The following is a 1,153,433-nucleotide window of genomic DNA, read 5'->3' on the forward strand; positions in this document are numbered from 1 at the left end:
ACTCACTCCGCCCACTCCACTCACTCCGCCCACTCACTCCGCCCACTCCACACACTCCACCCACTCCACTCACTCCACACACTCCGCCCACTCCACTCACTCCGCCCACTCCACACATTTCACCCACTCCACTCACTCCGCCCACTCACTCCGCCCACTCCACACACTCCGCCCACTCCACACACTCCACCCACTCCACACACTCCGCCCACTCCGCCCACTCCACACACTCCGCCCACTCCACTCACTCCGCCCACTCCACTCACTCCACCCACTCCACTCACTCCGCCCACTCACTCCGCCCACTCCACTCACTCCGCCCACTCCACACACTCCGCCCACTCCACACACTCCGCCCACTCCACACACTCCACCCACTCCACACACTCCACCCACTCCACACACTCCGCCCACTCCACACACTCCGCCCACTCCACACACTCCACCCACTCCACTCACTCCGCCCACGCCACTCACTCCGCCCACTCCACTCACTCCGCCCACTCCACTCACTCCGCCCACTCCACTCACTCCGCCCACTCCACTCACTCCGCCCACTCCACTCACTCCGCCCACTCCACTCACTCCGCCCACTCCACTCACTCCGCCCACTCCACACACTCCGCCCACTCCACACACTCCACCAACTCCACACACTCCGCCCACGCCACTCACTCCGCCCACTCCACTCACTCCGCCCACTCCACTCACTCCGCCCACTCCACTCACTCCGCCCACTCCACACACTCCGCCCACTCCACTCACTCCGCCCACTCCACTCACTCCGCCCACTCCACTCACTCCGCCCACTCCACACACTCCGCCCACGCCACTCACTCCGCCCACTCCACTCACTCTGCCCACTCCACTCACTCCGCCCACTCCACTCACTCCGCCCACTCCACTCACTCCGCCCACTCCACACATTCCACCCACTCCACTCACTCCGCCCACTCACTCCGCCCACTCCACACACTCCGCCCACTCCACACACTCCGCCCACTCCACACACTCCGCCCACTCCACTCACTCCGCCCACTCCGCCCACTCCACTCACTCCGCCCACTCCACTCACTCCGCCCACTCCACACACTCCGCACACTCCAGTCACTCCGCACACTCCACTCACTCCGCACACTCCACTCACTCCGCACACTCCACTCACTCCGCACACTCCATACACTCCGCACACTCCATACACTCCGCCCACGCCACACACTCCGCACACTCCACTCACTCCGCACACTCCACACAGTCCGCCCACTCCACACACTCCGCCCACTCCACACACTCCGCCCACTCCACTCACTCCGCACACTCCACTCACTCCGCACACTCCACACAGTCCGCCCACTCCACACACTCCGCCCACTCCACACACTCCGCCCACGCCACTCACTCCGCACACTCCACTCACTCCGCACACTCCACTCACTCCGCACACTCCATACACTCCGCCCACGCCACACACTCCGCCCACGCCACCCACTCCGCACACTCCACTCACTCCGCACACTCCACTCACTCCGCACACTCCATACACTCCGCCCACTCCACTCACTCCGCACACTCCATACACTCCGCCCACGCCACACACTCCGCCCACGCCACTCACTCCGCACACTCCACTCACTCCGCCCACTCCACTCACTCCACCCACTCCACTCACTCCGCACACTCCACACACTCCGCCCACTCCACTCACTCCGCCCACTCCACTCACTCCGCCCACTCCACTCACTCCGCACACTCCACTCACTCCGCACACTCCACACACTCCGCACACTCCACACACTCCGCACACTCCACACACTCCGCACACTCCACACACTCCGCCCACTCCACTCACTCTGCACACTCCACTCACTCTGCACACTCCACTCAATCCGCCCACTCCACTCACTCCACACACTCCACTCACTCCGCCCACTCCACACATTCCACCCACTCCACACACTCCGCCCACTCCACTCACTCCGTCCACTCCACACACTCCACTCACTCCACTCACTCCACTCACTCCGCCCACTCCACACACTCCGCCCACTCCACTCACTCCGCCCACTCCACTCACTCCGTACACTCCACTCACTCCGCCCACACCACACATTCCACCCACTCCACTCACTGCGCCCACTCCACTCACTCCGCCCACTCCACACATTCCACCCACTCCACTCACTCCGCCCACTCACTCCGCCCACTCCACTCACTCCGCCCACTCCACTCACTCCGCCCACTCACTCCGCCCACTCCACACACTCCACCCACTCCACTCACTCCACACACTCCGCCCACTCCACTCACTCCGCCCACTCCACACATTTCACCCACTCCACTCACTCCGCCCACTCACTCCGCCCACTCCACACACTCCGCCCACTCCACACACTCCACCCACTCCACACACTCCGCCCACTCCGCCCACTCCACACACTCCGCCCACTCCACTCACTCCGCCCACTCCACTCACTCCACCCACTCCACTCACTCCGCCCACTCACTCCGCCCACTCCACTCACTCCGCCCACTCCACACACTCCGCCCACTCCACACACTCCGCCCACTCCACACACTCCACCCACTCCACACACTCCACCCACTCCACACACTCCGCCCACTCCACACACTCCGCCCACTCCACACACTCCACCCACTCCACTCACTCCGCCCACGCCACTCACTCCGCCCACTCCACTCACTCCGCCCACTCCACTCACTCCGCCCACGCCACTCACTCCGCACACTCCACTCACTCCGCACACTCCACTCACTCCGCACACTCCATACACTCCGCCCACGCCACACACTCCGCCCACGCCACCCACTCCGCACACTCCACTCACTCCGCACACTCCACTCACTCCGCACACTCCATACACTCCGCCCACTCCACTCACTCCGCACACTCCATACACTCCGCCCACGCCACACACTCCGCCCACGCCACTCACTCCGCACACTCCACTCACTCCGCCCACTCCACTCACTCCACCCACTCCACTCACTCCGCACACTCCACACACTCCGCCCACTCCACTCACTCCGCCCACTCCACTCACTCCGCCCACTCCACTCACTCCGCACACTCCACTCACTCCGCACACTCCACACACTCCGCACACTCCACACACTCCGCACACTCCACACACTCCGCACACTCCACACACTCCGCCCACTCCACTCACTCTGCACACTCCACTCACTCTGCACACTCCACTCAATCCGCCCACTCCACTCACTCCACACACTCCACTCACTCCGCCCACTCCACACATTCCACCCACTCCACACACTCCGCCCACTCCACTCACTCCGTCCACTCCACACACTCCACTCACTCCACTCACTCCACTCACTCCGCCCACTCCACACACTCCGCCCACTCCACTCACTCCGCCCACTCCACTCACTCCGTACACTCCACTCACTCCGCCCACACCACACATTCCACCCACTCCACTCACTGCGCCCACTCCACTCACTCCGCCCACTCCACACATTCCACCCACTCCACTCACTCCGCCCACTCACTCCGCCCACTCCACTCACTCCGCCCACTCCACTCACTCCGCCCACTCACTCCGCCCACTCCACACACTCCACCCACTCCACTCACTCCACACACTCCGCCCACTCCACTCACTCCGCCCACTCCACACATTTCACCCACTCCACTCACTCCGCCCACTCACTCCGCCCACTCCACACACTCCGCCCACTCCACACACTCCACCCACTCCACACACTCCGCCCACTCCGCCCACTCCACACACTCCGCCCACTCCACTCACTCCGCCCACTCCACTCACTCCACCCACTCCACTCACTCCGCCCACTCACTCCGCCCACTCCACTCACTCCGCCCACTCCACACACTCCGCCCACTCCACACACTCCGCCCACTCCACACACTCCACCCACTCCACACACTCCACCCACTCCACACACTCCGCCCACTCCACACACTCCGCCCACTCCACACACTCCACCCACTCCACTCACTCCGCCCACGCCACTCACTCCGCCCACTCCACTCACTCCGCCCACTCCACTCACTCCGCCCACTCCACTCACTCCGCCCACTCCACTCACTCCGCCCACTCCACTCACTCCGCCCACTCCACTCACTCCGCCCACTCCACTCACTCCGCCCACTCCACACACTCCGCCCACTCCACACACTCCACCAACTCCACACACTCCGCCCACGCCACTCACTCCGCCCACTCCACTCACTCCGCCCACTCCACTCACTCCGCCCACTCCACTCACTCCGCCCACTCCACACACTCCGCCCACTCCACTCACTCCGCCCACTCCACTCACTCCGCCCACTCCACTCACTCCGCCCACTCCACACACTCCGCCCACGCCACTCACTCCGCCCACTCCACTCACTCTGCCCACTCCACTCACTCCGCCCACTCCACTCACTCCGCCCACTCCACTCACTCCGCCCACTCCACACATTCCACCCACTCCACTCACTCCGCCCACTCACTCCGCCCACTCCACACACTCCGCCCACTCCACACACTCCGCCCACTCCACACACTCCGCCCACTCCACTCACTCCGCCCACTCCACACACGCCGCCCACTCCACTCACTCCACACACTCCGCCCACTCCACTCACTCCGCACACTCCACACACTCCGCCCACTCCACTCACTCCACCCACTCCACTCACTCCGCACACACCACACACTCCGCCCACTCCACTCACTCCGCCCACTCCACTCACTCCGCCCACTCCACTCACTCCGCCCACTCCACTCACTCCGCCCACTCCACTCACTCCGCCCACTCCACTCACGCCGCACACTCCGCCCACTCCACTCACTCCGCACACTCCACTCACTCCGCACACTCCACACACTCCACACACTCCGCCCACTCCACTCACTCCGCCCACTCCGCACACTCCACACACTCCGCCCACTCCACTCACTCCGCCCACTCCGCTCACTCCGCACACTCCACACACTCCGCCCACTCCACACACTCCGCACACTCCACTCACTCCGCACACTCCACACACTCCGCCCACTCCACTCACTCCGCCCACTCCACTCACTCATCCCACTCCACTCACTCCGCCCACTCCGCCCACTCCACACACTCCGCCCACTCCACTCACTCCGCCCACTCCACACACTCCGCACACTCCACTCACTCCGCACACTCCACTCACTCCGCACACTCCACTCACTCCGCACACTCCACTCACTCCGCACACTCCACTCACTCCGCACACTCCATACACTCCGCACACTCCATACACTCCGCCCACGCCACACACTCCGCACACTCCACTCACTCCGCACACTCCACACAGTCCGCCCACTCCACACACTCCGCCCACTCCACACACTCCGCCCACTCCACTCACTCCGCACACTCCACTCACTCCGCACACGCCACACAGTCCGCCCACTCCACACACTCCGCCCACTCCACACACTCCGCCCACGCCACTCACTCCGCACACTCCACTCACTCCGCACACTCCACTCACTCCGCACACTCCATACACTCCGCCCACGCCACACACTCCGCCCACGCCACCCACTCCGCACACTCCACTCACTCCGCACACTCCACTCACTCCGCACACTCCATACACTCCGCCCACTCCACTCACTCCGCACACTCCATACACTCCGCCCACGCCACACACTCCGCCCACGCCACTCACTCCGCACACTCCACTCACTCCGCCCACTCCACTCACTCCACCCACTCCACTCACTCCGCACACTCCACACACTCCGCCCACTCCACTCACTCCGCCCACTCCACTCACTCCGCCCACTCCACTCACTCCGCACACTCCACTCACTCCGCACACTCCACACACTCCGCACACTCCACACACTCCGCACACTCCACACACTCCGCACACTCCACACACTCCGCCCACTCCACTCACTCTGCACACTCCACTCACTCTGCACACTCCACTCAATCCGCCCACTCCACTCACTCCACACACTCCACTCACTCCGCCCACTCCACACATTCCACCCACTCCACACACTCCGCCCACTCCACTCACTCCGTCCACTCCACACACTCCACTCACTCCACTCACTCCACTCACTCCGCCCACTCCACACACTCCGCCCACTCCACTCACTCCGCCCACTCCACTCACTCCGTACACTCCACTCACTCCGCCCACACCACACATTCCACCCACTCCACTCACTGCGCCCACTCCACTCACTCCGCCCACTCCACACATTCCACCCACTCCACTCACTCCGCCCACTCACTCCGCCCACTCCACTCACTCCGCCCACTCCACTCACTCCGCCCACTCACTCCGCCCACTCCACACACTCCACCCACTCCACTCACTCCACACACTCCGCCCACTCCACTCACTCCGCCCACTCCACACATTTCACCCACTCCACTCACTCCGCCCACTCACTCCGCCCACTCCACACACTCCGCCCACTCCACACACTCCACCCACTCCACACACTCCGCCCACTCCGCCCACTCCACACACTCCGCCCACTCCACTCACTCCGCCCACTCCACTCACTCCACCCACTCCACTCACTCCGCCCACTCACTCCGCCCACTCCACTCACTCCGCCCACTCCACACACTCCGCCCACTCCACACACTCCGCCCACTCCACACACTCCACCCACTCCACACACTCCACCCACTCCACACACTCCGCCCACTCCACACACTCCGCCCACTCCACACACTCCACCCACTCCACTCACTCCGCCCACGCCACTCACTCCGCCCACTCCACACACTCCGCCCACTCCACTCACTCCGAACACTCCACACACTCCACTCACTCCACACACTCCGCCCACTCCACTCACTCCGCACACTCCGCCCACTCCACTCACTCCACCCACTCCACTCACTCCGCACACTCCACACACTCCGCCCACTCCACTCACTCCACACACTCCGCCCACTCCACTCACTCCGCACACTCCACACACTCCGCCCACTCCACTCACTCCACCCACTCCACTCACTCCGCACACTCCACACACTCCGCCCACTCCACTCACTCCGCCCACTCCACTCACTCCGCCCACTCCACTCACTCCGCCCACTCCACTCACTCCGCCCACTCCACTCACTCCGCCCACTCCACTCACGCCGCACACTCCGCCCACTCCACTCACTCCGCCCACTCCACTCACTCCGCCCACTCCGCACACTCCACACACTCCGCCCACTCCACTCACTCCGCCCACTCCGCTCACTCCGCACACTCCACACACTCCGCCCACTCCACACACTCCGCACACTCCACTCACTCCGCACACTCCACACACTCCGCCCACTCCACTCACTCCGCCCACTCCACTCACTCCGCCCACTCCACTCACTCCGCCCACTCCGCCCACTCCACTCACTCCGCCCACTCCACTCACTCCGCCCACTCCACACACTCCGCACACTCCACTCACTCCGCACACTCCACTCACTCCGCACACTCCACTCACTCCGCACACTCCACTCACTCCGCACACTCCATACACTCCGCACACTCCATACACTCCGCCCACGCCACACACTCCGCACACTCCACTCACTCCGCACACTCCACACAGTCCGCCCACTCCACACACTCCGCCCACTCCACACACTCCGCCCACTCCACTCACTCCGCACACTCCACTCACTCCGCACACTCCACACAGTCCGCCCACTCCACACACTCCGCCCACTCCACACACTCCGCCCACGCCACTCACTCCGCACACTCCACTCACTCCGCACACTCCACTCACTCCGCACACTCCATACACTCCGCCCACGCCACACACTCCGCCCACGCCACCCACTCCGCACACTCCACTCACTCCGCACACTCCACTCACTCCGCACACTCCATACACTCCGCCCACTCCACTCACTCCGCACACTCCATACACTCCGCCCACGCCACACACTCCGCCCACGCCACTCACTCCGCACACTCCACTCACTCCGCCCACTCCACTCACTCCACCCACTCCACTCACTCCGCACACTCCACACACTCCGCCCACTCCACTCACTCCGCCCACTCCACTCACTCCGCCCACTCCACTCACTCCGCACACTCCACTCACTCCGCACACTCCACACACTCCGCACACTCCACACACTCCGCACACTCCACACACTCCGCACACTCCACACACTCCGCCCACTCCACTCACTCTGCACACTCCACTCACTCTGCACACTCCACTCAATCCGCCCACTCCACTCACTCCACACACTCCACTCACTCCGCCCACTCCACACATTCCACCCACTCCACACACTCCGCCCACTCCACTCACTCCGTCCACTCCACACACTCCACTCACTCCACTCACTCCACTCACTCCGCCCACTCCACACACTCCGCCCACTCCACTCACTCCGCCCACTCCACTCACTCCGTACACTCCACTCACTCCGCCCACACCACACATTCCACCCACTCCACTCACTGCGCCCACTCCACTCACTCCGCCCACTCCACACATTCCACCCACTCCACTCACTCCGCCCACTCACTCCGCCCACTCCACTCACTCCGCCCACTCCACTCACTCCGCCCACTCACTCCGCCCACTCCACACACTCCACCCACTCCACTCACTCCACACACTCCGCCCACTCCACTCACTCCGCCCACTCCACACATTTCACCCACTCCACTCACTCCGCCCACTCACTCCGCCCACTCCACACACTCCGCCCACTCCACACACTCCACCCACTCCACACACTCCGCCCACTCCGCCCACTCCACACACTCCGCCCACTCCACTCACTCCGCCCACTCCACTCACTCCACCCACTCCACTCACTCCGCCCACTCACTCCGCCCACTCCACTCACTCCGCCCACTCCACACACTCCGCCCACTCCACACACTCCGCCCACTCCACACACTCCACCCACTCCACACACTCCACCCACTCCACACACTCCGCCCACTCCACACACTCCGCCCACTCCACACACTCCACCCACTCCACTCACTCCGCCCACGCCACTCACTCCGCCCACTCCACTCACTCCGCCCACTCCACTCACTCCGCCCACGCCACTCACTCCGCACACTCCACTCACTCCGCACACTCCACTCACTCCGCACACTCCATACACTCCGCCCACGCCACACACTCCGCCCACGCCACCCACTCCGCACACTCCACTCACTCCGCACACTCCACTCACTCCGCACACTCCATACACTCCGCCCACTCCACTCACTCCGCACACTCCATACACTCCGCCCACGCCACACACTCCGCCCACGCCACTCACTCCGCACACTCCACTCACTCCGCCCACTCCACTCACTCCACCCACTCCACTCACTCCGCACACTCCACACACTCCGCCCACTCCACTCACTCCGCCCACTCCACTCACTCCGCCCACTCCACTCACTCCGCACACTCCACTCACTCCGCACACTCCACACACTCCGCACACTCCACACACTCCGCACACTCCACACACTCCGCACACTCCACACACTCCGCCCACTCCACTCACTCTGCACACTCCACTCACTCTGCACACTCCACTCAATCCGCCCACTCCACTCACTCCACACACTCCACTCACTCCGCCCACTCCACACATTCCACCCACTCCACACACTCCGCCCACTCCACTCACTCCGTCCACTCCACACACTCCACTCACTCCACTCACTCCACTCACTCCGCCCACTCCACACACTCCGCCCACTCCACTCACTCCGCCCACTCCACTCACTCCGTACACTCCACTCACTCCGCCCACACCACACATTCCACCCACTCCACTCACTGCGCCCACTCCACTCACTCCGCCCACTCCACACATTCCACCCACTCCACTCACTCCGCCCACTCACTCCGCCCACTCCACTCACTCCGCCCACTCCACTCACTCCGCCCACTCACTCCGCCCACTCCACACACTCCACCCACTCCACTCACTCCACACACTCCGCCCACTCCACTCACTCCGCCCACTCCACACATTTCACCCACTCCACTCACTCCGCCCACTCACTCCGCCCACTCCACACACTCCGCCCACTCCACACACTCCACCCACTCCACACACTCCGCCCACTCCGCCCACTCCACACACTCCGCCCACTCCACTCACTCCGCCCACTCCACTCACTCCACCCACTCCACTCACTCCGCCCACTCACTCCGCCCACTCCACTCACTCCGCCCACTCCACACACTCCGCCCACTCCACACACTCCGCCCACTCCACACACTCCACCCACTCCACACACTCCACCCACTCCACACACTCCGCCCACTCCACACACTCCGCCCACTCCACACACTCCACCCACTCCACTCACTCCGCCCACGCCACTCACTCCGCCCACTCCACTCACTCCGCCCACTCCACTCACTCCGCCCACTCCACTCACTCCGCCCACTCCACTCACTCCGCCCACTCCACTCACTCCGCCCACTCCACTCACTCCGCCCACTCCACTCACTCCGCCCACTCCACACACTCCGCCCACTCCACACACTCCACCCACTCCACACACTCCGCCCACGCCACTCACTCCGCCCACTCCACTCACTCCGCCCACTCCACTCACTCCGCCCACTCCACTTACTCCGCCCACTCCACACACTCCGCCCACTCCACTCACTCCGCCCACTCCACTCACTCCGCCCACTCCACTCACTCCGCCCACTCCACACACTCCGCCCACGCCACTCACTCCGCCCACTCCACTCACTCCGCCCACTCCACTCACTCCGCCCACTCCACTCACTCCGCCCACTCCACTCACTCCGCCCACTCCACACATTCCACCCACTCCACTCACTCCGCCCACTCACTCCGCCCACTCGACACACTCCGCCCACTCCACACACTCCGCCCACTCCACACACTCCGCCCACTCCACTCACTCCGCCCACTCCACACACGCCGCCCACTCCACTCACTCCACACACTCCGCCCACTCCACTCACTCCGCACACTCCACACACTCCGCCCACTCCACTCACTCCACCCACTCCACTCACTCCGCACACACCACACACTCCGCCCACTCCACTCACTCCGCCCACTCCACTCACTCCGCCCACTCCACTCACTCCGCCCACTCCACTCACTCCGCCCACTCCACTCACTCCGCCCACTCCACTCACGCCGCACACTCCGCCCACTCCACTCACTCCGCACACTCCACTCACTCCGCACACTCCACACACTCCACACACTCCGCCCACTCCACTCACTCCGCCCACTCCGCACACTCCACACACTCCGCCCACTCCACTCACTCCGCCCACTCCGCTCACTCCGCACACTCCACACACTCCGCCCACTCCACACACTCCGCACACTCCACTCACTCCGCACACTCCACACACTCCGCCCACTCCACTCACTCCGCCCACTCCACTCACTCATCCCACTCCACTCACTCCGCCCACTCCGCCCACTCCACACACTCCGCCCACTCCACTCACTCCGCCCACTCCACACACTCCGCACACTCCACTCACTCCGCACACTCCACTCACTCCGCACACTCCACTCACTCCGCACACTCCACTCACTCCGCACACTCCACTCACTCCGCACACTCCACACACTCCGCCCACTCCACTCACTCCGCCCACTCCACTCACTCCGCCCACTCCACTCACTCCGCACACTCCACTCACTCCGCACACTCCACACACTCCGCACACTCCACACACTCCGCACACTCCACACACTCCGCACACTCCACACACTCCGCCCACTCCACTCACTCTGCACACTCCACTCACTCTGCACACTCCACTCAATCCGCCCACTCCACTCACTCCACACACTCCACTCACTCCGCCCACTCCACACATTCCACCCACTCCACACACTCCGCCCACTCCACTCACTCCGTCCACTCCACACACTCCACTCACTCCACTCACTCCACTCACTCCGCCCACTCCACACACTCCGCCCACTCCACTCACTCCGCCCACTCCACTCACTCCGTACACTCCACTCACTCCGCCCACACCACACATTCCACCCACTCCACTCACTGCGCCCACTCCACTCACTCCGCCCACTCCACACATTCCACCCACTCCACTCACTCCGCCCACTCACTCCGCCCACTCCACTCACTCCGCCCACTCCACTCACTCCGCCCACTCACTCCGCCCACTCCACACACTCCACCCACTCCACTCACTCCACACACTCCGCCCACTCCACTCACTCCGCCCACTCCACACATTTCACCCACTCCACTCACTCCGCCCACTCACTCCGCCCACTCCACACACTCCGCCCACTCCACACACTCCACCCACTCCACACACTCCGCCCACTCCGCCCACTCCACACACTCCGCCCACTCCACTCACTCCGCCCACTCCACTCACTCCACCCACTCCACTCACTCCGCCCACTCACTCCGCCCACTCCACTCACTCCGCCCACTCCACACACTCCGCCCACTCCACACACTCCGCCCACTCCACACACTCCACCCACTCCACACACTCCACCCACTCCACACACTCCGCCCACTCCACACACTCCGCCCACTCCACACACTCCACCCACTCCACTCACTCCGCCCACGCCACTCACTCCGCCCACTCCACTCACTCCGCCCACTCCACTCACTCCGCCCACTCCACTCACTCCGCCCACTCCACTCACTCCGCCCACTCCACTCACTCCGCCCACTCCACTCACTCCGCCCACTCCACACACTCCGCCCACTCCACACACTCCACCCACTCCACACACTCCGCCCACGCCACTCACTCCGCCCACTCCACTCACTCCGCCCACTCCACTCACTCCGCCCACTCCACTCACTCCGCCCACTCCACACACTCCGCCCACTCCACTCACTCCGCCCACTCCACTCACTCCGCCCACTCCACTCACTCCGCCCACTCCACACACTCCGCCCACGCCACTCACTCCGCCCACTCCACTCACTCCGCCCACTCCACTCACTCCGCCCACTCCACTCACTCCGCCCACTCCACTCACTCCGCCCACTCCACACATTCCACCCACTCCACTCACTCCGCCCACTCACTCCGCCCACTCCACACACTCCGCCCACTCCACACACTCCGCCCACTCCACTCACTCCGCCCACTCCACACACGCCGCCCATTCCACTCACTCCGCCCATTACACTCACTCCGCCAACTCCACTCATTCCGCCCACTCCACTCCCTCAATCCACTCCACTCCCTCCTCCCATTCCACTCCCTCCACCCACTCCACTCCCTCAATCCACTCCACTCCCTCCGCCCACTCCACTCCCTACGCATGCTCCACTCCCTCCGCCCACTCCACTCCCTCCGCCCACTCCACTCCCTCCGCCCACTCCACTCCCTCCGCCCATTCCACTCCCTCCGCCCATTCCACTCCCTCCGCCCATTCCACTCCCTCCGCCCATTCCACTCCCTCCGCCCACTCCACTCCCTCCGCCCACTCCACTCCCTCCGCCCACTCCACTCCCTCCGCATGCTCCACTCCCTCCGCCCATTCCACTCCCTCCGCCCACTCCACTCCCTCCGCCCACTCCACTCCCTCCGCCCACTCCACTCCCTCCGCATGCTCCACTCCTTCCGCCGACTCCACTCCCTCTGCCCACTCCACTCCCTCCGCCCATTCCACTCCCTCCGCCCACTCCACTCCCTCCGCATGCTCCACTCCTTCCGCCGACTCCACTCCCTCTGCCCACTCCACTCCCTCCGCCCATTCCACTCCCTCCGCCCACTCCACTCCCTCCGCCCACTCCACTCCCTCCGCCCACTCCACTCCCTCCGCCCACTCCACTCCCTCCGCCCACTCCACTCCCTCCGCCCACTCCACTCCCTACGCCCGCTCCATTCCCTCCACCCACTCCACTCCCTCTGCCCACTCCACTCATCCCGCCTATTCCACTCCCTCCACCCACTCCACTCCCTCAATCCACTCCACTCCCTCCTCCCATTCCACTCCCACCGCCCACTCCACTCCCTCTGCCCACTCCACTCCCTCCGCCCTCTCCACTCCCTCCGCCCACTCCACTCCCTCCGCCCATTCCACTCCCTCCGCCCATTCCACTCCCTCCGCCCATTCCACTCAAAGAACAAAGAACAAAGAAATGTACAGCACAGGAACAGGCCCTTCGGCCCTCCAAGCCCGTGCCGACCATACTGCCCGACTAAACTACAATCTTCTACACTTCCTGGGTCCGTATCCCTCTATTCCCATCCTATTCATATATTTGTCAAGATGCCCCTTAAATGTCCCTATCGTCCCTGCCTCCACTACCTCCTCCGGTAGTGAGTTCCAGGCACCCACTACCCTCTGCGTAAAAAACTTGCCTCGTACATCTACTCTAAACTTTGCCCCTCTCACCTTAAACCTATGCCCCCTAGTAATTGACCCCTCTACCCTGGGGAAAAGCCTCTGACTATCCACTCTGTCTATGCCCCTCATAATTTTGTATACCTCTATCAGGTCGCCCCTCAACCTCCTTCGTTCCAGTGAGAACAAACCGAGTTTATTCAATCGCTCCTCATAGCTTATGCCCTCCATACCAGGCAACATTCTGGTAAATCTCTTCTGCACCCTCTCTAAAGCCTCCACATCCTTCTGGTAGTGTGGCGACCAGAATTGAACACTATACTCCAAGTGTGGCCTAACTAAGGTTCTATACAGCTGCAACATGACTTGCCAATTCTTATACTCAATGCCCCGGCCAATGAAGGCAAGCATGCCGTATGCCTTCTTGACTACCTTCTCCACCTGTGTAGCCCCTTTCAGTGATCTGTGGACCTGTACTCCTAGATCTCTTTGACTTTCAATACTCTTGAGGGTTCTACCATTCACTGTATATTCCCTACCTGCATTAGCCCTTCCAAAATGCATTACCTCACATTTGTCCAGGTTAAACTCCATCTGCCATCTCTCCGCCCAAGTCTCCAGACAATCTAAATCCTGCTGTATCCTCAGACAGTCCTCATCGCTATCCGCAATTCCACCAACCTTTGTGTCGTCTGCAAACTTACTAATCAGACCAGTTACATTTTCCTCCAAATCATTTATATATACTACAAAGAGCAAAGGTCCCAGCACTGATCCCTGTGGAACACCACTGGTCACAGCCCTCCAATTAGAAAAGCATCCCTCCATTGCTACCCTCTGCCTTCTATGGCCTAGCCAGTTCTGTATCCACCTTGCCAGTTCACCCCTGATCCCGTGTGACTTCACCTTTTGTACTAGTCTACCATGAGGGACCTTGTCAAAGGCCTTACTGAAGTCCATATAGACAACATCTACTGCCCTACCTGCATCAATCATCTTAGTGACCTCCTCGAAAAACTCTATCAAGTTAGTGAGACACGACCTCCCCTTCACAAAACCGTGCTGCCTCTCACTAATACGTCCATTTGCTTCCAAATGGGAGTAGATCCTGTCTCGAAGAATTCTCTCCAGTAATTTCCCTACCACTGAAGTAAGGCTCACCGGCCTGTAGTTCCCGGGATTATCCCTGCCACCCTTCTTAAACAGAGGAACAACATTGGCTATTCTCCAGTCCTCCGGGACATCCCCTGAAGACAGCGAGGATCCAAAGATTTCTGTCAAGGCCTCAGCAATTTCCTCTCCAGCCTCCTTCAGTATTCTGGGGTAGATCCCATCCGGCCCTGGGGACTTATCTACCTTAATATTTTTTAAGACACCCAACACCTCGTCTTTTTGGATCACAATGTGACCCAGGCTATCTACACCCCCTTCTCCAGACTCAACATCTACCAATTCCTTCTCTTTGGTGAATACTGATGCAAAGTATTCATTTAGTACCTCGCCCATTTCCTCTGGCTCCACACATAGATTCCCTTGCCTATCCTTCAGTGGGCCAACCCTTTCCCTGGCTACCCTCTTGCTTTTTATGTAAGTGTAAAAAGCCTTGGGATTTTCCTTAACCCTATTTGCCAATGACTTTTCATGACCCCTTCTAGCCCTCCTGACTCCCTGCTTAAGTTCCTTCCTACTTTCCTTATATGCCACACAGGCTTCGTCTGTTCCCAGCCTTTTAGCCCTGACAAATGCCTCCTTTTTCTTTTTGACGAGGCCTACAATATCATTCGTCATCCAAGGTTCCCGAAAATTGCCGTATTTGTCTTTCTTCCTCACAGGAACATGCCTGTCCTGTATTCCTATCAACTGACACTTGAAAGCCTCCCACATGTCAGATGTTGATTTGCCCTCAAACATCCGCCCCCAATCTATGCTCTTCAGTTCCCGCCTAATATTGTTATAATTAGCCTTCCCCCAATTTAGCACATTCATCCTCGGACCACTCTTATCCTTGTCCACCAGTACTTTAAAACTTACTGAATTGTGGTCACTGTTACCGAAATGCTCCCCTACTGAAACATCTACCACCTGGCCGGGCTCATTCCCCAATACCAGGTCCAGTACCTCCTCTTCCCTAGTTGGACTGTTTACATATTGTTTTAAGAAGCCCTCCTGGATGCTCCTTACAAACTCTGCCCCGTCTAAGCCCCTGGCACTAAGTGAGTCCCAGTCAATATTGGGGAAGTTGAAGTCTCCCATCACCACAACCCTGTTGTTTTTACTCTTTTCCAAAATCTGTCTACCTATCTGCTCCTCTATCTCCCGCTGGCTGTTGGGAGGCCTGTAGTATACCCCCAACATTGTGACTGCACCCTTCTTATTCCTGATCTCTACCCATATAGCCTCACTGCCCTCTGAGGTGTCCTCTCGCTGTATAGCTGTGATACTCTCCTGAACAAGTAGCGCAACTCCGCCTCCCCTTTTACATCCCCCTCTATCCCGCCTGAAACATCTAAATCCTGGAACGTTTAGCTGCCAATCCTGCCCTTCCCTCAACCAGGTCTCTGTAATGGCAACAACATCATAGTTCCAAGTAGTAATCCAAGCTCTAAGTTCATCTGCCTTACCCGTAATGCTCCTTGCATTAAAACATATGCACTTCAGGCCACCAGACCCGCTGTGTTCAGCAACTTCTCCCCGTCTGCTCTGCCTCAGAGCCACACTGTCCATATTCCCTAGTTCTCCCTCAACGCTCTCACCTTCTGACCTATTGCTCCCGTGCCCACCCCCCTGCCATACTAGTTTAAACCCTCCCGTGTGACACTAGCAAATCTCGCGGCCAGGATATTTATGCCTCTCCGGTTTAGATGCAACCCGTCCATCTTATACAGGTCACACCTGCCCCGGAAGAGCTCCCAGTGGTCCAGATAACGGAAACCCTCCCTCCTACACCAGCTGTTTAGCCACGTGTTTGTCTGCTCTATCTTCCTATTTCTAGCCTCACTGGCACGTGGCACAGGGAGTAATCCCGAGATTACAACCCTCGAGGTCCTGTCTTTTAACTTTCTGCCTAGCTCCCTGAACTCCTGCTGCAGGACCTCATGCCTCTTCCTGCCTATGTCGTTAGTACCAATATGTACAACGACCTCTACCTGTTTGCCCTCCCCCTTCAGGATTCCCTCTACCCGTTCGGAGACATCCTGGACCCTGGCACCAGGGAGGCAACATACCATCCTGGAGTCTCTTTCACGTCCACAGAAGCGCCTATCTGTTCCCCTGACTATAGAGTCCCCTATAACTATTACTCTTCTGCGCTTTGACCCTCCCTTCTGAACATCAGAGCCAGCCGTGGTGCCACTGCTCTGGCTGCTGCTGTTTTCCCCTGATAGGCTATCCCCCCCGACAGTATCCAAAGGGGTATATCTGTTCGAGAGGGGGACAACCACAGGGGATTCCTGCACTGACTGCCTGCCCTTTCTGGTGGTCACCCATTTCTCTGCCTGCACCTTGGGTGTGACCACACTTACATAACTGCGATCTATGACGCTTTCCGCCACCTGCATGCTCCTAAGTGCATTCAATTGCTGCTCCAACCGAACCATGCGGTCTGTGAGGAGCTGCAGTTGGGTGCACTTTCTGCAGATGAAGCCATCCAGGACGCTGGAAGCCTCCCGGACCTGCCACATCTCACAGTCAGAGCACAGCACCCCTCTAACTGACATTGCGTCAATTAATTAAAATTAAAATTTGTCTTTTTTTTTATAAATACTTTTTTTTTTTTAAATTACAAAGTTACTGTCAACTATCTGTTTCCTAGCACTAGATTTCTAATAGAAATGCGATAGCTAACTATAATATCCTCCGATCTCTGGCTTAGATATCCTCTAAATTATAATTAAGTTATTATGTTTAATTAGTTCCCAAATAGTCAAAAAAATTTAGGTTAGAATCCCAACCAGCCACTCAGGTCACAGCTTTTCTGTCCCCCCCGACACACACAATTTGAAAAAAGGTATAAAAGTAAAAATCACTTGCTTACCTTCTGAGATGTTCTCAGGTTCTCTCGCTGACAGAGACTGCTCCTCCACCTCCTATCCTTGGCCTGCACAATGCTAATAATATATAATATAATATGGCACTTACCTTACACCAATGGGTCTTATTATTAGGTTAGAGGAGGAGGGTGGGTGGGAGACACTACACGTGTAGTGTCTCGGGTTTCCTCTCCACCAGAATTTATTGGGGGGGGGGGGGGACTTGCCAGAGGTCGAACTTCCGGTTCCCGCCGAAATCCAAAGGGCTGCTCCTGTAAAGGTAAGAGCTTTTAAACTAACCACTCCCTCAATCCACTCCACTCCCTCCACCCACTCCACTCCCTCCGCATGCTCCACTCCCTCCACCCACTCCACTCCCTCCGCCCACTCCACTCCCTCCGCCCACTCCACTCCCTCCGCATGCTCCACTCCCTCCACCCACTCCACTCCCTCCGCATGCTCCACTCCCTCCACCCACTCCACTCCCTCCGCCCACTCCACTCCCTCCGCCCATTCCACTCCCTCCGCCCACTCCACTCCCTCCACCCACTCCACTCCCTCCGCATGCTCCACCCCCCACGCCCACTCCACTCCCTCCGCCCACTCCACTCCCTCCACCCACTCCACACACTCCGCCCACTCCACTCACTCCGCCCACTCCACTCCCTCCGCCCACTCCACTCACTCCGCCCACTCCACTCCCTCCGCCCATTCCACTCCCTCCGCCCACTCCACTCCCTCCACCCACTCCACTCCCTCCGCATGCTCCACCCCCCACGCCCACTCCACTCCCTCCGCCCACTCCACTCCCTCCACCCACTCCACACACTCCGCCCACTCCACTCACTCCGCCCACTCCACTCCCTCCGCCCACTCCACTCCCTCCGCCCACTCCACTCCCTCCGCCCACTCCACTCACTCCGCCCACTCCACTCACTCCGCCCACTCCACTCCCTCCGCCCACTCCACTCCCTCCGCCCACTCCACTCCCTACGCCCGCTCCAATCCCTCCACCCACTCCACTCCCTCCCCCCAGTCCACTCCCTCTGCCCACTCCACTCATCCCGCCCACTCCACTCCTTCCGCCGTCTCCACTCCCTCCGCCCACTCCACTCCCTCCGCCCACTCCCCTCCCTCCTCCCACTCCACTCCCGCCGCCCACTCCACTCCCTCCGCCCACTCCACTCCCTCTGCTCACTCCACTCCCTCCGCCCACTCCCCTCCCTCCTCCCACTCCACTCCCGCCGCCCACTCCACTCCCTCCGCCCACTCCACTCCCGTCGCCCACTCCATTCCCTCCGCCCAGTCCACTCCCTCCACCCACTCCACTCCCTCCGCCCATTCCACCCCCCACGCCCACTCCACTCACTCCGCCCACTCCCCTCCCTCCGCCCACTCCACTCCCTCCGCCCACTCCACTCCCTCCGCCCACTCCACTCACTCCGCCCATTCCCCTCCCTCCGCACACTCCACTCCCTCCGCCCATTCCACTCCCCCAGCCCACTCCACTCCCTCCGCCCACTCCACTCCCTCCGCCCACTCCACTCCCTCCGCCCACTCCACTCCCTCCGCCCATTCCACTCCCTCCGCCCACTCCACTCCCTCCGCCCATTCCACTCCCTCAGCCCACTCCACTCCCTCCGCCCACTCCACTCCCTCCGCCCACTCCACTCCCTCCGCCCACTCCAATCCCTCCGCACACTCCACTCCCTCCGCCCATTCCACTCCCTCAGCCCACTCCACTCCCTCCGCCCACTTCACTCCCTCCGCCCACTCCACTCCTTCCGCCGTCTCCACTCCCTCAGCCCACTCCACTCCCTCCGCCCACTCCACTCCCTCAGCCCACTCCACTCCCTCCGCCCACTCCACTCCCTCCGCCCACTCCACTCCCTCAGCCCACTCCCCTCCCTCCGCACACTCCACTCCCTCCGCCCACTCCACTCCCGCCGCCCACTCCACTCCCGTCGCCCACTCCCCTCCCTCCGCACACTCCATTCCCTCCGCCCACTCCACTCCCTCCGCCCACTCCACTCACTCCGCACACTCCATTCCCTCCGCCCACTCCACTCCCTCCGCCCACTCCACTCCCTCCGCCCACACCACTCCCTCCGCCCACTCCACTCCATCCGCCCACTCCACTCCCTCCGCCCACTCCACTCCCTCCGCCCACTCCACTCACTCCGCACACTCCATTCCCTCCGCCCATTCCACTCCCTCCGCCCATTCCACTCCCTCCGCCCATTCCACTCCCTCCGCCCACTCCACTCCATCCGCCCACTCCACTCCCTCCGCCCACTCCACTCCCTCCGCCCACTCCACTCCCTCCGCCCATTCCACTCCCTCCGCCCACTCCACTCCCTCCGCCCATTCCACTCCCTCCGCCCACTCCAATCCCTCCGCCCATTCCACTCCCTCCACCCACTCCACTCCCTCCGCCCACTCCACTCCCTCCGCCCATTCCACTCCCTCCACCCACTCCACTCCCTCCGCCCATTCCACTCCCTCCACCCACTCCACTCCCTCCGCCCACTCCACTCCCTCCGCCCATTCCACTCCCTCCACCCACTCCACTCCCTCCGCCCATTCCACTCCCTCCACCCACTCCACTCCCTCCACCCACTCCACTCCCTCCGCCCATTCCACTCCCTCCACCCACTCCACTCCCTCCGCATGCTCCACTCCCTCCGCCCATTCCACCCCCCACGCCCACTCCACTCACTCCGCCCACTCCACTCCCTCCGCCCACTCCACTCCCTACGCCCACTCCACTCCCTCCGCCCACTCCACTCCCTCCGCCCACTCCACTCCACTTGAAAAAAGGTATAAAAGTAAAAATCACTTGCTTACCTTCTGAGATGTTCTCAGGTTCTCTCGCTGACAGAGACTGCTCCTCCACCTCCTATCCTTGGCCTGCACAATGCTAATAATATATAATATAATATGGCACTTACCTTACACCAATGGGTCTTATTATTAGGTTAGAGGAGGAGGGTGGGTGGGAGACACTACACGTGTAGTGTCTCGGGTTTCCTCTCCACCAGAATTTATTGGGGGGGGGGGGACTTGCCAGAGGTCGAACTTCCGGTTCCCGCCGAAATCCAAAGGGCTGCTCCTGTAAAGGTAAGAGCTTTTAAACTAACCACTCCCTCCGCCCACTCCACTCCCTCCGCCCACTCCACTCCCTCCGCATGCTCCACTCCCTCCACCCACTCCACTCCCTCCGCATGCTCCACTCCCTCCACCCACTCCACTCCCTCCGCCCACTCCACTCCCTCCGCCCATTCCACTCCCTCCGCCCACTCCACTCCCTCCACCCACTCCACTCCCTCCGCATGCTCCACCCCCCACGCCCACTCCACTCCCTCCGCCCACTCCACTCCCTCCACCCACTCCACACACTCCGCCCACTCCACTCACTCCGCCCACTCCACTCCCTCCGCCCACTCCACTCACTCCGCCCACTCCACTCCCTCCGCCCATTCCACTCCCTCCGCCCACTCCACTCCCTCCACCCACTCCACTCCCTCCGCATGCTCCACCCCCCACGCCCACTCCACTCCCTCCGCCCACTCCACTCCCTCCACCCACTCCACACACTCCGCCCACTCCACTCACTCCGCCCACTCCACTCCCTCCGCCCACTCCACTCCCTCCGCCCACTCCACTCCCTCCGCCCACTCCACTCACTCCGCCCACTCCACTCACTCCGCCCACTCCACTCCCTCCGCCCACTCCACTCCCTCCGCCCACTCCACTCCCTACGCCCGCTCCAATCCCTCCACCCACTCCACTCCCTCCCCCCAGTCCACTCCCTCTGCCCACTCCACTCATCCCGCCCACTCCACTCCTTCCGCCGTCTCCACTCCCTCCGCCCACTCCACTCCCTCCGCCCACTCCCCTCCCTCCTCCCACTCCACTCCCGCCGCCCACTCCACTCCCTCCGCCCACTCCACTCCCTCTGCTCACTCCACTCCCTCCGCCCACTCCCCTCCCTCCTCCCACTCCACTCCCGCCGCCCACTCCACTCCCTCCGCCCACTCCACTCCCGTCGCCCACTCCATTCCCTCCGCCCAGTCCACTCCCTCCACCCACTCCACTCCCTCCGCCCATTCCACCCCCCACGCCCACTCCACTCACTCCGCCCACTCCCCTCCCTCCGCCCACTCCACTCCCTCCGCCCACTCCACTCCCTCCGCCCACTCCACTCACTCCGCCCATTCCCCTCCCTCCGCACACTCCACTCCCTCCGCCCATTCCACTCCCTCAGCCCACTCCACTCCCTCCGCCCACTCCACTCCCTCCGCCCACTCCACTCCCTCCGCCCACTCCACTCCCTCCGCCCATTCCACTCCCTCCGCCCACTCCACTCCCTCCGCCCATTCCACTCCCTCAGCCCACTCCACTCCCTCCGCCCACTCCACTCCCTCCGCCCACTCCACTCCCTCCGCCCACTCCAATCCCTCCGCACACTCCACTCCCTCCGCCCATTCCACTCCCTCAGCCCACTCCACTCCCTCCGCCCACTTCACTCCCTCCGCCCACTCCACTCCTTCCGCCGTCTCCACTCCCTCAGCCCACTCCACTCCCTCCGCCCACTCCACTCCCTCAGCCCACTCCACTCCCTCCGCCCACTCCACTCCCTCCGCCCACTCCACTCCCTCAGCCCACTCCCCTCCCTCCGCACACTCCACTCCCTCCGCCCACTCCACTCCCGCCGCCCACTCCACTCCCGTCGCCCACTCCCCTCCCTCCGCACACTCCATTCCCTCCGCCCACTCCACTCCCTCCGCCCACTCCACTCACTCCGCACACTCCATTCCCTCCGCCCACTCCACTCCCTCCGCCCACTCCACTCCCTCCGCCCACACCACTCCCTCCGCCCACTCCACTCCATCCGCCCACTCCACTCCCTCCGCCCACTCCACTCCCTCCGCCCACTCCACTCACTCCGCACACTCCATTCCCTCCGCCCATTCCACTCCCTCCGCCCATTCCACTCCCTCCGCCCATTCCACTCCCTCCGCCCACTCCACTCCATCCGCCCACTCCACTCCCTCCGCCCACTCCACTCCCTCCGCCCACTCCACTCCCTCCGCCCATTCCACTCCCTCCGCCCACTCCACTCCCTCCGCCCATTCCACTCCCTCCGCCCACTCCAATCCCTCCGCCCATTCCACTCCCTCCACCCACTCCACTCCCTCCGCCCACTCCACTCCCTCCGCCCATTCCACTCCCTCCACCCACTCCACTCCCTCCGCCCATTCCACTCCCTCCACCCACTCCACTCCCTCCGCCCACTCTACTCCCTCCGCCCATTCCACTCCCTCCACCCACTCCACTCCCTCCGCCCATTCCACTCCCTCCACCCACTCCACTCCCTCCACCCACTCCACTCCCTCCGCCCATTCCACTCCCTCCACCCACTCCACTCCCTCCGCATGCTCCACTCCCTCCGCCCATTCCACCCCCCACGCCCACTCCACTCACTCCGCCCACTCCACTCCCTCCGCCCACTCCACTCCCTACGCCCACTCCACTCCCTCCGCCCACTCCACTCCCTCCGCCCACTCCACTCCCTCTGCCCACTCCTCTCCCTCCGCCCATTCCACCCCCCACGCCCACTCCACTCACTCCGCCCACTCCACTCCCTCCGCCCACTCCACTCACTCCGCCCACTCCACTCCCTCCGCCCACTCCACTCCCTACGCCCACTCCACTCCCTCCGCCCACTCCACTCCCTCCGCCCATTCCACTCCCTCCCCCCAGTCCACTCCCTCTGCCCACTCCTCTCCCTCCGCCCATTCCACCCCCCACGCCCACTCCACTCACTCCGCCCACTCCACTCCCTCCGCCCACTCCACTCACTCCGCCCACTCCACTCCCTCCGCCCACTCCACTCCCTACGCCCACTCCACTCACTCCGCCCACTCCACTCCTTCCGCCGTCTCCACTCCCTCCGCCCACTCCACTCCCTCCGCCCACTCCCCTCCCTCCTCCCACTCCCCTCCCTCCGCCGTCTCCACTCCCTCCGCCCACTCCACTCCCGTCGCCCACTCCCCTCCCTCCGCCGTCTCCACTCCCTCCGCCCACTCCACTCCCTCCTCCCACTCCACTCCCGCCGCCCACTCCCCTCCCTCCGCCGTCTCCACTCCCTCCGCCCACTCCACTCCCTCCGCCCACTCCACTCACTCCGCCCACTCCACTCCCTCCGCCCACTCCATTCCCTCCGCCCACTCCACTCCCTCCACCCACTCCACTCCCTCCTCCCACTCCACTCCCTCCGCCCACTCCACTCCTTCCGCCCACTCCACTCCCTCCACCCACTCCACTCCTTCCGCCCACTCCACTCCCTCCGCCCACTCCACTCCCTCCGCCCACTCCACTCCCTCCGCCCACTCCACTCCTTCCGCCCACTCCACTCCCTCCGCCCACTCCACTCCCTCCGCCCACTCCACTCCTTCCGCCCACTCCACTCCCTCCGCCCACTCCACTCCCTCCGCCCACTCCACTCCCTCCGCCCACTCCACTCCTTCCGCCCACTCCACTCACTCCGCCCACTCCACTCCCTCCTCCCACTCCACTCCCTCCGCCCACTCCACTCCCTCCGCCCACTCCACTCCCCCCGCCCACTCCACTCACTCCGCCCACTCCACTCCCTCCTCCCACTCCACTCCTTCCGCCCACTCCACTCCCTCCGCCCACTCCACTCCCTCCGCCCACTCCACTCCCCCCGCCCACTCCACTCACTCCGCCCACTCCACTCCCTCCTCCCACTCCACTCCCTCCGCCCACTCCACTCCCTCCGCCCACTCCACTCCCTCCGCCCACTCCACTCCCTCCGCCCACTCCACTCCCTCCGCCCACTCCACTCCCTCCGCCCACTCCACTCACTCCGCCCACTCCACTCCCTCCGCCCACTCCATTCCCTCCGCCCACTCCACTCCCTCCACCCACTCCACTCCCTCCTCCCACTCCACTCCCTCCGCCCACTCCACTCCTTCCGCCCACTCCACTCCTTCCGCCCACTCCACTCCCTCCGCCCACTCCACTCCTTCCGCCCACTCCACTCCCTCCGCCCACTCCACTCCCTCCGCCCACTCCACTCCTTCCGCCCACTCCACTCCCTCCGCCCACTCCACTCCCTCCGCCCACTCCACTCCCTCCGCCCACTCCACTCCTTCCGCCCACTCCACTCCCTCCGCCCACTCCACTCCCTCCGCCCACTCCACTCCCTCCGCCCACTCCACTCCTTCCGCCCACTCCACTCCCCCCGCCCACTCCACTCACTCCGCCCACTCCACTCCCTCCTCCCACTCCACTCCCTCCGCCCACTCCACTCCCTCCGCCCACTCCACTCCCCCCGCCCACTCCACTCACTCCGCCCACTCCACTCCCTCCTCCCACTCCACTCCTTCCGCCCACTCCACTCCCTCCGCCCACTCCACTCCCTCCGCCCACTCCACTCCCCCCGCCCACTCCACTCACTCCGCCCACTCCACTCCCTCCTCCCACTCCACTCCCTCCGCCCACTCCACTCCTTCCGCCCACTCCACTCCTTCCGCCCACTCCACTCCCTCCGCCCACTCCACTCCTTCCGCCCACTCCACTCCCTCCGCCCACTCCACTCCCTCCGCCCACTCCACTCCCTCCGCCCACTCCCCTCCCTCCGCCCACTCCACTCCCTCCGCCCACTCCACTCCCTCCGCCCACTCCACTCCCTCCGCCCACTCCACTCCCTCCGCCCACTCCACTCCCTCCGCCCACTCCACTCCCTCTGCCCACTCCACTCCCTCCGCCCACTCCACTCCTTCCGCCCACTCCACTCCCTCCGCCCACTCCACTCCCTCCGCCCACTCCACTCCCTCCGCCCACTCCACTCCCTCCGCCCACTCCACTCCCTCCGCCCACTCCACTCCTTCCGCCCACTCCACTCCCTCCGCCCACTCCACTCCTTCCGCCCACTCCACTCCCTCTGCCCACTCCACTCCTTCCGCCCACTCCACTCCCTCCGCCCACTCCACTCCCTCCGCCCACTCCACTCCCTCCGCCCACTCCACTCCCTCCGCCCACTCCACTCCCTCTGCCCACTCCTCTCCCTCCGCCCACTCCACTCCCACCGCCCACTCCACTCACTCCGCCCACTCCTCTCCCTCCGCCCACTCCACTCCCACCGCCCACTCCGCCCACTCCGCCCACTCCACTCCCACCGCCCACTCCACTCACTCCGCCCACTCCACTCCCTCTGCCCACTCCACTCCCCCCGCCCACTCCACTCCCCCCGCCCACTCCACTCCCACCGCCCACTCCACTCACTCCGCCCACTCCTCTCCCTCCGCCCACTCCTCTCCCTCCGCCCACTCCACTCCCACCGCCCACTCCACTCACTCCGCCCACTCCTCTCCCTCCGCCCACTCCACTCCCACCGCCCACTCCGCCCACTCCGCCCACTCCTCTCCCTCCGCCCACTCCACTCCCACCGCCCACTCCACTCACTCCGCCCACTCCACTCCCTCTGCCCACTCCACTCCCCCCGCCCACTCCACTCCCTCCGCCCACTCCACTCCCACCGCCCACTCCACTCACTCCGCCCACTCCACTCATTCCGCCCACTCCTCTCCCTCCGCCCACTCCACTCCCTCCGCCCACTCCACTCCCTCCGCCCACTCCACTCCCTCCGCCCACTCCACTCCCTCCGCCCACTCCACTCCCTCCGCCCACTCCACTCCCTCCGCCCACTCCACTCCCTCCGCCCACTCCACTCCCTCCGCCCACACCACTCCCTCCGCCCACTCCACTCCCTCCGCCCACTCCACTCCCTCCGCCCACTCCACTCACTCCGCCCACTCCTCTCCCTCCGCCCACTCCTCTCCCTCCGCCCACACCACTCCCTCCGCCCACTCCACTCCCTCCGCCCACTCCACTCACTCCGCCCACTCCTCTCCCTCCGCCCACACCACTCCCTCCGCCCACTCCACTCCCTCCGCCCACTCACTCACTCCACTTACACCACCGACTCCACTCCCTCGGCCCACTCTGAGTGATGAATTTAAGCTCCCCTGTTCCATCCCCTGTGCAATGTGGTGGTTCCACACACATGCAGCAGTGTTGCTCTTGGATAATAATGGGTTCAGGTGGTTTTTAAAGATTCCACAGCAACAGGTACAAGTCCTGACTTTTCTCACTCCCTGAGAAACAGGTTAACTACTCACCCGTGTGATTGTTGTTTGTAGGATCTTAGCCATGTAGAATAGCTGCTGTGTTTACTGAGCAATTTTAGAGGTTGCGAGAATCTATTTGAGAAATTTTAAATTCAATCATGGAAATTTAAATTTCTTTCCTTCCAGTCCCGGGCTTGGGCAATGCCCTGATGTGGGTCTGCCCGCTGGGTGTCGTGGTATAATACAACACCCCCACCTGCTGGATGGTGAATGTGCTGCATTGCACTGACCTGCATTTTAATGTGGAACATTTACCAGGCTCAATTGGAGCAGCTGTGGCCTGAACAATGATTAACTTTACTGCACTGTTTGTACTGCTGCTCCAGCCTCTGATATCTTGATCCAGGGTCTGAATGAAATTTGGGTTCCTGTCTGTTTCAAGTGGTAACTTACAGTCGACAACATTCCAGGATTGGCCTGGAGTCACCAGGAATTGTGAGGATCAATTTCCAGGACACTGCTGTGTGCGACGCAGGAGAAAGAAAATAATCGGCATGTTAAAAGGGATTGTTTTATTTGTAATCCCTCTTCACCAGATTAAAACATATGGAAAATGGCAGACAATCAAGCATCATCCATTTGGGTAATGAGTTTTTTTTGCTTCCTGACTGGTGTAGGGAGGCAGGGGCTTCACAAGGATGGACGTGTTGGCCGACCGATGGCTGGAGATTGGGGGGCGGGGGAGGGGGCAAATCATGTGATCAAACTGTGGTAGTCACCATTGTTGTATTATATTGTATATACTGCACTGCATACGAGGGTATTACAGTAAGGCACCTGTACTACAGGTACGGGGGTAGATCCCTACCTGCTGGCTCCGCCCAGTAGGCGGAGTATAAATGTGTGTGCTCTCCGAACGGCAGCCATTTCGGCAGCAGCTGTAGGAGGCCACACATCTCTGTGTAATAAAGCCTCGATTACTCTCTACTCTCGTCTCGTCGTAATTGATAGTGCATCAATTTATTACACAGAGATTTTACAAAGATGGATCTCCACATCAAGCCGGATCACCTGCAGCTGCATCTTCAAGCAGACAACGCACATTGGCTAGCTTGCTTTGAAGCATACATCGGATCTGCGACAGACCCAATCCCAGAAGCACAGAAGCTCCAGATTCTGTACACGCGTTTGAGCTCCGATGTCTTTCCCCTCATCCAGGACGCGCCTACCTACACAGAGGCCATGGCGCTACTGAAGGAGAACCACGCTCAGGAGACCAACAAGATCTACGCCAGGCACTCCCTGTCCACGCGGCACCAACTTCCCGGTGAGTCTGTGGAAGATTTCTGCCATGCCCTGCTCGCCCTGGTGAGAGACTGTGATTGCCAGGCCGTTTCGGCCGCTGAACATTCTAACCTGCTAATGCGAGACGCGTTCATTACGGGCATAGGGTTGGCCTACATCTGCCAGCGCCTCTTAGAAGGGGCTACACTTGACCTCGCGGCGACCAAGAAACTAGCGCTCTTGCTCACAGTCGCCTCTCGCAACATACAAGCTTATGCCCCCGACCGCACGGCCCACCCCTCCTGGGTATCGTGGACCCCGCCAGCGGCCACCCCATCGTGGACCCCATCAGCGACCGCCCCCAGACAGCCCCACGCCTGCACCGCGCGGCAGCCAATCTACCCTGGGGGACCCCAGCGCTGCCCGGCGCGGAGCGCCCTCTGCAAGGCCTGCAGCAAGAAAGGACATTTCGCTGCAGTGTGCCAGGCCCGCTCAATCGCCGCTATTGTCCCTGCACACCCCGCGTGCGGCCAGTGGGCGCTGCCATCTTCCTCGCCTCAGATCACGTGCGTCCCGCGGGAGCCGCCATTTTGCTCCCCTCACAATACGTGCGGCCCGTGGGCACCGCCATCTTGCTTGCCTCACAGCCAATGGGCGGAGCCATCTTGCCTGCCTCAGGACACGTGCGGCCCGAGGGCGCCGCCATCTTCCCCGCCTCAGGACACGTGCGGCCCGAGGGCGCCGCCATCTTCCCCGCCTCAGGACACGTGCGGCCCGATGGCGCCGCCATCTTCCCCGCCTCAGGACACGTGCGGCCCGAGGGCGCCGCCATCTTCCCCGCCTCAGGACCCCTGCCCGTCGGGCACCTCATCAGGCCGCTCATCGCCTGCAACCGCCGACGACCAGCCGCGTCTCGCCTCCATGACGATCGACCAGTCCCAACCACATAACCTCACGACAGCGTCGACAAAGGTGAAGGTCAACAGGCACAAGATATCCTGCCTTCTGGACTCCGGGAGCACTGAGACCTTCATCCACCCCAATACGGTAAGGCGCTGTTCCCTCGCGGCTTTAACCCCATTAACCAAAGAATCTCCCTGGCCTCCGGATTCCACTCCGTGGCAATCCAGGGGTACTGCATCGCCACCCTCACCATCCAGGGCGTAGAGTTCGGCGGCTTCCGGCTCTACGTCCTCCCCAACCTCTGCGCTGCCTTGTTACTCGGCCTGGACTTCCAGTGCAACCTCCAGAGCCTAACCCTGAAATTTGGCGGGCCCCTACCACCCCTTACTGTATGCGGCCTCACGACCCTTAAGGTCGACCCGCCTTCCCTGTTTACAAACCTTACCCCAGATTGCAAACCCGTCGCCACCAGGAGCAGACGGTACAGCGCCCAGGACAGGACCTTCATCAGGTCTGAGGTCCAGCGGCTGCTGCGGGAATGTATCATCGAGGCCAGCAACAGCCCCTGGAGAGCCCAAGTGGTAGTGGTGAAAACGGGGGCGAAAAACAGGATGGGGTGGGAGCGGGGGATTGGGGGGGGGTGCTGCTTTGCTGACTGAAGGGGAGCCAGCTGTTGGGGATAAATGGACAGTCGGGCTCTGGGGCCTCCAGCAGGAGGGCTGGAGCGAGCGGGGGGCGCGGGCACGTGGCTGGCCAAAAAAGGGAGATGGCTAGTCGGCAGGGAGGGCGGGGGGGGGGCGGGGTCAACCCCCCGTCCAGGCTGATCACGTGGAATGTGAGGGGCCTGAACGGGCCGGTCAAGAGGTCCCACGTGTTCTCGCATCGAAAGGGGTTGAAGGCGGACGTGGCCATGTTGCAGGAGATGCACTTAAAGCTCGCTGACCAGACGAGGTTGAGGAGAGGATGGGTGGGCCAGGTGTTCCACTTGGGGCTAGACTCAAAGAACAGAGGGGTGGCAATTTTGGTGAGTAAACGGGTAGTGTTTGAAGCAGGGAGCATCGTAGCGGACAAGGGGAGCAGGTACATGAATCTATGGAATTCCTTTCCCAGTGAAGCAGTAGAGGCTCCTTCATTGAATGTTTTTAAGATAAAGATAGATAGTTTTTTGAAGAATAAAGGGATTAATGGTTATGGTGTTCGGGCCGGAAAGTGGAGCTGAGTCCACAAAAGATCAGCCATGATCTCATTGAATGGCTGAGCAGGCTCGAGGGGCCAGATGGCCTACTCCTGCTCCTAGTTCTTATGTTCTTATGTTCTTAAGTAATACACCTTTTGGAAGATACTGTTTCAATAGGATGCCTTGAACGAGTCTTGTTGAATAGCTACGTGTTTCTCGGCCCTGCGAATGCTGGGAAACACGCAGCAAATGTGCTCGCTAGGGGACTTTGTTCCCTTTTGGGATTCTGAGAATTGTTTTAGCACTGGGGAGCTGAACTCAAAGATCGGGCCGCCATTTTGATAGAGTGCCCTGAACTCTAAGGGAGCTGGTGGGTCTCCCATACCCCTCACCCATTGGCAATGTCACCCCCCACACACATGGACACTATCCCACACCTCCCAAGTGAGGACACCCCGTTATGGGGCCCTTGCGGGTCCCCCCCCCTCTTCTGGCCTCTCCCCAAGTCCGTTTGCAGCACCCCTTCCCTTCTAGGACCCCCACCTATCCCCACCAAACCTCTCAGAGGCCTTACTTAGCTGCCCTGCACACCCCCACCCTGCAAACCCCCCTTCCACCCTCATTTCATGGGCATGGCCCCCCTCGCCCCCTGGTCCTTGGCAGTGTCATCCTGGCACTCGGGCACCCTTGCAATGCCAGCCTTGCACCCAGGTAGTTCTCCTGACAGCTTGGCAGTGCCCGGGAGTCCTCCTGGGTGCCATTCCGCGTGGTCCACGTTTGTGTGACCAGCACTGATCGCCGCCCGGGTGCAGCCTCCCTGGGGAGGCTGAAGAATCGGGGGAGGCCAGTGATCCCGCGCAAATCGGTCGTAAGTAGGTTTACGACTTACTTCCGCGAGCGTCATTCAGTCCCGCCCATTTGAGGCGGGGTTCCCGCTCCGGCATCTCGCGGGACTTTGAAGAATGCCGGGAGGCGCGGAGGCTGCCGGGATACTCGCTGCAAGACTCTCCCGGCATTCTCCAGCTGTGTTGCGCTCAAGCGAGAGCACAACGCGGTCGGAGAATCGCGCCCTCTGTCTACATCTCCATCTGCCTTGGGAAAGCGAACAGCATAATCAAAGACCCCTCCCACCCAGGCTATTCTCTCTTCCAACCTTTTCCATCGAGCAGGAGATACAAAAGTCTGAGAACACGCAGTAACAGATTCAAAAGCAGCTTCCTCCCCGCTGTTACCAGACTCCTGAATGACCCTCTTATGGACTGAACTGATCTTTCTACGCATCTTCTGTACTGAGTAGCACTGTACTCTGTATGCTTTGCCTGATGCCTAGGTCTATGTGTTTACATTGTGTATCGTATGTCCTATGTTTCTCATGTATGGAACAATCTGTCTGGACTGTACGCCGAACAATACTTTTTACTCTACCTTGGTACACGTGTCAATTCCAAATCCAAATCCAAAAGACAGTGGAAGCAGAATCTTTGAATATTCTCTAAGGCAGAACTTGATACATTCTTCATTGAGGAATTTCACTCCCATTATGTAAAGACATTAAACTATTTGCAAAATGCATCAAACTAGTTCAACCAGGACTTCCGGGTGCGGCGATGACCAGCTGAGTCGCACGTTTCGGCAGCTCCCGGTGAAACGGACTTTTGGGCTCTTGATAGGAGCCCCAACGGCAATTTTGACGGCTAAAAACACTGTGCGGTAAACCAGAAGGGAGTCCCCCCTGGATACGGATGGAAAAAGGAGGAGAAAGTGGCCGGATTGCAGTGGATCCTTTAGAACAGCGGCAAGGAAGGCAAGCAAAAACCAAGATGGCATCAGAAGGTGGCAGTTTAACATGGGGCCCTGAACAACAAGAGTTCTTGAAATGCTGTGTGGAAGAGCTCAAAAAGGAAATGAAGAAAGAGCTGTTGGCCCCGATACTACAGGCGATCGAAGGGCTAAAGGAGGAACAAAAGACCCAGGAGCGGGAGCTTCGAGTCGTGAAGGCAAAGGCAGCCGAGAATGAGGACGACATACAGGGCCTGGTGGTGAAGACGGAGACGCATGAGGCACATCAGAAACGATGTGTGGAAAGGTTGGAGGCACTGGAGAACAACGCAAGGAGGAACAACCTGAGGATTCTTGGTCTTCCTGAAGGTGTGGAGGGAGCGGACGTCGGGGCATATGTGAGCACGATGCTGCACTCATTAATGGGAGCGGAGGCCCCGGCGGGTCCGTTGGAGGTGGAGGGAGCATACCGAGTGATGGCGCGAGGGCCGAGAGCAGGAGAAATTCCCAGAGCCATAGTGGTGAGATTCCTCCGTTTTAAGGATAGAGAAATGGTCCTTAGATGGGCAAAGAAAACTCGGAGCAGTAAATGGGAGAACGCGGTGATCCGCGTTTATCAAGATTGGAGTGCGGAGGTGGCGAGAAGGAGGGCGAGCTTTAATCGGGCCAAGGCGGTGCTTCATAAAAAGAAGATAAAATTTGGAATGCTGCAACCGGCAAGACTGTGGGTCACATATCGAGGGAGGCACCACTACTTTGAGACGGCGGATGAAGCGTGGACTTTTATTGTGGAAGAAAAACTGGAATGAGCGGGTTATTAAAAAGAACGTTTGAACAGAGTGGTGGGGCGAATGTGGGGGGCAAAGAGGGGGGTTAAAAAGGGGGGAAAGAGGAGTTTTATGTACTAATCCTGCGATGTGGTAACTTTTCTCTCTCCCACAGGTGGTGATGGGGGGAGGAGGGGAGGTGGAGGAGATGGGGCTTTGGCCATTGGGGGCGGGGCCAAGGGATCCTGCCCAACCCGGCTGATCACGTGGAACGTGAGAGGGCTGAACGGGCCGATAAAGAGGGCACGGGTACTCGCACACCTTAAGAAACTTAAGGCAGATGTGGTTATGTTACAGGAAACGCACCTGAAACTGATAGACCAGGTTAGGCTACGCAAAGGATGGGTGGGGCAGGTGTTCCATTCGGGGCTAGATGCGAAAAACAGGGGGATGGCTATATTAGTGGGGAAGCGGGTAATGTTCGAGGCAAAGACTATAGTGGCGGATAACGGGGGCAGATACGTGATGGTGAGTGGCAAACTACAGGGGGAGACGGTGGTTTTGGTAAACGTATATGCCCCGAACTGGGATGATGCCAATTTTATGAGGTGGATGCTAGGACGCATTCCGGACCTAGAGATGGGAAAGCTGATAATGGGGGGAGATTTTAATACGGTGTTGGAACCAGGGCTGGATAGGTCGAAGTCCAGGACTGGAAGGAGGCCGGCAGCAGCCAAGGTACTTAAAGATTTTATGGAGCAGATGGGAGGTGTAGACCCGTGGAGATTTAGCAGACCTAGGAGTAAGGAGTTCTCGTTTTTCTCCTATGTCCATAAAGTCTACTCGCGAATAGACTTTTTTGTGCTGGGAAGGGCGTTGATCCCGAAGGTGAGGGGAACGGCGTATACGGCTATAGCCATTTCGGATCACGCTCCACACTGGGTAGACTTGGAGATAGGGGAGGAAACAGGAGGGCGCCCACCCTGGAGAATGGACATGGGACTAATGGCAGATGAGGGGGTGTGTCTAAGGGTGAGGGGGTGCATTGAAAAGTACTTGGAACTCAATGATAATGGGGAGGTCCAGGTGGGAGTGGTCTGGGAGGCGTTGAAGGCGGTGGTTAGAGGGGAGCTGATATCAATAAGGGCACATAAAGGGAAGCAGGAGAGTAAGGAACGGGAGCGGTTGCTGCAAGAACTTTTGAGGGTGGACAGACAATATGCGGAAGCACCGGAGGAGGGACTGTACAGGGAAAGGCAAAGGCTACATGTAGAATTTGACTTGCTGACTACGGGCACTGCAGAGGCACAATGGAGGAAGGCACAGGGTGTACAGTACGAATATGGGGAGAAGGCGAGCAGGTTGCTGGCACACCAATTGAGGAAAAGGGGAGCAGCGAGGGAAATAGGGGGAGTGAGGGATGAGGAAGGAGAGATGGAGCGGGGAGCGGAGAGAGTGAATGGAGTGTTCAAGACATTTTATAAAAAATTATATGAAGCTCAACCCTCGGATGGGAGGGAGAGAATGATGGGCTTCTTGGATCGGCTGGAATTTCCCAAGGTGGAAGAGCAGGAAAGGGTGGGACTGGGAGCACAGATCGAGGTAGAAGAAGTGGTGAAAGGAATTAGGAGCATGCAGGCGGGAAAGGCCCCGGGACCGGATGGATTCCCAGTCGAATTCTATAGAAAATATGTGGACTTGCTCGCCCCGGTATTGACGAGGACCTTTAATGAGGCAAAGGAAAGGGGACAACTGCCCCCGACTATGTCTGAAGCAACGATATCGCTTCTCTTAAAGAAGGAAAAGGACCCGCTACAATGCGGGTCCTATAGACCTATTTCCCTCCTAAATGTAGATGCCAAGATCCTGGCCAAGGTAATGGCAATGAGAATAGAGGAATGTGTCCCGGGGGTGGTCCACGAGGACCAAACTGGGTTTGTGAAGGGGAGACAGCTGAACACGAATATACGGAGGCTGTTAGGGGTAATGATGATGGCCCCACCAGAGGGGGAAACGGAGATAGTAGTGGCGATGGATGCCGAGAAAGCATTTGATAGAGTGGAGTGGGATTATTTGTGGGAGGTGTTGAGGAGATTTGGTTTTGGAGAGGGGTATGTTAGATGGGTGCAGCTGTTGTATAGGGCCCCAATGGCGAGCGTGGTCACGAATGGACGGGGATCTGCATATTTTCGGCTCCATAGAGGGATAAGGCAGGGATGCCCTCTGTCCCCATTATTGTTTGCACTGGCGATTGAGCCCCTGGCGATAGCGTTGAGGGGTTCCAAGAAGTGGAGGGGAGTACTTAGAGGAGGAGAAGAACACCGGGTATCTTTGTATGCGGACGATTTGCTACTATACGTGGCAGACCCGGCGGAGGGGATGCCAGAAATAATGCGGATACTTGGGGAGTTTGGGGATTTTCAGGGTATAAATTGAACATGGGGAAAAGTGAGTTGTTTGTGGTGCATCCAGGGGAGCAGAGTAGAGAAATAGAGGACCTACCGTTGAGGAAGGTAACAAGGGACTTTCGTTACCTGGGGATCCAGATAGCCAAGAATTGGGGCACATTGCATAGATTAAATTTAACGCGGTTCGTGGAACAAATGGAGGAGGATTTCAAGAGATGGGATATGGTATCCCTGTCACTGGCAGGGAGGGTGCAGGCGGTTAAGATGGTGGTCCTCCCGAGATTCCTCTTTGTGTTTCAGTGCCTCCCGGTGGTGATCACGAAGGCTTTTTTAAAAAGGATTGAAAAGAGCATCATGTGTTTTGTGTGGGCCGGGAAGACCCCAAGAGTGAGGAAGGGATTCTTACAGCGTAGCAGGGATAGGGGGGGGCTGGCACTACCGAGCCTAAGTGAGTATTATTGGGCCGCTAATATTTCAATGGTGAGTAAGTGGATGGGAGAGGAGGAGGGAGCGGCGTGGAAGAGATTAGAGAGGGCGTCCTGTAGGGGGACTAGCCTACAGGCTATGGTGACAGCCCCATTGCCGTTCTCACCGAGGAACTACACCACAAGCCCGGTGGTGGTGACTACACTGAAGATTTGGGGACAGTGGAGACGGCATAGGGGAAAGACTGGAGCCTTGGGGGGGGTCCCCGATAAGAAACAACCATAGGTTGGCCCCGGGGGGAATGGATGGGGGATATGGAATGTGGCAAAGAGCAGGAATAACGCAACTGAAAGATCTGTTTGTGGATGGGAAGTTCGCGAGTCTGGGAGCGCTGACCGAGAAATATGGGTTGCCCCAAGGGAATGCATTCAGGTATATGCAACTGAGGGCTTTTGCGAGGCAACAGGTGAGGGAATTCCCGCAGCTCCCGACACAAGAGGTGCAGGACAGAGTGATCTCAAAGACATGGGTGGGGGATGGTAAGGTGTCAGATATATATAGGGAAATGAGGGACGAAGGGGAGACTATGGTAGATGAACTAAAAGGGAAATGGGAAGAAGAGCTGGGGGAGGAGATCGAGGAGGGGCTGTGGGCAGATGGCCTGAGCAGGGTAAACTCGTCGTCCTCGTGTGCCAGGCTAAGCCTGATTCAGTTTAAGGTATTACACAGGGCGCATATGACTGGAGCACGGCTCAGTAAATTTTTTGGGGTGGAGGATAGGTGTGCGAGGTGCTCGAGAAGCCCAGTGAATCATACCCATATGTTTTGGTCATGCCCGACACTACAGGGGTTTTGGATGGGGGTGACAAAGGTGCTTTCAAAAGTAGTAGCGGTCCAGGTCGAACCAAGCTGGGGGTTGGCTATATTTGGGGTTGCACAAGAGCCGGGAGTGCAGGAGGCGAGAGAGGCCGATGTTTTGGCCTTTGCGTCCCTAGTAGCCCGGCGCAGGATATTGCTAATGTGGAAAGAAGCCAAGCCCCCGGGGGTGGAGACCTGGATAAATGACATGGCGGGGTTTATAAAGCTAGAGCGGATTAAGTTTGTCCTAAGGGGGTCGGCTCAAGGGTTCACCGGGCGGTGGCAACCGTTCGTCGAATACCTCGCAGAAAGATAGATGGAATGGAAAAAAGAAGGCAGCAGCAGCAGCCCAGGATAGGGGGGGAGGGAGGGGTGGGGGGGGGGGGGGGGGGGAGGGGAGGAGGAACCAGAAGGACTCTCAGGGTTGTTAATATATACTGTGTAATATGTATAGGCCGTTGCTACAGATAATTATATATTGGACTGTTAAATTATATTTTTGGAGAGTGTTACTTGTGATAAGGCAGTTGCCAATTAGGGTTAGTTTTCATTTTTGTTATTTATTATTGATTCATTCATTTTTTGTTTATAAAATAGGTCATTGTTATTTGTGTTGTTATAATATTGTGTAAAGGATGCACAATGTACTGTGTTGGTTGACCAAAAACTTTCAATAAAATATTTACCAAAAAAAAACTAGTTCAACCAGATTCTTGATTACCTTCTGAGAGCAGAAATTCCTCCTTATTCCTGTCGATTTTGATTGTTAAATTATACCACTGCCCGAAAGGAATTTAACTCCCATTACGTAGAGACATTAAACCATTTGACAAAAGGGGCGGCTCAGTGATGCAGTGGTTAGCACTGCTGCCTCATGGCACCGAAGACCCGGGTTCGATCCCGGCCCTGGGTCACTGTCCATGTGGAGTTTGCACATTCTCCCAGTGGATGCGTGGGTCTCATCCCCACAACCCAAATATGTGCAGGGTAGGTGGATTGGCCACGCTATGTTGCCCCTTAAGTGGAAAACATTTTTAGAAACTAAATTATTTGCCAAATGGGTCAAATCAGTTCTACTCAAGCGCTACAAATATGTAAAATATTAAAACATGCTGCTGTGCAGAGAGACCTGGGTGTACTAGAGCATGAGTCGCAAAAAGTTGCTTTACAGGTGCAACAGGTGATTAAGAAGGCAAATGGAATTTTGTCCTCCATTGCTAGCGGGATGGAGTTTAATACTAGGGAGATTCTGCTGCAATTGTATAAGGTGTTAGTGAGGCCACACCTGGAGTATTGTGTTCAGTTTTGGTCTCCTTACTTGAGAAAGGACGTACTGGCACTGGAGGGTGTGCAGAGAAGATTCACTAGGTTAATCCCAGAGCTGAAGGGGTTGGATTACGAGGAGAGGTTGAGTAGACTGGGACTGTACTCATTGGAATTTAGAAGGATGAGGGGGGATCTTATAGAAACATATAAGATTATGAAGGGAATAGATAGGATAGATGCGGGCAGGTTGTTTCCACTGGCGGGTGAAAGCAGAACTAGGGGGCATAGCCTCAAAATAAGGGGAAGTAGATTTAGGACTGAGTTTAGGAGGAACTTCTTCACCCAAAGGGTTGTGAATCTATGGAATTCCTTGCCCAGTGAAGCAATAGAGTCTCCTTCATTAAATGTTTTTAAGATAAAGATAGATAGTTTTTTGAAGAATAAAGGGATTAAGGGTTATGGTGTTCAGGCCGGAAAGTGGAGCTGAGTCCACAAAAGATCAGCCATGATCTCATTGAATGGCGGAGCAGGCTCGAGGGGCCAGATGGCCTACTCCTGCTCCTAGTTCTTATGTTCTTATGTACCTTTACTTTGCTAGTTTGGAGTGGTTTGCTGGTTCTTGTGATTTCCATATCATATGATTGTGAAGTGCTCATGGTGTGAGGGAGCTACAGTAAGCTGCTCATTTATATTTCATTGCACAGCCTGACCTTTTAGCCCAGTGTAGACATTCTATGCACACACATCCCCCCCACGGTGAAAGGTACAGAATCTTGTTAACAGCCCAGTCTAAACACAGCAATAGGAATGATTTGTCCCCCCAGCCCACCTTTATTCATCTGTAATATGTTAATTAGCCACTAGAATTCTTAGGAAATGTCTTTAATATTCTAAAAAGAAGCAACATTTTGACAACACATTTTTCCCCTCCTTGACCTGCGCCCAGGTCGGGGTTTTTAGGGGAAACCCCGCCCCTTTTATACTCAGAGGTAATTACAGGGAACCGGATGGTGCATAGTCCGTGGCCCCCGAGGTGGCTTCCTGAGACGGAGAATTCCAACCATTCACAACCTCTTCAGTGAAGAAATTTCTCCTCTTCTCAGTCTAGATGGTTGACCCTTAATTCTGAGATTGTGTCCCCTCGTTCTAGATTTCTCAACGGGTATTTGATCTGGAGTATTTGATTCTTTAAATTACTCATTTAAAACATATGGGAGTCACTGGCCAGACCAGTATTCATTGCCCATCCCTAATTGCCCTTGAGAAGGTGGTGGTGAGCTGCCTTCTTGAACTGCTTCAATCAGTGCTATTAGGGAGGGAGTTCCAGATTTTCACCAGTCAGGATGGTGAGTGACTTGGAAGGGAACCTCCATGTGGTGGTGTTCCCAGGTATCTGCTGCTCTTGTCCTTCTAGATAATAATAATCTTTATTGTCACAAGTAGGCTTACATTAACACTGCAATGAAGTTACAGAAGTTAAGAAAAGCCCCTCGAGGCCATGTTCCGGCACATGTTTGGGTACACAGAGAGCGAATTCAGAATGTCCACATTACCTAACAGCACGTCTTTCGGGACTTGTAGGAGGAAACCGGAGCACCCGGCGGAAACCCACGCAGGCACAGGGAGAACATGCAGACTCCACACAGAGAGTGACCCAAGCCGGAAATCGAACCTGGGACCCTGGAGCTGTGAAGCAACAGTGCTACCAACTGTGCTACCATGCCGCCCATGGGTTTGAAAGGTGTTGCCTAAGGAAGCCTTGAGAAGCCTTCCTGCAGCACATCTTTTAGATGGCACACACGACTGCCACTATTTTTCACACAGAGTTACATTAAGAATCAGGTGGTATGAATTAAAAACATCACATCAGGAAATCTCAAAGAAATATGCTCTTGGACAAGCTGTGGGCTATGGATCCAAATTTAACTTTCCTTATAAAGAATAAATATAACACTGCTTTCACAGTTTTATTTTCCTTCTGTATAATCATAATTGATAATAAATTTGCTATGCAGATTTAGCCTGAGCATTGCTGTTTGAGAGTGTGTTCTTGTTGTACCCTTCAGTGAGAACAGAAGGCAACCTCCAGTGGCAGTTGTTTGGGGCAAAAGGAAGCTGCTAATCTGGGTGCAATGCCAGTTTCTATGTGACAAAAATGTTATTGAAGTTCTGTACAAATTGCCAAAAAGATTTCTGAGTCTGTTGCCAGATTGAGGGGTTGAAACTCAATCCCTGATTTTCATTGCTGCCCATTCAGCTGCCTCAGCCCAAAACTTTGGAATTTCCTCACTAACCTCTTGGCCTCGTTACTTCTCTCTCCTCCTTAATGATACCCTTTAACACCAATCTCTTCGACCAAACCTCTGGAAATCTAATCTCGTTTTGTGGTTCAGTGGGCGAATTTCCCACACCAGCCGCACCCCCCCCCCCCCCCCCCCCCCCCCAATCAAAGTTAAAGGATATCAAATTAATCCTTTCCCTTTGCATAGAACAGAAAGCCTTGCATTTAGTCAGGGCATTTCATTACCTCAAGATGTCTCAAAGCACTTCATTGCCACTGAAGTACTTTTTGAAGTGTAGTAACAGTTGCAATGTAAGAAACATAGCAACTAATTTGCGCACAGCAAGGTTCCATAAACAGCATTGCATTGAAAGGTAGTTCATCTGCCTTTGTGGTGTTGGTTAAAAGATGAATGTTGGACAGAACACCTAGAAAACTCCTCTTTGATCTTTGAAATAGTGTCACGGAGTCTTTTCTATCCATGTGTTCCAAGCTGATTCGAGTTCCACCTTCCCATCTGGTTACAGGTCGTGAGAACGGGCCTCTCTGCAAAGGTAATGGTAAGTTACATACCCTTTAGTGCGTATGTCTCTTTTTAGTTCTGCTTAAACCGCACCGTGCCTGAGCAAATCCCACACAGAGGAGGTTGTTTGTAATCTTCCGGGCATCAACATGCCACCAAATAACGAAACACAAGAGGGTCGTGCTGTGTCCTAATTAAATTTATGCACCAACAAAACAATCTCTTACACGTTTAATGACGAATTACTTTAATAATCTACAAATACATTCTTACTCAGCAGTCTTACAACACCCAGTGAACATTTGATCAGTTTGCACAATTGTTAATCAATTTAATCGTAGTAAATTTTCCCAATGTAATGTGGGAAAAAAACTTGTATTTATATAATCGTTTTCACAGCCAATGGCGTCCCAAACCAGACTACAGCCAGTGAGCTTTGAAGTGCAATTATTGTTGGAATGGAGAACAGTAAGGCTCCACAAACTGCAGGAACAATAAACATTACGAGATAATCTTCTTTTAGTGACTGGCTGAAATAGAACCATGATATCGTTAACGTAATATGATATTTTACTATAAGCTCTAATGAGGTATCCCAGCCTTATATAACAGCTGGGAAAAAGAGACCTATTGCACAATGTGAACTTTCTATAATGTCACTTAATGTCAAACTGCCTGAATACATTCCAAACTTCTTTCATTGGTTAATGCTACAACTCTCGGTGATAAACGTGCCTTCACACCTTGTAGGACTGGGGTTTCATGGAGTGTGTCTGGAGCTGTGCAATGAATGTGGGTCAGTGCGCACAATTCCTGAAATACGCAGCCTATGGTCCAAGTGCCCAATTACATATACAACCTCAAAAAAAGTAATTCTTTCATTCTAATGTCTCAGTTAACTAACCCTATAGTTGAATGCAACGTTGATAAATGCCTTTTCATTTTATTTTACTGCGTAAACAGTTTTTGACGTAATTGCTTTTCGGTTACTGTACACTGGACCATATCAGCTTGTTGGTATGATACATACATGCTAGAGCATGCAGAGCATGTTGAAAAATTAGGACCGGGATTCTCTGATCCCGTGGCCATGTTCTGACGCCGGTGTCAAAAGCGGCGCGTCAAAGGGACTCCAGGCCCAGGAATTCAACCCTTCCTAGGAGGCTACTACGGCGCCGGAGTGCTGTCCGCTGCTCCGGCGCTCGAAAGCCGGCACGCCACGGGTCCGCGCATGCACGCCACAGCCGTCGCGTTCCGCGCATGCGTGTGGGTTGCCGTCTCTGCGCCGGCCGCCGGCCAATGAGGCGGAGCCCTACAGGGGCCCGGCGCGGAGGAACAATAGGCCCTCCACGGAATTGGCTCACCCGCCAATAGGTAGGCTCCGATCGCGGGCCTGGTCCCCATGGAGGACCCCCCGGAGTCGGATCCACCTGCCCCTCCACCAGAACAGAACTCCAAGGTCCCGCTGGGTAGGACCATGCGTAAACCACGCCGGCGGGACTCGGCTGAACTCGGCTGGCACTTGGCCCGTCGAGGTGCGGAGATTTGCCGGGGGGGGCGCTTTCATCGCCTCCGACCGGCACGGCGGCAACCCCGCGGGTGCGATTGGCCCGGCGTCGGAGCGGCATGGCGCGATTCACGCTCCCCCCCCCGGTGATTCACCGACCCGGCACGGGATCAATTATCTTAGTCGTTTATCCAGTAACCGCACTGGGATATTTTGCAGCGGACACAACCAGAGTGAGAAACATCGAAAAGTACGTTTGGGAGCTGATAATTTGAAGCAAGGTGGGAATTTGCAGCTCGGGGGGAGGAGGTGCTTTTTATCCCCTGATTTGTGACACAAATTTACAGTCAGTGGCCTTGCCCTGCTGCAGGTGACTACTCGGGATAGATTGGTGAGCAGCAGGTAAGGCAGGTAAGTCCTTTATATCGGGGAGCGGAACTGAGTGGGAGAAATCAGGACTGCAGTCTGAGAAGGTAAGTGGTATTTGTGTCTGTGTCTCTGAGTGGGAGAAATCGGGACTGCAGTCTGTGAAAGTAAGTGGTATTTGTGTCTGTGTCACTGAGCGTGCGAACTCGGGACTGCAGTCTGAGAAGGTAAGTGGTATTTGTGTCTGTGTCTCTGAGTGGGAGAAATCGGGGCTGCAGTCTGTGAAAGTAAGTGGTATTTGTGTCTGTCTGTGAGCGGGAGAACTCGGGACTGCAGTCTGAGAAGGTAAGTGGTATTTGTGCCTGTGTCTCTGAGCGAAGAAATCGGGACTGCAGTCTGAGAAGGTCAGTGGTATTTGTGTCTGTGTCTCTGAGCGGGAGAAATCCGGACTGCAGTCTGAGAAGGTAAATGGTATTTGTGCCTGTGTCTCTGAGCGAAGAAATCGGGACTGCAGTCTGAGAAGGTAAGTGTATTTGTGTCTGTGTCTCTGAGCGTGAGAACTCGGGACTGCAGTCTGAGAAGGTAAGTGTATTTGTGTCTGTGTCTCTGAGCGTGAGAACTCGGGACTGCAGTCTGAGAAGGTCAGTGGTATTTGTGTCTGTGTCACTGAGCGTGAGAACTCGGGACTGCAGTCTGAGAAGGTCAGTGGTATTTGTGTCTGTGTCTCTGAGCGTGAGAACTCGGGACTGCAGTCTGAGAAGGTCAGTGGTATTTGTGTCTGTGTCTCTGAGCGAAGAAATCGGGACTGCAGTCTGAGAAGGTCAGTGGTATTTGTGTTTATGTCTCTGAGCGGGAGAAATCGGGACTGCAGTCTGAGGAGGTCAGTGGTATTTGTGTCTGTGTCTGTGAGCGGGAGAAATCGGGACTGCAGTCTGAGAAGGTCAGTGGTATTTAGAACATAGAACATAGAACAATACAGCGCAGTACAGGCCCTTCGGCCCACGATGTTGCACCGAAACAAAAGCCATCTAACCTACACTATGCCATTATCATCCATATGTTTATCCAATAAACTTTTAAATGCCCTCAATGTTGGAGAGTTCACTACTGTAGCAGGTAGGGCATTCCACGGCCTCACTACTCTTTGTGTAAAGAACCTACCTCTGACCTCTGTCCTATATCTATTACCCCTCAGTTTGAAGTTATGTCCCCTCGTGCCAGCCATTTCCATCCGCGGGAGAAGGCTCTCACTGTCCACCCTATCCAACCCCCTGATCATTTTGTATGCCTCTATTAAGTCTCCTCTTAACCTTCTTCTCTCCAACGAAAACAACCTCAAGTCCATCAGCCTTTCCTCATAAGATTTTCCCTCCATACCAGGCAACATCCTGGTAAATCTCCTCTGCACCCGCTCCAAAGCCTCCACGTCCTTCCTATAATGCGGTGACCAGAACTGTACGCAATACTCCAAATGCGGCCGTACCAGAGTTCTGTACAGCTGCAACATGACCTCCCGACTCCGGAACTCAATCCCTCTACCAATAAAGGCCAACACTCCATAGGCCTTCTTCACAACCCTATCAACCTGGGTGGCAACTTTCAGGGATCTATGTACATGGACACCTAGATCCCTCTGCTCAGCCACACTTTCAAGAACTTTACCATTAGCCAAATATTCCGCATTCCTGTTATTCCTTCCAAAGTGAATCACCTCACACTTCTCTACATTAACCTCCATTTGCCACCTCTCAGCCCAGCTCTGCAGCTTATCTATATCCCTCTGTAACCTGCTACATCCTTCCACACTATCGACAACACCACCGACTTTAGTATCGTCTGCAAATTTACTCACCCACCCTTCTGCGCCTTCCTCTAGGTCATTGATAAAAATGACAAACAGCAACGGCCCCAGAACAGATCCTTGTGGTACTCCACTTGTGACTGTACTCCATTCTGAACATTTCCCATCAACCACCACCCACTGTCTTCTTTCAGCTAGCCAATTTCTGATCCACATCTCTAAATCACCCTCAATCCCCAGCCTCCGTATTTTCTGCAATAGCCTACCGTGGGGAACCTTATCAAACGCTTTGCTGAAATCCATATACACCACATCAACTGCTCTACCCTCATCTACCTGTTCAGTCACCTTCTCAAAGAACTCAATAAGGTTTGTGAGGCATGACCTACCCTTCACAAAGCCATGCTGACTATCCCTGATCATATTATTCCTATCTAGATGATTATAAATCTTGTCTCTTATAATCCCCTCCAAGACTTTACCCACTACAGACGTGAGGCTCACCAGTCTATAGTTGCCGGGGTTGTCTCTGCTCCCCTTTTTGAACAAAGGGACCACATTTGCTGTCCTCCAGTCCTCTGGCACTATTCCTGTAGCCAATGATGACATAAAAATCAAAGCCAAAGGTCCAGCAATCTCTTCCCTGGCCTCCCAGAGAATCCTAGGATAAATCCCATCAGGTCCCGGGGACTTATCTATTTTCAGCCTGTCCAGAATTGCCAACACCTCTTCCCTACGTACCTCAATGCCATCTATTCTATTAGCCTGGGGCTCAGCATTCTCCTCCACAACATTATCTTTTTCCTGAGTGAATACTGACGAAAAATATTCATTTAGTATCTCGCCTATCTCTTCAGACTCCACACACAATTTCCCATCCCTGTCCTTGACTGGTCCTACTCTTTCCCTAGTCATTCGCTTATTCCGGACATACCTATAGAAAGCTTTTGGGTTTTCCTTGATCCTTCCTGCCAAATACTTCTCATGTCCCCTCCTTGCTCGTCTTAGCTCTCTCTTTAGATCCTTCCTCGCTACCTTGTAACTATCCATCGCCCCAACTGAAACTTCACACCTCATCTTCACATAGGCCTCCTTCTTCCTCTTAACAAGAGATTCCACTTCCTTGGTAAACCACGGTTCCCTCGCTCGACGCCTTCCTCCCTGCCTGACCGGTACATACTTATCAAGAACACGCAGTAGCTGTTCCTTGAACAAGCCCCACTTATCCAGTGTGCCCAACACTTGCAGCCTACTTCTCCACCTTATCCCCCCCAAGTCACGTCTAATGGCATCATAATTGCCCTTCCCCCAGCTATAACTCTTGCCCTGCGGTGTATACTTATCCCTTTCCATCATTAACGTAAACGTCACCGAATTGTGGTCACTGTCCCCAAAGTGCTCTCCTACCTCCAAATCCAACACCTGGCCTGGTTCATTACCCAAAACCAAATCCAACGTGGCCTCGCCTCTTGTTGGCCTGTCAACATATTGTTTCAGGAAACCCTCCTGCACACACTGTACAAAAAAACGACCCATCTATTGTACTCGAACTATATCTTTTCCAGTCAATATTTGGAAAGTTAAAGTCTCCCATAATAACTACCCTGTTACTTTCGCTCTTATCCAGAATCATCTTCGCCATCCTTTCCTCTACATCCCTAGAACTATTAGGAGGCCTATAAAAAACTCCCAACAGGGTGACCTCTCCTTTCCTGTTTCTAACTTCAGCCAATACTACCTCGGAAGAAGAGTCCCCATCTAGCATCCTCTCCGCCACCGTAATACTGCTCTTGACTAGCAGCGCCACACCTCCCCCTCTTTTGCCTCCTTCTCTGAGCTTACTAAAACACCTAAACCCCGGAACCTACAACATCCATTCCTGTCCCTGCTCTATCCATGTCTCCGAAATGGCCACAACATCGAAGTCCCAGGTACCAACCCATGCTGCCAGTTCCCCTACCTTGTTTCGTATGCTCCTGGCATTGAAGTAGACACACTTCAAACCACCTACCTGAACACTGGCCCCCTCCTGCGACGTCAAATCTGTGCTCCTGACCTCTATACTCTCATTCTCCCTTATTCTATTTGTGTCTGTGTCTCTGAGCAGGAGAAATCGGGACTGCAGTCTGAGAAGGTCAGTGGTATTTGTGTCTAAGTCTCTCTCTCTGACCAGGAGCATTCGAGGCTGCAGTCTGAGAAGTTAAATGGTATTTGTGTCTGTGAGCGGGAGAAATCCGGACTGCAGTCTGAGAAGGTAAGTGGTATTTGTGTCTGTCTGTGAGCAGGAGAAATCGGGACTGCAGTCTGAGAAGGTCAGTGGTATTTGTGTCTGTGTCTCTCTGTGTATTCTGGGGGGTGAGGGGGGGTGGGGGGGGGGGAACAAAGTGACATCACAGTAAAGCTGTGACCTGATTGGCTGGTAGGAAATCTGTGGTAAATTTGAAAAAAAAAATTGAACAAACTAATTAAAACTAATTACTTAACTAGGTAGAGGAGTAACTATTCCTGAGGGCAGAGATTAGTATTTAGCATTTAGGTTTACAGTAAAAGTCTAGTGCCAGGGACCATACGGTTAAACCTAATCTAATAACATTATGAATATTTATTTTAAATTCATTAACTAGTGCTTAAATGTCACTCAGCGGGGTGCAGTGCTTTAACTGTCAGATGTGGGAGATCCGTGACATTTCTAGTGTTCTGGTCAGCAGGAAGTGTAACCAATGGCAGCTCCTCACAGAGCGTGTGATTTGTTTGGAGCAGCAGTTGGATACACTTTGGAGTATGCAGGTAGCGGAAAGCGTCATAGATAAAAGTTATAGAGATGTGGTCATACCCAATGTGCAGGCAGACAGATGGGTGACCACTAGAAAGGGTAGCCAGTCAGTGCAGGAATCCCCTGTGGCTGTCCCCCTCTCTAACAAGTGTACTGTTTTGGATACTGTTGGGGGGATAGCCTATCAGGGGGAAACAACAGCAGCCATAAACAGTGGCAAAACAATTGGCTCTGTTGCTCAGCAAGGGAGAGCAAAGTGCAGGAGAGCGATAGTTATAGGGGACTCTATAGTAAGGGGCACAGATAGGCTCTTCTGTGGACGTGAAAGAGACTCCAGGATGGTATGTTGCCTCCCTGGTGCCAGGGTTAAGGATGTCTCTGAACGAACACAGGACATCCTGAAGGGCCAGAGGTTGTAGTTTGTACTAACGACGTAGGCAAGAAGAGCGATGTGGTCCTGCAGAAGGAAGTCAGGGAATTAGGCAGTAAGTTAAAAGCAGGACCTATAAGGTTGCAATCTCAGTATTACTCCTTGTGCCACGTGCCAGTAAGGCTAGAAATAGGAGGATAGTGCAGCTAAATACTTGGCTAAACATGTGGTGGAGGAGGGAGGGTTTCAGATTTCTGGACCATTGGGATCTCTTCCGGGGCAGGTGTGACCTGTACAAGAAGGACGGGTTGCATCTAAACTGGAGAGGCACCAATATCCTTGCTGTTTGCTGGAGTCACTTGGGAGGATTTAAACTAGTATGGCAGGGGGGGTGGGAACCAAAGCGTTAGCTTTGAAGGTTGTGGTGTTATGTATTAGGGGTAATACGGTACACCACGTGTCGACAGGCTATTGGTGGAGGGATGCCAGGTCCTGATAGGATCTGCCACGTACTGGACTCCCCCCAGAAATGCCGGTATAAGAACCCAGCTTTTCCCTCCATTTCCCTCAGCAGCTGAATTCTGTAACCACGCTGCTGGGGATGAAGTTCTGCTTAATAAAGCCTTCAATTGACATTACCTCAACCTGCCTCGCGTCATATTGACGGTGCTACAATTTATTAAGCAGAATTTAAATTGAAGAAAACGACGTGGGAACATGGAGCGCCGAATCACCCCGGAGTGCCTGCGCATCGCACCCCAAGCAGCTAACTCGACATCTATTTTCAAGCACTGGCTGGCATGCTTTGAGGGCTACCTCCGAACGGCCCCCGGCACACCGACAGACAAACAAAAGATGCAGGCCCTCTATTCCAGGGTGAGTCCTGACGTCTACTCCCTTATCGAGGACGAGGACGGTTTCACCGGTGCCATTGCCACGCTGAAGGATATCTACATCCGGCCCGCCAACCAGGTTTTTGCTCGCTACCAGCTCGCCACACGACGGCAATTTCCGGGGGAATTGCTGGACGAGTTTTATAACGCCCTGCAGATCCTGGGTCGAAACTGCAACTGCCCGGCGGTAACAACAAGTGAACACACAGAGCTCCTGGTCCGCGATGCGTATGTGGCAGGTTTGGCCTCTTCCCAGATCCGCCAGAGGCTTCTGGAGAAAGAATCTCTGGGACTTACAGAAGCTCGGGCCCTGGCGGCATCCCTCGATGTGGCCTCGCGTAACGCCCGCGCCTACGCCCCCGCCTACGCCCCCGACCGCACTACAGCCCCTTAGGCTCCGTGGACCCCCGCTGTGGTCGACTCTCCAACACCCCCCCCCCCACCCCCGCAAACCTGTGCGGCCAAAACACCAGACCAACCGGGCGGGCCCCGCTGCTATTTTTGCGGCCAGCCGAAACACCCTCGGCAGCGCTGCCCGGCCCGCGTGGCTACCTGCAAAAGCTGCGGGAAGAAGGGCCACTACGCGACGGTGTGCAAGTCCCGCGGGGTCGCCGCTATCTCCGGGGAAGAAACGGGACCACAGACCCAGCCCCCCCAGCGATCCACGTGCGACCAACGGACGCCGCCATTTTGGACCCCGGACGCCACGAGGGAGAGATGGGCGGCGCCATTTTGTCCACCCCCGACCGCGCTCGATCCGTTGCCGCCGCCATCTTGGCTGAAGGACCCCGACACAGACGGCCACATACTGCCTGATTACGATGCACAACTTCAACAACCACGTCTGCTTCGACGACCCTCGACCAGTCGCGACCCCGGACGCTCCAGACTGCAACCACTACAGTCCTAGTGAATGGCTACGAGACGCCGTGTCTTATCGACTCTGGGAGCACGGAGAGCTTCATTCATCCGGACATGGTAAGCCGCTGTTCCCTCATAATTCGGCCAAGCACCCAGAAAATGTTCCTGGCGGCGGGAACCCACTCCGTTCAGATCACGGGGTTCTGCATCGCTAACCTAACGGTGCAGGGGAGGGAGTTCAGAAATTACCGCCTGTATGTCCTCCCCCATCTCTGTGCGCCCACACTCCTAGGGTTGGACTTCCAATGCAACCTCCAGAGTTTAACATTTAAATTTGGCGGCCCTACATCCCCACTGACTGTCTGCGGCCTCGCGACCCTCAAGGTTGAACCGCCTTCCTTGTTTGCGAACCTCACCCCGGATTGCAAACCCGTCGCCACAAGGAGCAGACGGTATAGCGCCCAGGACCGAGCATTTATCCGGTCCGCAGTCCAGAGGCTGCTGAAGGAATGCATCATCCAGGATAGCAACAGTCCTTGGAGAGCCCAGGTGGTAGTCGTTAAGACTGGGGAGAAACAGAGGATGGTCATCGACTATAGTCAGACCATCAACAGGTACACTCAGCTAGATGCGTACCCTCTCCCCCGCATATCCGACATGGTCAATCGGATTGCACAGTACAGGGTCTTTTCCACCGTGGACCTCAAGTCCGCCTACCACCAGCTCCCCATCCGTCCCGGTGACCGCAACTATACTGCCTTCGAAGCAGACGGGCAGTTATACCACTTTTTAAGGGTTCCATTCGGCGTCACGAACGGAGTCTCGGTCTTCCAACGAGAGATGGACCGAATGGTTGACCAGCACGGTTTACGGGCCACGTTCCCGTATCTCGACAACGTCACCATCTGCGGCCACGACCAGCAGGACCACGACGCCAATCTCCAAAACTTCCTCCAGACCGCTCACGCCCTGAACCTCACTTGCAACAAAGAAAAATGCGTGTTCCGCACTGATCGTCTAGCCATCCTGGGCTACGTAATGCGTAATGGAGTGATAGGCCCCGACCCTGAACGCATGCGCCCCTTCATGGAGTCCCCTCTCCCCCACTGTGCCAAAGCCCTGAAACGTTGCCTGGGCTTCTTTTCTTATTCCGCCCAGTGGGTTCCACAATACGCCGACAAGGCCCGTGCACTAATCCAGGTCACTCTCCTCACTGACCAACGGTCTGTTGCCTTCATGTTCGATAATGCACAGCGGGGCTAGATCAAGAACGACAAGATCTTGCGGTGGAGGATCGAACTCTCCACCTTCAATTATGAGATCTTGTACCGTCCCGGAAAGCTGAACGAGCCATCCGATGCCCTATCTCGCGGCACATGTGCCAATGTACAAGTGGACCGTCTACAAGCCCTCCACGAGGACCTCTGCCACCCGGGGGTCACTCGTTTCTACCACTTCCTTAAGGCCCGCAACCTCCCTTACTCCGTCGAGGACGTCCGAACAGTCACCAGAAACTGCCAGATCTGTGCTGAGTGCAAACCTCACTTTTTCAGGCCAGATAGAGTGCACCTGGTTAAGGCCTCTCAACCCTTTGAACGCCTCAGTTTGGATTACAAAGGCCCCCTCCCCTCCACCGATCGCAACGTGTACTTCCTGAACGTCGTTGACGAATACTCCCGTTTCCCTTTCGCCATCCCCTGCCCCGACATGACATCGTCCACGGTCATGAAAGCCCTCGGTACCATTTTTACACTGTTTGGTTTCCCCGACTATATCCATAGCGACAGGGGGTCCTCCTTTATGAGTGACGAACTGCGTCAATTCCTGCTCAGGAGGGGCATAGCCTCGAGCAGGACGACCAGTTACAACCCCCGGGGAAACGGGCAGATAGAAAGGGAGAATGGAACGGTCTGGAAGGCCGTCCTGCTGGCCGTCCGGTCTAGGAGTCTCCCAATTTCCCGCTGGCAGGAAGTCCTACCGGATGCCCTTCACTCTATCCGGTCCCTGCTGTGCACCACCACGAATCAAACACCTGGCTAGCAGCTCCGGGACCCATTCTGCTCTGGAAACATGTGCGGGCGCACAAGTCAGATCCGTTGGTGGAACGGGTGCATCTCCTTCACGCCAACCCGCAATACGCCTATGTGGAGTACCCCGATGGCCGACAGGACATGGTCTCCCTGCGAGATCTGGCGCCCGCCGGAGCTACCCACACCCCCCCCCCAACGCCAATCACCACCTCCTCACTCCCGCCGGTTCTTCCCGCAGCCACCCCCTTCCCAGGGGTTTCGGTTCTCCTCCCAGATCCGCCCAGGAGTAAGGACACAGGGGACAGCGCTACGCTCCCAGAGTCGACGGGACTCGAGCCAGCACCATCACCACCACGCCCGAGACGATCGGAAAGGACGACCAGGGCGCCCATCCGGCTCATCGAATCACTTTAACTCTCAACATTTTCAGTTATTGTGTCTTGTTATAGTTATGGCATCATGCCGACCCTGTTTGGTCTGTTGGCCCAGTTAAAGCAATAATTTTGTGTTTTGTTCAAAGTTACGGCACAGTACCGACTCTGTAAACCCCTACCACCATGCGAACCACCATCCCACCGGGTTTTTCTTTCAACAAGGGGTGAATGTGGTGGTATGTATTAGGGGTAATATGGTACACCATGTGTCGACAGGCTGTTGGTGGAGGGATGCCAGGTCCTGATAGGATCTGCCACCTACTGGACTCCACCCAGAAATGCCGGTATAAGAACCCAGCTTTTCCCTCCATTTCCCTCAGCAGCTGCATTCTGTAACCACGCTGCTGGGGATAAAGTTCTGCTTAATAAAGCCTTCAATTGACATTACCTCAACCTGCCTCGCGTCATATTGACGGTGCTACAAAGGTGTAATAACTGAAGGGGAAATTGAAAACAAAAATAAGAGAACACATCACCCTGTCTGCTCAAATGCAGTGGTTTGAAGTGTATTTGTTTCAACGCCAGGAGTATAGCGGGTACGGCAGATGAACTTAGAGCACTTATTAGTACTTAGAACTATGATCTTGTGGCTATCACAGAAAAATGGTTAAAGGAAGGGCAGGATTGACAGCGGAACGTTGGAGGATATAGATGCTTCAGGAGAGATAGAGGGGGATTTAAAAGGGGTGGGGGAGCAGCATTACTGGTTAAGGAGAATATTATAGTCGTACTGCGGGAGGACACCTCGGAGGGCTCATATGATGAGGCAATCTGGGTAGAACTCAGGAACAGGAAGGGGGCAATCGCAATGTTGGGCATTTATTACAAGCCCCCAACTGTCAGTGAGAGATCGAGGAGCAGACAGGTAGAGAGATTTTGGATAAGTGCAAAAGTAACAGGGTTGCTGTGTAAGGGGATTTTAATTTCCCCCGTATTGACTAGGACTCACTTAGTGCTTGGAGCTTGGATGGGGCAGCGTCTGTAAGGAGTATCCAGGAAGGCTTCTGAATGCAATATGTAGATAGTCCAAATAGGGAAGGGGCAGTATTGGACCTGGTATTGAGGAATGAGCCTGGACAGGTGGTTGAGGTTTCAGTAGGGGAACATTTTGGGAGTAGCGACCACAATTCCAGAAGTTTTAGGGTACTTTTGGATAGGGATGAGGGTAACCCTCAGGTTAAGGTGCTAAACTGGGGAAAGGCAAATTATGATAACATTAGACAGGAATGGAAGAATTTGGATTAGGTGCGGCTGCTGGAGGTTAAATCAACATCGGACATGTGGGAGTCTTTTAAGCGACAGTTGATTAGGATCCAGGAAAGTCATGTTCCTGAGAGAACGAAGGATAAGTATGGGAAGTTTAGGGAGCCTTGGATAACGAGGGATATTTTGAACCCCATCAAAAAGAAAAAGGAGGCTTTTGTATGGTCTAGAAGGGTGGGGGCAGTCGAATCCCTTGAGGAGTATAAAGAAAGTAGGAAGGTACTTAAGCGGGAAATTAGAAGGGATAGGATTGGTCATGAAAAATCCTTGGCAAGTAGGATTCAGGTAAATCCCAAAGCTTTTTATTCATAAATTAAAAAGCAAGCGGGTGGCCAAGGAAAGGATTAGACCACTTAAGGACAGTGGGGAGAATCTATGTGTTGAGCCGGAGGAAATGTGCTAAATGAGTACTTTGCATCAGTGTTCACCAAAGAAAAGGACTTTGTGGAAGATGATTCTTGAGTAGGGTGTGTGGACCGTCTGGGTCAAGTTGACGTTGAAAAGGAGGAGGTATTGGGTCTTTAAAAAGACATTAACATAGATAGGTCTCCTGAGCTGGATGGGATTTACCCCAGAATACTGAAGGAAGCAAGGGAGGAAATTGCTGGAGCCTTAACTGGCATCTTTGTATCCTCATTGGCTGCAGGTGTTACCATAAGCTTATCCATCCCCATGTGAACTCATTCCTTGCTTCAGAATGCCAAATCAATGATTCAATACTTGCATTTGATTTACTTTGCTGCCGGATTCTACCTGGCTTTACTCTTAGTGCATGTCTCAATATTTCATTTGTTGCAGTCACCTTAAAGATAGCTTTTGATCCTCAGATTTATTTCTCTCCTGTATTGGAACTGCCTCTCTATTTTTGATTTTATCCTGGCAAAAAAGCCAGGGCTGTTTGGTGAATGACAATACCTCAGGGCAGTTTTGTCAGGCATTTCTTTTTTTAAATATAAATCTAGTGTACCCAATTCATTTTTTTTTCCAATTAAGGGGCAATTTAGCGTGGCCAATCAACCTAGCCTGCACATCTTTGGGTTGTGGGGGCAAAACCCACGCCTCTATGTCTATGCCAAATGCAGGGAGAATGTGCAAACTCCACACGGACAGTGACCCAGAGCCGGGATCGCACCTGGGACCTCGGCGCCATGAGGCTGCAGGGCTAACCCACTGCGCCACTGTGCTGCCCTTTGTCCGGCATTTCTCTCACTATCGGGAACCTGCCTAAAAGGTTTGGGTTGAGATTGGTAACGCAGCATATCGGCACAAACGGTTTTATGGAAAAACAAGTGGCTTCTCTTTATGGTCAAGGCCTGGTGGGATAAATTATAGCCATAGTTTCTGCAAAATCTCCTCAGCAACTGCAATTATCCTCTGACTGACCAAGGGATTTTTGACATAAAACACAATTTTCTCTTTGCAAGTGGCAGCTATGGCTCATTCAGTAATGCACTTGCCTCTGAGCCATAAGTTTCATAGAATTTACAGTGCAGAAGGAGGCCATTCGGCCCATCGAGTCTGCACCGGCTCTTGGAAAGAGCACCCTACCCAAGGTCCACACCTCCACCCTATCCCCATAACCCAGTAACCCCACCCTACACTAAGGGCAATTTTGGACACTATGGGCAATTTAGCATGGCCAATCCACCTAACCCGCACATCTTTGGACTGTGGGAGGAAACTGGAGCACCCGGAGGAAACCCACGCACACACGGGGAGGATGTGCAGACTCCGCACAGACAGTGACCCAAGCCGGAATCGAACCTGGGACCCTGGAGCTGTGAAGCATTTGTGCTATCCACAAAGTTGTGGGTTTAACTCTCAGTTTAGAGACTTAAGCACAAAATCCTGGCAGTATTTCAGTGACAACTTTTCCCAGCATCCTGGAAAATTTATCCCTTCATCAACATCATTGAAATAAATGAGCTGTTCATTGCTATCGTGGAAAGTTTGCAAACTTGCCGCCCATGTTGCCTACATAATAGGTGCAGCATAAATGCAGGTCTCTCTGTATATGGATTAATGCTTTAGGCCTCAGAAAACAGCATATCGACTAAATGAAAAATCATAAGTAATGTAATGAGAGATTAGTTATTGGGGTCGTTTTTGGGCCTGCTATGGGGGTCCAAGCTGGAGAGAATCGGGAAATGCGATTCTCTCCGGGGCAATTGGGTTTCCCGATTTTCTGTACCGTTCACCGGTGACTTTACAAGGTTCATCCTCACAAAGGGTGAGAACCTCATTTTAATGTTTCTGAACACATTTCAATGTAATTACCCAGCAACCTCCGGCCCGCCACATGATCCCCCCCTCATTCAATATTCAAACCTCGCTGCCGTGACATCACATTGATGAGGTTTGCAACAATTATTTGAAGACATAAATCGAGGGAACCCCCCTCCCGGGGGCGCAATGTTAAATATAAGCCCCGGGGCTAAGAGAGACTTGCCCAGACAGTGCCCTAGCACGGTCAGTGGAACACATTGGCATGCCAGGTTGACACCCAACCTGGCATGGCCAACCTGGCAGTGCCAACCTTGCCAGGATCCGGCCCTCTGGGGATATACATGGCGGGGGAGGGAGTTTCCTGTTATGTGTGGTGGTGGTGGTGGGGGGCGGGGGGGGGGGGGGGGAGGAGCACCAAGACCATTGGGGGGTGGGGGGACACCTGCGGCATGGGGGTGGGGGGGGATGTGGGTAGTTTACCATGTTTGTGTGGTGGGATGGGGGGGAAGAGCACCAAGACCAGTGAGGGGGGATGGGGTGGGGTGCAGTGAGGAGCGGCAGAACGCTTGCAATACTTCCAGGGCGGAGGGATGGGGAGTGTCATAATATCTACTCATGTACATAATGAGATGCAGACAGGCAGTGATTGCCACACAGGATAACCAATGAACACACACAACACATAACAACCAATCACCAGACAGGACACCATCACTATGAAGCACACAGGGCATTAAGACTCCCCCTCTCTCTACAGGACCCAGCTACTGAGATAGTAAGAGTGCACAAGCCAGTGAGCAGTATCACCATGAGGTAGAGAGTTAGTCTGGTCAAGCCAGTAGGAGGTTATCAGTTAGATTGATAGAGTGTCAACTCACAGCAGACGATGTACAGCAATCAGGAAGTTCAATAAAACAGTGTTGGACCATCTCCTGTGTCAGAAGCCTGTTTCTAGTTTCGCTGCATCCAGTTGCAGTCAACTTTGAACCAACTTACTTAACACATCAGGGAGAGCCCGACTGACTACGCGAGGGTGAGTTGAATAATGGTGATACCTCCGTGGTTTGTGTGGTGAGGGGAGGTTGAATTCTCTCCTGCCGCCTCTGCTGGAGGGGTTCTTCGGTTACCATAGTACAATCGAGGTGACTGAGTTGACCTCCAGAATCTTCTTCTGCCGCCTCTGCTAGAATTATGGTCATATGGGCCCTATGCACCACCTTAAACCGCATCAGATTCATCCTAGCACTGGATTATAGCAAATTCATCCGGTGCATAATTTTACTCCAGGCCCTCCACCAAAGTTCTATTTCCAGCTCCTCCTATCATTCCATCTTATCTCCTCCACTGGCGCCTTCTCCATTTCCAACAACCACCGATAAATATCTGCAACCTTCCCTTCCCCCAGCTCGCCCTGAGTTTTAAAATAATTTAGAGTACCCAATTCATTTTTTCCAATTAAGGGGCAATTTAGCGTGGCCAATCCACCTACCCTGCACACCTTTGTGTTGTGGGGGCGAAACCCACGCAAACACTGGGAGATTGTGCAAACTCCACAGGGACAGTGACCCAGAACCGGGATCAAACCTGGGACCTTGACTCCATGAGGCAGCAGTGCTAACCACTGTGCCACTGTGCTGCCCCAAGCTCGTTCTGAGTTAACAATCTATCCAGTAGGGTGTGCCTTGGCAGCAGTGGGAACAAAGGAGCTCTTTGCGCGTAAAGTACCGCGCCTGTATATACCTGAATTCACTCCCCCTCGGCAGCTGGAACTTCTCCTGCAGCTCTTCCAGCTTTGCGAATGTTTCCAAAACATTTGTGTTAGGGCGGCACGGTAGCACAGTGGTAAGCACTGTTTCTTCACAACTCCAGGGTCCCAAGTTCGATTCCCAGCTTGGGTCACTGTCTGTGCTGAGTTTGCACGTTCTCCCCATGTCTATGTGGGTTTCCTCCGGGTGCTCCGGTTTCCTCCCACAGTCCAAAGATGTGCAGGTTAGGTGGATTGGCCACGCTAAATTGCCCTCAGTGTCCAAAAAAGGTTGGGTGGAGTTACTGGGTTATGGGGATAAGCTTGAGGTGTGGGCTTGTGTAGCGTGCTGTTTCCAAGGGCTGGTGCAGAATCGATGGGCCAAATGGCCTCCTTCTGCACTGTAAATTCTGTGAACTGTTCCTCCACAACAGATCCCTGACCCGCTCTACCCCTTCCCAAGCCAAATCCTGTACGTTGCGTCTATCCCTGCTGGGGATTCCCGCATATTGGGGTCAGTACAACATACCCCAACTTCAAAGTGCCGCCTCAGCTGGTTCCATACCTTGAAGGATGACACCACGACTGGGCTAACAGTGAATCTAACTGGGGATAACAGGAAGGGGGGCCATTGCCAGGGCCCTTAAGCATGCCTCCACATGGGAAGCCTCCTCCACCTGTTCTCATTCCGACCCACCACTCCCCTGACACCGTTACACGTTTCCCACATTTGCTGCCCGATAGTAATATCATAGGTTTGGGAGAACCAGCCTCCCCCTACCTCACCCGTCATCCCCTCTGCAAGAAAGTCCTCTGAATCCTGGGCGACTTGCCTGCCCATACAAAGTCCAAGATTATTAATAATAATAATAATAACTTATCTACTCTCCGAAAAAATGTCTTTGGAAGGAATATCGGGAGGGACTGAAAAACAAATGAAAACCTCGGGAAAATGTTCATCTTTATAGTCTGCAACCTCCCCGCTAAGGACAGTGGTAAGGCATCCCAGCTGTTCAGATCCCATTTAACCCACTCTACCAAATTGGCCAAGTTTCACTTATGCATAGAACATAGAACATTACAGCGCAGTACAGGCCCTTTGGCCCTCGATGTTGCGCCGACCTGTGAAACCACTCTAAAGCCCATCTACACTATTCCCTTATCATCCATATATCTATCCAATGACCATTTGAATGCCTTTAGTGGCCCAGCCGCGGGCTTCCTGAATTCCCAATACTGAAACCTAGTTTTGGCCAGCTTGAATAGCAGGGCTCCCAAATGAGCACTTCTCCCCTGGGCGTTAACTAGAATACCTCACTCTTTGCCACATTCAATTTATTCCCAGAAAAGGTTCCAAACTTCCCTAATATGTCCACTATTTTCTCCATGCTCTCCAGCAGGTTTGAAACATATAACAGCAGATCGTCACATACAATGACAACCTATTCTCCCTAACTCCCCTTTAACTGCCCGAAATGCAATAGTCAAAGGCGCTATAGCCAACGCAACAACAGCGGGGACAGTGAACACTTCTGTCTCTTGCACCTCTGCATCCGAAAATATCCCAAGCTCATCATGTTTGTCCTCACTTTTGCCGTGGGGGCAGCATACAGCTCGAAGGTTGGCCAAACCCAAACTGCCCCAAGATCTCAAACAAATACCTCCATTCTACGCAAACAAAAGCCATAGTCAGCAACTTCATATCAGTGTTTAGCAGGGAGATGAGCCTGTAAGACGCACACTCCACTGTGTCCTTATCCTTCTTTGGGATCAAAGATCAGTGCGTTTGAACCTTCTGTTTTCTGAAATTTCCAACTGGTGAGTCTGATTGTGCACCAGTCACATCCAATGATGAGACAGAGTACAGGAATGAGGTAGAGAATCTGGTGAACTGGTGCGATAACAATAGTCTCTCCCTCAATGTCAACCAAACAAAGGAGATTGTCATCGACTTCAGGAAGCGTAGTGGAGAACATGCCCCTGTCTACATCAATGGGAACGAAGTAGAAAGGGTCGAGAGCATCAGGTGTCCAGATCACAAAGAACCTGTCCAGGTCCCCCCATGCCGACACTATTGTTAAGAAAACCCACCAACGACTTCCGGTTGCGGCGGTGCACTGCTAAGTCGCACGTTTCGGCAGCTCCCGCTTTAACGGGCTTTTGGGCTCTTTTTGGGAGCCCCAGCGGAAATTTTTTCGAACCAAACCCAGTGTGGGGTGACGAAGTAAGGAGTCCCCCCTAGTGTGTATGGAAAAGATCGGTGGTAGTGGCCCGATTGCGAAGGATCCTCTGGAGCAGTGGCAGAGAAGAGAAGGAAGAAGCAAGATGGCGAAGGGCGGAGACCAGACGACATGGGGGCCGGATCAGCAGGAATTCCTTAGACGTTGTGTGGAGGAATTAAAGAAGGAGGTGCTGGCGTCGATGTTGTTTGCAATCGAAGGGCTAAAAGAAACGCAAAAGGCTCAGGCGATAGAGCTCCGTGGGATGAAGGCGAAGGCAGCTGAGAACGAGGATGAGATTCTGGGCCTAGCGGTAAAAATGGAGACACACGAGGCGCTACACAAGAGGTGTATCGAAAGACTCAAAGTCCTGGAGAACAGATCGAGGAGAAAGAACCTCCGGATTCTGGGTCTCCCCGAGGGAGTGAAGGGTGCTGACGTTGGGGCTTATGTGAGCACGATGCTCCATTCGCTAATGGGAGCTGAGGCCCCCTCGGGTCCCCTGGAGGTGGAAGTGGCTCACCGGGTCCTTGTGAGGAGACCCAAGGCTGGAGAACCACCAAGGGCGATAGTGGTGAGATTTCACCGCTTCACGGACAGAGAGGCTGTTTTGAGCTGGGCCAAGAAGGTACGGAGTAGCAGGTGGGAGAATGCGGTGATACGAGTGTATCAGGACTGGAGTGCGGAGGTGGCGAGAAGGAGAGTGAGTTTTAATCGGGCCAAGGCGGCGCTTCACAAGAAGAAAGTAAAGTTTGGGATGCTGCAGCCGGCGCGATTGTGGGTCACGTACCAAGATAGACACTATTATTTTGAAATGTTGGAAGAGGCACGGACCTTCATCCAAAAAGAAAAGTTGGACTAGAACTGAGGGACTGATGTTGTGGGGGAGACGACGATGTTGATGTACAGAAATGTAAATTGGGGAATGGGAGGTTCACCGTATCGGGACGATAGATGGGGAGGGGAAAGGGAAAAGAAGAATTCCTTTTTTCTTTGACGGGGGGACACTGAGAAATGTGGGCGCCGGTGGAAAAAGGGACCTAGGTGGGGGATGGGGAATGGGAACGGGGCTGTAGTGGGAGCTGCGCCATAGGGGGCGGAGCTGATCTAGGAAAGCGCGGGATTTTTCCCGCGCTAGGGAGATGATGGCGGGAAGATAGGCGCAAGGAGGAGGAGAGTTCCACACACGGGGGGGGGGGGGGGGGTCAAGGAGAGAGCGGGGGAAGCCGGAGTCAGCTGACTTTCAGAAGCATTATGGGGGGAGTAACCATGCTAGATGGGGATCTAGCGGGGGAGGGGGTGGAGGGGGGGATAACTGGGTTGCTGCTGCTGGGATCGAGAGGGAGCTGGCAAGGGAAGAGGTGGTCGGGACGGGAGTGCGCCGCCTGGGGGACTGGTGGGTGCGCGGGACCTGGACGTGGGACTGGCCTAGAGTAGGTGATGGCTAGTCGGCGGGAGGGGGGGGGGGGGGGGGCGGGGGGGGCAGCCCTCCAATCCGGCTGATCACGTGGAATGTGAGAAACCTAAATGGGCCGGTTAAGAGGGCCTGAGTGTTCGCGGACTTAAAAGGACTGAAGGCAGACGTGGTCATGCTTCAGGAGCCGCATCTGAAGGTGGCGGATCAGGTTAGGTTAAGGAAAGGATGGGTGGGACAGGTGTTCCACTCAGGGTTGGACGCGAAAAATAGAGGGGTGGCTATATTGGTGGGGAAACGGGTGTCGTTCGAGGCGAGGAATATAGTAGTGGACAACGGTGGCCGATATGTGATGGTGAGTGGTAGATTGCAGGGAATGGAGGTCGTGCTGGTAAATGTATATGCCCCGAACTGGGACGATGCGGGATTTATGAAGCGGATGCTGGGACATATCCTGGACCTGGAGGTAGGAAGCCTGGTAATGGGGGGGGGATTTCAATACTGTGCTGGATCCAGGGTTAGATCGGTCTAGATCTAGGACCGGAAGAAGGCCGGCAGCGGCCAAGGTGCTCAGGGGGTTTATGGAGCAAATGGGGGGAGTGGATCCGTGGAGATTTGCTAGGCCGTTGGCCAAAGAGTTCTCCTTCTTCTCCCATGTTCATAAGGTTTACTCCCGGATAGATTTCTTTGTTTTGAGTAGGGCACTGATTCCGAGGGGGAAGGAACGGAGTACTCGGCCATAGCCGTTTCAGATCATGCCCTGCACTGGGTGGATCTGGAACTAGGAGAGGAGAGGGAACAGCGCCCACTCTGGCGACTGGATGTGGAACTATTGGCGGATGAGGGAGTCTGTGGAAGGGTGCGGGGATGTATTGAAAGGTACCTGGAGGTCAATGATGATGGTGAGGTCGAGGTGGGGGTAGTATGGGAAGCGCTGAAGGCGATGGTTAGGGGAGAGTTGATCTCCATTAGGGCTTACAAGGAGAAAAAAGAGGGCAAAGAAAGGGAGAGATTAGTGGGGGAGATTTTGAGAGTGGATAAAAGATATGCGGAGGCCCCGGACGAAGGACTGTACAGGGAGAGGCGAAGACTTCAGACGGAGTTTGACCTGCTGACCACAGGGAAGGCAGAGGCACAGTGGAGGAAGGCACAGGGGATGAGATACGAATATGTGGAAAAGGCAACACGGCTGTTGGCCCACCAGCTTCCTAAGAGGATAGCGGCGAGGGAAATAGGGGGAGTTGGGGATGGAATGGGAACTACGGTCCGGAGTGCAGGGAGGGTAAATGAGGTGTTTAAGACCTTTTATGAGAGGCTATATAGGTCCCAACCCCCGGAGGGAAAAGAGGGGATGCAACAGTTTTTGGATCAACTAAGGTTCCCGAAGGTGGAGGAGCAGGAGGTGGCAGGTCTGGGGGCGCCAATCGGGGTGGACGAGGTGACTTAAGGGCTGGGGAACATGCAGGCAGGGAAGGCCCCGGGACCAGACAGGTTCCCAGTGGAATTTTATAGGAAGTACGTGGACTTGTTGGCCCCGCTGTTGGCAAGAACCTTTAACGAGGCCAGAGAAGGGGGGACTCTACTCCCGACAATGTCGGAGGCGATGATATCGTTAATCCTGAAGCGGGATAAAGATCCGCTGCAATGAGGGTCATATAGGCCTATCTCGCTCCTGAATGTAGACACCAAGTTGCTGGCAAATGTGCTGGCGATGAGGATCGAGGATTGTGTCCCGGGGGTGGTGCATGAAGACCAGACAGGGTTTGTAAAGGGGAGACAACTGAATGCTAATGTGCGACGGCTGTTGGGGGTGATAATGATGCCCCCAGCGGAGGGGGAGGCAGAGATAGTGGCAGCGATGGATGCAGAGAAGGCATTTGATAGGGTAGAGTGGGAGTATTTATGGGAGGTGCTGAGGAGGTTTGGGTTTGGGGAGGGGTTTGTCAGTTGGGTTAAACTCCTCTATGGGGCCCCAGTGGCAAGTGTAGCACAAATCGGCAGAGATCGGAGTATTTTCGGTTACACAGGGGAATGAGGCAGGGGTCCCCTCTGTCCCCATTACTGTTCGCGCTGGCAATTGAACCACTGGCCATAGCATTGAGAGACTCTAGGAAATGGAGGGGGGTGGTTAGAGGGGGAGAGGAACTCCGAGTGTCACTCTACGCAGATGACCTACTGCTGTATGTGGCGGATCCTGTGGAGGGGATGACAGAGGTTATGCAGATATTGAGGGAGTTTGGAGATTTTTCGGGATATAGGCTTAACATGGGGAAGAGTGAGCTTTTCGTAGTACACCCCGGGGATCAGGGAAGAGGGATAGATGACCTGCCGTTGAGGAGGCGGAAAGGAGCTTCCGATATTTGGGGATTCAGGTAGCCAGGAGCTGGGGAACTTTACACAAACTCAATCTGACGTGGCTGGTGGAGCAGATGGAGGAGGATTTCAAGAGGTGGGATATGCTGCCGCTCTCATTGGCGGGCAGAGTGCAGGCGGTCAAGATGATGGTCCTCCCAAGGTTTCTTTTTGTGTTTCAATGTCACCGCATTTTGATCACTCAGGCTTTTTTCAAGAAAATAGATAGGAGTGTTATGAGTTTCGTGTGGGCAGGGAAGACCCCGAGTGTAAGGAGGGCGTTCCTGCAGTGCAGCAGGGACAGAGGGGGACTGGCGTTGGTGAATCTGGACGATTATTACTGGGCCGCCAATGTGGTGATGGTTCGCAAGTGGATGAGGGAGGGCGAGGGGGCAGCGTCGAAGAGGCTGGAGATGGCGTCCTGTAAAGGAACGAGCCTAAAGGCGCTGGTGACGGCGCCGCTACCGCTTTCCCCGAAAAGGTATACCACGAACCCAGTGGTGGCGGCAACCTTAAGGATCTGGGGGCAATGGAGGCGACATAGGGGTGTGACGGGTGCCTCGGTGTTGTCCCCGATCAGGAACAACCATTGGTTTGTCCCAGGAAGGATGGACGGAGGGTTCCAGAGCTGGCATCGGGCAGGAATTAGGAGATTGGGCGATTTGTTTATTGACGGGACGTTTGCGAGCTTGGGAGCGCTGGAGGAAAAGTATGAGTTGCCCCCGGGGAATATCTTTAGATACATGCAAGTGAGGGCGTTTACGAGGCAACAGGTGAGGGAATTTCCGCTGCTCCCGACACAGGGGATCCAGGATAGAGTGATTTCGGGGGTATGGGTTGGGGAGGGCAAAGTGTCTGAAATATATCAGGAGATGAGAGAGGAGGGGGAGGCGCTGGTAGAGGAGCTGAAGGGAAAATGGGAAGAAGAGCTGGGGGAGGAGATTGAGGAGGGTCTGTGGGCTGATGCCCTAAGTAGGGTAAATTCCTCTTCCTTGTGTGCCAGGCTTAGCCTGATACAATTCAAGGTTTTACACAGAGCACACATGACGGGAGCGAGGCTGAGCAGGTTCTTCGGGGTGGAGGACAGGTGCGGGAGGTGCTTGGGAAGCTCGGCGAACCACACACATATGTTTTGGTCGTGTCCGGCACTGGATGAGTACTGGAGGGGAGTGTCAAGAGTGATTTCAAAGGTGGTGAAGGTCCGGGTCAAGCCAGGTTGGGGGTTAGCTATATTTGGGGTAGCGGAGGAGCCGGGAGTGCAGGAGGCGAAAGAGGCCGATATTCTGGTCTTTGCGTCCCTGGTAGCCCGGCGAAGGATCTTACTCATGTGGAAGGAAGCGAAACCCCCGGCGTGGAGGCCTGGACAAACGATATGGCAGGGTTCATAAAACTGGAACGGGTGAAGTTTGTGTTGAGAGGATCGGTTCAGGGGTTCTCCAGGCGGTGGCAACCGTTCCTTGACTATCTCGCGGAACGTTAAGGGAAAATAGATTGTCAGCAGCAGCAGCCCAGAGTGGGGGGGGGGACGGGGGGGGGGACGACCTGTTTTGTTCTGGTTGTGGTGGAGGGGGAGCACTATTTTTTGTTACTTTGTTATATCACTATTTTATTTAAATTATGTTATTTATTAGTTATTGTGTTATCTTTTTTGTTAATTTGTAAGGTGGAAAAATTGTGTTTGAAAAATTTTAATAAAATATATTTTTTTAAAAAGCCCACCAACGACTCTACTTTCTCAGAAGACTAAGGAAATTTGGCATATCAGCTACGACTCTCACCAAGTTCTACAGATGCACCATAGAAAGCATTCTTTCTGGTTGTATCACAGCTTGGCATGGAGCCTGCTCTGCCCAAGACCGCAGGAAACTACAAAAGGTTGTGAATGTAGCTCAATCCATCACGCAAACCAGCCTCCCATCCATTGACTCTAACTTCAACTCCCGCTGCCTCGGAAAGGTAGCCAGCATAATTAAGGACCCCACGCACCCTGGACATACTCTCTTCCACCTCCTTCCGTCAGGAAAAAGATATCAAAGTTTGAGGTCACGTACCAACCGACTCAAGAATAGATTCATCCCTACTGCCATCAGACTTTTGAATGGACCTACCTCATATTAAGTTGATCTTTTCTCTACACCTTGCTATAACTGTAACATTATATTCTGCAGTCTCTCCTTCCCGTACCAGCCTCCCCGAACAGGCGCCGGAATGTGGCGATTAGGGGCTTTTCACAGTAACTTCATTTGAAGCCTACTTGTGACAATAAGCAATTTTCATTTCATTTCCTTCCCTATGTACGGTGTGCATTGTTTGTACAGCATGGAAGAAACAATACTTTTCACTATATACTAACACATGTGACAATAATAAATCAAATCAAATCAATGTTGGGAAGATGAGTGGTGGAATTATTTTCAAATTTTAAGGCACATTTATTTACCTGAATAACCCTGTATAAATGCTATTGTGTTATATAACAGCACAATGATCAGGAAACTGAACACCAAGAGGGTAAAATACACAATTCCATGTCTATAGGATTGCTCTTCACTGACAAAACACAATTTCTAGTTGCTTAGTGTCAACAGGGGACAGACAGGTGCAAGCTGTGTGTGGGGTAGTCCATTGGACATCATTCCAGGAGCTCATGAGGTTGGCTCTGGCACTACGCAGGCGTATTGCGGGTCCGGGGTCAATCCTGCGCATGCGCAGTTCGCCGAGCCGGTACGGGAGCTCTGCGCATGCCCCGGCCAGTGGCCAGTGCGCATGTGCGGAGTCCGCTCACGGCTGTCGCTGCTTCGCCGATGCGGCCTCGGCTACCGGGACCGTCCGGCACAGCCGTCCCCGCACCAAAACCATGAAGATGCAGGATCCCAAGAACCAGGTACAGGCCCAGCTAGAGCTGTTGGCACCGCTCTTTGTTTTCATAGCGACAGATTCTGGGGACAAGGAAACTGGCGAGAGGGTGAGGGAGAGGAGGGTGGTTGAGGAGGAGGAGGGGGAGGGTGGTTGAGGAGGAGGAGGGGGAGGGTGGTTGAGGAGGGGGAGGGTGGTTGAGGAGGAGGAGGGGGAGGGTGGTTGAGGAGGAGGAGGGGGAGGGTGGTTGAGGAGGAGGAGGGGGAGGGTGGTTGAGGAGGAGGAGGGGGAGGGTGGTTGAGGAGGAGGAGGGTGGTTGAGGAGGAGGAGGGTGGTTGAGGAGGAGGAGGGTGGTTGAGGAGGAGGAGGGGGAGGGTGGTTGAGGAGGAGGAGGAGGGGGAGGGTGGTTGAGGAGGAGGAGGAGGGGGAGGTTGGTTGAGGAGGAGGAGGGGGAGGTTGGTTGAGGAGGAGGAGGAGGGGGAGGGTGGTTGAGGAGGAGGAGGAGGAGGGGGAGGGTGGTTGAGGAGGAGGAGGGGGAGGGTGGTTGAGGAGGAGGAGGGGGAGGGTGGTTGAGGAGGAGGAGGGGGAGGGTGGTTGAGGAGGAGGAGGGGGAGGGTGGTTGAGGAGGAGGAGGGGGAGGGTGGTTGAGGAGGAGGAGGAGGAGGGGGAGGGTGGTTGAGGAGGAGGAGGAGGAGGGGGAGGGTGGTTGAGGAGGAGGAGGAGGAGGGGGAGGGTGGTTGAGGAGGAGGAGGAGGAGGGGGAGGGTGGTTGAGGAGGAGGAGGAGGAGGAGGAGGAGGGGGAGGGTGGTTGAGGAGGAGGAGGAGGAGGGGGAGGGTGGTTGAGGAGGAGGAGGAGGAGGGGGAGGGTGGTTGAGGAGGAGGAGGAGGAGGGGGAGGGTGGTTGAGGAGGAGGAGGAGGAGGGGGAGGGTGGTTGAGGAGGAGGAGGAGGAGGGGGAGGGTGGTTGAGGAGGAGGAGGAGGAGGGGGAGGGTGGTTGAGGAGGAGGAGGAGGGGGAGGGTGGTTGAGGAGGAGGAGGAGGAGGAAGGGGAGGGTGGTTGAGGAGGAGGAGGAGGAGGGGGAGGGTGGTTGAGGAGGAGGAGGAGGAGGGGGAGGGTGGTTGAGGAGGAGGAGGAGGAGGGGGAGGGTGGTTGAGGAGGAGGAGGAGGAGGGGGAGGGTGGTTGAGGAGGAGGGGGGAGGGTGGTTGAGGAGGAGGAGGAGGAGGGGGAGGGTGGTTGAGGAGGAGGAGGAGGGGGAGGGTGGTTGAGGAGGAGGAGGGGGGAGGGTGGTTGAGGAGGAGGAGGGGGAGGGTGGTTGAGGAGGAGGAGGAGGAGGAGGGGGAGGGTGGTTGAGGAGGAGGAGGAGGAGGAGGGGGAGGGTGGTTGAGGAGGAGGAGGAGGAGGAGGGGGAGGGTGGTTGAGGAGGAGGAGGAGGAGGAGGGGGAGGGTGGTTGAGGAGGAGGAGGAGGAGGGGGAGGGTGGTTGAGGAGGAGGAGGAGGAGGGGGAGGGTGGTTGAGGAGGAGGAGGAGGAGGGGGAGGGTGGTTGAGGAGGAGGAGGAGGAGGGGGAGGGTGGTTGAGGAGGAGGAGGGGGAGGGTGGTTGAGGAGGAGGAGGAGGAGGGGGAGGGTGGTTGAGGAGGAGGAGGAGGAGGGGGAGGGTGGTTGAGGAGGAGGAGGAGGAGGGGGAGGGTGGTTGAGGAGGAGGAGGAGGAGGGGGAGGGTGGTTGAGGAGGAGGAGGAGGAGGGGGAGGGTGGTTGAGGAGGAGGAGGAGGAGGGGGAGGGTGGTTGAGGAGGAGGAGGAGGAGGGGGAGGGTGGTTGAGGAGGAGGAGGAGGAGGGGGAGGGTGGTTGAGGAGGAGGAGGAGGAGGAGGGGGAGGGTGGTTGAGGAGGAGGAGGAGGAGGAGGGGGAGGGTGGTTGAGGAGGAGGAGGAGGAGGAGGGGGAGGGTGGTTGAGGAGGAGGAGGAGGAGGAGGGGGAGGGTGGTTGAGGAGGAGGAGGAGGAGGAGGGGGAGGGTGGTTGAGGAGGAGGAGGAGGAGGGGGAGGGTGGTTGAGGAGGAGGAGGAGGAGGGGGAGGGTGGTTGAGGAGGAGGAGGAGGAGGGGGAGGGTGGTTGAGGAGGAGGAGGGGGAGGGTGGTTGAGGAGGAGGAGGAGGAGGGGGAGGGTGGTTGAGGAGGAGGAGGAGGAGGGGGAGGGTGGTTGAGGAGGAGGAGGGGGAGGGTGGAGGAGGGGGAGGGTGGAGGAGGGGGAGGGTGGAGGAGGGGGAGGGTGGAGGAGGAGGGGGAGGGGGAGGGTGGAGGAGGAGGGGGAGGGTGGTTGAGGAGGAGGAGGGGGAGGGGGAGGGTGGTTGAGGAGGAGGAGGAGGAGGAGGGGGAGGGTGGTTGAGGAGGAGGAGGGGGAGGGGGAGGGTGGTTGAGGAGGAGGAGGGGGAGGGGGAGGGTGGTTGAGGAGGGGGAGGGGGAGGGTGGTTGAGGAGGAGGAGGGGGAGGGTGGTTGAGGAGGAGGAGGGGGAGGTGGTTGAGGAGGAGGAGGGGGAGGGTGGTTGAGGAGGAGGAGGGGGAGGGTGGTTGAGGAGGAGGAGGGGGAGGGGGGTTGAGGAGGGGGAGGGGGGTTGAGGAGGGGGAGGGGGGTTGAGGAGGGGGAGGGGGGTTGAGGAGGGGGAGGGGGGTTGAGGAGGGGGAGGGGGGTTGAGGAGGGGGAGGGGGGTTGAGGAGGGGGAGGGGGGTTGAGGAGGGGGAGGGGGGTTGAGGAGGGGGAGGGGGGTTGAGGAGGGGGAGGGGGGTTGAGGAGGGGGAGGGGGGTTGAGGAGGGGGAGGGTGGTTGAGGAGGGGGAGGGTGGTTGAGGAGGGGGAGGGTGGTTGAGGAGGGGGAGGGTGGTTGAGGAGGGGGAGGGTGGTTGAGGAGGGGGAGGGTGGTTGAGGAGGGGGAGGGTGGTTGAGGAGGGGGGGGTGGTTGAGGAGGGGGAGGGTGGTTGAGGAGGGGAGGGTGGTTGAGGAGGGGAGGGTGGTTGAGGAGGAGGAGGGTGGTTGAGGAGGCGGAGGGTGGTGGAGGAGGGGGAGGGTGGTGGAGGAGGAGGAGGGGGGGAGGAGGAGGAGGAGGAGGGTGGAGGAGGAGGAGGAGGGTGGAGGAGGAGGTGGAGGAGGAGGAGGAGGGTGGAGGAGGAGGAGGAGGGTGGAGGAGGAGGAGGAGGAGGAGGGTGGAGGAGGAGGAGGAGGGTGGAGGAGGGTGGTGGAGGGTGGTGGAGGGTGGTGGAGGAGGAGGAGGGTGGTGGAGGAGGAGGAGGAGGAGGGTGGTGGAGGAGGAGGAGGAGGAGGAGGAGGGTGGTGGAGGAGGAGGAGGAGGAGGAGGAGGAGGAGGAGGAGGAGGAGGAGGAGGAGGAGGAGGAGGAGGGTGGTGGTGGTGGAGGAGGAGGAGGAGGGTGGTGGTGGAGGAGGAGGAGGAGGAGGGTGGTGGAGGAGGAGGAGGAGGAGGAGGAGGGTGGTGGAGGAGGAGGAGGAGGGCGGTGGAGGAGGAGGGGCGGAGGCGGGCGGAGGAGGAGGAGGGGCGGAAGCGGAGGGGGGAGGGGGGTGAGGGTGGAGAGGGTGGTTGGGAGGTTGAGGGAGGGTGGTTGGGAGGTTGAGGAAGGGTGGTTGGGAGGTTGAGGGAGTTGAGGCGGATGGTGAGGGAGATGGGATGGTGGTGAAGAGGAGAGTGGTCGTGGGGGGACGGCCAGCGCGGACGTGGGGGGGCGGCAGCGCGGACGTGGGGGGGCGGCAGCGCGGACGTGGGGGGGCGGCAGCGCGGACGTGGGGGGGCGGCAGCGCGGACGTGGGGGGGCGGCAGCGCGGACGTGGGGGGGCGGCAGCGCGGACGTGGGGGGGCGGCAGCGCGGACGTGGGGGGGCGGCAGCGCGGACGTGGGGGGGCGGCAGCGCGGACGTGGGGGGGCGGCAGCGCGGACGTGGGGGGGCGGCAGCGCGGACCGGGGGGGCGGGAGCGCGGACCGGGGGTGCGGACCAGGGGTGCGGGGGCGGGAGCGCGGAGCAGGGGTGCGGGGGCTGGAGCGCGGTGCAGGGGTGGGAGCATTGACGTGAAGCGTGTGGACGAGGGGTGCAGGGGCGGGAGCGCGGACCAGGGGTGTGGCGGCGGGAGCGTGGACCAGGGGTGTGGCGGCAGGAGCGCAGACCAGGGGTGTGGGGGCGGGATCGCGGTCCAGGGGTGTGGGGGCGGGAGCGCGGACCAGGGGTGTGGGGGCGGGAGCGCGGACCAGGGGTGTGGGGGCGGTAGCGCGGACCAGGGGTATGGGGGCGGTAGCGAGGACCAGGGGTGTGGGGGCGGGAGCACGGAGCAGGGGTGTGGGGGCGGTAGCGCGGACCAGGGGTGTGGGGGCGGGAGCACGGACCAGGGGTGTGGGAGCGAGACTGGACAATGGGGGTGGGTGCGGGGCCGAAGTGGTGGGATGTGGACTTGTGGGTTGGGCGTCGGGACAGGTTTGGTGTGGGGAGTCAGGCGGTGGGCGCGGGGAAGGGGTTGGGGGGGTCGAAGGGTGGGATCGGGGTTTGGGGGGTTGGAGGGTAGGCGCGCTTTGGGGTAGATGGGCAGTGGGGGTCGAGGGGGGTTAGGGGAGGGGACGAGGGGGCATGTAGGGTGATGACTTTGCGAGGTGGAGTGGTGAGGGATCGAGATGGGGGCGGAGAGAGATGGGTGGGTGAGGGGACGGGTCAGCCGAGGGGACAGGGTGGGAGAGTTGGAGTGGTGAGGGGTCAAGGTGGGGCGGAGAGGGATGTGTGGGGGTGTGGGTGAGGGGACAGGGTGGGGGTGAGAGGGTATAACTCAATAGGTGGAGCAAAGGCTTCAGGGTGTATTTGTGCATTAATCATTGAAGGAGGCAGGACAAATCGAGAGAGTGACAGAAGGTAGGTGAGAGGGAAAAGGTTGGTGCGAGAGTGGGTGGAAGTGGGTGTGGGGGCGAGGGGGAGAAGGGAGAGTGGGGGCGGTGCAAGGGAGGCGGTGAAGCTGGGGTGGGGGAGAGAGGATGAGGGCGATGGAGTGGGCATCAGGGTGATGGAGGAGTAGGGGTAGAGAGAGGGTGGGGTGAGAGTGAGGAGGGGTACAGTGCGAGTGGCAGGTGCATGAGTGGTGGGAGGGGCTGGGGTTGAGTGTGGGGTAAACGGTAAGTACGGGTGAGCGAGTGGGCAAATGGGATGTTATGAAGACGTCTTGAGCAGTGGTATAGGGAATATTGGAGTGGGGTGGTGTCAGTTCCAAGGGGAATGGGACCTTTGGAGGGGGGAGGGTGTTGTGGCAGCAATATGATTAGAGAGGGAACTAGTAGGGTGGGGATAGCGATGAATGGGAAATGGCAGCTGAGAGATTGGGGTACGGTGGGAGTGGGAGGGCAGGATGGAGAGGAGGTGGCAGGACCAGTGGGTATTGACGACATGGATTCTTACGTGGTGTTTTCAGGTTAGCTTCACGTGGAGATGAGGGGATTGTTGGTTGGTGGGTAACCTGTGTTTGGGATCATGGGAAGTGCTGTCCATAATGACTGAGATGGGGCAGAATGAGGACCAGATGTGTTGCTGAAATGGAGGGATGGGAGATTGGATCCCCCTGTGCCTGAGCTAATGCAGAAGGCTGCTTCATTGCACTTGTTTCCAAAAAGACCCTGACATTGGTATTTCTTATCATTCCTATTTGGTGTATAATGATGTACTGTGTGTGGCATGCAGCAGACTAATGAGTAATTAAAGTGATGTCCTTTTGTTTTTCTGAGAACATGTTTTGTACACCATTGATTTCATGATTCAGAATTATTACAGCTCAGAAGGAGGCCATTCGGCCCATTGTGTCAGCACCGGCTCTCCGAATGAGCAATTCACTTATTGCGGTCCTGCTGCTGCCATGCCACAACCCTGCATATCCATCCTTTTCAGATAGCTGTCCAATTCCCTTTTGATTGCTTCAATCGAATCTGCCTTCAACACACTCTCAGGTGGTGCATTCCAAATCCTTGACACTCGCCTGTAAATCTTTTTTTCTCATATCACTTCTGTTTCTTTTGTCAATTACTGTGAATCTGTATCCTCTCGTTCATAGAATTTTCCGAGAAGGAACTTTGATGTAAAACATGTGACCTCATGATGGTGTCTAATCCAGTATTGCACAGATTGGATTAGAAGGAATATTGGCTGCACTAGTCCAACCCTTTTCAGATGAGACATTATTCTGTGGTCCCATCTGTCTTATTGGGTGGATGTAAACGATCTCCGGCACCATTCGGCCCATAGAGTCTGCACTGGCCCTTACAAAGAGCACCCGACTGAAGCCCACATATCTACCCTATCCGTGTAACCCAGTAACCCCCACTTAACATTTTTTGGATACTAAGGGCAATTTAGCATGGCCAATCCACCTAACCCACACATCTTTGGACTGTGGGAGGAAACCGGAGCACCCGGAGGAAACCCACGGGGAGAACGTGCAGGCTCCACACATACAGTGACCCAGCCTGGAATCGAACCTGGGACCCTGGAGCTGTGAAGCAACTGTGATAACCACTATGCCACCGTGCTGCCCCTAATTTCATTCTAGCAGTTTCTCCGTAAATACTCTGTTCCGACCCCTCATGATTTTCAACACCTCTGAGGAATTCTCCTCCCAGCCTTCTCTCCAAGGAAAACAGTCCTAACGTCTCCAGTCTGTCTTCGTAACTGAAGTTCCTCATCCCTGGAACCATTCTTGTGAATCTACTGCACTCTCTCCAATGCATTCACATCCTTCCGATAGAGCGGTGGAATGCGGTACCCAGAACTGGACACAAATCTCCAAGTGAGCCAAACTAATGTTATAACACAAGCTCAACATAACCTCCTTGCTTTTGTACTCTGTGCTCCATTACTCTCTCCCTTTATATATGTCTCTCCATCTCCTTCCAACCAAAATTAATCCCTTCGCATTTCTTCACATTGAACTTCACCTGCTACCTGTCCACCCATTCCCACCAATGTGTTTGGCCCTCAGATCACTGCTTCCCGATCTCATATCATCTGCAAATATTGCAATGGTGACCTGTACACCAGGGTCTAGGTCGTTAATATATATCCGCAGTAGCAAGGGTCCCAACACTAACCCCTGGAAAATGTGTGTTCAGGTGTTCTCACATTTTTATTTCAGTGATTTAATGCTCTGAATTTGCAGTGATTACACAGGCAAGCTGTTCTCATGTAATTATGTCACACAATACATTGTCCATTCCTCCCATCAACTACCAGAGGGCAACAAAATGGGGGGAATGGTCAATGTATTGTGTGACATAATTGCATGAGAACAGCTTGCCTGTGTAATCACTGCAAAATGGGTGAATGGAACAAGTATTTGCCAAACTTTTAGTCATACGTAATAAAAGACTGTGGAGTCATAACAAGGTTGACTTATTGGATTTGGACAGCAATTATGAGAAAGTTGAACTTTGTGCTTGGTGTCAGAGATTCTCTAAACACTCTCATGAGAAACTATGTTTGTACTCATTCCCAGATATTCGCTGTTAAATAAACACCAGTCAAGAAGCAATGAGATGAGAACCTAGCGAAGTACACGAGGCAAAAATAAATAAAAGCATGTACTGGTGAAATAGAAGAGACTTTCGTGGAGCATTTGCGCTGGCCTTGAGCTGTTGGACCGAATGGTCTGATTGTGTGCTCTCCTTTGGTATGAGAAATAGTGGTGTATCTGCATCACCCATTCTGCTTTGGGTGATAGATAAATTGTGTTCTTCTGGGAGTTGATGTAAAACACGTGACCCCATGATGGTGTCTAATTCAGTATTGCACAAATGAAATGAAAATTGCTTATTGTCACAAGTAGGCTTCAAATGAAGTTACTGTGAAAAGCCCCTAGTCGCCACATTCCGGCACCTGTTCGGGGAGGCTGATTCGGGAATTGAACCGTGCTGCTGGCTTGCCTTGGTCTGCTTTCAAAGCCAGCGATTTAGCCCTGTGCTAAACAGCCCCACAGATTGGATTAGAAGGAATATTGGCTGCACTGCTCCAACCCTTTTCAGATGAGACATTATTTTGTGGTCCCATCTGTCTTATTGGGTGGATGTAAAAGATCCCCTGGCACCATTTGAGACCATTGAAGCTCCCCCTACCTCTCACCTCACCCCCACTCCTTGCTAGAGGCCCCTGTTTCATTGAACAAGTGCTCTCCAAGTTAAAAGGCAGATTCTGCAATTGAGCAATATTGAAGAAATATGGACTAGTAATTATAGGAGACAGATTTAATGAGGAGTCCAGGCTGTTGATAGATGGGCGATACAGTGGTTAGCACTGCGTCCTCATGGCGCCGAGGACCCGTGTTCGATCCCGGCCCCGGGTCACTGTCCGTGTGTAATTTGCACATTGTCCACATGTCTGCGTGGGTCTAACCCCCATAACCCAAAGATTTGCAGGGTAGGTGGATTGACCACGCTAAATTGCCCCTTATTTGGAAAAAAAGAATTGAGTACTCTAAAAATTTTTTTTTTTTAAATGGCTGCTAATAGAGCTGAATGATAGTTGATGCTTGTAAATAATGCCTCTAACAATTAAGTTTATTAAAGGGTGCAGGGTCAGGTGCTTACTTCTGTTTATGCATTGGAGTTTAATTTTGCTCCAAGTGCATTTGGTGTCTTGTTAATTACAGCACAGATTGAATAAAAAGTAAAATTGTTTACTTGATAGTTACAAGGTAGCGAGGAAGGATCTAAAGAGAGAGCTAAGACGAGCAAGGAGGGGACATGAGAAGTATTTGGCAGGAAGGATCAAGGAAAACCCAAAAGCTTTCTATAGGTATGTCAGGAATAAGCGAATGACTAGGGAAAGAGTAGGACCAGTCAAGGACAGGGATGGGAAATTGTGTGTGGAGTCTGAAGAGATAGGCGAGATACTAAATGAATATTTTTCGTCAGTGTTCACTCAGGAAAAAGATAATGTTGTGGAGGAGAATGCTGAGCCCCAGGCTAATAGAATAGATGGCATTGAGGTACGTAGGGAAGAGGTGTTGGCAATTCTGGACAGGCTGAAAATAGATAAGTCCCCGGGACCTGATGGGATTTATCCTAGGATTCTCTGGGAGGCCAGGGAAGAGATTGCTGGACCTTTGGCTTTGATTTTTATGTCATCATTGGCTACAGGAATAGTGCCAGAGGACTGGAGGACAGCAAATGTGGTCCCTTTGTTCAAAAAGGGGAGCAGAGACAACCCCGGCAACTATAGACCGGTGAGCCTCACGTCTGTAGTGGGTAAAGTCTTGGAGGGGATTATAAGGGACAAGATTTATAATCATCTAGATAGGAATAATATGATCAGGGATAGTCAGCATGGCTTTGTGAAGGGTAGGTCATGCCTCACAAACCTTATTGAGTTCTTTGAGAAGGTGACTGAACAGGTAGACGAGGGTAGAGCAGTTGATGTGGTGTATATGGATTTCAGCAAAGCGTTTGATAAGGTTCCCCACGGTAGGCTATTGCAAAAAATACGGAGGCTGGGGATTGAGGGTGATTTAGAGATGTGGATCAGAAATTGGCTAGCTTAAAGAAGACAGGGTGGTGGTTGATGGGAAATGTTCAGAATGGAGTACAGTCACAAGTGGAGTACCACAAGGATCTGTTCTGGGGGCGTTGCTGTTTGTCATTTTTATCAATGACCTAGAGGAAGGCGCAGAAGGGTGGGTGAGTAAATTTGCAGACGATACTAAAGTCGGTGGTGTTGTCGATAGTGTGGAAGGATGTAGCAGGTTACAGAGGGATATAGATAAGCTGCAGAGCTGGGCTGAGAGGTGGCAAATGGAGTTTAATGTAGAGAAGTGTGAGGTGATTCACTTTGGAAGGAATAACAGGAATGCGGAATATTTGGCTAATGGTAAAGTTCTTGAAAGTGTGGATGAGCAGAGGGATCTAGGTGTCCATGTACATAGATCCCTGAAAGTTGCCACCCAGGTTGATAGGGTTGTGAAGAAGGCCTATGGAGTGTTGGCCTTTATTGGTAGAGGGATTGAGTTCCGGAGTCGGGAGGTCATGTTGCAGCTGTACAGAACTCTGGTCCGGCCGCATTTGGAGTATTGCGTACAGTTCTGGTCACCGCATTATAGGAAGGACGTGGAGGCTTTGGAGCGGGTGCAGAGGAGATTTACCAGGATGTTGCCTGGTATGGAGGGAAAATCTTATGAGGAAAGGCTGACGGACTTGAGGTTGTTTTCGTTGGAGAGAAGAAGGTTAAGAGGAGACTTAATAGAGGCATACAAAATGATCAGGGGGTTGGATAGGGTGGACAGTGAGAGCCTTCTCCCGCGGATGGATATGGCTGGCACGAGGGGACATAACTTTAAACTGAGGGGTAATAGATATAGGACAGAGGTCAGAGGTAGGTTCTTTACGCAAAGAGTAGTGAGGCCGTGGAATGCCCTACCTGCTACAGTCGTGAACTCGCCAACATTGAGGGCATTTAAAAGTTTATTGGATAAACATATGGATGATAATGGCATAGTGTAGGTTAGATGGCTTTTGTTTCGGTGCAACATCGTGGGCCGAAGGGCCTGTACTGCGCTGTATTGTTCTATGTTCTATGTTCTATGTTTGCATCGCCCCTATCCATTTTGGGTGTAAGAGATCCCATAGCAATATTCTGAAAAAAGCAGGGGGATTCTCCCAATTTCTTGGTAAATATCGATCTCTCAACCAAAAGCAAAAACAGATGATCTAGTCAAATATTCCATTTTGATTCCGTACAGTGCAGAAAGAGGCCATTCAGCCCATCGAGTCTGCAGCCTACCTCAGCCCACTCCACCGCTATATCCTTGTAACCTATCCTAACCTGAACATCTTTCGACACCAAGGGGCAATTTGGGGGCATGGGCGGTATGGTAGCACAGTGGTTAGCCTAGTTGTTTCACAGCGCCAGGGTCCCAGGTTCGATTCCCCCTGGGTCACTGTCTGTGCGGAGTCTGCACGTTCTCCCCGTGTCTGCGTGGGTTTCCTCCGAGTGCTCCGGTTTCCTCCCACAGTTGAAAGATGTGCAGGTTAGGTAGATTGGCCATGCTAAACTGCCTTTAGTGTCCAAAAAAAGGTTAGGTGGAGCTACCGGGATAGGGTGGAGGTGTGGGCTTAAGTAGGGTCCTCTTTACAAGGGCCGATGCAGGCTCGATGGGCTGAATGGCCTCCTTCATTGTAAATTCTATGATTTAGCATGGCCGATCTACCTAGCCTGCACATCTTTGGACTGGGAGGAAACAGGAGCACCCGGAGGAAACCCGCACAGACGGGGAGAAGGTGCAAGTTCCACACAGTCACCCAAGCCAGAATTGAACCCGGGTCCCTGACGCTGTGAGGCAACAATGCCAATCACTGTGCCGTTGTTTGTTCTGTATGCTAATTGGCTCCCATTTATCCTCCATTGCAACAGTAATTACACTTCAGTCGTACTTCATTAACTGTAAAACCACTTAGGGACTTCCTGAGCATCTGAAAGGCACTCTAAAAATACAAGTGTTTCAAATGCAGTAACTTCATTTAATTTTACTCTTCACATTCAAAACAAAAATGCGCAGGTCCTTACCAGAGAGTTGCTGAATGCTGACAACATTGCACTAACATTCTGTACTGAGGAACACCTGCAGCAGCAAATGGACAGACTCCCTGACATTTGTAAAGAAATTGGTTTGACCATCAGCATCAGGAAGATAAATGACATGGTCCAGAATGTTGCTAGTCAACCATTTAACAGCTTTGGCAATGTGACGCTGGAGATTATTGATAGTTTCACATATCTATGCTCCACAATCACCAGCAATCTGCTACTAAAATTAGCACATGGATCGCAAACGCTACGACTGTTATGTTCCAGCTGAGTAAGAGGTTGTGGAACAACAGCAACCTGACAAAGAACACTAAGCTGCAACATCTGCATCCTCAGCGTCCCCCTGGACAACATATGCCAGGCAAGAGAAAAGGTTTGAACCGTTGCTGCCTCAGAGATACTCCTGACAGGGCAAAGTCACCAACTTAGAGGTGCTGGAGTGTGCTAATTGCAGCAGCGATCTGTCAGCGTCTTTGGAGAGAGAAACAGTTAACGGTTCAAGTTGAATGTGACGCCACAGAGTCACCCCGCCGCCTTCCTCTGAAGAGTCATACGGACTCGAAACATTAATTCTGTTTCTCTCTCCACAGATGCTGACAGTCATGCTCAATTTTTCCAGCGCTTTCTGTGTCTATTTTATCAGATGGACGATGGCCTTATACCCAAAGACCTTCTGTCCGGTGAATCATCTATTGGGTCACAACTTCTAAGGCACCCATACCTCTGCCACAAGAACATCTGCAGGGGAGATATGAAGATGGTGGACATTGACACTGACAGCTGGGAGACAGACGCCGACTGCAGTGAGAACTGGAGGCTGACTATTTGGAAAAGCATTGGAAAAGGCGAACAGGAACAAAAAGCTCAGCTGGCTGAGAGGGCCCAGGGAAAACAGGTCCGCGAATTGTGCGCTATTTCAGCTGTCTTCTGCAACAAGTGTAGAAGATGGTGCCTTGCCAGAGTGAGGTAGACCCCTGAACCACACCTTGCACTGCTTAACACAGACCTGACCACCAGGGTGCAAATGCTGCCACAGAATCTTTCTCATAATCTGTCCTTGTTGCCTCATTAGAATGGGTGATTGGGGATGGGGCAGTGGTGAGAGGGAATTGGTTTGCTTTTTAAGAAAACCATGTATTCAGGCATTGCAACCCAGTTTCTAAAGGAATGCAGTGTGGACGTTCCTGCTTTTTGGTATAAATTGGCAAAGGTAGGACAGAGGCAGAATTGGAGCTATTGGACTCATGCAGTGTGAGATGGTATTGAGGTTTCTTTCTGTATTGTTCTGTATGACAAGACCTATAATTGTTGACGCTGGGAAGAATAGAATGTTCTAGCAGTGACATTCCATGTGGTATTAATGAGCAACGAGGTGTGTCAGGTATGGACTTAATTAGTCAGAGTTCAACTGCTAATTAGTGAGAGGTTGAGTTTTAATCTGGAAATTCTAGAACAAGGTAAACAAAGACTTACGTTTATGCAGTGCTTTTCATGATAAGCAGATGTCTCAATGCGTGGAATGCCCTGCCTGCAACAGTAGTGGACTCGCCAACACTAAGGGCATTCAAATGGTCATTGGATTGACACATGGACGATAAGAGAATAGTGTAGATGGGTTTTAGAGTGGTTTCACAGGTCGGCGCAACATCGAGGGCCGAAGGGCCTGTACTGCGCTGTATTCTATGTCTATGTCAAATGTGTTAGTTAGTGATGTACTTTTGATGTATACTCACTGTTGTAATATAGGAAACAGCAGCAAATTTGTGCACAGCAAGCATTGTGATAATGACTTGATCTATTTTTATGGCATTGATTGATGGATAAATGTTGGCCTGGACACCGGGTGTAACTCCTCTGCCCTCTTCAGAATAGTGCCATGGGACCTTTTATATCCACCTGAGCGGGCAGGTGGAGCCTCACCTGAAAGATTACACCTTTTACAGTACCGTGCTCCTTTGGTATTGCACTAGCACGCCAGCCCTTGAGTTTTGTACTCGAGTCCTGGAGTACAAAGAAGAGTTCAAAGAACAAAGAAAAGTACAGCACAGGAACAGGCCCTTCGGCCCTCCAAGCCTGTGCCGACCATGCTGCCCGTCTAAACTAAAATCTTCTACACTTCCTGGGTCCATATCCCTCTATTTCCATCCTATTCATGTATTTGTCAAGATGCCCCTTAAATGTCACTATCGTCCCTGCTTCCACCACCTCCTTCGGCAGCGAGTTCCAGGCACCCACTACCCTCTATAAAAAAAAAAAAACTTGCCTCGTCCATCTCCTCTAAATCTTGCCCCTCACACCTTAAACCTATGCCCCCTAGTAATTGACCCCTCTACCCTGGGAAAAAGCCTCTGACTATCCACTCTGTCTATGCCCTTCATAATTTTGTAGACCTCTATCAGGTCACCTCTCAATCTCCGTCGTTCCAGTGAGAACAAACCGAGTTTATTCAACCACTCCTCATTGCTAATGCCCTCCATACCAGGCAACATCCTGGTAAATCTCTTCTGCACCTTTTCTAAAGCCTCCACATCCTTCTGGTAGTGTGGCGACCCAAGTGTGGCCTAACTAAGGTTCTATACAGCTGCAACATGACTTGCCAATTCTTATACTCAATGCCCCGGCCAATGAAGGCAAGCATGCTATATATGCCTTGACTACCTTCTCCACCTCTTTTGCCCCTATCAGTGACCTGTGGACCTGTACACCTAGATCTCTCTGACTTTCAATACTCGTGAGGGTTCTACCATTCACTGTATATTCCCTACCTGCATTAGACCTTCCAAAATGCATTGCCTCGCATTAGACCTTCCAAAATGCATTACCTCACATTTGACCGGATTAAACTCCATCTGCCATCTCTCCGTCCAAGTCGCCAAACGATCTAAATCCTGCTGTATCCTCTGACAGTCCTCATCGCTATCTGCAATTCCACCAACCTTTGTGTTGTTTGCAAACTTATTAATCAGACCAGTTACATTTTCCTCCAAATCATTTATATATACTACGAACCGCAAAGGTCCCAGCACTGATCCCTGCGGAACACCACTAGTCACAGCCCTCCAATTAGAAAAGCACCTTTACATTGCTACTCTCTGCCTTCTATGACCTAGCCAGTTCTGTATCCATCTTGCTAGCTCACCCCTGATCCCGTGTGACTTCACCTTTTGTCTACCATGAGGGACCTTATCAAAGATCTTACTGAAGTCCATATAGACAACATCCACTGCCTACCTGCATCAATCATCTTTGTGACCTCTTCGAAAAACTCTATCGAGTTAGTGAGACACAACCTCCCCTTCACAAAACCATGCTGCCTCTCACTAAGTCCATTTGCTTCCAAATGGGAGTAGATTGTGTCTCGAAGAATTCTCTCTAGTAATTTCCCTACCACTGACGTAAGGCTCACCGGCCTGTAGTTCCCTTGATTATCCTTGCTACCCTTCTTAAACAAAGAAACAACATTGGCTATTCTCCAGTCCTCCAAAGGTTTCTCAAGGCCTCAGCAATTTCCCCTCTAGCCTCCTTCAGTATTCTGTGGTAGATCCCATCATGCCCTGGGGACTTATCTACCGTAATATTTTTCAAGACGCCCAACACCTCGTCTTTTTGGATCTCAATGTGACCCAGGCTATCTACACACCCTTCTCCAGACTCAACATCCACCAATTCCTTCTCTTTGGTGAATACTGATGGAAAGTATGCATTTAGTACCTTGCCCATTTCCTCTGGCTCCACACAAGATTCCCTTGCCTATCCTTCAGTGGACCAACCCTTTCCCTGGCTACCCTCTTGCTTTTTATGTACGTGTAGAAAGCCTTGGGATTTTCCTTAACCCTATTTGCCAATGACTTTTCGTGACCCCTTCTAGCCCTCCTGACTCCTTAAGTTCCTTCCTACTTTCCTTATATTTCACATAGGCTTCGTCTGACCCCAGCCTTCTAGCCCTGACAAATGCCTCCTTTTTCTTATTGACGAGGCCTACAATGTCTCTCATTATCCAAGGTTCCCGAAATTTGCCGTATTTATCCTTTTTCCATACAGGAACATGCCGGTCCTGAATTCCTTTCAACTGACATTTGAAAGCCTCCCACATGTCAGATGATGATTTCCCCTCAAACATCCACCCCCAATCTAGGTTCTTCAGCTCCCGCCTAATATTGTTATAATTAGCCTTCCCCCAATTTAGCACATTCACCCGAGGACCACTCTTATCCTTGTCCACCAGCACTTTAAAACTTACTGAATTGTGGTCACTGTTCCCGAAATGCTCCCCTACTGAAACTTCTACCACCTGGCCGGGCTCATTCCCCAATACCAGGTCCAGTACAGCCCCTTCCCTAGTTGGACTATCTACATATTGTTTTAAGAAGCCCTCCTGGATGCTCCTCACAAACTCTGCCCCATCTAAGCCCCTAGCACTAAGTGAGTCCCAGCCAATATTGGGGAAGTTGAAGTCTCCCATCACCACAACCCTGTTGTTTTTACTCGTTTCCAAATCTGTCTACCTACCTGCTCCTCTATCTCCCGCTGGCTGTTGGGAGGCCTGTAGTAAACCCCCAACATTGTGACTGCACCCTTCTTATTCCTGATCTCTACCCATATAGCCTCGCTGCCCTCTGAAGTGTCCTCCCGTAGTACAGCTGTGTCCCTAACCAGTAGCGGAACTCCGCCACCCCTTTTACATCCCCCTCTATCCCGCCTGAAATATCTAAATCCTGGAACGTTTAGCTGCCAATCCTGCCCTTCCCTCAACCAGGTCTCTGTAATGGCAACAACATCATAGTTCCAAGTACTAATCCAAAGTTCATCTGCCTTACCTGTAATACTTATGCATTAAAACATATGCGCTTCAGGCCACCAGACCCGCTGTTTTCAGCAACATCTCCTTGTCTGCTCTTCCTCAGAGCCATACTGGCCCTATTCCCTCGTTCTCCCTCAATGCTTTCACCTTCTGACCTATTGCTCCGGTACCCACCCCCCTGCCATACTAGTTTAAACCCTCCCGTGTGACACTAGCAAACCTCGCGGCCAGGATGTTTATGCGCCTCCAGTTTAGATGCAACCCGTCCTTCTTAGGTCACACCTGCCCCCGAAGAGTTCCCAGTGGTCCAGATAACGGAAAGTCTCCCTCCTACACCAGCTGTTTAGCCACGTTTTTAGCTGCTCAATCTTCCTATTCTAGCCTCACTGGCACGTGGCACAGGGAGTAATCCTGAGATTACAACCCTAGAGGTCCTGTCTTTTAACTTTCTTCCTAGCTCCCTGAACTCCTGCTGCAGGACCTCATGCCCCTTCCTGCCTCTGTTGTAAGTACCAATATGTACAACGACCTTTGCCTGTTTGCCCTCTCCCTTCAGGATGCCTGCTACCCGTTCATAGGCAGCCTGGAGCCTGGCACCAGGGAGGCAACATACCATCCTGGAGTCTCTTTCACGTCCATAAAAGCGCCTATCTGTGCCCCTGACTATAGAGTCTCCTATGACTATTGGTCTTCTGCGCTTTGACCCTCCCTTTTGAACATCAGAGCCAGCCGTGGTGCCACTGCTCTGGCTGCTGCTGTTTTCCCCTGATAGGCTATCCCCCCCGACAGTATCCAAAGGGGTATACCTGTTCGAGAGGGGGATAACACGAGAGTAGGACTTGAACCTGGAATCTTGCGGTTAAGGCAAGAGTATGAACAGCTGACAAGCTACGACTATTATAGCTGTGACAGAGTGGAGGTGTTTATCCCTTTAGACTTGAAGGTAATAAATACACAGAAAAGCTGCAAGAAGAATTTGAAAATGCTTACAAATTGGGCAGGGAAGTGACAATAAATTTCAATGTAGTGAAATGCAAAGTGTTTCTTCCCCTGAATCCACAAGCCAGAAAGAGACTTTAGTTAAATGAAATGTCATAATGTGTACAGAAAATCAAAGAGCTCCGGAGTCCTGATTGACAAATTGAAGTTATCACAACAAAGCCTGGTGACAATGAATAAAAGGAAATCAGGTGTCCAGATATTCTGAAAGGTCACTATTGAATTCAAATAGTGATGTACCTGACAGTCTAAGTTATTGGTGAAGCCGTATGAGAATGCTGTGCACTGTTTTGGGTGTCACAGCACAAAAGAAGATATTACAGCTAGCAAGGCAAGTGTCATGTGAGAGCACTTTTAAGACATGGATGTTTAAGCAATGTACCTTTTAAGAAAACAGTGATGTCAGGTCAGCCATTTCGCAGTTTAGTTTGCAGTTTTTAAAAGCAGTTTGTGTGTCTGTGTTTCCAGAGAGCTGCAGTTTTTAAAAAGCAGCTTGTGTGTGTCTGTGTGTTTCCAGGGAGCAGCAGTTTGGAGAAAAAGAGCTTGGGGAGTGTCTGTGTTTGCAGTGAGCTGGATCTCTGCCATGAAAGACTATCTCTGGATCAGTAGGATGATTTAAACTCATAATAATAAAGCCTGTAACCTGATGTGATTCTGTTTAAAGGTGTTAAGTCTCTTGGAAGTTTGAAGGAACATTTTGAGGAATTAATTACTGTTGCAATATTTTCTGAGTTATCTTTGAAGTAAGGGGTGTTAAGAGATCCAATGTTTATTTAAGATGTTAAGTTGAGTTCATGGAATAAACAGTGTTTTGTGTTTAAAAACCCACGTGTCCATAATTATAATCCCACAACTAAGGAAAAAGCTGTGTGCTAGGAAAAGGAACAAACCCATTAAAGGGCGAGGTAGATTGAACACGATGATACATTTTGGGGTTCTGAAAAGGCCTCGCCCATAACAACTGGGGGCTCGTCCGGGATAAAAGTCTATCTATTGGATTGGCTTTTGTGAACTTAAAGACAGTGAAGGATTGTTGCTTTTCCGGTGTGGTATTTTAGTTTAAGTGGGGAGAGTGTTGTGAACAATGGCTCTTTCAGAGGCTCAGAAGTTTTTGGGGGTGGAGAATGTCACACGTAGTACTGAGTACGGACAGAAACGAAAAGCAGACTGTTAGATTTGGAAAGAACATTGCAGTTAACATTACCTGACAAAATGCGAAAAGGTGAGGTAATTATGGCGGTGGTTAAGCATTTAAAGTTGCCTGAGATAGAGTTTGACTCATGGGGAAATGGCAAAAATTCAGTTGCAAATTAAACAAATGGAACATGAGAGAATTAAAGCGGCTTGAATACGAGTGAGAGAGAGAGGAAAAAGAAAAGGAGAAAAGAAAGAATAGCCCTAGCAGAACACAAAGAAAAAGAAAGGGAGATACAGATCAGGGAAAAAGGTAAAGAGAGGGAGTTTGAACTTCAGAAAATGGCTATGAAACAGGACATGACAATCAGTTAAAATTGGCAGACGTAAAGGGAAACGTACAGTTGGATGATAGTGATGAGGATAGTGACAAAGAGCGTCGTAGTCGAAGGCTTGGTGGGAATCTATTTTAAATATGTCCAAGCATTGCCAAGGTTTGACGAGAAGGAAGTGGAAGCCTTTTTCATTTCATTTGAGAAGGTAGCTAAACAAATGAAATGGCCACAGGACATGTGGGTGTTACTTATTCAAACAAAGCTGGTAGGTAGAGCTAGTGAAGTGTTTGCATCACACCGGAGGAGGTATCTGGAACGTATGAGGAGGTGAAGAAATCCATCTTCAGTGCACATGAGCTCGTGCCTGAAGCTTACAGACAAAGGTTTAGAAATTTAAGGAAAGAATTTGGTCAAACATACATGGAGTTTGAAAGGCTCAAACAGAGTAATTTTGATAGGTGGATAAGGACTTTGAAAATAGACCAAACGCATGAAGCTCTCAGAGAAATTATACTTTTGGAGGAGTTTAAAAATTCAATTCCTGATGTAGTGAGAACTCGTGTGGAAGAACAGAGGGTTAAAACTGCGAGATTAGCAGCGGAAATGGCAGATGATTATGAATTAGTTCATAAATCAAAGATTAGTTTCCGACATCAGTTTCAGCCGGCGAGGGATAGAAACTGGGACATGACAAATGCTCAAGTGGTAAAGGTAAAGGTGATCTGATGGGAGACAATAAAGCGAGTGCACCTCAGATTAAAAAAGAAATCCAGGAGGGTGGAAAAGAAATGAAAAGTTTCAGATGTTTTCACTGTAATAAACTAGGCCATGTAAAGTCACAGTGTTGGTGGTTGAAGAAAAGCACTGGGCAGGCTGATGTGGTAAAACAGGATAAGACAGTGGGGTTTGTTAGAGTGGTGAAGGAAAGCCCAAGGGAAGCGAAGGAGGTGCAAACGATTGTACAGCCTGTTCAAGAAGTAATTGTTAAGAAGGTGCCAGATGTCTTTAAAGAATTTACTTGTGTGGGTAAAGTTTACTCGTGTGTATCAGGAGGAGCAGGTAAAGAAGTCACAATTTTAAGAGATACAGGGGCTAGTCAATCTTTAATGGTAAGAGATGAGGAATTATGTAGTTTGGGGAGAATGTTGCCATAAAAGGTGGCGATATGTGGAATTCAGGGTGAGAGGAGTAGTGTTCCATTATATAAGGTAAGGTTGGAAAGTCCAGTGAAGAGTGGTGAAGTGGTCGTAGGAGTAATAGATAAACTATCTTGTCCAGGAATACAGTTTATCTTGGGTAATGATATAGCTGGATCCCAGGTGGGAGTGATGCCTACTGTGGTTGATAAGCCAGTGGAACATCAGTCAACTGAAGTGTTGAAGGACGAATATCCTGGGATTTTTCCGGATTGTGTAGTAACAAGGTCGCAAAGTCACAGGCTAAGACGAGGAGAAATCAAAGCGTGAATTTGAAGTGCAATTATCAGAAACGATTTTTGATCAGATGGTTGAAAAAGAACAAGAACAGGTGGAGGATGAGGCGGATATTTTTAATTCAGGAAAATTGGCGGAGTTACAACAGAAAGATGTAGAAATAAAACGGATATATCAGAAAGCATATACGGAAGAGGAATCTGAGAGTATACCAGAGTGTTATTACCGTAAAAATGATGTCTTGATGAGAAAATGGAGACCTGTACATATGCAGGCGGATGAAAAGTGGACAGAAGTTCATCAAGTAGTCTTGCCGGTAGGGTATAGAAAGGAGGTGTTGCGAGTTGCACCTGAGGTACCAGTGGGAGGTCATTTGGGAATAAGGAAAACTCAAGCTAAAATCCAGAAACATTTTTATTGGCCTGGACTACATAAAGATGTAGTTAAATTTTGTCAATCATGTCACACATCTCAAGTGATAGGGAAACCTCAAGCAGTGATAAAACCAGCACCCTTAATACCCATTTCAGCGTTTGAGGAACCTTTTACAAGGGTCCTAATCGATTGTGTAGGACCACTTCCTAAAACAAAAAGTGGGAATCAATATCTTTTGTTAATGGATGTGTCTACTAGGTTTCCAGAGGCCATTCCAGTACATAATATTACAACTAAAAGGATTGTGAAGGAGTTACTTCAATACTTTACTAGATATGGACTACCCACAGAAATACAATCTGATCAAGGAATGAATTTTACTTCAAAGCAAAGTTATTCAAAGGAGTTATGGATAGCTTAGGAATAAAACAATTTAAATCAACTGCGTACCATCCAGAATCGCAGGGAGCGTTAGAAAGGTGGCATCAGACATTAAAGACAATGTTGAGGGCGTATTGTCAAGATTATCCAGAGGATTGGGTTAAAGGATTCCCATTCGTATTGTTTGCAATTAGGGATGTACCTAATGAGTCGACCAAATTTAGTCCTTTTGAACTAATTTTTGGTCATGAGGTAAGAGGACCACTTAAATTGATTTAAGGAAAAATTGGTGGGTGAGAAATCGGAAATTACACTAATGGATTACGTGTCAAATTTTAGGGAACGATTCAATAGAGCAGGTGAATTGGCTAGACAACATTTGAAAGTTGCACAAAATGTGATGAAACAGGGTCGCGGACAAGAAATCCAAAGTTCGTAGTTTTGCCAGTGGGGATAAAGTTTTAGTGTTGTTACCAGTGATGGGGGAGCCTTAAAAAGCTAGGTTTTGTGGACCGTATCAGATTGAAAGGAAATTAACACTTATTTGAGATGTTAAGTTGAGTTCATGGAATAAACAGTGTTTTGTGTTTAAAAACCCACGTGTCCATAATTGTAATCCCACACCTAGGGAGCAAGCCGTGTGCTAGGAAAAGCAACAAATCCATTAAAGGGAGAGGTAGGTTGAACTCCATGATACATTTTGGGGTTCTGAACAGGCCTCGCCCATAACACAAGGGAATACACAATGAATGCTAGGAAGTACAGAAGACTACAGGGACCCATGGGTGCAAGTCCAAAGATCTCTGAAGGCAGCAGGGCAGGTAGATAAGGTGGTTAGGAAGGCATATGGGATACTTCCTTTATTAGTCAAGGCATAGAATATAAGAGCAGGGAGGTTATGAAAGAGCTGTATAAAACACTTGTTAGGCTACAGCTAGAGCACTATGTACGATTCTGGTCAGGAAATTATAGGTAGTCGGTAAATTATTGGAGAGAATTCTCAAGGACAGGATTTGTACCCATTTGCAAACAAATGGACTCATTAGTGATAGACAGCGTGGTTTTGTGAAGGGGAGGTCGTGCCTCACTAGCTTGATCGAGTTTATTGAGGAGGTGACAAAGATGACTGATGAGGGGAGGGCAGAGGATGTTGTTTACATGAACTTCAGTAAACATAAGAATTAGGAACAGGAGTAGGCCATCTGGCCCCTCGAGCCTGCTCCGCCATTTAATGAGATCATGGCTGATCTTTGTGGACTCAGATCCACTCTCCGGCCCGTACACCATATCCCCGAATCCCTTTATTCTTTAGAAAGGCATCTATCTTTTTCTCTGCCTCTGACAAGGTGCCTCATGGCAGACTGGTACAAAAGGTGAAGTCACATGGGATCAGAGGTGAGATGGCTAGGTGGATACAGAACTTTCTCGATCACTGAAGGCAAAGGGTAGCAGTAGAAGGGTATTTTTCTGAATGGAAAGTTGAGACTAGTGGAGTTCCACAGGGATCTGTGCTTGGGCCTCTGTTGTTTGTTGTATACATAAACGATTTGGAGGAAAATGTAGCTGGTCTGATTAGTAAGCTCACAGATGACACCAAGGTTGGCGGAGTGGCAGATGGTGTTGAGGATTGTCAATGGATACAGCAGGACATAGATAGGTTGGAGACGTGGGCAGAGAGATGAAAATGGAGTTTGATCCGGCCAAATGTGAGGTAATGCATTTTGGCAGGTCTAACATAGAGGGGAAATATACTGTGAATGGCAAAACGCTTAGGAATATAAAAATTGGGGCAGCACGGTGGTGCAGTGGTTAGGACTTCTGCCTCTCGGTGCTGTAGTCCCAGGTTCGATCCCGGCCCTATGGCACTGTCTGTGTTTGCACATTCTCTCCGTGTTTGCGTAGGTTTCGCCCCCACAACCCAAAAGATGTGCAGGATTGGTGGATTGGCCATGCTAAATTGCCCCTTAATTGGAAAAAATGAATTGGGTAATCTAAATTTATTTTAAAAAAGGAATATAGAAAGTCAGAGATTTGGGCGAGCAGGTTCACAGATCTTTGAAAGCAGCACAAGTGGACAAGGTAGTCAAGAAAGAATATGGAATGCTTGCCTTAATTGGATGGGGCATCGATTATGAAAACTGCCAAGTCATGCTACAGTTGTATAGAACCTTCGCGTGGCACTTGCAATATTGCACACAATTCTGGTTGCCACACTACCAGAAGGATGTGGATGCTTTGGAGAGGCTGCAGAGGAGGTTTACCAGGATGTTGCCTAGTCTGGGGGATGTTAGATATCCGGAGAGACTGAATACACTCGGACTGTTTTCATTAGAATGATGGAGGTTGAGGGGTGACCTGATAGAGTTCTACATGATTATGAGGGGCATGGAGGGAGTGGATGGGCAGGCACTCTTTCCCATGGTGGAGGAGTCAGTCACCAGGAGACATAGGTTTAAGGTTTGTGGGACAAAGTTTAGAAGAGATGTGCGAGGCAGGAATTTTACACAGGATGGTGAGTGCCTGGAATGCGTTGGCAGAGGAGGTTGTGGAAGCAGATACACTAACGGCGTTCAAAAGGCATCTTGAAAAATACATGGATAGGATGGGTATAGAACGACATGGCACAAGGAAGTGCTGAGGTTATGGCTAAGGTCGGTATCATGATCAGTACAGACTTGGAGGGCTGAAGGGCCTGTTTCTGTGCTGTATTAATCTTTGTTCTTTGATGGACCGAAGGGCCTCTTGCTGTGTTGTAAAACTCTGACTCTCTTTGTTGTTTGAGAATTTTACTTTGGTACAAATTGCCAGTGGCATAATATGTGCAAACTGTTTAACCTTTCAACAAACAAAGCCAGCGTTCTGATCTCAATCTCCGCAACGGGGAGGCTTTGAGTCCCTGATAACTTAGATTTGTGTGTTTAACTGCGCAGCTCTTTGAGGAATAATGCTAGATATTCCTGCTGCACAATCTGAGTCATTGCAATTTGGATACATGGGATGTCTTTTTATTTTGGAAAAGCCAAATTCATATGAGCTATTGAATCACACAGGAGGCCATTTGGTCCGTGGCTCTTTGAAATGACTATTCACTTGGTTCCATTTCACTGCTCTCACCAAAGTCATGAAAGTTCTTTCATTATGAATAATTATCCAATTCCCTTTTGAGTTACTGTTGTTCCAAATCTTCATTTCATTCATGCTGTTTTTTTTAAAAGTCATGGACAGAATTCTCCAGTCATTGGGGATTCTCTTTTACCTCTGGCAGCGCACCCCCGCCCGTGGGTTTCCCATTGACAAGCACGGGGAAGAGAGAATCCCGCTACCAGCAAACCACACACCACCGAGAAACACGCGGCTAGACGGATCGCATATCTCCCCTTTTGGCAATTATAATAAATCTCTCCCCTCTAGTTCTTGACCCTCCTGCATTTGTACCGAGCTGGGAGTGCTGTGCACTCTGGTCTCCAGTAGGGTTGGGTAGTGTGAAGAATAAATATCAGCATTGACAAGTTAGGCAGAATGGCTTGTCTCAGTGCTATACATTCTACATAATTCTATGCAGTTTCTCTCTATTAAGCGCCTCATTATTCCAAACGCATCTGTCAAATCTCATGTCACTACATTGTTACAAATCGTGAAAACTATGTTTTTAAAATACTCCGTTTTAAAATAGAATGATTATCAAGATGGCGTCAAGAGCAACTAGCCCGATTTGAGAATCAACCTGTGTTAATCTTTCAAGGAGGCACAGGCACTCTTTTTCTGAGTTTGACTCGATGTTTGTCAGGCCAGAAGATAACCAAAACTCCACTGACACTTTCATTTAAAAAAAAAAAAATTACAAATTTGCCTTTTCAAGAAACATTTTTTTAATACAGGTATTGTCTTACCTTCGTCTGCACCTAGTTTTGGTGTGTGCAAGTAAGAGAGTGAGTGATATGTAGTTTCTACAACAAAATGTTCTGGAACAAATGAGTGAGTAGGCTATTTTAAGTCTGGGGCTGGTTTAGCACAGGGCTAAATCACTGGCTTTGAAAGCAGACCAAGGCAGGCCAGCAGCACGGTTCAATTCACGTATCAGCCTCCCTAAACAGGTGCCGGAATGTGGCGACTAGGGGTTTTTCACAGTAACTTCATTTGAAGCCTACTTGTGACAAGCGATTTTCATTTCATAATAATGTGTTATGTGGTCAGTGGAGTATGGCTTTGAGATTGAGGATCAGCCTTAACCATATTGAATGACAGAGTAGGCTGAAAGGACCGAATGGTCCATGTTTATTTTCTATGTTTAGTAATTCCAGGCCAAAAACAAACTAACCGTTACCCGTTTTAAATATAAAAGGTTTGCTGCTGGGTTAATTAAAATTGACTCGCTCCAAGGGTAAGAAAGCACATGCTCACATACAAATATAAAATGATCATGGGCTATAAAATGTAACCGTAAAATTGTCTGTGACACTTCTGTTAACCGTCGCTACTCTAAGAACAATCTCCTGAGTTCTCCAGTCTCTACACATAAAGCAACTCCCTCATCTTCGATCTTATTTGAAAGATGGCCCTGTTAAATGCGGCAGTCCATCAGTACTCGAGTGCCGGCCTTGATTATGCATTTGAGTCTTTGGGTGGGGCTAGAAGTAAACTTGTCTCATAAGCGAGAGTAATACCACAGAGCAAAGGCTGTATGATTCTAAATTGTATTCTGGAGAGAAAAATAAACAGCTGGAAGTACGTTGTCAGGCAATAAGTAGACATTTAAAATACATAAAATCTGTATGTGAACTTTAAGCAGCTGGCAGATCTGTCATCAGATTACTGCCTTCTGCTCACTGACTTTTGTTTTAAGTTCCTAATGGATCTCTCAACGAAGTTCATGCTTATTTGGATATCAGCTGTTCTTTTCGGTCTGTAATCTTACTATGCCCACTCTGCGGAATATTCTGCTATGGTGCAGCCGTGCCTTTTAAGAAAACCCAGCTCTAAATGTTAAGTCAGCACATATTCTGGTCAATCAGCGTTTATTTGTTACTTGGTCAGAAAACTTTGCAGATTGGGTTGGGCTGCAGTTAACAAGCACCCAGTATCGTAAGACTGATTTGTACCTGTAACTAGGTGTGGCATGTGGAGATGCTAGTTGTGTTGTTTTTAATACACATTGAAAGGTAAAAGTAAGATATAAACCTGGTCGCGATAAAGATCCTGAGGCATATTATCACATGACTAGCGTTGCCATATATCCAGTTTTTTGCAGGCTATTACCTGGAGCAAATCATATCTTCGCATTATACTCTTATTTGGTCATATTTGATAAACAGCATTATGAAAGACATAGTGCACAAATTGACATTTCATTTTTAGTATCTCAATCATGATCTGCGACTGATGCACCAGGAATCCATAAGGGGAGGGAAGCACTTTGGCAAATATTGTCATAGAATCTGTACAGTGCAGAAAGAGTCCATTCAGCTACACTGACCCCCAGAATGAGCACCCGATCTGGGCCCACTCCCCTGACCTATCTATCCCTGTAACCCCACCTAACCTTTGGGCAATTTAGGCAACTATTGGACACTTACAGGGCAATTTATCATGGCCAATCCACCTAACCAGCACATCTTTGGACAATGGGAAGAAAATGGAGCACCCGGCGGAAACCCACGCAGACACGGGGAGAAAGTGCAAACTCCACACAGTCACCCGAGGCTGGAATTGAACCGGGTTTCCCGAGGCTGTGAGGCAGCAGTGCTAACCACTGTGCTATCAGATAAATGTTCGCTGAAGGAGTGCAGCTTAGTTATTTTTCGTTCAGAGCTCAGCTTGGGCATTCCTCCTGAGCTTAAATAAAGACAATGTCAACAGTGCTGGGGATCCCATTGTCGGAGGGGACTGGACATGCTGCACTGACATGGGGCACAAATGGGAAAGCTCTATCTCATGGCTGGTGGAGTAGATGTGCAGGAAGGAAGTAAAGAACACCCCCTTGCACGATCGCATGCTGGAATAACAGGGTCCACAATTATCTCTCAGCAAGTGAAATGTAGACCGTGGAAAGATGTAGTTCAGAGTAACTGGGGAGGTTAAAACCTGTAGGAACCAATTGTGTCTGGGTGTAACTTGTTTTTGTTTTGAAACTTGAACTAAGCAGCAATAAATAACCAGTGAAACGGCCATCAGACCTCACAGAATTGCCTAACAGGTTATTAGAGAGGCTGAATGTAAAAACTTGTGATTGTAAGAGCACAAAATGTAAATGGAAGTTTCCTGAAGGCAAAAACCGAGGAGTGTTTTTGTGGGAACTGTTGATCTTTGTTGCATTTTTTAATATCAGAATATTACAGAGTAGCAACAGCTTGATCAACTGCTTGGCCAATTCACCCCCTCCCCCCTCTTCATTTTTAAAGCCATGGGGAAAAGCAAACAACACCAAGCTGCATTTCAAAAGCAGCCCCCCATGCAGTGGCCAGCCTCCTGAATGTCAGTGTTGAAATGTGGCTTGTGGGGCAGCTGCCTCTGGGCAGACCACTATCAGCTGGGAGTCTTGAATGCGGGTGCAGAGTCTACCGCAGTTTTTATTTCCGTGTCCCTCACAGATAGCTTTCATGTAAAGAATGCACCTTTCTAACTATCTCAGATTTTTGTGTTTGGAAAGACTGCTGCAGTGTCTGGGTCTTGCTTGCAGTCTTTAGTTTATGCCATTCCAATCATAAAATAGTTGTGTTGTGAAAGCAGGCTGGTATCTGCAGACTGTAATTGTGGCAAAGCGAGCAGCAGTGTTGATGCATGGCTGATTTTATTTTTTTATCTCCTGCCCCAAGATTGAACTCCGTTTCAGCTATGTGATTGGGGGAAGAGTCAGCAAGCTTAGGGGAAAACAGAGAGATGTCAATCTGTAGCGTTTCAGTTTGCTGCCCAGCCAAAAGGCAGCTATCAGCCTGCATGGTTTTAAAATGATCTATCTTCTTTGAAAGAGGGACAGGCAATAATTTTGAAAGTGAAGGCGATTCTCCTTTTGGGAATGAACAGCTTTCTGGAATACTGACAACAAAGAGATGTATGTTATTCAAACCGTTTTTTCCCCCCAGAAATCCAAATTCAACACACTATTGCTTTAAAAAAAATTTAATCTGTTACATTGGATGTTCCAAAACCTTTGCCTTAAAGCTGCTTAAAATCTTCACCAAACATCTGGTCACCTGTCCTAATACCTCTTTCTGTTTCTAGGTCTCAACATTTTTTCTGGTAATTGTTCTTGTGAAGTGCTCTGGGTTATTTTATTACGTGAAGAGCACTATATAATTGCAAGTTGTGATTGTATCGTAAGGAATTTTGCCCTCAATTAATAGTGTGGGCAGGAGCATACTTCCAAAATCTGGTACCAAATCATCCAGACCAAAATGTTTTTATTTGGTCTTCCATCTGGGATGAACTAGCAGCTTTAAAGTAAATGCGCAATTGGGTTGCTATATTTGACCAGAGTGCCTCTCCAAAAGGGGAAACAAAGCAGCAAACATATCTGCTCCTTGCTATTATCTATTGGCAGCAGATGCTGCTGGGAGTAAGGCATCCCAGTCAGAGGGTCTATTTGCTAACATTGGCAATGAATTAAAAGAACAAAGGACAATGCAGGAACAGACCTTTCGGCCCTCCAAGCCTGCACCGATCACATGTTCTATCTCAACCAAACGCCTGTAACCTTCTATACCCGCCTGTTCATGTGTCTATCGAGATAAGTCTTAAAGGTCGCTAATGTATCTACCTCAACCACCTCACTTGGCAGTGCAGTCCAGGCCACCACCATCCTCTATGTAAAAAAACATCCCCCGCACAACACTGAACCTATCCACTCTCACCTTGAACTTGTGCCCCTTTGTACTTGTAATTTCCACCCTGGGAAAAAGCTTCAAACTGTGCACCCTATCTATGACCCTCATAATTTTATGAACTTCTATCAGGTCGTCCCTCAGCCTCTGTCTTTCTAGGGCGAACAATCCCAGTTTATTCAATCTCTTCTCATGGCTAATACCCTCCATACCAGGCAACATCCTCGTTATCTTTGTCTGTACTCTCTCCAAAGCCTCCACGTCCTTCTGCCTTCTGATAATGTGGTGACCAGAATTAGACACAGTATTCCAAATGTGGCCTAACCAACGTTCTATATAACTGAAACACAATGTGCGAGCTTTTATACTCTATACCCCGTCCTATGAAGGCAAGCATGCCATATGCTTTCTTTACCATCATTTCCACCTGTGCTTCCACTTTTAAAGGATTTGTGGACCTGCATGCCCAGATCTCTGTCTCTGCTCCTGATGGTACTGCCATTTATTTTAAAGCTCCCAACTTAATTGGATCTACCAAAATGCATCACCTCGCATTTATCCGGGTTAAATTCCATCTGTCATTTCTCCGTCCAATTTTGCAGCCTATCCTGCTGTTTTCTCTGACAATCTTCGTCACTATCCGCAACATCTGCAATCTAAGTATCACCCGCAAACCTGCTAATCAGACCAGCTACGTTTTCTTCAAAGTCATTTATATATATATATTACAAACAGCAGAGGTCGCAGTACTGATCCCTGCAGAACATCACTACAGACCTCCATTTGGAAAAACACCCTTCCACTGCTACCCTCTGTCTTCTATGGCCAAGCCAGTTCTGAATCCATCTAGCTAGTTCACCCCTGACTCCATGTGATTTAATCTTTTGCACCATCATGGCAGCCTGCCATGATGGACCTTGTAAAATGCTTAACTAAAGTCCATGTAGACAACATCCACAGCCCTTCCCTCGTCAATCATTTTTGTCGCCGCCTCAAAAAACTCAATTAAATTAGTGAGACATGACCCTCATACAAAACCATGTTGTCTGTCGCTAATAAGAACATTCACTTCCAAATGTGCATAGATCCTATCTCTGAGAATATTTTTCAACAATTTCACGATCATGATGTCAAGCTCACTGGCCTATAATTACCTGGGTTATCCTTGTGTTAGAGGTGAAAATATTCACACGAAGGCCTGAGTATAAGTTTAAAAAAAAAGCTGTTTATTATATCAGAATTCTGGGAGAAAAGGCCTGAGGCTCCGCAGCCTATTGACAGCACCCTTTCTCACTTGAGCTAAGGCTCACACGGGTTAATATACAAATTCAAGGGGTGGAATTAGATGTATTCTTATTTACATACAATCAATCAACTATATTCGCGTCACACTTCATTACATGCAGTCAATCAATTTTCTTTGCATCCCAGTTATCACATATGTGGTTAAAGTGGGTGTTGTCTGTCTTGCCCCTAACTTCATACAGAAGTCATTCAAAATTAACACAAGGACATGTCCTGTCTGGAGCTGTGGACATTGAGCTTACTAATGATACATTGCATTCCTTGTTCTGTGAAGCTGTTATCAGCGGCTGTTAAAATACCCCCTATACATAACTACGCCTGGTTCTCATGAGGTAGTTTACACAGTTTATAACTTATTGTTCAGGAATGTATCTAGATCGGCCATTTTCTGTCTTGAGCATTGCTTTAATAGCTAACAGCCATTTTGTGTCCTTTCTGATATTTAAAAAAAAATTTTTTTATTAAAGGTTTTCATAAAATATCAATAACAAAATGAGAAAGAAAAAAGGACCCAACAGGGTTGAGTACAAAACACAATCTAAAAAAGCAACCCCCCAAACCCCTCTTCTCCCCCTGTACATAAATAATAAATTAACATTAACACCCCGACTTAACACAACAGGTGTATACACTCCCTCAGACCCTCCAGTGTAAATAACATAAACAAAAATAAAGTTAACCCCCCGCCTCCCGAGCTGCTGATGCCATTGACCAATGTCTATCGTTCTGCCAGAAAGTCTAAGAACGGTTGCCACCGCCTAAAGAACCCTTGTACCGACCCTCTCAAGGCGAATTTCACCCTCCAATTTAATGAACCCTGCCATATCGCTGATCCAGGATTCCACGCTTGGGGGCCTTGCATCTTTCCACTGAAGGAGAATCCTTTGCCGGGCTACCAGGGACGCAAAGGCCAGAATTCCGGCCTCTTTCGCCTCCTGCACTCCCGGCCCCTCTGCCACCCCAAATATTGCGAGCCCCCAGCCCGGTCTGACCCTGGATCCTACCACCCTCGACACGTCCTCGCTACGCCCTTCCAAAATTCCTCCAGCGCTGGGCATGCCCAGAACATATGGGTGTGATTAACTGGGCTCCCTGAGCACCTAACACACCTGTCCTCACACCCAAAGAACCGGCTCATCCTTGTCCCGGTCATGTGTGCCCTGTGCAGCACCTTAAACTGTATGAGGCTGAGCCTCGCGCATGAAGAGGAAGAGTTCACCCTCCCTAGGGCATCTGCCCACGTCCCCTCTTCGATCTCCTCTCCCAACTCCTCCTCCCACTTACCTTTCAACTCCACCACTGAGGCCGCCTCCTCCTGCATCACCTGGTAAGTTTCCGAGATCCCCCCCTCCCCCCCCCCCCCCCCCCCCGAGAGCACCCTGTCCTGTACTGTGTGTCAGTAGCCACGGGAATTCCACCACCTGCCGTCTGGCAAACGGCCTTACCTATAAGTACCTGAAGGTGTTCCCCGGGGGGGAGCCCGTACTTCTCCTCCAGCTCACCCAAGCTCGCGAACATCCCGTCCACAAACGGGTCCCCCAACCTTCATATCCCTGCCCTGTGCCACCCCGAAAACCCTCCACCTGTTCTTCCTGGGGTGAGCCGGTGGTTCCCCCGTAATGAGGTCCACGCCGAGGCCCCAACTTCCCCCCCCCCTATGCCGCCTCCACTGCCCCCAAATTTTGAGGGCCGCCACCACCACTGGGCTCGTGGTATACCTCCTTGGAGGGAGCGGCAGCGACGCCGTTGCCAGCGCCCCCAGATTCGTACCACACAGGACGCCGCCTCCAGCCTCTTCCATGCAGCCCCCTCTCCCCCCATCACCCATTTGCGCACCATCGTCGCATTGGCGGCCCAGTAGTACGCACAGAGGTTGGGCACGCCAGCCCCCCCCCCCCCCATATCTCTACTCCGCTCCAGGAACACCCTTCTCACCCTCTGAGTCCCTCGCGCCTACACAAACCCCATTATGCTCCTGTTAACCCGCCTGAAAAAAGCCTTCGGGAGAAACACGGGGAGGCACTGGAACAGGAACAAAAACCTTGGGAGCACCATTTTAATTGACTGCACCCTACCCGCCAAGGACAGTGGCAACCCGTCCCACCTCTTGAACTCCTCCTCCATTTGCTCCACCAGCCTTGTAAAGTTAAGCCTATGTAGGGCCCCCCAGCTCCTGGCCACCTGGACCCCCAAATATCTGAAGCTCCTCTCCGCCCTTTTTAGTGGGAGCTCGCCAATCCCCCTCTCCTGGTCCCCTAGCTGAACTACGAACAGTTCAGTCTTCCCCACATTGAGCTTGTACCCCGAAAAGTCCCCGAATTCCCTAAGGATCCTCATTATCTCTGGGATTCCTCCCACCGGGTCCACCACATACAGCAGCAGGTAGTCCGCATAAAGCGACACCCTATGCTCCTCCCCACCCCGCACCAACCCCCTCCAGTTCCTCGACTCTCTCAATGCCATAGCCACGGGTTCAATCGCCAGTGCGAAGAGCAGGGGGGGACAGGGGACACCCCTGTCTCGTCCCTCGGTGCAACCGAAAGTACTCGGACCTCCTCCTATTTGTGGCCACACTCGCCATCGGGACCTCATACAACAGCCTAACCCACCTGACAAACCCCTCCCCAAACCCGAACCTCTTCAGCACCTCCCACAGGTACCCCCACTCTACCCTATCAAAGGCTTTCTCAGCGTCCATCGCCACCACTATCTCCGCCTCCCCCTCCCTCGCCGGCATCATGATAACGTTCAAAAGACTCCGCACATTCGCGTTCAACTGACTCCCCTTCACAAACCCCGTCTGGTCTTCATGGATGATCTGCGGCACACAATCCTCAATCCTCGTGGCTAAGACCTTCGCCAGCACCTTGGCATCTACATTTAGCAAGGAAATGAGTCTGTACGACCCACATTGCAGGGGATCCTTGTCCCGCTTCAGGATCAAGGCGATCAGTGCCCGGGCCATCGTCGGGGGTAAAGCCCCCCCCTCCCTTGCCTCATTAAAGGTCCTAACTAACAGCGGGCCCAACAGGTCCATATATTTTTTATAGAACTCGACCAGGAAACCGTCCGGCCCCGGTGCCTTCTCCGCCTGCATGCTTCCTATCCCTTTGATCAGCTCCTCCAGCCCAATCGGGGCCCTCAGTCCCGTCACCAGTCCCTCTTCCACCTTTGGAAACCTCAATTGGTCCAGGAAACGGCCCATCCCTCCCCCCTCCCGTGATGGCTCGGATCGGTACAATTCCCCGTAGAAGTCCCTGAAGACCCCATTGATGCCAACCCTACTCCGCACCACGCTCCCTCCCCTGTCCTTAACTCCCCCGATCTCCCTAGCTGCGTCCCGCTTCCGAAGCTGATGCGCCAGCATCCGGCTTGCCTTTTCCCCATACTCGTAGACCGCCCCCTGGGCCTTCCTCCACTGCACCTCCGCCTTCCTGGTGGTCACCAGGTCGAATTCGGCCGGGAGGCTGCGCCTCTTCCTCAACAATCCTTCCTCAGGCTCTTCCGCATATGTCCTGTCTACCCTCACCATCTCCCCCACCAGCCTCTCTCTCTCCCCCCGCTCCTTGTGGGCCCTAATGGAGATCAACTCTCCCCTCACCACCGCCTTCAGTGCCTCCCATACCATCCCCATTCAGACCTCCCCGTTGTCGTTGGTCTCCAAGTACCTCTCTATACTTCCTCGGACCCACTCGCTCACCTCCTCGTCCGCCAACAGCCCCACCTCCAAGCGCCACAGCGGGCGCTGGTCCCTCTCCTCCCCCATCTCCAAGTCCACCCAATGCGGGGCGTGGTCCGAAATGGTTATTGCCGAATACTCTGTATCCTCTACTCTAGCTATCAGCGCCCTACTCAAAATGAAAAAGTCGATTCGAGAATAAGCCTTATGGACATGTGAGAAGAATGAAAATTCCCTCGCCCCCGGCCTTGCAAATCTCCAAGGGTCCACCCCTCCCATTTGGTCCATAAATCCCCTCAACACTCTAGCTGCCGCCGGCTTCCTACTCGTCCTAGACCTGGAGCGATCCAGTGCCGGATCCAACACTGTGTTAAAGTCTCCCCCCATTATCAGGCCCCCCACTTCCAAGTCTGGGATCCGACCCAACATACGCCGCATAAAACGCGCATCGTCCCAGTTCGGAGCATACACATTGACCAGTACCACCCTCTCTCCCTGCAACTTACCACTTACCATTATGTACCTACCGCCATTATCTGCCACAATGCTCGACGCCTCGAATGACACCTTTCCCACCAAGATCGCCACCCCTCGATTTTTGGGATCTAGCCCCAAGTGAAACAACTGACCTACCCACCCTTTCCTCAGTCTTACCTGGTCTGCCACCTTCAGGTGTGTCTCCTGGAGCATAACCACATCCGCCTTGAGCCCCTTCAGGTGGGCGAAGTCGCGGACCCGCTTAACCGGCCCATTCAGTCCCCTTACATTCCAGGTTATCAGCCGGATCAGGGGGCCCCCGTCCCCCGCCGACTAGCCATGACCCCTCCTCGGCCAGCCACGCGCCCGCACCCCACACCCGGCCCGTTCCCCACAGCGGCATACCCCCGTCTCGACCCCCCCCCCCCTTCGCTCCAGCTCCTCGTTGACCTTAGCAGCAGCAACTCGATTCCCCCCCCACCCCTCCCCGCTAGGACCCATCCTAGCTGGTTTATTCCCCCCATTGCACTTCCGCAAGTCAGCTGACTCCTGCTGACCCCGGCCACTCCCGCCTCCCCTTCGACTCCTCCCATTGTGTGGCACACCCTCCTATCCCGCTCCCCATCCAAAGGCTCTCTTCCCCCCTCCGTTCTAAGGGCGGGAAACAATCCTTGCTTCCCGGCTCCGCCCCCCCAGTCTTCAGCGCGGGACAAAATCCCGCGCTCTCCACCTACCAGGCCCCGGCACCAACCAAAAAGTGCCCAACCCGCCCCATCCACCCTCCGCAACCCGAAAGAGAAAAACACAGAAAAAGAAACCCAACACAATCAACTATATTCGCGTCACACTTCATTACATGCAGTCAGTCAATTTTCTTTGCATCACAGTTATCACATATATGGTTAAAGTGGGTGTTGTCTTACTTGCCCCTAACTTCATACAGAAGTCATTCAAAATGAACACAAGGATATGTCCTGTCTGCAGCTGTGGACCTTGAGCTTACTAATGATACATTGCATTCCTTGTTCTGTGAAGCTGTTATCAGCGGCTGTTAAAATACTCCCTATACATACCCACACCTGGTTTGCATGAGTTGGTTTACACAGTTTGTAACTTATTATTCAGGAATGTGGCTAGATCGGCCATTTTATGTCTTTAGTATTGCTTTAATAGCTAACCGCCATTTTGTGTCCTTTCTGATATTAACAAGCTTTGTGTATACACTATTTCTACAAATTGCTTCTTCTAAACAGGCATCTAAGCCAATGAGTACCGTTTGTCTCATCAGAACTATTCAAAAGTAATATAGGAGCACAAATGTAGTTACAGGGCCACCTATAATTTATATCATAGTCCTGTACAGAAAATGCCATCCAACACTTGCTATCCTTCTTAAATAACGGGACTCAGTTTTGCACTGAGTGCTGAATTTGGGTGCATTTGAGTGCTATAGTGAGAGTTTGGTGACTGAGGGATAATAAGGGTTAATTTTTATCTGAAGTCTAGTCTTTTATTTATTTAATTAATTAGCTTAAAAGTTGTTGTTTGGTTTAGAAGAAGGTGAATTTTCAATCAGCTTTAAACAAAGGTTCCACTTGTAGGTACTTGCAGCTGAAGCTTGTTAATTAGTTAATTGGATTTGGCCAGTTTTCAGAGGCTAGATTCACAGTATAAAAGTGAGGCAGCTACAGTGCTGATTTTGTTTGCACCGAGTGCTGAATTTAGGTGCATATGGGTGCTATAGTGAGAGTTTGGTGACAGGGATAATAAAGGTTCATTTTTATCTAAAGTCTAGTCTTTTATTTCGTTAATTAACTTAAGTTGCTGTTTGGTTGAGAAGGTGAATTTTCAATCAGCTTTAAACAAAGGTTCTACTTGTAGCTATTTGCAGCTGGAGCTTGTTAATTAGTTAATTGGATTAGGCCAGTTTTCAGAGGCTAGAGTCTGACAGTATATAGGTGGGCCTGCTTACAGTGCTGGCCTTGTTTGCACTGAGTGCTGAATTTGGGTACATTTGAGTGCTATAGTGAGAGTTTGGTGACTGAGGGAGTTAGGTGAGGAGGGAGTAAGGTGCTCCTTTCATTTCATTTCCTACATTTCCTCAAAAAGTGTGAAGGGTGCCAGGAGTTTACAGAGTGCAGCTGACTGGGAGCAGAGTCGGAGGGCAGAGTTCCAGTTGGTCCACAGTGCAGCTATATTCTGTAAGGTAAGAGGGGATGGAGGCTAGGGCAGTTGCATGCTCCTCCTGTAGGATGTGGGTGGTGAGGGATACCACTGGTGTCCCCGCTGACTATACCTGTGGGAAGTGCACCCAACTCCAGCTCCTCAGAGACCGTGTTAGGGAACTGGAGCTGGATGAACTTCGGATCATCTGGGAGGCAGAGGGGGGTAATAGACAAGAGTTGCAGGGAGGTAACCACACCCAAGGTACAGGACAAGAGTAGCTGGGTTACAGTCAGGGGAAAGAAAACAAACGGGCAGACAGTGCAGGGATCCCTCGGGGCTGTTCCCCTTCAAAACAAGTATACCGTTTTGGATGCTGTTTGCGGGGGGGGGGGGGGGGGGGGGGGGGGGATGACCTACCTCGGAATGGCCCTAGCGGCCAGGTCTCTGGCACTGGGTCTGGCTCTGGGGCTCAGAAGGGAAGGGGGGAGAATAGAGAAGCAATAGTGATAGGAGACTCAATGGTTAGGGGAATAGATAGGAGATTCTGTGGTCGCGAGCGTGACTCCCGGAAGGTATATTGCCTCCCGGGTGCCTGGGCCAGGGATGTCTCGGATTGTGTCTTCAGGATCCTTAAGGGGGAGGGGGAGCAGCCAGAAGTCGTGGTGCACATTGGTACCACCGACTTAGGTAGGAAAAGGGGTGTGGATGTAATAAACGAGTTTAGGGAGTTAGGCTGGAAGTTAAAAGCCAGGACAGGACAGATTTGTCATCTCTGGTTTGTTGCCTGTGTCACATGATAGCAAAGCTAGGAATAGGGAGAGAGTGCAGTTGAACAAGTGGCTGCAGGAATGGTGTCGGAGGGAGGGCTTCCGGTATGTGGATAATTGGAGCGCATTCTGGGGATGGTGGGACCTTTACAAGCAGGACGGGTTGCATCCGAGCCAGAGGGGCACCAATATCCTAGGAGGGAGGTTTTCTAGTACTCTTTGGGAGGGTTTAAACTAATTTGGCAGGGGAATGGGAACCAGATTTGTAGTCCAGCAACTAAGGTAGCCGATGTTCAGGACGTCAAAGCGTGTAGTGAGACAGTGGGGAAGGTAACACTGACAAAGGAGAGTACTTGCAGGCATGGAGATGGGGTGAAGTGTGTATACTTCAACGCAAGAAGCATCAGGAATAAGGTGGGTGAATTTAAGGCATGGATCGGTACTTGGGACTACGATGTGGTGGCCATCATGGAAACTTGGATAGAAGAGGGGCAGAAATGGTTGTTGGAGGTTCCTGGTTATAGATGTTTCAATAAGATTAGGGAGGGTGGTAAAAGAGGTGGGGGGAGGGTTGTATTGTTAATTAGAGATAGTATAACAGCTGCAGAAAGGCAGTTCAAGGAGGATCTGCCTACTGAGGTAGTATGGGTTGATGTCAGAAATAGGAAAGGAGCAGTCACCTTGTTGGGAGTTTTCTATTGGCCCCCCAATAGCAGCAGAGATGTGGAGGAATAGATTGGGAAACCGATTTTTGGACAGGTGCAGAAGTCACAGGGTAGTATTCATGGGTGACTTCAACTTCCCAAATATTGAGTGGAAACTCTTTAGATCAAATAGCTTGGATCGGGTGGTGTTTGTGCAGTGTCCAGGAAGCTTTTCTAACACAGTCTGTAGATTGTCTGACCAGAAGGGAGTTGGTACTTGGGAATGAACCAGGGCAAGTGATAGATTTGTTCGTGGGGGAGCATTTTGGAGATAGTGACCACAATTCTATGACTTTCACTTTAGTAATGGAGAGGGATAGGTGCTGCAACAGGGCAAGGTTTACAATTGGGGGGAAGGGTAAATACGATGCTGTCAGACAAGAACTGAAGTGCATAAGTTGCGAACATAGGCTGTCAGGGAAGGACACAATTGAAATGTGGGACTTGTTCAAGGAACAGATACTACGTGTCCTTGATATGTATGTCCCTGTCAGGCAGGGAAGAGATGGTCGAGTGAGGGAACCATGGTTGACAAGAGAGGTTGAATGTCTTGTTAAGAGGAAGAAGGATACTTATGTAAGGCTGAGGAAACAAGGTTCAGACAGGGTGCTGGGGGGGGGCGGGGGGGATACAAGATAGCCAGGAGGGAACTGAAGAAAGGGATTAGGAGAGCTAAGAGAGAGCATGAAAAATCTTTGGTGGGTAGGATGAAGGAAAACCCCAAGGTCTATTCCACATAGGTGAGAAATATGAGAATGACTAGAGTGAGGGTAGGTCTGATCAAAGAGATTGTGTATTGAGTCTGAAGAGATAGGAGAGGTCTTGAACGCGTACTTTTCTTCAGTATTTACGAATGAGAGGGGCCATATTGTTGGAGAGGACAGTGTGAAACAGACTGATAAGCTCGAGGAGATACTTGTTAGGAAGGAAGATGTGTTGGGCATTTTGAAAAACTTGAGGATAGACAAGTCCCCCGGGCCTGATGGGATATATTCAAGGATTCTATGGGAAGCAAGAGATGAAATTGCAGAGCCATTGGCATTGATCTTTTCGTCCTCACTGTCAACAGGGGTGGTACCAGGGGATTGGAGAGTGGTGAATGTTGTGCCCCTGTTCAAAAAAGGGAATAGGGATGACCCTGGGAATTACAGGCCAGTTAGTCTTTCTTCGGTGGTAGGCAAAGTAATGGAAAGGGTACTGAGGGATAGGATTTCTGAGCATCTGGAACGACACTGCTTGATTAGGGATAGTCAGCACGGATTTGTGAGGGGTAGGTCTTGCCTCACAAGTCTTATTGAATTCTTTGAGGAGGTGACCAAGCATGTGGATGAAGGTAAAGCAGTGGATGTAGTGTACATGGATTTTAGTAAGGCATTTGATAAGGTTCCCCATGGTAGGTCTCTGCAGAAAGTAAGGAGGCATGGGATAGTGGGAAATTTGGCCAGTTGGATAACGAACTGGCTAGCCAATAGAAGTCAGAGAGTGGTGATGGATGGCAAATATTCAGCCTGGATCCCAGTTACCAGTGGCGTACCACAGGGATCAGTCCTGGGTCCTCTGCTGTTTGTGATTTTCATTAATGACTTGGATGAGGGAGTTGAAGGGTGGGTCAGTAAATTTGCAGACGATATGAAGATTGGTGGTGTTGTGGATAGTGAGGAGGGATGTTGTCGGCTGCAAAGAGACATAGCTAGGATGCTGGGCTGAGAAGTGGCAGATGGAGTTTAACCCTGAAAAGTGTGAGGTTGTCCATTTTGGAAGGACAAATATGAATGCGGAATACAGGGTTCTTGGCAATGTGGCGGGCAGAGAGATCTTGGGGTCTATGTTCATAGATCTTTGAAAGTTGCCACTCAAGTGGATAGAACTGTGAAGAATGCCTATGGTGTGCCAGCATTCATTAGAGGGATTGAATTTAAGAGCCGTGAGGTAATGATGCAGGCTGCACAAAACTTTGGTAAGGCCACATTTGGAGTACTGTGTGCAGTTCTGGTCACCTCCTTCCTAAAATGATGTGGAAGCTTTGGAAAAGGTGCAAAGGAGATTTACCAGGATGTTGCCTGGAATGGAGAGTAGGTCTTACGAGAAAAGGTTGAGGGTGCTTGGCCTTATCTCATTAGAACGGAGAAGGATGAGGGGCGACTTGATAGAGGTTTGTAAGATGATCAGGGGAATAGATAGAGTAGACAGTCAGAGGCTTATTCCCTGGGTGGAACAAACCATTACAAGGGGACATAAGATGAATGGTGGAAGATATAAGGGTGATGTCAGAGGTAGGTTCTTTACCCAGAGAGTAGTGGGGGCATGGAATGCACTGCCTGTGGAAGTGGATAGGTACATGGATTACGGTAGAATGATGGGGTATAGATTAATTTGTTCTTAATCTAGGACATAAGTTCGGCACAACTTCGTTGGCCGAAGGGCCTATTCTGTGCTGTATTTTTCTATGTTCTATGGCAACATTGGCTATCCTCCAAACCTCTGGGACCTCACCTGTGGCCAACAAGGAAATAAAAATTTCTGCTCGAGGCACACCGAATTCATCCCTTGTCTCCCTCAGTAATCTGGGATAGATGCCATCTTGCTCTGAGGATTGGTCTACTTGAATGCTTTTTAGCATACCTAACACCTCCTTCGTAGTAACAACCTGTTCGAAAGTTTGTACACATCCCTCTGAGACACCACCAATCAACATGCCCCACTCCTTTGTGAAAATTGATGCAAAATACTCATTTAGGATCTCAGTTCCTTTGGTTCCACACATAATTTCCCTCCTTTGTCCTTGAGTGGACAAACTCTTTCTCTCGCTACCCTCTTGTTCCCGATATACGTCCTTGGGATTCTCCTTAATCCTGTCTGCCAAGGGCATTTCGTGAACCCTTTATGCCCTCTTAACTCCCTGCTTGAGCTCCTTTCTACTTGCCTTATATTCTTCCTGCTTGAGCTGATTTCTACTTTCCTTATATTCTTCAAGTGCTTCATCTGTTTTTTGTTGCCGAGACCTTGTGTATGCATCCTTTTTCTTTTTGACTGGTCTCCCAATTTCCCTGGTCACCCACGGTTCCTGTCTTTCCTTTTCATCGGCACATGCCTGTCCTGCACGCCCATCAACTGCTCCTTATAAGACTCCCGCATGCCAAATGTGGATTTACCCTCAAACTGCCTCTCCCAAACAACAGCCTCCAAAACTTTCCTTAACTGGTTGTAATTAGCCTCCCCCAATTTAGCATCTTAACCCTAGGACAACACTCGTCCTTTTCCATGAGTATCTGAAAGCTTGGATTGGATCAAATTCAACTGTGGTAACCAACGCCTCATGAAGAATAGCACTTGAGCCCAATACAGGTGCTGATGACTCCTCTTACTCTAGGAAAAATCAGAGGGAAGGTGGAAAAAGTGTTCAGAAATTGAGAGTTATTGTGTATTGGCATCAGACAGGGTAGCCAGCAATTTAAATCCATCAGTAAATGAGGTTGCGGATTTTCCTTTAATTCATTACTGCTCCCTGGCAACACATATCCCGATGCAGAGCGCTGGAGGTTTCAATTTTGAAAGAAAGTCCGAGGAATTTATGGAAAAAATGTTTTGATTGATTCACTAATCTCCAATGGACTCCTGCATATTTAACTAATATTTGAACAGACGCCGGAATGTGGCGATTAGGGACTTTTCACAGTAACTTCATTGAAGCCTACTTGTGACAATAAGCAATTATTATTATTAATATTCAGGGTCATACAGGGTTTGGACTATTAGAAATGCATCTTGCCCTGTAAACAGGAGCTCGCTGGTGCTCAGATGGTTGTGTGAGCGCACCATTGTAATGCATTCCTTTCTATGTGTCGGGTTACCACTGGAAACAGCAAAGTGGGGAAATGTTATTTTTTTGAATAACTGATCCAATTCCTCTGTGTACATAAAGCTATAGGTCCTTGAAGATGAGAGAGAATCACATGAAAATAACTGAATAGACATTTGATCTTAGAAATGCAACTTGTTTATAGTTCACGTGCTGAGTTAGGGCACAAAACTGTCTCAAATATTGCCCGGATCCCCAAATGTTTCCTCGTACTCCGAATGTCCTGCAGCTCAGCTTGTTGTCGGTAAAAATAGCTAATGAGTAAACTTTACTGCTTACTCTGAGCAAACTCATTCAACGTGCATGGGTTAAAAAATATTTCAATGTTTTTTACGATTTGAAAAGCAGAGGAATTAATTAGACGAGTCAGGCTTTTGTCTGTTCCCTCCTGATCCAAGTGTTCCATCTCCAGTTATGCATTCTAAGCAAAACAAATCAGTTGCCCTCAGTTGCAAAAATTATAAGACTGTGTAATCTGTGTTCTCCCATTCTTTCACTTATCTTGGCTCGCTCTTTTGAGGATCCTACATTATTCAACATTGGTATTGCATCTGGCAAGTTAGGCTTCCACAGTCCTGGGGTCTCTGAAATTATTAATCATCGAATCCCTACAATGCAGAAGGAGGCCTTTTGGCCCATCGAATCTGCACTGACTCTGCGAAAGAACACCCTACCTCGGCCCAATCTCCCGTCCTATCTCGGTAATTCCACCTAATCTTTGGACACTGCTGGTTTAGCACACTGGGCTAAATCGCTGGCTTTTAAAGCAGACCAAGGCAGGCCAGTAGCACGGTTCAATTCCCATACCAGCCTACCCGAACAGGCGCCGGAATGTGGCGACTAGGCGCTTTTCACAGTAACTTCATTGAAGCCTACTTGTGACAATAAGCGATTTTCATTTCATTTCATAAAGGGGCAATTTATCATGGCCAATCCACCGAACTACATCTTTGGACTGTGGAGGAAACCTGAGCACCGGACGAAACTCACGTAGATACTGGGAGAATGTGCCAACTCCACACGCAGTCACCCGAGGTAGGAATCGAACCCGGGTCCCTGGCACTGAGGTAGTAGTGCTAACCACTATGTAAAGTCTTGTTCGGTGAGCTATAAATCTGTGTTTGAATAGTTTTTGGGGGATTTTTTTCTATTCAACATTGAGTGAATGGGGCAAAACATGACATTTGTTAATTTTATATTTGTACTGAAGGTGTACTTACATTTGCTAATGGCAGTATTTTTAAAAACCTAGATCATGTTTATATGTTCAGATTGTCTAAGTTGTGTGTGTGTTAAGACGTCTTTTCGTGACCCATTCATACAGCTGTCTCCTGGACTCTGTCACTTTCCCTCTTCTGAAGTGAGGGTAACCAAAACTGCAGTTTTCTAAGCTGGCCACTTAGATCGTCTTATCATGAGTTGTACTCCTATGTTCTAGATTTCCCAGCTAGGGAAAACAATTGTCTACTCTGTCAAATTCTTTCACCATCTTGCTTGTTTCAATGAAATCACCTCTAATTCTTCTAAGCCCCAGAACATATAGGCCGAGTTTACTCAGCCACTCATCAGTGGGCAACCTCCTGTTCCAGAGACCCAATCTATGAACCTCCACTGTGCCAGCTCAAAGTCTATCTTTAAGAAGCATTTAGATGACGGGTTGTTCGGCGCACGGGAAGGTCCCGGTTGGCGCTTGGCCCCTCTACTCTGTGGGGGAGGGGGGTGTTGGGTGGCCCGAAGGAGGCAACATGTTTAGGGCCGGCATATAGGGGCGGGAGCGGCCGGGGTCAGCATGGGTGAGCTGACTCACGGAAGTATAGTGGGGGGGAAATCAGAGCTAAGCGGATGCTTGGCGGGGGTGGGGGGTGCTGCTGTGCTGACTGAAGGGGAGCCAGGTGAGGGGAATGGATGGAGAATCGGGCTGGGGGGCCGCCGAGGGGAGGGCTGGAATCGGGAGGCGGGGGCACGTGGCCGGCTGAAAAAGGGAGATGGTTAGTCGGCAGGATGGGGGGGTGGCCAACCCCCCGACCAGGCTGATTAAGTGGAACGTGAGGGGCCTGATTGGGCCGGTCAAGAGGTCCCGCGTATTTTCACATTTAAAGGGGTTGAAGGCAGACGTCGCCATGTTGCAAGAGATGCAGTTAAAGCTCGCGGACCAGACGAGGCTAATGAAAGGGTGGGTGGGACAGGTGTTTCACTCCGGGTTAGACTCAAAGACCAGAGGGGTGGCAATTTTGGTTAGTAAACGAGTGGCATTTGAGGCGGGGAGTATCGTGGCGGACAAGGGGGGCACGTACATAATGGTGAGTGGCAAGCTGCCGGGGGCCCGGGTGGTGCTAGTGAATGTGTATGCCCCAAACTGGGACGATGCAGACTTCATGAGGCGGGTGTTGGGTAGGATCCAGGACTTGGAGTCAAGTCACCTGATTATGGGAGGGGACTTTTAATACTTGGACCCGATTTTGGACCGTCCAAGTCCAGGTTGGGAAAGAGGCCGGCGGCGGCCAGGGCCCTGTGGGAGTTCATGGGCCAGATGGGGGGGGGGGGGGGGTGGACCCGTGGAGGTTTGCGTGACCAAGGGCGAAGGAGTTCTCCTTTTTCTCCCATGTCCATCAAGTCTATTCGCGGATGGACTTCTTTGTGTTGAGTAGGGCGCTGATCCCGAGACTGGAGGGGGTTGAATACTCGGCCATTGCGATCTTGGGCCATGCCCCTCACTGGGTGGACCTGCGGCTGGGGGCGGAGCGTAGTCAGCGCCCTCTCTGGAGACTGGATGTGGGGCTGCTGGCGGATGAGGAGGTGTGTGGGCGGACAGTGAGGAGCATTGAGAACTATGTGGGAGCGAATGACACAGGGAAGGTAACAGTGGCAGTGGTGTGGGAGGCTTTGAAGGTGGTCGCTAGGGGAGAGTTAATCTCCATCAGGTCCCACAGAGAGAAGAAGGAGAGGCTGGTGGGAGAGATACTCCAGGTAGACAAGAGATACGCGGAGGCCCCAGAGGAGGGGCTGCTGAGCGAACGCCGGAAACTTCAGGCAGAGTTCGATTTGCTGACCACGGGGAAGGCAGAGGCGCAGTTAAGGAAAGTGAAAGGGGCAGTCTACAATTACGGGCAGAAAGCGAGTAGGATGCTGGCGCACCAACTGTGCAAGAGGGAGGTGGCTAGAGAGATTGGGGGAGTGCGGGATAAGGAGGGCAACATGGTGCTGAGCCCAGAGAGGGTCAATGAAGGATGGGTGGGTAAATTTTGCAGATGACACTAAAGTCGGTGGAGTTGTGGACAGTGCGGACGGATGTTACAAGTTACAGAGGGACATAGATAAGCTGCAGCGCTGGGCTGAGAGGTGGCAAATGGAGTTTAATGCAGAAAAGTGTGAGGTGATTCATTTTGGAAGGAATAACAGGAAGACAGAGTACTGGGCTAATGGTAAGATTCTTGGCAGTGTGGATGAGCAGAGAGATCTTGGTGTCCATGTACATAGATCCCTGAAAGTTGCCACCCAGGTTGAGAGGGTTGTTAAGAAGGCGTACGGTGTGTTAGCGTTTATTGGCAGAGGGATTGAGTTTCGGAGCCATGAGGTCATGTTGCAGCTGTACGAAACTCTGGTGCGGCCGCATTTGGAGTATTGCGTGCAATTCTGGTCGCCGCATTATAGGAAGGATGTGGAAGCATTGGAAAGGGTGCAGAGGAGATTTACCAGAATGTTGCCTGGTATGGAGGGAAGATCTTATGAGGAAAGGCTGAGGGACTTGAGGCTGTTTTTGTTAGAGAGAAGAAGGTTAAGAGGTGACTTAATTGAGGCATACAAAATGATCAGAGGATTGGATAGGGTGGACAGTGAGAGCCTTCTTCCTCGGATGGTGATGTCTAGCACGAGGGGACATAGCTTTAAATTGAGGGGAGATAGATATAAGACAGATGTCAGAGGTAGGTTCTTTACTCAGAGAGTAGTACGGGCGTGGAATGCCCTGCCTGCAACAGTCGTGGACTCGTCAAACTCAGGGCATTCAAATGGTCATTGGATAGACATATGGACGATAAGGGAATAGTGTAGATGGGCTTTAGAGTGGTTTCACAGGTCGGCGCAACATCGCGGGTCGAAGGGCCTGTACTGCGCTGTAATGTTCTATGTTCTTCAGGGAGTTCTGCGGGAAGTTATACGAGTCGGAACCCCCTGGGGAGGGGGAAGGGATGAGGCAGTTTATGGACCGGTTGAGGTTCCCGAGGGTGGAAGTGGAGCGGGTGGAGGGATTGGGGGCCCCAATTGAGTTGGAGGGGGGAGTCGGGGGGCTGGCAAGCATGCGGTCGGGCAAGGCCCCGGGTCCGGACGGCGTAGAATCCAGGACAGGGTGGTGTCTGGCATCTGGGTAGGGGAGGGGAAGGTGTTGGACCTATATCAGGAGGTGGAGGAAGCTTCAGTGGAGGAGTTGAAGGGCAAGTGGGAGGAGGAGCTGGGTGAGGAGCTAGATGAGGGCCTGTGGGCCGATGCCCTTGGCAGGGTGAACTCCTCCTCATGTGCCAGGCTCAGCTTAATTCATTTTAAGGTGGTGCATTGGGCGCATATAACGGCGGCAAGAATGAGTAAGTTTTTTGGGGTGGAGGACAGGTGCCCGAGATGTGCAGGGAGTCCGGCGAACCATGCCCATATGTTTTGGGCATGCCCAGCGCTTAAAGAATTCTGGCAGCGGTTTGCGAGGGTGATGTCTAGGATTTTTGTTGATATAATGTAAGTTTTATAGGAAGACAACACCCATCTTGTTTTGTTTAATAATCCTTGTTTATTTTTATTATAATTTGTACTTCTATTTTTGTTATGTAAAAACATTGGTTGGAAAAGCTTTAATAAAACATTTATTTAAACAAAAAAGAAGTATTTAGATGCATACTTACAATGCCAAGGCACTGAAGGCTGTGGGCCAAGTGCTGGAAAATGGGATCAGAATAGTCAGGTTGTTTTTGACTGCACAGGCACTATGGGCCAAAGGGCCTTTTCTGTGCCGGAAACCTCTATGACTCTATCCTTCCTTAAACATGGAGACCAAAACTGAACACCGTATTCCTGGTGTGGTCTCATCAAAGTCTTGTACAATTGTTGCAAGACTCCCTTACTCTTGTACTCTAATCCACTTGCAAGGCCAGCATTCTGTTTGCCTTCTTAATTGCTTGTTGTACTTGCATGTCAACTTCCTATCCTCAACATCAAAAGATATTCTGCTTTTCTATTCTTGAAAGTGAGTAACTCACACTTGGCCACATTGTACTCCATCTGTCACCTTGTTACCCACTCACTTATCCTGTGTGCTCTTCACATCTTACATTCCTTCCTAGCTTTGGATTGTCAGCAATCTCAAATACTTTATCCTGGGTCTTTCTATCTAAGATATGAATATGGATTGCCCCAGCACTGATCCTTGTGGCATTCTTGTAGTCATTCTTGTAGTCACATCCCACCAGCTTCAAGATGCCCCGTTTATCCCATAAGATCATAAGTACATAAGACATAGGAGCGGAAATAAGGCCATTTGGCCCATCGAGTCCACTCCACCATTCAATCATGGCTGATTTCAACTCCATTTACCCGCTCTCTCTCCATAGCCCTTAATCCCTATTCTTGTCTGTTGACCAACCCTCCACCCATTACAAAATACCCACATGCACTTGTAATTTATGGTTTAGCTGCTAGTGGCATGGACCTGAGCATTGTTAAATGTGACATAAGGTTATAAAGAAACACGAGCTGTATCTTTGTTCTGGCACAGTTACTCAGTTTGTGCCTACATGTACAAACCTTCGGCTGCAGCACTGAAATGCTGTCTTTCAATAACCAATTGCAACAGAAGGGTGAGCTCCATTTGAAGGCAACTATCAATGAAACTTAGCATGTATATGGTAAACATCCAGTTTGTTCTAAGGTGCACCATTGCTATTACTAAAATTTAGTTTGGATGCTGTCAGTCAGTTCTCAGACCAAACCGGTCTTGGCCTATTCCCTGCCCCTTTGTATTGAGACAGCTAATTAAGCATTCAGACTCCTGGCTGCAATATTTTGCTGACATTGGGCAGTTCCCCATACCGCCTCAAAGCCTGGTCCCATCCACCAAAGGGTGAAAATCTGTCAGCCTGGCTGCCCCACCACTGTGGCAGGAAAGTGACATTGCAAAAGCTCAAATTTGCATAGGCCCAAGTTCCAATATAAGTATGTATTCAGGAGTTTGACAATGAAATTACAAAACAAACAGAAAGTATGACTTTAAAATGGGGGCTCAAGTATGTCCCTGAACCATCGTCCATTTGTTGCCCCTTTGCCTGAAGATTGCACTTGGTGTTGATTTTCTGTATGCATTGTTGCGAGCGATCAGGTCGTTGTTTCAAATTATTTTTGGCTAATATTTACTTTTTATTTAACATATGTGTCTTACCAAATGTGTAAACTGTTAAAATTTGCCCATGTTTATCTGAAGGCAATGTAGGATCAATGAAGACATATCGTTAGTTATATGCTGCTCGCAGAAATAGTGCAATGATTAATTTGGAAGTGTAGTGACTTGTTATAGAGGGAATCCTAGTCATTGTGCACACAGCAAGATCTCACAAACAACTGAGCATTTATTTTTTTTGGTGTTGGGTGTAGAAGGGGAAGTTAACCTGGATATCTGAGAAACGCCATCCTCTTATTTCAATGGTGTCATGATCTTTACCATCCATTGGATTGTAAAGTCTTGTGCAGGGCCATGCCCAATGATGCCGCAGCACTCTCCCCATAGTGGCATAATTAAGTGCCCATGTTCTGGAGTGGAGCTTGAACCTCATAATTATTTGAGCCAGACGGGTGACTCAACAAACCCAACGAACCTGATATTTAACATGTAATTTACTCAAACCTATTATAACATCCTTTTCTCATCTATCCCTCACCCGTACAGCAGTCTTGAATTGTACATGAATTAAAACTGAATGTATTCCTGTTTTTGAATAGCGAGCAGGAAAGTGTCCTTTCGGTTGCAGAAAATCTCCTCACCGGAGTGCTGCGTATGCTAAATTTATCGATGGTTCCATTGTGCTAGGTAGCTGGTAAGGAGCCCATCACGGACGTGACCACGAGCAGCATGAGATGTTGACGCCTGCTGCTGCGTTTGTGATCCCAGAGCGCTCTCTGCCTGGCAGTTCTGGCTGAGCACATGAGAAAGCCACCTTATCTGTGTCTTTATATTTGCAATCTACGGTGGACCCGATGCTTTTCAAAGATCTAAAATCAGCTGCACCAAAGCCCCAGAGGTGGACAAAGATGCAAGTGAGTGTTGATTTAGGTTGTATTTAGCAGGATCAGCCTAGCAAATCCTTCGTGCCTTGACGTTTTTTGAAAATTACGATAGACATGGTTCAGAGATGTTAGTGGAAATGTTTCCCCATTGTTTTGAGCTGTTCTGGAATATTGTTTTGTGATATATATATATATATATATACACACAGGGTGAGAAGAATGATGCAGTTACTGTCCGGAATATGCTGTATGCCCTTGTACAATTAAAGGTGTTCAGAAATGGTTGTGCATGTTACCTTATGTTAAGATATTACAAGATGCATATTTTAAAGGGGCATTGTCCTCTCTAAAAAGCAATTAGGCAATGTTATTGCTAAAGGTTCTGCAGAAACGGCTTGCGTGAGAAGGTATTGCATTATTGGCACTTGAAATTAAATGTCTTACTGGGCATTATTCCCATTCCTGATATGTTTCCCAGTAAAAGGCAGTCAAATGTGAACAGCCCAATGCAGCTTTTTTAAAACAATATTGAGTACCGAATGTTTTGTGGCAGCAGAGCTTAATTCTAGTGCTAATGATCGCTGTACTATGTATGTTGGCTATTTAGGTAGGGGAGGATTGTTCACAAGTAAAAAAAATCTATCCTTGAGTTCTGATTCCCACTTTAGCAATTTGATAGGTTAGTTTTGTGATTAACAGGGCTGCTTTTGTTTTTATAAAAGCAAAATGCTACAGATACTGGAAATTTGTAATAAAAATAGAAAGTGCTCGGCGGGTCTGGCTGCATCTGTGGAGAGAGAAGCAGCATTAACTTTTCGAGTCTGAAATGACTCTTCATATTTGACTTGAAATGTTAACTGTTTCTCTCTCGAACAGGATGCTGCCAGACCTGCTGAGTATTCCTAGAACTTCTTATTTTAATTTCTACCGTTGCTTTTAAAGTTTCAAAAAATTGAACTTAAAGCATCAATTTGATGCAATTACCCAAGTGATGGAATATTTGTGTGCATTACACAAATCATTTTTCATCCTTTGTGCATCTTTTGTTGGTAATACAGTGTGATTCTGTTGTTACAGTTACTGTGTGGCACCATGAACATTCTAAATAGGATAAATTCAGAACTTCCAGGAGCTCACAACTGGGCATCCATGAGGTGCTGTGGCCCATCAGCGTCAAAAAATATTCGATCACAATCTCTAACCTCGTTGCCTGGCATAATCCCTCTCTCTACCATTACCATCAAGCCAGCGGATCAACCCAGGTTCAACGAGGAGTGTTGCGGAGAAAAGTACAGCTATTTGACTTTAGTGTAGTTCATTCTTGCACGAGAAACCAGGCAAAGACACTTGGAGTGAAAAAAACAAGTTCTTTATTGTAAGCTATAGCAGGACATTTTGGCATTCCAAATTGAGACGTCAGAGAGCACCGATTCAAGAATGGTACAGATACTTTGAGATTCGGTTACAAGAAGTTGGCATATACCAAACATTTATTACTAGTTATCTATGTCCAACCATGACTATTAATTAAGTTTACATGCGCGTTCCGGTGGCGGCTATGAAGGAGTAAGTCGCACATTTGGTGGCTCCCGCTTGGGTCGGACTTTTGGACCTTTTCCCCTGATTTTCTACCGGACTTGAATTGAAAAATTGATGACAGAGGCAATTGTGTACTGAATTCCCACATCGGTGCATGGAGAGGAGGACTATAAGTGCGTGTAAAGGCAGGAACAGAAAGAAAGCGAAGGCTTGGGCTGAAGCTGCAGTAGGAGACAGCATGGCGGAGGACTGGACCTCTGGTTTGTCGACCCAGCGGTCAACAGAGCAGCTGATGCAAGTTATTCAGGAAGGCGTTGCTCAGAAACGGGACTTCTTGGACCCGATAAAACAGTTGATTGAGCGGCTGGAGCTTAGATTGGACGCCCAAGATCGGCCGATCCAGAAGGTGGAGAGGTGCTGGCTGAGCAGGCAGAGGGGATGCTGAGAGACCAGCAGAAGAAGCTCCTGGAGAGGGTGGAGGACCTAGAGAATACGTCCCGCCGCAGAACATGAGAATCGTTGGGCTCCCAGAGGGGTCCGAAGGAGTGGAGGCTGGGGCATACATCGCAGATATGTTTGGGAAACTGCTGGGGGATGGGGCATTCTCTCGACCCTTGGAGGTGGACAGGGCTCACAGAGCACTCGTGAGGAAGCCGTGAACGGGAAACCCCCCTAGGACAATGGTGGTGGGATTCCACAGGTACTTAGATAAGGAGTGCATTCTACAGTGGGCCAAGCAGATACAGAACTGTAAGTGGGACAATAGTATCCTGCGGGCCTACCAAGACCTGAGTGTAGAGGTGGCCAGGAGAAGAGCAGGCTTCAACCAGATTAGGTCGATCCTTTTTAAGAGAAAGGTGAAGTTCTGACTGTTGTATCTGGCCCGTCTCTGGGTCACGTACGAGGAACAGCACTTTTATTTTGAGTCGCCTGAGGACACGCTGGACTTCGTGAAAAGGAAAGGACTGGTGGTGGACTGAGAATTTTGAACTTTTCTGCAACGTTCATGTTTTTTTTCTTTTTGTTTCTCTGTTCTTTAAAAAAAGGTTCTCGTTTTTTGTTTTGTGGAAGCTGTTTGTAATGCCTTCTGTATTGATTTTGGGACCAGTGCAGAGCTGAGTGAGTTAAGGTTTTCATTTGCACTGTTGGGGGATGGAGGTTTAGATTTTGGTGTTTTTCTGTCGGGCAATTGTGTGGGGATTGTTTGATGTTGGAGTATGTTTGTATGAGCGGGAGGTAGGGTGTGGAGGGAACAATAGGTGGGAGACTATCCGGCGCCAGGGATGGGGGCCACCAAGCTAGCTGGACGGGCTAGCTCACGGAAGCGCAGTGGGGGGGGGGGGGGGGGTGCATATGTTCGGTTTATGAAAGAGGTTGGGTTACAGTGTTCTTACTGGGGGGGGGGTGGGATGTTCTGCTGACGAGGGAGGGACTTGGGCCAAGGGACAGAGAGGAGGTTGGGGGCGGAGGTTGCCTGGGGGCGGGCCAGTGGAGGCGCGGAACATGGGCTGGAGGTGGGCCCAAAAAAGGGGATGGCTGATCGGCATGGGGGGGGGGCACACAGAGTCCCCTAACTAGCTGATCACCTGGAATGTTTGAGGGTTAAATGGGCCAGTCAAGAGGGGACGTGTGTTCACACATCTTGGGGAACTGAAGGCGGACGTGGTAATGTTGCAGGATACGGACCTTAGAGTAACTGACCAGATTAGATTGAGGAAAGGCTGGGTCAGTCAGGTCTTTCACTCGGGTCTGGATTCAAAGACTAGAGGGGTCGCGATCCTGATCAATAAGCGGGTGGTGTTTTTCCAATTTAAGGTTGTTCACCGGGCTCACATGATGAGCAGTTTCTTTGGGGTGGAGGGCAGGTGTGTGAAGTGTGCGGGGGGGCCAGCGAATCATGTCCACATGTTCTGGGCATGTTCAAAACTGAGGGGACTTTGGCAGGGGTTTGCCGACGCCATGTCCACGGTATTAAATACGAGGATGGCAATGACTCCAGAGGTGGCGATTTTTGGGGTATCGCAGGATCCAGGAAACCGTTCGCAATTGTTCTGGGAGCCTCAAGGGGCTGGTTGGGGGGGGGGGGTGGGGGGTGGGGGGGTGGAGCACAGAGTCTCGCTCTATGCAGACGACCTGCTTCTGTATGTATCGGACCCATTAGTGGGGATGGAAGAAACCATGAGGATTCTAGGGGAATTTGGCCGGTTTTCGGGGTATAAGCTAAATATGGGGAAAGTGAGATGTTTGCGATCCAGGCGAGGGGACAGGAGAGGCGATTGGGGGAGCTGCTGTTTAGATTACTAGGGGGAAGCTTTCCGTACCTAGGCATTCAAGTGGCATGGGAATGGGACCGGCTGCATAAATTAAATCTGGCCCGGCTAATAGACCAAATGAAGGACTATTTTAGGAGATGGGACGCGCTCCCATTGTCATTAGCTGGGAGGGTGCAGGCGGTGAAGATGGCGGTCCTCCCGAGATTCCTGTGTGTTTCAATGTCTCCCCATCTTTATTCCGCGGTCCTTTTTTAAACGGGTCAACAAAGTGATCTCTGGCTTTGTTTGGGCGGGCAGGACCCCGCGGGTAAGGATGGTAATGTTTGAGCGGAGTCGGGGGGAGGGCGGGCTGGTGCTGTCAACTTTTAGTAACTATTACTGGGCGGCGAATATAGCCATGATCAAGAAGTGGGTGGTGGGGAGAGGTGGCATGGGTGCGTATGGAGGCGGCTTCATGCAAGGGCACCAGTTTGGGGGCATTGGTAACTGCGCCTCTGCCGTTCCCGCCGGCACGGTACTCCACCAGCCCCGTGGTGGCGGCCCTGAGAGTCTGGGGGCAATGGAGGAGACATGTGGGAGCAGAGGGAGCATCGGTCTGGTCCTCAATCTGTAATAATCATTGGTTTGCCCCGGGAAGTATGGATGGGAGGACCGGATATGGCGGAGAGCATGGATTGAAAGGATGGGGGATATGTTTATAGACGGGAGCTTTCCGAGTATGAGGGCACTGGAGGAGAAGTTTGGGTTGGAGAGAGGAAACGGATTCAGGTATCTGCAGGTGCGGGACTTCCTATGTAAACAGGTGTCAACCTTCCCGCTCCTACCGCTAAGGGGGATTTAGGACAGGGTAGTTTCCAGAGGGTGGATAGGAGACGGGAGCGTCTCGGACATTTACAAGGAACTTATGGGGTCAGAGGAGAAGCAGACCAAGGAGCTGAAGCGCTAGTGGGAGGAGGAGTTGGGAGGAGAGATGGAGGATGGTCTGTGGGCAGACTCGTTGAGTAGAGTCAACATGTGCCAGGCTCTGCCTGATACAATTTAAGGTTGTTCACCGGGCTCACATGACAGTGGCCCGGACGAGCAGGTTCTTTGGGGTGGAAGACAGGTGTGCAAAATGTGCGGGAGGACCAGTGAACCATGTCCACATGTTCTGGGCATGTCTGAAGCTTGGGGGATTTTGGCTGGGGTTTTCAGATGTCATGTCCACGGTGTTAAAATCAAGGGTGGCGCTGAGTCCAGAGGTGGCGATTTTCGGAGTGTTGGAAGACCCGGGAATCCAGGAGGAGAAAGAGGCAGGCGTTCTGGCCTTTGCTTCCCTGGTAGCCCGGAGCCGGATACTATTAGCTTGGAGGGACTCAAAGCCCCCGAAGTCGGAGACCTGGCTATTGGACCTGGCTAGCTTTCTCTGTTTGAAGAAAATCAAGTTCGCCTTGAGAGGGTCACTGTTAGGGTTCACCCGGAGGTGGCAACCGTTCGTCGTCGACTTTGCGGAAAATTAATCGTCAGCAGAAGGGGGGGTGGGGGCTAGTTTGGCTTACAGTAGGGGGTTAATAAAGGTGGGACCTGTAAGGGAGGGAGACGGCTTTTGCACTATGTTTATAGTTTCATGTATATTGTTTATTGTGTTGTTATAATACCAAAAACTCCCTCAATAAAATGTTTATTAAAAAAAAAGTTTACGTCATGCATAGTATATGAATATAATTACTAATCATACTTGAAACACATATTTGTTTCTACTTATCTGTTAACTGCTAGACATGAGTACGATAAAGGTATCGTACTTTGGGCAGCACGGTCGAACACGTGGCTTCACAGCGCCAGGGTCCCAGGTTCGATTCCCCGGTGGGTCACTGTCTGTGCGGAATCTGTACGTTCTTCCCGTGTCTGCGTGGGTTTCCTCCAGGTGCTCCGGTTTCCTCCCACAGTCCAAAGACGTGCAGGTTAGGTGAATTGGCCAGGCTAAATTGCCCTTACTGTCCAAAAAGGTTAGGAGGGGTTATTGGGTTACGGGGATAGGGTGGGAGTGAGGGCTTAAATGGGTCGGTGCAGACTCGATGGCCCGAATGGCCTCCTTCTGCACTGTATGTTCTATATACCTGAGCTGTTACACTCATACTCCCATCCCATTTCCCAGTGTTTTGTAAGACACACGTGGGTGGCATCTGCATAATGATCAATTGACTTTTTGAGTGAAAGCTGTGTGACTACAACCTTGCTATAATTAATAGAACAAGGGTCCTTGAATTCTATCTGTTAATGTTCTGCACTGTCTCAACTGGTTTCTCATCATCAGTTTCTGTCTTTATGAATTTACCAGCTAGCAAGTAACAGCCTCTGTGAGCCTGTTGGTTTTTGACCCTTTCAAGGGATGCAGAAAAGTTTGCCAGGAGCAAGAACAGCTATACCTAAAAATGAGTTTCCACCTGGTGAAGCTGCAGTACAGGATTATTTGAATGCTAAAGAGGAGCAGCAATATGCTATAGAGAGAGCTAGGTGATCACATAATCAACAGATATATTTGTTCCTACCATATCCAATTGTGAATGGTGGTGGACAACTGAACAACAAATGAGAGGAAGGGGCGTCCTGAATGATGGCAGTGTCCAGCGCACAATTGCAAAAAGAAAGGTGGCAATGTTTGCAACCTTCAACCAGAAATGGCATATAAAAGATCCATCTCACTCTCCTCAGACCGCTGTCACCACAGAAGCCAGTCTTCAACCAATTTGATTCACACTCCGAATGTCCAGAAACGGCTGAATGCACAGAATTCAACATTGCGATAGGCCGTACATGGAACATAGAACAGTACAGCACAGTATAGGCCCTTCGGCCCACGCAGTTGTGCCGACCGCTTATCCTAATCTAAGATCAACCTAACCTATACCCCTTCAATTTACTCTGTCCATGTGCCTGTCCAAGAATCGCTTAAATGTCCCTAATGACTCTGACTCCACCACCTCCGCTCAGTGTATTCCACGCACCCACCACTCTGTGTAAAGAAACGACCTCTGACATCTCACCTATACCTTCCTTCAATCACCTTAAAATTATGTCCCCTCGTGGCAGCCATTTCCGCCCTGGGGACGAGTCTCTGGCTATCCACTCTATCCATGCCTCTCATTACCATGTACACCGTCAGCTCTCTTCCTTCGCTCCAGTGAGAAAAGCCCTAGCTCCCTCAACCTTTCTTCATAAGACATGCTCTCCAGTTGAGGCAGCATCCTGGTAAATCATCTCTGCACCCTCTCCAAAGCATCCACATCCTTCCTATAATGAGGCGACCAGAACTGGGCACAATATTCCAAGTGTGGTCTGACCAGGGTTTTACAAAGCTGCAGCAAATCCTCACAGCTCTTAAACTCAATCTCCCTGTTAATGAAAGCCAACACACCATACGCCTTCTTAACAACCCGATCGACCTGGGTGGCAAGTGGCGCAGTGGTTTGCACTGGGACTGCGGTGCTGAGGACCCGGGTTCGAATCCCAGCCCTGGATCATTGTCCGTGTGGAGTTTGCACATTCTCCTTGTGTCTGCGTGGGTTTCACCCCACAACCCAAAGATGTGCATGTTACATACATAGAAACATAGAAGATAGGAGCAGAAGGAGGCCTTTTGGCCCTTTGAGCCTGCTCCGCCATTCGTCACGATCATGGCTGATCATCCAACTCAATAGCCTAATCCTGCTTTCTCCCCATAGCCTTTGATCCCATTCTCCCCAAGTGCTATATCCATCCGTCTCTTGAATATATTCAAAGTTTAAGCATCAACTACTTCCTGTGGTAATGAATTTCACAAGCTGAAGAAATGTCTCCTTATCGCTGTCCGAAATGGTTTACCTTGAATCCTCAGGCTGTGACCCCTGGTTCTGGACACACCCATCATTGGTAACACCTTCCCTGCATCTACCCTGTCTAGTCCTGTTAGAATTTTATAAGTCTCCATGCGATCCCCCGTCATTCTTCTGAACTCCAGCGAGAACAATCCCAACCTAGTCAATCTCTCCTCATATGACAGTCCCGCCATCCCTGGCATCAGTCTGGTAGGTGGATTGACCATGCTAAATTGCTCCTTAATTGAAAAAAAAAAATTGGCTACTCTAAATTTATAAAAAAAGACAAAACAAAACCTGGGTGGCAATTTTGAAGGATCTCAGTACATGGACCCCGAGATCCTTCTCTTCCTCCACACTTCCAAGAATCCTGCCTTTTACCCTGTATTGAGCATTTAAATTCGACCTTCCAAAATGAATGACTTCACATTTATCTAGGTTGAACCCCATCTGCCACTTCTCAGCCCAGCTCTGCATCCTGTCAATGTCCTGATGTAACCTGCAACAGCTCTCGACATTATCTACAACTCCACCAATCTTCATGCCATCGGCACACTTACTAACCCACCCTTCCACGTCCTTATCCAAGTCATTTATAAAAACCACAAAGAGCAGAGGTCCCAGAACAGATCCCTGCAGATCACCACTGGTCACCAACCTCCAGGCGGAATACTTTCCATCCACTATCACTCGCTGTCTTCTTTCGGCCAGCCAATTCTGTATCCAGACAGCCACATTTCCCTGTATCCCATGCCCCCTGACTGAATGAACCTACCATGGGGAATCTTATCATATGCCTTACTGAAATCCACATACACCACATCCACTGCCTGACCTTCATCGATGTTGTTGCTCTTTTTAGCCTTAGTTTTATTACCTCTGATTATGTCACCTTTGCTCACGAGTCGCCAGGTATCTTTCTGATACCGCCACGTGGTTCAAGCTCGAGTTATGATTAATAAGTCAGCACACCGCTTAGTAAGATTGAAATCAACGGTCATTTATTATATACAACAATTAATGCTTACACAATAATCCTACTATTTATATCAAAACCTACCACTACTGGCCAATACTTAACTTTAGGAAGGGCCCACTAGGTCAGGGAAACGAATGGCTTATCGAATCGGATCTGGCCCGCGGGATTCAAAAGGCTGATACGGGTCGATGGCTAGGGGTCTTTATCGGGTAGCGATCGCTGGAGTCAAACTTACTTGTTTCTTTGTCGAAGGTTCTTGCGAAGGTCGCGAGCAGGAGAAGAAGGGAGAGAGAGAGATCTGAACTTGGCCCCTCACTTTATAGGGCCCAGGGGCTTCCCGCCTCTCGGGGCAGCCCTTGACCCTGAGTCCCAAGTGATTGGACTTGTTCCCAATCTGGGTTCGATATGCTCCAATAAGGGGGCGATTCCTCGATCGGGGGAGTGGTCGTTCACCTGCCTTTGTTTCGACCACTGCAGGCGCCGACAGGTCTGGCCTGGCATTCAATTGCTAATATGTTGCAATTGTTCCCGGGGATAGCCGATTAAACTGCAGATGTCTGGGTTGATGTGCTGCTAATAGTCTTGAGTATCGATCTGGGCCGACTTCCCCAGAGCCGAATATGCTATTCTGTCTGCAGCTGTCAGTTTGTGTCCTGTTGGCTGCTTTTCCCATCAGCTTTTTCGGTTAGCCATTTTAAATCTGGTTTTGGCCAAATTAATAGGGAATCAGCCATTTTAGGTGGCTACAATGTGTACAGTGTCCCTGCCGCTCCTGAATGAGCCATGTTCCTGTACAGCTACAATACTGGCATCTGCCAACAATGTGGGAAATTGACCCGATATTGAGCAAAGAAAAGGACAAATCCAATATGACCCATCAGTCTGCTCTGAAACATCGCCAAATAATGGAAATTGTTGTTGCCAGTGTGACTTCCTTCCCTGATTAATGATGCTCTATGGGTTTGGCCAGGATCACTCTGCTCCAAGCCTCATTTTGGCCTTGGTCGAAACATGGAGCAAGGAGCTAAATGCCAGAAGTAAGACGAGAGTGACTGACTGCCCTCGAAGATTGTTGAACGCAATGCACTGCACTGACGAGCTGCTGCAGTGAGGTCTTGGGACTGAGATGATAGACTTTCAACAACCGCAAGCATCTTCCTTTGTGCTCGGTATGGCTCCAGCCAGGGGAGTTTTTTTCAGTGACTGCATTAACATCAAGGCTCGAATTGTATTAAACACTAGTTAGTCCACAGCTAGAAAACTGCACAATTCTGGCCACTGCATTACGGAAAGAATGTGATACAGATCAGAATTATGGGGCTGTTGCCAGAAATAGACAGCGGAATTCACAGTCAACAGGATCCTCCAGTCCGCCGGCAGCACGCCCATGCCCGGCGGTGTGAGGTGACCACAATGGGAAACCCCCACTGGCCAGCTGCAGGACCGGAGAATCCCCCTGCTGGCAGGGGTGTGCTGTGCTGGAAAATGTAGCTGATTGATCGGAGAATTCCACTCCGAGACCTTTAGCTATGAGGAAAGATTGTAAACAATGTTTTCTTTGGAGCATGGAAGCTGAAGGGAGATTAAATTGAGGTGGATGACATTTTGAGGGACCCAGATAGATCCTTCGGATCCACCATTTCCATGTGCAAAGAAATCTATAACCAGAGTCATACAAGTATGGGGGCCGGTTTTGTTCAGTTGGCCGGACAGATTGTTCATGATGCAGAGCAAGGCCAACAGCACTAGTTCAATTCCCGTATCGGCTAAGATTATTCATGAAGGCCCTGTCTTCTCGAACTTGCCCCTCACCTGAGGTGTGGTGAATCTCAGGTTAAATCACCACCAGTCAGCTCTCCCCTTCAAAGGGGAAAGCAGCCTATTGTCATCTAGGACTATGGTGACTTTATTTTACTTTTACTTTTATATTGAAATAATTTTAGAAAAATTAAGGGGGAGCTGAGGAGAATCATTTTCACCCAGAGAGTAGTGGTGGTCTGGAACTCACAGCCTGAAAGGGTAGGAGAGACACAAACCCTGAAGCACCTGGATATGCAGCTATAATCTTTGGGCTGCAGTCGAAGAGCTAGAAGGTGGGATTAGGCTCTTTGGCTTGTACCGTTACCAAGCTGTTGGCAAAGGTGTTGGCCTCGCAAATCTAGGACTGCATCCCCGGGGTGATAGGCGAGGATCAAAAGGGGTTTGTGAAGGGGAGGTGGTTGACTGCGAACGTGAGAAGGCTGCTTAATGTAATTCTAATGCCTCTGGAGGGGCAGGAGGTAGAGGTAATAATGGCGATGGAGGCGGAGACGGTGTTTGACCGGCTGGAGTTGGGGGTATCTGCTGGAGGTGTTGGGCAAGTTTGGGATCAGACTGGGTCGGGTAGCTTTACAAGGCATCGGTCACCAGCGTGCAGACGAACTGAGTAAGTTTGTGGTATTTTGGGCTGTATTGGGGTCGAGACAGGGATGCCCGCTCTCCCCATTGCTTTTCACCTTGGCAATAGAGCCACTGGCAATGACACTTAGGGCATTGACGGCCTGGAGAGGGATTGAGTGAGGGGGCATTGAGCACAGTCTCATTGTATGCGGGCGACCTGCTGTTGTATCAGTTGGGCAGTATCTGGGACGTCATGGGGATTTTAGAGGAATTTGGCTGGTTTTCAGGTTTCAGGTTGAATATTGGAAAGAGCGAGTTCCCGATTGAGACTAGAGGGCAGGAGAGGAGGTTAGGGGAACCCCGTTTAGGGTGGTGGGGCAAGCTTTTAGATACTTGGGCATCTCGGTGACTCTGGGTTGGGCGCGGCTGCACAAGTTGAACCTGGATCGGCTGGTGAAGCAGATGAAAGTGGATTTCAAGAAATGGGATGTGCTGCCGCTGTCGTTGGCAGGGTGGGTGCAGCCAGTAAAAATGACAGTGCTGCCAAGGTTTCTGGTTCTATAGGATAGAATAGAATTTACAGTGCAGAAGGAGGCCATTCGGCCCATCGAGTCTGCACCGGCTCTTGGAAAGAGCACCCTACCCAAGGTCAACACCTCCACCCTATCCCCATAACCCAGTAACCCCACCCAACCCTAAGGGCAATTTTGGACACTAAGGGCAATTTATCATGGCCAATCCACCTTACCTGCACATCTTTGGACTGTGGGAGGAAACCGGAGCACCCGGAGGAAACCCACGCACACACGGGGAGGATGTGCAGACTCTGCACAGACAGTGACCCAAGCCGGAATCGAACCTGGGACCCTGGAGCGGTGAAGCAATTGTGCTATCCACAATGCTACCGTGTTTCAGAACCTTCCAATCATCCTCCCGAAGTCGTTTTTCAAGATGGCTAATGTGCTGAGTGGGTGGGGAAGGAGGGATTTTCTTGGGGGGTTGTGAACACTGATCTTTGACAACCAGAGGTTTGCGCCAGGTGGATGGATGCGGGGCTTCGGGAGTGGCGGCAGGCAGGGATAGAGCGATTTGGTGATCTGTTCATAAGGTCCAAATCTGCGAGGTTGGAGGACCTGGAGGAAGAGTACAAACTGCCCAGGGGGGACGGTTTTAGGTACCTGCAGGTCTGGGATTTTGTAAGGACTTGCCTGGGCTGCTGCCCCAAGGGTTGCAAGACAAGGTGGCTATCGAGAAGATGTCCGATGTCTACAAAGTGTTGGATTGGGAGGCAGCCCCTGTGGGGGACATAGTGTAAGTGGGAGGGGAAGCTGGAGGGGAGGTGGGGCCGAGATGTGGGCAGAGGCCCTCCGGAGGGTGAATGCGTTCTTGTTGTGTGCGAGGTTAAGCCTTATGCTGTTTAAAGTAATATATGGGGCGCATTTGACGGTAGCAAGGATGAGTAGGTTCTTTGAGTAGATCAAGGATAGGTGTCGGTGGTGCAAAGCACGTCCACATGTTCTGGGCATATCCAAGGTCCAAGGGGTTTTGGCAGGGGTTCACAGACTTAATGTCCGAGGTGCTGGGGGTGGAGGTGGTCCTGAATCCAGAGCTGGCAATATTTGGGGTGTCGGAAGACCAGGTAGTCCAGGGGATGAGAGAGGTCGATGTCGTGGCCTTTGCCTCCCTGATAGCCCGGAGACTGATTTTGCTAGGGTGGCGGGAGTCGGAGCTGCTGAAAGTGGGACTGTGGGTGAGCGCCCTGGAAGAATGCCTGAGGCTGGAAGAGTTCAAGTTCGTCTTGAGGGGGTCGGTGAATGGGTATACCCGGAGGTAGAAGCCGAGTATTGATCTCTTTAAGGAGGTTTGAGGGATCAGCAAGAGGGGAGAATGGGTGGTATAAGGGGTTTAAAATGGGGAAGGCGGGATGTGAGAAGGGGGCGGTATTCGGGGAGCAGTGGGAGTGGGTGTCGGCTGTTTATAGTGTTTGGTTCTTCTGGTTTTATTTGTAAATATGAAAATGCTTTGAAAAAATATTTATCAAAAACACATATTACACTCCAGGGATATTCAAATGAATGGAACAGAGAATGTTCCAACATGTGAATGACAGCTGAAAATGCAGCAGAGCTGGGGATAACGGGGCCCTGCAGCAGTCTAAGGGTAATGCTGTTCTCATTTTATTGAGGATGGCACATGGTGATCTGCAGTAAAATTAATGGATGGTGATATTTCTCCCAGCTTCAGGTGGCCGGCCATAAATCATCAGAGCTTTGCTCTTGTGTTTTGCAGCAACATCTGACTTCACTAAATTATAGTTTTATTAATTCCCAGTCAGCATTTTAGCATATGCAGAAAAGGCTGTCAGTTTTACAAGTCTGTAATCAACATTTATCCTATGTTATCCCAGCGAAACTGTAACTTGGATTGAATCTTTGTGTACGATTTCAGTAAACATTCCCAGTCGTGAAGTGTCTCATCTTGAGATAAGAGTGCATTAACACAAACTGTCCTCTATAACTTCCACCAAATTGACCATTCTTTGTGTGTGATTTCCTAACCAGACCTGTGGGATATTGGAGGGTATTCCTCCACCCAAATGTCTACATGCCATGCATGTTTTCCAGAAGGAAGTTTGATCTTGGATAATGATCCCAGTTGGAAACCCTAGCTAATTTCTTCCTCGCGTCTGCGTTCCGGGTGCTCAAACCAGTTAAAATAGTCATGCAACATAAACACTACTGGTTAACTACACCTATCGACTAAGACAACCTGTACTTAACTTCGGGCACCCGGCTTAGGTCAGAAAACAGTGGCCGCTGTTCGATTCTGGATTTATCGGGTTCGAAGGAGTAACTGCTGCTCAGCTAGGCTCATCCAGCGTTGAACTTGTACTTGCTTCTGGTGTTGCTACACTTGGAGATGGCTGTGACTGGGGTACCAGGAACAAGCGAGGACGAACATGTGGCGAACTCTTCTTCTTATACTTAGGGGTTTTCACGCTCTTTTGGGCGGTCCTTCGATTTGCGCCTTACTAATTGGGTGATCCCTGATCACTCCATTCGATTCCTAACCAATAAGTGGGCGGGGATCTGGATGGCTGGGCGTGTCGCAAGCGGTCACTGACCCCGTTGTTTGCGTTTCCCTTGAACAGGGAGTGGCGCAGAAATGTCTGGGACTGGCCCGGTTGCTCGAGTACCAGTCCTTTGTTTTGTTGAAAATGGGCCATCAAATGATAATCGGTCCCATTAAAATGCTAATTGGATGGAGTTTCGATACCGTCTGGACTTCTTGCTTACAAATATGCATTTCAAGCTCTGAGCCTGCCTGAGTCTTGGCTTGTCCATTTTACCCACTCGGCTTTGCGAGTTTCTCTACCTAGTTGGAAGTGGCCATCCTAGATGGCTACACTCCGTCCACTTGATCCTCAACGCGAAGCGTGAAGGATCACAATACTGGGTCGTCTTTGTTCTCTGAAATGCCGGGTACCCTTAACCAAGGACAGGTTCTACTCTACTCTGTTCTATGGGTCAAAAATATTTACCTAATTTTCCCTAAACAACAGATATCTAAGAATTCCTAAGGGGCCATTTAACATTCCATTTAAAAAAAGGGGCCCCTCTAACTGTCTCCAACTAGATTACACTCATGCTGCTATTTAACAATCAAAGAACTTATCTTACAATACAAAAAATCCGATAGCATCACATTTCTCCCTATCACTAACATTCACATACAGAGAAGTAACTTTATAAACAAAAACAACCGCGGAATTTATTAAAGAGAAAGGTTTAGAAAGAGTGTGGGGTTTGTTGGAGTCGGAGGAAAGGGGCTCTGAATGTGTATACTGGAGGGCGGGAGGCTCTCCTCCTTCATTTTCACAATCTGATTGTCTGGACGATGCTATACAATATGGCTATCACTAGTAAGGCTTCCATTGTGTATGACGGGGAATACCACTTAACGAGATTCTCACACCATGTGGGGGTATCGGTGGCTGGGTCTATATGTGGTGTAGTGTCCGGGCTGGGGGTGTTGTGTTGGGTAGTCGTGTTCGGGGCCTGTGTGGTGAGGGAGGTGGGGGCCGGTAACGCGCGCAACTGTACTGTTCCAGCGACGATCATGATGCCGATCATCAGGGTCGTCTTCATCTTGTTCAGGTTTTCCTTAGCCGTTGAGTATCTTCGTATCTTCCTAAGGGAACAAGCATAGTGTCTGTTATAATTTTGTTGTTTAATATCTCGTATGTCTGTCTGTTTCTCCTTAACGTCAATGTCCCATTAGAATCATCACCATATGTGACTCCCTCATTTTTTTTTAACAACCATTTGCAGAGACTAGACATCCGAAAAAAGAAATTCTGTGTCACAGTGCGTGCACTCTCGCAGCCTGTGGTCGATGGGCTGAGTGGGCGGACAATTTCTCCGTCCTCTGCAAACTTGTTTTACCAACCAAGTGTTTCTGATATGTAAATAGTATGTGGGGGATAGCAACCGAAGGGTTGCCAGAAAGGGCAAAAGTTGTGGCAAAAAGCATTCTTTAAACCACAGGACTGAAAAAGAACAGCAAAAGAGTTTTGAAAACAATTATCCGAATGGGGTGGTGCAGGGCAAGAATGGGTGGAATCCCCGGTAGGGCGGTGATCAGTGCCGTTGCTTCACTACCCGAGCTTGGCTGACCAAATGTATAGGGGGTCCTCAGGCAGGGCGGGGATTAATTGGTCCGACTCAATACTAAGGGGGAGTCCCGATCTCGTAAAAATTTGCTCTAAGATCTTTGCTGTGGCCTTGGCTGTATTTGTTCTCGAGGGGAACGCTTTGACTCATTTCGTAAATATGCCTATCACCACTAACACATACTTGTATCAATTTCTGCGGGGGGGAGGGGACCAATATAATCTAATTGAAGGTTTGTCCATGGGCCATTTAGAGGGCGGGTGTGTCGTAGCTGGGCTTTTTTCGCATACCTATCGGGTTTGTTTTGAGCACAAATTAAGCAATTTTCGATGTAATGGGACACGTCGGTTTTCAAATCAGGCCACCAGCAGAGGAGTCTGAGGTGGGCAAGGGTGGATTCAATCCCTTGGTGTCCATGTCCGTCATGGAAGTTACAAATGATCTCATTCCTGTCTTGGGTTGGGACTACATAAATTCCACCTTTTAAAATGGTTCCCTCATGGACCGTCAAAGAATTCCTAAACTTTTCATAGGGAGCTGGGAAGTTTCCTTTTAAAATTTCCTTTAATGCCTCGTCTTCCTTTTGTGCCTGGGCAAAGTCTTGGATGTTGGTATGTGAGACCTGAACTGTGTGTACTGGGGCACTCTCGGGGAGGGGGGTGGGGGGGCCAAAAGTGGCCATGTCGTGAGCCTGCCTTCGCTAGGGCGTCAGCTTTCATGTTACCGGGTGGAGAGGAACGATGGTGACTTCTTACTTTAACAATGCCATATTTCCTGCCTTTAGTTGTCTGAAGGATATGTTTGAACAATGGGGCTGACGGTAGAGGTTTTCCGTCAGCGTAAATAAATCCTCTCGATTCCCACGGGTAGGAATTCTGTTAGGCTGTTGCAGACGTACAAACTGTCCGAATATATGTCTGCAGGGGTCGGGAATGAATCGGGGTGCTGGACAATGTAAGCAATGTCTGCTAACTCGGCTGCCTGCGAACCTAAGTGTCCAGGCAACTTTAAAGCTATCTCTTCTAAAGCTCGTCCCTGCGTGTCCTCCACATAAATACTACAGCCTGTTATCCTTCCCTCAAGGACTGTGGAGGAGCCATCTACTTAAATTCTTAGTGTTTTGTCTGTGGGCTGGGGTCCGATACCTGTCTTTCTTGGTACCGACTTGGGAACAAAGGGGCCTGGGCTGTGATCTCGCACTCATGTGGAGTTCCTGCATAGTGCGAATTAGCGGCCAGAAACGTGCGCGTTTTTGTCTGTTTTACAGTGATGTGTCCCTGTAGGAGTAGAGTCCATCGCGCTGCTCGAATTTGGCTTACTGTGCCGTCTTTTAGTCTGTCATCCAATAAAAGCTGTGTCGGGGTGTGCTCGGTCAAAATGGTTACTGGGTTGAGTCCGGTTATGTACGGGACGTACTTTACCGCCCAGAAAACTGCTAACCGGTGCGCCTCGCAGGCTGAAAATCCTTGTTCCACCGGATTTAAGACTCGTGAGGCATAGGCTATGGGTCCTAGACAATCGTGCCTTTCGTGCAGGAGTACGGCCGAAAGGGTTCGGTCTGTGGCCGCTACCTCTATCGCCTATGGGGAGTAGTTTCAATGCATCCACGCGTTTCAATGCATCCATGGCATCCGTGTGCTGTGGAAGCCATTTCTGTGGGGCCTGTTTCTTTAGGAGCTCGGAAAGTGGGGCTGTTTTTGTGGCGAATCCGTCCATGTAGTTCCTACAATATCCAACCAGTCCTAAAAATGACCGGAGTGCTGTAACGTTTGGGGCAAGGGCAAGTTTACAATGGAATCAATACGTTTGAGTTCTATTTCACACTTCCCATGCGTGATGACCGTACCTAAATATGTGACTTTTTCCTGAAGGATTTGGGCTTTCTTGGAGTTAATATTACATCCAATCGTTGTGAGCAGTTCGAATAATTCGGAAAGAAGCGAGATGTGCTCTTCCTTGGTGTCCGTCTGTAGGAGCAAGTCGTCCACATGCTGGGCAAGGCATTCGGTGTGGGAAAATTTAGATAATCCGTTTGCCAATTGTCTGTAAAGAATGGAGGGGGAGTTATGGAAGCCTTGTGGAAGGCACGTCCACGTGTACTGCTGTCCCTGGAAAGTGAACCCAAATTTATACTGGCATGCTTTGTCCAGTGGTATGGACCAATAGCCATTGCTGATATTCAATACTGTGAAAGGTTTTGACTGGAGTCCCTGTCTCAACATGGTCTCGCGACTCGTGGCAACGGTGGGGGGCTGCTAGGGGAGTCATGTACCAGCCTCCCCGAACAGGCGCCGGAATGTGGCGACTGGGGGCTTTTCACAGTAACTTCATTTGAAGCCTACTTGTGACAATAAGCGATTTTCATTTAATTTCATTCACTTTGTTCTATTCTCTGTAATCGATGGTCAGTCGCCATGATATATCGGGTTTTCTTACTGGCCAAATCGGGGCATTATTCGTCGATGTGACGGGTCGAATCACGCCTTGATTCAATAAACTTTAAATCACCTTGGCTATCTCCCCCTCTGCTTGCTGGGGGAAGCCGTACTGTTTCTGGGGCTTGGGATCGGGACCTGTAATGTTTACTACACCTGGGATTTTGCCGCAGTTGTGCTGGGCAAATGCTGCTTTATGTCTTTTCAAGACCCCTCTAACCGCTTTGTCTGTGGTAATGGTTTGTGGATCAAACCAGTACTCCTACTGAGCTGATTCTATGGGCATAATCTCCTACTGTGAGCTGCTCAAGCCATTTTCCATATGCATCGGTTGACTGGGTCGAATGAAAGGTTGTGTGCACTCATGAAATCGATGCTTAGGATGTGTTCTGCTGCCTGGGGCAAATCTACCACAACAACTGAGTGTTTTGTTCTAATATTACCGAGCTGTACTTCCACAGGGGCTGTGATGTGTCCCTTCTGAACGTGACCTGTAAAGCCACGAAGGGTAATGGTGTCCGTAGTGGGCCATATCTCTTTCTGGTACATGATGGAGGAGTTTAACGTGGTTCGGGACCCTCCTGTGTCCCAAAGAAACTCCGCGGGGTGTCCCCAAGGAACTCCACGGGTTGTCCCTGGACTGTGCCTGCAACTACCGGTCTTCCGGACTTATCCCAAAGGGTATTGCAGACCCAAGCTGGGGAGCCCGAACACCGTCAATCGGTGCCATTCATGACCGAATTATCTGGCCGGGCGCTAACACTGATGTGTCTGGTATTGTTTCTGGGGGGGGGGGGGGGGGGGGGTGGCATTTGGGTGCTGATTCCGTTGCTGTTTCGGGGGGGGGGGCATTGCATTCTCGGGCATAATGTCTTGTGTCCACAATTGTAAATTCTTTGTGTCTTGGGGTGCTGCGCGCCAACTCTGCCTTCATTTACCCATGATGTGGAGATGCCGGCGTTGGACTGGGGTGAGCACAGCAAGAAGTCTTACAACACCAGGTTAAAGTTTAACAGGGTTTGTTTAGATGTCACTAGCTTTCGGAGCGCTGCTCCTTCCTCAGGTGAATCCATGACGGGGGTCTTGGTGTGCCTTACTGGATTCATTGTGGCGTCTACTCTCTCATGTTCTGTCTTTTTCTGTACAGACTGTTCCCAAGCTCTGGACATTCGCTTTAGAACCCACACTTCATTATGTGCTGGGCTAACTCACCAAATACAGCAGTAAAATGGATCCAGAGGCATCCAGCAAACGCTGTTGGATGCTCTCCCTTTTTCTGCCTGCACCGGTTAAGTCCATCTACCGGGTCTCCTCTATTATATCTTATTGCGTCTAAAATGGCTGTTTTCATGTCTTGGAGGCTACCTCCTCCTACATTTTGTGGTCGGGAAGGGCTGAACTAACTGACGGGTCTAGGGTCATGACTATGAACTTTACCTCTTCCTGCTCGTCTAAACCATACATGAGGGTCTGTTGTTTCACTAACTCGAAAAAGTGACGTGGGTCCGATGTGGGGTGGAAAGTCTTTATCTTCTCGCGGGCATCTCTTAACTGGGTAATAGTTAATGGGGTGGTGTGCACAAAATCGGGTTGGCCTTCCGTGGTAACCCTGCGCTGCGTGGTAATTGGGTGCATTGGGTTGGGTGCTGCCCGTGCAGTGGGTGGTGCGGGTGCTTTTCGGGGCCTGGGGGGCTCTATTTTGATTCTCGGTCTCACTTGCGTATCGGTGGGCCGTTTCACTGAGTTCCTGCCAAGCGGGGCCGTCTTCCTGGTCTAGCTGTGGGGCAAAGGTGTGTCTAAACCCATTTTGAACCGATAGCAAGGATTGCAACTTTGCAATTTGCTGTCTGCATTTGGCATGATCCACCAAACTCTGCCTCTGTTCCGTGGTGGAACTGTGGAGTGCTCAGAGGGCTGCCTTTAGATCATTGCACTGTTTCCTTAACTGTTGTACCTGATTCTCTGTCTCTTACCAGTACAGCACGCTGTGTGTCCTGGTAGGCCTCATTGTATTGGATTTGGAAGCTGCTGTGGTGGGCGAGACAGGATTGATGTGCCCTCTTGACATCATCCATTTCCTTGTCCTTCACCGCTAACTGCTCCCGGAGCTGTACATTTAACCTTTCGCTTTCACTTAAATCTCCTTCTCTACTTCTCTCCTTTTCCTCAAGCTGCTTATGGACCGTCCTCACGATCTCCTCTGTGCCTCACAATTGTAACCAGACAGGACCCGATTGCCATCGGCTTACGAACCTTAGTCAAACTCTTCTTGTGGATCTCGGTCAGGCAGTCCCACCAAGTCTGTCCTATGTTGCCAGGATCTGTCTCTTCTTTGGCGCAAAATTCTGACCATTGGGGCCATCCTTTCCCCTTTAGGTATCTCCTAATCTCCTCTTCCCATATGGGGCACTGTTCTGATCTATTGGTCGACCTCTGGCATTTGTGGATGCATAAGGCGTTCCATTGCCTTCATGGCCATCCCTACAATTACTTCTGTCTACCGGAAATTTGGAACAAGGGGAAATAAAGCGGTGGTGCAAACACGGGTACGGCTTTAGGTATTTCCGGTTTACGCAACTCCCGAAAGTTTCACGCAACAAAATCTATCGAGTTTACCTTATAAACCTTTGTTTAGTACGCATGCAAATTACACACTTCCGAATTCTGGGGGTTTGATCGATACTGGTTTGGCTTGTGGTTTCTTTTACTTTGCCAATTTGGATTCTAATTCAAATGCTTTTGTGAGTACTCTCGGAGTGACATAGTCACTTCTGGGTTGAGTCCTACCAGAGTCGCCAATAACTTGAGTCATTCTTATGCTCTTTTCTCTGTCCATTCTATGGCTCTGTTCCAATTATGGCAATCAGTGAATTTGCCCTTCTTTCAATGTTATGTGTCCTAATGCTTAGAGTTGCCAGGTATCAAATGATGCCGCCACAAGTTTCAACCGGCTATCGATCAAAGAGCGAAACACTAGTTAGTTCAAGGTCAAGGGTACTTTATTTACACACAATTAGTCATGCAACATAAACAGTACTAGTTAACTACACCTATCGACTAAGACAATCTGTACTTAACTTCGGGCACCCGGCTTAGGTCAGAAAACAGTGGCCGCTGTTCGATTCTGGATTTATCGGGTTCGAAGGAGTAACTGCTGCTCAGCTGGGCTCATCCGTCTAGTAGCGAGCGTTGAACTTGTACTTGCTTCTGGTGTTGCTATACTTGGAGATGGTTGTACCAGGACCAAGAGAGGACGAACATGTGGTGCTCTTTTGGGCGGTCCTTCGATTTGGGCCCTACTAATTGGGTGATCCATGATCACTCCGTTCGATTCCTTAATAATTTGGCGGGGATCTGGATGGTTGGGCGTTTCCCAAGCGGTCGCTGACCCCGTTGTTTGCGTTTTCCTTGAACAGGGAGTGACGCCGAAATGTATTTGACTGTACTGGTTGCTCGAGTACCAGTCCTTTGTTTTGATGAAGATGGGCCGTCGAATGCTAATCGGCCTCATTAAAATGCTAATTCGTTGGAGTTTCGATACCGTCTGGACTTCTTGCTTATAAGTATGCATTTCAGGCTCTGAGCCTGCCTGAGTCTTGGTTTGTCCATTTTATCCGCTCGGCTTTGCGAGTTTCTCTGTACCTAGTTGGAAGTGGCCATCCCAGATGGCTACAGTAGCGACAGGCAAACTGTGCTTCAGACTGTTAAATTTAGCGTGTTCAATTCCATCTAACTTTTTGCATGAAGCAGCATCGAGCCCAAAGTGTGTGAATCTGCCTTCATGAGCAGTTCTGTTAGTACTCATAGTCATAGAAGGGCAGCATGTTAGCATAGTGGATAGCACTTGTGGCTTCACAGCGCCAGGGTCCAAGGTTCGATTCCCTGTTGGGTCACTGTCTGCGGAGTCTGCACGCTCTCCCCGTGTCTGCGTGGGTTTCCTCCGGGTGCTCCGGTTTCCTCCCACAGTCCAAAACGGTGCAGGTTAGGTGGATTGGCCATGCTAAATTGCCCTTAGTGTCCAAAAGGGTTTGGAGGGGTTATTGGGTTAGGGGGATAGGGTGGAAGTGGGTGCTTAAATGGGACGGTGCAGATTCAATGGGCCGAATGGCCTCCTGCACTGTCTGTTCTATGTCCTATGTACTCAGGATCTAACTCCACTGTTGTATTGCAATGCAACATTAGTATTGTTATTGAACACATGATGCAGCGATGATCAAATTGGGTAAAGTATTTGAGATGTGTATGGTAAGGGACCATCCTTCAGCCAACAATCAGTTACGCCATTTGTGTTAAATGCTTCTGCTTCACATTCAAGTTCAAAGGCAATACTCCTGAGCTACGTGAACATCTTATTTCAGGTGTGGGCTATGAGTGAGAAGCTATATTAGATAAACCAGCACTGGTAGAGATTGGGGTAACAGTCTGTTAAAAATGTGTATTGTTATTGAGCTCTTTATTCTGCAGAAGTTCTACTCCAGATACTTACTGGTAGGGTGCTCTTTCAGAGAGTTGGTGCAAACTCGCTGGGCCAAATGGCCACCACCTACACTGTAGGGATTCTATGGTTCTATTCTATTGTTCTACAATCTGGAGCAGTATGAATGGTGCACTGTCACTTAACCACCTAGTGTAAAGTCTATTTTTACCTTAATGTTGTGCGATGGTTATTGTGTCAGCTTGGCTCAGTTGGTGGTGTACTCATTTGTGGATCAGGAAGGCCAAGGTTCATGTTGAGCTCAGACTCGAGTGCAGTGTTAGAACTGTTAATTTTCAGTCAGGATTTAAAATCAGTGTATTATCTCCCCATTCCAGTTGGTCAGATATTAAAGGTCTTGTGATGCTATCTGAAGAATAGGCAGTTCTTGTGATGTCCTGTCGCCTGTTTTCCCTTCAATCAGTGCTATCAAAGAGACAGATTAACTGGTCAGTCATCTCACAGCTGTAGGATCTTGTTAAGACAACATTGCTGCCCTATTTCTGCATAATAACCCCTGCACTGAAACTGGTTTGAATGATTCAAAGAGATGGGTGCTATATGAATGCAAATTTTTATTTCTCTTTGTTAAGCCCTCACTTAACATTGTCGCATTTAAATGTTCTATTGCTTTAGCATAGTTTGTCATATTAATGTTTAACGTTGTCAGTTTCATTTTAACATTGTTTGCCACAGACTTCCTTTTCTGTGGCCTGCAATATGCAGCAAATCTTTCCCCCCCCCAACCCTACTGCCATCCTTAGGGTTGCTCCCCGGTCTCATCTCTACTGTCGATTCTTCTGGCTCCATTCCTGACTGCATTGCAGACTTTGCTCATGCTGAACTCGCACTGAAGTCCTGGGTACCAACTACTGGCAGATTTTGGTCAGTGGAGATAGTTCTGGAATTCAGCTGATACCAATATTGCAGTTCCAGCTGATCTTCGAGAAACCTGGCTTGATATATCCTAATTTTCTTTTGGAAACCTTGGAGGGGAATTACAGAACACATTCACAAGAGTCTGCTGATGAATTTTTAACACAAAAAAAAATCTAATAAACAAGAAAATGTATTACATTACATCAGATACAAAAATGCTGGAAAGATCTCAATACCAACACAAGAAAATGATTTCATAAGACATAGGAACAGAATTTAGGCCACTCGGCCCATCAAGTCTGCTCCGCCATTCAATCATGGCTGATACTTTTCTCATCCCGCATTCTCCTGCCTTCTCCCCATAACCCCTGATCCCCTTATGAATCAATAACTTATCTCTGTCTTAAAGACACTCAGTGATTTGGCCTCCACAGCCTTCTGCGGCAGAGTTCCACAGATTCACCACCCTCTGGCTGAAGAAATTCTTCCTCACCTCTGTTTTAAAGGATCGTCCCTTTAGTCCGGGATTGCATCCTCTGCTTCTAGTTTTTCCTACAAGTGGAAACATCCTCCACGTCCACTCTATCCAGGCCTCGCCGTATCCTGTAAGTTTCAATAAGATCCCCCCATATCCTTCTAAACTCTCAACGAGTACAGACTCAAATCACACTATTCCACCTACCAACCTCTTTACAGCCACACAAAAATTCAGACAAACAGTTTACAATATTCTTACACTCTAATATTCAATATACATATTAGGTACATGTCTACCAAATGGTGAACTGTAGTCCGACACCACACTCCAGTAAATGGCGAATGCAATCAAAGCAGATTCCGTGTGCTTCTCACCAACCCACCCAGGCATCTATTATCCTGTGAGTGAACCAGTCTCACAGAAACAGTCTTCCCATGAGGGCCTCCAATCTCCACTTCCATGGAATTTGCCTTGGAATTCTCTCCAAAGGTCATTCCCACTCAGACAGCTTCAGCAAGGATTCACCTGTAGGGTTTCAATCTCCTCTTCTAAGGCTCCTTTCCCTTACATCTCTGTGAACACTTAAGCTTCATCGTTCCAAGCACAATTTCAGATCTTCAATGGTGCTGAACAGAGCGCCACTTCTCCAAAGGGGTATCTTTACCCCTATGGCCTGAAGCATGGGGTCACCCACCTTCGACTGCCCTCTCGGATCTACTGGGCTTCTCTTGAGCCCACTTCGCTTCCAAGTCTGCTCCCCCAGCTCTTTCTCTTTAATTTGGAGTCCATTACTCTGACCCTTTGGAACCTCGCTGATCCATGTCTTTGCCCCTGCTGGGACTTTCTTCTGGGACCACTCTCTTAGGACGCCTTCTCTGCAATGGCACTCTGCCACCAGGTATAGAACATACTGTGCAGAAGGAGGCCATTCGGTCCATCGAGTCTGCACCAACCCACTTAAGCCCTCACGTTCACCCTATCCCCGTAACCCAATAATCCCTCCTAACCTTTTTGGTCACTAAGGGCAATTTTATCATGGCCAATCTACCTAAACTGCACGTCTTTGGACTGTGGGAGGAAAACGGAGCACCCGGAGGAAACCCACGCAGACATGGGGAGAACGTGCAGACTCTGCACAGACAGTGACCCAGCAGGGAATCGAACCTGGGACCCTGGCGTTGTGAAGTCACAGTGCTATCCACTTGTGCCACCATGCTGCCCGTACCTACTTTTCACACTATTTGCCGGACCTACTTTTCACACTATTTGCTCTGCGCTGGTGTGTAAAGCTGGCTCCCAGATGAAAAAGGTAAAAAGACTAATGTTGCATGTGCGGCCCTTTCCCAGCCGGCGTGTGCACCGAAGACCCTAAGCTCTGATCTCCGACTGCTCGTTTAAATGTAAGAATTTGCGTTTATTCGCACCTGCGACCAGCATCTGCCATCAGGTAGAACCTGGTTGATCTAAAAGTACTGAACCTCTGTGGTGACTGGTTTTGAATTGTATACTGCATTGTATTTTCATAATTCCCAAGTTATTTCAGCGTGGAATGCACAGTATTTTACAGTACAGTAATTCATCTTGTATGTGTTTTTTTGGGGGGTGAGATGTCTGGAGGAACCTAACCATGGCTTTCACATCCCTATGTGAAACCACGATTCACTTAAAATCGCTTCACTTAAAGTTGTGATTTTCAAGATTGCAACACAACCTCGCGATCTTGCTCTAAGAAAATAACATGGCGAAAATTGGAAGATACTGGAGAGAGTGAACCACGCAAGCACAAAAGCAATAACTTTCATGTGTCCAGTGCCTTTTAACATATCCAAATATTTTGCAAAGATTAATTAGAATAATTCTTTTAAAAGCAGTATCTTGTTTAAATTCAATTTGAAATGAGGATTGGTTGTGTATTGTGGATGTAAGCTGGGTAACTAGTTTTTAATTTGGTTCATTGATCTTCAATCCAAATTACTGGATTTGGAAGCTGGTCTTGCTCAGATCAACTTTTTTTCACTTAATTATGGAATTATTTTAGGTCACACCATTAACTGACAGGGACAAGTGCAGGTTTAACAAAATACAGAATAATGCTGTCTCATTAGTAAGTAGCAAGCTCCCAACTAGACAAATGCTGTTAAGAACTGCCTAACACATGTATGTAATAACCATAAAATGAAATCTGTTGAATTGATTCGTCTAGGTAGAATGATGTGGTGCAGTGCTAAACCAAATGTTAAGTGCTCTGAAGCCAGGTCGTATGCAGTTGGGATATTTGCTCTTGGACCATTTTACACGACTATGGTATTAACGTAAAGACTATGCGAAGCACAGAAAGAAGAGGTGCTTCAGAAGGAATTATGCCACTTCCTTGCGGAGTGAACATAACCACCTATTTGTGATGCTCCATTAGTCTCTGGCGAGGTTGGTCTTCTTTAGTCTGACTGTCCTGCTGAGCTCCTTAAAACTGGGGCTTTTGTTTGGCCGTGCCATGAGATCATGGAAAATTCTGCTCAAATGATCACTGGCCTTGTTTAATTACATCCATTTATCCAAAGCTGCCTGGGATTTGGGCCCAGGATGCAGTGGTGGCCCCAGTCCAAAAAAAGTCGTTTTTTTCAAATGTACTGTAAATCAATGTAGTGTATGAGTTTCTTGTAATGGACGCTGTCACCACTTTCTCATCATTTCTTCAGTACCTGGCTGGGCTAGCTGCACAAGCAGTTTACCCTGTTCCTGAATGCTGATGAAGTGCCAGCCTACCTTCTGTGTGAACGGCTGGATTTCCTCTTGGGCGCCTATTGCCAGCACCCAGGTCCCTGCTCCCGATCCTTGCTGTAGTTGCTTGATGATGCACAGCAACACGTTGGCTCCCTGCCAATGTCAATGCCGATGAACACAGGAAGACCCCACTCGAAGGGTCTTCAGTTGTTGGAAAATTGTGGAATAAACCTTGACAAAATATAAACTTCTGTGATATGGTGGGGTGGTTGCAGGGCTACTTGGAGTATCTCACTTTTGGTGCGATGGTCTTAATTATCTTCTCAAATTGCACTTCCCAGTGACAAATAGAAACTAGTTGATAGACCGAGCTTTACAATAATGGTCTTTTCAGCCATTCCTCAACTTTTGGACTTCCAGTGGCGGCCATGGAGTGAGTGGGCGCACATAAGGTGGCTCGTGCCTGAGGACAGGTTCTTTCGCCCTTTTTGCCCATTTTTACAGGTGCAGGTGGAAAACTGAAAATATTGAAGAACTAGGTTTTCTCCTCCAGTGGGTGATATTGAAGAGTTACCAGACGAGGAGTATGTTGAGTAAGGGACATTCTTCGGACCTGGAGGACATGCATGGCGCATCAGGGGAGAAGATGGCGGAGGGACCTCTGGCGAGAATTTAAAATAATTCACATTTCATCTTCTCTTATCAAAATCTTAGTGATAAGTGTTTCCTGCAGAGATGTCCATTTAGGTGTCCTTCTGGTAGTACAATAAACGACCCATTCGCTGCGTGATTAGGGGCATCAACTAAATCTTATTATTATTTCACAGGATGAGATGGTCACTAACTTGGGCCTTTCCACCAGGCAAGCTCTGATAGTGCTACGTAAGCAACTCACTGTAATCCTGGAAGAACACCTGAAGCAGCAGAGAAAGAAGGGTTCCTGGAAGGTATGGGCGTGACGAAAATTAAACACTTGACTTACTCTGCTGCTGTTCTGGGTGGTCTTCTTTCACTTTCCTTAAATTTAAACTCATTCAGAGCTCTCTGACCACCTTAATTTGCACAAAGTCCTGATCACCCATCATGCCTGTGATTACTGATCTAATTGGCTGCAGGTCCACCTAGGCTTCACGTTTAAACTTCTCATTGTGTTCATATGTCACCATGGTCTCTCCCTCTCCACCTCTGTGCAATGTCAGCATCAACGGGGCCGAGGTGGAGATGGTTAGTAGTTTCAAATTCCTAGGGGTACACATCTCCAAAAACCTGTCCCGGTCCACCCACGTCGACGCTACCACCAAGAAAGCACAACGGTGCCTATACTTCCTCAGGAAACTAAGGAAATTTGGCATTTCCACATGACCTCTACCAACTTTTACAGGTGCACCATAGAAAGCATCCTATCTGGCTGCATCACAACCTAGTATGGCAACTGCTCAGCCCAAGACCGCAAGAAACTTCAAAGAGTCGTGAAAATAGCCCAGTCCATCACCTGAACCTGCCTCCCATCCATTGACTCCATTTACACCTCCCGCTGCCTGGAGAAAACAGGCAGCATAATCAAAGACCCTTCCCACCCGGCTTACTCACTCTTCCAACTTCTTCCATCGGGCAGGAGATACAAAAGACTGAGAACACGCACGAACAGACTCAAAAACAGCTTCTTCCCCACTGTTATCAGACTCCTAAACGATCCTCTTGTGGACTGACCTCATTAACACTACACCCCATATGCTTCACCCGATGCCGGTGTTGTGTAGCTACATTGTGTACCTTGAGTTGCCCTATTATGCATTTTCTTTTATTTCCTTTTCTTTTCATGTACTTAATGATCTGTTGAGCTGCTCGCAGAAAAATACTACTTATGACACTAAACAAAATCCAAATCCAAACCTCAGCTCCAACCCTGCAACTCTTTGAGAACTCATGATTTCTCCACTTCTGGCCACCTTGTGCATTCACAACTTGTTTCATTCCATCGTTTTTGGCTGTGCGCCCTAAGCTCTTGGAATTCTCTTCCTGAACCACTCCACCTCAGTCTTTTAAGACACTCCTTAAAATCTACTTGTTTGAACAAGAGTAATGTCCTTTACTCTGTTACAATTGCAGTGCTTTCATATTCATATGAACCTCAACAAACTTAAGAAAAATTGTGCTCAATGGTGAAAAGAGTTTGAAGGCTGGGCAATGAACTGACACAATGTTGTCTTGGGTTACTTTGCTGCTGTAATGGATGTGGGGGACAGGGAAGGGGATGAAAGTTTCACTGCTCAGCTGTGAGTCAGTGCCCTATTTCATTATATATCTTGAAATGAATTGAAGCCCCCAGTCATTCGAGTCTTGGTTCAAAGGACTATCACAAACCACTCCTACGAACAACGTCCTCTGAGCTCCTCCATCAGATCTTTATCTGATGAGTCGGAGAAAGTAAGAGAAAACTTGTTATAAATTGCTCCCTACTGTAACTAATTCCGTTTATAATTTCCCTGCCCTTTGCTCTGGTGTGGCTTTTATAATTCTGAAATTTCCCAGTCCCTGCAGGTGATCTTAACTGCCTGAATCTATTTTCACTTAAGTCTCAAGTGTGGAAATTAAACTAGTATCGCAAAGTTAATGTGCAGCATCGTGGGCAATCTGTTTTGTTCAGTGCTTAAGATGTGATGTGTGTCTGTGTCTATGGTCATCTGACTGCTATACTGATCATTTTGCAGGAAATGTGGTTTAAGGGCTTCCTCCACCCCAATAACCGATCCTCCAGCTTCCATTGGCCAGGGGCTGCTCTTATGTTACTGGCTGCTATTTTACTGCTGTGTTGCTATGGCAGCCAACCAAATGGAAGGTAAGCAACATGTGTGAATCTGCTAGGTTGGTGAGACCAGAAAGCAGCTTTGATGTAGGAGCAAAATGCAGCGCAGCAAATTATTCTCAGACTCATGTGAACAGTTTATCGTGCAGGTCGCCACCATGTATTAGCTGAGATGATGACGAGGAGTGTACGACTGTGGGCTCATGAATACCCCCAGTGTGAACTGCAAAATACGGAGTTGAGGAGTTCATCTGACCTCAAGTTTCAAGAATGGAGCTCGTGATACCTGAACATTATTCAAGCCCAGCAATAAATTTGTTCTGATCACATCTGTTCTCACCTTTAAGACGATGGATTTTCTTTTTAAAATTTGGTTCCTTTTATCACAACCATGTGGGAAATTTCTAAATATAAGGATTTTAGAGATGTGCTGTCTGTGGGACATGAGTTATTTCTGTATTTTGTAATAATAAGGGCAGGTGATGTCATCTAGATGTTCTATCCTGGTCAAGGTGATGAATGTCAACCCGAAGAGTGAAGCCCTTCACCCAACCCTAGTGTCAGCAGCATCTGAATTTTTAAAACAATTATTTTGCTTGTTTCTTGATGAGTAGGACCATTTTTGAAATGTTTTGCAAGTAACTACACTGCAAAAATTGAAGAAAATGTTGAAAGCAAATAACAATTTTGCTGCAGGTGGAATGACAGCCAGTTTAGTGATTGTCTATTTATCGCTTTCCGTTGCCATTCTGATTTTCATTCCAGCTAACTAAGTTTGCCTTTAAAGGCAGATGAACTGTATTGAACCAAATTGATTGGCAATCTTAAGTACCATAAGCAAGTATCATAAGCAAGGTGTCTGTAGAATTGGAGAATTGAAGGTTCTCTTTCCCTGCACCCTAGGTATGCTGACATCACAGACCCAGCCTGATCATAGAATCCCAACAGTGCAGAAGGAGGCCATTCGACCCAGCAAGTCTGCACTGACCCTTCGAATGAGCACTCTACCCACTTCCCTGTTCACCCCGCCCTATCCCCATAATCGCACCTAACCTGCACCTTTGGATTGCGGGAGGAAACTCACGCAGACACGGGGAGAGTGTGCAACTGTCACATACAGTCACCCAACGCTGGAATTGAGGTCCCTGGCGCTATGAGGCACTGTGCCGCCATGCTGCCCTGATTATAGTAGCTAATTATTCCATGGATCATCCCCCTCTTCTCCAGTGACGTGACAGCAATATGCCCCCTTTGTGTGTTACTCAGGAGGTTATAACATCAGAAAGATCTTCCCCGTTACCATTAACTGGCATGCACTTAACTGAAACTGAGAACAACTAATTAACATTTGTCTTTCGAAGAGTTAAGAATGTGGCTTTTCAGCCAGACACATTTCCTCTTGGTGTAGAGATGAAAGATCAACCAAAAATGAGGCTCACTATGCTATACTTCTCATACAGTTACAAGTTCACTTATGGTTAGTTATGACACGTTTTCTCCCTCGCATGCAATCCTCAGCAGACCACCTCACTGGCCATAATGCAGAGCTTCCTGTGGATGCCGGAAATCATTTAAAAATTATTATACATGTTGATGTGGGGTAAGGCACAGAAATTAGCACTGTTGTTTCACAGCGCCAGGGTCCCAGGTTCGATTCCCGGATTGGGTCACTGTGCGGAGTCTGCACGTTCTCCCTGTGACTGCATGGGTTTCCTCCGGTTTCCTCCCACAAGTCCCAAAAGACGTGCTGTTAGGTAATTTGGACTTTCTGAATTCTCCCTCTGTGTACCCGAACAGACGCCGGAATGTGGTGACTAGGGGCTTTTCGCAGTAACTTCATTGCAGTGTTAATGTAAGCCTACTTGTGCCAATAAAGATTATTATTATTTATAGGTCTGGAGAAGTGACCATTGAACATGTCACAGCTTCGGGCTGCAGCTTTCCACTAACATTTTACTGAATACCTCTATTGTAATTGTGCTATTTGTCCATTCAGCACATCTTGCCACATGTCGATCTTAAATAACAGGAATTTAGCACTACGAGTGACCACATTGAATTACACAATGTGTTAATGAACAATTTGTTGTCAAGTTTCTGTACGAGGACAGCAAAAGTCTTAACTTGCTTATTGGCTGCAGGCAACTAATTACCGTGTTTCCTTCTCTCCTCTAATAGCCAGGGCACTGCAGTACTGAATGCTGCAGTGTTGTTCCTGCTTCTTTTCCTCAACCTCTTTGTGATTGAGAGACAGGGGAGAGTGAGAAAAGGAGAGGTCATGGCCAGACTACAAGCAATCATCAATAAGCTGAATGGTGAATAAACTTAAAATACATGTTAGATTTGAGAACCTTTATGATAGATTTAGGCTGAGATTTGTCAGTTCAGCTGGACTGAATGTCTAAGCTGATGAAGAAATAGCTGACACTAATATTGTCACGGATAATAGAACTTAAACAGGAAACTCCAGAAAAACTCAGCAGACTTGGCAGAATATCTGGAGAGAGAAACACAATTAAGGTTTCAGGTGGATGTCATTTGATCAGAACTCAAATATTGGATATGAACAACATTTACATATATACAGAGCCAGGAAAAGTGCCCCTCCTTCCCCTTGTATGCGCACACATGCATACACCCTAAATCTATGGCTGTACGCTTGCTGAATCGCTGTTCTTCTCTAACTTCTTCCAGTTTAGATAAAAGATCATGGGCCTGAAACATTAATTCAGTTTCTCTATCCACAGATTCTGCCTATCTTGCTATGGATTTCCACTGTTTTCAAGTATTTTACCAGCATCTGAATTGTTCTGCTTTTGTCACAGATAATATAACTAAATAAGCTTAAAATCTTGAATGAAACAGAAGTGTTATCCATTTCCAATAACCAGTTTTCTGATCAGATTGCTGGACACTAGGTTGCCCGTATTATAGGCCATTGGTCACATGTGCTTTGCAAACTCTGGTTTGTAAAAGCCCATACCAAACATTCCATTGGCTCCCATCTTTGTTTGTTTATACATTTGTTTATTTGACTGTTTGAATATGATGGGTCTGTAACTTGGAAAGGTTTGTTCTCAAATTCCCCCTCACCAGTGAGCTGCTAATCGCAGCACCATCTGTAACTGAGCTGGGAGTGAATGCTTTTGTGCACGTTTAATTCATAACATTAGACATCAGTTCAGCAACGCCAGCCAGTGGGTTGGTGACCCGAGGGGAACAGCTAAGTAATAACTCAGACAAACCTGCTGCTAGAAGCCCGAATTTTATCCTCTGTTTGTTCAACTGGGAGCATCCAGCTGCAGAGTGGCTCAACTGGGAGCATCCAGCTGCAGAGTGGCTCATCAGTGTAAACGTGTGGCGCATTTTCCTGTCGGTCAACCAACATGTGGTATATTTGTTGTTTCAAGTTTCTTGAAACGACACGGGCTTTGAGCCGTGAAGGTCCTCCATCACCACAAAAGGTGTTGGGGCAATATTGTATTGCTGAGGTCAAATAAGCTTGCATGTACTCAGTCAAACTCTTGACCTCCTGGTCTAAATAGTTCAGTTGCACATCTTTTTTCTAGCTAAAGAAGCAAATCTGAATGCATCGTATATCAGTGTGGAGGTCAGGGTCTGTATTGGCAATACCTTTCACATTGTTCATATCTTAGAAACCAAGGATATTTAGCCAAATAAACATACAATATCGTATAATGGCTAACTGTGGATCACTTTTGAAGAGACGGTACTCATTTGTTCCTGAGTGTGTGTTTGTTTGCATGGCAGTGTTAGTTACTGACAGTTCAGCGACACACACTAACATGTTGGAGTACAGCAGTTGAAGGCACTGGTGTTAATTTTGTGAGTCCCCTATTTCTCTTTGTGAACCCTTCATTTTCAACTTGCATCACACTCAATTGGAGTCATGATCAAAAGCCTGAAGACCGAGCAGCTGTCAATCACAGAATGCGAACTCTGTTGTAAAGATGTAATTTTAATAACTGTGCAGAAATGCTGACGATGGAATGTTTGCTTCATTTTACTTGCAGCGAGTGTCGACCACTCTCTGGTCAAGTTAAGCATGAACAGGCCTCAATTACAAACCCTAGAAAAGCACCCATTGCTCCAGTAGTGTAAATTCCTCCATTGTTTCACAACAATCTTAAGGCAAGATGCAAGTCCGTGTAGTTTGCACCCATGTTCACTAAGAACTGAGTTTAGGCTGTATGCAGCCCGTAGAGAAAGGACAATTTCACTCATTGGGATTGTGTGGCTTCAAACCCAGGTCCTATGACATCGAAACAGAAAATTCAGTAAAATTATATAAATGTTGATTTTCGTTTTTTTTTTTCAATGTTTACAGAAGCACTTGAGGGCAATGAAGATCTGAGATGGGAAGATGCATTGTATCCAGACCTCTTTATACCCTCTGCTCCATCCTGGTCACTTCACTGGGCCTATAGAGATGGGCATCTAGTCAATCTTCCAGTCGGTTTATTAGTGGAAGGTGATGTCATTGCACTTAGACCTGGCCAAGAGTCCTTTGCCTCTTTAAGAGGAATTAAGGTAAGCATTATGTTTTTCTTCGAACTAGATATGGAAACCAAGATCTTTGGGAAAGAAAATGGTGGCAATTGTGGTACTTTTCAATAAAGGAGATAAACCAGAAAGTTATAGGCTTATTAATCTCATTTCAACTGTGAAAACATTGCTGGAGTGTATAACATAGATTGGAATTACTAAGAATCTGTGAACCATGGTGGTTTAGTGGTAATGTCACTGGACTAGTAATCCCCAGAGGCGCATGCTAATGTCCTCTGGACAAGGGTTCAAATCCCATCAAGGCAGCTGGTGGAATTTGAAAATGGAACTGAAATTGGAAAATGGTGACCATGAAACTATTGTCCCCTTTAGATAAGGAAATCTGCCATGCTTAATCGATCTGGCCTACGTTGTGACTCCAGACTCTCAGAAACATGGTTGACTCTTAACTGCAGGATGGAATGACCTTTCAAGCCACTCAGTTCAAGGGCAGTTAGGGATGGCTAGCGACACCCACCTTCCAAGAGGGAATATGTTAAAAAAAAAACATGAATTAATCAGACAGTCAGCAAGGGCTTCGATGAGATAGGTCATGCTCGACTATAGAGTTCTTTGAATAAGTAAGTAGATGAAGGAAATCCAAAGGTTGCATTTCATATGGATTCTCAAAAAGCTTTGGATAAGTTATCCAGAGATTTGTGACAATAGTGCATTGAATTCAGGAGAACGTGGACCACAAATGCAGAGATAAGTGGGAAAGAATTAAAAGGCAAAGGGAAATTTATATTCAATTGAGATCTGTTAGGGCCACTTAAATGTGCATGTAAATAATTTGGATTTAGGATAATATGGAAATTTCTACCTGTACAGATATAGTTAATTATAATATTCCTAAACTTCTAACAGGACTGGAATAGGTTTGTAGGATCTGCAGATAGCTGATACTTTACAGTTAATTGCAGAAATGTTAAATATTACTTTTGAAGATAAGGCTAGGGAAGGGAAGTAATAGGTTGCAAAGGTTGGACCTGCATCTGTTGGAGTTCAGAAGAATGAGAGGTGATTTTATTGAAACATATAAGATCTTCCAGAGACTTGACAAGGTGGATGCTGAGGGGTTTTTCTGTGAGTGAGTGAGACGAGAACTTGGGGACACAGTTTAATATTAAGGGGTCTCCCATTTAAGGTGGAGATGCGAAACAATTTTTCTGTGGGTTGTTAGTCTGTGGAATTCTCTTCACCAGAGAGCAGTGGATTCAGCCAGAGAAATATTAAATTACCCTGAGTTAGATTCTTGATTGACAAGAGAGTCAAATGGTAGACAAGAGAGGAGAGTTGAGGCTACAACCAGATCAAACATTGCCTTGTCAAATGGCAGAACAGGCTCAAAAATGACCGGCTACTAATTTGTATGTACATTTGTGCAATGTTAAATTTTTTAATGATGTGGAAGGAATTTGGTGTGCAGATATGATTGGTCAAGAAAAGTTTAAATTCCGGTGTGCAAAGACATTAAAAAGATAGAGTGGGATATTTGTTTTCATAATTAAAATTGATCAATCCATGGACCCTTGGTAACCGTCAGTCTGCATCATGTTTTAAGAAATTTGTTTTACAGGATGCGAGTGTCGCTGGCTAATTGCCCTTGCGAAGATGGGGGCGAGCTGCCTTCTTGAAGCGCTGCAGTCCATGTGGTGTAGGTACACCCAATGTGCTGTTAGCGAGGGAGTTCCAGGATTTTGACCCAGCAACAATGAAGGAATGGCGATTATATTTCCAAGTCAGGGTGGAGAGTGGCTTAGTGGGAACTTCCAGGTGGTGGTGTTACCAGGTATCTGCTGCTCTTGTCCTCCTAGATCCCACTTGCGCCCTATCTGGGTTCTGAGTGCGGCCCACAGGACATTTTGTTGACCGTTACCCATGTGCAGTTTTGCCAAATTCCACTGATATCCATCCGTATAGTTTTTTTTCCTGCCGGTATGACTGAAGTGATACGCATATAAAGCAAGGGCGAGTGAAGTGAGTTGTATGCTGTTTGCTCACAACATTGACTGTAAGAGCCGTGCGCTCCTTCGGTGACCAAAGTGTAAATATTTATTTTGTTTATACCATTTAAAGTTGATAGTTTTATTAACATATGAATGATTAAACATTTTGTATAACTTATTTTGAAATATTTGGCGTGTATTAAATGTATTTAGTCTAATTCATGGGGTCATGGTTAATGAACAAGCCTAATTTCAATCTTAGCGGCCCACTGAGATGGAAGGCCGCTCATGTGGCCCACTCACTAGCCTAGGTTGCCCATCACTGTTCTAGATGGTCGTGGGTTTGGAAGGTGCTGCCTCAGGAGCCTTGGTGAGGTCCTACAGTGCATCTTGTAGATGGTACTCATGGCTGCCTCGGTACGTCAATGGTGGAGGGATCGAATGTTTGTGGATGGGATGTCGATCAAGCAGGGTTGCTTTGTCCTGAAAGGCGTTGAGCTTCTTGTGTTGTTGGAGCTGCACTCATCCAAGCAAGTGAAAAGTATTCCATCACACTCCTGACTTGTGCCTTGTGGATGGTTGACAGACTTTGGGGAGTCGGGAGGTGAATTACTCACCATAGGATGCCTAATCTTTGACCTGCTCTGGTAGCCTCAGTACTTGTATGGCTAATCCAGTTCAGTTTCTAATCTATGGTAATCCCCAGGATGTTGATAGTGGGGGTTTCATTAAATTTTGTTTCGTAGAATTCCAACAGTGCAAAAGGAGGCCATTTGCCCCATCGAGTCTGCACTGATCCACTCCACCCTATAACCCATAAACCCGTAACCTAACCTGCACATCGCTGGACATTAAGGGTCTATTTAACATGGTCAGTCCCCCTAATCTGCACATCTTTGGACTGTGGGAGGAAACCGGAGTACCTGGAGGGAACCCACGCCGACACTGGGAGAATGTACAAACTCCACACACACACAATCACCCAAGGCCGGAATTGAACCAGGGTCCTTGGCGCTGAGAGGCAGCAGTGCTAACTACTGCATCATCGTGCCACCCAAATGATAGTAAGGCCATTGAATGACAAGGGTCGATGTTAGATCTTCTCCCTTTGGAGATGGTCATTGCCTGGCACTTTGTTACATGCCACTTGTCAGCCCAAGCCTTGATAGTGTCCAGGCCTTGTTACATTTGGACATGAATGGATTGTGGTTGAATACAGTTCTGCTTCTGATGGCCCACGATACCTCATGGATACCCAGTCTTGAGTTGCTAGATCTGTTCTCCACACAACGCGATGGATGATATCCTGAATGTGAAGATGGGACTTTATTTCCCCAAGAACTATAGTGGTCACTCCTATTGATACCGTCATAGACAAATGCACCTGTGGAAGGTAGGTTGGTGAGGATGAGGTCAAGAAGGTTTTTCCCTCCTGGTTTGCTCACCTATTGCAGTCCCAGTCTAGCAGCTATATCCTTTAGGACCCAGCCAACACGGTCTGTGGTGGTACTACTGAGCCACTCTTGATGATGGACATTGAAGTTCCCCACGCAGAGTGCATTATGCACCCTCCCCACCCTCAGTGCTTCCTCCAAGTGGTCAACATGGAGGAGTACTAAGTCATCCGTTGAAAGGGGTCAGAACATGGTAATCAGCAAAAGGTTTCCTTACCCTTATTTGACCTGCTGCCATGAGACTTCTTGGGGTCCTGAGTCGATGTTGAGGACTCCCGACTGTATATCACTGTGCTGGCACCTCTGCTGGAATAGTGATGGCAGTGTCTGGGATATTATTTCTAAGGCATGATTCCTTGTGTGCGACTATGTCAGGCTTTTGCTAGACCAGTCTGAGAGAGCTCTCCCAAAGGAGGACTTTGCAGGGTCAACAGGGCTGCATTTGCCGCTGGGTTTGGCGTTGTTGTCTCCGCTGTCTCGGTTGATGAAGATGGATTGTCCGGTTTTATGCCTTTGTCACATGTAGGCCAGACCAGGTAAGGGTGGCAGGTTTCCTTCCCAAAGGGACATTAGTAAACCAGTTGGGCCTTTACAATAATCAACAATGGTTTCATGGTCGGCATTAGACTTTTAAATCCAGATGTTTGAGTTTAAATTCCACCTTATAATAATAATCTTTATTATTGTCACAAGTAGGCTTACATTAATACTGCAATGAAGTTACTGTGAAAAGCCACTAGTTGCCACTCCGGCGCCTATTCGGCTACACTGAGGAAGAATTCAGAATGTCCAAACTACCTAAAGCACGTCTTTTGGGACTTGTGGGAGAAAACCGGAGGAAACCCACGCAGACGTGGGGAGAACATGCAGACTTCTCACAGACAGTGACCCAAGGTGGGATTCGAACCCGAGACCCTGGCGCTGTGAAGCAACAGTGCTAACCACTGTGCTACCCTGACTCCTTCTGCCATGGAGGCAATCGAACTCTGGTCCCCAGAGGATTACCCAGGATCTTTGGATTACTAGTCCAACGACAAAACCACTGTGCCACTGCCTTCCCTGGATGTGGGGTGTTTTATTTTATCATGATCTTTATTAATTAAATAATGAACCTCCGCCTCTCTCTCTCTGTCTGGAACAGGATGACGAGCACATAGTCCTGGAGCCTGGTGATTTGTTTCCCCCATTCTCCCCGCCGCCTACACCCAGGGGAAAAGGAAAGAAGGGACCCGAGAGTCCTCAGCAGCACAGACTCTTCAGAGTAGTGAGGACCCCGGTTCTTGAAAATGTCAGGTATGAGGAGGATGGAGATTTCCTGTGGTGATTGGTTAAAGTAGTTTAATCCCCAACCACTGACTAAATTTACAAACCTGGATGTTTGATGCTCCACTGTCTTTAGAGATCACATTCGTCTCCTGTGGCAAACATTTTTTTGCCACGCAGTAGTTGGAGAAATCAGAATAAGATTTCTGGTCCTGTGTTGAGCTGCAGTAGATAATGTTCAAGGTCTTGTAACTTGGGAAAGCAGTGGGGGTGCAGTGAGTTTATGTAAGTGACTGCTTAGACCCTGATGCTCATGCTGGGCAGCTATATTTGACCATTGTAGCCATCTGGGATGGCCACTTACAAAGGAAACATGGATACCTGCAAAGACTCGAGGGAAATATGGCCAATACAGGATTCAGGCAAATTCAGAGCATAAATGTATATTTGCTAACCGAGAACCAGACAGTATCGAAATCCCCAGCCGATTTGCATTCTAATGGCCCATTTCCCCAGGACAAAGGACTGGTACTCGGGTATCAGATACAATTCCAGACACATTGGCGCCACTCCCTTCACCCAGGAAGCCCAAACAGCCAAGGTCAATGACCGCTCAGGACACGCCTAACCATCAAGACACCCGCCTCTTTATTGGCTCAAATCGAAGGCCGTAATCGAAGGCTGCCGAATTATTGGGTCCTAAGCAAAGGACCCCCCAAAAGAGCACGAAACCCCAAAGGATAAAAAGCGACACTGCCATGTGTTCGATCTCTTTTGGCCCTGGCACACCGGCACTCTTCGGCCCGGCCTATACCTGAAGCCAACTGCAGCACCACGACCAGAGGCAAGTTCAAGATCAACGATCGCTACCAGACGGATGAGCCCAGCAGAACCGAAGTTACTTCTCCAGGCCCAGCCACTCCAGATCCGAACAACGGTCTTGTTCCTCTGCCAAAGCCGGGTGCCTGAAGTTAAGTACAGGTTGTTGTAGTGTGAGGTATAATTTAGCTTGTAGTGTTTTTATGTTGCAGGTGTGAGTTAATCTTGTGTGTAAATAAACCATTATTGAACTTGAACTAACTGACTGGTTGTTGGGTCTTTGATCAATATCCGGTTGAACCTTGCAATGGTATCATTTGATACCTGACGACTCTGAAAAGCAATATCATCATTATTAATTGGCAACATTCTTGGTGACGCTGGTGGGATAGTATCTCACTCAGTATTAAAAAGGGCAACACCATTTAATGTTTCCATCTGTAAAATGGTCAAATGTAGCTTAAATCCATCAGTGGTGTTGGAGAATTTTAAATTAAATTGGCATTATTAGCGTTTGTGGCAGTATTGCATGGTGCAGTATATGTGCGTTTCATGCGTAATTTGCAAAAATATTTGTTTATAAATTTCTTGGTGATTGGGGTGAGGGGATACCGGGCCTGTAGTTTCCCCTCTTTCTGGGTAGATTTCTGCGATACTCTGAGCAAATATGAGGTGCCAAACTTCTGCTTTCATACAAACTCGAAACAAATCATTTGGATTGGATTTGTTTATTGTCACGTGTACCGAGGTACAGTGAAAAGTATTTTTCTGCGAGCAGCTCAACAGACCATTAAGTACATGAAAAGGAAATAAAAGAAAATACATAATAGAGCAACACAACATATCCAATGTAACTACTTAAGCACTGGCATCGGATGAAGCATACAGGGTGTAGTGTTAATGAGGTCAGTCCATAAGAGGGTCATTTAGGAGTTTGGTGACAGTGGGGAAGAAGCTGTTTTTGAGTCTGTTCGTGCGTGTTCTCAGACTTCTGTATCTCCTGCCCGATGGAAGAAGTTGGAAGAGTGAGTAAGCTGGGTGGGAGGGATCTTTGATTATGCTGCCCGCTTTCCCCAGGCAGCGGGAGGTGTAGATGGAGTCAATGGATGGGAGGCAGGTTCGTGTGATGGACTGGGCGGTGTTCACGACTCTCTGAAGTTTCTTGCGGTCCTGGGCCGAGCAGTTGCCATATCAGGCTGTGATGCAGCCTGATAGGATGCTTTCTATGAATATTAGTATTACAATGGCCGGGATGTTTGTACATGCAACCAATATGCAGGACGGGAGAAACCTCTGCCTCAATTAAGAGGAGATAAAGAGTTCACAGACTGATCTGGATAGGCTAGGAGAATGGGACAAAGTTGGCAGATAGAATTTGTGGATAAGTGAGAGGTTATCCATTTTGGCTGAAAAAAGAGAAAGGCAAATTATCATCTAAGCGGAAATGTGACTGGGCAGAGGGATCTGGGTGTCTTTGTTCGTGAATTGCAGAGAGTCGGTATGCAAGTACAGCATGTAATAAAATAGGCAAATGGAATTTTAGTGTTTATTGCAAAAGGACTGGAGTATGAAAGTAGAGAAGTGTTGTTGCAATTGTATAGGGTGTTGGTAAGACTGCACCTGGAGTATTGTGACAAGTTTCGGTCTCCTTATTTGAGGAAGGATGTGGTGGCATTGGAGGCAGTTCAGAGCAGGTTCACCAGATTGATTCTGGAGATGAAAGCGTTGACGTACGAGGAGAGATTGAACAGTTTGGGCTTATACTCGCTGGAGTTCAGAAGAATAAGAGGGGATCTGAACGAGGTATACAAAATACTAAGAGAGATTGATAAAGTAAACGTAAACCAAATCTTTCCCTTGTGGGGAAATCTACCACAGAGATATTTTGAGAGGCGGTAGATTTAAAACTTTGATGGGGAGAACTATTTCTCGCAGTGAGTGGTGAATTTGTGGAACTCACTGCCCCATAGTGCAATGAAGTCCGAATCATTAACTCGTTTCAAGAAGGAGATAGATTTTAAAAATGGGTTAAAGGGATATGGGGAACAGGCTGGGAGGTGGATTCGAGACCAGGAAGAGATCAGCCATGATTTGATTGAATGGCAGAGTAGGCTTGAGGGGCAGAATTGCTTACTGCTCTGAATTCCTATATTAAATCCCTGGAAGCCCAGCCCACGACTAATTGGAAACGAGTGTTAAACAAGTAAATTGCTGGAGGGAAGAGGGATCTCTGTTGTCGGAATAAATGGTAACAGTGGAAACTTGTAAAAAGCTCGTGCTTTCCTTAATTCACGAGTCAGAAGAAAGGAACTGGAGTCACTTGGGTACTGTACAGGACTGGGGAGCTCTCGGCATGTTAGTGTCATTGAGTTTAGCGGAACTCTGGTTTAATTGGTGCAGTACAGTGGAGAGTAGCCACAGAAAGTGTAGACTAGCTCTAAACAGTGCTATGCCATATAAGGTTTAAGTGATATGTGCTCAACCTTAACTCCAAATTGGCAGGCTATCAAACATCAGCTATCAATCCATTTATATTTGATTAGCTTTATTTCCACTGAAGTACAATTTAACACCAGAAATAGGTATGATATTGAGCACTAAGTGGTTAAAACTGAGAGAGGACTCCTATTGTTTATTTGCAGTATGGAATGGTACAGCTGTAGGGCTGATGGCCAGGGGGCTCATAGTTAAGTTTGTTTGGCAAAGGAGCCAGAAGTGGCATGAGGGAAGAACATTTTTTAAAAATTGTTATGATTTGAAATGCACTGCTCGATAGGATGGTGGAAACAGATTCAGTAATATATTTCAAAACAGGATTGGATAAATACTTGAAAGAGAAAACAAAATGCAAGAACATGGGGGAAAAAGCAAGAAATGGGACCAACTGGATTATTCTGCAAAAGAGCCAGTACAGATTGGATAGCCCAAATGGCCACCTTCTATTCTTTGCTATTCTACGATGTGCAGTTATTCTGCATTTATAAACTCTAATTTACTCTCTTTATTTACTCCTCAAGCTGTCAGTTGGGAAGCCGCTTTTCTCAATTGGGCAGTAGAAATGGCTGCATGTGATTAAGCATGCAGCTGCACACTTTCTTCCAATAGCTTTAAGAATCTGATCATGGACCTTTCCCTGTATAAAGGGAAGGGCCACACGAGCAAGAAATGTGGCCATTGGCTGAAAATGGCAGTCACTAGCCTGTTACAGGTTTCCCTCAGCATAGAGAAATCTTAGAAGATCATAGGGACAGGAGTAGACCTGAGCTTGTTCCGCCATTCTCATGGGTATCCAACTGTCCACCCATTTTTGCTACATATCCCTTGCCACATCTGGTTTGTGAAAATATATCTCAGAATTAAAATGAATAGAATCTACTGCTTTTTGTGGCAGAGTTGCACTCTTCCACCACATCTTCCGAGTTTCCTAAATGGTTTGGCTCCGATTTTAAGGTTATGCCCTCCTCGTCCAAGCTCCCCATGAGCAGAAAAAGTTGTTTTTATTTATTATCTGCCTCCTCTGATCCTTTCATAAACCTAAAAGATTAAATCAAATCACCCATTAAACTTCTGTCTTCCAGGAGCACAAGTCTAGTCTATATAATTTGCCTTCACAGTATAACCCTTCGGGCTCTGGTTAATGTTCTGGTGAATTTGTTGCTGTATTCCTTCCGCTATATACTTCCTAAGGTTTGGTGACGGAACCTCCGATGTGTCTAATTAGAGCTTTGTATAGAATGTTAGAAATTTACAGAATGGAGGAGGCTATTTGGCCCATAATATCATGCCAACGAACAAGTAGCCAAATTCCACTTTCCAGCTCTTGGTCAGGGTAGCCATAGTTTTGTTTGGGTGACCTAAGTCACATACTGGGCTGTCCTTAAAATCTGATGATGGAGGACATGTGATGTCCTTGCATGGAGTGCAAGGATCTTATTGAATGTAGACCACTTTGCAAGGAGGGTCAAACTCTGAAGATTCCACTGCCTGATCACTCACCAGATTTTTTCTTCTTCTTTTGTTTTGAATTTTTTTAAATTAAGGGGCAATTTTAGCATGGCCAATCCACCTACCCTGCACATCTTCGGGTTGCGGGGGCGAAACCCACGCAAAGAATGTGCAAACTCCACACAGGCCCAGAGCCGGGATCCAACCTGGGACCTCGGCGCCGTGAGGCAGCAGTGCCACCGTGTTGCCCTCGGATTTTTTTCTAATGTTGGGATCAGCTTAGAGTTTGTATAATTTGACCTTTTTGTCCAAACCCGCATCGCTTAAAGCAGTGTTTTTCAAACTTTTTTTCCTGGATCCATTTTTACCAACCGGCCTTCTTTTGGGACCCACATCGCCTGACCTTTGCAACCTGTGCCGGCCGACCTTTGCAACCCATGCCGGCAAACCTTCGTGACCCTCACTGGCTGACCTTCGCAACCTACGTGGCCCGAACTTCACAAACCCACCATTTTCACTTGCCTTTAATGTGACCGGTGAGCCTGCTTGGTGTTCGTGATCTCACTTGCTTTGTCATTCAATGTTACATTTCTGCTAAGGACTTCAGCTGATGAGTTAAGATCTCACTAACCGTTGAAAAAATCAAGATGTTTGTCCTTGAACTCGCCATGCGTAATCTTATAATGCCTTTGAAGTTTTTAGAGTTTTAATCTTTCATTTGCCAAAGCTTTCCTGCATATAACACACATGAACTTTGAATCCTGATTTGCAGTGGCACAATTAATAAACCCGCGCCTCAAGTAATCATCTTCATGCTGTTTTGTACTTGTTTTCAGCTTCTTCATGGGTTGTTCACCAGAGACCCTGGAGTTCGCACCAGCATTGCTGGCAGCTGCAAAATCATAGAATCATAGAATTTACAGTGCAGAAGGAGGCCATTCGGCCCATCAAGTCTGCACCAGCTCTTGGAAGGAGCACCCCATTTAAACCCACACCTTCACCCTATCCCTGTAAACCAGTAACCCCCACCTTGGCTAAGGGCAATTTAGCATGGCCAATCCGTATCAGCCTCCCCGAACAGGCGCCGGAATGTGGCGACTAGGGGCTTTTCACAGTAACTTCATTTGAAGCCTACTTGTGACAAGTGATTTCCATTCCATCCACCCAGCCTGCACATTTTTGGAGTGTGGGAGGAAACCGGAGCACCCGGAGGAAACCCACGCAGACACGAGGAGAACGAGCAGAGTCCACACGGACAGTGACCCAAGCTGGGAATTGAACCTGGGACCCTGGAGCTGTGAAGCAACAGTGCTAACCACTGTGCTACCGTGCTGCCCACATGCAGTAATATTTCTTGCATCCAGAACACGTTACATCAGCGTGACCTGCTCTCTGACGTCACTCTGGGCAGAAAGACTCCAGCGATTTTATTTTTTTTTTAATTAAAAAAAAAAATTTTTTTTTAATTTGCTCCTGGGTCAACATGCTGACACTAGGAGGAGGCGTTTTGCCCCACTGCACTGTGGGCCTGCGCATGCGCAGAACAGCTGGCATTCTGGAATCCAGTTGCGGCCAGCATTTTTAAAAGCCGGTCATGCCATTGGGCACTACTTTCCACAATCAGGGAGGCTGCACGCATTGCCCCGTGATCGGAAAAGCCCCGGCCCATGGCTCCGCGACGCTGCCAACACTCACCCGCGGGTCACGACCCTGGGTTTGAAAATTACTGGCATAATGCACTCACAGAGCTTCAGCAACGTTTGCGTGATTTGAATCGCATATTCAGTAGTTTCGGAAGGTCTTCATGGATTAGCAGCGCTGGGTTGTCTTCGGTGCAGCCCAACTCTTTCAGAATGTTTGTCTTCCAGTGCACGTCAGCAAGTGAATTATTAGACAGGACTGTGAGCCATTGTACAAGTGATGATTTCAGTGTACCACTGAAATCAACATTGTTGTGTTAAGGACAGTTTCAAAGTGCTCTGTGTGATTACTCTTTGCCCTCATAGAGGAGAGCAGTATCTGCTGAAGGATACGCAACAGCATGGCTAGCCAGTACAAAGTGTATGCACTAGATTCCCAGTTGATGTCTGCTCGTTTCCAGATGATGTCTACTCTAGTCTTGGTCTTTTCTGTGGCCTTTTTCAGGTGTTCATGATGCGAGGCTGCGGTTTAGGGTGATTCTAACGTACTTGGAGTTTGTTTTTGACCTGTTAGCCACAAAGGGAGACCTGGAGTTTGCTGTTAGGCCAGTCAGTTACTGAAGTGGAAAGCAGTGACTGTGATCTTAAAGCCGTAACCTCTTTGATCTTTGTTTGTATCTGAGTGCTGCATTTTAATCATCTATGCAGATTGACTCCTTTCAAACCTTCATTTTCCTTTTTATTTATTTAAGCAATACTGTATTCAATCCTTTTTTGGGTCCAAAATGGATGACCTCTCAACCTGCATCAAAATCCATCTGCCACAATTTTGCCCCTGTATGCTCCGGTCTACACTTATTGATAAAACTTGGATATATGGCTCTCCATTATGATTGAAGTCATCAATATAACTGAATAGTTTAAAAAAAATTTAGAGTACCCAATAATTTTTTTCCAATTAAGGAGCAATTTAGCGTGGCCAATCCACCTACACTGCGCATTTTTGGGTTGTAGGGGCGAAACCACGCAAACACTGGGAGAATGTGCAAACTCCACACGGACGGTGACCCAGAGCCAGGATCGAACCTGGGACCTCGGCGCCGTGAGGCAGCAGTGCTAACCATTGCGCCACCGTGCTGCCCTAACAGAATAGTTGAGTCCCCAACACAGATCCATGGGCGTACCATGAGCCACTTTCTAATTTGAGAATATATCCATTCTCCCTCCTGTCTTCTGCCACCTGATCCATCTATTAACCAAGTCAATAATTTGCTTTCAGTTCCAAAAGCTTTTCCTTTTACCCAGCAGTTTCCTAAGTGGCGTCTTGTCGAATGTCTTGAGGGAGTCCATATAAAGTACACTACCAGACATTCTCCTGTCTTTATTTTAGTTACTTCCTCAAAAAATTCTATTTGGTTTGTTCGACGTGATCTACACTTTACAAATCCTTGTTCCTCTCTCTAATCGATCAAATTTCTCTGTGCTCAGTCACTGTGAACTTAATTATGGATTTTTCCTGTGACCTCAGTGACAAATTACTTACATTTTCTCAGTAAGATAATACTGTGTGCCTTTAGAAGTGGACAAACATCTTCATGCGTGGCCTGCAAAGATCCCTAATGGCATCCTAACTGTTGGATGCATTTTTCAAAAATGGGGCAAAAGGTTTTTGTGTCTTTAGACCTACTTCTGTTGTCTATAGCTATCTTCCTGGATTGTAATGTTGCTCCCAATAAACTTTCAGTCTCCTAAATTCTCCTCGTGTCTGCGTGGGTTTCCTCCGGGTGCTCCGGTTTCCTCCCACAAGTCCCAAAAGATGCACTTGTTAGGTAAATTGGACATTTTGAATTCTCCCGAACAGGCGTTGTAGATTGGCAACTGGGGGATTTTCACAGTACCTTCATTGCACTGTTAATGTAAGCCTACTTGTGACACTAATAAAGATTATTATTATTAATATTAAGCAAATTACTGCAGATGCTGGAATCTGAAACAAAAACAAAATACTGGACAATCTCAGCAGGTCTGACCGCAAATGTTAGCTTCTGTCTCTATCCACAGATGCTGTCAGACCTGCTGAGGTTGTCCAGTATTTTCTGTTTTTGTAACCTTCTGTCTCGATTTTTCTAAACTTCACCTTCCAGTGGAGAAAGAAACACACAGAGCCAATATAAAGTCAAGTTTTGCTTGCTGCTCTCCTCACCCTTCGCTCTGCCACCCAAGGTTTGAACTTTATACATAAACATAATTTCAATATGTACCATAGTAACTGTAAATTTTCAGTAATTTCCCACACAGGCCTTTTTGTCCTTTCTCATGTCTTCCTGTTGCTGGTGTACAGTTTTACAAATGTCAACATGCTCCTTTGTACCTCGGGCTGCCAATCTCCAGGATTGTCCTGGAGTCACCAGGAATTGAAGATGAATCTTACAACTGCTGTGAGCAGGGAACAACATTTTAGAGATAATGAGAATTGTGTATTTACTTCAACACTTATTTATTATAAAAATATTGCAGATGAGTCAAAACATGTGCTGTTTCACTTAGCGGTCAATATTAATTCAATTGCATAATAAAACAAACCTGTATTAAAACAGCCCATTCCCACTTTCCCATCCTCAATGGTGATTAAAAAGTGTATAATCTAGAACACCACTAACCCACCTGAAATGGAGATGGGAGTTACTGTCTCGCTAGTTTGTGCTCTTAGTAGTACCCCTTGTGAACCAGAGTTTTCCCCATGGCTCCTCAAGGAAGCTTTTGGCTCCCTTCTATCGATCGTGGCCTCTTCACTGCCTGCTGCATGTCCTACCCCAACCCTCAGCCCTGATTTCTCTAGTGCCATTGTCGGGCTCTCGTTCCTGTCCACTCCCACCCAAGGCATAATTTCTTCCTTCTGATTGTTCATCATTGGCTGCAGCCTCCTAACACTGGTATTCCCACTCAGCAACTGGTCAGCCTATCAATCTGCCCAACCGGACAATAAACGGGAGTAGGAAATTAGAATTTAATCCAGGTCGCCTGGATTCTCTGGGTTTCCCTTGCTCCTTCCCCTCCCAAGAAATATTGGAGTCAAAGAATCCATTCCCTTTTCAGTTGGCATGGCTGCATAGTGGTTATAACACTGGACTAGTAATCCAGAGGGCCAGGCTAATGCTCTGAGGACATGGGTTCATATCCCACCAAGGCAGCTGGTGGAATATAAATTCTGGAATATAAAGCAATTCTCAGAAATGGTAACCATGAAACTATCATCAATTGTAAAAACCTATCTGGTTCACTCTCATGTCCTTTGTGGAAGGAAATCTGCCAAACTCACTTGGTCTGGCCTACATGTGACTCCAGAACCACAACAATGTGGTTGATTCTTAACTGGCCTGCAAAGCCACTCAGTTCAAGGCCAATTTGGGATGGCCAATAAATGCTTGCCTTGCCAGCAATGTCCACATCCCATGACAGAATAAATAATTGGGACTCCAATGGCAGGAGTGTGATAGTGAAATGTTTCATGGTGGAAAGTGTTGTGACGAAATCTCCAGAAGTACATCCAACTTGAATTGACAATCCTACTTGTACCTGCTCAGGTAACCATTCTTCCCATGTAGCCAGGAGTGGTAAGCACTGACAGACTACTGGAAATTTTGCAGCTGAGTTCGATTCTGCTTGGTCTCAGCATCGGCACCCTTCCACTTAGTTGCAGGATTCATCTGTTAGTGAGATGCAGGAATCCTGACTGTTTTTTCATTCCTACTCCCCATTCCCCCTGGAAATGCTAACACCACTTACAGCAAATCCATTGCATCCTGATTTGAGGCAACTCCTTTCTTTCAGCTCTGTCACTAAAAGTCTTTGGTCGAAAAGATGTAAAAGCTACAGGAAGTTTTCACCTATCGGTGATGTTTAGGGCTGTGTGTGAATATCCTTTGATTAAGAATGCTTATTTGCAGATTTCTGAAATTATAGTTTCCTATAATTAATCCAATACACAGATCAAAGGGAGATGGTACTTAAGTTCATTCAATGGTACCTTTGTGAAAGTGTTTCACGTTTTGACTCCTGCCAGGCAGAGGGGATTGTGATCCTATCAGTCAGACTGGATTGCAAGACTGTTTAATGTTCTACACCATTATTCATCTTGATGGGGTTTCCATTCTTTGACTGTATCTGCTTCTTGTTGCTGTGACTTACTGGCCCTGGAAATAGAAAAACTCTTGTGGTATCATTGCTGTTTTGTTTTCCCCCTTTTAAAATCAGTCTTGCTGTGTAAAAGTCATAGCTGTCCTGTTCTGTTTCTCAGGCGGAGCCTGGACCTAGCACTATGTCGGCCTATCACTGCACTTGATAATGAGCGTTACACAGTACAGTCAGCAATGGAGAAATACGCAGTTCCTTTTGTTCTGGTAAGCCATTTTCATATCCATTGTTATATTCCACAGCTGCTGAATTGATTTTGAACTGTAAAAGATAACATAGACTCTGGACAAACTATTTAATCAGCTCCTTGCAAACAAAGTCCAAAGATGTGCAGGTTAGGTGGATTGGCCATTCTAAATTGCCCTTAGTGTCCAAAAAGGCTTTAAGGGGATAAAGGGGGATAGGGTGGCGACGTGGGGCTTAAGTAGGGTGCTCTTTTTCGAAGGGCCGGTGCAGACTCGATGGGCTGAATGGCCTCCTTTTGCACTGTAAATTCTATGATCCTATGAAAACTCCCAGCACACAATAGTGTATTTAAATAATATTGCAACCGCGCAACTTCAGCAGCATATTACTTTGCATTGCGTTCCCCTTCCCTGAAGATATTTTCTGTTTCATCCTATCCTTCTCCAGATTTTCTTTCCTTTTGTCCTCCGTTTCATCCTATCCTTCTCCAGAGGGAGGAGAAACTACAATTCCCTGCCACTTAAACCAGGGTCTCAGTAAGCTTGAGAAAAAGTGCCCTCCCAGTCTAGTTCCTCCTTTTCCTGTAGTTATTGAATTGTACTAGAGACAGTACGAAGAGCATCAGATCATACATCACAATTTTTTATGTATTCATCCATGTAGAGCAGCAGATCTGGGCCTGCTCCTGTGTTGTGATGAATGTAGAAATTGTTATGTATTAGGTTTTAAAAGCCTGGATTAAATTATATGTTTGTTGCAGTAATATTATTAAAGAACCTAGGTTAAGGGATCCAGACTGTGTCTGCTAAAGCTGTGATTAAGTTGTTAAAGGTGAGGTCATTATTGATTCTAACTATTTACATGTTTATATATTGAGGGCTAATGGGATATTGCTATGATTGCTGGAGATTCCCTGGAGGGTAGATATTTTCTGAGGGGTTGTATTTAGTCCTAGCTAAACAGGTCATGTGACATCTTAGTAGGATGCAGATGATGTAATTAATGGGAGGAGCCAGGTCTGTCTGTAGCTTTGCAGTTTGCCTTATGATTTGAGTCTGGCAAGACAAAGATTTAAAGTTTAACGGCAGTTATTCCAAATGGCGCCAGGTTGAGCAGAAGAAGTATACTAGTTCTGCTCCAGAAAGGATCTCTCCAAGGTCTCTACCCAACTAAGCAAGTAATCTGTTTGTCAACTTTATTTATAAGTGGCATTTGAACTGCATTGGGTTGCTTGATTGAGTTAATAACAGGTATAGATAATATGTTTAAGTTTTTCCTTGTTTTTAAGAACTATTTAACTGTTAATTGTAAAGCTATTTCTTTGATGTTAATGTGGTTCATTCTGTGTTTTAAATTTGTTTTAATGGAAGAGATACCTATAGCTCAGAGTCATCACTCTTGGGGTGAAGTATCCTCTCAGTTTTACAAATTCAAAAAAATGTTGTTTGGGTTTTTTGGTCCTGTATCCGAACAAATGTTGGTGTCTGGTCCAGTGTCCAAACAATGTTTTGTGGCTGAGGCCTTTGGCGGATGAACAAGAGCAGGAATCTCAATCGATTGTTTTCTTAAACCCACCCACCAAAGTGTATAATTCCTGCCTCTGTGAGACTGACTAGCTCAGATTGAAGCCGGAGCTTCAATTTTATGATTTTATAATTCCATTTCACACGAACATTATGTTTCTGAATGGTGCACTCCCTTGCTTCATGTCATGGCCAGTCTGACCACGGAGCTCCAGTGGTGGAACTGTCCCACTCAGCCGAAGAAGGCAATCCAAGCAGCAATGAAGAATCAGTACTAATTTGTTTTTTTAGTTTCATAAAGGCAGAGTTGACGGGATATAATTCATAAGAACTTTATTTTGTGCAATAGTTGCACGTGGTTTTAAATAAAGATATTGAAAAACGAATGTACCTCAAAATACAAGTAGAGTACTTCAAACCTGGCAACCTTGGGGCAGAGGCCAGCTTTCTGATTTTCCCAGATTTCCGGTCTCCCATTTAAACCCCTCGATTTCACGATGGCGAAACTATAGTAAGAAACTGTGTTCAAAGCCACAACCATTTTGATCAGTCCCATCACGGTGTAGATGGCACGGTAGCACAGTGGTTAGCATTTTTGCTTCACAGCTCCAGGGTGCCAGGTTTGATTCCTGGCTTGGGTCACTGTCTGCAGAATCTGCACGTTCTCCCCGCGTCTACGTGGGTTTCTTCCGGGTTCCTCCCACAGTCCAAAGATGTGCAGGTTAGGTGGATTGGTGATGCTAAAATTATCCTTAGTGTCCAAAAAGGTTCGGTGGGGTTACAGGGACCCACATACAGGATGGAGGTGTGGGCTTGGGTAGGGTGCTCTTTCCAAGGGCCGGTGCAGACTCGATGAGCCGAATGGCCTCCTGCACTGTAAATTCTATGATTCTATGACATCTTGGTGTCCATATTTAACATTGATAACATACAAATAGACAGGGTAAATTATATAAATGTTGTGAATGTTGAGCCACAGAGAGGAACATGTCCAGTGTTTGGACAACTCTGGTTTTCGGGTTTGGGGTACTTTGCCTCTAACTTCTTATCGGCTAAAATGATTCTGGTGGAAGAACTCCTGTGTGATAATGTTGACTGGTTTTCTGTTAACCATGAAGGAAACGATCAATAATTCTGCCTGTTCCTTTTTTTAGGTTTTGTTCCTGATTACGAACGCTGTGCGGTTTGCACTCAAAGCACCGGGAATTGGCAGTTGGCAGTTCACCTTCTTCCAACTTCAGGCAAGTTTGTAGCCCTTATTATAAGACAGAGCAATAAAGCAAGTCATTGTAGAACAATATTATTTAATGTTTTCCACCAGGACCTTAGCACGTTGCCTGATAAGCTGGAATTCCAACGCATTATTGAGATGGACCCACTGCATTATCAGAGCTGATCTTCAGAAGAGATGTTAAACTGAGTCCTTCAATTCCTGTTTCACTAGCTCAGGGGAACATTGAGGATCTCCATCTCACTACACAATTGTGTTGGCCAGCATTCCTGTCTCAACTGAAACAGAGCAACATGTCATTCCCTTGCTGTTTGCGGATCTATTTGTGCTCTGAATGACACAAATATTTGGTTGTCTGCAGAATTAGACGTTACTTTTCAAAGTAAATAATTGTAAGTGAAGCTTTTATGAGATGTTTTTGGGGGCCTGTTTGGGAGGGAAGAGGCCCTTAAGTGGCCATTAATTGGTTGGATTGACTTCCTTCAACAGCACCGTACAAACCTACATGCCCTTGCAACTCGAAGGACAATGGCAGCGGACATGTAGAAAACCACCACCTGCAAGTTCCTCTCCAGCCCACACACCATCCTGACTTGGAACAATATCGCTGTTCCTTCATTATCGTTGGGTCAAAATCCTGGAACTGCTTGGCATTGTGGGTGTGCCTACATCACATGGACTGTAGTTGTTCAAGAAAGCAGCCCATCGTCACCTTCTCACAGGCAACTAGCAATGGGCAATAAATACTGGCCCAGCCAGTGACGTCCACATCCCTGAAAGAGTTCAAGGAAAAAGCTTAAGCGCCTCAATTGGTCCAAGGGTTGGTGGGCCTCGTGACATCTCCATTGCTCTGTGCACAATTGAGCAAGTTGGGTGGGTAAGGGCCAGGAATGTCACCCATGACATACACCATCCTGCCAACGTGCCCTCGGAACCAGTGGCTAGTGAGTGCAGTCCTTAAAGATATAATATCCAGTCACTTGAATTGTTCAGTAAAACTGTCACATTCTTGGTTACCGTCAGCCTTGACATGTTAACAAATTAGTCTGTGCCCAGCTTTGAGAGATTTTAATCTGCAGGCTTCTGTTTTTCATTTCCCCTTTTGAAAAATGTAAAACTCAGCAGTTTTGTGATTTATTTTTAAAAGTACACTTTTGAGCTATACAAATGATGTGCCTTGGTATTGGGATGTTCATTGAACCATGTTTTAGGGCAGATTTTTCCCCAAAGGTATTCCCTGAGTTCACAGGTGAGGAAAGAAGGATCGGGGACTTGTGGTGCTAGGGCAAAGCGGTTCCCAGCCTCCCAGCTCAAAAAATTGTTCACGCTGCAGCTAAGGGCTGTCTCAGCAAGCTGATGCTGGGCTTTGCGCCAGGGCCTGAAAGAAAGTCGAAGAGAACCCAAACGTTAGGCAGTAATGAGTTTTGTTGGCATTGTGGATCCTTCTATCTGCCATTTTCTTGACGATATTTAATTGGACTCTTCCCTCACTCAAGTCTGAGCCAGTCTGCTTTGGCACAACAGAACCATCCATATCTCAACCCATATTCCCTTTAAGCAAAGTGTCCCAGCTGGAAATATGGAATGCGCATTAGTCTTTATCTAAACTATGAAAGTTAGTAATTCCAGCCACGTCTCTGAGCACTAATATGATAGCCTTATGTGTGCTGTTCAGAGTAACACAGAGTGCTGAACTCCCAAAGGGCTCCAATGATGTATGTTGCAGTCAGTCCCACTGCAGGTCTTGCTAGAAAATTGAGATGAACTGTGAGTACGGTCACTTTGTTGTTAACTTGCATTTGCACTTGCCTTTCCCTGCACATACCACTCCTAACCAGAGCAAAAGCAACATTGGGGATCCTTTATACACAGTCAGGGTCAAAATTGCACTTGATTCTTGGGCAGCACGGTGGCGCAGTGGGTAGCACTGCAACCTCATGGTGCCGAGGTGCCAGGTTCGATCCTGGCTCTGGGTCACTGTCCATGTGGCGTTTGCACATTCTCCCCGTGTTTGCATGGATTTCGCCCCCACAACCCAAAGATGTGCAGGGTAGGTGGATTGGCCACGCTAAATTGCCCCTTCATTGGAAAAATGAATGGGGTACTCTAAATTTTTTATTTTTTTTTAAATTGCACTTGATTCTCACTCGGAAGTAATACCAACTTGTTGATTTTAATCTTGATGGTTTGTCTTGTGATTGTGAGATCTGAAATTTTTTTTATAGTACGGCTCACTTTTTGTGTTCAGGTGAATGGAGTTCTGCCGATCCTTCCCTTGCTCTTTCCTGTGGTGTGGATGCTTGTCACAGCCTACGGAGAGGCTCGAGTCCTAGCTCAGTTCAGCAAGGCTCCTCCAGTTGGCCTGGTAAGGTTTTTATCCTGCCTAGAATTCAGAAATGTGGAGCTGCAGAAAAGGAGTATGATATTCGGCTGATATTTGTTTTAAATAAATTATTTTACTGGCTTCTCAAGGCATTAACAACAAAACCTCTGTGGCACCTGTAACATAATGAAACGTTCCAAGGTGCTTCACAGCTATTATAAAACAAAGGGCCGCACAAGGAGCTAATAGGTCAGATGACCAAAAGCTCAGTCAGAGGTAGGTTTTAAGTGCATCAGTATCTTAAAAGGAGAAAACTAGGTACAGAGGTGTCGGAGGGGTATTTTGAAGCTAAGGACCTGGCCGACTGAAGGCACAGCCACTGGTAGTGTAGCAATTAATGCGACAATTAATGGTGTAAACTTAATGGGGTTGCAGGAGATTACAGAGATGGGAGGGGCAAGGCTGTGGAGGGATTTGAAAAGAAAGATGGAAATTTTAAGATCAAGGTGTTGGTTGACAGGGAAGTTAGTGTAGATCAGGCACAGATGATAGGAAAATTAGATGTTATTCCATGTGTGCATTCATATATTTGTAAAACTATTGCACGATTAGGCTGCAGTGACACAGCAACTTTGAAGCAGTAGCATATTTAGATGCCCATTTATTACTTCCCAGTGTATATATTCATATGTAGTTGATCAAGCCATTGTGTTTCTTGGCTTTGGCACCCAGGTGGGGCTGTGGGAGGAAGGGTCTGTGACTGCAATTGGCTGTTCACAAAGACCGCAATGACCATCAAGGAGCTGAGGCAGATTGCTTGACCCAGGTTCACATTCCCAGCCTTCAGGTTGTTTGGTCCAATCTTTAGTAATGGAGGTCAGAATGATGCACTGCATCTAGAAGAAGCTATTGGAAAAGAAAGAAAAGTTCCAAAGAGGAGGTTGGTTATGCAGTACTGTGGGGTTGAGGAAGTAATGCTGCATCTAGAGGTAGCAATATTGGTTATGCTGAGCAAGGTGAAAATCATCAGCTGCCTGGGAAAGGGTATCCAGTACTCCCAATGGTAAACTGGCCTATTTCATACCAGTCTCTGCGTCCAATAAGGTTCTTATTGTGCTGTATTTGGGGTAAGGCCTGATGGATTCAGTAGAATATTAAGGGAGATACAGGTCTCACTCCATACACTAGACTAAAAGCACGAGGAATCAAAGGCTTATTAAGGATGCCGATTCAATAGCTCTAATTGGAATTGACTAGCTGTTCTCTTCTTCCAGTTGGCAAAATTCTCCGAGGACACTCTCAGCAGCTACACTGAAGTGGTTTCTTCGAAGGTATACACTTTGGAGTTCCAGCATGCCTCATCATCTATACTTTCATGTGCTTTCTGTAACCTGTACTCATCTGATGCAATTAGATTTTTATTCACTCATTCTTTTATCCTAATGAATGACGAGCTAACAAGAAAAACATGTTTTCTGAAGGGATTTGGAGTGCAAGAAGTGTGAGTCCAGATAAATGTCATCTGCTGTTAACTGTCATTGGTGTGAGTTTTTTTTCTGTATTAACTATCAAAAGTAATAGATTGAGAGTCTTCTGTGCAATGAATTTCCTTGACTGTATCCCAATTACCCTTAATGTAATTAACTAAACTCACTGTCCGTCTGGAGTTTGCAAAGTCTCCCTGTGTTTGCATGGGTTTCGTCCAAACAACACAAAGATGTGCAGGCTAAGGTGGATTAGACACATTAAATTGCCCCTTAATTGGAAAAGATGAATTGGGTACTCTAAATTTATTTTTAAAAATGTAATTAACTAAATAAATGATCTGCATGGGAGACAGTGTAACATAGCAAAATTTGCAGACGATACTAAAATAGGTGGGAAAGCAGGCAATGAAGAGGAGATAAGAGTTTACAGATGAATATCAATAGGCTAGGAGAATAGACCAAAATTTGGCAGATGGAGTATAATGTGGATAAGTGTGAGGTTATTCATTTTAGCCGTAAAAATAGAAAGGCAAAGTATTGCCTAAATGGAAAGCAGATTCAAAATGCATCCGGGCAAAGGTTTCTTTGTTCATGAATCGCAGAAAGTCGGTATGCAGGTACAGCATGTAATAAAAAAGGCAAATGGAATTTTAGCGTTTATTGCAAAAGGACTGGAGGATGAAAGGAGAGAAGTGTTGTTGCAATTATATAGCATGTTGATGAAGCCACACCTGGAGTATTGTGTCCAGTTTTGGTTTCCTTATTTGAGGAATGTTGCGGTGGCATTGGAGGCAGTTCAGAGGAGGCTCACCAGATTGATTCAGGGAATGAAAGGGTTGACGTATGAGGAGACATTGAACAGTCTCGAGATATCTAAAATACTAGGGATTGATAAAGTAAACATGGACCAAATGTTTCCCATTTTAGGGCAACCTAGAATGAATGGTCACAGATATAGTTTGAGAGGCAGTAGATTTAAAACTGAGATGGGGAGGAACTAATTCTCGCAGATGGTGGTGAATTTGTGAAACTTGCTGTCCCATAGTGCGGTGGAGTCTGAATCATTCAATGGTTTCAAGAAGGCGATGGATATATTTCTGATGTTAAAAAATGGGTTAAAGGGATGTGGGAAACGGGCAGGGAGGTGGATTTGAGACGAGGAAGAGATCAGCCATGATCTGATTGAATGGCTTGAAGGGCTGAATTGCCTACTTCTGCTCCTAATTCCTATATACCTATACAACTTAAATATCAATGTTAGCTACGTTGGAGCTGTTATTTATGCACCGGTTGCTGGCAAGTAGCTGCCTAGGATGGAGAGCACGGTCTTTAAGTCCTTTTTGCAAAGCCCCTGGCAACGTGGCATGTTGGCACCCAGTTAGAAGCGTGGGAATTAGTTTCCCATTTAACACAGACTGGCCAGCAGAAATTTGCAAAACAGTCTGCCACCAGTGCATTGGCTGGAGGATTAGAAAATTGTGAGGAATTAAGTAGATAAATGAGATTGAAACTTTGTTTTTAAGTAAAATGTGTAATGGAAGTAATTTGAACTATGTATCAGTTGCATGCTCAGTTGTGTTGATTTTCCACTTTCCATTTTCCTTGCTGGAGTCCCTCAAGCCGGGTAGTGGCGTCTTCACGCTGCATCGGTGCCAGTTGAGTTCATCAAAGCTTCTCTTGTTCCTTTTCCAAATGAAAACGGACTGAATATTGCAGCAAAATGTACAGCTCCCACCAGTGACATTGGTTCCCACTTACCCTGGACAGCCACCTATATTGGGCACTTACCGTCACAATAGACATTAATTTGTTTGTATTAATTGGGTATTGAGAAACGGTTTACAATAAACTCCGTAACCCCCGTGCAAGAATTCTTGTGAAATGGGAGGTTATTGGGAATATAACAACTTGTGCTCCTGTTTGCGCTGAATCTGGGGTCACTGCCTTCTTCCCCACCCCCTTACAGTTTAACCACCTCTTAAACACAGCAGGGCTTTATTCTTGGTAAAGTTGACAAATTCATGGTGCAGTGTCCGCTGGCACAAACTCCCCAATCCAGCTCTCTGAAACTATCAGATTCAGTAGCTAACACCAAGCAACAACACGCAAGGTCAACAACATTCATATTTTCTGAAATTAAGTCATTAACCCAGGTATTTTGGGGTTAACGTTCCTTTGACTGTTGGGCTCAGTAACCATCCTAATTAGATTCCAGCTCCAACTGATGTCATCAGTATTTGATTCTTTAAATATTTTGACTGTAATGTTATGACCAAAGCAATTTGTGAAAAATAACTACCCAGTTTCTTTGGATTGTGCAGTTTTTCTGTGTTTAGTGCAAGATAGGTAGTCTTGGAGACATTTTACAGATGCTGAGTTTAAAACCTGCGTTATTTTTCAGGACCTTGAATTAAATATTGTTATTTCTAGTGATAAATTTGTGCACTGTTTCCCATCATTAAATTCCCACCTGTTCATTCAGTCAAAGAATCAAGGCAGTCTGATATTTCTTTTCTTTGCCTTGGGCTGTGACCAAGACACACTTTGGTTTCCTGGAGCAGCAAGGAAGAGTGCTTCTCCATTCTACCACCTGGTTGCCTTGCTGCCCCAGGCGATGCTGTGGGTGGAAATTCGCAAAGCTCTAAGAGACCAGGGATTGCTTAATGAAAGGTGTGGACTTTGCATTCGAGTGTGACTGAGGGCATGTGGAAGGTCGGTGTCAGCATGAATTGAAGGAAGGGAAGAGCATGCTAGAATGAACTGAAGGAAAAGATGGTCAGTATGATAAGAAGAGGAGGAAGGTACCAATATGAGCTGGGAAAGGGAGAGGGGAATCCACAGGAGCAGAGAGAAGAGTGATAAAATGCATGAGTGCCAGCATGAACTATTCCATATCACTCAACAGCCAAGTATTTTCCTATTTTTCAATTGTTTTTCCACAATTTTGAGTAAAATGTTTAAAATGAACCAGAATGTGCCATTTTATTGTTTCAAAAAAACCACTAATACATTTGTTTATGGCCCTGTCTCCTACCTCTCCGTTCTGTAATTGGATAAGCCTGGTTTTGTTTGACAGGAAATGATGTTCTGCATCTGGAGTCACTTTCTGTCACTGCTGCGAGGAAGGTCTCTTTCCCTGTGCTACACTTCCAGTCTGCTTCAGAACCTGGGCTCTGTTACAGTGAGTGTTCGACCTTCCATTGTTTTAGTTCATGTCCTTGGTAACAGCTGATTACTACAGGCCTTCTCTAACCAGGCGTGTGCAGTCTGCAGACTACTTCTAGTCTATGAATGTCAGTTTTGCACATTGGCTCAATAGTGATGTTTGTCATCGCACTAATGAAGAATTAACAGCGAACGTTAACCCTTGATTCTCCAACATTTTGTAGGAGAGCAGACTGGTAAGACTGGGGTTGCATGATCTGGAATTGAATATATTATTCCTCATGCAAATGCAAATACTGGATGCTGGCAATCTGAGATAGAAATGGAAAATGCTGGAAATTCTCAGGTTAGACAACATTTGTGGAGAAAGTTGACCTTCTAGGTCTTTCGTCCGATCTGGTAGATGCTACAGATGTTTTAAAAATATTAAGCACCCATTGCATTGACGTTTTCCCATTCTGACAAAAAAAATCACCAAACTGAAATGTTAATTTTCTTTGTCAAGTTGCTGTCTGAACTATTTCCAGCATGTTCTGTTTATGACTCCATTCCTGGATCCATCGAATCCCTGCAATGCAGAAAGAGGCCATTTGGCCCATCGAGTCTGCACCAAGCCTGGAAAAGAGCACCCTACTAGGCCCACTCCCCAACTTTGATCTGGAGACACAGCACTGGCCGAGTTTTACCTGGAAACCATTCTGTCCCAAATGCAAAGAAGTCCAATTTGTAGTATTTGTTTTTCCATCACCAGTTAACACCAGTTGCAGCAGATATCTCTGCAGCCTGATGATAATCCATTGAGCTGTTGATCCTTCTTGTGCCTCTCTTAGGTTCTGTCCTTTCATGTGCCCCTGGGGCAAGCCATTCTTGGAAATCATTCAATACCCATGGGGCAGGAATCCGAACAAGAAACAACGATTTAAACACTCACCAGACTTGCAACACTTTTCAGTTGGGGTTTCATTTATTTTGCTCTTGAAATGATATTGCTAATTACCATTTAGTCAACACTAAATGGGGATTCCTGCAACCTATTTAACCTCAAATGTTGCTATGATGTCTGCTCGGGATAGTTCTCATCAAATTAAAACCTTCTTTTGCATTTTAGTGCTACTTAAGTTGTCAATTACTTTCCATTTTGTTGAACTGATCTCATCTTCACAAAAATTTGATCAGTTCCTTTCAGTCATTAATCTGCATGATAGGCTGCACGGTGGTGCAGTGGTTAGCATTGCTGCCACACGGTGCCGAGGTCCCAGGTTCGATCTCCACTCTGGGTCGCTGTGTGGTGTTTGTACATTCTCCCCGTGTTTGCGTGGTTTCACCGCACAACCCAAAGATGTGCAGGATAGGTGAATTGGCCACGTCAAATTGCCTCTTAATTGGAAAAAAAAAGAATTGGGTACTCTAAATTTATTTTAAAAAAATTAATCTGCATGATTGATCGGGGGTAATTATTTATTGCCGTGTTTTGCGTTTTTAAGAACAAAAATGTGTCTGTCAGAGAAATGGCTGATGACTCCATATCTTTTACTAACTCTAGCCCTCATGAGTCAAACAGGGATTGAAACGTTATTTTTAGTTGCTGCTCTTTGTGTGATATTTAAGTTCCCTAGGATCCTTTCATGTGCTCCTGGAGGGAGTGGGCAGGTAACACGTGCATTTTCTACATAATGGATTTTCATGTGTGTGGGAGTAAGTGACGTATAGTCTACTTGTAGCTGAAATCAAAAACTCAATGTTGTAAACCACAAGAGCATAGGAACACGATTGGCCATTTACCCCATGACCTAGTTCAATGGGATCATGGCTAACCTCTATCCCAGACCCAGATCCTCCCCATGCCTAGCAAAAATCCTTCCAACCTCAAATTTGAAACTACAAATTGAGCTAGCATCAACTGCTGTTTGTGGAAAAGAGTTCCACAGTTTGACCACCCTTTGTGGGAAGTTGTAAAGTGGTGTTTCCCAATTTTTCTTGCGACTGGCTTGGGCTCTGATTTTAAGGTTATACCCCACCAGTAGGAAAGCGTTTCTATCTAACTCTTTCAATTCCTTTCAAAAATTCTAAAAATTTCAAATAAGTCATCGTCGCCCACCCTGGCCTTCTCTCTTCAAAGGATGAAGCTCATGATGGAGACATCGATGTACCACTGCCTCAGGCTGCTTGGCATTGACTGTTAGCCAGTTTGTATCATTGCGCACATATTAACATGAATTAACTATCTTGTCATTCTGAATGTGTAGGTGCTTTGCTGTGTTGACAAGCAAGGAATACTGTCCTGGCCCAATCCCAGTCCAGAAACTGTTCTGTTCTTCAGTGGGCGTGTGGAGCCACCGAATGACAGCCTCGAGGACCTGAAAGATGACTTGTCCATGAGGTCCTTTTGTCTCCCAGAGATGGAAGAAGAAAAGGATGAGGTGAGGGTCCAGCTCCTGTTATTCGCTTGTTCTGATCTGCTGTAGACAGTGTGTCAGGGCTACCATTCAAACCATATTTTGTGTAGAATTATCTTTGTGCTATAAAGAATAGAACTTTGTAATCTACGGTCATGTGTAAGATATTCACTAATAAATCCAATAAGGAATTGAGCAGAAACTGCTTTAGTCAGAGAGGGGTTAAATGTGGAACTTATTGCCTCATGGGGCAGTTGAGCTGGACAACATCAATCCATGTAAAGGGAAGCTAGATAAATGAGAAGGAATATGCTGATAAAAGTTAGATGAAGTAGATGTGAGAAGGCTCGTGTGGGTCATAAACACTAGCCTGTACTGGTTTGAGCTCAATGGCCTATGGTGTAAATTGTAATAATTTTGGAACAAATAAGCATTCAGGGCAGGCATACAGGCTCGATATAGTGCAACAGCCAGAACATGACCCATCACTTGAACTGTTCAAATTGACCTTTTCCAATGAGGAACCATTGGTTGGGGGATGGGGACAACGGTTACTAGAATGATTTTATGCTCTAAAGTGCTTGAGATTCACTTAACCCATCATACGCTGTACTTCTGCTTAAAAAAAAAATCAAATGTGAGAAAAGCATGAATAAAAGCAGAGTAGGCCTCATGGCCGCTCATGCCTGCTCTTTTCGATCATGGCTGATCTGACTTTGGCCTCAGCTCTACATAGTAATAATCTTTATTCGTGTCACAAGTAGGCTTGCATTAACACTGCAATGAAGTTACTGCGAAAATCCTCAAGTCACCACACTCCGGCGTCTGTTTGGGTACACAATGTTCAATTCACCTAAAAAGCACGCCTTTTGGGTCTTGTGGGAGGAAACCGGAATACCCGGAGGAAACCCACAAACATGGGGAGAGTGTGCAGACTCCGCACAGACAGTGTCCCAAGCGGGAATTGAACCTGGGACCCTGGCGCTGTGAAGCAACAGTGCTAATCACTAAGCTACCGTTACTTTCCTGCCTGTACCCCATAAACCCTCGACTCCCCTATAGTTCCACAATCTGTTTATCTCAGTCACAAAGTCACAAATACATTCAATGACCCAACCTCCACAGCTGTCTTGAGGTAGAGAATCCCAAAGGTTCATGACTCCAGTGGATGACCTTTTTTCTGAAACTAATACTATTAGCTACATCTATTGGTTACCCTACATCACCCTGCTCATTTCTTCCCTTGAAAACCCCATATATTTGCCAAACACAATTTCCCTTTCATATACCAAGTTCACTTGCTTGGTTGCATTATGATTTTTCTGAATGCCTTCCTACTGCTGCTGGAATAGATTCCAACATTTTCCCAATCTAAGATTTCATGCTTCCTTTCTTCAATAGGGAAATTACATTTTTGGTTTTCCAATCTGGTGGGAGCTTTCCACAATCCAGGAAATTTTGGAAAATTACATCCACCATCTCTACAGCCATTTTTTTAAGACCCTAGGATGCAGTCCATCAGTCTGGTCAGCTTTTAGCCCCATTAATTTTCCTATTGCTTTTTGTTTTGGTTATTGCTTTAAACTCCCCTCTCGCTCTTGCCCCCCTGATTCTCTGCTATTATTGGCATGATTTTCTCTTCTACTGTGACGAATGATAAAATATTTATTCAAAATCTCTGCCATTTCCTTGTTCCTACTATTATTTCCCCCGTCTCGTCCTCTATGGGGCCAAGGTTTACTTTAGCTACACTCTTATACAGTATGAGCTCTTACTGCCTGTATTTGTATTTTTTGTGTTTATTCTCCATCTATTTTCTCCCTTTTTCTTGCAGTCATTGTCCACTGGTTTCTAAATGTTTCCCAATCTTCTGACCTACCACTAATCTTCAATTTCTTTTGCCTTTTCATTCAATTTGATACCATCTTTTTCTTTCTTAGTTGGCCATGGATGGTCCGTACACTGGTCTCGTATCTTATCCAGTTGGCCATTTGTCATATGTGATTGTTGGCAGGTCATTTCATCACATGGGACAATGAAACCCAAGCCAGATCCTGCTTTCATCTGATATCCACCCACACACTTTCCAAGCGGGCTTGTGACTATGCCTGATCATTTTTCTTGTCCCCATTTCAGTCTCTCTCCCCCCCCCCCACCACCACCACCACCACCACCACCACCACCACCACCACCACCACCACCACCAAAGTACACAACCACTCTGGCTGAGATCAATTAACTCCACATTGCAGATAAAAGTCTCTATGATTCAGTGGGATGGGCTCCAAATGTATTAAATGTGTTGTAGGGATGTGCAAATCTGTGCTCATTACTGCAGGGGAATATCTGTAGGTGTAATTTTCATGAAAAGTGTGCAGAATTTAAAAAATGCTGTGCCTTGCGCAATGAAGATTTGCATTCCATCACTCCCAGCATAAGCACCATGGTAAGAATGACTGAGCGGTTTTGATGGAGTAAGTAAGGAGAAACTGTTTCCACTGGCAAAATAGTCATTATCAGAGGGCATGGATTTAAGTTAGTAGGCAAAAGAAACAAGAGGAGATGAGAATTATTTTTGCACAGCAAGTTATGGTTTGGAATGTACTGCCTGAACAGGTGGTGGAAGCAGATTCAATTGTAACTTTTCAAGGGAATTGAATAAATTCTTGAAAAGGAAAAAAAAATTGTGGGGTTACCGGGAGAGAGCAGAGAGTGTGAGGCTAATTGGATTGCTCTAATAAAGAACTGACACACGTGCAATTGAATGCATAGCCTCCTGTGTTGTACCTTCTACGAGTATTATTTAAATGGAGAAACACTGCAGAAAGCTGCAACACAAAGGGACTTGGGGGCACTTGTGCAAGAAACACAGAAAGCTAGCACACAGGTGCAGCAGGTAATCAGGAACACTAATGGCATGTTGGCCCTTATTTCAAAGGGGTTGGAATATGAGTTGCTACAATTGTACAAGGTACTGGTGAGACCACATCTGGAGTACTGTGAACAGTTATGGTCCCCTTATTTAAGGAAAGATAAGATAAGGAGGCAGTTCAGAGAAGGTTCACTAGGATGATCCCCGGTATGGGGGAATTGTCTTGTGAGTAAAGGTTAAACAGGTTGGGCCTCTACTCATTGGAATTTTTTAAAAAAATAGGAGGTGATCTCATTAAAACATATAGGATTCTTAAGTGGCTTGATAGGGTCAATGCTGAGAGGATGTCTCCTCTCATGGGAGAGTCTAGGACCAGAGGGCATAGTCTCAAAATAAAGGAGTGTCAATTTAACATTGAGATGAGGAGGAATTTCTTCTCTCTGAGGGTTGAGAGTCTTTGGAACTCCTTCCCACAGAGAGCTGTGGGGGCACAGTCCTTTGTGTATATTTAAGGCTGAGATAGATAGATTTTGATCACCTTCCCAGGGGATCGAGAATTACGGGGAAGGGAATTGAGGATTACGGGGAAAGGACAAAAAAGTGAACGTGAGGAATATCTGATCAGCCATGATCCCATTGAATGGCGGAGCAGGCTCGAGGGGCCGATCGGCCTACTCCTGTTCCTATTTCGTATGGTCTTCTGATTTTATGATTTTTGTATTTGATTAATGCCTAGCCCAGGGAGGCTGATGCTCTGTTGCCCACCACTGGTCTGGAGTTTGTACACATCGCCAATGAAGTGGGACAGGACAAAGATGAGAAGACTGAAAGCACTCCACGGTCGCGGAAACGCAGCGAGAATCGACGGTGCAAGCACCTGTCAGGTTCTAATGTCAGCTTCAGCAAGGACACAGAAGGAGGGGAGGATGATATGACGCAGGTAACAACAGGATCAGCAACTGTTGTGTGTAAGTAATGGACCTCAGGCATATTGGCTTGGGGAAAGGGAGTTTGATAGTAAACAAGTGCTGGGTGTATTTTGAAGATTGGTGGGTGGGTGTGAGTGGAACCCAATGTTTATTGTGAGGGAGTGGCAAATCCATGTGTATGCCAGCGAATGGAAAGATTGGATATAGTGTGAGAGACAAGTCCTGTTAGATTGCCATGGGGGAACTGGAAGGCCTCAGACATATAATGTGAGGAAGGATCGATGAGCCAGGAAGAAGCAGAGCTCAGTGTACTGTGACGAGTTTAAAAAAATAAAAAAAATCTTTTTACAATAACTAATATTCATGGTGATCAGATTACAGTTCATTTAAAGTCTTACCCAATCACCATTTTTATCATTGTGAATTATAATGTACGAGTGAGAAAATGAATTATGATCAAACTGCCTTTCTTTCTTCCTTGGGTAAAGGAAGCTCAATCACGTTACTGGCTTATGGTGCATTGTTAGTATTTCTGGGTAATTGAGTATTTTAAGTTTTTTTGGTTAATTTTGAATATTGGGCAACATTTTTAAGTCCCTCCGGAAACTGCCCAGAGGCTTGTTTGTATTCTGTGGATTGCTTGTCCTTCAATTTGGCTTTATTTGTTCCCATTGAGCCCCCTCACAGTCAGTGTGAGGCATTACAATATTGTGTGGCCGAATTGTACAGCAAACCTTACCCCTAAAGCTCATGTCAAAGGGACCAACTTAATTTGACTCTGCCCTACTTTCAGGTGAGTGGTATTGGTGAAGACCTGGGCCTGGAAGCAGAAGATTTCATCTGCGATTACCACCTGGAAATGCTGAGCCTGTCGCAGGACCAGCAGAACCCAGCCAGTATTCAGTTTGATGACTCGAACTGGCCGTTTCACATCTCTTCACTGAAACCACTCGGTCTCAATATACTCCTCAACCTGTGCTACTCCACCGTCACTGAGCAGATGTGCCGCTTCTCCGACCACCTGTCGAATATCGCCCTGCAAGAAACATCAGGCTCTGCTGTGCCTATTCACGTTCCTTGGGGACTCTGTGAATTAGCCAGGCTGATAGGTATGTGGCTATTCTAGTATTTCTAAGATGGCTTGTAGTGCTAATTTGAAATGTTAATTTTAAGATGTCAGTCCGAGTCAGACTAAGGACGCAGTATGGATTTTCGGGTCTTAATTGCCTCAATCAATATCGGATTGTGTTTGGTAAGCTGCGCTGTTGGATGCTTTGAAGGGGCTATCTCTTGCATTCAATCAGAAGTGAAAGTTTTTTTTCATCCATGCAACTGGCTGAGATGATGATGCAACTGGAAGCTCCAGTTGAGTCCAACAGATTGGACTCGAATAGCCTCGGCTGCCAAATATTTGACAGATACTGCAGTAAGCAATTTATACACAAATTCCATTGGGAAGGTGAGCTAAAGTGTAGTTGACCCAGAAATGACCCTCTGTTAAACGGAAAGGACTGAATAGAACCTATTAGCATTACATGTCTACCTATTTGCACAGAAGGATAATCGGCAAAACCTTTGAAATCAAGTTGCATGTTTTAGAGCTGGGCAGTCAGTGTTCATTGATGTACTGAGCAATATAGTCACCTCCTCAAAAAATAACTTTGTTTAACATATAAACTAGAAAAAAAAAGTAAATTTTGCTGCTCTAGCTCCATCTTTATTTTTAAATTTAGAGTACCCAATAATTATTTTCCAATTAAGGGGCAATTTAGTGCAGCCAATCCACCTAACCTGCACATCTTTCGGTTGTGGGGGTGACAGTCACCCAGGCCCGGGATCGAATCCGGGTCCTCAGCGCTGTAGACAGCAGTGCTAACCACTGCATCACCATGCCGCCCAACTGTAGCTCCATCTTGCGGTCAACATGTCAATGCTATCGATGGCTTACAAGAGAAAGATCTTTTGCAGCCTTGGAACTTCCTACAATCATTACAACCATTGGAGGGATTCAGATTATGTCATAAGCTGTCATTTTCATGGTTAATTAAGGTATTGGAGAACCCCCACATCCAGTTAAAGTTTTTTTTTTTAATAAACAATTTTAATGAGGTATTTTTGGCATTACAAACAGCAACAGTATAAATACAATGTACAAAGAACAATAGACATAGTGCAATCACCGACTCCATCCCGCCAAGACCCGCCTAATTGACCCCCTATTCTACGCTACCCCCGCACCCACCCCCGCTGATGATTACTTTTCCGCGAAGAAGTCGATGAATGGTTGCCACCTCCGGGCGAACCCTAACAGTGACCCTCTCAAGGGTCACTTAATCTTCTCTAGGCCGAGAAAGCTCGCCATATCAGTTAGCCAGGTCTCCGACTTCGGGGGCTTTGAGTCCATCCAAGCTAGCAGTATCCGTCTCTAGGCTACCAGGCAAGCAAAGGCCAGAACATCTGCCACTTTCTCCTCCTGGATTCCCGGGTCTTCCGACACCCCGAAAATCACCACCTCTGGACTCATTGCCACCCTTGTTTTCAATACTCTGGACATGACGTCCGCAAACCCCTGCAAACATCCCCTAAGTTTTGGACACGCCCAGGACATGTGAACATAGTTCGCTGGTCCTCCCACACATTTTACACACCTGTCCTCCACCCCAAAGAATCTACTCATCCGGGCCACTGTCATGTGGGCCCGGTGGGCCACCTTGAATTGGGTCAAACTGAGCCTGGCGCAAGTTGCGGTCGCGTTGACTCTGCACAACGCGTCCGCCCATAAGCCATCCTCCACCTCACCATCAAGCTCCTCCTCCCACTTATGCTTCAGATCCTCGGTCTGCGTCTCCTCCGCCCCTATGAGTCTTTGTCGATGTCCGAGACGCTCACCTCTCCCACTCATCCCCTAGACACTACCTTATCCTGGATCCCCTTAGTGACAGGAGTGGGAAGGATGATACCTGCCTACGCAGAAAGTTCCGCAACTGGTAAATATCTAAACTCGTTCCCCCTTGCCAACCCAAACTTCTCCTCCAGCACCCTCAACCTAGGGAAGCTACCCTCTAAAAACAAGCCCCGCCCTTCACCATACTCTGAACCCCCCCATCCAAGCTCCCCGGGGCAAACCGGTGATTGTCACATATTGGGGACCAGACCGATGTTCCCACTGCTCCAGCGTACCTCCTCCACTGACCCCAGATCCTCAGGGCCGCCAGCACTACGGGGTTGGTGGAGTACCTCGCCGGCGGGAATGGCAGAGGTGCCGTTATCAACGCCCCGAGACTGGTGCCCCTACACGAAGCTGCCTCCATCCGCTCCCAAACAGACCCCGCCCCCACCACCCACTTCCTTATCATGGCTATGTTAGCCGCCCAGTAATAATTACTAAACTTCGGCAGCGCAAGCCCTCCCACCCCCCGATTCCGATCAAACATCACCACCTTCACTCGCGGGGACTTACCCGCCCACACAAAGCCCAGGATGATTTTATTAACCCTCTTAAAAAAGGACCGCGGGATGAAAATTGGGAGACACTGAAATACGAACAAAAATCTCAGTAGGACCATCATTTTGACCGTCTCACTCTCCCAGCTAACGACAGCAGGAGCGCATCCCATTTCCAAAACTCCCCCCTCATCTGTTCAACCAACCGGGGCAAGTTCAACTTGTGTAACCGGCCCCAGTTGCGCACCACTTGTATCCCTAAGTAACTGAAACTGTCCCCTACTAACCTAAACGGCAGCTCCCTCAGCCGACCCTCCTGTCCCCTCGCCTGGACTACAAACATCTGACTCTTTGTCATATTCAGTTTATACCCCGAAAACCGGCCAAATTCCCCCCAAATCGCTATAATTTTGCCCAACCCTGCCCCTGGATCCGATACGTATAAGAGCAGGTCGTCCGCATACAACGAGACTCTTATGTTCCACACACACACACACACCACCCCCCCCCCCCCCCCCCCCCCCCCCCCCCCGAAACCAGCCCCTTGAAGCTCTCAGAGCAATTGCCAGTGGCTCTGTAGCTAACGCAAACAACAGTGGGGAGAGGGGGCACCCCGTCTTATCCCCCGGTACAGTCTAAAATAGTCTGAGGTCGCCCTATTCGTCCTTACACTAGCATCCGTGGCCTGGTACAACAGCCTGACCCAGTCGATAAAGCCCTGACCCAGTCGATAAAGCCCTTACCCAACCCAAATCGTCCCAGCACCTCCCATAAATAGTCCCACTCCACCAGGTCAAATGCCTTTTCTGCATCCATTGCCACAACTACCTCAACCTCCCTACTCTCTGGGGACATCATGATCACATTGAGCAGCCTTCTTATATTGGCCACCAACTGCCGGCCCTTGACAAACCCGGTTTGGTCCTCCATAATCACACCCGGCACACAATCTTCAATCCTGGAGGCCAAAATTTTGGCTAGCAACTTGGCATCCACATTAAGCAGGGAGGTCGGCGTATATGACCCGCATAGCTCCGGGTTCTTGTCCCGCTTCAATATCAACGGAATGGTGGCCTGTGACATCGTCGGGGGCAGCACCCCTCTATCCCTTGCCTCATTGAAAACCTTGACCAGCAACGGCCCTAAAATCCCTGAGAACATTTTATAGAACTCCACCGGGTACCCGTCCGGCCCCGGGGCTTTACCAGACTGCATTGCCTTCAAGCTCTCGACTATTTCTTCGGCCCTAATTGGGGCCCCCAGCCCATCTACCAGCTCCCTACCCACCCTTGGGAAGGTCAGTCCATCCAAAAAGCGTCTCATCCCCTCCGGCCCCGAGGGGGGTTCCAAGCAATAGAGCCTACTGTAAAAGTCCCTGAACGCCCAGTTTAGCCCTGCCGACTCCCCTACCAAGTTCCCATCCCCATCAACCACCCTCTCTATTTTCCTGGCCTCCTCCCTCTTCCTAAGCTGCTGTGCAAGCATTCTGCTGGCCTTCTCCCCATGTTCGTAAAACACACCCCTCGCCTTTCTAAGCTGCTCCACTGCCTTACCTGTGGACAACACCCCGAACTCAGCCTGCAGCCTCCGACGTTCCCTTAAGAGCTCCACCCCCGGGGTCACCGCATACCTCTTGTCTGTCTGTAAGATCTCCTTAACCAGTCGGTCCGTTTCTGCCCTATCCGTCCTGTCCCTATGAGCCCGGATCAAAATCAGCTCCCCTCTCACCACTGCCTTCAGCGCCTCCAGACCACCGCTGCTGAGACTTCCCCCATGTCATTAACCTGCAGGTAATTCTGCATGCACTTCCTCAGCCTCTCGCACACTGACTCATCCGCCAACAACCCCACCTCTAACCTCCATTGCGACGCTGGAAGCTCTCCTCACTAGCCTGCAGTTCCACCCAATGTGGGGCATGATCCGAAATAGTGATGGCCGAATAACCCGTGTCCACCATCCACACCAGCAAATCCCTGCTCAAAATGAAAAAGTCTATCCGGGAATAAACTGTGAACATGCGAATAAAAAGAAAACTCCTTTCCCGTCGGCTGCCTAAACCACCATAGGTCGACCCCCCCCCACCATCTGCTCCACCATCTGCTCCATGAACCCTATCAGTTCCTTTGCCATTGCTGGCACCCTCCCCGTTTTTGTATACGACCGGTCCAGGCCGGGGTCTATGACTGTATTAAAATCCACTCTCATAACCAGCTTGTGCGAGTCCAGGTCAGGTATCTTCCCGAGCAACCTCTTTATAAATTCCACATCATCCCAATTTGGCACGTACACATTAACCAAGACTACCTTCCTCCCCTCCAACTTACCGCAAACCATGATATAATGGCCCCCCCCGTCCAAGACTATACTGCCCACCTCAAATTGCACCCGCTTGTTGATCAAAATCGCAACCCCTCTAGTCTGGTGTCCAGCTCCGAATGAGACCTGATTGACCCAACCCTTCCTTAGCCTGATTTGTTCCGCCACTTTCAGGTGTGTCTCCTGCAACATTACCACGTCTGCCTTCCGAGCCCTCAGATGCGCGAACACACGTGCCCCCTTGACCGGCCTGTTCAACCCTCTAACATTCCAGGTGATCAGCCTAGTTGGGGGGGCACCGTGCCCCCCCCCCCACCTCTGCTGATGAACCATCCCCTTTCCTGGGCCTGCCACCCTCATGCGCCGCGCCTCCATCAGCCTGCCTCCTGGCAGCCCCCACCACCGATCTCCACTCTGTCCCGAAACCTAAGTCCCCCCCCCTCGTCAGCAGAGTAACTCTCTCACCCCCCCCCCCCCCCCCCCCCCCCCCCCCCCCCCCCGCAACAGCACTTTGTAACCTAACCCCTGCCATAGATTAATCATATGCACACACCCCCACTTTGCGTCCATAAACTAGCTCACCCAGCTAGCCTGGTGGCTGTCGCCTCAGGGGCCAAGAAGTCTCCCCACCTATTGTCCCCTCACCCCCGCCCATCGAAACCACTTCCCTCATCAAACCGACCCCAAACAATCGCCCAATTAACACACAAAGCCCCCCCCCCATTGTGTAAATCAAAGTAATACAAAGTAAAAAGCCCCACCAGCCATCCCCACCAAAACACCGAAAACCTGCAGAAACCCGAATAACTTACTTCCCCCTTCTTCAACCAAACTCAAATACAGAAGAGAAACGATAATAGAAACATATAAACATCACTCAAAAAGTTGCAACTTAAAACAAAAAGTTCTCAGTTCAGCACCAGCCCTTTCCTCTTGGCAAAGTCCATCGCGTCTTCGGGCGACTCAAAATAATGGTGCTGGTCCTCGTGCGTAACCCAAAGACGCGCCGGGCATAACAGTCCAAATTTCACCCGCTTCTTGGAACAGGATTGCCTTAACTTTGTTAAAGCCTGTCCTCCTCCTGGCCACCAGTCCGGTCATGGCCGCCACCGGAAGTCAAACTTCTTTATTGTTCAGGTTTTTATTCATTCACCGGTTGCAGTGCTATACTTATTATTCATACCTAATTGCCCTGGAGAAAATGCCTTGAAAATAAATGAGTGGTTTCCTTGGGCCATTTAAATGGCAGTTCAGAGTCAACCACATTGCTGTGGGTCTGGATTCACATACAAGCCAAACTGAGTAAGGATGAAGATTTCCTTTCCTAAAGGGCATCAGTGAACTGGATGGCTTTTTACAATAAATTGATGGTTTCATTGTCACCATTACTGACACTAGTATTTTATTCCAGATCGATTTAATTAACTTAAATTTTCCAGCTGCCTTGGAGGAATTTAAACTTGTATCCCTGAATCCTTTGTCAAAGCCTCTCGGTTACTAGTTTCAGTAACAACGTTTGCCTAATTCCTAATTTTCCTGTGTCGAAGTTATCTAGCATGGACGTGTTTGCTGTAATCATTGTTGTATTTTGGTTTAAACCAAAAGACACTGAAGGAGTCGCATGATTTTTTAAAAATACATAAGAAATGAGTAACTAAAGGGAAGGGCCACAGTCCTGATGGTGCAAGGTCTTGGCTGAAATGAAAATACTAAAACATGAGGTAAGGGAAAGAATTTTATTGTTCTGAAGAAAAGCACGTGGCAAAAAAATGTTGCTATTTAGAACTGGTACTTTCTATTTTATAGGCTTCACTCCTGGCGCCAAAGAACTCTTCAAGCAAGAAAATCATCTGACCATGTACCAACTTCCGACAGCAGAGATGGTCAAAGAACCAGTGCCACAGCGACTGTTGTATGTGACGAAGAGGCGACCGCCACTCAGTCACATGATCAGCCTTTTTGTGAGAGATACATTGACCGGTGGGTATTATTGTGGGTGTATTGCAATCTTGAAAGCAAGAAAGAACTTAGATTCATATGTTTTACAACATCCCAAAGTGCATTACATGCAATGAAGTATTTGTGAAGTGCAGTCCCTGTTGCAATATAGGATCCACAGCAGCCAATTTGCGCACACCCTTCAATAGCAGTGTAATAATGGCCATATAATCTGTTTTGGTGATGTGGGCTGAAGGCTAAATATTGACCAAAGAACACTGGGGAGAACTCCTTGCTCTTTCTCCACATAATGCAATGGAATTTTTATGTCTTCATTGTTTTAACGTCTTATCTGAAACATGGTATATCTGACCGTGCAGCACTCCTCTGTATTACACTGCAGTGCTGGCTTGAATCCATGACCTGCCGGCTGAGCGGCGAGTGCTGCCGGCTGAGCGGCGAGTGCTGCCGGCTGAGCGGCGAGTGCTGCCGGCTGAGCGGCGAGTGCTGCCGGCTGAGCGGCGAGTGCTGCCGGCTGAGCGGCGAGTGCTGCCGGCTGAGCGGCGAGTGCTGCCGGCTGAGCGGCGAGTGCTGCCGGCTGAGCGGCGAGTGCTGCCGGCTGAGCGGCGAGTGCTGCCGGCTGAGCGGCGAGTGCTGCCGGCTGAGCGGCGAGTGCTGCCGGCTGAGCGGCGAGTGCTGCCGGCTGAGCGGCGAGTGCTGCCGGCTGAGCGGCGAGTGCTGCCGGCTGAGCGGCGAGTGCTGCCGGCTGAGCGGCGGTTAACTTTTCAGTGAAAGGTCATGTTAAGTATCATTTAGCATCAGATTCTTCAAGGGTTGCCTGAAATTGTCCAACTTGGACCTGGTGGTCCATATGTATTTGCTTGCTTCAGTTTGTTCGGTAACATCTTTTATTATTAAGTCTTGGATCTTGCGGACTTCCGGGTGCGGCTATGCAGAGCTAGGTCGCATATTCGGTCGCTCCCGCTTGGAATGGACTTTTGGGCTCTTTTACACGGCCCCCGCGGCATTTGTTTGACATTTCCCGATGTGGAAAGAAGACTGCAGCATTCCCCTGACAGTGTCCCCCAGGAATGTTATGTCTTTTGGCTACCAGACCCGGCAGAAACAGTAAAAGATTTGGCTTTGGCTGCAGGTTTAGACAAAAGCCTCTTCCAGCATGCAGGCGGGGGAAGGGCAAGCTTAAAGCTGCAATCTGACTTGACTCTATCAAAGGTGAATTCTAGCAGCAGAGGGCACAACTGTGAAAAGATCTACCAAGGCCATTGAATAAGCAGGGACGAGGCTTCCAGTGGCGGCCATGGAGGAGTAGGTCGCGCATTCGGCAGCTCCCGTCTGGAACTGACTCTCAGACCTTTTTCAGGAGTTTCCATAGACTTTTTAAACCGACCAGAAGTGTAACGGCCAAAGGAGCGGCACTGGACAACGGGAGAAGCGAGGGAAAGAAAACAAAATGGCGGCGGCCAGGGACAAAGGGGAGCTGCAGGAGTTCATCAAGCGTTGCTTCGAGGAGCAGCGCGAGGAGATGTTGGCGCCTCTGCTTTCGGCAATTGAAGGACTTGGGATCACCCAGAAGGTCCACGAAGCTAAGATCCAGGAGCTACAGAAAAGAGTAAGTCAGAACGAGGACGAGCTCGTGGGCCCGGCGGTGAGAGTGGAGCAGAACGAGGCGCTACACAAGAGGTGGATGGGAAGACTCAAAGTCCTGGAGAACAGGTCGAGGAGAAAGAATCTGCGAATCCTGGATCTCCCTGAGGGAGTGGAGGGGGCTGATGCCGGGGCATACGCGAGCACGATGCTCGAGGCGATGATGGGCACGGAGGCCGCTGGAGTTGGACGGGGCACATCGGGTGCTGGCGAAGAAGCCCCAGGCAAATGAGCCGCCAAGGGCGATGGTGGTGAGGTTCCACCGGTTCACGGACAGAGAGTGGGTCCTGAGATGGGTCAAGAAGGAGCGGAGCAGTAAGTGGGACAATCCAGAGTTCCGAATATACCCGGACTGGAGCATGGAGGTTGCAAAGCGAAGAGCGGGTTTCAACCGGGCCAAAGCGCCGTTGTACCGGAAAGAAGTGAAATTCGGAATGCTGCAGCCAGCGCGACTGTGGGTCACATACAAGGGCCAACACTATTACTTCGAAACGCCTGAAGAGGCGTGGACCTTTGTTCAAGCCGACAAGTTGGACTCTGAGGGTTTGTGAGGGTAGGGGGGGGGATGTGTGATGGTTGTTGTATATAGGGGGTCAATCACGTGCAGGAAATGATACATGGGCTGGGGGGGAGAGACAAGGCCGCGACAGGAGCTGCGTCAGAGGGGGCGGAGCGGGCTTTGGAAAGCACGGGGTGTTTTCCCGCGCACGGGAAGGGGAACAAAGTAATGCATATGGATTGGGAGACTCCCACGCGGGGAGGTCAATGGGACAGCGGGGGAAGCCGGGGTCAGCAGGCGTCAGCTGACTTACGGGAGTGACATGGGGGGAGCAAAAAAGCTAGAGGGGTCTAGCGGGGGGGAAGTGTGTGGGGGGGGGGGGGAGGGGGGGAAAAAGGGTTGCTGCTGCACTGGCCAAAAGGGAATGGGACACAGAAGAGGTGGTCGGGACGGGGATCCCCCCTCTGGGGGACTGGAGGGTGAGGGAGGCGTGGACATGGGACTGGCCCAGAAAAGGAGATGGCTAGTCGGCGGGGGGGGGGGGGGGGGGGGGAGGAGCCCCTCCAATCCAATCCGGCTGATTACGTGGAATGTGAGGGGCCTGAATGGGCCGGTGAAGAGGGCTCGAGTGTTCGCGCACTTAAAGGGACTGAAGGCGGACGTGGCCATGCTCCAAGAGACACACCTGAAGGTGGCGGACCAGGTCAGGCTAAGAAAGGGATGGGTAGGACAGGTATTCCACTCGGGACTGGACGCGAAGAATAGAGGGGTGGCAATATTGGTGGGAAAGCGGGTGTCATTTGAGGCCAAGACTATTGTAGCGGACAATGGAGGGCGATATGTAATGGTGAGCGGTAGGCTGCAAGGGATGTAGGTGGTGTTGGTAAACGTATACGCCCCGAACTGGGATGATGCAGGATTCATGAAGCGCATGTTGGGGCACATTCTGGCCCTGGAGATAGGAGGCCTGATAATGATCCAGCACTAGACCTCTCCAAATCAAGAACTGGAAAGAGGCCGGCGGCGGCCAAGGTACTTAGGGGGTTTATGGATCAGATGGGGGGAGTGGACCCATGGCGGTTTGCAAGGCCGCAGGCCAGGGAATTTTCTTTCTTCTCCCATGTACACAAAGCCTACTCCCGGATAGATTTCTTTGTTCTGGGTAGAGCGCTCATCTGGAGGGTGGAGGGGACGGAGTATTCGGTTATAGCCGTTTTGGACCATGCCCCACACTGGGTGGAACTGGAGCTGGGAGAGGAGAGGGACCAACGCCCGTTGTGGCGGCTGGATGTGGGACTGCTGGCGGACGAGGTGGTGTGTGGGAAGGTGAGGAGGTGTATCGAAAGGTACTTGGAGGCCAACGACAACGGGGAGGTGCGGGTGGGGGTGGTATGGGAGGCGATGAAGGCGGTGATCAGGGGAGAGCTAATTTCCATTAGGGCTCATAGGGAGAAGACAGAGGGTATGGAAAGGGAGAGGTTAGTGGGGGAGATTTTGAGAGTGGACAGGAGATACGCAGAGGCCCCGGAGGAAAGATTACTTGGTGAAAGACGACGGCTTCAGACAGAGTTTGACCTGTTGACCAAAGGGAAGACGGAGGCACAGTGGAGGAAAGCGCAGGGGGCGAACTACGTATATGGGGAAAAGGCTAGTCGGATGCTGGCACACCAGCTCCGTAAGAGGATGGCAGCGAGGGAAATAGGGGGAGTCAAAGATGGAAGGGGAGCCACGGTTCGGAGTGCGACGAAAATAAACGAGGTATTCAAGGCCTTTTATGAAGAGCTGTACAGATCCCAGCCCCCAGCGGGGGAAGAGGGGATGCGACGATTCCTAGATCAGCTGAGATTCCCGAGGGTGGAGGAGCAAGAGGTGGCTGGTTTGGGGGCACCAATTGTGTTGGAGGAGCTGAGCAAGGGTTTGGGGAGCATGCAGGCGGGAAGGCCCCGGGACCGGACAGATTCCCGGTGGAGTTCTACAGGAAGCACACAGACCTGTTGGCCCCGCTACTGGTGAGGACCTTTAATGAGGCAAGAGAGGAGGGGACCCTGCCCCCGACAATGTCGGAAGCGACAATTTCTTTGATCCTAAAGCGGGACAAGGACCCACTGCAATGTGGATCGTACAGGCCGATCTCGCTCCTCAATGTGGATGCACAGTTGCTGGCAAAAGTGCTGGCCACGAGGATCGAGGACTGTGTCCCGGGGGTAATCCACGAGGACCAGACGGGATTTGTAAAGGGCAGGCAACTAAACACCAATGTGCGGCGGCTATTAACGTGATAATGATGCCATCGGAGGAGGGAGAGGCGGAGATAGTGGCAGCTATGGACGCGGAGAAGGCCTTTGACCGAGTAGAGTGGGAGTACCTCTGGGAGGTGCTGCGCAGGTTTGGGTTCGGGGTAGGGTTTATCAATTGGGTTAAGCTCCTTTACAGAGCCCCGATGGCGAGTGTAGTGATGAACCGGCGGAGGTCGGAGTACTTTCGACTGTACCGAGGGACGAGGCAGGGGTGCCCCATCCCCCCTGTTGTTCGCATTGGCAATCGAACCATTGGCCATGTCATTGAGGGAGTCTAATAAATGGAAGGGGGTGGTCCGAGGGGGAGAAGAGCATCGGGTGTCGCTATATGCGGATGACCTGTTGCTGTACGTGGCGGATCCAATGGAGGGGATGGTGGAGGTCATGCAGACTCTAAGGGAGTTTTGGGAGTTTTCGGGCTATAAGCTCAATGTAGGGAAGAGTGAGCTCTTTGTATTACAGGCGGGGGACCAAGAAAGAGGGATAGGGGACCTATCGCTGAGGAGGGCGGAGGGGAGCTTTCAGTATCTGGGGATCCAGATAGCCAGGAGTTGGGGGACCCTACATAAACTGAATCTGACGAGGTTGGTGGAGCAAATGGAGGAGGATTTCAAAAATTGGGACATGTTACCGCTCTCGCTGGCGGGTAGAGCGCAGTCGGTCAAAATGGTGGTCCTTCCGAGGTTTCTGTTTGTGTTTCAGTGCCTTCCCATCGTGATCAGTAAGGCCTTTTTTAAGTGAGTAGGCAGGAGTATTATGGGGTTTGTGTGGGCGAATAAGACCCCGAGAGTAAGGAGAGGCTTCCTGGAACGCAGAAGGGACCGAGGAGGGTTGGCGCTGCCAAACCTGGGGAGCTGCTACTGGGCAGCAAATGTGGCGATGATCCGCAAGTGGGTTATGGAGGGAGAGGGGGTGGCATGGAAGAGGATGGAGATGGCGTCCTGCAAAGGAACGAGCCTGGGGGCGTTGGTGACGGCACCGCTGCCGCTCTCGCCGACAAAGTATACCACGAGCCCAGTGGTGGCCGCAACGCTAAGGATCTGGGGCCAGTGGAGACGGCATCGGGGTGCAATGGGAGCATCGGTGTGGTCCCCAATCAGGGGTAACCACCGGTTTGTCCCGGGGAAGATGGACGGGGGGTTCCAGAGCTGGCATCGGGCGGGGATTGGAAGAATGGGGGACCTGTTCATCGACGGGACGTTTGCGAGCCTAGGGGCTCTGGAGGAGAAGTTCGAGTTACCCCCGGGAAATGCCTTTAGATATATGCAGGTGAGGGCTTTTGTGAGGCGACAGGTGAGGGAATTCCCGTTGCTCCCGGCACAAGAAGTTCAAGATGGGGTGATCTCGGGTGTATGGGTCGGGGAGGGCAAGGTGTCGGAAATACACCAGGAGCTGAAAGAAGAGGGGGAAGCGCTGGTAGAAGAGTTGAAGGGTTAATGGGAGGAGGAACTGGGGGAGGAGATCGAGGAAGGTCTGTGGGCTGATGCCCTAGGTAGAGTTAATTCCTCCTCCTCGTGTGCCAGGCTCAGCCTGATACAATTTAAGGTGGTCCACAGAGTGCACTTGACGGGGGCGAGGTTGAGTAGGTTCTTTGGGGTAGAGGACAGATGTGGAAGGTGTTTTGGTCATGCCCGGCACTGGAGGGGTTCTGGAGAGGAGTGGCGGGAGCAATATCTCAGGTGGTGAAAGTCCGGGTCAAGCCAGGCTGGGGGCTAGCAATATTTGGAGTAGTGGGCGAATCGGGAGTGCAGGAGGCGAAAGAGGCCAGCATTCTGGCCTTTGCATCCCTAGTAGCCCGGCGAAGGATCTTGCTAATGTGGAAGCAGGCGAAGCCCCCCAGCCTGGAGGCCTGGATAAATGATATGGCTGGGTTCATAAAGTTGGAGAGGATTAAGTTCGCCTTGAGAGGATCTGCGCAGGATTTTTACAGGCGGTGGCAACCGTTCCTAGACTATCTCGCGGAGCGTTAGAGGAAGGTCGGTCAGCAGCAGCAGCAACCTTTGGGGGGGGTGGGGGTTGGGGGGAGGAGCAAGAGATAACATGAAGGGTTGGGGAAACTGGCACGTACGGGTGAGGGCCAGTGTACAAAGCTGTGTTAATATATCATTTTGCCATGTATATATCTTGCTCTGCGTGATTTCTCGTTTTTACTTTGTTACGGGGGGGCGGGGGGGTTATTGTTTGTAAGGGAGAAAAATTGTGTTAAAAAACTTTAATAAATATATATATATTTTTTTTAAAGTCTTGGATCTTGCTAAGTTGGAAAAGGAATGTACAACTGCAATATCCATTTCACAAATCAAATGAAGTGAACTTTGTGTGTGACTAAACTCAAACCATCCTCAGCTCTCAAAATTAAAATGCAGAATGACTAAGTGTGTGATAAGAAAATTGATGCCTCAACCTGATGCCAAAAACTTTTGAAGAACTAAGACAGTAACTGCTGCATGGCCTTTCTCTCATGAGATTGATTCCCTTTTCTATATTGTGGTCTTTCCCCAACTTCCCTTGATCATCGTACAAGGATTGGCTGAAAAGATATGGATGAGTTATGTCTTAAAAATACTGCGATTGTTTTCATGAACTTGAAACAATCTCACACTTAAGGCACACAAACATCCATTACACAGAGAACCAGTGAGTCACTGGACCAAATCTTCCCACTTCCATTGTATGTTTCTTGAGACTAATTCAACACAATGGTTAGAAGCAAAACCAGTGTGCTTGTAGATTCAAGTGGTTGGGACCTATTTTGTTTTCTCTGCCCTCTGGCTTTTAAGACATTCTGTAATCCAGTTGATGGTGAGGTGCAGGGATGGTGACAAATGAAGTACAAACCTAAGAGCAAGTGTCAACTGGTTTGTTGGACTTTTCATTTGGCTGATTACACAGTGATTTTTTTTAATATAAAAATTTAGAGTACCCAATTCATTTTTCAAATTAAGGGGCAATTTAGTGTGGCCAATCTTTGGGCTGTGAGGGTGAATTTAGTGTGGCCACAACTTTGGGTTGTGAGGGCGAAACCCACTCAAACACTGGGGAGAATGTGCAAACTCCACACGGACAATGACCCAGGGCCAGGATTTAACCTGGGACCTCGGCACGGGGAGGCAGCAGTGCTAATCACTGCGCCACCGTGCTGTCCCAAAGCATGGTGATTTAAGGAGACTGGCTATGTCCTGTTGACTTTCATGGGAAATATGTAGTATCTGTTGTAATTCAGCATTGTAAATCATTAATTATGATCTGGTACCTGAATGTTGAAAGCAAAATTACTTCTTAAAACGTTTTAAGAAATCGTCTGGATACCAGTGTCAGAATGTGACAAATTTTCAGGCTATCAACTTAACTTAGATATATCAGACTTGGGTTTTGATTGAATTGGGGTGACCACATTATCAGAAGGCGTTGTGGATACTGGAACTTAGAATAACCTTCTCAATCTAATGTGATACCCAATGCCTCTGACATGCTTGCCCCGCCAAAACCACGTTTCTCTTTTATATCAAAGAGCAAAAAATTGAAGATTTGCATGTGTTCTGCCAATTCTTTCCATGTTCTGTTCATTCACAGATAGTGTCCAGATGCTGTCTCATGGCACAGCTGATCTCATCCTGGAGGCCTGCACAGACTTCTGGGATGGTACAGATATTTATCCACTCTCTGGCTCTGACAGGTTTGTTCTTTCCAGTTATTCAGTGTGAAAAAGCAATCTGTGTCTGTTCGATACCGATAAACCTTTGTGTCTTATCCGTGTAAACTATTGACCGCATAAGAATGATGGGAACAGGAAAATGTCCAATAAGCCCATCCCTTTGAGTTTGACTTCGAGCAACCTTATTGCCATCTATGGAGACATCCCTCGATCCATAAACTTTTGTTTCTTGTATCCGCTGTCGGGTTTGCACCTGATCATTTAGACCATATGTTGCTGTCTGAGCTCCCTATAGTATCTCAAATTTCTAACATGCATGAAATAGCTTGTGCTATGAAGAGTAAACTTGCCAGTCAAACTCCGCCCATTATACATGTCTACTATGTGGCAAGATTTCAGGCTTTGAACATCGAGCAGGTTCTGACTGTCAGTGTTTAGTTAGCCTTTGCAGTGAACCAATGCCTTCCTGCAAGGAACCATTAATGATGTGAAATGCTGACAAATTTGCGCACAATGGCATCCCATCCTTCTTGATTAATAAGGGGATCAGGGGTTATGGGGAGATTGGGGATGAGAAAAATATCAACCATGATTGAATGGCGGAGCAGACTCGATCGGACGAGTGGCCTAATTCTGCTCCTATGTCTTATGGTCCTATTCCCTCTTCAAGAACTCGTATCTCGGGATAGGATCTCTGCAATACTTTGAGGAAGCAGAAAGCTGACACCATCTATGATTAACCTTTCCAAACTTTTAACAACTATTTGCTGATTCTGTGCCATTTCCTGCATCCTCTCTTTATCTCTGCTCATCTGCACTCAAAAGGTCCCAATAATGGTTTTCCTCCCACAGCTACATTTCTTTGCTGCTGGTTATTGTCTAGCTTTCCATTTAGAAGGTGAGATGCCAATGTGAAAGGCGTCTTGAGTGATTTGGAAATTTTCTCCCTTGAGTGCATACATTCCGTGATGGTACGAGCTGGTGGTCCGTTGATCCTTTAAATGTCTCTAAGCATAGCAGCATCCCTCGTGGCAGGCATTGCATGTGGTCTGGTTTTGAGTCCTGGTGTATTGAGGTTTCACAGAATTTGTCCATGAGTTTCCCTGATATTGATGTATGTTAATGAGGTTACAGGTAAGGTGAGTGTAGATTCTGTCAGGGAATGCAGCAGCAGAGTCTTGACTTTCCTTGTGAGATCATTAAATCTTGTTCCACATTTTCTCTTCACTTTGGGTCTATAATAAACACCTAGCAATGTGGCTGATACTTTTTATTGCAGTTCGAACCACAAAGCTTCATTAATGCCCCCTCCAAGATATCACCTATCCTTACTTATTGACTCCTTAACTATAAATGCAATGCCTCCTCCTTTTATGCCCTCCTCTGAAGCGCCTGAAGATTCTCTAATGTTGAGCTGCCAGAACTGCCCCTCCCTCAATCACGTCTCCGTGATGGCTTCTATTTCACAATTCTGTGTGTCAATCCTCATTCTTAACTCATCCGTTTTACCTGTAATACTCCTGGCATTAATGTATAGGCCATCCAGCCTTGCCTTACTCCCTGGAAACTTACTGTATTCCCTCTGACTTGATTGCTTTTCTGTACTGTGCTGTATCCCTATTCTGCTAACAGTCTGTGTCCCCACCCCCTGCTGAATTACTTGACACTCCCGGGTTACCTGTGCCCAACAGCTGAACCTCGCTAGCCCTGGTGCCAGCCAACAACATTCCAGATACTTCTGGAACCCCATTCTGTTGTTTCCTCCCTCACCCTTGAGGTTGCTGTTCCTTGTGATGGTCTTGTGTTTCTACCTTCTTAAAATCTGGCTAAGGGCCGTGCCAGCACTTCCTTTTCCACTCTGCTGGCATCAGTAAAGTATCAGCAGTGTTACTCCCCAACCAGCCCTTCATAAGTAAATAGGAACCAGAAGGAAAAGCAGGAAGGTTAGTCGGAGGCCGGGTTAGCTCAGTTGGCTAGACAGCTGTTTTGTGATGCAGAGCACGGCCAGCAGGCAGGTTCAATCCCGTACCTCAAAGGGGAAAGCAGCCTATGGTCATCTGGGATATGGCAAATTTACTTTTAGTGGCAGAGTCATGTTGGGAGTCGTGTTCACCTGCCAAACAGAGGAAACCGCATGTCCCGTGTTATATAAAAAGACAAAACTAAATAAATCATATATCCAAGTAATTCATTGTGTGAAACTCGTTGGCAAGTTTCTGGAAAGAAAGAAATTGCCGTTATGGAATGAATTTCACATCCTCTGGGCACTCAATGGCGTTTTAACAAACAATGAAGCACTGTTACATATCAAGCACTGTTTAAGTAGGCAGAGAGATATAAGGTGCTGTTTAACTGTAAGTTCTTTTTTATCAGTGCTCCTTTTGCTACATCAATTATTAGTTTGCAAGGGCTTTGAGATATTTCAGTGTGTTAAAAAAAAGTTCTGTAAATGCAAATTTACTACCTTAGAAATTTAGAAAAGCAGAGATTCTTGACGCTCCGGAACAAATGTGAGATAGCTTACTAAAAATGTTTTTTTCATCAGGAGTGAAAACCCTGTCTGTATTAGATTTATAACCATTGTCGGCTTAACTGCTTTCAAGTTCCGGAGAAACACCTGTAGTACAGTGAATTTATTGAGATCACATACGTATACCAATTGTTTAAGTTTGTCGTGTTTCTTTGATGTTACAGGAAAAAAGTGCTGGATTTCTACCAACGTGCCTGTCTCTCTGGCTACTGCTCAGCTTTTGCCTATAAACCAATGCACTGCAACTTGTCCTCTGAGCTGAATGGCAGGTGTATCGAGTTGGTTCAGGTGCCAGGTCAGAATGCCATCTTCACCTCCTATGATTTACCAGGGACCACGCCCATCAAACATGGCAGCAGACGGAACAGCTGGAGCTCTGATGGTAATTGCAAAATGTTTCAATTTTACTATTTGCATTTGTTTCCTCCTGGAGGAGGTTTTACCCCCTCTTTTCCTGACATTTTCCCTGGGTACAGTTCCACTGGCTGCTCAACCCTTCTGGATAATTTGTGCAAGAGACCGTTCGTCACTTGCCAGCCTGTTTAGTGCACTTTGGTATAAAATGTCTCCTGTACTTCCATCTTTAACCCACCAAACAAACCAGGTCCTCACTAATTACAGCTGAATTGAAGGACAGTCTGCACTGATGACACAGATTGTCTGGCGACTCAGTACCCCCCAAAACAACATGGATAGATCCGTAATTCAGTGACGAGGGTAGAGATCAGATGTAAATCCCATCACTTTGGAGCATGCATTTTTCAATTTATATTATTTCATCATGGGCATTAAAATAAATGGGTTAAAGCTGACTTTAAAAGATGGTGATCAGGACTTCCGGTTGCGGCTATGTGGAGCTACATCGCACGTTCGGCAGCTCCCGACAGAAACAGACTTTTGGGCTCTTCTTAGGGCCCCCAGAGGCATTTGTTCGACGGTTCCCAGTGTGAGACGGTGATAGTGACATTTCCCCGGCACTGTATGGATTGGACCAGGAGTGGAGCGGTGCAAAAAGTAGTTTTGGAGCAGCGAAAAGTGCGAGGGAGGAAAACCAAAATGGCGGCGGGTGGAGACCAGGCAGCGTCGGCGCAGTGGTCGCAGGAGCATCAGGAGTTTCTCCAGCACTGCTTCACGGAATTGAAGGCAGAGCTGTTGGAGCCGATGAAGGCTTCGATAGACGAGCTGCTCGAGACCCAGAAGGCCCAAGGAGCGGCGATTCGGGAGGTGTGGCAAAAGGCCTCGGAGAACGAGGACGAGATCTTGGGCCTTGTGGTGAAGGTAGAGGCGGACGAGGCGATGCATAAGAAATGGCAGGAGAAGTTCAAGGACATGGAGAACCGGTCGAAGAGGAAGAACCTGCGGATTCTGGGTCTCCCGGAGGGAGTGGAGGGGTCGGATGGAGCATACGTGGTAACGATGTTGAACATGCTGCTGGGTGCGGGGGCCTTCCCGGGCCCTTGGAGCTGGAGGGGGCCCACCTAGTCCTGGCGAGGAGGCCCAAGCCCAACGAGCCACCGCGGGCAGTGCTGGTGCAGTTCCACCGCTTTGTGGACAAGGGAGTGTGTCCTAAGGTGGGCAAAGAAGGAGTGGAGCAGCAGGTGGGAGAATGCAGAGGTCCGGATATACCAGGACTGGAGCGCGGAGGTGGCCAAGAAGAGGGCCGGGTCCAATCGGGCTAAGGCGGCTCTGCATCGGAAGGGGGTGAAATTTGTAATGTTGCAGCCGGCGCGACTGTGGGTCACTTTCAAGGACCGCCACCACTACTTCGAGAAGCCGGAGGATGCGTGGACCTTTATCCAGGCCGAAAAGTTGGACTCGGATTGAGGGTCGGTTGCGAGGGGATGTCGAGAGAGGATTGATGTGATTGTTGTGTTTTGCGGGGGGGGGGTGTTCTGTTCTGTTTGGTACTGTTTTCTTTTTGGGTGTTGGGTGAGGTAGGGTGAAATGGTTCGTAGTGGGGGTTTGGTGAGAGTGTGGGCATCGGTGGGGGGGGGGGGGGGGGAGGGGAGAGGGGAGGCCCGAGGTGGGGGAGCTGGGATCAGGCCGCGAAAGGGAGCTGCGCCAGAGGGGGCGGGGCCGGATTGGTGGAAAGCGCGGGTTTTTCTCCCGCACTAGGGAAAGAAGGGGGTGGGGTCAGGGGGGAGGGGTGTTGAGGGGGTTTATGGACCAGATGGGAGGAGTGGACCCATGGAGGTTTGTTAGGCCGGGGGCCATGGAATTCTCTTTCTTTTCCCACATCCATGAAGCCTACTCCCAGATTGACTTCTTTTTGAGCAGGGTGCTGATCCCGAGGGTGGAGGACACGGAGTATTTGGCCATAGCCATCTCAGACCATGGCCCGCACTGAGTGGAGCTCGAGCTAGGGGAGGAGAGGGACCAGTGCCCGTTGTGGCGCCTGGAGGTGGGTTTGCTGGCGGATGAGGAGGTGAGCGGGCGGATACGGGGGTGCATTGAAAGATACCTAGAGGTGAATGATAATGGGGAGGTGCAGGTAGGGGTGGTCTGGGAGCCGATGATTAGGGGAGAGCTAATCTCCACTAGGGCCCACAAGGAGTCGAAGGTGAGGAAAGAGAGGGAGAGGTTGCTGGGGGAGATTTTAAGGATAGATAGGAGGTATGCAGAGGTCCCCGAGGAGGGACTACTCAAGGAGCGACAAAGCCTCCAGGCCGAGTTCTACCTGTTGACTACCAAGAAGGCGTTGGTGCAGTGGAGGAAGGTGCAAGGGGCGGTGTATGAATACGGGGAGAAGGCTAGCCGGATGCTGGCACACCAGCTTCGGAGGCGGGAGGCGGCGAGGGAGATTGGGGGAGTTAGGGTTGAAGGGGGGGAAACACGGTGCGGAGTGCGGTGAGGATAAATGGGGTATTTAGAGACTTCCATGAGGGGCTGTATAGGTCTGAGCCTCCGACGGAGGAGGGGGGAATGCGTCGTTTTCTGGACCGGCTGAGGATCCCGAGGGTAGAGGAGGGGCAGGTGGCAGGGCTTGGGGCACTGGTCGGGCTGGAGGAGCTGACTAAGGGGCTGGGGAGTATGCAGGCGGGGAAGACACCGGGGCCAGATGGGTTCCCGGTGGAATTTTACAGAAAGTATATGGACCTGTTGGGCCCACTACTAGTGAGGACTTTCAATGAGGCGAGGGGGGGGGGGGGGGGGGCCTACCCCCGACGATGTCCAGGGTGCTGATCTCACTGATCTTGAAGCGGGACGAGGACCTTTAACAGTGTGGGTCGTATAGGGCAATCTCGCTCCTCAACGTGGATGCGAAGCTGTTAGCGAAGGTGTTGGCTACCAGAATTGAGGACTGTGTTCCGGGGGTGATCCACGAGGACCAGACGGGTTTTGTGAAGGGAAGGCAGCTAAACACCAATGTGCGGAGGCTCCTAAATGTAATCATGATGCCTGCAGTGGAGAGGGAAGCGGAGATAGTGGCGGCTATGGATGTGGAGAAGGCCTTCGATAGGGTGGAGTGGGGGTACCTGTGGGAAGTGCTGAGGAGGTTCGGGTTCGGGTAGGGATTTGTTAGTTGGGTTAGGTTAATGTACGAAGCCCCGGTGGCGAGTGTGGCCACAAATCGGAGGAGGTCGGAATACTTTTGGCTGTACCGGAGGACGAGGCAGGGGTGCCCCCATCCCCCCCCTGCTATTGGTGTTGGCAATTGAACCTTTGGCGATGGCTTTGAGGGAGTCCAGGAACTGGAGGGGGCTGGTGCGGGGAGGGGAGGAACACCGGGTATTGCTGTATGCAGACGACCTGTTACTGTATGTGGCGGACCCGGTGGAGGGGATGCCGGAGGTGATGCGGATCCTCAGGGAGTTTGGAGACCTTTCCGGGTATAAGCTCAACATGGGGAAGAGTGAGCTATTCGTGATACACCCAGGGGACCAGGGAAGGGGGATAGACTAGCTTCCACTGAAGAGGGCGGAAGGGAGTTTTCGGTACCTAGGGATCCAGGTGGCCTGGAGCTGGGGGGCCCTACACAAGCTCAACTTGACGAGGCTGGTGGAGCAGATGGGGAGGAGTTTAAAAGGTGGGATATGCTGCCACTCTCCCTGGCGGGTAGGGTACAGTCGGTGAAGATGACGGTGCTCCCGAGGTTCCTTTTTATATTCCAGTGCCTCCCCATCCTGATCCTTAAGGCCTTTTTTAAGCGGGTCAGCAGGAGCATCATAGGGTTTGTATGGGCGAAAAAGACCCCGAGGGTGAGAAGGGTGTTTCTGGAGTGGAGTAGGGACAGCAGGGAAAGCGTTGCCTAATCTGTGTGGGTACTACTGGGCTGCCAATGTAGCGATGATGCGCAAGTGGGTAATGGAGGGGGAGGGGGCAGCGTGGAAGAGGCTGGAGATGACGTCCTGTGTGGGCATGAGCCTGAGAGCGCTGGTGACGGCATCACTGCCGCTCCTGCCGACAAGGTACACCACGAGTCCAGTGGCGGCGGCGACCTTCAAAATTTGGGGGCAGTGGAGACGCCACAGGGGGGAGGCAGAGGCTTTGGTGTGGTCCCCGATCCGAGAGAACCATCGGCTTGTCCGGTGAGAATGGATGGGGGGTTCCTGAGCTGCCACAGGGCAGGTATTAGAAGGATGGGGGACCTGTTTATAGATTGGACGTTTGCGAGCCTTGGGGCGTTGGAGGAAACATTTGGACTCACCCCTGGAAATGCCGTCAGGTACATGCAGGTAAGGGCGTTTGTAAGACGGCAGGTGAGGGAATTTCCGCTGCTGCCAGCATGTAGGATCCTGGATAGGATGATCTCGGGGGTGTGGGTTGGAGAAGGCACGGTCTCGGCGATCTACCAGGAGATGCAGGAGGAGGCTTCGGTGGAGGAGCTGAAAGGTAAATGGGAGGAGGAGCTGGGGGAGGAGATAGACGAAGGTACGTGGGCGGACCTGGGTAGGGTAAATTCTTCCTCTTGCGCCAGCCTTAGCCTGATACAATTTAAGGTTTTGCACAGGGCGCACATGACTGAGGCAATGGCTGAGTTGGGTTTTTGGAGTGGAGGACAGGTGTGTGAACATGCCCACATGTTCTGGGCGTGCCCAGCACTGGATGGGTTCTGGAGGGGCATTGCGAGGACGGTGTTTAAGGTGGTAAACCCCCGGGTTAAGCTGAGTTGGGGGCTCGCACTATTTGGGGTATCGGGAGTGCAGGAGGCGAAAGAGGCCGGTATTCTGGCCTTTGCGTCCCTGGTAGCCCGGCGGAGGATTCTGCTACAGTGGAAGGGACGAGGCCCCCAAGCGTGGAAGCCTGGATCAGCGACATGGCAGGGTTCATTAAATTGGAGAGGGTAAAATTTGCCTTAAGAGGACCTGTGCAAGGGTTCTTCAGGCGGTGGCAACCGTTCCTCGACTTTCTAGCGGAGCGTTAACATAGAACATTACAGCGCAGTAGAGGCCCTTCGGCCCTCGATCTTGCGCCGACCTTTGAAACCACTCTAAAGCCCATCTACACTATTCCCTTATCATCCATATGTTTATCCAATGACCATTTAAATGCCCTTAATGTTGGCGAGTCCACTACTGTTACAGGTAGGGCATTCCACGCCCTTACTACTCTCTGAGTAAAGAACCTACCTCTGACATCTGTCCTATATCTATCTCCCCTCAATTTAAAGCTATGTCCCCTCGTGCTCGACATCACCATCCGAGGAAAAAAGCTCTCACTGTCCACCCTATCTAATCCTCTGATCATCTTGTATGCCTCAATTAAGTCACCTCTTAACCTTCTTTCTAAAGAAAATAACCTCACATCCCTCAGCCTTCCCTCATAAGCTCTTCCCTCCAGATCAGGCAACATCCCGGTAAATCTTCTCTGCGCCCTTTCCAATGCTTATGCACCCTTCCTATAATGCGGCAACCAAAATTGCACGCTGCACTCCGGCTGTCCCTCTCTCTCCCGCTCCCAGAAATGAAGGCCGCTGGAACCTGGGAATAAGTTTAAACACTTAGCTGCTTCCCAAGCTGCACACCAGCTCCCTCACTCTCTCCCGCTCCCGGAAATGAAGGCCGCTGGAACCTGGGTATAAGTTTAAACAGTTAGCTGCTTCCCAAGCTGCACACCAGCTCCCTCACTCTCTCCCGCTCCCGGAAATGAAGGCCGCTGGAACCTGGGGGTAAGTTTAAACACTTACCTGCTTCACAAGCTGCACTCCGGCTACCCCTCTCTCTCCCGCTCCCAGAAATGAAGGCCGCTGGAACCTGGGGGTAAGTTTAAACACTTAGCTGCTTCACAAGCTGCACTCCGGCTCCCTCTCTCTCTCCCGCTCCTGGAAATGAAGGCTGCTGGCACCTGGGGGTAAGTTTAAACACTTAGCTGCTTCACAAGCTGCACTCCGGCTCACTCTCTCTTTCTCCCGCTGCCGGAAATGAAGGCTGCTGGAACCTGGGGGTAAGTTTAAACACTTACCTGCTTCACAAGCTGGACTCCGGCTCCCTCTCTCTCTCCCGCTCCCGGAAATTAAGGCCGCTGGAACCTGGGAATAAGATTATACACTTAGCTGCTTCCCAAGCTGCACACCAGCCCCCTCACTCTCTCCCGCTCCCGGAAATGAAGGCCGCTGGAACCTGGGGGTAAGTTTAAACACTTACCTGCTTCACAAGCTGCACTCCGGCTCCCTCTCTCTCTCCCGCTCCCGGAAATGAAGGCTGCTGGAACCTGGGGGTAAGTTCAAACACTTACCTGCTTCACAAGCTGCACTCCGGCTCCCTCTCTCTCTCCCGCTCCCGGAAATGAAGGCTGCTGGAACCTGGGGGTAAGTTCAAACACTTACCTGCTTCACAAGCTGCTCTCCGAGGTGCTGCTGACCACCGTTAGGAGGTGGTCAGCAGCAGCAGCAACCGGGGGGGGGGGGGGTACTTTGTGTGTACTACTGTGTTTATTATCGTTTAATGGGGGGCTTGTATATTGGGGGAATACGTGACATAACTATAAGATGTTTATTTATGTGTTTGTTTTTTCTTATTTCTGAAAATATGTTTAAAAAATTTGAATAAAAATATTTTTTTTTAAAAAAGATGGTGATCAGAAATCTCAATTTCTCATCCCTAGCTACTTTTGAGAATGTGCTGGTGAGTTGTTTCTTAAGCAGCTGCAGTCTGTTGTGTAAATGTGCCCACAGTGCTGAGAGTTCCAGGATTTTGACCCAGTAATGAAGGAACGGGGATATCTTTCCAAGTCAGGATGGCGTATGACTTAAAAACAGAAAATGCTAGATAAACTCAGCAGGTCTGGCAGCATCTGTGTGGAGATAAACCAAGTTAATGTTTCGAGTCTGTATGTCTCTTCAGAACTTATGACTTGGCATGCAACTTGCAAAGTGGTGATCCCATGTGCCTGCTGCTCTTGTTCTTCTAGCTGGTAGAGGTCACTGGTTTGAGAGGTGACGTGAAATAAGCCTTGACCTACACACTGTAGTCACATTGCATCAGTGGTGGAGGGAATGAATATTTGTACAAGGGATGCCAATCAAGCGGGGCTGCTTTGTCCTGGATGGTGTTGAGCCTCTTCAGTGTTGTTGCAGCTGCATTCTACCAGGCAAGGGTGGAGTATTCCATCACACTCCTGACTAGTGCCTTGTAGATGGTGGACAGGATTTGGAGAGTCAAGAGTGAGTTATTCACTGTGGATTCCTAGCCTCTGACCTTGTAGCCTTAGCATTTGTATAGCTAGTTCAGTTTCTGATCAATGGTAACCCCCAGGAGTTGATAGTTGGGGATTCAGCAATGGTAATGCCATTGTAACCATCGATTATGTGGCTGGTCCAGTTCACGGGGTGGTTGTTCAAAACTCTTGTTGGAGATGGTCATCAGCTGACACCTGTATGACACGCATGTTATTGGCACATCCTGAGAACAAACTTTTAAGAACTTTGTGCAGTGGGTGCACAGTGCCTTGTCCCAGATCTTGTAGTTGGGGGCGCAGTTGTTCTTTCCTGGTCGCTGAGCTCTCAGTAAACGGACTGAGCTCAGTCTGCCAGTCACTGTCCAGTATTGGGAAGGGTTTCATGGAATCTGTCAGCAGAGGGGCCCATTTGGCATCTTCGAAACAGCTATTCAATTAGGCCCATAACCCTTTGAGCATTTATTCAAATACCTTTTAAAAATTGCTTTTGAATATGGTTCCTTCACCGTTCCAGGCAATGCATAGTTCCACATCTATCTCCTTCCACCCCTCCCCCACCGAACCCTGAAGGATATCTGGATTTTTCACTACATTCAAGGTGATGTGAACACAAGTTATTGATATGTATTTTTGTAAACTGTAATGTTCACTTGCCAAAACTGTTGGACTGTTTCAGAAGGAATAGTGGAAGTGATGGAGAAGGAGGACTGCATCCAAGCCTTGAGTGGACAGATCTTCATAGGAATGGTCTCCTCCCAGTATCAGGCTCGGCTGGACATAGTACGGCTAATCGATGGGCTTGTCAATGCATGCATCAGGTTCGTCTACTTCTCCCTGGAAGATGAATTGAAAAGCAAGGTACTGTCTGCAGTCTTGGTGCCCTTTTAACAAAAAGTCACATGGTATTTCATTGTGCTGTAATTGGAAGTGGCATTGCAGCTCGAAGGAGCCATTCCCACGGTCACTTGGCATTTCACTATTTACACTTTTGCTGACAGACGGTGGATTGTGAAGGCTGTTTTGCAGAACTAGACTCGGCTGTTTTGAATTGTGTGTGGACTCTGACCTTTAACTCCCACTCAGTGAGTTACAGCAGAACCATAATATGAACCACGAATAAAAAATTTGGGACTTGAGTGGAGCGTGATTGAGCATTCCTGCAGCTTGTAATGAAATAGAATAGATGGCAGTTTTATAAATACCATTTTATTTTGCATGCATTATAGTAAGATGTTTGCAGAGTCACAACTTGCAACCTTCAAAGAGCGGGAAGCAGACCTGTATCACTCATATACCTGGAAGCTGCCGTCTCTCCCCAGCTCAGGAGACACTCCACTATCACATGATAGAGGAGAATGTAAACATCCCAGTATTTAAACCAAGACCTCCTGGATCGGAGTCCAGCACTCAGCTGACTAAATTGCTTAGAATAATAGATGCCTGGAGCACATTAGAGGCTGGAAATTCCAATAGTTTATGCCGCTACGTGCAGTTAATGGGCAATGCATGGACAGCTAAAATATTTTTCATAGAACTAAATATTAGAATAGCACTGGTATCACATGTCTCCTAAATGCAGCTCCTGTGAAACAGGACAGTACATTTAAAACAGCCTAAACAGCAGCAGAGAGCAGCTTGTTCCATATTCCATGCAGCATTGACTTTTTTTAGAAGTAGAGGTGCAATGCTGGAAACAAAGGTTGATTTCTCATTTTCAATGAGGCCATCTTCTTAAAACCTCTCTCCAATGTCTGCTTTGAGGATTTGCTAGTGCTTAAAATAGAAGCAGCTCTGCAGGATGGAGTCAGCGTAATTAAAGTGAGTTGTACAGACCTGATTAATCCCAAATCTGAAAGCTTACTTAAATTCTTCATTCTTCCCAAAGGTACACCAAGCTGAACGGTGCACTCATGTGTCCAATAAATGCACGCCGACAGTTTTGGCTTTGAGACCGTTTTTGTTAAGTCTTCAGTTGTAGCTTTCACTAGTGAATCAGCAGCCCATGTTACACTCATCTGGTTTCTTTCCTGTTGAAATTAATGGGGAAGATGATCAGGTGGATGTAAAATGGACTGCTGATTCATTCTGGACTGTTAGTGCCCATGACCGGTCTCGAGGCCAAAACTGTCGGCGTGCATTTATTGGACACGTGAGTGCGCCGTTCAGCTTGGTGTACCTTTGGGAAGAATGAAGAATTTAAGTAAGCTTTCCGATTTGGGATTAATCATGTCTGTACAAGACTCACTTTAATTACGCTGACTCCATCCTGCAGAGCTGCTTCTATTTTAAGCTCTAGCAAATCCTCAAAGCAGACATTGGAGAGAGGTTTTAAGAAGATGGCCTCATTGAAAATGAGAAAGCAACCTTTGTTTCCAGCATTTCTGCTTGTGTTTCAGATTTCCGATGTTTGCATTACTTGAATCTGATTTGGAGGAGACTTTGTTCTAAATGTAACTTTTAACTGTATAGTTACATGGGTTAAGAACATGGAAACAGGCCTAGGCCAATCAGCCTCTATTGCCTGTTCCACTTAGTTAGATCTTGGCTGAACTTTATCTTAACCCCTCTTAACACCTTGGTTCTGCATCCCTTAACACTTTTGTCCAGAAAGTATCATGTATAAGTTTTGAACTTTTCAGGTGACCCCCCCCCCCACATTTGCCCCTGGGATAGCCCAGCTCTAATTTTAATGTTATGACCCGTTGATCCCCCATGGAAGGAAATAGCTTCTCTGCCTATCCAATAAAATCCTTTGATCATCGTGCGCACGGGCGACACGGTGGTGCCGTGATTAGCACTGCTGCCTCAGCGCTGAGGACCCAGGCTCGATCCCAGCTCTGGGTCACTGTCCGCATGGAGTTGTTGCTAACTTTTGGTTGGCTCTTAATTCGTAATTTGCTCTGTTTAACCTTTGCTCTAGAGTCGCCAGGTATCTTATATGATACCGTCACGAGGTTCAATTTCAAGTAATGATCAATAACTCAACACACCAATTAGTAAGATTCAAATCAAAACACATTTATTATACACAGTAAATCACTACTTCTGCACAACTCTACTTTCTAGACTATTTTCTATCACTAAAAGGCCTATACTTAACTTCGGAATTGGCCCACCAGGTCAGGGGAACAAATGGCCTTTGGGGAATAGATAGGAGATTCTGTGGTCGCGAACGAGACTCCCGGAAGGTATGTTGCCTCCCGGGTGCCAGGGCCAGGGATGTCTCGGATCGTGTCTTCAGGATCCTTAAGGGGGAGGGGGAGCAGCCAGAAGTCGTGGTGCACATTGGTACCAACGACGTAGGTAGGAAAAGGGGTGCGGAGGTAATAAATGAGTTTAGGGAGTTAGGCTGGAAGTTAAAAGCCAGGACAGACAGAGTTGTCATCTCTGGTTTGTTGCCGGTGCCACGTGATAGCGAGGCTAGGAATAGGGAGAGAGTGCAGCTGAACACGTGGCTGCAGGAATGGTGTAGGAGGGAGGGCTTCAGGTATTTGGATAATTGGAGCGCATTCTGGGGAAGGTGGGACCTGTACAAGCAGGACGGGTTGCATCTGAACCAGAGGGGCACCAATATCCTGGGAGGGAGATTTTCTAGTACTCTTTGGGAGGGTTTAAACTAATTTGGCAGGGGAACGGGAACCGGATTTGTAGTCCAGCAACTAAGATAGCCGATATTCAGGGCGCCAAAGCGTGTAATGAGGCAGTGGGGAAGGGAACACTGACAAAGGAGAGTACTTGCAGGCAGGGAGATGGGTTGAACTGTGTATACTTCAACGCAAGAAGCATCAGGAATAAGGTGGGTGAACTTAAGGCATGGATCGGTACTTGGGACTACGATGTGGTGGCCATCACGGAAACTTGGATAGAAGAGGGGCAGAAATGGTTGTTGGAGGTCCCTGGTTATAGATGTTTCAATAAGATTAGGGAGGGTGGTAAAAGAGGTGGGGGGTGGCATTGTTAATTAGAGATAGTATAACAGCTGCAGAAAGGCAGTTCGAGGAGTATCAGCCTACTGAGGTAGTATGGGTTGAAGTCAGAAATAGGAAAGGAGCAGTCACCTAGTTAGGAGTTTTCTATAGGCCCCCCAGTAGTAGCAGAGATGTGGAGGAACAGATTGGGAAACAGATTTTGGAAAGGTGCAGAAGTCACAGGGTAGTAGTCATGGGTGACTTCAACTTCCCAAACATTGAGTGGAAACTCTTTAGATCAAATAGTTTGGATGGGGTGGTGTTTGTGCAGTGTGTCCAGGAAGCTTTTCTAACACAGTATGTAGATTGTCCGACCAGAAGAGGGGCAATATTGGATTTAGTACTTGGTAATGAACCAGGGCAAGTGATAGATTTGTCAGTGGGGGAGCATTTTGGAGATAGTGACCACAATTCTGTGACTTTCACTTTAGTAATGGGGAGGGATAGGTGCGTGCAACAGGGCAAGGTTTACAATTGGGGGAAGGGTAAATACGATGTTGTCAGACAAGAATTGAAGTGCATAAGTTGGGAACATAGGCTGTCAGGGAAGGACACAAGTGAAATGTGGAACTTGTTCAAGGAACAGGTACTACGTGTCCTTGATATGTATGTCCCTGTCAGGCAGGGAAGAGATGGTCGAGTGAGGGAACCATGGTTGACGAGAGAGGTTGAATGTCTTGTTAAGAGGAAAAAGCAGACTTATGTAAGGCTGAGGAAACAAGGTTCAGACAGGGCGTTGGAGGGATACAAGATAGCCAGGAGGGAACTGAAGAAAGGGATTAGGGAGCTAAGGGAGGGCATGAACAATCTTTGGCGGGTAGGATCAAGGAAAACCCCAAGACCTTTTACACATGTGTGAGAAATATGAGAATGACTAGAGTGAGGGTAGGTCCGATCAAGGACAGAAGCGGGAGATTGTGTATTGAGTCTGAAGAGATAGGAAAGGTCTTGAACGAGTACTTTTCTTCAGTATTTACAAATGAGAGGGGCCATATTGTTGGAGAGGACAGTGTGAAACAGATTGGTAAGCTCGAGGAAATACTTGTTCGGAAGGAAGATGTGTTGGGCATTTTGAAAAACTTGCGGATAGACAAGTCCCCCGGGCCTGACGGGATATATCCAAGGATTCTATGGGAAGCAAGAGATGAAATTGCAGAGCCATTGGCAATGATCTTTTCATCCTCACTGTCAACAGGGGTGGTACCAGGGGATTGGAGAGTGGCGAATGTCGTGCCCCTGTTCAAAAAAGGGAATAGGGATAACCTTGGGAATTACAGGCCAGTTAGTCTTTCTTCGGTGGTAGGCAAAGTCATGGAAAGGGTACTGAAGGATAGGATTTCTGAGCATCTGGAAAGACACTGCTTGATTAGGGATAGTCAGCACGGATTTGTGAGGGGTAGGTCTTGCCTTACAAGTCTTATTGAATTCTTTTGAGGAGGTGTCCAAGTATGTGGATGAAGGTAAAGCAGTGGATGTAGTGTACATGGATTTTAGTAAGGCATTTGATAAGGTTCCCCATGGTAGGCTTCTGCAGAAAGTAAGGCATGGGATAGTGGGAAATTTGGCCAGTTGGATAACGAACTGGCTAACCGATAGAAGTCAGAGAGTGGTGGTGGATGGCAAATATTCAGCCTGGATCCCAGTTACCAGTGGCGTACCGCAGGGATCAGTTCTGCGTCCTCTGCTGTTTGTGATTTTCATTAATGACTTGGATGAGGGAGTTGAAGGGTGGGTCAGTAAATTTGCAGATGATACTAAGATTGGTGGAGTTGTGGATAGTGAGGAGGGCTGTTGTCGACTGCAAAGAGACATAGGATGCAGAACTGGGCTGAGAAGTGGCAGATGGAGTTTAACCCTGAAAAGTGTGAGGTTGTCCATTTTGGAAGGACAAATATGAATGCGCAATTCAGAGTTAACGGTAGAGTTCTTGGCAATGTGGAGGAGCAGAGAGATCTTGGGGTCTATGTTCATGCATCTTTGAAAGTTGCCACTCAAGTGGATAGAGCTGTGAAGAAGGCCTATGGTGTGCTAGCGTTCTTTAACAGAGGGATTGAATTTAAGAGCCGTGCGGTGATGATGCAGCTGTACAAAACTTTGGTAAGGCCACATTTGGAGTACTGTATACAGTTCTGGTCGCCTCATTTTAGGAAGGATGTGGAAGCTTTGGAAAAGGTGCAAAGGAGATTTACCAGGATGTTGCCTGGAATGGAGAGTAGGTCTTACGAGGAAAGGTTGAGGGTGCTAGGCCTTTTCTCATTAGAACGGAGAAGGATGAGAGGCGACTTGATAGAGGTTTAGAAGATGATCAGGGGAATAGATAGAGTAGACAGTCAGAGACTTTTTTTCCCCCGGTGGAACAAACCATTACAAGGGGACATAAATTTAAGGTGAATGGTGGAAGATATAGGGGGGATGTCAGAGGTAGGTTCTTTACCCAGAGAGTAGTGGGGGCATGGAATTCACTGCCTGTGGAAGTAGTTGAGTCGAAAACATTAGGGACATTCAAGCAGCTATTGGATAGGTACATGGATTACGGTAAAATGATATAGTGTAGATTTATTTGTTCTTAAGGGCAGCACGGTAGCGTTGTGGATGGCACGGTTGCTTCGCAGCTCCGGGGTCCCAGGTTCGATTCCGGCTTGGGTCGCTGTCTGTGCGGAGTCTGCACGTCCTCCCTGTGTCTGCGTGGTTTCCTCCCGGGTGCTCCGGTTTCCTCCCACGGTCCGGGGATGTGCGGGTTGGGTGGATTGGCCATGATGAATTGCTCTTAGTGTCCAAAATTGCCCTTAGTGTTGGGTGGAGGTGTTGACTTTGGGTAGGGTGCTCTTCCCAGGAGCCGGTGCGGACTCGATGGGTCGAGTGGCCTCCTTCTGCACTGTAAATTCAATGATAATCTATGATTAATCTAGGACAAAGGTTCGGCACAACATCGTGGGCCGAAGGGCCTGTTCTGTGCTGTATTTTTCTATGTTCTATGTTCTATTCGGGTCCTGAGTGCAGGATTCAAAAGCTGGTATGGACTTGTAGCTAGGAGCGCCTATCTCGTAGCGAGCCTTGACTGAAGACTTGTTTGGTGCGGCAGCTTGGACAGGTCACTCACGGGTTGATTCAAGTTGCTGAGTAACCCTGCCAAAGAAGGACGATTTGAACTTGGGGGCTTTACATTATAATCCCATGGGGCTTCCCGCCCTTCGGGGTGGACCTCGTACCTGGTTCCAAGTGATTGGGCTGCGTTCCGATCACTTGGATCGATTTCTCCAATACTGGAGTTGTTCTCTGGTCGTTGGGCGGTCCCTAAATGTCCGTTGGCCTTCCTTTGTCTTGGCTCCTGCTGGCGCCGAGGAGTCTGGCTTGGCTTTATTCACCTTAACTGTTGCGATTGTGCCTTGGAATCGTCCATTACTATGCAGATGGCTGCTGCATTACTATGCAGATGGCTGCTGGTTTCAGTGCTGTCTGGTTCCTTACAGGTTTCAATACACATGATTTCTGTATTTGCTAGTCTTTGCCTGTGTTGGCTGAATTTCCCTTCAGCCTTTGCAGTCCTCCATTTTAAGTCGGAAGTGGCAAACTCAGGTGGCTAAAGAGTTTGCACATTTGCATGGGTCTTACCCCCACAGCCCAAAGATGTGTAGCATAGGTGGATTGGCCACGCTAAATTGCCCCTTCATTGGGAAAAAAAAGAATTGGGTACGTTAAATTTCTATTGAAAAAGATAATCTTGGGCACCTCAACGATCGCCCTTTTATATTCAAGGGAATTGTCATGAGAATGTCGCTTTAAGAAATGTTTGGCTGCTCATGTTACTGCAGAGATATCAGAATGTGGGTGGAGCTGAGCTCTGGTTCTGCTTTTTAGTTTCACTTTGAGAAAAGCTTAGGTGTGTCTCTTTTTTTGGTTTAGTTTTGCAGTGTGCTGCAGCTGAAGTCGGACAAAGCAGCTGTACTGCTGTTCTCCCTGCCATGAAGGACTATCTCTTAAGCATTTGGTGAATTCCGAATTATAAATGTTTTCAATATTGAATGTAAACCCTGATGTGCTTCTGTTTAAAGGTTTGTTAAGTCTTCTGGGTGTAAAAGGACAGCATACAGATTACTTAGTGTTGTAGTCTTTGGAGGGTGTATTTGATTTACTGGTTGCTAAGAGGTTCACTGTTTGTTTTAAAAAGGTTAACTTGAGTTCATAGAATAAACATTGTTTTGCTTTAAAAAATACTTTTCCATTTCTGCTGTACCACACCTGTAGAGTGGGCCGTGTGCTCCCCATACCACAATCTATTAAAAGTTGTGGGTCAGGTGAACTCCATGATACACTTTGCGGTACTCTAAACTCTGGCCGATAACAGAATGCAGGACTAAAATATGGAATTTACCTTCACAATGTTATCCATTTTGCCCAGAATTATTCTAGTAAATCTGTGCTGCATCCGGTTTTTGTGCTCCACATGCATCTGGTAAAGGAAGAAGCTGGAAACAGTCTGCTCTCAAAATAATTTTATTCACAAAACCCATGTAACACAAGTGCAGGCTATTTTTCTTGTACCTGTCCCGTGGCATTTTCCCAATTATTATCTACTGCTCTTAATCACAACTGGAGCATTTACTCAATAGTCACAGCATTTGCAATATTAATGAACTCCTCCAAAGCCAGTACTACCTTCCTGAGATAGTGGCCTAGGCTCAACCATCTTCATCCGCTTCATCAATGACCTTCCATCATAAGGTCAGAAGCGGGGATGTTAGCTGATGACTGCACAATGTTCACCATTCATAACTCCTTCGATAATGAAGCAGTCCATGTCCAAATGCAGCAAGACCCGGACAATATCCAGGCTTACGCTGACAAGTTGCAAATAACATTCACACCACACAAGTACCAGGCTTGACCTTCGCAAGCAAGAGAGGATCTAACCATCACCCCTTGACATTCAGCGACAATGCCATCGTTGAATCCCCCACTATCAACATTCTGGGGAAAGATACCATTGACCAGAAATTGAACTGGACTAGCCATATAAATACTGTGGATACAAGAGCAGGTCAGAGGCTAGAAATCCTGTGGCAAGTAACTCGCCTCCTGTCCACCATCTAAAAGGCACAAGTCAGGAATGTGATGGAATACTCTCCACTTGCCTGGATGAGTGCAATTCCAAAAACACTCGAGAAGCTTGACACCATTCAGGACAAAGCAGCCCGCTTGATTTTTTTTCCCCCCAGAAAGCTGCTACTGCCGACATTTTAAATTAAATTTACCCACCCAAGAAAGTCGACAAACGACTGCCACCTCCGGGAGAACCCTAACATTGATCCTCTTAAGGCAAACTTTATTTTCTCGAGGCTGAGAAACCCAGCCATGTCGCTGACCCAGATCACTACACTCAGGGGCTTAGAGTCCCTCCACAATAACAGGATCTGTCTCCGGGCTACGAGGGAGGCAAAGGCCTGAACATCGGCCTCTTTCACTCCCTGAACTCCCGGGTCTTTCGACACTCCAAAGATCGCCACCTCTGGACTCGGCACCACCCATGTTCCTAGCACCTTGGACATTGCCCTGGCAAACCCCCGCCAGAACTCCTCAAGCTTCGGGCATGCCCAAAACATATGGACATAGTTTGCTGGACTCCCCGCCCACCTCGCACATCTGTCTTCGACCCCGAAAAACGCGCTCATCCTCGCCGCCGTCATGTGTGCCCGGTGAACCACTTTAAACTGTATGAGACTGAGCCTAGCACATGATGAGGAGGAATTGACCCTACTTAGGGCTTCCGCCCATAGACCCGGCTCTAACTCCCCTCCTAACTCCTCCTCCCACTTGCCTTTAAGCTCCTCCACCGGGATTCCCTCCGCCTCCAACAGCTCCTGGTAGATATCCGACACCTTCCCCTCCCCCGCCCAGATACCGGACACTACTCTATCTTGTATCCCCTGTGGCGGCAGCGGCGGGAAGGCCATCACCTGCTTCCTCAGGAAGGTTTGCACTTGTAAATACCTAAAGCTGTTTCCTGGCGGCAATTTAAACTTGTCCTCCAGTGCCTGCAGGCTGGGAAAGCTCCCATCTATAAACAGGTCACCCATCGTTCTAATACCCGCCCTCTGCCATCTCTGGAACCCGCCATCCATCCTGCCCGGTAGAAACCTGTGGTTATTACATACCGGGGTCCAGACCGACGCTTCCTCCACACTCTTGTGTCTCCTCCACTGCCCCCAGATCTTCAGTGTCGCCACCACCACCGGACATGTGGAGTAACGGGCCGGCGAGAACGGCAGATGTGCCGTTACCAGTGCTCCCAAACTGGTGCCTTTGCATGACGCCGCCTCCAACCGCTCCCCCAATACCCACTTCCTGATCATGGCAATGTTGGCCGCCCAGTAGTAGTTGCAAAAGTTCGGCAACGTCAGCCCACCCTCCCCCGACTGCGTTCCAGCAGCACACTCTTCACTCGCGCGGTCTTATTCGCCCACACAAATCCTGAGATGATGTTATTAACCCGCTTGAAAAAAGCCTTCGGGATGAAGATGGGAAGGCACTGGAATACAAATAAGAACCTGGGGAGGACCGTCATTTTCACGCTCTGTACCTTCCCCGCCAGTGACAGTGGGAATATGTCCCATCTTTTAAAGTCCCCTTCTATTTGTTCCACCTGCCGGGTCAGATTAAGCTTATACAACAAATCCCACTTCCGAGCAGCCCACTTGATTGGTAACCCTTCCCAAATATTCACTCTCCTCCACCTAGTAGTAGTAGTGTGTATTATCTACAAGATGTACTGCATGAACTCACCAAGGTTCCTTGGTCAGCACCTTCCAAACTCCCGGCCTCTATGGTCTAGAAGGACAAGGGCAATAGATACCTGGGAACACCACCACCTAGAGGTTCCCCTCCAAGTCACCCACCATCCTGACTTGGAAATATATTGGCCATTTCTTCACTGTCTCTGCGTCAAAGCCCGTGAACACACTCCCTGACAGCATTATGGGTGTACCCACGCCACATGGATTACAGCGGTTCAAGAAGGCAGCTCACCACCACCTTCTCGAGGACAATTAGGGATGGGCAATAAGTGCTGGTCTCCCCAGTGATGCCCATATCCTGTAAATTAATTTTTAAAAAGGTACTATATTCAGAACAACGCCACATCCCAGATGGGGTGGACCCAAAAATCTCTACGGCATAACTTCCTGAGACCAAGGCCAACTTTCCGTTAGCCTTTAAAAAATATTTTCTGTGTCAATCTATTAACTTTTAGTAATTCACTGACTGCAGGACTTGAGCAGACAGATAATCTTGGGTGACCTTTCAGTGCAATAGTGAGGAAGTGCTGCAGTAATGATGGTGGAGTTTTTCAGATAGGCTGTGAAACTGAAGCCCTATTTCCCTGCCCAAGGAACAGAACCCGTGGCAATATTTAATTAAAGCAAGAAGTTATCCTTGAAACTTGTCCAAACATTCACTCTCAATCAACATCCCCAAAAGCAGCTCATCTGCCCCAGGATTTCATACCTTGTGTGAAATGTGACTGCTGCATTAAAACTACAGTAACCCTAAATGATTAGCTGTGATGTGATTTTGGATATCCTTCGGATTTGTAAAGCACTATGCCTCATCTTTGTCCCTTACAGAAGACAATGTTAATGCTTTGGATTTACTCGACTTGCCAGTGGGCAAGACAATCTTTTCAACTGCCTTGTCACCAGATTTTAAACTGAGCTGCCTTTCAGAAAGTAAACTGAACACTCACTCACTCTTCTAATAATCAAATCCTCCGGCCCAGGTGTTTGCTGAGAAGATGGGTTTAGAGACGGGATGGAACTGCCACATCTCTCTGCTGCCGTACAGCGGAGGTCCTGGCTCCGAGATTCCTCAGTCCAGCCCAAGCCACACGGGCTCTCTGCATGACGACCTTCATCAGGGTAGGGAACACTGCTACTTTTCTGTGTGTGTAACATTCGTATATACATATGGAACAAATGTGATTCTTGCTCAACATTCATGCTTGTTTCAGAGATTAAAAGCTTGAGAGGAATCAAATCTAAGATATTATCTGAGATTAACACTCAAACTTCAGTTCAATATATTCCCATGGATATGACAGTTGCAGCAAATTCAAAGGCAGAGGCTTTGTGTCTTCATAAAATTGTATATCACCATTCAAGTTTAACAACCTTGATTGGCTATCAACTGTTATTAACTATCATTAGACCAAGTTTTGATCGCATCTAATGTATCCTGTTGATCAAGTGATTGGGTTTCATGGCTACCACTTTGAAACGGCATTTTATTTTTGTAGTGGGCAAGGAAGGTAGTGGTGCAAGCTCTATGGAACATCTGGAATTGAAAGTTAATCTCCGTAATGATGGCCATGAAACTATCGTCAATTGTTGTAAAACCCATCTGGTTCAGTAATGCCCTCTATAGAAGAAAGTCTGCCATGCTTGGTCTGGCCTACACGTGACTCCAGACCGTCAGCAATGTGGGCTGATTCTTAACTGCCCTGAGTTCAAGGGCAATTAGGGATGGGCAATAAATGCTGGCCCTGCCAATTACATCCATATCGTGAAATAAATGTTTAAAAATGAGAACTGAGGAGATGTTAGCTGCATGTCCGCCATATCTCTTTACGCCAGTTCAGGTGAGTCAACTGTGCTGAATCCTTGCACCTTAGGCAGTGTTCTTTTTGAATATGTAGATTCGAAGGATGATGCAGAGGGAGCATTGCTAATGGAAGAAGAGAGACACTCAGACCTCATTAGCTTCCAACCGACAGACAGTGATGTGCCCAGCTTTCTGGAAGATCATAATAGGGTAAGATGCAGGTTCAGTGGTTGAGCTGTACACAGCCACAAAATCTATGGACATTGCTTTATGTAAATTATTACCGTAGATTTATACTGAAACTTTAGTTCAATGTATCTGCATAGTTGTAATGTTCGGAGCAAGGGCAGAGGCTATACAAGTTGAGAAAACCATAGGCAATTGTTGTAGTCTAAACTATTTTGTTATCAACAAATGTTAAATTAAGCTCATGCAGCTTTTCGTATACCCTGTTGATTGAGACCGAGTCAAGGTAAACCACTTTGAAGCAATTTACACAACAAATTAGGGGCGGCACAGTGGTTAGCACTGCTGGCTCACAGCTCCAGGGAACTGGGTTCAATTTCAGCCTCAGGTGACTGTCTGCACTTTATCCCTGGGTCTGTGTGGGTTTCCTCCAGGTGCTCCAGTTTCCTCCCACAGTCCAAAGAAGTGCAGGTTAGGTGGATTGGCCACGCTAAATCGCCCCTTAGTTACGAGGTATTATGGGGATAGGGTGGAGGTGTGGGCTTAAATAGGATGCTTTTTCCAAGGGCCGGTGCAGAGTATAAGGGCCGAATGGCCTCCTGCACTGTAGATTCTATGATAGTTTGTGATGCAGAACAAGGCCAGCAGCATAGGTTCAATTCCCATACCACAGCTTACCTGGACAGGTGCCGGAATGTGTCGACTAGGGGCTTTTCACATAACTTCATACATGTGACAATAAAAGGTTGTTATTGTTATTTGTATGGCACCTGTAATGCAGTGAAAATATTCCAAGGCACAGTGGCATTATCTAGCAGTTTGACAGTGAACCACATAGAAGTATTTAAGGCAAGCTTAATCAAAGAGGTAAACCATAATGAAACCGGAATTGATCTGAAGAGGTCTAATTTTCTTGCTGTTTTGTTTGTTACCCTTGCTCTCAGCCCTTTGCGGATGCTGCTGGCGATCTCACCAATGCGTTGGTGCCTGGGGGAGCTTGCTCTGTGGAGGAGGACAGGCACTGTAGTTTATCACTCCCTCTGTGACACTACTGAAATAGTCAGCAGTAGAATTGCAGAGCTAGCCATCCAGCATTCTGAACAGTGCTATAGATAACTCCAGTACAGGCACCTTACAACCATTTATTAGAGTACTCAATTATTTTTTTTTCAATTAAAGGGCAATTTAGCATGGCCAATCCACCTAACCTGCACATCTTTGGGTTGTGGGGGTGAAACTCACGCAAACACGGGGAGAATGTGCAAACTCCACACGGACAGTGACCCAGGGCCGGGATTCGAACCCGGGTCCTCGGCGCCGGAGGCAGCAATGCTAACCATTGTGCCAAGTGACGCCCCCTTACAGCCATTTCTAACATGCGTTTTTAAAAAATTAAATAATGAAACACTGCCTTTCTTTTACTTAGGCTAAACTGCCACGAGGAATCCATCAGGTGCGACCGCACCTCCAGAACATCGATAATGTGCCTTTACTGGTCCCTTTGTTCACAGACTGCACTCAAGATAGTAAGTGAACATCATATACCTTCACAGTTTTAGCCACAGTGATGTTTGACCTATGACAGAAATGAGCTGGAAGACCCAGATTTAAGATAACTGGCAAAATAATCGCCGGGTGGGGGAGGATGCATAACGGAATTTTAAATTGGCTTTCCGCTGCTGACTTGGCAACAGCTTCCCCAGCCCACGTCCAAATTGTGTTCTTACTCTCCTCAGTTCCAGAAATTTCAGCAACCCCATTACTTACAAATTCAGAAAAGTGAGTTGTTTAAGACGGGAAGAAAAGCAAAGTTTGTAACTTTTTGGAGGAGCGATTGGGGTCAGCTGAGGAGTTCCATGGTTTGGAGATTCTGGGAAAGAATGTGGTGGAGTGGGAGGGAGTGGGAAGCGTCTCAATTACAGTGAGGTTGGAGGGTGTTCAGCTTTACTGATTTCCAGGTAGTGCTTTCTTTTTAACCAGCTGGCTGCCTGTTCTTTTCTAGCCATGTGTGAAATGATGAAGATCATGCAAGAATATGGGGAGGTGATCTGCTGCCTGGGCAGCTCTGCCAACTTCAGGAACAACTGCCTCTTCCTGCAGAGCGACATCGGGTGAGGATCCTGTTCTCCGCATGCCCGACACAGTTTATTTGTAAAACAATTGTTGGCTGTACAGATTTGAGTTCAGAAGCTGGATGGATCGTCCAGCCAAAATCACCGAGCATTAGTAGTCCAGAACCTAATAGGCAGCCCTGCAACCACTGTGTTCAAGGGAAAAAGGTGTTGATGCTGTACACATGAGCAGAATTATTTTTCTCTTTTTCCAACTGCCTTAGCTGGGAGCAAGGATTGAAGAACTCAATTGGGGAGTGGGTGGAGACAGCCACAAGGGAGCTTTTTTCCATTTAGTATCTTCAGAATCACTTTTTGAGGGGTAAAGTTTGGTTTATTGAAGGACAGAAATTACCTGACCAGCTGCCCCCTCACCCAAAATGAAAGGAAAATCTAGTTTCATCTTTATGGCTGGCAGGTTTTGCAAATTTCTCCCCTGATGGGTTTGTGATGGAGACTGCAGCCTGAATTATTCGGCCAAGGAACGGTCCTAAATTCCAATCTCCCGTCTATTAGCCCATCTCAATCTGGAGGGGGGTGACTGTACCTCATGGCAGAGCTCCTGGTTTGGGCATCAAAGGTTAGCTAGGGAGCTGTTGAAAATTGGAAGGCTCATACTCAGACGGTTTTGGATATGGTGGCTATAGACAAACACAAAAAGCAATTTCTATTTGGCACGGCCAACATTGGAGTTATACTGTTCTGGTGAAAGATTGGCCCAGACACACGGAACTTCCAGGGGATTGTTTGCACCCATTCGCGTTGCAAACATCTCTGTTAAGCGGCTCATCCAAAAGTGAGCATTCGCAATGGTGCAACACTCCTTCACTAAAACACAGTTTAATTTAAAATACGTGTCCCGGTTTCTGCTCTCTCAATGGCTGCTCGTGTTCTCGAGTCAGCAGCTGCCTGGAAAGTAAGCCAGAGACTCGCCAACTTCAATTAACGTTTCTGAACTGTAGCCAGCTCCACGCAGAGCTTGGAGCAGACATTCTGCACAACGCACGAGGCTGAAGGCCACCATCACATTACCTCCAAAAGCCAGCAAGATACAAAATCCAGCAGACTCGGTCCAGTTTTGAGACACATTTCCTGTATTTCACTTAGGTTGGATGAATTGTTTGAGAAAGTTAGACAGTGATTAAATGGTGAGCGGGATGGAATCAACAGTTACAGATCAGGCCAACCGCACAGGTTCTGATCCAGGTCACTGAGTAGTTCATGATGGCTGAATAACAATCCTGGAGTTGCGTGAAAAAGCACTTGGCAATGCAGTGGGAGCTCGCAAAACAGATAATGAAGTCTATACACAATGAAAAACAAGAAACGGAAGATTCATTAGTCCTTTCCTTGAAATTTGGTTCATTGGTGCAATGATAATTCAGTTTGATATTTTTAGCAACCTAGTTAGATGCAATCAGTCTCGTGACAAAAATGTATCAACTTAAAAAACCGGGGTACCAAAACTCAAGGAAATGCTGGAAAGACAGAGCAGTCAATAAGCATCTGTTAAGGACATAAGATAATCGGGAATCTGAAATAAAATTAAAGTGCTGGAAAAACTCTATGTCTGGCAGCATCTGTGGAGAGTGACAGAGTTAACATTTCAAGTCCAATATGACTTCTTCAGAGTTGAAGAGAGGTAATATGTTGCTAACTTTTGGTTGGTTCAATTGGCTCTGTTTTATAACCTTTGCTCTAGAGTCGCCAGGTATCTTTATGATACCGCCACGAGGTTCAAGTTCAAGGAATGATCAATAACTCAACACACCAATTCGTAAGATTCAAATCAAAGCACATTTATTCATAGATATTTCATAGAATTTACAGTACAGAAGGAGGCCATTCGGCCCATCGAGTCTGCACCGGCTCGTGGAAAGAGCACCTATTCAACCGCACACCTCCACCCTATCCCCACAACCCAGCAGCCCCATCCAAGACTAAGGGCAATTTTTGGACACTAAGGGCAATTTAGCATGGCCAATTCACCTAACCTGCACATCTTTGGACTGTGGGAGGAAACCGGAGCACCCGGAGGAAACCCACGCACACACGGGGAGAACGTGCAGACTCCACACAGACAGTGACCCAAGCCGGGAATCGAACCTGGGACCCTGGAGCTGTGAAGCAATTGTGCTAATCACTATGCTACCGTGCTGCCCCTATTATACACAGTAAATCGCTACTCATGCATAAACTCTACTTTCTAAGCTATTTCTATCACTAACAGGCCTATACTTAGCTTCTGACTGGCCCACCAGGTCAGGGGAACAAATAGCCTTTCGTTCGGGTTCTGAGTCTGCGGGATTCGAAGTTGGTACGGATTGGTAGCTAGGAGCGCCTATCTCGTAGCGAGCGTTGACTTGATACTTACTTTCTTGGAGGCCGCCGGCCAGTTCACTCTCGGGTTGCTTCGCGTTGCTGAGTGACCCTGTCAAGAAGGACGATTTGAACTTGGGGGCTTTACTTTATAGTCCCCAGGGGCTTCCCGTCCTTGGTTTCAAGTGATTGGACTTCGTTCCAATCACTTGGTTCGATTTCTCCAATGCTGGAGTGGTTCCCTGATCGTTGGGCGGTCTTTAAGTGTCCGTTAACCTCTTTTGTGTTGGCTCCTGCTGGCGCCGAGGAGTCTGGCTTGGCTTTGTTTATCTTAAAATGTTTTGATTTTTCCTGGGGATCGCTCATTACTATGTAGATGGCTGTTACATTACTATGCAGATGGCTGCTTGTATCGATGCTGTCTGGGTTTCTGCAGAGTCTAACATACACAGTAAACTTGCACTTGCTAGTTTTTGCCTGTGTTGGCTGAATTTCCCTTCAGCCTTTGCGGTTCTCCATTTTAAGTCGAGAAGTGGCCAACTCAGGTGGCTACAGTAGACAAGGGGTAATCCCACCGGAGGGAAAGCAGAGAGCAGAAATTCTTCTCAGTAGTCAGTCTTGTAAGAGACATTGAATTAAACACTAAAATAAATGCAAAATACTGCAGATGCAGGAAATCTGAAATCTGCTTGTTGCAGGCATGTAAGCGAGGTTTTGTAATTGAATTGAAGGGATGTAAGTGTTGTACGTTGCTTATTGGATTAGGCGTTGGAGCTCTGTTTTCTGGTGTGAAAAGGACGAGGGCTCAGACTGTTTAGTGTGGATAAATTCAGAAGCGAGAGGTGAGGAGGAAAGGAACATAACTATTGTGTAACATCAAGAGACTCCCTTTGCAGGACAGGGCGACTGACGTACTTTCTGCTTGCGGTCTGTAAACTTGATTATGCGCTATAATGTATTAAGCTTTGCAAGAGAAGTATTACCGCATGGAATTAAAGTTGGGTTGAATTCCCTACAATTTGTATTCATTGACTACGGAGAAACAAACATTTTAATTAGGCTGAGAGGGGGAGAAAGCAAACAAATCACAGATTTGGGAAACATAGAAAATAGGAGCACGAGGAAGCCATTCGGCCTTTGAACCTACTCCGCCATTCATAGTGATCAATTGCAGATGCAGTATAATTTGGATAAGTGTGAGGTTATTCACTTTGGAAGCAAACACAGGAAGGCAGATTACTACCTGAATGGTTGTAAATTGGGAGAGGGGCGTGTGCAGCGGGACCTGGGTGTCCTTGTGCACCAGTCGCTGACGGTAAGCATGCAGGTGCAGCAGGCAGTAAAGAAGGCTAATGGTATGTTGGCCTTCATTGCGAGAGGTTTCGAGTATAGAAGCAGGGATGAGTTGCTGCAATTGTACAGGGCCTTGGTGAGGCTACACCGGGAGTATTGTGTGCAGTTTTGGCCTCCTTCTCTGATGAAGGATGTTCTTGCTCTCGAGGGAGTGCAGTGAATGTTTACCAGACTGATTCCAGGGATGGCGGGACTGTCATACGAGGAGAGATTGACTAGGTTGGGATTGTTCTCGCTGGAGTTCAGAAGAATGAGGGGGGATCGCATGGAGACTTCAAATTTTAACAGGACTAGACAGGGTAGATGCAGCGAAGATGTTACCAATGATGGGTGTGTCCAGAACCAGGGGTCACAGTCTGAGGATTCAGGGTAAACCAGTTCGGACAGATATAAGGAGACATTTCTTCACCTGAAGAGTGATGAGCCTGTGGAATTCATTACCACAGGAAGTGATGCTAAAACATTGAATATATTCAAGAGGCGGCGAGATATAGCACTTGGGGAGAATTGGATCAAAGGCTATGGAGAGAAAGCAGGATTAGGCTATTGAGTTGAATGATCAGCCATGATCGTGATGAATGGCGGAGCAGGCTCGAAGGCCAAAAGGCCTCCTCCTGCTCCTATCTTCTATATAGCTCTGTATCATGGCTGATCATCCAACTCAATAATCTGATCCTGCCTCTCTTTCTCTTCCCCCCACCCCCGCATATCCTTTGACCCCCCCTCCTACCCCATGTGCTGTAGGAACCGTGAGTGAACAGGCTGAATGATCTACAAACTATTAATGGGAAACTCCCAACATAGTTGTAAATTCTGTCTTTTACAGTGTTACACCCTTCAGGATTAGGACAGTCTGTTTGCAACCATGGGATTAGGGGGGAAAAGTAAGGAAAGGCTTAATCATCCCTTGATGAATGGTTTGGTCATTCTTGTTTTTATCTTTTAATTTTTCCAATTAAGGGGCAATTTAGCATGGCCAATCCACCTGCCCTGCACTTCCTTTCAGGTTTTGGGGGTGAGACCCCTGCAGACACGGGGATAATATGCAAACTCCACACAGACACTGACCTGGTTTGGTCATTCTGATACCTGCAATAGGCAGTGCTGAGCTCCCATGTTGTAGACCCCACTATAAATTTGGCAATCATTTTTTAAAAATATATTAATTAGTGTTTGTTGGTTAGTGATTCCTTAACCACAGTTCTTTGCTTATTAGTGTTGCACTGGATCCACTCTACCCGTCTCGATGTTCCTGGGAGACCTTTGGCTACGCCACCAGTGCCAATGTTTCATTTGATTCGGATGAACTTACACCTCTGCGATTATCTGGCCTCTTGAATAGCCTGCCCTGTTCCATCTCCTTTCATCAAGAGGAGAGCATCAGCATCATCAAACTTATTGAACAGGTATGTTTGCGAGTGTATGTATGCGCACAGTAAAATAATTGTCTGTGTCTAGTCTTCCATCTGCCCCAAATTGTGCTGCCATCACATGCTTAATTATCTGTGGAGCAACCCCTTCGCCTGAGTTGAGATGCTAGATTAGATACAGACTGGATTGTCTGAAGGGCTGAAGATAAGTCAATTCTATTTCATTCTGTACGGTTCCTTGTACCAATGCTGACACAACGCTACCCCATGTCCTGCATATCAGTTAATTTCTCCCAGCTCCAATTTATTTGGTGCTCAGTGTCACTGATTTTGGATTGACTCTATTAAAGAGGGAGCCATGTTTGCCATAAATTCAGTTTTAAACGTAGCCTGCGTTCTTCCAAGTATATGAATTGAGGGTAAACTGAATGAGGTGTTTAATACGTTTAAAGTAAGTCGATAACATCAGTAGAGAGAAGCTGACCCCTCTGGTGAGGGAAGCGAGAATGGAGGGGATGTAATCTTAAAATGAGAGCGAGGCTACTTGGGGCTGAAGTCAGGGGGCACTTTACACACAAAGAAAACTGTCAACGCTGGGGAACAATTTGAGCTTTCAGGACTGAGACTGATAAATTTTTATTAGGTAAGGGTATCACAGGATAGGGAATAAAGTCAGGAAATGCAGCTGGGATGCATATCAGTAATGATTTAATTAAACAGTGGAGCAGGCCCTCAGGGCTGAATGGCCTGCTGTTCCTATTTGTAATTAAATTGACTGCTGTGGAGTTCAAACGGTGAAAATGACGGTCCCCCCGAGATTAATTTGTTTTTCAATGTCTCCCCATCTTCATCCCGCGGTCCTTTTTTAAGCGGGTCAATGAAGTTATAGCGGGCTTTGTATGGGGGGGCAAGTCCCCGCGAGTGAGGAGCGTAATGCTTGAGCGGAGTCGGGGGGAGGGCGGGCTGGCGCTGCTGAACTTTCGCAATTATTACTGGGCGGCTAATATAGCCATGGTTAGGAAGTGGCTTGGGGGGGGGGGGGGGGTTGGCATGGGTGCATATGGAGGTGGCTTCTTGCAGGGGCACAAGTCTGGGGGCACTGGTAACTGCGCCTCTGTCATTCCCGCCGGCGCTGTACTCCACCAGCCCCGTGGTGGTGGCGGCCTTGAGAGTCTGGGGGCAGTAGAGGAGACATGTGGGAGCAGTGGGAGCATCGGTCTGGTCCCCAATCTACGATAATCACCGGTTTGCCCCGGGGAGGATGGACGGGAGGGGTGGGGGGGCGGTTCTGAATTTGTCAGAGAGCGGGGATTGAGAGGATGGGGGACTTGTTTATAGAGGGGAGCTTTCCGAGCATGAGGGCTCCGGAGGAGAAGGTTGCATTGGCGGGGGGAAACTAATTTCGATATCTGCAGGTGCGGGACTTTCTGCGTAGACAGGTACCAACCTTCCCACTCCTGCCGCTATGGGGGATTCAGGATAGGATGGTTTCTAGCGGATGGATAGGAGAGGGGAGCGTTTCTGACATTTATAAGGAGCTTATGGGATCCGGGGAGATGCAGACCGAGGAGCTGAAGCGAAAGTGGGAGGAGGAGCTGGGGGGAGAGATAGAGGAGGGCCGACGCGTTGAGTAGAGACAACGCGACCGCGACGTGTGCCAAGCTCAGCCTGATTCAATTCAAGGTCGTGCACCGGGCTCACATGACAGTGGTCCGGATGAGCAGATTCCTTGGGGTGGAGGACCGGTGCGCAAAATGTGCGGGAGGACTGGCGAACCATGTCCACATGTTTTGGACATATCCAAATCTTAGGGGATTTTGGCAGGGGTTTGCGGACGTCAAGTCCAAGGTATTAAATACAAGGATGGTATTGAGTCCAGAGGTGGCAATTTTCGGGGTGTCGCAGGATCCGGGAATCCAGGAGGAGAAAGAGGCAGACGTTTGCTTCCCTGGTAGCCCAGAGGCAGATATTACTAGCATAAAGCCCCCAAAGTCTGAGACCTGGCTATCGGACGTGGCTGGCTTTCTCTGCCTGGAGAAAATTAAGTTCGCCATGAGAGGGTCATTGTTAGGGTTCGCCCGGAGGTGGCATCCATTCATCAACTTCTTTGCAGAGAATTAATCGTCAGCAGAAGTTTGGGGGGGGGGGGGTAGGTTAGCGCAGAGTAGGGGGTTAAGTAATGGTGGGACCTGTGGGGGAGGGAGGTGGTATTTGCACTATGTTTATATTTTTATGTACATTGTTTATATTGCTGCTGTTACAATGCCCAAAAAATACCTCCATAAAATGTTTATTAAAAAAACAAATTGACTCCTGTGTATGTTTGTATAACAGCGTCTGTACTCTTCAAATGTAATTTATTAGTTGTGAAGGTTTTTTTGATGTCCTTTTTGACTGCCTTTTTTTTTTGAGGATACATCTCGGTTTAAAAATAATGCAACTGATTAAGCGGAAATAAACTGAGCAATTCTTGTTAAATTGTTAACCCACTTGTGAAAGGGATGTGGCTGCTTCAATGCAAAGCATTTTGAGCATTAGTAAGATTGTAACGCTATATTCTCGAACAGATGGACATGGAAAATATAAGATGTCTGTCGCCAGATTAATAATTGCTGCTTTGTATTCTCAAGATAAACCTAAACCGACAGTACTCTATGTAAACTGCAGGCACCAGAAAAATGGAGATAAAATCAGCACTCCAAAGACATTTATAACTAAATTTTACTAATATTGTCACTGGCCTGGTAATCCACAGACCCAGCATAATTCCCTGGGGAGCCGGATTGGAATCCCATTATGGCAAATGGTGAAATTCGAATTCAGTATTACAAAAATCTGAAATTTAAAAAGTCTAAATGATGACCATGAAGCCATTGTCGATTGTGAGAAAAACCCATCTGGTTCACTAATGTACTTTAGAGAAGGAAGCCTGCTGCTGTCCTTAACTGGCCTGACCTATGTGTGACTCCAGACCCACAGCAATGTGGTTGACTCTTAAATGCCCTCTGAAATGGTCAAGCAAGCCACTCGGTTCAAGGGCAAATAGAGATGGGCCATAAATGCTGGACCAGCAGTGATTCCCACGTCCAATGAATGAATAAAAATAAATTACAGCAAAGAAACTGGCCTTTTAACACAACAGATCAGTGAGGGTGTTTATGCTCCTTTGACCATACTTCATCTAACCCTATCGGTATGACCTCTTATTTTGTTCTCCTTCTTGTACTTAACCAGCTTCCTCTGAAAGGCCACCATACTATTTACCTCAAATTGAGGTATCATGTTTTATGTGGTTAGAACCACAAGACCTTAGCGAGTAGCCAAATTAGAACTGAGTGGCTGGTTACATTTTAAATTGCTTATGTCTTCAGCTGTTCCAAGCCTGGCTTCCCAGGCATGTCTAAAATTCTGTTACGTGGGGCAGTCCTAATTCGCTCACTGACCATTCCTTAGAGGGATAGCCCCTTTGACAGAGTTGTGCTGTTAAAGCTCCATTTCAGGAGCCTCCTTCCTTTTAAATTATGTAAAGTAGGTGTATCACAGACATGGAATTAAGAGAAAATTTGAATTAACCACATTGGTAAATAATTCATCAAATAAACTCTACAGATGCCAGTGCCCCTTGCTCTCCCACAGGGTAGCTTGATGTTTTGATCATGGGAGTTGAGGGATTATCTGATTTATTACTGTACACCATGTCTAAACCAACCAATGCAAAAGTGTGGTGTCTCCCTCTATCAGAAAAACAGCACATTGCATGTCAGTGCCAGTGCAGGTGCTTGCTGCATCCAGAATACGTTTTTTGTTCTTTCATGGGATGTGGGTTGATAGAGGTGTACAAAATTATGAGGGGCATAGACAGAGTGGATACTCGGGCTTTTTCCCAGGGTAGAGGGGTCAATTACTAGGAGACATAGCTTTAAGGTGCGAGGGACAAGGTTTAGAGTAGATATACGAGGCAAGTTTCTTTACACAGAGGGTAGTGGGTGACTGGAACTCGCGACCGGAGGGGGTGGTGGAAGCAGGGACGATAGTGACGTTTAAAGGGCTTCTTGACAAAAACATGAATAGGATGGGAATAGAGGGATATGGACCCCGGAAGTGTAAAAGATTTTAGTTTAGACGGGCGCAGGCCTGGAGGGCCGAATTGGCTGGTCCTGTGCTGTACTTTTCATGTTCTTTGTGGGCATCGCCGGCTTGGCCTGCATTTATTGCTCATCCCTATTTGCTCCTGTGAAGGTGGTGGTGAGCTGCCTTTTTGAGCTGCTGCAGTCAGTCCATGTGGTGTCGGCACATCCACACTTCTGTTAGTTCAGCAGTCCAATTATAAGGTTAATAAGGACCTAACCCTTCCAAATAACTGAGTAGCAGTTAACAGTCAATCATCTGACGCCTGATTGGGACTCAATAGGTATTGATTACATACTTTTGAAGTTTAACTGGTGTGTGAGTCATCCTAGTCATCTCAGCTCTATTTAAGAAAGGGGCTTCAAAGCGCACTCACTGAGCTTTGCGCATGTGCAGTGGGGGAGAGCACAGTCAGAGTGAGTGTGGGTATCGGGAATTTGAAACGGAGTTGGAATTTAATGCAGAGCGGAAAGAGGTGCGCTTTGCTTTTTCTCCTTGCTTTGTAACTTTTACATATTCAGTGAGTAGTCTTGCCCTGCTGCAGCAAATGAGACTACAAGAGAGAGATAGGAGGCGGGATTCTCCGACCACCCGCTGGGTGGGAGAACGGCGCCATGCCACCCCAATGCTGGGACGCTATTCTCCCACCCCTATGAAACCGGCCACGCGCGAATGGTGCCGGGCCGCACGGCGAATTGCCCCAAACGGCCGTAGCGGCGATCCTCCGGCGGCACCGCGATTCTCCGGCCCGGATGGGCCGAGCGGACGTCCGAAAAAATCCAAGTCCTGCCGGCGCCGTTCTAACATGTTCTGGGCCGGCTGGACCTCGAGGTTGAAGGGGGAGGTGGTTCCAACCCCGAGGAGGCCCTCTGTAGTGGCCTGGCCCGCAATCGGGGCCCACCGGTCGGCAGGCCGGCCTCTCTGGCTGCGGACCTATTTTCGTCCGCGCCGGCTCCTGGCTCCCTGCGCCATTTGGCGTCGGGGCAGGCGCAGGGATGACGGGCAGTGCGCATGCGCTAGTTGGCGCCGGCCCAATTGCGCGTGCGCGGGGTCGACGCCGGGACCTGCAGCCGGAGCGGCGTGGGCCGCTCCAGCGCCGTGCTGGTCCCCCCAGGACCCGAGAATCAGGTCTCTGAACCGGCGCCACAGTAAAGTACTCCTGTTTTGGCGCCGGCACTCTGGAGCCGGACCAGAGAATCGCGGCCCTGATTTCTTAGTAGTAAGTCAGGTCGGTAAATCTTTCACTATTTTTATCACCTATAGTTGAAAATACATTTTGTGGTGAGGGTGATAATTGGTAGTAACGAGGACCAGGAAACAAAAGCCCTAGAGAATTGCATGTAATCTAATATCAAGCACCTTCCAAAGATTTAATTTAAAGGGGTAAGCAATGGCAGGAGAGCTCAAAGCCATGGTTTGCTCCTGTTGCTCATGTGAGAAGCCAGGAACATTTCCAGTCCCTGGGGCCAGCATGTGTCTCCAGCTACAACACCTGGAAGCAAGGTTTCTGAGCTGGAGCGGCAGCTGGGGACACTGGAGCATCTGCAAGGTGGAGCGTGTTGTGGATAATATGTACAGAGAGGTGGCCACACTGGAGGCGCAGACACCATGGGCAGGTAAGGAATGGGTGAACACCAAGCAGAGCAAGAGAGCTGAGCAGGGAGTGCAGGAATCTCCTGTGGCCATTCCCCTGCAAAATGGATCTTCTGCTTTGGACACTGTTGAAGGGAATGACCTTTCGGGAAAGAAGCAACAACCAAATTGGTTGCACCACGGTCGGTTCTGCAGAGGGGAAGAGTGAAAAGTGTAGGAATGCAATAGTTATAGGGCATTCTATTGTAAGAGGAATAGATTGGCATTTCTGTGGCTGCAAACGAGACTCCGGGGTGGTATGTTGCCTCCCTTGTGCTAGGATCAGGGATGTCTCAGCACAGTTACACATTCTGGAGGGGGAGTTTGAACGGCCGGTGGTCATGGTACACATTGGTACAAACGACGTAGGTTTTAAAACAAAGGGATGAGGTCCTTAAAGCAGAATAGAGGGCGGTAGAAGTTGAGATGTCTGACTTCAAAAGTAGTGAACTCAGGATTACTACCAGTGCCACAGGATTGCCACCAGTGCCACATGCTAGTCAAGAGTAGAAATAGCAGGATATATCAGATGAATACGTGGCTGAAGAGATGGTGCGAGGGGAAGGATTTCAGATTCCTTAAGCATTGGGACTGGTTCTGGGGAGGTGACCAGTACCTGGAAGGGGGGGGGTAAACTAAAATGGCAGGGGGGTGGGGATCTATGCAACGAATCAGAGGAGAGGGCATCGAGGACAAAAAAAAAACAAAGGGAGATAAGAAAAATGATAGGCTGAGAAACCAAGGGCCGGATTCAAACAGCGCCAAGTGAAAAATATTGGGAGCAGGACAAGAAATGTTAAAAAGACAAGCCTTTGTACCTTAACGCGCGGAGCATTCGTAGTAAAGCAGATGAACTAATTGTGCAAATATGCAAATAGATGTAAACGGGCATGATATAATCGGGATTATGGAAATATGGCTGCAGGGTTATCAGGGATGGGAACTGAACATCCAGGGATATTTAGGAAGGACTGACTAAAAGGAAACGGTGGTGGAGTTGTATTGCTAGTTAAGGAGGAAATTAACGCAGTAGTGAGGAAGGAAATTGGCTTTGACAATGTGGAATCTGTATGGATGGAGCTAATAAACACCAAGGGGCAAAAAACCTCAGTGGGTGTTGTATATAGACTTCCAAACTGTAGTTGGGAATGGCATTAAACAGGAAATTAGAGATGCATAGGATAAAGGAACATCTGTAGTTATGGGTGATTTTACTCTGCATATAGATTGGGCAAATAAAATTAATCACAATACCGTAGAGGAGAAATTCCTGGAGTATATATGGGATGGTTTTCTGGATGAATATGTTGAGGAACCAACTAGAAAACAGGCCATACTAGACTGGGTACTGTGTAATGAGAACGGAATAATTTGCCATCTAGTTGTGCGAGATCGCTTGGGAATGAGCGTCCATAATTTTCATCAAGCTAGAGAGTGAGGTAGTTGACTCTGAGACTAGTGTCCTGAATCTTAATAACGGAAATTATGGTGATATGAGGCGCGAGTTGGCTTTGCTCGATTGGGGAACATTACTTAAAGGGATGACAGTGGATAGGCAAACATTCAAGGAGCGCATGGGGGAAACTGCAACAATTGTTTTTTCCTGTCTGGCACAAAAGTAAAATGGGAAAGCCAAGCCATGGCTTACAAAGGAAATTAGAGAGAGTTTTCAATCCAAGGAAGAAGCATACAAATTTGCCGAGTAAAATAGGTCTGAGGATTGGGAGCAGTTTGGGAGCCAGTGTATTTGGACTTTCAGATTGCTTTCAACGAAGTCCCACATAAGAAATTAGCGTGTAAAATTAAGGCGCATGGGATTAGGGGTAGTGTATTGAGATGGATAGAAAACTGATTGGCAGACAGGAAGCAGAGTAGGAATTAACGGTTCTTTTTCCAAATGGCAGGGAGTGACTAGTGGGGTACCGCAGCGATCGGTGCTGGCAGTCCAGCTATTCACAATATATATTAATGATTTAGATGAGGGATCGAATTTTAATATTTCCAAATTTACAGAAGACTAAGTTGGGTGGGAGGCTGAGCTGTGAGGAGGCTGCAGAGATCCTTTATTGTGACTTGGACAAGTGAGGTGTGGGCAAATGCATGGCAGATGCAGTATAATTTGGATAAATGTGAAATGAATACCAAATACTTGGTAGCAAACACGGGAAGGTAGACTGTTAAGATTATTATCTGGATGGCCATAAATTAGGAGAGGGGAATGTGCAACGAGACCTGGGTGTCCTCGTACACCAGTCGCTGAAGGTAAGCATGAAGGTGCAGCAGAGGGCAGCACGGTGGCGCAGTGGTAGCACTGCAGTCTCACGGCGCTGAGGTCCCAGATTCGATCCTGGCTCTGGGTCACTGTCCGTGTGGAGTTTGCACATTCTGCCCGTGTTTGCGTGGGTTTAGCCCCCATAACCCAAAGATGTGCAAAATAGGTGGATTGAACACGCTAAATTGCCCCTTAATTGGAAAAAATGAGTTAGGTACTCTTAAAAAAAAAAAAAGTTTTTTTAAATGAAGGTGCAGCAGGCGGTAAAGAAGGCTAATGGTATGCTTGCCTTGTTGCAAGAGGTTTCTCGTACAGGAGCAGGCATGCCTTGCTGCAATTATACAGGGCCTTGGTGAGGCCACACTGGAATATTGTGTGCAGTTTTGCCTTATCCAAGGAAGGATGCTCTAGCTATAGAGGGACTGCAACAAAGGTTTACCAGACTGATTTCTGGGACGGCAGAACGGACGGAACAGGTGAGATTGAGTCGGTTAGGATTGTATTTTCTGGCGTTTAGAAGGATGAGGGAGAATCTCACAGAAACCTATAAAATTCTAACAGGACACTAACAGGGTAGATGCAAGAAGGATGTTCCCGATAGTTGGGGTGTCCAGAACCAAGGGCCACAGTCTGAGGATATGTGGTAGACCATTTAGGACAGAGGTGAGGAGACATTCCTTCACCCAGAGAGTGGAATTCGTTATCACAAAGTAGTTGAGGCCAAAACATTATATGTTTTCAAGAAGCAGTTAGATATCGCACTTGGGGCGATGGGGATCAAAGGATATGGGGGTGAAAGGCAGGATTAGGCTATTGAGTTGGATGATCAGCCATGATCATGAATGGCAGGGTATGCTCGAAGGGCAGAATGAACTGCTCCTATTTTCTATGTTAGGAAGGGAGTTCCAGGATTTTGACCCAGCAACGTTGAAGAAATGATATGTTTCTGAGTCAGGATGATAAATGGCTTGAAGGGGAACTCCCAGTTGGTGGTGTTCCCATTCATCTGCTGCCCTTGTCCTTCAAGGTGGTAGCGATCGTGGGGAGTGTTTTCGAAGGAGCCTTGATGAGTTGCTGCAGTGCATCTTGTAGATGAATACACACTGCTGTTACTGTATCAGTGGTGGAGGGAGTGAACATAGAACATAGAAAAATACAGCACAGAACAGGCCCTTCGGCCCACGATGTTGTGCCAAACTTTTGTCCGAGATTAAGAACAAATTAATCTACACCCCCATCATTCTACCGTAATCCATGTACCTATCCAGTAGCCGCTTGAAGGTCCCTAATGTTCCGACTCAACTACTTCCACAGGCAGTGCATTCCACGCCCCCACTACTCTCTGGGTAAAGAACCTACCTCTGACATGCTCCCTATATCTTCCACCATTCACCTTAAATTTATGTCCCCTTGTAATGGTTTGTTCCACCCGGGGGAAAAGCCTCTGACTGTCTACTCTATCTATTCCCCTGATCATCTTATGAACCTCTAACAAGTTGCCCCTCATCCTTCTCCGTTCTAATGAGAAAAGGCCTAGCACCCTCAACCTTTCCTCGTAAGACCTACTCTCCATTCCAGGCAACATCCTTTGCACCTTTTCCAAAGCTTCCACATCCTTCCGAAAATGAGGCGACCAGAACTGCACACACTACTCCAAATGTGGCCTTACCAAGGTTTTGCACAGCTGCATCATCACCTCACGGCTCTTAAATTCAATCCCTCTGCTAATGAACGCTAGCACACCATAGGCCTTCTTCACAGCTCTATCCACTTGAGTGGCAACTTTCAAAGATCTATGAACATAGACCCCAAGATCTCTCTGCTCCCCCACATTGCCAAGAACCCTACTGTTAACCCTGTATTTCGCATTCATATTTGTCCTTCCAAAATGGACAACCTCACACTTTTCAGGGTTAAACTCCATCTGGCACTTCTCAGCCCAGCTCTGCATCCTATCTATGTCTCTTTGCAGCCGACAACAGCCCTCCTCACTATCCACAACCCAATTTTCATATCGTCTGCAAATTTACTGATCCACCCTTCAACTCCCTCATCGAAGTCATTAATGAAAATCACAAACAGCAGAGGACCCAGAACTGATCCCTGCAGTAAGTCACCGGTAACTGGGCTCCAGGCTGAATATTTGCCATCCACCACCACTCTCTGACTTCTAACGGTTAGCCAGTTCGTTATCCAACTGGCCAAATTTCCCACTATCCCATGCCTCCTTACTTTCTGCATAAGCCTACCATGGGGAACCTTATCAAATGCCTTACTAAAATCCATGTACACTACATCCATTGCTTTACCTTCATCCACTGCTTTACCTTCATCCACGTGCTTGGTCACCTCAAAGAATGCAATAAGACTTGTGAGGCAAGACCTACCCCTCACACATCCGTGCTGACTATCCCTAATCAAGCAGTGTCTTTCCCCTGGTACCACCGCTGTTGACAGTGAGGACGAAAAGATCATTGCCAACGGCTCTGCAATTTCATCTCTTGCTTCCCATAGAATCCTTGGATATATCCCGCCAGGCCCGGGGGACTTGTCTATCCTCAAGTTTTTCAAAATGCCCAACACATCTTCCTTCCTAACAAGTATCTCCTCGAGCTTATCAGTCTGTTTCACACTGTCCTCTCCAACAATATGGCCCCTCTCATTCGTAAATACTGAAGAAAAGTACTCGTTCAAGACCTCTCCTATCTCTTCAGACTCAATACACAATCTCCCGCTACTGTCCTTGATCGGACCTACCCTTGCTCTAGTCATTCTCATATTTCTCACATATGTGTAAAAGGCCTTGGGGGTTTTCCTTGACCCTACCCGCCAAAGATTTTTCATGCCCTCTCTTAGCTCTCCTGATCCCTTCAGTTCCCTCCTGGCTATCATGTATCCCTCCAGCACCCTGTCTGAACCTTGTTTCCTCAGCCTTACATAAGTATCCTTCTTCCTCTTAACAAGACATTCAACCTCTCTTGTCAACCATGGTTCCCTCACTCGACCATCTCTTCCCTGCCTGACAGGGACATACATATCAAGGACACGTAGTATCTGTTCCTTGAACAAGTTCCACATTTCAATTGTGTCCTTCCCTGACAGCCTATGTTCCCAACTTATGCACTTCAGTTCTTGTCTGACAGCATCGTATTTACCCTTCCCCCAATTGTAAACCTTGCCCTGTTGCACGCACCTATCCCTCTCCATTACTGAAGTGAAAGTCACAGAATTGTGGTCACTATCTCCAAAATGCTCCCCCGCTAACAAATCTTATCACTTGCCCTGGTTCATTACCAAGTACCAAATCCAATATGACCTCCCCTCTGGTCAGGCAATCTACATACTGTGTTAGAAAAGCTTCCTGGACCCACTGCACAAACACCACCCCATACAATCTATTTGATCTAAAGAGTTTCCACTCCATATTTGGGAAGTTGAAGTTACCTGTGACTTCTGCACCTTTCCAAAATCTGTTTCCCAATCTGTTCCTCCACATCTGTGCTGCTATTGGGGGGCCTATTGAAAACTCCCAACAAGGTGACTGCTCCTTTCCTATTTCTGACTTCAACCCATATTACCTCAGTAGGCAGATCCTCCTTGAACTGCCTTTCTGCAGCTGTTATACTATCTCTAATTAACAATGCCACCCCCTGTTGCTAACTTTTGGTTGGTTCAATTGGCTCTGTTTTATAACCTTTGCTCTAGAGTCGCCAGGTATCTTTATACCGCCACGAGGTTCAAGTACTGATCAATAACTCAACACGCCAATTAGTAAGATTCAAATCAAAACACATTTATTATACTCAGTCAATCACTACTCATGCATAAATTCCACTTAATAAACTGTCTATACTAACAGGCCTATACTTAGCTTTGGACTTGCCCACCAGGTCAGGGGAACAAATGGCCTTTCGTTCGGGTTCTGAAACTGCAGGATTCAAAAGCTGGTATGGACTGGTAGCTAGGAGCGCCTATCTCGTAGCGAGCGTTGACTTGAGACTGACTTGCTTGATGCGGCAGCTTGGGCAGTTCACTATCAAGGGTTGATTCACTGCTGAGTGACCCTGTCAAGAAGGACGATTTGAACTTGAGGGCTCTACTTTATAGTCCCGGGGGGCTTCCCGCCCTTTGGGGCGGACCCCGTACCTGGTTCCAAGTTAATGGACTACTTTCGATCACTTGGATCGATTTCTCCAATCCTGGAGTTGTTCCCTGATCGTTGGGCGGTCCCTAAATGTCCATTGGCCTTCCTTTGTCTTGGCTCCTGCTGGCGCCGAGGAGTCTGGCTTGGCTTTATTCACCTCAACTGTTACCATTGTGCCCTGGAATCGCTCATTACTATGCAGATGGTTGCTGTATTACTATGCAGATGGCTGATGGTTTCAGTGCTGTCTGGTTCCTTACAGGTTCCAATACACATGATTTCTGTATTTGCTAGTCTTTGCCTGTGTTGGTTGAATTTCCCTTCAGCCTTTGCGGTTCTCCATTTTAAGTCGGGAAGTGGCCAACTCAGGTGGCTGCACCCCCCACCTCTTTAACCACCCTCCCTAATCTTATTGAAACATCCATAACCAGGAACCTCCAACAGCCATTTCTGCCCGTCTTCTATCCAAGTTTCCGTGATGGCCACCACATCGTAGTCCCAAGTACCGATCCATGCCTGAAGTTCACCCACCTTATTCCTGATGCTTCTTGCGTTGAAGTATACACACTTCACCCCATCTCCGTGCCTGCAAGTACTCTCCTTTGTCAGTGTTACCTTCCCCACTGCCTCACTGCATGCTTTGACGTCCTGAACATCGGCTACCTTAGTTGCTGGACTACAAATCCGGTTCCCATTCCCCTGCCAAATTAATTTAAACCTTCCCGAAGAGTACTAGAAAACCTCCCTCCCAGGATATTGGTGCCCCTCTGGTTCGGATGCAACCCTCCCTGCTTGTACAGGTCCCACCTTCCCCAGAATGCGCTCCAATTATCCAAATACCTGAAGCCCTCCCTCCTACACCATTCCTGCAGCCAGGTGTTCAACTGCACTCTCCCTATTCCTAGCCTTACTATCACGTGGCACCGGCAACAAACCAGAGGTGACAACTCTGTCTGCCGTGGCTTTTAACTTCCAGCCTAACTCTAAACTCGTTTATTACATCCACACCCCTTTTCCTACCTACGTCGTTGGTATCAATGTGCACTACGACTTCTGGCTGCTCCCCATCCCCCTTAAGGATCCTGAAGACACGATCCGAGACATCCCTGGCACCCGGGAGGCAACACACCTTCCGGGAGTCTCGCTCGCGATTACAGAATTTCCTATCTATTCCCCTAACCATTGAGTCTCCTATCACTATTGCTTTTCTATTCTCCCCCCTTCCCTCCTGAGCCCAAGAGCCAGACTCCGTGCGAGAGACCTGGCAGCTAGGGCCTTCCCCCGGTAGGTCATCCCTCCCCCAACAGCATCCAAAACGGTATACTTGTTTTGAAGGGGAACGGCCACGAGGGATCCCTGCACCCGCTGTCCGTTCATTTTCTTTCCCCTGACTGTAACCCAGCTACTCTTGTCCTGTACCTTGGGTGTGGTTACCTCCCTGTAACTCTTGTCTATTACCTACTCTGTCTCCCGGATGATCCGAGTGAATGTTGAAGGTGGTGGATGGGGTACAAATTCAAGTGGGCTGCTTGTTCCCCACCAGCCGGTTTGAAAATAGCTGCACTTATTTGAAGCATGAAGACGACCTTACAAAGATGGCTAATTGTTCTGGTCAATGGGCCCGACACAGTGCGGCGGCAGTGATTACAGTGGCCATCCACCTCTGATGTACTTGGAAAAATACTGCTGAAAGACCAAACTTTGTGCATGCATGTGGGCAAGGAGCAGCTCACATAGAATCTCATATCGACGTAGCTATATGGATTGTGCTAGTCGAGGATATTTACAAAAGTTTGGTTCAAATAATAGTTGAGAGTTTCCGGAGTTGAGTTGGGCAGTTTGTGTTTTGCAGAATGTCAGAGTTGAAGAGAAGGTGGATAGAAATGTATTGTTCAGTCATGGTAGGCATCACAACCAAACCCAGTCCTGTCCCCCTCTGGCACAGTGAACCTTTCAGCAAGGGCCCCAGTGACAATCAGGAGTAAGAATCAGTCTCCACCCTAGTCGAAGAGTACTGAGGATAATTGTTTTGACTCCTATTGGTGCATCACAGAATTCAGCACACATCAACCATCAGACCTGTGGCCTCTTGCCTATGTGGCTCAGTACCACAGCAACAGCCAAATTCACATAAAAAAACAATATGGGCAGCCACAGTAGTCATTTGTCTGATGTGTGCTGACTGCAGGCTGGTGGAGTGTACACAATGAGGCCTTGGGATCACATGCTATAATCATCATGAGGCGGGATTGCTATACTGAGTTCTGAAGCTGCTATTTTCTATCTAATGCTTGACCTGTTGTTGAAGTGGTGCCATTTCTGGTAGTGATCTCACCGATGTTTGGTAACAGGATCCCTGAACGGCACCGTGCTGTCTAAATGTACACCGAGGAATTTTAGCTGATTAATGTTCTCGGTTAAAGCTGTTCATTATTTTGTCAAGAGGTTTTCTCCAAGAAGATGTTCCAAAGAACAAAATCAAATTGGATATTGTTAACACTTGAGGATTAGCTGGGCAGTGTTTAACCAGTTTGAGGTTACCTGCCATAAGTACACAGGGTCCTAGTAATTAGCATGGTACTTTAAGATGGGTCATTAATGTAATAGAATTGTAAATCTAGAACTGTAAGAAATAAATAGAAGTAATTGCATTTATATTATGTCAGGATATTCCAAAATGTTTCACAGCCAATAAAATACTTTTTTCAAGTATACTATTCAACCGTGTAAGTCATTACAACAGCCCAGTCCTGCCCTTGAGCCTTCCAGCAATTGTCCATGGATGATAATCGGGAGTAGAATCAGAGATAAAGGTCACTGTTGCAACGACACAGAGAGACTGACCAACCAGTGACCTGATCTTCCAGTCAGCAGCAGAGTGGTGTGCTTGCCAGTGACAGCAATTTAACCGTGATGTGGAGATGTCGGCGTTGGTCTGGGGTGAGCACAGTAAGAAGTCTTACAACACCAGGTTAAAGTCCAACAGGTTTGTTGAAGCCTTCAGGACGCGCGACAATGCAAAATCATCGAGCAGAAACTTATCGTCAAGTTCCGCACACATGAGTATGACCTCAACCGGGACCTTGGATTCATGTTGCATTACATTTATCCCCCACCATCTGGCCTGGGCTTGCAAAATCCTACCAACTGTCCTGGCTTGAGACAATTCACACCTCTTTAACCTGGGGTTATCCCTATCTCTGGATCTATAAAGACTTAATTACCTGCAAATGCTCGCATTCAAAGTATCGTCTTGCATCTTTGAGTTTGTCTATGTAAATGTTTCTGGAACCTACCTCTTCATTCACCTGAGGAAGGAGCAGTGCTCCGTAAGCTAGTGATTTGAAACAAACCTGTTGGACTTTAACCTGGTTTGGAAGACTTCTTACTGAGCAATTTAACTGCCCACTTACCATTTTACACTGGCGCCTTTGTTCTTTCCAGTGCTGGCTCTTGGGATCCAGCAAACAACAGAGTTGGGAAGTCAAGTTGCTGTAGAACTGCACAGAAGCTGCGTCCCTATTTTCATCCTGAGCTGTAGACACACCCCTGAAGGTCCGTCTTCTGTTCATTGACTTGCAGAATTTCTTTTATGGAGCTGTCAACCTCAACACTGCACCATCCCCCCCATGACTGTGCTCACCCTTCCGTTTTGCTTGTGTTATATGTAACTTGCAAGCTTGCAGATGAAACAGTTCAAGCAACAAACTGAACCCAACCTCATTCTAGTTTAATTTAACCAGTGACATCCCCTTTTTTTCACAGGCTCGGCACACAACATATGGAATCAGGACATGCTTCCTCTTCCTGCTACAATGTCAGCTTACTCTAGTCTTTATTCAGGTGAGGAAAATCGGTCCCGTGTTTCTCCCATATTCACCTAGCATGGTTCCAGTCTCTATGCTGCTTCCAAATTGTGAAGCATCCTATGACTTTAAGAACTTGAATGCAAGGCTGGAAATTTAGCTACCCGGTGATCCAGATATTGTTCCTCTATTTTTTATTGTTGTAGTGGATTGTGCTCTATTTCACCCGAGCGCACTCACTTGCTCCCAACCAGCTTCCCATAGCCCCTCTCTCTGATTTGCCTCGGTTCAAGACTGTTCAAGAACCCCTATCTTGTACCTCACTCAGTAACCACCTTTGACATGAGCCTTACCTGTTAAGTGTTGCTGAGATGTTCAACTGCAAGAAATTACTAACCAGCCCCCTGTGGGTATGCATGTATGTGTGTGGTCCAGCAAGAGTCGCTCAGGAGTGGGAGCCATGGTTCTTTTTTATTGTCCTTCGTATAGGGTCATTCACAGAGTTACTCGAGCTCAAATTGGCTCACCTAACACACAGCACAGGTTGTGTATTCAACCTTTTTGGTCTCCACTGTTCAATGCCACCATGTTTATCATTGAACTTTTGAGACGATTCCTGCTCTCGTCATCCAGGGATACGCTGTGGACTGAGACTGAAATCGTGGAGTCTATTTGGGAACGTAATGCTTTGACTGTGTGCCTAACATTGTCTGCTGGGTTATATCACTGACATGGGGCAGCACGGTAGCACAAGTGGATGGCACTGTTGCTTCACAGCTCCAGGGTCCCAGGTTCGATTCCCGGCTTGAGTCACCGTCTGTGCGGAGTCTGTACTTAATTCCCGTGTCTGCGTGGATTTCCTCTGGGTGCTCCGGTTTCTTCCCACAGTCCAAAGAAGTGCAGGTTAGGTGGATTGGCCATGATAAATTGGCCTTAGTGACCAAAAAAGGTTAGGATTGGTTATTGGGTTACGGGGACAGGGTGGAAGTGAGGGCTTAAGTGGTTCGGTGCAGACTCGATGGGCCGAATTGCCTCCTTCAGCTGTATGTTCTATGTTCTAAATAATTGTGCAAAGCATTGTAGTCACATTTACTTACCAGTGCTGTGCTGGAGGACATGGTGACCCCCTCATTAATACTGGGCTCTCTGTGTTTGAGCAGTTTCTGGCCTGTCTGGTTCAGCTGCCTCCGCCACTCAGCACCACTGATGTTCTCTGGCTGTCCTGCTTCTGTTACCCTTTACTCAGGTAAGTCTGCCAGTTTTCACTTGTAATCACTGATTAAGTGACCGCTCCTGATGTGGATAGACTGAGCAGATTGTGATGGAAGTATAGAAATTCTGGTGAGTGAAAGAATATTTAACAATGTTCCTCTCATAAGAGTCAGTATGATAGAGCATAGGTGAGGGGCATTCGGTCTAATCTGCCTCTTTAAAAGAACTATCCAATTTGTCCCACCTGGTCCTGTTGCTCTTCTTCCCCCATGGCCCAGCAAATCATTCCCCTTACCCAATTTTATTTTGAAAAGCGATTGATCCTGCCACCAGAACCATTTAGACAGTGCATACTGGATTATCATAACTCACTGCCTTAAACACTTCTCATTATGTCTCTCATGGACATGGTTTAGCACAGTGGGCTAAACAGCTGACTTGTAATGCAGAACAAGGCCAGCAACGCAGGTTCAATTCCTGTACCGGCCTCCCTGAACAGGCACCGGAATGTGTCGACTTGGGGCTTTTCACTGTAACTTCATTGAAGCCTACTTGTGACAATAAGCAATTATTATGTTATTATTATTCTGCTTTTGCCAATCATCTTAAATCTGTGTCCTCTGATTACTGACTGACGCTTCTGCCATTGGAAACTGTGTCTCCTTATTTACTGGAGCAAAACTCTTCAGGATTTTGAAAACCGCTGTTAAATTTCAACTGGAGAGCAAGAATACAGCGTAACCATTATATTCATGTAACTGAAGTCCCGGTCCTCTAATATTAGCACAGAAAAGTTCAGTTTCTAAACCGTCAGTTAAAATTTGAGTTACAAGGCACAATGCACGTATTATGCTCAAACATTATTTAGGGGTGGCAGTGGCCTAATGGTGTTGCCACTGGACCAGTAATCCTGAGACCCAGGGTAATGCTCTGGGGACCCAGGTTCAAACCTCAAGGCAGATGGTGAAATTTGAATTCAATAAAAGTCTAATGACGTGCATGATGCAATTGTCAATCGACATTGAAAATGCCTCTGTTCACGAATGTCCTTCAGGGAAGGAAATCTGCCATCCTTACCTGGTCTGGCCTGCATATGACTCCAGACCCACAACAATGTGGTTGACGCTGAACTGACTTTGCCACTCCGTTCAAGGACAATTCTTTCATGGGGTAACAAATCCACCCACATCCCATGGACTAATTTTTTTAAAACATATTAATTATGACATTGTAGAAATGGAGGCTGAATCCTATTTCCCTTTTACGGCTTATATTTTACTTTTGAATACTTAACATGATTTCCTGTTGGGCGATATTGTGGCATCTGGCAGATCTCTTTTTTGCATTTGCTTTTTTTTTTAATTTTGTGGAACTAGAGGTTTGGAAAGGGTGAATGCTACATCAGAATGCCAAACACTTTGATAATGTAAGAGCACGAGAAATAGAAGGAGGCTATTCAACCCTCTTGAAGGCTCAAAGCTTCTTTCGCCACTCTGTAAAACCATAGCTGATAACAACCAACTATAGTTCTGCCCACAGCATGTTTTTTTTAGCACTCTTTGCAGGATAGTAGCTGGTATATTGCATTTTCTCACATGTTGCAGCTTTGATACTTCATATTTTTGAACCTTTGAACCTAAAGGAAGACAGGTCAGAGGATTTTCTAAATGGAGAGAAGCTAGCAACTCTGGAAGACCTGAGAGATTTAGCGGGTTCAAGTACCAAAATCACTAAAAGTCAATGAACAGAAGCAAAAAATAGTTCATGGGTTAATGGAATATTGACCTGAAGGGCTTAAAAAACAAGAGTAGGAGTAGACCGTTTATATCAACTCCACTTCCCCGCTCTATCCCCTTATGCCCAAAAACTGTCCATCATTCTCAATCTTAAGTGGACTCAGCAACTGACTAGCCACAACCTCCAGGGTGGAAAATTCTAAACTCTCTGGCCAGGGATAACAACCTTTCAGCATCTACCTTGTAAGAATTTTATTCATCCCCATTACAACTGATCAATGTCATTGACCTGAAACCAGAGCACAATTTTTCTCTGTGTGGGTGTTGCCAGGCCTGCGTATTTGGAGCATTTTCTGTCTGTCTTCTGCTCTGGCGATGTTGGGGAGTACTTCCTTGCACAAAGGTTTATGGAAATCAGGAACTCAGCTCCAAAAGGCACATGAGGTTCAGGGCAAATTGAAAATTTCAAAACTGATCTGTTAAGTAGGGATGTTAAGGGTGATAAAACCAAGGTGGGTAAATAAAGTTTTTAATGCAGATAAACCAGAGGATTTGAGTAAAGGAGTAAAGAGGGCCATGGATTTGAGTACAGGAGTAAAGAGGTCCATGGATTTGAGTACATGAGTAAAGAGGGTCGTGGATTTGAGTACAGGAGTAAAGAGGTCCATGGATTTGAGTACAGGAATAAAGAGGTCCATGGATTTGAGTACAGGAATAAAGAGGTCCATGGATTTGAGTACAGGAATAAAGAGGTCCATGGATTTGAGTACAGGAGTAAAGAGGTCCGTGGATTTGAGTACATGAGTAAAAAGGTCCGTGAGTTTGAGTACATGAGTAGGAGTAGAGATGTCCATGGATTTGAGTACATGAGTAGAAAGGTCCATGGATTTGAGTACAGGAGTAGAAAGTCCATGGATTTGAGTACAGGAGTAGAAAGGTCCGTGGATTTGAGTACATGAGTAGGAATAGAAATGTCCATAGATTTGAGTACATGAGTAGAGAGGTCCATGGATTTGAGTACAGGAGTAAAGAGATCCTTGGATTTGAGTACATGAGTAATGAGGTCTTGCAGCATACAGCCTTGGTAAGACAGCACCACGGAGAATTGTGTACAGTTTTGGCCCCCTTACCTAAGGAATGATGGAGGATGGGAATGTATGGACCGTTGGCAAACTGATTGCTGCGACGGTGGGATTGTCCTGCAAGGAGAGACGGAGGAGACTGGGCCTGAATTCTCTGGAGTTGAGGGTCAGATGATCTTACTGAAACATAAAATTCGTACAGGGCTCGAAGGGGTAGATGTAGGAATGATGTTTCCCATGGCTGGGGCAGTCTGGAACCAGTCTCAGAAATTTCTTAACTCAGTGTTGTGTATCTTTGAGCTGCCCCAGAGAGCTGATGGCTCAGTCATTGAGCATGTTTGAGACTGTAATTAATTTTTTTTTTTTTTATTTAATATATTTTATTCAAAATTTTGTGGCCAAACATAACAGTACATAGTTTTTCTTTTGAACAACAACAAAGCAATATAAATAACCGTGGCCAATTTTAAACAAATAAATAAATAATATATAAACAAAAACAAAACTGAGTGGCAACTGCCTTGTCAAAAACAGTTACTCTCCAAAGATACAATCCAACAATCCAATATACATTACCTATAACAAGTGTCTATACATATACAATGACATCCCTGAGAGTCTGTCCGGTTCCTCTCTTTCCCTCCCCCCCCCCCCCCCCCCCCCCCTCCCCCCTGGGTTGCTGTTGTTGTCTTCTTCTTTTCCGTTCCCTCTATCTTTCTGTGAGGTAGTCGATGAACGGTTGCCACCGCCTGGTGAACCCTTGAGCCGAACCCCTTAATACGAACTTGATCCGTTCTAACTTTATAAACCCTGCCATGTCGTTTATCCAGGTCTCCACACCCGGGGGGTTGGCTTCCTTCCACATTAACAATATCCTGCGCCGGGCTACTAGGGACGCAGAGGCCAAAACATCAGCCTCTCTCGCTTCCTGCACTCCCGGCTCTTCTGCAACCCCGAATATAGCAAACCCCCAGCTTGGTTCGACCCGGACCCCCACCACCTTCGAAAGCACCTTTGCCACCCCCACCCACAACCCCTGTAGTGCCGGGCATGACCAGAACATGTGGGTGTGATTCGCTGGGCTTCTCGAGCATCTCCCACACCCATCCTCTACCCCCAAAGATTTACTGAGCCGTGCTTCAGTCATATGCGCCCTGTGTAGAACCTTGAATTATATCAGGTTTAGCCTGGCACACGAGGACGATGAGTTTACCCTACGTAGGGCGTCAGCCCACAGCCCCTCCTCAATCTCCTCCCCCAGCTCCTCTTCCCATTTCCCTTTCAGCTCATCTACCATGATCTCCCCCTCGTCCCTCATTTCCCTATATATGTCCGACACCTTACCATCCCCCACCCATGTCTCTGAGATCACTCTATCCTGCACCTCCTGCGTCGGGAGCTGTGGGAATTCCCTCACCTGTTGCCTCGCGAAAGCCCTCAGTTGCATATACCGAAATGCATTCCCTTGGGGCAACCCATATTTTTCCGTCAGCGCACCCAGACTCGCAAATGTCCCATCTACGAACAGATCTCTCAATTGTACTACCCCAGCTCTTTGCCATGCTCCAAATCCCCCATCCATTCTCCCCGGAACAAATCTATGGTTATTTCTTATCGGGGACCGCACCGAGGCTCCCGTCTTTCCCCTATGCCGTCTCCACAGCCCCCAAATTTTCAATGTAGCCACCACCACCGGGCTTGTGGTGTATTTCTTCGGTGAGAACGGCAACAGTGCAGTCACCATTGCTTGTAGGCTAGTCCCCCTGCAGGACGCCCTCTCCAATCTCTTCCACGCCGCTCCCTCCCCTTCTCCCATCCACTTACACACCATTGAAACATTGGCGGCCCAGTAATAGTCGTTTAGGCTCGGTAGTGCCAACCCCCCCTGTCCCTACTACGCTGCAAAAATCCCCCCCTCACTCTCGGGGTCTTCCCGGCCCCCACAAAACTCATAATACCCTTCTCGATTCTCTTGAAAAAAGCCTTCGTGACCACCACCGGGAGGCACTGAAACACAAAAAGGAATCTCGGGAGGACCACCATTTTAACCGCCTGCACCCTACCTGCCAGTGACAGGGACACCATGTCCCATCTCTTAAAGTCCTCCTCCATCTGTTCCACCAACCGCGTTAAATTAAGCCTGTGTAATGTACCCCAATTCTTGGCTATCTGGATCCCCAAGTACCGGAAGTCCCTTGTTACCTTCCTCAACGGTAAATCCTCTATTTCCCTGCTCTGCTCCCCTGGATGCACCACGAACAACTCACTTTTCCCCATGTTCAATTTATACCCTGAAAAATCCCCAAACTCCCCAAGTATCCACATTATCTCTGGCATCCCCTCTGCCGGGTCCGCCACATACAACAACAAATCATCCGCATACAGAGATACCCGGTGTTCTTCTCCTCCCCTGAGTACTCCCCTCCACTTCCTGGAACCCCTCAATGCTATGGCCAGGGGCTCAATCGCCAATGCAAACAATAACGGGGACAGAGGACATCCCTGCCTCGTCCCTCTATGGAGCCGAAAATAATCAGACCCCCGTCCATTCGTGACCACGCTCGCCATCGGGGCCCTATACAGCAACTGTACCCATCTAATATACCCATCTCCAAAGCCAAATCTCCTCAGCACCTCCCACAAATAATCCCACTCCACTCTATCAAATGCTTTCTCGGCATCCATCGCCACCACTATCTCCGCTTCCCCCTCTGGTGGGGCCATCATCATTACCCCTAGCAGCCTCCGTATATCTGTGTTCAGCTGTCTCCCCTTCACAAACCCAGTTTGGTCCTCATGAACCACCCCCGGGACACAATCCTCTATCCTTGTTGCCATTACCTTGGCCAGAATCTTAGCAACCACATTCAGGAGGGAAATGGACCTATAGGACCCGCATTGCAGCGGGTCTTTTTCCTTCTTTAGGAGGAGCGATATTGTTGCCTCTGACATAGTCGGGGGCAGCTGCCCCCTTTCCCTAGCCTCATTAAAGGTTCTCATCAGTAGCGGGGCCAGCAAGTCCATATATTTCCTATAGAATTCCACTGGGAATCCGTCTGGTCCCGGGGCCTTCCCCGCCTGCATGCTTCCAATCCCTTTCACTACTTCCTCCGTCTCAATCTGTGCTCCAGTCCTGCCCTCTCCTGCTCCTCCACCTTAGGAAATTCCAGCTGATCCAGAAAGCACATCATTCTCTCCTTCCCTTCCGGGGGCTGAGCTTCATATAATCTTTCATAAAATGCCTTGAACACTCCATTCACTCTCTCCGCTCCCCGCTCCATCTCTCCCTCCTCATCTCTCACCCCCCCATCTCCCTCGCTGCTCCCCTTTTCCTCAGTTGGTGGGCCAGCAACCTGCTCGCCTTCTCCCCTTATTCGTACTGTACACCCTGTGCCTTCCTCCATTGTGCCTCTGCATTACCCGTAGTCAACAAGTCAAATTCTACATGTAGCCTTTGATTTCCCTGTACAGTCCCTCCTCCGGTGCCTCCGCATATTGTCTGTCCACCCTCAAAAGTTCTTTCAACAACCGCTCCCTTTCCCTACCCTCCTGCTTTCCTTTATGTGCCCTGATAGATCTCAGCTCCCCTCTAACCACAGCCTTCAACGCCTCCCAGACCACTCCCACCTGAACCTCCCCATTGTCATTGAGTTCCAAGTACCTTTCAATACACCCCCTCACCCTTAAACACACCCCCTCATCTGCCAATAATCCCATGTCCATTCTCCAGGGTGGGTGCTGTTCATTTTCCTCCCCTATCTCCAGGTCCACCCAATGTGGAGCGTGGTCCGAAATAGCTATAGCCGTGTACTCCGTCCCCGTCACCTTCGGGATCAGTGCCCTTCCCAAAACAAAAAAGTCTATCCGTGATTAGACTTTGTGGACATAGGAGAAAAACGAAAACTCCTTACTCCTAGGTCTACTAAATCTCCAGGGGTCTACTCCTCCCATATGCTCCATAAAGTCCTTGAGCACCCTAGCTGCAGCCGGCCTCCTTCCGGTCCTGGACCTCGATCTGTCCAGCCCTGGGTCCAGCACCGTATTAAAATCTCCACCCATTACCAACTTTCCCGCCTCTAGGTCCGGGATGCGTCCCAACATACGCCTCATAAAATTGGCATCATCCCAGTTCGGGGCATATACGTTCACTAAAACCACCGCCTCCCCTTGCAATCTGCCACTCACCATCACGTATCTGCCCCCACTATCCGCCACTATGGTCTTTGCCTCAAACATTACCCGCTTCCCCACTAATATAGCCACCCCCCTGTTTTTTGCGTCTAGCCCCGAATGAAACACCTGCCCCACCCATCCTTTGCGAAGTCTGACCTGGTCTATCAGTTTCAGATGCGTCTCCTGCAGCATAACCACATCTGCCTTAAGTTTTTTTAGGTGTGCGAGTACCTGTGCCCTCTTAATCGGCCCGTTCAGCCCTCTCACATTCCACGTGATCAGCCGGGTTGGGGGGCTCTTTACCCCCCCCCTTGTCGACTAGCCATCTCCTTTTTCAATCCAGCTCCTCTCCCGGTTCCCACGTAGCCGTATCTCCCCCCAACGGCGCCCTCCCGCCCCGACCACCCCACCCCATACCAGCTCCCCCTTCTCCCCAGCAGCAGCAACCCAGTTAACCCCCCCCCCCCCCCCGAGATCCCTTTCTAGCGTAATTGCACCCCCCATGTTGCTCCCAGAAGTCAGCAAACTCTGGCTGACCTCGGCCCCCACTGTGCAAGGCCCCCTCCTTCCTGCTTCCCTGTTCCCTCCATGATTACCATAGCGCGGGAACAAAACCCGCGCCTCCCATTTGGCCCCGCCCCCAATGGCCGGCGCCCCCAGCTCCCCATCCTTCCTCCCCCCACGACATGGGGAAGAGAGAAAAGTTACAGGGTCGCAGGATTAACAACTTGGGAAATCGTCTCTTCCCCCATTTCCCCCCCCTTCACCCCACATAATCACCCCACCACTTTGTCCCAAACGTTCTTTTTCTAGCCCGCTTATTCCAGTTTCTCCTCGACAATAAATGTCCACGCCTCATCTGCCGTTTCGAAGTAGTGGTGTTTCCCTAGATGTGTGACCCACAGTCTCGCCGGCTGCAGCATTCCAAATTTAACCTTCCTTTTGTGCAGCACCGCCTTGGCCCGATTAAAGCTTGCCCTCCTTCTCGCCACCTCCGCACTCCAATCTTGATATACGCGGATCACCGCGTTCTCTCACCTACTGCTCTGGGTTTTCTTTGCCCACCTGAGGACCATCTCTCTGTCCTTATATCGGAGAAATCTCACCACTATGGCTCGAGGAATTTCTCCAGCCCTCTGTCTTCGCGCCATAACTCTATAAGCTCCCTCCACCTCCAACGGGCCCGTCAGGGCCTCCGATCCCATTAACGAGTGAAGCATCGTTCTCACATATGCCCCGACGTCCGCCCCTTCTGCACCTTCGGGAAGACCAAGAATCCTTAAATTCTTCCTCCTCGCATTATTCTCCAGCACCTCCAGCCTTTCCACACACCTTTTGTGTTGTGCCTCGTGCATCTGTCTTCACCACCAGGCCCTGTATTTCGTCCTCATTCTCAGCAGCCTTTGCCTTCAAGACCCGAAGCTCCTGCTCCTGGGTCTTTTGCTCCTCCTTTAGCCCTTCAATCGCCTGTAATATCGGGGCCAACAGCTCCTTCTTCTTCTCCTTTTTAAGTTCTTCCACGCAGTGCCGCAGGAACTCTTGTTGGTCAGGGCCCCATATTAAACTGCCACCTTCCGACGCCATCTTGCTTTGTGCTTGCCTTCCTGGCCGCTGTTCTAGAGGATCCACCGCAATCCGGCCACTTTCCTCTCCTTTTTCCATCCGTGTCCAGGGGGGATTCCCTTCTGGTTTACCGCACAGTGTTTTTAGCCGTTAAAATTGCCGTTGGGGCTCCTATCAAGAGCCCAAAAGTCCGTTCCACCGGGAGCCGCCGAAACGTGCGACCTAGCTGGTCATCGCCGCACCCGGAAGTTCCGAGACTGTAATTAATCATCTTTATTGACACAAGTAGGCTTACATTAACACTGCAATGAAGTTACTGTGAAAAGCCCCTAGTCACCACATTCCGGCGTCTGTTCGGGTACATGGAGCGAGAATTCAGAATGTCCAAATTATCTAACAGCACATCTTTCGGGACTTGTGGGAGGAAACCGGACCGCCTGGAGGAAACCCACACACACACAGGGAGAACATGCAGACTCCACACAGACAGTGACCCAAGCCGGGAATCGAATCTCGGACTCTGGAGCTGTGAAACAACAGTGCTAACCACTGTGATACCGTGCCGCCCGGTGATGAGCAGTAATAAGCAGAGTTTTCGATACTAAAAACATCGGGACAGTGCGGGACAATGGCATGAGGTAGAAGATCAGCCGTGATCTATTTGAATGATGGAGCAGGCTCAAGGAGAGTCTACCTCTCCTATTTTCTATGTTACTGTGGCCGACTTGAATGGTGGGACCAGCTTTAAGGATTGGCTGAGTTACTCCTGTTCCTATGTCCTATGTTCAGGAACAAAATTCAACAGAACCAGTAAATTCATGAATAGATGATGGATATTAGAGTTAGCAATCCGTGCCAATTGGTACTATTACATCATTCTGGATCTGAAGTGGTTTGTTTTCCTCACTCTGCCCTGCAGAGGAAATTTGCCAAGTTAAGGAAGGGAATCGAGAGCAAAAGAAGCATTGAGCGGTGCCCACAGTTTGCACTGCTGACCATTTTGGTGTGGATTGAGAACATCGATCTTTCGATGACCTCGATTGGTGACTGGTGCATGTGGCGCATAACAAAATAGCAAATGAGATAAAAATTGTTTCAAATTCTGAATGTGCTTGCTACATGCTCTGAAAATTATAGCAAACTTTCGTGTGAGCAGCATGTTCAAAAATCAAAATTTGAACGTCTTTTTTTAAAAAAAAATTCAAGCCAGAGGGAACTCTTTGTCGCAGAAGGCTGTGGAGGCAAAATCACGGAGTGTCTTTAAGACAGCGATAGAAGGGTTCAACTAATAAGAGGATCAGGGGTTATGGGGTGAAGGCAGGCGAATGGGGATGCAAAAAATATCAGCCATGATTGATCATCCATGATTGAATGGCGGAGCAGACTCGATGGGCCGAGTGGCCTACTTCTGCTCCGATGTCTATGGTCTTAAAAAAGTAATCATTCCAAACTGTGCTTTTATTGTCAGTTTTGTTTTGTCGTCAGTGCTGCTCTGTTGGGGAAGCCGCCAGACAGTGCTGTGATGACGGTGGCAACGGGCAAAAACTTTGTATTCATTCCAAGAAAGGTGAGATTTCTTTGACAGTACAAGACTTCTGGTCACTATTTTCAGAAACCAATCTATTAATCTTCCCCCATTTAAAAATAAGGGACTGCTTTATGTGATTGGTTGTAAGTGGGATGGAACATAACTATTTCTAACTTAACCTTTTTAAAAATAAATTTAAAGCACCCAATTCTTTTTTTTCCAATTAAGGGACAATCTAGCGTGGCCAATCCACCTACCCGGCACAGCTTCTGGGTTGTGGGGATGAGACCCACGCAGACATGGAGAATGTGCAAACTCACACAGTGACCCGGGGCTGGAATTGAAACCGTGTCCTTGGTGCCGTGAGGCAGCAGTGCTAACCACTGCGCCACCATGCTGCCCATTAACTTTTATGTGTAAATATGATAATTTGCCTTTTCTTGCACTAAGTTCACATCGCTCTTTATAATGGTTATGCAATGTTGCAATTTTATGATTTGGTTCTTGGGAGATTGAACAACTTGGCAAAATGTCTTTCTGCTACCCACCGATATCTCAGGGAATGGGGCGGCAAGAATGTCGGGAGGGACTGGTTTAGCACAGTGGGCTAAATAGCTGGCTTGCAATGCCAGCGGTGCGTGTTCAATTCCCGTACCGGCCTCCCCGAACAGGCGCCAGAATGTAGCGACCAGGGGCTTTTCACAGTAACTTCATTGAAGCCTACTTGTGACAATAAGCGATTATTATTATTATTTCAAATATACACTTTCCTAACTGTGCATGAAGAAGCATGGTGCTTTTTATTTTCTTCAGTTTCTTTGTCTACCCTAGCACATGCAATGCCACTGCCCCCTGTCCTGCCTCAAATTAACTCTGAAGGCAGCACCGCACCAAAACCAGCTAGATCATCTCCCTTAATGGCTGATTTCATAAATTCAAACTCTTTCCCCCACAGTGCCGAGCTAAGATGGGGGAGGATTTGGATTCTATCTCCGGTTAGTGCAGGGTTCCCTGGTCTCCGTTAGGGCAGTGGTTGAAGTATTACATGAGGATCCAGCCTTCGTAACTTGTGGCAAACAGCAGTCAGGCTGCCCAGTTTTTCTTTTATAAATTTAGAGTACCCAATTCATTTTTTCCAATTAAGGGGTAATTTAGCATGGCCAATCCACCTAGCCTGCACATCTTTGGGTTGTGGGGGCGAAACCCACGCAGACATGGGGAGAATGTGCAAATTCCACATGGGCAGTGACCGCGGCGCCGTGAGGCAGCAGTGCTAATCACTGAACCACCGTGCTGCCCCAGGCTGCCCACTTCTAATTGCTATTCATTCAACCTCTACTTAACTGTTCACATTTGGATATTGGGTGAGGACAGGTGATTGGGCCTGGTTTCCTCCCAGCACATGGTGATTATTGATACTGTGGGGGGTGCTTAACCTTGGATTTCTGAACCACTATTTAATCTGGGAAAACACAGGCTCAATGTGCTGTACAATTGATCTTTTTAAATGATTGGATTTAAAGTCATGTAATTGACATGTCTCATGACATGGGATGAATATAAACCGTTGTAATCTGTCAAACAGCGGCAAATCACTTACTCTAATCACTCTTTTATTTCAGAAAAACTAAAGGTAAGTGATCTTAAATAACAGACTGCTCTGGATATGTAAATTTCACCTTATCTGTGATGATTGTAACATTGTCTGTCTGTTTTGTCTGCAGACTCAGCAGCACTTTCTCGTTTGCTTCCTGATCAAGTTCAGCGTAACAATTTTTGCCTACCCCTTTTGCTTTGGGTTCATGCTGCAAGAATTTTGTAAAAAATCCAGTTCTATGAACATTACCAACTGCTCATCCATAATGAACAGGTGAGTGAGGGCGAGGAGCAATCTGTTAAAACATTGTTTGCCACTGACTCCTAGTGCACAGCTCCTCCTGGAAAGAGTGTCTTGTATTCCTCAAGCCCCTTATCTGCTCTCATGATATGCCGAATTGCTTTACAGTTAATTAAGTACCTTCAAAGTGTTGTACTGCAGAAAAAACAGCAGTGTATGCATACGCATTAAGGCCCCAAGCACAGTATTGAGATTGTGAACATAGAACTTATTTTAGTGTTGTTGGCTGGGGAATAAATATTGGCCAGAACATCCGGGAGAGAGCTCCATACTTCTCGTCAGATAGTGCCATGAGATCTTTTACATTCAGCTGAGGGGGCAGGTAGGGCCTCCGATTAATGTCTCATTCAAAAGAGGGCACCTGCAAATGTGTAGCACTCCTCCGTACTGAACAGAGTTTCACCTTCGATTTTGTGCTGGAGTGGAACCTGGATCTGCAATCTTCTGACTTGCGAGGGAGAGTGCCACCCATCGAGTTTGTGCTGGCTGAGGCTTCCATGCAGGTCCCTACTGAAAAATTTCATCTCTGGGAAAACTGCGTGTTCTTTGTTCATTATGGAGATGGGCGCAGGATGATAATTCAGCTCGGTGTTTCCGATACTGTAAACCGACAGGATGAAAATCAGTTTATTAAGAACATAACCTGGAATGAAAGCCATGATGCACTGCATTTTACCCCCTTTTGAAGACCAAGATATAAATGAGGATGACAAGTAGTGTTTTTCAGCAATAGCCTTGATCATATCTTCCAGGTTTGCACCCACTGGGCAATTCCATAAAATCCCTCCATTGAGGGCACGGTGGTCAGCACTGCTGCCTCAGGGCACCGAGGATCCGGGTTCAATCCTGGTCCTGGGTCACTGTCCGTGTCTGGGTCACATTCTCCCCGTATCTACGTGGGTCTCGCCCCCACAACCCAAAGATGTGTAGGGTAGGTGGCCATGCTAAACTGCCCCTTAATTGGAAAAAAAAATAATTGGGTACTTTAAATTTATTTTTAAAAAAGATTCCCAAAGTGCAGAAGGAGACCATTCGACTTATCGAGTCTACACCGACCCTTCGAAAGAGCACTCCCTCGACCAATCCCTGTAATGATGCACATTGATCATAGCCAATCCACCTAACCTTTTTAAAATTTGTTCATGGGACGTGGCCGTCGCAGGCTATGCTAGCATTTGTTGCCCATCCCTAATTGCCCTTGACGGGGTAATTAAGAGTCACTCGCATTGCTGTGGGTCTGGAGTCACATGTAGACCAGACCAGGTAAGGATGGCAGATTTCCTTCCCTAAAGGACGTTAGTAAATCAGAGAAGTTTTTATGACAATCAACAATGGTCACCATTCGACTTTTAATTCCAGATTTTTATTGAATTCATATTTCACCATCTGCAATGGTGAGATTTGAACCCAGGTCCCCAGAGCATTAACCTGGGTTTCTGGTTTACTAGTCCAGTGACAATGCCACTATGCTTTCCCTTAACCTAGCCTGCACATCTTTGGACTGTTGGAGGAAACCGGAACACCCAGAGGAAATCCACGCAGACAAAGACCTTGCAGAGAGCATGAGTTGAGGCTACAGCTGATTGTCCACCCAACACAGGCAGCCTGGAATCCCATAAGTGGCTCTGGATTCCACTTCATTCAACCAGAACTAAAGATGGGCCCATGAGCTCACTGAGTGAAGCTATGTTGTTTCATCTGAAATTAAAGCCTTATTTTTTTTCAGGGATGTTGTTGAAATGTACCCAGATCAGTAATCAAATGGCAAGTTTATTAAATAGATGATAAATTAATTGATGGGCCGCACGCCATGGACTGTTAATTTCTCAATAACCCACATTAAGTCTATGTGGGTGGAAATGTTCCATCATAAAAATAGTGACTATAAATAACTGCATTAAGTATAGTAGTTATGCTTCATCTATAACGTGTACAGTGTCTGCGTCTGGTCCTGTGCCATTTAGTGTGCACTTGTTCAATAGGTGTCACTGTTTAATCAGCGATGCAGAGTTTTTACTGTTTTTAGACATTGGAGATAAGTTTCCCCAACAGTTTTGAATGCAAACAGTGACTTTACTGTGTATCAACTCTTTAATATTTGGAGGCTGAGTTGCAAAAGATATTTGCCAGTATCAAATTGATTTTGGCAGAACTGGGTGAGATGTATGAAGTGTGAGAATCCTGCTTCTCTGCCACCAAAGTACAATTCTAGCTCCTGTCCTTCCAAAATGTGGGCTCCAACCGGAAAGATTATTTTGAACTGTGCAGCAATAAGATTAAATACCAGTGACTCCAGGTCTTTCACTCGCAGTTAAAGGTGCTGGTTTAAGAATTGAACACAAAAGACATGTTTGTACAGTAAAGATCTGCACCATTTTCTTGGTACCAACACGTACATACATGCAGTTCTAATGCAAATAGTTTCCTCACTGATAGGCTGGGGACTGACCACATTAAGCTGTAAGGGTTGATCCCATGAGCAAGCAACAGACATCCTGGATGTTAACCCCAGTGTCTCCATCAATGTAAAAATCCTGCTCAAGTTTGAAAATACACCCAGCCCCCAAATTCACTTGCTGTAGCATTAAGCACGAAGATCCTGAGCCTGTGCTGATCATAATTAGGGTCATTGCTACAGGCCTCAACATTCCTCGTCGAGGAAAGGGTTAATAGTCAGTGCCTTCGCTTCTGATGGCCCCAACCTGGTAGCACCTGGTGTGATATATATCCTGATGTCTCACACAATAACCATGAAGGAAAGGCACGAAAGGTGTGCCTGTAAGCATGGTTCACCACCTGCAGGTGAAGTGAAGGAATAGAGCAGTGTCAGTGTGATCACCTGTTATGGGTGACTTTACATGGCCTAGTTTATTACAGTGAAAACATTTGAAACTTTTCATTTCTTTTCCACCCTCCTGGATTTCTTTTTTAATCTGAGGTACACTCTCTTTATTATCTCCCGTCAGATCACCTTTACCTTTACCACTTGAGTATTTCTCATGTTCCCAGTTTCTATCCCTCACCGGCTGAAACTGATGTCGGAAACCAATCTTTGATTTCTGAACTAATTCATAATCATCTGCCATTTCCGCTGTTAATCTCGCAGTTTTAACCCTCTGTTCTTCCACATGAGTTCTCACTACGTCAGGAATTGAATTTTTAAACTCCTCCAAAAGTATAATTTCTCCGAGAGCTTCATACATTTGGTCTATTTTCAAAGCCCTTATCCACCTATCAAAATTACTCTATTTGAGCCTTTCAAACTCCATGTATGTTTGACCAAATTCTTCCCTTAAATTTCTAAACCTTTGTCTGTAAGCTTCAGGCACTAGCTCATCTGCACCTAAGATGGATTTCTTCACCTCCTCATACGTTCCAGATACCACCTCCGGTAGTGATGCAAATACTTCATAGCTCTGTTTGAATCAGTAACACCCGCATGTCCTGTGGCCATTTCATTTGTTTAGCTACCTTGTCAAATGAAATGAAAAAGGCTTCCACTTCCTTCTCGTCAAACCTTGGCAATGCTTGGACATATTTAAATAGATTCCCACCAAGCCTTCGACTGTGACGCTCTTTGTCACTATCCTCATCACTATCATCCAACTGTACGTTTCCCTTTACGTTTGCCAATTTTAACTGTCATGTTTCATGGCCATTTTCTGAAGTTCAAACTCCCTCTCTTTATCTTTTTGTTCTGCTAGGGCTATTCTTTCTTTCTTCTTTCTTCGCGCTCCTTTTCTTTTTCCTCTCTCTCTCTCTTTTTCTTTTTCCTCTCTCTCACTCTCGTATTCCAGCCGCTTTAATTCTTTCTGATGTTCCATTTGTTTAATTTACAACTGAATTTTTGCCATTTCCAATGAGTCAGACTCTATCTCAGGCAACTTTAAATGCTTAACCACCGCCATAATTACCTAATCTTTTCGCCTTTTTGTCAGGTAAGGTTAACTGCAATGTTTTTGCCAAATCTAACAGTCTGCGTTTCGTTTCTGTCCGTGAGGTACTACGTGACATTCTCCACCCCAAAAAACTTCTGAGCCTCTGAAAGAGCCATTGTTCACAACACTCTCCCCACTTAAACTAAAATACCACACCGGAAAAGCAACAATCCTTCACTGTCTTTAAGTTCACAAAAGCTAATCCAATAGATAGACTTTTATCCCCCCCCCGAGCCCCCAATTGTTATGGGCGAGCCTTTTCAGAACCCCAAAATGTATCATGGAGTAAAACCAACCTCTCCCTTTAATGGATTTGTTGCTTTTCCGAGCACTGTTTTTCCCTAGGTGTGGGATTACAATTATGGACACGTGGGTTTTTAAACACAAAACACTGTTTATTCCATGAACTCAACTTAACATCTTAAATAAACATTGAATCTCTTAACACCCCTTACTTCAAAGATAACTCAGAAAATATTGCAACAGTAAATACTTCCTTAAAATGTGCCTTCAAACTTCCAAGCGACTTAACACCTTTAAACAGTCTCACATCAGGTTCAAGGATATATATAGTTTCTGTAGAATGGCAGAGACTGTCGCAAACTGGCTTCCTACTTTTAAACTGCCCTCAGCAAAACCAGCCAGGCACGTTTTAGCTGCTCTCAGCAAAACCAAACTGCAAAACTCGCAGTTCTCTGGAAACACCACAAATACTGCTTTTAAAACTGAAACTAAAAACCTGCAAAATGGCTGACCTAAAGCCCAGCCCCACCCACTCTCTGACATCACTGTTTTCTTAAAGGTACATTGCTTACACATCCATTTCTTAAAGGCACTCTTGCATGACATCACCTATGATTGGTGTATATGATGACTGAAACATGCCATGTAATTGTAAACAGTAGAGCTGGGATATATGAAGTGCTTTAACCCATCCAGTGATGAGATGGATGTTCGCTCATGGTTTAGGTTCTGACATCCAAGGTTGCCAGTCTCCAGTCTGCTAATGTGGCCAGTTACCAATATTGGTCAGGCATAACAAGGAGGGACAGCTCCCGTGTTGCATGCTCTGTCTGTGCAGTGCAGGGGTCTTGAAAAGGGTAAAAGTCCATGTCGCCATATATTGATGGTGTGATTTTATATTAGTTCTGCAGAGGGAGTGGCGATGTGGTTTGGCAGGGATTCCAATGGCTTATTGCTGGCTCAGAACGTGATGGCCTGTTTCATTCTTCTTCACACAGGTAAGAGAAGTCAAATGCTGTCAGGGTGAGCAACAATCTGGTTTCACAAATGAGTCCATAACACTAATGTCTCAGGAAGAATCTAGTTTCTCTTTAGAATTGCTAACTGTCTGTGGTTAGTTATTGTACGAATGTGTTGCTTTGCTACTCACCAGATGTGCATAGTTTCTGTACTCGAACAGCTAAATATCTGCAAAATAGAACAGCTTGGGTTTATTGGGTAACTAAAAATATCAGGTATTGATCTGTAAATTGGCTATCATTTGTATGTTAGAGGTGTCTGCAAACCCAGAATTTAAATTGCAAGGCTTCTAGTCTCATTCATTGAAAGACCGTCAGTCCATTGAAAAAATTTGCATTTGAAGCTCCTGACTTATGTCGATAATGCAGTGGTTAAGGTGTCGCAAAACCTATTTCTGTTGACTAGATCAAAATGCATCTGGTTTTAGATAGAAACACAGAAAATAGGAGGAGGAGGAGGCCATTCGGCTATTCGAGCCTGCTTCATTGATCATGACTAATCATCCAACTCAATAGCCTGATCCCACCTTCTCCTCCTCTCTCTTCCCCCCCCCCCCCCCCCCCCCCCCCCCCCACCACCATATCCTTTGATCCCCTTTTAACTGCTTCTTGAAAACATACAATGTTTTGGCCTCAACTACTTTCTATGATAGCAAATTCAACAGGCTGACCATTCTGAGTGAAGCAATTTCTCCTCTGTCTTAAATGGTCTACCCCGAATCCTCAGATTGTGACCCCTGGATCTGGACACCCCCAGAAACCTCCTCCTTGCACCTACCCTGTCTAGTCCTGTTGGAATTTTGTAGATTTCTGTTGAGATCCCCCCCTTCATTCTTCTGAACTCGAGCGAATATAATCCTAACAAACTCAATCTCTTCTACTACATCAGTGCTACCATTCCAGAAATCAGTCTGGTGTGTGACGTACATGTTTAACAGCCAATATTTTAGTTTGTTGGTTATGTGGTGTACGAGAGTAACATTATGCATTTCCGTCCCTGCCATAATACCGTGCAGACTCATTATCAGTTGCTATCTTTGTCAAATGTTAATATGAGTAGTTGCATATTTAAGAAACCAAACTACATAGACCAGCTGGAAACCCAATAGTACATCCGAACATACATGATTGGCCATGTTGTCTGTAAATTATCAGACACTTCGACCAGTTTAATAATAAAACATTTTACCCAAGTGTCCTTATTTGCGAGACGGACAAACACAGGTTCACTGTTTAACCCAATTTTATTCACAATTCTCTCACTCACACAAAATGTGACTCAGACTGTCAGCTGAGCACTAGGTATTACACACACTTGGTGAAGGAGGCTGGCCAAGCTATGATCACTCAATGTTGATATCTTCTCTAGGCCTGGAACCCAGGGTACCTTCTTGCGATGGTTGTGCCTGGGGGACTCGCAGGTTATCGCCCAAGATCTGTTCCAATGTTCCTTCTTTTGTGCTGGTTCTGCCAGCACTGAGTCATAAGTATATGCCCACAACTGGCCTGAGTTCTATTGTCCCGTCCAGACTTAAACTCATTAATAGGAATAAACAGGATATTCCTGTTCAGCCTGGGTGATTCAGCCAGAGTGATTCAGCCAGGTGATTCAATCAGCATCCATTGTCCTCTGAAACACTCTTGTCTGACCAGCTATTAGCCTATTACGGACTTTGATGGCCTCTTTCTTTGCCCTGCTACAAAGTTGATCACCTGTATCTGGATGTTTGTTACAAATCCATAGAATAGAACATAGAACGATACAGCGCAGTACAGGCCCTTCGGCCCACGATGTTGCACCGACATGGGAAGTCAAAAAACAAAAGCCATCTAACCTACACTATGCCATTAGCATCCATATGCTTATCCAATAAACTTTTAAATGCCCTCAATGTTGGCGAGTTCTTTTGAATAGACTTGTTCTTTTGTGTAAACGTGAGTGGGTAATCACAAAGTCCATATAACGATAATGAGTTTGTGTGTTGATTTGAGTGCTCTTGCAGGCGGCCAGTATTGATTCCAGCCAGAGTCTCAGTTGGCAGTTTCTGTCCCGGGCCAATGGGTCTTGTCAGCCTGTTGCCAGTACCACAGACATGGGGAAAAGATTGACTGGTCCATTAAGATTGCCTCAGACCTAATAATGGCTGGAGCATCACCACTATACAGTTCTCCTCCTCTTCTCTCAGGCCATGTTAACTCCTGGGATAAGAAATAGCCAAAAACCCAAGAAGGGGAAAAGTGCCCTGGTAAATTCCTCTCCGACGCTCTGCATTATTCCCTGGAGACTGGCTGCAAGAGGATGTCTTGAGGTGTAGCTGTAGGTGGGGGTGAAAGAGAAATGTGATTTTCTAAATGATTTGAGTTACGATGGGAAAGGCTGTTACGGTGTGAATGTTCTCTGTCAAAATGTTCCCAATCAGTCTTTCAAGTAGTATTCAGAACACTGATTGCAGACATTATTCCTGTTCACCGGGAGGGTGGCTTAATGATAAACTCACATCTAGATTTACACGGGTTAACTCAAATCCAAGTAAATTTAATTGGTTTGCCCCGAGGTATTGGACTTGGATCAAAGTTTATAAGAATAGAATGGTGGATAAAAAAAGCAAGTTAGAGTTTGTGCCATAGCATGTTTAATCACTGGAATTAACAGGATTTTCCTCTTTTAGTGCTTCTGTTCAACAAAAGTACTGCTGTTTGCAGGTGGCATTTGCCACCAGATTAAATCTATATAATCATCCTGAGCAGATAAGACACCAACACATAAATGAGGCATATTCATGGCCCAACAAAGACAATGCACAAAGAGAGATAGGGTGTGTACTTCATGTACACATACCTTGGATCAAAGATGCATTCATTTGGCTGTCTTGAAAGTAGCTTCCAAATGTTGAGCTCATGCTCAGTACATTTGGTGTCATTTCTGCAGTTGGAGGGCAGAATGACGCAAAGCATTGCAGTGAAATCCCTCCTGTGGTTTCTAAACCAAGTTCTGGCTTCTGAGGCTCACAAATTATAGTCTCGATGAGGGTGGTTCCATGAGGGTGGGGACAATTGAAAACAACCCTACCGCCCCAAATGGAATGCAGTATCTGACCACAAGCAGTTTGCAAAAGAAAGTGGGTGTGATTGTGGGGAGAGCAGTCAGACAATCACTGTTTATCTTCCTTATTAAAAAAAGATGTTTTGTGTAAGTTGGAATGAGTTGTGCAATTTTCCATTTTTGAAGAGGCGAGTTTAATGATTAGGCTTGATCCCTTCTTGTATATAAATGCAGCAGTTAACAATCCACATTTGCTGTGCTATTGCCTTCCAGCCTGTCTCCCAACCTTAGTGATAACAACTTGACATAGAGGAAGCTGCACCAAAAATGTGAAAACTACTGCTTAATTTGGGCATTAGAATAATAATGAACACTTAACCCATGCGCTTATCATCTTGTAAAACTATAGACCGAATACTGAAAGAGCACCCTACCTAGGCCCACTCCCCGCCCTATCCCCGTAACCTCACGCATTGATCATGGCTAATCCACCTAACCTGCAAATCTTTAGACTGGGAGGAAACCAGAACACCGGAGGAAACTCACGCAGACATGGGGAGAATATGCAAATTCCACACAAACATAAGAACTAGGAGTAGGTCATCTGGCCCCTTGAGTATGCTCTGCCATTCAATAAAATCATAGAATAGAGTCATAGAATTTATAGTGCAGAAGCAGGCCATTCGGCCCATCGAGTCTGCACCGGCCCTTGGAAAGAGCACCCTATCCCTGTAACCCAGCAACCCCACCAAACCTTTTTGGACACTAAGGGCAATTTTGCATGGCCAATGAACCTAACCTGCACATCTTTGGACTGAGGGGGGAAACCGGGGTGCCCGGAGGAAACCCACGCAGGCACGGGGAGAACGTGCAGACTCCGCACAGACAGTGACCTAAGCCGGGAATCGAACCTGGGACCCTGGAGCTGTGAAGCAACTGTGCTAACCACTGTGCTACAGCACTGCCCACCATGGCTGATCTTTTTGTGGACTCAGTTCCACTTACCCGCCCGCTCACCATTTTATTCCTTTTGCTGTTCAAAAATCTTATCTACCTTTGTCTTAAAACCATTTAACGAGATAGCCTTAACTGCTTCACTGGCCAGATCGCTTCTCGGCCTTTTGGCTAAGATGAGCGTGAGCTCAGGTATAATGCCTGGATCTGGTATGTCTCTCTTTTGGCGACCATGAATTGGATTCAATTTGAATGGGTTTTTGGAGCAGGCAAGAAGCTGCATTAGGGATTTGCCCCCGTCCACACTCTGACCTCTGGCTTTGTAACTCTGATAAAGTAATAAAAAAACAAATTTTAAAAACTCCACAGATTCACGACCCTTTGGGTGAAGAAGCTGCTCCTCAACTCAGTCCTAAATCTGCTCCCCCTGAGTTTAAGGCTATGCTTTCTATCTAGTTTCACCTGCCAGTGGAAACAACCTCCCTGCTTCTATCCTATCTATTCCCTTCATAATTTTATATGTTTCTATAAGATCCCTCCTCATCTAAATTCCAATGAGTATAGTCCCAGTCTATTTAGTCTCTCCTCGTAAGCTAATCCTCAACTCCAGAATCAACCCAATGAATTTCCTCTGCACACCCTCCAGTGCCAGTATGTTCTTCCTGAAGTAAGGAGGCCAAAACTGTACACAGTACTTACAGGTGTGGCCTCACTAGCACCCTATACAGCTGCAACAAAACCTCCCTGCTTTTAAACTTCATCCCTCTTGCAATGAAGGACAAAATTCCATTTGCCTTCTTAATTACTTGCTGCACCTGCAAACCCGTTTTGCGATTCATGCACAAGTTCACCCAGGTCCCTCTGCACAGCAGCATACTGCAATTTCTGACCATTTAAATAATCCATTTGGTGTCATTCCTACCAAAATGGATGACCTCACATTTATCAACACTGAACTCCATCTGCTAGACCCTTGCCCACTCACTTAAACTACCTGTATCCCTCTGCAGACTTTCCGTGTCCTCTGCACACTTTGCTCTACCACTCATCTTAGTGTCATCTGCGAACCTTGGCACAAGTCTCCAGATCATTTATGTAAATTGTAAACAATTGCGGACCCAACACTGATCCCTGAGGTACGCCACTAGCCACTGATCGCCAACCAGAAAAATAAACATTTACCCACACTCTGCTTTCTGTCAGTTAACCAATCCCCTATCTATGCTAATACATTACCCGTAGCGCCATATGTCTTTATCTTATGCAGCAGCCTTTTGTGAGGCACCTTGTCGAATGCCTTCTGGAAATCAAGGTACAACACATCCACAGAATTCCGCTAAATTAGTCAAACATGACCTGCCTTTCATGAACTCATCCTGCATCTGCCCAATGGGACAATTTATATCCAGATGTCTTGCTATTTCTTCCTTAATGATAGATTAATTTTCCCCACTACAGAAGTTAAGCTAACTGGTCTATGGTTACCTGCCTTTTGTCTACCTCCTTTTTTAAACAGGCACATTTGCTGTTTTCCATTCTTCCCGGACCGCCGTAGAGTCCAGCGAATTTTTTTTTTTAAGAAATGATTTTTATTGGATTTTTGAACAGAGTATATTTTGCCGTTATGTACACAGGATATGATATATCTATATATATATATATATGTAAGTAGGCATCCGTTTGTGCTGGCGAGGCACTTCCGGAGGGCAATCCTCGAGTGGGTCTGGTGCGGGTGTTGCCCCTCGCTTCTCCCGGTCGGAATTTCCGCCGTTGTCTTCTCATGCACGCTACCGCTTCAGCCGAACCTCCCTTCCTCCGCCTGTATTCTCCTTTGAGTCCAGTGAATTTTGGTAAATTACCATGAGTGCATTTGCTATTTCCTCTCACCACCTCTTTTGGTACCCTGGGATGCATTCCATCAGGGCCAGGAGACTTGTCTACCTTTAGCCCCATTAACTTGCCCAACACTACCTGTTGATAATGATCGTCCCTAGGTCCTCAGCTGCCATAGCCTCCTTGCCAACAATTATTGGCATGTTATTTGTGTTTCCACTGTGAAGACCGACACAAAATAGCTGTTCAATGCCTCAGCCTTTTCCTAATTTTCCATTATTAAATCCCCCTTCTCATCCTCTAAAAGACCAATGCTTACCTCTTTTTCAGTTTATGTATTTGTAGAAACTTTTGCAACCTGTTTTTATATTCTGAGCTAGTTTACTCTCAATCTATCTTTCTTTTCTTTATAGCTTTTTTCGTGGCTTTCTGTTGACCTTTAAAGATTTCCCAATCCCCTTGTTTCTCACTAATTTTGTGTGCATTTTCTTTCAATTTGATACACTCCTTTATTTCCTTGCATATACATTGCTCGTTATCCTTTTCCCTACAGTCCTTCCTTTTCACTGGTGTATACTTTTTCTGAGCACTGTGAAAAATCTCTTTCAAAGTCCACCACAAATCCTTTGCTACCAAGCGACCTGAGCCAACTACTCCCTCATCCCATTGTAGTCACCTTTGTTTAAGCACAAGACACTGGTGTTGGATTTTACCTTGTCACACTCGATCTGTATTTTAAATTCAACCATACTATAATTGCTGCTTTCGGGAGGATCCCTAACTATGGGATCATTAATTATTCCTATCCCGTTACACAGGACCAGATCTAGGACTGCTTGCTCCCTTGTAGGTTCCATTACATACTGTTCGAGGAAACCATCGCTGATACATTCTATGAACTCCGCAAGACTGCCCTGACCAACTTGGTTTGACCAATTGACGTGTAGATTAAAATCCCCCATGATAATTTCAATACCCTTTTTACATGCATCAGTTATTTCTTTGTTTATTGCCCGTCCCACCGTGATGTATTATTTGGTGGACTATGCCCATCAGTGACCTTTTCTCGTTACTATTTCTAATTTCCACCCAAATGGATTCAACCTTTTTCTCCGTAAAACCTATATCATCTCTGCCCTGATGTCATCTTTAAATATCAGTGCTACACCATCTCCCTTACCTTCCCATCTGTCCTTCCTAATAGTCCAAAACCACTGGATATTTAACTCCTAGTTGTGACCATCCTGCAACCATGTCTCTGCAATGGCCACTAAAACAAACTCATTTGCAATGATTTGTACCGTCAACTCATTTATCTTGTTTCAAATGCTACGAGCATTCCGGTAAAGTGCCTTTCTGTTAGTGTAAATACCTACTATATGAATCGTAACACCTCCATTAATAACATCTCCTGTTATTGTTGTTCTTCCCTTTATCTTTTTTTTATAACTTTCACAACAAAATAGGAATTGAACCCGGGTGCCTGGCACTGAGACAGCAGTGCTTCTCGGACTGCTTGTAGGTGCTGCCCTGCCAATTTCCAGCCTTGAGAGTCGGGCATCTGAGCAGTTGAACACATCAACGTAGAGTTGCCGACAGTTATGTCTGTGCCAGAAAGTTCAGCTGGTCCCACTCCCCTGCCCTTTCCCTGTAACCCTATATTTTGTTTCTCTTCAGGTGCTGATTCAATTCCCTTTTGAAAGCTTGATTGTACCCCTCCACCACACAGACCGGATATTCTACATCCTAACCATTTGTTGCATACAGCACTACATGGAGCTCACCTATAAAATATATGTGCCACCAACTATAACAATTGTGCCTCTTATAGGCCAAGCAAGTATCCCATGTACCATGCAGTGGAGGCTGTTATTGCATAACTCAGTAGCATCTGTCATTCATGAGTTATCTCTAGAATCCTGGAACATCTTTTTATTGGTCTTCCCCCACTACAAGTTCTGATCGTGTTCTGTATGCCATCCTCTAACCTTCTCATGAGCACCAAGCAATTGAACTATGTGGTCACAGCATGGATATTAAATTGGCTGCCTTCCATCTCGTCAGATGATGGTTTGCACTCTGTTGGCTAACTCTGTGCTAAACATTGCCTGGTATGTCTCCGGAGTCCCACTCTGGCATGGTGTTCTCAACTGCACCTGTTGCTGAGGGAGATTGGCTGAGAAGGATAACGCTGTCCTCTGTTTACTCTGCTCTTTTCTCCACCAGCTGAACTTTTCATTTCTGATCACCTCCAAACAATCAGCTTTCAGAGGTCATCTCCTTCAGTGACTGTCTCCCAGTTATCAGTCACAATATCCATCATCATCTTATCTCACCTGCAGGTGTCCTTGTAGCAGAGATTTGGACACCCAGGAGGGCATGACCCAGTGACCAGTTCACCATGCAGAAGGTCTTTGGGTATAAGGCTGTCATCCATCCGATGTAGCCGAGCTAGTGAGGACATTGTTTACTTGACCATGAAATGAAAATCGCTTATTGGCACAAGTAGGCTTCAAATGAAGTTACTGTGAAAAGCCCCTAGTCGCCAAATTCCGGCGCCTGTTCGGGGAGGCTGGTACGGGAATTGAACCGTGCTGCTGGCCTGCCTTGGTCTGCTTTCAAAGCCAGCGATTTAGCCATGTGCTTTGGAATTAGCAAACTCGAGGACCTTCGAGTTGGTGACCTTGTCCTGTCAAGTAACACCAAGGATATGTTTTGAGATAGTGGAGGTGGAAACTGTTCACTTTTCTCCTGCTTAGCGCATGTCGCAGTCTCACCACTGCAGAGGAGTGCTCTGAGAACACAGGCTAAGTAGACTGGCAGCTTGGCTTTCTCAATCTGTCCAATGTTTCACACAGTCTTTGACATAACAGCTGCAGAGTTGTGATACATGTGTAGATTGCTGAGATTGTAGAGCCGGTATGTGAAACTATCAACAATTTCCAGCATCACATTACCATTTGACAATCCATCAGTTTTAACAATGTCCTGATCAAAGCAAGTTCTTTTATAGGTGTGAAAGAGGCTGTTCATTTGCCACTGAAGGTGTTCCTCTATATGGACTGCAAGTGTGGCATTGTCAGCTTAGGGCACTCTCTGATGTTGGAGCACTTTTGTCTTAGATCCAAGTCCTCACCAGAAAGTTGCATAACGGCAAAGCAAACATGACCCCCCTCCTTCATTTCTGCCTGGCCCATCTGCTTCTGTTGCTGGCCGCTCCATCTACTGATTAGTAAGAAACATCAAGCAATCTTTAGGTTTCAGCCTTATAATATGCACAGCCATGAGTCAAAGTACTTGACCTATATAGTGTCTCGGAGTGTTCTGCATCAGCACTAATGTGCAGAAAATACAATGATTCTGTTTTGCAGTTGAGATCTTTTCCAATCTACATCTTTCGTCTGATCTACAAGTATAGAAACAATCTGCTGATAGTGCACAATGTAGTCGTATTAATTGCTAATGTACTGTTTCTTAGTGCACAAAGTAGATGCATTAGTTGGTAATTTGCTGTTTCTTGGTTGCAGTATGCGTCTCCATCAGCCATGTTCATCGGTCCAAAACACTCTGGAGGAAAAGCCCCTTTAGCAACTTATGGTGGTGCTTCACTCTACCTGTAGTGTAAGTATCATCAGTTAAGTGTACTTACAGCCTTAACACGTTAGATAAGGTGTAGTGAATGCCGGATGGAGATTACCCCTTCTGTGTGCTACCCACCACTTCCAGATGACATAAAGGGCAAGGTAGAGTTTGCCCATTACTGTACCATCACTGCTGTACAACTCTGCACTTAATCCTGAAAATATATCTAAACGTATTCTTAATAAGTTTCATTCACAAGAAAACAAATCTAATTTGTATTCACTGTTGTTGCTCTCTTTGGTTGGTTCTTAATTTGGCTCTGTTTAATTACGTTTGCTCAAGAGTCGCCAGGTATCTTTCGACACCGCCACAAGGTTCAGAACCGAATACTGATCAATGACTCGATACACCAGTTAGTAAGTTCAAAAGCAATGCTCATTTATTTACACAAAGTCAAATCTACTCCTGCATAAACTCTACAAACTACACTACCACTTTTACTAAAGCCTATACTTAGCTTCGGGTGCCCACTCAGTCAGAGGAACGATGGCCGTTGCTCGGTTCTGAGGCTGCTGGGTTCTGAGGCTGCTGGGTTCTGAGGCTGCTGGGTTCTGAGGCTGCTGGGTTCTGAGGCTGCTGGGTTCTGAGGCTGCTGGGTTGAGCTGTTTACAGGGTAGCGTGCGTTGACTTGGGACTTACTTGGTCTGGTGCAGCTGCTAGGCTGGTCTCTCTCTTCGGTGAGAGCCAAAGCCAAAGGAGGAGGATTCTCCCTTGGGGAATTTCTTTTATACTAAAAAGGGCTTTGCGTGCTTTTGGGCGGGCCTTGAACTTGGCCTCAACTAATTGGGTCTTTCCCAATCAGTCGTATCGATTTTCAGGTGGTTCCCTGATCGCTGGGTGTGTCCTGGTGACTGTTCGTCTGCTTTGTCTTAGCCTCTTCTGGCGTCGGGGAGTCTGCCTTAACGTTGTGTATCTAAATGTTTCCCTTTTGTCCCCAGAGATGGCTCATTAGTATGTTGATTGCTTGGTAGTTTCTGTCCTGTCTGAGAGTTTAAGGTTCTAATCAACAGACAGAGCTTGCACCTGCTTGTTTCTTAGCATTGTCCAATTTTCCCTGCATTCTTTGCAAGTGTCCATTTTGTAATCGGGACGTGGCCATCCCAGATGGCTACACTGTTTACTGTAGTGAGATAAGAACTTATTTGAAAGTAAACTCCTAGGTTTATCTCACTTCTGCTTCTGACTTCTGTAAAATACCGTATGATACAAGTTGCAAACCTTGAACATTAAGGAGATTTTAAAACATATATGGGTAATAAGTAATGAGATACAGTTTAAAACTGTTTGACGGTCCTAGGCCCAAACACCTTCAGTTACTTCTTGAATGATCTTGGGGTGTCCACTGAGGATTGCACAACATTCAGCACTATTTATAACTCCTCAGACACTGAAGCAGTCCATGTCAAATGCGGCAAGATCGGGACAATATCCAGACTTAGGCTGACGTGAGGCAAATAACATTTGTGCCACACAAGTGCCAGGCAATGGCCATCTCCAATTAGTGACAATCTAGCCATCGTCCCATGACAATCAATGGCATTGCCATCTACAAAAAATGCTGGCCTAGCCAATGGCGCCCAAATCCCATGAATTCATTTTTTTTAGAACTCTTCCCTTCTCTTTGGTCAGTCTAATCTTTGCTGTGTTCTAAGTTGCAATGCATTTCTAGATGACCGCTGGGAACTCAGGCCCACAGCCATATATCATGAGACTGTCTGGGATTCATAACCAGAACACTGTGGTGATGGGAAAAGTTAGTTTTTTCATTGTTTCTTAAACTAAACTTGCAAAATATATTCAGAGGCTTGTCCAATCGCAATCCTGTGTGGCTTTGAGTGGTATGTAACTGGAAGGGTCCAGATTTAATTACTGCCTTGGGTGCATTCGCTGATCTTACCCAAGGAGCTACAATTGACCCCCCATCTAAGGTTAGGGGCTGAAATCGCTTTGGGCTTCTCCTACTGTTATTCCTGTGATGTCCATAAAACATAGTATGTTGGAAAGGTCAGTCTTCGACTCTGATTTGTTTCTGCCTTCGTTATTGATGGCTTGCTCACACTCTCATGTTATCCCCATGCATAGCAAATGGTCACCGTGCCTGTGGAATGAAGCTGGCAAGAGTTAATGTCTTGAGAGGAGAATTTTTCAGGGGGGAAAGATAGTCTGGGACCATTGATGGAGTTATTTAAAGTTAGGAAGGGATTTGACAAGGTTAGATATTTCCACATGTGGGGAGTCCAAAATTCAAGGTTGTCACTCGTAAATTCTATTCGGGATTCAGGAGAAACTTCTTTACCAGAACGATTAGAGCGTACGCGCGGCTGCGTGGAATAGTTGCGAAGACTAGCTTAGCTGTGTTTAAAGGAACCTAGACATGGACATGAGTGAGAAAGGAATAGAAGGGCAACACGGTAGCACAAGTGGCAAGCACTGTGGCTTCACAGCGCCAGGGTCCCAGGTTCGATTCCTGGCTTGGTCACTGTCTGTGCGGAGTCTGCACGTTCTCCCCCTGTCTGCGTGGGTTTCCTCCGGGTACTCCGGTTTCCTCCCACAGTCCAAAGACGTGCGGTTAGGTGGATTGGTCATGCTAAATTGCCCTTGGTGTCCAAAAAGGTTGGATGGGGTTATTGGGTTACGGGGTTAGGGTGGAAGTGAGGGCTTAAGTGGGTCGGTGTAGACTTGATGGGCCGAATGGCCTCCTTCTGCACTGTCTGTTCTTGGTGAGGTTGGATGAAGTATGCAAATGGCTTGTTTCTGCGCTGTGAAATTCTGTATAAGTACAAATGATGGAGAAATTGTCTTGCCAAAGGACAAATGGACTTGCGAGCCTGACTCTTGGTCTCTCATTGAATTAGTTTCCTCTGTTGCTTCTAATCTCCAGGATAGTGGGCCAAATCATATTGGTGGTGGTGGATTTAAAACTCTGGAAGAATATGGATACCCCATTGACCTTTGATGTGAAGGATATCCCACTGATCTCTTGGCTCATTGGTTTCCTGTCTGTCATTCTAGTGATGTTTATTAATGAAGTGGTCAAGCTACATGAAATTCGGTAAGTGCACAAGCTTAAAGTAAGGTAAGAGGCTGCTACCTCCGATGTTCATTGTCGGTTTATAGCCAGTGTCATTCCCACAGGCAACTGGGGACTTCCTCAGCACCCGTGGCAAAAGGATGTTCGTCTTGGAAGATGCCATGTTTCTATGTGAGAATTTCATTCGTTTTTTTTAAAAGGACAATCTCACCTGTTGAAATTTTATTGTAAATTTATAAAATCGTTCATACTTTTGCAGAATTAATTAATTGAGTTACAGATGATCTTGGATCCCCTGGGTCAGCCATTAGATGTTGCAGAGTGCTGAGTTGCTCCACTCCCACCTGTCTTGTATCTCGCAGGAAGCTGCAATGTCCTGGGTTAATGCCTCACCCACCTCTGCGGTATCCAACAAGGATGCTGTGTGTATTATACCCACTCCCACAAAGTGGTGCAGAACATCTTGGGGTGGCTCATTGGCCTTTTTATTTTAAAACTCTCTCTTCCCCCCCCCCGCCCCCAAATTTGTTTTCCACCCTTTCTTTTGGGTCCTTTGTCCTACCTCGTTCCTTACCTCCCTCAGTTCTCCATTCCTTTTGAAACATGGGGAAGAAAATGCTGCATTGAATGTACACTCAATGTTTATATGGCTGATGACCCTTCATCGTTCAGGTTTGGCACCATTTGGTTTCCATCGGGTTTACTTTGGCTTCTCATTTATTCCTTTGAACCTTGATGGCACCCTACAATTTGGCCCCTTTAAACTCCGCGCAGGCAATTTTCGTAGCCTCTCCTTGCAATTTGGTAGCATGTAATTATATGGAGCTAAAATAACATTGACTTGTTTCTTCAGGATTGGAAACATTTTCTTTGTGCTATCTGATTTTGAGTATACTTTTTCTGGTAACAAAATAGGTACTGTTGAGAGAGGGCTACAGGTGAAGGGAGAAATTAAAGGACTGAATTTCAATCCTACAGCCAAACCATTGGTTAGTTTCTCTCTCAAACTGACTTACCCAGTAACCCCTCAGTCTGGTGTTAGTCTGGTCAGCATGTATGGTTTAACCAAAAAAACAGAAGGTGAGCAATTCAAAATGTGATGGTAGGCATTGTAGTTTAGTTGGTTAAGTTATTGGACTAATAATCCAGAGAATATGAGTTCAGATTTAAACATAGCAGTTTAAGAATTTGAATTAATTTTTTTCCTTCAAAAAAACTGTCCATTGTTCTAAGCTCTTACTCTCTCTTATTAAGCCCAACCACACATTAGGTCAGGTCATCTTTCAGTTGGTAACTCTACTGCACTTTGTGAGGAACTGCTTACGCATCGTCCACTCCGAGATGATGGTGTCAGTGGGAAAAGGAAAGACTTGTGTGTAGCACCTGTCACGATTAGCTGACTTCTCAAAGTCAGGAGCTTTACAACCACTCAAGTACTTTTGAAGCATCGTCAAGCTTTTAATGTAGGAAATCTGGCAGGAGTTTGCTGTGAATTTACCCAAAAGGTGAAGGAAAAGATGGTTACCCTCTGAGATAAGCAGCGATGTTTGCCTGAAAGTAAATTATGTTTCAATAGCTGCTGACAGTGAGTAATTCTTTTGCAAACGTGCAAGGCTGATGAACACTGTAAATAAATTCTTATGTTCATCCAAACAACAAACTGCACTTGTGCATATTTTGCACCGTAAAAATGCACTGGAGCATAATCAGACACCAAATCAAAGACAGAAACATTAAGATTGTGGCCAATGGTCTTGTCAAAGGGATAGGCTTTAAGCTGCGTCTTAGAGGAGAGAGAGAGAGGCAACAAAAAGTTTGGAATGGGATTAAAATGTAGGACCTAGACCACTAAGGAGAATGTTCACTAAAAATGTTGAAGAAATCTTTTTATTGGCATTTCCCATATTTATAAACAGTTGTATATATACACATCTACACATCACATTTTTCTCGCCCGCGCTAATTTCCAGTATTATACAGAGAGGTTTCGTTTGTCCTTCATTTAACTGACCCTACGTGCATTTCATTGCCCTCTGGATCGATCTATGGTTCCTCACACTTCCCCGTTGTGCGTCGTCTCCCCCCCCCCCCCCCCCCCCCCCCCCCCCCCCCCCCTCCGGGCTTCGGCTGTGCTTTTTGTTTCTTTTCGGGACAGAATGGAATCATCTCGTGGCTTCCCTGCCTCCCTTCCGCCCCCGCACCCCCCCCGGGTTGCGCAGTCTTTTGGTACCTCATCGATCTTGGTGTTTTAAAAAAAAAAAAAACTCTTATTAGGTTACTCCTTGTTGTTGGCCTCGAACAGGTTTTGGAACAGACCGACAAACTGCCCCCAAGTATCCAGGAAGCCTTCCTCCGACCCTCGGGTGGCGTACTTGATCTTCTCCAGGTGGATAAATTCCGAAAGGTCAGCGAGTCGGTCTGCAGCTTTGGGTGCTGCCGCCGATCGCCAGCCGAGCAGGATTCTCCGGCGTGCGATTAGGGAAGCGAAAGCGAGGGCGTTGGCCCCTTCCCCATGTGTAGCTCTGGCTGCTCCGATACCCTGAAGATTGCCACTATTGGGCATGGCTTCACCCTCACCCCCACAACCTTGGACGTTGCCTCGGAGAAGACTGTCCAGAACCCAGGAAGCTTGAGGCAAGCCCAAAACATGTGGGTGTGGTTGGCCGGGCCCCTCTGGCACCGCTCACATTTGTCCTCCACCTCCGGGAAGAACCTGCTCATTCGGGTTGTGGTCAGGTGCCCTCCGTGCACCACTTTGAGCTGCATTAGGCTTTGCCTTGCGCAGGAGGTGGTGGAGTTTCACCCTGCTCAGTACTTCACGCCAGAGTCCCCATCCTACCTCTGTCCCCAGTTTGTCCTCCCATTTTTGACCGGTCTCGTCCAGTTGAGTCCGGGCTCTGTCCAGTAGCTGTCCGTATATTTTCCCACATAGCCACATCAGGTCCTCTAGTAGTGTGGTTTCTGGGGTCCCGGGGTACCCCAATCTCTTTGCAGAGGAAGTGTTTTATTTGGAGCTATCTCATTTCCTGTCCTTTTGCTAGCCTCCACTTCCTCGTCAGTACGTCTAGTGTCGCCAGTCTGTGCCCTACGTAGAAGTCCCCGACCGTCAATGTGCCCCCATCTCGCCTCCATCTTTTGAAGGTGGTATCCAGCATGGCTAGGGGAATCTGTGATTGCCTAAGATGGGGGCCATGGGGGACATTTTGGTTATCCCGAAGTGCTGTCTCAACTGGGTCCACGTTCTCAGCGTGGCCGCTACCAATGGGCTCATTGTGTATCTTGTTGAGGAGGATGGGAGTGCTGCTGTGGCCAGGGCCCGGAGGGTTGTTCCTTTACAGGATGCCTCCTCCATTTGTACCCAATCTGTGTCGAGTTCTTGTACCCATACCCTCACTCTTTCTGCCGTTGCTGCCCAGTGGCAGTATTATAGGTTTGGTAAGGCCAAGCCCTCTTTGATTTTCCTTCTTTGCAGTGTAGGTTTGGGAATTCTCGGGTTCTTACCCCCCCCCCCAGACTGTCTACGTTGTGGAAAAAGGCCTTGGGGATGAAGATCGGGATGGATCTAAACAGGAAGAGGAACCTTGGCAGTACGTTCATCTTGATCATCTGCACTCCCCCCGCCAGAGAGAGTGGGAGTGAGCCCCACCTTTGAAGGTCTCTTCTTGCTTCCTCCACCAGGCTGGTCAGGTTCCACTTGTGGATCTGTGTCCAGTCTCTGGCTATCTGGATCCCCAGGTAGCGGAATCTGTTCTGGGCTGTTTTGAACGGGAACCCCTCCAGCTCTCTCCCTCCCCTTTTGGGTTCACTGGGAATGCCTCGCTTTTGCCCAGGTTAAGTTTGTAGCCCGAGAATGTTCCAAACTCTTTCAGTATTTGCAGTATTGCCTTCAGTCCCTCCTGTGGCTTCGAGACATAGAGGAGCAGGTCATCTGCACAGAGTGAGACTCTGTGCTCTCTGTCTCCTCTCCGGATTCCCTTCCAGCTTTTCGCGTCCTGCAGGGCTATCGCCAGGGGTTCGATCGCTAGCACGAACAACAGTGGGGACAGGAGGCAGCCCTGTCTTGTTCCTCTCTGCAGCTGGATGTATGTAGAGCTGGTGGTGTTAGTTCGGAAACTCGCTTTGGGAGCATTTTACAGGAGCCTCACCCAGGCGGTGAACCCCGCTCCTAGCCCAAACCGTTTCAGTACCTCGAGGAGGTATTTCCATTTGACTCTGTCGAAGGTCTTTTCTGCGTCCAGGGAGACTATCATCTCTGGTGTTCTCTCCCCAGAGGGGGTCATTATTATGTTCCGCAGCCGCCTTATGTTCGCTGTGAGCTGCCTACCCTTGACAAAGCCCGTTTGGTCCTCTGTGACCACCTCTGGTACACAGCCCCAGCCTTTTGGCCAGGACCTTTTCGAGTATTTTCGCATCCACGTTCAGCAGTGAAATGGGTCTGTATGATCCGCATTCCGTCAGGTCTTTATCCTATTTTGGGTATCAGTGAAATTGTGACCTGCGCTAGCGTGGGGGGCAGGCTGCCCCTTGCCAGAGAGTCCGCAAACATTTCCCTTAAGTGTGGGGCCAGGACTGGTGCAAATGTTTTGTAGACGTCCGCTGGGAACCCGTCGGGTCCTGGTGCCTTCCCCACCTGCATGGAGCTAATGCTCTCCCTGATTTCTCCCAGGTCTCTTGGTGCTTCCAGCTCCCCCCGTCTGTCTTACCCCACAACTGATAGTCCCAGTCCGTCTAGGAACTGTTTCATCCCCGCGCCCCCGTTGGGGGGCTCGGAGGCGTACAGTCCCCGGTAGAAGGTCTCAAATGCCCGATGGACCTCCTTTGGTTCTGTTACCAGTCTGCCTCTGCTATCCTTTACCTGCGCTATTTCCCTTGAGGCTGCCTGCTTTCTCAGCTGGTGAGCCAAGAGGCGGCCAGCCTTGTCTCTGTGTTCGTAGAAGGTCCCCCGTGTCTGGCGGAGTTGGTACGCTGCTTTCCTAGTGGATAGCAGGTTAAAGTCCATTTGCAGCTTTTTTCTCTCCGCCAGCAGCTCTACGGACGGGGCCTCGGAGTATTTTCTGTCGACTTCCAGGATGGAGTCCACCAGTTGTTGCCTGGCCACCCTCTCTTCCCTATCTCTGCTTGCCTTGTAGGCCATGATCTCTCCTCTCATCATGGCCTTCAGTGCCTCCCAGAATGTGGAGGGTGAGACCTCCCCATTTTGGTTGTTACTAATGTAGTCGCCTATGGCCCGCGATGTTTTCTGACAGAAGACCTTGTCGGCCAGGAGGCCCGTGTCCAGCCTCCATGTGGGGCGCTGGTCCCGGCCTGTCTCCAACCTCACATCCATATAGTGTGGAGCATGGTCAGAGATAACGATCGCGGAGTACTCCGTTCGCGTGATCCCTGGAAGCACCGATTTCCCCACTGCAAAGAAGTCGATACGGGTATATACCTTGTGTACTTGTGAGAAGTATGAAAATTCCTTCTCTCCTGGGTGCAGGAACCTCCATGGGTCCACCGCCCCCATCTGCTCCATAAATGCTCCTAGCTCCCTAGCCATGCCAGTCTTTTTCCCTGCTCTGGGGTTTGATCGGTCGGTCAGTGGGTCCTGTACACAGTTTAAGTTGTCCCCCCATGATCAGTTGGTGTGTGTCAAGGTCGGGGATTTCTGCCATGGTCTTCTTTATGAATTCTGTGTATTCCCAGTTGGGAGCGTATGCATTTACCAGTACGACCGGTGCCCCTTCCAGGACACCGCTGACCATGACCGTCCCCCTGAGTCCGTAACTGTCTTGGTTTCCGTAAACCTCGTCCTCTTGCTAATTAATATTGCTACCTCCCTAGCCCTCGTCTCGTAGCATGAGTGGTGCGTCTGTCCCACCCAGCCCTTTCTTACCAGCAGTCGGTCCTTCACCCTCAGGTGTGTCTCTTGTAGGTAGATTATGTCTGCTTTTAGGCTTCTTAGGTAGGTGAAGACTCTGGATCTTTTCACCGGGCCGTTGAGTCCCCTTACGTTCCAGGTAACAATCCTGGTGGGGGGTTTTCGACCCACCCGGTCTTACTTACCTGGTGGACCCATACTTACCTGGTGGACGCTCCCCTGCACTCCGGGGTTTCCCTTCGTTAGGGGGCCGTCCAAAATGACTGCGGTCGCCATGAGGTCGGATCCCAGGGCTCCGGGGTTTCCTTTTGTCCAGGGGGCACCCATCATGGCCACCAGCTATGTGTACGCCACGTGGCTGAGCCCCTGCACTCCAGGGTCTTCCTTTATCCTGAAGCCCTCCCGAGTGGCTGTTTGTGGCGCCATCTTGGTTCCTCGCCCTGCTCCATGCCTGCCGAGGTCTGTGCTCGTGCTGCTTATCTACCTCACCCTTCTCTTTGCTTCCCTTTTGTTCTGCACTCTCCCCCCGACTCCTCTCCACCCCCCTTAGCCCCTGTTCCTCTGCCCACACCCTGTGTTCTTCACACACACACACACACCCCACCCCACCCCCCGCCCTGTCCCCCCCTTCTCTTTGTGCCAGGTGCTCCCTCACCCCTCAGTGCCTCCACATTCTGGGAGGCACTGAAGGCCGTGATGAGAGGAGAGATCATGGCCTACAAGGCAAGCAGAGATAGGGAAGAGAGGGTGGCCAGGCTTCCCTTTCTTCCTGCCCTCTCGTATTAGCCCTCCTCGCGAACACGGTGGCCCCCGTCCCAGTACTTGCCCTGCTCTGGTCCTGTTTTACCTTCCCTTGTCTCGCCCTCATGTCAGTCTTTTTCACCCTCACTCACCTTGCTTCTCTCCCCCCCCCCCCCCCCCCCCCATTGCATTGAGAGGTGGAACATGCCCGGAAACGAGTCAGCACAGTCCCGCACAGTGCACCAAACATGTGTGTACAGTTTGTGATCGTATTGTCTCTGTTTGTGGTCTGCCCGCTGCTCTTGGTTCCGATTCTTCCTTTCTTTTCCATCCCCGTCGCTTTCATGATGGCCTTTGCGGCTGTCCCTCCCCCAGTTTGTTCGCTCTAACGAACTCCTCCGCTGCTGCTGGCGTGTTAAAAAACAGCTCCTTCCCCTCAAATGTTACCCAGAGTTTGGCCGGGAATAGCATCCCAAATTTCACATTACTTTTGTAGAGTGCTGATTTGGCCCTGTTGAAATCTGCCCTTCTTTTGGCCAGGTCCGCCCCAATGTCCTGGTACACCCTTATGGTCTTCCCTCCCCACATACTCGCTTTCGTCTGCCGGGTCCACTTTAGGATTTTTTTCCCTGTCTTGGAACCTGTGCAGCTTCATGATAATCGCTCTAGGCTGCTCCCCGGCTTTGAACGGCTTTGGGCCTGGACCTGTGCACCCTGTCGATTTCTGGGGGGTTTGGAAATTTCCATCTTCCCACCAGCTTGCCCAGCATTTGGGTGACGAAGCCTGCTGGGTCTCTGCCCTCCATCCCCTCTGGCAGACCCACTATTTTCACATTCTGCCATCTGGACCTATTTTCCTGGTCCTCCACTTTCCCTCTTAGGCTCTCCTGGGTCGTTACCAGCCTTTTCACCTCTGTTTCCTGAGTTACCATCCTGTCGCTCTGGTCCGAGGCGGCCCTCTCCAACTCCTGAATCGTTTTCTCCAGCGCCTCCACCTTCCTTTCCAAGGCCGTTAATGGTTCGCTGCATTTTGTCCGTTGTCTCTGCCAGCAACTTCTTCATCATTGTGTGGAGCTCCATCCTGAGTGTGTCCCTCATGGCGTTTATCTCCGTTTTTAGCTCCTCCTCTAAGCCGTTTATTTCCGTTTTCAGCACGCTTCTCCATTCCTCCCCCTGTGCGGTGTGGTTGGGGGGGGGGGGGGGGATGGTCACCGCGTCCTGTTCCTGCTCCACTGCTCGGCTCACCAGCTTTTCTGCTTCCTGGTTCGCCTAAACCTCCATCTCGCCTCGTGGGGCCGTCTGCCTGCGCGGCTGCAGCTCCTGCTTTTTTCCTTCACATTCGCTGCTACTCCTTCTTACATCTCACCGTCCCCCCGATTTATTATTTGCAGGCATATTTCTGTTATGTGCCTTTCTATTTTTTTTCCTGCGTTTTGGTGCAAAAAAGAAATTCTTTTTTTTGTTCCCCCCCAAAGAAAAAAAAAACCCTTAGGATTTTTGCTCCTTTTAAAAACGATTTTTTTAAATATAAAAATGAATTATTTTTTTCTTTTGAAAGTTTAAAAAAAAAAAAAAAAAGTTTTTAAAAAAACTTTTCAGGAGAGGAACAAGCAAGGTTGAATAAAAAAAATATATTATTTTGTTTTTGTGTTATCCTCTCCGTGCTCGGACTTTCAGGCAGTTCCTGAGCGATCCCCACTTCTCCTCCACGTGCCGCTCACCGGGACCGGGGTCTCTTTTTTTTTCCCCCTCTTCAGCTCCGTGGAACGGAGCTTTGGCGCCTGGGCAGAGCCGATTTAGTGGGACTTTAAATTTTTTTTTTGAAAACCCCCGAAAAAAGCCGCGATTTCGTGGATGTGCGGGAGCGTCTTTGCTGCGGACGCTCCGTTCGCGACCGCCACCGGAAGTCGCGAGAATTTTAAAATTGAGCCATTTTCAGACCACTGGACAGTGCCAGACAACTTTTGTCAAGTTCTCAACACTGATCATTTAAATGTTTTAATAGGATATAATTTAATCTTCTCATGCTGTGAGCATTTAACAGACAAATAAGCCTGCGTGAAGCTCTTGTTAGTTTAAATTACCTTGCAACACTGCAAACTGAGAAACGGTTTTGTGTCCTTCTACGTACAACAAGAACCAAGAAATGTACAGCACAGGAACAGGAACTTCGGCCCTCCAAGCCCGTGCCGACCATGCTGCCCGACTAAACTACAATCTTCTACGCTTCCTGGGTCCGTATCCCTCTATTCCCATCCTATTCATGTATTTGTCAAGATGCCCCTTAAATGTCACTATCGTCCCTGCTTCCACCACCTCCTCCGGTAGCGAGTTCCAGGCACCCACTACCCTCTGCGTAAAAAACTTGCCTCGTACATCTACTCTAAACCTTGTCCCTCTCACCTTAAACCTATGCCCCCTAGTAATTGACCCCTCTACCCTGGGGAAAAGCCTCTGACTATCCACTCTGTCTATGCCCCTCATAATTTTGTAGACCTCTATCAGGTCGCCCCTCAACCTCCTTCGTTCCAGTGAGAACAAACCGAGTTTATTCAACCGCTCCTCATAGCTAATGCCCTCCATACCAGGCAACATTCTGGTAAATCTCTTCTGCACCCTCTCTAAAGCCTCCACATCCTTCTGGTAGTGTGGCGACCAGAATTGAACACTACACTCCAAGTGTGGCCTAACTAAGGTTCTATACAGCTGCAACATGACTTGCCAATTCCTATACTCAATGCCCCGGCCAATGAAGGCAAGCATGCCGTATGCCTTCTTGACTACCTTCTCCACCTGTGTTGCCCCTTTAAATGACCTGTGGACCTGTGCTCCTATATCTCTTTGACTTTCAATACTCTTGAGGGTTCTACCATTCACTGTATATTCCCTACCTGCATTAGACCTTCCAAAATGCATTACCTCACATTTGTCCGGATTAAACTCCATCTGCCAACTCTCCGCCCAAGTCTCCAAACAATCTAAATCCTGCTGTATCTTCTGACAGTCCTCATCGCTATCCACAATTCCACCAACCTTTGTGTCGTCTGCAAACTTACTAATCAGACCAGTTACAGTTTCCTCCAAATCATTTATATATACTACAAAGAGCAAAGGTCCCAGCACTGATCCCTGTGGAACACCACTGGTCACAGCCCTCCAATTAGAAAAGCATCCTTCCATTGCTACTCTCTGCCTTCTATGACCTAGCCAGTTCTGTATCCACCTTGCCAGCTCACCCCTGATCCCGTGTGACTTCACCTTTTGTACTAGTCTACCATGAGGGACCTTGTCAAAGGCCTTACTGAAGTCCATATAGACAACATCCACTGCCCTACCTGCATCAATCATCTTAGTGACCTCCTCGAAAAACTCTATCAAGTTAGTGAGACACGACCTCCCCTTCACAAAACCATGCTGCCTCTCACTAATACGTCCATTTGCTTCCAAATGGGAGTAGATCCTGTCTCGAAGAATTCTCTCCAGTAATTTCCCTACCACTGAAGTAAGGCTCACCGGCCTGTAGTTCCCTGGATTATCCTTGCTACCCTTCTTAAACAGAGGAACAACATTGGCTATTCTCCAGTCCTCCGGGACATCCCCTGAAGACAGTGAGGATCCAAAGATTTCTGTCAAGGCCTCAGCAATTTCCTCTCCAACCTCCTTCAGTATTCTGGGGTAGATCCCATCAGGCCCTGGGGACTTATCTACCTTAATATTTTTTAAGACACCCAACACCTCGTCTTTCTGGATCTCAATGTGACCCAGGCTATCTACACACCCTTCTCCAGACTCAACATCTACCAATTTCTTCTCTTTGGTGAATACTGATGCAAAGTATTCATTTAGTACCTCGCCCATTTCCTCTGGCTCCACACATAGATTCCCTTGCCTATCCTTCAGTGGGCCAACCCTTTCCCTGGCTACCCTCTTGCTTTTTATGTCCGTGTAAAAAGCCTTGGGATTTTCCTTAACCCTACATCATAGGCAGATTATTGGATGCCTCGATAAACAATCTGGCAGGGAATGTGGGGTGTGATAGTTCTTTGTGAACAATGGACTGCTCAGACCAAGAGACATCTCATGCAGTCTTTTTTTTCATTTCCATATTTAAGATAATTTTTCATGAATTTAATACTTTGCTGGATTAATTAATGTTTTGTGAGGAGAAAAAAATATACCCATTCCTTTGCCTCCTGTTTCTTCAGAGTGCGAGACCGTTACCAGAAGAGACAAAAGCTACAGTTCGAAACCAAGCTGGGGATGAATTCTCCGTTCTGATGCTGGGACTGCTGCGAGAAAGCGACATCAACTACAGGGAAGCTCCTCAACTGACTTAGTTATGTCAGGATATTCGGTCCGAGCTGTACCCGGGCACCAGATTATTACTGCATGAAGACTTCAGAACCACACTGGAAGTTGCCGGCCTCGTGTCTAGTGAGGGGTTTTACCAGATATCCTAGGACAGAGATACACGGGGCATAAAGATACAGAATGTGGTGCTTTAGGAAGTGGCACTTCAAATGTACGTTAGCACAAGCAAAAGGGAAAAGATTCATTAAATTGATGTACCCTGCTGTAAAGTCTGAATACGTTCCTCCAGTCATTGGAATGCGCACAACTTTAACATACAGCCTCTTTCCACCAAGCATGTCCATTTGGCTGTGTGGCTCAGGAGTTGCACCACAGCGACAGGATGAGGAACAGGATCAATGAAAGGCTATGATCTGGGTTATAACTTCCCAGGCAAATTGTGAAAACTGCCGAAGGGGGATAATTGTAGGGTCGTCTTTACTGATCTGGGGGTTTGGAATCCCAAATCCATGCACCTTGGCAGCATTCAATGATGTAATAATCTCTTGTGGTGAAGAGACCGCCGCCCTTAAAGTGTGTTACAGAGCAGGAGTTTCCTCTGCCTTTTTTCATCTTTCTCCCCCTCGAGGATTTCTTCCACCAGCCAAGCCAGTGGGCAGTAGGGAGGTTGCCTCTCTCCCCCCGTCTCTCCCTCTCCTGGTCTATTTACAAGCTCCTTGGAGATGCTTTTTATAAATTTTTAAAGAAAGATCTCTGGGTGACTAGCTCCAAGATTCTGGTCAGAATTTGCCTGGTCATGTCTAGCTGTGAACATCCACCTACTTGGGGTTGTGTTTGAGTATCAGACTGTATTTATTTGAGAGGGTGTAATAATATTGTAAATTGTAACTGAAGTAATTCTACTGTGTATTGTTTGGGGTGAAGGGAGGGTCTGGTGCTTCAGGTCAGTGTTTGCCTGCTTCAACTCGTGTGATTGTTCATTTAAAGGAACACTGTGAAAAGAATTGACTGTACAAGTCAACTGGATCGCTCGTTGCCGTCATGCCTCTGGCATCTAAATGATCATAGTACTGGCCAAACCCGTGTGTTCACATGCTATCTATACACCAGTTCTCTCTCTCTCTCTCTCTCTCTCTTTCTCTCTTCACCCCCCCCCCCCCCCCACCACCACCACTCCCCACTGCAGCGGATGGCAGCTCTATGTCACACCACATTGAATTAATGCTGAAGCCAATGAGGTTTTTGTTTTGCATTCCCGCAGCGTCTGAAATAAAATGCCCACTGGGTAAAATCAGCTTCTCAATGTCTGTGACAAACTTGAGAAGCATCATCACAGCTTCTATATTGGGGCAATTGTGGTGGCTGAGCAGGGTGGGGGGTACAATGGACCCACATTAAAGTTTGTTGTGCCCCCTAGTTTAAAGTGAAGGTAATGTAAGACATCCTATCCATATTGGTAAGGATTGAAAGCCTTCACTTTCTGATATGCAATAAAAAAGATCATGTTCAATGTGAAATAGTGATTTGTGCCATCCAACATTAAATTGATAATACTGTGAAATATTGGACATCTTTTGTCATAGAGACTTACGAGGTTGCTGCCGCTAGCATAGTTCCTAACTGTTCAGGGCCCCCTCCATTTTCTGATGAGGCTGTTGTAATTATGATCAAATTTTCCTGTTATCGTTGCCCTTCTCTCCAGCTTCCAATTGCCTCTACTTGTTGCTGTTTAATGTTTGAAACTATTTTATATTTCCAGAGAGAAACATGTCAACAGTTGCATTAATATAGTGAGCACAGTGCAAGTGATACCACAGCAATATTTGTGCCAATAGGAGATGTAGACTTCCACATGCGAGGTCCGCAAATATCACCGAGTCGAGTTTGTGCTCTCTCTCTCTATTACTCACATACTTTATTACACTATGATACGGACTCCTCCATTTCCAATGTGGTAGGATTTAGCAGCACATAGTGTGAAAAGCAGTACAAATGAAGGAGTTGGCACTAATGACACATTGTGATCATACAAGCACATAGTGGGTGTGAAATGTTATTTTTACCCAATGTGCACTCTAGTCAGTGCATTTCGGTGTGCTTGTGTTTTGAGTCAAGCAGAGGAGGGACTGTGGATGAAAGCAGTCGAGGTTAAGAGATGGGATCATTGCCTGCCTGCTCCACAAATGTTTAACCTTGTTCATTGAATACGTGACTGCGTCAAATCCGATCTCTTGCAACACTCTTCAATTCCGCGATTAGAAAAAATTGTTTGCCTTTGAAAGACCACATCAACTCATCCCAAGAATATCATCATGCTCTTGCATTTGTGGTTCACACTGCTGCCTTACGGCACCGAGGTCCCTGATTCGATCCCGACCCTGGGTCACTGTCCGTGTGGAGTTTGCACATTCTCCCTGTGTTTGCATGGGTTTCACCCCACACAACCCAAAGATGTGCAGGGTAGGTGGATTGACCATGCTAAATTGCCCCTTAATTGGAAAAAGTGAATTTGGTACTCTAAAATATATATTTTTTTAAAAAGTAAAATAAAAATCATGCCCTTGCACTTGTACTTCAGTGTGACTGATGGTTTTTTGCCTTTTAGGCAAGAGGCCAGACATTCTTTGATTGTGAAGCTAATTTATGTGACAGTCCTGTAAGAATTCATCAAGTTTTATATTAAGATCCATTATGTGCTTACTATGGCCTTTTCATTATCATCACAATGTTGCAAGTGTTCCAATTAATTTGAAGCCCAACTTCTCTTCTCTCTCCCCCCCCCCCCCCCTTCCCCACTGGATGCCGCTAGGGTGGTGCGCGGCAGATCCGACCCCACCCCCTTTCCAGTTTGTTTTACTGTACATGAAACGGGTGACTGAGGGAACCTGCTCCCTGGATGTTGTCTCCTGTTAGTGATGTCCAACCAGGAATCTATTGTATGGAATGCATCAAGAATGGCATAGCGACATCAAAATTTAGTGTTTACACTTAATTTTAACTCATTCATGTTTCGTGGAATGGTGTAGTTATAGGTCTGACCCTAAAATCATACCTTTTCTGAAGTACTGAAAGATCATTGCTGACGGCAATCTGAGAGTTTATTAAAAGTTCCAATGTCAACCAACCAAGTGGCAAGAATGAGTGACACCCACTTGCAAATTGTACCCAGGATCTGACTACCCCAATAGGAGAGAGATTGTGCTATAATGTCCCTGACACATTGTCCTTGTAAAATCTGCTGGCGTCGGGCAAAGATTCTTAACCAAGGTTTAATGTGACCAAAACTAACCTTTTAAATCCATAATAAAGAGCCACTGAGACACGATGATAAACTCAACTGTCCAAATTGGCAATGTTTGTTTTGCTTTGGTTGAAGGTGGCCTCTGAACAAACAAAGGTTGTTTTAAATGTGCAAACAGGCTTTGTGTGGGTTCAAATTCGTGCTGGTATCACTTCAGACAAAAGCCCCAGTTCTTCGGACCCCTGTGTCTTGTAACTTGATGCAAGCAGCATAAAGTCCTTGCAGGTCATTAATGCAGCACGTAGACCACGCTGCAGGACAGGAAGTGCCCTCCTGGAGAGCTTCCAGTTACCCCGTGATCTGGGAGTGGTGATATGGAGAGGAGATGAGCTTGACATACATTGTCTGCCTATTTGAAAGAGAGGCAAGTCTGACAGCCATCATCAGTAACCCACTCGAGACTAATCACTCCATTCTGGCCAAAGTGTGCAGTTTTTGTGGTGGGCCCCAGTCAGCCTCTCCGTTTCCTGAAGTGAGACACTGCAATGTCTCTGCACTGCCTCAGCCGTGTAAACTGGAGGGAGCCTTTTGTTCAGAGGGGCGTTAGCCAGCTGAGATTCCGGTTCCAGTGCCAGTCACAGCAGAAAGAACTCTTCGCTGGTACACCAGGCAGATTACGTCCCATCAGTGTAATCCAACTGAAGTGCCTCCTTATAATATCGCCTGCAAATTAGTGTCTTATAACAATTTGTTTTGAAACTATGCAATACAATTTTAATTTGTCGAAGTTTTTATGTATAAGAAATGTTCCCCTCGTATCACTGCAAAAACATCTGTACAGCCTGTTTACATTTGAAGCTAGTCATTGAGTTATATAACCAGTTTGGGATGAACTTAATCCTGCAGCGCTGTCACTACTACCTTCTGAATATTGCCCCATCAGAAACACAACATCTGACCTCTGCATGCTCTCCCACCATGCCAGGGCTGGTGTAGGCAGCCCCTGAGGACAATAATAAGTGCCGGCCTTCACCCTTCCTTCCTATGATGGGTCACATTAGCTTTGCACTGTACCATGCTCCCAGCTCAGCAGCTGATCTTCCTGTTTCGCAGAAAGCATGAAGAAAAGGAATTTTGAAATATTTGTATTTTGGCAGGGTCAGATCAAAGAGTGTGGTCAAGAAATGAAGCCTCTACTTCTGCCCGATCTTTTAAAGTTAAATCTCCGCTTGCGCATTAAAAATACCATAACTTTGCAATGAAAACAAATTTTGCAAAAGTTGTTTAGAATTGTTTTTACACCAGGATGATGTGCTTTTCTATCACAGCACAAAGATGCGAAGTAGTGTTTGAACATTTTCTGTGCCATTTTAAACTGTTGCAGGCCATTAAGTAAATTTTCTGTGCCATTTTAAACTGTTGCAGGTCATAAAGTAATGTTAAAACAATCTTGCAGGCAATTCCATCTACTTGAAAGTTCAAAGGTTATCTGCTACTGGCCGTTTCATGTCAAACTTTGTAGAGCCCTTAACTTAAAACTATTAGTAGCTCACTATGGCCTAAGGACCATGGGATGGCCCATTCTGGTTATTCTTTTGAGGTGAAATTGTCTGGTAAATGATACATGCATTGAAACAGTTCTCGTCTCTCAAATGTTCATTTGTTTCTGTATTGTCCTACTTTGGGTTGTTGACTGCTGCCCCCTCCTAAATCAAAGTCTTTACTCTTCACGTGTGAAAGTGGAATTCGCCATTCCCAGAGACCATAGGCTGCTCTCCCCTAATTATTTGAATGATGTTTTGGTACCAATATGTTTCAAATGATTTCCACTCCATTGAATAAAGTTGTGGTGCGCTCCTGAGTGGTAGTGCTGCGTTCCGGGGAGATTTTGGATGCTGAAACTCTGCACTGGTTCACGTTTTCATCTCCCAATTTTTAATGTCCACTGTCAGATTCAAAAGAGTTAAAATGGATTGAAGATTGCAAAAACTCATGGTCATTGATGGGCAGAGTTGTATGAAGTGTTCGCAACATTACATCACTAACACATTTCTAACTTTTTGAATGGGTTGTCTGTCAAGTTTGAACAACTGAGCTTTTTACAGCATATAACCAGAATGTTCATTCCATTGGATAGCAGCATCTGTCCAATGTTGCCTTGTGAATATTAAGCCAACACATTTTTCACTAGTTGGAAGGTATATACCGATCAGGGATGGGATGTTATCTTAAAAAAAGCCCTACTTCTCCACTTCCCCACTCCAACCAATTGTTATCAGTCCTAATGTGTTCATGTGTGGTCTTTAGTTTGCTTTCACTATTCAAAGTTGAATTTTTACGTTGCCCTCCGATTATAATTATATGTGGAATTTCCTTTTCAAGGCCAATCTGAATACAAAATTTTTCAGAGCCGAAGTGTATCTTAACTGCTTTTCCTCCATAGTTTTCCAAAGAGAGCCTTTCTCATTGGGATTGACGATCAGCATGTTACCACCACATCAATCCCAGTTGCAATAAGGCTTGTGACCCGCACTAACTTGCAATTGCACATCAATTTTCATTATAAACGGTGCCAGCCATTTCCTGGAGGTAGTAGCGAGGCTTTGATTTAGTAATGGTGGATGTGATTCCCATTCCGCTATGCAGTAACGCCACATACACAAACTTGATTCAGTGGCATTTTATAAATGTACATTGTGTAAAATGTTTAGAGATATTTAATGTCAACTGTTTTGTTGAATTTTAGTATGATCAAAGCTTGTAACTTGTAAATACAGATTGCAATGGCAATAAATAGCATCTTTGTACCGTTCCGTCTCCAGTTGATCAGTGTGGCAGTCTGCCTTGGTTTAGTCCTTCAGTCACAGCTTGTTAATCCTGGAATTCTGATTCAGAAGTCTCATTTATTTGATTTGCTTGGGTCTGTGTAGATCTTTCAATCATAAACAATGCTGTACAGCTCTGCATAGGGAGAGGAGGTTGGAATGCAAAACTGTTGCCACTTATAAGGGCTGACTTGGCAGGCTGAGATGCTGTCAATCATTATTCCCTTTGCTGCTGATCTACGTTGGTTTCCAGCCTGTGTCGATGTTAAAATTCTGATCCTTATTTTCAAATCCATGGTCTTGCTGCGCACCATCTCTTTCACCGTCTCCGCTCCTATGACCCTCGAGATCCCTTGCCCCTTCTCCAATTTAGACCCTAAGCTTTGAAATTCCCTCCGTAAACCTCCACCCTTTTCCAACTCTCTGACGCCGCTTAAAAGTGACATCTTCGGCTAAACTTTTGGGCAGCTGCCTATCAAAATTTCTTTTATTTTTTTTGAAAATATTTTATTGAAGCATTCGTAATTTTCACAGTTTAACACATTAACATCTCTTAAACAACCACACGGGCCGACACACACAAAGAAAAAACAACCTACGGACCAACACACCCTACTCCCCCCGCTCTATTCCCTAGCTGCCTGTAACTATATTCTCCGTACCATTGTAACATTGCCATGCTTCCTGTTTTCCTACCCCCCCCCCCCCCACCCCACACACACACACACACCCCCCCCTACTGCTGACGCTCAATTTTCCTTGAAGTAGCCTGAATGGCTGCCATCTCTCGGCGAACCCTTGAATTGATCCTCTCAAAGCGAATGTAATTTTCTCCAGACTGAGAAACCCTGCCATATCGCTGACTCACACTTCTGACTTCAGGGGCTCTGAGTCCCTCCATCCCAGCAAAATCTGTCTCCGGGCCACCAGGGAGGAGAAGGCCAGAACATTGGGCTCCCTTCTCCCCCCCCCCCCTCCCCCTTGGCCCCGGATCTTCCAATACCCCAAATATTGCCAGTTCTGGACTCTGAGTTACCCTTCCTTCCAGGACCTCTGACACAATGTCGGCAAATCCCTGCCAGAATCCCCTCAATTACAGACATGCCCAAAACATATGTACATGGTTCACCGGGCTACCCCCTCACCGCCCACATCTGTCCTCCACCTCCTCAAAGAACCTGCTCATCCAGGCTACTGGCAGGTGGGCCCTGTAGACCACCTTGAACTGGATCAAGCTAAGTCTGGCACACGACAAGGATGAATTAACTCTTTTCAGGGCTTTTTCCCACAGCTTGAATTCTATCTCTCCACGCAGCTCCTCTTCCCACTTCCTCTTCACCTCCCTGATAGGGGCCCCTTCCCACTCCATCAACTCCTTATATATCTCCGAGACCCTCCCCCCTCCAACCTGCCTATCATCATTTCATAAGACTGAGGAGCTGAAGTTGGCCATTTAACCCCTCAATCCTGCTCCACCACTCAGTAAGATCATTGAGCTCTGATTCTGACCTTAACAACGCTTTCCTGCCTGCACCCCCATAACCCTTGAGTGTTGATCAAATATCTGTCTGAACTCAGCCTTGAATATATTTAATCACAGAATTTACAGTGCGGAAGGAGGCTATTCGGCCCATCGAGTCTGCACCAGCTCTTGGAAAGAGCACCCTCCTTAAGACCACACCTCCACCCTACCCCAGTAACCCAGCAACTCCGTCTAACCCAAGAACAATTTAGCATAGCCAATCCACCTAACCTGCACATCTTTGGGCTGTGGGAGGAAACCCATGCAGACACGAGGAGAATGTGCAGACTCCGTACAGACAGTGACCCAAGCGGGAATCGAACCTGGGGCTGTGAAGCCATAGTGCTAACTACTGCTACCGTGCTGCCCACTAATGACCTAGCCTTTCTTTTCCGAGGAAGAGAATTCCAAAGACGAATGGCCCTCCTCCTCATCGTCTTATTAAATAGGCGACCACTTATTTATAAACTGTGTCCCCTAGTTCTAGATTCCTTAAGTGGAAATATCCAGCATCCACCCTGTCAGTCCCCTCAGAATCTTACATGTTTGAATAAGCTCGCCTCCCATTAACTCCAATAAGTATAGGCTTGAACATTCTTCCTAAGTGAACTCCGCCATCCTGAGAATCAACCAAGAACTAATGTAGATTAGCCTTCTGTGAAATTTGATTTAGTCATGGAGGTCTACAGCACAAAAAAGGCCCTTTGGCCCACCGTGTCTGCGCCAGTAAATAAACACCCACTGAGCTATTCTAATCCCATTTACCAGGACTTGGCCCTTAGCCTTGTATGCCTTGGCATTGCAAGTGTACATCTAAATACTTGCTCAACCCTCCAACACCCTTTCAGTCAGTGAGCTATGTCAAATGCTGTTTGATGCTCCGATGAAGCAGGTTGAAACTTTTTTTTACTGCCTTAGAGCCATTATATAAGTGCAAGTTTTTGTTCTGAGTTATTTTGGAGCCCTTCTGGTGAAGCTAAATGGTCTCCAGCATGATCTCCACATGGTTTCATAGAAATCTGTGCAATTAATGGCCTATTGCACATTCAGTAGCACTGACTGAAACCTCACTGACAAAGCAGTCAAACACAACAGCAATTCCCAATGTCCTGTGCTGAAACAAAGTGAATTGACAGTGCTTACTGCAAACAGTAGAACAAACTCCGGAATGTGCGAACTTTGCCCACAGTGGTTGCCACTACTGCCTCACAGCGCCAGGAACCTGAGTTCGATTCTGACCTCGGGTGACAGTCTGTGTGGAGTTTGCAGATTCTCCCCTTGTTTGCGTGGGATTCCTCCAGGTGCTCCGGTTTCCTCCCACAGTCCAAAGATTTGCAAGTTATGTGGATTGGCCATGCTAAATTGCCCCGAAGTGTCCAAAGGTTGGGTAGGGTTACAGGGCAGGGGAGTGGGCCGCGGTAGGGAGCTCTTTTGAAGGGTCTGTGCAGACTATGGGCTGAATGGCCTCCTGCACTTGTAGGGATTATATTCTATCATTGATATGAATGCGGATAATAAAAACATAGAAATTGGAGCCGGAGGAGGCCATTTGGCTCTTCGAGCCTGCTCCGCCATTCATTCTGATCATGGCTGATCATCCAGCTCCATAACCAGTTCCTGTTTCTCCTCCCTCCCTCCCGTCCTCCCTTTCTCCCCCCCCCCCCCCCCCCCCCCCCGTCCCCATATCCTTTTAGCCCCAAGTGCCTCTTGAAAATATACAAATGTTTTGGCCTCAACTGCTTCCTGTGCTAGCAGATTCCACAGGCTCACCACTCTGGGTGAAGAAATTTCTCCTCATCTCAGTCCCAAATGATTTACACTGTGGTCTCCGGTTCTGGACTCCCCCGACATCAGGAACATCCTTCCTACACCTACCCTGTCTAATTCTGTTAGAATTATATAGGCTTCTATGAGATCCCGCCCCTCGTTCATATATATAATCCTAACTGACTAAATCTGTCCTCCTACATCAGTCCTTTCAACCCAGGAATCAGTCTGGTAAATCTTCGCTGCACGCCCTCTGTTGCAAGAACATCCTTCCTCAGAGAAGGGGATGTAAACTGCACACAATACTCCAGGTGTGGTCTCACCAAGGCCCTGTATAATTGCAGATAGACGTCCCTGCTCCTGTACTTGAATCCTCCTGACTATGAAGACTTTTCAGGCTTGCCCAGCAGGTACCTGTGTGAGACAGCCAAGGAAACCATAGCCCAGTATGGGTTTGCAACTTCAGGGCAAAGGGCACCTTAGTGGACGTTACTGCAAGCATTAAACCATTGAGCCAGATTGCACAGAAAAAGTAATGGTGTGTTAATGATGTGTGCCGCTATTAATGTGAAAATTGATCAGCAAATTCAGGTGATTATAAGAACAGTACCTCATCCTTTTCTCCCAGTTAATTTGAAGAGCTAAAGGCAGCATTTGTGACAAGAGAAACATGGTTAACATTTCAGAGCGATGATCCCTCATCAGAACTGAACATTGTTAGAGCTGTAACAGATTTTAAGCAAGTACGTGAGCCAGGGTGAGGGAGCAAAGAACAAATGGCAAGTTATCTGATTGGGTGGAAGGCAGGAAGGTAGATAGCAAAAGGAGATGGTAATAGAACAATCAAAAGATGGTCAAGAAGGGGTGTCAATGGGAATAGCATTAAAATCAACAACAGCTGCTGTCAGAGAAAAGATGTGCAGGTTAGGTGGATTGGCCATGCTAAATTGCCCTTAGTGTTGGTTGAGTGGGGTTATTGTGTTATGGGGATAGGGGTGTGTGGGCTTGGGTAGGGTGCTCTTTCCAAGAGCCGGTGCAGACTCGATGGGCCAAATGGCCTCCTTCTGCACTGTAAATTCTATGAAAAGGAGGCAGAGGTTATTGTCATGTAGGAAACGCAACAGCTAATATTCCAATGCATTTCTACAGTGCAGGAGGCCATTCAGCCCCTTAGTACCCTACCTAACCCATTCCTCCCACCCCATTCCTGCCACCACACCTAACCGGAACGTCTTTGGCCACTAAGGGACAATTTAGCATAGCCAATCCACCTAGCCTGCACATTTTGGACTGTGGGAGGAAACCGGAGCACCAGGAGGAAACCCACGGGGAGAACATGCAAACTCCACATAGTCATCCAAGGCTGGAATTGAACCCAGGTCCCTGGTGTTGCGAGGCAGCAATGCTAACTACTGTGCTGCCTTTTATGATCTGAAATTCTTGGATTCAGTGATTTATTTTTTTGGGAGAGGTTCAGTGTTGGGTCCGAAGGCTGGGAAGTGGCAATTTGAAAGATGGGGATGTGAGAACTAAAATGATAGACTGGAATTTAGGGGTCACGCTTGCAGACGAATGGAGGTGTGCCACAAAGTTTATTTCGGGTCACATTCTCCCCGTGTCTGCGTGGGTTTCGCCCCCACAAGCCAAAAATGTGCAGAGTAGGTGGATTGGCCACGCTAAATTGCCCCTTAATTGGAAAAAATAATTGGGTAATCTAAATTAAATTTTAAAAAGTTTATTCAGGGCTGGTCTCCCCCACGCCGGGGAATGCATTGTGACAGCAAATACAGTGTATTAAGTTGAAAGAAGTCAAAGTAAATCATAGAAACTTGGAAAGAGCGAACGGGGGCCTGGGAGGGAGTGGGGAAAGGGGCAGGTGTTGCATTGCTTGCACTTCCACAGAAAGGCGCTGGGATAGAATTTAAACTGAAACCTCTATCCTTCAAGTGGTAATTCCTTATTGGAGATTTTAGCACTAATTTATTTTCCGTTCCATCCCCTCTCTTTCGGTCCAATCCATTTTTCCCTCTTTATTTCTCAGCTGATTTAACTAATTCACCCTCCGTCTCAGTCATTCTTTTGTCTTTTTCAATTCTTAAACCTCACCGGTTTAGCAGGTACACAATTGGTTTTGCTGTTCAGTAAGTCACAGTTGTCTTCCTCCACCGATATCAACTTGCACTTACAGGAAGTTAAGGTGCAAAAGAATTTTGAGCTGAGCGATGCAGATAAAATATCCAACCAGTCTCCCGAGATGCCCCACTTAGCAAGATTCAGCCCGTGGTGCTGGAAATTCATCGTCTGATGCATTTCTTTGGTAAGTTTCTTCCTGGTTCTTTGCCCATATTTTCATGCTACTCACATTGACCCTGTGAGCAGTTTGCTAATTCTACTTCAACAAGATGGTCACTAGGATGGTGCAGGATCTATATATACACACACACACATATACACACATGAATTGTGAGTTTGTGGGAGGTAGTGACCACAATTCGGTGTCTTTCACTATTGCAATGGAGAGGGATAGGGCCATACGGCAGGGCAAGGTTTATAATTGGGGGAGGGGTAATTATGATGCGATGAGGCAAGAATTAGGGAGCATAAGATGGGAACAGAAACTGTCAGGGAAGGGCACAAATGAAAAGTGGAGCTTGTTCAAGGAACAAATGCTGCGTGTCCTTGATAGGTATGTCCCTGTCAGGCAAGGAGGAAATGGCCGTGTGAGGGCACCGTGGTTCACAAAAGAGGTTGAATGTCTTGTCAAGGGGAAAAAGAAAGCTTTTGTAAGGATGGGAAAGCAAGGTTCAGTTGGGTCGCTTGAGGGTTACAAGGTAGCAAGGAATGAGCTAAAAAGTGGGCTTAGGAGAGCTAGGAGGGGACATGAGAAGTCCTTGGCAGGTCGGATCAAGGAAAACCCCAAGGCTTTTTACCCTTATGTGAGAAATAAAAGAATGACCAGGGTAAGGTTAGGGCCAGTCAAGGACAGTAGTGGGAACTTGTGCATGGAGTCAGACGAGATAGGAGGGGCGTTGAATGAATACTTTTCTTCAGTGTTCACCGAGAAGAGGGGCTATGTTTTTGAGGATGAGAGTGTGATACAGGCGGGTAGGCTGTAGGCGGGTAGATGTTCTGAGGGAAGATGTATTAGCAATTTTGAAAAACCTGAGGGTCGACAAGTCCCTTGGGCCAGATGGGATATATACTAGGATTCTTTGGGAGGCAAGGGATGAGATTGCAGAGCCTTTGGCTTTGATCTTTGAGTCCTCACTGTCCACGGGGATAGTGCCAGAGGACTGGAGAGTGGTGAATGTTGTTCCTCTGTTCAAGAAAGGGAATAGGAATGACCCTAGTAATTTTAGGCTGGTTAGTCTTTCTTCGGTGGTCGGTAAGTTAATGGAAAGGGTCCTGAGGGATAGGATTAATGACCATTTGGAAAGATGCAGCTTAATCCAGGATAGTCAACACGGATTCGTGAAGGGTAAGCCCCATTGATGCTGACAGGGGTGTGCACAGTACTTTGCTTCCTGAGGTCAATGACCAGCTCTTTAGTTTTGCTGGCATTGAGGGAGAGATTGTTGTCGCTGCACCACTCCACTAGGTTCTCTATCTCCCTCCTGTATCCGGACTCATCGTTATTCGAGATCCGGCCCACTATGGTCGTATCGTCAGCAAACTTGTAGATGGAGTTGGAACCAAGTTTTGCCACGCAGTCGTAACTGGCTATCACATAGAAGACAGAGGGTGGTGGTGGATGGAAAATTTTCAGACTGGAGACCAGTTACCAGCGGTGTACCACAGGGATCAGTGCTGGGTCCTCTGCTATTTGTGATTTTTATCAATGACTTGGAGGAGGGGGCTGGAGGGTGGGTCAGTAAATTTGCTGATGACTCCAAGATTGGTGGAGTAGTGGATGAGGTGGCGGGCTGTTGTAGGCTGAAAAGTGACATTGATAGGATGCAGAGCTAGGCCGAAAAATGGCAGATGGAGTTTAACCCTGATAAGTGCGAGGTGATTCATTTTGGTAGGACAAATTTGAATGCGGATTACAGAGTCAATGGCAGGGTTCTGAGGAATGTGGAGGAACAGAGCGATCTTGGGGTTCATGTCCACAGATCTCTAGCCACTCAAGTGGTTAGAGCCGTGAAGAAGGCTTATAGTGTGTTAGTGTTTATTAACAATGGCTTGAGTTTAAGAGCCGCGGGGTTATGCTGCAACTGTACAGGACCCTGGTGAGACCACATTTGGAGTATTGTGTGCAGTTCTGGTCGCCTCATTATAGGAAGGATGTGGAAGCATTGGAAAGGGTGCAAAGGAGATTTACCAGGATGCTGCCTGGATTGGAGGGTAGGTCTTATGAAGAAAGGTTGAGGAAGCTAGGGCTTAAGAAAGGTTGAGGAAGCTAGGGCTTTTCTCATTGGAGCGAAGGAGGATGAGAGGCGACTTTATAGAGGTTAATAAGATGATGAGGGGGATAGATAGAGTGGACGTTCAGAGACTATTTCCTCAGGTGTATGTAGCTGTTACAAGGGGGCATAACTATAAGGTTCGAGGTGGGAGATATAGGAGGGATGTCCGAGGTAGGTTCTTTACTCAGAGAGTGGTTAGAGTGTGAAATGCACTGCCTGCTGTGATAGTGGAGTCGGACACTTTAGGAACTTTCAAGCGGTTATTGGATAGGGACATGGAGCACACCAGAATGACAGGGAGTGGGATAGCTTGATCTTGGTTTCAGACAAAGCTCGGCATCGAGGGCCGAGGAGCCTGTTCTGTGCTGTACTGTTCTATGTTCTAAAGCATACCTGGGAATGTATTACATGCTGGAATCTAATCACGAATCTGGGGTGGTTTATATTGAGGCATACCATTGAATGATGTACAGATTGGAAGTTAATTGAGAGGAGGGAAGGTGGTTTATATATAGAGTAGCGGATACCGGGGAATGATTTACAAGCTGGAATCTAATGAAAGGATTTGGGTGGTATATATAGATTAATGGATAGCATTGCATGACTGGAAGTTAATTGAGATGTTGTAGTTTATACACAGTGATGGATTCCCTGAGTGAGTTACAAACTGGAATCCAATTGCAATGTTCATGTGATTTACAGATACCCGTGAGTGTATCTCTGTAGCAGGTGGTCTCCGTACCTCGTGAGATTTGACAGCATTGCTTTCAGCTAGAGGTCCAACATTAGCTAGGCAGTATTACCATTAGTCCATCACAACGCAGTGTCGCCAAAGGGCAGGCAGATGCAGATCCTCACTGGCACCTTTCTTATATGTAAAAAACATTTTTAACATCTTTTTCCAATTAAGGGGCAATTTAACGTGGCCAATCAACCTACCCTGCACATCTTTTAGTTGGGGGAGGTGAGACCCATGCAAACACGGGCATGGACAGTGACTCTGGACCGGGATCGAACCTGTTCCTCGGTGTCGTGAGGCAGCAGTGCTAACCACTGCCCAATATGCCACCTTTGATGGTACACTACATAACATTTCTAATGTGGTACAGGCATCTGAACTTGAACTTGCCTTACAATAGCTACACCAAACATCTTGGGGTTTATTTTGACCCCCCTTGACTTGGCATTAGTTAGGTGTGATTGGGCTCAAAATGGTATAAACAGACTTGCCCTCTACCCCTCTTATCCATGAGGCTTACCACCGAGTGTCCAAAGTGCCTGTCTAATATGGAAATTGGGTTTGTCTGTCGTAAGTCTTCAAATGTCAGTTTTGGTCAACCCCGGGGTAGGTGGGGAAGAGGAGTGGCTGGACCCTTCACAATTCATCCAGTTCCCCATCCAACCAGGGGCTGGCTTAGCACACTGGGCTAAATTGCTGACTTTTAAAGCAGACCAAGGCAGGCCAGCAGCACGGTTCAATTCCCGTACCAGCCTCCCCGAACAGGCGCCGGAATGTGGCGACTAGGGGCTTTTCACAGTAACTTCATTGAAGCCTACTTGTGACAATAAGCGATTTTCATTTTTCATTTCATTCAACTAATGGGGGTTGCTGTCAGCAGGCCCTGCATTATCTCAAACCTGGGGGCTGCCCTGGCGAGGCCTTCATTTACCAGATTTAAAATTAGACCAAAAGAACACCCCCCACACACACAAAAGAGCTGAGTTCAGATCACCAGGCAGTCAGCCAGTAGCTTTCAGTGACTATCTAGTTTCAAAATCTCACATGGTGCTCGAAAGTGTCTGAATTCAATTCGTATAGAATAGAATTCCTACAGTGCAGACGGAGGCTATTCAGCCCATCGAGTCTGCCCACCGACCCTCTGAAAGAGCGCCCTACCCAGGTCCACTCTGCCGCTCTCTCCCCGTAACCCCACCTAACCTGCACATCTTTGGACTGTGGGAGGAAACCGGAGCACCCAGAGGAAACCCCCGCAGACACGGAAAGTGCAAATTACACACAGTCACCCAAGGCCGGAATCAAACCTGGGTCCTTGGCGCTCTGTGAGGCAGAAATGCTAACCACCGCACCACCCCGACACCATTTTGTGCCAATCACACCTAATTAATTTCCCTCCACCTTGGTTCTCCCCTGCGTGGACTGAATTACTTTGGCCGACCCTTTGATCATGCTCCCAGGTTAGTGATTCATCCTGTGTGAGTTTAGGCATTGAGCATGGCCGGGTGAACCATGCAGGTACAGGGGCAGTGGGTGAAGAATTGGGCACAGTGCCAAGCCTGCGTGCCCTCACCCACCTTGTACCAAGGTCACGATAAGAGTACCAAGCAGCTTCTTTGCCCATTTTATTCCGGAACTTGATGTGGCAGTTGTGGTGGACGTTGATGATGCACATGGCAGAACACACACACACACAGATAAAACAAGTAAAAAGCGATTCAAACCAAAGTGAAATCAGCCACCGTTCTGAGTCCAGTCCATTGCTTTCATTTCTCAATCCTGAACAATAACTTACATTATATATCGTTTCAGCCAAGCAGATAAAAATTAAAACAGTGCTTGATCACACAAAATGTTAGAAAATTCAGAATAAACTATTGAACACATTTGTATTAATAATACACAAGACGGTAAGTTGTCATTTACAAAGATCAAGCTTTTACATTGCTCAGAACATTCTCAATTCAACTGCTCCATTGTGCCTTTTCTCACTTTGCAGGCAGCATTCTGTATTTTCCATGATTTTTATACGCAATCTCGAATGAATCTCACAGCAGATCAGAAATGTATCTGCTCCTAAATCCAGTGTAGCCCCCATCTCCTCGGTCTCTATTGTTACTATTCCTCTGACTAGAGTATTTGGTATATATATATATATATACATATATGTGTATAGAGAGAAAAGAAAATCTGTTTCAAAATATATCTATTTTTAAAGGTGGGAGCAGGTTTTTATTTACATAATGAAGACTGCAGTTGGAAATTGTGCTTATATCAGGCTATATACACCCTCTATTACTATGGCGATTTAATACATAGCATGCGGCACGCAGTTATTCACCATATCGATGGGACAGAATCTAGTGTTTGTCTACAAGCGGGACAGAACCTCCTAGTTTTCAAGTGCCACAGTGAATGTTGGCCAATCAGTGTGCAATGCCAGTCACTGGTTGGTGCTGGGTGCCAGGGGAGTAACTGTGTATTTGACAAGCAGAGGAACACAAGAGATCAACAGACTGATCGAACCACAAATGCTTATATATATGGTAGTTATGGGCAGCACGGTGGCGCAGTGGGTAGCATTGCTGCCTCACGGCGCCGAGGTCCCAGGTTCGATCCCGGCTCTGGGTCACTGTCCGTGTGGGGTTTGCACATTCTCCCCGTGTTTGCGTGGGTTCTGCCCCCACGACCCAAAAGATGTGCAGGGTAGGTGAATTGGCCACACTAAATTGCCCTTAATTGGAAAAAATGAATTGGGTACTTTAAATTTATTTTTAAAATATATATGGTAGTTATCTCATTGCTGTTTGTGTCAGCTTCTGAGGAAGTCATCCACCACAGTCCCTGAGAACTGTCTGTACACTCCAGAAACCCCTATGCTAATTCTTACTTGGCAGTATTTGAAAGGGTAAGTGGCTATTATTCTGATGCAGTCTAACTATATTAAGCCTGTTTGAAGTCACTAACATCGAATTAGATTGAATCTGGGTCATGCATCTCACCAATTTATGCTGGTTTTTTGTGGCAGCACGGCAGGATGTGGCTGGAAGGGCCAAAAAAGGACAACAAACTCTCAAATTAAATGGTTGTTAAATGAAGGGAACTGGGTGATCGATGGGCCCATCCCACATTTCCTATTGTGTAATGCACACTGGTGACTGGCAGTTACTCTCTCTTCTGGCTATGGAGAACTTACAGGAAATGTAACAGAGGCAGTTTTGACAACCGTTATGGGCCCAGCTGTAAAGTAATATTTGGGTCCGGTTGAAAGGGGCGAGAATGATGGGGAGAAAGGTCTGTTGATCTGGTCATTTCTCCCACTGTTGTTTATGGGGAGACAGCAGCAACTCTACTTCACAACGTATGCCTTAAGTTACTCTGTGACATTCTGAAGACTTCCAAGACATCGTATAAACGTACATTTATAGCTGTGATGAGTCCACTGGTTGACAGTATGAACAAACTGGGTATGGGGAGCCATTTGATGCATGGACATCCATTCAGTGTGCTCTGTCTGGAACTTGCTCCTTCCCAGTTTCTAACATTAACGCCCAGATTCTGCCAGTTCAGGCATGTTAAATATAAACGTGGTGGGTACACATGCCACGGCGTGTAGTCATTTGTGAAGTGGATGGCCTGTTGTAGAACTTACATGTTCCGGGTGACCCTCTAGAAAGGGATTGCTCTCAACAGCCATAACATTGCAAAAAAAGAATGTCACTGATCATGGTGCGCTTTGAAATGTGGAGCCTATAAAAACAGAACCCTCTGGCAGAGGCATCAGTGATGAGTCAGCAATTGGCCAGGTTGCTAATAAATGCAATTGTTTCTCCACCAGCTGAGGTAGTTATTCATGTTTGGATTTTGTTTGACTCTCTTCAGAGCCAGTTGCCACTGATTGTTGTAGGAAGCTAAAGTGAGGGTGAAGGTTGGGGTACTCCAACACCACAGCTTACCTGGCCTTACAGGGACAGTTCATTGCAACTGCTCTTCTCCTGTAAGCACCTGGTTCCAGGTAAAGCACAAACATTACACACAAATATTTCACTAAGAAACACAAGAACAAATGTAGAGTATTGAGGGATTAATGTACCTGCTTCCATTAAAGGGAAGGCTCATCCATGGAGAGGGGTTAACTAGGCTGAGCCATGGTCAATGGCAATGCCACGATAAAAAGGGGCATCTCTGTAAAGAAGCTGCCTCACAAATGAGCCGTTTAAAGTTTGTTGGTACCTTTGGTACAACCCATTTGGTCACTGCCTGTAAATCAATGTCTCCACAGAATAGTTATGGCGCAGAAGAATGCCTTTCGGCCCATCATGCCTGCACCGGCTCTCCAAATGAGCATCACGATTTAGAGCCATACCCCTGTCTTTTCCTCATACTCCTGCACACAGTCTCTGCTTAGATATTCCTCTGATGCCCCCTTGAATGCTTTGATTGAACCTGCCTCCACCACACTTCCAGGGTTAACGGTCCAGACCTCAACCTGTGTGAAAAATACTTTTTTCACATTGATCAGTGACATTTCTCATTTTGCAAATCACTTTGCCTCGGAGCTGGATAGCTCACAGATTGTGTGCTTGTTCACCAAGGATTGCTGGGCCAATTCCCAGCTGTACCCCAACACCTCAACTAGTTAAGTCCTTAAGACAAGGATTTGGGGCGGGATTCTCCAGCCATTCGCTGGCGGTGAAATTGTCTGGTCCTGCCAGCAGCGCATTCCCGCCGGCGAGTTTCCTGGCGGTTTGGGGTGGATTCAATGGGAAATCCCATTGACAGTGGCAGGAGTAGAGAATCCCACCGCTAGGGAATGGCACACTAAAATTCTCTGTCCTCGTTACGGCGGTAGTGTGGCTGACACGCAACGGAGAATCCAGGGCCAGATCTGGAGTTTTTTGGTCCATGTGGTTTAATAGCGTGTCGGAAGATGTGATTATCAACTGAACCCACAGACATTTATTGTCCTGAGTTTCACTGAAGGGTATGGGATCACAAGCAGGGATGGGGTGGGTGGAACACTTGTTCTTTCTGCAATTGGGATTGTGTCAAGTCTGACACAAACCTTCCAAACCCCACTGCCACCAATGCGCTCAGCACTTGGGAAATGCCTGACTGCAGCCCTGTAGGTAAATCATCCTCTCCTCCCACACCCCTCCTCAGCTGAACAGAGGGAATTCATAAGAGAGCAGCAGAATGTGGGCATTGGATCGAGGTGGTACGATTAAGGAAGCTGACTGTACAACCGCACGAGGGCCACATCCACAGCCTCGACATCCCACAGGGGCTCGACTGGACCTCCACCCTCCCGTTGGCACACACAACTGTCAAGAAAACGGGGAACACCAGGTTCCATTAGATCCCAGTTTCAGCATTATCAGAAACTTATACAGGTGAAGAAGACAATTCGGCCCATTGTACCTGTTCCATGTCTTTCAAAGAGCTATGCAATTAGTCTCACTCATTCCCAACAGCTCTGTATTTTTTTTATTTCTTCTTGAAATTTACAATTGAATCTGCTTCCGCCTCTCAGGCAACGCCTTCCAGATCATAACAACTGACAGTGTGAAAAAACACATTCTCATCTGTCCCGGTTCTTTTGCCAATTATATTAAATCGGTGTCGTCTGGTGACCGATCCTCCTGCGAGTGGAAGAAGTTTCTCCCTAATCAATCTATTAAACCCCCAGCTAATTTTGTAACGTCTTAGAAAGGGCCGGGACAGCCATGATCGGATTGAATGGTGGAGTAGGCTCGATGGGCTGAATGGCCTGCTTGTAAGATACAGGGTGGACTGAGGCCAGGGACTCCTAAAGTTGAACATTCCCAGTTCTGTGAGTCCAGGTGGTGTTGGAGGACCCCAATTTGCACATCAGGTTCAGAGGGGGAAATTATTGGCAGCCAAATTAATCAGACCCATGGTTGGTGACTGAGAGCAGGTTTGGGTTCAATTGGTGTGCTCGCCCCGATCGCATTCGCCACGGTTTTAATAGGTTGCCAACACTCACTGTGTAACAAGCATGAAGAATGGGCATTTAAGCATGGGATGGGAGCCAGTGGAATTGGGACCTCAGCAACTATCAGGAGAGGAGAGGAGAAAATGGGAATTTAAAAACAGCTCGGATAATTGAAAGCCGACTGGTTGTCGATTGACGCTCCTGACGCCTTTCCTCCAAGCCGCCCCAGGAACTGGAATTAGAAGCATGTTTGGCATCACTGGAGTTGTTCACACTAGGTTTGTCCCAACCCAGTTTAATAGCTGGAAATCGTTGTACAGTAACAGACACACATACAACATACATGCTACACAAGTGAACATACAGAGGCGTGCATGCTACACACACACACCCCTTTACCAGCCACACAGACACCAGAAAAGGTACATGACCTGCTTCTACAGATAGAGATGGAGTAGAGATCTGGAGGATATATTGAAATCCTGTGACCAAGATAGGATTGAGGCTGATAAACAGAACAAACGGCACTGCACATGGTTTAAATATCTTGCTCTCCATCATTTTTAGAAAAATATGTTTCTCTGTATGTTGCAAGATTCAGGGTTTCCAAACGCTAATAATTTCATGATTACCTTGTGAATACTGAACTGTGAATTAAACATTCATATAAGATGCACCCCATCTCTGAGGTTGGGGTAGGGGGGAGTTAATGTCAGCTGCCGACAGTAAATGGAATGTCCGGGAACGGTGATTCACTGAGAATGATTCAGCGCACCAAACCCAAGAATATGACATTCTTCAAAATGGTATCCCTCATCGAAGTCGCAGAAGATTTTGTGTCCTCCTTTTCTGTTTTAAATGTTCAACTTCAGGACCTTGTGCTGATTGGTCAGTGCGTGGTACCAGGCCCCTCGGAGTGCTGATGGTACGGTGACTACCGCAGTTGGTCTGGTACCAGAAAAATACACATCTCCCTCTCGATCCACAGTGTAGAGCGTCACAACACGGGGCAAGGGGTGGAAGATGCATACGCCCCATCCTCAGCTGGCGGACACGCAACGTCGCAAACCCACGAGGAACGAGCTCCCGCCTCAGTGCGGAGGGGCAGGGGGTCTTTGACTGCCCCGACTGTGTGTAATCAGCAAATGGCAGGGGCAACATGGACATGAAGACTTGACCACCCCCTGAATTTCTGAGACTGGACTCTGTGCCAGGGCTCGGTACAAACAAGGCACAACTTTACATCCTCTGGAATATATCCGCCTTGGCTCACAATAACAACTTGCATTTGTATAGCACCTACAGTGGAGTAAAAATGGACCGAAGATGTTTCACAAGAGCCTGGCCAGAAATCATGCTGTGTCTTTCCAGGTGGCACCAGCTGAGTTGCTCAGACTTCCTGCAGTGCTAGTCTTCAATTTGAAAGTAAGTGTGAAGCTGCTCCAAGATATCCCAACCCTGTAATCGTGTCCTCTGTTCCTCCAAGATACAAAAGTTCCTGGGTTTTTAAGAACAGTTTCGCGTTAAGCTTGAGGAAGTAGAATTTTACTTTGTGGAACAGTTTGAGAATCACGGGTCCGGTCAGTCAGGTCCACTTTGAGGAAAGTGCTGGGTTGTAAGTTGAATTGCTTGGAATGCCAACCTGTCCAATTCGCCCACCGGTATCGGAGGATGAACTGGCTCTCCGCCCTGTGAGAGCCGAATCAACTGTGGTCGGCTGTGTCTCGAGTGCATGGGTGGGTCTTTAGTGACAGTGGTTTGAAGGTCATTGCCTCGCATGGCTAAGGTTGAATCCTCTCTTCACTGGGGGCCCCGATTCTACGTTTTGTGCTTTAACTCATTTAAGTGCTTATTGCAGCATCAGCAGAAGCTGACAGGAAGGGAAATATATACATGTGTTTAAAAAATAAGCATAGAAATTCAGTCTCAGTCTCTTAGGTTCTGCAGTTAGTTCTCGCCAGGTTCAAAAGCTGCCAGCTATCTCATAATGGCAGAGGTTTCTGTCCAAACTTGATCATGGGGTGTGGCATTTGCCCACCCCAAGAAAATCAGATGCAGCGATGGCCAATTGATTCAATACTCTACTTCGGCCACAGTCTTTAACGACATGGGATGCCCGGGGGTTTTCTCCAAACACCTTGGGTGACCTGTGGCATGGAGCTTTACACTGGCATCGTTCCCATCGAGGTTCAAAGGAATAACGTCGGCATTTTTGCCGCAGGACTTTAATAGCGGGTCCATGGGCTCAGTCCAACATGGCATCCAGCTGATCGGCCAGGTCGTCGAACATGCTCCCGATATCATCCAAAATGTTGCCGGCTGACTTCACGGAAATGGATCTGTGGGGTGGGGTGAATAAAAGAAAATTTTAAAAGCAACAAGAGAGGAATGAGATACTGACAGAAATAGCGCTGGCGCCTCAACGTTATCAAACGCCTTCGACAAAGAGATTAATGTATCCATGGTACAAAGCTAGATGGGACTGTTAGCAGTAAGATGGACACAAAGAGGCTACAAACAGATAGAACATAGAACAAAGAACAGAGAAAGGTACAGCACAGGAAAAGGCCCTTCGGCCCTCCAAGTCTGTGCCGACCATGCTGCCCGTCTAAACTAAAATCTTCTGCACTTCCGGGGTCCGTATCCCTCTATTCCCATCCTATTCATGTATTTGTCAAGATGCCCCTTAAATGTCACTATCGTCCCTGCTTCCACCACCTCCATCGGCAGTGAGTACCAGGCACCCACTACCCTCTGTGTAAAAAACTTGCCTCGTACATCGCCTCTAAACCTTGCCCCTCGCACTTAAACCTGTGCCGCCTAGTAATTGACCCCTCTACCCTGGGCAAAAGCCTCTGACTATCCACTCTGTCTATGCCCCTCATAATTTTATAGACCTCTATTAGGTCGCCCCTCAACCTCCGTCGTTCCAGTGAGAACAAACCGAGTATATTCAAACTCACCTCATAGCTAATGCCTTCCATACCAGGCAACATCTTGGTAAATCTCTTCTGCACCCTCTCTAAAGCCTCCACGTCCTTTTGGTAGTGTGGCGACCAGAATTGAACACTATACTCCAATGTGGCCTAACTAAGATTCTACACAGCTGCAACATGACCTGCCAATTTTTATACTCAAAGCCCCGGCCAATGAAGGCAAGCATGCCGTATGCCTTCTTGACTACCTTCTCCACCCGTGTTGCCCCTTTCAGTGACCTGTGGACCTGTACACCTAGATCTCTCTGACTGTCAATACTCTTGTGGGTTCTACCATTCACTGTATATTCCCTACCTGCATTAGACCTTCCAAAATGCATTACCTCACATTTGCCCGGATTAAACTCCACCTGCCATCTGTCCGCCCAAGTCTCCAAACGATCTAAATCCTGCTGTATCTTCTGACAGTCCTCATTGGTATCCGCAATTCTACCAACTTTTGTGTCATCTGCAAACTTACTAATCAGACAAACTTACTAATGAGACCATTTTCCTCCAAATCATTTATATATACTACGAACAGCAAAGGTCTCAGCACTGATTCCTGCGGAACACCACTCGTCACAGCCCTCCAAACAGAAAAGCACCCTTGCATTGCTACTCTCTGCCTTCTATGACCTAGCCAGTTCTGTATCCATCTTGCCAGCTCACCCCTGATCCCGTGTGACTTCACCTTTTGTACCAGTCTGCCATGAGGGACCTTGTCAAAGGTCTTACTGAAGTCCATATAGACAACATCCACTGCCCTACCTGCATCAATCATCTTTGTGACCTCCTTGAAAAACTCTATCAAGTTAGTGTGACACAACCTCCCCTTCACAAAACCGTGTTGCAGATAGACAGGTTCAGTGAATGTGCAATCAGGTGGCAGATGGAGTATAACGTGGAGAAGTGTGAGGTGATTCATTTTGGCCATTAGAATAGAAAAGTTGATTTTTTTTTAATATAAGGCACAAAACTTGTAAATGTTGATGTTCAGAAAGACTTGTGTGTACTTGTAAAAGGAACACAGAGACTTAACATGTCTTTAGGAAGATAATTGGCATGTTTATTGCAAGGGAGTTAGAATACAAGGGCAAGGAACTCTTGTTACAATTGTACAGGGCCTTGGTGAGACCACAACTGGAATACTGTGTGCAGTTTTGGTCTCAATACCTCAGGAAGGATAGACTTGCCTTGGAGGCGGTACAGTGAAGGTCCACTAAATTGGTTCTCAGGGTTGTCTTACATATGATAAGATGCTGTGTAAATTGGGCCTATCCTCTCTGGAGTTTAGAAAAACAAGAGGTGATCTTATTAAAACATCCTGGATTCTGAAGGAGCTTGACAGGGTTTACTCTGAGAGGTTGATTCTCCTCACCGGGTAATCTAGAACCTGGGGGCACAGTCTCGGGTTAAGGGATTAATCATTTAAGCCTAATTTAAGGAAACATTTCTTCACTCAGAGAGTTGTGAATCCTTAAAATAAACTAGCCACGAGGGTTCTGGATGCTCCATCATGTAATATATTCAAGACAGAGAATGATAGACTTCTAATTTATCAGGGATGTGGGAAGTGGGTGAGAATGTGAAGTTGAGACGGAAGATAAGGCATGATGGGATTGCATAGGAGCAGGCTCGAGGGGCCGAATGGTCCACTCCCGCTCCTATCCCTTAGGCTCTTATGAAACATGTTGGAAATACACAGAGGGCCAATCAGCATCGGGAAAGGTTACAGTCTTCCAGGTGTGTGACATTTAGCGTGATCAGAGTCTGAAAGGCAAACGGGAACCTTTGTAGGCTGGAAGAGAGAACGCAAGGTAGACGTAGGCAAGATGTTTCCACTTGATAAATACGAGATAGTTCATGGAAAATATGAGAGGGAATTCAGGAGAAACCCTCTTGATCCAGAGAGCGGTGAGACGGTGGAACTTGCTACCATGAGAAGTGGTTGAGGTGAATAACATCGGTGACCTTAAGGTGAAGTTAGAAAAATGCAAGCAGGAGCAATGGCTAGAAGGATTCACTGTTAGGGTGAGGTGAAGAGGGATAAGAGAATGGCTCGTGTGGAATACCAGCACAGAGCAGTTGGGCCTAATGGCCTGATTCCATGCTTCCCATTTTATGTAATTCTATGTAACCTATCCCCATCTGTCACCTTCTCCTTTGTGCTGACTTCTCGTCTCTTTCATTTCACCCTCTGTACAAATTTTTGTCCTTCTTTCTGTGTAAAGGAGTTCGCACTCATTCAGCACATTAACTACCTTCCTTGTGATTGGCTTATTTATCAATTTGCTCCCTCTCTACACTTTCTAACATCGGTATAGATTACTTATCCAGTAACCTATCCACAGGTTAATCGTTTAAGGGGTTAATCCTTAACCTTGGCAGGTGGCGAGGCAGGGCTTGCTGCTAATGATCACTTACACATCATTGCCATTGTCCTCTTGGGTCAGTTTCTGCTCCACCGCATGAAGAGCCGCCTCCAGCGAGGTGCTGGTTTGTTCCAGTCGTTGATGAGCCAGGGCTGCCTGCGGGGCCTCCACCCCAGGCTTTGCGAGCGATCCTCCCGTCAGCCCTGCTTTCCCAGCAACCCGGCCTGTGGGCACAGAGGTGTGCGCAGACCCTAGTTCCTGCAGAGGGCATGGGGATCCAGCCATTGTGACAGCCAGGCTGCCGCCCAGTGGAGGTCTGCTTGCTTTGGGACTGGCAAACGGCAGTCCTCGTGCCAGTGTAGACTTCAGGGAGATGGACGGTGTGGAGAAGGCAGGCTGATTTTGGCAGAATTCTACAAAGAAAGGGTAAAATAAAGTGACAACTTACTTTACAAAATCAAAGTTTTAGGAACAGTTTAAGAATGCATCTTTTGCTGAACTCCCACACAGATGGAAGTACCGTTAAACTTATGGTCACTTTGCTCATGCAGATAAAAGTAGTCACCGATTTGCACACAGTAAGATCACTGTTATATGGGTGATGGTTCAGGGCCCCCCAGCCCTCTCTTCCTCTAAATAGTGCTGAGGGATCTTTTGCATACACCTGAGAGGGCCTGGGTTTAACGTTTCAGCTGAAAGATGCCTCCTCTGACAGTGCGACACTCCCTCAGTACTGCACTGCAGTGTCTGCTGAAGTTCCCAAGTCTCTAGAGCAGGAATTGAAGTGGTTTTCATGTCAGAGTTCCGCTGGCGATTTAACTGTGGAATGGGTTACAGCTCTGCCTAACTGCCTCTACCCAACATGCACAGACACGAGGTTTAGCCAACCAGCGTGGCACTGAGGCTAATGGTTTTGCTCCAATTGAGATTCAGCTGAGTGTGGTCTCAGCCATGGAGCCTTTGGGTCTGCAATGACTTTCAGCGGGCGCCTTGTCCACTGTGTCACTGGGGATGGGTGTCCATTCCATCAATCTAGGCTGGAGTTGTATCCAGGCGCAAAGATTATCCCACTCCCCACATTTGACATTCTGTGATCATGTTACCTGTGGCTGGTCCCCTGGTAAGAGATGGCCTGGTGGAGATGGGCACTGATCCGGTCTGTTTGGGTGTCTGTTGGAGATAGGCAAGGGCTGGTTTGGGAGAGAGCGGAGGTTTCAGAGTCTTTTTAGTCCCTTGCTCTAAAGACTGGAGACTCCTCTCAATCTCAGCAATCCTAAATTCGACGCAGGCATCGTCATCCATGTCACTTTTCACGCGAGGGCCCACCTGAGGCCTGGAGTCCACAACATGCACAGCCTGAGCCTCTGCGTATCGAGTTCCCTGCATCAGAACATGTTGCTGTGGGGTGTCGACTGAAGTTTGCAATAGCTCTTTCTCTCTGGTCTTTGGCCTTCGTTTGACGGTGTCAGATTCTGTCAGGTTAAATTCAGGGGGTTCTGGTAGGTTGGGAGTTAGGCCTGTCACTGCAATCCTTCCATCACTCAGTTGCACGTCGTGGCCCTTTCTTTCCTCACCACCCTCTCCGGATTGCCTGGTTACGTCATTGATATCTGCAGAGCCAGTTGCCATTTCTGTGGAGCTCACATTGACATCCGATCTGAGCACAGTGTTTGGTTTTGGCCTTTGCTTTATGGTTAAAATCCCCTCCTCAGCAAAGGGGATGCACTCACTGGAGCTATTCTGAGAGGTCGAAGAGGCCTCGAGATCTCCTGTGCCAACTTTGGCCTCATCCTCAGCATCCGACTTTGCCTCTTCCCCATCAGGTCTGAAAGCTTCGGTAACTGCGGCCGTCCCCAGGCTGACTCCCGGCTCGCTGAAGGTACGTCGTCGGTTAGCAGAGTCTCTCGCTTTTTCTGGCTGTCTAGCCATTGCCTTGGTTGGCACAGAGCTAGCTCCACAATGATCGGGATTCTTGGGAACAGTTTCCTGGTTCTCCCTCTTCATGTCAGGAGTCTCCCTCTTCTCGATCCTGGAAGGTTTCAATAAGGCCAAAGGTTTGGCCTGGCCTCCAGGGTTGCTGGACATCTCCAACCTGGCAGCAATGCTCCTCACGCTTCCAGTCTCATTGCTTGCCATCCTTTCACTGGGTTCCTGTTGTATGGGCAGCCCATCTACCAGGTCAGGCGCATTCTGGGGGATAGTGGCTGAGTCGGAGGCTGGCTCTTGCTCAGTCTCCTGCCCCTGGCAGTTGGACACGGAGCTCAGGCGCTTGGGTGGAGGGGGTGGGGGTCCTTTCCTCTTCCCCCGGATGGCAACTGACTGGCTGCGGTTGATATTTTTGTCCACTGGCCACTGACCCTTGGAAGCCTGGTTGCGCCCCGGGCGCCGGGTAAGGGTGGCGTATGAGCAGATGGCTCCAGTGCCCATGTCTTCCTCCTCCGGCTCACCGTCTGACATGGCGTAACGGTTGAGGCTGTGCGACCTCTTCTTTGGCCTGAAAATGTCTCCGTTCAGCTCCTTGCCCAGCACCGGACAGCGGATAATTGGCACAGCATTTGCCAGTGCCACAGGGTTGAGGCGAGGTCCATCCTCTGGCACCCCACCATTGGCGATGCTGCAATGTGAGTGGATGTAGATAAAGCCCTGGTTCCCTGGCATGGGGGACATGGACTTTGAGCTTTGCTGCTTGGAGGGTTCCAATGTTGAGCGGAAGGGTTTGCCTTTGACAGGCAGCTGTGGGTACACAAAGGCTTGGACTGTCTTCCCTTTGCTTGGAGTATGAGGCGGAGTGAAGTTTGGTGATTGAGGAAGTGGATATTGAGAAGGCAGTGTCTTCATTGGGTTAGGCACAGGCCTTTGGTAATGATCTCGCCCATCAGGCACATTTCGCTCCTTACTCGGATTGCCTCCAATGCTGTGCCCCAAACCATTTGCATTTTCCTGGATCGGCTCAACAATATGAACCAGCGCCGCATCTCTCGAGTGAGGAAACAAGGTGGTCCTGCCACTGCTCCCACTGCTGCTGCTCCCATCTCCGCTGCCAAGGCTTTCCTGGGACTTGCTGTCTGTCTTGGTCTTCCCGAGCACATTCTCCTGGGAGTTGCCAGATCCTCTGGATCGAATGCCAATGCTCTCCTGACTCCGGGAGATGGCCCCAATCTGCTTCATCACAAGATGTTCCTGGCAATTGTAGAAAGGGTTGGACATGGCAGATTGCAGCTCGTGGCTCAACTCGCTGTCCTGGAAGGTCAGCATCTTTGGCGTTTGAGGAGACTGGCATTCTCCATTCTCACATTGCGAGGGCTCGATGGTGACAATCTCCAGCGCGTTGGGAGCCTTGCGCCTGAGCGTCGCAGTTTTGGCCTCCACCTCCGCCTGATTTAACGCCTTCTGTACATCCACAAGCTTCTTCACGGCAATCATCATCTTCTTCTGATGTCCTACAAGAAAACAAACCGGTCACTCAGAGAAAAAGACTGAAAGCCCAATTTTTTCCCCTGCCCTTTCTGAAGCTACTGATAAAATACAAAACAGGGGTACAGCCCCCACAGACCCCAGTCATCCTGAGGGACCTCACCCAGGTGATCATTACATATAGAATTCTTATAGAATTTACAGTGCAGAAGGAGGCCATTCGGCCCATCGAGTCTGCACAGGCCCTTGGAAAGAGCACCCTACTCAAGCCCACGTATCTACCCTTCCCCGTAACCCCCACTTAACCTTCTTTGGACATTAAGGGCAATTTAGCATGGCCAATCCACCTAACCCGCACATCTTTGAACTGTGGGAGGAAACCGGAGCATGCGGAGGAAACCCACGCAGACACAGGGAGAAGGTAGAGACTCCGCACAGACAATGACCCAGCCGGGAATTGAACCTGGGACCCTGGAGCTGTGAAGCAACTGTGCTAACCACTATGCTACTGTGCTGCCCTATGTCAGTGTCGACTTTGAGAGCATGGGCAGCATCAGGTGTGATCCTCATCCTGTGCGCTCTACAGGAGGAAACGTAACAGGTTTTACCCTGTCCTAGCCCAAGGAGTGGGCACCAAGAGCATTAGTGCGATCCAACTGCTCTCTCAAATGGAGGTTAACAGGCTGCACAGGCCAAGGATCAAATAACTGAGTGTAGATATCACCGAGGCGGTCACTCTTACCCAATTGTGTGATCCCAATTTCTTGCAGGTCCTCCCAGGTGATCTCGCTTACAAAGTTAATGCTGTCGTACCCATTATCCACCAGTTTCTTGTGGTACTGAGGCAAACCGATGGCACTGAGCCACTCGAACAGATCTACCTGCGAAACACAGTCAGCAAAATTCAACACAAAATACTTCAAAGAGCTTCCTGCCTCTTTGTATGTTGGGCTGCGTGTAAAGCTCCCACCCACTCCTGCCCACTGTTTCCTCCTCCTTCAGGGAACAGCGAATCGGTACCCTTTGCCATTCTTTACGACTGAGCCCATTCGGCAACAGGCTGTTCGGCTACCAGATTCATCACAGCTGGGTCGAAGCTTAACCCTGACCCCCTTCGTGGACTTTCCAGCAGGGGTCACTGGGTACTGATCCGGACGCATGTACCCATTCCTCATTTGCCCCCACACAGCCCACTTGCAGCATATCCCAGCACCTTCCATTGGCAGATAACACTTGTCACATGGAATGGGTTTGCGCAACCTCAAAGGCACTCTCCAGTGGTCGTGAGCTTTTAAATACAAAACTAAGAACAGAAGAAATAGGAGCCATGAGTAGGCCACTCGGCCCCTCGAGCCTGTTTCACTACCCAATAAGATCACGGCTGATCCGATTGTGGTTTAAGTCCACTTTACTGCCAGCTTCCCCATAACCCTGGGCTTCATCAATCAAAGATCAGCCCAACTCAGTCTTGACCATATTTAAGGAGCCAGCCTGCACTACTCTCTGGAGTAGGGAATTCCAAAGATTAACAAACCCCCCCCCCCTCCTCATCTCCATCTTAAATGGTAGATTCTTTATTCTGAAAGTGTCTTTTTGTTTAAGTTCCCTCACCAGAGAAAGCAGCTTTTCTGCATCTATCCCATCAAACCCCCTCAGAAACTTACACCTTTCAATAAGGTCACCTCCTGTTCTTCTCAACTCCAATGACTACAGGCCCGATCCTTGGTGCTTCTTTCTCAGATGACCCCTACATCCCAGAAATCAGCCCAGTGAACCTTTTCTGAATTGTTATCCAGCTGCCGCTCTCTTGGCTGTCCTCTGTAAACAGGCACAACCAGGAGGTTAAGTCTGGATCTTGCTACTTCGCTGCACACTGCAACATGAGGGAAAGGCTCTGTCTTGGATTGAGAGGACTGTAAGACCTGATCAAATGCTTCTTGACAGAATGCACTGGGAATCTTGGTAATGCTGTCAGTTAGACACCACCCTGTCACACTCTTGGACACTGACTCAAATTAATTCAAAAAAGCAAGGTAAAGGGCCTGGTTTAGCACAGTGGGCTAAATAGCTGGCTTGTAAAGCAGACCAAGGCCAGCAGCGCGGGTTCAATTCCCGTACCAGCCTCCCCGAACAGGGTCCGGAATGTGGCGACTAGGGGCTTTTCACAGTAACTTCATTTGAAGCCTACTTGTGATAATGAGCGATTTTCATTTTCATTTCATTTCAGAGGACTGTAAGTCCTGCATGAGAATGATTGGTGAAGGTGCAGCCTAGTTCTTGGGAGGTATTAATCCACCGGTGTAAATAAAATTGTTTTTAGTTTGGCTGCAATTGGTGATTTCACTCAGAGAGCACAGATGGAAAATTCTCAATTGAATGCAATGGGCAGTGACCCTGTGAGGTGAGGGCACTCTGCAATAAACTCATAAATCAACAGCAAATACACTTCAAAAGGTGCCTGTTAGAACCTGAAGAGCTTCAAGATATTCTGAGGAATGTGATACCATGCTCAAAAAAAAATTATTATTTTCTGCTGCACTTGATCAGGTGAAACAGTGTAGAGGGAGCTTTACTATGTATCTAACCCCGTGTTGTACCTGTCCTGGGGGTGTTTGCTGGGGACAGTGTGGAGGGAGCTCTACTCTGTGTCTAACCACGTGCTGTACCTGTCCTGGGAGTGTTTGATGAGGACAGTGTAGAGGGAGCTTTACTCTGTATCTAACCCCATGCTGTACCTGTCCTGGGAATGTTTGATGGGGACAGTGTGGAGGGAGCTCTACTCTGTATCTAACCCCGTGTTGTACCTGTCCTGGGAGTGTTTGATGGGGACAGTGTGGAGGGAGCTCTACTCTGTATCTAACCCCGTGTTGTACCTGTCCTGGGAGTGTTTGATGGGGACAGTGGAGAGGGAGCTTTACTCTGTATCTAACCCCGTGCTGTACCTGTCCTGGAAGTGTTTGATGAGGACAGTGTAGAGGGAGCTTTACTCTGTATCTAATCCCGTGCTGTACCTGTCCTGGGAATGTTTGATGGGGACAGTGTGGAGGGAGTTCTACTCTGTATCTAACCCCGTGTTGTACCTGTCCTGGGAGTGTTTGATGGGGACAGTGTGGAGAGAGCTCTACTCTGTATCTAACCCCGTGCTGTACCTGTCCTGGGAGTGTTTGATGAGGACAGTGTAGAGGGAGCTTTACTCTGCATCTAACCCCGTGCTGTACCTGTCCTGGGAGTATTTGATGAGGACAGTGTAGAGGGAGCTTTACTTTGCATCTAACCCCATGCTGTACCTGTCCTGGGAGTATTTGATGGGGACCGTGTAGAGGGAGCTTTATTCTGTATCTAACCCCATGCTGACCCTGTCCTGGGAGTATTTGATGGGGACAGCGTGGAGGGAGCTTTATTCTGTATCTAACCCCGTGCTGTACCTGTCCTGGGCGTGTTTGATGGGGACAGTGTAGAGGGAGCTTTATTCTGTATTGAACCCCATGCTGACCCTGTCCTGGGAGTGTTTGATGGGGACAGTGTAGAGGGAGCTTTATACTGTATCTAAAGCCGTGCTGTATCCGTCCTGGGAGTGTATGATGGGGACAGTGTGGAGAGAGCTTTACTCTGCATCTAACCCCGTGCTGTACCTGTCCTGGGAGTATTTGATGGGGACTGTGTAGAGGGAGCTTTATTCTGTATCTAACCCCATGCTGTACCTGTCTTGGGAGTATTTGATGAGGACAGTGTGGAGGGAGCTTTACTCTGCATCTAACCCCATGCTGTACCTGTCCTGGGAGTGTTTGATGGGGACAGTGTAGAGGGAGCTTTATTCTGTATCTAACCCCATGCTGACCCTGTCCTGGGAGTATTTGATGGGGACAGTGTAGAGGGAGCTTTATTCTGTATCTAACCCCATGCTGACCCTATCCTGGGGGTGTTTGATGGGGACAGTGTAGAGGGAGCTTTATTCTGTATCTAACCCCATGCTGACCCTGTCCTGGGAGTATTTGATGGGGACAGTGTAGAGGGAGCTTTACTCTGTATCTTATCCTGTGCTGCACCTATCCTGGGGGTGTTTGATGGGGACAGTGTAGAGGGAGCTTTACTCTGTATCTAACCCCATGCTGTATCCGTCCTGGGAGTGTTTGATGGGGACAGTGTAGAGGGAGCTTTACTCTGTATCTAACCCCATGCTGTATCCGTCCTGGGAGTGTTTGATGAGGGCAGTGTGGAGGGAGCTTTATTCTGTATCTAACCCCATGCTGACCCTGTCCTGGGAGTATTTGATGGGGACAGTGTAGAGGGAGCTTTACTCTGTATCTAAAGCCGTGCTGTATCCGTCCTGGGAGTGTTTGATGAGGGCAGTGTGGAGGGAGCTTTATTCTGTATCTAAAGCCGTGCTGTACCTGTTTTTGGAGCTGACACTGGGAGTCACAGGGCAACATTGCCAGCACTAACCTCCATTACTTACAAAAACAAAATTGTGAAATGAATTTCAGCCAGTCACATTGGACATTTCTCACTTGTGATGTAGATAATACAGCTAGTCTCTTTGAAGTTACTGACTATAAAAATGTAAAAACAGGGGGCTGGATTCTCCGCCGACGGGATGCTCTGTTTTGCCGGCAGCTCGGTGAGGTGTTGGGTGCTCTGAGGTACAGGCGAACCAACACGGTTGCGATTGGTACAACGCAGTTTTATTCCATCCAACTATTTATACATCTGACTTGGTACTCAGCACGTTGTGACTGTGTGAGTGTCTTGCTAATGAGGTCCTGGCCCTGTGTCTCCAGATGGACTGCCCAGGAAGTGTCGTGTTTCTTGTCTTATACTGTGTCCGCTCTTGTCTGTGATTGGCTGTCGTGTTATGTGTGCTAATTGGTCCGTTGGTCTGTCTATCATTATGTATGTGTTATGATGTATGTTTGAATAGCATGACACTCGGGGGTTTCCCGATGGCGTGGGGCTGCCTCACAATGGGAAACCTCATTGACCAGCCGGTGTAACGGAGCATCCTGCCGGCGGAGTGAAACAGAAATGTGGCACGGCGGGACGGGGAATCCAGCCCAGGATATTGAAGATCCTATTAGCTGCAAGAGGCCGTTAGATATCATCCTTTCTGGGGATAGGAATGGGAGTTACACCCTGGTATTGAATACCGAAGCAGTGTGGGTGAGGGAGGTGTTCCTGCTTGCAGGAGGTACTCACATTTTAGACAGTGGAACTACCAGATCCCTTTATCAATTAATTAAAGCAGCAAACCAACATAATGCAAACTGCCCTGGGAAAGAGCAGGTTTGGATCCTGGAACATGCGGATTACCTACCGGTTTGTAGTCGGGAAGCCATTCTGGAATGCTCAGTTTGCCAATCTCAGTCGAAATCTTCTTTCTGTGTCCGGGCTTTGTCACTCCGATTGCTGTCAGGTCCTGTACACAGAATCACGTCAGCTGTTAGTATTGGGTCGAGCAGAGCCTAGAATCCACCCCGCTCACCAGCAGGGATAGTTGTTTAGTTCCCTGTTGTTTTGTGCATACGGGGCTACATTCCCACAGTTCCGAATACCTAGTGGGATTGCTCCCTGTCAGACTGTGATGATGCCTAGCATTTGGAGACACCACACTAACCCTGTCGCAATGTAAGCCCAAGGGGTCTAGCCATTCCTTCTCCCAATTCCAGCCTTCAACCTCTGCCTCTCTTCCTGTCTATAACCCCATTTCCTCACCTTTGTCACTCTTAAAAATGGTCAGCGATCCTTAAACCTATCCTATTTGTAGGATCATAGAATTTACAGTGCAGAAGGAGGCCATTCGACCCATCAAGTCTACACCGGCCCTACTTAAGCCCATGCCTCCACCCTATCCCAGTAACCCCACCGAACCTTTTTTGGATACCAAGGGCAATTTAGCATGGCCAATCCACCTAACCTGCACATCTTTAGACTGTGGGAGGAAACCGGAGCACCTGGAGGAAACCCACGTAGACAGGAGGAGAATGCGTAGACTCCACACAAGAGTCACCCGAGGCCGAAATTGAACCAGGGACCCCGGAGCTGTGAGGCAGCGGTGCTAACCACTGTGCCACCGTGCCACCCTATCATTATCATTCTTCCACCTAAATTACACATCAGCTGTGTGATCGCACCTGGAAGTATTGTGAGCCCCCCTGCTTTCCATAAGAAGGAAATAGAGGCTCTGGAGAAGATACAAAGCATATCAACAAGTGTAACAGCAGAACTGAGAGATGATAGATCTTAGGAAAAATCTAACAGGCGACATGGTAGATAATGAAAGGGTTCTATGAGGCAGACGTAGAGAAGATGGTCGGGTGGGTAGAAATTAAGAACCCTAAATATAAGATAGCGACCAACAAATCCAGGAGGGAAGTCGGGAGAAACTTTGTCTCCCAGCAAGTGATTTTTTTTTTGGTTCATGGGACGTGGGCATCGCAGGCTGTGCCAGCATTTATTGCCCATCCCTAACTACCCTTGAGAGGGCAGTTAAGAGTCAACCAAATTGCTGTGGTTCTGGAGTTAGCTGTAGGCCAGACCGGGTAAGGACGGCAGATTTCCTTAATGATCCAGATGGGTTTTTATGACAGTCGACAATGATTATATGGTTATCATTAGACTCTGAATTCCAGATTGCTATTGACTTCAAATTTCACCATCTGCAGTGGTGGGATTTGAACCAGGGACCCCAGAGCCTTACTCTGGGTCTCTGGTTTACTAGTCCAGTGACAATACCACAACTCCACCGCCTCCCCGTGGTGAGAACATGGAAATCATTGCTGCAGGGAGTAGTTGAGGTAAATAACAAAGATGCTTGCAAGTGAAAATGAAACAAACAGCAGAAGTGAAAGGGATAGAAGGATATGTTGATGGAGTTTGATGAATTAGGATAGGGAGGAAGCTTGAGTGGAACATAAACACCAGCAAGGACCTACGAGGCTGAAAGGTAAGTTCCCTGCGATTCTATGTAAATCGCGAGCCGACGTACTATTCAGCTTACGTCTTTATGATGTCGTAATCAATGCTCATCGCAGTGTCTCCTACTCCACCTCATTCTCTCTCAGGGACTCCTCAACTCTCCCTGTCCATCCTCCTCCCTCCTTCAGCTTTATTAAAAATCTAAATCCGATACCATTCAGCCTCGACTTTCCATCATCATCTTTGTAGCATTCAGAAGGCGAAGTGGATAAGGATTCCAAAAGGAAATCAGGGAAGAGCAAGGGAGTGGGAATGAGTGAGCCAGCCACAGGCCTGACGGGCTGAATGGTCTCCTCCTGCTGCCACATTGTACTATTCTCTCTTCGGTTGATCCTTGCCACGGCCAGGGCACTGGGGCTTTGATGCTCCTCAGTGCAAAGGGAACAAAATACGTGAGCCAGCACGGCTGGGTGAACCTCTATGAGCACCGGCAAGCAGTGAGCAGCAGCAAGGCGCTGTTTAGTACTTACCTCAGGGGTCATTCGGCTAATGGTGGGCACATCGTAACCAGCGTTGATGAAGTTGGCTGTATAATGTTGAAGCTGGAATTCACTCAGCCAGTTAAAAATAGCTTCAGCATCCTGCAGGGACAGTGAGTAAGAACAAGGTTACCACAAGTGAGAGTTACAGCGACATCTGTAGAAATATACACTGGTATCACACGGTAGAATTCAATTGACAAGACTGCAAGGAAACAGCTGAAGTTTAATTTTAAAACAAATCTTCCTTCCCTGACTCATGTGACTCAACAGTAGAACATATTTCCAGATGAAACTGCTTTCCACGCAGGATTCACTGTTTGAGGAAAACTTTCCAAGTGGGGATTGGGAATGAGGTGCCCTTGTTGGCGAGTAATGAGAAATGGCAGGAGAGTGGGGGAGGGAAGTGTGTGGCCTTTAGCTTTCTGATATGGGCTGCTGATCGGTTGGGAGCACACCATGGTGAGTTAGTTGGTGCTAGCCACAGCATCTACTGCGGCATGAAGGCTGGTCTCCAAGTCCCTGGGCCAGCCAGAGAAAGAGCGCTCATGTGATATTTGAGAGTTGCCACTCTGTGAGAGGTGACACAAGAGTGTGGATTTGTGAGGATAAGATGGAGCCTGACTCTGATACCTTCACATGAGAATAGCTTTCTGACAGCCATTGTTCCGGTGTGCGCACAGGGAACAGTTCCTTGAGAGAGTTATGGGAAGTGCTGTCGACTTAAACCCCAGCAAGAGTGAGGGTAATTGGGAACAGAGAGGTGATTGTGTTCATGTCTTGTCAATTACATTGTCATGGTCAAGAGAAACAGGTGATGGGTATTAATTGTCTATGCGCACAGATAAAAAGGGATATTCCGATGAAGAGGGGGGTGGGAAGGGAGGAGGACCTCCTCGTAAGCCTGCCTCCTGGGCTTGGCAATGTTGGCCATCAATATGTTCAGGGAGGTGGCAGTCAAGGGGGTCATCTGGCCAGACGGTCTGCCCCTCTGCCATGGCTACATTCACGGCCAGGTGGCCTTGGCGAGGGAGTGTCCACCGGCATGCTTCAGGTCTTCCATGACCAATGGGCTCCGCAGGGGTTGGGACGCATCATCACCTCCGGGAATGACATTTTGGTTTAATTAGTTAAGTTTCTTTTGACGTTTAGCTCTAGTTACAGTGTCCCACCAGGGTTGCCACCCCTTCTCATTATTTGTTTAATTGATTGATCTTTTTGTTTTGGTTTCATTATTGCTTCAGTTGTACAGGGCATTGGTGAGACCACATCTGGAGTATTGTGTACTGTATTGGTCTCCTTATTTAAGGAAGGATGTAAATGCGTTGGAAGCAGTTCAGAGAAGGCTATCTTATGAGGAAAGGTTGGAGCGGTTAGGTCTGTATCTACTACCGGCAGGGATGCAATGGGCTGAAGGGTCTTTTCCGTGCTGTATATCTCTGACTCTAGCGTTTATAAGTATGCTAAATTGCCCCTTAATTTGCCTCAGTGTGAGTGCGAGTGTGACTATGTTTGATGTAGTGTAATGCCCCGCAAGCTATAAGCTCCTGGCGACAGACTAGAGACGTGTTCCAGTAATAAATCACTACAGGAACAGATAGAAGTCTGACCTATGCACCGTCGGGCTGTGGAAAGGTTGAGGGAGAGAGAGAGTTTAGAAGAGTAAGAGGCGACTTGATTGAAACATATAAGATCCTGAGAGGTATTGACAGGGTGGATATGAAAGGATGTTTCCTCTTGGGGGAGATTCTAGAACTAGGGGGGGGGGGTCACGGTTTAAAAATAAGGGGTCACCCATTAAAGGCAGATTCTTTTTTCTGGCAGTGGGTCGTGAGTCTCTGGAACTCTCTTCCCAAAAGGCAGTGGAAGCAGAATCTTTACATATTTAAGGCAGAGTTGGATAGATTCTTGATTAACAAGGGGGTGGACTTCCGGGTGCGGCGATGACCAGCTAAGTCGCACGTTTCGGCAGCTCCCGGTGGAACGGACTTTTGGGCTCTTAATAAGAGCCCCAACGGCAATTTTAACGGCTAGAAGTACTGTGCGGTAAACCAGAAGGGAATCCCCCCTGGAAACGGATGGAAAAAGGAGAGGGAAGTGGCCAGATTGCAGTGGATCCTTTGGAGCAGCGGCAAGGAAGGCAAGCAAGAACCAAGATGGCGACGGAAGGTGGCAGTTTAACATGGGGCCCTGAACAACAAGAGTTTTTGAAATGTTGCGTGGAAGAACTTAAAAAGGAAATGAAGAAGGAGCTGTTGGCCCCGATATTACAGGCGATCGAAGGGCTAAAGGATGAGCAAAAGACCCAGGAGCGGGAGCTTCGGGTCGTGAAGGCAAAGGCTGCCGAGAACGAGGACGATATACAGGGCCTGGTGGTGAAGACGGAGATGCACGAGGCACACCATAAACGATCTGTGGAAAGACTGGAGGTGCTGGAGAATAACGCGAGGAGGAATAATTTAAGGATTCTTGGTCTTCCTGAAGGTGCAGAAGGAGCAGACGTCGGGGCATATGTGAGCACGATGCTGCACTCGTTAATGGGAGCGGAGGCCCCGGCGGGTCCGCTGGAGGTGGAGGGAGCATACCGAGTGATGGCGCGAGGACCGAGAGCAGGAGAAATTCCTAGAGCCATAGTGGTGAGGTTCCTCCGTTTTAAGGACAAAGAGATGGTCCTTAGATGGGCAAAGAAAACTTGGAGCAGTAGGTGGGAGAACGCGGTGATCCGCGTATATCAAGACTGGAGTGCGGAGGTGGCGAGAAGGAGGGCGAGCTTTAATCGGGCCAAGGCGGTGCTTCACAAAAAGAAGATAAAATTTGGAATGCTGCAACCGGCAAGACTGTGGGTCACATATCAAGGGAGGCACCACTACTTTGAGACGGCGGACGAGGCGTGGACTTTTATTGTGGAAGAAAAACTGGAATAAGCTGGTTATTAAATAAGAACGTTTGAAACAAAGTGGTGGGGCGAGTATGGGGGGGGCGAAGAGGGGGAAAAAAGGGGGGGAAAGATGAGTTTTATGTTATTAATCTTGCGATGTGGTAACTTTTCTCTCTTCCACAGGTGGTGGTGGAAGGAGGAAGGGAGGTGGAGGAGATGGGGCGTTGGCCATTGGGGGCGGGGCCAAGGGGGAAGCGCGGGCTTTGTTCCCGCGCTATGATAATCATGGCGGGAATAGGGAAGCAGGAAGGAGGGGGCGTCGCACGGTGCGAGCCGAGGTCACGGGGGGAAGCCGAGGTCGGCCAGAGTTTGCTGACTTCTGGGAGCAACATGGGGGGGTGTAACTACGCTAGTAGGGGATCTAGCGAAGGGGGTGGGAGGGGGGAGTTACTGGGTTGCTGCTGCTGGGGAGAGGGGGGAGCCGGAATGGGGTGGGGTGGGCGGGGGGGCACCGCCTGGGGGGGACACAGCTGCATGGGAACCGGGTGAGGAGCTGGAAAAAGGGGATGGCTAATCGACAAGGGGGGGGGGGGGGTAAAAAGCCCCCCAACCCGGTTGATCACGTGGAATGTGAGAGGGCTGAACGGGCCGATAAAGAGGGCACGAGTACTCGCACACCTTAAGAAACTTAAGGCAGATGTGGTTATGTTACAAGAGACGCACTTGAAACTTATAGACCAGGCTAGACGACGCAAAGGATGGGTGGGGCAGGTGTTTCATTCGGGGCTAGATGCGAAAAACAGGGGGGTGGCTATACTAGTGGGGAAGTGGGTTATGTTTGAGGCAAAGACCATAGTGGCGGATAGCGGGGGCAGACATGTGATGGTGAGTGGCAAATTACAGGGGGAGGCGGTGGTCTTGGTAAACGTATATGCCCCGAACTGGGATGATGCCAATTTTATGAGGCGCATGCTAGGACGCATCCCGGACCAAGAGGTGGGAAAGTTGGTAATGGGGGGAGATTTTAATACGGTGCTGGAGCCAGGGCTGGACAGGTCGAGATCCAGGACTGGAAGGAGGCCAGCTGCAGCCAAGGTGCTTAAAGATTTTATGGAGCAGATGGGAGGAGTAGACCCGTGGAGATTTAGCAGACCTAGGAGTAAGGAGTTTTCGTTTTTCTCCTATGTCCACAAAGTTTATTCGCGAATAGACTTTTTTGTTTTGGGAAGGGCGTTGATCCCGAAGGTGAGGGGGACGGAGTATACGGCTATAGCCATTTCGGATCACGCTCCACATTGGGTAGACTTGGAGATAGGGGAGGAAACAGAAGGGCGTCCACCCTGGAGAATGGACATGGGAATAATGGCAGATGAAGGGGTGTGTCTAAGGGTGAGGGGGTGCATTGAAAAATACTTGGAACTCAATGATAACGGGGAGGTCCAGGTGGGAGTGGTCTGGGAGGCGCTGAAGGCAGTGGTTAGAGGGGAGCTGATATCAATAAGGGCACATAAAGGAAAGCAGGAGAGTAGGGAACGGGAGCGGTTGCTGCAAGAACTTCTGAGGGTGGACAGGCAATATGCGGAGGCACCGGAGGAGGGACTGTACAGGGAAAGGCAAAGGTTACACGTAGAATTTGACTTGCTGACAACGGGTACTGCAGAAGCACAGTGGAGGAAGGCACAGGGTGTACTGTATGAGTATGGGGAGAAGGCGAGCAGGTTGCTGGCCCATCAATTGAGGAAAAGGGGAGCAGCGAGGGAAATAGGGGGAGTGAGGGATGAGGAAGGAGAGATAGAGCGGGGAGCGGAGAGAGTGAATGGAGTGTTCAAGGCATTCTATAAAAGATTATACGAAGCTCGGCCCCCGGATGGGAAGGAGAGAATGATGTGCTTCCTGGACCGGCTGGAATTTCCTAAGGTGGAGGAGCAGGAGAGGGTGGGACTGGGAGCACAGATCGAGATAGAGGAAGTAGTGAAAGGAATTAGGAGTATGCAGGCGGGGAAGGCTCCGGGACCGGATGGATTTCCAGTCGAATTTTATAGGAAATATGTGGACTTGCTTGCCCCGATACTGATGAGAACCTTTAATGAGGCGAAGGAAAGGGGACAGCTGCCCCCGACTATGTCGGAGGCAACGATATCGCTTCTCCTAAAGAAGGAAAAAGACCCGCTGCAATGCGGGTCCTATAGACCTATTTCCCTCCTAAATGTAGACGCTAAGATTCTGGCCAAGGTAATGGCAATGAGGATAGAGGATTGTGTCCCGGGGGTAGTCCATGAGGACCAAACTGGGTTTGTGAAGGGGAGACAGCTGAATACGAATATACGGAGGCTGCTAGGGGTAATGATGATGCCCCCACCAGAGGGGGAAGCGGAGATAGTGGTGGCGATGGATGCCGAGAAAGCATTTGATAGAGTGGAGTGGGATTATTTGTGGGAGGTGTTGAGGAGATTTGGCTTTGGAGATGAGTATATTAGATGGGTACAGCTGCTGTATAGGGCCCCGATGGCGAGCGTGGTCACGAATGGACGGGGGTCTGCGTATTTTCAGCTCCATAGAGGGACGAGGCAGGGATGTCCTCTGTCCCCATTATTGTTTGCACTGGCGATTGAGCCCCTGGCAATAGCATTGAGGGGTTCCAGGAAGTGGAGGGGAGTACTCAGGGGAGGAGAGGAACACCGGGTATCTCTTTACGCGGACGATTTATTGGTGTATGTGGCGGACCCGGCGGAGGGGATGCCAGAGATAATGCGGATACTTGGGGAGTTTGGAGAATTTTCAGGATATAAGCTGAACATGGGGAAAAGTGAGCTGTTTGTGGTGCATCCAGGGGAGCAGAGCAGAGAAATAGAGGACTTGCCGCTGAGGAAGGTAACAAGGGACTTTCGCTACTTGGGGATCCAGATCGCCAAGAATTGGGGTATATTGCATAGGTTAAACTTAACGCGGTTGGTGGAACAGATGGAGGAGGACTTCAAGAGATGGGACATGGTATCCCTGTCACTGGCAGGGAGGGTACAAGCGGTTAAAATGGTGGTCCTCCCGAGATTCCTCTTTGTGTTTCAGTGCCTCCCGGTGGTGATCACGAAGGCTTTTTTCAAAAGGATTGAGAAGAGTATCATGAGTTTTGTGTGGGCCGGGAAGAAGGAGTGAAGAAGGGATTTTTGCAGCGTAGTAGGGATAGGGGGGGGCTGGCGCTACCGAACCTGAGTGAGTACTACTGGGCCGCCAACATCTCAATGGTATGTAAGTGGATGGGAGAAGAGGAGGGAGCGGCGTGGAAGAGATTGGAGAAGGCGTCCTGTAGGGGGACTTGCCTACAAGCCATGGTGACGGCGCAGTTGCCGTTCTCACCGAAGAAATACACCACAAGCCCGGTGGTGGTGGCTACTCTGAAAATTTGGGGGCAATGGAGGCGGCATAGGGGAAAGACGGGAGCCTCGGTGTGGTCCCCGATAAGAAATAATCATAGGTTTGCTCCGGGGAGAATGGATGGGGGATTTGGAACATGGCAAAGAGCAGGAGTAACACAATTGAGAGATCTGTTTGTAGATGGGACGTTTGCAAGTCTGGGAGCGCTGACCGAAAAATATGGGTTGCCCCAAGGGAATGCATTCCGGTATATGCAACTGAGGGCTTTTACGAGGCAACAGGTGAGGGAATTCCCGCAGCTCCCGACGCAGGAGGTGCAGGACAGAGTGATCTCAAAGACATGGGTGGGGGACGGTAAGGTGTCAGACATATATAGGGAGATGAGAGACGAGGGGGAGATTATGGTAGACGAGCTGAAAGGGAAATGGGAAGAAGAGCTGGGGGAGGAGATTGAGGAGGGGCTGTGGGCTGATGCCCTAAGTAGGGTAAACTCATCATCCTCGTGTGCCAGGCTAAGCCTGATACAATTTAAGGTGTTACACAGGGCGCATATGACTGGAACACGGCTTAGCAAATTTTTTGGAGTAGAGGATAGGTGTGCGAGATGCTCGAAAAGCCCAGCGAATCACACCCACATGTTCTGGTCATGTCCGGCACTACAGGGGTTTTGGGTGGGGGTGACAAAGGTGCTTTCGAAGGTAGTGGGGGTCCAGGTCGAACCAAGCTGGGGGTTGGCTATATTTGGGGTTGCAGAAGAGCCGGGAGTGCAGGAGGCGAAAGAGGCTGATGTTTTGGCCTTTGCGTCCCTAGTAGCCCGGTGCAGGATACTGTTGATGTGGAAGGAAGCCAAGCCCCCGGGTTTGGAGACCTGGATAAATGACATGGCAGGGTTTATAAAGCTGGAACGGATTAAGTTCGTCCTAAGGGGATCGGCTCAAGGGTTCACCAGGCGGTGGCAACCGTTCGTCGAATACCTCACAGAAAGATAGAGGGAATGGAAAAGAAGAAGACAGCAGCAGCAGCCCAGGGGGAGGGGGGGAGAGAGGAGAGGAACCAGAGGGATTCTCAGGGATGTTAATATATAAGTATAATATGTATAGGTTGTTGTTATAGATAATTGTATATTGGACTGTTAAAACATATTTTTGGAGAACATTTATCTGGGACAAGGCAGTTGCCATTTAGTTTTGTTTTTGTTTCTATATTATTTATTTCTTGTTTATAAAACTGGCCATTGTTATTTATATTGTTATATTACTGTGTAAAGGATACACAATGTACTGTGATGGTTGGCCAAAAATTTTCAATAAAATATTTTTTAAAAAAACAAACAAGGGGGTGAAAGGTTATCTGGAGTTGGCAGGAATGTGGGGTTGAGATTACAATCAGATCATTGAATGGTGGAGCAGGGTCGAAGGTCGAGTGGCCTACGCCTGCTCCTAGTTTGCGTGCAAAAGAGTATAAATAGGGGATAGTTGGGTCACTGGTTTATGTGGAAGAAAAGCTGTGAGACAGAATGAGCCAAGAACATTTCTCAATAAAGTAAAGCTCTGTGTCTTGGTTTTCGCTTCAGCAACCGGTTTGGAACCCTTTAACAAGTTGGTGAGGGATAAGTGAATTTTCCTGAATTTACATATGGGATTCAGGATGGCAGTTGCTTGTGGAGAGGCCTCAATAATCTGGATATTTTTGTTTGGACTTTCCCTGCAGTTTCTTTTGAAGTCTACTCACATGATGTACTATCTACCAATAGATGGCCCACAGAATAAAGGTCACTGTTTGGATATCACCTGTTTCTTTAAGCCCTGTTGAGTTTTCAAAGACTCAAACATTTATTCAAAAAATCCGATGCCGGGGCAGCACGGTGGCACAGTGGTTAGCCCTGCTGCCTCACGGCGCCAAGGTCACAGGTTTGATCCCGGCTCTGGGTCACTGTCCATGTGGCGTTTGCACATTCTCCCCGTGTTTGCGTTGGTTTCGTTCCCACAACACAAAGATGTGCAGGGTAGGTGGATTGGCCACGCTAAATTGTCCCTTAATTCGAAAAAATGAATTGGGTACTCTAAATTTTAAAAAAAAAATTTTTTTAATCCGATGCCGCCACACACATGGTTAAGGATGTACACAGGTAATTTTGAGCACATACCTGTAAACGTGTGTACGTTTAAATATACATCTGTATGCATGTTTGTCTGTGTAAATCTATATATAACCCCTCCAGTGCAGGTGGGCATTTGGCCCATCGAGTCTGCACTGACCATCTGAAAGAGCACACCAGGCCCATCCCCTGCCCTATCCCCATAACCCCACCTAACCTTTGGGGGGGGGAAATCAATTTGGGGCAATTGATCATGGCCAAGCCACCAAACCTGCATATCTTTGGACTGCCATTGGAAACCCTTGCAGACACCGGGAGAAAGTGCAAACTCCTCAGTCACCGAAGGTCGGAATTGAACCTGGGTCCTTGGTGCTGTGAGGCATCAGTGCTAACCACTGTGCCACCGTGGGCCGGTTCGTGCGTGATTGACTAGATGGACATTGTGATTCACACAAAACTAGCGTGTTTTAATGTTCCAGGTTTCGGCACACAGGTCTGCTTTTTCTCACTGCACTTGCTCGGTCTCAGACCAGCACGGAACAGAAAGGCAAGGTCCGCAACCTCACAGCTGTTTCAGAATCTGAGTCTTGGCCATTCCAGGCATTCCCGGAAGACCAGACCAGAGACAGATACCAGGGAAGCTCCAGTGTTCCCAGTGAAAGAAATTCTTGGCTTTTCTTGTTTTACACAGGTCACATGTGCTTACCCCAGTATTCCACAGGGTGGTGCAAGGGTCAAACCAATCGAGACAAGCTTAGTCTTTAATCAGTTTGGTCCTCATACCTCCAGCAGATTGTTAAAATTGAATTGACTATGTTTAAATACCCTCTTAGCAAAACAAGATTTGTTTTTATCTTTACATAAAATTTATAACATGGAAACAGACGATTCAGATGAACAAGTTAAATGCCAGTGTTTACACTGCACACAAGCCCATTTCTTCAAGGTGGACTGGCCATTCTTAATTGCCCCTTAGTGTACAAAGGTTAGGCGGAGTTACGGTAATAGAGTGCGAGAGTAGGCCTGGGTGGGGTGCTCTTTCGGAGGGTCGGTGCAGATTTGATGGGCTGAATGGCCTCCTTCTGCACTGTACAGATTCTATGATCTTCAGATGACTCTTCCTTCATCTCACCTGAACTCCTTAACTTCTATTCCACTCTCCCTCAGGTATTTTTATCTACGCTTCCCCTCAAATGTATCTACGCTCTTTGTGTTAACATTCCGTGGGCTAGTAAGAGATTTCTCCTGATTCCGTTATGGATTTATTAGTGGCTATCTTGTATTTAAGGTCTCTAAGTTTTATAGAACAAAGAACAAAGAAAAATACAGCACAGGAACAAGCCTTTTGGCCCTCTAAGCCTGTGCTGAGGACCACACCAGCGGAAATATCCTCTATTAGGTCACCCCTCTGTCTTCCCGTTTCTGCAGAGAACAGCCCCAGCCTGAATCAATCCTGACAGTTATAATCTCTCAGTTTTGGTATTATCTGTTTAAATCTTTATTGCACCTTCTCCAGTAGAAGCTGTCCTCGGGCCTACAACACAATTAGTTCCTGAAAGCCATATCATAAATCGAAACTTCAGAAGTCAGATCTGATTTTCCAATGGGAATGTTTTTTTTTTAAAAATATGTTTATTAAGAATGTTGTAACAAAATTTTCAACCATACAAACCCCCCCCCCCCCCCGTAACAAAAAGAAAAGAAAACTCGCATAGCAAGATATAAAGATGGCAAATCAATATGATACAGAACTTTGTACATTGGATTCCTCCCGTACATATCAGTTTTCTGGATCATTTATGTATTTTCTTACTCAGATGTCCCCCCGAGAAAAAAAAAACCTTCCCCTCCCGCCCCCCCCCCCCCCACCCCCCCCCCCAAAGAGTTGTCCCCCCCCCTGGGTTGCTGCTGCTGTTGACCAAACTCCATCTAACGCTCCGCGAGATAGTCTAGGAACGGTTGTCACCGCCTGGAGAACCCCTACACAGACCCTCTCAAGGCAAACTTTATCCTCTCCAACTTGAGAAACCCTGCCATATCATTTATCCAGGCTTCCACACTGGGGGGCTTCGCATCTTTCCACACTAACAAGATCCTTCGCCGGGCTACCAGGGACGCAAAGGCCAGAATGCCGGCCTCTTTCGCCTCCTGCACTCCCGGCTCGTCCGCTACTCCAAATAGTGCTAGCCCCCAACTTGGCTTGACCTGGACTTTCACCACCTTAGATACTGTTCTCGCAACTCCCCTCCAGAACCCATCCAGTGCCAGGCATGACCAAAACATATGGACATGGTTCGCCAGGCTTCCTGAGCACCTCCCGCATCTGTCCTCCACCCCAAAGAACCTACTCAGCCTCGCCCCCGTCATATGCGCTCTGTGAACAACCTTAAATTGTATCAGGCTAAGCCTGGCACACGAGGAAGAGGAATTAACCCTACTTAGGGCATCAGCCCACAGGCCCTCCTCAATCTCCTCCCCCAGCTCCTCTTCCCATTTACCCTTCAGCTCCTCTACCAAAGCCTCCCCCTCTTCTTTCATCTCCTGGTATATCGCCGACACCTTGCCCTCTCCAACCCATACGCCCGAAATCACCCTGTCTTAAATCCCGTGTGCCGGGAGCAGCGGGAATTCCCTCACCTGCCGCCTCACAAACGCCCTTACTTGCATGTACCTGAAGGCATTTCCCGGGGGTAGTCCAAGCTTCTCCTCCAGCGCCCCTAAGCTCGCAAACGTCCCATCGATGAACAGGTCCCCCATTCTTCTAATTCCTGCCAGATGCCAGCTCTGAAACCCCCCGTCCATCCTTCCTGGGACAAACCGATGGTTACCTCTGATCGGGGACCACAACGAGGCTCCCATCGCACCCCTGCGTCGTCTCCACTGGCCCCAGATCTTTAGCGTTGCCGCCACCACCGGACTCGTGGTGTACCTTGTCGGCGAGAGCAGCAGCGGTGCCGTCACCAGCACCTCCAGGCTCGTTCCTTTGCAGGACGCCATCTCCAACCTCTTCCATGCCGCCCCCTCTCCCTCCATCACCCACTTACGGCTGCCCAGCAGTAGCCACCCAGATTCGGCAACGCCAGCCCTCCTCTATCTCTACTACGCTCTAGGAACCCCCTCCTTACCCTCGGGGTCTTACTCACCCACACAAAACCCATAATGCTCCTGCCTGCCCTCTTAAAAAGGCCTTGGTGATCACAATTGGAAAGCATTGGAATACAAAAAGAAACCTCGGGAGGACCATTTTAATCGACTGTATCCAATGGGAATGTTAAACATTGGGACTGGTTCCACCAGCAGGGCTAGGCAGCATTTTTATTGGCAAGCTGCAGCCTCCTTTCCCAGTTTCCAAGAAGAGTTTTCCGGTTTCTGCGCTCGAGCTCAGTTAGGCAGCGCGCTGCCAGCGGGCCACAGCGACCGTTCCACGTGGCAACATTCCGGCCTGGAGCTACAACCTGGTCAGTGAAGGGAGCAAGGGGCCGGTGTTTCAGTGGGAGGTTTCACAACTTCACCGAGCTCGTTCAAAATGTATCAAAGTACTAAATCATATTTACAAAAATGTAAAATATGGGCTGGCACGGCATCGTAAAGTCAGACCAATGTTATGAACGCAATTATTAAACGTTACAAATGCCGTTCATCGTACTTCAAAAGTCGTTAAGTCGAGGACTGCCTGCATGTCTACATTATTTTTGTAATATGAGACCAGAACTGTGAACAACACACTCACAATACACGTTGATGTGTTGGGTGCTCTGGATCCGTGGAACACACAGGCCACCAACACTTAAAATAGTGCAACACTATTTTATTAAGTTAGAAACTGTTGAACATACTTTCACTGTGGGTTAACACGATGTTAGATTAAACTAAAGACCTATGCCTGTCTGAACCAGTCTATGCACTCAGCACATGGTGAGGATCTGTGCTGTAAGCTGTAAGCTCTGTCCTTGTAGGAGGCTGCATCTTGAATGAGCGGGAAAACTGATGCCCCCTGTCTTTATAGTGAGTGTGCTCTAACTGGTGATTGGCTGCGGTGTTGTGCGTGTTGATTGGTCTTGCTGTGTGTTCATCAGTGTGTGTCTGCACCATGATATAGTGGTGTATATTATGACACACGTTTAACACAACATTCCTGTTTCTGAATTCTATTTTTCTAGAGATCATGGGCGCGATTCTCCACTCCCACGCCGAAGTGGCCGCGCCGTCGTGAACGCCGTCGAGGTTCACGACGGCGCGGAAAGGCCCCGGTCCCGACCGATTCAGGCCCTGACAATGGGCCAGGATCGGGGCCACGTCATCTACACGCGCCAGGCCTTGTCGCCCGCGAAAAGCGGCGCGGCATAGATGACGCGGCCGGTGCCACATAACGGGCGTCATCCGCACATGCGCAGGTTGGCCGGTGCCAACCCGCGCATGCGCGGTTGCCGTCCTCTCTAAATCCGCTCCGAAAAGAAGATGGGGGACGGATCTTGCGGGACCGCGGAAGGAAGGAGGTCCTCCTTCAGAGAGGACGGCCCGACGATCGTTGGGCACCGATCGCGGGCCACCCCACATTTCACGTAAAGCCCGGTGCAGGATCCCCCCTCGCCCCCCCACAGGCCAGGCTGCCCCCCAGCGTTCACGCACCACTCACGACTGCAGCGACCAGGGGCGAAATTCTCCCCAAACGGCGCAATGTCCGCCGACTGGCGCTCAAAACGGCGCCAATCAGACGGGCATCGCGCCGCCCCAAAGGTGCGGAATGCTCCGCATCTTTGGGGGCCGAGCCCCACATTGAGGGGCTAGGCCGACGCCGGAGGGATTTCTGCCCCGCCAGCTGGCGGAAACGGCCTTTGTTGCCACGCCAGCTGGCGCGGAAATGACATATCGGGGCGGCGCATGCGCGGGAGCGTCAGCGGCCGCTGACAGTTTCCCGTGCATGCGCAGTGGAGGGAGTCTCTTCCGCCTCCGCCATGGTGGAGACCGTGGCGGAGGCGGAAGGGAAAGAGTGTCCCCACGGCACAGGCCCGCCCGCGGATCGGTGGGCCCCGATCGCGGGCCAGGCAACCGTGGGGGCACCCCACGGGGCCAGATCGCCCCGCGCCCTCCCCCAAGACCCCGGAGCCCGCCCACGCCGCCTTGTCCCGCCGTTCAAAAGGTGGTTGAATCCACGCCGGCGGGACAGGCAATTTATCGGCGGGACTTCGGCCCATCCAGGCCAGATAATCCAGCAGGGGGGGGGGGGGGGCCCGCCAACCGGCGCGGCCCGATTCCCGCCCCCGCCGAATATCCGGTACCGGAGACTTCGGCAACTGGCGGGGGCGGGATTCACGGCAGCCCCCGGCGATTCTCCAACCCGGCGGGGGGTCGGAGAATGACGCCACAGGTGTGGACGGCGCTGGGAGGAACCCGCCGTTTTGGCCTGGCCGCTCGGCCTATCCGGGCCTCAGAATAGCGGGGGTGCCGGAGAATCGCCATTTCCGGTGTCTCCGGCGATTCTCCGGCCTGCAAAACTCGACCGGGCCGTTCCCGCCGCTTGGGAGAATCGCGGGAGGGCGTCGGACCGGCGTCCCCGGAAATTTTGGCGGCGCAGGCAATTCTCCCAACCGGCGTGGGAGTGGAGAATCGCGCCCCATCTCCTTGCAAACCAGGCTGACGACTTTTAATAATTTGTGTGTCTCCACCCACTAGATCCCCAAATTCTCTACTCTATTTTAGACTCATTTTCCTGGGTGTACTTGGCTCACTTGTTTCTCCCACCAAATGTAACTCCTCACGCTTCATTATAATGTAATTAATTTGCAAATTACACATTAATGTTTGTTAATATTTCTGTGTACTTCATCCTGGCAGTTCCACTATCTCAACTGTCTTGACTCATAGGTGAATGGGGGGCTGAGGGTCGGTTTTCCAGCAGGACTGGGTTCGATCGCTGTATCAGGGATTGCGGGAAATGGGGACTGACCTCTCTCAATGCCACATGGTTAGCCCTTTATAATTGTGTGCCCATGTGTGCAGCAAGCACTGGCTCCTGCTCTCTGGCAGGAATTTGAGCCTACATATTGCCCAGTAAATGCAAACGCAGCTGAAAGCCTGCGAGGCTCCAAGCCTTTGAGACTGAGTCTTTTGACTAATGATGGAAATTGGCAGCTGCCAAGCTCAATGTGGCACAAACCTTTGGGAGGGGAGTGAGGCAGTTTAAAAAAATTACAATTTTTTGTGTTGGTTTTTTCCACCTGCCTCAGAGCTTCTGCCAGCTTTGATTAGCCAGGACCCTGGGCACAGGAAATGGAAATAGTTTCAGCCCCTGGAGAGTCCTGGGAATGGAGGAGGAGCAGAGATTTGACATTACAATTTTACGTCTCTTTTATGTCAGCCTCGAATTTGGGGATTATATACCCATTGAAACCTATCATTAATACCGACTAAAACTCATCACCACTAACCACTGAAACTCACCTCTAAGACCTAGCAAACCTCATCACTAGCAATCATTAAAACGTATCACTGTTATATACAGGCCATCCCTCAGTGTAGGGTTACCCTTAACCTTACCTTGCCCTCCAGGAGCTGATCAGGGTGAATAAACTGTTGTGAATATCCTTGTTCTCCAGACTTATAGCTCAGGAAGTTCTGATGTCTTGGCATCCCTGTCAACAGAGTGAAATTAAATCAGTATCTGGTTGGAGCAATAATTTTGATTCTGGTTTCTGACTCCAGCCCAGGATAGCATAATAGTATGAAAGATTCTCCATTTCCCGCTAGAGCTCCAAATGGAATGAATGTTAGTCTCAGCACAGTTCCAAAGCTAAAACTGTTAATTATATGACACAAACTGCAACAATATAGGGAGTTTCACTCTGAGAGACCATAAAGTTGGTACATAAAATGAAACACAATAGACACATTCTTCAGAGGTTCAGATTAAGGTACTTTATAAATCATATTTAATCCTGTGCTGTACTAGTCCTGGGAGTGTTTGTTGGGGACAGTATAGAGGGAGCTTTACTCTGTATCTAACCCCATGCTGTACCTGTCCTGGGAGTGTTTGATGGGGACAGTATAGAGGGGGCTTTACTCTGTATCTAACCCCATGCTGCACCTGTCCTGGGAGTGTTTGTTGGGGACAGTATAGAGGGAGCTTTACTCTGTATCTTATCCTGTGCTGCACCTATCCTGGGGGTGTTTGATGGGGACAGTGTAGAGGGAGCTTTACTCTGTATCTAACCCCATGCTGTATCCGTCCTGGGAGTGTTTGATGGGCTATGTGTACAGGGAGCTTTACTCTGTATTTAACCCTGTGCTGTACCTGTCCAAGGAGTGTTTGATGGGAATAGTGTATAGGGAGCTTTACTCTGTCTCTAACCATGCTGCAGTTATGTTCCCTAATTCCTGGCATGCATCTCAGAGCTCTTCTAACATACAAACAGAGCTGTAACAAAGGTTTCAGGCAAATATTGTGTAGTACCTCAGACCAGCAGGGTCTGGCTTGTGGTCAGGGTTCTGCACCCAATGAGCTCCTGATATGGAGACACATCCCTGCCCCCATTTGCCTTCAACCTTTGGCAGGGAGGGCTTTTATGGTCAGACGGCCCAGGCCACCCTCCACCAGCTCCTCTAATCAGCCGTGACCATTCCTTCTGTTATCATCAAGAGCCAGAGAAGTGGAAGGGATAATACTTCTTGACAGGAATACCCCCGCATACTCACCCCTCCGTGTTAACAATGCTGTCCACCATCTCCTATCCATCATCTTTTCATTGTCTCATTAAGATCATCTTCCTCCATCACCCAGAACTTTTAACATTGTTCCAACTTGTTTATCAGCCACTTATTTAACTCCGTAACTGTTCTCTGTGACAAGGACAGAATTCCTGACGGATGGCCCAGCCGATTTGGCCTGCTGTATGATGGTGCCCACTTATCTTCCTGTTTTCACAATTCCGAGGAAGGAGGCAAACTTGGAATTCTAATCCAAGTTTTCAGAGGCTGTCACACTGCGGACTACGAGTATTTTCTGTCCGTTATTCAGATTTTCATCATTCGCCTCTCTTCTTATTCACAAAAGTAAGATAATTCTCGATGGAACACACAACCTCAACAGTGTTACAATCCTCTGCTCGTCACTTTCCCCAAAATGAAGAAAATGATTATTAATGGCTCAATGTTTTCGGACAGTCCTCACTGAATCCTGCCTCATTCGAAGTTCACAAACAAAATGTGAAGTTGTGTTTGAGGGAGAGAGAGGGAGGGGGAGGGACGCAGTCCTGGACAGGTGATACCATCAGTTGTCAAAGGAATGGCTGTTCCACACTTGTTGACTCAAATGATCTCTTATCTATGAAACACAATCCGCAGGATTTAGAAGTGATCCCGGCATCAGGAAGTCTCAACAGCACTGTGCAGCTTGCTGCAGTTTAACAAGCCCCCCCCACCCCCCACCCCCACCACCGGCCTCTACCCTCCCCACTCCCTTGGTTTAACACTAACAGCAGTGAAGCTTATCTAAACGGTGTTGCTCTGACGCTGTTTGTGGATCAGACACCCTCTCCTGCTCACATTGAAACTGGAGAATGTCGATCTGCACCCGGTTGTAGCACATCCACTTTTTGTCATGTCCAAAATTCAATAGGGAACGAGGCCGAGGGGATGGGGCGAGGAGGGAGAGGGTTGGATTGTGGGGAGCATCCTAGTTTACTTTACTGACGAGGAAAATTAGCCAAACACTTCAAAGGCCTCAACAATTAACAACCCCACAACACGAGGCTCCGGGAGCATGAGAAATAGATTTTCGCTCGTTTTGGAATTCAGACTTTCTTGGGTTGCAATCTCAAAATGACCAGACAGCCCCATTCAAAAGCACATCTGGGCCACCCACACCAAAACGTGGACCGGATTATCCAGCTTCACAGAATGGAGTCCATCCCATCTCTTTTCTCCCAATCCTTTGAGAGGCGCTTCTATCCAATTGACTGAAAATTTTGATCACCAGAAGAGTGCTGCCAAGCATGGATAAACATGTTTCTGGAGATTGCACCTCACAAATCGCCCTGCCCACTCAAACAAGCCCTGAACTCATCTCTTAGTATCCTCTAGAGTTAAGCTCATGGCAGTATTTGGGGGTTAATCTTTACCTCCTGAAGATTCCCGGCCAAGGAATGCCTTGATTTTAAAATTCTTTTCCTATTTTCAAATCCCTCCGTGGCCTCTGTAATTTCCTCCTGCCCACAACCCTCCGAGATATCTGTGCACCTCCCACTCTGGCCTCTTGAGCATCCTTGGTTTAATTGCTCCACTATTGGGTGGCCACGTCTTCAGTTGCTGAGCTCTGGAATGCCCTCCCTCTGCCCCTCCATCTTGTTTTCCTGTTTAAAGGCGCTCCTTAAAACCTAGCTTTGTGACCACGCTTTGGTTGTCTGGCCTAATGGCTTCTTACGTGGCCTGGTGTCCTTTCTTTGTTTTATACTGAGCATGTGCAGCACCTTGGGGAAATGGTAACAGCGCTATATAAATATACATTCTTATTGTTGAAGAGTCTGTGCCTATCCTGGAGCGTTGGCAATCTCTTCACCTACAATGTACGCTGCAGTGGGAACGACACAGACACACAGCCAGGCACACACACCACCCCCTGTCTCCCCATCCCACACCCAACCCACACCAATCCCACCATTCACATCCAGCTAACACTCCGCCTCGGTAATGATGTCCACATCTTGTAAATAGACTTAAGAGACAAGATAAACATCCCAGTGAATGCAGTTCGCAAAGATTGGGGGGGGGGGATAGAACAAAATGAAAAATCTATGACTGGGCAATTCCAAGCTTGGGTTTCGACAGGCAGTGGCAGAGAGGAAAGGCAGAAAGAGCGATGGAGTTCTGCGGCGAAGGTGTAGAGAGAAGGAACAAAACATTTGATGCTATAATTCTCAAGAACACAAAGAGGAAACAAGGCACTCTCTCTGCACTTGCTGCACCTCCCTCTCAGACAAGCCCCAGCTAGCAACAGTTAATCAGTGTTTTCAATCTATCAGATAGAAAGATCTGTCAAAGGAAAGGAGAAAAGGCTGGTTTTGGTGTGGTCCCTGGCAGACGATGAAACCAGGTCCGTCAGCGGGGGACTCACTCACCCATTAACCATTCATACACTCCCCGTCCTAGCCCAGCCTGTTGTGACAGCACGGGGGTTAATTTACCGATGAAAGTGATAGTAATGCTTTGATGTTTACATGAATAGATTTGCGTTTAAAATAACATTGCTGTCTCAGGATAAGTCAATGAATGGACTGAATCCACAGGCACTGCTTGGCTGCTTTTGTCTGGGATCGGAGAGTGAGCAGGAAGGGATGTTATGCAGAGTGAATGCAGGACTTAATCCAGGACTTCAACACAAAATGCCAGCTGTGATCCAGTTGGTAACACTCCAGTCCCTGGGTTAGAAGGGCTTTGGATTTCACATAATCCAGACTGAGACCCCAGCATAGTGCTGAAGTAATAGAACGCAGAAAGAGGCCATCAAATCTGCACCAACCCTCTGAAAGAGCACCCTAGCTAGGCCCACGCCCCCACCCCCCTAGCCCCACCTAACCTGCCCATTGTTGGACTGTGGGAGGAATCCGGAGCACCTGGAAGAAACATAGGCAGACACAGTGAGTGCGTGTGTGGGTGTATGTGTGAGTGTGAGTATGTGTGTCTGTGTGAGTGTGTGTCTGTGTGTTTCTGTGTGTGTATGCGTGTTTGTGTGTGTATGTGTGTGTGTCTGTGTGTGTGTGTGTGTGTGCATGTGTGTGTGTGTATGTGTGTCTGTGTGTTTCTGTGTGTGTGTATGTGTGTGTGTCTGTGTGTGTGTCTGTGTGTTTCTGTGTGTGTGTGTGTTTGTGTGTGTGTATGAATTTGTGTATGTGTTTGTGTGAGTGTTTATGTAAGCGTGTTTGAGTGTGTGTCTGTATGAGTGTTTATGCAAGTGTGTTTGAGTGTGTGACTGTACAGTTGTGTGTCTATACGTGTGTGTGTGGTGTCTGTATGAGTGTGTGAATGTGTATGAGTGAGTGAGTGTGTGTCTGTGTGAAGTTCTGTCTGTGTGAGTGTGTGTATCTGCGTGTGTGCATGAGTGTGCATCTGCGAGTGTCTGTGTGAGTGTGTCTGTGTTGTGTCTGTGTGAGTGTCTGCGTGAGTGTGCGTCTGTGTGAGTGTCTGCGTGAGTGTGCGTCTGTGAGAGTGTGTCTGTGTGAGTGTGCGTCTGTGAGAGTGTGTCTGTGTGAGTGTGTCTGTGTGAGTGTGTCTGTATCTGCGTGTGCGTCTGTGTGAGCGCCTGCGTGAGTGTGCATCTGTGAGAGTGTGTCTGTGTGAGTGTGTGTCGGTGTGAGTGTGTCTGTGTGAGTGTGTCTGTATCTGCGTGTGCGTCTGTGTGAGCGCCTGCGTGAGTGTGCATCTGTGAGAGTGTGTCTGTGTGAGTGTGTGTCGGTGTGAGTGTGTCTGTGTGAGTGTATCTGCATGAGTGTAAGTGTCTGTGTGAGTGCGTGAGTGTGTATGAGTGTAAGTGTGAGTGTGTGGCATGTGGACTCACTGGCCATTCTTTATAAAGTGTAAGTTTCTAACACGATGCAAAGTGACACTGAAGCCTATTCGTAGAGAGATTGCGAGACAAATGTGGAAAATGAGGAATGTGGAAACTGGCTCTTACCTGCAGGCTGGTCAAGCTGTTTGCCAAGGGTTTCAGTGCCCCTGCAGACCTGCTGATGTGTGTGATTTCCACCAGGGGGCACAGCCTGCCAGGAATCAAAATACATATTAGAGTTGATAGAGCTGCTAAACCCCTGGGAGTTTCAGGCACATCCTTACACCCTGAACCAAAAGCTGTTATCCGCTCCACCAGACTGTTGTATTATTTTGAGTAAGGGTGAGGTTTTCAATGGCCTTTGTGTCAGGCATCTTCTATTCTCTCATCCTAGGCTAGAGCAAAGAGGGCTGACAAATCACCCTTAACCAGGCCTGAACTCCCAACTTTCCTGAGGCCAGTGTCTGGCTCACCTCATGCACCTGGTCGTTCGATGTGGAGGTAATAATATGTGGCCTTTGGGAATATTCCAGATCACTGTTGTGTGCTCTCATGCACTTTCGGTTGTCCGTAGGTGGGGAGGGAGGAGGGGGAGGCAAAGGAGGGAGAGGGAAGGGGGAGTGTAAGGTAATGGGAGGGGGAGGGGTGGCCTTCCTTCGGGAATGTTCTGGAATTCAGACATTTTCTCCCTTTTTGCCATTGTCATACTTGCATTAATGTGGCCAATCAGCAAACTGAGTGTATTTGGTGCGCTGTATTTCAGGGCAGATTCCTTCGCTCTGTCGCGTATCAGGAAAGGGGTGGCGGGGGGTGGGGGGGTTGAAATACCAGGAGGCAGCAGTATTAAGTTCAACTGAGAATGATCAATGACAGAGTTGGGCTGGGTTGGGGGGATGGGCTAGGGGAAACAAGTTGTCAGAGAGGGAACTGAGCTGGGAATTGGGGACGTACCGTGTTCACAAGCTGCGTCAGGTACAGCACAGACTCTAAGGTCTGGTAGTCACAGACAGGTGACAGGTTCCCGAGAGAGAGATCAAAGCTGGGTGGGAATGCGGGTCTACAATGAGGTTTACTGAGCTAACTGGGCCTTTTCCCACTTCCCTATCTTATTCTGATGTAAGTACTTTACTGTCGGGCACAATCAGTGACTGGCACTGGGGACCAGCCTGTGCACTCATACCTTGCCGTTCTCCAGGCCAGTGGTGGCAGTATGTCCGTTGCCACTCTCTGTACTCTGCCCGCTTCCAGCACTGCGAATGCTTCCCACACTACCCGTGCTGCCCACACTGTTCCTGTCACCTGCTGAATAAGAGGACAAATAGCACAGAGTATTGAGGGTTACTGCCAATGGGCTCGAGGGCATGAGAGCAAACATACAGGAATCATTCCCCCACAACATCCCTCCGTCTCACAATGGATCCAAGCTCTGACGACAGAGTGCCGCAGTGTCAGAGATAGCAGCTTTTAGGTGAGCCCCCTATCTGCCTCTTAAAGCACCATGGCACAATTGGAGGAAGAGCAGATGACATCACCCTTGTCAGAGTCAATATTCCTCAGTCAATCAAAAACTCGCTCGCTCTTTCTGTTTGGTTTATGTGGAATCTTTCTTGATGCAAATTGGGCACGTCAATTATCCACAAAATAACCACGACTGCATGTCCAGAATGGATCGATAAATACGAGGAAGGTTGGAACATTCTGAAGATATAAAAGCTTTCTGTATCAAGCTATTTTTCGAATCACTGCCTATTTTTGTCTGGTTACACTATAATAAAGCATTATATTGAAGGCGTTATATAAATGTTGTTCGCTTCACTCCAACAATGGCGGCTTAAAACTGTGAAATTTCCTCCCTAAATCTGTCAGCCTCTTCACTTTTCATCTGCTACAATAAGACTCCCCTTAAAACTGCTACTCTGACCATTTTGGTCCACCATCCTTCATTGGCTTATTGTCCATCTCTGGCTAACTAACTCGGAGATGCATATCTCACACATTCTCGCATGCTAAGTGTGATATATAAATGCAAATTGTTGCCCGTATGCATTGATCCTAAATTATATCAAGTATTTATACACGTGAACACTGTTTAAGTTTGACGTTACGCCAAAGAAGGACTTTGGTGTTAGGAAACCTCCTACTTGAGCATTTTCTTAATCGAAGATTTCTTTTCTTTAAAATTTAAGAGTTGCCAATTATTTTTCTTCTTCCAATTAAGGGGCAATTTAGCATGGCCAATCCACCTAACCAGCACATCTTTGGGTTGTGGGGGTGAAACCCACGCAGGCATGGGGAGAATGTGCAAACTCCACATGGACAGTGTGCAGATTGGATTCGAACCCGGGTCCTCAGCGTCGCAGTCCCAGTGCTAACCACTGCGCCACATCGAAGATTTCTCGAATGGATGAATGGAGATTAATCAGTGCGGCACGGTAGTGCAGTGGTTAGCACTATTGCTTTACAGAGCCACGGTCCCAGGTTCGATTCCCGCTGGGTCACGTGCGGAGTATCCACATTCCCCTCGTGTCTGCGTGGGTTTCCTCCGGGTGCTCCGATTTCCTCCTATAAGTTACAAATGACATGCTGTTTGGTGAATTGGATACTCTGAATTCTCCCTCTGTGTACCCGAACAAGTGCCGGAGTGTGGTGACTAGGGGCTTTTCCCAGTAACTTCTTTGCAGTGTTCATGTAAGCCTCTTTGTTACAGTAATAAAGATTATTATTATCTCGTAGAGGATCCCAGGATCGTATTCATTGGAAGATGGACTGAGCAGGTGATGCAGAAGGGGCCCAGTGGAGGAAAGCAGTTAAGTATGGCAGTGACAAGCTGTCCCAATAAGATCACCTCTTGTCGAATACACTCAGGGGTACACCAGTACCTCAGCTCCAAGACAGGCTGAAGTGAATAGTCACAGAAGGGTCAGTGGTGCTCTGAAATTGCTGCACTCATTCCTCCAAATGCCTGTTTCTCCTCCAACTCTTCCGCCTCCCCGCTCCACCCTGTGTTGAAATCAAGACGCAGCCCCAACAGCTAATTCATTCTCTTTCAGGACTTCAAATCAATGGAACCCCCCACCTCCCCTTCCTCCTGACATCTATTCGCATTTTTCCAACCCAATGTTGGGGTCTCCGAACCAACACGTTTTACTTCTATCACCTCTCCACAGCGGTGTCCTGAGATACAAGTTTAACTATAGTCTGACAAAATATCAATGAGCATGAAGGGGAATGGACGGGAAGCAGATGGGGGTTCCAATGCAAGGTTGGTTTATCTGAACACAAGAGAGGATGGGGGATGCAGCTGGAATCTGATGAAATAAATCCCACTCTGAGGCACTGCATCAGCCTTAGGGTTTTTGGGTAGCGGGTGAGTAGAAGGAAGGAGTAAATGTTCTTAATATTTCACAAGGAGCACGGACTATGGAACAGGGTTGCTCAAGAACATCACAGGTTGTATGGGTCCAGGTATTAGCAGCAGGGCAAGGGTGGTGCTTACCAGGATCTGGTTGCCTGAGGACCCAGATATCCTCAGTGGAAGCAGAGAGCACGGCTGTTGGATAGATGCTGTCCATGTCTTTTCCTAACATAGACAAGAAGAACCGATGGGTCTGCACCCGTGATCATAGCAACCGAACAGACCAAGAAAATGCAAACCAGAGGCCTTGTGCGTTACCAGCAATCAGCCTCTCCATGTTAGAGGATCACGCAGGAGACTGCATTCAACATTCCATGGGTTGCCTGGCGACCTAAGTCTAATAAATGAAAGTAAATGTGCAGAAGGCCGCTCAGGGTGGAGCCTGAGGCCTGCTACCGTTTCCACGGCAACAAATCTTGGGAAAAATAGGCCCAGCTGAGAAACAACTGAGGTGAGCCCAGGAAGGTGAATTTCCTTAGAGCCCTTACTGCCTCGATTACAATCTGTTCCACAAAACCTGAGTGTCCGCTAATTAGAAACAGAGGTTGAATCTATGTTTAATAAAATACCAAAGATCATACGACATGCAAAATACAAATGCGGAGAATTTTTGTATTTTGATTTTCTCTCCTTTCCTGCAGCTGTACCAGCCACCCTCCGGAAGGCTTCCTCCCATGGCCATTTCTAGCTCAGAAACTGAGAACAAAGAACAAAGAAAAGTACAGCACAGGAACAGGCCCTTCGGCCCTCCAAGCCCGTGCCGACCATGCTGCCCGTCTGAACTAAAATCGTCTACATTTCCTGGGTCCATATCCCTCTATTCCCATCCTATTCATGTATTTGTCAAGATGCCCCTTAAATGTCACTATCGTCCCTGCTTCCACCATCTCCTCTGGCAGCGTGTTCCAGGCACCCACTACCCTCTGTGCAAAAAAACTTGCCCTCGTACATCTCCTCTAAACCTTGCCCTCGCACCGTAAACCTATGCCCCCTAGTAATTGACCCCTCTACCCTGGGGAAAAGCCTGTTCACTCTGTCTGTGCCCCTCATAATTTTGTAGACCTCTATCAGGTCGCCCCTCAACCTTCGTCGTTCCAGTTAGAACAAACCGAGTATATTCAACCGCTCCTCATAGCTAATGCCCTCCATACCAGGCAACATTCTGGTAAATCTCTTCTGCACCCTCTGTAAAGCCTCCACATCATTCTGGTAGTGTGGCGACCAGAATTGAACATTATACTCCAAGTGTGGCCTAACTAAGGTTCTATACAGCTGCAACATGACTTGCCTATTCTTATACTCAATGCCCCGGCCAATGAAGGCAAGCATGCCGTATGCCTTCTTGACTACCTTCTCCACCTGTGTTGCCCCTTTCAGTGACCTGTGGACCTGTACACCTAGATCTCTCTGACTTTCAATACTCTTGAGGGTTCTACCATTCACTGTGTAGTCCCTCCCTGCATTAGACCTTCCAAAATGCATTACCTCACATTTGTCCGGATTAAACTCCATCTGCCATCTCTCCGCCCAAGTCTCCAAACAATCTAAATCCTGCTGTATCCTCTGACAGTCCTCATCGCTATCCGCAATTCCACCAATCTTTGTGTCGTCTGCAAACTTACTAATCAGACCAGTTACATTTTCCTCCAAATCATTTATATATACTACGCACAGCAAAGGTCCCAGCACAGATCCCTGCGGAACACCACTAGTCACAGCCCTCCAATTAGAAAAGCACTCTTCCATTGCTACTCTCTGCCTTCTATGACCTAGCCAGTTCTGTATCCACCTTGCCAGCTCACCCCTGATCCCGTGTGACTTCACCTTTTGTACCAGTGTGCCAAGAGGGACCTTGTCAAAGGCCTTACTGAAGTCCATATAGACAACATCCACTGCCCTACCTGCATCAATCATCTCTGTGACCTCTTCGAAAAACTCTATCAAGTTAGTGAGAGACGACCTCCCCTTCACAAAACCATGCTGCCTCTCACTAATATGTCCATTTGCTTCCAAATGGGAGTAGATCCTGTATCGAAGAATTCTGTCCAGTAATTTCCCTACCACTGACGTAAGGCTCACCGGCTTGTAGTTCCCTGGATTATCCTAGCTACCCTTCTTAACAAAGGAACAAAATTGGCTATTCTCCAGTCCTCCGGGACATCACCTGAAGACAGTGAGGGTCCAAAGATTTCTGTCAAGGCCTCAACAATTTCCTCTCTAGCCTCCTTCAGTACTGGGAAGAAATGTGGAAGATATCACTAGCAATGCCCATTCTGCCATCAGCCAACATTTACACACACATTCACTCCAGTGTATCCCTTTAATAGTCCTGGGGGGATTATTGTCTCCTAGGATCATCTGCTTGATCAGCTTGTCTATCGGAACAAGACCATAAGACATAGGAGCAGAATTAGGCCATTCAGCCCATCAGGTCTGCTCCGCCTTTCAATCATGGCTGATATTTTTCTCATCCCCATTCTCCTGCCTTCTCCCCATAACCGCTAATCCTCTTATTAATCAAGAACCTATCTATCTCTGTCTTAAAAACACTCAGTGATTTGGCCTCCACAGCCTTCTGCGGCAAAGTCTTCCACAGATTCACCAACCTCTGGTTGAAGAAATTCCTCCTATCTCTGTTTTAAAGGATCGTCCCTTTTGTCTGAGATGGTGTCCTCTGGTTCTAGTTGTTCCTACAACTGGAAACATCTTCTCCATGTCCACTCTATCCAGGCCTCACAATATCCTGTAAGTTTCAATAAGATCCCCCCTCATCCTTCTAAACTCTAACGAATACAGACCCAGAGTCCTCAACCGTTCCTCATACGATAAGCTGTTTATTCCAGGGATCATTCTTGTGAACCTCCTCTGGACCCTTTCCAAGACCAGCACATTCTCCTTAGATACGGGACCCAAAACTGCTCACAATACTCCAAATGGGGTCTGACCAGAGCCTTATACATCCTCAGAAGTACATCCCTGGTCTTGTATTCTAGCCCTCTTGACATGAATGCTAGCATTGCATTTGCCTTCTTAACTGCCAACTGAACCTGCACGTTAACCTTAAGAGAATCTTGAACAAGAACTACAAAGTCCCTTTGTGCTTCTGATTTTCTCATTTAGAAAATAGTCTATGCCTAAATTCCTCTTTCCAAAGTGCATAACCTCACACTTTTCCACATTGTATTTCATTTGCCACTTCATTGCCACTCTCCTAGCCTATCCAAATCCTTCTGCAGTCCGCCTGCTTCCTCAATACTACCTGTCCCTCGACAGATCTTTATATCATGCAAACTTCCAGATCATTAATGTATATTCTGAAAAGTTGTGGTCCCAGCACAGACGCCTGAGGCACACCACTAGTCACCGGCTGCCATCCTGAAAAAGACCCCTTTATACCCACTCTCTGCCTTCTGCCAGTCAGCCAATCCTCTATCCATGCCAGGATCTTACCCTTAACACCATGAGCTCTTAACCTATTTAACAATCTCCTATGCGGCACCTTGTCGAAGGCCTTCTGGAAATCTAAATAAATCACGTCGACTGGTTCTCCTTTGTCTAACTTCCTTGTTACCTCCTCAAAGAACTCTGACAGATTTGTCAGACATGACCTCCCTTTGACAAAGCCATGCTGACTCAGTCCTATTTTATCATGCACTTCTAAGTACTCCGTGATTTCATCTTTAATAACGGACTCTAAAATCTTACCAATGACAGAAGTCAGGCTAACCGGCCTATAATTTCCCATCTTCTGCCTCCCTCCCTTCTTAAACAGTGGTGTTACATTAGTCACTTTTCAGTCCTCTGGGACCCTTCCTGCCTCCAGTGATTCCTGAAAGATCATCCCAATGCCTCCACATTCTCCTCAGCTTTCTCTGTTAGGACCTTGGGGTGTAGTCCATCCGGTCCAGGTGATTTATCAACCTTCAGACCTTTCAGTTTCCCCAGAACCTTCTCCTTAGTGATGGCCACTGCACTCACCTCTGCCCCCTGATTCTCCGGCATCCCACTGGCATCTTCCACTGTGAAGACTGATGCAAAGTAACTATTCTGTCCGTCTGCCATTTCTTTGTTTTCTATTATTAGTTCTCCAGCTATGTTTTCCAGTGATCCAATGTCTATTTTTTGCCTCTCTCTTACCTTTTATATATTGAAAGAAACTCTTTCTATCTTCTTTTATATTACTTGCTAGCTTGCACTCATATTTCATCTTCTCTCCCCTTATTGCTTTTTTAGTTGTCCTCTGATCGCTTTTAAAAGCTTCCCAAACCTCTGGCTTCCCACTAATCCTTGCCACTTTGTATGCTTTTGCTTTTATGCTGTCCTTGACTTCCCTCGTCAACCATGCCTTGTCCTGCCCTTAGAATGTTTTCTCCTCCTTGGGATGAATTTCTGATGTGCGTCCCGAATAACCTCCAAAAACCCCTGCGATTGCTGTTCCACTGTCTTCCCTGCTAGGCTCCTTTTCCAATCAGCTATGGCCAGTTCCTCCCTCATGTCTTTGTAGTTACCCTTATTTAATTGTAATACATCTGACTTCAGCTTCTCCCTCTCAAACTGCAAGGTAAATTCTATCATATTGGAGTCTTAAAACCATTTTAGCCACCCCTCTTTCATTGGCTCATCATCCAGCTCTGGTAACCAACTCTGCAATGCATCTTGGGCCTTTTCTCTATTTTAAATGTGCAACATAAATGCAAGTTGTTGTCGTATTCATTGGGCCTAGATTGTACAAAACATATGTCTGCATACATGTAAATGTTGTTTGAGTAAAGGACCTTTCCACGTGTTAGAGAACTCCGGCTTGAGCATTTTCTCAGGCACCTTCTGGTCTGTACAGATTTGTACCATCCTCTTGGCAACTTCATCTACAGGGCCAATGAGGTGGTTTCCTGCTCTAATTGAACAGACAGACAGATGGACGGTAGAATATAATCAAGGTAGCCTGAAGAACCAACAGAGGCAGACAGAACATCAGAGAACAAGATGAGGGAGGACACAAAAAACATGCAATAAATCTGAAGCCACTGAAGCAAGCGAGGTCGAGTCTGCACGTTCTCCCTACGTCTGTATCGGTTTCTTCCGGGTGCTCCAGTTTCCTCCCACAGTCCAAAGACGTGCAGATTAGGTGGATTGTCCACGTTAAATTGCTCTTAGTGTCCAAAGATGTGCCAGTTAGATGGGCTTGCGGGGAGTGGGCCTGGGTGTGGTGCTCTTTCTGAGGTTTGGCGCTGACTTGATGGGCTGGATGGCCTCCTTCTGCACTGTAGGGATTCTATGATTTCTATGAATCTTTGCCATGAGGTTCTGAAACTCTCTCTGTGTGAACAGGTCATAGCCGAATAACAGATTTCTACACAATTTAGAATGCAGTTCATACAACATATGTACGATTTGTAGTTTATATAATCAGTGGACTGGACTATGATCACTGGTTTCACACGCACGCACTGATCTGCAATTAACAGGTCAAAATGGTTTCATGTGATACAGAGAGAGAGAAACTATTTTGTCTGGTGGAGCAGTCCAGAATAAGAGGACAGTAAGAAGTCTCACAACACCAGATTAAAGCCCAACAGCTTTGTTTCGAATTACTACCTTTCGGAGGACTGCTCCTTCCACAGCAGTGCTCCGAAAGCTAGTGATTCAAAATAAACCTGTTGGACTTTAATCTAGTGCTGTAAGACATCTTACTGTGCTCAACCCAGTCCAACGCCAGCACCTCCACATCATGGCAGAACAAGAGGGGCAAAGCTAGGCTAGTTCGGGGTGATAAGAGGAAGCACTTCTTCACACAAAGAATAGAAGAAGTTTGGAACTTTCTCCCATAAAAGGCAATAGGGGCTGGGGGCATTAGAAAATTTCAAAAGTGGGTTTATTAGACTTTAACTGAATCCAGGTGGATAAACAATGTTTACAGTTAGAGAGCAACAGGTTGAAGGGACTGAAAGGCTTCTTCTTGTTCTTTGGGTCCTTCTATGTTTATTGAATTAAAAAGTTCTTCTGAAGACAATTTGGGAACATCAGGTTACGCGGTCCCTGCTTTGGCTGATTTACCTGTGGAATGTTCCCGATTCTCCATGTTGTGATTGTTTCTGTTGAAGCCAGTACTGTTGAAGGTGCGATGGGCAGGCAGTGTCTGTGAGTACATCTGCTGGTAGAGCTGATAAGCATCGTCTGTGTGCGAGGCGGTGAAGGTACTCTGGTGAGTCTTGTGGAACGCCTGACGTTGGTGGGGAGGCACTGAGGCATGGCGAGTGAGTGTGCCTACGGACAAAGTGGACACAACAAGAAACCCCATTAGATGTTCATATTTTACTCAACTCTCCACGGTGTTGTCAGTCTGGCGACACTTTAGTCATCACCTCGCCAATTTGCTCCTATATCTCCAGAGGGCCACCCCTTGGGTGCTGGGCATGTTCCTCACCTAAATGACCAGAGCATTGGCAGACGCTCAACTGTGAAGGACATCACAGGTGAACCTGGCCATAAGCTTCTCCCACACAGCTGTAGCAGCAGTGATCATAAGCAGGAAACCAGAGGTACTGAGGCCAGAACCCCATTGTTTCTACTCAAATCATAAAATATTTCCATCATTTTCTCTTTGCGTCAGATTTCCAGCTTTTGCCTTGTGAAAATATATGTGACTTAGACACAGAGAAAAAGTAGAATCGTCACAGCGTTTCTCTTAGTGGAGATAGTTGGGGGGTGGGGGAGAACACCAGGTGGGGGTGGGTCGGATGGAAAATCAAAGGTGTTGCCATCCTGTCCTTCTCAGTTCATTATCTCAAAGTGACATGCAATCACTAAGTTTACTTTTCACACGTTTAATGTCATGTGAGTAATTTCATAGCCCACATGCCCAGAGCCTTTGTTTCCAGGGCAATATTCACCTCCGTGTTCATGCCTGACTGGAAATGTAAACATCTTCAAATCTGCAAAAGACACTCAATTCCCTGGCTCCACAATGCTCCTTCCCCCATGTAATCTCATTACTTTTGTCAGTGACTCTATTTTGAATAAAAGGCTCCATTACTTTGCATGGGCCACAGGCAGTCCAGTGTCCTTTTCACAGAGGAGCACGCTCCATTGACTACACTGAGTGCAGTTCCCTTGGAAGCATTGTCGGTGCTGAGCATTTTCTAATCAGTGCCTGTCAGTGTGGGAACTTCATCTACTTCATGACCAGACCTTTGAAGTAAACTAAATTGTTCCATTCATCAATGGCTTTAACTAACATCCAGTGCCTTGGTCACGGTCCAACTAGATCTTTGGCCTGCCTGCCAAGTGAAGAAATGTTTTCATTTATTTAATGGTCTCCCGTGCCCATTTTGTAAACGGATTTTTTTTCAGCTTCTCCCTATTATTTCCATTATAGTTCCTCAACAACTGTGACTCACTGAGTAGGTGACTGTTATAACCTGCCAACTGACGATTGGCTGGGGACTAATGACTATCCCACAATCCTATGGGAGTATGAACTTCCCCAATGAGGGGGGCGGAGAAACACCTACTATAAATAAGCTGGCCAGTCCAGGAACCAGGAGGAAGGAGAAGGTAGCAAGGGAAGTTACTGCTACTGTTATGTATATATTGTTATAGTAAATAAATGTTATTATTTTGTATCCTTAAAACTCGTGCTGGATTCTTCGGGGCCCTTACAAAACTGGCGACGAAGGTAAAAGTGAATAGCTGTCTACACTGCTGAAGCCACCTCCTTGGATTTTGTTGGATACAGGTTGGAAGTTGTTTTCTATTATACCATGCCTCTGTACGGACGTTTGGATGTTTTTGATGCTGCGCTGGAACCAGTACACACAACGGATGCGTTACCATTTCCGAGCAAACAATATCACTGAAAACGAGCGCCAGGTGGTCATATTGCTCACCGCCTGCGGGCCGCATACGTTTGGGGTGATTAGGAGCCTTACGTACCCAGCTGCGCGGGACACCAAAACGTTTGACGAACTTGTGAATATAGTGGGGCAACACTTTAACCCAACCCCGTCAACGATAGTCCAGCGTTACCGGTTTAATACCGCTGAGAGGACCCCTGGAGAATCCCTTGACGATTTTTTATCCAGGCTACGTGGGAATGCGGAATACTGTGACTATGGTGAGACCTTGTCAGAAATGTTACGCGACCGTTTGGTTTGCGGTATTAACAATGCGGCCACCCAGAGAAAGTTGTTAGCGGAGCCAACATTGACTTTTCAACAGGCAATACAAATAGTCTAGTCCCGAGAGAGCGCAGAGCGAGGAGTACAGGAGCTACAGGGAATGGAAGTGCATGCCTTGGGGTGCAACCCTTTCCGCCCAAAAACGTCCCCCCCCCGCACTCCAGTGGTACTTGGGCGAGGCAACGTCCGGACCGACGCCAGTGGCCATCGGACATTCCTCCCCGAAGGGAGCCTTCTCCAGAGCCAATGGATGAGGAGCCATGTCCGTGTCAGACTTGTAGGCGCCGACCCCGTCGCGGACGGCGGTCCTGGGGACGCCAGAGGCGCCGTCGTTCCGACCGAAACTGGGACCAGCCCAGGGGCTGTAACTGGGACCAGCCCAGAAGCCGTACCTTCCATGTGGATGAACCTGCGGCGACCACTCCTGAGGACGTGGAGACGGAGGACGACTGCCTGCAGCTGCATTGTGTGGCAGCTCCCCGTGTGGCCCCCATTAAGGTGGCAGTACGGGTCAATGGCCACCCGCTGGAGATGGAGTTGGATACTGGCGCAGCGGTCTCCGTGATCGCCCAGAGGACATTCGACCGCATCAAGCAGGGTATACAGACCCTTACATTAACTGACTCACAGGCCAGGTTGGCCACCTACACGGGGGAACCACTGGACATTGCAGGAACTACAATGACCCCTGTTGTCTATGGACGCCAGGAGGGGCGTTTCCCACTTATCGTAGTGCGTGGCCATGGGCCCAGCCTGTTGGGTCGGGACTGGTTGCGCCATTTGCGGTTGCATTGGCAGCACATCCTCCAAACAGTTTCTGGAGGGTTGACTGAGGTGCTAGGACGATACCCAGAGGTATTCCAGCCTGGTTTGGGGAAAATAAAAGGGGCCGTAGCCCGTATCCAAGTTGAACCAGGAGACACGCCGCGCTATTTCCGGGCGCGCCCAGTGCCTTACGCTTTGCTCGAGAAGGTAGAAGGGGAGCTCACTCGTTTGGAGAGTTTGGGTATTATCAGGCCCGTCCATTTTGCTGACTGGGCAGCACCAATTGTACCAGTAATGAAGCCAGATGCCACAGTTCGCTTGTGTGGCGACTATAAACTTACAGTGAATACAGTTTCCCGACTCGACCGATACCCAATGCCTCGCATAGAGGATCTCTACGCGAAACTTGCAGGCGGACTCTCATTCACAAAATTAGATATGAGTCACGCCTACCTCCAGTTGGAGCTGGACCCTGCCTCCCGACCATATGTAACAATTAACACACACCGGGGCCTGTATGAATATACACGGTTGCCCTTTGGAGTATCCTCTGCCTGCGCAATTTTTCAACGTGTTATGGAGGGCATTTTGAGAGGTTTACCACGTGTGGCTGTCTACCTAGATGACGTGTTGATTACAGGGACGTCGGAGCAAGAGCATTTGGAAAATCTGGAGGCTGTCCTTAGACGCCTTTCGGAGGCTGGAGTCTGTTTACGTCACACAAAGTGCATTTCAGGCAAAAGAAGCAGTCTTCCGGATCAATGGACACGAGACTGGCTCAGTTTTTGTTTACGTACAGGACCACCCCCCACACAGTGACTGGGGTAGCTCCCGCAGAACTCCTAATGGGCCGGAGACTTCGCACCCGCCTTAGTATGGTCTTACCGGACATTGGTGCAAAAGTACGCCGCACACAAGAACGGCAGGGACCGGGATTGTCTCGGCATCGTCCGATTCGGCAGTTTGCGCCCGGTGACCCAGTATTCGTGCGGAATTTTGCTGGTGGTGCCCAATGGGTTCCTGGTGTAATCTTTCGCCAAACGGGCCCTATATCGTACCAAGTGCAAGCCCAGGGTCGTCTCCAGCGAAAACATGTAGACCACGTCCGGTCCAGAAGATCATCCCCGCAAAAGATTCCCCGCCCCCGGAGCTCAGTTCAACAACGGCAAAGACCAGAAACAAGGGAAGGTAGTCTTCCAAATCTTCCACTGGTGCCTCACTCGAAGCCTGCGCAGGTCGTGACGGGACCGAATGGGGATAGAGATGCTGACATGACGGAGGCAGCAGACTCTGACTCCGAGATGGAGACACAGGATGAATCAGAGGGGGAATCCTCGGGTCCACAGGCCGTGGATGTACAACCGCGCCATTCATCACGGAAGCGCCGGTCTCCATCTCGTTATACGCCGCCAGATCCAGCGCCGCGTGCAAATGGCGTCCGGCCTGCGGCCAAACGAGTTCGACGCCTTCCTTCGCCAGGGCCTACGGTGGATTCCTTGGGCTTTGGGGGGGAGGGATGTTATAACCTGCCAACTGACGATTGGCTGGGGACTAATGACTATCCCACAATCCTATGGGAGTATGAACTTCCCCAATGAGGGGGGCGGAGAAACTCCTACTATAAATAAGCTGGCCAGTCCAGGAACCAGGAGGAAGGAGAAGATAGCAAGGGAAGTTACTGCTACTGTTATGTATATATTGTTATAGTAAATAAACGTTATTATTTTGTATCCTTAAAACTCGTGCTGGATTCTTCGGGGCCCTTACAAAAGTGACAAACACTCCTGTTCCCAAAGTTCTGCCATTAATGCAGTGTAAATCTGGATGATCCAACTTTCAAATGTACAATCGCTGGCTTCCCCAGTTCTGTTCACATCCCTTGTGTGACATCCCAATGGACAAGCCACCTTCCCATTGACTGGTACATAAAATTCCAAACGATAAATCCCTTTTCCGTTCACTCTCGTTGGTAGAATTTCAACTGATAAACACTTTTGCATTCATTCCCAATATGAGGAATCCCAAAAGAATGGACCTTCCCATTTGCAACTGAGCCCTGATTTTTGCACTCAATGCTCATCCATAAACAGAAAGGTTTTTGATTTCACCCTTTTTAAGTAGTGGTGTATTTTCCCCAATCCTTAAATTTGGATCGATCCAATCCTCCATTAATAATCCCACAGCAAACTTGAGATAGAGTAAAATAAGGTTTATTTTACTCACACAAACACACACAACAGAAAGAGGTTTCACAACTTCCATCTTGGTCATGTGACATGATGGTTTCCGATCGAGCTATTCTGCTAATGGGGAATCACGGTAGCATAGTGGTTAGCACAATTGCTTCACAGCTCCAGGGTCCCAGGTTCAATTCCCGGCTTGGGTCACTGCCTGTGCGGAGTCTGCATGTTCTCCCCAGCTGTGCGTGGGTTTCCTCCGGGTGCTCCGGTTTCCTCCCACAGTCCAAAGATGTGCAGGTTAGATAGATTGGCCATGCTAAATTGCCCTTTGTGTCCAAAATTGCCCTTAGTGTTGGGTGGGCTTACTGGGTTATGGGGATAGGGTGGGAGTGTGGGCTTGGGTAGGGTGCTCTTTCCAAGAGCCGGTGCAGACTCGATGGGCCAAATGGCCTCTTTCTGCACTGTAAATCCTATGAGGCATCTTGTTAAAACCCATTGTGTTTTTGAGCGGGTAACTGTAGAACCATGTAGCCATATGGCCTACAGCAAAACCTCTGCAAAGCATGATGGGAGAAGGAGTCAACCTTACACAACACAATTGTTTCTACAAACAGGTGTGATGTACTCAACAGGAAATCACTGCAGTTGCTAAGAATGCTAAAACAAAGAGAGCAAGGCAACAGATGTGTGCTGTTTTTACCAGCTAACATTGAGGAACACAGGTAATAGGTCATCTGTGTCCATGGCTAAAGAACTTTCTCAATGCTGGAAGAAACTGGAGAAAATGGGAGAAGTTAGCAGCCTTAGCAGAAAGATCTGTGGGACTAACCGTCGCATATGAAGCCTGCCCTGAGTCCAGGACCCAGACCAGTCCAACATAGGAAGGGAGATTGGCCCCTCACCTTGCAACGGGTAAGCTGCATGTCTTGTGGTTCATTGTAACAGGTAATCAGTACTTCAACCAGTAGAATAAAGAGCAGTCAGTGTTTATCTGGTGTTTTAAATAGTGGGGTGAATTCTCCACCGGCGTGATTCTCCGTTCCGCCAGGGTGGCCACAATGGGAAATCCCATTGGTCGGCGGAGGGAGCGGAGAATCCCGCTGCCGGCGACGGACCGCACGCCGAAGAACTACCATCATGTGGCCAGCGGCAGCCATTTTATCCGTCCAGCCATTTGTCCATTTAAAAAAAAATGTTTTTAATAGAGTATCCAGACTGTCTATGCTGACGTAAGCAAATGTATTTTTCTCCCTGTCTCCTGGATGGGGCATGGTTGATGCATAACAATCCTATGGACCCACCCCCTACTCTTTCAGTCTAACATTAGAATGTTTCCATTCACTCCTATTGTTCAAAATTCACAAGACTCAACTCTTACAGTTCACTTTTGGTGCATTGAATTCCAATAACTACCACCTCCTGCAGTAGTTGACCCCTTTTAAGGGGCATACATTGGGATGGTCATGAAACCCTAACGCCCAATGGGAATTGAGCGTGGGGATTTTGGTGCAGAGCCTGGGCTTTTGCAGCCAGAGTAGATCCGAGAGCTACTCGTGATAAAATCGTGAAAGACTCTGTGTAAATACTATTTGTAATTAAACCATTATAATTGGTTATACAAACTGACTGGTGGTCGCCAATCCTTCCTTTACTACATTGGCGATGAGGTAAATTGGAGCGACTTCGTTAATCGCGAGGAATTCAACAAAAGCGGCATAAAAAAACTGCAAAGTGAATCAGATCATTCTGAGGACTAAGGAAGAGTGAACAAGTATGCTTCTCTTCGAGGAGCTAGAAGCCTTTGACCTGACTGCGGTGAATTGGGTGCAGTATATCAAATAGTTGGAGTAATTTTTCAGGGCTAATGGAATAGAGGGAGAGAATAGAAGGGAAGTAATTTTACTTACTGTGTGCGGGACCCAGATTTAAAATCTGATTTGTAGTTTAACCTCTCCAAAGGCTCCTAATACAAAGTCATTTGCTGAGTTAGTGGAACTAGTGAAGGGGAATTATTACCCAAAAGCCTCGGTGACACTGCAAAAATACAAGTTTAACTCGACAGGGAGGGCCCCGGGAGAGACCATCACAGCATTCATATCCAGGCTAAAGTAGGTTGCAGAGTATTGCGACTTTGGATCAGCTTTAAATGATATGCAAAGAGATTGGCTAGTATGCGGTCTGAATAGCGTAGCCATACAAAAGAAACTGTTGGCTGAGTCCGAGTTGACTTTCAAGAAGCCGTTGAAACGGTGATGGCAATCAAGAGCGCTGAAAAGGGCATCCAAGAGATACAATTCTAAAAAAACTTTGAAATCCACCAGTTAGGGTGGGAAACAGTGAGTAGTAATGGCAGCGGGGGCGGGGGGCGGGGCGGGGGGGGGCGCGGGGGGGGGGGGGCGGGGGCGCGGGGGGGGGCGGGCGGGGGCGGGGGCGGGGCGGGGGGGGGGGCGGGGCGGGGGGGGGAGAATCCCGCCCCAGGTAAATGAATGGCCGGAACAGTCGTCTGCAGGTCACGATTCATAAGGAGTTGTGCTGGAGACATACCGGTGGACTGAGGGGTTGCCCTGTACGCCAGAAGCGCAAGGTTAAAGTCAGAAGCTGAGTCCGCAGCCTTGCAGAGCAGTTGCTTCACGATATGGACCCCTTTTTCGACCTTCCCGTTAGATTGCAGGTAATGCGGGCTCGAGGTAATGTGATTGAATTGGTACAGCCTGGCAAAGTTGGACCACTCTTAGCTGTGGAAGCAGGGACCACTGTCACTCATGATAGTGAGTGGAACTTCCGGGTGCGGCTATGCAGAGCTAGGTTGCATGTTCGGTAGCTCCCGCTTGGAATGGACTTTTGGGCATTTGTTTGACATTTCCCGGTGTGGGAAGAAGACTGCAGCATTCCCCTGACAGTGTCCCCCAGGAATGTTATGTCTTTTGGCTACCAGACCCGGCAGAAACAGTAAAAGATTTGGCTTGAGCTGCATGAATAGACAAAAGCCTCTTCCAACATGCAGGCGGGGGAAGGGCAAGCTTAAAGCTGCAATCTGACTTGAGGGCCTCTATCAAAGGTGAATTTAGCAGCAGAGGGAACAACTGTGAAAAGATCTACCAAGGCCATTGAAGAAGCAGAGACGAGGCTTCCGGTGGCGACCATGGAGGAGTAGGTCGCGCATTCGCCAGCTCCCGTCTGGAACCGACTCTCAGACCTTTTTCAGGAGTTTCCATAGACTTTTTGGGGCAGACTGGTGAAGCGAACACTGCCAAAATGATTCCCTCTCGACTTCCGGTTGCGGCTATGCGGAGCTAAGCACGATTCGGCAGCTCCCGCTACCACGGACTTTCGGGCTCGTTAGAGGAGCCCCAACGGAACTTTTTTTTTTTTTGACGCAACCCGTGGGGAAGGGAAGAGAGAGGTTCCCCTCCAACTTCTATGAAACGGACCAGAAGCGTAACGGCCAAAGGAGCGGCACTGGAGCAACGGGAGAAGCGAGGGAAAGAAAACAAAATGGCGGCGGCCGGAGACAAGGGAAAAAGGGTTGCTGCTGCACTGGCCAAAAGGGAATGGGACACAGAAGAGTTGGTCGGGACGGGGGTCCCCCCTCTGGGGGACTGGAGGGTGAGGGAGGCGTGGACACGGGACTGGCCCAGAAAAGGAGATGGATGGCTCAAGTGTTCGTGCACTTAAAGGGACTGAAGGCGGACGTGGTCATGCTCCAAGAGACACACCTGAAGGTGGCGGACCAGGTCAGGCTAAGAAAGGAATGGGTAGGACAGGTATTCCACTCGGGACTGGACGCAAAGAATAGAGGGGTGGCAATATTGGTGGGAAAGCGGGTGTCATTTGAGGCCAAGACTATTGTAGCGGACAATGGAGGGCGATATGTAACGGTGAGCGGTAGCCAGCAAGGGACGTGGGTGGTGTTGGTAAACGTATACGCCCCGAAATGGGATGATGCAGGATTCATGAAGCGCATGTTGGGGCGCATTCCGGACCTGGAGATAGGAGGCCTGATAATGGGAGGGGACTTCAATACAGTGTTGGATCCAGCACTGGACCTCTCCAAATCAAGGACTGGAAAGAGGCCGGCGGCGGCCAAGGTACTTCGGGGGTTTATGGATCAGATGGGGGGAGTGGACCCATGGCGGTTTGCAAGGCCGCAGGCCAGGGAATTTTCTTTCTTCTCCCATGTACACAAAGCCTACTCCCGGATAGGTTTCTTTGTTCTGGGTAGGGCGCTCATCCCGTGGGTGGAGGGGACGGAGTATTCGGCTATAGCTGTTTCGGACCATGCCCCGCACTGGGTGGAACTGGAGCTGGGAGAGGAGAGGGACCAACGCCCGTTGTGGCGGCTGGATGTGGGACTGCTGGCGGACGAGGTGGTGTGTGGGAAGGTGAGGGGGTGTATCGAAAGGTACTTGGAGGCCAATGACAACGGGGAGGTGCGGGTGGGGGTGTTATGGGAGGCGTTGAAGGCGGTGATCAGGGGAGAGCTAATTTCCATTTGGGCTCATAGGGAGAAGACAGAGGGTATGGAAAGGGAGAGGTTAGTGGGGGAGATTTTGAGAGTGGACAGGAGATACGCAGAGGCCCCGGAGGAAAGATTACTTGGGGAAAGACGACGGCTCCAGACGGAGTTTGACCTGTTGACCACAGGGAAGGCGGAGGCACAGTGGAGGATAGCGCAGGGGGTGACCTACGAGTATGGGAAAAGGCTAGTCGGATGCTGGCACACCAGCTCCGTAAGAGAATGGCAGCGAGGGAAATAGGGGGAGTCAAAGATGGAAGGGGAGCCACGATTCGGAGTGTGACGAAAATAAACGAGGTATTTAAGGCCTTTTATGAAAAGCTGTACAGATCCCAGGCCCCAGCGGAGAAAGAGGCGATGAGACGATTCCTAGATCAGCTGAGATTCCCGAGGGTGGAGGAGCAAGAGGTGGCTGGTTTGGGGGCACCAATTGGGTTGGAGGAGCTGAGCAAGGGTTTGGGGAGCATGCAGGTGGGGAAGGCCCCGGGACCGGACGGATTCCCGGTGGAGTTCTACAGGAAGTACGCAGACCTGTTGGCCCCGCTACTGGTGAGGACCTTTAATGAGGCAAGAGAGGAGGGGACCCTGCCCCCGACAATGTCGGAAGCGACAATTTCTTTGATTCTAAAGCGGGACAAGGACCCACTGCAATGTGGATCGTACAGGCCGATCTCGCTCCTCAATGTGGATGCAAAGTTGCTGGCAAAAGTGCTGGCCACGAGGATCGAGGACTGTGTCCCGGGGGTAATCCACAAGGACCAGACGGGATTTGTAAAGGGCAGGCAACCAAACACCAATGTGCGGCAGCTCTTAAACGTGATAATGATGCCATCGGAGGAGGGAGAGGCGGAGATAGTGGCAGCTATGGACGCGGAGAAGGCCTTTGACCGAGTAGAGTGGGAGTACCTCTGGGAGGTGCTGCGTAGGTTTGGGTTCGGTGTAGGGTTTATTAATTGGGTTAAGCTCCTTTACAGAGCCCCGATGGCGAGTGTAGTGACGAACCGGCGGAGGTCGGAGTACTTTCGACTGTACCGAGGGACGAGGCAGGGGTGCCCCCTGTCCCCACTGTTGTTCGCATTGGCGATCGAACCATTGGCCATGCCATTGAGGGAGTTTAATAAATGGAGGGGGGTGGTCCGAGGGGGAGAAGAGAGCATCGGGTGTCGCTATATGCGGATGACCTGTTGCTGTAAGTGGCGGATCCAATGGAGGGGATGGAGGTCATGCAGACTCTAAGGGAGTTTGGGGAGTTTTCGGGCTATAAGCTCAATGTAGGGAAGAGTGAGCTCTTTGTATTACAGGCGGGGGACCAAGAAAGAGGGTAGGGGACCTACCGCTGAGGAGGGCGGAGGGGAGCTTTCGGTATCTGGGGATCCAGATAGCCAGGAGTTGGGGGACCCTACATAAACTGAATCTGACGAGGTTGGTGGAGCAAATGGAGGAGGATTTCAAAAGATGGGACATGTTACCGCTCTCGCTGGCGGGTAGAGTGCAGTCGGTCAAAATGGTGGTCCTTCCGAGGTTTCTGTTTGTGTTTCAGTGCCTTCCCATCGTGATCACTAAGGCCTTTTTTAAGAGAGTAGGCAGGAGTATTATGGGGTTTGTGTGGGCGAATAAGACCCCGGGAGTAAGGAGAGGGTTCCTGGAACGCAGTAGGGACCGAGGAGGGTTGGCGCTGCCAAACCTGGGGAGCTACTACTGGGCAGCAAATGTGGTGATGATCCGCAAGTGGGTTATGGAGGGAGAGGGGGCGGCATGGAAGAGGATGGAGATGGCGTCCTGTAAAGGAACGAGCCTGGGGGCGTTGGTGACGGCACCGCTGCCGCTCTCGCCGACAAAGTATACCACGAGCCCGGTGGTGGCGACAATGCTAAGGATCTGGGGCCAGTGGAGACGGCACCAGGGTGCAATGGGAGCATCGGTGTGGTCCCCGATCAGGGGTAACCACCGGTTTGTCCCGGGGAAGATGGACGGGGGGTTCCAGAGCTGGCATCGGGCGGGGATTGGAAGAATGGGGGACCTGTTCATCGACGGAACGTTTGCGAGCCTAGGGGCACTGGAGGAGAAGTTCGAGTTACCCCCGGGAAATGCCTTTAGATTTATGCAGGTGAGGGCTTTTGTGAGGCGACAGGTGAGGGAATTCCCGTTGCTCCCGGCACAAGAAGTTCAAGATAAGGTGATCTCGGGTGTATGGGTCGGGGAGGGCAAGGTGTCGGAAATACACCAGGAGTTGAAAGAAGAGGGGGAAGCGCTGGTAGAAGAGTTGAAGGGTAAATGGGAGGAGGAGCTGGGGGAGGAGATCTAGGGAGGTCTGTGGGCTGCTGCCCTAGGTAGGGTTAATTCCTCCTCCTCGTGTGCCAGGCTCAGCCTGATACAATTTAAGGTGGTCCACAGAGCGCACTTGATGGGGGCGAGGTTGAGTAGGTTCTTTGGGGTAGAGGACAGATGTGGAAGGTGCTCAGGGAGCCCGGCGAACCATGTCCATATGTTTTGGTCATGCCCGGCACTGAGGGGTTCTGGAGCGGAGTGGCGGGAGCAATATCTCAGGTGGTGAAAGTCCGGGTCAAGCCAAGCTGGGGGCTAGCAATATTTGGAGTAGTGGACGAACCGGGAGTGCAGGAGGCGAAAGAGGCCGGCATTCTGGCCTTTGCGTCCCTAGTAGGCCGGCGAAGGATCTTGCTAATGTGGAAGGAGGCGAAGCCCCCCAGCCTGGAGGCCTGGATAAATGATATGGCTGGGTTCATAAAGTTGGAGAGGATTAAGTTCGCCTTGAGAGGGTCTGCGCAGGGGTTCTACAGGCGGTGGCAACCGTTCCTAGACTATCTCACGGAGCGTTAGAGGAAGGTCGGTCAGTAGCAGCAGCAACCTTTGGGGGGGCGGGGACGTCCTGGGAGGGTGGGGGGGAAAGGGGGGACTGCCTGGGAGGGTGGATAAGCAAGAGATAACATGAAGGGTTGGGGAAACTGGCACGTACGGGTGAGGGCCAGTGTACAAAGCTGTGTAAATATATCATTTTGCCATGTATATATTTTGCTCTGCGTGATTTCTTGTTTTTTTTTGTTACAAGGGGGGGGTTATTGTTTGTAAGGGAGAAAAATTGTGTTAAAAAACTTTAGTAAATATATTTTTTTTAAAAAAAATGATAGTGAGTGGAATACCATGCCTGGCAAATGTCTCCTTGCAGGCCTTAATGATTGTCCTTGATGTGAGGTCGGACAGTTTCACCAATTCTGGGTAACTCGAAAAGTAATCGATGATGAGCACAGTCACGCCCATCGGCGTGAAAAAGGTCGATTCCCACTTTAGGTCATGATCCCGTGTTGCTGGAGTGTTTCTTTGGGCTGAGCAGGCTGAAAACGCTGGCAGGTCGCATAATTGAGCACAATGTTGGATATGTCCTGATTGATTCCAGGCCAATAGACAGTCTGCCGGGCCCTGCGCCTGCATTTCTCAACACCGAGGTGTCCCTCGTGGATCTGTTTGAGCACTAAGCTCTGGAGGCTGCGAGGAATAACGATACGATCGAGCTTGAGGAGGATCTCCTCGACGACTGTCAGGTCGTCCTTAACATTAAAGAACTGAGGGCATTGCCCTTTCTGCCAACCATTTGCAAGGTGCTGTATGACCCGCTGCAGAAGCGGGTCCTTGGCAGTCTCTTCTCGAATGTTGACCACTCTTTCATCTGAGGCCGGGAGGTTGCTGGCACACAGCTGCACCTGTGCCTCAATTTGGCAGATGAAGTCGACCTGGTCACAGGGCGAGGTGATGGCGACAGGGCATCCGCAATGACTAGCTCCTTGCCCGGTGTGTATACTAACTCAAAATCATACCTGCGGAGTCAAAGGAGAATGCGCTGAAGCCTGGTCGTCATGTCATTCAAGTCCTTATAAATGATATGGACCAAGGGTCTGTGGTCAGTCTCCACTGTGAAGGTTGGTAGACTGTAGACGTAATCATGGAACTTTACAATACCGGTGAGGAGGCCCAGGCACTCTTTTTCTATCTGAGCATACCTCTGTTCAGTGGGAGTCATGGCCCTTGATGCATAGGCCACTGGTGCCCAGGACGAGGAGTCGTCCTTCTGGAGGAGCACCGCACCTATGCCGTCCTGGCTGGCGCCGTGGAGATTTTTGTCTCCCTCTCCGGATCAAAAAACGCTAGTACCGGAGCAGTGGTGCGCTTTGCCTTTAACTCGAGCCACTCTGCTTGATGTGTGGATAGCCACTGGAATGCAGATGCATTCTTCACCAGATGCCTGAGAGCCATGGTGTGTGATGTGAGGTTGGGAATGAACCTTCCCTAGAAGTTAACCATACTCAGGAAGCGGAGTACCGCCTATTTGTCTTCCGGAGTCTTCATGGTGTTGATGGCCTTGACTTTGTCCGAGTCTGGTTGCAAACCCTGCTGGGATATCTGGTCGCCCAGAAACTTGATTGATGACATGCCAAAGGAGCACTTGGCCTTGTTCAAATTGAGGCCGTTTGCATGGATGCGTCGAAAGACTTGTTTGAGACGAGATATGTGTTCCTCTGGGGTCGTGGACCATATGATTACATCATCTACGTAGACACGCACACCCTCAATGCCCGCCATCATCAGCTCCATGATACTGTGGAAGATTTCAGAGGCTGAAACAATGCCGAATGGCATCCGGTTATAACAGTACCTTCCGAAAGGTGTATTAAACGTGCAGAGCTTCCTGCTGGACGCGTCCAGTTGTATCTGCCAGAAACCACGCGATGCATCTAGCTTCGTGAAGAATTTGGCGTGTGCCATCTCACTGGTTAGCTGCTCCCGCTTAGGGATCGGGTAATGTTCCCGCATTATGTTCCGGTTAAGATCTTTGGGATCTATACATATGCACAGTTCTCCAGAGGGCTTCTTCACACAGACCATCGAGCTGACCCAGTCAGTCGGTTCCGTCATTTTAAAGATTATACCCTGGTCTTGGAGCTCCTGCAGCTGCGCCTTTAAAAGTTCCTTCAGAGGAGCCGGCACCCGGCGTGGTGCATGGATCACAGGCTTGGCATCAGGTCTGAGTAAGATTTTGTAGCAGTATGGCAGCATACCCATTCCACTAAACACATCCGGGTATTGTGACAGGATTTCATCAATGTCAGCCTGAAGGTTCATATTGGCAGAGGACATGGCATGTACGCGCTGCACGAGATTGAGTAGCTTGCATGCATGGGCACCAAGCAGGGAAGCCTTGTCAGGCTTGATGATTTTGAATCGCAGTGTGGCATTGATGGTCTTGTTGAAGACATGCAGGTGACAAGACCCTAACGCAGTGATGGCATTGCCATTATAATCAAGCAGCTGGCAGGCCGGCGGAAGAATTTTTGATGCCTTTTGATGCGATCAAGATCTGCTTGAGATATGAGATTCGCTGAAGCACCAGTGTCCAGCTTGAACCGGATGCTGCATTGATTAACGTGTATGACAGCACGCCATTCGTCCGCAGAATCCACGTTGAGGATAGATAGGCGTGTTGCTGAATTTGTCACATGTAGTAATGATGCTCACATGATATGGGGTCTCCAGGCAGTGGTCCTCTGGATCCGTGGTGCTACCAGGATCAGAATCCAGTGGCCCTTGCTGCACACATCAAACGCATTTGCGTTGGAAATGGGATCGCTGACCCTTGACCGGTGGTGCAGACCTGCACAAGGCTGCATAACGTCCAGGCTTCCCACAATTTAAACATCGCCTACCTCTTGCAGGGCATTGCCGCTTTAAGTGGGCGGTGCCGCAGTTCTGGCACGTCATGACGTTGATACACTCCGTGCGTCGTCGCACATGCGCAGTGCGGTCAGCCGCCGTTCGCACCTGCGCAGTGTGGTCTTCGGCCACTTCGTTCTCCCGTCCATGGTGCGCATGCGTGGGACCCCGGGAAAAGCGGGCGAAATGGCCACCTTCATCGATACTAAGGCGCCGCATCCGGGCGATGGCCTGTACACTCTCTGCCTCGTGGGAGGCAAGTTGGTCCTGTTCTGCCGATTTAAGATGGAAGTAGCGACTTTGCGCCTGTTCATGCACTTTACGCGTCTCGATTGCGACTGGCAGGGTCATGTTTTTTATACTTAGGAGCTGCTCCCACAGGGCGTCGGAGTGGACCCCAAACACGATCTGATCCCTGATGAGGGAATCAGAGGTTCACCATAGCTGCAGGACTGCGCTAATATACGGAGATGAGTTAGAAAGGATTGTAAAGGTTCACCCTTACCCTGAAGGTGTTGCTGGAAGACACAGCGCTCAAAACACTTGTTCGTTTCGACTTCACAGTGACTGTCGAATTTGGCTAAAACAGTGTTGAATTTGGTCTTGCCCTCGCCGTCGGCAAAAGTGAGTGAATTGAAGATTTGGATGCCTTGGTCCCCCGCAGTCGATCGGAGCAGCGTGATTTTTCTGGCCTCGGACGCATCCTCGAGGCCCAAGGCCTCAATGTAGAGACTGAACTTCTCCTTGAAGACCCGCCAGTTGGCACCGAGATTGCCGGAGATCCGTAGCTGTGGAGGGGCCTGGATCTTCTTCATGCCGCTGGAAGGCACTTGCTGGTCGTCACTGAATTAGTCAAGATAAATTACTAAGATGAAGTAGACTCCTGGAATCATGTCATGTTATTCACCCTAGGGTAACACGGACTGCAACTGGATGCAGTTGTACTGGAAAGCAGACACCAAACTTAGATGTTGGTTCAATACGATTTATTGAACTTCTGTAACAATGCACACAGCTTGTTGTGGGTTGACACTCTACTAATCTAAGTGTGCTAACTATAACTAACTAGACCAGACTAGCTCTGAGCCACGTGTAGAAGGTGCTAAATGATATATACACCCTGACTGTCACTACAGTTGTCACCAGTGGAAAGAGGCGGAGTGTTGATGCCTCGTGTGTTTTATAGTAGGAAGCCCCCCTCTAGTGTTCTGTCTGGTGATTGTTGTGCTCTGTCCTGTGTTTTGATTGGCTAAGCTGGGTGTCTGTCATTGCCTGTCTTTACCACATTATGTGCATGAGTGCATATTATGACAGTCAGCTTGTGCCAACCTCCAGCGGACTATGGACAGCTTTCTGCAAGGACGCCCAAAGTTATCGTTTAGATAGATGATGTGCTGATTAACTGAGGAGGAACATGCGCCAAATCTGGGTGACGTTTTAAAGAGGTTCCAGGAAACAGGAATGTACCTGAAGAGAGAAAAGTGCACCCTTCAGGTGAATAAAGTGGCTTACGTTGGATACAGGGTGGATGCTAAAAGGAGACACCCAATGGAAGGTAAAGTGACAGCCATTACAGAAACACCAGCCCCTAAGAATGCCTCACAGCTTAGGTCCTTCCTGGGAATGGTTAACTATTACTGATGGTTCCCCCATCACCTATCAACGTTGCTAGCTCCGTGTGATGTTGAAGAAGCACCAAAATGGTACTAGAAGAATCCATTAAAAAAAGCTTTCAATCAAGTGAAGCAAGCACTTCGATCTTCAAGTTTATTAGTACATCAGCCATGGGTGTTGTTCCGAGTACTTTCGAGCATTGACCAGGGGCTCACATAGCCAATACAATAACCTTAAGTCACCTTCCATTACCTGAAAGCACAACACCCTTAATACCACAAGAGATTGTGATGGTTCAACTTTATGAATTCCTTGCCCGTCACAGCACATGGATATTGCATGGTTGGCAAAACATGAAAGCTTCTGAAGAGATGAAGCTGTACCAGCTCAGAAAGGATGAGCTTAGTTGCAAGGATGGTATCATCCTTTGGGGATCTGGAGTGGTCGACCCCAAACCAGGAAGTCAGTTGTTGCCAGAGGAGTTACATAGACATAGATTTTACAGTGCAGAAGGAGGCCATTCGGCCCATTGAACCTGCACCGACCCTTGGAAAGAACACCCCAAAACCCCACCCTATTCCCGTAACCCAGTAACACCACCTAACCTTTTTGGACACCAAGGGCAATTTAGCGTGGCCAATCCACCTAACCTGCACATCTTTGGACTGTGGGAGGAAACCGGAGCACCCGGAGAAAACCCACGCAGCCACAGGGAGACCGTGCAGACTCCGCACAGGCAGTGACCCAAGCCGGGAATCGAACCTGGGACCCCGGAGCTGTGAAGCAACTGTGCTAACCACTGTGCTATCATGCTGCCTGGTACATATGCCCATCCAGGCATATCAAAGTTGAAAATGTTAGCGAGGAGCTACGTTTGGTGGCGTGGGATTGATGCAGATATAGAATAAATGGTAAAACAGTGTGACAAGCGCCAACTACAACTGAAATGATCTTCCACTCCCCCTTAAACCCTTAGGAATGGCCAAGTAGGGCAGCACGGTGGCGCAGTGGGTTAGCCCTTCTGTCTCACGGCGCCGAGGTCTCAGGTTCGATCCCGGCTCTGGGGCACTGTCCGTGTGGCGTTTGCACATTCTCCCCATGTTTATGTGGGTTTCGCCCCCACACCCCAAAGATGTGCAGGGTAGGTGGATTGGCCACGCTAAAGTGGCCCTTAATTTTAAAAAATGAATTGGGTACTCTAAATTTTTTTTTAAAGGAATGGCTAAGTTGGTCATGGATGAGAGTCCACGTTGATTATGTTGGCCCATTACTGGGCACAATGTCCCTGTTGCTGGTGGATATCCATTCAAAATGGATTGAGGTTTTCAACATGAGGTATGCAACGTCCCATGCTACACGTGCAAAGTTGCGTCAATGCTTTGTAAGACATGGATTGCCAGAGGTGCTAGTTTCAAAAAAGGCACAGCATTCACTTGTGCCGATTTCCAAACATTTATAGTCTTCAATGGCTTTAAACACATTCGCACGGCACCAAATCACCCCTCAGGTTCGCTGAAGGTGCTGGCCAAACGGTCAGTGTTGGCATGAAAAAACAATCACCTGCTCCATTGGAGACTAAAGTGGCATGTTTTCCCCTGGCTTATGGAACCACTCTGCATACTACAACAGGAATAGCTCCAGCTGAGTTGTTACTGGACCATCGCTTAAGGACCAGATTAAACCTCGCAGTTCAGAAATTGGCGAGGAGGGTGGAGGCAAGGCAGAGTTGTCAAAAGAGGAACCATGATTCTTTGCAAATAGAGAGGGAATTTGAGATGGAAGTGGACCAAATTGGATTCCTGGAGTTGTGCTGGCCTTGGGCATGTTCCACCACTGAATTAGATCAAGGCTGATCTGCACCTCAATCCCGTTTACCCATCTTTGCTCAATGTCCCAAGATACCCTAAGTCAAACAAAACCTATTAATCTTGCTCTGGAATACTCCAGTTGACTTGCCAGCATCCACAGCTTTTAGGGGAAAGAGAATATTTTCTCTATCGTTTGAGTGAAGTTCACCCACCAGGATGACCCACTGACCTGATCGTCTGCTGATCACCTCGACAATTGATGGGGGGAAATAGCCAACACGGTCCGTGCCCTTCTGGCTGTCATGAATGTGGCCCTTCCAGCGTCCGTCAGCATGCTGCTCCAGTACCTGTCACAGGGAGACAGGAATGTGCAGAGTTACTAAACATACAAGGCATTAATAGAACTTAAAAACGCTGTACAGAAGGAGCTGGGCAAACAGCAGAGTGAGTGTTTGATATTGCAATAATCAAATAACAGGATAACACATGCAGGAACTGCTACTATATACAAAGAATCTAACATGCTCTGACATATGCATATGGCCTGGTGTTCCTTACGGCAGGGTTTTTCAAATTGTGGGTTGCGATCTGCATGTGGGTCGTGGGAGAGTGTCAGGAGGGTCGCGGAGTGATTGGTCATGGTGTTCCCGATTGCGGGAGAAGCACCCAATGGCTGCAACCGGCTTTAATATTGAGAATGCCGGCTGAGACTGGCTTTTAAATGGAACAGTGCAGTCTTCCGGCCAGAAGTGGCAGCAGAGAGAAGGTCACACGCCCGGCATATACACTGATGTCAGGCGCCCTGTACGTCCGTGTTTTTGACGTAAAATCACAGAGGAGAGATTCCTTGATTTTCTAGCTGCCAGTAGCAAGACAAGAGGAATGTGAAGAACTGAAGATGGATTGTTTTGTTAGAAGAATGAGGGCCAGAGACACAAACTGTATCTGCTGGAGAGAGTTTATCAGGAGAGTCCATGGCAGGATAAAGCAGTGAGAGACACTCTGCACAGAACTCCAGGGCCGCTGGTGAACAGCCAACAAAGAAAAAACTGAAATCAGGAACGAAGCAACAGAAAATGATTCTGGAGGTATGGCTTTGTTAATTTTTTCAATTTGTTAATCCTTTCAATTCTAAATGAACTGACATCAAATTGCAAGGGAAGGATGATGATTGCTTTCGGCACTGTGAAGAAATAGATGCTTTCCAAAAGTAATTGAAAGCTTGGCAAGTGCGAGTACAAAGCCAAAACTACTATCTATTCCCCACACTGCTATGACAATATTGAAGAAAACCGTGTTAGTAAGGGAACTGTCAATAGACTGGTAAACCTTATTCAGTCGCGTCTGGCTGCGCTCATCAATACTTTTTGTCGTTACTTTCCAGAGGAGAAGTTTCAGATTTTGAAAAAGAGGTGAGTGAAAAGTCGGTTTGAGTTTGAAACTCCAGGGTCAATTATTAACTTACAGCTGATGCCATAGAAGAGACTGAACCGCTGTGCCTCGCCTGTGACAGCACATTAAAAACACACCACTGTCCATGAGGCTGTCAGCTTCTGGAGTAGTATCTCCGAGGAGTTTCCATTGCTAAGTAAAACAAGAATTTGTTGTTGTTGCCCTTCACAAAGACCTACATGTGCGAGGTTGGATTTTCTGTCCTCACAAAGATGAAGACAGCACAAAGGAAATGACTCAACTCTGCTCCCTCCTCCAGTGAACCTGATTGGAGTGAGATTATGAGGATCAAGAAGGCTCACCCGTCGCATTAAAGGTAAACGAAAAGGGTGTGTTGCAAAGGACGGCCGGCATGGCTCACAAAGGTCGGCTAGTTGGTAAAAGTGGTTCCCAGAAAAGAAAGTTTGAAAAACACTGCCTTACATGATACACAGGGTCTGATACCTCTATAATATATACAGGTGCTGCTATTCTTAATAATATACACAGGGTCTGATATTTCCTGTAATATACCCAGGGGCTGCTATTCTCAATAATATATACAGGGACTGCTATTCTCAATAATATAGTGAGACGTCTTACAACACCAGGTTTAAGTCTAACAGGTTTGTTTCGAATGACTAGCTTTCAGAGCACAGCTCCTTCATCAGATGAGTGGTATATCAATAATATACACAGGGACTGTTATACTCAATAATATACACAGGGTTTGATATTTCCTGTAATATACACAGGGGCTGCTATTCTCAATAATATACACAGTGGTCGTTGGTCTCAATTATATACACAGGGACTGCTATTTCCTATAATATACACAGAGGCTGCTATTTCCTATCATATACACAGAGACTGCTATTTCCTATAATATATGCAGGGGCTGCTATTTCCTATAATATATACAGAGGCTGCTATTTCCTATAATATACACAGGGACTGCTATTTCCTATAATATACACAGGGACTGCTATTTCCAAAATATACACAGGGACTGCTATTTCATATAATATATACAGAGGCTGCTGTTCCCTATAATATACACAGGGACTGCTATTTCCTATAATATACACCGGGACTGCTATTTCCTATAATATACACAGAGACTGCTATTTCCTATGATATACACAGAGACTGCTATTTCCTATAATATACACAGGGACTGCTATTTCCTATGATATACATAGGGACTGCTATTTCCTTTGATATACACAGAGACTGCTATTTCCTATAATATACACAGGGACTGCTATTTCCTATGATATACACCGGGACTGCTATTTCCTATAATATACACAGGTACTGCTATTTCCTATGATATACACAGGGACTGCTATTTCCTATAATATACACAGGGACTGCTGTTTCCTATAATATACACAGGGACTGCTATTTCCTATAATAGACACAAAGGCTGCTATTTCCTATGATATACACAGGGACTGCTATTTCCTATAATATACACAGGGATTGCTGTTTCCTATAATATACACAGGGACTGCTATTTCCTATGATATACACAGGGACTGCTATTTCCTATAATATACACAGAGGCTGTTATTTCCTATGATATACACAGGGACTGCTATTTCCTATAATATACACAGGGACTGCTATTTCCTATGATATACACAGGGACTGCTATTTCCTATAATATACACAGGGACTGCTATTTCCTATGATATACACAAGGACTGCTATTTCCTATGATATACACAGAGGCTGCTATTTCCTATGATATACACAGAGACTGCTATTTCCTATGATATACACAGGGACTGGTATTTCCTATGATATACACAGGCTGCTATTTCCAAAATATACACAGGGACTGCTATTTCCTATAATATATACAGAGGCTGCTATTTCCTATGATATACAATGGGACTGCTATTTCCTATGATATACACAGGGATTGCTATTTCCTATAATATACACAGGGACTGCTATTTCCTATAATATACACAGGGACTGCTATTTCCTATAATATATACAGAGGCTGCTATTTCCTATAATATATACAGAGGCTGCTATTTCCTATAATATACACAGGGACTGCTATTTCCTATAATATACACAGGGACTGCTATTTCCTATAATATACACAGGGACTGCTATTTCCTATAATATACACAGAGGCCGCTATTTCCTATGATATACACAGGGTCTGCTATTTCCTATAATATACACAGGGACTGCTATTTCCTATAATATACACAGGGTCTGCTATTTCCTATAATATACACGGACTGCTATTTCCTATAATATACACAGGGACTGCTATTTCCTATGATATACACAGGGACTGCTATTTCCTATAATATACACAGAGGCTGCTATTTCCTATAATATACACAGAGGCTGCTATTTCCTATAATATACACAGAGGCTGCTATTTCCTATGATATACACAGGGACCGATATTTCGTATAATATACACAGAGGCTGCTATTTCCTATAATATACACAGAGGCTGCTATTTCCTATAATATACACAGGGACTGCCATTTCCCATAATATACACAGGGACTGCTATTTCCTATAATATCCACCGGGGCTGCCATTTCCTATGATATACACAGAGGCTGCTATTTCCAAAATATACACAGGGACTGCTATTTCCTATAATATATACAGAGGCTGCTATTTCCTATGATATACACAGGGACTGCTATTTCCTATAATATAGACAGGGACTGCTATTTCCTATAATATACACAGGGACTGCTATTTCCTATAATATACACTGAGGCTGCTATTTCCTATAATATACACAGGGACTGCCATTTCCCATAATATACACAGGGACTGCTATTTCCTATAATATCCACCGGGGCTGCCATTTCTTATAATACATTCAGAGAACAAAGAACAATACAGCACAGGAACAGCCCCTTCCGTCCTGCACGCCTGACCCAATCATGAAAGCACCCTTGGCCATAGATCTCAGCACTTCCTAATGACGTATCCCTCTATTCTGCTAATCCGTAGAATATACAAAAAGGCTGCTATTTTCAATAATATACACAGGGCGTTCTATTTCCTATGGTGAGCACCTTGTTGGACCTCTCAGGTTTTCTCTTCCCACCACATATCATTTATCCTCTGAAGTTGTCATTGGACGCTGAGCTGTTGAATGCTGCCTTCTTTGATTCATGACTGATGAGTTGTTAAAAATTTTCTTTCCATTATTGGTGCATGATGTTGTCACCCTCAAGAGAAACACTATTCTGTGAGTGAAGGGGATTTTGTTCATCTGACTGTAGTCTATAGATGGACCTGCTCGCATCAAAACACTTACATGTCATGATATGACCATGGGTTGTTCTGTCAGCTAATGAAACTACTTGTTCTAGAAGGTCAGATATATCAGCATCGTTTTTACCAATCCTGGTGTTGGCGATACGGGAACCCAATAGTCTGTGAAACTGGGGTCAAGTACAGCTGACGCTATTTGATTCCACAGTTTGGGAATTGGATTGGATGTGTGAAGAGTTTCCAGATTGGCCATGCGCTGTGTTTGGAATTCCTCTCTTCGATCGAGCTGCGTTAGGGCTGGGACATTGATCTTCTTCTTGGACCTTTACCTTGTGATGTCTTGGTGCTTGGTGGATGTTCATCGCCATTTGGACAGATCATTGATCTTTCCAGCAGGGATCAATCCCATGCATGGCTTGAGGAATACAGATATCACTCAGATCTTTGACCTGAACACAGACTTAATCCAGGAGGCATCAGTGTTTTGATCCAGGATGTCTCCATGTGGGTTTGTATTTGGCCTTCTGGTGGAAGAAGGTGTTTGTTATAATGAGGCTGTTCTGAGTATCTTGTTTAGAACATAGAACATAGAACAATACAGCGCAGTACAGGCCCTTCGGCCCACGATGTTGCACCGAAACAAAAGCCATCCAATCTACACTATGCCACTATCATCCATATGTTTATCCAATAAACTTTTAAATGCCCTCAATGTTGGCGAGTTCACTACTGTAGCAGGTAGGGCATTCCACGGCCTCACTACTCTTTGCGTAAAGAACCTACCTCTGACCTCTGTCCTATATCTATTACCCCTCAGTTTAAAGTTATGTCCCCTCGTGCCAGCCATATCCATCCGCGGGAGAAGGCTCTCACTGTCCACCCTATCCAACCCCCTGATCATTTTGTATGCCTCTATTAAGTCTCCTCTTAACCTTCTTCTCTCCAACGAAAACAACCTCAAGTCCGTCAGCCTTTCCTCATAAGATTTTCCCTCCATACCAGGCAACATCCTGGTAAATCTCCTCTGCACCCGCTCCAAAGCCTCCACGTCCTTCCTATAATGCGGTGACCAGAACTGTACTCCAAATGCGGCCGGACCAGAGTTCTGTACAGCTGCAACATGACCTCCCGACTCCGGAACTCAATCCCTCTACCAATAAAGGCCAACACTCCATAGGCCTTCTTCACAACCCTATCAACCTGGGTGGCAACTTTCAGGGATCTATGTACATGGACACCTAGATCCCTCTGCTCATCCACACTTTCAAGAACTTTACCATTAGCCAAATATTCCGCATTCCTGTTATTCCTTCCAACGTGAATCACCTCACACTTCTCTACATTAAACTCCATTTGCCACCTCTCAGCCCAGCTCTGCAGCTTATCTATATCCCTCTGTAACCTGCTACATCCTTCCACACTATCGACAACACCACCGACTTTAGTATCGTCTGCAAATTTACTCACCCACCCTTCTGCGCCTTCCTCTAGGTCATTGATAAAAATGACAAACAGCAACGGCCCCAGAACAGATCCTTGTGGTACTCCACTTGTGACTGTACTCCATTCTGAACATTTCCCATCAACCACCACCCTCTGTCTTCTTTCAGCTAGCCAATTTCTGATCCACATCTCTAAATCACCCTCAATCCCCAGCCTCCGTATTTTTTGCAATAGCCTACCGTGGGGAACCTTATCAAACGCTTTGCTGAAATCCATATACACCACATCAACTGCTCTACCCTCGTCTACCTGTTCAGTCACCTTCTCAAAGAACTCAATAAGGTTTGTGAGGCATGACCTACCCTTCACAAAGCCATGCTGACTATCCCTGATCATATTATTCCTATCTAGATGATTATAAATCTTGTCCCTTAAAATCCCCTCCAAGACTTTACCCACTACAGACGTGAGGCTCACCGGTCTATAGTTGCCGGGGTTGTCTCTGCTCCCCTTTTTGAACAAAGGGACCACATTTGCTGTCCTCCAGTCCTCTGGCACTATTCCTGTAGCCAATGATGACATACAAATCAAAGCCAAAGGTCCAGCAATCTCTTTCCTGGCCTCCCATAGAATCCTAGGATAAATCCCATCAGGTCCCGGGGACTTATCTATTTTCAGCCTGTCCAGAATTGCCAACACCTCTTCCCTACGTACCTCAATGCCATCTATTCTATTAGCCTGGGGCTCAGCATTCTCCTCCACAACATTATCTTTTTCCTGAGTGAATACTGACGAAAAATATTCATTTAGTATCTCGCCTATCTCTTCAGACTCCACACACAATTTCCCATCCCTGTCCTTGACTGGTCCTACTCTTTCCCTAGTCATTCGCTTATTCCTGACATACCTATAGAAAGCTTTTGGGTTTTCCTTGATCCTTCCTGCCAAATACTTCTCATGTCCCCTCCTTGCTCGTCTTAGCTCTCTCTTTAGATCCTTCCTCGCTACCTTGTAACTATCCATCGCCCCAACCGAAACTTCACACTTCATCTTCACATAGGCCTCCTTCTTCCTCTTAACAAGAGATTCCACTTCCTTGGTAAACCACGGTTCCCTCGCTCGACGCCTTCCTCCCTGTCTGACCGGTACATACTTATCAAGAACACGCAGTAGCTGATCCTTGAACAAGCCCCACTTATCCAGTGTGCCCAACACTTGCAGCCTACTTCTCCACCTTATCCCCCCCAAGTCACGTCTAATGGCATCATAATTGCCCTTCCCCCAGCTATAACTCTTGCCCTGCGGTGTATACTTATCCCTTTCCATCATTAACGTAAACGTCACCGAATTGTGGTCACTGTCCCCAAAGTGCTCTCCTACCTCCAAATCCAACACCTGGCCTGGTTCATTACCCAAAACCAAATCCAACGTGGCCTCGCCTCTTGTTGGCCTGTCAACATATTGTTTCAGGAAACCCTCCTGCACACACTGTACAAAAAACGACCCATCTATTGTACTCGAACTATATATTTTCCAGTCAATTGTTTGCAGGAAGACCACTTGCATTGGCTTTTCCCACCCCGTTTCCCCCAGTGTTTCTGCTCCAGGCATCAGAAACATGGCCAACCTATCATGACATGCAAAGCTGTTTTGAAGCCACAAGGACCATCTATGGTCAGAGGTCAAATGGACAAATTACTTTTTGTCTGCAAGCTGCGTTTATCTTCATCTGTCAATGCTGGTACAAACATTTTGAACAACTCCTCAACCATGAATCCACAGAGGCAGCTGATATTCACCGACTATCCCCCAGAATCCATGGGTGAACCATCAATGATGGTAGAGTTGCAACAAATTGATGAGGGAAAATGAACCCAATTACATCCCAGCAGAGTCTTCAAAGCTGGTATTTTGCTCACCACAAGTCTGCATGCTCTCATCCTATGTAAGGAAAGAGAACTACCCCATCTTCAGGAATGCAGCAAGAGTAACTATCTTTAGGGCGGCATGCGGCACAGTGGTTAGCACTGGGACTGAGGCGCTGAGGACCTGGGTTCGAATCCTGGCCCTGGGTCACTGTCTGTGTGGAGTTTGCACATTCTCCCTGTGTCTGCGTGGGTTTCACCCCCACAACCCAAAGAGATGCTGGTTTGGTGGCTTGGCCATGCTAAATTGCCCCTTAATTGGGAAAAGAAAAAAATAATTGCCTACTCTATAAATTAAAAAAAAAAAGAGTAATTATCTTCAAGAAGGAAGTAAAAATCATGCTGTGGAAATTATCGGGGTATTTTTCTCTGGTCCATAAGCGGGAAAGTGCTGACACAGATTCTCTTGAATCAGCCATCCCTGTGGTTGAGGAAGTCCTCCCAGAGGCCCAGAGAGGCCTTAAACTTTCCCGAGAAACCTCTGACATGGTCTTTGTTACCAGACAAATTCAAGAAAATGTCAAGTACAACAGCCAGAACTCCTCATTGCAATAATCTGTCATGTCTGCAGACTGGCCGAAGTGAAAGATGTACTACAGAACATGTAGTTTAAAATAGTTTATTGCAGAACAAACTGAGTGATAAGATAACTAGGATAAAACAAACTAACAACCAACTAACACTAAACAACTCTTGTGGAACTACTGCAAATACATCTATCTCTCAGCACGATCAACTCCCAACTCCCAGATCACATGGTGACGTGATGAGTTTACAATGCCACCTAGAGACCGGAGGTCGTGCATAATATTATGTACAAACATATTCTCTTCAATGTACACAGGAGCGGTATTCTCTTCAATATACAGAGTGGCAGCTATTCTCTTTATGTACACAGGGGGCGATTATCTTCAATATACACAGGGGTGATATTCTCCTCAATGTACACAGGGGGCTAAAATTCTCTTCAATGTAGATGGGGGGCAGGATTCTCCGCCCTGCTGCACCTGTTTTCTGGGGTGGCGCCACCCCGCCGGCAGTGGGATTCTCTATCCCGGCAGCGACCGATGGGGTTTCCCATTATAGGCACCTCCAAGCCGTCGGGAAATGCACAGATCTGAATGCGCTGCCGGCGGAGAATCCAGCCCAGGGCTGCTACTCAATTCAATGTACACAGAGGCTGCTATTCTGTCCAATGTACACAGAGGATGCTATTCTGTCCAATGTACACAGAGGATGCTATTATCTTCAATGTACACAGAGGCTGCTATTATCTTCAATGTACACAGAGGCTGCTATTAACTTCAATATACACAGAGGCGGCCAATCTGTTCAATGTACACAGAGGCGGCCAATATCTTCAATGTACACAGACGCTGCTATTTCACTTCAATATACACAGAGTCTGCTATTCTCTTCAATGTACACGGGCTGCTATTCTTTTCACTGTACACAGCGGCTGCTATTCACTTCAATGTACACATAGCCTGCTATTCTCTTCAATGCACACAGGAGCTGCAATTCTCTTCAATGTACACAGAGGCTGCTATTTTCTTCAATGTACACAGGGGCTGCTATTCACTTCAATGTGCACGGAGGCTGCTATTCTCTTCAGTGTACACAGATGCTGCTATTCTCTTCAATGTACACAGGCACTGCTATTCTCTTCAATGTACACAGTGGCTGCTATTCACTTCAATGTACACAGACACTGCTATTCTCTTCAGTGTACACTGGGTTGTTATCCTCCTCAATACACACAGGGGCTGCTATTCTCTTCAATGTACATAGGGGCTGATATTCTCTTCAATGTACACAGGGTCTGCTATTCACTTCAATATACACAGAGGCTGCTATTCACTTCAATGTACACAGGGGCTGCTATTCACTTCAATATACACAGAGGCGGCTATTCTCTTCAATGTACACAGAGGCTGCCATTCACTTCAATGGACACTGGGGCTGCTATTCTCTTCAATATACACAGGGGCTGATATTCTCTTCATTGTACACAGGGTCTGCTATTCACTTCGGTGTACACAGAGGATGCCATTCTCTTCGTTGTACACAGTGGCTGATATGCTTTTCAATGTACACAGGGGCTGATATTCTCTTCATTGTACACAGGGGCTGCTATTCTCTTCAATGTACACAGGGTCTGATATTCTCTTCATTGTGCACAGTGGTTGCTATTCACTTCAATGTACACAGAGGTTGCTATTCACTTCAATGTACACAGGGGCTGCTATTCTCTTCAATGTACACAGGGTCTGATATTCTCTTCATTGTGCACAGTGGTTGCTATTCACTTCAATGTACACAGGGCCTGCTATTCACTTCAATGTACACAGGGCCGGTATTCTCTTCATTGTACACTGTGGTTGCTATTGACTTAAATGTACACAGGGCCTGCTATTTTCTTGAATGTACACATGGGCTGCTATTCTCTTCAAATGTACACAGAGGCTGCTATTTACTTCGATGTACACATGGGCTGCTATTCTCTTCAATGTACACTGGGTTGTTATCCTCCTCAATATACACAGAGGCTGCTATTCACTTTAATGTACACAGAGGCTGCTATTCACTTCAATATACACAGAGGCTGCTATTCACTTCAATATACACAGAGGCTGCTATTCACTTCAATATACACAGAGGTGGCTATTCTCTTCAATGTACACAGGGACTGCTATTCATTTCAGTATACACATAGGCTGCTATTCACTTCAATATACACAGGGGCTGCTATTCACTTCAATGTACACTGGGGTTGTTATTCTACACAATATACAGAGGCTGCTATTCACTTTAATGTACACATCGGCTATTCACTTCCATGTACACAGGGGCTGCTATTCACTTCAATGTACACAGAGGCTGCTATTCACTTCAATGTACACTGGGGTTGTTATTCTCCTCAATATACACAGAGGCTGCTATTCACTTCAATGCACACAGAGGCTGCTATTCACTTCAATGTACACAGAGGCTGCTATTCACTTCAATGTACACATTGATTGTTATACTCCTCAATATACACAGAGGCTGCTATTCACTTCAGTATACACAGAGGCTGCTATTCTCTTCAATGTACATAGGGGCTGCTATTCACTTCAATGTACACAGAGGCTGCTATTCTCTTCAATGTACACAGAGGCTGCTATTCTCTTCAGTGTACACAGATGCTGCTATTCTCTTCAATGAACACAGAGGCTGCTATTTACTTCACTGTACACAGGGCCTGCTATTCACTTCAATACACACAGAGGCTGTCATTCTCTTCATTGTACACAGTAGCTGATATGCTTTTCAATGTACACGGGCTGCTATTCTCTTCAATGTACACAGTGGCTGATACTCTCTTCATTGTATACAGAGGCTGCTATTCTCTTCAATGTACACAGGGGCTGATATTCTCTTCATTGTACACAGATGCTGCTATTCTCTTCAATGTACACAGGGGCTGATATTCTCTTCATTGTACACAGGGGCTGCTATTCTCTTCAATGTACTCCATGGTTGCTATTCACTTCAATGTACACAGGGCCTGCTATTTTCTTCAATGTACACATGGGCTGCTAGTCTCTTCAATGTACACAGAGGCTGCTATTTACTTCACTGTACACAGGGCCTGCTATTCACTTCAATATACACAGAGGCTGTCATTCTCTTCATTGTACACAGGAGCTGATATGCTTTTCAATGTACCACAGGTCGGCGCAACATCGAGGGCCGAAGGGCCTGTACTGCGCTGTAATGTTCTCTGTTCTATGTTCATGGGCTGCTATTCTCTTCAATGTACACAGAGGCTGCTATTCACTTCACTGTACACAGAGGCTGCAATTCTCTTCAGTGTACACAGATGCTGCTATTCTCTTCAATGTACACAGAGGCTGCTAGTCTCTTCAATGTACACAGAGGCTGCTATTTTCTTCAATGTACACAGGGACTGCTATTCACTTCAATGTACACAGAGGCTGCTATTCGCTTCAGTGTACACAGATGCTGCTATTCTCTTCAGTGAACACAGAGGCTGCTATTTACTTCACTGTACACAGGGCCTGCTATTCACTTCAATATACACAGAGGCTGACATTCTCTTCATTGTACACAGGAGCTGATATGCTTTTCAATGTACACAGGGGCTGCTGATATGCTTTTCAATGTACCACAGGTCGGCGCAACATCGAGGGCCGAAGGGCCTGTACTGCGCTGTAATGTTCTATGTTCATGGGCTGCTATTCTCTTCAATGTACACAGAGGCTGCTATTCACTTCACTGTACACAGAGGCTGCTGTTCTCTTCAATGTACACAGGGGCTGCTATTCTCTTCAATGTACACAGAGGCTGCTGTTCTCTTCAATGTACACAGGGGCTGCTATTCTCTTCAATGGACACAGAGGCTGCTATTCTCTTCAAATGTACACAGAGGTTGCTATTCACTTCAATGTACACAGAGGCTGCCATTCACTTCAATATACACAGAGGCGGCTGTGCTCTTCAATGTACACAGGGTCTGCTATTCTCTTCAATGTACACAGAGGCTGCTATTCTCCTATCGTTACTTACCATGATAACATCCCCGGCCCTGATATTGAGTGAAGTGGGGTCATGCATGTTCCAGTAATCCTTGAGGGCTCGGACCTGCAGGATTCCAGAGGCCTCTGTTGGGAAGAGAATCTCAGACGATGATAAACAGTATGACTGTACATGAGGTTCAACATTCCCAAAACTGTATTCTATAGCAGCCACCTTGGTACTAAGTCAAATTACTCGCTGCGTGTGTTGGCTGGTTATATGAATCCAGGTTATTTATTTGTAATTCTGTACTGTACCTGATGGAATATATTCTCCCTTCTGTATCCCAGCCCCATTTGTCTAATTTTGTGGAGACGTAAAGAGTTAATGTTTTGAGTCCACATGACCCTTCTACAGTTAGGTAAGGTCACGTGGACTCGAAAAGCTAAGAATTCCTACCGTGCAGAAGGAGGCCATTCAGTCCATCAGGACTGCACCGACCCTCTGAAAGATCACCATAACTAGGCCCAGTTCTCCGCCCCTTAACCGCATAACCCCATCCGACCTGCACATCTTTGGACTGTGGGAGGAAACCGGAGCACCCGGAGGAAACCCATGCAGACACGAGGAGAACGTGCAAACAGTCACCAAAGGCCCGAATCGAACCAGAGTCCCTGGCGCTGTGAGGCAGCAGTGCTAACCACTGTGTCGCCCTCTTATTCTCGCTCCACGGATGCTGTCAAACCCACTGTGTTTATCAAGCATTTTCTGTTTTTATTTTGGATCTCCAGCATCCGCAGTATTTTGCTTTTATTTGTCTAATTCTTCATCATTCAGCTTCTCCCATTGTACATGAGGTCACCACAACTTTGGTTGATCACTCTTCCCCAACTCCTCCTGCCAGTCACCCATTCCTTCTCCAATCCTGCTGCATCCCTCGCCACCGCATCTTTCCAACTGTTCTTGAGCCTTCGTTTTCTCCTCCTTCCTGGCAGTCCCACCTCCATTACTCACTTCACTGCCTTTCCTCTCTCTCTCTCTCTGATGACTATGCCATTTCAACCTCTTCTTTCTGACACCAATGTGCTAATCTTATCCTTTCCTGTTACTCCTCATATACATCTCAGCATTTGCATCTCATTAGTATCCAGTTGTTGTTCTCTTGCCTTGATGTTGCCCACGTTTCTGTACTAATTGACATAACACTCCACTGCACATCTTCCAATTACTCCAACCAGGGCTAATTTGTTGCTTAATTTTCATTTTTCCATCTTCTGCCACCCCTGACCTCAGATACTTAGAACTATTCACTTTCTCCGAGTTCTTCCCGTGTAATCATTACACCTTCACTCTGATCCTCTTCCCCAAACCCAAACTAGCAGCCTGTAAATTGGGTCACTGGTTCACTGATCTTCATATTTATCCCAGTGCTTTTCTCCAGCTCTCCAGATAACCGGTCATGCTCTCAACATCCCCACCTAATAGCTCAAACATTGTCGACCATGGAACTTTCCATCTCACTAGCTCAGTTCGAACAAACATGACAATAGGCATGGCATGTGGTGCAGTGGTTAGCACTGGGGCTGCAGCGCTGAGGACCTGGGTTCGAATCCCGGCCCTGGGTCACTGTCCGTGTGGAGTTTGCACATTCTCCCCATGTTTGCGTGGGTTTCATCCCCACAACCCAAATATGTGCTGGTTAGGTGGATTGGCCATGTTAAATTGCCCCTTAATTAGAAAAGGAAAATAATTGGCTACTCTAAATTTAAAAATAAGGAAGAGAAAGGGCAGGTGCAGACCCGATGGGCCAAATGGCCTCGTTCTGCACTGTAGGAGTTCTATGGATCCTCGGTGTAATCTAACTTTGGCTTTGTAACTCTCACTCTCTCCCATACAGCTTCTTATTGCCTGGCACTCCTTGCACCTGTCCTGTAATAGTCATACATACTTCTCAATGACTGCACAAATTCTAGCACATCTCCAGACTGCCTCTCTGGGCTCCCAGATATTAGCCTTCTCTAGATCGATGACTATGATCTTCATGTTGCGTAGGCTATCCCAACATTTCTCCATCACCTGTCTTTAAACAAGAATGGCCGCTGTTGGGAAGCTTTTCCCAAACCAACAGACCTCCCAAAACGTCCAGCAGGTTCTCAAAACCCAGTAGACTACCCACAACCCAACAGTATGCTTCTGTACAGCCCAGCAGTACATTGAGGGCAGCACGGTAGCATAATGGTTAGCACATTGCTCCACAGCTCCAGTGTCCCAAGTTCGACTCCCGGCTTGGGTCACTATCTGTGCGGAATATGCACATTCTCCCCGCGTCTGCGTGGATTTCCTCTGGGTGCTCCGGTTTCCTCCCACACTCCAAAGATATGCAGGTTAGCTGGATTGGCCATGCTAAATTTCCCTTAGTATTCAAAAGGTTGGGTGGGGTTACTGAGTTACAGGGAGGGTGGGGGGTGGGCTTGGGTAGGGCTGGTGCAGACCTGATGGGCTGAATGGCCTCCTTCTGCACTGTAAATTCAATGAAATTCCCCAAAAACTCAGCAGCAAACTCCAAACAGCGACATCCTGCCAAATTGACAGTACCCTTCCGTTCATATCGACCCATTCCCCACCCCTGGTACCGGTGTCTGACACTGCCCCATCCCCATTTACCTCTCAGTAGTTGCTTGATCTCTTTGCTGGCCTGAGAGGTGGTGAACTGGTTGACGATGTCCAGGGCTGTCTGGTTGTAAGTATTCCTGATGTTGACGTCAATGCCAGCCTGCAAAGAGGAATCGGGGTTGAGTTGGGGTAAATGCTGAGGTCAAACCTCGGCCCTCCTCATGTCCCGTGCCCCCCCCCCCCCCCCCCCGCCCCCCCACTGCCCCCATTGAAATAGCTGAACACTTCGCTTTGCGGACCTCTACTCCATCAACAGCGGAAGTGCTCGGAATGATCATCGCCCGGTTCTGACCTAAAACAGCAATCAAGGTGCTATTTACATCGTTAAACATTCAGTGCTATTCGCGACTCCTCGGCTACTGAAGCTGGCCGTGTCCAAATGCAGTAAGACCTGGACAATGCTCAGACTTGGGCTGATAATTGACAAGTAACATTCGTACAACACAACGCCAGGCAATGATTATCTCCAACGAGAGAGAATCCAACCAGGCCCCCTTGACATTCGATGGTATTACCATCGCTGAATCCCCCTCTATCAACATCCTGAGGGTCACCATTGGCCAGAAACTGAACTGGACTAGATACATAAATACTGTGGATACAAGAGCAGATCAGTGGTTGGGGATTCTGCATTGTGTATCTCACCTCCTGATCAAAATACCTTTTCACAATCTACAGGGCACAAGTCAGGAGCGTGATGGAATATTCCCCACGATAGTCCTCAATATCAGGCCCCGCAAGGCTGCGTACTCAGCACTCTACTTTACACCCTGTACACACACAGTGCTGTTAGAGAGAGAGTTCCAGGATTTTGTCCCAGCAACAGTGAAGGAACGATTATATATTTCCAAGTCAGGGTGGTGAGTGACTTGGAGGGGGACCTCCAGGCTGTGGGGTTCCCAGGTATCTGCTGCTCTTGTCCTTCTAGATGGTAGTGGTCGTGGGTTTGGAAGGTGCTGTCGAAGGAACCTTGGTGAGTTGCTTGTAGATGTTGCTCATGAAGGCCTTCTCAACCTTGCCCCTCGCCTGAGGTGTAGTGATCCTCAGGTTAAATCACCAGCAGTCAGCTCTCTCCCTCAAAGGGCAATGCAGCCAATGGTCGTCTGGGACTGTGGTGAGTTCACCTTACACTGCTGCTACTGTGCGTGGTGTTGAAGGGAATGAATGTTTACAGTGGAGGGCGTGGTGCCAATCAAGTGGGCTGCGTTGTCCCAGATGGTGTCGAGATTGTTGAGTGTTGTTGGAGCTGCACCAGTCAGGTGTTTTCATTCAATAATGATCCAGGAAAGGGATTGCAGAGACTGGAGCTGGAGGGAATGAAAGACAGTGGGTGGTGCACGGAAAGCTCGAGCCAGAAGAGTAAACAAGAGGGCAGGAGGGCACGAGAGACTGGGGTGTTTGCGGAATGACAATGAGGTGAAGCAATGGAACGATCGATTGGGAGAAAGGCAGCCAGAGTGTGTCAGTGTGATCGGGGGTGTTGGGAGACTGACAGCTCCTTTCCTCTCTCATCAGTTATTAGAGAGTTAGTGGACTCAGAGTATACACGATATTCCAGAGTTAACCGCACGGTGACCAGACTTACGTCCAGGAGCAGCCGAACCACCTCAGTCTTGCCGCACAGTGCTGCCTCGTGCAGAGCTGTCCCCGTTTTAGCCACTTTGTTTGCATCAATCCCGGCCTTGATCAACAATCTGAAATGAAAAGAGTGTCAGGATTAACTGGGCTCTAATGAGCTGCATGCAGTTAGTATAATGGGAATTCCAGATGGAGGAGTTCAGGGACACCACAGACAGAGCGCACAAGGAGGGTGCAAGAGGGTCTCAGAGAAAGCGTGCAAGGAATCTCCATGGAGAGGGAGTGAGGGGATCCCACAGTGAGGGAGTGAGGGGATCCCGCAGCGAGGGGATTCTGCAGTGAGGGGATCCTGCAGTGAGGAAGTGAGGGGATCCTGCAGTGAGGGAGTGAGGAGATCCCGCTGCGAGGGGATTCAGCAGTGAGGGGATCCCGCAGTGAGGGAGTGAGGAGATCCCGCTGCGAGGGGATTCAGCAGTGAGGGGATCCCGCAGTGAGGGAGTGAGGAGATCCCGCTGCGAGGGGATTCAGCAGTGAGGGGATCCCGCGGTGAGGGAGTGAGGAGATCCCGCAGAGAGGGGATCCCGCAGTGAGGGAGTGAGGGGATCCCGCAGTGAGGGGAGCTGCGGTGAGGGAGTGAGGAGATCCCGCTGCAAGGGGATTCTGCAGTGAGGGGATCCCGCAGTGAGGGAGTGAGGAGATCCCGCTGCGAGGGGATTCTGCAGTGAGGGGATCCCGCAGTGAGGAAGTGAGGGGATCCCGCAGTGAGGGGATCCCGCAGTGAGGGAGTGAGGGGATCCCGCAGTGAGGGGATCCCGCGGTGAGGGAGTGATGGGATCCCACAGTGATGGGATCCTGCAGTGAGGCAGTGAGGGGATCCTGCGGTAAGGGGTACCCACAGTGAGGGGATTCCGCAGAGAGGGGAGCCTGCAGTGAGTGGATCCCGTAGTGAGCGGATCCCGTAGTGAGCGGGTCCCGCGGTGAGTGGATTCCACGGTGAGTGGATCCCACAGTGAGGGGATCCCTCGGTGAGTGGACCCCACAGTGAGTGGATCCCACAGTGAGTGGATCCCACAGTGAGGGGATCCTGCAGTGAGGGATCCCACAGTAAGGAGATCCCACAGTAAGGAGATCCCACAGTAAGGGGATCCCGTGGCAAGGGGATCCTTCAGTGAGGGGGTCCTGCAGTGAGGGGGATCCTCCAGTGAGGGGATCCCAAAGTGAGGGATCCTGTAGTGTGGGGATCCCGCAGTGTGCGGATCCAGCAGTGAGGGGATCCCACAGTGAGGGGATCCCGCAGAGAGGGGATCCCGTAGTGAGGGGATCCCACAGTGAGGGAATGCCGCAGTGATGGGATCCCGCAGTGAAGGGATCCCAGAGAGAGGGATCCTGCAGTGAGGGGATCCCACAGAGAGGGGATCACACAGAGAGAGCATCTCACAGTGAGGGAATCCCACAGTGAGGGGATCCCGCAGTGAGGGATTCCCACATTGAGGGATCCCATAGTGAGGGGATCCTTCAAAGAGGGATCCTGCAGTGAGGGATGCTGCAGTGAGGGAATCCTTCAGTGAGGGGATCCCACGGTTATGGGATCACGCAGTGCGGGGATCCCACATTGAAGGGATCCCACATTGAGGAGATCCCACAGTGAGTGGATCCCACAGTGAGGTGATCCAGCACTAATGGGATCCTGCAGTGAGGGGATCTCATAGTGAGGGGATCTCATAGTGAGGGGATCCTGCAGTGAGGGGATCCTGCAGTGAGGGGACCCAGCAGTGAGGGGATCCCGCAGTGAGTGGATCCTGCAGTGGGTGGATCGAGCAGTGTGAATCCCAAGGTGAGGGGATCCCGTAGTGAGGGGATCCCACAGAGAGGGAATCCCGCAGTGAGGGAGTGAGGGGATCCCACAGAGAGGGGACCAGCAATGAGGGGATTCTTCAGAGAGGGGATCCTGGAGTGAGGGAATCCCACAGAGAGGGAATCCCACAGAGAGGGAATCCCACAGAGAGGGAATCCCACAGAGAGGGAATCCCACAGAGAGGGAATCCCACAGAGAGGGAATCCCACAGAGAGGGAATCCCACAGAGAGGGAATCCCACAGAGAGGGAATCCCACAGTGAGTGTATCCCACAGTGAGGGGATCCCACAGTGAGGTAATCCCGCAGTGATGCGATCCCACAGTGAGGGAATCCCACCGTGAGGGGATCCTGCAATGAGGGGAAGGGGATCCTGCAATGAGGGGAAGGGAATCCCGCAGTGAGGGGATCCCGCAGTGAGGGGATCCTGCAGTGAGGGATCCTGCAGTGAGGGGATCCTGCAATGAGGGGATCCTGCAATGAGGGGATCCTGCAATGAGGGGATCCTGCAATGAGGGGATCCTGCAATGAGGGGATCCTGCAATGAGGGGACCCTGCAATGAGGGGATCCTGCAGTGAGGGGATCCAGCAGTGAGGGGATCCAGCAGTGAGGGGATCCAGCAGTGAGGGGTTCCCACAGTGAGGGGATCCAACAGTGAGGGGATCCCACAGTGAGGGGATCCCACAGTGAGGGGATCCCACAGTGAGGGGATCCCACAGTGAGGGGATCCCGCATTGATGGGATCCCGCATTGAGGGGATCCCACATTGATGGGATCCCACATGGAGGGGAACCCACAGTGTGGAGATCCCACAGTGAGGGGATCCCACAGTGAGTGGATCCCACAGTGAGGTGATCCCGCACTAATGGGATCCTGCAGTGGGGGGATCTCATAGTGAGGGGATCCCGCAGTGAGGGGATCCTGCAGTGAGGGGACCCAGCAGTGAGGGGGGCCAGCAGTGAGGGGATCCCGCAGTGAGGGGATCCCGCAGTGAGTGGATCGAGCAGTGTGAATCCCAAGGTGAGGGGATCCCGTAGTGAGGGGATCCCACAGAGAGGGAATCCCGCAGTGAGGGAGTGAGGGGATCCTACAGAGAGGGGACCAGCAATGAGGGGATCCTGCAATGAGGGGATCCTGCAATGAGGGGATCCTGCAATGAGGGGATCCTGCAATGAGGGGATCCTGCAGTGAGGGGATCCAGCAGTGATGGGATCCAGCAGTGAGGGGATCCAGCAGTGAGGGGTTCCCACAGTGAGGGGTTCCCACAGTGAGGGGTTCCCACAGTGAGGGGATCCCACAGTGAGGGGATCCCACATTGATGGGATCCCGCATTGAGGGGATCCCACATTGATGGGATCCCACATGGAGGGGAACCCACAGTGTGGAGATCCCACAGTGAGGGGATCCCACAGTGAGTGGATCCCACAGTGAGGTGATCCCGCACTAATGGGTTCCTGCAGTGGGGGGATCTCATAGTGAGGGGATCCCGCAGTGAGGGGATCCTGCAGTGAGGGGACCCAGCAGTGAGGGGACCCAGCAGTGAGGGGGGCCAGCAGTGAGGGGATCCCGCAGTGAGGGGATCCCGCAGTGAGGGGATCCCGCAGTGGGTGGATCGAGCAGTGTGAATCCCAAGGTGAGGGGATCCCGTAGTGAGGGGATCCCACAGAGAGGGAATCCCGCAGTGAGGGAGTGAGGGGATCCTACAGAGAGGGGACCAGCAATGAGGGGATTCTTCAGAGAGGGGATCCTGGAGTGAGGGAATCCCACAGAGAGGGAATCCCACAGTGAGTGTATCCCACAGAGAGGGAATCCCACAGAGAGGGAATCCCACAGAGAGGGAATCCCACAGAGAGGGAATCCCACAGTGAGGGGGTCCCACAGTGAGGGGGTCCCACAGTGATGCGATCCCACAGTGATGCGATCCCACAGTGAGGGGATCCTGCAATGAGGTGATCCCACGGAGAGGGGATCCCGCAGTGAGGGGATCCCGCAGTGAGGGGATCCCGCAGTGAGGGGATCCCGCAATGAGGGGATCCTGCAATGAGGGGATCCTGCAATGAGGGGATCCTGCAATGAGGGGATCCTGCAGTGAGGGGATCCTGCAGTGAGGGGATCCTGCAGTGAGGGGATCCCACAGTGAGGGGATCCCACAGTGAGGGGATCCCGCATTGAGGGGATCCCGCATTGAGGGGATCCCGCATTGAGGGGATCCCGCATTGAGGGGATCCCGCATTGAGGGGATCCCACATTGATGGGATCCCACATGGAGGGGAACCCACAGTGTGGAGATCACACAGTGGGGGATCCCACAGTGAGTGGATCCCACAGTGAGATGGTCCCGCACTAACGGTATCTGCAGTGAGGGGATCGCATAGTGAGGGGATCCCACAGTGAGTGGATCCCACAGTGAGATGGTCCCGCACTAACGGTATCTGCAGTGAGGGGATTGCATAGTGAGGGGATCCCGCAGTGAGGGGATCCCGCAGTGAGTGGATCCCGCAGTGAGTGGATCCCGCACTGGGTGGATCCAGCAATGAGATGGTCCCGCACTAAGGGGATCTGCAGTGAGGGGATCTCATAGTGAGGGGATCCCGCAGTGAGGGGATCCTGCAGTGAGGTGATCCTGCAGTGGGGGATCCTGCAGTGAGTGGATCCCACAGTGAGTGGATCCCACTGTGAGGTGGTCCCGCACTAACGGGAACTGCAGTGAGGGGATCTCATAGTGAGGGGATCCCACAGTGAGGGGATCCCGCAGTGAGGGGAACCCACAGAGAGGGGATTCCGCAGTGACGGCGTGAGGGGATCCCACAGAGAGGGGACCAGCAATGAGGGGATTCTTCAGAGAGGGGATCCTGGAGTGAGGGAATCCCACAGAGAGGTAATCCTGCAGTGAGTAGATCCCACAGTGATGCGATCCCACAGTGAGGGAATCCCACAGTGAGGGGCACCCGCAGGGAAGGGATCCCACAGAGAGGGAATCCCGCGTGAGGGAATCCCGCAGTGAGGGGATCCCTCAGTGAGGGGATCCCTCAGTGAGGGGATCCCGCAGTGAGGGGATCCTGCAGTGAGGGGATCCCACAGAGAGGGGTTCCTGCAGTGAGGGGATCCCTCAATGAGGGTATCCCGCAATGAGGGGATCCTGCAGTGAAGGGATCCCACAGTGAGGGGATCCTTCAAAGAGGTATCCTGTAGTGAGGGGATCCTGCAGTGAGGGCATCCCGCATTGAGGGGATCCCACATTGAGGGGATCCCACAGTGAGGAGATCCCATAGTGAGGAGATCGCACAGTGAAGGGATCCTTCAAAGAAGGGGTCCCACAGTGAGAGATCCTGCTGTGAGGGGATCCTGCAGTGAGGGGATCCCACAGAGAGAGGATCTCGTAGTGAGGGGATCCTGCATTGAGGAGATCCCACATTGAGGGGATCACACAATGAAGGGATCCCGCATTTAGGGGATCCCGAGTGAGGGGTCCTTTATATTGGAGATCCTTCAAAGAGGGGATCCCACAGTGAGGGGATCCCGCATTGAGGGGATCCCACAGTGAGGTGATCCTTCAAAGAGGGGATCCTGTAGTGAGGAGTTCCCACAGTGAGCGGATTCTGCAGAGAGGGATCACACTATAACCATCGCCTGTAAACCATAAAACAAATTTTCATCCGAATCACCGAGGAATCAACACACTGCAGTGTGAGACCATTAATCTCTCTCTTCAGTGATGTGGAGATGCCGGCGTTGGAGTGGGGTGAGCACAGTAAGAAGTCTTACAACATCAGGTTAAAGTCCAACAGGTTTGTTTCGAATCACTAGCTTTCAGAGCTCTGCTCCTTCCTCAAGTAAATGAAGAGGTAGGTTCCAGAAACATATATATATATATATATATATATATATATATATAGACAAAGTCAAAGAGGCAAAACGATAATTTGAATGCGAGTCTTTGCAAGTAATTAAGTCTTTACAGGTCCAAACGGATCAACTGGAGAGAGGGATAATCACAGGTTAAAGGGGTGTGAATTGTTTCAAGACAGGACAGTTGGTAGACGATTAGCGTTCTCTCTTCAGTGATATTCCACAGTTACTCACAACACATTTAATATTGAGAAAGAATCACCACAGTGTCAGTGCGTTTAACAGACAATCTGCATACATAAACCTGAAATATGCAGGATAAATGTTACCAGCAGAGGGTGATCCGATCCAGGGCTCGGGCATCATCACATGCAATATGGTTTTTATTCACACGGGGGTGATCTTCTCCAGTTAGAGCCACAACCTACACCCTATTTCTGGGCCATCTGGTAATTATGAATGGAGCAATCTAATTAATGTTCTCGGTTAAAGGGACACCTCCGTAAATTTGTGATCCCTTATCTCATTACTAGTTAATGACTGATATTACAAGTCCCATTAAAGCTGGCCTGAAGCTAATAAACATGAATGCACTTAGCACAAAGTGAAGGCCCGTGGAGACAGACGCTTAAATATTCCTCAGGTGGTTTATGCCGTCCTGTGATTAAACATTGGAGTTCAGGCAAAGTAATGATGTGCCAGTCTCTGCCAGCTTGTGTCTCTGCTCTCTGAAGAATGTAGATTGGGGATATCGAGATTTCAGAGATGCCGATGTTTATTTATGGGATGTGGGTGTCACCAGCTGTGCCAGCATTTATTGTTCATCCCTAATTGCCCTTGAGGGCATTTAAGAGTCACCCACATTGCTGTGGGTCTGGAGTCACATGTAGGCCAGATCAGGTACGGATGACAGATTTCCTTCCCTAAAAGGACATTAGTGACCAGGTGGGTTTTTACAACAATCGACCAATGGTTTCATGGTCACCATCAGACTTTTAATTCCAGATTTTTATTGAATTTGAATTCCACCATCTGCAATGGCGGGATTCGAACCTGGGTCCTCAGAGCCTTACTCTAGGTATTTGGTTTACTAGTCCAGTGACAATACCACTACGCCACCGCTTCCCCTTAACAGGGTGGTTTTGGGGACCTGACTCAGTCAAACTGCAGTGCTCCCCCCTCCTCAGGTGGGTGTAAAAGATTCCATTGAACTAGTTTGAAGACGAGCAGGGTAGGTTCTCCCCAATGTCCTTGCCAATTATTATTCATCCCTCAGCCAGATTACTGAGTTGTAATCACATTTGCTCTTTGTGGGATGTAGCTATGGAAACACTGGCTGCTTTGTTTCCTACCTTACAACAGTGACTCCACTTCAAAGATACCTCATTGGTTTTAAAGCATGTTAGGATATCCAGATGTTGCTGAGGACCCGGGTTTGATCCCGGCCCCGGGCCACTGCCCGTGTGGAGTTTGCACATTCCCCCGTGTCTGTGTGGGGTTCACCCCCACAACCCAAAGATGTGCAGGTTAGGTGGATTGGCAATGCTAAATTGCTTCTTGATTGGGAAAAAAAAATAATTGGGTACTCTAAATTTGAATAAAAAAGGAGATCCAGATGTTCTTAAAGATGCTACTTAAATGCAAGGATAATATTGGTTCGAATATAGAAGTATAGAAATTAGAAGCAGGAGGAGGCCGTTCAGCTCTTTGAGCCTACTTCGGCATTCACTATGATCATGGCAATCATTCAGCACAATATTGTGATCCCATCTTCCCCCCATATTCTTTGATCCCCTTCGCCCCAAGTGCTGTATCTAACAGATAACTATATATTAATATGCTCAATTTAAAAAAAAAATCTATCAGTCTCTGTTATATTACGCTTTGTGGTAATATGTCGTTATTCTTTGCCTTGTGATCCAGAATGGTCGGATGATTTGATTATAAAGAAACCACCAATCTTTAGATTGAAGCAAAACTGATTTATTGAATAACAATTAAATTAAATAGAGTTTGCAAACCCCACAGAGCTATAACTACTAATAAAGTAAGAATGAGTCTGTTAAACAGTAATCTATGATCTAGAATTAACTAATTCGTAGAATTTACAGTGCAGAAGTAGGCCATTTGGCCCATTGAGTCTGCACTGGCCCTTGGAAAGAGCACCCTACCCAAGCCCCCACCCCCACCGTAACCCAGTAAATCTTTTAACATTAAGGGCAATTTAGCATGGCCAATCCGCCTAACCTGCACATCTGTGGGAAGAAACCAGAGCACCCGGAGGAAACCCATGCAGATACGGGGAGAACGTGCAGACTCCATACAGTCAGTGACCCAAGCTGGGAATCGAACCTGGGACCCTGGAGCTGTGAAGCAATTGGGCTAACCACTATACTAACGTGCTGCCCTCGTGCTACTTCTCTCTAATCTAAACTATTCCTTGAGCTGTAATCAATGCTTCTCTTCTGCTAACACTACCCAAAATTTCCTGAGATCTGGGAGCGGGATTCTCCGACCCCCTGCCAGGTTGGAGAATCGCCAGGGTTTGGCGTGAATCCCACCCCCGCCGTCCTCCAAATTCTCCGGCCCCCCAAAAATGAGCCCCGCGTGAGTCGCGCCGCCCGCCTCGGAGAACGGCGGGGCCCGGCGCGACTCAATGGGCCCCGGGGCTGCACGATTTCTCCGGCCCGCGATGGGCCGAAGTCCCGCCCGTCTTTTGCCAGTCCCGCCAGCGTAAATTGGATTAGGTCCTTACCGGCGGGACCTGGCGGCGTGGGCGGCCTCCGGGGTTCTTGGAGGGGGGGGGGGTTCTCGCCCCGGGAGGTGCCCCCACGGTGGCCTGGCCCGTGATCGGGGCCCACCGATCCGTGGGTGGGCCTGTGCCGTGGGGGCACTCTATTCTTCCGCCATTCCTGGTGCGGAAATGAAGCCCTCTGCGCATGCGCGGGGATGACGCCAGCACACGCTGGCGCTCCCGCGCATGCGCCAACCCGCGTAGGCCAGCGGAGGTCCTTTGCCGCCAGTTGGCGTGGCGCCAAGCCCCTTTCCCGTTGGGTGGCGGGGCACAAACCACTCTGGGACGGGCCTAGCCCCTGAAGGCGCGGAGGATTCTGCACCTTTGGGGTGGCCCGACGCCGGAGTGGTTCACGCCAACCCTTCCCGCCGGAGTTGCCCGTCCCGCCGGAGTTGACCGCCCCGCCGATTACGGAAGAATCCCGCCCCTGATATTTATACTGGGAACTGGTGGTGCCCTCTAGTGTTTGAATTACACTGAGATGTAATAATTAACCCTTCACTGGTGTACCTATGTACATATCATTACAGTCTTGTTTTCTGCAAGAAGACAATCCCAGATTTCCACCACACGGTGTGTGAAGAAATGCTTCTCAGCAACTCCCCTGAATGGCCTAGCTCTTATTTTAAGGATTTTCCTTACGGATGTAATTTTTCTCTGTTTATCCTATCAAGGTCTTTCAGCAACTTTCTCATAAACTTCAATCCATCTGATTCTGACATCTGAACTGGCCTCAGCAGCATGGAGTCAATGGAAGAGTAAAATCGAGTGTGGGTTCAGTGGGCTGCCGATTGAAGCCAATTTCATACACCTGGAGAAGAGCGGTTTCACCTCTCATAACCGGAGGACATCCTGATGTGTCTCAAAACTTTTTTTAAAAATTACCTGGGACATGTGGACCCTCTCATTATGGAAGCCAACTCGGCGTTGAATTTGGTCACAGCAAGATCCCACAAACAGCCAGCGAGATGAAAGACCAGTTGAGTTGCTTTCGCGTAAAGTTGGTTGAGGGGTAAATATTGGCTAAGGCAGGGCTTGGGCAGGTGTTGGGAGAGTCGCGGAGCGATTGCTTCTGATGTTCCTGTAGTGGTCCTGATCGCGGGAGAAGCATCCAACGGCCGCTACCGGCTTTTATATGGAGAATTGCGGACTCTGACGCCTTTTAAATGGAGATACATTAGGCTGTGTGGAGTCTTTGGGCTAGAAGCGGCAGCAGAGAGCAGGTCAACAAATAGCAGAGCAGGCTCAAGGGGTTGAATGATCATCTCCTAATACATGTGTTTGTGTGTCATTCTGGGATGGATAAGATGAGCTGGGCTAGATAGCCCTTGTCATCCATAATTATCTTGTGAACAGAGGATGCAATCATGGCTCGAGTTCTGTTCATTTTGTTGCTAATGGAGACTGTGTGAGTAGTACAGGAGTGCGTAATGGGCTCATAGTAAATCAGCGACCAGTTTCATATGTATATGATTCTTGAGGGTCTTTTCCATTAAATTCAATCTTGTCCTTCTGTCTAATTTCCCATTATTCCATTATCCCACTCTATCTTGGTGCTTTTTTGAGTATTTTGAGGTTGTATTGCATACAACAAACTGAAAATATATTGTAGTGAGAAGCAGCAATCAGCAGAATCTACAGACTTTCTGATCAAGAAAACACAGGTACAATTGTGAACCATTCAGTCACTCCCCTCTGGCCTCTGGAAAGTTATGTCGCACAGAGACACCGGAGGGCTCCAACACTTCTCAATGATAGTGAATGATACATTATCCAACTGTTCCACTTTGTTGTTCAGGAATAATTTGATCTTTCTACCTTGTGATATTACTGATAAAATATTGAATTCAATTGCACCCCTTGCATTAAATAATTATATTGAACAATATCATGCCCCCAGGCAAAAGATGTCTTCTTCTAGTTCTACAGAATGGAAAAGATCTTGAGCAGTTTATCTGGGTTGGAAATATTGAATCAATCCCCAAATACGAATTTACTGTCACCGTGCCCAGATGGTGCAATGTGCATAACATGCTAATGAGGGCTGAGGCAGTCATCAAAATCAGTGCTATCATCTGCACAGAGTTATAAAAAACAAATGGGATACTTTCCTGTCAAATTTGTAAAAAAATATTTAGATTACCCAATTCATTTTTTCCAATTAAGGAGCAATTTAGCATCACCAATCCATCTACCCTGCACATCTTTGGATTGTGGGTGCAAAACCCACGCAAACATGGGGAGAATGTGCAAACTCCACACGGACAGTGACCCAGAGCCGGGATCGAACCTTTGATCTTGGCGCTGCGAGGCAGCATTGCTAACCACTGTGCCACCGTGCTGCCCTATCTTCCTGTCAAATTAACGATATTGCACAATGTTGTACTCTCTGGTTTGTTTAATAATTGTGGTGGGATCACCAATAGAGCGCACACAAACTAGAACCGTATTATATCATTGCTGCTCTCAATATTAATGACCCATGACGGTTCCGGGTGCGGCGATGACCAGCTGAGTCGCACGTTTCGGCAGCTCCCGGTGGAACGGACTTTTGGGCTCTTAATAAGAGCCCCAACGGCAATTTTAACGGCTAAAAGTACTGTGCGGTGAACCAGAAGGGAATCCCCCCTGGATACGGATGAAAAAAGGAGAGGAAGGTGGCCGGATTGCGGTGGATCCTTGAGAGCAGCGGCAAGGAAGGCAAGCAAAAACCAAGATGGCGTCGGAAGGTGGCAGTTTAATATGGGGCCCTGAACAACATGAGTTTTTGAAACGCTGCGTGGAAGAACTCAAAAAGGAAATGAAGAAGGAGCTGTTGGCCCCGATATTACAGGCGATCGAAGGGCTAAAGGAGGAGCAAAAGACCCAGGAGCGGGAGCTTCAGGTCGTGAAGGCAAAGGCTGCCGAGAATGAGGACGACATACAGGGCCTGGTGGTGAAAACGGAGATGCACGAGGCACACCATAAACGATGTGTGGAAAGGCTGGAGGCGCTGGAGGACAACGCGAGGAGGAACAACCTAAGGATTCTTGGTCTTCCTGAAGGTGCGGAGGGAGCGGACGTCGGGGCATATGTGAGCACGATGCTGCACTCGTTAATGGGAGCGGAGGCCCCGGCGGGTCCGCTGGAGGTGGAGGGAGCATATCGAGTGATGGCGCGAGGACCGAGAGCAGGAGAAATTCCTAGAGCCATAGTGGTGAGATTCCTCCGATATAAGGACAGAGAGATGGTCCTCAGGTGGTCAAAGAAAACCCAGAGCAGTAAGTGGGAGAATGCGGTGATCCGCGTATACCAAGACTGGAGTGCGGAGGTGGCGAGAAGGAGGGCGAGCTTTAATCGGGCCAAGGCGGTGCTTCACAAAAAGAAGATAAAATTCGGAATGCTGCAACCGGCAAGACTGTGGGTCACATATCAAGGGAGGCACCACTACTTTGAGATGGCGGATGAGGCGTGGACGTTTATCGTGGAAGAAAAATTGGAATGAGTGGGTTATTAAAAAAAAGAACGTTTGAAACAAAGTGGTGGGGCGAGTATGGGGGGCGAAGAGGGGGGTAAAAAAGGGGGGAAAGAGGAGTTTTATGTTATTAATCCTGCGATGTGGTAACATTTCTCTCTTCCACAGGAGGTGGTGGGGGGAGTAAAGGAGGTGGAGGAGATGGGGCGTTGGCCATTGGGGGCGGGGCCTAGGGGGAAGGGTGGGCTCGGTTCCCGCGCTATGATAACCATGGCGGGAATAGGGAAGCAGGAAGGAGGGGGCGTCGCACGGTGCGAGCCGAGGTCACGGGGGGAAGCCGAGGTCGGCCAGAGTTTGCTGACTTCTGGGAGCAACATGGGGGGTGTAACTACGCTAGTGGGGGATCTAGCGGGGGTGGGTGGGAGGGGGGAATTATTGGGCTGCTGCTGCTGGGGAGAGGGGGGAGCTGGCATGGGGTGGGATGGGCGGGGGGGCACCGCCTGGGGGGGGGGGACACAGCTGCGTGGGAACCGGGTGAGGAGCTGGAAAAAGGGGGTGGCTAATCGACAAGGGGGGGGGGGGAAGCCCCCCAACCCGGCTGATCACGTGGAACGTGAGAGGGCTGAACGGGCCGATAAAGAGGGCACGGGTACTCGCACACCTTAAGAAATTTAAGGCAGACGTGGTTATGTTACAGGAAATGCATTTGAAACTGATAGACCAGGTGAGACTACGCAAAGGTTGGGTGGGGCAGGTGTTCCATTCGGGGCTAGATGCGAAAAACAGGGGGGTGGCTATATTAGTGGGGAAGCGGGTAATGTTTGAGGCAAAGACTATAGTGGCGGAGAGCGGGGGCAGATACGTGATGGTGAGTGGCAAACTACAGGGGGAGACGGTGGTTTTGGTAAACGTATATGCCCCGAACTGGGATGATGCCAATTTTATGAGGCGTATGCTAGGACGCATCCCGGACCTAGAGGTGGGAAAGTTGGTAATGGGGGGAGATTTCAATACGGTGTTGGAACCAGGGCTGGACAGGTCGAGGTCCAGGACTGGAAGGAGGCCGGCAGCAGCCAAGGTGCTTAAAGATTTTATGGAGCAGATGGGAGGAGTAGACCCGTGGAGATTTAGTAGACCTAGGAGTAAGGAGTTTTCGTTTTTCTCCTATGTCCACAAAGTCTATTCGTGAATAGACTTTTTTGTTTTGGGAAGGGCGTTGATCCCGAAGGTGAGGGGAACGGAGTATACGGCTATAGCCATTTCGGATCACGTTTCACATTGGGTGGACTTGGAGATAGGGGAGGAAACAGAAGGGCGCCCACCCTGGAGAATGGACATGGGACTAATGGCAGATGAGGGGGTGTGTCTAAGGGTGAGGGGGTGCATTGAAAAGTACTTGGAACTCAATGATAATGGGGAGGTCCAGGTGGGAGTGGTCTGGGAGGCGCTGAAGGCAGTGGTTAGGAGGGAGCTGATATCAATAAGGGCACATAAAGGAAAGCAGGAGAGTAGGGAACGGGAGCGGTTGCTGCAAGAACTTCTGAGGGTGGATAGGCAATATGCGGAGGCACCGGAGGAGGGTCTGTACAGGGAAAGGCAAAGGCTACACGTAGAATTTGACTTGCTGACAACGGGTACTGCAGAGGCACAGTGGAGGAAGGCACAGGGTGTACAGTACGAATATGGGGAGAAGGCGATCAGGTTGCTGGCCCACCAATTGAGGAAAAAGGGAGCAGCGAGGGAAATAGGGGGAGTGAGGGATGAGGAAGGAGAGATGGAGCGGGGAGCGGAGAGAGTGAATGGAGTGTTCAAGGCATTTTATAAAAAATTATACGAAGCTCAACTCCCGGATGGGAGGGAGAGAATGATGGGCTTTCTGGACCGGCTGGAATGTCCCAAGGTGGAGGAGCAGGAAAGGGTGGGACTGGGAGCACAGATTGAAATAGAGGAAGTAGTGAAAGGAATTAGGAGCATGCAGGCGGGGAAGGCTCTGGGACCGGGTGGATTCCCAGTTGAATTTTACAGGAAATATGTGGACTTGCTCGCCCCACAACTGAGGAGGACCTTTAATGAGGCAAAGGAAAGGGGACAGCTGCCCCTGACTATGTCTGAGGCAACGATATCACTTCTCCTAAAGAAGGAAAAGGACCCGCTGCAATGCGGGTCCTATAGACCTATTTCCCTCCTAAATGTAGACGCTAAGATTCTGGCCAAGGTAATGGCAATGAGGATAGAGGATTGTGTCCCGAGGGTGGTCCATGAGGACCAAACTGGGTTTGTGAAGGGGAGACAGCTGAATACGAATATACGGAGGCTGCTAGGGGTAATGATGATGCCCCCACCAGAGGGGGAAGCGGAGATAGTGGTGGCGATGGATGCCGAGAAAGCATTTGATAGAGTGGAGTGGGATTATTTGTGGGAGGTGTTGAGGAGATTTGGTTTTGTAGATGAGTATGTTGGATGGGTGCAGCTGTTGTATAGGGCCCCAGTGGCGAGTGTGGTCACGAATGGACGGGGATCTGCATACTTTCGGCTCCATAGAGGGACAAGGCAGGGATGCCCTCTGTCCCCATTATTGTTTGCACTGGCGATTGAGCCCCTGGCAATAGCATTGAGGGGTTCCAAGAAGTGGAGGGGAGTACTTAGAGGAGGAGAAGAACACCGGGTATCTCTGTATGTGGATGATTTGTTGTTATATGTAGCGGACCCGGCGGAGGGGATGCCAGAGATAATGCGGACACTTCGGGAGTTTGGAGAATTCTCAGGATATAAACTGAACATGGGGAAAAGTGAGTTGTTTGTGGTGCATCCAGGGGAGCAGAGCAGAGAAATAGAGGACTTTCCGCTGAGGAAGGTAACAAGGGACTTTCGTTACTTGGGGATCCAGATAGCCAAGAATGGGGGTACATTGCATAGGTTAAATTTAACGCGATTGGTGGAACAAATGGAGGAGGACTTCAAGTGATGGGACATGGTATCCCTGTCACTGGCAGGGAGGGTGCAGGCGGTTAAAATGGTAGTCCTCCCGAGATTCCTCTTTGTGTTTCAGTGCCTCCCGGTGGTGATTACGAAGGCTTTTTTCAAAAGGATCGAAAAGAGTATCATGAGTTTTGTGTGGGCCGGGAAGACCCCGAGAGTGAGGAAGGGATTCTTACAGCGTAGTAGGGACAGTGGGGGGCTGGCACTACTGAGCCTAAGTGAGTACTACTATCTCAATGGTGAGTAAGTGGATGGGAGAAGAGGAGGGAGCGGCGTGGAAGAGATTGGAGAGGGCGTCCTGTAGGGGGACTAGCCTACAAGCTATGGTGACGGCCCCATTGCCGTTCTCACCGAAGAAATACACCACAAGCCCGGTGGTGGTGGCGACTTTGAAAATTTGGGGACAGTGGAGACGGCATAGGGGAAAGACGGGAGCCTTGGTGAGGTCCCCGATAAGAAATAACCATAGGTTTGCCCCGGGGAGAATGGATGGGGGATTTGGAGTATGGCAAAGAGCAGGAGTAACGCAACTGAAAGATCTGTTTGTGGATGGGAAGTTCGCAAGTCTGGGAGCGCTGACCGAGAAATATGGGTTGCCCCAAGGGAATGCATTCCGGTATATGCAACTGAGGGCTTTTGCGAGGCAACAGGTGAGGGAATTCCCGCAGCTCCCGACGCATGAGGTGCAGGACAGAGTGATCTCAAAGACATGGGTGGGGGACGGTAAGGTGTCAGATATATATAGGGAAATGAGGGACGAGGGGGAGATTATGGTAGATGAGCTGAAAGGGAAATGGGAAGAAGAGCTGGGGGAGGAGATTGAGGAGGGGCTGTGGGCGGATGCCCTAAGTAGGGTAAACTCATCGTCCTCGTGTGCCATGCTAAGCCTGATTCAATTTAAGGTGTTACACAGGGCGCATATGACTGGAGCACGGCTGAGTAAATTTTTTTGGGTAGAAGATAGGTGTGCGAGATGCTCGAGAAGCCCAGCGAATCACACCCACATGTTCTGGTCATGTCCGGCACTACAGGGGTTCTGGGTGGGGGTGACAAAGGTGCTTTCGAAAGTAGTGGGGGTCCAGGTCGAACCAAGCTGGGGGTTGGCTATATTTGGGGTTGCACAAGAGCCGGGAGTGCAGGAGGCGAGAGAGGCCGATGTTTTGGCCTTTGCGTCCCTAGTAGCCCGGCGCAGAAGCCAAGCCCCCGGGGGTGGAGACCTGGATAAATGACATGGCAGGGTTTATAAAGCTGGAACGGATTAAGTTCGTCCTAAGGGGATCGGCTCAAGGGTTCACCAGGCAGTGGTAACCGTTCGTCGAATACCTCACAGAAAGATAGAGGGAATGGAAAAGAAGAAGGCAGCAGCAGCAGCCCGGGGGGGGGGGGGGGGGGGGGGGGGCGGGGAGAGGAACCAGAAGAAGTCTCAGGGTTATTAATATATATGTATAATATGTATAGGTCGTTGCTATAAATAATTGTATATTGGACTGCTAAATCATATTTTTGGAGAGTGTTTATCTGAGACAAGGCAGTTGCCATTTAGTTTTAGTTTTCGTTTTTGTTATATATTAATTTTTTGTTTATAAAACAGGTCATTGTTATTTATACTGTTATATTATTGTGTAAAGGATACACAATGTACTGTGATGGTTGACCAAAAATTTTCAATAAAATATTTTTTTAAAAAAAAAATATTAATGACCCATGCTGTGTATAGATCAGATGATATCTGTCACCAGATGCCAACTTTTTACGGACCTTTCTGTGATTGGTGAAATGATTGGTGAATCTTGAAAGGAGAAAAGGATCAGCGCATAACTGGTGAGGGAGGAGGTTGAGGGAGGGCATCACGATGGCAGCTGGGGAGGGTGGGTGGCAGAGCGGGGGAGGTGTGCAGAATAAAGGTTCCCGGGACCCATGTTTTCTCGCCCTGGCCCTGGAAGGAGCACGCAGAATGAGATTGGGTTATGGTGACCTTTGCAGTCAAACAGGCATTGGTTCACCTGTGGCTGAAACACTGCAGTGTGGTCGTGCCTATGGAACTGTAACCCAGCAACGAGAGTGGGAGGATTAAGTGGAATGAAAACAGTGATGTGGGTAGGAAGTGTTTGGTGCTGATAGTGGGACTCACTGCATAAAGAATGGCTGCAGTGGATCACAGAGCCTTGCTCTGTAAGCCAGGTGAAAGGACACTCAGAGGTATGATTCCCACTGTTCCGCTTGTACTCAAATCATTAACTCAAAATACACACTCCAGGTGTAGTAGTCGGGGAAATCATTCCCACTTATGGGTGCAATACTAAGTTTATCTGAAAGCTAGAGAGTTTGCTGAAAGAGGACAGACTGACAATAAGTCTGTTTATAATTTAATGGCTCATCAGCCAGGAAACTGGGCGTGAAGCGTGGTAACTGACCTGGCTAAATCACCGGGAGAGATCAGTGCCGCTCCACTATCAGATGCAGACATCCGTTAAACAACAGAGCAGTGAGGACAGTACCAGCCGCCTGCTCTCTGTCAGCTTCTCCAACTCATCGAGGGGATTGAGTGTCACTCTGAGCACTACTCAAGCGATTTACAACCTCACTTTAAAACTCTGACCCATTAATCAATATCATAGGGCTATAACAAACAGACTCCTTTATGGGGGTAGTGTACAGGGAGCTTTTCTCTGTATCTAACCCCATGCTGTACCTGTCCTGGGAGTGTTTGATGGGACTGCCATAGAATCCACATCGCCCTAACAGTGCAAAAGGCCATTCGGCCATCGAGTCTGCACCAACCCTCCAAAAGAGGCTCACTCCCCCACCCTATCCCTGTAACCCTGCGCATTGATCATGGTCAATCCACCTAACCTGCACATCTTTGGACTGTGGGAGGAAACCAGAGCACACGGAGGAAACCCACGCAGACATGGGGAGTATGTGCAGACTCCACACAGCCAAGTCACCCAAGGCCAGAATTGAACCTGGGTCCCTGGCGCTGAGGGACAGCTGTGCTAACCGCTGTGCCCTGAGTAAATGATGCTGACTTAGAATGATGGTGTGTAAACATTAATGTATCTATGTGGAACAAATCTGGAGCTCATTTAAAACAAAGTGGTCACTAACTTCACGTGAAACAGCTTTTGGTTCAGTGGTAGCATTTCAGTCATTGAATCAGGAGTACAAAGGTTTTGACCCCCTGTCATAGAATCATAGAATTTACAGTGCAGAAGGAGGCCATTCGGCCCATCGAGTCTACACCGGCTCTTGGAAAGAGCACCCTACCCAAGCCCACACTTCCACCCTATCCCCATAACCCAGTAACCCCACCCAGCACCAAGGGCAATTTTGAACACTAAGGGCAATTTATCATTGCCAATCCACCTAACCTGCACATCTTTGGACTGTGGGAGGAAACTGGAGCACCCGGAGGAAACCCACGCACACACGGGGAGGATGTGCAGACTCCGCTCAGTGACCCAAGCCGGAATCGAACCTGGGACCCTGGAGCTGTGAAGCAATTGTGCTATCCACAATGCTACCGTGCTGCCCTGTCATACACAATCCCTGTGAATGGAGACTCTGTTTTGGAATTCTGGATCAATACCCAACTGGATACTTATCTCTGGTGACTGGGAGGCCCCTCTTCATCATGTAAGAGTTCATAGAAACCATATGAGACTAACTACCCATGTTGTACAGTATAAAGGTGGCAATGGGAATGGAAGGAGCGTTCAGGTTGTCAGACTGTCAGTTAGCCTGCAATCTCTTCCACTACATTCACACTCTTCCCCAAAACATGACAACTCCATTACGGCACAGAATGCATCGAGACATGGTACGGTCAGATTTCATTGAGAGGTTTGAATTTCAAAACGAACCACGCCATCCCATTCATGGAGACCTCCTAAGCCGGGGATAGCCCTGAACTGTGTACCTCTCCATAAATTAATCACCTTTTATATCGAGGCACAACCATGTGGCACGACACACAGCCACACATTGAAATAAGACGGCCATACCTGATTATGTCCTTGTGTCCATTCTTTGCGGCCAGATGTAGTGGGGTGGTGAAGTTGGTATCAGTGCTGTCTTTCGTCTGACCCTCCAGCAAGGCGACGCACATGTTACTGTTCAAGAGAAGCTGTGCGACCTGGGCATTAAGGAAAGGGAGCGATGAACCTTTCAAGAGTCATTGAAAATCCTCCTAAGATAAGCCACTTGCATTCCAGAGATTCTGTCCACTCAGTGATGTCAGGTTCCATCCAATATGGAGCCTGACTAAATTTTGACATCCAACAGGGCTTAGCTAATTAAAACTCTAATTAAGGAACCTGGTGGATCAATGTTTAGGATGGCATTCACAGGTGGTGTTGCTTACCGAGTTTTAATTCATGCCTCTGCTCTCCTGTCATGGTGATTTCTCTTCCATCTGGGAATGGCCATTCAGCCCCCAGAAAGGGCTGACAGCCATGTCTCGAAAGAGCTAGGGACTGACCTTCCCCTCCCACCACACAAACCCTCCGCCTGCTGCCTTTCTGGTTCAATGGCAGACACACCCAGCACCACAGCTGAATACTGCCAGAGACCAGCTTAAAAAGCCAGGCCTTGCCAATTCCTGCCTCAAAGTCTCTTCCTTAAGTATCTGCCTCTGCACATCTTGGCTTTTCCACCCTAGTACTTCCCTAGATAAGGTCACACAGCTCATAGTGGCAGCACCCTCTCTCCTCTGGGTCAGAAGGCTGTGGGTTCAAGTCGCAATCTTGAGTAAAAGACTTAGGCTGACACACTGGTGCAGCACTCAGTGGGGGGAGGAGCTGTTTTATTGTCAGAGATGCTGTCTGTCAGGTGAGGCATTGAACAGAGGCCCAGGCTGCCCTCTCACATGATTCCAATTCAGAACTGGAAAAAGGGCAAGGGAGGTCTCCCTGACATCCTGGCCAATACCTAAAGTCACTAAAAACAGATTAAATTATTGTTCAGAGAGCTTGCTGTGTGCAAATTTCATATTGTGATTACAGTCCAAAAGCACGTTTATTGGATACAAAGCACTTTGGGAATGACCTGAGGTTGTGAAAGTCACTATAGAAATGCAAGACTTTCACAGGTAGGACAGTTAATTTGCCTCAGTGTGATCCAGGCCAGGCTCTGTTGAATTGGCCTAAATGGTAGGCCACCATCAGGATAAAGAGTAATGTTGTTCGCTCTTTCGCCCTCCTCTCCTGCTGGGATCGTCTCTCTACTTGTATGATATTCCACAAGTGCCCTCTATTGCCTAGAGCCCTGTAACCAATTATTCATGTGTGAGCCTCATCAGCTAATGGTTATTTAACTACAGGAGGCATCACGGCCGAATCCAACTCAACTAAAGCTCGGACAAGGATGCCTCTAAGTAAAGGCCAATGGGTAGTGATGAGAAGCCTGAATGGTACCCTCACACTGCTGGTGCCACTCGGTGACTCTGTCAGTGTCACCTGGGCACTCTGGCAGTGCCAGGCTGGCATCCGGCAGTGTGGTCGGACTGGGTGTTTGGGGGGGGGGGGGGCATGGGTGGGTCCAGGACCCCCTCATAGGGAATTGGGGCTTGGGGGTCGGGAGTCACATTGGGGGCTACAGAGATCGGGACACCAGTGCAGAAAATGGGGCTATGTGTGACCTCGGCCGCATGTTCCCCACTGAGGCCCCTATCTAACCCGAGTGATGTTTGATAGCGTTGTGAGTGCTGGGAAACACGTGGCGAAACGCGGTCGCTACAGGACTTTGTTCCCATTTAGTCAAGTCGTGCCCATTAATTAGTACGGGACATAGATTTAAAGTAACTAATAGAAGGATTAAAGTGGGGTTCACCCAATGGATAGCAAGGGTCTGGAACTCAGCTTGAAAGGGTGGCAGAGACAGAAGCCCTTAAAATATATATTTTTTAATACCTGAGAGTGTTGTAAGCTACAAGACTAGTGAGCTAGAGATATAGGGTGGATGGCCCTTTTACAACTAGCCCTGAAACAATGGGGTGAGAGGCCTCCTTCTATACTGCTACTTTTTTCTGTTGCTAAATAGAAAAAGCAGAGATGTTGTTCACCAACTAGGGCGAATGGACTTTGTCAGCAATGACCCAATACTGACTGATGTGGAGTAGTACGGCAATCCTAATAAATCATCAACAGCAGGTGGCCCCTTGATTATTTCAGGAACATTGGGAGCAGGAGGAGGCCATTCAGCCCCTCGAGCCTGCTCCGCCATTCAATAAGATCATGGCTGATCTTTCATCGCCTCAACTCCTTTTCCCCGCCTTACCTCCGGATCGCGAGATCGCCTTACCTAACAGCAATAGGGATCTCAGTCGCGTCAGGTTTAATTGTGTCCCACAACCGCAACCTTTGGGGGGATGGGGGAAGCGTCCCAGATTTCCACTCCCCTGTGTGGAAAAGTGATTCCCGACTTTCTTCCCCAACGGGCCTGGTTCCAGTTGTAAGATTATGCCCCCTCATGGTCGAGGGATTTCTCTCTACATGTAGTGGCCTTCTCGCGTACGGCAAGGGGGCACACAGGCAACAAAAACTCCCTCAGCCAGTCCGGGGATTGAACTCTGCATCGTTGGTGTTTAATGGTCCACATCCTAGCTGTTTAACCAACTTAGCTGTCCAACATACTGAATTACTTGATCATTTTAAACACATTGATCAGATCACCTTGAATCCCCTGATATCAGGGGCGGGATTCTCCGACCCCCTGCCGGGTCGGAGAATCGCTGGGGGCTGGCGTGAATCCCGCCCTCGCCGGTTGCCGAATTCCCCGGCACCGGATATTCAGCGGGGGCGGGAATCGCGCCGCGCCGGTCGGCGAGCCCCCGCCCCCGGCGATTCTCCGGTCCGCGATGGGCCGAAGTCCCGCTGCTGGAATGCCTGTCCCGCCAGCGAGGATCAAACCACCTCTCCTCCCGGCGGGACTAGGCGGAGCGGGCGGGCTCCGGGGTCCTGGGGGGCGTGGGGCGATCTGGCCCCGGGGGGTGCCCCCACGGTGGCCTGGCCCGCGATCGGGGCCCACCGATCCGCGGGCGGGCCTGTGCCATGGGGCACTCTTTTCCCTCCGCCTCGGCCACAGTCTTCACCATGACTGACGCGGAAGAGACACCCCCCCACACCCGCGCATGCGTGGGGATGACGTCAGCAGCCGATAACGCTCCCGCGCATGCGCGGACTTCCGCCGCCCAGCGAAGTCCTTTCGGCCCCGGCTGGCATGGTGCCAAAGGCCTTTCCCGCCGGCTGGCGGCGCGCCAACCACTCCGGCGCGGGGCTAGCCCCTCAAGGTGAGGGCTTGGCCCCTAAAAATGCGGAGAAATCCGCACCTTTGAGACGTCCCGACTCCGGAGTGGTTCACACCACTCCATCCCGTCAGGACACCCCGCCCCGCCGGGTAGGGGAGAATCCCGCCCCAGGGGTACAAAAGTGAAGTTAATGCATCAACTCTTCAATGACCGGCTCTATTCCCAGTTCATCTTCGACCACACAATTAAATGAATCGGATGCACACTACTTTGAGATAGAGACCTGTCTGTTCCTCGTGGAAGCCTGTCTCTTCCTATTGTAAGAGCCACCAGCGGTCTATTAGATTCTTCAGACTGCTAGGTTGGAATTAAGAGTGACCCAGTACACGGGAGACTCTAGCCTGGAGATCTGCTGACTACTTTTTCACAGAAGCACCGGTGTCCTTTGGCTGCAGGTTTCACTGTAGATTTATGAACGGAACAGTGGGGAAATTTCCGAGGTGACCATTCAGTTGGTTACAGGACAGCTGCTGAACAAAGGGTGGCACGGTGGCATAGTGGTTAGCACTGCTACCTCACAGTCTCAGGGATCCAGGTTCGATTCTGGCCTTGGGCGACTGTCGGTGTGGAGTCTGCACGTTCTCCCCCTGTGTGCGTGGGTTTCCGCCGGGTGCTTTGGTTTCCTCCCACAGCCCAAAGATGTACAGGTTAAATGGATTGGCCATGCTAAATTGTCCCTTTGTTTTCAAAAGGTTAGGTCGGGCTACGGAGGATAGGGCGGGCAAATTGGGCCTATGAAGGGTGTTCTTCCGAAGGATCAGTGCAGGCCCGATGGTCCAAATGGCCTCCTTCTGCACTGGAGGGATTGTGTGGTTTTGTGTTGGCCTAAACAACAAGCTGGTGCCAGGTTATCAATGATCAGCTCATCCCCAGGTCAACTTTGACAATATGCCGTTAGGGACTGGTATCAACAGTAAGAAATTGCCAGCATTTGGTGACAAGGAAGAGGGATTGAATGAAGAAAAAATGGAATAGAAAATTCTTAACTATCCAGATGTGAGGGATGTCTGCAATCTGACAGCACAACCTGTCTGCCAGGATTTTAATGAGCTTCATCCGCACTCAATGTTTGAGTGCATAAATCCTACTGTACAAATTTTATTTGGGTCAAGAGGAATGGATTTATTTTATTCATGAGCATCCATTAAGCATTGGACACACCATTGACTCGGCTGTGGTGTTGTGCATTTTTGTTCACAATGCATTTGAATTCCAACATTCATTCTGCTCTCACAGCTGTGCATTTTTGGATGGTGTTAAATAAAGACTTGCATTTATCTGATGCCTTTCACAATTTTATGATGTCCCGAAGTTCTTTCTAGCCGGCGAAGTACATTTTAAATGTAATCACTGTTATAATGTGGGCAAATGGGTTAGCTAATATACACTGCAATATCTCTAAAACAGCAGTGACAGACCAGTTAATGTTTTTGGCTGTGCAGGGGTAAATGCGTGTCAGGAAATTCTTCAATTCTTTGCCTAATTGTGCCATGGGTTCCTTTACATCCATTTTAATAGCTCATTCACAAGATGGTACCCGCAAAAATGGAGCCTTCCCATGATACTACACTGAAGAATCAGCTGAGATTTCACATTCAGGTCCTGGAGTGGGGTTTACATTTATGAGCTTCTGATTGAGAGGTGAAAATACAACCGAGTCCACATTAACACCCACAGGAGTCAATGGTAACACAGGCCGGAGACAACGGTAACACCCACCGAATCAGCATTAACACCCACAGGAGTCAGCGTTAACACCCACAGGAGACAACGGTAACATCCACAGGAGTCAGCGTTAACACCCACAGGAGACAACGGTAACACCCACAGGAGTCAGCGTTAACACCCACAGGAGTCAGTGTTAACACCCACAGGGGTCAGAGTTAACACCCACAGCGGTCAGAGTTAACATCCACAGGGGCCAGAGTTAACACCCACAGGAGTCAGCGTTAACACCCACAGCGGTCAGAGTTAACACCCACAGGAGTCAGAGTTAACACCCACAGGTGTCAGAGTTAACACCCACAGGAGTCAGCGTTAACACCCACAGGGGTCAGAGTTAACACCCACAGGAGTCAGCGTTAACACCCACAGGAGTCAGCGTTAACACCCACAGGGGTCAGAGTTAACACCCACAGAGGTCAGAGTTAACACCCAAAGGAGTCAGCGTTAACACCCACAGGAGTCAGCGTTAACACCCACAGGAGTCAGCGTTAACACCCACAGAAGTCAGCGATATGCTAGTATAGTGGTTAGCACAGTTGCTTCACAGCTCCAGGGTCTCAGCTTCTATTTCTGTCTTGGGTCACGGTCCTTGTGGAGCCTGCACATTCTTTCCGTATCTGATTGGGTTTCCTCCGGGTGCTCCGGTTTCCTCCCACAGACCAAAGATGTGCAGGTTAGGAGGATTGGTCATGCTAAATTGCCCTTAGTGTCCAAAAAAAAAAGAAAGGTTAGGCCGGTTACTGGGTTACCGGGATAGGGTGGAGGTGTGGGCTTAGCTAGGGTGCTCTTTCCAAGAGCCAGTGCAGACTCGATATGGACAGGAGTCAGAGTTAACACCCACAGGAGTCAGAGTTAACACCCACAGGGGTCAGCGTAACACCCACAGGGGTCAGAGTTAACATCCAAAGGAGTAAGCGTTAACATCCACAGGGGTCAGAGTTAACACCCACAGGACTCAGAGCTATCACCCACAGGGGTCAGAGTTAACACTCACAGCGGTCAGAGTTAACATCCACAGGGGTCAGAGTTAACACCCACAGGAGTCAGCGTTAACACCCACAGCGGTCAGAGTTAACACCCACAGGAGTCAGCGTTAACACCCACAGGGGTCAGAGTTAACACCCACAGGAGTCAGCGTTAACACCCACAGGAGTCAGCGTTAACACCCACAGGGGTCAGAGTTAACACCCACAGCGGTCAGAGTTAACACCCACAGGAGTCAGCGTTAACACCCACAGGAGTCAGCGTTAACACCCACAGGGGTCAGAGTTAACACCCACAGAGGTCAGAGTTAACACCCAAAGGAGTCAGCGTTAACACCCACAGGAGTCAGCGTTAACACCCACAGGAGTCAGCGTTAACACCCACAGAAGTCAGCGATATGCTAGTATAGTGGTTAGCACAGTTGCTTCACAGCTCCAGGGTCTCAGCTTCTATTTCTGTCTTGGGTCACGGTCCTTGTGGAGCCTGCACATTCTTTCCGTATCTGATTGGGTTTCCTCCGGGTGCTCCGGTTTCCTCCCACAGACCAAAGATGTGCAGGTTAGGAGGATTGGTCATGCTAAATTGCCCTTTGTGTCCAAAAAAAAAAGAAAGGTTAGGCCGGTTACTGGGTTACCGGGATAGGGTGGAGGTGTGGGCTTAGCTAGGGTGCTCTTTCCAAGAGCCAGTGCAGACTCGATATGGACAGGAGTCAGAGTTAACACCCACAGGAGTCAGAGTTAACACCCACAGGGGTCAGCGTAACACCCACAGGGGTCAGAGTTAACATCCAAAGGAGTAAGCGTTAACATCCACAGGGGTCAGAGTTAACACCCACAGGGGTCAGAGTTAACACCCACAGGACTCAGAGCTATCACCCACAGGGGTCAGAGTTAACACCCACAGAGGTCAGAGTGAACACCCACAGGGGTCAGAGTTAACACCCACAGGAGTCAGCGTTATCATCCACAGGGGTCAGAGTTAACACCCACAGGGGTCAGAGATAACACACACAGGGGTCAGAATTATCACCCACAGGACTCAGAGCTATCACCCACAGGGGTCAGAGTTAACACCCACAGGGGTCAAAGTTAACACCCACAGGAGTCAGCGTTAACATCCACAGGGGTCAGAGTTAACACCCACAGGAGTCAGCGTTAACACCCACAGCGGTCAGAGTTAACACCCACAGGAGTCAGCGTTAACACCCACAGGGGTCAGAGTTAACACCCACAGGAGTCAGCGTTAACACCCACAGGAGTCAGCGTTAACACCCACAGGGGTCAGAGTTAACACCCACAGCGGTCAGAGTTAACACCCACAGGAGTCAGCGTTAACACCCACAGGAGTCAGCGTTAACACCCACAGGGGTCAGAGTTAACACCCACAGAGGTCAGAGTTAACACCCAAAGGAGTCAGCGTTAACACCCACAGGAGTCAGCGTTAACACCCACAGGAGTCAGCGTTAACACCCACAGAAGTCAGCGATATGCTAGTATGGTGGTTAGCACAGTTGCTTCACAGCTCCAGGGTCTCAGCTTCTATTTCTGTCTTGGGTCACGGTCCTTGTGGAGCCTGCACATTCTTTCCGTATCTGATTGGGTTTCCTCCGGGTGCTCCGGTTTCCTCCCACAGACCAAAGATGTGCAGGTTAGGAGGATTGGTCATGCTAAATTGCCCTTAGTGTCCAAAAAAAAAAGAAAGGTTAGGCCGGTTACTGGGTTACCGGGATAGGGTGGAGGTGTGGGCTTAGCTAGGGTGCTCTTTCCAAGAGCCAGTGCAGACTCGATATGGACAGGAGTCAGAGTTAACACCCACAGGAGTCAGAGTTAACACCCACAGGGGTCAGCGTAACACCCACAGGGGTCAGAGTTAACATCCAAAGGAGTAAGCGTTAACATCCACAGGGGTCAGAGTTAACACCCACAGGGGTCAGAGTTAACACCCACAGGACTCAGAGCTATCACCCACAGGGGTCAGAGTTAACACCCACAGAGGTCAGAGTTAACACCCACAGGGGTCAGAGTTAACACCCACAGGAGTCAGCGTTATCATCCACAGGGGTCAGAGTTAACACCCACAGGGGTCAGAGATAACACACACAGGGGTCAGAATTATCACCCACAGGACTCAGAGCTATCACCCACAGGGGTCAGAGTTAACACCCACAGGGGTCAGAGTTAACACCCACAGGGGTCAAAGTTAACACCCACAGGAGTTAGCGTTAACATTCAGAGGGGTCAGAGTTAACATCCACAGGAGTCAGCGTTAACATCCACAGGGATCAGAGTTAACACCCACAGGGGTCAGAGTTAACACCCACAGGGGTCAGAGTTTACACCCACAGGGGTCAGAGTTAACACCAACAGGTGTCAGCGTTAACATCCACAGGAGTCAGCGTTAACACCCACAGGAGTCATGCTAGTATAGTGGTTAGCACAGTTGCTTCACAGCTCTAGGGTCTCAGCTTCTATTTCTGTCTTGGGTCACAGTCCTTGTGGAGTCTGCACATTCTTTCCGTATCTGCTTGGGTTTCCTCCGGGTGCTCCAGTTTCCTCCCACAGACCAAAGATGTGCAGGTTAGGTGGATTGGCCATGCTAAATTGCCCTTAGTGTCCAAAAAAAAAGAAAGGTTAGGCCGGTTACTGGGTTACCGGGATAGGGTGGAGGTGTGGGCTTAGCTAGGGTGCTCTTTCCAAGAGCCAGTGCAGACTCGATATGGACAGGAGTCAGAGTTAACACCCACAGGGGTCAGAGTTAACACCCACAGGGGTCAGAGTTAACACCCACAGGGGTCAGAGTCAACACCCACAGGGGTCAGAGTCAACACCCACAGGAGTCAGAGTTAACACCCACAGGGGTCAGAGTTAACACCCACAGGGGTCAGAGTTAACACCCACAGGAGTCAGAGTTAACACCCACAGGGGTCAGAGTTAACACCCACAGGGGTCAGAGTTAACACCCACAGGGGTCAGAGTTAACACCCACAGCGATCTGAGTTAACACCCACAGGGGTCAGAGTTAACACCCACAGGTGTCAGAGTTAATACCCACAGGGGTCAGAGTTAACACCCACAGGGGTCAGAGTTAACACCCACAGGTGTCAGAGTTAATACCCACAGGGGTCAGAGTTAACATCCACAGGAGTCCGCGTTAACACCCACAGAAGTCAGCGATAAGACCCACAGGAGTCATGCTAGTATAGTGGTTAGCACAGTTGGTTCACAGCTCCAGGGTTCCAGGTTCTATTTCTGTCTTGGGTCACGGTCCTTGTGGAGTCTGCACATTCTTTCCGTATCTGCGTGGGTTTTCCGGGTGCCCCGGTTTCCTCCCACAGACCAAAGATGTGCAGGTTAGGTGGATTGGCCATGCTCAATTGCCCTTAGTGTCCCCAAAAAAAAGAAAGGTTAGGGCCGGTTACTGGGTTACCGGGATAGGGTGGAGGTGTGGGCTTAGCTAGGGTGCTCTTTCCAAGGGCCAGTGCAGACTCGATATGGACAGGAGTCAGTGTTAACACCCACAGGAGTCAGAGTTAACACCCACAGGGGTCAGCGTTAACACCCACAGGAGTCAGAATTAACACCCACAGGGGTCAGAGTTAATACCCACAGGGGTCAGAGTTAACACCCACAGGAGTCAGAGTTAACACCCACAGGGGTCAGAGTTAACACCCACAGGAGTCAGAGTTAACATCCACCGCGATCAGAGTTAACACCCACAGGGGTCAGAGTTAACACCCACAGCGATCAGAGTTAACACCCACAGGGGTCAGAGTTAACACCCACAGCGATCAGAGTTAACACCCAAAGGAGTCAGAGTTAACACCCACAGGGGTCAGAGTTAACACCCACAGGGGTCAGAGTTAACACCCACAGGGGTCAGCGTTAACACCCACAGCGATCAGAGTTAACACCCACAGCGATCAGAGGTAACACCCACAGGAGTCAGAGTTAACACCCACAGCGATCAGAGTTAACACCCACAGGAGTCAGAGTTAACACCCACAGCGATCAGAGTTAACACCCACAGGAGTCAGCGTTAACACCCACAGGGGTCAGCGTTAACACATACAGGAGTCAGCGTTAACACCCACAGGGGTGAGAATTAACACCCAGAGGGGTCAGAGTTAACACCCACAGGAGTCAGAGTTAACAACCACAGGGGTCAGAGTTAACACAAACAGGAAACTGAATTGCCAAATAATTCTCTTGTCTACAGTCATATACATAATTTCCTGGGGTTAATCTATGTCCCACGGGTGCTTTTGAAATGTATTGTCTGTCAAACAACAATACAGCCATCTTTCAGAAGAGCCATTTGACCCCCCAAGTACTTCCCACTGTATCCATACCCGACAGTTTTAACCCTAAATCCTCTACTTCTCCTTTTCCAGTTTGTCTTGATATGATAACGTGGGCTGCATTAAAAATGTACCACTGAATGTTTAACTAGCAGATATTCGATGGCATTGCTCATGGTGTGTTTGATGATGTGCTGTTTCCTAAAATTAGGGACGTCATTAACAACTAAACATATTTTTTATTCATTCATATGTGTCTCTGGTTAGAACAACATTCATTGCCCATCCCTAAAATTCCTTGAACTGAGTGGCTTGCCAGGTCATTTCAGTGGGCGTTTAAGAGTCAACCACATTGCTGTGGGTCTGGAATTGCATGTAGGCCAGAACAGATGAGGATGGCAGATTTCCTTCCCGAAAAGGGTGTGAACCAGATGAGCTTTTACGACAATTGACAATGGTTCATAATCATTGTGAGGAATGTAGAAATTGTTATATATTATATTTCATATTTGCGCCAGTAATGTTATTAAAAACCCTGGTTTAAAAATACATACCAGATGTGCGTCTGCTAAAGCTGTAATTAAAGAGTTGTAAAAGGCGAGGTAATCTTTCATTCCAACTGCTTACTTGGTTATGGATAAGGGGCTAATGGAAAAATGTTGTGATTGCTGGAGATTCCCTGGAGTGTAGATAACTTATGAAGGACTGTATTTAGTCCTAGCTAAGATTGCCATGGAACGTAGTGGGATACACGTTATGTAATTAATAGGAGGAGCTAGGTCTGTCTGTAGTTTAGCAGCCTGTTATCGGATTTTAAGTTGAACAGCAGTTTTGCCAAATGCTGTTAGGTTGAGCAAAAGTGCACTTGAAAGAAACTCTGTCCAAAGATCTGCAAAGGTAAGCAAGTAAACCTGTTTTGTTAAGTGGCATTTAATTTGCATTGGGTTGCTAAATTGGAATTAGTGGCAGGTGTAGATACTGTTCAACTGTATAATTGTAAAGCTATTTCTTTGACGTCAATATGGTTAATTCTGGGTTTAAATTAAAATTTTTTAGAGTCATCACTCCTGGGGTGAAATATACTTTCCTCACAGTTTTACAGAAATAGAAAAATTGCTGGGTTTCACATCCGGTATCGTAACAAAAGTTGAGCCCTGGTCTGATATCCTAACAGTCATCATTAGACTTTTAATTCCAGATTTTTATTGAATCCTCTGAGGACTGTCAGAGGATACAGCAGGATTTAGATTGTTTGGAGACTTGGGCGGAGAGATGGCAGATGGAGTTTAATCCGGACAAATGTGAGGTAATGCATTTTGGAAGGTCTAATGCAGGTAGGGAATATACAGTGAATGGTAGAACCCACAAGAGTATTGACAGTCAGAGAGATCTAGGAGTACAGGTCCACAGGTCACTGAAAGGGGCAACACAGGTGGAGAAGGTAGTCAAGAAGGCATACGGCATGCTTGCCTTCATTGGCCGGGGCATTGAGTATAAGAATTGGCAAGTCATGTTGCAACTGTATAGAACCTTAGTTAGGCCACACTTGGAGTATAGTGTTCAATTCTGGTCGCCACACTACCAGAAGGATGTGGAGGCTTTAGAGAGGGTGCAGAAGAGATTTACCAGAATGTTGCCTGGTATGGAGGGCATTAGCTATGAGGAGCGGTTGAATAAACTCGGTTTGTTCTCACTGGAACGAAGGAGGTTGAGGGGCGACCTGATAGAGGTCTACAAAACTATGAGGGGCATAGACAGAGTGGATAGTCAGAGGCTTTTCCCCGGGGTAGAGGGGTCAATTACTAGGGGACATAGGTTTAAAGTGAGAGGGGCAAGGTTTAGAGTAGATGTACAAGGCAAGTTTTTTACGCAGAGGGTAGTGGGTGCCTGGAACTCGCTACCGGAAGAGGTGGTGGAAGCAGGGACGATCGTGACATTTAAGGGGCATCTTGACAAATACATGAATCGGATGGGAATAGAGGGATATGGACACAGGAAGTGTAGAAGATTGTAGTTTAGTCGGGCAGCATGGTCGGCACGGGCTTGGAGGGCCGAAGGGCCTGTTCCTGTGCTGTACATTTCTTTGTTCTTTGTTCTTTGAATTCAAATTTCACCCTCTGCCCTGGTAGGACTTAAACCCTGGTCCCCAGAATATTACTCTGGGTCGCTGGTTACTAGTGCAGTAACAATACCACCACCCCATCGCCTGCCAAAGTGTCACAGGAAACAGGTACGACACATTTTTTAAAAGTTTATTCTTTGGTGGAATGTGAGTGTCAGCAACTGGGCCAGCATTTACTGTCTATCCCCAATTTTCCTTGAGAAGATGGATATGAGCCACCTTGTTGTTATGTACACCCACAGTGCTGTTAGGAAGGGAAATATTCTTACAATGAATGCCTGCATACATGAAACATTTACTTTCATAGTGTTAGACATTAATGAGATTTCACCTTTGACTCTCTACTCTCCTTGACATTTATTGGCACTACCATCACTGAATCCCCACTATCAATATACTGGGGGTTATCGTTGACCAGGAACAGAACTGGACTCGCCATATGAATACTGTGGCTACAAGAGCAGGTCAAAGGCTAGGAATCCTGCGGCGAGTGACTCACTACCTGACTCCCCAAAATCTCTCTACCATCTACAACGCACAAGTCAGGAGTGTGATGGATACTCTCCAATGGCCTGGATGAGTGCAGCTCCAACAACACTCAAGAAGCTCTGCACCATACAGGACAAAGCGGCCCGCTTGATTGCTCCCCCTTCCACAAACATTCATTCCCTTTACCACCGACGAACAGTGGCAATCGTGTGTGCCATCTACAAGATACACCAGGGACTCATCAAGGTTTCTTAGGCAGCACTTTCCAAATCCATAACCGCTACCATATAGAAGGACAAGAGCAGCAGATAGCTGGGAACCCCACCACCTGGAGGTTCCCCTCCAAGTCACTCACAACCCTGACTTGGACGCCGTTCCTTCACTGTCACTGGGTCAAAATCCTGTAACTCCCTCCCTATCAGCACTGTGGGTGTACCTGCACCTCAGGGATTGCAGCAGTTCCAGAAGGCAGCTGACCACCGCATTCTCTTTTTTAAAATAAATTTAGAGTACCCAATTACTATTTTTTTCCCAATTAACGGGCAAGTTAGCATGGCCAATCCACCTAACCAACACATCTTTGGGTTGTGGGGCTGAAAACCACGCAGACACAGGGAGAATGTGCAAGCTCCACACAGACAGTGACACAGGGCCGGGATTCGAACCCAGGTCCTCAGCGCCATAGCCCCAGTGCTAACCGCCGCACCACCATGCTACCTTAACCACCGCATTCTCAAGGGTAATTAGGGATGGGCAATAAATGCAGGCCTAGCCAGTGAAGCTCACATCATGAAAATTATTTCTCGCAGCTCATTCTGGTAATGTTGAGGTTCAGTTCTGGTCCTACATTCTGCACCCCCTCCAATACAGCCAGAATTGAGCATCATACTCCACATTTCACCTGATTTGATTACAGGGCAGAACAGGTTAGAGGAGCTGAACAGCCTATTCATGTTCCTGTAGTCTGAATAGTGTACCTTGTTCAAATAATGTCAATTTGAACATTCTTTCGGCTGGTTAGACTCACTCTCCCAGATTCCGACACTGAATGAAGTTTCACTATTATACTCAGATATTGCCCTAAACCAATTCATCTCACACTCACGACTCGCATCTTTCAATCTTGTGAAATATGTTATTGTTTTCTGTGTTAAGTTGCTCAATTCTACATCCTCCTTCAATACTGATCTCCCCATTTTAACGGCATCACCAAATTTGAACAACCTAACATCCAAATTTTGTTCTTTATCACATTTTGAGGAGATTAGAGAGTCAAGGACTCCACTCAACATTTTGACAGCCATTACACCTCTCAGAGGCAGACTGTATTTTCTACTTTTGCCACCATTTTTAAAACAATATTTTTATTGAAATTTTAACATTTTATATCAAAATGTTTACAAAATACAACAGTACCCATACATTTATCAGAAAATACAAGCAACAAGAGTAACAGGAACCCCAATAACAGAAATGCCACTCAGAACAATCCCCCCCTCACTAACCACCTCTCCCCCAGTTTCACGGCGGCACGGTAGATCAGTGGTTAGCACAGTAGCTTCATAGCTCCAGGGTCCCAGGTTCGACCCCTGGCTTGGGTCACGTGTCTGCGTGGGTTTCCTCCGGGTGCTCCGGTTTCCTCCCACAGTCCAAAGATGTGCAGGTTAGGTGGATTGGCCATGCTAAATTGCCCTTAGTGTTCAAAAAGATTGGGTGGGGGTACTGGGTTATGGGAGAGGGTGGAGGTGTGGGCTTAGGTAGGGTGCTCTTTCCAAAGGCCGGTGCAGACTCGATGGGCCGAATGGCCTCCTTCTGCACTGTAAATTCTATGATTCCCCATACCAACAGCTAACAATCACCAGATCTTTAAAGTGCCATATGATCGGCCGCCATCTACGCTGGAACCCATCGATTGACTCCCTCACCGTGGCTTTGTCCTTCTCGAGGTACAAGAATTCCATCAAATAACACAGCCAGGCTTCGGCACTGGATGGCACTGCCTCCCTCCAGCTCAGCAGTAACGGGTCACCAGAAATGCGAAAACTAACGCATCTGCCCCCGTCCTCAACTGTGATTGGTCCGCTCCCGAATACTAATGGCAGGGCTCTAAGTCAATATTTGGATTGCCGATATGGTGCGGAAAAAGGACCCCCAAAAACCCACCCAGCAATCTTACAACATATTTGGCAGCGCCAACTCCCCCACCTGCCTTTCCCTCAGTGTTTTACCACCAACTTGAACCAGTCTCAGTCCTGATTCTTGATTTTGCTGGTTTTGGTTTCATTAGAAGTCTTTCATGTGGAACTTTTATCAATAACTTTCTGAAAATAAAGATTACCTATATCATCAGATGGTTTCACTGCTCTCCTGAGCTACAATGCTGTTAAAGCGTCAAAGCCTTGTCTGTCAAACTTTGCTGCTTGTTATTTCATACAAAGACTACAGTGCCTCTCATTTAGGGAGTATTTTCCGTGGTATTAGAAACAAAATGTCTGAAGCACATTTATTCTGAAAAGATTGCGCCTTTTTATGTGAGAGCAAATTTGTCAAAATAAAGTTAAATTCGCTCACTATCAAACACTGGTCTGGCTGTCAGACACTGACAGTGTGTGCCTGCATGTATTACTTCACTGAATCTGTCTACTAGCTCAGCGCTTTTTGTTCATTCCTCATTAAAATTCATCCCCTCGCCCCTCAGGGGAATCCTGTGGATGCACAATTCCCCCAGTATTTAGGCAGTTTATTCAAAGTCCTCATGACTGCTGTCAGGAACGTTGATTCTATTACATTGAAAAGTCTCAAAATGAGCTCGCCAGTAACTGTGCTGCAGAAATTAAAATTCCTCATCCTCAGCTACATTCCTCCATTTACAGCCTTTAAATAAAGAAAAGGGGACAACAGAGACTGCAGCCTTCTCATTTCAAATGCAGCAAACAGCAGTGAAAATGAAGTGTTTTGTCACTTTTAAACAATTCAATCTCAAAACATACAACTGCTTCTGAACTGAACTGCCCGCCAAAATAGGAAAGCCTCTTTTATTCTTGCACAAAAGAGAAATACATCTGGGACTCCACCTCCAGCTTACCCTACTGGCAGCTTTTCATATAGCACTTCATTTTAACTAAAATGTCCTTTTACAAAAGCATAGACTTTAGACAAAAGCATCACAGCATAGGAGTGTACAGAGCAAGCTGAGTATGCTGAGTCATGATGATTCAGGGAGGAGTTTAAAAAAGAAAATCTTTCAGGCAGCACAATGCCTGCTGCCTCATGGCGCCAAGGTCCTAGGTTCGATCCCGGCTCTGGGTCACTGTCAGTGTGGAGTTTGCACATTCTCGTGTCTGCGTGGGTTTCGCCCACACAACCCAAAAGATGTGCAGTCTAGTTGGATTGGCCACGCTAAATTGCCCCTTAATTGGAAAAAATTAATTGGGTATTCTAAATTTATTTTTAAAAAAGAAAATCATTCTTGTTATATTGCCCTCACTGAAATCATCCCTAGTTGCTCCCGGAAGGCGTAGGTGGGGATCCTTCTTAAATTGCTGCAACCGTAACATTTTGGCACAGCTTGAGTGTCTTGCTAGGCCATTTCAGAGGGAAGTTAAGCGTCAATCATGTTGACGTGAGGCAGGTGTAGGCCAGACCAGGCAAAGGTGGCAAGTTTCCTTCCCGAAAGAACATGAAGCAAAGCAAGTGAGTTTTTAACGACAATCCAACATGTCCATGTTTCTTTTAAAGGAACTGAATTCAAACTCTCAAAAGGCCATGGTGGGATTTGGTCTTGTGTTCTCTGGATTGCTTGTCTGATAACATATCCCCCTGCGCTACCGTGTCTCTAAAAGGCCCTTGGTTTGACTTTCATTGCTGTTCTGGGCAAGAGCAGTCTACATTTGTAGTGCATGACAGATTGACCTCCCTATCTGCAAAAAGTGGTGTGGAGCAACTTGAATATGCAAATAGATGTGGAATGTAGCTCCGTTACTGGGCGTGTGGGAATTACCCCGTTCCTACACTTCTGGATTGCAGAGCTCTGTACAGAGAGCACTGGCAATGAGTACTTACACTGAAGAGTTTACCTTAGGTTAAAAATCCCAGGATTGTAAGGCACTACATGAGGAAATGAAATCCAGGGAGGAACATATAAATTCTAGTGTTTCTCCACCTCCGCCCATTATGGAATAGAGCGGAAATGCTGCATTTAATTTCTTTGACTTATTTCAAAAAGACCAATTTTCTCAGCAGCTCTGAGTAGCCTCTGCCACTTTAACGAAAAAAAGAAAATGGAAAGAAAAACAAAATTCAGCCATCCTGAACCAGACCCTGGAGCATAGGCATCAAGGTCTATGGTTAAATGTGGCTGTTACACCGAATCCCGCACTTCTCAATACCCATTCTTGCCACAATTCCCAATCCCATTTGCTCACTCGCTCCAGACATCTAAATCCCAATGCCCATTCTTGCCACAATTCCCAATCCCCATGCCTATTCTTGCCACACATCTCAATCCTGATGTCCATTCTCACACTTCCCAATCCCGATGTCCACCCTCTCCATACGTCTCAATCCTAATGACAATTCTCCCAAATTCCAATTCTAATGACCATTGTCACAATTCCCAATGCCCACTCTCTCCACACGTCTCAATCCAGATTGCCCATTCTTGCTCCTTGATGACAGCGATTGTGCATCATTCTCCTCGGTCTGAATTCCCACACTTGTACAGCAATTCCTCCAAGGCCAAACTTGGAGTATAGTGTTCAATTCTGGTCGCCACACTACCAGAAGGATGTGGAGGCTTCAGAGAGGGTGCAGAAGAGATTTACTAGGATGTTGCCTGGTATGGAGGGCATTAGTTATGAGGAGAGGTTGAATAAACTCGGTTTGTTCTCACTGGAACGAAGGAGGTTGAGGGGCGACCTGGAGGTCAACAAAATTATGAGGGGCATAGACAGGGTGGAGAGTCAGAGACTTTTTCCCAGAGTAGAGGGGCCAATTACTAAGGGGCATAGGTTTAAGGTGCGAGGGGCAAGGTTTAGAGGAGATGTACGAGGCAAGTTTTTTTACACAGAGGGTAGTGGGTGCCTGGAACTCGCTGCCGGAGGGGGTGGTGGAAGCAGGGACGATAGTGATGTTTAAGGGGCATCTTGACAAATACATGAATAGGATGGGAATAGAGAGATACAGACCCCGCAGTGTAGAAGAATTTAGTTTAGACGGGAAGCATGGTCGGCACAGGCTTGGAGGACCGAAGGGCCTGTTCCTGTGCTGTACTTTTCTTTGTTCTTTGTTCCTCGGGATCTCAACACTTGGTCCCTGCTAAGCAATCATCTTATAGTTACTTAATCTGCTTCCTTTGTGAAACTGTGTCCACCTTTTCTGTGGACATGGGGGTGATAGACTCCATCAATGACAGCACTGGAATGGCCCTGATTTAGAGTTAGATGTTAGCAGACACACAATCTTACCTTCAGTCTTCCAAACTCACACGCAAGGTCCAGCGGAGTCTTCTTGGCCTTATTTATGATGCATGGGTTGGACTGATGCTGTAGAAGCATCTCCGACTGTGAATGAAAATAAGCACAATGGTGATAATAGCAGGTGGACAATCCCCACTGAATCCCGTTTCTATTTACAGATTATAAGTCCTTTCTTTCAGTCTTTATGCCCACCCTCATTGCGCAGACTCACATCTCCATTACTGAACAAGTCAATACTTAAAACCATTGAATATACTTATACGGACTCTTCTGCATCCCAATTCAGCATGGACAATACACCTAACCTGCACATCTTTGGACTGTGGGAGGAAACCCACATTGACACGGGGAGAAAGTGCAAGCTCCACACAGACAGTCACCCGAGGTCAGAATCGAACCGGGGTCCCTGGCACTGTGAGTCAGCAGTGCTAACCACTGTGCCACCATGCCACCATCAATATTTTGAGAGACTTCTAAAGAGCATATTTTGGGATTGTTATCATTACAAGAGTAACAAAAATACAGTCGACCACCAGATAAATAACTCCTGGTTGACCAAACTCAGTTTGTAGCAATCCGATCTTTCCTTGTGTGGCACAAAGGGTTAACAGAATGGATATGCTGAGCCATGGGCGATGTACAATAGGGAGCAGACAAAGAGCCCTGAGGGGAGATGGACCTTCCCTGTAACCCACTGTGTACATCTTGTAAATAGTGTGACTAAACTAGTCTTTAGCTAAATGTCTTGATACGCCTACAACGCTTCCCGATTAGAATCCTGGCTGAGCACATTCTACAACAACTTGAAACGGTCAAAGTGCAGCCCCACTTGAGGACTAAAGCACGCAATAGTTCACAACTGAAGAACCAGCCAATCACAGACACTCGTGCAGCATTGAAGGACTGCGGCACAACCACACCACAGACTCTAGAGCAACCATAATATTGTATTTCTAAAGTTTCTTTAACTTTATAAAACGTCCCATGGCACTATAACGTCCCATGGCACTTCACAGATGCATTTTGAAGTAAAATTTGACAATGCGCTTGTTATATTTCTTTGTTGCTGAAAAGAGAAAGGTGCCCACAACCTGCATACTTGTAAAACACGTTGAGAGGTTTATTAAGAGGGGTTGCTCAATACAATCAAGTTGGTAATCTTCCCCAAAGCCCCGCACCAACACTCTGCCGACATCGCTACACATCACGTGAGGCCTAACCAGCAGGAATGTATCCCCTGATACATAACAGTGCCAAGCAAGGCAATATTAAAAAAAAAAAATTTATGGACCCAATTCTTTTTTCCAATTAAGGGGCAATTTAGCATGGCCAATCCACCAACCCACACATCTTTTTGACACCCACGCAGACAAGGGAGAATGTGCAAACTCCACACGGACAGTGATCAGAGGCTGGGATCGAACTCGGGTCCTCGGCGTCACGAGGCAGAAGTGCTAACCACTGCACCACCATGCCCTTACTCAAGGCAATATTAGGGCAGATGACTAAAAGCTTGGTCAAAGAGGTAGGTTTTAAGGACTGTCTTAAAATAGATAAGAGAGATTGCTATAAGTTCTTGTTTTTTGGTTCCCAGATGTCAATAATCACATTCACAGTTTGTAAAGATCAGAAACTCTTCGCATTTAATTTTCCATGCCGACTGGATCAAACGTGATAGCGAATTGAACGGCCTCTGTACACAAAACTTCCGTCTCTAGTGGAACTGTGAAGTGTGGCCCCCACACCCCTCCCAGAACACTTACACATAACACATTAGTTCCGAGCTAAGTAGTTCCTAACTATTTCCTAACTATTAGTTCCTAACTATTCCCGTACCAGCCTCCCCGAACAGGCGCCGGAATGTGGCGACTAGGGGCTTTTCACAGTAACTTCATTTGAAGCCTACTTGTGACAATAAGCGATTTTCATTTAATTTTTCATTTTTTTTTTCATTTATAGAAACCTACAGATAACACAATATATAACAGAGATAAAGGTTTACGGAGGGAATTCCAGAGTTTAGGGCCCAGGCAGTTAAGGTTTGGCTGCCAGAGGTGGAGCTATTAAAATTGGAATATTCAAATGTCAGGATATGACGGGGTGCAGGGATCTGGAGCCAGAGGAGAGAACAGAGATAGAGAGGAGCAAGGCCACGGAAAAATTTGAAAACAATTTTTAAATTGTGATGATACTTAACAGGGAACCAACATAGGTTAGCGAGCACTGGGTGAATGGGTTTTACGAACATATGAAACAGGAGCACGGCACGGTAGCACAGTGGTTAGCACTGTTGTTTCGCAGTTCCAGGCTCCCAGGTTTGATTCCCGGCTTGGTTCATTGTCTGTGTGGAGTCTGCACGTTCTCCCTGTGTCTGCGTGGGCTTCCTCCGGGTACTACGGTTTCCTCCCACAAGTTCCGAAAGACGTGCTGTTAGGTAATTTGGACATTCTGAATTCTCTCTCTGTGTACATGAACAGGCGCCGGAATGTGGCGACTAGGGGCTTTTCACAGTAACTTCATTGCAGTGTTAATGTAAGCCTACTTGTGACAATAAAGATTATTTTTTAAAAAGTAGGTCATTTGGTCCTTTGGGCCTGCTCTACCTTTCAACAAGATAATGGTTGATCTGTTTGTCTTTCGAGTTTTACATTCCCACCTACTACCAATAACCTTTGATTCCCTTGCCTAACAAGAATTTAATTTTAATTTCACAAAACTCCCTCGATTCAGGGAAGGTACCATTCGATAAGAAGATAGCAAATGTAACTCCTTTATTCAAAAAGAGGGAGGGACAGAAAGTATGAAACTACAGACCAGTTAGTTTAACATCTGTCATAAGGAAAGCATTAGAAGCTATTATTAAAGAAAGTTAGCAGGGCACTTGAATAAGTTCAAGGTAATCAGGCAGAGCCAACATGGTTTTGTGCAAGGGAAATCATGCTTAATGAACTTATTGTGCTATGGATAAAGAGTAACCGATGAACGTACAATACTTAGATTTCCAGAAGACATTTAATAAAGTGCCACATCAAAGGTTATTGTGGAAAATAAACGCTCATGGTATAGGGATAACATATTGCCATGGATAGCAGATTGGCTGGATAACATGAAACAGAGAGTAGGCATAAATGGGTCTTTTTCAGGTTAGAAAGAATTAATGAGTGGTGTGCCACCAGGATCAGTGCTGGCATCTCAACTGTTTACAATTTATATAAATGACTTGGATGAAGGGATTGAAGCGTTGGATGCCAAATTTGCAAAAGACACAAAGATAGATAGGAAAGTAAGTCGTGAAGAGGAAATAAGGAAGCTACAAACATAGATAGGTCAAGTGAGTGGGCAAAGATTTGGTGAATGGAGAATAATGTGGGAAAAAGTGGAATTGATATTATGGAAGGAAGAATAAAACATAAGCTTATTATCTAAATGGTGAGAGATTGCAGAGCTCTGAGGTGCAGAGGGATCTGGGTATCCTAGTGCCGGAATCACAAAAGGTTAGTATGAAGGTGCGGCATGGTGGCCAAGTGGTTAGCACTGCTGCCTCATGGCGCCGAGGACCCGGGTTCAATCCCAGCCCCAAGTCACATGTGGAGTTTGCACATTCTCCCCATGTCTGCGTGGGTCTCACCCCCACAACCCAAAGATCTTCAGGTTAGGTGGATTGGCCACACTAAATTGTCCCTTAATTGGGAAAAAAAAAGAATTGGGTACTCTAAATTTATTTTTAAAAGTGCAGGTGCAGCAAGTATATGGAAAGATAATAGAATGTTATCATTTTTGCAAGGGGAATTGAAAACAAAAGGATGTTATGATTCATTATACAAGACAATACTGAGACCACAAAACTGCATACAGTATTCGAGGTGTGGTCCCACCAATGCCCTGTATAATTGAAGCATAACGTACTTACTTTATGTTCAATTCCTCTCATAATAAAGGATAACATTTCATTAGCCTCCTTGATTACATGCTGTATCTGCATACTCACCTTTTGTGTTTCATGCAAAAGAACACCCAGATCCCTCTGCAGCCTGGAATTCCATAGTCGTTCTCTGTTTAAAAAATACTCTGCTTTTTTATTCTTCCTGCCAAAATGAGCAACTTCTCATTTTCCCACATTATGCTCCATCTGCCAGATTTTTTTCCCACTCACTCAATCTATCTATATCCGTCCACAACCTCCTATGTCTTCTTCACAACATACTTTCCTACCTATCTTTGTATTTTATGCAAATTTAGTTATCATGCTGTCACTCCCCTCATCTAAGTCACTGATATAAATTGTAAAATGTTGACATACCAGCACAGACCCCTGCAGGATTTGATTTGATTTGATTTATTGATTTGATTTGATTTATTGTCACATGTACCGGAATACAGTGAAAAGTATATTTCTGCGGCTGAGGGAACGTACACAGTACGTACATAGAAGATAAAAAGAATAATCAATAGAGTACATTGACAAATGGTACTTCGACAAACAGTGATTTGTTACAGTGCAGAACAAGGGTCAAACAAAGCAAATACATGAGCAAGAGCAGCATAGGGCGTCGTGAATAGTGTTCCTACAGGGAACAGATCAGTCTGAGGGAGAGTCGTTGAGGGAGCCTTCCTGAGGCAGCAGAAGGTGAATACAGAATCAATGTGCGGGTGGCAAGCTTGTGTGATGCGTTGGGCTGAGTTCACCACACTCTGCAGTTTCTTGCGATCTTGACTCCACTCGTTAACATCCTGCCAATCAGGCAAAGACTCATTTATGTAAACTCTAATTTTTCTGCCATCCAATGTTCTACCCAAACTAGTCTGTTAATCTCTACAACATGAGCTTTTAGTTTCCAGGCTTGATGCGAATAAGGATATGGGCAACAAGAGCTTTGGTTGACCACAAGTTTACAGATGATAGAATAATGGAGGATGGTCATTGACTGCGTTGGAATAGTTAAAGTGAGCTGAGGCAGAGGCACTCATACAGGAGCACTGCAGTATTGTCCAGTGTAGCACTGAAGGAGTGTGGTACATGTCAGTGGTGCTATTCTTTAGATGAAAGAAAGAAAAACCTAGGGGTGGTGGTGGCATAGGGCTATTGTCACTGTCCTAGTGATCCAGAGCCTGAGGGTAATGCTCTGGAGTAACGGGTTCGAATCCCATCATGGCAGATGGCAAAATTTGAATTCAATAAAAATTTGGAATTAAAAGTCCAATGATGACCATGAAACCATTGCTGATTGTCATAAAAACCCATCTGGTCCACTAATGTCCTTCAGGGAAGGAAATCTGTTGGTCTGCAACTCCAGACCCACACAGAGATGCGGTTGACTCTTAACTGTCTCACACTAAAATGGCCGAGCAAGTCATTCAGTTTGACTGCAATTAGGGATGGGCAGCAAATGCCAAGATGGAACGTTTAAAATAAATTGCTTATCTTGTCTCTCAGAATGGTCTCGGAATGCTGAGATATCGTGAAGTGCAACTGTGGCTATAAAGATGGACGCGACAGCTGATCTGACCACAGCAAGATTTCACAAATAACAATAAGATGAAGGGCCAGTTAATCTTTATTGGTGATGTACATTGAGGGAAAAATATTGGTCCAATCACGAGGGCGAATTTGAAGCTCTTCTTCCAAGGGTGTCAATAAGGTTTCCAAAATCCATACAGACCACCATGGACAGGGCTTCAGTTTAATGCATTTTGTGAAAGATCAACACGCCCTCCCTCAGTACCACCCTGGAGTGTCAGCCCTGGACAATGTGGTCAAGTCTGTGGCTCATTCATCTCCTATCTGCATGTGGGATGTTGTTGACAGCTGATGTTGGGGGCAGCAAGGTAGCACAGTGGTTAGCACAGTTGCTTCAGAGCTCCAGGGTCCCAGGTTCGATCCCCGGCTTGGGTCACTGTCTGTGTGGAGTCTGCATGTTCTCCCGTGCTTGCGAGGGTTTCCTCCGGGTGCTCCGGTTTCCTCCCACAGTCCAAAGATGTGCAGGTTAGGTGGACTGGCCATGATAAATTGCCCTTAGAGACCAAAAACGTTGTGTGAGGTTGCTGGTTTACAGGGATAGGGTAGAGGTGTGGGCCTAGGTAGGGCGCTCTTTCCAAGGGCCGGTGCAGACTCGATAGGCCAAATGGCCTCCTTCTGCACTGCAAATTCTATGATTGTACGACAAGGAAGCTTACTGAAGTATTTATGTAAACGACAGTCACTGCACGGCAGAGGAAACCTTATTGTTGTCAGTATCAGAGATGCTTTGACTACGTGGCGAGGCACTGCCGAACTGTGTGTTCTTTTTGGTTGTTTGATAATATCCAGGCCCTCCTATCCTCTCCCATTTTTCTTGTGTTGAATGACCCTTTGGAATATGAGGAGAGAGGGAGATTATGTGGTGAAAAAAACCCCCATTGAAACAATCAGGACTAAGTATGTTTCTGGCAATGCAGTCCTCAAGGCAACCAGTAGGAGGTATAGGAGAGCAACTCAGGGAAGCTCCATGAGTGGAGATCGCTCTCTCACTCAGTGGCCCAGTTTTATTCCCCTGAGAAGGAGGGAATCATGACTTTTTATTATTTGGTTTGATGTGGCCCTCAGGGTGCAACAGATCAAGGGGAGAGTTAGAAATATCCCAACGAGAGAGCTGAAGAATTCTGTTTTCGAAGCGCCGAGGGGTCTGGAAGTAAGCAGTAGACATGTTGATGAAGATTAATGAATGAGCTGGGGCTGAGCTGATTCCTCACCCACATGTCAGCGATGTAGTGACTCAATGTGATCCGTATTCATAACACTAGCAGGAGTATCCATCTTTAACCCTTGCCCCCCAGCCCAAGCGAGACAGAAGCGCACACAGGAATAAAAAGGTGCTTAAAAGTTCTGCAACTGGGTTTAAGGAGGTAAAGTATCCCAACGTTTTCCCCAAAATCACCTGCCTGTTACTGCCGACTAATGTAGTGCCCGGCATTCCCACCAACTGCCTGTAGTCAATATCAATTATCTACATTTATGCCTTGCCTTTAATATGCAAAAGACCCCAGGGTTCTTCAGAGTAACATTTCAAACAGAATTTGACACTGAGCCACAGGAGATATTAGGGCTCAGTCAAACAGGTAGGGAAAGAGAGATAGAGAGGTTTAGCCAGAGAATGCCAGAGCTCAGGGCCCAGGTAGCTGCAGCATGTCCGCCGCTGGTGGAGCGATTAAACTCAGAGGGTTCTCAAGAGGTTGGAATTGCAGAAAATAGGTGACTTGGAGGATGGGGGACTGGAGGAGATTACAGAGATAGCGAGATTCACATTATTCATTAATGACTTGGATGATAGTATAGAATGTCACATATCCAAATTTGGGGATGATACAAAGTTAGGTGGTATTGTTCTCAGCCTAGATGATAGCATAAAATTGCAAGGCGATATTGACAGACTAGGTGAATGGGCAAAATTATTGCAGATGGAGTTTAATGTAAGCAAGTGTGAGGTTATCCATTTTGGGCCAAAAAGGATAGAGCAAAGTACTTTCTAAATGGAAGTACTCTTTGTTCAAAGTGAATGTCCAAAGAGACTTGGGGGGTCAGGTGCATAGGTCCTTAAAATGCCAGCAATAAGTAGCACGGTAGCACAAGTGGCTAGCACTGAGGCTTCACAGCGCCAGGGTCCCAGGTTCGATTCCTCACTGGGTCACTGTCTGTGCGGAGTCTGCACGTTCTCCCCGTGTCTGCGTGGGTTTCTTCCGGGTGCTCCGGTTTCCTCCCACAGTCCAAAGACGTGCAGGTTAGGTAGATTGGCCATGATAAATTGCCCTTAGTGACCAAAAAGGTTAGGAGGGGTTATTGGGCTACGGGGATAGGGTGAAAGTGAGAGCTTAAATGGGCCAGTGCAGACTCGATGGGCCGAATGGCCTCCTTCTGCACTGTATGTTCTAAGTGCAGAAAATAATCAAAAAGTCTAATGGAATGCTAGCCTTTATATGAAGGAAGATTGGAATATAAAGACACAAGGGTTATGCTGCAGCTATACAAAACACTAGTCAGACCCCACTTGCTGTGAGTTGTTCTGGACACCACACCTTAGGAAGGATATTTTGGCCTTGGAGGGAATGCAACGTAGGTTTACAAACAGGATACCTGGATTACAAAGAGAGATTACTCAAATTAGACCCGTTTTCGCTAGAATTTAGAAGGTTAAAGGGTGATTGAAGTATTTACGATATTCACAGGGAAAGGCAGGTTCGGTAAAGATAAACTATTTCCATTGGTTGGAGATTCTAAAACGAGGGGGCATAGTCTAAAAATCAGGTCAAGACCATTCAGGCGAGATGTTCGGAAGAATTTTTTCACTCAAAGGGTGGTAGTTTGCAACTCTCTCCCACTAGCTGAAGCTAGATCAGTTATTTTAAATCTGAGATTTTTGTTCAGCAAAGATATTAAGGGATATGGGACAAAGGCCACAGATCAGCCAGGGTCTCATTAAATGGTGGGACAGGCTTGAGCGGCTGAATGGCCTGCTGTTCCTACGATTCGCAAAGACATGGGGGGGATTTTAAAATCAAGATGTTGCTTGATTGGCATCTGATTTAGGCCAGTGAGCACAGGGGAGGGATGTATGCCAGCGAGCAGAGGGGAGGGTTGTAGGCCAGCAAGTTTGGGGAGGGGGGTCAGCGAGCTCAGGGGGGTGCAGCGTGCACAGGAGTGGGATGTAGGGCAGCGAGCACAGGCGGGGGGGGCGGGGGGGGCGGGGAAGTAGACCGCCGGGCACGGAGGGGGGGACAGCGAGGACGGGGGGGGCAGCGAGCACAGGGGGTGGGGGGAGATAGGCCAGCGAGCACAGGGTTAGGGGGGATGGAGGCCAGCGAGCACGAGGGGGGGGGGGGGGATGTAGGCCAGCGATCATGGGAGGGGGTGGGGGGGGGGAGATGTAGGCCAGCGGGCACAGGGGGGTCAGCGAGCACATGGGGGCGGCGGGCACAGGGGGCGGTGATGTAGGCCAGCGAGCACAGGGGAGGGGGGGTGTAGGCCAGCGAGCACAGGGGGAGGATGTAGGCCAGCGAGCACAGGGGGTGGGATGTAGGCCAGCGAGCACAGGGGGGGGGGAATGGAGGCCAGTGAGCACAGAGGGGGGATGGAGGCCAGCGGTCACGGGGGGGGGGGGGGGGGGGAATGTAGGCCAGCGAGCACAGGGGGGGGGGCAGGCCAGCGAGCACTGGGGAGGGGGATGTAGGCCAGCGAGCACAGGGTGGGGGGGGGATGCAGGCCAGCGAGCACAGGGGGGGGGGGATGTAGGCCAGCGAGCACAGGGGGAGGGGATGTAGGCCAGCGAGCACAGGGGGAGGGGATGTAGGCCAGCGAGCACAGGGGGGGGGGATGTAGGCCAGCGAGCACAGGGGGGGGATGTAGGCCAGCGAGCACAGGGTGGGGGGATGTAGGCCAGCGAGCACAGGGGGAGGGGATGTAGGCCAGCGAGCACAGGGGGAGGGGATGTAGGCCAGCGAGCACAGGGGGAGGGGATGTAGGCCAGCGATCATGGGAGGAGGGGTGGGAGGGGGTGGGGGGGGGGGAGATGTAGGCCAGCGGGCACAGGGGGGTCAGCGAGCACAGGGGGGGGTGGGGGGGAATGTAGGCCAGCGAGCACAGGGGGAGGGGATGAAGGCCAGTGAGCACAGGGGGAGGGGATGTAGGCCAGCGAGCACGGGGAGGGGGATGTAGGCCAGCGAGCACAGGGAGGGCGGGCGGGGGGGGAATGTAGGCCAGCGCGCATGGGGGAGGGAGATGAAGGCCAGCGAGCACAGGGGGGGTGGGGGGGGGTGAAATGTAGGCCAGCGAGCACAGGGGGGGGGGGGGGGGGATGTAGGCCAGTGAGCACAGGGGGGGGGGGGGGGATGTAGGCCAGTGAGCACAGGGGGGGGGGGGGGGATGTAGGCCAGTGAGCACAGGGGGGAGGATGTAGGCCAGTGAGCACAGGGGGGGGGGGAAATGTAGGCAAGCGAGTACAGGGGGGGGGGGGGGGAGATGTACGCCAGCGAGCACAGGGCGGGGATCATGGGAGGAGGGGTGGGTGGGGGGGGGGGGGGAGATGTAGGCCAGCGGGCACAGGGGGGTCAGCGAGCACAGGGGGGGTGGGGGGGAATGTAGGCCAGCGAGCACAGGGGGAGGGGATGAAGGCCAGTGAGCACAGGGGGAGGGGATGAAGGCCAGTGAGCACAGGGGGAGGGGATGTAGGCCAGCGAGCACAGGGAGGGCGGGCGGGGGGGGGGAATGTAGGCCAGCGCGCATGGGGGGGTGAAATGTAGGCCAGCGAGCACAGGGGGGGGATGTAGGCCAGTGAGCACAGGGGGGGGGATGTAGGCCAGTGAGCACAGGGGGGGGGGGATGTAGGCCAGTGAGCACAGGGGGGGGGGATGTAGGCCAGTGAGCACAGGGGGGGGGGGAAATGTAGGCCAGCGAGCACAGGGGGTGGGGAGATGTACGCCAGCGAGCACAGGGCGGGGATGTAGGCCAGCGAGCACAGGGCGGGGGATGTAGGCCTGCGAGCACAGGGGGGTGATGTAGGCCAGTGAGCACAGCGGGGGGTGATGTAGGCCAGTGAGCACAGGGGGGGGGTGATGAAGGCCAGCGAGCACAGGGCGGGGGATGTAGGCCAGCGAGCACAGGGCGGGGGATGTAGGCCTGCGAGCACAGGGAGGGTGATGTAGGCCAGTGAGCACAGGGGGGGGGGAATGGAGGCCAGCGAGCACAGGGCGGGGGGGGGCTGGAGGCCAGCGCGCATGGCAGGGGGCTGGGAACGGTGATGGGTGGATGGGTCTTCGTGCAAGTTAGGATATGGGCAGCATCGTTTTGGATGGCCTCCTGTTTATCGAAGGGGGGGGGAGCTGATTCAGGAGTGTGGTGGAATAGTTGAGTTTGGCAATAACGAAGACACGGATGAGGGATTGAGCACAGGATCATGTGAGACCGGGGTGAGGTCAGGCAGCATTCCTGAAATTAAAATGAGTTGTTTTAGCTATGGTGAAACTCACCTTGGTCCTGCCCAACACAAGGGTTCCCTGATTCACAATCATATATATACCAGCACAATTCCAGCCCCACACTGGTAGTGTCCACAGTCCCCCAAACCCTACACTGGCAGTGTCCCCAATCCCACACTCCCTACACTGGCAGTGTCGCCAATCCCACACTCCCTACACTGGCAGAGTCCCCAATCCCACACTCCCTACACTGGCAGTGTCCCCAATCCCACACTCCCTACACTGGCAGTGTCCCCAATCCCACACTCCCTACACTGGCAGCGTCCCCAATCCCACACTCCCTACACTGGCAGTGTCCCCAATCCCACACTCCCTACACTGGCAGCGTCCCCAATCCCACACTCGCTACACTGGCAGTGTTCCCAATCCCACACTCCCTACACAGCCAGTGTCCCCAATCCCACACTCGCTACACTGGCAGTGCCTCCAATCCCACAATCCCTACACTGGCAGTGCCTCCAGTCCCACACTCCCCACACTGGCAGTGTCCCCAATCCCACACTCGCTACACTGGCAGTGTCCCCGATCCCACACTCCCTACACTGGCAGTGCCTCCAGTCCCACACTCCCTACACTGGCAGCGTCCCCAATCCCACACTCGCTACACTGGCAGTGTCCCTAATCGCACACTCGCTACACTGGCAGTGTCCCCAATCCCACACTCCCTACACTGTCAGTGTCCCCAATCCCACACTCCCTACACTGGCAGCGTCCCCAATCCCACACTCCCTACACTGGCAGTGTCCCCAATCCCACACTCGCTACACTGGCAGGGTCCCCAATCCCACACTCCCTACACTGGCAGCGTCCCCAATCCCACACTTGCTACACTGGCAGTATCCCAAATCCCACACTCGCTACACTGGCAGCGTCCCCAATCCCACACTCCCTACATTGGCAGTGTCCTCAATCCCACACTCGCTACACTTGCAGTGTCCCCGGACCCACACTCCCTACACTGGCAGTCCCTCAGTCCCACACTCCCTACACTGGCAGCGTCCCCAATCCCACACTCGCTACACTGGCAGTTCCTCCAATCCCACACTCGCTACACTGGCAGCGTCCCCAATCCAACACTCGCTACACTGGCAGTGTCCCCAATCCCACACTCCCTACACAGCCAGTGTCCCCAATCCCACACTCGCTACACTGGCAGTGCCTCCAATCCCACACTCCCTACACTGGCAGTGCCTCCAGTCCCACACTCCCCACACTGGCAGTGTCCCCAATCCCACACTCGCCACACTGGCAGTGTCCCCGATCCCACACTCCCTACACTGGCAGCGTCCCCAATCCCACACTCCCTACACTGTCAGTGTCCCCAATCCCACACTCCCTACGTCCCCAATCCCACACTCCCTACACTGGCAGCGTCCCCAATCCCACACTCGCTACACTGGCAGTGTCCCCAATCCCACACTCCCTACACAGCCAGTGTCCCCAATCCCACACTCGCTACACTGGCAGTGCCTCCAATCCCACACTCCCTACACTGGCAGTGCCTCCAGTCCCACACTCCCCACACTGGCAGTGTCCCCAATCCCACACTCGCCACACTGGCAGTGTCCCCGATCCCACACTCCCTACACTGGCAGTGCCTCCAGTCCCACACTCCCTACACTGGCAGCGTCCCCAATCCCACACTCGCTACACTGGCAGTGTCCCTAATCCCATACTCTCTACACTGGCAGTGTCCCCAATCCCACACTCCCTACACTGTCAGTGTCCCCAATCCCACACTCCCTACACTGGCAGTGTCCCCAATCCCACACTCCCTACACTGGCAGTGTCCCCAATCCCACACTCCCTACACTGGCAGGGTCCCCAATCCCACACTCCCTACACTGGCAGCGTCCCCAATCCCACACTTGCTACACTGGCAGTATCCCAAATCCCACACTCGCTACACTGGCAGCGTCCCCAATCCCACACTCCCTACATTGGCAGTGTCCCCAATCCCACACACGCTACACTTGCAGTGTCCCCGATCCCACACTCCCTACACTGGCAGTGCCTCCAGTCCCACACTCCCCACACTGGCAGCGTCCCCAATCCCACACTCGCTACACTGGCAGTTCCTCCAATCCCACATTCGTTACACTGGCAGCGTCCCCAATCCCACACTCCCTACACTGGCAGTGTCCCCAATCCCACACTCGCTACACTGGCAGTGTCCCCAATGCCACACCCGCTACACTGGCAGCGTCCCCAATCCCACACTCCCTACACTGGAAGTGTCCCCAATCCCACACTCCCTACACTGGCAGCGTCCCTAATCCCACACTCGCTACACTGGCAGCGTCCCCAATCCCACACTCCCTACACTGGCAGTGTCCCCAATCCCACACTCCCTACACTGGCAGTGTCCCCAATCCCACACTCCCTACACTGGCAGCATCCCCAATCCCACACTCCCTACACTGGCAGCATCCCCTATCCCACACTCCCTACACTGGCAGTGTCCCCAATCCCACACTTGCTACACTGGCAGTATCCCAAATCCCACACTCGCTACACTGGCAGCGTCCCCAATCCCACACTCCCTACACTGGCAGCGTCCCCTATCCCACACTCGCTACACTGGCAGTATCCCAAATCCCACACTCGCTACACTGGCAGCGTCCCCAATCCCACACTCCCTACACTGGCAGTGTCCCCAATCCCACACTCCCTACACTGGCAGCGTCCCTAATCCCACACTCGCTACACTGGCAGTGTCCCCAATCCCACACTCCCTACACTGGCAGTGTCCCTAATCCCACACTCCCTACACTGCCAGTGCCCCTAATCCCACACTCGCTACACTGGTAGCGTCCCCAATCCCACACTCGCTACACTGGCAGTGTCCCCAATCCCACACTCCCTACACTGGCACTGTCCCCAATCCCACACTCCCTACACTGGCAGTGTCCCGAATCCCACACTCCCTCCACTGGCACTGTCCCCAATCCCACGCTCCCTACAATGGCTGTGTCCCCAATCCCACACTCCCTACACTGGCAATTCCCTCAGTCTCACACTCCCATTGCCCCTAATCCCACACTCCCTACACTGCCAGTTCCCCTAATCCTACACTCCCTTAACTGGCAATTCCCTCAATCTCACTCCCTTCACTGGCATTGCCCCTAATCCCACACTCCCTACACTGGCATTGGCCCTAATCCCACACTCCCTACACTGCCAGTGCCCCTAATCCCACACTCCCTACACTGGCAATTCCCTCAATCTCACACTCCCTACACTGGCATTGTCCCTAATCCCACATTCCCTACACTGGCAATTCCCTCAATCTCACACTCCCTACACTGGCATTGCCCCTAATCCCACACTCCCTATACTGGCAATTCCCTCAATCTCACACTCCCTACACTGGCATTGCCCCTAATCCCACACTCCCTACACTGGCAATGGCCCTAATCCCACACTCCCTACACTGGCAGTGTCCCCAATCCCACACTCCCTACACTGGCATTGTCCCTAATCCCACACTCCCTACACTGGCATTGTCCCTAATCCCACACTCCCTACACTGGCATTGCCCCTAATCCCACACTCCCTACACTGGCAGTGTCCCCAATCCCACACTCCCTACACTGGCAGTGTCCCCAATCCCACACTCGCTACACTGGCAGTGTCCCCAATCCCACACTCCCTACACTGGCAGTGTCCCTAATCCCACACTCGCTACACTGGCAGTGTCCCCAATCCCACACTCCCTACACTGGCAGTCTCCACAATCCCACACTCCCTACACTGGCAGTGTCCCCAATCACACACTCCCTACACTGGCAGCGTCCCCAATCCCAGACTCCCTACACTGGCAGTGTCCCCAATCCCACACTCGCTACACTGGCAGCGTCCCCAATCCCACACTCCCTACATTGGCAGTGTCCCAAAACCCACACTCGCTACACTGGCAGGGTCCCCGATCCCACACTCGCAACACTGGCAGTGCCTCCAGTCCCACGCTCCCTACACTGGCAGCATCCCCAATCCCACACTCGCTACACTGGCAGTGCCTCCAATCGCACACTCCCTACACTGGCAGTGTCCCCAATCCCACACTCCCTACACTGGCAGCGTCCCCAATCCCACACTCCCTACACTGGCAGTGTCCCCAATCCCACACTCCCTACACTGGCAGTGTCGCCAACCCCACACTCCCTACACTGGCAGAGTCCCCAATCCCACACTCCCTACACTGGCAGTGTCCCCAATCCCACACTCCCTACACTGGCAGTGTCCCCAATCCCACACTCCCTACACTGGCAGCGTCCCCAATCCCACACTCCCTACACTGGCAGTGTCCCCAATCCCACACTCCCTACACTGGCAGCGTCCCCAATCCCACACTCGCTACACTGGCAGTGTTCCCAATCCCACACTCCCTACACAGCCAGTGTCCCCAATCCCACACTCGCTACACAGGCAGTGCCTCCAATCCCACAATCCCTACACTGGCAGTGCCTCCAGTCCCACACTCCCCACACTGGCAGTGTCCCCAATCCCACACTCGCTACACTGGCAGTGTCCCCGATCCCACACTCCCTACACTGGCAGTGCCTCCAGTCCCACACTCCCTACACTGGCAGCGTCCCCAATCCCACACTCGCTACACTGGCAGTGTCCCTAATCGCACACTCGCTACACTGGCAGTGTCCCCAATCCCACACTCCCTACACTGTCAGTGTCCCCAATCCCACACTCCCTACACTGGCAGCGTCCCCAATCCCACACTCCCTACACTGGCAGTGTCCCCAATCCCACACTCGCTACACTGGCAGGGTCCCCAATCCCACACTCCCTACACTGGCAGCGTCCCCAATCCCACACTTGCTACACTGGCAGTATCCCAAATCCCACACTCGCTACACTGGCAGCGTCCCCAATCCCACACTCCCTACATTGGCAGTGTCCTCAATCCCACACTCGCTACACTTGCAGTGTCCCCGGACCCACACTCCCTACACTGGCAGTCCCTCCAGTCCCACACTCCCTACACTGGCAGCGTCCCCAATCCCACACTCGCTACACTGGCAGTTCCTCCAATCCCACACTCGCTACACTGGCAGCGTCCCCAATCCAACACTCGCTACACTGGCAGTGTCCCCAATCCCACACTCCCTACACAGCCAGTGTCCCCAATCCCACACTCGCTACACTGGCAGTGCCTCCAATCCCACACTCCCTACACTGGCAGTGCCTCCAGTCCCACACTCCCCACACTGGCAGTGTCCCCAATCCCACACTCGCCACACTGGCAGTGTCCCCGATCCCACACTCCCTACACTGGCAGCGTCCCCAATCCCACACTCCCTACACTGTCAGTGTCCCCAATCCCACACTCCCTACGTCCCCAATCCCACACTCCCTACACTGGCAGCGTCCCCAATCCCACACTCGCTACACTGGCAGTGTCCCCAATCCCACACTCCCTACACAGCCAGTGTCCCCAATCCCACACTCGCTACACTGGCAGTGCCTCCAATCCCACACTCCCTACACTGGCAGTGCCTCCAGTCCCACACTCCCCACACTGGCAGTGTCCCCAATCCCACACTCGCCACACTGGCAGTGTCCCCGATCCCACACTCCCTACACTGGCAGTGCCTCCAGTCCCACACTCCCTACACTGGCAGCGTCCCCAATCCCACACTCGCTACACTGGCAGTGTCCCTAATCCCATACTCTCTACACTGGCAGTGTCCCCAATCCCACACTCCCTACACTGTCAGTGTCCCCAATCCCACACTCCCTACACTGGCAGTGTCCCCAATCCCACACTCCCTACACTGGCAGTGTCCCCAATCCCACACTCCCTACACTGGCAGGGTCCCCAATCCCACACTCCCTACACTGGCAGCGTCCCCAATCCCACACTTGCTACACTGGCAGTATCCCAAATCCCACACTCGCTACACTGGCAGCGTCCCCAATCCCACACTCCCTACATTGGCAGTGTCCCCAATCCCACACACGCTACACTTGCAGTGTCCCCGATCCCACACTCCCTACACTGGCAGTGCCTCCAGTCCCACACTCCCCACACTGGCAGCGTCCCCAATCCCACACTCGCTACACTGGCAGTTCCTCCAATCCCACATTCGTTACACTGGCAGCGTCCCCAATCCCACACTCCCTACACTGGCAGTGTCCCCAATCCCACACTCGCTACACTGGCAGTGTCCCCAATGCCACACCCGCTACACTGGCAGCGTCCCCAATCCCACACTCCCTACACTGGAAGTGTCCCCAATCCCACACTCCCTACACTGGCAGCGTCCCTAATCCCACACTCGCTACACTGGCAGCGTCCCCAATCCCACACTCCCTACACTGGCAGTGTCCCCAATCCCACACTCCCTACACTGGCAGTGTCCCCAATCCCACACTCCCTACACTGGCAGCATCCCCAATCCCACACTCCCTACACTGGCAGCATCCCCTATCCCACACTCCCTACACTGGCAGTGTCCCCAATCCCACACTTGCTACACTGGCAGTATCCCAAATCCCACACTCGCTACACTGGCAGCGTCCCCAATCCCACACTCCCTACACTGGCAGCGTCCCCTATCCCACACTCGCTACACTGGCAGTATCCCAAATCCCACACTCGCTACACTGGCAGCGTCCCCAATCCCACACTCCCTACACTGGCAGTGTCCCCAATCCCACACTCCCTACACTGGCAGCGTCCCTAATCCCACACTCGCTACACTGGCAGTGTCCCCAATCCCACACTCCCTACACTGGCAGTGTCCCTAATCCCACACTCCCTACACTGCCAGTGCCCCTAATCCCACACTCGCTACACTGGTAGCGTCCCCAATCCCACACTCGCTACACTGGCAGTGTCCCCAATCCCACACTCCCTACACTGGCACTGTCCCCAATCCCACACTCCCTACACTGGCAGTGTCCCGAATCCCACACTCCCTCCACTGGCACTGTCCCCAATCCCACGCTCCCTACAATGGCTGTGTCCCCAATCCCACACTCCCTACACTGGCAATTCCCTCAGTCTCACACTCCCATTGCCCCTAATCCCACACTCCCTACACTGCCAGTTCCCCTAATCCTACACTCCCTTAACTGGCAATTCCCTCAATCTCACTCCCTTCACTGGCATTGCCCCTAATCCCACACTCCCTACACTGGCATTGGCCCTAATCCCACACTCCCTACACTGCCAGTGCCCCTAATCCCACACTCCCTACACTGGCAATTCCCTCAATCTCACACTCCCTACACTGGCATTGTCCCTAATCCCACATTCCCTACACTGGCAATTCCCTCAATCTCACACTCCCTACACTGGCATTGCCCCTAATCCCACACTCCCTATACTGGCAATTCCCTCAATCTCACACTCCCTACACTGGCATTGCCCCTAATCCCACACTCCCTACACTGGCAATGGCCCTAATCCCACACTCCCTACACTGGCAGTGTCCCCAATCCCACACTCCCTACACTGGCATTGTCCCTAATCCCACACTCCCTACACTGGCATTGTCCCTAATCCCACACTCCCTACACTGGCATTGCCCCTAATCCCACACTCCCTACACTGGCAGTGTCCCCAATCCCACATTACCTACACTGGCAGTGTCCCCAATCCCACACTCGCTACACTGGCAGTGTCCCCAATCCCACACTCCCTACACTGGCAGTGTCCCTAATCCCACACTCGCTACACTGGCAGTGTCCCCAATCCCACACTCCCTACACTGGCAGTCTCCACAATCCCACACTCCCTACACTGGCAGTGTCCCCAATCACACACTCCCTACACTGGCAGCGTCCCCAATCCCAGACTCCCTACACTGGCAGTGTCCCCAATCCCACACTCGCTACACTGGCAGCGTCCCCAATCCCACACTCCCTACATTGGCAGTGTCCCAAAACCCACACTCGCTACACTGGCAGGGTCCCCGATCCCACACTCGCAACACTGGCAGTGCCTCCAGTCCCACGCTCCCTACACTGGCAGCATCCCCAATCCCACACTCGCTACACTGGCAGTGCCTCCAATCGCACACTCCCTACACTGGCAGTGTCCCCAATCCCACACTCCCTACACTGGCAGCGTCCCCAATCCCACACTCCCTACACTGGCAGTGTCCCCAATCCCACACTCCCTACACTGGCAGCGTCCCTAATCCCACACTCGCTACACTGGCAGCGTCCCCAATCCCACACTCCCTACACTGGCAGTGTCCCCAATCCCACTCTCCCTGCACTGGCAGTATCCCAAATCCCATACTCGCTACACTGGCAGCGTCCCCAATCCCACACTCCCTACACTGGCAGTGTCCCCAATCCCAGACTTGCTACACTGGCAGTATCCCAAATCCCACACTCGCTACACTGGCAGCGTCCCCAATCCCACACTCGCTACACTGGCAGCGTCCCCAATCCCACACTCCCTAGACTGGCAGCGACCCCAATCCCACACTCGCTACACTGGCAGTGTCCCCAATCCCATACTCCCTACACTGGCAGTGTCCCGAATCCCACACTCCCTACACTGGCAGTGTCCCCAATCCCACACTCCCTACACTGGCAGTGCCTCCAGTCCCACACTCCCTACACTGGCAGCGTCCCCAATCCCACACTCGCTACACTGGCAGTGCCTCCAATCGCACACTCGCTACACTGGCAGCGTCCCCAATCCCACACTCCCTACACTGGCAGTGTCCCCAATCCCACACTCCCTACACTGGCAGTGTCCCCAATCCCACACTCCCTACACTGGCAGCATCCCCAATCCCACACTCCCTACACTGGCAGTGTCCACAATCGCACACTCCCTACACTGGCAGCGTCCCTAATCCCACACTCGCTACACTGGCAGCATCCCCAATCCCACACTCCCTACACTGACAGTGTCCCCAATCCCACACTCCCTACACTGGCAGTATCCCAAATCCCATACTCGCTACACTGGCAGCGTCCCCAATCCCACAGTCCCTACACTGGCAGTGTCCCCAATCCCAGACTTGCTACACTGGCAGTATCCCAAATCCCACACTCGCTACACTGGCAGTGTCCCCAATCCCACACTCCCTACACTGGCAGTGTCCCCAATCACACACTCCCTACACTGCCAGTGCCCCTAATCCCACACTCGCTACACTGGCAGCGTCCCCAATCCCACACTCGCTACACTGGCAGTGTCCCCAATCCCACACTCCCTACACTGGCAGTGTCCCCAATCCCACACTCCATACACTGTCAGTGTCCCCAATCCCACACTCCCTACACTGGCAGCGTCCCCAATCCCACACTCGCTACACTGGCAGTGTCCCCAATCCCACACTCCCTACACAGCCAGTGTCCCCAATCCCACACTCGCTACACTGGCAGTGCCTCCAATCCCACACTCCCTACACTGGCAGTGCCTCCAGTCCCACACTCCCCACACTGGCAGTGTCCCCAATCCCACACTCGCCACACTGGCAGTGTCCCCGATCCCACACTCCCTACACTGGCAGTGCCTCCAGTCCCACACTCCCTACACTGGCAGCGTCCCCAATCCCACACTCGCTACACTGGTATGTCCCTAATCCCATACTCTCTACACTGGCAGTGTCCCCAATCCCACACTCCCTACACTGTCAGTGTCCCCAATCCCACACTCCCTACACTGGCAGTGTCCCCAATCCCACACTCCCTACACTGGCAGTGTCCCCAATCCCACACTCGCTACACTGGCAGGGTCCCCAATCCCACACTCCCTACACTGGCAGCGTCCCCAATCCCACACTTGCTACACTGGCAGTATCCCAAATCCCACACTCGCTACACTGGCAGTGTCCCCAATCCCACACTCCCTACATTGGCAGTGTCCCCAATCCCACACTCGCTACACTTGCAGTGTCCCCGATCCCACACTCCCTACACTGGCAGTGCCTCCAGTCCCACACCCCCAACACTGGCAGCGTCCCCAATCCCACACTCGCTACACTGGCAGTTCCTCCAATCCCACACTCGTTACACTGGCAGCGTCCCCAATCCCACACTCCCTACACTGGCAGTGTCCCCAATCCCACACTCGCTACACTGGCAGTGTCCCCAATGCCACACTCGCTACACTGGCAGCGTCCCCAATCCCACACTCCCTACACTGGAAGTGTCCCCAATCCCACACTCCCTACACTGGCAGCATCCCTAATCCCACACTCGCTACACTGGCAGCGTCCCCAATCCCACACTCCCTACACTGGCAGTGTCCCCAATCCCACACTCCCTACACTGGCAGTATCCCAAATCCCACACTCGCTACACTGGCAGCGTCCCCAATCCCACACTCCCTACACTGGCAGTATTCCCAATCCCACACTTGCTACACTGGCAGTATCCCAAATCCCACACTCGCTGCACTGGCAGTATCCAAAATCCAACACTCGCTACACTGGCTGCGTCCCCAATCCCACACTCCCTACACTGGCAGTGTCCCCAATCCCACACTCCCTACACTGGCAGTGTCCCCAATCCCACACTCGCTACACTGGCAGGGTCCCCAATCCCACACTCCCTACACTGGCAGCGTCCCCAATCCCACACTTGCTACACTGGCAGTATCCCAAATCCCACACTCGCTACACTGGCAGCGTCCCCAATCCCACACTCCCTACATTGGCAGTGTCCCCAATCCCACACTCGCTACACTTGCAGTGTCCCCGATCCCACACTCCCTACACTGGCAGTGCCTCCAGTCCCACACCCCCAACACTGGCAGCGTCCCCAATCCCACACTCGCTACACTGGCAGTTCCTCCAATCCCACACTCGTTACACTGGCAGCGTCCCCAATCCCACACTCCCTACACTGGCAGTGTCCCCAATCCCACACTCGCTACACTGGCAGTGTCCCCAATGCCACACTCGCTACACTGGCAGCGTCCCCAATCCCACACTCCCTACACTGGAAGTGTCCCCAATCCCACACTCCCTACACTGGCAGCATCCCTAATCCCACACTCGCTACACTGGCAGCGTCCCCAATCCCACACTCCCTACACTGGCAGTGTCCCCAATCCCACACTCCCTACACTGGCAGTATCCCAAATCCCACACTCGCTACACTGGCAGCGTCCCCAATCCCACACTCCCTACACTGGCAGTATTCCCAATCCCACACTTGCTACACTGGCAGTATCCCAAATCCCACACTCGCTGCACTGGCAGTATCCAAAATCCAACACTCGCTACACTGGCTGCGTCCCCAATCCCACACTCGCTACACTGGCAGCGTCCCCAATCCCACACTCCCTACACTGGCAGCGACCCCAATCCCACACTCGCTACACTGGCAGTATCCCAAATCCCACACTCGCTACACTGGCAGCGTCCCCAATCCCACACTCCCTACACTGGCGGTGTCCGCAATCCCACACTCCCTACACTGGCAGCGTCCCTAATCCCACACTCGCTACACTGGCAGTGTCCCGAATCCCACACTCCCTACACTGGCAGTGTCCCCAATCCCACACTCCCTACACTGGCAGCATCCCCAAATCCACACTCCCTACACTGGCAGCATCCCCAATCCCACACTCCCTACACTGGCAGTGTCCCCAATCCCACACTTGCTACACTGGCAGTATCCCAAATCCCACACTCGCTACACTGGCAGCGTCCCCAATCGCACACTCCCTACACTGGCAGCGTCCCCTATCCCACACTCCCTACACTGGCAGTATCCCAAATCCCACACTCGCTACACTGGCAGCGTCCCCAATCCCACACTCCCTACACTGGCAGTGTCCCCAATCCCACACTCCCTACACTGGCAGCGTCCCTAATCCCACACTCGCTACACTGGCAGTGTCCCCAATCCCACGCTCCCGACACTGGCAGTGTCCCCAATCCCACACTCCCTACACTGCCAGTGCCCATAATCCCACACTCGCTACACTGGTAGCGTCCCCAATCCCACACTCGCTACACTGGCAGTGTCCCCAATCCCACACTCCCTACACTGGCACTGTCCCCAATCCCACACTCCCTACACTGGCAGTGTCCCGAATCCCACACTCCCTCCACTGGCACTGTCCCCAATCCCATGCTCCCTACAATGGCAGTGTCCCCAATCCCACACTCCCTACACTGGCAATTCCCTCAGTCTCACACTCCCATTGCCCCTAATCCCACACTCCCTACACTGCCAGTGCCCCTAATCCCACACTCCCTAAACTGGCAATTCCCTCAATCTCACTCCCTACACTGGCATTGCCCCTAATCCCACACTCCCTACACTGGCATTGGCCCTAATCCCACACTCCCTACACTGCCAGTGCCCCTAATCCCACACTCCCTACACTGGCAATTCCCTCAATCTCACACTCCCTACACTGGCATTGCCCCTAATCCCACATTCCCTACACTGGCAATTCCCTCAATCTCACACTCCCTACACTGGCATTGCCCCTAATCCCACACTCTCTACACTGGCAATTCCCTCAATCTCACACTCCCTACACTGGCATTGCCCCCAATCCCACGCTCCCTACACTGGCAGCGACCCCAATCCCACACTCGCTACACTGGCAGTATCCCAAATCCCACACTCGCTACACTGGCAGCGTCCCCAATCCCACACTCCCTACACTGGCGGTGTCCGCAATCCCACACTCCCTACACTGGCAGCGTCCCTAATCCCACACTCGCTACACTGGCAGTGTCCCGAATCCCACACTCCCTACACTGGCAGTGTCCCCAATCCCACACTCCCTACACTGGCAGCATCCCCAAATCCACACTCCCTACACTGGCAGCATCCCCAATCCCACACTCCCTACACTGGCAGTGTCCCCAATCCCACACTTGCTACACTGGCAGTATCCCAAATCCCACACTCGCTACACTGGCAGCGTCCCCAATCCCACACTCCCTACACTGGCAGCGTCCCCTATCCCACACTCCCTACACTGGCAGTATCCCAAATCCCACACTCGCTACACTGGCAGCGTCCCCAATCCCACACTCCCTACACTGGCAGTGTCCCCAATCCCACACTCCCTACACTGGCAGCGTCCCTAATCCCACACTCGCTACACTGGCAGTGTCCCCAATCCCACGCTCCCGACACTGGCAGTGTCCCCAATCCCACACTCCCTACACTGCCAGTGCCCATAATCCCACACTCGCTACACTGGTAGCGTCCCCAATCCCACACTCGCTACACTGGCAGTGTCCCCAATCCCACACTCCCTACACTGGCACTGTCCCCAATCCCACACTCCCTACACTGGCAGTGTCCCGAATCCCACACTCCCTCCACTGGCACTGTCCCCAATCCCATGCTCCCTACAATGGCAGTGTCCCCAATCCCACACTCCCTACACTGGCAATTCCCTCAGTCTCACACTCCCATTGCCCCTAATCCCACACTCCCTACACTGCCAGTGCCCCTAATCCCACACTCCCTAAACTGGCAATTCCCTCAATCTCACTCCCTACACTGGCATTGCCCCTAATCCCACACTCCCTACACTGGCATTGGCCCTAATCCCACACTCCCTACACTGCCAGTGCCCCTAATCCCACACTCCCTACACTGGCAATTCCCTCAATCTCACACTCCCTACACTGGCATTGCCCCTAATCCCACATTCCCTACACTGGCAATTCCCTCAATCTCACACTCCCTACACTGGCATTGCCCCTAATCCCACACTCTCTACACTGGCAATTCCCTCAATCTCACACTCCCTACACTGGCATTGCCCCTAATCCCACACTCCCTACACTGGCAATGGCCCTAATCCCACACTCCCTACACTGGCAGTGTCCCCAATCCCACACTCCCTACACTGGCATTGTCCCTAATCCCACACTCCCTACACTGGCATTGTCCCTAATCCCACACTCCCTACACTGGCATTGCCCCTAATCCCACACTCCCTACACTGGCAGTGTCCCCAATCCCACACTCCCTACACTGGCAGTGCCCCCAATCCCACACTCGCTACACTGGCAGTGTCCCCAATCCCACACTCCCTACACTGGCAGTGTCCCTAATCCCACACTCGCTACACTGGCAGTGTCCCCAATCCCACACTCCCTACACTGGCAGTCTCCCCAATCCCACACTCCCTACACTGGCAGTGTCCCCAATCACACACTCCCTACACTGGCAGCGTCCCCAATCCCAGACTCCCTACACTGGCAGTGTCCCCAATCCCACACTCCCTACACTGGCAGTGTCCCCAATCCCACACTCCCTACACTGGCAGCGTCCCCAATCCCACACTTGCTACACTGGCAGTATCCCAAATCCCACACTCGCTACACTGGCAGCGTCCCCAATCCCACACTCCCTACATTGGCAGTGTCCCAAAACCCACACTCGCTACACTGGCAGGGTCCCCGATCCCACACTCCCAACACTGGCAGTGCCTCCAGTCCCACACTCCCTACACTGGCAGCGTCCCCAATCCCACACTCGCTACACTGGCAGTGCCTCCAATCGCACACTCGCTACACTGGCAGCGTCCCCAATCCCACACTCCCTACACTGGCAGTGTCCCCAATCCCACACTCCCTACACTGGCAGTGTCCCCAATCCCACACTCCCTACACTGGCAGCGTCCCCAATCCCACACTCCCTACACTGGCAGTGTCCCCAATCGCACACTCCCTACACTGGCAGTGTCCCCAATCCCACACTCCCTACACTGGCAGGGTCCCCAATCCCACACTCCCTACACTGGCAGCGTCCCCAATCCCACACTTGCTACACTGGCAGTATCCCAAATCCCACACTCGCTACACTGGCAGCGTCCCCAATCCCACACTCCCTACATTGGCAGTGTCCCCAATCCCACACACGCTACACTTGCAGTGTCCCCGATCCCACACTCCCTACACTGGCAGTGCCTCCAGTCCCACACTCCCCACACTGGCAGCGTCCCCAATCCCACACTCGCTACACTGGCAGTTCCTCCAATCCCACATTCGTTACACTGGCAGCGTCCCCAATCCCACACTCCCTACACTGGCAGTGTCCCCAATCCCACACTCGCTACACTGGCAGTGTCCCCAATGCCACACCCGCTACACTGGCAGCGTCCCCAATCCCACACTCCCTACACTGGAAGTGTCCCCAATCCCACACTCCCTACACTGGCAGCGTCCCTAATCCCACACTCGCTACACTGGCAGCGTCCCCAATCCCACACTCCCTACACTGGCAGTGTCCCCAATCCCACACTCCCTACACTGGCAGTGTCCCCAATCCCACACTCCCTACACTGGCAGCATCCCCAATCCCACACTCCCTACACTGGCAGCATCCCCTATCCCACACTCCCTACACTGGCAGTGTCCCCAATCCCACACTTGCTACACTGGCAGTATCCCAAATCCCACACTCGCTACACTGGCAGCGTCCCCAATCCCACACTCCCTACACTGGCAGCGTCCCCTATCCCACACTCGCTACACTGGCAGTATCCCAAATCCCACACTCGCTACACTGGCAGCGTCCCCAATCCCACACTCCCTACACTGGCAGTGTCCCCAATCCCACACTCCCTACACTGGCAGCGTCCCTAATCCCACACTCGCTACACTGGCAGTGTCCCCAATCCCACACTCCCTACACTGGCAGTGTCCCTAATCCCACACTCCCTACACTGCCAGTGCCCCTAATCCCACACTCGCTACACTGGTAGCGTCCCCAATCCCACACTCGCTACACTGGCAGTGTCCCCAATCCCACACTCCCTACACTGGCACTGTCCCCAATCCCACACTCCCTACACTGGCAGTGTCCCGAATCCCACACTCCCTCCACTGGCACTGTCCCCAATCCCACGCTCCCTACAATGGCTGTGTCCCCAATCCCACACTCCCTACACTGGCAATTCCCTCAGTCTCACACTCCCATTGCCCCTAATCCCACACTCCCTACACTGCCAGTTCCCCTAATCCTACACTCCCTTAACTGGCAATTCCCTCAATCTCACTCCCTTCACTGGCATTGCCCCTAATCCCACACTCCCTACACTGGCATTGGCCCTAATCCCACACTCCCTACACTGCCAGTGCCCCTAATCCCACACTCCCTACACTGGCAATTCCCTCAATCTCACACTCCCTACACTGGCATTGTCCCTAATCCCACATTCCCTACACTGGCAATTCCCTCAATCTCACACTCCCTACACTGGCATTGCCCCTAATCCCACACTCCCTATACTGGCAATTCCCTCAATCTCACACTCCCTACACTGGCATTGCCCCTAATCCCACACTCCCTACACTGGCAATGGCCCTAATCCCACACTCCCTACACTGGCAGTGTCCCCAATCCCACACTCCCTACACTGGCATTGTCCCTAATCCCACACTCCCTACACTGGCATTGTCCCTAATCCCACACTCCCTACACTGGCATTGCCCCTAATCCCACACTCCCTACACTGGCAGTGTCCCCAATCCCACATTACCTACACTGGCAGTGTCCCCAATCCCACACTCGCTACACTGGCAGTGTCCCCAATCCCACACTCCCTACACTGGCAGTGTCCCTAATCCCACACTCGCTACACTGGCAGTGTCCCCAATCCCACACTCCCTACACTGGCAGTCTCCACAATCCCACACTCCCTACACTGGCAGTGTCCCCAATCACACACTCCCTACACTGGCAGCGTCCCCAATCCCAGACTCCCTACACTGGCAGTGTCCCCAATCCCACACTCGCTACACTGGCAGCGTCCCCAATCCCACACTCCCTACATTGGCAGTGTCCCAAAACCCACACTCGCTACACTGGCAGGGTCCCCGATCCCACACTCGCAACACTGGCAGTGCCTCCAGTCCCACGCTCCCTACACTGGCAGCATCCCCAATCCCACACTCGCTACACTGGCAGTGCCTCCAATCGCACACTCCCTACACTGGCAGTGTCCCCAATCCCACACTCCCTACACTGGCAGCGTCCCCAATCCCACACTCCCTACACTGGCAGTGTCCCCAATCCCACACTCCCTACACTGGCAGCGTCCCTAATCCCACACTCGCTACACTGGCAGCGTCCCCAATCCCACACTCCCTACACTGGCAGTGTCCCCAATCCCACTCTCCCTGCACTGGCAGTATCCCAAATCCCATACTCGCTACACTGGCAGCGTCCCCAATCCCACACTCCCTACACTGGCAGTGTCCCCAATCCCAGACTTGCTACACTGGCAGTATCCCAAATCCCACACTCGCTACACTGGCAGCGTCCCCAATCCCACACTCGCTACACTGGCAGCGTCCCCAATCCCACACTCCCTAGACTGGCAGCGACCCCAATCCCACACTCGCTACACTGGCAGTGTCCCCAATCCCATACTCCCTACACTGGCAGTGTCCCGAATCCCACACTCCCTACACTGGCAGTGTCCCCAATCCCACACTCCCTACACTGGCAGTGCCTCCAGTCCCACACTCCCTACACTGGCAGCGTCCCCAATCCCACACTCGCTACACTGGCAGTGCCTCCAATCGCACACTCGCTACACTGGCAGCGTCCCCAATCCCACACTCCCTACACTGGCAGTGTCCCCAATCCCACACTCCCTACACTGGCAGTGTCCCCAATCCCACACTCCCTACACTGGCAGCATCCCCAATCCCACACTCCCTACACTGGCAGTGTCCACAATCGCACACTCCCTACACTGGCAGCGTCCCTAATCCCACACTCGCTACACTGGCAGCATCCCCAATCCCACACTCCCTACACTGACAGTGTCCCCAATCCCACACTCCCTACACTGGCAGTATCCCAAATCCCATACTCGCTACACTGGCAGCGTCCCCAATCCCACAGTCCCTACACTGGCAGTGTCCCCAATCCCAGACTTGCTACACTGGCAGTATCCCAAATCCCACACTCGCTACACTGGCAGTGTCCCCAATCCCACACTCCCTACACTGGCAGTGTCCCCAATCACACACTCCCTACACTGCCAGTGCCCCTAATCCCACACTCGCTACACTGGCAGCGTCCCCAATCCCACACTCGCTACACTGGCAGTGTCCCCAATCCCACACTCCCTACACTGGCAGTGTCCCCAATCCCACACTCCATACACTGTCAGTGTCCCCAATCCCACACTCCCTACACTGGCAGCGTCCCCAATCCCACACTCGCTACACTGGCAGTGTCCCCAATCCCACACTCCCTACACAGCCAGTGTCCCCAATCCCACACTCGCTACACTGGCAGTGCCTCCAATCCCACACTCCCTACACTGGCAGTGCCTCCAGTCCCACACTCCCCACACTGGCAGTGTCCCCAATCCCACACTCGCCACACTGGCAGTGTCCCCGATCCCACACTCCCTACACTGGCAGTGCCTCCAGTCCCACACTCCCTACACTGGCAGCGTCCCCAATCCCACACTAGCTACACTGGTATGTCCCTAATCCCATACTCTCTACACTGGCAGTGTCCCCAATCCCACACTCCCTACACTGTCAGTGTCCCCAATCCCACACTCCCTACACTGGCAGTGTCCCCAATCCCACACTCCCTACACTGGCAGTGTCCCCAATCCCACACTCGCTACACTGGCAGGGTCCCCAATCCCACACTCCCTACACTGGCAGCGTCCCCAATCCCACACTTGCTACACTGGCAGTATCCCAAATCCCACACTCGCTACACTGGCAGTGTCCCCAATCCCACACTCCCTACATTGGCAGTGTCCCCAATCCCACACTCGCTACACTTGCAGTGTCCCCGATCCCACACTCCCTACACTGGCAGTGCCTCCAGTCCCACACCCCCAACACTGGCAGCGTCCCCAATCCCACACTCGCTACACTGGCAGTTCCTCCAATCCCACACTCGTTACACTGGCAGCGTCCCCAATCCCACACTCCCTACACTGGCAGTGTCCCCAATCCCACACTCGCTACACTGGCAGTGTCCCCAATGCCACACTCGCTACACTGGCAGCGTCCCCAATCCCACACTCCCTACACTGGAAGTGTCCCCAATCCCACACTCCCTACACTGGCAGCATCCCTAATCCCACACTCGCTACACTGGCAGCGTCCCCAATCCCACACTCCCTACACTGGCAGTGTCCCCAATCCCACACTCCCTACACTGGCAGTATCCCAAATCCCACACTCGCTACACTGGCAGCGTCCCCAATCCCACACTCCCTACACTGGCAGTATTCCCAATCCCACACTTGCTACACTGGCAGTATCCCAAATCCCACACTCGCTGCACTGGCAGTATCCAAAATCCAACACTCGCTACACTGGCTGCGTCCCCAATCCCACACTCCCTACACTGGCAGTGTCCCCAATCCCACACTCCCTACACTGGCAGTGTCCCCAATCCCACACTCGCTACACTGGCAGGGTCCCCAATCCCACACTCCCTACACTGGCAGCGTCCCCAATCCCACACTTGCTACACTGGCAGTATCCCAAATCCCACACTCGCTACACTGGCAGCGTCCCCAATCCCACACTCCCTACATTGGCAGTGTCCCCAATCCCACACTCGCTACACTTGCAGTGTCCCCGATCCCACACTCCCTACACTGGCAGTGCCTCCAGTCCCACACCCCCAACACTGGCAGCGTCCCCAATCCCACACTCGCTACACTGGCAGTTCCTCCAATCCCACACTCGTTACACTGGCAGCGTCCCCAATCCCACACTCCCTACACTGGCAGTGTCCCCAATCCCACACTCGCTACACTGGCAGTGTCCCCAATGCCACACTCGCTACACTGGCAGCGTCCCCAATCCCACACTCCCTACACTGGAAGTGTCCCCAATCCCACACTCCCTACACTGGCAGCATCCCTAATCCCACACTCGCTACACTGGCAGCGTCCCCAATCCCACACTCCCTACACTGGCAGTGTCCCCAATCCCACACTCCCTACACTGGCAGTATCCCAAATCCCACACTCGCTACACTGGCAGCGTCCCCAATCCCACACTCCCTACACTGGCAGTATTCCCAATCCCACACTTGCTACACTGGCAGTATCCCAAATCCCACACTCGCTGCACTGGCAGTATCCAAAATCCAACACTCGCTACACTGGCTGCGTCCCCAATCCCACACTCGCTACACTGGCAGCGTCCCCAATCCCACACTCCCTACACTGGCAGCGACCCCAATCCCACACTCGCTACACTGGCAGTATCCCAAATCCCACACTCGCTACACTGGCAGCGTCCCCAATCCCACACTCCCTACACTGGCGGTGTCCGCAATCCCACACTCCCTACACTGGCAGCGTCCCTAATCCCACACTCGCTACACTGGCAGTGTCCCGAATCCCACACTCCCTACACTGGCAGTGTCCCCAATCCCACACTCCCTACACTGGCAGCATCCCCAAATCCACACTCCCTACACTGGCAGCATCCCCAATCCCACACTCCCTACACTGGCAGTGTCCCCAATCCCACACTTGCTACACTGGCAGTATCCCAAATCCCACACTCGCTACACTGGCAGCGTCCCCAATCCCACACTCCCTACACTGGCAGCGTCCCCTATCCCACACTCCCTACACTGGCAGTATCCCAAATCCCACACTCGCTACACTGGCAGCGTCCCCAATCCCACACTCCCTACACTGGCAGTGTCCCCAATCCCACACTCCCTACACTGGCAGCGTCCCTAATCCCACACTCGCTACACTGGCAGTGTCCCCAATCCCACGCTCCCGACACTGGCAGTGTCCCCAATCCCACACTCCCTACACTGCCAGTGCCCATAATCCCACACTCGCTACACTGGTAGCGTCCCCAATCCCACACTCGCTACACTGGCAGTGTCCCCAATCCCACACTCCCTACACTGGCACTGTCCCCAATCCCACACTCCCTACACTGGCAGTGTCCCGAATCCCACACTCCCTCCACTGGCACTGTCCCCAATCCCATGCTCCCTACAATGGCAGTGTCCCCAATCCCACACTCCCTACACTGGCAATTCCCTCAGTCTCACACTCCCATTGCCCCTAATCCCACACTCCCTACACTGCCAGTGCCCCTAATCCCACACTCCCTAAACTGGCAATTCCCTCAATCTCACTCCCTACACTGGCATTGCCCCTAATCCCACACTCCCTACACTGGCATTGGCCCTAATCCCACACTCCCTACACTGCCAGTGCCCCTAATCCCACACTCCCTACACTGGCAATTCCCTCAATCTCACACTCCCTACACTGGCATTGCCCCTAATCCCACATTCCCTACACTGGCAATTCCCTCAATCTCACACTCCCTACACTGGCATTGCCCCTAATCCCACACTCTCTACACTGGCAATTCCCTCAATCTCACACTCCCTACACTGGCATTGCCCCCAATCCCACGCTCCCTACACTGGCAGCGACCCCAATCCCACACTCGCTACACTGGCAGTATCCCAAATCCCACACTCGCTACACTGGCAGCGTCCCCAATCCCACACTCCCTACACTGGCGGTGTCCGCAATCCCACACTCCCTACACTGGCAGCGTCCCTAATCCCACACTCGCTACACTGGCAGTGTCCCGAATCCCACACTCCCTACACTGGCAGTGTCCCCAATCCCACACTCCCTACACTGGCAGCATCCCCAAATCCACACTCCCTACACTGGCAGCATCCCCAATCCCACACTCCCTACACTGGCAGTGTCCCCAATCCCACACTTGCTACACTGGCAGTATCCCAAATCCCACACTCGCTACACTGGCAGCGTCCCCAATCCCACACTCCCTACACTGGCAGCGTCCCCTATCCCACACTCCCTACACTGGCAGTATCCCAAATCCCACACTCGCTACACTGGCAGCGTCCCCAATCCCACACTCCCTACACTGGCAGTGTCCCCAATCCCACACTCCCTACACTGGCAGCGTCCCTAATCCCACACTCGCTACACTGGCAGTGTCCCCAATCCCACGCTCCCGACACTGGCAGTGTCCCCAATCCCACACTCCCTACACTGCCAGTGCCCATAATCCCACACTCGCTACACTGGTAGCGTCCCCAATCCCACACTCGCTACACTGGCAGTGTCCCCAATCCCACACTCCCTACACTGGCACTGTCCCCAATCCCACACTCCCTACACTGGCAGTGTCCCGAATCCCACACTCCCTCCACTGGCACTGTCCCCAATCCCATGCTCCCTACAATGGCAGTGTCCCCAATCCCACACTCCCTACACTGGCAATTCCCTCAGTCTCACACTCCCATTGCCCCTAATCCCACACTCCCTACACTGCCAGTGCCCCTAATCCCACACTCCCTAAACTGGCAATTCCCTCAATCTCACTCCCTACACTGGCATTGCCCCTAATCCCACACTCCCTACACTGGCATTGGCCCTAATCCCACACTCCCTACACTGCCAGTGCCCCTAATCCCACACTCCCTACACTGGCAATTCCCTCAATCTCACACTCCCTACACTGGCATTGCCCCTAATCCCACATTCCCTACACTGGCAATTCCCTCAATCTCACACTCCCTACACTGGCATTGCCCCTAATCCCACACTCTCTACACTGGCAATTCCCTCAATCTCACACTCCCTACACTGGCATTGCCCCTAATCCCACACTCCCTACACTGGCAATGGCCCTAATCCCACACTCCCTACACTGGCAGTGTCCCCAATCCCACACTCCCTACACTGGCATTGTCCCTAATCCCACACTCCCTACACTGGCATTGTCCCTAATCCCACACTCCCTACACTGGCATTGCCCCTAATCCCACACTCCCTACACTGGCAGTGTCCCCAATCCCACACTCCCTACACTGGCAGTGCCCCCAATCCCACACTCGCTACACTGGCAGTGTCCCCAATCCCACACTCCCTACACTGGCAGTGTCCCTAATCCCACACTCGCTACACTGGCAGTGTCCCCAATCCCACACTCCCTACACTGGCAGTCTCCCCAATCCCACACTCCCTACACTGGCAGTGTCCCCAATCACACACTCCCTACACTGGCAGCGTCCCCAATCCCAGACTCCCTACACTGGCAGTGTCCCCAATCCCACACTCCCTACACTGGCAGTGTCCCCAATCCCACACTCCCTACACTGGCAGCGTCCCCAATCCCACACTTGCTACACTGGCAGTATCCCAAATCCCACACTCGCTACACTGGCAGCGTCCCCAATCCCACACTCCCTACATTGGCAGTGTCCCAAAACCCACACTCGCTACACTGGCAGGGTCCCCGATCCCACACTCCCAACACTGGCAGTGCCTCCAGTCCCACACTCCCTACACTGGCAGCGTCCCCAATCCCACACTCGCTACACTGGCAGTGCCTCCAATCGCACACTCGCTACACTGGCAGCGTCCCCAATCCCACACTCCCTACACTGGCAGTGTCCCCAATCCCACACTCCCTACACTGGCAGTGTCCCCAATCCCACACTCCCTACACTGGCAGCGTCCCCAATCCCACACTCCCTACACTGGCAGTGTCCCCAATCGCACACTCCCTACACTGGCAGCGTCCCTAATCCCACACTCGCTACACTGGCAGCGTCCCCAATCCCACACTCCCAACACTGGCAGTGTCCCCAATCCCACACTCCCTACACTGGCAGTATCCCAAATCCCATACTCGCTACACTGGCAGCGTCCCTAATCCCACACTCCCTACACTGGCAGTGTCCCCAATCCCAGACTTGCTACACTGGCAGTATCCCAAATCCCACACTCGCTACACTGGCAGCGTCCCCAATCCCACACTCGCTACACTGGCAGCGTCCCCAATCCCACACTCCCTAGACTGGCAGCGACCCCAATCCCACACTCGCTACACTGGCAGTGACCCCAATCCCATACTCCCTACACTGGCAGTGTCCCGAATCCCACACTCCCTACACTGGCAGTGTCCCCAATCCCACACTCCCTACACTGGCAGTGCCTCCAGTCCCACACTCCCTACACTGGCAGCGTCCCCAATCCCACACTCGCTACACTGGCAGTGCCTCCAATCGCACACTCGCTACACTGGCAGCGTCCCCAATCCCACACTCCCTACACTGGCAGTGTCCCCAATCCCACACTCCCTACACTGGCAGTGTCCCCAATCCCACACTCCCTACACTGGCAGCGTCCCCAATCCCACACTCCCTACACTGGCAGTGTCCCCAATCGCACACTCCCTACACTGGCAGCGTCCCTAATCCAACACTCGCTACACTGGCAGCGTCCCCAATCCCACACTCCCTACACTGGCAGTGTCCCCAATCCCACACTCCCTACACTGGCAGTATCCCAAATCCCATACTCGCTACACTGGCAGCGTCCCCAATCCCACAGTCCCTACACTGGCAGTGTCCCCAATCCCAGACTTGCTACACTGGCAGTATCCCAAATCCCACACTCGCTACACTGGCAGCGTCCCCAATCCCACACTCGCTACACTGGCAGCGTCCCCAATCCCACACTCTCTAGACTGGCAGCGACCCCAATCCCACACTCGCTACACTGGCAGTGTCCCCAATCCCATACTCCCTACACTGGCAGTATCCCAAATCCCACACTCGCTACACTGGCAGCGTCCCCAATCCCACACTCCCTACATTGGCAGTGTCTCCAATCCCACACTCGCTACACTTGCAGTGTCCCCGATCCCACACTCCCTACACTGGCAGTGCCTCCAGTCCCACACCCCCAACACTGGCAGCGTCCCCAATCCCACACTCGCTACACTGGCAGTTCCTCCAATCCCACACTCGTTACACTGGCAGCGTCCCCAATCCCACACTCCCTACACTGGCAGTGTCCCCAATCCCACACTCGCTACACTGGCAGTGTCCCCAATGCCACACTCGCTACACTGGCAGCGTCCCCAATCCCACACTCCCTACACTGGAAGTGTCCCCAATCCCACACTCCCTACACTGGCAGCATCCCTAATCCCACACTCGCTACACTGGCAGCGTCCCCAATCCCACACTCCCTACACTGGCAGTGTCCCCAATCCCACACTCCCTACACTGGCAGTATCCCAAATCCCACACTCGCTACACTGGCAGCGTCCCCAATCCCACACTCCCTACACTGGCAGTATTCCCAATCCCACACTTGCTACACTGGCAGTATCCCAAATCCCACACTCGCTGCACTGGCAGTATCCAAAATCCAACACTCGCTACACTGGCTGCGTCCCCAATCCCACACTCGCTACACTGGCAGCGTCCCCAATCCCACACTCCCTACACTGGCAGCGACCCCAATCCCACACTCGCTACACTGGCAGTATCCCAAATCCCACACTCGCTACACTGGCAGCGTCCCCAATCCCACACTCCCTACACTGGCAGTGTCCGCAATCCCACACTCCCTACACTGGCAGCGTCCCTAATCCCACACTCGCTACACTGGCAGTGTCCCGAATCCCACACTCCCTACACTGGCAGTGTCCCCAATCCCACACTCCCTACACTGGCAGCATCCCCAATCCCACACTCCCTACACTGGCAGCATCCCCAATCCCACACTCCCTACACTGGCAGTGTCCCCAATCCCACACTTGCTACACTGGCAGTATCCCAAATCCCACACTCGCTACACTGGCAGCGTCCCCAATCCCACACTCCCTACACTGGCAGCGTCCCCTATCCCACACTCGCTACACTGGCAGTATCCCAAATCCCACACTCGCTACACTGGCAGCGTCCCCAATCCCACACTCCCTACACTGGCAGTGTCCCCAATCCCACACTCCCTACACTGGCAGCGTCCCTAATCCCACACTCGCTACACTGGCAGTGTCCCCAATCCCACACTCCCTACACTGGCAGTGTCCCCAATCCCACACTCCCTACACTGCCAGTGCCCATAATCCCACACTCGCTACACTGGTAGCGTCCCCAATCCCACACTCGCTACACTGGCAGTGTCCCCAATCCCACACTCCCTACACTGGCACTGTCCCCAATCCCACACTCCCTACACTGGCAGTGTCCCGAATCCCACACTCCCTCCACTGGCACTGTCCCCAATCCCACGCTCCCTACAATGGCAGTGTCCCCAATCCCACACTCCCTACACTGGCAATTCCCTCAGTCTCACACTCCCATTGCCCCTAATCCCACACTCCCTACACTGCCAGTGCCCCTAATCCCACACTCCCTAAACTGGCAATTCCCTCAATCTCACTCCCTACACTGGCATTGCCCCTAATCCCACACACCCTACACTGGCATTGGCCCTAATCCCACACTCCCTACACTGCCAGTGCCCCTAATCCCACACTCCCTACACTGGCAATTCCCTCAATCTCACACTCCCTACACTGGCATTGCCCCTAATCCCACATTCCCTACACTGGCAATTCCCTCAATCTCACACTCCCTACACTGGCATTGCCCCTAATCCCACACTCTCTACACTGGCAATTCCCTCAATCTCACACTCCCTACACTGGCATTGCCCCTAATCCCACACTCCCTACACTGGCAATGCCCCTAATCCCACACTCCCTACACTGGCAATGGCCCTAATCCCACACTCCCTACACTGGCAGTGTCCCCAATCCCACACTCCCTACACTGGCATTGTCCCTAATCCCACACTCCCTACACTGGCATTGTCCCTAATCCCACACTCCCTACAGTGGCATTGCCCCTAATCCCACACTCCCTACACTGGCAGTGTCCCCAATCCCACACTCCCTACACTGGCAGTGTCCCCAATCCCACACTCGCTACACTGGCAGTGTCCCCAATCCCACACTCCCTACACTGGCAGTGTCCCTAATCCCACACTCGCTACACTGGCAGTGTCCCCAATCCCACACTCCCTACACTGGCAGTCTCCCCAATCCCACACTCCCTACACTGGCAGTGTCCCCAATCACACACTCCCTACACTGGCAGCGTCCCCAATCCCAGACTCCCTACACTGGCAGTGTCCCCAATCCCACACTCCCTACACTGGCAGTGTCCCCAATCCCACACTCCCTACACTGGCAGCGTCCCCAATCCCACACTTGCTACACTGGCAGTATCCCAAATCCCACACTCGCTACACTGGCAGCGTCCCCAATCCCACACTCCCTACATTGGCAGTGTCCCAAAACCCACACTCGCTACACTGGCAGGGTCCCCGATCCCACACTCCCAACACTGGCAGTGCCTCCAGTCCCACACTCCCTACACTGGCAGCGTCCCCAATCCCACACTCGCTACACTGGCAGTGCCTCCAATCGCACACTCGCTACACTGGCAGCGTCCCCAATCCCACACTCCCTACACTGGCAGTGTCCCCAATCCCACACTCCCTACACTGGCAGTGTCCCCAATCCCACACTCCCTACACTGGCAGCGTCCCCAATCCCACACTCCCTACACTGGCAGTGTCCCCAATCGCACACTCCCTACACTGGCAGCATCCCTAATCCCACACTCGCTACACTGGCAGCGTCCCCAATCCCACACTCCCTACACTGGCAGTGTCCCCAATCCCACACTCCCTACACTGGCAGTATCCCAAATCCCATACTCGCTACACTGGCAGCGTCCCTAATCCCACACTCCCTACACTGGCAGTGTCCCCAATCCCAGACTTGCTACACTGGCAGTATCCCAAATCCCACACTCGCTACACTGGCAGCGTCCCCAATCGCACACTCGCTACACTGGCAGCGTCCCCAATCCCACACTCCCTAGACTGGCAGCGACCCCAATCCCACACTCGCTACACTGGCAGTGAGCCCAATCCCATACTCCCTACACTGGCAGTGTCCCGAATCCCACACTCCCTACACTGGCAGTGTCCCCAATCCCACACTCCCTACACTGGCAGTGCCTCCAGTCCCACACTCCCTACACTGGCAGCGTCCCCAATCCCACACTCCCTACACTGGCAGTGTCCCCAATCCCACACTCCCTACACTGGTAGCGTCCCCAATCCCACACTCCCTACACTGGCAGCGTCCCCAATCCCACACTCCCTACACTGGCAGTGTCCCCAATCGCACACTCCCTACACTGGCAGCGTCCCTAATCCAACACTCGCTACACTGGCAGCGTCCCCAATCCCACACTCCCTACACTGGCAGTGTCCCCAATCCCACACTCCCTACACTGGCAGTATCCCAAATCCCATACTCGCTACACTGGCAGCGTCCCCAATCCCACAGTCCCTACACTGGCAGTGTCCCCAATCCCAGACTTGCTACACTGGCAGTATCCCAAATCCCACACTCGCTACACTGGCAGCGTCCCCAATCCCACACTCGCTACACTGGCAGCGTCCCCAATCCCACACTCTCTAGACTGGCAGCGACCCCAATCCCACACTCGCTACACTGGCAGTGTCCCCAATCCCATACTCCCTACACTGGCAGTGTCCCGAATCCCACACTCCCTACACTGGCAGTGTCCCCAATCCCACACTCCCTACACTGGCAGCATCCCCAATCCCACACTCCCTACACTGGCAGTGTCCCCAATCCCACACTTGCTACACTGGCAGTATCCTAAATCCCACACTCGCTACACTGGCAGCGTCCCCAATCCCACACTCCCTACACTGGCAGCGTCCCCTATCCCACACTCGCTACACTGGCAGTATCCCAAACCCCACACTCGCTACACTGGCAGCGTCCCCAATCCCACACTCCCTACACTGGCAGTGTCCCCAATCCCACACTCCCTACACTGGCAGCGTCCCTAATCCCACACTCGCTACACTGGCAGTGTCCCCAATCCCACACTCCCTACACTGGCAGGGTCCCCAATCCAACACTCCCTACACTGCCAGTGCCCCTAATCCCACACTCGCTACACTGGCAGCGTCCCCAATCCCACACTCGCTACACTGGCAGTCTCCCCAATCCCACACTCCCTACACTGGCACTGTCCCCAATCCCACACTCCCTACACTGGCAGTGTCCCCAATCCCACACTCCCTCCACTGGCACTGCCCCCAATCCCACGCTCCCTACACTGGCAGTGTCCCCAATCCCACACTCCCTACACTGGCAATTCCCTCAATCTCACACTCCCATTGCCCCTAATCCCACACTCCCTACACTGCCAGTGCCCCTAATCCCACACTCCCTACACTGGCAATTCCCTCAATCTCACTCCCTACACTGGCATTGCCCCTAATCCCACACCCCCTACACTGGCATTGGCCCTAATCCCACACTCCCTACACTGCCAGTGCCCCTAATCCCACACTCCCTACACTGGCAATTCCCTCAATCTCACACTCCCTACACTGGCATTGCCCCTAATCCCACATTCCCTACACTGGCAATTCCCTCAATCTCACACTCCCTACACTGGCATTGCCCCTAATCCCACACTCCCTACACTGGCAATTCCCTCAATCTCACACTCCCTACACTGGCATTGCCCCTAATCCCACACTCCCTACACTAGCAATGGCCCTAATCCCACACTCCCTACACTGGCAGTGTCCCCAATCCCACACTCCCTACACTGGCATTGCCCCTAATCCCACACTCACTACACTGGCATTGCGCCTAATCCCACACTCCCTACACTGGCAGTGTCCCCAATCCCACACTCCCTACACTGGCAGTGTCCCCAATCCCACACTCCCTACACTGCCACTGCCCCTAATCCCACACTCGCTACACTGGCAGCGTCCCCAATCCCACACTCGCTACACTGGCAGTGTCCCCAATCCCACACTCCCTACACTTGCAGTGTCCCCAATCCCTCACTCCCTCCACTGGCACTGCCCCCAATCCCACGCTCCCTACACTGGCAGTGTCCCCAATCCCACACTCCCTACACTGGCAGTGTCCCCAATCCCACACTCCCTACACTTGCAGTGTCCCCAATCCCTCACTCCCTCCACTGGCACTGCCCCCAATCCCACGCTCCCTACACTGGCAGTGTCCCCAATCCCACACTCCCTACACTGGCAATTCCCTCAATCTCACACTCCCATTGCCCCTAATCCCACACTCCCTACACTGGCAATTCCTTCAATCTCACTCCCTACACTGGCATTGCCCCTAATCCCACACTCCCTACACTGGCATTGGCCCTAATCCCACACTCCCTACACTGCCAGTGCCCCTAATCCCACACTCCCTACACTGGCAATTCCCTCAATCTCACACTCCCTACACTGGCATTGCCCCTAATCCCACATTCCCTACACTGGCAATTCCCTCAATCTCACACTCCCTACACTGGCTTTGCCCCTAATCCCACACTCCCTACACTGGCAATTCCCTCAATCTCATACTCCCTACACTGGCATTGCCCCTAATCCCACACTCCCTACACTAGCAATGGCCCTAATCCCACACTCCCTACACTGGCAGTGTCCCCAATCCCACACTCCCTACACTGGCATTGCCCCTAATCCCACACTCCCTACACTAGCAATGGCCCTAATCCCACACTCCCTACACTGGCAGTGTCCCCAATCCCACGCTCCCTACAATGGCAGTGTCCCCAATCCCACACTCCCTACACTGGCAATTCCCTCAGTCTCACACTCCCATTGCCCCTAATCCCACACTCCCTACACTGCCAGTGCCCCTAATCCCACACTCCTTAAACTGGCAATTCCCTTAATCTCACTCCCTACACTGGCATTGCCCCTAATCCCACACTCCCTACACTGGCATTGGCCCTAATCCCACACTCCCTACACTGCCAGTGCCCCTAATCCCACACTCCCTACACTGGCAATTCCCTCAATCTCACACTCCCTACACTGGCATTGCCCCTAATCCCACATTCCCTACACTGGCAATTCCCTCAATCTCACACTCCCTACACTGGCATTGCCCCTAATCCCACACTCTCTACACTGGCAATTCCCTCAATCTCACACTCCCTACACTGGCATTGCCCCTAATCCCACACTCCCTACACTGGAAATGGCCCTAATCCCACACTCCCTACACTGGCAATGTCCCCAATCCCACACTCCCTACACTGGCATTGTCCCTAATCCCACACTCCCTACACTGGCATTGTCCCTAATCCCACACTCCCTACACTGGCATTGCCCCTAATCCCACACTCCCTACACTGGCAGTGTCCCCAATCCCACACTCCCTACACTGGCAGTGTCCCCAATCCCACACTCGCTACACTGGCAGTGTCCCCAATCCCACACTCCCTACACTGGCAGTGTCCCTAATCCCACACTCGCTACACTGGCAGTGTCCCCAATCCCACACTCCCTACACTGGCAGTCTCCCCAATCCCACACTCCCTACACTGGCAGTGTCCCCAATCACACACTCCCTACACTGGCAGCGTCCCCAATCCCAGACTCCCTACACTGGCAGTGCCCCCAATCCCACACTCCCTACACTGGCAGTGTCCCCAATCCCACACTCCCTACACTGGCAGCGTCCCCAATCCCACACTTGCTACACTGGCAGTATCCCAAATCCCACACTCGCTACACTGGCAGCGTCCCCAATCCCACACTCCCTACATTGGCAGTGTCCCAAAACCCACACTCGCTACACTGGCAGGGTCCCCGATCCCACACTCCCAACATTGGCAGTGCCTCCAGTCCCACACTCCCTACACTGGCAGCGTCCCCAATCCCACACTCGCTACACTGGCAGTGCCTCCAATCGCACACTCGCTACACTGGCAGCGTCCCCAATCCCACACTCCCTACACTGGCAGTGTCCCCAATCCCACACTCCCTACACTGGCAGTGTCCCCAATCCCACACTCCCTACACTGGCAGCGTCCCCAATCCCACACTCCCTACACTGGCAGTGTCCCCAATCGCACACTCCCTACACTGGCAGCGTCCCTAATCCCACACTTGCTACACTGGCAGCGTCCCCAATCCCACACTCCCTACACTGGCAGTGTCCCCAATCCCACACTCCCTACACTGGCAGTATCCCAAATCCCATACTCGCTACACTGGCAGCGTCCCTAATCCCACACTCCCTACACTGGCAGTGTCCCCAATCCCAGACTTGCTACACTGGCAGTATCCCAAATCCCACACTCGCTACACTGGCAGCGTCCCCAATCCCACACTCGCTACACTGGCAGCGTCCCCAATCCCACACTCCCTACACTGGCAGTGTCCCCAATCCCATACTCCCTACACTGGCAGTGTCCCGAATCCCACACTCCCTACACTGGCAGTGTCCCCAATCCCACACTCCCTACACTGGCAGTGCCTCCAGTCCCACACTCCCTACACTGGCAGCGTCCCCAATCCCACACTCGCTACACTGGCAGTGCCTCCAATCGCACACTCGCTACACTGGCAGCGTCCCCAATCCCACACTCCCTACACTGGCAGTGTCCCCAATCCCACACTCCCTACACTGGCAGTGTCCCCAATCCCACACTCCCTACACTGGCATTGCCCCTAATCCCACACTCCCTACACTAGCAATGGCCCTAATCCCACACTCCCTACACTGGCAGTGTCCCCAATCCCACGCTCCCTACAATGCCAGTGTCCCCAATCCCACACTCCCTACACTGGCAATTCCCTCAGTCTCACACTCCCATTGCCCCTAATCCCACACTCCCTACACTGCCAGTGCCCCTAATCCCACACTCCTTAAACTGGCAATTCCCTTAATCTCACTCCCTACACTGGCATTGCCCCTAATCCCACACTCCCTACACTGGCATTGGCCCTAATCCCACACTCCCTACACTGCCAGTGCCCCTAATCCCACACTCCCTACACTGGCAATTCCTTCAATCTCACACTCCCTACACTGGCATTGCCCCTAATCCCACATTCCCTACACTGGCAATTCCCTCAATCTCACACTCCCTACACTGGCATTGCCCCTAATCCCACACTCTCTACACTGGCAATTCCCTCAATCTCACACTCCCTACACTGGCATTGCCCCTAATCCCACACTCCCTACACTGGAAATGGCCCTAATCCCACACTCCCTACACTGGCAATGTCCCCAATCCCACACTCCCTACACTGGCATTGTCCCTAATCCCACACTCCCTACACTGGCATTGTCCCTAATCCCACACTCCCTACTCTGGCATTGCCCCTAATCCCACACTCCCTACACTGGCAGTGTCCCCAATCCCACACTCCCTACACTGGCAGTGTCCCCAATCCCACACTCGCTACACTGGCAGTGTCCCCAATCCCACACTCCCTACACTGGCAGTGTCCCTAATCCCACACTCGCTACACTGGCAGTGTCCCCAATCCCACACTCCCTACACTGGCAGTCTCCCCAATCCCACACTCCCTACACTGGCAGTGTCCCCAATCACACACTCCCTACACTGGCAGCGTCCCCAATCCCAGACTCCCTACACTGGCAGCGACCCCAATCCCACACTCGCTACACTGGCAGTGTCCCCAATCCCATACTCCCTACACTGGCAGTGTCCCGAATCCCACACTCCCTACACTGGCAGTGTCCCCAATCCCACACTCCCTACACTGGCAGTGCCTCCAGTCCCACACTCCCTACACTGGCAGCGTCCCCAATCCCACACTCGCTACACTGGCAGTGCCTCCAATCGCACACTCGCTACACTGGCAGCGTCCCCAATCCCACACTCCCTACACTGGCAGTGTCCCCAATCCCACACTCCCTACACTGGCAGTGTCCCCAATCCCACACTCCCTACACTGGCAGCGTCCCCAATCCCACACTCCCTACACTGGCAGTGTCCCCAATCGCACACTCCCTACACTGGCAGCGTCCCTAATCCAACACTCGCTACACTGGTAGCGTCCCCAATCCCACACTCCCTACACTGGCAGTGTCCCCAATCCCACACTCCCTACACTGGCAGTATCCCAAATCCCATACTCGCTACACTGGCAGTGTCCCCAATCCCACACTCCCTACACTGGCAGCGTCCCCAATCCCACACTCCCTACACTGGCAGTGTCCCCAATAGCACACTCCCTACACTGGCAGCGTCCCTAATCCAACACTCGCTACACTGGCAGCGTCCCCAATCCCACACTCCCTACACTGGCAGTGTCCCCAATCCCACACTCCCTACACTGGCAGTATCCCAAATCCCACACTCGCTACACTGGCAGCGTCCCCAATCCCACACTCGCTACACTGGCAGTGTCCCCAATCTCACACTTGCTACACTGGCAGTATCCTAAATCCCACACTCGCTACACTGGCAGCGTCCCCAATCCCACACTCCCTACACTGGCAGCGTCCCCAATCCCACACTCCCTACACTGGCAGCGTCCCCAATCCCACACTCGCTACACTGGCAGCGTCCCCAATCCCACACTCTCTAGACTGGCAGCGACCCCAATCCCACACTCGCTACACTGGCAGTGTCCCCAATCCCATACTCCCTACACTGGCAGTGTCCCGAATCCCACACTCCCTACACTGGCAGTGTCCCCAATCCCACACTCCCTACACTGGCAGCATCCCCAATCCCACACTCCCTACACTGGCAGTGTCCCCAATCTCACACTTGCTACACTGGCAGTATCCTAAATCCCACACTCGCTACACTGGCAGCGTCCCCAATCCCACACTCCCTACACTGGCAGCGTCCCCTATCCCACACTCGCTACACTGGCAGTATCCCAAACCCCACACTCGCTACACTGGCAGCGTCCCCAATCCCACACTCCCTACACTGGCAGTGTCCCCAATCCCACACTCCCTACACTGGCAGCGTCCCTAATCCCACACTCGCTACACTGGCAGTGTCCCCAATCCCACACTCCCTACACTGGCAGGGTCCCCAATCCCACACTCCCTACACTGCCAGTGCCCCTAATCCCACACTCGCTACACTGGCAGCGTCCCCAATCCCACACTCGCTACACTGGCAGTCTCCCCAATCCCACACTCCCTACACTGGCACTGTCCCCAATCCCACACTCCCTACACTGGCAGTGTCCCCAATCCCACACTCCCTCCACTGGCACTGCCCCCAATCCCACGCTCCCTACACTGGCAGTGTCCCCAATCCCACACTCCCTACACTGGCAATTCCCTCAATCTCACACTCCCATTGCCCCTAATCGCACACTCCCTACACTGCCAGTGCCCCTAATCCCACACTCCCTACACTGGCAATTCCCTCAATCTCACTCCCTACACTGGCATTGCCCCTAATCCCACACTCCCTACACTGGCATTGGCCCTAATCCCACACTCCCTACACTGCCAGTGCCCCTAATCCCACACTCCCTACACTGGCAATTCCCTCAATCTCACACTCCCTACACTGGCATTGCCCCTAATCCCACATTCCCTACACTGGCAATTCCCTCAATCTCACACTCCCTACACTGGCATTGCCCCTAATCCCACACTCCCTACACTGGCAATTCCCTCAATCTCACACTCCCTACACTGGCATTGCCCCTAATCCCACACTCCCTACACTAGCAATGGCCCTAATCCCACACTCCCTACACTGGCAGTGTCCCCAATCCCACACTCCCTACACTGGCATTGCCCCTAATCCCACACTCACTACACTGGCATTGCGCCTAATCCCACACTCCCTACACTGGCAGTGTCCCCAATCCCACACTCCCTACACTGGCAGTGTCCCCAATCCCACACTCCCTACACTGCCAGTGCCCCTAATCCCACACTCGCTACACTGGCAGCGTCCCCAATCCCACACTCGCTACACTGGCAGTATCCCCAATCCCACACTCCCTACACTTGCAGTGTCCCCAATCCCTCACTCCCTCCACTGGCACTGCCCCCAATCCCACGCTCCCTACACTGGCAGTGTCCCCAATCCCACACTCCCTACACTTGCAGTGTCCCCAATCCCTCACTCCCTCCACTGGCACTGCCCCCAATCCCACGCTCCCTACACTGGCAGTGTCCCCAATCCCACACTCCATACACTGGCAATTCCCTCAATCTCACACTCCCATTGCCCCTAATCCCACACTCCCTACACTGGCAATTCCCTCAATCTCACTCCCTACACTGGCATTGCCCCTAATCCCACACTCCCTACACTGGCATTGACCCTAATCCCACACTCCCTACACTGCCAGTGCCCCTAATCCCACACTCCCTACACTGGCAATTCCCTCAATCTCACACTCCCTACACTGGCATTGCCCCTAATGCCACATTCCCTACACTGGCAATTCCCTCAATCTCACTCCCTACACTGGCTTTGCCCCTAATCCCACACTCCCTACACTGGCAATTCCCTCAATCTCACACTCCCTACACTGGCATTGCCCCTAATCCCACACTCCCTACACTAGCAATGGCCCTAATCCCACACTCCCTACACTGGCAGTGTCCCCAATCCCACACTCCCTACACTGGCATTGCCCCTAATCCCACACTCCCTACACTGGCATTGCCCCTAATCCCACACTCCCTACACTGGCAGTGTCCCCAATCCCACACTCCCTACACTGGCAGTGTCCCCAATCCCACACTCCCTACACTGGCAGTGTCCCCAATCCCACAGTCCCTACACTGGCCGTGTCCCCAATCCCACACTCCCTACACTGGCCGTGTCCCCAATCCCACACTCCCTACACTGGCAGTGTCCCCAATCCCACACTCCCTACACTGGCAGTGTCCCCAATCACACACTCCCTACACTGGCAGTGTCCCCAATCCCACACTCCCTACACTGGCATTGCCCCTAATCCCACACTCACTACACTGGCATTGCGCCTAATCCCACACTCCATACACTGGCAGTGTCCCCAATCCCACACTCCCTACACTGGCAGTGTCCCCAATCCCACACTCCCTACACTGCCAGTGCCCCTAATCCCACACTCGCTACACTGGCAGCGTCCCCAATCCCACACTCGCTACACTGGCAGTATCCCCAATCCCACACTCCCTACACTTGCAGTGTCCCCAATCCCTCACTCCCTCCACTGGCACTGCCCCCAATCCCACGCTCCCTACACTGGCAGTGTCCCCAATCCCACACTCCCTACACTTGCAGTGTCCCCAATCCCCCACTCCCTCCACTGGCACTGCCCCCAATCCCACGCTCCCTACACTGGCAGTGTCCCCAATCCCACACTCCCTACACTGGCAATTCCCTCAATCTCACACTCCCATTGCCCCTAATCCCACACTCCCTACACTGCCAGTGCCCCTAATCCCACACTCCCTACACTGGCAATTCCCTCAATCTCACTCCCTACACTGGCATTGCCCCTAATCCCACACTCCCTACACTGGCATTGACCCTAATCCCACACTCCCTACACTGCCAGTGCCCCTAATCCCACACTCCCTACACTGGCAATTCCCTCAATCTCACACTCCCTACACTGGCATTGCCCCTAATCCCACATTCCCTACACTGGCAATTCCCTCAATCTCACACTCCCTACACTGGCTTTGCCCCTAATCCCACACTCCCTACACTGGCAATTCCCTCAATCTCACACTCCCTACACTGGCATTGCCCCTAATCCCACACTCCCTACACTAGCAATGGCCCTAATCCCACACTCCCTACACTGGCAGTGTCCCCAATCCCACACTCCCTACACTGGCATTGCCCCTAATCCCACACTCCCTACACTGGCATTGCCCCTAATCCCACACTCCCTACACTGGCAGTGTCCCCAATCCCACACTCCCTACACTGGCAGTGTCCCCAATCCCACACTCCCTACACTGGCAGTGTCCCCAATCCCACAGTCCCTACACTGGCCATGTCCCCAATCCCACACTCCCTACACTGGCCGTGTCCCCAATCCCACACTCCCTACACTGGCAGTGTCCCCAATCCCACACTCCCTACACTGGCAGTGTCCCCAATCACACACTCCCTACACTGGCAGTGTCCCCAATCCCATACTCCCTACACTGGCAGAGTCCCCAATCCCACACTCCCTACACTGGCAGTGTCACCAATCCCACACTCCCTACACTGGCAATGCCTCCAATCCCACACTCCCTACACTGGCATTGCCCCTAATCCCACACTCCCTACACTGGCAGTGTCCCCAATCCCACACTCCCTACACTGGCAATTCCCTCATCTAACACTCCCTACACTGGCATTGCCCCTAATCCCACACTCCCCATACTGGCAGTGTCCCCAATCCCTCACTCCCGACACTGGCATTGCCGCTAATCCCACAATCCCTACACTGGCAGTGTCCCCAATCCCACACTCCCTACACTGGCAGTGTCCCCAATCCCACACTCCCTACACTGGCAGTGTCCCCAATCCCACACTCCCTACACTGGCAGTGTCCCCAATCCCACACTCCCTACACTGGCAGTGTCCCCAATCCCACACTCCCGACACTGGCAGTGTCCCCAATTCCACACTCCCTACACTGGCATTGCCCCTAATCCCACACTCCCTACACTGGCAGTGTCCCCAATCCCACACTCCCTACACTGCCAGTGCCCCTAATCCCACACTCCTACACTGCCAGTGCCCCCAATTCTACACTCCCTACACTGGCAGTGTCCCCAATCCCACACTCCCTACACTGCCAGTGCCCCTAATCCCACACTCCCTACACTGCCAGTGCCCCTAATCCCACACTCGCTACACTGGCAGCGTCCCCAATCCCACACTCGCTACACTGGCAGTATCCCCAATCCCACACTCCCTACACTTGCAGTGTCCCCAATCCCTCACTCCCTCCACTGGCACTGCCCCCAATCCCACGCTCCCTACACTGGCAGTGTCCCCAATCCCACACTCCCTACACTTGCAGTGTCCCCAATCCCCCACTCCCTCCACTGGCACTGCCCCCAATCCCACGCTCCCTACACTGGCAGTGTCCCCAATCCCACACTCCCTACACTGGCAATTCCCTCAATCTCACACTCCCATTGCCCCTAATCCCACACTCCCTACACTGCCAGTGCCCCTAATCCCACACTCCCTACACTGGCAATTCCCTCAATCTCACTCCCTACACTGGCATTGCCCCTAATCCCACACTCCCTACACTGGCATTGACCCTAATCCCACACTCCCTACACTGCCAGTGCCCCTAATCCCACACTCCCTACACTGGCAATTCCCTCAATCTCACACTCCCTACACTGGCATTGCCCCTAATCCCACATTCCCTACACTGGCAATTCCCTCAATCTCACACTCCCTACACTGGCTTTGCCCCTAATCCCACACTCCCTACACTGGCAATTCCCTCAATCTCACACTCCCTACACTGGCATTGCCCCTAATCCCACACTCCCTACACTAGCAATGGCCCTAATCCCACACTCCCTACACTGGCAGTGTCCCCAATCCCACACTCCCTACACTGGCATTGCCCCTAATCCCACACTCCCTACACTGGCATTGCCCCTAATCCCACACTCCCTACACTGGCAGTGTCCCCAATCCCACACTCCCTACACTGGCAGTGTCCCCAATCCCACACTCCCTACACTGGCAGTGTCCCCAATCCCACAGTCCCTACACTGGCCGTGTCCCCAATCCCACACTCCCTACACTGGCCGTGTCCCCAATCCCACACTCCCTACACTGGCAGTGTCCCCAATCCCACACTCCCTACACTGGCAGTGTCCCCAATCACACACTCCCTACACTGGCAGTGTCCCCAATCCCATACTCCCTACACTGGCAGAGTCCCCAATCCCACACTCCCTACACTGGCAGTGTCACCAATCCCACACTCCCTACACTGGCAATGCCTCCAATCCCACACTCCCTACACTGGCATTGCCCCTAATCCCACACTCCCTACACTGGCAGTGTCCCCAATCCCACACTCCCTACACTGGCAATTCCCTCATCTAACACTCCCTACACTGGCATTGCCCCTAATCCCACACTCCCCATACTGGCAGTGTCCCCAATCCCTCACTCCCGACACTGGCATTGCCGCTAATCCCACAATCCCTACACTGGCAGTGTCCCCAATCCCACACTCCCTACACTGGCAGTGTCCCCAATCCCACACTCCCTACACTGGCAGTGTCCCCAATCCCACACTCCCTACACTGGCAGTGTCCCCAATCCCAGACTCCCTACACTGGCAGTGTCCCCAATCCCACACTCCCAACACTGGCAGTGTCCCCAATCCCACACTCCCTACACTGGCAGAGTCCCCAATCCCACACTCCCTACACTGGCAGTGTCCCCAATCCCACCCTCCCTACACTGGCAGTGTCCCCAATCCCACACTCCCGACACTGGCAGTGTCCCCAATTCCACACTCCCTACACTGGCATTGCCCCTAATCCCACACTCCCTACACTGGCAGTGTCCCCAATCCCACACTCCCTACACTGCCAGTGCCCCTAATCCCACACTCCTACACTGCCAGTGCCCCCAATTCTACACTCCCTACACTGGCAGTGTCCCCAATCCCACACTCCCTACACTGCCAGTGCCCCTAATCCCACACTCCCTACACTGGCAGTGTCCCCAATCCCACACTCCTACACTGCCAGTGCCCCCAATTCTACACTCCCCACACTGGTCAAAATTTGCTCCTCCATGTGATATTTCCTGTTCTTTCCCTGACATGGTGCATCCTTGTTCCATTCCTCTCGGTATATCTTGCCCAACAATATCTCACCTGACGCTACACCTTCTCCTCTTGTGTAACCTGTATCTGCCTTTACAATCCTGAGTCTGGGGCATGGAAAGCTTTGTTTTCATTTTTCGGGTGGACGTCGACAACTGCCTTTAATCACACAGCCTCATTTCAAAAGAAGCAAGTCCCATCAGGCTGTGATATCTGAGAGATTCTGATAATAAGGTGCAATTTAAAAACAAACTCTCACATTACTCACCAACTCCCATCAAACACTCTAATCTCAGCCACGATGAAAGTTAGGCCTTGGGTGTAATCATATTCAGAACAAAAGAGGGGTAGGAAATTTAAAGGTGCAATGGCTGAATTTAATGGCCTTTGGAATTGGGTCCAGCCATTTCCAGGATCCCTGACAGGATTAAAGGTCAATCAAGCAGTTAACTGCCTGCCATCGGGGTCCCCATGTCAAAGGCAAAGATTAGGCCTTGAAGGCAGCTGGCAGCTCTTCAGTACCAGCAACACCACCGGGGTTGCGACCATCGCTGGGACGAGTGAGTGAGCGAATGAGTGAGTGAGAGACAGAGTGAGTGAGAGACAGAGAGAGAGAGAGACAGACACAGAGAGAGACAGGCAGAGAGAGAGAGTCAGTGAGTGAGTGTGTGTGTGAGAGAGAGTCAGCGAGTGAGAGAGAGAGAAAGAGAGAGAGAGAATCAGTGAGTGAGTGTGTGTGTGAGAGGGAGAGAGAGTGAGTGAGTGAGTGAGTGAGTGAGAGAGCGAGACAGACAGAGTCAGTGTGTGTGTGTGTGAGAGTCAGTGAGTGTGTGTGTGAGAGAGAGAGAGAGTCAGTGAGTGTGTGTGTGAGAGAGAGACAGAGTCAGTGAGTGTGTGTGTGAGAGAGAGTCAGTGAGTGAGTGTGTGTGTGAGAGAGAGTCAGTGAGTGTGTGTGTGTGAGAGAGAGAAAGAGAGTGTGTGTGTGTGAGAGAGAGTCAGCGAGTGAGAGAGAGAGAATCAGTGAGTGAGTTTGTGTGTGAGAGGGAGAGAGAGTGAGTGAGTGAGTGAGTGAGTGAGAGAGCGAGACAGACAGAGTCAGTGTGTGTGTGTGTGAGAGAGAGTCAGTGAGTGTGTGTGTGAGAGAGAGAGAGAGACAGAGTCAGTGAGTGTGTGTGTGAGAGAGAGTCAGTGAGTGAGTGTGTGTGTGAGAGAGAGTCAGTGAGTGTGTGTGTGTGAGAGAGAGTCAGTGAGTGTGTGTGTGTGAGAGAGAGAAAGAGAGAGAATCAGTGAGTGTGTGAGAGAGAGACAGACAGAGGGCGGAATTCTCCCCCAACAGCGCGATGTCCGGCGACTGGCGCCAAAAACGGCGCCAATCAGACGGGCATCACTCCGGCCCAAAGGTGCGGAATGCTCTGCATCTTTGGGGGCCGAGCCCCAACATTGAGGGGCTAGGCCGACGCCGGAGGGACTTCCGCCCCGCCAGCTGGCGGAAATGGCGTTTGTTGCCCCGCCAGCTGGCGCGGAAATGCGGCGCATGCGCGGGAGCGTCAGCGGTCGCCGACAGTTTCCCGCGCTTGCGCAGCGGGGAGAGTCACTTCCTCCTCCGCCATGGTGGAGGCTGTGGCGGAGGCGGAAGGGAAAGAGTGCCCCCACGGCACAGGCCCGCCCGCGGATCGGTGGGCCCCGATCGCGGGCCAGACCACCGTGGGGGCACCCCCCGGGGTCAGATCGCCCGCGCCCCCCCCCCCAGGACCCCGGAGCCTGCCCACGCCGCCTGGTCCCGCCAGTAAATACCAGGTTTAATTTACGCCGGCGGGACAGGCAATTTCTGGGCGGGACTTCGGCCCATCCGGGCCGGAGAATTGAGCGGGGGGTCCCGCCAACCGGCGCGGCCCGATTCCTGCCCCAGCCCAATCTTCGGTACCGGAGACTTCGGCAGGGACGGGATTCACGGCAGCCAACGGCCATTCTCCGACCCGGCGGGGGGTCGGGGAATGACGCCCAGAGAGTCAGTGTGTGTGTGTGTGAGTGAGAGAGTCAGTGAGTGAGTGTGTGTGAGAGAGAGAAAGAGAGAGAGAGAAACAGTGAGTGTGTGAGAGAGAGACAGACAGAGTCAGTGTGTGTGTGAGAGGGAGAGAGAGTCAGTGAGTGAGAGAGCGAGACAGACAGTCAGTGTGTGTGAGAGGGAGAGAGAGTCAGTGAGTGAGTGTGTGTGAGAGAGAGAGTCAGTGAGTGTGTGTGTGTGAGAGAGAGAGTCAGTGAGTGAGAGAGAGAGAGTCAGTGAGTGTGTGTGAGAGAGAGAGTCAGTGAGTGAGAGAGAGAGAGTCAGTGAGTGTGTGTGAGAGGGAGAGAGAGTCAGTGAGTGAAAGAGCGAGACAGACAGAGTCAGTGTGTGTGTGAGAGGGAGAGAGTCAGTGAGTGAGTGTGTGTGAGAGAGAGAAAGAGAGAGAGAGAAACAGTGAGTGTGTGAGAGAGAGACAGACAGAGTCAGTGTGTGTGTGAGAGGGAGAGTCAGTGAGTGAGAGAGCGAGACAGACAGTCAGTGTGTGTGAGAGGGAGAGAGAGTCAGTGAGTGAGTGAGAGAGAGACAGACAGAGTCAGTGTATGTGTGTGTGAGAGAGAGTCAGTGAGTGAGTGTGTGTGTGAGAGAGAATGAGTGAGTGAGTGTGAGAGAGAGACAGACAGAGAGTCAGTGTGTGTGAGAGAGAGTGAGTGAGTGAGTGTGAGAGAGAGACAGACAGACAGAGAGTCAGTGTGTGTGTGTGAGTGAGAGAGAGAAAGGGAGAAAGAGAATCAGTGAATGTGTGAGAGAGAGACAGACAGAGTCAGTGAGTGTGTGAGTGAGAGAGAGAGAGAATCAGTGAGTGTGTGAGAGACAGAGTCAGTGAGTGAGTGTGTGTGAGTGAGAGAGTCAGTGAGTGAGTGAGTGTGAGAGAGAGAGAGAGACAGACAGAGTCAGTGTGTGAGAGAGAGAGAGACAGTCAGTGAGTGTGTGTGAGTGAGAGAGTCAGTGAGTGAGTGAGTGTGAGAGAGAGAGAGAGACAGACAGAGTCAGTGTGTGTGTGTGAGTGAGAGAGTCAGTGAGTGAGTGTGTGTGAGAGAGAGAAAGAGAGAGAGGGAATCAGTGAGTGTGTGAGAGAGAGACAGACAGTCAGTGCGTATGTGTGTGAGAGAGAGTCAGTGTGTGAGAGAGAGAGAGAATCAGTCAGTGCGTATGTGTGTGAGAGAGAGTCAGTGTGTGTGTGTGTGTGCGAGAGTCAGTGAGTGTGTGTGTGAGAGAGAGAGAGACAGTGAGTGTGTGTGTGTGAGAGAGAGAATCAGTGAGTGAGTGTGTGTGTGAGAGAGAGTCTGTGAGTGTGTGTGTGTGAGAGAGAGAAAGAGAGAGAGAGAATCAGTGAGTGTGTGTGAGAGAGTCAGTGAGTGAGTGTGTGTGAGAGAGAGAAAGACAGACAGAGAGTCAGTGAGTGTGTGTGTGTGTGTGAGAGAGTCAGTGAGTGTGAGAGAGAGAGAGACAGACAGAGAGTCAGTGAGTGTGTGCGTGAGAGAGAGTCAGTGAGTGAGTCTGTGTGTGTGTGAGAGAGTGAGAGTCAGTGAGTGAGTGTGAGAGAGAGAGACAGAGAGTCAGTGAGTGTGAGAGAGAGAGAGAGAGACAGACAGAGTCAGTGAGTGTGTGTGTGTGTGAGAGAGTCAGTGAGTGTGAGAGAGAGAGAGACAGACAGAGAGTCAGTGAGTGTGTGCGTGAGAGAGAGTCAGTGAGTGAGTCTGTGTGTGTGTGAGAGAGTGAGAGTCAGTGAGTGAGTGTGAGAGAGAGAGACAGAGAGTCAGTGAGTGTGAGAGAGAGAGAGAGAGACTGACAGAGTCAGTGAGTGTGTGTGTGAGAGAGAGTCAGTGAGTGTGTGTGTGAGAGAGAGTCAGTGAGTGTGTGTGTGAGAGAGAGAGTCAGTGAGTGAGTGAGTGTGAGAGAGAGTGAGTCAGTGAGTGAGAGAGAGAGAGAGAGACAGACAGTCAGAGAGTCAGTGAGTGTGAGAGAGAGAGAGAGAGACAGACAGAGAGTCAGTGAGTGTGAGAGAGAGAGAGACAGACAGACAGAGTCAGTGAGTGTGTGTGTGAGAGAGAGTCAGTGAGTGTGTGTGTGAGAGTCAGTGAGTGTGTGTGTGAGAGAGAGTCAGTGAGTGAGTGTGTGTGTGAGAGAGCGAGTCAGTGAGTGAGTGAGTGTGAGAGAGAGAGACAGACAATCAGTGATGAGTGTGTGTGTGTGAGAGAGTCAGTGAGTGTGTGTGTGAGAGAGACAGACAGACAGAGAGCCAGTGAGTGTGTGTGTGAGAGAGAGTCAGTGAGTGAGTGTGAGAGAGAGAGTCAGTGAGTGAGTGTGAGAGAGAGAGAGAGAGTCAGTGAGTGAGTGAGAGAGAGAGAGAGTCAGTGAGTGTGTGTGAGAGAGTCAGTGAGTGAGTGTGTGTGTGAGAGCAAGTCAGTGTGTGTGAGAGAGAGAGTCAGTGAGTGAGTGTGTGTGTGTGAGAGAGAGTCAGTAAGTGAGTGTGTGAAAGAGAGAGTCAGTGAGTGTGTGTGTGAGAGAGTCAGTGAGTGTGTGTGTGAGAGAGTCAGTGAGTGTGTGTGTGAGAGAGTCAGTGAGTGTGTGTGTGTGAGAGAGAGAGAGAGACAGACAGAGAGCCAGTGAGTGTGTGTGTGAGAGAGAGAGTCAGTGAGTGAGTGAGTGTGAGAGAGAGAGAGACAGACAGAGAGTCAGTGAGTGTGTGTGTGTGAGAGAGAGAGAGAGACAGACAGAGAGCCAGTGAGTGTGTGTGTGAGAGAGAGAGTCAGTGAGTGAGTGAGCGTGTGAGAGAGAGAGTCAGTGAGTGAGTGTGAGAGTCAGTGAGTGTGTGTGAGAGAGAGAGTCAGTGAGTGTGTGTGTGAGAGAGAGAGTCAGTGAGTGTGTGTGTGAGAGAGAGAGACAGAGAGCCAGTGAGTGTGTGTGAGAGAGAGAGTCAGTGAGTGAGTGAGTGTGAGAGAGAGAGAGACAGACAGAGAGCCAGTGAGTGTGTGTGTGTGAGAGAGAGTCAGTGAGTGAGTGAGCGTGTGAGAGAGAGAGAGTCAGTGAGTGTGAGAGTCAGTGAGTGTGTGTGAGAGAGAGAGCCAGTGAGTGTGTGTGTGAGAGAGAGTCAGTGAGTGTGTGTGAGAGAGAGAGTCAGTGAGTGAGTGTGTGAGAGAGCCAGTGTGTGTGTGTGTGAGAGAGAGTGAGAGACAGACAGAGAGCCAGTGAGTGTGTGTGTGAGAGAGAGAGAGAGTCAGTGAGTGAGTGAGTGTGAGAGAGAGAGAGAGACAGACAGAGAGCCAGTGAGTGTGTGTGTGTGTGAGAGAGAGTCAGTGAGTGTGTGAGAGAGAGAGAGTCAGTGAGTGTGTGTGTGAGAGAGAGTCAGTGAGTGTGTGTGTGAGGGAGAGAGAGAGACAGACAGAGAGCCAGTGACTGTGTGTGTGTGAGAGAGAGAGAGAGTCAGTGAGTGAGTGAGTGTGAGAGAGAGACAGACAGAGAGCCAGTTAGTGTGTTTGTGTGAGAGAGAGAGAGAGTCAGTGAGTGAGTGTGAGAGAGTCAGTGAGTGAGTGTGAGAGAGAGTCAGTGAGTGAGTGTGAGAGAGAGAGAGTCAGTGAATGAGTGTGAGAGAGAGTCAGTGAGTGTGTGTGTGAGAGAGTCAGTGAGTGAGTGTGTGCAAGAGAGAGTCAGTGAGTGTGTGTGAGAGAGCGAGTTAGTGAGTGAGTGAGTGAGAGATCGAGTCAGTGAGTAAGTGTGAGAGAGAGAGAGAGTCAGTGAGTGTGTGTGTGAGAGAGAGAGTCAGTGAGTGTGTGAGAGAGAGAGAGAGAGAGAGAGTGTCAGTGAGTGTGTGTGAGAGAGAGAGAGAGTCAGTGAGGTGTGTGAGAGAGAGCCAGTGAGTGTGTGTGTGAGAGAGAGAGTCAGTGAGTGTGTTTGTGTGCGAGAGAGAGTCAGTGAGTGTGTGTGAAAGAGAGAGTTAGTGAGTGTGTGTGTGAGAGAGTCAGTGAGTGTGTGTGTGAGTCAGTGAGTGTGTGTGAGAGAGAGAGAGTGTTAGTGAGTGTGTGTGAGAGAGAGAGAGAGTCAGTGAGTGAGTGAGTGTGAGAGAGAGACAGACAGAGAGCCAGTGAGTGTGTGTGTGTGAGCGAGAGAGAGAGAGTCAGTGAGTGAGTGTGAGAGAGTCAGTGAGTGAGTGTGAGAGAGAGAGAGTCAGTGAGTGAGTGAGTGTGAGAGAGAGAGTCAGTGAGTGAGTGTGAGAGAGAGAGTCAGTGAGTGAGTGTGAGAGAGAGAGAGTCAGTGAGTGAGTGAGTGTGAGAGAGAGTCAGTGAGTGAGTGTGAGAGAGAGAGTCAGTGAGTGTGTGTGTGAGAGAGTCAGTGAGTGAGTGTGTGCAAGAGAGAGAGTCAGTGAGTGTGTGTGAGAGAGCGAGTTAGTGAGTGAGTGAGTGTGAGAGATCGAGTCAGTGAGTGAGTGTGAGAGAGAGTCAGTGAGTGTGTGTGTGAGAGAGAGAGTCAGTGAGTGTGTGAGAGAGCGAGAGAGAGTGTCAGTGAGTGTGTGTGAGAGAGAGAGAGAGTCAGTGAGGTGTGTGAGAGAGAGCCAGTGAGTGTGTGTGTGAGAGAGAGAGTCAGTAAGTGTGTTTGTGTGAGAGAGAGAGTCAGTGAGTGTGTGTGAGAGAGAGAGTCAGTGAGTGTGTGTGTGAGTGAGTCAGTGAGTGTGTGTGTGAGAGAGAGAGTCAGTGAGTGAGTGTGAGAGAGAGAGAGAGTCAGTGAGGTGTGTGAGAGAGAGCCAGTGAGTGTGTGTGTGAGAGAGAGAGTCAGTAAGTGTGTTTGTGTGAGAGAGAGAGTCAGTGAGTGTGTGTGAGAGAGAGAGTCAGTGAGTGTGTGTGTGAGTGAGTCAGTGAGTGTGTGTGTGAGAGAGAGAGTCAGTGAGTGAGTGTGAGAGAGAGAGAGTCAGTGAGTGAGTGTGAGAGAGAGTCAGTGAGTGAGTGTGAGAGAGAGAGAGTCAGTGAGTGAGTGAGTGTGAGAGAGAGTCAGTGAGTGAGTGTGAGAGAGAGAGTCAGTGAGTGTGTGTGTGTGAGAGTCAGTGAGTGAGTGTGTGCAAGAGAGAGAGTCAGTGAGTGTGTGTGAGAGAGCGAGTTAGTGAGTGAGTGAGTGTGAGAGATCGAGTCAGTGAGTGAGTGTGAGAGAGAGAGTCAGTGAGTGTGTGTGTGAGAGAGAGAGTCAGTGAGTGTGTGAGAGAGAGAGAGAGTGTCAGTGAGTGTGTGTGAGAGAGAGAGAGAGTCAGTGAGGTGTGTGAGAGAGAGCCAGTGAGTGTGTGTGTGAGAGAGAGAGTCAGTAAGTGTGTTTGTGTGAGAGAGAGAGTCAGTGAGTGTGTGTGAGAGAGAGAGTCAGTGAGTGTGTGTGTGAGTGAGTCAGTGAGTGTGTGTGTGAGAGAGAGTCAGTGAGTGTGTGTGTGAGAGAGTCAGTGAGTGTGTGTGTGAGAGAGAGAGTATTAGTGAGTGTGTGTGAGAGAGAGAGAGTCAGTGAGTGAGTGTGTGAGAGAGAGAGTCAGTGAGTGTGTGTGAGAGAGAGAGTCAGTGAGTGTGTGTGTGTGAGAGAGAGAGAGACGGACAGAGAGTCAGTGAGTGTGTGTGTGAGAGAGAGAGTCAGTGAGTGTGTGTGAGAGGGAGGGAGACAGACAGAGAGTCAGTGAGTGTGTGTGTGAGAGAGTCAGTGAGTGTGTGTGTGAGAGAGACACAGACAGACAGAGAGTCAGTGAGTGTGTGTGTGAGAGAGAGAGTCAGTGAGTGTGTGAGAGAGAGAGAGAGTCAGTGAGTGTGTGTGTGAGAGAGAGAGAGAGTCAGTGAGTGAGTGTGAGAGAGAGTTAGTGAGTGTGTGTGTGAGAGAGTCAGTGACTGAGTGTGTGAGAGAGAGAGAGTCAGTGAGTGTGTGTGAGAGAGAGAGTCAGTGAGTGTGTGTGAGAGAGAGAGTGCCAGTGAGTGTGTGTTGAGAGAGAGAGTCAGTGAGTGTGTGTGAGAGTCAGTGAGTGTGTGTGTGAGAGAGAGAGTCAGTGAGTGTGTGTGTGAGAGAGAGTCAGTGAGTGTGTGTGAGAGAGTCAGTGAGTGTGTGTGAGAGAGAGAGTGCCAGTGAGTGTGTGTGTGAGAGAGAGAGTCAGTGAGTGTGTGTGAGAGAGAGTCAGTGAGTGTGTGTGTGAGAGAGAGAGTCAGTGAGTGTGTGTGTGTGAGAGAGAGTCAGTGAGTGTGTGTGTGAGAGTCAGTGAGTGTGTGTGAGAGAGAGAGTGTTAGTGAGTGTGTGTGTGAGAGAGTCAGTGAGTGAGTGTGTGAGAGAGTCAGTGTGTGTGTGTGTGAGAGAGAGAGTCAGTGAGTGTGTGTGTGAGAGAGAGAAAGAGACAGACAGAGAGTCAGTGAGTGTGTGTGAGAGAGAGAGTGCCAGTGAGTGTGTGTGTGAGAGAGAGAGTCAGTGAGTGTGTGTGAGAGAGAGTCAGTGAGTGTGTGTGTGAGAGAGAGAGTCAGTGAGTGTGTGTGTGTGAGAGAGAGTCAGTGAGTGTGTGTGTGAGAGTCAGTGAGTGTGTGTGAGAGAGAGAGTGTTAGTGAGTGTGTGTGTGAGAGAGTCAGTGAGTGAGTGTGTGAGAGAGTCAGTGTGTGTGTGTGTGAGAGAGAGAGTCAGTGAGTGTGTGTGTGAGAGAGAGAAAGAGACAGACAGAGAGTCAGTGAGTGTGTGTGTGTGAGAGAGAGAGTCAGTGAGTGTGTGTGTGAGAGAGAGAGACAGACAGAGAGCCAGTGAGTGTGTGTGTGTGTGAGAGAGAGAGAGACAGACAGACAGAGAGTCAGTGAGTGTGTGTGAGAGAGAGAGAGTCAGTGAGTGTGTGAGAGATTACCAGTGTCAGTGGGCTGAGGGTGTTGAGTGGTCCTTAATTGGACACTTCTAGGCCTTAATTAGCTGCGGTGGGAAGGTCACCCTTAACATTGCGGGAAATCAATGGGCTCACCAATGAGCACCTTCCCAACTGATCATATGCCAACCCTGCTTGCCCGCTTCCGGTAAGAAAGCCCAGACGGTATCAGTAATGAGGAGGGTACAATCGATGGTACCCTGGCATCATTGTCCTAGCATCCAGTCCTAGCATCCAGTCCACCACAAACAACTATTCCCAGGTCATTCCTGGAACTACCCGGAATAATGTCCTAAAACTTCAACAGCTCCTTCAAAGGGCTGACACGGTATGTGAATTGCATGGCTAATATTTTCAAAATCTATTGACATTCAAATATCCTGTCTGGAAATTAAGTGGAGACTAGTTGTTAGGTGTCCTGTGTGTTGTGGGATCCTGCTGTGCCAAGCAGTGAATTTGATTTGCCACATGTGCTGGGGTAACCACTCTCAGTCCGCATTCACAGAGCAATGCTACGGAGTGGCCCCTGGGTCAGGAGAGGTCAATCAGCGATGCCTCTGCTATCGGACCCACTGACCGGAAGCCCAGGTTGGTCTGTGATTGTGTGCATCAATTGGGCGAAGGCAGGACTGGGGTCAATCATGCCAACCCATCTTTCAATCACCTGTTCCAATTCAGTGCCCAATCATGCTGTGATGGGGTACCATACAAAGAACAAAGAACAAAGTAAAGTACAGCACAGGAACAGGCCCTTCGGCCCTCCAAGCCTGCGCCGACTATGCTGCCCGTCTAAACTAATATTTTCTACACTTCCGGAGTCCGTATCCCTCTATTCCCATCCTATTCATGTATTTGTCAAGGTGCCACTTTAAACTTCACTATCGTCCCTGCTTCTACCACCTCCTCCGGCAGCGAGTTCCAGGCACCCACGACCCTATGTGTAAAAAACTTGCCTCGTAAATCTCCTCTAAACCTTGCCCCTCGCACCTTAAACCTATGTCCCCAAGTAATTGACCCCTCTACTCTGGGAAAAAGTCTCTGACTATCCACCCTGTCTATACCCCTCATAATTTTGTAGACCTCCATCAGGTCGCCTCTCAACCTCCTTCGTTCCAGTGAGAACAAACTGAGCTTATTCAACCTCTCCTCATAGCTTATGCCCTACACACCAGGCAACATCCTGGTAAATCTCTTCTGCACCCAGTCTAAAGCCTCCACATCCTTCTGGTAGTGTGGTGACCAGAATTGAACACTATACTCCAAGTGTGGCCTAACTAAGGTTGTATACAACTGCAACATGACTTGCCAATTCTTATACTCAACGCCCCGGCCAATGAAGGCAAGCATGCCGTATGCCTTTTTGACTACCTTCTCCACCTGTGTTGCCCCTTTCAGTGACCTGTGGACCTGTACACCTAGATCTCTCTGACTGTCAATACTCTTGAGGGTTCCACCATTCACTGTATATTCCCTACCTGCATTAGACCTTCCAAAATGTATTACCTCACATTTGTCCGGATTAAACTCCATCTGCCATCTCTCCGCCCAAGTCTCCAAATGATCTAAATCCTGCTGTATCCTCTGACAGTCCTCATCACTATCCGCAATTCCACCAACCTTTGTGTCGTCTGCAAACTTACTAATCAGTGTGTGCCCAGTGGAAAGATAACCCGGCATGAATCAGGGCAGAGAGGCAGAACGGCGGAAACTGGGGAGATGGCAGGAAAGCTGAGACAAATTCATGAAACACCCGCTGACCAGAAATCCCTGATCCTAACATGCTGCATCCACCAGAAAAGATATGCATAGTCCACACAACTTTCCCTCACCACTCTCGCCGTATGGTATCTCCAATAAGACAGGCTTGGATGACCAAGGAAAGCTACTGTGGAAGCCATTCCATCTTCTCTGCCTCCTAGATCATCATGAACCACTCTTTCTCTTTTTCTAATGTCTTGGACCAGGAAGATGAGGAGGGTGAATTGCTACCTTGGTCATTCAGTTACTGCACATGGACCCATTGTCGTCCTCCCTTGTTGGCAGGGCTTCATATATTGGTCTAAAGAGAACAGAAGGCTGATGGTACTTCAGTGGTAGTTGATACCATAACCTTGTCCCTGAGAAACTTTAGTCCCACACCATGTATAATGCTATCCTTTGGATTTCAGTAAACCGTGTCCAAATAGCGGGCTGGATTCTCCGGTCCCCCAGCTGCGTGTTTCTCGGTGGCGCGCCGTTAGCTAGTGGCGGGATTCTCTTTTCCCGCCACTTGTCAATGGGATATCCCATTGAAGCCACCCCAGGCCGCCGGGAAACCCATGGGCAGGGGTGCACTGTCAGCAGGAACAGAGAATTACAATGGCTGGAGGATTCCGGCCAGCATTTAAATCCACTTAAGGTGTGAGGATCACCTAGCAGTAAAATTATAGAGAGACATGGTCATTCCAAACATGGTGAGGTGCATTGTGTCCAGAGGTTTAAGGTAAATGTACAGCTCAGAATCAGGCCACGCAGTTCAACTTACACTCCGCACACACACTTTATTTCACCTCACCCTATCAGCATGCATGTCTATATTATTTTCTCCTTCCTTCTATGATATCAATCGTCCCCTTAAATGCATCACAGAAGCATAGAATTCCTACAATGCAGAAGGAGACCCTTTGAGTCTGCACCAAACATCCGAAAGAGCACCCTACCCAGGCCAACTCCCCCATCTTATCCCCGTACACCACCTAACCTTTGGATACCGAAGGGCAATCTAGCATGGCCAATACACTTAACACTGCACATCTTTGGACTGTGAGAGGAAACCCACACAGTCACGGGGAGAATGTGCAAACTCCACACAAACACCCAAGGTTGAAATTGAACCCGGGTCCTTGGCTCTGTGAGGCAGCAATGCTAACCACTGTGCCACTCCATCACTTTCAGCTAGAAGGAGTAACACTGGTCATATGTCCAACATTGACGGTGGTGACCAGCATGGACTGGAAGGGCTGAGCGGCCTCCTTCTGTACTGTTATGATCCTATGGTGGGAGCAACATTGCTGATGGGTTGTCAGTAATCAACGCAAGGGTCGTGTTGGCCCCAGAATGATCCTCCCATATTATGCTGGAACCAATGGCGAAAGGAGCCAAATAACAACGTTACAGGGTGTGACAAAAGGGGAAGCTCTTACTTACCACATCATAATGTCCATACTGCGCTGCGAGGTGCAATGGGATCTGCCCATCCTGCGAGGCCACGTTCACGACTGCTCCAGCACGAAGGAGCAGACGTACCGGCTCCAACCTCCCCTGCCATGCTGCGTAGTGTAAGGGTCGCATTCCTTCATAGAACATGAAACAGGACCAAAGGCAGACTATCAGCAAGCAGTAATGCCAAGGGGTTCAAACCTAACATTAGAGCAAGGCCAGTCATGAAGGACGACTGCTTTACACAAATGTAAAAATCTGGAGCACTCTCCTCCAAAAGGCTATGAATGTTGATCATTTGGTGCTTTTGAGATTGAGGTCAATAGACCTTTGTTGGACAAGGAAGGGTATCAAGGGACATCGATCAAAGGGGGAGTTGAGATGTAGTCAGCCAAAATCTGACCTAATGGTGAAGCAGGCCTAAGGGGCTAAACTGTCTACTCCCATCCCTATATTCCTACATCCGTAAGGAAATGTCACTGCATTAACCTGCCCCATCCCGATTGGAGGAGGAAGGGATGTAACAGTCAGCATCAATGGTGAAGACCTAATGGATCAAAAAGCTGCAGCAACTTGCATTTAGAGAGAACCTCTGACATAGTAAAATATCCCAAAGCAATACACAGGAACATTATCAAACAAAACTCTGGATATATCCTGACTCGGAACAAATCCCATTTGCCTCTGTGTTCGCTGTCCGGCAGTGCCTCAATTTGAAAATTCTCATCCTTGTTTTCAAATCCTTCATCCCACCCTATCTCTATAACATCCCCATGTCCTGAACCCACTGAAACACATAAGACTCCTCCAATTCTGCCCTCTGATACAACCACAATTTTCTTCACTTTGCCATTGTTGGCCCTATCTTCAGCTGCCGAGGCTTCAAGCTGTGGAATATTCTCCTTAAACTCCCACCATCTCTCGACTTCACTCTCTAAAATGCTTCTTAAAACCTTTGAACAAGCTTTTGGTCACCTTTTTAAAAAATAAATTTAGAGTACCCAATTATTTTTTTCCAATTAAGGGGCAATTAAGGTGCCACCATGCCACCCATTGGTCCCCTTCTTTAATGTTTCCTTACGTAAACTGATTTCAAATTTTGTTTGAAGTGCTAAGGGATGTTTGACTCTGTTAAAGCCACTATATAAATGCACATTGTTGTTGTTTAAAAAAAATGGATTGTTTTTTAGAGTGAGGTGGAGAGCCAGAACTGGATGTTGCAATCTGCCTCCTAGCTGATGAAATAAATAGTTTTGAAGTGCAGTTACTGTTGTAAATAAACAAGGTAGAAACGTTCTAACTTATGGAATAAAAGGGACTGCAGCAATGTGGATACAAAATTGGCAAATAATAAGAAGCACAGAGTTATGGTCAATGGATATTTTTCAGGCTGGAGGAAGGTTTGTAGTCGAGTTCCCCAGGGGTTAGTATTGAGACCCTGCTTTTCCTGATATGTATAAATGATTTTATCTTGATGTGCAGGGGACAGTATCAAAGTTTGCAGATGATACAAAACTTGGAAGTATTGCAAACTATGAGGGGACAGTGTAGAACTTCAAAAGACCATAGACAAGTTGGTGCAGTGGGCAGATCGGTGGTAGATGAAGTTCAATGCAGAGAAGTGAAGGTGATGCATTTTTGTAGGAAAAACATGGAGTGACAATATAAAATCCAGGTTAACGTTCTTAAAGGAGTGCAGGAGCAAAGGGACCTGGGTGTATATGTGCATAAATCACCGAAGGTGGCAAGACAGGTGGAGAGAGCAGTGAATAAAGCATGCAATATTCTGGGCTTTATTAATAGGGACATAGAGTACAAGTAAGGAGGTTATTCTGAACTTATATAAAACACTTGTTAGACCTCAGCTGGAATACTTTGTATAGTTTTGGGCATCACACTATAAGAAGGATGTGAACACATTGGAGAGAATGCAGAAGATATTTACAAGATGGTTCCAGGGTTGAGAAACTTCAGTTATGAGGATAGATTGGAACGGTTGGGTCTGTTCTCCTTGGAGAGAAGAAGGAAAAGAGGAGATTTGCGAGAGATGTTCAAAATCACAAGGGGGTTGGACAGAGCAGTTGGATCAAGAACGAAAGGGCACAGATTTAAAGTGATTTGTAAAAGAAGTAAACGTTGTGATGAATGTTTGATTTTCAGATATATTGTATTATATGTGTTTGGTGCAGTAAGGGTTAAAAACTTAGGTTAGTGTGTGCATGGCTGCTGCAGTACAGTTTTTAAAAACCTTGGTTTAAAAGTTTTTTGGGAGCCAGAGGAGTAATTAAAGCATCATAAAAGCTTGGGTTAGTGGATTTTTGTTTGGATTAAGGCAGTTCCCTGTGGAATATTTAATTAGATACATTCTGTTTCAGCTTGGTAACATGGTGTAATGGGAGGTTCTAGAGTACCTGGAATTTTGCAGACAAGCAATTTAGTTGAGTTTTATATTGGGATGTGAGCAGAAGTCAAGCATCCGCTCTCACTGCAGTTCAGTTGAAAATTTTACTGGGGACAGACCAGAGACAGATTTGCCTGAGAACCAGATAGGCGGTTTCAACAGTGAGTTGAGACAGGCAGGAGTTTGGAGTTGGAAATCAAACTGTGAAGACAGCATCTAGACACGTTAGCTAGAGGCCCTGCAATGTTCTGACAGGATTCAGGTCTATCTTCAAAACCATTCTCCAAGAAAAATCTCATAAGCAAGTATATCTGGGTCTGCTAACTGTACTTAAAAGTGGATTGAGAGCTGATCTGGCTTTGTTGTTTGAGGGGAAGTAAAGATAGCAGTTATGGGTACAATTACACTGTAATTGTAAGCTATTTTCTTGTGTGACGTTAAAAGGTATTTTAATACTGTGTTAGTAATAAAGCTTGCTTTAATATACCATATCCCTATTTTGTGTGAAATCACTCCTGGAGCGAAGAATCATTTCCTCACATTCTTAAAATATTAAAATAAAATATTGGCGTTTCTGTCTAGTATCCCAGCTACTGTTGGGTTCTGGTCTGGGATCGTAATAATGTGACGCGAGATAAACCTTCTTATACAAAGCGAGTGATTGGGGTCTGGAATACACGACTTGCAAGTGTGTGGAGGCAGGTTCAATCGAGGCATTAAATAGGGTATTTGATGATTACTCGTTTGGAGAACAGGTGCAGACACGATGGGCCAAATGGCCTTGTTCTGCAACCCAACATTTCTGTCTGAACATCGGATGCAACCTTTCTCTGTCAATTTACACAGACTAAATGAGAAAAGGGGGGGGTCTCAAGGAGTGTCGTAAACTAAGAGGTTGAGGGGTTTAGGGATTTAGAGATTCAGTCCTGGCAGCCAAAGGCATGTCTGCCAATGGTGGAGTTACACAAATCAGGGATGAGAAAGAGCACAATGAATTGGTGGAGTGCAGAGATCTCGGGGGGGGGGGGGGGGGGGGCTATTTGGCTGGGATAGGGAAAGCCAAAATGAGGATGATAAGAAAATAAAACAAGTCAACAATACTAACCATTGCTGTCCTTGATGTCCACCATGGCCTGAGCTTCCAGCAGCAATGAAATGAGATCGATACTCCCACTAAGTGCGGCATGGTGCAAAGCTGAGAATCTGCAGACAGAACACACATAGGCTTCAACAATAGGGTCACCAAGTAACAGGCCCGTGAATCTGGGGTCATTAGGAATCATCCATCTTCATCCATCAAAGCAGATCTTTCTATTTTCCATGGCTCTGGCATCTTTAGGTGGGATGTTACGCTACCACCGCAACTGGCATTGAAAAAACCAGGAACCAGGCCAAATAGGAGACCAAGGACTTTTAGTAGCTTTGATGGTGAATCTGTTCAATTAATACAGAGAGGCAATTGGACAAGGTAATGCTGAATCAGAGGAGACCAGGCCCTAACTGTACAGTACTGCGCTCAGAGTACTCTTACTAGTTCTGATCACTGAGGTTTTCCACTCTTGGTTATTTTAACCCAATCAAAATTAAACCGGTTAATATAGTCCTGCTAAAAATAATGGACAAAACAATTTCACAAGATTTCATCCATTTTAAGTCACCCAGCCACGGGATCCCAAAGTCCCTTGGTTTCAGCCTCCAGTTGTTTGATTGTAAAAGATTTCAGTGTTTTCACCTTCACCTCTTTACTCCCTGGACATTGATCACTCTTCGTATTACACAAAATGTCTCGATGTCGGTCTGGAATTTACTAGTCACAAGTTTAAATCCACCCTGCTCCCGCAGTTTACTTTCAAGTTAATTCTTGGGTGCTCCTTTTCCATTTTGTTCACTACCTCGGGCAACTTTGTACACTCACCTCACAGACATCGTCATCCCGTGATCAAAGCAGCAAGTTCCTCCAATCAATTTTCTCATTGTTCAGCTCGACAACACCAGGGATCAGTGGCTCTCCTGCGTACTGTTCATAACATCTTAAATCTCTGCCTCCCGCCTTCAGGACTGGCGATAGTCGCCACAGTCCCAGAGGACCATAGGCTTTGAGAGGGAGAGCTGACTGGTGGTGATTTAACCTGGGGGTCATCACACCTCAGGCAAGGGGCAAGGTTGAGAAGGTGGGGCCTTCATGGATAACCTCAGCTGGTACTGAAGTTGAATCCGCGTTGTTGGGTTCGCTCCGCATCACGCACCGGCAGTGCAACCAACTGAGCTAAACTGTCCCCCAAATGACAGTAAGCTGAGAGCAGCGCTTTTGTCCCCGACTCCTCTCGCTTATCATTGGCTTTACAATTTGCAGCTCTGCATTAATTGAATGTATTCATCATCAGTACCACTGAAGAGCGCTTGGTCAATTTTTTGGCCTGGTTCTTGATTATTTCAACATCATCTGTAGCACAGTGGTAAATTTACTTGATTAGTAATCGAGAGGATACGAGCTGGAATCCCACCAAGGCAATGGAGGTAGATTAAATTCAACTCAACAAACATCAGATAAAATGCTAGTCCCATTAATAATACTCTTGAAATTACCGGATTGTTGTAAAAACTCATCTGGTTCACGAACGCCCTTTAGGGAAGGAAATCTGCCGTCCTTACCTGGTCTGGCCTGCATGTGACTCTGGATCCACAGTAATGTGGTTGACTCTTACCTGCCCCTCTGAAATTGACAAGCAAGCCACTCAGTTGTACCAAACTGCTACAGAGCACCGTGGCTGTACCAACACCAGAGGGACTGCAGCGGTTCAAGAAGGAGGCTCAACACCACCTCCTCAAGGACAATTCAGGATGGGCAATAAATGCTGGGCTAGTCATCGATGATCATTTCCCAAATGAATGATTCATGGAGTATGTGTATAATTTCTCCTTCCTTCCTACACTATGGGCGGAATTCTCCACTCCCGGGATTAAGTGCCCGCGCCGTCGTGAACGCCGTTGTGTTTCACGATGGCGCGAACAGGGTCCGGACACAACCTATTCTGGCCCCCACAGGGTGCCAGCACGGCGCTGGAGCGGTTCACCCCGCTCCAGCCTCCTTACACGGCGCCAAATGGGCGCTGCGCCAACCCGCGCATGCGCAGTTGGGGCTGCTCGTTCCTGCACATGCGCAGTTGGGCCATGCCATCCTGCGCATGCGGGGGGAACTTCTTACGCGTGCCGGCCCCTCACCAACATGGCGCCGGGGTTCTGGCGCCTTCCGCGGAAGGAGGTAGGTCCGGGGGGGGGAAGAGGCCGGCCCGCCGATCGGTGGGCCCCGATCGCGGTCCAGACCCTATCGGAGGCCCCCCCCAGTGAAGGAGCCCCCTCCCCCTCAGGCCGCCCCCCCAGCGTTCCAGCACAGTTCCCGCCAGCACGACCAGGGGTGAACGGCACCGGTGGGACCGTCATTTTTTTCGCCGGCCGCTCGGCCCATTCGGGCCGGAGAATTGCCGCTCGCCGTTTGCAGTGATTTTCGCGCCGCTGGTTTCGGGGGGGTGGGAGAATCGCGTGCGGGTGTCGGGGCGGCGTTGTGCGACTTGCACGGCGCCCGGCAATTCTCACACCCGCCGTGGGGGGGGGGGAGAATACCGCCCAATACCCTTGTATCAATTTCAGTTCTTCCCCATCTGCCCACGTACATATCTTAACCAGCTGTCTCTTTATTTTCTGAGTTCAAACCCCAGCCCTCCAGGTTTGGAATCTGAAAATTTGAATAATTTGCCTCAACAAGTGCCAATATTTTATTTGTCATTTCAAAGCTTTCTGCTATTCTAGCACTGTCGCTTCACAGCGCCCCAGGTTCAATTCCTGGCTTGGGTCACTGTCTGTGCGGAGTCTGCACGTTCTCCCCATTTCTGCGTAGGTTTCCTCCAGGTGCTCCGGTTTCCTCCCACAAGTCCCGTTAGGTGAATTGGACATTCTGAATTCTCCCTCTGTGTACCCGAACAGGCGCCAGAGTGTAGCGACTAGGTGCTTTTCACAGTAACTTCATTGCAGTGTTAATGTAAGCCTACTTGTGACATTAATAAAGATTATTTTTATTATTCCTCTTCATTGAACTGAAGAATTTCTCCACATTTGGTATGAATTTGCTGCTTCCCTCCGGATGATCAACTGTATGTGATTTCCAGACAAGCGTCCAGTTCAGACAGAGCTCAATGCTTCCCCATTCATACAAAGCTTATTTGGGAAGGTGGTCTCTCTCAGCTCAGTGGTAGAGTGCTCGCTGGTGGATTCACATCCATTTCAGGATTTGAACCCATGATCCAGACTGCATTGTTGGAGATGCGATCTTTTGAGTGAGTCAATAAATAAAGCCCCAGTTGCCCTTGCAGATGTAAAAGATCCCCCCCACAACTTTACTTAAAAACCAAAGGTACTTCTTAGCATGCCTTGGCCAACATTCCTCCCTCGACCATTATTGTCAACCAAGACAGACACTCACGCTGTGTAAAACCTGGCTCTCTGCGTGCCTATGTGCTAACAGTAACCACATTTCAAAATGTATTTAACTTATTGATCCTGAAGCGCTGTTTTCATCCTCAACACCATGCTTTCATTTATAACCCTCCTTAAACCCTCTGTCCTTTAATAAGTTTTTGGTTTTCCTTCCCATTGCCTCCTTCTTTGTTCTATATCAGTTTCTGTCTGATTACACTCCTGTGAAGCACCTTGGGATCATTTACTAAGTTACCAACAGGAGCATTATCAAACCACAACTGACAGTGAGACAAGGGAGAAGACATCAAGATACGGAACAATAGCTTGGTCAAATCAAAGTCTTCAAAGGAGGAGCAAGGGACAGAGCAGGCTAGGGAGGACATCCAGGGTTTATGGGTTTGCAGGTATGGCCACTAATTGTTGGTGAAGGAAGTTGGACGGCACAAGAGAGCAGATTTGGAGGAATGCAGAGCCCTGAGGGCTGGAGGAGTTTACAAAAATTGGGCATGAGGAGGGTGGTGCTTTGGGAAGTGAGGTAGTGAAGGCATTACAATACCACAATGATGCGTTTAAATAGCAGATGAAGCAACCGATATGATCAGGTATTGTATAAATACTGTGAGGCACATTCAGAGGTGCAAACATATTACACCCATCCAGCATTTAAACTATGTGCAAGACTGTGAATTGAATCAAAGCTCAGGTTGCCGTGGTGCAGTCAATGCTCTTCCGACATTCCAGTGTCCGATGAAAGGATATTTCTCGGGGCTGCTATGGAGCTGCTACTACCTGTCTGGGGTAATGCAAACACATCACAGGGGACTGGACTGCCTCCATTCAACCGTGCAGCCTTCTGAGGTAGGTACCCATCATCAAGGTGTCCGTGTCATGCAGGCCTCTCATTCTTGTCAGAAGCTGCCAAACTTGTACTCAGGCAGTACGCCAAGCTCAAAGCGTCATGTGGGGAGGACGAGGGGCAAACAGGGACATTGTGGTCTTGAGCACATTACACAGAATGGCATAGAACTTACAGCACAGAAACAGACCGAAGATTTTGATGAAAGACTATCTACCTCAGGATTCTCCCTCCACAGATTTTGGTTTCTTTGTTCTTCCATGGGTTTTGCTGGCTGGGCCGGCCATTTATTGCCCATCCCTAATTGCCCTTGAACCTGAGCAGCATGCTTGGCCATTTCATAGGTCATTAAAGAGTCAACTCTTAGTTGCTGAGGGTCTGGAGTCATATGCAGGCCAGACCAGGTAAGGACGGCAGATTTCCTTCCTTAAAGGGCATTAGTGAACCAGGTGGGTTTTTACAACAATCAACGATAGTTTCATGGGGCGAAATTCTCCGGAAACGGCGCGATGTCCGCTGACTGGCGCCCAAAACGGCGCAAATCAGACGGGCATCGCGCCGCCCCAAAGGTGCGGAATGCTCCGCATCTTTAGGGGCCGAGCCCCAACCTTAAGGGGCTAGGTCGGCGCCGGACGAATTTCTGCCCCGCCAGCTGGCGGAAAAGGCCTTTGGTGCCCCGCCAGCTGGAGCGGAAATTACATCTCCGGGCGGCGCATGCGCGGGAGCGCCAGCGGCCGCTGACAGCTTCCCACGCATGCGCAGTGGAGGGAGTCTCTTCTGCCTCCGCCATGGTGGAGACCGTGGCGAAGGCGGAAGGGAAAGAGTGCCCCCACGGCACAGGCCCGCCCGCGGATCGGTGGGCCCCGATCGCGGGCCAGGCCACCGTGGGGGCACCCCCCGGGGCCAGATCGCCCCGCACCCCCCCCCCCCCAGGACCCCGGAGCTCGCCCGCGCCGCCTTGTCCCGCTGGTAAGGTAGGTGGTTTAATTTACGCCGGCGGGACAGGTATTTTAGCGGCGGGACTTCGGACCATCCGGGCCGGAGAATCGAGCGGGGGGGCCCGCCAACCGGCGCGGCGCGATTCCCGCCCCCGCCGAATATCCGGTGCCGGAGAATTCGGCAACCAGCGGGGGCGGGATTCACGCCAGCCCCCGGCGATTCTCCGACCCGGCGGGGGGGGGGGTCGGAGAATCTCGCCCATGGTCACCATTATGGAGACTGGCTTTATAATTCCAGATCTATTAACTGAATTTAAATTCCACCAGCTGGTGGGATTTGAACTGGTGTTCTCAGAGCATTAGCCTGGAATTAGCTCTGGAGTATTAGTTCTGTGACATGACCATTACATCTCATTTTCTCCTCAGATGCTGAGCATTTCCAGTACTATCTGTTTTTATTTCAGAATTCCAACATCTGCAGTATTTTATTCTGTAGTCCACGCTGCGAGAGATATATTGAAATGAAAATGAAAATCGCTTATTGTCACAAGTCGGCTTCAAATGTAGTTACTGTGAAAAGCCCCTAGTCGCCACATCCCGGCACCTGTTCGGGGAATTGAACCGTGCTGCTGGCCTGCCTTGGTCTGCTTTCAAAGCCAGAAACTGCCTCTCCTTATCAATGTATTAATGTACTCATCTATTCCTAGCTTCCCCCATGCACTTAACTAACATTCCCTCAAAGGCACCAATATAGTTTGCCTCAACTATTCAATGTGGTGAGAAATTAACATTCTCACCATTCTCTGGATGAGGTTTCTCCTGAATGCCCTACCGGATTTTTGGTGACTATTGTATCTTTATGGCTCCTAGTTTTACTGCAGAATCCAACCTTAAACAGCTATCCTCCCCAGTGATATCCTGGAATCTGCAGCTTCAGTAACATTGAGGAAATAACTGCACACGTATGCATCAAAATTAAATTCTTGTCATATTTTGAGACGCCCAGTGAAAGACCGAGGCCAACAGCTCAGGAAAACACCAGTCCTCTTTAAGACCTTAACATCTTTAAGACCTTGGGCAGCACGGTAGCATAGTGGTTAGCACTATGGATTCACAGCACCAGGGTCCCAGGTTCGATTCCCGCCTGTGCGGAGTCTGCACGTTCTCCCTGTGTCTGTGTGGGTTTCCTCCGGGTGCTCCGTTTCCTTTCACATGTCCCGAAACTGTTAGGTGAATTGGACATTCTGAATTCTTCCTCAGTGTACCCGAACTGGTGCCAGAGTGTGGTGACTTGGGACTTTTCACAGTACCTTCATTGCAGTGTTAATGTAAGCCGACTTGTGACAATAAACATTATATAAAAAAATTTAAGACCTTTGTCACCTAAGTAAATTGGGCGCTGTTCACTAAACACCAACTCTGCCCCCCACAATACTGCAGAAAGTAGAAATATCAGGCATGAGACAAAATAGCTCAGGCAGTGAGGTAAACATGGTCATCCCTAATCTGGTCTTAAAAGGCCTAAAATTGTCAGAGGAAGGGATGACTGAAAGAGATCATGGCTTCTATAGGCGCTAAAAATAAGACAAATGGATGCGGGTCGATTTCAATAACTTAATACCGCAGAGAGAGAAAGGATCAGCTTGGTGGGATATCTGAAACTCCGAAATACCAATATGCTTAGGCAGCCGCATTCACTGTGGTCCAAACCTGCATTTACATAGTGCCTTTCACACCCTCAGGACATCTCAAAGTGCTTAACAGCCAGTGAAGTACTTTTGAAGTGTAATCACTGTTATTATGTAGGAAATGTGGTAGTCAATGTGCACAGCAAGTTCTCGCAAACAACAATGAAATAAACAATCATATTATCTGTTTAACTAATGTTAGTTGAGGCATAAATATTGAGCAGGACTCTGGGCCAACTCCCCTGCTCTTATTTGAAGAGTAGTGTGACATCTTTAACATCCACCTAGAGGTGCAGATGTCTTATTCACAAAATGGCACCTTTGACAGTGCGGCACTCCCTCGCTACATGTGTCCCCTGTTTATAAAGTGTGTTCCAATAGAGTGTTTTGTTAATTGGGGATATTCCCCCAAATAGCACTGCCTCCGTTTTTTGTTTTAGCACGGTTCTGGAGCATTTTCAGTCTTTTTTTTAAAACAAACCATCACTTCACCACATCCGTCCTCGACCCTCCCACTTGCCATTTCCCTCCTCGACCCTCCCCATTGGCGCTTCCCTCCCCGACCCTCTTCCTCGCCTCGGTCCCTCGCCGTGCTGCGTCACCCTCTCCGCTCACTCCATCTCCCTCGCAGCTCCTCTTGCTCCCTCGTTCAATTACTCCCTCGCTCACAGGACAGCGAGAGTTCCGGGGAGGGAAACAGCGAGCTGGAAGGAGCGAGCGAGAGAGGGAAGCGACAAGCAGAAGAGTTCAGGAAGCAGTGAGCGGAAGGCTAGTAGAGTTCATAATTTATTAAGAGTTAGTGAGAGGATTTTGGGCCCAGTTAGGTTCAAGCAAGCCAATAGGTTTTTAATGTAAATGTAAATAATACAGGACAGGTTTACATGTTTTCTTATAGGAACGTAACTTTTGTTGAGCATGGTTTCCTTAAGTACACTTCTTTTCAGGAACACATTAGGTGTTCTGAACTGCACTACACTGGAGTGTCAGCCTGGATTATGCATAGAATTAAAATTAGATGTCCAGTATGTGCTGAATTGAATTACCCCGATTGGCACGAGTGGTTGAGGAGGCTTTGGTGCCTCCGAGCTGTGGGAAGAGAGATCAAACTGTTCACCATCCAGTGACTCCTGCCAGAGACGGCAAAATCAGGCTCAGCTGCGATGCCCCCCACAGCTGATCATCTTCACTGTATTGCCACATGCCCGGGCATTGCCCACTTGGGTGACGTGTCAACAAATGAACAATAATTCTCAAGCTCTTCCTTGGTCTTTTGAAAGAGGGGGAAAAAATCTTTAGAAGTTGGTCAAAACGAGGGCACAATCAGAAACCTGCCCAATTAAATGCTTCCTGAGGGGATGATTCCATTTCATCTTGTGGTTGGGGCTATCACTCTGCACAACAGTGCCCCTAACCCTACCCCCCCCCCCCCCCACACACACACACACACACATCTTGCTTCACTCCTGCAGCAGTCTCCTGTCCTCACTACTCTGATCCAGGCTTCTACTCACCGCACAGGACCTTCAACCGATGTTTTACACCAGATACATCGATGACATTTTTTTCCTTTGGACCCACGGCGAAGAATCACTGAAACGACTACACGATGACATTAATAAGTTCCATCCAACCATCAGACTCACCATGGACTACTCTCCAAAATCAGTTGCATTCTTGGACACACTCGTCTCCATCAAGGACGGTCACCTCAGCACTTCGCTTTACCGCAAACCCACGGATAACCTCATGATGCTCCACTTCTCCAGCTTCCACCCTAAACACATTAAAGAAGCCATCCCCTATGGACAAGCGCTCCATATACACAGGATCTGCTCAGACGAGGAGGAGCGTAACAGACATCTACAGATGTTGAAAGATGCCCTCGTACGAACGGGATATGGCACTCGACTCATCGATCGACAGTTCCAACGCGCCACAGCGAAACACCGGACTGACCTCCTCAGAAGACAAACATGGGACACAACCGACAGAATACCCTTCGTCGTCCAGTCCTTCCCCGGAGCGGAGAAACTACGTCATCTTCTTCACAGCCTTCAACACGTCATTGATGACGATGAACACCTTGCCAAGGTCATCCCCACACCCCCACTAATTGCCTTCAAACAACCGCGCAACCTCAAACGAACCATTGTGTGCAGCAAATTACCCAGTCTTCAGAACAGTGACCACGACACCACACAACCCTGTCATGGCAATCTCTGCAAGACGTGCCAGATCATCGACATGGATACCACTATTACACGTGAGAACACCACCCACCAGGTACGCGGTACATACTCGTGCGACTCGGCCAACGTTGTCTACCTCATACGCTGCAGGAAAGGATGTCCCGAAGCGTGGTACATTGGCGAGACCATGCAGACGCTGCGACAACGAATGAACGGACATCGCGCAACAATCACCAGGCAGGAATGTTCCCTTCCAGTCGGGGAACACTTCAGCAGTCAAGGGCATTCAGCCTCTGATCTCCGGGTAAGCGTTCTCCAAGGCGGCCTTCAGGACCCGCGACAAAGCAGAATCGCCGAGCAGAAACTTATAGCCAAGTTCCGCACACATGAGTGCGGCCTCAACCGGGACCTGGGATTCATGTCACATTACATTCATCCCCCACCATCTGGCCTGCGAAATCCTACCAACTGTCCTGGCTTGAGACAATTCACACCTCTTGAACCTGGGGTTACCCCATCTCTGGATCTGTAAAGATTTAATCACCTGCTAATGCTCGCATTCCTAGCATTGTTTGGCATCTTTGAATTTGTCTATATATGTGTTTCTGGAACAGACCTCTTCATTCACCTGAGGAAGGAGCAGTGCTCCGAAAGCTAGTGACATCGAAACAAACCTGTTGGACTTTAACCTGGTGTTGTAAGACTTCGTACTGTGCTCACCCCAGTCCAACGCCGGCATCTCCACATCCAGGCTTCTTGTTCACAGACTGACCATGTGATAACAAAGTATTGACAAGTTTCCGGCACACAGCTATTCGCCGTTGAATTCTTCCAGGTTCCAGCAGCCACTCACTCAACACCACAGAGAGATCACAGGCTTAATTAGCCTGCATTGTTATTGACATCCCTTCTATTACCGAGCACTGGTACTGAGATGTTTAAAACATGTCAGTTAAACCGGTGATGTTTGCTATGGAAAACTACCAACGAAGTTGAACTTATTTTAAATGTATTTTTTGTCTGGGTGATGTTGAGACGTGAGAGATCTCCTAGTCCCATCCATTTTCTTTCTTCACATTAATGACTGCTTATGTCCAACTCGTGCCAAATCACGTTTCCCCTTCTCTCCTGTGCTCACTGACCCACATTAGCTGCCCTTCCACCAACACCTCAAACTTAAAATTCTCATCCGTGTGTTTAAATTCCTCCCTCATCCCTCCTGAGCTCCTCCAGTTCCACAACACTCCAAGAACGCAGCATTCCCCCCAATTCTGGCCCCATTAATAGCCCTGATTTCCTTTGTCCTCCTTTTGTAGATTGTGTCCTCGGTTCTCTGGGCCCAAATCTCTGGAATTCCCTCTCGGAACCTCACCGCCTCACTATCTCTCTGTCAACGAGTCAAGCACTCCTGGACACTTACCGCGTCACCTGTCCTAGTGTTTCCATTAAAGGACTCAAAATATGGAAAATAGGAGCAGGAGGAGGCCATTCGGCCCTTCGACCCTGCTCCGCCATTCATTATGTTCATGGCTGATCATCCAAATCAATAGCCTGATCCCATCTTCTCCCAATCTTTTGATCCGCTTCACCCCAAGTACTATATCTAATTGCTTCTTGAAAACACACTGGGCTGAATTCTCGGGCGTTTTACGATGCCAAAATTTACGAACCCTCACTGATTCGGGGACCAGTGAGGGGTTAACAGCGGCACCGGGTGAAACTCCTGGGTCCCTCGCTGAAAACGGCCGCAGAATGCAGAATGCGATGACCTGCCGTGATCGCGCCGTACAACATGGCGGCGGCTGTGCGCGGACCCGACCCGCCATCTGTGCCACCCCGCATCAGTCCCCCAGCCCTCGCCACCCCACAGGCCGACCCCAGGCTACCTCCGGCCAACAGCATGGATCCCGGCCGAGTGTGGTGGCGCTGGACACAGTCTGCAGCCGCCACGCCGGGTTCCCGACCGCTCAGACCACACGTCAACCACGCGGTCGGGAACTCGGCCCATCGGAGGAGGGCCGTGCGGCATGCAATGCGATTATGCCGCTAATCATAATTTGCAGCAGCAGGGGCCTGGGTTCAGTTCCAGGTCACTGTCTGTGCCGAGTCTGCACATTCTCCGTGTGTGGGTTTCCTCCAGGTGCTCTGGTTTCTTTCCACAGTCCAAACATGTGCAGGTTAGTGGATTGGCCATGATCAATTGCCCCTTAGTGTCCAGTGGTATGCAGGTTAGGTTATGAGGTTATGGGGATGGGGCAGGGTGGAAGGGGGAGTGGGCATAGGCAGGGTGCTCTTTCACATGGCTGGTGCAGTGTTGATGGGCCGAGTGGCCTTCTTCTGCACTCTCGGGATTCCATGGTTCTATGAATTACTGAATTGGAATCACATTTTTCTCAATGGGGAATTGGTTATGGAACCAAGGCAGGTAGGCAAGTGAAAGTAGAGATCAGCCATGATCTGACACAACTGCAGAACAGGTTCAAGGGGCTGAATGGCCTCTCCCTGCTCTCACGACATTATGAACATTGGCTACGGGGCGGCCTCCATGCTGTGAGCAGGACAGCAACAGGACTATCAGGGATTTTGAGAAGAGATGCAGGACACGGTGAGGGGATGATTCCCAAGAGAGAAAAGACAGGCTCGTGAAGGGCTGTTGGTGATTTGGAACAGAAAGTAACAGCACCGGAGGAAGAAGAAGGATCACTACTAACTGCAGCTGGTGTGATGGGGTGGCATTGCCAGTAAAGGGGTGAGGAGCTGAGTGGAGTGGGAATGACGGTGGTCAGGAAAAAGGAGGGCCCCTGCAACCTATAGGGTGCTCTTTCCAAGGGCAGGTGCAGAATCAATGGGCCGAATGGCCTCCTCCTGCACTGGAGGAATTCTGTAATTCAGAACAAGAGTGAGTGGGAGACAACAGGGGGTTGGGGTGGGAATGTCAAGAAATAATGATGAAGGGCTAGTATAGGCAGAGAGGCAGCCCCAGAGGTTTATTCCCACAGGTTCGAAGAAGTATGCGATTTGGAGGAGAGCTTTGAAGAACCTTTTGTTAAAGAAGAATTTACAATTGCCCTTCAAAATTATCCTGGAGCAAGCAGCATTTAACGCAAGGAGATTGAAGTTAGGTAATGTCTGATATGGTCAAGAATGGTTAAACTGGTTGTACTTCAGGGACGCTCAGGTTTCCATCCTCTAATTTCAGGTTTCAAATATACAGAATATACCAAGGGCTTACCATACCTTGTATTTCATCTACAAGATACAATGCAACAACTCACCAAGACTCATTCCACAGCACCTTCCAAACTCGCAACATCTATCACTTAGAAGCACAAGGGCAGCAGACATATGGTAACCCCATCACCTGCACGTTCCTCTCCAAGTCACTCACCAGCCTGACTTGGAAATACATCGGCCGTTCCTTCACTGTCGATGGATCAAAATCACGGGGACAATGTAGAGCAGGATTATTTTCCAACTTAAGGTCGCAACCCATGGGTGGGTTGCGGCGGGTTTGGGGAGGGTCATGCCCCCTCAGGCGGATACGGCAGTGCGCCGGCCCAGACCCCAGCGGGGCAGACTGTCCCCTCCTGACTTCAGCACGCTATCCCAGTAACGTCTCCTCCTGAGGTAGCACGCTGTCTCAGTACCATCTGCTCCTTACGTCAGTGCGCTGTCCCAGGACCAAATTTATTTTTTAAATTGGCAGCGTCTTCCTGCCAGAGGCAGCAGCAGAGAGCAGGTCACTCGCTCGGCATGTACACGTGGTCCGTGTTTTGGGCGTAAAATCATGGAGGAGAGATTCCTCCATTTTGTAGCCGCCAACGAGCAAGCAGCAGAACTGTGTGAAGAACTGAAGATGGGTTATTTTGTAGCAAGGAAGAGGGGGGCAGAGACACAAACAGGCCAGGATCTCACAATTGGGTCTGCTGGAGAGAGCTACTCAGGTGAGTCCTCAGCAATACACAGCAGAGCATGGTGTGAACTCCAGGGACTCTGATGAATAATCCATTGACAAGAAACTAAGCAAAGCGAGTTCGAGGACAATCCTCTTGATTTTTTTCCAAAGGATGCAGCGAGAATTTAACTCATCAGCAGAAGTCCTTAGCAGAAATGTACATTGAATGACAAAGCAAGTGAAATCACGCGGACAAAGCTCTGTCGTATTAAAGGTAAGCAAAAATGGTGTGTTGTGAAGTTCAGGTGGCGTGAGTTGAGAAGGCCGGTTGACTTAGGTCACAAAGGTCGGCCAGCTTGGTGTACCTCGTGCTGTATCTGTCTTGGGAGCGTTTGATGGAGACAGTGTAGAGGGAGTTGTACTCTGCATCTAAACCTGTGCTGTACCTGTCCTGGGAGTGTTTGATGGGGACACTATAGAGGGAGCTTTACTATGATCTAACCCTGTGCAGTACCCGGACGTGTTTGTAGGGGGCTTTTACTTCTATCTAGCTGGATCTACCTGGAGTGTGTTTGATGGGAAATTGAGGGGATGCTTACTTTGTAGCTAGGTCTTATTTAGGGCTGTCAACAGTGATTACGTGTATTCCCAGAGGTTTCATCACATGAATTGCCTCCTTGTTCCAGCCATTAGTCATCTAACACATCCATCCTTGTGATGTACTGCCTTCCTAGACCAATTGATGAGCAAAATACCTCATTACCCAACTGGACGATCGCTGAATGCCGGAAATGGGTGTTCTGAACCCCCCCCCCCCACTTAACGGTGCCAGAAACCCCCATCTAAAGTCGACTATGGATGTCCAACAAATAGCTGATTAATATCTAAATGCACCCTGGCGTGTGCCAAAGTAGTTAACTGACAAGCATCACATCCTTTCCAAACACACTTCATGTAAAGTGATTATCTTGCCACCAGGTGTGACAATCTCAAACACTGATCGAGTCTGTGTTGGAACCTGCAGTTGGAAGGTGGGGGGGAAATGAACGCGCCAGAGAAAGAGAAAGGAGGAGGAGGAGGCCGGGATGAACTGACACCACTTCAAATAAAACAAGTTCAAACTTAACCAGAACCACCACTCACACATTGCACAACAGCCAGCTCAGAATGAACGCAATCCGACACGACAAGAATGAGCTCACCAACAACTCAAAGAGGCCGAAACAAGTGACTACAATTCGCAGCTGGTGACAGCTCAGTACCTCCAAAAACATTGCACTCTTGTAATAGAGGAAGGCACGGACATCTTTCCCCGCTGACTCAATGGGTAGATGCTTTGAGTCAGGAGGTCAAGGGTTCAATCAACCCCCATTCCAGAGTTTTGAGCCACAACATCCAGACTGACGGCGCAAATCGTGGGAACATGGATTTAGGCATTATACCTGATCCCCCTACTCCCACCCCCCACCCCAGAGGGGCGGTGATAGATAGCACATTAGGGAAAACCTGGATACCCATGGATTAAACTCACCAACAGGCTGCTCTGCTTCAGCTGCTTGTAGGCCGCAGTGCCATAACTTGTGAGTGAGGTAACTCCTGGCTCAGTGCCAGGAATGTACCGCTTCCACTGGTTCTGTTTGCAGCCTTTCTCAGTTATTTCTTAAGTAAAGGCTCCAATTTATGGGCAAATAGAACATCATCTGCATTGGGTACAGCCCCAGATTCATAGAATCCCTACAGTGCAGGAGGCCATTCGGCCCATTGAATCTGCACCGACCCTTCGAAAGACCACCCTACCTAGGCCCAATCCCCCTACCTATTCCTGCAACTCCACCCTAAGGGGAAATTTAGCACAGCCAATCCACCTAACCTGCACATGTTTGGACTGTGGGTGGAAACCGGAGCACCCGGAGGAAACCCACACAGACAGGGGGAAAAAGTGCAAACTCCACACAGACAGTTACCCGAGGTCGGAATCGAACTCAGGTCCCTGGCGCTGTGAGGCAGGAGTGATAACCACTGTGCCACCATGCTGTCCTGATTATTGCTGGCCCTACATTAGATGGGAGGCCTTCGCTGCCATTCGAGCAAGGTATGGGGTTTGGAGGGTGTTATAACCTGCCTGCTTACCACTGGCTGGGGACTAATGGCAATCCCACAATCCTTGGGGAGTATGAGCTTTCCCAATGAGGGGGCGGAGAAATCATTAGCAGATCCCCTGCATAAATAGAGTTGGCCATTTGGAACCAGCTAGAGAGGAGTGAGCAGCAAGCTGCTGCTGCTGTACATATATGTTATTGTAAATAAATGTTATTTCTTTCTATCCTTCAACTCGTGCTGGATTCTTCGTGGCCCTCACAAAACTGGCGACGAGGGTTAAACTGGATAGCTGTCTACGCTGCTGAAGCCACCTCCCTGGACTTTTGTTGGATACAGGTTGGAAGTTTATTTTCTGTTACACCATGCCTCTGTATGGACGTTTGGATGTTTTTGATGCTGCGCTGGAAAGTTGGGACCAGTACGCACAACAGATGCGTTACTATTTCCGGGCAAACAACATCACCGAAAACAAGTGCCAGGTGGTCATTTTGCTCACCGCCTGCAGACCGCATACGTTTGGGGTGAGTAGGGGCCTTACGTACCCAGCTGCACCGGACACCAGACGTTTGATGAACTTGTGAACTTGGTGGGGCAACATTTTAATCCAACCCCGTTCACGATAGTCCAGCGTTACCGGTTTAATACCGCTGAGAGGACCCCAGGAGAATCCCTTGCAGAGATTCTATTCAGGCTACGCAGGATTGCGGAGTACTGTGACTCTGGTGAGACCTTGTCAGAAATGTTATGCGACCATTTGGTTTGCGGTATTAACAATGCGGCCACCCAGAGAAAGTTGTTAGCTGAGCCAACGTTGACTTTTCAACAGGCCATTCAAATAGTATTGTCCCGTGAGGGTGCAGAACGGGGAGTGCAGGAGCTACAGGGAATGGAGATGCACGCCTTGGGGCGCAACCCCTTCCGTCCAAAAGCGTCGACCCACACCACTGCGGTACCTTGGGTGAGGCAGCGTCCGGATCGACGCCAGTGGCCGCCGGACATTCCTCCCCGAAGGGAGCCTTCTCCAAAACCAATGGATGAGGAGCCATGTCAGAGTCGGACTTGTGGATGCGGACCCCGTCGCAGGCGCCGGTCCTGGGGGCGCCAGAGGCGACGTTGTTCTGACAGAAACTGGGGCCAGCCCAGGGGCCGTACCTTCCATTTGGATGAACCTGCGGTGACTACTCTTGAGGACGTGGAGACGGAGGATGACTGCCTGCAGCTGCATTGTGTGGCAGCTCCCCGTGTGGCCCCCATTATGTGACAGTACGGGTCAATGGTCACCAGCTTGAGATGGAGTTGGACACTGGCGCAGCGGTCTCCGAGATCGCCCAGAGGCCTTTTGACCACATCAAGCAGGGTATACAGACCCTTACATTAACCGACCCACAGGCCGGGTTGGCCACCTACACGGGGGAACCATTGCACATTGCAGGAACCATGATGACCCCTGTTGTTTATGGACACCAGGAAGGGCGTTTCCCACTTATCATAGTGCGCGGCCACGTGTCCAGCCTATTGGGTCGGGACTCGTTGCGCCATTTGTGGCTGCAGTGGCAGCACATCCTCCAAACAGGTTCTGGAGGGTTGACTGAGGTAATAGGACGGTACCCAGATGTATTCAAGTCCGGTTTGGGGAAAATAAAAGGGGCCGTAGCCCATATCCAAATTGAATCAGGAGTCACGCCATGCTTTTTCCGGGCGTGCCTTATGCCTTGCTCGAGAAGGTAGAAGGAGAGCTCACTTATTTGGAGTCCTTGGTTATTATCAGGCCCATCTGTTTCGGTGACTGGGCAGCGCCGATTGTACCTGTAATGAAGCCAGATGCCACAGTTCGCTTGTGCGGCGACTATAAACTTACAGTGAATATGGCTTCCCAGCTCGATTGATACCTAATGCCTCGCCTAGAGGATCTGTACGCGAAGCTTGCAGGCGGACTCTCATTCACAAAATTAGATGAGTTACGCCTACCTACAGTTGGAGCTGGACCCTGCCTCCCGGCCATATGTAATTATTAATACACACCAAGGCATGTATGAATATACACGGTTGCCCTTTGGAGTATCCTCTGCCTGCGCTATTTTTCAACGCGTCATGGAGGGCATCTTGAGAGGTTTACCGCGTGCCGCTGTCTACTTAGACGACGTTTTGATTACAGGGACGTTGGAGCGGAACATCTGGAGAATTTGGAGGCTGTCCTTAGAGGCTTTTCAGAGGCTGTAGTCCCTTTACGTCGCACAAAGTGCATCACACGAACCTGCCTCCCATCCACCTGCCTGGGGAAAGCGGGCAGTATAATCAAAGATCCTTCCCACCCGGCTTACTCACTCTTCCAACTTCTTCCATCGGGCAGGAGATGCAGAAGTCTGAGAACACGCACGAACAGACTCAAAAACAGCTTCTTCCCCACTGCCACCAGACTCCTAAATGACCCTCTTATGGACTGACTTCATTAAACACTACACCCTGTATGCTTCATCCGATGCCAGTGCTTATGTAATTACATTGTATATGTTGTATTGCCCTATTATGTATTTTCTTTTATTCCCTTTTCTTCTCATGTACTTAATGAGATCTGTTGAGCTCCTCGCAGAAAAATACTTTTCACTGTACCTCAGTACACGTGACAATAAACAAATCCAATCCAATCTTTCAGGCGACGGAAGTAGTCTACCTGGGTTATCGGGTGTACCGCAAAGGTTTGCACCCCGTCGGAGAGAAGGTGCGCGCAATTCAACGGGCCCCCATCCCGACTGACACTTTGCATCTTCGTTCTTTTCTCGGCCTCGTAAACTATTACGGGACGCTCCTCCCCAATCTGGCAACACGCTGGCCGCGTTGCTCCTTCTGCTAAAGAAGAGTCGCACCTGGGTTTGGGGTCAGCCGCAAGAAACCGCACTCCGGCGGGTAAAACAACAATTGTCGTCGTCTGGGTTACTAACCCACTATGATACTGGAAAGCCTTTGCTCATTACTGTACTGCACTGTAAATTCTATGATAAATCACGTGTGATGCATCCCCATATGGTGTTGGGGCCGTCCTGTCCCACAAGATGGAGAACGGGGCCGAGCGGCCGATAGCTTTCGCCTCCCGCACATTGACTGAAGCGGAAAAGAAGTATGCGCAGATCGAGAAGGAAGGCCTGGCGGTGGTCTATTCGGTTAAACGCTTCCACCATGTGTATGGCCGCCACTTCACTATCGTGACTGATCATGGGACTTTTCCGAGTGGATAAGCCAATACCGCCCATTGCTTCCGCACGGATCCAGCGCTGAGCTTTGTTGCTCGCTGCCTATGAGTATTCTCTAGAGCACAACCAGGAACCCAGATAGCGAATGCCGATGCACTGAACTGATTGCCTTTATCAAACGGCCCCATGTTGACCCCCACGACCGGTGAGGTGGTTGCAACCCTAAATTTTATGGACACCTTGCCTGTCACGGCATCACAGATCCGTGAGTGGACCCAGACAGAGCCAGTCCTGTCAAAGGTTCGGCACATAGTCCTGTATGGTGGGCAGCATAGACAGCTCCCAGGGGAGTTGCGGGCATTTTCCTCCAAGCTGTCAGAATTCAGCGTGGAAGACGGCATCCTCTTGTGGGGGACGCGTGCGATTATCCCTGAAAAAGGCCAGGAGCTGATACTAAGGGACTTGCACAATGGGCATCCGGGTGTGACCAAAATGAAATGTTGGCCCGGAGTTATGTCTGATGGCCAGGCCTCGACACCGACATTGAGAAGGTGGCCCAAACTGCTCCGCTTGTCAGGGGCATCAGAAGCTTCCGCCGGCCGCGCCTCTACATCACTGGGAATGGCCAGGGCGGCCTTGGGCGCGCTTGCATGCGAATTTTGCCGGCCATTTTCAAGGATCCATGTTCCATCTATTAATCGATGCCTAGTCTAAATGGTTAGAGGTGCATGAGATGGTAGGCACAACATCCTGAGCAACAATCGAGAAGGTGCGTTCGTCTTTCAGTAAGCATGGCCCCCCCGAGGTGCTAGTCATGGACAACGGCACTCCGTTCACAAGTGAGGAGTTTGCGAGGTTCATGAAGATGAGCGGCATACACCATATCCGCACCGCTCCATACCACCCGGCTTCCAATGGGTTGGCGGAGCGCGCAGTGCAGACATTCAAACGGGGCCTAAAGAAGCAGTCTTCTGGATCTATGGACACGAGACTGGCTCGTTTTTTGTTTTCATACAGGACCACTCCACATGCGGTGACTGGGATAGCTCCCGCGGAACTCAATGAGCCGGAGACTTCACACCCGCCTTAGCATGGTTTTCACAGACACTGGCGCAAAGGTACACCGCGCTCAAGAACGGCAGGGACATGGCTTTTCTTGGCATCGACCGATTCGGCAGTTTGCGCCCAGCGGCCCAGTGTTCATTCAAAATTTTGCTGGTGTTGCCCATTGGGTCCCTGGCGTTATCTTTCGCCGAACGGGTCTATCACTTACCAGGTGCAAGCCCAGGGTCGTCTCCAGCACAAGCATGTAGACCACGTTCGGTCCAGAAGACCATTTCTTCCAAAGATTCCCCGCCGCCAGAGCTCATTTCTATAGCCACAGAGACCAGACACAGTGGAGAGTATTCCTCACAATCTTCCTCTGGTGCCGCACTCAAAGCCTGCGCAGGTCGATGCAGAACCGCGTGGAGATAGCGATGACGGAGGCAGCCGACTCCGACTCCGAGATGGAGACACAGGACACAGGACGCCTCAGAGGGGGAGTCTTCGGGCCCACGGGCCGTGGATGTACAACCGTTACGCTGTTCATCACGGAAGCGCCATTCTCCGTCTCGCTACATGCCGCCCGATCCAGCGCCTCATGCAAATGGTGTCCGGCCTGCGGCAAGACGAGTCCGACGCCCTCCTTTGCCAGAGTCTTCGGTGGATTCCTTGGACTTTGGTGGGGAGGGATGTTATAACCTGCCTGCTTACAGCTGGCTGGGGACTAATGGCAATCCCACAATCCTTGGGGAGTATGAGCTTCCCCAATGAGGGGGGGGGCGGAGAAATCATTAGCAGATTCCCTGCATAAATGGAGCTGGCCAGTATGGAACCAGCTAGAGAGGTGTGAGCAGCAAGGGAGTTACTGCTGCTGTTGTGTGTGTGTATATATATGTTATTGCAAATAAATGTCATTTCTTTCTATCCTTCAACTCATGCTGGATTCTTCGTGGCCCTCACAAAAGAGGGATCCGAGGGAGAACAGAATCGAGGGCTCAATTGAAACAGTACCAGAGGAACAAACCGAAAAAGTTAAACATTTGAAAATAAAGGGTCTCCCACTTAAGATTGAAATGAGGAGAAGTTTTTTTTCTCAGAGTCGTGAGTCTTTGCAACTCTTTTCCACATCTTTTTTGTAGTGAAGAGAGAACAGTGAGCAGGTCCTGGCAATGTGTGGGAGATAGGGCGCAATAAACAGCTGAAAGCACAGCTGACTGACAGTAAAGACGACTGACTACTCTCTTCCATTAATCCAAGGGCAGGATAGTATGGGGTTTAATCCCACCCTCCACCCACACAGCCATCAGCGGTCAAAATATATGTAATGTAAATTAGCATTAAAGAGCATAAGATTTTATTTGCAATGACACATTCCGCCATTTCTTTGTCCCCTCTCCCATTTTTTGTTCTCTTACTGTGACTCTCCTGGATACATTAACATCAAGCTTCAATACCCCGAAGGTCAATGGCTTTCTAAAGCTTTGCAAAAATTCTGCATTCACCACTGGGGTTGTACTAAGGACTTGTAAGCTTCATCGACCTGCAAGGCTTACTTCGCACTTGTGTCCATCTTTGAGTTTTAGACTTGTCCAGCGGAACTTTCTGGAATGCTTCCATGGGAGTGGCTGCGATCACCAACTCAACAATTCTGTCTGTATCTCAGCCTTTGAAAAATGAGTGTGTTCCCTTTTCTCTGTGGTCTATGAATTCTGTAGGATGAACTCTAATTGACGTTGAACTCTATAGTCTATAGTGTTTAACCTGATGTTGAACTGGGTTTCCTATGTAGCCCATATCTTCTGGAGATCCTTAACTCTGCCGTTAAGCCTGATATGTTCAGTCTGTGTAGACCCTCAACCGCGACGGCAAGACAAATTTTTATGTCTTCCTTTTCTGCTTCAGACACACCCGAATCAAGAAACCATAACTCAGAGCAGCACGGTGGCGCAGTGGGTTAGCCCTGATGCCTCACGGCGCCGAGGTCCCAGGTTCGATCCCGGCTCTGGGTCACTGTCTGTGTGGAGTTTGCACATTCTCCCCGTGTTTGCGTGGGTTTCGCCCCCACAACCCAAAGATGTGCAGGCTAGGTGGATTGGCCACGCTAAATTGCCCCTTTATTGGAAAAAAAAAAGAATTGGGTACTCTAAATTTATTTTTTATAAACGAAACCTTGGGCGAAATTCTCCCCAAACGGCGCGATGTCCGCCGACTGGCGTCCAAAACGGCGCCAATTAATCGGGCACCGTGCCGCCCCAAAGGTGCGGAATGCTCCACATCTTTGGGGGCCGAGCCCCAACATTGAGGGGCTAGGCCGACGCCGGAGGGATTTCCGCCCCACCAGCTGGCGGAAACGGCCTTTGTTGCCCCGCCAGCTGGCGCGGAAATGACATGTCGGGGCGGCGCATGCGCGGGAGCGTCAACAGCCGCTGACAGTTTCCCACGCATGCGCAGTGGAGGGAGTCTCTTCCGCCTCCGCCATGGTGGAGACTGTGGCGGAGGCGGAAGGGCAAGAGTGCCCCCATGGCACCGGATCGGTGGGCCCCGATCGCGGGCCAGGCCACCGTGGGGGCACCCCCCGGGGCCAAATCGCCCCCCCCCCCCCCCCCCCAGGACCCCGGAGCCCGCCTTGTCCCGCCGTTCAAAAGGTGGTTTAATCCACGCCGGCGGGACAGGGAATTTATCGGCGGGACTTCGGCCCATCCGGGCCGGAGAATGGAGCGGGGGGGGGCCCGCCAACCGGCGCGGCCCGATTCCTGCCCCTGCCGAATATCGGGTACCGGAGACTTCGGTAACCGACGGGGGCGGGATTCATGGCAGCCCCCGGCGATTCTCCAACCCGGCGGGGGGTCGGAGAATGACTCCCCATAACTCAATTCGCTGCTTAAACATTTTGGCCGGAACTTTCTGGCCGTTCCCGCCGGCAGGATCTTGCTGTCAATGACGGGCCACCTCCACTAAACACACAGTGGAAGTCACGGAAAATCCTGCCCCAAGAATTCAGATGATCGGTCAGGTGTGTCCCAATTCAAACTGGGGAATTTTGTGGACTTTCTGATGATATCCCTTTGACCTCCCTTCTCCCATAGTACCTATGGTGAGTGTCATGGTAGCCGCTTTCGCCTGCTTTTCCAAAGTTCCGCCCATTGTAATCGCAACCATTTCTGGCCAGATTTTTAGGAGTCTTGTTTTGTGTTTGTTTGACTCTTCCCCCCCCCTCACTCGCTAACAATCCAGTCCACGCCCTGGTCACTCGTCTTTCATGGCTAGCTAACCCGGTAACCATCCTCTCTCCACACGCTGTCCCACTCATTTGCTGACAGGCTTTTGTGCTGCACTCTCACCACCAAGGGATCCATCTACTTACCGGCTCTTTACGTCAGCACAAACCTGGCCTGTGTCTTCAAAGTTTTTCTATACAGTCACCACACTGCGGTTTCAACACTCTCCGATGCTGTGGCTTTATTACAGTCTGACCAGAATGTCAAGGGTTGTTTCATGCCATGTAGCACAATTGTACTGAATCCTACTGCCAGGCTGAGTACCATGTTGTGTTTTCCTCATGATTTCAGAGCATCAATCACTCACAAGAGATTGGGCAAACATGTTGTGGGTTCATTTATTATTCCTAGCACATGTGAACAGATATACATGGAAACAAAGCTTGAAGACTTCAGCGGCGGAGCTGACTGCTCGTGCTCTGCTGAAAAGCAAGAGTGCAACTAAAACTGGATTGCATGACACACTTCCTTCTAATGATGTCATGCTGCAGTGCCTTAAAGGCATATTACAACAGCATACAAAGCAGGTTGGGGACATGTTTCCCACTTGTTAAATTTTTAAACCCCCCTCCCCACTAACATCATTAGAGGAGGGCGGCAGATTAATATTATTGAACAAGGACCAAAGGTAGAGACACTGGGCTGAATTATCCCATTTGTAGACTAAGTGCGGACTCCGGCGTCAAAGCTGCACTGATCCTCTGTCTGGTGGGGGGCCAGCAGGCACGCGGCGTAAAGCCTCCCTGCGGATACGGCCGGAGAATTGCCGGGTCCGCGGCCGTGCATGCGCACGATGGTGGCTTGCAGCGGCCGTGCCGTGCAACATGGCGCCGGCCACGCGATCCAGCCTGCCAGAAACTGCCCTCATGTAATCAGCCTCGCCACCCCCGGACCAAACCCACCAGTGCCCTCAGCCCCCGCCAAAACCCCCACTGCTCGCGGGACGGCTCCCACCCAACTGTGGTTGCGCTGGACTCAGTCCACAGCCGCCACGGCAGGTTCACGAAAATAAAAAGGACAAGTGTTCCATGCCGTCGGGAACTCAGCCCATCGGGGGCGGAGCATCAAGGGAGGGCCTCGGGTGATGTCCTGAGGCCGTCCCAATGGTGTGCGGCGTACTCGTTTCGAGGGGGCAGAGAATTGCAAAAAGCGCGCCACCCCCAATTTCTGCGCAAACAGTGATTCTCCAGCCAATCACTGAACGCGATTTCGTCATCGGCGGCCGGAGAATCCCACCCACTCTCTTTAAAACTATAGACTCTCCCCCTATCTTAACCTGATTAACATTGAAGAGGGGAAGGTGATTCAGGGATTGGCATCAAATTATAGAGCATGTTAATTGGTGTACGCAAAAGAACATTACTTCAAAGGGCATCAATGGAAATTAGTGAAAAGTAAATGTAAACAGATATTAAGAGAATTATTTTTATTCTTGAAGGAGCAAGAACTGTTTGAACTAGTCGAGCAGGTGGAGCTATGGAAATAATGCACAGGGTTATTCAAAGTACAATTGGATACCTTACTTGGAAAGTTAACTTTACAGAAAGAGCAACTTTAACGTGCCAAACTGCCTTTACACACTGCTGATGTTTCTAGTGTGGTTTGGGGCAGACATTGTAGTGAGACTTCTCTTTACCAGAAAGTTTAACTATTGACTCAAGGTATTAAAATAATGCAATTTTGGAAATCAAGTTACTTGACAGATTTTTTCCCCACGAAAACAGGAAGCTACAAAATCCAGAGGAATGCACATCCCACCTTGCAGCATGTCCCACTCACCCACTACCTCAATACTCACCAAACTACATTGGCTCTAAGTCAGCAGACATTTTCATTAAAAAAATTCTCCTCATGTTCAAATCCCTCCAATCGTTGTCTATCCCCATTTCCCCCTGCCTTAATGTCTTCTTTGAGGTGTCAATTTCGATCTGACTGTAGTCCTACCAAGTGCCTTGACTTTAAAAGGTGCTTATATTAACCTGACTTTGTGCATCCGTTTTCTATCGTGCAATAATCACATGTCTCCCACTATATTATTCTGTTTCATTGACAGCCCTACCCAGCACTCCCATACCGATGTAAAACGTACAGCACAAGCACAGGTTTATCCGAAAACAAGCTCATCATTCACACTCAGCAAACCGCAAAAGCCACAAGCCAAAGGTCTCACGAAAGGCGCCCTTTGTGATGCTTTGGCAACCAGCCAACAATCTCCAACATGCATGTTTCATTCAAACCGTAATCACCACACTAGCGTCTAGCCTATCTTCGTGATTTCTGCCTGAATGTAAAACAACTCCTTGAAGGGTTCTTTTGCTTTATCTTAACTCAATTGCAACCCCAGGTTGTAACAGGCAATTATCCCACTAGCTCTTCCATCTCCCAACTCATGTCTGTTCTTATTCCCTCCTTGTAAAATGCTTCTAAACATTTAATAAGTGTGATGATTTTTGTTCCGTGTCACGAAGCTGCCTCAAGCACCAAGCCCAGCTCTTGCCAAGCCCTTGGGGCATGTTTTCTTTGGCATTCAATGGAAAATAATTTGTTTGTGTTGATATGGCAAGTTCACACTGATGCCAGACCAAATAAACAACATTTTTATCTGTTGACTGAAAAATATGACTGGAAATTCTGGTCCATGTGGAACCTCAGCATAATCCCTGCCAGAAAGTAGGCTAAGAGTGGGTGGCCTGGTGTGACACAGTGGTTACCACTACTGCCTCACAGCACCGGGGGCCTGGATTTGATTCCAGCCTTGGGTGTCTGTCTGTGTGGAGTTTGTACGTTCTCCCCGTGTCTGTGTGGGTTTCCTCCGGGTGCTCTGGTTTCTTCCCACAGTCCAAAGATGTGCAAGTTAGGTGGATTAGCCCTTAGTGTCAAAGATGTGCAGGTTAGGTGGATTGGCCCTTAGTGAAAAGATGTGCAGGTCAGTTGGGGTCACGGCAGGGAGTGGGCTTAGTTGAGGTGCTCTTTCAGAGAATAGGTGCAGACACAATGGTCTCCTTCTGCACTGTAGGAATTCAATGGATTCTATGAAGGTCAGTCAGGTTTCTGCCAATAAGCTTCCTCAATAAATTGTGGACTTCCCCATACACTGATGTTCTGGCAGGTGGGAATGCCAGACAACCCCAAGGTTTCTGCTCAGCAGCACCGAGACACAGTTCAGTCTGGGTCTTACATGAGATCCTGTATTGGTGACCCTTTGTAGCCTGGTTAGCATTGAAAACCATGCTGTTACTGTTTGGCACAAACCAATCCTGAGCAGTTAAAATGAAAGCAAAATAGTGTGGATGCTGGAAATCTGAAATAAAAACAGAAAATGCTGGAAAATCTCAGCAGGTCGGGCAGAATCTGTGGAGGGAGAAACAGAGAATGTTTTGAGTCCATTGAGCCTTCTACAGGACTCAAAACGTTAAATCTGTTTCTCTCCCCAGATGCTGCCGGACCTGCTGAGTTTATCCAGCATTTTCTGTTACCCTGATTTAAAATTTCTCATTAAACTTGGACATCTCTACTACAGGCACAGTTTATAAATGCCCCTGTTCCTGGAAATCTTGCCTTACATGTTCCTCCTGTTGACTGGAGACTCAGACTGGTTCGGTCTGAACACAAAAAGTGACCTGCACGTTTCTCAACACCAACCAATGTGGTGGAATCACGAGACCCTAGTTCCCATCCTGAGCATACATCGGAAAAGAAAAGGCATCATGGCAAAATCCCAACAGTTGCATCGAGTGAGACGTTACCCTCCGCATCCCAGTGTTGGCTGTGGCTCAGTGGCAGCACTCTCAGCTCGGAGTCAGTAAACGTTGAGTTCACGTCCCATTTCAGAGACGATAAAGCTGACACTTCAGTAATGTACACAGCAAAGCTGTGCTGGTGGAGGCCCTCATCTTTCGGATGAGATGTCAATCCAAGCTGCTGCCTATCCTCTCAGACTGAGGTTAAAAAAAAAAAGTTCTGTTGCGCAATTGGAATAGCAGGGAAGCTCTCTCTGGTATCCCAGCCAATGCTTAAACCTAAATCAACTCCTAAAAAACAAGAACACAGGACGCTGGAAAATCTCAGCAGGTCTGGCAGCATCTATCAGGAGAGAAACAGAGTTAACAGGCACAATTAATGGCCGTGTTGCGCTTAAGCGAGAACGCGACAAGGCTGTTAAATCGTTAGCGGCACTGGCCGCTGATCTGTTCGCGATCTAACCGGCCCACTCCCGTTGGCAAAATCAGGATCTCACCTTAGCATGGCAAGAAACCAATAACCACCACTTACACCCATTCTCCATACAATTAACAGGAGGGATCTAATGGCCTCTCGGGATCTAATGATCTCCCCAGCAAGGGGTCACACGGGTGCCGATTAGTATACCTTTTTAAAAACATGATGCTGGTGAAGGGCTGCTGCAGGGACCCATGGAGGTGAGTAGCCAAATGTTTTTTTTTAAAGGGGGCCATTTAAGCATGATCAGTTCACCTACCCTGCACATCATGGGGGTGAGACCCACGCAAACACAGGGAGACTGTGCAAACTCTACACGGACAGTGACCCGGGGCCAGGATCGAACCCGGGTGCTCAGCGCTGCAAGGCAGCAGTGTTAATCACTGTGCCGCCCAAGATTAGCCATCTTCCCTCCAAGGCAATAGGCACTGGGTTGTTGCCCCAGTGCGTGAGAGGGGGTGGTGGCAGCCCTGGTTTGGCCACCATCTGTGGCGGCGGGGGTGTGGGGGTAGTTTGTGCAGCACGGGGGGGGGGGGGTGGCAGCCCACGGCTTAGCTGGGGGCGAAGGGGGGGGAAATCACCCTTGAGTCCATCATGCCAACCCCTGGATCATGTGGTCCTGTTCTGGGGGCATCCAATGAGGCCCATGCGGCCACACTGGCTGTCATTGAGCGGTGCATCGGACACCTCGAGATGCGGTTCCAATTCCTCGATCGCTCTGGTAGTGCTCTAAAGTACATCCCCCACTTTGTGGTGGTCTGCTGTGTCCTCCACAACCTGGAACAGCAGCAGGGAGACGTGGTGGAGGGGGAGGAACATGTGGCCACCTCCAAGGTGGGAGGACGAGGACGAGGAGGCACCGGACCCAGAGCGGCTGGAGAATGTGACCGGAGAGGATCCAGAGGATGGAGGACGGCAGCAGCGGCGAGGGTCCAGCCAGCCTGGATGGCCAGGGAGGCCCGCATCCTCGCCCACTTCACATAGGACATCATGTGACCTCGTCCATCATTCCCCCTCTCCCCAACCCCACCCCCCCCCCGCCCCCATCCCCCAGCCTGCCCCCTCCTCACTCATCACCCCCTCCGGCATTGAGGAAGAAAGTGCCAGAGGCGTCATATTGGTTGAGGTATAGCACAGGGATGAATCGCTGGCTTTGAAAGCAGACCAAGGTAGGCCAGCAGCACGGTTCAATTCCCGTACCAGCCTCCCCGAACAGGTGCTGGAATGTGGCGACTAGGGGCTTTTCACCGTAACTTCATTTGAAGCCTAATTGTGACAATAAGCGATTTTCATTTCATTTTCATTTTTATTATTTAACAAATGTGTCCCCAACTGCTCCAATCCCCCGATGGTGCCGCCCTCCTTCCCTTTTTCCTCTCAGACCGTCCTCCAACCCACACAAAGCACCCAACCCTCCCTTACCCCCTCCTGACCACCCCCAGTGCCCATTCCGTGATCCTCAACCTGCGTCTAGGTGTGTCCCCAGGATGCACATCAGAGTTGGAGGCAGCCTGCTGCCTACCGTGTCCAATGTCCTTCGATGCCCCTAGGGGGCTCTAGGGCAGGAGGGTTCAGTGCAGTTGCCGGTGGCACATGCCCTGCCACCCTGTTCTGGGTGCTAACGCCAAGACCCGCTGCTGTCAGTGGGTTGGGTATCGCGGGAGCAGGTGGCCGCTGTTACAACTCCGAAGGGTGGTTCTGGGTTGGCACCCAGTGCCCTCTCCTCCCAGTAAGTGCCTTTAAGGCCCCCGGAGGGACAGCTAGATCGAGGCCTAGCTGCCCCTGCGTCATCAGGCTCTGTCAGCCCTGGTGGCTCCCCAATGTCTGCAACACAGTATCGACACCCTCGGTGATGCTCCTCAGTGACTGGGACATTTTCTGGAGCGCCCCGGCAATACCCACTTGCAACTGGAACAAGTACCCCAGCGACCAGGAAATGTTGTGCAGCGCCTTGGCTATGCCCACCTAAGACTGGGACGTATCCCACAGCACCTCAGCTATGCCCATATGGGATTTGGAGACCTCCCCTAGTGACCGGGACATGTTCTTGGGGGCCTCGGCAATGGCCATCTGAGTCTGGGACATGGCCCGCAGTGCCTCATAAAGTTTCATCTGAGGTTGTGGGTCCCTTCCCCCAGCGACTGGGACGTGCTGTCGAGGCATTCAGCCATGGCCGTCACTGACTGAGGCACGTCTTGGACACCATCACTCATACCGCCAACATTGTGCACGAGGCAATTCAGAGGCCCAGGCTAATCCAGAGGTGCTGTTTCACTGTTTAATTATTCATTTACATTGTTGCAGGAGGGGGCAGACTCAGGTGGGCAATGCCGATGCCCTGCAGAACCCGTCCCGGTTGCCAGGGGAGGTCTCCAAGTCCCATTTGGGCATAGCCGAGGTGCTGTGGGACACGTCCCAGTCTTAGTTGCAGTTTCTGCATTCTCCCTCCCTCCAGTGCTGATGAACAGTCAAAGGACTTGGAATCATAGAATTTACAGTACAGGAGGCCCTTCAGCCCATCGAGTCTGCACCGGCTCTTGGAAAGAGCACCCTACTTATGTCCATGCCTCCATCCTATCCCCGTAACCCAGCTAACCTTTTTTGGGCACCAAGGGCAATTTAGAATGGCCAATCCGCCTAACCTGCACATCTTTGGACTGTAGGAGTAGACCGGAGCACCCGGAGGAAACCCACGCAGACATGGGGAGAACGTGCAGACTCCATACAGACAGTGACCCAAGCCAGGAATCGAATCTGGGACCCTGGAGCTGTGAAGCAATTGTGCTAACCACTACTGCCCTGAAATGTCGGGCGTGACTTAACCAAAAGGTTTCTAAGTGTGGTAGCGAGCGGGAATTGCCACGAGCTTCCCGACACTTGGCCCAGCGAGGCCATCACTGCTAGAAAACGTTAGTTGGTTCACTTAATAAGGCCCCATGGGCTTCACGCTGCAAATGAGGATCCCGCTGGCTGTTTCGCCGGGACCATGATTGCCAACTCCCCCGCTAACTAGGGAGAGCAGCAACCGATCCTGCACAGTCAATCTCACTCAGCCCGCAGCCATGTCGTCGAGAAAGCCAGCCCCACCGATTCGGGGATGCCGACCTGGGCAGATTACTGCATGTGGTCAAGGCCAGACGGGATGCCCTGTTCCCCCGAGGATCTCGGAGGGTCAGCCACAGGGATGCCTGGGAGGAAGTGGCAGTGGCCGTCAGCTCGCGAGTATGACCAGGAGGACCGGCACCAGGCTCTCCACTGCGGTAGCCAGCCTAGCAATGTTGGCCTCAGTACCATGCATTGCCGGCACCGGTCTCCTGCACTCGTAGCCTCTGGGATTCCTCCAATCGGGTATGGACCTGCTGGAGGATCGCTGACATCCCCCTCTGAAAGTCAACGCCGCACCCTATCGATTGCATCAGAATGACTGGTCCCGCGACATTACCACATTGCCACCTTCTCGTCCAAAGACATTGGTGAACCAGATGGGTTTTTACAAGAATCGAGTCACCATTGTGACCAGCTTTCAATCCTAGAATTATTAACTGCCGTGGTGGGAACTGACTGCATGACCCTGGATTACCAGCGCAGTGACATTTCTATTATACCACCGTCTCCACACCTTCCATGAATTAAATCACCCCAGACTATTTTATTTTCAACACTCCTGAAGAGGTCTCATGTAAACATTAAATGATTATACTTGTCCATTGCCTTAGTGAGTAAATGAACTACGTGGCATCATACACACACACACACATACACCAGAAAGATCCCGGGTCTTTGTTGAGCTAAATGACATAATGCAAGTCGAATAGTGAAGATCCTATAGTTGGCCCACAAAGGGGTCCTTCTCATTAGTGCAGCTTCCCCATTATAATGTCAAGACAGTGAGGCCAATTTGCAAGTAGCGTTTGAATGGAATCCCTTTCACTGAACTTGCCTTAAGAAAATAACCCATTCGAATCATTTTCTGGGACTCTACAGGTGGAAACCTGTTCAATAAAATATTTCATCCTTTCCGATTCTCAAACGTGGTTAGCCCTGCAAAGGATGATCAGCATTTCAGAGATTGTGGTCAATTTTTCGCTGCTAATTCTGTTTCCTTTCTTTCAACACTTCATTAAATTCTTTGTGTGGGTGTTGGCAGCAGGAAGAAGAGTTCCATGCTGTCACTCACAGGGCTTGGCTCCTCCCTCCCCGTCTCTTCGCCTTTGATACTTTCATCCCTGGACTGGAGCTTAGAAACCGAGTCTGGAGCTGCGATGAGATGGATAAATGCCGCCCATTGTTCTGGCAGGGGGCTTCTCACAGTCCCTAGCTCCGTCCTCAAAGGTTCAACTGTCAGCCAGAGGGCTGGGAACTAAACTGATACCGGAGCCCCTGAATACACACTCCTTCCATCAAAGGAAAACACAGAGAAAAGGGAAACAGACAGAGGGAGAGAGAGTCGGAACATTTCCCATTACCTCATCACCATGAGAGCCTTCAGTGCTGCAGAAAAAGTGAGAGAGAGAGGGAAGGGGAAAGGAAAGAAGGGAGAAATAAAGGATGAAAGAACGCAGGCAAAAGAACGAAAGAAAGTTAAAGTAACAAAGTGCTAAAGTAATAGGAAGTGAGAAAAAGAAAGAGAGGGACAGAAATTAAGACAGACACAACAGAAAACAGAAGAGCCTGCTTGCTATCTCATCTTTCGTGACCTTGGTTTGTTACAAAGCATTTTACAACCAATGAACTACTTTTTGACATGTCATCATTGTTGTAATATGCAAAACGTGCCACCGTGGCACAATGGTTAGCACCACTGCCTCACAGCGCCAGGGACCCGGGTCAATTCCTACCTTGGATGAGCTTGTGTGGAGTTTGCACGTTCTCCCCGTGTGTGCGTGGGTTTCCTCCGGGTGCTCCGGTTTCCTCCCACAGTCCAAAGATGTGCAGATTAGGTGGACTGGCCTTGCTAAGTTGCCCCTTAGTGTTGAGGGATGAGCAGGTTAGGTGGTGTTAAGGGAATAAGGTGAGGGCATGGGCTCTTTCGGAGGGTGGGTGCAACCCTGATGGGCCGAATGGCCTTCTGCACTGGAGAGGTTCTATAGATTCTAATTTGTGCACAACCAGGTCCCACAAATATCAATGTCATAATGTGAGGGATAAACATCAGCCAGGGACATAAGGGAGAACTTTCCCAAATTTATAGGGCCATGGGAAATGCTCTATTCACCAGATAGAGCCGATGTCACATTCGAAAGACCGTGGGTGCAGCACCCCCTCAGTACAGCACTGAAGTGTCAGCCTTAAATTCTGAACGTGGTCTCTGGAGTGAGACTTTGACACACACAAAAGTGCTAATCACTGGGCCACAGTGGACACTTCCAACATCAACTGCTTGCCATAAGGTGCAACACTGAGCTTCCTCTGTATGCGCAATGTCTATCTGCAGCTCCATTATGTTATAGCTCTCGACTTCTTAGCCCAAGTACTGGGATCATCACCGCGAGACGGTGTGGCCAGGGCGACTGAGAACCAACCAAAAGCCCACCCTCTTCTGAAGGCGACACTGCCAACAGCAAGAAAGAAATCACGCATGGTTGCCATTTTCTTTCACTTTCCTCCACCTCGCACCCCCTTCCCTCCAGCCCACTCTGCTCTGACAGAAACAGATGGAGAGCCAACCTCAGACACTAAGAGGGTGGAGGAGATCACAAGAGCCAAATCTACAGCTTTCAAACCCATTATTAACTGTTGCTTTTGGCGCTGGAGGAACAACCCACTCAAACTGAATGGAGCATCTGGGTCTGTGGAATTCATTGCCACAGAGGGCGGTGGAGGCCGGGACGTTGAGTGTCTTTAAGACAGAAGTTGATAAATTCTTGATTTCTCGAGGAATTAAGGGCTATGGAGAGAGAGCGGGTAAATGGAGTTCAAATCAGCCATGATTGAATGGTGGAGTGGGCCGAATGGCCTTACTTCCGCTCCTATGTCTTATGCTCTTATGGTCTTATGGAGCAGATTCCACCTGTTTGGTTGCCTGATTCCTTCTGTCATTGATGTACGCAGCAATCTGGGGCGAGATTCTCCGAACCCCCGCCGGTTGGCGGGGCCCCCCCCGCGATTCTTCGGCCCATCCCGCTGCTAGGATGCCTGTCCCGCCGGCGTGGATTAAACCACCTCTCTTACCGGCGGGATAAGGAGGCGCGGGCAGGCTCTGGGGTCCTGGGGGGGACGCGGGGCGATCTGGCCCCGGGGGGTGCCCGCACAGTGGCCTGGCCCACGATCGGGGCCCAACGATCCGCGGGCGGGCCTGTGCCGTGGGGGCACTCTTTTCCTTCCGCCTTCGCCACGGTCTCCACCATGGCGGAGGCTGAAGAGACCCCCTCCACAGCGCATGCGCGGGGATGCCGTGAGCGGCCGTTAACGCTCCCGCGCATGCGCCGCCCGGCAATGTCATTTCCGCGCCAGTTGGCGGGGCACCAAAGGCCTTTTCCGCCAGCTGGCGGGGCGGAAATCAGTCCGGCGAGGGCCTAGCCCCTCAAGGTTAGGGCTGGGCCCCCCAAGATGCGGAGGATTCCGCACCTTTGCGGCGGCGCGATGCCCGACTGATTTACGCCGTTTTTGGCGCCGGTTGGCGGACATCTTGCCGATACCGAAGAATTTCGCCCCTGATCTGCAGTCACGGTAGCCCAATGGTTAATGGTACTGGACATCCAGAGCTCCCAAGTTTAACTCATTTATTGGAGTTCTTTGAAAGACTCGCTGGTGCTGTGGATAAAGGGGAACCGGTGAATGTGCTGTACTTAGATTTCCAGAAGGCTTTTGATAAAATGTTGCATCAAAGGTTAATGCTGAAAATACAAGCTCATGGTTTGGGAGGGTAACATGTTGGCATGGATTGAAGATTGGCTAACTAACAGGAAATAGAGAATTGGCATCAATGGGTCTTTTCCTAGTTGGCAGGATGTGATGAGTGGTGTGTCACTGGGTTCAGTGCTGGGATCACAGCTTTTTACAGTTTACATAAATGACTTGGATGAAGGGACTGAAGGTACGGTTACTAAATTTGCTGACGACACAAAGATAGATAGGAAAGTAAATTGTTAAGAAGATGAATGGAGGCTACAAAGGGATGTAGGTTCAGTGGGCAAAAATCTGGCAAATGGAGTTTAATGTGGGCAAATGTGAAATTGTTCCATTTGGCAGTATGAATAAAAAAGCATTTTAGCTAAATGGTGAGAGATGGCAGAGTTCCGAGGTGCAGAGCGATTTGGGTGTCCCAGTGCATGAAGCACAAAAGGTGAGTGTGCAGGTCCAGCAAGTAATTAGGAAAGCTAATCGAATGTTATTGTTTATTGTGAGGGAAATTGAATACAAAAGTAGGGAGGTTATGCTTCAGTTGTACAGGGCATTGGCGAGACCACATCTGGAGAATTGTGTACTTTATTGGGTTCCTTATTTAAGGAAGGGTGTAAATGTGTGAGAAGCAGTTCAGAGAAGGTTCAGAGAAGGAATTGGGCTTCAAAAATGTGTTCCTTCTTCCTCAACCGTGATTTCCCACCCACAGTTATTGACAGGGCCCTCAACAGTGAGCGGTCCATCTCCCGCACCACTACCCTCGCCCCCTCCCTCCCAGAACAAGGATAGAGTCCCCCTCATTCTCACATTTCACCCCACCAGCCTCCGTACCCTCCGCCATTTTTGCCAACTCCGGCGTGATGCCACCACCAAACACATCTCCCCTTCACTCCCTCTGTCAGCATTCCGCAGAGACCGTTCCTTTCGAGTTAATCTAGTCCACTCCTCCACCATACCCAACACTTCTCCCATCACCCATGGCACCGTCCCATGCAATCGCAGAAGGTGTAACACTTGCCCCTTTACCTCTTCCATGCTTAACATCCCAGGCCCAAAACACACATTCCAGGTTAAGCAGCGTTTCACTTGCACCTCTTTCAATTTGGTCTATTGCATTTGCTGCTCCAAATGTGGTCTCCTCTATATCGGAGAGACCAAACGCAGACTGGGTAATCGCTTTGTTGAGCATCTTCGGTCTGTGCGCAGTCAGGACCCTGACCTTCCTGTTGCTTGCCATTTTAACACAAGACCCTGCTCCCATGCCCACATGTCTGTCCTTGGCCTGCTGCAATGTTCCAGTGAAGCTCAACACAAACTGGAGGAACAACATTTCATCTTCCGGTTAGGCACGCTACAACCTTCCGGTCTCAACATCGAATTCAACAACTTCACATGATTAGCTCTACCCCACCTCAACCCCCTTGTTTTCATCCCATTTCATTTTAACTGTCTTTTACCATTTCTTTCTTTCTTGTCTTTCTTTATATATATTTACCCCCACCCCATCTTATCCCCCTTTCCTACCTTTTCTCCCCTTTGCTCCCCCCTTCCCCTCCCCCACGTCTACATCTGTCGCAGTTTACTCTCTGATGTTAGTTTTTCTGCTGTTTGGCCTTTCACACCTTTTGTTCTCTCTGTGGATTGCCATTAGCACTCTTTCCCTTGGTTTCTGTGGCTATTAAGCACCCTGTTCCCTTGGTTTCTGTGGCTATGACTCATCTTTCATTCTCTCACTCCACAGTATAAATATGTCTCACTTTCTCAGTCTTTTAGCTTTGACAAAGGGTCATCTGGACTCAAAACGTTAGCTCTTTTCTCTCCCTATAGATGGTGCCAGACTGCTGAGATTTTCCAGCATTTTCTCTTTGGTTTTATCACTTAAGGAATGGGCAGGTTATCTTATGAGGAAAGGTTGGAGAGGTTAGGTTTGTATCCAGAGTTTAGAAGTGTAAGAGGCGACTTGATCAAAACCTTGAAGATCCTGAGGGGTATTGAGAGGTTGAATGTGGTGGAGAGGATGGTTCCTCTTGTGGGAGAATCTAGAACCAGTGGGTCACTGTTTAAAAATAAGGGGTCACCCATTTAAGGCAGAGATGAAGTAAATCTCTGAGAGAGTCCCGAGTCTCTGGAATTCTGTTCTTCAACAGGCAGTGGAAGCAGAGTCTTTGAATATTTTTAAGGCAGAACTAGACAGATTCCTGATAAGCAAGGGGATGAAAGGTCATTAGGAGTAGGCAGGATAGTGGTACCTCTACAGGATAGTCGAGGTTACAATCGGATTAGCCCTGATCTTTTTGAATTGCGGAGGAGGCTTGAGGGACTGAATGGCCTAATATGTATGATTGAATGCAAGATGAATAATAAGCTGTCATTTGTGGGCTGCCACCAATAAAATTTGCTGGTTTCCTGGTATCCTACAGCACAGAAGAAGGCCATTTGGCACATCACCCCATGCTGGCCCTTTCAAAAAAAACATCCAACGAGTCCTACTCTTTTCTCCAGTACTTGCTGAATCTGCATACTTTTTGAAAATTACTATTAAATCTGTTTCTGCCTCACTGTCAGGCAGCACAATCCAGTTCATAATAGCTCACTGCACAAATAAACATTTCCCAGGGCGGAATGTTCCCTTTTTCATCCGGCGTATTGCAGCAGGTGGGAAAAGCGGTGTTAAAGTCCCGGGCTCCAACGGCGGCTTTCTCCATCGTATTGTTAGGATCTCTGAAGGAACAAATGCAAGGGGGCGGGTCCCACCACTTCAGCAACCTAGTTATTTAAAGATTGGGACCCAATACAAAATGTAAGAGTGGAACAATCATCTCCCCTATCAGCCACCCCGTGCCGTGCCCTGGTGTGACATCACGTCAGCGACGTCTGAATGTTCAGTGAGGGGGTATGATGCGGCAGGATGGGGGGGGGGGGATTTTTCGCCAGTTTCGCCGTGCTCGCTGACGGCGAACACAGGCTGAAAATCGTCTCCCCTCCCCCTTTCTTTATTTGCAATTTATCTTGAACCTCTGGTCTCAGGCTGTTAATCCTGGTTAAAGGTCAAGTGGTTCATCCTGTCCTTTATGAAAGTGACATGCCAGCCTACCTGCTCTGGTCCTACATAGGACTTCAGTTTCACACAATGGGGTTGAGTCTTCATGCCCTCCAAGCCACCAGAGATGGACAATAATATTCTTTTATTCATTCATGGGATGTGGATGTCATTGGCTAGGCTATTTATTGCCCATCCCTAATTGCTTTGAGAAGGTGATGATGAACTGGCCCCTTGAACCGCTGCAGTCCATGAGGTGTAGGTACACCCACAGTGCTGCTAGGGAGGGAGCTCCAGAAATTTGACCCAGTGACAGCGAAGGATATATTTCCAAGTCAGGATGGTGAGTGGCTTGAAGGGGAACTTCCAGGTGGTGGCGTTCCCAAGTATCTGCTGTTCTTGTCCTTGTAGATGGTAGTGGTCATGGTTTTGGAAGGTGCTCTCTAAGAAGCCTTGGTGAGGTCCTGTAATGTATCTTGTAGATGATGCACATGGCTGCCACTCTGCATTGTGGTGGAGGGACTGAATGTTTGTGGATGGGGTGCCAATCAAGTGGGCTGTTTTGTTCTCGATGGTGTCAAGCCTCTCGACTGTTGTAAGGGCTGCACTCACCCAGGCAAGGGGAGAGTTTTCGATCACACTCCTGACTTGTGTCTTATAGATGGTGGACAGGCTTAGGGGAGTCAGGAGGTGAGTTACTCTCTGCCGGATTCCTAGTCTCTGATCTGTTCTTGTAGCTAGAATATATACATGCTGGTCCAGTTCAGTTTCTGGTCAATGGTAACCCCCAGGATGTTGATTGTGGGGGTTTCATTGATGGTAATGTCATTGAATGTCAAGAGGTGAAGGTTAGATTCTCTCTTGTTGGAGATGGTCATTGCCTAGCACCTGTGCAGGGCAAATGTTACATGCCCAAGCCCGAGGTTGAATATTATCCTGATCTTGCTGCATTTGGACATGAACTGTTTCAACATCTGAGGAGTCACAAATAGGGCTAGACATTGTGCAATGATCAGCAAACATACCCACATCTGACCTTATGATGGAGGGAAGGTCATTCATGAAGCAGCTGAAGATGGTTGAACCTAGAAGTCTACCCTGAGGAACTCCTTTAGTGATGTCCTGGAACTGAGATGAATGATCCCCCAACAACCACAACCATCTTTCTTTGTACTAGGTATGACTCCAACCAATGGAGGATTTACCCCCTGATTCCCATTGAGTTCAGTTTAGTTAGGGCTCCTTCATGCCACACTCGGTCAAATGTTGCCTTGTGGCAACCTCACCTCTGGAGTTCAACTCTTTGTAGGTAAAATGCCCAGTCACGCAGCTTCAATCATTTCTTAATCTGTATTGATATGCCATCCTGAAAATAGTAAATGATTCCAAGGGATATCATGAGCGTACAACCAGACATAAATTGTCTTCTTCACAGCGTCAGGGTCCCAGTTTTGATTTTTAAGAAGCTCTTAACAGGGGGGATGTGGTGGGGAGAGTTCTTGGGGGAGGCTGATAGGTCAAGGACAGAAATTCCAGTGCTCAGGGCAGTGGTTCCCAAACTGTGGGCCACGACCCCAAGTGGGGTTGCAGAACCTGAATGGAGGCATGAGCACCCCCCTCTTCCAAACTGCTCCCTGTATTGTCATCGAGTCCCAGCAGCATCCGGCCCTGCCCCACCTTAACACCCACCCTCCAAATCTTGCTGGTCTCTCAGTCTCACTCTCTAACTGGGCTATGGCAGCTTCACTGACTCACGAAGCCCAGCCCATCATGATGCCTCCACTGCTGAACTGCGGCCTGTCTGAGCGAAACTGTCAACCCCAGCACTGTGAAATGGCTTGGGCTCCAAACTCACCCATTTCAAGACCCTCAATCTGCTCCACAACTACTTTCTCACCAAGGTCCATGTACTGTTGTAGCTCTGATGATGTAAATAACTGGTGAGTACATAAAATAATATCATTTTTACAAAGTATGTTAAAAGCAGATGCTCATATTTAGATCCTGTATTATATGTTGATCTATGATACATGAACTTTAATGACTAAATACTGAATGTCTCTGTGCTGCTTTCTTGCTATTATACCGGCTGTTCCCCTGTCCCCCCTTGCTTCAGTCTAGGGTCTGAGGAACCACATCCACTGAAGTAAACAGTTTTGCGTGCTTCATATCAAGGGAATTTGCACCCCACCCAATGAGAGCTGTGTCAGTAAAGTGGTGTTTGTTTAGCTCTCTCGTGCTCACTTGAAATATCGCACTTGCCCAGCATCACACTGACAGCTGTCTGAAGGATAACTTCACCACACTGTAAAAACACACAGCCCTTAGGCCCCATTCAACCGCACGTTGGGATATTGACTTGAATAAAGGAGCTCCATTATGTTGCTGTCCTGGCTTGTGCTGCTCAACGTAAACGGCTTCAAATACCACTCTGCGAGTCACAACCTGACTACATCCTCATCATTTGTCTTAGCTGATACCTAAAATCTGATAAGACCTTTTTTGAAAGTCTTAAAACTGCGTGACTAAATATCCGTAAACAATCCACTGCTCAATTGGACCTAGAATCATGAAAGTTTGCAACACAGGAGGTCATTTAGTCCACCGTGCCTGTCCCATTCCCAACTCTCCATCCCCTCATTCCCATATTGTTCAAATTTTTCTTTTTAAAGTCTATTACAAATTCTCCCTCCTCCACTGTTTGGGCCGTCCCTGTTCCACTGTATATATATTTTAAATTACCACCTCATACTTCATTCATCGCTCTTTTGGTGACAACCTTGCATGTCTTGCTTCGAGTTACTGACTCACCGGCCAACAAAAAATACTTTCATCTCCACTTATTAAAATCCCTCAAAATTTTGTACAACTGCATTAGCTTCTCCTTAACCTCCTCTGATCTCATTCTGAGTTATCACCCTCAAGCTGCCAGTAGAATTGCCTGTGGTAGAGAGACAATATTCAATAAGTCCAAACAATCTGTTTTTCAATTTCAATTCCATTTCAGTTAAAAAATAAACTTTCCTTTTTGGTAAGTTGAATATTCAGTTGATCACTTCAAGCCAATGTGAAGATTAAAGACTTGCATTTCTGTAACATCTTTCAGGATCTCCGCTGTGTCTCAATTGATTGCACTGCGGCCTCCTGAGTCGCAAGGTTCCAGGCCATGAGTAAAAAATTAAATCTGACACTCGGGGGAGCTGGCTGCATGGTATTGTCACTGGACTAGTAATATAGAGATCCAAGGCAATATCTGGGGACCCCTGTTCAAACTCTACCACGGTGGATGGCGAAATTTGAATTAAACAAACAAAAAAAAATCTGGAATTGGAAATCTAACATTTGTCCTAAGAACCCAACTGTTTTCACTAATGTCCTTCCTCTGGCCTATTGCGGACTGCAGATCCACAGCAATGTGGTTCACTCTCAAATGCTGTCTGAAATGGAGGGCAGTTAGGGATGGGCATAAACGCTGGCCTAGCCAGCGATGCCCACATTCCATAATTAATTTTTTAAAAACTCCAGTGAGCACTAAGGGAGTGCAGCTCGTTCACAGATGCCATCCATCTGGTGAGACATTACACCAAGGCCCCATCTGCCTGCTCAGGTATATGTAAAAGATCTGAAGAAATGCAAGTGAGTTGTCCCCAGTGTCAAGGTCAATAATTGATCCTCAATCAACATCTCCAGATTATCTGGTCATTATCACACTGTTGTTTGTGACTCTGAAGTGCTTCGGAATATCCAGTGGTCATGAAAAGCGTTCAATTAATGCAAGATTTCTTTGCTTCACAGGCAATGAAATATTTTTTTGAAATGGGGTCACGATTCCAATCAGCAGAAACATGGTGGCCAAATTGTGCAGAGTAAGATCCCACAAACAAGGATATAAATTACTAAATAATCTGCTTGACTGATGTTGATTAAGGGATAAGCATTGGCAAGCATCCGGAGAAGAAATCACCTCCAACTCCTTGGAAATGGGTCACAAATCTTCCACATCCACCTAAGATGTTGAATGTCCAGTTTAATGTCATATCCAAAAAACAACACTTCTGACAGTGCAGCACCCCTTCACTGGCGTGCCCACCTGGATTGTGCACTGATGTCTCTATACCTAAGAATAGGACTTGAACTCACAACTTGGTGTCGTGAATCAGAGGCAAGAATGTGACCACAGAGTTATAGCTGTAAGTCAGATGTATACTTGGATTGAAATGGTCAAGCAATTGCCATACTGGACGCTGCAGTCATTCATGAGCTGTAGTGATCGGTAACTTCTTTCAATGGTTACAGGAGCTGAACTGTTAAGGTCAAGGTCAAGTGTGGGCTCTGGCAGGTGAAAGAGGGCAATTCAGGACCCCAAATGAGGGAGGCATCACTGTTCATTGTTGTCTCTCTCCCTGCCCGAACATAGCGACATGGCATCAGTGCCTACTGACACACAAGCAGTTCAACCGCAAGTATTAAATTGGCAAGATTCCCAACTCGTGACAGCAGGTTTGTTTACAGCTTTATTATTCATTCACCTCTGCAGAGCGAGCAGGAACAGATTCGAGACTTGGCTCAAACGCCGTCAATTGAACTGTGTGTTCTGATTAAATATTTTCCACTCATCCTCTCCAGGACAACGATCTTGTGCAACAGTTCACAAACAGGCAACACTGCCTCATCTCCTCAACAACATCTGTAAACAACTGTCTCACGCTAGACATATTTAAAAACCTATATAACTTCCCAATATAAATGACATCCAAAAGTAGCCAATTAATTACTGTTTGTCGTTGACATTACTGGTTGGAAACAGGGACAGAGCGAGAAATCATAGGCTCTGGTATTTCTCCCATTTTGGGCCCATTATAGCCAGAGTTCCCCCTTTAACCCTCCCCCTCAATCATGCATGATACGTTTCCCCTTTCAAGATTCACCAAGTGATCACAGAAAGATCCTAGTAAAATAATAATACACATTGTTGGCATCTGGTTACAAATATCTTCATCCGATATGTCTGCAGCATGGCCATTAACAATAAGAGTAGCGACTTCTGGTTGCGGCTATGCGGAGCTAAGTCGAACATTCGGCGGCTCCCGCAAAAACGGACTTTTGGGCTCTTTTCAGGGCCCCCAACGGCACTTTTTCGACTTTCCCCGGTGTGGGAAGGAGATTACAACAATTCCCCGATAGTATATGGCTTTTACCAGGAGCGGGGCGACTAAAAAGGTGGTGGTGGACCCGAAGAAGGTGCGAGGGAAGAAGAACAAAATGGCGGCGGGCGGAGACCAGGCAGCGTGGATGCAGTGGGAGCAGGAGGGTATCCAGCGCTGCTTCAGAGAGATTAAAGCGGACCTGCTTGAGCCGATGAAGGCTTCTATTGATAAGCTGCTGGAGACACAGACGGCCCAGGGGGTGGCGATCCGCGAGGCACGACCAAAGATCTCCGACAACGAGGATGAGATCTTAGGCCTGGCGGTAAAGCACGAGGCGCTCCACAAGAAATGGCAGGAGCGGTTCGAGGAGATGGAGAATCGGTTGAGGCGGAAGAATCTGTGGATTCTGGGCCTCCCGGAGGGGCTGGAGAGGCCGGACGTGGCCTATGTGGTCACCATGTTGAACTCGCTGATGGGAGCGGGGTCCTTCCAGGGGCCCCTGGAGCTGGAAGGGGCCCATAGAATGCTGGCGAGGAGGCCCAAGGCTAACGAGCCTCCGCGGGCGGTGCTGGTGCGGTTTCATCGGTTCGCTGACCGGGAGTGTGTGCTCAGGTGGGCCAAGAAGGAGAGGAGCAGCAGGTGGGAGAACGCGGAGGTTCGAATATACCAGGACTGGAGTGCGGAGGTGGCGAAGAGGAGGGCCGGGTACAATCGAGCGAAGGAGGTGCTGCACAGGAAGAGGGTGAAGTTTGGCATGTTGCAGCCGGCGCGACTGTGGGTTACCTACAAGGACCGGCACCATTATTTTGAGTCTCCGGAAGAGACGTGGGCCTTTGATCAGGCCGAGAGGTTGGACACAGATTGAGGGTCGGAATGGGCGTTTGGGAATTGCGGTTGATATGTTACTTTTTGAGTTTGCTCTTAGTTTCTTTTTTTTTGTGTTTTTCCCTTTCTGGTCGGTGAGGGTGGTTAGGGCGGGTTGGGCACTGTTTTGGTTGGGTTGGTCGCGGGGCTTCTTGGAGGGGGGTAAGCAAATGGAACAGGGGTGGATGGTCGGCGATGAGATGGGACCCCGCGGGGTGGGGGGGGGGGGGACTGGGTCTGTAAAAGGAGCTGCGCCAGAGGTGGCGGGGCGCGGGCTTTTTCCCGCGTTGAAGACTGGAGGGGGCGGGGCCGGGGCGGGGAAGCGAGGGTTGTTTCCCGCGCTTAGGATGGAAGGGGGAGGGGGAGAGCCTGCGGATGGGGAACAGAAGAGGAGGGTGTGTCACACAATGGGAGGAGTCGAAGGAGAGGCGGGAGTGGCCGGGGTCAGCAGGAGTCAGCTGACTTGCGGAAGTGCAATAGGGGAGAGTAAAACAGCTAGGATGGGTACTAGCGGGGGGGTGGGGGGGGGGTGGTTGGGGGGAATCGAGTTGCTGCTGCTATGGTCAAGGGGGAGCTGGAGGGAGTGGGGGGGTTCGAGACGGGGGTCTGCCGCCGTGGGGAACGGGCCGGTCGTGGGGTGCGGGCGTGTGGCTGGCCGAGGAGGGGTTAATGCTAGTCGGCGGGGGAGGGTAGCCCCCTGATCCGGCTGATAACCTGGAATGTAAGGGGACTGAATGGGCCGGTCAAGCGGGCCCGCGTGTTCGCGCACCTGAAGGGGCTCAAGGCGGATGTGGTTATGCTCCAACAGACACACCTGAAGGTGGCAGGCCAGGTAAGATTGAAGAAAGGGTGGGTAGGTCAGGCGTTTCCTTCGGGGCTGGATGCCAAAAATCGAGGGGTGGCGATCTTGGTGGGAAAGAAGGTGTCATTCGAGGCGTCGAGCATTGTGGCAGACAATGGCGGTTGGTACGTAATGGTAAGTGGTAAACTGCAGGGAGAGAGGGTGGTACTGGTTAATGTGTATGCCCCGAATTGGGACGATGCGGGTTTTATGCGGCGCATGTCGGGTCGGATCCCAGACTTGGAAGTGGGGGGCCTGATAATGGAGGGAGACTTTAACACGGGGCTGGATCCGGCACTGGATCGCTCCAGGTCTAGGACGGGTAGGAAGCCGGCGGCGGCTAGAGAGCTGAGGGGGTTTATGGACCAGATGGGAGGGGTGGACCCTTGGAGATTTGCAAGGCCGGGGGTTAGGGAATTTTTATTCTTCTCACATGTCCATAAGGCTTATTCCCGAATCAACTTTTTCATTTTGAGCAGGGAGTAGAGGATACCGAGTACTCGGCGATAGCCATTTCGCAACAAGCCCCGCATTGGGTGGACTTCGAGCTGGGGGAGGAGAGGGACCAGCGCCCGTTGTGGCGCTTGGAGGTGGGGCTGTTGGCGGACAAGGAGGTAAGCGAGCGGGTCCGAGGAAGTATAGAAAGGTACCTGGAGGCCAACGATAATGGGGAGGTCCGAGTGGGGATGGTATGGGAGACGCTGAAGGCGGTGGTTAGGGGAGAGCTGATCTCCATTAGGGCCCACAAGGAGAGGAGGGAGCGGGGGGAGAGGGAGAGGTTGGTGAGGGAGATGGTGAGGGTAGACAGGAGGTATGCGGAGGTGCCCGAGGAAGGTTTGTTGAGGAAGAGGCGCAGCCTCCAGGCCGAATTCGACCTGGTGACCACCAGGAAGGCGGAGGTGCAGTGGAGGAAGGCCCAGGGGGCGAGTATGGGGAAAAGGCAAGCCGGATGCTGGCGCATCGGCTTCGGAAATGGGACGCAGCTAGGGAGATCGGGGGAGTTAAGGATACCGGTCCGAGCCCCCACTGGAGAAGGGAGGGATGGGCCGCTTCCGGGACCAATTGAGGTTTCCGAAGGTGGAGGAGGGACTGGTGGCGGGACTGGGGGCCCCGATCGGGCTGGAGGAGCTGACCAAAGGGATAGGAAGCATGCAGGCGGGGAAGGCACCGGGGCCGGATGGTTTCCCGGTCGAATTCTATAAAAAATATATGGACCTGTTGGGCCAGTTGCTAGTTAGGACCTTCAATGAGGCAAGGGAGGGGGGCGGGGGGGGGGGGCTTTGCCCCCGACGATGTCCCGGGCACTGGTCTCCTTGATCATGAAGCGGGACAAGGATCCCCTGCAGTGTGGGTCTTACAGGCCGATTTTGTTGCTAAACGTAGATGCCAAGGTGCTGGCGAAGGTCTTAGCCACGAGGATTGAGGATTGTATGCCGCAGGTCATCCACAAAGACCAGATCGGGTTCGTGAAGGGGAGGCAGTTTAACGCGAATGTGCGGAGGCTTTTGAATGTTATCATGATTCCGGTGAGGGAGGGGGAGGCGGAGATAGTGGTGGCGATGGACGCTGAGAAAGCCTTCGATAGGGTAGAGTGGGGTACCTGTGGGAGGTGATGAAGAGGTTTGGGTTTGGGGAGGGGTTTGTCAGGTGGGTTAGGCTGTTGTATGAGGTCCCGATGGCAAGTGTGGCCACAAACAGGAGGAGGTCCGAGTACATTCGGTTGCACCGAGGGACGAGGCTGGGGTGTCCCCTGTCTCCCCTGCTCTTCGCACTGGCGATTGAACCCTTGGCTATGGCACTGAGGGAGTCAAGGAACTGGAGGGGATTGGTACGGGGTGGGGAGGAGCATAGGGTGTCGCTCTATGCGGACGACTTACTGCTATATGTGGCGGACCCGGTGGGGGGAATGCCGGAGGTAATGAGGATCCTTAGGGAATTTGGGAATTTCTCGGGGTACAAGCTCAACATGGGGAAGAGCGAGCTGTTCATGGTTCAGCCAGGGGACCAGGAGAGGGGGATTGGCGAGCTCCCACTAAAAAGGGCGGAGAGGAGCTTCAGGTATTTGGGGGTCCAGGTGGCCAGGAGCTGGGGGGCCCTGCATAGACTTAATTTCACAAGGTTGGTGGAGCAAATGGAGGAGGGGTTCAAGAGGTGGGACGCATTGCCGCTGTCCTTGGCTGGTAGGGTGCAGTCAGTCAAAATGACGGTGCTCCCAAGGTTTTTGTTCCTGTTCCAGTGCCTCCCCGTGTTTATCCCGAAGGCCTTTTTTAGGCGGGTCAACAGGAGTATAATGGGGTTTGTGTGGGCGCGAGGGACTCCGAGGGTGAGAAGGGTGTTCCTGGAGCGGAGTAGAGATGGGGGGGCTGGCGCTGCCCAAACTCTGTGGGTACTACTGGGCTGCCAATGCGGCGATGGTGCGCAAGTGGGTGATGGAGGGGGAGGGGGCTGCATGGAAGAGGCTGGAGACGGAGTCTTGTGTGGGTACGAGTCTGGGGGCGCTGGCAACGGCTCCGCTGCCATTCCCTCCAAGGAGGTATACCACGAGCCCGGTGGTGGCGGATGCCCTCAAAATCTGGGGGCAGTGGAGGCGGCACAGGGGGGAAGCTGGGGCCTCGGTGTGGACCCCAATACGGGGGAACCACCGGTTCGTCCCAGGGAGAACAGATGGAGGGTTTTCTGGGTGGCACAGGGCAGGGATACGAAGGTTGGGGGACCTGTTTGTGGACGGGAAGTTCGCGAGCCTGGGTGAGCTGGAGGAGAAGTACGGGCTCCCCCCGGGAAACACCTTCAGGTACTTACAGGTAAGGGCGTTTGTCAGGCGGCAGGTGGTGGAATTCCCGCGGCTGCTGCCACACACAGTACAGGACAGGGTGCTCTCGGAGGGGTGGGTGGGTGTGGGAAAGATCTCGGAAACTTACCAGGTGATGCAGGAGGAGGAGGAGGCCTCTGTGGTGGAGGTGAAAGGTAAGTGGGAGGAGGAGTTGGGAGAGGAGATTGAGGAAGGGACGTGGGCAGATGCCCTAGGGAGGGTGAACTCTTCCCCATCGTGCGTGAGGCTCAGCCTCATATAGTTTAAGGTGCTGCACAGGGCACACATGACCGGGACAAGGATGAGCCGGTTTTTTGGGGGTGAGGACAGGTGTGTTAGGTGCTCAGGGAGCCCAGCAAATCACACCCATATGTTCTGGGCGTGCCCAGCACTGGAGGAACTTTGGAAGGGCGTCATGAGGACGGTGTCGAGGGTGGTGGGATCCAGGGTCAAACCGAGCTGGGGGCTCGCAATATTTGGGGTGGCAGAGGAGCCGGGAGTGCAGTAGGCAAAAGAGGCCGGTATTCTGGCCTTTGCGTCCCTGGTAGCCCGGCGGAGGATTCTTCTTCAGTGGAAGGACGCGAGGCCCCCAAGTGTGGAATCCTGGATCAACGATATGGCGGTGTTTATTAAGTTGGCGAGGATGAAATTCACCTTGAGAGGGTCAGTACAAGGGTTCTTTAGGCGGTGGCAACCGTTCTTAGACTTCCTGGCAGAACAGTAGACATTGGTCAATGGCAGCAGCAACTCGGGGGGGTGTTCTATTTTATTTTTGGTTTTGTTATTTACACTGGAGGGTCTGAGGGGGTGTATATACCTGTTGTGTTAAGTCAGGGTGTTAATGTAATTTATTATTTATGTACAGGGGGGAGGGGGGTATGGAGGGTTGCTTTTCTAGACTGTGTTTTGTACTTAACCCTGTTGGGTTCCTTTTTCATTTTGTTATTGATATTGTATGAAAATCTTAATAAAAATTATTTTAAAAAAAAACAATAAGAGTTGCAATGATATAAAGCAGTGTTCGTTTGTGTGCGTCCTATAGGTGATCCCACCACAACTGTTAAACAAACCAGTGAGTAAAATTTTACTTCAACAACATATTGTTAATTTGACAGTAAAATATCCCATTAGTCATTTATAACTGTGCAGGTGATAATACTGATTTTGGTGACTGCCTCAGCCCTCATTAGCACATTCTGCACATTGCACCATCTGGGCATGGTGTCAGTAAATTCATGTTTGGGGAAAGATTCAATATTTGTAACCCAGGTAAAATGCACAAGCTCTTTTCCATTCTGTAGATGTAGAAGAAGACTTCAATGTAATTATTTGATACAAGGGATGTAGTTGGATTCTACTTTTCAGTAAAATCACAGGTTAGAAAGAACAAATGACTCTTGAGCGACAAAATGGAATGATTGAACATAGGTCATCACTGTCAGTGAGAAGCATGGGAGCCCTCAGGTGGCTCTGTGCGATGTAACCTTTAAGAAGCCAGAGGAGAGGACAAAGACTGAATGGTTCACAACTGTATCTGTATTTTGTTGATCAGCAAATCTGAAGACTCTGCTGATTGCTGCTTCTCACGACAATATATTTTCAACAAAACATCATCATGATATTGCAATACTTTAAAATCTCAAAAAAAGCAGCAAGATAGAGTGGAATAATAGGTAAGTCAAAAGGACAAGATTGAAATCAATGGAAAAGACTCTTGTGAATCTTACACACTCCTGTCCTGGCAATTGCACCCTACAACGCCTGATCACAATGAATTTTCATTGGCAACAAAATGAACAGAACCCTAGCCAAGACATAGGCCATCTAACCCAGCTCCTCTTATCCATCCAAATGACATATGAACATATCTATCCGGAGCAGGAGTAGGCCATTCAGCCCCTCGAGCTTGCTCTGCCATTTGATAATGTTGCCTACGTAATACCAGCAACTTCAACTCAAAGTACTTAATTGAATGTAAAGTGATTTGGGACATTGTGAAAGGTGGTGCATAAATATAGGTTCTGCATTTCTTTCATTTCACCTACGTGCAATAAGGGGAGTGGCTTCAGCAATGGTAAAATTGGAGGCACAATGCTGATTCTCTAAGGATAATTAATCACAGAGAAATCAACTGACATTAGAAAAGTGGCCCATGTACAAAGCCTATAGCTAGTACAACCTTATCATTCGGACTTCTCTGGCAACAACCCACAATAGGCCATAAATGGTACCAGCTTCTTTTAAGCCAATGACGGTATCCTCATGATTTCTCAATCAGACACGTACCAGGAGATCAGGAAAAATGTAGACTGAATTGTTGTTCTGATTTTTCAGAGAGGAATAATACATGGCACAAAAACACAATCTGGCCTTAACTCAAGAACAAGGTTATTTCCCTTCCCCCAGAAAACTGTGATACAAATTGTATTGTAGATTGTGAATTTAGAAACTACTTGGGGTGAATACAAGGTGGAATAGAGATTTGTAAAACCTTTATTTAAGCAATCTCAGAGTGCCAAATAGGACACCCTACCTGGGCCCAATCCCCCGCCCTACCCCCGTCACCTCACCTAACCTTTTGGACACTAAGGGACAATTTAGCATGGCCAATCCATCTAACCTGCACATCTTTGGACTGTGAGAGGAAACCGGAGCACCCGGGGGAAACCCACACAGACACGGGGAGAACATGCAAACTCCACACAGACAGTCACCCAAGGCATTAATCAAACCTGGATCCCTGGCACTGTGAGGCAGCAGTGCTAATCACTGTGCCACTGTGCCGCCCTTTGTTCAGCAGCTGTCCCATAACCAACTGAATGGTCACCTCGGAAATTTCCCCACTGTTCATTCATAAATCTGCAGTGAAACCTGGAAACTGGACAGGCAGTAAAAAGGACACCGGTGCTTCTGTGAAATAGTCGTCAGCGGACCTCCAGGCTCAACCTGCACACTCACTGGATCACTCTCATTTCCAACCTAACAGTCTGAAGAATCTAATAGACTGCTGGTGGCTCTCACAATAGGAAGAGACAGGCCTCCACCAGGAACAGACAAGTCTTTACCTCAAAGTAATGTGCATCCGTTTCATTTAATTATGCAGGTTATTTAATATTTTCTGCACGGCCATGCATGCACAGTGCCTTCGAGGGACCAATGTATATGTGGCTTACATGGGAACTTTCAGGTTGCTTTGCAGCCAAGCAGCTTAGAAGCAACACTGCATACAAGGTCCAATTCGACTGGAGCAGAAACCCAGAAACACCGGCCATGGGCTTCTGGAACAAATGCACTGTCATCGTGTTTGCAGATACATTGTCTGTGACAGGGGGGAGTTAGATTAAGTAGCGGCAGCATTGCCGATTCGGGGGAACCACAGATTTGTGCCGATTCGGGGGAACCACAGATTTGAGCCAGGGAGATGGGATGGAAATTTTCAGAAATGGGAGGAGAAGGGGATTAAGACACTGAAAGATTTGTTTCTTAGGGGTCGATTTGCAGGATTGAAGGAGCTGGCAGCGAAGTATGGACTGGAGCAGCGGGAAATATTTAGATACATGCCGGTTCAAGATTTTGCAGAAAGGAGATACAGAACTTCCTGGAGGAGCCGGCCTCCACATTGCTGGAGGAGGTGCTGACGACAGGGGGACTGGAGAAGGGGGTAGTGTCAGCGGTTTACGGAGCTAATTTGGAGGAGGAGACGGCACCACTGGAAGGGATCAAAGCAAAGTGGGAGGAAGAGTTGGGAGAGGACATGGAGGAGGGGTTCTGGTGTGAGGTGCTCCGGAGAGTGAATGCCTCCACCTCATGCACAAGGTTGGGGCTGATACAGCTGAAGGGGTATACAGAGCACACCTCACAGAGGGCGAAGATGAGCCGATTCTTTGAAGGAGTAGAAGATGTGTGTGAACATTGCGGGGGGGGGGGGGGAGAGCCCGCTAATCACGTTCATATGTTTTGGTCCTGTCCAAAGCTAGAGAATTACTGGAAGGAGGTTTTAAGGGTAATTTCTAAAGTGGTGCACGTGAAACTGGACCCGGGCCCCCGGGAGGCCATATTCGGGGTGTCGGACCAGCCAGGGTTGGAAACGGGTGCGGAGGCAGATGTTGCAGCCTTCGCCTCGTTGATTGCCCGAAGGCGGATCCTGATGGGATGGAGAGCAACCTCTCCACCCTGTGCCCTGGCGTGGCGGGGGGATCTGTTGGAATTCGTGACTCTTGAGAAGGTTAACTTTGAACTGAGAGGAAGGACGGAGGGGTTCTACAATTCATGGGCATTATTCATTATGCACTTTCAAGAACTGGATAACATCGAACATTAGTTGGGGGGGGGGGGGGGGTGGTGGGAGGGTTGGGGGAGAGGGGGGCGATGGGTGGGAGGTTTGGGGGAGAGGGTGCGATGGGTGGGAGGGTTGGGGGAGAGGGGGGCGATGGGTGTTAATGGGGGCCATGGGAGATTCCTGATTCCTTTTTGTCAGTTGTTTATGTGAACATGTGGGCGAATGTTTTGGGTTTGGTGGGAGGATGGGATCGGTGTTGTTGATGTGGGGATTGACATATTTGTTACTGATTATTGTTTATTACTGATTATTGTTTATTGTTGGTGGGTGTAAATTTGGGAGAAAATGCGAAAAAGGAGAATAAAGAAATATATATTTTTTAAAGTAGCGGCAGCATGTTGACCAGTAACGACACAAAAGAGTAACTGCAATTACAGCGCAAGGGCGCCACTCTACATCAAGTGTGGCTGACCAGGAGTCTCTCCCTCTCTTACTGTCAGTCATTGGTGTGTTTGAAAGAATTTGCAGGTTGACATACTCAACCTGTTTGACCGCGTTGTGAATGCACCTTCCTTGGTCATGAAGACTTGGGGTGGGAATCAAACCCAGAGCTCTTGGCTCAGAGGCAGGGACGTGACTTACTGAGCCACAAGTCTACTGAATTACATAGAACTAAAATAGAAACTACAGCAGAGATAAGGCCATTCAGCCCAACTTCTCGATCCTGGAGTTAAAACTTCACAGCAGCACTCTAATTCACTTCGCCGATCTATTCCTTTCTCCCTTTCTAAGCTTCCTCTTAATGCATCAATACAATTGACTCAAATATTCCATGTGATGATACATTCCACATTCTCACCCATTCTTGGATAATGAAGTTTCCTTCAGCTCCATCTTCCAAACCCATGACCTCCACCATCAGAGCAGCAGATACATGGGAACACCACCACTAGCAAGCCCACCCAAGTCACTCATCACCCCGACTTGGAAATATATCCCCCGTTTCTTCATTATCACCGAGTCCAAATCCTGGAACTCCCTCCCTAACAGCACTATGGGTGTACCTACACCAGATGGACTGCTGTGGTTCAAGGAGACAGCTCACTGTCACCTTCTCAAGGGCAACTAGGGATGGACAATTAATGTTGGCCTAGCCAGCAGTGCCCACATCCAATGGATGAATAAAGAGAATTTGCCCAAATTCTCTCGACTCACCTATACTTGCTGTGCAGAGGGACCAGGGTGTCCTTGTGCATGAATCGCAAAAAGTTGGTTTGCATGTGCAGCAGGTAATTAAGAATGCAAATGGAATTTTGTCCTTCATTGCTAGAGGGATGGAGTTTAAAAACAGGGTGGTTATGTTGCAGTTGTATAAAGTGCTGGTGAGGCCACACCTGGAGTACTGTGTACAGTTTTGGTCTCCTGACTTGAGAAAGGATGTGCTGGCACTGGAGGGTGTGCAGATGAGATTATTAGGTAGATTCTGGAGTTGAGAGGATTGGCTTATGAGGAGAGACTGAATAGACTGGGACTATACTCATTGGAATTTAGAAGAATGGGGTATCTTATAGAAACATATAAAATTATGAAGGGAATAGTTAAGATAGGTGCGGGGAGGTTGTTTCCTCTGGCAGGTGAAACTATAACTTGAAAGCAAAGCCTCAATATAAGGGGGAGCAGATTTAGGACTGAGTTGAGGAGGAACTTCTTCACCCAAAGGGTTGTAAACCTCATTGAAGATTTTTAAGGAATTAAGGGTTATGTTGAGAGGGGGGAGTAAGTAGAGCTGAGTCCACAAAAAGACTAGCCATGATCTCATTAAATGGCGGAGCAGGCTCGAGGGGCCAGATGGCCTACTCCTGCTCCTAGTTCATATTTTCTTATGGCTCCTACTACTATTACAAACCCAGCATTACCACAGCTGTTCTCCAAAGCGCCTTGGTGGAATTTGCAGCTTCAGTAACAATGGGGAAATATCTGCTCATATGCACATTGAAATTACATTTTGGTTAGATTGTTGAGAGACCCACTGAATGGCCAAAGTCATAGAAGGGTGGGGGGGGGGGGGGTGCAAAGAGTGGAGGAATAAAGTAAACAATCATAGCCCAGTTTCTGACTTTTCTGTTGTTGGAACGATTTTGAGTCTGAGATCGGTAGCTTTTTGTTGGGATGGAGGCATTAAGAGATATGAAAAAAAGGTGAGCAAATATAATTGAGATGTAGATCAGCCAAGATCGAATTAAATAAGAACAGACACTCGAGGGGTTGAATGGCCTCCTTGTGTCCTTAATGTTCCTATTTTTCTCTTGTATACTGGAGCCCGGAATCACGGCTATTTCAAGGTTAGAGCCGATCGGAGGTCTATTAGAGATTGAATTTAATTTTCATTTAGCGTGTGTGTAATGTACGGTCATGCACCAATTCTATCAGCTCGCTCTGTTTTCATGGCAGTGGAATCAGCCAGGCTGCTATCATCACCTTGTTGGATGTAAACCAATCCTGGGAAAACGGTCTGACAAGCTTTCTCCAATTAAAGGTGATGTCCCCTTCAGATAACCAGCATGCGCTGTTTAAAGTAGTTGAAACTGTTGCCCGCAGCATTCTCTTAACCCGCAACACAGGTTGATTTATGGCGCTGAGGGGTGACAAGGGTTAATGTAAACAGGATGTTGTCGATACTCACCCGTCTGAATCCTGATAATTAACGTTCAGCCTCTTTGTGGAGCCCAGGAGCTCTGTAATTAGAGAAAGGGAAACTTGAATGAGATCGGAGAACACTAGCTGTCAGGGAGAGTGACACAGAGAAACGTCATTAGAGAGAAACACATCAATGCTGTTTGAGAGAAAGTGAGACACAACCAACTTTGTCAGAGAGAGAGCGAGCGGTGCACAGAAACTCTGTTAGAGAATGAGAACACTAACTCCATTCGAGTGAGTGAGACACAGTAACCGAGAAGTACCAGCACACCAACCACAGGCAAGATCTCGAGCCCATGTCACAAAATTATCACAAATATTTCTACTTGGTAATTATAGATTTCAACGTGAATCACGAATAATGCAGCAGTATGACCAGAAACTGGCATTCAGCCCAGTGACAGTGTTGGCACCAGACTGGTAATTTTTGTTGTTATTCAAAAAATCATCCCGCTCTTAGCTCGTCACCTCACATTCACCTGGAGTGATGCATAATAGGAGTCAGCACCCTTCCAAACTCACAATTGAGTTTGTAAGAATAAGGGCAGCAGATACATGCGAACACTACCACCTGGACGTCCCTTCCTCACTAAGCCACAGACATTTTTGACTTGGAAATATATCGCTGTTCCTTCAGTGCCGGTGGGTCAAAATCCTGGAACTCCCTCCCTAAGAGCATGGTGGATGTAACTACACCACACGGTCTGTAGCGGTTCAAGAAGGCAGCTCACCACCACCTTCTCAAGGGTAATTAGGAATGGGCAATAAACGCTGGCCTTGCCAGCGACGCCCACATCCCAGGAGAGACAATTCAAAACTTTACACAGTGCTAGCAAGCTCAAAACCCAATCACAGTTTGGAGGGCCAGCAGCTGGATCACTGTGAGAATTGTTGCACAGTTCTTTCTCGTCTCCATATTCTGAAAAGGATATTGATATCGCAGAGAAGGTGCAATAAATATTTTCTCTTCTGTGGCTTTTGTCTCTGGATTACAGGGTTATGGCTGAGGTTATTCGTGAAGGTTCTGTCTTCTCAGCTTTACCCCTCATCTGAGGTGTGGTGATCCTCAGGTTAAATCACCACGTGTCAGCTCTCCCCCTCAAAGGGGAAAGCAGCCTATGGTCATCTGGGACTATGGTGACTTTTACAGGGACTGGCCTGGAGCCTCCAGGAATTGAAGATTGATCGTTGGGGACTTGAGTTTAAGAGTCGTGGGGTTATGCTGCAACTGTACAGGACCCTGGTGAGACCACATTTGGAGTATTGTGTGCAGTTCTGGTCACCACCTCACTATAGGAGGGATGTGAAAGCATGGGAAAGGGTGCAAAGGAGATTTACTAAGATGCTGCCTGGTATGGAGGGTAGGTCTTATGAGGAAAGGTTGAGGGAGCTAGGGATTTTCTCTTTGGAGCGGAGGAGGATGAGAGGCGACTTAATAGAGGTTTATAAGATGATGAGGGGGATAGAGTGGATGTTCAGAGGGTATTTCCTCGGATGGATGTAGCTGTTACAAGGGGGCATAACTATAAGGTTCGGGGTGGGAGATAGAGGAGGGATGTCCGAGGTAGGTTCTTTACTCAGAGAGTGGTTAGAGTGTGGAATGGACTGCCTGCTGTGATAGTGGAGTCGGACACTTTAGGAACTTTCAAGCGGTTATTAGATAGGCACATGGAGCACACCAGAATGACAGGGAGTAGGGTAGCTTGATCTTGGTTTTGGGCAAAGCTCGGCACAACATCGAGGGCCGAAGGGCCTGTTCTGTGCTGTACTGTTCTATGTTCCAAGTCGCTGCTGTGTGAAACCCTGGAGAAAAATGATTGGGACATTACAAAAGGTAATTTTAAAAAAAATCTTCAAACATATCTCCTTACCAGATGTAAAAATTTCAAAAATAGGTAAGGAAAGATTCTTTGGTCATGCATCATCCAATTGGGCAATGAGTCTTTTTGCTTTCCAAAGTGTAGGAAGGCAAGTGTTCCACAAGGATGGATGTGTTGGCAGAGTAATGGCTGGAGAGTGGGGGGAGGTCATGTGGTGAAATCTTCAGGAATACATTTAATCAAGCATAACCAGAAAGGAGCAAGCTGACCTGATAGGGGTCTTTAAAATCACAACGCTCACAGTGTAGCCACCTGGGTTGGCCAACTCCCGACGTAAAATGGAGGACAGCAAAGGCTGCAGGGAAATTCAGCCAACACAGACAGAAACTAGCAGGTGTAAGTTTACTGTGTATTAAACTCTGCAACAGCCCAGACAACATCGATACAAGCATCCATCTGCATAATAATGTAGCAGCTAACATACTAATGAGAGATCCCCGGGAACAATCATTTGGGATAAACAAAGCCAAGCCAGACTTTCCGGCAGCAGGAGCCAACACAAAAAAGGTTAACGGACACCTCAAGACCACCCATCGATCAGGGAACCGCTCCAGTATTGGAGAAATCGAACCAAGCGATTGGAACAAAGTCCAATCACCTGGAAGCAGGTACAGAGTCCGCCCCGAAAGGCGGGAAGCCCCTGGGGACTATAAAGTTAACCCCCAAGTTCAAATCGTTCTTCCTGACCGGGTCACTCAGCAACGCGAACCAACCCTTGACCGTGACCAGTGCAGCTGCCGCCGATATCCAGTAAGTCTTAAGTCAACGCTCGCTACGAGATAGGCGCTCCTAGCTACCAATCCGTACCAACTTCGAATCCCGCAGACTCAGAACCCGAACGAAAGGCCATTTGTTCCCCTGACCAGTCCGAAGCTAAGTATTGGCCTGTTAGTTGTAGAAGTAGCTTAGAAGTAGAATTTGTGCATGAGTAGCGATTGCTGTGTATAATAAATGTGCTTTGATTTGAATCTTACTAATCGGTGTATTGAGTTATTGATCATTACTTGAACTTGAACCTCGTGGCGGTATCATAAAGAGACCTGGCGACTCGAGAGCAAAGGTTATAAAACAGAGCCAATTGAACCAACCAAAAGTTAGCAACAACAGTCAATGTTGTGAGCAATCAGCACGCACCCCACTTCACTCGCCCCTGCCTTATGTGCGAATCATTTCAGTCAAACCGGTAGGAAACAAACCACTGACAGAAATCAGCAGAATGTGGCGACCGTGCACGTGAGCCGCACTCGGAACCCAGATGGGCCACATGTGCCCCGCCCCCCGCAATAGAATAGGAGGTTATACTGAGAGGACTGGAGGAAACCCTTCTGGAACATAAAGATCAGTACAGACCATTTGGGAAGTGTTTCTGTGCTTACTATATTATTGCTGCTGCCCTGACTGTTAACTAGCCAACTCAGTACAGCCAAGGGATGAATTTCAACCCTGTCCGCTGAGGTGGCCACTGGGGAGCTGCTGTCTGAGATTGCTTAAATTACGTGGAACAACCCTGGGAACATCCCTCTGTAATGATCCATTTTAATAAACACCATCAAACTGTCAAGGATTTTCATCAAGTGGGTTTCAATACTCTCAATTCAAATGAAATTCTATCCATTAAGTAACCACAATGCTCACTCAAATCCAAAGCACTGTCACTCAGCCTTTGTTTAAAAAGTTTCTGGGCAAGATTTTCGCTGCTGGGAGCGGGTCTGAATAGAAAACGGAAACCGAAAAATCTTGCCTAATGACATCCTGCCCCCCATTCTCAATCCAGGTGATTTGCGTGTCAATGAAGGGCAGGCAGGCTCAGAAATTCACCTACAGCAAAGTTCTCTGGCCAATTAAGACCATTAAGGAGTTCATCTTTAAATCTTTCAATCGCGCAGCCTTTGGGGGTTGTCTGGTGTAAACCAGATCACGGGTGGAGAGGACAGAGTCAGCTGTGTTTGATGAAGATCAGCTTTGTATAAACGACAGTGAAGAACCACAGAGGAGCAGGGGAAGAGCCAACACAGGAAAAGTCGAAAGGATTTGAACAAATTCTCACATTCCTACTCTATCCTTGGTTCCATGTCACCGGAATGTGGACAATCTGCACTTTTCATTTTTCCAACTTGATTGACAAACCCATCTCTGACGCAATTGACGCTCTCCTCCACCAAAATACCACCAGGGAAACACATACTGGCATTTCACTCGACTAGCAACCCAGAGACCCTGAGGACCCAGGTTCGGATCCCGCCATGGCAAGTGGTGCAATTTGAATTCAATAAAAATCTGGAATTAAAAGTCTAATGGTGACCATGACACCATTGTCAATTGTCGTAAAAAGCCATCTGGTTCACTAATGTCCGTTAGGGAGGGAAATCTGCTGTCCTTACCTGGTCTGGCCTACATGTGACTCCAGATCCACAGCAATGTGGTCCACGCGCAAGTGCCCCCTGAAATGTCTGGCAAGCCTCTCAATTCAAAGGCAATTAGGGATGGGCAACAAATGCTGGCCCAGCCAGCGACGCTCACATCCCATGAATGAATAAAGTAACAGTTTCTACTTCCTGTCAGGGAAGAGTTCACGACCCCAGAAACACGCCCGTCTCCTGATTCTCGACTTCACCATGAAACTCCGGATCTCTGTTTCTCAAGTAGAATCAGAGAAGGTTCACACATGGCGTATAAACACCAGCAAGAGACCAGTTGGGCCAAATTGCCTGTCTCTGAAGTGAATGCTATGTAATATGCTGGACAAATTCAAGTTGTTGTTATCACCTTTCCTCTCTGGTTTCCACATAGAATCAGAAATTGACAGCACCAAGAGAGGCTACCAATGTTGCCAATGATGGGTGAGTCCAGAACCAGGGGTCACAGTCTGAGGATTCAGGGTAAACCATTTTGGACAGAGATGAAGAGACATTTCTTCACCCAAAGAGTGGCAAGCCTGTGGAATTCACTGCCACAGGAAGTGGTTGATGCTAAAACATTGAATATATTCAAGAGGTGGCTAGATATAGCACTTGGGGAGAATGGGATCAAAGGCTTTTGGGAGAAAGCAGGATTAGGCTATTGAGTTGGATGATCAACCATGATCGTGATAAATGGCAGAGCAGGCTCGAAGGGCTAAAAGGCCTCCTCCTGCTCCTATCTTCTATGTATCTAAGTACTCAGCCCTTCTCGTCTCTGCTAGCTCTTGGAAAGAACAGTTGTCCCACACCAATGGGCTCATTATCTTGAGATCTTTGGATAAAGGAAAACTCCTGACCATAGGCAGAAGGGTAACTAGCTTTCCCTCTTTGTTGCCGCCTATCTTCCCCTCATGCAGCTGGAGATGCTAATTTGATGACTCACTGGTGTTTCCTTACTTGCCTTAACCAATGATGAGCTAACACCACACAGGCCAAAGGTCAAACCTGGGCCTCCCTGGTCCCTGCATCTGAATAATCTGCTGCCTTCCTCCTTGAGCCATCAGAGAAGAAAAGGAAGGAATGCAAAGCTGTTGCTCAAATGCCTGTGGGCATCATGGACATTAGGGTCTTTCAGATGAGATGTTAAACCGAGACCCCGTCTGTCCGCTCAGCGAGATGTAAATGATCCCACAGGGCTGGTCTGAAGAAGAGCAAGGGAGTTATCTCCGGTGTCCTGGTCAATATTTATCCCTCAACCAATGTCACAAAAATAGATTATCTGGTCATTATCACATTGCTGCTTGAGGAAGCTTCTTGTCCAAAGAGTGACCACCGTGTTTCCTATATTACAACACTGACTGCACTTCAGAAGTATTTTATTGGGTGTGAAGCTATTTGGGAAGCCCTGAGGATGGGAAAGGTGCTATATAACTGCAATTTGTCCTTTTTTCTTTAAAACTTGTTTCTACATCCTCACCCTGTCGACTCTCTCTCACAGGTGACAGAATGACCCTGTCCAATATAGGAAATTATCTGAGCTTGCAATTAAGTGAAGGTGGATGGATATGAGATAGAAGATAGGCCAAGATTCCAACTTTGGTTACCAACTTTGGTTACCAACCATCTTCTGGTATCCAACCATCCTGCCTGGTCAAACACCTCCCCCCAAGTCCAGTCACTTTATAGCTAATAAGCAAAAATAAGAAAATCAAAACAGAAAATGTTTTTTTTTAATGCCCACTTAATTTTATTCTCACCACTTCCACTCACAGCAGTGTCCAGGAGGAGGAACCTTTGATTCCTGGAAACTCCAGGAGAGTACTGGGGGTTGGCAACTCCACCTCCAATTAAAGAGCAAGGAGGTTTGATTGACACTTGAATGAGGCGAGTTGACCAAACTGCCCAGTCTGCATGGTACGTCTAAACCCTTTCCTGAGAAACAAAACAAAGGGGTGAGGGCCAATTTGGGATGGGGGCAGGGGAGTTGGGACGTGTTACAATTGCCAATTTTGAATTAATTCCTTTTGTGTGATGGAGGAGCAGAGTGGCTGCCCACTGGTCTAGACACTGGTGATTTAACTAGCTTTTCTGTGTGGAGTGTAAGATCAGTGTAGTGTGCACTGATTCCATCCAGTTAATCATTACCTTTATTTTCATTAACGATAGGACAACATTACACAGTACAGTGCACTGGCTGGGAACAAAGAGCAGCTAAATCACCAAGACCTAGTTCCTGGGTCACCGTCTGTCCAAGTTTAGACTTGACTTAATGAACAAATTGCCTCAGGAAATTTCCCAATTATCAACCAGCTATCAAAAGTTTGATCGCTAAAATGCATGCCCATTTTTTTACACATCTCTTACTCTTGTTTTCCGATTTTTGTTTATCGTGGCAATTTTTCTTTCTTTCTAATTCTTTCCTGTGACATGAGCTGGCGAGGCCAACATTTGTAGCCCATCCACAGTTGCCCTTGAGAAGATGGTAGTGAGCTGCCTTCTTGAACATCCTGGGGGGTTACCATTGACCAAAAATGGAACTGAACTAGCCAGATAAATATTGTGGCTGCAAGAGTAGGTCAGAGGCTAGTAATCCTACGGTGAGTAACTCACCTCCTTACTCCCCAAGTCAGGAGCGCGTCCACTTGTCTGGATGATGCTCAATGACACTCAAGAAGCTCGACACCACCAGACAAAGCAGCCCCGCTTGATTGCCACCCCATCCACAAATATTCACTCCCTCCACCACCGACGAGCAGTAGCAACCATGTGTACCATCTGAAAGGTGCACTGCAGGAACTATCCAAGGCTCCTCAGGCAACACCTTCCAAACCCACGACCACTACCATCTAGGACAAGGACAGTAGATACATGGGAACATCCCAACCTAGAAGTTGCACTTCAAGCCATTCACCATCCTGACTGAGAAATATATCACCACTACCTTCTCAAGGGTAATTAGGGATGGGAATAAGTGCTCGCCTAGCTACCGACACCCACATCCCACCAATGAATATAATATGCCTCAATCGGTGTGCTATTAGAGAGTTCCAGGAGTTTGACCACTGACAGTGAACTCACTGGTCTTTCTCCAGTAGAAAAGGAGGTGCTGAGTTCGATCCACAATCTCTCCTCCCTGCCCCACCCTTTTCCTCTTCCAAGGTGTTTTTAGACTTTGAATGAAACGTTAAACCAAAATGTGCGACTGCTCTCGTGGGTGAATGTAATTCACGGTAGATGCCTTGTTGCTCGAGTAAGTTATTGCAATCATTTCATCACCTTCTGAGGATCATCTCATGACTAAGAGTCCGACACGGAGTCAGCATGGACAGAACCAGCAGTCATATTGAAGTATCAGGGAGATTGTGCCACCTCGAGCATTGCTCTGGGCACATGGGAGTTTGAGAGTTTGACATGGGTGGTCCTCGAAACATGCTGAACCAAGTTTCAGTGCTCGTTTCCACACGGGCTAGTGAATGAGCCCAAGGAACTATCCAAACAAATGTAGTAGCCATGCCCCCGGCTGCTTAATAGCTAAATCTCAATTAACATCAATGACAAAATAAGGGTATAGACTATTATCTCTGTTTGTGGGAGCTGCTGCATAGAAATTGGCTGCCACATTTCCTACATCAGTGGGTACTAAATAAATGCAAGTCCTGATTTTTGTTACTGCATTGCAACCTCCAGTAATGCAAGAATGGTCAAGGATTGACCTGGATTGAATTAACTCTGTTTCTCTCTCCAGACCTGTTGAGGTTTTCCAGCGCTTCCTGTCTTTGTTTCAGATCTCTGTCATCTGCAGTATTTTACTTTTATTTGACCTTCCCCGTTTGACAAGATTGGATGATAAGAGCTGGAGAATATGTGAGTCATAAGCATGAACTTGCACCATCGCACTCTACGGTTGTCCTTGTTTACCAACCTGCCATGAACCCATCTCTGCTCTAACTATTCCAACCTGATTCTTTCCTGTCCAGTCACCTCTGCTGTTTGGGGTAAGAAGGAAGGGGTTAATAAGGTTGTATCCCACAGCGCATTCGCCGTCAGTTGATGAGAGTCAGAATGACAACAATCCCCATTCCACATTTGATTCTAGGCTGAAAAGATCCTGCTGGGGAGGAAATAATGTTCACCGTGTGCGTCAACTCCTCTGCTGCTGAAACCTTCATTCATGCCTCTGTCGCCTCAAAACTCAACTATATAAATCCTGGGCCATCCTCTCTCCTACCATCTCCTTGGAAACAATTAAAGCACAGATCTCTGCAGAAGGATCATATACACTGGCAGTGTTAACTCTGCTTCCTCTCTCCACAGATGCTACCCGACCCACTATGTTCATCCAGCATCTTCGGTTTTTAGTTTAAATTCTAATCTCTGTTTTTGAATCTCTCCATGGCCTCACCCCTGCATATACCTCTCTACAAAATCCGACAACCCTCAGAGTTCTGCACTCCTCCAATTCTGATCTTTTGCGCATCGCCAACTTTCTTTGCTCCAATTCTGGCAGCTGTCCCTTCAACTGCCTCAGGGCCTGAGCTCCTCTCTTTCCTCTGAAACACTCCATGGAAAACCTATCTCTTCAACCAAGTTTTTGATCACCGTAATACATATCTCTTTAGGTGCTCTGTGAAATAGTCACTCCTGCTCATTAGACCTTGACTTAACAACCTTGAGGGCCAGCTAGATGCTTAGCCAAACAATACACCACCCCACTGAAAATTAAACTGTGCCCATAATTCTCTTCACAACTGGCAGGCTTTTCACAGGAGTCCATGGTAATCTGGACAGACTGCCCTCAATATTGGTGAATCAGTAAAAGATTAAGTTGCAGCAACTCAACACTCCCTCACTAATCACTCAAGAACATTTCTGGCTGGTTTATCAATTGTCATTGTGAAAGGCAGTCTTTGTCGATTATCAGCTACCCAGTCTGGTGCCATTCTATACTGAGGCCTATATGGTTACTAAGACAACGAGGCCTTGAAAGGTCATACCTTGTTTCTGATCCAGTAAATTCATAATAGCTCAGTCGCAGTTTAGAAGTTGATCGCGCTGCAATAGTTATTTCTCAGCTACTGAGCTGCAGGAGTTTTTAATAACTCTCTCTCTGGGAACTAACTGTGGCCATTTCTCATCATGACTTTGGACAGAATAGGACAATAATTTAAAAACTCTGAATTGCTTAAGATTCAACACTGACCTTTGTGCCTCGAATGTGATAATAGGGGAGTGCCTCTGCGAGGCTGCCGACCATACTCCAATAAAGGTACAAGTGCCAACTTCAGGAAGGCAGGTATGGCACTTGGCAACTACTGCCAGGCCATGTTCACTGTGCAGGTTTCATTCAAAGAGAACATGGATCAGAGAGATTGAGCAAAAGATGCGCAACAAATATTTGACCTGTACCTCCAGTCACAATAAAAGGCAGGAGATCTGGGGCGGGATTCTCTCAGCCCGGGGACGGGCCGGAGAATCCCCAATACCGGCGCGAATCGTGCCACGCCACCCCGATGCCAGCATGCTCTGCGGAGAATTGGCGCCGGCATGGTTGGCGCGGCGCCGGCTGGGGGCCGCTCTACGCGGCCGGCCCGCCGATTCTCAACCCGGGATGGGCCGAGCGACCGTCGTGAAAACGGCGAGTGGAAGGGTTGGGTGGCAGCCTGTGGGGGGGGGGGGGTCTGCCCCTGGGGGGGGCCTCCGATGTGGCCTGGCCCGCGATTGGGGCGCACCGATTGGCGGGCCGGCCTCTCTGGCTGGGGGCCTCCTTTTCTACGTGCCGGCCCTGTAGTCCTGCTGCGCCATGTTGCGTCGGGGCCGGCGCGTTGAAGGAAGCCACTGCGCATGCGCCGCCCAGTTCGCAGGATCAGCAGCTGGAGCGGCGTGAACTGCTCCAGTGCCGTGCTGGCCCCTTGTAGGGGCCAGAATTCGTTGTCGGGTCGGCCCATTCACGCTGTCGTAAAACGCAACGGCGTTTACGAAGGCGTGGACACTCTGCCGCGGGATTAGAGAATCCTGCCCCTGGTTTGTGAATGAAATTCTTGATTCCAGGCTTGCCAACTTTTTTCTGGAGGTTGTGTCACATGACCTCTCTCATTTAAGCAGCCTGATTGGTCTAAAAGTGTCCCGTCCCCCTACAGGTAAGTTGGGGCGTTGGGGGTGGGTTGAGAGATCAGGGCACCAGTGATCTCTCCCTGCACTGATGAGTGGAGCTCTTGAGTGCAGGAAATGAAGGTAAGTGCGGCCTCAGCGGGGCATTCCCCACTGAGGCCCGAGAAAATAACAAGAGTCCCATTCAATAGCGGGGTCATTCCTAGCAAACACCCCACTGAATCTGTTATTTTTTGTTAATTCATGCGCATTAACTCTGTTTGTCTCTCCACAGATGCTGCCAGACCTATTGTGTTTACCCGACATTTTCTGCTTTTATTTCAATTATCTATCATCCGCAGTATTTTGCTTCTAACATCACTAGAAAATAGATTGCCAGGTTACTATCACAGTGCCGTTTGTGGGGGGCTGCCTGCATGCAAATTGGCTGCCATGTTTGCACTCACAAAGTACAGTATTCCATTTCTGGTGAAGCACTTTGGGATGTCCTGGAGCTCTCCTCCTGAAAGTGCTATCGGGTCCTGGCATTAAGCCTGGCGTTAGGGAACCAAAGTCACTTGTTTGTAACTCTGATGAGTAAGCAGCCAGTGTTCACAGTCTCAGTTACAAAGGGAGCCAGGCTGAATGAGGCTTTCGATGCAGCCTCCAGTTGACCGAGGGGAGGGGATCCGGGTCCTTCTTTTTACACAAAGTTTGTTCTGTTTCAAACACTTTACATCGGCATTGTCAGCAACCCACCGGCAGATTCCTGCCTCCTTCTATTCAAGACAAGTTTCTCTTCCTCGCCCCCCCCGGCCACCCCATCCTTTGTCCCTCTTACAATAACTACGCTGTTTTGTGATCGTTCTTGGTTAACCACCCTCCTTTTCCCTTCCCCAATTGGAATTCCTTGGCAGTTGGGAAGCAACATTCCTCAGGATGAGAAAAAAAAGAGCGATCAGCTTCAGTCAGAAAGGCTCCTCGGCATTTTATGAAGAGCTTTTTGTGGTAAGGGATAAGCAGACATTATTCAGTGGGGAGCACTTTCACCGCTGAATCAGAAGATTCACATCCCAGTATACAGACTTGAGCACAAATTCTGGCTGAAAATCCCCAGTGCAGTACTGAGGGGACACCCAACTGTCTGAAGAGCAGGGAAGAGACAAATATTTCTCTCTAAATCGACATTACACAGAAAACAGCTTGTTTGGCATTTTCACATGGCTATTTGTGGGAGCTTGCGGAGCAAAAATTGGTTTCCTACATTATAACAGTGACGGCACTTTAAAAATACGACATTGTCTGTAAAGTGCTGAGTGATAACCTGAGGCTGTGAACCGTGCTGTGGCAGTATGGGATGGGATTTACCGGCTGTTCACGCCGGAGGGAAATTCCAGTCCCCGCCGGCGCAGTGTTTCTTGGTGACAAGGGGAGCAGTCAACGGGAAATCCCGTTGGCAGGCCACCTCCGCCGCCGAAAAACACACAGTGAGTGGCGGCATGAGGCGCAGTGGTTAGCACTGGGACAGTGGCAGTGAAGACCCGGGTTCAAATCCCGGCCCTGGGTCACTGTCCGTGTGGAGTTTGCACATTCTCCCCATGTCTGCGTGGGTTTCACCCCCACAACCCGAAGATGTGCAGGTTTGATGGATTGGCCACGCTAAATTGCCCCTTAATTGGAAAAAAGAAAAATAATTGGCTACCAATTTTCTTTTAAGGTGGGATGCCGGTAAATCCTGCCCATAAACTCCTTCTTTCTAATGGTCAGTTCAATGAGAGTGATTTCCTGTCAGAGATAAATATATAGAATGAATAAAATAATAGCACAATATCAGTTATAAAAGGGTTAAACTATGAGGATCGGTTGTACTAATTTAAATTCCCTCATTTGTAGATTGAGGGATGAGTGAATGAAGGTGTTTAAAATGAGAAAGGGGTTTGACAAAATAGATGCAAACCGGTTATCTGCTCATTTATCTGCTGTTTGTGGGAGCTTGCTCTGCAGAAACTGGCTACCCCATTTTACACATTACAGCAGAAATGTAAAAAGTATTTTTGTTGGCTGCGAAATGCACAGGGGTGTCCTGAGGATGGAAAAGGGGTTTTAACTCTGCAAGTTCCAATTCCCTTCTCACCTTCCAAATCCACCATTTCTGCCACGTGGAAGGACGGGGCCTGTAGATGCGGGGAACTCCACCAGAGGGGCTGTTTAGCACAGAGCTAAATCGCTGGCTTTGAAAGCAGACCAAGGCAGGCCAGCAGCACGGTTCAATTCCCGTAACAGCCTCCCCGAACAGGCGCCGGAATGTGGCGACTAGGAGCTTTTCACAGTAACTTCATTTGAAGCCTACTTGTGACAATAAGTGATTTTCATTTCATTTCACCTGGAAGTTCCCCACAAGTCACACATCACCTATATCGGTGTTCCTTCACTGTTACTGGGTCAAGATCCTGAAATTCCCTCCCTAACAGCACCGTGGGTGTACCTACATGGAGGGCAGCGTTCAAGAAACCAGCACCTTCACAAGGGCAATTCGGGATGGGCAATAAATGCTGGCCTAGCCAGTGACTCCCACATCGCTGAAAGAATTTTTTAAAATTTGCATACATTTTGAGGCACAAATATCTCACAGGGATTCATTCCACTTAATATCACAAGTATAACCTAGGACTGACATCAGCCAGTCACTGAGGATCATGTGATGACCAATGACTAAACATCACTTATTCAGGGTGTGATGACATTGTAAGTGCTTTGTATTTATTTTCCAGCCAATTTCCTCCTTACTTCTGATTATGATATTTCTTTCTTTGAGGTACTGTTCCATGAGCGCTAACCACACTCTGCTACCTTGTGGCATTGGCCATTATTTAATGGAGGGTGCTGTCAGGCTGGTGTTCGACCAGGATTTGCAAAACCTGGCCCCTCCTACACACAAACATGGGTACACACACATGGACACACCCGCATGGACACACCCACACCTGCACGGACACACCCACATGGACACACACAAACAGAAACACGAGTTGAATTTATGCAGGGATTCTAAGGCATAATGCAGTGTTGCCACTCATGGCCTGGATCCCCCAAGGTCAGCGACACTTTCTTCGCTGTCCACAGAAGCTATCCAAATGGGAAATGGGAATGCCTGACCTCTTTCAAAGGAGTCAAACAGCTGTATAATAGAAACCAACTGAACACGTTCTTAACAAGCAGAACTCTAGCCAAGTAATAAGTGCCCTGTGTCAGTCAGTGGTTTCCTGTTTGGTTTAAGTGGTGTTTCCACACTCCACATTATTCATTGTGTGTGTGCGTCTACTTGCACAGTTTTTTCTATCCCCGGTAGCGTTTTACTGAAACTGTTTAATCACAGTTTCTGTGAGCCTGATATACCTGCGGCTCAGTGAGTCGCACTCTAGCCCGACTCTATTTCGAAGATTGTGGGTTCAAGTCCTACTCCCAAGTTCCCTTGCTCAGAAAGTAAATGCATGATTGGAAATCAGTCACAGATAATATTACACCGAGTCTGCCCTCTTCGATCTATGTCAAAGGTCTCATGGCACCCCATTTCCAAGAAGAGTGAGGGAGTTACCTCCGCACCTTGCCCCAACCCCAGCGGCCCCCAATGACCTGGTCAATATTTATCGCTCAGCCAACAATACTAAAACAAACAATCTGGTTATTATCTCATTGTTCTTTGTGGGATCTTGTTGTGTGCAAATTGGCAGCAGTCCAACAGTCGGCTGTATAACACTTTGGACATCCAGAGGTCATATAATGGTGCTATATAAATGCAAGTCCTTTCGCATCTTTCATGAAGGATTCCACAATTGACCTGTGCTGCACTCTGTTCTCAGCACCAGGATGATGGGGTCCCTACTCTGGTCACCGGGGATGGGGAGGTGGGTAAGCTCGCCCATTCGACAAAGGTTTTGGCGACATTTCCTGATTGCCCCTCATGTGGCTCAATGTTTATTTTTGTGAAGACATTTGTCAAGTGCCTTGTGAGATTGACTATATTTATGGCAGCACAGCGCTCCCACAGCACCACAATGGGGTTTGTGTGGAACAGGAAAGTTGAGCAGCCCATACAGGCTCTTCTGCATGACGTTTTGGCTCTGTGAAAGTGGGAAGATTCCAGACAGTAACCACCCCCCCCCCCCCCCCCCCACATCCCCCAACACAGTGGTGTGGTCACTTGCTACCTTCTGGCTCATCCCATCGCCCCAAAGTAAGTCACTTAGTTTCTCCAATAACCTCATATAGCAAATTTACCCCCAGAGTTCCAGGTTTTATTCGTAGCCTGTACCTCACTAACGAGCTACACGCAATCTCACTCAGTTCCCAACTCATTAACCACTTGCTCCCTCACTCATTCCCGACTCGGTTTTGAGTGCCCATCTGAGCATGGTAACAGGAACTGTGAATTAGTCCTCAGTGTGCTTAGTAGGATGGCATGATTGTTGCTCTTGACCATTGTCTAGCGAACCCTACTATGCCTTCTTGTGGACATCAAGCAGAGCTCGGCTGTGATGTGGAGTCTCTTCCACTCCACCCTCAATATCTCATAGACAGGATGCTCAAATGCAGTGGGAATGAATCAGAGCTTTCCCAAGAAGCAGGGAGTGATAAATACCTAACTGTACAAAAAGGAATGGAAACCCGACATAGAAAGGGACATTATCTACCCAGCTCATATATCAGTCAACACAGGTGTAAGGTTAAGCCACACCAACCTGACCGAGTGCAGGAACTTGTCTGCCCCATGGCTGTTTGCTGAACTTCCTTGGGAATTAATAGTTTGAAGCAACTCCTTCAACAGTCAGTTCTGATCGTGTAAAGCGTTCCAGGTCTGGTTTGTTGACCCTCTAATCTGATAGTGCCCATTGAGCCCTCCTCCTCCTCACAGAAATGCCTGTCCGATCATCCTTCTCGGTTTTGTCCACCGTCTCCCCACAGCCTCCAGGGAGCAGCAGCTTCCAGTCTGCGCCAGGTTGCCTTACCCCACTTTTTCTTTCTGAGCAGAGAGTTTTCTCAGAGGGAATTTGAAAGGGAAGCTCGCTCCGCTGTAACAAGTAGATTCAGAGCCCAGTCACGCTTGGACGTGCTGTCGGAATTTCACTTTCCTCCCTCTTCGACTGAGCTCCAGAACGGGGAAAGAGAACAGCACTCACCACCTCTGGGCGGACATAACCTGGCTTCCTCTTTTCAGACGTTACGAGATTCCCTGCCGGTTAAAAATAAAACACTCTGACCCATCGTCACACATCAACCTGTTCACCTTGGCAGAAACCCACGTTCCTTGGGTTCAAAATATTTTCCTCAAAATGTTTGAGAGTTTGTTTCGTGCCCAAGTAAATGCCATTTCTTCAACAAGTCTTCAAGAATGAATTCTCTGATGTGATGATTTGTTTATGCGTCCTGTACAAAGCGCCAGTTGCCAGCAGCGGTCCTCTCTAGCCACTCCCCTCAGGTGCCAATCGCCCCTTCGCGTCTCTGCTGCGTTTCACTTGATTGATGGGTCTCAGATGTGCCAAGTCTCTGACAGAAGGCAGCCAGCCCGGACGGCAGAGGCTCGAGACACCAGAAGATGGGTTTCCAACACTTTAACTTTAGCAGTCGCCTTCCAATTGAGGAGCTGAACTTTCAAAGTTCCCGGTGCGTCTGAGCCAAGACCTGGCCCACAGCTAAATTGTGACTCTTGACAGGATCACTCTGATCAAACCAGAGTTGTTCGTCCTCTTACCCACATCCCCCCAACCCCCCTTCACAACACCCCTCACTTCCAGATAACATTGATTAGCAGTGTGAGAGGACTGATTAAACATTGCTCACACACGCCACCTCCATGGAGCAGTCAAATCTGTTGAATAAAAATGAAAGGGAGGGAAAAGGCGGAGCTTAAAGAACAACCAGCCTCTTCATCCAGGAAGAAAACTTGCACGGGACCTGTCTCTACAGCTTTCTAAGAAAATGTTTTTAACTCAATTCTCTCTTGTAAGACCATTTCAGAACTCCAACCGGGCATGACAGAATGTTGAATCCCTTGTTTGTGCTGCAACTTAATTTATTCCTTCTTCATCTCTCCCGCTCCTTCAGCCACAGTCCCCAAGCTCCCTGACCACAGCTTTTAGAAATCTCCTGTCAGATGTCAAAGTTCCTCTTTTTAAATTCTGTTCCCTCCATTGTTCTCCTCAATTGTGTTCAAAGGCAAGTGCTTTGTCTCCGCAGTAGCCTTCTGATTGCTGGAAGTTGCCCACACTCTGTCCAATATCATCTCCCCCGCCCCAGCCCTCCCCCATGGCAGTACCTACTGAAGTCTCCCAGAGTCTTGGCTAATATTGTCTATGTGACCAATAGGTTTAACATCACTTCTGTTGTGTTATGCTGCTTCGGATAACACAGGCTGCTACTTGATGGAGTCTTAACTAAAGGATGTTCCAGACTCTGAAATTAGTTCAATGTGTTTATTGAACTATTAACACAGTTTTCAAATAGTTCGACTCTCTGCTAATCTAACTGTAGTAACTCAGTCTAACTGTACCAGCTTGCTCTAAGCCGCATGCTGGGGTGTGATGCTGCTGGTCAACCCTGTCTAACTCTCTAGATGTGTGTCTGTGGAAAGAGGCAGTGTGTGAGTGCCTCATCCCTTTTATAGTGTTTATGTCATGCCCCCTTGTGGTGATGCCACCTCTGAGTGTCCTGACTGCCCATTGGTTGTATCCTATTCTGAGTGTTCATTGGTTGCATGTTTGCATATCATGACAACTTCGACCGGTCATTCCGCTCCTGGGATCTTGCTGCCTTCAAAATGACTGCCACGTTTGCCTTCCTGCCAACATAGTCTTGGGTAGGGGGTGCAAACTGAAACCTAGGGCTGGAGGAGGTGGTACAGGTAATGTGAGGCGACACCATGGAGACTTTGAGATCAGTGCACTTGGGCTGGGACCAAATGATTGTCACTTTTGGGATTGTGGGTAACATGGCAGGTGCTAAGGGGGTTGATGACTGGAGTAGTGAGGGAGTTAATGAGGAAGTTGGAGTTGTGTAACAAGGGAGACGGAACAAGGGGACTGATGGGTAGTGTAACAAGGAAGCCAATAAGCCCAGTCTTTTAAGCCATTCAACCATGAGGGTGAAATATCAAAACAAACCAATCCCATTCTCACAGATCCATACTTTCCATTATGTGTTAATGGACAGCATCAGGGGAACAGCAGGGTAGCACAGTAGTTAGCACTGTGGCTTCACAGCACCAGGGTCCCAGGTTAGATTCCCCGCTGGGTCACTGTCTGTGCGGAGTCTGCACGTTCTCCCCGTGTCTGCGTGTGTTTCCTCCGGGTGCTCCGGTTTCCTCCCACAGTCCAAAGACGTGCAGGTTAGGTGGATTGGCCATGATAAATTAGGTGGAACCCCATCTCTGGATCTGTAAAGATTTAATCACCTGCTAATGGTCGCATTCCAAGCATTGGTTGGCATCTTTGAATCTGGCTATATATGTGTTTCTGGAACATACCTCTTCATTCACCTGAGGAAGGAGCAGCGCTCCGAAAGCTAGTGACATCGAAACAAACCTGTTGGACTTTAACCTAATGTATAGCTTGCCAGTCTAATAGTCATCTCCTCTGGCTATCAATGGTCATTCTGGTGCACTTCAGCCAAAACTACAGCGCGAGTCTACTGGGTGTGGTAGTCACCACTGATGTATATATTGTATATATAGGATGTTGATATAGGTGCTTTACAGTAAGGCCCCTGAACTACAGGTACGGGGGTAGATCCCTGCCTGCTGGTTCCGCCCAGTAGGCGGAGTATAAATATGTATGCTCCCAGTACAGCAGCCATTTCATCAGCTGCTGTAGGAGGCCACACATCTCAGTGTAATAAAGCCTTGATTATCCTACTCTCGTCTTTGTGTAATCGATCGTGCATCACTGGGGCAACCATAATTTCTATCAGGGTCATGGATGCGAGGTCCCTGGCTGACGGCAGAGCTGTCACTCGGCTCTGCAAATGGCAGAACCTCCATCCACTCTTAGTGATGCAGAGGTAGTGAGGCTCGTTTGAATTCACACACTCCTGCCCTCAGTCAGGCCTTGGCGCTGCTGTCCGCCTGCACTCCCTGCCATAATTCCTTGTCTTCCCCCCCCCCCCGCAATGTGGAGCTTGAGTCCTGTTTAAAGCATGGGCCCCACCATAGGTGGCACAGTGGTTAGCACCAATGCCTCACAGCGCCAGGGACCCGAGTTCAATTCTGTCCTTGGGTGACTGTCTGCGTGGAGTTTGCACTTTCTCCCTGTGTTTGCGTGGGTTTCCTCCGGGTGCTCCGGTTTCTTCCCACAGTCCAAAGATGTGCAGGTTAGGTGGATTGGCCATGATAAATTGTCCGTTAGTGTCCAAAGATGTGCAGGTTAGGTGGGGTTATGGCGTTCGCGCAGAAAAGTGGAGCTAGGTAGGGTGCTCTTTCAGAGGGTCATTACAGAATCGATGGGCTGTTTGGCCTCCTTCTGCACTGTCAGAATTATATTCCAACGCAGATCTGAAATATGTTCAACATTGAAACTTGCAGCTTTCCAGAAGGTGGGTCTGGGGAAAGTTCTGGGATGAGGGCAGAAGACTGACCAGCTGACCATTTACACTGGGGAACGTCATGTGACCTCTTCTGCTGTGGGATGCCCCTGACATCCTCTGTAAAGGCCAAAGGCTTTTCCCCTTGATGCAACAGACTCCAGCAAGGCCAGTATGCAGATGGACTGACTCAGCACTCATCCCAGTAAAGGGCCCCCTGCAGCTTTTCAGGCCCAATGGATTTTCACCTGGTAAAACAACACAGGGGCTGGTTTAGCTCACTGAGCTAAATCGATGGCTTTTAAAGCAGACCTAGGCAGGCCAGCAGCACGGTTCAATTCCCGTACCAGCCTCCCCGAACTGGTGCCGGAATGTGGTCAATGGAGTAATGGTCAATGGATTTCTTTCAGGCTGGAAGAAGGTTTATGGTTGAATTCCCCAGGTATAGGGATCCTTGCTTTTCTTGACATATATTAATGGTCTAGATCCTGGATTGCGGGGACAGTTTCAAAGTTTTCAGATGACACAAAACTTGGAAGTGTTGTAAACTATGAGGAGGACAGTGTAGAAGTTCAAAAGGACGTAGACAAGTTGGTGGAGTGGGCAGATAGGTGGCAGATGAAGTTCAATGCGGAGAAATGTGAGGTGATGTATTTTGGTCGGAAGAATATGGGCCGACAATGTAAAATAAAGGGTTAAGTTCTTAAAGGGGTGCAGGAATGCATGGGCAGCACGGTAGCCTTGTGGATAGCACAATTGTTTCACAGCTCCAGGGTCCCAGGTTCGATTCCGGCTTGGGTCACTGTCTGTGCGGAGTCTGCACATCCTCCCCGTGTGTGCGTGGGTTTCCTCCGGGTGCTCCGGTTTCCTCCCACAGTCCAAAGATGTGCAGGTTAGGTGGATTGGCCATGATAAATTGCCCTTAGTGTCCAAAATTGCCCTTAGTGTTCAAAATTGCCCTTAGTGTTGGGTGGGGTTACTGGGTTATGGGGCTAGGGTGGCGGTGTTGACCTTGGGTAGGATGCTCTTTCCAAGAGCCGGTGCAGACTCGATGGGCCGAATGGCCTCCTTCTGCACTGTAAATTCTATGAAGGAGCAGAGGGACCTGGGTGTATATATGCATTGATCATTGAAGGTGGCAAGTCAGGTAGAGAGAGCAGTTAATAAAGCATATAGTATTCTGGGTTTTGTTAATAGGGGCATAGAGTACAAGAGCAAGCAGGTTACACTGAACATACACAGGACACTAGTTAGACCTCAGCTGGAATATTGTGTACAGTTCTGGGTGCCACACGTATAGGAAGGATAGTTCTCTACCACACATAGAGAGAGAGTTCAGAAGAGGTTTACAAGAATAGTTCAAGGGATGAGAAACTTCAGTCATGAGGATAAATTGGAGAGGTTGGGACTGTTCTCCTTGGAGAGAAGAAGGCTCAGCAGAGATTTGATAGAGATGTTCAAAACAATAAGGGGGCTGGCCAGAGTAGAGAGGGAGAAACTGTTCCTGCTTGTAAAAGGACCAAGAACAAGAAGGCACAACCATTGAAATACCCTTACCAAAGGGTCATTGATAAAATATAGGAAATGCAGCTACCAATTTGCACACAGGAAGCTTCACAATAAGCCAGTGTGGGAACAACCAGATCCCCTGTTTCACTGATGTTGATTGAGGGCTAAATATCGACCCTCCTGCTTTTTATCAAAATAGAATTTTTTCATGCCAACCCAAGGGAGCTCAGCTTAACATCTCATCCAAAAGGCAGCACCGCTGACAATGCCTTGGTGCTAGAATGGAATGTCAGCCTATATATTCGTGTTCAGGGGCGAAATTCTCCCCCAACGGCACGATGTCCACCGACTGGCGCCAAAAACGGCGCCAATCAGACGGGCATCGCGCTGGCCCAAAGGTGCGGAATGCTCCGCATCTTTGGGGGCCGAGCCCCAACATTGAGGGGCTAGGCCGGCGCCGGAGGGATTTCCGCCCCGCCAGCTGGCGGAAATGGCGTTTGTTGCCCCGCCAGCTGGCGCGGAAATGCGGCGAATGCGCGGGAGCGTCAGCGGCCGCCGACAGTTTCCCGCGCATGCGCAGTGGGGAAAGTCTCTTCCGCCTCCGCCATGGTGGAGGCCGTGGCGGAGGTGGAAGGGAAAGAGTGCCCCCACGGCACAGGCCCGCCCGCGGATCGGTGGGCCCCGATCGCAGGCCAGGCCACCGTGGGGGCACCCCCCGGGGTCAGATCGCCCCGTGCCCCCCCCCAGGACCCCATGCCGCCTGATCCCGCCGATAAATACCAGCTTTGATTTACGCCGGCGGGACAGGCAATTTCTGGGCGGGACTTCGGCCCATACGGGCCGGAGAATTGAGCGGGGGGTCCCGCCAACCAGCGCGGCCCGATTCCCGTCCCCGCCCAATCTCTGGTACCGGAGACTTCGGCATTTGGGGGTCGGTCTCCCAGGTAATTGGTGCCCCCAGGTGGTTGGTATTGGGGCACGGTGGCATCCTGGCACATCTGATGCCACATGAGCATCTTGACACTGCCAGCCTGGCACCTTGGCAGTGGTACCTGGGCACTCTGGCAGTGCCACCCAAGCACTGCTAGGGTGCCCAGGTGGCACGACCAGGCTGCAGGGGCACTCCCAGGGTGCCAGGCTGGCAATGCCAAGGTGTCTAGTTTGCATTTATTCCCCGTCGGGGATCGGGCCGGGGATGGCCTGCCTGTATGAGGTGGGGTGTGGGAGACTCGAGGACCCAAGCGTGGTGCGCTGGAGCAAATGTGCGGGTATTACAAACAGTATTTCTCCCTTGATTCAATGTTGTTTCATAGAGATCGTTGGCTACCTTCAAAATGACCAAAGTGACACTGCTTCAGCCACATGCATTAATTTAGGTAGACGGGGAACTTCAGTTATGATAGATTGGAGAAGCTGGGGCTGTTTTCCTGGGAGAACAGAGGGTTGAGAAAACATTTGATAGAGATATTCAAAACCACGAGGCTGGACAGAGTAGACAGGGAGAAACTGCTTCCATTGGTGGGTCTATCCAGAACCCGAGGACACTGATTTAAAGTGGTAGGCAGAAAAAACAACAGCAACATGAGGAAAAACGTCTTCACACAGAGTGTGGTGAGGATCTGGAATGCACAGCCTGAGAGTATGGTTGAAACCAATTCAATTGTGGCTTCCAAAAAATTTGAATCATTATCTGAAGAGGAGATTTCTACAGTGCTTTCGGGAAAAGGTCGGGGAGAGGCACAGGGTGAATTGTTCTTGCAGAGAGATGGCATGGAAACGATGGGCTGAATTGCGTCCTTCAGTGCTGTAACTATTCGATTAAAAATAGCTCAGAGGTAAATGCACTTCATGTATACATGTATTCAAACATTTAGCAACATGTCACACCCAACCTTGCAGTCTTTCTCTTTCATCAGTGTTTGGAATTCCAGAGTTAATTTTCAGACACCCACATTAAAACAACCGCAGGAGTTTTGTTCATCAGTTGGGAGCTGTGATACACCACCGTCAGCAAGGTGATGATCACACAACGAGACTCACCAAGTCACTTCCCACTTTGGGGCATAGATAGAGTGGATAGTCAGAGGCTTTTCCCCAGGGTAGAGGGGTCAATTATTCGAGAGCATAGGTTTAAGGTGCGAGGGGCAAGGTTTAGAGGTGATGTACAAGGCAAGTTTTTTTACACAGAGGGTAGTGGGTGCCTGGAACTCACTAGTGCAATCAATTGGAATAATCTGCTCAAGCTACAATAGAATGGAAACCCAACTAATTATGGGTGAAGGGCAAGTGGGTGCTACCGGAGGAGGTGGTGGAAGCAGGGACGATAGTGACATTTAAGGGGCATCTTGACAAATACATGAATAGGATGGGAATAGAGGGATACGGACCCAGGAAGTGTAGAAGATTGTAGTTTAGGCGGGCAGCATGGTCGGCACGGGCTAGGAGGGCTGAAGGGCCTGTTCCTGTGCTGTACTTTTCTTTGTTCTTTGTTCTTTGCACTCCATCCAGAACCACCCCCGTCCCAGCTCCCCTTTCAGACCCACCCCCATCCCAGCTCCCCATCCAGACCCACCCCCACCCCAGCTCCCCATTCAGACCCACCCCACCTCCCCATTCAGACCCACCCCCGTCCCAGCTCCCCATCCAGAGCCACCCCCACCCCAGCTCCCCATTCAGACCCACCCCACCTCCCCATTCAGACCCACCCCCATCCCGGCTCCCCATTCAGACCCACCCCCACCCCAGCTCCCCATCCAGACCCACCCCCACCCCAGCTCCCCATTCAGACCCACACCCATCCCGGCTCCCCATCCACTCACCCCCGTCCCAGCTCCCCATCCAGACCCACCCCCATCCAAGCTCCCCATCCAGACCCACCCCCATCTCAGCTCCACATCCAGACCCACCCCCATCCCAACACCCCATCCAGACCCACCCCCATCCCAGCTCCCCACCCAGACCCACCCCCATCCCAGCTCCCCATCCAGACCCACCCCCACCCAACTCCTCATTCAGACCCACCCCCATACCCGCTCTCCATCCAGACCGATCCCCACACCAGCTCTCCATCCAGACCCACCCCCATCCCCATTCAGACCGACTCCCATCCCAGCTCCCCATCCAGACCCACCCCCATCACAGCTCTCTATCCCTACCCCCCCACCCCCATCCAGGCTCCCCATTCAGACCGACTCCCCATCCAGACCCACCCCCATCCAGGCTCCCCATCCAGAACCACCCCCATCCCAGCTCCCCATCCAGACCCACCCCCATCCCAGCTCCCCATCCAGACCCACCCCCATCCAAGCTCCCCATCCAGATCCACCCCCATCTCAGCTCCCCATCCAGACCCACCCCCATCCCAGCTCCCCATCCAGACCCACCCCCATCCCAGCTCCCCATTCAGACCCACCCCCATCCCAACACCCCATCCAGACCCACCCCCATCCCAACACTCCATCCAGACCCACCCCCATCCCAGCTCCCCATCCAGACCCACCCGCATCCCAGCTCCCCATCCAGACCCACCCCATCCCCATCCCACCTCCCCATTCAGACCGACTCCACTCCAGCTCCCCATCCAGACCCACCCCGATCCCAGCTCCCCATCCAGACCCACCCCACCACAGCTCCCCATTCAGACCCATTCCAACCCCCATCCAGACCCACCACCACCCCCACACCGGCTCTCTATCCCAACCCACCCCCATCCAGCCTCCCCATTCAGACCGACTCCCATCCCAGCTCCCCATCCAGACCCACCCCCACCCCCAGCTCCCCATTCAGACCCATCCCCATCCCAGCTCTCTATCCCAACCAACCCCCATCCAGGCTCCCCATTCAGACCGACTCCCACCCCAGCTCCCCATCCAGACTCCCCCCCACCCCCACCCCCACCCCCAGCTCCCCATTCAGGCCCACCCCCATCCCAGCTCCCCATCCAGACCCACCCCACCTCCCCATTCAGACCCACCCCCATCCCAATCCCAGCTCCCCATCCAGACCCACCCCCATCCCGGCTCCCCATTCAGACCCACCCCCATCATCCCAGCTCCCCATTCAGACCCACCCCACCTCCCCATTCAGCCCCACCCCCATACCCGCTCTCCATCCAGACCGATCCCCACACCAGCTCTCCATCCAGACCCACCCCCATCCCCATTCAGACCGACTCCCATCCCAGCTGCCCATCCAGACCCACCCGCATCCCAGCTCCCCATCCAGACCCACCACCATCCCAGCTCCCCATCCAGACCCACCACCATCCCAGCTCCCTATCCAGACCCACCCCCATCCCAGCTCCCCATCCACACTCATCCCCGTCCCAGCTCCCCATCCAGACCCACCACCATCCCAGCTCCCCATCCACACTCATCCCCGTCCCAGCTCCCCATCCAGACCCACCCGCATCCCAGCTCCCCATCCAGACCCACCACCATCCCAGCTCCCCATCCAGACCCACCACCATCCCAGCTCCCTATCTAGACCCACCCCCATCCCAGCTCCCCATCCAGACTCATCCCCGCTCCCCATCCAGACCCACCCCCATCCCAGCTCCCCATCCAGACCCACCCCCACCCCAACTCCCCATCTAGATTCACCCCCATCCCAGCTCCCCATCCAGAACCACCCCCATCCCACCTCCCCATTCAGACCCACCGCCATCCCGGCTCCCCATTCAGACCCACCCCCATCCCAGCTCCCCATCCAGACCCACACCCACCCCAGCTCTCCATCCAGAAACACCCTCGCTCGGCTCTCTAACGAGACCAGCCCACCATTCATCAGCCAGACGCACTCGCCACCTCTCTTTCATCACCATCATATCATAGAATTTACTGTGCAGTAGGAGGCCATTCAGCCCATCGAGTCTGCACCAGCTCTTGGAAAGAGCCCCATTTCCCCATAACCCAGTAACCCCACCCAACACTAAGGGCAATTTTTGGACACCAAGGGTAATTTAGCATGGCCAATCCACCTAACCTGCACATCTTTGGACTGTGGGAGGAAACCGGAGCACCCGGAGGAAACACAAGCACACATGGGGAGAACGTGCAGACTCTGCACAGACAGTGACCCAAGCCGGGAATCGAACCTGGGACCCTGGAGCTGTGAAGCGATTGTGCTAACCACTATGCTACCATGCTGCCCAACCATTCAGGTGATGTTTGGATGCCCCACTTGCCCTTCACCCATAATTAGTTGGGTTTCCATTCTATTGTAGCTTGAGCAGATTATTCCAATTGAATGCACTAGCCCTGATTACTACTCCCCTTCCCACACTGTGGGCGTCATTCTCCGACCCCCGCCGGGTTGGAGAATCGCCGGGGGCTGCCGTGAATCCCGCCCCCGCCGGTTGCCGAAGTCTCCGGCACCGGATATTTGGCGGGGGCGGAAATCGGGCTGCGCCGGTTGGCGGGCCCCTCCGCTCGATTCTCCGGCCCGGATGGGCCGAAGTCCCGCCGATAAATTGCCTGTCCCGCCGGCGTGGATTAAACCACCTTTTGAACGGCGGGACAAGGCGGCGTGGGCGGGCTCCAGGGTCCTGGGGGGGTGCGCGGGCGATCTGGCCCCGGGGGGTGCCCCCACGGTGGCCTGGCCCGCGATCGGGGCCCACCGATCCGCGGGCGGGCCTGTGCCGTGGGGGCACTCTTTCCCTGTCAGCGGCCGCTGACGCTCCCGCGCATGCGCCACCCGGGGATGTCATTTCCGCGCCAGCTGGCGGGGCAATAAAGGCCGTTTCCGCCAGCTGGCGGGGTGGAAATCCCTCCGGCGCCGGCCTAGCCCCTCAATGTTGGGGCTCGGCCCCCAAAGATGCGGAACATTCCGCACCTTTGGGGCGGCGCGATGCCCGTCTGATTGGCGCCGTTTTGGGCTCCAGTCGGCGGACATCGCGCCGTTTCGGGAGAATTTCGCCCTTGTCACCATGGCGCTGAAGACTGCCAACTTTCACCATGTTACCAACCACTTTTGTAAATAACCAACAAGCAGCAACTCAGGTAGGAAAGCTCTCAGCCAAAAAACACACAGATGTTGTACCTTTCCTTTCTCAACAAATATACAGAGGGACTAAAGTTCACAGCACACGCTACCCAGCTACGAATATTATGAAGCCTATTTCTCACTTTTCTGTTAACGGATCAGAAATGGACAATGATCCATATGTGACTGGTGGTTAACGTCTTGGACGATGCTGCATAATTGATGAACTCCTCATTCAGATTCAACAGCTTCATATTCACAAAGCCACAACTCCCCAAGCTTCCCCCAACAGCACCTTCCAAACACTTAACCTCCACTGGCAGGAAGAACAAGGGCAGCATACACCAGGAACTGCAGGTACCACTCTGAGCCAGATACTATTCGGACTGTTAACCTTCTTCAGTGCCTCCACTGCTAGCTCATCATTCGAGGCAAACATGACACAACCCCAGTAGTATCGAAGGGAAGGTTGCTCCTCTGGTAACGCCTCCGATGGCAAAAGAAAATGTCTTTTGCCAAATTCCTGTGTTCGGGCTGGCATTCTGAACATGCCTACTTGGATGGATTTCTGGGATTGCGAAGGGATTGGGCACCTTTGACTGGAAGAATGGGAGGGTGGCGCCGCAAACAGTTGGTGTGCAGGTGCAACAGGTGATTAAGAAGGCTAATCGAGTTTTGTCTTTCATTGCTAGATGGATGGAGTTCAAGACTAGGGAGGTAATGCTGCAATTGTATAAGGTGTTGGTGAGGCCACATCTGGAGTATTGTGTTCAGTTTTGGTCTCCTTACCTGAGAAAGGACATATTGGCACTGGAGGGAGTGCAGACGAGATTCACTAGGTTGATCCCAGAGTTGAGGGGATTAGATTATGACGAGAGGTTGAGTAGACTGGGACTGTACTCATTGGAGTTTAAAAGGATGCGGGGGGATCTTATTGAAACATATAAAATTATGAAGGGAATAGATAGGATAGATGCGGGCAGGTTGTTTCCACTGGTCGGGGAAAGCAGAACTAGGGGGCATAGCCTCAAAATAAGGGGAAGTAGATTTAGGACGGAGTGTAGGAGGAACTTCTTCACCCAAAGGGTTGTGAATCTCTGGAATTCCTTGCCCAGTGAAGCAGTTGAGGCTCCTTCTTTAAACGTTTTTAAGAAAAAGATAGATGCCTTTCTAAAGAATAAAGGGATTCGGGGATATGGTGTACGGGCCGGAGAGTGGAGCTGAGTCCACAAAGATCAGCCATGATCTCATTGAATGGCGGAGCAGGCTCGAGGGGCCAGATGGCCTACTCCTGTTCCTAGTAATTATGTTCCCTGAAAGAGTGGGGGGTAAGGCAGAAAAGGTGGGTGGGGATGGGGGGGGGGGGGGGGGGGGGGGGTCGACAGGCTTAACAACAACACCATGATTGTGCCTTTTGGGAAATTATGCCTGGGTCAGTAGGGCCCGGTGATGGGGAGAAACACAGCCCCACAGGACAGGCCTTTGCCAGAAGCTGTGAGTTGCCCATTCGTTGCACTGTGCTCGAGAGGCATGGCTGGAATGTAACTTTCAGTCTGTCCCAAGATTCCTGACATTTCTCCCTGGAGTCGAGCACAGATTTTTAGTCTGAGCGTGGGATTGTTCGGAGTATGAGAGCACAACAGCCTGAGCAGATCACAGCGACCCTCCCCCACCCCCGGCCCCCAGTCACACCAACTTTTACTGCATTGAAAAGCAAACAGTATTCATAAGGTGACCAATCTCTGATTTAAACAAGTGCAAGCAATCCCCCCCCCCCCATCCCACCCCAGAACCCGACCCCAGTACCCTGCCCCAGCACCCTGTCCTCCACCCTGGCCCAGCACCCTGTCCCCCACCCTGCCCCAGCACCCTGTCCCTCACCCTGCCCCAGCAGCCTGTCCCCCACCCCGCCCCAGCACCCTTTCCCCCACCCTGCCCCAGCAACCTGTCCCCCACCCTGCCCTAGCACCTTGCCCCCCACGCTGCCCCAGCATCCTGTCCCCCACCCTGCCCCAGCACCCTGTCCCCCACCCTGCCCCAGCAATCCACCCCACCCCAGCACCGTGTTCCCCGCCCCACAACCCTGTCTCCCATCCAGCCCCAGCACCCTGTCCCCTACACTGCCCGAACACCCTGTCCCCGACCCTGCCCTAGCACCTTGTCCCCCACCCAGACCCAGCACCCTGTCCCCCACCCTACCCCAGCACCCTGTCCCCACCCTGCCCTAGCAGCTTGTCCCCCACCGAGCCCCAGCACCTTGCCCCCTACCCAGCCCCAGCACCCTGTTCCCCACCCTGCCCAAGCACCCTGTACCCCATCCTGCCCCAGCACCCTGTCCCCCATCCTGCCCCAGCACCCTGCCACATAACACTGTCCCCCACCCTGACCCAGCACCCTGTCCACTACCCAGCCTCAGCACCCTGTTCCCCACCCTGCCCTAGCGCACTGTCCCCAAACCTGCACCAGCACCCTGTTCCCCACCCTGCCCCAGCACACTGTTCCCCACCCTGCCCCAGCACACGGTCCCCCACCTTGCCCCAGCACCCTGTCCCCCACCCTGCCCCAGCACCCTGCCTCCCACCCTGCCCCAGCACACTGCCCCAGCACCCTGTCCCCCACCCTGCCCCAGCACCCTGCCTCAGCAGCCTGTCCCGCACCCCTACCCAGCACCCTGTCCCCCACCCTGCCCCAGCACACTGTTCCCCAAACTGCCCTCTTACCCTGCCTCCCACCATGCCCCAGCACCCTGGCCCCACGCTGCCCCAGCACCCTGTCCCCACCCTGCCCCAGCACCCTGTTCCACACCCTGCCCCTGTCTCCCACCCTGCCCCAGCACCCTGTCCCCACCCTGCCCCAGCACCCTGTTCCACACCCTGCCCCTGCACCTGTCTCCCACCCTGCCCCAGCACCCTGTCCCCCACCCTGCTCCAGCACCCTGTCCCCCCACCCTGCACTAGCACCCTGTTCCCCACCCTGCCCCAGCACCCTGTTCCCCACCCTGCAACAGCACCCTGCCCTAGCACTCTGTTCCCCACCCTGCCCCAGCACCCTGCCCCAGCAACCTGTTCCCCACCCTGGCCCAGCACCCCGCCCCAGCACCCTGTTTCCCACCCTGCACCAACGCCCTGTCCCCCACTCTGTCCCAGCACCCTGTTCCCCACCCTGCCCCAATACACAGTTCCCCACCCTGCCCCAGCACCCTGACCCCCACCCTGCCCCAGCACCCTGTCCCCCACCCTGCCCCAGCACCCAGTTCCCAACCCTGCACCAGCACCCAGTTCCCCATTCTGCACCAGCACCCTGCCCCAGCACCCTGTTCCCCACCCTGCACCAGCACCCTGCCCTAGCACCCTGTTCCTCACCCTGCCACAGCACACTGTTCCCCAGCCTGCCCGAGCACCCTGCTCCCACCCTGCCCCAGCACCCTGTTCCCCACCCTGCCCCAGCACCCTCTTCCCCACTCTGCCCCAGCATCCTGTTACCCGACCCTGCCCCAGCACCCTGTACCCCACCCTGCCCCAGCACGGTGTCCCCCACCCTGCCCCAGCACCCTGCCCCAGCACCCTGCCCCCCACCCTACCCCAGCATCCTGCTCGTAACCCCATCACCCAGACCCCCCAACCCTCCTCTGCTTGCTGTCCCCCACCCCAGCACCCTGTTCCCCACCCCACCTCAGCACCCTGTCACCTCGCCCTACCGTAGCACCCTGTTTCCCACCCTGCACCAACGCCCTGTCCCCCACTCTGTCCCAGCACCCTGTTCCCCACCCTGCCCCAATACACAGTTCCCCACCCTGCTCCAGCACCCTGACCCCCATCCTGCCCCAGCACCCTGTCCCCCACCCTGCCCCAGCACCCAGTTCCCAACCCTGCACCAGCACCCAGTTCCCCATTCTGCACCAGCACCCTGCCCCAGCACCCTGTTCCCCACCCTGCACCAGCACCCTGCCCTAGCACCCTGTTCCTCACCCTGCCACAGCACACTGTTCCCCAGCCTGCCCGAGCACCCTGCTCCCACCCTGCCCCAGCACCCTGTTCCCCACCCTGCCCCAGCACCCTCTTCCCCACTCTGCCCCAGCATCCTGTTACCCGACCCTGCCCCAGCACCCTGTACCCCACCCTGCCCCAGCACGCTGTCCCCCACCCTGCCCCAGCACCCTGCCCCAGCACCCTGCCCCCCACCCTACCCCAGCATCCTGCTCGTAACCCCATCACCCAGACCCCCCAACCCTCCTCTGCTTGCTGTCCCCCACCCCAGCACCCTGTTCCCCACCCCACCTCAGCACCCTGTCACCTCGCCCTACCGTAGCACCCTGTTCCCCACCCTGCACCAGCTCCATGTTCCCCACCCTGCCCCAGCACCCTGTCCCGCACCCTGCCCCAGCACCCTGTTCCTCACCCTGCCACAGCACCCTGTTCCCCACACTGCCCCAGCACCCTGTTCCTCACCCTGAACCCTGTTCCCCACTTTGCCCCAGTACCCTGTTCCCCACCCTGCCCCAGCACCCTGTTCCTCACCCTGCACCCTGTTCCCCACTTTGCCCCAGTACCCTGTTCCCCACCCTGCCCCAGCACCCTGTTCCCCACCCTGCCCCAGCACCCTGTTCCTACCCTGCATCCTGTTCCCCACTTTGCCCCAGCACCCTGTTCCCCACCCTGCCCCAGCACCCTGTTCCCCACCCTGCCCCTGCACCCTGTTCCCCACCCTGCCCCAGCACCCTGTTCCCCACCCTGCCCCAGCACCCTGTTCCTCACCCTGCATCCTGTTCCCCACTTTGCCCCAGCACCCTTTTCCCCACCCTGCCCCAGCACCCTGTTCCCCACCCTGCCCCAGCACCCTGTTCCTCACCCTGCACCCTGTTCCCCACTTTGCCCCAGTACCCTGTTCCCCACCCTGCCCCAGCACCCTGTTCCCCACCCTGTCCCAGCACCCTGTTCCCCACCCTGCCCCAGCACCCAGTTACCCACCTTGGCCCAGCACCATGTGCCCCACCCTGTTCGCCACCCTGCCCCAGCACCCAGTTCCCCACCCTGCACCAGCACCCAGTTCCCCATTCTGCACCAGCACCCTGCCCCTCACTCTGCCACAGCACCCTGTTTCCCACGCTGCCCGAGCACACTGTCCCCCACCCTGCCCCAGCACCCTGTTCCCCACCCTGCCCCAGCACACTGTCCCCCACCCTGCACCAGCACCCTGTTCGCCACCCTGCACCAGCACCCAGCCCCCGCACCCTGTTCCCCCACCCTGCCGCAGCACCCTGTTCCCCACCCTGCCCCAGCACCCTATTCCCCATTCTGCCCCAGCACCCTATTCTCCACCCTGCCCCAGCACCCTGTCCCCCACCCTGCCCCAGCACACTGTCCCCCACCCTGCCCCAGCACCCTGTCCCCCACCCTGCCCCAGCACACTGTCCCCCAGCACACTGTCCCACACCCTCCCCCAGCACCATGTTCCCCCACCCTGCCCCAGCACACTGTCACCCACCTGCCCCAGCACCCTGTTCCCCACCATGCCCCAGCACCCTGCCCCCCACCATGCCCCAGCACACTGTGCCCCACCCTGCCCCAGCACCCTGTTCCCCACCCTGTCCCAGCACCCTGTTCCCCACCCTGCCCCAGCACCCTGTTCCCCACCCTGTCCCAGCACCCTGTTCCCCACCCTGTCCCAGCACCCTGTTCCCCACCCTGCCCCAGCACCCTGTCCCTCACGCTGCCCCAGCAGCCTGTCCCCCACCACTCCCCAGCAATCCACCCCACCCCAGCACCGTGTTCCCCTCCCCGCCCCACAACCCTGTCCCCCATCCAGCCCCAGCACTCTGTCCCCTACCCTGCCCCAACACCCTGTCCCTGACCCTGCCCTAGCACATTGTCCCCCACCCAGACCCAGCACCCTGTTCCCCACCCTTCCCCAGCACCATGTCCCCACCTTGCCCTAGCACCCTGTCCCCCACCGAGCTCCAGCACCTTGTCCCGAACCCAGCCCCAGCACCCTGTTCCCCACCCTGCCCAAGCACCCTGTACCCCACCCTGCTCCAGCACCCTGTTCCCCACCCTGCCCTAGCACACTGTCCCCAAACCTGCACCAGTACCCTGTTCCCCACCCTGCCACAGCAGCCTGTTCCCCACCCGGCCCCAGCACCCAGTTCCCCACCCTGCCCCAGCACCCTGTCCCCCACCCTGTTCCCCACCCTGCCCCAGCAGCCTGTCCCCCACCCTGCCCTAGCACCCAGTTCGCCACCCTGCACCAGCACCCAGTTCCCCATTCTGCACCAGCACCCTGCCCCAGCACCCTGTTCCCCACCCTGCACCAGCACCCTGACCCAGCACCCTGTTCCCCACCCTGCCCCAGCGCCCTGTTCCCCACCCTGCCCCAGCACCGTTCCTCACCCTGCCCCAACTCCCTGTTCCCACTGCCCCAGCACCCTGTTCCTCACCCTGCCCCAGCACCCTGTTCCCCACCCTGCCCCAGCACCCTGTCCCCCACACTGCCCCAGCACTCTGTTCCCACCTGCCCCAGCACCCTGTTCCCCACCCTGCCCCAGCGCCCTGTTCCCCACTCTGCCCCAGCACCCTGCCCCAGCACCCTGTCCCTCACCCTGGCCGAACACCCTGTCCCCCACCCTGCCCCAGCACACTGTCCCCCACCCTGCCCCAGCACCCTGTCCCCCACCACGCCCCAGCACACTGTCCCACAGCACCATGTCCCCCACCCTGCCCCAGCACCCTGTCCCTCACTCTGCCTCAGCACCCTGTTCCCCACCCTGCCCCAGCACCCTTTTCCCCACCCTGCCCCAGCACCCTGCCCCCCACCGTGCCCTAGCACCCTGTCCCCCACCCTGCCCCAGCAAACTGTGCCCCACCCTGCCCCAGCACCCTGTTCCCCACCCTGTCCCAGCACACTGTCCCCCACCCTGCCCCAGCACCGTTTACACCTTGCCCCAGCACGGAGTTCCCCACCCTGCCCCAGCACACTGTCCCCCACCCTGCCCTAGCACCCTACCCCTGCTCCACACCCTGCCCCAGAACCCTGCCCCAGCACCCTGCCCCAGAACCCTGTTCCACACCCTGCCCCAGCACACTGTCCCCCATCCTACACCAGCACCCTGTTCCCCACCCTGCTCCCTACCCTGCTTAGCACCCTGCCCCAGCACCCTGTCCCCCACCCTGCCCCAGCACCCTCTCCCCACCCTGTCCCAGCACCCTGTTCCACACCCTGCCCCTGCACCCTGCCCCAGCACCCTCTCCCCACCCTGTCCCAGCACCCTGTTCCACACCCTGCCCCTGCACCCTGCCCCAGCACCCTGTTCCACACCCTGCACCAGCACCCTGTTCCCCACCCTGCCCCAGCACCCTGTATCCCACATTGCACCAGCACCCTGTCCCCATCCTACACCAGCACCCTGTTCCCCACACTGCCCCAGCACCCTGTTCCCCACCCTGTCCCCACCCTGCCCCAGCACCCTGTTCCACACCCTGCCCCTGCACCTGTCCCCCACCCTGTCCCCCACCCTGCCCCAGCACCCTGTCCCCCACCCTGCCCCAGCACCCTGTCCCCCACCCTGCCCTAGCACCCTGTTCCCCACCATGCCCCAGCACCCTGTTCCCCATCTGCTCCAGCACCATGTTCCCCACCCTGCCGCAGCACCCTGTTCCCCACCCTGCCCCAGCACCCTGTTCCCCACCCTGCCCTAGCACCCTGTTCCCCACCCTGCCCCAGCACCCTGTTCCCCACCCTGCCCTAGCACCCTGTTCCCCACCCTGCCCTAGCACCCTGTTCCCCACCCTGCCCTAGCACCCTGTTCCCCACCCTGCCCCAGCACCCTGTCCCCACACTGCCCCAGCACCCTGTCCCCACACTGCCCCAGCACCGTTCCCACCTGCCCCAGCGCCCTGTTCCGCAAACTGCCCCTGCACCCTGTCCCAGCACCCCGTTCCCACCTGCCCCAGCACCCTGTTCCCCACCCTGCCCCAGCACCCTGTTCCCCACCCTGCCCCTGCACCCTGTCCCAGCACCCCGTTCCCACCTGCCCCAGCACCCTGCTCCCCACCCTGCCCCAGCACCCTGCTCCCCGCCCTGCACCAGCACCCTGTTCCCCACCTGCCCCAGCACCCTATCCCCCACCCTCACCCTGTCCCTACACTCCATTACTCTGTCTCCCACCCTGTCCCCTACAGCCCAGCACCCTTTCCCCTCCACCCTGCCCCCTCCACCTCAGCAACCTGTCCACCATCCTGTGACCCCCCCCTCCCCCCTGACCCTGACCCCTCACCCCACCCTAGCGTCCTTTGCAGATCTGTCGCTGCAGTGGGGGAGAAAAAAGAAAATTAAGTGAGTTTGATAACTGGGAGGGGGTGAATACCAGCTCCAATTATAGCTCCTGCTCCAGCTTCTTATAAAGAAATGAAGCAAGTCGCTCAACTTGATCAGTTTGTGCTGACATTCAGCCTTCCAGCAAGCAGTTAATCCCATGCAATCTAATCCCCATATGTCCAACTTTTTCCTTATTCCTTTATCTCCAAATTCCATCGACCATCCATCAAGCCTATTCTTAACTGCCAACATGGTTTGTACCTCCTTCCCCGACTCCCATTCACACCCTCATAATTCTCTTCTCCTCTTCGCCTTGGCTCTCAACAGTTAAATGTCCCCTCCATCACCGGAATCCAATTTTGTTTCTATCTAATCGAGGGGTGGCACGGTGGCACAGGGGTTAACACTGCTACCCCACAGCACCAGGGACCCGGGTTCAATTCAGGCCCTGGGTGACTGCGGAGTTTGCACTTTCTCCCCGTGTCTGCGTGGGTTTCCTCTGGTTTCCTCCCACAATCCAAAGATGTGCAGGTTAGGTGGGGTTATGGGAATCGGGCGGGGGAGTGGCCATAGGTAGGGTACTCACACCGGTCAGTGCAGGATCGATGGGCTGAATGGTCTCCTTCCACACTGTCGGGATTCTGTAATTCCATTCTGTCACATCCCTTCAAAATGTTAACTATCTCTATTAAATCAGTGCTGAATCTTCCTCTGCTCTAAAGAACACAGCTCCAATTTTTTTGATATTTTTATACTTAGTCAGATCCTGGTGAAACCGTGCTGTAACCTTTCACTGCCTCAACAGCCTTTCTATCATTGGAGCACCCAAACTATATTCAATACTCCCAACTGGTATCTCATTAAAGTTTTATATTGATTCACTATTACATATTATGTTTTATACTCCATTGTTAACAGGATGCAAGCCAGTTGATGAAGCCAAAACCAAGACTCAGAGCTTTTCATTATTGGGGGTTTATTGACTTCATATAATCCATAGAAGCCCTACAGTGCCGAAGGAGGCCATTCAGCCCTTCGAGTCTGCACGGACTCTCCAAACAAGCTCCCTACCGAGGCCCACTCCCCCCGTAACCCCACGCATTGATCATGGCCAATCCACCTAATTTGCACAGTTTTGGACTGTGGGAGGAAACCAGAGCACCCGGAGGAAACCCACACAGACACGGGGAGAACGTGCAAACTCCACACAGACACTCGCCCAAGGCCGGAATCGAACTCGGGACCCTAGCACGGTGAGGCAGCAGTGCTAACCACTGTGCCACCGTGCCACCCCTCAGTCTCATAACACTCCTCCCACTCAACCCACTGCTCCAGCTATGCCCTATTTATGTGCTCTTCTGAAAACAAAGAAACAAATATAAACTCATGACCTTATTGAAAGCTCTTTAAAGGGGCTCTGCAGCAAAAAGAAACTTTCAAAGGAAACTTACCAAATCGAATTAAAATGTCATTTCTGGAGCAGGCCATGCACTCCGGCCAGGAAAGCCTCAAGCGTACCGGAGAACACGGCGCACTCCCTCGCCGGAGACATCAAAACATTAGTCTGGCTCTCTGGATTACTAGTCCAGTAATCCTCCTGCTACACCACAATCTCCCCATGTGCTCTATTTAAAAAGGCTCGAAGAGAATGAATACCCATCACCTGCTTCTGTTGACAATAACAATGTCATTGAGAAAACACTAACATCTCCAAGGCCCTTTAACAGACACGTGGGATCACGATGCGAGATTATCCATGACAGATGGAAGTATTCCAGACAGCACATAAACTTTATGCTGCCATCTCACTGCCATGATTGCAGCCTGTAGCCCAGCGCTAAGCATGCTGCTGAGGGGCAGCTCGCACAGCAAAGGGAGCAAATTTGTGCAGGACAAGCACCAATTAAAGCTAGCCTGCGCCTCTCAAAGGAAAGGTGCATTCTGCCGGCATCGGGTGGTGTAAATGGATGGACATGGGTATTCCCGGTAAGAAGAACGGAGCAGGAGGAAAAGGGAGAGTTTACTATCGGGCAGGCAATACGGAGAAGGTGTTGGGGTGGTTTGGGGATCAGGAAGTTATTTGGGTGCGGATGGAGTCAGAGTCCTGCAAAGGAACAGGTTTGGAGGTGCTGGTGATGGCGTCTCTGCCGTTTCTCCAGCGAAATACTCTTCAAGCCCAGTGATAGTCTCCACATGAAAAATATGGCGGCAATTCCATCGGCATTTTAAGTTGAGGGCAGTGTCAAGGTGTAGGAACCATCTGTAGGAACCATCTGTTTGAGCCGACAAAATTGGATGCTACATTTGGGGGGTGGAAAGGCAAAGGGCTGGAGAGGGTGGGGGACTTGTCTCTGGAAGGGTGGTTTGCCAGCTGGGAGGAGTTGAAGGAGAAAACAGGGCTTGGGGAGACTGGGTGCGTTCAGGTATTTTCAGACACGGGATTTTGTTTTGCAGGCATTTCCGACATTCCCAGAGACACCTCTATCCACCTTGCTGGAAAGGATACTCACATGTGCGGGATCGGAGGAGGGCAGCACATTTGCGATATTTGAGCGGATCATGGGGAAGAGCAGGTTTCGGATGATGAGGTGAAGGCCAGGTGGGAGGAGGAGCTGGGGTCCATTCTGGAGAAGGTGTGAAGTGAGGCCCTTCATAGAGTGAATGCAACATCATCCTGCACAAGGCTAAGCCTGGTTCAGCTAAAGATGGTGTTTATAGCAGACCTCACCAAGGCCTGAGTGAGTCGATTTTTTGAGTTCCCAATTAATTTTTTCCAATTAAGGGACAATTTAGTGAGGCCAATCCACCTAATGGGAGAACGTGCAAACAACACACAGACAGTGACCCGGGGCCGGGATCGAGCCCGGGTCCTCAGCAACGTGAGACAGCAATGCTGGCTACTGCACCACCGTGCCGGCCAGGTGGTGGATTTAGTTGAGTTGGAGGCAGGCAATGCCCCTAGCGCCGCAGCATGGCTGGGTAATTTGCTGGAGTTCTTGTATCATGAGAAGGTCAAGTTCATGGTGAGGGGGTTGATCAATGGGTTCTATCGTAGAGGTGGTCGTTCACATTGCACTTTAAGAATCTGGTGACTGTTAATAATCTTTATTAGTGTCACAAGTAGTCTTACATTAACACTGCAATGAAGTTACTGTGAAAAGTCCCTAGTCGCCACATTCCGGCACCTGTTCGAGAACACAGAGGGAGAATGCAGAATGTCCAATTCACCTACCAGCACGGGATTTGTGGGAGGAAACTGGAGCATCTGGAGGAAACCCAGGCAGACACGAGGAAAACGTGCAGACTCCACACAGACAGTGACCAAAGCCGGGAATCGAACCTGAGACCCTGGCGCTGTGAAGCAACAGTGCTAATCACTGTGCTACAGTGCCACCCTACTGTTAGTGGAGGGGTGTGGGTGTAATTTTGGTTTGGGGGTATGGTTCTCCTTTGTTCTTGCTTTTCTTCTCTTATTATATGTGTTATTGTGATTTGTATAAAATGATAAATGTTTAATAAAGATCTTTCAAAAGAAAAGGAAAGGGAGAGAGCCCCTGGGCCAGGCTAGTTCAGGTGGCAGAGTTTCCCTTCCCGCTGTCAGAGGAGCGGGCAGTAAACATACCCCCGCCCATACAGGCGACCCCAGAGATATTTTATGTTCCAATGAGCGTTAATTGACTGGAGGTGGGACTCCTATCCCTCAGTCGAGAGGAAGCACTGCCTCAAGAGGCCTGGCAGCCAATCTGATTGGCCGGTAGCTCCCTAGCCCCAGTAGCACCAGATACTGCATGAGACAAGGCTGCATCTGCAGGGGACTCCCAAATCCAGGACCCTGTAAGTGTTGGGGGTCTCAGAGCAGGGAAGGCAAGTGGGGCGGGTGTCAGTGGAGAGACCAGGAGGGAGAAGTGGGAGAAGAAGATGGGGAGGAGGGAGTTCCCACAGGGATCTGATCTTTTGTGAGGGTGTGGGCTATGTACCTGTTGAAGGCAGAAGAACCAAATGGCCATCGAGTCAATGTCAGGGGTCTGGCCCCGAGGACCTGGATGCAGCACTGGAAAAAGTTCAACAAACTCACACAACCAGCCGAGTAATGGCATTTTGCACCAACCACACCATCACCCTCACACATTGCTCAATGCTCCATACCCCCATCACTCACCCATCCACCAACAATCTTGAGCAATCAGTCTCATGCCTAACATTGAAATGCTCCAGCTCACCTTCACGCAGTTACCACTGCTGCAAACCTCAAACCCACATCTCATTTTCCACATATTTCCAACTATTAAGCTTTGACAGGCACATCACCCAAACACATTGCAACACATTTGCTGACACATTTCCCGCTCTCTCCTGCAGGATAAAATGACCCACAACAGGGCACAGCAACAATGAATAAGGAAAATGAGCACGGTTGCATGTCCTCACCTCATTGGTGGGGGCAGTGTTCGGCAGTATTGGCCCAGCTGTCATTGAGGCCGTGGTAACCAGAATCACTGACACCTGCCAGGAAGGAAATATGTCCCTGCCTTACGCACCATCTCACCCACATTCTGTTACCTAACATGAAACCCAAACCACAGACAAGGTGATCATGTGCCTCCTGCTTTCCACTCAAACTCCACTTACTTGACCACACCCCCGCCAACCCTGTGTTTTATGCTCCTCTCAAATCCCCACGATCGGTGGCACCAAGCTAACAATTTACGTCTGAGTGTGAATTCCCAGAGGAGGAGCTGGCATCTGATCTTGCCAATTGCAGCCACCAGCTCAGATAGTGACAACGTGTGTAGCTTGGGGATTGTATAGAGCCGACATTGAGTGATTGGGCACAAGGCATTGGGCTAGCCAAGCCAGCGGGTAAGAATAGCATGAGTGCCAACTCACCCCCTTGAAGCTAAGATCTGGCGACAAGTCCTGCTGGAGAGTATTAAGGCCTGCCAGAAAGCCTCCCGTCATGGTCAAGGGGCAGTGAGGTGTATTGCTGCAACCTGGCACTGGGCTTCTCCCAAAGCATGGGATCCATACTTTCCAGGGTGGAGGTGATGACCAACCCCATGAGGACACTTATGGATCCAACATGACGCAGAGTCTAGTGGTCAATGCCTCCGCTTCCAATCCAGGACTGGCAGAAACCATCCATCCTCTGAGTGCTGCAGTGGGAGCTCAGACTAAGATCACGAGATCTTTGCCTGTTACCACGGAAACCCAGCTGGGGACCATCGAGGTGCAGATTGCTGCCATCATGGCCACGGGTTCAGAGGGACTTGCAGGATCTCACAATAGTCTGTCCTCCAGCCAATTGTGAGGATTGCTGAGTGCTGCCACAGAGGAGTGGCATTGACTCCACGGTGCACAAGCCTGCTGTCCTCCCTCAGCCAGTGAGCCCAGACCACTGCCAACACTGCCGGGCTGGTGTAGTCTGAAGTCAGAACACTCAAGCTGCTCAGGACCATTCTGCAGGACCATCTGCTGGCTCTCCTATTGAAAATCAGCAGCTGCCCAGCAGCCATTGAGTTGCAGAGCGAGGGGCACCCAGACAGGCAAAGACACGCATACTCAGGGACAGCACAAAAGGTAAATAGCTGAGTATGGTCTGGATCTATTCATAGAATCATAGAATTTACAGTGCAGAAGGAGGCCATTCGGCCCATCGAGTCTGCACTGGCCCTTCGAAAGAACACCCTACTTAAGCCCACACCTCCACCCTATCCCAGTAACCCCACCTAACCTTCTTGGACAATAAGGGGCAATTTAGTGTGGCCAATCCACCTAACCCGCACATCTTTGGACTGTGGGAGGAAACCGGAGCACCCGGAGGAAACCCACAGACATGGGAAGAACGTGCAGACTCCGCACAGACAGTGACACAAGCTGGGAATCGAACCCAGGTCCCTGGCGCTGTGAAGCAACAGTGCTAACCAATGTGCTGCCATGCCACCCTGGAAGTGTTGTTGGATAAAGTTGGCATGGAATGATTGTTTTGCGGTGTAGAGGGTATCCTTTCGGGGCAGTGATGGTCCATAACAGAGGAATGATAAAGGTGGAGTGTGTTGAACAATGGGGATCTGGGGATTTATTCAGGGAGGATCAGAAACTGATCAGACACTCACAAGATCCCATTGAAACATGGATGTGTCAACTTTCTTCCCCCCCACCAAAAGTCTTGGTTGACTATGTGGAACTTGCATGTTCTCCCCGTGTCTGCGTGGGTTTCCTCCGGGTGCTTCCATTTCCTCCCACAGTCCAAAGATGTGCAGGTTAGGTGGACTGGCCATGATAAATGTGCGGGGTGATGGGGGGTGGGCCTGGGTAGGGCGCTCACACCAGAAGGTCAGTGCAGACTCGAAGGGCCGAATGGCCTCCTTCTGCACTGTACAGATTCTATAGATGATAAATTTATCAACTGAAAGATGTTTGTCAAGCACTCTTGGCCATCCTCAGATCATGAAAGGCGCTATATGAATGCAAAATTTCTTTATGACTCAACAAAGATCTCAATAAACCGATCAGCCAAAGTTATCTGGGGGAAAGGATTACTGATTTCCAGTTCTCCCACACTCAGGTTTCTCAATTTCAAAGTAAAATTTACAGGGAAAAAATATAGTTTCACCCAGTGGTATCACCCGTGGGGGGATGGGAATGGGCCGTGGGGGGATGGGAATGGGCCGGGGGGTTGGGTGTCATCATCCTTCTACCTGTATTCTGGTTACCCGGGGCTGAGTCGAGAGAGAAGAATTTAGAAGTTATTTTTCACCTTTAGTCCTTCCAATCTTTGGACTCTGTATGGAGAGGACTAGGAGGGGCATTGGATTAGATACACAGCCCTTTCAACTCAGGGGCGTCAATTTAAGTGTAGCCTGGACTGATTGGATTACATTTGGTGCATTGGTGTCCACAATGAAATTAGTTTGCGAGGGATTCTTTCTGGTTACCAGTGGGGAGAACTGTGCAGTAGAAAACTGAAGTAGAAAAATGCCCTTCTGACATGTCTGACCCATAGTTTCAATTGTTCACTCTACAGAGTATGGCACAGGTCACAGGTCACCTGGCGCCCCATGACCCTAGAGTTGTGTGTATTGTTGGAGGGATAGGAAGAGAGAGAGGGTGCAGGACACCTGTCTGTCCAAGATGATGCATGTGTGCAATGCAGATCACTTCCCTTCCCTTTGACCTGAGGGTACAGAGTGTAATGTGGGTCACAGTTCGCACAGTTGCCCTCTGACCCCCTCTGGTAAGGGGTCCTGATGAAGGGTCTCTGCCTGAGACATTAGCACGTCCTTTTCCATTCACAGACCTGCAGTATGTCTCAAACTCTTTTATTTCTGGCCTGACAGAGCCTGATCAGATTGAGGAATAAATGAAGACAAACGACCTGAGCAACTAATCACACAGTCAGGGCTAAATGTGGCCTTGCACCGCCAGCAGATCAGGTTTAATTATTTACCACGTCAATTCTCCTCACTCAGAGCTGTGACACTCCCACCCCTCCCCACCAGCAACACGATTAGCACTCTGCCTTCAGTCAGGCTAATTCTCCTAACAGGTTGCTCCTGTTAAACAGACAGTCCTGCTCCTGGATTCACCATAGGATAAGCAGCTGATGGCCAAAGGAACAGAATTCTGGGAGGGAAAGGACTCAGCTCGTAATGCTGGCATGGTGGCACATTGGTTAGCACTGCACCTCACAGCGCCAGGGACCCGGGATCAATTCTGACCTTGGGTGACCGTCTGTGTGTAGTTTGCACTTTCTCCCCATCTCTGCATGGGCTTCCTCCGGGTGCTCCGGTTTCCTCCCACAGTCCAAAGATGTGCAGTTTAGGTGGGGTTACAGGGATAGGGTGAGGGAGTGGGCCTGGTTAGAGTTCTCTTTCAGAGAGTCGGTGCAGACTCGATGGGCCGAATGGCCTCCTTCTGCACTGTAGGGATTCTATGACTGCAGTAAGAGCAGGTTACAGAGCAATGCTGCACCCCTGAATGGGATGGAATGGTGATTCCTCCATAGGGTCGCCCTATCCCTCCTCTGCCCCTGCTCAGCAAGGCCAGGTTACTGATCTCTCTTCTGAACCACTTCACTGCCTCGCTAATCGAGACTGCCCTTCTGAAATTAGCCAACTTGCGTTTCTGCGCTGCTCACTGTCCCAACCAGTTGGTCAAAGGGGGCAAATGAAATCTCAATCTCCAATCATTCAACACCCTTCTTTTTTTACACGAGCACAGTCGATGGTGGACGTATCTCTGTCGTGAGATGACCTGGCTGGTGGAAGCGAACGAGATCGAGTGGTCTTTTCTTGTCCAGTTATTCCCCTCCTGCGACTCCCCCTCATCCATCTGCGAGTTTAATCACTATAGTCTATATTGGTGCAGCAAAGCTCAATGTTTTCAGCTAGTTTAACAGAGCAGCTAACGCATTTAAAATGAAAAGGTTAAAGCCCTTATTAAAACAGCAGACAGGAGAACGCTGTTCTGGAATGCTAATATCGCAAATCGCCCATTTCTAAACTCACAATTCTGACGTTTGTTCTGCCGTCTCACATCTCCAGGCTCCGTAATGCCCTTGAGCTAGTCCCATAATTAGATAAATTGAACTATAAATCTACGTAAAAGCCTCCTCTCATCTGAAGGCCTCACATTCAAGTTTTTAAGATTACTTTAGTGGTTCCAGCCTTCCAGAAACTCGAAGGAAAGAAAAATTGCCGTCTTCTCTTTCAAACATCATGACTGCTATTGTTGTACATTTGTATAGACCAGCGATCCGACAGCTCAATCCAAAACTCATTAAAAGCCCAGTCTATGTGCCATTTTTCTCTGCTTGGGACCCTCATCTGTTGGACTTGCAAACTATGGAGTAAAAAGCAATGCTTACATTGTGTGGCCACACATCAGTTTGGCATTCCATGGTAAATTCAATTGATTGAAATCATCTATTCTAATATTTCCTATGTGCATCTTTCTATGCCTCCTGCACTACGCCAAAACCATAGAATCCCTACAGTGCAGAAGGAGGCCATTCAGCCCTTTGAGTCTGCACCAACCCTCTGAAAGAGCACCCTAACCAGGCCCACTCCCCTGCCCTATACCTGCAACCCTATCTAGCCCGCACATCCCTGGACACTAAGGCGCAACTTCATCATGGCTAATCCACCTAACCCCTACGTATTTGGACTGTGGGAGGAAACCGGAGCACCCAGAGGAAACCCACGCAGATACAGGGAGAACGTGCAAACTTCACAGTCACCCGAGGCCGGAATTGAACCTGGGCCCCTGGTGCTGTGAGGCATAGATACATAGAAGATAAGAGCAGGAGGAGGCCTTTTGGCCCTTCGAGCCTGCTACGTCATTCATCACGATCATGGCTGATCATCCAACTCAATAGCCTAATCCTGCTTTCTCCCCATAGCTTTTGATCCCATTCTCCCCAAGTGCTATATCCAGCCACCTCTTGAATATATTCAAAGTTTTAGCATCAACTACTTCCTGTCGTAATGAATTCCACAGGCTCACCACTCTTTGTGTGAAGAAGTGTCTCCTTATCTCTGTCCAAAATGGTTTACCCTAAATTCTCAGGCTGTGATCCCTGGTTCTGGACACACCTATCATTGGTAACATCTTCCCTGCATCTACCCTGTCTAGTCCTGTTAGAATTTTATAAGTCTCTATGAGATCCCCCCTCATTCTTCTGAACTCCAGCGAGAACAATCCCAACCTAGTCAAACTCTCCTCATATGACAGTCCCGCCATCCCTGGAATCAGTCTCGTAAACCTTTGCTGCACTCCCTCGAGAGCAAGAACATCCTTCCTCAGAGAAGGGGACCAAAACTGCACACAATATTGTAGGTGTGCCCTCACCAAGCACTGTACAATTGCAGCAACACATCCCGGCTTCTATACTCGAAACCTCTCGCAATGAAGGCCAACATACCATTAGCCTTCTTTACCGCCTGCTGCACCTGCATGCTTACCGTCAGCGACTGGTGCACAAGGACACCCAGGTCCCGCTGCACACGCCCCTCTCCCAATTTACACCATTCAGGTAGTAATCTGCCTTCCTGTTTTTGCTTCCAAAATGCACAACCTCACACTTATCCAAATTATACTGCATCTGCCATTGGCCACTCGCCCAACTTGTCCAGATCTTGCTGTAGGATCCCTGCATCCTCGTCACAATTCACCCTCCCACCTAATTTGGTATCATTTGCAAACTTTGAGATGTTACATTTTGTTCCCTCATCCAAATCATTAATATATATTGTGAATAGCTGGGGTCCCAGCATCGATCCCTGTGGTACCCCACTGGTTACTGCCTGCCAATTTTAAAAGGACCCATTAATCCCTACTCTTTGTTTCCTCTCTGCCAACCAGTTTTCTATCCACCTCAATACATTTCCCCCAATCCCATGCACTTTAATTTTGCACAATAATCTCTTATGCGGGGCTTTGTCAAACACCTTCTGAAAGTCCAAATATACCACATCGACTGTACTGGTTACCTCTTCAAAGTCTTGCCTTATTTACCTGCTATAAATATGGCAATCAATAAGGTTGGCTTTCTTTCTTTAGATGTCGATATTATATTGCTCAGAGTCGCCAGGTATCAAATGATACCACCACAAGGTTCAACCGGATACCGATCAAAGAGCCAAACACCAGTTAGTTAGTTCAAGATCAATGGTACTTTATTTACACACACAATTATCATGCAACATAAACACTACTAGTTAAACTACACCTATCAACTATGACAACCTGTACTTAACTTCAGGCACCCGACTTAGGTCAGAGGAACAGTGGCCGTTGTTAGAATCTGGATCTACTGGGTCTGGAGAAGTAACTGCTGCTCAGCTGGGCTCATCCGTCTGGTAGCGGGTGTTGAACTTGAACTTGCTTCCGGTGGTGCTGCACTTGGAGGTGGACGTTGCCGGAGCGCCAGATTCAAGAGAGATCGAACGCATGGCGGTCTCTCTCTTTATCCTTGGGGAGTTTTGCGCTCTTTTGGGCAGTCCTTCGGTTTGGACCCCATTAATTGGGTAGTTCTTGATCACTGTATTCGATTTGAGCCAATAAAGGGGTGAGTGCCTTGATGTCTGGGCGTGTCCTGAGCGGTCATTGACTCTGTTGTTGATGCTTCCTGAGTACAGGGAGTGCCGCCGAAATGTCTGGGATTGTATCGGTTACTCAAGTATCAGTCTTTTATCTGACGGAGATGGGCCATCAAATGCTAATCGGTTGGGGGTTTCGATGCTGTCTGGATTCTTCGCTCACAAATACACATTCAGGCTCTGAGCCTGCCTGAACCTTACATTGCCCACATTTCCCATTATGCTTTGCGACCGTCCATGTTTCTTATTGTAAGTGGCCAATCAGATGGCTACTGTCCGTCCACTTGATCCTCAACGCGAAGTGTGAGGGATCACACTACTGAATTTTCTCCTGTTCTCTGATATGCCGGGTACCCTCAATCAAGGACATGTTCTATCCTACTCTGTCCTATGGGTCGAAACATTTACCTAAGTTTACCCTAATACAACGCATATCTCTAAAAATTCTAAGAGGGCACTATAACATTCAAACATACATTTCAGTTTCTTTACACAAAACGGGAACCTCTAACTGTCCTTAACTAAACTACACTCATGCTGCTATCTAACAACCAAAGAACTTATATTACAATACAAAATAAACAATAGCAGCATCACATTCCTACTTAACACTTATGTCAATTTACAGAGAAAGTAATTTTATGAAAAAAACAACCGCGGAAAAGGGTTCAAAAAGAGTGTGGGGTCTGTTGAAGTCCGAGAAAGGGGGCTCTGAGTGTGTATACTGGAGGGCGGGAAGCTCTCCTTCGCCATTTCTGAAGTCTGATCGTCTGGATGACACTGCAAAGTATAGCTATAATCAATAGGGCTTCTACCGTGCACGAAAGGGAATACCACTTTATGATATTATCACACCATGTGGGGGTATCCGTGGCTGTGTCCATATGTGGTGTAGTGTCCGGGTAGGGGTGTCGTGTTGGGTGGTCATGTTTAGGGCCTGTTTTGTGAGGGTTGTAGGGGCGGGTAACGCGCGCAACTGTATTGATCCAACGACGATCATGATGCAGATCATCGGGTCCGTCTTCATCTTGTCTGTGTCTTCCTCTGTCTCTTGGTATATTCATATCTTCCTGAGGGTACAAGCATAATATCTGTATTATCTTGTTGTCTAATATCTCGTTTGTCTGTCTGTTTCTCCTTGACGTCAATTTCCCATTTAGTATCGTCACCACATATGACTCCCTCATTTGTTTTTTTCAAACCAACCATTTGGGAGGCAAGACATCCGAAAAATAATTCTGTCACAGTGCGAGCTGAGTGGGCTGAGTGGGCGGAACATTTCTCCGTCCAGTGCAAATCGTTTCAACCAAGTGTTTTAACATGTAAATAGCAGGTGGGGGTTAGCAACCGAAGGGTCGCCGGAAAGGGAACAAAAGTTGTGGCAAAGTGCATTCTTTAAACCACATTTTTAAAAGAACAGCAAAAGAGTTTCGAAAATAACTTTCCGAATGGGGTGCGTATGAGCCGCGGTAGGGCAAGAATGGGGGGAATCCCCGGGTAGGGCGGTGATCAGTGCCGTTACTCCACTACCCGAGTTTGGCTGACCAAATGCATAGTTGGTCCTCAGGCAGGGCGGGTTTAAGTGCCGTTACTCCACTGCCTGAGTGACCTTAGAAGAACGGTAAGAATTTGAATATTTATGGACTTTCAACAAACTTATGCCTTTAACTGCCATGCGGTGTCAGAGGAGTAGTCATAACTGTATCAAGAAATTTGCCTGAGATCGACACACAAAGTCGTACAAGAAAGAAACATTCAATTATTAAAAAAACAAACTAAAGAAGAAAGCGGGCAGGTTCCATCAGGGAGTAGGACACCGTAAATCACCATCATCTCATCATCTGGACACCTTAGGGTTCCATTCCAAAACGGGTCTCAAAGGGGTTAGCATGGTGGGAGTCAGACTCTGAGTCATCACCATCTCCCGGTTGTCAAACTTGTGACTGGAGTTTCAGTGCCAATGCGGCAGGGGCCGATGTGGGATCCACCTCGTCGTTTCTTATCAGTCGATAAGAATTGTCGCGGTGCCATTGTTTCGTATCCTGTAGGGCGGTAGGGGTAAGGGGTGGATTGCTATTGTCGGGCGGTGGGTCAGGTTCTGGTCACGGCAAATAAATTGTGTCTGAGGGGCCGAACATATCGTGGTCGGTGTCACTGGGGCTGTAGTGACTGGGGCCTGGTCTGTTTTTCCATTGGTCGGGAATATCAGGGGCGTTCGTTGTGGTTTCGCTGTCACTGTCGCTATCGCTAGCGGCCGAATCAAAGTGTGAGGGTGAAATTCGACTCTGGGGGCGGAGTCAAGGTCGTGTCTGTGGGCGCGCTGTCCTGGCTGGGGAGGGCTGGTTAGGTTGTCAGTGGGCGGGTCTTCGTTGTCTGCCATTGCCAGTGAGGTGGTGGTGTGAGCGGCTGCACTGCGTTCCATAAGCCTTAAGCTGGTTTATATGGAATCATCCTGATTTTCCATTTGGGTATGTAATCTTATAAACTGAGGAACTTACTTTGTCGGAAATTGAGTAGGGTCCTGCAACTTTGGGGGAGAGGAATGAACTAGGATTGTACAGGGAGACCATGACTTGCTGGCCGACTGTATATTCTACCGGGTGTACTGTCTTATCAAAGCAGGCCGTACTCTGCTTTCTTCTAGCGCCTAGTCGAACAGCTGCAGCGAGCTGTGCTGCTTTAATATTCTCCGGTATGTTTTGGACCGCTTTTTCGTGGGTAAGGGCAGTCAGTGACTGTGGGGCTGGCCAAATCAAGTCTAAATGAATACTAGGTACCATTCATGGGTCGTCCGGTCATCAGGGTATGGGGGGTGTATCCTGTCGAACTCGACACCGTGTTTCCAATAAACATCAGTGCAAATGGGAGCACTGTGTCCCATGTCGTGTTATGCTGCTGCACCATCTTCCTAAGAGTTGCCTTTAGGGTGCGATTCATGCATTCCACAATGCCGTTGGACTGCGGGTGGTAGGCAATGTGAAACTTCTGTTTTATTCCGAAAATCGTCAGGACGTTTTTTATTACTCTGCCTGTGAACCTTGGTCCGACTCAATACTATGGGGGAGTCCCCATCTAGTGAAAATTTGCTTGGTTAGAAGTTTTGCCGTGGCTTTGGCTCGTGAAGGGAAAGCTTCTACCCATTTTGTGAAGGTGTCGATGACAACCAACACATATTTGAATCCATTTCTGCAGGGGGGGGGGGGGGGGTAACCAATATAGTCTAACTGCAAGTTCGTCCATGGGCCATTAACAGGGCAGGTGTGTCTTAGCTGACCTTTCTTTGCATATCTGTCTGGGTTGTTCTGGGTGCAAATTAAACAGGTCTCAATGTAGTGGGTTACGTCGGTTTTTAAATCGGGTCACCAACAGAGAGGTCTGAGGTGGGCAAGGGTGGATTCTATCCCTTGGTGTCCGTCATGGAATTGGCAAATAATCTGGTTCCTGTCCTGGGTGGGGACCACATAAATACCATCCTTTAATACGATTCCCGCATGAATCGTTAACGTGTCTTTAAACCTATCACAGGGAGCTACGAAGTCTCCTTTTAAAATTTCCTTTAGGGTGACATCTTCTTTTTGTGCCTGGGCCAAATCTTGAATATTGGTCTGTGAGACCTGAACTGCGTGCACTGGGGCACTCTCGGGGGTTTGCAAAAAGTGGCCATGTCGTGAGCCTGCTTTCGCTAGGGCGTCTGCTTTCACGTTACCGGGTGGGGAGGAACGATGGTGGCTTCTAACTTATATGATTCCGTATTTTCTACCTTTCGCTGTCTGGAGGATGTGTTTGAGTAATGGCACTGAGGGTAGGGGTTTTCCGTCGGCGGATATAAATCCTCCAGATTCCCACAGGGGCAGGAATTCTGTTAAGCTGTTGCAGACATACAAACTGTCCGAATAAATCTCTGCTGGGGTCGGGAACGAATCAGGGTGCTGCACAATGTAAGCGATGGCTGCTAACTCGGCTGCCTGCGAACCTAAATGTCCGGGCAACTTTAACGAGATTTCCGCTAAAGCACTTCCTCAACATAAATTCCACATCCTGTGATTCTTTTTCCATCTAGAACAGTGGAGGAGCCATCTACATAAATTTTTTGAGCTTTGTCTGTGGGCTGAGTCGTGTGTGGTCGGATGCCTGTCTTTTTCGGCACCGATTTGGGAACAAAGGGGCCTGTGCTGTGCTTGGGTGCAATGATCTTGCACTCATGTGGGCTTCCTGCATAGTGTAAATTGTCAGCCAGAAACGTGTGCGTCTTTGTCCTTTTTACTGTAATGTCGCGTCGTTGTAGGAGTAGGGTCCAGCGCGCTGAGCGAATTTGGCTTACTATGCCGTCTTTTAGCCTATCATCTAATAGTAGCTGTGTCGGGGTGTGCTCGGTAAAAGTGGTTACGGGGTTGAGTCCTGTTATGTATGAGAAGTACTGTATCGCCCAGAAAACTGCGAGCAGGTGCCTTTCGCGGGCTGATAATTCCTGCTCTACGGGATCTAAAACTCGTGAGGCACAGGCTATAGGTCCTAAGCGATCGTGCCTTTCCAGTAGAAGTACGGCCGAAAGGGTTCGGTCGGTGGTCGCTACCTCTGTTGAGTATGGGGAGTGTGGGTCTGGGGCCTGCAAAGCGGGGGCTGTGCTTCGGGCGCGTTTCAATGCATCTATGGCATCCGTGTGCTGTGGAAGCCATTTCCATGGGGTCTGTTTCTTAAGGAGCTCGGAAAGTGGGGCTGCTTTTGTGGCGAAACCATCTACGTGGGTCCTGCAGTAACCGAGTAGTCCTAAAAATGACGTGAGTGCTGTAACATTTTGGGGCAAGGGCAATTTTACAATTGAATTGATCCGTTTCTGTTCTATCTCACACTTACCGTGCATGATGACTGTACCTAAATGAGTGAATTTTTCGTGGAGAATTTGGGCTTTTTGGGGGTTAAGTTTGCATCCAATTTCTTTGAGGACTCCTAATAGTTCTTAAAGAAGCGAAATGTGCTCTTCCTTGGTGTCAATCTGTAGGAGCAAGTTGTCCACATACTGAACGAGGCATTCGGGTCAGGAAAACTTTGCCAATCCTTTCGGCAATTGTCTGTGAAAAATGGAGGGGGAGTTGTAGAAGCCTTGTGGAAGGCACGTCCACGTGTACTGCTGTCCCTGGAAAGTGAACGCAAATTTGTACTGGCACGTTTTGTCCAATGGAATGGACCAAAAGCCATTGCTAATGTCCAAAACCGTGAAACATTTTGACTGAAGTCCCTGCTTTAACATGGTCTCGGGACTTGTGGCAATGGTGGGGGCTGCTAACGGAGTTACTTTGTTTAATTTGCTATAATCGATGGTCAGTCGCCATGAACCATCTGGTTTTCATACGGGCCAAATCGGGGCATTCTTCGTTGATGCTGTGGGCCAAATTACTCCCTGGTCCAATAAACTCTGGATTACTTTAGCTATCTCTCCCTTGGCTTGCTGTGGAAAACCGTATTGTTTCTGGGGCTTAGGATCGGGACCTGTGATGTTGACCATTCCTGGACCCTTACCGCAATCGTGCTTGTGATGGGCAAACGATGCTTTATGTCTTTTCAAGACTTCTCTAACTGTTTTGTCCGTGGGAATGGTTTGTGGATCAAACCAGTACTCTCCCACTGAGCTAATCCTGTGTGTGTAGTCTCCTTCTGTGAGCGTCGCAGGGGCTCGTGCTGCTCTGGCCATTTTCCACACACATTTATTTACAGGGTCGAAAGAAAGGTTGTGTGAGCTCATAAAATCTATTCCCAAGATGAGTTCTGCTGTCTGGGGTAAATCTACCAAAACGACTGAGTGCTTAGTTTTAATGTTACCGATCTGGATATCCACAGGGGCTGTAATGTGTCCCTGCTGGAGGTTCCCTGTAAAGCCACTAAGGGTGATGGTGTCCGTAGTGGGCCATATATCTCACTGGTACATCGTGGAGGAGTTTAATGTGGTTCGGGACCCTCCTGTGTCCCAAAGGAACTCTACTGGATGTCCCCGGACTGTGCCTGCAACTACCGGTCTTCCGGACTTGTCCCAAAGTGTGTTGCAGATCCAAGTTGGGGAGTCCAAACACCATCAATCGGTGCCATTTGTGGCTAAATTATCTGCACGGGCGCTAACGCTGTGGATAGATCTGGCATTGTTCCTAGGGGGGGCATTTGTGGGCTGATTCCGTTGCTGTTTCGGGGGGGCTTGGCATTCTCGTGCGTAATGTCTCTTCTGTCCACAATTGTAGCATTCCTGCACTTTAGGGTGATGCGTGTTACCTCTACCTTCATTTACCCATGCGGGGTCTTGGTGTGCCCTTACTGGATTCATGTTGGCGTTGACTCTTTCCTGCTCTGTCTTTCTCTGTAGGGATTGTTCCCAAGCTCTAGATAATCGCTTCAGTACCCACACTTCATTGTGTGCTGGGCCTGAAGGGTCGTAATTCGTACATGCCTTTTGTCCTGCCTCCGTGGCGTGGGAGACTAAAATACGGGTCCATTTGGCCGTACTGTCTGCGGATAAATGGGCGCGTGTTAAATCACCGAATACTGTGGTGAAGTGTATCCAGAGGCATCCAGCAAATGATGTTGGATGCTCTTCCTTTTTCTTTCTACACTGGTTGAGTCCTTCCACTGGATCTCCTCTATTGTAGCCAATTGCATCTAAGATGGCCGTTTTCATATCCTGGAGGCTATCTCCTCCTACATTTTGTGGGTCGGAAGGGCTGAACTAACAGGCGGGTCAAGGCTCATCACTATGAGTTTTACTTCTTCCTGCTCGTCCAGATCGTACATGACGGTCTGTTGCCTAACTCGTTCAAAAAAGTGGTGTGGGTCTGACGTGGGGTGAAAAGTTTCTATTTTGGCGTGGGCATCTCTTAACTGGGTGATGGTTAGTGGGGTGGTGTACACAAAATCGGGTTGGTCTTCTATTGTTACTCTATCCTGCGTGGTGATGGGATTCATTGGGTTGGTTGCTGCCTGTGCAGTCGGTGGTGCGGATGCTTTCCTTTTCGGGGCCTGGGGGGCTCTATTCTGACTTTCTGTCTTGTTCACATATTGATGGGCCGTTTCATTAAGTTCCTGCCAATCGGCGCCATCTTCCTGATCTAACTGTGGGCCAAAGGTATCTCTGAACCCATTCTGAACTGAGAGCAGTGATTGCAATCTTGCAATTTGCTGCCTGCACTTGGCATGATCCACTGAACTCTGTCTCTGTTCCGTGGTGGAACTGGGGAGTGCTCGTAGGGCTGCTTTTAGTCCTCACATTGCTTTTTCAGCTGTTCTGCCTGTTGTTCTGTTTCCTCTCTTACCAAAACCGCACGTCACGTGTCCTGGTAGGCCTTATCATATTGGATCTGAAAGCTATGTAGGTGGGCGAGACAAGATTGGTGTGCCCGTTTGACATCAGCCATCTCCTTGTCCTTCGCTGTAAGCTGCTCTCGGAGTTGCTCATTTACTCTCTCACACTCGCTAACATTTCCCTCTCTACTCCTCTCTTTCTCCTCAAGCTGTCTACGGAGCGTCCTCACGACTTCCTCTGTGCCTCGCAATTGTGCCAAGCAGGACACGATTGCCATCGGCTTACGGACTCTACTCAAATTCTTCTTGTGGATCTCGGTCAGGTTATCCCACCAAGTTTGTCCTATACTACCAAGACCTGTTTCCTCATTCGCACAAAACTCAGATCATAGAGGCCATCCTTTCCCCATTAGCTACTTTCTAATCTCCTCTTCCCATATGGGGCACTGTTCTGCTCTGTTGGTCGCTGCAACCTTGGGTTCTTGTGGATGCACAAGGCGTTCCATTGCCTTCATTGCCATCTCTATGATTATCTCTGTTTCTTTACCGGGAATTTGGAACAAGGGGGAATAAAGCGGTGGTGCAAACACTGGTATGGCCCAAACTATTTTCAGGTTTACGCAACTTCCGAAAGTTTCACGCAACAAAATCTATCGAGGTTACCTTATATCCCTTGTTAGTACGCATGCGAATTACACACTTCCGAATTTTGGAGGTTTGATCGATACTGGTCTTACCCTTGTGGTTTCTTTTACTTTGCCAATTTGGATTTCTAATTCAAATGTTTTGTGGGTTCTCTCGGAGTGACACGGTCACTTCTGGGTCGAGTCCCGTCAGGTGTCGCCAATAACTGTCGCCTTTTTTACCTGCTATAAATATGGCAATCAATAAGGTTGCCTTTCTTTCTTTAGATGTCGATATTATATTGCTCAGAGTCGCCAGGTATCAAATGATACCACCACAAGGTTCAACCGGATACCGATCAAAGAGTCAAACACCAGTTAGTTAGTTCAAGATCAATGGTACTTTATTTACACACACAATTATTATGCAACATAAACACTACTAGTTAAACTACACCTATCGACTATGACAACCTGTACTTAACTTCAGGCACCCGGCTTAGGTCAGAGGAACTGTGGCCGCTGTTCGAATCTGGATCTACTGGGTCTGGAGAAGTAACTGCTGCTCAGCTGGGCTCATCCGTCTGGTAGCGGCCGTTGAACTTGAACTTGCTTCTGGTGGTGCTGCACTTGGAGGTGGACGTTGCCGGAGGGCCAGGTTCAAGAGAGATCAAACGCATGGTGGTCTCTCTCTTTATCCTTGGGGAGTTTCGCGCTCTTTTGGGCAGTCCTTCGGTTTGGACCCCATTAATTGGGTAGTTCTTGATCACTGTATTCGATTTGAGCCAATAAAGGGGTGAGTGCCTTGATGTCTGGGCGTGTCCTGAGCGGTCATTGACTCTGTTGTTGATGCTTCCTGACTACAGGGAGTGCCGCCGAAATGTCTGGGATTGTATTGGTTACTCAAGTATCAGTCTTTTGTATGAAGGAGATGGGCCATCAAAATGCTAATCGGTTGAGGGTTTCGATGCTGTCTGGTTTCTTCGCTCGCAAATATGCTTAAGGCTCTGAGCCTGCCTGAACTTTACATTGTCCACATTTCCCGTTTTGCTTTGCGACCGTCCATGTTTCTTATTGTAAGTGGCCATCCCAGATGGCTACAAAACAATTCCAACAGATTTGTTAAGCAGGATTTTCCCTTAAAAATCCATGCCGACTCTGACCAATCCTGCCACTGCTTTCTAAATGTTCCGCTATAAAGTCCTTGATAATGGATTCAAGCATTTTCCCCACTACTGATGTTAGGCTTACTGGTCTATAATTCCCTGCTTTCTCTCTACCTCCCTTTTTGAATATCGGAGTGACGTAAGCTACCCTCCAATCTGCAGGGACAGTTCCAGAGTCTATAGAATCCCAGAAGATGACCACCAATGCATCCACTATTTCCAGAGCCACCTCCTTAAGCACTCTGGGATGCAGATTCTCAGGCCCTGGGGATTTATCTGCCTTCAATCCCATCAGTTTTCCCAGCACCATTTCTCTACTAATGTTGATCTCCCTCAGTTCTTCCCTCTCACTAAATCTTTCATTCTGCAACATTTCTCGGATCTGACTTGTGTCCTCATTTGTGAAGACAGAACCAAAGCGTGTATTTAATTGCTCAGCCATTTCTTTGTCCTTTATTATGACAGGATTAGGAGGGGTGGCACAGTAGTTAGCACTGCTGGGACATTCCCCTTTTTCTGTCTGCTGTGGGCCTACATTTCTCTTTACCAATATCTTTCTCTTCACAGATCTGTTGAAACTCTTAGTGTCAGTCTTTATGTTCCCTGCAAGCTTCCTTTCGTACTGTACTTTCCCCTTCTTAATCAATCCCTTTGTCCTTCTTTGCTGAATTCTAAACTGCTCCCAATCCTCAGACCTATTATTTTTCTTGGCCAATCTGTATGCTTCTTCCTTGGATCGGATACTATTTCTAATTTCCTTTGTAAGCCATGGATTGGCCCTCTTAGCCCCTTAGCTTTTGTGCCAGGCAGGAATGAACAGTTGCCGTAGTTCCTCCATGCGTTTCTTGAATGTTTGCCATTGTCTATCCACTGTCATCCCTTTAAGTAACTCTCCCCAATCTATCAAGGTCAACTCATGCTTCCTATCCTCATAGTTCCCTTTATTAAGATTCAACACCCTAGTCACCGAATCAATTACTTCACTCTCCATCTTGATAAAAAAATTCTACCATGCTATGGTCGCTCATCCCCAAGTGGTCTCGTACAGTCAGATCGGCAATGATTCCCTTCTCAATGCACAGTACCCAGTCTAAGATGGCCTGCTCTCTAGTTGGTTCCTCCACATATTGGTCAAGAAAACCATCCCGTATACACTCCAGGAATTCCTCCTCTACGGCATTGTGGCTAATTTGATTTGCCCAATCTATGTGAAGATTAAAATCACCCATGATCACCGATATTCCCTTATTACATGCATCTTTAATTTCTTGTTTAATGCCATTCCCAACCTCACCACTGCAGTTTGGGGGTCTATATATGACACCCACTAATGTTTTTCTCCCTTGGTATTTCTCAACTCTACCCATACAGATTCCACATTGTCAGAGCTAATATCCCTTCTCACTATTGTGTTAATTTCCTCTTTAACCAGCAGCGCCACACCACCACCTTTTCTTTTATGCCTGTCCTACCTAAATACGGAGAACCCTGGGACATTCATTTCCCATCCCTGTTCACCCTGCAGCCATTTCTCCGTAATCCCAATTACATCATACCCATTTATATCTATCTGCGCGATTAGTTCATCCACTTTATTGCAAATGCTTCGTGCATTAAGGCACAGAGCCTTTAAGTTTGTCTTTTTCACAATACGTGTCTCGCTCCCAATATTTTTCTCTATTGCCCTGTCTGAATTTTGTCCTTGGTTTCTCCACCTATCACTTTTCTTATTCACTTTTCTACCTTTTGCTTTTGTCCTTTCTCCCTCTTTCTCTGACTCCTTGCGTAGGTTCCCATCCCCCTGGCATTTTAGTTTAAATCCTCCCCAACCGCTCTAGCAAATAGCCCCCCAGGAAATCAGTTCCAGTCCTGCCCAGGTGTAACCTGTCCAGTTTGTTCAGGTCCCACCTCCGGTCCCAATGCCCCAGGAATCTGAAACCCTCCCCCTGACACCATCCCTTCAGCCACGTATTCATCCTATATATCCTGTCATTTCTACTCTGACTAGCACGTGGCACCGGTAGTAATCCTGAGATCACTATCTTCGAGGTCCGATTTCTTAACTTCCTTCCTGGCTCCCTGTATTCTGCCTTTAGGACCTCATACTTTTTTCCCTATGTCGTTTGTACCGATGTGTACCACGACCACTGGCTGTTCACCCTCCCCCTCCAGAATGTCGTAGCAGTGCTAACTACTGTGCCACCCCTCCTAATCCTGTCACAAGAACACACGAAACAGAGGTAGGATTAGACCATGTGATCTGTCGAGTTTGCTCTGCTGTTCAATACGATAAGGTTGATTTGGCCATTTTCCCACCCACCCATTCCTTTTTTTTTAATAAACATTTTATTGAGGTATTTTTTTGGCATTGTAACAGCAGCAATCTAAACAATATACATGAGAATATAAACATAGTGCAAAGCCACCCATCCATGCCTGATACCCCTTAATTCTCAGAGAGTCCAAAAATCCTATCTATCCCAGCCTTTAATGTATTCAATGATAGAGCAGCCACAAACCCCTGGGGATAGAGAATTCCAAAGATTGACAAACACTTTGAGTGAAGAAATCTTTCCTCATCTCAATCTGAAAGGATCAGTCCCCTTACCCTGAGACCCTGTATCTTAGATTCCCCGACCAACAGAAACAATCTCTCAGTGACCACCCTATCAAACGCCTTCTGAATTTCAAAGGTTCCAAGGATATCACCTCTCATTCTACTAAACTACAGAGAATACGATCCCAGTTTTTACTCCGCCTCGGGTGCTGCCAGTCCTGCTGAGTATTTCCCAAACTTTGATTTATTTTCAGATTTCCAGCATCTGCAGCATTTTGCTTCTGTATTAGTGCAGTTCTATTACTTACTGCTCCCGTGTTTCAGTTCGCCCACCACAATGCCACCTTATTAACCTTCGGCCTCCCCTTTACACCTCCACCCCTGCACTGTCCTGTATCCCTCTCTCCTCCACCTCTACTGTTGCCCCTCCATGCTGTTCCTCCAGCTCCCCAATTCCTTTCACCCCACCCCTGTTGCTCCCCTCTATCCCAGTTTCCCCCCCAACCCTTTTGCACCCTCCCATGTTGCTCCCTCTATGTTGTGCCCTCACTTTCCCCAGGCCTCTCTGGTTATGTTGCTCCAGTTTGACCACAGCTGCCCTGCAGCGACACCCCAGGTCGGTCAGGGAATTGCAGCTTTACTTCTGCCACAGTTTCATGGTCTGAACATTGGTGGCAGCACTGTGCAGGAGTAACATTTAACAGTAATACGAGCCATGTTAAACTCCCTCTCCCCAGGGCACACAACACTGCAGTAGGAGGAGGAATTGGGTGGGACAAGCAGATCAAAGGTACAGAGAGGGTGCAGATTTTTAGGAACTCTGCCTTAGCTCAGTAGGTTGTGGATTCTAGACCCACTCAAAAGAAATAAGGACAATATTTCAGCTGATTCTTCACTGATGTGGCCACGGGTGAGGCTTTAAGCTGGGATGTCAGACCGAGACCCAGTCTGCTCTCTCTCGAGTGGATTGGTGAGGTCCATTGGAAAAGGGAAGGGAAAATCCCTTGGAGTCATCACTTAACAATGATCTCTCGGGCAGCACGGTAGCGCGGTGGGTAGCACTCCGAAGTTGCAGGTTCGATCACGGCTCAGGGTCACTGTCCATGTGGAGTTTGCACATTCTCCCCGTGTTTGCATGGGTTTCGCCCAACCCAAAGATGTGCAGACGAGTGGGATTGGCCACGATAAAATTGCCCCTTAATTGGAAAAAAAATGAATTGGATACTGTAAAAAAAAACTTTTAAAAAAAAAACAATGATCTCTCAGGTCACACCACCAAAACCGATTCTCTGGCCACTTACCTCGTTACTGTTTGTGAGATCTGGAGTTGAGATTGTCTGTTGCGTTTTTCTGCTTTACAACAGGGACGACATTGAAAAACAGACAGTACTTCTTTGGTTGTGAACAGAGGCTGAGAGAGGATCTATAAATGCTCAAACTCTTTCTACAGCAAGCTCGTGAAGAGAAATAGATAGCAATGAAAAGTGGATATGGGGCGATTGAAGACAAGGGTGGCAGTGGCCTCTAACCTTGGGGCAGGAAGGACAAAGGACATGTCAGAGAAGCACCAGGTGTTGGCTGGTGAGCGTTTCTCAGTGGGAGATCATAAAGAACAAGATGAAGAATCATGAAACCTTCAGTCAAAGAAAGATCCAAATACCCTCAGTCAAGGTCTTGGTTATCCTTCATTTAAAATAAAAATGCGGCACTAACACCGCCATTCTAGCAACAGCACCAGGAGGTTTCATACTTTTAAATTCATTAAAGGTATTTGGAAGTTGTTGCTGGGCCAGCCAGCATTTATTGCCCATCCATAATTACCCATGAGAAGGTGGTGGTGAGCCGCCTTCTTGGATCGCTTAGGCCCCTGAGGTGCAGATATGCCCACAATGCTGTTAGGGAGGGAGTTCTAGGATTTTGACCCAGTGACAGTGAAGGAACGATGATATATTTCCAAGTCAGGATGGTGAGTGACTTGAATGGGCACCTCCAGGTGGTGGGGTTCCCATGTGTTTGCTGCTCTTGTCCTTCTAGATGGTGGTGGATGTGGGGTTGGAAGGTGCTGTCAAAGGGGTCTTGGTGAGTTACTGCAGTGCATCTTGTAGATGGTACGCACGACTGCCATTATTTGTTGGTGGTGGAGGGAGAGAATGTTTGTGGAAGGGGGAGCAATCAAGCGGGCTGCTTTGTCCTGGATGGTGTCAAGCTTCTTGCGTGTTGTTGGAGCTGCACTCATCCAGGCAAGTGTATCATAGAATTTACAGCGCAGAAGGAGGCCATTCAGCCCATTGAGTCTGCACCGACTCTTGGAAAGAGCACCCTACCCAAGGTCCACACCTCCACCCTATCCCCATAACCCAGTAACCCCACCCAGCACTAAGGGCAATTTTGGACACTAAGGGCAATTTAGCATGGCCAATCCACCTAACCTGCATATCTTTGGACTGTGGGAGGAAACCGGAGCACCCGGAGGAAACCCACGCACACACGGGGAGAATGTGTAGACTCCGCACAGACAGTGACCCAAGCCGAGAATCGAACCAGGGACCCTGGAGCTGTGAAGCAATTGTGCTATCCACAATGCTACGGTGTTGCCCTAGTGGAGAGTATCCATCACACTCCCGACTTGTGACTTGTGGATTGTGGGCAGACTTTGGGGAGTCAGGGGGTGAGTTACTCGCCGCAGGATTCCTTGTCTCTGACCTGCTCTTATAGCCACAGTATTTATATGGTTAGTCCACTTCCGTTTCTGGTCAATGGTAACCTCCAAGATGTTGATTGTGGGGGATTCAGCGTTGCTAATGCAATAGAATGTCATGGGGCGATGGTTAAATCCTCTCTTGTAGGAGATGGTCATGGCCTGGCACTTGTGTGGCGTAAATGTAACTTGCCACTTGTCAGCTCAAGCCTGGATATTTTCCAGGTCTTGCTGCATTTGGACATGGACTACTTCATTATCTGAGGAGTCGCGAATAGTGCTGAACATTGTGCAGTCATCCTCTGCACAAAAAGCACTTGACGAACTACATTCCACCATCAACAACCAAGAAACAAATCACCCCGAAGCCCTGACAATCGTAGCTGGAGACTTCAACCAGGCCAACCTCAGGAAGGTTCTACCCAAACTCCATCAACATATCTCCTGCTCCACCAGAGGTGCAAACACCCTGGACCACTGCTACACGAGCATCAAAGGTGCCTACAGCTCCATTCCCCGACCTCAATTTGGCAAATCCAACCACAAGTCAGTATTCCTACTTCCAGCTTACAAACAGCAACTCAAGCGTGCTGAGCCATTCAAGAAAACTGTGCAGTGCTGGTCCAAGGAATCTGGGGACATCCTCCGCGACTGCATGGAGACTGTGGACTAGTCCATATTCAAGGCCGCGGCAGCTAACCTGGACGAGTACGTAACCATCGTCACAGACGTCATCAGTTAGTGTGTCGAGGACTGTGTACCAAAGAAGACAATACGGGTATTCCCCAATCGGAAACCCTGGCTCAACCAAAAGATTCACTTGTTGCTGAAGTTCCGGACGGAGGCGTTCAAGTCTGTGGACCCTGACCTATATACGAAATCCAGGTACGACATACGGAAAGCCATCAGGGATGCAAAAAGACTATACCGCATCAGACTGGAGTCCCAGGCCAACGGGACTAACTCACGACAACTATGGCAGGGCCTCCACAAGATCACAGGCTATAAAGCAAGACCAGGTGGAATATCTGGGGCTGGAGCATCCCTACCCAATGATCTGAACAAGTTCTATGCCCACTTTGAGTAGTCAGCCAATGTCTCAGTGCCACCCGCCCCAACAGCCCTGGACACACCCAGACCCACTATTACAGCCTCGGATGTAAGAGCTGCCTTCTTGAAAGTGAATCCTTCCCGACGGAGTCCCTGGGCAAGCACACAGAGCCTGTGCAGACCAGCTGGCGAGTGTATTCGCAGATATCTTCACCACCTCACTCCTCTGTTCTGAGGTCCCCACCTCCTTCAAGAAGGCCACCATAATACCAGTACCAAAGAAGAACAAGGTAGCCTGTCTCAATGAATACCGACCGGTGGCCCTAACGTCTGTTATCACAAAATGCTTCGAGCGGCTAGTCATGAGATGGATCACTGCCAGCCTCCCAGACGGTCTCGATCCACTGCAGTTTGCCCATCACCACAACCGGTCCACAACAGACACTATCTCACTGGCTCTGCAATCAACACTCGAACACCTCAACAACAACAACGTGTGTAAGACTGCTGTTCATAGACTACAGCTCCGCCTTCAACACCATTATCCCAATAAGACTAATAACCAAACTCCGCAATCTTGGACATGACCCCTCCCTGTGCAGCTGGATCCTCGACTTCCTCACCAACAGACCGCAATCTGTCAGGATAGGCAACCACAATAGTCCTCAACACCGGAGCCCCGCAAGGATGTGTGCTCAGTCCTCTACTGTACTCACTATACACCCAGGACTGTGTGGCAAGATTTAACTCCAACTCAATCTATAAGTTTGCGGATGATACGACTGTGGTGGGCTGCATCTCAAATAACGACGAATCAGACTACAGGAGGGAGATAAATCACTTGGTTGCATGCTGTACCGAAAACAACCTCTCACTAAATGTCGGAAAGACCAAGGAACTGATCATCGACTTCAGGAGGCGCAGCACACCACACACTCCCATCTCCATCAATGGCTCTGAAGTGGAGATGGTGGATAGCTTTATGTTCCTAGGGGTCACCATCACCAACAGTCTGTCCTGGTCCACTCACGTTGATGCAACAGTCAAGAAAGCCCAACAACGTCTCTACTTCCTGCGGAAGATAAAGAAATTTGGCATGTCTGCATCGACTCTCACAAACTTCTACAGATGTGCGATGGAGAGCATCCTATCCGGCTGCATCACAGCCTGGCAACTGCTCAGTCCAAGATTGCAAAAAACTGCAGACTGTGGTGAACTCAGCCCAACGCATCACACAAACTTGCCACCTCCACATTGATTCTGTATACACCTCTCGCTGCCTCAGGAAGGCAGACAGCATTGTCAGAGACCCCTCCCACCCAGGCATTGCCTTCTTCCCGACCCTTCCATCAGACAGAAGGTACAGAAATCTGAAGACTCGCACATCCAGACATAGGAACAGCTTCTTCCCCACAGTTACAAGACTCCTCAACGACTCCCCCTCGGACTGATCTGTTCCCTGTGAGAACACTATTCACGACACCCTATGCTGCTCTTGCTCATGTATTTTCTGTGTTTGCTTTGTTTGGCCCCCTGTTCTGCACTGTAACCAATCATAGTTTGTCGATGTACCATTTGTCAATGTTCCCTGTTGATTATTTTTGTGTCTACTATGTACGTACTGTGTACGTTCCTCGGCCACAGATAAATACTTTTCACTGTACTGCGGTACATGTGTCAATAAATCAAATCAAATCAAATCCATCAAATCAAATCAAACATCCCCACTTCTGACATTGTGTGAACAGATCAGTTCAGTATGTTGGAGACACAATGTTTAGAGACTCTGAAGCCCAAAGGGAAAGGATAGTGATGCACTGAGCTCAGGCTTATCCTGCATAACTCATGTAGGCCTCAGGCTTCAGTTTAGAACTAAAAACAAATTTGAAGCCTTGATTCTGAGCGAGAGATGAGACAAAAGTGTTTTCTCACAGATGGCTGTTTAGCAGCTTGTGTAAAATCCACAGTGTTAGCACACTAGCTTTGTCTAGGTTTGCTAACCCTCCTGGATTAATTGTGCTGGCATTTTTTCCCTGCTGTGAGAAAACCTGAGAAAAAATCAAAGAAGCATTAAAGACAATCGCATGCTTTTTGTTCATTGACTCTCAATCGTTCGATCAGGTTACGAGCTTTGCAATTGGTGCCGAGATACAGACACACCTGGTCACCATTGGTGGGGACACGAGGGTGGGGCTGGCAACAAGAGACCATGTAAACAAAACTCCCTAAATTAGGTCAGGCAGAGTTGGCAACCCTTGAATTGCCCCTTTCAGAGCTGGTCAGACCAATGACAATACATTCTACTGTCACTGTCAGTGATTTAACAGTTGGTTACAATGCATACGAAAGTTATATTCATTTACGGGATGTGTGCGCCACTGGTGAGGCCAGCATTTATTACCCATCCCTAGTGCCTTTCAGAAGGTGGTGGTGAGTTGCCTTCTTGAACTGCTGCAGTCCTTGAGGTGTAGGTAGACTCACTGTGCTGTTAGGGAGAGAGTTCCAGAATTTTGACCCAGCGACAGTGAAGGAAGGGCGATATATTTCCAAGTCAGGGTGGTGAGTGATTTGGAGGGGAACCTCCAGGTGGTGGGGTTCCCAGGCATCTGCTGCTCTTGACCTTCTAGGTGGTAGTGGTCGTGTGTTTGGAAGGTGCTGTCTAAGGAACCTCAGTGAGTTACTGCCGTGCATCTTGTAAATGGTACATACGCCTGCCACTAGGTCGGTGGTGGAGGATTTGAATGTTTGTGGAAGAGGGAGCAATGAAGCGGGCTGCCTTGTCCTGGATGGTGTTGAGCTTCTTGAGTGTTGTTGGAGCTGCACTCATCCAGGCAAGTGGAGAGTATTCCATTACATTCCTTTTCTTCCTTAAATTTAGAGTACCCAATTATTTTTTTCCAATTAAGGGGCAATTTAGCGTGGCCAATCCACCTAACTTGCACATCTTTGGCTGTGGGGGTGAAACCCACACAGATATGGGGAGAATGTGCAAACACCACACGGACAGTGACCTGGGGCCGGGATTTGAACCCGGGTCCTCAGCGGCGCAGTCCCAGTTCTAACCACTGCGCCACATGCCGCCCGTATTCCATTACATTCCTGACTTGTGCCTTGATGGTGGACAGGCTTTGGGCAGTCAGGAGATGAGTTACTTGCCGTAGGATTCCTAGCCTTTGACCTGCTCTGGTAACCACAGTATTAGCATGGCTAGTCCAGTTCAGTTTCTGATCAATGGGAACCCCCAGGATATTGATTTGTGGAGGATTCAGCAATGGTATTGCCATTGAATGTTAAAGGGCAGTGGTTAGATCCTCTCTTGTAGGAGATGGTCAGTGCCTGGCACTTGTGTGGCGCAAATGTAACTTGCTACTTGTCAGTCGAAGCCTGGATATTGTGTAGGTTTTGCTGCATTTGGACATGGTCTGCATCATTATCTGAGGAGTTACAAATAGTGCTGAACATATGTGCAGTCATTCGCAAACATCCCCATTTCAGACCTTATAACGGAAGGAAGGTCCTTCCGTTGAAGGAGCAGCTGAAGATGGATTGGCCTAAGACACAAGAACAGTAGAACCTGACTGTCTTAGATTCTGTGGTGCCATTCGGATTAATGTCAAAATAAATCTAATCGGGTACTTAATTGTTTAAAGGGAGATGTAGTCAGCAAAGGAAGAGTTGGAAGGACAAAGAAGCAGAAAAAGTTCAGGTAGCTCAGGGTGTGGTCACATTACTGCTTCTGTTGTACTTCACATCAGGTACAGCACAGAATAAAGCATCTGCATAAGTAGCACTCTGGAGCACTGAAGGACATATCATAGAATCCCTACAATACAGAAGGAGGCCATTCAGCCCATCGAGTCTGCACTGACCCTCTGAAAGAACACTACACCCAAGTTCACTCCTCCGCCCGAGAGACATAACCCCTACACATTTTTGGACACTAAGGATCAATTTAGCATGGCCAACCTGTTGTGTTATGCTGCTTTGGATAACACAGGCTGCTATTTGATGCAGTCTTAACTAAAGGAAGCTCCAGACCCTGAAATGAGTTCAGCGTGTTTATTGAACTATTAACACAGTTCTCAAATGAGTTCGACTCTCTGCTAATCTAACTGTAGTAACTCAGTCTAACTGTACCAGCTTGCTCGAAGCCACGTGCTGGGGTGTGATGCTGCTGATCAACCCTGTCTAACTCTCTAGGTGTCTGTCTGTGGAAAGAGGCAGGGTGAGAGTGCCTCATCTTTTTTTTTTTTAAATATTTTTTATTCTCCTCCCTTTTCACATTTTCTCCCAAATTTACACCCACCAACAATAAACAATAATCAGTAACAAGTATGTCAATCCCCACATCAATAACAACGATCCCATCCTCCCACCAAACCCCAAACATTAACCCGCATGTTCACATAAACAAATGACGAAAAGGAATCAGGAATCACCCATAGTCACCATCAACACACACCGCCCCCCCCCCCCCCCCCCCCGTCCCCCCAACTAATGTTCGATGTTATCCAGTTCTTGAAAGTGCATAATGAATTGTAAAACCCCTCCATCCTTCCCCTCAGTTCTCAAGGGTCAAGAATTCCAACATGTCCCCCCGCCACGCCAGGGCACAGGGTGGAAAGGTTGCTCTCCAACCCATCAGGATCTGCCTTCGGGCGATCAACAAGGCGAAGGCTACAACATCTGCCTCTGCACCCGTTTCCAACCCTGGCTGATCCGACACCCCGAATCTGGCCACCCGGGAGCCCGGCTCCAGTTTCACGTGCACCACTTTTGAAATTACCCCAAAAACCTCCTTCCAGTATTCCTCTAGCTTTGGAGAGGACTAAAACATATGAACGTGATTAGCCCCTCCCCCCACCCCAACAGCAACGTTCACACACATCTTCCACTCCCTCAAATAATCTGCTCATCCTCGCCCTCGTGAGGTGTGTTCTGTATACCACCTCAGCTGTATCAGCCCCAACCTCGCGCACAAAGTGGAGGCATTCACTCTCCGGAGCACCTTACACCAGAACCCCTCCTCCATATCCTCTCCCAACTCTTCCTCGCACTTTGCTTTGATCCCTTCCAGTGATGCCTTCTCCTCTTCCAAAATAGCTCCGTAAACCGCTGACACTACCCCCTTCTCCAGTCCCCCTGTCGTCTGCACCTCCTCCAGCAATGTGGAGGCCGGCTCTGTATCTCCTTTCTGGCAAAATCTCAAACCTGCATGTATCTAAACATTTCCCCCTGCTCTAGCCCATACTTCGCTTCCAGCTCCTTCAGTCCTGCAAATCGACCCCTAAGAAACAAATCTTTTAGTGTCTTAATCCCCTTCTCCTCCCATTTGCCTCATCCCTTTTATAGTCTTTATGTCATGCCCCCTTGTGGTGATGCCACCTCTGAGTGTCCTGACTACCCATTGGTTCTGTCCTATTCTGAATGTTCATCAGTTGTATGTTTGCATATCATGACACAATCCACCTAATCTGCACATCTTTGGACTGTGGGAGGAAACCGGAGCATCCGAAGGGAACCCACACAGACACGGGGAGAAAGTGCAAACTCCACATTGGAAGGTTGGAATTGATCCCGGTTCCCTGGCACTGTGAGGCCACCCCATGCTATGGAAGAGTGCAGTTTGGGTTCCACCTTCTTGTCAAGTTTCAAATCTTAACCACGGGCACTAGTTTCTGAGCACAGTCTGAGGAAGACAAAGACTGTACCCCAAGGTTGGGGGGGCAGGGGAAGACAGAGAGACAGCGAGTTTGTATGGCAGACTGAGGGAAAGGGAGAGAGCCATTGTACCTTAATAATAGCCTGCATACAAATTCAGAATTGGATATCCCTGGAGGACAAGCTACCCAATCTCAGACCAGGACAGTAGATGGCAGACAGACACCCAACACATGGGGTCAGGAAAAGACAAGTTGGAAAATAATAAAGAGCCAACATTGGAATGAAGCAGAGAGATAAACTCACTGAGAGTCTGCGGCCTGAGAGGAAAGCGAAGAGTCATCATGATTGAGCCAAGATCAGCTTCATATCGTGTGACTCCAACGTTGGCCCGAGGCATCAGTGCCATTTATTCAAAAATAAGTGTAAAAGGTTCTTTGCCACACCTCTGTGTAATGTTCCTTTGTATCACTGGCAGCCACGCTACGCTTTGTGTAAGATTAACAGGCACATAGTGTTGGGATACTTGATGCGTCTCCTTTGAAGCCAGTGGCAATGCATTCCACACTCAGCGGGTAAACAGTGCGTGAGCAGCGAATAATAACTCACACGACAGGTCACAAGGACAATGCAACTCTGCCGTTCTGGACTTTATTTTATTTTAATATTTCCAATTAAGGGGCAATCCACCTACCCTGCCGATCTTTGGGTTGTGGGGGTGAGGCCCACGTAGACACGGGAAGAATGTGCAAACTCCACACGGACAGTGACCCGGGGTCAGAATCGAACACGGGTCCTCGGCGCTGTGAGGCAGCAGTGCTAATCACTGCACAACCATGCTAACCACTGCGCCGCCGTGCCACCGTACCATTTTGGACTTCTACAGGTTGATCATCAATTCCAACAAAATGTAATCCCCTATTTCAATGTTGAGGTGCTCGAAGGCACAGCAGGAGGATACATCTTTTATTGATGAAGGCAAGTGTTGGCCAAACAAATCCTTTTCTACCTTGACTGTACTCCCAGGATAGGTACAGTACAGTTCAAATACAGAGTAAAGCTATCTCTACACTGTCCCATCAAAACACTCCCAGGACAGGTACAGCACAGGGTTAGATACAGAGTAAAGCTGCCTCTACACTGTCCCCATCAAACACTCCCAGGACAGGTGAAGCACAGGGTTAGATACAGAATCATAGAATCATCCTACATGAATCCCTACAGTGCAGAAGGAGGTCATTTAGTTCCTCTAGTTTACATCTAGTTTAGTCCCTCCGAAAGAGCTCCCTAAGCAGACCAACTCCTCCGCCCTATCCCCGTAACCCCACCTGGACACTAAGGGCCAATTTAGCATGGCCAATCCACCTACACATCTTTGGACTGTGGGAGGAAACCGGAGCGCCCGGAGAAAACCCACACAGACACAGGGAGAAAGTGCAAACTCCACAGTCACCAAGGCCGGAATTGAACGAGGGTCCCTGGTGCTGTGAGGCAGCAGTGCTAACCACTGTGCCACCGTGGTTTCAACATTTTTCCTTTTCAAACATTTACCTAATTCCCTCATAAATTGATTAAGCGGCATGGTAGCACAGTGGTTAGCAATGTTGCTTCACAGCGCCAGGGTCCCAGGTTCGATTCCCAGCTTGGGTCACTGTCTGTGACCCCCTGTGTCTGCGTGGGTTTCCTCCAGGTGCTCCCGTTTCCTCCCACAAGTCCCGAAAGATGTGCTTGTTAGGTGAATTGGACATTTTGAATTCTCCCTCTGTGTACCTGAGCAGGCGCCGGAATGTGACGACTGGGGGCTTTTCACAGTAACCTCATTGCAGTGTAAGCCTATTTGTGACAATAAAGATTATTATTGCTTCAATAGCAACTTTTTTTTCATGGACTGTGGGCGTCACTGGCAAGGCCAGTTATTTGTTGCCCATCCCTAATTGCCCTTGAACTGTCACCACAGTCCCAAAGGATGATAGGCTGCTTTCTGCTTTAAGGGAGATGCTGACTGGTGGTGATTTAAACCGAGGATCACACTTCAGGCGAAGGGCAAGGTTGGGAAGGCGGGCCTTCATGAATAACCCGTGTTGTTGGTTCAATCTACAACATAAAGTGGCAGTAAGGGTCAACCACATTGCGGCGGGGCTGCGGGTCTGGTGTCACATGTAGGCCAGACCAGGTAAGGACTGCAGATTTCCTTCCCTAAAGGACAAAGTAAAGCTCCTTCTACACTGTCCCCAAACACTCCCATGTACAGCATAGTTGAGATGCATTTAAAAGTAGTCCCATAAGCACTTCTGTCAGGAATAGAATGGGTTAAGTGATGAATAAAGCTCTGTTCCAGGACTTCTAAGTCAGAGTTAACCTTCAGTATGGACTAAATAGCAAAAAGGCCATACTTGCAATAATGCACTCAAGAGAGGGGTGGAGATGGGAGGGCAGAGATAGAGAGGTGCACTGGCAGGGTGCAGAGAAAATCAGTTAAGACAATATAATATTTTTTTTTAAAAAATTTAGTGTACCCAATTCATTTTTTCGATTTAAGGGACAATTTAGCATGGCCAATACATCTACCCTGCACATCTTTGGGTTGTGAGGGCGAAACCAACACAAACAATGGGAGAATGTGCAAACTCCACACGGACAGTGACCCAGAGCCGGGATCGAACCTGGGACCTCGGCGCCGTGAGGCAGCAATGCTAACCACTACGCTACCATGCTGCCCAAGACAATATAATATAATCTTTATTGTTGTCACAAGTAGGCTTACATTAACACTGCAATGAAGTTACTGTGAAAAGCCCCTGGTCGCCAGATTTCGGTGCCTGTTTGGGTACACGGAGGGAGAATTCAGAATGTCCAAATTACCTAACTGCATGTGTTTCGGGACATTTGGGAGAAAACCGGAGCAGTAAAGCACAGGGCTGCAATCCAAGTTGATTTCTTGGGAATAACGAAGGTCAAACAATAATACGAGACAAGGACTCAAGGATGTGTTTATTGTGCTGAGTGGACTGCCCAGAACGAGAGAACTGGGGAGTCGGGATTACAAGAATCAGTCTAAGCAGGAAATTAGTTTTATATTTGTTGCAGAGGCAGTGAATATAAAGACTAAACCGCCCTGTAACGTGCTGTCTGTACTGGTAGATATAGATTCATCAGCAGGATCTGCAAGCTTTATTATTTTTAAATCGGGCATTTTGACTCTTTGAGGATTTGCAGTTTTTACTTGATTCATGAAGTTATCAAGAGAGGAATATTCCTGCTGATGCCACCTAATGTGAATCATTCCTGGCTCGCCTCAGGTACAGGTTAGCTATCCTGCACATGCCATCAGCCACTATATCCTGTGCTCAAGGCGAGCAGGGTTTGAGACACAGTCTGTCTCAGCAATCTACTGGCACACCGTCAGTCTTTGCACAGCAAAGGCAACATTGCATTTTGGACAGATTCATGGCAGATTGAAATATCACTGGTGTCACGTAAACTGCTCTGTTGGCGCTGTGACAAACAGGCTGGTACCTATTCTCCCTCTGCAGGTATACAAACACTCACCGCCACTTTAATAAACTAAAGACTTGCATTTCTATCATGCCTTTCATGGAATCATAGAATCAACAGTGCAGATTCGGCCCATCGAGTCTGCACAGGCTCTTGGAACGAGCATCCTACTTATGCCTACCCCTCACAGCCTCAGGGTGTCCCAAAGTGCTTGCAGCCAATGAAGCGCCTTTTGAAGTATAGTTATTGTTGTAATGTAGGAAACACAGCAGCCAATTTGTACATCGGCTCGCCAAACCCCCTTCTACAGCACCTTCCTGAGCCACAACATCTAGCACCTGGAAGAATAAATGCAGCAAGCCCAAGGGAACACCAGCATCTGCGTGGACTCCGCCAAGCCACTCACCACCCTGACTTGGAAATATATCGGTGGTTCCTTCACTTTTGCTGGGTCAAAATCGTGGAACTCCCTCCCTAACTGCACGGTGGGTGTGCCTACATCACATAGACTGCAGCAGTTCAAGAAGGCAGCTCGCCCCCACCTTCTCAAACGCAATTGGGGATGGGCAATAAATGCTGGCCTAGCCAGCAATGCCCACGTCCAGTGAATAAATAAAGAAAAAAAATAGGAACAGGAGTAGGCCATTTGGTCCATCGAGCCTGCTCCACTATTCAGTTAGATCATGGCTGATCAACTAAGTCACTGCCACTTTCCCCACTATCCCCACAACCCTTGATGTCAGTGAGATGCAGAAATCTATCAGTTTATGTCTTGAAATACTCGATTGAGCTTCCACAGCCCTCTGGGGTCGAAGATTTCAAGGCCTCACCACCCCTCTGAGTGAAGAAATTCCTCCTCACCTCAGTCCGAAATGGCCTGAGACCACCATCAGCTTCTCAAGGGCAATTAGGGATGGGTAATAAGTACTGGCCTTGCCAGGGAAGGTCACACCCCAAGAACAGATTTAAACAAAAACACAACAAGCCCACACAAACAGCAGTGTGATTATGATGAGATAATCTGTGTTAAGTTGTGTTGAGTGGGCAGCACGGTGGCACAGTGGTTAGCATTGCTGCCTCACGGCGCTGAGGTCCCAGGTTCGATCCTGGCTCTGGGTCACTGTCCGTGTGGAGTTTGCACATTCTCCCCGTGTTTGCGTGGGTTTCGCCCCCACAATCCAAAATAATGTGCAGGCTAGGTGGATTGGCCATGCTAAATTGCCCCTTAATTGGAAAAAATTAATTGGGTACTCTAAATTTATTTTATAAAAGAAGGAAAAAAAAAGTTGTGTTGAGTGAGGGAAAAATATTGGCCAAGACACCAGAGTTAACTCGCCTGCCCTTCATTGTAATAGCGTCATGGGGTCTTTTCGTGAGAGGGCAGACGGGGCTTTAACAGCTCACCCAGGAGGAAGCAGTAAAGTCGCCATAGTCCCAGGTGACCATAGGCTGCTTTCCCCTTTGAGGGGGGGGGAGCGGACTGGTTGGTGGTGATTTAACCCGAGGGTCACCTCAGGCGAGGGCACACGGTTGAGAAGGCGGGGCCTTCATGGAGGCAGCACCTGCACAGTAACCCAGTCTCGCCATGGAGATACTGGTGAAAACCACCTCTCTTGAGGCTAAACGTAGAGGCGCCAGCGGAAATACTGTAAACTAGCAACGTAAATAAAGAACGAGAAAGAGCTGAACAAGCAGGTGGGGGTTGGGGAGCAGAAAGGGAACTGCAGCTGCAAAAAGCGCAGATCATAATTAAACACCGACAATTTTAAGAGGTGGATAAAGTTACAGAGAGGGAGAATGGGGCAGCGGACAGAGAATAGGGTGGAAATTGCCGTCAGATCCCGTATCTGGATTAAAGAGGAGCGGCCTCTCCCCTCATTGCTTCACTTGGTCACAGATCCGGGATCAAAGGGAGCCACCTGTTTAATTTTAATTAGTCTCTGAGGGACCCCAGATGTGAAGCGTCACACACGGTTTCCTCTTGCAGGGGGACTTACATTTATCTAGCACCATTCCCAACCTCAGAATGTCCTACCGCACTGAAGAGCCAATGATAGACCATCAAAGTTATATTTAATCATTGCTGCAATGTATGAAATGCAGCAATTTGCCCAGAGCAAGATCCCACAATGCAGCAATCTCTTAATGACCAGATAATCTGATTTTTTTAAAGCAATGTTGGTTAAGGGATAAATATTCACCGGCGTACCAGGCCACTCCTCTTCAAAATAGTGCCATGAGGTCCTTTATAGCCACTGAGGGGGCAGACAGGCCCTTGATTTAAGGTCTCATCTGAAAAATAGCCTTGCCACAACAGGGGCATGGCGAGGGCACAGGGGTATGGGGAGGTAGAGAAGAAAGAATCAGGAGCATGAGCAATGCAGTTAACCCGGAGCCCAGCGAGCTCACTGCAAGGTGCCATAATTAAGGCCATCGCTTGCTTATGGAAAAGGTCCAAGCAAGTGACCAGAAACAAGGATGCTCCCCGCTGCGCCACACAACTTCTCTCCCTGGTGAAGTCCCACCTTACATGCAGATCAATACTTAAAAGGTCCTGATTTAAGATCTTGCCCTCAACCGCACCTCCCACTTGACCCCAGGAGGTGGCATCATTTGAGTGTCAGGAGCTGCAGTCGTGTCAGCAGCTGAGTTGACCAGTACGTCAGACCTCTTTTCCCCACCTGTATAATTGTTGTCCTTTGTTGGTTGACCATAGGAGTATTGGATGCTCTGGTGTGGTCTGCTATCCTGGAACATCCAGATTTCCTAGTTCTGGACTGTACTGGTAGATCAGTGATGAAGCTGATTCATCTACAGGTACTTCACTTTGGGTCACACACAGGCCTGAAGTGCAATTTCAATGTTTTGTTTTTTAAGTTGCTATTAATTCTCCTTTGCCCTTTGGCTCCACCTGTGCAACACACCCTTGTGAGGTGAAAGTCAATGTAGATCCAGGCCTATGCTGGCGCCACTAGATTGCGAGCATTATTGCCAGAAGCCTGGGAGTAGGTTACCTGTTTGTTGGCGACTTGAAGAGGAATTTATTTCCACCACACCCCCAGCAGAAAAATAAAATGATCGTGAGGTGTGAGTTGTTGACTTTCTGGATTTAACTCTCTCCTCGCAGGGCAAGTGAAAATATTTTTTCAGACTTGTCGCCATGTTGGGCACTGCGGTTGCTACTGTCAACTGGTTAGCCCATTTAACAGAGGGGCCGCCGTAACTTACCTCTTCCTGCAGAGGGGAGGGGGAGAGGAGGCCTGGTTCCTTTGAATAGGCCAAGGGTAAATGTTTTCTGAGATTCCTCTGGCATCAGAGTATGCCGGAAGTATTGGGGCTCACCTCTAATGTAGCTAGACTGAGTGACAGGCCTGGGTGCTTGCCTACGACATTCCTGAAACCCTGCCAAACCTGGAGACAACACCTAACACTGAGTGAGTCAAATTGTTTCCTTGGAGTGGAAACAATTGTGCCAGCAGGCAATAGAGCCATTGTTTCTCACCTCACACCGTTGCTGAACCAAGATGAGGTCATCTACGTTTGATCGGTAGCCATGCTGACTCCACAAAGCTTTTACAAGTGGGGGCGGGGCTGGGAATGTGAATTATACCCTAAACTGACTCAGGCGCAGGCAGCAACAGTGTATTTTTGGCTGGGGAAAGGGAGGGAGTACTGTATTCCAATTCTTTGCCTGAGGTTAAGCAGCGGAGCTGAAAGGTTTCATTATAGGTGGGGTTGGGAGCTAGATAACATAGCATATGATGCTTGATTATTTCCCTCGGTGTACGGGCGAGTGTCGCATGTTGGGAGCACCAGGTGACCAAAGCTCTCCACCGTTGACTGGGTCTGTTGGATGCCAAATGATAGAGATTGGTTATTTTAATTAGTCAAATCACTCCATTATCGTTGTGTCATATGACTATCGGTATGAGTACTTGATGGATATCGATCTTTTATTCATCCTGTCACCCACCCATGGCTGTAAGAATCCTCAGTTACATACACATTATTGACATTAGGGTCTAATGATGTCACTGGGATGAGAGTGATTTGAACATCAATCTGATTGGCCAGTTGGCACGAGATTCTGGTAAGCTTTTTCTTTTGTTTCCCTTTGTGGGGTTGTCCAGATCAAACTTTGCCCATTTCCTTGTGAAAGGGGGTCGATAAATGCTAACTTATACATAAATTCTTATTTGTAAATTACGGTGGCACTGCTGCCTCACCGCACCAGGGACCCAGGTTTGATTCCGACCTCAGGTGACTGTGTGGAGTTTTCACTTTCTCCCAGTGTTTGCGTGGGTTTCCTCCAGACGCTCCGGTTTCCTCCCACAGTCCAACGATGTGCAAGTTAGGCAGATTGGCTATGCTAAATTGCCCCTAGGTGGGGGTGTGGGGATAGGGTCTCAGTAGGGTGCTCTTTCAGAGGGTTGGTACAGACTCAATGGGCCAAATGGCCTCCTTCTGCATTGTAAGGATTTTATGAATTCTTTCCTGGTGAAGTTCCAGGTTCAAGTCCCACTCCAGAACTCGACGGCTAAATTCATAACGTGGCCAAACAGGTCGAGTGTCAACCTGCAAATCCTTCCAACACACACCAATGATGGGTGGTCAGAGCAGGTGAGATTCCTGGTAAGCCTGGATGTGATGGAAAGCAATTGGAGCCCAAATCCAGGCGACAACATGAATGAAATGAAATGAAAGTTGCTTATTGTCACAAGTAGGCTTCAATGAAGTTACTGTGAAAAGCCCCTAGTCGCCACATTCCGGCGCCGCTTCGGGGAGGCTGGTACGGGAATTGAACCGTGTTGCTGGCCTGCTTTGGTCTGCTTTCAAAGCCAGCGATTTAGCTGTGTGCTAAACCAGCCCCTAAATGAAAATCGCTTATTGTCACAAGTAGACTTCAAATGAAGTTACTGTGAAAAGCCCCTAGTCGCCACATTCCGGCGCCTGTTCGGGGAGGCTGGTACGGGAATTGAACCGTGCTGCTGGCCTGCCTTGATCTGCTTTCAAAGCCAGCGATTTAGCCCTGTGCTAAACAGAGAGAACAGAGACATGCAACTCAAGATGCTGCTGGGTGAGGTCAGTTAGCTGGATGGCCGGTACAAGGCTTGATCCTCATTCTGGCTGGGGTGGAGTCAGGATCAACCTGCTTGCCCTGCCCGTGGCGAGGTCATGGTGCTGTGGGCCAGACCTATCTTTGGGCAAAGAACTAAAAAAGAATAGGTGGAAGAGTCACATTTTGATGTTATGCCAGTGCTTGTCCATATAACATCGGGAGAATGGAGTAGGTGTCATAAAAGATTTACAAGGTTTTTTTGTACCTATCCTTAGTGACGATACTTCAAAGAAATACTTGCCGTTGGCTATAAAGAGCCAGTGAAAGGTGCTACATAAATGCAATTCTTTCATCCCTTAAACTGCACTCACTAAATATGGCAGGTGGTGCAATTGTGTTGCTGGTTCATTTCTGTTGCCATTGCCAAGTGCCACGGTGGTACCAGCAGCAAGAAGGAAGGCGATACTTGCTAAACACTAACACCCTGATTGTAGCAAGAACACAACAATGCATTTATGCAGCACCTTTCACATCCTAAGGATGCCCCAGAATTCCTGTGAAGCATTTCTGGTGCGTAGTCACTGCTGTCAGGTATGTAGATATGGCGGTGTGTCTGTGTACAGCAAGATCCACAGAAGCAATGCAATGATTGACCAGACAATCTGTTTAAGCAATTTTAGTTTTGGGAGGGATGTCGGCTGGGGTAGCAGCTGCTTTTTTTGGGGGGGTGGGCAAAGGCATTGTGCGATGTTTCACCTGTTCGGGCAGACAAGAGTCTTGGTTTGAAACGCATCAAAACAAAATCCAAGCTGAACCACCGCAAGTTATTCAGAATTGCAACTCTTGTGGGTTTCTCAATAGTAACACAGCTTGTGCATCTTATAATTAATAACTTGCAGGTTCTGGCACAAGAATAGGGAGATCACAAGGCAGACTGTTTCTGTGAATGAAAATGTAGTATTAATTTCATTTGATATTTGGTAAAGCCCAAAATTGCCAGTGTCTGGAAGGAGATTAATAATGAAAGATTATGCTGTGTGCACGAATGTCTGTGGCTTGATGAATACTCAACACTGTGTCTCTGATGCTCCATGAGAATGAAGTGTTTCCTCTACTGATTCTTTGTAACATGCTTTGGGACGAGAGGACGGTGGCACGGTAGCACAGTGGTTAACACTGTTGCTCCACAGCTCCAGGGGCCTAGGTTAAATTCCTGGTTTGGAACACTGTCTGTGCGGAATCTGCACATTCTCTATGTCTGTGTGGGTTTCCTCCGGGTGCTCCGTTTTCCTCCCACAGTCCAAAATGTGCAGGTTAAGTGGACTGGCCATGCTAAATTGTCCAAAAATGTTAGGTGGGGTTACTGGGTTACAGGGATAGGATGGAGGTGTGGGCTTAAATAGGGTGCTCGTTCCAAGGCCGGTGCAGACTCAATAGGCTGAATGGCCTCCTTCTGCACTGTACATTCTATGATTCTGTGAGTTGAATGACAGGAAATCCATCAAGGACTCCAGCAGTTCAGCAAATTGGCTCTCTACCACCTACATCTCAGCTACAATACTGTCCAAGTGGCCTCGGTATTCCCCCCTTGATCCTAGGACATCCCAAAGCACTTTAAACTATTGAATTCTCACAGTTATAATGTAAGAAACAAGCAGTCAATTCACTCACACCAAAGGTGGTATGAACAGCAGATTAAATAAGATAACTTGTTTTTAGTTCCTGTTGGTTGAGGGATAGGTATTGGCGAGGGTACCAGGATGAATTCCACAGGTCTTCTTTAAATAGCCCACCTGGGGCGGCATTCAGGGCCTCAAATTTAACATTGCGTCCAAAAGGAGGCATCTCCCCACAATGTATTACTCCCTCAGTACTGCACTGCAGTGTCGGACTATTTGCACAATTCCCTCGAGTAAGACTTGAACCTTCAACGTTATGTAAATTCACTTCCACAGGTCACTCCCACATCACTTGTTGTCAACCAGCATCTTACGTCTTGTGTGGCTTCTGGATTGGCACAGAAATTGAATTTACAACAACAGGACTAGGGAAAACAGAGTGTTGGCTAGAAACAGCTGTGTATCCCACGGCTTCCACTGCCGAAAGGGACCCAACCTGCTCTTTGATCAAGCTGGGGGCTGTTAACTGGGATGGGGCCTAGAGAGACGGTACGCATTCAAAAACCAACAGGCTCCCCACAGTCATTGGAAGTCAGACTCCCACCACACTCCAGCCAGACCTGCCCCCCATCCCCCAGCTGGACCCACCCCTGCTCTCCACCCTAATGCTCTCTGATGCCTTCTTTTCTTTCCTTTTGGGGAGTCTCTTTCCTTTTGATCTTGCTGGCCTGGAACAGCTAGACCAATCCCCAAGGCAGCTCTGCTTTTCCGGTCATCCAAAGGTGCTGTTTCCCCTAGCTGAGGAGTCTGTACCTCACAGTCATAGTCTCACAATAGGCCATCAACCATTTAGGAAAAAGACAAAATAAAATTCCTTCACTCAGCGGCCTGCGCCTATTTGGAGTCCTCTATCCCAGAGAGTTGTTCAGTCAACATGTATATTCAAGATGATGATCGATCGATTTTAGGCATTAACGGAGTTAAAGGGATACGGGGTTCAGGCAGGACAATGGAATTGATGTACGTGCTCTGCTATTATTGCACTAAATGGTGGTGCTCGAAGGACTCCGTGGTCCTGCTCCCTTTTCTTATGCTCTTAAAGCAATGGTTTTCAAACCTTTTTGCCCGAGACCCATTTTTTCCAACTGCCCAACTTTTGCAACCCACCACTTTCACTTACCTTTAATGTGCCTGCTTGGTCCTCACGATCTCACTTGCTTTGTCATTCAGTGTTACATTTTTGATAATGGCTTCAGATGATGATTTAAGATCTCACTGTATTGTTAAAAAAAAGGTTTGTCCTCGAACTCGCCATGTATAGCTGCCATTGAAATTTTGAGGGGTTTAAACTTTCATTTGCCAGTGCCTCCCGGCATATTACACACATGGGGCGGGATTCTCCGACCCCCTGCCGGGTCGGAGAATTGCCGGGGGCTGGCGTAAATCCCGCCCCCGCCGGTTGCCGAATTCTCCGGCAACGGATATTCGGCGGGGGCGGGAATCGCGCCGCGATGGTTGGCAGGCTCCCCCCCCGGCGATTCTCCGGCCCGGTTGGGCAGAAGTCCCGCTGCTGGAATGCCTGTCCCGCCGGCGTGGATTAAACCACCTCTCTTACCGGTGGGACAAGGCGGCGCGGGCGGGCTCCGGGATCCTGGGGGGGGGGGGGGGGGGGGGGGCGCGGGGCGATCTGGCCTCAGGGGGTGACCCCACGGTGGCCTGGCCCGCGATCGGGGCCCACCGATCCGTGGGCGGGCCTGTGCCGTGGGGGCACTCTTTTCCTTCCGCCTTCGCCACGGTCTCCACCATGGCGGAGGCGGAAGAGACCCCCTCCACTGCGCATGCGCGGGGATGCCGTGGGCGGCCGCTGACGCTCCCGCGCATGCGCCGCCCGGCAAAGTCATTTCCGCGCCAGCTGGCGGGGCACCAAAGGCCTTTCCCGCCAGCTGGCGGGGCGGAAATCTGTCCGGCGCGGGCCTAGCCCCTCAAGGTTAGGGCTCGGCCGCTCAAGGTGCGGAGGATTCCGCACCTTTGGGGCGGCGTGATGCCGGACTGATTCACGCCGTTTTTGGCGCCGGTCGGCGGACATCGTGCCAATTGTGGAGAATTCCGCCCATGAACTTTGAATCCTGATCTTCAGTGGCACAATGAATAACCCATACCTCAAGTAATTATCTTTATGTTGTTTTGTTCCTATTTTCAGCTTCTTCTTCATGGGTTGTTGATCAGAGGCCCAGGAGTTCACACCAGCACTGCTGGCAGCTGCAAAATGGAGGAATCTCTCTCGCGCCCAGAATACGTGAGGTCAGCTTATGTGGCGCATGACCTGCTCTCTGCCACCATGTCCGGTGGGAGGACTCCATCGTTTACTGAAATATACTGGCTCTGGACAGCACGCTGAGGTCAGGAGGAGGCGGTCCACCCCACTGAGCTCTGGACCTGCGCACTGCTTGATCAGGCACGCATGCGTGGAATGGCCGCCAACCTCAAAGGCCCGTCGCACCTGCATTTTTAAAAGCCAGTCGCGGGCATTGGCCGTTCCTCCCTTGATCGGGAACCCTGAGACTGATTGCGCCATGACCCTCCCGAAACCTGCCCGTGGGTCGCGACCCTGAGTTTGAAAACTCCAGTCTTGAAGCACATAGCAATACCAAAAACATTTGCACACTCTGCCTTTCCTCTTATCATTTTCCTGATAAACAGAGAGGTTAGGTTTGCACGCCTACACCATGCAAACACGAATATTGTCCAATGACGGTGCCTAATACTCATTGTTTATTTACTCATGAGAAACGGGCAGTTAGCCACATTGGAATTGCCCAATTAGCTACATGCGGTGCACGTAGTGGACAGCACGATCCTTGTTCAGTTGTTATCTCAAAAAGGTCACCAGATATTAGGTTCAATACCGAGACTGCAGGTGCTCCCATGTGACTGCACAGAAGCCTAGCAAGCGACCTGTTGGAGCACACAAGGAGATCGCATTTTATCGAAGTTACTGCTGCTTTCAAAGCTCTTTTGCAGGGCTGCGTGCAGCTGAAGTGAAACTCGTCTGTTGAATGTAAATGAAGCCCTTTTTCAAAAAATGTTCTCCTCACATGTCCTCTCTTGCCTGAGCACCTCCTCCACTTGCCAAGCTCTGTCCGTCGCATGCAAAGCACTGCCATTGTAGCCTTAAAGAAACATCTAGCCTAGTAAAAGGGAGACTTACAGTTTGCATTGTGCCTTCCACAACCTCACGTGCTTTACCTGCAATTAACTGCTGAAATGTTGTCGCTGCTGTAGTCTAGGGCATGTGGCAGATAGCCAGTGAGTACACAGCAAGCTCCCACCAGTAGCAATGAAAGATATGACCAAGTACTGTACAGTATTTTGTTTTAGTTATGAGAGTTGAGAGGTAATGACTGAACATAAAGATAAATGGCAAGGGTATGACATATCCCCCCTCAAACCTGCTCCGACATTTATTAAAACCACGGTGAATTTCTACATCAAGGCCATTTTCCTTCTCTAGCCCCATTTTTCAGGATTCTCTTGGTGTTCAAAAATCAATCAACACCAGTCCTGAATAAAGTCAATGATTGAACATCCACAAACCTCGAGGCAGAGAGTTCCAAAGAACCATCCTCGGAGTAAAGAATTTCCTAAATAGCCGACCCCCTTATTCGGAGACTATGGCCCCTTGTTCTGAACTTGCCAGCTCGGGGGAAAGCATACTTGCAGCATCTCGCCTGCCAAACTTTCAAAAGAATTTGATGCCTTTCAATGAAATCACCTCTCATTTTTCTAAATCACCGAGAGTATCAACCCATTCTGCTCAATCTCTCATCCCAGGATCAGACTGGTTCACCCTCCTCGAAGGCAAGTGTAGTCTTGCTTAGGTCACCTAAAGAGTACTTCAAATGACATCTCATCAGTCCCCAATATAATTCCAGCATGGAATCCTTACTTAAATACTGAAAATCCCCTGAAATTTGCCTTCATAAATGCTTGCTGATAACGTTCTGTGATGTGCACAAGGATGTCCAATTGCATCGGAGTATCAACTTTTACTCGTCTTCGGGCCAAACCGGGTTTGTAAAGGGGAGGCAGCTGGTGGCCAACCTAAGAAGGCTGCTCAACGTGATTATGATGCCCCCGGAGAGTAGGGAGATAGAGATAGTGATAGCCATGGATGCTGAAAAGGCTTTTGACCGGGTCGAGTGGGATTATCTGTGGGAGGTACTAGGACGGTTCGGGTTCGGGGCGGGGTTCATCGACTGGGTTAGACTATTATATCAGGCCCCGGAGGCGAGTGTAAGGACAAACAGGATGACATCGGACTACTTTAGACTGTACCGTGGGACAAGACAGGGCTGCCCTCTCTCCCCACTGCTGTTTGCGCTGGCCATAGAGCTGCTGGCAATTGCACTGAGAGCTTCTAGGGGGTGGAAAGGGCTGGTCCGGGGGGGGAGTGGAACATAGAGTCTCGTTATATGCAGACGATCTGCTGTTATATGTATCGGACCCAATGGTGGGGATGGACGGTATTATGGCAACCCTGAGGGAATTTGGCCGGTTCTCCGAATACAAACTGAACATGGCTAAGAGCGAGTTGTTTGTAATTCAGGCGAGGGGGCAGGAGAGTAGGCTGAAGGAGTTGCCGTTCAGGCTAGTGGGGGAGAGTTTCCGATATTTGGGGATTCAGGTGGCACGGGACTGGGGCAAGTTGCCTAAGCTCAACCTGTCCCGACTGGTGGAACGAGTGAGGGAGGAGGTCCGGAGGTGGGATGCGCTCCCGCTGTCATTGGCGGGGAGGGTGCAGACTGTTAAGATGACGATTTCAGTGTCTCCCCGTCTTTATCCCGCGGTCCTTCTTTAAGAGGCTGAATAAAGTTATTCTGGGATTTGTATGGGCAGGGAAGTCCCCGCGGCTGAAGAGGGTGACGCTTGAAAGGAACAGAGGAGAAGGCGGGCTGGCGTTGCCGAACTTCAGCAACTATTACCCCTTGTTCTGAACTTGCCAGCATAGCAATGATAAGGAAATGGATGGTGGGTGCGGGGTCAGTTTGGGAGCAGATGGAGGCTGCTTTGTGCAGGGGCACTAGCTTAGCAGCCTGGTCACGGTGCCTCTGTCGCTTCCGCCGGCACGGTACTCCACCAGCCCGGTAGTGGTGGCGGCTCTTCGGATCTGGGGCCAGTGGAGGAGGCATGTCGGGAGGTCAGAGCATCGGTGTGGACCCCAATCTGCGGCAACCACCTATTTGCCCCAGGGAACATGGACTGTGGAGGAGGGTGGGGATTGTGAGGATGGGGGATCTGTTCCTGGAAGGGAGCTTTCCGAGCATGAGGGCACTGGAGGAGAAGTTTGAGCTGGCGAGAGGGAACGACTTTAGATACTTACAGGTGCGGGATTTGGTACGCAGACAGGTGCCGTCCTTCCCAACTCACCCGCCGAAGGGGAGGCAGGACAGGGTAGTTTCTAGGGGAGAGAGGGTAGAGTCTCAGACGTCTACAAGGAACTAATGGGAGCTGAGGATACGCAGACCAAGGACCTGAAGCTTAAGTGGGAAGAGGAGCTTGGGGGGAGATGGAGGACGGTGTCTGGGCAGAGGCCCTGAGCAGAGTAAACATGACTGCAACATGTGCCAGGTTCAGCCTGATCGAGTTTAAGGTCGTGCACCGGGCCCACATGACAGTGGCCCGGATGGGCAAATTCTTCGGGCTGGAAGACAAGTGTGCTAGATGCGCCAGAGGGCCGGCTAACCATGCACACATGTTCTGGTCGTGCTCTAAACTCAGGGGGTACTGGCAGGGATTCGCAGATGTCATGTCCCGGGTATTGAAAACTGGGGTAGTAATGAGCCCTGAGGTGGCAATCTTTGGAGTTTTGGAGGTTCCGGGAGTCCAGGAAGAGAGAGAGGCCGACGTTCTGGCCTTTGCTTCCCTGGTAGCCCGGCGATGAATATTGTTCACATGGAGGGACTCAAAGCCCCCGAGGGCTGAGGTACGGCTATCGGACATGGCGAGCGTTTTTGGCCTAGAGAAAGTCAAGTTCGCCTTGACAGGTTCGCTACTAGGGTTCGCCCGAAGGTGGCAGCCATTTATTGACTTCTTCGCAGAGGAGTAAGCGTCAGCAGGGGGGGCGGGGGTCTAGGGTAAAGTAGAGTAGAGGGATATTGAGGCAGGACCTTGCGTGAACAGAACCGTGGTTTGCACTATGTTTAATTTGTGTCTTGACTTCTTTTTGGACTGTACAATGTCACTTTTTCTATATGCCTAGAATAGCTCAATAAAATTGTCTGTTAAAAATATTAAAATTAAAATTAAAAACTTTTACTCGTCTCCAACTTAAAAATATTCTGTTTTTCTAGGACATTGTGGAAAACTACCTGTTCCTTGGAATAATACCATGGATTCCCTTAATAATACTCTAGGATCTTCTGAATCATACCATTGGATCGTTTAATAATACCATAGGATCTTTTAATAATACAATTTGATCTTTTGAATAATACCACGGGATCTTTGGAATAATCTCAGGGGATTTTGAATCCTCAACTTCGTGACACAAGCGTGAGATTGCTAATCACTGAGTCATGGGTGGATACGGTAAAAGGAGTGGGAAAATTAACTCGGTGGATAACTCCTTCAGAGTCCATACAAGGGCAAATGGGTTGAAGAGCTGAACAAGCCTCTTCCTGTGCTGTGCAATTCTTTTTTTAAATAAATTTAGAGTACCCAATTCATTTTTTTTTCCAATTAAGGGGCAATTTAGCGTGGCCAATCCATCTAACCTGCACATCTTTGGGTTGTGGGGCGAAACCCACGCAAACATGGGAAGAATGTGCAAACTCCACACAGACAGTGACCCAGAGCTGGGATCGAACCTGGGACCTCAACGCCGTGAGGCAACAGGGGTACTGTACAATTCTATGAGTTTAGGGGGTTTCACAAAAGCAAAATGTTTCAGATGCTGAAAATCGGAAACAAAATCTAAAAATGCTGGAAATACGCAGCACGTCAGGCAGTATCTGTGGAGAGGAAAGCAGGGTTAATATTTCAGATCTGTGACCCTGTTCTGATGAAAGATCACAGGCGTGAAACATTAACTTTGAGTTCTGAAGAGGAGGCATATTTGACTCAAAAAATATTGTGTTCACGGAAATGGAACAAAAACATGTCGGCTCGTTGTCCCTGAAACACTGGGTTCCCTCCACCCAATCTCTGCAAATGGCATTTTTCTCCTTCTAATTTAGACAAATATTCCTTAATATCCAGTTCACATTTTATTGGTTTCTTTATGTTGGATTTCAGACCCACCCCTGTTAATCCAAGGTTGTCCATTCCGTCACAGCCTACCCGGAATTAAAGATTAATTTCCCCAACGCTCTGTGGGGAAACCTGGGGAAATTATTATAGATGCATTTTCTATTCCTCCTCCCCTCTGACTCGATGCAAGACAAAATAGCAGAGGGCCACAATGTACCCTATCTGCAAGGTGGTCCTGGTGCACGAGCACTCACCAAACCACTTGAGGGAAACAGCAGCTTCTGGCATGCAGGGGATTTATGAATAATTCTAACCACCATTTTTTTTTTACTCACAAGGCTTGGACATCACTGGCAAGGTGTTACCCAATTGCCGCCAGTAGGAGAGGGAGACAACCGAGTGGCTTGCTAAGCCATTATAGAGGGGTAATCAAGAGTCAACCACATTGCCGTGGGTCTGGAGTGGCATGTAGGCCAGGCCAGATAAGGACAGCAGATTTTCTTCCCTAAAGGATTCTGGCAAACCAGATGGGGTTTTACAACAATCCAATAGTTTCATTTTCACCATTACTGAGATCAAGCTTTTATTCTATTTGATATGGGGCTTTTTTCACAGTAACTTCATTTGAAGCCTACTTGTGACAATAAGCGATTTTCATTTAATTTCAACTGGATTTTAAATTGCCCAGCTGCGTGGTGGTATTTGAACTTGAGTCTGTCTGGATCATTAGTCCAGGCCTCTGGGTTACTAGTCCAGTAACATGACTATCAATCCAGTGAAAACAGAACATAATCAGTAGCCTAGCATTAGAGGACAAACTATCTCATTGGCTGTTATAAAGATGTTTGTGGCCGTTGAAGAATGTTCAGGTCGTGTTCTGTTAAATCAGCCTGGGGTTCCTTGCGCCCTCCCAAGAGGGTGAAGATGCAGAAAAAATTATCACACCCAAGGCTATTAAACCACTGATCTTGGCCCACACATGAGAGAGGAGTCACTGAATAATGAAAGGAAACAGTAACTGATTGGACTTCTTACTCTCCCTCGCCCAGTGTGACATTATCAGAAATGTACAGAACTGGAAGGATTAATGTTATGTCCAAATCAACCACTAGAGGGAGCCAGATGTAGAATTATATAAGGCATTGATGCTGAGCCTTATGGGTGAGAGGTTGAGGAGAAAGCTAGAAGACAGACTGTAGGAAAGACAGTGTTAGTGAGAGCAGATCATTAAAAAAAATAATTTAGAGTACCCAATTTTTTTTTCTCCAATTAAGGGACAATTTTAGTGTGGCCAATCCACCTAAACTGTACATCTTTGGGTTGTGGGGGTGAAACCCACGCAGACATGGGGAGAATGCGCAAACTCCACATGGACAGTGACTCAGGACCGGGATTCAAACCCGGGTCCTCAGCGCCCCAGTCCCAGTGCTAACCACTGCGCCACATGCTGCCCCAAGAGCAGATCATAGTTAATGCATTTGTGTAGAGATTAGTAGTAGATGGGTGTAGATTGTATGTTTATTATTAACTGTGTATTATGTAGGAGTACGTGTCAAATCCAATTAACTAGTGTAAATGAATCTATAGCTGGGTTCAATTTAAAAGCTATTTTGTGGTCTTTGTGAACACTATGCCAACCATCCTAGAATTAGCAGCACAAAGAACACAGTACCCAGGCGTATGGTGAAACTTCAATCAGCCATTCAGCACAAAATGAAGGCGCCGCTCTTTCCTTCAACGATTTTGGTCATCAGATCAGATGGAGGTGGAGGAATTATTCACCACAAAAGGGAATTTAACATATTGTGAACAAAACAATGGCACGTTTCTTGAAGTCTCTGGGATGAGAGGCTGCTTCACAGCACCTCCTGACACTACCTGGCTCAAACGCACACCTCCAAACCAGGCCCGGTTTTTGATGATATGGGACACGATTCTCTGTTCCCCCAGCCGCGTGTTTCTTGGCTGTGCACCGTTTGCTGGCAGCCTCCAGGAATATGGATGGGGTATGAGATTAAAACGAGTAAAACACCCCATTACATCTGAGCAGTGTAATCACAGTAGTTAGCACAGTTGCTTCACAGCTCCAGGGTCCCAGGTTTGATTCCCGGCTTGGGTCACTGTCTGTGCGGAGTTTGCAATTTCGCCCCGTGTCTGTGTGGGGTTCCTCCGGGTGCTCCGGTTTTCTCCCACAGTCCAAAGATGTGCAGGTTAGGTGGATTGGCCATGCTAAATTGCCCTTAATGTCCAAAAAGGTTGGGTGGGGTTACTGGGTTACGGGAATAGGGTGGAGGTGTGGGCTTAGGTAGGGTGCTCTTTCCAAGGGCCGGTGCAGACTCGATGGGCCGACTGGCCTCCTTCTGCACTGTAGATTCTATGAATCTATGAAATCACGCCAAAAATTGTGCTCTCGCGTTCTCAATTCTTTCACCACTGGGTATGATGTGGTGATGCCGGCGTTGGACTGGGGTGGGCACAGTAAGAAGTCTTACAACACCAGGTTAAAGTCCAACAGGTTTGTTTCGAATCACTAGCTTTCAGAGCGCAGCTCCTTCCTCAAACCTGTTGGACTTCACCACTGGGAACAGTTTCTCCTTAAATACTCTGTTCAGACCCCTCATGATTTTGAACATCTCTCAGGAAATCTCCTCCCAACCTTTCACGCCAAGGAAAACAGCCCTAACTTCTCCCGTCTATCTTCATAACTGAAGTTCCTCATCCCTGGAACCATTCTTGTGAACCTACTGCACTCTCTCCAATGCGTTCACAATCCTTCCGACAGTGCGGTGCCCAGGACTGGACACAAATCTCCAACTGAGCCGAACAAATGTTATAACACAAGCTCAACATAACCTCATTGCTTTTGTGCTCCATTAATAAAGCCCAGGGTACTGTGTGCTTTAGTAACCGTCCTCTCAAACTGTCCGGCCACCTTCAATGACCAGTACTGGGTAGTACATGAATGCGAGAAGCTATTTCCTATGGTACGAGAATCAGGAACATTGCCTTAAAATTGGAACCAAGCCATTCGGGGAAGCAAAATCAGCAAGCATGAGTGGAAATCTCTCAAACGTCTCTGGGTCATGGAGGGATAATTAGAGCTTCCAAGAATGAAATCAATTGAGTTTAGTTCACGATGGGTAACAAGAGATATGGGAGCTAAGGCTGGAAAATGGAGTTGAGGTATACCGGCCATGATTAAACAGCAGAGAACACTCGAGGGGCTGAATAGCCTCCTCAACTTGCTTTGAACCTACAACCTTCTGACGCAAAGGTTCTGTGTGCGATTGACTGAGCCAATCTGACACCTGGGCAAGACAGTCAGTCCCTGAATGAGAGGATGACGTGATGTGAATCCCAGCCGCAGACTATGCACATTCACGCTATTATGAATTGACAAGAGTTCTTGGAACCGAGCAAAGTGCAGCTTCAAGTGAAACAGAATCTAGGTTAGCTTGAGAATCCCAGCTGAGCTCTGCAGTTGAAACAAGTTTGTTGCCTGAAGGTGTCATATTAGCCTGCAAATACCATACATCTTCCACAGATAGTGAAGGACCTTTCCTCTGGTTACATTCTCAGAGTTCTCAATGAGCTCTCAGCTCCATGACATCATTTATCACTGGCCACTCACTGATATTTAGTTATGAAAGGGCCGTGGACGGATCAAAAAAGAGCCTCATTACAAAGCCACTTTTCTAAGGTTCCAGGGCTGGAGCGCGGCCCAGTCTCAGAGAAAGAGCGCCTGTGTTTTAAATTTAGGAAAGTGGTAGCAGGGGAGGGCACTCCACTGACTTGGCAGCAGGTCACGCAGTTTGCAATGCTCCCTGATTGTCGCCGGCAGCTCATTCACGATTACATTTCCCCCAGAATAAACAGGAAGCTCGTACAGTTAGCAAAACAAGTGTTGTGACAGGCACTTGAAATACTGGGATGTTGCACGGTTAATGCTTTAATCTTACTGTAACCAAGCAGTCAGACAGTGAGTGATCCTTACCCAGATAAATAGTGACTCTGTACAGTTACACAGTGAGTTACTCTTTTTTTTTTTAAAATAAAATTTTATTAAGAATTTTTCAATAACAATATTTTCCACCTTACAAACAAACACCCCCCGCCCCCCCCCCCCCCGCAACAAAGTAAAGAAAGAGAACTCGCGTGGCAAGACATGAACATGGCAAGTCAATAAAATACAGAACTTTGTACATTGGATTCTTCCCGTACATGTCAGTTTCCGGGTCATTCATGTGCTTTCTTGCTCACATGTCCCCCACAGGAACCCCTCCTTCCCCCCCCCCCCCCCCGGGTTGCTTTTGCTGCTGTCCGACCTTCATCTAACGATCCGCGAGATGATCTAGGAACGGTTGCCACCGCCTGTAGGACCCCTGCGCAGACCCTCTCAAGGCAAACTTTATCCTTTCCAACTTGATAAACCCTGCCATATCATTTATCCAGGCCTCTACGCTGGGATGCTTCGCCTCCTTCCACATTAGCAAGATCCTTCGCCGGGCTACTAGGGACGCAAAGGCCAGAATGCCGGCCTCTTTCGCCTCCTGCACTCCTGGCTCGTTCACCACTCCAAATATTGCTAGCCCCCAGCTTGGCTTGACCCGGACTTTCACCACCTGAGATATTGCTCCCGCCACTCCTCTCCAGAACCCCTCCAGTGCCGGGCATGACCAAAACATATGGACATGGTTCACCGGACTCCCTGAACATCTTCCGCATCTGTCCTCTACCCCAAAGAACCTACTCAACCTCGCCCCCGTCAAGTGCGCTCTGTGAACCACCTTAAATTGTATCAGGCTGAGCCTGGCACATGAGGAGGAGGAATTAACCCTACCCAGGGCATCGGCCCACAAACCTTCCTTGATCTCCTCCCCCAGCTCCTCCTCCCATTTACCCTTCAACTCTTCTGCTAGCGCTTCCCCCTCTTCTTTTATCTCTTGGTGTATTACCGAAACCTTGCCCTCCCCGACCCATACACCCGAGATCACCCTGTCTTGAATTTCTTGTGCCGGGAGCAACGGGAATTCCCTGACCTGTCGACTCACAAAAGCCCTCACCTGCATATATCTAAAGGCATTTCCCGGGGGTAGCTCAAACTTCTCCTCCAGTGCCCCTAGGCTCGCAAATGTCCAGTCAATGAACAGGTCCCCCATTCTTCTAATCCCCGTCCATCTTCCCCGGGACAAACCGGTGGTTACCCCTGATCGGGGACCACACCGAGGCTCCCACTGCACCCCTGTGCAGTCTCCACTGGCCCCAGATCCTTAGCGTTGCCGCCACCACCGGGCTCGTGGTATATTTTGATGGCGAGAACGGCAGCGGTGCCGTCACCAACGCCCCAAGCTCGTTCCTTTACAGGATGCCATCTCCATCCACTTCCATGCCGCCCCCTCTCCCTCCATAACCCACTTGCGGATCATCGCCACATTTGCTGCCCGGTAGTAGCTCCCTAGGTTTGGCAGCGCCAACCCTCCTCGGTCCCTGCTGCGTTCCAGGAACCCTCTCCTTACCCTCAGGGTCTTATTCGCCCACACAAACCCCATAATACTCCTACCCACTCTCTTGAAAAAGCCCTTGGTGATCACGATAGGAAGGCACTGAAACACAAACAAAAACCTCGGAAGGACCACTATTTTGACCGACTGCACTCTACCCGCCAGCGAGAGCGGTAACATGTCCCATCTTTTGAAGTCCTCCTCCATTTGGTCCACCAACCTCGTCAGATTCAGTTTATGTAGGGCCCCCCAACTCCTGGCTATCTGGATCCCCAGATACCGAAAACTCCCTACCGCCCTCCTCAGCGGTAGGTCCCCTATCCCTCTTTCTTGGTCCCCTGCCTGTAATACAAAGAGCTCACTCTTCCCTACATTGAGCTTATAGCCCGAGAACTCCCCAAACTTCCTAAGAGTCTGCATGACCTCCACCATCCCCTCCATTGGGTCCGCCACGTACAGCAACAGGTCATCCGCGTATAGCGACACCCGATGCTCTTCTCCCCCTCGGACCACCACCCTCCATTTATTAAACTCCCTCAGTGATATGGCCAAGGGTTCGATCGCCAATGCAAACAACAGGGGGGACAGGGGGCCACCCCTGCCTCGTCCCTCGGTACAGCCGAAAGTACTCCGACCTCCGCCGGATCATCACTACACTCACAACGGGGCTCTGTAAAGGAGCTGAACCCAGCTGATAAACCCTCCCCCGAACCCAAACCTACGCAACACCTCCCAGAGGTACTCCCACTCTACTTGGGGAAAGGCCTTTTCCGCGTCCATAGCTGCCACTATCTCCGCCTCTCCTTCCTCCGATGGCATCATTATCACGTTTAAGAGCCGCCGCACATTGGTATTTAATTGCCTGCCCTGTACGAATCCCGTCTGGTCCTCGTGAATCACCCCCGGGACACAATCCTTAATCCTCGTGGCCAGCACTTTTGCCAATAATTTAGCGTCCACATTGAGGAGCGAGATCGGCCTGTACGATCCACATTGCAGTGGGTCCTTGTCTCGCTTTAGAATCAAGGAAATTGTCGCCTCCGACTTTGTCGAGGGCAGGGTCCCCTCCTTTCTTGCCTCGTTAAAGGTCCTCACTAGTAGCGGGGCCAACAGATCTACGTACTTTCTGTAGTACTCCACCGGGAACCCGTCCGGCCCCGGGGCCTTCCCCGCCTGTATACTCCCCAAACCCTTGTTCAGCTCCTCCAACCCGATTGGTGCCCCCAAACCAGCCACCTCTTGCTCCTCCACTCTCGGGAACCTCAGTTGGTCTAGGAATCGTCTCATCCCCTCTTCCCCCCCTGGGGGCTGGGATCTGTACAGCTCTTCATAGAAGGCCTTGAATACCTTGTTTATTTTCGTAACATTCAGAACCGTGGCTCCCCTTCCAGCTTTGATTCCCCCTATTTCCCTCGCTGCCGTCCTCTTACGGAGCTGGTGTGCCAGCATCCGACTAGCCTTTTCCCCATACTCGTAGGTCGCCCCCTGCGCCTTCCTCCACTGTGCCTCCGCCTTCCCCGTGGTCAACAGGTCAAACTCCGTCTGGAGCCGTCATCTTTCCCCTAGTGATCTTTCCTCCGGGGCTTCATGAATCCAGCATCATCCCAGTTCGGGGCGTATACATTTACCAACACCACCCACATCCCTTGCAGCCTACCACTCACCATCACATATCTCCCTCCATTATCCACTACGATAGTCTTGGCCTCAAATGACACATGCTTTCCCACCAAAATTGCCACCCCGCTATTTTTCGCTTCCAGTCCCGAGTGAAATACCTGTCCGACCCATCCCCTTCTTAACCTGACCTGGTCCGTCTGCCTTCAGTCCCTTCAAGTGCGCGAACACTCGAGCCCTCTTCACCGGCCCATTCAGGCCCCTCACGTTCCACGTTATCAGCCGGATTGGAGGGGCTCTCACCCTCACCCCCCCTGCCGACTAGCCATTTCCTTTTCTGGGCCAGTCCCGTGTCCGCGTCTCCCTCGCCCTCCAGTTCCCCAGCCGGGGGACCTCCGTCCCGACCACCTCTTCTGTGTCCCATTCCCTTTCGGCCAGTGCAACAGCAACCCTTTCTCCCGCCCCCCCCCCCCCGTCCCCCGTCCCCCCCTCCCCCCCTTCCCCCGCTAGACCCCTGTCTAGCTTTTTTGCTCCCCCCATATCACTCCCGTAAGCCAGCTGACACCTGCTGACCCCGGCTTCCCCCGCCATCCCTTTGACCCCCCCGTGTGGGAATCTCCCAATCAATCCTTCGTTCCCCTTCCCGCCTTTCTTCCCGCGCGCGGGAACACAACCCCGCGCTTTCCAAAGCCTGCCCCGCCCCCTCTGGCGCAGCTCCTGTCGCGGCCTAGTCTCTCTCCCCCAGCCCACATAACATTTCCTGTGCATGATTGATCCCCTATATACAACAACCATCATACTTCAACCCTTAAACACCCCCCACCCTCACAAACCCTCAGTTAGAGTCCAACTTTTCAGCTTGTATAAAGGTCCACGCCTCTTCAGGCGTTTCGAAGTAGTAATGTTGGTCCTTGTATGTAACCCACAGTCGCGCTGGCTGCAGCATTCCAAATTTCACTCCTTTCCGATGTAGCACCGCTTTGGCCCGGTTGAAACCCGCTCTCCGCTTGGCAACCTCCGTGCTCCAGTCCGGGTATATTCGGATCTCTGCATTGTCCCACTTACTGCTCCGCTCCTTCTTGGCCCATTTCAGGACCCTCTCTCTGTCCGTAAACCGGTGAAATCTCACCACCATCGCCCTTGGCGGCTCAGTTGCCTTGGGCTTCCTCGCCAGCACCCGATGTGCCCCGTCCAGCTCCAGCGCCCTCGAAGGGGCCTCCGCACCCATCATCGCCCCGATCATCGTGCCCGCGTGTGCCGCGGCATCGGCCCCCTCCACTCCTTCTGGGAGACCCAGGACCCTCGGACTATTTCTCCTCGACCTGTTCTCCAGGTCTTCGAGTCTCCCCGCCCACTTCTTGTGTAACGCCTCGTGCCGCTCCACTCTCACCGCCAGGCCCAAGAGCTCGTCCTCATTCTCACTCTCTCCTTTCTGGACCTCCTGGATCTTCACCTCGTGGGCCTTCTGGGTTATCCCTAGTCCTTCGATTACCGCCAACATAGGTGACAGCATCTCCTTACGCAGCTCCTCGAAGCAGCGCTTGATGAATTCCTGCATCTCCTCTTTGTCCCCGGCCGCCGCCATTTTGTTTTTTTTCCCTCGCTTCTCCCGCTGCTCCCATGCCGCTTTTCTGGCCGTTGCACTTCGGGTCCGGTCCATAAAAGTTGGTAGGGGACCTCTCTCTCCTCTTCCCCACGGGTTGTCTGTAAAACAAATTCCGTTGGGACTCCTCTAGCGAGCCCGAAAGTCCGTAATCGCGGGAGCTGCCGAATCGTGCGGCTTCGCTCCGCATAGCCGCAACCGGAAGTCAGTAAAGAATATTATCACAGTATTATAATCAATACTTTTGTCCACACACATATTCTTTGAATTTTAAAAGAATGCTGGAAGCGTTTCATTGCATGTTCCTTCTGTGAGACAAGGGCAGAGCAATATCGTAGACTTAGGACAACTAAAGCTGACAAATGCAAAATGCTCCTGGAATGCCAAGTTGTGAACCCATATCCCTATTTTCATTCAACTACACCAAAGTCTCCTCATTAGCAATAGAATGTGGTTCCATTGTGTCTGCTGTGTCTTTTCAGCTTAACCTTGCCATTGGCAATATTCTCATTGTAAACACGCATGGGGAATGTTGGAACACCTTCATCCTGAGCTGAAACAATGCAATTGTTTTACAATTGACACAATTCAGCCTCAAATACCACATACCTCAGTGAGGGGGGGTGGGACATGACATTGGTGTCAGCCTCTACTCAGCTGGAAGTACACCTGCCTTTTCATATCGATCCAAATCCAACTCCAGAGTCTTCAACACATAATCTAGGTTGATAGTCCAGCGTAATGTCTTTGGAATGCAGCACTGTTGGAGGTGCCATCTTGTAGACAACACAGTTTACACCGAGGCCCTGTCTACCCAGTCTAGTGGACGTGGATGGATACGGAACTGACTCGGTCATAGAAGTCAGAGGGTAGCAGTGGAAGGGTGCTTTTGTGATTGGAGGGCTGTGACTAGTGGTGTTCCGCAGGGATCAGTGCTGAGCCCTTTGCTGTTTGTAGTATACATAAATGATTTGGAGGAAATTGTAACTGGTCTGATTAGTAGGTTTGTGGACGACACAGATTGGTGGAATTGCGGATAGCGATGAGGACTGTCAGAGGATACAGCAGGATTTAGATTGTTTGGAGACTTGGGCGGAGAGATGGCAGATAGAGTTTCATCCGGACAAATGTGAGGTGATGCATTTTGGGAAATACACAGTAAATGGCAAAACCCTCAAGAGTATTGACAGGCAGAGGGTACAGGTCCACAGGTCACTGAAAGTGGCAACGCAGGTGGATAAGGCAGTCAAGAAGACATACGGCATGCTTGCCTTCATCGGCTGGGGCATTGAGTATGAAAATTGGCAAATACTGCAGCACGGTACAGTAGCACAGTGTGTAGCACTGTTGTTTCACAACTCCAGTGACGCAGGTTTGATTCCCGGCTTGGGTCACTGTCTGTGTGGAGTCTACATGTTCCACCTGTGTCTGCGTGGGTTTCTTCCGGGTGCTCCGGTTCCCTCCCACAAGTCCCGAAAAACGTACTGTTAGGTAATTTGGACATTCTGAATTCACCCGGTGTGTACCCGAACAGGCGACAGAATGTGGCGACATGGGGCTTTTCATAGTAACTTCATTGCAGTGTTAATATAAGCTTACTTGTGACAATAAAGAGTATTATTATTATTTAGTATCTTTCCCATGTCCTCTGGTTCCATACATAGATTCCCTCCAATATCCTTGAATGGACCAACTCTTTCTCTGGCTCCCCTCTTGCTCTTTACATATGTGTAAAACGCCTTAGGATTTTCCTTAAACCTGTTTGCCAACGACATTTCATGACCGCTTTTAGCCTTCCTATCTCCTACCTTAAGTTCCTTAGTTATGCCACACTTGGAATATAGTGTTCAATTCTGGTCGCCATACTACCAGAAGGATGTGGAGGCTCTGGAGAGGGTACAGAAGAGGTTTACCAGGATGTTGCCTGGTATGAAGGGCATTAGCTATGAGGAGAGGTTGGATAAACACGGTTTGTTCTCACTGGAACAACGGAGGTTGAGGGGTGACCTGATGGGAGTCTACAAAATTATGAGGGGCACGGACAGAGCGGATAGTCAGAGGCTTTTTCCCAAGTTGGAAGAGTCAATTGCTAGGGGATAAAGGTTTGAGGTGTGAGGGGCAAAGTTTAGAGGAGATATATATATTTTTTTAAATTTAGAGTACCCAATAAATTTTTACCAATTAAGGGGCAATTTAGTGTGGCCAATCCACCTACCCTGCACATCTTTGGGTTGTGGGGGTGAAACCCATGCAGACACGGGGGGGGGGGGAATGTGCAAACTCCACACGGACAGTGACCCAGAGCCAGGATCAAACCTGGGTCCTCAGCGCCGTGGGTTTCAGTGCTAACCACTGCGCCACAATGCAGCATTAACAGGAGATGTGCGAGGGAAGTTTTTTTACACAGAGAGTAGTGGATGCCTGGAGGCAGGTGGTGGAAGCAGGTACGATAGTGACAGTTAAAGGGTGTCTTGACAAATACGTGAATAGGATGGGAATAGAGGGATACAGACACAAAAATGTAAAAGGTTTTAGGTTAGAGGGGCAGCAGGGTCGGCATAAGCTTGGAGGGCCGAAGGGTCTGTTCTTGTGCTGTACTTTTGTTCACTCTCTCCTCACTCCATCCACACACTCTCTCCTCTCCCCACCTACACACTCTCTCTTCACTCCATCGACACACTCTCTCCTCAACCCCACCCACACACTCTCTCCTCCCCCCCACCCACACACTCTCTCCTCCCCCCCACCCACACAATCTCTTCTCCTCCCACCCACTCACTCCTCCCCCACCCTCACACTCTCTCCTCCCCCCCACCCTCACACTCTCTCCTCCCCCCCACCCTCACACTCTCTCCTCCCCCCCACCCACACACTCTCTCCTCCCCCACCCATACACTCTCTCCTCTCCCCACCCACACTCTCTCTTCTCCCCACCCACACACTCGCTCCTCAACCAACCCCCCCACCCTCTCCTCTCCCCCTACCCACTCGCTCTCTCCTCCCCCACCCTCACACTCTCTCCTCCCCCCACCCTCACACTCTCTCGTCTCCCCACCCACACTCTCTCCTCCCCCCCACCCACACTCTCTCCTCCCACACCCACACGCTCTCTCCTCTCCCCACCCACACATTCTCTCCTCCCCCATCCACACACTCTCCCCTCTCCCCACCCACACACTCTCTCCTCCCCCCACCCACACGCTCTCGCCTCTCCCCACCCATACTCTCTCTCCTCTCCCCACCCACACACTCTCTCCTCCCCCCACCCACTCATTCTCTCCTCCCCCCCCACCCACTCACTCTCTTCTCCCCCCACTTACACACTCTCTCCTCCCCCCCACCCACACACCCTCTTCTCTCCCCCCACCTGCTCTCCCCACCCCCATCCTCACACTCTCTCCTCTCTCCCCACACACTCTCCTCTCCCCCCACCCACACACTCTCTCCTCCCCCCACCCACTCATTCTCTCCTCCCCCACCCACTCACTCTCTTCTCCCCCCCACTTACACACTCTCTCCTCCCCCCCACCCACACACCCTCTCCTCTCCCCCCACCCACACACCCTCTCCTCTCCCCCCACCCACTCACACTCTCCTCCCCCCCACTCTCTCCTCTCTCCCCACCCACACACCCTCTCCTCTCCCCCCACCCACTCACACTCTCCTCCCCCCCACCCTCACACTCTCTCCTCTCCCCCCACCCACTCACTCTCTCCTCCCCTCCACCCACACACTCTCTCCTCCCCTCTCCCCCCCACACACTCGCTCCTCCCCCCACACACTCGCTCTGGCCCTCTGGCATTGCCTCTGCCCAACCCCCCAGGAGCCTCCGGTCACCTGGGAGGTCGCCCCCACCCCCACCCTGGACGGTTGTAGAGCTGGAGAAGGTTACTGAGATAGAGATGTGTGGGGCGTTCGTGAATTGGGTCATATGCAGGTCAGTGCGGACATGGGCGTATAGTGCAGATTGGGACATGGGCAACAGAGCCTAACAGCAGTCAGGATGGAGAACATTTAATCAGTGCTGAAAGCCAGATATTCACAACTCTTTTCACCCAAAATGGTTTAAGAAATGTAGCCACCTAAGTTGGCCAACTCCCGATTTAAAATGGCGAACGGCAAAGGCTGAAGGGAAATTCAGCCAACACAGGCAGAAACCAGCAGGTGCAGGTTTGCTGTGTATTAAAACTCTGCAAAGCATCGATACCAGCGACCATCAGCATAATAATGTAGCAGCCATCTACATACTAATGCGCAATCCCCGGGTGCAATTGAAACATTTGGGATAAACAAAGCAAAGCCAGACTCCCCGGCTCCAGCAGGAGCCAACACAAAAGAGGTTAACGGGCACCTCAAGACCGCCCATCGATCAGGGAACCGCTCCAGTATTGGAGAAATCGAACCAAGCGAGTGGGACAAAATCCAATCATTTGGGACCAGGTACGGGGTCCGCCCAAAAGGCGGGAAGCCCCTGGGGACTATAAAGTTAAGCCCCCAAGTTCAACTCGCTCTCTTCTTCCTGCCCGGGTCACCCAGCAACGCGAACCAACCTTGACCGTGACCGGTGCAGTGACCACCGAAAGACCGTAAGTCTTAATTCAACGCTCGCTACGAGACAGGCGCTCCTAGCTACCAATCCGTACCAACTTCGAATCCCGCCGACTCAGAACCCGAACGAAAGGCCATTTGTTACTCTGACCTGGTGGGCCAGTCCGAAGTTAAGTATAGGCCTGTTAGTTGTAGAAGTAGCTTAGACGTAGAATTTGTGCATGAGTAGCGATTACTGTGTATAATAAATGTGCTTTGATTTGAATCTTACTAATCGGTGTATTGAGTTATTGATCATTACTTGGACTTGAACCTCGTGGCGGTATCATAAAGATACCTGGCGACTCAAGAGCAAAGGTAATAAAACAGAGCAATTGAACCAACCGAAAAGTTAGCAACATAAGATTCTATAAACCTATGACAGAAAAGGAGCAGCTCTTCCAGAGTGTCAGTAACTAGGCCACTGAGACCAGCAACCCCCCCACACCCACACCCCGGCCATCCCCATATCTGCTCTCCACTAAGGTCCCAGAAGCACAAGACAAACAAGACAGAGAGAGAGTCAGCACCACGTGGCTGACTGACTGACACAGATGAAAGATAATGCAAATGAAGAACTTAAGGGAATCCAGGCCTTGAAAGCCAGGATAACCCTTAGACAAGTGAGGGGTGTTGCGCATGCTAATGAAGGGCAAAACCATTCAGCTGAAGACTTCATCATGAAGAGATTAGCGAAATCATCTGCTCACAGCCTAAGCCATTTCCCTAATGGATCTCCTTCCCATTAAATACTTGGCGGTCTCTTCATTGATGGCCTCTGTCATCTTGCAGGATGATTCAAATCTCTTTTCTAAATCTCATCATGACCCCAGGATGTCCCAAAGAGCTTCATGGACAAGAAGTCATTTTCTAAGTGCTGTTGTTACGAAGGTAAAAGCAACAGCCAGTTTGCAGATAACAAAATCCCACAAAAAAAACAACCAATAGCATCCTCAATTACAAGTGAATTCCAGACCCCTAACAGTCTTCACGCGCACACACATTCACACAGAGACACAGACAGTCACATAGTCACAAACACACAGTCACAGAGAGACACAGACAGTCACACAGTCACAAACACACACACAGTCACACAGAGACAGGCAGTCACACAGTCACAAACACACACACAGTCACACAGAGACAGACAGTCACAAACACACACAGTCACACAGATACACACACAGTCACACAGAGACACAGTCACAAACACACACACAGTCACAGAGACACAGACAGTCACACAGTTACAAACACACAAACACAGTCACACAGACAGTCACAAACACACACGCACAGTCACATAGAGACACAGTCACATAGTCACAAACACAGTAACACAGAGACACAGTCACATAGTCACAAACACACACACACACAGTCACACAAAAACACAAACAATCACACAGTCACAAACACACACACAGTCACACACAAACACCCACTCAGTCACAGATGCAGAAACTCAGAATAAATTATGAGCACATGGCGTGGCTTGTTCACAAACACACACACAGTCACACACAGACAAACACCCACTCAGTCACAGATGCAGAAACTCAGAATAAATTATGAGCACATGTCGTGGCTTGTATTCTCTTTAGTTTTGAAAATTGACAAGAATCAGTGGTGGTGGCACGGTAGCACAGTGGTTAGCACTGCTGCCTCACAGCACCAGGGACCCGGGTTCGCTTCTGGCCTTGGGTGACTGTGTGGAGTTTGTACGTTCTTGCCGTCTCTGCCACGGGCTTGCTCCGGTTTTCTCCCGCAATCCAAAGTTATACAGGTTACCCATGCTAAATTGGCCCTTAGTGTCCAAAAAGGTTAGATGAGGTTACTAGGCTACAGGGATAGGGTGAGGACTTGGGCCATGAGAGGGTGCTCTTTTGGAGGGTCAGTGCAGACCCGATGGGCCGAATGGCCTCCTTCTGCACTGTAGGAATTCTATGATGATTCTATTACAAGTGATCTGATCGCATTGTTTAAAATGTTATAAAAGATTCATTAGGATAGATTCAGAAAAACTTTCCTCGACTAAAGAACCAACAGCCTGGGAACATAATCTTAAAATTAAAGTGAGCCCCCATTCAGAAGCGAAAATAGGAATTTGCACAACGGGGAGCGAAAATTTGGAATTCTCTCTCCAAAATAGCTACGGATGCTGGGGCAACTGAAATTCTCAAGATTGAAGTCAATGGATTTGAGCTTGGTACAGATGATCTGCAAGTCTTGTGGCACAGTCCCTCCCTCTCAGCCAGAAGTTCTGGGTTCAAGTCTTGCTTCAGAAATTGAAAGTCACAGAAACGTCCGTCACTCGGACAAACAGGTTGATTATCAGTTAGAAACCTTTCCAATACACCTGACGGCAGGATGTGAAGAGCGGGAGAGCTTCCTGGTCTGCAATGCTGCAGAAATAACAGCAAACCACTGCAGTACTTTTTATCAATTATCATGGACCAAGCCAATGGACGTCCATGGTCACCAACACCATCTTTGGGTTTGGTACGTGAAGGAGGAGAAAGGACAATAAATAAAAAAAGTAAGTGGCGTTGACCAGCCATTATCTGACTGAATGGCAAAAGGGGCTAACTGGCCTCTACCTGATCCTAATCTTCCCAACGCACTGATTGAGTGCGATTCTCAATCTGGGGGCACTGAAAGATCAATACATATTCTACTCCCCCTGCCCCACTGGCATAATTCAGTGAGGCCCAGAATGACCTGGGTTAAGTGGATTGGAATGGGAGAGGGAGTGGGGTTGTTAAACGTACAAACCTTTCTGCATCTTGCATCTTTTCAGATCCGTAGGGCAAGGATTAACATCCTTTCTTTCTGTGAGGATTCTGATACATGAAAGGAGTCTCTACTGGATCGTGATTGGATAGGTACACAGGGTGAATAGAGGGAATGCCAGGTCAATACATGAGGGACAAAGGCTGATAGGATGAGGTGCAGTAGGTAATAATAATAATCTTTATTAGTGTCACAAGTCGGCTTACATTACCACTGCAATGAAGTTACTGTGAAAATCCCCTAGTAGCCACATTCTGGCACCTGTTTGGGTACACTGAGGGAGAATTCAGAATGTCCAATTTACCTAACAAGCACATCATTCGGGACTTGTGGGAGGAAACCGGAGCACACGGAGGAAATCCACGCAGACACGGAGAGACATAAGAACATAAGAACTAGGAACAGGAGTAGGCCATCTGGCCCCTCGAGCCTGCTCCGCCATTCAATGAGATCATGGCTGATCTTTGTGGACTCAGCTCCACTCTCCGGCCCATACACCATATCCCCGAATCCCTTTATTCTTTAGAAAGGTATCTATCTTTTTCTTAAAAACGTTTAAAGCAGGAGCCTCAACTGCTTCACTGGGCAAGGAATTCCAGAGATTCACAACCCTTTGGGTGAAGAAGTTCCTCCTAAACTCGGTCCTAAATCTACTCCCCCTTATTTTGAGGCTATGCCCCCTAGTTCTGCTTTCCCCGACCAGTGGAAACAACCTGCCCGCATCTATCCTATCTATTCCCTTCATAATTTTATTTGTTTCAATAAGATCCCCCCACATCCTTGTAAACTCCAATGAGTACAGTCCCAGTCTACTCAACCTCTCGTCATAATCTAATCCCCTCAACTCTGGGATCAACCTAGTGAATCTCCTCTGCACTCCCTCCAGTGCCAATATGTCCTTTCTCAGGTAAGGAGACCAAAACTGAACACAATACTCCAGATGTGGCCTCACCAACACCTTATACAATTTGCAGACATGTGCAGACTCCGCACAGTGACCCAAGCCGGGAATCGAATCCGGGTCCCTGGCACTGTGAAGCAACACTGTTAACCACTGTGCTACCATGCCGCCCAGTGGTTGGGATGAGACTTGTGTTGAGCATAAAACTAGATCAGAGCAGTTGGGCCGAATGGCCTATTTCCATGCTTCAAACTCTTTATAACTAAACCCTTAAATCCTGAGGGTAACCAAGTCAAAGGTTTGGTGCTGGCTAAAGTGTCACTACAGTCCACACAACTGGAAGAATCCATGCCAACAACTCTGAGCCAGTTTGGACAGATGTTCACACCAGGGTATTAACTGTCACTCTGTCTGCTTTCACTCTTTACGGCCTGACTAATGCTGTGATTAAAGCGAGGCCAATATCAGTCACTCACCTCATTCATCATTGTCACATTCCCCCAAAATAGGCCAGCTCTGCCCAGTCTCCCCTCCCCAATCACCACAACAACATTATGCAGGCCACCCAGTTCACCATAAACCTGTCACATAAATCTGTCCCTAATTGAAGAATCTCACTCAGAGAAGCCACTAAGATGTGGGACATGGAAGCATCACATTTTGGGGAAAGGGTGGGGCGTAGGGGCTAAATGAGATCAAGGTGAAACCAGAAATTTAACTCTGTTTCTAACCCTGTGCTGTACTTGTCCTGGGAGTGTTTGAAGGGGACAGTGTAGACGGAGCTTTGCTCTGTATCTAATCCAGTGCTGTACTTGTCCTGGGAGTGTTTGAAGGGGACAGTGTAGAGGGAGCTTTGTTCTGTATCTAACCCCGTTCTATACTTGTCCTGGGAGTGTTTGATGGGGACAGTGTAGAGGGAGCTTTGCTCTGTATCTAACCCCGTGCTGTACCTGTCCTGGGAGAGTTTGATGGGGACAGTGTAGAGGGAGCTTTACTCTGTATCTAACCCCTTGCTTTACCTGTCCTGGGAGTATTTGATGGGGACAGTGTAGAGGGAGCTTTACTCTGTATCTAACCCCATGCTGTACCTGTCCTGGGAGTGTTTGGTGGGTACAGTGCGGAGAGAGCTTTACTCTGTATCTAACCCCGTGCTGTACCTGTCCTGGGAGTGTTTGGTGGGTACAGTGCAGAGGGAGCTTTACTCTGTATCTAACCCCGTGCTGTATCGAGCCTGGGAGTGTTTGGTGGGTACAGTGCGGAGGGAGCTTTACTCTGTGTCTAACCCCGTGCTGTACCTATCCTGGGAGTGTTTGGTGGGGACAGTGCGGAGGGAGCTTGACTCTGTATCTAACCCCGTGCTGTATCGAGCCTGGGAGTGTTTGATTTGAAGCAGTAAGACCTGGGCTGCTTTTGTTTTTCACACCTCCAATGCCCCAAAACAGTTGATCTGGGAGGAGTGCTAATGGGGCAGCTGACTCCCAGCCACAGGCAACCAATGGCTCTGCAGGAAATACTTCAGTGAAGAGTATGTGGTTGCTGCTGATTAAAGGGAAGATATCAATCTCAGGGCTGAACCCTTCAAAGCTTTAATCCCTTTAAATAGATATTGCCCTCAAAGAAGCCTCAAAATTACAGTGAAACTCAGGAAAGACTTCACAAGTAGAACAAAAACAAGAGAAAGAGAGAGGCTACATCTGATATATACAAAACTGACGTAGTATTTGTTTTCCAAGATGACGTTGCGTAGTGCAGAATGTTAGCGATCAGGTACAAATTTAATCAAAGAGGTTGGGAATACAAAGTTATCCTTCAGTTTTGCAGCATCCCGGCTTTTCGGGGAATGAGCAGTGATCTGATCAAGGGGTTTAAAATGTGAAATGGAGGGGCAGCACGGTGGCGCAGTGGGTAGCACTGCTGCCTCACGGCGCCGAGGTCCCAGGTTCGATCCCGGCTCTGGGTCACTGTCCATTTGGAGTTTGCACATTCTCCCCGTGTTGCGTGGGTTTCGCCCCCACAACTCAAAGATGTGCAGGGTAGGTGGATTGGCCACGCTAAATTGCCCCTTAATTGGAAAAAATGAATTGTGTACTTTAAATTTAAAATTTTTAAAAAAAAATAATATGTGAAATGGATTCAATAGTCTAGATGTAAAGGAGTTATTGGGGGCGGGGGGGGGGTGACCCCAGTTCAGGGGCCATAACCTTGAAGTTAGTGTTAAGCCATTGAGAAGTGAAAGCAGGAAGTGCGTCTTCACAATCTCAGACTAAAGGGCTGATCCTTCAAAACAGAGGTGAGGAGGAATTTCTTCAGCCAGAGGGTGGTGAATATGTGGAACTCTTTGCCGCAGAAGGCTGTGGAGGCCAAATCACGGAGTGTCTTTAAGACAGAGATAGATGGGGGCAGCACGGTGGTGCAATGGTTAGCACTGCTGCCTCACAGCGCTGAGGACCCAGGTTCGATAACGTATCTGCCTCAAGCACCTCACTTGGCAGTGCATTCCAGGCCACGACCAACCTCTGTGTAAAAAAACTTCCCCTGCACATCTCCACTGAACTTTTCCCCCCTCACCTTGAACTTGTGCCCCCTTGTAATTGTAATTGTCATTTCTGCCCTGGGAAAAAGCCTCCAACTGTTTACCGTATCTATACCCCAAATAATTTTATAAACTTCTATCAGGTCGCCCCTCAGCCATCATCTCTCCAGGGAGAACAATCCCAGTTTATTCTAATCTCTCCTCATAGCTGATACCCGCCATACATCCTGGTAAACCTTTTCTGTACTCTCTCCAAAGCCTCCACGTCCTTCTGGTAGAGCGGTGACCAGAATTGGACACAGTGTTCCAAATGTGGCCTAACCAACGTTCTATATAACTGAAACATAATTTGAGCTTTTATACTCGATACCCCGTCCTATGAAGGCAAGCTTTCTTTACCACCATTTCCACCTGTGCTGCCACTTTTAAGGATCTGTGGACCTGCATGCCCAGATCTCGGTGTGTCTCTATGCTCCTGATGGTTTTGCCATTTATTTTGTAGCTCCCACCTGAATTGGATCTACCAAAACGCATCACCTCGCATTTGTCTGGGTTAAATTCCATCTGCCATTTCTTTGCCCAATTTTGCAGCCTGTATATATCCTGTTGTATTCTCTGACAATCTTCATCACTATCCGCAACTCCTGCAATCTTAGTATCATCCACCAACTTGCTAATCAGACCCGCTACGTTTTCTTCCAAGTCATTTATATATATTACAAAGAACAGGGGCGTGATTCTCCGACCCCCCGACGGGTCGGAGAATCGCCGGGGGCTGGCGTGAATCTCGCACCCGCCGAGTGCTGAATTCTCCGCCAACAGAGAATCGGCAGGGGCGGGAATCGGAGCGCGCAGGTCGGCGGGCTCCCCCCGGCGATTCTCCGGCCCGCGATGGTCCGAAGTCCCGCCGCTGTCAACCCTCGCCAGCCGGTGTGGATTGAACCACCTACCTTACCGGTGGAGGCAGATGGCGCGGGCGGGCTCCGGGGTCCTGGGGGCGGCGCGGGGCGATCTGGCCCCGGGGGGTGCCCCCACGGTGGCCTGGCCCGCGATCGGGGCCCACCGATTGGCGGGTGGGCCTGTGCCATGGGGGCACTCTTTTTCTTCCGCCTTCGCCATGGTCTCCACTATGGCGGAGGCGGAAGAGACCCCCTCCACTGCGCATGCGCAGGGATGCCGTGAGCGTCCGCTAACGCTCCCGCGCATGCGTCGCCCGGCGAAGTCCTTTCGGCGCCGGCTGGCGTGGCGCCAAAGGCCTTTCCCGCCAGCCGGCGGGGCGGAAATCACTCCGGCGCGGGCCTAGCCCCTCAAGGTGAGGGCTTGGCCCCTAAAGGTGCGGGGCGGCCCGACGCCGGAGTAGTTCCCGCCACTCCATTACGCCGGATTCCCCCGCTCCGCCGGGTAGGGGAGAATCCCGGCCCAGAGGTCCCAGAACTGATCCTTGCGGAACACCACTAGTTTTAGACCTCTATTCGGAAAAACACCCTTCCGCTGCTACCCTCGGTCTTCTATGCTCAAGCCAGTTCTGGATCCCAGTTAGTTCACTCCTGACCCCATGTGATCTAATCTTTTGCACCAGCCTGCCATGAGGGACCTCGTCAAATGCTTTACTAAAGTCCATGTAGACAACATCCACAGACCTTCCCTCGCCAATCATTTTTGTCACCTCCTCAAAAAATTCAATTAAGTTAGTGAGACATGACCTCCCTCGTATCAAACCATGCTGTCTGTCGCTAATAAGACCATTCACTTCCAAATGTGCATAGATCTATCTCTGAGAATCTTTTCCAACAATTTCACTATCACTGATGTCAAGCTCACTGGCCTATAATTACCTGGATTATTCTTGCAACCCTTCTTAAATAACGGCACAACATTGGCTATCCTCCAATCCTCTGGGATCTCCCTAATTTTTAAATTCCCCCAACGGCAGGTGGGAATGGCAGACCACGGTGTTGCCAAAGGTGTTGAGCTGGATTTGCCTCCAATGTGGGTTTTGGTTTACATATAGGACTCGACAAAGCATCTGCAGGATGTCACAATTGACAATGCAGAGGAATGAAGGTCGAAGGGAGACCTACAAGGGGCCTTTAGGGTTAGAAAAGAATTAGATCAGGTAGATGTCGCGATTTCTATTTTTTTTAAAATCTCTATTTTATTGAGGCATTTATATTATAAATTCTAACACAATGGACAACAATACATCACCAAACCAGCCAACGTGGCTTTACCAGCACCACAAAGAAAAAATTCCCCACCGACCCGCCCCCACATTGCCCATCCCCCCTCCCACTGTTGACAGTTTAATTTTTGCCAAAGTAGTCGTTAAGTGGTTGTCGCCTAAAAGCAAACCCTTCCACCGAGCCCCTCAAGGCAATCTTTATTTTCTCTAGCCTGAGAAACCCCACCAGGTCACTCACCCAGACCCCCGACTTCGGGGGGGGGGGGGGGGGGGGGATTTCTACTTTTGGTGGGGCAAGGATATCAAACCTCAGAGCCATGAATACAAGTCACAATCACCAGCACTGACCAATTGATGACCCCTCCCCGATGAACTCAATGCATTCTATGCTCGGTTCGAGCAGGTAACCAACAATCCGCTGTCGAGTGCCCCAGCAGCCCATAATTCACCCATTCCCACCATCACAGCTTCCGAAGTCAGATTGGCCTTCCTGAAAGTGAACCCTCGGAAAGCGACGGGTCCGGACGGGATCCCTGGTCGTGCACTCAGAGCCTGCGCGGATCAGCTGGCAGAGGTATTCGCGGACATCTTTAACCTGTCCCTACTCCACTCCGAGGTCCCCACCTGCTTCAAGAAGACCACCATCATACCGGTACCAAAGAAGAACCAGGCAACGTGCCTCAATGACTACCGTCCGGTGGCTCTGACTTCAGTCGTAATGAAGTGCTTCGAGAGGTTGATCATGAAACGCATCACCTCCATACTCTCAGAACGCCTTGATCCACTGCAATTCGCATACCGCTGCAACTGGTCCACATCAGACGCTATTTCCCTGGCCCTACACTCATCCCTACAGCATCTCGAAAACAAGGACTCCTACATCAGACTCCTATTTATTGACTACAGTTCCGCCTTCAACACCATAATCCCAGCCAAGCTCATATCAAAGCTCCAAAACCTAGGACTTGGCTCCCCACTCTGCAACTGGATCCTCGATTTTCTGACCAACAGACCACAATCGGTAAGAATGAACAACAACACCTCCTCCACAATCGTCTTCAATACTGGGGCCTCACAAGGCTGCATACGTAGCCCCCTACTCTTCTCCCTGTACACACACGACTGCGTGGCAAAACTTGGTTCCAACTCCATCTACAAGTTTACTGAAGATACAACCATAGAGGGCCGGATCTCGAATAATGACAAGTCAGAATACAGGAGGGCGATAGAGAACCTAGTGGAGTGGTGTAGCGACAACAATCTCTCCCTCAATGCCAGCAAAACTAAAGAGCTGGTCATTGACCTCAGGAAGCAAAGTACTGTACACGCCCCTGTCAGCATCAACGGGGCCGAGGTGGAGATGGTTAGCAGTTTCAAATTCCTAGGGGTACACATCTCCAAAAATCTGTCCTGGTCCACACACGTCGACGCTACCACCAAGAAAGCTACCACCAAGAAAGTACAACAGCGCCTATACTTCGTCAGAAAACTAAGGAAATTCGGCATGTCCACATTAACCCTTACCAACTTTTACAGATGCACCATAGAAAGCATCCTATCGGGCTGCATCACAGCCTGGTATGGCAACTGATCGGCCCGCAAGAAACTTCAGAGAGTCGTGAACACCGCCCAGTCCATCACACGAACCTGCCTCCCATCCATTGACTCCATCTACAGCTCCTGCTGCCAGGGAAAAGCGGGCAGCATAATCAAAGATCCCTCCCACCCGGCTTACTCACTCTTCCAACTTCTTCCATCGGGCAGGAGATACAGGGGTGAAATTCTCCGGAAACGGCGCGATGTCCGCCGACAGGCGCCCAAAACGGCGCAAATCAGTCGGGCATCGCGCCGCCTCAAAGGTGCGGCATGCTCCGCATCTTGGGGGGCCGAGCCCCAACCTTAAGGGACTAGGCCGGCGCCGGACGAATTTCAGCCCCGCCAGCTGGCGGAAAAGGCCTTTGGTGCCCCGCCAGCTGGCGCGGAAATGACATCTCCGGGCAGCGCATGCGCGGGAGCGTCAGCGGCCGCTGACGGCATTCCCGCGCATGCGCAGTGGAGGGAGTCTCTTCCGCCTCCGCCATGGTGGAGACTGTGGTGAAGACAGAAGGAAAAGAGTGCCCCCACAGCACAGGCCCGCCCGCGGATCGGTGGGCCCCGATCGCGGGCCAGGCCACTGTGGGGGCACCCCCCGGGGCCAGATCGCCCCGCGCCCCCCCCCAGGACCCCGGAGCCCGCCCGCGCCGCCTTGTCCCGCCAGTAAGGTAGGTGGTTTAATCTACGCCGGCGGGACAGGCATTTTAGCGGCGGGACTTCGGCCCATCCGGGCCGGAGAATCGCGGGGGGGTGCCTGCGAACCGGCGCGGCGCGATTCCCGCCCCCACCGAATCTCCGGTGGTGGAGAATTCGGCAACCAGCGGAGGCGGGATTCACGCCAGCCCCCGGCGATTCTCCGACCCGGCGGGGGTCGGAGAATCTCGCCCCAGAAGTCTGAGAACACGCACGAACAGACTCAAAAACAGCTTCTTCCCCACTGTCACCAGACTCCTAAATGACCCTCTTATGGACTGACTTCATTAACACTACACCCTGTATGCTTCATCCGATGCCAGTGCTTATATAGTTACATTGTATATGCTGTGTTGCCCTATTATGTATTTTCTTTTATTCCCTTTTCTTCCCATGTACTTAATGATCTGTTGAGCTGCTCGCAGAAAAATACTTTTCACTGTACCTCGGTACATGTGACAATAAACAAATCCAATCCAATCCAATCCAATTGAGCCTGTGCAGTAAATTTCCCAAAATTCAACATACATTCAGACAAAACTCTAAGGTGACACTTTAGGCGGGATTCTCCCACAATTGGCGGGATGGCCCGACGCCGGCGCCAAGAACGGCGCAGACCACTCCGGCGTCGAGCCAACCGGAAGTTGCGTCGGAGGGGCGGAGCAGGATTCTCCGACCCGGCAGGGGGTCGGAGAATCCCGCCCCTGATGTTTAACTATGATACTGACGTTTCTACGGAGCTGGTGAGCTCTGCCTCAAGGAAACTTTGCCCTTCCCCAGCACAAAATTAAACACTGCTTGGAAAGGAACAAAGCGTTCCAGCTTTTGCTTTGATTGGGATCTTTCCAGTCACCTCTCTCCCTGCCAGCTCCAACATTGTTTTGAATGAGCTGTGTCACTGTGTCCCCACATCCAAAGGGAGAGGCTGAAGCCAGCTGGAAGGGAAGAACCGCACGACCTTGCAACCCCACCCTCCATCTGAGATCTCTCTGCTAAATTAACCACTGCCACAGTCGCTAAAAATACTGGCAGTTCAACGTGGTCAACCTCAACTTTCACAGGGAGGGAGGGCAAAGCACTGGAGAGAAGCTGCATCAGAGACAGCAGCAAAGAGGATAAAAGGGAGAGCGCACAAGTGTTTGAAAGGGAGAACAAAAGTGCAAGTTTACACTTTCGGAGGCTGACTTGCAGACCCAGAATAATAAGCAAGAATAATTAACCTTTCCCCTGGTGAAGAAACTCTGTGTCGTTATGCAGTGAGCAAACCGTAGGCTCCTGGACACAACCTCTGTGATTGAGCAGTAAATCTTGGGAATTGTCGCATTTTAATTCAGTGTCAGTTGCTCTGTTCTCTATGAGGGATGATGGCACTGAAGACTGAGCTAATAGCGCAGACAGTTAGAAAGGTGCACTGTGCTCCTCACTTGCAGTTCGTTTCAACATGGGGAATCAATGGGAGATCAATAGAAGATGCTAAGATGCTGCTTCCTCTCCCCCTCACTTTGAGTTACGTCTTCGGGCCTGACTGGGCACTACGGAGAGCCTGGAGTCCCGAATCTGGCCAAAGTGAATGTGACCATGGCGGCAACTTGGCCCAATTCTTAGCAGCTCCTCTCCCCGCCCCTCAACCTCCACTGAATCAGGAAATTGTGGATTCAAGGCTCATTTGAGGAGGTGGCTCATGTAGTGACGGAGGGGTAACCACCTCAAAATAGGGTTGTGGGCCTGGTCCCCAGCCCCATTGCTTCAGCTCCCAATAACTAGCACTGGCGACGCCAGGAGCCTCCCATCGGATATCTGAGGTGTTTGGCCTCTTTAAATGCGGAAATCGTGGTCCTGTGGTGTAAACTGGACCCTGATGCCCATTTTAATACAATAGAAAACAACAGTGACCTGTCTGCAGCTCTACTGCTTGTAGCCTGGTACTGTAGCCATCTGAGATGGCCACCTGCAAAGGACCATGGGAATTATGGCCAACCCAGGACTCAGACAGATACAGAGCTTCTGTGTATTTGAAACGCAGGTAGCTAGATCTGATCAAAACCCCCGCTCGTTTGCATTTTAATGGCCCATTTCCCCAGAACAATAGGACTGCATTCAAGAAACCGATACAGCCACAGACTGATCGGCTCCACTCCCTTTACTCAGAGAGCCCAACTGCCAAGGTCAATAACCGCTAAGGACCCGCCCAGCCACCAAGGCACCCACCCCTTTAAATAGCCGAAATCGAAGGCAGTGATCGAAGCCCTGTCAAATTATTGGGTCCAAGATTAAGGACCGCCCCAAAGAGCGCAAAACTGAGAAGGATAAAAAGGGACACAGCCATGTGTTCGGTCTCTTTTGGACCCAGCCTGTGCCAGCCTCCTTTGAATCCGGCCTGTGCCAGCCCAACTGCAGCATAACGACCAGACAGCCAAGTTCAAGACCAACGATCGCTACCTGACGCCTGAGCCCAGCAGAGACAGAGCCATTCTTCAAACCAGCCACGTGAGATCAAGATAAAGGCCTTATCCATTTGCACAGTGCCGGTCGCCTGAAGTTAAGTATAGGTTATTGTAGTTGATAGGTGTAGTTTAACTTGTAGTACACTGTGCTTGCATGTCGAAGTAACCCTTGTGTGTAAATAAACCAACTTTGAACTTGAACTGGCTAACTGGTTGTGTGGTCATTTGACCGATATACGGGAAAGCCTTGTGGTTCAGTAAGAGAAACAGAAACACCCACAGAATTGACGACGCTGTTGGGACATAACATCATGTCATAAAAAGAGCCTCAGTATCATATTGGTGACTCTAAAGAGCAACGTTATTGGTGACGCTCGTGGGATAGTATTCCCTTAAATTGGCAACAGTATGTGCATGAGAGAGAATCTGGAATGCACACCGAAGGCCTTTCCAGCTTTCCTGTTTAAGATAACCTGCATAGTCACACAAACCATTTTTTTATGATGCCATGCACGAAATGAACAGGCCATGCACAACAGATGCAAAGAGCGAGGGAGCATTGTCTGTGGATCTAGCATTGGGTTTGACCTGAAGTTAAAATATCACCAGGGCCCTAAATACGCCCCGGTTCCATGAGCAGAACGGTAGCACAGTGGTTAGCACTGTTGCATCACAACTCCAGGGTCCCAGGTTCGATTCCCGGCTTGGGTGACTGTCTTTGCTGAGTGTGCGCGTTCTCCCCGTGTCTGCGTGGGTTTCCTCCGGGTGCTCTGGTTTCCTCCGACAAGTCCCGAAAGACGTGCTGTTAGGTAATTTGGGCATTCTGAATTCTCCCTCTGTGTACCCGAACAGGTGCCGGAATGTGGCGACTCGGGGCTTTTCACAGTAACTTCATTGAAGCCTCCTTGTGACAATAAGCGATTATTATTATTATCAATGTAAGCCTACTTGTGACAATAAAGATTATCATTATATTATTAATGAGGCTTGGGAGACGCCTATCCCTAACTCAAATCTGCATGGTTAAAGTTGAGGCATAGGGTGCGGCAAATGCAACCGCTAATTTAACCATCGGACCAGCCTGTCCCCGTTGGGCCTGCAGGGTAATGTTCGGCCATAAATCTGAAATGCTCTGAGGATGTGCCCCGGCTCTATACAAATGCAAGTTCATTCTTTTCGCTCTTACTCTCGGCCAGCGAAATGTTATCAGGGCTGGGTGAACATGGCTAACTGAAGTGCGAGACCCGCTCAGAGACTCCCCACGGTAGCAGGAACTGGTCCAGTGGGTGGTGGCAGGACAGGGTGCATCAGACTGGCAACCAGACTGCTCCCCACTGCCATGGGAAGAAGCGAGACAATCCTCCGTTCATGCAGTGAGCCCTGGTAGAGTCAACTGGTGACAGTTCTCACAACCTCACTGTGCTTCAGTGAACTGCAAATGGGCTCAGCCAGCCACCCCTTTATCAGCCACAGTCACACTTGGTTTATATTCCTACTCTCTTTTTAAATAAATTTAGAGTACCCAATTCATTTTTCCCAATTAAGGGGCAAATTAGCGTAGCCAGTCCACTTAACCAGCACATCTTTAGGGCTGTGGGGGCGAGACTCACGGGGAGAATGTGCAAACTCCACACGGACAGTGACCCGGGGCCGGGATTGAACCCGGGTCCTCAGCACAGTGAGGCAGCAATGCTAACCACTGTGCCGCCGTGCCCCCCCCACCCCCTGATTCCTTCTCTCTTGATTGACAATAGAAAGGAAAACGGGGTGGGAAAAAAAGTCAACCGCTCTGATTTCCAATCACATCAGCATTGGAAATGAGCTTAGTAAGCACACTGTCTCTGACTCAGCCTGGTATCATGCATGACCGTTCCTGCTTTCAGCAAGTCAGCATTCTGGGATGCACAGAGAGAGGTGAGGAAGTCAGAGTTTTAAAAAAAATCTGAGACAACACTAATCAACTGAGAGTCATTTGTCATTAGGCTTGTAGATATTGTAATTACACCGTGATCATTAACCTTTCAGCTTTTTTTTTATTCATTCATAGGATGTGGATGTTCTGGCTGGGCCAGCGTTTATTGCCAATCCCCAATTGCTCTTGAACGGAGTGGTTTGCCAGGCCATTTTAGAGGACATTTATGAGTCAACCCCATTGCTATGGGCCTCGAGTCCCATGTAGGCTAGACCAGGTAAGGACTGCAGGTTTCCTTTCCTAAAGGGCAGCACGGTGGCACAGTGGTTCGCACTGCTGCCTCCTGGGTTCCATTCCAGCCTTGGGTCACTGTCTGTGTGGAGTTTGTATGTTCTCCCAGTGTCTGCGTGGGTTTCCTCCGGGTGCTCCGGTTTCCTCCCACAGTCCAAAGGTGTACGGGTAGATTGGGCCATGATAAATTGCCCCTTAGTGTCCCGGGGTCTGCAGGTTAGGTTATGGGGTTGCAGGGATAGGGAAGTGGGGGACGGGGCAGTGTGGACATGGATGGAGTGCTCATTTGAAGGGCCGGTGCAGATTCGATGGGCCAAATGGCCTCTTTTTGGACATTAGGAATTCTATGATTCGTGAACCCAATGTTTTTTTTATGTCATCATTAGGCTTCTAATTCCAGTTTTTATTTAAACAGAATTCAAATTTCCACTTTCTGCCGTGGTGGGATTGAACCTAGGGCCCCAGATGGTCACCTGGATCCAGGGACGATACAACTGTGCCATGGCTAGCCTCATCATTCAGCTGTGTTTAACACTTGTGGTGGTATGTATTAGGGGTCATGTGGGACTGTGAAGCCGTGATGCTATTGGTTAACAGATCCCGGGTCCTGGTTGGCTGTTGACCCCTGGCTCCGCCCTGAAGGCGGAGTATAAGAACCCGTGCTTCTCCCCGCAGCTCCATTCTGTTGCTGAACTGCTGGGAACAAGTCACGCTTAATAAAGCCTCATCGACTTCACCTCTACTCGTCTCTCTCATAAGTCATTGTGCGCTACAATTTATTAAGCGTGCTTAAAGGACTATGGAGCTCCGGATCGCCCCGGAATGCCTGCGGATCAGCCCCCACGCAGTGAACTCGGCAGCAGTCTTTACACACTGGCAAGCTTGTTTCGAAGGCTACCTCCGAACGGCCCCCGGCCGGATCACAGAAGACCAGAAACTGCAGGTCCTGCACTCAAGGGTAAGCCCGGGAATTTACCCTCTCATAGAAGACGCAGAGGATTTCCCGACGGCGCTCACAGCACTGAAGAGCATCTACGTTCACCCCGTGAACCAGGTCTACGCACGCTACCAACTCGCAACGAGATGGCAAAGTCCCGGAGAATCGTTAGAGGAGTTCTACGCCGCGCTGCTAATTTTGTGACGGGGCTGCAGCTGCCCGCCGGTAAACGCGACTGAACACACGGACATTTTAATTCGCGATGCGTTTGTGGCAGGTATGAACTGTCCCCAAATCCGCCAAAGACTTTTAGAAAAAGAGTCGCCAGGACTCTCAGAGGCACGGGCCATTGCAGCCTCCCTAGATGTGGCCTTGCAAAACGCCCGCGCATATGGCCCCGACAGGCCCTTGGGCTCCGTGGACCCCCGTCGCGTCAAACCCCCCTCTCCCCCACAGGCTTGCGCGGTTAAAGTGCCGGATCATCCCGGGGGGGCCCGCTGCTATTTCTGCGGGCAAACGAAACACCCCCGGCAGCGCTGCCCGGCCCGCGCAGCTATTTGCAAGAGCTGCGGCAAAAAGGGCCATTTCGCGGCTGTGTGCCGGTCCCGGGGGGTCGCCGCGATCCCCAGAGAAGAACGAGCCCAGCGCATCCCAAACGCTCCCCAACCCCCCCCAGCGCCCCATGTGCGACCCGCGGGCGCCGCCATTTTGGGTCCCGGCCACCACAAGGGGAGGATGGGCGCCGCCATCTTGGGACTCCCCAGTCACGTGCGATGCATGGGGCGGCCATTTTGTCCACCCCCGACCACGTGCGATCCATGGGGGCGGCCATTTTGTCCACCCCCGGCCGCGTGCGATTCATGGACGCCGCCATCTTGGATGACAACAAAGGACCCCAGCATCGACGGCTCCACGGGGTCCGAAGAAGACGCTGAGACACTACGACCACGACTGGCCTCTGTGACGCTAGATCAATCATGGCCCCAGACGCTCCAGACGACGACAACAACGGTGCTGATCAACGGACACGAGACACCATGCCTGATCGACTCCGGGAGCACCGAAAGTTTCATCCACCCCGACACGGTAAGACGCTGTTTTTTGACCATCCATCCAAGTACGCAAAAGATTTCCCTAGCTGCAGGATCCCACTCCGTAGAGATCAAAGGGTTCTGCATCGCGAACCTAACGGTGCAAGGGAGGGAGTTTAAAAACTACAGGCTCTACGTCCTTCCCCAACTCTGCGCGCCCACATTACTGGGATTAGATTTCCAGTGCAACCTGCAGAGCCTAACGTTTCAATTCGGCGGCCCAATACCCCCACTCACTATCTGCGGCCTCGCAACTCTCAAAGTTGAACCGCCGTCCTTGTTTGCAAACCTCACCCCGGATTGCAAACCCGTCGCCACTAGGAGCAGACGGTACAGCGCCCAGGACCGGACATTTATCCGGTCCGAAGTCCAGCGGTTGCTGAAGGAAGGCATAATCCAGGCCAGCAATAGTCCCTGGAGAGCACAGGTGGTAGTAGTAAAGACCGGGGAGAAGCAAAGGATGGTCATAGACTATAGCCAGACCATCAACAGGTACACACAGCTGGATGCGTACCCTCTCCCCCGCATATCCGACATGGTAAATCGGATCGCCCAATATAAGGTTTTCTCCACCGTGGACCTCAAGTCCGCCTACCACCAGCTCCCCATCCGCCCAGGTGACCGCAAGTACACAGCCTTCGAGGCAGACGGGCGTCTATGCCACTTCCTAAGGGTCCCATTTGGTGTCACGAACGGGGTCTCGGTCTTCCAACGGGAGATAGGCCGAATGGTTGACCAACACGGGTTGCAGGCCACGTTCCCGTATCTCGACAACGTAACCATCTGCGGCCACGATCAGCAGGACCACGACGCCAACCTCCAAAAATTCCTCCAGACCGCAAACGCCTTGAACCTCACATACAACGAGGAAAAGTGCGTTTTTAGCACAAACCGGCTGGCCATCCTGGGATACGTAGTGCGCAATGGGATAATAGGCCCCGACCCCGAACGCATGCGCCCCCTTATGGAATTTCCCCTCCCCCACTGCTCCAAAGCCCTGAAACGTTGCCTGGGGTTCTTTTCATATTACGCCCAGTGGGTCCCCCAGTATACAGACAAGGCCCGCCCGCTAATACAGACCACTACCTTCCCCCTGTCGACAGAGGCTCGCCAGGCCTTCAGCCGCATCAAAGCGGATATCGCAAAGGCCACAATGCGCGCTATCGACGAGTCCCTCCCCTTCCAGGTCGAGAGCGACGCATCCGACGTAGCTCTGGCGGCCACCCTTAACCAAGCGGGCAGACCCGTGGCCTTTTTCTCCCGAACCCTCCACGCCTCAGAAATCCGCCACTCCTCAGTGGAAAAGGAAGCCCAAGCCATAGTGGAAGCTGTGCGACACTGGAGGCATTACCTGGCCGGCAGGAGATTCACTCTCCTCACTGACCAACGGTCGGTAGCCTTCATGTTCGATAATGCACAGCGGGGCAAAATTAAAAATGACAAGATCTTAAGGTGGAGGATCGAGCTCTCCACCTTCAAGTACGAGATCTTGTACCGTCCCGGAAAGCTGAACGAGCCGTCCGATGCCCTATCCCGCGGCACATGTGCCAACGCACAAATAGACCGCTTCTCAAGCCCTCCACGAGGACCTCTGCCACCCGGGGGTCACTCGGTTCTACCATTTTATAAAGTCCCGCAACCTCCCCTACTCTGTGGAGGAGGTCCGTACAGTCACCAGGAACTGCCACATCTGCGCAGAGTGCAAACCGCACGTTTTCAAGCCGGATAGAGCGCACCTGATCAAGGCTTCCCGCCCCTTTGAACGCCTCAGTTTGGATTTCAAAGGGCCCCTCCCCTCCACCGACCGCAACACATACTTCCTGAACGTGGTGGACGAGTACTCCCGTTTCCCCTTCGCCATCCCCTGCCCCGACATGACAGCGGCCACAGTCATCAAAGCCCTTAGCACCATATTCACACTGTTCGGTTGCCCCGCATATATCCATAGCGACAGGGGGTCTTCCTTCATGAGTGATGAGCTGCGTCAGTTCCTGCTCAGCAAGGGTATAGCCTCGAGCAGGACGACCAGCTACAACCCCCGGGGCAACGGGCAAGTAGAGAGGGAGAACGGCACGGTCTGGAAAACCGTCCTACTGGCCCTACGGTCCAGGGATCTCCCAGTTTCCCGGTGGCAGGAGGTCCTCCAGGACGCTCTCCACTCCATCCGGTCGCTGCTGTGTACCACCACTAACCAAACGCCTCATGAGCGCCTCCTGGTCTTCCCCAGGAAGTCCTCCTCCGGAACGTCGCTGCCGACCTGGCTGGCGGCCCCAGGACCCATCTTGCACCGAAAACATGTGCGGGCGCACAAGTCGGACCCGTTGGTCGAGAAGGTTCACCTCCTCCACGCGAACCCGCAGTACGCCTACGTGGCGTACCCCGACGGCCGACAGGACACGGTCTCCCTGCGAGACCTGGCGCCCGCTGGCAACACACACACCCCCCGACACTGATCATCCCCTCCCTGCCACCAGCGCACCCCGCGACCGCCCCCTTCCCGGGAGGATCGGTCCTCCTCCCGTGTCCGACCAGGAGTGAAACAGAAACAAATAACGAAACGCTCCCGGAGGTGACAACGCGGGAACAAGCACCTGCACCACCACCGGGGCTGAGGCGATCGACGAGGAAGACCAGACCGCCCGCTCGACTCGTGGCATCGGTGTGACATCAAGAATGTTGTTGGGGCTGTAACGAAAATGTTCTTTTCTCTTATGAATATTGTAAATAGTTCACAAACCTTGTACATAGCCCAGAGTAGGGCTAAAATTGTAATGACATGCCCAAAAATTTTCCTCCCAGGACCAGCCTTGTAAACCCCTACCACCATGCGAACCACCACCCCGCGAACCACCACCCCGCCGGGTTCATTTTTAACAAGGGGTGAATGTGGTGGTATGTATTAGGGGTCACGTGGGACTGTGAAGCCGTGAGGCTATTGGCTGACAGATCCCGGGTCCTGGTTGGCTGTTGACCCCTGGCTCCGCCCTGATGGAGGAGTATAAGAACCCGTGCTTCTCCCCGCAGCTCCATTCTGTTGCTGAACTGCTGGGAACAAGTCACGCTTAATAAAGCCTCATCGACTTCACCTCTACTCGTCTCTCTCGTAAGTCATTGTGCGCTACAACACTCAACGTTGTGTTCAGGCAACAGTTGTCTGTGCAGAACTGACTCAACAACTGAGGAAACTCCCGGCAAACTGGACCAGCCAGAGTGTAACCGGCACCTGGCAAACAGCATAGGGTTACCTGTCTCCGGACATAATCCATATGGATTGATTAGCTTGCAGCCTGGAATCTCACTCCCAGGCATCCATTATTCTACAAATGAAACACCCAAACTCTGGATTAGATCATAACCTGCAACCCATTGCTGGGCATCCATTTAACCGCATGTAAACCCCACAATTAGAATTCCCCTGGAACTAATATTCCCTCCAAACGGCAGAGCCAGACAGTAACGTGAAAGTCCCCACATCGACCAGCTCAAAAATCTAAAGCGGCTGTGCACTTAAGCACATGTGCAATTCCAAAATAATTCAAATGTATGTTGCTTGCAACTCCCTCCCAAGTATTTATTATTCGATATATATAAACCTCCTGAATTCTTGGATTAGATTCCAGCCTGTAACTCGGTGGATATCTGTCCTTCTACATATAAACTGCCCAACCCCCTCGGTTAAATTTCAGCCTGCAACTCACCCCTTGGAATTTGTTTTCTTTCGATATATAAACCACCCGAATCCTTGGATGATATTCCGGCCGATAAAACAACTCAAGGGAACTGTTATTTTATCTATAAACTCTCCACCCCCGCCCCCCCCCCCCCGCCCCCCAAACACCACAATTGAATCCCAGCCTGTAACTCACTCCCTGATATCTGTCATTATATATAAACCACATGAACCACCCAATTAAATCACAGCCTGTAACTCGCTCCCTATTTTCTGCAGAGGTGATCCCAATAGGCATTGGATTTTCACTTCCTCCAACTTCACAACACTACCAACAACCGGGAACAATGAATTCTCCACAATGTCAGGCGGGCCCCATTGAATCCAAGGCCCCACGCTGAAGCTTGTTGAAGTCACGTCTTACACACTGAGGGAAAGAAAGGCCCGTGAAGTATGTCATGATATACACCAGTATATCATGGTGCAGATACACACACACTGATGGACACACAGCAAGACCAATCAACACACACAACACCGCAGCCAATCACCAGTTAGAGCACACGCACTATAAAGACAGAGGGCATCAGAGTTCCCACTCATTCGGGATGCAGCCTCCTGCAAGGACAGAGCTTACAGCTTACAGCACAGGTCCTCACCATGTGCTGAGTGCATAGACTGGTTCGGACAGGCACAGGTCTTTAGTTTAATCTAACATCGTGTTAACCCACAGTGAAAGTATGTTCAACAGTTTCTAACTTAATAAAATAGTGTTGCACTATTTTAAGTGTTGGTGGCCTGTATGTGTTCCACGGATCCAGAGCACCCAACACATCAAAGTATACTTAACTGAAATTTTCATTGGGCCAAAGGGCATCTGTATGGGATTCTGTAAAGGGGAGGAGGCAAGTTATGTAAACTCAAACTGCTCAGACCGCCCAAAAACAAGAAGCTCACACAGCAGCCTGGTGAGGGGCCACACTCCTGGCATCTTCCTAGCAATGTGCCCCTCAGCCCGTAACAGGCTGGTCAGCAATTCACGCACCCTCTTAAAGGGACAAACCAAGTTAAAGAACCAGCGTCCAACCTGGAATTGAAGTGCCGACAGCTCTCCTGAATGCAGTTGACACTGGCTCATCTTTCCCCATTCTTTCCGGGGGCCCTACCCTAAGTCCACACTTAGTGGGAACAATACAAGGAAGAAAGGAGCAGGGAGGAGGCCCTGAATTCTCAGCCACAGCGAGGGAAACTCAGGAAATCGGATGTACCAGTTTTCCATTGTGATCTCAGGTTGCACATGCTCTGAACTCCAATCCCACTGGAACTGAGCCAGACTCGTAAAAAGCAGGATGTGTGTGGGAACACCTAATTAATTAAAGGTAATGGCAATACAAATTTAAAGCTGTAACTTAGAGATACACCATTGCTGGAAATGGACGAACTTGCAGATCTGTGCAGAAAGGGCTGGGGTGAGGGATTCCAAGGGGTGTTCAGTCCGCACTTGCAATGGTGCCAGGATAGAAACAGCAAACGGAAATGCAAAATAAAAGTTTGAATTTCTAACAAAGGGGACGATCTAACGGAAAGGTTTCTAAATGTCATTTGTGGTGAGTTTTTCAGGGAGTATCCCGCTGGCTCTACGGGCGAGTTCCCCGCTGCTATCTAACGACACTTAAGTCACTTTTTGGGCCCTGGGGAGTTCCTCACCGGCTTAACCCACATTTAGAATTATTTTCATTACTGGAAAGCTGAACTCACCAGCCAGACTGGCTCCTCAGAGATTGGGCCACCATTTTGAAAGGGTGCCCCAATCTCTAAGTGAGTTTGAGGGTCCCCCACATCCCCCACTCCTGGGTAATGTCACCCCCCATACATATGGGCATTACGCTCCCCCCACCCCCACCCCGGCCAAGTGAGGACACTCTACTATGGGGTCCCTGAGAAGCCCCACCTCTTCAGGACCCCCATGACCCCTTACAGGCCCCTCCCATTCCAGGGCCCCCACCCTTCACCCCCCAAATTAATGTAAAAGATTCAAAGGTACTAAAGGTTAGAAGATATGAGGAATTTTCCCAGTATCTTGACCAGTTGTTTATCCCTCAACCAACACCACCACAACAAAACGATTCAGAATCACAGAATCTCAGAAAAGTACAGAGCAGAAGAGGCCATTCAGCCCATTGAGCCTGCGCCGACACATGAAAAACACCTGACATGCCTATCTAATTCCATTTGCCAGCACTTGGCCCATAGCCTTGAATGCTATGACATGCCAAGTGCACATCCAGATTTTAAAAAAAAAATTATTTTATGTTTCCAATTAAGGGGGCAATTTAGCTTGGCCAATCCACCTACCCTGTATTACTTTGGGTTGTGGGGGTGAGACCCACACAGACACGGGGAGAATGTGCAAACGCCACACGGACAGTGACCCGGGGCCGGGATCGCCCCCATCCAGCTACTTTTTAAAGAATGTGAGGGGCGTATAAAATTATGAGGTGTAGATAGGGTGGATAGGAAAGCACTCTTCCATTAGTAGAGGGGCAATAACCAGGGGGCAGAGATTTAAGGTAAGAGGTAGAAGGCTAAGAGGGGAGCGGAGGGGAAACTTTTTCACCCAGAGGGTGGCAGGAGTCTGGAACTCACTACCCGAAAGGGTGGATGAGTCAGAAAGTCTCGTAACATTTAAGAAGTGTTTAGATACTTTTGCTGCCGTAACCTCCAGGCCAAGCACTGAAAAATGGGATTAGTGCAGTCAGATTTTTCTTGACCGGCATGGACACAATAAGCCGAATAGCCTCCTTCTGTGCTGTAAATGTCTGAATCTATCTAATGACATACAGCACTGAAGAAAAATGACCAGATAATCTTCTTTAGAGATATTGATTGAGGGAGAAAGAAGTCTTAGCCCACCCAGTGAGAACTACCCCCTTACCCCCCCACCCCAACTTCCCCATCCCCCTCACATAATGCCATGGGATCTTTTGCATCCAGATGAGAGAACATCTGGGGCTCGGTTTAAAGTCGCCAGCAAAAGATGCCCCCTTCTGATGGTGCAGCTCCATTCAACCCTGCACCAGGAGTACCAGCCTGAAGTATATGCTCAGGTTTCTGGAGTGGGACTTGAACCCACAACCTCCAGGCTCGAACTACCCACTGAGCTATGGCTGAACGTGATCTGAAAATGAAAACGTGATTTTGGGGGGTTACACCCCTCAATCTTATACACCCCTCACATCCTTTAAAAAGTACCTGGATGGGGGAGATGTGTCCATGTGCAGTTTGTACATTCTCCCCGTGTCTGCGTGGGTCTCACCCCCACAACTCAAAAGTAATACAGGGTAGGTGGATTGGCCATGCTAAATTGCCCCCTTAATTGGAAAATTCTAGTCTAGTTCTCTCGTCCTTTGATGCCAAATTCTTCCTTCCTTTTGTAACAGTCGCATCCCAAAACATCCTGCCTGCAGTTCAGAGTTATCAGCAACAGAGATGCCACATCAAAACACAGGCATTGACATCTGACAACACCGTCTTTTCAGTTCAAAGAACAAGGGAAACCGCCAGCAACTATTGGCAGCAACAGTGCAGTGTTCCACTAGGAAGATTCCAGTGTTACTGACTAACAGCAGCAATCGCGCTTCCAAAAAACAGAACAGCCATCCCCTAGCTAGCCCCCGTCACCATCCACCCCCAACACCCGACATGCCCATTCCCAGAGTTTAATATCAGAAGATTGATGGTTCTGTACAATTTGGGAGCTTCTGACGTGGACATCTCAGCTTCCTAGCTCTTTAATATTGAGAGAAATCTACACCATTAGCATCCTGGTCCCCTTGATCTAAATTTCCCAGGCAGCTTCCACCATTCCCTCCCCCAAACGTGTCCTGCAATCTCTCCGGGCCCCCTCACCCTCCACCCCCTCCAGTCTCCTGCCTTTCTCCCCCCCTTTCCGCCCAGCGTCTGCCTGTTTCCGCCACCCCGCTCCCCTCCTTCCCTCTCCCCCCACCTTAAACCAGCCTTGCAATCTCCTGCATCCTGATAAAGGCAGCGTGCACGTTCACAGCAGCAGCCTAGTTGGTAATTCTTGATCAAGTTCCAAGCTAAAAATGGTTACAGCACCATTCCCAGCAAAGCCCCCTGGGACCCGATGGGCTCTAGTGATAGATTCTCTTTATATGGAAAAAGCCTCAGTCCCCAGCTCAAAATAGATTAAAGGAATGATATCCTTGGCTCATAACTGGCAGATTATCTTCCCCCAGAGGATGCCTGTTTGACGCCCACAGGTGGTGGGAAGAAAATGTTACGGTAAAAGCTGCCTTTGCTGCCAGCTGAGCAACACAAAAGTGTGGGAAAACTGAACAATCAGTTACACTGGAAGGTCGCTGTGGTCAAGTTAGATTGGAGGCCTTGCCCTGACTGGAAGATAAGATTTTTTACAGCTCTCTCTCTCTCTCTTTCACACATGCTCTGTTACAAATATTTCAGACCAGCTCCACTGCAGGCAAGTGCTCTGTGCTGCTGACCACATTAAACAATTTACTGCTGCAAGTTTTAGGGACTGGTAGCAGGTGTCACCCCGAGCTGAAAATTGCTTTCATTCACTGAGCCAAGGGGAATTGTCCGAGAAACCAGGTCACTTGTCTCTGACACTGGCTTGAGAAGCACCAGACTCCGAATGTCGTGTATTTTATATGTTTAATTTACCTCTCAGCAATGCAGAAATGACACTAGTTTCTAAGTGCGCAGAAACTTTATTTGCAGAGTTTCATATAATGCTTTAAAGTATCTAGCCCCATGTTTCTCGCTGAGCTTCTCATAGCCTCTGGGGTGTCTGTTTACTTTACTCGAGGTCAACTTCCAGGCTTAACCAATCAAGCACAGTTGCCATACCCTCAGAATTAAACACAAGACAAGTAAACACTATGCTAACCTTGTCGGGGAATATCAGGCTGCAAGGTATTAACCAAGCTAAACGCGCACCACTGAGCCACCTGTGACAACTGTCAACAGGTAGCACTCTCATCCCTGGACCAGAAGGTTATGGGCTCAAACCCCACTCTTGAGGCTGGGGCACAAAATCGAACCTGACTCTCCAATGTCGTGCTGAGGGAGTACTGCACTATCAAAGGCACCGTCTTTCAGATGAGATGTTCAAAGCAGACAGAGACTCAGTTCCAGAAAGATCTATAAATCCCATGGTAAGACGTAAGGAGCAGGGGAGTTCTACCCCGAAACATAGGAAAGATTTAATCCTCAACCAACATCTCTAAGAAACAGATTATCCACTTGTTATCACATAGCTTATGGGAGCTTGCTTTATACATATTGGTTGCCGTGTTTCCAACAACAATAACTGTGAGGTGAATTCTCCGCCAGCAGGATTCTCCATTCCACCGACAGTGCACCCCCGCCCATGAGTTTTCCGGCGGTGCTTTTTTAAATAAATTTAGATTACCCAATTAATTTTTTCCAATTATGGGGCAATTTAGCGTGTCCAATCCACCTACCCTGCACATCTTTGGGTTGTGGGGGTGAAACCCACGCAAACACGGGGAGAAAGTGCAAACTCCACATAGACAGTGACCAAGAGCCGGAAACAAACCTGGGACCTCAGCGTCGTGAGGCAGCAGTGCTACTCACTGCGCCACCGTGCTGCCCTTCCGACGGTGTTGGGTGGCTCCAATGGGAAATCCCATCGGCCAGCGGTGGGAATGGAGAGCCCCCCGCCAGCGATGCCACGCCGTCAAGAAACACGCAGCTGGGGAGGTGGAGAATTCACCCCTATATTTCAAAAGAAGTTTACTTCATTGTTTGTAATATGCTTTAGAACGTCCTGAGGGAATGCCCTCCATAATATATTTTCTATAGTGAGTTTAGGGACAGAATAGAAAGCTTGATGGGTTCAACACAGGGGTCTATTGCAGGGTGGGAAGCAACACGGGAGTGTAGGTAAAGGCAATACAACAGGAGTAATGGGGGTTTAGTGCAAGGCCAAGTGATGATATATATCATGGCCGGGATTCTCCCCTACCCAGCGGGGCTGGGGGTCCCAGCAGGATGGAGTGGCGTGAATCACTCCGGCATTGGGCCCCCCAAAGGTGCGGACTTCTCCGCACTTTAGGGGCCAAGCCCTCACTGTGAGGGGCTAGGCGTGCGCCAGAATGGTTGGACTTTGGCGCCACGCCAGCCAGGGCTGAAAGGACTGCGCCGGAAGTCCGCGCATGTGCGGGAGCGTCAGCGGCTGCTGACGTCATCCCCGCGCATGCGCGGGGGGGTGCTGTCTCTTCCGCGTCGGCCATGGTGAAGACTGTGGCCGAGGCGGAGGGAAAAGAGTGCCCCCACAGCACAGGCCCGCCTGCGGATTGGTGGGCCCCGATCGCGGGCCAGGCCACCGTGGGGGCACCCCCCGCGGGGCCAGATCGCCCCCCCCCCCCCCCCCCAGGACCCCGATGCCTGCCCGCGCCGCCTAGTCCCGCCGGGAGGAGAGCTGGTTTGATTCTCGCCGGCGGGACAGGCAGGCATTCCAGCAGAGGGACTTCGGCCCATCGCGGGCCAGAGAATCGCCGGGGGGGGGGGGGGGGCGCTCACCGACCGGGGTGGCGCGATTCCCGCCCCCGCCGAATATCCGTGCCGGAGAATTCGGCAACCGGCGGGGGTGGGATTCACACCAGCCCCCGGCGATTCTCCAACCCGGCCGGGTGTCGGAGAATCCCGCCCCATATCACCGCCTCCCCCATCCGCCCTTTGTGTATGAGAGCTAATACATTGGGGATGAACAATAAATGTCTGCCTTGCCAACGAGGAGGTGAGTTATACAAATGTCACAAAATACACAACCTCGGACCTGCTCTTATAGCCACGGTGTTTATATTGCTGATCCAGTTAAGTTTCTGGACAATGGTGACCTTCAGGATATTAGTGATGGGGGATTCAGTGATGGTAATGCTGCTGAATGTCAACAGACTTTCTCTTGATGAAGATGGCCATTGCCTGGCCCTTAAGTGGCAAGTAACATTCGTGACACACATCAGCCAGAGCCAGCTCTTGCTGCATATGGACATGAACTGCTTCAGATGGCAGAATGACATTGAACACAGTGCAGTCACCAGTGATCATCCCCACTTCTGGAGGGACGGTCATTGATGAAGCAGCTAAAGATGGTTGGGCCCCGAGACATTACCATGAGGAACTTCTACAGCTACGTCCAGGACTGAGGCGATTGGTCTCCAACAATCGTAACCATCTCCCATCGGGTTAGGTATGACTCCAACCAATTAAAAGATTTTTCATTTACTTCAATTTCGCTAGAGCGCCACAATGACATATTAGGACAAAGAGCAGCCACTCTTCCTCTGCTGCTGAAATCAGTTCTTTTGTCCATGTTTGGATCAATCTGCAATGAGGTCTGGAGTTGAGTGGTCCTCATGGAACACAAACTGAGTAACACTGAGTTTGTTATTGGTACGTAAGTAAAGTTGCCATTGTCCCAGATGACCATAGGCTGCTTTCCCCTTTGAGGGGGAGAGCTGACTGCTGGTGATTTAACCGGAGGATCACCACATCTCAGGCAAGGGGCAAGGTTGAGAAGCCGGTACGGGAATTGAACCCGCCCCTATTGGCCTCGCTCCGGATAACGAATCAGCCGCTCAGCCAACTGAGCTAGACCGGCCAAGTGAGTAAGTGCCACTTGTCGCACTGTAAAGAACCTCTTTCATCACTTAAGTGATAATTGAGAGTAGACCGATGAGCGTTAATGGGCCAAATTCGATTTGTCAGCTTTTTGGTGGGCAGAATATACCTGAGCAATGTTCCATGTAGACGAGTAGGTGCCAGTCTTACAGCTGCACTGGGACAGTTTGATTGGGGGCATAAGTCTTACAGCTGGGTTACAGCTCAGAGAGCCTTTAGTATATACAGTGTGCTCCCTCACTGCTTGATTTCATGTAGAGTGAATCAAATTAGCCGAAGATTTCTTTTGCGATTGTCTGACGCAGAAATGGAAGCCGAGATGGATCAGCCACTTCTGGCTAAAGATTAAGCTTTTTCTGTCATCGAACTGGATCATGGCAGATTTGTATCTTAACTCCGCTGACTGACTTTGGTTCCGTAACCTTTATTTCCCTCACCTAACAAAAACCTATCAATCTCAGTCTTGGCACTTTCAGCATCACAGGCTGTGTGTGTATTGACAGCAACTTAACCACTAACCTTACACCGGTGGCATTTTACTGAAATAGCCCATGTTTCAGCAGTAGTACAAGCAGGCCAAATGTAATTTGCTGCACTCTCTCTGACAGCCTACGTTGTGCTAACAGCAAGAACATTAGCCTGTATAAGAGGGACTGACTGGCTCAAGGCAGACAACACTCTGGAGGGCCATCTCAAGGTCAGCACTGTTTACCCAGGTTATCACCACGGGGGTTGCTGGTGGCTCATTTGGTAAACTCAACACCGCCCTATTTCAAGAGGTTCCATCACATGATCTGCAACCGCCCGACGGAAACAGCATCTCCATTCCCAATATTTTCATAACAAATGAAACACAAGCATTCAAAATAAACGGGGGCAAAAAAATCTTTTTATGCCCCTGTGATTTTTGGAACAAATGTCTTTAACATTTTATTTATTTAGCGATGTACGAAGACAAGGCTGCCCTCACCGTGACGGCGAATCGAGAGCAAGGAACCATAGATTAAGGTTCAAAGAATAATAATCTTTACTGGTGTCAGAAGTAGGCTTACATTAACACTCCTGCACCTGTTCGGGTACACTGAGGGAGAATTCAGAATGTCCAACTCACCTAATAGCATGTCTTTTGGAATTTGTGGGAGAAAACCGGAGCACCCAAAGGAAACCCACACAGACACAAAGAGAATGAGAAGACTCCACACAGCAGTGACCCAAGCGGGAATCGAACCCGGGTCCCTGGTGCTGTGAAGCAGCAGTGCTAACCACAGGGTCTTAGTCATAGTGTTTTACAGCACAGAAAGAGGCCTTTCGGCCCATTGTGTCTGTACTAACCAGCAAGCACCTAACTATTCTAGTCCCTATGGCATTTCAAGTGCTCATCTAAATGCTTCTTAAATGCGTCTTAAATGTTATGAGGATGTCTGCCTCCACTATCATTTCAGGCAGTGAATTCCAGATTCCCACCATCCTCTGGGTGAAAAAACCTTTTCTTAAATCCCCTCTAAATCTCTGGCCCATTACCTTAAATCTCTGCCCCCTAGTTATTGACCCCTCTACTAAGGGGAAAAGTTTCTTCCTATCTACCCTATCTATGCATCAATCAGGTCCCCCCTCAGCCTTCTCTGCTCCAAGAATTACAACCCCTGCCTAATCATCCTCTCTTCACAGCTGAAAAGCTCCAGCCCAGACAACGTCCCTCTGCATCTTGCCTCCAACAGTGCAGTGCTCCCTCAGCGCCAGTCTGGATTTTGTGCTCAAGTTGTTGTCTGGGAATTAAACCCACAGTCTCAGAGTCGGGAGTGCTACCTACCCATTGAGCGACAGCACCCGACAGTAAACTTGTCCGACTGAATCTGTGCCAGAAACCACCCAATTTAATTTCATTGTCACTGACAGGTTTATGAGCTGCAGCCCCGAGGCCTGGGCCTTTCAAGAATTTGTTCCGATAAAAATGCCGCCTCACACAGCCTTGCACAGAGATGCTGAAAGGAAAGAAAGGGTGCAGGCAGTGAAAGGTTTAAAACCTTCCAAGTGGTGTAGCTGAACTCATAATTCCATTGGGCAATTTTATATCCCCCGAAGGCACTCAACCAGAACTAAACGTTCAAACATACTCACCCAGAAAAGGGTAACAGACGCCTTTAGCCTTCAGCATATGTCACCCAAAACATCTACTCAGCAGCACCTCCCACACAGCCAGTGAGGAAAGGAACACACTGGAGGCAATTATGGAGAATTAAGTTAATTTTTCCCCCCCAAAATATGCAGGTAATGAATGTGACTTGACTGTGCCACAACTATAACCATGGGGTCCATTCAGAGGTTAGTGGTCGCGACAGAGTTCAGTCGCAATCCTTCAAGCCCCGTCTGTCAGGCAGCAGCAACTGGCCATCTATACACAGGCGCGGACTAAATGGGCCAAATGGCCTCCTCTCGTGTGGTGAATGTCTATAATGCTGTGATTATTTTTAAAATAAATTTTGAGTACCCAATTAATATTTTCCAATTAAGGGGCAATTTACCACGGCCAATCCAACTATCTGCACATCTTTGGGTTGCGGGGGCGAAACCCACGCAAACACGGGGAGAATGTGCAAACTCCACACAGACAGTGACCCAGAGCCGGGACCGAACCTGGGACCTCCGCACTGTGAGGCAGCAGTGCTAACCCACTGCGCCACTGTGCTGCCCTTGATTCTGTGATTTGATTGTGCACAAATTAAAGTGAAGAGGAATGGGGACCAACAATTGGTCAGATATTTCTTGAATCTCATAAAGGAGGTGACGGTCCCTCACGCCTATCTCTTTCCTTTTTTAAGTTTGTTCCCAAGATGTGGATGACACTGACAATGATGCATTTATCACCCATCCTTAGTTGCCCTGAAATGGTGGTGGTCTTTAAAATGCTGCGATTTTTTATGTTGTTGCCTCAAGCCTATTTTTCACAAGACATCAACATTCAATTTCTTCCTTGCACCTCCCCAAGTGCATACTGTCCCGACCATTGCTCCTCCCTCCACCTAACGTGGATACGAAAGTTCACCGCAGCTTTGCCGACTCCACTTCACTCTATCCAGTACTCCAAAACTGCAGAGTTCCTTAATTCCTCAATGTTTCTTCCCAATGGAGACAATTTCCAGCCCCAAGTTCTACATTGTGAATCATGCCTTTATGATTTGGAGTTCATTCCTCGCTCCTTGTTGGTGCCCTACATTGATTCACTTGGGTTCCACAATTCAAAAACACTCTACACGTTTGCTGGTGTTTCTTAGTTGGGGGGAGCGCTCTTATACAAGGAGATGGTGATGCAATCAGGGATCACCCGTGAGGAGAATTCTTAAAGAATTTACCTAGGAATTGCATTTCCAAAGGCAGATATGAAAAGGCGCATGAAGCACAGGATCTGCTAGATCGCGCGGTGTGTACTTTCCCTCGTGTCAGGCTTTCTGGTCTGTATGGTTCCTTCAACAATACTTGGGAATTGTTGGTCCATGTGGACCTTCCCACATCCCTGTGTAACCCGTTCATCTGACCTGCCCCGGTGAGCTACCACTATAAAATTACAGGCCTAGACTTTCTGGTCAGCAGCAAAACTGGGTCCATTGCCACTCCCCGTGAGGTTTTTTTCTCACTTGACGATACTGCCTGTTTCAGCCGTACCTTCCGGTCCCAGCTGAAGCAGAAATGTCGCTCTAGGGTAACCCCAGCAAGTGTAGCCGGGGGAAGGAGAGGACATGTCCACCTTTTTTTTTAAAGACAGCAGCTGGTCGTATTAAGCTAAGTTTCTAAAAGTCTTAAATCTTTTTCTGAATGAGTGCGGGTGAGTGAATGGGTAGGTGGGTAGTTGGGTCGGGAGGAGGGGGTAATCGGATGGTCAGGTGGGATAGTCGGGTGGTTGGGGGTGTAACTAGGTCGAGCGGACAGTCAGGTGGTTGGCGGGGGTGCAATGGGGTAATGATTGTTGGTGGGGGTTGGTTCTGTCGCTGAGTTGAGTTACCCAGGCTAACCATGGATCTCGTCTTGATATTAAACTCTAACATTCCCAGGATAATTGTGGATAAGTGCTGTGCATCCATCCCAAGTCTCCAGCCAAAGCTTCGAGTCAGAGGCTTTCACAGAGAGTCCCGGCAGCAGAGAATCAGCCAATCAGATGTTCCTGAGAAATTTCCAGAGATAGAAAATACAGCACAGAACAGGCCCTTCGGCCCACGATGTTGTGCCGAACCTTTGTCCTAGATTAATCATAGATTATCATTGAATTTACAGTGCAGAAGGAGGCCATTCGGCCCTTTGAGTCTGCACGGCATCAGAACTTCCGCAGGGTCCTGATGGACATCTCCCAACTTACATCCCATCTCTGACGATCCGGAGACCCGAAGATTTGGACCACATTTTTTGGACAAACCCAGGGCCAGGGTCGCAAAGACAATTTATGAAATCGCTCAGCAACAACTGACAGGGCAGCACAGTAGCAGTGATTACCACTGTTGCTTCACAGCGCCAGTGACCCGGGTTCGATTCCCGGCTTGGGTCACTTCTGTGCGGAGTCTGCACGTTCTCCCTGTGTCTGCGTGGGTTTCCTCCAGGGGCTCCGGATTCCTCCCACAAATCCCAAAAGACGTGCTTGTTAGGTGAATTGGACATTCTGAGTTCTCCCTCTGTGTACCCGAACAGGCACGCCGGAATGTGGCAACTAGGGGATTTTCACAGTAACCATTGCAGTGTTAATGTAAGCCTACTTGTGACAATAATAAAGATTATTATGATTACAATTGTTCTCAATGAGTTGGAGAATTGGATCAAACAATGCTTCACAAAAGACGGCAGTTACGGTGAAGCCTGAAAATGTGAACTTAATTGTGTTACACCTTTATGAACAAAGCTTTTATATCCGATTCATTGTTCTTGTCCATCATGTGTACAAAGTTATTAAGATTTGAAGGTGCACACCAATTTTTATAAACACACTGAGATTCTTCATTGCGACGGACAATCGCCAAATATTGGCGTTTGCTGGCAAATTTGATCCCTTCCCCAACAAAAGGAATTGTTGATTTATATGAACCATTCCTCACTATCAAGGACTGTTGAGTAACTGAGTGGTATTGTTTCAGTTACTCTTGGCCTTCAGGAGGTAAACAAGAAGATTGGAGAATGTTGATTGCTTCATTAACTACTTTCATGTTCTTCCACGCATTAAAACCTGCCGGTTGAGGCAGGAAGAGAGCAGGTATTTGTGCCAAAACATTTCTCTGGTGTTTTTTTTTCATTGCAAGCTGAACAGGACTGGCCAAAGTTGTCGAGTGCTCCGTTGTTGGAGTCAAGCCTGGTGTGAAAGCCAGCAACAGGCCCACTGTGAAAGGGGCTGTGTAGTTGGGTGGGTCACGTCCAGGCTATTACAGGTAGAGGGGTAGATGAGAGTTAAAAGTGGGTAGATGAGAGTTAAAATACAGATCAGCCATCATCTGGGTGCTAAATGGTTGTGGGAACAAGCTTGGGCCGCTGAATGGCCTACTCCTTCTCCAAGCTTATATACCTGCTGTGGCCTGTGACTGCCCCCTTAGTTACACTTTGTTTCCTCTTTTGCTAGGCTACCCACGAACAAAAATTCAAATCACCAATTACAAAAGAAAAAAAAAATCCTTCCAAAACCTCTTAATACTTCAAAAATGAACCACTAATCTCACTTAAACCACTCCTCTTTACACAAGGAGGGCTGTTGGAATACAAGTCAAGGAGAAATCAATTAGTAAACCTATAATTGTCACCCTGTGTGATTACAAGCGGGCGCCGTGTCACCTTTGGTGTTGTTCCAAGAAGGCAGGGTCAGCTGCACGCCCCTGTCAGCGCGATTCCCATCAGCCAGATGGTGCCGTGTCGGGACAACTGGCAGCGTCGAGGAATGCAGGCCATCGCTGTAACCTACCCTGGCTGGCTGCCAGCCAGCTCCCACCAATGTAGCCTCCAGTCAGAGCAGCTGGTGCCAGCAAATCCTCCCTTCCTGTTCTTCAGCAATTAAACAGACATAAACACATTTCCCCCACTCTGAACCAGGCTTGCGGAGGGGGTGGGGGGAGACATGGAATTCCAGGCACTCAATTACTCAATTATATAATGGCGAACAACTTAATTAATTATGATTTCTATTCATCCCTCATTGGAAATTACTTTCATTTTAGGGTGGCACGGTGGGGCAGTGGTTAGCACTGCTGTCTCACGGCGCCGAGGACACGGGTTCGATCCCGGCCCTGGGTCACTGTCCGTGTAGAGTTTCCACATTCTCCCCGTGTCTGCGTGGGTCTCACCTCCACAACCTAAAAAGATGTGCAAAGTACGTGGATTGGCCACGCTAAATTGCCCCTTAATTGGAAAAAAAAAAGAATTGGATGCTCTAAATTTATTTTAAAAGAGGAAATTACTTTCTTTTTGAGTTTGAGTGAAGACGAGATGGAGCTGGGCGGTCAAATGGCCAGGCTCAGAAGTGAAGGACAAACATGAGGGTAAGGTACAAGGAGGGTGGGGGATATGGGGAGGTGCGACCAAGCTCCAGTGAGGGGTAGAGCTTTAAGGAGCGATGGGGTGGAGTTAACAAAAAGGCGCTTTTATTCTGAAAAAAAAAATCTATCCAAACAAGCTATTGTAGCAGAAGATCCAGAGTTTAATAAAGTAGCATATGCTTGTGGAGAAGCCAACTTTCACCTCCTGACTGGGTGATCGCATGAGTTGTGGCTTTGGATCTCAAATGCCCGCTGGGGAGTTCACCCATTAAATGTATCGATAGCTTTTCCCTCTGCCCCCACACTGGCAAAGCACCAGTTTACATCCACAACATTAATGTGCATTAGGGGCTGCGGTTTCAGCTAGTGGGGGCTGGTTCTACAATCTTTGCAGCTGCAGTTCGGAATATTGTGGAATCATAGAATTCCTGCAGTACAGAAGGCGGCTATTCGGCTGATCGAGTCTGCACCGAACCTCTGAAAGAGCACCGTATCTAGGTCCCCGCCCTATTCCCACAACCCCACCTAATCTTTTGGACAGTAAGGAGCAATTTAGCATGGCCAATTCACCTGACCTGCACATCTTTGGACTGTGGGAGGAAACCAGAGCACTCGGAGGAAACCCACGCGGACATGGGGAGATCATGCAAACTCCACACAGGCAGTCACCCAAGGCCGGAATTGAACCCGGGTCCCTGGCACTGAGAGGCTGTGTTAACCATTGTGTCGCCCCATCTCTACATTCTGCATTGTTCAAACCTCTGGGGCGGGATTCTCCGACCCCCCGCCGGGCCCCGATGGGCCGAGCGGCGCTTGTTTCCTGGCCAGTCCCGCCGGCATGAAGTGGACATGGTCAATCACGGCGGGACCTGGCTTGTAGGCCGGCTAGGTGAGTCCTAGGGGGGCGCGGGGGAGTCCGGCCCCGGGGCGGGGGAGGGGGCCACGATGGCCTGGCCCGCAATCGGGGCCCACCGATCTGCGGGCGGGCCTGTACGTGGGGGCACTCTTTCCTTCCGCGACGGCCTCTGTAGGGCTCCGCCATGGCCGGCGCGGAGAAGAACCCCCCGCACATGCGCAGGAAGCCCACCGGCCGGTCGGCACATGCGCGGAACCACGCCGGCGGTTCTGCGCATGCACCAACTCGCGCCTGTCCTTCGGCCTGGTTGGCGCAGCACCAACCCCTCCGGCACCACCCCCTCCGGCGCCGGCCTAGCCCCCGGAAGTGCGGAGGATTCCCCACCTTCCGATCGGCCCAACACCGGAGTGGTTCGGGCCGCTCTTGGCGTCGGGCCATCCCGCCCCTGATCTCTGCTCAGCATCTCTCAAAGCTCCATCTCAGAGATCCCAAAATCTAAACTGGGGAAGTTGCTTGGAAACATTAATATTTAGTCAGCAGATAAGATTGACTGCCACTGCAATGATGTCTGACTGACATGCCAGTCTCATTGGACATGGAGAGTGCAATCACCCAGCACCTGTACCCACCTCTCTCCACTTCCCACAACTGAACAAATCCCCTTTTGACCAAAATTATCTCATTAAACACATGTACAGATAAACACACATACCCAACACAAACACGGATTATCCGTTTGGGAGACTATCGGCGGAATTCTCTGTTGCCCGACGCCGATATCGTAATCGGCGATCAGGCGTAGAATAGACTCCAATGCCCAAATCGGGGCTGGCGCTGGCGCTGGTTTGATGCCTGTCAGCCATGCTCTGTCCCCTCAGAAATGGCATAATCGCGTTGCGCGCCTTTGCAATGGCGTTGGCGCATCATTGACCAGCCCTCCCGCGATGCTCCGCCCCGATGGGCCGGGACACGTGTGGTCTCAGCAGTTGGGAACCCGGCGTGGCAGCTGCGGACTGGGGAGACTGGTGGCTGGTGGCCAGGGCATGGCCAGGGTTGGCCTGTGGGGTTGGGTCCGCGCTCGGCCGGCGCCAAGTTGTACGGCACGACCGCTGCAGGTCGTCAACTGTGCGCATGCGCTGCCAGGGACCCGGCCATTCTCCGGCTGCTTTCGGCGCGGGAGCCAAAAGTTTCACCCGGTGCCGTTGCTAGCCCCTCACCAGTCCCGGAACCAGTAAGGGGTTGTGCCGATTTTTTCATCCTAAACCTCCCGCGAATTCTCCGTTCGAGCCAGCACTTGGCCGTTGAAATGGAGAATCCAACCCCATGTTCTCCTATCGGAGCTGAAATGCACCAGTTTACGATCCTCGTACGATCGTGAAGCGGGATGCAATCTGGTGGAATACGAGGGATTCCCCAGGAATCCTGCTATCATACCGGCATCGCGAGCAAGTGGACCGGTCACGAGATCCCGCAGCGGCACGCAACCCCGCCACCTCCCGCACACTTGGTCCCGACCCACTCCCCTGCACCGCAAGTCGGACCCGAACCCCCACCGCAAATTGGCTGCGACCCCCCACGCACCACAAATTGGACCCCCACCCCCAGATTGCCTAGGTTCCCCATCACACCCAAGTACAGGGGTGACACGAGCAACCCCCCCCCCCTCAGGGACTCCTGCAATAGTGGGACCCTCCCAGGGACCCGGGTGATAGGGGGACCACCCTATGCACTAAGTGTATTCCAATCATTCAAGCGTGATTGACTCACTGCACTTACCTCTCTTTGATGTGGTCAATGTTTTTTAAATTTAAAGTACCAAATTTGTTTTCTTCCAATAAGGGGCAATTTAGCATGGCAAATCCACCAACCCTGCACATCTTTTGGGTTGTGGGGGTGAGACCCACGCAGACAGGGGGAGAATGTGCAATCTCCACATGGACAGTGGCCCGGGGCTGGGATCGAACGTGGGGCCTTGGCACCATGAGGCTGCAGTGTAACCACTGCGCCACCGTGCTACCTTTGATGTGGTCAACATTTACAAACATTGAGATTTCACCACTTCGGCCACTGAAGCGTGAAAGAATATGGATGGATCAAAGCTGCAGATGGATTTTCCGAGCTGTCAATCACAGACCACTACTCGAAAGCTATCAAAGCCTGCAGATAGTGGGTCCGTGGGAACCAAATGCAGAAACAGCTGCTCACCTTCGAGGAATAGAACGTGGCGCTGCAAAGTAAGTATTACAGATATAATGCTTCCTACTGCCCAGTGTGTACTGCTCTCTAGCCTCCAGACTGGGGTTCCTTAGATAGATGGTCCACGTGGGTGACCTCTCTATCAGAGGGATCCCTGTGGGGGATCTCCCTATCACAGGATGTCCCTGTTGGTGGTGGGAGGGGTGGCGGGGGGGCCTCGGATGGGCTCTACCATCGTCATTCCAGGACACATACATGTACACACGGGGACACACACCAGGACGGACACACAGACGGTCACACGGACTGTCACAGTACCTCTGTTCCTAACCACAGAGTGGCTGTCAGTTCACAGCGTCATAAGAACATAAGAACTAGGAGCAGGAGTAGGCCATCTGGCCCCTCAAGCCTGCTCCGCTATTCAATGAGATCATGGCTGATCTTTTGTGAACTCAGCTCTACTTTCCAGCCTGAACACCATAACCCTTAATCCCTTTATTCTTCAAAAAACTATCTATCTTTATCTTAAAAACATTTAATGAAGGAGCCTCTACTGCTTCACTGGGCAAGGAATTCCATAGATTTACAACCCTTTGGGTGAAGAAGTTCCTCCTAAACTCAGTCCTAAATCTACTTCCCCTTATTTTGCGGCTATGCCCCCTAGTTCTGCTTTCACCCGCCAGTGGAAACAACCTGCCCGCATCTATCCTATCTATTCCCTTCATAATTTTATATGTTCAGAAAAGATCCCCCCTCATCCTTCTAAATTCCCAGTCTACTCAACCTCTCCTCGTAATCCAACCCCTTCAGCTCTGGGATTAACCTAGTGAATCTCCTCTGCACACACTCCAGTGCCAGTACATACTTTCTCAAGTAAGGAGACCAAAACTGAACACAATACTCCAGGTGTAGCCTCACTAACACCTTATACAATTGCAGCATAACCTCCCTAGTCTTAAACTCCATCCCTCTAGCAATGAAGGACAAAATTCCATTCGCTTTCTTAATCGCCTATTGCACCTGTAAACCAACTTTTAGCGACTCATGCACTAGCACACCCAGGTCTCTCTGCACAGCAGCATGTTTTAATATTTTATCATTTAAATAATAATCCCTTTTGCTGTTATTCCTACCAAAATGGATAACCTCACATTTGTCAACATTGTATTCCATCTGCCAGACCCTAGCCCATTCACTTAGCCTATTGTAGCCACTTAAATTGGCCAACTCCCGATTCAAAATGGCGAACGGCAAAGGCTGATGGGAAAGTCAGCCAACAAGACAAAAACCAGCAGCTGCAGGTTTGCTGTGTATTTACCTCTGCAAAAATCAGACAACATCGATACCAGCGACCATCAGCATAACAAAGTGAACAGCCATCTGCATACTGATGAGCAATCCCCCGGAACAATAAGTAACATTTTGACACACAAAGCAAAGCCAGACTCCTCGGCGCCAGCAGGAGCCAACACAAAGGAGCTGAACGAGCACCTCAAGACCGCCCATCGATCAGGGAACCGCTCCAGTATTGGAGAAAATCGAACCAAGCGATTGGGACAAAGTCCAATCACTTGGGACCAGGTACAGGGTCCGCCCCGAAAGGCGGGAAGCCCCTGGGGACTATAAGAGTTGAGCCCCAAGTTCAAATCGCTCACTCTTCACTATTCAGCAGCTCTCTTCACCGCTCTCTTCTTCCTGCCCGGGTCACTCAGCAACAACGAACCAACATTGGCCGTGACCGTTGCAGTGACTCCAGTCATCATCGAAATCGTAAGTCTTAACTCAACGCTCTCTACGAGATAGGCACTCCTAGCTACCAATCCGTACCAACTTCGAACCCCGCAGGCTCAGAACCCGAACGAAAGGCCATTTGTTTCCCTGACCTGGTGGGCCAGTTCAAAGTTAAGTATAGGCCTGTTAGTTGTAGAAGTAGCTTAGACGTAGAATTTGTGCATGAGTAGCGATTACTGTGTGTAATAAATGTGCTTTGATTCAAACCTTACTAATCGGTGTGTTGGATTATTGATCATTACTCGGACTTGAACATCGTGGTGGTATCATAAAGATACCTGGCGACTCGAGAGCAAAGGTAATAAAACAGAGCAATTGAACCAAGGAGAAAATCAGCACCACTATCCAAATCCCTCTGCAGACTTCCAGTGTCCTCTGCACTTTTTGCTTTACCACTCATCTTAGTGGCGTCTGCAAACTTGGACACATTGCCCTTGGGTCCCCAACTCCAAATCATCTATGTAAATTGTGAACAATTGTGGGCCCAACACTGATCCCCAGTGGTGGGGACATTACTGGCTACTGATTGCCAACCAGAGAAACACCCATTAATCCCCACTCTTTGCTTTCTATTAATTAACCAATCATCTATCCATGCTATTAATTTACCCTTAATGCCATGCATCTTTATCTTATGCAGCAACCTTTTGTGTGGCACCTTGTCAAAGGCTTTCTGGAAATCCAGATATAGCACATCCATTGGCTCCCCGTTATCAACCGCACTGGTAATGTCCTCAAAAAATACCACTAAATTAGTTAGGCACTACCTGCCATTTATGAACCCATGCTGCGACTGCCCATGGGACAATTTCCATCCAGATGCCTCGCTATTTCTTTCTTTATGATAGATTCCAGCATCTTCCCTACTACCGACGTTAAGCTCACTGGCCTATAATTACCCGCTTTCTGCCTACCTCCTTTATTAAACAGTGGTGTCACGTTTGCTAATTTCCAATCCGCCGGTCATGTTGTATCTCGGAGAGTGAGGGCAGAGATATTGGAAGGAAAGATCACTTGTGTGTTTGCACTGAATACAAGTTTGTCTGAACCCCCACAGACAAGCATGGAGACTGATTTGAGGATAACGGAAGGAGCAAGCTGCTGTGAGACTTATACATGAAGTCTATAATGTGTGAGGCATAAGAACATCAATTTCAGTAGCTCCATCAGAGGGTGTTAGAATGAGAAGCGTCAAATACACCAATGCCAACTATGTCAGCAGGATAGCCCTCACCCAGTGTCACACATTATTACATCAGAAGACACACTTAATACCTTGCACTGTCTGTTCAAAATGTACATCAGAGATCCCCTTCCGTCAGAAATATTGACGTTCCCCTGCTTAAATACTGACACACCCACGCCCCCTGTAAATACGGACACATTCCCCCCGCACCCTGCAAATACTGACACACTCACCCCGCACCCTGACACAATCGCTACATTCAACAAATACTGACACACCCACGCCCCCTGTAAATACTGACATATTCCCCCCCCGCACCCTGTAAATACTGACACACTCACCCCGCACCCTGACACAATCGCCACATTCAACAAATACGGACACATTCGCCCCCCCTGTAAATACTGACACATTTGCCCGACTCAACAAATACTGACTCCCCCCACTTGTAAATATTGACACACTCCCTCCCCCTGTAAATACTGACACACTCGCTCCCCCGGTAAATACTGACACACTCGCTCCTTGTAAATACTGACGCACTCGCTCCCCCTGTAAATACTGACACACTCCTTCCTTGTAAATACTGACACACTCCTTCCTTGTCAATACTGACACACCCTCCCTGTAAATACTGACACACTGCCTCCCCCTGTAAATATTGACACACTACTGCCCTGTAAATACTGACACACTCCCTTGACCTGTAAATACTGACACACTCCCCCTCCCTGTAAATACGGACACACTCCCTCCCTGTAAATACTGACACACTCCCCCTCCCTGTAAATACTGACACACTCCCTCACCCTGTAAATGCTGACACACTCCCTCCCTGTAAATACTGACACACTCCGCCTCCCTGTAAATACTGACACACTCCCCCTCCCTGTAAATACTGACACACTCCCCCTCCCTGTAAATACTGACACCCCCCCGTAAATACTAACACACTCCTTCCCCCTGTAAATACTGACGCACTCCCTCCCTACAAATACTGACACACTCCCCCACCCTGTAAATACTGACACACTCCATCCCCCTGTAAATACTGACACACTCCCTCCCTGTAAATACTGACACGCTCCCTCCCTGTAAATACTGACACGCTCCCTCCCTGTAAATACTGACACACTCCCCCCACCCTGTACATACTGACACACTCCCTCCCCCTGTAAATACTGACACACTCCCTCCCTGTAAATACTGACACACTCCCTCCCTGTAAATACTGACACACTCCCTCCCTGTAAATATTGACGCACTCCCTACCTGTAAATACTGACACACTCTCTCCCCCTGTAAATACTGACATACTCCCTCCCTGTAAATACTGACACACTCCCCCCACCCTGTAAATAATGACACACTGCCTCCCCCTGTAAATACTGACACACTCCCTCCCTGTAAATACTGACACCCCCCCCTGTAAATACTGACACACTCCCCCTCCCTGTAAATACTGACACACTCCCCCTCCCTGTAAATACTGACCCCTCCCCCCCTGTAAATATTAACACACTCCTTCCCCCTGGAAATACTGACGCACTCCCTCCCTGTAAATACTGACACACTCCATCCCCCTGTAAATACTGACACACTCCCTCCCTGTAAATACTGACATGCTCCCTCCATGTAAATACTGACACACTCCCCCCACCCTGTAAATACTGACACACTCCCTCCCCCTGTAAAAACTGACACACTCACTCCCTGTAAATACTGACACACTCCTTCCCTGTAAATACTGACACACTCCCTCCCTGTAAATATTGACGCACTCCCTACCTGTAAATACTGACACACTCTCTCCCCCTGTAAATACTGACACACTCCCTCCCTGTAAATACTGACACACTCCCCGCACCCTGTCAATAATGACACACTCCCCCCCGCTGTAAATACTGACACACTCCCCCCTCCCTGTAAATACCAACACACTGCCTCCCCCTGTAAATACTGACACACTCCCTCCCTGTAAATACTGACACACACCCCCTGTAAATACTGACACACTCGCTCCCCCTGTAAATATTGACACACTCCTTCCCTGTAAATACTGACACACTCCCTCGACCTGTAAATACTGACACACTCCCTACCTGTAAATACTGACACACTCTCTCCCCCTGTAAATACTGACACACTCCCTCCCTGTAAATACTGACACACTCCCCCCACCCTTTAAATAATGACACACTCCCCCCCCTGTAAATACTGACACACTCCCCCCTCCCTGTAAATACCGACACACTGCCTCCCCCTGTAAATACTGACACACTCGCTCCCCCTGTAAATATTGACACACTCCTTCCCTGTAAATACTGACACACTCCCACGACCTGTAAATATTGACACACTCCCTCCCTGTAAATACTGACAGACTCCCCCTCCCTGTAAATACTGACACACTCCCCCCACCTAGTAAATACTGACACACTCCCTCCCCCTGTAAATACTGACACACTCCCTCCCTGTAAATACTGACATGCTCCCTCCATGTAAATACTGACACACTCCCCCCACCCTGTAAATACTGACACACTCCCTCCCCCTGTAAAAACTGACACACTCACTCCCTGTAAATACTGACACACTCCTTCCCTGTAAATACTGACACACTCCCTCCCTGTAAATATTGACGCACTCCCTACCTGTAAATACTGACACACTCTCTCCCCCTGTAAATACTGACACACTCCCTCCCTGTAAATACTGACACACTCCCCGCACCCTGTCAATAATGACACACTCCCCCCCGCTGTAAATACTGACACACTCCCCCCTCCCTGTAAATACCAACACACTGCCTCCCCCTGTAAATACTGACACACTCCCTCCCTGTAAATACTGACACACACCCCCTGTAAATACTGACACACTCGCTCCCCCTGTAAATATTGACACACTCCTTCCCTGTAAATACTGACACACTCCCTCGACCTGTAAATACTGACACACTCCCTACCTGTAAATACTGACACACTCTCTCCCCCTGTAAATACTGACACACTCCCTCCCTGTAAATACTGACACACTCCCCCCACCCTTTAAATAATGACACACTCCCCCCCCTGTAAATACTGACACACTCCCCCCTCCCTGTAAATACCGACACACTGCCTCCCCCTGTAAATACTGACACACTCGCTCCCCCTGTAAATATTGACACACTCCTTCCCTGTAAATACTGACACACTCCCACGACCTGTAAATATTGACACACTCCCTCCCTGTAAATACTGACAGACTCCCCCTCCCTGTAAATACTGACACACTCCCCCCACCTAGTAAATACTGACACACTCCCTCCCCCTGTAAAAACTGACACACTCCCTCCGTGTAAATACTGACACACTCCCTCCCTGTAAATACTGACACACTCCCTCCCTGTAAATACTGACACACTCTCTCCCCCTGTAAATACTGACATAACTCCCTCCCTGTAAATACTGACACACTCCCCCCACCATGTAAATAATGACACACTCCCCCACCCCCCCTGTAAATACTGACACACTCCCCCCTCCCTGTAAATACCGACACACTGCCTCCCCCTGTAAATACTGACACACTCCCTTCCTGTAAATACTGACAACACCCCCCTGTAAATACTGACACATTCGCTCCCCCTGTAAATACTGACACACTCCGTCCCTGCAAATACTGACACACTCCCCCGACCTGTAAATACTGACACACTCCCTCCCTGTAAATACTGACAGACTCCTTCGCCTTGTAAATACTGACACACGCCCCCTCCCTGTAAATACTGACACAATCCCTCGCCCTACAAATACTGACACACTCCCTCCCTGTGAATGCTGACACACTCCCCCTCCCTGTAAATACTGACACACTCCCCCTCCCTGTAAATACTGACACCCCCCCCGTAAATACTAAGACACTCCCTCCCCCTGTAAACACTGACACACTCCCTCCCTGTAAATACTGACACACTCCCTCCCTGCAAATACTGACACACTTCCCCCCCCCGTAAATACTGACACACTTCCCCCCCCCCTGTAAATACTGACACACTCGCTCCCCCTGTAAATACTGACACACTCCCTCCCTGTAAATACTGACACACTCCCCCGACCTGTAAATACTGACACACTCCCTCCCTGTAAATACTGACAGACTCCTTCGCCTTGTAAATACTGACACACGCCCCCTCCCTGTAAATACTGACACAATCCCTCGCCCTACAAATACTGACACACTCCCTCCCTGTGAATGCTGACACACTCCCCCTCCCTGTAAATACTGACACACTCCCCCTCCCTGTAAATACTGACACCCCCCCCGTAAATACTAAGACACTCCCTCCCCCTGTAAACACTGACACACTCCCTCCCTGTAAATACTGACACACTCCCCCCCTGTAAATACTGACGCACTCCCTCCCTACAAATACTGACACACTCCCCCACCCTGTAAATACTGACACACTCCATCCCCCTGTAAATACTGACACACTCCCTCCCTGTAAATACTGACACGCTCCCTCCCTGTAAATACTGACACGCTCCCTCCCTGTAAATACTGACACACTCCCCCCACCCTGTACATACTGACACACTCCCTCCCCCTGTAAATACTGACACACTCCCTCCCTGTAAATACTGACACACTCCCTCCCTGTAAATACTGACACACTCCCTCCCTGTAAATATTGACGCACTCCCTACCTGTAAATACTGACACACTCTCTCCCCCTGTAAATACTGACACACTCCCTCCCTGTAAATACTGACACACTCCCCCCACCCTGTAAATAATGACACACTGCCTCCCCCTGTAAATACTGACACACTCCCTCCCTGTAAATACTGACACCCCCCCCTGTAAATACTGACACACTCCCCCTCCCTGTAAATACTGACACACTCCCCCTCCCTGTAAATACTGACCCCTCCCCCCCTGTAAATATTAACACACTCCTTCCCCCTGGAAATACTGACGCACTCCCTCCCTGTAAATACTGACACACTCCATCCGCCTGTAAATACTGACACACTCCCTCCCTGTAAATACTGACATGCTCCCTCCATGTAAATACTGACACACTCCCCCCACCCTGTAAATACTGACACACTCCCTCCCCCTGTAAAAACTGACACACTCACTCCCTGTAAATACTGACACACTCCTTCCCTGTAAATACTGACACACTCCCTCCCTGTAAATATTGACGCACTCCCTACCTGTAAATACTGACACACTCTCTCCCCCTGTAAATACTGACACACTCCCTCCCTGTAAATACTGACACACTCCCCGCACCCTGTCAATAATGACACACTCCCCCCCGCTGTAAATACTGACACACTCCCCCCTCCCTGTAAATACCAACACACTGCCTCCCCCTGTAAATACTGACACACTCCCTCCCTGTAAATACTGACACACACCCCCTGTAAATACTGACACACTCGCTCCCCCTGTAAATATTGACACACTCCTTCCCTGTAAATACTGACACACTCCCTCGACCTGTAAATACTGACACACTCCCTACCTGTAAATACTGACACACTCTCTCCCCCTGTAAATACTGACACACTCCCTCCCTGTAAATACTGACACACTCCCCCCACCCTTTAAATAATGACACACTCCCCCCCCTGTAAATACTGACACACTCCCCCCTCCCTGTAAATACCGACACACTGCCTCCCCCTGTAAATACTGACACACTCGCTCCCCCTGTAAATATTGACACACTCCTTCCCTGTAAATACTGACACACTCCCACGACCTGTAAATATTGACACACTCCCTCCCTGTAAATACTGACAGACTCCCCCTCCCTGTAAATACTGACACACTCCCCCCACCTAGTAAATACTGACACACTCCCTCCCCCTGTAAAAACTGACACACTCCCTCCGTGTAAATACTGACACACTCCCTCCCTGTAAATACTGACACACTCCCTCCCTGTAAATACTGACACACTCTCTCCCCCTGTAAATACTGACATAACTCCCTCCCTGTAAATACTGACACACTCCCCCCACCATGTAAATAATGACACACTCCCCCACCCCCCCTGTAAATACTGACACACTCCCCCCTCCCTGTAAATACCGACACACTGCCTCCCCCTGTAAATACTGACACACTCCCTTCCTGTAAATACTGACAACACCCCCCTGTAAATACTGACACACTCGCTCCCCCTGTAAATACTGACACACTCCGTCCCTGCAATACTGACACACTCCCCCGACCTGTAAATACTGACACACTCCCTCCCTGTAAATACTGACAGACTCCTTTGCCTTGTAAATACTGACACACGCCCCCTCCCTGTAAATACTGACACAATCCCTCGCCCTACAAATACTGACACACTCCCTCCCTGTGAATGCTGACACACTCCCCCTCCCTGTAAATACTGACACACTCCCCCTCCCTGTAAATACTGACACCCCCCCCGTAAATACTAAGACACTCCCTCCCCCTGTAAACACTGACACACTCCCTCCCTGTAAATACTGACACACTCCCTCCCTGCAAATACTGACACACTTCCCCCCCCCGTAAATACTGACACACTTCCCCCCCCCTGTAAATACTGACACACTCGCTCCCCCTGTAAATACTGACACACTCCCTCCCTGTAAATACTGACACACTCCCCCCCCTCCCTGTAAATACTGACATACTCACTCCCCCTGTAAATACTGACACACTCCCTCCCTGTAAATACTGACACTCCCTCCCCCTGTAAATACTGACATTCCCTCCCTGTAAATACTGACACACTCCCTCCCTGTAAATACTGACACACTCCGTCCCTGTAAATACTGACAGCCCCCCCTGTAAATACTGACACTCGCTCCCCCTGTAAATACTGACACACTCCCTCCCTGTAAATACTGACACACTCCCTCCCTGTAAATACTGACACACTCCCCCCCTCCCTGTAAATACTGACACACTCCCTCCCCCTGTAAATACTGACACACTCCCTCCCTGTAAATACTGACACTCCCTCCCCCTGTAAATACTGACACTCCCTCCCCCTGTGAATACTGACACACTCACTCCCTGTAAATACTGACACACTTCCCCTCCCTGTAAATACTGACAAACTCCCTCCTTCTGTAAATATTGACACACTTCCTCCCTGTAAATACTGACACACTCCCTCCCCCTGTAAATACTGACACACTCGCTCCCCCTGTAAATATTGACACAATCCTTCCCTGTAAATACTGACACACTCCCTCCCCCTGTAAATACTGACACACTCCCTCCCCCTGTAAATACTGACACACTCCCTCCCTGTAAATACTGACCCACTCCCTCCCTATAAATACTGACACACTCCCTCCCCCTGTAAATACTGACACACTCCCTCCCCCTGTAAATACTGACACACTCCCTCCCTGTAAATACTGACACACTCCCTCCCCCAGTAAATACTGACACACTCCTTCCCTGTAAATACTGACACACTCCCTCCCCCTGTAAATACTGACACACTCCCTCTCCCTGTAACTACTGACACACTCCCTCGCTGTAAATACTGACACACTCCCTCCCTGTAAATACTGACACACTCCCTCCCTCTGTAAATACTGACACACCCCCTCCCTGTAAATACTGACACACTCCCTCCCAGTAAATACTGACACACTCCCTCGCCCTGTAAATACTGACACACTCGCTCCCCCTGTAAATACTGACGCACTCCCTCGCCCTCTAAATACTGACACTCGCACCCACTGTAAATACTGACACACTCCCTCCCAGTAAATACTGACACACTCCCTCGCCCTGTAAATACTGACACACTCGCTCCCCCTGTAAATACTGACGCACTCCCTCGCCCTCTAAATACTGACACTCGCACCCACTGTAAATACTGACACACTCCCTCCCTTTAAATACTGACACACTCCCCCCATACTGCAAATACTGACACAATCCCCCACCCTGCAAATACTGACACACTCCCCCCACCCTGCAAATATTGACACACTCCCCCCCCACCCTGCACATACTGACATACTCCCCCCACCCTGGAAAGACTGACACATTTGCCCCACGCAACAAATACGGACACACTCTGCCTTCCCCCTGTAAATACTGGCATACTTGCCCCCCCATCTGCAAATACTGATGATGTGTTCGGCAGGTCGGTTCCGTGTGGACTGCACTTGATGCAGCGATGCGAGTAACAGACCGCTAACACTGTAGAAGATCCAACACGGTTTTATTGAACGATAGAACTAACATACATATTTAACTGTGGGTCGACACTACACTGAACTGACTGGAGACCTTGGGCGCGATTCTCCGAACCCCCGCCGGGTCGGAGAATCGCCGGGGGCTGGCGTGAATCTCGCCCCCGCCGTGTCCCGAAATCTCCGCCACCAGAGAATCGGCGGGGGCGGGAATCGCACCACGCCGGTCGGCGGGCTCCCCCTGGCGATTCTCCGGCCCGCGATGGGCCGAAGTCCCGTCGCTGTCAACCCTCGCCAGCCGGCGTGGATTGAACCACCTACCTTACCGGCGGGAGCAGTCGGCGCGGGCGGGATCCAGGGTCCTTGGGGGGGCGCGGGGCGATCTGGCCCCGGGGGGTGCCCCCACGGAGGCCTGGCCTGCGATCGTGGCCCACCGATCGGCAGGCGGGGCCCACCGATCGGCGGGCGGGCCTGTGCCGTGGGGGCACTCTTTTTCTTCTGCCTTCACCATGGTCTCCACTATGGCGGAGGCGGAAGAGACCCCCTCCACTGCGCATGCGCGGGGATGCCGTGAGTGTCCGCTGACGCTCCTGCGCATGCGTCGCCCGGCGAAATCCTTTCGGCACCGGCTGCCGTGGCGCCAAAGGCCTTTCCCGCCAGCCGGCGGGGTGGAAATCACTCCGGCGCGGGCCTAGCCCCTCAAGGTGAGGGCTTGGCCCCTAAAGGTGCGGAGAATTCCGCATCTTTGGGGCGGCGCGACGCCGGAGTGGTTCCCGCCACTCCATTACGCCGGATTCCCCCGCTCCGCCAGGTAGGGGAGAATCCCGGCCCTTGTGCTAGCCTGACCAGACTTGCTAGTTACCGCATGGTAACAGAGTCCATGTGCTAGCTCGTGGTCTCTGACTGTCTCAGTGGCTGGGTCCAGAGAGAGCGGGAAACCTAGTGCCCTCTGGCTTTATGGTGGTGGTGTCCTGTCTGGTGATTGGCTGCACTGTGCTGTGTTCTCACTGGTCATCTGTGTGTCAATCACTGACTGTCTGCACTCCATTATATACATGCGTGGATATTATGACAACTGGCACATTCGCTCCCTGTAAATACTAACACACTCCCTCCCCCCCTTGTAAATACTGAGATACTCCCCCCCCCCCTCCCTGTAAATACTGACACACTCGCTCCTCCTGTAAATATTGACACACACCCCCCGTAAATATTGACGCTGGATTCTCCAGTCCCCCAGCCGCGTGCTTCTCGGCGGCGCGGCGTTCGCTGGCGGTGCGATTCTCTACTCCCACCACTTGGCAATGGGATTTCCCCTTGAAGCCGCCCCACACCACCGGGAAACCCATAGACTGGGGTGCGATGCCAATGGGAAAAGATAATTCCAACGGCCAGAGAATTCCAGACAAGGGCCGGGATTCTCCCCTACCCGGCGGAGCGGGGGAATCCGGCGTAATGGAGTGGCGGGAACCACTCCGGCGTCGCGCCGCCCCAAAGGTGTGGAATTCTCTGCACCTTTAGGGGCCAAGCCCTCACCTTGAGGGGCTAGGCCCGCGCCGGAGTGATTTCCGCCCCGCCGGCTGGCGGGAAAGGCCTGTGGCGTCTGCAGACGCTCACGGCATCCCCGCGCATGCGCAGTGGAGGGGGTCTCTTCCGCCTTCGCCATAGTGGAGACCATGGCGAAGGCGGAAGAAAAAGAGTGCCCCCGCAGCACAGGCCCGCCTGCCGATCGGTGGGCCCCGATCGCGGGCCAGGCCACCATGGGGCACCCCCCGGGCCAGATCGTCCCGCGCCCCTCCCCCCAGGACCCCGGAGCCCGCCCGTGCTGTCTGCTCCCGCCGGTAAGGTAGGTGGTTCAATCCACGCCGGCTGGCGAGTGTTGACAGTGGCGGGACTTCAGCCCATCGCGGGCCGGTGAATCGCCGGGGGGAGCCCGCCGACCGGCGCGGCGTGATTCTCTGGTGGCGGAGAATTCGGGACACGGTGGGGGCGAGATTCACGCCAGCCCCCGGCGATTCTCCGACCCGGCGGGGGGGTCAGAGAATCGCATCCAAGATCAGTGATCGAGCTGCAAATGCTCCAAACCCCCATTGGTTAACTTTAGCTGGTGAAAGGACTGTTCAGTCACTGTGGTAGCGATTGTTTGTTTGACCAGCACCCTGCTTCCCCCTTGCTAAAGCTGTTGGATTAAAGTGAGGCAGTTGTTGATTGGGGATAAACAACCTGCTGGCACAGGGAACAGTCTAAACCGCAAAGAGACAGCCACAGAGACTGGCTTACAAAGGCACTGAAAATAGCACTGTGTATTAGTCAACTTTTGCTCTCATTTATATTTTTAACATCATGACTTAAATGTCTGTTTTTGCTGGAGGGTCATCAGACTATGAGTGAAAAACCACTGGACAAGCAATGGCCAGGGATAGAGGATGAAAAGCAGCAGAGGTAGATGTCTCTTGTGTTAGCTGTTGGCCCACAACATCAGCAAGTGAAAAGCCAAGATGGTCTGTTTTATACATGGAGCTCAGGCCAGTGCACTAACAAAACTTATTACGTCCACTGGCAGCATATCATCCATTTTATTTAACTGCTATACATTAATAGTATCTCATCTTCTTCACTTCTGCCAATCGCTGTTACCCCCAGTGACAGATGAATCCCATCCCTAACTGTATCCCACTGTTATACAGTGTCAGACCTGTTCCCACCAGTACTGTACCCCATTGTTATACAGTGACAGCCCTGTACCCACCAGTACTGTACCCCAGTGTTATACAGTGACAGACCTGTACCCACCAGTACCGAACCCCAGTGTTATACAGTGACAGATCTGTCCCCACCAGTGCTGTACCCCAGTGTTATACAGTGACAGCCCTGTACCCACCAGTACTGTACCCCAGTGTTATACAGTGACAGACCTGCACCCACCAGTACTGTACCCCATTGTTATACAGTGACAGATCTGTCCCCACCAGTGCTGTACCCCAGTGTTATACAGTGACAGACCTGCACCCACCAGTACTGTACCCTAGTGTTATACCGTGACAGACCTGCACTCACCAGTGCTGTACCCCAGTGTTATACCGTGACATACCTGTCCCCACCAGTAGTGTATTCCAGGGTTATGCAGTGACAGACCTCTATCCACCAGTACTGTACCCCAGTGTTATACAGTGACAGATCTGTCCCCACCAGTGCTGTACCCCAGTGTTATACAGTGACAGACCTGCACCCACCAGGACTGAACCCCAGTGTTATACAGTGATAGCCCTGTACGCACCAGTACTTTACCCCAGTGTTATACAATGACAGCCCTGGATCCACCAGTACTGTACCCCAGTGTTATACAGTGACAGACCTGTCCCCACCAGTACTGTATCCCAGTGTTATACAGTGACAGCCCTGTATCCACCAGTACTGTACCCCAGTGTTATACAGTGACAGACCTGTCCCCACCAGTACTGTATCCCAGTGTTATACAGTGACAGCCCTGTATCCACCAGTACTGTACCCCAGTATTATTTATTGACAGCCCTGTATCCACCAGTACTGTACCCCAGTGTTATACAGTGACAGACCTGTATCCACCAGTACTGTACCCCAGTGTTATACAGTGACAGCCCTGTATCCACCAGTAGTGTACCCCAGTGTTATACAGTGACAGACCTGTCCCCACCAGTACTGTACCCCAGTGTTATACAGTGTCAGACCTGTACCCACCAGTACTGTATCCCAGTGTTATACAGTGACAGCTCTGTATCCACCAGTACTGTATCCCAGTGTTATACAGTGATAGCCCTGTACCCACCAGTACTGTATCCCAGTGTTATATAGTGACAAACCTGTCCCCACCAGTACTGTATCCCAGTGTTATACAGTGACAGCCCTGTATCCACCAGTACTGTATCCCAGTGTTATACAGTGACAGCCCTGTATCCACCAGTACTGTATCCCAGTGTTATATAGTGACAAACCTGTACCCACCAGTACTGTACCCCAGTGTTATATAGTGACAGCCCTGTATCCACCAGTACTGTATCCCAGTGTTATACAGTGACAGCCCTGTATCCACTAGTACTGTATCCCAGTGTTATATAGTGACAAACCTGTACCCACCAGCATTTTAGAAGGCTAGTAACTTGCTATGAGCAATATACAACGTTGGCCTTCTACTTGTTGAATTCCTTAGTTTGTGGACACTGTAGAACCCAAGTTATCTCATGCGTTGGTGCTGCTTTAACAGCTGAGGCAGCCAAACTGAAGTAAAATAAAAAACTTGAAGTGGAGAACAAACAAACTGTGCGAACTGTGACTGAATCAAAGTCTCTCGACATTCTGACCTTCCACATCAAGTCAGTGTTAAATGTGATGCAATTAAATGTATTACAGCACAGACAGAGCCCTGAACTTTTCTCCCATTCGCACCAAAATCCTTATTTTTCTTGTCAGCAAGCACTTATATGGAACAGTATGTTCCCCATGCCAATTAATTCGAAAATACTCATTACCCAGAAGGTTGGTGCTAACAATGATCCAGAATCACTAAAGGAAGGTGGGCTTTTAAATCCTGAATTCGATTTACCACAAACACACCAAAAACACAACACAAAATAACTCTCTCCAGTTTTTTATTTTGAGCTCCGGGTCCACTGCGCTAAGATACTTTATGGAAACATAAAGGTTTTGCAGTTCAGAACGCCATTTAGTCCACTATGTCCATGCTGGTGGGGATAATAACACGTACAATACCTCGAGTTGGGAGAAGCAAGTTGGTGGAGGACTCTGATCCCTGCTTGCTGGCCTCGGCTGCAAATGTCTGCACCTCAGGCAAGGGCATAAATAGGGCAGAAGGGTGATGCCCCTCTTGGACAAACAGGCAGCTGACAGGCAGGGAAAATGATGGACATTTGAGCCCCCAAAATCCATGGATATTCGCCACAATAAGCAACCCGCGCTTTGCGGACAGAGAAGAGGAGAAAACTTAGCAAAAAGTATTAAAGAAAAGGTTACAGCCATACATGAAGGCCCTGCCTCCTCAACCATGCCCCTGGTCGGAGGTGTGGTGACCCTCAGGTTAAATCACCACCAGTCACCACGCACTGTGCTGTTAGGGAGGGAGTTCCAGGATGTTGCCCCAGCGACAGTGAAGGATGCATTTCCAAGTCAGGATGGTGAGTGACTTTTAAAAAATATATATTTTTATTCACTTTTAGCAAATTTTCAACAAACCCCCCCCTCCTTCCAGAAAAAAGAAAAGCATAAAACACACAGATCAACATCGTACACTTATATCGCAAATTCCCCCAATGTACAACCCCCCCCATGAAACAATAACAAACACATACCCAAAAAAAACCTCCCCCCTCCTCCCTCCCCCTCCCCCTCTCCTCCCTCCCCCCTCTCTCTCCCCCTCCCTCCCCCTCTCGCCCTCCCCCTCCCCCTCCCTCCCTCCCCTTCCCCCTCCTCCTCCTCTCTCCCCCCTTCCCCCCCTCCTCCCTTCCCCCTCTCCTCCCTTCCCCCCTCTCTCCCCCTCCCCCCTCCTCTCCCCCTCCCCCCCTCTCTCCCCCCTCCCCCCTCCCCCCCTCCCCAGGGCATCAGCCGACAGACCCTCATCTATCTCCTCCCCAAGCTCCTCCTCCCATTTACTCTTTAGCTCCTCCACCGAGGTCTCCTCCTCTTCCTGCATCTCCTGATATACTGCCGAGACCTTGCCTTCTCCAACCCACACCCCCGAGAGCACCCTATCTTGAATCTTATGTGCTGGAAGCAGCGGAAATTCCCTCACCTGCCGTCTCGCGAACGCCCTCACTTCACCTGCATGTACCTGAAGGCATTTCCGGGGACAGCCCAAATTTCTCCTCCAGCGCCCCAAGGCTCGCAAACGTCCCATCTATAAACAGGTCCCCCATTCTTTTAATTCCTGCCCGATGCCAGCTCAGAAATACCCCATCCATTCTGCCCGGGACAAACCGATGGTTCTTTCGGATCGGGGACCAAGCCGAGGCCTCTACCTCACCCGTGGCACCTCCACTGGCCCCAAATTTTCAGCCACCACCGGACTCGTGATGTACCTTATCGGCGGGAGCAGCAGCTGTGCCATCACCAGCGCTCTCAGACTCGTGCCCACACAGGATGCCATCTCCAGCCTCTTCCACGCCACCCCCTCCCCCTCCATTACCCACTTACTGATCATCGCCACATTGGCAGCCCAGTAGTACCCACATAGATTGGGATAGAAAGGAGCTAGCCCTCCTCTGTCCCTGCTATGCTCCAGAAACACCCTTTTTACCCTCGGGGTCTTATTCGCCCACACAAATCCCATGACGCTCTTACTGACCCGTTTAAAAAAGGCCTTAGGGATCAGGATGGGAAGGCACTGGAACACAAAGAGGAACCTCGGAAGGACCATCATTTTAACCGACTGCACCCTACCCGCCAACGACAGTGGCAACATATCCCACCTTTTAAACTCCTCCTCCATCTGCCCCACCAGCCGTGTCAAATTGAGCTTGTGCAGGACCACCCAACTCTTAGCCACCTGGATTCCCAGGTACCGAAAGCTCCTTTCCGCCCTCTTCAGCGGAAGCTCGTCTATCTCCATTCCCTGATCCCCTGGGTGTATCACAAAGAGCTCACTCTTCCCTACGTTAAGCTTATATCCGGAAAAGTCCCCGAACTCCCTGATGATCCGCATAACCTCCGGCATCCCCTCCACTGGGTCCGCCACATACAATAACAGGTCATCGGCATACAGTGACACACGTGTTCCTCTCCCCCCCGAACGAGTCCCCTCCAGTTCCTGGACTCCCTCAGTGCCATGGCCAAAGGCTCAATTGCCAATGAGAACAACAAGGGGGATAGGGGACAGCCCTGCCTCGTCCCCCGGTACAGCCAAAAATATTCCGATCTCTGCCGGTTCGCCACCGGGGCTTCATAAAGTAGCCTAACCCAACCGATGAACCCCTCCCCAAACCCAAACCTCCTCAGCACTTCCCAAAGATACTCCCACTCCACCCTATCGAAGGCCTTCTCCGCGTCCATAGCCGCCACTACCTCCGCTTCCCCCTCCACTGCAGGCATCATAATTACGTTGAGGAGCCTCCGCACATTGGTGTTCAACTGCCTACCCTTCACAAATCCCATCCGGTCCTCGTGAATCACCGTCGAGACACAATCCTCAATTCTGGTAGTCAGCACCTTCGCCAACAACTTCGCGTCGACGTTGAGGAGCGAGATCGGCTTGTACGACCCACACTGTAATGGGTCCTTGTCCCGCTTCAGGATCAGCAAGATCAGCACCCTGGACATTGCCGGGGGCAGGACCCCCCCCTCCTCCCTAACCTCATTGAAAGTCCTTACTAGTAGTGGGCCCAACAGGTCCATGTACTTCCGGTAGAATTCTACCGAGAACCCATCCGGCCCCTGCCTGCATGTTCCCCAACCCCTTAACCAGCTCCTCCAGCCCAATCGGTGCCCCTATCCCAACCACCTGCTCCTCTTCCACCCTCGGGAACCTCACCAATCCAAAAATCGGCGCAGCCCCCCCCCACCGCCCCCCCCTCGGGGGCTCAGACCTATACAGCTCCTCATAAAAGTCCCTGAATACCCCATTTATTCCCACCGCACTCCGCACCGTGTTCTCCCCTCTATCCCTAACTCCCCCAATCTCCCTCGCTTCCGAAGCTGATGTGCCAACATCCGGCTCGTCTTCTCCCCATATTCGTACACCGCCCCTTGCCCTTTTCTCCACTGCACCTCTGCCTTCCCGGTAGTCAACAGGTCGAATTTGGCCTGGAGGCTTCGTCGCTCCTTGGGTAATCCCTCCTCGGGGACCTCTGTATACCTCCTATCCACCCTTAATATCTCCCCCACCAATCTCTCCCTCTATCTCCTCTCCTTCCTCTCCTTATGGGCCCTAGTGGAGATTAGCTCTCCCCTAACCACCACCTTCAGCGCCTCCCAGACCACCCCCATAGTGCCTCCCCATTGTCGTTAGCCTCTAAATATCTTTCAATACACCCCCGCACCCGCCCGCTCACCTCCTCATCCGCCAACAGTCCCACATCAAGGCGCCACAGCGGGCGCTGGTCCCTCCCTTCCCCCAACTCCAGCTCCACCCAATGCGGGGCATGATCTGAGCTAGCTATGGCTGAATATTCCGTGCCCTCTACTCTTGGGATTAGTGCCCTACTCATAATGAAGAAATCTATCCGGGAGTAGGCTTTATGGACGTGGGAAAAAAAGGAAAATTCCCTGGCCTGGCAAACCTCCATGGGTCCACTCCCCCCATCAGGTCCATAAACCCCCTCAGCACCTTGGCCGCCGCCGGCCTTTTACCCATCCTGGACCTGGAGCGGTCCAATGCTGGGTCCAACACCGTGTTGAAGTCCCCCCCCCATTATCAAGCTCCCTGTCTCCAGGTCCGGAATCCGAACCAACATGCGCCTCATGAATCCGGCATCGTCCCAATTCGGGGCACACACATTCACCAAGACCACCCGCACCCCCTGCAGCTTACCACTCACCATCACGTACCGACCTCCATTATTTGCCACGATGTTCAGCGCTTCAAACGACACCCGCTTCCCCACCAAGATCGCCACCCCTCGATTCTTCGCGTCCAACGCAGAGTGGAAAACTTGGCCTACCCACCCCTTTCTCAGCCTAACTCTCCTGGAGCATAACTACATCTGCCTTCAGTCCCTTCAGGTGCGCGAACACACGGGCCCTCTTGACCGGCCCGTTCAGGCCTCTCGCATTCCAAGTTATCAGCCGGATCAGGGGGCTTCCAGCCTGGATAAAGGTCCACGTCTCCTCCGGCGTTTCAAAGTAATGGTGTCGGTCCTTAAACGTGACCCACAGTCGCGCCGGCTGCAACATCCCGAATTTCACCCCCTTCCGATGCAGAACCGCCTTAGCCCGGTTGTACCCGGCCCTCTTCTTGGCCACCTCCGCGCTCCAGTCCTGGTATATCCGGACCTCTGCGTTCTCCTACCTGCTGCTCCGCTCCTTTTTAGCCCATCTCCGGACACACTCCCTGTCCACAAAGCGGTGGAACCGCACCATTACCGCCCACGGCGGCTCGTTGGCATTGGGCCTCCTCGCCAGGACTCGGTGAGCCCCATCCAGCTCCAGGGGCCTCGGGAAAGCTTCCACGCCCATCAGCGTGTTCAGCATCGTGACCACGTATGCTCCAGCATCTGACCCCTCCACTCCCTCCGGGAGACCCAGAATCTGAAGGTTCTTCCTCCTCGACCGATTCTCCATGTCTTCAAACTTTTCTTGCCACTTCTTGTGCAGCGCCTCTTGCGCCTCCACCTTCACCGCCAGGCCCAAGATCTCGTCCTCGTTCTCCGAGGCTTTTTGCCGCACCTCCCGGATCGCCGCGCCTTGGGCCTTCTGGGTCTCGACCAGCTTATCGATCGATGCCTTCATCGGCTCCAGCATCTCTGCCTTCAGGTCTTCAAAACAGCGCTTGAGGAACTCCTGCTGCTTTTGCGACCATTGCGCCCACGCTGCCTGGCCTCAACCCGCCGCCATCTTGGTTTTCCTCCCTTGCACTTTTCGCTGCACCAAAATCACTTTTTTCACTGCTCCACTCCTGGTCCAATCCATACCGTGCCAGGGGAATCGTACTGTCGCCTTCCCACACTGGGAACATACCACCACCTTCTCAAGGGCAACTATGGATGGGCAATAAATGCTGGCCTAACCAGCGACACTCACATCCCGTAAATGAATTTTAACATTTTTCTCTAAAATGTCAGCTCTCCCCTTCAAAAGGGGAAAGCAGCCTTTGGTCATCTGGCACTATGGCGACTTTACTTTTATTTTTATAGACACATAATAATGCGGATACAAGTACAATCATGAATGTAAATAGCTCTTGCCAGCAGGAATTTAATTTATGAAGAAAGGTTCAGGATTAGGGTTTATTTTCTTTGGCAAAAGAAAATAATTTTAAGGAGACCCTTCGTCAAGATGGGTTGCAAATAGAACTGAGGCAGATTGAAACGTTCACAATGTCAGGGCTTCAAGTAGCTATAGAGAAGCAGAGGCTGAGAGAGATCAAGTGCTACAGTCCAGCGAGAGAGTGAAGGAATAAGCCAGTTACTGCAGCAGCATGTCTCACAATAAATACAGTACAGTGCACAACAGTCCATGCTGAAGGGCTTGGGGGAGGGCATGGTTAATGAAGTTAAGAAAGGGTAAACGCTCACAAGCAGATGAAACTGAGGGCATGCTTTGCAAGCTGCACAGAGGTAGATCATCCAACGGCACAACAAACATAACCTCGCCAATAAAACGTCGAGCCAGCTGGCAAAAGAACAGCCGCTGCCAGTGTTCCCATTTTAATCTCTATATTTGGTCAACAGGACCGTACTGGCTCTGCTGATGCCATTTCATCCTGGAAATGAGTGGATCAGCACGGAACCTGGAGTGGCAAAGGAGCCCAGTGTATCTTGTACAAAAGAGGGGATTCATGCACCTGCCTGCACCCACCCCTGGCAGCTCCTGTCCCGATGACACCCCAGCGTACATTTATCTCGTGACACCCCAGCGTACATTTATCTCTGAGTCTGCCATCTGTAGCGCTCTCACTTCAGAGCAAGACAGAGGAGCAGATGTCGCAAGCTTTCATGAAAATAAAAACAGCCCATTTCGATAAGCAATAGAGTGCCATAAACAAAAAGGAGATCAGCGGCAGCTGACAGGAGCAATAACCATTCAGAGGCTGTCAGCAATTAGTGCTTGGTAAATCAGAATTCACCATCACCCAGTTAACATTTTCATCCCTAACCCCTCTATCCCAAACATGGACCCAGTGTAATAACTGGAGTTCACACTAGGATACACCGTCCAGTGCATACGTACTAAGTTCACACCAGGAGACACTGTCCAGTGTGTACATACTGAGTTCACACCAGGACGCACTGTCCAGTGCGTACGTATGGGAGTTCACACCAGGACACACTGTCCAGTGCGTACGTACTGAGTTCACACCAGGACGCACTATCCAGTGCGTACATACGGAGTTCACACCAGGACACACTGTCCAGTGCGTACGTACCAAATTCACAACAGGACACACTGTCCAGTGCATACGTACTGAGTTCACACCAGGACACACTGTCCAGTGTATACGTACTGAGTTCACACCAGGACGCACTGTCCAGTGCGTACATACTGAGTTCACACCATGACACACTGTCCAGTGCGTACATACTGAGTTCACACCAGGACGCACTGTCCAGTGCGTACGTACTGAGTTCACACCAGGACGCACTGTCCAGTGCATACGTACTGAGTTCACACCAGGACACACTGTCCAGTGTATACGTACTGAGTTCACACCAGGACGCACTGTCCAGTGCGTACGTATGGGAGTTCACACCAGGACACACTGTCCAGTGCGTACGTACTGAGTTCACACAAGGACACACTGTCCAGTGCGTACGTACTGAGTTCACACCAGGACACACTGTCCAGTGTATACGTACTGAGTTCACACCAGGACACACTGTCCAGTGCGTACGTACTGAGTTCACACCAGGACACACTGTCCAGTGCGTACGTACGGAGTTCACACCAGGACACACTGTCCAGTGCGTACGTAATGTGTTCACACCAGGACGCACTATCCAGTGCGTACATACGGAGTTCACACCAGGACACACTGTCCAGTGCGTACGTACCGAATTCACACCAGGACGCACTGTCCAGTGCATACGTACTGAGTTCACACCAGGACACACTGTCCAGTGTGTACATACTGAGTTCACACCAGGACACACTGTCCAGTGCGTACATACTGAGTTCACACCAGGACGCACTGTCCAGTGCGTACATACTGAGTTCACACCAGGACACACTGTCCAGTGTGTACATACTGAGTTCACACCAGGACACACTGTCTAGTGCGTACGTACTGAGTTCACACCAGGACACACTGTCCAGTGCGTACATACTGAGTTCACACCAGGATGCACTGTCCAGTGCGTACGTACTGAGTTCACACCAGGACGCACTGTCCAGTGTGTACATACTGAGTTCACACCAGGACACACTGTCCAGTGCGTACGTACTGAGTTCACACCAGGACACACTGTCCAGTGCGTACGTACTGAGTTCACACCAGGGCGCACAATCCAGTGCGTACGTATGGGAGTTCACATCAGGACACACTGTCCAGTGCGTACGTACTGAGTTCACACCAGGACACACTGTCCAGTGCGTACGTACTGAGTTCACACCAGGACACACTGTCCAGTGCGTACATACTGAGTTCACACCTGGACACACTGTCCAGTGCGTACGTACTGAGTTCACACCAGGACACACTGTCCAGTGCGTACGTACTGAGTTCACACCAGGACTCACTGTCCAGTGCGTACATACTGAGTTCACACCAGGACACACTGTCCACTGCGTACGTACTGAGTTCACATCAGGACACACTGTCCAGTGCGTACGTACTGAGTTCACACCAGGACACACTGTCCAGTGCGTACGTACGGGAGTTCACACCAGGACGCACTGTCCAGTGCGTACGTACTGAGTTCACACCACAACGCACTATCCAGTGCGTACATACTGAGTTCACACCAGGACACACTGTCCAGTGCGTACATACTGAGTTCACAGCAGGACACACTGTCCAGTGCGTACGTACTGAGTTCACACCAGGACACACTGTCCAGTGCGTACGTACTGAGTTCACACCAGGATACACTGTCCAGTGCGTACGTACTAAGTTCACAGCAGGATACACTATCCAGTGGGTACATACTGAGTTCACACCAGGGCGCACTATCCAGTGCGTACGTACTGTGTTCACACCAGGACACACTGTCCAGTGCATACGTACTGAGTTCACACCAGGACACACTGTCCAGTGCGTATGTACTGAGTTCACACCAGGACACACTGTCGAGTGCGTACATACTGAGTTCACACCAGGACACACTGTCCAGTGCGTACGTACTGAGTTCACACCAGGACACACTGTCCAGTGCGTACATACTGAGTTCACACCAGGACGTACTGTCCAGTACGTACGTACTGAGTTCACACCAGGACGCACTGTCCAATGCGTACGTACGGGAGTTCACACCAGGACGCACTATCCAGTGCGTACATACTGAGTTCACACCAGGACACACTGTCCAGTGCGTACGTACTGAGTTCACACCAGGACGCACTATCCAGTGCGTACATACTGAGTTCACACCAGGACGCACTATCCAGTGCGTACATACTGAGTTCACATCAGGACACACTGTCCAGTGCGTATGTACTGGAGTTCACACCAGGATACACTGTCCAGTGCGTATGTACTGGAGTTCACACCAGGATACACTGTCCAGTGCCTACGTACTGAGTTCACACCAGGATACACTGTCCAGTGCCTACGTACTGGAGTTCACACCAGGACGCACTATCCAGTGCGTACATACTGAGTTCACACCAGGACGCACTGTCCAGTGTGTACATACTGGAGTACACACCAGGACGCACTGTCCAGTGTGTACATACTGGAGTTCACACCAGGACGCACTGTCCAGTGCATACGTACTGAGTTCACACCAGGACACACTGTCCAGTGCGTATGTACTGAGTTCACACCAGGACACACTGTCGAGTGCGTACATACTGAGTTCACACCAGGACACACTGTCCAGTGCGTACGTACTGAGTTCACACTAGGACACACTGTCCAGTGCGTACGTACTGAGTTCACACTAGGACACACTGTCCAGTGCGAACGTACTGAGTTCACACTAGGACACACTGTCCAGTGCGTACGTACTGAGTTCACATCAGGACACACTGTCCAGTGCGTGCATACTGAGTTCACACTAGGACACACTGTCCAGTGCGTACGTACTGAGTTCACATCAGGACACACTGTCCAGTGCATACGTACTGAGTTCACACCAGGACACACTGTCCAGTGCGTACGTACTGAGTTCACACCAGGGCGCACTATCCAGTGCGTACATACTGAGTTCACACCAGGACACACTGTCCAGTGCGTACGTACTGAGTTCACACCAGGACACACTGTCCAGTGCGTACGTACTGAGTTCACACCAGGACGCACTATCCAGTGCGTACATACGGAGTTCACACCAGGACACACTGTCCAGTGCGTACGTACCGAATTCACACCAGGACGCACTGTCCAGTGCATACGTACTGAGTTCACACCAGGACACACTGTCTAGTGCGTACATACTGAGTTCACACCAGGACGCACTGTCCAGTGCGTACATACTGAGTTCACACCAGGACACACTGTCCAGTGTGTACATACTGAGTTCACACCAGGACACACTGTCTAGTGCGTACGTACTGAGTTCACACCAGGACACACTGTCCAGTGCGTACATACTGAGTTCACACCAGGACACACTGTCCAGTGCGTACGTACTGAGTTCACACCAGGACGCACTGTCCAGTGTGTACATACTGAGTTCACACCAGGACACACTGTCCAGTGCGTACGTACTGAGTTCACACCAGGACACACTGTCCAGTGCGTACGTACTGAGTTCACACCAGGGCGCACAATCCAGTGCGTACGTATGGGAGTTCACATCAGGACACACTGTCCAGTGCGTACGTACTGAGTTCACACCAGGACACACTGTCCAGTGCGTACGTACTGAGTTCACACCAGGACACACTGTCCAGTGCGTACATACTGAGTTCACACCTGGACACACTGTCCAGTGCGTACGTACTGAGTTCACACCAGGACACACTGTCCAGTGCGTACGTACTGAGTTCACACCAGGACACACTGTCCAGTGCGTACATACTGAGTTCACACCAGGACACACTGTCCACTGCGTACGTACTGAGTTCACATCAGGACACACTGTCCAGTGCGTACGTACTGAGTTCACACCAGGACACACTGTCCAGTGCGTACGTACGGGAGTTCACACCAGGACGCACTGTCCAGTGCGTACGTACTGAGTTCACACCACAACGCACTATCCAGTGCGTACATACTGAGTTCACACCAGGACACACTGTCCAGTGCGTACATACTGAGTTCACAGCAGGACACACTGTCCAGTGCGTACGTACTGAGTTCACACCAGGACACACTGTCCAGTGCGTACGTACTGAGTTCACACCAGGATACACTGTCCAGTGCGTACGTACTAAGTTCACAGCAGGATACACTATCCAGTGGGTACATACTGAGTTCACACCAGGGCGCACTATCCAGTGCGTACGTACTGAGTTCACACCAGGACACACTGTCCAGTGCGTATGTACTGAGTTCACACCAGGACACACTGTCGAGTGCGTACATACTGAGTTCACACCAGGACACACTGTCCAGTGCGTACGTACTGAGTTCACACCAGGACACACTGTCCAGTGCGTACATACTGAGTTCACACCAGGACGTACTGTCCAGTGCGTACGTACTGAGTTCACACCAGGACGCACTGTCCAATGCGTACGTACGGGAGTTCACACCAGGACGCACTATCCAGTGCGTACATACTGAGTTCACACCAGGACGCACTATCCAGTGCGTACATACTGAGTTCACACCAGGACGCACTATCCAGTGCGTACATACTGAGTTCACACCAGGACGCACTATCCAGTGCGTACATACTGAGTTCACATCAGGACACACTGTCCAGTGCGTATGTACTGGAGTTCACACCAGGATACACTGTCCAGTGCGTATGTACTGGAGTTCACACCAGGATACACTGTCCAGTGCCTACGTACTGAGTTCACACCAGGATACACTGTCCAGTGCCTACGTACTGGAGTTCACGCCAGGACGCACTATCCAGTGCGTACATACTGAGTTCACACCAGGACGCACTGTCCAGTGTGTACATACTGGAGTACACACCAGGACGCACTGTCCAGTGTGTACATACTGGAGTTCACACCAGGACGCACTGTCCAGTGCATACGTACTGAGTTCACACCAGGACACACTGTCCAGTGCCTATGTACTGAGTTCACACCAGGACACACTGTCGAGTGCGTACATACTGAGTTCACACCAGGACACACTGTCCAGTGCGTACGTACTGAGTTCACACTAGGACACACTGTCCAGTGCGTACGTACTGAGTTCACACTAGGACACACTGTCCAGTGCGTACGTACTGAGTTCACACTAGGACACACTGTCCAGTGCGTACGTACTGAGTTCACATCAGGACACACTGTCCAGTGCGTGCATACTGAGTTCACACTAGGACACACTGTCCAGTGCGTACGTACTGAGTTCACATCAGGACACACTGTCCAGTGCATACGTACTGAGTTCACACCAGGACACACTGTCCAGTGCGTACGTACTGAGTTCACACCAGGGCGCACTATCCAGTGCGTACATACTGAGTTCACACCAGGACACACTGTCCAGTGCGTACGTACGGAGTTCACACCAGGACACACTGTCCAGTGTGTACGTACTGAGTTCACACCAGGACGCACTATCCAGTGCGTACATACGGAGTTCACACCAGGACACACTGTCCAGTGCGTACGTACCGAATTCACACCAGGACGCACTGTCCAGTGCATACGTACTGAGTTCACACCAGGACACACTGTCCAGTGTGTACATACTGAGTTCACACCAGGACACACTGTCTAGTGCGTACGTACTGAGTTCACACCAAGACACACTGTCCAGTGTGTACATACTGGAATTCACACCAAGACACACTGTCCAGTGTGTACATACTGGAGTTCACACCAGGACACACTGTCCAGTGTGTACATACTGGAGTTCACACCAGGACGCACTGTCCAGTGTGTACATACTGAGTTCACACCAGGACACACTGTCCAGTGCGTACGTACTGAGTTCACACCAGGATGCACTGTCCAGTGTGTACATACTGGAGTTCACACCAGGACGCACTGTCCAGTGCGTACGTACTGAGTTCACACCAGGAGACACTGTCCAGTGCTTACGTACTGAGTTCACACCAGGATGCAGGGTCTCACAATGTGCACAATGTGACTCGCCCTTAAACACAACTAATAATATCAACTGGGAAAGTATTTCTCTGGTATTTACTAGGCCTGTTCAGAGATATTTCTTTATATGGTACAATTTTGATTGGACTTTGGAACATGTTTAATGATGTAAGAATGATACCCAGGTCAATGCCATTTCCATAGTAACCACTGAATGTTCTGGGAGCTACCACCGCTTTCTCTCTTGAAGGATAATCTTTCAACCTTTATTGGGAATTACTGTTTCAGGTGAGGCCTTCCTCTGTAACCTCACACCTGCAGATTTACTCCAATGAGGTTCTGAGGGATCACTGCTGTTGGAGCGGATTGGATGAGATGGTGAACTGAGGTCCCACCTGACTGCTCGCGTGGATATGAAAGATTCTGGGCGGGATTCTCCCAACGGGAGTCTAAGTGCCCATTCCCAGACCCCTATTCTCCCCCCTCCGTGGAGCTAGCAGGGGAGTTGCGTGATTTACGGGGGCAGGGCCTCGGCGCGGCGTCAGAGACCCATCGCCGTGTAAAAGAGGGTCCCGCGCATGCGCAGTTGGGCCGGCGCCAACTAGCGCATGCGCGATGGCCGTCCTCCCCAGGCTGCCCGCACAAACATGGCGGATGGATCCAGGCTCGCCTGCGGAAGAAAGGAGGCCCGGCGACAGAAAGGCCGGCCCGCCTATCGGTTGGTCCCGATAGCGTACCAGGCCACTCCGGAGGCCCCCCCCCCCCCCTGTGAACGGAGCCCCCCTCCCCCCCCACAGGCCCCCCCCCCAAGGCTTTGCGATGAGTACCCACCAGCAGCGACCAGGTGTGGACTGCGCCGGCGAAACTAGGCCGTTTACGCGCGGTTGCTCGGCCCATCCGGTCCAGAGAATCGCTGCTCGCCGTTTGCGGCGATTCTCCGAGCGGCCCGTCACTATTCGCGCGGCGCTGGTTTCAGGGGGGTGGGAGAATCACGTGCGGGTGTTGGGGCGGCGGGGCGCGATTCGCGCGGCGCCCCAGCGATTCTCCCACCCGGCGGGGTGGGGAGGGGGAGAATACCGCCCAAAGTTCTCACGCCAGAGCTGAATTGCAACTGATTTACTATCCCTCTGGGTGCATAAACCAGTAAGCAAATCAGTGTTCCACGGCATGCAAAGTTATGCATGGTGTGATCGGCCCGCCATCTTGAGCAGATGTCCTGATAGCGAGATTCCACAGCTGGCCATACCCGTACCACAAATCAGCTCCGGACTGCCTCCCCCCACAACACTGCACAGCAGCCTCCTCATCCTCAGATTGTCTGAATGCCCCCCTAACCCCAAATATCGGGGTGACCTGACCAGTACCCTCCGGATCCCTGTAATAGGAGGACCCCCCACAGGGGCCCTTGTAATAGGGAGACCACCCCCCCAACCCACCACAGGGCCCCAGGGGCCCTTGTAGTAGGGAGACCACCCCCTCCCCACAGGGGCCGCTGTGATAGGGAGACCCCCTCCCACAAGGGCCCTTGTACCAGGGAAATCTCCCTTACGGAGTCCATTGTAATAGGGAGACCCCCCACACAGGAGCCCTTGTAATACAGAGACCCCTCACAGGGGCTCTTGTAATACAGAGACCCCCCCCCCCACAGAGATGCCTCGGCCCACCGCAAGGTCCACCACGCCAGGGCCATGTTGGTAGTGATCACGAGTGATCTACGCCCACATGATTCCCGACCGCGGGACCAGAGAATCACAGAACGCCCGAAAGGCCTTGCTGTCTTGCAAACCATGATTTTCAAAAACACTACTGCAGCAGTAATATCTACACACCCCGGCCTTTTAACTCTTATTGCACCAATACATATAATGCATTCAACACAAACAGAATGGTCATTATCGTATTGCTGTTTATGGGAGCTTGCGGTGCACAAATTGGCTGCAGGATTACCATAGTAAATACCCTGCACCTGATAACATACCGTTTGACAAGTGATTTGGGACGTTGCAGAGTTGTGAAAATTGCTATTTAAATGCACATCTTTCTTTCATTTTAGTCAGAGGTAAGCTGAATCGGTGAATGTGTTTGTCATGATATGCAGACATGCAGATAATGAGATACAGACAGGCACAGACGAGCAGCTAATGAACACAGAAAACAGGACATGACCAATGAGCAGGCAGGACACCTCAGGGGTGGTATCTCACTATAAAAGGCACGAGGCACTCACACTCCACCTCTTTCCACTGATGAACATCTACAGAGTGAGTCAGGGTGAATGTACAGTATCACACCTCCAGCACGTGGCTAAGAGCGAGTCTGGTTCAGTCAGACAGAGTAACCACACTTAGGTTAGCAGAGAGTCGAACTCATAGAGAACTGTGCTAACTGTGCTACAGGTTCAATAAATAAGATTGAACTAACTTCAAGGTCTGGAGTATCTTTTGGTTAAAACTGCATCCAGTTGCAGCCTGTGTTATCCCTGAGTACTTAACTCAACAGTGTTCTCAGGGGACCTGTCTACACTCATAGTGAAGGGTTCTCTCAGATGCAAGAAGATTTGCGCTTTGAGCAGAACTCAACTTGACCCAGCACCAGGAAGGACGACAAAATAGAATCTCAGTAGGAGAGCAAACCTTGAGCAGTTGTGGCGCACTCTTCTCCCCCATGCCAACAGTCTCACAGACCCAAGATTGCCCATCAACCTCCAAATCAAGGCTGAAGTAGGCATCCTTTTCTTAGTGTAGTCTTTCGGACTCGATGGGCTCCAACCTATCTATGTCATGCCGTATCCGCTGACAATCCTCAGCACTATCTGCCACTCCACCTTGGGGTCATCCGCGAACTTACTGATCAATGAGGGAGTGATGATTAGTCAGGATGGTACATGGCCTGGAAGGGATCTTGCAGGTGGGGCCTTTGCCATGCACCTGCTGCCCTTGTCTCTCTTGGTGGCAGGGGTTGTAGGTTTGGAAGGTGCTGTTGAAGCTAATGAGTTGCTTCAGCGTGTCTTGTGGATGATATACACCTCTGTCACTAAGCACCAGTGAAGGTGAATGCTTCAAGTGGTGGACTGAATAAAGATCAAGCGGACTCCTTGGTGGAAGGTGTCGGGCTTTTTGAGTGTTGCAGCTGCATGCACCCAGACAAAGGCAAGGTATCCCATCATGCTACTGACATCAAAAGGTTTTGGGGAGTCAGCCATTTGCCAGAGCACACACAAACTCTGACCTACCATGGGCCTTTACAACAAAAGGTACATCCGAATATATTTTTAGCCAAATGAACAGTCAGGCCATCATGTCATCATCATACATCTGTTTACAAACCTACAAATGTAACAACCTTGTAATTTTCAGCCTTGACCCTGCCCTTCTAACTGTCTCTCTTAAAGAGGGAGTTAACCGCAGTTTGTTTTGAAAGAACTCATCATCTGTCCTCCAGCTGAGGTCACCGCACGAAAAGGGGCTGCAGAAAAATAATCAAACTGACTGTTCATTTTGCCCTTCGAGGTGACGGGGTACTGATTTGTGGCTGTATGCGACCCCCCCCCCCCCCCCCCCCCCCCCCCACGGCTCTCTGTTGTACCATAGCGACTGGTGCGCAGTGGCCGGAGAAATTTAAAAAACAAACAGATCAGGAGAGGCAGAGGCTGAGAGGGACAGAAACATCGAAAGAGAGCTTCCGGAGGGGGGGGGGGGGGGGTGGGGGGGGGGGGGGTTTGCAAGGCAGGAGAAAGAAAGGGGTGGCAGGGGAGGTGGGGTGTGGGGGGAAAGAGAGTGGTGGAGAGGCAGGAAAGGCAAACAGGCCAAGAGACACACAGACAGATAGAGACAGATACATCGAGAGACTGGGAGGGCTGAAAAGATGAGGAATTTTTTTTTACACTAAGCCAACTCAAAAGAAATGTGAGTGATGAGGGAAGAAGTCACAAGTAGGCTTACAATAACGCTGCAATGAAGTTACTGTGAAAAGCCGCCACATTCCGGCGCCTGTTCGGGTACACAGGGGGAGAATTCAGAATGTCCAATTCAGCTAACAGCACATCTTTCAGGACTTGTGGGAGGAAACCAGAGCACCCGGAGGAAACCCACGCAGACAAGGGGAGAACGTGCAGACTCCACAGACAGTGACCCAAGCCAGGAATCGAACCTGGGACCCTGGTGCTGTGAAGCAACAGTGCTAACTACTGTGCTACTTTTTGCATCAGCTAGGTCAGTTTAGTCAATACCACAGGTCGATCGGATTCTAATGACTGTTTACTTACTGCTCCTGTTACCCCAAGCAGCATTGAAAATTAAAATATACCCACTATAAAACTTAAACCCCAGTCCATCGCTGCAACTAAAATTCCGGACTGCCATCGGGTCTCGGCCTCATCCATTCTTCAGGAAAACCCTGGAGGTTAAGAAAACTGATTCAGCTTCTAACTGTTTTTTAAAGGAAAAAATTGTACCCGCCTCTACCACTGCCTCTGGCAGCTCATTCCAGATGCTCACCACCCTCTGTGTGAAGAAATTTCCCCTCTGGTCTCTTTTGTATCTCTCCCCTCTCACCTTAAACCTATGCCCTCTAGTTCTAGACTCCTCTACCTTTGGGAAAAGATGTTAACTATCTATGCCCCTCATTATTTTGTAGACCTCTATAAGATCACCCCTCGCCCTCCTGCATTCCAGGGAAAAAAGTCCCAGCCTATCCAGCTTCTCCTTATAGCTCAGGCCATCAAGTCCTGGTAGCATCCTCGTAAATCTTTTCTGCACTCTTTCTAGTTTAACAATATCCTTCCTATAATAGGGTGACCAGAACTGAACACGGTATTCCATGTGTGGTCTTACCAATGTCTTGTACAACTTCAACAAGACTTCCCAACTCCTGTATTCAATATTCTGACCAATAAAACCGAGCATGCTGAATGCCTTCTTCACCACCCTGTCCACCTGCGACTCCACCTTCAAGGAGCTATGAACCTGTACCCCTAGATCTCTTTGTTCTGTAACTCTCCCCAACTCCCTACCATTAACTGAGTAGGTCCTGCCCTGATTTTTAAAAAATTTAGAGTACCCAATTCATTTTTTCCAATTAAGGGGCAATTTAGCGTGGCCAATCCGCCTAGTCTGCACATCTTTGGGTTGTGGGGACGAACCCACGCAAACACGGGGACAATGTGCAAACTCCACACGGACAGTGAGCCAGAGCCAGGATTGAACCTGGGACCTCGGTGTAGTGAGGCTGCAGGGCTAACTCACTGCGCCACCGTGCTACCCGGTCCTGCCCTGACTTGATCTACCAAAATGCATCACCTCACATTTACCCAAATTAAACTCTATCTGCCATTCATCGGCCCATTGGCCCAATTGGTCAAGATCCTGTTGCAATCTTATATAACCTTCTTCACTATCCACTGTGCCACCAATCTTGGTATCATCTGCAAACTTACTAACCATGCCTCCTACATTCTCATCCAAATCATTAATATATATAAGAAATAACAGTGGACCCAGCGCCGATCCCTGAGGCACACCGCTGGTCACAGGCCTCCAGTTTGAAAAGTCACCCTCCACAACTCCCCTTTGGCTTCGGTCGACAAGCCAATTTTGTATCCAATTGGCTACCTCACCCTGGATTCTGTGAGATTTAACCTTTTGCAACAACCTACCATGCGGGTACCTTGTCAACGGCGATCATTGGGTTGTGGGGCGAAACCCACACAAGCACAGGGAGAATGTGCAAACTTCACACAGACAGTGACCCAGAGCCGGGATTGAACCTGAGACCTCGGTGCCGTGAGGCAGCAGTGCTAACCACTGCACCACGGAGCACATCAATACTTGATTAAGAAGAGCCAGTACGAATTTAGACGAACGTCATGTCATTAAAGCTATAAAATGTATTTCAGAACATAAGGTTGAAAATGGCCCTACCTTTGCCTTATCTGGACTTTGTGGAAAGTTTTTGACAAAGTGCCACATGAAAGACTTTGCAAAGTAAAGCTAAAAGCGCAATACATCCAGGTGGAACATGGCACTGCACCAGAGACTAACTAAAAGCAGGGCATAGAACATAGAACATAGAAAATACAGCACAGAACAGGCCCTTTGGCCCACGATGTTGTGCCGAACCTTTGTCCTAGATTAATCATAGATTATCATTGAATTTACAGTGCAGAAGGAGGCCATTCAGCCCTTTGAGTCTGCACCGGTTCTTGGAAAGAGCACCCTACCCAAACTCAACACCTCCACCCAACACCAAGGGCAATTTGGACATTCAGGGCAATTTATCATTGGCCAATTCACCTAACCTGCACATCTTTGGACTGTGGGAGGAAACCGGAGCACCCGGAGGAAACCCACGCAGACACGGGGAGGATGTGCAGACTCCGCACAGACAGTGACCCAAGCCGGAATCGAACCTGGGACCCTGGAGCTGTGAAGCAATTGTGCTATCCACAATGCTACCGTGCTGCCCTTGAGAACAAATAAATCTACACTATATCATTTTACCTTAATCCATGTACCTATCCAATAGCTGCTTGAAGGTCCCTAATGTTCCCGACTCAACTACTTCCACAGGCAGTGCATTCCATGCCCCCACTACTCTCTGGGTAAAGAACCTACCTCTGATATCCCTCCTATATCTTCCACCTTTCACCTTAAATTTATGTCCCCTTGTAATGGTTTGTTCCACCCGGGGAAAAAGTCTCTGACTGTCTACTCTATCTATTCCCCTGATCATCTTATAAACCTCTATCAAGTCGCCCCTCATCCTTCTCCGTTCTAATGAGAAAAGGCCTAGCACCCTCAACCTTTCCTCGTAAGACCTACTCTCCATTCCAGGCAACATCCTGGTAAATCTTCTTTGCACCTTTTCCAAAGCTTCCACATCCTTCCTAAAATGAGGCGACCAAAACTGTACACAATACTCCAAATGTGGCCTTACCAAAGTTTTGTACAGCTGCATCATCACCTCACGGCTCTTAAATTCAAAGAGAGCACATACAACCCTTTCTGTCTAAAACGTCATCAAAGAAAGATGACAAGTCCAAAATGGAGATGGAAATGGCACCAACCTACCGGCACAACTATTGATAAAATGAATTCTAACACCAGCACTGTAGCAGAGTGGTTAGCATAATTGCTTCACAGCTCCAGGGTCCCAGGTTCGATTCCCGGCTTGGGTCACTGTCTGTGCGGAGTCTGCATGTTCTCCCAGTGTGTGCGTGGGTTTCCTCCGGGTGCTCCGGTTTCCTCCCACAGTCCAAAGATGTGCAGGTTAGGTGGATTGGCCATGCTAAATTGCCCTTAGTGTCCAAAATTGCCCTTAGTGTTGGGTGGGGCTACTGGGTTATGGGGATAGGGTGGAGGTGTGGGCTTGGGTAGCGTGCTCTTTCCAAGAGCCGGTGCAGACTCGATGGGTCGAATGGTCTCCTTCTGCACTGTAAATTCTATATCTATATCAAACAGTGATTGAGGAAGGTGGAATGCCAGATGGAGGGACAAGGAGGAACAGTGGAGCAGAGGCCCAGAGGAGATCATGCTCGGGTCCCTGTTGTTTCCAACCTATGTTAACAGGCCAGTGCAAAGTAAATGTCAGCTTATTAAACACACTTAGGGACTGTGGGTAGTAGAAATAAAGAATGTAGCTGGAGATCTGCAGAAGGATTTAAATCAATTTGCAATTGGCAAAAACAATTGATCAATTAAATCAACATTGAAAAATGGAAAGTGTTGCACCTTAGTTAGAAAAACTGGCATCAGCGGTGAGCAAACAATGGGACTGAATGGGTAAAGGGTGATTTAGAAGACAATTGAGAGCAATTGTAGATGCCTTAATTTCAGACTAGATAATGTGGCAAAGTAATTTAAAATGCTAATAGAACGCGGAGATGTGCTGCCAGGAGTACAAATTGTTCCAGGTTTTTCAGATATGTTTATGGTACACTGGTTGGAACACATTTGGAGCATTATGCTCAGGTCCGAAAGCGATGTCACAGAAGTATAGAGGCTATTGTGAGGAGCAGCAAGACTAATCTCGGGTATAGCGCGAGGAAAGTTAAGTCTTTTTTTTAATACACATTTAGAGTATCTAATTCCTTTTTGCAATTAAGGGGCAATTTAGCCAATTCACCTAAACTGCACATCATTTTGGGCTGTGGGGGCGAGACCCACACGGACACGGGGAGAATGTGCAAACTCCACATGGACAGTGACTCGGGGCCGGGATCGAACCCGGGTCCTCGGCGCCGTGAGGCAGCAATGCTAACCTTAGGTTCCTTATAAAACACCTTCCAACCCCACAACCACCACCATCTAGTAGGGCAAGAGCAGCAGATACCTGGGAACCCCACCACCTGGAGGTTCTCCTCCAAGTTACTCACCACCCTGACTTGGAAATATATTGCCGTTCCTTCACTGTCGCTGGAGCTACATCCTGGAAGTCTCTCCCTAACAGCATAGTGGGTGTACCTACACCTCAAGGACCGCAGCGGTTTAAGAAGGCAACTCACCACCACCTTCTGAAGGGCACCTAGGGATGGGCAATAAATGCTGGCCTCACCAGCGACATTTACATCTCGTAAATGAATTTTTAAAAACCACCGTGCCACCTCGCCACCCATGGAAAGTTAAGTGTATGATCAGCAAAGTAGGGATTTAAAGGAGCATTTCATTGACTAGTTACACTGTAGATCAATGATGGCAACCAAAGCTAGCGAGTGGGCCGTATGAGTGTTCACTAACCATGGCCCCATGAATAAACTTAAGTACATTTAATACACGCTGAATATTTCATAGTGAGTTATAGAAAATAAATAATCATTTATACATTAATTGAACTTTCATCAACTTTAAATGGTAAAATCAAAATAAATATTTACACTTTGGACACAGAGAAAGTGCACGGCTCTCACAGTCAATGTTGTGAGCAACCAGCACGCACCTCACTTCACTCGCCTTTACTTTATGTGCAAATCACTTCAGTCAAACCAGTATGAAAAGAACAACGCGGATGGATATCAGCAGAATGTGTCATCCGTATGCTTAGACAATGGTCTACAAAATTTCTCGTGGGCTGTACTGAGAACCCAGCACTGTCTCAAAGTAGACCAGTGGTGTTCTCCCCAGTGTCCTGGTCAACATTTCTTTCTCAATCAACATTACCAAAACATATAGGGCTGGATTCTCCGTTCCTGTGGCTAAGTGCTGACGCCGTGGATCCGTGGAGTTCCACGACGGAAAAATCGGTGCCAAACCCGCACGGATTCCGCTACTGGTGAGGGGCTAGCACGGCACTGCATGAAACACCCACAGAACACGTGCAAAATGGTGGGAGAATCGCCGGGCCGCGCTGGACACGCGCAGGGCTGACAAGCTGCAGCCGCGCGTACGCTTACACCCCGCACACACACACCTACCGCGCCTGTAAAGATGGCGCTGGTTGTGCTGGACCACAAATCCGTCCACCCCTGCCCCAGAGCCCACCTCCCAGCCACCCCCCACTACTCCCCCTGACCCTTGCCTTCCCCCCCGGCCAGCGGCAAAGTATGGCTGTGCTGGACACTGGGGAGAACACCACTCCTCTATTTTGAGATAGTGCTGGATTCTCAGTATGGCCCACGAGACATTTTGTTGACCATTGTCTAAGCACACGCAGCCACCATGCCAAGTTCACGACTGTTGAGACCACACGTGGCCCATGCCATCGGGAACTCGGCCCATCAGAGGCGGAGAATCGTGGGTGGGCCCGATAATGAGATGCGAATGCGGTTGCAACGCCACGCGGTGCACGTTGCAATGTTGGCGAGTTGGAGGGGGCGGCGATTCGGCGCTAAACCGCCGCTTGCCCCGAGTTCGCCGTCAGGAGCCGTTCCCAATTTCGGTGTCGGGCAATGGAGAGTCCCGCCCAATATCTCCCCACTACCACATTGCTGCTTGAGGGAGCTTGCTGTGTATAAACTGGCTGCTGCGTTTCCTGCATCCCACAATGGCTACACTTTGAAAAATAACTCATTGGCTATAAAGCACTTTGGACCATCCAGGGGTGGTGGAAAGATGCTATACTCTTTTGCTGAAAATTATAATTTCACCAAAGACCAAGAACAATATTAACAATCCCGTCAGTCAGGAACTAATCAAAACTCCAGACATTCACCAGAGAAGATTATTACAGAAGACCAGAATGCTCAAAGGTCATGTGACTTAAAGTGGGGCGGGACACTGAAAACTCCTAACCTTTAAACCTTCGCTTAGGAGTTTAATCAACATTGTTCCAGAGGGGCAGCTGGGAAGTTTCTCACAGAAATGAATTCTCCTCCTGGCCTTCTACAAGCTGGTTCACTAAAAGGGGAAGACGCTGGACCTGGACCAAACTCTTCCCTGCTGCGGAAAATTCCTAATTATCCTTCAAAACGTGGGTTTGATTTAAACTAAATCAAATCATTTGTTTTTTTACCTCGGTAATTTCCTCCACTTCAGCAGTCAGTAGCCACTTCACCAAGTAGTTGTTTCAACATGTGCAATGAATGATCAATTATCTGGCCAAGATTGTGGGTGGGGAATGGGCAAAGTCACAACCGTGCTTAATCTTGCCTCATCCACTAACCATCCAGCTGTTCATTCCAGCAAGGACGGCAATCAGGAGCAGTAGCCCTTTTTGCCCGTCTTCCTTCCAGCCCAAGGATACAGAGGTCAATGCTCCAACTCCTCCCACCTCCCCACCCAAGATCAGCACTGATAGCAAGATCTTCCTGGTTCAGTGCCCTGGAAGTCATCAGGAGAGTAACATCCACCGGGATTTCATCTCAGCAGCAGCCAGTGATCATTTACTGACTACCCATTGACCGGGCGCATCACCTAAGAACAGAAGGACAGTGGAAAACACCGCAACTCTCTTGACAGATTGTGACACACGCCCCGTGCCTCACCGATGAGGCAGAGCAAGCACCTACCTGGCTTGCCTGTGCCTGATTAAAGCAGCCAACTCAGAGGGTTACACCAAAAGCTTCAGCACGGAAAAAGGCCATTCAGCCCAACTAAAAAGAAATACTATGAATGCTGGAGATTGAAATGAAAACAAGAGAGTGCTGAAAATATTCAGCAGGTCTGGCAGCATCTGTGGAGAGAGAAAGACAGAGATGACGTTTTGAGTCCAAAATGACAAAACGTTTTGAAGAAGAGTCACATGGACTCGGAAGGTGAACTCTGTTCCCCTCTCCACAGATGCTGCCAGACCTGCTGAGTTTTTCCAGCATTGTCTGTTTTTATTCCAAGTCAGTATTCGTGCTCCACAAAAGTCTTTACCATCTTACTTTAGTTCACCCAATCAGTATAACTTTCTATTGCTTTCTCCCTTGTGCATTTATCCATATTCCTGTCAACGAATCTCTGCTATTTGCTTGTGGCACAGTGGTTAGCACTGCTGCTTCACAGTACCAGGGACCCGGGTTCAATTCCAGCCATGGGTGACTGTCTGTGTGGAGTTTGCACATTCTCCGCATGTCTGTGTGGGTTTCCTCTGGGTGCTCCAGTTTCCTCCCACAGTCCAAAGATGTGCAGGTTAGGTGGATTGGCCATGCTAAATTGCCCCTTAGTGTCCAAAAGATGTGCAGATTAAGGGGGTTACAGGGATAGGGCGGGGGGTGCCCCTAAGTAGAGTGCTCTTTCGGAGGGTCGGTGCAGACTTCATGGGCCAAACGGCCTCCTTTTGCACTGTAGGAATTCTGGGCGCGATTCTCCACTCCCGCACCGTTGGGAGAATCGCCTGGGCCGCCAAAATTTCCCGGGACGCCGGTCCGACGCCCTCCCGCGATTCTCCCAAGCGGCAGGAACGGCCCGGTCGAGTTTCGCGGGCCGCAGGCCGGAGAATCGCCGGAGACACCTAAGATGGCGATTCTCCGGCACCCCCGCTATTCTCAGGCCCAGATGGGCCGAGCGGCCAGGCCAAAACGGCGGGTTCCCCCCGGCGCCGTCCACACCTGGTCGCTGCCGTCGTGAGCGGTGCGTGAACGCTGGGGGGGGGGGGGGGGTGGCCTGTGGGGGGGGGGGGGGGGGGGGGGCGAGGGGGGATCCTGCACCGGGGGGTACCTGAAATGTGGGGTGGCCTGCGATCGGTGCCCACCGATCGTCGGGCCGTCCTCTCTGAAGGAGGACCTCCTTCCTTCCGCGGCCCCGCAAGATCCGTCTGCCAACTTCTTGCGGGGCGGACTTCGAGAGGACGGCAACCACGCATGCGCGGGTTGGCGCCGGCCAACCCGCGCATGCGCGGATGACGCCCGTTATGCGGCGCCAGCCGCGTCATCTATGTGCCGCCGCCTTTACGCGGGCGACAAGGCCTGGCGCGTGTAGATGACGCGGCCCCGATCCTGGCCCATTGTCAGGGCCTGAATCGTTCACGACGGCGCGGCCACTTCGGCGCGGGAGTGGAGAATCGCGCCCTCTATGTTTCTAGTACTTCATAGTGAGTTCCACCTTCTGACCATACCCCGAATTTCTCCTGAATTTCCGATAAGATTTGTTGGTAACTCTCTAACTGGTGAAAGGCCTCATCCTGTTTCTCTCCACAGATGCTGCCAGACCTACTGAGTATTTGCAGAACACTCTGATTTTATTTCGGATTTCTAATATCCACAGTATTTTTCCTTTTAGGTTTATGGCCCCTAGCTTTGGTCGGCCCACAAGTGGAACATCTTCCCTACCTCAACACTATATTTTTCCCCATAAATTTAGAGTACCCAATTATTTTTATTTAGCGTGGCCAAGCCACCTAACCTGCACATCTTTGGGCAGTGGGGATGAAACCCATGCAGACATGGGGAGAATGTGCAAACTCCACACGGACAATGACCCAGGGCTGGGATTCGAACCCGGGTCCTCAGCGCCGCAGTCCCATTACTATCCACTGTGCCACATGCCGCCCTTACCTCAACACTATTAAGCCTCCACAATTTGAAAAACCGAGAACGGGCTGCCTCTCGATCTCCTCTCCTTTCCTGCTCATTAATAGCGCTCAGCTCCAAAGCAAGGAAATGGGCAAGAGAGCAAACTATACCTTGCTGCTTTGAAATGTGACATCTCAGCATACACTGGTTCAACGTGTTATTAGAAACCAACGAAAAATGGTAACAGGAGGCAGCCAGTCAGCTTGCCAAGGTATTTCCGATAGATCACAGCTGAGCTGCCTCAGTCCTGTAACCTTTAATACCCTTCCAAACAAAAATCTATCAATATTAGTTCTGAAAGTTTCAACAGAACCAAAACCTCAGCAACTTTTTCCCTGGGAGACTGTTCTCCAGATTTAAAAAAAACAGAAGATTAACTGAATCTGGCCTTCTGTCCAGGGTCACACTCGCACAATGCAGATTATCAGCCCTATGTAAAAGGATTTAGAATTGCAACAGAAAGAAGGACCAGCCAGGAGGACAACTTACTTTCTTTGAAGATTAATCCAACGCATAAATCTAAAATATTAAATATTCAACTCTCTGAGGCAGAATCTCTCCAAATTAGAACTGGCCGACAGTGCCTCAGTTTAATCCTTGATACAATCTATTGACATTTAAATGAGATGAGCTGGGGAAAGGCTGTGCCATATGGCATCAGCGTGGAAGACGCAGTCAAATCAGGGCCTGACAAGTCCCCTCAAGCCAGCAGACTGTGGAATAGGAATGGAACAAGTGTTAAAAGTTGAAGTTCATGAGATCTAGCAAAGGAGAGTGCAGCCACCGCCATCCCCACTCCCTTCCCCTAACCCCCACGCGGACATGCCTGGTCAGGTGAATTGAACTCAACGCCCACCTAAGAACATAACACGACGAAGGAGACATCCCGACAGCCTATGAACCTGTTCCGCCATTTACTGAATCCGTAGGTCAATTCCACTTTGCCACCTTATTGCCATATGCATTGATCCACAAAATACCTATCAGTCTCAGTCTTGAATACGCTCATCAACTATGAATCCACGAACCTTTAGGGTAGCGAATTCCAAATATTCACAACCCGGTCAGTGAATAATTTGTTCCGATCTCAGTTCAAAATGGTCGGCCCCTATATCCCTAGTCTAGGCTCCCCGACCAGAGAGAACGAACAAAACAAGACTAATATTTCCCACAGTACTTCATGTGTGGTGTCACCAAAGGTCTGCATTATTGTGACAAGACTTCCTTACACTCCCGACCTCCTCACAATTAACACAGACATAACATTTATTTTCTGAATTACTTCCTGTACTAGCATGTAAACTTTCCATTAACCTGGCTTAGCCAGTCTACATCCCACGTCAGCCTTTTTGTGTCCTTCTCACAACTTGCAAAGGAGGCCATTCAGCCCATTGTGCCTGTATTGGCTCTTTGAAAGAGCTATCCAATCACTCCCACTCTCCTGCCCGTCCCTTGGCCTGCAATTTTTTCCCCTTCAAATATTTATTCAACTCCTTTTTGAAAGTTACTGTCAGTAGATTATTGTAGAGAGTTCCTGCTTCCACTGCCCCTTTAGGCAGCATATTTAAAAGCATCATAAAACACTATGTTAAAAAAAAACTTTCAATTTCTTCGCTGGATGTTTTAAAAATTACCTTAAGTCTGTGTCCTCTGGATACCAGTCCTGCTGCCAGTGGAAACAGTTTCACCCTCACCATTCCAACAAAGCCCCTCAGAAATTCGATAATCTCCATTGAATTTCCCCTTGAACGTCTCTGCCTGAAAGAGAACAATCTCACCTTCTCAGGTCTCACCGCACAACTCAAGTCCCTCATCTTGGTACGTCCCGTCTGCACCCCCTTCCAAGGTCTTGTCAACCTTCCTAAAATACGAAGCCTAGAACTGGGCAGAATCCTCCAAATGAGTCCTAACCAATGATTTATTAAAGGTACACCATAATGCCTTTGTTTTTATATTGATGCTTCTCCTGACAATGCTGTGGACTCCATAAGCTTCTTTTAAAAGCCCTGACACCTTCAAATATCTGGTTATTTCCTGTACTACTTTTATAATTGTACTATTAAATATACATCCCACAATGGTGATCAAGTCATAATTTTCACTCATTCTGGGAACTGAAAAGTATTATGCTTCAATAGGCAGTACGGTGGCACATTGGGCAACAATGCTGTCTCACGGCATCGAGGACCTGGGTTCGATCCAGGCCCCAGGTCACTGTCCATGTGCACAAATAATTGGATACTCTAAATTTATTTAAAAAACAGTATTATGCTTCAGTTATACTGGGCATTGGTGAGACCACATCTCAAACACTGTCTGCAGTTTTGGTCTCTTTATTTAAGGAACGGTGTAAATGTGTTGGAGGTGGTTCAGAGGAGGTTTATTGGATTGTTACCTGGAATGAGTGGGTTGTCTAGTGAGGATAAGTTGGAAAGGCTGGGCTTGTTTCCACTGGAGCTTAGAAGAGTGAGGGGTGACTTGATTGAAGCATACAAGATCTTGAACGGTGAACATCAAAAGGGCGTTACCTCTTGTGGGAGACATCCGAACTAGGGGGCACCGTTTTAAAATAGGGGTTCGCACTTTTAGAACTGAGACGAGGGGAACACGCTTCCTGTCAGAAAGTTGTGCGAATTTGGAACTCTCTGCCTCAGAAGGCGGTGGGGGCGGGGTCATTGAATATTTTTTAAGGCAGGAGTAGATAGATTCTTGTTAGGAAAGGTCATCAAGGGTAGATGGGAATGTGGAATTCGATAAACAAACAGATCAGTCATGATCTTATTGAATGGCGGAGCAGGCTTGAGGGGCTGAATGGACGATTACTGGTCCTAGTTTGTATGTACGATCGCGGAAGGGTGTTGATATTTACACAGGAGTATATACAAAGTGTTCTTTCTGATTGTGACTCCGTGTCAGCTGCCACTCAGTGAGTCACTTCTTTGCCTGTGTCAGTAGGTTGCAGTTTCTTTTTTTTTTATAAATATTTTTTTATTAAGGTTTTTTAACAACACAATTTTTCCCCTTACAAACAGTAACCCCCCCCCCCGTAACAAAATAACGCAAAATCTCCCTGAGCAAGATATATACATGGCAAGATGGTATATTTACATAGCTTTATACACTGGCTCTCGGCCGCATGTACCGTTCCCCCCGCCCCCCCCCCCCCCCCCCCCCCCCCCCCCCCCAGGGTTGCTGCTGATCGACCTTCTTCTAACGCTCCACGAGATATTCTAGGAACGGTTGCCACCGCCTGTAAAACCCCTGTGCAGACCCTCTCAAAGCAAACTTAATTCTCTCCAATTTTATTAACCCCGCCATGTTGTTAATCCAGGCCTCCAGGCTAGGGGGCTTCGCCTCCTTCCACATTAGCAAGACCCTTCGCCGGGCTACTAGGGCCGCAAAGGCCAGAATTCCGGACTCTTTCGCCTCCTGCACTCCCGGCTCATCCACTACTCCAAATATTGCTAGTCCCCAGCTTGGCTTGACCCGGACTTTCACCACCTGGGATATTACTCCCGCCACTCCTCTCCAGAACCCCTCCAATGCCGGGCATGACCATAACATATGGACATGGTTCGCTGGGCTCCCTGAACATCTTTCACATCTATCCTCTACCCCAAAGAACCTACTCAGCCTCGTCCACGTCAAATGCGCTCTGTGAACCACCTTAAATTGTATCAGACTGAGCCTGGCACACGAGGAGGAGGTATTAACCCTACCCAGGGCATCCGCCCATAGCCCTTCCTCAATCTCCTCCCCCAGCTCATATTCCCATTTACCTTTCAATTCTTCTACTAGCGCTTCCCCCTCTTCTTTCATCTCTTGGTATATTTCCGACACCTTGCCCTCCCCGACCCATGCCCCCGAGATCACCGTATCTTGAACTTCTTGTGCCGGGAGCAACGGAAATTCCCTCACCTGTCGCCTCACAAAAGCCCTCACCTGCATATATCTAAATGCATTTCCCGGGGGTAACTCAAATTTCTCCTCCAGTGCCCCTAGGCTCGCAAATGTCCCGTCAATGAACAGGTCCCCCATTCTTCTTATCCCCGCCCGATGCCAGCTTTGAACCCCCCGTCCATCTTCCCTGGGACAAACCGGTGGTTACCCCTGATCGGGGACCACACCGATGCTCCCATTGCACCCCTGTGTCTTCTCCACTGGCCCCAGATCCTTAGTGTTGCCACCACCACCGGGCTTGTGGTGTATTTTGTCGGCGAGAGCGGCAGCGGTGCCGTTACCAACGCCCCCAGGCTCGTTCCTTTACAGGACGCCATCTCCATCCTCTTCCAAGGTTGCAGTTTCAAGTCCCACTCTCAAGAGTATTCCAATCCAGACCAGACCCCAAAAGTGGCTGGGATACTGGACGGAAACCCCAATATTTTATTTTAATTTTGTAAAACTGTAAGGAAAACATATCTCAGTCCAGAGGTTATTTCAAGCAAAATAGGAATATGATATATTAAAACTAAATTTATTACCAACACAGTATTAAAATATCTTTAAGATCACACCAGATAATAGCTTACAATCACCCCTTAAACCATGCTAATCAAGGGCAGCAAGGTGACACAGTGGTTAGCACTGCTGCCTCACAATGCCGAGGGCCCGGGATCAATCCCGGCCCCGGGTCACTGTCCGTGTGGAGTTTGCACATTCTCCCCGTATCTGTGTGGGCCTCACCCCCACAACTCAAAAGATGTACAGGGTAGGTGAATTGGCCATGCTAAATTGCCCCTTAATTGGAACAAAAAGAATTGTGCATCTAAATGTATTAAAAACAATGCTAATCAATACAGTGACACAATAACCCTTAATTGCTCTCTTTATTTCCACTCGAACAACAAAAGATATTTGAAGGTTTTCAAAACCATCTCGGATGCCGATCCACTTTTAAATACAGTTAGCACTCCGGAATAATTGTTGTATAGAGATGTCTTGAGTGCTCCACTTTGAGAAAGAGAGATCTTTGAAAACTGCTTGAAAGAAAGCAACCTGACACTCTGTCAGAATAATGCAGAATCTCTGGTTGTATTTCTTCAGAAACCTTCTCAGCTCACCTTCCAGCCCAAACTAAAACTCTCTTGTCTAAAACTCTCTGAAAACCTCCACCTGACTGCTTCAGCCTCAGGATCCTTCCATCAACTACATCATCTCACTAAACTGAACACAATATCTCTAATTATCTACTCCGCAGTCCATTAGTCTAAGCTTTTACGATACTTTAATTGCACCTTTGGCTCCAAAATGCCTAGCTGTCTAGCAAACCAGGATTTTTAAAAACACTACTGCAGCAGTCATAGACACACTAATCCAGACTTTTACCCCTTACTGCACCAAATACATGTGATACAATATACCTGAAATTCCTACAATCATCACAGGAGTCAAACATTAAAGGGCGGGATTCTGCTCCACCCGGCGGGGCGGGCCGTACCGGCGCTGAGGAGTTGCGTGAAGCACTCTGGCATCGGGCCGCCCAGAAGTTGCGGAATCCTCCGCACCTTCAGGGGCTAGGCCAGCGCCGGTGGGGTTGGCGCCGCGCCAACAGGCGCCGAAGGGCCACCGCCAGCCGGCGCGAGTTGGCACATGTGCAGGAGTGCCAACGTATGTTGGCTTCATCCCAGCGCATGTGCAGGGGGGGGTTCTTCTCCGCGCCAGACATGGCGGAGGTTGACAGCAGCCGGCGCGGAGGGTAAGAGTGCCCCCACGGCACAGGCCTGCCCGCGGATCGGTGGGCCCCAATCGTGGGCCAGGCCACCGTGCGGGCACCCCCCGGGGCCAGATCCCCCCGCGCCCCGCCGAAGACTCTGCATGCCGCCCGCAGAGCCAGGTCCCGCCTTTACGGACCTGGTTTGATTTACACCGGCGGGACCGGCCGAAAACGGGCAGCAGCTCGGCCCATCGCGGGGCAGAGAATTGGCGGGGGGGCTGCTGCCAGCGGCCGCCGACCGGCGCGGCGCGATTCCCGACCCTGCCAAAACCCCGGCGCCAGAGAATGCGGCAGCCGGCGGCAGGGCGGGGTTCACGCCTCCTCCCTGGCGATTCTCCGGCTCGGCAGGGGTCGGAGAATCCCGCCCATAATCTAGGTGACACTGCTGTACAGTTCTGAGCGAGTGCTGCACTGTCAGACGTGCAATCTTTCAGGTGAGATGTTAAAGCAGGGTCCCGTCTGTTCTCGCCGATGCCTGAGAAAGATCCCACGGAACGAATTCAAAAAAGTGTATGGGGGTTCTCCTAGGTGTCCTGAATAATATAGCCCTCAACCAACATCAATTAAAAGAACAGATTAACTGGTCAGCTTTGCTTCAGAGTTTGTTGTGGGTACACTTCTGAAGTACATCATTTGGTGCTTTGGGATACCCTGAGAACATGAAAGATGCTATGTAAATGAAAGTCTTTATTTTTTTTCCCCCTCCGGGAACCCTATGCTAACTCAGAATAGGCTAAAGATATACCGAACATTTGGGCAATAGTGATATGGTGAGTGAGTCAGTGATCATGGGAGCCGCAGCATTAGTATAAAGAAGGGCGGGGAAAGGGGAGGAGAAAATCCATTAAGGGGCTGCCTCAGCAAATCAGCAAAGGTACTGTCCGAGCTCTGTGCCTCTCGACTGGACAAGAGTCAACTGGCTACCACCTGCCTCCCCCTCCCCCTCCAAAGCCATGTAAAGGACACTGTTCAGGACACTGCAACCAGCCCATTATAAAATGGTTACACTCCTGACGAAAGCTTCATTTCATTCTAATGGAAAAGTGTCAAAAGCCTCTCTGTCAGCTGCCAGTTGCTGCCCTATTGCTTCTGACATGTAATTTCGACTTGTAGCTGTTTAAGTTCGATTCCCGCAGGACAGCAAACCCTGATTCCAATTGAAACGTTCCCACGTGACAACTGCAGGGAGCTGCAAGTCCATAATTAATTGAAAAAGCACTGCGGTCATACGGGGCGGGGCGGGGGTGGGGGGGGGGGGGCGTGCAGGTGGCTGGAAATGTCACCCTTTCTTGCTGGGATTACATGACTGCACAAGGCGGTTTCAAGTTTTCCCTTGCCCGACTGTTAGTCACTGTGACAGGCACCCACCACTCCCCCCCCCCCCCCCCCCCCCTCCAGAGGAGGCAGTTCTGTTCACCATATTTGAAGCCAAAAGCATTGTCAATAACCTTCGAGGCCATTTCACAATGTTGGCCGTAAGTTACCCCTGACATCAGGGAGTGTGCACAGCTGGGAGCGTTGAAGTCACACCACACATTTAGTCGTGCCACTTTTGCTGCTGGTATCTGATCCCAGGCCACAGCCCAATCCACACAAATCAGCAAACCTGGCAGCTGTATCAAAATCCATTGTAACCAGTCCCTCCATATAAATGGATTATTACTCCAACCCACTCATTTCAGCTGAATGGGATCGGATCAGGAGAAGGTCTGTTTTTAAATTGGAACCTGGCAGCATAACTACAAATGCAAGTTCTTTTGTTCCTTTCTGGAGTCTTTGTGGCACCTGCACCGCTCACCTCCCATGATAAGGGCCCCAAGTGGCTCACAAAGCTGGCTGACATGCCTGCTAAACTGCTCCCGAGAGACCAGACCATCCATCTTAGGAAGGGAAAGTCACTCCAAAGGGATTCCTCTTGCTCCCAGTGGAAGCACAGGGAAACTCAGCAACTGCGTTTGATAAGGTTCCCCACGGTAGGCTATTGCAGAAAATACGGAGGCTGGGGATTGAGGGTGATTTAGAGATGTGGATCAGAAATTGGGTAGCTGAAAGAAGACAGAGGGTGGTGGTTGATGGGAAATGTTCAGAATGGAGTTCAGTTACAAGTGGCGAACCACAAGGATCTGTTCTGGGGCCGTTGCTGTTTGTCATTTTTATCAATGACCTAGAGGAGGGCGCAGAAGGGTGGGTGAGTAAATTTGCAGACGACACTAAAGTCGGTGGTGTTGTCGACAGTGCGGAAGGATGTAGCAGGTTACAGAGGGACATAGATAAGCTGCAGAGCTGGGCTGAGAGGCGGCAAATGGAGTTTAATGTAGAGAAGTGTGAGGTGATTCACTTTGGAAGGAATAACAGGAATGCGGAATATTTGGCTAATGGTAAAGTTCTTGGAAGTGTGGATGAGCAGAGGGATCTAGGTGTCCATGTACATAGATCCCTGAAAGTTGCCACCCAGGTTGATAGGGTTGTGAAGAAGGCCTATGGAGTGTTGGCCTTTATTGGTAGAGGGATTGAGTTCCGGAGTCATGAGGTCACGTTGCAGCTGTACAAAACTCTGGTACGGCCGCATTTGGAGTATTGCGTACAGTTCTGGTCACCGCATTATAGGAAGGACGTGGAAGCTTTGGAGCGGGTGCAGAGGAGATTTACCAGGATGTTGCCTGGTATGGCGGGAAAATCTTATGAGGAAAGGCTTATGGACTTGAGGTTGTTTTCGTTAGAGAGAAGAAGGTTAAGAGGAGACTTAATAGAGGCATACAAAATGATCAGGGGGTTAGATAGGGTGGACAGTGACAGCCTTCTCCCGCGGATGGAAATGGCTAGCACGAGGGGACATAATTTTAAACTGAGGGGTAATAGATATAGGACAGAGGTCAGAGGTAGGTTCTTTACGCAAAGAGTGGTGAGGCCGTGGAATGCCCTACCTGCAACAGTAGTGAACTCGCCAACATTGAGGGCATTTAAAAGTTTATTGGATAAGCATATGGATGATAATGGCATAGTGTAGGTTAGATGGCTTTTGTTTCGGTGCAACATCGTGGGCCGAAGGGCCTGTACTGCGCTGTATCGTTCTATGTTCTATGTATGCTCAAATAACAAATTTCTCCCCCCCGCTCCCCCACCTCCGGATCTCCCAATGGGATTTCCAAACCTATTGAGCCCCCTTCTAGCAAGCTGTCGGTGTTTGGATGCAGACTTACGTTGCCCGTGTAGACTCAGTGATGTGAAAGCACTTATACTCCAATCTACTTGCCGCCGGCTTTGCTTTTGACCATGCTTGAAAATAATAAGACAGCCTGAGACATGTAGTTGAGAAAAATTCTTTTGGTAAATTGAGGAGTTTTATGATAGCAGTTTTACACAAAGAATTTTAACTCAAAATTCCCCAAGGAGCAAACTGCTTCCATTTGTGCCAACAGTAATAACCATTTAATGTGTCTAAATCCTCAAAACATTTCCTGTTAAAATTCCGATAATTCTGCGGGAGCATTTGAGTGTGGTAGGCAGCTGTTCAACCCATACCGGTGCTGACTCACCCACTGTCACTGCTCTAGATATATCCCTGTGCTCTCTTCATAGAATCCCCACAGTGCAGAGGGAGGCCATTGTCCCCATTGAGCCTGCACAGACCCTCCGAATGGACACTCAGCCAGGCCCTACTCCGCCACCCCCACATTCCCGTAACCCCACCTGGACGCTAAGGGGCAATTTAACATGGCCATTCCACCTAACCTGCACATCTTTGGAGTGTGGAAGGAAACCGGAGCACCCGGAGGAGCAGACACCCGGAGGAGCAGGCAGTGCAAACTGCACACAGTCACCCGAGGCCGGAATTGAACTCGGATCCATGGCACTGTCAGGCAGCAGTGCTAACCACTGTGCCACCTCGGTTTCAACACTTTTCCTTTTAAAACATTTATCTAATTCCCTCATAAATTGATTAAGCTGGGCAGCACGGTGGCGCAGTCGGAAGCACTGCTGCCTCACGGCGCCGAGGTTCCAGGTTCGATCCCGGCTCTGGGTCACTGTCCGTGTGGACTTTGCACATTCTACCCGTATTTGAGTGGGTTTTGCCCCCACAACCCAAAGATTTCCAGAGTAGGTGGATTGGCCACGTTAAATTGCCCCTTAATTGGAAGAAATTAATTGGGTACTCAAAATTTAATAAATAAATAAATTGATTAAGCTTCGATAACAATTTTCTTTTTTATGGAATGTGGGCATTGATGGCAAGGCCAGCTATTTGTTCCCCATCCCTAATTGCCCTTGAACTGTCACCACCGTTCCAGTTGATGATAGGCTGCTTTCCCCTTTGAGGGAGATGCTGACTCGTGGTGATTTAAACCCGAGGATCACACTTCAGGCGAGGGGCAAAGGTTGAGAAGGCGGGCCTTCATGAATAACCTTCACTCTGCAACACACAGTGGCAGTAAGGGTCAAACACATTGTGGCGGGGCTGCAGGGCTGGTGTCACATATAGGCTAGACCAGGCAAGGGCTGCAGATTTCCTTCCCTAAAAGTACATTAGTGAACCGGATGACTTTTTATGACAATTGAATTCAAATGTTACAGTCTGCCCTGGTGGAATTCGAACCCAGGTTCCCAGAGCAGTACCCTGGGAATGTCAGCACAGCATCCTTTTATAGAATTTATAGAATTTACAGTGCAGAAGGAGGCCATTTGGCCCATCGAGTCTGCACCGGCCTTTTGGAAAGAGCACCCTACTTAAGCCCACACCTCCACCCTATCCCCAGTAACCCAACATAACCCCTTTGGACACTAAGGGTAATCTAGCATGGCCAACCCGCCTAACCTGCAGATCTTTGGACTGTGGGAGGAAACCGGAGAACCCGGAGGAAACGGGGAGAACATGCAGACTCCGCACAGACAGTGACCCAAGCCGGGAATCGAACCTGGGACCCTGGCTCTGTGAAGCAACTGTGCTACCGTGCCTCCCACCACTGTGCTACCGTGCCTCCCCCTCACCCTTCTTAGCCTTAATCACCCCCATTCACATTTCCTTTGTCTTTCTTTCCTCGACATCTTTGTCAATCTCCACCTATCACTGGCCCACTATCTGGCCCCACTGCTTGACGCCCCCCCCCCCTTCCCTCCCCCTCCCACCACTACAGTATAAATCTCATCCTATTTCCAATTCTCTCTAGCTTTGACGAAGAGTCAACCAGACTCGAAACATTAGCTCCGTTCTCCATCCACAGATGCTGTCAGACCTTTTGAGATTGTCCAGTATTTTCTGTTTTTGGCTTTGAATTACTAGTCCAGAGACAATGCCACAATGCCACCACCTCCCTTTTGTGATATTATGCTCTATATTCTAATAATAATTTCATCTAAACATTTTTCTAACCTCCCCCTTTGTGTTTCTCAAACTAATCATAAACATATATCCTCTTGTCATTCATCGGTCAACAGAAATAATTTTCCGATTATTTATCCCTCAAATCCTCTCAAATTGTTAAGAGCCCTCGTAATCTGACTCTTGCAGCAAATGAAAGCCACCGTTTTTTCAAGTCTCTCAGAGAATACCCTCTCATCCCCAGTCAATCCTGTCTAATCGCCGCTGTGGCTACAATATCATTTTGATAGCAATCATAGAATCACTACAGTGTAGAAGGAGGCCATTCAGTCCATCGAGTCTGCACTGACCCTCTGAAAGAGCACCATACCTAGGCCCACTCCCCTGCCCTATGCCCAATCGAAGGTGCGGACTTTGGATACAAGGTGCAATTTAACATGGCCAATCCACCTAGCTTGCATATCTTTGGACTGTGGGAGGAAACCGGAGCACCCGGAGGAAACCCACGCAGACACGGGGAGGACGTACAAACTCCACAGTGACCCAGAACTGAACCTGGGTTCCTGGTGCTGTGCCGCCAAACGTCCAAAATTGCGCAAAGTGCCCTAAACATAGCCTAACCAACTGTCGTCTTGTCCACATTCATCAGAGCATCTCACACTAAAAGTACCTTGGGAACACAAGGCTCTCGATGGTGTGTTGTCATTCTGTCTGATCTGTGGCCTAATCTCACGTACTCATCTTTGTTCCACATCCCTGAATACCTTGAGAATAACAAAAACTCATCAGTTTTAAAATTAACAATTTATCTAGTGCCAATTGCTAGATGAAAATTAGCTATTTTATCCAACATACAAAATTCTTAAAGAGCTCGGCAGGGTAAATGTGGGAACGATGATTCCCCTGGCTGGAGTGTCGAGAATCAGGGGACACAATCCTAGAATAAGTAGCAAGGCCATTTAGGACTGGGATGAGGAGAGATTTCTTCATTCAGAGGGTGGTTAAGCTTTGGAATTCTCCACCAGTGAGTGCTGGAGGCTCAGTCACTGAGTTCATTCAAGGTTGTTTCTGCATATCAAAAACATCAAGGATTATGGGGTACTGCAGGAAAACAGTGGTGAAGTGAAAGATCAGCCATGATCACATTGAATAGAGGAGGGGGTTCAAAGGGCTGAATGGCCTACTCCTGCTCCTATTTCTTATGCTGTTTGTGGAAGTGAATTCCAAACTTCAAATCAGCCTTTAACCATAATAACCGCAGGGTAAACAATATTCAGCATTAAGTCCACTGTGCATGCACTGACTCTCAAAGAGAATCTCAATCCCCTGTCCTTACTTTATAATAAAATCTTTCTTCCCCTCAATGCTAATCCATTTCCATTTTAAAAATGATTGTGGATCCCGCATCCTTCATTGTTTCTGGCCTGACAGCCCCTGCCTGAATGACCCTCAAAATAAAGAAAGACTTGCATTGAATCATAGAATTTACAGTGCGGAAGGAGGCCATTCGGCCCATCGAGTCTGCACCGGCCCTTGGAAAGAGCACCCTACCTAAGCCCACACCCGAACCCTAGCCCCACACTTCTACCCGAGCCCATAACCCCACCGAATCTTTTTTTTGGACACTTAAGGGCAAATTAGCGGAGCCAATCCACCTAACCTGCACATCTTTGGACTGTGGGGGGAAATCGGAGCATCCGGAGGAAACCCACGCAGCCTCCGCGCAGGCAGTGACCCAAGTCGGGAATCGAACCTGGGACCCTGGAGCTGTGAAGCAACTGTGCTAACCACTGTGCTACCGTGCTGCCCTTTCGCAACCTCAGGATTTCCAGCGAATTAAGTAATTTTGAAGTTTAGATTTATTGTCACGTGTACCAAGGTAGAGTGAAAAGTATTGTTCTGAGTCCAGTCCAGGCAGATCGTTCCATGCATAACAAACATAGGACATATGATAAATACACAATGTAAATGCAAAGGCATAGACACGGGTGAAGCATTTGGAGTATAGTGCTACAATAATAGAGAAGATGCGTAGAGAGATCCGTTCAGTCCATAAGAGGGTCGTTCAGGATAGGCAATGTTGTAATGAAGGAACGCAGTGACTAATTTGTGCACAGCAAGCTCCCACAATCAGCAGGAGATAACTGACCAGCCTAAATGTCTCGTCGTAATGTTGATTCAGGGATAAAAACTGGCCCAGGACACTGGAGAGAGTTTTGCTGTTCTATCTACTGACTCACCAATTATCCCATTATCGAAGTTGCTGATAATCTTGAACATATCTTTCAGGTCAATACCTTACTTCTACATTTAATGACCTGCAAGAAAAAAACAAGATCCCACTCATCTTTTCTATGGCTTCGTTCGCTAGCTGCCAAGCTAAATAGTTCCCTTTTTTGACTTTCGCAAAGTGGTGAAGTAGATCTTTACTCAAAGTGGAGCCTTTCTGGAGATAATAATGTGCTGTGTTCTTTGCTCGGGTCGGGTAGACTTGAGCAGCAATGCCTTTGCTGGCTCTCCTCGGCTGTCTCTAACACCAAGTATGCAATATTTCTCCACCACCCCCACCCAGCTAATTTTCCTGGGGTAGTTTTCTCAGTGTTCACACACCGATGCATCCTCCTTGCCTCAGCTTTCTGCTCAGCCAGCATGTGCTAGCTGAGGAAGAACAAATACCGAACATGGGCTTGGCGTGTTGCAACCTGTCAGTCGGGCTGTGGCAACGCTCCATTAAACACAAATCAAAACAAACGCTGGGCGGGTTTGTGGAACAAGAGGTGCTTAACAAGCTGCTGGATCCTGGATCGTCCCACTGCACAGGAGAATCCACCGTTCAGATTTTGTTGTGGCAAGTGGAATTTCTAGTCGGCAGAACACACCGTAACCGTCAGGTTTAAAGCAAGGACATATCATCCTGGAGGGAAAACCGTCATTTTAAAGGAGATTTTTCTTGTCGCAAACCTTTTTTAGCTCCTTTCATTTCAGAGAATCAAAGTATCTTATGGTGTAGAAGCTGATCACTTGGCCCATCGTGTCTGTGATGGTTCTTTGAAAGAGGGACTCAATTAACCTCTCTCCTCACCTTCCTTGCAGCCCTCTCCAAGTATTTATCCAATTCTCTTTGGAAAGCTACTACTGAATCTGCTTCTGCTACCCTTTAAGTGCAGTCCAGACAATCCCTCGCTATGTTTAATAAAATAACTTCTCAACTCCCTTACAGCTTTTTCGCCCAATTATCTTAAATCTGTGTCCGCTCATTACCAATTCTCCATTCATGAGTAACAGTTTCTGCCAAGTGCCTTCCCTTCTCTCTTGAAGGCAGATCCTCCCTGGGCTTCAGTACAAGGCCTTCAAACAGCACTCTCTGAACCTTCTTCTTAGACGGTCCCTCAGGATCGAGGATGACTTGCTTTAACTCCGTTTCGTTTTTGACGAGTTCAAAATTCCTATATGTGATTTTTGTTTTGCCACCTCCCCTCAAGCAGACACACTTTTATGTGTGAGGCTAATTTCAGTCCTGGTAGGCTCTAGAATCATAGAATCCCTACAGTGTAAAAGGAGGCCATGCAACCCATCAAGTCCGCACAGACCCTCCGAGAGAGCACCCTACCCACGTCACTCCCGTGCCCTTTCCCCATAACCCCACCCAACCTGCACATCCCTGGGCACTAAGGAGCAATTTCATCAAGGCCAATCCGCCTAACCTGCACATCTTTGGACTGATCTTTGGACTATCTGACAGCAAAGTGAGGAGCCGAATCCTGCCCTTGGCTTACTGGTGTCATATGAGAGTACCTTTAAGAAATGGGTGTTTATAAATGGGTGTGTATATAAATATCTGTAGTGAGAGTACCTTTAAGAAATTGGTGTTTACTACTTCAGTAATGTCAGAGTGGGTGGAGCTGGGCTGTCTGTCAGCTTTTTACTTTCATTTTTGAGCAGGCTGCAGGGTGTGTTTTTAGCTTAGTTTTCAGTGTTGGAGCTGAAGCCAGACCAAGCAGGTGTACTGCTGTTCTCTCTGCCATCAAAAGACTATCTCTTGATCATTTCGCGAATTCAGAATTATAAATGTTCTCAGTAGTGAATGTAAACCTAATGTGCTTCTGTTAAAAGGTGTTTCTTCTGTCTTCTGGATGTTGTTTGGGAAGCTTAAAAGGTTACTTAGTGTTGCATTCTTTGGGGGTTGTATTTGAATTAATGGTTGCTAAGATGTTCACTGTATGTTTTAAAAAGGTTAACTTGAGTTCATAGAATAAACATTGTTCTGCTTTAAAAAATACTTTTCCATTTCTCCTGTACCACACCTGTAGAGTTGGCCGTGTGCTCCCCACCACAATCTATTAAAAGTTGTGGGTCAGGTGAACTCCATGCTACACTTTGGGGTTCTCTAAACCCTGACCCATAACACTGGAACCCCAACTTATTCCGCCCCCTCCCTTAACTCAACAGCTCAAGTCAAACTGGAGGTTATTTTTCCCTGTCTGGCTCACTGCCTAAACCCAACATTAAAGATGGCGATGCGGGAGGCGGGATGGGTACGGTTGAATTTTTCAACTCAAATCAGTTCAATGCCATCCCGTCTTGTTAGCAAGATAACCTGCACACTGCAATCCTATTCATCAACAAGCCAAAAGAAACAATTTAAACGACAACCAGGGTATGTGAGAAACAACAGCAAGTGCGTCTCTAATGAGCCGACTCTCGAGAATCAGTCAGCAAACACCACACTCGGCAGCTCATCAACCAGCAGCACCTGCCTAAACATTGGCAGGATTCAGTGTCACCAGAAGCCATTAGCACAAACACAGGAAAAGTAAAGCTTCAGGGAAACAGATCAAAGGCAGGCTAATGAAGCAGAGGTAAAGTTCAAATGTGATCTAATTGAATGGTGGAGCAGACTCCAGAGGCTGAATGGCCGACCACTTTCGCTGTATTGTGCTCCCTGACATATCCCCAGAGCGCATAACATAATCCTCAGGAGTTCACTTCAGCTAAAAAGAAAATACTTTAATTCCTGCACAGCCTTAAGACATTCGTTTACGACCAATGAAATGCAGTCACCATTGTATTGGAAGAAACCCAGCAGCTAAATTACACACAGCAAGATCCCACAATAGCAATGTCACGACAACCAAAAAAAACCACGATGATTGAAGGGTGAATGTTAGCCAGGACATTGGAAAGAACTTTCCTGCTCTTCTAACAAAATAATACGGTGCAGGGTCTTTTACAATCACCTGAGAGGGGGTAGATAGGGTCTCGATTGAATGTCGCATACGAGAGAGAGAGAGACATATGAGAGAGAGAGAGAGACGCGTGAGGGCTTGACGGCACGATCGTCTGACTCCAAATATGCCAAGCTCGCTTACCAGTCCCCACATCTCGGGTTCAAATCCATGATCTGGGCACACTAGTGTGGGGGGTTTAGGAATGACAAATGGCCACATCAGAGAGATTTTAGCTGACCATCGTTACCTGTAAAACTGTAGCCCAAAGAGATTGTCACCCTATGGGAGAACTGGGATGAGGTGATTATGGATTTTATTTTGTTTTCCCAAACATATCATACTTTCTTGTGCTTTTCGCAATTTTAAGACCTTGGGCGAAATTCTCCAGTATCGGCGCGATGTCCGCCGACCGGCGCCAAAAACGGTGCTAATCAATCCGGCATCGTGCCACCCCAAAGATGCGGAATCCTCCGCATCTTGGGGGGCCGAGCCCTAACCTTGAGGGGCTAGGCCCGCGCCGGACTGATTTCCGCCCCGCCAGCTGGCGGAAAAGGCCTTTGGTGCCCCGCCAGCTGGCGCGGAAATGACATCTCCGGGCGGCACATGCGCGGGAGCGTTAGCGGCCGCTCACAGCATCCCCGCGCATGCGCTGTGGAGGGAGTCTCTTCCGCCTCCGCCATGGTGGAGACCGTGGCGAAGGCGGAAGGAAATGAGTGCCCCCACGGCACAGGCCCGCCCGCGGATCGGTGGGCCCCGATCGCGGGCCAGGCCACCACGGGGGCATCCCCCGGGGCCAGATCGCCACGCGCCCCCACCCCAGGACCCCGGAGCCCGCCCGCGCCGCCTTGTCCCGCCGGTAAGAGAGGTAGTTTAATCCACGCCGGCGGGACAGGCATTCTAGCAGCGGGACTTCGGCCCATCCGGGCCGGAGAATCGCGGGGGGGGGGGGAGGCCGCCAACCGGCGCGCGCGATTCCCGCCCCCCGCCGAATCTCCGGTGCCGGAGAATTCGGCAAACGGCGGGGGCGGGATTCACGCCAACCCCCGGCGATTCTCCGACCCGGCGGGGGGTTGGAGAATCTCGCCCCCTCATCTCCAAAAACGGGCCTGCACTGTTTTCCAGTCAAACCAATCCTCTACATTTTCCGATACATGGGATAATCAATGCTGCCACCAGGATTGTATAAGAACTCATGAGATAGGAGCAGGAGAGTGCCATTCAGCCCCTCAAGCTGGCTTCACCATGCAATAAGAACATGCTTTATTTTGTGTAAATTTACACCTAACCCAAAACACTAATGTTTTGATAACACGCTTGTTTAATTCACCCAAGTTACTCCCATTATCTGTAACAGATCTGTCTCCACCCGTACTTCACCCTCATGCATAGAGCTCAAAATACTTTCTATGAATGCAACCCAAGCTCAGGAGTACAAAAAATCCATAATCTTTTTTCACATTTCAAATGGATGTATTGTGAAACTTTGGGGTCGAGGTGTGGAATCGGTTAGTTCAGATGACCGAACGACTGGTTTGTGATGCAGAGCAAGACCAACAGCACGGGTTCAATTCCTGTACCCGAGTTTATTCATGAAGGCCCTGCCTTTTCAACCTTGCCCTCACCAGAAGTTGCGGTGAGCCTCAGGTTAAATTACCACCAGTCAGCTCTCCCCCTTAAAGCCTACTCCCCTCTGGGAATGTGGTGACATTTATTGTGAGAATTTAACACAGGTTTTATTCTTCGCTGTAATCCCAAGGATAGGGTCGAGCAATTCCATCCAGTGAGTTACTGAACAAGAAAATCCAAGAATGGGTGGCTGGTCTCAGGGTTAGGGATTCTGGAATTAACCTCATCGCCCCATGCTTGCGAAGGTGTGGGGAAAGCAGTTCTACTTTCCAACCTCGTCACTCTCCAGTGGCCCCCTGACAGTGCACTGCGCGCAGGGCATATTGGGCAAGGATCGCAAATGGTTTGGCGTAGGTCAATTTGATCAGATGACAACTGGTGCCCATAGAGCTCGGAAAAGTCAATGCGTGGAGGAGTGGATGGGAGGGAATCAGCAGGGAAGAACATTCTACTTATAACAGTAGTTGTGGACACCAAAACAATGCATTGGAGGCAATTCGGAGAAGACTCTTTAGGGTGATTCTTGGAATGAATGGGTTGTCCTATGAGTGGATGTCTGCACTCATAGAATCCCTACAGTGCAGAAAGAGGTCATTCGGCCCAACAGGTCTGCACCAGCCCTTGGAAAGATCACTCTACTTAAGCCCAATTTAGCATGGCCAATCCACCTAACCTGCACATCTTTGGACTATGGGAGCAAACCGGAGAACCCAGAGGAAACCCATGCAGGCACGGGGGAAAAGTGAAAACACCACACAGACAGTCACCCAAGGCCGGAATTGAACCCCTGTCCCTGGAGCTGTGAAGTAGCAGTGCTAACCACTGTGACATGGTGAGAGGTGATCTTATTGAAACATATAACATTCAAAGGGAGCTGTGAGGATGTCCCCCCTCATTGAGAAATCTAGACATGGGGGCACAGTTTCAAAATAAGGGGTCTCCCATTTTAGACAAAGCTGAAGAGGAATTTCTTCTCTCAGGAGTTCATTCGTTTGCGGAATTCTCTTCCCCAGCGAGCACTGGAGACTGGGTCATTGAATGTATTCAAGGTTGAGTTAGATAATTTTTTGATTGACAGTGGCGTCAAGGGTTATCCTATTTTGGGAGGGGGAGGAACAGACAGGAAAGTGCAACTGAAGCCCCAATCAGATCAACCATGATCCTACTGAATGGCAGAGCAGGGTCGAAGGGCTGAATGGCCTACACCAGCTCCTATTAACTTCTTACCTAAAACACTTGAAACCACAGCACAATGAGTGACTCTTTCCATCACATCCCTATGCTTCTAATGATTTCCCTTTAGGAAGGGGTCAAGCAAGTCCAGCTCAATTGAAAGGAAGGGCTAGCCACGCGATAGGGACCTCTGAAACCCTGGGACACAACACAACCTTTTCCAAAGGAACACCCAATGAGATCATGGGATGGATGAGCAAATCTTAAAATCTCTCCAGTTTCTGTTCTCATGCTTCTTATAAAAGATTGTCATGCCAACACTGCTGATAATTGAGATCAGATTTGACATTTGTGGAAAGAGTTCTATTCCCCAGCACAGACACACCTCACTTCGGAAAGGGAGAAGAAATACATTCCTTATGTTTTTTTTAAAATTTAGAGCAATTTTAGTTTGGGTTGTCCTCACCTACCCTGTACATTTTTGGGTTGTGGGGGTGAATCCCACGCAAACACAGCGAGAATGTGCAAACTCCACACAGACAGTGACCCAGAGCCGGGATTGAACCTGGGACCTCGGCGCCGTGAGATAGCAGTGCTAACCACTGCGCTGTCGTTCTGCCAAATACATTCCTTATTAAATCTGAAACATGAGCGAACAGTTATTTTTCTTTGGATTGAGCCACTCCTACCTCAGAGAAGATAAGCCCACACTGAAGTCCCGTAGAATCAGACAGCAGAGGTAACCACTCAGCCCACCGTGCCTGTGGCAGATCTATCCAATTACTCGCAATCCCATCTTTCCTCACGGATCGTAACAACTCACTGGTGAGTCGGTTAGAGATGCTCAGGGATTCATCAGGATGTCGTCCACTTCACTTGAACTTTGCCAGAGTGCAAGTCCTGAAGACTCAGCAAGATCTCTCCAAAGGACACTCTGGCGGGAGAGCTGCTTAAATCATTCGGCCGTGAAGCACTGGAACTACATCCTGCGGCCAAAATACTCACACAACATTTACGCTGTGAAGACATGGACGTATCAATAATCCTTCACGCTGGCTGACAACAGTTGCATGTTGCTGTCAGGGTAGAACGCCATGGTATGATTTTGTTTTCCCCAGACAATCTTCAGTGGAGCTCGAGGCAGATGAGTTAACAGCTTGTGGTTGAATCGGCTATTTAATGAGGAGTCCTGCAATACTGCATTATTTGAGTGTGTGTGACTCCCTGTCCCTAGCTCGTTGCATTGGGCTGGTAAACCAGAACCCTCAGGCTACTGCTGGTGGAATTTGAATTCATTTAGTAAATCTGGAATTGAAAACTAGTTTCAGTAATGGTGACAATGACAATGATCATCGACTGGTATCTAAAAAACCCATCTGGTGCCGGTTGCAGCTATGCGGAGCTAAGTCGCACGTTCGGCAGCTCCCGCTAAAAACGGACTTTTGGGCTCTTTTTAGGGCTCATAACGGCGCTTGCTCGACGTTTCCCGGTGTGGGAAGGGGACAGCAACATTCCCCCGATAGTGTATGGATTGGACCAGGAGTGGGGCGATTAAAAACATGGCATTGAAGCAAAGAAAGGTGCGAGGGAGGAGGAGCAAGATGGCGGCGGGCGGAGACCAGGCAGCGTGGAGGCAGTGCGCACAAGAGCAGCAGGAGCTTCTCCAGCGCTGTTTTAAGGAACTGAAAGCAGAGCTGCTGGAGCCGATGAAGGCTTCAATCGATAAGCTGCTGGAAACCCAGACGGCCCAAGGGGCGGCTATCCGGGAGGTCTGGCAGAAGGTCTCAGAGAACGAAGACGAGATCCTGGGCCTGGCGGTGAAGGTGGAGGCGCACGAGGCGCTCCACAAGAAATGGCAGGCGAGGTTCGAGGAGATGGAGAACCGGTTGAGGCAGAAAAACCTGTGGATCCTGGGTCTCCCGGAGGGGCTGGAGGGATCGGACGTGGTCACCATGCTGAATTCGCTGATGGGAGCGGGGGCCTTTCAGGGGCCCTTGGAGCTGGAGGGGGTCTACCGAGTGCTGGCGAGGAGGCCCAAGTCCAGCGAGCCGCCGCGAGCGGTGCTGGTGCGGTTCCACCGGTTTGCTGATCGAGAGTGTGTGTTAAGGTGAGCCAAGAAGGAGCGGAGCAGCAGGTGGGAGAACGCGCAGGTCCGGATCTACCAGGATTGGGGCGCGGAGGTGGCGAAGAAGAGGGCCGGTTACAACCAGGCTGCACAGGAAGGGGGTGAAGTTCGGTATGCTGCAGCCGGCGGTCTGTGGGTCACCTATAAGGATCAACACCATTATTTTGAGTCCCCGGAGGCAGCATGGGCCTTTCTTCAGGCCGAAAAACTGGACTCGGACTAAGGGTCGGGGACGAGGGGTCGCGGTGGAGGGATGGTTGGGGATTGTTGGGTTGTGTTTCGAGGGGGGGTTCTTTGTTTTTTGAGGGTTGATTGGGCATTGATTTGATTAGGTCCGCCGGGTGGGCTTGTGGGGGGGTAGGCAAACAGCTTGGGGGGTTGATGGTCGGTAGGGGAGATGGGGCCCTGCGTGGGGGGGGCGTGAGAGGCCTGAGTTGGGGGTAGTGGGACCGGGCCTGGAAAGGGAGCTGCGCCAGGGGAGGCGGTGCTGTGCGAGTGGAAAGCGCGGGCTTTTTCCCGCGTTCAGGGCTGAAGGGGTGGGACCGGAGCTGGGAAGCACGGGCTTTTTCTCCCACGCTGGGAGTGGAATGGATAAGGTCCTGCTGGTGGACAAGGTGGGGGGAGGGGAAGTTCCACACTAGGGGGGGGGGGGGGGGGGGGGATTGCTGCTGGAATGGCCAAGGGGGAGCTGGAGTTGGTAGAGGTGGTTGGGGCGGGGGCCTGCCGCTGTGGGGATTGGTTCGTGCGGGGGGCGCGGGCACGTGTCTGGCCTAGGAAGGGCTATGGCTAGTCGGCGGGGGAGGGGGGGTGAGTAGCCCCCTGATCCGGCTGATAACCTTGAATGTAAGGGGACTGAATGGGCCGGTCAAGCGGGCCCGGGTGTTCGCGCACCTGAAGGGGCTGAAGGCGGATGTGGCCATGCTTCAGGAGATGCACCTGAGGGTGGCGGATCAGATAAGGTTGAGAAAGGGGTGGGTATGGCAGGTGTTTCATTCGGGTTTGGATGCAAAAAATCGGTGGGTGTCGATCTTGGTGGGGAAGTGAGTGTTGTGCGAGGCGTTGAGCATTGTGGCAGACAATGGCGGTAGGTATGTGATGGCAAGTGGCAAGCTGCAGGGGGAGCGGGTGGTGTTGGTCAATGTATACGCCCCGAATTGGGACGATGCGGGGTTCATGCGGCGTATGCTGGGCCGGACTTCGGACCTGGAGATAGGGGGCCTGATAATGGGGGGAGATTTCAACATGGTGCTGGACCCGGCATTGGATCGCTCTAGGTCTAGGACGAGCAGTAGGCCGGCGGCATCCAATGCGCTGAGGGGGTTCATGGACCAGATGGGAGGGGTGGACCCATGGAGGTTTGCGAGACCGGGGGCCAGGGAATTTTCATTCTTCTCCCATGTCCACAAGGCCTACTCCCGGATTGACTTTTTTGTCATGAGCAGGGCGCTGATTCCGAGGGTGGAAGATACGGAGTACTCGGCGATAGCCATTTCTGATCATGCTCCGCACTGGGTGGACCTTGAGTTGGGGGAGGAGAGAGACCAGCGCCCGCTGTGGCACCTAGAGGTAGGGTTGCTGGCGGACGAGGAGGTGAGCGGGCGGGTCCGGGAGTGTCTAGAGAGGTACCTGGAGGCTAATGACAATGGGGAGGTGCAAGTAGGGGTGGTCTGGGAGGCGCTGAAGGCGGTGGTCAGAGGAGAGCTGATCTCCATTAGGGCACACAAGGAGAGGGGGGAGAAGAGAGAGAGGGAAAGGTTGGTGAGGGAGATGGTGAGGTTGGATAGGAGGGATGCGGAGGCCCCGGAGGAGGGATTGTTGAGGGAGCGACATAGCCTCCAGGCTGAGTTTGATTTGTTGACCACCAGGAAGGCGGAGGCGCAGTGGAGGAAGGCGCAGGGGTCGGTATATGAATACGGAGAAAAGTCGAGCCGGATCCTGGCGCACCAGCTTCGGAAGCGAGAGGCAGCTAGGGAGATCGGGGGAGTTAGGGATGGAGGGGGGAGCACGGTGCGAAGTGCGGTGGGTATCAATGAGGTCTTCAGGGACTTCTACGAGGAACTGTACCGGTCTGAGCCCCCACTGGAAGAGGGAGGGATGGGTCGCTTCCTGGACCGGCTGAGGTTTCCGAGGGGGAGGAGGGGCAGGTTGCGGGGTTGGGGGTGCCGGTTGGGTTGGAGGAGTTGGTGAAAGGGATAGGGAACATGCAGGCGGCGAAGGCACCTGGGCCGGATGGGTTCCCGGTTGAATTTTACAAGAAGTATGCGGACCTGCTGGGCCCGCTGTTGGTAAGGACCTTCAACGAGGCAAGGGAAGGGTTTGACCCCGACGATGTCTAGAGTGCTGATTTCCCTGATCCTGAAGCGGGACAAGGACCCCCTACAGTGTGGGTCATAGAGGCCGATCTCACTCTTGAATGTAGATGAAAAGTTGCTGGCAAAGATTTTGGCCATGAGGATAGAGGACTGTGTGCCGCAGGTCATACACGAGGATCAGACGGGGTTCGTGAAAGGGAGGCAGTTGAATACTAATGTACGGAGGCTCTTGAATGTTATAATGATGCCGGCGATGGAAGTGGAGGCAGAGATAGTGGCGGCGATGGATGCGGAGAAGGCCTTTGATAGGGTGGAGTGGGGGTACCTGTGAGAGGTGTTGGAAAGGTTTGGGTTTGGGGAGGGGTTCATCAGGTGGGTGAGGCTGCTGTATGAGGCCCCGGTGGCGAGTGTGCCACGAAAAGGAGGTCAGAGTATTTCCGGCTACACCGGGGGACGAGACAGGGGTCCCCCCTGTCCCCCCGCTGCTCTTTGCGCAGGCGACTGAACCCCTGGCCATGGCGTTGAGGGAGTCGAGGAACTGGAGGGGGCTGGTGCGTGGTGGGGAGGAGCATCGGGTGTCGCTCTATGCGGATGATTTGTTGCTGTATGTGGCGGACCCGGTGGGGGGAATGCCGGAGGTGATGAGGATCCTTAGGGAGGTTGGAGATTTCTCCGGGTACAAGCTAAATATGGGGAAGAGCGAGTTGTTCGTAGTGCACCCAGGGGACCAGGAGAGGGGGATTGGTGAGCTCCCGCTAAAAAGGGTGAAGAGGAGTTTCAGGTACCTGGGGGTCCAGGTGGCTAGGAGCTGGGGGGCCCTACATAAGCTTAACTTCACGAGGCTGGTGGAGCAGATGGAGGAGGGGTTTAAGAGGTGGGACGTGCTGTCATTCTCGCTGGCGGGTAGGGTACAGTCAGTTAAAATGACGGTGCTCCCGAGGTTTTTGTTCCTGTTCCAATGCCTCCCCATCCTGATCCCTAGGGCCTTCTTCAGGCGGGTTAACAGGAGCATTATGGGGTGTGTGTGGGCGCAGAAGACCCCAAGGGTGAGAAGGGTGTTCCTGGAGCGGTACAGGGATGGGGGGGGATTGGCGCTGTCTAACCTCTGAGGGTATTATTGGGCCGCCAACGTGGCGATGGTGCGTAAGTGGGTGATCGAGGGGGATGAGGTGGCATGGAAGAGGCTGGACTGGCGTCCTGTGTGGGCACGAGTCTGGAGGCGCTGGTGACGGCGCCGCTGCCGCTTCCTCCAACGAGGTATACCACAAGCCCGGTGGTGGCGGCTACCCTCAAAATTTGGGGGCAATGGAGATGTCACAGGGGGGAGCTGGGGGCCTCGGTGTGGTCCCCGATTCGGGAGAACCACCGGTTTGTCCCGGGGAGGATGGACGAAGGGTTTCTGAGCTGGCACAGGGTAGGTCTTAGAAGGATGGGGGACCTGTTTGTGGACGGGAAGTTTGCGAGCCTGGGTGAGCTGGAGGAGAAGTTTGGGCTCCCCCGGGGAACGCCTTCAGATATATGCAGTGTCATAATATACACCAGTATATTATGGTGCAGACACACACACACACTGATGGACATGCAGTGGGACCAATCAGCATACACAACACCACAGCCAATCAACAGTGAGAGCCAATGCACTATAAAGACAGGGGACAGGAGAGTTCCCGCTCATTCTAGTAGCAACCAGCTCGGAGCACAAAGCTCACAGTCTGCAACACAGACATTCACCATGTGCTGAGTGCATCACCTGGTTAGGACTAGGCAAGGGTCAACAGTTAAAGCTGGTATTGCATTTACCCACAGTTCAAGTATGTTAATATAGTTAACCTTATAATAAAATAGAGTTGCACCACGTCCAGTGTTGATGACCTGTTTGTGATCCAGAACACCCAACACATCATGGTACAAGGAGTGGTTGCATACTTGCACTTCTGAGACCCACCTGCAACTAATCAGCATTCCGGCATCCTGAAATATGGAGAACATCAACCCACCGCCGGCAATCTCGGGGTCAATTGGAAGGTTTTTAAACAGCGCTTCCAGCTCTTCCTCGAAGCCACGGACAGGGAGAACGCCTCGGAGACCAGGAAGATTGCTTTGCTCCTCTCCAAGGCCGGGCAACACGCCATCCACATCTTCAACTCCCTCACATTTGCAGACGACGAGGACAAGACAAAGTACAAGATGGTTCTCCTCAAATTTGATACCAACTTCAGCATAGAGGTCAATGAAAGCTTCGAAAGATACCTGTTCCAGCAGCGCTTGCAGGGTAAGGAAGAGTCTTTCCAATCCTTTTCAACACACCTCCGCATCCTTGCACAGTCCTGCGGCTACGAGCCCACCTCCGCCTCCATGATACGTGACCAGATCGTATTTGGTGTTCTGTCGGACCCCCTGTGTCAGCAGCTCCTCAAAATTAAGCAACTCACCCTAGCGACTGCCATCGAGACCTATGTCCTGCATGAAAATGCCACCAGCCGGTACTCCCACATACAGGCGGCTGAAACGGTCCCCACGAGGCAGAACGGGTCCAAACAATTGAACACCTCCAAAGCTGCAGCCTGGATGAGGGCGGCCATTTCGCGGCCTCCCGCGCTTGTACGCGCCAAACGAGGGGATGGTGACGTGGAGGATCGTGATGCGCAGGCGCACCACGCAGGACCGCACCGCGCAGGACCGCACCGCGCATGCGCGGTGGCGCAACGAGCGTACTGACATGTGGCAACTGTGGCTCCGCCCATTTAAAGCGGCAATGTCCTGCAAAATCGCAACAATGCCTACGATGTGGCAGACTTGGCCACTATGCTGCCTGCTGTCGAGCAGCTCAGCCTGCCAATTCGCATCGCTTCAGCCAGCCTCGCAGGAACGTTCGGGCAATTCAACCCACGTTCACCGAGTCCGATTCCGACTTCCCGCAGATCAGTGACGCCGAGGACCCGAGGGAGCCTTTTCAAGTCGCTGTTATAACAAAGAACAGGCTGTCCCCGAGTCAAAACCACCAGCCGCTGTCGGTGCACAGCATTGATCCAGACGACGAGTGGTGTGCTACCCTGACGGTCAACCGATCCCAGATACGATTCCGCCTGGACACTGGTGCTTCCGCTAATCCCCTAGCGTGGTCAGACTTTCAGACCCTTGGGGTTAAACCAACCATTCTTCCATCGACCTGCCAACTAGTGGACTACAATGGCAACGTCATTCCTGCTACCGGTTCATGCCAACTCGAACTGACGCACAACTCGCGAAAAGCCATCCTTCACTTCGAGATCGTGGGCTCCTCGAAGGACTCTCTTGCTAGGCGCACAGGCGTGCAAACTCCTAAACCTCGTTCAACGAGTACACTCTCTCTCTCCAGAGGACACCTCTGCCTTCCAGGATGCGGACTTCAGGGCGCAACTCAATTCCATCATCGACCAGCACCGCGATGTTTTCGAAGGCATGGGCACGCTTCCATACACTTACAAAATCCTGCTCAAAATCCTGTGGTTCATGCACCTCGCAGAGTCCCAGCACCCCTCAAGGAACGCCTCAAGCAGCAGCTGCAGGACCTCCAGGACCAAGGAGTGCTCTCCAGAGTGACGGAACCAACCGACTGGGTCAGTTTCATGGCGTGCGTAAAGAAGTCTTCCGGCAAGCTCCGGATCTGCATTGACCCAAAGGATCTGAATCGCAACATAATGAGGGAGCATTACCCTATCCCCAAGTGCGAGGAGCTCACATGCGAGATGGCTCGGGCCAACATCTTCACCAAACTTGACACCTCAAAAGGATTCTGGCAAATTCAACTAGACAGGTCCAGCAGAAAGCTGTGTACCTTTAATACCCCGTTTGGCAGATACTGCTACAACAGGATGCCGTTTGGGATTATATCGGCATCAGAAGTATTCCACCGGATCATGGAGCAAATGATGGATGGCATTGAGGGTGTGCGCGTCTATGTTGATGACATCATCATTTGCAGGAGCATATCAGTTGCCTCCAGCGCGTTTTCAAACGAATACGGGACCAAGGCCATCGCCTCAACAGAGCCAAATGTTCCTTCGGCCAGACGGAACTCAAGTTCCTAGGGGACCACTTCTCCCGGTTGGGTGTGCGGCCGGATGCGGACAAGGTGGCATCCATCACGGCCATGCAGAAGCCAGCGGATAAGAAGGCGGTCCTCCGATTTTTGGGCATGGTCAACTTCCTGGGGAAGTTCATCCCCAATCTCGCCTCCCATACCACAGCTCTCCGGAACCTGGTCAGGAAGACGACAGACTTCCAATGGCTTCCCGCCCGAGAGCGTGAATGGGAGGAGCTTAAGACCAAGCTTACCATGGGCCCGGTATTGGCATTTTTTGATCCCACGAAAGAAACAAAAATTTCAACGGATGCCAGCCAATCCGGCATTGGGACGGTGCTCCTGCAACGTGATGAGGCCTCATCATGGGCCCCCGTTGCGTATGTGTCACGTGCCATGACCCCCTCGGAACAGCGCTACGTGCAGATCGAAAAGGAGTGCCTGGGCCTGTTGAGTGGGGTCGACAAATTTCATGATTACGTGTGCGGCCTCCCCCAATTCACTGTCGAGTCCGACCATCGCCCGCTGGTCAACATTATACAAAAAGACCTGAATGATATGACCCCTCGCCTCCAGCGCATTCTGCTTAAACTCCGGCGGTACGATTTCCAGCTCCTATACACCCCGGGCAAGGACCTGATCATAGCCGACGCTCTGTCGAGGGCAGTCAACACCCCGTGTGACCCAGAGGGGTTCGTCTGCCAGGTTGACGCCCATGTGGAGGAGCTAAAGGGTAAGTGGGAGGAGGAGTTGGGTGAGGAGATTGACGAGGGGATGTGGGCGGATGCCCTGGGGAGGGTGAACTCTTCCTCCGCTTGCGCGAGGCTCGGCCTCATACAATTGAATGTGCTGCATAAGGCTCACATGACCGGGGCAAGGATAAGCCGGTTCTTTGGGGGCGAGGGCAGGTGTGTTTGGTGCTCATGGAGCCCAGCAAACCACACCCACATGTTCTGGGCTTGCCCAGCGCTGGAGGACTTTTGGAAGGGTGTAGCGAGGACGGTGTCGAGGGTGGTAGGTTCCAGGGTCAAGCCGGGCTGGTGGCTCGCAATATTTGGGGTGGCAGAGGAGCCGGGAGTGCAGGAGGCGAAAGAGGCCGGTATTCTGGCCTTTGCATCGCTGGTAGCCCGGCGAAGGATTCTCCTTCAGTGGAAGGATGCAAAGCCCCCAAGCGTGGAATCCTGGATCAGCGATATGGCGGGGCTTATTAAATTGGAGAGGGTGAAATTCGCCTTAAGGGGGATCGGTACAAGGGTTCTTCAGGTGGTGGCAACCGTTCCTAGACTTCCTGGCAGAACGTTAGAAGATGGTCAGCAGCAGCAGCAACCCGGGGGGGGGTGCTCGGGGGGAGGTTGGTTTGTTTTTCTTGAGTGGGCGTGTATTTTTGCCTTTGTGTTGATGAAGGCTGTTAATTTATTATTTATGTATATGGGGGGGGGGTTGTTCTTTTCCTTCTGTATTTTGTTGTTGATATTTTGTGAAAATTTGAATAAAACTTTTTTTTTTAAACCCATCTGGTTCACTAATCCCCTTGAGAGTCTGCCATCTTCACCTGGTCTGGCCTACATGTGACTCCAGGACCACAGCAATGTGGTTGACTCTTACTGCCCTCTGAACTCAGCAAAGTTCCTTCGGGAGCACATTTCAAACCCACATCTATACCATCTAGAAGGACTAGAGCAGATAGATGGAAACACCATCACCTGCAAGTTCCCCTCTGGGCCATACAATCCTGACTTGGAACTATAGCGCTGTTCCTTCACTGTCGCTGGGTCAAAATACTGGATCTCCCTCTCTCATAGCACAGTGTGTGTACATGGCATGCAGCGTTCAAAATGGCAGTTCACCACCATCTTCGCAAGGAATATTAGATAAGCTCTTAACTCAGCTGACTCAAACTCCGCTGAAGATTATCTAAAAAAATAATTTCCTACAGTTCTGCCCTGACAACACATGCAACCGTTGTCAGGGTGATGGATTATAAAATATCCAGGCTTGGGCTGACAAATGACAAGTAACATTCACACCACACAAGTGCCAGGCAATGACCATCTCCAATAAGATAGAATCTAACCATCACTACTTGAAATGCGATACAAGAGCACGTCTGAGGCTAGGAATCCTGTGGTTGCTGCTCCTGACTCCCTAAAGTTTGTTCATCATCGACAAGGTACAAGTCAGGGGGATGAGTGCAGCTCCAACAACACTCAAGAAACTTGACACCACCCAGGACAAAGTAGCACGCTTAATTGGCACCCGCCCCACAAACATTCATTCCCTCCACCACTGACGCAGAGCAGCAGCCGTGTGTACCATCTACAAGGTGCAATGCAGGAACTCACCAAGGTAGCTTAGGTGGCACCTTCCAAACCCATGACCGCTACCATCTAGAAGGGCAAGGGCAGGAGACACACCACCTTCAAGCCACTCATTATCTTGATTTGGATGTATATTACCACGATATACTCAAGGGCAATGAGGGACCGGCAATAAATGCTGACCTGGCCACGTCTCTGAAAAAAATAAATTTGAAAAGACTTACAGAAGGGGGATTCAGAGAGAGAGGGGGGGGGGGGGGGGGGTGTCGATCACCCACTCTTCCTTCGCGAAGCGACACATGGCCTGGCAATTCACATCCTCCTCCCTAAATATTTTGCTGTCCTTTTGTGTTTCATTGCCAGAAGTTCCAACAGGAATAGTTCTAACTACAGTAATTAATACACTAGGGTCAGTTCAAGAACCAGGATATTCAGCAGCCAGCCAGACTACACAGACATGCTGAGGGGCTATTGTCTAGTGACAGCTCAAGTGCTTCCTGCTCGTACTTTTCCCACTAGAAAGGGCTGTGTTAGTCCCGGCTTTTGCAGGTGGAAACAAATCTCCCTTTAGCACAAGGAGCTCCCTGTCCCAGATGGCTCATTAGGTAAAGGCTGTGTGTAAAAGAACCTCCATGCAACTGAACATTTTGGGTTCAAAACCCAGTCTGTGCAGAGTTCACGGATCAACTAGTGTAGTGACAATTGGTCTCGGCACTCCAAGTGGGGGAAGGAAGGGAAGCAGCAATCAGACAGGGGATCAGTGTTTGTTAATGTTGTCCAATAACCTCTGCTGGAAATAGCGTGTGTGCATACCAGCACACGTACGAAATAAAAGTAAGAGGCCATTCAGCCCCTCGAGCCTACATTACTCTTCAACATCATGCCTTATCTTCTGCCTCAACTTCACCTGCCCAAACAGTCACTCTATCCCTTGATTCCTTTGGTATCCAAAATTCTAGCGATCTGAGCATTCACAGCATCCTGTAGGAGAGAATTTCAGGGTTTCACAACCTTTTGAGTGAAGAAATTTCTCCTCAGCTCAGTCCAAAATGGTCGTCCCCTTATTCGGAGACTTGACCTTGAGTACTTGACTCCGCAGCAAGGGAAACATCCTCCCAGCATCTACCTCATGAAGCCCCTCGTGAATTTTATATGTTTCAAACGAATCACTTCTCATTGTTCTGAACGCTAGGGAATCTGGGCCCCGTTTCGCTCCTCATATGACAGTCCCTCATCCCAGAAATCCATCCAGTGAACCTTTGTTGCACTCCCTTCAAGGTAATTATACCCTTCCTTAGATAAGGAGACCAAAATGGTACACAATACTCCAGGTGTGGTCTCACCAAGGCTGTATAAAATTATGTAAGACTTATTGGCTTTCATATTCCAAACTCTTTCTATTAAAGGCTTAAGATATCATTTGCTCTCCTAATTGCTTGCTGAACTGTGTACAAGGATGCCCAAATGCCTCGGAATACCTTCATTTCCAAGTGTCTATCCATTTAAAGAACGTGTTATGTTGTGTGTGTTTGTATATGAATATGCACGTGCATGTGTTTATGCCTGCATGCCTGTCAGTGCACAATGCAAAAGGACATGATGATGTTTAACTAAAGTGTCCTATTCACAGTCCAGGCTCACAGTCACTGTTGATGTATCAGCAAGATAGTAGTTGCCCATGGGGGCGGCACTGTAGCACAATGGTTAGCACTGCTGCCTCACAGTGGCAGGGACCCGGGTTTGATTCCACCTCGGGTGACTGTGTGGAGTCTGTACGTTCTCCCCGTGTCTGCGTGGGTTTCCTCCGGGTGCTCCGATTTCCTCCCACAGTCCAAAGATGTGCAGGTTAGGGGGATTGGCCATTCTAATATTGCCCAAATGTTAGGTGGGGTTACGGGGATTGAGCCTAGGTAGGGTGCTCTATTGGAGCAAGGGCTGGTGCAGACCTGACGGACTGAAGGGCCTCCTTCTGCACTGTAGGGATTTTACGATTCTATGGAACTTCACCCCAGTGAGAAGGAGCACGTTCGGCAGGAGAAGGCTGCCAGAAAGCACGCAGAATGAGCTGAGTAGGAAGCTCGAGAGGGAGGTGGAGGATAACTCATGGGTTAAGATACTCCCCAAATCTGGGCAGGGGCTCGGAACCACCAGATGTAATGAGGTCTGTCAGATCGGAAGTATCTGAAAGGCTTGTGGTTGCTGTGGTCTGCGCATTAACAGCTTGTGCTCTCAGCCCTAATTAGTCAGACACAGCGGGGTCGGAATGGAAACTCAAGAGACATTTTGCTCTTGGCCAGTTGGAAAGAATTTGATGCACAAAGTGCCCTGTTGTAACCATCCAAGCTCTGGGGCGCTCTGTGAAGCAAGTGCTGTTGCTAAATTTATCAAGACAAATTTCTTAATTCATGCTCCACACAGAATAATTTATTTCAAAGCTGCAAGAAAACAACACATTTATCTCTTCCAGTTAAAGTCACTCCAATTCCACTGAAAGCTGCAGGGAGTGCAAACCAGGGACAAATGATGCATGGACACATCCAAAGCTCACTCACTCCCATCAATAGCTTGCATTTAAATAGCATCTTTAACGCAGTGAAAGTTTCCAAGGTGCTTCACAGAACCACAATAAAACTAAACGTGACTCCAAGTCAAATTAAACAATGTCAGGATGGATAACCAAAAATCTTGAACCTAAAGGTTGAGGGAGAGGAAAAATTAAGGCGGAGGTAGACAGATTTTGAAGGGCACTGCTACCAATGCTGGGATGATGTAAATTGGAATTGGTCAAAGGCTGGAGTTGAAGGAGCACAGAGATCCCAGCGGTGTTGATGGCCTGGGAGCTAATGTGAGTCAGTGGCTATGGTGACGATCGGCGAACGGGATGTGCCGGGACTTAGGATACAGGTTCCAAAGTTTTGGAGGAGATCACATCGGGTGAAAGATGGAAGGGCAGTCAGATGAACGCTGGAACACTTGTTCTTAAGTTTTGCTTTCACTGAGCACGGACCTTTGATTTGCTAATTACACAGTCTGTTGTCTTACCTTTATGCCATTATTAGCACTTTCTTCAGTCTTTAATACTATCATTAATACTCCCTTTGCCTCGTTCCTGTAGCAGTTATCTTTGTCAAAGCTCTCCTAGTTCCCACCTAGCCCCGATTTTCCCACCCTCTTAAACAGTATAAAATCCATCACATTCCCTCCCTCTCTTGAACTCTGAAGAAGAGTCATACAGATTGGAAACATTAACCCCGTTTCTCTCTCCACAGGGGGCTGCCAGACCTGCTGAGTTTATCCAGCATTTTCTGTTCTATTACAGATATCCAGCATTCCCAGTATTTTGTTTTTTTGAACACTGGAACAGTCGTGTCTGGAGACAAAACAAATGTTGACTAGTTACCGGGCAGACAACAACCACCTCCTGTCAGTTTAGCCTACCAATGAGACAGGAGGGGGTTATAGATTTGGTGGACCTGTGGAGCTATTCAAAACCAACCCAGGATGGCTATGGTCAATTGATGTCCCCCTGACACCATCCCTGCTGAGATCAGTGAACACAGTGTACTGGCCATGCAATGCACATTATTAGGGGCTGGTTTAGCACGGGCTAAATCGCTGGCTTTGAAAGCAGACTAAGGCAGGCCAGCAGCACGATTCAATTCCCGTACCAGCCTCCCCGAACAGGCGCCGAAATGTGGCAACTAGGGGCTTTTCACAGTAACTTGGGGCTTTTCACAGTAACTTCATTTGAAGCCTACTTGTGACAATAAGCAATTTTCATTTTTTTTTCATTTCATGCACCCATGCAAAGCAGGAGGATCCAAAACACTTAGCTGCAAAAAATAAATGAATCAAAATTCGTTTGTTAAAAATCTGTGGACATGGAGGGTAGAAAGTGATCTATTACAACACAGATCTTCCCTTGTGGACTTCATTGCTCAATGACTTTCTCCTCCACCACACTCACAGATAGTGGCGCTTTGCATCACGCCCTTTATAGCAAGCACTCAAGCACCCTTGGTATTCGGGCCAAACTCAACCAGAGTGTTGTTGATGGCAAGATCATGTTCCACAGCCATAGGAGGGAAGGACACAGGGGCAGCAGCTGTGTGTTGGCTGTCAGCTTGAAGCTACAGTAAAGAGAAACAGCAAGCTGCAGGTTACCTGGTCAGGCTGAAGCCACCAAAGGTGTTCTTGTATCCAGAGAACAGTCAACAGTCTTTCTACAGAAGAAAAAAGGGCGAAAGGCATGAAAGGTGGGAGCAGCGGGCAGCATCGAAGCACCACGGTCTACCATCTGACCCGAAAGGATGTCACCTCCAACAGTGTAGCACTCCCTCATTAATGCTAAATGAGACCCGAACTCACATCATCTAAACTGACGCTCGAGTCATTGAGTACTGACTGACGGAGTTACCACAGCTGACACACTAAAAACCTAAAGCTTGGGTTTCAAGTAGTTTTCAATATCACTATGGAAACATTAGCAATCGTCACAAGTTACATACAGGTCCTCCACTCTCCAACTCAGGAAGTGCCTCCTGTTGGATGTTCACTTGGAGTTAGACACAGATGCTTGTGTGTTGAAAGCCGAAGGGGGGAAGAGAGATGGCGGGGAGGTAACAGGTGAAGTGAAGAAGACCAGACAGCCCAAACTCTAAAAGGTTTTTTCCCCCCCCACACTGGGATCTTGGCCCACAGGTCTGATGTACCTCAGCAAAATGCACAAATAAAACAAGAGGGGGAAATTTGAAAACAGAAAACGCTGAGAGCACTCGACCAGCCAGACAAAATCCAAAGCAAACAGACAAGGTGTCTCAGAAAGGGATCTCCACCCTGTCAGTGTGGTCTAAATTAGGATCCAGTATCCAACCCATGGTGTAATCTGGACATTGGGAGCTAGCTGACCTTCCTTTTCCTGTGAATGGAGTGACCTGGGAAGCAAAACTGCCCGATTTACAGACGTGTGCTGACCAATGTGACTGGGTGCCAGAAAGGTGGAATCAGTCCCGAAAACCTGGTGTTTTTGAAAGCATATCGAGCTGGCACTCACTTGACAACAGAAACGCTTATATTTTGTGCCTGAGTCATAGCAGAAGCTGTGACAGTTACCAAACCAGCAGCTGTGCTCAGTTGGTTGCACTGTCAGAAGGCATTGGATACAGGCCCCACTCGATATCACACAAAATCTAAACTACCACCCCCAGTGCTGACTGAGGGGATCGCAGTTTGACAGCTCACCTGAAAAATGACACCTCTGACAGTGCAGCACTTCCTAATTACTGCACTGGAATGGTCAGCCTAGATCATGGGCCCTGGAATAACCCACTTCAGAGGCGAGAATATTGACGGACTGAGTTACCACAGCTGACACACTTAACCTGGATTCCAGGAAGTCTTTAATAATATAATACCAGTATCTTGACATCTGGGATTGTCATAAATTATAGGCCCTTCACTCTCCAACTCAGGGAGTATCTCCAGTGGGATATCCACTCTGAGCTGTTAGTACAGCTGTTTGTGTGTTGAAAGCTGTCCAGATACACAGGGGTTGGAGTACAGTAATGTAAACTGTTCCACCACAGCTGGACTGAGTGTGATATGGCTTCTCTACATTCCCGCGGTGAGCACATTTATCAAGTACTTCATTGGTTGGGCAAGGTGCTATACAGCAGGGAAGTTTTTTTCATTTTGCTTTTGGGAAATTGGCTGAGAAGTTGCCTTTGGAGCCCTCAAGGGCTTTTGTAAAAACAAACCAGAGCAAACACAAAATTCTCACTGGTTGCAGTGTGAAATACCTGTCACTTTTCTATTAGTGACTTTACAGCTTGGATTTCAAGAGATCACCTTCTGTGAAACAGCTCCAGCCTGTTTGACTGATACTGGATTTAATACAATCAGCAGCTCCTTCAATATAGAAACAACTTGCCTTTATTACTGCCGAACACAACATTCTGAGGTGCTACACGGAGTCAAACTCAGGAGGAGACAAGGACAAACCCTGCCGAAAGCGGATGAGGTGACTAAAAGGTAAATCAAACAGGTGGGTTTTCAGTCATTTTGTTATATCCACTGCAGATCGATACAGTGCTGAAGTAAAAGTCTGCCTTTCTGCCCTCATGGACTGGCATCAGCTCAATTTTTAAATTCTAATCCTCATTTCCCTCTCTCTATTGGTGTAACCTCCTCCAGTCTGACAGCGCTTCGGAATTTCCGCAGATTCTGGTGTCTTGAGCCGCCCCAATTTTCATTGATCCGCTATTGCAGGGGATATCTTTAACTGTCAGGCCCAAAGTGATGGAATTTCTTTTTTTTATATAAATTCAGAGTACCCAATTATTTTTTTCCAATTAAGGGGCAATTTAGCGTGGCCAATCCACCTAACCTGCACATCTTTGGGTTGTGGGAGTGAAAAGCACGCAGACATGGGGAGAATGAGCAAACGCCCTCCCGGCCCCGATTAATTTTCCTTCAACCTGCCTCTTTGACTATACCTTTGGTCATCTGTCCTATTATCTTGCTTTTGTGGCTCAGTATGAAGTTTTGCCTGATAATGTCCCTGGGGAGAGTCACAATAACGCGGAACAGTGGTTAGCACTGCTGCCTCACAGCGCCAGGGATCCAGGCTCAATTCCGGCCTTGGGTGACTGTTTGTGTGCAACTTGCACCTTCTCCCCACGTCTGCGTGGGTTTCCTCCGGGTGCTCCGGTTTCCTCCCACACTCCAAAGATGTGCAGGTTAGGTGGATTGGCCATGCTAAATTGCCCTTAGTGTCCAAATATGTGCAGGTTAGGTGAAGTTACAGGGATCAGGCCTAGGTAGGGTGCTCTTTCAGAGAGTCGGTGCAGACTCAATGGGACGAATGGCCTCCTCTTGCACTATAATGATTCTCTACATTCTATGAACTCAAAGGCGCTTGGTAAATACAATGTGGTTATTCTGACTCTAGACTGTTTTGTCTCTTGCATCTTAAGCCACTCCCACCAGCAAGTACACCTTCAACACCAAGATATTGGAGCCTCCAGCTCTAGTTAAACTCTCAGTGATATTCCCAAGATAAGTGAAACAGTTAACCATGGACTCCTAATGAGTTTTAGCCCCTGGGCAGACCCCATACCTTCCGAGGATTGGCTTCATATTTGAGTGAATGGAGAGACAGACCTCAGCGGATAACGTAACAATAAAGAGGCACAATCAACATTTCTTTTCCTGCAACTGATGCAGCAAGGCAAGACCACTTTCCACCCACCCTAGCTTATAATGGGGAGGGGGCGGGGGGCTTCAGATTGACTGAAGCAGGGTTTGGAGATAGTGGGGGTGAAATTGAACAAGCGGGTGGGGAGTGAAATTGAACAAGCGGGTGGGGAGTGAAATTGAACAAGGGGGTGGGGGGGTGAAATTGAACAAAGGGGTGGGGGGGTGAACTTGAACAAGGGGGTGGGGGGGTGAAATTGAACAAGGGGGTGGGGGGGTGAAATTGAATAAGGGGGTGGGGGTGAAATTGAATAAGGGGGTGGGGGTGAAATTGAACAAGGGGGTGGGGGGTGAAATTGAACAAGGGGGTGGGGGGTGAAATTGAACAAGGGGGTGGGGGGGGTGAAATTGATCAAGGGGGTGGGGGGGTGAAATTGATCAAGGGGGTGGGGGGGTGAAATTGAACAAGGGGGTGGGGGGGGTGAAATTGAACAAGGGGGTGGGGGGTGAAATTGAACAAGGGGGTGGGGGGTGAAATTGATCAAGGGGGTGGGGGGGTGAAATTGATCAAGGGGGTGGGGGGGTGAAATTGAACAAGGGGGTGGGGGGGTGAAACTGAACAAAGGGGTGGGGGGTGAAATTGATCAAGGGGGTGGGGGGGTGAAATTGAACAAGGGGGTGGGGGGGTGAAATTGAACAAGGGGGTGGGGGGGTGAAATTGAATAAGGGGGTGGGGGTGAAATTGAACAAGGGGGTGGGGTGAAATTGATCAAGGGGTGAAATTGATCAAGGGGGTGGGGGTGAAATTGATCAAGGGGGTGGGGGTGAAATTGATCAAGGGGGTGGGGGTGAAATTGATCAAGGGGGTGGGGGGTAAAATTGATCAAGGGGTGGGGGGGTGAAATTGAACAAAGGGGTGGGGGGTGAAATTGAACAAGGGGGTGAAATTGAACAAGGGGGTGGGGGGGTGAAATTGAACAAGGGGGTGGAGGTGAAATTGAACAAATGAATGAAATGAAATGAAAATCGCTTATTGTCACAAGTAGGCTTCAAATCAAGTTACTGTGAAAAGCCCCTAGTCGCCACATTCCAGCGCCTATTCGGGGAGGCTGTTACGGGAATTGAAACGTGCTGCTGGCCTGCCTTGGTCTGCTTTCAAAGCCAGCGATTTAGCCCTGTGCTAAACAGCCCCGCAGGGGGTGGAATTGAACAAGGGCGGGGGTGGAATTGAACAAGGGGGAGGGTGGAATTGAACAAGGGGGGGGGGAATTGAACGGGGGAGGGGTGGAATTGAACAAGGGGGGGGTGGAATTGAACAAGGGGGGGTGGAATTGAACAAGGGGGGGTGGAATTGAACACGGGGGGTGGAATTGAACAAGGGGGGTGGAATTGAACAAGGGGGGGTGGAATTGAACAAGGGGGTTGGAATTGAACAAGAGGGGGGGTGGAATTAAACAAGAGGGGGGGTGGAATTAAACAAGAGGGGGGGGTGGAATTGAACAAGAGGGGGGGGTGGAATTGAACAAGAGGGGGGGTGGAATTGAACAAGAGGGGGGGGTGGAATTGAACAAGAGGGGGGGTGGAATTGAACAAGAGGGGGGGTGGAATTGAACAAGAGGGGGGGTGAAATTTAACAAGGGGTGGGGGGGTGAAATTTAACAAGGGGTGGGGGGTGAAATTTAACAAGGGGTGGGGGGGGTGAAATTTAACAAGGGGTGGGGGGGTGAAATTTAACAAGGGGTGGGGGGTGAAATTTAACAAGGGGTGGGGGGGTGAAATTTAACAAGGGGTGGGGGGGTGAAATTTAACAAGGGGTGGAGGGGTGAAATTTAACAAGGGGTGGGGGGGGTGAAATTTAACAAGGGGTGGGGGGGTGACATTTAACAAGGGGTGGGGGGGTGACATTTAACAAGGGGTGGGGGGGGGTGAAATTTAACAAGGGGTGGGGGGGTGAAATTTAACAAGGGGTGGGGGGGTGAAATTTAATAAGGGGTGGGGGGGTGAAATTTAACAAGGGGTGGGGGGGGTGAAATTTAACAAGGGGTGGGGGGGGTGAAATTTAACAAGGGGTGGGGGGGTGAAATTTAACAAGGGGTGGGGGGTGAAATTGAACAAATGAATGAAATGAAATGAAAATCGCTTATTGTCACAAGTAGGCTTCAAATCAAGTTACTGTGAAAAGCCCCTAGTCGCCACATTCGAGCGCCTATTCGGGGAGGCTGTTACGGGAATTGAAACGTGCTGCTGGCCTGCCTTGGTCTGCTTTCAAAGCCAGCGATTTAGCCCTGTGCTAAACAGCCCCGCAGGGGGTGGAATTGAACAAGGGCGGGGGTGGAATTGAACAAGGGAGGGGGTGGAATTGAACAAGGGGGAGGGTGGAATTGAACAAGGGGGGGGGGAATTGAACAAGGGGGGGGGGGGAATTGAACAAGGGGGGGGGAATTGAACAAGGGGGGGGGGAATTGAACAAGGGGGGGGGAATTGAACAAGGGGGGGTGGAATTGAACAAGGGGGGGGGTGGAATTGAACAAGGGGGGGTGGAATTGAACAAGGGGGGGTGGAATTGAACAAGGGGGGGTGGAATTGAACAAGGGGGGTGGAACTGAACAAGGGGGGGTGGAATTGAACAAGGGGAGGGTGGAATTGAACAAGAGGGGGGTGGAATTGAACAAGAGGGGGGGTGGAATTGAACAAGAGGGGGGGTGGAATTGAACAAGAGGGGGGGGTGGAATTGAACAAGAGGGGGGGGTGGAATTAAACAAGAGGGGGGGGTGGAATTGAACAAGAGGGGGGGTGGAATTGAACAAGAGGGGGGGTGAAATTTAATAAGGGGTGGGGGGGTGAAATTTAACAAGGGGTGGGGGGGTGAAATTTAACAAGGGGTGGGGGGGGTGAAATTTAACAAGGGGTGGGGGGGTGAAATTTAACAAGGGGTGGGGGGTGAAATTTAAAAAGGGTTGGGGGGTGAAATTTAACAAGTGGTGGGGGGTGAAATTTAACAAGGGGTGGGGGGGTGAAATTTAACAAGGGGTGGGGGGGTGACATTTAACAAGGGTTGGGGGGGTGACATTTAACAAGGGGTGGGGGGGGTGAAATTTAACAAGGGGTGGGGGGGTGAAATTTAACAAGGGGTGGGGGGGTGAAATTCAACAAGAGGGTGGGGGGGTGACATTCAACAAGAGGGTGGGGGGTGACATTCAACAAGAGGGTGGGGGTGAAATTCAACAAGAGGGTGTGGGGTTTGAAATTGAAGAAGAGCGTGGGGGTGAAATGGGGACGCACAAATCGGGCACACTTGAAACTATCGCCCGTTATTCCGCCCTGTTGACTCCACGGGAACCTAATGTCCGGCGAGATGGACAAATTGGGTTTCCGCCCAACTGGAAAGCTCCACCTGGATCTCCAAGCGAGTGACATTGTCCGGAATTGTATTGGGGGGCGAGAGTGTAAGGAGATCCCATCATCCACAATACACACCGCCTTGACATCTAAACCAAGCTCAGTCCACACCTGACCAATCACACACCCTCTGAAAGTTTATTTTGGGGAAACGATTACAAAACGCATTTTCTCCCAAATCGCCCGCAACGAACATAAAATATCAACACATCCTTCCCTCAAAACAAAAAGCTTCAAAGAGCAGCAGCATTACAGCTTTGACTGGCTTTGCAGAGATAGATGGAGGGAGAGAAGAGAAGGGAGAAAGGAGGGAAGAGAGGGTGTCAGGTTACTCACTGTTTTTGGAAGCCTTGATCTTGGTCAGTAACTTCTGTACAGAGGACATGTCGCCGTTTTTGACCGCCTGGACCAACTCCTGTTCCTTTCCCATCTTTAGATCCTCGGTGTGTGCGCTTACAGTTCACACAGGGAAATAAATCAGTCGCTTTTATTGCTCCTTCATTATGTCCCGCTCCTTACATTGTCTTCCCTCAAAGCCGAGCGAAACAGACAGCCAAAGTTGTTAGCGTATAAATATTATATATAGACAAATATATATATATATGTATATCTCCCAGACAGCTGACGAGGATAAAAGATCTTCGGAGTTCCTGAAAAGTGAAACTGATCAAATTCGTTTCCAGTTAATTTCACACTCCGGTTAATTCCAGGTCAAACGCACGCTTGAACTCTCTGTTGGTAAATATTCCACTGTCTGTGTGGACGGATTGATCGCTGCTTCTCTCTGGGCTTTGCCGCTCCCTCTCTCTCTCTCTCAGGCAGTGATGTTTAACCCATCGTCTCCCTGCCCATCCTTCACAAGAGCCCCAGCCGGAGTGGAGTCTGAGGAATGAAGGCGAAGAGGAAAACACACTTCAGTAAGTTGGGCTGTGGGAACCTCGCACCCAACACCCCGCGGCCGGGAACCAAGACCATTGAAATGACACAGAAACTGTCAATAATGCAACCTGCTATCAGATCTTCAGGGCAAGGGGGCGCCCGGCAGCTGTGACTCGCTGGCACAGGCACCGACACACACACAGTTAATGCAAATAACTTGGTGATTTGACTGCGGATCCTGCGCTCTGGTGCACGACTCAAGAAACTTGGCAAAATCAAGATGCTAATGTTGGAGATCAGATTCCCAGCTCTAAACAGCGCCAGCTCCAACGGCAAGGATCACCTTCACTGGACCACCCTTCCTCCCCAGAGGATCACCTTCACTGGATCCCCCTCCCTCCCCAAAGGATCACCTTCACTGGATCCCCCCTCCCTCCCCAAAGGATCACCTTCACTGGATCCCCCTCCCCAGAGGATCACCTTCACTGGATCCCCCTCCCCAAAGGATCACCTTCACTGGGTCCCCACCAAAGGATCACCTTCACTGGATCCCCCTCTCCAAATGATCGCCCTCACTGGATTACCCCTCCCCAAAGGATCACCGTCACTGGATTCCCTTTCTCCCCAAAGGATCACGTGCATTGGATTCCCCTTCTCCCCAAAGGATCACCTTCACTGGATCTCCCTCCCCAAAGGATCGCCTTCACTGGATCTCCCTCCCCAAAGGATCGCCTTCACTGGATCTCTCTCCACAAAGGATCACCTTCACTGGATCCCCCCCAAAGGATCACCTTCACTGGATCTCCCTCCCCAAAGGATCACCGCCACGGGATTCCCCTTCTCCCCAAAGGATCACCTTCACTGGATCTCCCTCCCCAGAGGATCACCTTCACTGGATCCCCCTCCCTCCCCAAAGGATCACCTCCATTGGATCCCCCTCCCCAAAGGATCACCTTCGCTGGATCCTCCTCCCTAAAAGATCACGTTCACTGGATCTCCTTCCCCAAAGGATCACCTTCACTGGATCCTCCTCCCCAAAAGATCACCAACACTGGATCCCATCGGATCATCGTCACTGGATCCCTCCTCGTTCTCGAAGTGTCACCGCACCGGATCCCAGGGATTCCCATCACTGGATTCTCTCTCCCCCCCACCCTCAAGGATCAAGGTCACTGGATCTCCCCCTCCCCTCCTCCTCCCCACTTTCTCGTCCCCGGTGTAACATCCAGTCCGCGGGTCTATGGAGGGACTTCGATTCGAGAATCACAAACTTTCTCCAGTTACAGGGAACGATCCCATTTCAGAACCCTCCCTCCCTGTGGGAACACATTCGGGGTGGGGGTGGGAAGAGGAGGAGGAGGGGGGGGGGGGTCTGACTACCCCGTGCCCTTCCGGCTGGTGGGTCTAACCTGGGCAGAGACTGAAAAATGAGCCGAGAGTCCAGCCGGGGATGGGGTGTGGGGGTTAAATTCCCAGAGCCTGGGGAGGGAGGGATCAGCCTCAATCTCTCCCAGGAGGAGGAGACTCAGATCCCGGGAGGAGTGAGTCCTGCCCCCCCCCCCCCCCCCGCGGGGTCGAAGGAATTCAGTGGGGAAATTGTTACAAACAGCAGCAGCAGAGTGCCAGGCTGGAACCCGGACTGAAGTGATACATCCCCCCAGTAAAACTCACCGAGAGCCGGCAGCAGCTGGATCCTGGGTCCGGACCACCCCCGTCCCTCAACAAAATAACAAAAAAAATACCTCCGCAAAAAACAGAACAACTCTGAAGCAGCCAGGAGCCGGGCAGAGTGTAGCAGAGAGCTGGTCTCAGCTTCCCTCTGGCAACGAGGACCTCCCTCCCTCCAGCTCCGGATCCTGTTCAGCAGCACTCCGGATCACTGAGCTCCCAGTTCCGGGATCGAGCCCGGCTCCTGACCAGCTTCACTCCAAACTCTCTCTCCCACATTGTCACCTGGACGGGCTGCAAAGCAGCCGGAATTCCCCCCTCCAACCCCGGCACCATTGGGTGCCTGTCGCCGCCTCCCCCAACTTTCATTGGCTCCAGCTCCCGTCAATCACACAAACCAGTCAAAGCGTGCACATTCTCTCTCGGCTAACAGCATTTTTGTAACTTCATGCTGCGAGCAAAGCGCATTTGTGAATATATTTGCACTGACATAAGATGTGTGTTGGGGTCGCATGGTTCAGTGGCTACAAGCAGCCAAGGGGGTAACTTAATGCAACGGGAAACTGGAGTGGGGTCGTCCATTGAGGAACCAGCTAAATTTGTTACCTTTGGACTTCTAACACGGAAATTAAGAAGGATGAAGTCTTTAATCTGTGACGCTGCCTCTACTTTGTGATTCAGTGTTAGGAATTTGGGAAATTATCAAGGTTAACAGTAAATTTGAGATAAAACAAAGCTGACAAGTAACAAGATTAGCAGGTGTTTAGAGACATCGAGGTGCGAGTGGCCATATCAGAGATGAGTGGGGCTATACAAATGATAACTTCTAAAGACAAGGGGCTGGATTCTCCTTTTGGGAGACTAAGACCCATGCCGGCGTGAAAATGGTGGTGTTTTACGCCAGGAAAACTAGCGCAAAACAGCTACCGATTCCCTATCTTGCTGGCGGCAAGCAGGGAGCAGCATACAGCTCCCATCTCTAGCTGCCACTATGGCCCAGAGCGCTGCCGGGTCCGTGGGCGCGCATGCGCATGGTGGCAGCCTGCAATGGCCACGGCGTGCTTCATGGCGGACTCGGACCACAAAAATAGTACCCCCCTTCGGCCGCTCACGCACCCCGGTCCGCCTGCCACAGTGCCCCCCAGCCTCGAATGAAGTCCCCCCACCTGCGGAACAGCCCTCCCCGACTGGTGGCGCTGGACTGAGTCCGCAGCCGCATGCTGAGTTAATGACGAGTGAGACCACATGTGTCCCATGCCGTCGGGAACTCGGCCGGTCGGGGACGAGGCATCGCGGGGCGGGCCTCAGGTGATGTCCTGATTTTGGCGTCGGGGAACGGAGAATCCAGCCCAAAGAATTTGAAAAAGCTGAATCCATAGGGTGGGATATCAAAGAGATTGAACAGTATAATTGCCATTACCTTCATTGGGGAGGCTAGTTCTCCAACCAACCAGTCAGACAGGCCAGTTGCATCTATGATCTGAGCCATGGAGCCATCTAACATTTAAAGCCACTGTAGATTGCAGATATTCTCCTCCAAAAACCACAGTTTTGTGCCTTCACTGAACCAGGAAGAGATGTTTTCCCAGACTTGGTCACCTCAGTGATATCGTGTGGTAACTATTAGCTGGATTTGACCTGTAGAGTTACTAAAATTGGATGTTGCTTGGGGAGGGGGTGCCTCAGTGAGTTCAGGGAACATGAGTAGATTTTGGCAACAAGAGGTAACTTCAGATAAAACAGTGTGATTAGTTAGAGGAAGCGAGGGAAACGCAGCGGTCTGCAGGTTAGACTGAAGCAACGCGGTTTCAAGACTCCTCTCCCCAGCATACTCCTGGCAAACGTCCAAGCGATCGAAAACAAGCTGGATGAACTTAACGCCAGACTTGCCGCTCAGAGGGAAGTAAGAGACTGCTGTGTGCTCTGTTTCACAGAGACATGGCTCACCCCCGCCTCACCGGACTGTGCCATACAACCTGAAGGTTTCTCAATTCACCGGGTGGACCGCAGGGCATCATCAGGCAAAGCGAAGGGTGGAGGGGTGTGCCTCCTCATCAACTCCTCCTGGTGCTTGGATGTGGGGACCCTGGCGACCTACTGCTCCCCAGATCTGGAATACCTGACCGTGAAGTGCCGCCCATATTATCTTCCACGTGAGTTCACTTCAGCCATTATCACAGCAGTCTACATCCCACCCCAGGCAGAAGTGAGGAAGGCGCTGGACGAACTATACACAGTTTCAACTACGAAACAGAGCAGCCGGAGGCCTTGTTCATCGTGGCCGGAGACTTCAACAAGGCCAACCTCAAGAGTGTACTGCCAAAATTCTACCAGCACATCTCCTGTCCCACCAGGGGCGACAACACTCTTGACCACTGCTACTCAAAAATCAAGGGCACCTACCGTTCCATCCCCCGACCGCACTTTGGGAAATCAGATCATAAGACGGTGCTCCTTCTCCCGGCATCCAAGCAGAAACTCAAGCGGAAGAATCCAGCTAAGAAGGTTGTGCAGTGCTGATCCGAGGAGACAGAAGAGCTCTTACGTGACTGCTTAGAGACAGTGAACTGGTCCATATTTAAGAACTTAGCGACCAACTTAAATGAGTATGCCACCACTGTCACAGACTTCATCAGCAAATGTGTGGACGACTGCGTGCCAAAGAAAGCAGTACGTGCGTTCCCCAACCGGAAACCTTGGCTCAATCGCGAGATTGACTCCCTACTGAAGGACAGATCTGAGGCGTTCAAGACAGACGACCCTGACCTATACAAGAAATCCAGGTACGACCTCCGCAAAGCCATCCGAGATGCCAAGAGAGAATATCAAACCAAGCTAGAGTCACAGACAGACTCTCGGCGGTTGTGGCAAGGACTAAACAACATAACGGGCTACAAAGCAAAGCCGAACAGTATCTCTGGCAGCAGCATCCCTCCCCGATGAACTCAATGCATTCTATGCTCGGTTCGAGCAGGTAACCAACAATCTGCCATCGAGTGCCCCAGCAGCCCATAATTCACCCACACCCACCATCACAGCTTCCAAAGTCAGATTAGCCTTCCTGAAAGTGAACCCTCGGAAGGCGACGGGCCTGGATGGGATCCCTGGTCGTGCACTCAGAGCCTGCACGGACCAGCTGGCTGAGGTATTTGCAGACACCTTTAACCTGTCCCTACTCCACTCCGAGGTCCCCACCTGCTTCAAGAAGACCATCATACCGGTACCAAAGAAGAACCAGGCAACGTGCCTCAATGACTACCGTCCAGTAGCCCTGACTTCAGTCGTAATGAAGTGCTTCGAGAGGTTGATCATGAAGCGCATCACCTCCAAACTCCCAGAATGCCTTGATCCACTGCAATTCGCATACCGCTGCAACCGGTCCACATCAGACACCATTTCGCTGGCCCTACACTCATCTCTAGAGCATCTCGAAAACAAGGACTCCTACATCAGACTCCTATTTATTGACTACAGCTCCGCCTTCAACACCATAATCCCAGCCAAGCTCATATCAAAGCTCCAAAACCTAGGACTTGGCTCCCCACTCTGCAACTGGATCCTCCATTTTCTGACCAACAGACCACAATCAGTAAGAATGAACAACAACACCTCCTCCACAATAGTCCTCAACACCGGGGCCCCGCAAGGCTGCATACTTAGCCCCCTCCTCTGCTCCCTGTACACACTAGACTGCATGGCAAAAGTTGGTTCCAACTCCATCTACAAGTTTGCTGATGATACGACCATTGTGGGCCGGATCTCAAATAACGACGAGTCCGAATACAGGCGGGAGATAGAGAACCTAGTGGAGTGGTGTAGCGACAACAATCTCTCCCTCAATGCCAGCAAAACTAAAAGAGCTGGTCATTGACTTCAGGAAGCAAAGCACTGTACACACCCCTGTCAGCATCAATGGGGCCGAGATGGTTAGCAGTTTCAAATTCCTAGGGGTGCACATCTCCAAAAATTTGTCCTGGTCCACCCACGTCGACGCTACCACCAAGAAAGCACAACAGCGCCTATACTTCCTCAGGAAACTAAGGAAATTCGGCATGTCCACATTAACCCTTACCAACTTTTACAGATGCACCACATAAAGCATCCTATCGGGCTGCATCACAGCCTGGTATGGCAACTGCTCGGCCCAGGACCGCAAGAAACTTCAGAGAGTCGTGAACACCGCCCAGTCCATCACACGAACCTGCCTCCCATCCATTGACTCCATCTACACCTCCTGCTGCCTGGGGAAAGCGGGCAGCATAATCAAAGATCCCTCCCACCCGGCTTACTCACTCTTCCAACTGGCAGGAGATACAGGAGTCTGAGAACACGCACGAACAGACTCAAAAACAACTTCTTCCCCACTGTCACCAGACTCCTAAATGACCCTCTTATGGACTGACCACATTAACACTACACCCTGTATGCTTCATCCGATGCCAGGGCTTATGTAGTTACATAGTATATGTTGTGTTGCCCTATTATGTATTTTCTTTTCTTCACTTTTCTTCCCATGTACTTAATGATCTGTTGAGCTGCTCGCAGAAAATACTTTTCACTGTACCTCGGTACACGTGACAATAAACAAATCCAATCCAATTAATATACTTAAGTGTCATACTGTATATTAATCTTTTATCATGTGATTTTTTTAAACTTCAATAAATATTCTTTCTTAATTATTTACACAATGATTGGACTGGTTCCTCACTGGGTTATACATGGCTCCACAAGTCGTTCCAAACAAAAATACACCACTAAGAACCAGTGTTTCAAGTTATCCTTCGGGGTTTTGAGACACTCTCACAGGTAACTTCAGCAGAGCTCTTAACAGTCAACGTGGCTCAGTTGGTAGCATTCTCAACCCCGCCCCCCCCCCCCCCCCCACCCCCCACCTGCAATTTCATCCCCCAGTCCAGTCATTGTGTAAAGAATTAAGAAAGAATGTTTATTGAAGTAAACAAAATCACACGACAAAAGATTAAGATACAGTATGACACAAGTATATTAATAACTTATCACACCGTTTTATCTGAAGTTACCTCTTGTTGCCAACAGCGCCCCACATTCTCAATATCCAGCCCATATTCTCAACATGCCCCTGCATTCTCAGCACACCTCCATTTCTCAACACACCTGTGGTGATCCTTGTGAGGGGTTTCCAGGATGGAAGGCGTAGTGATCACAAAGACACACAAATAAATTCAGAGTGTCCAATTCATTTTTTCCAATTAGTCAGTCACCTGAAGCCTGCTTAGTGGCACAAGGGTGTACATTGTAATTCTTCTGTTTGAAGCTTTAGAACATAGAACATAGAACATAGAACAATACAGCGCAGTACAGGCCCTTCGGCCCACGATGTTGCACCGAAACAAAAGCCATCCAACCTACACTATGCCATTATCATCCATATGTTTATCCAATAAACTTTTAAATGCCCTCAATGTTGGCGAGTTCACCACTGTAGCAGGTAGGGCATTCCACGGCCTCACTACTCTTTGCGTAAAGAACCTACCTCTGACCTCTGTCCTATATCTATTACCCCTCAGTTTAAAGTTATGTCCCCTCGTGCCAGCCATATCCATCCGCGGGAGAAGGCTCTCACTGTCCACCCTATCCAACCCCCTGATCATTTTGTATGCCTCTATTAAGTCTCCTCTTAACCTTCTTCTCTCCAACGAAAACAACCTCAAGTCCATCAGCCTTTCCTCATAAGATTTTCCCTCCATACCAGGCAACATCCTGGTAAATCTCCTCTGCACCCGCTCCAAAGCCTCCACGTCCTTCTTATAATGCGGTGACCAGAACTGTACGCAATACTCCAAATGCGGCCGTACCAGAGTTCTGTACAGCTGCAACATGACCTCCCGACTCCGGAACTCAATCCCTCTACCAATAAAGGCCAACACTCCATTGGCCTTCTTCACAACCCTATCAACCTGGGTGGCAACTTTCAGGGATCTATGTACATGGACACCTAGATCCCTCTGCTCATCCACACTTTCAAGAACTTTACCATTAGCCAAATATTCCGCATTCCTGTTATTCCTTCCAAAGTGAATCACCTCACACTTCTCTACATTAAACTCCATTTGCCACCTCTCGGCCCAGCTCTGCAGCTTATCTATATCCCTCTGTAATCTGCTACATCCTTCCACACTATCGACAACACCACCGACTTTAGTATCGTCTGCAAATTTACTCACCCACCCTTCTGCGCCTTCCTCTAGGTCATTGATAAAAATGACAAACAGCAACGGCCCCAGAACAGATCCTTGTGGTACTCCACTTGTGACTGTACTCCATTCTGAACATTTCCCATCAACCACCACCCTCTGTCTTCTTTCAGCTAGCCAATTTCTGATCCACATCTCTAAATCACCCTCAATCCCCAGCCTCCGTATTTTTTGCAATAGCCTACCGTGGGGAACCTTATCAAACGCTTTGCTGAAATCCATATACACCACATCAACTGCTCTACCCTCGTCTACCTGTTCAGTCACCTTCTCAAAGAACTCAATTAGGTTTGTGAGGCATGACCTACCCTTCACAAAGCCATGCTGACTATCCCTGATCATATTATTCCTATCTAGATGATTATAAATCTTGTCTCTTATAATCCCCTCCAAGACTTTACCCACTACAGACGTGAGGCTCACCGGCCTATAGTTGCCGGGGTTGTCTCTGCTCCCCTTTTTGAACAAAGGGACCACATTTGCTGTCCTCCAGTCCTCTGGCACTATTCCTGTAGCCAATGATGACATAAAAATCAAAGCCAAAGGTCCAGCAATCTCTTCCCTGGCCTCCCATAGAATCCTAGGATAAATCCCATCAGGTCCCGGGGACTTATCTATTTTCAGCCTGTCCAGAATTGCCAACACCTCTTCCCTACGTACCTCAATGCCATCTATTCTATTAGCCTGGGGCTCAGCATTCTCCTCCACAACATTATCTTTTTCCTGAGTGAATACTGACGAAAAATATTCATTTAGTATCTCGCCTATCTCTTCAGACTCCACACACAATTTCCCATCCCTGTCCTTGACTGGTCCTACTCTTTCCCTAGTCATTCGCTTATTCCTGACATACCTATAGAAAGCTTTTGGGTTTTCCTTGATCCTTCCTGCCAAATACTTCTCATGTCCCCTCCTTGCTCGTCTTAGCTCTCTCTTTAGATCCTTCCTCGCTACCTTGTAACTATCCATTGCCCCAACCGAAACTTCACACTTCATCTTCACATAGGCCTCCTTCTTCCTCTTAACAAGAGATTCCACTTCCTTGGTAAACCACGGTTCCCTCGCTCGACGCCTTCCTCCCTGTCTGACCGGTACATACTTATCAAGAACACGCAGTAGCTGATCCTTGAACAAGCCCCACTTATCCAGTGTGCCCAACTTTAGTGTGAGTCACCCTAGTTAGCTGAGTTCTGTATAAAAGACAGACAGAAAGCACACTCAGTAAGCTTTGCGCAGGTGAAGGAGACACATCCTGAATGAATGAGACACATCCAGAGTGGGAATTGGAACTTGGTAATTTGGTGCAGTGAGGTAATTTGGTGTAGAGTGGGAGAAGGTGCTTTTTCCCTCCCGTTTTGTTCTCTTTCTTCTGGCCTGTAACTGTTAATCTGCAGGGAGAGAACCAGAGAGCATCCTGGGAAGATAAGGTGATTTTTATTTCTATTACCTTTTCACATTGTGTGTGGGGGAAAACTGTAAGTGACATCACAGTAAAGCTGTGACCTAATTGGCTGGTTGGGAATCTGTTAAATTTGAAAAAAACAATAATATTGCCAAAAAAATCTAATTGATTAACTAGATAGTGGAGTAACTAAACCTGAGGGCAGAGATCGGTATTTTGCATTTAATTTTACAGTAAAAATCATCTAGCGTTAATTGTAACTCAATCTAACAATAATTCAAGTGTTTAATTTAAATTAATTAATTAGTGTTTAAATGTCACTCAGCGAGGTGCAGTGCTCCAACTGTGAGATTTGGCAGATCTGTGATGCTTCAAGCGTTCCGGTCGACTAAATCTGCAGCAAGTGTAACCAATGGCAGCTCCTTACAGACCGCGTGATTCGGTTGGAGCAACAATTAGATGCACTTAGGAGCATGCAGGTGGCGGAAAGCATCATAGATAGGAGTTATAGAGATGTGGTCACACCCAAGGTGCAGGCAGAGAGATGGGTGACCACCAGAAGGGGCAGGCAGTCAGTGCAGGAATCCCCTGTGGTTGTCCCCCTCTCGAACAGGTATACCGCTTTGGATACTGTTGGGGGGAATAGCCTATCAGGGGAAAACAGCAGCAGCTACAGCAGTGGCACCACAGCTGGCTCTGATGTTCAGCAGGGAGGGTCAAAGCTCAGAAGAGCAATAGTCACAGGGGACTCTATTGTCAGGGGCACAGATAGGCGTTTCTGTGGACGTGAAAGAGACTCCAGGATGGTATGTTGCCTCCCTGGTGCCACGGTCCAGGATGTCTCTGAACGGGTAGCGGGCACCTTGAAGGGGGAGGGCAAACAGGCAGAGGTTGTTGTACATATTGCTACTGACGACAGAGGCAGGAAGGGGCATGAGTTCCGGCAGCAGGAGCCCAGGGAGCTAGGCAGCAAGTTAAAAGACAGGACCTCTAGGGTTGTAATCTTGGGATTACTCCCTGTGCCACGTGCCAGTGAGGCTAGAAATAGGAAGACAGAGCAGCCAAACACGTGGCTAAACAGATGGTGTAGGAGGGAGGGTTTCAGTTATCTGGACCACTGGGAGTTCTTCCGGGGCTCGTGTGACCTGTATAGGAAGGACGGGTTGCATCTAAACTGGAGAGGCATAAATATCCTGGCCGCGAGGTTTGCTAGTGTCACATGGGAGGGTTTAAACCAGTATGGCAGGGGGGTGGGTACCGGAGCAACAGGTCAGAAGGTGAAAAAATCGAGGGAGAACTAGGGAATAGGGCCAGTATGGCTCTGAGGAAGAGCAGACAGGGAGATGTTGCTGAAAACAGCGGAACTGGTGGCCTGAACTGCATATGTTTTAATGCAAGAAGTATAACAGGTAAGGCAGATGAACTTAGAGTTTGGATTAGTACTTGGAACTATGATGTTGTTGCCATTACAGAGACCTGGTTGAGGGAAGGACAGGATTGGCAGCTGAACGTTCCAGGATTTAGACGTTTCAGGCGGGATAGAGGGGGATGTAAATGGGGTGGAGGAGTTGCGCTACTGGTCAGGGAGAATATCACAGCTGGACTGCGGGAGGACACCTCAGAGGGCAGCGAGGCTATATGGGTCGAGATCAGGAATAAGAAGGGTGCAGTTACAATGTTGGGGGTTTACTACAGGCCACCCAACAGCCAGCGGGAGATAGAGGAGCAGATAGGCAGACAGATTTTGGAAAGGAGTAAAAGCAACAGGATTGTTGTGATGGGAGACTTTAACTTCCCCAATATTGACTGGGACTCATTTAGTGCTAGGGGCTTGGACGGGGCAGAGTTTGTAAGGAGCATCCAGGAGGGCTTCTTAAAACAATATGTAGATAGTCCAACTAGGGAAGGGGCTATACTGGACCTGGTATTGGGGAATGAGCCCGGTCAGGTGGTAGAAGTTTCAGTAGGGGAGCATTTTGAGAACAGTGACCACAATTCAGTAAGTTTTAAAGTGTTGGTGGACAAGGATAAGAGTGGTCCTCGGGTGAATGTGCTAAATTGGGGGAAGGCTAATTATAACAATATTAGGCAGGAACTGAAGAACCTAGATTGGGGGAGGATGTTTGAGCGTAAATCAACATCTTCCATGTGGGAGGCTTTCAAATGTCAGTTGAAAGGAATTCAGGCACTGCATGTTCCTGTGCAGAAGAAGGATAAATACGGCAAATTTCGGGAACCTTGGATAACGAGATATATTGTAGGCCTCGTCAAAAAGAAAAAGGAGGAATTTGTCAGGGCTAGAAAGCTGGGAACAGACGAAGCCTGTGTGGAATATAAGGAAAGTAGGAAGGAACTTAAGCAGGGAATCAGGAGGGCTAAAAGGGGTCACGAAAAGTCACTGGCAAATAGGGTTAAGGAAAATCCCAAGGCTTTTTACACATACATAAAAAGCAAGAGGGTAGCCAGGGAAAGGTGGGCCCACTGAAGGACAGGCGAGGGAATCTATGTGTGGAGCCAGAGGAAATGGGCGAGCTACTAAATGAACACTTTGCATCAGTATTCACCAAAGAGAAGGAATTGGTGGATGTTGAGTATGGAGAAGGGTGTGTAGATAGCCTGGGTCACATTGAGATCCAAAAGGACGAGGTATTGGGCGTCTTGAAAAGTATTAAGGTAGATAAGTCCCCAGGGCCTGATGGGATCTACCCCAGAATACTGAAGGAGGTGAGAGAGGAAATTACTGAGGCCTTGACAGAAATCTTTGGATCCTCACTGCCTTCAGGTGATGTCCCGGAAGGAGGACTGGAGAATAGCCAATGTTGTTCCTTTGTTTAAGAAGGGTAGCAAGGATCATCCAAGGAACTACAGGCTGGTGAGCCTTATGTCAGTGGTAGGGAAATTACTGGAGAGAATTCTTCGAGACAGGATCTACTCCCAGTTGGAAGCAAATGGACCTATTAGCGAGAGGCAGCACGGTTTTGTGAAGGGGAGGTCGTGTCTCACTAACTTCATAGAGTTTTTCGAGGAGGTCACAATGATGATTGATGCAAGTAGGGCAGTAGATGTTATCTATATGGACTTCAGTAAGGCCTTTGACAAGGTCCGACATGGCAGACTGGTACAAAAGGTGAAGTCACACAGGATCAGGGGTGAGCTGGCAAGATGGATACAGAACTGGCTAGGTCATAGAAGTGGAGATGCCGGCGTTGGACTGGGGTGAGCAATGGGACCCTGTGTGAGAACCTCTCTGGCTACATCAAGGGCATCTTGAAACCCATCGTACAAGGTACACCCAGCTTCTGTCGCGACACGACGGACTTCCTACAGAGACTCAGCACCCATGGACCAGTTGAACCAGGAACATTCCTCGTCACAATGGACGTCTCGGCACTCTACACCAGCATCCCCCATGACGACGGCATTGCTGCAACAGCCTCCGTACTCAACACCGACAACTGCCAATCTCCAGACGCAATTCTGCAACTCATCCGCTTCATTCTGGATCACAACGTCTTCACCTTCGACAACAAGTTCTTCATCCAGACGCACGGAACAGCCATGGGGACCAAATTCGCACCCCAATACGCCAACATCTTCATGCACAAGTTTGAACAGGACCTACTCACCGCACAGGACCTTCAACCAATGTTATACACCAGATACATCGATGACATTTTTTTCCTTTGGACCCACGGCGAAGAATCACTGAAACGACTACACGATGACATTAATAAGTTCCATCCAACCATCAGACTCACCATGGACTACTCTCCAAAATCAGTTGCATTCTTGGACACACTCGTCTCCATCAAGGACGGTCACCTCAGCACTTCGCTTTACCGCAAACCCAGGGATAACCTCATGATGCTCCACTTCTCCAGCTTCCACCCTAAACACATTAAAGAAGCCATCCCCTATGGACAAGTGCTCCGTATACACAGGATCTGCTCAGACGAGGAGGAGCGTAACAGACATCTACAGACGTTGAAAGATGCCCTCGTACGAACGGGATATGGCACTCGACTCATCGATCGACAGTTCCAACGCACCACAGCGAAAAACCGGACCGACCTCCTCAGAAGACAAACATGGGACACAACCGACAGAATACCCTTCGTCGTCCAGTACTTCCCCGGAGCAGAGAAACTACGTCATCTTCTTCACAGCCTTCAACACGTCATTGATGACGATGAACATCTTGCCAAGGTCATCCCCACACCCCCACTACTTGCCTTCAAACAACCGCGCAACCTCAAACGAACCATTGTGTGCAGCAAACTACCCAGTCTTCAGAACAGTGACCACGACACCACACAACCCTGTCATGGCAATCTCTGCAAGACGTGCCAGATCATCGACATGGATACCACTATTACACGTGAGAACACCACCCACCAGGTACGCGGTACATACTCGTGCGACTCGGCCAACGTTGTCTACCTCATACGCTGCAGGAAAGGATGTCCCGAAGCGTGGTACATTGGCGAGACCATGCAGACGCTGCGACAACGAATGAACGGACATCGCGCAACAATCACCAGGCAGGAATGTTCCCTTTCAGTCGGGGAACACTTCAGCAATCAAGGGCATTCAGCCTCTGATCTCCGGGTAAGCGTTCTCCAAGGCGGCCTTCAGGACCCGCGACAACGCAGAATTGCCGAGCAGAAACTTATAGCCAAGTTCCGCACACATGAGTGCGGCCTCAACCGGGACCTGGGATTCATGTCACATTACATTCATCCCCCACCATCTGGCCTGCGAAATCCTACCAACTGTCCTGGCTTGAGACAATTCACACCTCTTTAACCTGGGGTTACCCCATCTCTGGATCTGTAAAGATTTAATCACCTGCTAATGCTCGCATTCCTAGCATTGTTTGGCATCTTTGAATTTGTCTATATATGTGTTTCTGGAACAGACCTCTTCATTCACCTGAGGAAGGAGCAGCGCTCCGAAAGCTAGTGACATCGAAACAAACCTGTTGGACTTTAACCTGGTGTTGTAAGACTTCGTAGGTCATAGAAGGCAGCGAGTAGCAATGGAAGGGTGCTTTTCTGATTGGAGGGCTGTGACTAGTGGTGTTCCGCAGGGATCAGTGCTGGGATCTTTGCTGTTCGTAGTACATACAAATGATTTGGAGGAAAATGTAACTGGTCTGATTAGTAAGTTTGAAGACGACACAAAGGTTGGTGGAATTGCAGTTAGCGATGAGGATTGTCAGAGATACAGCAGGATTTAGATTGTTTGGCGACTTGGGCGGAGAGATGGCAGATGGAGTTTAATCCGGACAAATGTGTGGTAATGCATTTTGGAAGGTCTAATGCAGGTAGGGAATGTGCAGTGAATGGTAGAACTTTCAAGAGTATTGACAGTCAGGGAGATCTAGGTGTACAGGTTCACAGGTCAAAAGGGGCAACACAGGTGGAGAAAGTAGTCAAGAAGGCATACGGCATGCTTGCCTTCATTGGCCGGGGCATTGAGTATAAAAATTGGCAAGTCATGTTGCAGCTGTAGAGAACCTTAGTTAGGCCGCACTTGGAGTATAGTGTTCATTTCTGGTCGCCACACTACCAGAAGGATGTGGAGGCTTTAGAGAGGGTGCAGAAGAGGTTTACCAGGCTGTTGCCTGGTACGGAAGGTATTAGCTATGAGGAGCGGTTGAATAAACTCGGTTTGTTCTCACTGGAATGACGGAGGTTGAGGGGCGACCTGATAGAGGTCTACAAAATTATGAGGAGCATAGACAGAGTGGATAGTCAGAGGCTTTTTCCCAGGGTAGAGGGATCAATTACTAGGGGGCATAGGTTTAAGGTGCAAGGGGCAAGGTTTAGAGGAGATGTACGAGGCAAGTTTTTTACACAGAGGGTAGTGGTTGTCTGGAACTCGCTGCCGGAGGAGGTGGTAGAAGCAGGGACGATAGTGACGTTTAAAGGGCATCTTGACAAATACATGAATAGGATGGGAATAGAGGGATATGAACCCCGGAAGTGTGGAAGATTTTAGTTTAGACGGGCAGCATGGTCGGCACGGGCTTGGAGGGCCGAAGCGCCTGTTCCTGTGCTGTACTTTTCTTTGATCTTTGTTCTTAAGGGGCAATTTAGCCTGGCCAATCCACCTACACTGCACATTTTTTGGGTTGTGGGGGGCGAAACCCACGCAAACACAGGGAGAATGTGCAAACTACACACGGACAGTGACCCAGAGCCGGGATCGAACCTGGGACCTCGGCGCTGTGAGGCAGCAATGACAAAGCTCTTTTGAAGAAGTAAACTAATTTTATTAACAATACTAAATTTGAGTTCGACACTTATTCTGAATAGCAAACATACATGTAAGAATTAAACTACACTCACTAACACGATCTCTATCTACTGACTATAAATATTATATCTTAACTAGCTCTGCAGTACACTATGAATTTTCTCTTCTTCAGCTCCAAATCTTTCTCCTCCCCGGGCCCAAGAGCCAGTGCAATGTATAGGACTGTCCCTTAACTCCCTCTCGTGGCTAGGCTTAACATAACTCTTCACATGCTGGACATTAGTATAATGTCACAACACCCGCCCGCCATCGCAGAACTTCGCCCACATTCTCAACAGCCCTCCATATTCTCAGCATCTCTGCATTCGCAACAGCACCCCCCCCCCCGCATTCTCAACACCCCCTGCAATCTCAACACCCCACCGCATTCTAAACAACCCCCCCCCCGCATTCTCAACATCCCCCTGCATTCTCAACAACCCCACCCGCATTCCCAACCCCCCCCCGCATTCCCAAACACCCCCTGCATTCTCAACACCCCCTGCATTCTCAACACCCCACCGCATTCTAAACAACCCCCCCCCGCATTCTCAACAACCCCACCTGCATTCCCAACACCCCCCCGCATTCCCAACACCCCCTGCATTCTCAACACCCCTCTGCATTCTCAACAACCCCCCCCACATTCCCAACAACACCCCCCAATTTCCCAACACCCCCTGCATTCTCACCACCCTGCTGCATTCTCAACAGCCCTCCACATTCCCAACACCACCCCGCATTCCCAACACCCCCTGCATTCCCAACACCCCCTGCATTCCCAACACCCCCTGCATTCTCAACAGCCCTCCACATTCACAACATGCCCCCCGCATTCTCAACACCCGCTCCCCCACTTTCCCACCTCCCCGCATTCTCAACACCCCCTCCCCCACATTCCCAACACCCCATCCGCATTCCCAACCCCCCCCCGCATTCCCAACACCCACCCGCATTCCCAACATCCCCCCCACATTCACAACACCCCATCCGCATTCCCAACCCCCCCCCCCGCATTCCCAACACCCACCCGCATTCCCAACATCCCCCCACATTCCCAACACCCCATCCGCATTCCCAACACCCCCCGCATTCTCAACACCACACCCCCCACATTCTCAACACCCCCTGCATTCCCAACATCCCCCCCACATTCCCAACACCCCATCCGCATTCCCAACCCCCCCCCGCATTTCCAACACCCACCCGCATTCCCAACATCCCCCCACATTCCCAACACCCCATCCGCATTCCCAACACCCCCCGCATTCTCAACACCACACCCCCCACATTCTCAACACCCCCTGCATTCCCAACATCCCCCCCACATTCCCAACACCCCATCCGCATTCCCAACCCCCCCCCAGCATTCTCAACACCCTCCGCATTCTCAACACCCTCCGCATTCTCAACACCCTCCGCATTCTCAACATCCCCCCCGCATTCTCAACATCCCCCCAGCATTCTCAACATCCCCCCCGCAATCTCAACACCCCCCCGCATTCTCAATACCCCCCGCATTCTCAACATCCCCCCCAGCATTCCCAACATCCCCCCCCCGCAATCTCAACACCCCCCGCATTCTCAATACCCCCCCGCATTCTCAACACCCCCCGCATTCTCAACATTGCCCCCCGCATTCCCAACACCCCCTGCATTCTCAACACCCTCCGCATTCTCAACACCCTCCGCATTCTCAACATCCCCCCCGCATTCTCAACATCCCCCCCGCAATCTCAACACCCCCCGCATTCTCAATACCCCCCGCATTCTCAACACCCTCCGCATTCTCAACACCCTCCGCATTCTCAACACCCCCTGCATTCTCAACACCCTCCGCATTCTCAACACCCTCCGCATTCTCAACATCCCCCCCGCATTCTCAACATCCCCCCCGCAATCTCAACACCCCCCGCATTCTCAATACCCCCCGCATTCTCAACACCCTCCGCATTCTCAACATCCCCCCCGCATTCTCAACACCCCCCCGCATTCTCAATACCCCCAGCATTCTCAACACCCTCCGCATTCTCAACATCCCCCCCAGCATTCTCAACATCCCTCCCGCATTCTCAACATCACCCCCGCAATCTCAACACCCCCCCGCATTCTCAACACCCTCCGCATTCTCAACACCCTCCGCATTCTCAACACCCCCCGCATTCTCAACACCCCCCCGCATTCTCAACATCCCCCCCAGCATTCTCAACAGCCCTCCCGCATTCTCAACATCCCCCCCCGCATTCTCAATACCCCCCGCATTCTCAACACCCCCCCGCATTCTCAACAGTCTCCGCATTCTCAACACCCCCCCTGCATTCTCAACACCCCCCGCATTCTCAACAGTCTCCGCATTCTCAACACCCCCCCCCCGCATTCTCAACATCCCCCCCGCATTCTCAACACCCCCCCGCATTCCCAACAGTCTCCGCATTCTCAACGCCACCCCGCATTCTCACCACCCCACTGCATTCCCAACACCCCGCCGCATTCTCAATACCCCCTGCGTTCTCAACATCCCCCCCCCCGCATTCTCAATAGCCCCCGCATTCCCAACACCCTCCCGGATTCTCGACACCGCCCCGCATTCTCAACCCCCCCCCCCGCATTCCCAACACCCCCACGTATTCCCAACCCCCCGCCGCATTCTCAACACCCCCCGCATTCCCAACAGACCCCCGCATTCCCAACACCCCCCACGTTCCCAACACCCCCCTGCATTCTCAACATCCTCCCGCATTCTCAACACCCCCCACATTCCCAACACCCCCCCGCATTCTCAACAACCCCCCCATTCCCAACACCCCCCCCCCCGCATTTCCAACACCCCCTGCATTCTCAACACCCCCCTGCATTCTCAACAACCCCCCACCCGCATTCCCAACACCCATTGCATTCTCACCACCTTGCTGCATTCTCAACATCCTCCCGCATTCTCAACACCCCCCACATTCCCAACACCCCACCCGCATTCTCAACAACACCCCCATTCTCAACAACCGCACCGCATTTTCAACACCCCCCCGCATTTCCAACACCCCCTGCATTCTCAACACCCCACCGCATTCTCAACACCCTCCGCATTCTCAACATCCCCCCCCAGCATTCTCAACATCCCTCCCGCATTCTCAACATCCCCCCCCCGCATTCTCAACACCCTCCGCATTCTCAACACCCCCCGCATTCTCAACACCCCCCCGCATTCTCAACACCCCCCCGCATTCTCAACATCCCCCCCAGCATTCTCAACATCCCTCCCGCATTCTCAACATCCCCCCCGCATTCTCAATACCCCCCGCATTCTCAACACCCCCCCCGCATTCTCAACAGTCTCCGCATTCTCAACACCCCCCCGCATTCTCAACACCCCCCCCGCATTCTCAACAGTCTCCGCATTCTCAACACCCCCCCCGCATTCTCAACACCCCCCCCGCATTCTCAACAGTCTCCGCATTCTCAACACCCCCCCGCATTCTCAACACCCCCCCCGCATTCTCAACAGTCTCCGCATTCTCAACACCCCCCCGCATTCTCAACACCCCCCCCGCATTCCCAACAGTCTCCGCATTCTCAACGCCTCCCCGCATTCTCACCACCCCACTGCATTCCCAACACCCCCCCGCATTCTCAATACCCCCTGCGTTCTCAACATCCCCCCCCCCGCATTCTCAATAGCCCCCGCATTCCCAACACCCCCCCGCATTCTCAACACCCCCCCGCATTCTCAACACCCCCCCGCATTCTCAACATTGCCCCCCGCATTCCCAACACCCCCACGTATTCCCAACACCCCCCCCGCATTCTCAATAGCCCCCGCATTCCCAACACCCCCCCGCATTCTCAACACCCCCCCGCATTCTCAACACCCCCCCGCATTCTCAACATTGCCCCCCGCATTCCCAACACCCCCACGTATTCCCAACTCCCCCGCCGCATTCTCAACACCCCCCGCATTCCCAACAGACCCCCGCATTCCCAACACCCCCCACATTCCCAACACCCCCCTGCATTCTCAACATCCTCCTGCATTCTCAACACCCCCCACATTCCCAACACCCCCCCCCGCATTCTCAACAACCCCCCCATTCCCAACACCCCCCCCGCATTTCCAACACCCCCTGCATTCTCAACACCCCCCTGCATTCTCAACAACCCCCCCCCCGCATTCCCAACACCCATTGCATTCTCACCACCTTGCTGCATTCTCAACATCCTCCCGCATTCTCAACACCCCCCACATTCCCAACACCCCACCCGCATTCTCAACAACACCCCGCATTCTCAACACCCCCCCGCATTCCCAACAGTCTCCGCATTCTCAACGCCACCCCGCATTCTCACCACCCCACTGCATTCCCAACACCCCGCCGCATTCTCAATACCCCCTGAGTTCTCAACATCCCCCCCCCGCATTCTCAATAGCCCCCGCATTCCCAACACCCTCCCGTATTCTCAACACCGCCCCGCATTCTCAACCCCCCCCCCGCATTCCCAACACCCCCACATATTCCCAACCCCCCGCCGCATTCTCAACACCCCCCGCATTCCCAACAGACCCCCGCATTCTCAACACCCCCCACATTCCCAACACCCCCCTGCATTCTCAACATCCTCCCGCATTCTCAACACCCCCACGTATTCCCAACCCCCCCCGCATTCTCAATAGCCCCCGCATTCCCAACACCCCCCCGCATTCTCAACACCCCCCCGCATTCTCAACACCCTCCCGCATTCTCAACATTGCCCCCCGCATTCCCAACACCCCCACGTATTCCCAACACCCCCCTGCATTCTCAACACCCCCCCGCATTCCCAACACCCCCACGTATTCCCAACCCCCCGCCGCATTCTCAACACCCCCGCATTCCCAACAGACCCCCGCATTCCCAACACCCCCCACATTCCCAACACCCACCTGCATTCTCAACATCCTCCCGCATTCTCAACACCCCCCACATTCCCAACACCCTCCCCGCATTCTCAACAACCCCCCCATTTCCAACACCCCCTGCATTCTCAACACCCCACCGCATTCTCAACACCCTCCGCATTCTCAACATCCCCCCCCAGCATTCTCAACATCCCTCCCGCATTCTCAACATCCCCCCCCCGCATTCTCAACACCCTCCGCATTCTCAACACCCCCCGCATTCTCAACACCCCCCCGCATTCTCAACACCCCCCCGCATTCTCAACATCCCCCCCAGCATTCTCAACATCCCTCCCGCATTCTCAACATCCCCCCCGCATTCTCAATACCCCCCGCATTCTCAACACCCCCCCCGCATTCTCAACAGTCTCCGCATTCTCAACATCCCCCCGCATTCTCAACACCCCCCCCGCATTCTCAACAGTCTCCGCATTCTCAACACCCCCCCCGCATTCTCAACACCCCCCCCGCATTCTCAACAGTCTCCGCATTCTCAACACCCCCCCGCATTCTCAACACCCCCCCCGCATTCTCAACAGTCTCCGCATTCTCAACACCCCCCCGCATTCTCAACACCCCCCCCGCATTCCCAACAGTCTCCGCATTCTCAACGCCTCCCCGCATTCTCACCACCCCACTGCATTCCCAACACCCCCCCGCATTCTCAATACCCCCTGCGTTCTCAACATCCCCCCCCCCCGCATTCTCAATAGCCCCCGCATTCCCAACACCCCCCCGCATTCTCAACACCCCCCCGCATTCTCAACACCCCCCCCGCATTCTCAACATTGCCCCCCGCATTCCCAACACCCCCACGTATTCCCAACACCCCCCCGCATTCTCAATAGCCCCCGCATTCCCAACACCCCCCCGCATTCTCAACACCCCCCCGCATTCTCAACACCCCCCCGCATTCTCAACATTGCCCCCCGCATTCCCAACACCCCCACGTATTCCCAACTCCCCCGCCGCATTCTCAACACCCCCCGCATTCCCAACAGACCCCCGCATTCCCAACACCCCCCACATTCCCAACACCCCCCTGCATTCTCAACATCCTCCTGCATTCTCAACACCCCCCACATTCCCAACACCCACCCCCGCATTCTCAACAACCCCCCCATTCCCAACACCCCCCCGCATTTCCAACACCCCCTGCATTCTCAACACCCCCCTGCATTCTCAACAACCCCCCCCCCGCATTCCCAACACCCATTGCATTCTCACCACCTTGCTGCATTCTCAACATCCTCCCGCATTCTCAACACCCCCCACATTCCCAACACCCCACCCGCATTCTCAACAACACCCCGCATTCTCAACACCCCCCCGCATTCCCAACAGTCTCCGCATTCTCAACGCCACCCCGCATTCTCACCACCCCACTGCATTCCCAACACCCCGCCGCATTCTCAATACCCCCTGAGTTCTCAACATCCCCCCCCGCATTCTCAATAGCCCCCGCATTCCCAACACCCTCCCGTATTCTCAACACCGCCCCGCATTCTCAACCCCCCCCCGCATTCCCAACACCCCCACATATTCCCAACCCCCCGCCGCATTCTCAACACCCCCCGCATTCCCAACAGACCCCCGCATTCTCAACACCCCCCACATTCCCAACACCCCCCTGCATTCTCAACATCCTCCCGCATTCTCAACACCCCCACGTATTCCCAACCCCCCCCCGCATTCTCAATAGCCCCCGCATTCCCAACACCCCCCCGCATTCTCAACACCCCCCCGCATTCTCAACACCCCCCCGCATTCTCAACATTGCCCCCCGCATTCCCAACACCCCCACGTATTCCCAACACCCCCCTGCATTCTCAACACCCCCCCGCATTCCCAACACCCCCACGTATTCCCAACCCCCCGCCGCATTCTCAACACCCCCGCATTCCCAACAGACCCCCGCATTCCCAACACCCCCCACATTCCCAACACCCACCTGCATTCTCAACATCCTCCCGCATTCTCAACACCCCCCACATTCCCAACACCCTCCCCGCATTCTCAACAACCCCCCCATTTCCAACACCCCCTGCATTCTCAACACCCCCCTGCATTCTCAACAACCCCCCCCCCCGCATTCCCAACACCCACTGCATTCTCACCACCTTGCTGCATTCTCAACATCCTCCCGCATTCTCAACACCCCCCACATTCCCAACACCCCACCCGCATTCTCAACAACACCCCCATTCTCAACAACCCCACCGCATTTTCAACACCCCCCCCCGCATTTCCAACACCCCCTGCATTCTCAACACCCCACCGCATTCTCAACAACCCCCCACCCGCATTCTCAACAACCCCCCCCCTGCATTTTCAACATCCCCTCGCATTTTCAACACCCCCCGCATTCTCAACAACCCCCCCGCATTCTCAACAACGCCACCTGCATTCCCAACACCACCCCGCATTCCCAACATCCCCTGCATTCTCACCACCCTGCTGCATTCTCAACAGCCCTCCACATTCCCAACACCCCCTGCATTCTCAACACCCCCCCCCCGCATTCCCAACACTCCCCCGCATTCCCAACACCCTCCCACATTCTCAACACCCCCCGCATTCTCAACAGCCCTCCACATTCTCAACATCCCCCCCGCATTCTCAACACCCCTCCCCCACTTTCCCAAGAACCCACCCGCATTCCCAACCCCCCCCGCATTCCCAACACCCCCCCCGCATTCCCAACACCACCCACATTCACAACACCACACCCCCGCATTCTCGACAGCCCCCCCTGCATTCTCAACAACCCCCGCATTCCCAACACCCCTCCCCACATTCCCAACGCCCCCCCCGCTTTCCCAACAACCCCCCGCATTCCCAACACCCCCCCACATTCTCAACACCCCCCCACATTCCGAACCCCCCCCGCATTCCCAACACCCCCCGCATTCTCAACAGCCCCCGCATTCTCAACCCCCCCCACCTGCATTCCCAACACCCCCCCGCATTCTCAACACCCCCCCGCATTCCTAACACCCCCCCGCATTCTCAATACCCCCTGCATTCTCAACATCTCCCTCCCCCGCATTCCCAACACCCCCCGCATTCTCAACACCCCCCGCATTCTCAACACCCCCCCCGCATTCACAACACCCCACCCCGCATTCCCAACACCCCCCGCATTCCCAACACACCCACGCATTCCCAACAGCACCCCGCATTCCCAACACCCCCCTGAAATCTCAACATCCCCCGCATACCTGCATTCTCAACACCCCCTGCATTCCCAACACTCCCCCGCATTCCCAACACCCTCCCGCATTCTCAACACCCCCCGCATTCGCAACACCCCCCCCCGCATTCTCAACCCCCCCCACATTCTCAACACCCCACGCATTCCCAACACTCCCCACATTCCCAACCCCCCCTGCATTCCCAACACCCCCCCCGCATTCTCAACACCCTCCGCATTCTCAACACCCCCCGCATTCTCAACACCCTCCGCATTCTCAATCCCCCCACATTCCCAACACCCCGCTGCATTCCTAACACCCCCCCCGCATTCTCAACCCCCCCGCATTCTCAACATCCACCCCCGCATTCTCAACACCCCCCGCATTCTCAACAACCCCCCCGCATTCCCAACACCCATCGCATTCTCAACGCCCCTGCATTCTCAACATTCCCCCCCCGCATTCTCAACATTCCCCCCGCGTTCTCAACGTCCCCCCTGCATTCTCAACAGCCCCCCGCATTCTCACTACCCCACTGCATTCCCAACGCCCGCCCCGCATTCTCAATACCCCCTGCATTCTCAACACCCCCCCCCGCATTCCCAACACCCCCCCGCATTCTCAACACCCCCCGCATTCTCAACACCCCCCCGCATTCTCAACCCCCCCCCCGCATTCTCAACCCCCTCCCGCATTCCCAACTCCCCCCACATTCCCAACACCCCCCCACATTCTCAACACCCCCCACATTCTCAACACCCCCTCCGCATTCTCAACAACCCCCCCCCCCACCTCCATCCTATCCCACTGCAAAGTTTGAACACAAAAATTAAGTTGAACAATGACAGTCCTGTCAGATGAGATGTTAAAACCAAATTCCCTTCCTTTCTTTCTATTTATTCTTTTGTGGGATGTGCATGTCACTGGCAAGGCCAGCATTAGTTGCCCATCCTTAATTGCCCTAGAACTGAGTGGACATTTCAGAGGGCATTTAAGAGCCATGCACATTGCTGTGTGTCTGGAGTCACATGGAGGCCAGAACAGGTAAGCACGGCAGACAAAGGAGGCATCGTAGTCTTGAGTATGTAAACAGCAAGTCCTTGTTAACAACTCATAACCATGTGGTTTCGGGTATGGAACTGAAACCATCCTAGGTCTTTATACATCTCTATCCATCTCTAGACAGGCTCTGACTTTGGGAATGAGAGGGCACAGATTTAAAGTGATTTGCAAAAGTTGCAATTGTGATGTGAGAAAAAACATTTTCACACAGCGAGTGGTTGGGATCTGGAATGCACTACCTGGAAGTGTGGTGGAGGCAGGTTCAATCAAAGTATTCAAGAGGGCATTAGATGATTACTTGAATAGAAACAATGTGCAGGGGTACGGGGAAAAGGCAGGGGAATGGGACTAATTTGCAGAGCTGGTGCATACACGATGGAAGAGTGGCCTCCTTCAGCACCATAACAATTCTGTATTGTGCCTTCTGACATCATTGTGTGGGCAGTGCTGTACTCTGACCCTGTAAGCACCAGACCTGCGACTACATTACAATAGAAACTACACTTCAACAGTACCTCATTGACTGTGAGATGTCTGGGAGCTATGAAAAGTACTATATATATGCAAATATTTTTTGCCTTTCTTTTACTTCCTGTACTCACAGTGTCAGCATGAAGAAAAACCTGTGGCATCACATCAGTGAACATTCTGCATGTTACATCTGCCTCAAGTTGCCAGCCACCAGCTATTGGAAGCATCAAGACAAGTTGGAACACAACCATGCACAGTGTATTAATATCAAGGTGACAAATAGGAAATTTCTCTGATTATGAGAGGTGTATCAGTAAGAAGTACTTAAGACATTAAAAGGATTTGCTAGCGTTGATACAGAGAAACAATTTCGTCTGTGGCATTAATTAAAGCCGGGTTAATTAGGAAGATAATCAGTAAATTCTTTTTCTATACAAAGAGTAGCAGATATCTGGAATCCTCTCACTCTAAATGTTGTGGATGTTGGCACAGCTGGAGCTTTCAAGATCGAGGTTGATAAATCAGTTTTGTAGACCTCGAAGGAATCCATACCGAGTAGTTCAAATGAAATAAAGTTTTATTACACTAACTATTATTTACAATACATGAAAGATCCCTGCTAGGTCGCTCCCATCCGTAGCAAAACAGGTCGTTTTTATACAAGAGATATACAAGAGATCATTGAACATGGTTTAGAGTTCCCCATCCCCTTAACGGGAGAGCTTCAATTCGGCAAGTTTTACAGGAAGTCTAATTGTTGCCTTCCCTTAAACCCCGTGCTGGATATGACACTCAGGGAACAGTATCAAGGCAAAATAACTGCACAAACAGGTGAGTCACGAAAGGAATAAAAAAGGTTTTGGAAAAATTAAAAGGCATTGCAGGCTTGACAGGCTAACTCGGGGTCCCATGTCCCTGTGCGCCGTCTCATTTTATTAGGATACACTCTCTGTTTCTCTGTATCTTTACTGTTACACAATATCCCGCGGTCTGATGTCTAACACTTTATTATGGGTGTGGTGTTCTCTGTTGAGTCCCTCAAGATGGTTAAAAGCCGTAGTGCTGACAAAGGACATCAAGCTATGTATTTCAAACAAAGCTAGTTTATTTACACTACTTTAAATGATTTGCACACCTTACTAAGTAATAGCTAAAAAAAAACAGAATTAAATCTATGCTATAGAAATCTATAATATCTAACTATGCTGTCTAAACTCTCTCTAATGCAATGAACAACGTATCTCAACCTGCCACTAACACCTCCCAGAATCGCAGGAGCACAGTATATTTATATGACTACTCTGTGGTGCCATCTAATGTTGAGATACATGAACATCATCTTGTTAACCCTTTACACCCCCTACACTATACATATCACTGGGAGCAAAATGCCATGGATGCCTGGAATCTGAAATAGAAGCAGGAAATTCTGGAAAAATGAAGCTTCTTCAGAACTATCAGACTCTGTTTCTCTCTCCACAGAGGCTGCCAGACCTGCTGAGTTCTTCCAGCATTCTCTGTTTTTGTTTCACTTTCTTTTGTTGTAATGAGTCGCAGGCAGCAGTGCTGCACCTTACTTGTCTATGGAGAGTTGCTGAGACAAACATGGCTGGAAATGCTTTGACAAAGTCATGGCAAAATGACAAAACAGGGCAGAACAAAGCATGACTTCTTTAAAATCTCATGTAATGCTTTGATTTATTCAGAGAACAAAAAAGCGATTAATCAGTTTGTCCTCAGGATGTGGGTGCTACTGGCAAGACTGGCATGTATCACTATTTACCCTTGAGAAGGTGGACTGCTGCAGTGTATGTGGTGAAGATTCTCTCACAGTGCTGTTCGGGAGGCCTTTATTCACCACTGAACATTGTAATCTCAACTTAATAATATTTGTCACAAGTAGGCTTGCATTAACACTGTAATGAAGTTACTGTGAAAAGCCCCTAGTCGGACTTCCGGGTGCGGCGATGACCAGCTGAGTCGCACGTTTCGGCAGCTCCCGGTGGAACGGACTTTTGGGCTCTTGATAGGAGCCCCAACGGCAATTTTAACGGCTAAAAACACCGTGCGGTAAACCAGAAGGGTGTTCCCCCTGGACACGGATGGAAAAAGGAGAGGAAAGTGGCCGGATTGCAGCGGATCCTTTGGAACAACGGCAAGGAAGGCAAGCAGAAACCAAGATGGCGTCGGAAGGTGGCAGTTTCATATGGGGCCCTGAACAACAAGAGTTCTTGAAACGCTGCGTGGAGGAGATAAAAAAGGAAATGAAGAAAGAGTTGTTGGCCCCGATATTACAGGCGATTGAAGGGCTGAAAGAGGAACAAAAGACCCAGGAGCAGGAGCTTCGGGTCGTGAAGGCGAAAGCAGCAGAGAATGAGAACGACATACAGGGCCTGGTGGTGAAGTCGGAGATACAGGAGGCACACCAGAAACGATCTGTGGAGAGGTTGGAGGCACTGGAAAACAACGCAAGGAGGAACAACTTGAGGATTCTTGGCCTTCCTGAAGGTGTGGAGGGGGCGGACGTCGGGGCATATGTGAGCACGATGCTGCACTCGTTAATGGGAGCGGAGGCCCCAACGGGTCCGTTGGAGGTGGAGGGAGCATACCGAGTTATGGTGCGAGGATCGAGAGCAGGAGAAACTCCCAGAGCCATAGTGGTGAGATTCCTCCGTTTTAAGGATAGAGAAATGGTCCTTAGATGGGCGAAGAAAACTCGGTGTAGTAAATGGGAGAACGCGGTGATCCGCGTTTATCAAGATTGGAGTGCGGAGGTGGCGAGAAGGAGGGCGAGCTTTAATCGGGCCAAAGCGGTACTTCACAAAAAGAAGATAAAATTTGGAATGCTGCAACCGGCAAGACTGTGGGTCACATATCAAGGGAGGCACCACTACTTTGAAACGGCGGATGAAGCGTGGACTTTTATTGTAGAAGAAAAATTGGAATGATTGGATTATGAAAATGAACGTTTGGACAAAGTGGTGGGGCGAATGGGGGGGGGCGAAGAGGGGTTTTATGTTTTAATCCTGCGGTATGGTAACTTTTCTTTCTCCCACAGGTGGTGATGGGGGGAGGTGGGGAGGGAGAGGAGATGGGGCGTTGGCCATGGGAGGCGGGGCCGAGGGAGAGGTGCGGGCTTGGTTCCCGCGCTATGATAATTATGGCGGGAATAGAGAAGCAGGAAGGAGGGGGCATCGCACGGTGCGAGCCGTGATCATGGGGGGAAGCCGAGGTCAGCCAGAGTTTGCTGACTTCTGGGAGCAACATGGGGGGAGTAATTACGCTAGCGGGGGGTCTAGCGGGGGGGGGGGGATTACTGGGTTGCTGCTGCTGGGGAAAGGGGGGAGTGGGTACGGGAAAGGATGGGCGGGGGGGCACCGTCTGGGAGAGATACAGCTGCGTGGGAACTGGGTGAGAAGCTGGAAAAAGATGATGGCTAACCGGCAAGGGGGGGGGGGGGGGGGGGGGGGGGTGGGAAGCCCCCCAACTCGGCTGATCACGTGGAACGTGAGGGGGCTTAACGGGCCGATAAAGAGGGCACGAGTACTCGCACACCTTAAGAAACTTAAAGCAGATGTGGTTATGCTACAGGAAACGCACCTGAAACTGATAGACCAGGTTAGGTTGCGCAAAGGATGGGTGGGGCAGGTGTTCCATTCGGGGCTGGATGCGAAAAACAGGGGGGTGGCTATATTAGTGGGGAAGCGGGTAATGTTCGAGGCGAAGACTATAGTGGCGGATAACGGGGGCAGATACGTGATGGTGAATGGCAAATTACAGGGAGAGATGGTGGTTTTGGTAAACGTGTATGCCCCGAACTGGGACGATGCCAACTTTATGAGGCGAATGCTAGGACGCATCCCAGACCTCGAGACTGGAAAGCTGATAATGGGGGGAGACTTTAACACGGTGTTGGAACCAAGGCTGGATAGGTCGAAGTCCAGGACTGGTAGGAGGCCGGCAGCAGCCAAGGTGCTTAAGGATTTTATGGAGCAGATGGGAGGGGTGGACCCGTGGAGATTCAGTAGACCTAGGAGTAAGGAGTTCTCGTTTTTCTCCTATGTCCATAAAGTCTATTCACGCATAGACTTTTTTGTGTTGGGTAGGGCATTGATCCCGAGGGTGAGGGGAACGGAATATACGGCTATAGCCATTTCGGATCATGCCCCACACTGGGTAGACTTGGAGATAGGGGAGGAAACAAGAGGGCGCCCACCCTGGAGAATGGACATGGGACTAATGGCGGATGAGGGGGTGTGCCTAAGGGTGAGGGGATGCATTGAAAAGTACTTGGAACTCAATGACAATGGGGAGGTTCAGGTGGGAGTGGTCTGGGAGGCGTTGAAGGCGGTGGTTAGGGGGGAGCTGATATCAATAAGGACACATAAAGGGAAGCAGGAGAGTAAGGAACGGGAGCGGTTGCTGCAAGAACTTTTGAGGGTGGATAGACAATATGCGGAAGCACCGGAGGAGGGACTGTACAGGGAAAGGCAAAGGCTGCATGTGGAATTTGACTTGCTGACTACAGGCACTGCAGAGGCACAATGGAGGAAGGCGCAGGGTGTACAGTATGAATATGGAGAGAAGGCGAGCAGATTGCTGGCACACCAATTGAGGAAAAGGGGAGCAGCGAGGGAAATAGGGGGGGTGAGGGACAAGGAAGGAGAGACGGAGCGGGGAGCGGAGAGAGTGAACGAAGTGTTCAAGACATTTTATAAAAAATTGTATGAAGCTCAACCCCCGGATGGGAGGGAGAGAATGATGGATTTTTTGGATCGGCTGGAAATTCCCAAGGTGGAAGAGCAGGAAAGGGTGGGACTGGGAGCACAGATCACGGTAGAAGAAGTGGTGAAAGGAATTAGGAACATGCAGACGGGAAAGGCCCCGGGACCGGACGGATTCCCAGTTGAATTTTCCAGAAAATATTTGGACTTGCTCGCCCCGCTACTGACGAGGACCTTTAACGAGGCAAAGGAAAGGGGACAACTGCCCCCGACTATGTCAGAAGCAACGATATCGCTTCTCTTAAAGAAGGAAAAGGATCCGCTACAATGCGGGTCCTACGGACCAATTTCCCTCCTCAATGTGGATGCCAAGGTCCTGGCCAAGGTAATGGCAATGAGAATAGAGGAATGTGTCCCGGGGGTGGTTCATGAGGACCAAACTGGGTTTGTGAAGGGGAGACAGCTGAACACGAATATACGGAGGCTGTTAGGGGTAATGATGATGGCCCCACCAGAGGGTGAAACGGAGATAGTAGTGGCGATGGATGCCGAGAAAGCATTTGATAGAGTGGAATGGGATTATCTGTGGGAGGTGTTGAGGAGATTTGGGTTTGGAGAGGGGTATGTTAGATGGGTGCAGCTGTTGTATAGGGCCCCAGTGGCGAGTGTGGTCACGAATGGACGGGGATCGGCATATTTTCGGCTCCATAGAGGGACAAGGCAGGGATGTCCTCTGTCCCCATTACTGTTTGCACTGGCGATTGAGCCCCTGGCGATAGCGCTGAGAGGTTCCAAGAGATGGAGGGGAACACTTAGGGGAGGAGAAGAACACCGGGTATCTTTATATGCGGATGATCTGCTACTATATGTGGCGGATCCAGCGGAGGGGATGCCAGAAATAATGCGGATACTTGGGGAGTTTGGGGATTTTTCAGGGTATAAATTGAACATGGGGAAGAGTGAGCTGTTTGTGGTGCATCCAGGGGAGCAGAGTAGAGAAATAGAAGACCTACCGTTGAGGAAGGTAACAAGAGACTTTCGTTACCTGGGGATCCAGATAGCTAAGAATTGGGGCACATTGCACAGGCTAAATTTGACGCGGTTGGTGGAACAGATGGAGGAAGATTTCAAGAGATGGGATATGGTAGCATTGTCAATGGCAGGGAGGGTGCAGGCGGTTAAGATGGTGGTCCTCCCGAGATTCCTCTTTGTGTTTCAGTGCCTCCCGGTGGTGATCACGAAGGCTTTTTTCAAAAGGATAGAAAAAAGTATCATGGGTTTTGTTTGGGCCGGGAAGACTCCGAGAGTGAGGAAGGGATTCTTACAGCGTAGTAGGGATAGGGGGGGGCTGGCACTACCGAGCCTAAGTGAGTATTATTGGGCCGCTAATATTTCAATGGTGAGTAAGTGGATGGGAGAGGAGGAAGGAGCGGCGTGGAAGAGATTAGAGAGGGCGTCCTGTAGGGGGACCAGCCTGCAGGCTGTGGTGACAGCCCCATTGCCGTTCTCACCAAGGAACTATACCACGAGTCCGGTGGTGGTAGCTACACTGAAGATTTGGGGACAGTGGAGACGACATAGGGGAAAGGCCGGAGCATTGGGGGGGTCCCCGATAAGAAACAACCATAGGTTTGCCCCGGGGGGAATGGATGGGGGATATGGAATGTGGCAAAGAGCAGGTATAACGCAATTGAAAGATCTATTTGTGGATGGGAAGTTCGCGAGTCTGGGAGCGCTGACTGAGAAATATGGGTTGCCCCAAGGGAATGCATTCAGGTACATGCAATTGAGGGCTTTTGCGAGGCAACAGGTGAGGGAATTCCCGCAGCTCCCGACACAAGAGGTGCAGGACAGAGTCACCTCGAAGAAATGGGTGGGGGACGGTAAGGTGTCAGATATATATAGGGAAATGAGGGATGAAGGGGAGACTATGGTGGACGAACTAAAAGGGAAATGGGAAGAAGAGCTAGGGGAGGAGATCGAGGAGGGGCTGTGGGCAGATGCCCTAAACAGGGTAAACTCGTCGTCCTCGTGCGCCAGGCTAAGCCTGATTCAGTTTAAGGTATTACACAGGGCACATATGACTGGAACACGGCTCAGTAAATTTTTCGGGGTGGAGGATAGGTGTGCGAGGTGCTCGAGAAGCCCAGCGAATCATACCCATATGTTTTGGTCATGCCCGGCACTACAGGGGTTTTGGATGGGGGTGACAAAGGTGCTTTCGAAAGTAGTAGGAGTCCGGGTCGAACCAAGCTGGGGGTTGGCTATATTTGGGGTTGCACAAGAGCCAGGAGTGCAGGAGGCGAGAGAGGCCGCTGTTTTGGCCTTTGCGTCCCTAGTAGCCCGGCGCAGGATATTGCTAATGTGGAAAGAAGCCAAGCCCCCGGGGGTGGAGACCTGGATAAATGATATGGCGGGGTTCATAAAGTTAGAGCGGATTAAGTTCGTCCTAAGGGGGTCGGCTCAAGGGTTTACCAGGCGGTGGCAACCGTTCGTCGAATATCTTGCGGAAAGATAGATGGGGGAAAAAAGAAGGCAGCAGCAGCAGCCCAGGACTTGGGTGGGGGGGGGGGGGTGGCCTGAGACAAGGCAGTTGCCAATTAGGGCTAGTTTTTATTTTTGTTATTTAATATTTATTTATTTGTTGTTGTTTTCTTTTGTTCTTGTTTAAATAAAAAAGGTCATTATTATCTGTATTGTTATAATGTTGTGTAAAGGATGCACAATGTACTGTGTTGGTTGACCAAAAATTTTCAATAAAATATTATTTTTAAAAAAAAGAAAAGCCCCTAGTCACCACATTCCGGCGCCTGTTCAGGAAGGAGAGGGAGGGAGAATTCAGAATGCCCAAATTACCTGACAGCACGTCTTTCGGGACTTGTGGGAAGAAACCGGAGCACCCGGCAGAAACCCACGCAAATACGGGGAGAACGCGCAGACTCCCCACAGCCAATGACCCAAGCTGGGAATCAAATCTGGGACCCTGGAACTGTGAAGCAACAGTGTTACCCACTGTGCTACTGTGCTGCCCATAGCCGCACTGATTTCTGGGATGGCCGGATTGTCGTATGTGGAGAGATGGGGGTGATTGGGACTGTATTCACTTGAAAGTAGAAGAATGAGAAGGGACCTAATTGAAACGTATAAAATTCTGACAGGGCGGGACTGACTGGACGCAGGGATGTTGCTTCCTCTGGCTGAGGAGGTCTGGAACAAGTTTCAGAATATGGGGTAGACCATTTAGGACTGGGATGAGGAAAACTTTCATCATTCAGAGGGTGGTGAACCTGTGGAATTCTCTACCATAGAAGGCTGTGAAGACCAAGTCACTGAATATATTTAAGAAGAATATTGATAGACTTTTTTCAATTTATTTTTTTTAATTTAGAGTACCCAATTGTTTTTTTCCCCAAATAAGGGTCAATTTATTGTGGCCAACCCACCTACCTAGCTCACCTTTAGGTTGTGGGGGGTGAGACCCGGGGAGAATGTGCAAACTCCACACGGACAGTGACCCGGTGCCGGGATCGAACCCGGCTCCTCGGTGCCGTGATGCAGCAGTGCTAACCACTGTGCCACCGGGCCGCTCTGGAAATAGATAGACTTCAAGACTCTAAAGGTGTCAAGAGGTATGGGGAGAGCACTGGAGTATGGTGTTGTAGCCACCTGAGTTGGCCACTTCCTGACTTAGAATGGAGAACCGCAAAAGCTGAAGGGAAATTCAGCCAACACAGGCAAAAACTAGCAGGTGCAGGTTTACTGTGTATATTAGACTCTGCAGAAACCCAGACAGCATTGATACAAGCAGCCATCTGCATAGTAATGTAGCAGCCACCTACATAGTAATGAGCGATCCCCGGGAACAATTGAAACATTTTAAGGTAAACAAGGCCAAGCCAGACTCCTAGGCGGCAGCAAGAGCCAACACAAAAGACGTTAACGGACACTTAAAGACCGCCCAACGATCAGGGAACAGCTCCAGTATTGGAGAAATCGAACCAAGCGATTTGAACGAAGTCCAATCACTTGAAACCAGGTACGGGGTCCGCTCCGAAAGGCGGGAAGCCCCTGGGGACTATAAAGTAAAGCCGCCAAGTTCAAATTGTCCTTCTTGACAGGGTCACTCAGCAACGCGAAGCAACCCTTGACAGTGACCTGTCCAGCTGCCTCCAAGCAAGTAAGTCTCAAGTCAACGCTCGCTACGAGATAGGCGCTCCTAACTACCAGTCCATACCAGCTTTTGAGTCCCGCAGTTTCAGAACCCGAACAAAAGACCATTTGTTCCCCTGACCTGGTGGGCCAGTCCGAAGCTAAGAATAGGCCTGTTAGTTATAGAAATAGCCTAGAAAGTAGAGTTTCTGCATGAGTAGCGATTTACTGTGTATAATAAATGTGTATTGATTTGAATCTTACTAATTGGTGCGTTGAGTTATTGATCATTACTTGAACTTGAACCTCGTGGCGGTATCATAAAGATACCTGGCGACTCTGGAGCAAAGATTATAAAACAGAGCCAATTGAACCAACCAAAAGTTAGCAACATATTACTGGCGACATCCTGACAGGACCCGATCTAGAAGTGGCTTAACCACTCTGGGAGAACCCAAAATTTGAAATAGAAATCCAATTGGGAACAGAAAAACCACAAGTGTTCAAGCAGTTCTGATCAATCCTCAGAATTCGGAAGTGTGTTAATGCATGCGTAACTAATAGGGCGATAAGGTAATACTGATAGATTTTTGTTGCGACAAAACTGTCGGGAGTTTGTATTCTGGAAAATAGCGAAAACCGTACCCGTAATCACAGCCCCGCCTTAATACCCCTTGTTCCAAATTTCAAGAGAAGTATTTAGAGAGGAAAGATGGCAATGCAGGCAATGCAACGCCTCATGAACCCCGAAGAATTCGTGGTCGCAGCAACCAGCAGTAGAGTAGGTCAGTGTCCCGTTTGGGAAGAGGAGATCAGGAAATATCTCAAAGGGAAAGGATGGCCCCTTTGGAGTGAATTCTGTGACTATGAGGAAACAGGACCCGGGAGCATAGGACATACTTGGTGGGAGAACCTGTCAGAGATCCATAAGAAAAGCTTAGGGAAAGCTCGCAAGCCAATGGCAATCGTGTCCTGTTTGGCAAAATTGCGAGGCACAGACGAGGTCGTTCGGACGCTCCGTAAAGAGATAGAAGGAATACATCGAATGAGCAAGGTCGATGTAAGTGAGTTTGAGAAAGAGAACATAGAGTTGAGAAGGAAGTTAGCAGCAAAGGACAGAGAGGTGGATGATGCCAAGAGGGCACACCAGTCTTGTCTGGAGCACCTAAGCAGCTTCCAGACACAGTACGAAAAGGCCTATCGGGACACGCAACGTGCAGTCCTGGTACGAGAGGAAACAGAGAAGCAGGTAGAGGCATTGCAGAGGCAGTGTAGTGACCTGAAGGCAGCATTAAGAGCACTCCATGCTGCCACCACGGAGCAAAGACAAAGCTCATAAGACCACGCAAAGTGCCGGAAGCAAATTGCAGAGCTGCAATCTCTGTTTTCAGTTCAAAAAGTATTCCAGGAAACCTTTGGATCACAGTTAGATGAGGAAGACGGCCCTGATTGGGAAGAATTGAATGAGACAGCGCAGAGATATGTTCAGGGAACATGTGCGCAGAGAAAGCCTCAGAAAAGAAAAGCGCCCCAACCCTCCACAGAGCAGATAGTTCAGGCTCCAATGAACCCAGTCACCCCCCCACCGCACAGCCACATCGAACAACACGGAATTTCTGTACACCACCCCCTTAACAGTGACCCAATTATGGGATGCGTGCGATAAAATCAAACCGTTCCTCCCCACCTCAGACCCCCACCACTTCTTTGCCAGAGTAAAGCAGCAGGCTACCATGTACGGCCTGGATGAGCGAGAGCAAGTAAAACTCACAGTTTTGAGTTTAGACCCTTCGGTCGTAGCAGCCCTTCCCGACCCACAGAATGTAGGAGGAGGCACCCTTGCAGAAATGCATACCGCGATCCTAGGCGCAATCGGATATAACAGGGGTGACCCCGTAGATGGCCTCAATAAGTGCAGGCAAAAGAAAACCGAGCACCCCACAGCGTTTGCTGGACGCTTGTGGATCCATTTTGCAGCAGTTTTCGGAGACTTAGACCGCGCCCATTTGTCCCCAGACAACATGGCCAAATGGACCCGCACCCTTATCTCCCATGCCACAGAAACAGGACAAAAAGCTTGTGCCAATTATGATCCCTCAGAGGAGGCTCATAATGAGAAATGGGTTGTAAAAAGATAGTCCCGCGCCTGGGAGCAATCTGTTCAAAACAAAGGACAGATCAGGACAAAGCCAATACATAGTGTTAGCGCCCGTTCAGATCAGACGGACCTGAATGGAACGGACTGACGGTGTTCGGGCTCCCCCAGTTGGGTCTGCGACACCCTTTGGGATAGGTCCGGCCGACCAGTAGTTGCAGCAAAGATACGCGGCCAGCCCATCGAGTTTCTCTGGGACACAGGAGGGTCCCGCACCACAATCAATTCCTCCACCATGTTTCTAAAGGACACGTGGCCCACTACAGCCACCATCACCCTCAGCAGCTTTACAGGCCACTCACAGCAGGGACACATCACAGCCCCTTTACCCATTCAAATCGGCAACATCATCACCAGGCACCCCATAGTTTTAGTCGATCTACTCCACACAGCAGAACACATTTTAGGCATAGTTTGTATGAATTCCCACAATCTGTCTTTTAATCCAGTCAATCAATGTGTCTGGAAAATGGCAAAATCCACAAGAGCCTCTGCAACGCTCACAATAGGTGAATACGCCAACAAGATTAGCGCAGTCGGCGAATTTTGGTTTGACCCGACCACAATTAGCACGGACAAGCAGGTTAAGGCAGTTTTACAAAAGAACAGGACAGCATTCGCAACCCAGAAACACGACTGTGGCCGGATGACTGGTCCCGTTCAAATCACAGGACCTGACCCGAGACCCCAAAAGCAATACAGATTTCCCCAAGAGGCAGAGGGAGAAATCGCAAAAGTTATCGACAGCTTATTAGAGCAGGGCCTACTCAGATCAGTAGCCTCCACTAATAATGCCCCGATTTGGCCAGTGAGAAAGCCCAATGGATCATGGCGACTGACCATCGATTACCTGGAACTCAACAAAGTCACCTCTGCAGCAGCCCCCACAGTAGCCACAAGTCCCGAGACCATGCTCAAACAGGGACTCAACTCACGATACTTTACGGTTTTGTACGTCAGTAATGGATTCTGGTCCATTCCATTGGCAAAAACGTGCCAATACAAATTTGCCTTCACTTTCAAAAAGCAGCAGTACACGTGGACATGCCTTCCACAAGGATTCCACAACTCCCCCTCCAATCTCCACCGACAGCTGGCAAATGGTTTGTCAAAATTTTCTCGCCCCGAATGTCTGGTCCAATATGTGGACGACGTATTACTGCAGACAGACACCAAGGCAGAGCACATTGAGCTTCTGTCCGAACTCCTACAGAAAATTGGTTGCAAAGTAAACCCCAAAAAGGCCCAGATTTTGGAAAACAAGGTGATATATTTGGGTACAATTATCACACATGGTAAACGCGAGATCGAGCATAAAAGGATTGACTCGATTACCAAATTGCCCCTTCCCCAGAACGTTTCAGCCCTCCGGTCGTTTTTAGGACTGGTTGGCTACTGCCGAAACCACATTGACGGTTTCGACAGCAAGGCAGCACCCCTCTCATACGGATGCTGTGGACTCTTTGAAAAGAGCACTCATTGCAGCCCCCGCACTCCAAGTTCCAGACCCACTTTCCCCTATGCGATAGAGGTAGCGACCACAGACCACACCCTTTCGGCCGTGCTCCTCAGGAACGGCACGAACAGTTAAGGCTTACGCCTCCAGAGTTTTAGATGCTGTGGAGCAGGGATTTTCAGCCTGTGAAAAGCACCTGCTCGCAGTTTTTTGGGCAGTACAATATTTTTCGTACATAACCGGACTAAACCCCATCACAATCCTGACGGAACACACCCCCACTCAACTTTTACTGGACGGACAACTTAAGAATGGTACAGTCAGTCAAATAAGAGCAGGCAGATGGACCCTTCTTTTGCAGGGACAGGACATCACTGTTAAAAGGACCAAGACCCACACTTTCTTAGCAGATAACCTTCAGTACCCAGGCACCCCCGATGAATGTGAAATCATCTCACCACACCACAACACAGGCCCCTTTATTGCAAAAACACCCCCCAGAAAGATAGGTAGTTCACCCCAGAGCCCCCAGCACACAGACACTTGCGAACCCATAAGAATATATGTGGATGGATCTTCCACAATATTAGAAGGGAAGCGCATAACAGGATGCGGCATTTATGTCGAGGACGTGCAGGGACGCGTCCTAGAAGAAATCGCAATAAAACTTCCAGGACATTTAGGCACGCAGGCGGCAGAGCTAGCAGCCATGGCGTACATTGTAGACCACCACCCAGATTCCTTCCCCAGCCCAGCAGACATATACTCGGACAGCCTCTATGTCTGCAACAGCCTTACAGAATTCCTACCCCTGTGGAAAGCAAGAGGATTTGTTTCTGCAGACGGAAAACCCCTCCCCTCAGCCCCATTGCTTCGCCACATTTTAGAAAAAGCACAGAACAGGACATTCGGAATCGTTAAAGTTTGTAGTCACCATCGTTCCTCCCCCCCTGGAAATGTAAAAGCCGATGCACTGGCAAAAGAAGGTTCCAGGCACGGATATTTTTGGACACCCCCCGAAAGCGCACCAGTGAATGCAGTTCAGGTCTCGCAGACTAATATCGAGGATTTAGTGCAGGCCCAGAAGCAGGATAGCAATCTCAGGGAGATTTTAAAAGGAAGATTCCCAGCACCTTTTGATAGGTTTAAGAATACACTGTCCACACATGATGGTGTGGTGTTAAAAGACACCCTTTATGTGGTTCCTGAACAGGACAGGAATCAACTGATTTGTTTGTTCCATGACAGTCATGGACATCAGGGAATTGATCCCACTACAGCCCACCTCAGGCAGCTCTGTTGGTGGCCGAGTTTGAAAGAAGATGTAACTCACTACGTTGAGAATTGTCTTATCTGTGCCCAGAATAATCCAGACAGATATGCCAAAAAGGCTCAGCTTAGTCACACCCGACCCGTTAATGGCCCCTGGACTAGCCTCCAGATCGATTATATTGGACCATTGCCCCCTTGCAGGAATGGTTATAAGTATGTACTCGTGGTGATAGACACGTTTACAAAATGGGTAGATCTACAGATTACACACCACACACCCTCATGACCGGACGCCCAATGAAAGGCACAGAATTTTTATTGGGATTAGATTTGACCAGCCCCGAAGTGACGGCCCTCACACACGAGAAAGCAGTAGAACAATTAGTGGAGAATGTTAAAATGGCTCAGCTAGCAGCCGCGGTACGATTAGGCACACGAAAGAAACAGAGCAAGGCCTGTTTCGATAAGACAGTACATGCAACTGAGTTCAGTGTAGGACAGCAAGTCATGCTCTCCATATACAACCCCAGCACATTCCTGTCACCTAAGTATTCGGGTCCGTACTCCATTGCGGACAAAGTAAGCCCTTCCGTGTACAAAATAAAGCTCCGCAACGGAAAGACTGCGTGGTTCCATATTAACCAGCTTAAGGCATATGGACCACAGTCGAACCACACACACCACGTCATGCTCGACGCAGCAGACCACGCCCCACCCACAGCCAACGTAACCCTACCCTCCCCCAACACGTCCAGCCCAGCCACGGACTGAACCCCGACTCCACCCCCGAGCTATACACTCCGCCCTGGAACGCCCACAGACTGCAGCAGCAGCGACAGCGACTGTGACACAGACAATAGCCACAGCACGCCACCCTACTATCCCAATACATCAGGCCCCACACCCAGCGAATCTGAGCACGATTTGAGTGATCCCTTCATGATCACTTTCCTAAACAAACCCCACCACCGACCTCCAATGACGGCCCCGACTCCAGTCCAACAGAATTGGACACATCCTTTTGGCACCGGGACAATTCATTCAGACTCGTCCGGAATGACGAGATGGATCCCAAAATCACACCATGCAGCCCTATCCGCCCTTATACGCTCGAGAGTTTGGCATCCGGGAGAAGATGACGACTTTTGAGTCTGATTCCCAAAGCGAGCGAGAACCCCTTTGCGATCCTGTTCGCAACTGATAACTGAGGTGTCCAGATGATGTTTTAAAAAGGAACCGATTGGGAGAAAACGGTGTCCTTTCTGATGGAACCTGCAGCAGGTTGTTTAATGTTGTTTGTTACTGTTATTGTTATGTGTTCTACGTAAGATCGGAAAAACTTTTCACGGCCCCACGCCATATTTTTCGGCAGAAACCTATGAGAACTTGCCCACACGCTCATCGGCAGAAACCGCTGAGAGCTTGCCAGACCCCCGTTCATAATTGCTCTTCTGGTTCGAAGGTAGAACCAATACGGCAACCCCCACGATGACTACATTTATGCCCGTTCTTGTCGGTTGCTCAGGCAGTGGAGAAACGGCATTGGGACCTGCCCTGCCTGGGAACCCCCCCTCTGGTCAGCTACGCTCGGGTAGAGTACATACGGCATTGGTCGCCGTCCTACCCGGGGATGCCATCCAACTCGCGGCCCATACGCACCTCATTTCGGCAATTTTGGTTCAAAAGGTTTTGGTTTATTTTCAGGCTACCCTTAGGTTGCCAACCCTATGCTATCTACATCCTCAAACATTTGGATGGTAAATCGCACTGCCTGCGAGACGGCTCGCACTGTTTCAGTATTTTTAAGTGTGTCTGGTCCTGAATATTCGGTTTTTTTAAAAATGAGGGAGTCATACATGGTGACAAATTGTAAAGGGAGAATTGGCACTGAAGGACAGACATACTAACAGACAAGATAGTAACAGACACTATGCTTGATCCCACAGAACTCCAGAAGCTCCAGTGAAGAGAAGAGAAGACAAAGAAGAAGAACCATGAGGACATCCTCCGTGTTGCTCATCACCCTAATGAACATTTGGTTGCGCGCGAACGCGAACCCCCTGACGCCAACCCCCCCCCCCCCCCCAGCCGTTAATGATTCACTTCCCCATAGCACCCAGAGCCCAGTCACAAGCGACACTACACCATCTTGGTGTGACAGGTTTATAACCTGGTACTCCCTGTCCTACTTAATAGAATCCCTATTAGTGTTGGCGATACTCTGCAGCATCGTGCAGACTATCTGCATGAGGAAATGGAGAAGGAGAGCCTACCGCGCTCGCACCCCGGTATAAAGGATAAGATCCCCTATTTTCGGTTATGACCAGACCCCCGACCCCCGCGATCTATAATAAAGGACATTCGTTTGCGTTCTTTTTGTGAATAAAGAAATGTGTTTCATGAACGATTGCACAATCCTGAGTTTGACTGCCAAGCCAGGGAAAATGTGAATAATGCTGCTATGATTTTGTTTGTATTGTTTAGGAATTTAGTATGATTGAATGTTTGAGTGAGTGTAGTTTATTAAGGACAGTTAGAGGTACCGTTTTTCTTATTTTGTAATGCATGTCCCTGTTTTGACAAAGTGCCACTGAGAATGTTAGTTAAAAATTTTCTTGCATAGTTATGGTCAGTGTAGAGGCCATAGAAGAGTGCTCGCCGGGTCAGGGAATGAATACAACGCAGTTATGTGATCCTTCACTCTTCGCATTAGGATCACAAGGAGGGTGTGTAGCCACCTGAGTTGGCCACTTCCTGACTTAAAATGGAGAACCGCAAAGGCTGAAGGGAAATTCAGCCAACACAGGCAAAAACTAGCAGGTGCAAGTTTACTGTGTATTAGACTCTGCAGAAACCCAGACAGCATCGATACAAGCAGCCATCTGCATAGTAATGTAGCAGCCATCTACATAGTAATGAGCGATCCCCGGGAACAATTGAAACATTTTAAGGTAAACAAGGCCAAGCCAGACTCCTCGGCGGCAGCAGGAGCCAACACAAAAGAGGTTAACGGACACTTAAAGACCGGCCAACGATCAGGGAACAGCTCCAGTATTGGAGAAATCGAACCAAGCGAATAAGTGAATAAGGCCAAGCCAGACTCCTCGGCGCCAGCAGGAGCCAAGACAAAGGAAGGCCAACGGACACTCGGGGACTGCCCAGCAATCAGGGAACAACTCCAGCATTGGAGAAATCGATCCAAGTGATCGGAACGTAGTCCAATCACTTGGAACCAGGTACGGGGTCCGCCCAAAGGGGCGGGAAGCCCCTGGGGACTATAAAATAGAGTCCCCAAATTCAAATCATCCTTCTTGGCAGGGTCATTCAGCAGCGAATCAACCCTTGAGAGTGAACTGCCCAGCTGCCGCACCAACCAAGTAAGTCTCCAGTCAACGCTCGCTACGAGATAGGCACTCCAAGCTACAAGTCCATATCAGCTTTTGAATCCTGCAGACTCAGGACCTGAACGAAAGGCCACTTGTTCCCCTGACCGACCAGTTCCGAAGCTAAGTATAGGCCTTTTAGTGATAGAAATAGTCTAGAAACTAGAGTTATATGCATAAGTAGTGACTTACTGTATATAATAAATGTGTTTTGATTTGAATCTTACTAATTGATGTGTTGAGTTATTGATCAGTACTTGAACTTGAATCTCGTGGCGGTATCATAAAGATACCTGGCGACTCTAGAGCAAAGGTTAAACAAACAGAGCAAATTACGAATTAAGAGTCAACCAAAAGTTAGCAACATATTACTGGCGACATCCTGACGGGACCCGACTTAGAAGTGGCTTAACCACTCTGGGAGAACACAAAAATTTGAATCAGCATCCATTGGGAACAGAAAAACCACAAGTGTTCAAGCAGTTCTGATCAATCCTCAGAATTCAGAAGTGTGTTAATGCATGCGTAACTAACAGGGCTATAAGGTAAAACTGATGGATTTTTGTTGCGAAAATCTGTCGGGAGTTTGTATTCTGGAAAATAGCGAAAGCCATACCCGTAATTACAGCACCGCCTTAGTACCCCTCGTTCTAAATTTTAAGAGGGTATTTAGAGAAGAAAGATGGCAATGCAGGCAATGCAACGCCTCATGAATCCTGAAGAATTCGTGGTCGCAGCGACCAGCAGTAGAGTAGGTCAGTGTCCCGTTTCGGAAGAGGAGATCAGGGAATATCTCAAAGGGAAAGGATGGCCCCTTTGGAGTGAGTTCTGTGACAATGAGGAAACAGGACCCGGGAGTATAGGACATACTTGGTGGGAGAACCTGTCAGAGATCCATAAGAAAAGCTTAGGGAAAGCTCGCAAGCCGATGGCAATCGTGTCCTGTTTGGCACAATTGCGAGGCACAGAGGAGGTCGTTCAGACGCTCCGTAAAGAGATAGAAGGAATACATCGAATGAGCAAGGTCGATGTAAGTGAGTATGAGAAAGAGAACATAGAGTTGAGAAGGAAGTTAGCAGCAAAGGACGGAGAGGTGGATGATGCCAAGTGGGGACACCAGTCTTGTCTGGAGCACCTAAGCAGCTTCCAGACACAGTACGAAAAGGCCTATCAGGACACGCAACGTGCAGTCCTGGTAAGAGAGGAAACAGAGAAACAGGTAGAGGCATTGCAAAGGCAGTGTAGCGACCAGAAAGCAGCATTACGAGCACTCCATGCTACCACCACAGAGCACAGACAGAGCTCACTAGATCATGTGAAGTGCAGGAAGCAGATTGCAGAACTGCAGTCTTTGCTTTCAGTTCAGAATGGATTCCACAGCACCTTTGGATCTCAGTTAGATACAGAAGCCAGCCCGGATTGGGAAGAATTAGATGGGACTGCGCATAGATATGTTCAGGGAACATGTGCGCAAGGAAAGCCCCAGAAGAGAAAAATGCCCCAACCCCCCACATCGTAGATAGTTCAGACACCAATGAACCCAGTAACCACCCACCGCACAGTCACATCGGAAGGAGACACGGAATTCCAGTACACGACCCCCTTAACCGTGACCCAATTACGGGACGCATGCGACAATATCACACCGTTCCCCCCCCCCACCTCAGACCCCCACCACTTCTTTGCCAGAGTAAAGCAGCAGGCGACCATGTACGGCCTGGACGAGCGTGAGCAAGTGAAGCTCACAGTTTTGAGCTTAGACCCTTCGGTCGTAGCAGCCCTTCCCGACCTACAGAATGTAGGAGGAGGCACCCTTGCAGAGATGCATGCAGAAATCCTTGATGCAATCGGCTACAACAGAGGCGACCCAGTAGAAGGCCTGAATAAGTGCAGGCAGGAAAAGACAGAACACCCCACAGCGTTTGCTGGATGCCTGTGGATCTATTTTACAGCCGTTTGCGGCACCTTAGACTGCGCCCATTTGTCCCCAGACAACATGGTCAAATGGACCCACACCCCTATCTCCCATGCTACAGAGGTAGGACAAAATGCCTGTACCAATTATGACCCCTCGGAAGAAGCGCACAACGAAAAGTGGGTTTTAAAAAGATTGTCCCGTGCTTGGGAGCAATCAATTGCAGGCAAAACCGCATTTATAGCACCCGAAGAACAGCAGGCAGAGGCAGATATCCACACAGTTAAAGCACACCAGAACCCCGCATGGGTAAATGATGGCAGGAACAGCCAACCCCAGCCCAAAGCTCAAGAATGTTACAATTGCGGACAATTAGGACATTACGCACGAGAATGTCAAGCCCCCCTGAAACAGCAACGGAATCAGCCCACAAATGTCCCCCGAACCAGCAAAGACACCAACAGCCCCGACCCCCCATCCAGGAAAACATACCCAAGGGAACAATGCACCAGAGAGCCTGCTCCACCTTATGTGCCCCAGGGGTCATGTTACCACTGTGGGCAATCAGGACACTTCACCCGAGATTGCAGGAGACCACCACCAGCTATATTAGCCCCCAGATATGAAAGAGAATACCACCCACAGCAGCTACAAGGTCCCAGCTGCCTCATGCAAAGTGTGAGCGCTTACCCACCACTTCTCCTGGCAGGGACACCTCAGCAAGGCCACTTCATTTTTGTTTCACTCCTCCTTCCGCTCTTCTTCGGCCACACTACACTGCCTCCATATGCTAGTTACACCCCAATCCAAATGTGATTTACGATGTCCTTTCTGATGGAACCTGCAGCATGTTGTTCAATGTTTGTTCGTTAATGTTATCGTTAAGTGTTGTTTGTAAACTCGGAGGTTCCACGGCCACACGCCATATTTTTTGGCAGAAACCTGTGAAAACTTGCCAACACGCTTATCGGTAGAAACCGCTGAGAGCTTGCCAGCCCCCGTTCATAACTGCTCTTCTGGTTCAAAGGTAGAACCAATACGGCAACCCCCACGATGACTACATTTTTGCCCATTCTTGTCGGTTGCTCAGGCAGTGGAGACACGGCATTGGTCGCCGCCCTGCCTGAGGACCCCCCCTCTGGTCAGCTACGCTCGGGTAGAGCACACATGGCATTGATCACCGTCCTACCCGGGGATTCCATCCAAATCTTACCCGTCGCGGCCCATACGCACCTCATTTCGGCACTCTTGGTTCAAAAAGTTTTGTTTTGTTTTCCGGCAACCCTTAGGTTGCCATCCCTATGCTATTTACATCCTCAAACACTAGGATGGTAAATGACATAGGCTGCGAGACGGCTCGCAGTACGGCAGTATTTTCTTAGATGTCCAGGCCAAATTTTCGGTTTAAAAAAAAAATGAGGGAGTCACACATGGTGACCAATTATAAAGGGAAATTGGCACTAAAAGACAGACATACTAACATTCAAGATATTACACAAGATAGTAACAGATATTATGCTTGTGTCCATAGAACTCCGGAACCTCAGGAATTCCAGAGGAAGAAAAAGAAGACAGAAAGACGGAAAGATGAAGACAACCTTCATGTTCACCTGGATCTTAGCAGGATCCCTTCAGTTGCACGCAGATGCTACCCCCTGACCCTTACCACACAGGACGTGAATGATTCCCACCCATACCATACACTACACCCTGATATAGTTAACCCCGAGATAGTTACCGACACCCCGACTTGGTGTGCCAAGTTTCTAACCTGGTATTCACTATCATACGTAATTGAATCCCTCCTAGTATTGGCAATATTCTGCAGCATCGTGCAGACCATCCGCATGAGAAAATAGCGAAGGAGAGCCTATCACTCTAGCACTCCGGTATACAGGATGAGATCCCCTATTTTCGGTCTACAATAAAGGACATTCGTTCGGCGTCATTTTGTTCAATAAAGAATGTAAACCTCTGTGCTTGACTGCCAAGCCAGACAAACTTGTGTTGCTGCTATTTGTAAATTTAAAGTGTTGTAGATTATTTTTGATTGTTTGAGTGAGGATAGTTTATGAAAGATAGTTAGAGGTACCTTTTTTTGTTGTTGTAATGCATGTCCCTGTCTGACATAGCGCCAGTTAGAATTGTTAGTTAAGATTTTCATTGCATAGTTATGGTCAGTTTAGAGGCCATGGAAGAGTGCTCGCTGGGTCAGAAAGAGAAGACAACGCAGTTATGTGATCCTTCATGCTTCGCGTTAGGGATCACAAGGAGGATTTGTAGCCACCTGGTTTGGCCACTTCCTGACTTAAAATGGAGGTCCGCAAAGACTACAGGGAAATTCAGCCAACACAGGCAAAAACTAGCAAGTGCAGAAATCCTGTGTATTAGATCTTGCAAAAGCCCAGACAGCACTGAAACTCACAGCCATCTGCATACTAATGAGCGATCCCCGGGTACAATGGAAACATTTAAGGTGAATAAGGCCAAGCCAGACTCCTCGGCGCCAGAAGGAGCCAAGACAAAGGAAGGCCAACAGACACTCAGGGACCGCCCAGCGATCAGGGAACAACTCCAGTATTGGAAAAATCGATCCAAGTGATCGGAACGTAGTCCAATCACTTGGAACCAGGTACGGGGTCTGCCCAAAGGGGCGGGAAGCCCCTGGGGACTATAAAATAGAGTCCCCAAATTCAAATCGTCCTTCTTGGCAGGGTCACTCAGCAGCGAATTAACCCTTGAGAGTGAACTGCCCAGCTGCCGCACCAACCAAGTAAGTCTCCAGTCAATGCTCGCTACGAGATAGGCACTCCAAGCTACAAGTCCATACCAGCTTTTGAATCCTGCAGACTCAGGACCTGAACAAAAGGCCATTTGTTCCCCTGACCTGGTGGGCCAATTCCGAAGCTAGGTATAGGCCTTTTAGTGATAGAAATAGTCTAGAAAGTAGAGTTATACGCATAAGTAGTGACTTACTGTATATAATAAATGTGTTTTGATTTGAATCTTACTAATTGATGTGTTGCGTTATTGATCAGTACTGGAACTTGAGCCTCGTGGCGGTATCATAAAGATACCTGGCGACTCTAGAGCAAAGGTTAAACAGAGCAAATTACGAATTAAGAGCCAAACAAAAGTTAGCAACAGTCCTTAGCGCCATAGGTAGCAGTGCTAACCACTGTGCTACCATGCTGCCCTGCTCCTATGTTTATCTTGGAGTTTAGTTAGCTTACCTTTGGTTTCAATGAAAATTTCAGTTGATGACTCAGCTAGTTTCCAATAATAGCTCTTGTGGCTACAGTGGAGTAGCACACTGGTGTTTATTTGCTAAGGCGGAGCTGTGTGACCCTGACCTGTTCCTTTAAAACCACAGTTCAGCTCCTCGCTGTGGGAAATGGTCTATGTTGGAAAATCAGGATGCTCCACAGAGACTAATTACTGGGGAAAGATTCCACAGGATGGCAAGCCACTTGTAAAGTCCTTGATATTGCTCCGGGAAGGAGTGGGGGGGGGGGTGAAATGAGAGGGGGAATGGCGGGGGGGGGGGGGGGGGTTTGCGGGAGAGCCCAGTTTATCAAGGTCAGCAATAGAAAACAATCGCAAGTAACTGGCTTTCTTTGTTGTTTTATATACTTTTGATGTCTAATGTCTGAAATCTGATGGACCGTTTCATCGGTCTAAACTACCACAATTATTCTTACATTTCAGTCAGAAGGTTAAGCATTGAATCCCGACTTCAGAGACGATCCCAAAGGATTTAAAGGGCCAATGAAGCACCTTTTGATGTGTAGTCAGTATTGTAATGGCAAGAAATGGAGAATCCTGCCCAATATGTTTGAATGATGTTCGTTGAGGGATGAATATTGCTCAGGACATAAGGAGGAGCCCCTTCTGCTCTTCTTCAAGAAGTGCCATGGGATCTTTTGATCTATCAGAGAGGACAGACATTGCTCCTCTGAAAAGCAGCCTCTCCAACACTGCAGCACTCCCCTTAGATTTTGTCCTCACATTTCTGGAGTCGGACTTGAACCCACAGCTTTCTGACTCAGAGGCAAGAGAGTCTGTGCTGAGCTAATAACCTGCAGTACCAGTGAATGGGATGTGTCATGCTATAGGAATTCTGCTCGGGGCGTACCCCCAAGAACAGCACCAAGGAATCATCCCTAACATCTCAAACGCTACTTTTTTTATGGGAATAGTGTTTCAAGATCAAGTCAATCTACGAACGGCAAACATGAAAAAGATATTTTGCATCAGTTTAGGATTGAATAAATTTACTTCTAAATCAATAAAACAGTATTTCACTTTCAAAGATCACTTCAAAAAGCAGAATTGCCCGCAGGATATTAACATCAGCTAGTTTTGCACTCCAGGGGAGACCACGATTCACAGGCACATAAGAGAGATGGAAATGAGAAAATTCTGAGTCAACCTTGACAGATTGCTTTCTGCACATGACATGACCACAATCCCAGCAGGACTGGAACTGTAATGTTCCACAGAGCACTCACTCAGCGCTGTCTAAGCTTATCTTGATGACATGGAATTCTCTGTGTAGATCAACAGCCAACCAGTTCCTTTATAAAATAGTATATTCACCCAGCAGTAATTATTTTTGATCTTCTACAGATCTAAGTCTTGTTGGACGGACAGAATTCTTCTGCTCCTCCAGGCTACTTCTCGTGTCCACCTGTTTGGTCTTTTCAATTAGGAGTGAGAAGGGTTGCTTGCATGGATGTCACCCAAAATGCTCTGCCATAGCGTATCTGGATTCAAAGCTTCCTTTCTCCAATGAAAACAAACGTGAGTTGCTCTTTGTGACTTAATACCTTAAGACCTAGAATCATTCTTGTTGTTCTTTTCTGATCAATAAACATACAATGCTTTCTGAGGACTTGATTTATGTTGCTGACAACAGCTTTGTGTAGAATAGATGTTTTCTTCACGTCCAAAGCCCTTCTGTTTATCCATGTGGAGCAGCATGTATCATGCAGATTGAGGACCTAGAGGATAAGCACTGAAAATATACAAGCACCTGGATGGTTTCAAGCTTCTTGAGTGTTAATGGAGCTGTGCTCATCCAAATGTCACACTATTGACTTGTGTAGATGTAGCTGGTGAACATGCTTTGAGAAGTCCGGGGCTGAGTCACTTGGGCAGAAGAGGGACTCACCGATGATAATGCTGTTGAAAGTCAAGAGGCGAAGGTTAGATTCTCTCTTGTTGGTGATGGTCATTCCCTGGCACTTGTGCAGCACAAACGGTGCTTGACACTGATCAGACCAAGCCTGAAGGTTGTGCAGACCTTGTTGAAGGCAGGTAAAGGTAAAGTTGCCAGATGACCGTAGGCTGCTTTCCCCTTTGAGCGGGGAGAACTGACTGGTGGTGATTTAACCTGAGGATTACCACACCTCAGGCAAGGGACAAGGAGGAAATGGCAGGTGTTCATGAATAACCTCAACTAGTATGGGAATTGAACCCACACTGCTGGACTTGTTCTGCATCACAAACTAGTTGTCTAGCCAAGTGACCTAAACTGGCTGAAGGTAGATAGATGTGTTGCCTCATCATTGTTTGGGGAGGTGGAAACAAAGCAAACATTGTGTAACCATCAGCAAACATCCCAACTTCTGATCTTGTAATTGGGGAGAAGATCATTAACAAAGCAGTTAGAGATGGTTGGGTCTCGGACAATACCCCAGGGAACTCGTGTCGAGGTACCCTGCAACCTATATTCAACCATCCTTTCCGTGGTCACCATATTAATTTGCTGACACTTATCTTATTTCCTGTAACGACTGTTAAAATAATGTACAGCTGCTCCAATGATATGTAAACCCCTGTAAGACTCCTTTACTGCTTGTGGACAAATGACATTACCTGATGTAATATGAGCCATGAAAATCAGGGAGGTCCAAGATTCAAGTTATTGCAATCTCAGCTAAGACTCTTGTGGAGAGTTTGGAGAAAGTGGTGATATTCCCCTGAGAGGAAAGAAAGTTATGGGGAACTTTAAGCAATGTATTGGGTAATTAGCTGCACTTCGTGACGGACTGTACTTATCTCTCTTTTAGAGAGAAAATTGATTATTTAGCTTGAGGGGCAGCATTCCATATTGAGCATGGAGCAGGCCAGTAGGCAGGTTCCAAGTCGACTTCAGCCAGAAAAGGAATTGAACCCCAGCTGTTGGCACTATTCTGACTCATACGCTAGCCATCCAGCCAACATAGCCACCAAGCCACTTTCAATAGAGATGTGCCAAGTTATGGATGGTATTAACAAAGCAATTAAGGAGAAACTGTGTCCTCTGGTACGAAGGTCTGTAAGAGAGCTCAGATTTAAGGTAATTTGCAAATGTAGTTACCAGGAGACATTTTATGCAGTGATTTGCTGTGACCCCTCCCCCCAAAGTCTGAACACCCCCCAAGGGGAAGCCTACTTGTGACTAGGCAGCATGGTAGCACAGTGGGTAGCACTGCTGCTTCACAGCTCCAGGATCCCAGGTTCGGTTCCCGGCTTGCGTCACTGTCTGTGCGAAGTCGGCACGTTCTCCCCGTGTCTGCGTGGGTTTCCTCCGGGTGCTCCAGGAGTTTCCTCCCACAAGCACCAAAAGACGTGCTGTTAGGTCAATTGGACATTCTGAATTCTCCCTCTGTGTACCCGAACAGGCACCGGAATGTGGTGACTAGGGGCTTTTCACAGGCATTTCATTAATGTAAGCCTATTTATGACAATAAAGATAATATTTTTTTTTAAAATTAAAATGAGGATGATGAATACGAGGAGTTGAAGAAAAAGTCAAAAATACTGAATGTCAAGGTAGGAGCAGAAGAAACAAGCGCAGCCCCGGTGGGCAGTGGATGATGCAAACTATCGTGCCAGTCTGGTATCCATCGAACCTGTGGTTTGTTTCTTCAGGACCTACTTCACCATCTGCATGGTGCACTCCGCCAGTCCATTTGATGCTGCACGATGAGGAGCAAATACTATTTGCTTTTGCGAATGCAGCGAACTCCTCACTTGGAAACAAGGCCCTGTTGTCAGTAACAAGCACCTCTGGTATGTCATGGGCCAAAAAAGAGGTGCGCAACCGTTTGATAGATGCGCGGGATGTTATGGATGCCATTTTGCGGACCTCCAGCCACTTTGAGTGCGCATCCACCAAGATGAGAAAAATGGCCAGCAAAATCGGTGTGAACGTGATCCCAGGGACGTCCCTGCCACTCCCTTGGGCGCAGAGGCATTGCTGCCGGAAGCTTTTGATGTTCCTGACAATTGGGGCAGTGCTGGGCCACCACCTAAAGGTCCGTGTTGAGTCTTGGCCACCAGATGTAACTTCTGGCCAGCATTTTCATCTTGGAGACACCCGGATGCCCGCGAAGGTCCTTCAGAACCAAAGATTTCCCCTTGCAGGGATGATGACCCTCGTGCCCCACAGGAGGATACCATCCTCGACAGTCAGCTCCAGCACCTTGCTGGAAAAGGCCTTCAACTCTACTGGAAGCTGTATTCGTGGTCCACCGTAGGAAGCCAAATGGTGCACTTAGCCAGCACCGACTCCCGTGATCGATACATCATTGAAATAGACAGCAACACATGGAGACCTCATAATATGCCTTCCATTATGCGTTAAAACACGGCACAAGTCGAGGACACACCGAATGGAAGGCAGGTGTACTCGTACAACCTTTATCAGTATCGATATTAATATATTTTCTCGAGGCCTTGTGCAGTTTAAGCTGTAAATGAACATTGCTCATATCTAACACAGTGAATGTGAAATCACCTGCCAGCGTGGCATAGAGATCTTCAATTTGCGAAAGCAGGTATTGAAGGTTAATTTATAATCACCGCAAAGGTGGACAGTCCGATCCGGTTTCAACACCGGAACCACCGGAGCTGCTCAGTCGGCAAAATAAACCGGCCGAATTATCCCGAGGCTCTCCAAATCGCTGCAGTTCAGCCTCGACCTTACCAACAATAACATAACGGACTGGTCGAGCACGAAGAAAATGGGACTGGGCCTGCGGATCCTCTTGGACTTTCACCATGGCCCCTATAACTCTCCCAAGGCTGGGCCCGAAAACCTTGGGGAAATTTCCCAGTACCGTGTATAAGCCCTCCATCTCCACCTAGAGGACATGTTGCCAGTCGCTCCACAAATTGTGCAGCCAATCCTGACCCATATGATAGGGGCCAACCCACCTAAACCTCAATGAAGGGAAGGCGCAGGGATTGACACCCAGAGACCACCGGAGTGAGTGTGGAGCCCATTATAGCCAAACGCTCCTCAGTGTACATGGCGAGGTGGAGGCGAGCAGCCATATCTGCCAGCGACAATTGACTCACACCCTGCTGGATTTGGTCAAACATCTGTTGTGGCACCACTGAGACGGCAGCAACAATTCCAGTTGGATTAAGTGTCCGTTGATTAGCACAGGGATACGTATAGGAGCCAGCCGGCGCGCAGCCACACAATTCAGCTGCATTTCTGACTCGCTTTTCCAGGGTCGTCCAAATGTAGGGTCCTAGCAAGGGACCGACGCCCGCCTTGTCCCGGGCAGCCAGGGCATTGACCGTCACGCTGCCGGCGACCTCGTCGAGCCCGACGTCCACACTTCTCACAGGGGCGGATTTGACATTTCCTGAATCCGGAGAGGGTGTGTGGCTCAGCCCAAGACCATGGGCCCGAAGCATCACAATGGTCCTTTCTAGTCACAGATGACCAGAAAAGGGGGCGGGGCCTGACAACATTCACCTCCATTCCTTGGAGTTCCTGTAACCCTCCCGAGTAGCACTCTCCTGTGAAAGAAAAATTTGCAAATCCAGCTGGAATGTTAGGGGACTCTCACCTTAGAAGCTATTTTGGATGTCAAGGTTGTTAATGTACCTTCAATGCACAGAGAGGCAGCGAGAGCGAGTGAACATAATGCTTTATTAGTCATAAACTTGCCTAGCCAGTAGTACAGATGAATGCCGCCCACAAAAGGCCGGCCTATATATGCCCTGGTGTGGACGGAGCCAGAGGCGGAGCCATACCGGGGTTATAGTACAGTATCTGGAAGCAGTTCATATCACCACTTCCAGGTCATAGGTCACAGGTTATGGTATCATGCATGCATTATGGTGAATACATTCACCACAGTTGTTAATACCCCAAACCAGGCGATCGCAGAACATGTTCGCCAACACAGTGCCGTATTCACAATATTCGGCGATTTCTCACAAACGGGAAACATTCTCAGCAAAAGACTCCCCTTATGACCTTTCCATCATATTGAACCTGTATCTTTGCGCAATGATGGTCAGAGTGGAGTTAAAATGATGTCCCACCAATGTGAAAAGCTGGTCAAAAGCTAGCATATCTGGTGCCACCAGAAACCTAAGGCCCCTAATGACTCTGAACATGTGTTGGCCATCAATAGAGACACTGTCTGGCCCTCATTTTCAGTAATGCTGTTTGCGCTGAAAAAGTTACGCAGGTGTGCCACGTACTGATCCCAGGATTCAACAGCAGGGTCAAAAGCATCCAATCGACCAAACAAAAGCATAGTGAAGCACTTAATGCTGTACCTTAGTCGGCGGCATCACGGTGGCGCAGTGGTTAGCACTGCTGCCTCACGGTGCTGAGGACCCGAGTTCAATCTTGGCCCCGGGTCACTGTCCGTGTGGAGTTTGCACATTCTCCCCGTGACTGCGTAGGTCTCATCCCCACAACCCAAAGATGTGCAGATTAGGTGGATTGGCCACACTAAATTGCCCCTTAATTGGAAAAAAAATGAATTGGATACTTTAAATTTATAAAAACAAAACAAAACAAAATGATGTACCTTAATCCAAAGGAGAAGCAAAGTCATGGCGAGGCGGCTCAGTCAGCAGAATTGCATGTCGACAGTTCCAATTTAACCTGCGTCGCCAGGTTGATAAAGGCGAAGGGAGTCCGACAAGTAAATAAAAGATGTTCATTGATAAGAACAACCATTTACGTGAGGCCCGGTTATCCCTCACCAGGTCCTCTCTCTGTGCCAGCCGGCTCCTCACTGGCCACCCTTTTATACAACATGATTATCAGCCCCGTAGTTAACGAGGGTGCTCAATATCCTTGAGCCACATGGGGAAAACAATCAACCCTGCCCCATGTGTCCCAGGCAGGTTATTACACTACCTTTGCTCCTTTTAACAATGAAGATTGCTTTTAAATTGTTTCCAACATTGTTATTACTTTTCTCAAAGTGATGTATTTCCTTTCCACTCATTCCACTAATTATTATTATTGTTCCTCCAGCTCTCAACCTGTTGCCAAAGTTTTCTCATCCAAACTCTTGCACATCAGTATCAATTGCGTCTTATCCTTTTTTAATGATGTCAGTGAAATCCAATGATCGCTGGATCCATGCGTTTCCAAGGTGCTAATTGGTTCTGAAGGACTATTCACACTAACCTGCACTAACCTAAATTAATGCATCCTTAGATATACTTTAGATTTAGATTTACATTTATTGTCATGTGTACCAAGGTACAGTGAAAAATATTGTTCTGCGTACAGTCCAGGCAGATCACTCCATACATGTAAACATAGAACATATGATAAATACATGATATAAATGCATGAACATAGACATTGGGTGAAGCATACGGAATATAGTGCTACAACTGTGGAGAAGATGCATAGCGAGCCATTCAGGAGTCTGGTAACGGTGGGAAGAAACTGTTTTTGAATCTATTAGTGCGTGTTCTCAAACTTTTGTATCTTCTGCCCAATGGTAGAGGTTGGAAGAGAGACTATCCCGGGTGGGAGCGGTCTTTGCCCAAGGCAGCAGGAGGGGTAGACAGAGTCAGTGGACGGGAGGCGAGTTCTCGTGATGGATTGGATGGTGTTCATGACCCTCTGTAGTTTCTTACGGCCTTGGGCCGAGCAGTTGCCATCCCAGGCTGTGATGCAGCCAGATAGGTACATCTATAAAATTTGGTAAGAGTCATTGTGGACATGCTGAATTTCCTTAATTTACTGAGGAAGTGTAGGTCCTGATGTGCTTTGTTGGTCGTAGCATCGGCATGGGTGGATCAAGACAGATTGTTGGTGATGTTTAGGTTCGTCATGGAATTTGAAGCTGTCAACTATCTCCACCCCTGCACCATTGATGGAGACAGGGGCATGTACGACACTTCGCTTCCTGAAGTTAATGACCAGCTCCTTAGTTTTGCTGACATCGATTGAGAGATTGTTGCATTCCACCAGGCCACTAAGTTCTCTATCTCCCTCCTGTATTTTGACTCGCCGGTGTTGAGATCCGACCCACAATGGCCATGTAATCAGCAAGCTTGTAGATGGAGTTGGAGCTGAATCTTGCCTCACAGTCATGTGTGTATAAGGAGTACAGTAGGGGGCTACGTATGCAGATTTATGGGACCCCAGGATTCATAGAATCATCGAATTTACAGTGCAGAAGGAGGCCATTTAGCCCATCGAGTCTGCACCATCTCTTGGAAAGAGCACCCTACCTAAGCCCACGCCTTCCCACCCTATCGCCGTAACCCAGTAACCTCACCTAACCAAGGGCAATTTATCATGGCCAATCCACCTAACCTGCACATCTTTGGACTATGGGAGACATTTTAGTTATCCCGAAGTGTTGTCTCAACTGGGTCCACGTTCTCAGCGTGACCACTACCACTGGGCTCGTTGTGTATCTTGTTGAGGAGGATGGGAGTGCTGCTGTAGCCAGGGCCTGGAGAGCCGTTCCTTTACAGGATGCCTCCTCCATATGTACTTAATCTGTGTCGGGTTCTTGTACCCATCCCCTCACTCTTTCTGCCGTTGCTGCCCGACTTTCCTTGCTTCTAATTCTTATTTAGTACCTTCTTCCAAAGTGTTAAAGACCAATCGATGGTTACCTTTAGCAAGTTGTTTCTACCATCTGTCCCCTCCTGTAGTCATTCATGAAACCCCATAAAAATGAAAATTACCTCATAATGTCTGACTAATTTGCCGGAGCAGTTCCGCCTCTTTCTCTCTCTCTGACTATTTAGCACAAGTTGCTTTGTTGTTCTCATCGTCATTCATTTAAAAAGATTCCAATTAAGGGGCAATTTAGCATGGCCAATCCACCCACACTACACATATCATCATCAGTTTTGATCCAAACAGGTTCAACAATCTTCCTTTGTGTTTGTTCTTTTCTCTCAGTAGCAGTCACACTACCCTCCGCGGCACAGTGATTAGCACTTTTGCCTCACAGCGCCAGGGGCCTGGGTTCGATTCCGGCCTTGGGTGACTGTGTGGAGTTTGTACGTTCTCCCCGTGTCTGTGTGGGTTTCCTCCGGGTGCTCTGGTTTCCTCCCACAGTCCAAAAATGTGCAGGTTAGGTGGATTGGTTATGCTAAATTACCCACTAGTGTCCAGAAAAGTTAGGTGAGGTTTCAGGGATAGGACGGAGGAATGGGCCTAGGTAGGGTGCTCTTTTCAAGAGGGTAGGTGCAAACCTGATGGGTAGAATGGCTTTCTTCTGCCCTGCAGTGATTCTCTGATTAGTACTGTTCCTCTCCCACTTCAACAAAACATTCTCTATTGCTGTAACTCCTCATGCACATTCTTTGTTGGCCATGTTGCTTCAATGTCAATATTTGTCAGATACAAATTCAAACAGTGAAAGTTTATGATTTAACACCGCATTGAACCTTTCATTACATTTGCATTTCCCTCAGTGCTGAACTGTATCTTACTTTGCTTCTTGCCCTGCAGTAACCAATAGCTCAACACAGTTTGCCATTTCATTAAAAGCAAAATACTGCAGATGCTGAAAATCTGAAATAAAAACAGAAAATGCTGGAAGAACTCAGCAGGTCTGGCAGCACCTGAGGACAGAGAAGCAGAGTTAAATTTCGAGCTCCTGAAAAAGAATCATACGGACTTGAAACATGGGCGCGATTCAGCAGCCTCGTCGCACCCGACTTGTATCGCAAGATTCCATTGAATCTCACGAGGTGTTGCAATCTGGATTTCACTTACCTGGGCGAGATCCAGCCACGCACATTTAAATGTGCCAATAAGCTAATTTAAATATATCTTCGGTGGTTTCCCCCGGTGCCCGGGATTCACCGGCTGTGCCTGCGTGACCTCGTCAGGGTGCCGTTTGGTGCTCGTCCACACAAACATGGACCAGTTGTAACTGGAGTGGTCTCCCAGGCCATTAGAGATCCCTGGGTGGTCGGAGACAGGGCAGAGAGGCACCCTGCTACTCTCTCTGGCACCTAGGTGCCTTGGCACTGCCATCTTGGCACTATGGCAGCACCATCCAGCACTACCATAGTGCTGTGCCAGGATGCCAGGCTTGGAGTGCCAGGTGCCCGAATGCCGATTGCCACTGCCAGGGGTCAGGCCTGGTGGCCTTGTCTGGTAGAGGTGAGGGGTGAGGGGGTGATCCCAGGTGTCCCCCCAAGGTTGGGAGGGTGAGGTGGGGTCACAAAAAGTTGGTGGGGGGCTGACAGTGGGGCGTAGTGATATCATGGTTGTGTAGTAATTCACTAACTGACCACTAGGAGCCTCATTAGTATATAAGTGAATATTAGAGTCCGGTGATCTCAGACTAACTGAAGAGCTGAGAGAGAGGTTGCTTGTGCATGTTCATATTGTTATTCATCTGTTGTTTTGTATATATTTGACCCACAGTTAATGTTAATAAATCACTTATAGCTTTAGTTACAAGTATTCTTGTAATATAAATCAGGCCATCCGACAAGAACATTACATGGTACCAGGGTTGGATGGTATTAAATATTGAGAAAAAACTATCAGCCTGCCACGAGGTCCTCAGAGATGTGAAGATTTTGCAGACTGCAAGAATGAACCATATGGAGTCGCTGAAGTCATCAATGTGTCTCAGATTTCATGGTAATATGGACAGCAACTAGCATATGTTTAAACAACAATTTAATCTGTTTCTTACTGCAGTAAATTTAGGAGATCAATCAGATTCGCGTAAGGCACCTAAACCACCCTCTTATGGACTGACCTGATTAACACTACACCCCTGTATGCATCACCCGATGCTGGTGTTATGTAGTTACATTGGGTACCTTGTGTTGCCCTATTATGTATTTTCTATTATTTTCTTTCCTTTTCATGTACTTAATGATCTGCTGACAGAAACATACTTTTCACTGTACCTCGGTACACATGACAATAAACAAAAACCCAAATCCAGGTAGCAATGCTCCTAACAGCGTCAGGGCCCAAATCAATTGCTGTGTTTAATACATTTAAATTTGCAAACGCTGAAGAGAGTAAAAATTTTAACGAAGTAATTCAAAGATTTTCTGAACATTGCACCCCCAGAAAGAATTAAATTCATGAGCACTATGTGTTTAGATCACATTTACAGAAATCAGCAGAGGCTATAGAGGGCAGCACGGTAGCACAGTGGTTAGCTCAGTTGCTTCACAGATCCAGGGTCCCAGGTTCGATTCCTAGCTTGGGTCACTGCCTGTGCGGAGTCTGCACGTTCTCCCCGTGACTGCGTGGGTTTCCTCCGGGTGCTCCGGTTTCCTCCCACAGTCCAAAGATGTGCAGGTTAGGTGGATTGGCCATGATAAATTTCCCTTCACTGATTTAAAGTTAAAAGCTAAAAACCGAAAATAATTCTGTGGTGGAATCTTCCAGGATTCGGGTATTTGGTGTGAATGAAAATAAGTTGAGGGAACGGTTGCTAAGGGAATCGGAGCTGGCTTTGGAACAAACAGTTAAGATTTGTCAGCAGCACAGCATTCTAAAATATTTCTTAGTAATGGCGGCATCTACTTAAAAAAAAACACATTTTATTAAGGCATTTATGATTTTATAACAACAATTACAAATGTAAACGTAACTCAGTAAATAACATACCCCCCAACCAACAACCATACCCAGCCAATATGGCATACACACACAGCTCCCCAGCTCCTCCCGCTTCACACGCTAATCTTGCCTAAACAATGGCGGCATATTCTTGGAAGAAAGCACTCCGGTTCTCCAGCACTTATAAAAATCCAAAATGATACTCCATTGAAAATAAATGCAGTTGATGAGGCCAAATGGCTGCTACCACTTGAAATGAACAGTACAGTGGTCCAATTGAAGTTAGACACTGGTGCCAAAGCCAATTTAATCAGCGTGACGGATTTTAAAAATCTAAAAATTCAGCTGATTAGAAGAAATCACAAAATAGCTCTGAGAGATTATAATGGTTCAAGCATTTAATGTTATGGTGCTTGCGACCTGAGTGTGGTGGTGAAGAACACAGTTTATTATGCCCCATTCTGTATTGTGTCCGAGGGCTTGGAAAGATTATTAGGTGATCAGCCCTGTGAAGAATTAGGTCCAGTGCAGTTAGTATACAGCACCACAAAGGATTGCATCAACACTCTGATGATTCTGAGAACATTATCAGCAAATTCAGTGATGTGTTTGCAAGTTTTGGTGCACTACCATTCACCTGCAAGATGCAACACAAAGAGGGTGCAAAACCTGTGATACAGGCACCAAGAAAATTACTTGCACCTCTTCGGGATCACCTCAAAAAGGAGCAAGACAGAATGAAAAAATTAAAAGTAATCAGAAAGATAGAATTGGGTAAATTCCATGGTATGTGTAAAGAAAAAGAATGCCGATATTAGCATATGGATGGATCCCAAAGATCTTAACGAGAATGTCAAAAGACACACTCAAGAAGGCATACGGCATGCTTGCCTTCATTGGCCGGGGCATTGAGTATAAGAATTGGCAAGTCATGTTGCAGCTGTATAGAGCTTTAGATAGGCCACACTTGGAGTATAGTGTTCAATTCTGGTCGCCACACTACCAGAAGGATGTGGAGGCTTTAGAGAGGGTGCAGAAGAGATTTACCAGAATGTTGCCTGGTATGGGGGGCATTAGCTATGAGGAGCGGTTGAATAAATTCGGTTTGTTCTCACTGGAACGAAGGAGGTTGAGGGAAGACCTGATAGAGGTCTACAAAATTATGAGGGGCATAGACAGAGTGGATAGTCAGAGGCTTTTCCCCAGGGTAGAGGGGTCAATTACTAGGGGGTATAGGTTTAAGGTGAGAGGGGCAAGGTTTAGAGTAGATGTACGAGGCAAGTTTTTTACGCAGAGGGTAGTGGGTGCCTGGAACTCGCTACCGGAGGAGGTGGTGGAAGCAGGGACGATAGTGACATTTAAAGGGCATCTTGACAAATACATGAATAGGATGGGAATAGAGGGATACGGACCCAGGAAGTGGAGAAAATTGTAGTTTAGTCTGGCAGCATGGTCGGCACGGGCTTGGAGGGCCGAAGGGCCTGTTCCTGTGCTGTACATTTCTTTGTTCTTTTGTTGTTCTACCAAATACCAAAGGGTAAGGAAATCACATCTGAGATGGCTGGTGCACAATTCTTTACATAACTTGATGCATCTCAAGGTTTCAAAGAACAAAGAACAAAGAAAGGTACAGCACAGGAACAGGCCCTGTGCCGACCATGCTGCCCGTCTAAACTAAAATCTTCTGCACTTCCGGAGTCTGTTTCCCTTTATTCCCATCCTATTCATGCATTTGTCAAGATGCCCTCTAAATGTCACTATCGTCCCTGCTTCCACCAGGTAATAAATCGTTTAAAGCTTTACCTACAAGTGTTTTTGTAATATAAATCAAGCCATCAAGAGCATTACAGGGAAGGGGGAGATCGGGGCAGCCCATCAAAATGGTGCCCCGATCTGCGAGGAACCTTCCCTGCTGGCGAGCACAGCTTTTTCCTTACATTCTACAGGCTTGAAAAGAAACAAACTCACTGTCACCTCACCGCTATGCTCCTTGATTTATCTGGTTTCCCACCTTGACCATGTCCTGCAACATGGGTCTTGGTCCTTCACATTATTTTTTGCGATTTGCCTTCCGCACAATTGAGCAACATGGTGTATGTGTTTCAGTGCTGCTATGATGCCAGGTACATCCCAATGTTTGGCTAATTGAATTAAACAGCATGTCCCTTTGATTATTTGTAGCAGACAGAGCAGGTTTACTGTAGTGAACCAGCCTGCACTTGCAAAGCCCAAAACAAAACATCTATTCTTACAGGTGATTCCTCGATTGGGTGGAACTTACTGAACGATCCTGAGTACACACAAGTGGCTCGAGACTGAGGTCAGATTTGTAAATAAAATTTTACAAGCCGAACAGCAAGGATTAAGGAAGACTTGTTATGGGCCAGGGTTTAGAGAACCCCAAAGTGTATCATGGAGTTCACCTGACCCACAACTGTCAATAGACTGTGGTATGGGGAGCACACGGCCCACTCTACAGGTGTGGTACAGCAGAAATGGAAAAGTATTTTTTAAAGCAAAACAATGTTTATTCTATGAACTCAAGTTAACCTTTCTAAAACATACAGTGAACATCTTAGCAACCATTAATTCAAATACAACCCCCAAAGACTACAACACTAAGTAAACCTTTAAGCTTTCCTTTTAACATCCATACGACTTAAAAACAAAACCGTTATCAGAAGCACATCAGGTTAAAGTCACTACTGAAAACATTTATAATTCTGAATTCACCAAACGATCAAGAGATAGTCTTTTGATGGCCGAGAAAACAGCAGTACACCTGCTTTGTCTGGCTTCAGCTCCAACACTGAAAACAAAACTAAAACCACACCCTGCAGCCTGCTCAAAAACGAAAGTAAAAAGCTGACAGGCAGCCCAGCTCCACCCACTCTCTGACATCACTGCAGTAGTAAACACCCATTTCTTAAAGGTACTCTCAATACACATATTTATATACACACCCATTTATAAACACCCATTTCTTAAAGGTACTCTCACATGACACTTCCCACCCCCCCAAGAAAAAATAAATAAACCATCAACTTCAAGATGGTTTCATTTTTCACCTTTTCACTATCCTTTAAGAAATGCACACAGTAAATATACTTTTTAGTTTCAGAAAACACACGCAAACAGGTATAATAATATAGTCCATTTCTTTTTGTTTTTCTTCCTCCAACTGAAATCCTTCTTGATTGACAGTCTGTTTGAACAAGAAGGTCCTTGCACGATCCGTCCATTTCTCTATGCCTCGGCATTTCTCTTTAAAGTCAGATACTTTAGTTCAATCTGATCACAGAGTCCCTTGTAATTCTCCAACACAGGAGCATTGGTTATCACAGCTTTCAGGCCGTCAAATGCCTGTTGAAGGTCCGCTGTCCACTGAAAGTTTCGAAGTTTCTTCAGCAAGTCCATCAGTGGAGCAATCACGCAACTAAACCGTTGCACAAATGTTCGATCAAATCCACTCATGCCAAGAAATCACATTATTTCCCTTCATCTTGAGGGTATTGAAAACTCCTCAATAACTTGGTTTCACATCCTGTGTGACCATTCGACCCTGTCCGATTGTATGGCCAAGGAAAGTGACTTGGGCTTTTCCAAATTCACTTTTGGCTAGGTTTATCACCAAACCCGCCTCCGGAAGTCGATCGAATAACTCCATCAGATGTTTTAAATGTTCTGTCCATGTCTGGCTGAAAATTACCAGATCGTCGATGTACACCGCACAATTGGGTAATCCTGCAGGTAAGTGATCAGCTGGTGACTGGTAAGTAGTTTTTCTTTTCCCTGAGGTGTTATTGTGCGGGGCGCAGTGGTTGCTGAGTGAGTGCTTGCTGAGAAGGGGAGTAAATGTTTTTAAAAATTTACTGTTGTGAGTTTCCAGCTGAATCCAGTCGGAATGAGGACAGAGTGACTGCTGGGTAAGTAGTAAAGATTTAAATTGTTTGCGCAGGCCCATAACAGCCGATTGCTGTTCTCGTGTGGGGCGCAGTGGTTGCTGGGTAAGCGTTTTGTTTTTACCTGTATTTAAGTTGGGCAGTTTCTAAACCCTCGACACTATACTTGTAGTGTTCCCCCACCCTTCCACCTCCTTTAACCTAAGGGGTTTTAAAATCTTTTTTTATCTAGTGGGGATGGCAGGGAAGGCAGTGCAATGTTCCTCCTGCAGAATGTTTGAGGTGAGGGATGCCGTCAGTGTCCCTGCTGATTTCACCTGTGGGAAGTGCACCCATCTCCAGCTCCTCAGAAACTGCATTAGGAAACTGGAGCTGGAGCTGGATGAACTTCGGATCATTCGGGAGGCAGAGGTGGTCATAGATAGTTGCTTCAGGGATGTAGTTACTCCGAGTAATCAAGGTAGATGGTGACGGTGAGAGGGGCTGGGAGGAAGCAGTCAGTGCAGGGATCCTCTGTGGTCGTTCCTCTCAGTAACAAGTATACCGTTTTGGATACTGTTGAGGGGGACGACCTACCAGGGGTAAGCCATGGTGAATGGATCTCCAGCACTGAGTCCGTCCCTGTGGCTCAGAAGGGAAGGAGGGAGAGCAGGAGAGCAATAGTTATTGGGGACTCGATAATTAGAGGGACAGATAGACGGTTCTGTGGCAGCGAAAGAGACTCACGGATGGTGTGTTGCCTCCCGGGTGCCAGGGTCCGTGACGTCTCGGACCGTGTTTTCAGAATCCTTAAAGGGGAGGGGGTGCAGTCATAAGTCGTAGTACACATCGGTACCAATGACATAGGTAAGAGAAGGGACGGGGATTTAAAACAGGAATTTAGGGAGCTAGGGTGGAAGCTGAGAGCCAGGACAAACCATGTTGTCATCTCTGGTTTGTTGCCGGTGCCACGTGCTAGTGAGGTGAGGAACAGGGAGAGAGTGCAGATAAACACGTGGCTGCAGGGATGGTGCAGGAGGGAGGGTTTCAGGTATGTGGATAATTGGAGCACATTCTGGGGAAGGTGGGACCTGTACAGACAGGACGGTTTGCACCTGAACCAGAGGGGCACCAATATCCTGGGAGGGAGATTTGCTACGGCTCTTCGGGGGAGTTTAAACTAATTTGTCAGGGGGCTGGGTAAATGAGCTGTGTTCCAGAAGCCAGTGTCGAGAGTAGTGAGGTACTGAGGAGGGTATCAAGGTCGCAGGAGTGTACCGGCAGACAGAAAGGTGGGATGAAGTGTGTCTACTTCAATGCAAGAAGCATCCGGAGTAAGGTAGGTGAACGTGGAGCGTGGATTGGTACTTGAGACTACGATTTTATGGCCATTACGGAGACATGGTTAGAACAGGGACAGGAATGGTTGTTGGAAGTTCTGGGGTATAGATGTTTCAGTAAGAGTAGGGAAGGTGGTAAAAGAGGTGGAGGAGTAGCATTGCTAATCAAGGATAGTTTAACGGCTGCAGAATGGCAGTTTGAAGGGGATCTGCCTACTGAGGTGAGGTAATATGGGCCGAAGTTAGAAATAGGAAAGGAGCGGTCACATTGTTAGGAGTTTTCTATAGGCCCCCAAATAGTAATAGAGATGTGGAGGAAGAAATTGCAAAGCAGATTATGGATAGGTGTGGAGGTCTCAGGGTAGTTGTCATGGGTGACTTTAACTTTCCAAATATTGATTGGAACCTCTATTGGTCGAACAGTTCGGATGGGGCAGTTTTTATACAGTGTGTGCAGGAGGGTTTTCTGACACAATATGTGGATAGGCCGACAAGAGGGGGGGCCACATTGGATTTGGTACTGGGTAATGAACCGGGCCAAGTGCTAGATTTGTTTGTGGGAGAGCACTTTGGAGATAGTGACCACAATTCGGTATCTTTCACTATTGCAATGGAGAGAGATAGGGCCATACGGCAGGGCAAGGTTTATAATTGGCGGAGGGGAAATTAAGATGCGATTAGGCAAAAATTAGGGAGCATAAGATGGAAACAGAAACTGTCAGGGAAAGGCACAAATGAAAAGTGGAGCTTGTTCAAGGAACAAATACTGCGTGTCCTTGATAGGCATGTCCCTGTCAGGCAGGGAGGAAATGGCCGTGTGAGGGAACCATGGTTCACAAAAGAGGTTGAATGTCTTGTCAAGAGGAAAAAGGAAGAGTATGTATGGATGAGAAAACAAGGTTCAGTAAGGTCGCTTGAGGGTTACAAGGTAGCAAGGAATGAGCTGAAAAAAAGGCTTAGGAGAGCTAGGAGGGGGCATGAGAAGCCCTTGGCGGGTCGGATCAAGGAAAACTCCAAGGCTTTTACTCTTATGTGAGAAATAAAAGAATGACCAGGGTGAGGGTAGGGCCAGTCAAGGACAGTAGTGGGAACTTGTGTATGGAGTCAGAAGAAATAGGAGAGACGTTGAATGAATACTTTTCTTCAGTGTTCACAAAGGAGAGGGGCCATGTTTTTGAGGATGAGAGTGTGATTTAGGTGGGTAGGCTGGAGGAAGTAGATGTTCTGAGGAAGGATGTATTAGCAATTTTGAAAAACCTGAGGGTCGACAAGTCCTTTGGGCCAGATGGGATATACCCAAGGATTCTTTGGGAGGCAAGGGATGAGATTGCAGAGCCTTTGGCTTTGATCTTTGGATCCTCGCTGTCCACGGGGATAGTGCCAGAGGACTGGAGAGTGGCAAATGTTGTTCCTCAGTTCAAGAAAGGGAATAGGAATGACCCTGGTAATTATAGGCCAGTTAGTCTTACTTTGGTGGTCGGGAAGATAGAATAGTTGATGTCGTATACATGGATTTTAGTAAGGCGTTTGATAAGGTTCCCCATGGTCGGCTCATGAAGAAAGTAAGGAGGTGTGGGATAGAGGGAAATTTGGCCAATTGGATAAGTAACTGGCTATCACATAGAAGACAGAGGGTGGTGGTGGATGGAAAATTTTCAGGCTGGAGACCAGTTACCAGCGGTGTACCACAGGGATCAGTGCTGGGTCCTCTGCTATTTGTGATTTTTATCAATGACTTGGACGAGGGGGCTGAAGGGTGGATCAGTAAATTTGCTGATGACACCAAGGTTGGTGGAGTAGTGGATGAGGTAGAGGGCTGTTGTAGGCTGCAAAGAGACATTGATAGGATGCAGAGCTGGGCTGGAAAATAGCAGATGGAGTTTAACCCTGATAAGTGCGAGGTGATTCATTTTGGTAGAAAAAATTTGAATGCGGATTACAGGGTCAACTGAAGTGTTGAAGGACGAATATCCTGGGATTTTTCTGGATTGTTTAGTAACAAAGTCGCCGCCTGCATATGTACAGGTCTCCATTTTTTCATCAAGACATCACTTTTATGGTAATAACACTCTGGTATACACTCAGATTCCTCTTCTGTATATGCTTTCTGATATATCTGTTTTATTTCTACATCTTTCTGTTGTAACTCCGCCAATTTTCCTGAACTAAAAATATACGCCTCATCCTCCACCTGTTCTTGTTCTTTTTCAACCATCTGATCAAAAATCGTTTCTGATAATTGCACTTCAACTTCATCTTCACTCTTTGATTTCTCCTCTTGTCTTAACCTGTGACTTTGCGACTTTGTTACTAAACAATCCGGAAAAATCCCAGGATATTCGTCCTTCAACACTTCAGTTGTCTGATTTTCCACTGGCTTATCAACCACAGTAGGCATCACTCCCACTTGTGATACAGCTATATCATTACCCAAGATAAACTGTATTCCTGGACAAGATAGTTTCTCTATTACTCCTTCTACCATTTCACCACTCTTCACTGGACTTTCCAACCTTACCTTACATAATGGAACGCTACTCCTCTCACCCTGAATTCCACATATTACCACCTTTTCTGGCAACATTCTTCCCAAACTACATAATTCCTCATCTCTTACCATTAAAGATTGACTAGCTCCCGTATCTCTTAAAATTGTGACTTCTTTACCTGCTCTTCCTGATACACATGAGTAAACTTTACCCACACAATTAAATTCTCTAAAGAGATCTGGCACCTTCTTATCAATCACCTCTTGGTCAGGCTGTACAATCTTTTGCACCTCCTTCACATCCCTTGGGCTTTCCTTTACCATTCTAATATTACGTACTGGAATGGCCTCTGGAAATCTAGTAGACACATCCATTATAGTCAAAAGATATTGATTCGCACTTTACGTTTTAGGAAGCGGTCCTACGCAATCAATTAGGACCCTTGTAAAAGCTTCCTCAAATGCTGGAATGTGTATTAAGAGCACTGGTTTTATCACTGCTTGACGTTTCCCTATCACTTGACATGTGTGACATGATTGACCAAATTTAACTACATCTTTATTTAGTCCAGGCTAATAAAAATGTTTCTGGATTTTAGTTTGAGTTTTCCTTATTCCCAAATGACCTCCCACTGGTACCTCATGTGCAATTCGCAACACCTCCTTTCTATACCCTACCGGCAATACTACTTGATAAACTTCTGCCCACTTTTCACCCGCCTGCTTCTGTAAAGGTCTCCATTTTCTCATCAAGACATCACTTTTACGGTAATAACACGCTGGTATACACTCAGATTCCTCTTCCGTGTTTGCTTTCTGATACATCCGTTTTATTTCTACATCTTTCTGTTGTCATTCCACCAATTTTCCTGAACTAAAAATATCTGCCTCATTCTCCACCTGTTCTTGTTCTTTTTCAACCATCTGATCAAAAATAGTTTCTGATAATTGCACTTCAACGTCATCTTCACTCTTTCATTTCTCCTCTTGTCTTAACCTGTGACTTTGCGACCTTGTTACCACACAATACTGAAAATTCCCAGGATATTCATCCGTCAACACTTCAGTTGTCTGATTTTCCATTGGCTTATCAACCACGGTAGGCATCACTCCCACCTGCGATCCAGCTATATCATTACCCAAGATAAACTGCATTCCTGGACAGGATAGTTTCTCTATTACTCCTACTACCGCTTCACAACTCTTCACTGGACTTTCCAACTTTATCTTATATAATTGAACACTACTTCTCTCACCCTGAATTCCACATATTACCACCTTTTCTGGCAACATTCTTCCCAAACTACATAACTCCTCATCTCTTACCATTAAGGATTGACTAGCTCCCGTATCTCTTAAAATTGTGACTTCTTTACCTGCTCCTCCTGATATACATGAGTAAACTTTCCCCACACAAGTAAATTCTTTAAAGAGATCTGGCACCTTCTTATCAACCACCTCTTGGTCAGATACAATCTTTTGCACCTCCTTTGCTTCACTAGGGCTTTCCTTTACCACTTTAAAAAACCCCACTGTCTTATCCTGTTTTATCACATCAGCCTTCCCAGTGGTTTTCTTCAACCACCAACACTGTGACTTTCCATGGCCTTTTTTATTACAGTGAAAACATTTGAAACTTTTCATTTCTTTTCCACCCTCCTGGATTTCTTTTTTAACCTGAGGTACACTCTCTTTATTATCTCCTATCAGATCACCTTTACTTTTACCACATGAGTATTTCTCATGTCCCCAGTTTCTATCCCACACAGGCTGAAACTGATGTCGGAAACCAAACTTTGATTTCTGAACTAATTCATAATCATCTGTCATTTCTGCTGCTAATCTCGCAGTTTTAACCCTCTGCTTTTCCACATGAGCTCTCACTACATCAGGAATTGAATTTTTAAACTCCTCCAAAAGTATAATTTCTCTGAGAGCTTCATAGGTTTGGTCCATTTTCAAAGCCCCTATCCACATATCAAAATTACTTTGTTTGAGCCTTTCAAACTCCATGTATGTTTGACCAAATTCTTTCCTTAAATTTCTAAACCTTTGTCTGTAGGCTTCAGGCACTAGTTCATATGCACCTAAGATGGAGTTTTTCACTTCCTCATACGTCTCAGATACCTCCTCTGGTAGTGATGCAAACACTTCACTAGCCCTACCTATCAGCTTAGTTTTAATCAGTAATAACCACATGTCCTGTGGCCATTTCATTTGTTTAGCTACCTTCTCAAATGAAACAAAAAAGGCTTCTACCTCCTTCTCATCAAACCTTGGCAATGCTTGGACATATTTAAATTGATCCCCACCAAGCCTTCGACTATGATGCTCTTTCTCACTATCCTCATCACTATCATCCAACTGTACGTTTCCCTATACGCATGCCAATTTTAACTGGCTGTCATGTTTCATGGCCATTTTCTTAAGTTCAAACTCTCTCTCTTTATCTTTTTCCCTGAACTGTATCTCCCTTTCTCTTACTTTTTGTTCTGCTAGGGCTATTCTTTCTGTTTTCCTTACTTCTCTCTCTTTTTCCTCTCTCTTTCTTTCTCTTTCTCTTTCTTTTTCCTCTCTCTCTCTTTCTCTTTCTTTTTCCTCTCTCTCTCTCTTTTGTATTCAAGCTGCTTTAATTCTTTCTCTTGTTCCATTTGTTTAATTTGAAACTGAATTGTTGCTATTTCCAATGAGCTAAACTGTATCTCAGGCAACTTTAAATGCTTAGCCACCGCCATAATTACCTCATCTTTTCGTAGTTTGTCAGGTAATGTTAACTGCAATGTTTTTGCCAAATCTAACAGTCTGCTTTTCGTCTCTGTCCGTAAGGTACTGCGTGTGACCGTCTCCTCTCCCAAAAACCTCAGAGCCTCTGAAAGAGCCATTGTCCACAACACACTCCCTACTTAAACTAAAATACAACACCTGAAACGCAAGCACAATATGCTCACCCTCACTGTCTTTAAGTTCACTAAGCCAATCCAATAGATAGACTTTTTTCCCCCTTGAGCCCCCAATTTTTTATGGGCCAGGATTTAGAGAACCCCAAAGTGTATCATGGAGTTCACCTGACCCACAACTTTTACTACATTGTGGTATGGGAAGCACACGGCCCACTCGACAGGTGTGGTACAGCAGAAATGGAAAAGTATTTTTTAAAGCAAAACAATGTTTATTCTATGAACTCAAGTTAACCTTTTTAAAACAGACTGAACATCTTAGCAACCATTAATTCAAATACAACCCCCAAAGACTACAACACTAAGTAAACCTTTAAGCTTTCCTTTTTAACATCCATACGACTTAAAAACTAAACCTTTATCAGAAGCACATCAGGTTAAAGTCACTACTGAAAACATTTATAAATCTGAATTCACCAAATGATCAAGAGATAGTCTTTTGATGGCAGAGAGAACAGCAGTGCCCCTGCTCGGTCTGGCTTCAGCTCCAACACTGAAAACAAAACTAAAACCACACCCTGCAGCCTGCTCAAAAATGAAAGTAAAAAGCTGACAGGCAGCCCAGCTCCACCCACTCTCTGACATCACTGCAGTAGCAAACACCCATTTCTTAAAGGTACTCTCACTTCAGATATTTATATACATACCTATTTACAAACACCCATTTCTTAAAGGTACTCTCACATGACAGACTTACAAAGATGGGATAGTCTGCCCCTACCCCTTGTCGGCTGAGTGCAAAAGGTAAAAATGAGCATTCTGCCATGGGTTTTGTTTTTATTTCAGCATCTCCCGGTCATTTTATTTAAAGCGTTTTTGTGGTGAAACGATTGATCTCGTCATTTATATGCGCTGATAAGGTCCCTAGGATTGATAAATCATTGCTTCAGAGGGGACGACAATTGGGCAGCCTAGTCTTACTGAATCTTATGCACTATTACTGTGGGCAGCACGGTAACACAGCGGTTAGCACGTTGCTTCACAGTTCCAGGGTCCCAAGTTCGATTCCAGCTTTGGCGACTGTCTGTGCGGAGTCTGCACGTTCTCCCCGTGTCTGCATGGGTGTTCTCCGGGTGCTCCGGTTTCCTCCCACAGTCCAATGATGTGCAGGTTAGGTGGATTAGCCATGCTAATTGCCTTTAATATCCAAAAAGGTTAGGTGGGGTTACTGGGTTATGGAGTAGGTTGAAGGTGTAGGCTTACATGGGGTGCTCTTTCCAGGGGCCGGTGCGGACTTGATGGGCCGAGTAGCCTCCTGCTGCACTGTAAATTCTATGATTCTATGGTTACTGGTGAATGCTGAGAAGGTTCAGTGCTGAGGTAGGGTATCGGTTATGGCGTGGGTGCGTCTGGAGCAAGGGGCAATAAGGAATCAGGGCTATGGGTGCTCCCCTTGGCGCTGCGGAATTACTCGAAGAGCCCGGTTGTGGTGTCAATACTGAAGATATGAAAGCAGTTTCGCAAACCTTTTAAGTTAGGGGTAGGGTCGAAACTGATGCCAGTCCAAGAAAACCATCTGTTTGAACCAAGACTGTGAGGAAAAAGGTGTGATCTCGTTGAAAGATCTGTCTCTGGAAGGTAGTTTTGCAACAAGGAGGGCGACGTTTGGTTATATGCAGCAATGGTTAGCACTGCTGCCTCATGGTGCTAAGAATCCGGGTTCAATCCCGGCCACGGGTCACTGTCTGTGTGGAGTTTGCACATTTCGTCTGCGTGGGTCTCACACCCACAGCCCAAAGATGTGCAGGGTAGGTAGACTGGCCTCGCTAAATTGTCCCTTAATTGGAAAAAAAAGAATTGGGCACTTTAAATTTTAAAAAAGATTTTTGCAGATCCTGGCTTTCGTAAAGAAGATCTTCCCTGCATTCCCAGTGTTACCCTCTTCATTGCTGGAACAGGTGTTGGGGTTAGAGGGGACAGTTACCTCGGCTTTTTATGGGAAAATTATGGAAGCAGGATGGGGTCAAGGCCAAATGGTAGGAGGAATTAGGAGAGATGTTGGAGGAAGGGCGGTGGAGTGAAATTTTACAAAAGGTAAATGCATCGACCTCGTGCACGAGGTTGGCACTGATACAATTGAAGGTAGTTCACAGAATCCTTTTGACACGATCGAGAATGAGTCGCCTGTTCGAAGGGGTTGAGGACATTTGTGAAAGGTGCAGGAGGGGACCGGCCAATCATGTGCACATGTTTTGGTCGTGCCTAAAACTGAGGAACTTCTCGTACAGCTTCTTTTGCACCATGTTCACAGTGTTACAGTTGGACCGAGAACCCAGTCCCCTGGGGGCCATATTCGGGGTATCGGACTTGCTGGAGCTCCAGACAGGGGTGTGGGGGACAGATAGCTTAGCCTTTGCCTCGCTGGTGACGAGGAGCCCCATCCTATTGGGGTGGAGGTCAGTTGCTCCACCGTCTACCTCAATATGGCTGGGAGACTTAATGAAATTTCTAAGCATAAAGATTAAATTTAGCTCAAGAGGGAATGAGGAGGAGTTTCACAAGTGATAGTATTCATTCATATCTCACTTTAAGGAATTAGCCTCAGTCCGCAGCTAAAAGGGGGAGGGCAATTAGTTAATTGATGAATTGTTTTTGGGTTGAGGGAGGGATTGTTAAATGTTCGTTAAATATGTGTAATGTAAATAATTTAAAAAAGATTTGAAAAAGCTAATAAAAATATTTATAAGAAAAAAAAAATCCTGAGTGCAGTAATAGCTACACTAACCACCAATTTAAAGTCATCACTTGAGCTCATGGTGACTCACTGTGCTCACAAGAGGTGGCATACTTACATAAACAGGGGCCTGTTCTCTGCAAATGAAAGGAATATGTCCAAGCTTTGTGCCTTTTTTGAATGACCTGGGTGCTTGAGAAGCCGAGAAATGTCTATTGCTATCTTTATGGCAATACCTTGGCCATTGAGAGTTGAATTGACAACCAATTGGCACCCGTCTTCCTGTAGGATAAGCAGTTTGATCATTTGCAACTTACAGCCAGTAAGATGCTGTGTTCAACACTGTAGCGCAGCAGTTAGCACTGTTGCTTCACAGCGCCAGGGATCTAGGTTCGATTCCTGGCTTGGGTCACTGTCTGTGCGGAGTCTACATGTTCTCCCCGTGTCTGCGTGAGTTTCCTCCGTGTGCTCCGATTTCCTCCCACAAGTCCCGAATGACGTGCTGTTAGGTGAATAGGGCATTCTGAATTCTCACTCTGTGTACCCGAACAGGCGCTGGAATGTGGTGACTAGGGGCTTTTCACAGTAACTTAATTGCAGTGTATTGTAAGCCTACTTGTGACAATAATAAAGATTATTATTATTATTACTTTTGAAGTCAAAAGGTCCTGCAAGCAAAGTCAAGAGGCCAGATAACCTGGTTTGGAGATGTTGGTTAAAGGGGTAAGGGTTTGGCCACTAGGACACCAGGAGACCCCCACCCCACCCTCACCACCAACCCCCCTCTTCTTCATATTGTGCCCAGGGAACTTTCCAAGCCACAACAGATGTCAGGCAGGGCTTTACTTTAACACCTCTTGCAAAAAAACAATACCTCCACAACTGCAGCAGTGTACTGATGTGTCAGCCTGCATTATGTGCTCATATAATGGAGTCAGGCTTGAGAGTGCTACCCACTGAGCCAAGACTGACAGAATCAGTCCCTTGCTGTACACAACATTAAAGCCAAACACTCATCGATTAGTTTTGTTGATTCCCTCCATGCCTTCAGACAATGCTGGATTATTTATTATTCTTTCACGGGATGTGGACTTTGCTGGAGTAACCAGTATTTGTTCCCCCACTGTAATTGCCTTTCAACTCAGTGGCTTGCTGGGTCATTTCAAGCGCAGTTAAGAGTCAACCATATTCCTGTGGGTCTAGAGTCACATGTAGGCCAGACTGGATAAGGATGGCAGATTTTCTCCCCTAAGGGGACATTCAGAGAATCATAGAATCCCTATAGACATGCAAACTGAGGCCATTCAGCCCATCCAATCTGCACTGACCCTCTGAAGCAACACTCTACCGAGGCCCATTCCTCCCCCCTATCATGGTAACCCTGCGCATTGATTATGGCTAATTCACCAAACCGACATGAGGTGGCATGACAACACCGTGGTAAGCACTGCTGCCCTCACAGTGCCAGGGATCCGGGTTCACTTCTGGCCTTGGGTGACTGTCTGTGTGGAGCCTGCACGTTCTCCCCGTGGGTTTCCTCCGGGTGCTCTGATTTCCTCTCACAGTCCAAAGATGGGCAGGTTAGGTGGATTGGCCATGCTAAATTGCCCATAGTGTCCAAAAGGTTAGGTGGGCTAATGGGGGCTTGGGCTTCAGAGGGTCGATGCAGACCTGATGGGCCGAATGCCTTCCTTTTGCACTGTAGTGATTCTAACCTGCACATCATTGGACTGTGGGAGGAAACTCAGAGACACAGGAAGAACGTGCAAACTTCACAAAGACAGTCATCCAAGTCTGGGATCGAACCCGGGTCCCTGGCACTCTGAGGCAACAGTGCTAACCACTGTGCCACCATGTTGTCCTTTTCATATTAGTGAGCCAGATGGGTTTTTAATGACAGTTGATGATAGTTTCATGGTCACCATTACTGAGACGAGCTCTCAATTCCAGAGTTTTCATTAATTTGAATTTAAATCCCACCAGCTGTTCTTGTGAGATTTTATCCCATGTCCCCAGACTCTAACAGCATCAATTCTGAATCTTTCACTTCCAATAACCCCGACGTGTTATATTTCTTATTTAGCTCCTTGGCCCATGGTGTCACTGATCTCCGTGAAGTAGACTTGCAACTTGCCTGTAAACATGGTGGATCTGCAGCTTGTTACAGCTCCAATCCAAGCTTCACTGCTGTTGATTCCTGAAGTTAGAGGGCCAGTTACTCCACTGGTTTATGTTCCAATGGGGCAGAGCGAAAATGAGCCCTCAATTCCCCTTCCCCACTCACTATATATAATTATTAATTCACCGCCACCACTCCAATTGACCTCCTTTTTCTTTTTTAAATAAATTTAGAGTACCCAATTATTTTGTTTTCCAATTAAGGGGCATTTCAGCATGGCCAATTCACCGAACCTGCACATCTTTTTGTGTTGTGGGGGTGAAACCCACACAGACACGGGGAGAATATGCGAACTCCACACGGACAGTGACCCAGGGCCGGGATTCGAACCCGGGTCCTCAGCACTGCAGTCCCAGTGCTAACCACTACACCACCGTGCTGCCCTTGACCTCTTTTCTCGAAAGAAGAGGCTGAATCATGTCTGGGTACAGCTCCACGACCTATCGTAACAAGAGGAAAATGGTGTGGATGCTTAAAGTCTGAAATGAAAACATAAAATGCTGGAAAAACGCAACAGGTCTGGCAGCACCTGTGGAGAAAGAAACAGAGCTAACGGACAAAGTTTTATGGCCCTTTCCACTGGCAGGATCTTATGATCCCACCGACTGTGATGCCCCCCCCCCCCCCCCCCCCCCCCCGCCCCATGGCATGTGCCTTCATCAGAACTCCGCTCTTTAGACCTTCTGAGCTTGGTGGGCAGTGTAGCTGAAACTGGCTCTTAAATCGGTCCTTTAATCTGAAGGCCCCAGTGAGGGCTCAAACGTCTCTGAGACAATCCCCTGGTCTGGAGGGTCACCCTTGAGGAGCATTTTGACGATCGGAACAAGGTAATCTCTGAATATTACATCAAATTAGGTAGCTATCTGAGGAGTAGAAATTGGAATTGAGGAGAAAAATTTTTAAAAAACAGAAACTAGGAAGAATTTCTTTCCTCAAAAACTCAGATGTTTGGAACAATCCGCCAGAAAACCCTCAGAGGCATTGTCCTGAGCAAATGGGGCGGCGTGGTGGTAGAGTGGTTAGCACTGCTGCCTTACAGTGCGCAGGGACCCGGGTTCAATTCAGACCTTAGGTGTGAGCGTTCATGTTCTCCCCGTGTCTGCGTGGGTTTCCTCCGGGTGCTCCAGTTTCCTCCCACAGTCCAAAGATGTGTAGGTTGGGTGGATTGGCCATGATCAATGCACGGGGCTATGGGGATAGGGAGGAGGACTGGGCATAAATGAAGTGCTCTTTCGGAAGGTCGGTGCAGACACGATGGGCCAAATGGCCTCTGTTATAACCTGCCTGCTTACCATTGGCTGGGGACTAATGACAATCCCACAATCCTGTGGGAGTATGAGCTTCCCCAATGAGGGGGCGGAGAAACCATTAGTAAACTCCAAGTATAAATAAAGCTGGCCAGTTTGGAACCAGCAGGAAGGAGTGTGCAGCAAGGGAAGTTGCTGCTGCTGTTATATATATATATATATATATATGTTATTGTAAATAAATGTTATTACTTTGTATCCTTAAAACTCGTGCTGGATTCTTCGTGGCCCTCACAAAACTGGCGACGAGGATGGGATGTTATAACCTGCCTGCTTACCATTGGCTGGGAAAGGTCATACTCCCACAGGATTGTGGGAGTATGAGCTTCCCCAATGAGGGGGGCAGAGAAACCATTAGTAAACTCCAAGTATAAATAAAGCTGGCCAGTTTGGAACCAGCAGGAAGGAGTGTGCAGCAAGGGAAGTTGCTGCTGCTGTTATATATATATATGTTATTGTAAATAAATGTTATTACTTTGTATCCTTAAAACTCGTGCTGGATTCTTCGTGGCCCTCACAAAAGCCTCCTTCTGCACTGTAAGGATTCTACGGATTCTAAATTCAAAATGGTAATTTTTTTGTCCTTTACCTTTTTAAAGTTCGAATGCAATATTCAACCTAAGAGCTAGGCTTTATTAATGTTGCATCTGATCGCCACCCATAAACCTCACTGGATGCCTGGACCGCCTCCCATCCAGGTGGTACAATCCTAGTTGGTGTTACTACTGGGCTGGAAGGTCCCAGAATGGAACCCTGGCTCTGAAGATCGTATAATTTAATTATTTTTTAGGAAATGTGGAGGAACAGAATCACACAACTGCCAATTAGGTTTTAACAAGAAAAAAAATGTATTAAACATGAAAAGTTTGATTATAATACAACACTCCTTCAGTCCCCCTTATTTTCACAAAGGTACACAGATTACATCCCACCCTGAAACCAAATGGCAGGTGCCACTCAATCAATCTTTCATGGATTTCTCTTCAAATTTCCCCCATGATGATTGTGTCATAAATGTTTCCAAACTCCACTTACAAAAAAAAACACTTTAAAATATTTTTTCAGACAATGCTTTCCATCAGCTGTCTGCATCAAGAATCACATCCAGGTTTTCCAACCACCCTTTCAATCAAAGCTTCTTCTGCACTGTTTTTATAAGGATTCGACTCCAGGTTTTCGAACTCTCCTTTCAGGGTTCCTTTGTCCTGAATGTTTTTACAAAATTCTGCGATCCACCCACCAATTGCTTCACAATTATTTCAATTAACACCTCTCAAACTGTAGTAGATATCACAAACCTTACAACCACTTCAGATATATTTCTGGCTTCTGACTGGCCCACTCTTTTTCAGCAGTCTGTCTTCACTGAATAGCATCCTGTTCTAGACCCCATTTCCTCTTTTCCTTTAACTTCAGACTTCCTGGAAACTCCCCTTCTTTCCTCGTTTCCTTAACTAGCTGCCTTTTAGTCTTCGGCACTGGATTTTCTTCCAACAAAACTGAGAGAGATGTTCTCTCTCCTGCTGTCTGTCATCAACTGCTATGAATTCAGTTAAAATCAATCAGAAAAAGCCTTCCTTCCCGAAAGGTGCCCCAGGTTGCTAAGGAACCACTCTTTCCCTCGCCAGCTTTTATTTACATTCAAACCTCTACAAGCACAATAAAAGCACAGTTTGAACTGGCCAAAATCCTCACACATACAAACATCTTTGTCTGGCATGAATCTAACTAGTATTACTGTTCTTACACAGAACCACTAAATTAAACCCATGAAAATCGATACCTTGGCTCAAATTCTCCAGCTGTTGGGATTCTCTTTTCCTACCAGCATCCCTACCCATGTCCTGGCGGTGTACCTTGGCTTCAATGGGAAACCCGATTGACAAGTGGCGGGAGTAGAACACCCCGCAGCCAGTGAACAGGGCGCTGCCAAGAACACGTGGCTGGAGGAATGGAGAATCCTGCTCCTTATTTCTAATATTTAACAGTACAAATATAGATCCCTTAAAACTACCTCTGGGTCCTGACACAGGTACACCATTAGGGTTCCCAACCCTCCAGGATTGGCCTGGAGCTTCCAGGAATTGAAGATTATTCTCCAGGTCACTAATACGCAAAACACTGGATAAATAAATCTCGTTAAAAAGGTTATTTTTTATGCCATTTTCTTTGAATATTTCTCATTACCAGGGAGAAAACTATTGAAAATGGAGGGGGGATGGGGGGGGGGGTGGTAGGGGGATTTAACTGGAGTGGGGAAGGGACATATCATCTAATTGGATAATGAGTCTTTCTGCTTTCCAATTGGTGTGGAAAGGCCGTGAGTCAGGACAATGGATGTGTTGGCTGACAACTGGCAGGAGTGTTGCGGGGGCAAGTCAAACCTCCAAGAATGCATTTAGTCTTAGTTGGCAACCTTGTCCACCACTCATTCCCACATGCTTTGCTCAGAGCGAACACGACTCAGACTATATTGGCTCAGTCCTCAGTAAAACATGATGCTGTTCTGTCTCATAATCACCTCTAACACCTGCTCTTCTGGCAACAGCCAGCTGCTGTCAGACAGCGCCGTCCCCAGCCTCATTAATCAGTCAGCAAAGAAATGACAAATTGCCATCGTTTAAATCTTATCAAGTGAAATACGCTTCAAAGAAACCCAGGGATTAAAATTAGCAACCTACGGATAGCAGCCAATGGCTACAAGGAGCAGTCCTTGTGACAGTCTGGAGTCCACTCATGGGTCCGAAATATAATCAAGAGGTGCTTAGACTGGAATGATCCCGCATATGTTAGGAACTCAAGATGGGTGGGAAATGGCCTCAAGTGAGCTTGGCGCTGTTCTGAACACTGCTGCCTTTCACTGGCCCACGTACAAAATAGTTTTGGCTCGTCTGAACTTGTACCTGATCTCAATGTCTCCCCTGTTCCTCCTGTCACAAGGTAAGGGCTGTTGTCCTGCCACTAAGAAAAGATTTTACCACATTAGAGGTGTTAGATAATTGCAAGTTGTGATCCGGTGGAGTGAGACCACTTGTAAACGAAAGATGGTTTTGAAATCAACCTGCTGGGGTACAAGTCGGCAAATGGAAGATGGGCGGGGTGGGGGGCATCAGTGGTGGGGGGTGGGTAATAGGCTTCAGGATGAATTGGACATTGTGTAGGGTGAAGCTCTGGAAAGGAGACCTGGGGCACCCGGAGGAACCCCATGCAGACACGGGGAGAAGGTACAAACTCCACACAGAGAGTCACCGAGGTCGGAATCGAACTCAGGTCCCTGGCGCTGTGAGGCAGCTGTGCTAACCACTGTGCTACCGTGGCACCCACTTTCAGGCTTCGGCTGCTCACTGGTGTTGTTGCACCAAGGCACACAATACATGGTAAGGAGCAAGCAATAATAATAATAATCTTTATTAGTGTCACAAGTAGGCTTACATTAACAATGCAATAAAGTTACTGGGAAAATCCACACTCCGGCACCTGTTTGGGTACACTAAGGGAGAATTCAGAATGTCCAATTCACCTAACAACACGTCTTTCGGGACTTGTAGGAGGAAACCGGAGCACCCGGAGGAAACCCACGCAGACACGGGGAGAACGTGCAGACTCTGCACATACAGTGACCCAAGCCGGGAATCGAACACTTAGGGCCAGGGCCCCACGCAAGCCAGGATTTCCAGTTCTATAATGTTGTGGCACATTTGTTTTCTGTGTCCTCTGCAGCAATGTGAAAATAAGGGGGAGGGGATTGGAGGGGAGAGCAGAACAGAGTGACGAGATAACAGCATGATGTTTCTGCTTAAAGGACCAAAATAATGTGCATTTATATCATGGCTTATTGGATCCTCAAGGCAATCCAATTACCGATTCTTCGTTAATCCGATGTAGCTCTGGTGGCCACCCTCAACCAAGCGGGTAGACCCGTGGCCTTCTTCTCCCGTACCCTCCATGCTTCCGAAATTCGCCATTCCTCGGTCGTAAAAGAGGCACAAGCCATAGTAGAAACTGTGCAACATTGGAGGCATTACCTGGCCGGCAGGAGATTCACTCTCCTCACTGACCAACGGTCTGTGTTGTTCATGTTCAATAATGCACAGCGGGGCAAGATAAAAAACGACAAGATCTTGAGGTGGAGGATAGAACTCTCCACCTACAACTACGAGATCTTGTATCGTCCCGGGAAGCTAGACGAGTCTCCTGATGCCCTGTCCCGCGGCATATGTGCTACCGCACAAGTGGACCGCCTCCGATCCCTCCACAAGGACCTCTGCCACCTGGGGGTCACTCACCTTTTCCACTTTATTAAGACCCGCAACCTGCCCTACTCCATCGAGGAGGTCAGGACATCCACCAGGGACTGCCAAATCTGCGCGGAGTGCAAACCGCACTTCTATCGGCCAGAGAGTGCGCACCTGACAAAGGCTTCCCGCCCCTTTGAACGCCTCAGCATGGACTTCAAAAGCCCCCTCCCCTCCACCGACCATACTTCCTGAACGTGGTTGACGAGTACTCCCGGTTCCCATTCGCCAACCCCTGCCCAGACATGACCGCAACCACCATCAAGGCCCTCCAGGGTATCTTTACACTGTTCGGTTTCCCCGCGTATATACACAGTGATAGAGGATCCTCCTTTATGAGCGACGAACTGCGTCAATTCCTGCTCAACAGGGGCATCGCCTCAAGCAGGATGACCAATTACAACCCCCGGGGAAATGGGCAGGTAGAGAGGGAGAACGGAACGGTCTGGAAGACCGTCCTACTGGCCCTACGGTCCAGGGCCCTCCCAGTCTCCCGCTGGCAAGAAGTCCTCCAGGAGGCCCTCCATGCCATCCGGTCACTGCTCTGTACAACTACCAACCAGACACCTCACGAATGTCTCCTTGTTTTCCCCAGGAAGTCCTCCTCCGGTACCGCGCTCCCGACTTGGCTAGCAACACCCGGACCCATCCTGCTCCGAAAACACGTGCGGACGCACAAGTCGGACCCGTTGGTCGAGAGGGTCCACCTGCTGCACGCTAACCCCCAGTACGCCTACGTGGCGTTCCCTGACGGCCGGCAAGATACGGTCTCCCTACGGGACCTGGCGCCCGCCGGAATCCCACGCGCACCTGAACCACGACCCTCACCCCCCCCCTCCCCCCCCCGCCCCCCACACCCCCTCCACAGCACCTCACAGGGGGGTCAGTCCTCCCGGCTCCCCTGCCTAGGCCCTCCCACCCACCGACGCCCCCTACAGGCACCCCCCTCTCTTGTCAACCGTTTGCCCCACCACTAGGGGTGACGAAGCTGCCATGAAGGCCGAAGCCACGCTCCCGGAGTCGCAGACACCCGGACCCCCACCGGAATCACCACCGAGGCTCAGACGATCCAGGAGGACGACCAGGCCTCCCGACCGACTGATTGCTTAAGTATAACCGATCTGTAACTGTAAATAAACACTGAATGCATATATCTTCCACGATTGTAAATATTCTCTACAACCCTGTAAGGAGGTATCACGGTACCTCCATATCTGATCATACCATGTTAAATGCAATTGTAACCGCTGGCCACCACCCCCACCGGACTCTTTTTTAACAGGGGGCGAATCTGGTATTGTCAGGTATTGCAGTACACGAGAAGCTGAAGACCATTGGTTAAACCTAGGAGTTTACCATTGGCTGTTTTTATGTAGCTCCGCCCTGACAGGCGGGGTATAAGAACCGGTGCCGTCCCAGCAGCCCTCATTCTGTACCGAAGCTGCTGGGGAACAGTTCTAGTCTATTAAAGCCTTCAGTTATGTTACTACCTCGTTTTAATAGTAATTGATCGTGTATCACCAGCAGCAACTGATCTGGTGCTAATCTGCTGTCACTTTGCCTTACTGGCTGATCTGACGCATCATCATTGCATCCATTTGTACCACACAGTTCCATTCAACAAATTAACAGCTCACTCATTTCAAAAATATAAAATTTAGAGCACCCAATTCATTTGTTCCAGTTAAGGGGCAATTTAGCGTGGCTAATCCACCTATCCTGCACATCTTTGGGTTGTGGGGGCGAAACCCACGCAAACACGGGGAGAATGTACAAACTCCACACGGACAGTGACCCAGAGCCGGGATCGAATCTGGGACCTCGGCGCTGTGAGGCAGCAGTGCTAACCACTGCACCACCGTGCTGCCCTGACAGGTCACTCATCTGAGATCAGCTGCAAGAGAGTTTCAGCAGTGATGTTATTTGAGATATCAGGCACCTAACAATTCGGCAAGGTGAATTTGAAGACCGCCTGTTATTGTAAAGTCTCTGGAAGTGCTATGGGATGTTTCTGGAAGTGTTCTGGTTAATTCTTGGATTTGGCCGTAGCTTTTACTGCATTCTTATTATAAGGGGAGAAGATCTGTCCACACACAGACTGCAACAGATATTGGGGATAACAGTGACAGACCCTCTGGACCCACAATGCCCTTGGCTAAGTTTGAACCAAACTCCTTCATGCTCCCTGACAGTGACAGGAGGATGTTTGGCAGACGAGCTAATGTCCCCAGCACCTTGGTTGTGAATCCACATCAGCGTTCTCCTGTATGCCATCCCATTGAGGTCCCCACCTAGCAATTTTCCCCAGCATCCTCGCCCTGCAGTGAGCTGACAAACTATCCTTTCCCTCTGACCTGGCTGCAGCTCACTCGTGCCCAGTGACTACCCACACGCAGATCCCCACTCTACACTTGTCTCTAAGGTATGCGCAGGTATCTGTGCTGGTGGCTGCCAGTGTCACACCGAGTAGTAGGGACTGTTTGTCGGTGCTGCTGCTGCTCTCTCTCCTCCTCCAGGGGCTGCTGTGGCTGGGCACGTGGCAGTTCTTGGGTGTCAGAAAAGGGGATGGTTGGGGTGAGGGAAGAGGGGGCTGTGGGGTGAAAATCAAGGGGTCCAAGGTCACACCAGTATATCATGGTGCAGACACACACTGATGGACACACAGTGGGGCCAAGCAACACACACACCACAGCCAATCACCAGTTAGAGCACACGCACTATAAAGTCAGGGGACATCAGAGTTCCCGTTCTTTCGAGCTGCAGATAGCTAGGAGGACAGAGCTCACAGCCTGCAGCACAGACATTCACCATGTGCTGAGTGCAGCGACTGGTTAGGACAAGGCAAAGGTCTTTAGTTAAAGCTAGTATCGTGTTAACCCACAGTCAGATGACTCAATAAAATAGTGTTGCACTATTTCAAGTGTTGGTGACCTGTATGTGTTCCACGGATCCAGAACACCCAACACAACAGTCACACCATCAACTACTTGCACATCACTGCCAGATAGCAGGCTGAAGATGAGCTGGGAGGTGAGAAGGAGCAAAGGCTGGACCAATATTCTCAGTGATATCAGACATTGCAGCCAGCCCTACAGTGTGGCGAACTATCTTTGCCCCTGGTTCTGTCCTGCTTCCTTCTATTGTGTGCCACCTTGTCCTGCAAGCGGGCAGAATGTTAATGAATACGTAGCAACGTCTTAAGGTGGAATGACTGCAAAAGCTGGGTATGAGACTGGCAGCTTTGGTAGGTTTGTGGGGATGAATGTTGTGCTTATGGACGTCATGCAAGTTCTTAATCCTTTTAGTCCCATGCAGCCTGACAGCCCTCTAAATACCTGCACTTCTCCAATTCTGGTTTCCTGCACTCCTGATTTCCTGGAGCCAACATTCAGCTGCTAATCTGAGGCCCTGAATTCGGGAAATACATCCTTAAACCTTGCTCCTCCTCTATCTCTGTGTCTTCCTTCAAGACCAAGAACATAGTCTCTCTCACTATAGAATATATAATGTCTCTTCATGTGGCTCTGTGTTAAGTTCTGATTGATAATTTCTTCCGTGAAACACCTTGGAATATTCTTTGTGCTTTTTAAAAATCCATTTCATCGGGTGTGAGCGTCACCGGGTCTGTATTTATTGCCCATCCCTAAATGTCCTCCATTTCAGAGGGCATTTAATCTGGAATCCCATGTAGGCCAGACCAGGTAAAGGTGGCAGATTTCCTTTCCTCTTTTTAAAAATAAATTTAGAGTACCCAATTAATATTTTCCAATTAAGGGGCAATTTAGGGTGGCCAATCCACCTAGCCTGCACATCTTTGAGTTGTGGGGGCGAAACCCACGCAACACGGGGAGAATGTGCAAACTCCACACGGACAGTGACCCAGAGCCCAGATCGAACTTGGGACCTCGGTGCCATGAGGCAGCAATGCTAACCATTGCGCCACCAGATTTCCTTTCCTAAAGGACATTAGCGAACTAGATGGGTTTTTACAACAATCGACAATGGTTTCATGGTCATCATTTCAAGTCCAGATTTTTATTGAATTCAAATTTCACCACCTGCCATGGTGAGATTTGAACCCTGGTCCCCAGATCTTGCCTTGGGGTCTCTGGATTACTAGTCCAGTAACAATACCACTATGGCACTGCCTCCTGAAATGTAATGCCAACTGCACATGGCGTGACTGTGGATATCTTGTTTCCCATCCACATCCCTTCCCTCATCCCAATCCCACTCTGGAACATTAAGACATTCCCAAAACCCAAATACCCACCAGCTGCCCTCTGGCCGTTCAGTAGTGCCTGAGGATGAAGGACCAGAGGAAGTGAACACCTCTGAGTAACAAGCACTGTCACTTGATCTAACGCTCGCAGCCAACAGCTCAGTGCTGGCACCTTACAGGATGATATTGAGGTGGGATCTGCATGAGAAGAGTCACCGGCACGAGTGAGCTGCAGCAAGGCCAGAGCGAAAGGATAGTTTGTGTTGTCAGCTCCCTGGAGAGCGAGGTCACTGATGACTTCTCCTGCAGAGGAATCTGATGAGGATTTCAATGCGATAGCACACAGGAGGATGGTAATGGCCATGATCACCAAAATACTTCGTGCATTGACAGACCGCCTGAAATGCTGCATGGGGGACCCCAGCTCCAACTTTTTAAATAATAATCTTCATCAGTGTCACAAGTAGTCTCACATTAATACAGCAATGAAGTTACTGTGAAAAGTCCCTAATCGCCACATTCCAGCGCCTGTTGGGGTACACTGAGGGAGAATTCAGAATGTCCAATTCACCTAACAGCATGTCTTTCGGGACTTGTGGGGAGAAATCGGAGCACCCGGAGGAAACCCAAGCAGACACGGGGAGAACGTGCAGACTCCGTACATACAGTGACCCAAGCCGGGAATCGAACACTTAGGGCCAGGGCCCCACGCAAGCCAGGGTTTCCAGTTCTATAATGTTGTGGCACATTTGTTTTCTGTGTCCTCTGCAGCAATGTGAAAATAAGCGGGAGGGGATTGGAGGGGAGAGCAGAACAGAGTGACGAGATAACAGCATGATGTTTCTGCTTAAATGTGCAGACTCCGCTAAGACAGCGACACAAGCCGGGAATCAAACCTGGGTCCCTGGCGCTGTGAAGCAACAGTACCTTGGAGATCTCAGGCGAGTGCCATTCAATGCTGGTCTCCACAAACGGGGACCAGATAAAACGGCATTCGTGGGGGTCTCTTAGGGGATTTGAGGCCCCCAGCTGCTTGTCCTCTGGACAGGGTGGCACCTTGGCACTGCTACCACTCAAGCACCTTGGCACTGCCAGCCTAGTACCCTGGTATATACACCTGGGTGCCAGTCTGGCACTAACAAGGTGCCCAGTTGGTGCTGGAAGTGGCACTGCCAGGCTGGAAGTGCCAAGGTACCAGGCTGGCATTCTTCCCGCGGTGGGGATTGGGCCTGGGGTGTCCTGTGTATGTGAGATGGGATGTAGGGGGGCCTGAGGATCTCCTGATAGGTGAGTTTTGGCTTTGTGGGTCGCGTTGGGGGTGGGAGTCGAGAGATCGGGTAGCCTTTTTTAAATGGCTTCCGATCTCTTCCTGCACTGAGGAGCACTGGCATGTGGACCTCCTCAGTGCAGGAAATCGGACAAAGTGTGGCCTCAGCAGAGAGCTCTCTGCTGAGTCCCCGAGTTGCAATAATAAAAAAAAGGGTGGCATGGTTGTTAGCACTGTTGCTTCACAGCTCCAGGGTCCCAGGTTCGATTCCTGGCTGGGTCACTGTCTGTGCGGAGTCTGCACGTTCTCCCCATGTCTGCGTGGGTTTCCTCCGGGTGCTCCGGTTTCCTCCCACAGTCCAAAGATGTGCAGGTTAGGTGGATTGGCCATACTAAATTGCTCTTAGCACCCAGAAAGGTTAGGTGGGGTTACTGGGTTACGGGAATAGGGTGGAGGTGTGGGCTTGGGTGCAGACTCGATGGGCCGAGTGGCCTCCTTCTGCATTGTAAATTCTATGATTCTATGCCAACCACCGTGCTACCATGCTGCCCAGTGACAATTGCACCCAGCGTGGGGCAGAGGACTGATGTAGAGTTTGGAGCCCATCCTTTCAGGATGAAATGGCGACTTTTTTCATGAGAATCCTTGTGGAGACAATCATAATGCAGCGACTGATAGCTGATGCCTCAACGTCCTTTGCTGCTCAGGCAGGAGTCACACAACATCAGGTTGGTGCAGTCGGAAGCTCAGACCCGGCCATGAGATGGTTGCTCACCATGGCAGAGGGTGCTCAAAGGGGCTGGAAGAGTTACACAGCACTCCAGTCACTTGTGCTGCAGCAGGTTATTGACTCGGCTGAGGTGCTGCCCCAGGGGACGGGCAGTGGCTCCATGGAGCACAAACTCACTTCTTACTCGGGGTGACAGCGTTCAGCACTGCCACTACAGCAGTGCCTGACAGCCAGCCAGCCAGCCCAGACAGCTGTCACCCATCGGGGGTTGTGAGAGGCCTGAGGTCATCCTGCAAGGCCATCTGCAGTCTTCCGCCATCGAACATCAGCAAATCTCAACCAGCCATGTCGTAGCCACCTGGGTAGCCCTGTGTAGGCACAAAGGCACCCATAAGCCAGGCACTCAGAGAATATACAAACATGATAAATTAAATATTGTAATAATCATTGGATGTTTTGTTAGATAAAGTTGGTATAGAATGGCTGTTTTGTGATGTATTTTATTTCAAGATTGTGGCCAAAAGGACGGTCTGTTGACCCGTGACAGAGGAATGATAAGGTGGGCACTATGGAGCAATGATGCTCTGGCAGTTTTTTTAAGGAAATGGAATTCAATGAGATGCTCATTGTCAGCCTGTCCAACGTGATGAGGTCCTGGATGCCTCCTTCTGCTGCACTTTCACCTCCTCCTGTGATGGCCAAAACCCTGGAAGCAGGAGCTACATCCTCAGGATTCACAGGTTGTGGAGAATGCGGGCAGATAATCGAGAGACATGTTCCAGCGCGTACTAGAAAACCCGGCAGTCCAAGCAGTGGCACCGTTGCTTCAGGATGCTGATGCTCTGTTCCACGATGTCCCTAGTTGAAAATAACTGTCATTGGAGGAATGCTGTCCAAGTGTGGCAGTTGGCAGTTGGGAGTCATGGGCCGTGTGGCTGAGCAGCCACCTTCTGGTTCAATGTGGTGCACAAAATGGCAGGAATGTCTGACTGGTTCTGGCAGAGTAATGGGAATTTACCAATATAATGTCCTCTGTGTGGTCACATGCCGACTGCACGTTCAGAGAGTGGAACCTCTTGAGGCAATGTTTTACAGAGCCTGTGCAGCCAATGACTCCCTGCATCTTCAGGAAACATGGTTCCTTGGCAAAGTCATGCACCTGCGCCTCCCTGCTTAGAGGGAAGAACCTTCCCCTTGTGGACAGAACCTTGCTGACCCCCCTAGTATATCAATGCGCTCTGAATTGAGACACATCATGTTGCCAGCTCTATTCCTGGGAGGACACTATCTGCTGTGGTGGTGGGATTTGAACCCATGTGCACAGGGCATAACATGGGTCCCTAGATTACTAGTCTGTTGACAATACCACTACCCCATTGCCTCCTCTAGTGGAGAAGGGAAGGAAATCACACTGATCCCTGATGGTGGATGAGAACCTAGTTGGATCAACAACAACAAAAGGTGGCCACCAAACATCCTTCCAATTCACCAATCAATATAATTTCTGCCCAGCACCATTACGACAACTTACATTTATATAGTACCTTCAACACAGTAAAATATCCCAAGAAACCTCACAGGTGTGTTAGCAAACAAATGTTGTCAAGTCATTTGATGGTAGATGGAAACGTTCTGAAATTTTCTTCCTTTCCAGCCAAATTAAACAAAGCAGAGTAAAAGCTCAGAGTTTTTGTATTGTACCATAGCCTGTATGGATCTCTCTATATTACAGAGAGACCAGTGGTTATACAGCTTGCAGGCAACAAGCTTGGGGCAAAGCCTCCATGACCACAGCCATCAAGGGATTGAACCCATGCTGTTGCTGTTATTCTGCAAACAGTCAACACAATCTATCTTATACTCTTAACATACAGAATTAACACGAGGTAAACCCATGAATTAACAGGCAAACTGCGGTTGCATGCACCACAAACTGTACATGAAATGGCAGATGCAACCAAGACAGACCATCAAGTTTCTCAGCACCCCACCCAGATGTCAGTCATTACTGTAAGTCATAAAATTCTAGCCATCTGAGCTAACCATCCCCCACACTTATTCTGCTACCTTGGCTCATGGGTGCTCTTGATGAGATATTGCCACAGCCATTACTTAGGCTGGTGGCTGCACCTATTGCTGTTTTCTGGCGCAGTGGTACAAACCTGATGCTTGAGTCACAAAGTTGTGGGTTCGAGCCCCCCACTAGGCAGAGACTTCAGTGGGTGCATGGGAGTGGCTGCATTTTCAGAAGTGCCATCTTTTAGGTGGGGTGTCAAACCACGGGCCTGCCTACTTGATCAGGCAGATGTAAAGAGGGTATTGTACCTGGTGGGGTTTGGCATGGGATTAGCAACTCAGGGGTTTATGTGTTCAAGTACCACCATGAGCAATTAAAGGGTAATTTAGCGTGGCCAATCCACCTACTCTGCACATCTTTTGGTTGTGGGGGTGAGACCAACGCAGACATGGGAAGAATTGCAAACTCCACATGGCCAGAGACCTGGGGCTGGGATCGAACCTGGGTCCTCGGCTCCATGAGGCAGCAATTATGAAATTGAATTAAATAAATCTGATAAATTGTGAAAATAACCTACTCTTGCTCATGTGACTCCAGGCCCAATCTACACTGTGGACTATTGAGGACCTTATGGGAACGAGGGATGGGTAATTAATGCTGTTTTTTCCAGTGCCACCACAAGAAAAACTAAACAACTGGTCCTTTACAAAATTCCGAGCTGATCAGGCGTGAGAATTCTTCTGGTGTCCTGGTCAACATTTATTCCATTGCCATCATCGGAAAAATAGATTGTCGGGTTGTATATTTCCTTCCTGTTATAATCTCAGACAAGATCCCCAAATTTTGATACGATCCCAAAAAAGAACACTAAATTTCAGGATGATCCGGTAAGGGAACAGTAACCTTTTTTTGTTAAAGTACATGAAATTTGAAATCCAGTTACTCACCAAGAGTCTAAAGCCACAAGATTCCACAGTTTTAAACAAACAGAAGAACTTTTACTGTACAAAAGCCAACAAAACAAACAGTCAACACAATCTATCCCGAACAGGTGCCGGAATGTGGCGACTAGGGGCTTTTCACAGTAACTTCATTGAAGCCTACTCGTGACAATAAGCGATTTTCATTTCATTATACACTAACACACAGAATTAACACGAGGTAAACCCATGAATTAACAGGCAAACTGCGGTTGCATGCACCACAAACTGTACATGAAATGGCAGATGCAACCAAGTCAGGACCATCAAGTTTCTCAGCACCCCACCCAGATGTCAGTCATTACTGTAAGTCATAAAATTCTTGGTGGAATCTTCTGCTCTTGTGAGTGGTGAACATGAAGGCAGAACGGGCATGTAATTTGGCAGGATGGTAGCTTTCCAGAATACAGCGACCTTCCCACCTCCACCCGAATTAAGTTCTGGGCGGAAAGGCCTATGATTGTCCTTCTAACCCTGCTGCCTGTTGAAGCCCTGAGAACAAAGAAAATTACAGCACAGGAACAGGGGGTGAAATTCTCCGGTATCGGCGCGATGTCCGCCGACCGGCGCCAAAAACGGCGCAAATCAGTCGGGCATCGCGCCGCCCCAAAGGTGCAGAATCCTCCGCATCTTGGGGGGCCGAGCCCCAACCTTGAGGGGCTAGGCCCGCGCCGGACTAATTTCCGCCCCGCCAGCTGGCGGAAAAGGCCTTTGGTGCCCCGCCAGCTGGCGCGGAAATGACATCTCCAGGCGGCGCATGCGCGGGAGCGTTAGCGGCCGCTCACGGCATCCCCGCGCATGCGCTGTGGAGGGAGTCTCTTCCGCCTCCGCCATGGTGGAGACCGTGGCGAAGGCGGATGGAAAAGAGTGCCCCCACGGCACAGGCCCGCCCGCGGATCGGTGGGCCCCGATCGCGGGCCAGGCCACCGTGGGAGCACCCCCGGGGCCATATCGCCCCGTGCCCCCCTCCAGGACCCCGGAGCCCGCCCACGCCGCCTTGTCCCGCCGGTAAGGTAGGTGGTTCAATCCACGCAGCGGGACTTCGGCCCATTCGAGCCGGAGAATCGCGGGGGGGGGGGGGTGGGGGGGCCCACCAACCGGCGCGGCGCGATTCCCACCCCCGCCGAATATCCGGTGCTGGAGAATTCGGCAACCGGCGGGGGCGGGATTCACGCCAGCCCCCAGCGATTCTCCGACCCGGCGGGGGGTCGGAAAATCTCGCCCAGGCTCTTCGGCCCTCCCAGCCTGCGCCGATCCAGATCCTTTATCTAAACATGTCACCTATTTTCCAAGGATCTACTTCCCTCTGTTCCCCGCCCGTTCATATATCTGTTTAGATGCATCTTGAATGATGCTATTGTGCCCGCCTCTACCACCTCCGCTGGCAAAGCGTTCCAGACACCCACCACCCTCTGCGTAAAAAACCTTTCACGCACATCTTCCTTCAACTTTCCCCCTCTCACCTTGAAATCCTGACCCCTTGTAATTGACACCCCCACTCTTGGAAAAAGCTTATTGCTATCCACCCTGTCCATACCTCTCGGAATTTTGTGGACCTCAATCAGGTCCCCCCTCAACCTCCGTCTTTCCAACGAAAACAATCCTAATCTACTCAACCTTTCTTCATAGCTAGCACCCTCCATAATGTAGCCAGTTAAAATGGCTAACTCCTGATTAGAATGGCCAAACCCCGATTAAAAATGGCGAATGGAAGAGGCTGATGGGAAAATCAGCCAACAGGACTCAAACAGGCAGCTTCAGGCAAAACTGTGTATTCGCCTCTGGGGAGGCCAGACAGAATCGATACCTGCAGCCATCAACACAACAACACACCAGCCATCTGCATACTAATTAGCAATCCCCGCGAACAATATGCTACAAATTAGACACACAAAGCCAACCCAGACTTTTCGGCGCCAGCAGGAGCTTACACAAAGAGAGGTGAATGACCACCTCGAAACCGCCCATCGATCAAGGAATCGCTCCAGCATTGGAGAATATCGAACCAAGTGATTGGGACGAAGTCCAATCACTTGGAACCAGGTACAAGGTCCGCCCCAAGAGGCGGGAAGCCCCTGGGGACTATAAGAATAGGGGCCAAGTTCAAATCGACCCCTCTTCTCCTCTCCGCACCCTTCGGGACCCTTCTGCTGACCTTCTACAACAGCCGCAAGAACTGTAAGTCTTACTCCAACGCTCGCTATGAGATAGGCACTCCTGACTATCAACCTGTACCAGCTTTGAATCCCGCAGGAGCAGAACCCATACGAAAGGCCATTTGTTTCCCTGACCAGGTGGGCCATTTCCAACGTTAAGTATTGGCATGTTAGTTGTAGGAAGTAGCTTAGAAGTAGAATTAATGTATAAGTATTGATTACTGTATATAATAAATGTGCGTTGATTTAACTCTTACTAAGCGGTGTGTTAGATTATTGATCATTACTCAGACTTGAACCACGTGGCGGTATCAGAAAGATACCTGGCGACTCAAGAGCAAAGGTGATAGAACAAGAGCAATTAAACTAAGGCTAAAACGAGCAACAATACCAGGCAACATCTCTAAAGCATCCACATCCTTCTGGTAATGTGACCAGAGCTGCACGCAGTATTCCAAATGTGGCCTAACCAAAGTCCTATACAACTATAACATGACCTGCTGACTCTTGCACTCAATACCCCGTCCGATGAAGGCAAGCATGCTGTATGCCTTCTTGACCACTCTATCGACCTGCGTTGCCACCTTCAGGGTACAATGGACCTGAACTCCCAGATCTCTCTGTACATAAATTTTCCCCAGGACTTTTCCATTGACCATATAGTCCGCTCTTGAATTCCAAAATGCATCACCTCGCATTTGCCTGGATTGAACTCCATCTGCCATTTCTCTGCCCAACTCTCCAATCTATCTATATTTTGCTGTATTCTCTGACAGTCCTCCTCGCTGTCTGCAACTCCACCAATCTTAGTATCATCTGCAAACTTGCTAATCAGACCACCTATACCTTCGTCCAGATCATTTATGTATATCACAAACAATAGTGGTCCGAGCACGGATCCCTGTGGAACACCACTAGTCACCTTATTCCATTTTGAGACACTCCCTTCCACCACTACTATCTGTCTCCTGTTGCCCAGCCAGTTCTTTATCCATCTAGCCAGTACACCCTGAACCCCATATGACTTCACCTTTTCCATCAACCTGCCACGGGAAACTTTATCAAACGTCTTACTGAAGTCCATGTATATGACATCTACAGCCCTTCCCTAATCAATTAACTTTGTCACTTCCTCAAAGAATTCTATTAGGTTTGTAAGACATGATCTTCCCTGCACAAAACCATGCTGCCTATCACTGATAAGTCTATATTCTTCCAAATGTGAATAGATCCTATCCCTCAGTATCTTCTCCAACAGTTTGCCTACCACTGACGTCAAGCTCACAGGTCTATAATTCTCTGGATTATCCCTGCTACCCTTCTTAAACAAAGGGACAACATTAGCAATTCTCCAGTCCTCCGGGACCTCACCCGTGCTGAAGGATGCTGCAAAGATATCTGTTAAGGCCCCAGCTATTTCGTCCCTCGCTTCCCTCAATAACCTGGGATAGATCCCATCCGGACCTGGGGACTTGTCCACCTTAAAGCCTTTTAGAATACCCAAAGCTTCCCCCTTCCTGATGCCGACTTGACCTAAAGTATTTAAACATCCATCCCTAGCCTCAACATCCGTCATGTCCTTCTCCTTGGTGAATACCGATGCAAAGTACTCGTTAAGAATCTCACCCATTTCCTCTGACTCCACGCATAAATTCTCTCTTTTGTCTTTGAGTGGGCCAATCCTTTCTCTAGTTACCCTCTTGCTCCTTATATATGAATAAAAAAAAGGCTTTGGGATTTTCCTTAACCCTGTTTGCTAAAGATATTTCATGACTCCTTTTAGCCCTCTTTATTGCGCGTTTGAGATTTGTCCTACTTTCCTGATATTCCTCCAAAGTTTCATCAGTTTTAAGTCGCCTAGATCTTATGTATGCTTCCTTTTTCATCTTAGCTAGTCTCACAATTCCACCCGTCATCCATGGTTCCCTAATCTTGCCATTTCTATCCCTCATTTTCACAGGGACATGTCTAATCAACCTTTCCTTAAAAGACTCCCACATTTCAAATGTGGATTTACCCTTAAACAGCTGTTCCCAATCCACATTCCCTAGCTCCTGCGTAATTTTGTTATACTTGGCCTTTCCCCAATTTAGCACTCTTCCTTTAGGATCACTCTTGTCTTTGTCCATGAATATTCCAAAACTTACGGAATTGTGATCGCTATTCCCAAAGTAATCAGCGACTGAAACTTCAACTACCTGGCCAGGATCATTCCCCAATACCAGGTCCAGTATGGCCCCATCCCGAGTTGGACTATTTTCATACTGCTCTAAAAAACTCTCCTGGATGCTCCTTACAAATTCTGCTCCATCTACGCCTCCAACACTACATGTTTCTATGAGTTCCATTCAATGTTGGGGAAGTTAAAATCTCCCATCACGACCACCCTATTGCTTATACATTTTTCTATAATCTGTCTACATATTTGTACCTCTACTTCACGCTCGCTTTTGGGAGGCCTGTAGTAAAGTCCCAACAATGTTACTGCACCCTTCCTATTTCTTAGCTCTACCCATATTGCCTCAGTGCTCGAATCCTCCATCGTGCCCTCCTTAATCACAGCTGTGATATCATCTCTGACCAGTAATGCAACACCTCCACCCCTTTTACCTCCCTCTCTATCCCTCCTGAAGCATCGATACCCTGGGATAATTAGTTGCCAGCCTTGCCCTTCCCTCAACCAAGTCTCCGTAATACTAATAACATCATATTCCCAGGTACTAATCCAAGACCTAAGTTCATCTGCCTTACCTGCTACACTTCTCGCATTAAAACAAATGCACCTCAGACCACCTGTCCCTTTGCGTTCATCATCTCTTCCCTGTCTACTCTTCCCCTTAGTCACATTGAGTTTATTATCTAGTACCTTACTGGCTTTAGTTGCTGCCTCTTTACTGACCTCTAATTTCCTAATCTGGTTCCCATCCCCCTTCCATATTAGCTTAAAACCTCCCCAACAGTGTTAGCAAAAGCACCCCCTTGGACATTGGTTCCAGTCCTGCCCAGGTGTAGGCCATCCGATTTGTAATGGTCCCACCGCCCCCAGAACTGGTTCCAATGTCCCAAAAATCTGAACCCCTCCCTCCTGCACCATCTCTCAAGCCACATATTAATTCTGACTATTCTTGAATTTCTACTCTGACTGTCTCGTGGCACTGGTAGCAATCCTGAGATTACTACCTTTGAGGTCCTACTTTTTAACTTATCTCCAAAATCCCTAAATTCTGATTGTAAGACCTCATCCCGTTTTTTACCTATATCGTAGGTGCCTGTATGCACCACGACAACTGGCTGTTCACCTTCCCCCTTCAGTATGTCCTGCAGCCGATCTGAGACATCCCTGACCCGTGCACCCAGGAGGCAACATACCATTCTGGAGTCTCATTTTCGACCACAGAAACGCCTGTCTACTCCCCTTACGATTAAATCCCCTATGACTATAGCCCTGCCAGTCTTTTTCCCGCCCTTCTGTGCAGCAGAGCCAGCCACGGTGCCATGAGCCTGGCTACTACTGCCTTCCCCTGGTGAGTCATCTGCCAGTATCCAAAACGGTATACCTGTTTTGGAGGGAGGTGACCCCAGGGGACATCTGACTGCCTTCTTGCTCTTTCTCTGCCTTTTGGTCACCTATTCCCTGTCTCCCTCAGCAATCCTAATCTGCGGTGTGACCAACTCACTGAACGTGCTATCCACGACCTCCTCAGCATCGCGGATGCTCCAAAGTGTGTCCATCCGCAGCTCCAGAGCCGTCAAGCGGTCTAACAAGTGCTGTAGCTGGACACACTTCCCGCACATGAAGGAGTCAGGGGCATCGGCCGCGTCCCTGAATTCCCACATTCAGCACGAGGAGCATAACATAGGTCTGGGATCTCCTGCCATTTTTACACTTTACCGCAACTGATTACAAATATAATATCAAATAATGAATAAGTGAAAAGAATAAAGATTTTACTTACCAATCATAATACTTACCAACACACAAAGAGATAAATTTCTCCCAGCTACTGCTAATTGGAGCACTTTCCTTACCAGCCAATCAGGTCACGGCTTTGCTGTGATGTTTTTAAAGTTTAAAAAGTTTTTAAAGAGGTAAACTTACCTTCCTGTCAGACCCCTGGCCACTGCTCCCCCCGCAAATCTGAAGGCCGCTTCTCCGGCAGCTGTTTCCCCGCCTCTCTCCTTGCGCTCTTTTATCCTGTGTATCCGCCGCTCTCCTCGCGCTCTTTTATCCTGTGTCCCAGCCGTTCTCCTCGCGCTCTTTTATCCTGTGTATCCGCCGCTCTCCTCGCGCTCTTTGATCCTGTGTCTCCGTCGCTCTCCTCGCGTTCTTTTATCCTGTGTCTCCGCCGTTCTCCTTGCGCTCTTTCACTGTGTCCCCACCGTTCTCCTCGCGCTCTTTCACTGTGTCCCCGGCGCTCTCCTCGCGCTCTTTCACTGTGTCCCCACCGCTCTCCTCGCGCTCTTTCACTGTGTCCCCGCCGCTCTCCTCGCGCTCTTTCACTGTGTCCCCGCCGCTCTCCTCGCGCTCTTTCACTGTGTCCCCGCCGCTCTCCTTGCGCTCTTTCACTGTGTCCCCGCCGCTCTCCTCGCGCTCTTTCACTGTGTCCCCCGCTGCTCTCCTCGCGCTCTTTCACTGTGTCCCCGCCGCTCTCCTCGCGCTCTTTCACTGTGTCCCCGCCGCTCTCCTCGCGCTCTTTCACTGTGTCCCCGGCGCTCTCCTCGCACTCTTTCACTGTGTCCCCACCGCTCTCCTCGCGCTCTTTCACTGTGTCCCCGCCGCTCTCCTCGCGCTCTTTCACTGTGTCCCCGCCGCTCTCCTCGCGCTCTTTCACTGTGTCCCCGCCGCTCTCCTCGCGCTCTTTCACTGTGTCCCCGCCGCTCTCCTCGCGCTCTTTCACTGTGTCCCCGCCGCTCTCCTCGCGCTCTTTCACTGTGTCCCCGGCGCTCTCCTCGCGCTCTTTCACTGTGTCCCCGCCGCTCTCCTCGCGCTCTTTCACTGTGTCCCCGCCGCTCTCCTCGCACTTTTTCACTGTGTCCCCGCCGCTCTCCTCGCGCTCTTTCACTGTGTCCCCGCCGCTCTCCTCGCGCTCTTTCACTGTGTCCCCGCCGCTCTCCTCGCGCTCTTTCACTGTGTCCCCGCCGCTCTCCTTGCGCTCTTTCACTGTGTCCCCGCCGCTCTCCTCGCGCTCTTTCACTGTGTCCCCACCGCTCTCCTCGCGCTCTTTCACTGTGTCCCCGCCGCTCTCCTCGCGCTCTTTCACTGTGTCCCCGCCGCTCTCCTCGCGCTCTTTCACTGTGTCCCCGCCGCTCTCCTCGCGCTCTTTCACTGTGTCCCCGCCGCTCTCCTCGCGCTCTTTCACTGTGTCCCCGCCGCTCTCCTCGCGCTCTTTCACTGTGTCCCCGCCGCTCTCCTCGCGCTCTTTCACTGTGTCCCCGCCGCTCTCCTCGCGCTCTTTCACTGTGTCCCCGCCGCTCTCCTCACGCTCTTTCACTGTGTCCCCGCCGCTCTCCTCGCGCTCTTTCACTGTGTCCCCGCCGTTCTCCTCGCGCTCTTTCACTGTGTCCCCCGCCGCTCTCCTCGCGCTCTTTCACTGTGTCCCCGCCGCTCTCCTCGTGCTCTTTAACTTAAGTAGACAAGTAATAACCATTTAAGGATTTCACCCTTGTATTAACCCATTGTGGCATGGAGGACTGGTATAACAGCGTGGCCAGCTTGGTGGTGGCTGCATTGGGTAGGTGGGGGGGGGGGGGGGAAAGGATTGGTCCTTCATTAAAAGGGGCACTCAGTGCCTGATCTAGCGTCTCAATGGATAGGGGACTGGTTCAGAGCCAATCCCCTGCCCTTGCTGCCAACACCCCCCTTGTATCCCTTTTCCTGCGACCCACATCCCGCAAACACCCCCTACATTACTTACCTATGGCATGTGGATTGCTCCGCGATCCTGGAACTACAATGCCTCAGTAACGGTGCTCTGCACAGGATCTGACAGCCTTTGATTGGTCGACAGCTTTCAGTGGACAAGTTTTCTGACCCTGGGGTCTTAATTCCAGGGGAAGACCTGGCACTGACCTTGCCATTGTCTGATTGGCGTGTGGTTTGAAGGGCCTTCCCTGAAAAGAGGCATTGTGGGTTTCTCACTGGCTCTCCAGTTGACAGGTGAATCTCTCAAAGCCTCAACAAGATTCCACTCTTTAAAACTCTGCCTTGCTCATGAGAGATTTCATCTCCTCTCTTTTGAAGATCTGGCCTCCGATTTTCCTCAAAGGTGTTCCAATTCGGACTACCCCAGAGACTGCTCACCTCCCAATTGCTCAATCTCTTCTGCCGAGACATTCTCTCACTGGAATCAGAATTCATAAGGCTATACCCCATCATCTAATTACCAACACGATTCCAGCTTTCTTGCTACTCTGAGAGAACCCCACTGCTCACAAGCTTTCCTTTGCCTCGACCACCAGCAGCACGGAGTTATCACTATTCCCGCTGCCCGGCTTGTCTGATCTGTAGCTCCCTCAGCAGCACAGAACTACCAGCAGCACTTCATCTGCTTGGAGTCAACCTTCTTCTTCGATTGCTCCTGAAGGGCTGCAGTTTACCCTGCTCTGTGAACGGATCTGTGACCTTTTGAAATTTCCTGACAGGGTTCTCCCAGGTTCCTAGTCAGGGCCCAAGGTGGGTACATTTTGCTAAAATCTCCAATCAACCAGAGGTGGCACCAAGACTCTCTCACATTGGGACCTTGCTGTGTAAAGGGCTGCCATGTGTACTGAAACTTCAATTGGGTGAAAACCACTTTGGGATGTCCCGAGGCTGGGAAAGGCAAATTCCTTCTAGAGTTCATCAAGATCAAAAAGGCAAAACTATAGGAGCCTCTTAACCAGTCCCAGTCCCTACAATCAATCAGTTATCTAAGCATCTCTTCCTGTTGCATTAACCAACCCATGTACTAGCCATGTGTGTTCGCTGGACTTAGTTCTGTCTGATGCTAGCACTTTGTCCCTGGAGAATTAGACATGAACTGGGCCTAACTTCAGTTTGGGGCACCTCAGTCACTGCTCTTACTGTTAGTGGTCGAACAGCTTTGCTCGTTTTTGAGGGAAGCCTGTTGCAAATTCACAAATTTGCAATGTTAAAAACAGTTCCTTTTCCTGCTCCACTGGTTTGCCCTGTTCATTGTTGACAACTCAACAGAACAGGAAAGAAAGAAAGTCGCGAAGGGGAGGAGATAATAATCAGGGCAATTAAGAAACAACGGTTTGCATTTATATAGTGACTTTCATGACATCAGGACATCCCAGGGTCATTATTTGGAGCACCAGATGAGACAGTCCGTTAATGAAGTGGACAAAAGAGCCTCAAAAGAAAAACAGATGTTGCAGCTGTGTGGTCCTTGGCAGTGGCCACGGCCGGGATTTAAGGCTGAGGCGGTGGCCCTGCTCTCCCACTGGAAAGTCGGGGTGGGGGTGGGACCCCTCTTCTGTCGGCCCTGAAAGCCGCAAGGGAGTTTTACATTGTTCAGGCAATTAGCCACCTCCAGTCATGGCTTGCGCCCCTTTGAGGCAGGATGTCCTGCCTCCAAGAGCTGCCGGCCAATCAGACCCAGCAACTTTTCAGTGCCAGCAGCGCCACCAGTGGCAGTGGCCTCTTCTGGGACTGCAGGGTATTTGAGCAGGCCAGGGGTGTAGGTGAATGGGACCGTGGCTTATTGATGGCCAATCAGGGAGGCCTGGTGATGGTGGTTGGGGGTGGGGGGGGGGGGGGGGGGGGGGTTGTGGGGGGGATGGAAGGAGAGGGGGGTGCAGGGGCAGAGTCAAACACGAGGTAGGGTGAGGATCTTCTGGGGTGGGGGTGACCCTTTTTGCTACGGGAACCCTCTGTGGGCCACAAGCAGTCAAATCGGGGGAGGGGGGGGGTGGGAACATTGCCCACACACTGCCCTCTAGCCATTGAAGAAGGGGTGCATTTTGTCAGGTTTTACTTGTTCTCTACCATTATTCAACCATTTTGGAATTCAATTATAAACTGAAGCACAATTTAACCAATAATCCATCATTAATGATAGATGGGAGGGGTTTCCATGTGGGTGGGGGGAAAGATTGCATTGACAACAGTACAATGAGTTTTCTCGGCCTGTGGGGGAAGAGGCTAAGGAGAAAGGCATAGGTGCCAGACATAGTGGGGAGGTTGGCATGGGAAAGAGAGGAAGGTTTAGGTGCTGAGGGGATGTGTTCAGTCATGTCAGGTCCTGCGCCAGTCACCAGGGGAGTTGTAGCAGTGGAGAAGCGGGTTTGATCCCAGCATTGTAAATGATGCATGATTCCCAGATCACTGCTGAGGAAACACATTTGAGTAACTCCATCCCCCCTTCCCTACCCTGGGTGGGATAGCTCAGTGCTTTTCCAGCGCTGCTTGTGGGCCAGGAGGAGCAGGAGCACTTGCTCACCAGCCCAGGTCCCCAAACTACCTTGTTGATCATCTTGGGATTCAAATCCCTCAATCAAACTGTGTACACCCATCTGACATTGGAGGTGCCCCATGTTTGCGTGGGTTTCGCCCCCACAACCCAAAAATGTGCAAGCTAGGTGGATTGGCCATGCTAAATTGCCCCTGAATTGGAAAAAATGAATTGGGCACTCTAAATTTAAAAAAAAAGACATTGGAGGTGGAGTGTTGAGTCGGGCATCGTGAAGGGTCAGGCATCAGCAGCCTAGTCTGCGGGGCTGAGGTTGCTGATGTCCAGGCATCTGTCTAACATTGCATGGTATCAAGGAAGCCTGTTACCAAGTAAGCCACGTAGGTAGCCGTGCTCTTTGAAGTTCACAAATGCACTCACCTAAGTATTGTCAACCAATTGTTCTGGTTCTCTGGGGTAATCCAATCTCACAAAGGTGTCTTTGTGCCTTCACCTTCAGAAGGGGAATGGTTTGTGGCTGTGTTCAGATCTCCTTTTCCTCTTTGGGTTTTAGCTGCTGTTGTGACAGAGCCTTACCAACCATGCTTCACGATGGAATCTGCTGCTTTCATGTGCACGCACACTCATTTTGCCCTGAGTGATGGCAGATGGAGATAGTACATGCAGAGAAAACCATCAGCCTCATATTGTGCATCCATATGGCCTTCCTGAAGAGCCTTTGTGTTGCTGTTTATAGACTGCATGCAGTTCAGACAAAGCTTTTACTTTGCTCCAACTGAGATAATTGCCTGTCTTATTCTCATCTTTGCACCCAAACTTGGTTGGGCAAGCTGAATAAGGTAAATAATGTGAAGGGTAGTTATGTTATGTAGGCAAAGTGATAGTCAAAATGCATGCAACAGTAGCCCAGACAGCAAAATTAGATAAAGTATCGTTGGCTATTTTTGATTTGATTTGATTTGATTTATTGTCACATGTACCGCAGTACAGTGAAAAGTATTTTTCTGCAGCCGAGGGAACGTACACGGTACGTACATAGTAGACAAAAGAATAATCAACAGAGAACATTGCCAAATGGTACATTGACAAAACAGTGATTGGTTACAGTGCGGAACAAGGGGCCAAACAAAGCAAATACATGAGCAAGAGCAGCATAGGGTGTCATGAATAGTGTTCTTACAGGGAACAGATCAGTCCGAGGGGGAGTCATTGAGGAGTCTTGTAGCTGTGGGGAAGAAGCTGTTCCTATGTCTGGATCTGCGAGTCTTCAGACTTCTGTACCTTCTGCCTGGTAGAAGGGTCTGGAAGAAAGTAATGCCTGGGTGGGAGGGGTCTCTGGTAATGCTGTCTGCCTTCCTGTGGCAGCGGGAGGTGTATACAGAATCAATGTGGGGGTGGCAAGCATGTGTGATGCATTGGGCTGAGTTCACCACACTCTGCAGTTTCTTGCAATCTTGGACTGAGCAGTTGCCATTCCAGGCTGTGATGCAGCCGGATAGGATACTCTCTATCGCACATCTGTAGACATTTGTGAGAGTCGATGCAGACATGCCAAATTTCTTTAGCTTCCGTAGGAAGTAGAGACGTTGTTGGGCTTTCTTGACTGTTGCATCAACGTGAGTGGACCAGGACAGACTGTTGGTGATGGTGCCCCCCAGGAAATTAAAGCTATCGACCTTCTCCACTTCAGAGACATTGATGCAGACGGGAGTGTGTGTCGTGCTACGCTTCCTGTAGTCGATGATCAGTTCCTTGGTCTTTCCAACATTTAGAGAGAGATTGTTTTCGGTACACAATGCAACAAATTGATTTATCTCCCTCCTGTAGTCTGATTCGTCGTTGTTTGAGATACGACCCACCACAGTCGTATCATCCGCAAACTTATAGATTGAGTTGGAGTTAAATCTTGCCACACAGTCATGTGTGTAAAGAGAGTACAGTAGAGGACTGAGCACACATCCTTGCGGTGCTCCAGTGTTGAGGACTATTGTGGAGGAGGTGCTGTTGCCTATCCTGACAGATTACGGTCTGTTGGTGAGGAAGTCAAGGATCCAGCTGCACAGGGAGGGGTCAAGTCCAAGATTGTGGAGTTTAGTTATTAGTCTTGTTGGGATAATGGTGTTGAAGGCAGGCTGTAGTCTATGATCAGCAGTATTACAGAGGTGTCCTTGTTGTAGAGGTGTTAGAGTGTTGATTGCAGACGTACAGAAACAGATCATTCATCCCCCGAAACATTCCCTGGTTTATTGCCATCATTCAGTTCCTCCAGGTGCTCCGGTTTCCTCCCACAACTCCCGAAAGACGTGCTGTTCGGTGAATTGGACATTCTGAATTCAGCCTCAGTGTAGCTGGACAGGCGCCGGAGTGTGGCGACTAGGGAATTTTCACAGTAACTTCATTGCAGTGAATTTATGACACTAATTTTAGGTCACAGATAATCTGTACCTCAATATTATTTACCTGCTTTACCTCCACATCCCTTAATATGCTCACTTAACAAAAGGACAGAGTCCTAGCGTTAGCCAGGACATTGGAAAAACTCCTGGCTCATCCTTGAATAGCAGCATGGGATTATTGAAATCACCCATATAGGCTGGCGAAGCCTCAAATTCAACGGTTTGTCTGAAAACACAGCACCTCCAACTTTGCAGCCCTCCTTCAGTGCTGCACAGGAGTATTAGTCTGGAGGATAAGGAGATGCTTGTCAATAACAATTTAAAACTCAACAAATGTTGTCGGCAAATTCCGTCAAACAATGTTGATTGGTCTAGTATGTGAGCACTTTGGGAAAAGGATGTGTGAAGACATGAGGCAGGAAGGTTTAGAAATGATTAAAGATATACAAAACCAACATTCTACATCTCAACATTCTCATTTGAAAATCCAAGTCTTGTTTTAAGTCACAAATGTAAATGTCATGGCTAGGAGTGAGATTGCTGATAGAAGCAATCAAGAATTGGAGATAGATGCAGGATCACAGATAGTATTGAACCAGGATTGAAGATAGGAGTGGGATCACAGATAGGAATGATCCAGGATTGAAGACAGGAGTCAGATTACAGATTGTAATAATCCAGGATTGAAGATAGGTGCGGGATCAGAGATGGGAATGATCCAGGATTGAAGACAGGAGTGGGATCACAGATAGTAACGATTTAAGATTGAAGACAGGAGTGGGATTAAAAATAATAACGATTGAGGATTGAAGGTAGGAGCGGGATCACAGATAGTGAAGATCCAGGATTGAAGGTAGGAGCGGGATCACAGATAGTAATGATCCAGGATTGAAGATAGGAGCGGGATCACAGATAGTGACAATCCAGGATTGAAGACAGGAAAGGGGTCACCGATAGTAACGATTCAGTATTGAAGATAGGAGTGGGATCACAAATAGTACTGATCCAGGATTGACGATAGGAGCGGGATCACAGATAGTAACAATCAGTATTGAAGAAAGGAGCGGGGTCACAAATAGTAACAATCAGTATTGAAGATAGGAGCGGGATCACAGATGGTAACAATCAGTATTAAAGATAGGAGCGGGTCACAGATAGTAACAATCAGTATTGAAGATAGGGGTGGGATCACAGATAGCAACAATCCAGTATTGAAGATAGGAGCGGGATCATTGATAGTAACAATCCAGTATTGAAGATAGGAGCGGGATCATTGATAGTAATGATTCAGTATTGAAGCTAGGAGTGGGATCACAGATAATAACGATCCAGGATTGAAGACAGAAGCGGGATCACCGATAGTGAAGATCCAGGATTGAAGGTAGGAGTGGAATCACCGATAGTGAAGATCCAGGATTGAAGGTAGGAGCGGGGTCACCGATAGTGAAGGTCCAGGATTGAAGGTAGGAGCGGGATCACCGATAGTGAAGGTCCAGGATTAAAGGTAGGAGCGGAATCACAGATAATAACGATCCTGGATTGAAGGTAGGAGCGGGATCACCGATAGTGAATATCCAGGATTGAAGGTAGGAGTGGGATCATTGATAGTGAAGATCCAGGATTGAAGGTAGGAGTGGGATCACAGATAGGAATGATTCAGGATTGAAGGTAGGAGTGGGGTCACTGATAGTGAAGATCCAGGATTGAAGGCAGGAGTGGGATCACAGATAGGAATGATTCAGGATTGAAGATAGGAGTGGGATCACAGATAGTGAAGATCCAGGATCGAAGATAGGAGTGGGATCACAGATAGTGAAGATCCAGGATCGAAGATAGGAGTGGGATCACCGATAGTGAAGATCCAGGATTGAAGATAGGAGTGGGATCACAGATAGTAACGATCCAGGATTGAAGATAGGAGTGGGATCACAGATCGAAACGATCCAGGATTGAAGATAGGAGTGGGATCACATATAGTAACGATTCAGTATTGAAGATAGGAGTGGGATCACAGATAGTAACGATCCAAGATTGAAGACAGGAGTGGGATCACAGATAGCAATGATCCATGATTGAAGATGGGAATGGCATCACCGATAGTAATGATCCAGCATTGAAGACAGCAGCAGGGTCACCGATTGTGAAGATCCAGGATTCAAGGTAGGAGCGGGATCACAGATAGTAACGATTCAGTATTGAAGACAGCAGCAGGGTCACCGATTGTGAAAATCCAGGATTCAAGGTAGGAGCGGGATCACAGATAGTAACGATTCAGTATTGAAGACAGCAGCAGGATCACCGATTGTGAAGATCCAGGATTCAAGGTAGGAGCGGGATCACAGATAGTAACGATTCAGCATTGAAGACAGCAGCGGGATCACCGATTGTGAAGATCCAGGATTGAAGATAGGAGTGGGATCACAGATAGTAACGATGCAGGATTGAAGATAGGAGTGGGATCACTGATAGTGAAGATCCAGGTTTTGAAGATAGGAGTGGGATCACAGATAGTAATGATCCAGGATTGAAGATAGGAGTGGGATCACAATAGTAACGATTCAGTATTGAAGATAGGAGTGGGATCACAGATAGTAACGATCCAGGATTGAAGATAGGAGTGGGATCACAGATAGTAACGATTCAGTATTGAAGATAGGAGTGGGATCACAGATAGTACCGATTCAGTATTGAAGACAGGAGTAGGATCACCGATTGTGAAGATCAAGGATTGAAGATAGGAGTGGGATCACAAATAGTAACAATCCAGGACTGAAGATAGGAGTGGGATCACAGATAGCAGCGATTCATGATTGAAGATAGGAGTGACATCACAGATAGTAACGATCCAGTATTGAAGACAGCAGCAGGATCACCGATTGTGAAGATCCAGGATTCAAGGTAGGAGCGGGATCACAGAGAGTAACGAGTCAGTATTGAAGACAGCAGCAGGATCACCGATTGTGAAGATCCAGGATTGAAGGTAGGAACGGGATCACAGATAGAAACAAACCAGGATTGAAGATAGGAGTGGGATCACAGATAGTAACGATGCAGGATTGAAGATAGGAGTGGGATCACCGATAGTGAAGATCCAGGTTTTGAAGATAGGAGTGGGATCACAGATAGTAACGATCCAAGATTGAAGATAGGAGTGGGATCACAATAGTAACGATTCAGTATTGAAGATAGGAGTGGGATCACAGATAGTAACGATTCAGTATTGAAGATAGGAGTGGGATCACAGATAGTAACGATCCAGGATTGAAGATAGGAGTGGGATCACAGATAGTAACGATTCAGTATTGAAGATAGGAGTGGGATCACAGATAGTAACGATCCAGGATTGAAGACTGGAGTGGGATCACAGATAGCAACGATCCATGATTGAAGATAGGAGTTGCAGCACAGATAGTAACGATCCAGTATTGAAGACAGGAGTGGGATCACAGATAGTAACGATCCAGGATTGAAGATAGGAGTGGGATCACAGATAGTAACAATTCAGTATTGAAGATAGGAGTCGGATCACAGATAGTAACGATCCAGGATTGAAGACAGGAGTGGGATCACAGATAGCAACGATCCATGATTGAAGATAGGAGTTGCAGCACAGATAGTAACGACCCAGTATTGAAGACAGCAGCAGGATCACTGATTGTGAAGATCCTGGATTCAAGGTAGGAGTGGGATCACAGATAGTAACGATTCAGTATTGAAGACAGCAGCAGGATCACCGATTGTGAAGATCCACGATTGAAGATAGGAGTGGGATCACAATAGTAATGATTCAGTATTGAAGATAGGAGTGGGATCACAGATAGTAACGATCCAGGATTGAAGATAGGAGTGGGATCACAGATAGTAACGATTCAGTATTGAAGATAGGAGTGGGATCACAGATAGTAACGATCCAGAATTGAAGACACAAGTGAGATCACAGATAGTAACGATCCAGGATTGAAGATAGCAGTGGGATCACAATAGTAACGATGCAGGATTGAAGACAGGAGTGGGATCACAGATAATAACGATTCAGTACTGAAGATAGGAATGGGATCACAGATAGTAATGATCCAGTATTGACGGTAGATCTGTAATTGCAATCATGACAAGAATTAGAGATATAAGCAATGTCACTGCGTGAAAAAATAGGCAACTAACATTTCGAGAAACATGATCCTTCAATACCGGATTTCCAGTTGGTGCAATTGGTACTGACAGAGCCATAACAATGTTGAAAACCTCCCTTTATACTGGAGTGGTAATTAGCAGTTAATTCAGAGGCCACAGGAATGTGAAATCACTGCAGGGCAATAGTCGGCATACTCACAGACAGAATTCACTGCTTGCTTAAAATGCAACTAAACGATAACATATGTCAACAATGAATGAATGTAATGTGTGATTGATGCGAGTGAGCTGTGTTTAGTGGCCTCCAGATATTGTTTACGTGGACTGTCGCCTCTCTCTGCTGTGCCCGTCTTTCTCTGAAAGATTTGTGTGGCTTTTGCATAGAGAATGACTGAGCGCACCTGTACAAAATGTACCAAATTCACCTTGAGACAGAATAATGATGCAAATCTCCAAACCATTGCTAAACCCGAGTGAGAGCCACTTTTCTCGCATCCTCCCTTAAACGCGTTGACTCTTCACTGGGGTACAGTTTACGACCACTAGCAGCCCAATATCAAGCTCATTCAAGCTATTCCTCTTTGTGTGGGATCACAGCCCAGTCCAATCTGATCCTCACCTCAGGCATACTGCCCTCTCAGGTAGGACTGAAAACAGAAAGTGCTGGAAACATTCAGCAGGTCAGTCAGTATCTGTGGGAAGAGAGTTGCCCTTCGCTAGGGTAACTAGGGATGGGCAATAAAAAATATTGGCTGAGCAAGCGACGCTCGCATCCTGTGACAAAATAAGAAAAAATGAAACAGAGTGAACGTTTGGAGTCCAATATTTCAGTATTTCTTCACATTGGACTTGAAACATTAACTGTGTTTCTCTCTCCTCAGATGTTGGCAGAACTGCTGGGTTTATCCAGCATTTCCTGTTTCAATTTCAAATGTCCAGCATCTGCATTATTTTATTTTTACTCCAAGGTCGGGGGCCGAGGGTGATGGTCAGGCCATGGGAGGCCTGATGGATTTTTGGCCATTTGCTAACCCAGACACACGTAGGTTGGTTGTAATACTGACAACACAACCCCGGCCTCTCACACTCCCTCACGCCAACAACAACCAGCTCTACATTGATCATAGCCACTAAGTCTCTGCGGCATTGGTTTTCAAATTCAGCCTCGACTGATGGGATCGGTCCACTAAACAGGTTTGCGGCAAATGTTCACTGTGAAAACCTGGCAGATAATTAACGATAATTAGTGATCGCAATTGGAGGGAGATGCAACAGGTGTGGGAAATGGAAAAATATCAAACTCTTGACTTTCTGCACTGAGTCTGAGAACCCTGTTGTACCTGACTTTGAAGACTGAGATGATGTATTTTTGCTGGATACGGGTATCAGGGTTCACGGAGTAAAAGTATGTGAATGGGCTTGAAGTTCAGATAAGCCATGATCTGATTGAATGGTGGAACAGGCTCGAGGGGTTGAATGGCCTATTCCCATTCCGACTAGCTAGGTATCTGTGGTGGCTCGAGAATAACTGGAGTCTTCCAGTCATAACAAGGGGTTTATTAACAAACTGCAGAGACTGGTAAATGTACAGGCACTGAACACTATAGGATGGGCCTTGTCTCTTTGGCTCCAGAGTCCACACTGCGCGGCCCACTGCTTCCAGGCTCCTAATTTATTATTGGTCGCGGTTTGCATGCTCCCGTGTGATTGGTCCTGAGCTGGTCACGTGAGCCGCCAGGGCCGCCCCTTCAACGGGTTGCACTACCACATCCCCCCCTCTTAGGTCCCTTATTTTTTTAAATAAATGTTTTTATTCAGGATTTTTCATGTTATGCAGAGCAAAGGTAAGTGTGAACATACACAGAAAACCACAACAACAATATATATATATACAACGGTTGTCTTCCATTATTGACATCAGTAGTCTTTCATTATTTACAAGGGTTACAGCTTATTGTTTTATGTTTTCTAGTAGGTGTTTACCTTTAGTTGGGTCCCCTGCTTTGCTCTCCCCTTTTTCTTCCTGACCCCCCTCCCTTTCTAGTCGTCTTGTGTGCCCTCTTCCCCCATCGGTTCTTTTATCCTGTTCCTGTTGGGGTGGCGTGATGCCGTGTATTTTGTTATGTGCTGGGCATGGTTGGGCTCCATGCCTCTTTATTCCCTCCCTCCTCTCCTCCCCCCCACCCTCTCCCCCCACTTTTTGTTTGTGTTCGTTGTTTTACCGTGGCTTCCCCCTCCCTCCTTCTGGATTATTGACTGTTGGCTACAAACAGCTCTTGGAACAACTGGGTAAATAGCTCCCTCATTTTGTTGAAGCCCTCTTCCGACCCCCGGATAGCGAATTTAATTTTCTCTATTGGGAGGAATTCCAATAGGTCGGACGGCCAGTCTGCAGCTTTGGGTGGTGCTGTTGATCGCCAGCCAAGCAGGATTCTCCGGTGGGTGATCAGGGAGGCAAAGGCAAGGGCATTGACCCTACTCCCCATAAAGGCTGGTCTGATACCTCGAAGACCGCCACTTTCGGGCTTTCACCCTTAGTAGGGTGCTCAACCCTCACCCCCACCATCTTGGACACTTCTTCGATGAAGACTGTCCAGTACGCGACTACTCTGGGGCAAGACCAGAACATGTGGGCGTGGTTGGCCATGCCTCCTTGGCACCATTTGCATTTGTCCTCCACCTCTGGGAAGAACCTACTCATTCGGGTTCTGGTTAAGTGGGGTCTGTGTACCACTTTCAGCTGCATTAGGCTTAGCCTTGCGAAAGTGAAGGTGGAGTTGACCCTGTGCAGTGCTTCGCTCCAGAATCCCCACCCTATTTCAAGCCCTAGGTCCTCCTCCCATTTTTCTCTTGTCTCCTCCAGTGGTGAGCGTGCCCTTCCCAGTAGTCGCCCATACGCGTCCCAACGGTTCTCCCTCCCTAGGATGTCTGTGTCCAGTAGGTCCTCTAACAACGATTGTTGTGGTGGTCGTGGGTGTGTATTTGTTTCCCAACGTAGTTTTTGACTTGCATATATCTTAGCTCGTTCCCCCCATCAGCTGGAACCAGTGTTGTCAGTCTGTTGTCTGTGTAGAAGTCTCTAACTGTCAACGTCCCTCCGACCTGTCTTCACCTTTTTAAGGTGGCATCCATTATTGCTGCTCGAACCCGTGGTTGTTGCAGATGGGGGCCTTAGCGGACATTTTGGTTAATTCGAAGAGCTGTCATAGTTGGTTCCACGAAGTGTGGCTATCACCATTGGGCTCATTGAGTGTTTATTCGGTGGGGATCATAGAATTTACAGTGCAGAAGGAGGCAATTCGGTCCATCGAGTCTGCACCGGCCCTTGGAAAGAGCACCCTACTAAAGCCCATGCCTCCACCCTATCCCCATAACCCAGTAACCCCACCTAATCTTTTGGACACTAAGGGACAATTTAGCATGGCCAATCCACCTAACCTGCACATCTTTGGACTATGGGAGGAAACCAGAGCACCCGGAGGAAACCCACGCAGACACGGGGAGGAATTGCAAACTCCCGACAGACAGTCACCCCAGGCCGTAATTGAACCCGGGCCCCTGGAGCTGTGAGTCATCAGTGCTAACCAATCTGCCACCCGACTGTTCATGGGATGGGAACGCGGCTGTGGCCAGAGCCCGGAGGGAGATCCCCATGCAGGACCCCTCCTCCATTCTCACCGGTTCGACCTCCGGTTCCTTGATCGACCCCTTTATCCTTTCCACAATTACTGCCCAGTGATAATGGTGAAGCACTCTCTGCAGGACATTTTTGGAGATCCTGCCCCCCCCCCCCCCTCCCCCCAGCCCGGCCACACCCCAACACAAACGCCATGATCAGTTTTTCTAATGAGTTGAAGAAGGCCTTGGGGATGTAGATCGGTACGGACCAGAACAGGAAGAGGAACATGGGTAGTACATTCATCTTGACCATCTGCACTCTCCCTATCAGGGACAGTTGGAGTGCGTCTCACCTCTACAGGCCCTTTTTAACTTCCTCCACCTGACTGGTCAGATTCCACTTGTGGATCTGTGGACAGTCAAGGGCGATTTGGATCCCCAGGTAGTTGAATATGTCGGACCCGTTTAAATGGCAGCCCCTCCAGCTCTGCCCCTCCCCCTTGCGGATTCACCGGGAAGACCTCACTTTTGCTCAGGTTGAGCTTGTAGCCCGAGAAGGCTCCAAACTCTTTCAAGAGCGCCATGAATTCCTCCATGCTGCTTTGTGGGTCTGAGATATAGAGGAGCAGGTCATCGTGAGCGAGAGTCTGTGCTCTCTGTCTCCTCTCCAGATCCCCTTCCAATTCTTTGCCGTTCTGAGCGCGATCGCTAGTGGTTCGATCGCGAGGGCGAACAGCAGCGGGGACAGTGGGCATCCCTGCCTTGTGCCGCTGTACAGCTGCAAATACTTAGAGCTGGTGGTATTTGTCCGTATGCTCGCTGTGGGAGCGTTGTATAGGACTTTCACCCAGAAGGTGAACCCTGTTCCAAGCCCGAACTGCTCCAGTGCCTCTATGAGGTACTTCCAATCAACTCTGCCGAAGGCTTTCTCTGGTGCTCTCTCCCTGGATAGGGTCATATTTGTAGTGATCTGCATATCTGTATGTATACAAGGGGGGGTTTATGTATAGACATAACAGCTAAGTGATCACTAAGTCCTCCGGGAATCTGATCTAATCTGGGCTATTTCACTCTTCGCTGCCTGTTTTCTCAGCTGGTGCACCAGCAGAAGGCTGGCTTTGTCTTCGTGTTCGCATAAGGTCCCAGTGGAGTTGGTGCACTGCTCTCCTCGTGGAGAGCAGGTCAAAGTCCGTTAGTAGTTTTTTCCTCTCCGCCAGGAGCTCTATGGTTGGGGTCTTGGAGTATTGCTGGTCTACCTCCAATATGGAGTCGACTAGCTGTTGCCTAGTTACTCTCTCTTCCCTGTCTCTCCGTGCCTCGTAGACAATAAGTTCACCCCTGATCACAGCCTTCAGCGCCTCCCAGAACATGGAGGGTGAGACCTCCCACATCTGGTTATTAGTATGGCCAGTGATATTTTCCCGCAGAAAGCCTTATCGGCCAGGAGGCCATGTCCAACCTCCATGGGTGGACATTGGGCGCAGCCCGTCTCCAAACTCACATCCACTTAATGTGAAGCATGGTTGGAGATTACAATCGCGGAGTATTCCACTTGTAGTAGCCCTGGAAGCACCGATTTCTCCACTACAAAGAAGCCGATCCGTGAATATAGATTGAAAGCCGGGAGAAGAAGGAGAACTCCTTCTTCCCTGGGTGGGTGAATCACCATAGGTCTACTGCCCCCATCTGCTCCATGAATATGCCGAGTTTTTTCGCCATGCAGGAGGTCTTCCCCATTTTGGGATGCGACCTGTCTGTCGTGGGTCCTGTATACAGTCCCTCCCTCTATGATACTTTGGTGCATGTCTACGTCGAGGATGTCTGTCAAGGTCTTTTTTATAAATTCTATGTCATCCCATTTGGGCATGTACATATTCATCAGGACTACCGGTTCCCCATCCAGGACACCGCTGCCCATAACATACCATCCCCCTGGATCCGTAACCGTCATCGTCATGGTAAACATCGTCTTCTTATTTAACAGTGTGGCTTCCCCCTGGCCCTCATCCTGTAGCTGGAATGGTAGGTCTGTCCCACTCAGCCCTTCCCTACCCGCAGTCGGTCCTTCCCCCTCTGGAGGAAGACTATGTCAGCTTTCATATTTTTCAGGTGGGCGAAGACTCTGGATCTTGGCGTTAAGTTAAGTCCCCTGATGTTCCAGGTGACTATCCTGATAGCGGGTTTCTGTCCCCACCTTCCTGCGGGATCAATCATACGTACCTGGTGGATGCGCCCCTGAACTCTGGGGTTTCCCTTTGTTAGGAGGTCATCCAAAATAGCCACAGACACCGTTCTCCCCATGAGACCAAGCCCTTGCGCTCCAGGGTTTCCTCTTTTCCCAGGGGCCAGCCAACACGTCCGCCAACTGTGTGTACACCATGTGGGTGATCCCCTGCACTTCGGGGTTTCCCTTTGTTCAAGAACCCTCCAAAGTGGCTCCTTGATGTGTCTTTGTGTTCTAAGTCGCCACGTGTGGCCTGTTGTAGCCAGCCTAATGCCCTTACTACCCTTGTTCTTGTTTGCTCGATGGTACTTTATCCCCCCATCTCCCCTCCTCCACCCCCTTCCTGTTGCTGTCCCCCCCTGCTGATCCTGATGCAGAATTGCCGGCTCCATGGCCACGCATGCACAATGTGGCGGTCTGCGGCAGCCACGCAGTACAACATGGCCGCACGCAAATTTAGCCTGCCAAAAACTGCCCCCCTGTAAGCCCCCTCCCCATCCCCAGACCACCCCCCACCAGTCCCCCCAGCCCCTGCCGAAGACACCCTGCCAGCGGAACAGATCCTCCCCCCCACTCCGACTGTCGTGGCGCTGGACACAGTCCGCAGCCACCACGTCAGGTTTACGAAAGTTGAGAGGACACGTGACCGACGCCGTGGAGAAGTCAGCCCATCAGGGGCAGAGCATCGGGGGAGGGCCTCAGGTGACATCCTGAGGCCGTCCCAATGGCGTGCAATGTACTGCTCGAATACACAATTTTTGAGGGGGCAGAGCATCGGATAAGCAGCGCCGCCCCCGACTTCGGTGTAAAAAGAGATTCTCCGGCCGATTGATGAACACGATTTCGGCACCGGCAGTCGGAGTATCCCACCCGTTGTTTTCGGTACACCGTGCAACCAAGTGATTTATCTCCCTCCTGTAGTCTGATTCGTCGTTGTTTGAGATACGACCCACCACAGTTGTATCATCCGCAAACTTATAGATCGAATTGGAGTTAAATCTTGCCACAGTCGTGTGTGTATAGGGAGTACAGTAGAGGACTGAGCACACATCCTTGCGGTGCCCCGTTGTTGAGAACTATTGTGGAGGAGGTGCTGTTGCCTAACTTGACAGATTGCGGTCTGTTGGTGAGGAAGTCAAGGATCCAGCTGCACAGGGAGGGGTCAAACCCAAGGTTACAGAAACCAAAACGAAAATGCTGGAAACTCTCAGTAGATCTGGCAGCATCTATAGGGAGAGAAAAGAGCGAACGTTTCGAGTCCAATGACTCTTTGTCAAAGCTAACAGACTGAGAAAGTGGGAAATATTTATACTGTGGAGTGAGATGAAAGATGAGTCATAGCCACAGAAACCCAGAGAAACCGGGTGCTAATGGCCACAGAAACCAAGGGGAAAGAGTGCTAATTGCAGTCCCCAGAGAGAACAAAAGGTGTGAAAGGCCAAACAGCAGGGAAACTAACATCAGAGGGTGAACTGAAGATGTGGGGGGAGGGGAAGGGGGAATCAAAGTGGAGAAAGGATAAGGAAAGGTGGATAAGATGTTGGGGGGGGTTAATATATATTAAGAAAGAAAGAAATGGTAAAAGACAGTTAAAATGAAATGGGATGAAAACAAACGGGTTGAGGTGGGGTAGAGCTAATAATCTGAAGTTGTTGAATTCGATGTTGAGACCGGAAGGCTGTAGCGTGCCTAACCGGAAGATGAGATGTTGTTCCTCCAGTTTGCGTTGAACTTCACTGGAACATTGCAGCAGGCCAAGGACAGACATGTTTCCAGCATCCGCAGTAATTTGCTTTTATCCAAGATTGCAGAGTTTGGGTATTAGTCTTGTCAGGATGATGGTGTTGAAGGCGGAGCTGTAGTCTATGAACAGCAGTCTGACTTAGGTGTCCTTGTTGTCGAGATGTTCGAGTGTTGATTGTAGGGCCAGGGAGACAGCATCTGCTGTGGACCGGTTGCGGCGATAGATGATCTGCAATGGAACAAGGCCGATTGGGAGGCAGGCGTTGATCCGTCTCATGACTAGCCGCTCGAAGCATTTCATGATAACAGACGCCAGGGCCGCTGGTCGGCAGTCGTTGAGGCAGGCTACCTTGTTCTTCATTGGTACTGGTATTATGGTGGTTTTCTTGAAGGGGAGGAACCCTGGAGCAGAGAAGTGAGGTATTGAAGATGTCTGCGAATGCACGCGCTAACTGTTCAGCGTAGACTCTGAGTGCTCGCCCAGGGATTCCATCGGGGCCCGTCACTCTCTGAGCGTTCAATTTCAAGAAGGCAGCTTTTACCTCTGAGGCTGTAATAGTGGGTATGGGTGTGTACAGGGCTGTCGGGGGCGGGTGGCACTGGCTGTCTGTTCAGAGCTCCAGCCCCAGAGGTTCCGCCTGGCCTTGCTTTGTAGCCTGTGATCTCAGTCGCTGATTGACTAGGTTAGGATTGTTCTCGCTGGAGTTCCGAAGAATGAGGGGGGATCTCATAGAGACTTATAAAATTCTAACAGGACTAGACAGGGTAGATGCAGGGAAGATGTTACTAATGATGGGTGTGTCCAGAACCAGGGGTCACAGTCTGAGGATTCAGGGTAAAGCATTTCGGACAGAGATGAGGAGACATTTCTTCACCCAAAGAGTGGTGAACCTGTGGAATTCATTACCACAGGAAGTAGTTGATGCTAAATCATTGAATATATTCAAGAGGTGGCTGGATATAGCACTTGGGGAGAATGGGATCAAAGGTTATGGGGAGAAAGCAGGATTAGGCTATTGAGTTGGATGAACAGCCATGATCGTGATAAATGGCAGAGCAGGCTCGAACGGCCAAAAGGCCTCCTCCTGTTCCTATCTTCAATGTATCTATGTATGTAAGTCCTGCCATAGACATCATGGGTTTGTGTCGTTGGCCTGGGACTCTAGTTTGATGCGGTATTGTCTTTTGGCGTCCCTGATGGTTTTATGTACGTTGTACCTGGATCTCTTAAATAGGTGAGGGTCGTCAGACTTGGCCGTCCGGGGTTCCAGCATGGAGTGAAGCCTTCGGTTAAGCCATGGTTTCCGATATGGGAACACCCGCATTGTCTTCTTTGGTACACAGAGGGCAGCATGGTGGTGCAGTGGGTTAGCACTGCGGCCTCACGGCACTGAGGTCCCAGGTTCGATCCCGGCTCTGGGTCACTGTCCGTGTGGAGTTTGCACATTCTCCCCGTGTATGTGTGGAGTTATGGGTCAGAGTTTAGAGAACCCCAAAGTGTAGCATGGAGTTCAACTGACCCACAACTTTTAATAGATTGTGGTGTGGGGAGCACACGGCCCACTCTACAGGTGTGATACAGCATAAATGGACAATGTTTATTCTATCAACTCAAGTTAACCTTTTTAAAACAACCATTGAATATCTTAACACCCATTAATTCAAAGATAACCCCCAAAGACCAAGTAAACGTTTCAGCTGTCCTCTTAACATCCAAAAGACTTCAAACCTTCAAAAATAGGAGCACATTAGGTTACATTCAATATATTTATAGTCTTTGGATTGCAGAAATCAACAGACCAGCTCTGTGTTTCTTCCTGCAGCTCACAGCAAAACACACAGACGCACCCAAGCTGTTCTCTCAAACTGAAACTCAAAAAGCAGAAGTGAGCTCAGCTCCCCCACCCTCTGATATCACTTCAGTAATATGATCAGCTCCATTTCGTAAAGGTACATTGCTTAAACATCCATTCTTAAAGGTACTCTCACATGACACCTCCTCCCAAGAAAAAAACCCTGAAACGATTGTATTAGTTAACCGTTGAAATGTGGCTGGGGTGTTTTTCATGCCAAATGGCATAACTTTGAATTGGTATATACCATCTGGAGTCACAAAAGCTGAAATCTCCTTCGCCCTTTCAGATAAAGGTACCTGCCAGTAACCTTTAAGTAACTCCAATTTGGAATAAAAGCGGATTGTCCCACTTTCTCAATGCAATCCTCCAAACGTGGGGTAGGATAAGAGTCCGTTATTGTAACTGCATTCACCTTTCTATAGTTCACACACAACCATTGGGTACCGTCTGGTTTAGGTACCATTACTGTGGGTGAGCTCCATTGGCTGCAACCCACTTCAATTATGCCATTTTTAAGCATACTCTCAATCTCTTTGTTAACCTGTGCCAATTTTAAAGGATTAAGACTATATGGATGTTGTTTGATAGGAACAGCAATTCCCACATCTACATCATGTATAGCCATTTTAGTACTTCCCAATTTGTCTCTACAAACTTGCCCATGCAATATCAATAACTCTTTTAGGTCAGTTTGTTTTTCCTCTGGAAGGTAACTTAACAATTCATCCCAATTTTTCAGAACATCCTCATTTTCCAATTTAATTTGAGGTATGTCAAATTCACAGTCATCTGGATTTGGTTCGTCACTTTGAGTTAGAATCATTAAAACCTCCTTTTTCTCTCCTTCCCTTTCAAAGTACCTTTTAAGCATATTCACATGACACACTCAGTGAGTCTTCCTTCTATCTGGTGTTTTTACCACATAATTCACCTCACTTAATTTCCTTTCAATCTGTTAAGGTCCACAAAACCTAAATTTTAAAGGCTCACCTACCACTGGTAACAACACTAAAACTTTATCTCCACTGGCAAAACTACGAACTTTGGATTTGTTGTCCGCGACCCGTTTCATCACATTTTGTGCAACTTTCAAATGTTGTCTAGCCAATTTACGTACTCCATTTAATGGTTGCCCAAAAATTTGACACGTAATCCAATAATGTACTTTCCGATTTCTCACCCACCAATTTTTCCTTAATGAATTTAAGTGGTCCTCTTACCTCATGACCAAAAATTAGTTCAAAAGGACTAAATTTGGTTGACTCATTAGGTGCATCCCTAATTGCAAATAGTACGAATGGAATTCCTTTATCCCAATCCTCTGGATAATCTTGACAATAAGCCCTTAACATTGTCTTTAATGTCTGATGCCACCTTTCTAACGCTCCCTGCGATTCTGGATGGTACGCAGTTGATTTCAATTGTTTTATTCCTAAGCTATCCATAACTTCTTTGAATAACCTTGAGGTAAAATTTGATCCTTGATCCGATTGTATTTCTGTGGGTAGTCCACATCTAGTAAAGAATTTAAGTAACTCCTCCACAATCTTTTTTAGCTGCACTATTACATACTGGAATGGCCTCTGGAAATCTAGTAGACACATCCGTTATAGTCAAAAGATATTGATTCCCACTTTTTGTTTTAGGAAGCGGTCCTACGAAATCAATTAGCACCCTTGTAAAAGGTTCCTCAAATGCTGGAATGGGTATTCAGGGCGCTGGTTTTATCACTGCTTGAGGTTTCCCTATCATTTGACATGTGTGACATGATTGACAAAATGTAACTACATCTTTATGTAGTCCAGGCCAATAAAACTGTTTCTGGATTTTAGCTTGAGTTTTCCTTATCCCCAAATGACCTCCCACTGATACCTCATGTGCAACTCGCATCACCTCCTTTCTATACCCTACCGGCAATACTACTTGATGAACTTTTGCCCACATTCCATCTGCCTGCATATGTACAGGTCTCCATTTTTTCATCAAGACATCACTTTTACGGTAATAACACTCTGGTATACACTCAGATTCCTCTTCCGTATATGCTTTCTGATACATCTGTTTTATTTCTACATCTTTCTGTTGTAACTCCGCCAATTTTCCTGAACTAAAAAGATACGCCTCATCCTCCACCTATTCTTGTTCTTTTTCAACCATCTGATCAAAAATCGTTTCTGATAATTGTACTTCAACTTCATCTTCACTCTTTGATTTCTCCTCTTGTCTACCCTGTGAGTTTGCGACTTTGTTACTAAACAATCTGGAAAAATCCCAGGATATTCGTCCTTCAACACTTCTGTTGTCTGATTTTCCACTGGCTTATCAACCACAGTAGGCATCACTCCCACTTGTGATACAGCTATATCATTACCCAAGATAAACTGTATTCCTGGACAAGATAGTTTCTCTATTACTCCTACTACCACTTCACCACTCTTCACTGGACTTTCCAACCTTACCTTATATAATGGAACGCTACTCCTCTCACCCTGAATTCCACATATTACCACCTTTTCTGGCAACATTCTTCGCAAACTACATAATTCTTCATCTCTTACCATTAAAGATTGACTAGCTCCCGTATCTCTTAAAATTGTGACTTCTTTACCTCCTCCTCCTGATACACATGAGTAAACTTTACCCACACAATTAAATTCTCTTAAGAGATCTGACACCTTCTTATCAATCACCTCTTGGTCAGGCTGTACAATCTTTTGCACCTCCTTCACATCCCTTGGGCTTTCCTTTACCATTCTCACAAACCCCACTGTCTTATCCTGTTTTACCACATCAACCTTCCCAGTGCTTTTCTTGAACCACCAACACTGTGATTTTACATGTCCTAGTTTATTGCAGTGAAAACATTTGAAACTTTTCATTTCTCTTCCACCCTCCTGGATTTCTTTTTTAATCTGAGGTACACTCTCTTTATTAGCTCCCATCAGATCACCTTTACCTTCACCACTTGAGTATTTCTCATGTCCCCAGTTCCTATCCCTCACAGGCTGAAACTGATATCGAAAACCAAGCTTTGATTTATGAACTAATTGATAATCATCTGCCATTTCTGCTGCTAATCTCGCAGTTTTAACCCTCTGCTCTTCCACATGAGTTCTCACTACATCAGGAATTGAATTTTTAACCTCCTCCAAAGGTATAATTTCTCTGAGAGCTTCATACGTTTGGTCTATTTTCAAAGCCCTTATCCACCTATCAAAATTACTCTGTTTGAGCCTTTCAAACTCCATATATGTTTGACCAAATTCTGTCCTTAAATTTCTAAACCTTTGCCTGTAAGCTTCAGGCACTAGTTCATATGTACCTAAGATGGATTTTTTCACCTCTTCATACGTTTCAGATACCTCCTCCGGTCGTGATGCAAATACTTCACTAGCTCTACCTACCAGCTTTGTTTGAAACAGTAATATCCACATGTCCTGTGGCCATTTCATTTGTTTAGCTACCTTCTCAAATGAAATGAAAAAGGCTTCTACCTCCTTCTCGTCAAAACTGTACGTTTCATCGCCCTCAGACTCCCCTGCATCGCAACCAACCTTGTTATTTACTTTTCCAGGACAACGATCCAGTCGCTCTGGCATGTTGAGGCCTTTTCCAGCTCCTGGCCCCCAGTTGCGTCTCTGTCTTGCCCAGGGCCACTGCATAGTCTCCAGAGCCTCCGCGACCCCCACTCTGACTGTAGTCAGGATATCAGTTTTCGATCTTCCCTCTATGTTCTCTCAGTTCCTTTGAAAGGAACATCCTCCAATCACCCTCTGGTGAAGGGGAGTTTTGCGTGCGGCGGGCCGGGTTCTCTCGTTCTGGCGTGGCTCGAGCTTCGTCGCTTTGTGCGTCTGCCGGCTCAGCCACTTGCTTCTCCTGGCTTTTCCCACTTTTCCTCTCTTTGCGGCCTCTGGAGTTGCTGTTGCTTTGCATCTCCGTTCATGTTGCTTTTGGTTGGGGTGCGGGGATACTTTTTTTCCTATATTAGCAGTCTATTTTGAGTCAAAGAGCCTATTTTGGGGTTCGTAGGAGGAGAGCCACCTGATGTGTGACTACTTGTCACCGGAAGTCTTAAGTCCCTAGAACATTTTACACAGTAATTATGTACAGGTTCAATATACATGGCAAAAAGCATCAGGGACAAAGGGTTTATCAAAGAGTCAGTCGGTCCCGGGACCTACGAGTCCTCCCGGACCTCTGTAGTCATTCCACAGGCGCGACATGTTTCCAGGTAGTCATGTTGTCAGCAGCCGACGACAATTCACGAGGTAGTCTCCTCAGTAGGGGAACTAGCCTCACCGGCTCCCAATGGAATGGTTGGCGGGGTTGTTTCAGGGATCCTCGACCTCCGCTCAGGAACGTTCACAAAGTTGTCGACCAGTGGGACACGTCTGCTCAGAAATCGGGATCGTCACTCATCAGCTGCTCAAACGGTCAATGTGCTTTTTGATGGTGCATCCATTTACATTCACCACGTATGACACAGGCCCCGACTGGGACACAATCTTTCCGACTAACCACGGTGGCCCCGAGGCAAAGAACGAACCAAAACCAGGTCCCCCCACCCGGAATGACCTGTCGCTCCTCTGCACAGCCCGTTGACCTTTCTGGGAGGCCAGCTGTGCCTCCACCGTCCCCGCCAAGTTAGGAAACACCAAATCTGAATGGGTTCTGAGGCGACGACCCATCAGAAACATGGTGGGCGTTTCCCCCGTAGTGTTGACGGGGTTGGAGTTGTGCGACAACAGAAAATTTGCAAGCCGTTGGAGCAGTGGTTTGTCAGATTATTTCCTCAAAGCATTTTTAAATTTTTGAACAGCATTCTCAACCAATCCATTGGATGTAGGTTGGTATGGAGCCTAGTGTGGCGCATGCCGTTAGCTTGAGTGAAATTCTGGAAGTCGTCGCCCTTAAAAGGGGTTCCGTTGCCAGATACAATGACTCCAGCCATCCATGTATAGCATCCACTGTGGCTGCCAAGGTCATGGTCCCCATCGCCTGCATAGACAGCTGCTTGGAGTGGGCATCCACCAAAACGAAAAACATCCCACCCAAGAAAGGGCCAGGGTAGCCAATGTGGACCCTGGTCCAAAGTCAGCCAGGCTATTTCCGGGGGTGAAGACTGGGTGATTGAGGCAGGGACTGCTGAGTCTGGCAGGGGGACATTGATGCACCTTTTCTTTGATGGATTTATCAATTCCTGGCCATACATATAGTTAGCTGCATGCCAGCATCTTCATTTTTGTATGCCCTGGGTGGGCGCTAAGCAGTTCCTGTAAAGTCCCCTGGCTGGTGGTGGAATGACGAATCACAAGCCCCACAAGAGCACACCATCATTGCAGGTCAGTTCACCCTGGTGGGGTAAATAAGGCCTCAAGTGCTCGGATTTCTCATAGTTGCCACCTGGCCTGTATCATCCGCTTGACTTTGGACAATGTGGGATCCTTCTGAAGGAGCTGCATCTCAGGATATTCCCGGCTGGGACTTGGACCGTTGTCTAGTTGCTGTATTTCTGAACTGCAAGTCAAAAATAAGCTACTTTTGACTGGAAATCTGGAAGAAAGAACTGAAGGCACTGTTGCTAAATTTGCAGATGATACAAAGATCTGTCGAGGGACAGGTAGTATTGCGGAAGCAAGGGGGCTGCAGAAGGATTTGGACAGGCTAGGAGAGTGGGCAATGCAGTGGCAAGTGAAATACAACGTGGAAAAGTGTGAGGTTATGCACTTTGGAAGGAGGAATTTGGACATAGACTATTTTCTAAATGGGGAAATGCTTAGGAAATCAGAAGCACAAAGGGACATGGGAGTCCTTGTTCGCAATTCACTTAAGGTTATCGTGCAGGTTCAGTCGGCAGTTAACAAGGCAAATGCAATGTTAGCATTCATGTCAAGAGGGCAAGAATACAAGATGTACTTCTGAGGCTGTATAAGGGACTGGTCAGACCCCATTTGGAGTATTGTGAGCAGTTTTGGGCCCCGTATCTAAGGAGGATGTGCTGACCTTGGAAAGGGTCCAGAGGAGGTTCACAAGAATGATCCCTGGAATGAAGAACTTGTCGTATGAAGAACGGTTGAGGACTCTGGGTTTGTACTTGTTGGAGTTTAGAAGGATGAGGGGGGATCTTATTGAAACTTACAGGATACTGCGAGGCCTGGATAGAGTGGACGTGGAGAGGATGTTTCCACTTGTAGGAAAAACTAGAAGCAGAGGACACCATCTCAGACTAAAGGGATGATCCTTTAAAACAGAGATGAGGAGGAATTTCTTCAACCAGAGGGTGGTGAATCTGTGGACCTCTTTGCCGCAGAAGGCTGTGGAGGCCAAATCACCCTAGTGTCTATAAGACAGAGATTGATAGGTTCTTGATCAATAATGGGATCAGGGGTTATGGGGAGAAGGCAGGAGAATGGGGATGAGAGAAATATCAGCCATGATTGAAAGGCGGAGCAGACCTGATGGGCCGAGTGGCCTAATTCTGCTCCTATGTCTTATGGTCTTATAGTCACCTGTTCGGGACTCCTCATTAACTACAATTCAAACCTTCTTAAAGACCATGGAGCATGATTTTCCTGCCCTTCCCGCCAGCCGGATCCCCCCCATCCCACAGAAGTAGAAACTCCCCACCTCTGCTACGGGTTCCGCTGCAGCTGGGCACGTAAGCTACACTAAACACGATAGACCTCGACGGGACCGGAAGATCACCAGTGGCGAACCACCTCTGCCGCCGGAAAACAGGCGAGGGTGAGGGCGGAAAATCCCAGTCCATGTTTTCCTCCAGCTTGGGAGAGGGGACACTTCCGAGGGCAATTGAGAGTCAGTTACCTTTTTGGTGTGGGGCTGGAATCCCAGGCCAGAATGTGAAGGCAGCAGGTTTGCTTTCCTAACACTCAGGAACTAATTAGGTTTTTAATGATAATCTGACAACACCAAGGTCACTTTTTATTGTTTGGAACTTTTTACAAATAAATGTAAATTCTCTGGGTGGTATTTGAACTCACATTCTCTGGTTTACTGGTCAAATAATATAACCATATTATTACAGCATCCGGATAATCATTGTAATTTCTTCAGAATCTTTCACACCAGTAACTCACAAAATATTCTTTAATGCCAATACGTAGGCTCAGACTAAATTCAGTCCGAATGGAACAAGAGCTTACAGGAACTAGGATCAGCCTGTCCTCTGCGGATGCCACACTGAGCGGCTCCTGGTTGTGGTTTCACTGGTGAACAGCAGCATCTCGAGCTCACTGTCCCACTTGCATATTTTTCTCACCCACCAGCCGAGAATCACAGTGCGAGGCCCCAGCAAGATTAAAAAGAATCAACGAGAAGACAGGGACTGAATTTTCCCACCCTTCTCGCCGGTCGGATCTTCTGGTCCTGTTAATGGCGACAACCACCCCCCCCCCCCCCCCACCTCCCCTCCATCCCCCCCTCCCCCACACACACCCCTCCCCCGCCCTGGGCGTTTCCCACAGAAAACACCATTGACATCGGCTGGAGTGGAAGATCTCACTGCCAGCAAAACATATTTGAAGTCCAGTCGCGATTGTGATATCGGAGAGCCAAGGGTCAATTTCCGTGCAGCAAGCTCCCACAAACAACAAAGTGATAATGACCAGATAGTCTGTTTGAGTGATGATAAATATTGGCCAGGACGCCAAGAAGCTCTTTTTTGAACAAATAATGTTCGACTGTGACCTCCACCTGAGAGGGCATCAAAGTTAATGCCTATCTCAGAAAGACAGCATCAGAAACAGTTCAACACTCTCCCAGCATTGCATTGGAGTGTCATCCTGGGTTTTGTTGTCAAGGGCTTGACGCCCTCCCCCCGCCGCCATGTGACCTTGGAGCTACTAACTGTGCCGTGCTTGCTAGCTATCAGTTGTAGAGGGAAGGGAAAGCTGAGGAAGGGAAGGCATTCCAGAGATCAGATCATGTGAAAGAAGACGTTTGTGCAAGAAAAGTTAAAGTGAGTCTTTCACTGAGAGTGCTGGGAAGAGGATGGAATATTGGGAATGATAGAGATACAAATAGGGCAGCAATGACCAGAATTTTAGAAGGAAAATAAAGAAAGGCAACAAACTCGATGAGGTTGGAACTAAACGTAGCAGAATAATCATATCACAACATGTCTCTTGTATCACATAATCAGGGGTGTGAACGCCTTCCCAGATGCGGGAGCAGTATCCTGGATTTACCCGGGATTTGTCAAGATTCTTTCAAGGGCAAGGCAGCGTCTGACATCAAAGAGAAAATTAAGTTCCTCAGAGGCAGTTCTGGTTTATTCAACTGAGTAAATGTGATTTCCTACAGTGTTATAGAGGCTGAGATTCAAATGATTTCTAAGGGAGCATGCTGGATGGAGAGGAAGGTTATAGCGAGGGGCACATTACTGAGTAGAAATTTAACTTCATATCTATTTCAGCAGGAGACCCATAAACCAGTTTGCACCAAAGGAACAGAGCATTTTCAGACAAGGCATCCTACGCAGTTTCTCGATATTTATGAGAACCATAAGCAATATATTTTACATTAGAGGTCACAAGGGCCTAGTTACAAGATGGACATGTTGCAATAATGCAAAGAGAATGTTTTATATGATTTCTATCTTGGCACTGGACCCATAAAGTACAGATTACGCCCAGGGCTGGTGTATCACACGGAATGCAACTGTATGTACAGTGTCAGAACATATTCCATTCCGAAGAAGAATCCTATGCCACTCAAAATGTTAACTCCGTTCCTCTCCCCACAGATACTACCAGACCAGCTGAGTTTATCCAGCACTTTCTATTTTTATTTAAGATCTCCAGCATCCGCAGTATTTTGTTTTTATGCTGACATTTAGCTCTGTCAAAATAATAATAATAATCGCTTATTGTCACAAGTAGGCTTCAATGAAGTTACTGTGAAAAGCTCCTAGTTGCCACATTCCGACGCCTGTTTGGGGAGGCTGGTACGGGAATTAACCCGCGCTGCTGCCTTGCTCTGCATTACAAGCCAGCTATTTATCCCACTGTGCTAAAGAAACCCATTGGGTAACAATGGGTTGGATTCTCCGTTGCGCCAGCAGCACACCCACGCCCGGGGATTTCCCGACGGCGTGGGGGTGCCCACAATGGGAAACCCCATTGGTCGGCTGGCGAGACGGACAATCCCTCCGCTGGCGGGATGGAGAACCTCACCCAATATTTTTGAATTAAATACTGCACTTTTATATAACGTATGTGATTATTTCCTTCTACTTTGTGACTTGGACATTGCAGAGAAGTGTATAACTGAGAGAGTTTCTTTTGTGTTCCCTGTTTTGCTATCCTGCTACCATAGAATCATAGAAACTCTACAGTGCAGAAGGAGGCCATTCGGGCCATCGAGTCTACACTGGTCCTTAGAAAGAGCACCCTATCTAGGCCCCCGCCCACACCCTATCCCCTAACCCAGTCTAATCTTTTGGACACAGGGGCAATTTAGCATGACCAATCCACCTAACCTGCACATCTTTGGACTGGGAGGTTTGAGGAAGTGAAGGCATTCCAGATATCTAAGATCCTGCAAAAGAAGGTGTTTGTGCAGGAAAAGTTAAAACGAGTCTTTGCTTTGGGAGGAAACCGGAGCACTCAAAGGAAACCCACACAGACACGGGAGAATGTGCAGACAGTCACCCAAGGCGAGAATTGAACTTGGATCCCAGGCGCTGTGATGCAGCAGTGCTGACCACTGTTCCACCGTGAACGATACAAATAAAAGCAGGTTTCATTGGAAGGAATTTAATTTCACTTTGTCTACTTAAAATCTATCAACCTTTCAAAGACCTACCTGTTCTCTTTGGGTAATGCACCTGGAATGAAAGTTTTACAGCGGTTCTGAACTTTACTCCCAGCCCATAGAGTAGAACATATAGTACGAGAATTATATCAATGATGAGGGACTTCAGTTGTCCGGAGAAAGTGGGATTATTCTCTTTCAGAGAAACATAGAAGCATAGAATCATAGAAAATAGAAGTGGGGGAGGCCATTCGGCCTTTCAAGCCTGCTCCGCCATTCATCATGATCATGGCTGATCATCAAGTTCAATACCCTGATCCCGCCTTCTCCCCACAGCTCTTGATCCCTTTAGCCCAAAGAGCTGTGTCTAATTTCTTGTTGAAATTACACATTTTGGACTCAACTACTTTCTGTGGTAACGAATTTCACAGATTCACCACTCTCTGGATGGAGGAATTTCTCCTCACCTCAGTCCTAAAAGGTTTACCCCTTATCATCAAACTATGACCCCTAGTTCTGGACTCCCCCACCATTGTGAACATTCTTTCTGAATTTACCTTGTCGAATCCTGTTAGAATTTTGTAAGTTTGTATGAGATCCCCTCTCATTCTTCAATCAATATAATCCGAACTGACTTAGTCTCTCCTCAAATGACAGTTACGCCATCCCAGGAATCAGCCTGGGTAAACCTACGCTGCACTCCCTCCAGAAGGTGGAGGGCTGGGGACAGAAGGGGGAGGGTTAATGAGGAGTTCAAAATCATGAAAGGGTTTTGATAGGTAAGGGATACTGGTGCCAGTGGGCAGGTGGGTTTGTAGTCAGAGGACAGTCCCTCGGAGTCGAGGATGACTTGCTCATAGACTAGAAATTAGTTCTCTGGTGACTGAGGAGTCCAGTGCATGACCTAAGGTTTCTGCCACAGGTGGGGGTAGAGGACAGTTGGAGGAGTATGTGGGTGGGTGGGGTTCCGGGCTGCCACGTGCTCCTCTCCCTGATGATGCTTGGCTTCAGGGATGAAGCTCTTTCCAGAGTGCTTTTCCTCCACTACGGGTGGTCTTGGGCCAGGGATTCCCAGGTGTCAGTGATGACACAGTATTCAGTAATTGGGAAAAAAAACAGAGGGGGGCGAGATAGGAGAATTAAATTTTTTATGTAGCAATTTGGCAATCCTGAATGTGCTGCCTGAAAATGTAGTGGAAGCCACCCAACTAACACCTTTCGAAAGGGAATCGGATATGTACCTTGAAACGGGGTATATTTAACATCAATGGGAAAAGAACAGGGGAATTAGGACTAATCATGGAGTTCCTTCAAAGAGCCAACATTGGTACAATGGGCCGAATGGCCTTTCTGTGATGTCCAATGGTATGACTAACACAGAAAATGAGTAGCTTTGATCCTGAGTCTGCCAGTGGATTGCTTTTCATCAGTCAGGGAGACCAAGAAATCTGAACCATACCTCACCAGTGAATGAGTCCATTGTTTGTACAGTGGATTACTCTTCTGGATATTCTGCACAGAGGATTTGGTTTATTGGAGTGGAAACTGCTTTTGCATTAAACAGGAATATGAGGTGCCCAAAGGGAGGTTTGAACAATGATAATAACTTCTCAAAATCTGGGTCAGTCACACAAAAAAATCCAAACCTCTTTGTTCACACCAACAACAATTTGTGTTCATATAGCCTTTCCAATGCAGTGAAAGTGGTGCTCCATGGGAGTAAGAAGTCTTACAACACCAGGTTAAAGTCCAACAGGTTTGTTTCGATGTCACTAGCTTTCGGAGCGCTGCTCCTTCCTCAGGTGAATGAAGAGGTACATCGAAACAAACCTGTTGGACTTTAACCTGCTGTTGTAAGACTTCTTACTGTGCTCACCCCAGTCCAACGCCGGCATCTCCACATCATGGCTCCATGGGAGTGTAATCAGACAGACTTTGACTCCAAGTCACATCGAGAAATATCAGTACTGGCCAAAACTTGAGCAAGAGGTAGATCAGAGGAACAATTCTGCTGATTCAATGTTTGGCTTTTTAAGTAAATGAAGCCAAAGTGTGCTGCAATATGACTTCCGGTTGCGGCTATGCGGAGCTAAGCCGCACATTCGGCAGCTCCCGCTAAAACGGACTTTTGGGCTCTCCAGAGGAGCCCCAACCGCAATTTTTCGACGACTTCCAGTGTGGGAAGGTGATAGCAAGGTTCCCCTTCCATAGTATATGGATTGGACCAGGAGCGGAGCGGTCAAAAATGAATTTTTGGAGCAGCGAAAAGTGCGAGGGAGAAAAAACAAGATGGCGGCGGGCAGAGATCAAGCGGCATGGGTGCAGGTGCAGCAGGAGTTTCTCAGGCGCTGCTGTGAGGAGCTGAAGAAAGAGGTGCTGGCGCCAATGCTGACGGCGATCGAGGGGTTAGTGGAGACCCAGAAGGACAAGGGGCAGCGATCCGGGAGGTGCGGGAAAAAGCCACGGAGAACGAGGATGAGATCTTGGGCCTGGCGGTGAAGATGGAGGCACACGAGGTGCTGCACAAGAGGTGGGCGGAAAGATTCGAGGACCTGGAGAACAGATCGAGGAGAAAGAATTTTCGGATTCTGGGTCTCCCTGAAGGAGTGGAGGGGGCCGATGCCGGGGCATATGTGAGCACGGTGCTCAACTCGCTGGTGGGTGCGGGGGCCTCTCTGAGTCCCCTGGAGCTAGGAGGGGCTCATCGGGTCCTGGCAAGGAGACCCAAGGCCAACGAGCCGCCAAGGGCGGTAATGGTGAGGTTTCACTGTTTCGTGGTTAGAGAGTGTGTCTTGAGATGGGCCAAGAAGGAACGGAGCAGCAGGTGGGAGAATGCGGTGATCCGAATCTATCACGACTGGAGTGCGGAGGTGGCAAAGAAGAGAGCTGGTTTTAATCGGGCCAAGGCGGTGCTCCATCGGAAGGGGGTGAGATTCGGAATGCTGCAGCCAGCGCAATTGTGGGTCACATTTCAGGATCGACACCACTACTTCGAAACGCCTGAGGAGGCTTGGACCTTTATACAAACTGAAAAGTTGGACTCAAACTGAGGGTTTGTGGTTGTGGGGGGGGATGTCGGTTGTATACAGAGTTTTAACTATGCGTAAGGAATGTTCCGCGGGTTGGGTGATGGATGGGGATGGGGGAAGAGATCTGATGGGGAGACTATGAGAGAGTGTGGGCGCCGGTGCTGGAGGGAGTGGAGGCCCGGGGATGGAGGAATTGGGATAAGGCCGCAACAGGAGCGGCGGCAGAGGGGGCGGGGCTGGCTCAGGAAAGTGCGAGCTTTTTCCCCCGCTAGCGAAAGATGGAGGGGGGGGGGGGCGGGATGGAGGAGCGCACACTGATTGCTGGGGAGGGGGGATTCCCACACGGGGGGGGTCAATGGGACGGCGGGGGAGGCCGGGGTCAGCAGGAGTCAGCTGACTTACGGGAGTGTTATGGGGGGAGCAAAAGAGCTAGATATGGATCTAGCGGGGGGCGGGGGAGGGGGGGAATACGGTTGCTGCTGCATTGGCCGATGGGGAACTGGAAACAGAAGAGGTGGTCGGGGCGGGGGGCCCCCATCTGGGGGACTGGAGAGTGCGGGAGGCGCGGGCACGGGACTGGCCTAGAAAAGAAGATGGCTGGTCGGCAGGGGGGGGGGGGGGGCCCAATCCGGCTGATAACTTGGAATGTGTGGGGCCTGAATGGGCCAGTTAAGAGGGCCCGAGTGTTGGCGCACTTAAAGGGACTGAAGGCAGACGTGGTCATGCTTCAGGAGACACATTTGAAGGTGGCAGACCAGGTCAGGTTAAGAAAGGGATGGGTAGGACAGGTATTCCATTCGGGGCTGGATGTGAAGAACAGAGGGGTGGCAATACTGGTGGGGAAGCGGGTGTCGTTTGAGGCCAAGAATATTGTGTGGACAATGGAGGCCGATACGTGATGGTGAGCAGTAGGTTGCAGGGGGTGTGGGTGGTATTGGTAAACTGGGATGATGCTGGATTTATGAAGCGCATGTTGGGGCGGATTCCGGATCTGGAGGCAGGCAGCTTGATAATGGGGGGAGATTTCAACACGGTGTTGGACCCAGCATTAGATCGCTCCAGATCTAGGACGGGGAAGAGGCCGGCTGTGGCCAAGGTGCTTAGGGGGTTTATGGACCAGATGGGGGGAGTAGATCCGTGGAGATTTGCTAGGCCCCTGGCCAGGGAATTTTCTTTTTTTTCTCACGTACACAGAGCCTACTCCCGGATAGATTTTTTTCTTTTGAGTATGGCGCTGATCCCGAAAGTGGAGGGAACGGAGTACTCGGCCATAGCTATCTCAGACCATGCCCCGCACTGGGTGGAGCTGGAGTTAGGAGAGGAGAGGGACCGATGCCCGCTGTGGCGTCTGGATGTGGGATTACTGGCGGATGAGGATGTGTGCGGGAGGGTGCGGGGATGCATTGAAAGGTATTTGGAGGCCAACGACAGCGGGGAGGTGCAGGTGGGGGTAGTATGGGAGGCGCTGAAGGCGGTGGTCAGGGGAGAGTTCATCTCCATCAGGGCTCACAGGGAGAAGAGAGAGGGCAGGGAAAGGGAGAGGTTAGTGGGGGAGATCCTAAGGGTAGACAGGAGATATGCAGAGGCCCCTGAGGAGGGACTACTTAGGGAGCGGCGAAGTCTCCAGACGGAATTCGACCTGTTGACCACAGGGAACGCAGAGGCACAGTGGAGGAAAGCACAGGGGGCGACATACGAGTATGGGGAGAAGGCAAGCCGGATGCTGGCACATCAGCTCCGTAAGAGGATGGCAGTGAGGGAGATAGGTGGAGTTAAGGATAGCAGGGGAACTACGGTGCGGAGTGCGGTGAAAGTAAATGAGGCATTTAAGGACTTTTATGAGGAGCTGTACAGATCTCAGCCCCCAGCGGGGGAAGAGGGGATGCGCCGATTTCTAGATCAACTGAGGTTCCCGAGGGTGGAGGAGCAGGAGGTGGCTGCTTTGGGGGCGGCAATTGGGTTGGAGGAGCTGGTTAAAGGACTGGGGAGCATGCAGGCGGGGAAGGCCCCGGGGCCAGATGGGTTCCCGGTTGAGTTTTACAGGAAGTATGCAGACCTGTTAGCCCTGTTGCTAGTGAGGCCTTTCAATGAGGCAAGGGAGGGGGGGACACTGCCCCCGACAATGTCCGGGGCGTTGATCTCTCTGATCCTGAAGCGGGACAAGGACCCACTGCAATGTGGGTCGTATAGACCAATCTCGCTCCTCAATGTGGATGCTAAGTTGCTGGCAAAAGTGCTGGCTATGAGAATTGAGGACTGTGTCCCGGGGGTGATTCATGAGGACAAGACGGGATTTGTAAAGGGCAGGCAGCTAAACACCAATGTGCGGAGGCTCCTCAATGTGGAGGGAGAGGCGGAGATAGTGGCAGCTATGGACGCGGAGAAGGCCTTTGACCGAGTGGAGTGGGAGTATCTCTGGGAAGTGTTGCGGAGATTTGGGTTTGGGGAGGGGTTTATCAGGTGGGTTAAGCTATATAGAGCCCCGGTGGCGAGTGTGGCTACGAATCGGCAGAGGTCGGAGTATTTTCGGCTGTATCGAGGGACGAGGCAGGGGTGCCCCCTGTCCCCCCTGTTGTTTGCATTAGCAATTGAGCCTTTGGCCATGGCAATAAGGGAGTCCAGGAAATGGAGGGGGGTGGTCCGAGGGGGAGAGGAGCATCGGGTGTCGCTGTATGTGGATGACCTGTTGCTGTACGTGGCAGATCCAGTGGAGGGGATGGTGGAGGTCATGCAGATCCTAAGGGAGTTTGGGGACTTCTCGGGCTTTAAGCTCAATGTAGGGAAAAGTGAGCTCTTTGTGGTGCATCCAGGGGACCAGGGAAGAGGGATAGACGACCTACCGTTGAGGAGGGCGGAAAGGAGGTTTCGGTACTTTGGGATCCAAGTAGCGAGGAGCTGGGGGGCCCTGCATAAACTTAATTTGACGCGGCTGGTGGAGCAGATGGAGGAGGACTTCAAAAGATGGGATGTGTTGCCACTCTCGCTAGCGGGCAGGGTACAGTCGATTAAAATGATGGTCCTCCCGAGGTTTCTTTTTGTGTTCCAGTGCTTTCTTATTATGATTACCAAGGCCTTTTTTAAGCGGGTAGGTAGGAGCATCATGGGTTTTGTGTGGGCAAACAAGACCCCGAGGGTAAGGAGGGGGTTTCTGGAGTGTAATAGGGACAGGGAGGGCTGGCGTTGCCGAAACTGGGTGACTATTACTGGGCAGCCAACGTGGCAATGATCCGTAAGTGGGTAATAGAGGGAGAGGGGGCGGCTTGGAAGAGGTTGGAGGTGGCGTCCTGTGTGGGCACGAGCCTGAGGGCGCTGGTGACGGCACCGCTGCCGCTCTCGCCGACAAGGTACACCACGAGTCCGGTGGTGGCGGCAATGCTGAAGATCTGGGGGCAGTGGAGACGACATAGGGGTGCGATGGGAGCCTCGGTGTGGTCCCCGATCCGGGAGAACCATCGGTTCGTCCCAGGAAGGATGGACGGGGGGTTTCGGAACTGGCATCAGGCAGGGATCAGAAGGATGGGCGACCTGTTTATAGACGGGACGTTGCGAGCTTAGGGGCGCTGGAGGAGAAGTTTGGGTTACTGTGGTAGTATGCATTAGGGGTCATGTGGGACTGTGAAGCCGTGATGCTATTGGCTGGCAGATCCCGGGTCCTGGTTGGCTGTTGATCCCTAGCTCCGCCCTGAAGGCGGAGTATAAGAACCTGGGCTTCTCCCCGCAGCTCCAGTCTGTTGTTGAACTGCGGGGAACAAGTCACGCTTAATAAAGCCTCATCGACTTCATCTCTATTCGTCTCTCTCGTAAGTCATTGTGCGCTACAATTTATTAAGCGTGCTTAAAGGACTATGGAGCTCAGGATCGCCCCGGAATGCCTGCGGATCAGCCCCCACGCAGTGAACGTGGCTGCAGTTTTTAAACCTGGCAGACTTGTTTCGAAGGCTACCTCCGAACGGCCCCCGGTCGGATCACAGAAGACCAGAAACTACAGGTCCTGCACTCAAGGGTAAGCCCGGAAATTTACCCTCTCATAGAAGACGCAGAGGATTTCCCGACGGCGCTCGCAGCACTAAAGAGCGTCTACGTTCGCCCAGTGAACCAGGTCTACACACGCTACCAACTCGCAACGAGACGGCAAAGTCCCGGAGAATCGCTAGAGGAGTTCTACGCGATTTTGGGACGGGGCTGCGGCTGCCCGCCGGTAAACGCGACTGAACACACGGACATGTTAATTCGCGATGCGTTTGTGGCAGGTATGAACTCTCCCCAAATCCGCCAAAGACTTTTAGAAAAACAGTCGCTAGGACTCTCAGAGGCACGTGCCATCGCAGCTTCCCTAGATGTGGCCTCGCAAAACGCCCGCGCCTACGGCCCCGACCGCGCGGCAGCCCCTTGGGCTCCGTGGACCCCCGTCGCGACAAACCCCCCCCCTCACAGGCTTGCACGGTTAAGACGCCAGATCATCCCGGCGGGGCCCGCTGCTATTTCTGCGGGCAGGCGAAACACCCCCGGCAGCGCTGCCCGGCCCGCGCAGCGACTTGCAAGAGCTGCGGAAAAAAGGGCCATTTCGTGGCTGTGTGCCGGTCCCGGGGGGTCGCCGCTGTCCCCGGAGAAGAAAGAGTCCAGCGCATCCCAAACGCTCCCCAACCCCCCCCAGCGCCCCATGTGCGACCCGCGGGCGCCGCCATTTTGGGTCCCGGCCACCACGAGGGGAGGATGGGCGCCGCCATCTTGTGACCCCCCAGCCATGTGCGATGCATGGGGCGGCCATTTTGTCCACCCCCGACCACGTGCGATCCGTGGGGGCGGCCATTTTGTCCACCCCCGGCCGCGTGCGATTCATGGATGCCGCCATCTTGGATGACAACAAAGGACCCCAGCATCGACGGCTCCACGGGGTCCGAAGAAGACGCTGAGACACTACGACCACATCTGGCCTCGGTGACGCTGGATCAAGCACGGCCCCGGACGCTCCAGACGACGACAACAACGGTGCTGATCAACGGACACGAGACACCATGCCTGATCGAATCCGGGAGCACTGAAAGCTTCATCCACCCCGACACGATAAGACGCTGTTTTTTGACCATCCGTCCCAGTACGCAAAAGATTTCCCTAGCTGCAGGATCTCACTCCGTAGAGATCAAAGGGTTCTGCATAGTGACCCTAACGGTGCAAGGAAGGGAGTTTAAAAACTACAGGCTCTACGTCCTTCCCCAACTCTGCGCGCCCACATTACTGGGATTAGATTTCCAGTGCAACCTGCAGAGCCTAACGTTTCAATTCGGCGGCCCTATACCCCCACTCACTATCTGCGGCCTCGCAACCCTCAAAGTTGAACCGCCATCCTTGTTTGCAAACCTCACCCCGGATTGCAAACCCGTCGCCACTAGGAGCAGACGGTACAGCGCCCAGGACCGGACATTTATCCGGTCCGAAGTCCAGCGGTTGCTGAAGGAAGGCATAATCCAGGCCAGCAATAGTCCCTGGAGAGCACAGGTGGTAGTAGTAAAGACCGGGGAGAAGCAAAGGATGGTCATAGACTATAGCCAGACCATCAACAGGTACACACAGCTAGATGCGTACCCTCTCCCCCGCATATCCGACATGGTAAATCGGATTGCCCAATATAAGATCTTCTCCACCGTGGACCTCAAGTCCACCTATCACCCGCTCCCCATCCGCCCAAGTGACCGCATGTACACAGCCTTCGAGGCAGATGGGCGACTATACCACTTCCTAAGGGTCCCTTTTGGCGTCACAAACGGGGTCTCGGTCTTCCAACGGGAGATGGATTGAATGGTTAATCAACACGGATTACAGGCCACGTTCTCGTATCTCGACAACGTAACCATCTGCGGCCACGATCAGCAGGACCACGACGCCAACCTCCAAAAATTCCTCCAGACCGCAAACGCCTTGAACCTCACATACAACGAGGAAAAGTGCGTGTTTAGCACAAACCGGCTGGCCATCCTGGGATACGTAGTGCGCAATGGGATAATAGGCCCAGACCCCGAACGCATGCGCCCCCTTATGGAATTTCTCCTTCCCCACTGCTCCAAAGCCCTGAAACGATGCCTGGGTTTTTTTTCATATTACGCCCAGTGGGTCCCCCAGTATGCAGACAAGGCCCGCCCACTAATACAGACTACTACCTTCCCCCTGCCGACAGAGGCTCGCCAGGCCTTCAGCCGCATCAAAGCGGATATCGCAAAGGCCACGATGCGTGCCATCGACGAGTCCCTCCCCTTCCAGGTCGAGAGCGACGCCTCCGATGTAGCTCTAGCGGCCACCCTTAACCAAGCGGGCAGACCCGTGGCCTTCTTCTCCCGAACCCTCCAAGCCTCAGAAATCCGCCACTCCTCAGTGGAAAAGGAAGCCCAAGCCATAGTGGAAGCTGTGCGACACTGGAGGCATTACCTGGCCGGCAGGAGATTCACTCTCCTCATTGACCAACGGTCAGTAACTTTCATGTTCGATAATGCACAGCGGGGCAAAATTTTAAATGACAAGATCTTAAGGTGGAGGATCGAGCTCTCCACCTTCAACTACGAGATCCTGTACCATCCCGGAAAGCTGAACGAGCCGTCCGATGCCCTATCCCGCGGCACATGTGCCAACGCACAAATAGACCGTCTCCAAACCCTCCACGAGGACCTCTGCCACCCGGGGGTCACTCGGTTCTACCATTTTATAAAGTCCCGCAACCTCCCCTACTCCGTGGAGGAGGTCCGTACTGTCACCAGGAACTGCCACATCTGCGCAGAGTGCAAACCGCACTTTTTCAGGCCAGATAGAGCGCACCTGATCAAGGCTTCCCGCCCCTTTGAACGCCTCAGTCTGGATTTCAAAGGGCCCCTCCCCACCACCGACCAAAACACATACTTCCTGAACGTGGTGGACGAGTACTCCCGTTTCCCTTTCGCCATCCCCTGCCCCGACATGACAGCGGCCACAGTTATTAAAGCCCTTAGCACCATATTCACACTGTTCGGTTGCCCCGCATATATCCATAGCGGCTGGGGGTCCTCCTTCATGAGTGACGAGCTGCGCCAGTTCCTGCTCAGCAAGGGCATAGCCTCGAGCAGGACGACCAGCTACAACCCCCGGGGGAACGGGCAAGTGGAGAGGGAGAACGGCACGGTCTGGAAGACCGTCCTACTGGCCCTACGGTCCAGGGATCTCCCAGTTTCACGGTGGCAGGAGGTCCTCCCGGACGCTCTCCACTCCATCCAGTCGCTGCTGTGTACCACCACTAACCAAACGCCTCATGAGCGCCTCCTTGTCTTCCCCAGGAAGTCCTCCTCCGGAACGTCGCTGCCGACCTGGCTGGCGGCCCCAGGACCCATCTTGCTCCGGAAACATGTGCGGGCGCACAAGTCGGACCCGTTGGTCAAGAGGGTTCATCTCCTCCACGCGAACCCGCAGTACGCCTACGTAGCGTACCCCGACGGCCGACAGGACACGGTCTCCCTGCGAGACCTGGCGCCCGCCGGCAACACGCATACCCCTCCGACACCGATCACCCCCTCCCTGCCACTGGCGCACCCCGCGACTGCCCCCTTCCCGGGAGGATCGGTCCTCCTCCCATGTCCGACCAGGAGTGAAACAGAAGCAGACACCGAAAAGCTCCCGGAGACGACAACGCGGGAACAAGCACCTGTACAACCACCGGGGCCGAGGCGATCGACAAGGAAGACCAGACCGCCCGCTCGACTTGTGGCATCGGTGTAACACAAGAATGTTGTGGACTTCAACGAGAATGTTCTTTTTCCTCTTACGAATATTGTAAATAGTTCACAAACCCTGTACATAGCCCAATGTAGGGCAAAGTGTAGAGCATTGAAAGGACATGCCAAAAATGTTCTCCTCCCAGGACCAGCCTTGTAAACCCCTACCACCATGCGAAGCACCACCCCGCCGGGTTCATTTTTAACAAGGGGTGAATGTGGTAGTATGCATTAGGGGTCATGTGGGACTGTGAAGCCGTGATGCTATTGGCTGACAGATCCCGGGTCCTGGTTGGCTGATGATCCCTAGCTCCGCCCTGAAGGCGGAGTATAAGAACCTGGGCTTCTCCCCGCAGCTCCAGTCTGTTGCTGAACTGCGGGGAACAAGTCACGCTTAATAAAGCCTCATCGACTTCATCTCTATTCGTCTCTCTCGTAAGTCATTGTGCGCTACAGTTACCCCCGGGGAAATGCGTTCAGGTATATGCAAGTGAGGGCGTTTGTGAGGTGGCAGGTGAGGGGATTCCCGTTGCTCCTGGCACAGGGGATTCAGGACAGGGTGATTTCGGGTGAATGGGTCGGAGAAGGCAAAGTTTCGGCGATATATCAGGAGATGAAAGCTGAGGGGGAGGCTTCGGTAGAGGAGCTGAAGGGCAATTGGGAGGAGGAATTGGGGGAGGAGATTGAAGAGGGTATGTGGGCTGATGCCCTGAGTAGGGTTAATTCCTCTTCCTCATATGCCAGGCTCAGCCTGATACAGTTTAAGGTCATCCACAGAGCGCATATGACAGGGGCGAGGCTGAGTAGGTTCTTTGGGATGGAGGACAGATGAGGGAGGTGTTCGGGAAGCCCGGCGAATCATGCCCACATGTTCTGGTCGTGCCTGGCACTAGATGGGTTCTGGAGGGGTTTCGCAAAGACTATGCCCAAGGTGGTGAAAGTCCAGGTCAAGCCAAGTTGGGGGCTGACATTATTTGGGGTGGCAGACGTGCCGGGAGTGCAGGAGGCGAAAGAGGCCGGTATTCTGGCCTTTGCGTCCCTGGTAGCCCGGCGGAGGATCTTGCTCATGTGGAAAGACGTGAAGCCCCCCAGTGTGGAAGCCTGGATAAATGACATGGCAGGGTTCATTAAGCTGGAGAGGATAAAGTTTGACTTGATCTCTATTGAGAGGGTCTGCGCAGGGGTTCTTCAGGCGGTGGCAACCATTCCTAGACTATCTCGCGGAGCATTAGAATGAAGTCGGTCAGCAGCAGCATCAACCCAGGGAGGCGGGGGGGGGGGGGGGCGGGGGGGCGTGGAGGGCAGGGGGGGTGTTTCTTTCGGAGGGGGGGGTATTTGGGCGGGCGGGGGAGGGGGTTTCCCTAGGGGTACTTGTAAAAAAGCATATGGGAGGGTTATTATGTGCGGGAGAAACCCATTGTATAAGTTCTGTATTATGTTTGATTGATATGTTTATGTTCTGTTCTGTTCTTTTCTCTTTCTCTTTTCTGTTACGGGAGGGGGGGTTTAATTGGTTGAAAACTTTTGTTGGAAAAACTTTGAATAAAAGGTGTGCTGCAATATGATAAAGGTGTCATTGGCCAAGTGTAACTGATTTAATGCAAGCCCGACAAAATTCTCCAGCCAGACAGTGGGCGAGATTCTTCATTTGGGAGACTAGTGTTGACGCTGGGACTGAATTGCATGGGGTTTGCGTTCCTTTGGGGACACTAGTTCTGGAGCAATTCAGGATATGCTAATGAGTCAGCACTCTGCCACTTTAATCCAGAGCAATTCTAATTTCCGCCGGCATTAGATTCGCTGGGGCTGGAATTGGCGCTGGGGAGCTTGACAAGCTGGAGTTGCGTATAAGCACTCCACTCCCCACACACTCTCAGTCCAGCCAAGATGATGGTCCCCCCCGCCCCCAACGGTAGTGACGTTTAAGGGGCATCTTGACAAATACCTGAATAGGATGGGAATAGAGGGATACGGACCCAGGAAGTGTAGAAGATTGTAGTTTAGTTGGGCAGCATGGTCGGCACAGGCTTGGAGGGCCGTAGGGCCTGTTCCTGTGCCGTACTTTTCTTTGTTCTTTTGTTCTTTGGTTTATGGTCGCAGAGCAGGATAGAATGCTGGATGCATTGGAGGAGAGGCGGGACACCCTTTTCCCCAGGTTGGTCAGGAAGCTACCACCCTTGGATGCGAACCGGGCCTGGGCGCAGAGGCAGAGGCATTGAGTACTGTGGGCCTCACCAGGTGGAGTGGCACCCAGTGGAGCAAGAAGATGAACAACCTCCTTGGGTCAGCTTGGGTGAGTCACCAACTCTGTCCCCCTGGCATCACTCCCATCCCTCACATCACCCCCCCACTCCTCCACACCCCTAGAGGCCAATAAAAACCCATCTGCCTGCATCCCCCTTGCATAGCATCCTGCACCAAACCCCATCACCTCTTTGTCCTTACACATGCAGGCCACCAGCTGCAGACCCCACCGTGTAACCTGCCTCCATGCGTCGCATCATGTCCCTTATGTGTATCCTAGGAAAAGACAGCCAATAGATCGTCTGGAGACTTGGGCGGAGAGATGGCAGATGGAGTTTAATCCGGACAAATGTGAGGTAATGCATTTTGGAAGGTCTAATACAGGTAGGGAATATACAGTGAATGGTAGAACCCTCAAGAGTATTGATAGTCAGAGAGATCTAGGAGTACAGGTCCACAGGTCACTGAAAGGGGCAACACAGGTGGAGAAGGAAGTCAAGAAGGCATATGGCATGCTTGCCTTCATTGGCCGGGGCGTTGTGTATAAAAATTGGCAAGTCATGTTGCAGCTGTATAGAACCTTAGTTAGGCCACACTTGGAGTATAGTTTTTAATTCTGGTCGCCACACTACCAGAATGATGTGGAGGCTTTAGAGAGGGTGCAGAAGTGATTTACCAGGATGTTGCCTGGTATGGAGGGCATTAGATGTGAGGAGCAGTTGAATAAACTCGGTTTGTTCTCACTGGAACGACGGAGGTTGAGGGGCGACCTGATAGAGGCCTACAAAATTATGAGAGGCATAGATAGGGTGGATAGTCAGAGGCTTTTTCCCAGGGTAGAGGGGTCAATTACTAGGGGGCAAAGGTTTAAGGTGAGAGAGGCAAGGGTTAGAGGAGATGTATGAGGCAAGTTTTTTACACAGAGTGTAGTGGGTGCCTGGAACTCGCTGCCGGCGGAGGTGGTGGAAGCAGGGACGATAGGGACATTTTGTGACAAATACATGAATAGGATGGGAATAGAGCGATATGGACCCCGGAAGTGTAGAAGATTTTAGTTTAGACGGGCAGCATGGTCAGCGCAGGCTTGGAGGGCCATAGGGCCTGTTCTTGTGCTGTATTTTACTTTGTTCTTTTTATAATAGCCTGGAGCAAGGGAATGCCGCAGGTGGCACGCCGGACCTCAGGGCTCTCACCGCCGTCAAGCAGAGGGTGATGGAATTAGCTGAAGAGGTGGAAGAAAGGTTTATCTCCCAGGCCAAGGTTGGCATGGGACAAGTGAGCCCCTCATGCAAGGTGATGTCCCGATGTTAAGTGGGTTACCCCTCCCCCCCACACCACTCCTTCCCGAGGTCTCTTGTCTTTTGTCTTGCAGGATCACGATCAGATCAACACATCAGGTGGAGATAGGGACACCTGAGGGAGCGGACAGTCGGAGGGAGGGCTGTCTGATTCCAAGAACTCCATATACTCAAGACAGGTGTCGCACTTCTGGAAAATATGATCTCACCACTTGTCGAGATGCAGCCGCAGAGCAAGAGTCTACCGGAGGGGCGGCAGCAACATTCCAGCGCCTGCAGGTACAGTTGGAGGAGTCCAACCGCCTTCAAGTATAGGAGATGGTGCTGACAATGCTTGGTACCCAGGCAAACATCAAATGGGTGGCGCCCGCAGTGGAAGCCTGTCACAGCCATGGCTCAAGGTGTCCAAGGCTTGGGGCAACATTTGTCGTCGATGGCTGAGGTTCAGGACAGTGGAGCCCAGTCACAGGAAGACATATAGCAGGCCGGCATGGACATTGATGCGGCACTCCAGAGCTTGGCCCAGTCACAACGGATGATGGCTGAGGCTGTTGAGACCACTGGCTGGGCGCTTACTGACCTGGGACAGGCACAGAGGGACATGACACACTTGCTGAGGGATGTGGCCCTGTCTCTGTGCTCCATGATTGAGGGCATCGAGACCCTGGCTGAGGTAAATGCGTGCCTCCAGGCTCCGAGATAATAGGTAGTGATGGGGCCGGTGCCCTCCGCAGGGGAAGTGCTGGAACACCTCTGCTTCTGAATCCCCCCTCAATCGGACACCTGGCATCTGATGGGCAGCAGGCAGAACAGGATGGCACCTGGTTACCTGTGACATTCGAATGTCGGCCAGGCCCATCCAGGTCCAGGTCATCCAGAGGACGGCCGGCAAAGGCACCACAAGTCAGAGGGCAAAATACGCAGCAGGACGACTGCACATTTGATGTGCTGTCTGAGGTCATACCTAGAAGGTGTGGAAGGCCACATAAAATAAAAAATTAGACACCAGTTAAGTTGGCACAGGTGCAGCACATAGGTTTGAGGTAGGGGTCAGGGCACAATACGGTAAATAACTGCGATTAAACACTTTTGCACCTGCCTCAATCCTGTGTCTGAAGGGTGTGAGGGCTGGGCTGGGTGTAGCGGGTGTGCCGGGTGTGGGTGGTGTGGGAGGTCGGTGGTGCAGGTAATGAGTAGCACTACGGAACCCCTCAATCCTCATCCCACCCCCACCCTGGCCCCATCAACAGGGGTAACGGTAGCTCCCAAAACTGTGTGTTATTCTGCCAGCACCTGGCTGTGCGGTAGAGAGGGTCGTCAATCGCTTCCATGCTTGAGGCTTGTGTGGGGGTAGGTCCTACAGATGGGGGTGAGACAGGGAAGTGGTCATCTGCTGGACGCGTACCTAGAGTGTGATGTGGGGCCTGGGTGTCACACGCAGGTTGTGACTACCTGACCGGGGAAAGGATGGTTGGGAGCTGGAACGCGATGGGAAGGCAGGGCTTGGAGACAGCTGGTGGTCCTGCAGAGTGGACTAGCTGATAGTGTCACTGAAACGGACAGTGTGCCAGGGAGGGTGCCAAGGGAGTGTACCCTTTGTTTGCAGTGAACTCTGCTATTCCCCTGCTTCCCCTACAGTGGGGCTGTGCTTCTGCTGAGTGCACTGAGGAGTGGCAGCACCTGGTGGCCACTGATTGAGCTTGGCCACGCCCATCCCACTGATTGGTCAGTTGGGTCTGAGGGTTTCCAGAGGGACGGCCTGGGTGGGCTCCAACTGAGTGAGCTCTGAGAACATTTACAGAATACAGTGAGCAGTCAGCAGAGTGAGCAGCTAGGGGCCTGAATCCTATATTAAATATACTAAATGGGTGCATTTAAAACATATACTGCAGCAATGGTGGCCAAAGCTGGGACACCCCGATCCTGACTGGGACACCCTGAATCCATGGAGCTTTCAGCAAGTCGCTTCCCGCTACTCACCCTAGCTCTGGCAGCCACCCCCCAGCAAGCTCTACAATTTTAACAGATTTTCAAACTTTGCTAACCTTCTCCCTCCCCCTCAGCAGCTATGGCGCCCAGGCCCCGCTCGTAAATACCTGTAGTAAATCGTGTCTCCGCGACTACCGACTGAGAGGGGTAGAGCATTGCAGTGACCTGGAGCATACTGGGTCAGACGCGCTAATGACATTTAAATTAATGTAAATGCCGATTTTGCATGACGCCGCTGGCGTAGGGCACGAACATAGTTATCGCCACCACGAGGGACCAGAGCATGGTGTCCAGTTCGGGGCCAGGCGCGACCTTAATTTTGGCCAGACATCCGATTCTCTGCCCAAATTTGATTTACATTTCCGACATTGATAGGCGGAGAATCCAGGCCTTTTAGCGAGACATATTTTGCCTCCAGGTTTTTTAAAAATCAATGTAGAATCTGTTTGCTCTTGTATCAAAAGTGTAACAATCCTTCTAGTTTATTCCCTTTGCTCCCATTTCTTTTGTGTTATTTCATTATTTTGGTCTGTCGACCCGTAATTGGGATGTGCCTTTAAGCAGAAGATCAAAGTTGAAAGAGCCTGGTTTTCAGTACACTGTGCTCCCAGGTTTTGTGTTTGGGTGGAGAAGCCAGGCTCCTCGGCTCCGAGTGTATCTCTCTCTCTCCCCCCCCCCCCCCCCCTCCATTCTTCTCTGCGTTGTTTGTCTGTGTTTGTGCTTTTGTAGAGAGTGGGGGTAGCTAGGAATGGGGGCGGGGGATTGGCAAATGGGTATTGGAAAGTGTGATGATATGTATATTGACTGGGATGTAAAGAATTAACAAGTTAATGATAATGCTTCTTACCACTAGAGGGAACCACAGAACAGACATATATATGTCATGTGACTTTGAGGATTGTGGGAGTCACGTGCTAGGAGAGAGCTGGATAAGATAATGAGGCATGAGAGCGAGACAGCGTGAGCAGTTGTACTTGAGAAAGCCTGCTAGTTCGAGATAGCATAGTTTAAGAGAGAAACCTTCTACTTTAGGAATGTGAACGAAACTTAGTTAGTAGTGTAACAAATTTATAGTTTTGTTTGTTAACAAAGCTTTGTGTTCTTTATTCAATACTACTCATCTGAGCCATCCAGGTAAAGCAAAATAAAGAACACAACAGAAAGTCAGTTGCATTTTCTGTCTGATTAATTATAATACTGCACATAATAAAATGTTACTTGTGTTAAAGTTACAAACCTGATGACTGTAGTTTATTTTGATCAACCAAGGACCTCAGGTATTTAAAATAAATTCACCTGTGTTGCGACTCCGGGTCAATTGGGGCTGGAATTGACCGCACACCAGTCCAGGGTGTCATGACAAAAGTTAATGTTGTCTTGCCACCTTTGGAATAATTTACTAGTTTTGACACTGACTTTGCACAATTGCTTGCATCACGGGCATGTAGTTGTGCTAATACTTTCAAAGTTCACCTGGCATGGAGAGTAACATTTGGGGAACCACAAATGCACATCAACAACCACAACAAAATGCATCCCAGTGCTTCCTGCTTTCCCAGTGCATTGATGATGAGACTGTCGTGTTATTCACCCTGGGGTAACACGGACTGCAACTGGATGCAGTTGTACTGTAAAGTAGACTCCAAACTTAGACGTTAGTTTAATACGTTTTATTGAACTTCTGGAGCAGTGCACTCAGCTTGCTGTGGGTTGACACTCTACTAATCTAAGTGTGCTAACTATAACTAACTAGACCAGACTAGCTCTGAGCCACATGTAGAAGGTGCTAACTGAGATATATACACCATGTCACTACAGTTGTCATCAGTGGAAAGAGGCAGAGTGCTGATGCCTCATGTGTTTTATAGTGGGAAACCCCCCTCTAGTGTTCTGCCTGGTGATTGGTTGTGTTCTGTCCTGTGTGTTAATTGGCTGTACTGGGTGTCTGTCACTGCCTGTCTGTATCTCATTATGTGCATGAGTGCATATCATGACATCCCCTGTTTTAAAAAAAAAATTGTCGGTTGCTTCGAGCAGATGCGACTGTATGTACATGTATAACTATTTACATTAAATGGCGAGGGAATGAATATATACATGAAAGGTGTCTAGTGTGCAGATACAGAACAATATTTACAAGATAAATGTCTATAAGTCCAATCTTTGGGGCTGGCGTCGGATCCTTGTCGACCGCCTGAGACGTTAGTTCAATACGTTTTATTGAACTTCTGGAGCAGTGCACACAGCTTGCTGTGGGTTGACACTCCAAAGATGTGCAGGTTAGGTGGATTGGCCATGATAAATTGCCCTTAGTGTCCAAAATTGCCCTTAGTGTTGGGTGGAGGTGTTGACCTTGGGTGGGGTGCTCTTTCCAAGAGCCGGTGCAGACTCAATGGGCCGAATGGCCTCCTTCCTCACTGTAAATTCTATGATAATCTATGATTAATCTAGGACAAAGGTTCGGCACAACATCGTGGGCTGAAGGGCCTGTTCTGTGCTGTATTTTTCTATGTTCTATGTTCTAATCTAAGTGTGCTAACTATAACTAACTAGACCAGACTAGCTCTGAGCCACGTGTAGAAGGTGCTAACTGATATATACACCCTGACTGTCACTACAGTTGTCACCAGTGGAAAGAGGCAGAGCGAACAAAGAAGAACAAAGAAATATTACAGCACAGGAACAGGCCCTTCGACCCGCCCAGCCTGCGCTGATCCAGATCCTCTATCTAAAATTGTTGCCTATTTTCTAAGGATCTGTATCCCTCTGCTCCCTGCCCATTCATGTATCTGTCTAGATAGCATCTTAAATGATGCTATCGTGCCCGCCTCCACCACCTTCGCCGGCAATGCGTTCCAGGCACCCACCACCCTCTGCGTAAAGAACTTTCCCCCTCTCACCTTGAACTCGGGACCCCTAGTAATTGAATCCCCCACTCTGGGAAAAAGCTTCTTGCTATCCACCCTGTCTATACCTCTCATGATTTTGTAGACCTCAATGAGGTCCCCCCTCAACTTTCGTCTTTCTAATGAAAATAATTCTAATCTACTCAACCTCTCTTTATAGCTAGCGCCCTCCATACCAGGCAACATCCTGGTGAACCTCCTCTGCACCTTCTCCAAAGCATCCACATCCTTTTGGTAATGTGGTGACCACAACTGTACGCAGTATTCCAAATGTGGCCGAACCAAAGTCTTATACAACTGTAATATGACCTGCCAACTCTTGTACTCAATACCCCTTCCGATGAAGGAGAGCATGCCGTATGCCTTCTTGACCACTCTATCGACCTGCGCAGCCACCTTCAGGGTACAATGGACCTGAACACCCAGATCTCTCTGTACATCAATTTTCCCCAGGGCTTTTTCATTTACCGTATAGTTCGCTCTTGAATTGGATCTACCAAAATGCATCACCTCGCATTTGCCCGGATTGAACTCCATCTGCCATTTCTCCGCCCAACTCTCCAATCTATCTATATTCTGCTGTATTCTCTGACAGTCCCCTTCACTATCTGCTACTCCACCAATCTTAGTGTCATCTGCAAACTTGCTAATCAGACCACCTATACCTTCGTCCAGATCATTTATGTATATCACAAACAACAGTGGTCCGAGCACGGATCCCTGTGGAACACCACTAGTCATCTTTCTCCATTTTGAGACACTCCCTTCCACCACTACTCTCTGTCTCCTGTTGCACAGCCAGTTCTTTATCCATCTAGCTAGTACACCCTGAACCCCATGAGTCTTCACTTTCTCCATCAGCCTACCATGGGGAACCTTATCAAATGCCTGACTGAAGTCCATGTATATGACATCTACAGCCCTTCCCTCATCAATCAACTTTGTCACTTCCTCAAAGAATTCTGTTAAGTTGGTAAGACATGAACTTCCATGCACAAAACCATGTTGCCTATCACTGATAAGCCCATTTTCTTCCAAATGTGAACAGATCCTATCCCTCAGTATCTTCTCCAGCAGCTTCCCTACCACTGACGTCAGGCTCACCGGTCTATAATTACCTGGATTATCCCTGCTACCCTTCTTAAACAAGGGGACAACATTAGCAATTCTCCAGTCCTCTGGTAACTCACCTGTGTTCAAGGATGCTGCAAAGATATCTGTTAAGGCCCCAGTTATTTCCTCTCTCACTTCCCTCAGTAACCTGGGATAGGTCCCATCCAGATCTGGGGACTTGTCCACCTTAATGCCTTTTAGAATACCCAATACATCCTCCCTCCTTATGCCGACTTGACCTAGAGTAATCAAACATCTATCCCTAACCTCAACATCCGTCATGTCCCTCTCGTCGGTGAATACTGATGCAAAGTACTCGTGAGTTGATGGCGCAAATCATCGTGAATGACTATGATTTAGTGGCCATTACTAAAACATGGTTAAAGGATGGGAGTTAAATATCCGAGGGTATCAAACTTTTCGGAAGGACAGAGTGGATGGTGTTGCTCTTTTTAGCCTTAGTCTATTTGCTCTGTTTACGTCACCTTTGCTCATGAGTCGCCAGGTATCTTTATGATACCGCCACGTGGTTCAAGTTCAGGTTATGATTAATAATACAGCACACCGCTTAGTAAGGATTAAAACAACGGTCATTTATTATATACAACAAGCAATATTAATACCCTAATACTACTTTCTATATAATAAACCTATCACTACTGGCCAATACTTAACTTAGGAAGAGCCCACCAGGTCAGGGAAACGAATGGCTTGTCCAATCAGATCTGGCCCGCGGGATTCAAAAGGCTGCTACAGGTCGGTGGATAGGTGTCTCTACCGGATAGCGATCGTTGGATTCAAACTTACAGTTGCCGGTGGCTGGTCTTGCGAAGGTCTCGAGCAGGCGTAGATGAGAGAGAGAGAGATCTGAACTTAGCCCCTCACTTTTTATAGGGCCCAGGGGCTTCCCGCCTCCCGGGGCGGCCCTTGACCCTGAGTCTCAAGTGATAGGATTTGTCCCCAATCCCTGGGGTCGATGTGTCCAATGGTGAGGCGATTCCTCGATCGGGGGGGTGGTCGTTCACCTGTCTTTGTTTCAGCCACTGCAAGCGCCGACAGGTCTGGCCCGGTATTCAATTGCTAATATGTTGCAATTGTTCCTGGGGATAGCCGATTTAACTGCAGATGCCTGGATAGATGGGCTGCAAACAGTCCTGAATGTAACTGCAAATACCTGGGTTGATGGGCTGTTGATAGCCCTGAGTATCGATCTGGGCTAACTTCCCCAGAGCCGAATATGCAATACTGTCTGCAGCTGCCTGCTTGTGTCTTGTTAGCTGCTTTTCCCAGCAGTCTTTCGGGTAAGCCATTTCAAACTGGGTTTTGGCCAGATTAATCGGAAAGCAGCCATTTTACGTGGCTACAATGGTAAGGGAGGTGGTGTAGCTCTGTTATTTAAGGATGACATCCGGGCAACAGTAAGGGATGACATCGGTGCTATGGAGGATAAGGTTGAATCCATTTGGGTGGAAATCAGGAATAGTAAGGCGAAAAAGTCACTGATAGGAGTAATCTATAGGCCACCAAATAGTAACATTATGGTGGGGCAGGCAATAAACAAAGAAATAACAGATGCATGTAGACATGGTACAGCAGTTATCATGGGGGATTTTAATCTACATGTTGATTGGTTTAACCAGGTCGGTCAAGGCAGCCTTGAGGAGGAGTTTATAGAATGTATCCGCGATAGTTTCCTAGAACAGTATGTAATGGAACCTACGAGGGAACAAGCGGTCCTAGATCTGGTCCTGTGTAATGAGACAGGATTGATTCAGGATCTCATAGTTAGGGATCCTCTCGGAAGGAGCGATCACAATATGGTGGAATTTAAAATACAGATGGAGGGTGAGAAGGTAAAATCAAGCACTAGTGTTTTGTGCTTAAACAAAGGAGATTACAATGGGATGAGAGAAGAACTAGCTAAGGTAGACTGGGAGCAAAGACTTTATGGTGAAACAGTTGAGGAACAGTGGAGAACCTTCCAAGTGATTTTTCACAGTGCTCAGCAAAGGTTTATACCAACAAAAAGGAAGGACGGTAAAAAGAGGGAAAATCGACCGTGGATATCTAAGGAAATAAGGGAGAGTATCAAATTGAAGGAAAAAACATACAAAGTAGCAAAGATTAGTGGGAGGCTAGAGGACTGGGAAATCTATAGTTGGCAACAGAAAGCTACTAAAAAAGCTATAAAGAAGAGTAAGATAGATTATGAGAGTAAACTTGCTCAGAATATAAAAACAGATAGTAAAAGTTTCTACAAATACATAAAACAAAAAAGAGTGGCTAAGGTAAATATTGGTCCTTTAGAGGATGAGAAGGGAGATTTAATAATCGGAGATGAGGAAAATGGCTGAGGAACTGAACAGATCTTTTGGGTCGGTCTTCACAGTGGAAGACACAAATAACATGCCAGTGACTGATGGAAATGAGGCAAGGACAGGTGAGGACCTTGAGAGGATTGTTATCACCAAGGAGGTAGTGATGGGCAAGCTAATGGGGCTAAAGGTAGACAAGTCTCCTGGACCTGATGGAATGCATCCCAGAGTGCTAAAAGAGATGGCTAGGGAAATTGCAAATGCACTAGTGATAATTTACCAAAATTCACTAGACTCTGGGGTGGTCCCGGCGGATTGGAAATTAGCAAACGTGACACCACTGTTTAAAAAAGGAGGTAGGCAGAAAGCGGGTAATTATAGGCCAGGGAGCTTAACTTCGGTAGTAGGGAAGATGCTGGAATCTATCATCAAGGAAGAAATAGCGAGGCATCTGGATGGAAATTGTCCCTTGGACAGACGCAGCATGGGTTCATAAAGGGCAGGTCGTGCCTCACTAATTTCGTGGAATTTTTTGAGGACATTAACAGTGCGGTAGATAACGGGGAGCCAATGGATGTGGTATATCTGGATTTCCAGAAAGCCTTTGACAAGGTGCCACACAAAAGGTTGTGCATAAGATAAAGATGCATGGCATTAAGGGGAAAGTAGTAGCATGGATAGAGGATTGGTTAATTAATAGAAAGCAAAGAGTGGGGATTAATGGGTGTTTCTCTGGTTGGCAATCAGTAGCTAGTGGTGTCCCTCAGGGATCAGTGTTGGGCCCACAACTGTTCACAATTTACATAGATGATTTGGAGTTGGGGACCAAGGGCACTGTGTCCAAGTTTGCAGACGACACTAAGATAAGTGGTAAAGCAAAAAGTGCAGAGGATACTGGAAGTCTGCAGAGGGATTTGGATAGGCTAAGTGAATGGGCTAGGGTCTGGCAGATGGAATACAATGTTGACAAATGAAAGGTTATCCATTTTGGTAGGAATAACAGCAAAAGGGATTATTATTTAAATGATAAAATATTAAAACATGCTGCTGTGCAGAGAGACCTGGGTGTGCTAGTGCATGAGTCGCAAAAAATTGGTTTTCAGGTGCAACAGGTGATTAAGAAGGCAAATGGAATTTTGTCCTTTATTGCTAGAGGGATGGCGTTTAAGACTAGGGAGGTTCTGCTGCAATTGTATAAGGTGTTAGTGAGGCTACACCTGGAGTATTGTGTTCAGTTTTGGTCTCCTTACTTGGGAAAGGACGTACTGGCACTGGAGGGTGTGCAGAGGAGATTCACTAGGTTAATCCCAGAGCTGAAGGGGTTGGATTACGAGGAGAGGTTGAGTAGACTGGGACTGTACTCGTTGGAATTTAGAAGGATGAGGGGGGATCTTATAGAAACATATAAGATTGTGAAGGGAATAGATAGGATAGATGCGGGCAGGTTGTTTTCACTGGCGGGTGAAAGCAGAACTAGGGGGCATAGCTTCAAAATAAGGGGAAGTAGATTGAGGACTGAGTTTAGGAGGAACTTCTTCACCCAAAGGGTTGTGAATCTATGGAATTCCTTGCCCAGTTAAGCAGTAAAGGCTCCTTCATTAAATGTTTTTAAGATAAAGATAGATAGTTTTTTGAAGAATAAAGGGATTAAGGGTTATGGTGTTCGGGCCGGAAAGTGGAGCTGAGTCCACAAAAGATCAGCCATGATCTCATTGAATGGTGGAGCAGGCTCGAGGGGCCAGATGGCCTACTCCTGCTCCTAGTTCTTATGTTCTTATGTTAAGAATCTCACCCATTTTCTCTGACTCCACGCATAACTTTCCTCCTTTGTCCTTGAGTGGGCCAACCCTTTCTCTAGTTACCCTTTTGCTCCTTATATATGAATAAAAGGCTTTGGGATTTTCCTTAACCCTGCTTGCTAAAGATATTTCTTGACCCCTTTTAGCCCTCTTGATTCCTCATTTCAGTGCTGATGCCTCGTGTGTTTTATAGTGGGAAACCCCCCTCTAGTGTTCTGTCTGGTGATTGGTTGTGTTCTGTCCTGTGTGTTGATTGGCTGTACTGGGTGTCTGTCACTGTCTGTCTGTATCTCATTATGTGCATGAGTGCGTATCATGTCAGAGACCACCCTCCCTCCCCTTGCTTACTGTAATGAACAAAAGAGTATAATGTTAGGAATTAACATCGCTGAGTCCTCCACTATGGATGATTCCATTGGCCAGGAACTTAACTGGACCAGCCATATAAATACTGCGACCAAGAGCAGGTCAGAGACTGGGTATCCTGTGGCAAATAACTCATCCCTTGACTCCCCAAAGCCTGTTCACCATCCACAAGGTACAAGTCAGGAATGTGAAGGAATACTCTCCACTTGCCTAGATGTGCATCAACAACAATGCTCAAGGAGCTCCACATTATTCAAGACAAAGCAGCCCGCTTGATCAGCATCCCATCCACCAACTTAAACATCATTCACTCCCTCCACCACCGCCGCACAGTGGCAGCAGTGTGTACCATCTACAAGATACACTTCAGCAACTTACCAAGGCTTCTTAGGCAGCACCTTCCAAACCTGAGAGCTCTACCCCCTTGAAGGACAAGGACAGCAGACACATGGGAACACTGTCATGTGAGAGTACCTTTAAGAAATAGGTGTTTATAAATGGGTGTGTATGTAAATATTTGTAGTGAGAGTACCTTTAAGAAATGGGTGTTTATTACTGCAGTGATGTCAGAGAGTGGGTGGAGCAGGGCTGTCTGTCAGCTTTTTACTTTCATTTTAGGCTGTTTGCTGCAGCGTGTGTTTTAGTTGCGTTTTCAGAGCTGGATAGCTGCAGTCACAGCCAGAAGGGGTATTAGAGTCTCTCTCTGTAATCTAAAGAATGTAAATCGATCCTTTGGTGATTTAAAACTAATAACTGCTCTCAGTAGTGACTTTAACCTGATGTGCTTCTGCTCAAAGTTTTTTTAAAAAGTCTTCAGGATGTTAAAAGGACAGCTTAAGAATTATTGTATTCTTTGGGGGTTGTATTTGAATTAATGGCTGCTTAGATGTTCACTGTATGTTTTAAAAAGGTTAACTTGAGTTCATAGAATAAACATTGTTTTGCTTTAAAAAATACTTTTCCATTTCTGCTGTACCACACCTGTAGAGTGGGCCGTGTGCTCCCCATACCACAATCAATTAAACATTGTGGATCAGGTGAACTCCATGATACACTTTGGGGTTCTCTAAACCCTGGCCCATAACAACACCATCACCTTAAAACTCCCCTCCAAGCCACACACCATCCTGACCTGGAAATATATCGCTGCTCCTTCACTGACACTGAGTCAAAATCCTGTAACTTCCTTTCTATTGGGTGTACCTGTACCAGATGGATTGTAATGGTTCAAGATGGCAACTCACCACCACCTTCTTAACGGCAATTAGGGATGGGCAACAAATGCTGGTCTGCTAGCGATGCTCACACCCCATGAAAGAATATTGCTGGCATGCGGGTGGCTAGTCGGCTGGATGGCTGGTGTACATCAGTTGGTGCCAATTGCACGGGGTTCCGCAGACAGAGTAGATTCAGGGCCTCCTTGCCCGATCCATGATGGAGGCTGTTCCATTGTGGGGTCAGACCCATCATCAGGCAGAGAACTGAAGAAGCGGAATGGCATGTGGCTACCTGTTATTTGATATGTCGATCTGTGAGCGGAGGGATCCCTGGCCTCCTACCTCCAATGGACATGGATGCGGAAATGTGTCCTCTCCTCTGCAGTTCTGTGCTGCTGAGATGTTTGGTTTGTTTCTTCACCCTCGTGTTCTGTGCTCTATTCTCATCTGAGAAGGGAAGAGAGATGTATGAGTGGGTGAGAATGATATTCATGGAGAAACATAAATGTGAATAAGGATCAGGGTGAGTGATTGGGTGGTTGGACAGATAGTACGTGAAGACGTTCATAGAAAGAGCAGTGCATCTGCAAGCTAAGTGGGCCTGAGGAGTGATGTGGTAAAGTAGAGTTGAGAAGACAGAATGAAGGAGTTGCACTGAAGCGCACAGCATAAGGTAGGTGAATATACCACTGTACTCACCTTTCCTGACCTGGTTGGGTCATTAAAGCACTTCCTGCATTCAGCGCAGGAGTGCAGCACAGTGTTCTTGTTGCCGACCTCCTGGCACACCTTCAGCCATGCCTGCTTTGTGGCAAGAGCGGGTTCCTTCCTCCCATTGCCGGGGAGATATGTCTCTCTTTCTCTGGCTCCTCACTGGCCCCAGCAGCACAGCAACAGGAGATATCGCTGAAGCAAGGGGACAGTATTCAGTCATTCTCAATCTTGTCTTTTTTTGCTTCCAATGCCTCCCAAACTCCACCAAGGATTGGCCCCTTAAATACTGGAGTTGAGATTGAGGTAAATGGATCCACATCACCCCAGCTATTGTGGAATTGGCACCAAAAATGCCAATAAAATGATGAGGTGGCTGCATTAAATTAGCCGCTGACTCACACATACACACGCAACACAGACAGACGCACACACACACCCACAACACACACACATATGCACAACAACATGCACAAACACAACACATGCACACACACCCACACCACATACACAAACATACAACACACATGCGCACACACAACACATGCACACCCACAACACATGCACACATGCACACACTCAACACGGGCACCAGAAGCAAGTAAGTTCAAGTTCAACGCTCGCTACCAGATGGACGACCTTAGCTGTTCTCCTGTATCTCTTCGAACCCAACAGCCTCAGATCCGAACAACGGCCATTGTTCCTCTGATCTAAGCGGGTACCCGAAGTTAAGTGTCAGTGTTAGTGATAGATATAGTTTAGCCTGTAGTGTTATTGTGCATGAGTAAATCATACTGTATGTAAATAAAGTAGTATTGACTTTGAAATAACTAACTGGTGTATTGGCTCTTTGATCAGTATTTGGTTAAAACCTTGTGGCGGTCTCGAGAGATACCTGGTGATTCTGAAAGCATACTCATATTTAGGATTAAGAAAGGCGACCTTATTAATTGCCATATTTATAGCAAGTAAACAGAGCAACAAAAGGTCAATTGAAGCTTCAAACGTGACGGATGGATTTTTGTTCAGTGCAGAATATGCTGCAAAAGTGGGTTAGGTGGAGCTAAGATTCAGATTGGCCGCCATCTAATTGACTGGCAGAGCCTGTTTTAGGGACGTAAAAGCCTATTCCTCTTCCCAGTGCTTCTATGTTTTTTTGATCATTCAATCTGAGAGGATTTGCTAAAACTAATGAAAGGATTCTGACAATTTAGACTTTCTATTTGCTCGAAGACTTATCACTTGGCGCGCAAGCCCAGAATTAACTCTCTGTGGACCTTCAGAATGTGAATGAGAAGGACAGAACATTGGGAAGGATTAAGAGCTCCTTCTTCAACAATACTGGGTGAGGGCAGCACGGTAGCCTAGTGGTTAGTACAGCTACCTCACGGCGCTAAGGTCCCAGGTTCGATCCCGGCTCTGGGTCACTGTCCGTGTGGAGTTTGCACATTCTCCCCGTGTCTGTGTGGGTTTCGCCCCCCACAACCCAAAAATGTGCAGAGTAGGTGGATTGGCCACGCTAAATTGCCCCTTAATTGGAAAAAATAATTGGGTAATCTAAATTTGTAAAAAAAAACAATACTGGGTGGAGGACATGGTCCTCCTGGGAGCCACTGGCCAATGTCTGCCAAGTGATTGATTGGTTACACAAACTCTTTAAGTGTCATGGGGTTAAGGACATTAAGCCTTGTGTTTGACTTGTCCCCAGATAAACAGTCAACGGTATCATAGCGAGAATGTTATTAACTCTGGGGAATATTGACAGGTTTTCTTTTGTTGCAATTAATCAGAGGCAAACCATTAACATTTCTGCTGGGCATGAATAGGATGCTTAATGCCACACAGAAACACATGCACTGTTGTGATCTTTGTCATCAACAGATGGAGCCCTGCATCCTTCAGATAAAGATAGAGGAGAGTTCCATCTGTCACTGACAGATGCCACCAACAATCATGTTTTCCTTGTTAGTCTTTAGCATTTGGCCCACGCCTGACGCGAGTCCTACCTGTACGTGTTCCATTCTGCTCCCAGGCCTACCAGATAGTGCACTTCCCAGGAATTTGTGGGAAACTCCATTGTCCGACAAGCTGTTTATCTGTCTGAGGTATGCAGTAGCCCCCAATAGGGCATGCAGTTCCTTGGGCTCAGGCAGTCTCCGGGCAGCTTGCCTGGGGGCTATCCTTTGTGCGTGAGCCCAAACGGCAGCAGTTGGTGCGTTCATTCACCTTTTGGGGGAGAAGCACCGCGAAGCACAGACACAGCCTCAACCAATTTCAAGACCCACGGTGTTCTCAGTAACCTGAGACATGGCCCTAAACCGAATCTCAGCTGCCACTCCAATGGGAGCAGGTAACTCAGCACCGCTCGTGAATCTCACCTGGTGACTATCATGTCCATGTGGTACCACCTCAGGAGAGTGTGGAGACCTTTGACCTACACATCAATCAACACAAATGTCTTGATTTATACATTCTCGAAAACAAAGACACATGCCAAAACAAACATGCAAAGACAAGGATTCTTTTTTCTCCCCTTAGGATAATTCCAGGCACGTCCAAGCAGAGAGCAAAACTAACAATTAGGGTAGTGAAAAATAAATCCTAAGGAATTCAGGAGAAACTTCTTTATCCAGGGAGTGGTGAGAAGGTGAAACTTGCTACCATCTGGAATGGTTCAGAGGAATAGCATTGAAGAATTTAAGGGAAAGTTGGATAAACACATGGAGGGGATCCAAATAGAAGGATATGCCGATAGGATTAGATTGGATTGGATTTGGGTTTATTGTCACGTGTACCAAGGTACAGTGAAAAGCATTATTCTGCGTGCAGTCCAGACAGCTTGTTCCATACATGAAAAACATAGGACTTATGATGGACACCCCGGGACATCGTCGGGGGCAAAGCCCCCACCTGCCTTGCCTCATTGAAGGTCCGAACCAGCAACGGGCCCAACAGGTCCACATATGTTTGGTAAAATTCGACCGGGAAACCATCTGGCCCCGGTGCTGTCCCCGCCTGCATGCTCCCTATCCCTTTGGCCAGCTCCTCCAACCCAATCGGGGCCATTAGTCCCGCCACCAGTCCCTCCTCCACCTTCGGGAACTTCAGTTGGTCCAGAAAGCGGCCCATCCCTCCCTCCTCCAATGGGGGCTCGGACCAATACAGTTCCTCATAAAAGTCCCTGAAGACCCCATTGATGCCAACCCCACTCCGCACCACACTCCCTCCCCTATCCTTAGCTCCCCGATCTCCCTATCTGTGTCCCGCTTCCGAAGCTGATGCGCCAGCATCCAACTTGCCTTTTCCCCATATTCATAAATCGCCCCCTGGGCCTTCCTCCACTGTGCCTCCGCCTTCCTGGTGGTCAACAGGTCGAATTCGGCCTGAAGGCAACGCCTCTCCCTCAACAATCCCTCTTCCGGCACCTCTGCGTACCTCCTGTCTACCCTCACCATCTGCCCCACCAGCCTCTCCCTCTCCCTCTGCTCTCTCCTCTCCTTGTGGGCCCTAATGGAGATCAGCTCTCCCCTAACCACCACCTTCAGCACCTCCCAGACTATCCCCACTTGGACCTTCCCGTTATCGTTGGCCTCCAAGTATCTCTCTATGCTTCTTTGGACCCGCTCGCTCACCTCCTCGTCCGCTAGCAGCCCCACCTCCAAACGCCACAACGGGCGCTGGTCCCTCTCCTCCCCCAGCTCTAGGTCAACCCAATGTGGGGCGTGATCCAAAATGGCTATCGCCGAGTACTCTGTATCCTCTACTCTCGCTATCAGCGCACTGCTCATAACAAAAAAGTCGATCTGGGAATAGGCCTTATGAACGTGCGCGAAGAATGAAAATTCCCTGGCCCCCGGCCTTGCAATTCTCCAAGCGTCCACCCCTCCCATCTGGTCCATAAACCCCTTCAGAACTTTAGCCGCTGCCGGCCTCCTACCCGTCCTAGACCTGGAACAATCCAGTGCCGGATCCAACACCGTGTTAAAGTCCCCCCCCCCCCATTATCAGGCCCCCCACTTCCAAGTCCGGGATCCGACCCAACATGCGCCGCATAAAACCCGCATCGTCCCAGTTCAGGGCGTACACGTTGACCAGCACCACCCTTTCCCCTTGCAGCTTACCACTTACCATTACGTACCTGCCGCCATTGTCTGTCACAATGCTCGACGCCTCGAACGACACCCTCTTTCCCACCAAGATCGCCACCCCCCGATTTTTGGCATGCAGCCCCGAATGAAACACCTGGCCTACCCACCCCTTCCTCAATCTTACCTGGTCTGCTAACTTCAGGTGTGTCTCCTGGAGCATGATCACATCCGCCTGCAGCCCCTTCAGGTGCGCGAACACCCGGGGCCGCTTAACCGGCTCGTTCAGTCCCCTTACGTTCCAGGTTATCAACCGGATCAGGGGGCTACCCACCCCCCTTCCCCGCCCGGCCCGTGCCCCAAGCCCGGCCCGTTCCCCACGGCGGCAGCCCCCCGTCCCAACCCCATCTACTCACTCCAGCTCCCCCTTGACCATACAACAACAACCCGGTTCCCCCCCCACCCCCCCACCCCCACCCCCAACCCCCCCACCCCCCAGCTAGGACCCCTCCTAGCTGCATTGCTCCCCCATTGCACTACTGCTGACTCCTGCTGACCCCGGCCGCTCCCGTCTCTCCTTCGACTTCTCCCATTGTGGGACTTCCCCTCCCCCTCCATTACCCACCAGCAGGCTCTCCGCCTCCCCCTTCCATTCCAAGCGCGGGAAAAAACCTGCGCTTCCCCGCCCTGGCCCCGCCCCCTCCAGCCTTCAGCGCGGGAAAAAGCCCGCGCTTTCCACCTGGCCGGCCCGCCTCCTCTGTCGCAGCTCCTTTTACAGGCCCAGTCCCCTCACCCCCGACTTGGGCCTCCACCTCCCCCGCGGGGCCCCATCCCCCTACCGGCCATCCACCCCCTACTCCGTTTACTTGCCCCCCTCCAAGAGCCCACCCGACAGACCCAACCAAAACAGTGCCCAACCCACCCTAACCACCCACACCGAACCAAAAATAAACAAGAACAAAGAACGCCCCCTCAAAATGTAACACAACCACAACAATCCCCGACCATCCCCATGCCCGACCCCCCATCCCGACCCTCAGTTTGTGTCCAGCTTCTCGGCCTGAACAAAGGCCCACACCTCCTACGGGGACTCAAAATAATGGTGCCGGTCCTTGTAGGTGACCCACAGACGCGCCGGCTGCAGCATGCCAAACTTCACCCCCTTCCTGTGCAGCACCGCCTTCGCCCGGTTGTACCTGGCCCTCTTCTTCGCCACCTCCGCGCTCCAGTCCTGGTATATTCGAACCTCCGCGTTCTCCCACCTGCTGCTCCTCTCCTTCTTGGCCCACCTGAGTACGCACTCCCGATCAGCGAACCGATGAAACCGCACCAACACCGCCCGTGGCAGCACATTAGCCTTGGGCCTCCTCGCCAGCACTCTATGGGCCCCTTCCAGCTCCAGGGGCCCCTGGAAGGACCCCGCTCCCATCAGCGAGTTTAACATGGTGACCACATAGGCCCCCACGTCCGACCCCCCCAGCCCCTCCGGGAGGCCCAGGATCCGCAGATTCTTCCGACTCGACTGATTCGCCATCTCCTCGAACCGTTCCTGCCATTTCTTGTGGAGCGCCTCGTGTGCCTCCACCTTTATCCCTAGGCCTAAGATCTCGTTCTCATTATCTGAGATCTTTTGTCGGACCGCGCGAATCGCCACCCCCTGGGCCGTCTGGGTCTCCAGCAGCTTATCAATAGAAGCCTTCATTGGCTCCTGAAGGTCCGCTTTGAGCACCCTGAAGCAGCGCTGGATAACCTCCTGCTGCTCCTGCGCCCACTGCATCCACGCTGCCTGGTCCCCACCCGCCGCCATCTTGCTCTTCTTCCCTCGCACTGTATTTGGCTTCACCACCACTTTTTTAGTCGCCCCGCTCCTGGACCAAGCCATACACTGTCGGGGGAATGTTGCAGTCTTCTTCCCACACCGGGAAATGTCGAAAAAATGCCGTTGGGGGCCCGAAAAAGAGCCCAAAGATCCGTTCCAAGCGGGAGCTGCCGAACGTGCGACTTAGCTCTGCATAGCCGCAACCGGAAGTGCAAGGAGCTCATCATTGCCGATCAACTGTCCCGCTCCATCACCATGCCCAGTGAACCACTGAACATCATCTGGTAAATTGAGTCACAGGTTGAGTCACAGGTGCAGCTGTGTGCTAGCACCCTCCCGGCATCTGATGAGAAGGTTATTCGTATCCATGAGGAGACAGCCAAGGACCCCTTCTTGCAGCGTGTTATGCAACACCTAGCCAATGGCTGGCAAAAAGGGCAGTGCCCTCGGTTTTTCAATGGAAAGGATGACCTGACCGTGGTTGATGGTATCCTCCTCAAACTGGACCGGATTGTAACTCCACACAGTCTCCAGAGCTTAGTGCTCCATCAAATCCATGAGGGCCACCTGGGTGTGGAAAAGTGCAGACACAGAGCCAGGCAGGCTGTCTATTGGCCCGGGATCAGCCAGCACATCGCAAACATGGTCCTTAACTGTGCGACCTGTCAACGCTTCTAGCCAGCGCAGAGTAAGGAGACACTTCAGCAGCATGAAATCGAAACCTTTCCGTGGTCCAAGGTTGGCATCGACCTCTTTCATGCAAATGGTCGTGATTACGTGTTAATCATCGATTACTTTTCCAATTACCCGGAAGTCGTGAAGGTCTCAGATCTCACATCACGGACCGTCATCAAGGCCTGTAAGGAGATGTTCTTCCAGGCATGGTATCCCACTCACTGTCATGAGTGACAATGGCCCGTGCTTCAGCCAGTATCAGTTCAAACACGTCACTTCCAGCCCACAATATCCGCAGTCAAACGGAAGCGTTGATAAAAGGGTGCACATAGTGAAGCAGCTCATCTGCAAGGCCACGGATTCTGCGTCTGACATTCACCTTGCGCTGCTTGTGTACAGGGCGACCCCACTATCCACTGGCATGTTGCCGGCTGAACTCCTGATGAACAAGGACCTGCGAACGACACTTCCAGCCATACACGTGCCCAACCTGGATCACCTCCCGGTGCTGCAGAAGGTGCAGCAACTCCTAGACCGGCAAAAACAGGGCTGTAATGCTCATGCTACCGATTTGCCCGTGTTATCCCCGGCAGACACTGTTCGGGTCAAGGTCCCTGATGGAGGTTGGTCAGCTCCAGCTGTCGTTGTTCGACAGGCTGCCCCCCGCTCGTATGTTGTGCGTCTGGCTGATGGTTCTGTTGTGCGATGAAACAGACGGGCACTGCGCAAAGTTGCCTGCCCGCAACCACATTCTTCTCCGTTTCCTTCTGTTGTTTTGCCACCTCCTGATACCTCGACTCATGAGGCCACCAGTCAGGCTTCAATCCCGCCCAAGGTGCTGTTGTCCCCACCACCACCTCTCCGGCGGTCGACCTGGATCAGACGCAAGCCACAGAGACTGAACTTATGAACATTTGTTCTGTTTTCTATGTTCTGTGTTCTAGCATTAGACAGCTGTTTTCACATGTACATATGTTCACATCCACTGCATGTATATATATTAATATAGCCTATTCTTGTAAATACGTTCAAATATGTCATCCAAACATAAAAAAGGGGAGATGTCATGATATGCGGACACATACATAATGATATACAGACAAGCAGCTAATGGACACAGAGAACAGGACATGACCAATAAGCAGGCAGGACACTCAGGGGTGGGATCTGACTATAAAAGACACGAGGCACTCACACTCCGCCTCTTTCCACTGATGAACATCTAGAGAATCAGTCAAGGGTGTTGTTACAATCTCACACCTCCACCACGTGGCTAAGAGCTAGTCTGGTTCAGTCATACAGAGTAACCATACTTAAGTTAGCAGAGAGTCGAATTCACAGAGAACTGTGCTAACTGTGCTATCCGTTCAATAAACCTGATTGAACTAACTTCAAGGCCTGGAGTATCTTTCTGATCTAAGCTGCATCCAGTTGCAGCCAGTGTTAGGCCAGTGTACCTAACACAACACATAGATCATTGAGGGTGGCAAGACAGGTGGAGAGACCAATGAATAAAGCATACAGCATTCTGGGCTTTATTGATAAGGGCAAAGAGTTACAAGTGCAAAGAGATTATGATGAACTTATACAAGACATTAGTTAGACCTCAGCTGGAATATTGTGCACAGTTCTGGATGCTACACTTGGAAGGATGTGAACACATTGGAGAGAGTGCAGAGGAGATTTACAAGAAAGGTTCCGGGGATGAGAAACTTCAGTTGGGAGGATAGATTTGCGAGGTTGGGACTGTTCTCCTTGGAGAGGAGAAGGCCTAAGAGGAGATATGATAGAGATGTTCAAAATCATGAGGGGGCTGGATGGAATAGATAGGGAAAAACTGTTCCTGCTCGTACAGGATCACGAACGAGAGAGCACAGATTTAAAGTGATTCGCAAAAGAAGCAAATGTGATGTGAGAAAAAACTTATTCACACAGCGAGTTGTTCTGTTCTGGAATGCACTGCCTGGAAGTATGGTGGAGGCAGGTTCGGTCGAGGCATTAAAGAGGATTGTTTCCATGTAAAGAATGTGCAGGAGTATGGGGAAAAGGCAGGGAATGGGACTAATTCATGATGCTCATTTGGAGAGCCGGTGGAGGCAAATGGCCTCCATCTGTGCCATAACAATTCTGTCATTCTGTCATGGACAGACGCACCTGTGGCAGGCAGGTTGGTGAGGATGAGGTTACGCATGTTTTTCCCTCTTGGGCAGCACGGTGGCGCAGTGGGTTAGCCCTGCTGCCTCACGGCGCCGAGGTCTCCGGTCCGATCCTGGCTCAGGGTCACCGTGTGGAGTTTGCACATTCTCCCCGTGTTTACATGGGTTTCGCCCCCACAACCCAAAGATGTGCAGGCTAGGTGGATTGGCAACGCTAAATTGCCCCTTCATTGGAAAAAATGAATTGGGTACGCTTAATTTATTTAAAAAAAAGAATATTTTTCCCTCTTGTTGGATCCCTCACCATGTAAGAGCTGCTGAGAGTACTGAATAAACTATTATTGTTATAAGTCCTTAGTCACCAGTCATTGTAACCCAGCACTTCCACATGGTGTCAGGGGTTGGCAGTATGGCACAAGGAGTTCAACCTATCGACCGTAAAAGTGATGTCTTGATGAGAAAATGGAGACCTGTACATATGCAGGCAGATGAAAAGTGGACAGAAGTTCATCAAGTAGCATTGCCGGTGGGGTATAGAAAGGAGGTGTTGTGAGTGGCACATGAGGTACCAGTGGGAGGTCATTTGGGGATAAGGAAAACTCAAGCTAAAATCCAGAAACATTTTTATTGGCCTGGACTACATAAAGATGTAGTTAAATTTTGTCAATCATGTCACACATGTCAAGTGATAGGGAAACTTCAAGCAGTGATAAAACCAACTCCCTTAATACCCATTCCAGCATTTGAGGAACCTTTTACGAGGGTCCTAATTGATTGTGTAGGACCGCTTCCGAAAACCAAAAGTGGGAATCAATATTTTTTGACTATAATGGTTGTGTCTTCTAGGTTTCCAGAGGCCATTCCAGTATGTAATATTAGAGCTAAAAGGATTGTGGCGGAGTTACTTAAATTCTTTACTAGATGTGGACTGCCCACAGAAATTCAATCGGATCAAGGATCGAATTTTACTTCAAAGTTATTCAAAGAAGTTATGGATAGTTTAGGAATAAAACAATTTAAATCAACTGCATACCATCCAGAATCGCAGGGAGCGTTAGAAAGGTGGCATCAGACATTAAAGACAATGTTGAGGGCGTCAAGATTATCCAGAGGATTGGGATAAAGGAATCCCATTCGTATTGTTTGCAATTAGGGATGCACCTAATGAGTCAACCAAATTTAGTCCCTTTGAACTAGTGTTTGGTCATGAGGTAAGAGGACCACTTAAATTGATTCAGGAAAAATTGGTGGGTGAGAAATCGGAAATTACGCTATTGGATTACGTGTCAAATTTTAGGGAACGATTAAATAGAGCAGGTGAATTGACTAGACAACATTTGAAAATGGCACAAAATGTGATGAAACGGGTAGCGGACAAGAAATCCAAAGTTCATAGTTTTGCCAGTGGGGATAAAGTTTAAGTGTTGTTACCAGTGGTAGGTGAGCCTTTAAAAGCTAGGTTTTGTGGACCGTATCAGATTGAAAGGAAATTAAGTGAGGTGAATTATGTGGTAAATACACCAGATAGAAGGAAGACTCACCGAGTGTGTCATGTGAATATGCTTAAAAGGTTCTTTGAAAGGGAAGGAGAGAAAAAGGAGGTTTTAATGATTCCAACTCAAAGTGATGAACCAAATCCAGATGACTGTGAATTTGACATACCTCAAATTAAATTGTAAAATGAGGATGTTCTTAAAAATTGGGATGAATTGTTAAGTTACCTTCCAGAGGAAAAACGATCTGAGCTGAAAGAGTTATTGATATCACATGGGCAAGTTTGTAGAGCTAAATTGGGAAGTATTAAAATGACTATACATGATGTAGATGTGGGAAATACTGTTCCGATCAAACAACATTCATATAGACTTAACCCTTTAAAATTGGCACAGGTTAACAAAGAGATTGAGAGTATGCTTAAAAATGGCATAATTGAAGTGGATTGCAGCCAATTGAGCTCACCCATAGTGATGGTACCTAAACCAGACTGTACCCAACAGTTGTGTGTGGACTATCGAAAGGTGAATGCAGTTACAAGAACGGACTCTTACCCTATCCCAAATTTGAAGGATTGCATTGAGAAAGTGGGACAATTTGCTTTTATTTCCAACTTCCAGACATGGAAGGAACATGTAGCACATCATATGGTGTTCTTCGATCGACTTCAGGAGGCGGGTTTGGTGATGAACCTAGCCAAAAGTGAATTTGCAGAAGCCCGAATCACTTTCCTTGCGGAGTTTCCGATACCCTCAAGGCAAAGGGAAATAATGTGACCTCCTAGCATGAATGAATTTGATTGAACCTTTGTGCAAAAGATTTGTAGCGTGGTTGCTCCACTGGTGGACTTGCTGAAGAAACTTTAAAAATTTCAATGGACAGCGGACTTTCACCAGGCATTTGACTGCCTGAAAGCTATGATCACCAATGCTCCTGTATTGGAGAATTGCAAGGGGCTCTGTGGTCAGATTGAGCTAAAGTATCTCCTGATTCTAAAGAGAAATGCCGAGGAGTAGAGGAATGGATGGATCGTGCAGATACTTTCTTGTTCAAAGAGACTGTCAATCGAGAAGGATTTTGGTTGGATGAAGAAGAACGAAGAAAAATGGACTATATTATTATACCTGTTTGCGTGTGTTGTTTTTTTTAAAAACGAAAAGGTGTATTTACTGTGTGCATTTCTTAGTGAATGGTGCAAAAGTGAAAACTGAAACCATTTTAAAGTTGATGGGTTATTTTTTTTTTCTTGGGGGGAGGTGTCATGTGAGAGTGCATTTAAGAATTGGATGTTTAAGCAATGTACCTTTAAGAAATGCAGTGATGTCAGAGTGTGGGTGGAGCTGGGCTTCAGCTCGGCCATTTTGAGGTTTTTAGTTTCAGTTAGAGAGAGCAGCTGGGAGTGTCTGTGTGTTTTGCAGAGAGCTGCAGGAAGGAAAAGAGCTGGTCTGGTGATTTCTGCAAATCCAAAGACTATAAATATATTGAATGTAACCTGTTGTGTTCCTATTTTTGAAGTGTTGAAGTCTTTTGGATGTTTAAAGGAACAGTTTGCAGGATTGGGTAGTGTTGTATTATTTTTGGGGTTATTTTTGAAGTAAGGGGTGTTAAGAGGTTCATTGTTTATTTAAAAGGTTAATTTGAGTTCATGGAATAAACATTGTTTTGTTTTAAAAACCACGTGTCCATAATTGTAATACTACATCTGGGGAACAAGCTGTGTGCTTCAAAAGCAACAATCCATTAAAGGTGGGAGTTGGGTGAACTCCATAATACATTTTGGGGTTCTGAAAACACCTCGCCCATAACACTGGGATCCTTCCCCTCACTTGCTGGTTGTCTGGTGGGGGGAAGGTGGGGAAGTCTCATTCCCCCCTTTGAGTTTGGGTTTTCTCAGGAGGGTAGGTTGGTTTGTTTCCCAAATGTGGGAGGGGTTTGTGTTCCCCCCTATAGGTTGGCCCTTCTCCCTGCTCCTTCTCTGTTCTTCCCGAGCTCCCCTCCTTCCAGGCCTCATTCCCTGCCCACTTTTTCTACCCCGCCTTCCGACCTCCCCCTTCCCTAGTTATTCCACCCCCACCCCCCGCCCCCCATACCCCTGTCCCGTCCCCGGTTGGCTGCTGGTTGCGAAAAGGTCTCTGAAGAGGCTTGTGAATTTATTCCCCGTGCTGTGGAATCTCTCCTTGGACCCTCTTATCGGAAATTTTATTTTTTTCCAGCCTCAGGCCTGGTCTGAGAGCCACTCCGAGGCCCTGGGTGGCACAGTTGACTTCCAACCCAGTAGAACTCTCAGCCTGCTGATCAGTGAGGCAAAGGCTGGGGCACCATCCACTACCCTGTCCAGAGCTCTGGATGTTCTGACACCCCGAAGACCACAGCTCCATCTCGACCCCCACCACCCTCGACAAAGCCTCAAAGAACACCGTCCAGAACTCTCTGACTCTGGTGCATTGCCAGAACATGTGGGTATGGTTGGCTGGGCCTCCCCTGATACCGCTTGCACTTATCCTCCGCCTCTGGGAAGAATCCACTCATATGTGTCTTGGTAAGGTCCGCTCTGTGCGCTATCTTCAGCTATATCAGATGTAACAGGAGTTGGAGTTGATTCTGTGCAGCGCCTCCAATGCGCCTCCTATCTCCATGCTCATTTCCTCTCCCATTTTCATCTAGTCTCATCCAATGGAACAAAGAACAATACAGCACAGGAACAGGCCCTTTGGCCCCCCCTAGCCTGTACCGGTCATGATACCAACCTTGGCCAAAGCCCTCAGCACTTCCTTGTGCCGTATCCCTCTATACCCATCCTATCCACGTATTTGTCAAGATGCCTTTTGAACACCGTCCTGACATTTTCTATAAGTCGTCTGAAGGCGTCTGTAGATGTCGCCACACTTATCGTGCCCTAACCAGTCCAGTCCTATCATTGTGTCCAGAAATGTGTTTTTGGGTTTCTGGGGAAACGTTTTTGCCTCCTTGCGGAGAAAGTCGAGTAGCTGCAGGTACCGGAGCTTGTTCCCTTTCAGAAGTTGGAACTTCTCCAAGAGTTTTCACACGGTTGCCAATCTATCATCCACGTACATGTCCTCTAACCTCCATGCCCCTCTGTCCTCCGTCCATGTCTAAAATGTGGCATCTATCCTCGCAGGTGTGAACCTGTGATTGTTGCAGATGGGGGCCTCTATGGACATTTTCCAAGTTCAAAGTGGCGCCTAAACTGCTTCTATGTCCTTAGGGTCACCACTACCAGGCGGCTCCTGCAGTGTGTGTGAGGGGGCCCTGGAGTGGCGCGGTGGCCAGCGCTTGGAGAGACATCCCCTTGCAGGCGGCCTTGTCCATTCGGTCCTCTGGCTCCGACTGTCTTAGCTACCCCCTCACCCTCTCTGCATTTGCCACCCAGTGGTAGAAAAGGAGGTTCGGTAGGGCGAGGCCTCCCATGTTTCGCCCTCTCTGTAAAATAGATTTACGTACCGCGGGAACTTCCCAACACCCCACCCCCTCCCAAGATGAAGGCCACGATTAAATTGTTGACCCTGGTGGAGAAGTATTTGGGCATGAAAATCGGGAGTGATCTGACATGAAGAGGAAACTAGGTAGCACGTTCATTTTGACCATCTGTACCCTTCCAGCCAGTGAAAGATGGAGTGAGTCCCCTCTTTGCAGGTCCCTCGTTACCTCCTCCACCAGGCTGGAGAGGTTCCATTTGTGAAGCCTCTTCCAGGTGTGGGCCACTTGGATCCCCAGGTACCTGAACTTGATCTGGGTCACTTTAAACGGCAGTTCCTCCAGCTTCGTTCTAGTATGCGGTTTTAACAATATAAGTGTGCAAAAGAAGCTTCTGGCAGAAACGAAGATGACCCTAGGCAGGGTGATCGAGATCGCCCAGGCAACCGAGTACACTTAGAGAGGCATGTCAGAGCTTCAAAGCGTACAATGGGTCGAGGTGAACCAGTTGTGGGCTGGTATGACTGCCAGGTGCAGTCAAGTCAAAGTTTAGCTTTGATCCCAGGAACAGATCAGTGGCCAGAGAAGAAATTGGCCTGTCAGCCCAGAAGTCAAAATGATTGTTCTCGGTGTGAAGGAGATCACCCCCAGGAATCGTGCCTTTGCAGAGAGTTTAATTGTTTTTGGTGCAGTAGGAAGGACCAGATCCAGGCTCATTGCCATGCCTGCCAGAACACGCCAATTCAAAGAAAAAGCAGAAACCACAGCACCAGTGAACAAAGTGGAGAGGAATTGAGGTGAAGAACCAGAAATATGCAGATTAAACATGGTGAGAGTGAGTAAAACATCCCCAAGTGAGATAGCCCTCACACTTAATGGAAGACCACTAAAGATGGAGATTGACACTGGGGCATCGGCCACAGTTGTGGCTGAACAAATGTTTAAATATCTTCACAGTAAGAAGTCTTACAACACCAGGTTAAAGTCCAACAGGTTTGTTTCGAATCACTAGCTTTCGGAGGTCTGCTCCTTCCTCAGGAGAATGAAGAGGTATGTTCCAGAAACATATATATAGACAAAGTCAAAGATGCAAGACAATACTTTGAATGCGAGCATTTGCAGGTAATTAAGTCTTTACAGATCCAGAGAAAGGGGTAACCCCAGGTTAAAGAGGTGTGAATTGTCTCAAGCTGAGACAGTAGGTAGGATTTTGCAAGCCCAGGCCAGAATGTGGGGGATGAATATAATGCGACATGAATCCAAGGTCCCGGTTGAGGCCGTACTCATGTGTGTGGAACTTGGCTATATATTTCTGCTCGACGATTTTGCGTTGTCACGCGTCCCGAAGGCCGCCTTGGAGAACGCTTACCCGGAGATCAGAGGCTGAATGCCCTTGACTGCTGAAGTGTTCCCCGACTGGAAGGGAACATTCTTGTCTGGCGATTGTCGCGCGATGTCTGTTCATCCGTTGTTGCAGCGTCTGCATGGTCTCGCCAATGTACCACGCTTCGGGACATCCTTTCCTGCAGCGTATGAGGTAGACAACGTTGGCTGAGTCGCACGAGTATGTACCACGTACCTGGTGGATGGTATTCTCACGTGTAATGGTGGTACCCATGTCAATGATCTGGCACGTCTTGCAGAGATTGCCATTGCAGGGTTATGTGGTGTTGTGGTCGCTGTTCTGAAGGCTGGGTAGCTTGCTGCAAACAATGGTTTGTTTGAGGTTGCGCGGTTGTTTGAAGGCAAGTAGCGGGGGTGTGGGGATGACCTTGGCAAGATGTTCATCTTCATCGATGATGTGTTGAAGACTGCGAAGAAGATGTCATAGTTTCTCCGCTCCAGGTAAGTACTGGACGACGAAGGGTACTCTGTCGGTTGTGTCCTGTGTTTGTCTTCTAAGGAGGTTGGTGCGGTTTTTTGCTGTGGCGCGTTGGAACTGTCGATCAATGAGTCGAGCGCCATACACCGTTCGTACGAGGGCATCTTTCAGCATCTGTAGATGTCTGTTACGCTTCTCCTCAGCTGAAAAGATCCTGTGTATTGGTAGGGCTTGTCCATAGGGGATGGCTTCTTCAATGTGTTTAGTGTGGAAGCTGGAGAAGTGGAGCATCGTGAGGTTATCCGTGGGCTTGCGGTAAAGCGAAGTGCTGAGATGACCGTCCTTGATGGAGATGAGTGTGTCCAAGAATGCAACCGATTTTGGAGAGTAGTCCATGGTGAGCCTGATGTCTTCAAGCAGGTGTTTAGTCTTTGAACCTGAGTGAGACAACAGCCAAGTGGGCAACATACACGGGGGAGACCCTGAAAGATATGGGAACAGCGACCCCAGTGTCACATCAGCAACAAGATGCCCAGTTACCTGTGATCATTGCCGAGGGACATCGGCCAATCCTGATGGGGTGAGGTTGGTTGCGTCAAATCAAGTTGGACTGGTTGGAAACTTTTAAAATCTCAGACAGCGTCTTTCCAGAAGTCTTGAAGGACGTGTTCCAGAGCAATTTAGGTTGAGTAAAAGGAGTAAAGGCCAAGGTTTACGTCAACCCTGACTCAGCACCAAAGTTTTTTAGAGCAAGACCAGTCCCTTACATCTTGCATCAAAAAGTGGAAGCCGAACTGAAACACCTGGAAGAAATGGGAATCATCAGACCCGTGCAGTTTTCAGAATGGGCAGCCCCCATCGTTCTTATATTAAAGTCTGACCACTCCGTGAGGAGAGAAACATAGAAAATAGAAGCAGGAGGCCATTCGGCCCTTTGAGGCTGCTCCACCATTCATTGTGATTATGGCTGATCATCAGGTTTAATACCCTGATCTCGCCTTCCCCCATATCCCTTGATCCCTTTAGCCCCAAGAGCTGTATCTAAATCCTTCTTGAAATTACACAATGTTTTGGCTTCAACGACTTTCTGTGGTAGCGAATTCCACAGATTCACTACTCTCTGGGTGAAGAAATTTCTCCTCAACTCAGTCCCAAAAGGTTTACCCCTTATCCTCAAACTATGACCCCTAGTTCTGGAATCCCCCACCATTGGGAACATTCTTTTTGAATCTACACTGTCTAATCCTGTTAGCATTTTGTAAGTTTCTATGAGATCCCCTCTCACTCTTCTAAACTCCAATGAAAATAATCCTAACTGATTTAGTCTCTCCTCATGCGGCAGTACCGCCATCCCAGGAATCAGCCTGGTAAACCTTTGCTGCACTGCTTCCATAGCAAGAACATCCTTCCTCAGATAAGGGCACCAAAACTGCCCACATTACCCCAGGTGTGGCCTCACCAATGTCCAATACAATTGTGGAAACTGCAAGTTTACAATCAACCAGGTAATCCAAGAAGATAAATACCCAATTCCACAAATTGAAGACCTTTATGTGAAGTTGGTGGGGAGCCTCACATACACAAAATTCGACCTCAGTCATATTTACTTGCAGTTAGAACAGGGTGAAGATTCCCAATAATTTGTGACAATTGACACGCGTAAAAGCTTGTTTCAATACACCAGATTACCTTTTGGCATATCCTCGGCCAGTGCAATATTCCAGCGCACAATGGAAAATCTTCTCCAGGGGATCCTAAAGGTTGTGGTCTACCTGGATGGCATCCTAGTAACGGGAACATCACATGACAGCATTCGGCCAGCTTAGAAGTTGAGAAGATTCAGAGATGCTGGAAATCCAACTGAAAAATGAGGAGTGCATTTTCAAAGCTAGTGAAATCACTTATCAAGGGTTCAAAGTGGACTCAAAAGGCCTCCACCCACTTGAAGGCAAAGTGAGAGCCATAAGAGAAGTCCTAGCACCTCAAAACGTGGTAGAAGTAGAGTCGATGGTAAACTATTATGGTTGTTTTATTCCCAACCTAGCAATGACATTGGCGCAGTTACACTTGCTCTTAAGAAAACACCAGCATTGGAGCAAGGTTCCAACACATTCAGCATGTCTTACAGTCGGCGAACCTCCTGGTTCACCTTGACCCGAGAAAGCCCATCATTGTGACCTGCGATGCTTTGTCGTATGGGATAGGGACAATCCTATCCCATACAATAGAGGATGGCTCAGAGACATCAATTGCCTTCGCATCGAGAACGCTTTCTGACGCTGAGATAAATATGCGCAAATTGAGAAGGAAGGTCTTGCTTTAATCTATGGCTTCAAGAAATTTCACTAGTATGTTTACAGCCGATATTTCACAATAATAGGAGACCACAAGCCTCTACTGGGGCTCCTTCATGAGGATACGTTGATACCGCCAATTGCCTCTGCCAGAGTACAACGGTGGGCTTTGTTGCTGGTGGCCCATGACTATGTCTTTTGGCATTGGCCAGGTACACAGATTCCGAATGAAATGAAAGTGAAATGAAAATTGCTTATTGTCACGAGTAGGCTTCAATGAAGTTACTGTGAAAAGCCCCTAGTCACCACATTCCGGCACCTGTTCAGGGAGGCTGGTACGGGAATTGAACCATGCTGCTGGCCTGCCTTGGTCTGCTTTAAAAGCCAGCGATTTAGCCCAGTGAGCTAAACCAGCCCCAATGCTGGTGCATTGAGTCGGCCCCCACTTCCAAAGAACCTGACACCCCCACCAGTATCTCAGGAAATTGTCTTAGCATTGACCTTTTTGGACACCCTGCCAGTTTTCTCCGGCCACATAATGAATTGGACATATTGTGACCCAGTCCTGTCCAAAGTGAAATGCATGATCTTAACTGGGTGGCACCTCAGTAAATCTGACCTATTAAGACCCTACCTTACTAGTATAGACAAACTCAGTGATGAGGATGGAGTCATGCTTTGTGGATCCCAAGTGGTAGTCATCACCTCCAGCCTGAGAGCTGTTATTGTAAGAATTACATACTGCCAATCCGGGCCAGGCAGAGATAAAAATGTTCACTAGTGGCTACATTTGGTGGCATGGCATAGACAAGGACATTGAACACATGGTATGCCAGTGTGGCCCTTGCCAAACACAGCAGGCACTGTCCCCTGCATCCAATCTCCACCCTTGGGAGTAGCCTGGAACCCCATGGACGAGGGTATATGTGGACTTCGCTGGTCCTGTCTTGGTCCTGTTTTAGTCAAAGCCAATTCAAAGTGGTTGGAGGTTTAAGAGATGGAAACGACGACCTTGGCGGCCACAGTACAGGCCTTGTGGTGGGTGTTATCCATGCATGGCCTCCCCAAAGTAACGGTGTTGGACAACGGCACCCCCCTCACTGGCGAGGACTTTCAGTATTTTGAATGAATGAATAACATTTGCCATACCCTAACAGCCCCCTATGACCCTGCCTGAAGCGGCGTACAGGAGAGATCTGTACAAACGTTCAAGGCAGCTATGAAGCAGTCCAGCTGACCACTACATCTTAGGTTGGCCCACTTTCTTTTGTCCTGCAATTCTATCCCCATGCCATGATGGATTTCACACCTGTAGAATTACTTATGGGCCATCGTTTAAGGACCCAGTTAGACTTGTTCTTCCCAAATTTGGTAGGGGTGTGTGTATGCAATATGGTTCACTGGTGGTATTTAAAATCGGGAAAGAGGTGCCATGGTCAATGAGGAAGAGAGAGGAGTTACCAAAGGCGCAACGGTGGGCTGCTAATTGTGCTGCTGGCTGGGGGGGCATTTACCAGGGCCAGGAGGAGGAGCAGGGGCTGTGATGAAAGGCATAAAGCAAGTTTGTACATAATGTTATGCACAACCTCCAACCAGTAGGTGGCAGTGTAAACCCACCACGTGACCCTGTGGTTGGGGAGTGGGGAGCAGATCGTGCTAAGGGAAAAATGTATTTTGCAGTAGCTCCACAATCGTTAATTAGTGTTCCTGGTTTATTTTATTTATCTTGGTTACCTTTATCATGCAGTTCTTTCATATTAAATTATTTAAACTCGATGTTCTGTAGTTCTTCATTTACTTTGGCCAGTCTACAGAACATGACAAGGTACCAGGAGTGATGATTTTCTGAGAACTCGAAGATTCTGCCCGAAAAAAATCTGAACAACTAACGATAACTTTGAAGGAAAAGGAAGAAAACGTATCATTACTACTGTGGTGTTGGGTGCTCTGGTGCACAGATGAGCCAACACAGTTGTATGTGGTACAACTCTATTTTATTTTAACTCTTATAATACAGTTGGTTCTGGATGCTCTGCACGTGCTGTCTCCCTGAGTGTGTCGTGTAGCAGGTCTGTCCTGGTCCTCCTCTCCAGCTAATACTGACCACCAGGTGTTGTGTTTGTGCTTTTATATCTTTCTGTGATTGGTTGTGGTGGTGTGTGTTCTGATTTGTCTGTTGGTGTGTCTATCATGATGTGTGTGTTTGAATATCATGGCGTCCCCCCTTTTTACAAAGATATGTGCCTACGTGGTTATAAATATAATCGTGTCGTGAGTGCATCTAAGAGTGTGTGCGTGTGTTGTGTACAGCGTGTGTATATGACATAACTATTTACATGGGGCGATGTCGGGTGCGTCACACTAACAAGGTTGTACCATAACAAAACATGAATGTGAGAAAAAAAAACAACTTGAACAGTGGTCCGGTCAGACGATATCTGGAACGATAAACAACAACAGGTTATAATACAGAAGTGTTTGACTTTTTGAACGTATGAACAGCGTTATAAGTCCAGTCTAATGGGTGACCGCCTCAAGAATAGGCTGGTCCTCAAGCCGGTTCTGCTGTGGAGATTTGGGTTCACACTGGTTCACCTTGGACTGTTGGAGGTGATGCTGTTGCCGAAGTCTCTACTTTTCCATTTGTTGTACTTCGTGCAGTGCTTGGTTTTTCATTCGTGCAAATATAATATTCAACATCTTTGTTAGTGTTGCCTTGGCTGTGGTTTGGTTCTGGTGGCGATGGAAGGGGCATGATCCGTGGCATCTCCACGAAGTCATCCTTGGGAACCAGTGGAGGATCCGGCGTGTGCGTACGGTTCAGTTGCGAGCGTGGAAGGCGGCGCAAAGCTCGCTGATTGCGCCTACACACCAATCCATCCGCCCTGCATGCCAGGAACAAGGTGGAGTCTTTTTTCTTTTTATGTTTGTGGTGGACGGCATCTTGTAGCCGATGGGTCGTTGCCATCGAAGTAGCACCATCACTAATATCATGCAAGGCGATGACTGTGCCAGATGTGGAAGTTGGCCGAGACCGTGCACGCTGGTTCCGGCCACCTGCTGTGCCGGAAGGGCGACTCCGCAGAGAAACGTCGAAGCATGTCGCCTTGGAGAGAGAATTGTTGCTCGCATCAACGTCTGGCGATGGCGTGAATTGGTGTGTCCGTCTTGGACCGCCGGTGCTGGTCGCCACTGCCGACCCAGTGGGACTGCCACGCGATCCATTCCCTGTCGCCGTGGCATCCGCCGTCACCCTGAGCGTGCCATCACCGAGGCCGCGACACCGCCCGTCCGGAGCAAGGTCTGGCGTGCGCGAATCAGAGTCGGCGCTTGGCTGCTCCCCATCTGGAGTCATGTCTGCCTTCCGTCGATGCTCCCCGTCCGGAGTCCCAACAGGTTCACTGGAGGCAGCCGAGATTCCCTGAAGCTGCACTTCTGGAGTCGGAACATGCAGGAATGTACCAACCAGTGGAGAGGCTCGAGCCATCGAGGGTGGAAGCGGTGCGCCGCCACCGCAGTCGTCAGTGGTCCCACCGTGATCGTCGAGTGCCTCGGTACGCACTAGGCGAGGTCTGTCACCTTGCACCTTTTGCATGGGAAGTGGGATGCTGTCGTCACTCGTCTCACATCCCGTGGATAGATCCTCATTAGCAGCTTGCTGTTCACTAGGGTTGGGTAAATTGTCAGAGTTTTCATCTGGTGGTGCACACCATGTCGGTGGACTGTCATTGTCTTGCCGTTGTCCTTCATTTGGGCTTTTCTTCTTTGGAATTTTAAATCTTCCCCCAGACATTGCAGAACCTTGTTTATTACCCCAAAATTCTCCCATATGTATGGTCTCGAATATAGGATCCAATGTTTCTATCAGCATTGTACTATTTTCCAAAGAACATTCCGTTTCACTTTTCTTCTCAGGTACCTCATATGTATCTTTGTCTAATGTACATGCCTTCATGGTCTCTGGGTCTGATTTTGCTGGGACTGGCATGGTCACAGTCTCTCTTTTACTGTTCTCAATTGCCCACATTATACTCCCCATACATAACTGCTTAATCACTGGGGTTAGTGTGGTACAATGGATAATCGGGTCGACCTTATCTGCATCTTCACCATTAGTGGAAAGCACACTTGGTTCACTTGAAACTGCTGCGGGTTTTAAATTCGTTATCTGGCTACTCGATGTCGGTGTCCTCAGGATTCTTGCTCCAATGTTCTGCTCATTTATCAGTGGAGTGTGTATAGGTTCAATGCAATTAATGTTCCCCTCAAGGTTTGAAGAGTCATTACTGACTAACTGCTGGTCTCCGAAGTTGGGACTTTGCGGTGTTGTGTTGAAGGGAGACATTTGTCCCTGCTGTAGATATGATTCAGGTTGTGTTATTTCCATTACCTGAGGATCAATGTCTTGTCCATTTTTTCGATCCGTACTAAAACACTGGCAATTCTCAGTCTGCTCCTTGCAAGTTAAACATTCAATTAATTTCTTTAGCAAATCCTCAGCATCCTTCTGTGACCGTGCAGCATTATTAATCTCTGTTCGGCTATAATGATCCTGAAGGTCAGCGCATAAACCTTTTTTCTTCAGGCTTGGAAGAGGCGATTCCTTTGGCTTGTCTTCAGTTGGGCTTGAACAGTCTTCAGCGCTGTGCCCTTCATTGTAGCATGAGAGACCGTCATGGTCATGCTGCTGTGTAGTGGAGCATGGTAGGCTGTTATAGCCTTCTTGCTGTTCACGTGAGCATGGTAGACTTGCATCGTCTGCCGCTGGTTGGTCAGGAGAGGTTGCTAGACCCTCATGGTCTTGTTCCTGCAAGGACCGCACATTGGAGTCTTGCGTTGCTTCTATCGTGGAGGCTGTCCACGAGCTCTCTGTGGAGGCTTGTGACACTGGAGTCACTTCTTGTTCATGCAAGGACTGCGCTCTGGAGTCTTGCGTTGCTTCTATCGTGGAGGCTGTCCACGAGCTCCCTGTGGAGGCTTGTGACTCTGGAGTCACTTCTTGTTCATGCAAGGACTGCGCTCTGGAGTCTTGCGTTGCTTCTATCGTGGAGGCTGTCCACGAGCTCTCTGTGGAGGCTTGTGACACTGGAGTCACTTCTTGTTCGTGCAAGGACTGCGCTCTGGAGTCTTGCGTTTCTGCAATTGTGGAGTCTGTCCACGAGCTTGCTGTGGAGGCTTGTGACACTGGAGTCACTTCTGGTTCATGCGAGGACTGCGCTCTGGAGTCTTGCATGTCTTCTTTCATCGAGTCGGGAACGTTGAGCGGGACGTGGACCACGCTCTGTGTGGCAGCAGGGCGCTCTCCATGTGCTTGCAGCGGTCCCTGTCTGTTAATGTCAGGCTGCAGCATCATCCGGTACTGATAAGTTGGGACGTCATATCTGCTGGATTGAAGATCCTCAAATCCGAAAAATGAATCCGCATCTGCGTCGGATTCAATGTGGGGGCCGCCAATGTGCAACACGAAAGGTTCGTCCGAGTCATAGTTGTATAGGACCACGGAGCTATCATTGGGCTCGCGAGGTCCGGAAACACTGTAAAGATCGTCATCGAAGTATTCGAGATCGGAATCATCGGCTTGTGCGTAGGTAACTGCTTGTCGGAGGGTTCTTCGGAGGTCAAATTCATCTCCTGGGTCAATTTGCGGCAATGTGCTGTCATTCCAGGTGAGGGAAGGTTGTTTTACAGCTTTAACAGATTTTTGTTTTTTTGGTTTGGGACGTTTCCCTTTTAAATTGGATTTGGGACGTTTCCCCTTTAAATTGGTGCGGTCTGGGGCCTCTGACATCCTGACGCTCGGTATGTAGCACGTAGGAAGCGACTGCGCATGCTCAGATCGCTGTTCCTTTACCGATGGCCGTTTTCTTGACTGCGCATGCGCAAACGAAACTTCCGGTTCTGTGCACTGCTCGCGCAACTGTGCTAGCGTGCTACCTTTAGCAAGATGGCCGCTGACCTCGACCCAGCCCTCTCTCAGGCCCGGGATTTCGGCCTCTGGGAATTCGGGTTCCGGGATCCCAGCCACGAGGTGAGTACTGCCGCTTTTCTTACCTTTACTTGCCGATTGGATTGCGTTTTCTTCACAGTACTTGGAGAATTTGTCCAGGACTGCCTGGTAATCGTACCTTTGCTGCCTCCTGAAGAACCTGAACCTTGTGAATATTTCTCTTGCCCTTGCACCGGCGATGGTGAGGAGAAATTCAATTTTTTCGCTATCATCCAGGTCTTGGAGTTCAGCTGCCACCAGGAACAATTCGAACACTTGCCGGAATCGCCGCCAGTTTTCGCAGAGATCGCTGTAGCACTGGAGCGGCTGCGGAACCGGGAGCTCTATCATTTTGCCTGGGCACTGCTGGTTGTCTGTGTACACTGAGGTATGCCGGCAGGTATCGATCCACTCCTGTACCATGTGGTGTTGGGTGCTCTGGTGCACAGATGAGCCAACACAGTTGTATGTGGTACAACTCTATTTTATTTTAACTCTTAGAATACAGTTCGTTCTGGATACTCTGCACGTGCTGTCTCCCTGAGTGTGTCGTGTAGCAGGTCTGTCCTGGTCCTCCTCTCCAGCTAATACTGACCACCAGGTGTCATGTTTGTGCTTTTATATCTTTCTGTGATTGGTTGTGGTGGTGTGTGTTCTGATTTGTCTGTTGGTGTGTCTATCATGATGTGTGTGTTTGAATATCATGACAACTACTAATAATAATAAACTCTGCTAGCTACTGGCATCTGATGCTCAATGCGTGGTAAAACTTTAGAACCTGGGATGGAAGGCATCAAGGCACCTCAACAGCTTCGGATTACCAATAACATAGATGGGAATTGGAATATGTTTAAGCAACAGTTTAAACTCTATGTTGCAGACGTTGGTCTGCAGGCACAGCCCGATGAGAGGCATATTGTGTTGCTGCTCACTGTAGCACATCCCCAAGCAATTGAAATTTTCAACACTTTTGTCTTTCAAAATGGGGCTGACAGCAAAAGCTTTGACGAAGTTCTTAAATAATTTGATCAGCATTGCTCCCCTAAAAAAAAAATCTAACCTTCGAACGCTATGTATTCCGGACGCACATCCAGAACGCGGGAGAGGCATTTGATAGCTTCCTCACTGACTTGCGATTGAAGGCACAGTCGTGCAACTTCAGCACACTCGAGTCATCAATGGTACGCGAGCGGCTTCTGCAGGAAACAGACCTGCAACTCAAAAGTGCGATTCAAATATGTCACGGTAGTGAGCTTGCTGCAAAGCAGCTCAGCATGTTGAATCTCTGACATTTTGGGGCAAAGGCAGAAGAGGTGGCAGATGCCATTAGTGTGGTGACGTAGCTGAATAAGAAACGTCCTCCCAGTGCGGGCGGCCATTTTGAGCGGCCGACCCGCTCCTCCATTTTATGTCCGCCATGTGGCAAACGGCATATACCATGGCAATGCCCTGCTTATGGAAAAACATGTGCCGTTTGCAATGGCAGAAATCATTTTGCAACCCAATGTTATCCAAAAAGAAGGCCTGAACAAACAAAGAGTATCAGTGCAGTTCATGAAGTGTGCCTAGAGGACACATTCTTCGGAGACATGATCTCCAACGAAGACAGGGAGACTCAAGTCATACCAAATAACAATGTATTTGTACCAACCTGCAGCAATAGTGAATTGAAGGCAGATAATCATAAGGATAAATGGACAGTGCCATTAAAGATAAATGACACAGTGATAACAGTTAAGCTCGTCACTGGTGCGAGGGCCAACATCATCAACCTGTCTGATGTAAAAAAGCTGCAAATCGAACCAAAAATAGTTACCAGAACGATATTGTTAAGAGATTACAATGGTAACAAAATTGCATGCGAGCTTGATGGCGATGTTAAACACAAAATCCGCAAGTTGAAATTTTCTGTGGTGGCGGCGGACCGTGAGTCTTTAATTGGAGTTGAGGCATGTGAGGAGCTGCAGCTAGTCCGACAAGTCTACAGTGCAGACAGTGCTGCATCCTTCAGGAGACTCCATGCTTAATGATTTCCCTGAAATTTTCCATGGTTTTGGTACGTTACTATGCACCCACAAGATTCAATTGAAAGAAGATACAAAGCCTGTAATTCATGCACCGAGATGTGTGCCAGCGCTATTAAGGGACAAACTAAAGGCAGAGCTGGAGAGAATGACTGCCTTGGATGTCATTAAACATATTTAAGTCCCCACAGACTGGGTTAATTCCATGGTCTGTGTAAAGAAATGCAATGGGAACCTAAGAATCTGGATGGATTTGAATCTCAATATTAAAAAGGAACACCACCCTATCCCAAAAAGGGAGGAGATATTGTGTGAAATGGCAGGAGCAACCTGTTTTAGCAAATTGGACGCATCACAAGGCTTCTGGCAATTGAAGCTAGATAAACAGAGCACTAAATGTGCACGTTCAACACACCCCTTGAGAGATATTGCTTTTTAAGAATGCCATTTGGTATCATCCCGGCTTCTGAGATCATTCATCGTGCCATGGAGCATATAGGTGAGGGAATTCCGGGGGTCCGTGTGTATGTGGATGACATTATTATTTGGGGGTTGACCTGGGAAGAGCATGATAAATGGCTTCTTCGGGTCCTAAAATGTAAAAACAAAGCGGTTTGAAGTTGAACAGGGCGAAATGTCAAGTCAGGATGTACAGCATCACCTTCCTGGAGACAAGCTGTCCACACAAGGTGTTCAGCCCGATCAAGACAAAATAAGGGCAATTCTGCAGATGCCATGCCCTATGGATAAAAAAGGCATTTTAAGAATAATAAATAATAATAATAATCTTTATTGTCACAAGTAGGCTTACATTAACACTGCAATGAAGTTACTGTGAGACGGTCCTGCTCCAGCAGAATCTGGAAGGAGACTGGCATCCACTGGTGAACGCAACCAGGGCGATGTCTGACACTGAACGAAGATACGCAAAAATCAAAAAAGAGTGCCTCGGGCTCATTAATGGGCTAACAGAGTTCCATGATTAATAATAATAACAACCTTTTATTGTCACAAGTATGAAGCTACTGTGAAAAGCCCCTAGTCGCCACGTTCCGGCGCCTGTTTGGTTAAGCTGGTCCGGGAATTGAACCTGCGCTGCTGGCCATGTTCTGCATTACAAACCAGCTGTCTAGCCCACTGAGCTGCATGGGTTTCCACCCTTCATTGTGGAGACTGACCACAGGCCACTGGTTGCCAGCATAAAAAAGAAATCTCAGCGAGACGTCGGCGAGAATTCAGAGAATGATCATAAAGTTGCAACGGTACAACTTCGAGTTGGTATATACGCCAGATAGACATCTTATTATGGCTGACACACTTTCCAAAGCTACCAGCAATGAGGAACCAGTCCAGCTGGATGAGGACGGACAGTTCCACGTAAACATGGTGACAGAGTCTCTACCAGTCTCTGACAACAAGTCAAAAATAATTAGAGACAAAACTGCCAAGGACACTATTCTGCAGAACACACCATGAAGGGTCCTGCTCAAGTTTCTACAATATTTGAGCAGACCTAAGGGATGTGAATGGGTTTTTGCTGCGGTATCAATGGATTGTAATTCCACAGGCACTACGGTCAATGATCCTCGTGAAGTTACATGAAGAGCACTTGGGGATGGAAAGATGCAAGAGGAGAGCCAGGTGTTATGGACCAGGGTTTAGAGAACCCCAAAGTGTATCATGGAGGTCACCTGGCCCACAACTTTTACTAGATTGTGGTACGGGGAGCACACGGCTCACTCTACAGGTGTAGTAGAGCAGAAATGGAAAAGTATTTGTAAAGCAAAACAATGTTTATTCTATGAACTCAAGTCAACCTTTTTAAAACATACATAGAGTGAACATCTTAGCAACCATTAATTGAATTACAACCCCCCAAAAATACAACAAAAAGTAATCATTTATGCTTTCCTTTTGACATCCATAAGACTTAAAACACCTTTTACCAGAAGTACATCAGGTTAAAGTCACTACTGTTATTAGTTTTAAATCACCAGGATTGATTTACAGTCTTTAGATTACAGAGAGAGACTCTAATACACCTTTTGGCTGTGACTGCAGCTATCCAGCTCTGAAAACGAAACTGAAACACACCCTGCAGCAAACAGCCTAAAACGAAAGTAAAAAACTGACAGACAGTCCAGCTCCACCCACTCTCTGACATCACTGCAGTAATAAACACCCATTTCTTAAAGGTACTCTCACTACAGATACTTATATGCACACCCATTTATAAACACCCATTTTTTAAAGGTACTCTCACATGACACCTCCCCCAAGAAAAAAAAACCCATCAACTTCAAGATGGTTTCATTTTTCACCTTTTCACTATCCTTTAAGAAACGCACACAGTAAATATACTTTTTTGTTTGAAAAAACAGCACACGCAAACAGTTATAATAATATAGTCCATTTTTTCCCCGTTCTTCTTCCTCCAACTGAAACTCTTCTCGATTGACAGTCTCTTTGAACAAGAAGGTCTCTGCATGATCCATCCATTTCTCTTTAAAGTCAGATACTTTAGTTCAATCTGATCACAGAGACCCTAGTAATTCTCCAACACAGGAGCATTAGTTATCACAACTTTCAGGCAGTCAAATGCCTGTTGACACTCCGCTGTCCACTGGAAATTGTTACGCTTCTTCAGCAAGTCCATCAGTGGAGCAATCATGCTACAAACCTTTTGCACAAATGTTCAATCAAATCCACTCATGCCAAGAAATCGCATTATTTCTCTTTGTCTTGAGGGTATCGGAAACTCCTTAATAACTGTTGGTTTCACATCCCGTGTGACCATTGGACCCTGTCCGACTGTATGGCCAAGGAAAGTGACTTGGGCTTTTCCAAATTAACTTTTGGATAGGTTTATCACCAAACCCGCCTCCTGAAGTCGATTGAATAACTCCATCAGATGTTTTGAATGTTCTGTCCATGTCTGGCTGAAAATTACCAGATCGTCAATGTATACCGCACAATTGGGTAATCCTGAAACAACTTTGTTAGTTAACCGTTAACCTTTTTAAAACATACATACAGTGAACACCTTAGCAACCATCAATTCAAATACAACCCCCAAAAAATACAACACTAAGTAATCCTTTAAGCTTTCCTTTTAACATCCATAAGACTTGTTGAAACACCTTTTACCAGAAGCACATCAGGTTAAAGTCATTACTGTTATTAGTTTTAAATCACCAGGATCGATTTACAGTCTTTAGCTTACAGAGAGAGACTCTAATACACCTTTTGGCTGTGACTGCAGCTATCCAGCTCTGAAAACGAACTGAAACACACCCTGCAGCAAACAGCCTAAAACGAAAGTAAAAAGCTGACAGACAGCCCAGCTCAACCCACTCTCTGACATCACTGCAGTAATAAACACCCATTTCTTAAAGGTACTCTCACTACAGACACTTCTATACACACCCATTTATAAACACCCATTTCTTAAAGGTACTCTCACTACAGATATTTATATACACACCCATTTATAAACACCCATTTCTTAAAGGTACTCTCACATGATACAGGGAAGCAGTCTATTGGCCTGGGATCAACCGGGACATTGAGTTGATAGTGGAGAGCTGTGAAACATGCCAAAGGTTTCAGCGCAGGCAGAGAAAGGAACCTATGTGGATGGGCGAGACAGTCACAACTCCGTGGCAGAAGGTTGGCATGGATTTTTTCATTTAAATGGAAAGGAGTACCTTCTGGTGTTCAGGGTAAGATCCTGGCATGGATAGAGGATTGGCTGAATGGCAGAAGGCAAAGAATGGGGATAAAGGGGTCTTTTTCAGGATGGCAGCCGCTGACTAGTGGTGTGCCTCAGGGGTCTGTGCTGGGACCACAACTTTTTACAATATACATTAATGATCTGGAAGAAGGTACTAAAGGCACTGTTGCTAAGTTTGCAGATGATACAAAGATGTGTAGAGGGACAGGTAGTATTGAGGAAGCAAGGGGGCTGCAGAAGGACTTGGACAAGCTAGGAGAGTGGGCAGTGAAGTGGCAAATGAAATACAATGTGGAAATGTGTGAGGTTATGCACTTTGGAAGGAGGAATTTAGGCATAGACTATTTTCTAAATGGGGAAATACTTCAGAAAGCAGAAGCGCAAAGGGACTTGGGAGTCCTTGTTCACGATTCTCTTCAGGTTAATGTGCAGGTTCAGTCGGCAGTTAAGAAGGCAAATGCAATGTTAGCATTCATGTCAAGAGGGCTAGAATATAAGACCAGGGATGTACTTCTGAGGCTGTATAAGGCTTTGGTCAGACCCCATTTGGAGTATTGTGAGCAGTTTTGGACCCCATATCTAAGGAAGGATGTGTGGCCTTGGAAAGGGTCCAGAGGAGGTTCACAAGAATGATTCCTAGAATGAAGAACTTGTCATATAAGGAACGTTTGAGGACTCTGGGTCTGTACTCATTGGAGTTTAGAAGGATGAGAGGGGATCTTATTGAAACATACAAGATACTGCGAGGCCTGGATAGAGTGGACGTGGAGAGGATGTTTCCACTTGTAGGAAAAACTAGAACCAGAGGACACCATCTCAGATTAAAGGGACGTTCCTTTAAAACAGAGATGAGGAGGAGTTTTTTCAGCCAGAGGGTGGTGAATCTGTTGAACTCTTTGCCGCAGAAGGCTGTGGAGGCCAATTCACTGAGTGTCTTTAAGACAGAGATAGATAGGTTCTTGATTAATAAGGGAATCAAGGGTTATGGGGAGAAGGCAGGAGAATGGGGATGAGAAAATATCAGCCATGATTGAATGGCGGAGCAGACTCGATGAGTCAAGTGGCCTAATTCTGCTCCTATATCTTATGGTCTTATGGTCATCGAGTATTTCTCTAACTACCCGGAGGTAGCGGAGCTGTCGAATTCTATGACAAGATGTGTTATCAAGAATGTCAAGGAGCTGCTTGGGGAGGGCCCAGCAGAACAGGAGCCTGCCCCAGAGGAGCAGGAGGCAACCAGTGATGTTGGAGAGCCAGCCGCCCTTCAGGCCGAGGAGGAGGTGGAACAGAGGCATTGCTTCAGGCCTTGTGTACACCGATAGCGCATGTTGCTCCAGAACCTGCCGGACTGATTTTGCTGCCACTGACTGCGGCTGAGCGGGGAGACTGTAATACATCAGTGCCGGATCATGGTGCATCTGAAGCGTCGGGGAAATGGGGGAGCTAACCTGCTCCCAGTAGCCGTCAAGGTGACAGTCGGCCTGAACCTCTTTGCAACGGGGTCCTTCCAGGAGCCAACTGGGGATCTGTCTGGGATCTCGCCGACATCGGTGCATAGGATTTCTGCGCCATTACAGAGTCCCTGTATGCCCGAGCAGTACAATGCATCCAACTGGATAAGGACTGGGCCCACCAGGTTTCCCAGGTAGTGCGATTCACATTGATGCCTCAGGTCCAGGGGGTGATTGATGGGACACATGTCGCCCTATGAGCACCACCGCATGAGAGGGTGCCCTTCACGAACCAAAAGGATTCCACTCCCTCAATGTGCAGTTGGTGTGCGACCACTGGCTGCACATCATGCACTTCTGCAGCATGCATGACACCTTCATCCTGGTGCACTCGATGGTGCCCAACATATTTGAGGTGTTCCCCTGGGTGAGGCGTTGGCTCCTGGGTGTCAGGGATATCTGCTGTGGTTGTCGCTGATGACGTCTATCCGGAGGCCACAGACCAACGCGGGGGACCATTACAACGATGCTCATGCTGTGAACAGGGCCATGATTGAGCGGTGCATCAGCGTGCTCAAGATGCGGTGCAGGTGCATGGACCGTTCTGGAGGGGTCCTCCGTAAAGCCCCAGGAGGGTCCGCCACATTGTGGGGGCCTGCTGAGTCCTCCACAATATCACGCAGCAGAGGGGCGACATGCTGGAAGAGGAACATCTGGCCTCGTCCAATGAGGAGGATGCATAGGAGTGCCTGGATGGGCAGGGCATGTGGCCCAGGCAGCCACAGGAGGCTGTACACCATGTGCCCCGGGGCCGCTGCACACGGGAAAATCTGATTGCCTCCACATTCACCGATTAGGGGGCCTGTCCACTAGCAGCTCGGACGTCCCATACCACCCCCATACAACCCCCCCCCCACCACACCTGCACCGCCCCCCCCCCCCCCCCCCCCCCCGCCCCCCCTCCCACTACGTGCTTCCCACCTGCTTTGCTACAGGGTGCTGACCCTGGGTTTGCAATATCAGCAATGGGATAGAGGATGATGACGACCCACTCCACAATGAACTCTGGCGGCACAGTAGCACAGTGGTTAGCACTGTTGCTTCACAGCTCTAGGGTCCCAGGTTCGATTCCCCGCTGGGTCACTGTCTGTGTGGAGTCTGCATGTTCTCCCCATGTCTGCGTAGGTTTCCTCCGGGTGCTCCGGTTTCCTCCCACAGTCCAAAGATGTGCAGGTTAGATGGATTGGCCATGATAAATTGCCTTTATTGTCCAGAAATGATAGGTGGGGTTGCTGGGTTACAAGGTGGAGGTGTAGGCTCCGACTGCCCATGTCCACCTCCAACACCTGTGCCCCACACCATCGGCCTCCCCCCATATCCCTCCCACCCCCCCATCAGCTAGTCCCTGGCATCGGGCTGCCCTCCGATCGCCCCGTTCCTTAGGGGGTTCCTACTTCCACTTGATGTACTGCAGCATGTGTGTGGTGCACACCAGATAGTGTCCCAGGAACCTTGTCACTAACAGCCCAGACGAGGTGAGTGTCTCTGGGATGGTGGAGGGTGTTGGTGACAGCTGTGACATGAAGTCAGTGTCATCCCCGGACATGTGCTCTGGCATGTCGCTGGGTTGCAGCAGAGGGTGCGGGGTCACAAGACAGTCCCGCCTCGTCACCAGGTGAGTCTTGGGATTGTGGCAGGGGGTTGAGGGAGCCCAGATGGACCCGCCTCGTCGCCAGGTGATCCTGCAAGACATATTACAATAATTTGATCGCGAGTGGAAGTGGTGTGGGGGTGATGAGGGGGTGACACACATGCTATAGGGAATCGCAGTTTACTGGGGGCTCACTTGCATCTCTGATGCCGACCTCCGCCTCTGTGACTGCCTGCTCTCCAACTCCACCGACCAGATCCAACACCTTTTGTTCTGTTATGGTGAGAGACCACAGGTCTGGTGGGGCCCCTCCAGTGTTCTTCCACTGCCTGCGGTTGTGGGCCACCTTCTCCTGGAGTATCTGATAATGGACAGTGTGAGACACTCGGACGCGGGCAGTACAGGGGCTCCGTGGCCTGTGTGTGCGGGGCACCCGGCCATGGCGGGCAGTAAGGCTGTTGGCATGTGGTGCAGGATGGGATGTGAGCAGACTGCTGACCGGTGGGGTTCAATTGCCCTCTGGGGGGGGTGGGGGGGGTGTGCGGGGAGGAGGATGACTACAGGTGTGCAGGACGGGGGCTGGTACCAGTGCTATGGTGGTGGTGCTTTTCCCCCTGCTAGCCTAATGAGTTACCCATCCTCACCCAGCGCTGCCTACCGGTCTGCCTAGGGGGAGCCGCATTGGGGGGGTGGGGAGGATGGTGGGTGTGGGGCAAGGGTTGGTGCGAGGAGCTCGGTGGTGGGGGTGACTCTCCCTGGCCACCCTGAGAATGGTGTGCAGCTTCTTCCTAAACTGCTGCCCGGTCCTGGCGGTGAGGCCCAGGGTGCTCCCGGCCTCTGCCGCCTGCGCCCAGGCCCAGTTGAAATCTGCAGGTGGCAGCCTCCTTCCCACCCCAGGCAAGGAGGGAAGTCCTTGCCTGGGGTGTCCAGCCTCTCCTCCACAGCATCTAGCAGTGCCTCCAGCTCTGCATTGGTAAATCTCGGGGCTGCACTCCGGAGTGGCACTTCTTGGCTGGAATGAGAGTGTGTGGGGAGTGGAGTGCTTACATGTAGCTCCAGCTTGTCAGGGTCTCCAGTGCCAATCCAACCGCAGCCAATCCGATGTCGGGTCAGTTGGAATCACTCTAGTTACACGTGGTGCCAGTGCTCGCCCATTAGCATGTCCTGAATTGCTTCGGGACCGGCACCGCTAACAGGGCCATATATCACCCGCAATTCAGTCCCGGCATCAGCACTTCCTCTCTCATATGGAGAATCCCACCCAAGGTTCCAGGACTACTTAACAAAATAGTCTACAACTGGCCTTCATCTTTCTTCCTTTAAACAATAAACTGGGGGTGAAGAAAGGAGACGCAATGGGCTATGCACCAGCTGCAACAGCTTAATCAGTGTTTCACCCTATGTAAATAGTTATGTACCATTAGCCTGGTCAATCTGTATGTTAGAAAATAGTTTGCACACAATTAATGTTCGTGCACCCTGTTACATCTCAATACCACCGGCTGTGCTGACTTAAACGGGGAAAATGTAGGCCGAGTGGTCATGTGATGACGTAGCTACTTAAAAGGCCCTATGACGGTAGTGGAGCATTGTCACCGGAGCGCGCGCGGGCAGAGTGGAAACGTGTAAGAGCTGCTCAGAGTACTGAATAAATTACTGCTGTTATAAGTCCTTCATCTTCAGTCATTCAAACCCAACATGTCCACATGGAGTTTAGAAGAAATTTCTTTGTACAGAATATTGTTTGCGCATGAGGTGACTTTCCACAGGGCCCATTGCATCTTTTCAGGGAAAATTGGATATAAATGGAAGATAGACGGCAATGGGAGAGAGAGTGGGGCATGGGGTTCGTTTTGAATTGCTGTGACAAGTAGCACAAATCAATGAGCTGAATGGCCTTTTTATGTGCTGTAAATTTCAATGGTGTTGTAAAACAGTAATGTGGCAGTCAGCAACAGTTTGATTATTGTGCTGCTAACCCCGCAGGGCTAAAATAAGAAAGTAAATGAAAATGAAACAATTTGAACACTTTGGGCCTGTACTGCCTTGCTTTCTCCCATTCTAATTGTTGAGGGAAGAAAGATCTGTATTTATGAAGCACCTTATCATTGTCTCAGGAACACCCCAGGGCACTTGAGTCAGTGAATTATATTGAAGAACAGTGTCTGTTGCATAGGTAAACGCAACAATTGCTTTTCCCCACAGCAGGGGAGTGATTCTCCCCTACCCGGCGGGGCGGGGGGTTCCGGCGTAATGGAGTGGCATAATGAAGTCTCCGCACCTTTAGGGGCCAAGCCCTCACCTTGAGGGGCTAGGCCCGCGCCGGAGTGGTTCCGCTCCGCTGGCTGGCAGGAAAGGCCTTTGGCGCCACGGCAGCCGGCGCCGAAAGGTCTTCACCGGGCGACGAATGCGCGGGAGCGTCAGCGGCTGCTGACGTCATGCCCGCGCATGCGCAGGGGAGGGGGTCTCTTCCGCCTCCACCATAGTGAAGACCATGGTGAAGGCGGAAGAAAAAGAGTGCCCCCACGGCACAGGCCCGCCCGCGGATCGGTGGGCCCTGACCGAGGGCCAGGCCACCGTGGGCCTGATCGCCCTGCGCTCCCCCCCAGGACCCCGGAGCCTGTCCACGCCGCCTTGTCCCGCCGTTCAAAAGGTGGTTTAATCCACGCCGGCGGGAGAGGGTTGACAGCGGCGGGACTTCGGCCCATCGCGGGCCGGAGAATCACCGGGGGTGGGCCCGCTGACCGGCGCGACGTGATTCCCGCCCCCGCCGAATCTCTGGTGGCGGAGAATCCGTGACACGGCGGGGGCGGGATTCACGCCAGCCACCGGCAATTCTCCGACCCGGCGTGGGGTCGGAGAATCCCGCCCCATGTTTCATTCAACAGCAAATAAGATCAACGACAAGATCATCTGTTCTTTCGATGGTGTTGATTTAGAGAGGGTGTTGACCAAGATCACAGGTGAATTCCCGACTCTTCCTCCAGCTGTGCCATACGATATTACAATCCCGGACCAGATCCCAACAGTTTCTATGATACTTGACATAAACCCCAATATTTTATTTGAATTTTGTAAGACTTTTGAGGAAAGGATGCCTCGTTCCAGAAGTGATTCTACACAAATAGGGCTATGGTATTTCGAAACAAATTTTATTACTAAACAGCATTACTAACCCTAGCATCATAAAGAAAATAGCTTACAATTGCCCATTAAACAATGCTTAACAATCACAATTAAATACTTATTCTAACTGCTGTCTTTTTTCTCCACTCAAGCAAAACCCATCTCAGGTCATAAACCACATTTAAATACAGTTAGCCAACCCAAGAATAGTTGCTGTAAAGAGATGTCTTAGAAAAACCACTTTGTAAGGGAGATATTTTGAGACTACTTGAAAGAGAGAGACCTGACACTGTCAGAATAATGCAGAATCTCACTAAGCTAAACACAATGTCCCTATTTATCTACTCCCCAGGGGACCCTCTTAATATGAACAAAATTCCATTAGCCAACTTCAACAAACAATATCCTGGGCTGGAATGAATTATGATCTTCTTTTACGATGCTTTAATTGCACCCCTGTCTTCAAAAAGTGCATGCTGCCTTGCAAACCAGGATTCTTAAAAAGGTGACTGCAGCAGTCACACACTAACCCAGGAGTTTAACCCTTGCTGCACCAGTACACATAATACAATATATCTGAAATTCCTACATTCATCACAGGGATCCTTAACACCCAGCTGAGGGAAGGCACCTCCCACATTGCTGCATTCACTCATGAATATGTTAGCCTGAGTTGTTTTTTCAAACCCAGTTTAGTTTATTTCCAATGCTTTGCACTTCTTATTAAATTTGATGAAGGTTGAATGTTTATGTACCTGATCTGCAGGGTCCCATTGACTGTTCGGCTGATAGGTGGCACCTTAATGAAACATGTTGCCTTGAAATAGGAACGTAGGAGCAGGTGTGGGCCATTCAGCCCTTCGAGCCTGCCCTGTCATTCCGTAAGATCATGACTGATCTGCTTGTGGTCTTAGCTCCACTTTCCTGTCTGCCGCTAATAACCCTTGGCCCCCTTACCTAACAAAGATCTGTCTAACTCTACCTTGAGTAAACTCAAGAGAACCAGCCTCTACCACATTCTGGGGAAGAGAGTTCCACACCACCAACCACCCATTGAGAGAAAAGGTCTCTCCTCATCTTCGTCTTAAAAGGAAGTCCTCTTTTTTAAAAAACCTATGTTCCCTAGCTTTAGTCTCCCGCACAGGAGCGGATTTACCAAGAAACACACCATGCCTGAGCATGGGACCCCCAAAGTCAGGGGGCCCCCAAAATGCAGGTTCTCTGATTCATGTCACTCACAGCCAATCAGGTACAGACACATATTCACAGCTGTCATGTGGGAGGGGCTTGAATTTGAGTTTTCCTGTAAGTGCCATCACAGGGTGGGGGGGTCCAGGTTGGCACATGTTTTACCCTCTCTACCTCAATCCCGCCTCCTTCACTCCCCATCTCCCCAGCCTCCCTCCGTCACCCCACCCCCTCTACTTCAACCACCCATCCCCTTTCTCTAGCCTCCATCCTCCCCATCATCCAACCATGCCCCCTCCTTCACCCAACTATGCCTGCCATTCTTTGTCTTCCCTGCCCCCCCCCCCCCACCTTACACCTCCTCCATTCAAAACACTGACTGTGTGGGAGTTGTCATGATATTCAAACACACACATCATGATGGACACACTAACAGGCAAATCAGAGTACACAACACCACAACCAATCACAGACAAGAACACCAACCACATAAAAAGCACGAGCACGACACCTGGTGGTCAGTAGGTCTGGGGAGAAGGGAACAAGAACAAGCTGTTGAAACACCACAAGCAGGGAGCCCCCCACGTGCAGAGTGCAAAGACCAAACTGTAAATAGTGAGTTTAAATAAAGAAGCGTTGTACCATATGCAACTGTGTTGGCTCATCTGTGTGTCAGAACACCCAACACCACATGGTACAGGAGTGGATCGATACCTGCCTACTAACCTGCCATTCTGGACATGGACCACACCGACGGACCGCAGCCGATGCAAGTCACGGGGAACCTAGGCACCAACTGGAAGCTCTACAGGCAGCGATTTGACCTGTACATCCGTGCCACCGAAAAACAGAATGTCTCGGATGATTCGAAGATTGCAATGCTCCTCTTCTACGCAGGCCCGTACCCAACCGATGTCTTTAGCTCACTGGTGTTCGAGGAAGGCGAAAACCAGGCCAAATATGACACGGTCATCCTCAAACTGGACCAGCACTTTCAAGCTGAAGTAAACGAAAGTTTCGAAAGATACATCTTTCAGCAACGCCTGCAAGGTAAGGAGGAGCTTTTTCAACCCTTTTTGACGCACCTCCGGATTCTAGCGCAGTCCTGCGGTTACGGCACCACTACAGAGTCCATGATCAGGGACCAGATTGTTTTTGGCGTTGCCTCTAGTGGCCTACGCCAGCAGCTTCTTAAAATGAAAAGCCTCACCTTAGCGTCTGCTGTGGAAGCCTGTGTCCTCCATGAAAATGCTACCTGCCGTTTTGCCCGATTTCAGGCGTCCGAGTTGGCACGGAGGGGGTCCCCAGCCGTCGAATCGGCAAGCCAGGCCGCCCACGACGTCGAACGCATCCAGGCCGTCGATTTCTTCCCGCCCCACGGCCCGGACGACAGCGGCCGCTTCCCGCGCTTTTCGCGGTCTCCCGCGCAGGTGCGCGCCAAAAATAACGGCCACAACGAGGGACGCACTGCGCAGGCGCGCCCACCGCAAGATCGCACTGCGCATGCGCAGTGGCGCAACGAACGCCGTGACGTCATCACGTGCAGCAATTGTGGAGGTCTACACTTAAAAGGGCAATGTCCTGCAAAAAACCGACAGTGCAACAGATGTGCCATGATGGGCCACTACGCAGCCCGCTGTCGTGCGGCTCAACCCATGGATCCGGCGCATCCTCGACAACCTCGCACACGAGTCAGGACCGTCCAGCCCACGCATCAAGACTTCCAGTTAAGTGATGCAGATGACCAGGATGCCTTCCGAGTTGCCGTCATTGATGTCAACAAGGTCAATGCCATCAATCCAGCCGATGAGTGGTGTGCCACCCTGACGGTCAACCCGAATTCGTCGCAAACCCATTAGAATGGACTTATAATACAGTTCATATGTTTAATAAGTTGCACAATTTTACATGATAACCTGTTGTTGTTTATTGTTCCAGAGGTCGTCTGACTGGACAACTGTTCAAGTTTTTTTTTTTCTTCTTCTCTCGTTCGTATTTCTGTTATGTTATGGTACAACTGGATTCATTTGACGCACTCGACATCGCCCCATGTACATAGTTCCGTCATAGACACATGCTGCACACGGCACGCACACACTCTTAGATGCACTCACGTCACGATCATATTTAATACCACATAGGCACATATCTTTGTAAAAAGGGGGGATGTCATGATATTCAAACACACACATCATGATGGACACACTAACAGGCAAATCAGAGTACACAACACCACAACCAATCACAGACAAGAACACCAACCACATAAAAAGCACGAGCACGACACCTGGTGGTCAGTAGGTCTGGGGAGAAGGGAACAAGAACAAGCTGTTGAAACACCACAAGCAGGGAGCCCCCCACGTGCAGAGTGCAAAGACCAAACTGTAAATAGTGAGTTTAAATAAAGAAGCGTTGTACCATATGCAACTGTGTTGGCTCATCTGTGTGTCAGAACACCCAACACCACAGGAGTGAGTGTGTTTGTGTGTGTGTGTACGTAGCCCATTTGTATCCAGGTTCCTTCAACAGTGTATTGTGATGCAGTTGGTCCTCGAAGTGTTCAAAGGGCAGCCACCATCGCAGTAGGATGTGGAATACAGGAGCGCAAAAGCTCACTGGGAGAGAATCATAGAATCCTTACAGGGCAGAAGGAGGCCATTCAGCCCATCAAGTCTGCACCGACCCTCGAAAGAGCACTCTACCTAGGCCCACCCCCCACCCTATCCCTGCAACCCCAACTAATCTCTGGACACTAAGGGGCAATTTAGCATGGCCAATCCCCCTAACCTGCACATCTTTTGACTGTGAGAGGAAACAGGAGCACCCAGAGGAAATCCACGCTGACACGGGGCGAAAGTGCAAACTCCACACAGTCACCCAAGGCTGGAATCGAAACTGGGGCCCTGGCGCTGTTCAATGAGTCATCACATCAGCCATCCCAACATTCTTTTTCCATGTGGGATAACAGTCCTCCAAGGGTTCGATAATATAGATGAGGGAGTCTGTTCGTTAGTCTTTCTTGGTTCTGTAACGAAGAGTGAATTCTAAATGGCATGAGGGTGAAGTGCTTCCTTCATTACTTAATTCACTTGCTCAGGAACCTTACTGACATCTTGTGGAGGATTGAGGAAAAACATTTTAAACTCAACTGATTCACCTGCCTTTTCTGCTGCATAGTTGTCAAAAAAGATTCTATTGATCTCGGTCCCAAAAGCTCCAGTTGTCCTCCAGGATCCATTGCACTTTGGGAAAGAGAGTTTCAAATATCCCTCAATCAGCTCAATCCTCAATGTCCTATACTTAAGGACATCCTTACGAGCCAAATTCATGCAATCTGTATTTATAATTTAACCCTCTAATTCCCAGTGTCACCTTGAATGAGATTGAAATCAGAGATGAAGTAACTTTGTTTGTGATTCTGATACAGAACTCGAATATTGCTGACAAAAGAACTATGTTGACAATTTTTTTCATCTTACATCTTTCATCAGGACAAATGCAAGAATGCTAAATTTCAAACAATCACAATAATTCACCTTCTGGGAGAAAGGGTGCTGATTTAGCCCGTTGTATAAATTGTTATGTTTTTTTTTAAACGTTCGTTCACGAGATGTGGGCGTCCCTGGTTAGGCTGGCATTTATTTCCCATCCCTAGTTGCCCTTGAGAAGCTGGTGGTGAGCTGCCTTCTCGAACCGCTGCAGCCTTGTGGTGTAGGTACACAAACTGTGCTATTAGGGAGGGAGTTCCAGGATTTTGACCCAGGTACAGTGAAGGAACGGCGATATTTTTCTAAGTCGGGGTGGTGAGTGGCTTGATAGGGAACTTTCAAGTGATGGTGTTTCAAGGTATCTGCTACCCTTGTCCTCGATGGTAATGGTCATTGGTTTGGAAGGTGTTGTCCATGGGGTCTTGGTGAGTTCCTGCAGTGCATATTGTAGATGGTACATATGGCTGCTGTGTGTTGGTATTTGAGAGAGTGAATGTTTGTGAAAGGGATGCCAATCAAGCAGGCTGCTTTGTCCTGGATAGTGCTGTGCTTCTTGAGTGTTATTGGAGCTGCACGCGTCTAGGCTGTCATATCTCACACGGGAATTAAAGGGTGGGAATGATTATCTTCCCTGTGGTTCTTGCGGAGTACGAGCTCTTCCACTGAGGGGCGGGGGAACTCCATTCAGCTATGTATTAAAGGTCGTCCAGTAAGGCATCGACTGTGGAGAGACCCAGTAGAGATCTACCAGGAGTTGCAGATAAGGTAACTAAATAAACCAAAGTTCTTTATTCTTACTCGGTGCAAGTGGAGAGTATTCCATCACACTCCTGACTTGTCCCTTGTAGATAGTGTTTTGGGGAGTCAGGAGGTGAATTCACCTCTGCTGAATTTCTAGTCTCCGGCCTGCTCTTGTAGCCTCTGTATTTATGTAGCTAATCCAGTTAAATTTCTGATGAATGGTAACCCCCAGGATGATAATGGAGGATTCAGTGATGGTAATGACATTGAATATCAAGGGCTGATGGTAAGACTCTCTCATGTTGGAGATGGTCATTGCCTGGCACTTGTGTGGCATGAATGTCACTTGCCACATGTCAGCCCAGGTCTGGATATTGTCCAGGTCGTGCTGCATTTGGACATTGACAAAGTCCCTCGTAAGGAATGTTAGTTAACATTGAAGTATATGGAATCATGGACAGATTATTGACTTGATTAGCAGCACAGGACAGAGAGTAGGGATAATGGGCTGGTAGTCTAATTAACAAAATGAGATTAGCGACCTGCAAAAGGAATCTATGCTGGGGCCTCATCTACCTCACGGTACTTACCACCGATTTAGATGAGGGGTTAGAAAGCCACATTTATATTCAAGTTTGCTTATGACACAACGATAGGCAGCGATGTAACTTCATTGTGATGTGTTTTTAATAAATGTTTTTATTGTGTTTTATACATGGTATATTTACAGATGTACACACAGAGAAACCGAAAAGAGATTTTTTAAAAAAATGCAAAACTGAAAAACCAAAGGGTGGGAAAATAAAACCAGGGGAAGTGTACATACAGAGTAGCAAAAAAGAGAACATTTCATTACACATTAGGGGGTGGGGGGCTTTCTCACCCCCCTTCTTTTTCGTTTTTTTAAAAGCACAAAACAAGCAAAACAAAACCGGGTGAGAGGGGTACCTGGGTGGTGCCCCTGATATCACTTGCATCTTTTGGTCGGTTTTCTTTTTTGTTTTTGTCCATTTGCCGCCGCTTCGACCGTCTGTCATTCCTTCTTCCTGTTCTTCCTTTCTCTCTTTTTCCTCGCTGTGCTTGTTGTGGTTATTGTCGTTTCCTGTTTGTGTTCCCTCCTCTTTCCTCCCCTCTGGCTCCCTCTGTTGGTCTCCTCCCCTCGTGCTTCCTGCCTCCCTGTACCCCTCTCCCCTCCTTCCCTCCCCCCTTTCCCCCCCTCCCCTCCCCTCCTGCCCCCTTCTTCTCTGCTGCTCCCCTTTATTTTCAGATGTGTTTTGCTACTCCCTCTTGCACTGGTGCCCCATCCCTTCCCTCTCTTCTCTCATGCCTTGGCTACTTTCCCCAGGCTCTTGGATACTTGTTTATTAATGTGTTTGTTCGCTGGCCACAAACATGTCCCAGAAGAGTTGGGTGAATGGCTCCCATGTTCTGAGGACACCATTTCCGACCCCCGGATGGCGAATTTGATTTTCTCCATTTGGAGAGACTCTGATAGGTCGGACAGTCAGTCTGCAGCTTTAGCTGTTCCTGCTGACCGCTAGCCGAGCAGCATTCTATGGCGGGCGATCAGGGAGGCAAAGGCAAGGCCGTCAGCCCTCCTCCCTTGAAGAGATCTGGCTGGTCTGATACCCTGAAGACCGTACCTTCGGGAACGGTTCCGCCCTCATCCCCACCACTTTGCACATTGCCTTGAAGAAGGCTGTCCAGTACCCAGCAAGTCTGGGGCAAGATCAAAACATGTGGGTGTGGTTGGCCGGGCCTCCTTGACACCATTCACATCTGTCTTCTACCTCCGGGAAGAACCTGCTCATTCGGGTTCTTGTTAAGTGGGCTCTTTGTACCACCTTTAATTGCGTTAGGTTGAGTTTTGCGAACGTGGAGGTGGAGTTGACCCTATGTAGTGCTTCACTCCAGAGTTCCCACTCTATTTCGAGCGCCAAGTCTTCCTCCCATTTCCTCCTCGTTGTGTCCAGTACAGTATCGGCCCTCTCTATCAGTCGTTCGTATATGTCGCTACAGTTTCCTCTACCTAGAATGTTTGCGTCCAGTAGTTCTTCTAGTAGCATCTGTCGCGGTGGTCGCGGGTACATCCCTGCCTCCTTCCGTAGGAAGTTTTTAAGCTGTAGGTATCTGAGTTTGTTGCCCTTAGCTAGCTGGAATCTCTCTGTCTGTTCGTCCAGTGTTGTGACCCTGCCGTCAGTGTATAGGTCCCTGACTGTTAGTGTCCCCCCGTCCTGTCTCCATCTTTTAAAGGTGGCGTCCGTGAGTGTTGGCGCAAACCTATGGTTGTTGCAATGGGGGCTTTGTCAGACATTTTGGTCAGGCCGAACTGTTGCCGGAACTGGTTCCAGGTCTGGAGGGTGGCTACCACCACTGGGCTGCTGGAGTGTTTTTTAGTGAGTTGAAAAAGGCCTTGGGGTTATAGATCAGGATGGATAGGAAGAGGTACCTGGGCAGCACGTTTATTTTGATCGTCTGCACTCTCCCCGCGAGGGAGACTTCATTGCAATGTTTTTTTTTGTTTTAAAAAAAAAATCTTTTTATTGGCATTTCCCATATTTATGAGCAGTTGTATATATACACGTCACATTTTTCTCGCCCATGCTAATTTCCTTTATTATACAGAGAGGTTTAGTTTGTCCTTTGTTTAACTGACCCTAAGTGCATTTTTCTGGGTCGGTCTATGGTTCCTCCCCCCCATTGTCCCTCCGCCCGCCCCACCGCCCCCCCCCCCCCCCCCCCCCCCGGCTTCGGCTGTGCTTTTTAAAAAATTTCCGGACAGAATGGAAAAAATAAAAAGGGGGGTAGCCCCCCCCCCCCCCTCATCTCTCGTGGTTTCCCCACCTTCCTTCCGCCCCCGCACCCCGTGGGTTGCGCAGTCTTTTGGCACCTCATCTATCTTGGCGTTTTTAAAAAAAAATTCTTATTAGGTTACTCTTCGTTGCTGGCCTCAAACAGGTTTTGGAACAAACCGACAAACTGCCCCCAAGTATCCAGGAAGCCTTCCTCTGACCCTCGGATGGCGTACTTAATCTTCTCCAGGTGGAGAAATTCCGAGAGGTCAGCGAGCCAGTCTGCAGCTGTGGGTGGTGCTGCCGATCGCCAGCCGAGCAGGATTCTCCGGCGTGCGATTAGGGAAGTGAAAGCGAGGGCGTTGGCCCCTTCCCCATGTGCAGCTCTGGCTGCTCCGATACCCCGAAGACTGCCACTATTGGGCATGGCTTTACCCTCACCCCACAACCTTGGACACTGCCTCGGAGAAGGCTTCATTGCAATGTTAATGTAAGCCTACTGATGACACTAATAAAGATTATTATTAATTATTATTGATGTGGTTACTGCCAACCTGCTTCTAGGGTATGTGTGGGGGGGCCGGATGTCAGATGATTGCCAGTGCCCGGGGAGACATCCCCTAACGCAGTGGTAGAATAGGAGGTTTAGCAGGGCCAGGCATCCCACATGTTGCCCTCTCTGCAAGATGGCTGTTCATACCTTAGGGACTTCCTCCCCCCCCCCCAGACAAAGGCCATGATTAGCTTATCAATCCTGGTGAAGAAGGATTTGGGTATGTAGATTGGGAGCGATCTGCATGTGAAGAAGAACCTGGGCAACACGTTTATTTCAATAATCTGTACCCTTCCCGCTAGCGAGAGCGGAAGTGTGTCTCACCTTTGCAGGTCCCTCTTCACCTCCTCCACCAGGCTGGAGCGGTTCCACTTGTGGAGCCTCATCCAGTTGTGAGCTACCTGTATCCCCAGGTACCTGAACTTGGTTTGGGTCATCTTAAATGGTAGTTCCTCCAGTTCCACTCTTCCCCCTTGGGAGTTCACCAGGAAGATTTTGCTCTTCCCCAGGTTGAGTTGTAATCTGAGAAGGCACTGAACTCTTTAAGGAGTTCCGTTATCTTTCCCATGCTAGCCAGGTAGAGGAGCAGGTCATCCCCTCTCCGAATGCCCATCCACCACTCTGCCAATCTAAAAGCGAAGGCCAGTGGCTTGATTGCCAGTGTGAACAGGAGCGGGGTAATGGGCACCACTGCCCCGTTCCCCTGTGCAGCTGAAAGTACCCAGAGCTGGTGACCATTGCCTGCACGCTTGCCATGGGAGTGCTGTACAGGAGCTTCACCCACGCGGTGAACCCAGCTCCAAATCCAAACCGTTCAAGCAACTCCATGCGGTACCTCCATTTTACTCAATCGAAGGCTTTCTCAGCTTCCAGGGAGACGATCAGCTCTGGTGTCCTCTCCGCGGATGGGATCATTATTACATTCAACAGGTGACTGATGTTTAATTCATCATTACATTCAACAGGCAGTGTGAGGGAAATGATCAGGCCTGATAGTGATATGTAAATTTATTATAATGGAGTTCCCGATGTTGAACGTCAGGATTCCTGGGGGAAAGTCCCGGCCAGAGCTGAAGAACTGTCACACGGACTTGAAACATTAGCTATGTCCCTCTCTCCACGGGTGCTGTCAGACATGCTGAGCTTTTCTTTTGCGTCTGTAATAGCCAAGCAAAGGATTACTATTGCTGTTTTGGAGACTGTTGTTGGCATGTGATAATCTGTTGGTCTTGCTCCGTTCTGCTGCTCAGTATTCAGCCACTAGATGGTACTCCACTCAAAGGTTCTTCACGGAGCAACTCTCATAAAAGTGGCCACGGTTCAGGTCTGCTCTGTTGATGTTGCGGAACTGAGAGCTTTAAGATTGAAAGGAAGATGCTGTAAACACAGTAGTTTTAGTTAGTTGCTGTTAAAATGAAACAAACGGCGAGATCTCCTGGCCCTGCCGAGGTGGGTTTCCCATGGTGGATGCAGCGATCCATTGGAAATCCCTGTCGGATTTGGCGGGACCGGAATATCCTGCTCGTGGGAGGGCCCAGAAAAACCCACCCAAACTCTAGATGTGAGTCTTTCAGTCGGTAATCATTTACCTGTCGTACTAAAATTACAACAGTGGCTGCACTTCGGAAGTAAAATGTCAAGATGGCGCCGGAGGATGGCAGGTCTCTCCGAACTCTCTTAACCAGACCCTTTTCTTTTATCTCTTATTAATGTATTCTGGCCATTATTCTTTTTGTCTACTAAGTACGTATTTTGTACGTCCCCTTGGCCGCTGAAAAATACTTTTCACTGTACTTCAGTACACGTGACAATAAATATCAATCAGTCAAAGTACTTAATTGGCCGCAAAGAGATTTGGGATGTTCTGAGATTGCGAAAGGTGCTCTATAAATGCAGCTCATTATTTTCTTTAAATATATGAATGTTGCTAAAATCTAGAAGCTGTGTTCAGACGTGGCAATCTTTCCGTGTTCCTACTTCTCTCGTTTCTCCTCTTGAGCTGTAAAAATCTAAACTTTGTATTTATCTCCTCACGGATCACCAATAGTGGGATTTGGAGAGTACAACTAAGCTAGAGGAAGAGATGGAGACAGGACTATCTCATCTATCACAGCACGAGAGAAAGCTCACGATTAACTCTGTGTCAGCATGGCTCTATTTGTAACAGGGAGTCAAAAGGTTATAGGTTGAAGCTCCCCATAAAGAGACTTGAACACATTATCCAGACCGACAAGCCAATGCGGAACTGAGGGAGTCCAAAGACATGCAGGTTAGGTGGATTGGCCATGCTAAATTGCCCCTTAGTGTCCAGAGGTTGGATGGGTTACAGGATTATGGGATAAGGTGCTCTTTCAGAGGGCCGGTGCAGACTCGATGGGCCGAATGGCCTCCTTCTCCACTGTAGGCATTCTATGATATGATTCTATGATACTACGCTGCCGAGCTTCCCGTAACAGCCTCCCCGAACAGGCGCCGGAATGTGGCGACTAGGGGCTTTTCACAGTAACTTCATTTGAAGCTTACTTGTGACAATAAGCAATTTTTAGTTCTGTTTTGTTTTTGTGAGCTGCTGTTTTGCAGCTGACATGTATCAAGATCTTATCCGCATTCTCAAGTGCATGTGGAAGATCCCATTTGAAGAACACTAGAGTTCTCCCTGCTGTCCTCGTCAATATGGAGCCCTCAACAAACATCCCTAAAACAGACTATTTGTTATTATTACTCTGCTGTTTGTCGGAACTTGCCAGGTACTAATTGACTGTAGATTTTCTGCATTATAATGGTGACTGCACTTCTTTTGTAAGGGGTAATGAAAGGAGTTGTAGAGAAAAACAAACCTATTTATTTAACAAGTTCACTATTATGTACTGCTCCAGTAGTTCCCTACTGGGTCTTCTATCATCGGTGCCTGGCTGTCCATTTATACGAAAGCACATGAACTGTGTTAAGGGTGCCATGCCTGCTCATCAGGGGAGCTCATATTCTGCAAGCTCCACTGATAGTGGATCATCCCTACCCCGTGAGACCCGTGCATGTCATAACAACTTCAACGCCTAAGGTGCTTTGGGATAGTCTGATGTCATGAAAAGTGTTGCGTTAAATTCCCTCTTTCTTTACATTAGGTAATTTTCTCAATGGTCATGGATGGTGGAATAATCCAACCTCCGTTACAGTCCCCAATACAAACAGCTTTGTTAATTGTGAAGCAGCAGCTCCCTCTATTGCTCAGTGGGCAGATACACTGGATAACATCAGGTTAAATTGTGCAGTTTTCATCCAGTGAGTGGTTAAAGTCTAGGATGAACTGCCCGAGCGTGCGGTGGAGGCAGGTTCAATAGAGGAATTCACAAGGGAATTAGACTGTTATCTGAAAAGGAAGAATGTACGGGCTTAATGGGAAAAGACAGAAGTATGAAAGTAAGGGAATTGTTCATTTGGAGAGCCTGTAACAATCCTGTGATTCAGTGATCTGTTGTTCCTCTCCTTCTAGGTGTAGAGGTTGCTGGTTTGGAAGGTGCTGTTGAAGGAGCCTTGGTGAGCGGTTGCTGTGCACCTTGTGGCTGGTGCACAGGGCTGCCACTGTGCATCGATCGTGGAGGGGGTGAATATTGAATATTCGCAGAATATAATAATCTTTTATGTTCTCTCTACTCCCCCCTCTTTACAGTAAAATAAAATTTAATAACTTTGTCTTATTTATTTATTATCTTTTTCAATCCATAAACCGATTTTTATTCTCCTTTTTCACATTTTCTCCCAAATTTACACCCACCAACAATAAACAATAATCAGTAACGAGTACAATCCCCATATCAATAACAACAATCCCAGCCTCCCACCAAACCCGCAAACATTGGCCCGCATGTTTTTTAAAAAATATATATTTTATTCAAGATTTTTTGGCCAAACATAACAGTACGTAGTGTTTCTTTTAAACAACAATAAAGCAATATAAATAACAGTGGCCAGTTTTAAACAAATAAATAAATAATATATGAACAGAAACAAAAACCAAACTAAATGGCAACTGCCTTGTCAAAAATAAATACTCTCCAAAGATACAATCTAACAATCCAATATACATTACCTAAAACAAGTGCCTATACATATACAATAACATCCCTGAGAGTCCGTCCGATTCCTCCCCCCCCCCCCCCCCCCCCCCCCCGGGTTGCTGCTGTTGTCTTCTTCTTTTCCATTCCCTCTATCTTTCTGTGAGGTAGTCGACAAACGGTTGCCACCGCCTGGTGAACCCTTGAGCCGAACCCCTTAGTACGAACTTAATCCGCTCTAGCTTTATAAACCCCGCCATGTCGTTTATCCAGGTCTCCACACCCGGGGGTTTGGCTTCCTTCCACATTAACAATATCCTGCGCCGGGCTACTAGGAACGCAAAGGCCAAAACATCAGCCTCTCTCGCCTCCTGCACTCCCGGCTCTTCTGCAACCCCAAATATAGCCAACCCCCAGCTTGGTTCGACCCGGACCCCACCACCTTCGAAAGCACCTTTGCCACCCCCACCCAAAACCCCTGTAGTGCCGGGCATGACCAGAACATGTGGGTGTGATTCGCTGGGCTTCTCGAGCATCTCGCACACCTATCCTCTACCCCAAAAAATTTACTGAGCCGTGCTCCAGTCATATGCGCCCTGTGTAACACCTTAAATTGTATCAGGCTTAGCCTGGCACACGAGGACGATGAGTTTACCCTACATAGGGCATCAGCCCACAGCCCCTCCTCAATCTCCTCCCCCAGATCTTCTTCCCATTTCCCTTTCAGCTCATCTACCATGATCTCCCCCTCGTCCCTCATTTCCCTATATATGTCTGACACCTTACCATCCCCCACCCATGTCTCTGAGATCACTCTATCCTGCACCTCCTGCGTCGGGAGCTGCGGGAATTCCCTCACCTGTTGCCTCGCAAAAGCCCTCAGTTGCATATACCGAAATGCATTCCCTTGGGGCAACCCATATTTTTCCGTCAGCGCTCCCAGACTCGCAAACGTATTGGCCCGCATGTTAACATAAACAAATAACAAAAAAGAATCACCCATAGTCACCATTAACACAGACAGTCCCCTTCCCCCCAACCCTCTTAATCCCCCCCTAATGTTTGATGTTATCCAATTCTTGAAAATGTATAATGAATATCTCCCATGAATTGTAGAAACCCTCCATCCTTCCCCTCAGTTCAAACTTAACCTTCTCAAGAGTTAACAATTCCAACAGGTCCCCCCACCACGCCAGGGCACAGAGTGAAGAGGTTGATCTCCATCCCAACAGGATCCGCCTGGATATAGCTCTGTACATTTCATTTTTTAAACTTTGACCCTGCCAGCCAATTTTACAGGTTTGTTTTTCTACGTCTGTGTCATGTGAGTGTCCCTTTAAGACAGGTTTAGTCTCTTATCATGTGACGTGTAGCACATTGGGCTGTGGCTGTGAGGTGAGAGGGGGTTTCAGTTTTGGTTTGACTGCTTTGGACTGCAGAAGGAGGAGGAAGTGTTTTTCCTGTTTTCATTTTAAAAGCTGTTCTAGTAAAAAGCACATTGGTTGTGGCAAACTGCCTTGGTAGCTTTAAAGATATAGTTATATTCCGGAAGGAGTTTGAAACTGCTGGTTGGAACTGGATTAGAATCTCAGGGACAGGAAGAGTCCCAGTCAAATGGGAATTCAGTGTGCTGGGCAACGCCTTTGAAAAAGGGTTTTGGTTCAATTGGATTTTGTTAGTGAATTGGAACAGTTAAGGGGGAGTTTATTAAGTGTTATATACATAGATTACTGTAGCTGTGTGGTGTCTTTCTGTTTGTAATTGATTCTTGTTGTGTTTATATATATGTTAACTACATTCTTAGAATAAACCTTGTTTTGATTAAAGTGTCTCAGAAGTCTGATGAATCACACCTGCAGTGAAGGCTTTTGAGCTCATCCTAGCCAAATTCAACATAAAGGTTGTAGGTCAGGTGAACTTCATAATACACTTTGGAGTTTCTAAGCCCTGCCCCATAATAGTCTGTCTTTCAGTTTCTTTAATCCACTGATCATCCCGGACCGCCGCCTAGTCTACAATGTTTCCAGGTACTTTTCTGTACTTCGCTGACCCTTCTTGTGGATTCTGATCCAGGGGTCTTGCTATGTTCTCTCCATTGCTCACGCATCTTGTAATTGTCCATCTTTTCCGATTCTTCATTACTCAGAGTCTGGCAATATCTCAATATCTCAAAGGAGTCTATTCGCCCAAAGAGAGGCATTCTGGTGAGAACTTGTTTTCAAAATTCCATGAAAACAGGATATTCACAGGTGTCGGGGCTGAGGCAGTGTCAGGAAAATTTATCTTTGTTGCCAAATGTAAAGATAATCTTTCAGAGATTACATTAGTGAACACAAAAAAAGGATCTATTAACAGGAATTGCTCAACAATTTGCTCCCTGCATGTCCTTGACAAAGCGAACTCCACACCCTGGGGTGATACCCTGCTCTGAGTCCCCATTGGGCACCCAGACCATGTGACCCTTACTCTGCTGTGTTTAACCTTAAAGGGACAGTCACCACAACCATTCTGGGCAAAGTAGCCCATTTGACTGGCTCCCCATCCACCAGTCAAACAGTCACTACCTCTGTACAGACGCACTACGGCAGCAGTGTGTACTTCTGTGTGAGGCAATGCAACAACTTAACAAGTCTCCTTCAACAGCACCTTCCAAACTTTTGCCACTTGGGAGCGTGGAAAGATGTGTAGCAGGTATGTGGGTTTAGCTTAATTGGCTGGGCAGCTGTTTGTGATGCAGAATGAGGCTACAGCGCAGGTTCTTCCTGTATGGCTGAGGTTTTCATAAGGACCCAGCTTCTCAAACGTGCCCCCTGCCTGAGGAGCAGTGATCCTCAGGTTAAATCACCACCAGTCAATGGTCTATGGACACTTAGGACTGTGGTAACTATACTTTACTTACGGCTGATCTGATTATAGCCTCAACTCCACTTATGTTACTTTATTTGAATCTTTTCTGCAAATTGCTTGCTAGCTCTCAGACTCCTGCCCAACACCATTAACCTGTGCCCAGAGCAGAAAGATGGTGGCATAACGTATCACTGGACTAGTAATCCAGAGGCCTAGGCTGGTGCTCTGGGGACATGGGTTCAAATCCCACGACCAGAGCTGGTAATATTTTCAATTAATTAATTGAAAAGCTAGTCTCACTAATGGTGGCTGTGAAACTTTCATCGATTGCTGTAAAAAGTCATCTGGTTCGTTAATGATTTGAGGGAAGGAAATTTGCCACCCTTAACCGATCTGCCTTCAGACTACAGCAATATGGTTGACTCGTAACTGCCCTCTGAAAGTCCTATCACGTGACTTTGTTCAAAGACAATTAGGGGTGCGCATTGCCAGTGATGTCCATGTGCCACAAAAGGATGAAATAAAGCAGCGGAGTAATTTTAATAAGGATTTTAACTTTTATATGAATTGGGAAAAGCATGTCAGAAAAGTCGTGACAGCCTTGCGTGTGTCTAGGATAGTTTTCTGTGACAATCTGTCCTGGAGCCAGCCAGGGAGCAGACCATATTAGATTTAATTGTGAGTAATGAGCCAGATTTAGTTAAAAGCCCAACAGTATGTGCTTGAAATTGAGAATCCTGCTACACATCAATTGACTAGCTCACCTTAAAGCACACTCTGTGTGATGAGAAAATTGAAAAGGCCTAACTTGGCCCTCCTCCAAACAAAATGTTGAAATCTCAGCCCATTAATTAGGGCCAAATCAAAGCCAATTAATGCATGATCCACTGTACAACAGCTATAACTGATAATTATATAACACCTTTAATGTAATGAAATGCTCCAAAGTACTGCACAGGTGTATCATAAATTCTAACACAACACCCAGCCACATAAGGAGATAGTGGGTCAGGTACCAAAAGAGTGGTCAAAGGGCTAGGCTTTAAGACATGTCTTAAAGTCAGAAAATGAGGTAGAGAGGCAAAGAGGCGTAGGAAAGGAATGTGAGAGTTTGGGATCTGGGCAACTGAAGGCATAGCCACCAATGGTGGAGCGATTATGATTGGGAATGCACAAGAGGTCATAATTCAAGGAGTGCAAACTTCTTGGAGGAATGGGGGAGTTGAAGGTGGCTGGCAGGCGGCGGGGGGGGGGGGGGGGGGGGGGGGGGGAGAACAAGGCCATGGGGGAAGGCAAGGATGAGAATTTCAAAATCAAGATGTTGCTTGACTGGGAGCCAATATAGGTCAGCGAACACAGAAGTGACAAGAAACTGGGATTTGCTGTGAGTTAAGACACTGGCAGTGGAGCTTTGGGTGACCTCAGGTTTATAGTGGGTTGAATGTGGGAAACCAGCCAGGGGTGCATTGGAATAATCAAGCTGGAGGTAAGGAAGTCATGGATGCGCCTTTCAATAGAAGAGCTGAGACATGGGCAAAATTCAAGTGATAAAGGTGGTAAAGGGTGACCTTAGAGATGGCAGAAATATTGGGTTGGAAGTTGACCTCGGGACAATGTGACAGACTGACTTAATTCCCAGAATGTTGGCAAGCTGCTGATCCGTCAATGAGAAGGGTGAACCAAATGGATAATTAACAAAGGCTGAATCTGAATCGGAAGAACTTCAATTAACGGGCGATGGATTTCTGATCCAAAGTGCAATCTGAGGGCATCAAAAAATATTATTTATTTGAACCTATTCTATAAACTGATTTCTAGCACTCAGGCGTCCGCCAATCGTTTAACCTGTACTCGGAGTAGACAAATGGTGGCATAGTGTGATCAGAGGCCCAGGCTATCGCTCTGGGGATGTGAGTTTAAATCCCACCACGGCAGCTGGTGGAATTTAAATTCAATTAATAAATCTGGAATTGAAAGCTAGCCTCAGTAATGGTGACCACGAAACAATCATCCTTGTTTTAAAAACTGATCTGTTCACTAATGTCCTTTAGGGAAAGAAATCTGCCGTCCTTTCCTGGTCTAACCTACATGTGACTCCAGATCCACAGCAATATGGTTGACTCCTAACTGCTCCCTAAAACGGCCCAGCAAGACACTCAGTTCAAGGTCAATTAGGGATGGGCACTAAATGCTGGTCCAGCCAACGACACTCACACCCCATGAAAGAATATAGATGGAGCCTCTTCTGAATTGAACAGTGTGGTGTGAAGGCACTTTTTTCTATGCGGTAATGAGCACTGTGCGACAACTGGAGACTGCTGTCTTGCCTACTCTGAAGATTACACTCCAGACTTTAGATTCAGGCCAAGGCTAATAGAGGTTATTTACAAGTAAAACAATTACGCAGAAGCAGAAAAGGAAGGATTGATGAAGACAAACACTTGAAAATAGATAACACTGAATTAGTTCACAGTATCTTTTTCAGAATGCACTTTCTAGCAGGCTGAAACCTGCACATTTTCAGAGGAGACAACCTTTTATGCAGCTCCCTTACAATGATTGAGTGTGGATCAAGAGATAGTCCAATTCAGTGCTCAAAGTGTAAGTATTACTCCTGAACCCGAAAGCAACACTAAAAAATCTAAGAGAAAAAGTGAGCAAAGCCAAGATAGGTGTCCTGATTTGGTTATTTTAAAAAGCTCTGCGGCCTGATTTTGGTGCCTAGTGTCCCACCAACCCATTGGAGAAGATCAGCAGGTAGGGAAGGGGCATAGTGCAGCCCTCTACTGGTTACTGGCATCATCAATTTACAGAGAAATACATGGGTATAAAGCTGTGCTCGTCAAACCGGGGTCCCGGTTTCGATTCCGACCTCAGGTGACTATCCAAATGCAGTTTGCACATTCTCCCCATGTCTGCCTGGGTTTCCTCCGGGTGCTCCGGTTTCCTCCCACAGTTCAAAGATGTGCAGGTTAGGTGGATGTACCAAACGGAATAGCATGGGGATTGGCGAGGGAGGGTTCTCTTTCAGAGGGTCAGTGCAGACCCGATGGCCCAACTGGCCTCCTTCTGCACTGTCGGCACTCTATGATTCTATAATTACTAATGTAAAATAAGACACGGGAGATGAATCGAACAGGCATTTTGTTTTATTATTCAAGGGATGTGGGAGTCACTGGCTAGGCCAACATTTGTTGCCAATCCATAATTTCCTTGAAAAGTAGTGATTTGCCTTCTTGAACCACTGCAGTCCCCGTGGTGTATGTACACCCACAGTGGTGTTAGGGCGATAGTTCCAGAATTTTGACTAAGCGACAGTGAAGAAACGGTGATATGTTTCCAAATCAGGATGGTGAGTGGTGTCAAGCTTCCTGAGTGTTGTTGGAGCTGCACTCATCCAGGCAAGTGGAGAGTATTTCATCATACTCCTAACTTGTGCCTTGTAGATGGTGGACTGGCTTTGGGGAATCAGGAGGTGAGTTACTCCCTGCAGGGTCCCTAACCTCTTACCTGCTCTTGTAGCCACAGTATTTAGATGGCTGGTCCAGTTCAGTTTCTGGTCAATGGTAACTCCAAGGATGTTGATAGTGGGGGAGTCAGCAACGGTAATGTCATTGAATGTCAAGAGAAGATGGCTAGATCCTTGCTGGTTGGAGATGGCCATTGTCTGGTCCTTGTGTGGCATGTATGTTATTTGCCACAGTCAGCCCAAGCCTGGATATTGCCCCAGTCTTGCTACATTTGGACATGGACTGCTTCAGTATCTGAGGAGTCGCAAATGGTGCTGAATATTGTGCAGTCATCAGGAACATTGCCACTTCTGACCTATGCTACCTTGGGCAGCACGGTAGCATAGTGGTTAGCACTATGGCTTCACAGTGCCAGGGTCCCAGGTTCGATTCCCAGCTTGGGTCACTGTCTGCGGCATCTGCATGTTCTCCCCCTGTCTGCGTGGGTTTCTTCTGGGTGCTCCGGTTTACTACACAAGTCCTGAAAGACGTGCTATTATGTAATTTGGACATTCTGAATTCTTATGATGGAAGGGAAGGTGAAGATGAAGCTGCTGAAGATGGTTGGGCCCAAGGCACAACTCCTGAGGAACTCTTACAGTCATGTCCTGGAACTGTGATGATTAACCTCCAACAACCACAAATATCTTCCTTTATGCTAGGTAAGACTCTGACCAGTGGAAATCTTTCCCTTGATTCCCATTGATTCCAGTTTTGTTAAGGATCCTTGATGCAATACTCAATCAATTGCTGCCTTTATTTCAAGGACTCTCACCCCACCTCTGGAGTTCAGCTCCTTTGTACATATTTGAACCAAGGTTGTAATGTGGCCCTGGGGGAACCCAAACTGAGTGTCAGGAAGCAGGTTAGTGCTAAGCAAGTACCACTTGTTAGCATTACTAATGACTGCTTCCATCACTTTACTGATGATCAAGAGTAGACTGATGGGGCAATAACTGGCTGGGATGAATTTGTCCTGCTTTTTGTGTACAGGACATACTTGTGCATGACTCTTTATGATAGAGGATACAGATAACAACCCAGGAATATCTGTAAATCAGGAATTGGAAGGATGGGAGGAACTCAAGAAAATTACAATCACCAGGGAAGTGGTACTGAGCAAATTGTTGTGCCTGCGGGCTGGCAAGTGTCTGGGCCCTGGTGGACTTCAACCTAGGGTATTAACAGAAGTGGCTATGTGGTACTTAATGCATTGGTTTTAATTTTCCCAAATCCCCGAGATTCAGAAAAGGTTTAATTAGATTGGAAGATAACAAATGTAACTTCATTATTCAAAAAGGGAGGGAGACAGAAAGCAACAAACTACAGGCCAGTTAGCTTAATATTTGTCACAGGGAACAGGTTAGAAGCTACCATTGAGGACGTTATAGCATTGCACTTCGATATATTCAAGGTGATCAGGCAGAGTCAACATGGCTTAGTGTGAGGGAAATCAGGTTTAGCCAATGTATTGGAGTTCTTTGAAGATGTAACAGGTGCTGTGGATAAAGGGGAACCGGTGGATGTACTGTCCTTGAATCTCCAGAAGGCATTTGATAAGCTGCCACATCAAAGATTATTGTGAAAAATAAAAGCTCTTGGTGTAAGGGATAACATATTATAATAATCTTTATTAGTGTCACATGTAGGGTTACATTAACACTGCAATGAAGCCACTGTGAAAATTCCCTAGTCATCACACTACGGTACCTGTTTGGGTACACTGAGGGAGAATTCAGAATGTCCAATTTATCTAACAAGCACTGTCATGGATAGAAAATTGGCTGGGTAACAGGAAACAGAGAGTAGGCATAAATGCGTCTTTTTCTGGTTGGCTCCATAGGATGAGTGATGTGTCACAGAGATCTGTGCTGGGACCTCAACTGTTTACAATTTGTATAAATTGATTCAATGTGTGGTTAGCACAGTTGCTTCACAGCTGCAGGGTCCCAGGTTTGATTCCCAGCTGGGTCACTGTCTGTGCGGAATCTGCACGTTCTCCCCGTGTCTGCGTGGGTTTCCTCCGGGTGCTCCGGTTTCCTCCCACAGTCCACAGATGTGCTGGTTAGGTGGAGTGGCCATGCTAAATTGCCAGTAGTATACAAAAATTTTAAGTGGGGTTACTGGGTTACGGGGATAGGTTAGATACGTGGGCATCAGTAGGGTCCTCTTTCCAAAGGCCGGTGCAGACTTGATGGGCCGAATGGCCTCCTTCTGTACTGTAAATTCTATGATTCTATGAAATGTCTTGGATGAAGACTTTGTTTGGAGACTTGGAGAGATGGCAGATGGAATTTAATCCGGACAAATGTGAGGTAATGCATTTTGGAAGGTCTAATGCAGGTAAGGAATATACAGTGAATGGTAGAATCCTCAAGAGTATTGGCAGTCAGAGAGATCTAGGTGTACAGGTCCACAGGTCACTGAAAGGGGCAACACAGGTGGAGAAGGTAGTCAAGAAGGTATACGGCATGCTTGCCTTCATTGACCGGGGCATTGAGTATAAAAATTGGCAAGTCATGTTGCAGCTGTATAGAACCTTAGTTAGGCCACACTTGGAGTATAGTGTTCAATTCTGGTCGCCACACTACCAGAAGGATGTGGAGGCTTTAAAGAGGGTGCAGAAGAGATTTACCAGGATGTTGCCTGGTATGGAGGGCATTAGCTATGAGGAAGGTTGAATAAACTCGGTTTGTTCTCACTGGAACGACGGAGGTTGAGGGCGACCTGATAGAGGTCTACAAAATTATGAGGGGCATAGACAGAGTGGATAGTCAGAGGTTTTTTCCCAGGGTGGAGAGGTCAATTACTAGGGGGCATAGGTTTAAGGTGCAAGGGGCAAGGTTTAGAGGAGATGTACGAGGCACGTTTTGTACACAGAGGGTAGTGGGTGCCTGGAACTCGCTGCCGGAGGAGGTGGTGGAAGCAGGAACGATAGTGACGTTTAAGGGGCATCTTGACAAATACATGAATAGGATGGGAATAGAGGGATACGGACCCCGGAAGTGCAGAAGATTTTAGTTTAGATGGGCAGCATGGTCGGCACAGGCTTGGAGGGCCGAAGGTCCTGTTCCTGTGCTGTACTTTTCTTTGTTCTTTGTTCTATGAAGGGACCGAACATATGGTTGCTATGTTTGCTGATGATACAAAGGTAAGTAGGAAAGCAAATTTTGAAGGGTACGTAATGAGGTATAATGTGGGAAAATGTGAAATTGTCCATTTGGCAGGAAGAATAAAAAAGAAGATTATTATTTAAATGGTGAGAGATTGCAGAGCTCTGAGATGTAGAGGGGTCTGGGTGTCCTAGTGGATGAATCACAAAAGGTGAGTATGTAGGTGCAGCAAGTAATTAGGAAAGCAAATAGAGTGTTATTGTTTATTGCGAGGGGAATTGAATACAAAATTAGGGAGGTTGTAGTTATATATCCTTCAGTTAAACAGTTCATTGGTAAGACCACATCTGGAGAAGAGTGTGCAGTATTCGTCTCCTTATTTAATGAAGGATTTAAGTGCATTGGAAGCAGTTCAAAGAAGGTTTACGAGATTAATGTCTGGAATGGCTGGGTTTGTCTTATGAGGAAAGATTGGACAGGCTAGGCTTGTATCCGTTGGAGTTGAGAAAAGAGGCGACTTGATTGAAATATATCAGGTACCTCAGGTTAAATCTACCCCTGTGTCTTGCATCCCTGGGATATGCGATGAAATCACCTCAGTCTGATGGGTTGAAGGCTTCCTTTCTTCGTGGGTTGCCAAGGGCGCGATATAGCATGGGTTAGGGCCGGACTGAAGTACAGGATGACCCATTCTTCCAACTCACCTTCTCCACCTTGAGAGGAACAAGACTGACAGACAAAAATAAAGTCATCGCACCCAATTAGTTTCCTGCACAAAGCAATGCTCAGGCATTGCTCAAAGTATTACACAGTTCTTGTTGCACTCAAGTGCCATGCACTTTATCATTGATGTTTCATCAATATGTGGCAAATTATTTTTCAGACCACTTGAGACAGGAGGAGCAGCTCCATGCTGCAATCCATTGTCTTTCTACTTATATAACAGGTCTTGGCTTTCAGAAAGTATATATAGCTGACAGAAAATGGCACGAAACCCAACACCTGCGACACAATATTCAATGTCCATTTCATAAATTGATATTCATTGTGACTCTTCTTCAGAATATCAACATCAAGCTTCCACACGTAGAATTAAAAGGAGCCACTCTCCAGTGAAAAGAGCTACATGATTTTCACGCCCCCACGGATGCAGAACTTTACAACTAAATGCTTTCAAGGAGGGTAATGGAGGTGACAAAAGTGACTTCGACTCTACTCTTTTTTTCATTGCCGGAACCTAGCAGCCCAGGAATGTAAAGAAAATCGGGCTTTTCCTTAAAGGTGTCTTGCGTGAAATGAGTTTAGGGGTCTCAGTCCCAGTGCACACAATCCCTGACTGAGCAGGACTTCTCCCGAATGGAGCACTCAGTGTCAAATGATGGCTGGTGTGAGAATTGGAAATATCACCTTGGTACAACAGTGTGGCATGTTCTGTATTGGTACGGAAGCAGAGTTTGGTTTGTTACAGACAGGATCAGGAGATAACTGAAACTTTTGTATCCTTCCTCTTACTGTCTGTAATCAGTGTGGTTTTGGAACGGAAGGTACGTGTGTTTCATAGCCCTTGGGGCCTGTGGTCAATTTAAATACAATGCACAAAAGGACAGTAAAATATTAGCAGTGGCTTCTCCACTATGTAAAGACAATTTCTCCCTAGTTAACTCAATCTGCTTTGTGTTAATGTCCTTTGGTGCTTGTAATTCCTGCTTAAGCTTCCCCCCACTGGATTTCTCCTGACTTTCCTGTTCCTCTTTTCTTGCCTGAAATTCTAACTCCAGCCTTCATTGTTTTCAGTGAATTTTGGTTAGGATAACCAGTCTATTTCAGGTTCTATGGGCGGGATTCTCCGGCCTCCCAGCCACGTGTCTCTCGGCAGGGGGAGGCAATGCACCTTCGCTGGCGACGGGATTCTCGGCTCCCGCCGCTTGTCAATGGGATTTCCATTGAAGCCACCCCATGCCACCGGGAAACCCGTGGGCGGGGTGCGCCGCTGAAGGGACCAAAGAATCCCGCCGCCAGCGAACGGCTGGAGAATTCCAGTCTATATCTTCTACTTGTTCCAATATGCGGTTGAAGTTAGCATTTTTAGCAGTCCGGGTCTTTATGCCCATTTTTTCACAGTAAGTCCCACTTGGTCAACTATTGCTTTCAGCAGTTCAATGTTTAAGGCTGATAATCTTTGCCTAGTTAAATTTTGGGCGGCACAGTAGCACAGTGGTTAGCACAGTTACTTCACAGCTACAGGGTCCCATGTTCGATTCTCGGCTCGGGTCACTGTCTGTGTGGAGTCTGCACGTTATTCCCGTGCCTGCGTAGGTTTCCTCCGGGTGCTCCGGTTTCTTTCCACAGTCCAAAGATGTGCGGGTAAGGTGGATTGGCCATGATAAAAAAAAAAATTTTAATAAATGTTTTTTATTGGATTTTTGAACAGAGTATATTTTGCCGTTATGTACACAGGATATGATATATCTATATATATGTAAGTAGGCATCCGTTTGTGCCGGCGAGACACTTCTGCAGGGCAATCCACAAGTGGGTTTGGTGCCGGTGTTGCCCCTCGCTTCTCCCGGTTGGATTTTGCCGCCGCTGTCTTCTCGTGCACGCTGCCGCTTCAGCTGAACCTCCCGTCCTCCGCCTGTGTTCTCCTTTTTCTCTGTTCCTGCGGATGTCAGATTGGTTAATGTTACCCTGCTTCCCCCCACTTACCTCCCTGGCTCTCCTCTATTGTTCCCTGTCTCTCCCCCCCCCGCGGTTCGCCTTGCCTTTCCTTCCCCCTCCCCCCCCGTGGTTCACCTTTCCTTCCTCTTAGACTGAGTTGTTCCCCCCCCCCCCCTCCCGGTCTATCTCGCCCTCTCATGCTTTGGCTGCTTTCCCCTGGTTCTTGGGTACCTGGCTATTCTTCTGCTTGTTTGTTGGCCACAAACAAATCTCGGAACAATTGGGTGAATGGCTCCCACGTTCTGTGGAAGCCGACGTCTGGCCCTTTGATGGCGAATTTGATTTTCTCCATTTGGAGAGATTCCGAGAGGTTGGACAGCCAGTCTGCAGCTTTGGGTGGTGCTGCTGATCGCCAGCCGAACAGGATTCTACGTCGGACGATCAGGGAGGCAAACGCAAGGGCGTCTGCCCTCCTCCCCAGAAATAGATCTGGCTGGTCTGAAACCCCGAAGACTGCCACTTTCGGGCATGGCTCCACCCTCACCCCCACCACCTTGGACATTGCCTCGAAGAAGGCTGTCGAGTACTCCACAAGTCTGAGGCAAGACCAGAACATGTGGGCATGGTTGGCCGGGCCTTCTTGGCACCGTTCACATCTATCCTCCACCTCCGGGAAGAACCTACCCATACGGGTTCTTGTTAAGTGGGCTCTATGTACCACTTTTAGTTGCGTCAGGCTGAGCCTTGCGCACGTGGAGGTGGAGTTGACCCTATGCAGTGCTTTGCTCCAGAGTCCCCACCCTATCTCGATCCCCTGGTCCTCCTCCCATTTCCTTCTTGTTGCGTCCAGTAAGATGTCGGCCCCTTCTACCAGTCAGTCGTACATATCGCTACAGTTTCCTCTCTCCAATATGCTTGCGTCCAGTAACTCTTCCAGTAATGTCTGTCATAGCGGTTGTGTCCTTGTCTCCTTTCGTAGGAAGTTTCTGAGCTGCAGGTACCTTAGCTCATTCCCCCTGCCGTCCGTGTATAGGTCCCTGACTGTCAGTGTCCCCTCGTCCTGTCTCCATCTTTTGAAGGTGACGTCAGTCAGTGCTGGCGTGAACCTATGGTTGTTGCAGATGGGAGCTTTACCCGACATTTTGGTCAGGCCAAATTGCTGCCGTAGCTGGTTCCAGGACTGGAGGGTGGCTATCACCACCGGGCTGCTGGAGTGTTTTTCGGGTGGGGATGGGGATGGGAGCGCCACCGTGGCGAGGGCCCGGAGGGAGGTCCCCATGCAGGAGGCCTCTTCCGCGCGCACCCACTCGGCTTCTGGCTCCTTGATCCACCCCCTTATTCGCTCGGCCAGTGGTAGAATTGTAGGTTTGGGAGGGCTAGCCCTCCCCTTGATTTTGTTTTTTGTAAGACCTTCTTTGTGATCCTAGCATTCTTCGCCCCCCCCCCCCGCCCCACCCCCCATACAAACGCCATGACTTTGTCTAATGCTTTGAAAAAGGCCTTGGGGATGTAGATTGGGATGGCTCTGAATAGGAAGAGGTACCTGGGCAGCGCGTTCATTTTGATCGTCTGGACTCTCCCCGCAAGGGAGAGTGGGAGTGTGCTCCATCTTTGCAGGTCCTTTTTACTTTCTCCGTCAGATTGGTGATGTTCCATTTGTGGATCCCTTTCCAGTCGTAGGCTATTTGGATCCCCAGGTAGCGGAATTTGTGTCAGGTTTGTTTAAGCGGCAGTCCCGTTAGAGCTGCCCCCCCTACTTGTGGGTGCACCAGGAAGATCTCACTTTTGCTCATGTTGAGTTTGTAGCCCGAGAAGGCGCCAAACTCTTTCAGGAGCGCGATGATTCCGTCCATGCTGCTCTGTGGATCCGAGATGTAGAGGAGCAGGTCACCAGCATAGAGTGAGATACTGTGCTCTCTGCCGCCCCTTCGGATCCCCCTCCAGCTTTTTGCCACTCTGAGCGCAATTGCTAGTGTCTCAATCACTAGGGCGAACAGCAGCGGGGACAGTGGGCATCCTTGTCTGGTGCCTCTGTGCAGCTGGAAGTATTGGGAGTTGGTGTTGTTTGTCCGTACGCTCGCCATGGGAGCGTTGTATAGGTGTTTTACCCAGGAGGTGAATCCTGTTCCAAGCCCCAACCGCTCCAGTACCTCTGAGGTATTTCCATTCGACTCTGTCGAAGGCCTTTTCTGCGTCTAGGAAGACGATAACCTCTGGTGTTCTCTCCCCGGAGGGGGTCATTATCACGTTCAGCAGGTGCCTGATGTTCGAGGTAAGCTGTCTACCTTTGACAAAGCCCGTCTGGTCTTCTGCGACCACCTCTGGTAAGCAGTCTTCTCACCTTTTGGCTAGAATCTTGGCCAGTATTTTGGCATCTGCGTTCAGTAGTAAGATGGGTGTGTATGACCCACATTCCGTTGGGTCTTTTTCTTTCTCAGGTATCAGCGAGATTGAGGCCTGGGCTAACGTGGGCGGCAGTGTGCCCCTCGCTAGCGAGTCTGTGAACATCTCCCGCAGGTGCGGGGCCAGTGCTGTCGCAAATTATTTGTAGAAGTCCGCCGGGAATCCATCCGGTCCTGGTGCCTTCCCCGCCTGCATGGAGCTTATGCTGTCCATGATCTCTCCCAGTACTAGTGGTGCTTCCAGGCCCCATTTTTTTGCCCTCCCCCACGACTGGAATGTCCAGTCCATCAAGGAACCGTTTCATCCCAGACTCCCCCATTGGGGGCTCTGAGGTATACAGCCCTTGGTAGAAGGCCTTGAAGGCTTTGTTGATCTTTTCTGTTTCTGTTTCTAGCATGCCTCTGGTATCCCTGATTTGTGCAATTTCTCTGTTGTCTGCCTGCTTTCTCAGCTGGTGTGCCAACAGATGGCTGGCTTTGTCTCCGTGTTCATATAGGGTCCCACGTGCCTGGCAGAGTTGGTGCACTGCTTTCCTGGTGGAGAGCAGGTCAAAGTTCCTTTGCAGCTCTTTCCTCTCCGCCAGGAGCTCTACGGTCGGGGCCTCGGAGTATTTACAGTCTACCTCCAGTATGAAGTCGACAGCTGCTGCCTCGCCACCCTTTCCTCCCTATCTCTTCACGCTTTGAAAGTGATGATTTCCCCTCTTAGTACAGCCTTTAGCGCTTCCCAGAACGTGGAGGGTGAGAGCTCCCCATTCTGATTGTTCTCCGTGTATCCTGCTATGGCCCACGATATCTTCTCGTTGAAAGCCTTGTCAGCTATTAGGGCAACGTCCAACCTCCATGTGGGGCGTTGGGACCTGCCCGTTTCCAGCCTCACGTCCATGTAGTGTGGAGCATTGTCTGATATCACAATTGCGGAGTATTCCACTTTGTCTAGCCCCGGAAGCACCGTTTTCCCCACCACAAAGAAGTCAATTCGGCAATTCTGGTGTATACGATGTGTACTGGGGAGAAGAAGGAAAACTCCTTCTCCCCTTGGTGGGTGAACCTCTAGGGGTCCTCCGCCTCCATCTGTTCCATAAAATGACCGAGTTCCCTTGCCATGTTTGAGGTTTTCTCCGTCTTGGGGTTCGATCTGCCAGTCGTTGGGTCCTGTACACAGTTGAAGTCCCCCCCCCCCCCCCCCCCCATGATTAGCCGGTGCGTCGCTAAGTCAGGAATTTCTGCCATGGTCTTCTTGATGAAGCTCGGGTCGTCCCAGTTGGGCGCATACACGTTAACTAGTACTACCGGTGCCCCTTCCAGGGTCCCCCTAACCATGACGTACCTTCCCCCTGGGTCCGTAACCGTCTTTGTCGCCCTAAATATCGTCCATTTACTGATCAGTATTGCCACTCCCCTGGCCCTCGTCCCGTAACAAGAATGGTAGGTCTATCCCATCCAGCCCTTTCTTACCCGTAGTCGGTCCTGCTCTCTCAGGTGCGTCGCATGAAGGAAGGTTATGTCTGCCTTCATGTTTCTGAGGTGGTTGAGGATTCTGGATCTTTTCACTGGGCCATTGAGTCCCCTTACGTTCCAGGTGACTATCCTGGTGGGGGGTGATGTGTTGGGTGTCCTGGATCACATACAGGTCACCAACACTTGAAGTAGTGCAACACTATTTTATTAAAAGGTTAACTATTTAAACATACTTGAACTGTGGGTAAATACGATACCAGCTTTAACTAAAGACCTTTGCCTTGTCCTAACCAGTCGATGCACTCAGCACATGGTGAATGTCTGTGTTGCAGGTTGTGAGCTCTGTGCTCCTAGCTAGCTGCTACTCGAATGAGCAGGAACTCTGATGCCCCCTGCCTTTATAGTGCGTGTGCTCTCACTGGTGGGTTTCCTCCGGGTGCTCCAGTTTCCTCCCACAGTCCAAAGATGTGCAGGTTAGGTGGATTGGCCATGCTAAATTGCCCTTTAGTGTCCAGGGATGTGCAGGTTAGGTTATGGGGTTACGGGAGTAGAGAGGGGTGGTTGGGTGAGTGGATATAGGTAGAGTGCTCGTTCGAAGAGTCGGTGCAGACTCGATGGGTCGAATGGACCCCTTCTGCACTGTCGGGATTCTATGATTCCATGATTCCAGTGATTCCATGATTCCAGTGATTCCATGCAATGTTAAATCTGACCTATTACATAATGTACTTTTATAAATAAAGTACATTTTGTGGAAAAAATTATTTTCTTTATCTCATTGTCTCGTGTTTTCTCTGATCTTATCCTTTGCTTTCACATTCCCCCTCATTCCATGTCTTCACACTTGTTCTCCTTTATTTACCTTTCTGTTTCTTCCCACAGTCCAAAGATGTGCAGGTTAGGTGGATTGGCCATGATAAATTGCCCTTAGTGTCCAAAAAGGTTAGGTGGGGTCACTGGGGTACGGGGATGGGGTGGAGGCGTGGGCTTAAGTTGGGTGCTCTTTCCAGGGGCTGATGCAGACTCGATGGGCCGAATGGCCTCCTTCTGCACTGTAAATTCTATGATCATATTCCTTCTCCCTCTCTCGCTCTGCTTCTCTCACTCTCCTCTTTTTTGGTCATTGCTTTTCTCATTTTGCTCTCTGCCTCCCTCTTTCCTCTTTCTTCCTTTGTTAATTTTTCTCCCCCCCCCCCCCCCAATATTTTCATGTCATTCCTTTTTGCATTTATCCTTCCCTCTCTCTCTCTGAATCTCTCTCTTCCCCATCCTCAGGGAGTGCCTTCCCCTCTCCCACTGGCCACCTCCAGGCCAATGACGCGAGCTGCTGAGACCCTTTAAATGGGGGTGAAGAAAGCAGCAGCCGTGTGAGCGGAGACAAGGTGGGATTGAGAGGTCTAGGAGGCGCAGAGGGAGAGGGGGAAAGAGGACCAGACAGACCAGGTAGGCAAAAAAAGGCGACTTTCAGATCGCAAGGTATCCTTCAAGAGGAACAGTCGCAAATTCTGCCAGATTTGGCAACACCAGGGACCTAGAGATTTTTATTCTCTCAAAGTTTTGGGGTTGAATAGTGGAGTCAAGTGCACACAGGTTGAGGGAACTGGGAGCCATGGATATGTTCAGAAATGTGGAATTATTTCCGTTGTAAACAAAAAGAATCTCTGTGGGTTAATTTTTCTGTCTCTCTCTCTCTCAGGAGCCAAACTCCGAATTCTGCGGCTTTCAACGTCCCTTTTTCGTGACCATGGAAAAGTGGAACACCGGCCGGCCAAATTCTTCTCAGTTCACCGTCTCGGAGAACGGATCGAGAGGCAGGCACGAAAACCAACTCGGTAAGGAGTCGCTCTGAGTGAAAGTGTGCGGGAGAGATGAATACACGCCTCACTCCGCCTGAAACAGCATGAATGGAAATGGCAAGGGTTCAGGGAAAAGCCCAGAGCAGCAAAGAGAACAAGGGAGGGTCATTGAGGGTGACAGGGCAGGTAGGGAGAGCGTTAATAAAGTATATAGTATTCTGGGTTTTATTGATAGGGGCATGGAATACAAGAGCAAGGAGGTTATGCTGAATTTATACAAGGCAACAAGAGCAGTGGCCTCTGGAAAAACTCAGCAGGTCTGCCAGCATGTATTAGCAGAGAAACCGAGTGCTGGATTCTGCAGTCCTCCAGTAAGTAGTGTGTTCCTCGATGGCGCGCTGTTCGTTCATGGCGAGATTCTTCACTTGTCAATCGGATTTCCCATTAAACCTCCCACGCCGCCGGAAACCCACGGGCGGGGGTGAGTGGCTGGCAGATCCAGAGAATTCCAATAGCTGTTGAATTCCAGACAGAATTAATATTTTGAGTCCTCTGACCCTTCATCAGAACTGAAAGGAACTGAGGATGTAGAAACTGCAACAAAAAGTAGCAACTTTAACAAATGGTCTAGTGTGAGAGGGGGAGGGACTGTTTTGCATTGGGTCACTGTCTGCACGGAGTCTGCATGTTCTCCCTGTGTCTGCGTGGGTTTCCTCCGGGTGCTCCGGCTTCCTCCCACAAGTCCCGAAAGATGTGCTGTGAGGTGAATTGGACATTCTGGGTGCCGTACTATAGGAAAGATGTGAACGCATTGGAGAGAGTGCAGAAGAGGTTTACAAGAATGGTTCCAGGGGTGAGAAGCTTCAGTTATGAGGATAGGTTGGAGAGTTTGGGATTGTTCTTCTTGGAGACGAGAAGGCTGAGAGAAGATTTGATAGAGATTTCAAAATCATGAGGGCGCTGGACAGAGTAGATAGGGAGAAATTGTTTCTGCTTGTAAAAGCGTCAAGAACGAGGGAGCACAGATTTAAAGTGATATGTAAAAGAAGTAAATGTGATGCGAGAAAAACCTTTTCACACAGCGAGTATGTGGGGTCTGGAATGCACTGTCTGGGAGTGTGGTGGAGGCAGGTTCAATCGAGGCGTTCAAGAGGGCATTAGGTGATTGTTTGTGTGCAGGGGTATGGGGAAAAGGCAGCGGAATGGCACAAAATCTTGATGCTCATTTGGAGAGCCAGTGCAGACATGATGGGCCAAATGGCCGCCTTCTGCTCTGTGACAATTCTGTCATTCTGCATGATTATGTGAGGAAATAAATGAGACAGCGAGCAAAGAATAAACTTAAAGTATACGAGACAGAGATTAATTTCACTTTAAATCCGAACACAAAACATTTTTCTTCTTTTTTTAATGAATTTAGAGTAGCCAATTTATTTTTATTTTTCCAATTAAGGGGCAATTGTAGCGTGGCCAATCCACCTAACCAGCACATCTTTAGGTTGTGGGAGGTGAAACCCCGCAGACACGGGGAGAATGTGCAAACTCCACACGGACAGTGACCCAGGGCCGGGATTCGAACCCGGGTCCTCAGCGCCGCAGTCCCAGTGCTAACCACTGCGCCTCATGCCGCCCCAATCCGAACACAAAACTGACCGCACCCACATTCCAGTAAACAGTGACACTGGAATGGAGTGTAACTGGGGAATCTGGGGCTACAAGATTTAAATACCAAATAATTTACCCATCGATTACTAAACCAGGGATGCTAAACACATGAGGTTAGAGGACCTGACTGCAAATTGGGGCCCAGTATAATTGCTCCAGGCCTTTCTAACCCAGTCCCAACACTGTCAAAAAAAGAGAAAAAATGTACAGGTGGGAGGGTTTCTTTCACTATACCCATGTAGGCAGGAATGGGACTGGAAGAGAACTGGAATTGGCTGAGATGGGAATGGTGTAGAATTTGTTTTTATAAATTTAGAATATCCAATTACTTTTTTCCAATTAAGGCGCAATTTAGCATGGCCAATTCGCCTAACCTGCATATCTTGTTGGGTTCTGGGGGTGAGACCCCTGCAGACACTGGAAGAATGTGGAAACTCCACATGGACAGTGACCTGGGGCGAAATTCTCCGGAAACGGCGCGATGTCCGCCGACTGGCGCCCAAAACGGTGCAAATCAGATGGACATCGCGCCACCCCAAAGGTGCGGAATGCTCCGCATCTTTGGGGGCCGAGCCCCAACATTAAGGGGCTAGGACAGCGCCAGACGAATTTCAGCCCCGCCAGCTGGCGGAAAAGGCCTTTGGTGCCCCGCCAGTTGGCGCGGAAATGACATCTCCGGGCGGCGCATGCGCGGGAGCGTCAGCGGTCGCTGACAGCTTCCCGCGCATGCGCAGTGGAGAGAGTCTTTTCTGCCTCCGCCATGGTGGAGACCGTGGTGGAGGCGGAAGGGAAAGAGTGCCCCCACGGCACAGGCCCGCCCGCGGATCAGTGGGCCCCGATCGCGGGCCAGGCCACCGTGGGGGCACCCCCCGGGGCCAGATCGCCCACCGCCCCCCCCCAGGACCCCGGAGCCCGCCCGCGCCGCCTTGTCCCGCCGGTAAGGTAGGTGGTTTAATTTACGCTGGCGGGACAGGCATTTTAGCGGTGGGACTTCGGCCCATCCGGGCCGGAGAATCGAGCGGGGGGGGGCGGGGCCCGCCAACCGGTGCGGCGCGATTCCCACCCCCGCCGAATCTCTGGTGCCGGAGACTTCGGCAACCGGCGGGGGCGCGATTCACGCCAGCCCCCGGCGATTCTCTGACCCGGCGGTGGGTCGGAGAATCTCGCCCCTGGTTCTGGGATCGAACCCGGTCCCTCAGTGTCGTGAGGCAGCAGTGCTAACCACTACGCCACCGTGCTGCCCGCCCTGGGGAATACTATAGAATTGAGCTGGGGTAGGAGTGGAATGGACATGGTGACAGAGATGGGACTGGAGGTGGAATATGGATGAATAAGGAAGTAAAATAGATTGGGGACAAAAAGTGGGGTTGAATAGGCCAGACTTTGGGAGATAAAGGGATCTGGGTTAGATGAAGGTGTAACAAGGTTTGGGAGTCACAGCTTTAGATCTGAATTGCATTGTAATGAGCATCAACTATGTAGGCAGAAATAGTGTAGAATAATAATAGAGGTGGACATTAATAAGCATCAGAAAATCAAAATGCTTGAACTTACATAACTCCTTTCACAACTGCAGTTCATCCCAAAGCACTGTACAGTCAGCTTTAAAATTATTTCAAAGCGCAGCTGCAGTGTAGGAAATTCAACAACCAATTCAAACACAGTAATTGGCAACATACAGCAGCTAAATTGCTTCAGTGACATTCGTTGAGTGAAAAATATTGACCAAGAAGAACTCTCCAGCTGTCCTTTAAGTAGTGCCATGGGATCTTTTATATTTATCTGAGATGTTAGACTGGGACCCTCTTGGTCTGTACAGCAGCCCAGACAGTGGATTTACCCACAGAGCACTTGGGAGAACTGCTAAGGTACTGCAGTTTGAATTTTGCACCCATTTCTTTGAATTGTAGGCAGTCTTGCAATATTTTGTTCAAGGTTTGAGAGACATCACCAATTATTTGTCTGATTGTGTATCAGCGTGCATGCAAAGAGAGCTATGTGTATTTGTGTGTGTATTTTTTGTAAGAGTGTGCGTAGCTGACTGTGTAACTGAGTTTGTGTCAGTATGTATCTCTATAGTGTGTGGAGTGGTTTGCGTATATATCAATAGCAGTGTGTGGAGTGTGTGGAAGAGTTTGCGTATATATCTATAGGAGTGTGTGGAAGGGTTTGTGTATAGATCGGTCGGAGTCTGTGGAAGGGTTGAGTAAATATCGACCGGTGTGTGTGGAAAGGTTTGTGCAAATATCTGTAGAAGTGTGTGGAAGGGTGTGGTGAATGTATAATTACTGATAATTCACCAGTGCACTGTTATGTTATTAACCCTGTGGGCTCTACCTATGGGCCATTGTGTGTCTTCACCCACAGGGAATATGTTGGGGCATGTACGGGCTTTGCCCATGGCTCCACCCCCTTTACAGGAAGTATAAGAGCTGCTGACCTGCGGGGCCGCCTTCAGTGTTGTACCGGTCACAGGCAGGCTCAGTTCTAAGCTGATTAAAACCACGGTTTACTTCTCCACGTGTCTTCGAGTGAATTGATGGTCGCATCAATTTAATCAGCTTAAAATACTACTATGGAATCAGCCCTCAAACCTGACAGACTGGAACTCGATCCACAGGCTGCTGAGGCGAAATAAAATTTTTCACATTGGTTTCGATGCTTCAAGGCCTATCTCGCCGCGTCACCTACGCCATCCGTCACTGACAAACAGAAGCTGAGCTTCCTCCACGCACGGGTGAGCCATCGCATTTCTGTCCAGCTCGACGAAGCCGCTTCCTATACAGAGGCCCTCGCACTACTCGAACGCCTCTGTGTGCGGCATGTGAACGAGGTATACGCGCGACACGTTTTCACCACACGCCACTAGCGCCCCGGGGAGTCGCTAGATGATTACCTACGCGACATCAAAGCCCTCGCGCGCAACTGTAACTACCAGGCCGTTACGGCCACTCAGCACATGGAGCTCGCCGTCCAAGACGTTTACGTGGCGGGGGTCCGATCGAACTGTGTGAGACAGCACCTGCTCGAAAAAGGGGCCAAGGACCTGGACGACACGTTAAAACTGGCTACCTCTCTGGAGGCCGCTTTTCAGAGCCTTACTGCGTTCCCGGCCGATCACGCGATCCCCTCGTGGGCCCCTGACCCGAGACTACCCCAGGCCTGTGCCGCGCGGCCGCCCGCCCATCATGGGGGGCTACCCTGCTACTTTTGCGGCCAGTCCCAACACCCCCGACTGCACTGCCCGGCCCGCAACGCGAACTGCAGCAGCTGCGGGCGAAAAGGATACTTCGCCAAGGTCTGGCCAGGTCTAAGAACTCGAACCCACAGACCCGATCCACAGACTCACAGGCCCGCAGACCCCGCAAGGTGGCAGCGTGTCTGCCGACTCCGCCTCCGCATAACATGTGCGACTCATGGGGGCCGCCACCTTGGCCATCTTCCCCCACGCGGCCGGCCATATGCGATCCATGGGGGCCGCCATCTTGGACGCCATCTTCCTCACCGCCCGCCACACTCGACCAACGGGGGCCGCCATCTTGGCCACCATCTGCTACGCCGCTCGACACGTACGATGTACACGGACAGCCATCGTGGGGCTGCCCCAGCACCTCCAATCACGCCGCCGGCTACCCACACCTCAGCGCGGTCACCCTGGACCAGTCGCGACCTAAGCACCTCCGGAGCTCCATGATGGCCGTCTGGGTTAACGGGTACGAGACACCTTGCCTTTTCGACTGCGGGAGCACAGAGCTTCATTCACCCAGACATGGTAAGACGCTGCTCGCTCCCAATAGCCCTGACGCAACAAACCATATCCCTCGCCTCTGGGTCGCACTCGGTGCAAATCCAAGGGTGCACTACTGCAACCCTAGCGATACAGGCCGCTGAGTACGCTAATTTTCAACTATATGTGCTCCCAGACCTCTGCGCTCCTCTCCTTTTGGGACTCGACTTCCAGTGCAACCTCAGGAGCCTAACTCTTAAGTTTGGGTGGCCCCTGCCCCCGCTCACCATATGCAGCCTCGCGACCCTAAAAATCGACCCCCCCCCCCCCTTCGCAAACCTCACCGCCGATTGCAAGCCAGTAGCCACCAGAAGCAGGCGGTATAGCATGCAGGACAGGACGTTCATTAGGTCCGAGGTCCAGCGTCTCTTGTGGGAGGGGGTCATAGAGGCCAGCAATAGCCCCTGGAGAGCTCAGGTGGTGGTCGTCAAGAGCGGGGAAAAGTTCCGGATGGTGGTTGATTACAGCCAGACCATTAACCGGTTTATGCAGCTCGATGCATATCCCCTTCCCCGGATTGCAGACATGGTAAATCAGATTGCGCACTACCGCGTGTTCTCCACGGTGGATCTGAAATCTGCATACCACCAGCTCCCAATCCGCCCGGAGGACCGCCACTACACGGCGTTTGAGGCAGACGGCCGCCTTTTCCATTTCCTCCGGGTCCCCCTTTGGCGTCACGAATGGGGTTTTGGTGTTCCAACGAGCGATGGACCGAATGGTGGACCAGTACGGGCTACGGGCCACGTTTCCGTACTTGGACAATGTCACCATCTGCGGCCATGATCAGCAGGACCACGACGCCAACCTCCACCGAGTTCTCCAAACCGCCCAAAAACTCAACCTCACCTACAACAAGGAGAAATGCGTTTTCTGCACAACCAGGCAAGCCATCCTCGGCTACGTCGTGGAAAACGGGGTCCTAGGGCCCCAACCGTGACCGTATGCGCCTCGCCCTCACTGTCCCAAGGCCCTGAAGAGGTGCCATGGATTTTTCTCCTATTACGCCCAGTGGGTCCCCCAGTATGCGGACAAAGCCCGCCCACTATTTAAGGCCACCCTCTTTCCACTGGTACCCGTGCCCGCCAGGCCTTCAACTGCATCAAGGCGGACATCGCCAAAGCTGCGATGCGCGCGATGGACGAGTCTGTCCCCTTCCAGGTGGAGAGTGACGCCTCAGAGGTCGCTCTCGCCGCCACCCTCAACCAAGCAGGCAAACCGGTAGCGTTTTCTTCACGCACCCTCACCACCTCCGACATTCGACACTCCTCGGTCGAAAAAGAAGCCCAAACCATCGTGGAAGCCGTGCGGCACTGGAGGCACTACCTCGCTGGTAGGAGGTTTACCCTCGTCACCGACCAACGATCGGTTGCCTTCATGTTTGACAATACGCAGCGGGGCAAGATCAAGAACGATACGATCTTGAGGTGGAGGATCGAACTCTCCACCTATAATTACGATATAGTATATCGTCCTGGCAAGCTCAACGAGCTCCCAGGTGCCCTGTCCCGCGGCACATGCGCCAGCGCGCAAGATGACCGACTACGGGCTATTCACGATGACCTCTGCCACCCGGGGGTCACCCGGCTCGCCCATTACATCAAGGCCCACAACCTGCCCTACTCCACCGAGGAGGTCAGAGCTATAACCAGAGACTGCCAAATCTGTGCGGAGTGTAAACCGCACTTCTATCGACCGGATAAGGCCCACCTGGTAAAGGCATCCCGGCCCTTTGAACGCCTCAGTATCGATTTCAAAGGGCCCCTCCCCTCCAATAACCGCAACACATACTTCCTTAACATCATAGATGAGTTCTCCCGCTTCCCGTTTGCCATCCCCTGTCCTGATATGACCACCCCCACTGTCATTAAAGCCCTGCATAGTGTCTTCACCCTATTTGGTTTCCCCAGTTATGTCCACAGCGACAGGGGCTCGTCGTCCATGAGCGACGAACTGCATCAGTACCTACTCAGTAAGGGCATCGCCTTGAGCAGGACTACCAGTTATAACCCCAGGGGAAATGGACAGGTGGAGAGGGAGAACGCGACCGTCTGGAAGACCGTCCTACTGACCCTGCGGTCCAGGAATCTCCCAGTTTCTCACTGGCAGGAGGTCCTCCCCGATGCGCTCCACTCTATTAGGTCCCTCCTTTGCACGGCCACAAACCAGACTCCTCATGACCATTTGTTTGTTTTCCATAGGGGAGCTACCTCAGGGGCCTCGCTTCCGCCCTGGCTGATGACACCGGGTCCAGTCCTCCTCTAAAAACATGTTCGGAGCCATAAGACCGACCCCCTGGTAGAGAGGGTCCAGCTCCTGCACTCCAACCTACACTATACGTACGTCGAACACCCCGATGGCCGGCAAGATACCATCTTCCTTCGGAACCTGGTGTCCGCAGGCTCCAACACCACTCCATCCCCCACACTATGTCCCGTCCAACCTACCATGTTCAGCGCCCCCATCTCTATCTGGTTCCCGCGCTCCCTGCCACCCGCCGCACCGGTCCACAGGAATGAAGCTCCGGAAGAGCCGCTCCTGGAGTCCACGCCTGTGCCTGCTCCGGACCCACTTCCACAGCCACCCGAAGCGGCTGAAACACCAGTGCTTTGGTGGTCGCAACGTACGATCCAGGCACCGGACCGACTGAATCTATGAGCCTGTCACCCCCGCCGGACATCATTTTTTTAAATCAGGGGGTGAATGTGGTGAATGTATAATTACTGATAATTCACCAGTGCACTGTGTTATGTTATTAACCCTGTGGGCTCAACGTATGGGCCATTGTGTGGCTTCACCCACAGGGGATATGTTGGGGCATGTACGGGCTCCGTCCATGGCTCCACCCACTTTACAGGAAGTATAAGAGCTGCTGACCTGCGGGGCCACCTTCAGTGTTGTACCGGTCACAGGCAGGCTCAGTTCTAAGCTGATTAAAACCACAGTTTACTTCTCCACGTGTCTTCAAGTGAATTGATGGTCGCATCAAAGGGTTTGCGCATATATCTATAGGAGTGTGTGGAAGAGTTTGTGCAAATATCTATAGGAATGTGTGGAAGGGTTTGTGTATATATCTATAGGAGTGTGTAGGAGGGTTTGTACAAATATCTATAGGAGTGTGTGGAAGGGTTTGTGCAAATATCTATCGGAGTGTGTGGAAGGGTTTGTGCAAATATTTATAGGAGTGTGTAGAAGGGTTTGCACGTATAGCTATAGGAGTGTGTGGAGGGGTTTCCTGTATATATATATATAGGGTGTGTAGAGCTATGTGCTTAAAACTATCTATGCCTATTCATAAGAGTGTGGAGAGATTTCCTAGAAGTCAGTATGCTCTGATGCTGAAATATTCCCTATTCTAACCACAGCAACATATTAATGAAGCCAAACAGATTCATTTTCAAATAGGAGTGTACTGACAAGGGAAATTCAAATAATGTTGTCAGTAGTTTAGATTAATAAATCAATCTTCCATCTTCAAAATTTTAGAGAGGGGAACATTTTCTTAATTTCCAGGAGTGATTGTGTCTTCAACATTTTACTCAGAGAACCTGGGACCATCTCAAAACCATCTCGCTGCCCTTAGGATTGTGTTGTCACAGTTTATAACACACAAAGACAGACAAACACAGAGGAGAGGAAAGGGGCAAAAATCATAAGTAAAAGGGAAAAAGATCTTCGTTTCAGATGGTGGTTTTTAGCACCTTAATCCCCTTCAAATATTGTTTTCAGTTTGAGTTTTTTTTTTACTGTAAATTAATTCAGGTCTATTTAGTTTCTCAAATACGGCATTCACAGTCTTTCTGGAGAGGGAGAGAAAGCAGATCCTTGGGCGAGATTCTCCATCGGCAGGATGGTCCACTTTGCCGGCAGCGCAGCCAGGCCCGCGGATTTCCCGACGGCGTGGAGGTGGCCACAATGGGAAACCCCATTGGCCGGCTGCTGGGACGGAGGATCCCGCTGCCGGCGGGGGCGGGCCGTGCCAAAAATGCGTCGGGCGGGACGGAGAATCCGAATCCATGTCTTTGTGTGTCTAGGACTCAACTTCTCCCTCGGGTCTCTGAAAACCATCCCTACTGGGATAGGATCCAATCACCACCTGTTACCGGGCAGAGTAAGGCCTTTTGGCCAATTCATTGGCCACCGGCCAATCAATGAAACTGAGTCCTACCCCATCTCTCTCTCCGATGTCAAGAAATTTGAGGCCTCCTGTCCAAATTAGCAGAGGGTTCTCTTCTGAATCCCTCACTTCTCTTTGCTGCTTGACTTCAAGACACATGTCCATTAATCGTCCATGGATCAAAAATTACAACAGAAAAATAAAAGAAAGGTGAAATAAGGGAATAAACAGGAAGGACCCTTACATAAGCAACACCTCAGAGACAAATTGTCTGTGTACGGAGGCTTGAACACACACATACACACATACATCAACACATTGTCTGAGGTTCATGGAGAGGGGAGAATTGGCGGCTCTCAGATTATAAAATGAATATAACAGCTATGCCAATTTAATGAAAATGCCTCAATAACAGAGCAATTACCTGAGGTTTATACTAAACCTGTAATTGATTCCATGTAGTTTCCTAGGGCGATGTATGTGCCATGTACATTGGGTATGGCTTCAGAACAGTAAACTTGATGTGATTAAGAAATAGGCATCTTAAATCTGCTTTAAAGGGTAATGTTCAACCTGTCTCTCTTTCAGGATCTGACCAGTTTGTACCCTACACCAATGTCATCATGCCATGTGTGTTTGGGGTCATCAGCTTTCTGGGCATCACCGGCAACTGCATCGTAATCTACACCATCTTAAAGAAGACCAAGTTCAGATGCAAGCACACGGTACCTGACATCTTTGTCTTCAACCTGTCGTTAGTGGATCTGTTGTTCCTTCTTGGGATGCCCTTCCTTATTCATCAACTTGTTGGGAATGGAACCTGGCATTTCGGAGCTGCCATGTGCACCATCATTACAACCCTGGACAGCAACAGCCAGATCACCAGCACCTACATATTGACCGTGATGAGCTTTGATCGCTACTTGGCCACAGTTCACCCGCTGAAATCTACCTATATGCGCACACCATCTGTTGCTACCTTGGTGATCTGCTTGGTTTGGCTAATGTCCTTTTTGACCATCATCCCAGTGTGGCTATACACCGGATTAATGCCACTGCCTGATGGCACAGTTGGCTGTGCCTTACTTCTGCCCAACCCAACCACTGACATCTATTGGTTTACACTTTACCAATTCATGGTGGCCTTTGCCATTCCTCTGGTCATTATTTGCATTATTTACTTCAAGATCCTCCAGCACATGTCCACTAGTGTGGCCCCTCTACCACAAAGAAACCTCCGAATGAGAACCAGGAAAGTAACCCGCATGGCTGTGGCCATCTGCTCAACTTTCTTTGTCTGTTGGGGACCTTACTACATCTTTCAACTGGTTCACCTTAGCATTGAAAAGCCAAGCCTTGCATTCTTCTACATGTACAACTTTGCCATCAGCCTGGGCTATGCCAACAGTTGCATCAATCCTTTTTTATACATTGCCTTGAGCGAGACCTTCAAACGCCAGTTCCTGATGACTGTCCGCCCTGCACATCAGCGGTTCCGGGTGAATAACAGTGTGGCGGAAGGGAATGCGTCCATCAAGCTGTCCAGTGAACCGACACGGCAAGTGCGTTTTACGGGAGAATTTTCGGAAAACTCTTTGCCTGAGCCAGTTTCCGTCTCCTGAAGGTGCAGACATGCTCGACGTCCAACTTTCGAGGCACAAAGGACATCGCTGGGGAAGATTTTCTCTGTTCGTTGCCTACACTGAAGCCACAACCTTGATTTACAAGTTTACAGTCTTGCTGTCAATAGCAGATGGAGAAGGTCTTTCTCTGAGCACAAGAAATACCAGGAACATTCATCGAGCTGCTTTTTGGTAGGAATAAGGTGAAATTCCACTTGCCACCTCACCTGTGAGTGCGAGCAGCGCTGAGGAACTTCCCAGCAGTGGTGATAGGGGCCTCTCTACCCAAGGATCACAACCACCACAATATGAACTCTAATAAAGGCTCTGACTGGCTGTCATGCAGAGGGGAAAGACTGCACAGTCCAACCTGCCATATTGGGAGTTACACAATTTGAAAATGTTTAGCAATTCCCTGGCCGTAGAGGGACCTTTCAAATCCCTGACCATCTCAATGTAATGGCCTTGAGTACAAACTTAATGAATGATATACCCTATGAAGGGCAAATCAGTTAAAATGAAAGGAGAGCCAAGTGAAAAAGATTTGTCTGTAACAGAATGATAGTTGTGTCAAGATGAAACATTACATTCCCAGGTGAGTGTGACGTCTAGGAGAGACATGTAACCAACCAGCCAAGGAAGGGAACGATTTATTGTAAAGATTGACTGGAAAGTGGTTCATCTGTTTCTGCTGCAGAATTTCCCAGTGTTAGTCAGGCAGTATTGAGACTATAATGAGATACAACATATCTAGTTTGAATTCAATTCCTGATCTGTGCTGGTTCATGAAATACAGGAGACTCTGTGACCAGAAGGTTCCGCGAATGTCTGGCAATCCGTCACTTTACGCCAATTAGCTTTGTTGCTGATGATAGTGCAAACCTCATTGGGAAGCTGCTGTTTATAATTGACCAGCAACAGCTTTAAAATATCATTGTTTGATGACTGGAACCTTCTTTCAGAATGTTGTGTGGTGGCCAATTAAGATATAGGATGCTGATTAGTTTTTGTCTTCATGGACTTTGACCATTGAGTCACATCCTGTCATCAGTTCTCATCAAGTCACACCAGGCTTATTTTGTAATTGCTAGCCTTTTTCTTTTCGCATTTTTTCTGACGGCTGGTATTGGGAGGTACTCAGCCGCCAATGGCGAAAGCAGATGTCCGCTCCAAGAATATGGTCAAGTGTCAGTCTTTGCTCTGAAGTGGCAAAAGCACACAAGGCATCTCTGTAACGGGAGATGAAGCGTTTCCTGCTCAGTGACATCCTGCACATAAGTAACCCAGAGCAGCAGGTTCCTAAGAGAACCGATTTCGGCCATTCAGCCCCTTGAGTCGGCTGTTCCATTCAATTCCACAGGATTACAGCATAAAATTACACAGAATGTATAGCACAGAAATGTCGGTCCATCCCGGCAATTATGTTTCACTTGAGCCACCTCCCATCTTTCCTACACTAAATCTATCAAAATGACCCTCTATTCTCTCCTCCCTCATCCGCTGTCTAGCTTCCCCTTAAATGTATCTCGGCTATTCAGTTCAACCACTCCCTGCGGTATCGAGTTCAACATTCTAATCGTTGTTTGGGTGAAGAAGCTCCTTCTGAATTCTCTACTGGAGTTCTTGGTGACAATGCTATATTGAGGACCTAGTTCTGCTCTTCCTGACAGAGGAGTCATCCGCTCTGTATCCATTCCATCAAAACCTTTCAGAATTTTAAAGACCTCTTTTTAAAAATTTGTTTTTATGGGACTTGGACTTTGCTGGAGAGGTCAGCATTTGTTACCCATTCCTAATTGCCCTTGAGATTGTGGTGGTAAGCTGCCTTCTTGAACCGCTGCAGTCCGTGTGGTGTAGATACACTCACTGTGCTGTTAGGGAAGGAGTTTCAGGATTTTGAACCAGCAACAGTGAAGAAATGGTGATATATTTCCAAGTCAGGATGGTGAGTGACTTGGAGGGGAACCTCCAGGAGGTGGGCTTCCCTGAATCTACTGCCCTTGATGGCAGTGGTCGTGGGTTGGAAGGTGCTGCCTGAGGAACCTTGGTGAGTTCCTGCAGTGCATCTTGTAGATGGTATACATGGCTGCTCTTGTGCATCGGTGATGGAGGGAGTGAATGTTTGTGGAAGGCAATCAAACTGGCTGCTTTGACCTGGATGGTGTTGAGCTTTCTGAATGTTGTTGGAGCTGCACTCATCCAGGCAAGTGGTGAGTATTCCATTACACTCCTGACTTGTGCCTTGTAGATGGTGGACAGGATTTGGGGATCCAGGAGTTAAGTTACACTCCGCAGGATTCCTAACGTTTGACCTGCTCTTGTAGCCACAGTATTTATATGGCTGGACCAGTTCAATTTCTGGTCAGTGGTAACCCCCAGGATGTTGATAGTGGGGAATGTTAGTGGTAATGCTATTGAATGTCAAGGGGCATTTTGATTCTCTCTTATTGGAGATGGTCATTGCCTGGCACTTATGTGATGCGAATGTTCCTTGCCACTTGTCATCCCAAGCCTGGGTATTGTTCAGGTCTTGCTGCATTTACACGTGGACTGCTTCAGTGTCTGAGGAGTTGCTAATAGTGCTGCACATTGTGCAATCATCAGTGAATATCCCCATAGGTGTTAGATTTGGAGATAGGTGAGCACTTTGGTGATAGTGACCACAATTCGATTACGTTTACTTTAGCGATGGAAAAGCATAGGTATATACCGCAGGGCAAGAGTTATAGCTGGGGGAAAGGCAATTATGATGCGATAAGGCAAGACTTAGGATGCATAATATGGGGAGGGAAACTGCAGGGGATGGGCACAATTGAAATGTGGAGCTGGTTCAAGGAACAGCTACTGCGAGTCCTTGATAAGTATGTCCCTGTCAGGCAGGGTGGAAGTGGTCGAGCGAGGGATCCATGGTTTACTAAAGTAGTTGAATCACTTGTTAAGAGGAAGAAGGAGGCTTATGTAAAGATGAGACATGAAGGTTCAGTTAAGGCGCTCGAGAGTTACAAGTTAGCTAGGAAGGACCTAAAGAGAGAGCTAAGAAGAGCCAGGAGGGGACATGAGAAGTCTTTGGCAGGTAGGATCAAGGATAACCCTAAAGCTTTCTACAGATATGTCAAGAATAAAAGAATGACTAGGGTAAGAGTGGGGCCAGTCAAGGACAGTAGTGGGAAGTTGTGCGTGCAGTCCAAGGAGATAGGAGAGGTGCTAAATGAATATTTTTCGTCAGTATTCACACAGGAAAAAGACAATGTTGTCGAGGAGAATACTGAGGTACAGGCTACTAGACTAGAAGGGCTTGAGGTTCTTAAGGAGGAGGTGTTAGCAATTCTGGAAATTGTGAAAATAGATAAGTCCCCTGGGCTGGATGGGATTTATCCTAGGATTCTACGAGAAGCTAGGGAGGAGATTGCTGAGCCTTTGGCTTTGATCTTTATGTCATCATTGTCTACAGGAATAGTGCCAGAAGACTGGAGGATAGCAAATGTTGTCCCCTTGTTCAAGAAGGGGAGTAGAGACAACCCCAGTAACTATAGACCAGTGAGCCTTTCTTCTGTTGTGGGCAAAATCTTGGAAAGGTTGATAAGAGATAGGATGTACAATCATCTGGAAAGGAATAATTTAATTAGAGAGAGTCAACACGGTTTTGTGAAGGGTAGGTCATGCCTCACAAACCTTATTGAGTTCTTTGAGAAGGTGACCAAACAGGTGGATGAGGGTAAAGCATTTGATGTGGTGTATATGGATTTCAGTAAAGCGTTTGATAAGGTTCCCCACGGTCAGCTATTGCAGAAAATACAGAGGCATGGGATTCACGGAGATTTAGCAGTTTGGATCAGAAATTGGCTAGCTGGAAGAAGGTAAAGGGTGGTGGTTGATGGGAAATGTTCAGACTGGAGTCCAGTTACTAGTGGTGTACCACAAGGATCTGTTTTGGGGCCACTGCTGTTTGTCATTTTTATAAATGACCTGGAGGATGGCGTAGAAGGATGGGTGAGTAAATTTGCCGATGACACTAAAGTCGGTGGAGTTGTGGACAGTGCAGAAGGATGTAACACATTACAGAGGGACATAGATAAGCTGCAGAGCTGGGCTCAGAGGTGGCAAATGGAGTTTAATGCAGAAAAATGTGAGGTAATTCATTTTGGAAGGAATAACAGGAAGACAGAGTACTGGGCTAAGGGTAAGATTCTTGGCAGTGTGGATGAGCAGAGAGATCTCGGTGTCCATGTACATAGATCCCTGAAAGTTGCCACCCAGGTTGAGAGGGTTGTTAAGAAGGCATATGGTGTGTTAGCTTTTATTGGTAGAGGGATTGGGTTTCGGAGCCATGAGGTCATGTTGCAGCTGTACAAAACTCTGGTGCGGCCACATTTGGAGTATTGCGTGCAGTTCTGGTCGCCGCATTATAGGAAGGATGTGGAAGCATTGGAAAGGGTGCAGAATGTTGCCTGGTCTGGAGGGAAGATCTTATGAGGGAAGGCTGAGGGACTTGAGGTTATTTTCTTTAGAAAGAAGAAGGTTAAGAGGTGGCTTAATTGAGGCATACAAGATGATCAGAGGATTAGATAGGGTGGACAGTGAGAGCCTTTTTCCTCGGATGGTGATGTTGAGCACGAGGGGACATAGCTTTAAATTGAGGGGTGATAGATATAGGACAGATGTCAGAGGTAGGTTCTTTACTCAGAGAGTAGTAAGGGCGTGGAATGCCCTGCCTGTAACAGTAGTGGACTCGCCAACATTAAGGGCATTTAAATGGTCATTGGCTAGACAAATGGACGATAAGGGAATAGTGTAGGTGGGCTTTAGAGTGGTTTCAAAGGTCGGCGCAACATCGAGGGCCGAAGGGCCTGTACTGCACTGTAATATCTGATATGTTGGAACGAAGGTAGTTGATGAAGCATCTGAAGATGGTTGGGCCTAGGACACAACCCCGCAGAACACCTGCAGTGATATCCAGGGACTGAGATGACTGACCTCCATTAACCACAACCGTCTTCCTTTGAGCTAGATGTAACTCCAACCAGCAGAGAGTTTCCCCCTGATTTCCATTGACTTCAGTTTTGCTAGGGCTCTATGATGCTATACTCGGTCAAATGCTGCCTTGATGTCAAGGACAGTCACTCTCATCTCTGGCATTCATCTCTTTTGTCCATGTTTGAACCAAGGCTATAATGAGGTCAGGAGTTGAGTGACCCTGGCGGGACCCAAACTGAGCATCCATGAGCAGGTTATTGCTAAGTAAGTGTTGCTTGATAGCACTGTTGATGACTCCTTCCATCACTTTATTGATGATTGAGAGTAGACTGATAGGGTGGTTATTGGCCAGAAGACCATAATATATAGGAGCTGAATTAAACCATTTGGCCCATCGAGTCAGCTCCCCTATTCAATCATGGCTTATATGTTCCTCATCCTCATTCTACCGCCTTCGCCCCATAACCTCTGATCCCCCTATTAATCAAGAAATTCCCTTATTAATCAAGATCACGCGATTTGTGCTTGAGGTGCTGTTACCTACAGGGCTACAGACCAAGAGCATGAAGGTGGAATTAGACAGAATAGTTCTTTCTTAGAACATAAGAACTAGGGGCAGGCTAGGGGTGCGGCAAGTTCTGAAGCACAAGTCTTCAGTACTATTGCCAGGATATTGTCAGGGCCCATAGCCTTCGCAGTATCCAGTGCCATCAGCCATTTCTTGATAACACGTGGGGGTCAATCGAATTGGCTGAAGACTGGTATCTGTGATGCTGGGACCTCTGGAGGATGCTAAGATGGATCATCCACTCGGCACTTCTGGCTGAAGATTAATGCGAATGCTTCAGCCTTGTCTTTTGCACAGATTTGCTGGGCTCCTTCATCATTGAGGATGGGGATATTTGTGGAGCCTCCTCCTCCGGTGAGTTGTTTAATTGTCCACCACATTCACGACTGGATGTGGCAGGACTGCAGAGCTTAGAACTGATCCGTTGGTTGTGGGATCACTTAGCTCTGTCTATATTGTTCATATTGATAATTTAAGTTGCGAGCTAGTGGTCCCAGAACTGATCCTGTGGAACACTCTAAGGGGGACACGGTAGCACAATGGTTAGTACAATTGCTTCACACGTCCAGGGTCCCAGGTTCAATTCCCGGCTTGGGTCACTGTCTGTGCAGAGTCTGCACGTTCTCCCCATGTGTGCGTGGGTTTCCTCCGGGTGCTCCGGTTTCCTCCCATAGTCATTAAATGTGCAGGTTAGGTGGATTGGTCATGTTAAATTGCCCTTAGTGTCCAAAAAAAGTTGGGTTGGGTGGGGTTACTGGGTTACGGGGATGGGGTAGGGTGCTCTTTCCAAGGGCTGGTGCAGACTCGATGGGCCAAATGGCCTCCTTCTGCACTGTAAATTCTATGATAACACCACTTCCTACCATGTGGCACTCTGAATAAAGACCCTTTACTCTCACACTCCCCTTCCTGTCTTGAAGCCAGCTAACAATCCATTCTGCCACTTGTCCTGTGAATCCACATTATCTGACTGTATTCATTCAAATATGATGGCCTTATCGAAGGCCTTTTGAAAATCCAGATAATTTACACAAACTGCTTTACAGTTGCCTGCTCTCTCTGTTACCACCTCAGAAAAATTCTTTGAGGTGGTGTGGTGAACGTATTGTACTAACCATTCACCACTGTATTACTCTGTATCATGCTGTTGCCCATGTGGGCTCCACTTGTGGACCATTGTACGATATTACACAGAATGTATCATTCCCCTGGCTCCGCCCCCTTGAGGGGAGGTATAAAGAGCAGCTGCCCTGTAGGCGGCCCTCACTAGCAGAGCAGTCTCAGGCAGGCACTGTTCTAGTCGATTAAAGCCACTGTTCACTTCAACTCTCTGTCTCGCGTGAATTGATGGTCGCATCAATTTAATCAACAACACCACAATGGAATCGGCCCTCAAACCTGACCGACTAGAATTCGACCCACATGTCGCGGAAGCCAAAGGGATTTTTTTACACTGGCTCCGATGTTTCGAGGCCTACCTCGCCACCTCGTCCTCGCCTTCCGTCACCGACGGTCAGAAGCTGAGCCTCCTCCACGCCTGGGTGAGCCATCGAATCTCCGTACAACTCGAGGAAGCCTCCACATATGCGGATGCTCTCGTGATGTTGAAGCGCCTATGCGTAAGGCCGGTGAACGAGGTGTACGCGCGGCATCTGCTCACCACTCACCGCCAACTCCCCGGGGAATCGCTGGATGAGTACCTACGCGACCTCAAAGTCCTCGCGCAAAACGGCAACTACCAGGCCGTCATGGCCTCTCAACATATGCAACTCACCGTCCGTGACGTCTACGTGGCTGGGGTCTGGTCCAACTATGTCTGACAGCACCTGCACGAGAAGGGCGCCCTCGACCTAGAAGAGACGGTAAAACTAGCCAGCTCCCTAGAAGTAGCGTTTCAAAGCCTCAACGCTTTCCCTTCTGATCACACGGCCCCCTCGTGGACTCCCGACCAGAGACTACCCCAGGCCTGTGCCCGCCCAACCCGGGGTGCTACCCTGCTATTTCTGCGGCCAGCACCAGCACCCCAGGCAGCGTTGCCTGGCTCGAAACGCGAACTGTAGCGACTGCGGCAAGAAAGGACACTTTGCCAAAGTTTGCCTGGCCAGGTCCAAATCCTCCAAGTCGCAGGCCCGGCTCTCAGATTCACAGGCCCGCAGACCCCGCAGTGTGGCTGCGTGCCTGCCAGCTCCGCCCCCTCTGGACACGTCATCTGCCTCATGTTGTTTGTGGGGACAGCCATCTTCAAAGCCGCATACCATGTGCGACCCACGGGGGCCGCCATCTTGGCCACTGTCTCCCATGCGGCCCGCCACTTCCGACTCATGGGGGCCACCATCTTGGACGCCATCTTCCTCGCCGATCGACACGTGTGACCGACGGGCCGCCATCTTGGCCGCCATCTGCAACACTGCTCGTCACGTGCGACCGATGGGGGCAGCCATCTTGGCACCACCCCATCACCTCCGACCACGCCGGCTACCCACAACTCGGCGCGGTCACCCTCGACCAGTCACGACCAAAACACCTCCGGAACTCCATGATGACCGTCCGGGTCAATGGACACGAAATGCCTTGCCTGTTTGACTCCGTGAGCATGGGGAGCTTCATTCACCCAGACACGGTAAGGTGCTGCTTGCTCCAAATCATCCCCGCACTTCAAACAATCTCCCTCACTTCTGGATCGCACTCAGTGCAGATCCGGGGGTACACTGTCGCAAACCTCACGATACAGGGCGGCGAGTACGCCAATTTTAAACTATATGTACTTCCCCATCTCTGCTCTCCTCTCCTGGTGTGAGTGGATTTCCAGTGCAACCTCAGGAGCCTGACCCTGAAGTTCGGCGGGCCCATACCGTCATTCACCATATGTAGCCTCGCGTCCCTGAAGGTCGACCCTCCCCCGCTCTTCGCAAATCTCACCGCCGACTGTAAGCCAGTCGCCACCAAAAGCAGGCGGTACAGCATCCAGGATAGGACTTTTATCCGAGGTCCAGCGACTCTTGCGGGAAGGGATCATCGAGGCCAGTAATGGCCCCTGGAGAGCTCAGGTGGTGGTCGTCAGGACCGGGGAGAAGATCCGGATGGTTGTAGACAACAGCCAGACCATAAACCGGTACACGCACCTCGATGCGTACCCCCTTCCCCGGATCGCAGACATGGTTAATCAGATTGTGCACTACCGGGTGTTCTCCATGGTGAATCTGAAGTCTGCATACCACCAGCTCCCAATCCGCCCGGAGGACCGCCACTACACAGCCTTTGAGGCAGACGGCCGCCTCTTCCACTTCCTCCGGGTTCCCGTCGGCGTCACAAACGGGGGCTCAGTCTTCCAAAGAACGATGGACCGAATGGTGGACCAGTACGGGCTGCGGGCCACATTTCCGTACTTGGACGTCTCCATCTGCGGCCACGACCAGCAGGACCACGTTGTCAACCTCCAGAAATTTCTCCAAACTGCCCAAGCCCTCAACCTCACTTATGACAAGGAGAAATGTGGGGCGTCATTCTCCGACCCCCCCAGAGGGTCGGAGAATGGCCGTTGGCCGCCGTGAATCCCGCCCCTGCCGGTTACCGAAGTCTCCGAAGGGAGAAAAGTCGGCGGGCCGTTAATGGCGCCGCTGACTTCGGAGAATGGCACGGGTCTGTGCAAGGCAGCCGATTTTCGGCCTGCCGATATTGTCCCTTCCGGATGGGCCGAAGTCCCGTCGACGTGATGACCGTTCACGTCGACCTAAATCAAAACTCCTTTTCATCGGCGTGACCCGGTGCTCCAGGCTCACGCCGACCAGCGTGGAGGTGAGTGACGGCCTGGGGGGTTGGCGCTGGGCAGGCGATGGCGTGGCCACAGTCTGAATGTGTGGGGAGAGGTGTGTCTCGGGTTGTGTGTGTGTGTGTGCGGCGGGGGGGGGGGTGGTTAGAGTGTGCTGGGCTCCGGGGGAGTGCCGGGAGGGGGGTCCGTGCCGGGGAGGAGGATGGGGGGGTCCGTGCCGGGGAGGAGTTTGGGGGGGTCCGTGCTGGGGAGGAGGTTGGGGTCCGTGCCGGGGAGGAGGTTGGGGGTGGTCCGTGCCGAGGAGGGGGATGGGGAGGGTCCGTGCCGGGGAGGGGGATGGGGAGGGTCCGTGCCGGGGAGGGGGATGGGGAGGGTCCGTGCCGGGGAGGGGGATGGGGAGGGTCCGTGCCGGGGAGGGGGATGGGGAGGGTCCGTGCCGGGGAGGGGTATGGGGGGGGGGTCCGTGCCGGGGAGGAGGTTGGGGGGGGGGGTCCGTGCCGGGGAGGAGGTTGGGGGGGGGGGTCCGTGCCGGGGAGGAGGTTGGGGGGGGGTTCCGTGCCGGGGAGCGGAATGGAGGGTCCGTGCCGGGGAGGAGGTTGGGGGGGGTCCGTGCCGGGGAGGGGGATGGGGGGGGTCCGTGCCGGGGAGGGGGATGGGGGGGGATCCGTGCCGGGGAGGAGGTTGGGGTCCGTGCCGGGGAGGGGGATCCGTGCCGGGGAGGAGAATGGGGGGTCCGTGCCGGGGAGGGGGATGGGGGGGGTCCGTGCCGGGGAGGGGGATGGGGGAGGGTCCGTGCCGAGGAGGGGAATGGGTGGTCCGTGCCGGGGAGGAGGTTGGGGGGGTCCGTGCCGGGGAGGGGGATGGGAGAGGGTCCGTGCCGGGGAGGAGGTTGGGGTCCGTGCCGGGGAGGGGGTCCGTGCCGGGGAGGAGAATGGGGGGTCCGTGCCGGGGAGGGGATGGGGGGAGGGTCCGTGCCGGGGAGGGGAATGGGGGGTCCGTGCCGGGGAGAAGGTTGGGGGGGTTCATGCCGGGGAGGAGGTTGGGGGGGTTCGTGCCGGGGAGGGGGATGGGGGGGGGGGTCCGTGCCGGGGAGGAGGTTGGGGGGGTCCGTGCCGGAGAGGAGGTTGGGGGGATCCGTGCCGGGGAGGAGGTTGGGGTCCGTGCCGGGGAGGAGGTTGGGGTGTCCGTGCCGGGGAGGAGGTTGGGGGGGGGGGTCCGTGCCGGGGAGGGGGATGGGGGGGGTCCGTGCCGGGGAGGGGGATGGGGGGGGTCCGTGCCGGGGAGGAGATTTGGGTCCGTGCCGGGGAGGAGGTTGGGAGGGTCCGTGCCAGGGAGGGAGATGGGGGGGGGATCCGTGCCGGGGAGGAGGTTGGGGTCCGGGCCGGGGAGGGGGATGGGGGGGGGGGGGGTCCGTGCCGGGGAGGGGAATGGGGGGGTCCGTGCCGGGGAGGGGAATGGGGGGTCCGTGCCGAGGAGGGGGATGGCAGGAGGGTCCGTGCCGGGGAGGGGGATGGCGGGAGGGTTCGTGCCGGGGTGGGGAATGGGGGGTCCGTGCCGGGGAGGGGGATGGGGGGGGTCCGTGCCGGGGAGGGGGATGGGGGGGGTCCGTGCCGGGGAGGGGGGTGGGGTGTCCGTGCCGGGGAGGGGGGTGCGAGGGCAAGTGGGCAAGTGTGTTGGTCCACCTGGCCAGGTGCCAGCTTCCAACAGTTGGACCCATGCGGTCCATGCCACCTGGCTGGGGGGGGAAGGAGGGGATATGGGCAATGATGGCATGTCCCCCCACCCCCCCCCCCCGCCCCCACCAGGCCGTCATGTTTTCCGATCATCCAGCGATGTTGGCCGCCGTGGCGGCAGCCGCTAATGTCCATGTTGCCCTGGATGAGGAGGAGGAGGAGGAGGAGCGTGCAAGAGAGGCGGCGCAGGCTGCCGCAGAGGGGCAGGCGGCAGCCGCCCAGGCTGGAGGGACACCTGACCGACAGGACGAGGAGGGGGAGGAGGACATCGCGGCCCCACAGCAACGGAGGCACCCGAGGGCGCCCAGTGTGTACCGGCCCCGGCAGTCATACCAGGAGCTCACGGACCGGGAATGCAGGAGGAGACTCCGGATGAGGCGGGAAGCCGTGGCACACATCTGCCACCTGCTGGCACACCTGTCACCGCGTGGCACTGGCGGGAGACACCCTCTCCCAGTGTCCGTCAAGGTTACGGTGGCCCTGAACTTTTATGCAACGGGGTCACTCCAGGCACCGAGTGGGGACCTGTCCGGCATATCGCAGATATCGGTGCATCCGGGCAGTGACAGATGCCCTATATGCCATGGCGCACCGCTACATCCGCTTCCCTGTGGACCGGGCCAGCCAAGATGCCCGGGCCGTGGGCTTCTCTGCCGTGGCCGGGTTCCCCATGGTCCAGGGCGCGATTGATGGGATGCACGTCGCCGTGCGGCCACCTGCAGATAACAGGGCCGTGTTCACCAATAGGAAGGGGACCTATTCGATGAACATACAGGTGGTCTGCGACCACCGCATGATGACCCTGCAAGTCTGCGCCCGTTACCCAGGCAGTGTATACGACTCATACGTGTTGTCGCAGTCATCCATCCCCAGCATGTACGAGGGACGCCATCCCCGGCTGAGGGGCTGGTTGCTGGGCGACAGGGGCTACCCATTGCGATCGTGGCTGACGACGCCTCTACGGAGGCCACGCAATGAGACGGAGAACCGCTACAATGATGCCCATGTAGCGACAAGGGGAGTGATAGAGAGGTGCTTTGGCGTGCTGAAGATGCGTTTCAGGTGCCTGGACCTCTCTGGGGGCGCCCTCCAGTATCGGTCAGATAGGGTCGGCCGCATCATAGTGGTGTGCTGCGTCCTGCACAACATAGCCCAGCAGAGGGGCGATGTGCCGCAGGCAGAGGAGGGCGGAGTGGAGGAGCAGCAGGAAGAGGCGCAGTCCTCCCCACATGAGGGGGTTGGGGGTAATGGTCAGGGCAGACGGGGTAGACACAGGCGGGTGGCTGTCCACCGTTACCGGCTGGCCCAGGGGCACGGGACAGACTGATAGCCGCCCGCTTCACTAGCTAGATGGGCGTGGGAATCGGGTAGTATGGCCACAGACCGCACACCATGGCAACAGCCGACCACCAACACCCCCCACCCATCCACCCACCCAGCACCCTCACCCCCCTTCCCCAACCCCACCCACCCCACCCGCATGCACACCACCCCCCCCCATTGCCGATCCACCTGCGGCACAACGGGCCGGGCTCACACAGTTGCGGGTGGACGCGTGTCTATTGCAGGCCATGGAGGATGATGACAATCCGCCCTGCGGTGAGCTCCTGGCTCCACATCGTTGGACTATGTCTGACCCATGGCCACAGTACCACCATCCACCCGGACCATCCCTGCATGCGGCTGTGACACTGCAGCGCACGGTCCCGTCCTCTGCCCGGGGGGATGTTGATGGCGGCCCAGGGGGAACGGGGCAGACTCACCTGGGGCTGAGGTAAGACCACCCCTCACACACACACTTGCGCTCAACGTACATGACACCCCCGCACGCTTTGGACAGAGCACAAAGGCAGCTTCTGTAGGTGTAACATTGACTTTAATAACCAAAGGAGTTCATGCACGTGCCCTAGCCCCTAAAACACATCTGTGCCCTGCACCCGTGCCAACATACTCAGTGTCTAATTGTTTGGCCTTACGGGCCCTTTGACTACGTCTACGTGGTTCCCCAGACGGTACAGCAGAACTGGAGGTGGACTCCTGTGATTCCTGCCCTCTGACACTGGATCCCTTTGGCGGCCGTTTCCTGGGGCGTCCTGGCCTTGATGGGCCAGGCTGCGGCCCGGGCGACTGGGATGGCGAGCTGCCAGCCTGTCCTGCCCGTTGCCCACCCGATGCACCTGGGACGGAATGGGGGGAGTTTGAGGTGTCGCGGTGTTCCTCCCTATAATTAAAATATTTTAAATAATTGTTATCAAAGCAAGCAACCAAAAGGAAAATGCAAAACAAAAATCCATCAAGCACCACATGATCCAATGCCCTTTCTCATCTTTGGTAGTCAACAAAGCAGGTGTAGAATATAAAGTTAAAAAAAGTAAGTAAAGTCACCATAGTCCCAGATGGACATAGTTTGCTTTCCCCCTTTGAGGGGAGAGCTGACTCGTAGTGATTTAACCAGAGGATCACCACAATGTTGAGAAGGAGAGGCCTTCATGAATAACCTCAGCCGATACAGGAATTAAACCTGCACTGTCGACCTCGCTCTGCATCATGAACCAGCTATCCAGCCAACTGAGTTACACCGGCCCTCATGGTGCAGAATATATCTCGTGTGTTATGAAATCCATTTATTCTGTGTTTCTGTGTGCGCTGTAAGCTTGTACTTGTCTTGTTACGCTCAAGGCATAGCATAGGCGACTTCCTTGTGGTGCACTTGACAAAGAAAAGTTCAAGACGTTTATTAAACTATTTACACTTCTTCTACTCGGGTTCGCCACTACTGTTAATCCTTCTATAGCTACTTAGACAGACTGACCAGTCTGCTACAATCCACGTGGTGGGTGTAATATTGAATCAACCCTGTGTCTCTACTCACTGACTGTCTCCACTGGAAAGAGGAAGATCATATGTGTTGTGTCCTTTATATATTGGTTGGTGTAATGCCCTCCTGTGGTCGTGTCACCTCTGTGTGCATTGTGAATGCCCATTGGTCCTGTACTATATAACTGTTCTATTGGTTGAGTGTCTGTGTGTCATGTCTCTGGTGCTCCCTCTAGTGTCTAGCTAGTCTACATGTATTTACATTAACCCCTTGTGTCTTTACAATGATGCATATTACCACAGTATTCTATGGAGATTGTAACTTTTAAGGTATAGGATGTTGCACTGCTTGTTATATTTATTCCTGGTGGGACCCTCTTGGGGCATTTTGATAGATCACCAGAGCAGTTCAAGGGTCAGCGAATAATCATTTTTGGTCGGTAAGCCAAAAGATGTCCCAGAGGTAAGGGACAAAAGACATGGGACAGAACCAAGGTCCCAGTTGAGTTACGTAAAGGAGAAACAGTCGCTAATTAAACAAAGAAATATGGGGAACAGACGGTAAGTGAAATAAGCTCGAGAGAAGTCAGAAGATCCACAAAGGCAGCGAAAGGTTGGTGACTCCACGTTGGGGCAGAAGTACCCCTTTGGAGCAGTCATGTTTTGCTTGGTGTTGCCAAGGATCTGAAATTGTGCCCGTAAGTTGATGCTCGAGTGTACTTGGAAATCTAGGGGAATGTAATCTCAGAAGGTGATATTGAAATCTTGCGAGGTGGGCCATCACTGAAGCCGTCCGAGTGGGAGTGACATTTGGAGAGAATTCCAATGCAAGATCTCTGAAGGTAAAGATTGGAAACCCTCATGAGAAAGACCAAGTTTCAGTGAGATTGGTTGGCTCAGTGCGACTAACATCTGGATTTGTTGTGTTTTGGTCGCATTTGGCATTTATTGTGTGGTGTGTTTGGCTCCAGTTTACCTGTTAATTCACATGTACTTCATCCACACCCTGAATGCTAAAGTATAAGATAGATATTGTCAATTGTTTACCTTTCTGACCTTGTACAGTAAAGTTTATTTTTGTTTGTTCAAAACCTGTGGAATCTTGTGGCTTTATTCAGTTAATAAGGTTCTTGAATCACAAACTTTGTCTCCTTTAAACAAACTGTTCTTGGTCCCTACCTGGATCTCCCCCACAACACGAAGTCTGGCCAAGAATCATAACATGCAGTATGTTCTCATAGAATTATCTTTGTATTGAGGAGGCCATTCGGCCAATCATTTCTATGCCAGCTCTTTGAACAAGCTATCTATTTAATCCCACAACCTTGCCCCCTCCCTCATGGCCCTGCAAAGCTTTCCTGTTCATATATTTATTAAATTCCCTTTAAAATATTCCTATTTAATCTCTCAATGAACAACACAGAGATGTGCAAGTTAGGTGGATTGGACATGCTAAATTGCCCCTAAGTGTCCAAAGGGGTTACGGAGATAGGGCAGAGGATCGGAGACACGATGGGCTTAATGGCACTATAGGGATTCTATGAGCACAACAATACAATGCCATGGGGGTCAGAAACATGTACTGGTGTCATCGGAAGTGGAACAAAATCAGATATCAAGAGGACCTAGGACAAATATAGGTACCGCCAATTCAATTTTGAATGAGCTTTGCCCTTTCAGTGCAATTATTTCTGCCAATGATTTTGATTAGGGTCAGGGGTCTTCAACCTGCAGCTCAAAGCATGCATGCAGCTTTTCAACTTTCAATTTGTGGCCCCCAAACTATTCCAGTTGGATTGCATTAACATATAAAAAGCCCGGAAATGAGAAAATCAAGCCAAGGAAGAAATAGGTTTGTAAGAACGCCAAAGGCAAGACGCTGACAATGTAGAAATCTATTAACCCGGGCGGGATTCTCCAGTCGCCGGGCGAACAGGGCCAGAGAATCCCGCACATTGATTATTTTAATGAAAAACACCATCAAGCTCCAAATAAGCCTGTTCATGTGCCATAGCTACACAGTGGTTGGAGATAATGGGTACAATTCTCCGGCCTCGTTGAGCTCTTGTTCAAACGTAACGAGGCCGGTGAATAGAGGGAGAGGCCGAAAACGAGTACCGCGCCAGATGCCAAACAGTCTCTGATACAACCGGCCAGCTCCCACCTGCTCCCAGAGGCGAAATTGGGATCTCGCCATAGCGTGGCGAGAAACCAATTATTGCCGCTGAGGCCCTATTTCCATACAATTAACGGAAGCCACCCCATACCCAATGGCCTCCCGTGATTCATCAGCCTCCCCAGCAAGTGCTCACGCTGGCGCCAATTAGTACTCCTTTTGAAAAATGTGAACCTGGCGGAAGGGCTTCTGTGGGGGAGTCAAGATGGTGAGTAGCCATCTTTGCTCACACGCAACCAGCCCAAGGCTGCTGGGCTTGCCACCCAATGCTCAGCAGGGGGCGGGGGACCCTCCGCAGGGGTGGGCAATCACGTGCAACACCACCATGCCTGCCCTGGATCATGTGTACCCGTCCGGGTGCAATCTTTGTCTCTGCCCACCGACCACCCATAGCCCCCGCCAACTGCCGAGGCCTCTGGCCATGCGCTTGAAGGCTATTGCTAATAGGGACTTGGCAAACATGGTTAAGTGAGCACTTCACACTACCCAAGTGGATTCCCGTGGGTGGGCGGGCCACGTAGCATGTGGGAGTCATTGCCTAGCATTCTAATCACACCCTGATGCCTGAACACTGTGGGAGGCAACATCACACACAACAGCCAACATCTAAACACCCAGGGTCTGTGTCACATCACTCCAGGGTGCTGGGACTAATTCTGCACTGTCAGCGGGCCACTATCAAGGGCCGGGGAATGATGATGACCCGCAGAGAGCTGAACGCCAGTGCTCCTCAATCTATGCCATAGTCTGACCCCTGCCTGTGTGCTGAGTGCTTGTTCACGCATTACCTGTATGTGGTGTGCACGGGCAGGGGGAGGGGTCTCGAGCGATGGCCAAGGATTCGTAGGTTGGCCTGCATTGCGGAAGAAAATGACAGAGGCGTCATACTGGTTGTGCACAAAGGTGTTTACTGGGTTTAACAACTCTCCCAATGGTGCCCTCCCCCACCCACCCCCTATCTACCCCCCCCCCCCCCCCCCCCCGGTGCCCTGATCCTCGATGTGCTTTGCCTTCCCAGCTCTACTGCTAGGGCTAGGTGTATCCCCAGGTTGCACATCAGAGGTGGAGGCAGCCAGCTACTTACCACGTCCATGGCCTTCAATGCCCCTGGTGGGCGTCTTCTGGGACCAGCATGCCCTGGCTCACTTGCCGGTGGCATGTACAGCACTGCCACCCTGTTCCAGGTGTGAGACACGGCCTCAGAAGGGTGGAACTCAGGGGAGCTAGTGGCCGTCGCCACATCATGGAACACGTCCAGATTGGCACTCAGCACCTCCACCTCCCGGTCGGTGTCAATAGGGTCCTAGGGACAGAGGGTCAGCTGGTTTGAGCCGCAGCATTATCTGACCCTGCCAGCCCTGGCGGCTCCATGGTCTGCACAATCGTGTCGACACCCTCGGTGATGCTACTCAGTGACTGGGACATGCTCTGCAGCGCCTCGGCAATGCCCACCTGCGACTGAGACAAGCTCCGCAGTGCTTCGGCCATTCCCACCTGAGAGCGGGATATGTCCCACAGAACCTAAGCAAGGTCAGCCTGGTACTGGGTCACATCCCCTAGCATAGTGGACATTCTGTCGAGGCCCTCAGCCATGGCTGTCACCGCCTGTGCGACACCTTGGACGTCATGCACCAGGCTATCCACTGCAGTTGCCACCCTAGCAGTGTTGGCCTCGGCGCCAAGCATTGCCAGCGACATCTTCTGTGCCCATAGCCTCTGGGACTCCTCCAATCGACCATGGAGCTGCTGGAGTGTCGCTGACATCTCCATCGGAATTTCCTGACCGTTCCCTAGCGTCTCCATCAGCTCCGGGCCACCCTGTTCCACAGGCTCAGCATCAGGCTGGAACCCAGCTGGGTCCTGAGATCCAGCAAACCTCCAACTGCTGTCTCGCCTGGGGTTTCCTGCCTCCACCAGATGTCTTCCTCAGAGTTCCCCTCCGCGGTGGTCTCGTGGGAGGCTGCCACCAGGATGGACTGGTGCTGTCGGCTGGAGAATGTAGTGAGTGGGAGGGATGGGTCAGTCAGTAAGGTAATAACAACTCAGGTTTGACAGGTCCTCCAGGTGGAGCTCAGTGGTTCACCACATCTGCGGTGTCCGCCACCCTCCGCGTTGTTGATCGCCCTGGCCTCAGCCACCCCAGTCTCCTCCAGCGCCCGTCCTTCGAAGGAGGAGAGGATTCTTATGTCTGGCACCCCTCCGCCAGTCTGGGCACTCTCCCGACAATTGTGCGACAGCTTTTTCTGAGGAGACAGAGAGGGCATCATTAGCCACACGTGTGGTTCACAGTGATGGGAGGGGAAGGTGTGAAGGAAGGTTTGCCGGCCTCGTAGGGCTGAGTGCCGGGAAGCTCGCAGCGGTCCCCGTTCCCTACCACGCTTAGAAATTTTCCGGAGAATCGCGCCCACCGCCTTTGCTTCGAGGATCAGGTCTTAGGATTGTGACGATGATGGTTTCCTATAGAGCTGGGCTGATAAATTATTTGGAATACACTATAAGAAGCTTTTTAAAAAATATCATGAGAAACAATCACTGAAAAAATTGTCTTAATTCCACACAATAGGTTAAAGTTTGTTTGAAAGGTGACTTTACTGACAAAATTGTAGTAAGAAAAACATCAAGAAATGTTATCAGAGTTAGGTCTACTTTAACTTTGATTTGATTTTCTATTGATACCTAAATTCTAAACATTCATTTTAATATACTGTATGCAAATGATGCATCCTACCAGAGACATTTGTCGATTGGTTCAGAAGTGCTGAATTCTTGGACTTGCAGTTCCCAATAGTTTTTGCTTTGGGAAATCTTTTACAAAAAAGCTCTTCAGATAAAAGAGGTTGCTGATCCCCAGGCCATCACTCCTGTATGGACATTGTGTGCCGAAATTCCTGCCAGGAATAGGGAGCCGGGCATGCTAACCTCATAAGACTTTACCCAGAATCATTGAACTGGATACACAGTGTGGTGATATACATCACTGTAAGTACACAAAGGGTTAATGTACATACACTACACCTAGCTAGACATTAGAGGGGACACCAGAGACATGACACACAGACAGTCAGTAAGATAGGACACGACCAATGGACATTCATGATACACACAGAGGTGACACTACCACAGGAGGGCATTACATCAACCTATATAAAAAGGACACAACACACATGCTCAGTCTCTTTCCAGTGGAGACTCTCAGTGAGCACAGACACAGGGTTGATTGAAACACATCACTCCCACCACGTGGATTGTAGCAGACTGGTTAGTCAGTCTAAGTAGCTATAGCAGGATTAACAGTAGCGTCGAATTCAAGTAGGAGAGTTGTTAATAGTTCAATAAACGTGTTGAAGCTATCTCCAAGTCTGAACCTTCCTTTGTCAGAGTGCACATCAAGGAAGCAGCTTATGCTACGTCAAGAGCATAACAAAACACACAGGAGGGGGTAGAATTCTTGCCCTGCCAGAACTCTGTCTCCTTTTACTCACAATGTCTGGCATGATTCCATAATGAGACCAACTCCCTGAGAGTTGACAGTCATAGTTTTGTACAGTTCTACCTTGACCATTGGGTCCACGACTTCTGTCCAGTTGAACCAGGTTTGCAATCCTGGCATTCTGTAAAACATCAAGCTGAGAATCTCATTCCATATCCCATCCACAACCAAAGCTGATTACTTCCACATCCCCAGAATCTGCCCCTCCCTTCCTCCTTGATTCAAACTTTTATTATCTCGAGACGGAACTTCTCCCAACATCGTCCACACCAACCTTTGACTAATTGCTGGGAATAAGAACAAAATTGCATTTATATGGCACCTTCTCTCCCCCCCAGGGCATCCTGAAATACATAACCAATAACTTACTTTTAAAATGCAATCACTGGGCAGAATTTTCTCGAATATCGGCGCAGGCCAATAACGGCAGGAAAAACGGCATTGAAGCTGCCGGCACCAATGGTGGCTTCCTCCACCGTATCATTGGGAAAGTCAAAAAGAAAAAGGCAAGGGGCGGCTCACACTGAAACGCTGGTGGGACGTGCTCTGAATATGCCCATCCTGCCAGAAACTTAGCTTTTTAAAGATCGCGGCGCCATTTTTAAAAGCTCTCCCAGTGCATAAAAGTTCATATGGCAGCCCCCATACCCTTCCCCCACGCCCCCTCCCTTGCAACCCCTGTCCTCATGCAATCCCCTCAGCACTGCCCCCCAGCACTCCCCAGGGTTGTGCCAGCTCAGTGATTCTGTTGTCGAGGCTGGATATGATATGGAAATGATGTTCCCAGCATTGAAAATCAGAAATCCCGTTACGTCACCGGCAGGGACAATCACAGCATGCATTTACGTCAGTGTGACATACGACATATCGCAAGATTTTCCACTCCTGTCACCAATCCCATCTGATGAAAATGAGAGTGGAAAAGCCGGCCCCATTATTTTTTGTACGCCAACAATGCCGCCAATTATGAGCAGAGCAAAGCTCTCCACACACACCAACTCAAATGACCAGAAAACGGATACTGGCAAAAGAAAAAAAACATTGACCAAGATATTTACTCCTACTTCTTCAATTTGAGCTGGCAGCTAGGGCATCAGTTTAACCTATTATCTGATAAATGGCACCTCTGATAAGATACATAGAATAGTACAGCACAGAACAGGTCCTTCGGCCCTCGATGTTGTGCCGAGCATTGTCCGAAACCAAGATCAAGCTATCCCACGCCCTATCATTCTGGTGTGCTCCATGTGCCTATCCAATAACCGCTTGAAAGTTCCTAAAGTGTCCGACTCCACTATCACAGCAGGCAGTCCATTCCACACCCTAACCACTCTCTGAGTAAAGAACCTACCTCGGACATCCCTCCTATATCTCCCACCTTGAATCTTATAGTTATGCCCCCTTGTAACAGCTACATCCGCCCGAGGAAATAGTCTCTGAACGTCCACTCTATCCCTCTCATCATCTTATAAACCTCTATACGGTCGCCTGTCATCCTCCTCCGCTCCAACGAGAAAAGCCCTAGCTCCCTCAACCTTTCCAATCCTGCAAACCTGGTAAATCTCCTTTGCACCCTTTCCAATGCTTCCACATTCTTCCTTTAATGAAGTGACCAGAACTGCACTCAATACTCCATATGTGGTCTCACCAGGGTCATGTACAGTTGCAGCATAACCCCGCGGCTCTTAAACTCAAGCCCCCTGTTAATAAACGCTAACACACTATAGGCCTTCTTCACGGCTCTATCCACTTGCGTGGCAACCTTCTGAGATCTGTGGACATGAACCCCAAGATCTCTCTGTTCCTCCATATTCCTCAGAACCCTGCCGTTGACCCTGTAATCCGCATTCAAATTTTTTCTACCAAAATGAATAACCCGCACTTATCAGGGTTAAACTCCATCTGCCATTTTTCGGCCAAGCTCTGCATCCTATCAATGTCTCTTTGCAGCCTACAACAGCCCTCCACCTCATCCACTATTCCACAAATTTTGGTGTCATCAGCAAATTTGCTGACCCACCCTTCGGCCCCCTCCTCCAAGTCATTGATAAAAATCACAAATAGCAGAGGACCCAGCACTGATCCCTGTTGTACACCGCTGGTAACTGGTCTCCAGTCTGAAAATTTTCCATCCACCACCACCCTCTGTCTCCTATGTGATAGCCAGTTACTTATCCAATTGGCCAAATTTCCCTCTATCCCACACCTCCTTACTTTCTTCATGAGCCAACCATGGGGAACCTTATCAAATGCTTTTAAAAAAATTTTTTTTTACGCACGGGTGTGTGACCTCTGCTGCCGCTTCTTAAAAAATATTATATTCCAAACAATCCACAAATTCACGGTCCTCCGTTTTCTCATAGATCTCATAGAATTTACAGTGCAGAAGGAGGCCATTCGGCCCATCGAGTCTGCACCGGCTCTTGGAAAGAGCACCCCACCCAAGGTCAACACCTCCACCCTATCCCCATAACCCAGCAACCCCACCCAACACTAAGGGCAATTTTGGACACTAAGGGCAATTTATCCTGGCCAATCCACCTAACCTGCACATCTTTGGACTGTGGGAGGAAACCGGAGCACCCGGAGGAAACCCAATTCGATTGGCCATATTAAATTGCCCTTAGTGTCCAAAATTGCCCATAGTGTTGGGTGGGGTTGCTGGGTTATGGGGATAGGGTGGAGGTGTGAACCTTGGATAGGTCGCTCTTTCCAAGAGCCGGTGCAGACTCGATGGGCCGAATGGCCTCCTTCTGCACTGTAAATACTATGAACTATGAATCATAGAATTTACAGTGCAGACGGAGACCATTCGGCCCATCGAGTCTGCTCTGGCTCTTGTAAAGAGCACCCTACTTAAGCCCATGCCTCCATCCTATCCTGGTAACCCAGCAACCCCACCTAATCTTTTTTGGACACGAAGGGCAATTTATCATGGCCAATCCACCTAACCTGCACATCTTTGGACTGTGGGAGGAAACCGGAGAACCCACGCAAACACTGGGAGAATGTGCAAACTCCGCACAGACAGTGACCTAGGCGGGAATCAAGCCTGAGACCCTGGAGCTGTGAAACAACTGTGCTAACCACTGTGCTATAGTGCTGCCCATGGCAACTTACTCGTAACGTAAGTTACCACGGTAACTTACGTCTGCCCTCGTAACTTACATTCCTGGTCCCATTTTCACCAATCATTTCTGTGTTGTCTCTAAAGCCTTCACACTCTTCCTAAAGTGCAGCACCCAGTATTATCAAAGGAGGCAAGTAAAACATTTCAGAAATTCCTAATTATCCAACATTTCATAGAATCCCTACAGTGCTGAAGGAGGCCATTCGGCCCCACTAAGGGGTAAATTAGAATGGCCAATCCACCTAACCTGCACATCTTTAGACACTGAGGGGCAATTTAGAATGGCCAATCCACCTAACCTGTACATCTTCCAAAACCGGAGCACCCAGAGGAAACCCACGCAGACACGGAGAAGCCCAAATTCCTCACAGACAGTCACCCAAGGTTAGAATTGAACCTGGGCCCTGGTGCTGTGAGGTAGCAGTGCCATCTGAATTCTGTTTGAATGAAGCCCCACCGCTATCCAGCACCACCAAACCCCCATCACCCTTAAACTCACTGACCGACCCTGTCTGGGCTTCCTAATGGATACTCCTCATCTACAAATTCCTGCACAGTCTCATCTTTTCCAACCTCTCCATCCTTTTCTTACCCGCTGCTCCCATCCTGTGTCCTCTCACACTCAATCCGCATCACATCTCTCATTCCAGAGTTTTGGAAAAACCTTCGCCATTCGAAACATTTAAAGAACCTTCCAGGTACAAGCCTCTTGGACTAATCTTACAGTCACCTCTGCTAACTCACTTTGATGCGCGCTCCGCATCTTCTCTGCGAAGCTCTGGGGCATATTTTCTCACATTAAAAAGCAAAGCTTTTTATTATTAAATTGCAAGCTGTTACTGTTGAATTGCACTTTACTAAAAATGCTGCATGATAACGCAGATTTACTGCCTGCGCCTCCTTCATGAGTATAGTAATAAAAGTTGGACCTTAATAGTTACCAACTATAAACCGAATAGCAAATTAAGCCAATAATGAATGGGAGCACTGGGTAGGCTACGGCAAGATAATAGCCTGCTTTAGGAGATGCTGTGATAATTGTATAGATTAGCAGCTTTGTCACTTTAAATACTCAGTCATTATCTCAAGTGTTATTTACGCAGAGCATTTCACTTCAGAGATAATCTACATTTCAGCAAATGAACAATTAATTCAGTTCAATTGAACATTTAATGCAGCATAATTGGTTCCGATGTTATGAATCATTCATTTCCCTCCCCAACCACACACAGTGATTAACCCTTCGAATGCCACCAGCAACAGGCTATTAATCTTTGAGGCCACTTTTTGATATCACATAATCAAATACTATATAATTTAGGTATTGATAAGAAGCATTATTATGATGCTGCTGATTTATAAATATGTTTCATATATATTATATATGTACATATATATAAAATACTGTAGGAACGAAAAACTCATTTTTCAGAGCCTCAGGATTCATAGAATCCCTACAGTGCAGTAAGAGGCCAAACAGCCAATCGAGTCTACACCGTCCCTCCAAAAGAGCACTCCACCCAGGTCCACTCCACCGCCCTATCCCCGTAACCTAACCTGCACATCCCTAGTCAAGAAAGGGCAATTTCACATGGCCAATCCACCTAACCTGTACATCTTTGGGCTGTGGGAGGAAGCTGGAGCACCTGGAGGAGACCCACGCCGACACGAGGAGAACATGCAACCCCACACAGTCACCCATGGCCGGAATTGAACCCGGGTCCCTGGAGCTGTGAGGCAGCAGCACTAGCCACTGAGCCGCCCAAATTGCTTCCCACCCAATGAAGCACTTTTGATGATGTAATGTAAGAAATGTGACAACCCATTTGTGCAAAACAAGATTTCACAAATAGCAATTAAGTGAATGAGCTGATCTCTTGCTTTAGGTGTTGACAAAGAGATAAATGTTGGTCAGGATACTGAGGAGAACTGAAGCCATCGGGCTCGATTTTTGTTTTCTGATTCGAACATCTGATGTAACTTCAGTAAGGATGGACAATTAGTGACCAGAGGGGGCGGCATGGTATTGCAGTGGTTAGCACTGCTGCCTCACGGCACCGAGGACCCAGGTTCAATCCCGGCCCCAGGTCACTGTCGTGTGGAGTTTCCACATTCTCCCAGTGTCTGCGTGGGTCTCACCCCCACAACCCAATGATGTGCAGGGTAGGTGCATTGGCTACGCTAAATTGCCCCTTAATTGGGAAAAAAATGAATTGGGTACTTTAAATTTATTTAAAAAAAATTAGTGACCAGAGATTGCACTCACCATGAATTAAGGCTATGTGCTTCCTAGCAGAATTTTTGATTGTCTTTCATGGGAATCATGGTTAGGCCAGAGGCGGCACAGTAGCGCAGTGGTTAGCACTGTTGTTTCACAGCACCAGGGTCCCAGGTTCGATTCCAGCTTGGGTCACAATCTGTGTGGAGTCTGCACGTTCTCCCAGTATCTACGTGGGTTTCTTCCGGGTGCTCCGATTTCCTCCCACAAGTCCCGAAAGGCAATTTGTTAGGTGAATTGGACAGTCTGAATTCTCCCTCAATGTACCCAAACAGGCGGCGGAGTGTGGCGACTAGGAGATTTTCACAGAAACTTCATTGCAGTGTTAAGTTAAGCCTACTTGTGACAATAATAAAGATTATTAGATTATTCTTATTCTTATTACCTATCTCTTATTGCTCTTGAGAAGATGGTGGTATTGCCTTTTGAGCCACTGCAGTCCATGTGGTGAAGGTACATGCAGTGCTCTTAGAGAGGGAGTTCCAGGATTCTGACCCAGCGACAGTGAAGGAATAACAATGTATTTCCAAATCAGGATGGTGAGTGGCCTGGAGGAGAACTTCCAGGTGGTGGTGTTCCCATGTATCTGCTGTCCTTGTCCTTCTAGATGGTAGCAGTTGTTGGTTTGGAAGGTGCTGCCTAAAAAGCCTTGATGAGTTCCTGTAGTGCATCTTGTAGGTGAAGACACTGCTGCTACTGTTGTGGAGGGAGTGAATGTTTGTTTTTAGAGGTGGCAATCAAGCGGGCTGCATTGTCCTGGATGGTGTTGAGTTTCTTGAGTGTTGTTAGAGCTGCTCTCAACCAGGCAAGTGGAGAGTATTCCATCAAATTCCTGACTTTAGCCTTGAAGGTGATGGACAAGCTTTGGGGAGTCAGGAGTTGAGTTACTCGCTGCAGGATTCCTAGCCTCTGACCTGTTATTGTAACCTGTCATGTGGGAGTACCTTTAAGAAATGGGTGTTTATAAATGGGTATGTATATAAATATCTGTAATGAGAGTACCTTTAAGAAATGGGTGTTAAACTACTGCAGTGATGTCAGAGAGTGGGTGGAGCTGGGCTGTCTGTCAGCTTTTCACTTTCATTTTAGGTTGTTTGCTGCAGGGTGTGTTTTAGTTTCGTTTTCAGGGCTGAATAGCTGCAGTCACAGCCAGAAGGTGTATGAATCTCTCTCTGTAATCTAAAGACTGTGAATCGAACCTGGTGATTTAAAACTAATAACAGTAGTGACTTTAACCTGATGTGCTTCTGGTATAAGGTGTTTTAAGTCTTATGGATGTTAAAAGGAAAGCTTGAAGGATTACTTAGTGTTGTATTCTTTGGGGATTGTATTTGAATTAATGGTTGCTAAGATGTTCAGTCTGTTTTAAAAAGGTTAACTTGAGTTCATAGAATAAACATTGTTTTGCTTTAAAAAAAACGTTTCAATTTCTGCTGTACCATACCTGTAGAGTGGGCCGTGTGCTCCCCATACCACAATCTAGTAAAAGTTGTGGTTCAGGTGAACTCCATGATACACTTTGGGGTTCGCTAAACCCTGGCCCATAACAAATTGGGGGCTTGAGGGGGATAAAAGTCTATCTATTGGATTGGCTTTGTGAACTTAAAGACAGTGAGGGGTGAGCATATTGTGGGTGCTTTTCAGGTGTGGTATTTTAGTTTAAATAGGGAGAGTGGTGTGGACAATGGCTCTTTCAGAGGCTCTGAAGTTTTTGGGGTGGAGACGGCCACACGCAATACCTTACGGACAGAGACTAAAAGCAGCCTGTTAGATTTGGCAAAAACATTGCAGTTAACATTAACTGACAAAATACGAAAAGGTGAGGTAATTATGGCGGTGGCTAAGCATTTAAAGTTACCTGAGATACAGTTTGACTCGTTGGAAATAGCAAAAATTCAGTTGCAAATTAAACAAATAGAACATGAGAAAGAATTAAAGCAGCTTGAATATGAAAGAGAGAGAGAGAGGAAAAAGAAAGAGAAAGCGAAAGAGAGTGAGAGGAAAAAGAGAGAGAAGAAAGGAAAACAGAAAGAATAGCCCTAGCAGAACAAAAAGAAAGAGAAAGGGAGATACAGATCAGGTGAAAAGATAAAGAGAGAGAGTTTGAACTTCAGAAAATGGCCATGAAACATGACAGTCAGTTAAAATTGGCAGACGTAAAGGGAAACGTACAGTTGATGGATAGTGATGAGGATAGTCGAAGGCTTGGTGCGAATCTATTTAAATATGCCCATGCATTGCCAAGGTTTGACGAGAAGGAGGTGGAAGCCTTTTTCATTTCATTTGAGAAGGTAGCTAAACAAATTAAATGGCCACAGGAGATGTTGGTATTACTGATTCAAACAAAGCTGGTAGACAGGGCTAATGAAGTGTATCCATCACTACCGGAGGAGGTACCTGGGATGAATGAGGAGATGAAAAAATCCAACTTAGGTGCATATGAACTGGTGCCTGATCACTTTAAAAAATTCACTTGTGTGGGTAAAGCTTACTCGTGTATCAGGAGGATCAGGTAAAGAAGTCACAATTTTAAGATACGGGGGCTAGTCAATCTTTAATGGTAAGAGATGAGGAGTTATGTAGTTTGGGAAGAATGTTGCCAGAAAAGGTAGTAATATGTGGAATTCAGGGTGAGAGGAATAGTGTTCAATTATATAAGGTAAGGTTGGAAAGTCCAGTGAAGAGTGGTGAAGTGATAGTAGGAGTAATAGAGAAACTATCTTGTCCAGGAATACAGTTTATCTTGGGTAATGATATAGCTGGATCGCAGGTGGGAGTGATGCCTACTGTGGTTGATAAGCCAGTGGAAAATCAGACAACTGAAGTGTTGAAGGACGAATATCCTGGTTTACCACACCACGCAGACACGAGGAGAACGTGCAAACTCCACACAGACCCATAAGATCCCAGAGTTTCTTCCACATTCATTAAAAGTATGTGTCTTAAAAGGTGGCTGCATTTCAGACACTGAGGAAGTTACCCGTGTAGTGTAACTACAATAGACCCAAATTTCCTTGATCTGTTATGTCTGTCCATTCCTCAGGGACCACATCTCCTAATTGGGTGTGCAGCCGGATGCAGACAAGGTAGCTGCTATCACAGCTATGCAAACACCAGAGGACAAGAAGGCGGTCCTCCCATTTCTGGGCATGGTCAATTTTTTAGGGAAATTTATCCCTAACCTCGCCTCTCATACCACGCTCTCAGGAACCTGGTCAGGAAGACGACAGACTTCCAATGGCTCCCTGCCCACGAGCGCGAATGGAGAGAACTCAAAACAAAACTGACCACGGCCCCGGTCTTAGCTTTTTCTGATCCAGCAAAGGAGACCAAAATTTTGACCGTGCCAGCCAATCTGGCATTGGGGCAGTGCTCCTTCAATGTGATGAGGCCTCATCATGGGCCCCCATTGCATATGCGCCACGTGCCATGACCCCCACGGAGCAGCGCTACGTGCAGATAGAAGAGGAGTGCCTGGGCCTTCTGACCGGTGTGGTTAAGTTTCACGATTATGTCTACAGACTTCCTCAATTCACCGTCGAGACCGACCATCGCCCGCTGGTCAATATAATACAGAAAGACTTGAACGACATGATGCCTTGCCTCCAGCGTATTCTTCTCAAGCTCCGGCGATACGACCTCCAGCTGGTATACACTCCAGGCACAGACCTCATCATTGCTGACGCTCTCTCCAGGGCAGTCGACACTCCATGTAACCCAGCGGGATTTGTCTGCCAGGTTGATGCCCATGTGGCATTCGCGGCCTCCAATCTACCTGCCACGGATGAACGCCTTGTCCAAATTCGCCGCGAGACGGCGGCTGACCCCTTGCTACAGCGTGTCATGTGTCACCTAACAGACTTGTGGCTCAAGAGATGATCTGGCGGTAGTAGACGGGGTTCTTCTAAAACTGCACCACATTGTCATCCCGCATAGCATGCGCCAGCTTGTCCTGGAACAACTACACGGGGGCCACCTTGGCGTGGAAAAGTGCCACCGACGGGCCCGAGAGGCAGTGTACTGGCCCGGCATTAATGAGGACATAGCCAACACAGTGCTCAACTGCCCCACTTGTCAGTGCTTCCAGCCGGCCCAACCACGTGAGACCCTGCAGCCCCATGAGTTGGTCACGTCACCATGGACCAAGGTGGGCATCGACCTGTTCCACGTGCTGGGTAGAGACTATGTCCTGATCATGGACTACTTTTTGAATTACCCGGAGGTGATACGGTTGCACGACATCACCTCGTCTGCCATCATTCGTGCCTGTAAAGAAACCTTTGCTTGACACGGCACCCAACTCACGGTTATGTCGGACAATGGCCCCTGCTTCGCCAGCCAGGGATGGTCCAACTTTGCCAGGCGGTACAATTTTGCCCATGTGACATCCAGTCCCATGTACCACCAATCCAACGGCAAAGCGGAGAAGGGAGTACATATAGTCAAACGGCTCCTCTGCAAGGCTGCCGATGCTGGGTCCGATTTTTACCTTGCCTTGCTGGCCTATCGCTCCGCCCCACTGTCCACTGGCCTGTCGCCAGCCCAGTTGCTCATGGGTCGCACCCTGAGGACGACGGTGCCATCCATCCATGTCCCAGACCTCAACCACATTCCGGTCCTTCGCCGGATGCAGCTGTCACGTGCACAGCACAAGGCGGCTCATAACTCCCGTGCAGCTGATCTCCCTGCTCTGGCTCCAGATGACAACATCCGCATCCATCTTCTGGATGGTGGCTTGTCTGCAACCGCTGTTGTCCTTCGGCAGGTGGCCCCCCGCACGTTCCTGGTTCGTCTACCGGATGACTCCATTCTGCGCCACAATCGACGCGCCCTTCGTCTTGTTCCACGCTCGCTACGTGATCCTCCATTGTCGCCTCGCCCTCCTGCTGACCCTGCCACGGACTATGCAGAAATCCCTGTCACTCTGCATCCCCCTGACTCTGACGCAGTCCAGCCCGCTCCTGAACCGGCGGCTCTCGACCCACACTTGAGGGGGTAAACCAGAATTTGTCGCCCACCTCAGAGACTTAATTTATGAACTTTGCGGACTTATAACAATTTCTGAATTGTTTTGTTGCTTTGTTTGATCGTTTCCCTAGTTTGTATATAGTGTTCATCTCGTTATCCTTGTTGTATACTGCTTCTCTGCACCAGGCACCTTCCCATGTAAATAGCTTAGTTCTCATGTAAATGTCCTGTAAACATGTCTTCGCACCCCACACGTAGTTAGGAACATTCTCACCATACATTATTTATTGCCACACATATACATTCTTTTATAAAAGGGAGGATGTCATATTATACACCAGTATATCATGGTGCAGACACACACTGATGGACACACAGTGGGACCAATCAACACACACAACACCGCAGCCAATCACCAGTTAGAGCACACGCACTATAAAGACAGGGGGCATCAGAGTTCCCGCTCATGCGAACTGCAGCCTCGTAGTAGGACAGAGCTCACAGCTTGCAGCACAGATCTTCACCATGTGCTGAGTGCATAGCCTTGTTAGGGCAAGGCATAGGTCTTTAGTTTAATCTAACATCGTGTTAACCCACAGTGAAAGTATGTTCAACAGTTTCTAACTTAATAAAATAGTGTTGCACTATTTTAAGTGTTGGTGGCCGGTATGTGTTCCACGGATCCAGAGCACCCAACACATCAACCACTACCCCCGACTCTACACTGTCTCCCTCCATTGCTACTCACAACTCTACACTGTCTCCCTCCGTTGCTACTTATCCGGAAGACGACACGCTCCTGGACAAGCAGGCCTCAACACTTCATCCGACACCAGTGTCCTCACCACAGCCGGGACTGAGGCGATCACAGTGGAAGGTCAAAGCCCCCGACAGACTCGATCTCTAATTCAACCCGTCCACTTCACGCCCGCCGGACTCTTTTTTAACAGGGGGTGAATGTGGTAAACCACTGTATTATATTGTACATACTGTTCTTACTTATTGTACTTACTGTTCTTACTGTTTGGTACATGTCTGGGTTTGTCCCTGCTGGCTCCGTCTGTGGCCCCGCCCCTCGGGCTCAAGTATAAAGGTGGCTAACCTCCAGCCCTGCCCTCATTCTGGGACCGGCTGCCAGCAGGTATTTTTTAGCTGATTAAAGCCACAGTTTACTCTTCCGACTCTCGTCTGTCGTCATTGATGGTACATGAAGCGCTAATTTGCCTTGGTTGGTAGGTCAGAAAGCCCACTTCATGGTTTGAGTTCATAATCTCGGCTGAAGCTTCTGTGCTGTATTAAGTGAATGCTGCATTTCAGAGGTGGTGTTTTCAGATATAGGGACAGGTACATTGTTGCTCTTCCTGTCAAAGTGAATGATGATGATTTTTATCCAACTATTTAATGAAGATCAAGGGAGTTCTGACACAACTGACGTGCCTCTCTTGACCTTGAATAGTGCAACTTTGAAACTCTTTCCTCACAAGGCGATGGAAACGGAGTTGGGGGAATATTTTTAAGGCGGAAATATTGAGATTATTGTTGGGGACTGGAATCAAAGGTGATAGGTGGTAGATGGTAGTGTGGAACTCGATTCACAAACAAACCAGCCACGATCTAATTGAATGGTGAAGCAAGCTGAGGGCCTGAATGGTTACTCCTGTTTCCAATGTTGTTAGGTTACTCAAATGGTTTGTTCTTATAGGTAGGCCAGAACCTTCCAGGAACCTTCCAGGAAATTCTGCCCACCTCCCTGCATTTTCCAGAAAATGCTTCAAGCACAGGAGACATTGGTTATTGGGGGTAGGCGGGAGGTTACTATCAGATCAGCCATGATGTATGAGTGGCAGAGCAGGCTCAAGGGGCCAAGTGGCCTACTCCCGCCCCTAATTCGTATGTTCGTTTGTTCATATGTAACGCCAGCAAAGAGATCAGCCTGCTATGTGTGGGATCCTCCTGTGTAAAAATGTTTACAAACATTTGAAATTGAAGGGCAGGAAAAGGCCCAGCACCATCAAGCATGCCTGCCCTCACACCCTTGTGGTCGGACCAACATGTCATCACACTTGCTTAACAACAGCAAGTCACTAAGCCAATCTAATTGACAGTCAGTTGGATGCTTGAGAGTAAGTCACCACTCTTTGGTTTTGGGATATTGCACAGTCCACAGTTCTTGATTTTCCAGCCTTTTAAATTTACGGTTGGAAAACCAGGCTTGCGATTCCCTAAATCAGCGCTCCCAATGAGCACCACTCCTCATTGAGATGCAGAAATCAGCCACATGAACAAACAAACACACAAATTAGGAGCAGGAGTAGACCATTTGGCCCCTCGACTACGCTCTGCCATTCAATAAGTCCAAAGCTGACCTGATTATAACCGCCCGCCTACCCCCGATAGCATTACCATCCCTGTGCTTAAAGCATTTTCTGTAAGATGCAGTTCAGGCACCATGTACCATTATTAACCTAACGACATTGGAAGCAAGAGTAGACCATTCAGCCCCTCAGTTTGCTTCATCATTTCATCAGATCACGGCTGACCTCCACACCAACTCCATCTTTTTACCCTTTCTCCATCTTTTACCTTTTATTTACTATTAGGTCCCAACTATCTTTTTATAAGTTCTCTGGCCCTCTGTGAGGGTTAAACGGACCTTCCACCATAACTCCAGTCTGAGACTAGCAGAACTTTGTTAGTGAAATGGCAGAAACTAAACTAGACTCTGCTGATGAATGTTTCTGGTAAAATCTCCATCTCCACGGCAAGTCACGTACCTGTCACAGAACCTGCCTAATCAGGGTTGTGCTGAGAACGCGGCGAGGCGAGAGTAATTGAGGTGAGAGGTGTGGATACATTTAAGGGGAATTGATAAGCACATGAGGGAGAAAGGAGCAGGAGGTCATGCTGAAAGGATTCAATGCAAAGTGGTGAGAAGAGGCTCGTGCCTAGCACAAACACCAGTCGGGCAAAGTGGCCCATTGCTGTGCTGTAACGTGAGGTAATTTTATAAAGCTCCGGTTAAGTTTCAATTAGAGTTTTTCGGCCAGTTCTGAGCACCACACTTTAGGAAGGACGTGAGGGCCCTTGAGAGGGTAAAGAGGAGATGTCCCAGAATGGTTCTGGGAATGAGAGGTTTTAGCTACAAATTTAGACTGGAGAAACCCGGTTTGTTCTGCTTGGGGAGTGAGGGGAGATGTGACTGAGATGTACTAGACAGTGACCGGTTTGGATAAAGGCCTTCCATTCGTTGATGGTACAAGGCATAGGGGACAGAGATTTGAGGTTTTGGGCACGAGATAGGGAGAGGGGATACGAGGAAGAACCTTTTTTATTCACAGAGTGATGATGACCCGAAACTCACTGCTCACACGGGTGGTGGAAGATGAAACAATGAACAGTTTGAAAAGGCAAGTGAATTGACACTCGAAGGAGTTAAATTTACAGGGCTAGGGGGACAGAACGGGGAAGGGGTGGGCCTGACTGCATTGCTCCAAGGAGAAATGGCATGGACTCCTTCACTGCTATAAGTGACCATAGAACACTGCATTTGATTACTTTGTATTAAAAACTGACAACAGGGGAGTCCCACAACAAACTTAGAACAATAGAATTCCTGCAGTGCAAAAGGAGGCCATTCAGCCCATCGCGTTTGCAGCGACCCTTTGAAAGAGCACCCTGCCTAGGCCCACGCCATCTCCCGCAACCCCCCCTAACCCGCACATCTTTGGACACTCAGGGGCAATTTGTCATGGCCAATCCACCTAACCTGTGTCGTGATCTCTGTATGTGTTAATACATGTTTAGTTAATGTGAAGTCAGTAGAGACAGATGATCACTAGATGGCAACACTAACAAGAGCTATATAAGAAGTTTCCCCCTCTTTCTTTAGTTAATCTGTGTGTAGGACAGCTAGAGTGAAGACGTGAGCAGATCAGAGTGTAGAGTATTGTCATAATTGTTAGTTTAATCTAAACTTACTTATTTGTTTTACTAGTCAAAGTATTAAAGTGAAAGAACTCACAAGTATATTATTTTATTACTCAATAAATAATTTGTCATTATCTGCGGCCTTCTCTCCTCCATTTTGGGTACTCAGTTACCTTCCTTTGTTGAGCTGTGTTGGATGCCTCAATGGGTGCCACTCCAGTTCTACTCACGTTTTAGCCTTCTCACCTCTGAGTTTCGACTATATCTCATCAGAATTCAATACAACTCAGCAAGGCAAAAGAGTAATATTTATATTACAACTCAGTAATATAACAACCTGCACACCTTTGGACTGTGGGATGAAACAGGAGCACGCGGAGGAAACCCACGCAGACACAGGGAGAACATCAAACATTCACCCAAGGTCATAATTGAACCCGGGTCCCGGTGCTGTGAGGCAGCAGTGCTAACTATGAGGGGATCCACTCTACCAGACTAGTGCCTGAGTAGCTAAACTGGATATGACGCTGAAAAACGTAGTCTCCAACCAATCAGATTTTTCATTAAAATTTGATATACCACAAGTTATTAGCCCAACAGCTCAAAAAGTGTTGGCTTGGGAAAGTGAAGGTGTCAGAATTAATTACCTTGTCAGTAGCACTGGAAGTGTTGAAAGGATCCAGTTGGTATGCCAGTGCCCTTTCTGGATAAAGAAATAGCTCATTGAACCATCCTGTAAATGTGAAATATGAATCAAGAATGTAAAGTACATTTGAATTAAACGGCCTGACACAAATTTAACCCCCCCCCCCCCCCCCCCCCCCCCTCCCCATCGTACTGTAGCCATTGTATCAAAGAGGACTTTGTGGGCAGGATTCTCCTAGTTGCCATCTCGCCTGAAACCGGGCAGGGTGGCCTTCACTTTCACATGCAGATTGTGTCCGAGGAGTGGAATTTTATGGCGCTTCCCACAATGTTCAAGTTGAAATGTTTTGTTGTGCATATTTACAAATTTTATGAATAAAGTTTATTTTTGGAAAAAGGAAATTGCGACGTGGGTCCTGAGAGGATATTCCTTTTTTTAAACCATTTTTCCAATTAAGGGGCAATTTAGCGTGGCCAATCATCCTATCCTGCACATCTTTGGGTTGTGGGGGTGAAACCCACGCAGACACAGGCAGAATGTGCAAAATCCGTTCGGACAGTGACCCAGGGCCGTGATCGAACCCAGGTCCTCGGCGCCATGAGGCAGCAGGGCTAACCACTGCGCCACCTTACCACCCCTGAGAGGATATTCCTCACATCCGCCCTCATTGCCATCACTTCCTGGCAAGGTAGGCTCCATGATTTGGTGGTAACGAACCCGAGGACCCACAGTAGGTAGGGAGGTTCTCATTGTGGCCTTCTCTCCTTCATTTTTGGGTACTCAGTTACCTTCCTTTGTTGAGCTTTGTTGGATGCCTCTATGGGTGGTACTCCAGTTCTACTCACGTTTTAGCCTTCTCACCTCCGAGTTTCGAGATTCTGTGTTCACATCCCATTCCGGGACTTCAGCACTAAGGGGATGTTACAGTATTGGAAGCGCTGTCTTTCAGGTGTGATGTTAAACCAAGACCTCATCAGCCTGCTTGGGGTGGGGCTTAAAAGATCCTTAGCACAGGAGAGATATCTATCATGTCCTGGCCAAAGAAAATGTATCCCTCGATCAACATCACAAATACAAATTAGCCGGTCATTATCACTTTACTGTTTATGGGAGCTGGCTGTGTGCAAATTGGCTGTTGTGTTTCCTACATTGCTGTAAATTGGCTGTAAAGCACTTTGAGACATCCAATGGCTGTGAGAAGCACTGTTTAAGTACAAGTCTTTCTTGGTGGTGGGAACCTTGCTGAAATCCCTGCAGGCAACCAAAATGTGCCATAATCCAAGGGAATGGGTTATGGTTGCAGCGTTTTCAGAGGGGGCACGTGGAAGTACTGTTAGTTAGTTAGTTAGGATTGCTATGTCTTTACATTGAGGATACCTTCCATCATGTTGTGAGGCACTACGACCATGCTAAATGGGGTAGATTCAGAACAGATCTAGCAAGTCAAGATTGGGCATCCATGAGGCGCTGTGGGCCATCAGTAGCATCAGAATTGTACTCAGCCACAATATGTAACCTCACTGGGCATATCCCCCAGTCTACCATTACCACCAAGCCAGGGGATCAACACTGTTTTAATGAAGAGGTCAACATGCCAGGAGCAGCATTAGGCATACCGAAAAATGAGGTGTCAGCTTAGTCAAGCTACAACACAGGACTACTTGCGTTCCAAACAATATAAGCAGCAAGTGATAGACAGAGCTAAGCGATTCCCACAACCAACGGATCAGTTCTAAGCTCTGCAGTCCTGCCACATCCAGTCATGAATGGAGGTGGACAATTAAACAACTCACTGGAGGAGGAGGCTCCACAAACATTTCCATCCTCAATGATGGAGGAGCCCAGCATATCTGTGCAAAAGACAAGGCTGAGGCATTTGAGACAATCTTCAGCCAGAAGTGCCGAGTGAATGATCCATCTCAGTCTCCTCCAGACGTCCCAGCATCACAGATACCAGTCTTCAGCCAATTCGATTCACCCCACATGATATCTAGAAATGGCTGAAGACACTGGATACTGCAAAGGCTATGGGCCCTGACAATATCCCAGCAATAGTACTGAAGACTTGTGCTCCAGAACTTGCCGCACCCCTAGCCAAGCTGTTCCAGTACAGCTACAACACTGGCATCTACCCAGCAATGTGGAAAATTGCGCAGATGTGTCCTGTACACAAAAAGCAGGACAAATTAAACCTGGCCAATTACTTCCCTATCCGTCTACTCTCAATCATCAGAAAAGTGATGGAAGGGGTCATCAACAGTGCTATCAAGCAGCACTTAGCAATAATCTGCTCCCTGAGGCTTAGTTTGGGTTCCACCAGGGTCACTCAGCTCCTGACCTCATTACAGCCTTGGTTCAAACATGGACAAAACAGCTGAACTTCAGAGGTGAGGTGAGAGTGACTGCCTTTTACATCAAGCCAGTATTTGATCAAGTATGGAATCAAGGAGCCCGAGCTAAACTCTTGTTGTCACAGTATTTAGTCTTTGGAGTCAAAGGGAATCAGGGGGAAAGCTCTCTACTGATTGGAGTCATACCTGGCACAAAGGAAGGTGGTTGTGGTGGTTTGAGGTCAGTCATTTCAGTCCAGGGACATCATTACAGGAGTTCCTCAGGGTAGTGCCCTCGGCCCGAACATCTTCAGATGCTCCATCAATGACCTTCCTTCCATAATAAGGTCAGATGTGGTGATATTCACGAATGATTGCACAATGCTCTGCACCATTTGCGACTCCTCAGGCGCTGAAGCAGTTCACGTACAAATGCAACAAGATCTGGACAATATCCAGGCTTGGGCTGACAAGTGGCAAGTAACATTCACACCATAAAAGTGCCAAGCAATGATCATCTCCATTCAGAGAGAATCAGACTATGGCCCCATGATATTCAATGACATTACCATCGCTGAACCACCCCTTTATCAACATCCTTGGAGCTACCATTGACCAAAAACTGAACCAAATAGTGTGGCTACAAGAGCAGGTCCGAGGCTAGGAATTCTGCAGTGAGTAACTCATCTCCTGACTTCCAAAGCCTGCCCACCACCCACAAGGCACAAGTCAGGAATGTGATGGAATACTCCGCACTTGCCTGGATGAGTGCAGTTCCAACAACACGCAAGAAGCTTGACACCATCCAGGACAAAGCAGCCCGCTTGCTTGGCACTCCTTCCACAAACATTCATTCCCACCACCACTGACTCATGATAGCAGCCGTGTGTACCATCTACAAGATGCACTGCAGGAACTAACCAAGGCTCCTTAGTCAGCAACTTCCAAACCCACAACCGCTACCATCTAGAAGGACAAGGGCAGCAGATACATGGGAACACCACTTGGAAGTTCCCCTCCAAGGAACTCACCATCCTGACTGGGAAATATATCACTATTCCTTCACTGTCGCTGGGTCAAAATCTTGGAACTCCCTTTGTAACAGCACAGTGGCTGCACCTACACCACATGGACTGCAGCAAGTCAAGAAGACAACTCACCACCACCTTCTCAAGGGCGTTAGGGATGGTCAACAAATGCTGTCCCAGCCACCAAAGCCCACATCCCATATAAATGTATAAAAGAAAGGTCAGTCAGTCCAGGTTGGTTTGTGAAAGAGGCTTGTCTGACAAGGGAAACTCACTCATCTTAACCGCAGAGCCAGCCGCTATCAGATGATTAACCAGGAATAATTTAGTTACCCACTACATGCTTTTTGTTTTTGCTATTCACTAGGAGGAGTTTGAAATTACATTATGCAAAATGGAGGTCAGTTCCGAGAGTGACATGTGACCCGACCGGCCAATGGGGCTCGAGCACGTGAACCCTGAGAGCCAGAGAGTCTTGGAATATGGTAGCTTTTATCTCACTGACTGTACATAATTTCTTACTTTAATAAATTGTTCATTTGTTAATCCATTTGGCGGTCGTCCGCTTGTCAAGATATTACATTAACTGTCAGCCATTCTATAAAATAACACAGCTTAATAATGCATACTTTGACTATTCTGACCAAAATATTTGGCAATCTACCTATTCAAAGTCTGGAGAAGCAGCATGAGTGGGTGTGAAAGACTTGAAATACAGATCTGGTTACAGAGGCTGTTAAGCAGTGCATGCATTCCCCTAAACATGAAACACTCGAAGGTCAGAAATCGTGGAAATCGGTGGTGGGTAGAAAGAAAGACTTGCCTTTCTCTGGAATATTTGACAAGCCTAGAACACCACTGTAGTACTGCAGGAAATGTCACCGCCAATATGCGCAAGGATCCTTGGGTTTATAAATAGAGGCATAGAGTATAAAAGCAAGGAAGTGATGCTACACCTTTACAAATCATTGGTCAGGCCACATTTGGAACATTGTGTTCAGTTCTGGGCACCTTATTTAAGGAAGGATGTTAAAGCCCTGGAGAGAGTGCAGAGGAGATTTACTAGAATGATCTCAGAAATGAGGAATTTTAGATACAAGGAAAGATTAGACACTTCTCCTTAGAGCAGAGTCGATTAAGCGGTGACCTTATTGAGGTGTTCAAAATTATGAACAATTTTGACAGGATAAAGAAGGATATTCTGTTTCCACTAGTTGGTAAGTCAGTGACTAGGGGTCACAAGTTCAACATGGTCAGCAAGAGAGCAAGGGGTGAGATGAACAGAAACCTCTTGTTCAGCGAGTTGTTGGGATTTAGAATGCGCTGCCTGGGAGAGTGGTGGAGGCGGGTTCATGGGAGGTTTCAAAAGAGAGCTGGATATATATTTGGAAGTGATGAATTTGGAAGGCTACAGAGATAGGGCTGGGGAATGGGACTGGCTAGTTGCTCTTCAGGGAACCGGTGCAGACACGATGGGCCGAATGGCCTTCTTCTGTGCTGTAAAATTCTATGATTCTAATGGAGGATTCAACAAACAGCAATGTGATAATGACCAGATTATCTGTTTTTGTGATGTTGGTTGACGCATATTGGTTGGCCAGGACACGGGGGAGTACTTCCTTGGAAATAGTGCCGTGGGATCTTTTACATCCACCTGAGAGGGCCGAGAGGACCTTTTTTTGTCCAAAGTACAGCCCCTGGGCTGGATGCTACCCTTGGAGTCAGTTTTGAAAATGCCGGTCAAACAGGTAAATTGTAATGGGATATTGCTCAAGGGGAAACTCTTCCGTTCACAGGCTGGTTCTCCCCCACAGGAGAAAAACAATCTGTGATTAGAGGAGCGTGAACACGAGCAATGGGGATTTGAAGCCTGGGGTGAGTAGGCTGGGGAAACAGTGTGCCATGGAGCGGGGCGTAGAAACATTGTGCCGATCCAGTTGGTTCACAGGGCAGCTATATTCTGTAAGGTAAGAGGGGATGGAGGCTAGGCCAGTTGCATGCTCCTCCTGTAGGATGTGGGTGGTGAGGGACACCACCGGTGTCCCCGCTGACTATACCTGCGGGAAGTGCACCCAACTCCAGCTCCTCAAAGACCGTGTTAGGGAACTGGAGCTGAAGCTGGATGAACTTTGGATCATCCGGGAGGCAGAGGGGGTGATAGAGAAGAGTTACAGGGAGGTAACCACACCCAAGGTACAGGACAAGAGTAGCTGGGTTACAGTCAGGGGAAAGAAAACAAACGGGCAGACAGTGCAGGGATCCCTCGTGGCCGTTCCCCTTCAAAACAAGTATACCGTTTTGGATGCTGTTGGGGGGATGACCTACCGGGGGAAGGCCCTAGCGACCAGGTCTCTGGCACTGAGTCTGGCTCTGGGGTTCAGAAGGGAAGGGGGGAGAATAGAAAAGCAATAGTTGTAGGAGATTCAATGGTTAGGGGAATAGATAGGAGATTCTGTGGTCGCGAGCGAGACTCCCGGAAGGTATGTTGCCTCCCGGGTGCCAGGGCCAGGGATGTCTTGGATCGTGTCTTCAGGATCACTAAGAGGGAGGGGGAGCAGCCAGAAGTCGTGGTGCACATTGGTACCAACGACGTAGGTAGGAAAAGGGGTGTGGAGGTAATAAATGAGTTTAGGGAGTTACGCTGGAAGTTAAAAGCCAGGGCAGACAGAGTTGTCATCTCTGGTTTGTTGCCGGTGCCACGTGATAGCGAAGCTAGGAATAGGGAGAGAGTGCAGTTGAACACGTGGCTGCAGGAATGGTGTAGGAGGGAGGGCTTCAGGTATTTGGATAATTGGAGCGCATTCTGGGGAAGGATGTGGAGGAACAGATTGGGAAACAGATTTTGGAAAGGTGCAGAAGTCACAGGGTAGTAGTCATGGGCGACTTTAACTTCCCAAACATTGAGTGGAAACTCTTTAGATCAAATAGTTTGGATGGGGTGGTGTTTGTGCAGTGTGTCCAGGAAGCTTTTCTAACACAGTATGTAGATTGTCCGACCAGAGGAGGGGCAATATTGGATTTAGTACTTGGTAATGAACCAGGGCAAGTGATAGATTTGTTAGTGGGGGAGCATTTTGGAGATAGTGACCACAATTCTGTGACTTTCACTTTAGTAATGGAGAGGGATAGGTGCGTGCAACAGGGCAAGGTTTACAATTGGGGGAAGGGTAAATACGATGTTGTCAGACAAGAATTGAAGTGCATAAGTTGGGAACATAGGCTGTCAAGGAAGGACACAAGTGAAATGTGGAACTTGTTCAAGGAACAGGTACTACGTGTCCTTGATATGTATGTCCCTGTCAGGCAGGGAAGAGATGGCCGAGTGAGGGAACCATGGTTGACAAGAGAGGTTGAATGTCTTGTTAAGAGGAAAAAGGAGACTTATGTAAGGCTGAGGAAACAAGGTTCAGACAGGGCGCTGGAGGGATACAAGATAGCCAGGAGGGAACTGAAGAAAGGGATTAGGAGAGCTAAGAGAGGGCATGAACAATCTTTGGCGGGTAGGATCAAGGAAAACCCCAAGACCTTTTACACATGTGTGAGAAATATGAGAATGACTAGAGCGAGGGTAGGTCCGATCAAGGACAGTAGCGGGAGATTGTGTATTGAGTCTGAAGAGATAGGAGAGGTCTTGAACGAGTACTTTTCTTCTGTATTTACAAATGAGAGGGGCCATATTGTTGGAGCGGACAGTGTGAAACAGACTGGTAAGCTCGAGGAAATACTTGTTAGGAAGGAAGATGTGTTGGGCATTTTGAAAAACTTGAGGATAGACAAGTCCCCCGGGCCTGACGGGATATATCCAAGGATTCAATGGGAAGCAAGAGATGAAATTGCAGAGCCGTTGGCAATGATCTTTTCGTCCTCACTGTCAACAGGGGTGGTACCAGGGGATTGGAGAGTGGCGAATGTCGTGCCCCTGTTCAAAAAAGGGAATAGGGATAACCCTGCGAATTACAGGCCAGTTAGTCTTACTTCGGTGGTAGGCAAAGTCATGGAAAGGGTACTGAAGGATAGGATTTCTGAGCATCTGGAAAGATACTGCTTGATTAGGGATAGTCAGCAAGGATTTGTGAGGGGTAGGTCTTGCCTTACAAGTCTTATTGAATTCTTTGAGGAGGTGACCAAGCATGTGGATGAAGGTAAAGCAGTGGATGTAGTGTACATGGATTTTCGTAAGGCATTTGATAAGGTTCCCCATGGTAGGCTTCTGCAGAAAGTAAGGAGGCATGGGATAGTGGGAAATTTGGCCAGTTGGATAACGAACTGGCTAACCGATAGAAGTCAGAGAGTGGTGGTGGATGGCAAATATTCAGCCTGGATCCCAGTTACCAGGGGCGTACCGCAGGGATCAGTTCTGGGTCCTCTGCTGTTTGTGATTTTCATTAATGACTTGGATGAGGGAGTTAAAGGGTGGGTCAGTAAATTTGCAGATGATACGACGATTGGTGGAGTTGTGGATAGTGAGGAAGGCTGTTGTCGGCTGCAAAGAGACATAGATAGGATGCAGAGCTGGGATGAGAAGTGGCAGATGGAATTTAACCCTGAAAAGTGTGAGGTTGTCCATTTTGGAAGGACAAATATGAATGCGGAATACAGGGTTAACGGTAGAGTTCTTGGCAATGTGGAGGAGCAGAGAGATCTTGAGGTCTATGTTCATACATCTTTGAAAGTTGCCACTCAAGTGGATAGAGCTGTGAAGAAGGCCTATGGTGTGCTAGCGTTCATTAACAGGGGATTGAATTTAAGAGCCGTGAGGTGATGATGCAGCTGTACAAAACTTTGGTAAGGCCACATTTGGAGTACTGTGTACAGTTCTGGTCGCCTCATTTTAGGAAGGATGTGGAAGCTTTGGAAAAGGTGCAAAGAAGATTTACCAGGATGTTGCCTGGAATGGAGAGTAGGTCTTACGAGGAAAGGTTGTGGGTGCTAGGCCTTTTCTCATTAGAACGGAGAAGGATGAGGGGCGACTTGATAGAGGTTTATAAGATGATCAGGGGAATAGATAGAGTAGACAGTCAGAGACCTTTTCCCCGGGTGGAACAAACCATTACAAGGGGACATAAATTTAAGGTGAATGGTGGAAGATATAGGGGGGATGTCAGAGGTAGGTTCTTTACCCAGAGAGTAGTGGGGGCATGGAATGCACTGCCTGTGGAAGTAGTTGAGTCGGAAACATTAGGGACCTTCAAGCAGCTATTGGATAGGTACATGGATTACGGTAAAATGATATAGTGTAGATTTATTTGTTCTTAAGGGCAGCACGGTAGCATTGTGGATAGCACAATTGCTTCACAGCTCCAGGGTCCCAGGTTCGATTCCGGCTTGGGTCACTGTCTGTGCGGAGTCTGCACGATCTCCCCGTGTCTGCGTGGGTTTCCTCCGGGTGCTCCGGTTTCCTCCCACAATCCAAAGATGTGCGGGTTAGGTGAATTGGCCAATGATAAATTGCCCTGAATGTCCAAATTGCCCTTGGTGTTGGGTGAAGGTGTTGACTTTGGGTAGCGTGCTCTTTCCAAGAGCCGGTGCAGACTCAATGGGCCGAATGGCCTCCTTCTGCACTGTAAATTCAATGATAATCTATGATTAATCTAGGACAAAGGTTCGGCACAACATCGTGGCCTGAAGGGCCTGTTCTGTGCTATATTTTTCTATGTTCTATGTTCTATGTTCTAAGTGGGCTGAGGGTAACAATGAGCTGGAGCTACTTTTGAGGTGACGCTGGCTGAGAACCCTGTGTGTGAGACGAGGTGGAGCCCCAGGTCTGAGGGTGAGTGAGAATGAAAGTGAGAGAGAATGTTAGTGACTGTATGTGTGAGTGAGGGAGAGTGTGAGTGATGGAGAGGGGGAATGTGAACGAGGGAGCGGAGTTTGAGTGAGAGAGCATGTGAGTACTAGTGACTGGGTGAGTATGTGGATTGAGAGAAAGACTGAGTGCGTTTGTGGGACTGAGTGATGGAGTGAGTGAGTGAGGGGGTGAGTGCAAGTGAATGAGTGAGTGTTTAGTGATGAGAGTGAGACCGAGTGAGTGTGTACAGGGTGAGAGTGAGAAATTGAGTGGGTGTGAGGGGTGAGTATGAATCTGCCTTGCGCCCAGTCTCAGTTGCTCACTCACTCTTACACCCACACACCAATGCATAAACACACATCTACTCAGCTTCCTCCCACATACACTGACCCTCTCACATGCACGCTGCTCATTTTTAATACCTACTCCATTTTAAACTGAACAATTTATTGCTCTTACATTGCTGCACTTTTACCCAGCAATCATTTCTTTCCTTAAAACTGAACTTTTTGAAATTCGGTTTACTGTTCTGTCAAACCTTATCTTTCCTAAATCTTCTCATCGGCCCCTGGAGTGAGGCTAATATCCCCGAAGGATAAGGTTTGACCAAGCCTGGGTTAGCATCTCACAGAAAGTTGACATCTCTGAAGGCATAACACCAGTCCTTGATGCTGCACGAGAATTTAAACCTGGATTACATGCTCCGATCTCTGGAGTGGGACTTCAATCCCCACCTTCTGACTGAGAGGTGAGAATGCTACTCCTGAACCACTCTAACACATGGACCAGAATTCTCCGGCCACTCGCTGGTTGCTTCTGTTCCTGCCAGCAGAGAACCCACCACCCGTGGGTTTCCTGGCAGCGTGGGGTGGCTTCAATGGGAATTCCCATCGATAGTGGAAGGAGAATCCGCCACTAGGGAACGGCGCGCCGCACTCCGCCGCGGGGAATAACATGGCTGGGAGGCCTTGGGGTTCGAACATAAACTGTGATCAAACAGGGTACCAGAAGCACATATTGTCACATTTTGAGATTAATGATGAAAATTAGGCAGTCACTGGTCTCCAGGGTAACTGTTGGACAAATTGATTAATACTTTGATTTCATGAACTGTGCAGATAATAACATGCAATTTCAACAAAGCTTTAAATTTGAACTGAAGTAACCTTGCACAAGGCAAAATGAGAGCAGTTTAATTATTGATTGTACTGTAATGTTCAGGCACTCAATTATAATGGCAGAGTAGAAAATGGAAAAGTACAGTTCCTATAACTTTGCACATTATGGGCACGATTCTCCTGAAAGATTTCTAAATGTGATAGCAAGCGGGAACAGCCGCGAGCTTCCCTTGGCGATCGGCCCAGCGAGGCCGACAGTGCTATTCAACGTTAATTGGTCCCCTTAATGAGACCATACAAGCTTTTCACCGCAAATGAATGCTCATCAGCCGATGTGCCAGGACCGCGCTCGCCAGCCCCCCGCTAACAAGGTTGAGCAGCACTTAAATAAACAGCACGGACCCTGGAGGTGACTGGGGTACCGAGGACAGAGCGGTCACCAACGCATAGGTTGGCGGAAGCTGCAGAGGTGAGGGCCCCACCCGGAGGACTTGTCAAACCTGAGTTGTTATTGCCTTACTGACTGACCCATCCCTCCCACTGACCACATGTCCATTCTGCCACAGGTCCTCCTGCCGACGGCGCCAGCCCATCCGGGGTGGCCCTCTCTCCTGCCTCCAAGAGAATACTCGGAGAGGCAGCACGGTGGCACAGTGGTTAGCACAGCTGCCTCACGCCGCCGAGGTCCCAGGTTCGATCCCGGCTCTGGGTCACTGTCCATATGAAGTTTGCACATTCGCCCCGTGTCTGCGTGGGTTTCGCCCACACAACCCAAAGATGTGCAGGGTAGGTGGACTGACCATGCTAAATTGCCCCTTAATTGGAAAAAACGAATTGGATACTCTAAATTTATTTTTAAAAAGAGGATACTTGGAGGAGAGCTCTGAGGATGCCATGATCGACGTGTCACAGCTGTCATCCCCACCCTCCACCAGTGCAGAGACTCGCAGCTCGTTGGGAAAAGTTAGTTGTGAGGCACGTTCTGGTGAGCATCACACAGTTGCTGATGCGCATCAGGTAGAGGCAGGAACGCCGAGGCAAGACAACAGTCTGAGGTCTGGTTTACTCGGTGCCGATGGAGACATTAGGGTGCCAGGACATTCAGGTGGAGATATCAGTGACATTCCAGCAGGTTCATAGCTGATTGGAGAAGTCCCAGAGGCTGCGGACGCAGGAGATTGCGCCAGCAACTCGTGACACCGAAGCCAACACTGCGAGGGGGGTCGACCGCATTTGAGAGCCTGGTGCACGATGTTAGCAGCATTAGTGAAGGTGTCCAAGGCATCATGCAGTCGGTGACAGCCATAGCTGAGGGTTTCGCAGAATGTCCAACTCGTTGGGGGATGTGTCCCAGCACCAGGCTGACCTTGATGAGGTTCTGTGGGACATGTCCGCTCTCTGATGGGAATGGCCGAGGCGCTGTGGAGCTTGCCCCAGTCGCAGGTGGGCATTGCCAAGGCACTGCAGAGCATGGCCCAATCACTGAGAGGCATCGCCGAGGGTGTCGACACAATGGTGAGGACCATGGGGAACCGCCAGGGCTGGCAGAGCCAGACGCAGGGGCAGCCGGGGCTCAAACCAGGACGATGGGGCCTTGGGTGCCCATGGAGTGCAGATGGTGGCCACAAGCTCCCCCGAGTTCCACCCCTCTGACGAGGCTGCTTCTCCAGGTCAGCACATGTGACAGGGCGTCAAGCTGTGCATGTGCCATTGCCATGTGTGCTGGGGCCCTCTCGCGGATGAATGGGGAGGACACCACGGGGGAATGGGGAAAGACGCCCATCCTGGTGTAGCATTGTGGATAGCACAATTGCTTCACAGCTCCAAGGTCCCAGGTTCGATTCTGACTTGGGTCACTGTCTGTGCGGAGTCTGCACATCCTCCCCGTGTGTGCGTGGGTTTCCTCCGGGTGCTCCGGTTTCCTCCCACAGTCCAAAGATGTGCAGGTTAGGTGGATTGGCCATGATAAATTGCCCTTAGTGTTGGGTGGGGTTACTGGGTTATGGGAATAGGGTGGAGGTGTTGATCTTGGGTAGGGTGCTCTTTCCAAGAGCCGGTGCAGACTCGATGGGCCGAATGGCCTCCTTCTGCACTGTAAATTCTATGAAATCTATGAAGATGACAGTCGCCATGAACCTTTACACAATGGGGTCCTTCCAGGTGCCAAGTGGGGACCTTTCCAGAATCTCACAGAGCTCAGTGCACAGGTGCACCTGTGCCGTCACAGAGGTTCTATATGACCAGTCGGCACAATACATCTATTTCAATGTTCTTTTAAAATATTTTTTATTCAGGCATTTAGAATAGAATCACTCCAGTGCAGAAGGAGGCCATTCAGCCCCAACCATCTCAAAGAACACCCTAACCATGCCAACAACCCATCCTTTTCCTGTAACTCAATACCCCACCTAACCTTTGTTGAACACTATGGGGCAATTTAGCATGGTCAATCCACCTAACCTGCACATCTTTGGGCTGTGGGAGGAAACCGGGGCACCCAGAGGAAACCCAGGCAGACACTAGGAGAATGTGCAAACTCCACACAGACAGTGACAGTCGTACCCGGGTCCCTGACAATGTGAGGCAGCAGTGCTAACCTCTGTGCTGCTGTGCCAAACAGCAAACAAAACAAATGAGAGCTGAGACAAATTTTACAAAATAATAAATAGCCAGAACCCACTCCCTCCTGCCCTTCCAATTCCTCTCATCCTGCCTACCTCATTCTAACCCCCTAAACACACCCTCCCCCCCACCACTTTCCCCTCTGCTGACACCGTAATCCTCCTTCAAGAAGTCGATGAGCAGCTTCCACCGACCCCCTTAAGATGGATTTAATCCTTTCCAACCTCAGGAAATCCCCCAGGTCACTCACCGACACCCCTGCTTTCGGCAGTTCTGAGTCCCTCCACCGAAGCGTAATCCGTCTTCGGGCTATCAGGGAGGCAAAGGCCAAGACATGGGCCTCTCTCGCCTCCTGGACTCCCGGGTCTTCCAACACCACAAAATATCGCTACCTCTGGACTCGGGGCCACCTTCACCACCAACACCTCAGACATTACGTCCGCGAACGCCTGTCAGAAACCCCTCAGTATTGGGCACGCCCGATGTGCACATGATTTGCGGGTCTCCCCGCGCACCACCCAAACCTGTCCTCTACTCCTTCAAAGAACCTACTCAAAGAACAAAGAAAAGTACAGCACAGGAACAGGCCCTTCAGCCCTCCAAGCCCGTGCCGACTATGCTGCCCATCTAAACTAAAATCTTCTACACTTCATGGGTCCGTATCCCTCTATTCCCATCCTATTCATGTATTTGTCAAGATGCCCCTTAAATGTCACTATTGTCCCTGGTTCCACCACTTCCTCCGGCAGCAAGTTCCAGGCACCCACTACCCTCTGTGTAAAATCTTGCCTCGTACATCTACTCTAAACCTTGCCCCTCGCACCTTAAACCTATGCCCCCTAGTAAATGACCCCTCTACCCTGGGGTAAAGCCTCTGACTGTCCACTCTGTCTATGCCCCTCATAATTTTGTAGACCTCTATCAGGTCGCCCCTCAGCCTCCGTCGTTCCAGTGAGAACAAACCGCTCCTCATAGCTAATGCCCTCCATACCAGGCAACATCCTGGTAAATCTCTTCTGTACCGTCTCTAAAGCCCCCTCATCCTTCTGGTAGTGTGGCGGCCAGAATTGAACACTATACTCCAAGTGTGGCCTAACTAAGGTTCTATACAGCTGCAACATGACTTGCCAATTCTTATACTCAATGCCCCGGCCAATGAAGGCAAGCATGCCTTCTTGACTACCTTCTCCACCTGTGTTGCCCATTTCAATGACCTGTGGACCTGTACACCTAGATCCCTCTGACATTCAATACTCTTGAGGGTTCTACCATTCACTGTATATTCCCTTCCTGCATTAGACCTTCCAAAATGCATTACCTCACATTTGTCCGGATTAAACTCCATCTGCCATCTCTCTGCCCAAGTCTCCAAACAATCTAAATCCTGCTGTATCCTCTGACAGTCCTCATCGCTAACCGCAATTCCATCAGCCTTTGTGTCATCTGCAAACTTACTAATCAGATCAGTTACATTTTCCTCCAAATCATTTATATGTACTACGAACAGCAAAGGTCCCAGCACTGATCCCTGCGGAACACCACTAGTCACAGCACTCCAATCAGAAAAGCACCCTTCCATTGCCACTCTCTGCCTTCTATGACCTCGCCAGTTCTGTATCCACCTTGCCAGCTCACCCCTGATCCCGTGTGACTTCACTTTTTGTATCAGTCTACCATGAGGGACCTTGGCAAAGGCCTTACTGAAGTCCATATAGACAACATCCACTGCCCTACCTGCATCAATCATCTTTGTGACCTCTTCGAAAAACTCTATCAAGTTAGTGAGACACGACCTCCCCTTCACAAAACCATGCTGCGTCTCACTAATGCGTCCATTTGCTTCCAAATGGGAGTAGATCCTGTCTCGAAGAATTCTCTCCAGTAATTTCCCTACCGCTGACGTAAGGCTTACCAGCCTGTAGTTCCCTGGATTATCCTTGCTACCCTTCTTAAACAAAGGAACAACATTGGCTATTCTCCAGTCCTCCGGGACATCACCTGAAAACAGTGAGGATCCAAAGATTTCTGTCAAGGCCTCAGCAATTTCCTCTCTAGCCTCCTTCAGTATTCTGGGGTAGATCCCATCTGGCCCTGTCGACTTAGCTACCTTAATATTTTTCAAGACGCCCAACACCTCGTCTTTTTGGATCTCAATGTGACCCAGGCTATCTACACACCCTTCTCCAGACTCAACATCCACCAATTCCTTCTCCTTGGTGAATACTGGTGCAAAGTATTCATTTAGTACCTCGCCCATTTCCTCTGGCTCCACACATAGATTCCCTTGCCTATCCTTCAGTGGGCCAACCCTTTCCCTGGCTACCCTCTTGCTTTTTATGTATGTGTAAAAAGCCTTGGGATTTTCCTTAACCCTATTTGCCAATGACTTTTCGTGACCTCTTCTAGCCCTCCTGACTCCTTGCTTAAGTTCCTTCCTACTTTCCTTATATTCCACACAAGCTTCTTCTGTTCCCAGCCTTCTAGCCCTGAAAAATGCCACCTTTTCTTTTTGACGAGGCCTACAATATCTCTCGTTATCCAAAGTTCCCGAAATTTGCCGTATTTATCCTTCTCCCGCACAGGAACATGCCGGTCCTGAATTCCTTTCAACTGACATTTGAAAGTCTCCCACATGTCAGATGTTGATTTATCCTCAAACATCCTCCCCCAATCTAGGTTCTTCAGTTCCCACCTAATATTGTTATAATTAGCCTTCCCCCAATTTAGCACATTCACCTTAGGACTACTCTTCTCATTGTCCACCAGCACTTTAAAACTTATTGAATTGCGGTCACTGTTCCCGAAATGCTCCCCTACTGAAACTTCTACCACCTGGCCGGGCTCATTCCCCAATACTAGGTCCAGTACAGCCCCTTCCCCAGTTGGACTATCTACATATTGTTTTAAGAAGCCCTCCTGGATGCTCCTTACAAATTCTGCCCCATCCAGGCCCTGAGCACTAAGTGAGTCCCAGTCAATATTGGGAAAGTTGAAGTCTCCCATCATAACAACCCTGTTGTTTTTACTCGTTTCCAAAATCTGTCTACCTATGGAGTTGCCTCTTCCCTGTCCCTGCTAGTTTGAATGGGAGTCTCTCCAGCTTTGTCCCTCCCCCGTGTGGGTTCACCGGAATGCCTCGCTGTTGCCCAGGTTGAGTTTGTAGCCCGAGAAGGTTCCGAACTCTTTCAGGAGCTGCATGATTGCTCTCAGGCCTTTCTGTGGTTCCGAGACATAGAGGAGCAGGTCATCCGCATAGAGTGAGACCCTGTGCTCTCTGCCTCATCCTTGGATGCACTTCCAGCTTTTTGCGTCTTGCAATTCAATTGCTGGGGCAAACATGAGCGGGGACAGTGGGCATCCCTGCCGTGTGCCTCTGTGCAGCTGGAAGTATTCAGAGCTGGTGGTGTTGGTCCGGACACTTGGCTTGAGTTATACAGGATTTTCACCCAGGAGGTGAACCCTCCTCCTAGCCCAAACTGCTCCAGTACACAGGTATTTCCACTCAACTTTGTCGAAGGCCTTTTATGCATCCAGGGAGATGATCACCTCGCCGGTCATTATTGGATTCATCAGCCGTCTAATGTTCACAGTTAGCTGCCTACCCTTGACAAAGACCGTCTGGTCCTCTGCGACCACCTCTGGTACGCAGATCTCCAGTCGCTTGGCCAGGACTTTCGCGAGTATCTTCGCATCTACGTTAAGCAGCAAAATGGGTCTATACAATCAGCATTCCGTCGGATCTATGTATTTTTTGGCTATCAGCGATATCCTGTGTTAGCGTAAGGGGCAGGGTGCCCCTCGCCAGAGAGTCTGAGAATATGTCCCTTAGATGTGGGGCCAGGGCCGACGTGAATCTTTTATAGAAGTCTGTCGGAAACCCATTGAGTCCTGGCGCCTTCCCCGCATGCTTGGAACTGATGCTCTCCATGATTTCTCCCAGATCTATTCGTGCTTCCAGTTCCCACTGCCTGTCCTCCCCCAGAAATGGCATGTCAGGTCCATCGAGGAACTGTTTCATCCCCACGTCCTTGCCAGGGAGCTCAGAGGTATACAGCCCTTGGTAGAAGGCCTCAAATGCCTGGTTGAGCTCTTTTGGCTCAGTTGCCAGTCTGCCTCTGCTATATTCTATCTGCGCTATCTCCCTTGTTGGGGATTTCCACCATGGTCTACTTTATAAAGTCTGTGTTGTCCCAGTTGCGAGTGTACACATTTACCAGGACTATGGTGCCCCGTCCAGGACACCGCTGACCATGATGTACCATCCCCCTTAGTCCGTAACCATCCTTGACTCCGTGAACTTCGTCCTCTTGCTAATCAGTGTGGCTACTGCCTTAGCCCTCATCCCATAGCATGAATGGTACGTCTGTCCCACCCCGCCCTTTCTTACCCGCAATCGATCGTTCTCCCTCCGGTGTGTCTCCTGCAGGAAGATTGTGTCGGCCTACAGGCTTCTTTTTTTGAATATAAATTTAGAGTACCCAATTATTTTTTTTCCAATTAAGGGAAAATTTGGCATGGCCAATCCACCTAACCTACAGATCTTTGGTTGTGGGGGTGAAACGTACGCAAACATGGGAAGAATGTGCAAACTCCACACGGACAATGACCCAGGGCCGAGATTCGAACCCAGGTCCTCAGCCCCGTAGGCAGTAATGCTAGGCCTTCAGGCTTCTTAAGTGGGCGAAGCGTCTGGACCTTTTTACTGGGTCATTAAGTCCCCTAACATTCCAGGTGACGATTCTGATGGGGGGTTTCGGTCCCCCCGTTCCTGGGATCAACCATATTTACCTGGTGGATGCACCCCTGCCTTCCGGGGTTTCCCTTTGTTAGGGGGCCGTCTAAAATGGCCATGGTCGCCGTTTTCGCCATGAGGCCGGGCCCCTGCGCTCTGGGGTTTTCCTTTGTCCAGGGGGCACCCAACATGAACACAATTGTGTGTATGCCATGTGGGTATGTCCCTGCACTCCGGGGTCTCCCTTTGTTTCGGGACCCTACAAAGTGGCTGCTTGCGGTGCCATCTTGTTTCTTCGGCCTGCTCCCTGCCTGCCAAAGCCAATTTAAGTGCCATCTCTCTTTCCTCGTCCTGTTTCCTAAGTATTCTTTGTTTCCACCCCCCCCCCCCCCCCCCCATTCCACCCAGCCCTGCGTCTCCCCCTCCCTGCCTGTGTCCCCCCACCCCCCCCCCCACTGGCCAGGCGCTCCCTCTCTACCAAGAAGTGCACTGCGGCCCCCCTTACTGCCTGTCTTCCTGTGCTAGCCCTCCCTGCTAGTACGGTGGCTCCCTTCCCAGGACTGGTCTAGCCCTTTGCCAATGCCCGCCAACTGCCTGTTTTTTTTGCCTACCCCCTCACCTGCCTTTCCCTGTCTTTGTTCCTTCCTGTGACCGGTTGTTCTGATTAGAATGGGGCAGTACAGTCCCACGCAAACATATAACATTGTCTATAAGTCTTTGGTTCTGTTTCTTTCAGCGATCTTCTTCCGACATGCCTTCATTGCTACCTCGCTTGTTCTTTATCCAGGGCTGAAAGATGCTCTTATCTCTTACTCAGGCTAAGGTGCTCAGTCCGGTTGAAGAGGTTTACAAAGCACTCTTTATTTTCAATAATTCGCTTGGTACATTTGCACAAAATTAAATCGAAAAACTTTTGAGAGTACATTGAAAAGTCCTAGAGATACTGAAGAGTGAAAGCAAAAAGCTTCAAGACAAAAGTAACTCCAGAATTACAAATTAGAAGTAATTTCAACAAAATACTTTTTAAAAAAGTAATTTTCACAAATGCTTCAAGAATTCTTCTCTCTAATCAGTCACAACAATCACATTCTTCAGGGAATACTTATCTATGATTTAGCCTCTTATTTAGTTTCATTGGTTCTAATTCTCAGCTGAGACTCCCTTGATTTGTTCAGAAAAGTGTTGGTCACTTAACAGATGATTGGTTAATTAGACATTAATCAATTACTCCAATTACTTCTCACGGTCAAACTCCCTACATCATGTCTGGTCTCAGTTACAAGATTGTTTCAAATTCGTTGAATGTACTCTCATATCACTTTTCTCCAGTACATCTTTTGCAACATTTGAGACAGTCTCGGTCAGGTCCTTGTTCAACCCCAGTTCAAAGGTTTAGTCAAAGAACAAAGAAAAGTACAGCACAAGAACAGGCCCTTCGGCACTCCAAGCCTGTGCCGACCATGCTGCCCATCTAAACTAAAATCTTCTACACTTTCTGGGTCCGTATCCCTCTATTCCCGTACTATTCATGTATTTGTCAAGATGCCCCTTAAATGTCACTATCGTCCCTGCTTCCACCACCTCCTCCGGCAGCGAGTTCCAGGCACCCACTACCCTCTGTGTAAAAAAAACTTGCCTCGTACATCTCCTCTAAACCTTGTCCCTCGCACCTTAAACCTATGCCCCTAGTAATTGACCCCTCTGCCCCGGGGAAAAGCCTCTGACTATCCACTCTGTCTATGCCCCTCATAATTTTGTAGACCTCTATCAGGTCGCCCCTCAACCTCCATCGTTCCAGTGAGAATAAATCGAGTTTATTCAACTGCTCCTCATAGCTAGTGCCCTACACACCAGGCAACATCCTGGTAAATCTCTTCTGCACCCTCTCTAAAGCCTCCACATCCTTCTGGTAGTGTGGCGACCAGAATTGAACACTATACTCCAAGTGTGGCCTAACTAAGGTTCTATACAGCTGCAACATGACTTGCCAATTTTTATACTCAATGCCCCGGCCAATGAAGGCAAGCATGCCTTCTTGACTACCTTCTCCACCTGTGTTGCCCCTTTCAGTGACCTGTGGACCTGTACACCTAGATCTCTCTGACTGTCAATACTCTTGAGAGTTCTACCATTCACTGTATATTCCCTACCTGCATTAGACCTTCCAAAATGCATTACCTCACATTTGTCCGGATTAAACTCCATCTGCCATCTCTCTGCCCAAGTCTCCAAACGATCTAAATCCTGCTGTATCCTCTGACAGTCCTCATTGCTATCCGCAATTCCACCAACCTTTGTGTCATCTGCAAACTTACTAATCAGACCAGTTACATTTTCCTCAATCATTTATATATACTATACTACGAACAGCAAAGGTCGAGGCACTGATCCCTGCGGAACACCACTAGTCACAGCCCTCCAATCAGAAAAGCACCCTTCCATTGCTACTCTCTGCCTTCTATGACCTAGCCAGTTCTGTATCCATCTTGCCAGCTCACCCCTGATCCTGTGTGAGTTCACCTTTTGTACCAGTCTGCCAAAAAGGACCTTGTCAACGGCCTGACTGAAGTCCATATCGACAACGTCCACTGCCCAGCTGCATCAGTCATCTTTGTGACCTCCTCGAAAAACTCTTATCAAGTTAGTGAGACACGACCGCCCCTTCACAAAACCGTGCTGCCTCTCGCTAATACGTCCATTTGCTTCCAAATGGGAGAAGATCCTGTCTCGAAGAATTCTCTCCAGTAATTTCCCTACCACTGACGTAAGGCTCACCGGCCTGTAGTTCCCTGGATTATCCTTGCTACCCTTCTTAAACAAAGAAACAACATTGGCTATTCTCCAGTCCTCACTGAAGACAGTGAGGATCCAAAGATTTCTGTCAAGGCCTCAGCAATTTCCTCTCTAGCCTCCTTCAGTATTCTGGGGTAGACCCCATCAGGCCCTGGGGACTTATCTACCTTAATATTTTTCAAGACGCACAACACCTCATCTTTTTGGATCTCAATGTGACCCAGGCTATCTACACACCCTTCTCCAGACTCAACATCCACCAATTCCTTCTCTTTGGTGAATACGGATGCAAAGTATTCATTTAGTACCTCGCCCATTTCCTCTGGCTCCACACATAGATTTCCTTGCCTGTCCTTCAATGGGCCCACCCTTTCCCTGGCTACCCTTCTTGCTTTTTATGTACGTGTAAAAAGTCTTGGGATTTTCCTTAACCCTATTTGCCAATGACTTTTCGTGACCCCTTTTAGCCCTCCTGACTCCTTGCTTAAGTTCCTTCCTTCTTTCCTTATATTCCACACACAGGCTTCCTTTGTTCCCAGCCTTCTAGTCCTGACAAATGCCTCATTTTTCTTTTTGACGAGGCCTACAATATCTCTCGTTATCCAAGGTTCCCGAAATTTGCCGTATTTATCCTTCTTCCACACAGGAACATGCCGGTCCTGAATTCCTTTCAACTGATATTTGAAAGCCTCCCACATGTAAGATGTTGATTTATCCTCAAACATCCTCCCCCAATCTAGGTTCTTCAGTTCCCGCCTAATATTGTCAGAATTAGCCTTCCCCCCCAATTTAGCACATTCACCCAAGGACCACTCTTATCCGTGTCCACCAGCACTTTAAAACTTACTGAATTGTGGTCACTGTTCCCAAAATGCTCCCCTACTGAAACTTCTACCACCTGGCCGGGCTCATTCCCCAATACCAGGTCCAGTACAGCCCCTTCCCTAGTTGGACTATCTACATATTGTTTTAAGAAGCCCTCCTGGATGCTCTTTACAAACTCTGCCCCGTCCAAGCCCCTAGAACTAGCCAATTGTATAACTTGATCACATTTCTACAAATTCAATCATTTTCAAGAATCATTTTATTTTCTAGTATATTTTATCTGATATTTTGAAGGGCCCCCTCTATAATTCTTGAACCCAACAAGGTGTTGGCCCGTATGAAGTTTTTTGCTTCCACCGGGATGTTGAAATAGTACTCCCTGCTCTGGCGCATGTCCCAGAGTCTGGCTGGGAATATCATGCCGAATCACACCCCAATTTTATAAAGCACCAACTTTGCCTGTTTAAACTCAGCCCATTTCTTTGCCAAGTCTGCCCCAATGCCCTGACAGATACGGATTCGATGTCCTTCCCATATGCTTGTTTTCATCTGTCTAGCCCACCGCAGGATGATCTCGCGGTCCTGGTATCGGTGCAGCTTTTCAGTGATCGCTCTCAGCTGCTCCCCCGCCTTGGGCATCGGTCTGTATGCCCTGTCAAGTTCTGGGGGCATTGGGTAAGCTGTCCCTCCCGACTAGGTTGCCCAGCATTTGGTCTGTCAGGTCTCTGCCCTCGATCTGCCGTCGGGACCTGTTTTCCGGGTACTCGGCCTTCCCCTTCAAACTCCCCTGGGCCGTCACGTACCTTTACACCTCTGCGTCCAGAGTAACGATCCTGTTACTCTGGTCTATCAAAGCCTTTGAAAGTTTTGGATTGTCCTCTCCTGTGCCTCCACTTTCTTCCCCAGTCCGTCGATTGTCCGCTGTAGGGAGACCATCGCCTCAGTCACCTTCACCGCCACCTGGATTGCGGTTCTGATAATAATAATCGCTTATTGTCACAAGTAGGCTTCAATGAAGTTACTGTGAAAAGCCCCTAGTCGCCACATTCCGGCGCCTGTTCGGGGTGGCCGGTACGGGAATTGAACCCGCGCTGCTGGCATTGTTCTGCATTACAAGCAAGCTGTTTAGCCCACTGTGCTAAACCAGCCCCAATTGCCTCCTTCATGGCAACCAGCTCCTTCTTGAGGAAGGTCTTCCATTGTTTTCTGGTGGGGAGTGGGATGCGGATGCTCAGATCGATGGTCTCCCCCAATCTTGGGCGGCCAGGATCTCCTCGCCTGGTGGGTCCGCCTTGTCTGCTCATTGTTCGTGGCCCTTTCCGCCACTTCTGCCATCTCTTCGGCCTCTTGAGCTCCCATTCACTGGCATTATTTTCCCCATTGTTCTTTTTCCTCCACTGGGATTGTTTTATTGATTTTTGGGGCAAAATTAATCTAAAAGTGTCTTTTTTCGTTCTGGTTGGGAGGAGAGCCACCTGATGTGCGTCCGCTTAGCACATCACCATCACCGGAAGTCAACACCATGGGCTCTTAACTTATTTAGCAGCCTCCTATACGGCACCTTGTCAAAGACCTTCCGGAAGCCTAAATAAATCATGTCCACTGGTTCTCCTTTGTCTAACTTCCTTGTTACCTCCTCAAATAATTCTAACAGATTTGTTAGACATGACCCCTCCCTTGACAAAGCCGTGCTGACTCAGTCCTATTTTACCATGCACATCCAAATACTTTGCAATCTCATCTTTAACAATGGACTTACCAATTACCGAAGTCAAGCTAACCGGCCTATAATTTCCTGTCTTCTGCCTCCCTCCCTTCTTAAACAGGGGTGTTACATTAGTCATTTTCCAGTCCTCTGGGGCCCTCCCTGCCTCCCGTGATTCCTGAAAGATCACCACCAATGCTTCCACAATCTCCTCCGCTATGTCAAGATCTAGAGGTCCTGAGTATACACTTTCTGCCAGCCTCCTCAGGTTGCAGCCTCTGCAACCCTTTGACCTCACGAGTTGAGAGAAGGCCTCACTGCAATACTGAGGGACTGCTGCATTGTCGGACGAGACCTGAGGTCCCTTCAGGGGAAATAAAGCAGATTGAATGGCATTACTGGCCGGTTTAGCTCTGTTGGCTCGACAGCTGGTTTGTGATGCAGAATGAGACCAACAGCGTGGGTTCAATTTCCGTACCTGCTGAGGTTATTCACGAAGGCCCCGCCTTCTCAACCTTACCCCTTGCCTGAGGCGTGATGATCCTCGGGTTAAATAACCACCAGTTAGCTCTCCCTCTCAAAGGGGAAAGCAGCCTATGGTCATCAGGGACTATGGTCAGTCAGCCTAAAGCCATACCAGTTTGAGAACGACCAATCTCATTTGATCTCGGAAGATAAGCAAACTCAGGTTAGTACTTGGATGGGAGACTGCCTGGGAATGCCAGGGGCAATAGGCTAAACTCCTTGCGCCACTTCTGGTAGCGATGGTGATGCAAGCCTGTTTCATGGTATGGATAGTGATGGTTCAGGGTGGCGGTGACATGGAAATGATTTACCAGACCCTGGCCCAGATTCTCACCACAGGCGGGATTATCGACGAAGCAAAGCGCAGGCGTTACTACGAGAAGCCCTGCAGGAAACATCCGCGAGAATTATGAGAATTGCCGTTGCATTCACAATATGGAGATGGTGAGGAAGCTGGCCTTCCTCATGAGGAAGAACCACCAGAACCCCTGGTTGGGATGCTAGGTGAAATTCCAGAGTAAGAAACACCGTTCGGCAACACCGAGCCAAAGGCGGGCAAAACAAATGAACACTGGCTCCGTGCTTGTGTTGGTTTTGCTGTGAATTAGGTTCATGGGACTTGAGCTGCAGCAGAACGTATTGCTGGAGCAGCCTGGGTTTTTAGTCAGGCGGTGCTGAACTTTTGACCTTATGAATAAAAAATTAAGAAGAGCTGGGAGCTATCCTGGTGGCCAACCATCCCTTAACCAAAAATGGACCAACTGGTCTTTCATTTATTTACTACTTATATGTCCATGACAGATGAAAATCCTTCTGTGACTACATTCCCAGAATGATTCCAATGAATTTGCAAGGACGCACTTGGAGATGTTTCTCAGCATTCAAGCTTTGCCTGTAGCTGCCCTGGATATCAAAGACCCTGAGCTGACTGAGTTGGTGATCTCTTCTTCTTGGGCAGTTTCTCAGCATCGAGGGTGACTTGCTTCCACTCCAGGGAGGTGAGATTTGCGGTGGTTGAATAATCCAATCCTGGATCCGCAGACTCTGCCACAGCTTTGGCAGGTGGTGTTTGATGAGGTGGGTGGGACGCTCTGGAATCTGCGCTCTCTTTCTGCTGTTTACACTTGGCCTCCGTGTGGTCCGCCCCATGGCGCTCAAGGTGATTGGCACCTTCGCGGATGATTTTACTCCAGTTTGTGCATCCTAAAGCAAACGATTCCCACATGTCGATGGGAATGTTGCGTTTATTTAAAGAGGCTTTTGGAGTGTCCTGGTAGCAATTCCTCTGCTGTCCTAGTGATTGTTTGCCATTGCGGAGCTCAGAGTAGAGTGCTTGTTTTGGGAGTTTCGTGTCGGGCATGCGGGCAATGTGGCCCACCTATCACAGCTGGTCGAGCGTGACCAGTGCCTCGATACTGGGGATATTGGCCTCGGAGAGGACACTCACTTTGGTAAACTATCCCGCCAGTGGATTTGCAAGATTTTGCGGAGGCAGCTTTGGTGATATCTCTCCAGGGATTGAGGTGTCTGCTGTACATTGTCCATGTTTCTGATGCATACAGGAGGGCGGGCTGAGCTGTAGACCATGATCATTCTGCTGGATTTGAGGTCTCGGTCTTCGAACACACTGTTCCTCAGGCGTCTGAAGACTCCACTGGTGCGTTAGAGTCGTTGTTGGATTTTGTCGTCAACGTCTGCTTGCACCGAGAGGATGCTCCGAGGTGTGGGAAATTATCTACATTGTACAGGGGCTCACCATGGATCTTGTGGCTGGCGGGGAGTTTTGTGTGGCAGGAGTGGGCTGTTGGAGAACCTTTGTTTTCCAGATGTTTAGCCTGGACACCCATTCGCTTTTGTGCCGTGGTGAATGCGTCGACGATACTTTGTAGCTCGGCCTCTGAATGTATGCGCGGGTGTCGTCTGCGAATTGCAACTCAAGGACAGAGGTTGGAATGGCCTTGGTTCTGGCCTGGAAGCGTCGGAGGTTGAACAGTTTGCCGCTTGCTGGTAGGTTAGCTCCACTCCACGGGGAGCTTAATGGTGACGGGGTGGAGTGTTGCTGCAAGGAAGATGGAAAAGAGTGTTGGTGTGATGACGCAGCCCTGTTTGACCCCAGTTTGTACACGTATTGGATCTGTGGTGGTTTCGTTGGTGAGGATCACAGCTTGCATGTCATCGTGGAGCAGGTGATGAATGGTGCGAATGGTACTTCTGCAGGGATTACATCTGCGCCAGAGGCCTTATTGTTCAGCTGTCAGATGGCTTTTCTGACCTTACGGTGAGCTGGGGTTGCGCTGAGATGGTGGTGGGTAGTGTGTTGGGAGATGGTTACGAAGACGCTTGTGTAAAAGGCTGTGTCTTGTGTTATGAGCCAGGGTTTAGAGAACCCTAAAGTGTATCATGGAGTTCACCTGACCCACAACTTTTAATAGATTGTGGTATGGGGAGCACACAACCCACTCTACAGGTGTGGTATAGCAGAAATCGAAAAGTAATTTTTAAAGCAAAACAATGTTTATTCTATGAACTCAAGTTAACCTTTTTAAAACATCTTAGCAACCATCAATTCAAATACAACCCCCAAAGAATACAACACTAAGTAATCCTTAATAACTTCCCACACAATATCCAGAAGACAAAAGAAACACCTTTTAACAGAAGCACATTGGGTTTACATTCACCACTGAGAACATTTCTAATTCTGAATTCACCAAATGATCAAGAGATAGTCTTTTCATGGCAGAGAGAACATCAGTACACCTGCTTTGTCTGGCTTCAGCTCCAACACTGAAAACGAAACTAAAACACATTCTGCAGCAAACAGCATAAAACAAAAGTAAAAAGCTGACAGACAGCCCAGCTCCACCCACACTCTGATAAACACCCATTTCTTAAAGGAACATTTCTTAAGCACCCATTTCTTAAAGGTACTCTCACATGACACCTCCCTCCAAGAAAAAAAACCCATCAACTTCTAGATTGTTTCATTTTTCACCCTTTCACTATTCTTTAAGAAATGCACACAGTAAATATACTGTCAAAAACACAACACACGCAAACAGGTATAATAATATAGTCCATTTTTGTTTCTTTTGCCTTCCTCCAACTGAAATCCTTCTTGATTGACAGTCTCTTTGAACAAGAAAGTCTCTGCACGATCCATCCATTTCTCTACACCTTGGCATTTCTCTTTAAAGTCAGATACTTTACTTCAATCTGATCACAGAGTCCCTTGTAATTCTCCAACACAGGAGCATTGGTTATCACATCTTTCAGGCAGTCAAATGCCTGTTGAAACTCCGCTGTCCACTGAAATTTCTCTGAGAGCTTCATACGTTTGGTCTATTTTAAAGCCCTTATCCATCTATCAAAATTACTCTGTTTGAGCCTTTCAAACTCCATGTATGTTTGACCAAATTCTTTCCTTATATTTCTAAACCTTTCTCTGTAAACTTTAGGCGCTAGTTCATATGCACCTAAGATGGATTTTTTCACCTCCTCATACGTCCCAGATACCTCCTCCGGTAGTGATGCAAACACTTCACTAGCCCCACCTAACAGCTTTGTATGAATCAGTAATACCCACATGACCTGTGGCCATTTCATTTGTTTAACCACCTTCTCAAATGAATTGAAAAAGGCTTCCACCTCCTTCTCGTCAAACCTTGGCAATGCTTGGACATATTTAAATAGATCCCCACCATGCCTTCGACTTTGACGCTCTTTCTCACTATCCTCATCACTATCATCCAACTGTATGTTTCCCTTTACGTCTGCCAATTTTAACTGACTGTCATGTTTCATGGCCATTTTCTGAAGTTCAAACTCTCTCTCTTTATCTTTTTCCCTGATCTGTATCTCCCTTTCTCTTTCTTTTTGTTCTGCTAGGGCTATTCTTTCTTTTCTCCTGTCTTCTCTCTCCTTTTCTTTTTCCTCTCTATCGCTTTCTCTTTCTTTTGCCGCCCTCTCTCTTTCTTTTTCCTCTCTTTTGTATTCAAGCTGCTTTAATTTTTTCTCATGTTCCATTTGTTTAATTTGTAACTGAAGTTTTGCCATTTATAATGAGTCAAACTGTATCTCAGGCAACTTTAAATGCTTAGCCACCGCCATAATTACCTCATCTTTTTGCATTTTGTCAGGTAATGTTAACTGCAATGGTTTTGCCAAATCTAACAGTCTGCTTTTAGTCTCTGTCTGTAAGTTACTGCGTGTGACCGTCTCCACCCCCAAAAAATTCAGAGCCTCTGAAAGGGTCATTGTCCACAACACACACCCCACTTAAACTAGAATACCATACCTGATAAGCAACCACAATATGCTCACCCCCCCACTATCTTTAAGTTCACTAAGCAAATACAATAGATAGACTTTTATCCCAGATGAGCCCCCAGTTTGTTATGAGCCAGGGTTTAGAGAATCCCAAAGTGTATCATGGAGTTCACCCGACCCACAACTTTTAATAGATTGTGGTATGGGGAGCACACGGCACACTCTACAGGTGTGGTATAGCAGAAATCGAAAAGTATTTTTTAAAGCTAAACAATGTTTATTCCATGAACTCAAGTTAACCTTTTTAAAACATACAGTGAACATCTTAGCAACCATCAATTCAAATACAATCCCCAAAGAATACAACACTAAGTAACCCTTAATAACTTCCCAAACAACATCCAGAAGACAAAAGAAACACCTTTTAACAGAAGCACATTAGGTTTACGTTCACTACTGAGAACATTTGTAATTCTGAATTCACCAAATGATCAAGAGACAGTCTTTTCATGGCAGAGAGATCAACAGTACACCTGCTTTGTCTGGCTTCAGCTCCCACACTGAAAACGAAACTAAAACACACCCTGCAGCAAACAGCTTAAAACAAAGTAAAAAGCTGACAGACAGCCCAGCTCCACCCACACTCTGACATCACTAATAAACATCCATTTCTTGAAGGTACATTTTTAAACACCCATTTCTTAAAGGTACTCTCACATGACACTTGGTAGAAGAGGTTTTGAAGTGCTCTCTCCGGCCGGCATTGACTGACTCTCTGTCTTTGATAAGCACTTCTTCTTTTTTGGCTCTCAGTGGGGTGAGTCCCTGGGTAATCGCACTGTAGATGGTTTTGATTGTGCTGAAGAAGCCAAGCACATTGTAGTTGTCGGCGGGTTGTTGAGTCTGCAGCACTGTTTCAATCCACCATCTGGTCTTTATGTCACAGGTTCTTTATTGCACCTCGGCCTTCAGTTGCCTGGAGGCTCGTTTCCGCTCACTTGAGTTCTGGTGGAGCTGCTAGTTCAGGAATGGCTTGCGTTTATGGTCAAGGGGATCCTGAATCCCCTGATTATTCTCGTCGAACCAGTCTTAGTGTTTCCTGGTCGAGAGCCTGAGTGTCACCTTGCTTCGTTACATCGAAACACATGGTAAAAGAGCGCAAGGAGAGCGGCGGAGACACAGGGTAAAAGAGCGTGAGGAGAGCGGCGGAGACACAGGTAAAAGAGCATGAGGAGAGCGGCAGAAACACAGGGTAAAAGAGCACGAGGAAAGCGGCAGAAACACAGGGTAAAAGAACGCGAGGAGAGCGGCGGAGACACAGGTAAAAGAGCATGAGGAGAGCGGCGGGGATACAGGTAAAAGAGCATGAGGCGAGCGGCGGAGACACAGGGTAAAAGAGCGTGAGGAGAGCGGAGGAGACACTGGGTAAAAGAGCGTGAGGAGAGCAGAGTAGACACATGGTAAAAGAGTGTGAGGAGAGCGATGGAGACACAGGGTAAAAGAGAGGCGAGCGGAGGAGACACAGAGTAAGAGTGCAAGGAGAGCAACAGAGACACAGGGTAAAAGAGTGCGAGGCGAGCGATGGAGACACAGGGTAAAAGAGCGTGAGGAGAGCGGAGGAGACACATGGTAAAAGAGTGCGAGGAGAGCGATGGAGACACAGGGTAAAAGAGCGTGAGGAGAGCGGAGGAGACACAGAGTAAGAGTGCAAGGAGAGCAACAGAGACACAGGGTAAAAGAGTGTGAGGAGAGCGATGGAGACACAGGGTAAAAGAGCGTGAGGAGAGCCGAGGAGACACATGGTAAAAGAGTGCGAGGAGAGCGATGGAGACACAGGGTAAAAGAGTGTGAGGAGAGCCGAGGAGACACATGGTAAAAGAGTGCGAGGAGAGCGATGGAGACACAGGGTAAAAGAGCGCGAGGAGAGCGGAGGAGACACAGAGTAAGAGTGCAAGGAGAGTGACAGAGACACAGGGTAAAAGAGTGCAAAGAGAGTGGCAGAGACACAGAGTAAAAGAGCACAAGGAGAGCGGCAGAGACACAGGGTAAAAGAGCACCGGGAGAGTGGCGGGGACACGGTAAAAGAGCGTGAAGGGAGCGGCAGAGACTCAGGGTAAGAGTGCAAGGAGAGAGGCGGAGACAAAGGGTAAAGAGCGCGAGGAGGGCAGCAAAGACACAGGGTAAAAGAGCACGAGGAGAGCAGTGGAGACACAGGGTAAAAGACCGCGAGAAGAGCGGCAGAGACACGGGGCAAGAGTGCGAGGAGAGCGGCAGAGACACAGGATAAAAGAGCGCAAGGAGAGCGGCAGAGACACAGGGTATAAGAGCACGAGGAGAGCGGCAGAGACACAGGGTAAAAGACCGCGAGAAGAGCGGCAGAGACACTGGGCAAGAGTGCGAGGAGAGCAGCAGAGACACGGGGTAAAAGTGCGCAAGGAGAGCGGTGGAGACACAGGATAAAAGGGTGCTTTGATATTGTAACTATTATAACCTGCCTGAATCCTATTAGCTGGGGACAAGTAGTTATCCCATGATGTTGTATTTTAGTAAGAAGTCTTACAATACCAGCTTAAAGTCCAACAGGTTTGTTTCAAATCACTCACTTTTGGAGCACTGCTCCTTCCTCAGGTGAATGAAGAGTTAGATTCAAGAAACATATATGTAGACAAAGTCAAAGATGCAAGACAATGCTTTGAATGCGAGCATTTGCAGGTAATTAAGTCTTTACAGATCCAGAGAGAGGGGTAATCCTAGGTTAAAGAGGTGTGAATTGTCTCAATCCAGGACGGTTGGTAGGATTTCGTAAACCCAGGCCAGATGGTGGGGGTTGAATGTATTTTAGGGCCCAATCAACTAAATAAAATAACAGAAATTAACTGAGGGACAAATTAAAAGGGGCCGCTCCTGGTAGGAGCACTGCCCCAAAATAACAAAGAAACGGAAACTTAGAAACATCAAATCAAAATGTGAAAAGAGAGGTGAATAAAACAATCCAACCCCTGTGATACCCACTGAGCATGGATGGCTTTGAGTTGCCCATGGACACCGCATGCTCCCTCTCCAGCGACATCCGGCCGCGAATGAAGCCACGGAAGAGGGGCAGACAGTCCGGCTGGATGACCCCCTCGTTCATCTGCTACCTGGACCTGTTTATGGCAAGATTCGCGAGGCCCAGGAGCAGGTTCACGAGGAGGTCCTCCACCTTCCCCGCCCCTCTGATTATCCTATTGGGGAGAATGAATTCCCCCAGTGAGGGGGGCGGGAAATCATTAGTAGTTGCAGCTATATAAATAGAGCTTGCCAGTGTGGTACCGACTAGAGAAGGACGCAGTGGTGAACCACTGCTGCTTACATATTGTTGTAAATAAAGTTACTTTCTGTTTGACTGTACAAACTCATGCTAGATTCTTCGAGCCCTCACAAAAGAATCTATTCATTGACAATGTTTACAAACACCACTGACATATTCTCAGCACAACCAGCTCGGTTCTGGGTGAGATTAAGGGGTTTAATTCTAATTTCATTTCCAACAGCTGTCTGTGCTGTACTAGGCCATCAGCCCCAGGAGTAATCCTGAAGATGAGAAACACTATTATCGCCCCCACTGCTTCTGGCAGGTAGGTTGGGGCAATTTACATGATCGGCAAGTCTGAGGTTAATTAAAACTCGAAACGGACTAAAGGAATTGCTTAAAGAGAGGCTGGGGGCGGTGTGTTTGTTGACCCGCATTGAAAAGACACTCTCAGTTTTAATCTCTGTTGCTTGCTAGTTGTACCATAAGAACAGCAGAGGCCAGACCAGGAGCTGCTGGAGAATCTGGAGTTTGGCAGGATTAATGGATGACAAACAAATATCAAAGATAAAAACTGTTGCCTGCAAAATGATGGTTGTGTTATCTGAGTTTGAACTGAATGCTCAGGTTATTGTTATGTAACTCACTGCTCCAGCTGGCACAATCAACACACCTGCCAACAATTTCTAATTTATGGGAATGGTAAATGTATAATGCCTGGCTTAAACTAGGGCATTTTAATGGTGGGGTCCGAACAAGGTGTCAAAAAAACTAAAATGCCAAATGAATCAAATTAGGGGGAAAAAAATCCTGCATTTATATAGCGCCTTTTACAACCTCAGGATACCCAAAGTGCTTTGTAGCCAATTCATCACTTCTGAAGTGCAGTTGTTGCTGCAATGTCAGAAACATGGCGGCCAAGTTGCACACAGCCAGCTCCCACACACAGCGATGTGATAACGATCAGACGATCTGTCTCCCAGACTTTGGTTGATGCATTAATATTGCCCAGGACACAGAGGACGACTCCCTTACTCTTTGTCAAAATAGTGACAGGGGACCTTCTACACCCACCTGAGAGGGCAGATGAGGCTGCTGTTTGACATCTCCTCCAAGAAGGTGATGCTGTCAACCCCAATTTGACACTTTGCTTTGTTTTTCTTTTGTTTTTTAGGGTACCCAATTAATTTTTTTCCAATTAAGGGGCAATTTAGTGTGGCCAATTTACCTACCCTGCACATCTTTGGCTTGCGGGAGCAAATCCCACGCAGACATGGGGAGAATGTGCAAACTCCATACGGACTGTGACCCAGAGCCGGGATCGATCCTGGCACCTTGGCGCCGTGAGGCAGCAATGCTAACCACTGCGTCACCGTGCTGTCTTGACACTTTGCTTTGTTAAACTTTAGGCCATTCTTCTTAAGACCCTGAGAAGCCTTCTGTCATGCTCGTCGCGTGTGGACCCCCAAATTATTATGCCATCCACATAGACTCGGACACCTGGTAACCCTTAAACTATGTGCTCCATGGCACAATGGAAAATATCTGATGCAGAAATTATGCCGTTCGGCATCTGAAGGAAACAATAGTGCCAAAGGGTGTGTTAAACGCTTTGTGCTCACTTTATCCAGTTTGAGCTGCCAGAAGTATTAACCTGCTGTGCAGCTAGTTCACAGGCATGGCAAATATTTATAGCATTTTCCAGTTGAAGCTCATCTTCCCTGAATAGTCTCTCGCGTACCTTGTAATTTGATATCCCAAACACTATTTGATCGCAGATCATCGATGACTTTAAATTACTAAAATTTCCCGACTGCGCCTTCAATCGCAAGTTGGTTAGAAAACTATCGAAAGATTTGCCTCCTTCTGAGTACACTTGTGAAAGATAGAATGCTCAAATGTTTCATTCTCTTCGGGAGCAATGGCGATCGCAGTACTTTATTTAAGGGCAGCACGGTAGCATTGTGGATAGCACAAATGCTTCACAGCTCCAGAGCCCCAGGTTCGATTCCAGCTTGGGTCACTGTCTGTGCGGAATCTGCACATCCTCCCCGTGTGTGCGTGGGTTTCCTCCGGGTGCTCCGGTTTTCTCCCACAGTCCAAAGATGTGCAGGTTAGGTGGATTGGCCATGATAAATTGCCCTTAGTGTCCAAAATTGCCCTGTGGGTTGGGTGGGGTTACTGGGTTATGGGGATAGGGTGGAGGTCTTGACCGTGGGTAGGGTGCTCTTTCCAAGAGCTGGTGCAGACTTGATGGGCCGAATGGCCTCCTTCTGCACTGTAAATTCTATGAAAATTACTTCATGGAAGCTCTTGCTTTCTGCTTCGCTGTCGAATGTGAAGATATTATAAATTTCGATGGCTTGAGGACCTGCTACCATGAGCAGCAACGCAATAAGCTTCATGTCAGGCTGTGTCTGCAGGCCAAGGGCTGCACCATAGAGTTTGAAATGCTGCTTAAAAACATGCCAATTCTCATCTACATTACCGGTGATTTGAAGCTAGTGGGGTGCCTTCAGACTTTCCATCTCTAACTTCACAGTCTTTCTATGCGTTGAGTTCCAGTTGCCCATAGTTTACCAGTAGGTTGAAGAATTTTCTTTTTTCTTTCTTTGGCCTGTTTTGAACCGTCTTTTCTGTGGTTAACTTCAATTGTTCTACACCTTTGGTACCATGTTATGTTCTGTGTTATGGCCGTGGTAAAGATGTGCACAGAAAATCTAGTTCTTTGACTAGTAGGATAGTTTATTAACAGAATGAACATGTGGAAAGATAACTAACGAACTGTAATACAAACGGTAACTAATAATTGAATTCAATGAATTCTCCTGGAGCTACTTCGAGTGTGACTGTCCTTCGTATGACTTATTACCAACTGCTGGATCTCTCGATTCACATGGTGGATCCCTACCGCCACCTGCTGGTCGGAGGTCGTGCCAATAACTATACACATTAATAGATAACTATATAAATTACTGTGCACAAGCACAGACCAGCAAATGTTCTCTCTTGAAGAATAGAATTTAGATGGGAGAATCTGGTAGAGAGACAGATATTTTGATTTTCTTGTTTCATCAGTTGTTTGCAATCCATGGCAATTAAGATGGCATTTCATATGCACTTTCCCTTCACAAAATCATTAATCACATCATCGTAGGTAAAATCTGGTAAGGAGGCATTTTCAATTGTCAGTATTACTGATCTTGAATGTTCGTGACTCATCGTATTTCACAGATAATTTTTCACTCTTTTCAAAATAGAGAAAGAATATTCACTGGAAGCACTTGTGACAGTTATTGTTAAAAATATCTTCTGAATGCTTTCCCCATTTGGAAAGGTTGCCTGAAAACCATCATTACAAGTCTGCACAAGTCAGCTAGTGCTCGCAAAGCACAGAGCTCATTATTATCAATACAATGAATGAATAGTTTCATTTCAACAGGAGAAGAACAATGAGCTTGAGCAGTATCTCTTAGTTCCATTCCCACTTCACAGATTCCCCATCTTGTTCAAGATTTTCAGGCGATGTGTTGTATCCAAAACTGGGCAGGTCGAAGTCACCAGACAAGTTATCAAACTTTTTTGTGGATGTTGTTGTTGAGGATGAATGTGCGACTTCCGGTGGCGTCATGTAGGTGGAGGTCGCACGTTGCTAGAGCTTACATTTTCTGGCCCCTTTCACCCAGATTTTGGGGGAAAATTTTACGTGATTGATCTCAAGAAAATTTGCGGCAACGAAAGGATGTTGAAAACCCAGAAGAAAAATACGGGGCGGAAAGGTACGACTGATAGTCTGCCTGAGAGCTCAATTTCGGTGCGGAGTTCTGTGGGAGAAAGGAGCAAGCTCGGCGGGTGGGGCTGTGCCCATTACAGTGGGTAAGCTGGCTGAAGTGATGGCAATGGAGATTGACCAACAGTTCGCCAAACATTTTGATTGGCATCGGAAGCAGATGGTGGCCTTGCTCAAGGGGTTGGTGGATGATACCATGGCCCCGACAAAGGAGGCTTTGGGAAACATGTTGACAGCGGTGCGGGAGCAAGGAGAGGTGTTGAAGAGGGTGGAGGAAATATTGTCGCGGCACAGCGACGAGTTCGTCTCGATGGGTGAGGAGCTGCGAAGAATGGAGGAAAGTAATAAAGGGCCGAGAGCCAATATGGAGGACCTGGAGAACAGGTCGGGTAGTGACGGTTTTGGGGCATTGGGGGTAATATGGTGGGATTTGTTTCCCTTTGTTTAAGGATCTATTTTGTTGAGATGTTAGGAGGGATTGGGTCTGGGGGCATCTTTATGGTGGTGCTTTTTGGTATTGGGCCTGTAGGGGGAGGGGGCTCTGGCAGGGGGAACCTCGCTAGTAAACACAGGTTGGCTATTGAATGGAGCGTAGTGGAAGGAGGTCTGCGGCCTTGGAACCTGTGTGGACAGGTTATGATGGGCCTGGGAGGTGGGAATGGTGGGAGGATGATGACAATGCAGGGATAAGTGGTTTTGAGAAGAAGTGGCTTGGGAGATTTTGGGAAGGGGGAGCAAGGAGGGGCAGTTGGCTGATGGTGATCAGAGGTAGGGTAGGGTGCCACTCGCCGGTGGTGCCAGGAGCAGTAATCATGACTGACAGGAGGGGTGGTGGTGAGAGATTTGCGGTCCCTATGGTGAAGCGAGCGAGAGTCCTCTCGCATTTGAAGAGCTTGGGAGTCAATGTGGTGCTGCTGCAGGAGACCTATCTGAGGATGAAGGACCAGGTTGGGCCTCAGAAGGATTGGGTGAGTCAGGTGTACCACTCGGGCTTTGACAACAGAATGGGTAAGAATGAGGTTTCGGATGGAGAAGGTGATGTCAGAATGGTGGGGGGGGGGACCTGAATACAGTGCTGAATCCGAAGGTGGATAGATCTAAGATGTGCTCGCCGATCTCCTCGGGAAGTGGGGGGTGGGGAGTTGTCGTTGTTGGGGGTTAGGGAAAGCGGAATACTCGACAATTGTCATTTCCGACCATACCCTGAATTTGGTGGATGTAGTCCTGGAGAAGGGGCCGGCACAGAGGCCGGTGTGGCAAGTCGATGTGGGGCTGCTTGCGGACCTGAATTTTTGTGTAAAGGTGGGAAAGGTGTTTGATGATTATGTGGGGTTCAGCAGGAATGGGGAGGTCTCGCCATCAGTGGTCTGGGAGGCACTGAATGCGGTGGTAAGGGACGCGATCATCTCGTTTAAGGCACAGGCGGACAGGGAGGCCAGAGCAGTGTGGCAGCGGCTGGTAGAGGAAATCTTGGTGGTGGATGGGAAGTATGCAGAGGATCCCACTCCGGAATTCCTGATGAGGAGGAAGGAGTTGAAGGCATGGTTTGACCTTCTGTCCACGGAGAAGGGGGTTCAGCAGTGGAGGCAGGCAATGGGGCAGTATATGAATATGAGGAGAAGGCCAGTCACTTGCTGGTGGGCCAGCGCCGCCGGCTGGCAGCTGCACGAAAGATTATCCGGGATGGGGCAGGGGAGCTGGTGGTAGCACTGGAGCAAGTGAACAAGGCATTTGAGGAGTTTTATAAAAGAGTGTACAGGTGGAAGTTCCCAGGGGACGAATCGGATATGAGGGATTTTTTTTGGGGGGTGGAGTGTCCTAGAGTGGGAGAAGAGGAGAGGGCAGGGCTGGACGAGCAGTGGGGATTGAGGAGGTTCGGGTGGCGATAGAGAAGATGCAAACGGGCAAGGCACTGGGGCTGGATGGGTTCCCGGTGGAGTTTTATAAAACGTTTCTAGATAGGCTGGTGCCACTGTTGGTGGAAATGCTCGAAGATGTTGTGGCTGAGGGGGCTCTCCTGGAGACATTGGGATAGGCACCCACCTTGTTGTTGCCACAAAAGGATAAGTGCCCGGAGGAGTGTGGGCCTTATTGGCCCTTATCTCAGCTAAATGTGGATACCAAGATCCTGGCCAAGGTGTTGGTCTTAGTTTGGAGGAGTGCCTCCCGCAGGTGATTGAGGAAGATCAGGCAGGGTTTGTAAAGGATAGGCAGTTGTCTTCTAATGTGCGGTGTTTGTTAAATGTGGAGCTCTGTCCAGCAGAAAGGAGGGAGCTGGAGATGATGATGGTGCTGGGCGCGGAGAAGGCATTTGACTGTGTAGAGTGGAGTTATTTGTTTGCGGTGTTGGAGCAGTTTGGGATTGGGCCTAAGTTTGTGGCATGGATCAAGTTGTTATTTAGGGAACCGAAGGCGAATGTGCACATGAATGAGGTGAGTTCAGGGTATTTTAGGTTACATAGGGGATCGCTGCAGGGGTGTCCCAAGTCCTCCTTCCTGTTTGCACTGGCGATAGAGCCCTTGGCCATTGCGCTAAGTTGCTCAGATAAGTGGAAGGGGATAGTGAGGAGGGCAGTGGTGAATAGGTTGTCTTTGTATGCCGATGATTTGTTGTACATCTCCAACCTGGGTTCTACAGTGGGGGATATAATGGGGCTGCTCAGGAGTTTTGGGGCTTTTTCAGGTTACAAGTTGAATCTGAAAAAGTGTGAGTGTTTTCCGGTGTCTTCTCCAGGAGCAGGAGCCGGTTTGGATGGGTTGCCGTTTCTGATGGCGACTACCCACTTTAGGTATCGGGGAGTGTAGGTGGCTCGAGACTGGGCCCGACTTGAATTTCACAAGCCAGGTGGATAGGTTCAAGACAGATTTGCTGAGATGGGACACCCTTCCCATATCATTAGCAGGCCAGGTGCAGGTGGTAAAGATGAATATCTTGCAATGGTTTTTATTTTTATTTCAGTGCCTATCTGTCTTTTTGCCGAAATTCTTTATGGAGGTGTAACAGTTGCTTGTGTCTTTGTTTGGGCAGGTAAAGCAGCAAGGATGAGGAAGATGGTGCTTCAGAGAGGGTGGCAATCAGGGGATCTGACCCTTCCAAACTGTTATATTACTATTGGCCAGTGAACGTGGAGAAGTTGCAGAGTTGGGGTAAGGAACCAAACCTTTGTTGGTGAAGATGGAGGCAGGCTCTTGTAATGTGGTTGGGGTTGTGGCACTGACAAAGGTGCAGCTCCCATTTTCCCCAGGGAAATATTCAGGGAGTCCGGTGGTGGCAGCTACATTGAGGATATGCAGGCAGTTTCAGCAGGAGCAGGGTCAATGTTGATGCCAATCCAAAGAAATCAGATTGTTTCAGCCAGCAAGGTTAGATATCTCAGCCCTGGAGGTCAAGAGTCACCCTGCTGCTCATCTCAATAACCATTAACCACTGCTTCCTCCTCAACTCACTGAAAGCTGAATAGACTTGCACCCCGATGTTAGGTCAGCAACCTCACTTTTGCCTCAGGCTGCCCGCCAGACCGAATGCCAGAAACCGGCTGCAGCTTTGCATCTTTACTCAATGAGAGGTCAGAAAACTTCACACCAATTCAGGAGATCCGTGTCTGAACTGCTCTAAGTCTCCACCACCTCTCAGTGTCTGGCAAACTGTTTTCCTGCTCTAAAGGGGAGTCCACCAATCAGAGCCCGATGTTGTTCCGTATTGCCTGTTGATAGGCTCAGTCTTGAGCCTATCAGCAAATTTAGACCTTCCAAGGCTCCGATTGGTGTTCCCACCACAACAGTCGTCTCTCCGTATAGGGCCAGGGCCAAGGGGAGGACCAGCCTCCTCTCTAACCCCTCCCCCTCCCCCTCCCCCTCCCTCCCCCTCTCCCTCTCTCCCCCTCCCCCTCTCCCTCCCCCCTCCCCCCTCCCCCTCCCCCATCTCTCCCCTCTCCCCCTCCCCCTCCCCCTCCCTCCCTCCCCCTCCCTACCCCCTCCCCCTCCCTACCCCCCTCCCCCTCCCTCCCCCTCCTCCCCCTCCCCCCCTCCCCCTCCCCCTCCCCTCCCCTCCCCTCCCCCCCTCCCCCTCCTCTCCCCCCTCCCCCCCCTTGTCACAATAAACCCCTGTGTAATTGGGGCCCATCCACCACCTTAAACATTCATTCCTTCCAGCATCAACGCAATGACTGCAACATCAGTTTGCAAGGTGAACTGCAGCAACTTGCTAAACCTTCTAAACAACTGTTTAACACCTTCCAAACCTACAGCCTCTAACACCCAGAAGGACAAGGCTAGCAGTTTACTGAGAACACCACCACTTCAACACAGTTTCCCTTCAAGACATACGCCAGCACTGCAGAAGTTCAGGAAGACGGCTCACCGATACCCTCTCAATGGCAACAAGCGGAGATGACAATCAGTAGGTAACATTCCTATGCCACACTGTGTTAACTTAACATTATTACAATTATGCAATTCTTCCTAGAGATTGTTTGCCCTGCTCTGTAACTACAAAACTGAAAACAGAAACATTTTTATTAGTAGCTTTTATCTCACCGAGAATGCTTCAGCGAACCCAAATCCAACAACCTGCTCTGAAAACTCTGCCCACATTTTGATAGCTGCGACAAACTCCATCCCAGCGGCTGAGACAGCCATCGCATTCTAAAACAATCAACAACATTCTAAATAAAACCACCCACAACATTCTAAAAAAAAACATCAATTTGTCCTATCTCCCAGTGTTAATAGATCCTTTAAAAGATTCCAGGATCCGGATCCAAACCTTTACCAAAATTGAATCAGTTCTTCCTTGGGCCATTTCCCCATCCATGTGCCAGGTTTTGTTGAAATCTGTCAATTAGTTTTCGAGATACATTGGGCTGGATGCTCTGAGACATCGTGCCGAAATCGGGAAAGGCGATCAGCTGGAGAATCGGCTCAGACATATGATGCAGGTAGGGCAGTAGATGTTGTCTATATGGACTTCAGTAAGGCCTTTGACAAGGTCCCTCATGGTAGACTAGTACAAAAGGTGAAGTCACACGGGATCAGGGGTGAACTGGTAAGGTGGATACAGAACTGGCTAGGCCATAGAAGGCAGAGGGTAGCAATGGAGGGATGCTTTTCTAATTGGAGGGCTGTGACCAGTGGTGTTTCACAGGGATCAGTGCTGGGACCTTTGCTATTTGTAGTATATATAAATGATTTGGAGGAAAATGTAACTGGTCTGATTAGTAAGTTTGCAGACGACACAAAGGTTGGTGGAATTGCGGATAGCGATGAGGACTGTCTGAGGATACAGCAGGATTTAGATTGTCTGGAGACTTGGGCGGAGAGATGGCAGATGGAGTTTAATCCGGACAAATGTGAGGTAATGCATTTTGGAAGGGCTAATGCAGGTAGGGAATATACAGTGAATGGTAGAACCCTCAAGAGTATTGAAAGTCAAAGAGATCTAGGAGTACAGATCCACAGGTCATTGAAAGGGGCAACACAGGTGGAGAAGGTAGTCAAGAAGGCATACGGCATGCTTGCCTTCATTGGCCGGGGCATTGAGTATAAGAATTGGCAAGTCATGTTGCAGCTGTATAGAACCTTAGTTAGGCCACACTTGGAGTGTAGTGTTCAATTCTGGTCGCCACACTACCAGAAGGATGTGGAGGCTTTAGAGAGGGTGCAGAAGAGATTTACCAGAATGTTGCCTGGTATGGAGGGCATTAGCTATGAGGAGCGGTTGAATAAACTCGGTTTGTTCTCACTGTAACGAAGGAGGTTGAGGGGAGACCTGATAGAGGTCTACAAAATTATGAGGGGCATAGACAGAGTGGATAGTCAGAGGCTTTTCCCCAGGGTAGAGGGGTCAATTACTAGGGGGCATAGGTTTAAGGTGAGAGGGGCAAGGTTTAGAGTAGATGTACGAGGCAAGTTTTTTACGCAGAGGGTAGTGGGTGCCTGGAACTCGCTACCGGAGGAGGTAGTGGAAGCAGGGACGATAGGGACATTTAAGGGGCATCTTGACAAATACATGAATAGGATGGGAATAGAGGGATACGGACCCAGGAAGTGTAGAAGATTGTAGTTTAGTCGGGCAGTATGGTCGGCACGGGCTTGGAGGGCCGAAGGGCCTGTTCCTGTGCTGTACATTTCTTTGTTCTTTGTTTGTTTGACACCGAAATCGGGCTTGACGCCGGTTTCACGGCAATTTTGGATTCTCCGGACTCCCCAACTTGACGAAATCACGGCACCCACCGCAAGGCCCAGAGAATTGCATTATCCGGGGCCTCAGCGATTCTGCGGCCCATATGGACCGATTTCCCGACGGCGTGTTTCTAACCAACTACACAAACTCGTGATACCGGTGTGTTGGCTGAGGCATCTGCGAGAGGAGGTAGGAATTGGTATGGGGAGACTGTGGGCTCCCATAACGGACACCGGCTGTGCTTTCGGTGGTGGTGGTGGTGGGGGGGGGGGGGGTGGGGGGGGGGGGGGGGGTGGCGGAAACAGGCCGAGCAGTCGGGGAGCTCCCGACATGACACGGCAGTGCCGACACAACGAGCGCCAGCGCCATTACAGTGGCCATCTTGATGGCCCCATCTGGGATGGCCACGTCCCGGTTACAAAATGGACACTTGCAAAGAATGCAGGCAAAATTGGACAATACAGAGAAACAAGCAGGTGCAAGGTCTGTCTGTCGATTAGAGCTTTAGCTCTCAGACAGGACAGAAACTGCTAAGCCATCTACACACTAATAAGCCATCTCTGGGGACAAAAGGGAAACATTTAGACAAACAATGTTAAGGCAGACACCCCGGCGCCAGAGGAGACTCAAACAAAGCAGACCAACGGCCACCTAGGACACGCCCAGCAACCAGGGGACCAACCCCTCTATTGGAGGAAGATCGATAAGAATGATTGGAAAAGGCCCAATTAATTGAGGCCAAGTTCAAGGCCCGCCCAAAAGCGCGCAAAGCCCTTTTAATTATAAAAGGTATTCCCCAAGGGAAAATCTTTCTTCTTTGGCCTTGGCTCTCAGCGAAGAGAGAGACCAGCCTAGCAGCTACACCAGACCAAGTGAGTTCCAAGTCAACGCACGCTACGAGATTGACGCTCCTTGTTGCTATCCTGTAAACAGCTCAACCCAGCAGCCTCAGAACCGAGCAACGGCCATTACTCCTCTGACTGAGTGGGCACCCGAAGCTAAGTATAGGCTTTAGTAATAGTGATAGTTTAGTTTGTAGAGTTTATGCATGAGTAGATTTGACTGTGTGTAAATAAATGAGCATTGCTTTTGAACTTACTAACTGGTGTATCGAGTCTTTGATCAGTATTCGGTTCTGAACCTTGTGGCGGTGTCGACAGATACCTGGCGACTCTTGAGCAAACTTAATTAAACAGAGCCAAATTAAGAGACATACCAAAGATAGCAACATTTACTGGCGACATCTGACGGGACTCGACTTAGAAGTGGCCTAACCACTCCGAGAGAACCCACAATTTGAATTGGAATCCAATTGGAAACAGAAAAACCACAAGCGTAAGAACAGTACTGATAAGCCTCTGAGATTCGGAAGTGTGTTAATGCATGCGTACTAACAATGGTATCAGGTAAACCTGAGAGATTTTGTTGCGTAAAACTGTTGGGAGTTTTGTAGGCCGGAAAATAGCGTAAGCCGTACCCGTGTTTACATCACCACTTTATCACCCCCTGTTCCAAATTCAGTAGAGAACCTAGATAGAGAAAATGGCAATGAAGGCAATGGAACGCCTTATGAACCCCCAGGAATTCGAGGTCGCAGCGACCAGTAGAATAGGACAGTGTCCCATTTGGGAAGATGAGATCAGAAAATATCTCAAAGGGAAAGGATGGCCCCTTTGGAGTGAATTCTGCGATAATGAGGAAACAGGACCACATACTTGGTGGGAGAACCTGTCAGCAATCCACAAGAAGAGCTTAGGGAAAGCTCGCAAGCCGATGGCCATCGGTCGTTAGGACGCTCCGTAGAGAGATAGAGGAGAGAGACAGAAGTAGTGAGGTAGACGTGAGCGAGGTAGAGAAGGAGAATCGAGATTTAAAAGAGCAGTTAGCAGCAAGGGACACAGAGGTGGATGATGCCAAGTGGGCACATCAGTCTTGTCTCGCGCATTTGAACAGTTTTCAGATGCAATATGATAAGGCCTACCAGGACACGCAACGTGCGGTCTTGGTAAGACAAGAGACAGAACACCAAGTGGAGAAATTGCAGAAATAGTGCAATGATCTGAAAGCAGCACTACGAGCACTCCATACTTCCACGACGGAACAAAGGCAGAACTCCGTCGACCACGCAAAGTGCCGGAAGCAAATTGCAGAATTGCAATCTCTGCTTTCCGTTCAAAATGGGTTTCAAAGCACATGTGGACCACTATTAGATCAAGAAAATGGCCCTGATTGGCAGGAATTAAACGAGACTGCCCATAGATACGTACATGGGACATGTACGCAGGAAAAACCCCAGAAAAGGAAAGCGCCCCAGCCCCCAACCGAACAGACAGATCACACCCCCATGAACCCTGCAACCACACAGCAGAAGGCGAAGCAAATTTCCTTTACACAACCCGGTTAACCGTGACCCAATTACGGGACGCGTGAGGAAAAATTACACCGTTCCTTCCCACATCAGACCCCCACCAATTTTTGCCAAAGTCAAACAGCAGGCTACCATGTACGGCCTGGACGAAAAGGAGCAAGTGAAGCTCACAGTTTTAAGCCTCAACCCTTCATTCATGGCAGCCCTTCCCGACCCACAGAATGTAGGAGGAGGCACACTCCAATAGATGCACCCAGCGATCCTTGATGAGATAGACTTTAACAGAGGAGAGATAGAAGGCCTAAATAAGTGCAGGCAAAAGAAGGCAGAGCACCCCACAGTGTTTGCTGGACGCTTGTTGAATCACTTCACAGCAGTTTTTGGAGAGTTAGCCCGCGCCCATTTGTCCCCAAATAATATGGCCAAATGGACCTGAATTCGAGTCTCCCACGCCACAGAAGCAGGACGAAAAGCTTGAACAAATTATGAGCCCTCAGATGAGGCCCACAATGAAAAATGGGTTTTGAAGAGATTGTCCCGCGCTTGGGAGCAATCAATTGCAGGCAAAACCGCATTTATAACACCCGATGATGAGCAGGCAGAGATGAACCCAGTTAAAGCGCACCAAAACTCCACATGGGTAAATGAGGGCAGGAACAGCCCACCCCAGCCCAAAGCTCAGGAATGTTACAATTGTGGACAGTTAGGACACTTTGCACGAGAGTGCAACGCGCCCCTAAAGCAGCAAAGAAGCCAACAGACAGGCACCCTAAACAGGAATAGGGCAAAGCCGATCCATAGCATTAGCGCCCATTCAGAGAATACAGACATGAACGGCACCAACTGACGGTGCTCGGAATCCCCAACTTGGGTCTGCGTCACCCTTTGGGACAAGTCCGGTAGACCGGTAGTGGCAGGCAAAGTTCGGAGACAACCCGTAGAATTTCTTTGGACACAGGAGGGTCCAGCACCACACTCAATTCCTCCACAATGTTTCAACAAGACAGGTGGCCCACAACAGACACCATTACACGCATCGGTTTTACAGGCCATTTACAACAGGGACACATCACAGCCCCTATAGCAATACAAATAGGGAACATCACAACTAAGCACCCCGTAGTTTTGGTTGATCTGCCCCAGACAGCAGAACATATCCTTGGGATCGATTTCATGAGCTCCCATAACCTTTCTTTTGATCCAGTTAACAAGTGTGTTTGGAAAATGGCAAAGGCAGCACGAGCCCCCGCCACGCTCACAGTAGGAGAGTACGTAAACAGGATTAGCTCAGTAGGAGATTTCTGGTTCGACCCTCGAGCCATTAGTGCAGACAAACAGGTTAGGCCAGTCCTGCAGGAACATAAAGCAGCATTTGCACAGCACAAGCACGACTGTGGCAATTTGGCTGGCTTTGTGAACATTACAGGTCCCGACCCTCAACCCCAGAAGCGGTACGGATTTTCCCAGGAAGCAGAGGGAGAAATCTCCAAAGTCATAAAGAGTTTGTTGGATCAAGGTGTACTCAGATCAGCAGCCTCCACAAACAACGCACCAATTTGGCCCGTCAGGAAACCAGATGGATCATGGCGACTGACCATTGATTACCGGGAACTGAACAAAGTAACCCCAGCAGCAGCCCCCACCGTAGCCACGAGTCCCGAGACCATGCTCCAACAGGGACTCCAGTCAAATCTTTTTTTGGTTTTGGACATTAGTAATGGCTTTTGGTCCATTCCATTGGCTAAAGTGTGCCAGTACAAATTCGCCTTTACATTCCAAGGGCAACAGTACATGTGGACGTGCCTTCCACAAGGCTTCCACAACTCCCCCTCCATTTTCCACCGACAGCTGGCAAATGGATTAGCAAAATTTTCCCGCCCCGATTGTCTGGTCCAGTATGTAGATGACTTGTTACTATAGACAGACACAAAGGGAGAGCACCTTTCACTCCTCGCCTAACTCCCAGCGCTCCTAAAATAAATTGGTTGTAAAGTCAACTCCAAGAAGGCCCAGATTTTGAAAGAAAAAGTGAACAGTGATCACTCATGGTAAACGGGAGATCGAGCAGAAGAGAATTGACTCGATCGTCAAATTGCCCCTTCCCCACAATGTCTCAGCCCTCCGGTCATTTTTAGGACTGGTTGGCTACTGCCGAAACCATATTGACCGTTTCAGCACTAAAGCAGTGCCCCTATCTGACCTTCTCAAGAAGCAAGCACCTTGGGAATGGCTTCCACAGCATACAGATGCCGTGGACGCTTTAAAAAGAGCGCTCAGCATAGAGCACTATAGGTCCCAGATCCATTTTCCCCATACGCAATCGAAGTTGCAAGCACCGACCAAATTTTTCGGCCGTGCTCCTCCAGGAACACCATGACCAATTACACCCCATAGCATACGCCTCACGCGTGTTAGACCCCGTGGAGCAAGGATCTTCTGCCTGTGAAAGGCACCTGCTCGCAGTTTTTTGGGCAGTACAATACTTCGCCTACATTACAAGACTCAACCCCATCACCATTCTCACGGAACACACCCCCACACAGTTATTGTTAGACGGCCGACTTAAAGATGGCACAGTCAGCCAAATCCGCGCAGCCCGTTGGACCCTTCTTTTGCAGGGATGGGGCATCAAGGTAAAGAGAACCAAGACCCACACATTCCTTGCCGATAATTTGCAGTATGCAGGCACCCCTCATGAATGTGAGATCATCACCACAAAGCAGAACACAGGCCCATTTATTCCTAAAACACCTCCCAGGAAAAAAGTTAGTACACCCCAGAGACCCCAGCCCACAGACATATGCGCAACCCTGAAGATTTATGTGAATGGCTCATCCACAGTGTTAAATGGAAAGAGAATTACCGGTTGCGGTACATATGTAGAGGACGCGCAGGGACGCGCCCTAGATGAAATTTCATTAAAATTGCCAGAACACTTAGGCTCGCAGGCAGCAGAACTGGCAGTGATTGCATACATTGTAGACCACCCCAACTCGTTCCCGACCCCAGCAGACATCTATTCGGATAGCTTGTATGTCTGTAATAGTTTGACAGAGTTCCTACCACTCTGGGAAACAAGAGGATTTGTTTCTGCGGACGGTAAACCCCTACCCTCAGCCCCATTACTCCGCCATATCTTTTAGACAGCGAAGGATAAGAAATATGGAATAATTAAGGTTCGCAGTCATCACCGTTCTTCCCCCCCCTGGTAACGTTAAAGCGGACGCCCTAGTGAAGGCAGGCTCCAGGCATGGTTATTTTTGGAACCCCCCCCGAAAGCACCCCAGTACACGCAGTTCAGGTTTCATAGACCAATATTCAGGATCTAGCGAAGGCACAGAAAGAGGACGAGAAACTCAGGGAAGTTTTAAAGGGTACCTTCCCAGCCCCATATGATAAATACTAGAATGCAATAACCACACATGACTGTGTGATTTTAAAGGATGGCATTTGTATAGTTCCCAGCCGGGACAGGAACCAGGTCATTAGTCAGTTCCATGACAATCATGGACACCAAGGAATTGAACCCACCCTAGCCCACCTCCGACCGCTCTGTTGGTGGCCTGATTTAAAAACCGATGTAACACACTACAAAGAGAATTGCTTAATCTGTGCCCAGAACAATCCAGACAGATATGCGAAAAAGGCTCAACTTAGTCATACCTGCCCCGTTAATGGAACCTGGACAAATCTCCAGATAGATTATATAGGACCCCTACCCCCGTGCAGTGAAATGGTTACAAGTATGTGTTGGTGGTCATGGGCACCTTCACAAAATGGGTGGAAGCATTTCCATCGCGAACTAATACGGCCAAGACAACGGCTAAAATATTAGCACACCACATCTTTACAAGATGGGGCTGCCCACGCGGTATAGAGTCTGATCAAGGCTCCCATTTCACAGGGCGTGTAATGAAAAACATCCACGCGATTTTCGGCATTAGACAAAAGTTCCATATCGCATACCACCCCCAGTCAAGTGATATTGTAGAACAAATGAATAAGACATTGAAAGCCACACTCAGGAAAATGGTTCAGCAAAATAACAGCACCTGGGATTCAATACTTACATTTGCTTTAATGTTTTTAAGAAACACGGTATCCACGTCCACAGGATACATCCTCTACACCTTCATGACCGGACGCTCATTAAAGGCACTGAGTATTTATTAGGACTGGATTTGGCCAGCCCCGCAGTTACAGCCGTCACGCATGAAAATGCGGTTCAACAATTGATACAGAACATAAAGGCGGCCCACCTCGCAGCAGCTGGGAGACTTGGAACCAGGAAGAAACAGAGCAAGGCTTGTTTCGACAAAACAGTACATGCCACTGAGTTTACAGTAGGGCAACAAGTTATGCTTTCCCTTTACAAACCCAGTTCATTCCTTTCCCCCAAATTTTCCGGACCGTACTCCATTTCGGATAAAGTCAGCCCCTCGTTATACAAAATAACCTATCCCAATGGTAAGTCTGCATGGTTTCATATAAACTAGCTCAAGGCTTATGGCTCGCAGAATAACCACACACACCACATCCTGCTCGCAGCAGCAGATGATCACACCCCGCCCACAAATGACGTATTCCCACCCTCTCCCAACCAGTCCAGCCCGCCCTCAGACACGACTTCAACTCCACCCCCAGTGCACGACTCCGCCCCACCCTTCCCTCAACCGACACCGACAGCAACCGTGATAGCGATCGCGATGACGATAGCCCCAGCACACCACGTTACGACTATACCCCTGCATCAGGCCCCACTCCCAGAGAATTTGAGCATGACTCCACTGACCCATTTGAGATTACTTATATCAAAGCCCCTGACCCAGACCCACCGTCCGACGTTTACGGATTGAAGCATAGTAGCTCCAACCTCGACACACGATTCTGGCACCGAGACAATTCGTTCAGGCTCATCCGGAATGATGAGATGGACCCCAATTCGCCCCAAGCAGCTTTAGCATGGTTACTACAGTCAAGAGTTTGGCAGCCGGGAGAAGATGATGACTTAGAGTCTGACTCCCACCAAACAAATCCCTTTGCGACCCTGTTCACTATTGAGCAGTGAGGTGTCCAGATGATGGAGAAAAAAGGAACCGATGGAGAGATACGGTGTCCTTTCTGATGGAACCTGCACCATGTTTGTTGTATGTTTGTTCGTTAGTGTTAACATTAAGTGTTGTTCATAAACTGAAAAGTTTTCACGGCCCCACGTCACCACTCCTTTGACGCCCAACGCCTGTTAGAGGAACAAGTTTGTCCCCAGACAATAGTTCAGAGGAACTAGTTTGTCACCAGAAACCAGTTTGAAGGTACAAGTTTGTCACCAGACAACCGTTCAGAGGAACTAGTTTGTCGACAGACACGACTCATAGCTACTCTCCTGATTCGAGAGGAAGCCCCCACAACGACCACATTCTTACCCGTTCTTGACGGTTGCTCAGGCAGTGGAGAAACGGCATTGGTCCCCGCCCTGCCTGAGGACCCCCCTCTGGTCAGCTACGCTTGGGTAGAGTACATACGGCAGGGATTCTCACCCCTGCAATACATGGAACCACAAGACAACTAGCCCCGCGACAGTTAGCAATACCCCGACCTGGTGTGATAAGTTTATCAACTGGTACTCACTCTCCTATGTAGTTGAAGCACTCTTAGTGCTGGCGATACTTTGCAGTGTTGTGCCTTTGGGCGGGCCTTGAACTTGGCCTCAATTAATTGGGCCTTTCCCAGTCATTCGTATCGATCTTCCTCCAATAGAGGGGTGGGTTCCCTGATTGCTGGGCGTGTCCTAGGTGACCGTTGGTCTGCTTTGTTTGAATCTCTTCTGGCGCCAGGGTGGCTGCCTTAACATTGTTTATCTAAATGTTTCCCTTTTGGCCCCAGAGATGGCTCATTAGTATGTAGATGGCTTCGCAGTTTCTGTTCTGTCTGAGGGCTAAGGTTCTAAACAACAGACAGACCTTGCACCTGCTTGTTTCTCAGTATTGTCCAATTTTCCCTGCATTCTTTACAAGTGTACATTTTGTAATCGGGATGTGGCCATCCCAGATGGCTACAAGAGTCAAACGTTCTGCTCCTTTTCACCAACACCTTTATTTCACTTTAACAGACTCTGCACAAAACTCAACATCACATCATCTGACACAAAGGCCACCGGAAGCTCCTTTACATACCAGTGTCAATTATTGGATACTTAACATAAATGAGACAACTAATTGGAATGTCTCTTAACCCATTACTTCACAGTCTGCTCTTCCTTGGAGAAAAAAAATAATTAAGTGAAAACAAAATTACATGAAACTCAAAAACACAAGCAATTTCCCCCCTTCTTTTTTTTCATTTTTGGAAGAAACGCCCTTCATTAACAATATCCAAAAGTTTCTGTGAGCTAGCCCCTCTTTTTGTAAAACAGTCTGACAATTGATGGCTACTGTCAACCCATTTATTTTTTGCTATCTCCCTTCTGTCGAACATCTGCTTCAAACTTGCGATGTCTATCCTTAACCTTTTTTCATTGACACTTTTTGTAGAGTGCACATTTTCCCACAGGGATTTATTGTCAATGAGACGTTCAATAGGTACATTACCCAAATTCCCTAATCCCAAAATTTCTGTCAATATCTGAGATATATAAAAGGCCATATCCACCGCCTCCACAAGGCGTAACGTCTCAGCAACCAAAGTGCTTTGGACCACTCTCCTTATTTTCTTTGTTTCCCACACAAGAGGGCAACATTTACCATAGTTCCCCAAAAGGAAAATTATAAAACCTCCTGCGCTTGAAACCACTCACATAAATTTGCATAGGACGCATCACTATAAACTATGAGTTTCAAGTGCCTAAGGTCACCTTAAACTGGGAACCTCAAAACACACTCCTGCATTTTTAGTTTGACCAATGCTTTATTTGCTCTTCTTATGTCTTCCACTTTGGGATCATTCATTTTTGTACTCAACTCTAAGACATCAAAACTCGCGTCCGGTCTTGTCTGTCTACCTAACCAGTTCTGTTGCCCAATTAAACTTCGCAGTTGCTCTTTTTCCATCTTTGAAACCATTGCGTCTTTTTGTGAAACCCGGCCACGGCTAATTGCTATTGGGCTGATGCTTTCCAAATAAGATTGCTGACGTAAAGTTGCCTCTAACTTAGTCTGTCCGATTTCCAGTCCAATATATTTAAATGCACCGGAAGCCTGACTTCCAGCCCTGAATTATTTCCTCAAACCAGAGATTACAATAGCTTCGAAATCACTAGTCCCACCCCACAAAAAATCATCGACCTGCATCATAAAGATGTCAGAAAGATTTCCTTTATAGTGCCAGTAAAACATTGCCGGATCTGCTTTCAACTGGCAACAGCCTAACTTCAACAAAACTGATATTACCGAAAAATACCAGACTCTAGACGAATCATTTAATCCATATACACATTTGTTCAACTTCCAGAGTACCCCTTCTGTGTTAGCTGCCTCTTTAGGAGGACGGAGAAAAATGTCTCTCTGGAGCTGATGCCCCTGCAAAAAGGCAGCATTTATATCTATAGATTTGCATTCCCATGCCTTTGTGGCCACTAGAGCCAAGAAGATCTTTAAAATAACCTTTCCTGCCTTAAATGAATCTACCCTTAAATCCTGATCTTCTAAGTTTTCTTCAAATCCCCTTGCCGCAAGCCTGGCCTTTGCCTTATAAGTTCCATCCGGAAGAACCTTTCCATGCAAATCCATCTGTGGGATAGAGCTCTTTGTCCCCTACCCCAAATTCACTCCAACGATACAGTTCTTGCTCTTTGGCATCTTTGATAACTTTTTCATCTAATTTATTGGAAGCCACCAAAATCTCACGTGCATATAGGCTTCTACTCCTATTAGTATTCGTAGTCTTACTCATGTTCCGAGATCTTGATAAACTACGTCCCCTCTCCCACCTGGTATCTCGTTCTGTTCTGCTACTGCTTGATCTTTCCCTTCTGCTGTGGGATGTCCTTTCAATAGTTCTCGACCTTTTCCTGCAGACATGTTCACTATCCGATGTACTATCTGAACTGGCACTGCGTTTCTGTGCCCTCCATTTTTGAACTTCGTGTTCCCAATCCATTGTCTTGATTCCTTCCCCTGAATGCTGTACATTCAACCAATGTTTATACTTTCTAGTTGCCTTCTATGTTCTACTAATAACAGCTGCATCCTTCCATTGACTAGACCCTTCAGGCAAGTATGTCTCTTTTGTACCAACTTTTGGCAGTTGTCCTTTTGGGAAAATGGCCTGTTCTACCAGTTTAGTATAGTCTTCATCCCTTACCCCTGCATCCTTTAATACATTTTTCAGCCTCCGAGGAGACGGATGTGCAAATTGCCTATGCAGTTTTAATACCACAAGCTTTTTATCAGCTAAAGTCCCATTTTCAACTGCCATTATAACATCCTGAACTTGAAATATTATTTGTCAGTAACAAGTGTCCCGACGATGTAAATTGCAAGTCCACCGTCTTTCCATATCCAGTTTCATGTGTGCTTTCTTCATTGACGGTCTGCTCAGAAGTAAAGGTATCTCACTTGATACAACATCCGTGCTCATGAAATGATTCACTCCAGCAATATTGCAAGGGATCACCACTCTTTTCAGCGACTTCAGAGGATTATCATTCCCAAACCTGAAATCTGTGGAACTTTCAAATTCCTTAACCTTGTTACGATTTTTAGCATTCAAGGAGTCCAGGTAACATTTTAACCAGTCAATTCCACACACAGTAAATGTGCAGCCACTGTCCAATACAGCACAATTGAAGGATTCTGCAACCAACATCCTCATTACCGGCGTAAAACTGCTTGTTAATAGGACAATGCCACTTTTCTGGTCACTATCTTTTTCCTCTTCTGACTCTTCCGTGTCATGTGTCGCTTCAAACACTATTATAACGTGTTGGACAGTTGAAAGCATAATGGTATTGAGAGTCACTTCGAAAACATCGATTTATCATGCCCCGTGCATTTCTGGGGCTCATCTTCCTATTGTAGGTTCTAACTGGGTTTCTGTCTTGATAATTTCCGGGTCTTGATCTCCTTCTATAGTCTTGGAACCTGTTTGTAGGCGTACGATTTCACCATCCTGGTAGTAGTGTATCTTCCGTAATCTGCTTTATTTCAGACTGACCTATTTGGGTCATCAGAACCTTTGGAATCGAATGTTTCCTAGGAAACTTTTTTAAAGCTTCTGTCATCTGATCGAATAAGGTATCCTTATCCACAAACTGAACTCCTGTCAAAACCAGGAGCCTACCCATGTTGCTCACTCTAGCACAGTCAAGTAATTTAAAGGCCAACACAGATTGTGGAAATTCCAGGTTGTGTTTCTGCAGCCTTTTATATAGTCTGCCAAATTCCATTATATAGTCTTCCATGGAGAAATCCTCTATTTTCCAGAACCTATCAAAATCTGACCATGCTTCATATGCACTTAACAAGTCATCCTTCTTATAAATCTTATCCATATAATGTAATAGAGTCTGCAGATCTTCTTCTGAATCTAACTCTTCCAATTCCAGCTCAGATAACACTTTGCTCCAGATGTTACTTTCATTCGGGTCGAGAAAGAGCCAATGCCATACCTTGTTTTCTCTTTCCCAAGGCAGTTACTTTAGTCCACATAACTACTGCATTTCTCCATTGGTTGTGCGATCCCCTTTCAGAAAATAAGGGGCGATCGTCATATCCGGCCATCTTTATCCTCGGTTCAGCCATATGTCTTTGGTTTATTTGGGGGATGGGGAGCAAGGGCAGGTCTCATAAGATGAGGAGTATGAGGGAGAGGGGTTCAATGAGCGGGACATGGTGGCTGGCCATGCACGGGAGTCCACACTTCGCTATAGGCAGGGCCAGAGCGCACGGGCCGCTTTAGTCGACGCACATTTCGCCAAGTTGGGGGGGGGGGGGGGGGGATTGCTCAGCAGGGGCACAGACACCACAATACCACACCCCTCACCACCAGACACGCTCACCTCCCACACCACCGACCACCCTCACCTTCCACATCACAGAACCACCCACATGCCACCCCCCTCCATCATATATACCTGCGGCACAGCGAGCTGGGGGCACTGGGTTGACAGTGACAGCGGGTGTGGTCCATGGGATGGAGGATGATGACAGCCCACTCTGCAATGAGCTCCACATTGTTAGACAATGTCTGACTCATGCCCACAATAGCACCTTCGACCTGGGTGATCACTGCATGCAACTTGGCCAGTCCATCACATGGCCCTGTTGAATAACTGGGGTCGAGTTGATGGGGACGGTCGAAGGAGGCGGGGGGGCTTCACATTCCACCCAGTGGGCCTCATTCATCCACCACCCCTCACCTCCAGTGGCCATCACTGACTGCCCCACCCCAACCACCATCAGACAGAGCACCGAGGCAGGTTTTAACAGTGTTAAGAGGTGTCTAATGTGAAGAGGTATATATCGTCTGTGCCCCAGTCCCTATAACTAATCTGTGTCCTGCACCCGTGCCAACTTAACTGGTGTCTAGCTTTATGGCCTTACGGGCCCTAACACTGTGCCTAGGTGGTTCCCCAGATGGTACAGCAGGAGAGGGAGGCGGACTGCTGACCCTCCTGCCCCCCTATAGCCAATTAAAATGGCTGACTCCCTATTTAGAATGGCTAACCCCGATTTAAAATGGCGAACGGCAAAGGCTGATGGGAAAATCAGCCAACAGGACTAAAACAAGCAGCTACAGGTAGACTGTGTATTCACCTCTGGAAAGGCCAGACAAGATCGATACCAGTAACCATCAGCACAACAAAACACCAGCCATCTACATACTAATGAGCAATCCCCGGGAATAATGTGCAACAATTTAGACACACAAAGCCAACCCAGACTTAGGCGCCAACAGGAGCCTACACACAGGGAGGTGAACGATCACCACAAGACCGCCCATCGATCAAGGAATCGCTCCAGCATTGGAGAATATCGAACCAAGTGATTGGGACAAAGTCCAATCACTTGGAACCAGGTACAGGGTCCGCCCCGAAAGGCGGGAAGCCCCTGAGGACTATAAGAATAGAGTCCAAGTTCAAATCGACCATTCTGTACACCTTCAGCATCCTCCTGCACCCTTCTGCTTCTTCTTCTGACCGGGTCACTCAGCAACGCAGACCAACCCTTGACCAGGGTGGCATGCATGACCAGGACCACTCCCTGCTCCTGCACGTGGATGGACGCCGCCACCTGCGGCTGCAGGTGCTGGAAGCCGGCCGTCATCCCCTCCTCTAGTTGCTGGGTCCCTGGCTACGCCTGCACTATGGGTGGGACTGGATCGTCCAGGAGCCTGGGACCTGTCTGGGTAGCAGCTGGTTGTTGAGGCCAGGCTTTCCTCCGACCGTCCGTCCCCTCGGCTGCTCCTACCTCCACCTGCTGTACCGGAGCAGCTGTGTGGTGCGCACTAGTGAGTGTCCCAGAAGCCTCCTCACTAATTTGGCCATCCGAGGTTATAGTCTCTGAGATGGTGGAGGGGGTAGGAGACAGCTGTAATGGAAAGTCCTCATCTGACCCGAAGTCTAGGGTCTCCTGGGTCATAGTCCCCTGTGTGTTTGCCCCTGTGTGTCTGCCCCCTGGGTCGTGGTCCCCTGTGTGTTCGTCCCCTCTGTGTTTGTCCCCTGTTTCTCTGTCCCCTGTGTATTCGTCCCCTGTGTGTTTGTCCCCTGTTTCTCTGTCCCCTGTGTGTTCGTCCCCTGTGTGTCCATCCCCTGTGTGTCCATCCCCTGTGCATCCGCCCCCTGTGCGTCCGGCCCCTGTGCGTCCGTCCCCTGTGCGTCCGCCCCCTGTGCGTCTGTCTCCTGTGTATTTGTCCCCTGTTTGTCTGTGATATGCCATCAATGAACACACGGCGAGTGGTGAACGTAACTGAGGCTTTAATACACTAAACATCTAATATAAATTCATCACTCAAGCCTGATCGCCTGGAGCTGGACCCACAGGCAGCCGACGCCACTGCAAATTTCAAGCACTGGCTAAGCAGCTTCGAAGCATACCTCGGATCCTTCACCGAAGACTTCACCGACCTCCAAAAGAAGCAGATCCTCCACGCACGGGTGAGCCCGCAAGTCTTTCTTCTCATCAGGGACGCCCCCTCGTTTACGGACGCGATAATGCTGCTGAAGGGACACTATGTTAAGTCTGTGAACAAGGTGTATGCCAGGCACCTTCTTGCCACGAGATGACAACGCCCTAGGCAATCACGAGCAGAATTCCTGCATGCCTTGCGGGTACTCTGCCGGAACTGTGACTGCCAGGCGCTATCGGCTACCCAACACACGGAGCTGTTGGTCAGGGACGCTTATGTCGCGAGCATGAAATCAAACTACATCCGCCAGCGATTGCTAGAAGGGGGTACACTCGGCCTCCCAGAGACAGTGCAGCTCTCAAACTCGCTGGAGGTGGCCTACCAGAACATGGAGGCCTACACCTCCAACCGCGCGGCATCCTCGTAGACCTCATGGGCGCTGCCTCATCTGACCTGGGTGCAGCGCAAGCCAGTGCCGCGCAACAGCCCGCAAATGCCGGAGGCCCGAAGTGCTACTTTTGCGGCTAGGGTAATTGTCACAGACAACGCTGTCCTGCACGGAACGCGACTTGCAACAGGGTGTGGGAGGAAGGGCCACTTTGCGAAAGCCTGCCAGGCCCGATCTCTCCCTAAAGCTTCAAGACCCAGCAGCGCTGCCTGCTGCCTGTCGGGGCCGCCCCCAGCTGCCGCGCCACCCGTCATGTGCGACCCATGGGCACCGCCATCTTCGATTTCGGCCGCCACATGCGACCCATGGGGGCCGCCATCTTTAACTCCATTTTGTACTTCACCCGCCACGCACAACCCATGGGGGCCGCCATCTTTGGTGCCATCTCCGATGCCACCCGCCATACGCGATCCATGGGGGCCGCCATCTTGGGACCACTCCACAGCCTCCGGGACCCCTGCTCATCCAATCGTGCGCTGACCGCCGCTACCTCCGACCGGCCTACCCCTCACCCTCCAAAGGTCGCCTCCATCACGCTCGACCAGTCCCGGCCTCATCACCTCACAAAGTCTACGATGACCGTCCGGATCAATGGACACGAGACGGCCTGCCTTTTCGACTCCGGGAGCACAGACAGCTTCATACACCCAGATACGGTAAGGCGCTGCTCTCTCCCAATCTTACCCGCAATCCAGAAAACCTCCCTGACTTCCGGATCACACGCAGTAGAAATCCGGGGGTACGGTGTTGCGACTCTTACTGTACAAGGCATAGAGTACACTAACTTCAAACGTTACGTCCTTCCCCATCTCTGCGCCGCGCTATTACTGGGGCTTGAATTCCAGTGCCACCTCCAAAGCCTTACTTTAAAGTTCAGCGGACCCCTGCCCCCCCCCCGCCCCCCCCCCCTCACCATCTGTAGCCTCGCGACCCTTAAGTTCGTCCCACCCTCGCTCTTCACTAACCTCACCCTGGACTGTAAGCCCGTCACTACTAGGAGCAGGCGATACTGTGCCCGGGATAGGACCTTTATCAGGTTGGAGGTCCAGCGAGGTCCTACGAGAGGGGATCATTGAGGCTAGTAACAGCCCCTGGGGAGCCCAAGTAGTGGTCGTCAAGACTGGAGAGAAGCACCGGATGGTCATCGACTACAGTCAGACCATCAACCGGTATATGCAGCTTGATGCGTACCCCCTCCCCCGCATATCTGGCATGGTCAATCAGATTGTGCAGTATCGAGTCTTCTCCACAGTTGACTTGAAATCCGCGTACCACCAGCTCCCTATCTGGCCGGAGGACCGCCAATACACAGCATTCGAGGCAGATGGCCGCCTCTACCACTTCCTCAGGGTTCCCTTCGGCGTCATCAATGGGGTCTCGGTCTTCCAACGGGAAATGGACCGAATGGTTGACCAGTACGGGCTGCGGGCCACGTTCCCGTACTTAGATAATGTCACCATCTGCGGCCATGACCAGCAGGACCATGACGAAAACCTCCGGCACTTCTTCCAGACCTCTAAACTCCTGAACCTCACTTACAATGAGGAAAAATGCGTTTTCCACACAACCCACCTAGCCATCCTTGGCTACGTTGTGGAAAACGGAGTCCTAGGGCCTGACCCCGACCGCATGCGCTCCCTCCTGGAACTCCCCCTCCCCCACTGCCCCAAGGTCCTGAAGAGGTGCCTGGGGTTCTTCTCCTACTATGCCCAGTGGGTCCCCAATTATGCGGCCAAGGCCCGTCCACTCATTAAATCCACTGTTTTCCCCCTGACGGCTGAGGCCCGCCTCGCCTTCAACCGCATCCAGGCAGATATTGCCAAAGCCGCGATGCACGCTGTGGACGAGTCCATTCCGTTCTAGGTGGAGAGCGATGCGTCGGACTTTGCGCTGGCCGCTACCCTCAACCAGGCGGGCAGGCCCGTGGCTTTCTTCTCCTGCACCCGCCATGCCTCCGAAATTCGGCACTCCTTTAACTTACCGAAAAAACCCTGAAACTATTTGGAAAGAGTTCCCTCATCTCTACGATGCCCAGGTGGGGCAAAACCGGCAAAGAATCGGCCCAAATTCTAACATCGGCTCTGAAGCCTCTCATGGTTCAACTGGAGGTAAGATGGTGGTGGCAGCTTCTTCTCCAAACACTCCACTAACGCCCAAAGTGCTCAGCAACATTTTGCCAGTTGAACTCGAAAAATAACAATTCTTGACCTCAGATCTTAAAAGATCAATCAAGGCGGCCCCTATTCATTTAGTTCACAAAACCACCCACCAGACCATCGAAGCACAAGGAGCCACAATCAAGGACATGGAGACTGCGTTGTCTGACCCATAGCGATAGGATCACCTCCTTGGAGTCCGACCTTGCCGTTGTGATCAAGGATAACAGGACTTTAACATCCAAGCTAGACCACCTGGAGAACAGATACAGAAGGCAAAATGCTCGTGTTGTGGGGTTACCAGAGGGGATCGAAGGCCACACCTTTACTCATTATTTCTCAGGCCTATTCCACAAAATGGTGGGTGAAAATGTACTTCCATCACCCCCAGAATTAGACTGGGCCCACCGTTCGCTTTATCCAAAGCCTTGCTCTGGAGATTCTCGTGGTGTAATCGCAAGATGTCACAGCTTTAAGGAAAAGGAGTTGGTGCTGTGACGGACAAGAGAACACTGGGAAGGCCACTCCATCAGATTATACCAGGACATGAGGTAGACCTAACCAAGAAAAGAGTCTCCTTTAACAGAGTGAAATCTTCCCTTTACAAGAATGGAGTTAACTTTGGGATGATTTATCCAGCCTGCCTTCGTGTAACATTCCATGAAAAGGACTATTTTCCTGACTGTCCTTTGTAGGAACATGAGGAGGCCAGTTAGCTCCTCGAGCCTATTCCACCTTTTTAAAAAAATATATATATTTTATTCAAAATTTTTGGCCAACCATAACCATAAGATACACATTGTGTATCTTTCACACAGTAATATAACAATATAAATAACAATGGCCAGTTTTTTAAACAAGAAATAAATAATATATAAACAACATCAAAATTTAAAAAAACAAAACTAAATGGCAACTGCCTTGTCCCAAATAAATACCCTCCAAAAAAATACAATTCAGCCGTCCAGTATACAATTACCTATAGCAACAACCTATACATATTATACTTATACACTAACATCCCTGAGAGTCCTTCTGGTTCCTCCGCCCCCCCCCCCCCCCCCCCCCCCCCCCTGGGCTGCTGCTGCTGTCTTCTTCTTTTCCATTCCCTCTATCTTTCTGTGAGGTATTCGACGAACGGTTGCCACCGCCTGGTGAACCCTTGAGCCGATCCCCTTAGGACGAACTTAATCCGTTCCAGCTTTATAAACCCTGCCATGTCATTTATCCAGGTCTCCACACCCAGGGGCTTGGCTTCCTTCCACATCAACAGTATCCTGCGCCGGGCTACTGGGGACGCAAAGGCCAAAACATCAGCCTCTTTCGCCTCCTGCACTCCCGGCTCTTCTGCAACCCCGAATATAGCCAACCCCCAGCTTGGTTCGACCTGGACCCCCACCACCTTCGAAAGCACTTTGTCACCCCCACCCAAAACCCCTGTAGTGCCGGACATGACCAGAACATGTGGGTGTGATTCGCTGGGCTTCTCGAGCATCTCGTACACCTATCCTCTACTCCAAAAAATTTACTGAGCCGTGCTCCAGTCATATGCGCCCTGTGTAACACCTTAAATTGTATCAGGCTTAGCCTGGCACACGAGGACGATGAGTTTATCCTACTTAAGGCATCAGCCCACAGCCCCTCCTCAATCTCCTCCCCCAGCTCTTCTTCCCATTTCCCTTTCAGCTCATCTACCATAATCTCCCCCTCGTCCCTCATTTCCCTATATATGTCTGATACCTTACCGTCCCCCACCCATGTCTTTGAGATCACTCTGTCCTGCACCTCCTGTGTCGGGAGCTGCGGGAATTCCCTCACCTGTTGCCTCGCAAAAGCCCTCAGTTGCATATACCGGAATGCATTCCCCTGGGGCAACCCATATTTTTCGGTCAGCGCTCCCAGACTTGCAAACGTCCCATCTACAAACAGATCTCTCAATTGTGTTACTCCTGCTCTTTGCCATGTTCCAAATCCCCCATCCATTCTCCCCGGAGCAAACCTATGGTTATTTCTTATCGGGGACCACACCGAGGCTCCTGTCTTTCCCCTATGCCGTCTCCGCTGCCCCCAAATTTTCAGAGTAGCCACCACCACCGGGCTTGTGGTGTATTTCTTCGGTGAGAACGGCAACGGCGCCGTCACCATAGCTTGTAGGCTAGTCCCCTTGCAGGACGCCCTCACCAATCTCTTCCACGCCGCTCCCTCCTCTTCTCCCATCCACTTACATACCATTGAGATATTGGCGGCCCAGTAGTACTCACTTAGGCTCGGTAGTGCCAGCCCCCCCTATCCCTACTACGCTGCAAAAATCCCTTCCTCACTCTCGGGGTCTTCCCGGCCCACACAAAACTCATGATACTCTTCTCAATCCTTTTGAAAAAAGCCTTCGTGATCACCACCGGGAGGCACTGAAACACAAAGAGGAATCTCGGGAGGACCACCATTTTAACCGCCTGCACCCTCCCTGCCAGTGACAGGGATACCATGTCCCATCTCTTGAAGTCCTCCTCCATCTGTTCCACCAACCACGTTAAATTTAACCTATGCAATGTACCCCAATTCTTGGCTATCTGGATCCCCAAGTAGCGAAAGTCCCTTGTTACCTTCCTCAGCGGTAAGTCCTCTATTTCTCTGCTCTGCTCCCCTGGATGCACCACAAACAACTCACTTTTCCCCATGTTCAGTTTATATCCTGAAAATTCTCCAAACTCCCCAAGTATCCGCATTATCTCTGGCATCCCCTCCGCCGGGTCCGCCACATACAACAACAAATCGTCCGCATACAGAGATACCCGGTGTTCTTCTCCTCCCCTGAGTACTCCCCTCCACTTCCTGGAACCCCTCAATGCTATTGCCAGGGGCTCTATCGCCAGTGCAAACAATAATGGGGACAGAGGACATCCCTGCCTCGTCCCTCTATGGAGCCGAAAATACGCAGACCCCCGTCCATTCGTAACCACGCTCGCCATCGGGGCCCTATACAGCAGCTGTATCCATCTAATATACTCATCTCCAAAGCCAAATCTCCTCAACACCTCCCACAAATAATCCCACTCCACTCTATCAAATGCTTTCTTGGCATCCATCGCCACCACTATCTCCGCTTCCCCCTCTGGTGGGGGCATCATCATTACCCCTAGCAGCCTCCGTATATTCGTATTCAGCTGTCTCCCCTTCACAAACCCAGTTTGGTCCTCATGGACCACCCCCGGGACACAATCCTCTATCCTCATTGTCATTACCTTGGCCAGAATCTTAACGTCTACGTTCAGGAGGGAAATGGGCCTGTATGACCCGCATTGCAGCGGGTCTTTTTCCTTCTTTAGGAGAAGCGATATCGTTGCCTCTGACATAGTCGGGGGCAGCTGTCCCCTTTCCCTCGCCTCATTAAAAGTTCTCATCAGTAGCGGGGCGAGCAAGTCCACATACTTCCTATAAAATTCAACTGGGAATCCATCCGGTCCCGGGGCCTTCCCCGCCTGCATGCTCCTAATTCCTTTCACGACTTCCTCCATTTCGATCTGTGCTCCCAGTCCCACCCTCTCCTGCTCCTCCATCTTAGGAAATTCCAGCTGGTCCAGAAAACACATCATTCTCTCCTTCCCATCCGGGGGCTGAGCTTCATATAATCTTTCATAGAATGCCTTGAACACTCCATTTACTCTCTCCGCTCCCCGCTCCATCTCTCCCTCCTCATCCCTCACTCCCCCTATTTTCCTCGCTGCTCCCCTTTTCCTCAATTGGTGGGCCAGCAACCTGCTCGCCTTCTCCCCATATTCGTACTGTACACCCTGTGCCTTCCTCCACTGTGCCTCTGCAGTACCCGTTGTCAGCAAATCAAATTCTACGTGTAGCCTTTGCCTTTCCCTGTACAGTTCCTCCTCCGGTGCCTCCGCATATTGCCTGTCCACCCTCAGAAGTTCTTGCAGCAACCGCTCCCGTTCCCTACTCTCCTGCTTTCCTTTATGTGCCCTGATTGATATCAGCTCCCCTCTAACCACTGCCTTCAGCGCCTCCCAGACCACTCCCACCTGGACCTCCCCATTATCATTGAGTTCCAAGTACTTTTCAATACACCCCCTCACCCTTAGACACACCCCCTCACCCGCCATTAGTCCCATGTCCATTCTCCAGGGTGGACGCCGTTCTTTTTCCTCCCCTATCTCCAAGTCCACCCAGTGTGGAGCGTGATCCGAAATAGCTATCGCCGTATACTCCGTCCCCCTCACCTTCGGGATCAACGCCCTTCCCAAAACAAAAGTCTATTCGCGAATAAACTTTGTGGACATAGGAGAAAAACGAAAACTCCTTGCTCCTAGGTCTGCTAAATCTCCATGGGTCTACTCCTCCCATCTGCTCCATAAAGTCTTTAAGCACCTTGGCTGCTGCCGGCCTCCTTCCAGTCCTGGACCTCGATCTGTCCAGCCCTGGTTCCAGCACCGTGTTAAAATCTCCACCCATTACCAACTTCCCCACCTCTAGGTCCGGGATACGTCCTAACATGCGCTTCATAAAGTTGGCATCATCCCAGTTCGGGGCATATACGTTCACCAAGACCACCGCCTCCCCCTGTAATTTGCCACTCACCATCACGTATCTGCCCCCACTATCCGCCACTATGGTCTTTGCCTCAAACATTACCCGCTTCCCCACTAGTATAGCCACCCCCCTGTTTTTCGCATCTAGCCCCGAATGAAACACCTGCCCCACCCATCCTTTGCGAAGTCTAACCTGGTCTATCAGTTTCAAATGCGTCTCCTGTGACATAACCACATCTGCCTTAAGTTTCTTAAGGTGTGCGAGTACCCGTGCCCTCTTTATCGGCCCGTTCAGCCCTCTCACATTCCACGTGATCAGCCGAGTTGGGGGGCTCTTTACCCCCCCCTTGTCGATTAGCCATCCCATTTTATCCAGCTCCTCACCCGGTTCCCACGCAGCTGTCCCCCCCCCCCAGGCGGTGCCCTCCCGCCCCGCCCACCCCACCCCATACCAGCTCCCCCTTCTCCCCAGCAACAGCAACCCAGTAAATCCCCCCTCCCACCCCCCCCGCTAGATCCCCCACTAGCATAGTTACACCTCCCATGTTGCTCCCAGAAGTCAGCAAACTCTGGCCGACCTCGGCTTCCCCCCGTGACCTCGGCGCGCACCGTGCGTACGCCCCCTCCTTCCTGCTTCCCTATTCCCGCCATAATTATCATAGCGCGGGAACAAAGCCCGCGCTTCCCTTTTGGCCCCGCCCCCAATGGCCAACGCCCCCAGCTCCTCCACCTCCCTCCCTCCCCCACAACCTGTGGAAGAGAGAAAGGTTACCGGGTCGCAGGATTAACAACATAAAAATCATCTCTCCCCCCTTTTCCCCCCTCTTCGCCCCCCATATTCGCCCCACCACTTTGTCTCAAACGTTCTTTTTTAATAACCCGCTTATTCTAATTTCTCTTCAACAATAAATGTCCACGCCTCATCCGCCGTTTCAAAGTAGTGGTGCTTCCCTTGATATGTGACCCACAGTCTTGCCGGCTGCAGCATTCCAAATTTAATCTTTTTATGAAGCACCGCCTTGGCCCGATTAAAGCTCGCCCTCCTTCTCGCCACCTCCGCACTCCAGTCTTGATATACGCGGATCACCGCATTCTCCCACCTACTGCTCCGAGTTTTCTTTGCCCATCTGAGGACCATCTCTCTGTCCTTGAAACGGAGGAATCTCACTACTATGGCTCTGGGAATTTCTCCTGCTCTCGGTCCTCGCACCATCACTCGGTATGCTCCCTCCACCTCCAACGGACCCGTCGGGGCCTCCGCTCCCATTAACGAGTGCAGCATCGTGCTCACATATGCCCCGACGTCCGCCCCTTCTGCACCTTCAGGAAGACCAAGAATCCTTAAATTCTTCCTCCTCGCATTATTCTCCAGCACCTCCAGCCTTTCCACACGTCGTTTATGGTGTGTCTCGTGCATCTCCGTCTTCACCACCAGGCCCTGTATATCGTCCTCGTTCTCGGCAGCCTTTGCCTTCACGACCCGAAGCTCCCACTCCTGGGTCTTTTGCTCATCTTTTAGCCCTTCAATCGCCTGTAATATCGGGGCCAACAGCTCCTTCTTCATCTCCTTTTTAAGCTCTTCCACGCAGCGTTTCAAAAACTCGTGTTGTTCAGGGCCCCATATTAAACTGCCACCTTCCGACGCCATCTTGGTTTTTGCTTGCCTTCCTTGCCGCTGCTCTAGAGGATCCACCGCAATCCGGCCACTTTCCTCTCCTTTTTCCATCCGTATCCAGGGGGGATTCCCTTCTGGTTTACCGCACAGTACTTTTAGCCGTTAAAATTGCCGTTGGGGCTCTTATTAAGAGCCCAAAAGTCCGTTCCACCGGGAGCTGCCGAAACGTGCGACTTAGCTGGTCATCGCCGCACCCGGAAGTCCTTCATGAACATTCCTATTCCACCTTTTAATGACATTGTTGCTGATCAGTGACCTAACTCTGCCTTCCTTTACCGCATATCCCTTAATACGTCTATCACAGAGACATTCCAGCACAGAAAGCTGTTCTCCCATCAAGTCTATGCTGGCTCTCTGCCGACCGATCCAGTGAGCCCCATTCCTTCACTTTGTTCCCATAGACCTGCAAGTTTGGAGAGATGCAACTCCTTTGACCAGAAGCACTATTTGTGCTGTGTTTAATCTGATCTATGGCTTGTTGTGGGGCACTTTTCATGTCTGTTATTTGGATGTATTCTTGATGACCTGAATTATATATTCGCTCCTTGCAATAACCTATTTTCTTTCTTTTCATTATTACTATTTAATGCGATGTTTAGTCGCCCTCATGGAGTTAAATAAGGTTCTACGCCCCAGTTGGGAGTCTCCCTGCTAACAAGGTGTAATAGTTAACAGAAATTATATTTCAGGGTTTTCTGCAGCTCATAATAGTTTTTAAAATAAGCTTTGAGTTTGTGCTGAGTTGTGTCCTGTTATTTGTAGGTTTAAGTTATTGTTTGCCACCATTCCATTTGCTTTTGGCTGCAATGGCGTATTTGGGTTGGGGAAGGGGGTGGGAGGGGTGTGTTTTAGTTTTAGTTTGTTGATGGTGTCCGCTGGGCTCCCTATGCCAAGTCACCTGCCTTGGCTCGGTGGCCATTTTGGGTCAATCTTCTTGCTTTCTCTTCTCAGTGCTCCTGGTTTAACATCTGTCCTTGGCAATGGCTGACTTGGGTTTGGGGGACGGCGGGACACCTCTAATCCGACTGATTACCTGGAACATTCGGGGTTTGAATGGTCCTGTAAAACGATCAAGAGCATTTGTGCATCTTAAGAGCCGAAATTTTGATTTTTGTTTTGTTGCAATAATCCATTTAAGCATTAGAGACTAAACCAGGCTGCGCAAAAGATGGGTTGTGCAGGTTTTTCATTCTAGTTTTAATAATGGGCCAGGGGCATGCCGATTTTAATCAACAAAAGAGTCCAATTCTCCCCCTTCCAGATTGTGGCTGACCCAAACAGTCGATATATAATTGTATGCAGCTCCCTATTGAACACCCTAGTAGCTCCTAATTGGGGTGAGACAAATTTAATCAACTCTTTGTTCTTTGCTCCCTCTCCAACCTCGGCACATACCATCTTATTTTCAGAGATAATCTGAACTGTGTTCTGGACCCAAAATTGGATCGATCAAAACCCAAATCTTTTGTCCCATTGGAGGTGCCCAGGGCTTTGTCTTATTTCATGGCTCAGATGGGAGGGGTAGTCCCCTGGCATTTTTTGCATCTGAATGACCAGAATATTTTCATTTTCTCTCATGTTCACCATGGGCGCGATTAAACAGAAACATTTCAAAATGTAATTTTGGGCATGTTTTTGCGGGGTGCTTGTCGACAGCTGCGTTGGCAACATTGTGGCCTGTATTCAACGGCACTTTGTGCCAAAAATGAACCCCCACAAGATTCTCGGCATTCCTGGATCTCTCGCCGTATGATTCGCCTGGCTCGTGCCTCAGCTTCTCGCCGCTAAAAAGGGGAAGCTACTTTTAAACGCCCCATCACCACTCACTCCCAGTTAGCACACAAGCATGGCAGCACACAGACCTGTCCTCACTTTGACAATGCCAACCTGGCCAAGCTTTTTGATTTGATTTGATTTATTATTGTCACATATATTAATATACAGTGAAAAGTATTGTTTCTTGCATGCTATACAGACAACGCATACTGTACATAGGGGAGGAAGGAGAGGCTACAGAATGTAATGTTACAGTCATAACTAGGGTGTAGAGAAAAGATCAACTTATTACAAAGTAGGTCCATTCAAAAGTCTGATGGCAGCAGGGAAGAAGCTGTTCTTGAGTCGGTTGGTACATGACCTCAAACTTTTCTTCTTTTTCCAGACGGAAGATGTTGGAAGAGAGTATGTCCGGGTGCGTGGGCTCCTTAATTATGCTGGTTGCCTTTCCGAGGCAGTGGGAACTATAGACAGAGTCAATATATGGGAGGCTGGTTTGCATGATGGACTGGGATACATTCACGACCTTTCATAGATTCCTGTGGTCGTGGGCAGAGCAGGATCCATACCGAGCTGTAATACCACCAGATGTATTTCTATGGTGCACCTGTAAAAGTTGTTGGGAGTCGTAGCTGACACGCCACATTTCCTTAGTCTTCTGAGAAAGTAGAGTCGTTGGTGGGCTTTCTTAACTATAATGTCGGCATGGGGGACCAGGACAGGTTGTTGGTAATCTAGACACCTAAATACTTGAAGCTCTTGACCCTTGCTACTTCGTTCCCATTGATGTAGACAACTGTATGTTCTCCACTCCGCTTCCTGAAGTTGATGACAATTTCCTTTGTTTTGTTTACATTGAGGGAGAGATTATTATCGTTGCACCAGTTCACCAGATTCTCTATCTCATTCCTGTATAGAAGCTTATAGAACATAGAACTGTACAGCACAGTACAGGCCCTTAGGCCCACGGTGTTGTGCCGAACTAGTCTGAAACTAAGATCAAATTAACCTACTCCCAATCATTCTAGTGCACTCCATATGCTATCCAATAACCGCTTGAAAGTTCCTAAAGTGTCCGCCTCCACTACCAGAGCTGGGAGTGCGTTCCACGCCCCAACCACTCTCTGAGTAAAGAAACTACCTCTGACATCCCTCCTATATCTTCCACCATGAACCTTATAGTTATGCCCCCTTGTAACAGCTACATCCACCCAAGGAAAAAGTCACTGAACGTCCACTCTATCTATCCCTCTCATCGTCTTATACACCTCAATTAAGTCACCTCTTATCCTCCTTTGCTCCAATGAGAAAAGCCCTAGCTCCCTCAACCTTTCCTTATAAGACCTACCCTCCAATCCAGGCAGCATCCTGGTAAATCTTTTTTGCACCCTTTCCAATGCTTCCACATCCTTCCTATAATGAGGTGACCAGAACTGCACACAATACTCCAAATGTGGTCTAACCAAGGTCTTGTACAGTTGCAGCATAACCTCATGGCTCTTAAAATCAATCCCCCTGTTAATAAATGCTAACACACTATAAGCTTTCTTCACGGCTCTATTCAATTGGGTGGCAATTTTCAGAGATCTATGGACATGAACTCCGAGATCTCTCTGCTCCTCCACATTCTTCAGAACCCTGCCGTTAACCCTGTTAATCCGCATTCAAATTTGTCCGACCAAAATGAATCACCTCACACTTATCAGGGTTAAACTCCATCTGCCACTTTTCAGCCCAGCTCTGCATCCTATCAATGTCTCTTTGCAGCCTACAACAGCCCTCCACATTATCCACTACTCCACCAATCTTGGTGTCATCAGCAAATTTACTAACCCAACCTTCAACTCCATCATCCAAGTCATTGATAAAAATCAGAAATAGCAGAGGACCCAGCACTGATCCCTGTGGTACACCGCTGGTGACTGGGCTCCAGGATGAAAATTTACCATCTACCAACAACCTCCGTCTTCTATGTGATAGCCAGTTACTGATCCAATCAGCCATATTTCCCTCTATGCCATGCCACCTTACTTTCTGCATGAGCCGACCGTGGGGCACCTTATCAAACGCCTTAATAAAATCCATGTATACGACATCAACTGCTTTACCTTCATCTATGTATTTAGTTACCTCATCAGAGAATACAATCAAACTTGTGAGGCAAGACTTATCCCTCACAAATCCGTGCTGACTATCCTGGATTCAGCTGTATCTTTCCAAATGATCATAAATTCTATCCCTCAGGACCCTTTCCAATAATTTACCTATGACCAATGTGAGACTAACAGGCCTATAATTCCCAGAGTTATACCTATTCCCTTTCTTGAACAAGGGGACAACATTCGCCTCTCTCCAGTCTTCTGGCGCTATTCCTGTAGATAGTGAGGACATAAAGATCAAAGCCAAATGCTCTGCAATCTCATCCCTCGCCTCCCAAAGAATCCTAGGATATATACCATCAGGCCCAGGGGACTTATCTATCCTCAGGCTTCTCAAAATTTCTAACACATCTTCCTTCCGAATATCTACCTCCTCCAGCCTACCAGCCTGTATCGCACTATCCTCCTCAACAACATTGCCCCTCTCCTTTGTGAACACTGAAGAAAAGTATTCATTTAGGGCCTCTTCTATATCTTCAGACTCCATGCACACGTTCCCACTACTGTCCTTGACCGGCCCTATCTTCACCTTGTTCATTCTTTTATTCCTCACATAAGTGTAAGAAGCCTTGGGGTTTTCCTTGATCCTACCCGCCAAGGACTTCTCATGCCCCTCCTAGCTCTCCTAAGCCATTTCTTGAGCTCCTTCCTAGCTATCTTGTATCCCTCAAGTGCCCTAACTGAACCTTGTTTTCTCATCCTTACATAAACCCCCTTCTTCCTCTTGACAAGACATTCAACCTCTTTTGTAAACCATGGTTCCCTCACTCGACCATTTCCTCCCTGCCTGACAGGGACATACATATCAAGGACACGCAGTATTTGCTCCTTGAAGAAGCTCCACATCTCAATTGTGCCTATCTTATGCTCCCCAATTCTTGCCTAATTGCATCGTAATTACCCTTCCCCCAGTTATAAACCTTGCCCTACCGTATGTTCCTATCCCTCTCCATTGCTATAGTGAAAGTCACCGAATTGTGGTCACTATCTCCAAAGTGCTCTCCCACAACCAAATCTAACACTTGTCCCGATTCATTACCCAGTACCAAATCCAATGTGGCCCTGCCTCTTGACGGTCTATCCACATATTGTGTGAGGAAACCCTCCAGCACACACTGGATAAAAACAGCCCCATCCAAATTATTCGAATTATAGTGGTTGCAATCAATATTTGGAAAGTTAAAGTCACCCATGGCAACTACCCTGTGACTACCGCACCTATCCAAAATCAGCATTGCAATATTTTCCTCCACATCTCTGTTACTGTTTGGGGGCCTATAGAAAACTCCTAACAAAGTGACCGTTCCTTTCCTATTTCTAACTTCAGCCCACACTACCTCAGTAGACAGATCCTCCTCAAACTGCCTTTCTGCAGCCATTACACTATCCTTGATTAACAATGCTACTCCTCCACCTCTTTTACCACCTTCCCTAATCTTACTGAAACATCTAAACCCCGGAACTTCCAACAACCATTCCTGCCCCTGTTCTATCCATGTCTCCGTAATGGCCACAACATCGTAGTCCCAGGTACCAATCCATGCTTCAAGCTCACCAACCTTATCGATGCTGTAGATGAGACACGAGCCACCCTGTTCCCCAGAGGGGTCGGAGGACCAACAGTAGGGTCAGCAAGGCCACCCGGGAGGCAGTGGCAGTGGCTACCAGTGTGGGCAGCATGATCAGAAGATCCACCGTCCGATGTTGGAAGATGACCAACGACTTCCACCGAGCTGCAAGGGTAAGTTACCACCTGTCTCGCGGCAACAATTCCGCCGGCTTCCCCCCACCCCCGTCAAAACCCCAGGAATGTCCTGTTGTGGCATGTGAGGGGAGGCCGCTCACTGGGTAGATATAACCAGGATTTGTGTTTTTCAAGCTTTTGCCGCAGTTTTCCAGGAGTTTTTGTAGGAAAGCATTCTGGATCAGTAACACAGGGTTCCTGCACTAAACACATGGCAAAAAGATAGGAAGCAAAAATGCACAGAAGGTATTTCTTCAATGGACTGAGAGGCTTCATGCAGTTAATAATAATAAAAATCTTTATTGTCACAAGTAGTCTTACATTAACACTGCAGTGAAGTTACTATGAAAAGCCCCTAGTCTCCACTGGTGCCTGCTTGGGTACACAGAGGGAGAATTCAGAATGTCCAATTCACCTAACAAGCACCTATTTCAGGACTTGTGGGTGGAAACTGGAGCACCCGGAGGAAGCCCACACAAACACGGGGGGAACGATCAGACTCCGCACAGATAGTGAACCAAGCTGGGAATCGAACCTTGGGCCATGGCGGCGTGAAGTAACAGTGCTACCCACTATGCTACCATGCCACCTACTTGACTTCAATCTCGCTAATGAGATTGAAGTGAATGCAAATGAGAGTTAATGATAGTCTCGCCATTTTGGGGCGAGATCCGGATCTTACTATCGGGAGCGGGCCAGGTGAATTGCAAAATGGTTCGCGCCCGGTGCGAATCTCAATTTTGTCCTCTCCCGCTATTCACCCAGTGCCCCCCGATCCCCGCCGGGCCTAACATGTCCACTGAATCATGCCCCATGTGTACACTCATTGTGATTTTTTTTTAACAGATAGGGCTCTCCTCCCATCGGTGATTCTGGCTGAGTACTCAGCAATTTTAATCCCTAACTACGCTGCACACTTTGTTGATCTGTTGCTGGAGTCCAGACCACCCAATGTCCATCCTGGAGGTTGGATACTGCCTTGCTGGCAGAGAAAAATTTTGCGATCGCCTGTCCTCTATTCACAGCTACAGTAAATTAAACAGGTCCGACTCAAACTCCCCTTCCACATTTTGGGAGACTCTTAAGCCCATCCTTTGGGGGGGAAATTATTTCTTATACCGCACACGTGCTTTAGATAAAGAACTCAGAATAACAGAGGCTGGTGGACTCCATTTTAGAGGTAGGTGACCAAAGTTGCAGACCCAGTTTGAGCCACTGACCACCAATAAGACCGTACACAGCGCTCTAGGGGTACGTTTTACGAAGATGGGGAGAAAGCCAGTCGTCTTTTACCAACCAATTTAAACGACAATCTCCAGATAGTCAACCTAGTCGGCAACCTCGTTTCCGTCCCATTCAGGCCAATGCGCCTTTTAAATCCTATTACTGTTACCTGAATAAACATGAGCCTCCCGCAGACAAATCGATCATGGCTGATTTTCTGGACGGCCTGCCGATCGCATCTATTGAAACAGTCAAGAGTTGTGAGTTGAATTCCTCGTGATGGGAGTGTCCCTTAACAAAAGGTTTCTGTCTTGTCACATGGCTTCAGTGATGTCATTGTGTGGGTGGAGCTGTGCTGTGGCTGTGAGTTTTACTTTTGTTTTTGATTTTGACTGCTGTGGACTCAGTGAACAAAAGTATTTTGGCCTGTCTCTCTATTTTAATTTTAAAGAGCTGTTCCAAGGAAGAAACCCATTGATTATAGCTACCTGCTATTTTGGTAAAAAGGAGCTTTTGGTTTATGGGATCTTGTTTCTGAATTGGAACAGTTAAAGGGGAATTGATTGAGGGTTATACGTAGATTACTGTAGCTGTGTGGGGTCTTTATGTTTATAATTGATGTAAATTCTTACTGTTCATTTATATATAAACGTTATATAATCTATGTGTGGGGCCAGAAGAAATGGGCAAGGTACTAAATGAAAACTTTGCATCGGTATTCACCAAAGAGAAGGAATTGGTGGATGTTGAGTCTGGAGAAGCGTGTGTAGATAGCCTGGGTCACATTGAGATCCAAAAAGACAAGGTGTTGGGTGTCTTGAAAAATATGTCCCCAGGGCCTGATGGGATCTACCCCAGAAAACTGAAGGAGGCTGGAGAGGTAATTGCTGAGGCCTTGACAGAAATCTTTGGATCCTCACTGTCTTCGCCTGATGTCTCGGAGGACTGGAGAATAGCCAATGTTGTTCCTTTGTTTGAGAAGGGTAGCAAGGATAATCCAGGAAACTACAGGCCAGTGAGCCTTACGTTAGTGGTAGGGAAATTACTGGAGAGAATTCTTCGAGACAGGATCTTCTCCCATTTGGAAGCAAGTGGTCGTATTAACAAGAGGCAGCACGGTTTTGTGAAGGGGAGGTCGTGTCTCACTAACTTGATAGAGTTTTTCAAAGAGGTCACAAAGATGATTGATGCAGGTAGGGCAGTGGATGTTGTCTGTATGGACTTCAGTAAGGCCTTTGACAAGGTCCTTCATGGCAGACTGTTACAAAAGGTGAAGTCACACGGGATCAGAGGTGAGCTGGCAAGATGGATACAGAACTGGCTAGGTCATAGAAGGCAGAGAGTAGTAATGGAGGGATGCTTTTCTAATTGGAGGGCTGTGACTAGTGGTGTTCCGCAGGGATCAGTGCTGGGACCTTTGCTGTTCGTAGTCTAAAAAGATTTGGAGGAAAATGTAACTGGTCTTATTAGTAAGTTTGCAGATGACACAAAGGTTGGTGGAATTGCGGATAGCGATGAGGACTGCCAGAGGATACAGCAGGATTTAGATTGTTTGGAGACTTGGGTGGCAAGATGGCAAATGGAGTTTAATCCGGAAAAATGTGAGGTAATGCATTTTGGAAGGTCTAATACAAACAAAATAAAGAACAAAGAAATGTACAGCACAGGAACAGGCCCTTCGGCCCTCCAAGCCCGTGCCAACCATGCTGCCCGACTAAACTACAATCTTCTACACTTCCTGGGTCCGTATCCCTCTATTCCCATCCTATTCATGTATTTGTCAAGATGCCCCTTAAATGTCACTATCGTCCCTGCTTCCACCACCTCCTCCGGTAGCGAATTCCAGGCACCCACTACCCTCTGTGTAAAAAACTTGCCTCGTACATCTACTCGAAACCTTGCCCCTCTCACCTTAAACCTATGCTCCCTAGTAATTGAGCCCTCTACCCCAGGGAAAAGCCTCTGACTATCCACTCTGTCTATGCCCCTCATAATTTTGTAGACCTCTATCAGGTCGCCCCTCAACCTCCTTCGTTCCAGTGAGAACAAACCGAGTTTATTCAACCGCTCCTCATAGCTAATGCCCTCCATACCAGGCAACATCCTGGTAAATCTCTTCTGCACCCTCTCTAAAGCCTCCACATCCTTCTGGTAGTGTGGCGACCAGAATTGAACACTATACTCCAAGTGTGGCCTAACTAAGGTTCTATACAGCTGCAACAGGACTTGCCAATTCTTATACTCAATGCCCCGGCCAATGAAGGCAAGCATGCCGTATGCCTTCTTGACTACCTTCTCCACCTGTGTTGCCCCTTTAGGTGACCTGTGGACCTGTACTCCAAATCTCTTTGACTTTCAATACTCTTGAGGGTTCTACCATTCACTGTATATTCCCTACCTGCATTAGACCTTCCAAAATGCATTACCTCACATTTGTCCGGATTAAACTCCATCTGCCATCTCTCCGCCCAAGTCTCCAAACAATCTAAATCCTGCTGTAGAGAATATACAGTGAAGACTGGCTTTCTTCCCCAGGCTTGGCAGCGCCAACCCTCCTCTGTCCCTACTGTGTTCGAGCAACCCTCTCCTTACCCTCGGGGTCTTATTCGCCCACACAAACCCCATAATACTCCTGCCTACTCTCTTAAAAAAGGTGATCACGATGGGAAGGCACTGAAACACAAACAAAAACCTCGGAAGGACCACCATTTTGACCGATTGCACTCTACCCGCCAGCGAGAGCGGTAGCATGTCCCATCTTTTAAAATCCTCCTCCATTTGCTCCACCAACCTCGTCAGATTCAGTTTATGTCGGGCCCCCCCAACTCCTGGCTATCTGGATCCCCAGTTACCGAATGCTCCCCTCCGCCCTCCTCAGCGGTAGGTCCCCTATCCCTCTTTCTTGGTCCCCCGCCTGTAATACAAAGAGCTCACTCTTCCCTACATTGAGCTTATAGCCCGAAAACTCCCCAAACTCCCTTAGAGTCTGCATGACCTCCACCATTCCCTCCATTGGATCCGCCACGTACAGCAACAGGTCATCCGCATATAGCGACACCCGATGCTCTTCTCCCCCTCGGACCCCCCCCGTCCATTTATTAGACTCCCTCAATGACATGGCCAATGGTTCGATCGCCAATGCGAACAACAGGAGGGACAGGGGACACCCCTGCCTCGTCCCTTGGTACAGCCGAAAGTACTCCGACCTCCGCCGGTTCGTCACTACACTCGCCACCGGGGCTCTGTAAAGGAGCTTAACCCAACTGATGAACCCTCCCCCGAACCCAAACCTACGCAGCACCTCCCAGAGGTACTCCCACTCTACTCGGTCAAAGGTCTTCTCCGCGTCCATAGCTGCCACTATCTCCGCTTCTCCCTCCACCGATGGCATCATTATCACGTTTAAGAGCTGCCGCACATTGGTGTTTAGCTGCCTACCCTTTACAAATCCTGTCTGGTCCTCGTGAATCACCCCCGGGACACAGTCCTCGATCCTCGTGGCCAGCACTTTTGCCAGCAACTTTGCATCCACATTAAGGAGCGAGATCGGCCTGTACAATCCACATTGCAGTGGGTCCTTGTCCCGCTTTAGGATCAAAGAAATTGTCGCTTCCGACATTGTCGGAGGTAGGGTCCCCTCCTCTCTTGCCTCGTTAAAGGTCCTCACTAATAGCAGGGCCAACAGGTCTACGTACTTCCTGTAGAACTCCACTGGGAACCCGTCCAGTCCCGGGGCCTTCCCCGCCTGCATGCTCCCCAAACCCTTGCTCAGCTCCTCCAACCCAATTGGTGCCCCCAGACCAGCCACTTCTTGCTCCTCCACCCTCGGGAATCTCAGCTGGTCAAGGAATCGTCTCATACCCTTTCCCCCGTTGGGGGCTGGGATCATAGAAGGCCTTAAATACCTCGTTTATTTTCGTCGCACTCCGAACCGTGGCTCCCCTTCCATCTTTGACTCCCCCTACTTCCCTCGCTGCCATCCTTTTACGGAGCTGGTGTGCCAGCATCCGACTAGCCTTTTCCCCATACTCATAGGTTGCCCCCTGCGCTTTCCTCCACTGTGTCTCCGCCTTCCCTGTGGTCAACAGGTCAAACTCCGTCTGGAGCCGTCGTCTTTCCCCAAGTAATCTTTCCTCCGAGGCCTCTGCGTATCTCCTGTCCACTCTCAACATCTCCCCCACTAACCTCTCCCTTTCTATGCCCTCTGTCTTCTCCCTGTGAGCCCTAATGGAGATTAGCTCTTCCCTGACCACCGCCTTCAACGCCTCCCATACCACCCCTACCCGCACCTCCCCATTGTCGTTGGCCTCCAAGTACCTTTCGATACACCCCCTCACCTTCCCACACACCACCTCGTCCGCCAGCAGTCCCACATCCAGCCGCCACAGCGGGCGTTGGTCCCTCTCCTCTCCCAGCTCCAGTTCCACCCAGTGCGGGGCATGGTCCGAAACGGCTATGGCCGAATACTCCGTCCCCTCCACCCTCGGGATGAGCGCCCTGCCCAGAACAAAAAAATCTCTCCAGGAGTAGGCTTTGTGTACATGGGAAAAGAAAGAAAATTCCCTGGCCTGCGGCCTTGCAAACCGCCATGGGTCCACTCCCCCCATCTGATCCATAAACCCCCTAAGTACCTTGGCCGCCGCCGGCCTCTTTCCAGTCCTTGATTTGGAGCGGTCCAGTGCTAGGTCCAACACTGTATTGAAGTCCCCTCCCATTATCAGGCCTCCTATCTCCAGGTCCGGAATGCGCCCCAACATGCGCTTCATGAATCCTGCATCATCCCAATTCGGTGTTTACCAACACCACCCACGTCCCCTGCAGCCTACCGCTCACCATTACATATCGCCCTCCATTGTCCACCTCAATAGTCTTGGCCTCAAATGACACCCGTTTTCCCACTAATATTGCCACCCCTCTATTCTTCGCGTCCAGTCCCGAGTGGAATACCTGTCCGACCCATCCCTTTCTTAACCTGACCTGGTCCGCCACCTTCAGGTGAGTCTCTTGGAGCATGACCACGTCCGCCTTCAGTCCCTTTAAGTGCGCGAACACTCAAGCCCTCTTCACCGACCCATTCAGCCCCCTCACGTTCCACGTTATCAGCCGGATTGGAGGGGCTCTCACCCCCCCCCCCCCCCACCCCCCCCGCTGCCGACTAGCCATCTCCTTTTCTGGGCCAGTCCCGTGTCCATGCGTCCCTCACCCTCCAGTCCCCCAGACGGGGGACCCCCGTCCTGACCACCTCTTCTATGTCCCACTCCCTTTCGGCCAGTGAAGCAGGAACCCTTCCCCCCCCCCCCCTTTCCCTCCCCCCCCCGCTAGACCCCTGTCTAGCTTTTTTGCTCCCCCCATGCCACTCCCGTAAGTCAGCTGACACCTGCTGACCCCGGCTACCCCCGCTATCCCGTTGACCTCCCCATGTGGGAGTTCCCCCTCCCACCTTTCTTCCCGCGCGCGGGAAAAAACAAACCCCGCGCTTTCCAAAGCCCGCTCCGCCCCCTCTGGCGCAGCTCCTGTCGCGGCCTTGTCTCTCTCCCCCAGCCCATGTAACATTTCCTGCGCGTGATTGTGATTGACCCCCCTATATACAACAACCATCACACATCAAACCTCAAATATCCCCCCCACCCTCACAAACCCTCAGTTAGAGTCCAACTTTTCGGTTTGTATAAATGTCCATGCCTCTTCAAGCGTTTCAAAGTAGTAGTGTTGGCCCTTATATGTGACCCACAGTCGCGCCGGCTGCAGCATTCCGAATTTCACTTCTTCCCGGTACAACACCGCTTTGGCCCGGTTGAAACCCACTCTCCGCTTTGCAACCTCCATGCTCCAGTCCGGGTATATTCGGATCTCTGCATTGTCCCACTTACTGCTCCGCTCCTTCTTGGCCCATTTCAGGACCCACTCTCTGTCCGTGAACTGGTGGAACCTCACCACCATCGCTCTTGGCGGCTCATTTGCCCGGGGCCTCCTCGCCAGCACCCGATGTGCCCCGTCCAACTCCAGCGGCCTCGAAGGGGCCTCCTTGCCCATCATCGCCCCGAGCATCGTGCTCGCGTATGCCCCGGCATCGGCCCCCTCCGCTCCTTCCGGGAGACCCAGGATCCACAGATTCTTTCTCCCCGACCTGGTCTTCGAGTCTTCCCGCCCACCTCCTGTGTAGCGCCTCGTTCTGCTCCACTCTCACCGCCAGGCCCGAGATCTCGTCCTCGTTCTGACCAACTCTTTTTTGTATCTCCTGGATCTGAAACTCGTGGGCCTTCTGGGTGATCCCTCGTCCTTCGATTGCCGAAAGCATAGGCGCCAGCATTTCCTTACGCATCTCCTCGCGATGCTCCTCGAAGCAGTGCCTAATAAACTCCTGCAGCTCCACTTTGTCTCTGGCCGCCGCCATTCTATCTTTCTTCCCCGGTCCTTCCTGCTGCTCCAGCTCCTGCATCTCACCTTTGTCTCTGGCCGCCACCATTTTGTCTTTTTTCCCCGGTTTTTCCCGTTGCTCCAATGCCACTTTTGTGGCCGTTATGCTTCGAGTCCATTTCATACATGTTGGAGGGGGACCTCCCTCTTACCTTCCCCACGGGTTAGTTTCAAAAACAGTTCCGTTGGGGCTCTTCTAGCGAGCCCGAAAGTCCGTGGTAGCGGGTAGCTGCCGAATCGTGCGGCTCAGCTCCGCATTGCCGCACCCGGAAGTCTCACATAGGATACACTTGACCAAACTAACGATGAGCGGGGTTTTCCCAAATGTTGTGAACAGGTGTGACTGCTGTTCGCTTGCTCCCAAAGATCACAGGCATATGTTTTGGTCCTGCCCCAGACTAGGCTTCCTATAGGCTGGATTCTTCCGCTCCGCATGACGCAAGAATGCAGGGGCGAGACGCTGACAATGGAGAAATTCATTGAGCTCAGGCGGGATTCTCCAGTCACCGGGCGAACGCGGCCGGAGAATCCCGCTAATTACCTAATATTATCCGATTAAATTTACAGCGATGCCCACTGATGGTCATATGGCAGACTGGGGTAGAGGCGGACGTTATCGCCTTTGACTCATTGATAGCACAAAGGCCGATAGTGCTCCTTTGGAGGTCTCCCAATCTACCTCGGGCCTCTGACTTGTTAGGGGATCTAATGTCCTTTTTCCATTTGGAGAAAATTAAATTTACCATTAGAGGTTCTGTTGAGAGATTCAATCTGAGATGGCAACTGTTTATCTCCTTTTTCAAAGACCCAGACACCGCCAGCTGTTTGGGCTGTTAGGGATAGAACTGAAACTATTTGTTTTTTCTTTGTTTTGTTTGTATTATTGGAAACATTTTCTTTTTGTTTTTATATTTGCAATAATTCTTGTTCCACACTGTACCTGTTTTGCACTGAAAATGTGTTTGTTGTGTTATTTGTAAAAAATTTGAAAACCTAATAAAAATATATTTGAAAAAGAAAATGTGACTGTGCTTAAAGTTGATAAGTCACCAGGATTGGCGTGATGCATTGAGGGAGATAGGAACAGAGGAGGTACTGGCCATAATTTTATATTGCCTTTTAGATAGAGGGATGGTGATAGATGACTGGAGAACTCCAAATGTTACATCTTGTTCAAAAAGTGAAATGAGGATAAATCCCAGGGAATACAGTCCAGAAATTTAACTTTGCTGGAGGGAAAGCTTTTAAAAATGATGATCCCGGAATTCAATCAACATTCATCTGGACAGAGTGAAATAACTAAGGCAAGCCAACATAGAGTTATCAAAGATGTAAGGGCCCTTTCTGTTTGTTCTTGTTTATTCTCTGCTTATTCCTTTATTTCCCTTTTCTTTTATTTTTGCGGTTACATTTTTGATCCGTGGATGTTTAATTGGCCTGTAACTTTAAGGCACATCAGTCTGTTAGCAAGCTGTACAGTTAATTCAAACAGCAGGATCCAGAAGGCTGTGGTGTTTTAGACTGGTAATTGCCGATAGGCCAGCATCAGTGATGACTCTATATGATTGATTTGACTTGTGGACAATGACTGGATGCAAAAGGCTGTGTTCTGCCTGTCTGGTAACAGGTGGTGACTGGATCTGATCCTACTGGGATGTTCTCAGAATCCTAAGGTTCCAGTTTGGTTTCACTTTTCGTCCCACAGATTGAATGGAGGGTTTTAATTTATTCTCTCCCAAAGGATCGAGCTAAACTCTCTTCAGAAGACCACAATGAGGGCTGACTCGCTCTCCGGCAAGTTGGGGTGCCATTCTCTGGAGGCTGAAGAGGCCTGAAGTCAAACCACGAGCAGGAAGCAAGGTTTGATGTGAGATAAAGTGTCTTAAGAAAGAAATAGGCCTGAGTGTGAACCTTGAGCTGAAGGCCCAGTTTGGTAAGACCTGACATGACTCTCCAGAAGGCCTGCTGCCTTTAAGTATCATATTGAATGAATGACTCTACGAAGAAGACCATTACCAGCTGCAGACAAAGGATTTTGAACAACCAGCTTTTGTGAGGAAAGCCTGCTACTGAACAACCATTGGAAGCAAAAACTCTTTTGACCTTCACCCTTATTATTTTCACTCCTTTCCCCCCTCTGTGTTTGTCTGTCTTGTGTTTGTGTGTAGAGGATGCGACAGTTAAAGGGAGGGTAGTAGGTTAGCTTGCTTGTCATCCAGTTGTAATTACTGCATATTACATCATTATTATTGCAATAAATAAATAGTAATTATGTTTCACCTTACAAACCCGGTGACTCTAATTAATGGGCAGCCAAGGGCCAAAGATTTCATGAATCCTTATGAGAATTATTGGTTAATGTTGTGTTGTGACTCTGTGGCACATGGGGCTGGAATTGACTGTGCACAAGCTCAAGGTGGCATAACAAAGGTGAATTGTGTTGAACTAACTGGTTTGAGTTTTTTGAAGAAACAGAAAAGGTTGATATGCGGTTCCAAAAGGTGTTTCACAGAGTGCCACATAATAGGCTTGTCAGCAAAGTTGAGGTGATGGAATGGAAGAGACAGTGGCAGCTTGAATACAAAGTTGGAAGAGTGATGGGAAACGGAGTAGTTGAAAAAGGTTGTTTTCCAGGTTGGAGGAAGGAATACAGTGACATTTCCCAGGAGTTAGAAACAGGACCTTGGTTTTTTTTGTTCTCTATTAATGATTTTGATTTGAATGCGCTGGGCAAAGTTTCAAAATTTGCAAGTGGCACAAAACTTAGAAATATTACAAACTGCAAGGAGCATAGTGATAGGCCTCAAGAGGCAATGGAGGCTGGTGGAACGGAAGGGGAGAGTAGGACTAATGGAGTGTTGGTGGAAGGAGAACAGAACCTTCGTGGTCACACCATCATTCACCTGCACTTGATGTCACAGACTAAGATGATGGTGAGATCAAAAGGGGTATAAGGTTGTCACCGTCATCCAACACAATCTCGATGAGTGTATGTGTGCGAGTGTGTGTGTCCAAGTATGTGTGTGCGAGTGTGTATGCGAGTGTGCGTATGGGTGTTCGATCTAACACCTGAACACCAGGGACTACTGTTGTGTGAGTGAGTAGTCTGCATTGGGTAGAGTAAGAGTCTGTTTGTGTGGAGGGCTCTGAGGATGCATTCATCTACATTGAGCACCCAGATGAGATTCTTGAATATTTTCCACCTTGCTGCCATGTTCCTGACTCTGGATATTCACCTACTGCGCATTGCGCTCCCATTCCCTCTTCAAGGTGTGCCTAGTGGCCCTCTTTCCATTACCTCACCCTGGAGTCGTCCTTGGTGACTAGAGCATCCCGTGTGGAATTACTGAACAGGGGAGTCCGCCCGTTTGTCTGCTGAGGTGTCATTCCAATTTGCAAAATGATTTTCTATCAGCCACAATTTGAGTTGTGCAGCCTCCCTTTAAGAGGAGCTGGAGTTGATGATTGCCAGACAATGCTGCTGGGCCCTCCTGCTGTGCACAGTCTGGGGAACAACAGGGCACCTCTGGAACCACTCAGCTCACTGCTGCTACCAGTCAAACGCAGTGTGTTGACAAAAATGATTTTCTTCCAATCTCAAATTGAACAGGCACAGGGAAATCTTCACCCCACAGCTAAAGGTTCAATTTCTAGCCCCATAGGTGTTTTTCAAACATTCTGCAAAGTTCACCTCAAAATATTCATCTTTTGAGATTCAAAGACGACAGGTTGTGTCAAGATTTTTGTAAGAAGAGCTGTGATGGCAATTCAACATCTCAAAATCATTTGACATCAGCTTGGTGATGAAAGTTCATTGTAATTCCACGGGAGTAGTCTTTTGAACCTCAGTCCTGAAACCTGTCTGGGCCGAACATGGTACTCTCAGTGTCTCCTGCCTTTGTTGTATTATTTATATATTAAAGCTGAACTGAGTAACCATCCAATTCTCCTTGTCTTTGCTCTCGTCTGTGTCATTTTATAACCTTTTAAATCCAGCAGTGGCAGCTGGTGCAGTGATCATGTCCTGTGTCTCGCAAGTAATGCCCCTTATCTTCCTTTTAAAGTCGGTACATAATGTTGTGGGTTGTCTGCAAATGAAGTAAAGAGCCTTCACACACACTGATGTACTGTCTCCAAAGAACGAAGGAACTAAGATAAAAGCAAATTACTGCAGACCCTGGAATCTGAAACAAAAACAGAAAATGCTGGTAAATCTCAGCGGGGTCTGACAGCATCTGTGTAGAGAGAGTAGAGCTAATGTTTCGAATCTGGATAACTCTTCAGCAAAGAAGAAACTAAGTTGCATTTGTGTAGTCTCGTTCTACATCGAGGGCATCTTGAAATCCATCGTACAAGGTACACCCAGCTTCTGTCGCGACACGACGGACTTCCTACAGAAACTCAGCACCCATGGACCAGTTGAACCAGGAACATTCCTCGTCACAATGGACGTCTCGGCACTCTACACCAGCATCCCCCATGACGACGGCATTGCTGCAACAGCCTCAGTACTCAACACCGACAACTGCCAATCTCCAGACGCAATTCTGCAACTCATCCGCTTCATTCTGGATCACAACGTCTTCACCTTCGACAACAGGTTCTTCATCCTGACGCACGGAACAGCCATGCGGACCAAATTCGCACCCCAATACGCCAACATCTTCATGCACAAGTTTGAACAAGACCTCCTCACTGCACAGGACCTTCAACCGATGTTATACACCAGATACATCGATGACATTTTTTTCCTCTGGACCCACGGCGAAGAATCACTGAAACGACTACACGATGACATTAATAAGTTCCATCCAACCATCAGACTCACCATGGACTACTCTCCAAAATCAGTTGCATTCTTGGACACACTCGTCTCCATCAAGGACGGTCACCTCAGCACTTCGCTTTACCGCAAACCTACGGATAACCTCATGATGCTCCACTTCTCCAGCTTCCACCCTAAACACATTAAAGAAGCCATCCCCTATGGACAAGCGCTCCGTATACACAGGATCTGCTCAGACGAGGAGGAGCGTAACAGACATCTACAGACGTTGAAAGATGCCCTCGTACGAACGGGATATGGCACTCGACTCATCGATCGACAGTTCCAACGCGCCACAGCGAAAAACCGGACCGACCTCCTCAGAAGACAAACATGGGACACAACCGACAGAATACCCTTCGTCGTCCAGTACTTCCCCGGAGCGGAGAAACTACGTCATCTTCTTCACAGCCTTCAACACGTCATTGATGATGATGAACATCTTGCCAAGGTCATCCCCACACACCCACTACTTGCCTTCAAACAACCGCGCAACCTCAAACGAACCATTGTTTGCAGCAAACTACCCAGTCTTCAGAACAGTGACCACGACACCACACAACCCTGTCATGGCAATCTCTGCAAGACGTGCCAGATCATCGACATGGATGCCACTATTACACATGAGAACACCACCCACCAGGTACGCGGTACATACTCGTGCGACTCGGCCAACGTTGTCTACCTCATACGCTGCAGGAAAGGATGTCCCGAAGCGTGGTACATTGGCGAGACCATGCAGACGCTGCGACAACGAATGAACGGACATCGCGCAACAATCACCAGGCAGGAATGTTCCCTTCCAGTCGGGGAACACTTCAGCAGTCAAGGGCATTCAGCCTCTGATCTCCGGGTAAGCGTTCTCCAAGGCGGCCTTCAGGACCCGCGACAACGCAGAATCGCCGAGCAGAAACTTATAGCCAAGTTCCGCACACATGAGTGCGGCCTCAACCGGGACCTGGGATTCATGTCGCATTACATTCATCCCCCACCATCTGGCCTGCGAAATCCTACCAACTGTCCTGGCTTGGTACAATTCACACCTCTTTAACCTGGGGTTACCCCATCTCTGGATCTGTAAAGATTTAATCACCTGCTAATGCTCGCATTCCAAGCATTGTTTGGCATCTTTGAATTTGTCTATATATGTGTTTCTGGAACAGACCTCTTCATTCACCTGAGGAAGGAGCAGCGCTCCGAAAGCTAGTGACATCGAAACAAACCTGTTGGACTTTAACCTGGTGTTGTAAGACTTCGTACTGTGCATTTGTGTAGAACTACCGAGGACATCCCCAAACAGTGAATTCTGCACCCCCAGCTACCTGGACTGCACTTCCTCACAACCTGCTTCCTCAGAAGGAATCTATTCCATTCTCCCACATCTGTTCAGGTGACATAACCATCTTTTAATGCTTCCCATATACATTCCTCAAAGGAGGACCCTCACCCATCCATTCCCTGGCCCCCGACTGAGTCCATCCCATTTCCCACACTTCTACTTTCACCCTTCCGCTCCATCCCAGGACCATTATGGGTTCTCCTCGTGCCTCTCTCACCGCCCACCCCACCAGCCTCCGTATTCAATCGATCATCCTCAGCCATTTTCGCCACCTCCAGCATGGCGCAAAAAATGTCTTCCTCTCCCCTCTCCTTTCAACATTCAAAAGGGACGATTCCATTTGCGATATCCTTATCCATTTCTCAGTCACCAATCGCGCTCCCCTCCCCCTCCCGCAAATACCCCCTCCATTTCCACCAGCCTATTTCTATGCAAGCACAGGTGCTACAACACCTGACCTTTCACCTCCTCCCTTCTCCTCGAAGATCCCAAACAATCCTTCCAGGTGAAACAGCGATTTACTGAAACTACTTTCAGTTTAATATACCGTATTTGCTGTTCACAATGTTCTCTCCGCTACATTGGACTGACCTTTGTGGAATATCACCATTCGGTTTGCAAACATGAGGCTGCCCTTTCTGTCCTTGGCCGAAAGAGGCTCAATACTAGTTTGAAAAGCAACACCTGGGGTGGGATTCTCCGATCCCCCGCCGGGTTGGAGAAACGCTGGGGGTCGGTGTGAATCCTGCCCCCAACGTCCTCCAAATTCTCTGGCCCCCCCAAAAGTCTGCCCGGCGCCCGCCTTGGAGAATGGCGGGGTCCGGCGCGACTCAATGGCCCAAAATCTGCCCGTCTTTTGACAGTCCCGCCAGCGTAAATTGGAGTAGGTCCTTACCGGCGGGACCTGGCGGCGCGGGCGGCCTCCGGGGGGCGCGGGGGGATCTGGCCCCAGGAAGTGCCCCCACGGTGGCCTGGCCCATGATCGGGGCCCACCGATCCGCGGACGGGCCTGTGCCGTGGGGGCACTCTATCCTTCCTCACCGGAGGCTGTACCGGTCCGCCATTCCCAGTGCGGAAACAAAGCCCTCTGCGCATGCGCGGGGATGGCGCCAGCACGCGCTGGTGCTCCCACGCATGCGCCAACTCGCGCCATCCGGCGGAGGTCCTTCGGCGCAGGTTGGCATGGCGCCAAGCCCCTTTCCCACCGGCCTGCAGGGCGCAAACCACTCCGGGGCGGGCCTAGCCCCTGAAGGTGCGGAGGATTCCACACCTTCGGGGCGGCCCAACGCCGGAGTGGTTCAGGCCACTCTGTCCCGCCAGAGTTTCCTGCCCCGCTGATTACGGAAGAATCCCGCCCCAGATCTTACCAAAAAACATACGAATTCGGAACTGCAGCATGGAGACATCTCACCATCTGAGAGCTGCTTTGTGGCGATGCCATTGACATGAAAATCCACCATTTGAGGTGATGTGTTCCTCAGGTTCCTGAGCTGCATGGCTCCAGGATCATCATCTCCCTGGATGTCCGTGATATGAGTAAGGCCCGAAAGATAAGTCCTGACTTCTGCACGTCACATTGGTCCAGACGCGTGCTGATCTGGAGTATTTTCCCAAATCTGCCATGGTGGAAGAACCTGAGGGAGAGTCACACTGGCATTAAACTGATTTTTGGGCCTCCGCTGGTGTCGGACCTGCTTCGGAACTTCAGAGTGGGGGAGGGGGAAGAGAGGAAGTTAAGGTGTGGGTGGGAGAGGAAGGTCTCAGGAAGGGGATGTGAAGCTGCGGGTGGGGGGAAGAAGCTGTCAGTTGTGTGAACCTGGGAGGGAGCTCGTAGGATTGAAGATGTCGGGGGGAGGGAGGGATGATGGGAAGAAGGATGCAAGTGGGGAAGTAGGTGTAACGGGGAGGAAGGAGTAAAGGGGCAGGGGGAATGTCCAGGTGACCGTGCAAGGGAAGGGTTTGTAGAGTCAATAACTACCTCCTGAGGAATATTATGCTCCCGGACCAGACCCCAACAGTGGTAAGGCTACTGGACCGAAACCCCAATCCTTCAGTTTATTTGTAAGACCGTGTGGTGAGAATGATTCGCTTCAGGAGTGATTGTATGAAGAGATAGGGCTTGGACATTTTTAAAACAAAACTTGATTATGAATACAATATTGAACCTTTTAACTTCACACCCAAAAAGAACAGCTTACAATTACACATTAAACACTACTATTCAGTTCCCCATTAAACAACAAGAAAAGAAACATACAGCTCTCAATCTACTGCACTGTGGGAGAATGGTGGACCCAGCGTCAGGCAAATCAAAATTCATCTCCTCTCTCCTAAACTTTCTCCAAAAACTCTGCTTCTCTAAAGCTTTTCAAACTGTTTCGCTCCATTTGTTGGCTCCACTCGCCAATAACCTCATCTCCCCAAGCTGAAAACAAATTATCTTTGCAGTTGTAAAGCACATGAACTCTCCAGGGGCTTTCCCAGTCAAACCACAGTCCACTAGCTCAGGCTGAAAAATACATTCCTCACAAAGCCTATATAATGAGGTTGAAAGACAACACTAGAAATATTAGTCAGTGACAGTGTGAATATATTGACATAAAATACAGTAGTTTACACCCGTGCAATTAGTTGTGATCAAAGTTTCTCTATTTTTCTTGGCCCACTGCTTCTTCTCAGCCCTGCCGGGATATCCGCAACAGGGGTGGAGGCAGCCTTTAGTATTGTTGGAGGTCCCCGGCTGACTTTGACTTTCCACCATTGGACCAGCAGCTTTCTCTAAGGTGACAGAGATGAAGTTAAAGGGTGTAATGATATGTATACATGTAGATAACTAAAGGGTTAATTATAACATCTAGCTGTAACACTACCACTGAGGGCACCACTAGATCCCACTACAAGTATCAGCTCCCAGAAGATCTTGGTCTCTTTCAACCCAGGAATGACTAGAGAGCAGCAGTGTATGATAGATAGATCACAGCATACTTAGCACGTGTAGTTTTGAATCAGTTAATACATTAATATTTAATTACTTGATTACTAGTGATAGTCCCGTAGAGTGTCGAATTCAATTATAATTAATCGTTACTTTAATAAATTAGTTTGCTTTAAGTTGAAGACTCGTGGTTTCTTCAGGGTCACACCATCAGACCATTCTGGATATACAGCAACTAGGAACGATACATCTTACTGAATCCAGTAATGTAACAAAGGGATCACAGGCGGAGAGGAATTGGAAAGATCGGACAACCTCTGAGAGTACTGAGTGGATGAACAGCTCCTCCTCCCTTCGGTGCCCAAGGGCTCCGGCCTGACTCCTCGAGGGGAAGATGCACCTGGAAGGACATCGAGCCCCGTTTGCGTCTTGTGTTGCCATTGCATTAACTCAGCCATGGCAAAGGTTGTGATGGAGTGCATGCCTGCGCACATCTCCGTCAGAAACTGGGTGTTTTGCTGGACAAAGGTCTCCTTGGCGATCTCTACCCTTCCCATGGAGACCTCGATGCGCACACATATCGACACCACTTCATCATTGAGCAGGCGGACTGACTCCTCTGACCTATGTATCACTCTGTTGATGGCATCCAACAGCTCTGTTTGACTCTCCACAAATGGCCTCCTTCTGCACTGTAAATTCTATGATTCTATGAACTCTGCTACTCCTTATCCTAAAATTATGACCTCTCATTTTGGATTGCCCCACAAGAGGAAGCATCCGCTCTACGCCTACTTTGTCAATTCCTTTTCTCATCTTAGAGACCGCAATTAGATCTCCTCTCATTCTTCTAAACTCAAGAGAGTATCGGGCTAAACTGCTCAATCTCTCTTCATAAGACATTCTCCGTCCCGTTGCACACATTTTCTGGTGCGGTGCGCCTGACGCTGGAGTTGTTCACCCCACTCCATCGCGCCGGAGTTGCCCGCCTTGCCGGTTTCCGAAGAATCCCGCCCCCCATCTCCTCATCTCAGTCCTAATTCCAAGAAGGAAAATAAAACAGTTCAGTACAGTATTCTTATTTCCCCGTTTTACTGTCTTGTTTCCTACTGGAATGGGAAACCCCTCATTTTTCAACTGTATCCCCCGATTTCTCGACTCCCTCTGTGGGGGGAAAAGTCCTCTCAGCATCCAGCCTGTCAACTCTCCTCCAGATCTCATGTTTCAATAACAGAGGGAATGATACTGAGGGAAGTAAGCATGGCATGCTTGATTTTTACGGCAACAATGACGAGACAAATGAGGCACTTCCAACATAGGTGTGCAAAGTTCTACAGGAGGATTCCATCAGCATTGACAATATGTCTTCTTCATATATCTGTGAGAGGTTTGGGAAACATAGGCCAGTGTATCAGAAACTCTAACAGGTGAATGATTGATCCATATTGTGTGCAAATGTCATGTACAGAATCATAGATTCCCTACAGCGCCGAAGGAGGCCATTCGGCCCATCGAGTCTGCACCGACCCTCTGAAAGAGCACCCTATCTAGGCCCAATCCCTCACCATATCCCCTAACCCCATTGAGTCTACACATCTACCAATATAATCCACTAATGCCTCAAAAATAGGATGAGGGCATTTTGTTCTGACATGGAATTACTTGTCCTCAAGGTATTTGGTGAGGTTTCCTCCTCAGCCAAGAAGACAGAGGCTCTTAGGATCTCTGTCGAGCTTGTTGAAATGGAATACAAATGTGCGCTTCAGCACATTGTTGACTGGGGGCCCTTGCTCCAGTAAATTGATAGTCACAACAACTTTATCTTTCAGTCAAACCATGTCTATATTAGGAAAAACATTTTAAAAACTTAAATATTTGTGACTGCTACAAAACTGATCCCCAAACACTGTATCTCTTTTTTTATTATTTTTATGTGATATGGGCTTCTATGGCTAGGCCAGCATTTGTTGCCCATCCCTAATTGCCCTTGTGAATACCTGGCTGAATACCAGGCTGACTACCTGGAGAAATAGTCCAATTTTGAAATGCCAAAATAGATCACAGTGCCCTCGCTCGGCAACGCTGTGTGAAACAATCCGATTTTGAGTTTCTTGCTAGGGCACTCCACCTCGAGATTGACACTGACAAGCCGTACGGTGACTACTGTATTTGCAGCAATTGAGAGGAGATTTTCAGACAAATGCTCGAGAGTGGTGGCAGCTCAGTGTTGAAATTGGTTTCTTTCACACTTTCCACTCCTGTAAACCAGTGTTCTTCAAACTTTTTTTCCGGGGACCTATTTTTACCAACCGGCCAACCTTCTGGACCCAACCCGGCCGACCTTTGCGACCCACGCCGTTGACCTTCGTGACCCACGCCGCCGACCTTCGCGACCCACCATTTGTTCTTACCTTGTTTGTTGCTGACAAAAATGGAGGAATCGGTTTTGGGTCCCTTTGGCCCCCCCCCCGAACTTGAAAAAAACAGCTGCGACCATATAAAAAAAAATGCGGCCGCACTGCGCATGCGTCCAATCATTGGTGCGCGTGCTTATAGTTTTGCGTATGCGCACCGATGATCGGGCACGCATGCGCAGTGTGGCTGAATTTCCTTTATCGGTTCCTGGCCATTTTGAAGGCCGCTTGCAGCCGGCATTATTAAAAGCCGGCTGCTGTGGATTTGCGCAATCGGGAGCGCCGCGACGGACGGCTCCGCGATCCTCCCGACACCCGCTCTCAACCCGCCCACGGGACGCGCCCCCGAGTTTGACAATGCCTGCTGTAAGCCAATGGTTTGTGTGACTGAGTTTTCAGTTTAATTCCACAACCGTGGCGCAAGGCCAGAAACAGACTGAGAGATTGTTGTGTGACAGCAAGAATTGAAACTGCAATTGAACTTCATGTGCCGTGCAGACTTCCGCGAGTTCATCAAGATAAACCCCGAGCTGTTTAGATGAAAAACAAATTTAAATTTAAACGAGGGGAAGCTAAGGGCATTAACATTCTGCAAGGGACTCAGCTATAAGGTGAAAACATGACATTTAACCAAAATTAATAAAGTATTCAAGTATGAAGGTTTCATGTCGAAAGCTTTTCATTGTTGTTGCTCCGTAAATGGCAAACTAATCAAAAAGATGGAGAAACATCTGAAGATAGCATCACAGTTTGAAATAACATTATCGTATTGACAGTAACGCTTGCTAACTAACACATTATTGGGCCAACCTAGTTTTACTGGGCGATCGAACGACCTCATCATGCCCAACCCAGTGACATGATGAGGCCGTTAAACCTCGCGTGAGGCATCTCGCAGGGTTTGAAGTACAGAGAGTGCCTCACAAGAATAAACGAGATCTTGCGAGAGTCGCAATCTGGATCTTGCCCACACTGGGCGGCATCCAGATATACATATTTAAGTGAGCTGTTGGGTTCACTTAAATATGTTGGCGCCGGATTCTCCCAAGGCCCGGGATCAGAGGCCCACGCCTGGGAGACCTCACCATGGCGCTGTTTATACTTGCGCACACAAGCATGGACCAGACACAATGGCGCCTGGGGGGTGGGGTGGGTGGTGTTTCCCAGGCCATCAGAGGCCCCGGCACCCAGGCAGTGCCACCCAGGCACCCTGGCACTGGCACCCTGCAGCGCCAAGAAACACCCCGCTAAACCCACCCAAATCGGGCCTCTGTTTTTTCTCCCGCTCAATTGTGCCCACGATATTTCTCATTCAAGATTCATAATGATGATATGGCTATATATTTTTTTAAATCAATGACTTGCATCCACAGACAAAATGTTGGCTCAATACTAATGTAAAAAGATGTACCTGTCACCACAGTCCCAGAGGCTGCTCTTCCCTTTGAGAGACACCGGGTAGTGGTTAAACTGGAGAGGCACCACACCTCAGGCAAGGAGCAAGGTTGAGCCTTCATGAATAACCTCAGCCGATACAGGAATTGAACCATGTTATTGGTGTCTGTCCACATCATGAACCAGCCATCCAGCCAACCGAGCTAACCGATACTCTCACCCTGGCCTGATACTGGGATAGGTTAAACAGTATAATCAATGATATTATGTCTTCATGGTGGGAAAAGAAACTCCCGAAACAGCTTCAGTCAGGGTTGGCTGCTCCACCTCGACCACAGGGTTCTGCAGCCTCTCTTCAGTTAAATAATGCATGACTGAAGTGGACAAGTCACATTTTCCCACATTATACTCCATCACTTAACCTGTCTATATCCCGATGTCTCCTCTTTGGGCATGATCCAATGGCCACTCTGTGCCTGAAAAGCAGCTCGCCGTGGTGCAGCGTGGCCGAAGAAAGCAGGGAGACCCCGCTCCCGGAATCTACTCGACTCGCAAAGCCTCATGAGATCCAACTTGAGCTTGCGGGTCGTGACGATTGGTGGGATTACTTTTGGGCAAATCTGCATATGAGCGCGAGGCTCACTCTAGGCTCACTCTAATGTGAAGATTCCCAAGGTACCTGAGGCTTTGGGATTCATCCCATTCGCCTCAGAGACCTTGGGTGAGCGCCATTCAGCACTGGTCTCCACAAACTGGGACCAGGCAGAACAACACTCATGGGGGTTTCCCAGGGGATCGGAGGCCCCACGCTGCATGCTCTTGGGACAGGGTCGTGCCCTGGCACTACTGTGTCACCTGGTAGCCCTGGCAGTGCCACCTTGGTGTCAGTCTGGCACTGCAGATGCCCAGATGATACAGTCAGTTGGCATGGGCACTGCCAGGTTTCCAGGTTGGCACTGGCAATGTACCAAGCTGCCATTTGTTGCGTGCATACGATCGGGCCGGGTATTGGGGAGTGCAGGTGACCCTCCCATAGTGCATTTGGGCTGGAGGGAGAGCCGGGGTCACTTCGGGCACCTTAGAGACTGGGGCGCCATTTACAAATGGGGTCCATAAGACATAGGAGCAGAATTAGGCCACTCAGCCCATCGAGTCTGCTCCGCCATTCAATTATAGCTGATATTTTCTCATCCCCATTCTCCTGCCTTCTCCCCATAACCCCTGATCCCCTTATTAATCAAGAACCTATCTATCTCTGTCTTAAAGACACTCAGAGAATTGGCCTCCACAGCCTTCTGCGGCAAAGAGTTTCACAGATTCACCACCCTCTGGCTGGAAAAACTCCTCCTCATCTCTGTTTTAAAGGATCATCCCTTTAGTCTGAGATGGTGTCCTCTGGTTCTAGTTTTTCCTACAAGTGGAAACACCCTCTCCACATTCACTCTATCCAGGCCTCGCAGTATCTTGTAAGTTTCAAAAAGATCCCCTCTCATCCTTCTAAACTCCAACGAGTACAGACCCAGAGTCCTCAAACGTTCCTCATACGACAAGTTCTTCATTCCATGGATCATTCTTGTGAACCTCCTCTGGACCCTTTCCAAGGCCAGCACATCCTTCCTTAGATACGGGGCCCAAAACTGCTCACAATACTCCAAATGGGGTCTGACCAGAGCCTTATACAGCCTCAGAAGTACATTCCTGGCCTTATATTCTAGCCCTCTTGACATGATTGCTAACATTGCATTTGCCTTCTTAACTGCCAACCTGCACATTAACCTTAAGAGAATCGTGTCAAGGGCTCCCAAGTCCCTTTGTGCTTCTGCTCTCCGAAGCATTTCCCCATTTAGAAAATAGTCTATGCCTCAATTCCTCTTTCCAAAGTGCATAACCTCACACTTTTCCACATTGTATTTAATTTGCCACTTCATTATCCACTCTCCTAGCTTGTCCAAGTCCTTCTGCAGCCCCCTTGCTTCCTCGATTCTACCTGTCCCTCTTTGTATCATCTGCAAACTTAGCAAAGTGCCTTCAGTACCTTCTTTCAGATTATTAATGTATATTGTAAAAAATTGTGGTCCCAGCACAGACCCCTGAGGCACACCACAAGTCACCGGTTGCCATCCTGAAAAAGACCCCTTTATCCCCACTCTCTGCCTTCTGCCAGTCAGCCAATCCTCTATCCATGCCAGGGTCTTACCCTTAACACCATGAGCTCTTAACTTATTTCACAGTCTCCTAGGCGGCACCTTGTCATAGGCCTTCTGGAAATCTAAATAAATCACGTCCACTGGTTCTCCTTTGTCTAATTTCCTTGTTACCTCCTCAAAGAACTCTAACAGATTTGTCAGACACGACCTCCCTTTGACAAAGCCGTGCTCACTCAGTCCCATTTTACCGTGCACTTCCAAGTATTTTGCGATCTCATTTTTATACAGACTCTAAAATCTTACCAATGACCGAAGTCAGGCTAACCGGCTGATAATTTCCCGTCTTCTGCCTCTCTCCCTTCTTTAACAGTGGTGTTACATTAGCTACCTTCCAGTCCTCTGGGAGCCTTCCTGCCTCCAGTGATTCCTGAAAGATCATCACTAAAGCCTCCACAATTTCCTCAGCTATCTCTTTTAGGACCCTGGGGTGTAGTCCATCCGGTCCAGGTGACTTATCCACCTTCAGACCTTTCAGTTTCCCCAGAACCTTCTCCTTAGTAATGGTCACTGCACTTACCTCTGCCCCCTGGTTCTCCTGGAGCTCTGGCCCACTGGTGTCTTCCACCGTGAAGACTGATGCAAAGTAACTATTCAGTTCCTCTGCTATTTCTTTCATTCCTATTATTACTTCTCCAGCCACATTTTCTAGTGGTCCAATGTCTATTTTTGCCTCTCTTTTACCTTTTATATATTGAAAAAAGCACTTCCTATCATCCTTTATATTACTAGCTAGCTTGCACTCATACTTCATGTTCTCCCCCTTATTGCTTTTTTAGTTGTCCTCTGCTCGCTTTTAAAGGCTTCCCAATCCTCTGGCTTCCCAGTCATCCTCGCCACTTTGTATGCTTTTTCTTTAGCCTTTATGATGTCCTTCACATCTCTCATCAGCCATGGATGCCGTGTCCTCCCCTTAGCATGTTTCGTCATCCTTGGGATGAATTTCTGTTCTGCCTCCCTAATTACCCCCCAAAACTCCTGCCATTGCTGTTCCACTATCTTCCCTGCTAGGCTCCTTTTCCAATCAACTCTGGCCAGCTCCTCCCTCATGTCTTTGTAGTTACCCTTATTTAATTGTAATACCGTTACATCTGATTGCAGCTACTCCCTCTCAAACTGCAGGGTGAATTCTATCATATTGTGGTCATTGCTCCCAAAGGGTTCCTTCACCTTAAGTTCGCTAATCAAGTCTGCCGCATTACACATCACCAAATCCAGAATTGCCTGTTCCCTAGTAGGCTCTGTCACAAGCTGCTCCAAAAATCCATCTCTTGTAAAGCAAAATTGCTTTACAGCTCCAGGGTCCCAGGTTCAATTCCTGGCTGGGTCACTGTCTGTGTGGAGTCTGCACGTTCTCCCCGTGAGTGTGTGGGTTTCCTCCGGGTGCTCCGGTTTCCTCCCACAGTCCAAAGATGTGTAGGTTAGGTGGATTGGCCATGCTAAATTGCCCTTAGTGTCCAAAATTGCCCTTAGTGTTGGTTGAATGGGGTTACTGGGTTATGGGGATAGGGTGGAGGTGTGTGGCTGGCTAAGGTGCTCTTTCCAAGAGCTGGTGCAGGCTCGATGGGCTGAATGGCCTCCTTCTGCACTGTAAATTCTATGAAATCTATGAGTTAAAGTACACCTATCAGCTACAATAACCTATACTTAACTTCAGGGCGACCGGCCCTGTGCAATTGGATAAGGCCCTTATCTGGATTTCACTTGGCTGGTTCGAAGAAAGTGGCTCTGTCTCTGCTGGGCTCATCCATCAGGTAGCGATCGTTGGTCTTGAACTTGGCTGGCTGTTCCTGCTACAATTGGGCTGGCACAGGTCGGATCCAAAAGAGACAGAACACATGGCTGTGTCCTCTTTTATCCCTCTGGGATTTTGCGTTCTTTGGGGTGGTCCTTAACCTTGGACCCAATAGTTCAACAGGGCTCTGATCCCTGTCTTCGATTTCGGTCAATAAAGGGGCGGGTGCCTTGGTAGCTGGGCGGGTCCTTAGCGGTCATTGACCTTGGCAGTTGTGTTTTCTGAGTAAGGGGATGGCACCGATCAGTCTGTGGCTGTACCGGTTTCTTGATTGGAGTTCTATTGTCCTGGGAAAATGGGTCATTAAAATGCAAACGAGTGGGGGGTTTCGATCAGGTCTAGTTACCTGTGTTTCAGATACACATAGGCTCTGTATCTGTCTGAGTCCTGGGTTGGCCATAATTCCCATGGTCCTTTGCAGGTGGCCATCTTAGATGGCTACATCAGGAATTTGAATCCCTCCCTCTTGCACTATCTCTCGAGCCACGCATTCATCCTATCTATCCTGACATTCCTACTCTGACTAGCTCGTGGCACAGGTAGCAATCCTGAGATTACTACCTTTGAGGTCCTACTTTTTAGTTTAACTCCTAACTCCCTGAATTCAGCTTGTAGGACCTCATCCCGTTTTTTACCTATATCGTTGGGTCCGATCTCTCACTATACGGGGAGTTCCCCAATATACAAAATGGGTCAAGGTGGGGCCTCAGCCAGGGGTTCCCCGAGGCCCCTTATACAACGCAAGTCGCCAGGAAACACACGGCTAAATGCGCTCGGTATGGGACTTTGTTCACAATTAGTTGAATCGAGCCCTTTATGTCCTCTTGAGGACTTACTTTCCCATCTACCTTTTTGTCATCGGCATATTTAGTTACCATGCATTCTGTCTGCTGATCCAAATCATTGATGTAGATTGTAAATAGTTTAGACCAAGCGCTGATCCCTTTGGCTAACTACAGCTTGCCAACCTGAAAAATATCCACCTACCCCTACCCGCTGCTTCCTGTTGTTAAGCAATCCTTTATTCATGCTAATTTATTACCACCGACAACATGACCTCTTATTTTGTGTAATAACCTTTGATGTGGCACCATATCAAATGCTTTTTGGAAATCCAAGTACATGCATTATTCTTTGCATGTGGTCACAGACCAGATGCACGTTCAAAGAGTGAAAGCTCTTGCGATTCACATATGCTGCTGGCTGATCTCAGGAAGCTCTAATGGCCACATGAGTGCAGTCGATGTTCCCTTGCACTCTCGGGAAATGAGCAATGGCCCTGAGGCCCAATGTCCTTTATACCTTGCTATCCTCACCTTGGAGAATTTGATGAAGCCATTCCCACAATGGAAAAGGGCATTGGACAAGTCCTTTATATACCTGTGTGTGACAGCCTGTTAAATGCCGCATAACCCTAGAAACAATGGCTGGTGAAAAATATTGAGCGCCACAGTCACCTTGAGGGCCACTGGCATGGGGATCCTGAGGAATCTATGCGACTGCAGATTTTGCTGTAGGATCCTGTATATCTTTATACATAGTGACACGGTGGCACAGTGGTTAGCACTGCTGCCTCACAGCACCAGGGATCCGGGTTCGATTCTGACCTTGGGTGACTGTCTGTATGGAGTTTGCACTTTCTTCCCGTGTCTGCGTGTGTTTCCTTCGGGTGCTCCGGTTTCCTTCCACAGTCCAAAGATGTGCAGGTTAGGTGGATTGGCCATGCTAAACTGCCCCTTAATGTCCAACTTTGGGTTAGGTGGAGGAACGGGGTCATGGGGATAGGGTGGGGAGTGGGCCTAGGTTAGGCTACTCTTTTAGAGGGTCGGTGTAGACTCGATGGGCCAAATGGCCTCCTTCTGCACTGTAGGGATTCTATGATCTCTGTGGCTACACCCTGGCATAGCCTCAGTCATCTCTGGCACAGCCTTTCTAAGATTTTCAGGTAGTTAGTTCTCATTGTGGAGATGGGGGAATGCACCAGTGCCCATCTTATCTTCTGCGGAGCCCCCCCTGGATACCCGCCTCCCTGCCAATCTTCCCCTCTGATGCTGCCTGCTGTCGGTCTTGCAGCCCCTGTTGTTGTCCACTGACAACCCTGTGGTATTATCATAAATGTAAGAACTGCAAGGGTTAATGAAATGTCTAGATCAGCCACTATAAGAATGAGAGTTACAAGTATAAAAGACATTGATGCTAAGCCTTGTGGGGAAGAAGTCAAGGAGTTAGCTAGAGCATAGACTGAAGGAAAGATAATGTGAGTAAAAGCAGATCATCGTTTATAAAAGTGTAGAGATCAGTTGTAGGTGAGTGTAGATTATATGTTAATTATCAACTATGTCGAATCTAAATGAGTAGTGTCAATAAATTTATAGCTTTGTTCAAGTTCGAGCTATTTTGTGGTCTTTGTGAACGCTACGCCAACCATCCTGAATTTAGCAACACAAAGAACACCATAAACCCTTCTTTGTTCCACCCACTCCTCCTGCTCCTGAGGTTGTGTGTATCAGGCCACAGTGAATCCACCAAGTGAACTGTGTGAAGAAGGCAGGCAATGATATGGGCACCTCTGTGTTCAGGGCTTTTACCCAAACATTTGCCGAGCAATGACATTTTCAGATTCTTCCTTGAATCACACTCAAAGCTTCTCCCATCCCCTCTTCCCTCCAGTGACCTCCTCCCACTTGGACCTGGATGCCTGTCAGCTGGATTGTTTGTTTGGAACAATGGTCAGCGATCGAACAAGAGTTACCCTCCACCTAGAACTCATCATCATCCACCCTCCCTCTGTCGTCAATGACTTTAGACCCAGCACCCTGGATTCTCCAAATATCACTGTGCACCTTCCCTCTGTCACTCTCAAACCATTCACCATCACCCTTGACCCTGTGACAGTGGAATTGCCATCTCCCCTTTGACTCTACTCTCTCACCGTAGATATTCCTTCTCTGTTCCAAGACCCTCCCTCATCCTTGATGTGTCCTTACCAACCATTGATGTGCCCTCTGAGACCTTCCATATGCCAACTGCCGATTAGACCTACCCTGGCACTGCACCAATTTTCCCCCTGTAACTGTGGATCTTCCCCAGGGTAGACAACTTCCTTACTATGACATCCAGGACCTGACATCGGACAGTATTGAACCTGCCCTTCAAGCTACTCGTTTTGTATCGCCTTACTCCTCCCCTTGCCACTCAACCTCACCCAAGACACCAGGCACTTCTTGTTGCACACTTTCATGCCCTGAATCGACCCATTTCCTATTCCTCAGAGACCTCTGGCCCATATAGATAGGTGCCCTGAACTCTCCACCACTTAAACTCATACCTGGCACAAAGAAAGATGATTGTGGCGGTTGGAGGTCAATCTTCTCAGTCTCAGGACAACAGGAATTCCACAGGGTAGTGTACTGGGCCCAACCATCTTAAACCGCTTCATCAATGAACTTCTTGCCGTCATAAAGTCAGAAGATGTTCGCTGATAATCGAACAATTATTAGCACTGTTTGCAACTCCTCAGCTGCTGAAACAGTCCGTGTCCATTTACATCAAGATCTGGACAATATCCAGGCTTGCGCTGACGAGTGGCAAGTAACATTCGAACACACAACTGCCAGACAATGACTGTCTCCAATAAGAGAGAATCCAACCATCTCCCCTTTACTTTCACTGGCAGTCTGATCGCTGAATCCCCCACTGTCAACATCCTGCGGTTACCATTGACCAGAAACAGAACTAGACCAGTCAGATAAATAATGCGGCTATAAGCCCAGGTGGGAATTCTCCTGACTCCCCAAAGTCTGTTCACCAACTACAAGGCACAAGTGTGATGAAATAGTCTCCACTTGCCTGCATGAGTGCAGCTCCAACAATACTCAAGAAGCTCAATGCCATCCAGGACAAAGCAGCCCACTTGATTGGCATCCCATCGAATATCTTCAACATTCACTCCCTCCACCCCCAATGCACAATGGCAGCTGTGTGTACCATCTACAAGATGCAGCAACTCAGCAAGGCTTCTTTGATGGCACCTTCCCAGCCCTACCACCTAGAAAGATAAGGGTAGTGGATGCATGGGCACACCACCACCTACAAATTCCCTTGCAAGCCAATCTTGACTTGCAACTGTATTGCCATTCCTTCACTGTCGCTGGCTGAACATCCAAATATTGTCAAGAAAGTCTCATTTAAGTGTTCAATTAAGGGGCTTGCAGTGCCAATTGAAGCTCCAATTGTGGTTAATGGGTGGTAAGAAATGCGATCAATCTCTGCTTATGTACAGTCCACGTTGCCGACTTTTGTCCCTTAATGAAGTGCAACTGATTTTTTAATGTTTGATTTGATGGGATTTGATTTATTATTGTCACATATATTTGTATACAATGAAAAGTATTGTTTCTTGCATGTTATACAGACAATGCATACATAGGGAAGAAAGGAGAGACTGCAGAATGTAATGTACAGTCATTGCTAGGGTGTAGAGAAAAGGCCAACTTAATACGAAGTAGGTCCATTCAAAAGTCTGATGGCAGCAGGGACGAAGCTGTTCTTGAGCCGGTTGGTACTTGATCTCAAACTTTTGTATCTTTTTCTTGATGGAAGAAGATGGAAGAGTGTATGTCCGGAGTGCGTGGTGTCCTTAATTCTGTTGGCTGCCTTTCCGAGGCAGCGGGAGTTGTAGACAGAGTCAATAGATGGGAGGCTGGTTTGCGTGATGTCTACACTCAAGGGTCCTAATGTCCCAACAGCAACAACTTTGATGTATAATGAATTCTTAAAGTTGCAAAACAACCTAAGGGCCTTCACAGGTGTGATATCAAACAAAATAAGACCTAAGTAGATATTGGGGAGATGATCAAAAGCTTAGTCAAAGATATTTTTATAAAGTGCATTACAGGAGAAAAGTGACGTAGAGAGTGGTTTAGGGAGGAAATTCCAGAGCTTAGAATATTATCAACTGAAGGCATGGGTGCCAATGATGGAGTAATTAAAACTGGAGCTGTACAAGACCCAGAATTGGAGGAATGCAGATATCTTGGAAGGTTGGGGCAAGTTATAGAAATAAGGAGGGTTGTGGTCATGGAGGGAGTTGAAAACAAGGAGGAGAGTTTTAAAATCACAGCATTGCTTGACCAGGAGCAAATGTAGGTCAGCGAGCACAGGGGTGATGGATGAATGGATCTTGACGCAGCCAATCCCAAGTAATTTTACAGTTAGAATATTAAAAGTGCACATCTACCCACCTGGCTTATGTGGGTCTTAGAATACTCTTAGAGTACCCCCTTAGAACAGGGATGGGTAACAAATGCTGTCCCAGCCAGTGATGTCCACATCCCAAATCAACGTAAACTGAATAAGGAATAACTAAGCAAATGAACCAGTGGAAAATAAGTATCTTCACATAGCGGCATTTTTAAGATTGGAATTCTGTGCTTGAAAGGGTCATGGAAATAAATTGAATAGTATGATTCCAAAGGAAATTGGATAAGTACTTGAAGAGGAGAAAAGAAAACTCGAGGAGCCGAGCAAAAGAGCAGGCAAGTGGGACTAATTTGATCACTCAGTCAAAGAGCTGGCACAGGCAAGATGGGCCGAATGGCCTCTATCCGTGATGCAAGGTTCTATGATTTAAAAGATTTGCTTCAGAAAATAGGAAATATAATAAGTAGTCAGTCAGTCAAAGGTAATGAGAATGCTTCAATATAATGGGTAAATGTTAAGATCCTTAAGAGAGAACATATTATTAAGTGAATAATCAGTGAGAGATCCCAAACGGCAAAGGTTTGACTGACATGCTTTCTCTTTGCTCATCACTTCACAATGAGTTTGGGTCATAACGGCTGTCACCTAGTTTTCAGCAGTGTAAGAAAATAGCAGGCATGCTTCAGAAAGATTAGAAATCTTTTCATTTCAGTGGCATCAACTGAAAGTTCCTGTGAATTAGACCATAAAGACATAGGAGCAGAATTAGGCCATTCAGCCCATCGAGCCTACTCAGCCATTCATGATATTTTTCTCATCCCCATTCTTCTGCCTTCTCCCAATAACCCTGATATGGGCAGCACAGTAATATAGTGGTTAGCACTATGGCTTCACTCCACCAGGGTCCCAGGTTTGATTCCCGGCTTGGGTCACTGTATGTGCAGAGTCTGCACGTTCTCCCCGTGTTTGCATCGGTTTCCTCCCACAAGTCCCGAAAGACGTGCCATTAGGTGAATTGGACATTCTGAATTCTCCCTGTACCCGAACAGGCGCCGGAATGTGGCGACTAGGGGATTTTCACAGTAACTTCATTGCAGTGTTAATGTAAGTCTGCTTGTGACAATAAAGATTACTATTACTATCCTTATATTAATCAAGAATCTATCGGACTTCTGGTGGCAGCCGTGGAGTGAGCTTTCGCACATTTGGTGGCTTCCGCTCAAGGTGGATTTTTTTCAGTCTTTTCTCCATCCGAACGGTGAAGTATTTGAGTGCAAGGGGTGCAGGAGCATCGGGAAGGCTTTACTCCTCTGGTGTGGCTGGTGGGCGAACTAGGAATGGGGCAAGAAGAAAAGAGCTGCTGGAAAGGAGAGTCTTCGTGGTGCGATACAGGATAAGGTGGAGGTGGCCCTGCCCGGCCAGTGGTCAACGGAGCAGCTAATAGAGTTCCTAAATGGAAAGTTCTGTCAGGAGAGGAAGGAGGTCCTGGAAGACCTGGCCAAGGTGGTGGAATCCATTAAGTCGGGGATCGAGAGAGTGGAGCAGAGGTTGGAGTCCCAGGACAGTGGAGGAGGCGGTGGGGAAGCACAAGGAGCAGTTGGACTCGTTGGTGGCTGAGCTGGGGGTGATGCGGGAGACCCAAAAGAGGCTGAAGGAGAAGGTGGAGGATCTGGAGAATCACTCCAGAGGACAAATTCTGAGGATCATGGAGATGCCCAAAGGCATCGAAGGTGCGGAGGCCAGCGTGTACGTCGCCAAAATGTTGGAGAAACTTATGGGAGAGGGGACCTTTGACCGCCGGCCCTTGGAGGGACCGAGTGCACAGGGTGCTGATGAGGAGGCCAGAGGCGCCAAGGCCGATGGTGGTGAGGTTACACCATTTTCTGGTCAAGGAGTAGATTCTCCGATGGGCAAGGCAGAGGGGAAGTGCACCTGGGAAGGGAATGAGCTGCGAGTGTACCAGGACGTGGGTAGCGGAACTGGTGAAGAGGAGGGCCGGGTTTAACTGGGTCAAGGCGGCAGTCTTTAAAAAAGGGCTGAAGCTCAGGGTATTGTACCCGGCCCGCCTCTGGGTGGCTTTCCAGAAGCGGGAGTACTATTTCGGCACACAGAAGCGGTGATGGAGTTCATGAGGGACAATGGACTAGGAGGAGAGTGAGGGCATTGAACTTTGGAGAAGTTTGTGCATGTTTTTGCTTTTTGAAAAGTTCTTTTCTTTGAAGAAATTTTGATGGCGGGTTTTCTGGAGGGCAGGTTTTTCATGGGGGAACATCAAGGGTGAGTGTACCTTCTTTGCTTTTTAGGGCGGAATAGTTGGGGGGAGTTGTGCGTGGCAGGGAAGTTGGAGGCCTTGGGTGGGGGCCATCATGCTAGCTGGGCGCACTAGTTAACGGGAGTGAAGTGTGTGATGATATGCATAAGCTATCATGTATAGAATGATGATGTGGAGATGCCGGCATTGGACTGGGGTGAGCACAGTACGAAGTCTTACAACACCAGGTTAAAGTCCAACAGGTTTGTTTCGATGTCACTAGCTTTCGGAGCGCTGCTCCTTCCTCAGGTGAATGCAGAGGTATGTTCCAGAAACACATATATAGACAAATTCAAAGATGCCAAACAATGCTTGGAATGCGACCATTAGCAGGTGATTAAATCTTTACAGATCCAGAGATGGGGTAACCCCAGGTTAAAGAGGTGTGAATTGTATCAAGCCAGGACAGTTGGTAGGATTTTGCAGGCCAGATGGTGGGGGATGAATGTAATGCGACATGAATCCCAGGTCCCGGTTGAGGCCGCACTCATGTGTGCGGAACTTGGCTATAAGTTTCTGCACGGCGATTCTGCGTTGCCGCGGGTCCTGAAGGCCGCCTTGGAGAACGCTTACCCGGAGATCAGAGGCTGAATGCCCTTGACTGCTGAAGTGTTCCCCGACTGGAAGGGAACATTCCTGCCTGGTGAATCCTGCCCCAGATGTTGGAGACACTCCTGGATCTTGCTTGGGTGGAGGGACTCGGAGCCGCCAAAAGCGAAGGTGTGGGTGAGTGACCTGGCGGAAGTTCTGAGGCTGGATAGGGTCAAGTTCTTCTTGAGAGGGTGGGTCGATGGGTTCTCTCAGAGATGGAAGCTGTTCATTGATTTCTTTTAGGAGATTTGAGGAATCAGCAAAGTGGGGGGAATGGGGGGAGGTAAGGGGGTTAAAATGAGGAAGGCAGGATGGTAGAAGGAACAGTATTGGGGGAGCAAGGGGGTGCGTGGGTGTTGGTTATTTATAATGTTGTATGGTTGTTCTTCTGCTTTTGTTTGTTTATATGAAAATGCCTTGAGTTAAATATTTTTTTAAAAAGAACCTATCTAACTCTTCAAGACACTCAGTGAATTGGTCTCCACGGCCTTCTGTGGCAAAGGGTTCCACAGATTCACCACCCTCTGGCTGAAGAAATTCCTCCTCATCTCTGTTTTAAAGGATCGTCCCGTCAGCCTGAGATGGTGCCCTCAGGTTCTAGTTTTTCCTACAAGTGGAAACATCCTCTCCACATCCACTCTATCCAGGCCTCGCAGTATCCTGTAAGTTTCAATAAGATCCCCCCACATCCTTCTAAACTGCAATGAGTACAGAGCCAGAGTCCTCAACCGCGCCTCAAATGACAAGCCCTTCATTCCAGGAGTCTTGTGAACCTCCTCTGGACCCTTTTCAAGGCCAGCACATCTTTCTTTAGATAAGGGGCCCAAAAGTGCTCACAATACTCCAAATGGGGTCTGACCAGAGCCTTATATAGTGAATTACTGGTTAAATATGCCATGGACACTTTACATTAGCGATAATAACTCGATTGATATATGGTATGTGGGAAGTAGTGGAGCAAGTGGATTCAAATGTCCTTTCACTAGCCTTCATGTTCTTAAAGGGGAAACAATGTGTAGGAAATGAACACTTTCCTGAAGAAATGCTCCCTTGTTATTGAAGATGCCTTCAATAAAAACAATTCTGCATATATTTGTCTTACAGCGATTGTAGGAGGTATATTAACCTAAGTCGCTCGGCAGGAATCCCATGGAAACAGTTGGAATGCTGGGTTTACACCCTACTCTCTATTACTCTCCGTTACTTTAATGTTGTGATTAAAGTCAGACAGAGTATGAAATTACCATTACCCCAGATCTTACCTATTTCCTGATGTTCGGCAAGGGTAAAATTACCCATATGTATGTTTTGTTCAAAATATATTCATAATGTTTTTTAAAGTGCATCAGAAAATATTTCAAATCAAATGTTACAGAAAGTGCAATAGAATTCAACATTCCTCTACAGAGTTTTCCAGCCGTCCCTGCCGGCGGGATCTTCCGGCAGGTTCCCTGGCGGTGGGAGCTGCATAAGGCGGGCAACCCCATTGACAGTGGCTGGACTAGAAAATCGCGCTTATGGCCAATGGCGGGCTGCCTCCGCCGCCACGAAAGACATGGGGCGGGATTCTCCGTAGCCCGATGCCGAAATCGTGTTCGCCTATCGGGCGGAAAATGGATTTCCACTGGGAGGACAGTTGGGGAGTGGCCAGAGGCTGGGCTGTGGGGTCACGGTTGGCGGGTTGGGGTCACGCATGGCCGGCGCCATGTTGCATGGCACGTCCGCATGTGCGGCCCGGGACCTGGCCATTCTCCAGCTGTTTTCGGCTCGGGCGGCTGGAGTTTCAGTCGGTGCCGGTGCTAGCCCCGCACCGGTACCGGAATCGGTGAGGGTTTCACGCCAATTTTTCGGTTGTGAAAGACCACAAATGCTCCACTGGCGTCAGCACTTAGTCTCCTAAAATGAGAACCCAACCCCTGGGGAGGGGGGGCGCAGAAAGTGCCACCCAGTATGTCCCAATCTGAGCTGCCTCAATACAATTTAAATCCTCTTGATATTCACAATATATGTTCTATGTAAGGCATACAGCCAGAGGGGTTCTACACAGCTTCCAATCCCTCGGTGTACTAAGGCTGAAAGCACTTAGACAGTGGCCTTTCCCCATTACGCCAATGCAGAGGCCGCCTCAAGCTTTTTTTGCATCCCACAGCATGTAGTCCTGAAGTTTGAAATGTGCCAGTCTGCAACACTCAGTCAAGGACAACTCTTTGCACTGAGAAGATCAGCAGGTTCTGGGCAGACCAAAGAGCATCTCTCACCAAGCTGATTGTCACCAGCCATGGTTGATGTTTATCCCGCTGTGCATCCCTGGGAACAGCCTGTACAGCATAGAGTCCTGCCCCATGGAGCTGATTGAAATGAACCACGTCAGAAAAAAGAGCATTTCTTTCCAGACTTTCTTTGCAAAGGCACATTCCAGAAGTAGGTCGACAATAACCTCTTTCCCACCAACTACCTTGAGGGAAATGTGCACTGACCACATATATATTTTGCATATTTCAGGAACAGGTGATGCCTCGGTGCTAGTGTCTATTACAGGCTGGTTAACCTTCCCAGCTAACACATCAAACGCACACTAACAATCAGCAGTTGAGCCATGGGGAAAGTGCGCGTGATTGTCGACACCATGCTTGAGAGGTGGACACAAGTTCAGCAAAGGCACGTTTCTAGTGTGGGGTCTTGCGAATGGAGATCGCAGATAAGAGAATCAGGGCCAAGGTGCTACAGGAAAAACTCTGCAGGACTGGCAGCATTTGTAGAAAGAAATAGAGTTAATGTTTACATTGACTCTCACATTCAACTTCAGACGTTAACTCTTTTTCTCCCTCCACAGATGCTGTCAGACCTGCATTTTGCTTTTAATTATACAAAAGTGTTCAAGTCCTTCTCTGACTTATACTCCCATATGACAAGACTCTGCATCAGGAATGCAGCCTCAGCATGCCCTCATACAGTCACCACCTTTTAAAATGTCCCTTAGTAAAATGGGAAGTCACTTATATTCTCCAAAGAATGATAACATAGAATCCCTACAGTGCAGAAAGAGGCCATTCGGCCCATCGGGTCTGCACCGACCCTCCGAAAGAGCACCCTACTTAGGGTCCAATCCCCCACCCTGGCCCCATAACCCCACCTAACCTTTGGACACTAAGGGGCAATTTCACATGGCCAATCCACCTAACCTGCACACCCTTGGGCTGTGGGAGTGTTATAACCTGCCTGCTTCCCATTGGCTGGGGACTAATGACAATCCCACAATCCTGTGGGAGTATGAGCTTCCCCAATGAGGGGGGCGGAGAAATCATTAGCAGACTCCCTGTATAAATAAAGCTGGCCAGTTTGGAACCAGCAGGAATGAGTAAGCAGCAAGCGAGGTTGCTGCTATTGTGTATATATATGTTATTGTAAATAAATGTTATTTCTTTGTATCCTTGAAACTCGTGCTGGATTCTGCGTGGCCCTCATAAAACTGGCGACGAGGATTAAAGTGAATAGCTGTCTACACTGCTGAAGCCACCTCCCTCGATTTTTGTTGGATACAGGTTGGAAGTTGTTTTCTATTACACCATGCCTCTGTACGGACGTTTGGATGTTTTTGATGCTGCGCTGGAAAGCTGGAACCAGTATGCACAACGGATGCGTTACTATTTCCGGGCAAACAATATCACCGAAAATGAGTGGCAGGTGGTCATATTGCTCACTGCCTGCTGCCCGCATACGTTTGGGGTGACTAGGAGCCTTAGACTAGGAGCTGTGCCGGACACCAAAATGTTTGATGAACTTGTGAATTCAGTGGGGTAACATTTTAACCCAACCCTGTCCACGATAGTCCAATGTTACCGGTTCAATACCGCTGAGAGGACGCCAGGAGAATCCCTTGCCGTCTTTCTATCCAGGCTACGCAGGATTGCGTAGTACTGTGACTATGGTGAGACCTTGTCAGAAATGTTACGCGGCCGTTTGGTTTGCGGTATTAACAATGCAGCCATCCAGAGAAAGTTGTTAGCTGAGCCAACATTGACTTTTCAACAGGCCATTCAAATAGTATTGTCCCGAGAGAGTGCAGAACGAGGAGCGCAGGAGATACAGGGAATGGAGGTGTATGCCTTGGGGCGCAACCCCTTCCATCCGAAAACATCCCCCGCACTCCTGTGGTACCTTGGGCGAGGCGACGTCTGGGTCGACAACAGTGGCCTTCGGACATTCCTCCCCGAAGGGAGCCTTCTCCAGAACCAATCGATGAGGAGCCATGTCCGTGTCAGACTTGTAGGCGCCGACCCCATCGCGGACGCCGGTCCTGGGGGCGCCAGAGGTGCCGTCGTTCTGACCGAAACTGGCACCATATTTGGATAATTGGAGCGCATTCTGGGGAAGGTGGGACCTGTACAAGCAGGACGGGTTGCATCTGAACCAGAGGGGCACCAATATCCTGGGAGGGAGGTTTTCTAGTACTCTTCGGGAGGGTTTAAACTAATTTGGCAGGGGAATGGGAACCGGATTTGTAGTCCAGCAACTAAGGTAGCCGATATTCAGGACGCGAAAGCGTGTAATGAGGCAGTGGGGAAGGGAACACTGACAAAGGAGAGTACTTGCAGGCACGGAGAGGGGTTGAAGTGTGTATACTTCAACGCAAGAAGCATCAGGAATAAGGTGGGTGAGCTTAAGGCATGGATCGGTACTTGGGACTACGATGTGGTGGCCATCACGGAAACTTGGATAGAAGAGGGGCAGAAATGGTTGTTGGAGGTTCCTGGTTATAGATGTTTCAATAAGATTAGGGAGGGTGGTAAAAGAGGTGGGGGGTGGCATTATTAATTAGAGATAGTATAACAGCTGCAGAAAGGCAGTTCGAGGAGTATCAGCCTACTGAGGTAGTATGGGTTGAAGTCAGAAATAGGAAAGGAGCAGTCACCTTGTTAGGAGTTTTCTATAGGCCCCTCAATAGTAGCAGAGATGTGGAGGAACAGATTGGGAAACAGATTTTGGAAAGGTGCAGAAGTCATAGGGTAGTAGTCATGGGCGACTTTAACTTCCCAAATATTGAGTGGAAACTCTTTAGATCAAATAGTTTGGATGGGGTGGTGTTTGTGCAGTGTGTCCAGGAAGCTTTTCTAACGCAGTATGTAGATTGTCCGACCAGAGGAGGGGCAATATTGGATTTAGTACTGGGTAATGAGCCAGGGCAAGTGATAGATTTGTTAGTGGGGGAGCATTTTGGAGATAGTGACCACAATTCTGTGACTTTCACTTTAGTAATGGAGAGGGATAGGTACGTGCAACAGGGCAAGGTTTACAATTGGGGGAAGGGTAAATACGATGTTGTCAGACAAGAATTGAAGTGCATAAGTTGGGAACATAGGCTGGCAGGGAAGGACACAAATGAAATGTGGAACTTGTTCAAGGAACAGGTGCTACGTGTCCTTGATATGTATGTCCCTGTCAGGCAGGGAAGAGATGGTCGAGTGAGGGAACCATGGTTGACAAGAGAGGTTGAATGTCTTGTTAAGAGGAAAAAGGTGACTTATGTAAGGCTGAGGAAACAAGGTTCAGACAGGGCATTGGAGGGATACAAGATAGCCAGGAGGGAACTGAAGAAAGGGATTAGGAGAGCTAAGAGAGGGCATGAACAATCTTTGGCGGGTAGGATCAAGGAAAACCCCAAGGCCTTTTACACATATGTGAGAAATATGAGAATGACTAGAGCGAGGGTAGGTCCGATCAAGGACAGTAGCGGGAGATTGTGTATTGAGTCTGAAGAGATAGGAGTGGTCTTGAACGAGTACTTTTCTTCTGTATTTACAAATGAGAGGGGCGATATTGTTGGAGAGGACAGTGTGAAACAGATTGGTAAGCTCGAGGAAATACTTGTTAGGAAGGAAGATGTGTTGGGCATTTTGAAAAACTTGAGGATAGACAAGTCCCCCAGGCCTGACGGGATATATCCAAGGATTCTATGGGAAGCAAGAGATGAAATTGCAGAGCCGTTGGCAATGATCTTTTCGTCCTCACTGTCAACAGGGGTGGTACCAGGGGATTGGAGAGTGGCGAATGTCGTGCCCCTGTTCAAAAAAGGGACTAGGGATAACCCTGGGAATTACAGGCCAGTTAGTCTTACTTCGGTGGTAGGCAAAGTAATGGAAAGGGTACTGAAGGATAGGATTTCTGAGCATCTGGAAAGACACTGCTTGATTAGGGATAGTCAGCACGGATTTGTGAGGGGTAGGTCTTGCCTTACAAATCTTATTGAATTCTTTGAGGAGGTGACCAAGCATGTGGATGAAGGTAAAGCAGTGGATGTAGTGTACATGGATTTTAGTAAGGCATTTGATAAAGTTCCCCATGGTAGGCTTATGCAGAAAGTAAGGAGGCATGGGATAGTGGGAAATTTGGCCAGTTGGATAACGAACTGGCTAACCGATAGAAGTCAGAGAGTGGTGGTGGATGGCAAATATTCAGCCTGGATCCCAGTTACCAGTGGCGTACCGCAGGGATCAGTTCTGGGTCCTCTGCTGTTTGTGATTTTCATTAATGACTTGGATGAGGGAGTTGAAGGGTGGGTCAGTAAATTTGCAGATGATACGAAGATTGGTGGAGTTGTGGATAGTAAGGAGGGCTGTTGTCGGCTGCAAAGAGACATAGATAGGATGCAGAGCTGGGCTGAGAAGTGGCAGATGGAGTTTAACCCTGAAAAGTGTGAGGTTGTCCATTTTGGAAGGACAAATATGAATGCGGAATACAGGGTTAACGGTAGAGTTCTTGGCAATGTGGAGGAGCAGAGAGATCTTGGGGTCTATGTTCATACATCTTTGAAAGTTGCCACTCAAGTGGATAGAGCTGTGAAGAAGGCCTATGGTGTGCTCGCGTTCATTAACAGAGGGATTGAATTTAAGAGCCGTGAGGTGATGATGCAGCTGTACAAAACTTTGGTAAGGCCACATTTGGAGTACTGTGTACAGTTCTGGTCGCCTCATTTTAGGAAGGATGTGGAAGCTTTGGAAAAGGTGCAAAGAAGATTTACCAGGATGTTGCCTGGAATGGAGAGTAGGTCTTACGAGGAAAGGTTGAGGGTGCTAGGCCTTTTCTCATTAGAACGGAGAAGGATGAGGGGCGACTTGATAGAGGTTTATAAGATGATCAGGGGAATAGATAGAGTAGACAGTCAGAGACTTTTTCCCCGGGTGGAACAAACCATTACAAGGGGACATAAATTTAAGGTGAAAGGTGGAAGATATAGGAGGGATATCAGAGGTAGGTTCTTTACCCAGAGAGTAGTGGGGGCATGGAATGCACTGCCTGTGGAAGTAGTTGAGTCGGAAACATTAGGGACCTTCAAGCAGCTATTGGATAGGTACATGAATTACGGTTAAATGATATAGTGTAGATTTATTTGTTCTCAAGGGCAGCACGGTAGCATTGTGGATAGCACAATTGCTTCACAGCTCCAGGGTCCCAGGTTCGATTCCGGCTTGGGTCACTGACTGTGCGGAGTCTGCACGTCCTCCCCGTGTCTGCGTGGGTTTCCTCCGGGTGCTCCGGTTTCCTCCCACAATCCAAAGATGTGCAGGTTAGGTGAATTGGCCAATGATAAATTGCCCTTAATGTCCAAATTGCCCTTGGTGTTGGGTGAAGGTGTTGAGTTTGGGTAGGGTGCTCTTTCCAAGAGCCGGTGCAGACTCAAAGGGCCGAATGGCCTCCTTCTGCACTGTAAATTCAATGATAATCTATGATTAATCTAGGACAAAGGTTCGGCACAACATCGTGGGCCGAAGGGCCTGTTCTGTGCTGTATTTTCTATGTTCTATGTTCTATGTTCAGCCCAGGGGCCGTACCTTCCATGTGGATGAACCTGCAGTGACTACTCCTGAGGATGTGGAGACGGAGGACGACTGCCTGCAGCTGCATTGTGTGGCAGCTCCCCGTGTGGCCCCCATTAAGGTGACAGTATGGGCCAATGGTCACCCGCTTGAGATGGAGTTTGACACTGGCGCAGCGGTCTCCGTGATCGCCCAGAGGACATTCGACCGCATCAAGCAGGGTATACAGACCCTTACATTAACCGACACACAGGCCAGGTTGGCCACCTACATGGGGGAAACATTGGACATTGCAGGAACTGCGATGACCCCTGTTGTTTATGGACGCCAGGAGGGGCGTTTCCCACTTATCGTGGGGTGCGGCCATGGGCCCAGTTGGGTCGGGACTGGTTGCGCCATTTGTGGTTGCAGTGCCAGCACATCCTCCAAACAGTTTCTGGAGGATTGACTGAGGTGCTAGGAGGATACCCAGATGTATTCCAGCCCGGTTTGGGGAAAATGAAAGGGGCCGTAGCCCGTATCCAAGTCGAACCAGGAGCCACGCCGCGCTATTTCCCGGCGCGCCCGGTGCCTTACGCCTTGCTCAACAAGTTAGAAGGGGAGCTCACTTGTTTGGAGACTTTGGGTATTATCAGGCCGATCCGTTTCGCTGACTGGGCAGCACCAATTGTACCTGTAATGAAGCCAGATGCCACAGTTCGCTTGTGCGGCGACTATAAACTTACAGTGAATACGGCTTCCCGACTCGACCGATATCCAATGCCTCACATACAGGATCTCTACGCGAAGCTTGCAGGCGGACTCTCGTTCACAAAATTAGATATGAGTCACGCCTACCTACAATTGGAGCTCCCGACCATATGTAACGATTAATACACACCGGGGCCTGTATGAACCTGCGGTGACTACTCCTGAGGACGTGGAGTTGCATTGTGTGGCAGCTCCCTGTGTGGCCTGCGCTATTTTTCAACGCGTTATGGAGGGCATTTTGAGAGGTTTACCGCGTGTCGCTGTCTACTTAGATGACGTTTTGAATACAGGGACTTCGGAGCAGGAACATTTGGAAAATCTGGAGGCTGTCTTTAGACGCTTTTCGGAGGCTGGAGTCCATTTACGTCGCACAAAGTGCGTATTTCAGGCAAAGGAAGTAGTCTACCTGGGTTATCGGGTGGACCGCGAAGGTGTGCACCCCGTCGCAGAGAAGGTGCGCGCGATTCAACAGGCCCCCGCCCCGACTGACACTTCGCATCTTCGTTCTTTTCTCGGCCTCGAAAACTATTACGGGAAGTTCCTCCCCAATCTGGCAACTACGCTGGCCCCATTGCACCTTCTCTAAAGAAAAATCACACCTGGGTTTGGGGTCAGCCGCAAGAAACCGCTTTCCGGCGGGTAAAACAACAATTGTTGTCTTCTGGCTTACTAACCCACTATGATCCTGGAAAGCCTTTGCTCGTCACATGTGATGAATCCTCGTATGGTATTGGGGCCGTCCTGTCCCACAAGATGGAGAACGGGGCCGAGCAGCCGATAGCTTTTGCCTCCCGCACATTGACTGCAGCGGAAAAAAAGTACGCGCTGATCGAGAAGGAGGGCCTGGCAGTGGTCTTTGCGGTGAAATGTTTCCACCAGTAAGTGTAAGGCCGCTACTTCACTATCGTGACTGGTCATAAGCCTCTGCTGGGACTTTTCAGAGAGGATAAGCCAATACTGCCCATTGCTTCCGCACGGATCCAGCGCTGGGCTTTGTTGCTCGCTGCATACGAGTATTCTCTGGAGCACAAACCAGGAACGCAGATAGCGAATGCCGACGCACTGAGCTGATTGCCTTTATCGACCGGCCCCATGTCGACCCCCACGACCGGTGAGGTGGTTGCAACCCTAAATTTTATGGACACCTTGCCTGTCACGGCATCACAGATCCGTGAGTGGACCCAGACGGAGCCAGTCCTGTCAAAGGTTCGGCACATAGTCCTGTATGGTGGGCAGCACAGACAGCTCCCAGGGGAGTTGCGGGCATTTTCCTCCAAGCTGTCAGAATTCAGCGTGGAAGATGGCATCCTCTTGTGGGGGACGCGTGTGATTGTCCCGGAAAAAGGACAGGAGCTGATACTAAGAGACTTGCACAATGGGCATCCAGGAGTGACCAAAATGAAAATGTTGGCCCGGAGTTATGTCTGGTGGCCAGGCCTCGACACCGACATTGAGAAGGTGGCCCAAAACTGCTCCATTTGCCAGGAGCATCAGAAGCTTCCGCCGGCCACACCCCTACATCACTGGGAATGGCCAGGGCGGCCTTGGGCGTGCTTGCATGTGGATTCCGCCGGCCCTTTTCAAGGATCCATGTTCCTTTTATTAATCGACGCCCAGTCTAAATGGCTAGAGGTGCATAAGATGCTCGGCACAATGTCCTGTGCAACAATTGAGAATATGCGTTTGTCTTTTAGTACGCATGGCCTCCCCGAGGTGCTGGTCACGGATAATGGCACTCCATTCACAAGTGAGGAGTTTGCAGAGTTCATGAAGATGAACGGCATACGCCATATCCGCACTGCCCCTTGCCACACGGCTTCAAATGGGTTGGCGGAGCGCGCAGTGCAGACATTCAAACGAGGCCTAAAGAAGCAGTCTTCCGGGTCAATGGACACGAGACTGGTTCGCTTTTTATTTTCTTACAGGACCACCCCCCATGCAGTGACTGGGGTAGCTCCCGCAGAACTCCTAATGGGCCGGAGACTTTGCACCCGCCTTAGCATGGTTTTCCCGGACATTGGCGCAAAGGTACGCCGCACACAAGAACAGCAGGGACATGGATTTTCTCGGCATCGGCCGATTCGGCAGTTTGCGCCCGGTGACCCAGTGTTCGGTCGGAATTTTGCTGATGGTGCACAGTGCGTCCCTGGCGTAAACGTTCACCAAACGGGCCCTATATCTTACCAGGTGCAAGCCCAGGGTCGTCTCCAGTGCAAACATGTAGACCACGTTCGGTCCAGAAGACTATCCCTTCCAAAGATTCCCCGTCCCTGGAGCTCATTTCTACAGCCACAGAGACCAGAGACAATGGAAAGTAGTCCTCACAATCTTCCTCTGGTGCCTCACTCAAAGCCTGCGCAGGTCGTTACAGAACCGCGTGGAGATGGAGACGCCGAGATGACGGAGGCAGCAGACTCTGACTCCGAGATGGAGACACAGGACGCATCAGAGGGGGAATCCTCGGGCCCACGGGCCGTGGATGTACAACTGTTACGCCGTTCATCACGGAAGCGCCAGACTCCGTCTCGTTACACGCCGCCCGATCCAGCGCCTCGTGCAAAAGGTGTCCGGCCTGCGGCAAAACGAGTCCGATGCCTTCCTTCGCCAGGGTCTTTGGTGGATTCCTTGGATTTTGGGGGGGAGGGATGTTATAACCTGCCTGCTTACCATTGGCTGGGGACTAATGACAATCCCACAATCCTGTGGGAGTATGAGCTTCCCCAATGAGGAATCATTAGCAGACTCCCTGTATAAATAAAGCTGGCCGGTTTGGAACCAGCAGGAAGGAGTGAGCAGCAAGCAAAGTTGCTGCTGTATATATAGGTTATTGTAAATAAATGATATTTCTTTGTATCCTTAAAACTCATGTTGGATTCTTCATGGCCCTCACAAATGGGAGGAAACCAGAGCACCCGGAATAAACCCACACAGACACTGGGAGAATGTGCAAAGTCCACACAAGCAGTCACCCAAGGCTGGAATTGAACCTAGATCCCTGGCGCTGTGAGGCGGCAGCGCGAACCACTGTGTTACCGTGCCACCCCTGATTACCATCAACCAATTGTATTAATGTCATTGTCAAAGTTGTTCGTTGTAACATCTTAAATGTTTCCTTTATTTCAAGCACAAACAATGATATTTATTTGCAGGTTGCACCAAATTAAAATGCGTTGATTGCAAGAAGTATAAATAAGTAACACTCCTCATTAATGCCTAATTATCGTTTGAGTACGTAAAGCCTTCTAATCCTATCTGAGTGCTGTAGGGTTAGCTTGTACTAAGCACTAACTGCAGTTTAAAATAAAACTGCAGGTCAGAATGGAGCTGGGAAGAACGGAGCAAACTTCCTCGCCGAAAGGACATTCGTGTCATAACGGAGTTTGTGGCATTACCTTCTTATACCGGCTATCTCATACAGCAGGCAACTTACACTTCTACAAAAGTGCCCATTCTATGATGGGGACGCTGGTATAATTCATTTCATTCTAGACACGTAGATAGTATGGAGATGAAACATACATGTAAATACTTACAGTAGGCCTGTTCAGAATAAGGGGCGGGATTCTCCGACCCCCCGCCAGGTCGGAGAATCGCCGGGGGCTGGCGTGAATCCCGCCCCCGCCAGTTGCCGAATTCTCCGGCACCGGATATTCGGCAGGGGCGGGAATCGCGCCGTGCCAGTTGGCGGGCCCCCCCCCAGCGATTCTCCGGCCCGGATAGGCTGAAGTCCCGCTGCTAGAATGCCTGTCCCGCCGGCATGGATTAAACCACCTCTCTTACCGGCGGGACAAGGCGGCGCGGGCGGGCTCCGGGGTCCTGGGGGGCGCGGGGTGATCTGGCCCCGGGGGGTGCCCCCACAGTGGCCTGGCCCGCAATCGGGGCCCACCGATCCGCGGGCGGGTCTGTGCCGTGGGGACACTCTTTTCCTTCCGCCTTCGCCACGGTCTCCACCATGGTGGAGGCGGAAGAGACCCCCTCCACTGCGCATGCACGGGGATGCCGTGAATGGCCGCTGACGCTCCCGCGCATGCGCCACCCAGCAAAGTCATTTCCGCGCCAGCTGGCGGGGCACCAAAGGCCTTGCCCGCCAGCTGGCGGTGTGGAAACAGTCCGGCGCGGGCCTAGCCCCTCAAGGTTAGGGCTCGGCCGCTCAAGATGCGGAGGATTCCGCACCTTTGGGGCGGCGCGATGCCGGACTGATTCGCGCCGTTTTTGGTCGGCGGACATCGCGCTGATTGAGGAGAATTCCGCCCAAGGAAAGAAAGAATTTGCTTTATATTATTCTTTGTATGACCTCAAGACATCACAAAGTGCTGTAGAGCCAATGGAGTACCCTCTGAAGTGTGGTACGTTTAATGTTCTTGTCGGATGGCCTGATTTATATTACTTGTAGCTAAAGCTATGAACGATTTATTAACATTAACTGTGGGTCAAATATATACAAAACAACAGGTGAATAACAGTATGAACGGTAGCACAAGTGGATGGGCAGCACGGTAGCACAAGTGGAAAGCACTGTGGCTTCACAGTGCCAGGGTCCCAGGTTCGATTCCCTGCTGGGTCACTGTCTGTGCGGAGTTTCCATGTTCTCCCGTCTGCATGGGTTTCCTCCGGGTGCTCCAGTTTCCTCCCACAGTCCAAAGACGAGCAGGTTAGGTGAATTGGCCATGATAAATTGCCAATAGTGACAAAAAAAGTTAGGAGGGGTTATTGGGTTACGGGGATAGGGTGGAAGTGAGGGCTTAAGTGGGTCGGTGCAGTCCCAATGGGCCAAATGGCCTCCTTCTGCACTGCATGTTCTATGTTCTAATGAAAATGCACAAACCACTATCTCTCTCCCAGTTCTCTCGTCATTCTGAGGCCACCTGACTCTAACATTCACTTACAGATAATGAGACTCCTAGAGGTCAGCCGGTGAATTACAACACAACCACAACATCACCACAGTATGCTGTACAAACTGGACTAGCAATCTAGAGGCCCAGAGTGCCCTGGAGGTGATGGGTTCAAATCCCATGGCAGTAGCTGGTAGATTTTAAATTTAATTAATAGATCTGGCATATAAAACCCGTCCAGGAATGGTTGTTGTGTTATGCTTCTTCATGTAGCATAAGCTGCTTCCTTGTTGTATACCCTGACAAAGGAAGGTTCAGACTTGGAGATAGATTTAACACATTTATTGAACAGTTAACAATTCTACTTGAGTTCGACTCTCCTGCTAACCTTGCTATAGTAACTCAGTCTAACTAACCAGTCTGCTGTAAGCCATGTGATGGGTGATGTGTTGGGTGTTCTGGATCATAAACAGGTCACCAACACTGGAAGTGGTGCAACTCTATTTTATTATAAGGTTAACTATATTAACATACTTGAACTGTGGGTAAATGCAATACCCGCTTTTACTGTTGACCCTTGCCTAGTCCTAACCAGGTGATGCACTCAGCACATGGTGAATGTCTGTGTTGCAGGCTGTGAGCTCTGTGCTCCGAGCTGGCTGCTACTAGAATGAGCGGGAACTCTCCTGTCCCCTGTCTTTATAGTGCGTGTGCTCTCACTGGTGATTGGCTGTGGTGTTGTGTATGCTGATTGGTCCCACTGCATGTCCATCAGTGTGTGTGTGTGTGTCTGCACCATAATATACTGGTGAATATTATGACAATGGGTGTGATGCTTCTGATCTGCCCCTGTCCTTCTCTCTGAGTGTCGCCTGTGGAAAGAGAAAGAGCATGTGTGCCCTGTCTTTTTATATGAGTTGCCCCCTTGTGGTAGTGTCACCTCTGGGTGCCTTGACTGCCCATTGGTCGTGTCCTATTCTTAGTGTTCATTAGCTGTATGTCTGCATGTCATGATGTCTCTGGTGCTCCCTCTAGTGTTTACTTAGTCTTAGTGTATTTACATTAACCCCTTGTGTATTTACAGTGATGCATATCACCACAATGGTGACAATGAAACCATTGTCGATTTATGTAAAAACCCACCTGATTCACTAATGTCCTTTAGGGAAGGAAATCTGCTGTCCTCATCTGGCATGGCCCACATGTGACTCCAGACCAGCAGCAATGTGGTTGGCTCTCAACTGCCCTCTCAAACGGCCGAGCAAACCATCCAGTTCAAGGGTAATTAGGGATGGGCAACAAATGCCGGCCTTGATGGCGACGCCCACATCCCATGAAAGAAGAAAAAAAGCGTGGCAGCCAATTTGAGGCACAGCAGGCTCACACAAATAGCAGTATGATAGTGACCAGGCAATCACCTAATGATGTTAGGTGAGGGATAGATATTGGCCAGGAGACAGGGAGTACTCCCCCACTCTTCATCAACATAGTGCCATGGGGTCTTTTATACCAATCAGAGAGGAACAGATGAGGTCTCATTTTCACATCTCATTGAAAAGATAACCTCCCCCGATTGTGCAGAACTCCCTCAGTACTGCCCTGGAGTGTCAGCTTAAATTGTTGTGCGGTGTTGTGGACTGTTTATATTGCGCTTGTTCTAAGATCAGTCGGTGGACTGTGAATCTAGCTTGGACAAAATCGCTGTTTTAAATGGCAGGTGTCAGATTGCAGGAATTTCTAATTGACCAACAGAACTGTTTGCCTTTTCAGTGTAAATGTCTAGTAATGCTAAGGTAATAAACCCTGTTCCCTGGAAATATGAGGCTTTGCTCAATCTCCACTGGCAGAAAGTCCATTTTCTCCTGTGGTAATTGCAATCTTTACATTGTATTTCATTAAAATTTAAGCGTGAAATATTTTTCAAATCATCCTATACGCTAAACATCAATAACAATTTACTCTAGTCTTCTAAATTGAGGCAATTTGAGCTCATCCAGAGCATCAATTTATGAGTTATTTCTGAAATCCTGATGTGCAGCAAGATAAAAGAGCCTGGACTAAATGATACAGACTGAAAGCATTATTAAAAGCTCTGGAAAGCATTTATTCAAGGGAATCAAATGTCTTCTGAAGCTTTGATAAAAGGTAATTGACCCATAATAGACTTTCTTGTTGCATGTGCATTTGTATACATTGTACACATGGGGCACGATCCAATGGCCACGCTGCGCCGGAAAAGCAGCTCGCAGTGGCAGAGTGTGGCCAATAAAAACCGGGAGACTCCGCTCCCGGGATCCACCCGGCTCACCACGTCTTGCGAGATCTAATGCAATCTCGCGAGACGTAGCAATGTAATTCTTGCCCATTGTGGGGGGGATCACTTTTTGGTAAATCTGCATATTAGAGCAAGACGGCTCGCCTCACTCTAATGTGTAGATTCCCGAGGTACCTGAAGTTTTGGGATTCATCCCTTTTGTCTCGGAGATCTTGGGTGAGCGCTGTTCAGCACTGATCCCTACAAATGGGGATCAGATGGAATAGTGCTCATGGGAGTCTCCCTGGGGATCAGAGGCCCTCAACTGCATGTCCTTTGATGTGGAGACCGAGAGATCTATGGTGCGGCAACCAAAGAGGAAAGAGTCGAATTGGACCCCTCTGCTGCCCTAGACTTGACATGTATGCTCAAGCCATCAGGAGTCTCGTCAATGCCAGATTCATCAGTCGCATTCAGAAGACAACCCCGAACATCGCACAACACAATGCCATCCACATTATCAAGACCAACCGCAGCATCGTCATCAAACCAGCAGATAAAGGAGGGGCCACCGTCATACTGAACAGAACGGACTAGTGCAAAGAAGTGTACCGACAACTCAACAACCAGGAACACTACAGACAGTTACCCGCAGATGCGACCAAGGAACACACCCGCCAACTCAACAGACAGATCAAGACCTTGGATCCAGACCTTCAGAGCACCCTACGTGCTCTCATCCCATGTACTCCCTGCGTTGGAGAACTCTACTGCCTCCCAAAAATACACAAGACAAACACACCAGGCAATGGGACTCTGTGTGAGAACCTCTCTGGCTACATCAAGGGTATCTTGAATCCCATTGCACAAGGAACGCTCAGCTTCTGTCGCAACACGACGGACTGCTTACAGAAACTCAGCAGCCATGGACCAGTTGAACCAGGAACATTCCTCGTCACAATGGACGTCTCGGCACTCTACACCAGCAGCCCCCATGACGACGGCATTGCTGCACCAGCCTCAGTACTCAACACCGACAACTGCCAATCTCCAGACGCAATTCTGCAACTCATTCGCTCCATCCTGGATCACAACGTCTTCACCTTCAACAACAAATTCTTCATCCAGACACACGGAACAGCCATGGGGACCAAATTCGGACCTCAATATGCCAACATCTTCGTGCACAAGTTTGAAGAAGATCTCCTCACCGCACAGGATCTTCAACCAACGTTAAACACCAGATACATCAATGACATTTCTTTCCCTTGGACCCACAGCAAAGAATCACTGAAACGACTACACAATGACATCAATAAGTTCCATCCCACCATCGGACTCACCATGGACTACTCTCCAAAATCGGTTGCATTCTTGGACACACTCATCTCCATCAAGGACGGTCACCTCAGCATTTCGCTTTACTGCAAGCCCAGGGAGAACCTCACGATGCTCTACTTCTCCAGCTTCCACCCTAAACACATTAAAGAAGCCATCCCCTATGGACAAGCCCTCCATATACACAGGATCTGCTCAGACGAGGAGGAGCGTAACAGTCATCTACAGACGTTGAAAGTTGCCCACATACGAACGGGATATGGCGCTCGACTCACCGATCGACAGTTCCAACGCGCCACATCAGAACACCGCACCGACCTCCTCAGAAGACAAACACTGGACACAACCGACAGAGTACCCTTCGTCGTCCAGTACTTCCCCGGAGCGGAGAAACTACGACATCTTTTTCGCAGCCTTCAACACGTCATCGATGAAGACGAACATCTTGCCAAGGTCATCCCCACACCCCCACTACTTGCCTTCAAACAACCTCAAACAAACCATTGTTTGCAGCAAACTACCCAGCCTTCAGAACAGCGACCACGACATCACACAACCCTGCCACGGCAATCTCTGCAAGACGTGGCAGATCATCGTCATGGATACCACCATTACATGTGAGAACACCACCCACCAGGTACGCAGTACATACGCGTGCAACTCGGCCAACATTGTCTACCTCATACGCTGCAGAAAAGAATGTCCCGAAACGTGGCACATTGACGAGACCATGCAGACGCTGCGATAACGGATGAATGGACATCGCGTGAGAATCGCCAGGCAGGAATGATTCCTTCCAGTCGGGGAACACTTCAGCAGTCAAGGGCATTCAGCCTCTGATCTTCGGGTCAGTGTTCTCCAAGGGCACGTGACAATGCAGAATCGCCAAACAGAAACGTATAGCCAAGTTCCACACACATGGGTACGGCCTCAACTGGGACATTGGATTCATGTCACATTACATTCACCCCCCCACCATCTGGCCTGGGCTTGCAAAATCCTACCAACTGTCCTGGCTTGAGACAATTCACACCTCTTTGGGCAGCACGGTAGCACAAGTGATTAGCACTGTGGCTTCACAGCGCCAGGGTCCCAGATTCTATTCTCTGCTGGGTCACTGTCTGTGCGGAGTCTGCACGTTCTCCCCGTGTCTGCGTGGGTTTCCTCCGGGTGCTGCGGTTTCTTCCTATGTATGTTTCTGGAACCTACCTCTTCATTCACCTGAGGAAGATGCAGTGCTCCGGAAGCTAGTGATTTGAAACAAACCTGTTGGATTTTAACCTGGTGTTGTAAGGCTTCTTACTGTGCATGTCCTTTGGCCAGGGTAGTGCCCTGGCACTACTGGTGCCAACTGGCACCTTGGCAATGCAACTGGGGTACCAGCCTGGCACTTATGAGATGCCCAGGTGGCACTGCCAGCTTGTATGGGTACTGCCAGGGTGCCGGTTGGCACTGCCAAGCTGGCATTTTTTTGTGTGCATACTGGGGATGGGGCTGGGGACTCTCCCATAGTGCACTCGGGCTAGGGGAGGAGGTTAGGGATTGTTTTGGGGGCCTTTGAGATCGGGACGCCATTTTTGCCACACTGGGGAGTTCCGTTGAGCAGATCTCTCCACTGTACAAAACAGGGCTATGTGCAGCCTCAGCCGTGCCTTTTATAGAACACGAGACACGTTGAATAGGCATGTGTTTCTCGGCACTGCAAGTGGTGGGAAACACGTGGCTGAATGTGCTCGCTAGGGGCTTTGTTCCCTTTTGGGACAATCGGACCATAGTATTTGCTGAATGTTTGTATTGTTCTACCATATTGGGTAAAGTGAAGCAGCACGTTGTTCATTATTGAGTTCCTTTTAGAATCTAAGAAATGCCAATCATATCACCTCTCAACTTTTCCTTTTCCAATCGGTTGCTTGGTAGTATAGAATTTGAACTTGCTGAAACGAGGGACATTTTGCCACAGCTTTGCATCTTGCACCCGTCAGGACAAATGCAAGAATGTCAAGTTTCAAATGATCACAATATATACTACAGGTGAAAAGGGTGCTGATTGGTTGGGATGTCGACACTGATTGACCAAGGTGTTTCCAGGAAGAAAGTAAAGATGAACTAAACGTTCCTCAAAGCTCCTGGGTAATTCAAAAAAAGGCACAAGGCCTGAACATATTATTTTTATTTAATGAACGGGTCTCTGTGTATGAATGTACATGACTTCCAGCAGGTGTAAATGAGCCATGTTGTGCGCTCAATTGATTATCTTAAATTGGTTGTTAGTGTAGCTAGTAGCACACCCAAGATTGTTCGGCAAGTGTTGCCCAATTGCAAAATTGCATCCACCAGTAGACATTTTGTTTTGGGTTTTTCAAGTACCAGTTGGTTTGGTACAGTCTGTACTCTGCCTCTTATGACTAACTGTTTGATTTATCAGCCAATCTCTGGGACGTATGTTCTATGTTCTATGTATGTCCTAAATACCTGACAGCACGGTAGCACAAGTGATTAGCACTGTGGCTTCACAGCGCCAGGGTCCCAGGTTCGATTCCCCGCTGGGTCACTGTCTGTGCGGAGTTTGCACGTTCTCCCTGTGTCCGCGTGGGTTTCCTCCGGGTGCTCCGGTTTCCTCCCACAGTCCAAAGACGTGCAGGTTAGGTGGATTGGCCATGCTAAATTACCCGTAGTGTCCATAAGGGTTGGGAGGGGTTATTGGGTTGCGGGGATAAGGTGGAAGTGAGGGATTAATGTGGGTCGGTGCAGACTCGATGGGCCGAATGGCCTCCTTCTGCACTGTATGTTCTATGTAATCCCAGCCTAACCCAAGTTCCTAATCACTGAAATGGATTTTCTAGTCATTTTCACGTTGCTGTCTGTGGGGCCTCACTCCTAATGTTGAAAAGACTGAAGGACAAGTAAGATTTAAAAATTGTTATTCAAAAAATGTCATTTAAAACAACACAGAAGACTGAGAAAGCATGACCTGTTGTATCAGAAATCACAAAAAAGCAAGTTAGACAACTGGCTGTGCATACAGTTGCAAGCCTTTTAATATCTTGCATCATAATAATAATAATAATCACTTATTGTCACAAGTAGGCTTCAATGAATTCCACCATTAAGCAGGTGAAAATATTACCCTTCCTACATTACAATGATGACTTCTCCATCAGGTAACAAACACTCCTGTTTGATCTGATTAGCCAATCTCTGGGATGTATGTCCTATGTACCTGACATCCCAAGTACCTAAGCACAACATGGTGCTGGTGACCATGGATTTCTACTGGATTGGTCAATGATTGTGCTTGGCAAACTACTGCAGCACTTTGCTGTTGCTTTCTGCAGTGTGGCTGACCAGGAAACTCTCCCACTCTTACCATCTGGCACATTGGGAGAATACACCAGCTGGTAATCAGGCTTAGCCACATCATAAACACAGGTTCAGTTACCATCAACTCCTGGAGTGGAACTTGAACCCAGAGCTTCTGGCCTATGGGTAGGGACACTACCTACTATGCAGTAAGACCTCCACGCCAATGACTGCACTTTCAAAATGCTTTCTTCACTGTCCTAAGGTTATCAAATCTTAAATGCATAAATACAGCTTGACTAACATTCTGAAGATCAAAGATTCTCGTAGACTGTCAAAATATTCTGAGCACTTACCATCCACGATGAAATCACCCCACTGGGTCCTCCTACACGGCTGAAATATAGAATAAAATAGGGAGCTGTAGTAGCTGGCCCCTTTAAGGGAAGGTCATGTGACCCCATCACCCAATAGGAGTCGAGCATAGAGATCTTGGTGCAGAAAATGAGCTTGCAGCCAGAGTACATCTTAGAGCTCATAATGATAACATTGTGAAAGATACTGTTTGTAAATAAAACATGGTAATTCATTATACATACTGATTGGTGGTCACCAATCCTTCCTTTTCTACATTGGCGACGAGGTTAATTGGAGCAACTTTGTTAACAGCGAGGAATTTAATGAGAGCATCATTAAAAAAACTCCAAACTGTATCTGATTGTTCGAAGCCTGCGGAAGAGAGAACAAGTCTACCTCTCTTCGGGCAGATTGAACTCTTTGACCAGACTACTGAGAATTGGGTGCAGTATATCGAACTGCTGGAGTATTTTCTCAGGGCTAACGGAATAGAGGGGAAGAATAGAAAGAAAATAATTTTATTTACTGTGTATGGGACCCAGACTTCCAATCTGATTCGTAGTTTAACATCTCCGGAGGCTCCTGATACTAAGCTGTTTGCTGAGCTAGTGAAACTAGCGAAGGGGCAGTATCACCCTAAAGACTTGGTTACACTGCAAAGATATATGTTTAACTCAAAGGGGAGGACCCCAGGGAGACCATCACCGCATTTGTAGCCAGGCTAAAGCAGATTGCAGAGACTTTGGATCGCTTTAAATGATATGCTGAGAGATCGGCACATATGCAGTGTAATTAACACAGCCATTCAAAGGTTAGCTGAATCCAAGCTGACTTTCAAGAAGGCGTTAGAAATGGTGACACCAATGAGTGTGCTGAAAAGGGCACCCAAGAGTTACAATTCAAACAAAGCTTTGAAATCCACCAGTTAGGGTGGGAAACAGTGAGTAGTAATGGCACCAGAAGTGACGGCACGGGATTAAGCTCAGTGAACTGAGTACAGAAGCGAGAAGAATCACTGAATACCAAAGATTTAAGAAGCCTAGGAGTAATACAGAGTGCTTTTGATGTGGGGGCAACCACTCCCCAGAAGTGTGTAAATTCAAAGGAGCCGAATGTTATGGTTCTGGGAAAAGAGGCCATTTAAGGCACAAATGCAGATGTAAACAGGGTCAGTCAGTACAAAGAGCAAGTAAACAACCATCGGTAAATAACATGGGGGATTATCCAGTGGGACAACGTAACAATGTGGAAGAGGATAAGGCAGCCCCCATCACAGTCTTGCTGATACTAAATGGCCGACCATTAAAAATAGCGGTGGGCATGGGGGGTGTCAGCGACTGTTATAAACTAACGTAGCTACTGATATCTAAAAGAAGGAATTCAACATCTAAAGTTGCTGAACACTACAGCTAAATTAGCCACGTATACCTGAGTGACTATAAAGATACTATCCCGGTGAGTTACAGACAGCAGTTCACACAGCTTCCACTGATGGTGATGTCAGGCCAGGGACCGAGCTTGATATCATGTGATTGGCTCCAGGAGATAAAATTAAACTGGCTAGAGGACTTTAAGATTCAAGGAGGGGGCCTCATTGAGGTCTGAATGAAGAATCAAGAAATATTCCAAAAAGAACTTGGAAAGATAAAAGGATTACATGCTAGGATTCAGGTAGATCCAGATGCCACACCAATGTTTTTTAAGGCAAGGCCCGTGCCTTATGCGTTAGTGGAAAAACTTGAAACAGAATTACAGTTATTGGAAGATCTGGTCATCATCAAACCCGTACAATTTGCTGAGTGGGCCACATCCATCGTACCAGTAGTTAAACCTAACAAGACAATCAGAATTTGTGGAGATCATAAGTTAACGGTGAATCAAGCTGCAAAGTTGTACAGGTATCTCAAACCCAAAATAGAGGGCCTGTATGCAGGCTGGGGGCCTGACATACACTACGTTGGACATGAGCCACGCCGACCAACAATTTGAATTAGGTAGGGCGTTGAGAATGTTTTTCACCATAAACACCCACAAAGCATTGTATCAATACACATGTTTACCCTTTGGGGTTCATCTGCTTGTGCCATATTCCAGCGGACTATGGAGAGCTTTCTGCAAGGGTTTCCCAAAGTTAGATGATGTCCTGATTGAAGGGTCCACTGAGGAGGAACATGTGGCAAATCTGGGTGAAGTTTTAAAGCGGTTCCAGGAAGCAGGAGTGCACCTGAAGAGAGAAAACTGCACCTTTCAGGTGAATAAAGTGGCTTACCTTGGATACAGGGTGTATGCTAAAAGGCTACACCAAATGGAAGGTAAAGTGAGAGCCATTACAGAAACACCAGTCCCTAAGAATGTCTTACAGTCCGGTCCTTTCTGGGAATGGTTAACATCTACGGACAGTTCCTCCCTCACCTATCAACATTGCTAGCTCCATGTGATGACGGTAGGAATTTCAATATTGTATTATATGTATTTGGTGCAGTAAGGCTAAAAGCCTGGGTTAGTGTGCGTATGACTGCTTTAGTAGTGTTTTTCAAAATCCTGGTTTGCAAGATGACTAGGCTTTTTGGGAGCCAGAGGTTCAATTAAAGCATTGTAAAAGTTTGGGCCAATGAATTTTTGTTTATATTAAGAGGGTTCCCTGCGGAGTAGTTAATTAGAGACATTGGGCGGGATTCTCCGACCCCCCACCGGGTCGGAGAATCCCCATGAGGCGGTGTATTCTCCAGAGCCGGTTTTCGGGCGGGGGTGGGGATCACGCCACGCCGGTCAGGGGCCGTTGGCAGCGGCCCCCCGGCAATTCTCCGGGCCCCGATGGGCCGAGCGGCCGTCGGTTTCTGGCCAGTCCCGCCGGCGTGGATTGGACATGGTCCCACATGGCAGGACCTTGCTGATAGGCCAGCTGGTGCCGTCCTCAGGGGGGGGGGGGGGAATCCGGCTTCCACGGTGGCCTGGCCCGTGATCGGGGCTCACCGATCTGCAGGCGGGCCTGTGTGTTGGGGGCTGTTCTTCCTTCCGCGCCAGCCCCTGTAGGGCTCCGCCATGGCCGGCACAGAGAAGACCCCCCCGCGCATGCAGCAGAATACGCCGGCCGGTCTGCGCATGCGCGGAGCCATGCTGTCGGTTCTGCGCATGCACTAACTCACGCAGTCCCTTCAGCGCCGGCTGGCGCAGCGCCAACTCCTCCGGCGCCGGCCTAACCCCTGGAAGTGCGGAGAATTCCGCAACTTCCGGTCGGCCCAGCGCCGGAGTGGTTTGCGCCGTTTTTTACATCGGCGTCGGGCCATCGCGGCGATTTGGGAGAATCCCGCTCATTGCGTTCAGTTAGTCAGATGATGTCGTTAATGGGAGGAGCCAAGAGCTGAAGCAGCCAGATGTTGATGGTTTGTTTAGTTTTTAGATTGGGATTTGAGCAGAAGTCAGGGATCTGCTCCCAATGCAGTTCAGTTAAAGATCTGTCTGTCGGAAGACTAGCAGTTTCTTTCCAAGCAGTCCATCATCTTAGTTGGGAGCTGGAAGTCAAGCTACGAAGGCAGTTTATTAAGACTTCAGCCAGGGATACTGCATTGTTCTGACAGTCAGGCATTT

The 1,153,433-nt window shown here is 49.6% G+C and overlaps 4 protein-coding genes across 16 annotated transcripts; 3 read left to right on the forward strand and 1 right to left on the reverse strand.

The window, feature by feature from the left end:
• Window positions 1–66,229: 66,229 nt before the first annotated feature.
• On the forward strand, window positions 66,230–290,505 carry tmem94 (transmembrane protein 94). 9 transcript variants are annotated; one of them, XM_072483029.1, is made up of 32 exons: window positions 66,231–66,344; window positions 115,199–115,425; window positions 142,889–143,008; window positions 144,773–144,900; window positions 147,046–147,182; window positions 149,216–149,418; window positions 153,978–154,129; window positions 164,801–164,903; window positions 167,561–167,647; window positions 169,886–170,002; window positions 171,235–171,291; window positions 174,524–174,628; window positions 176,859–177,032; window positions 180,617–180,820; window positions 181,603–181,918; window positions 188,376–188,549; window positions 196,542–196,644; window positions 199,318–199,535; window positions 207,447–207,628; window positions 218,510–218,648; window positions 219,425–219,540; window positions 220,943–221,042; window positions 221,519–221,627; window positions 226,516–226,705; window positions 242,611–242,688; window positions 243,812–243,897; window positions 253,903–253,984; window positions 255,670–255,815; window positions 260,927–261,021; window positions 270,400–270,493; window positions 273,396–273,566; window positions 284,352–290,505. In XM_072483029.1, exons 2-32 carry the CDS (start codon window positions 115,366–115,368, stop codon window positions 284,422–284,424), a joined length of 4,119 nt encoding a protein of 1,372 aa, XP_072339130.1. In that variant the 5' UTR covers window positions 66,231–66,344; window positions 115,199–115,365; the 3' UTR covers window positions 284,425–290,505. The 9 variants fall into 9 exon arrangements, with proteins under 9 accessions (XP_072339133.1, XP_072339130.1, XP_072339132.1 ...); XM_072483031.1 differs by lacking the exon at window positions 115,199–115,425 and adding an exon at window positions 109,052–109,173 and having other exon boundaries at window positions 66,236–66,344; XM_072483028.1 differs by lacking the exon at window positions 115,199–115,425 and adding an exon at window positions 78,497–78,801 and having other exon boundaries at window positions 66,242–66,344.
• A 10,200-nt stretch (window positions 290,506–300,705) lies between these two features.
• LOC140395367 (caskin-2-like) lies at window positions 300,706–764,046 on the reverse strand. 5 transcript variants are annotated; one of them, XM_072483027.1, is made up of 22 exons: window positions 763,758–764,046; window positions 761,544–762,089; window positions 754,779–754,837; window positions 543,754–543,805; window positions 490,486–490,583; window positions 486,968–487,113; window positions 423,371–423,466; window positions 404,987–405,117; window positions 386,060–386,168; window positions 384,466–384,574; window positions 381,853–381,947; window positions 369,438–369,555; window positions 350,482–350,691; window positions 342,193–342,314; window positions 341,139–341,223; window positions 336,011–336,105; window positions 321,117–321,227; window positions 318,982–319,087; window positions 314,417–314,551; window positions 311,364–313,700; window positions 310,313–310,673; window positions 300,706–307,249 (listed from the first exon to the last, which is right to left on the reverse strand). In XM_072483027.1, the coding sequence occupies exons 5-22, from the start codon at window positions 490,508–490,510 to the stop codon at window positions 307,156–307,158; spliced, it is 4,485 nt and encodes a 1,494-aa protein (XP_072339128.1). In that variant the 5' UTR covers window positions 490,511–490,583; window positions 543,754–543,805; window positions 754,779–754,837; window positions 761,544–762,089; window positions 763,758–764,046; the 3' UTR covers window positions 300,706–307,155. The 5 variants fall into 5 exon arrangements, with proteins under 5 accessions (XP_072339128.1, XP_072339125.1, XP_072339124.1 ...); XM_072483024.1 differs by lacking the exon at window positions 754,779–754,837 and having other exon boundaries at window positions 763,829–764,046; XM_072483023.1 differs by lacking the exon at window positions 754,779–754,837.
• A 102,561-nt stretch (window positions 764,047–866,607) lies between these two features.
• On the forward strand, window positions 866,608–992,144 carry LOC140394749 (melanin-concentrating hormone receptor 1-like). The gene is made up of 4 exons (XM_072481967.1): window positions 866,608–866,699; window positions 902,031–902,163; window positions 980,854–980,989; window positions 991,111–992,144. Exons 1-4 carry the CDS (start codon window positions 866,608–866,610, stop codon window positions 992,142–992,144), a joined length of 1,395 nt encoding a protein of 464 aa, XP_072338068.1.
• A 58,181-nt stretch (window positions 992,145–1,050,325) lies between these two features.
• mrps21 (mitochondrial ribosomal protein S21) lies at window positions 1,050,326–1,050,590 on the forward strand. The gene is given in 2 exon segments (XM_072481968.1): window positions 1,050,326–1,050,480; window positions 1,050,482–1,050,590. Coding segments are annotated over 2 exon segments (264 nt in total).
• The last annotated feature ends 102,843 nt before the right edge of the window (window positions 1,050,591–1,153,433 follow it).

The sequence above is a fragment of the Scyliorhinus torazame genome, chromosome 18 (genome assembly GCF_047496885.1).
Source record: "Scyliorhinus torazame isolate Kashiwa2021f chromosome 18, sScyTor2.1, whole genome shotgun sequence".
NCBI lineage: Eukaryota > Metazoa > Chordata > Chondrichthyes > Carcharhiniformes > Scyliorhinidae > Scyliorhinus > Scyliorhinus torazame.

Excerpts from the sequence above, each read along its gene's own strand:
- tmem94 (XM_072483028.1), top strand. The coding sequence starts at position 78,550 with ATGGACGATGGCCTTATACCCAAAGACCTTCTGTCCGGTGAATCATCT. Across the intron at positions 154,130-164,800 it reads CCGGTTCTTGAAAATGTCAG|GCGGAGCCTGGACCTAGCAC; the intron begins GTATGAGGAGGA and ends TCTGTTTCTCAG. Across the intron at positions 242,689-243,811 it reads TTACTCTAGTCTTTATTCAG|TTTCTGGCCTGTCTGGTTCA; the intron begins GTGAGGAAAATC and ends GTGTTTGAGCAG.
- LOC140395367 (XM_072483024.1), bottom strand. The coding sequence starts at position 761,637 with ATGGGAAAGGAACAGGAGTTGGTCCAGGCGGTCAAAAACGGCGACATG. Across the intron at positions 369,556-381,852 it reads GGGCCGGGGATGTTATCATG|GTACTGGAGCAGCATGCTGA; the intron begins GTAAGTAACGAT and ends TCCCTGTGACAG. Across the intron at positions 313,701-314,416 it reads AATTGGGATCACACAATTGG|GACATCAGAAGAAGATGATG; the intron begins GTAAGAGTGACC and ends GTTTTCTTGTAG.
- LOC140394749 (XM_072481967.1), top strand. The coding sequence starts at position 866,608 with ATGATTGAAGATGGGAATGGCATCACCGATAGTAATGATCCAGCATTG. Across the intron at positions 866,700-902,030 it reads GTGAAGATCCAGGATTCAAG|CCTGGAGCAAGGGAATGCCG; the intron begins GTAGGAGCGGGA and ends TTTTTATAATAG. Across the intron at positions 902,164-980,853 it reads CCAAGGTTGGCATGGGACAA|GAGCCAAACTCCGAATTCTG; the intron begins GTGAGCCCCTCA and ends TCTCTCTCTCAG.